The sequence below is a fragment of the Chiloscyllium plagiosum genome, unplaced genomic scaffold, assembly GCF_037043375.1.
Source record: "Chiloscyllium plagiosum isolate Xiang-an unplaced genomic scaffold, Cpla_swu_hap1 HiC_scaffold_30, whole genome shotgun sequence".
NCBI classification, from domain to species: Eukaryota; Metazoa; Chordata; class Chondrichthyes; order Orectolobiformes; family Hemiscylliidae; genus Chiloscyllium; species Chiloscyllium plagiosum.
Genome location: NW_028270168.1, coordinates 37,910,192 through 38,991,854, shown reverse-complemented (window position 1 = coordinate 38,991,854; position 1,081,663 = coordinate 37,910,192). Strand labels below are relative to the sequence as shown.

The 1,081,663-nt window shown below is 40.3% G+C and overlaps 1 protein-coding gene across 1 annotated transcript; it reads left to right on the top strand.

Annotated features, from left to right (window-relative positions):
* The first annotated feature begins 319,322 nt into the window (after positions 1-319,322).
* csmd1a (CUB and Sushi multiple domains 1a) lies at positions 319,323-1,053,998 on the top strand. The gene is made up of 5 exons (XM_087976899.1): positions 319,323-319,633; positions 478,249-478,465; positions 594,506-594,618; positions 1,021,269-1,021,463; positions 1,053,719-1,053,998. Exons 1-5 carry the CDS (start codon positions 319,483-319,485, stop codon positions 1,053,991-1,053,993), a joined length of 951 nt encoding a protein of 316 aa, XP_087833025.1. The 5' UTR covers positions 319,323-319,482; the 3' UTR covers positions 1,053,994-1,053,998.
* The last annotated feature ends 27,665 nt before the right edge of the window (positions 1,053,999-1,081,663 follow it).

Genomic DNA, 1,081,663 nt, shown 5'->3' with positions numbered 1-1,081,663 from the left:
CCGAGTGATGTCCTGCAGAGCTCTGTGTTGTTGCTTCAACTTTTTATAATTTATATCAATGACTTAGATGAAGGGATCAAAGGTATGTTAGCTGTATTTGCAGACAGCACAAAGATGAATAGGTAGAAAGGTATGTTGTGAAGAAAATTTAATAAGATTGAAGACAATAGAAAGAAGTTGAGTGAGTAAACGTCTGGCAGATGGAGTAAAATGTGGGAAAAATGTGTGTTTTTCAATTTGGTTGGAAGAATTACAAAGTCGAGTTTAACTTAAATGGCAAATGACTGCAAAATTCCAAGATACAGTGAAATCTAAGTGTTCTGGTGTTTGAATCATGATTAAAGTTATATGTAAGTATAGCAGATAATTAAGAAGGTTAATGGGATGCTATCCTATATTAAAAGAGGAATTGAACATAAAAGAAAGATTTTGTACTTCATGTTGGAAATGCTCATGGCTGAAGGTAACATAAAATAGCCAACTGTGGTTTTTCACTGCCAGAAGATGGTTGAAAGAATTGATAGCTGACACAATAGTTCACACTGCCTTCCTACACATGGCAACCAGATAAGATAATAAAGTGCCTCATTGAAGTCTTAATAAAAAGGAGCAAAAATGTAGACATTGCGACAGTGATAAGGGAATCTTCTGATAAAGGAAGCTAAGATGGAAGCCTTTTAGTAAGCTAATTTAAAGTTTTCTATTTAATATGGAATAGAAGGAGAAAGCTTGAACCACTTTCATTAAGACCCTTTAGGTGCTTATTATTACATATATATTCACACAATATTAGTCATACTTCCAACTTACAGCAGTTTTTGTATATTAAACATTGAGAATTTAATTAAAGTCCTGTCGGCTATCAGCCTGGGCACAGAAACAGTCTTGAGAAGGAGTACCCTTGAAGAACCTAGATAACGGCCTGGTACCAACTAATCCTAAGTTTGTTATGCAGTAAAGTGCTGAAGGAAACATCTGATCCCACCATAATGAAATACTTTCTCAGTAACTGTCATTACACATAATACATTTCAGTACACTGAAATTGTAAAAGGAACTAACAAAGTAGTGCGAAGGAATTTAGTGGTAGATAATAGAAAGAAGTCCCCATCCCACCAGAACAGGAGATTGAGTGACAAATGGTGGAGACACCAAGGACTGGAGGATATATAACAAATGGTATAAATTGATAAGCTCATGAAAGAGCACTTAGAAACAAAGAGCATTGTAAGCAGGCAAAAGCAATTGCAAAACATTATTTACTCAATGTGACCTTAGGAAAATTACCAATCACAGCTTCACAAGGTAACAAACAGCACCCACTCAGTATGATGCAGCTGGCAAATAGCTGGGGTGGAGCAGAATGGTCAGGGGTGATATGACAAATGCTGATGTCAATGTTGCGTGTAATCATTGCCATGCAAAATGTATAAAAATCCTGCACTTGATTGGAAGAGGGGAATTCTTCAATATTGTGTTGGTAAGGAGCTCCGGATAAACATTGATTTGTGCTGATGAACCCTGGACTTAAGACTCCTCTTTGAAATCTCACCCCAAGATTTCACTTATATAGAATACTGGTGGGACCTCATCTCAAATATTGTTTGCAGTTTTGGGCTCCTTATTTAAGAAGTGATGTTAATTAATTAGGAGTGATCAGAGAAGATTTACTTGATTAATATTTGTAATCAGTAAGTTATGATTAGATTACTTACAGTGCAGAAACAGGCCCTTCAGCCCAACAAGTCCACACCGACCCTCTGAAGAGCAACCCACTCAGACCCAGTTTCCTACACCTAACACTACAGGCAACTTACCATGGCTAATTCACCTAATCTGCACATTTTTGGACTGTGGGAGGAAACTAGAGCATCTGGAAGAAACCCACACAGACACAGGAAGAATGTGCAAACTTCACACATACAGTTGCCTGAGGCAGGAATTGAACCCAGGTCTCTGGCGCTGTGAGGCAGTAGTGCGAACCACTGTCCAAATGTGTCTTATGATGAAACCTTGGACAGTCAGGACTAGTTTTCATTGAAATTTAAATGAGTGAAGGTGTGACTCAATTTAAGTGTATAATATACTGAATGGTCTTGACAAGATTTACATGGAAAGAATAATTCATCTTGTGGGTGCAGAAGTGATTTGTAAGGATGGTTCCAGGAATAAAAACCTGCAGTGATACGAATAGATTGAAAAAGTTGGGTCTGTTCTCCTTGGAGAGAAGAAGACTGAGAGGAGATTTGGTAGAAGTCTTCAAAATCATGGAGTGGGCTGAACATAATGGATAAGAAGAGGCTGTTCCTGTTCATAAAAAAAGAACAAGAATAAGAGGGCATAGAATTAAAGCGATGTACAAAAAGATGTGAGAAAAATCTTTTTCACACTGCAACTAGTTCTGATAGGGAATACACTGCCTGGAAATGTGGTGAAGGCAGGTTCAACTGAAGTATTCAAGAGTGCATTGGATGATTATTTGCACAGAAATAATGTTCAAGGTTATCGAGGAAAAGCTAGAGGTTAGCACTAGGTAATTATGCTTTTTTGAAAACCGGGGGAGGCACTGTGTGCCAAATGGCTTCCTGCTGCACAGTAACAATTCTGTGACTCTGTGAATTCTGTGGGTGAGTCCTGAATTGTGGGGCATGTTTAAAAATGGGGGGGGGGAGGGGTCATCCTTTGACGATGAAGATTATTTATCTCTGTCAGAGGATTGTGCAACTTTAGAAACCTTTGCCTCAGAAGGCAGTGGTGTTAGGTCATTGAATATTTTTAAGGCAGAGGTAAATAAGTTCTTATTAGGCAAAAGAATTATAGCTAATGGGGAGCCATTGAGAATGTAGAATACATATAGATCAACTATGATCAGAATGAAAGGCAGAGCAGACCTGAGAGCTAGATGGTGTCCTTCTGCTGCCAATTCTTATGTACCTGTATACCAAAAGACAGATAACCACTGATATGACTCAGCCAATTCTCATTTCCAATTATTGCTAAATACATGATAGATGTGGTATGCTGCATGACTGTGAATTACAGGTTGATATTGAAATGCAAGAAAATTGAATTAGAGAGGTCAAAGAATTTATATTTGTACATAAAGAAGGTCATTTATTGATGGTCGGGAATGTCTGTACTGTCATGGAATCAATTGTTTAGTAAATATTAAATTTTATTGATTCAATCACTTCACTGACTCTAATATGATGGCATATTATGTGCAGTATATGTTAGTAGTTTACAAACTTATTCTACCTTTCTACTCAGGTTCCCACGGCTCTTCAAATTTGTTGTTCAGGGATATCAGTGACCTCTCCTCCTCTGTCTACCCAATGTGTGACCCTGGAATGGCAATACCTATTCACCTAAAGGACGTCATTGTTAATCTGAAACTGTACTTATCCAACATTCAGTTAGATTACTTCACATTGTATCATTGCTACTGCTAATTGCTACAAATAACAGAATTTCTTCTCACATATTTCTTCTCACTGCTGCTTCTTTTCGCAGCAGAGAGCGGCGGGAGTTGGGCGGAAGTTCAGACGGAGCGCAAAGGTGGTCGGGAAGGTAAGTGATTACTATTAGAGTGGGTGTGTTCTAAACCCCAGGTCCTACAAAGTAGGGTCTCCCTCCCTCCCTCCCTCCTCCTCTAACCTTAATTAAGAGTCCACAGACGTGCCACAAAAAGAGGGTCTAAGGAAGTTTAGATCGAAAAGTGAGGCGTCAGCACAGGAATCTTTGACAAGGAGGTTGAGTGAAGTGATTATACCACAGTTGAAGAGGGTGAAGACATGACTGCCCAGCTGGATCAGTGCGCTACGTGCTTGATGTGGGAGGTCAACGACTATGGTGTGTCTGGCTCGTATATGTGTGGAAAATGTGTGCACATTCAGCAATTGACCGAGCATATTGCAGCGCTGACGAAAGAACTCGAAGACCTTAGGCTCATCCGAGAGAACGAGATCTTTCTGGACAAGACCTTCAGCGATGTTATTACACCAATCATGCCAGAAGAGAGCAGAAGAGAGCAGACGATGAGGAAGGCGGAGAGGAGACAGGTGCAAGAGACCCCGGGAGAAGTACCTGTCAGGAACAAGTTGAAGCTTTTGGAAGCAGAGACTGATGACACTGCCAGTTCGCAAGGCGGCCAAGTTTGTCAATCAAAAGTTGCCGCAGAGGCAGAGCGGAAGAGTCGGACATCGCACAGAGCTATGGTAATAGGGGACTCCATCGTGAGAGGAACTGACCGGGGTTTTTGTGGCAGCAGACGGGATTTAAGGATGGTGTGTTGCCTTCCTGGTGCCAGAGTGAAAGACATCGCGGACAGAGTGCAGGAAATCCTCAAGGATGAGGGTGAAGAGCCAGAGGTGGTGATACATGTCGGCACAAATGATGTCGGGAAGAAGAGGAGGAACATACTACAGCGAGACTTCGGAGAACTAGGAAGAAGGCTGAAAAGGAGGACGTCTAAGGTGGTTATCTCCGGTTTGCTTCCAGTTCCTCGGGCTAGTGTGGCCAGAAACAGGGAGATAATGGACTTGAACATGTGGTTGGGGAACTGGTGCAGGAAGCAAGGATTTAAGTTCTTGGATCACTGGGGTATATTTTTTGGTATACATAAATTCTACAAGAGAGACGGCTTGCACCTTAATAGGTTAGGGACCAGCATTCTGGCAGGCAGGTTTTCTAAAGCAACACTACATTTAAACTAGTGTTTAAACTAAGTAGCGGGGGGGAGGGGACAAGCTGGATGTTTAAAAAGGAAATTGAAGGGAAAGTTAGAACAAGAGAAGTCAAGAAAGACAACTGTATTAATGAGGCAGAAAATTCGGAAAGGCATCATGCTGTAAGGTTGAGTGAAATATGGGTTGATGAGAAGGGTGAGAGCAGTAACAAATTAAAAATACTATACATGAATGCACGAAGCATTAGACATAAGATGGATGAGCTTGAGGCTCTTTTGGAAATTGGCAGATACGATATTGTGGGGATAACTGAGACGTGGCTTCAAGTGGACAGGGCCTGGGAAATGAATATTCAAGGATACACGTGCTATCGTAAGGACAGACTGACGGGCAGAGGGGGTGGGGTGGCCTTGTTGGTAAGGGACGATATTCAGTCCCTTGCACGCGGGGACCTAGAGTCAGGAGATGTAGAGTCAGTGTGGATAGAGCTTCGAAATACTAAGGGTAAAAAGATCCTCTTGGGAGTCATCTATAGGCCCCCAAACAGTAGTCTGGAGGTCGGATGTAAGTTAAATCAGGAGCTGAAATTGGCCTGTCTCAACGATGTCACTACAGTTGTTATGGGGGATTTTAACATGCAGGTAGACTGGGAGAATCAGGATGGTATTGGGCCTCAAGAAAGAGACTTTGTGGAGTGCCTCAGAGATGGATCCTTAGAGCAGCTGGTGCTGGAGCCGACCAGGGAGAAGGCAATTCTGGATCTGGTATTGTGTAACCAACCAGAATTGGTCAGAGACCTCGAAGTGAAGGAGCCATTGGGAAGTAGTGACCATAATACAATAAGCTTCAATCTGCAATTTGAGAGGGAGAGGGTACAGTCGGAAGTGACAGTACTTCTGTTAAATAAAGGGAATTATGGAGCTATGAGGGAGGAGCTGGCCAAAGTTCAATGGTGCAATACCTTACCAGGGATGACCGTGGAGGAACAATGGTGGATATTTCTGTGTATAATGCAGAAGTTGCAAGATCAGTTCATTCCTAAAAGGAAGAAAGATCCCAGGAGGAGGCATGGGCGGCCGTGGCTGACGAGGGAAGTAAAGAAACATATAAAGTTAAAAGAGAAAAAGTATAACATAGCTAAGATAAGTGGGAAAACGGAGGATTGGGAAGCTTTTAAAGAGCAACAGAGGATTACTAAGAAGGAAATACGCAGAGGAAAAATGAGGTACGAAGGTAAACTGGCCAAGAATATTAAGGAGGATAGTAAAAGCTTTTTTAGGTATGTGCAAGGCAAAAAAATGGTTAGGACAAAAATTGGGCCCTTGAAGACAGAAACAGGGGAATATATTACTAGGAACAAAGAAATGGCAGAGGAATTAAATGGGTACTTCAGATCTGTGTTCACTTGGGAAGACACAAGCAATCTCCCTGAGGTAACAGTGGCTGAAGGACCTGAACTTAAGGGAATTTATATTTGCCAGGATTTGGTGTTGGAGAAGCTGTTAGGTCTGAAGATTGATAAGTCTCCGGGGCCTGATGGTCTGCATCCCAGGGTACTGAAGGAGGTGGCTCGGGAAATCATGGATGCGTTGGTGATTATTTTCCAGAGTTCAATAGATTCGGGGTCGGTTCCTGAGGATTGGAGGGTGGCTAATGTTATACCACTTTTTAAGAAAGGTGGGCGAGAGAAAGCAGGAAATTATAGACCAGTTAGTCTGACCTCAGTGGTGGGAAAGATGCTGGAGTCTATTATAAAGGATGAAATTACTGCACATCTGGATAGTAGTAACAGGATAGGACAGAGTCAGCATGGATTTATGAAGGGGAAATCATGCTTGACTAATCTTCTTGAATTTTTTGAGGATATAACTATGAAGTTGCACGAGGGAATTCCAGTAGATGTATTGTACCTGGACTTTCAGAAAGCTTTTGATAAAGTCCCACACAGGAGGTTAGTGAGTAAAATTAGGGTGCATGGTATTGGGGGCAAAGTACTAGATTGGATTGAAAATTGGTTGGCTAATAGGAAACAAAGGGTAGCGATAAACGGCTCCATTTCGGAATGGCAGGCAGTGACCAGTGGGGTACCGCAGGGATCCGTGCTGGGATCACAGCTTTTTACAATGTATGTTAATGATATAGAAGATGGTATCAGCAATAACATTAGCAAATTTGCTGATGATACAAAGCTGGGTGGCAGGGTGAAAAGTGATGAGGATGTTAGGAGATTACAGAGTGACCTGGACAAGTTAGGTGAGTGGGCAGATGCATGGCAGATGCAGTTTAATGTGGATAAATGTATGGTTATCCCCTTTGGTAGCAAGAACAGGAAGGCAGACTACTACCTCAATGGAATCAATTTATGTAAAGGGGCAGTACAGAGAGATCTGGGTGTTCTTGTACACCAGTCAATGAAGGCAAGCATGCAGGTACAGCAGGTAGTGAAGAAGGCTAATAGCATGCTGGCCTTCATAACAAGAGGGATTGAGTACAGAAGCAAAGAGGTGCTTCTGCAGCTGTACAGGGCCCTGGTGAGACCACACCTGGAGTACTGTGTGCAGTTCTGGTCTCCAAATTTGAGAAAAGACATTCTGGCTATTGAGGGAGTGCAGCGTAGGTTCACGAGTTCAATTCCTGGAATGGCAGGATTACCTTACACTGAAAGACTGAAGCGACTGGGCTTGTATACCCTTGAGTTTCGAAGATTGAGAGGGGATCTGATTGAGACGTATAAAATTATGAAAGGATTGGACACTCTGGCAGTAGGAAACATATTTCCACTGATGGGTGAGTGTCGAACCAGAGGACACAGCTTAAAAATACGGGGTAGACTATTTAGGACAGAGCTCAGGAGAAACTTCTTCACCCAGAGAGTGGTGGCTGTGTGGAATGCTCTGCCCCAGAGGGCAGTGGAGGCCCACTCTCTGGATTCATTTAAGAAGGAGTTGGATAGAGCTCTCAAAGATAGTGGAATCATGGGTTATGGAGATAAGGCAGGAACACGTTACTGATTAGGAATGATCAGCCATGATTATATTGAATGGCGGTGCAGGCTCGAAGGGCTGAATGGTCTACTCCTGCACCTATTGTCTATTGTCTATTGTCATATTAGAATCATCTCCCAATCTTCAGATACAGAAATACACCTGGAGAATTTACAGCCTGGTCTTTCTGCTGCTTTTTAATTGCGGAGATCGGAATTATAAAGATCCAGAAGGACAGGGCATTTCATTTGAATTACAAAACCTTTTGCCTTTCTCCCTTTCTTGCAGACTCAAATCATTTTCCGGGAGACAATTCGATGGACTCAGATCAATTCGAGCAGTGTACCAAAGCAGTTGTTAATACACATGAGCTTGACAGTGAATGTTCGCAGACTGTTTGACAGTAGATGGAGGGGAATGTGGGAAAGGATGAAAAGCTTCCTGAAGAATTCATCAGATGACATGCCTATAGGACAAAAACATTAGATGCAACCATTTTAACATGCAAAACCATCTGAAATGACACTAGCATAAGCAAACCAGCACAAATTATTATCTATATAAAGGCATAATTACATTTTGCTTTTGATGCCTTGATAGATTTGTAGGATCATCCAGCACAGAAGAGGCCCTTCACTCCATCAAGTCAAAGTATACCAAATCTATACTAGTTTCACCTTCCAGCACTTGGCCCATAGCCTTGATTATTAAAACACTTCATGTAATCATCCAAGTATTTCTAAAAGTTATAAGGTTATCAACTTAATTACGCTCGCAGGCAGTACTTTTCAGAACCGCACCACCCTCTGGGTCAAAGAAAATTTCTCTAAATCTCCTGCCTTTTACCTTAAATATGCCTCCTTGGCATGTGAAAGCAAAGGCAGAAAAGAAAACTTGAAAGGAAAGGATTTTTATACATGCTGCCGGTACCTGCCATTTATTTAATGGGGTGTTAATGCACCTATGAGACTCATTACAGTTGGCATGCCCATGGTTCCGTAACACCACGGGAAACTTCACTTGCTCATGAGCCAGTAATAAAGGAACACTAGGTTGCTTTCTCATTTTGGCAGGTAGATGGTTTGCAGAATAATCCATAAGTCATGTGCAAACTGAATGCACAAAAGACTGGAGGCAGAGTTGCTACATGGTTAGTCAGTTTATTACTACTTTCATATACACAGATATATATTCCAATTTTTAATTCCCATTGATACATCTCTTCTAATTTAGAGTCCCAAATTTGAACTTATTGATAATGTTTGACTTGTAGTTATCCTAGGAACTGTTACATTGCCAATGTAATAGTTCATTACATTCATGTCTTCATATCACCCTTATCTTGATGCCAAGGGAATGGTTCACATCTGGTTCATACATTCTGAAGGCAATCCCTATGGCTTAATTGTTGCATATTGAATTCTTTGGTTATGCTTTAATAAATTACTTAACGTTACAGCGACAGTTTTTCAACTTTGTAAGTGTAATAGTTATAGAAAAATATTCCTGGGTCTCACTTGACAAAACAAACGATTTGTTGGCAGCTAAACATTTGACTGGGATATTCTTTCTGGATAAATTTCACTAATGTCCCACTAGTATGTCAAGTTATGTCCCTGAAATAATAGGTCACCAGAGAAAAGAAAGAGGAAAAGTAGAATTAGTGGCAAAATGGAGCTTGAATTTGGTAAAATTAAAAGGTAAAATGTAATAGAACATTTTTTGAAAAAGGACATGTTTAGAAAAAAACAGAACAGTTCATAATGCTTGAAACTTTAGCCATTATTAAACCCATCTGTTTTGTTTATTAAATGAATTATCTTTGGTTACATAGGCTACATTATAATACAAATAATGCAAAATATGTATAATACAAAATTTATAATAAATTGATTTAAAAGAGTTTAGGGTAATGAATTTTATTACAGAGAGCACCGTACAACAAAGTAGAATTAGAGATTCTGACATTTTAAGATAAAGGTTTAGATCTTCTTGCATAGATTGCTGTTATAATACAGAACTTGGGTTAAACTAAAAGCAGAACCAGTAAAATTGAATTGCATGATGTTCTCCCTCTGACTGTCATGTCAGAGTAAATAAACCTTTGAATATTATTGTACGTCACTCACCAACGTTGGAATGCCAGTTAAAGTTGAGTGTTAGAAGACAGCTGACAGAAGTCAGCCAGCTGTTACTGTTTTAAAAAAGCCTTTAAACATGTGGTATTCCCAGCAAATGTATCCAGTATCATGTTGATCCAGTTCATGAAGGAGGAAAGAGAATGTCATTTTGAATTAATCAAGGCCAGTTCACTGCATCACATTCTTGAAGTGAAGGATAACTCAATCGACTCTGGCTTATAAAGCCGATACCAGGTTCACAACTTTCAACTTTCCATTATTCATTGATAACATGTAGGTGTCGCAGACAAGGCCAGTATTTATTCCAAAAACCTAATATCTTAGAGAAGGTGGGCACCTTGGTGAACTATTTCAACTTATGACTTGGAGGTGCCAGTGTTGACTGGGGTGGACAAAGTTAAAAATCATACAATACCAGGTTATAATCCTAACAGGTTTATTTGGAAGTACAAGCTTTCGGAGCATTGCTCCTTCATCAGGTAGCCAGAGGAGTAGGACTATAGGATACAGAAATTGTAGCAAAAGATCATTGTGTCATACAACTGGTGCAATATATTAAACACACCTAGATTCCGTTGCTCCTGATGCGGTCTCCTCTACATTGGGGAGACTGGACGCCTCCTTGCAGAGCGCTTCAGGGAACATCTCCGGGACACCCACACCAATCAAACCCACTGCCCCGTGGTCCAACATTTCAACTCCCCCTCCCACCCTGCCAAGGACATGCAGGTCATGGGCCTCCTCCATCGCCACTCCCTCACCATCCGACGCCTGGAGGAAGAACACCTCATCTTCTTCCTCAAAATACTTCAACCCCAGGGCATCAATGTGGACTTCACCAGTTTCCTCATTTCCCCTCCCCCCATCTTACCCCAGTTCCAATCTTCCAACTCAGCACTATCCTCATGACCTGTCCTACCTACCAATCTCCCTTTCCACCTATCCACTCCACTCTCCCCTCTGACCTATCACCTCCATCCCCACCCCCATTCACCTATTGTAGTCTTTGCCACCTTCCCCCCCACCCCTGAACTTATCTCTCCACCCGAGAGACTCCCTGCCTCCATCCCTGATGAAGGGCTTTTGCCCGAAGCGTCGATTTTCCTGCTCCTCGGATGCTACCTGACCTGCTGTGCTTTTCCAGCACCACTCTAATCTAAACAACTAGATTGCTGTTAAGGCTTTCATCTTTTAGAATGGGTTTGCAGGTTTTGATTCATTAATATATAAATTCCAGAAAATTTTTCAAGTCACATTCTCGAGATAACTTAAGTTTTTATAAAAATGGGTGATATCTCAGTTCAGACAATGCGTAAAAGATGTGAGGTTAAAGTCTGTCTGTATTCCAATCTTGAGTCTGACTGGTTCTATTTCCAAAGTAAGAATTTATAAAATGTTACATGATTGACTGGATTGTGCATTTTTTGAACAAAAAGGAATGTATCTGCAAATACTTCCAACCAGCATTATAAACCAGATATATTGATGACATTTTCTTGGGATTGAGACTTGAAAGAAGTTCTGGGATTTACATATTGATGAGTTGAAATCTGCAACCCATTCTAAAAGATGAAAGACTTAACAACAATCTAAGTGTGTTCAATATATCGAATCAATTGTATGACCCTCTGATCTTTTGCGATATATTCTGTGTCCTGGATTCCTGCTCCACTATCTACTTGATGACGGAGCAGCTTTCAAATAAACCTGTTGGACTATAACCTGGTGTTATGTGATTTTTAACTATTTCAACTTATATGGTTTAGGTATAACCACTGTACAGTTAGGGTGGAAGATCCAGTTTTCTGACCCTGCAACAATAAAGCAGTAGTGATATTTTTCCAAGACAGGATAATGTGTGATCACAAAATTGGCTTAGTAACAGGAAACAGAGTGAGTGTGAACAGATGTTTCTTGCAATAGTCTTGGAGGGAAGTATGGATTGGAGCTCACCAGTGTGGGTTTTAGGGTCTTTGCTTTGCTTGCTATATGAAAATGACCCAGACTTGCGAAAGAATTTCAAAAATTGTGACTGTCATAAACTTTGGAAGTGATAGGTTTCAATAGCACATTTACAGGTTGGTAAAAATGACAGGCAATTAACAGATGAAATTGAAGGCAGAGAAACATGAAATGATTCATTTTGGCAGTAAGTATATCGATGTGATGATCAGTACCAAGTTGAATCTCTGGGTCTAACCCAGTTTCAGAGTTGGAGTACAATCTCTGGTTTTGACTTATTGGAGAGAACTATTAATCATTGGTTTCAAAAATTTTAAGAATGAGCCTGCTAACAGGCTACAAACACCATGGTCGTCCAATTCTGTGGGATGTAAGCTGGGAGACGGGGGACAATTATGGTGTGTCATAACTCAAGCTGGAGTTTAGATTAGAGTGGTGCTGGAAAAACACAGCAGGTCAGGCAGCAGCAGAGGAGCAGGAAAATTGACATTTCGGGCAAAAGCCCTTCTTCACTTTTGCCTATAACTCAAGCTGAAGGCCAGTTGAAGATGTGGGTTTCCCTTGAAGAAATTCAAGACACTTATTTAACTCATGAAGCTTAATAAATATCATATCAACTCATCTGAAATAAAATGAAATTAACATAAAATATTAGCTCTACTGTTTGAGTTGAAGTTCAATTCAACCAAATTTCTGTCCTTCTCTTTGCCTCCTGAGATGGGAGATGGCATTTTAACATTATTATGAACAACATTTTGTGTATCTTGTGCCTGTTTCATGGCGTAGTATTTAATAATCTACCAGTCAATTCGAGTGTGAAATTCTTAATAACACCTGCAGGGGCAGGCTGTCTGTGGGGTATGTTTTGAACAGGAATGGGATGAGAAATGATTCCACCGCACACCACCTCTCTACCCACCCTCAACCCAGCCCATGTAATGCAGAGGGAGAGATTGGATAAGGCACATGTTGGTGCCCTGCTCTATCGCTCCCTTAGATACCCAATTAAATGCCATTAGGACGTCAACTCATCCCCACAGCCATAAAGTGTTGGGCAATGGCCAGCAGACTAGAGTGCAAGTACCATTCTTAAAATTGTATTTTTAAAACGATGGGAGGGAAGGGCAATTGCTGCCTGGTTTGAGAACATTGGCCTCTTCTGCCAAAGACGTCACACCAGCTCTTTCGTTCCTCCCCACCTGGCCTCCAAAACAATCGCATTACAAACCCCTCCGCACTCCATCCCCACTTCTCCATGAAGTCACCAATCCTTTCCTATCCTAAACTCCCAGCACCTGGCTCATTCTATTCATCATTCCTCTTCTTTGGGAATGCTTGCAGTGCTAACAATGTCCACTGCTGATATCCAACACTCTGGGACCACTAGAGTTGCTGACTGATCAGAATGGCAAGCAGGGCTTGAGGGTGGACCTTCCTTTCTCGGAGTAAACTGTAAGGACAGCATCTCATTTTCCACTTGTGGGACCCTACAGTCTCGAGGACACAACATTGAGTTCAATAAATTTAGAACCTGGTTTCATCCTTCCATATTTTTCACTCAACCCCACAGCCGGTCCTGTAATGACATGGCTTTGTTATTACCACAGTAACCCATTCTCACCCCATTCATGGCCTATCACCACATTACATGGAGGAGCAAATTACTGCAGATACTGGAATCTGTACTGAAAACAGAAAACGCTGGAGACCACAGCAAGTCAGGCAGCATCGTTGGAGAGAAAACAAGCTAACGTTTCGAGTCTAAGATGACTCTCTGAAACGTTTGCTTGCTTCCTCTCCAGGGAGTGTGTTGCTTGAAAAGGACAGCTGGTTAGGCACCATCTGAAGAGCAGAAGATCCAACCTTCCAACTCAGCACTACCCTCTTGAACTGTCCTACTTGTCCATCTTCCTTCCCACATATCCGCTCCACCCTCCTCTCCGACCTATCACCTTTACCCCCACCTTCATCTACCTAGCACATTCCCAGCTACCACCCCCTCCCATTTTTCTCTCAGCCCCTTGGGCCACCCCTTCATTCCTGATGAAGAGCTCTTGCTTGAAACGTCGATTCTCCTGCTCCTTGGATGCTGCCTGACCAGCTGTGCTTTTCCGGCATCACACTCTTTAACTCTGTTCTCCAGCATCTGAAGTCCTCATTTTCTTTCCAGGGATGCATCTTGACCCACTGTAATCTCCATGAGTTGTTTTTCATCACATTATGTGGGTTGCTTTCAGTATAGCTCACCCATTTTCTCATCTTCCTGTCTTATTATCACTTATTCCATTAATCTTCTGTTCTGACCGGCTATCGTAATCTCTTTGTTTACTCGCCTCTAGCATGTCTTGTTCTCTCTCTCCCTCTCTGGGTTGCATCTCCATATATCTGCTTTCCTCTCCCTTTCAACCCCTTCCACACACACCTCAGCGTCAGCATGTATACACTTTTTTCCAGTTACCAACAGCTCTAATGATGTATCATCAGGCCTGAAACGTAACTCTGCTTCCCCCTCACACTTGCTGCCAGACCCACTGACGTTCTCCAGCAATTTCTGTTTTGGATCAACATATTTTCCAGATGTGAGGTTTGCTGGGTGAACAAGCTGCAAAAATTCCCTGTAAAATCTAACCCATGAAGTTTATTCTGAGGAAGATCAAGCTTACTGAAGTATTTGCTTTCAGCATGATTTTGGAGGAGCTGGTGTTGGACTGGAGTGGACAAAGTTAAAAATCACGCAACACCAGGTTATAATCCAACAGGTTTATTTGGAAGCACTAGCTTTCGGAGCACCGCTCCTTGAAGTGCCCCACCTGATGAAGGAGCAGCACTTCGAAAGCTAGTGTTTCCAAATAAATCTGTTGGGCTATAACCTGGTTTTACGTGATTTTTAACTTTCTTTCAGCAGGCAGACTTTAACTGATCTTCTGAGAAATTAAATACATTTCAGTTTGTTGTGGAGAATGTACCTGAGATATTCCAATGCATGATAATTTTGCTTTGAAATAATGATTTGCTTATGATTTAGATTTGTTTCCAAATTCAGTTTATACCATATTTACAAACTGTTCTTTCTCAGTCTGTTCCATTCATTGCCTGGCTGATAATTCATGTTAAATTGCAATCATATGAAATATAAGGGAATGAAGGAAATAGATTTAACATTCCACATTAACAGACAATGGAAATGCTTGCAACTTCAACTGATCCCATGCCAAATTTATCCTTTGGTATTGCTTACATTTGTTTCATAAATCTTTCTGAATATGACGCAACATTGAAAATCCAATGAACTATGTTTTAAGAAAAGAGTCAAAATTACAAAAGATAAGGAAAATTTAAACAAGTCAGGCTTCAATTTTCATACAGCTAACACATCAGCCCTGAATTCCGTGGTAGAGGTAAAATGCTGGCTAGTTGCAATTACATTGGTGGGTGCTGCTCCCAGACTGATTACTGTGGCAGGCTGAACAACATCCTTGCTGAATCTAAGAAAAATCTCTCCATTAAACTGACAAGCAAAATGGTTTCCAGAAGCGAACTACCTGTTGATATTGACTTAGGGTCATAGAGTCATAGAGATGTATAGCATGGAAACAGACCATTCGGTCCAACCTGTCCATGCCGACCAGATATCCCTACCCAATCTAGTCCCACCTGCCAGCACCCAGCCCATATCCCTCCAAACCCTTCCTATTCATATACCCATCCAAATGCCTCTTAAATATTGCAATTGTACCAGCCTTCACCACATCCTCTGGCAGCTCATTCCATACACGTACCACCCTCTGCGTGAAAAAGTTGCCCCTTAGGTCTCTTTTATATCATTCCCCTCTCACCCTAAACCTATGCCCTCTAGTTGTGGACACCCCAACCACAGGGAAAAGACTTTGCCTATTTATCTTATCCATGCCTCTCATAATTTTGTAAACCTCTATAAGGTCACCCCTCAGCCTCCGACGATCCAGGGAAAACAGCCCCAGCCTGTTCAGCCTCTCCCTGTAGCTCAAATCCTCCAACCCTGGTAATCCTTGTAAATCTTTTCTCAACCCTTTCAAGTTTCACAACATCCTTCTGAGAGGAAGGAGACCAGAATTGCACGCAATATTCCAACAGTGGCCTAATCAATGTCCTGTACAGACGCAACATGACCTCCCAACTTCTATACTCAATACTCTGACCAATAAAGGAAAGCATACCAAACATCTTCTGCACTATCCTACCTACCTGCAACTCCACTTTCAAGGAGCTATGAACCTGCACTCCAAGGTCTCTTTGTTCAGAAACACTCCCTAGCACCTTACCATGAAGTGGAAAAGTCCTGCTAAGATTTGCTTTCCCAAAATGCAGCACCTCGCATTTATCTGAATTAAAATCCATCTGCCACTACTTGTGGAAGTAACACAATTACAATGAGGCCAACACTGCACCCTTCCCTTTGTGTTATTGGAGGTTTCATCTATCCACCCAGAGAAACCACACTCAAAATAGTTTTTTTCTGAAGTCTTCTTTTGAGGATTTTTAAAGGTTATCTCTTGATTTTCAGGGAATCCATATTTTGTCTCATTAATTCCTACCCCAGGTGATCCAATCATTTTGTTACAATAGCTTCTATATTGATGCGGACACGAGAGACTTGGTTTCATAAAGAGGGAGAATTTGAATAATTCATCAATATCGCCAATGATCATCACCACTCCATCAAACATAAAATCTCAACACACAAGGAAAGCATCCATTTCTGAGACATCAGAATTTTAAATTTGACAACAGGCATAGATTAACGACAGATGCTTTAGAAAAACTAACTAACCCACATCTGTGCACAAAAAGCCATCACCCTAAATATGTTTTTTTTGTGGAATAGTGAAATCACAGCTGAATTGTTGTATGTTTGTCTCTAACAACTAATTGAAATTCAAGTAAATCATTGAATGTCTGATGCTTGGAAATGTAATGACTCATAAGTGCAAATCTTTTGTTCAAACTGTTCAATTTTAATTATTCAATTGACATAATGTTCATTTCCCCAGATAGTAGTTCCTGAATTCCTGCAGCTTTAACCTAGAGACTTCAATGTCATTTGTAAGGAATTCATAACCTTACTTGGGGAACTATAGTTTTATTGAAAGGAATAAAATGTTTTCTCCCCACGCAGACTCTTTCCAGTTTGCAGACCCTCTCCTCCCTTTCAGAAATGGTCAACCATTTGCAGACCTTTCCCCTCCCTTTACATACCCTTTTCACCCCTTTCAGTCCCTTTCCGTAAAGACATCCTCCAGCATTTAGACCATCAAATCTCTTTACAGACCCTCGTGCCTGTTTGCTGACCTTCACTCCCAGTTCCAATCCCTACGTGGCTTCACAGGGTCCCCTGCCCACTTTACAGATTCTCTGCTTCTTTCTGGACCCCACTCTATTTTATTCTCCGTCTCTCCCTTTGAAGACCCTCAAACCCCTTTTGCATCTCCTCATTCCCCCTTTGCAGCTCATCTCCTTTATTGAAGAACCGTTCTCCATTTTGCAGTCCCTCAATCTCCTTTGCAGCCCTGGTTTCTCCTTTACAGGCCCTTTACCCCATTGTCGTCCCTCCCTTTTTAAATCTCTCTTCCCCCTTTGCCACCCCACCTTTCCGGCTATTCCTCTCCCATCTTTTGAAAATGCTTTCTCTCCTTTGTAGCCCCTCTTCCTAATTTTCAGGCCCTATTACCCCTTTGGTATCCCCTTGCCTAGCCACTTTGAATATCCTCACTGCTTTTTCGATCTTTCTCTCCAGTTTTAGCTTCTCAGCTCCCCATTTGAAGCCTCTCACTCTTCCTTTGCAATCCATCTCCCCTTTGTAGAAACCCCACTACTTAGCAGACACACCAACTCTCCTTTGCAGACTGTCAATTTTCCTTGTGGTCTCTCTCTCTCTCCCATTTGCAGACTCTCTGCTCTCCTTAGAAGTCTACAGAATGGCAGTGCAAGCGGAACAGGAGCAGAGAAAGGAGCCAAAATGCAAAATAACATGCTTGACTACACACTCAAGCTATTTGAAAATAATTAGACAGCTAGGGCTAACAATTCATAATGGCTTCATGAAAGGAAATTGTACCTACAAATTTGCTCAAATTTTTTTAAGAAGGTATCAAGCAGGATTTTAAGAAGGTGTTTGATAAGGCACCAATCATTTGATTATGTAACAAATGAGAGGCTGTGTTTTTGGAGATAGCATATTCACATGGATAGAGGTTCAGCTAACTAATAGCAAACAAAGAGTTGGGATAAGGGGTAGTGGGCATTTTCAGGATGGCAATTTGTACCTATTGGACTGCAATAGGGATCAGTGCTGGGCCCATAATTATTTGCAATATGTATTAAATCCTTGGATGAGGAAAATGAACGTACCATAGTTAAGTATGCACATGTCACAGAAATAGGTGAAAAGGCAAGTAGTGAGGATGCCACAAAGAGTCTGCAGAGGGATATAGATGGGCTAATCAAGTGGGCAAAATCTTGGCAGACTGAATGTAATGTGGGAAAATGTAAGGTTATGCACGTCAGCAGGAAGAATAGCAGCGCTAAGACTGGATCAGAGGCTGGAAATACTGCAGTGAATAACTCACTCCTCTTTCCCCAAAGCCTGTCCACCATCCACATGGCACAGGTCAGGAATGGGATGGAATCCTCCCCACTTGCCTGGATGGGTGCTGCTCCAACAACATTCAAGATACCATCCAGGACAAAGCAGCCTGCTTGATCGACACCACATCCCCAAGCATCCACTCTCTTCACCATTGATAGCAATGTGTACTGTCTACACGATGCCCTGAAGAAATTCACTAAAGATTTTTAGGCAGCACCTTCCTTCATTGTTGCTGGGTAAAAATTCTTGAATTCCCTCCCTGAGGGCACTGTGGGTCAACCTACAGCATGTCAACTGCAGCCATTCAAAATGCAGCTCACCACCACCTTCTCAAGGGCAACAAGGTATAGGCAAATAAAAACTGCTGGCCAGCCAGCGATGTCCACCTTCCACAAATGAATTTTAAAAATATGCTTATGTAGAGAAAGCCTGCAGAAAGCTGCAGTGCGGACAGATGTGCAGGTCCTCATTCATGAATAACAAACATTTGTCTCCGGCAGGTTTTAGGAGGGTTGGTGTGGACTCAATGGGCTGAATGGCCTGCTTCCACTTTGTAGAGATTCTAAGAATCAGACATACGTAGAGGGGAATGAGATGACATGAATAGGCAGCTAAGCAGGGTGAGGGTTGGAGGGCTGTTTTATTTTTGTTGGGATAGTGGTGTGCAGCACTGAAGTGGTCCTTTCCCGTAGCCAACCTGCACACCCAACAACCCCTCAGGCTGTCCCAGAATGCATTCTGGGGGAAATGGGGATGACATCATTGCACTGCCTTCCCTGAAAGTAAAATGCTTTGACCACTTTTTCCTAACTCTGTAATCCCAGCATGGGAGCAGGAACTCAGGCTTAAAAGTCTTTCTCACAAAAAAAAAACAGCATGGAGTAGAAATGCAAGGCACCTATTCCATTTCAATTCTCCCCATTCAGTGTTGTGCTTAAATTTTCCGATGTGCTTAGAATCTGTAACAGCGCTCGCTGCGATGTTGAGAGATCGGACACATTTCGATTCACAAAATAATCTAACATGTTGCTAGGAAAAATGAGAGTATTGTGACAACTTTAAAATATCTATTTTAGTCTCAGAAAAGTCTGTCTATTTCTCTGTCTGTTGGAATACATATTCTATGACTCTTGTGCAGATACCACTGAAAGGGAGTATGTCACCAGCTCCATTTTGGATTGTTTATTAAGAATCATGGGAGACCTGCATCAACAGACTATGGTCAGGGTAGGTAACTATTAGTTGTATCAGGTTTACCATGCTTGATGGAGATTTTATGATAAATCATTTCATTGTATTTGCTACAATACTATTTACTTGTGAAAGATTAATTTTTATTATTTATTTACTTCAGTTGGAATTTTAAACCAGATGTAACACTCAAATTCAGGCTTTTGAATGAATCTTTAATGGTGAACATTCTAACTGTTCCTCCTTTATAAATCCCATATCCTTTCTGACAGCATTTTAATTTGAGTGAGTTTCCACTCATTCATGCCAGAGGTAACCTCTTGATGTCAAATGAGGCACATCATTAAAGATCAGGTTTTGCATTTCAAGCTCACACTAGGTAGGAATTAAGAATATGATTTCCATAATTGATGAAAACTCCATGATGTGGTCTTGTTTTTGGAACAGGAATTTTGAGTTTTAAGTGTAATTTTTAAATTGCTTCAAAGTCACTTGGAGTAGTTTTAATATCACTTGATGATGAGAGATTTGACAAAATCAAATTGGTCAGTTGTATTTCTCAGCAAGTAAGATTGAATGGTATATATAGATGACTTGTGTTCATTTGTTTCCCACTGGGTGGGTTAGTTTACAATTAATCTCAATGTCTTAATTGGACAAGATTCAACAACTCACTGTTACTACTTGTGTTTATGAATGGTTCCTTCTGTGAATAAGTTAATTTGTCTGTTGCTAGAGCATTGGGGTGCCAGATAATAATTATTTTATGGACTAGTTAAGGAGAAGAAATCTGACTTGTGTTTGAGAGCCCTTAATTAAGGCCCATTGGTCACTGAGAACACACCATCTAAAACTATATTTCTCATCAGTTAAATGAGATAGTAATCCAGCCTGCCTTTCAAGTTAAGTATAAAATATAAGAGTAAAACTTCGCCATTCATGTGTGAACTGATGAATTTTGATTAACTTTCTGATCGTTTTAGTAAGTTCAGAGAATTATGCTTGCAGATAGCTGTGAAATCCCTTATAAACTACATATGTATGTAGTTTTCTTCATGCATGTATCTCTGATCACTATTGCATAATCACATGAGTTGTGTTAGACCACTATTAAGTGACTAGATAATGCTGAATGTCCTGGAATAGTCGTTTAATGATTCAGTTTCATTTACATAATGAATGTTGTAATTATTAAATAATTTACAAATAAATATGTATTGTATGTAATCATTAGATATTTCACTTGAAGGCAAAAAGGAAATTTCATGCAAGTAATCACACTGCATTTCTATGTAATCTTATGCAAGATGTCACTAAATGCTTAACAAACACATCCCCATCCATATTACCTCAAATACAGTGGCAGAATCCAATATTTTCAATTTACACATGTTAACTTACTTAAGGGAAGGAGCAGATGGATATCTGGTTGGTTGTCACTAAATGCTTAACAAACACATCCCCATCCATATTACCTCAAATACAGTGGCAGAATCCAATATTTTCAATTTACACATGTTAACTTACTTAAGGGAAGGAGCAGATGGATATCTGGTTGGTTGAATGAAGTTGGGTGGAAATAGGTTTCCATGGAAATTGGCTTCTATAAACACCTGCCCTTTTAATTCCTTCCCTCTCAGCAACTAAGGACTCTTCTTCAATATGATGCAGTAATTGACTTGTACTTATGGCTATTTAGCATGGTATAATTTCTGGTTAACTGCTTCATGGAACTAAAATCCAGAAGTATAACCAGTAACTTCTTGTCACCTAACATTTGAATTCTCCATTTCTTTCTCAATCTGAACTCTCTGTCCTTGGTATTCAATTATGTTCTCTTGAGGATCGATGTAAACCTAGAGAAATGTTTTTGTTCAATACTACACAACCTTTTAGTCTCAACTTTGAACTCAACAATTTCAGTTCATGAACTTTGCCTCCATAGTCTTTGGGTAGGAGCTGTGTCTGATTTTGCCAATCTGCTAATCCCATTCAAATATCATCTGGACCATCTTTTGTTTCTTCATTTGATTAGTTACCATCTATTTTCTTTACACCTTGTACTATCATTCCTTTTCTCAATGATTCCTTCTTGCCATTGATTCCTCTGGCAAGCCCAACCCACCCTAGCACATCATTGTTTTTCCCTGTCTCTCTTCTTGCTGTTACATCCCTAACCATTTCTGGGCTTTGCAGGAGTAACTAACCAGAAATATTAACTCTGACCTTCTCTCCACAGATGTTATCAGACCTGCTGAAAATCTTCAGCATATTGTGTTTTTGTTTCAGACTTCCACTGGACAGAGGTTTCTCTGATACCCATGTAGATGAACAGCCTTTTTTGGTACTTTAAATTCTGTGTATTAAAATGCAATCCAAAATTCAATAAGTTTGAAATTGGTGTGTGTGTTGATTTACAGACCTCAGTATAATCAAGGGAACTTAATGATTTGGACAGCATCCTCTATCCATGTTACCCTCCCCACTGCCCCTCTGAGCTGACAAATCTTGCAATCTCACCTTCCATTCCTTTTGCATTACTTCATGCAGGAACGTAGATTTGGAAAATATTTAAGAGAATACACAATAAAAATCAAACCAGCTGAAATATATGGTTTATGCTGTGGGTTTTTATTTATGTTCTAAGCAGACTTAGGCTTCCTTCTGACAAGATAAGGTAAATGCAGTTTCTGATTTTTAATTTTGTATGCCATTAGTAATTTATCTGAGATGATAAGGCAGAGAACATTTCAGTTAAGATCAGTTAAAATCAAGTTCCTTTTCTAACTTGTTCTGTCTACACAAATTGTCAAAGCATTGTGTTGGGCAGTGAACACCAGCCAGTGTAGAGCCAGTGAATACCAGCCAGTATAAGAGTATACAGCCAGTGAATACCAGCCAATATACCAGTATACAGCCAGTGAATACCAGCCAATATACCAGTATATAGCCAATGAATACCAGCCAGTATGAGTATACAGCCATTGAATACCAGCCAGTATACCAGTACACAGCCAGTATACCAGTATACAACCAGTAAACACCATGCAGTATATCAGTGTAGAGCCAGTGAACACCAGCCAGTATACCAGCATACAGCCAATAAACACCAGCCGTATGCCAGTACACAGGCAGTGAACATCAGCAAGTATACTAGTATACAGCCAGTGAACACCAGCCAGTATACCAGCATACAGCCAGTAAATACCAACCAGCATACCAGTATACAGCCAATAAACACCAGCCATCATCCAATACACAGGCAGTGAACACCAGCCAGTATACCAATATACAGCTAGTGAGCACCAGTATAAGCAGTTCTATTGTTCATCACATCCCTTGAACTTGCCTAAAGGAGTATTCTAAAGAGTCATAAATATGGTTGATGGGCTATTTAATCTCACTTTTCAGAGCTCCACTCTTGCCATCATTACATTACAGCAGCTGAGTGTTTCTTCAATTTTTAGGGTTCTGGTTGAAACATCTTCCTGAGCAATGCATTGCAATGGTCTTGTGCAGAAAAATAATGAACATGTTCAGCCTAAACATCCTCATTGCAACATTGAATGTACCGTTTAGTGCTTGATGCTCGGATATGTCTGAAAATCTTGCCTTGGATCTCTGTCTTCTTCATTTTTTAAAGAATTTGGGTACCTTTATATTAATCAAATTGTGCAATCCAGAGATCAAAGTTGAGGCAAATTTTTAAGGGTATCCTGATGCTGAGCTGCAAGTCATTCCCAGCAAATAGATAGCTTTCTCTTCAAGGTCTCATTAATGGCTATTACAGATAATGGAAAACATAAACAGTACACTGAAAGGCAGAAGGTAGTCTAATGGTTGCTTCTTGCATCCAAAGCTAAAGATCAAACTAGAAATTAAAATAAAAGCTTACATAATGCAAATAACATTGTGCAAATCAAATACAGGATATAAATTAAATAGAGTGATGGAATGCCAACAAATTCAAGGCTAAGGATAATTTCATCTCCTGGAAATGTGTGATACATCTGCCAAATGTGTAGTTGGTGATGTAGCTCAAGGATCAGGCTCATCAGCCACACAAGGACACACAGTACCCATAACCAGTGACATAGAATTTCCTAGGTGGACAATCATACTTATTAGCAAATCATTGCTGATGATCCCTTGACTGGATAATTAGAATGTGCTGTAGATTGGCAGTTAACAAAAGAGATTCCCCTACAGACTGTAATAATTCATGGAGACCGACTTATTAACCTTGCCCCCATGTTTTCAGGAATGGTTACCAAAACGTTATATGTAACCAATCTATGATCCTTAGCAGTCCAGGGATCCTTACATTATACAGCACACATTTTTATTGTTTGCAGTTAATTTTACACTAAAATAAAATTCTTCTTTATGTTTTTAATTCAAGGTCACAATGACCTGCAAAAGAAATGGACCACAAGCAATGTTATGTTCTGTCAATTCCCATGGTTTATATAAAGGTTTACATAATGGAGCCTCCGACATTTTGACCACAATAACCAAATTAATTTATCTCCAGTTCCATCAAGCTGATGCCATGTCACCATCATATCATGATGATACTAACCCTTTTCACCAATTTTTGCCATCTATTCAAATATTGTGTGGTTGAATTTTAATGTGGCTTATTTCATCTTAGTTGATAGTATTCAACTATTAAAACATTGATATTCATGATTTGGAGGTGCCAGTGTTGGACAGGAGTGCACAAATTTAAAAATCTCACAACACCAGATTATAGTCCAACAGGTTTATTTGGAAGCTCTAGCTTTCAGAGTGCTGCTCCTGATAAACTACCTGATGAAGGAGCAGTGCTCTGAAAGCTAGTGCTTCCAAATAAACCTTTTGGACTACAACCTGGTGTTGCATGATTGATATTCATAACACAAAAATGAGCCATTTATCTCAACTGTGTGGCTCCATGCTCGTGCCATCAACAAAGTAAAACTAATGCACTGGAGTTTAAATTGGACAACATCCAGAAATGGGATTGTGGTACCTGATCAACCTGACCTCACTCACTATGTTGATATGAATGATTTCTATACAGAGCCAGTCCTGTGAGTACTTCCCATTCACTGCACATATGAGCAGGGAGCCTGGTATCATGAGTAGTAGCTGCCAATTAAATGCAGACTGTGCCTCTTAGAGGGCGGCAAGGCGACTCAGTGGTTAGCACTGCTGCCTTACAGCGCCACAAACCTGGGTTCAATTCCACCCTCAGGTGACTGTGTGGAGTTTGCACATTCTTTCTGTGTCTGAGTGAGTTTCCTCCAGGTGTTCCGATTTCCTCCCATAGTCCAAAGATATGCAGGTCAGGGGGATTGACCAGACAACATTACCCATAGTGTTTAGGGATGTGTAGGTTTGGTGCGTTTGCGATGAGAAATGCAGGGTTAGGGTGGGGGGGAGGGGAATGGGTCTGGGTGGGATGCGGTTAGGAGGGTCAGTGTGGACTCGATTGGCTGTAAGGCCTGTTTCCACACTATAGGGATTCTAAGATTCTAGAGGTTGAATTGTAGCTTCAAGAAATGTTGAGAATTCTTGGGGAAGTTCCTTGAATGTTAGATGGGGCTCAGTGGTAGCACACTTGCCTGAGCTTAACAAGTCCTTCACCAACTGTAAGGATGGTAGATGCAGAAACCCCCACAACAGTTAAGCACTGTTTCAATGTACAGATCTATGTATGCCAGGGCTATGGGGCAACTGCTTGAAAATTAGGTTAGAACAGTTATATTTTTGTTTTTAATGGCACAACTTCAATGGACTGAAGCGCCTTTTTCTATATTGTGGATTTCCATAACTCTTTGATTCAAACTATATTTTGGGATTAGCAAAAGTGAGAAAACCTTGGATGGAAAGCTGACTCCCATAATATTTCAGAGGGCAGTTACTAAACATAATAGCTTCCCTGCTGTACATAAATAATTAAATGTCACTGAGGTTTCTTTGACATGAATAATGCACAGCTCATGCCATAATATTCCTTTTTATGGCCGAGATCAACAATGGTGAGAAGGAATGGGGTACACCTCATTCAGCACCTGCACTGTGCACATCAGAGGCACTCACCCCCTTTTCTTATGTTTCTCAAATGCCCATCACCCCACTCATCCCTCTTGCTGAGATATTTGTATCATCGATAGTCACAGGTGAGGTGCCGGAAGACTGGAGGTTGGCAAACGTGGTGCCACTGTTTAAGAAGGGTGGTAAAGACAAGCCAGGGAATTATAGACCGGTGAGCCTGACCTCAGTGGTGGGCAAGTTGTTTTAGGGAATCCTGAGGGACAGGATGTATATGCATTTGGAAAGGCAAGAACTGATTAGGGATAGTCGACATGACTTTGTGCGTGGGAAATCATGTCTCAAAATTGATTGAGTTTTTTGAAGAAGTAACAAAGAAGATTGATGAGGGCAGAGCAGTAGATATGATCTATATGGACTTTAGTAAGGCGTTCAACAAGGTTCCCCATGGGAGGCTGATTAGCAATGTTAAATCTCATGGAATACAGGGAGAACTAGCCATTTGGATTCAGAACTGGCTCAAAGGTAGAAGACAGAGGGTGATGGTGGAGGGTTGTTTTTCAGACTGGAGGCCTGTGACCAGTGGAGTACAATTCCATAACTGAATGCCACAAGGATCGGTGCTGGGTCCTCTACTTTTTGTCATTTACATAAATGATTTGGATGCGAGCATAAGAGGTGTAGTTAGTAAGTTTGCAGATGACACCAAAATTGGAGGTGTAGTCTACAGCGAAGAGGGTTACCTCAGATTACAACAGGATCTGGACCAGATGGGCCAATGGGCTGAGAAGTGGCAGATGGAGTGTAATTCAGAAAAATGCGAGGTGCTGCATTTTGCAAAAGCAAATCTTAGCAGGACTTATACACTTAATGGTAAGGTCCTAGGGAGTGTTGCTGAGCAAAGAGACCTTGAAATGCAGGTTCATAGCTCCTTGAAAGTGGAGTCGCAGGTAGATAGGATAGTGAAGAAGGTGTTTGGTATGCTTTCCTTTATTGGTCAGAGTATTGAGTACAGGGGTTGGGAGGTCATTTTGCGGCTGTACAGGATATTGGTTAGGTCACTATTGGAATATTGCGTGCAATTCTGGTCTCCTTCCTATCAGAAAGTTGTTGTGAAACTTGAAAGGGTTCAGAAAAGATTTACAAGGATTGTCAGGGTTGGAGGATCTGAGCTACAGGGAGAGGCTGAACAGGCTGGGGCTGTTTTCCCTGGAGCGTCGGAGGCTGAGGGGTGACCTTATAAAGGCATACAAAATTATGAGGGGCATAGATAGGATAAATAGACAAAGTCTTTTCCCTTGGGTCAGGGAGTCCAGAACTAGAGGGCATAGGTTTAGGATGAGAAGGGAAAGATATAAAAGAATCATAAGGGGCAACTTTTTCACGCAGAGGGTGGTACATGTATTGAATGAGCTGCCAGAGGATGCGGCGGAGGCTGGTAGAATTGCAACATTTAAGAGGCATTTGGATGGGTATATGAATAGGAAGGGTTTGGAGGGATATGGGCTGGGTGCAGGCAGGTGGGACTAGATTGGGTTGGGATATCTGTCAGCATGGACAGGTTGGACCGAAGGGTCTGTTTCCATGCTGTACATTTCTATGGCTCTGTGACTCTAATTGTCAGATCGCTCCCTGGCTTAAAACTTTCGGGTATATCTTACTGGGACAACGTTGATTTTCCCCTTTAGTCCTGCTCCCTGTAGTCTCAGCAATGACCAGAACTAAGCTCAGACCCTGTCAGCTCGAGTTTATGGCTAATCAGATTGGCTGCCAACTTGAAAGGGTGGGATTTAGAACATAGAACATAGAACAATACAGCACAGAACAGGCCCTTCGGCCCACGATGTTGTGCCGAACATTTGTCCTAGCTTAAGCACCCTTCCATGTACCTATCCAATTGCCGCTTAAAGGTCACCAAAGATTCTGACTCTACCACTCCCACAGGCAGCGCATTCCATGCCCCCACCACTCTCTGGGTAAAGAACTCACCCCTGACATCTCCCCTATACCTTCCACCCTTCACCTTAAATTTATGTCCCCTTGTAACATTCTGTTGCACCCGGGGAAAAAGTTTCTGACTGTCTACTCTATCTATTCCTCTGATCATCTTATAAACCTCTATCAAGTCACCCCTCATCCTTCGCCGTTCCAACGAGAAAAGGCCTAGCACTCTCAACCTATCCTCGTACGACCTATTCTCCATTCCAGGCAACATCCTGATAAATCTTCTCTGCACCCTCTCCAAAGCTTCCACATCTTTCCTAAAGTGAGGCGACCAGAACTGCACACACTACTCCAAATGTGGCCTAACCAAAGTCCTGTACAGTTGCAACATCACTTCACGACTCTTGAATTCAATCCCTCTGCTAATGAGCGCTAATACACCATAGGCCTTCTTACAAGCTCTATCCATCTGAGTGGCAACTTTCAAAGATCTATGAACATAGACCCCAAGATCCCTCTGTTCCTCCACCTCACTAAGACCCTTCCGTTAACCCTGTATCCCTGTGATTAATCATGCACAGTACAGACCATCCTCAGGCCACAGGATTAATCACACGCAGTATTGATCATTCTCAGTACATAGACTTATACACACACTGAATTGACCAACGTCAGGCCACAGGATTATTCACACACAGTATTGAGCATTCACAGTGCACAGGAATATTCACACACTAGATTGACCATCCTCAGTCCACAGGATTACTCACACACAGTATGGACCATCCTAAAACCATAGGATTCTTCACACACAGTATTGACCATTGACAGTCCACAGCATTACTCATACACAGCATTGACCATTCACAGGCCTCAGGATTATTCAAACACAGTACTGACCATCCTCAGTTGACAGGGTTACTCACGTACAGTACTGACGATTCAGAGGCCAGAGGATTATGCACACGTGGTATTGACCATTCACTGTCCAAAGGATTATTCACACACAATATTGACCGTCCTCAGTCCACAGGATTTTTCACACACAAAATATGACCACACTCAGGCCACAGAATGATTCACACATAGTATTGACCAACTTCAGGCCACAGGATTACTCCCACACAGTATTGACGATCCTCAGGCCAGAGGATTATTCACACACAGTATTGAACATCTTCAGGCCACTGGATTATTCCCGCATACTATTGACCTTTCTCAGGCCACAGGATTATTCACAGACAGTATTGACCAGCATCAGGCCAGAGGATTATTCAACACAATATTGATCATCCTCTGGCAATATTGATCATTACTCCAACTACACTTCAGAAATTCTACTTTCAACTACTTTTGTCCCTTTATTCTGGTTGGTTTGTTTCATGGTTGGCTTTCCCTCATAGGGGTGTTGAGGAGTCCTAACTCCCACCATAACACCACCTTTATTCCCATCTCCTTGACTCCCTCCCCTAAAATGCAGCCCCAGGATATCAGAAAACCAAAATCAGAATTCCAGTGACTTACTGAGGAAGCACTGCATTGTTGAAGCTATTGTGATTTTGTTGAGATATTTGGTCAAAGTTTGATCTCCTTTGTTGGATATAAAAGATTATTTGGCATCATTTTGAGGATGAGTAATATTCTGGCCAATAATTATCCCTTACCCATCATCTCAAATAGATCTTCTGCAGGAGCAATGGTTAACTTCAAAAGTACTTCAGTGGATGTCTGATGGTTTTGAAATGTGCTATATATATTTAAGTCTTCTTAGCTCTACTTTTTGTCTCTGGGTTTGAGGAGTAATGACAGTTAATTACTTCCATTGGTTGTACGGTTGGACTGTAAGGCAGGGTAATACCAACAGTGTGGGTATACTTCTTGCACCAGCTGAGGTTACCATGAAGGATTCTCCTTCTCAACCTTTCCCTTTGCCTAAGACATGATGACTATGAGATTAAACCACCTGCAGGCATCTCTCTCTAATGAGAGAGCAAACTTATGGTCCATTAGGACAGTGGTGACTTTGCTTTGAGACATGGCTGAACAGGTAAGACCGTCAGCATCAATGTTTTCTCCCACCGCACAGGATACCTTGTACAAGAGGTGAACAAGAGAAAAAATATACTTTTCCCTAACAGGCAGAGTTGGAGGTCAAGAAGCCTTCAAAGTTTACAATACCCTTTAATCCAGAAGCTGGATTGGGCAGCACGGTTATTCAGTGTTTATCACTGCTACCTCACAGTGCCAGGGATCCAGGCTTGATTCCAGCCTCGGGTGACTGTATGTGTGGAGTTTGCACATTTTCTCCGTGTTTGCGTGGGCTTCCTCCGGGTGCTCCGGTTTCCTCCCACAGTCTAAAGCTGTGCAGGTTAGGTGAATTAGCCATGCTAAATTGCTCGCAGCGTTCAGGGATGTATAGTGAGGTGCATTAGTCAGAGGTACATGTAGAGTGATAGGGTAGGTGAATGGGTCTGGGTGGGTGACTCTTTGGAGGGTTGGTGTAGACTTGTTGGGCCCAAGGATCTGTTTCCACAATGTAGGGGTTATATGATTCTAAGCAATTACATGTGATGTCATTTGAACAGGAATGTGTTTGACCTTAAAGAAGATAAAAGGAAAGTTTGTAATATATTTAAATGACTAGGGAATCTGTGATTGTTTTCAAAAAATATTTTGAGATATTTAACAGTTTATGTGAATCACGTGGAGATCCATTGTCACTTTTTTTGGATGAGCAGAAGTCCTGGACCATGTGACAGTGACCCTTTTATCTGAAAGTAGAATAAGGAAGTTTGAATATGGAAGCAATGTAACGAGACACAAAAACCATGCAGTCAGAAAGGAGAATAGAAGCAGAATGGTTGGCACGGTGTTGAAAATTCCAGAAGGAGGTATACTCCCTTGCAAATTCCTATTTCCTCATCACAACTTGCCCTCCAACTTATTATTGTATTGTCAGCAAATTTCGATATGGTACACTCTGGCCCTTATCTATTCATTCATAAAGATAGTAAGCAAGTGATGTCCAAACGCTAATCCTTGTGATACTGTCCTAGCTATACCCTTTCAACCGATAAAGATACATTAATCCTAATTCTCTATCTGCCTTATGTTAATCAATCCTCAATCAAAGCCAATATGTTACGTCCATTACCATGAGCTTCTGTCTTGTACAATAACCTTTTTATGTGGCACCTTCTTGAATACCTTCTGGAAATCCAAATAATATAAGTTTACCTTTAACCAATTTTGTTTGCTACATCCTCAAGGAACACTAGGAAATTCATCAAACATGATTTCCTTTTCACATAAACCATATTAATTCTCTTTCATTGCAGTAAATTTTTCTAAATGTCCTCCTATTTCTTCCTTTATAATAGACGATAACTTTTCCCAATGGCAGACATTAGGATAACTGTCCTACAGTTTCTTGCTTTCTGGCTTCTTCCTTTTGGTGGTTTTCCAATCCATTGGATCCACATGGTACTTCAATGCTGCAATAACTGTTCAGACTGTTGCTGGCATTATTCTGTACAGGTAGTTCTTCTATAACACAATAGTTGCTTTCCTCTGCGACACCGTGTAATAGAAGATTGTGCAATATAAATAATGGGGCCGATTGGAAAAACAGGACTGGGGCAAACTGCCAAAAATATCAGTAACAATCAAAACAAAAATAATAGTTAGCCTAACACAAACAATAGCACAATCTAAGTAAAATTTTAAACCATGTATTTTAATATAATAATACAGTAAATTTAACACTTTAAGACTACAATCACTGACTACAGCACTGTACCTTTCATAAAGCACTTCACCAAAAAGTGCACGAGCCAACTGACAACGTGATGCCAACACGGAAGTTCAATCCTCCTCAAGATTCTCTCCGTTTGAAATAAAGTTCCTTCGAAATGTACACTACAATTCCCAATTTCAAGCTCAGTTTCAAGGCTTGCAGAGCTGATTGCATTCCTGTTTTAGCTGAACACACTGAATCTGCATTCTGCAGACAGAGATCATAAGGCTGCATTTTGCTATTCTGATAAGTGCTGGAGATGGAATTGCAGAACAGCAAATGGGAGTTGCTTTATAAAAATGTCTGCAATTCACTAATCGTGTTATAACCAAATATTATTTAATAAATATGCATTTAAGGAGAACTAATTGTATACCACTATACAAAGGAGCTTCCTAACTATGTTGTGTTCAAATGAATGCAAATATAGAAAGCATACTTGTTTAAATGCATGATTAGGTGTGTAGTTATGTCATCATAAGAAGGGAGGAGAAGTCATAATGATGCAGCAGCCATTTTGCTTTGTTTGTGACCGTCAGCAATGGAGCAGCCCTCAGAAGACATTTCTCTTAAATCTGTGTTCAACCTCACCGTCCGTTCTTTAGAAAGTGAAGATAGAGCACCTGAGTCCAAACTCTGAAAGCCCATATTCAGGACTTTGGGAATATCTTTACCATGTCGACCATAATGGTTCAACAAGATGGCTCCCCTTCACAATGAATGGAGTATCTGGAAGAAATTTATTTCATCACAAAATTTTAAATCAAACTGAGTTATTGCCATCTGTCTCCTAGCACATACTTCAAACATGAGCTAAGGATAAGAAGGTTCCAAAAGGATGTACAATTATGCAAACAGCTAGAGGAAATAATTCAACAAACATACTGTAACTAGTTTTTCATCCCTTTAATTAACACTGATTGAGACACCTATACATTCTGCTTATCGCCATGTTCACGTGTAAAAGTTTATGTGGAGAAAGAGACTTGACTGCAGTTATGTAAGCGTGAGCTGCATCCAATCAGTGTTGTGTGCTAAATCTTGTCATGAGCTATTTGGGTGGCATTCTGTTGGTGGGGGTGAGGCGCACAATTGCCAACCTCTATCTAAATTATGTTCTTCAAACCTCACATTAGAAATACTGCATGTATCTTGATCTATTTTCTGTAGCACTTAAAGAATGGAGAGTTTTTGGAAGGCAGGTGACAGGGGAATTTAACAAATAATTAACTTGTGGAAGTCACATTAAAACCCAATAACAGAACTGAAATTCATTCCAGGACCTAAGACAGCAGTGTAAAGCTGAGAAGCTAATGGTGTAAAGGATACAGTGCTGAAGCTTAGGAGATAAAAGTAATTAGTTAGCTAAGGGCATTACAACACACCATTCTAAAATTATTTACAAAACAATGCATTGCAAATGTTTTTGTGCAGTAACTAACATCTGGCACTGTACTACTTTACCCAGCCTATTGGGATGTCAGCACAACATGAGACACTTCCCTGAGATAACAAATGCAAGAAAGGGTAAGATTTTGAGTTAGCATGATGGAGTAAAATGGAAGATATTTGATTAGTTATTCTAAATCTCCTTCTGTTTTCCTTTCTGCTGCAATCAATTATAATTTTAAAAAATGTATAATGGGAAAGTAATGTCCAAAATCGAAATTATTTACAGAGTTTCTTCAAAATGTGGCTTTGTATTCTTGAAATGGCAAATAGAGTAAGGGGAGCAAAGAAAAATGATCTTAGACTCCATTATTATCAGTTATCAGCAGACCCCCTATTACAGTCAGGAGTTCAATGCTGATGGAGATAATCACATCCTTCTCCTTTAGCTTGTAGTAGTTAAATGGAATGTAGATTGAAACTTGCAGTAGAGACTGGTTCGCAAGTTTGAAAACAACACACTCCCCAACTAGAATGCTTAGATCGGAGTACTTTAATTTCAATATTGAAAGACAAGTTTTTAACCTGAGTCACTAACAAGTTTCTAGTGACAAACCTTAAGTTTTGAATTCCACCAACACGAGTGATCTTGGGAAAATCAGTTCAAGACCAGTCAGGACTGCTGTGTGGGCACCACTGGGACTTCACCACAAACCCCTTATGTGTTTATGCACCATTCTTTGAGAGTTTCCCCACAATTGAGGTGTATCGCTCTCTTCTCCAACACCCTCTTCTCCCACCCCTTCTCCTCTTCACTCTCCCCAAACCCCTACCCTTTCATCCCTATCCTTCACCCCTTTCACCTCTGCCCTCAACCCTAGTCCCTCCCACTGTCCTTGCCCCTTGCCCTTCTGCCCCCGACCTATCCTCTTCTCTCTGCCCCTCACTACCCTCTCCCTTCCTCCTCCGCGGCCCCCTCTCCCCTAGTTCCCCCATCTCCTCTGCACCCAGCCACCCCGCCTTCCTCCTATCCTGCTGTGTTTATCTAGCTCTGTATTGAACCTCAGTTTTTGATACCTGAATCAACCAAGGAAGCATGTTTGCCTCAGCCTGAAGTTACAAAATTGAATTGTGTCATTGTTTCCTCGAAAAACACTGCTAGCTGGAGTTCATTTTGTGACATCTAATACAGTTTATTGTGTTCTTTTTTAAACATTTCTAACGTAATTTTTCCCAACAACACTCATGCACTCTCAATAAATTCGAGGTGAGGAAGTTAAGTGGAAATTTAATGGTTAGGGGATTGCCTATTCGGAACCAAGCCTTTTGTATATCCTTCTAAGGGATTCGAAAGAGACAGTTGTGGGAGTATTATTCAAGTTAATGCCTATTAACTTGTCACTTGTTGAGTTACACAATCTCATGTTGAAATGCCCATCAGCCATGATTGAATGGCGGAATGGACTCGATGGGCTGAATGGCCTTACTTCTACTCCTATGTCTTATGGTCATGTCAACATTAGCTTGGATTACAAGATTACAATCAGATGCCCATTGGTGCTGAGTTTGTATTGGTACATGCCATGAAGATGGAAATGGTACGCAGACTTATTCAAAGAAGAATTTTAGATGTGAATTTGTGGCAATATTTATAGACAATTTTTGTATTTAGGTGATATTGTTTGAGAATTACATGTAGATTTCAGTCTTCTTTGTTTTTGTATCTAAAGAGACACTGATGAATGGTGAGCATTTCTTATTCTGTGCCAATGAGCATAAGGTTATTAGGACTCAAAGCAATAGTAAAAAAAAATACAATTTCTGTCTCCTCACCAGAGAGAAAAATATATGTAGGATTGTTGGAAAATGGATGGGGTAATTTAACTAGCTGAATCTTAGAGGGAGACAGAGTGGATACTATGGTGAGAATGATCTCCTTCTCTGCTTTATCTGATATCTGCATCAAAGCAGTCTCTGTAAATGAAGCCTATTGCACATGAGCTAAGCAATCTAAGAATTAATTGTCCCATTTATTTTCCATTAGATTTGATTGGATCTTGCTGATGGCTACTGTTGAAGAAACTCATTGAAGCTCCCACAGAGAAGAAACAAATTCAATTTGATAAGAGTTTTAAGCATGTTCATTTGTATTCTGCTGGGATTAGAGAAAATTGTCAAAAGTATCGGAAGAAATTGTAAAATTAGTTGTACAGGTGCTGAGTGAAAGATAGTCACATAATTGGAATAGTGTTTGTGTGAAGAAAAATATATTGAATTTGCAATCCTTTACTGTAATTCTGCTGGTTCTGGGAAATATAAGAACTTCTTTACAAATCACTGTGAAAACGTAATACTAGTAAATAATCAGATGACTAATCTTGTATAAAGAGAAGACACCACATGCAGCCCAGTGGGTTACCACATTTAAATAATGAGTGGATGTCAGCACACAAAACACAAGCAACCAAGTTATTCATAAATTATTCAGTATCAATGGCTGATGCTTCTGTAAATTACTGCATTCATTCGTGAGTATTAGCTCTATTATCATGTACATGTTGCAGAGTCTGAAATTGCAGCATTACATAAAATTCAACATATTGGTCTAACATGGCTGGCCCAATAAATATGTATAGGGTTCAATTTTTCTTGTATTTGGACATGTCAGGAGGTTCATTAGCAGCAAATCTTGGGTCAGCAAAACAGGGCTCTGACCCCCAAAAGATCTTGGAGTTGTTTCTTGGTTCTCTCTTGCTGTTTCCTGGCAAATATAAAGGACTCACTCCAGATCTAGCTAATGTTCATTGATAGACTAACATTACAGTAATAAAGTAGCTGACTTGCTGAATATTTCAGCTCCAGGATCTGCTCCCAATGAGTTGCCCATCTACATAACTTTGTGTGTGTATTTTACTCACAGTAACTCAGCAGTTAACACTGCTGTCTCACAGCACCAGGGATCCGGTTCAATTCCAGCCTCGGGCGACTGTGTGGAATTTGCACATTCTCCCCGTGTCAGCATGGGTTTCCTCCGCTAAATTGCCCATAGTGTTCAGGGATATTTACATTAGGTGCATTAGTCAAAGGCAAATATAGGATAATAGGCTAGTGGAATGCGTTGGTTGGGTTACTCTTCAGAGGGTTGGTGTGGATTTGTTGGGCCGAAAGGCCTTTTTCTGCACTGTAGGGATTCTATGATCTATGATCTAACATTTGTTTTTGGGATGTGGATGACTATGATAATGTCCTGAATTTTGTGGTGTAAACATTGGACTGTCATATGTTTACTGCCATTACCATCTGAAATTGACTATATGTTCAGAGTGTGGTTTAAGAGCCAATTAGCTGGAAATCCTCATGTTGCTGTCATTCAGAACTTCAACCCAGGTTGCACTATGGCCTACACACCACGAAAAATCACCAAAGCATTGAAAACAGTGAGAATTTCAAGTTTTCTGTAACCACTCCTCGTTGATATTGGCAGAGATTACAACAATTGACAAATAAAGGGTGTTTAATGGGCAGAGTTGTGGGACAGCAGAGATCTAACAGGATTGTTGAATAAATATTATTTGTAGCTTACAGGGACTTGAAACATATGAGGATAAGACTAGTGCAAACTATTGATGCTTGATATCTGTAGCCCAGTACAGCAGGACGACTTAATGCTCTTTTACAGGAGATTCCAATATCACGTGATCTAGCATTACGGCCAGTGGTCAAAATATTTCTTTTTCAAGGGTGGTCCTTGAGGTTGTTTTGAGGCCTACAATTTGGTTGCTCAGGGCTCCTTCATCATTCTCACCAACGGCATCTTTGGATGATGCAGTGAGAGAGTAGTATAACCTTCTGTGTTTTTGTTAAATTTTGGGGCACTTCGGCTTCCACAGAGCAGGAAACTATTCCATGTCCGCCCTTGCTTTAGAAGTTGCCTAGATAATTGTTTACTTGAGCTAAAATGGGCTAATGGTTAATCAACTTGGTTCACCATACCTATAAACAGTTCTGTAATATTACTGGATGCTCATCTCCTGTCCATCCGTGATGAACCCCATTGCCTTCTCAGTACCATTCAGATTCTTTTTATTTTTTGCGATTTGAAAATTCATACTTCTTATTGTGTTAGATGGGCCTTTGTAATGTTTACAAGACACCGTGTAATCTTTGGTCATGTGCTTTTATGGATCAATGAGAATATATCTACCTGGCGTATGACATCATCTAAACCCTCTAGTATTTGAACATTGTCTTTTAGAAGGTCTGTCATGTTATCATAATTCCAAAATGTCGACCGTTAAAACAATAACATTAAAATTGTGTTATGTAGGCAATTAGAAATTTGTGCTCCTTCTCCAGCAGGAGTTGCCAGAATCTGCTTTTAGCTTTTAGCTTTGTGACGATAATGCTCTTTGCAGTTTTATTGATATTCTTAGATGCAGATATCATTGTGTATTCTTCATTGTACGACCTTGTTAAAATGCATTATATCAACTTAAATTTTAATTGATCCATTCAGTTTGACCTATCATATAAGAACACCATTTAGTCCGATCCTTAACTAATGGAAGAGCCCCATAATGAGACATCATTTCAGTTTCTCATTTTTAGAAATAATTTAAGACTTTGCTAACTGTAAACAAGCAAATGGATTAGGCACCTTGCATCCCTGAAATTGGGAAACAGCGGGAGGTTTATTGAAAGGTTTGCAATATGTACATCTTGGGGATCACTGAGGAGGAGTGCAAAGGTTATACACAGTAGGGAAAGAATGAGGATGTGACAAAGGCTAAGATAAATATTTTCCATGTTAGGCCTTGCTGCTTTCATTGGTACAGCTTTGGAAGCAACTAAACTATTTTGGTTTGTGCAGTTAGAAACAGGAGAATCAGATGGCTATGTGCTATTGGACAGAAGTTTTGGGAATAAGTAGGCAGTTAAGTGTTAGAATCAGACCTCAGGCGTTCAGGTGTGGGGAAAGTAGGAAGGTCACAGACTTTATATTGGGGGGAGTTGTGAGGAACTCAGAGAAGCCTGTGAATATTAATACTTCAATTCCATTTAGAGAGTGGGCATTAAAAAGTTCAAACATTATTTGCTTGACGAAAATTTGAGCCTGAATGGATCCAGATTAGAGTTTGGAGGGTGGGGGAACCCAGAGGCAGGATTTGCTCCATGAGGCTCTCTGTCAGTAAAATGCTGAAATTTGACTTGTTCATTTTTACTGGGATATTGTTCGTGTCTGAAGAGTGCAGGTCCAGAAAGGAGGGTGAACATTCAGAATGGGCGATGGTGATCAGGCATTGGCTCTTGAGAGGGGGGTTTCAAGGCCAGATCAGTAAAAAAAATGTTTTTTTTGTGAAGTTTAGTTGATAATTCATCATGTCAGTAATGTATTGGAGGGGTCATATGGGAGGGGGAATTTGCTGACAAACTGTTGCCATAGCAACAAATACCTTCAAGGTCTGATAGTTCCTGTACCGTATACAGACTACTCCCTGTTCACCTTGGACCATAAGTCACTGTATAGTGTAAACATGGCTAGACGTTGTGCCATCAATCTTGTGGTTGCAGTTGGACAGACATTTGGACACGAAGCTGGTGATGAACGGTGAACGTGTAATTTAAGAATGTGAGAACATTATTTAAAATGAAGCTTCCTGAGAGCCCTCTTCCACCTTTCCCTCCCACGCCATCTCGGGGACAGCAGCTGGTGAGGAAAGAGCCAGCCCTCCACAGGAACCTGCTGGCGTTGTGGTTTCAGTCGGGAGACGCTGCAACCGTTTGTGGCTTGAAGGTCCAGTCATGCTGAGTGTATCCTGCCCAGAGGCAGCTGGTCCTCTTCTCAGCCTGACCTCCCCACTGGGCTGACAGTGGTTGGCAGGAGGAGATGGAAGTCCCTGCCATCACTGGACTGTCCTGAAAGGAGACTTCTCACTGACTTTTTATTGGCACTGCTCTGCCTCCATGTGAGGAAGGGGCACCCACACTGAGATCAAGGTCCACCACCCATCTCTGCTCCCCCCAGCCTCTTTGCCAAGTACTACTGGTTCGAGAGAGAGCGAAGATCTGTGTGCATATTCAGCACTCACTGAGATTGCTGAACCTCACTCTCTATGGCAACCACCAATCTGTCCATGGAGGTAGCCAGATGTATGTCAGCCAACAGCAGCATAGTGCAAACAGCATTGGTGGAGTCTTCCAAACTAAGTCAGTCTGTGCAATCCAATCTTCCTCTGAAATGTGAGCACCTTTCGGTCCTGTCCTGTCCAGCCTGGGCCTGTGCAGGAGCCTGCTCTCTTGCAGTGCTGAGTGCCAGCATCCTGGAATGTTTCTCCCTTGGCCAGCTGTGGAGATGTGACTGTGATGCAGGGAGGATATTTTTCTGGTTAGGAAGCCTAGAACCAGGAGTCTCAGTCTCACATACTGAGTTAGGCCATTTAGGACTGAGATGAGGAAACAAATTCTTCACTCAAAAGGTAGTGAGCATCTCAAATTCTTTACCACAGAAGACAGTTGTGACCAAATTGCTAAATATACTGAATAAATCAATACATTTTTAGATTTTAAACGCAACAAGGAAAGAAATTAGGAGTATGGCATTGAGAAAGATGACCAGCCCTGGTCACATTGAATGGTGGACCAGGCTTAAAGGACCAAATGGCCTACAATATGCTGACCAGCAGATGCTGCAGCTTTAATCTGATTAAAAGTACTTGAATTGGTCAAGAATATCTATCGTCAGTAACGGATCTGTGGCTTTCTCCTCAGTTAGAGAGGGCGAGGTCTTGCTTACAGAAGCTGTGGAGAGACCATTAGTACCACAAGGATACAGTAGAGAGAAAGCGTCACAAAAATAAATAGAAGTTCAGGCACATTAAGAGGACATTCACAGCAACAGTAATGGGAAAGCAGCACAGTTCTGGATAAGGATTCTTACTTAGTTGCTAGGACATGGAAGTTTCACCACCACCACATAAACAGTCATGGTCTTCACCCCACTGTGGGCCATCTTCCCTGGAAATGCAACAAAGGGAGAGATTCAGTGGCTGGAACAGCTTTTTGTGTTGGTGTAGATGGGAGGAAGGTGCTGAGGCATCCGGAGTTGGCAGTGCACAGGGCACACAGGTTTAGCAGGGTACAGGAAATTAGGAGGGTGAGAGCAAGTGAGGGGTGTAGACCATCAGTCTTGGGAGGAGGCATGTGCAGTAGCAGAAATAGAGTGAACGTGGGGCAGCAGAGAGGAGATGGGGGAACTTACTCTTGCAGAAATCATTGACCTCCTTCCTGCATGGCTGAACATTCCTTTGGACTTTTGACGTCACACTGACCCGGGTGGCAAACTCAGGGCAGGCAGAAAGGGTCTGGTGCTGCTTGCTGTGTTCTCCTCTGCCAGTCCTGGGGGAAGAAGATGGCCCTCCTCTGTACACCTCTGTCTACCAGTCTGTCCAGGGTCCATGTTTGCAAACTGCAGTGTCAATTCCCACACAGATACCAGGAACTGTACAGGTCAGCTCCAGACTGGCACTTGACCTGACATCCATCTGCAGGTTTAATAAGTCACCCACCGTGAGAATCTTGGCAAGTGGCAGGTACTTCAGCCTGCGGTGAGAGCAGGGATATGACTTAGCAAGGTGCCATAGGAGCATGGGGTGCAGGTAATGAGGTGAAGTTTGGAAAGTAGAATGAGAAGTTCTCTTAGGCCTTACAAGGAGAAACTCTCCCGGAAACAGTTCCTGCGAAAATTCAAGCCTCAAGTTTTGGGGACATTTCCTAAATGGGAGTGTCGCCTTGTTCTCTAAAAAGCAACTTTCTTCTTTGATCCATCTCGCTTGCTCAAGACATCCAGCACATTTGAATTTAAAAGAGACTTCACTATGACTACTGCCCTGCAATTTCAACTCCTATCAAGAATAACCCAGGATAGACAGGCAGGAGGCTGGAAGAACACATCAAGCCAGGCAGCATCAGGAGGTAGAAAAGTCGACATTTCGGGTGTAACCCTTCTTCAGGACTGGAGGCAGGTTTAGGGGAGCAGCAGATAATGGGGGTGGTGGGGGCAGGGTGCTGAAGTGGGGATAGGTGAAAACAGGTAGCGGGTATGATCTGGTTGGTCAGTGGGAGAAATGAACCCAGTTGATGGCAGGGAGCAGTGGAAGGGAGGGGGCGGGGGTGGAAAGGGAGTCGGGGGATAGGGAGAAAGGTTATTTGAAATTGGAGAACTCTGTTCAGTTTGGATTCTAACATCTGCAGTTTTTTTTTAACCAAGAAAAACCCAGGAACTGCTATTATAAAGTCCTCGTTGAACCACTTTTTCTTGACAGACCATTTGTAGTACGGTTTCATTATTTGTATGTATTTTTCTTTCTGTTGTAAAGTGAAAGATGGGCAAATGTACCCTGACCAACTTTAATCAGTTTGCCGTAAACCTTCTTTAACTCAGGCATGTTACACAGTGAGATAGACAAAGGGGACATGAGTCAGGGGAAGGTCCGACACTGATTTATAAAACATTTTATCAAGGATAAACAATACTTATCAGACTCTACTATTGGGCTTGAATTAAACTATATCAAACTCAATCTCTTCATAGGACTCTTCTGTAAAAGTTCTAAATCTCTAAACAGTTTCAAATCTACACCCCCCACTTAATTCTGATACAAACTTCTGAGAATTCACTACAGCCTATCCACAGATCCCTACTAATGAACTGTTTGTCTAAAAGAACTGATAATACCCATTCAATAAGGCTGGGAGAGGCTGTTCCTCAGTCTTTGAGCTTTGGCTGATATTCAGGAAATGCAGTCATTGATTTAGTCTTCCCCTATCCTCAAGCACTGGGTTTGGTGTTGTGGCTCTGGTCAGTCTGATGATACTCACCATGATGTACAAGGAGCTGGAGATGCTGTGCAGCTCGACTGTCAGTGGAAGGTCCTCCCTGGGGACACTGTTGAAGAAAGTATAAAAACCGAGAGAGCTGGGGATCCAGGCTGCCTCTTCTATCCTTCTCTACATGCCCTTCTCAAAGCTTCTGTGATCTGTGTCCATTAATGGCATTGGATGGGGAAAAGAGCACCAATGAGGTGATTATTTTCCATATTTGGAAGTCACAGAACATGGTACTGAACCTTCAACTGTCCAGTGCTGTCCTTGTCACTCTGTGCCTTTAATTTCCCACTGAGCTGGATATCACTACATTTGTGTAACATTCTTCTAACAAAGCAGGACCAATGGAGGTGGAGAGAATAATTCATTCTGAAACACTGTGGCTATTAACACTTGGCCAGGCAGTTCCAGCCCTGTCTCATGTCAACAGGAAGTGGATTGTCCAAGGCCTAAATCCATAAAAAACTATCTGTTCCAGATCTGTAGTTTGCAGAGTCCGACTAGGTTTAAACTTCCACATTTCAATTTTTTTATCCATGCTCAGGAAAAGATGAATACTTCAGTACCAGTTCTGCCGATCATGGGTCACCTGACCACCATATGCAGGAAGCCCATTCAAAGGAAAGAAGGAGGGGCTTAAGTTGGGAAAATCCAAACAGTCTCTGATTACAACAAGCATAGGAATGCACAGTCCCAAGTTTCAAGGACTTGTGAACCAGTGATTCAACTGCCAAGCTATAGAGGAGAATGGTATATCATACAGCTGTAAATGAGTCATTGGCAGGAGGCATTGCTCTCTTTTCTATTCTGTTGGCACCTATCAGACCACAGCTGGAGTATCAACAAGCAGCAGTCTGTCAACAATATTCAAAGTCATTTCTCAAGTCACAGTTGATTTGCTCTGAAGAGGCACATTACTTAATCAGATTTCCAACATCCCAGCAGCAATGGCAGTGAACCATGCAGAGCTTCTTTATCTGTGTTGTTTTCCTGGGTGCTATTGACTGCACACCCCAGTCATCTCCTGGGAATGGGAACCATTTACTTCAGCAGGAAAAGATTCCACTCTGTCAACATACAGATGGAGTGTGATTCTGGAAACGTCATCATAAACATGGGTGGCAGTTACCACAGCTGCACCCATGACTCCTTTACCCTTGACAAATTGAGAGAGTGCAGTGGATTTTGAAGAGGAGAATCTAACTTTATGTGGCTCCCAAATAAGGAATATGAATGTCAGTGTCTGTATTTTATTCAATTTATCACATTCTCTCTTTTTTTTAGAAGGCAGCCTGGTTGTAAGGAAATGACAAGACTGCAGACACGTGCAACGGCAGTAACAGTGGAAATCTCATATCTTTCAAGACCCAGTTTCAAAGATGATAAAGCGTAAAATCAGTCTGAGATTCCTATGTTGCCCTTTGCACCTTCACAACATGGCAACACAAGGTGAAAAACAATGATGAATGCTGGAGACAGAGCAAAGTGGCGTGCTGGAAGACAATTAAGTAGCTACCTAGGGTGCACGTAATGCCTTCATCCATAATCAATTTTCATTGATACAACTGAGAATAACTGCCACATATAGCATTCTGACAGAGAGTGGCAATGAAAAGACATGCACAATCTTGTTCTGTATGTCCTGAGGAGACAAATAATGTCCTTGATCATATCACCACTAAGGTTTAACTAGTTACACAACTATAGTCTTTTTTTGCAAGCTGTTAGTATAAATTACTGTAATTAATTTGTGGCGATGCCAACGGCAAATTCTGAACAAATTTTCCAAAACAGTCTCATAGAGATGTTTTGCAGCTGGCAGACAAGAAAAATTATCTTTCTTTCATGTGATTTGCAGCTAAATCCCTCAATCATTGATTGAATGGTCAATTTCCTAATCCACAAGTTATACAGATCTTCCATGAGTTATAGAGTCAAAGAGTCATAAAGATAAATAATACAGAAACAGACCCTGCAGTCCGACTCATCCATGCTGACCAGATATTCAAAATAAATCTAAACCCATTTGCCAGCATTTGGGCCATATCCCTCCAAACCCTTCCTATTCATATACCCATGCAGATGCCTTTTAAATGTTATAATTGTACCAGCCTCCACCACTTCCTCTGGCAGCTCATTCCATACACGCACCACCCTCTGCATGGAAAAGTTGCTCCTTAACCTCTTTAGTTCTACAAATTGTTATTTACAATGCACGTTTCTATTCAGAGATTGACTTTCTGGTGGCCATTTGAAGTTTAAAACATGGTTATGCAAAAGTAATAGAAAATTTTGGTTTTCTAAAATACTGTCTAAAATAGCAAAGCCTTCACAAACAACAAAAAGGCATTTCATTAAATGGCGCCTTTGTACTGAGGGTCCTCCACATTTGATAGACACAAATAGATAAAAATAAAGTCAAAACAATAAATGGCAGAAATGAGAAATATAAACAGGAAATTCCTGAGCTTCATTTGATCCTGTGTTGTCTCTGAATACGGGACTTGAAACTTGAACTTATCTCTTAAGAGGTACTTAAGAGATTTTTCATCATTTTCTGGTTTTGAAACCAAATAAAAGATCAGGTCATAAATGAAAAGTGCTGAATCAACATTGAAACTAACTTAGAATATGACTGCTGCTAATGCAGGTATATGCTGCATTCATTGAGTGTCGATGCATTTCACATCTTGATGCTGCATTAAAATAATCTGAAGATTCTGAATAATGTTACTGATGACTGTACCAGCATTTGTGAAATGTCTTGCCCAATGAATCTGGTTTTTTTTTGCAAAGCCAACTATGGAAGCACGTTTTGACAATGGTGTTATGAAAATCACAAATGAGCCCAAACCTGTCTTTGTTCAATGTCAAAATATGTGAACCTTTCAGCAGGACACAGTGGATCACCATATGAGTGAGAACTCTAGGTGATCTGTTCCATCTGTAGCCCAGGGGCACCATTCAGTGTCTGGCTATTTAGCATAGACTGAGCAGTGCATTGAGTTATTGCCTTGGTCTGTGGGGCATTGTTTTACATGAGATAGCACTGACTGAGATTTTGTTTGCCAAAGCTGCACTATTTATTTTTTAAGACAGCAATATACCATGCCTTTGTGAAGCTCAGTACATAACATCTAACGCTAATTCAATCACTGTTTAAAGTGTGAAAATATTTTTTGCCAATCAGCACAACAGAGGGACAAACGTAACATGCTGAGACGACATTAGTTAGCATGGCCCAAAATTTTCTGCATTATTATAAATATGAATACCTGTTACAAAAGTCAAAACTAATTTCTATGTGCTTGTTTCATTCCAAGGTGTGAGCAGATACGGTCCAGTGTCACCACTATTTGTTCTAAAACTTGGTTCTGTTTTTTTTGCTGTCTAGCTGAGATGACAAATGGTGGTTCTGTTTGTTGTGAAAGCACAAAATTAACAGATGGGCATTGTGAGGCAGGTAATATTTTTCACTGTTTGTTTGTCTGAGAAGTGACTGCCAAAACCTACAATATTGCAGTATTGTGTTTAATAAACTGGCTTCCCCGGACTGGACTACATTCACTGCTCATGTTCGAAGTCACTATTGCTTTTCTTCTCTGCTTTGTCATTTGGGACTGTTTCAAATGTCTCTAGTTATCAGTTACAGATAGTGTCTTGGGCATTGGAGGTTGTAAGTGTCAAGAAAGATTACTTCAATATTAGTCATTTAATTAAAATGTGTCCTGGGGACCAATTGGTCGACAGCATGAGTAATGTAGGGGTCAAAGCTAGCAGATGTCCAGAGACATAAGGACCTGCATTTTACACAAGTTGACAATATGTGAAGACACATTGGGCCAATCAAACTATAATGTTTGTTACTTTAAGCTCTCGTGATTTGCTCAGTAAATTTAACCAATAAAATATAATTTTCTTCAGACCTTTATCATGCTACGTAATATAAAAGTGCTTAAACCCACAATTAAAATATTTCCAAGCTGATTCTTAATAAGATTTAGATAAAGCAGAGTTGATACAATGGCCATGCATTAAGTGCAGACTCTTAATTGTGAAATGAAGTGTGATAATATCAATTCCCTACCCCCTCCCATTAGCTTGCATACCTCTTGTTTCACTTGACTGATTTTCCCATAGCCATTTTTGAACATAATAACCTGCAAAACCAGGGCCTGGAATCCTCTTTACCTGTAACTTATTTACTGGAAATTCCCCACTCACCCTGAGGGCAGGTGAAATATTTGTTGGCAAAAGTTGCCTTCGACATCTTCATTTTAGATAGGTAAGCTCCACAGGAAAACAACAGACAATGGCTTCCAGGAGCAGTGAGCTGTCACCAATGAGTCATGCAGGTAAATCCCATACTGTAGGATTTGGCATGATAGCAAATGGACTTCAGTGCAACGCAGCCATTGAAGTGATAGTCAAATCAATACTGTGTGTGTTTTACCACATCAGCCGAAGTTAATATATTGCCTCTAAGGTCTATATCCTATGGAAAAGAAGCCCACTTGATAAGAGTTAAGTATCTAAGACAACATTTCCATTGTGTACAGATGCATGCCATGTAAATATATACGTCTGATTGGCACAGCCATGCACTGAGAATCTCGCCTTTATCCAGTTCCCTGATGTATTTAATTATTTTCAGAGTTTTATGACTGTTGTGTACTGAAACTGCATGGCTGCCAGAATATTCTAAACATGTTGATTTTCCATTTTCTTTCAGCACTATCTGATTACCAACAGCACTAAAGCACATTACTAAACATCAAAGCAATGTATTGCTTAAAGTATGTTATGAAACAGCTGTCTTGATTTGAGCTTTATATTCCACCAAAACATATCAGCTCACTGAAGCACTGAGATACAAAGCATGTTGACAATTTCTCACAAGTTGCTTTCATTAAATAGAAAGTATTTATCCTGAATCTTGTCTTCATTGTGCAGAATGAATGAGAATATGAACAGCTTCTGGAAACTGCTTAGGACAGGATTGTCTGTGTATGAAACCTCTACGTGCTGTGTGTAAGTTACAGCATTCAGATGTAATCCAAACTCCTGGACCATCCAATAGTCCTGCACATGTAGCTGTTGCTGGAAAATTATCAGCATGATGACAACAGGGGTATAGGCACCTGCCAGTTTAGGAAATGAAGATTTGGAGGAGCCGGTGTTGGACTGGGGTGGACAAAGTTAAAAATCACACAGTACCAGGTTATAGTCCAACAGGCTTATTTGGAAGCACTAGCTTTTGAAGCACTGCTTCTTCATCAGGTGGTACATGATGAAGTCCTGCAACCATACCTCTTTGATGCCTCAACATCATACCCACCAATTCCACTCTGTGCTATAAGCTCATTGAGCTTGTTTTATATACTGTGCATATTTAAGGACAATGCTCTCAGTCCTGCTTTGACTACCCACCCAAAAGTTCTCACACTTGTCCCTTTATTGCTGGTTCCTGAAGTTAGGTTCCTGACTCTGTCATAATACTTCGGTTTTGATGACCCACCCTCTCCTTTGATTTTTCCATAATTTTCCATGAAACCGAATCCTCCCCTCAATCCCTAAATAATTTTAAAGCCCTATCTACAGCCCTTGTTATGTGATTCATCAGAACTCAGGTCCCAGTAATGATTCAAGTGGAGCCCACTTTATTAGGACAGCACAATCCTTCCCCAGTACCAAAGCCAATGGTCCATGAATTTGAACCTATTTCTCCCACATATAGATCAATATTGGTGTGTGCAAGTAGATTGTTTACCTGTAATCTCTACCATTTCAATAACTTGTAGTGGGGAAAACAAAGCACTAAGAGATAGTAGGAAAAGGTAGATGGATGAAAACAAATTGGAATACAATTCCATAACTGAATGCCACAAGGATCTGTGCTGGATCCTCTACTTTTTGTCATTTATATAAATGATTTGGATGTGAGCATAAGAGGTATAGTTAGTAAGTTTGCAGATGACACCAAATTTGGAGTTGGAGTGGACCACGAAGTTTACCTCAGAGTACAACAGGATCTTGATCAGATGAGCCTATGGGCTGAGAAATGGCAGATGGAGTTTAATTGAGATAAACGCGAAGTGCTGCATTTTGGGAAAGCAAATCTTAGCAGGACTTATACACTTAATGGTAAGGTCCTAGGGAGTGTTGCTGAACAAAGAGACCTTGGAGTGCAGGTTCATAGCTCCTTGAAAGTGGAGTCACAGGTAGATAGGATAGTGAAGAAGGTGTTTGGTATGCTTTCCTTTATTGGTCAGCGTATTGAGTACAGGAGTTGGGAGGTCATGTTGCAGCTGTACAGGATATTGGTTAGGCCACTTTTGGAATATTGCATGCAATTCTGGTTCCCTTCCAATGTCCATCCATCAGAAGGATATTGTGAAACTTGAAAGGGTTCAGAAAAGATTTACAAAGGTGTTGCCAGAGTTGGAGGATTTGAGCTATAGGGAGAGACTGAACAGGCTGGGGCTGTTTTCCCTGCAGTGTCAGAGGCTGAGGGGTGACCTTATAAAGGTTTATAAAATTATGAGGGGCATGGATAAGATAAATTGACAGTCTCTTCCCTGAGGTGGGAGAGTCCAGAACAAGAGGGCATAGGTTTTGGGTTAGAGGGGAAAGACATAAAAGAAACCTAAGGGGCAACTTTTTCACGCAGAGGGTGCTACATGTATGGAATGAGCTGCCAGAGGAAGTGGTGGAGGCTGGTACAATTGTAACATTTAAAAGATGTCTGGATGGGTATATGAATAGGAAGGGTTCGGAGGGATATGGGCCAGGTGCTCGCAGGTGGGACTAGATTGGGTTGGGGTATCTGGTCGGCATGGACCGAAGGGTCTGCTTCCGTGCTGTACATCTCTATGACTCTATGACTCTAAATGATACTTTAAATCATTCATTCCTGTCCTGTTGTAAGAACTGAGCTGTTATATGCCAAATATTTTATGTTATATTGATACTTTGTGAATGCTTTAGACTAATTCAATTTACTATGGACACACACTTTGGCCATTTTGTTTCAATCGCCTGACTGGGTGAACCTGATGATCTCTTACCAGCTTGCTTTAATCGTACTGATGTCCCTCCAGGTTAAATAGATATTTAAACTTAATGGAAAGCTAATTGTTTTGTAGCCTCTGCGGCCTATGCATTGCATCGTAAATCTCACTAAGTGCATCATCAATTAGGTGAGCTTCTGAAATGCACCATTAATTCACTAAGTTGCAAAATAAAGTTCTGATATTTATACCACCAAAATGTATGACGTCTTTGTTAACCTATATAGAGTACATCTGAATTGAGCAATGCCAATAAGTGAAAACAAAATTATTAATGGCAAAGATCTCACCTCTCTGGATTTTGGCACGTGAGCTGGACTTCAGTACAACCCTACCAGAAAGTTTCATCAGATTTTGCTATCAGAAAGCACAGTGATCAAATCTTCTTAAATAGAAAACAGAAATTGCTGGGAAAACTCAACAGCTGTGGAGAGAAAGCAAAGTTTACAGTTCGGGTGCAGTGACCCTTCTTCAGAACTAATTGTAGCTGGGAGAAGGTTGGTATATACGCTGAAGGTGGAGTGGGGGAGGAAGGAGAAGGAGTAAAAGATAGGTGGAGATGGAGCCCAGACAGAGAGTTTGCCAGACAAAGGCATGGTATTGGTCAGTCTGGATGAATCAAATGCTGCTAATTGTGACCATTACATTAGATTAGATTCCCCACTGTATGGATACAGGCCCTTCAGCTCCACAATCTACACTGACCCTCCAAAGAGCAACCCAGCCAGAGCCATTTCCCTACATTTACCCTGACTATGGGCAATTTAGCATGGCTAATTCACCTGACCTGCACATCTTTGGACTGTGGGAGGAAACCGGAGCAGCCAGAGGAAGCTCACGCAGACACAGGGAGAATGTGCAAACTCCACTCAGTCGCCTGAGGCAGGGATTGACCCCAGGTCCCTGGTGCTGTGAGGCCCCATTAGCAGCTGACAATAGGATGGCTGTGGTAGCAGCTCATGTGATGACAAGGCCTGGTGTGTGGGGGTTGGGGGTAAGGATATAAAAAATGGCCATAACCATCTCATTGTCAGCTCCAAATCAGCAGCTACTGGTTTCCCCATGCTGACTATTACCCATTCCTTTGTCTGTGCAACTGCTGTTCTCTTCCTCTGCGCTTCATCTCCACCTATCATTTACTCCTTCTCCCTCTCCACCCTATCTTCAGCAAAGGCACCAAATCTTTCCTGGCTACAATTAGTTCTAAAGAAGAGTTGCTAGACCCGCAATGTTAACTCTGTTTCTCTCTCCACAGATGCTGCCAGACCTGCTCAGTTTTTCCAGCAATTTATTTTCTGATATTTAGCATCTGCAGTTCTTTGGAGTTTCTTCTCATGATTGAATTTTCTTGTTTAGGATGATTGGTTGGCACTCATAGATATCAAAGAGGCAGTAAATATTCTGGGTATTGACTACCTCTCACTGGCATCAAAATATCCAGAATTTAAAATCAAGAAGTTGAAAGCGCGGGAAATGAAGATCTCAAGTAAACTCTCAAAGGCATCATTTGATGTCAAATTACATCCAATATAATCAACAGCCTATACTTGGGGGGGAGAAATTAAAAGCTTGGAAACAAAATTCTAATTGAAGTAACAAAAATAGAACTTGCTGGAGAATCTCAGCAGGTCTGGCAGCATGTCTGGAGAGAAATCGATGTTTATGTCTGGGATCCAGTTATCCTCCTTCAGATTTTCAGCATCCACAGAGTTCTTTCATTTTGAATCAAATTGCCTGTTTTTTGTAAAATTGCAAAAAAAAAGACATTAAACCCATAAGACTATGAAATCATACAAATAGTCAACTATAAAACTGCGCAAGCAAGGAAACAATAAAAAACAATAAATGCAAGTCTATAAAACTATAAGTACCATGAAATATAAACATAATGATAATAGAAAAAAAAAATGAAGTCCTTGAAAATGATGAAAAGCATATAAAGCAGCCAAGTGCCAGATGCATGACCAGACCAGAAGGTCCCTTGGGAAATGTATGTTCAGCGTGTACCTCAGCACAAGTTGTGGCTTCTCCACATTATCAAGGGCTACCAATTGCTTGCTGGTCATGAAAGCATCTGACAACAGCAGCAGTGCATCTGAAAACAAGGCAAGGCATTTGAATAGTAGGTAATGACGCAGATGATTAGACATTTGGAAAAAAATACAGCATTCACACTTCTGTGGAAATCAGAAACAAACCCAGAAATTACTGGAGGAAACATAACAGATCCGGCAGTAATTGTTGAGAGAAAGCAGACTTAACATTGTGAGTTCAGCAACCCACCCTTCGAACTGATGATATTTGGAAAAAGGTTGGCATGTATGCTGAAGATGGAATGGTGGGAGGAGTAAACGTTTGGTGGAGATGGAGCCTAGAGAGAGAAAAGCAGTTAGGAAGTCAATAGAATAGGTAAATGTTGGCCTGGGAGAAGTAATACCTGTTCATTAGGGCAATTAGTGATTGAAAATTGGTTGTTTGTGGTAGCAGTCCATGTGATGACAAGGCCTGGTGTTTTGGGGTTGGGGGAATGTGCTCAAGTTGGAAGAACAACACCTAATTTTTCATTTGGGAAATCAACAGCTTTCTGGACTCAATATCAAGTTCAAGAATTTTAATGGCTTGAGCACATTTGGTTTTTTGGAAGATGGTGATTTTGTCTGGGTGGCTTTCTTTGTATTCTGTGCATGCTGTTCATGTATCATTGCCCAAGATTGTATCAATATATTGCTGTGGTGAGAGATCAGCTGATGCATGATGTATGGAAGTCACATTTCATGCAAAGCAACCCTACTCAGGTTACAGCAGTCACTGAGCTCTATAAAAGACATTTGTGAACCTCAATGATGGCATGACCAGGGACAGATTGTCTTGTATTTTTGATTTTTGAATCCTGGTCATATTGAGTTGATTTTAAATATATCAAGGCAACACTGATTTCAACAAATTTGGCTGTCAAACCTCCATCCTGAAGTTATCACCTTGCAGATAAAGATGTGTTCATAAAGCATGTCCAAGAAATATCAATCTGTTTTGACTCTTGGTATTACTGTCATGTGTCAATACTGATTTCACTTCTATGATTTTCATGTAATATATTTGTGTACTGAATCAATTTTACATGGGTGTATAATATCTATAGCCAGTTGTATTTTTAAATGGGTACACACTGAACATTTACACCGATTATTCCCCTAGGTGAATTAGCTATTTTTAAAATTAGCTTATACTTTACAGACTACTCTAGCCACCACCATATTGTAATCCAGAAAAGACTTTTACAATATGGTGCTGGCTAAGTATTCATAAAAAAAACTGATCACATTACATGTCTCAAAGACCAACAAAGAAAAGAAAATATGCTAGAATTTTGAAAAGACTCAGTTTGTGAGGCTAGATGTCTAGTGGCTGGTGTTAAACAGATGTATGAGACTTAGTCAAATTTTCTTAGTTTCATACAGGCAGCTAAAAGTGCTGAAGGAAATCAAATTATGGGGACCTGCAAATGCTTGAATGTAGTGATATTACATTTGTGCCAATCAATGACCAGGAGGCCCGCTGATACCCACTTGGGACGCCAAATGCTTCTCAATGCTGAGAGCTGAAAGGTTACATTTCAGCCCTGAAGGTTTGTAAGAGTGAATGAAATCTGCTAAAATTGAATGGTGTTAAAAGATGTCAAAGCAAGTCTGGTAGGGAATCCTGACTTGGAACTATATTGCTGTTTCTTTACTGTCACTGGGTCAAAATCCTGGAACTCCCTCCCGAGTAACATTGTCACTGCAACTACACCACAAAAATGGCAAGAAAGCAGTTCACTACCACATTTTGAATGAACAATGGGGTATGACTGCTGATCTTTTCATAAAAGCTTTCATTCCATGAATAAATAAAGAAAATAATCATGAACTTATATGACATATGTTTCAAAAAGGTTAGTTCTTTTTCTCAGAATGTTTAATAAAGCCGTCAGATTATTTCAGTTTCTCAAGTGGTAGCAGAAAGTAGCTACCTCTCTATGAAACTCTTCGGAACATTGATTGTTTATCCCTAGCTGCTTTCTTGAACCACTGTCATACATGTGCTGTATTTCCAAGTCTGGATAGTGAATGACTTTGAGGAGAACTTGCAGGTAGTGGTGTTGCCATGTATCTTCTGGCCTTATCTTTTTAGATGATAGGGGTCATGGGTTTGGAAGATGTTGCCTAAGGATCTTTGAATTTCTGCAGCGTGCCTTGTAGATGGAACACATTGATGCGATTGTGCATTTGTGCGAATGGAGTGGATAGTTACGGCTGTGGCTGCTTTGACCTAGATGATGTCAAATTTCTTGAGTATTGTTAGCGCTGCATTTGTCCAGGCTGGAGTGAATTCCATGACACTTTTGACTACTTGTAAGTTTAGCTCAGGCTTTGAGGAGTCAGGAGGTGAGTTACTCATTGTTTTTTTCCTGGCCTCTGACCTGCTCTAATAGCCACTGTATTTATATGAGTAGTCTAGTTCAGTTCCGGGTCAAGGGTACTCCAGGATATTAATAGTGCGGAGCATTCAGTGATAACACCGTGGGATCTCAGATGGTGGTAATTAAATGATCTCTTATTGGATATTTGATTTGATTTATTGTTGTCACCTACCAAGGTACAGTGAAAAGCATTGTTTTGTGTGCTATACAGGCAGATCATACCATACAAAGCACATCAGGGTAGCGGAACAGAGTACAAAATACAGAGAAAGTGCAGAGAGAGAAAGATCAACATTATCCTTTGAGAAGTCCATTCAAAAACTGATAACGGGGGGAAAGAAGCTGTACTTGAATCTGTTCATGCGCATATTTAAATTTTTATATCTTCTGCTCGACAGAAGAGAGTGAAAGAGAGTATAACTAGGGTGGGAGGGGTCGTTAAGTATGTTGGTGCTTCCCAAGGCAGCGGGAAGTATAGATGGAGTTACTGGATGGAAGGCCGGTTTTTGTGATGGTTTGGGCTGTGTTCACGACTCTCTGTAGTTCCTTGTGGGCTTGGGCAAACCAGTTGCCATACCACACTTTGATGCATCCTGATAGAATATTTTCTATGTTACGTCTATAAAAGTTGGCTGGCATTGACTGGCATTGTCACTTGTCAGCTCAAACCTGATATTGTCCAGCTCTTGTTGCATTTGCATATGGACTGTTTCAGTATCTGAGGAGTCATGAATGGTGCTGATCATTGTGTAATCATCGGTGAATATCCCAAATTCTGACCTTGCAATGGAGGGAAGGTTCATTGATGAAGCAAGTCTTTTGGTGACATGCATAATGTTTGAGATGATAGCTGAGGATTCTCAAGCTTTTTTTGGGAAAACTGTTCTAACTGTCTATTGAAATCAAATGGGGGAAAGCTGCAAGAATAAATTGTCTAAATATTTGTATTTGTTTACATAAGCATGTTGTTAATCCACTTTAAATGAGGGATTCTCTCCGTCTTTTGCTTGCAATATTTTTACAGATAATACAGATGACATTAATTGTATTAATGTCATTTTGCACATTTCATTTTGAGTTATTTGACTTAAAACTATGAAGTGTGATTTCACCCTAACAAGTAAATATTCATGATCTAATTATCTGACATTTCAAGCATGCTGGGATTTCATTAAGACAGCAGGGAGGAAATGGCATCATATGGTAGAAGAAAAATAAATAATGAGGCCATTTCCTCCCAGTGTTACATGGCACTGAATATGTTACAGTGCCCTGCTGGTATCCCTCTTGTAGATACCTGACTGTATGCAACAGGAATCGAGGCAATAAGAAGACAGACTGTCAACCATCACAGATGTAATCAGCTTCTGCTGTGATCTTTTATCCTAATCTTTATATAATGCCATTTGTGCAGTCATTTTACGCATTCTACATGGTCTGATGCAATTTGTTTGCCTTTATAACCCCATTGCATGACACTTGGTGCATGCACATGATATTCCACTAATTCAGTACATAATCAGTTTTTAAAAATTCCATTGTAGGATGCAAGTGTTGATGGAGAAAGCTACATTTGTATTGTTGCCCATCCCTCTTTTCCCCTGAGCTCAGTGGTTTGTCCATTTTAGCTCAAATTTAACCACATTGGTCACATACAGATGAGAACAGATAAGGAAGGTAGATTTTGTTGCGGAAAGAAGGTTCGGTTTTACAACAATTGGCAACAGTTGCAATAGAATCATTGCTGACACAAGCTTTCTAAATGTAGATCTGTTAAATGAATTTAGATTCTGTCAGCTGCCATGGTAAGATAGTGACCCAAAATCCCAAAGCAGTCACCTGCTTTCTGGATTACCAGTGTAGTGATGTTATCAATATAAAGCAGCTTCTCAATACATCTAGGATATGCTTAATACTTTATAAACATGTAAGGCAGAACCTTTTCCCCTTTGATTATTTATTATCCCTCCTTTACTTTACTTTCTTCCATGCCACGAAATAGCTACTGACTCAGAGTGGACAAATAATCTATGGGTCAATGTAATGCCTGAGGTTGGCATGAGGAGCTGTAGAAAATGAACTACAGGGCATGGGTGTGCTAAATAATAAACTACCCTCTTCCTTTTTACCCAAGTTCAATCATAACTCCCAGATCTGGTTCTGTTCACAGCTCATGTTTGTGCTGTTTCTCAAAAGAGGTACAAATCTGGGAAATACACAAGATAAAGAGTTTAGAGTTGTCAGAATTATACAATACAAATTATACAATAGAATCATTATTTGTTTTAAGAAAGAAATTGCCCACCAGTTTTAATAGCAAATTATGCTGAAAAATGTGGTAGTTAATGAAACTGCTACAAGACTTTTGTAAACAGCATTAGCAGGGCACTTTGGCTGTGGAGTGTTTGACTTGACACTTACGTGGCACCAGCCAGAAGGCAGGTTCCATAAATCCCCATTTGCTCAAAGGGCCTGCAGATTAAGGTGAAAATATGGTGCCTCTTGCATCAAGATATTGCAATAAGCACAGCCAGTGCTTCCAACAGAACTAACTGCTACTCTTCAAACTATGAATATGTCTGAGGTGTTTCATCACCTGAGCTAAAGTAAAACTATTACTGGACCTTGCATGCAACAACAAGCAAGTACTATTCAATGAAGTGATAGAGCAATGTTCAATCATTACCACATTTGATGCGGTTCAGATCACATTATCTTTACAAAATCAAATTTATTACTCCATGTGAAGTTACAGTATTTGGCTAGTGAACCCTAATGCATCAGATGTCGAAATACTCAGTATTTGTTTCAGGAAGGAGACTATTTCCCTATTTTACATGTGGAAATTATTCAATTGCATCAGTGTATATTAATTTTCTGTTTGTTGCTTCTGACTTCAAGAGATGTGCATCCATATTATGTTACTTTCAACCAGATAAATGTACAATACTCATTTAGCTCCTTGTAAAACACAATGTAAGCAGATCTGGGAGTGTTGAGAGGTTATACATTATATGGAACAAGAGTTCTCAGCTCTCCAGGCTGTTATTGAGCATCCTGCTGAATCAATGCCATCTGCGGAGGAGATCTCAGATTCAGTAACTATGTCTCTCAGGACAGCAATCACTGATGCTGTTGAAGCATTGAAATATTGAAGATTAGGAACAGATTCAGGATGATGATCAAAGAGGGTTTAGAAGACTCCAGAGCACTTCAGTTGTGTAAATCACTAAGTGTTTCAAGAAGACGTTATGCAGTGAAAAACACTGTTAGTTATATGAAGCAAAGGCTGGAAATCTCTCATAAGCTATATCATTTACTGCTCACCAAGAAAAACAAGACAATATGCGCATGAAATTGGAGTTAGTAACTCCAACTGTTTGGCTGCTACTGGTACCAAGCAGAGGTCAAGTTGTCATCCTGTGTATTTATACTCACATCGACACTGAAACATACAAAATCAGTGAGGGTAAAGACATGGGCACAGGAAACATGCAACTAAAGTAAGCAGGAGTTACTGATCACTCACTCTCTCTCTATCTCTCTCTGTCTCTCTCTCTCTCTCTCTCACTTACTCTCTCACTCTTACAGTTGGTTGTGTGAAATTAAGCAACAGAGCAGAACCCCAACAGTGCTATTTAATGGACAATGACCCACTTAGCAATCTCTTACTCGTTGATTTTCTTCCAGCTGCAGTTACGATTCTCCAAACATTTCATGCTTTCAACAGGGACCAATGTCCTTCAGTAGCTGTGACATTTTTCTGACTTTGGTTTCTGCACAAATAGGATGTTCCCAGCATGGGGATGCTGTCAGCATCTTCCTTGGATTGCAGTAAGACTGGGAGAATGGGGAGAGGTCACGTGGGCAGGACAAGTGCAGGAAGAGTGAGGGCGGAAGGAAAGATTCTCAGCAGGAGATCATTGTTTTCTAGAGCAAATTCCCCATTGCAAACTTGAGCAAGACAGAACAGCTGAAGTTTTATCGTGATGGTGGGACCATAGTGATGGGCTCCAAAGTCATGTGGGACCTGACCTTGGCTGTTTGTGGGACCCCTGACTGCATCTTAGAGATGGGATCAGGCAATACATTGATTGCCGCTGGCAGCCACAGCCCTCTAAAGGTTGGCCACCTGCCCTAAGGTGCCAGCAGCCACTCAGAGGACTAACAACTCAGCAGTACAATAAGAACAATGCTGTTGCTGGCACTATATCTAGTGGAAGCTGATATCAGAGGAGAATACCACCCTTTCAGTGAGATGTGGGGGCAAATGAACAAGTCAAGCTGGCCCCAATCACAGTTAGGAAGGTTGTTGGAGGTAGCCTACGGTATTGCTGCAGGGATGGTTATTACTGTCACTGGGTCCTCAATGGAACTTCACCAACAGGAAGAATTTACCAACCCCTCCCTCTGTCCCATATCCACTAGAATTAGTCTTCTCACATAGTGGAGGGTCCACCCATTGCTGGTAAAAATCCAGAGGGAAGCCGCAGTAGGTATAGCTCCTGAATTAATCACTTAAGGTGGCTCAGTTTGTCTCTGGGCAGGGTGTACAACCTCCAGTTGCCTCACAGATGGTAAAATATCCTTCATAGGGGAAGGTGGTAGCCACAATGTAGAGGTGCAGGTGCAGGACTGGGGTGGACAAAGTTAAAAATCACTCAACACCAGGTTATAGTCCAACAAGTTTATTTGGAATTACTAGCGCTGCTCCTTCATCAGGTAACTAGTGGGGCAGGACCATGAGACAGAATTTATAGCAATAGATCAGCTACTTTCTGATGGAGAAGTGCTCCAAAAGTTAATACTTCCAAATAAACCTGTTGGACTATAACCTGGTGTTGAGTGACTTTTACCTTCACAGGGGAAGGTGATGCGTGTTCCTGCCTAGCTACCTTTCACAACATTTTATATAAAACCTTCACCTAGACAACCAGCTCACCCCCAGTGGAATGGTAAAAGCTCATCATAATGTATCAGGTAGCAATGTTTCAAGCAGTTTGATCAACTTCAATGAAATTTGTCATGTTACACTCCCATTTTCAAGGTCAGAGCAAAAAAAAGATTCACTGCTGGTGGTATGAAGGTGTTTATGTACATAGTTTTATGTGTGTAGTCCCTTTCAAAGTGGAAATGAGGATAACTGCCATCTACCATTCAGATCAGGAGTAAGTATTGCATGTGCAGGGTATAATTGACTGCATGTGCATCATATTGTGGGCACAGCATGTCAAAAGTGCACTATAATGGAACTAAAAGTGACTCCATACTTTCAATATCCAGTTGGTCTGCAACTATAGACAGCCTACCACACTGGCAGTAGTGATGGTGTCTTCATTGTGTCCATTGTGCCAATTACAAACAGGTCACCAGAGTTTGGCTGCTTGGTGACAAGTGATTTCCAATGATCAAATTACTCATGAATCCAATATCTGACCAAGGCGCACATGCCCCACCTTCCATAAACCATGGTGACAAACAAAATGTAGTCAAACAGATCATTGGCATAGTGGAACTATCCAGACCACCTCTGACAGATTATTGTAAAGCTCAGAAGAATTTGTCATGATGTATACACTCACCATGATGAGATGACAGTTGAGAAAGTGAGGATTACATCTGACACAATTTTACTGCAAATGCAAAGCATTTATTAGCAAAAACATGTAACACTCAGTGATAAGCAATTTTAGAAATCTTAGTTACTCAGTAGGTAGTCAGTCATGGTTGACTTCAGGTTGATTGGGTCTAATCTAAGATTCCACTTTCATCCATCCACTTTCCTGTTGTCTTCCTCTGAAGTTTTCATATCACCATCAATTTCTAACTACATTTTATTCTTTGGCTGCACAGCAACTGTTCTCTGTCAATCCTTCTCCATCCCAATAGGTTTTTAGAAATCCATAAGATTTGGAGCAGAATTAAACCATTTGGCCTATTGAATCTACTTCTCCCATTCGATCATGGCTGATTTGCTTCTCATATCCATCCTCCTGCCTTCTACCCATAACCCATGATCTTCTTACTAATAAGTAATCTATGAATCTCTGTATTAAATACACTCAAAGACTTGGCCTCCATCGTCCTCTCTGGCAATAAGTTCCTGCTCAAGTAATTACTCTTCATCTCCATTTTAAAGAGTCTAAGGCTGTGCGCTTGGGTCCTAGTCTCTCCTCTTAGTGGAAGCATCTTCTCCATGACCACTCTATCCAGGCTTCATAGTTACAACACGGAGGCAAATCTCTCTGTTAATCAAACCAAACACCCAGAAACGTTCGCCTCGCCTTATAATCTGTGAAAATATGAGTGAAGAAGAACTCCCAAATTCCACTATTTAAAAAAAATATCAATTTATTTTCTTACTCTAAAAGTGAACATTAAACAACACTATTCATAAATCTAAACCTCTCTTTCTCTTAACTGCTTAATATCTGCCCCCAACTCTGTACCAATATGCTGTTTCAACAAGACACTCATTAAAATTACATCAACTTAATTTCAAAACCACATTGTCTATGTCTTCTTCTGTGTCTTCACTCTTCTGGCTACTGATCTCCCTGGGTCATCTTTTTTCTTTTTACAGAGAGTATGTTTCACGTGAAAAGGTACCTCTGACAGAGTGTTTTATAATTTCTTTGAGAGCAAGATGTTAGATGGGCAATTAGCTCTCCATGAGTTTCTCTCTCTATGGCAGTTGCTCTCTCACCAATTTTCAAAATATCTGCATTCTTATACACTCCAACATTGGATCAGCTCATTGGTTCGATGTTGGCAAAATAATAAATTCAAACTTGATTGAGTTTTAATATCCTGGGGCATAATTTAAACAGATTGGTTAAATTTGAATTGTTATCAAAACAGCAATCAAACCTCAACTATCCATTTCATAATCTAGATTAGAGTGGTGCTGGAAAAGCACAGCAGGTCAGGCAGCATCCGAGGAGCAGGAAAATTGATGTTTTGGGCAAAAGCCCTTTATCAGGAATCGAGGCAGGGTGCCTGCAGAGTGGAGAAATAAATGAGAGAGGGGTGGGGGTGGGGAGAAAAAACCACCCCCCTTTTTCTCCCCAACCCCACCCCCTCTCATTTATATCTCCATTCTGCAGGCACCCTGCCTCTATTCCTGATGAAGGGCTTTTGCCCGAAACGTCGATTTTCCTTCTCCTTGGATGCTGCCTGACTTGCTGTGCTTTTCCAGCACCACTCTAATCTAGACTCTAGTTTCCAGCATCTGCAGTCTTTGTTTTTACCTATCCATTTCATAGCCAAATGTTACATGTTTTCAATTTTCCAGTACACTCTGGGACTGCCATCTAGTCAGATACATAGGTGCTTGTAAGATCTCAGTTCAGAACAGCATTCTCTCTCTCTCTTAAAGGTATAGTACACATCTTCAACTTCATAACTACTGTAAATTTCACTGAGACCCCCCTCAATCTTCAAAACTGCATGGAGTACAGGCTCAGAGCCCTCAACCACTCCTCATACTACAAGACTTTCCATTCCAGGATCATTCTTGCAAATATCCTCTGGACTACCTCAAATGTCAGCACATCCTTCCTTAGAAACTTCTGTCAATATTCCAAGTGTGGTCTGAACAGAGCCTTACACAGCCTCAGCTGTACATCCCTGCTCTTGTAAGCTCATCTTCTTGAAATGAATGTTAACATTGCATCTGCTTTCCTAACTGCCTACTGAGCCTGCAGGTTAACCTTGAGAATCCTGAAGTAGGACTCAGATTTCCGAAGCCTTTCCCTGTTTAGAATGTAGTCTATACATCGCTTCTACCTAACAAAGAGCCCAACCTATCACTTTTCTACACATAAACAGAAATTGCTGGAAACGCTTAGCACATCCAGCAGCATCTGTGAAGCAGAATCAGTTAACATTTTGGGTCCGGTGACCTTTCCTCAGAACTGGTGATAGCTGGTAAAATGTGGGTTTGTATGCAGAAAATAGGGTGCAAATAACAGGTGGGGATAGAGCCCAAACAGAGAGAGGAACAATTGGACAGGCAAAGAAGTGGATAGCAGTGAGGCTAGGAGGGTGAATAATTATTAATGGGGACAGTTAGTCATTAACAATGGGTGGTGTGTAATAGCTGATTATGTGATCACAAGGCCTGGTCAGTTAGAGGAGGGGTAAAAACACAAGAGAACTCAAACTCTAACCTTGTTGAACTCGGTATTGAGTCCACAAGGCCAAAGAATTCCCAAGTAGAAAATGAGATACTGTTCTTCCAGCTTGCACTGAGCTTCACTGGAGCACAACAGCAAATCTGAGGCAGAGATGTTGGCCAGGAAACAAGTGGTGCATTGAAGTGGCAGGCAACTGGAAGCTCACAATCATTTTTGTGAACAGGGCATAGGTATTCTGAGAAGTGGTCACCCAGTCTATGCTTCATTTTCCCAAGGTAGAGGAGACCACATTGTGAGTAATGAATGCAGCAAACTAGATCATGAGAAGAGCAGGTAAAGTGCTGCTTTGCCTGAGAGGTGTGTTTGGGTCCTTGGATACTGTGGAGGGAGGAGGTAAATGGGCAGGTGTTATATCTTCTGCAATTCCAAGAAAATGTGCTGTGGGGGTTGGGGTTGGGAGTGAAGGTATCCCAGATGGAATGGTCCTGTGGAAGGCTGACAGGGAGAGGAAGGGTATATGTGTCTGGTGGTGGCATTTCATTAGAGGTGGCAGAAATGGCAGCTAATGATCCTCTGGAAGTGGATGCTGGTGAGAGGATAAGCAAGGGCAAGGGGAACCCTATCGCTCGTGTGGGAGGGAAGAGAGGGGATGAGGGCCGAAGTACCAGAAAAGGGTCAGAAGCAGTTGAAGGGCTGGGGAATTCTCGATTGAGGAAGAAGGTGAACGTTTTGGAAGCTCTCTTGTCAAAGTTGGCATCATTGGAACAGATGCAATGGAGACAGAGGAACTGGGAGAATGGAATAGAGTCTTTACAGGAAGCAGGGTGTGAGGATGTATAGTCAAGGGAACTTTGGGAGTCAGTGGGTTTGTAGTGGATATTGGTGGCCAGCCTATTCCCAGAAATGCGGGCTGAAAATGTGTTGCTGGAAAAGCGCAGCAGGTCAGGCAGCATCCAAGGAGTAGGAGAATCGACGTTTCGGGCATGAGCCCTTCTTCAGGATTCTCCTGTTCCCTGGATGCTGCCTGACCTGCTGCGCTTTTCCAGCAACACATTTTCAGCTCTGATCTCCAGCATCTGCAGACCTCACTTTCTCCCCATGGAAATAGAGATGTCAAGTAAACAAAGGGAGGAGTCAGAGATGGACCAGGTGAAAGTGAGGGTGAGATAGAAATTGGAAACAAAATTGAGAAACTTTTCCAATTCTGGACAAGAGAAGGAAGCAGCACTGTTGACATCATCAATATACGGGAGAATGACTAGGGGTCGGAATAGGTCTGGAACAAGGAATGTTCCACGTAGCCCACAGAGAAACAGGCATAAGAGGGGCCCATGTGGGTACCCATGGCTGTCCCTGTAACCTGAAATTTTCCCACATTGCATTCAATTTGCCAGTGGGGCAGCATGGTAGCTCAGTGGTTAGCACTGCTGCCTCACAACGCCAGGGACCCGGGTTCCATTCCAGCCTCGGGTGACTGTCTATGTGGAGTTTGCACATTCTCCCCGTGTCTGCGTGGGTTTCCTCCGGGTGCTCTGGTTTCCTCCCACGATACAAAGATGTGCAGATCACATGAATTGGCCATGCTAAATTGCCTGTAGTGTTAGATGCTTTAGTTAGGGATAAATATCGGGTAGGGGAATGGGTCTGGATGGGTTACTCTTCAGAGGGCTGTGTGGACCTGTTGGGCTGAAGGGTCTGTTTCCATACAGTAGGGAATCTAATCTAATCTCTCTTAGCCATCAAAATCCTTCTGCAGCCTCCCCGCTCCCTGAACACCAACTGTCCCTCTACCTATTTTTGTGTCATCTGCAAACTATGTAACAAAGCTCTCAGTTCCTTCATTCCAACTGTTAATGTATAATGTAAATAGTTGTGGCTCCTGTATGGTCCCTATTACACTTCATTACCCATCCTTAAAAAGACTTCTTTTCCTCTACTCTCTGCCCTCTGCCAGTCAGCCAATCCTCTATGCATACCTTACCCAAACACCATGGGTTCTGAACTTATTTAGCACCTCCTGTGCAGCAATTTGTCAAAGGCTTCCTGGAAATCTGAATAGATCACATCCACTGGTTCTCCTTTGTCTAACCTGTTCATTATCTCCTCAAAGAACTAAACAAATTTGTCAGACGTGACCTTCTCTTGACATAGCTGTGGGAATTCAACCCTATTCTACCATGCACATCCAAGTCCCCCTCAATCTTTATCTGTATAATTGGCTCTTAACATCTTACCAATGACTAAGGTCGGCTAATTGGCTAGAATTTCCCATCTTCTGCCTCCCTCCCTCCTTAAATGGGCGTGTTACATTCACCTTTTCCTGTCCTCTGGCACCCTCCCTTATTGCTGAAAGACCACCACTAATGCTTCCACAATCTCCTCAGCTATCTCCTTCGGAACCTTGTGATGTAGTCCACCCAGTGTGGGTGATGTACCCACCTCCAGACCTTTCGGTGTCCCCTGCACCTTCTCCTCTATGATGGCCATGTGTCTCACCTTTGCCCTTTGAAACTCTTTTAGTTCTGGTGTACTACTGTTAATCAGTGAAGACCGAAGCAAAGTTCAGCATTAAACTGAACTGAGTCTAAGATATCAAACCTAGTTAGTTTTCCCCACAAGTTGCTCCTGGATGTAGTTATTTACACATGGGGCATCTGGTGCTTGCCTTCTGTCTCCTTCAATCTCAGCCAATTGACAGGTGTTGATCATTGTCCCCAGGCTATATTAAATCAACGTTTGAAAGAACATGACTGTGCTTTAGAAATGGCAGTTTAACAAACCACGACATATTTTTGAGAATTGTAACATGTTCCAAGAGCTGACAGCTTGTTTCCACTGCACCTTTGCACCATCTTTAGACATATCCTTATTACCATACTTTGCTGCCCCATAACTGACAGGTAGTCCAGAAACAGGGCTAAGGACACAAACTGGACTCTGTCATTCTGTACTATTGAGGAAAATTTAATATGAATGAAATAATAATAATACATTGCCAATTCCCTATTCACCACAATCCACTCCTTATCTTTGTTGTTTGGCCACACCAGAATTCTCAAAAACTGTAAATATTTCTCGGCAGATTTATGAATAAAATCATGCCATGATGAACACAAACTTAATCTAATCATTCTTTATGGCTGTTTTACATTTTCATTTGCCTGACTTAGTATGCCTCAGTATGCGTTTAGCCTGGCTGGGAAAATGTTGTTGACACTCATTGAGGAAACTGCAGGTAACCTTGGGCACCTCTGGGTCTAGAAAGCCCAGGTCTGAATGATAGCTTGGCAGCAGTCTGAGCTGATCAGCAACAACACGGGCATTTTTTTTGCTGAAAAGAATGGTCTCAAAACTCTGCACAAAGGTCCAATTTAGCGCCTCCTCATGTTTCACATACACAGCTTATTTTTAAAAATCAACAAATGACCAAAATAATAATGACAGAGAAATTAGAGTACTGGAGAAAACTAGCTAGAAATATAAAAATAGATACTAAGAGTTGTTTTCATGTATTTTAAGAGGAAACCAAATTGAACATCAGTTCTCAAGACAGAGAATCTGTGGAATCAATCGTGGAAAATAAAGAAATGTTGAATGCATTGAAGAGATATGACCAAACATTTGTGTCTGTCTTCTCTGGAGAAGACAAAAGTATCCAATAGGTAGGTATGAATCAAGGGATTAACAGTATGGTGGCTCAGAGGTTAGCACTGCTGTCTCACAGTGCTAGGGACCTGGGTTCAATTCCATCCTCAGGCAAACTGGCTGTGTGGAGTTTGCACTTTCTCCCTGTGGGTTTCTGATGGGTGTTTTGGTTTCCTCCCACAGTCAATGATATGCAAGTTCGGTGGATTGGCCATGCAAAATTACCCATAGTGTCCAGGATGGTGTAGACTTGGTGTGTTAGCTATGGGAAATGCATGGTTGGCGATGGTTTTGGGTAGGATGTTCTCCGGAGGGAAGATATGGACTTGTTGGCCTGAATGGCATGTAGGGATTCTATAGATCAAAGGTGGGAAGGAGCTTCAAATAATTACACATGCCAGGGAAAGGGTACTGAGGAAATCATTGGAGGTAAAGGCTGACCTTTTCCAAGGTCCTGACAGACCTTATCCTAGGCTTTCAGTAGAAGTAGCTGTTGGGATAGTAGTTACATTGGTTTTAATTTTTCAGCATTTGTGAATTTCATTCCTAAATTACCCACATAATGAGATCATAGCCTTGATGCTTCCTGGTTCTCATCATTTGCCAAGCTACCTTCTCAGCCAGCAGTTATTACAGAGAATAAGTAGCGATAGGATCAGAGATGTCATATTTGATTCACTTTTTGGACTTGAGTACCTTTGGCTGGCCAGCAATTATTGCCCATCCTTAGTTACCCTTGAGAAGGTGGTGGTGAATTGCCTTTTTGAACCGTTGCAGTCCGCATGCTGTAGGTCAACCCACACTGCCCTTTGGAGGGGAATCCCTGGATTTTGACTCAATGACAGCGAAGGAACAGCAATATATTTCCAAGTCAGAACAGTGAGTGGCTTGGAGGTGAATTTGCAGGTGGTGATGTTCCTGTGTATCTGCTGCCCTTGTCCTTCTAGATAGATATGGTCGTGGGTTTGGAAGATGCTATCTAAGAAGCTTTGGTGAACCTCTGCTTTGCAACTCACAGTTAGCACATTGCTGCTACTGAGCATCGGTGGTGGAGGGAGAAATTGCTTAGTCAAAAGTAAACTATAAATCAGTTGTTCTGCAAGTGAAATTAGCATTGATCCGCTTTCAAAAAAAAGTAATAACACTTAGAAATGAATCTCCATTTTGATGTTCATTAGATCAGTATGCTTCATTCACTGATTTTGCTGTCTTTTCCCTTCCCTGATGTATTTGAACTTACTTGATTTTACATTTCATACATTACCAGACACATCTGAGCTGAGTTAGGAATCACTCTCCATGGTCTCATCATGATGTATTTATTAACATTTCTCGCTTTCAGCACAGTCATAATTACATGGGGCCACGTAATATTGGTCCTAAATATTTTGTTGATTTGTTACTTCATGCTATAGGACCTCATAACCACACCTGATTCAAAAGAAAAACCTGTTTAGCTTCTGATGACTGTTACAATAGCTGCATAAAATAATTGTAAAACATTAACTTTTTGTTATTGGATCTCTCAGGAGTTGTTTTGAAAAGTACATTGCTTTGTTAAGTTCTTAACTGGATATGAATGATATTTTCTTAAAATTAACTCTCTGTCCCTAGAGTTGTGATTACTCACTGAAACAGGCTTTTGATGTTGAGTGTTTTATAATGCCAGAAACTACAGCCTGAAATTTCTTCTCAGCATTAAAGATGATGTTCATTTTTTTGTTCTCATGGTAGCACTTACCATCTTATGAAATTATTTTCCCGCTGGTAATAATCATTTAACTCCAAATGAGATGGAATAACATTTCTTAGAGCAAACTAATAAAATTAGTGACCCATCTCATAATGCACCATCTTCATATGGCAGCTGTGACTTTCATATTTTAAAATTGTTCTTCTAAACAGAGAACAAATCTTGGAGCCTTCTCCCCATGCTTAAAATAAAAAAAAGATTGGCACTTGAAAAATGTAATGTCTAACAGGCACCAGAACTAGCACTGTCAGTTTTACATGCCCACTGAGTTTGAAAGTTGTGCCTCTATTTTGTTTTAAGACATCTCAAATGGGCTCCTGCCAGTCAGAGCTATATCCTCAGCTCCCCAGGTGAGGCCAGAAAAGAGAGGAGATCTAAACTACAACCATTGCTCGAGTGAAGCCATAAGAGTCATGTTAAATGAAAGTGTGTGAGCCAGATAAAAATTCCTTTGCACAACCAGATGTGCATTTAAGAAGCTAGACATGACATGACTGTAAAATAACTGAGACATTGGAAAGAATTGTCGGCAGCAGAATTGCATGCAGATGGACTATGGCCTATACCTTGTTATAGGTAGCATTGCCAGACAGCATGATGGTTTGATCTGAAGTTGAGCATTTCTGTTTTGTAGCTGAAATGGCAGACATGTGCCCTTCAATGGCTTGAGGTCATGTTCAAAAACACTAACAAAATTTACAGATGTAAGAGGGCTTCATGCAAATGGGATAGTCAATGTATTTTCAGGTTAACCCATTATCATGATATATAACTATAATCAAACTATATTTTCATCCCACAGGAAGAGTTCATCTGTTTTATTTTTCACATAATCTCACCGAAGAAAATAATCAGTTTTTATCACTCTGCATACAGAATTATTTTCTCCAAGTGACTTTTATGAAACATTGAATTGGCTCTACAGTATAATAGTCCTGCTCTGTTATTTTCCACATGCCTTTAATTAGCAGCCATCTGTTACTTCAAAAGTGCTGAAAGATTGATGTTATTACTAGTTTTCAATGCTTGTGGGGGAGTAAGAAGTGCTTATTAGGTGAAACTGTCTCCAGAGGATCATACACTTCCAGATTTGTTTTCACTCGATAGATTGCAATACTATATATTTTCTCCCTCATTTCTAAGTGTGCTAGCATCTTTGTAAAGCTATTTACAGAGTAACATGGCAGTGCAGCATTTGTGCATTTCATTCCCTGATTACCCACCTAATGAGATCACGGCCTTGATGCTTCCTAATTCTTATCATTTGCCAAACTGCCATCTCAGCCAGCAGGGAATAAGGGTCAGAGATGTAGTAGATTTTACTCACTCATGGGACTTGGGTGTTGCTGGCTGTCAAACAATTACTGCCCATCTTTGGTTGCCCTTGAGAAGTTGTTCAGCTGTCTTCGTGATCCGTTGCTCTCATGTGCTAAAGATCAACCCATAATGCTCTTAGGGAAGGAATTCCAGGATTTCATTCAGCAACAGCAAATGAACAGCAACATATTTCCAAGTCGGAATGGTGAGTGGCTTGGAGGGGAACCTCAATTATTCGGCATCCGATTATTCAAATTTCAGATTATCCGAACAAGGTTGCAAGGTCCTGATGCTTGGCTAACTCTGTTATCCAGCATTTGATTATCCGGCATTTGATTAACTGAATAACATACTCTCTACCCGTGTCCTTCGGGTAATTGAGGTTCCTCTGCATTTAGAAGGTGCTGTTTAAGGAGCCTTGGTGAATTTCTATAGTGCATCTCCCAGATAGCACACGCTGTTGGTCTGTGGAGGGACTGGATGTTTGGTCAAAAAAAATTTAGTCTTCTGCAAAGACTTAAGCATTGAACTGATTTTTAAAAAATAACATTTTCAATCATATTTCTGAAGTACTGAAATAGTCTAATTTTAATGCTGCATGAGTACACTTCATTGTAACTTGGTGTTCTGGTTTCCACAGTGCTATGTTCTTCAATCTACATTAATACAGAGCCAGTTGTATTTACTAGAATGTCTGCACCATTTCTCGCAGTGGTGTTTTCCTATCATCTGTCACTTGGGTCTCAAATATTGTTTTAGCTGCTGTAAAATGTAGCTTTCGGTTATGTTATGGACTTTAGGTCAGAACTAGCACTGAATTGTTCACTCATCTTGGAGCAGTGCTGACAACTGATGGTCAGTTATTATATTGCATTTAATGTTGAGAGTTTAGCTAGGCCCTCTGAAGATGGATCTAGCAACTTTAATTGTGCCTTACTAAACAGTGCAAACATTGACGTCAACATGAAACATTGAATCCAAATTACTTTAATAATTGTTAAAAATATGTGTTATTGATTGTTATTTTATTTTCATTGACAAAATACTCTGGAGTAACCACTTGTTTAATACTCAGTTTTTGCTTCCCATGTCACTTGCTTATTGATTGTTAGGTTTTATTGACCAAACTATCATCTGCTTCCTCTGCAACATTGTTGGTCCAGTCTTTGAATTGGAAAAGCAAACCATCGTCTTAATAACTGAAAGTGCAACCTTGTATCTTTTATCTTGATGTGTTCACTGATGCCACTCAGTTTAAACAGTGGTGGTGCATGGGTCTGAAAGTGTTAACACTGAAGATTGTCTTAAGCCCCTCCCAATGTGATGATGTTGTATGGACTAAAAATCTTAAAAAAGTGAGACCTAATATCCATGTCTTCGTCATTGATATAATAGTCTCTGTAACAATGTCTTAATCTGTTCCCAAGTTGTTCCCATGCATTGAATGACTTCCTGCTGACCACAAGAATCTGGGCTAATTAAACCCCAGCTAGTGGTTTTTCACTTCCCCACTAAATCAAACAAGCTCTGGTGACCCTATAGTTAATGAGGATGGTAGCAGCAAACCTATCATGTGTTGAGGTGATGACACAGTCTAGTTATATGAGCAACACTCGCTTATCATCTGTTTCAACTCCTCCTTGGTCGCTAAATTATCAGGCTATTTCTGATAAAGTCCTGGAAGAGGAAGAAATTCCTGCAAAGAAATATTGGGAAGGCTGTATCAAAATGATGTGACCCCAGTCTAAACTCCTCCCTTAGCTATTGTGTCCCTTTCCCTGGCAACAGTTTCATGATGTATTTGGCAACTCATAGTCTGGATGTCATATTTGACCTCTCAGTCATTGATTTGCACCATCGCTATGATCACGTTATCTTGCACCTCTGTGACATCACCTAATTTTGCCACTGTCTCAGCTCATCTGTTCCTGGAATGTTCATTTGTCCTGTTTAGCTCTAGACAGGATAATTCTAACATTCCTGGCTGCTGCCTCACATTCTACCCTCTGTAAACCCATGCTGATACAAAACTCTGCTACTGTATCTTAACCTGGAGCACGTGGCATGCGCCCATTCACCTATTGCTCACTGACCTACACTTACTGGTCAAGCAACATGTTGATTTTAAAATTCTCATCCTTATTTTCAACCCCTCCATGGCCTCATTCCTCCCGGCATGTGTAATCTCCTCCAGTTTTACAAACCTGTCAGATAACTACAATCGTGATCTTGGCCTCATTGACAAAGGCTAATTTGAACTATTTTTGCTGACCTTGGTTTCAGTTACTTAGACTCAAAGCTCTAGAATTCCATTGATCCACCTCAGTAAACCAATATTGAGACTCTCAATAAAACCTACCTCTCTGGCAAAGCTTTTGGTCACCTGACCTAATATGTCCTTTAGTAACCTGGTGTCATTTTGTTTTAGAATGCTCCTCTGAGCAGCTTGGGAATGTTTTATCAACTAAATGGAGCTTATATGAATACTGTTGTTTTTGTTTCCTCTTTGACGAATGCATCTGAAAGTTATGAAGAAATCAATTTCCACAATATTGCTACGCAACTTAGAAGTTTATTCAGTTGTTGAGAAGACCACCTTGCTGACAACGCACCCACCAACACATATGTCTAAATTGTTTTAAGATAACTAGAATGAGCGCAGATAGTATTTGCGTCCTTTTCAATCTTCAAATTAAAAGATCACTCATAAAGTGAAGGCACAGGGCACTGTTCTGAAAGCCATGGTGATGTATCTTACAGACTTGGCCTCATGCACACACAATTTAACATAAACAGGCATCTTTTGCAGGAAGATCGTTTTTCTATTTCCATATTGGTCTCGGATCATGAGCAGCAGCAGCAGCCTCAGTAATTCATTGGGTGAGCCAAGTTGAGAAACCATCACCAGCAATAGTATGATTTTTGAGCAATTTTTAAAAAAGACAAACCAGCAGGATATTGTCACAAATTGTGGCAGACTCTTCATTCTGACAAGTTGGAACCACTCTCAGGGAATGCACCACCCTGTAAGGAGAGAACTTCATATGGGGAAATCAATAATATTGTATCTAATTACTTTCAAAAGGATGCCTTTGAAACTGTTTGTTTTAAAAGAAGCAGGAATAACATATCTCAGTATAATTATTAACAGCTTAGTAATTGGCAAGGACTCTATTATATTTTGAGTCAACAGAATGACAATACCAAGACCAGAAATTGGTTATTTCTAAGTTAGAACTGCAATCGGGCATCAAAAGTCCAACTAATTTAGTTGGTAATTAATTCCAATCAATTAAATTGAATTGCTTAGCAATTACAATACAGAAATATACCAATCTACCAATCAGCCTCTGTTATCTTTTATCCTTTTTTGATAGTTCTGAGCCTATCTCATGAGATTTCCCAAGCAGATGCTCTACTCCCTGCTCTGAAACAGCAGGCTAGCCCCAGGTAGACAAACAAAATGCTTCCAAAAGAGAAAATGCTGGAAAATCTCAGCAGGTCTGGCAGCATCTGTAAGGAGAGAAAAGAGCTGATGTTTCGAGTCTAACTGACCCTTTGACAAAGGGTCAGTTAGACTCGAAACATCAGCTCTTTTCTCTCCTTACAGATGCTGCCAGACCTGCTGAGATTTTCCAGCATTTTCTCTTTTGGTTTCAGATTCCAGCATTGGAATTAATTTGTTTTCATTTTAGACAAAATGCTTCAGTGATATCCTCAAAGCCTCACTGGTGAAGTGCAGCATTCCCACCGACACCTGGAAATCACTGACTCAAGACCATCCAAAGTAGAGGCGGAGCATCTGGGAAGGTGTTGAGCACCTCAGGATTTGCCAACAGGAAAATGCAGAAGCTAAACAGAAACAGTGGAAGGAGCATGTTGCCACACCAACACCCCACCCCGACCCATTCCCACAATCACCTTCTGCCCCAGGGGTAGCAGAGCTTGCAGTAGCTGTATTAGTCTGTACAGCCATCTACAGATTCATACTGAGAGTGGAAGAGAATCATTCTCGTCTGCAAGGGACCACCAATGATGATGATGAATGTTAACCTGTTCTCTTAAGCCTTTATTTCTCCGTCCTACACCAGTCCTGAGCATTGACATTTACTTTGCTTCAATTAGTACCTTTATCAGTGAATTTCACAAGATTACAATCCTCAATGCAAAATGTTTTCTCCTGATGTCGCTTTCGAATGTCTGGTATTTAGTTTTTCTAATCTATCTACCCTCATTCTAAATACATCAATCATTGTAAGGGATCAGTTTTTAATCACTTCTGTTTCATTTGTCTATCATTGCAAAGATCAACATTAGATTAATTTATAAATATCTTGTTATAATTAAATGGTTACCATTATTCTGGTCTTCATATCTGTATTCCTTTCTACCCTTGACAGCATTCTAATGAATCTATATTGTGTTTTCTCTCTCACCTTCTCAATGCCAATTAGGAATAGATCACAATTGCCTATTCAGCCAGTAATGCTCAAATCCCAGAAAGCTAAAAGAATCTTCAATAGATTTCCCGTAGCGTGAAAATCAAAACTGAACTAAATTGGCATGTTTGCCATTTTCAACCAGCAAAGGACACTGCATACCCATCAGCTAAAAGTACTGAATACTTATCAGCCAGAGGTATCATACCAAATACTAAGCACGAAAGGTACTGAATACTTATCAGCCAGAGGTATCATACCAAATACTAAGCACGAAAGGTATTGAATACTTATCAGTTGAAGATACTGCATAATTATCTGCTAAAGGTATTGAAGGACAGCAGATGACAGCAGTTGAGAATGAATATAGTATTAAATTCATCCATGGAAGGGCAACACAGCCTTTGTTGCTTCTCTGCCACATGAAATGGGAGCTCTAGAAGAGGAATATTCACTGGAACCACTACGTCTGAAGAGCTTGAAATTCAGAACTTGCTGTCAAGCACATGGTAGGAAAAAAAAATCTTTTTATATAAGTATGCTAAGAATTTGTGTGATTCTGACTTAGGCGAATTATTACTCTGAATCCCTTGTTCCAAAAGAATCTTTATAATTGCAAGAAAGAAAAAAAAAAATCAATGGTCTATCATATTTGGCAAAATATAAATTGGAACACAACAAGAGGTGTAACATACATCATCTGGATACAAAGATCAACTAAAAAAAACAATCTGTGTAAGAAAGAATAATTTCACAGATATTTTAAGTGCTATGAACTTCAATATCATTTCTCCTTCTGTGACTAAAACTAATTTTTGCTAAGACATGATCTACACAGTGACTGAAGATTTGCGGGTCAATTTGGTGTCACTGAATAGAATGCCTCCTTATAGTTTATATTGATCATAGTCTGTGTGGAAAAGAATTTCATGTTCTACATTTTTTAATGGTCTTTGAGGGAGTGTAACAACACTTCATTGATTCCTGGATTAAAGGGGAGTTGAAGTGAATGAGGTCTATATTACCTGGACTTTAGAAGACTGAAAGCTGATTTCTTTGACACACAGAAATTTCTTAAGGAACTAATGTAGATACTGGAAGGATGCTTCCCCTGGCTGGCAGCTTGAGAATTTGAGGGCACAGTCTCAAAATAATGGAAAGCCATTAAAGACTGAGTTGAAGAGAAATTTCTTCTCTCAAATTATTGTAAATCTTCTGGCGTTTTCTGTTCAAGATAAATATGGAAGTGCAATGGAAGTTATAATTTGTATTTATAATGTATACTAGTGGGTTTCTGGATACTCAGAGATATGTAAAGGAAAGAGAATCAGTCATAATCTTCTTGAATTGTGAAAGGGTTCCATGTACTCCTAATTTCTCACATTATGCATTTGCCTTCCATAGTTTTACCTTCATGATTGAATTTGAAATGAGGAGGATTTTTTAAATTGTTGTTGCCTATGTTAAAAGTATTGCTTGGGTGGATTTTCGAAAATAAAATCTGTCAGAATATTGTTCCGGAATGATCTTGCTTCCATTGAAATTAATGCATGGCATCTTTGAAGGCAGTAAAATTTACTCAGGGTTTTGGGGTTTCCTTATCTTTATTACATAGCTGCCAATATACTGATGGAAAAAAAAATCAGAATGCTACCACTATTTATACACAAATACTCCATTAACTTTAAATCGGGGAAATGTGCGACTAAATGCAAGGGTTCCATTGTTACTGTGAACTGAGCTGATCTGCTGTTGGCTTCAAAGATATTTCGCTGTCGTCCTCACCTTCATCAACTCATTGTATTGTGAAGTTGCTGCAGTTGAGTGATCGATACCATCCAAAACTGGCACAGAAAGTTAATTATTTTTCGTTTCAGACTGAGTACCCTTTTACTGATATGGTAAATTTGAATCACAGATAGTCTCAAGCACAGAAAATATATTATTATTATGGATGCGAAATCTCATTCTTTCAGGTTCTACATGCTATTGGAAATTTAAAAAATGTAATATTTAAAATTTCATATTTTCTTTCATGCTATATTTGCGGCTGTTTCTTAATTTCTTTCCTCTGTTTCTCTTTTTGTCTCTGATTTGGCTTTTAATTCATTCAAATTTACGTTTTTTTCTTTATCATTGCCCTGATAATTGCATATTTCTACAATCAAATGGATTCAAAATTTATCTACTCAAATAAAATCAATATATTACAAATGCTGAAAACTCGAAACATTTACAGAAACTCAGCAAGCCTGGCAGCATCTGAGGAGACAAAAGCACAGTTAAAATTTCGAATCAAGTATAACTTTTCTTAAGAACGGTTCACATAAAAGTCATATTGGATTCAAAACGCTATCTGATTCTGTCTGCACAGATGCTGCCAGACTTGTTGAGTTGCTCCAGAATTTTCTGTACTGTTAGGTTCAAGACTTATTCATTGCTTGCTCTGTTCACTGAGGTCATGCACTCAGCATTAACACCAGCAGCTTCTAGCAAAATGAATGTCAGTAGGTTTAAGAACAAAGCTCTGCAAGGGCAATTCTGACTAACTGCAAGCTTTATGTAAGTCCAGGCAATGCATCACTTCTGCTATTACCACCTACCTTCTTACTCGTCCAAAGTCCATAACAGTTCTTTCAAGTGATACAGCAACTTACTTTTCTTTCTTTTAAATATGCATACTGCATTTGCTCATGATATGGACTGCTGTACATTAGAAAAGACCAAATGCAGAACACCTTCACTCAATCAAGTCTGACTCTGACTTTCCAGTTGCTTGTCATCATATTTTTCCATCTTGCTTCCACTCTAACTTTTCCAGCCTGGGGCTGTCATCAGGTTGCCCTCATAACTTTTTGGTTCAGTGAGCTTCAGACTCCAAATGTGTCTCTTCAACTTCTGTGACCAATACAAAACATAATACCCCTCATAACCACCTCCATGTCTCTTGAGTCTTTTCTTTGACTGTTTGCATATCATCCATACAGTAATTACGTCATTAATTTATGCTTCCAAATTTTAAAAATTTCCAATAGTTTGGATTTTAGCACCATCTCCCTTCATTATCATGCTCTTTTTCCCTTTGCCTGCCTGAACAACTTTGATTACAATTTCTCCAATCATAAAATTGGGAATCACAAGGAATTTTGACCAGATTCCAGTCAATTTACATTTGTCTTAGGAGTGTAGATTTGGTGGGATTTATAATGCATGCTTTGGGGACTCAAACTGATATCTGACATCTCCTGGTGCCTGGCAGTCCTCCAAGGTATACTGCCATATCTGCTCATTTTTCTTGATGTGGATCCAAAACTAACTTGAATTGAAGCAAACATAATAGTGCAAAGTCAGTTTTCAAAACACCAATTCCTAAAAGGTTGCTGTGCTTAATTAATAAATATTCACTCCTTCCTAATTTATCACCATGTCCAAGCTTTCTACTGAGTGCTTGGTACTTTCAGCTTTTATGGTCAGGATGAAATGATAGCTATTATCAAAAGCTTCATCTAATTCTAGGTATGTCCAAACTATAAAGATGGAAAAGAGCAGAGGAGTAATATTTACTGCACAATCAACAGCACAGAGAATCACATTATCTGATTGCATTCACATCACTGTTAGTGGAACATGCTGTGAGCATGTGACTGTTATGCTTCCATATTACAGGATGACCACACCATAAAGAATCCTTTCTGATTGTAAAGCACTCAGCACCATCCAATCGTTCTAAAATGTGCAATGTGATTGCCCAATTTTTCTTCTTCTTCCTGAAAAAGTTGAAGAAATTTGATAATTGAATGTTTGCCTAAACATAAGCAAGACAGGAAGTAGCAAATGTTGCAAATGTTGTGAAATTGAAAGAAAAAAATATAAAAGCTAGAAGGGGATATCAAGCCTAGGGAATATATACCTTTAAGGTGAGAGGAGGAAGATTTAAAAAAGACGAGAGAGGCACTTTTTTTTTCCACAGAATGGTTCATGTCTGGAATGAACTTCCAGAGGAAGTGATGGATGCAGCCACAGTTACAATATTTAAAAGACCTTTAGATAAGTACATGAATAAGAAATATTTAGAGGGATATGTGCCAAGTTCCCACAGGTAGGATGAGTTTAGTTTGGGATTATGGTCGGCATGGACTGGTTGAACCTCCGGGTCTGTTTCAGTGCTGTACGACTCTATGACACTCTGACTCTATGTTGGCCAATCAAGTCTGACAGCGATTGATAAGTAACCATAAAAGGATGATTTTCATGTTCCTCTTTACCCAAGCATATTGTAGAAGTGGTATTGCCTCTGCCAAGCCCCAACTAATACCAGAGCTTCCCAACAAGCCAATACAAATATTTGGAGTATCTCTTTATTGGGGTACCTTCATTGTAGCTGAGTCAGAAACCCTGAAATCCCTGCCTGTGAAAGAATCTTCATAACACAGTACGCAATGTTTCATGTTGCACAAGGAAATATTTATGAAAGGGTCAATTTTGGTGAACACATTAACCTCCAACCAATCTAATGATGTCAAAAGATCTAAGGTGGGGAAAATTAGAACATCTGAGGATCTTTGAGAGGGAAGATTTATATCCACAGATCTCCTGTTTGTCTTAGCAACAGTGTATAACTTAGATTTTGATTTATTTAATATTGTCACTTATACGAGCGTACAGTGAAATGTGTATAATGTCACCACTTTCTGTCGCCAGCTTGGAATACCAAATAAATTACTGAATAAATAGCAAAAATGGCAAAAAAAACTGAATAAATTAATGTTACATTGACATAACTGAGGCAGAAACATCTTCAAAAGTTTATCTGTCCCTCTCCGTAGACTTCACCCTCTCTGTTTCTCCAGTCATTGCTATCTGACATCATCTGCAGGGTCCTGGCAATATGTTCCCTTTCTGCCACCGTTGGTGCTGTTGCTTCTGCGTCCATGAGCTCCAAGCTAGAGATGGTCATGTAGTGTGGGTCCTGCACCTTCTCCAACGTTGAACATCGACAAAGGGGATCCTGGCAGGAGAAGGCCCCAAAGCAACCCAAACCAAAATGAACGTTACCCCGAGCTGGAAAGACAACATTGAAGCTGCATGGATATGGCCGTCCCTATCGCCGTCATTTTGGACTGTGATGTAAATTGCATCTGATTGCTATCATGCAATAAATTACATCTTGTTCAGACAAAAGCTTTCCCTTGTTAACACTCTACTAGTACTCTACCATTGTAAACCAAGCTTACATTGGGGCAGCATGGTGGCTCAGTGGTTAGTAGTGCTGCCTCACAGCGCCAAGGACCCGGGTTCAATTCCTGCCTCGGGCAACTGTCAGTGTGGAGTTTGTGCATTCTCCCTGTGTTTGTGTGGGTTTCCTCCAAGTGCCCAGGTTTCCTCCAAAGATGTGCAGGTTAGGTGAATTGGCCATGCTAAATTGCTCATAGTGTTAGATGCATTAGTCAGGGGTAAATGTAGTGGAATGGTTCTGGGTGGGTTGCTCTTCAGAGGGTCGGTGTGGACTTGTTGGCTGAAGGGCCTGTTTCCACAATGTATGTAATCTAATCTAAAGTTGGCCCTTTGACCCAGTCTAGGAAAGTTGAAACTTTATTGCTGGAACAGCACAGCAGGTCAGGCAGCATCCAGGGAACAGGAGATTCGACGTTTCGGGCACAGGCCCTTCTTCGGCCTGTGCCCGAAACGTCGAATCTCCTGTTCCCTGGATGCTGCCTGACCTGCTGTGCTGTTCCAGCAATAAAGTTTCAACTTTGATCTCCAGCATCTGCAGACCTCACTTTCTCCCAGTCTAGGAAAGGAAATGGTTCCAGCAAACAACCCCAACCATAACTTGTTAGTTGTTTGCATCACACCAGATACAATATGGGAGTCATGGTGTAAATCATTGATTATTATCACAAGGTTTCAAAAGCGAGAATTCCCAATGGAGCTATGATTAGAGAATTCCAGTAGACCCAAGAGCAGAGAATTCCAGTGGGCTCACCAGCATAACTGGATATTTACAGATTTAAAGAGTTTACACCTTTAAGAACTACTCTTATAGATTGTCAGCAGCTGAACAATGGAACAACCCACACACAAACTCGGGAAAGATTACCAAGATGAAGCAATGCTCATCATAAAGGTTTTTACTTCAGACCAGGTAAGAAGGCCAGAGGCAAGAATAAGCTTGAAGTTAGTCACTGCTGGCAGTTACAGATTCCAATGGAAAGTGAGGCTCTACTGCAATAGGCCCAGTTAGAGATTTAGCGAGGAAGCAAACAGATTAGCAACCAGCAACGTTAGAAATCCCAATTGACCAAGGGGTAAACAGTGCACAACAAGTTGACTAGGCTAGGAGTTAAAAAGCGAGTACTTCCATCACACAGAGATACCATAGGAAACAAACACCCCACTGCGGTCGGCAAATCCAAGTACTTAGAAATAATTTAAACTGAAGTTGTGACTTCACAGTCACAAAGCCAGAACTGAAGTAGCACCAGGGCAACATAAAAGCCTAAACAGATGGAGTCTAACAGAAGGAGATAGTAAGGAGACTATTGAGGCTGCAACACGAAAGAGAGATTGATAATTTGAACAACAATTCAAGCAGCAAGAATTTATTAAGGCCATAGGCACCAGGCTATATTTGGGAAATCTGTGAAAAAGGATAGGTGTCATTTATTAGGCCAGGATATGTGGGAAATCATCTGTTTATCCTGCAAGGAAACAAAAAAAATCTGCATTTTGCCTGTAGAAGGGGATCAACCTCTATTTTGACCACAAAAGCACAGGAAGAATAATTGCACACAAAGAAATTTTAGGAAAAACAAAACTGCTTAATAGATTTAATATCATTTGGGCTCAATAAAATATGTGATTGGCTATCTTTGTGATAAATGTTAGGATATGGGATTGCTTCCAAGCTAGATACTATATCACATGCTGAACAAATCATTACATTAATATCTTTAATGGGACGTGCAGCATGATGTAGCTCATCAAGTCATAACGGAAGGAACAGATCCTTCTGATGGAGCTCTATAATCTTTTGTATTTCATCAGGGAACAAATATAATTCCAAGTGAGCACAACGTAACAGCAGAGGTCAGCTTTCAGGAGTACCTGCAGATAATTTCATTAATGATCTCGACAGAATAATGGAATATCATGACTAAGGAACTTTGAAATCCTAAGAGGTAGAATTGGTGGAAGTATTAATGAGACTTTGTCAGATTTATTACTGCCCAAAGAAGCTTTTTCTTTAGCAAAAGTTATTCATTTTGTTCTGGAAGCATGAAGAATCATTAAGAAATTCTGAGAGCAGGAGAGCAAAGTAATCTATTCAGTTTATAGAGTTTAAAGTAGAGAATTAATAATGGGAATAGGAAATGGCAGGAAAGTTGAATAAATAGTTTACATTAGTCTTCACAGTAGAGGACATTTATAGCATTCTAAAAATACTAAATGAGCAAGAGCCCCAAAGGAGTGAGGAAATAAATATCACAATGATCACAAGAGAAAGTGTACTAGGAAAACTAATGGGGCTGAAAGCTGATGAGTCCTCTGGACCTGTTCAATTGCACCCTACAATTACAATCTAGGTGGTGAAGTGATAATGTCATTAAATCTCAGAATCCAGAATACCAGGCAATGTATTCAAGGCCATGGGTTCAAATCCCACCACAGTCACTGGTGGAATTTATACTCTATTATAGAACAGCACTGCTGTCTCACAGTGTGAGGCACCTGGGTTCAAAACACCCTCAGGCAACTGTCCATGTGGGTTCTGCTGGGTGTTCTGGTTTCCTCCCAAAGTCCAAAGCTGTGCAATTTAGGTGGCTTGGCCATGCCAACTTACCCATACTATTCAGGGATGTGCAGGTTAAGTCTGGTAGCCATGGCAAGTGGCTACAGGGATGGGTCTAGGTGAGATCCTCTTCAGAGGGTCAGTGAGGACTCATTGCGCTGAATGGCCTGCTTCCACACTGTAGGGATTCTATGAAAGAAAGTTTAGAAGAAGTATTTAGAGTAATCTTTACACAGTCCTTAAATTTCAGAAAAAGTCAAGAGGATTGAAAAACCTGCTAATTTGACATCTTGTTCAAAAAAAGAGGGAGATAAAAATACAGGTACCAATAAGCCAGTTAGCTTCACATTCACCATTGGGAGAATACTAGAGTCTGTGATAAAGGATATTACTGGAGTCCATGTTGTTAGAGGGAGTGTATGGACATGGAGAGGAGATTGGTGGGAGAATAGAAGACAGAGTGGGAACAAAGGAAGGGGTCATTTTCCAAAAGCAATCTGTAACTAGTGGAATGCTACAGGAATCATTGCAGTGCTACAATTATTAGGTACATATTAAATATTTACATTAATTATGTTAATAACATGGACAGTGGAAGTGAATGTTCTACCACAAAGCCTGTGGATGAAACAAAAATAGGTGAGAAAACAAGTAGTGAGGATGATGCAATGAGTCCAGAGAAGTCGATAGATATGCTTTCTTATATTGGTCAGAGTATTGAGTACAGGAGTTTTGAGGTCATGTTGCGGCTGTACAGAACATTGGTTAGGCCACTGTTGGAATATTGTGTGCAATTCTGGTCTCCTTCCTATTGGAAAGATGTTGTGAAACTTGAAAGAGTTCAGAGGAGATTTACAAGGAAGTTGCCAGGGTTGGAGGATTTGAGCTATAGGAAGAGGTTGAACAGGCTGGGGCTGTTTTCCCTGGAGCGTCAGAGGCTGCGGTGTGACCTTATAGAGGTTTACAAAATTATGAGGGGCATGGATAGGGGAAATAGGCAAAGTCTTTTCCCTGGGGTTGGGGAGTCCAGAACTAGAGGGCATAGGTTTAGGGTGAGAGGGGAAAGATAGATTCAGTATGTGGATGTACCTTTGAGAGAAGGTGCAAAACTTGACCTACACTTGGGAAATAATGCAGGGCAGGTGTCTGAGGTGTCAGTGGGGGAGCACTTTGGGGCCAGCGACCATAATTCTATTCGTTTTAAAATGGTGATGGACAAGGATAGACCAGATCTAAAAGTTGAAGTTCTAAATTGGAGAAAGGTCAATTTTGATGGTATTAGGCAAGAACTTTCAAAAGCTGATTGGAGGCAGATGTTCACAGGTAAAGGGACAGCTGGAAAATGGGAAGACTTCAGAAATGAGATAACAAGAATCCAGAGAAAGTATATTCCTGTCAGGGTGAAAGGGAAGGCTGGTAGGTATAGGGAATTCTGGATAACTAAAGAAATTGAGGGTTTGGTTAACAAAAAGAAGGAAGCATATGTCAGGTACAGACAGGATAAATTGAGTGAATCCTTAGAAGAGTATAAAGAAAGTAGGAGTATACTTAAGAGGGAAATCAGGAGGGCAAAACAGGGACTTGAGATAGCTTTGGCAAATAGAATTAAGGAGAATCCAAAGGATTTTTACAAATATATTAAGGACAAAAGGGTAACTAGGGAAAGAATAGGGCCCCTCAAAGATCAGCAAGGCAGCTTTTGTGTGGAGCCACAGAAAATGGGGGAGACACTAAATGAATATTTTGCATCAGTATTTACTGTGGAAAAGGATACAGAAAATATAGACTGCAGGGAAATAGATGGTGATATCTTGCAAAATGTCCAGATTACAGCGGAGGAAGTGCTGGATGTCTTGAAACGGTTAAAGGTGGATAAATCCCCAGGACCTGATCAGGTGTACCCGAGAACTCTGTGGGAAGCTAGAGAAGTGATTGTGGGCTTCTTGCTGAGATATTTGTATCATCGATAGTCACAGATGAGGTGCCGGAAGATTGGAGGTTGGCAAACGTGGTGCCACTGTTTAAGAAGGGCAGTAAAGACAAGCCAGGGAACTATAGACTGGTGAGCCTGACTTCGGTAATGGGCAAGTTGATGGAGGGAATCCTGAGGGACAGGATGTACATGTATTTCGAAAGGCAAGAACTGATTCAGGATAGTCAACATGGCTTTGTGCATGGGAAATCATGTCTCACAAACTTGATTGAGTTTTTTGAAGAAGCAACAAAGAAGATTGATGCGGGCAGAGCAGTAGATGTGATCTATATGGACTTCAGTAAGGCGTTCGACAAGGGAGAACTAGCCATTTGGATACAGAACTGGCTCAAAGGTAGAAGACAGAGGGTTGTTTTTCTGGCTGGAGGCCTGTGACCAGTGGAGTGCCACAAGGATCGGGCCCTCTATATTTTGTCATTTACATAAATGATTTGGATGCGAGCATAAGAGGTACAGTGAGTAAGTTTGCAGATGACACCAAAATTGGAGGTGTAGTGGACAGCGAAGAGGGTTACCTCAGATTACAACAGAATCTGGACCCGATGGGCCAATGGGCTGAGAAGTGGCAGATGGAGTTTAATTCAGATAAATGCGAGGTGCTGCATTTTGGGAAAGCAAATCTTAGCAGGACTTATACACTTAATGGTAAGGTCCTAGGGAGTGTTGCTGAACAAAGAGACCTTTAAGTGCAGGTTCATAGCTCCTTGAAAGTGGAGTTGCAGGTAGATAGGATAGTGAAGAAGGTGTTTGGTATGCTTTCCTTTATTGGTCAGAGTATTGAGTACAGGAGTTGAGAGGTCATGTTGTGGCTGTACAGGACATTGGTTGGGCCACTGTTGGAATATTGCGTGCAATTCTGGTCTCCTTCCTATCGGAAAGATGTTGTGAAACTTGAAAGGATTCAGAAAAGATTTACAAGGATGTTGCCAGGGTTGAAGGATCTGAGCTAGAAGGAGAGGCTGAATAGGCTGAGGCTGTTTTCCCTGGAGCGTCGGAGGATGAGGTCTGACCTTATAGAGGTTTACAAAATTATGAGGGGCATGGATAGGATAAATTGACAAAGTATTTTCCCAGGGGTCAGGGAGTCCAGAACTAGAGATTTAGGGTGAGAGGGGAAAGATATAAAAGAGACCTAAGGGGCAACGTTTTCACACAGAAGGTGGTATGTGTATGGAATGAGCTGCCAGAGGAAGTTGTGGAGGCTGGTACAATTGTAACATTTAAAAGGCATTTGGATGAGTGTATCAATAGGAAGGATCTGGAGGGATATTGGCCAGGTGCTGGCAGGTGGGACTAGATTGGGTTGGGTTATCTGGTCAGCATGGACCGTTTGGATCGAAGGGTCTGTTTCCATGACTCTATGACTCTATGACTCTACATGTCAAGGTCGCGAAGCAGCAGATGTCAAATGGCAATGTGATAATCAAATATATTAGAACAAAATACCTGAGGGATTCCTACCAGAAATTGCAGATCTGAACTACTCAACTTTGTTTACTTGATATGTGTTTTTGTCAATGGATATCTCATTAATTTTAAGACGAATTTAGGAAAATATATCACATTCGTATCTAGTTTAAGATTAATGAAATGTCTATTGCCATGAAAAACTGTCAAGTAAACAATCTGATCGTGGACAATGGACATCTCATTAATTTTAAGCTGGATAAGATTATCAGATTGTTTGCCATAGGGGAAGAAATCACCCAGTGAAATGAGTCGAAACTCCATGATCCAGGTGGAACAGCTCTTAAAATAAAGGTATGACACAAACAAATTATAGCGCAAAGGGTGTAAGATGATAGATGATATATGTGTCATTCAACATCCATAAAACTCACTCTTGAGCATGAACAAATATTTTGATATTAACCGATATGAACTAGATGGAGTTCAACTAGTTACAATAGACTGTAGACAGTTTGAGGGAGGCTACATATGCCTCTTCTGTCCAAAGACAAGCCAGTATCAGAAGAATGGTCGAAGATGAAACAATCATTTCAAAAAACAGTCAAGGGTCAACCAGCAGAACATTTTACTAGATTTCAGAGACCAAAAGGAAATAAGAATCTATGGAGACTAGCTATGACAGCATAAGAAATCAGTATCATTTGGTTAAGAATAATTCGTAACCAGGAGTCAAAATGGAATCAAGAACACTCGATGAGACCTGATGGCTGATTGAAAATATGCTATCATTCACTGGTATGGTGTAGAAGGATGGCCAGCTCAAAGTACAGTATCTTGGCCAAGAATCCATGCTTTTAGCATTGTCAGCACCTCACAATCAGAGATGGCTTTGTATTGTATGGTGTGGAGGTGCCAGTGTTGGACTGGCGTGGGCAAAGTTAAAAATTACATAACACCAGGTTATAATCCAATAGTGTTTTTATTTGGAAGCACTACCTTACAGAGCGCAGGTCCTTCATCAGGTTGTGGAGCTACCTGATGAAGGAGCAATGCTCTGAAAGCTCATTCTTCTATATAAACCTTTGGATTATAACCTGGTGTTGTGTGATTTTTAACTTTACTATTGTATGGCAGAGGATTAATAATTCTACTTCCTTTCATATGATGACCAAATAAGCATCCATGGCTAAATAAGTACTGTTGTCTTGCCTTTTTGCCACAATCCTGCACATTATTTATTTTCAAATAATCATCAAATACCCTCTTAAAAGCTTTGATTAAAACTGCCTCCACTAGGCAGTACATACCAGACCCTAAATACTCAATGCAGGACAACATTTCTTCATATATTTACATATTTCATAAATCATTTTAAATCTGTGCCCTCTCCAGCATAATCTGGTTCTAAGCAGGAATAGTTTCTCCCTATCTGATCTGTTCAGGCTCCTTATGGTGTTTAAATCTTGTGTCTGATCTCCTTTTAGCCTCCACCTCTCAAAGAAAACATTCCCACATTCACCAATGTCTCTTCATTACTGCAATTTTTCATCCCTGGAACCATTCTCATATACCTCTTCTGCACTCTCTCCAATATGCTCATATCTTCCCGGAAATGTGGCACCCTGAATTGCACACTCCAGTTGAGCCTAATTTGAGTCTTATTTACATTCAACATAACCTCTCTACTCTTATATGTCAGTATTATTAAAGCCTATGATATGGTCAGCTTCATTAACTGCTCTCCCACCCGTCTTATTGCCTTTACAGACCTTGCAGGGTCAAACCCACAATCAACTTCAACAGTCCTCAAGTCGAATGGCTACCAATTTTCCATAGCCAAAGACAACACATTGTAGAAGAATTCTGAAACCACTTGCACTTGTGAAGTCAGACACTTAGGGCATGGGGGGACTTGGGGGGGAAGATGACCTAGTGGTAAATATAGTTCTGTTCAAAAATGTGTAAACTTAACACAGGCTAACAATTGGAGTAGATGTTATCTAAGACTATGGTTCCAAATGGATTAATGATGGAATCGGCATTCAGCTTCACCGAATTTGTTGACGCCATGAAGACTTGGGTGGCACGGTGGCACAGTGGTTAGCACTGCTGCCTCACAGCGCCAGAGACCCGGGTTCAATTCCCGACTCAGGCGACTGACTGTGTGGAGTTTGCACATTCTCCCCGTGTCTGCGTGGGTTTCCTCCGGGTGCTCCGGTTTCCTCCCACAGTCCAAAAGATGTGCGGGTCAGGTGAATTGGCCATGCTAAATTGCCCATAGTGTTAGGTTAAAGGGGTAAATGTAGGGGTATGGGTGGGTTGCGCTTCGGCGGGTCGGTGTGGACTTGTTGGGCCGAAGGGCCTGTTTCCACACTGTAAGTAATCTAATCTAATCTAATCTAATCTAATCTAAAAATAAAGGCAGAAAATTGGAGGATCTCGTAGGTGAAGACCTATATTTACAGATCTCCTATTAAGTCTTTGTCACAATGCCTAACTTACTAATGTAATTTGCACCAAATTGCTTTAATGTAATAAATTGCATCTTGTTAAAGACAAAATCCTCATCTCATTCAGACTCAGTAGTGTAAATGAATTACCACTGCAAATGAATCAGGCTCTTTGACTCAGCCAAAAAAAGAGAATAGCAACTGCAAATTACCACAACCATAAGCTACTAGCAGTTGGCATCACAGAACATATAACAATTTGCACCACGACGTTAAGGGCATTTAGAGACAGGCAATCAATGCCCCTTCTACCCGATGATACCCATATGAATCGGAAGAATGGGAAGACACCCTATGAGAAACATGATGCCTACTAATCCTGTTTTGTAAAATGATTAAAATGATTGATTCTTTTAATGCATGTTGGAGCTTCAGGCCATTTGCGATTCCTGTATCTGCACGGTCGGCTCAACAACTCTCAATACTGATACCTGTCCTTACCAGTTTCCAATACCTTCACAAAGATTTCAGCGAGCAGGGGAATGGACATTGTGGGAATTCTCACACATTATCTCTACTCCCTGATATGTTAATGACCAATCTAGGGAGCAAAGATCCTTCAATCCCAAAAAGACCAAGTGGGAGCTTTGATATTGTGTTATCAGGATCGGGCCTCTATCTGTGACTTAGCCAGTTTAAGACCTATCACTCTGTCATAGCATGAAGGGCCACAAATTTCTGCCCTTGTTCATCTTTATGAGAGATTGTTTATAATAATAATGACTGAAAAAAATGCAGAGGTGTAAACCATTCCATTCACTGGGGCTTCTCAGTGCCTTGTGTTAATATTTGACAGCATCTCATTGATCTTGTTAAAAAGAAGTCTCGAAATAGAAGCAATCTGTTTAGAATTTCTAGTGATTTATAGCTGATTCTGTCGCAAATGGCAGCTGGATGCTGTGACAAGCTGCTGGCTCCAAGACAATCTTGCAGCACTTTACAATATGACACAAAGGTATTGTACACAGTAAATTGAAAACAAAATAAACACCTGTTCATTTGGACATATTGCAACAATATTTAAAGGATAAGAGCATTTCTGGCACAGATCTTGTTTATTGTTTCAGGGGATTTTTAAATTCTGCTTTGACATTTAGTTTTACTGCTCTTAAATCTTACATTAAAAAAAATGCTTTAACCCCAACAGCAAAAAACATGAGGACAACATTCCCCAGATTTTTTTAGACACAATGATGCCTGTAATGTAAACACGATTCCACTTTGGTAATTGAATTAATGTTTACACCAAGACTGACCACCCGCTGAATCATTCATACCTCTGGCTGTTCTCTTTAATTTTTTTGGCTACATCCTATTTTTGATAGTTAAGGCTTGAACTTCAGCATTCTGCTACCTGCAACTAGCTGACTGGCAGTAAATCTGTTGTTTTACTCTGAACGTTGCCTACAAGGGGTCTCATTATTTACAGTTGCAGTTTAATGATTTTTGAAATACTGAGTGGAAAACATTTTTAGGACATCACCAACACCTGGGGCACAATTTTCCTCTCCCTGGAGATGGGTAGAGGGGTGGCAAGAAGGGGAAATATGGGAAAGGTTAACCCTGAAGAGAAACCCGACACCCTCATCTTGCCATCTTTCTAACTATGTTCTGGGAGTGAATATCTGTTCTTGATGTGTCACCTATTAAAGAATTGAGTAGTCTATTAGTAGCCCTCCATTGTCTACCTTCCCAGCAGATGAAAGAGGTGGCTAGTATTTCAATGGGAAAACCAGAAGGCCCTGCTGAACAGGTTTGATGGGATTGCATCCAAATGTACTGACCTCCCCCACCCCCACCCCCCTGGTTTTCCCATAACACCCACTTAGCAGGATGGGTCAAAAAAATACTTCCTTTCTCGCTGTTAAGCAGTAGGCCTCATAACCCTTGGATTCTAGGATTCTCTGATTGGCTTGAAGCTCCTGGTGAGTGGAATGCAAGGGTTGAGGCATGTGATAAGGCAAGGTACTGACCCTCATTTACCTGTCAACTCTGAAAGAGCTAACAGCCAGGGTACACATTTATCATTGCTATTTTAATCATCGTCTAACTCACTGCTCTCTCCATCCTGTTCATTAAATGGGGGAAAATCCTACTCTGCTTCCTTTTTTTTCCATTGGAAGTTCTGTGAGGACTGAACCTCGTAAGAGTTATAGACACACTAGCTAACCCTATGCATACTGGACTGTTTTCTTCCTCTGTACATCTTCCACCCAGACCTCCTGGGATATATCTGTGTCTCTATCACTCAGCTTTTCATCCATGCTGACATGAACTGTTGCGTGCCAGACTGAATATGTCACATCTTCAGTGGAAATAAATGCGGAGAGTTGGAATTCAAGCCAGAATCTTGCACAGAGGCAGTGACCCTGTGCATCCTGTTGCCAATTCCTCTGATCAGTCAAGTGGCTGACAGCTCTCTAGCTGTAGTGGTGCCACAGGGAGCAGTGGTCACTGTTGTCTTTCCGAGAGCCCTGACCAATAATATCACCACGTGTTGCAAGTATCTCCCACCATTGATAAAATACCAGCGGTGACTGAAGGGTTTCAATTGTCTCAAAGACAAGTGGACTGTCCAAAGCATACTCTTCCAATGACAACTTATCAGTGGATATGGGTAGATGATGGGCAAGTACCATGAAACATGATTTTATCATCCTTCCTCACTCTTGTCTTTGTGGTCCTAGGTCCCCTTTATTTCCAAAAAATTGTATCTGATCAACAGCTGATTGCTAAACCTGTGGGTGTCTGATCTAGCACCACAAAACAAGTTCAATTTACAGTCATCAATAACTTATAATTGCATGTTTAATCCAGAATTCTAACATGCACGTGTTGGCATAGCTCCAATTTATTTCATTTTTCCGACAAAATAACTTGCTCAATACTTTAGACTCAATATAAATCCCAAATTATTATTTAATTGTGTTAATCTGAAACAGCTTGTTTATATACCATTAGATGGAAGAGGGGAATAAAAAGTGGTGAACTTTGTATGGGCTTATGCCCGAAACGTCGATTCTCCTGTTCCCTGGATGCTGCCTGACCTGCTGCGCTTTTCCAGCAACACATTTCCAGCTCTGATCTCCAGCATCTGCAGACCTCACTTTCTCCTCGAACATAGGGAATACAATGGTCTAGTGGTATTATCCCTGGGCTGTTAATCCAGAGACTCTGGGGTCTTGAGTTCAAACTCTACCACAGCAGATGGTGGCATTTGAATTCAATTCCTTGAAAAATCTGCAAGTATGAATCTATTGAGGACCATGAATCTATTGTTGATTCTGAGGAAAAATACATCTGGTTCACTAATGTCCTTTAGAAAAGAAAACTACCAGCCTTACCTGGTCTGGCCCATATGTGACTCCAGACCCATAGCAATGTGGTTGACTCTTAACTGTCTTCTGGGCATTTAGGGATGAGTAAGAAATATTGGTGTAGCCAGTGACATCCTAATCCTGCAAATGAATTTAAAAAATCTGTGCTTGACAATTTCCAATTAAAGGATACACTGTAGGGTAGTTGCTGAATTACATTTACAAATTAAAAAGGTGCTGAGTTGACCGTGGTCTATATCAGATGAAGTTTTATTCTCTTAGCTATCTTTACTCCACCAAAACTGACAGCAACTCAGGGATTCCACAAGATGCGCAATGTAATGCAGAAAGCCAGAGGTTCCAATTGGTAATTTTACATGTCTCAAGAGGGTGCACTGCTGAGATACCACTAACTCTTCAAATTGGTGTGAAATCTTTAAATTGATGTGAACTTGAAAAAGGATTTGTTATGGCCAAGATAAGGAACAAAGTATCTGTCTCAAGTTGTTTGTGTTGCCATGAGGCTTGTAGGTCAGTTTTAATCTGCAGATAGGAAAGATGTCTATCCCTGTCTCTATAGGTAATTTGCAGCCTGTAATGTTTTCCTTGAACAGAAGATTGACTTCTGTATGACGGTGATAGGTTTCTGAAAACTCTTTTATTTATATCATCAGATGTAGTACTATTCTCTGGAAGCATCTCTCCCCTTGCTTCACATTCTATTGTGCACGTTTCATTACCTTCCGATCAATATTATCATCTCATTATTATCTGTTTTCATTTTCATACATGATGGAAGCGACAACATTCCCAGCATCTTCCCTCTGAAACCAAGTGAAGAATATAACAAGAGAGCAAAAATGTAATAAAGAGAACGGATGGCATTTGGAGGCAGACATTAAACTTCAAATTGTTGAACTTAGTATCAAGTTCAGAAGACCATAAACTGCTGAGTTAATAGATGAGGTGCTGTTCCTCAAGCTTGTGTTAAGCATTATTGGAAAACTGCAGCAGACCAAGAACACAAGGTCAGGAGTAGAAGCAATATAAATAATTGGAATGATAAATAATTGAAAGTTTGAATCATTTTTGCAACACTGAATGAAGGTATACTTCAGCAGTCCTAATCAGTGTTTGGACTCCCAAATAGAGATGAGTCCAGTGAACATGTCAGGAAATGTTTACATAAATAGTGGAATTCAGGAACTCAATTAAATTTTGGAAAATGTGATTCTTCGATTTTTGTTATAGTTTTGCATTATGGGATCGGGAACCACTGCAAGTAGGAATCACAATGATTTGAGTGAGTGGCTCAAGTCACCTATCCTTGTTCCTGTCTTTCTTCATATGCAATTTGCTCAAGAAACTAAAAGGAAAACCAGTCAACCTGCTCAGATCAATTGGTTATAATATAGAGCAATTCGTGATCAAATTTAATAATGCTTTGATTTCCACATCTGCAGTATTTTGCATTTGTGAATGGATAAATAATGGGTAAGGCTGTACTTGCTACCATTTGCTTGTCAATGCACAAGAGAAACATTCACGTTCTAGTCACTCCACAGAATATTATTGAGACTGAATGCATTCAGCTTGAGAGTGAGAATGGGAATAAGAAGTGCAGAAACCAAGGTTTAGCAGCACTGAAATGTGATGATTAACAGGATCTCACAGGGTTCTATACAACTAGTAAATGTCCTGTAAATGATGAGTTCCAAACATTAAAACAGTGACATTTCTATAAAGGGAGTCACATTTAAATTGGTAGAAAGTAAATATAGTTCAGAATACAGGGCTGAAATTTGTCAAGGTAGTGATGGTTTTAATGGTACCAGAAAACCAACGCAATCCCATTTATCCAAGGAGCTCTGATCCAATTCTATGGTAATCGTCACTTACCTTCTTGGCTTTCAGGTTATCACCCATTTAAGAGCAGAGATCTTATCACCAAGTGCTGTTCAGCTAATTGGAGGATCAGCAGGTCATCAGTCCCAGTAGCACTAAGAGGAGCCATGATCACTGCAAAGAGAGTGCCACGTTCCAGCATCATTGTAAATGCCATACTGGAATGATGATGTGTGTGTCAGCATCACTGGGGAATAATCAGTCAGTTCCAGTCCCCCTATCCCCCAGCACACCCACATACTCAAATCAGAAGTCACAGAGAGGTCTCTATCCTCCATGTATCAGTAGATAATCTCTCCATATGGATGAGAAGCCTTTATGTCAAATATCCAAATTTCTCCTGAGGAAACCATCAAATTCTGCCCAAAAAGTAAGAAACAAATAGAATTAACTTGTGATATTGTCATGAAGCCAAATATTTTTAAATGATTTTTCTAAAATGTTGGCTGCAATGATGAGGGCAGTAGTTTGAAGAGAGAGAACTAACATTACCATGTTGTCCCAGTGGTGCCTGACATTCTTGTCTCTGAGGGTTGACAGAAAACCCAAATAATGAAGGTGTCATTTCAAAGGGCCTAATATAAGATTCATAAAGAAAACAGTTATAAATATATGCAGCTACATTAAGAAAATTATACTAGGGTTCAAAATACTGCAAATCAGAAATATATTCATTATCTTTCATTGCCAAATTGATTGCTGATCTTTTAATAAGTCCCATTCCACTGATTCATTTCCACTTTAACTTTTGAATTCAAGGAATATAGGCTGACTTACAGACTCCTAATGCCATTTGAGTAATATGTTGTAACCACAAGGAGCAGATTGAATTAATATCAACATTCAAAGCAAATAATTTCAACCAAATATTCATTATTTGTTTATATTTTAAAATAATTTTCCTGGTAAATTATTGGCAACCATGAAATCTCATGTTGAAACACAGTTACTACTTCCAGGGAGAGAGACTTGAATTTAATAGCATGAGGAAAATAGTATATGTTGTGGTATAAGGATGTAACAGAAGGAGAAACTGAAAGATGGAGCACTTTGTGAGAGGTAAGAATGAAAGTTAAGAACCCTTGGGGTATGTCTGTGAAAAGTAACGAATGGGGACTGGAGTGTTCAAGAAAAAGACAGAAAGGGAGAAATGGAGTAAATTTGGAAGTGCGCATACAGGTAGTGCAATATGACAGAAGAACACAGGTAATGTGCCAGCAGAGTCATTGTTGGTGGGTTCAAGGTCCTCTCATGACAGATTCATCATGTAAAGACTATTCTAATTTTGATTCATTAGCGTGAGCATGGGGACACTTAGAAAAAGCATTAGATGAAGCAATATTGGGCAGTTGGCATGGGTACATAATGGTGGAATGTACCACTATTACCAGATTTCTGGTGCCAATATGTGTTTCCTTGTATATATAGTTTTTGAATATCATAAAATATAGGAACTTGAAGGAGGAGTGGACATATTGGCCTTTTGAACCTTCTCTACCATTCAATTACATCATGATTGGTTATCTAACTCAACAACATTTTCCTGCATTATCCTTTCATTCCTTGGTATCTTCAACAGCAGAAATCTAAGACCTCTGAGTTAAATACATTCAATGTCACCTATCCTTCGGGTATCTTATTAGTCTTTGGGTTTTCATTTTAAAAACAAAAAGATACTTTCAGAACTTTTGAAATGTTGTAATGAATATATTGCAGTTATGAATATGAAATTTCTTTAATATGCATGACAATTGAGGCAAATTTTAAAGTGGTGCATTAAAATAGCTGTGTATAACAAGAAATGATGTGATCAGTTATTTTTATGAATACATCAGGCAGAAGATATGAGCAGTCTTAGAAACCAGGCATATTACCTATCTTCCCAGATAGGATTGAGTGTAAATCTATTTTTTCAAATGATAAAAAACACTGAACTGAGGTATGTTAGTGTAAGTTGGAAAACACGATATTAGTTACTTGGGGAGAACTGATGTACATTTTCTTTCAACAAGCAAGGTTTCTCTCACTTTTCTAATACACTGTTGGACAGAAGTCATACTAATATGAAAATATCCTTTTTGGAGAGTTGGAAAGATCCAGTAAAATATAAACTTAGTGATGGTTTATCTTTGTAGCCATTAAAGAGACAGTGATGAAGGAGCTGAATGGTTAGAATTAATCAGATAGTATAATTTGGCAAATAAAAGCAAAATACTGCATGTGATGGAAATCTGAAACAAACACAGAGAATGTTGGAGTCACTTGGCACGTCTGGCAATATTTGTGGAGACAGAAACAGAGTTGTGATTTGAGTCTTATCTTACTATTCTTCAGGATTCTTCAGTTCTGACTTCCTCAGTCCTGAAAAAAATTTATGATGGATGTTAACTCTGAGCATCTGTCAATGGATGCTGCCAGACCTCCTGAATTTGTTCAGTATAATTTAGTAAATGAATTCCTTCCAGAGTAGAAAGCAGGTCTCCATGGAAACCTCTCTGCTGTTTAGAGACAGGCCTAGCCCTAGCACAAAGTGAAGTGTCTGCGGTTGTTGGAGGTCAGTCATTTCAGTTCCAGGATGTCAGGGTAGATAATTTTCTAATGAATCTGTTAAGAGATATTAGCATGCATGTCTAGAGCATGTCCAACTTGCACCTAGGCCCCTTGGTTCGGAAGTAAGAATATTACAATGGTACCATCAGAACTCCAAGTTCCACAGTTTTTTTTTTCAAAAATCAACCTGTTCAGAAAAGTTATTATACACCTCAGGAATAAGTGGGAATTGAACCTGGGTCTCCTGGCCCAGAAGTAGGGGCATTACAACTACATCACAATAACCCCAGGTTTCCTAGAGTAGTGTCATAGCCCCAACGCACTGCAGCTGTTTTATCAAAGGCCTTCCATCTGTCATAATGGGTCACGTTTACTGATTATTGCATGATGTTCAGCATTATTTGCAACTCCCCACATACTAAAGCAGTTAATGTCTAAATTCAGAAAATCTGGACAATATCCAGGTTTGAGCTGATAAGTGGCAAGTAACTTTTACACTGCACAAAACAGCCAGCCAATGTCATTTCTAACAAAGTGAATCAAACCAACACCTTTTGACAGTCAATGTTATCATCATTGATTAATCTCCCACTATCACATCCTGGGCATTAAGTATGACCTGAAACTGAACTAGACAAACCAGATAAATACTGTGGCTCCAAGTTCAAGTCATAGGCTCGGAATGCTGCAGTGAATAACTCAACTTCTGACACCTCAAAGCCTGCCCAACATTGACAAAACACAGGCCAGGATTGTGATGAAATAATCCGCACTTGCCTGATGAGTGCAGCTCCAATAACACTCAATCTTAACACCATCCAGGATAAAGCAGCCCACTTGATTAACACCACAGTCAAAACATTCACATCAACATCAACATCTATAGGTGCACTGCAGTAATTCACTAAGGCTTCCGAGACAGTATATTTTGTTACGACACGGTGGTGAACCCTTCTGTTAATTAAACCAAACACCCAGAAATGCTTACCCCACCTCATAATCTGTTAAAATATGAGTGACGGAGAACTCCCAAATTCCACTATTTAAAGAAACAATATTAATTTATTCCTTAACTCTAAAAGTGAACATTAAACAATAACTATTCACAACTCTCAGCCCCCTTTCTCTTAACTGCTTATTATCTGCCTCCAACTCTATAACAATATACTGTTCCAGTAAAACACTTATTAAAATTATATCAACTTAATTTCACAATTATACAGTGGTTATCGTCATCAGTGTCTCTCTTCTTCCGGCTGTAGAACTCGCTGGATCGTCTTCTTTCTTTTACCACAAATATTTTTAATATGAAAAGGTACCTTTGATTGAAAATATTTCTATGGCAGTTACTCTGTCGATGGCAGTTACTCTGTTGACTTTCAAAATGCCTGCTTTTTTTATATCCCCAACATCATTGGTTCAATGTTGGCAAAAACAATAAATTTAAACTTGATTTGGTTTTAGTATCCTGGGGCATAATTTAAGTTGATTGGTTAAATTTGAATTGTTGTCAAAACAGCAACCAACTCAGGTATCTATTTCATAACCAAATGTTACATATTTTCAATTTTACAGTTACTCTGCTGCTGTTATGTTCATATAACAGGTGCTCGTAAGCTCTCAGTGCAAAACAGCATTCACTCTCTCTTAAAGGTACAGTACACACCTTCACCTTCATAACACCTCCCAACTTAAGAAAAAAATGAATCATCATAATGAAAAGATGGCTTCTTTTTTTCTGATTCTTAATCCCATTACAGTGAAATACATAGTGCAATAATCTAAGTCATATTAATTTCTGCACACACACACAAACACACACAGAGATAGATATATTATTGGAATCAGTTCAATCTTATCTATACATTATCACGATTTAAGGACAAAGTATCTGCTATCACAATTTTATGACCAGCAACATGTACAATTTGTAAATTAAAATTCTGTTACATAAGACTCCAATGAAATAGTGTCATGTTTTTGTCTTTAAATCATTCCAAGAATGTGATCAGTGTACACAACTGCCTCTGGCACATTGTTCATCACATAATCATTGAAATGTTGTAAGGCCAGTACCAAACTTAATAATTCCTTTTCAATGGTAGAGTATTTTCTCTGGTGGGTGTTGAGTTTCTTTTAGAAGTAGCCAATTGGCCATTCAATACCATCATCATCCTACTGTAGGAGTACAGCTCCAACTCCTATGTCACTAGCATTGATTGCAACATTGACGTTTCAAAAAATTTGGTGCAGTGGTTAATATTGCTTTTAAATTCTCAAATGCCTTCCTGGCATTGTTCTGTCCATCGAAATTTTGTGTTCTTCAATAAATCTGTTAGCAGTGCCAGAATGCTGCTGACATTTAGAACAAACTTATGGTAGAATCTGCTTAGTCCCAAAAATCAAAGCACCTCTTTCTTTGAGGTTAGTTATGGAAATTCCTCAGTGGACTTTGTCTTGATGTTCCATGGGGTCAACCTTCCATGACCAATATTATGTACCAAGAATACCACGTCTGCCTTCGTGAATTCTGTTTTCTTTAAGTTTATTACGAGTTTTTTGCTTCCCTTAATCTTTCAAAGAGTACTGTCAACTGTATCATGTGATCTTTCCATGACTCGCTAAAGGTCACTACATCATCCAGAGATAAACTGCACAGTTTGTTAACCCATAAACAACTCTGTTCATGAGTCTTTGGAATGTGTCTGGTGCATGCTTCATTCCAAATGGCATCACTTTGAATTGATATAGCCCATTTGGGTTTACAAACACAGAAACTTCTTTTACATTCTCTGATAAAGATACCTGTCAATAACCAAACAGTAAGTCCAACTTTGTGATGTAACTGCCTTGTCCAACTTTCTCGATACAATCGTCCAATCTTGGTATTTTGCATGAGTCCAATTTTGTTATGCCCTTCCAATAGTCCACACAAAACCATTGAGTTCCCGTGGGAACTAACACGACCAACGAACTCCACTCTGACGCATTTCAATGATATCATCATTGAGCATCGAATCCACTTCCTTCTGGACCTGTGTGGTTTTGAAAGAGTTAAGTCTGGAGGGATGTTATTTTATCAGAACAGTATTCCCTACTTCCACCTCATGCACAATAATATTAGACCTCCCAATCTCATTCCTGCATATGTCTTCATACTGCTGCAACAAACCTTTCAACTGGGTTCTTTGCTCCTGAGACAGAGAGTTCATGAACCTATCCCACTCCTCAAGGACTTCTTCATTGTTTTAACCTATTTTGAGGTACATCAAACTCCACAATATCTGGAATTGATTCCTCACTCTGCGGGGCAGTAACTTACACTTATTTCTCGAGTTCCCTCTCTCTATCATAATAAGGTTTCAACATATTCATATGACATATCTGATCCATTTTGTTTTTCTATCTGGCATCTTTACCAGATAGGTTACCTGACAACTTTTTCTCAATTTGATAGGGACCACATAATCTGGCTTTGAAGCAATCGCCTATCACTGGTAACAAAACTAATACTTCACCAGTTTCCTCATTTCTCCCCTCCCCCAACCTCACCCCAGTTCCAACCTTCCAACTCAGCACCATCCTCATGACCTGTCCCAACTGTCAATCTTCCTTCCCACCTATCTGCTCTACCCTCCTCTCTGACCTATCACCTTTACTCCCACCTTCATCCACCTATTCCACTCTCAGCTACCTTCTCCCTAGCCCCACCCCCTCCCATTTATTTCTTACTCCCGAGGCTGCCAGCCTCACTCCTGATGAAGGTCTTTTGCCCGAAACATCGAGTTTCCTGCTCCTCGGATGTTGCCTGACCTGCTGTGCTTTTCCAGCACCACTCTAATCTTAACAATGTTAATACGTCACCCCCATGGGAAAACACCCAAATTTAGGAGCTTTTATCTGCCACCTGCTTCATTCTATGCTGTGGCTTCTTCAAGTGCTGTTTAGCTAACTCATTTACCCGATTGAATCTCTCTTTCACTTCAGATACATAATCCAAGTGTGAGATCTCCGACTTTGGTCCTGTCAATTTCTCTTTAATTAATTTCAAAGGCCCTCTCACTTCATGTCTGAATATTAACTCAAAGGGAGTAAACTGAGTAGATTCATTCGGGACATCTCTAAAGGCAAACAATACAAATGGGATACCATCATCCAGTCATTTGGGTAATCCTGACAGTATACTCTTAACATGGTCTTCAGGATTCAGGATGGTACCCACTTGATTTAAAGTGCTGTATGCCTAAGCGATCCATGACTTCCTTAAACAGCCTAGCAGTAAATTTAGACTTTGGTCTGACTGAATCTCTCTGGATAGCCCATACTGCATGAAGAAAGCTACTAACTCCTCTACCATCCTTTTTTCTTAGTACTCCGTAATGGAATTGCCCTCGGAAATCTGGTAGACACATCCATTATGGTTAGCAAGTATTGGTTCCCACTTTTAGTTTTAGGGAGGGGACTTACACAATCAATCATGACCCACGTGAAAGGTTCTTTGAATGTGGGAATTGGCAACAAAGGTGCTGGTTTTATTACTGCCTACCATTTGGCACATATGACATGCATGACAAAATTTAACCAAACCCTTGTGCAATCAGGCCAATGAAAATGCTTTTGTACCTTAGCCTGAGTCTTCCTCACACCTAGGTGACTTCTTATTGGTAATTCATGTTCTACCCGGAACACTTCATGTCTGTATCTCCCATCAAAAGAATATAGTGCACTTCTGTCCATTTTTCCTCTGCACTGGCCTGTTGTGATCTCCATTTTCATCTTAGGATTCTATCTTTAAGACACTAACTCTCAGGAATACATTCTGACCCCTTTTCTGAGTATGCATCCACAGATATACCTTTTATTGTCTTGTTTTGCTGTTGCAAGTCTCTTGGTCTTTCAGGAGTAAACACTTCTGTCTGACCCTCTATCTGTTCAGGTTTTTTCGCACAGGCCGTCCGCTAAATGAACTTCAACTCCTTCATCTTTCTTTTTGCTTCATGTTGTTACTTATTATAGTGGGATCTTGTTCCTACACAGTCTGTAAAAATTCCAGGGTATTTTTCTTTTAAGTCCTCAGTTCCCAGTTCTTTTTTTGGCTTCTCCACAAGGGGTGTCACTCCCACCTTGGATCCTGCCAAATCATTCCCAAGAACAGACTGTATTCCTGGAACTGACACTCTGTCAATCACTCCCACTGTTACCTCCCCAGTCTTGAGTTGGCACTCTAACTTGATCTTACAAAGGGGAATGCTAAATTTCTGTCCATCTATCCCACAAATTATCACTCTCTCATATAACAAGTCAGAAAGAGTGCAAATACTTTCATCTCTTACTATTAGAGACTGATTAGATCCTGTTATCTCTCAAAGTTATAATTTCTTTACCTTCTCCCTGTTCTTTCTGAGTAAACTTTACTCACAGAAACAAACTCGGGAGAAGGTACAGAAGCCTGAACACATGCACTAGCCGGTTTCGAAACAGTTTCTACCCTACTGTTGTTAGAATACTGAATGGACTCACAAACTCTTAACATTTGCCTGTACCTGTGTTTTTGTTTTTGCTGCTGTTTACCTATTATTTACTTTTCCAAGCTACTTAACTCTGTGATCTGTCTGTACTTCTCGCAAGACAAAGTTTTTCATTGTGCCACAGTACACGTGACAAAAAATTCAATTCGAGCTTTTTTAGAGATCAGGTATTAACTCCATTCCCAGCCCCTGCCTAGGTTGTGCATTCTCCTGCAGCTCCTCAACTTTTTTTTTAGAGTTTTCTTTACTACTTTCACTAATGCCACTGGCTGAGCGTCTTTTACCATATTGTTTCCCACAGTGCCTTTCTTTAACAACCAGCACTGTGACTTTACGTGTCCCACTTTACCACAGTGGAAATGCCTGAGGCCTTCCACCTCTCTTTCACCCCCTTGGGCTTCTTTTTTAACCCATGGTAAACAATTACCAGTGTTCTCTACTCATTGCTTTGTAGTATAGGATCTCCCCTTTTCCCAGTTTCTATCCCTCACAGGATGAAATTCTTGCCGGAAGCTAAATTTTGCCTTATGCACCAATGCATTTTCATCTGCCATCTCTGCTGCTCTTCTCACTTCTTGAACTCTTTGTTCATCCACATGAATTCTTATCATCTCTGGGAGTGAGTTTTTAAACTCCTCCAGCAGAATAATCTTAGGTGCCTCATAGGTCTTATTTATTTTTAAGGCCCGCACCCATCTCTCAAAATTACTATGTTTAATTCTTTCAAGCTCAACATAAGTCTGACCTGGCTCCTTCTTTATGTTTCTGAACCACTGTCTATATGCTTCTGGTGCCAATTCATAAACACTCAAAACAGCCTGTTTGACATCTGACAATGGGGCAAATATCTCAGAAGCTCTGCCGACCAGCTTAGTCTGAACTAGCATTTACCACAAGTTCTCTGACTACTCCATTTGCCTGGACAATTTTTCAAATGGAATATAGAAGGCTTTGACATCTTTCTCATCAAAATGTGACAATGTTTTAATATATTTGTATACATCACTATCTTCTCTCTTCATCTCCATCCTGTTGACTTGACTTTCCTGACTTATTCGTAACTTCTGAAGTTCAAATTCTCTCTGCCTTTCTTTATTGCTTTCTTCTCTCTATCTTTTTTCTCTGTCTCTTTCCTTTTCTTCTCTCTTTCTTTCTCCCTCTCTCACTCCTTGTCTTCTCTCTCTCTTTTTCTATCTCTCTTTTCTCTCATGGCTCTTCTTTCCCTTTCTTTATTTTCTAATTCCATTTTCCTCCACTGTAATTGAAGTTTTTCTAACTCTACTGCACTTGTCTGATTCTCTGACACACCTAAATGCTTCACTAACTCCCTTACAATTTCAGCTTTACATTTGTCCCAATTCTAACCTATTTGCTAATTCCAAAGGTATGGTCTTTCTCTGTCTTTCTAAACTTTCTTGGCAAATTTGGGAATCATCTTCAAACCCCAGTACCTCTTTAGTGATTTTAAGAACAATTTCTCTCACTTTTAATTTAACCAACCAACCACAACCACAACTGAAATTAGACAAATTGTCTCACCTATATTTTATTTAAAGATCCAGGTTACTCATCGGCAAGTAATTAAATCTGCTAGGATCTTTCGTACATCAAATCTATTCAAATCTATCCAGATTTCAGACTGGATCTGTCTAAACCTGTCCAACTCCCAGACGAGCCCCCAAACTATTTCAACACGGCTGTGAACCCTTCTGTCAATTAAACCAAATATCCAGAAAAGCTCACCTCACATCATAATCTGTTAAAACATGAGTACAGAGAACTCCCAAATTCCACTATTTAAAGAAAATAATATCAATTTATTCTTTAACTCTAAAAGTAAACATTAAACAACTATTCATAACTCTAAGCCTTCCTTTCTCTTAAGTGCTTATTACCTGCCTCCAACTCTATAACACTATGCTGCTCCAATAAACATTTATTAAAATTACATCAACTTAATTTCAAAAACATACAGTGGCTGCTGTTGTCGGTGTCTTTCTTCTTACGGCTGAAGATCTCCCCGGGTCTTCGTCTTTCTTTTGCTGCAATGATGCTTCATATGAAAAGTACCTTAGATAGAGAGTCAAAAATCACACAACACCAGGTTATAGTCCAACAGGTTTAATTGGAAGCACACTAGCTTTCGGAGTGCCGCTCCTTCATTAGGTGGTAGTGGAGGGCTCAATCCTAACACACAGAATTTATAGCAAAAATTTAAAGTGTGATGTAATTGAAATTATAGATTGAAAAATTGATTGTCTGTTAAGTCTTTCATCTGTTTGAATGCCATGATTGTTTCACTTCTTTCATGTATAAATCACAAAACCTTTTTTAAAAAGGTTGCATTCTCAGGTTAGCTGTTAACAATGGTGATAGCTAGGCAATATGTTAAAGGTGTTAACCCCCTGTGTTCTCCCATGATGTTTAAATTAATTCTAATCTAAAAAGTGAGATAATAGAGTTTTACATGAATTTATGCAGTTTTTGAGCTCAGAGTTCTACATGAATGCATGCACATTTTGAGCAAAGTACAATGTAACCCTGCAAGTACAAATTCACCCCACAAAATATATGTATGCATGAGGGTCTTTGTCTGTGTGTGTCTGTCTGTCTGGGTTGGGGGTCGTGAGTGTGAGAAAGTGTATGTGTGTGTGTGTAGTGAGTGTAGAGTGTCTTAAGTCTGTGAGGGGGTGCATGTGTGAGTGTGGGAGTGTGTGTGTCTGTAAGGGTGTGTGAGGGTGTCTGTGTGCACATCTGTGCATATATGTGTCCATGTGTATATGTGTATAGGAGTGTGTGTGTGTATGAGAGAGAGTGTGTGTGTAGGAGTGTCTGTGTGTGTGTGTGTGCGTATAGTACAATGGTGGTCATCTGTAATGTAACATGAACCCAAGGTCCCGGTTGAGGCCCTCCCTATGGGTACCAAACTTAGCTATCAGCCTCCACTTGGCTACTTTTCGCTGCTGCCTGTCCCGAAGTCTGCTTTGGAGGATGGTCACCCGAAGGTCCGAGGTCAAATGTCCTGGATCACTGAAATGTTTCCCAACTGGGAGGGAACCCTCCTGTCTGTTTATTGTTGTGCGGTGCCCATTCATTCGTTGTCGTACCCTTTGCTCGGTTTCCCCAATGTAACATGCCTCTGGGTATCCTTGCCTGCAACGTATAATATAGACAACGTTGGCTAAGTCACATGAGTACCTGCCATGTACAAGGTGGGAGGTGTCCCCACGCGTAATGGTGGTATCTATGTCCACACTCTGACACGTCTTGCAACGCCTGCCGAGTGGTATGGAGTTGTCCTGACAGATGGGCAGCTTGCTACGAACAATGATCTGTTTGAGATTTGGCAGTTGTTTAAAGGCAAGTAGTGAAAGTGTGGGGAAAATCTCGGTGAGGTGCTCATCCTCATTGTTAGAGGTCACGAAGAACATGGCATTGATAGAGAGTGTTTCAACCTTTTGGATCTTCCTCGATGGCAGTTCCAGTGTCTTAAAAGTACAGTACATTCCTTCAACTTCATAACAATTTCAAACCCAAAACCACAACTATCACAAAGAACGAGGGCAGCAGGTACATGGAAACACCACCACCTGCAGCTGTCCTTCCAGCCATTCACTATCCTGTTTCAGAAATATATCACCTTTCCTTCAGTGTTACTGGGTCAAAATCCTAAAACTGCCTCCTTAATGACATTGCGGGTCTATCCACACCTACTAAACAGCCAAGGTTCAAGAAAAAAGCTCACTGCCACCTTTTCAAGGGCAATTAGAGATGGGCAATAAATACTGACCCAGTCTGTGATGCCCACATCCTTTGAATTAATTTTTAAAACTCTCAACATGTGTTTGCAACAACATGGTAACCTGATGTAATTGTGCCATTTAAAAATAATAAATAACCTTCCGCTCTAAGAGTCACTTCAGGAAGGATATATTGCCTTTGGACAGGTTTTGCCAGAATGATATTAGTGCTTTGCTGTTTAATTAAGCTGTGAGGATAGTTTGTCTAAACTTATGTTATATTCTCTTGAATTTGGAATGGAGATGTACGATCTAATTAAGGTGCTTAAACTGATGAAAAAGCAATGTTAGAGTCCCATCAGTTCTGGAAAACAATCGGCTGTTGAAGTAAAACAGATGTAGAGTTTTTCTCATAGCCCTTGCACCATAAAAATAACTTGCTGTATTTATCAGTTTCTGAGCAATATGTTTTCCAAATGTGTCCCTGCATATTCTGTCAACCAGTTTAAATTCATCTGGCAGTATAGTGAATATCTGATTTAATTCAAACATAGGCGCATGATTAGTCACAATTTTGGCCAATATGTAACAAAGATGTTATGATTCAGTTATTCTTTAAAGGTCTCTTCTGATCGTCATTGCTTTTCAACAAAAATTGCAAGGGATACATGGTGGTATTTGAATCAATGTTGAATGTTTTACATATCAACTAAAGCCAAAATTTCCCGATGTGATTTTGAAGGATGACTCCATTCCAATGAAAGAGATGGCATTTTTTATTAGCAGCAATGAAGTTGAGGTGTCTAATTTTAAAGAAATCTGAGTACTATTAATCTTGGAAGGGGTCAGAATGTTGTCATCAAAGTGATGAGAAAAATATGACTGAAATCTATAGTTGAAAGTAAATGAAAGTGTTCTCAGACAATATTCTACTTCATTGACATCTCAATGACAAGATAACAAAAATAAATTTACATCATTAAACTTCTCCAAGACTTTATCAGGAAGATTATTAAACAAAATGTGACGCCAAAAGACATGACATATTAGGTTAGATGACAAAAGACTTTGTCAAAGTTTTAAGAAGTGGTTTAGAGAGGATGGTCAAGGTAAATTAGCACAGAAGTATACCGAGGGAATTCTAAACCTTAACACCTTGGTAATTGAAGGCATAGCAAACAATGATGGGGCATTTAAAATCAGGAATTCAGGAAACAACAGAATTAAAGCACCCTATTTGAATGAAATTCATGTTTATTTCATATATTCAAGATTGGTTGTGTTAGAGATAAGATGGGACAGTTCAGGAAAAAATTTAAAAAACAGAGTTAGGACTTTAAAGTCAAATTATTGTTTACTCAGATATAAGTATAGTTCAGTGACTTTAGGCTTGAATGGAACTTTGAAATAAAAACAGAAAATACAGGAGAAACTTATTAAGTCTGGCAATATCTGTGAAGAGAGGAACAGAATTAATATTTTGAGTCCAGAATGTCTTTGGGGATCATGCAAACACAGGATTAGGCTGTCAACTCTGGTTCTAAAAGGTACTCAGTCCAGCTCAGATTATTCTGAAAGTGTGAGGTATCACAAACATTTGAGCCACAGGTGAAGCTAGGTGTTTCTGTGCACCAACAATATGAGTGGTGTTTATCATTATCAGGGTGGGGCTACCATCAAGCAAAACAAAACCTGTCTATTCCAGAAATGTGGTACATGAATTTCAGTACCGACGTGATGCTGCATATGCAGGTTGTACAGCCTGAAGACTGGCACATCATATCAAATGTCACATCCCTTTGGCTATTCACAAGAAAGGTCCCCAACCAGCCTGTGCTTAGTAAACTGATGGCACAGTGTCCAAAATTAGATGTGATTATGCAACTGAACAATAATTGATACACAATCCTGAGTGGTGATTATGTTGACAGGTAATTTAGGATCCTTGTCAGCTGACAGTATGACAAACATGTGAACCTATGTATATTGAAGCACAGGACCCTGATCTTTGCAGATATAAAATACACTCACTGTGCCTGTTTCAATGCTATAAGATACATACACTGTGCTTATTTCAATGCTATATGGTTTGGGGGTGACACGGTGGCTCAGTGGTTAACACTACTGCCTTACAGTGCCAGGGACCTGGGTTCAATCCCTGCCTCGGCTGACTGTCTGTGTGGTGTTTGTATGTTCTCCCTGTGTCTGTGTGGGTTTCCTCTGGGTGCTCCGGTTTCCTCCCACAATCCAAAGATGTGCAAGTCAGGTGAATTGGCCATGCTAAATTGCCCACAGTGTTGGGTGCAATAGTCAGGGATAAATGTAGGGGAATGGGTCTGGGTGGGTTACTCTTCGGAGGGCCGCTGTAGACTTGTTGGACTGAAAGGCCTGTTTCCATACTGTAGGGAATCTAGTCTAATCAATTGGTGACAGTCACTCTCTGGTTTACCTTTCAGGGGAATGCCTTGATTAACCAGAATTGATCTGCCTTGTTTAAAACTTAAATAAAGCTTGGATGTTAACTGTCAGTTATCAGGCAACTCTCAGTGCAGCTGATTGGACTGTAAATCTGACTCTAAGCCAATTAGCCAATTTATATTTGAGAATTGAATCTGATGTAAAGTGGGTTAGGATCTGGAATGCTCCAGTGGACAGGTTCCTGACACCCAAATTGAAAATTTAGATCTTAACAATTCTTCCTTTTGTTGGACCAATCCTGAACAATCCTGAATCTTGGAACTTTAAATTTGGAGCTTAAACCTTAAAATCAGGAATGAAATCAGAAATCAATTTTTCTCAAAGGATCACAAAATTGTGGAATTCTGTTCCTCATAAGCCTGTGAATACATGCTCCAGTGAAGTTTGTGAGACAGAGATCAACATATTTTTTCTTAGATTAAATGTAACAAGGCATGTGGAGTCAAGGGATTGAAGTACAGATTAACCACAACTAAGATGACAGATCAATGATTTAAATAGTCTATCTCCATTCCTATCTTCCAGTGTAACGTGTTCTGCATTAACTCACTAAAAGTCAGCACATTTAAGCTAATGCTTGTTTGGTGAAGCTCTTAAGCTTGGGCTAGGGCTAATATATTGATAGACTCAGCAAGGAAAGAGACTCTAACACTTGGGATTTCCTTTCAAAGTATTTATGTATATTCATGTATGCTCTCCTTGTCTGTCAACCAAGTTTTGGAAACATATGTGGACTCAGAGACTGGTTACTGTAGCTGACAGCCTGTGAGATTTCAGTCATGAAGCCTCTTGAGTTTTCATTTTTGATTATTCTACAGCATAGCCCCATAGCTGATTTACGAAACATTACAAGGTTGGAATCTGCTTTTCTCCAGAAAAGAAATTCCTCTTGGAACTTGAGATTATATTGAAAGTCTGGGGCAAAGCAATTACAGAATACTTAGAAGATGGTGGAAGAGTATAATTAGATAATAGTAATTGTCCATGGATTGATGCATTATTCAGGCTCAGCTTCACCATTGCAGTGCCTTGAGAACTCTCCTTTTTTTTTCTCTATATTGTTTCCATTGTCAGTGTTAAAAAGATCAGCTATTTTTACACTGCTTGTGTAGGGCACATCAAGATGGCTATCACTAAAGTCCGTCAGTGTTTCAGGGAAATCCCACACACTAAACAGTTTGAAAAACATTGCTGGCATGAATAACTAGTTTTCCAATTAAGATTATGTTTGCTTCTGAACTTTAGCATCAGAAAGTTTGAGCCTCCAAACACAGGCAGCTTTAAAGACTGACACAAGTTAAAAGGGGGATGAAGTAATATGTTTTTTTTGGAAGAAGGAAACTGTATTAAAAGCTGTAAGCTGAAATCATTCTGTGGAAAGCTATCCTGAACAGCTTTCAAGGATCATTCTCCAGACCTGAAACTTGGATGTTAACCTGTCAGCAAAGTAATTGAATAAACACATTGCAACTTTTCCTGTTGTCTCTTTTCATTGGTTTGCTCAGGATGAATCAGTTCAGTAATGTCAGATTTCAAAAAGGACAGAAATTTTGAGAGCTTCAAGAGCTATCTTGAAATTGAAAGGAGAGAAATATTTTGCATTTGCAGAGTGTCTTTCCCGTCAACTGCATACATCAGAGTGCTTCACAGACCATAAATTCTTTGATATATTGTCATTTGCTTCATGGGAAAATGTGACAATTGAGTTACACCTTGCAAGTTTCAGTGAACAGCAAACAATCTCAATTGTATTTCTGTTTTCGGCTGAGGGAAAACAATGTGAGAACTGGTTCCTCTGCTTTTAATAATTACCATGACGTTTTTTATGTCCACTGGTATAGGCAATAATACCATAATTTAATGTTTTATAATGTCTGTTCCACACCCAAAATGGTGCTGTCATTTTACAGTGATATCATAGAATCATGGAGATGTATAGCACGGAAACAGACACAATTCATTTATACTGACCAGATATCTTAAATTAATCAAGTCTCATTTTCCAGCACTTGGCCTATATCCCTCTAAACCCTTCCTATTCATATACCCATCCATATTTCTTTAAATGCTGTAATTGTACTTCCTCTGTCCTATGGTGGTTACTGATGGACAGCAGTTTTAAGATATGAATCTTTAAAGGTACAACTACATAGAGCACAACAAGGAGGTTATGTGTTCAAGAAGAACCACTTCCTCTGGCAGCTCATACACGCATCACCCTCTGCATGAAAAAGTTGCCCCTTAAGTCCCTTTTAAATTTTTCTTCTCTCACCCTAAACCTCTACCCCCTAGTTCTGAACTCCCCTACCTCAGGGAAAAGACATTGTGTATTTACCCTAGACCATGCACCTCTTGATGTTATAAACCTCTGTAAGGTCACCCCTCAGCCTCTGACGGCCCAGGGAAAACAGCCCCACCCTACTCAGCCTCTTCCTATAATTCAAACCCTGGCAACACCCTTGTGAATCTTTTCTGAACCCTTTCAAGTTTCACAACATCCTTCCGTCTGGAGGGAGACCAGAATTTCAAGCAATAGTTCAAAAATGGTCTAACCAATATCCTGTAGAACCCCTACATGACCTCCCAAATCCTATGTTGAATGCTTTGACCAGTAAAGGAAAACATACCAAACACCGTGATTTGTAGGTGCTGGTTTTGGACTGGGGTGTACAAAGTTAAAAATGACACAACACAAGGCTATAGTCCAACAGGGTTTATTTGGAAGTACTAGCTTTCGGAGTGCTACTCCTTCGTCAGGTGGTTGTTCTTCTTGAACACATAACCTCCTTGTTGTGCTCTCTGTCGATGTACCTTTAAAGATTCATATCTTAAAACTGCTGTCCATCACTAACTACCACAGGACAAGATATAATGTATGATCCCATGATTCTGTAGACAGAATGCAACAATACTACTGATCAAATATGTTGACATAGGCTCCCATTTACCATTATCTATGTCTAGCCTAATTACCAAATAAAGAACTCACATCAGATAACCAGAAGAACACAACATCTCGAGCATATATTGGAGTTTATTACCAGTGTGTGATTAGATTGTCCCTGTGATGTTGATAATGGATCTTGTCTCCCTTACTGAACAAGTAATCTGGACTCATACATGGTCAAATAATTTCAACACTTCATTCACACTGTATTTATTATTGGATAGTGGGTAAAAACTCATCTACCCGCAGCTATAAACTGATGCTTGACTCTTTCTCCTCATGTTGGGTTTGTCATGAGAATATCATTGGTTATATCATTGTTTCACTTTCATTAACTCAGCAGCTGTCAATAAGCCAAAGTAACAAAGAATTTGTAGAATAGTGCACTTGTATCTAAAATACTTTTAAAATGGGCATAAGGATTGTGGGTCAGATAAATCTGAGCATCTTTGGAAATTAAATGTTTTTAGAGGTACTTTCAGACACAACCAAAACCTGAAATCAAAGCTTGTGCCAATCTTTAATATGAATACTGGATTCAGATCAATTAGTGACTTTTTCCAAAATGGCTGGAGGTAATCTATGAAATTATAGCCATTGAAATTTGACAGATTCAGAAAACATTCCATTAAATGTAAGTATATTAGATCTATAGGAATTGGAAATGTCATTGACAATAAGACAAGGATAATATTTCAATATTCATTTTAAACACAATTTCCCCATCAGCCTTTATTTAAAAAAAGCAAGTATGAAGAACTAAGTGGAATTTAAAAATCCATATGTTTTATTCTGATGCTTTATTTCAAGTTAATCATTAATGATTAGACTCCTATATTAGACTAACAAAGGATTGGAGGGAAAATCTGTCTCAAAACTGAATACAGATGCCTGCCAGCTGTCATTTCAGTGCAGTATACTTACAGAGCTGACAGTAGGCTTTGTCCTGATGTGTTCTATGATCTGAGGAAATCAAAGGGACAAGAGAGAAAAAAATAATTTTATAGCTGTGTAAATTAAAATATACTTTAGAAAACAAATCATTTTTTTATCTATTTGACCAAAGGATGTCAGCATTGCTGGCTAGGTCAGAATGTATTGCCTATTCCCATTTGCTATGGAGAAGTTAACATCTTCTGAAGCCACTGGAGCCCACGACTGGGGTGATGGTGGGTAGGTATAGTCACGGTGCTGTTAGGAAGGGATTCCAAGGTTTTGACCCAATGACAGTGAAGGGAGTGATGTATTTCCAAGTCAGGAAGGTTTGTGGAGCTTGGCAAGGAAGTTGTAGGTTGTGGTGTTTCCTTATATCTGCTGCCACTGCCACCCTTCCTCCGTTATAACAGTTCAGATCAAAAGCAGTTAACTGGCTGTAAAGTATTTGAGATGCCCTGAGGTTCATGACATTTACTGCATAATTTTGTTTTCTGTTTGGAATGGTTGAGATATTTCTGCAGTCGAGCATTCCCAATGAATACTTTTAGAATAGTTTCAGAAAGCACAGATCAATAACTCTCACATTGTAGACTAATGATTCCTCAACCTATCCTCAATATACCCTGAAATATAAAATAGCTCTTATGCATTTGCTATTCATATTGTAACTTATTGTTCAAGTTATACTTTTGTTAAAGGAAGAAAAGAAATATAGATGAAAGCAAGGGGGCATTTAATGACAGATGAATCTTGTGCATCTGTGCTGCGAATACCCAACTTCTAAATTACTTTCATCTTTGAGATGCAACGTGATTCTGGGATTTGTGAAAATCAACCTCCTGCCTGAATTGAATCATCTAATGCCAGTGAAGTGGAATTTCTGAATATTGTGCTTTTGGCAAGGGCAAAACATGACTATGATTGTCCGGCAATTTTGCAACTAATCAATTAATTTTATTCAAATGTATAATTGTTTTAACAAGTTAGAGTCCAGTTTATGTCCCAGCATGAAGCTGCAGCAAAGCAGGAGTAGAAGCTGGTTTCTGAATGAGTGATCAGGGGAATGCCTTTATTTTCAAATAATCACTGTTTAATGTGATCATCAAGTAAATGAAATACCCAGTGAAAATCATTAGTTCACTCATCTTCAAAGGAGCTTAATTTTGTCTCTGGAATCCCAGGGCTCACATACCAGTTTGTTGCTATTCAGCAGATTCCAGCCCCACAAACAAATGGCCAGGTTATTTCTTATTTCAAATCTTATTTTCTGAGTTTTGTGGTTTTTAAGCATTTAACCCCTTGGGCAGTATTTGAGAGAAAAAAATAATTTAAGTATTTAAATTATTTCTTGCCTCATCATCTCAGTGACTGTTCATTAAGGTGTTCATTAAAGTGAGCAGAGGCAATTTTTTTTTCTCTTTCAGAAAATGGGTTCTTTTGGATTAGAGCAGGAGATGTCCCACAGGATAAGTTACACATCTCAGAACTTCAAAAGGCTCTTCCTTATCTCCTGACTACAATGAGAAGAATGTGCCCATTTAGAGGAGTTTTAATCAATTAGTTAAGCAAATCACTTTTAGTTGTACTTCAGTTAAAAAAGTAGTACAACAGCAAACAGAAAAGTTTCGTAAGAGTTAAAAGCTTTGATCAAATCATTGAAATGGAGTAGCTGAAGAGGTTATGCTCAAAATGTCGACTCTCCTGCTCCTCGGACACTGCCTGACCTGCTGTGCTTTGACAGCACCACACTTTTCGACTCTGACTCTCCAGCATTTGCAGTCCTCACTTTCTCCTATAATACACAACTGCATTGTATTCCCTTCAGAACGGGAGTTTGAGTGGCAATGTGATTGTAATATTGAAATGTTAAAAAAGAACTTGAAAAGGAAGTGAAAACTTCAAATTTCTTTTACTTCCCCAAACTCCTTGAATAGGGGACCTTCTCGATTAGGGTGGCACAGTGGCTAGCACTGCTGCCTCACAGCACCAGGGTCCCAGATTCAATTCCAGCCTTGGGTGACTGTCTGTGTGGAGTTTGTACATTCTCCCCGTATCCGTGTGGGTTTCCAACGGGTGCTCTGGTTTCCTCCTACAGTCCAAAGATGTACAAGTCAGATGAATTGGCCATGCTAAATTGTCTATAGTGTTAGGTGTATCAGTCAGAGGGAAATGGGTCTAGGTGGGTTGCTCTTCAGAGTGTTGGTGTGGACTTGTCGGACTGAAAGGCCTGTTTCCACACTGTACGGAATCTAATCTAAAGAAAATGCTTTACCTATTATTCTTGCAAGTCCATGTTTAAATGGTGCTCATCAGGTTTTTGTTTCAACACTGAAACAATTCTCAGCAAAGTCACAAATGTTCTCATGTGTTACTGTGGTAACCACCTCCTCTGGATTCTCCTCATCCTACATGCACATTTCAACATGGCTGACCACAATATCCTCCTCCTGTGCCTCTTCTCTGTTGTCCAGCTGGATAAGACTATGCTTATTTCTTTCCATTGTGTAGCTAGAGAATCTCCTGTCATGGCTTCTCTTCTTGCTCCTGCAATATTGTCTTTAGAATCCTTCATGATTCTTTTCTTAGGCTTCTACTCTTTCTTCTTTATATCTTGCCCAAAGAACACCACCTTAGATTTTGTAGGAGTGCTGATGATGTCAAGTTTTAACACACTGTCACCACACTAGCCCCCTTCATTCCCTCAGAGTTGTCACATTGCTTATCTGACATCTAATATTAGGTGACCAGATATTTTCTCCAATAAAACATTGGGATGTCCAGTATCATTGTCATCTGTTCCTGCCACAAACTTTGCTCCCCAGTCATTAATTTCATTGCTTGGCCACAGTCTGAGGCAATTTACATTCTCAGAGTCTTGCTTAGCCCTGAGCTGAGCTTCCAACTCCATATCCTTTCCATCACCAAGACTGCTTACTGTCAAATCTATAATTTGACACTGGTAGATTTTGAAGTCAATGCATCAAGGAATATACAAGTAAAAGTATGGATCAAGAGTTGAAGTCACATTGAATTGAAAGGCAAGGGCAGCTTAAAAGGTTTATTGATCCATTCATGTCAGAACGTGATGGCCTGTTGGCATTATTGTTAGACCAGTAATCTAGAATGTACATTTCGAAGGACCCAGGTCTGAACTGTGGGCACTGTGAGCGGCACAGTGGCTCAGTGGTTAGTACTGCTGCTTCACAGTGCCAGTGATACGAGTTCAATTCCAGCCTCGGGTGGCTGTCTGTGTGGAGTTTTCACATTCTCCCTGTGTCTGCTCTGATTTCCTCCCACAATCTGATGATGTGCAGGTTACGTGAATTGACCATGCTAAATTGCCCCTAGTGCAGGTTAGGTGCATTAGTCAGTGGTAAATATAGGGTAGGGGAATGGGTCTGGATGGGTTACTCTTCGGAGGGTCAGTGTAGACTTGTTGGACCGAAGGGCCTGTTTCCACACTGTAGGGATTCTATGAATCCCACCATGGCAGCTGGTGGAATTTCAACCAGTGATGACTATCAAACTACTACCAATTATTGGGAAAACTTATCTGGATCATTACAGTCCAATAGGAAAGGAAACTGCCATCCTTACCTGATCTGGTCATCATGTGACTGCAGACTCACTGCAATATGACAGATCTTTAACTGACTTTGTAGGCAATTAGCAATGGACAATAAGTGCCGATCTGGCCAGTGATGCCTTCATTCTGTAGATAAATATTTTAAAACTGGTCCAAAAATAGATTTCATTCTGTGAAGTCATTTTGAAGAATAATGATGGCAGGGCATGGTGATAACAGGCTGACATAATTCCTGGGGCAATAGTTTTCAAAAGGGTTAATGCAGGTTGCAAGAGTAGTTTTGCACCTCACCATTCATGACGCACAATGTAAAGATCCGGGATTGGTTTGGTCGAGACTCAACTATTCCAATGCACCCATATCCAACCTCCATAAATATGAGCTCATCCAAAATTCCCCGTTACATATCTTAACACACACCAAGTCTGGTCCACCCACCCATTTAGTATTTGCTGGCATTTGATTCCAATATGGCAGCATCTCCTTTTTTAATTATTCACCCTTTGCTCAAACCCCTCCATGGCCTTGTTTTTCACTATTTCTGCACCTCCTCCAACTTTACATATCTTTTGGGATCTCTGCATGATTCATATTTCCAGCACTGTTTTGTTGATGGCTGTTCATCAATTGTCAAGCCACTAAACTTTGGAATTCCCTCCCCAAGTCTATCTTTCTGTCTTTTCCTCCTTAGTTGCAAAGCCTACCTCGATGATTAAGTTTATGATCACTTGCTGTAACATTTCTTGTGCTGCAGTTCAAATTTTCTTTAATGGCAGTATTTTTATGAACATACTTGCAGCATTACAGTGCTATAGAAGTACAAGTTGTTCTTATAGGAATAGAGAAATTATTTTCTTCAGTGAGTATGAACAGTCAGGGGATGTAAATGTAAATTAGAGCCTGGTTGTCCTGGGGCAGATTCAGGAAGCATGCACCTGGATGCTCAATCAATTGGAGCTTTAGGATTATATTAGGTGCATTTTATTTTAGTGTAGAAGGGCCAAGTCAGGTAGTTCTTCTACAACGTGATGGTTACATTCTTGTGCAACTCTGCATTATGGAAAAATCACACTTTAGAAACAGCGCTTAAAGTGCTGGCAATGTCATCATGCTACAGCCAAAACACATTTTAAATGTTTGCCCTTTAGAAACAGTGTCCCCAATGTGTCAATGGCGTTATAGCCAATTCACGTTAATGAAATGCACATTATAGCAGAATGATCTGAACTCAAGTAACAGTCAAAAATCACACAACACCAGGTTATAGTCCAACAGGTTTAATTGGAAGCATACTAGCTTTCGGAGCGATGCTCCTTCATCAGGTGATAGCGGAGGGCTCGATTGTAACACAGAATTTATAGCAAAAATTTACATAGAATACAGATGAAGGAGAAAGTGAGGACTGCAGATGCTGGAGATCAGAGCTGAAAATGTGTTGCTGAAAAAGCGCAGCAGGTCAGGCAGCATCCAAGGAACAGGAGAATCGACATTTCAGGCATAAGCCCTTCTTCAGGAAGAATACAGATGAAAGGCTTAACAGACAATCAATTTTTCAATATATAATTTCAGTTACATCACACTGTAAATTTTTGCTATAAATTCTGTGTTACGATTGAGCCCTCCACTATCACCTGATGAAGGAGCATCGCTCCGAAAGCTAGTGTGCTTCCAATTAAACCTGCTGGACTATAACCTCGTGTTGTGTGATTTTTAACTTTGTACACCCCAGTCCAACACCAGCATCTCCAAATCAAGTAACAGTCAATCTTGTGCAATAGCCAACCCCCACCGCCCACCAATCACTACCTCCCCACTCTTCCCCTCTGCCTCACAACAGCTGGCTAAAGAAATCCAAGTACTTCCCTAACTACTTACCATCTGCTTGCCATTGAAACACTGAGACTCGCTCTGGATACAAACCTTTTCATTTGAAAGTACAGTTTATTCAATTATGTCGCTGCACATGAACATGTGCTTCCAGTGTTAAAACCTTATTGCTGTGAGTCATGATCCTGCCAATCCTGACCCCTATAATATGAAAGCAAAGAATAGTAGATAAACGGCCCAGTTCAAACTTAAAGTCGTTGCGATTTAGAGCAGACAAATAATTATGCAGCCATGAGAAAATTTAATATTTCAGAGAGGAGTTCAGGGATTGGAGGACATTCTCCATGCAGTTTAGGCAGATGTTGGAGTATAAATGCACAAGCAGACAAAAGCCTAGCATGTGGCCACAGTTGGAAAATGAAGTTTCAGGACACGATCCCGATGAAAATTGCTGTGAGTGTATCAGAATCCTTGCTCTGAAAAAGGCAAGAAAATTAGGTGTGACAAATTTCAAAGCCAGCTCTGGATGGTACACCAGGTTATGAAGAGATGCCTGTTTCCATGGAAACTGTTGAATTTTTTTCATGAAATAAGAATGATAATTCTTTCTGGCTTGTTTTGCATGAGTTTTGGGGTCAGGCAAAAATCTCTGACCTAGCAACTCTGAACAGCTTATTGACCATTGTAAACAGTCAGTGGCAACAGTCAGGCGTGAGTTTGAATAATCTGAAAATGTTATTCATGCATGAACTAAATCTCTACTTTTTTTGTCTCAGCAACTCAACTTTTACAAGAGTATATATAGTATTCTTCATTCTATTTAACCACTTAATTGATAGACTGATATCGCATTGGAGTGTTTTCAGAATTAACACATTCTTGGGACAATTGGTTTAAGAATAAGTTCCCATTTGTATTTGGATCACATGGAATATAAGAATCCTAGGTGTGCTTTTTCAGGTATGTTCTTATCTGAACATTTTTTCTCCATCAAAAGTATGATGACATACAGTCAGGAATTTGGTGCTCCTATTCGATTATCAATTACAGATAAACATATTTCTTGATTTGCAAACATGACTATTTTCACAGACAAACTGTGCATTTAAAGCCATTGGTTTACCCAAATTACATACCTAAGGGGCTCAATTATGTTTATATTCTCTTTTCAGGAAAATAAATGTGCATGGCTCGAGTGATAGAGCAGGGGAATGGGACTGACTGCATTAGTCAACTGCAATGTGAGACTCTGGCAACGTCTGGGTATCCAGATGTGGATAATTTGCTTTTCTGGTACACATAGGAAAAAAATAAGAAACAGACTCTTTTGAGTGCATGATCTCAACACATATATATTCATACTCAAACAGTGTACGAACTTTAGCTTTAACCATACGTGTGACAAATCAATGATCCCCATTAGATAATAACACAATTCCATAAAGAGCCAACATGGACTCAAATGCTTTCTTTCAATGTCATAAAGACATGGAAGGAATTATTTGCTTCTGGTGAGCTTACAAGGCACTTAATTAAAGGGGAGTGTTGATTTTCCGTAACCCTTTTACCTTCCCGCCCCTGCCAGATTACATACTTGGTGAGAAGGCCCATTGTCTATCTTTTCTTTTCTCCAACTTAATTTTGGAATTAATCTGTTCAGTGACGTTATTACACACCTCTGGAGCAGCTGTGTTTTGAACCCAGGCCTCCCGGTCCAGGGATAGGGACCTACCACTGTGCAAAAAGAGGGCCCTCCCATTGGTGATCTTCTCATCCTGCTGGTGGTTGAAGCCTTAAGTGCCCAATTATGGGTCAATAGGGCCACAGCCTGTTATCGTTGGGATTAACTCAATGACAGGATTCTGTCCAACAGGTCCATTTGGCAAGCAGCTTGTCAGCTGAGAGGTGCTCCTTGATCAAAGACAATCAGTGGCTGATTAAGGGACTGACCATGTTAGCGATGGAGGGAGGGCCCAGGGAGAACATGTGCTTCTGACCCACCCCCACCTCAACCTTCCTCCATCTACTCTTCACAAATCACCTAGGAAACAGGATCTGCAAGGCTGCTTTTCCAGTTGATCAGAAAGTCTTGATTTCTGTTCCCAGGCTCTTGATTCCAAATGAAGGTTGAGCAATAGCTTCTACCCATGACTGATCTGTGTGTGATTCAGTAGACCTTCCCTTGAAGAGACAGTGCAGGTCTCTCTCCTGTTCCATAGTTCAGGTGACAATGATGAGATTCCATCCTGTGCCTCTTTGATCTCACCAAATACTTTCAGTTACTTAAAACTCTGGAATTATGTCAAAAATATTTTGAAACTAATCTGCTCATCTTTCATGATGAGTCAGTTTGTCATAAGTATCTCAAATTCATGGTTTGATAATCAGCTTTACTAGATTCAATCATTTATCTGTCTAGCTATCAGTCAGTTGTAGTGCAGATGTATAAAATGAATTTATGAGTGTAGTCAGGTTAAGGCATTAAAAAAATCTTCATTGTATTTTGGTCCTTTTCATAATCAATTCAAATATAAGCTATGAAATATCATCTTAGGTATTTACTTTCAAACTGAATAGAACCCTAGAGTCATGTAGCATGGAAGGACACCTTTTGGATCAATTTTCTAAGCTGACCACATTTCCAAACCAAACTAGTCCCACCTGCCCACATTTAGCCCATATCCCTCCAAACCTTTCCTACTTATGTATTTATCCAAAGGTCTTTTAAATGTTGTAACTGTACCTCCCCTGGCAGCTCATTCCACATATAAACCACTCTCTGTGTAAAAACGGTTACCCCATGTCCTTTTTAAATTTTTCTCCTCTCACTTTAAAGCTATGCCATCTCATTTTGAACTCCCCCACCATAGGGAAAAGACCCTTACTATTCAGCTAATCAATACCCCTCATGATTTTTATAACCTCTAGAAGGTCACCCCTCAACATCCTACACTCTAGTGAGAAAGGTGCCAGTCTATGCAACCTATCTTTATCATTCAAACTTTCCATGCCTGGCAACCCCGTGCTAAAAACGTTCTGAACCCTCTTTAATTTAATAATATATTTCCTATAGCAGTGTGACCTGAACTGTATGCAGTACTCCAGAAGAGGCCTCTCCAATGATCTGAACAACCACAACATGACATTCCAACTCTGATACTCAAGCTTCTGAGCAACGAAGGCAAGCATGCTAAGCATGTGGGATACCTTACCTCAACAGCTACAGACCCTCCTGGTGCCTCAATATATACAAATATTAGCGTTGTAATGTATAAGAGAGGTCTTTGACAAAAAAAAAGTCCAATGTTTTGCTTGTTTACTTGACGTGCAACTGTGCTGAACCGAACTACATCTGGCAAATGTAGATATACAAAGAGATTTTTGTGAATAAAGTACAGAGGAACCTCAATTAACCAAATTTCGGATTATCCAAACAAGATCGCAAGGTCCTGATGCTCGGCTAAATATATTATCTGGCATCAATTATCTGGCATTCGATTAACTGAGCGAAATACTCGCCTTCGGATAATTGAGGTTCTTCTGCATATTTTTGAAATTAAAGAAAGTATCACAAGAACATTTGAAAAGTAGAGGGTGGAACCTGTCATGTGGTTCCCTGATGAGACTGTCAAAGTCATTTGGCAGAATGCCCCTTCACCAAAACTTTCCACCAAGCACCAAGACATCGCTTGGCTGGTGGTGAGAAAGGCACCCCATGTCAGATCCTTCATGTACATTCAGTCAGTTGGCACCACTGCACATTGCCCTTGAAGTGGCTGTTGGGGTGGAGGGGGGGGGGTGGTGGGAGGGGGGGGAGAGTTTAGACTGTCACACAACTCCTTCTGGAATGTGTCTTTGCAAAGGAAGTCTGGAGAGAGGTGTACTGGTTTTTTGTTGATCTTCATCCCATGTAGCTTCGTGATGCAGGACTCTGTGCTTTACGGTCTGGTTCCTGGGACGTACACCGAGATAAACATCAACTGCGCTTAGAGGACCATCAATACAGTGAAGAATGCTCTTTGGTCTGCCGGAAACTTGTTGGTGTTCCAGAGCAAGGAGTTGACCTCAACTGAGAGATGTAGACTGTCACATTCCAAGGTCCAGGACAATGTGCTAAGGGATACACTAAAGCTTGGGGCAGCTGCCACCAAGGTGCAGGGGGGAAAGACCTTCATGTTGAGGGTAAATGGGGGTCCATTCAGTTATCTGACCCTCCTGCTGCCTCAAATACATATAAATATAGCCATATACAAGTAAGACAAGCCTTTGGTTTGTTTGGATAGAGTCAAACTCCAATATTTGACAGTTTCCTTAGTATGTTACTGTACAGAACTGAACTACATTTGTGACTGTGTACATGTAAAGATACTTTTTATGAATAAACTTTATTTTTGAAATAAAAAATCCATCATATCTCTCCTTAACCTTCTGTACTCTACAGTGAATAATCCCAACATTGCAAGTCTCTCACATGATTTAAGTCTCAAATTCATGCTATATTCTATCAAATCTCCTTTGCAGTCCTTTCCAAGATCTTGGCATTTTTCTGAGAGTATGGTTCTCAGATTTAGACACAATCCTCCATTTGTGACTGAACCAATTTTTTTTTTACAAAAATTCAGCATAATCTCCTTGCTTCAGTACTTGATGCTGTTATTCAGAAAGCAAAGGGCTTTGTATGATTTTTCAACAGGCTTCTCAAGTTTCCCACCACTTGCAAAGATTTCCAAAGAGTACATCCACATTTAAATTGTGCAGTTTAGCATGTATTGTCCCTTCTCATTTGTCCTGCTCTTCAGGTACTTCAGAGGAAACCTTGTTGCATGACTGAACTGTGATCTACTGGGGAATCAATAATGTTAATATTAGGCACAATCATTTCAGTATTGTAACTTTTCAGCATGGGTATTCTTTCCTGACCACACATAATAATTACTTCACTCAGCCCGCACCCAACACCACACAGGAAAGATCAGTCCAATTGATTGACATCCCATCCACCACTTTAAGTCTTCACTTCCCCATAATTAGAGCTCAGTATGTCAAACACACAAAATGCACTGCAATGACTCACTTGTGTTCCTTTGGCATCACCTTTAAACCCATGACCTTTATCATCAAGAAGGATAATAGTAATAGACACAAGAGAAGAAAGTGAAGTCTGCAGATGCTGGAGATCAAAGTTGAAACTTTATTGCTGGAACAGCACAGCAGGTCAGGCAGCATCCAGGGAACAGGAGATTCGACGTTTCGGGCACAGGCCCTTCTTCAGGAATCGAAGAACAGGTTTCGGGCACAGGCCTTTCCTGAAGAAGGGCCTGTGCCCAAAACGTCGAATCTCCTGTTCCCTGGATGCTGCCTGACCTGCTGTGCTGTTCCAGCAATAAAGTTTCAACATAGACACAAGAGAACACCACCAACCTCTCTAAGTCACACATCATGATCGTGAGGTGATGGCCTAGTGGTATTATCATGAGGCTAGTAATCTAGAGACACAAGTTGTGTTCTGGGGACCTAGGTTGGAATTCCACTGCAGCAAATGATGGAATTTGAATTCAATAAAATTCTGGAATTGAGTCTAATGATAACCATGAATCCATTGTCAATTGTTGGAAAAACCCATCTGGTTCACTAATGTTCTTTTGGGAAGGAAACTTCCGTCCTTACCTGGTCTAACCTACACGTGACTCCAGACCCATAGCAATGTGATTGATTGCTGCCTTCATCATGAATTAATAAAAAGAATCCTGAATTGAGGCTATATTGCAGCTCTTTCACTCTGTCAAGATCAAAATCTTAGATCTTCCAGCCTAACAGAACTAGACTGGAGCAGTTTAAGAAGGCAACTCACCATTGAATTCTCAATGCCAATTTAGGGTGGACCATTAATTGCCAGTGATGTTCACATCCCCTGATGGAATATAAAAAAATAATATTTACAAGTTCCAAAGAGGCATGGCAGTGTTCTTTGACTACTGATCGTCTTGTAAAATTACGACTACAAAAGCATCGAATAGCAAATAATTCTGCCTTCCATAACCCTTTGCCATCACCTGCAACTTGTAATGATTTGGAACTTAATGAAAATTCATTTTGCTTTAATTGTCTGCTGCTATTTATTGATTCTATCCTGAGAACATCACAAACATAGTACCTCTGATTAAAACCAATCTTAAAAAAAAAACTATACATATTTTTCATCCTTGAGTCTCCATTCCAAAGTACTATTGTCAAATTTCCAAAGGTGTGTATGGAATCTATTCACTGCATTATTACATGTTCTGTATTTATTCTTGGCTTCAAAGAATTTAAAGGTGCATGAGTGAAGATGTAATGAGTGGTTGTCCCTTGGGAGAAATCACTATTTCCAGTTTTAATGACCAATAGCTTAAGTTTGTCTCAATTGGAAAAGCTGCAAAGAAATCATGTTTGATCCATGGCACTTTCAAAATATTGCAACCATTCGTGAAAAATCTTGTACTTGCAAGAGTTTGATAAAGTCCCACATAATACACTGATCACTAACGTAGAAACCTATGGAACTGAGGGCAAATTATCGACATGGCTGGGAAATTGTTTGAATAATGGGAGACAGAAGATAGGGATAATGGATTGGCACTCAAATTGGCAGAATGTGACCAGTGGTATCCCTCAAAGGTCTACATTAGGGCCTCAATTTATTCATAGAAAGTCATACATCCAAATTTGCTGATCGCACAAATTCAATGGCGTTGGCGACAATGTAGACAATAGCATAAAATTACAAAGGGATATTGCTGAGCTAAATGAATGGGCAAAACTGTGGTGGATGAAGTTCAATGTAAACAATTATGAAGTCATCCATTTCAGACCAAACAAAAGGATGGATCAGGGTATTTTCTAAATGTTAAGAAGTTAAATACAGTGAATGTCCAAAGAGAACTGGGAGTTCACGTGCATAGATCTTTAAAATGTCATGAGCAGATGCAGAAAATAATCAAGAAAGCTAATGGAATGCTGACCTGTATATCGAGAGGACTGGAATACAAGGATGCAGAAGTTGCACTGCAGTTGTACAGAAAGCTGGTTAGAGTCCACTTGAGCTGAAAATGTGTTGCTGGAAAAGCGCAGCAGGTCAGGCAGCATCCAGGGAACAGGAGAATCGCGTTTCGGGCATAAGCCCTTCTTCAGGAATGAGGAAAGTGTGTCCAGCAAGCTAAGATAAAAGGTAGGGAGGAGGGACTTGGGGGAGGGGCGTTGGAAATGCGATAGGTGGAAGGAGGTCAAGGTGAGGGTGATAGGCCGGAGTGGGGTGGGGGCAGAGAGGTCAGGAAGAAGATTGCAGATTAGGAAGGCGGTGCTGAGTTCGAGGGATTTGGCTGAGACAAGGTGGGGGGAAGGGAAATGAGGAAACTGGAGAAATCTGAGTTCATCCCTTGTGGTTGGAGGGTTCCGAGGCGGAAGATGAGGCACTCTTCCTCCAACCATCGTGTTGCTATGGTCTGGCGATGGAGAAGTCTAAGGACCTGCATGTCCTTGGTGGAGTTGGAGGGGGAATTGAAGTGTTGAGCCACGGGGTGGTTGGGTTGGTTGGTCCGGGTGTTCCAGAGGTGTTCTCTGAAACGTTCCGCAAGTAGGCGGCCTGTCTCCCCAATATAGAGGAGGCCACATCGGGTGCAGCGGATGCAATAGATGATGTGCGTGGAGGTGCAGGTGAATTTGTGGCGGATATGGAAATATCCCTTGGAGCCTTGGAGGGAAGTAAGGGGGGAGGTGTGGGTGCAAGTTTTGCATTTCTTGCGGTTGCAGGGGAAGGTGCCAGGAGTGGAGGTTGGGTTGGTGGGGGGTGTGGACCTGACGAGGGAGTCACGGAGGGAGTGGTCTTTTCGGAACACTGATAGGGGAGGGGAGGGAAATATATCCCTGGTGGTGGGGTCCGTTTGGAGGTGGCGGAAATGACGGCGGTCTTGAAGAAGCAGGCCATCTGGGAGCTCGCAGGAGGACCTGTTCCAAATCTGTACAACCCAGATGGCCTCCTTCTTCAAGGACCGCAATTTCCCCCCAGACGTGTTCGACGATGCCCTCCACCGCATCTCTTCCACTTCCCGCTCCTCCGCCCTTGAGCCCCGCCCCTCCAACCACCACCAGGACAGAACCCCACTGGTCCTCACCTACGACCCCACCAACCTCCATGTACAGCGTATCATCCGCCGTCATTTCCTCCACCTCCAACCGGACCCCACCACCAGGGATATATTTCCCTCCCCTCCCCTATCAGCGTTCCGAAAAGACCACTCCCTCCATGACTCCCTCGTCAGGTCCACACCCCCCACCAACCCAACCTCCACTCCCGGCACCTTCCCCTGCAACCGCAACAAATGCAAAACTTCGCCCACACCTCCCCCCTTACTTCCCTCCAAGGCCCCAAGGGATACTTCCATATCCACCACAAATTCACCTGCACCTCCACGCACATCATCTATTGCATCCGCTGTACCCGATGTGGCCTCCTCTATATTGGGGAGACAGGCCGCCTACTTGCGGAATGTTTCAGAAAACACCTCTGGGACACCCGGACCAACCAACCCAACCATCCCGTGGCTCAAACTTCAACTCCACCAAGGACATGCAGGTCCTTGGACTCCTCCATCGCCAAACCATAGCAACACGACGGTTGGAGGAAGAGCGCCTCATCTTCCGCCTAGGAACCCTCCAACCACAAAGGATGAACTCAGATTTCTCCAGTTTCCTCATTTCCCCTCCCCCCACCTTGTCTCAGTCAAATCCCTCGAACTCAGCACCGCTTTCCTAACCTGCAATCTTCTTCCTGACCTCTCCGCCCCCACCCCACTCCGGCCTATCATCCTCACCTTGACCTCCTTCCACCTATCGCATTTCCAACGCCCCTCCCCCAAGTCCCTCCTCCCTTCCTTTTATCTTAGCCTACTGGACACACTTTCCTCATTCCTGAAGAAGGGCTTATGCCCGAAATGTCGATTCTCCTGTTCCTTGGATGCTGCCTGACCTGCTGCGCTTTTCCAGCAACACATTTTCAGCTCTGATCTCCAGCATCTGCAGTCCTCACTTTCTCCTCGTAGACTCTACTTGAAGCAGGTCTGGGCATCACAACTTGGGGAGGATATATTGGCCTTGGAGGGAATACAGTTTAGGGTTACAAGAATGATAGCTGGGCTTCAGGGCTTAAGTTATGAGGAGAGAGTATACAAATGAAGTCTGTTCTCTTTAGAACTTAGAAGGTTCAGAGTAATGCAATCAAAGTCTTCAAGATATGACCAGGAAAAGACTGGTAGATCAAGAAATACCTGTTTCCACAGGTTGCAGATTCCAGAGCTCGAAGGTATAGCCTGATAATTAGGGCTAGACTGCTTGAGAGAGACATTAAGATGCACTTTCAGCAGAAAGGGTGATAGATATTTGGAACTCTTCCAGTATGTACAGGATCTGTCATTAATTTTAAATCTAAGATTATTTTATATTTAAGCAAAGCTACTAAAGGATATGAGCCACACACAAGTATATGGAGTTAGGCCACAGACCGGCCATAATCTCATTCAATGGTGAACAGGCTCGAAAGGCTGAATGGCCTACTCCTGTTCCTATGTATTTATCATATTTGTTTCTGTATGTCTCTACCCTTCATTGCAGCACAGATGGTTGTGCAGGTGTGATACATCTCCACTGCTCTCAAAAACTGTTGTGGTATTGGTGTTTTAGGACCAGTATGAATTGACACATTTTACTGATATTGCTCAGAACAAGAGTTTTGTTTCTTCATGTCCCCTTTGGATATGAGTTTGCAAGATTCACTTTTATTGGTTTTAGAAATGCAGATTTGTGCATCCATCGACATTGTTTTTTTTATATAAAAGGTAATTAAGGTTGCAGCCTTTACTAATTTCTGCTGAGAATGCTTGAGGAAAAATAATAGCTTGCATTTCTGACATTTAACTGACAGTGGAAAGTGTGATAGTCACAGAAGGGCAATAAATTTGTTACTAAGGCTACCCGCTACAAGTCTATCATGAAATAATTTACAGTTAATTAGCAAATATTTTGTGTTCAGTACATATGCTCAAACAGTTTCATGGTGCACTAAGGACCACATTGTATAATTTGGAAATGTCTCATTCCCTTCTGCATCATCGCACAGAAATTCTTTCAGGCTGCTTTAAATCATTGCCTCAGGACTACCTGCGAATCTGAATTGATTTCAATAAAATCATCTCATTCAGTCAGTCTTTAATGGTTTCCCACTGCATTCTAAGTGACAATCTGATTGACAGGAAATGGGAAATGAAAGAAGCCTTCAAGTAACTCAATTGTTCTTGTTCTCTCTCACGAATATTCCTCTGCTCCGTTTCTTTCCTGAGGGTGTAGAAAAGCATACAGACATAGAAAGGTTATAGCAGAGGAAGTGGCAATTCAGCCCATTTTGTCTATGCTGACTGGAAAAATAATTAACTGTTCATTCTTACCCCACTGTGGTCCATAAACTTTGTAGGTTCCAGCACTTTAAAGTATATCATGGTACATTTTAAATAAGTTGAGGGTTTCTGCCTCCACCAACAAATTTGGCAGTGAATTCCAGACACTCGCAACTCTTTGGGTGACAAGGTTTTTCCTCGTGTCCCCCCTCTACTTTTCTGATCAATCACTGTTCATTGAAGTGCCTTCGGTCCTAGTTGCATTATGTTCCATGTGTAGTGAATACTTCTATGACATTGTCTCAGGGACCATTACTCAGTTGTGAGCTATACCAACGAATGCTGTTAAGTTATTCAAATGTCGAACCAAACCTTACCGAAAATCCAAGCAGCATTTCTAGCGGCAATCACAAGTTTGCACCCAGGAACCTGAACTTTGCTCAGTTCCTCATTTGCTAGTGCAAGGCTGACAAGGTCAAATATAAGCCATTTACCACCAAATGCAATTGAGATCAACTGTGACGGAGCGTTGAACCATTCTGGTGTGTTGATCTTCAACAGCATCGTTCACAGTGAAAACTTGATGAAATATATGTGTTTGACTTATAGTTTAGCCTTTCAGATTCCTTCTTGCTCTTGAAGAGGCTGGTCATTTAGGACTGAGATAAGGAGACATTTCTTCACTCAAAGAGCCACAGCTTTTCAGAAGTCTTTACCATTGTTAGGTGTGGATGCTCCAACACAGCGTACATTAAAGGCCAAGATAGAGTTTTGGTGGCGCAGGCAATTCGAGAATGTACTGGAAAATAGAGCTGAGGCAGATTAGCTAAAGTGTTAATGAATGTTGGAGCAGGCTCGAAGAGGCTACATAGTCTATTCATCCTGTTTCTTATGTTCTTTTATTCAAATCCTCCTCTTTCTTAATCCATATTCATCTGAAATTCTTTCTCTCTTTCCTTCTATTTGTATGATTGCACCCTTTTATTCATTGTTACTTATCTATTTTTGACTCATCACTTTCTCTCTCACAGGGCCAGATATTTTGATATTGAGACAATAGTTCATTTTGGGACATTTGGGAGATTTGAGACACCCATCTTGGCTTAAGGGCCAAAAATATGCAATTTTCATGCAAGGTTCCTACTTGTCCTCATTGATGAACAACCCAAACCAACTCAAGCATGATTTCAGCAAGAATTCTATTTTCACAAATGAAGTAATTTAATGACTTGATTGACACATTTAAGATGTTCTAACAAGTTGTCCCATCTATTATCCCTATTGCCAATGTTTCAATATTTATTTGGCAAGGTTTAAAGAGGTTTTAACTGTTTGAGGCCATTGTTATTGATACTTTATTGGTCAATATGATTGACAGTCTTAAAGGGCTATAGAAGCAGCTTTTTTTTAAAACAAAAGTATGGTTGGGTGATCTTTTCACAACTGCTTCACATTTGCTTTTTTTTAAACAGGTCATTGAGTCTGTACATAACACATAATGAGTGAATGGAAATGGAAGCAATAAGAATTGGTCTTATGTTAGTATGGGCAAGATGAAGACCATGGTAAATGTCTGGCACAGAGAAAATTGGAGGCTTTGAGATCTGGCCAGGGGTCATCCAATAGATCTTTTGAGCTTAAAATGATTTCCAAGTCTAGGTTCCTCTGAGAGATCATGAAGCCCAATTGTAGGGAAATCTGACTCCATGAAAACTGTAGGCAACCAGGAAATGCCAGCCCTGACAATGGATCCATCCAGATTCGAATTCCAAGGCTCTGCACCCACTATCAGTACTCATAATCATTGCTGATAAAAATTGATGGGACCAGGAATGGGGAAAGCAATGCAGAAATCATATTCCTCTGACTATTTTAAATGACTCTGTTGTCATCTCAAATTCAGTAAAATTCCTGCCCTAAATCCTTCCTTCCCATTTTTCCTCTCTCTTATGTATGGCTCCTGATCCTGCTCTTGCTCTTTAACATGGGCCGATTTAGATCGATTTTTGTGTCTCTGTGTTTCGTTCAGCATTCCTCCCATGTGCAATTTATGTGCAGGCATTTTCTTTATCTCCTACTTCACGTACATCTATGACTCTTTTATTCTCAACTACACTCATTGTCTGTGACTGGACAAGGGCCTTTGGCATGATCTTCCACACCGACACCCACCTCTGAGTGCCTTAATTGGTCCTTAATTGCTGTGGATTGCATTTTGCTTCTCCTTCAATTTGAAACATTCACAGAATGAAACTCTAGGCTGGGGCAATAAGAGGGATTAGGGTTTGACTTGAGGGCTGAGCTCAAATAGTTGGAATAGGACATAGTCCAACAAGATTGTTTCATCTCTTAACGACTGTTGATCCAGGGCCATATTCCCAATTATTCTGAAAGTCTTTGGACAAGGGGGAGATATCTTCAGGGCGCAATGTGGTGTTGGGAAGTAACAGTGATGCTGAGGTTCAATATAGAAAGGACTAGATTAGAGGAACACACAGGTTGCGAGGCGATATAGAAGTCCGAATCTGAGATGAAATTCTCAACTGAGATGAGAATCAAGCTGGGAATGTCAACCTTGATTGGAACAGAGCAGGAAGAAGTGTAATGGACCTCTGGTCACAGGAGCTGTCATATTCCAAATTTGAATCTCAGAAACAGTTCCAGTTTCTGGGAAACTGGCAAACTGTAGCTCAGAAGGAAGAGTTAGGGCTGACTGGGATTGGACTCCACTCAAAGCAGGCAAGCAGGTTTCTCTCCAGGTTCATTTGGGCTGGGGCTGAGATAGGATGTATCAGACAAATGTGACTGAGCTCTAAAGGACTGGAGAAGCTAGTGCCCTGGCTAGCAAAGGAACATGCTTCATCCTAAACCAAAATATTTACATATTTGGCGAGAGATTCATCTTGTCTGGAAACACAGAGTAGAAATTGTCAAATTGATCACCCATTATCTACACCATCCAATTTTCAGTTCTGTCAAATAAAAACAATATCTTTTATTTTTCAGAGTGGTTTTTCCCATCTTTGGGATTTATTTGCTTCAGTTTTGGAGGATGCTGCACATCTTAGGACAATCATGACAGTACTCAATCAATTGTCCAATTACCAGGAAATATGTGTCCATGGTGGGCCACTCTTGATTTAAGTTTCAATTTCCCAAGACCACCTTTTGCTTATTTTATTTAAGGACTGTTTAAGAAGGTAAAGGCAAGCCAGGGAACTAAAGACCGGTGAGCCTGACTTCAGTGGTGGGCAAGTTGTTGGAGGGAATCCTGAGGGACAGGATGTACATGTATTTGGAAAGGCAAGGACTGATTCGTGATAGTCAACATGGCTTTGTGGGTGGGAAATCATGTCTCACAAACTTGATTGAGTTTTTTGAAGAAGTAACAAAGAAGATTGATGAGGGCAGAACAGTAGATGTGATCTATATGGACTTCAGCAAGGCATTCGACAAGGTTCCCCATGGGAGACTGATTAGCAAGATTAGATTTCATGGAATGCAGTGAGAACTAGCCATTTGGATACAGAACTGGCTCAAAGGTAGAAGATAGAGGGTGGTGGTAGAGCGTTGTTTTTCAGACTGGAGGTCTGCGACCAGAGGAGTGCCACAAGGATCGGTGCTGGGCCCTCTACTTTTTGTCATTTACATAAATGATTTGGATTTGAACATAAGAGGTACAGTTAGTAAGCTTGCAGATGACACCAAAATTGGAGGTGTAGTGGACAGCAAAGAGAGTTACCTCAGATTACAACAGAACCTGGACCCGATGGGCCAATGAACTGAGAAGTGGCAGATGGAGTTTAATTCAGAAAAATGCGAGGTGCTGCATTTTGGGAAAGCAAATCTTAGCAGGACTTATACACTTAATGGTAAGGCCCTAGGGAGTGTTGCTGAACAAAGAGACCTTGAAGTGTAGGTTCATAGCACCTTGAAAGTGGAGTCGCAGGTAGATAGGATAGTGAAGAAGGCTTTTGGTATGTTTTCCTTTATTGGTCAGAGTATTAAGTACAGGAGTTGGGAGGTCATGTTGCGTCTGTACAGGATATTGATTAGGCACTGTTGGAATATTGCGTGCAATTCTGTTCTCCTGCCTATCAGAAAGATGTTGTGAAACTTGAAAGAGTTCAGAAAAGATTTACAAGTATGTTGCCAGGGTTGGAGGATCTGAGTTACAGGGAGAGGCTGAACAGACTGGGGTTGTTTTCCCTGGAGCGTCGGAGGCTGAGGGGTGACCTTATAGAGGTTTCCAAAATTATGAGGGGCATGGATAGGATAAATAGACAAATTCTTTTCCCTGGGGTTGGGGAGTCCAGAACTAGAGGGCATAGATTTAAGGTGAGAGGGGAAAGATATAAAAGAGACCTAAGGGGCAACCTTTTCACGCAGAGGGTGGTACGTGAATGGAATGAGCTGCCAGAGGAAGTGGTGGAGGCTGGTACAATTGCAACATTTAAGAGACATTTGGAAGGGTATATGAATGAGAAGAGTTTGGAGGGGTATGGGCTGGGTGCTGGCAGGTGGGACTAGATTGGGGTGGGATATCTGGTCGGTATGGACAGGTTGGACTGAAGGGTCTGTTTCCATGCTGTACATCTCTATGACTCTAAGTGGCTAATTTGTCTTCGTTGTTAAAATGGTTTTTTGCTGCACTGAGTCCCTTTAGGTCTCACCGTGAAGAATGTATGCAACCAACTTGTTCAGGTTTAATTTTATAGTGTCTTATTGCAAAATACAATGTTAGTAAATCTAAATTACTGGAAACACAAAATATGATTATTACTCATTTCCAAATACTTTAATTGCTTTCACCCTCCAAATGGAATCAAGACAGGCATAAAGCCTTTGTTTACAATTTGTAACACACATGAACAGTATGCAAAAGAGAATTGTATTACAGCAATTACCTAAAGTAAAGGTAATTACTAATTGTTGTATTAAAGAACAATACATTAGAGCTAGATAAATAACATTTCCTAATAATTTTCCACAAAAAAAATTAATTGGAAATTGGTTTTGCTTTATCATCTTTTAGGGTATTGAATTTATGTTGATGAGGGAGGTATGCCTTACATAAAATTTTCAAAAAATATATGTTCTACAATCTTGCAGTGAGACCATCTAAACATTGCATAAATGAATGCAATCAATGTCCAGCTGATTACAGAAAAAGCAAACATTGATACTAATAAAAATTCAGATTGGAGCTGACCGGTTCTGAGTACTGATATGTTTTGTGTGACTGTTGTTTGCATAAACGTAGCATAGATTCTTTTCCTGATTTACTTTATTGCATGAAAGGACAGAAGTTCATTAAGCTTGTTAAGCTTAATGGAGGAATATGTAGTTGAAAATCAATCAGCAGCTCTTTGGGCGTTTAAAGCAATTATTTCTGGTCCAGTGGTTTAGAAGGAGCTAGCAAATTTATATACGTAATGTAAAAAGCCAAAGTCCTCTATTTCCTTCTGTGAATAGATGTTTCTGTGCATTTGTTGCCAAGTCATATTGATCTGGTGTCCATGCAGGCAGCATCTTCTCACTATGAAGCAAAGAATAATCAAATAAAACCAGAAAAATGAATGTCAACCAAGAAATTCAAGATTGGAAAAATGTAAGGTTCACAGCTGGAATCTCCACCCATTGTCTGATATGCAGGCATGTTACAACAGACCTTTGCAATAGATGGGACATGGACCTTGACCTTCTGGCCCAAAGGTAGGGACACTATCTCTGCACCATCCAATGTCTGATATTTGCAGCAATGCAGGGAGAATAACAGAGGAACACCTAATTAGGGCCAGTGTTGTCTATCAAATGACCAAAATGGTAAATTCATGCAACATCTGTTAATAGTGGTTGGCAGTTTAACCAGCTTTGAACAAGACCATTAGCATCCCACTGTATGCATGTTTTACTTCTGGAAAGGAGATAAACTGAAATATTTATGTTTCACTGTTGTATTTGAGTCTCTTTTTTTTGGATTTTATAATGCAGAATTACGTACGATGCAAAAACTTGACGACAAAGAATCTGATTATACTGGACACTTAGCACTGACATGAAGAAAGACAAGAGAAAAAGAGAAAGAAATAAATTGTTGAGAGAAAACCATATAGAAAATCTAAATTAAATAATGAGAATGTGTGGATTATGGTGACTTTTCATGTCTTTGAACAGAGCTGGGGTCACTTTTCCTCAAAACGATTGGTATCTTTTACAAAATTACACAATTTAACTCATGTAAAATCCAGTCCAAAGGTGTCATTTGGAATTGTGGTTGGTTAGGAAGTCTGTCAGGTAGTTAGTTGTCATGGGTCCCGGGATGAGGAATGTCTGTGGTCGGGGAAAAAGTAATTCAAGGGGATACGTGGTGTGTTATGGCAGGTGAGTAGTGGGTTTGGGAGTCAGCTTAATAGTTATCCAGGAGGTAGACTAGGTTTTGATTCCTCTAATGTTTTCTGAGTAACCATTAGTTGAATGGACAATGAAACATTCAAATTCCCTGCCTTTAATAGACTGCTTCAGAGGGTTCGAGCTGCAATGGCATAGACTTTTGGAATTTTCAGTTTCCATGGAGTTTGCTGCATTTCGGATTCCACTTGGTTCAAACAAACAACTCCAATCTGCACTGCTCCAATGACTCTCTGGCCATTGGAATATCTGGACTACTTTAAAGCAGTTTTGCATCCAATGTCATCTCCAGGATGATTAAAGATTTATTTTTGCTGTCTATGAGGCAACACTAATTTATCTACTTAAGTGAAATAACAAAACTTCTTGTTGCTATTCACAAAAGAGCAGAAGAGATTTCCAACTGTCTAAAATTGAACTAACATAATCTAGTCCCATATAGTCCCACCTGCCAGCACCCGCCCATATCCCTCCAAACCCTTCCTATTCATATACCCATCCAAATGCCTCTTAAATGTTGCAATTGTACCAGCTTCCGCCACTCACTCTGGCAGCTCATTCCATACACGTACCATTCTCTGTGAAATTTTATACGTTTGTTATTTTCTTTGTTTAGATTTAGAATAGTAGTTTTGGATTTGAATAATTTGCTTCCAATCCCAATGAAGAATTCTATCGTATAAAAGTCATCTTGTCCTGATGGACATCACACCAAAAGATTATGAATGAACTCTTTCTCATTGTACAAATCAGATCTGGGATAACCTGTCTTTAAGTTGGTTCCTCAATGTGCTAGTCTAAAAACAACAACTTGTATGCATGCCTGGAATTTATCCACCATTGTATTCTTGCTAATGTGGTTTGCCCTGTCTGTATCTAGATTAAAATCCTCTATGATTATTGTAGCACTTTCGTTGCCTGCATCATTACTTTCTTGCTTCTGGCAACTCACAACCTCACCACTACTTTTCAGAGGTCTGTAGACAACTCTCGCTCACGTCTTCCATTCTTTATAGCTTCTTTGTTCCATTTGGATAAATTCTATCACAAGATTTCTTGCAACAATATCCTTTCTCACTATTGCACTGATTTCTTCACCAAATGCCATCGCACCTCATTTTCCATTTAGCCTATCCTTAAATATTGAAAACTCTTGGATGTTCAATTCCCACAGTCATATTCACAATTATATCATAGCTTTTTATAACTGCTTGCATTGTTAATTTTCCTATCTCATTGCAAGTGCTTCATACATTTAGGTATATTATGTTAGACTTGCCTTTTTGACATGTTTACACATTTTGATTGTACTTCAGCTCTATTTGTAGCAAATATTTGTTTCCCTTGACCTCCATTGTTCCTTTCTATTTTTCTATCTTTCATTTCCATGTTTTATTTCCCTCTCTTTTGTGTTCCTGCTTTGTCTCCCAACATTCTAATTTAAAACCTTGTCCACAGTACTAGCAAATGCTTATGGGAGAATACTGGTCCTGGTCATGCTGGGGGTGCAATACATTTGGTTTGTATAGGATGCATCTTCCCACATTTAATCCCAATTCCTCATGAATTTAATTCCTGCCCTCCTACATCAACTGTCAAAACACACATTAATTCAGTTTTTTCTCCTATTCCTGACCTCCTGAATTAAAACAAGAAAACAAAAAGAAGTTTTCTAGTCCTCCAGCTTCCATACCATGTATGCAATGACCACATTTGCCAGCCTGTGTTCTCCAGTCAGGCTCCATTGCAGATAAAACCCCTCATATCAGGCTGGTGCCCAACATGCCGAGACCTCTACTGAGATAAAATTAAATTTCTAAACACCCATTGAAGACATCAGTTTTATGAAAAAAACATGCTCATTGAAAAGAAGTCACTATATTTAATTTCAAGTAATCCAATAAAAATTAAGCATTTATGTTTACTGCCCTACTTCAGAAGCTTAATAACCACACAGATCTGTCAATCAACTCGTGGACTGGCATGCACCCCATTGTGATGAGAAAAGGTTGTGAAATTCTTTATATAACACAAATTCTGTGATGACATGCCTCAGGATTAAGGCAACAGAGTGAAATAGAAAGGAACTTTTTTTTTCTAAACCTATAGAAATTTTCTTAATTAATAGAACAGGAGATATGAATGACTTGACAGCTTCAATAAGCTTATCCAATTTTTGTTCTTTTTCATATGTACAGTCAAGAATTCTAAATGGCAACTTATCTCTTTCAACTCTGATTGGTCAAGCCATTGCCATTGGGAATGGACTATGGAATGATTGTCCCCAGTCTTATTCAAGGTGCCCAATTCAGAGTCATAACACACTCAATGTTAACTGTGTTTTTCTCTCTCCCTCTACGTTACTGCCAGACCTGCTGAGTTTCTCCACCATCCTGTGTTTATGTCCCCAATCTTTCGGCTTAGTTGAAGAAAGGTGCAATGCATGGACAAATTCTTTCTGTTTTCAATGGCAGGATCATGTACGAATATATGTAGCTTCTAGCATATCTGTATAAGTTGCACTGCAAGTCCATTGATAATCTTAAACTATTTTTCTTATCATACCTTATAAAGATGTTATTACACATCTCTAAAGCAATTAAGACTTGAACCCACGCCTCTCAGTTCATGGGTAGGGACACTACCACTGCACCACAAGAGGGGCTTGATAATCTTAAATTAAGTTTTGGTTAATTAACCTCATGATGATCTTAACTTGATTATTAATGTAACACCAATGTACTCTGAATTGTCTGGTAATTGTTGTCTGATCATGGAATCAAATCTAATGTCGGAGATTATATCTGTGGTAGACTGAGCATATTTCAGGACTGACATTGGTAGCCATAGGGCCATTAACATCTACATGAAGAATGATCTTATTAGGGTAACCATTATCCTGCCAGATAACTTTGATGTACCTTCTTCTGGTGTCAAGCTTTCACTTCAGTTAGTCAGTCAGTCTGATTGCCAAACAATCAGAACCTTCTTCTCGAATAACATAAATTATTGTTTCCTTTGTGATTTGGCATTCTTTTGAATCTTTCCTAATGAAAGTTGAAAAGCCTTGACAGCATTTTTCAGAAAACATATCAATTTGTTCGTGACTTATGAGAGGTTGGGTTATTCTCATGGTTCATTTTGTTGCTGCCTCTACATGTTTCCAGTACTTTTCATTGAAAAGATCAGATTTCCTCCCAACTCAGGCATAGCTCAATATACCAGATCACAGCCACCCAACCCCACCCCATCCCAACCACACTTCATTCCCACTTTGTTCAGGTTAGAAAGAAAGTGAAATATGTGAACACATTTTCTCAGATGCCAGTGATAGATCATTAGCTAAAATAGAAGGTTGTGTGCCCAGATAGGCTTAGGTAATTCTTCCCAGTTCAGCAACATTTTCATAGTATTCATCGAACTCAAAGTATGAACATTTGTTGAGACCATGATAATGAACTGAATAAAGCCATATTGTTTTGAAGATTTTCATTTTGCATTCATCAGGACAATTCACAAGACCATAACTAAAGTGGAAAATCAAATTAGGATCATATGACAGGAGAGTTCTGATTTGTTAGCAAATGAAATATGATTGGACAATGCATTTCCAAGGAGAATGTACAAGTTAATAATGGCCGACAGCTGACTGCTAACCTTTGTTTACATTTTAAGTCATTACGGGGGCATAGTATAAAAAATCAGGTATCTAGCACAGGTGTTCAATGTTGGAGCAACCAATATTCTTGTTCAGAACCCATTGTACCTCTAACTGCTTTCCTGCCAAAAACAGTAACTTGAATTCCCCCAACTCATAGAAAATCTTAGATTTCCTTCTGGATATTTATTGAAATCTTTTATCCACTTCAATTCCCAAAAGTATCACTTTAAAGAAAATCAATGTCATTATCCACGCCACTTTGTTCAAATTCATGTAAAAACAGCATATGTCAAAGGTATTTTTTTTCCGCAATGCATTGAGTTATGATGACCTTGGGACTGCATTCTCTTGGCAAAGCATCTTCTTTATACTTCTTGAAAATAGCACAAAGATCCTCGGTTCGATATACTCAGTAGAACGGAAGAGAAAAATGACCATTGTTGCAACTGTATTTGATTTCATAAAAATCATTGCAGTTAAACATTTCACTGGCTTTTCTCTGAGCACTTCACCCTCCAATGTCTGAACAATTAGTGATAAACATTTTTAAGAGTGTAATTTATTTTCAGAAACCGCACCCCCTCAAAACAAGGTAACCTTGCAAGAAATCTTAGGATGTAGTTTTGGCTCATTTATACTAAGCATTGTAATTTAGTTGTTAGTATTTTCAATATTGTTTGCACCAGTTTTATTAATACATATGTATCAATTTAACAACCTACTTCATTTTAATGTAAACATTTGAAATAATTTGGAACATGAAACTGAGTCAATACTTTAAGTAAGAAATTAAATGGGAAACTACATTATATAGAAAGAATTTAAGTGACCTTTTGTATGACCGTGGGAGTCTCAACAGTTTTAGTTTTTAAAAGTGCAGTCACTGTAAGCTGTTGTAAAAGAGCATAATCCCAGAAATAACAGTAAAATATATAATCATTTAACCTGTCCTTTGGTGGTATTGATTAGTGCCTTGAGAAAAATATTTTTTTTTTTAAAAGTTGTGCCATAGGATGTTATGAGGTTGAACAACAGCATAATGTCTCATCTAACAATGCAAAGTTTCCTCAATTCCACGCAGAATTATCAGCCAACATCCTCTGCTCATAAACTGGAGTGAGATCCAAACTACGATGTTTAATGCAGAGATGGTGAAGGCACTCCCCAGAGTGAGGCATTTCTGACTCCCCCGTTTACATCTATCAGCTAGGCCTCCCTGATTGGCCCAGCTTAACAACCCCAATCAAGGATCTCATCGTCAATAAGATCCACCTGGTTCCAATCACTGCACCATGACAAACAGGTCACATTAAAACTGGATTGTCCTGTCACAGCCAGGTATGAATGGTAGTGGAGAACTAAACAAGAGGATTCTGGGTGATCCAAGATGGCAGGCAGGAAAAATTCTGGCTGTAACAGCTGCTCCTTTTTTGAGGTATTTTCGGTGTTGGAAATTATTTCCTCGAATTCTGGGAACTGCAATGACTGTTTCATATGCTGTTGTTTTCTTAGGAAACAAAAGTAAAAGCAACAGCAGTTTTAAGAAGGGAGAGGTACAGACAAAGGAAGCACATGGTGAGGTCAGTGTAGGAGTGAGTGACCGAGTCACCACAGTGAAATCAGCTGCCAGAGGAAGTGGTGGAGGCTAGTGCAATTGCAACATTTAAAAGGCATTTAGATGGGTATATAAAAAGAAAGGGTGTAGAAGGATATGGGCCAAGTCCTGGCAGGTGGGACTAGATTGAGTTGGGATATCTGGTCAGCATAGACAGGTTGGACCGAAGGGTCTGTTTGCTTGCTGTATGTCTCTATGACTAACTGAAAAAGATTTAATAAAAGTCTCCATTATTTTATAATGGTAATGTCCAGTACATGTAAGGAAAAAATAAGACTAAAGCATTCTTAAGTATCTTCTGCCAGAAGTAATAAGCAGACAACTAAAACCAAAGTACTGTGGATGCTGGGAATCTGACAGAAAAAAAACAAAGTGCTGGAGAAATTCAGCAAATCTGGCAGCATGTGTGGAGAGAGAAAGGAGAGTGAATGATTTCAGGCCAAGAATTAGTCTCCTTCAGAACTGAAGAGCCGCACTAAACCTGACACATTATCTCTCTTTTCCTCTCCACAGAAGCTATCAAACCTGTTGAGTTTCTTCCGCACTTGCCATCACAAATGTTGGTCTTCATCCATGTTGATTCCTTCTATGTGATTTAACGATAAGGTTGAGCACAGTGGATGGCCAAAGTTGCCTGGCTCAACAAAATCTTGGCTGTAATTCTGGAATGCTCCTGAATTGTTACACCTAATATGTTCCAAGATATAAATAACACTAGTAACTACCGTATAAAGTTATGCACTGTCCACAAAACACAAGATAAATCCCAACTGGACAATTTCTTGTCTTTCATCCTACACTTAATCATTTAAAAAGTGAATGAATGTATTGTCAACAGTTCAATTAAAGCACACTTATTCTTGTCTTCTCTATTCTGAGCACAGTGTCTGATATCGACTTCAAAGCACCATTTGATTAAACGTGCTTTCAAGGTGCCATTGTGATATTGGAAAACATAGAATTCAGAAGACAGCTCTCCACTGATTGGAGATTTACACAGCACAAAGGAATGCTGTTACTGGGTTTGGAGACCAATCATCAATACATGACTGTAGAAGTTCCTGTGAGTAGTATCCTAGGTTAAACATCTTCAACAATGACCACCTTTCCTGCATCATTAAAGGTCACTGGGGATATTCACTTATGATTGCACAGTGTTTATCTCAAAGGGCATTCCTCAGACAGTGAAGCAATCTATACTGCATGCAATAAGACCCAAACCACACTCAGGATTAACCTGATAAATAGCAAGCATCATTTGTACCACACAATAACCGTCTCCAACAAGGAGTATGACCACATCGCCATAATATTAAATTGTAGCATAACTGTCAAATCACACATCAGTAACATATTATCTGAATACTGTGGCTACAGGGGTAAGCTAAGGTGTGTCACCTTCGGCCAGAAATTTACAAATTGACTCTTCGAAGTCTTCCTATCTCTTGAATACTAACTCAGGAATGTAATGGAGAACTCTTCATTTGCTCAGGTAAGTACAAGTCAAACATGAGAAGCTTATTACCATTCAGGAGAAATAGTCAGACCATCTGTAATCAGTAATGTGTTTTCATGATGTGGTGCTATCCTGTGTACCTCACACGCTGAAGGCCCCCAATTCAAAACGCAAGCAACAAAGAAGCCACCAGCAAAAATAGACATGAGTTTTTATCCCCACATGTTGGTAAAAGGAGGTGGAATTTGTTACTTTGGGCAGCATTGTGGCACAATGGTTAACATTGCTGTCTCACAACGCCAGGAAGTGGGCTCCATTCTGATCTTGAGTGACTATCTGTGTGGAGTTTGCACATTTTCCCTGTTTCTGTGAGCATTTCCTTCGGGTGCTGTAATTTTCTTTCACAGTCCAAAGATGTGCAGGTTAGGTGGATTGGCCATGTTAAATTGCCCATAGCAAACAGGGATGTGTAGGTCAGGCAGACTAGCCGTGGTTAAAAATTATGTGTGGGGTTAAGGGACAGGGTGGAGGGATATGTCTGGGTGGAATGCTCTTTGGAGTGTCAGTGTAGACTCAATGGGCTGAATGGCCTCTTTCTGCACAGTTGGAATTCTGTGAATCATTTGCCAATTTTAATGAATCCTCACTCACAAAAAGTAAGCCTTCTTTGGATCACTAAAATGAAATCACTAATCTAATGTTGCAACAAACTGATGTCACTCTTCGGATATTTTAGCCATCTCAGTAAAGAACAATCAGTGATTATTCGTTGGCTGAAAAGAAAGAAGAGAATCAAAGAAAAAGTTAAGTTGTGTTTTCTGGAATTATCTCCCAAGAAAAATAAAGGACAAAGAGACAGTCAAATTCACATCTGCTTAATCTTCATCTACTAGCCACTGAATTGCTGTCAAAGATAAGGGACTGAACAATGTAACCAATCAACCATCAGTAAACTCAAACACACTCAGGTAAATTCAAAGTATTTGTCTTGCTGTCTTCAATCTATTTAGCCTCATGAAATAGAGAATATAGAAAATAGTTTGAACAGTAATGTTATGTGACAGTTTCTCATTCTTTTTTCTGACGTAATTTCAATTACTTAATACAAATTATCATTTCTACATTGTCATTTAATGATAATGCAATTCTGCATGTACATTTACAAACTGCTTCCAAATTCAATTATAGTACCCTCTAAATTAAAAACATGAGCAAATTAATTTGCTAAAATATATCAAGATTTTCTTATTAATTCATGACATGTAGGTGTTGCTAGGTAGGCTGGCATCACCATTGTCCTGGAGAAAGCAGTGGTGAACAGTCTTCATGAATAATTTGCAGTTCATGGAGTGAGAGGAATCAGTTGGAAGACCTCCACTGGTTCAAGTCAGACCTAGCACAAACAAAGGTGATTGTGGTGGTTGGCTTTCAATCGTTTCAGCCCCAGGACATTTCTGCATAAACTCCTCAGGGTAGTGTCCTAGGCCCAAACACCTTAAGCTACCCTATTAGTAACATTCCCTTCATCATCATGTCACAAGTGGGGATATTCGCTGTGATTGCAGTACCACTCATGACTTTTTAAATACTGAAGTATGCCATATCTAAATATAATACGATGAGCAGACCTGGCAGCTAATGTTGATATTTAGCAATGAAGAATCTAACCACCACACTTGACATTCATTGGCATTACCATCACTGATTCCCCGTCTATTAATATCAGAGGTTACCATTGATCAGGAACTGAACTCTACTGGCCATATAAATATGATAGATTAAGAGCTGGTCAGAGGCTAGATTGTTAGTAACTTCTGACTTCCCAAAGACCATTCACCATCTACGAGGCACAAATCAAAAGTATAATAAAATTCTCCCAACTTGCCTGAATGAGTGCAAACAACATTCGTGAGACCTGACATCATCTAGGACAAAGCAGCCCACTTGCTTAGCACTACATTAACAAATATTCAAATGCTCCGCTACTGATGCATAGTAGCAGCTATGTATACCATCTTCAAAACTTCACTACAGAAATTCAACCAAGGTTTCTTAGACAGCACCTTCCAAATGCATAGCCATCATCATCCAGAAGGACAAATGCAGCATTTACATGCAAACAACACCACCTGCACATTCCTCACCTGACTTTGTAATATATCACCATTTCTTCATAGTTGCTGGGTCAGTATCCAAGAATTCCCTCCCACTGTAGTGGTTCCAGACGCATCTCAACACCAGCTTCTCAATTACAATTTGATGTGGGCAATAAAACCTGTCCCAGTCAGCAAAGGCCACATGTCCTCAACGAATAAAAAGAAGAACTGCCCTGGTAGTATCAGGCTTCACCAATTAATCAGGTCAGATTTACCATTGAATTACTGCCTGCTGTCCATCCATCCAATGTAACCTCTTCCAATTTCAAGGTAAGTTTAGCTCCATAGGTTAGTGACACACAAGGGGAAAGACCTCATTTTGATAACCCGTGTTGCAGTGAGACATGCCCTCAACTCTCACCCCCTCAGCTAGTCAGTGCCAGTACCTTGGACTTGCTATAATCTATTAGCTCTTCTTCATAGGGATCTGGCTGTAGTCCAACAGTGACCTTTGCCCAAACCTGGCATTGCTGGGATTACAGCACTGTCAGCCATTAGAATGCTTGGTCAATCTGTAAACCAGGACATCCTCTCTATTCAGGGTCAGAAGTCTCACTCTGAGCCATGTAACTCCCAGCTGAGCATAAACTGGCCGCGATGCAGCTGATTTCAGCGGTGATATATACCTCTCCAAATCTCAGAATGACAAGATTGCCAAGTGAAAAATCACTGCCATGCTTCTTTGCCAGATGTGATTTCTTTGAATATCCATTTTTGTTTAGTTTGCAAGATGTGGCATTCATTCCCTAGAAGTTCATTTAACATTTAATCAAGTTGATAACATCTCCAGCATTCCTGAAGACGTTTTCTTAAAATTGCTTGCTTATCCAATGATTAACACTTTCCCAGGAATTTGTTTTTCTTTAAATCACTGTGATTTACCAATTTTCTTCTTGAATGTAAAGCCTAGAGTGGGATTAGTTTTGGAGTCAGGTGTTCCTTGGTTTCTAATTTGCTTTGCATTGCTTCACAATTTAAGGTTGTAAATAACACTTACTGTACATACACATGTAAATGTTGAATTTTTTAGCCTAATTTTAAGGTTAAATTTACAGGGTTGACTATTACATGGATACTACTTTTAAGGGACAGAAATTCATGCTACAGTCCAAAATTCCATATTGTTAGCAGAAACCCAATTGATTATTTCACGAATTAAAAAAAAAGCATTGAATTACTGTAATTCCACAAGTGCTACAGGGAAACTGAGATCAGCTGAGCTACATACAAAGGGAGGTTGTCACCTGACTCTGACCCGATGCTTCTTAAACTGTCGTTTCATTCCATTTCTATTTCCCTCAGTTTTCTCTCAGTTGTTTTAGTTTTTCAAACTAACATTTTAAGCTTTTATTTCTGATTTTAAAAGTTATCAAACATTTGATACTCAGCCAGTCTCACCTGATCATTGTAGCCGCGCGAAATCATCAACAGCTGCACAGTCATTACAGTGAAGTAAATCCACATAAGCCTATCTTACGTAGGAAATGGTGGTGTGATAAGCTTTGCATCACACTAGTTATATTAATTATAGTATTCGTTTGAAAATGAACTTAAGAAATCCATTGCCTAACGTTGGTGTAAATTGTCCATCAAAGCATGAAAAAAGGTTCATTCCATCATTGTAACATTAATGTACTAGATAATACCTTGATTCAGAAATGTTGATCTTTTATTGGTGAAGAACTAGGCTCGACACTTACACAAGATGTATGGAAAATTCCAGATTTTATGGCCTAAAATAATGGGTAAACATTTTCATGAGATCAACTTTTATGGTAATTTTTTGCTTCTTTGCAGCCATTGATATAATTGTTTATAAATTCCAGGCACAACACTTAGTGGTCATCAAGTACATGCACTGACAGAACAGGAAGGAAAACTGTATGTTAGTCATTGTAATGGATAAGACTAAGTAATAGAAGGGGATAAAGATGTGTAATACTTTGAAGAGCGTGAAAAACAACTTGACCTTTCAACAGCAAAGAGGAAAGCGAAGCAAATTGGAATGTGACGGGTAGAAGGACATGAAGTGAAATACAGGAGTTGGGAGGTCATGTTGCGGCTGTACAGGACATTGGTTAGGCCACTGTTGGAATATTGCATGCAATTCTGGTCTCCTTCCTATCAGAAAGATGTTGTGAAACTTGAAAGGGTTCAAAAAAGATTTACAAGGATGTTGCCAGGGTTGGAGGATTAGAGCTAGAGGGAGAGGCTGAACAGGCTGGGGCTGTTTTCCCTGGAGCATTGGAGGCTGAGGGGTGACCTTATAAAGGTTTACAAAATTATGAGGGGCATGGATAGGATAAATAGGCAAAGTATTTTCCCTGGGGTTGGAGAGTCCAGAACTAGAGAGCATAGGTTTAGGATGAGGGGGAAAGATATAAAAAAGACCTAAGGGGCAACTTTTTCATGCAGAGGGTGGTACGTGTATGGAATGAGCTACCAGAGGAAGTGGTGGAGGCTGGTAGAATTGCAACATTTAAGAGGCACTTGGATGGGTATATGAATAGGAAGAGTTTGGAGGGATATGGGCCGGGTGCTGACAGGTCGGACTAGATTGGGTTGGGATATCTGGTCAGCATGGACAGGTTGGACCAAAGGGTCTGTTTCCTTGCTGTACATCTCTATGACACTATGACTCTAACTCCACACAGGCCAGTATCCCGTCACCAAGTCACCCTTTATTTACACATGGAGAGTTCTTGACACTGATGCAACTCTTAGAGTGAACAGAACCTCTGACAATCCTGTTTTTAATCTGTCAGCCAGGGTTCCCTGATGAACAGCACAATATGGGAACCCATATTCTGTGAGGTCCACCTGGCTCACCTCATTACAATCATTGCATGAAGTACATCAGGTCAGTGAACTAGCTGAGACTTGTTTCTCCCAGTTGAAGTGACATCACCCAAATTGCTTATGAGGAGGGTATGATCTGTGCTTAACAGGAATAAATTCAAAGCAGCCTGCAGATTTTAACAAAGAAAACAAATGGGGCTAAGTCAGGTAAAGAGTTAAAATCTCAACAGTCAGAAGCCTACCCAAGCCCGTATCCAACTGGCGTGTCTCTGACTTTAATAGAGATGAGCATGTCCCCAAAGACGCAGACTGTCAAATGAACTGTCACAATGTTGCAAACCTTATTGCTATTCCAGATTTTCACTTTGACTGGACGTGGCTGCATATCCTGAATATCAGCAAATCCGGCAGCTACAACCAGGAGAGAGCTGGTGAATTCACAGGGCATGCACTATTACACCCACTGGCTGGGTACAAAGAGCCTGCCTGAATATTGCTGGGGTTAGGCATTCTTTCACCAACATATTGCACAGGCAATGAAAACAAAAATGCTGGAGATCACAGCGGGTCAAGCAGCTTCCATGTACAGAGAGCAAGCTAACGCTTCAAGTCCAGATGACTCTTCATCAGAGCTGATATAAAGTGTGGAGGGGGCAGCATTTATGCAATAGTTGGGGAGAAGAGGTTGGACTCCTAAGGGAGAAAGTTAAAAATCACATAACACCAGGCTATAATCCAACAAGTTTATTTGGAAGCACTAGCTTTCAGAGCACTGCTCCTTCATCAGGTGGCTGAAGGAGCAGCACTCCGAAAGCTCGTGCTTCCAAATAAACCCATTGGACTATAACCTGGTGTTGTGTGCTTTTTAACTTTGTGCACCCTGGTTCAACACTGGCACCTCCAAATCATAAGGGAGAAAGGATCTTGACAGTACAGATTTAGTGACCTTTACAACCTTCCAGGTTCAATATTGAGTTCAGCACCTTCAGATTGTGAACCCATTCCTTCCCTTTCCTTCAGCTTTGCTTGTAATATTCTCTGTCACTGTGCCCTCTCTCTCCTCCCCCACCTCAGGGGATTGTCTTTTTTTTCCATTCTGGCAGTTTGTCTGAACAATGGTACATCTTTCTCAAATTCCAATCAAATCCAAACTATCAACATCCTTTCTCCCCCAGCACTCCAACATCACTCCCCCAACTATTGCATAAATGCTGCCCCCTTCACATTTCACGTTAGCTCTGATGAAAAGTCATCTAGACAGGAAACATTAGCTTTCTCTCTCTCTCTCCATGGATGCTGTCTGATCTGTTGTGACCTCCAGCATTTTTTGTTTTCAATAGGGAGTAATTTGCTCCTACATTACTGAGGCCCACTGTTTGGTGCAGTCTTCACTGATATTTTCCCCAAACCTTCAGAAGCCATGTGCATCAATGGCTGTTCTCAACAACTCCATTATTATGATGCCATGAAACTAGTTGGGTGGTAAGACAGTAAACAGGAACAGGAATAAGTCATTCAGCTCTCTGAGCTTGTATTGCACTTCAATCAGACAATAGTTGATTCCTACCTCAGCTCCAGTTACCTGCCTGGATTCCACATCTTTATCCCTGTCAGAGGAAACAAATCTGTCAATCTCAGTTTAAAGTTTCAATTTAATTTTCCAGAAGGGAAAACGTAATAATACTTGGAAATGAACTAACTGGGCATATGGGAGTTCCATTTTAATATGCAGGGTGAGTCAGGCTGAACCATAACAGTTTTTTTGGAGGGGAGCAGAGAAGAAAGGTGCAGCTTTCCATAAAGAATTGCTCCCAGAAGTCACAAGAGAAAAATATAATCTTTACTTTAAACATCTTAAAAAACACCATAATTGGATTAGCCTTGATTTCCTGTAACTCCAGAGATCACAGGTTCACTTCTGGTGCTTACAAACCTGTCTTGTAGTGAATCAAAACTGTAACACCCTTGAAGTCAATACATTCTTCCTGAGATACAGTTCTTTGGCTAAACACAATACTGCAGAAGCAGTTGGACCAAATTCTACATAACTGTAAAATAACTATAACTTTTTTGTATTTCTGTTCCCTTGAGAAGATGGCTAATGTGCCATTAACTTTTTAAATCAGCTTTTGTACCAGAGCTCCAACTTTAAATGGATTCTACACATGGATCACTAAATCTCTGCTCCTTCACACTTCCTTGCTTCTTTCTATTTAGAAAATACACCTAATCTATCCTTTTTGGGCCCAAAGTAGATGACATTGCTCTTCCTAACAATGAGTTCTATTTACCAGATAATTAAATGAATCTTTGTTTTTTTTTTGTCTAGCTTCCCTAGGGGTGTTTCCTATGGACACAGTGGCTCAGTGGTTAGCACTGCTGCTTCACAGCACTAGGGACCTAGGTTTGATTCCAGCCTCGGGTGACTCTCTCTCTCTCTCTGTGGATTTTGCACATTCTCCCTGTGTCTGTGTGGGTTTCCACCTAGTGCTCCGGTCTCCTCCCACAATCCAAAGATGTGCAGGTTAGGTGAATTGGCCATTCTAAATTGCCCATTGAGTTCTGGGATGTGTAGGTTAGGTGCATTAGTCAGGGGTAAATCTAGTGTAGTAGGGTAGGGTAATGGGTCTGCCTGGGTTAGTCCTTGGAGGGTTACTCTCAAGGTCGGTGTGGACTTGATGGGCCAAGTGGCCTGTTTCCACACTGTAGGGATTCTATGCTTTCTATGATGATAAATGTCCCTGCACAGTGCCCAACCTCATAGATATAAACTATACACTGTTTTGATTAATGCCAGATCTAACTATGAATGTCTTGTGTGTCTATGCATACTCTGTGCTGAATGGTCACCATAGTTGCTTTGATAACAAACTGCACATGTCCTCGTAGTTGTTCTTTGATGGGCAACAGAAATGTTCAGCATCTTGGCAGGTGTTAGAAAGAAAAAACTGACAAGCTTTCCTTAGTGTTGTTATACATAAAATAAAACATGCTATGATTGAGGTTGTTCTGAAAAACCATCAAGCTTGACAGTTCATTGGGTATTTAAATCTCAAAGTGATGCCACCCAGGGTCTGTTGATATCGTCTCCCATGGAGTTGGAACAAAACACTGAACAGTGGAACACCACCAGTTAAAACATGAGGCTTGTTGCTAAGCTCTGTACATGATTGTTTGCTGTTGGGAAGGCACAGAACGCCCTTTGACAATGTGACCTCCCTGCTGGTCTCACGCTTTGTCTGATTAAGTCAGCAAAAGCAACCTCTCTGGAAAAAAAAAGTTAACTTGTTCCAGTTTGGTGATTCTTCTGCTGGTTGTTGTGGGAACAAGGAAAATCAAATGAAAGACCTCCACAGTTGAATCAAATTATTTAAGTTGCAGTAAAATTTGTTTCTATTCAGACTGTCAACAGGCAAGATAAGCTCAAAAAGTACTCCCATGAGGAATTCTGATGTATATGAAAGTGACATTTTACAAATGAATGGAACTATTTTAAAAGGCGACAAAATGTTTCATTATCATCTATTCTTCTGGCGATCATTGTTGTCAGGATTCATATATCTTGATCATTGAGACTGTTTCCATCATAAACCCCAGAGAAAATTCCAATGCAGTTTCAGTTAGAAGTTGATAAATACTTGCTTTGTGTGTGGTACAATCCCTTGTGTCAAAAGCAGAACACATAACTAAATCCTGGTGTCTATCATTTTAAAATGCAAAATACCAAGATTAGCTGACATCAGAGATATCCAAGTGTTTTCACAGCATTGTTACTTCTTCCATCTTTCAGTAATAATTTGTTTTGTCTTAAAATATATTTAGCTAGCAATTTCTGAAAACAAATATACGTTAATTTTGTACAGCATTTCCATACATTGAGGATAAGGGTGGCAAAGTGGCACAGTGGTTAGCACTGCTGCCTCACAGCACTAGGGTTCCAGGTTTGATTCCAGCCTTGGGTGACCGTCTGTCTGTATGGAGTTTGCACACTTTCCCTGTGTCTGCATGGGCTTCCTCCGGGTGCTCTGGTTTTCTCCCACAGTCCAAAGATATGCAGGGTGAATTGGCCATGCTTAATTGCCTGTAGTGTTAGGTGCATTAGTCAGAGGGAAATGGGTCTGCGTGGGTTATTCTTCGTGTGGACTGGTTGGGCCGAAGGGCCTGTTTCCAAACTGTAGGGAATTTAATCTAAAAGTTTAAGCATAGGCCTGGCAAACTGCGATGACACAATTTGAGTAGAAGACAACATCAATTTATTCTTTGTAAAGGGCTGGGATTCTCTGATCAATATTAACCAAGTTAAAATGTAGCATTCCATCAAAATTTTTGGTTTGCATCTAGCAATAGTTTGGATCAAGAATGATGAGTCACTTAGCACTTGTGTGTGACGTGGACATAATGCCACTATGAAATGCCTCAGTTAATGTGGCAGGCCAAGTTTGATGTGAGTTAGAGGTTTGGAATTACTTTTGTATCGTTCAAATGCAAGGAGTGTAGTTAGTTTTCCAATCTAATAAGCAGCATTTGAAAAAGCAATGTTGGCAAGCACTGCAGTGTGAAATGAGTTAATAAGATTTGCAAGCCCCCTCATTTTCCTTCCCTCTGTCGACAACTTTAGAGAAGCATCAATTCACTCCACAAAATTAGTTAGAATTCTTGCAAAAAAAAGTTTCTCACTTCAACACATATAGCAAACAACTAATGAGAATAAAACCTTGCTCCCAGTGATTGCATCAAGACCCATCAGGGAAGTAATTTCTACTGTGAATGGGCTTTTACTCCGAACATCAGTGTGAGAAAGAATAGTATTGTAGAAATCGAAACTTGTTACCTTTGGAAAAATGGAATATGCTAAAAGTAGACCTTGCTGATATTACAACAATGTTATCCTAATAAAAATTAGGATAATGAATATTATTAAAGTATCAGTTATTTTTCACTGTTACGGGAAAGGACAGACCTTAGGTTGGGATCACTGCTACATATCTGACATTTGTCTGTGGGTTAATTGAATACTGTTACACTGTCCAGTACTATGAATCAACTTTGCTAATTGCTTTTGTGATATCATCAACACTAAGCTCGAAACTTCTTTGTAGCTTTTGATGTGTGTCTGGATATTCCTTTGTGTTAAAGTAGGCAGGATGGTTAGATGCAAAACTCACTGGCACTGCACTACAATCATGAAGTTATGGGGTTTTTTTCTCACTCCTTTGAAGCTCTGTAAGATTTCCAAAACATACATATTAAAATGGGAAGAGAGTTAACCAGAATATAGGCATTCGTCCTTGAACTTTTCTTTAAAAAATTGCAAGGGGTGACTTTATTTGCATCATCTTAAACTTAAAGATTATTCTTCCAAAATATGGGGCCAAAGTGAATTCTGCACTAATTAGATTCCATCCAGCACACAGTATGAGACTAATGATATCCTCTTGAAAGTACAAACCATTTGCAAATAAGATCTTCACAATAATAGATTCAAAATTTGTTCAACACTTGAAGTTAAGTATTTTAGGACAGCACGGTTGGTTAATACTCCCCAATGGTGGATGAATGTTTGCTTTATTTGATGTGGAAAATTGATTAATGTCAAACCAACAAGATTCTTAATTAAGTTTAGATGCTATTTTGTCTCTTGGTAGATAGTTGTACACCTAGCAGGATTTATCTGCCATTTATCCTTCTGAATATTTTATGCAAAAGGAGAAAGAAAGAAAGCCTCCTGGCTCCAAGATTTCAAGACCAGTCTCCAGCTCAGTCACTAGTGGCTACTTCTATAGAAATAAATGAAATTTTCTTAAAATATACAATGGTCATCGTATAAGAAACCCTGTGAATTGGGGTGTGGAGCCTGAACCATTAGAATAAATAAATTTCAATAAAACTAAAATATCTCCGAACAGATTAACCACATGTATAAAATAACATTTGTAGGAATGTATTTACACACTGTAATTTTCACCATTTCCTTTTCAATATTGTGTTTGAAATTAATCTTACTCTTTTTTTCTAAATTATTCTGCAAAATACATTTCTATTCATGGTCTTTACTTGATTTTTTATTTATGAAAACTTGAATTTGATATACTTTCTGTTAATTGTGAACAGATTTTTAAATTTGTATGTGTTATCATACATGAAAGATGGGATGAACTGACAAGTAAACCATAAAGTTAACATGATCCTTTGCCTTAAGCTCTGTTTATACACTCATACCCCCGAAGATTGTTAGACTGCAATCAAGCTGAATGCAATTTCTCCCAGGCACTTGCAATGCCCACATTCTGTAAGTCAATTAATGCAGCAAGGTATTAAAAGCTAAACTTAAAGTTGGATGTATGAATAATGGAAAGCTTTGAGTAAACAACTGAGCAAATGCCTTTATAAAGTGGTCATAGACTTCTCATTTGTTAGAGCTCCTGTAAGTCTTCATAAAAAAAAGTGTGAAGAAATTGATTCATTCAGAACAAGTAAAATTGCTGAAGATCTGTCATGAGCAGAACCATGACAATGGGATTGGGAGAAGGAAAATGAAAAGTAAGTCCTAAACTTGCATTCAGCATGGATATATTAGTGACTGAAATTCTTAAGGAGCCATATGAATGGTATCCCAAAAGAGCAAATAAAATGTAATGAGTTCCCTCCATTTTTGGAACATGGCTGAACAAGAATATAAATGTACAGAAACTGGAGAATGTTAAGACTCCAAAATGTGTGCTTTTAAAAATGGCCCTATATTGTCATGAACATGAGTCAGAATGCTAAAATACTGCAGGCATTTTTAACTTATAAGTCTAAAATGTGTTTTTCATAAAAAACGATGGTACAGCCAAAAATGGTTGCTGTTGCAGATTATATAGTGGAAGAGAGAATGATGCAATTTAACACATAAGTGGACAAAGAAACTTCAGACAAACTGGACTGTGATGTCTTGTGACTGCAAAGATAATATGGGGCTGATGAAAACCCTGATCAACAGCAAGATACATATTGTGGACTATATTGCAAACTCCAGACACATTTTGTGTTCTTTCTTTTGAAGGCTTGACAAGGATGGGTTTAAAAAGCCAGTTTCAACTTTACTGAAGGATACTGCCTAATGGGACTGAACTCTGTTATGGGTAACAGCTTTATTTTAAGTGTTAATGTATACCATAAAGATCACAGTTGAAAAACTCTTATTCCATGTCTTAAAGACCTCCTCACATTCCATGTGCTGCAAATCAGTTAAAACAGCACCAAAAGCAATGATGCAGAATTCCTGTCAAGCTGCAAAAAAGGGAGAGTCACCACAGAGGGCGCAATACCAGAATGATTGAAGATGGACCTGACATAGGGCAACTCTTTGCAAGTTCTATCTACAGCAGCTCTTATTCCAACATTTCTTACGATTGTTCTGCACTTTTAAACCTCAATTCTTGCTTTTTGTGTGCTTTTCTTTGCATCCATAACTTTGTGTTCCTCGCCCTGATGTCACCCGTTGAGCTTTGTATGGTGCAATCTGTCTGTATTGCACACAAAACAAAACTTTTTGCTGTACCTAGGTACATGTGACAATAGTAAACCAAATCACTTCAGATCGATAAGTGCACCACAGCATCAACAGAGGAAGTGCCCAGAAAGGGTGTCAACTGCCATTAACCAAATTTCCTCAGATGAGGAAAGGAAGGACTGCAGAAAGGAGGTAGGCACCATGGATGCAAGCAGATTGGTATCTTTTTATTTTAAAGCCTGTAATAAGAAAACACAGGCAATAACTTTTAAAGATGAACCGCAGAGTAAGCTGTTTCTCTTCTTCACAAATCACAGGCCATGATAGTCAATATTGAAGTGCCAACAGCCCCACCATTGACCCCATACACACTTTTAAACTGGACCCAAGTACTGAAGTCAACATTCTCTCAGATGGCCTTAAAGCGCTATAAATGTTTACCCTGCTGCCTTCGTAAATCCAACTGCAAGATCCAGGAGGAAACAGCCTCAAACTCAAAGGCCAACCTCAAGCAATATTAAGAGACACAGACAAAACTGTTGCTGAAACTGTGTTATACAGAACTCTGTCTGTTCACTGCTGTGCATTGAGACTGCATTGCCCTCACCATTATTGTAAGGATATCAGTTAGGAACCAGTAAATGACTTCAAATAGCAATTGCCAAAATTCTTTAAGCTTTGGGGAAATTGAACATTGCATGCCACATCGCACTGATCGCCTGATATCAAACCTTTCTCACACGTAGAAAGGTCCCCGATCCACTTAAAAATAAGGTACAAATTGAGATTGCGATCAGGCTGCAACAGGGTGTACTTTTGAAAGTCATGCAGTTGATTGTGTGATGCTCTGCAATGATCCCAGTTCCTGAACTGAATGGAAGATTAGAATTTATGTTGATTTAACACATTTGAAAATAACAGTGAAATGAGAGTGACATCCAATGGAATCTGTTGAAAGATCCTAAACCTGTAACCATACAATCTTCATCAAGGTGGCCAGTAACAGTGGCTTGTGGCAACTTTCCCTAGATCATAGAATCTCAATAGTGAGGAAACAGAACATTTGGCCCAACAAGTCCACACCGACCCTCTGAAGAGTAGCCCAGCCAGACACATTCCCCTACATTTCCCCTGACTAATGCACCTAACCTACACATCTCTGAAAACTATGGACAATTTTTAGCTTGGTCAATTCACCTAACCTGCTCATCTTTGGACTATGGGAGGAAACTGAAGCACACCGAGGGAACCCATGCAGACACAGGGCGAATGTGCAAACTCCACACCAACAGTCACCTGAGGCTTGAATCAAAGCTAGGCTCCTGGCACTGTGAGGCAGCAGTGCTAACCACTGAGTCACCATGCCACCCACAGTGATGAGAGCTCAAAACTGTGAAGCACATTCATACCATGCTATGGATGTTATTGATTTAACTGGCTGATCTTTGGCATTGTGTTTGCACCCAGGGTTTTCCAATGAATGATGTCCAACACCCTAGGAAGAATAGAGAACATTAAAATGGATCACTTTCACATCTATGTGTCAATATAACTACAAATGACAATAGGGGAAGGAGTGTCTTAAAGGAAGTTGCAGGTTGACTCTTAGTGACATTTGTGAACTCTGAAAGCCAGTGTTAAAGTTTCCAGGTTACAGATGTCCAGACACAGATCACAGCAGCCCCACAGAATAATGATGTTATAACCAGTATTCAGGGTTATGGGAATGGTGAACCAGACGGAAAAGCTTTAATCCCACTTATCCCAAGTAACTGAACCTCTGGGGAAAGATTTAAACAAAATATGTTACAATGTTGGACAGAGCATCAATAGCGATGATTTGACTTAATCAAGGAGGCAATGACCTATTCCTGTTGTTGCTGGACTGTTAATCCAGAGACCCAGGTAATGTCCAAGGGAACCGGGTTCAAATCAATAGTAACCAATTAAAATGCAGCATTCCATCAAAATTTTTGATATGCATCTAACCGTAGTTTAGATCAAGAATAATGTGTCACTTAACATTTGTGTGTGAAGTGGACATAATGCCACAATGAAATGCCTCCGTATTGTGGCAGGCCAAGTTTTATGAGAGTTAGAGGTTTCGAATTCCATGGCAGATGATGGAATTTGAATTCAATAAACTTCTTGAATTAAGAGTCCAATGATGACTATGAAACTGATTCATTGTTGGAAAACCCCATCAAGTTCACTAATGTCCTCGAGGGAAGGAAACTGCCAACCTTACCTGGTCTGGCCGACATGTGACTCCAGACCCATAGCAATGTGGTTGACTTTTAACTGCCTCTGGGATGAGCAATAAATGTTAGCCTAGTCAGCAACATCCCCATCTTGTGAATGACTTTTTGTTTAAAAAAAATGATAATTTTGTCGAAGGTTCTTGTTCAATATGATCCTGATCTTCGAACTTTACTTAGTGGTGGATGTATTATCAGCAGATTTAGGAGCAGCCTTATTTCAGATTCAGCATAACAGTTGGTCAGTTTCCTTACATGCCCAGAACACTTACTGACACAGAATGTGGAGATATCAAAATGAAAAAGAAGCTCTTGCCACAACTTGGCCAGTAGAGAACTTCACTGAAACCATCTACACCCATGTTTGAAAACTGAAAGCCATTTTTGTCGAACACAAAGGAACTTTCAAAGATTTCTTTCAGAATCCAGACCTTTTGATTAAGGTTGATATGTAATGACGCGGTTGTGTGGCTAAAACAAGACTACACCTGACACTTTATTAGGATGCCCATTATCAGCCCAAGGAAGGAAGACACCATATTTGTTCAAGAAGTTGACATTTTTGAAGGATCCATTAGTTACTATTTGCTAACCAAAGGTATTGCAGGAATGTTGTGAGGATTGGTCACATAAAGAAGAAAGCAGAACTACATGTTCTGCTTGGAAGGCTGGTCTAAGTATAAGCCCAAGAATCTTGCCCTGCAAGAGTATTTTAACCATGTCATCAGAGCATATCATTGAGGGCTTCTGAGTCTTGGATGAGAGACTGGTGATTCCACAGGGTTTCCATGTGAACATCATCCAGAACATCTATCTGAAACGTCTGTCTATTTTCAAAAGCTGGGCCAAGGCACAAAAGTCTGTTAATGGCCTGGTATCATGTATTCCTCAAGAAATTGGTCTCAAATGATATTACTTGTACTACTCACAGATAGGAGCAGAAAGAATCTCTTCTGCCGTCTGCTTTTCCAAGAAGCTCAGAGGATCATCTTGGCACTGATTTGTTGCTTTTCTCAATTAACTTTCTCAATTTAGATTGAGATCCAGAAACTCAATTTGTCCACCTCAGTAATAAGAGTCAAAGTTAGAATGGTGTTGGAAAAGCACAGCAGGTCAGACAGCATCTGAGGAGCAGGAAAATCGACAGTTCGGGCAAAAGCCTTTCATCAGGAATAGTCAGGGATCCTCCGGGGTGGAGAGATAAATGGGAGGGGGGTGGGGGCAAGTTCTCATGAAAATAACCTCTAGCCAACAGCAAAGTCGGGAGAGGGTCACCAACGATGAAACAAAACTGTCTGCGAAAGGATGAAGATTTTTCATTTAGTCCTACTCAACTATTCCTTTACAAAATTTAAAAAAAACCAGCTTTTCCCCATTGCAGTTTGTGATGGATTACAGGCTCTAGACTCAACTTCCCTCTCTTCCCTAGTTACACTGCTAAGTGCCACAGTGCAGGACCATGAACAAGCAAAACAAAAAGAAGAATATTACAAGCTAGAGCAAGCTTGTAGCCATCAGTCAGGCTCATGACCTGATTGTATTGGATATGGCACCCCAGATTTGGCTCGGGGAACAATTGCACAAAGTACTGGACTTGTGATGCTCCATCAATTGAGAAGGCCTTGTCCGAGCACCAAATGGCATTGTTTGAAAAAACAGGAGTCTCTTGATTTCACTAAAGTAAAAGCCAACCAGTCAACCTATATACCCTGATGTTCCGGTGGAAACTGACACTCCATCCATGCATGAGAAAGACCGGGGGTAAAGACTCTCAACGAAGGAGTTTGGCATGTACAGACCCAACAACACCTCCAACTAAAGTCTGTACAGGTTTTGAGAGATTAGTGAAATCATTCTACAGACATTATTTATATGCCGAGAAAACACTTTTTTGGGTGTAGGTGTGTCAGAGGAAGTGCAAATAATGTAAAAGCCAATGGGGTATAAGACTAGTTGGCAATGTTGATTAAAGGGTTAGCTACATCTTTAATAATAGCATGGGCAAGGGAGCCTTGTTATAGTGTTATTAGATCACGTGAAACTGGGACCTGTACAATTCCAAAGATGGCTTCTGTTACAATCTCTAGTATTAATTTTTCTTGAACAAACCTTGTTAATGCTCACCTGCCTGAGTGTAGATCTGATCTCATTATTGTTCCACGAGGCGATGATTTCTTTTTCATTTACTCTGAGTCAGTTGCTACAATTGTATAACAGACGTCAAAAAGCATTTTTTCTCTGTTCTTACATCATAGCAATTACAACGTTAAAAACAAGGTAATGTTGAACATTTCCTGAGCTCTTCACACAATTCAGGTCACATTAAAGAAGTGTCACCCTTTTACACTCTCTCATGTGTTAATGTTCTGGCAGTAAGTCTTTTGGAGTTTTCTGTGATAGTTCAGGGCACATCTAGCATATAATCATTCAGACAGTGTTCAGAGAGATCATGTTTTATGTGCACTGCTGATGTATAATCTGTTGAGCAATATTATGAAACAAAAGGAAAGTGTACTATTAACTCATTTTTTTCTCATTTTTCTTTCCTCTTTCAGAAACTTATTGTGCCACTTTCTACTGGAATAAATTGACACAGCATTTGTTGTACTAAATTCAGCTTAAAACCAAATAGTTGGATGTATACATTTAACTTACAGTGAGGACGGGATGAAATTATCACCCTTTCTTAAAATAAGGTTTTCTAATGTATTTTCCTCTCTGCTCTTTCTATGTTGCATAACAAATCCCAAACTATTTCAATGTTTCCGAGGGAGTTGGGTGAATCATTTTTTATTTTTGAAAATAAAAACAAAGTCCTCTCCTGTCCTTTGATAACTACCAAGTCACAATGGCTAATTGGGACCTCTGCAGAGGAGACCGTAAATGTTTGATAGCATTTAACTGTCCTTTGAGATTTGGTTTACTAACAGACCAATGTTGCCAAATTGCTGTAAGCATTATCAGCTTTGGAAAAAGAAATGTAAAAGTTGCTTCCCCCTAATAGAGTACAACCTGATCCATAGTCTAACTAAGGCTTTAAAAAAAAATTCAATATTTGTATATACCTTAGCATGAATAGAGAAAAGATGAACTTTGGATCAGTTCAGGAAATGTTTCCTGACAAAATACTGTACCATTCCGCTAGTGTACAAGATGGATAAGGAAGAGAAAAATGATTTCTGACCAATGTTATTTGGAGTTTTCTTTAATGAGAAAGCTGTCTTATTTGGCTAATAGCTCTACAACGTGCGGAAATTTTCAAAACATGATGGGTAATGTTCAATAAGGAAGACCTTTTGGTCCAGCCTTGAGGATTCAGGGCAGACTTTGAAAAATGGAGAGGAATTAGGTTTGAATTTCAAAGATGTGATTCAAAGAAAAATGAATCAATTGTGTATAACTTTCTCACACTGGGGTAACATGTTTTTAATAGAGTTCCCAGGGAAATATGTATTTGGGAAGAACTTTAGTTGGAGGCTTGAAATAATTCAGTACATTGTTTTTGATTTCTTTGTCCTGTTAAGTAGATTTTTAAAAAAATCTTCCAATCATATATGTTCTCAATATCTATGATCTAAAGAAATTAATCCAACACGAGCCAGTATTAGTGTAATATGTGTGGATGGGGATTGGAGCTGTGAGGTTGTGTTAATTGTTATAATGGTTATATCACTGCATTCCTTTTGGATTAAATTCCTTTTGATAGATCATCTCTTTCCTCTGACCAGTGATATCATTAGAGAATTAAACACTTTAAACCCAGTTTCTAAGTATATAGTTATCCCCAGCATAAAAGTGCCCCAAATTAAGTTACATTTACAAAGAGAAGGGGGTTGGGGGGAAAATCCATTTAATAATTAGCATGAGTGAGTTGCTTTCCAGTTGATATCTACCATTGTAGAGAGTGTGGTGCTGGAAAAGTACAACAGGTCAGGCAGCATCCGAGGAGCAAGAGAATGGATGCTTCGGGCATAAGTCCTTCATCTGTAATGGTCTCCAGCATCTGCAGTTCTCAGTTTCTCCAAGTTGATATCTACCACTTTTTTACCCAAAGTGACTTCAGTATTCATCCCATGCACTTGATATCAACAGATGCACCATTATTAGTATAGGGACATGCTTCTGGGTTTATTGATTGATTCACTGTTGTATAGGGTTTCATGCCGTATTTTCACTGGAGTTTTTTCTGACTTTCAATGGCATCTGTTTTGTAGGAAAACTATTTGCTGTGTGTAGATTGCAGCTTTGGAGTTAGGTTACATTTCATCCTGTCACTTTTTGTCTGAAGCATTGGGAACAATCACTTAATTCAATGAGTGAATCATTATCAAGATTACCTTTTAGTAAAGAATCTATAGGATGTAATTCATGATTTTCTTCACAAAGTTTGTCTATTTGAAATTGCCAGACCAGCAGGATTGATCTATGTAGTAATTGGGTCGTTTTAATGGAACCATCAAGCTGTTAATCTGATCATGCACTTCTCAACTGTCCCATTGTAATTCTATCACTTAATTTGTAGTTTAATATATGTTGCTGTATATAGAGGATACTGTAGTGAGAAATACAGCAAATAATGCTATGTATTTTGAGAGCAGATCCAATAGTTCATTGGATCAGAGAATCCCGACACTGTGAAAACAGACCCTTGGGCACAAGTCCACACAGGCCCTCTGGAGGGCATCTCACCCAAACTAATTCCCCATTACTCGACATTTACCCCGGCTAGTGCACATCCCTAAATATAATGAGCAATTTCAGCATGGCCAGTTCAACTAACCTGCACATATTTGGATTATGGGAGGAAACCGGAGCACCCGCAGACACTGGGAGAATGTGCAAACCTCACACAGGTGGTCACCCAAGGCTGGAATCGAACCTGGGTCCCTGTCGCTGTGAGGCAGCAATGCTAACCACTGAGCCACTGTGCACCTTGCACCGTTTGTGAGCAGTTGACTATGATCTGGATGTTTATGGGGATTTCAACTTTAAAAAATAGTGGGAGGGATGTGGATGGAGAAGTTATAACTCCATTACCAACAGATTGCATTACTACTGTTAAGAGAAAATTATATACAGAGGAACTTCGATTATCCGAATATCGATTATCCAAAGATTTCAAGGTTCCGCAAAAATGTTAAATCAAAGAGGTAAGTGTACGGTTTACCTTTACTGAAGAAGATTTGAACATTCTGGCAAAAACGAAGAAATACAAACAGCTCAAGCATTAGTGACTGGATTTTTTTAGGTAAGGACTAGTTACACAGCCCTTTGCAAAAGTAAGTGTTTTACAGTATTCCCGTCACTTTACTGGGTCATTCATGAAAACAATGACGAGAACATATAGGCATGCGCGAGGTAGTGCTTCCATTTTGTATCGCGAGACTGAGTTCCCAGAAACTGACAAATGCTCTTACCATCGTAGAAGCTGTTCGGGACTTTGTTTAATGCTGTCTTCACCACTCCTTGCCAAATGGTAACCACTGCTGCATATTTTAAAAGTTTCTCTTGTTATCATTGCTTTATTTTGTTCATCATGTGAAATCTGTGTTCTCTTGCACTCAATACATTAAAATAATAGATTTAAACAAATTATTTGGTAAAGCACAGCATTAGATCAGCATGGTTTCCCTTGTTTAAGGTAAAATTGATTATCCAAACGAAAAAGTGCCCACCCATCTCGTTCGGATAATTGAGGTTCCTCTGTACACAAGATGAAGCCCAAATTCATAAGACCATTTAAACTTCATACTGAGTTTGAACAAGCCCCATTTTAACAGTGTAGGAGTCACATGTTTATGGACTGGACATTAATTCTGTTGAAAGGTGGATCAGCTTTGTTTAACTGTCATACTCTGACGATATTTTATATCTCCTGTTGTTAGAATTGTGGGGGAGAAGAATGCAGCTGTTGGTAAGTGCTTGAAAAAAAACTCTTCTGAACTACTTTGTTTGACAGGACTAATGCCTTGAGTTTTTTTTTAATCCACCTCTTTGGATATGATATCACACTCCTCAATAGCCATTGCCTCCTGAAACACCACTGCACCACAAGACCATACAATAGGACTCTCAAATTAATTGTCAGGTTAAATATGCAAAAATTAACTGTGGATAGGGGAGATCACTGCTAAACAGGTATATGTCTGTATCCAATGTACAGGTCGTTCTGCTATAACGCAACGTTGTGTTTCTCTGCAACTTTGTGCTGTAGAAAATCAAACTATGGAAAACTGCTATAGAAAATCACACTGTAGAATATTGCTGTACCCATTCAGTAGAAAGTTTGCATTATCCAAGCAATATCTACAATTCATCAATCGCGTTTTAGCCATTTCGCACCAACGAAACGTGAGTTAAAGCATGACAAACTGCATTTCAAATAATTCACAATATGTGAGATGCAATACGTCCTATAGGTCTCCTATAGTTTCTCCTATAGTTCATCATCGCAATTCACTTGTTCTAGGTATTCTGAGGATTTTTATGGGCAAATTTGCCCAGTAACCTATGTATCTAGTGTCAATACTCAATAAATGGCTATGGAGTTGGCATGAGCAGTATGAGAGATGAGCGGGAGAGCATGCTTGGTACTGTGTAGCATAGAAAGACTGGCTATGTGGGAGGGGGTGGGTTGGGAACCTGAAATCTTTCAAAACATCTGGGATCAAGGGCCAGAGTATTGCACTGTCTACCTCAAAATCTGCATTCTTAAGGGTAAAAGCTGGGTAAATGATGGGAGGATGTTTCCTCGATGGGAGAATCTCAGACCAGAGGGCATTGTCCTAGAATTAAGCGCTACCAATTCTAGACTGAGATGAGGAGGCATGTCTTCAATGAGATTTCTAATTCTTTGGAACTCCTTGTTGCAGAGAGCTGTGGAGCAGAGTCTTTGTGCATATTTAAGGCTGAGACAGATTCTTACCTAGTAGGTGAATTGAGGTTATGAGGAAAAGGTAGGAACGTGAACATGAGGAATGTTGGATCAGCCATGATCCTGTTGGATGGGCCAATTCTAGTCCTCTGTTTCTGATGGTCTTATGATCTTTAAATTCCATTTATCCAGCCATGAAATCTTGTACATAAGAATCATACCCTACTTAGTGCTCAGATTCCCTAATCTAAGCATATTGGAGTTAGGCTTACACAGTACATCAAGGAAATCATCAGCCATCATAACAGCTCAGCTATGAAACACTCTGAAGGAATCTGTCTCACAGCATTTTTACAAACATGCTCTGTATGGTAAGTAATACTTCAGTGTTCAGTCACTGTTTCTGACTTAACTATAATGAGCTCAAAATTGGTTTGCGTGGTGCTACAAAGAGCCTGTTCTGCTAAGGAAGTCTAGGGTTTTCTACTTGACACTTTGTAAGATTGGGCAAAAATCCCCATCATCCAAATACTACACAAGGATCTAGACCTTTCCAGTATCCAAAATAGTGGGCAAAACCCTGGACTGAGGCTGCAGCAAGTACATAATATAACCAACAGGAAGGAGGATTTCTGATAGGGAGTATTGTTCAGCCTGGAATTCCAAGTTACGCCTCTTCTCTTTAAAAAAAAACAACCAAGACAACGGTTACACCTCAGGCTCCCCAGCACAGCCAGTATGGGGTCCGCAGAGAAACTATAACCTGGTGTTCTATGATTCTTTAACTTTGTCCACCCCAGTCCAACAATGGCACCTCCAAGTCAATTGAAATCTATTCATACATACTCTTAACGATTGGGAAATCAATTGACTTCAGAAGGATGACCAGAAATATAATGAAAGGTACAGGTCTGGCCCACAATCAGTATAACTGCAGGTTAGATCTCAATTCAGTAATCATTCCAAGAGCAATTCAAGCAGCCAAACGCAAATGCTTCTAAGAGCTAATTTCAGGAGCAACTCTGAGAGCTTCCAAGTAAGATCTTATCAGACACTGATCTGATACAAACCAGGAGAACCAACAGCAACTGACCATGACCAGCAGATCCAAAAACCGACACACCACCCTGCAAACCCATCGACTTGACTGACATCAACAGGCCTCAGACACATCCTGAAGTGAAAACTGGACCCTCAAAACCAGCAGAAAGGAAAGAAAATCAAGTACTTACCTAATGGATCTAGTACACACCTTACCGTATCTGCAGACTCAAACCCAAACTGAAAAGCCTATGCAATCCGAAATCTTTACCCAGGCTCCAGGTACAGTAAGCAAGAACAGACATGTGTATTTTAAAACCGGGGTTCTGAGTGGTGAGCTGACACACCCGAGACCCCAACGTTCTGACCTAGCTACCAGGAAAGGTGAAACTGGTGGTGACAGTCCATTGAAACCCCAAGGATAGGAAACCTAATTAAAGATTTTGGAATTAAAAACCCTTGGAATTAAAAACCCTGGAAAAGCACAGCAGGTCAGGCACCATCCGAGGAGCAGGAGAATCAATGTTCTGGCATAAGCCCTTCATCAGGAATGGAGATTCACAGAGATTCTTTTGCCCTGAAACACCTGTCTAATGCCTTCTTCATTTCACATTCCCTAAATAAGTCCAGTATCCAGAACCAGGGATCTGGGGATGATTTGAACCATCTAAAAATCAGAAAATTACTGATTACAAACCAGAACCTTCCAGTCTGTGGTTGCTGTAGGCAGGGCCTTGCACAAATAGAGTACTAGCTGTGAGCCTGAGCATCATGAATGGACATTATCCTGATGTCACACAGTCTTCCCAGCTGATGTGACACCTTAATTGGAAACACAGACCAAGTCTGTCCCCTCCTGTCTCCACGTGCACTCATCATTCAAGAAGAGTCATATGCAGGAATGCAACAAGGACTATTTAAAGGCCACTCAGCAAATTGCAGTAGGATTTTGTTTTATTATTTGTATGTGTCCTTTCACGTCGACAGTTTATGGAAGATTTATTGAGTCTTTTTTACCTATTTTTTGGTAATTGGTGAATGTGGTCAGGGAAGACAGAAGAGTCTTGGACTTAGAAATGGGGGCAGTCATTGCAGTAGCTCTTGGTCTGAAACATGTCCACCAAATGCGCCAAGGGAAGCAGAGTGAGTAAGCTCTGGCAAGGATGGCAGTCCACCAAAGCTTCCACCCAGAAGGAAGAAAGATTCTTACATTTGTACAAAGCAGCAGCAATGCTCAAGGAGAAGCCGATTTTCAATGTATCGATTATGGTACTGTGTAATCATGGTTCTGGGAATGTTCACTGAGCTGGGAAGTTAATTTGCAGACATTCCATCCCCAGTCTAGGTGACACCTTTAGTGTTTTGGATCCTCCTGTATTGTGTATTCAAGAGTTTATTTGGTTCTATTGCTGCTGCTTCTGATTGCCAGCTCCAGTTGGTTGTTGTAGTGGCCGATAAATTGGGTCAAGGTCAATGTGCTTGTTGATGGGAGTCCATGGCTGAGTGCCATGCTTCTAGAAATTCTCTGGCTGTCCTACATTTAGCTTGTCCTATGATCGCTGTGTTGTCCCAGTCAAATTTATTGCCTTTGTCATCTGTGTGTATGGCTACTTGGGACAGCTGGTCACAGCTTCTGAGAGTGCTAACATGTCCTGTTTAGCAATGAGATCCAAATCTACAAAGGAAGCTGTAATGGCAAATGGGGACTCAAAGAATTTTGCCTGGGCCACAGTGGAGATGGAGACAGTGACTGCCAAGCATTCGGTCATGGATCAGCCTGTCAGTGTTCTCGGGAAATTGCCCATCACTCCAATCAGGGAAAGGTTTGGTTTCAGGCTCCGTACCATGGCCTCTACCAGGTTGGAGTTGGACTCTTTCAAGGTTCTATGCAGTGAGGGGGGGGGGGGGCTATCAGTCAGCCACGCCAATGCTCCAAACATTGGTTGTGTATTCCTATTCTGTTTTCCTGGAGCCTGCCCTCCGCATCAGAACCTTTCTGCAATATTGCCCTCCAGGGAAGTGTGCACAGGTCACCCTTCAGTCCTGGTATGGCTGTAACCCAGTCATATCCAGTGACTCACCATGCACTGACCTTGACTTGACACTCCCCTTGTGCAGCTCTCACATTGTGAGTTACAGAGCTGATGGTTACCTCTCTAAGGTATAATGATGGTTCTTAACCGTCACCTTTGTGGAGGTATCTTTCCTCCTAATCAGCTTCTCCTGAGGCTGTCCAGGCAGCAGTTCTGTATCAGAAAACATACAAGCTGACAGAGAAGGTGAGGATGAGATTGTGAGAGGCTGGAAAGAAAAACAGAGTTCCATGATCACACCAACTTCAGCTCCCACCTGATGTCACATCACATGAGCAGAGTTTTTAAAAAAGCATACTTTTGTAATTTACAATCCTCTTGGATAGTCTCTGCCAGATCTGGAAGGATTTGTGGCCTAAGGACAATCGTCACAACAGCATTCCCTCCAGGAGCTGAGAATGGGTTCATGAAGCCTCCCTTCCGGTCTTCCTCCCTTCCTTCAACTCATGGCCAAGCTTCCTTTGCAAGAGTGCAGGCAAGATACTAATCATTGTATGCCCTTTAGCATTTATGCCTTTGTCATAACTAAACAGTATGGAGATGCAGAGAGACGCATGTACACCTGCAAGTGTTGGGAAATGTGTATAAAGGGAGAATAGGTGATTGTGAAGTGTGGTTCCCGCAAGGAGTGCTGCTGTCTTGGGGGAGGGAGCTAGGGGTGTGGCAGTGTGGTGCATTGAGCAGAGTAAGAATTTGCGGTGGGAATGGGGTGCAAAATGGATTAACTGAATCACTCGCCACCCCATGTCTATGGAAGTTCATTGTACTTCCTCCTGCATGGATGTCACATCCGTCATGCTAGATTTGGCATTCAGCTCCCATTCTCTTTCGAGAAAATCTGGTATGCTGCTTTTTGACCTCAAGAAAGCTTTCCTCCTAGAGTGCACAATGGTGACCAGAGCCTGGAGTGTCACGAAAGCTAGCAGTCCTTTCCTTTGCCTGCTGCAGCACTTACTCCATGTTCAAAGCTGATTTTTCGTCAGGCAGATGTGCATCTCTCCCTTTAATCAAGGGTGAGCCTTTAACCGGTTGTCTGGTGAGACCAGGACACTCTTTCTTTCCTTCTTACTTGCCCTAGCTCTCTTTTTGTATGTCTCCTTTCACCTCTATTTTTATGATTTCAGATGCAGAGTTGTTGCTTGGATGACCTCAGTAAAGTCCAGTTAGGAAGCAGTAGACAAAATTTGTAGTGGCATCGATCTCAATGAGATCCAATAAGAGGCAAATATTTTTAAAATCAATTGTGATGTTTCAAAAACAAGCTTACAGTATTCCAGCTGAAAGATAAATCCTATATCGGAGTCTTAAGTCCTACATTCACTGGGAACTGGCATAAAATCCACATAATAATGGATGGAAGAGGGGATTGGTCGAACAAGCTCTTCCTTCACTATTCCCTGTACCAGCAGCATTACTCGATCAGTGACCTGAACAGCTCATTCAGAAAAATTGCATGTGTTTTATTTTTAACATTTCATTCTTACGGAATAAAGAGAAACGTTCAGCTGAATTAGAAAACATTTGGCTTTATTTTCTCTTGCACTTAGCTTCCTGTTACTCCAAATGAGGAACAAATTTCCTTCCTGAACAAATTATGAATGTTTCCAAGCACTTTAAATCCCTGCCCATCGGATACTGTAAGTTTCAATCAGAATCTGTGATCTGTTTTTGAATACCCCAAATGAGTATAAAATATCTTTCATCAAGTAAATGTGCTAACGCCTAATATTAATTAAGAACTCCTACATTCATGATGCAACAAGCTATTTGAATATTTTAACATTGTTTCCAAATCATAGGGATCTACTCAAAGTTTGTGAGAAGATTTGTAGCTCGGGTGCTCGTTGTTGTGGTTCTGTTCGCCGAGCTGGGAATTTGTGTTGCAGACGTTTCGTCCCCTGTCTAGGTGACATCCTCAGTGCTTGGGAGCCTCCTTTGAAGCGCTTCTGTGATCTTTCCTCCGGCATTTGTAGTGGTTTGAATCTGCCGCTTCCGGTTGTCAATTCCAGCTTGACAACAGGAAAGATCACAGAGGCGCTTCACAGGAGGCTCCCAAGCACTGAGGATGTCACCTAGACAGGGGACGAAACGTCTGCAACACAAATTCCCAGCTCGGCGAACAGAACCACAACAATAGGGATCTACTGACATGTTACTTTTCAAAACTGGCTGTCATCTATGAGGATGTAGTTTTCATTTTTCTGAACTATACATCTGTATCATAGCCAACGATATCATGTATGTGCAATTAAATGTTTACCTATATTGGGTTTGTTTGTATTTGTAGAAATTATTTTCGTTTAATTGCAAAATGTTGCCAATATTACAACACTTTTCATATATTGCAACTGCCAGTGAGCTGTGCAAGGATATTGAAATGATGAAGGTAAATCACCCAGAAAACATGGAATAGAAGTTTATTGTCACGTACAATTTTACATGAAAAATACAGTGAAAAGTTTCTTAGTTTTCCCACCACAGCGCCTACATCGATGACAGAGGTCATGCATAATAATACAAAAAAAAGTAAAATTGAGACAAAGTTCTTTGCAGTTCAGTTAACGGCTCCTGGGCTTGGGGAAAGTCAATTCAGGAATGATGGAATACCCTGAAGACACAACCATATGAGACCGCCATTGCTGGACAAGACCACTGCACTGGGCTGCTGGAATACTGGGCTGGAAGAAGACCACTAGGCTGGGCCGAGACCACCACCTCTGAGGACCTGGAGCCACGGCCTAGCCTGCGAGTCCAGGCTGGGTGGGTCAGCCTGAGACCTGCTCCTTACTCGCCCAGGTCGGGATGGAGGAGTGTCCGGCTAGTCCTGGCATTGCTGCTACTGCCACCAGTGGCATCCTCCTGTACCTGCCACTCTCCAGGCTTTAAAGAAAAGAAAACAAAGGAAAAAGAGGAAAAGGAAAGAAAAAGAACCAAATTTAAAAGAAGAAAAGAGGGCAAGGAAGCTGATGGGAGCAGAGATGCCCTGGGCTCAGAACCTCCCCAACTCCGCCATCGTGTTTACAATTCGCATAGGTAAGTGGAGGTTATGGGCTATTTGATCAATGCTCGTTAAATTAATCTCAGAATGAAAATAAGCAAAAAGGTCAACAAGGCTGAGTAAAATAAGCAAGCAGTTTTTTTTTTTGTTTGTTCCTTTTCCTCCCAATCAAGCAGATGTTAATGAAAGTTAAACTGAAGAAAATCTTGCATTTTTAACCTGGAATTTGGAAATGGGGCTCAATCATTCCTCTTGGCTTTTTTTTTTGCAATTCAGTCTGTTTTATGGCTTGCAAGATCTACTTACCAAAGATATAAACCTTTGCCCGAATTTTCTTTCCTTGATTCGCAGTGCAGTTCATGTGCTGTGATAAACTAAGCGCATAGAACACAATTTGCCTGTTCCACAGGATTAGCGCAGAGACTATGTAAACTATCTCTTTGTGCAAATGAAATTGGAGAATATTACAACATATAAAGATCATTCGGCCCATCAAGCCTGCTCTATTATTTAATGTGATCACAGCTTTAACTTCAATTTGCTGCACTCTACTGATTCTCTAAGAGACCAAACATCTATCCATCTTGGCCTTAACTATATTCAAAGGTGGCTTATTTACAATCCTCTAGGCTAGAGATTTAAAAGGTGCGCAACTCTTTGAGTGAAGAAATTTCTCCTCGTTACAGTTCTAAATAATTAATCACTTAATCTGGAACTATGCTCCTGTGTTCTAGATTCTATAGCTAGGGGAAACCGACCTCACAGTATCTACCCTGTCAAGCCCTTTCTTCATCTTAATGTCACAAAGAGATGACATCTCATTTTTCTAAACCTCTACAAAAGTATATTCTTTCTTAAATTTGGAGTGGATGGGCAGAATCTTGTGGACACAACAGGGGTCTTGTCCACCAGTTAGAAATCTGGTGAGAGCTCTGCTTTGCTTCATTTCAGGAAGGCCAATTGCATCTTGCTCCTATCTGGCAATTGGCAGGCCAGCTGCAGACCTAACCCAGAATCGAGGGGCCCAAGGGGAAAGAATTCCACAATCAGAGACTGGAGCTCTCATGAGTGATAGCACAGCTGGAGAGGCATCACCGCCAATCTGTATAATGCCCACCTGAGGCCAGGATCATCACTGGATCCGAGGCCAGAGGACTGATGACAGGGAAGAAGTCATGGAGATAGGGGTCAGTAAGATCAGGTGGGTGGTCTTCTCCAGCCATTCCTTTCCCCAGCTTCAGAATTGCTGTTCCTTCTTGTTCCACCAACTCCAACTTCCAGGGGCCATAAGCCATTCCACACAAGTTTGTTTATCACATTCTCCATACAGCCAAACTCCTGCAATATATTACTATCAACAGCAATGGGTGACGCTCTTATCTGAGCATTAATTGCTTTCTGTCATTGTGAGGAAATATAAAATTTCAACTATTCCTTTTGAAGTTAACTCTTGTACCTAAATTTTGGATTAGTGGTGCTGGAAGAGCACAGCAATTCAGGCAGCATCCGAGGAGCAGTAAAATCAACGTTTCAGGCAAAAGCCCTTCATCAGGAATAAAAGAAGGACTTTTGCCCGAAACGTTGATTTTACTGCTCCTCAGATGCTGCCTGAACTGCTGTGCTCTTCCAGCACCACTAATCCAAAATCTGGTTTCCAGCATCTGCAGTCATTGTTTTTATCTTGTACCTAAATGTCTTTCTGTAACTATTTCCATGAGTATAGTATACATGAATATTCCAAGTTGTCCAAATTTATTAATTTGACCAAAGCTGAAGTTAACCTGTAAAATAACTGTTATCTTCAGTGATTTGACTAGTGTAGGTTCGGTTACTACTGAGGTTGAAACTGGTGATGACATCCATATTGATTTTAAGTTGGAAGTGACTCTAATACTTTTTTGTCTCACCATGCATTCAGAGAAGGATGACAGAACCTATTGAATTAAGGACAAAATCATTGATGTAACTTAATATTCACTTGTGCCACAAGGGTACCAGAGAAAGATCCTGTGACATTCCCTTTTGTCTTGAGATGATACATACTGTGTCCTATTAATATATCACACAGTGAGACATTATTGTGACAATGTCCTTTCTTTAATGTTTCTGTTTAGCAGACTTTCACTGAGTAGATCATTGCTCTCTGCTACTGTCACTGGAGAGAAGTGAAAAGTGTTAAACCATGTGAATTATGTCAGAGTTTATAGTCAATAGATTATAACAACAGATCACTGTGTACGTAATTGAATCTTTTCTATCTGCAGTGGTAAAGCTCCTAACCTGTTCCATTTTGCTGAAAGGCCTCGGCAAAAATTCACAAAATCTAAAAGAATCAGCTGTCCAGTCAAAGTCTTCAGATCAATGCTATTTAGCATCTTGTAAAAGCTGAAATTGGTGATGAAGGACTGACAGAAGATCAATGTTGCTTAGATCAACTACTTGGACTTTGCCAATAAAACCTTGAAGCAGACAGTGTGGGAACTGCATAGTTTATACGTTGTTAACAAATTATGTGATAAATTACTATTTGTTGTTTCCCAAAAGGTATGTTAAAGGTGTTGCTTGGAGGATCCTTGCAAATCTTCCCTTGATTGGTCCTGATGTCTCGGTTATTGGCTAAAGCATCTAGTGCACTTTAGTTACTGTTCAGTCAACAACACAAAATTCTCCAACCCATTTTTTTTTTCCTACAGTTTCCAAACCATCACGAGAATGATCATTGTGCCTTGGTGGATATTTATAGTGCATTGAGCACAAACTAAGTTAATGCTCAAAATGTTTCAGAAATAATACACATTTGTATACATAAATCGAGAAAACAACCAACAAAGACGTAAGACAGCAGGTGACATAAGACATGAATTAAAATGCTTGGAGCAGAAAAAAACAATTCAGCTCGACTTTCACAGAATTCTGGATATAGTACAGGAAAGGGAAGCCTCTTAGAATGGCAAGGAAATGGATTCAGAACGGAAGTTTGATTGTCTTCCCAGTACCAGACAATATGCCCAATGTAGGAGCAGTCACCTGATAACTAAAAGCAAGCAGCCAATTAAATGTACAATAACTGAACACTTTCCACCCCATAGGTGTCACCAACCACAGGACCTTACCTCATTCCAGTGTGGAATCACTTCGTAAACCATGGTTTTTCACCATTCCATATCCCCGAGAATGGGCTGCCCCATTCCTTCAATGCCATCACTGCAGAGATTAACCTGATCATCAGGTTCTTCCCACTTTGTTTTTGCAGAGTAAACATCAGAATTATCTGAGCTATTAGGGCACCTCCATGGAGAGTCTTCTTGTCTTTGCAGTCTCAGCACTGTCCATTTCCACTGAGGGTGCTTTTCGGTTGCTAACCCTCTGATTGGTCTGACTGCTTTGAGCGCTGGGCTGCTGTCATCACTTGAACAGCAGTCCCAGTGTTTGCCTTTGAATTCAGTCATTGATAACAATGTCATTCAATGTCCATGACCCATTAGTAGATAACAATTTGCTTCCAGTCCATGTAGCAGGCAAATCCTGTATTTGAAAAAAAAAGATCTGGCCATTCAATCAGGTCTTTTGCACTTTATTCTATCCTTTTATATGAATGGCCTATATCTTTTCAAAGGTTGAGAATGTCTGAGATTTGCAGCCCTGTACCACATTACCTCCATTATCCCAACTCCATGCTTGCCCAGAGGAGTATTCCATACTTAAGGAGGTTTTGTGGTCCAGAAATGTAGCTTTCTCTGGTGTTATACATAGTTTAATTGCAGACCTCTTATAGGTGCTTAGACTAACTGACTGACTGAGTCGGGGCCCATTGGGTGGGAACCCTGTTGCAGTATGCCACATCTGAGGAGAACAATTCAGCAAATCAGGAGATAGGCCAGGAGTTTTTGAATGCTGGTTTGAGTGGACAAAATAGATTGCAAGAAACACTGGGCTGCTGGCAACTTATTAGGTCTGAAGGAACCATTCCTGATTTTTCTGAACCTCAAGCAATTCTGCGAGGCAATTATTTCAAGGCTTCAGCCTTTCTATCTTCCTTTCTAATTCCCAATGCCTTGGAAATATAGTTAACATGAATTAAAATAGAATGACTGTTTAAAATAAAAGTAGGTAGCCTCACTGTGAAAGTTAAATGACCAACCTGCATTCTTGCAAGTGAATTGGTCAATCCATTCTCCATTAAAACCAAAAGTGACCAGGTGGATTTGCAGACATTTTGATATTTAATCTCTGATACAATTCCAGTCTTTCTGTTTTTGGGACGTAAGGTTAGCCTGATTTTTTTTTTCCTCTGTTGTTGCAAATGATGACTCACTGTATGGACCTTGAAAGCAACAGCAGTTATTATTGTAAGATATTGACTTTAAGCATCATCTTTTCATTAATTCCAAGGAGGGGAATAAAATTATAGATGAACAAAATTTAAGAATAAACTGCAATACAGCAAAGCATAATACTGAAAATAATAGATTACATTCTAACAGTGTGAAAGCTGCAGTGTTAAAATATGCATTATTGAAGTATGCTGTACAATGGCATCTCTACTAGCTAAGGATTTATACTAATGTTGCGCATTAGAAGCCGGAACTGTAAATCTGACAGAGTGCAGCCTCTTCGTGGAAAAGGAAATCAATCATTCACTTAAACTGAACATTTTACAAGAGGTACACAATTTAACATTTCATTAAACATGCTCTCTTCTTAATAATAGATGGTAGATTTTCAGATGAAGATTGTGGCGAGAGTAATAAGTGAAATGTTACTAGTGCTGCTAAGATCATTCATAAACTTATCTATTATTTTTCTCAATTAGACAGATGAAAATAGACTAAACTGTGAGTTATCTAAGTGGAGATGTCTGTAGTAAAGTCAGCTGCTAGTAAACCACTTTTGTTTGAGTAAATGTGTGCAATTGATCATCAATTGATTTACAAGAATGTATGAATAAGAACTGTACATTTAAAACAGACCATCCAAAATGTTCAATTTTGTAGATTTGTAGATTTGTCCAATTTCTTGTATTTGCTGAGCCCTGTAGTTTTCCTGAACCTTGATGACATTGTATGAAATAATGTCATCTGTTTCCAGAGGTATGATGAGAATGCCCAGCTCTATCTCTTTTGACCCCTTCTTCTGTCAGATAATTGTTTGATTGCTTGTCCCACATCCAGTGTAGGATGAACAGAAACGTCTTCTGATTAAATACTGAGAAGGCTCAGCATTATGTCTGGCCCCCATCCAAACTCTGTTCCCTCGCCACCAACTTTGTTTCTCTTGCTAGCAATTATCTGTGGTTTCATCAAACAGTTCACATCTTTTAGTGTACCTTTAACCCTGAGCTGAGTTTCTGATTGCACATCTTCTCCATTTTTGAAACACGTCGTAGTTTTAAGGGGCTTGACAATGCTGAAAGGATGTTTCTCCTCATGGGAGAGTCTTGGAACAGAGGGCATTGTCCCAGAATTAAGGATTAAGAATTAGGCTAATTTAAGATTGAGGTCAGGAGGAACTCTTTGCCACAGAGAGCTGTGGGTGGGGAGGGGTGGAGGGCAGCATCCTTGTGTACATTTAAGGCTCAGATAGTTCAATTCTTGATCAGTCTGGGAATTAAGGGTCATGTGGAAAGGACAGGAAAGTGGACATGTGGAAAATTGGATTTGCCATGATTCTATTGAATGGCACAGCAGGATGGAGGGGCTGAGTGGCCTATTCCTGTTCCTATTTCTTCTGTTCTTATGGGTATCTTCTCAAATAGACCACTTATTTCCACTGACTTTGAACTGGCCACAGTCTATCTGCTACAACAACTCTCAGTTGTGTCTTTGAAACCTTGAGATTTGATTACTCAACAGATCCCACATTCTTTCCCCCTCAATATTGAGTCTTTTAAAACTCAACTGCCTGTATTCTAATTCATACAGAGAAAATCCCACCTATCTAAACTGTCCCTGCTGATTAAAATTGGCCTCCTGCTCAAGCACTGCTTCAACTTTAAAGTTTGCCTTTGAGTTTTTAAACTTTTCCATAGTCTCATCCTTCTCAATCTCCAGAATTTCCTTCAGCCCTTCAATTTTTTCAGATCTCTCCAGCCCATTAAATCAGGCCTTTCAGCATTTCTGATTTAATCGTACAACCATTGGCAATAATGCCTTCAGTTTCCAAGACTCCATGTTCTGGAATTAACTCTATAAGCTTCCCCACCCTTCTGCTTTTCATCTTTAAGGTCTTCCATAAAACCTACCTCAGCATTACATTTTGTTCGATAATACTCCTTTAAAGTGTCTTGGATTGCTTCTTCTATTCAAAGCACTACTAAAATGTAAATGTTTTTGTAGCAAAATATGCATTCTTATAAAAAGAACAAATTACCAAATTTAAAGCTACCAATTTGAAGACATTGTGAAGTCATAGAGTATGCCACTTCCTGCCCTTTCACACAATGATTCACATGTATGCACGATGAAAATTTCAAAATGCAATCAGGACTGCATATAAAGTGATTGCAAACCTATTAATGTGCTAATAAAGACTCATATGAAAAATTATAACTGGAGAGTTGAGTTATAATAATGATAAATGTTAAACGTATGGTTTGGATTTAAGTGCAGGAAGATTATTTGAGCAATACTTTGCTATCAAATCAGCTTTTAAAAAGTAAGTTAAGGATTACCCAAATATTTAAAACCTAAAGGATTTGTATTTGCTGATAGTCTGTGATTTATTTTTCATGTAGTCAATAACCTAATCAAAATTAATTTCTGAGTAGAGGTTGCTGCTGCAACCATTTTAATTACATGCAAATATTTGGTTTTCCATTTTGCATTATAAGTCTGTAGCCATGACTTAATCAGCTCCCCGCATGATTCCAACACATGAAGAAACTCTTCAATCAGCTTGTATTCTGTCTCATAATAAGTCTCAATCTGCTATCGCCCATCCTTTTCTACATTTTTTGACTTACACACAAAGAAAATTTCAGAGTTTAGAGTTTGCGATTGTTTACAAATCTCTCCATCACTTTTCTCCCCGCTCCATTTCTGTAATCTGCAGGTACCTTAGATTCTCTCAACTTCTAATGGTGGCATTCTGTTTACTACCCATTTCCCCACCCCTTGCCCTCACGCCATCCTCTCATCCTCTTGACTTTATCTTTGGCAGTGAACATTCAGTAACCTTCATCTTAGTCTTGAAAACAATCTTCATAGGCTAATCTCTCCATTCTTTCCCAATTTTTAAAAGTTTTGTTAAAAGCTTAGGTAAATATTTCCTTATCTAACCTTCTTCAAGTCATAGAGATGTACAGCATGGAAACAGACCCTTCGGTCTAACCTGTCCATGCCGACCAGATATCCCAACCCAATCTAATCCCACCTGCCAGCACCCGGCCCATATCCCTCCAAATCCTTCCTATTTATATACCCATCCAAATGCCTCTTAAATGTTGTAATTGTACCAGCCTCCACCATTTCCTCTGGCAGCTCATTTCATACACCTGTGAAAAAGTTGCCCCTTAGGTCTCTTTTATAGCTTTCCCCTCTCACCCTAAACCTATGCCCTCTAGTTCTGGACTCCCCAACCCCAGGGAAAAGTCTTTGCCTATTTCCCTTTTCCATGCCCCTCATAATTTTATAAACCTCTATAAGGTCACCCCTCAGCCTCCGATGCTCCAGGGAAAACAGCCCCAGCCTGTTCAGCCTCTCCCTATAGCTCAAATCCTCCAACCCTGGCAACATCCTTGTAAATCTTTCCTGAACCCTTTCAAGTTTCACAACATCTTTCTGATAGGAAGGAGACCAGAATTGCATGCAATATTCCAACAGTGGCTTAACCAATGTCCTGTGCAGCCACAACATGATCTCCAAACTCCTGTACCCAACACCCTGACCAATAAACGAAAGCATACCAAACGCCTTCTTCACTATCCTATCTACCTGCGACTCCACTTTCCAGGAGCTATAAACCTGCACTCCAAGGTCTCTTTGTTCAGCAACACTCCCTAGGACCTTACCATCAAGTGTATATGTCCTGCTAAGATTTGCTTTCCCAAAATGCAGCACCTCGCATTTATCTGAATTAAACTCTATCTGCCACTTCTCAGCCCATTGGCCCAACTAGTCAAGATCCTGTTGTAATCTGAGGTAACCCTCTTCGCTGTCCACCATACCTCCAATTTTGGTATCATCTGCAATCTTACTAACTGTACCTCTTATGCTTGCATCCAAAATATTTATGTAAATGACAAAAATAGAGGACCCAGCACTGATTCTTGTGGCACTCCACTGGTCACAGGCCTCCAGTCTGAAAAACTACTCGCCACGACCACCCTCTGTCTTCTACCTTTGAGCCAGTTCTGTATCCAAATGGCTAGTTCTCCCTGTATTCCGTGAGATCTAATCTTGCTAATCAATCTCCCATGGGGAACCTTGTCAAACATCTTCTAAAAGATGAGAAACCAGTTCTCACATCTTTGTTGCATCTCAGGTGCCTTCCTTTTGCGATGAACCTATTTGAAAAGCAATTGTTAATGATCCCATTATAAATTGATCTTTTTCTACAATTAACTAATGTCATGATATTTGCTAACTATCAAACAAGTCTATTTATCCTGTCACCCTGCAAATTATTGAAAGTTATATAATGAAACATAATACAGATTGACAGGGAGGTTGCTGGGAAGTGATCCATTATGTAAATGATTACTTTAGTTTAATGGCAGAAATTGTACTTACAGGGATCAGTATTTATTATAGATATTGGCCACTAAGGGGCAGTGTATTTACTGCAATATATCCACTGTTTGTTCCATCTTATGACAGGACAAACATTTGAGACTAAGAGATTTTGTTAAGAAATTAAGCAACATGCATTATGGCTTATATATGGAAGTATGGTACTTTATTCATACATCTTATTACTGAGGGTGAAAGAAAAGTGTTTGGTAGAAATGCATGAAATATATTGCTCTGCTTTGATTTGTATTAAGTAGCATTAGTTGCCACAATCTTGTTGAATTTCTTATGTATTCATGAGCATTTTTTTCAAAAGAAGAAATCCTTGACCTAAAGAGATACAGTCACAACTGAAGGCTTTGTCCGAGTTGCTGTCCAACCAATACAATGTATGTGGTTTACTCATTGGGGTATATGACATTGACTAATGGTGAACACCACATTGTGCTTTGTGGCTTCATGAATGGCTTCATGCCCCTTGAGCTTTTTTGATTTTATTTTTGTTTTGAACTTCTTAGACCAGCTCATTCAAAAGACGAGAAATAGGACCACTGCTTCTAATATGGCAGCATTGCTTAGCAGACATCTCATCAGAAATGTGTGAAGAGTTCTAATGAATCTCTTTTCAATGCTTTACATCTTACCTATGCTGTAATATTAGTGCAGCATGTGAAGTCACATAAACATCTCAAAACTGGTGCATTGCACAAAACTGTGCCTATTATTCAGGGATTATGCAATTCTGAGGGAAGGAAAGAGGAGTGAGTGTGCATCAAAGGTGTGCATTCTAACATTTGCGAGTAATATTTTACAGAGACAGTAAACAAAATGTTTTAGATCATTTGTTGGGAGAATAGATAACTGATTGTGGGTGTGTGTATCTAGTGTCATCATGGTAATTGACAATAGAAATGGAGATGAGATGTGAATTTATGATCTGGAATGCACTAACTGAAATGGTGGTGGAGGCGGACATGGAAACAACTTCCAAAACAAAACTAAATAAGCATTTGAACAGGATTATATGCTGGGCAACAGAGAGAGGACAAAGTTGCAGGACAAATAGGATCATTCAGGACAGAATTAGAGGAGTATAGAGGTAAAGGAGGATAACAGGGCACGTGGAGGTTATTGAAATAGGGAGCAGTGATGGCATTGATGAAGTTGCAGGATGAAAATCTCCAAATCAAGATAATTCTGTGAAGAGCAAAGTGATGAGAAAGGACATGAATGCTTTGGATGAAAGAGTGCTGACTGGTAAAATGCTGTGAGGGGAGTATATCCATAATTGGACCAGTAGGATTCAATTTAAGAGTGAGCAAAGGTGGGCAGCTGAAGGAAAACGCCTATTGCCATTATAACTTACAAGAAATGTAAGTTCTGTTCTGTGAAAGCACCAAATATATAACTATAGTCAGTTAGTTCACCAAACAGCAATATTTTCTCTTGCAGTATAAATTAATGCTTCCATTGAAATTTGTATTCTTACAGTTGGTTACAATCCCAGCTGAGGCTAATACTGAACACGTCAGATCACGGAAATCAGTTACTAATAAGAGTCTGTCAGTGTACTTTTAACAAAGAATAAAGTATTTATTAAACAAAAAAAAATGAGCTGGATCAGTTGAGACAAAGATCTTGGAGAAATGTTGTTCAAACACCAACGAAGGATTCATTTTCACACTATTCCCTTTCCCCAAATATCCAGTGAAGAGTTACTATGATCTACACACCAAGATTCCATGCTCAGACTGCCATGGCTGAACTTAGTTTCCTTCTGCACATTCACTGGATGTGTTTTCCATCAGCTCGTATATCTTCCTGACTTTTCTGGGGATTGCCATTTACTGCAATGCAAATGCTTGAGTATTCCAATGATCCCAAGAGTGGATGCTAACAGAAGTTCTCCACTCCAGACAGCACCACCCATGATGGTAAGGTTGGAGCAGAGGAAAGAGATGAAGCTCAATCCAAAACAAATCCTAACCAGTGACCAACACGCGCACATGCACACACCCTGTCCTACACATTCACACACATGCACACACCATATACTACACATGCCTACACATGCACACATGCCACTCTATACACACACACACACCTACACATGCACACACCCTGAACTAAACAAGCACACACGCCTACACATGCACACAACTGCCCTACACACGCACACACCTCTACACACGCATATATCCTACTCTGTATTTGCACACACCCCACCCCATGCATGCACACATCTGTCCTACACATGCATATACCCTGCCCTACACATGCACACTCCACCATACACATGCACACCCCTACACGCGCACATACCCTGACCGACACATGCACACACTTGCTCTACATGCGCGCACACCCCGCCCTATGCAAGCATATGCCCGGCCCTACACACGCACACACTTGCCCTACACACGTGCATACCCCACCCCACACATGCATATCCCTGCTCTGCACACACACATATCCTGCCTTACGCATGCACACATGCCTACACATGCAAAACCACCCTACGCTCACACACACCCCAACACATGCACATACTCTGCCCTATACACGAACATACCCTGTCCTACACATGCATACATGCCTACACATGCACACACTCTACTCTACACATGCACACACCCCTACACACGCGCACACTCTGTTCTACACATGCACACACACTATCTTACAAACACACACACACGCGGACACACACACATGCGCACACACAACGTGCACACACCCCGGCCTACACATGCACATACCCTGCCCTACACACGCACTACTTGCTCTACACATGCACACACATGCCCTACACATGCACACCCTGCCCCACACATACACACCTGCCCAACACACATATACTCTGCACTACACATATGCACACACCTATCCTACGCACACCCCGCCCTACACATGCACATACCCCTACACATGCACACACCCTGTTCTTCACATGCACACACGCCTACACACGTACACACGCCACTCTACACACACATATCCTACACATTCACACACCTATCCTACTCATGCACACACCTATCCTATACATGCACACACCCTGTCCTACACATGCACACACCCTGCCCTACACATGCACACACCTATCCTACACATGCACACACCTATCCTACACATGCACACACCTATCCTACACATGCACACACCCTGTTCCTTATATGCACACATGCCTACATATGCACACACGCCACTCTACACACACACCTACACACGCACACACTTGCCCCACACACGCACACACTTGCCCCACACACGCACACACCCTGCCCCACACATGCACACACCTTGCCCCACACACGCAAACACCTGCCCTAAACACGCATATATTCTTCCACTACACACAAGCACACACCTATCCTACACACGCACACACCTGCCCTACATATGCACACAGACCCGCCCTACACATGCACACACCCCGCCCTACACATGCACATACCCCGCCCTACACACGCACACACCCTGCCCTACACATGCACATACCTTGCCCTACATGTGCACATAATCTGCCCTACACACGCACATACCCTGCTCTACACACGCACATACCCTCCCCTACACAAATACACATACTGCCTACACACGCACACGCATTGCTCTACACATGCATGTGCCCTGCCCTGCGTGTGTAGGGCGGGGTATGTGCGTGTGTAGGGTGGGGTGTGTGCATGTGTAGGGAGGGTCTGTGTGCATACGTAGGGCAGGTGTGTGCGTGTGTAGGATAGGTGTGTGCTTGTGTGTAGTGCAGAGTATGTGCGTGTTTAGGGCAGGTGTTTGCGTGTGTGGGGCAAGTGTGTACATACCCTGCCCTACACATGCCTACACATGCGCACACTCCACCCTACGCTCGCACACACCCCAACACACGCACATATTCTGCCCTATACATGCACACAACCTGTCCTACACATGCACACACTCTACCCTACACACGCACACACGCCATCCTACAAACAAACACACACACGCTGCACTACACACGCACACATCCTGCCCTACACATGCACACGCCTTGCCCCACACACACACACCTGCCCAACAGACATATATGCCCTGCACTACACATGCACACACTTATCCTACACATGCACACACCGTGCCCTACACATGCAAACACCCCTACACATGCACACACGCCTACACATGCACACACGCCACTCTATACACACACCCCTACACACGAACACATTTGCCCTACATATGCACACACCTTGCCCCATGCACGCGCACACCTGCACTACACACAAGCACACACCTGCCCTACATATGTACACAGACCCTCCCTACACACGCACATACCCCACCCTATACACACACATACCCTGCCCGATACACACACATACCCTGCCCTATACACACACATATCCTGCCTTACACACGCACATACCCTGTCCTACACACATACACACACTGCCTACTCACGCACACACTGCCCGACACATGCACATATCTGCCCTATACAAGCACACCCTCCACCCTACACATGCACACCCCTACACACTCACACTCCCACCCTACATATGCAGATACCCATCCACACACACACACACCCACACACACAACCCTACATACACACACCCTACACACACACTGCCCTACACACATGCACTCTGATACACACACCTCCCTACATAGTCACCTCCGTACACACAGCCCTACATACACCCCCACATACACACTCCCTACTCAAAGACCTAACAACACATCCTACACACACACCTCTAAACACACAATCCTTAAACACACATCACCATACATACACACTTTCCTACACACACACCCTACACACACACTCCTCCACACACCCCTACACGCATACACTCCTCCACACACCCCCACATGCATACACTCCTCCACACACCCCTACACGCAAAAACTCCTCCACACCTCCCTACATACACACACACTCCTGCACACACACCTCTACGCACATTCCTACACACACACCCTTACACTGTCACTTGCGACATATGCACAAACACTCTTATACACATACACAAACACCTCATGCACACACACAGCCTCTAAACATGCACACATCCCCCACATACATGAACACCCTGCCTCCCACCCCAACACATACACCTACCACACCACCTCCACATAAATGCAGCCCCCAACACATGCACATATACTCCCTAACACACGGACACACCTTTACACACACACTCCTACACATACTTCCTATACAAGTGCACAACATCCTACACGCACTCATGCCTTAGAAATACAAACACCCCTCTACATACAAAAACATACCCTCTAAACAAGCACACAACCGCATATACATGAAAACCCTGCCTAGACATCCCTACACATGCACACACATTCCTACCACACCTCCTACACATAAACACAGCCCTCAACACATGCGCACATACTCCCCTACAGATGTTCACACCTCTACACACATGCACTCCCACACACACACTTCTCTACACCCACACCCCTACAAACTCACACACTTCTTACACACGTGCACACTGCCCTAAACACACCTCCTCTTACACACACAAACACCCACACGCACATGCACACATCCCTGTGCATACATACACCCTCTACACATGCACAAATCCCTGTCCACACACCCCCTCTACATATGTACAAACACCCCCATTAACGAACAGCCCACCTACACACACCCGCACATATGCATACATACCTCCACACACCTCCTACACATAAACACAGCCCCTAACACAAGGATACATACTCCCCTACATATAGACACACCTCTCCACACAGACCCCTACATGTGCACGCACAGTCTTCCATTCACACACCCCTTCGCACACACACCCCTACACACACACACCCCTACACATTCGCACAACCCTATACACATTCACTGCCTACACACACACCCTTACAGAAGCACACATAAGCCCTACACATATGCACTCACCCCTCTAAACACACACATACATTTCTCTATGCATGCAGACCCTCATATTCATGTGCACATGCTCACACTCACAACCCCTCCCCCCCGCTTTCCACCCCCAGCACACTCATCTCTAAACACACCCACACACTCCCTACATACATATGCTCACACACATTCACCTACAACACAGGCGCACATACGCACAAACACACACATGCACCTATGTATACACACTAACACGTATGCACATACAACCACACCCCTCCCCACCTTCGTGACCCAGTCTGCTCACTCTGCACTGGAATGGGGATAGAAAATTTGCCCTAAAAATATTCTGTTAAGTCACTAAACTGGCATCCAGTGGCTTGCCTACCTGCTGTCTGAAAGTGAAAGTGAAACTCAATCTCAGAACCTAGAATGTAAGAGGAACCTGAGAAATGAATGTTAACAATCTCACGGCAAAGGATTACTTCTTCGTTGCAAAGGCATGAGTCACTTAACCCTCGCGTTCCAACAGCCTTTCTCTCGCACACCTACACAGACTGACTAACTAACTGAATTTTAGATTTTTCTGTCTCTTTGGACATCCCTGCACACCTATTAGTAAGCAAGAGTGATTTTTTAAAAATTTTAATGACACACACACACACACACACTCTAACATTAATTCTGTATGTTCTCCACAACAATGCAAACTTGCAAATTAGGAGCAGGAATAGCCTAATCATCCCTTGGGCCAGCTCCACCATTCAATACCATCATCGCTAATGTGATTGTGGCCTCAGCTCCACTTTCTTGCCTATATCCAGCACCTTTTGACTTTCTTCTTAGTAAAGAATTTATCTACTTCTATCTTAAAAATATTCACTGATTCTTTCTCCACAGGTCTCTGGAGAAGAGTTCCACAGATGTCCAATAATGTGCAGGGAAAAAATTTTCTTACCTGCTCCTTCTATATTTTTAAACTCACTTCCTGACTTCAGACGCTCTCATACAGAGAAATGTTTTTAAAGCATCCATCCTATCAAGACCCCAGGATCTTATGTGTTTCAAAAAAATCAGCTTTCAATCCTCTAAACTCCAATGTATATCATCCTAATGTGCCAAATCTTTCTTTGTAAGATTACCATTTATTCACAGAGTTAAAAATCACACAACTCCAGGTTATGGTTCAATAGTTTACTTGGAAGCACTAGCTTTCGGAGCGCTGCTCCTTAACCACCTGATGAAGGAGCAGCGCTCCGAAAGCTAGTACTTCCAAAAAAACCTATTGGACTATATCTTAGTGTTGTGTGAATTTTAACTTAGTACACCCTGGTCCATAACTTTATTCACAGAGTAGCCTTTTGCAATAGGGCACCCAAATCTCTCTCTACCACGTATTTCTGCAACTTTCCCCATATATTATTCTTCTGTGATTTTTGCTAAAGTGAAAGAAGTTCATATTTTGCCACATTTATACAGTAAATTCTGTTATTCGGCATGTATGGGGAATGGGCTGGTCACTTGAGATATGCACGAAAAGAAACCCAATTCAGTGCACAATAGTATTTTTTGAATTTAAAAAAAACTTAACTCTAATCATCAAAAGGGTAGTGCAATTTACTTGCTGGTTTCTGGAAACTGATAGTATTTCATCAGGGTTTGCAATAGAACCAGCACTTGCAACTTGAGCAGCTGCTGATGTCGAGGACGGAGGAGCTGGGGATTCAGATCTTCTTAAATACATTTCTGATATCCGCCTGCTTCCATGCTTTCCATTTCTAATACACAAATTGAGAACACAGGAGCTGCAATTGCATTCCATTTTGCGCTGTAAAACAATTTCTCTCTTCACAAGTTTCTGGAGATTTTCAAAGCTCTCGGTAGCAATCTGCCATTAAACTCTTTCAACCTGCATTCCCTCATCATTACTTCCCCTCTCTTCAGCTTTGGGTTTGATCATAATTCATTTCTCCTGTTTTTAATATCACTGCAGATTGCTAATTACAGATGTCTTTCACCTTCCCTGAAAACAAAAAATGCTGAAGATCACAGTGAGTCAGACAGCATCCCTGGTGAGAGAGCAAGCTCACGTGAAGTGTGGAGGGGCAGAATTTATGCAATAGTTGGGGAGAGGGGAGTTGGAATGCCGGGGGAGAAAGGATGTTGATAGTTCAGATTAAGTGATCTGTATGTGAGAATGGCAGGACAATGATGTGTCTAACTGTCAGACTAGAAAGAGCAGGCAGTCTCATTGGGGTGAGGGGAGGGGAAAGAGGACATGGTGACAGGAAGTGTAACACAACATTGCTCTGCCATTCTAACATTCTGATCACTTAATCAGAACTATCAACATCCTTTCTCCCCCAGCAATTCAACACCACCCCCTCCACACTTCACATCAGCTCTGATGAAGAGTCATCTAGACTCAAAACATTAGCTTACTCTCTCTCCATGGATGCTGCCTGACCCGCTGTGATGTCCGGCATTTTTGTTTTCAGAACAGATTTGAGCACCTGCAGTAATTTGCACCTTTTTCAGGGTTCCACTTTGTCTTAGGTCATTGAACTCCTGCATCAGTATGTTGTCAGTTTCACTCTTTTCCAGTCTCTCACATATTTTCATTTTCTATTTCAAAGGCAAATCACTGTGTTTTCACTTTAGTCCTAGTAAGGGCGTTCTCTTAAGCACCACGATTTCAGATATAATATGATCACAGATTCAATTAGCTGTGACTGTAATGGCGCCTGTATGAGGGAGGAGGATGGGTGGAGTTTGGCAAATGAACATGGGCATGCCAACTTCAAATAGACGTTTTTGAAAAATCTTCGTAGAAGTGGAAAATTTTCTTAGGGATTCTTAGGGAATTCCAGATGTTTGGGTAATGGATAATAGGGAGTTTGCTGTACTTCATCTGCCAAAGTTTGGCTCACCTATTGAACCTATCCATGACGCTTTGTAAACTCCATGTGTCAGCTTCACAACTTATTTTCCCACCTATCTTTGTTATCAGGATCAAATTGAGCAGCTAAAACCCCCTATGACCTCCTTAATAAAACTAAATACTTGATAATTCTAGATTCTAGCATTTTCCATCCGGCAGATGTTAAGGTAACTAGCCTGTAACTTCCCACTTTCCATTTGTCTCCTTCCTTGAACAGAGTTACATTTGCTATTTTGTAACCTGATGGAATTTTCCAGAAGTTAGAGAACTTGGAAAAAATCAAAACTAATACATCCATCAACCCAACGGCCAGTCCTTGTAAACCCCTAGTCTGTCACCTTGGTTCCTTGTCATATTTTAGTTCTAATACTTTTCAAAGTTTCCCTAGTAATATTAATTTCTTTAAGCTCCTATCTTCCTTTCTTGATGCACATTTAGTTTTGGGTCTTATTTCTGTAATGGCATAAGACATGCATTTTATTCCACCAGTCCTGTCAATTCATCTGTTCTGTTATGAATAGACACAAGATCAGATATGGAATTGTTTTACCATTTTTGCATTCTCTGCCCTTACCTGCCCGTGGCCTGGTCAGTTTCTTCATCTCCTTCATTGTCCACTTTGTCACCAGCACCTCAAATCTATTGGACAATTGCAAAGTCTGAGGCACCTCTGCTTCCACATTCTTCATTCCGTTATTTGTCTCACGCACAAGCATACCGTCCTAAATCAGAAGAGCCTAACCTAAGTGGTATAATCAGCACAAAGTAGCAAGGTAAATTTTCCCGTCCCTGATGTTTTACAGTATCAACAGGTCATCCTCAGGCTCACTGAGTCTGAGCTGAAGTTCCACAAGCTGCAGAGAGTTAGTGCAAACGTGTTTTTCCTGGATCATGCTGCCATCCAGGAACCTCCACATTCTGCAGTCACAGTACACATTCTGCTCTGCTATCTTTATTCTATATTAATGATAGCAAATGATAATGATAGTCATAATATACTGCTGTTAATAAACTATGCGCTCTCATCAGATCTTCCAATTGCTAATAAATTACATGAGTTTTTCTCACATCAGAGTTCATGTTACAGGTCCAGGGATCCTTTCTAACTGAGGAAGGGTCACCGGACCTGAAACATTAACTCTGATTGCTCTCCACAGGTGTTGCCAGACCTGCTGAGCTTTACCAGCAATTTCTGTTTTTGTTTGATTTCCAGCATCTGCAGTTCTTTCAGTTTTTAAGCAATATATTGTGGATAACCTAATGTACTTTGACTTTACTTGACTCATACCACTGAAATAAAATAGATATTTCACCATAATATGCAAAAGAGTGGGATGAATTTCAGCTAACTCGCTGCCAAAAGCTTTTAACTAAACCTGAATTTAGACTCCAGTCGTGGTTTGTATGCATTTTATTGTAAAAATGCTCATCTTTTGTTTAAGGAGTTTAAGTCACTCCCTATATGTGTTTCATGTATCTATATTGTTTACACCATGCAATCATGGCTGATTTAATCTTGAGTAGGAGTTGGAGAAAATCCATACAGTTGGGAAATGCCTTTACAGGGGATCATAAACATGGAAACTGAATATAAACTTGGAATTGTTTAACGTGGCCACAAAATCAAAATAACTGCAACTGCCTAGAATCTGCAATAAGAACAGAAAATGCTGGAAATACTCAGCAAGATGTGGTTGCAGCAATGAAAATGAAACAGAGTTAATGTTTCAAGCTTGTAACCTTTCATCAGGATCAATACTTCTCACTGCCTGGGAAAGGCAGCCAACTTCATCAAAGACCCCTCCCACCCCGGCTATAATCTCTTCCGACCTCTTTCGTCAAACAGAAGATACAATAGCTCAAACACATGGACTAACAGATTCAAGAACACCTTCTTTCCTGCTGTGATTAGACTTCTGAATGGCCCTGTCAAATTTCTAATTTAATGTTGACCTCACTTTCTCTCTGCAGCCATAACATAGAACATAGAACATAGAAGAATACAGCGCAGTACAGGCCCTTTGGCCCTCGATGTTGCGCCGATCCAAGCCCACCTAACCTATACTAACCCACTATCCTCCATATACCTATCCAATGCCCGCTTAAATGCCCATAAAGAGGGAGAGTCCACCACTGCTACTGGCAGGGCATTCCATGAACTTACGACTCGCTGAGTGAAGAACCTACCCCTAACTTCAGTCCTATATCTACCCCCCTTAATTTAAAGCTATGCCCCCTTGTAATACCCGACTCCATACGCGGGAAAAGGTTCACACTGTCAACCCTATCTAACCCCCTAATCATCTTGTACACTTCAATCAAGTCACCCCTAAACCTTCTTTTCTCTAATGAAAACAGCCCCAAGTGTCTCAGTCTTTCCTCATACGATCTTCCTTCCATACCAGGCAACATCCTGGTAAACCTCCTCTGCACCCGTTCCAGTGCCTCCACATCCTTCCAATAGTATGGCGACCAAAACTGCACACAATATTCCAGATGCGGCCGCACCAGAGTCTTATACAACTGCATCATGACCTCAGGACTCCGGAACTCGATTCCTCTACCAATAAAAGCCAGTACGCCATATGCCTTCCTCACCGCACTATTTACCTGGGTGGCAACTTTCAGAGATCTGTGTACATGGACACCAAGATCCCTCTGCTCATCCACACTACCAAGTATCCGACCATTAGCCCAGTACCCCATCTTTTTGTTATTCTTCCCAAAGTGAATCACCTCACACTTAGCTACATTGAATTCCATTTGCCACCTTTCTGCCCAGCTCTGCAGCTTCTCCTTTGGCTTTCCTTCCCTGTCAAAATATTCCTTGTGTATATTCACATGGCATGCTCTGTAGGATTTCATTCTGTCTATAGTTCTTATCAAATAGTTCAGCTCGCTCAATCTCCATTGTACTTGATAAGGTCCACTAAAGCTGGCTTTGAAAGGTTCACCTATCAGTGGAAATAACACTAGCACCTTATCTTCGATAGCAGGCTTGCAAGTTTTTGATTCATTGTCTGCTTCCTGTTTCATTGTATGTTGTGATCGTTTGAAATGCTGTCGAGCCAATTCTCCCGCTTTATTTAATTGGTCTCTAAAATATGACACATAGTCCAAATTTGTGGTGTCTGAATTGTGGGTGGCACGGTGGCACATGTGGGCGGCACGGTGGCACAGTGGCCAGCACTGCTGCCTCACAGCGCCAGAGACCAGGGTTCAACTCCCGCCTCAAGCGACTGACCGTGTGGAGTTTGCACGTTCTCCCCGTGTCTGCGTGGGTCTCCTCCGGGTGCTCCGGTTTCCTCCCACAGTTCAAAGATGTGCAGGTCAGGTGAATTTGCCAAGCTAAATTGCCCGTAGTGTTAGGTAAAGGGGTAAATGTAGGGGAATGGGTGGGTTGCACTTCGGCGGGGCAGCGTGGACTTGTTGGGCCGAAGGGCCCGCCCCCACATACATTGTATTCTTCACTCTGTCCTACTACTCTAATGCACTTTGTGTGGTATAATCTGCCTGTACTGTACACAAAACAAAACCTTTCACTGTACCTAGGTACATGTGACAATAATAAATCAAATCAAAAATAAATATGATCCCGTCTGGTTCTGATAACAGTTCACAAACCCTGAAACAGCAATTCTCATCCTCCTTCTGCAAATATGTCCACCATTTGAGTATTTCCAATATTTTCTGTTTTTGTTTTGGATTTATTTAATGCCTTTCATCCCCTCAAGACATCTCAAATTATTTGAGTTGTTAAAATTGTTTTTGCAGTGTGGTTATTGCACATGCAGCTAAAAGTGGCAGCCAGTTTGTACACAAGGTCTGACAAACAGCATGATAAATGACAATTTAATCTGCACTATTTTCTTTTCCCCAGTGGTGTCAGTTGACCTTGACATCTGAACTTCCCACTATTCGCGCAGGAACTTAAGTTCTTAGTTTGCCATTTCATCCAAAAGCTGGCAGCTCCCAGCATGCAGCATTCTTTCAAGTGCTACACAGGGTGGTGTCAACCTAGTTTATGTACTACAGTGGGACTTGAGCACCTCACCTTGTGACTCAAAGGCAAGCATGAAATGGAGCTAAGCTGACACTTGCTTTTGATGGTTTTAAGGTAACTTTGTCTTAAAAGCGCTGAAGAAATTGAAGGCCAGAGTGCATGGAGGAGGCAAAATGCAATAGGCCCCAGGTGCCTTGAACTGTAAGCCTTATGATCACAGCATCATCCGGCCTGAGGATGTGAGCTAGTATGATTCAAGCACTGAGAAAATCTGGATTGACAGCTGGGGAAAATCAATGGAAGGTAAGTACAAAAGGCAGACAACAATACGGAAGAGAAACTTACTCAGCAGGCAGTATGTAAATATGATGTTAGGAGGACATCTTTAGCATATTAACTAGATGTTTATATAACAATCTATCTCCTATGGTGTCTCTCACACAGGCAACAGCTTTAGATGTTCAGGTTCTTGGCAATATGCACTAGGTGGGAGGTAGGCACTGACATATAAGAGGCATTGTGTGGAGGCAGCAGTTCTTCTGGGTTTTCGCAGCTTGGAAAGAGATTTCTGAGATGCTTCCAAACATGCAAGCAGAGTGAGGAGAAGTCAAAGCTAGTGGTAAGTTTTTAATGGTGAGTCAAGAATTGCTTTGGAATGAAGGCTATAAGTAAAGGATCATTCTCCATATAAATAGTCCTGCTTGAATCCTGCTTCAGTCATCCTGAACCATCCAGCTCACATTCTGTCTTTAGGCCAAACCCATTTTGCACACGATAAATTAAGCACAATCAAATAGGAAGTGCACCACTGTCGAGAGGAAGTCTGGTGTGCCAAGCATGAGACATAGTGGATTAGAAAACAATGAGGGCGGCTTGGGTAGGCCAAGCCAAGCTGTAGATGACAATAATGGGAGAAAGAAGTGCTGTCCCCCAGGAGAGAGCTGGCAAGGGCTAGGGAGAAGCAGGGAGATGGAATCACAGGGTGCACCTGTCACCTACCTGTCTCCATTGTTACTTTCGTAATGGCAGGGTGAGTATTCAACAGACTATCCTCCAATGGGTCATTTAGCCACCTTTAATTAGGCCCTTGTCCTCTCACTGGATCAGTGGTGCTGGAAGAGCACAGCAATTCAGACAGCATCCAACGAGCAGCGAAATCGACGTTTCGGGCAAAAGCCCTTCATCAGGAATCGCTTTTATTCCTGATGAAGGGCTTTTGCCCGAAACGTCGATTTCGCTGCTCGTTGGATGCTGCCTGAATTGCTGTGCTCTTCCAGCACCACTGATCCAGAATCTGGTTTCCAGCATCTGCAGTTATTGTTTTTACCTTGTCCTCTCACTACCACTCACATTTTCCCAGCAGAGGAGTCATATGGCAAGGCAGACGTGTACTCTGGCTGCCTACTTGTCTGAAGGTTAGGGACATGCGCTCCTGAGAGTACCTCTCCTCTCTGCTCCCGCCCCAATAGAAAGGACAGTCCCTCTTGCTTCCCTAGTCTCCCGATCACTGTCATCTCCCATTGTTCATTCCCAACTATGCTCTTCAAGGCATGGCCGCCTCACCTACCTTGCACACCACCCTGAAACAATGCTCCTATTTGGGGACTGACCACTGCCAACTGTACCACTATTTGTAGAGAGCTGCTGGTCATGTGGAAATGACCACATGACTATTTGTAGAGAGCTGCTGGAAATGAGATGGGTCGAGTGGGCCAATTATTAATGGATGAACACTCATGTTGTGATGATCACTCTTATCTAAGGCTTAGAATTGTAATTCAATAGAGCATGAGACAATTAAAAGTAAAACATCTCAATTGGAAAAGGACTAATACCATAGGCATGAGAAGGGATCTAGACATGGTAAAATGGAACTAAAGGTTAGAAGGAAAGAGTAAAGGTAGGGATATAGCCAGAGCAAAATGGAACTCAAGGTTAGCAGGACATACTTCTGTTAAAGGCCAGGTATATTCTAGCAAGTCTGAGAGGGAAAGGAACTAAAACTAGAGCCCTTTCAATGTCAAGGGAGTTGGAAACAACAATGGAACCAAAAAATGAAGGTGCTTGATACAAGACAGCTGAATTCTTCACTAGGTTGAATCTCATCGATTTGAAGGGGAAGCGGGGAAAATGAGACTGGCAAAGAGAGAAAGTGAGAATAAAATGGTAGTCCATGCAAAATGGAATCCAAATCAACTTTGGCCAGCAAAGCTAAATGCTAAGCAGATGTTAAGAGATCATATAGATTCTATTAGGATATGTATGCTCAGAGGCATGGGATGAGACTAGAATATTGTATGAATGCTCGACATCAGTGTTTTGCCAAGGAAGAGGAATGGAGTAAAGCATCAGTGAAAATGGAGATAGCTGAAAAAAAAGGATGAAAAGGAAATTAAAAGGCAGGAAGTAGTGGAGAGGCTGGCTTTGCTTATTGTGGATAAGATGGCTGGTTGAGATGGCTTGCAGACTGAGTTGTTAAAGAAAATGTGGGTGGAGGTAGTGGAAGACCTTTCCATAATCTTACAATGCTCCCTCAATTCTGGGAAGATGCCAGACAATTGAAAACTGAAGCAATGGCATCAGGAATCACTCCAACAGATCAACCACCTTGACTTGAAGTGACCGAACTCCATATTCCTTTATTGTCAAGACCACTTCACTCAACCAGACCTACCCTGATAAATCCCTAACTCCCACCCCCAAGGTGGTTGCTGTGCTACACACTTACCCATTTCCCTGTTACCATCCCACTGCACCCAGTTGATATCCCAACCCCTCATCCACAAACTTACCTGTCCCTCACCCTCCTTCACCACTCGCACCCAGCTATCTGCTATCCTGTTCCCTTTCCCACTGGCTACCCACTCCCCCACCCATTGGCCATTTTAAAGACTCAACCACATGCCATCCTCCATCCATCCCACCCACCATCCCCCTACTCTTCTTCCACTTACCACCCTGTCACCTTACCTATCTGCCACCCAAACCTTTACTAGCTTTCCACCCTACCCCAAACCTAGCTGCTAGGGACAACCCATCACCAATTTACAACCCAAATGCCTCCATCCACCTGGTACCCCTGCTCTTACACAATTGTCAGTCGCTGTGAAAGTGGCTTCAGGTAATGAAGAGATGGAAATGTGTTGCTGGAAAAGCGCAGCAGGTCAGGCAGCATCTAGGGAACAGGAGAATCGACATTTCGGGCATTAGCCCTTCTTCAGGAAGAAGGGCTAATGCCCGAAACGTCGATTCTACTGTTCCCCAGATGCTGCCTGACCTGCTGCGCTTTTCCAGCAACACATTTCCATCTCTGATCTCCAGCATCTGCAGACCTCACTTTCTCCTTCAGGTAATGAAGTCCTGCACCATGACAGGAATTACCATGAGGATGGAGCATGGCTTCAATGCAGATCCACCACCACTGGGGACTGCGAGCATTCCATGCCAGACTACTTCAGCTGAAAAGATTTCTGATCTGGCAATTCATATAGTCAGCATCTCCACAGGAGCATGTCCATGTTTTGTCTGATCACAATCAGAAAAAGGACTTCTGATTCTGATCTGAAAATCTGAGCCAATGTAGCCATCATGGCATAGTTCAAAAGAAAATACAGGGTCAAAATAAAGAACAGTACAGCACAGGAACAGGCCCTTCAGCCCACCAAGACTGTGCTGAGCAATACCACGAAGCCACCGCTTCCCTCAAAGCAACTGAAGGTGCGAGCACATAGAACTTTGAAGGTGAAGGTTAAATGAAAGATAAATTAGCAAAGCATATGCGATATTGGGGTTCCTAAAGAAAGGCATTGAGTACAAAAGCAGAGAGGTTATGCTGAACCTTTGTAAAGCCCTGGCTAGGTAATACCCAAATATTACTTTGTGTTGTGATCACCATGTTTTAGGAAGCATGTGAAAGTTCTTAAGAAGGTGTGAAGGGGATTTACCAAATTGGATCCAGGGATACAGGACTTGAGCTATAATATTAGTTTAGAGAAGTTGGGAATGTTCTTCATTGAGTAAAGAAGATGGAAGGGAGCTTTGATTGGTGTGTGCAAGATTATGACAGTTTTTAGTGAGTTAAGCAAGAAAAATGTGTTCCCATAATGACCAGGGTGCACAGATCTAAGCTTTGAGAAAGAGACACATGGGGAAAAGGAGTTTTATTGCAGAAGGTACTAATAGAACATAGAAATGTACAGCACAGAACAGGCCCTATGGCCCACGATGTTGCGCTGAGGTTTAATCCTATAGTAACTAAACCTATGCACCCCTCAACTCACTGCTATCCATGCGCATGTCCAGCAGTCACTTAAATATCACCAATGACTCTGCTTCCACCACCACAGCTGGCAACACATTCCATGCATTCACAACTCTGCATAAAGAACCTACCTCTGACATCTCCTTTATACCTTCCTCCTAATATCTTCAAACTATGACTCCTCGTACCAGTCAATCCTGCCCTGGGGAAAAGCCTCTGGTTATTGACTCTATCTATTTCACTCATTATCTTGTATACCTCGATCAGGTCTCCTCTCTTCCTCCTTCTCTCCAGACAGAAAAGTCCGAGCTTATTCAGCCTTACTTCCAGTCCAAGCAGCAGCCTGGTAACTTTCTTTGCACCCTCTCCAATAGTCCTATAGTAGCGCGACCAGAACTGGACACAATATTCCAAGTGCGGTCTCACCAGGGACTTTTTTTTTTAGATTACTTACAGTGTGGAAACAGGCCCTTCGGCCCAACAAGTCCACACTGACCCGCCGAAGCGTAATCCACCCATTCCCCTACCTTTACCCCTTTACCTAACACTACGGGCAATTTAGCATGGCCAATTCACCTGACCTGCACATCTTTGGAGTGTGGGAGGAAACCAGAGCACCTGGAGGAAACCCACGCAGACACGGGGAGAATGTGCAAACTCCACACAGTCAGTCGCCTGAGTCGGGAATTGAACCCAGGTCTCTGGAGCCGTAGCAAAACCTAGTGGCTCTTAAACCCAATCCCCCTGTTAATGAAAGCCAAAACACCATATGCTTTCTTAACAACTCTATCCACTTGGGTGGCAACTTTGAGGGATCTATGTACTTGCACACCCAGATCCCTCTGTTCCTCCACACTGCCAAGAATCCCTCTTTAATCCTATATTCAGCATTCAAGTTCGACCTTACAAAATGCATCACTTCACATTTATCCAGGTTGAACTCCATCTGCCATTTCTCAGCCCAGCTCTGCATCCTGTCTATGCCGTGCTGCAACCTGCAGTAGCCCTCTATACTATCGACGACTCCTCCAACCTTTGTGTCATCTGCAAATTTACTAACCCACCCTCAACCTCCTCATCCAAGTCATTTATAAAAACTACAAAGAGCAGAGGCCCAAGAACAGAGCTCCAGGGGGCCCCACTCAACGCTGACCTCCAGGCAGAATACTTTCCATCTAAAACCACTCTCTAACTTCTGTCAGCCAGCCAATTCTCAATCCAGATTGCCAAATCTCCCTGTATCCCATGCTTCCTGACTTTATGAATGAGCCTACCATGGGGAACCTTATCAAATGTCTTGCTGAAGTCCACATATACCACATCCACTGCTCAACCTTCATCGAACTGTCTTGTCACCTCCTCAAAGAACTCAATAAGATTTGTGAGGCATGACCTGCCCATCACAAAGCCATGCTGACTGCCTTTAATCACACTATGCTTTGCCAAATAGTCATAAATCCTATCCCTCAAAATTATTTCCAAAATTTTGCTGACCACACACGTGAGACTGACTGGTCTGTAATTGCCAGGGATTTCCTTCTTGAAAAGAGGAACAACATTCGCCTCCTTCCAATCCTACGATACGACTCCCGTGGAGAGTGAGGAGGCAAATATCCTTGCCAGCGACTAAGCAATCTCCTTACTCGCTTCCCGGAGCAGCCTCGGATAAATCTGGTCTGGCCCTGGGGAATTATCAAGCTTAATATTTTACAAAATTTCCAGCACATCAACTTCATCAATTAAGACTGTATCCCAGCTCCTAAAAATTTTCATTTACAACAAGGTCCCTTTCCTTGGTGAAAACCGAAGCAAAAAACTCATTTTGGGCTTCCCCCATCTGCTCAGACTCCATGCACAAGTTCCCTCCGCTATCCCTGATCTTCTACCTTCTATCCCTACCTTCTCCCTGATCATTCTCTTATTCCTCACATATGAGTAAAACGCCTTTGGGTTCTCCCTAATCTTTCTTGCCAAGCCTTTTTCATGCCCCCTCCTGGCTCTCCTCTGTACATTTCTCAGCTCCTTTCTAGCAAGCCTATAATCCTCTAAAGCTGTGCTATATCCTTGCTTCCTCCACCTTACATAAGCTACCTTCTTTCTTTTGACGAGAAGTTCCTCTGTTCTCGTCATCCAAGGTTCCTTAAACTTACCTCTTCTTACCTGTCTCAGAAGAACAAATTTGTGCATTACTCGCAACAACTGCTCCTTAAATAGTCTCCACATGTCTGCTGTGCCCTTTCTGTGAAACAATTGCTCCCAGTCTGTACTTCCCAACTCCTGTCTGATAGCGTCATAATTTCCTTTTCCCCAATTAAATATCTTCCCTCATTAACTGCTCCTTTCACTCTCAAAGGCTATGCTAAATGTGAGGCAGTTGTGATCACTGTCACCAAAGTGCTCTTCCACCGCGAGATCTGACACCTGTCCTGGCTTGGTGCCGAGCACCAAATCCAAAATGGCCTCTCCCCTCGTCAGTCTGTCTATATACTGAGTAAGGAAACCCTCCTGAACACGCCTGACAAGAACGGCTCCATCCAAACCATCTGCACTTAGGAGGTTCCAGTCGATATTGGGAAAGTTTAAATCACCCATAACAACTACCCTGCTACTTCTGCATTTTTCTAGAATCTGCCCGCCTATGAGTTCTTCAATCTCTCCACTGCTATTAGGGGGTCTGTAGAAAACCCCCACTGCAGTGGCTGTTCCCTTGCTGTTCCTAACTTCCACCTATACTGACTCAGTAGACAAACCTTCCTCAACAACCTTCGTTTCTGTAGCTGTGATGCACTCTCTGATAAGTAATGCTACACTTCCCCCACCTCTTTCTCCCCCCTCCCTGTTCTTTTTAAATGTTCTAAACCCTGGAACATCAAACAACCATTCCTGCCCCAGTGAAACCCGACATCTCCATTATGACCACAACATCGGAGCGCCAAGTACTGATCAATGCTCTAATTCATCACTCTTATTTCAGACACTCCTTGCGTTAAAACAGACACACTTTAACCAATCCCTCTGTTCATCGCATGGGAAACCTTCCTGATAGATTCAATACATCCTGTCATTGCCCCATCTGCAACTGATCCCCTCTCAGACATGTGGCTCTGATTCCCATCCCCTTCGCCAAACTAGTTTAAACTCTCCCGAATCACATGAGCAAATCTCCAACCCAGGACATTTGTGCCCCTCCAGTTCAGGTGCAACCAATCCTTCATGTACAGGTCCCACCTTGCCCAGAAGGTATCCCAATGGTCTAGGTATCTGAAGCCCTCCTCCTGCACCAGCCTCGCAGCCATGTGTTAAGCTGCATTCGCCGACTGTTCCTCATCTCACTATCTCCTGGCACCGGTAGCAAACCTGAGATCACTACTCTACTCGTCCTGCTCTTCAGCTTCCAACCTAGCTCTGTGTAGTCACTTTTCAGATCCTCAATCCCTTTCCTGGCTATATCATTAGTGCCAATATGTACCACGATTTCTGGCTGCTCACCCTCCCCCTTCAGAATCTTGTAAACCCGATCGGCGATATCCCGGACCCTGGCACCGGGGAGGCAACATACCTTCCGGGAGTCCCATTCATGACCACAAAATCTCCTGTCAATCCATCTAACTATTGAGTCTGTTTTTCTGTTTTCCCCCCTTCCCTTCTGAGCCACAGTGCCAGGCTCAGTGCCAGAGGCCTGACAACGACAGCTTTCCCCCGGTAGGCTGTCCCCACTAGCAGTATCCAAAATGGTATACTTATTGCTGAGTGGAACGGCCACAGGGGATCCCTGCTCTGACTGTTGGTTCCCTTTCCTCCCCCTGACAGTAACCCAGCTGTCCTTATCCTGTGTCTGGGGAGTGACCATCTCCCTGACATCCTCTCAATTTCCCCCTCAGCCTCCCCGATGATCCGTAGTTCATCCAGCTCCAGCTCCTGTTCCCTAACACGGTTTTTGAGGAGCTGGAGTTGGGTGCACTTCCCGCAAATGTAGTCAGCAGAGACATGTGAAGTGTCTCTCACCTGCCACATTCTGCAGGAGAAACATGCAACTGCCCTAACATCCATATTCCGTTACACTGAAAGCCACTTAAAAACCTTCCCAGAACTCCTTCGCTCCTCCCTTGCACCTCTCGGCAAAATGACTGAGAACTTCCTGCCCACAAGTCTGGAGGAAGCAAAGATCATCACTGATTTCAAAAGAAGGTGAATGGTCACTCAAAGGAAGTAAATCTTTTAGTCTGTGGTGATAGAGTGAGGTAATGGGACTGACTGGATTGCTGTACAGAGAGCCAGCATTGACTTGATGTACTGATTGGCCTCCTTCTTTGGATACAAATGACTTGATGACAGGCTGGCATCTCTTAGATGCAGAACATCTTCCCTCATGAAGGCAGAAGCCACAAACTCATCCAATTAACTATCTGAGCCATGCAAAATTGCATCAAGGCACCAAGGAGTAGTAGAGGGGACTTGGTCCTGATTTACCAGCTAACAGCAGGACCATGATCTACATGTAAAATTCAGCCTTTTTGTGTAAGCTCGTAGTTCTCAGAAGGTTAATCCCTAAGACTGCATGAAGTTCCCTGCAATCGTATAATGTCTTTAGAACCTAGTAGGGAGAGACAGAGAAAATCTCGGTCACAAAGAAGACGGAAATATCAACTAGATTTCCTCATACTCATTGTAACAATGGGCAAGATTTTGTAAGGTTCTGAGTGGTGTGGGCTGTTGTGAGATGTGTCATAGAGATGTACGATAAAGCTCGCCAGGCTTATTTCAATGCCAAGAGAGTCTCAATGCATCTTTTATGTGTTTTTCATTAACAGAGATGGTATGACATATCTCTGGAGCAGATAAAACTTAAACACAGACTGGCTGGCTCAGAGATAGGGACACTACCATTGCACCACGGAACCCTTCTCTAAAACCATAAGATATAGAAGTAGAAAAAGGCCATTTGACCCATCAAATCTGCTTCACCATTCAATCATGGTTGAAATGTTTCTCACCCACATCCTCCCCCCATCTCCTCAATACTACTCTACCCCATCATTCCTATCTTTGTGTCATCTGCAACAATGCCCTCAGTTCATTCACCCAGATCATTAATGTATAATATGAACAACTGTGGTCCCGACACTGACCCCTAAAGAAGTCTACTAGTCATTGGTTGCCATCCAGTATCAGATCCCTTTATCCCACTCTCTGCCTTCTCTGGCAGAGCCAATCCTCTATCCATGCCAGTACCTTGCTCCTAACACCATAGGCTCTTATCTTAAGTAGCAGCATTTTGTGTGGTATCTTCTCAGAGGCCTTCTGGAAATCCAAATAAATCATATCCACTGGCTCTCCTTTGTTGATTACTTGCTGATTACCTCCTCACATATTTCGAACTGATTTGTCAGGCATGATCTCCCCTGAGAAAAGCATGCTGACCATGCCCTTCGATCCATCTTTTATACTTTTGATGAGTTTCTCACAAGGCAGCAGCGAGTTGCCAGATAAGGAGGATTGTTGCTTGTTGACCGCCTTGTTAAATGCACAGCTATTTCATTAATACTCAAAAACTGAATATATAAATCAATGATGCCTTCTTGTGATGCTGCGGTAATGTCCCTGCCCCAGGACTGAGAGGCCTGAGTGCAAGACCCACCTGTTCCTGAGGTGTGTAATAATATCCCTGAACAGTTTGGTTAGAAAAGTAAGTCAAATTAAGAAAAAATAGGTACTCACCACTTGTAGCAAATAACTTCCACCTTCTGCAGGACCAAACAGCATTTGGGTGCAATCCACAGGTTCCTGCAGCAAACATTGCTATCCACGGACATTGGCATGTGCCATTTGACAACCCCTCATAACCATCATGACACCCTCTGATATTTGTTGGTACACCCTGCAGCAGGGGCACTTTTCATGTCCAGACCGAGTGTCACCCCACAGATTGGAGCTGGCAGCATCATAAGGATGTTCACAAGCTTTGCAGCTGTTTCTCACTTCACACCTACCTTTGTGCTTGTAGCATCTGTGTCTTGTCTTGTCATATCACGCCCTGACAATGAGCAGTCACACAATCAGGACCTTGCCCTGCTGATCAGCAGTTCTCAGTAAAAGGGGCAGATATGTTGCTGTATGATGGTGTGCTCCATCGATATCACACTTTCACCATCTTAATGTCTGTCTTCTCCTTCATGAAAGAAAGGGAGGAGTTTCAGTGTTATGAAAGTCAGTGGCAACAATTTGTCCTGTTGCGAGTGGCAAAAGATGGTGTGATGTTCTGAATGACAGAGTAGACAAAGGTTTAAAGCATGGGAGGTTATGAAAATAAGTGTGTGAGGTAGCAAGGAGAATAGAGCGACAGTTTCCCTGGCACAAGGGAGAAGGTCATTGACCGTTATAGATACCACAGGTTGTTCCTGAGGCCCATCAAGACTGCACTGACCTGGGTGGCAACCTCTAACCAGGCTGGCAGGATCTGGTGTCTTGGCCTTCTCTGCCATCTCTCCTGGAAGACAACTCCTTTCCTTTGGACCAAGTCCTTGACAAGACTTCCAGGTCCCTGTCAGAGAATTGTGGTGCCAGCTTCCTCTTCTCCAGTATCCTCTGAAAAAATCCTTGGCCCAAGAGGGCAGCATTGGAATGCCAGTGTTCGTCTGGATGCACAGCAGACTTTGAAAGATGGTGCCGATACAAGGGAGGCCAATGTTTCATTGGATATCCTCTGAGTGGTGAGTTGTTCTCGAGCATAGCACATGGTAAGATGGGGCTAGAATCAAAAGTAACAGACGCCATAAGGTCAGGATAGGTAGTTAACATTTGGTTAGATATGTCAAGAAAATACATGATGCCTCGTGGTGAAAAACTTCCCAAAAACTCAACGCAACTCACACTTCAGTCATAGTGATTCAACCCTGTGTAATTTGTTGATTGTCATCATATGTTAAATTGAAACTTGATGAAGACTACATTAGACGCCCAAGCAGTTTTCGTCTACTACACTGGACATAGCAGATCCTGTCGAACCAAACCTAAAAGAAAGATGGTATCTTATGGGGACCGAGTATCCAGCTGGCTCACTAAACATGCCTGCAGGAAGCATCTGAAGATTTCAGTTTACTGCAACAATATAGCAAGCCCTGTATCTATTTCTCCTGGCAAGCCTCTCAGAAGTAGTCTGTTGTTGTTTAACTTCTCAAAAACACTGATTTCTCATTTTGTTCACGTAAGGCTGCAAGTTTGAGTCTGCCTTTCTTCATATTCATTTATTTACTCTCTTGTTGCTTTGGCGCAAAAAAAAATTATAGTCCCGAGCCCATGTGTAACTTCTGTAACACAACAGTTATTTGATTCAAACTGCCTTGCCTAATTGTTTGGCAGAGAATTCTGCTGGAACAGCATGGTAATTATTAACGTTGTCAACTTTCATTTCACTGTGTTTTGTGATCTGCTGCACAGACCACAAACCCATTTTCACTGTTCGAATGAACGGTTATTGTTTAGTCTGCCTGATTCAGCAGACTATCTGCATTTGCAGTAAAAAAAAATTTGGAATTGCTCCAAGAAAAGATTAAGATAACTTAAGAAGCAACCGAAAATAAATGGGAAGATTACCATAACCTGAAGATGGATGGCAATCCAGAAATTCAAACAAAGAAAACCAGATTACTGTAAGCCAAAAGTTCAAGTCATTTTCTTAAATACTACCTGGGATTCTGAATAATATCATTGTTTCCAGATTTATAATTCTAGGACAAAGTGCAAATCTGGAAATAATAAAATTGTGTAGGTGCATGACAATTATCATGGGTGATTTTAATCTGCATATTGACTGGACAAATCAGATTGGCAAGGGTGACATGGAACACAAACTTTTAGAGTTCATTAGAAATTGCTTCTTAGAGCAATATATTGCAGAACGTACATGGGAACAGGCTGTCTTATATCTAGTCATGCATAATGAGGTTGGATCACTAAGCAATCTTGAAATTATGAGGCACTTTTCAGGACCTTAAAGAGGACTCCCCTCCATGAATTCTCTCTCCCGCCATTCCTTATTTCAGCCCAAACTAATTCCACATCATGATCTATTGCTCTGACATCACAACTCACTGCTGGACTGATATCTCCTTTCCCTTTTTGTTTGTTCTTCTCTAATATCAATTCCCGTTGAATAATGAGTTTGCATCCTTGGCCATGCTTTAACCATGTCTCTGTAGAGCTATCAAGTCAGACATATTCATTTTTATTTGTGTCATTAATTCATCTCTCTTGTTACAAATGCTGTATACATTCAAATAAATAGCCTCAAGCTTTAACTTTTTACCATGACTCTCTCTGGTTCTAATATCTGCTGTAATCTTCTGCATATATTTTCTACCCACTCGGGTCACACTTCGATTATCATTTATCTCTTCACTACACTGCATCTCTGCTCTCTCATTCCTTTTTGTTTTGTTTAAACTTCCTTTCAATCGAACCCTCCACTAATTATATTAAAGCCCTATCAAATACAAATGGTTTGCCTCTGTCACCGTATTCCAAATAGGCCCTTAGACCTAGTCAAGGAAAGGGATTTTGGCTGTCTCAAATGATCTCAACCCCAAATATAGTGGTTGTTATCACAGCATGTACAACATTGATATTCTTCATCTGCGTTGTTATTTGTGAAATCTGATTTTTGTTGATCCATCAACATGTATTGGTGGAAGATTCTCTGTAAGGGGGCCAACACCATTGGGAGAAATTTTTTAGATTAGATTACTTCACAGTGTGGAAACAGGCCCTTCGGCCCAACAAGTCCACACCGCCCCGCCGAAGCGCAAACCACCCATACCCCTACATTTACCCCTTACCTAACACTACAGACAATTTAGCATGGCCAATTCACCTGACCTGCACATCTTTGGACTGTGGGAGGAAACCAGAGCACCCGGAGGAAACCCACGCAGACACGGGGAGAACGTGCAAACTCCACACAGTCAGTCGCCTGAGGCGGGAATTGAACCCGGGTCTCTGGTGCTGCGAGGCAGCAGTGCTAACCACTGTGCCACCGTGCCGCCCATTAAGATTAAGGGAGAAACAGGAAAACCTTAAAATATACCCGAAGTATTAAATTCAATGTTTGAACTCAATGCAGGAAGTTGAAGTAAAAAAACAAAGAAATCCAACTCATCAAATTCTCAAGCTCAAAAAAACCAAGCAGCTAATGTTGACTCTTTTGTTGAAAAGGCAAACTCCCACAGACAGCTCACAGAAGGAACAATACTGGCCAAGGGACTCAACTTTTACCACAGGGACGCCAAGACAGCAGACTTCCTAGCAGCATTAGAATGCACACTCAGAAACAATGGACTGACAGAAGAGACACAACAAACAGTGAGACAAAGTATCGTACCCCTGATAACAAGGAAAAGACAAACACATAACCTCGACACAAAGGAGAGGGAAGCACTAAAGACATTAAGAAATGATAAGAACATAATAATACTACCAGCAGACAAAGGCAGAATGACGGTCATCCTGGACAAAGCAGACTACATCCAGAAGGCGCAACAACTACTTGCAGATACCAACACCTACCAAAAGAGAGAGTTTGACCCCACCCCACAGCTCACCAATAGGATAAACAACACACTGAGGAACATGCAAAAAAACGGACAGATAACCAGGTTTGACCTACAGAGAATGAAACCTGAAAGCAATACCACCCCCAGATTCTATGGACTACCTAAAGTGCACAAACCAGACATCCCACTCAGACCCATCGTATCGCTACCAGGGACACCATCACACAAACTGGCTAAAGAACTACAACAGAAAAATTGAAACACCTGATCAGCGGATCCAGACACTCTATACAGTCAACACAGGAATTCTTGGACATCATCAGAAATATACACATAGACAAGGAAGAAACTATGAGAAAGTGAGGACTGAAGATGCTGGAGATCAGAGCTGAAAAATGTGTTGCTGGAAAAGCGCAGCAGGTTAGGCAGCATCCAAAGAGCAGGAGAATCGACGTTTCGGGCATAAGCCCTTCTTCAAGAAGGGCTTATGCCCGAACCATCGATTCTCCTGTTCCTTGGATGCTGCCTGACCTGTTGCGCTTTTCCAGCAACACATTTTTCAAGGAAGAAACTATAGTCTCACTCAATGTAAGGGCACTGTTCACCTCTATCGACAAAACCCTAGCCAGAGAAATAATAGCCAACCTGCTGAACATACAGAACAGACAACAAGACGGGAACCCATCACCAAAGACTGCATTCTCAAACTACTGGACCTGTGCCTCACAACACACTTCACATTCAACAACCAAATATATGAACAAATCAACGGCACACCCATGGGCTCACCCATCTCTGGACTCATAGCAGAAGCTGTAATGCAAAGATTAGAACAAACAGTCTTACCGCAAATTCAACCCAAACTCTGGATCAGATATGTAGATGACACCTTTGTAATCATTAAAAACACAGAAATAGAGAACACACACCGGATCATCAACGCCACACTCACAGGAATCCGATTCACTGGAGAGGAAGAAAAGGACACCCAACTCCCATTCCTAGATGTGATAGCAAAGAGAACACCGAACGGAGAATTCACCACAAAGGTATACAGGAAAGCCACACACACAGACCAAGTCCTGAACTACAAAAGCAACCACCCCAACACGCACAAAAGAAGTTGCATCAAGACACTATTCAAAATGGCTCCAAACACTGCAGCACACCAGAACTGCAAAAAGAGGAAGAAGAACACCTCTACAATGTATTCGCCAAAAACGGATACCCCCGCAATTTCATCAGCAGATGCCTAAGGGAAAGACAACAGAATGAGGACATGCCGCAACCCAAAGGACTAGCCACATTACCATACATCAAGAACATTTCTGAACTGACAGCCAGACTACTACAACCACTAGGACTCGTAACAGCACACAAACCAACAGGCACTGTCAGACGACAATTCACCAGGATAAAGGACCCGATACCCAGCATGAGCAAAACCAACGTAGTGTACAAAATCCCATGCAAGGACTGCACAAAACGCTACATAGGACAAACAGGAAGACAGCTAACGATCCGTATCCATGAACACCAACTAGCCACGAAACAACACGACCAGCTATCCTTAGTAGCCATACATGCAGATGACAAGCAACATGAGTTTGACTGGGACAACACTACTATTACAGGACAACCCAAACAGAGAACAGCCAGGGAATTCCTAGAGGCACTCATCCACAGATTCTATCAACAAACACATTGACCTGGACCCAATATACCGGCCACTGCAGTGGACAGCTGGAACTGACAACCGGAAGCGGCAGAGACAAACCATTATAAATGCCAGAGGAAACATCACAGAAGCGCTTCACAGGAGGCTCCCAAACACTGAGGATGTCACCTAGACAGGGGACGAAACGTCTGCAACACAAATTCCCAGCTTGGCGAACAGAACCCACAACAACGAGCACCCGAGCTACAAATCTTCTCACAAACTTTGAACTTGTATTACTCCTGTTATCTATCTGTCAAAGTGGTTTCGAATCGATGGTTGTCAGTTACCTAATGACAGACAAATGATTCTCAAGAGGAAGAAAAGAGGCAAAGGCATGCCGTTCAACCTAAACCAACATTCTTATGCAACTGAGACTCTTAATGATGGTAGTTCTTTGTGCACATATATGACATCTACTAATTATCAAATAGTAATCAAAGAAAAGAAACATCTTTCTTCATCATTAAAAAAATGAATCACTGTTGTTAAAGTGAACACAGAACCAATGTCAATTAGCAAGTCAATGAGATTTATATTTGAGAATTGAATCTTTGCAGAACCTTTTTATTCATTCAAATGACATGAGTTTCGTAGGCTCTGCCAACATATATTGTCCATCTCTAGCTGACTGAGCCAACCTATATTGCCTATCTCTAGCTGCACTTGAGAACATAGGGCTGGCTACTTCTTTGAACTTCTGAAGTTCAGGTATGGATGATGCCACAATACTGAAGGCATTTCAGGATTTTGATCCAGTAACACTGAAGGAACACCCATGTTAGGATGCTGTATGCCTTGGAGAGGAGATTGCGGGTCATGGTGTTCTCATGTATTTGATACCCATCTCCTTTTAGGTGGTAGAGATCATGTGTTTGTTAGGTGGTGTCTAAAGAGCTTTGATGAATTTCTGCAGTGGTATTTTCAGCATTACAGATGGTACACGCATCCAGTACTGAACGTCTGTGGTGGAAGAATGTCTGTTTATGTAGTGATGCCAAGTAACTGGACTGCTTTGACCTAGAAGATGTCATTCTTCGTAACTGTTGGCAGAGCTACCCTCTTCCAGGCAGGTAGGGAGTATTTCATCACATTTGATTGAGTTGGGCATTAAGGAGCAGTAGCAAAACTGGAATCAATGGGAATCAGGGAGAATTTTCCTCGGTTGGAGTCATACCTGGTAAATGGGAAGATAGTTGTGGCTGTTGGAAGTCAGTTATCTCAGCCCCTGATTTCTCAGGGTAGTGTGTGAATCCCAAGCTTGTTTCATCAAGTGGGAATGTTCTCCAATGATTGCACAATGTTCAGCACCATTCACACCAACGCAGATATTGAAGGAGTCCATGTCAAAATGCACAAGACCAAGACAATATCCAAACTCAGGACATACAAATACCATGCAATGACCAAGTTCAATAAGAGACAATCTAAAGAGACAATTTGACACTAAATAGTGTTACCATCATTGAGTGCCCTAATAGCAACATCTTAGGGGTCACTGTTGTCCAGGATCTCATTTGGATTCACTGCATCAGTACAGTGGCTACAAGAGCAAGTCAGAGGCAAGGAATACTGCGGTGAGTAACTTACCTCTTGATTTGCCAAATCCTACCTATTATCTACAAGACACAAGTTAGGAGCAAGATGAAATATCCCCTATTTGCCTGGATGAGTGCAGCTCCAACAACACTCAAGTAGCTGGATACCATCTAGGACAAAGCAGCCCACCATATCCACAAGCATCCACTCCCTCCACCACCAATACTAGTCACAGCAATGTGTACAATCAACAAGATTCACTGCAAAATTCACCAAAGTTCCTTAGACAGCACTTTCCAAACCCACAGGCATTTCCAGTGAGAAGATCAAAGGCAGCAGAAACATGGGAACACCACCACCTGCAATTTGTTCTCCTCCCCACTCACCATCCTGACCTGGAAATATGTCACCATTCCTTAAGTGTCATTAGGTCAAAATGCTGGCAATCCCCCCCCCCCCCCAATGGCATTGTGGGTATACTGACAGCACATGGAGTCCAGCAACTCAAGAAGGCAGCTCACCACCGCGTTCTCAAAGGCAACTAGGGATGGGTAATAAATTTTGACCAGCCAGTCGTGCCCACATTCCACAAGTGAATAAAAAAATACTGCCACACAACATAATACAGGCTGGTCACAATATGAAGATGGGATTTTGTTTCCACAAGGTCTCTACTCTTAACAATACTATCACGGCAGATGCATCTGCGGCAGGCAGATAGATGAGAAAAAACTCAAGTGTACTTTTCCTTCTTGTGGGATCCCTCACTACTTGCCATAAATCCAATCTAACAATGATGTCCTTTAGTAACCAGTCCGGTCAGTAATGGTGCTGCCATTACTGACTTGGTGATGGACATTGAACTCCCCCATCAACTTTGTAACCTTGTCACCATCACAGTTTTTTCCATGTGGGGTTGAACATGGAAGAGCACTGACTCATCAGCCAAGGGATGCCATATGTGTTAATCACCTGAAAGCTTCTTTGCCTATACTACCTTGCAGATGTCAGTCGGAGCCTAGAATTATTGAATAGTAATTCATATCATTTGTAACTTCGATTCGTTTATGTGCATTAGTATGAAATAATTGTGTTGGGGATAAAATATTTCATTTTTTTTCATTCACGGTGACCTCTGAGACAATCTTAGTGTTTTTCAACCAACGGATCATGCTCTTGATTTTACTTTAACAATTCTTAAAGAGTGATAGTGTTCTACAGCATGGAGACAGGCCCTTTGGCCCAAAACAGTGCGTGCCGACCAAAACATCTATCTATGCTGACCCCATTTCCCTGCACTTGACCCATATCATTCTAAATCTTTCCTATCCATGTATTTGTCCAAATGCCTTTTAAATATTGTTAATGTACCCACCTCAAGCACTTCCACTGGCAGCTCATTTCATATGCGTACCACTCCCTGTGTAAAAATGTTGCCCCTCAGGATCCTTTTTATTCTTGCTTCTCTGACCTAATACTGATGCCCTCCAGTCCTCAATTTTCCAAACTTGGGAAAAAGACTGGTTGCATTCACCTTATCCATGTCTCTCATGATCTTATGCAATTCTGTAAGATCCCCCTCAGTCTCCTAGGCCATAAAGAAAAAAAGTCCTAGCTTGTCCAACTTTTCCTGATAACTCAGACCCTTGAGTCCTGGCAACATCTCTGTAAATTTCTTCTGCACTCTTTCCAGTTTAATAATATCTTTCCTATAGCAAGGGGACTAAAACTGAACACAATACTCCAAGTGCAGCCTCACCAACGTCCTGCACAACTGCAACATAACTTCCCAAATTCTATACTCAGTACCCTGACTGATGAATTGGAGATGCCGGTGTTGGACTGGGGTGTACAAAGTTAAAAATCACACGACAACAGGTTATAGTCCAACAGGTTTAATTGGTAGCACACTGGCTTTCGGAGTGTCGCTTCTTCATCAAATGATAGTCACTATCACCTGATGAAGGAGCGATGCTCCAAAAGCTAGTGTGCTTCCAATTAAACCTGTTGGACTATAACCTGGTGCTGTGTGATTTTTAACTCTGACTGATGAAGGCCATTGTGCCAAAAGCCTTCTTCACTGCCCTGTCTACCTGTGACTCCACTTTCAGAGAACTGTACACCTGAACTCCAAGGTCCCTCAGTTCCTCTAAACTCCTTAAGGTCCTACCTTGATTTGACTTTCCAAAATGCAACACCTCAACACTTATCTGTATTAAACTCCATTTGCCATTTCTCAATTCACTTCCCCAGCTGATCAAGGACCTGCTGCAAGTTCTGATAGCCTTTCTCACTGTCCATAATCCCGCCTATTTTAGTGTCATCTGCAATTTTACTAATCATGCAAATCAGTACATTCTCATCCAAATAATTGATAGAGATTACAAACAGCAATGAGCCCAGCATTGACTCCCAAGACACTCTACTAGTCACAGGCCTCCAGTCCGACAAGCATCTTTCCACTATTACCCTCTGCTTCCTACCATCAAGCCTATTGTGTATCCAATTTGCAAGCTCTCCCTGGATTCCAATCGATTTACTCTTCCAGAGCAGCGGTCCATGTGGAATGTTATCAAAGGCCTGACTGAACTCCATATAGACTACGTTTACCGCCCTGCCATCATTAACGTTCCTGCTCACTTCATCAAAGAACTCTAACAATTTTGTGAGGCATGATCTCCCATGCACAAAACCATGCTCACTACTCCTGTCTTGCCAACTGCAAATTTATCTTATTCCTCAGAATCTTCTCAAGTGACTTATCTATAACAGATGTGAGGCTTACTGATCTATAGTTCCTAGGTTTCTCTTTGCAGTCTTTCTTTAATAAGGGCACAGCATGCACTACCCTCCAGTCTTCTGGGATCTCACCCATGGCTAACGATGATGCAAATATATCTCGCACTCTCTTCTCTATCCTATTGCAGTGTTCTTGGATATATGTGGTCAGGACCAGGAGATTTATCCACCTTCTTCATCTTGAGTCACAAGATCGAGACAAGATCTGGGGTTCAAAGCTCAGCTCTCTATAGTGTGACAGTACTGTGCCTTTAAGAGAGATGTGTTCTGTCCTGTATCTCTTGCAGAAAAACATTGTCACAGTGATGCTGGAATGTATGCCTCCGACAGACAATTGATAAACAGATTGTGATTTCCGTGGGTGCTTTTCTTTTCCGAAAGAAAGCATGAGTGGGCAGGATCAAGGCTCACATAGACCCTGGAAGGTTTTAGTTTTGCGTTCAGTTAGTGACAAGGTTTCTGCTGTTGCTGAGCTAACAATATGAGTTCTCTGCTGCTAGAGTCTTAGACTTTTCTTAGAAATAAACAAAGGAAGACTCTTTCTTTCAGTACTTCATTCTGTTGGACCGGAGAGAGGCAGATCATGAGAACCTCAGCTGCTTGCTAAATTGCCTTGTGAGGGTCTGTTTATAGGATGCTGCCTATATTGGAACAATCAATGATTAATAGTTAAGTCATGCATTTCAATAATTAAAGTTATGCAATTTTTTTCTTTGTATTTAACTGGGGCATAAGAATAAGTGCGTTTTTATAAAAGCCTACTGCTGGACTAATTGAATCACATCTGGAACACAGCACCTCACACTTGCCTTCATATAAATAAAGAAGTTAGCATCTAGACAATCTACGTGCTATATTTTGGTGTACACAGTCTGGTCCATAACAATAGACATTTGGTATCTGTAATAAGAGGCTGGAGTTCTAATGGTTTGCTTGCAGATGCTGGAGTAGAGAACCATACAACAGCTATAGGATACTTCTCCTGACGGCTAGATAACAGCCCACACCAGGCACTGCAGTTGTCAGATTGTCCGGGTTGAGGCTCAGGGGTGTGAATACTACTATTGAGAAATATCTTAAAAGGATGAGGTAAAAGTTTTAATGGCATTTCAGGAAATTATTTACTTTTCTCCAAGATGGAAAATCTGCTAACAAAATGAAATTCCCATAAATCAGCGTTACTCAATTCCCTGAATAAATTAGTGGATTATTGATTTTTGAGATGTACTATCCTATTTCTTTCATCAAAAGGGCTTTTGGAAAATGTAATTGGTGACCATGTTAATAAAAAACCTAGGTCAGACATGAAAGATATGGATGCTTTGGGATATAGAATGTCCTGTTATTATGATTTGTCAGTATGACTTCAGCAGAACATTGCTACTCCAAACAATGTTTTCCTGATATTTACTTGTGAAAAGATAGTTGAATTAGTATAACATCATTTCATACAAAATATGTCTGATTAGCATGGTCCAAACTCCTTCTTCAGTGTTTGAAGAAAGTTTACAGAAAGATTTTTACGATTCAAATTGAGAATAGCTTTCCTTTCTCCATGAGAAACTGTAATGCATTCAAATAGTTTTGCTGGCTATACTGCCTAATTTCTCTTTGTCATCTGATATTGACCTACAGCTGATAAATTTCCAGGCAACAAAATGGATTTCCTCTACCAGTTATTCTATTTTATCTCTTTTAAAAATTCCTTTTCTTTCTTGTCACAATGGTGAAAAACCTTACTCAAGGTTGATTTATAAAAAGTAATAACAGAGGTTCAAAACAAACTGTTCTTTCAATAATTCCTAACCTTGTAGACTTCCATTTCCTCAATTCAAGCTGTTTTCATGAACAACCTTTATGCAAACATGGCACACCGTATAATTTCAAATTGATTTGCTTTAGACATATTTGAAAATGTTTTTTTCAGAAAGCTTATTTAATTGTTTATTTTCCAGCTATTTCAGCTCAATATTTTTATTATTCATTTGTGTTTCAAAAAGTCTGTTGTAAATGATGTGTAAGACTGTGATTTCAAATTGAGATGATAGAGGGATGCTGAAGGCTTAATTACTTGCTCCAAATCGTCCAAATGAGTGCTTTTAATTTCCTGATTATGTAGTTTAGACAAAATGATGCTTTAAGGGTATGTAATAGTGCTTTGAACATCAATCATATTAATAATAATTCATGAATGGTCGAATTTTTTGCTCATTCTTTCAATTTGTCTCTTGCAAATTTCAAGTACACAATGCCTCTCCAGTTAGCTGTAAGTAGTGGCACCTGGAATAATGTACTGAATTTCATTTCATCTGCACCCTGAATAAGAAATCTAACACTGCGCCACTTGTAAAACTATCTTAACTATACTACTTCTTTTGTGCAATAATACATAATTATCAGATTTCAGCAATGTAACAGAACAGACCGCACACATTGCAATTGAATCAGTTAATGATGTCAGCTACATTGAATTTGAATTTGTTGCATTGACTGTTTTATATGCATTTAGATGAAATGCATTTCGGGGTCAGACGCAGATATGCTACTTAGCTGGGCAAATAGTAAGATTGGTCAAGCTATTCAATGTAACTGTGCTTTGTCAATGGATGCTTTATGTTTTTGTCAGTCAAAGGACTTTGGTCCAGTGAAAGTGGATCCCATACTTTCAGCCATTAACTGACACTTATTTTGCTAGCTGGAAACGTAGATCACACTGAATAGCTCAGGACTGGGTCTTGCAGGTTTCCAGGTGGCCTAACACAGTCTGCATGTCTCTTGTTTGCTCACACAACCCTTACAGCCCATTCCCCAATGTGGATTTGCTGCATGCCTTTGGTCTTTTCTGATTGAACCTGGGTATCTTGGTGGTGTTGAATGTAGTAGCAATGATGGTACAAATGGTATTGCTAGCTGAAACAAAACCAATATTAGCTCCACTTTCAAGGGTTCGGTATCCCCCTCATAAGTTTGAGTCCTCATCTGTCGTGTTAAGTATAATGACTGTGCAGATTACAGAGCAACATTTTGTGTTTGTATAGGGTTGAGCGGGAGGTGTTGGGCTGCAGTCAGTTCATTTCTGCTGACATGTGCTGAGGTAAGACATGCCCCCACTGTCCAGCATGGTCAGTGTGCTCAACCTTCAGCTGCAGGTATGCAATTGGCTACTGTTCTGAGATGTAAGAAACTCTTTGTCCAATGTGAGTTCTTTCCACTGAGAGTGACGGGCCCTGTAGCTGGTTCCATGTGGGTCACTGTAGCTGCCTAACTGAGAAGGTGAAGACAGACATAGTAACAGCAGGGCCGACAGCTAACCCGGGAGCAGCAGCAGGATAATGTGGAGGATGAGAAATTACTCTGCTCAGGGGCAAGTTGCCTCTGCAGGACCCCCTCAGAAAGCAGAAAGTGAGCAGGAGGACCAGAGGTTTCTGGCTTCAACCTAATTTCCTGGCGATGACCAGGGCGCAGTGCCATCACAGTCGATGAAAGTGTGCTGGATGGTAGGATAGGATCTGATTATTGCAGGAGAGAGGGGCTATCCACTCCTAAGCTCACTGTGGCACAGCCCAGATCACCATGGAAGTCAATCTTTCATCCATGGACTCCATTTACACAGCTTGCTGCTGCAGAAAAGTTGCCAATGTCATCACAGACCCATCGCACCCCCGTAATGATCTCCTACAACCTCTTCCATCAGGCAGAAGGTACAGAATCCTGAACACATGTAACAGCAGGTTCAGGAACAGCTTCTTCTAATTGCTATTAGACTGATAATTGGACTCTGTAGCCTCAAATAATGCTGATCTTGCTAGCATTGCTCTTGCCTAGCGCAAACCCTGTACAATGTAACCTGTATGCCTCTGTCTAAATCTTTCTGATTTATACATTCTTGCTTACTATGATCTGCTTGTACTGCTCGTAAACAAAGCTTTTCACAACTTGTGATACCATTGCACAACCCCGAATGATGTGGAGCACAGATACGATGCTGTCAATGCTTCAGACACAGTGGTGTCAGTGATAAGGCTGCTCAAGGTAAGGTTCTGTTGTTTGGCCATTTTTCAGGGACATCTTTCTAGTATGGCCTATACAGAAGTGGTGCATCATGCTCGCAGGCTGTGCACTCCACAAGTCCTGAATGCAAAGGAACTGGGAAAATGGGAGCAACTTTCAGAGATGGAAATTCCCCTGCAGAACAAGGAAAAGATATGGATTTACAGTGGACAATGGAAACAAGGTGATGCTGACCTACAGGGTGTTCAGACAGGGTGTGTCCAAAAACTGGTAAAGTCTCTGTCATGGTCTTTAAAACAAGGACTAGGATATGTGAAAGGCAATATCTGCAAGTGAGGGACAGTCTTTTTGCCAAATGCAGTGAGCAATATCTCTTTGGGCTGAAGTCCCACTCTGCTGCCAATGATGGGTCAGGGTGGATTACCAGTGCTTCTCCAGGTGCACAACGACCTTTCAAAGATGGCATAGACACAAGGGCTGCTGGTCTTTTAGTGAATATCCGCTGAGCGATGACTTGTTGTGGAAACTGTTCATGGTTAGAAGTTAGACATGAGCAACACCATAGGGATGGGATCAATAATTAATGTGTCACGTTTGGTAAGGTGGGGCAAGAGCATTTGCAAAACACCCTTCAGTGAACTCAATGCCATTCAGAGTTAGCCATCAATTCAGCCCACTGTTCTTGGGGAATCAAAAGAGACATAAAATGGAAGTGAAATCCGGATCCACTTTTAATTCAGGTGATTAGCAGACATCTGAAACTTGCTCTCAAAATAATTGATGGGTCCTGAGCTAATTTAAAGTTTCAAGACTGAGACAGTTTTGTAATGGAAGGATCTTGAAGGAAATGGAACACAGGTAAGTAAATTGAGTTGGTTTACACATTAACCACAAGATCATTAAATGACAGAAGAACGCTGAATGGCCTATTGCTGCTTTTATATATGTGTCTCTTGCTCCTTTCCCAGACCCAGCTCAATTGACCCCATCATGCAGTCCTTGCAGTAATAGAGAGGTCCCTATGGAGTTTACTGATGAGCTAGAAATTTCAACAAATCAGGTGTGAAAACATGCTGGTATCATCTGAATGCATTAATAGCCAATCTGTTTGTTATTTCACTAACTGGCCCCTTAATCCTTAGCAAAACCAGTGAAATGTCACCTCACAAAGCATGTGTTCAAAAGCATCTAAATTGCTTTTTTTCCCTGAATTGTACTAATATTTACAGACATTGAATCTTAGGCTAAATTTGAAGTAAAAATCACTGGTTTGACAGAAGTTATAAACCTCACTATTAAAGAAATCTTGAAAATTGTAGGTCAGCCAGGTGGACCTCACAGAATATGACTTCCCTGGGTGGAACTATTAATCTGGCTGACAGATACAAACAGGAGTGTCAGACATCCTGTACACTCTGAGAGCTGACTCTGAGGAAGTTGGTCAGTGTCCGAGACTTTACACATGTAAATAAAGGTTGCCTTGGTGACAGAGTACCAGTCTCTGTGGAATTATTTCAAAAATTTATCATCTTTTGAATGAAGTATTGACCAAGTTCATAGTGGCTGCTGAAGATGCTCACTAGTCCTGAAAAGCTAATTTTATATTATGTACGAAAGGAGTTGACAAGAGGAGGCCACTCACCCTTTTGAACCTGCTTTATCTCTCTACATGATCAGGGCTGATCTGATTTTAAACTCAACTCTAGGTTCCTGCATATAACAATAATCTTAGTAATTCTATGGTAATCAAGAATTTCTTTACCTCTGCTTTACAAACATTTAAAGAGTCTGCAATCACTACCCTTTGGGGAGGGAATTCCAAAGACATTCAACAATCTGAGAGAAATGAAAAGGTTTCCTCATCTCTGTGTTAAATGTGTGGTCCCTTATTTTTCAACTATGACTCCTTGTTCTAGATTGTCCCACAAAAGGAAACACTCTTTTGACACCCAGCTAGTTAAATTCCCTAAGGGTCTTACAGATTAAACAAGGTTAAACAAGGCTAAACAGAGACATGCAGGAATTCCTAGAGGCCTGGCATTCAAACTGGAACTCCATCAATAAACACATTGATTTGGATCCCATTTACCAAACTCTGAGAAAAAGAACCTGAAATTATATCGCCCATCTTAAGAGATCAACACACATAAATAGAAAATAGGACAGAACACCAGCAATTTAGCAGAGGCTTACTGATGATGTTACCTAGCATGGTGATGAAATATCTGAAAACAAACCTTCCAGCTTAGCAAGCAGAGTTACAACCTGATCTTATAGGTTTTAATAAAGTCATTTTGTATTTTTCTAACCTCCAGAAGATTCAGGCCGAGCCTGTCTAGTGTTTCCTCATCAAACAATCCACTCACTCCAGCTGTTGGTCCCATAAAACTTCTCAGAATAGCCTTCAATGAATTCACATACTTCCTTAAGTACCGTGATACAGTACCAGTACCGACCAATACTCAAGATGCAGGCTCATCAATGCTCTGTATAACTGAAGCATAACCTCTCTATTCTTGCTTTCAATTCCCTTTGCAATAAAACATAATTCTTTCTTGATTGAAATTCACATTATTACAATTGTGTTTTTACCACCTATTTATATTATTTTAGCATTCATCTATATCCCATGTAGATGCCCCATATAAAGGTCACAATATATTTTATGTGCCCCATGTAAAGTTTTAAGTGAAAGTGAAAAACTCAGTGCAGTTTACTTCCTGGTTTGTAGCCTGAGAGAATATTCAATGATCTGACTGCTTATCCTGTTTCATGGCATCTCTGTTGCAGGATGCCTGGAGATGCTTTTGATTTGCTGACAGTTTTAAACTAATTGGAGAAATTCAAATCACAGACATTGCTAGATTCTTGTGAGCATTTATCACTGAAATCAACTGTGTTCTCTGTCACTTTGCCCCCAACCATGAAATCAGGCTCTTTTTAGCTCCAATCAATAAACCATATCCATTTTTAAAAATGTAATAACATGCATAGATGTTTTTCAGTGCAGACCTAGTTTTGACTGGCACAAAGAAGTAGAGGCAATCATGAAGAGAGATGCAGAGTTTTGTACTGTTTGATACTTGAAGTAATCAGTGGGCATTGTGGAGGCCCTCTCTAATTGTTCCGTGCATGAGAAGGGACAATCAGACTGAATGAACTCCTAATCCAGCTTTTCAGTAGTCCAGGAGTCTGTTGACTGACTGGCAAAGAAAAGATCAAAGGAAATTTTATAGATCAACATTCACCATTCAGTTCCAAATATATATCTTCATTGGTTAAAAGCTTTAAAAAATTAATAGATTTTGGATGGCTTGGAATCTTAAAATAAACAACCTTGGAAATAGAGGACAATTGTACCAGACCTTCACACCATTCTGCTCGAGACCTGAAAATTCAGATCAGTCTGGAGATTAATCTTGGAGCACAATCGGTCTGTTTAGCCAAATGAATCATTGCTCTTTTCAGCTGACTATGGAAGTGACAATGAGATCTCTGCCTAAATGAAGCCATCTCAGGATAATGCTGAGGAGTTGTGAGTTGATTTGTTACTCCATCTTACCTGTTTCGTGCTAAGTAAAGAGGCAGCAGAAAACTAGCCACAACTCATTTATTTCTCTCTGCAATAATGACATCAACGCAATTGTTGAATATAACTTCAGGTGGGAAAATCTATATTTTAACTCCTGAACATACAAATTAAGAGCAGGAATCACTCCATTCATTACATCACAGCTGACCAGAGAACTCCACATTTCCGCTTGTGCTCTTAACCTTTTGCCCTCTTGTTTGTCATAAATTAATTTGTCTTAAAAAGATTCCGGCTGTATTTCCATCTCCTTTTGAGGCAGAAGTTACCAAAGACTCTCACCCACTGTGAGAAAAACTTTCTCCTTCTCTCTACCAAAAAGAATAAACAACTAATTCTCGACTCTTCCAGACCGAGAAAACAAATTTTTCACATCCATCCAATCAAGGTCCATCAGGATCTTGCATATTTTAATTAAGTCACCTCTCAGACTTCTAAATTCAAGTGGATGCAAGTCTTAAGCTGTCCCACCTTTTCTTAGAAAGCAACTCACCCATTCCAGGTATTTGTCTTGTAAGCCTTTTCGGAACTGCTTTAATGTGTTTTTTCCCTCAAGTAGCTAAGTGTGGATAAGATTATACTGACAAATCCAATAGATATTTATTACAGCTGGATTTTATATGCAATGGTTACATTTGTGGGTCTGACCTCGTATTAGTCTACTTGGTTACAGAGAGTGTATGCTTCCATTATCACGTCAGCCTCAACTGATCAAAGTTACGATGGTATTTGAGACCTCTCTGGCCTCAAATCATATTATACAATGATGCTATCATAACCATACCTCTTAAACATCAACTGACATATTGTATTTCTTCAAAGTATACTGATATACTGTGAGACATAACATACTTGCACAGCATTTACATTCTTATTTCAATAAAGAGACTAACACTAAATGCAATGCACCAGATGTGTTTTCACCAATGCCATGTATAGCCGTAGCATGACCTCTCTAATTCTACTTCCATGCTGTAAACAATAACACACTGTTAATTTTCCTAATTATTTGCTGTCCTTGCATTGTAACCTTCTGCAGTTCATGCCATAGAATACCCAGGTCCCTTAGCATCTCAGAGTACGATATTCTTTCATCATTTAAGATAACATGTTTCTATTCTATTCTTCCCACCAAAATTGAAAAATGCATATTTTCGCACATTGTACTAAATTTGCCAGATCTTTGCCCACTCACTTCAGTTCTCTTTTTCCATAAATGGCTATTTTATGTGCTCTTCACAACATACTTCTCTACCTACTTTTGTTTACCTAAATTTTGCAATCATAACTTTGGTTCTTTCGTTCAGGTCATTTACATAAATTGTAAAATGTTGAGTCCCCATTCCTGATCCTGTGGCACATGACTCACTACATAGAGTCATAGAGGTATACAGCACGGAAACAGACCCTTTGGTCCAACTCGTCCATGCTGACCAGATATCCTAAATTTATCTCGTCCCATTTGCCAGCAGCTGGCCCATATCCCTCTAAACCCTTCCTATTCATATACCCATCCAGATGTCTTTTAAATGTTATAATTGTATCAGCCTCCACCAATTCCTCTGGGAACTCATTCCATACACAAACCACCCTCTGCATGAAAAGGTTGCCCCTTAGATCCCTTTTATATCTTTCCCCTCTCACCCTAAGCCTATGCCCTCTAGTTCTGGACTCCCTCACCCCAGGGAAAAGCCTTTGTCTATTTATTCTACCCATGCCCCTCATGATTTTATAAACCTCTATAAGCTCACCCCTCAGCTTCTGACGCTCCAGGGAAAATAGCCCAGATTATTCAGTCTCTCCCTGCAGTTCAAATCCTCCAACCCTGGAAGCATTCTTGTAAATCTTTTCTGAAACTTTTCAAGTTTCACAACATCTTTCCGATAGGTGTGAGACCAGAACTGCATGCAACATCCCAAAAGTGGCCTAACCAATGTCCTGTACAGCTGCAAAATGATGTCCCAACTCCTGTACTCAATGCTCGAACCAATAAAGGAAAGCATACCAAACACCTTCTTCACTATCCTATTTATCTATCTGCGACTCTACTTTCAAAGAACTATGACCTTGCACTCCAAGGTCTCTTTGTTCAGCATCAATCCCAGGATCTTACCATTAAGTGTATAAACCCTGCTCTGATCTGCTTTTCCAAAATGCAGCAGTGAATCTGCACTGTTACTATCTTTGCTGTTTGAGTTCATGTATCTCTGGACATCGGAGTGCATCTAGGAAAAATTAACAAAGAGCGAAATTCACAGCTAACATTGGAGGAACCTGTGTGGAAGAGCTCACAGCGCAAGAACAGATAAGTGCATAGTTTTTATGTGTAATCTTGCTGTAAGTCCACAGTAGTGAGTAGAGTGGGTTCTTCCTTGATTATATGTTTTATTGAGATCTGTTTCTTGATTAAGTTTTAAAAATATAAACCATAAGTGCTACATTAGCCTGGAGCACATATTTTTAAGAGCAGTAAGACAATGCTATTTTCTGGGTCTATAGATTGTGAAGGAGCAAACTTGGCCTTTAGTAGAGTGATGTGCTCTTCCTGTCGGCTGTGGGAGATTAGAGAGTGTTTCATGTTACTGATGATTATGTCTGCATGAAGTGTCTTTGGTTGTGAATCCTATCTATTACATGGATTGGTTAAAGTGGCAGTTACAGGCAATGAGAAATTTACAAGAACTAGGGGGTGTGATGGATGGCAGTTATAGAAAGGGAGAAAAGCTGCAGTTACAGTCAGGTAGATGGGTTAACTCCAGGAAAGGTAGGAGGGATAAGTAGGTAGCACAGGAATCTCCTGTGGCTATCACCAACTCAAACAAATATCTTGTAATCCTTAAAATGTTTCTGCTTAGCTGCAAATTAGTATGAGGTTGAAAAGGCTTTAATCTATCACAAACCAAGTGATACTGGAATGACAGCAGCATGGTCACTCAGTAGTTAGCACTACTGCTTCACAGCTCCAGGGACCTGGGTTTTATTCCAGCCTTGGATGACTATCTGTGAGAAGTTTGCACGTTCTCCCTCTGTCTGCATGGGTTTCTCCCAGGTGCTCCGGTTTTCTCCCACATGATGGAGATGTGCAGATGAGATGGATTGGCCACTCTAAATTTCCCTGTAGTGCCAAGGAATGGTGTGGGTCTGGCTGGGATATTTTTCAGACAGTCAGCATGAGCCAAATGGCCTACTTCCACACTGTAGGAATTCAATGACATGTAAGTCCATAGAGTGTCACTTGAATTGTGTACAGTTCCTATTTTCCTTTGGAGATTGTTAAATTGAAATAAGAGCATTTGAAGTTTCAGTTAAATATCACATCATGCCCTCAATAATTGAGCTTGAGGTCTTTATAGCTCATGTTTTTTTTTTCTGATGCCAAAGGCAAACATAAACTTAACCAAGGTTTACAATTTATGTCAAACTGTCATTTCCAATTACATAACTGGCTGATTCATCAGTAAACAAAAATAAACAAATGTTTAATTTCCCAAAGCTGTCTAACATAAGACAGGTTAAATAGATATTTTCCAAGCATAATAGTCCAACTTCAAACATTTCAGATGTGATTAACTACATCTTACAATCTTCCTACAGTCACACACGGCAAGTCACCCTTTGTTTGTGATTTGGAAATAATGCATCCCGAGGTTAAACTCTAACTATACCCTTGTATGCAGTGTTAACCTCGATATGTCTGTTGGTGTGGAAATGTAGCTTAGGAGAATGTACATTTTCTGGCTGATGCAACAATATTTTACTCACACAGAGATTTTTCTCTCTTAAAACTGGATGCAGTAGGCTTCGGTACTTCTTCAATATATTATAAGCTTTAATATAAAATCATGAAGGGCATGGATAGGATAAATAGACAAGGTCTTTTCCCTGGGGTGGGGGTGCCAGAACTAGAGGGCATAGGTTTAGGGTGAGAGCAGAAAGATTTAAAAGGGACCTAAGGGGCAACTTTTTCACGCAGAGGGTGGTGCATGTATGGAATGAGCTGCCAGAGGAAGTGATGGAGGCTGGTACAATTACAACATTTAAAGGTATCTGGATGGGCATATGAACAGGAAAGATTTAGAGGGATATTGGCCAAGTGCTGGCAAATGGGGCTAGGCTAGGTTGGGAAATCTGGTCGGCATGGACGATTTGGACTGAAGGTTCTGTTTCCATACTGTGCATTTCTATGACTCTCTGACTCTGTAACCTAATTTTGGTGAGTGAATTTCAGACTTGTGCTTCAAGATTATTTAATCAAATAGATTAGTGAGATTCATAATTCCAGAGAAGTGTCTTTCTGGATGTTTTATCATGACAGACTCCATGATCAAATGCATCAAGATCTGAACAATATCCAGCTTTGGGCTCATAAATGGCAAGTAACATTCATATAACACAAATGCCAGACAATGCCCATTCCCAATAAGACACAATCTAATCATCAGCCCTTGACATTCATTGGTGTTACCATCACAGAATCCCCAACTGTCAACATCCTGGGGCTATTCTTGAATAGAAACTCAACTGGACTCACCATGTAAAATCCAGTGGTGACAAGAGCAGGTCAAAGGCTTGGAATACTACAACAAGTAACTCACCTCCTGGTTCCCCAGAGCCTGTCCACTATCTACAATGCACAAGTTAAGAGTCTGATGGAATATTTCCACTGGCCTGGATGAGTTCAGCTCCAACTACATTCAAAATGTTTGACACCATCCTATGTCAAGTAGCCCACTTTATTGGCACCACTTCCACAAGCATCCACCTTCTCCACTACCAATGCTCAATGGAAAAAGTGTGTACTATCTACAAGATGCATTGCAGATATTCATGAAGGCTCCTTAGACAATAACTTCCAAACCCATGACCACTTCTATACAGAAGGACAAAGGCAGTAGATACATGAAAATTTACATGTTCCCTTCCTAGCCAGCCTTCCATCCATTGACTCAATCTATACTTCCTACAGCATTGAGAAAGCAGCCAACATGATCAAAGACCCCTCCAACCCTAGTTATACTCTCTTCCACTCTCTTCCATCAGTCAGAAGATAGAAAACTTTTAAAACATGTACCAACTGATTCAAGAACAGCTTCCTCCCCTCTGTTGTCAGACCTTTGAATGGATTACTCATTTATTAACTTGATCTTTCTCAGCACCTTCTCTGTAGCTGGGAAACAATATTCTGCATTCTGTTCCATTACCCTGAAGTACTATGTAAGGTATGATCTGCCTATACAATATGCAATACAACACTTTTCATTGGATTTCAGTAAGAATGATAATAATAAATAAAATCAAAAGCAAATCAAAAGCAAATTACCATTCTGACTTAAAAATATATTGCCCTTCCTTCACTATCATTGGGTCAAAATCTTGTATTTCTCTCCCCAAGGGCATTGCAAATCTACCTACAGCATATAGGCTGCAGTAGTTCAAAAAGACATCTTGCCACCACCTTCTCAAGGGCAACTAGGCATGAGCAATAAATGCTGGCGAGAAAGTGGTGCCCACACCCCACAAGTGAATAACAAAGTATAAAATATTGTAGGAGATAAATAGTGGGACTGTTAGTACCATTTCAAGCATGACAGGTTCTGACTCCTTTCTTTATAACTAAACTTGGCTGTGGACACATATTATCTGTGGAACATTCATGTGGATTTGACTAAAATGTCTACACAGTCCAAACGTGAGACATTCCTGGAGAATGATGCATTGCTTAAGTCTCTGTGGTTGCTAGCAACCAAGTCAAGACCAGCAAGTGTACATTAGAACATAGAATAATACAGTTCAGAACAGGCCCTTCAGCCCTCAATGTTGCGTCGACCTGTGAACTATTCTCAATTCGTCCCCCTGCACTATCCCAACATCATCCATGTGCTTATCTAAGGATTGTTTAAATCTCCCTAATCTGGCTGAGTTGACTACATCAGCAGGTAGGGCATTCCACGCCCTTACCACTCTCTGCGTAAAGAACCTGCCTCTGACATCTGTCTTAAATCTATCACCCCTCAATTTGTAGTTATGCCCCTTCATACAAGCTGATGTCATCATCCTAGGAAAAAGACTTTCATTGTCTACCCTATCTAATCCTCTGATCATCTTGTATGTCTCTATCAAATCCCCTCTTAGCCTTCTTCTTTCCAATGAGAAATTGCAAATTAATTTTATCAAGAGTTCCTGGTTTGAAAACATAAGGATTTATTTTCATGCTGTGGATGTGATATTAAGGATATTCACCAAGAGGTTTTCTTCATAATCTGCACAGCATTCTTATGTGAATTTGTATAACTCATTGCCGCAGAGGGCTGTGGAGGCCAAGTCATTGAGTGTATTTAAGACAGTGATAGATAGGTTCTTGATTAGTAAGGGATCAAAGCTTATGGAGAGACAACAGGAGAATGGGTTGTGGAATACGCTAGCCATGATTGAATGGCAGAGCAAACTTGATGGGCTGAATGGCTTAATTCTGCTTCTGTATGTTATGGTGCTACGGTTTTACAATATGAGAGTGGGTCACAATTGAATGGAATTGAGGTGGATGACGTATGCTGACTAAATCATGTTGAGGACAACAGTAAGTTCAAAACAAGTGGTTGATTTTATAAGCAGAGATAGGAGTGAGGAATCTCACAAGCCATTGGGGAGTTTTCAGGTGCAGTAATAACTCTCAATGCCAGTTGTTGTCTTATTTTTAATATTTGCATCTTAACCTCACCATTCCCACCACACCTCTTTCTGGCTGAGCAAATGTGCATTAGTTAAGTGTAACTAATCATGCTGAATTTTTCTAGTTTTTGTTTCATTTGTTTCTTGTTCAATGACCAGAATGAAGTGGATTTCAACTTGTGTCTATATCCCGCCTTGAATATAACATTCCAAAGAAATTCCCAGGAGGGCTACAAGACACAATTTGACATTGACAGTTAAGCTTTATCAGGACAGAATAGCAAAGACTTTGTCAAAAGTGTAGCTTTTAAGATAGAAGAAGAAAGACATGGAAAGAAGCCATAAGGTTTAGTGCAGGAATTCCATACAGAATTAAGGCACTGAAGGCACAATGATCAGTAGCAGAGAATCTAAAATTGGGGATGGCTGGGAGGATTAGAATTAGCTGATATCTAATTCTATCACAGTCCACAGTCGTATAATAGTCATTTTTCTTTAATTGAAGGACACCTTGTTTAAGCAAATCCAAGGATTCTGTAGCCAGACCTGAATAGCCGTTGGAAGTGGAGGTGAATGCATTGTGGTCACAGTATGCCTTCTGTTTAAATTTCTGCTGTTGTTTCTCTGAATTGAATTCTCTGAGTGAAGCAGGTTTTCATTTATGTGCAAATTTGATCTTGCCCTATGATTCAAGAGTAATTTAGTCAGTGATTTAACTGACTTTAATGGCGAATTGAACAAATTTGTGCTGTTCCTGACTGCTGTGCTTTGCCTTATTGGGCTCGATTTTGTCGCTGAAAGTGATATTTATAATGAACAACCCAGTCAGACAAAGTGAGAGTTGCAACTCGTAAGTCATCGACAAATGTATCAAATTCCAGACGAATGAACTATAGATCATGATCTGAATTACTTCATCCAGCATTCTTTAAACTTGCAAATATAGATTTCCTTGCATTTGTCATAATCTTGCTTGCTATGCTATGCAGGGTGTCCATTTAAAGTTAAAATTGAAGTTTGCAACTTAGAGTTTTGTCTCGACAATGTAAATAAATCCATTCCTATTAATTGCTATAGTTTCTTTGTGAGTGGTTGGGGATGTGGTTTGCATTGGACCTTATGCAAACTGCAAGATCTTTGGGTTGATACTATCATTGGGAGGTGTCATTTTGGAAAAAATCAACACTTAGCAATATTTTTATTCATGTACTTCATTTAAGGGTTCCAACCACTCACAGTGGTTGGGGTAGTTTGTAGGCCAAGTTTCCATGAGAAAACCTCTTATCCACAACAAGATATACTTTTTATTGCCTGAAAACAATATTACATTTGTTCATTGCACATTGTTCCTGAGACAATGAGAGCGCTGTGGACATGAATAAAATGAATAAACTGATTCTGCTTTATCCCCACCAAAAGCTTTATGGCATCATCAGATCAACTGGAGCTTAGTGCAGTTCCCAACATTAATCCTTTCTGAAACTTTCATTAGTGCAATATATATATGACAATAATTACTTTAGAAAATGTGAATTTCACATCATGTTCAAACCATTATTTCCCCTTCTTGTAAATGATCCAATCCAGTAATGTCACTTCATCACGTTTCAAATTTTAATTGTGGAAATTTTTGTATCCAATTATTTGTCTCTACTCACCTCATTCATAGCTGTCAGTGCCATTTTGTTTTTTTCTATTTGAATTTGATTGGCTCCTACGTTTGACTGCCTGATTGAATTGCGAGATCTATGTCTACATAATCAGCATTCTGAATGGGTCTGTGTGCTTTGATCTCATCCCTGTAACATAACCATGAGATTTTCTACCCCTAGCTAGCACTCGTGCAAAAATTTAGTAAAAATGATATAATGCTTATGATCAGTTTCTATGTTATTTTCCCATAATTTTGCTGGTAAAACCATTCATGTGTAATTATTATCATCTGCATTCTTTCTTAAATGTGCATTCCTGTTAATTCTCAAGGTCTATTTAGTTTAGTATTTGCTATGGCTCAAAGAAGGGCAGGAACTGTGTATTTAATTATTCCTGGATACAAGGTGTTCAGGACAGATAGATAAAGAATTAGAGGAGGAAGGAGTGGTAGTATTGATTAAGGAGAACGTTGCAGTGCTGGAGAGAGATGATGTCCCTGAGAAGTCAATGATTGTTTTGATAGACCTCAGGGACGAAAAGGGAATAATTACACTGCTCAGTGTGTAACCTAAAGGCCACAAACTAATAGAAAAGATAAAGAGGAACATGTTTGCAAGAAAATTACAGAGAGGTGCAAGAAGTATTGATTTAAGGGACTTTAGTTATCTGAATAGAGGTAGTATGGTAAAAGGCAGAGAGGGACAAGAGTTCCTCAAGTTTGTTTAAGAAAGTTTTCTTCAGCAGGATGTTCCCTGTCCAACAAGAACAGAGTCACTGCTGGAATGAGGGGGCACAGATTTAAAATAGTTGGTGAAAGAAGCAAATGCAATGTGTGAGAAAAAAAAAGCAGTGCACAGTTAGAGTCTGGAATTCACTGCCCAGAAGTGGGATGGAGGTGACAGAACATTTTGGAATGCATTTAATAAAGGATACAGCATTCCAGGCCTTCTTATTAGGTAAAGAGAGTAGAAAAGAAAGAAGGTCACGTTGAACTTATGAAGGGCATTGGTTTAGCCTGAACTAGAGTACTGTGTCTAATACCAGGCACTACGCTTTAGGAAAGGTGTGAAGGCTTTTGAAAGAGTATAAAAAGATTAACACAAATGGTTCCAGGGATAAAGATTTTCAGTTGTATCGATGCACTGGAGAGTTTGAACTGTCTTCCTTGGAGAAGAGTCGAGAGTGTGTTGCTGGAAAAGCACAGCAGGTCAGGCAGCATATGAGGAGCAGGAGAATCGATGCTTCAGGATTCCTAATGAAGGGCTCTGGCCCGAAACATCAATTGTCCTGCTCCTCGGATGCTGCCTGACCTGCTCTGCTTTTCCAGCAACACACTCTCAACTCTGATCTCCAGCATCTGCAGTCCTCACTTTCTCCTTCCTTGGAGAAGTGAAGATTGAGAAGATATTGGACGGAGATACTCAAAAATTGAATGATCTGGACAGAGTATGATATGTATGTGCTGGTGTTGGACTGGGATGAACAAAGTCAGAAGTTGCATGACTCCACATAAGAGTCCTATAAGTTTATTTGAAACCACAAGCTTCCAGAACGCTATCCTTTCGTCAGGTGAAGTGACCTGATGAAGGAACAGTGCTCCAAAAGCTTGCAATTTCAAATAAACTGGTGGGACTATAACCTGGTGTTGTGTGACTTCTGACTCTGGACGGAATAAATCATAGAACCAGTCTGGTGTGGAAGCAGGCCATTTGGCCTATCAAGTCCACACTGACTCTTTGAAGAGCCTCCCTCCCACCCTATCCCTGTAATCCCACATTTCTCATCGCTAATTCATCTAGCCTGCACATCCCTGAACACTATGGGCAATTTAGCATGGCCAATCCACCTAACTTGCACATCTCTGAACTGCTGGAGGAAATTAGCACACCCAGAAGAAATGGAGAGAATATGCAAAGTCCACACAGACAGTCACACGAGGCTGGAATCGAACCCAGGTCCTTGGTGCTTTGAGTCGGCAATGCTAACCATTGAGTCACTGTGCTGCCCTAAATAGTGAACACCTTTTCCCATTATTGGGTGGATTAAGAGGAAAAAAAAACAAGAGATTTAAGATAATAAGGAAAAAGAAACAATGGAGACATGAAGATAAACCTTTTCATACACAGAGTGTTTGGAATTTGAAAGGCATCGTGGTGTGGGTGGATGGCTCAATTGGTGTATTTAAAGTGGAATTGGAATATTATCTGAAGTGGAAGAATGAGCAGTGTAATAGAGAGAGGGCCAGGGAATGGCACTACTTCTTCAGTGGATCAAAGGAGACATAATGGACTAAAAGGCCTCCTTCTGTATTGAATCATTCTGTGATTGTGCAATGTTTGCAAATTAGAAAGATTAAGTTACTTTGTTCTCTATAACATTGCATCAGTGGATCTCAATAGCACAAAGATTTAACACTATGCTAAAACACATTAATATGTTAAGAATTTATGCATACTGCTATTAGAAGCAAATAAGTATGAAAATTGCCAACAACTGGCTTGTCAACCTTTTAAAATCTAGTAGTAGCAAAGTCTCATGTTGGTGACTTCGTAGATTTTCTTTGCTACAGACCTATTCTGTACAAGTGCTTAATCAGCAGGAAATTTACGTGCATTTGAGTGAAGGGCTGTCAGTACAACTTCAATATTTTCTCTCCTGGTTTAGGATGTGATTCCATTAGTGCTGGTATTACTATTATTAATAATAATGTGGAAGGTGCGATTGACTGGTATTGGACGGACTCTGGGATGTTCTTTGGCTTCTGTACATTTTTCATTGAGACAGTCTCCTAGCAATGACAGCAATCTGCCAAGCAGCAGCAGCAGCAGTCCCCTGCCCTTGATACATCATGAGCTCAGAAACTGAGCTTCTCAGTTAACATTCTGAACTGCAAACCATGTAAGAGTGACAGCAGCTCCCAGGATATCAGGCGCAGATGTCCATCATTTAGCATTGATGATCACATATAATTTGAACATTAATGGAGTGACAATCTTTTCTGTTGACAAGCTCTGCAGGTTAGTGATAGGGTGCTCTCAAAGCAGTGTGGGACCATTGTATACAGTCCTACACTTGGGAGCAGCCAACGATGATAGGGAATGCAACTCTCTGAGCTGTTTAACTTTCCCTGGCATGGGGGAAGGGGTATGACCAGCTATGTTCTGGAGAAGATGGTATCGGTTATTTCCTGGATGCACTTATTAGCCAAAGAAAGACCATTTTTAGAATAGTCCAATGCAAATCATAGGTTTTACTGGACTGTAAAGTGTTAAGAACTGAAGTGATGTCTGAATTGGTCTGAGAGCCAACATAATGATGTAGTGAGGTTGGTGATATAAGAAGGTTGACTTGCATGGACAAAGGGTCAGGTTGGATGGATATTAGGGACCATGCAAAGCATTGTTCTGAAAAAGTATTTGCACTGTGGGTTAGGAAAGCATTCAGCAAGCTGTGAGACCCCGTACCTCCTCTGATTTACATGTTGGGAACTTGGAGCAAGCAGTTTCCCAGTGGAGGATAGGGAGATCAGAGGATCTGAAGGGTTTGGTCTCTTCATTTCAATGTCTGTGATAATGTTGATACTGGAGAGAAAATAGGTGCTTTGAGAAGATATTCAGAGTAGTAGAAGTAGGAGTGCAGTGCAGCAATTGACAATAAATCTTACTTGGAAGCAAATACATGGAAATTTTGGCATAATACATTAGTGGCCAGAGTCTTTTCAAAGAATGTGTTGCTGGAAAAGCGCAGCAGGTCCTGCTGCACTTGACCTGCTGCGCTTTTCCAGCAACACATTTTCAGCTCTGATCTCCAGCATCTGCAGTCCTCACTTTCTCCTCTTTTCAAAGAATCCATACAACATGGAAGTAGGCCATTCAGCCCATTGAGTCCACACTGACCCTCTTTGCTACCACTTGATCCCACCCAGACCCACTACCCTACTCTATAACCCTTCATTTCCCATAGCTCATCCACCCAACCTACACATGACTGGACAATTTTGCACAGCCAATCCACCTAAGCAGCACACCTCTAGACTGTGAGAAAAACATGAGCACATGAAGGAAACCCACACTGACTCAAGGAGAATGTACAAACTCCACACAGACAGTTGCCAAAGGGTGGAATTGAACCCCAGTGTTAAGAGGCAGCAGTGCTAACCACTGAGGCACCATGCCACAAGCATTCCTGGTAAACATTCCTCGCAAAGCAAGCATTCTGTCTTTGTGAGGGATGAGCAGATGAGTGTGAAGGACCCACTGTGAAGCTTGTCCCTTTCTGTCCCATTATGGGCCATTTTCTGCAGGAATAACACAAGGGCAGGGACTGAGTGAGATGAAAGTGGCTGGTAAAGCTGTTAGTGTAGGCACAGGTGCGGGAAAATGTGGAAACTTATATTGAAGGAAGGATTAGGAGTCGACAAAGTTAGGGGTGGATGAACAATTGCGGCAAGATATTGCATACAACAGTGGAAATGATTGACTATAAGCTTCAGTTGGAAGTGGAAACCTTGACAGAGTGTAAATGAGTATGAGGTAGCAAAGAGAAGATGATGGCAGTTACCCATGTTCCTTTGGACTATGACCGTCATTCCACATTACGCAGGTGACAACTTCAGACTAGGCTTCTAGGGCCCAGTGCCATGGTGTTCCTGGCAGACCTGAGGAAAGTGTACAGTGCTTGTGTTCACCACACTGCCCACCAGAACATCCAGATGCTTATCAGCAAATGAGAGTGCCAATGTGCTTCCGTCACACACTGCAGCTGAAAATGGCCACTCCTGGACTACAATATTTGAATTGACTTCACTTTAATTATAGTGCGAAATGCAGAAGGTCCGCACAGCAACAAACTCTCCGGTATTTGGAAGCGCATTGTAGTGTGAGAGCAATGCTGTGCAGGCATGGTGAATATGTAATAAGTTGAGCTGCATACCTTTGCGCAAGGAAACTTGCTTGAGTTTTCAGAGAGAAACCTCAGCTCAAGGGAATCATCACTCTATGGTGAGATTCTGAAGTCACCTCTTATAACTTGAGGGGAAATCAGAAATAAGCTCTTCACATTGAGAATCTGATTTTTTTTCATTCTCTTCATATTTGCCCATCTTTCTCACTATTACTCATGCCATACCAGGGAGACCCATAGTTATAAACAAGCATTAAAATAAAAATATAATACAAACTAGTGTAATGTTTGCAAAGTTATAAATATTTCATTCTCTAAATAATTACAGTGGAAAGTTCAGGTTGCTGAATTTCCAAAAGATAATGAAAGATCTCCTGCACTCTGCATTTGTACTAAAGATGTGTATATATGTGGTTAAGAACACAAGGAGCATTGTTCCGTAAAGTTTTTATGGCTTGAGGAATTCGTTGATGCAATTAAGTGGAATTCTGTTCCTCAACATCATAAGCTTCAAATCCAGATTGAAAGGAAGTCTCACTAATACATTAAAGATGTCCTCCTGAATTTCTGATCAAGCCACATTGTTGGAGGAATTTTCATCCTACTTTGATTCTGCTATGAGCCTGACCTGAGCTTTCTACACTCCACTCCACCTTGAACCTTCCTTTTCTTTTCCTCTCAAGCTATACTTCAAGTGAATTGCTTTGCCCAGGGAAAACTTACAAAAGCAAAATAGTGTGGATGTTGAAAAGCTGAAGTGTAATTAGCCTGCTCCTTCTCTAGTCTATCTCACCGAGACAGATAATTCCTGAAACAATGGGAAGGACGTTTCATGAATACATTGATTCACGTGGATTTTTATTTTGGAAGAAAATTTGATTTATTTGCACTGAATTGCACTCTCCTGTTGATTATAACTTACAATTTATTTTCTGACCCATTTTGAAAAGGTGTATGTTTGAAAGTAAAATATGATTTGTCAATGACTAGGAAACAGTGTACACATTCGAATGATAATTTTCTAGCTATGATTTATCTGATATGCCATTTTAAAGTGCGAGCCCAGCTCTTAAAGTAAAGGAAGCAACAGAAATGAATTTAACTGACCCGATTTTAATGCTAAAACATCAAAGTAAGATGATGATCAGACTGTGTAATGGTTGGGAAATTACTACTGGGAACTTTGCATTGTTTCATAGTCATTGATTTATCTAATGTCCCACTTTAACAAGTAATGAATTCAGTATATGCACTTAGTGTCAGCAACCAGCATATCATTGAACCAGAGCAATATAACATCCTGATGTAAAAACCTGATGCTGCAATAATTTGCAAAACTGAAAATAGGTTGTTTGACTTAACAGTTAGTATGTGTTATGGACTCGGCCTGCCCACTCAAAACATTCTTAAACAGGCAGCCGAGACCATAACTTTACAATTTGTTTTGGTAAGTGTACAGTGAAAATTACCCAGATTAGTTTAGCGAGGTTGACTATCAGGTTTAAAACAGACAAATTATTCACAAAATTACACAATGAAACATGAAGAACAGAATAAAGAACCTCTACAGAACTCAGTCTATCCAAATTTGACTTATGTATGCTGTTCCAAATATACACAACATTCCAAATAAGCAAACTCCCTTTAAGACACAGTACAAAAAAGGGTCAGATGCTTACAGGTCGAAATTAGAAGGGCAGAAAAGAGAGTTTCCATACAACTCACTGCTGAACTCCCAACCAGTTCTGGACAAAACTAAACTGAACTGCTCAGCCAGAGAGCTGACCATTTCCCTTTCATTATACAGGTCACTTCTAAAACCTGAACACCTTGGCTCTAGTCTCATCTGTTTACATACAAACAAAAGGCCTCTCAATACCCTTTAATCTCTGGACCAAACCAGACTAATCAGCACCGAGAGCAGTTTATTACCCCTCAGAAGAAAACCAAGGACAAAGTATCCTTGAGAAAAGGAAGAGCTTTTAGAAAAAAGAAACCAGCTCTGTGACACCTCCCACCATAAAAAATATGAACCATCAATACCAAAAGATGGCTTCATTTTTAAAACCCTTCAAAAACCTGGTTAGTAGTCTAAACACGCATATACACTATACTAACTATAAACATGCAAACATGCACAGCCACATGCAAATTCATACTGCAGCACGCCTGCCATTTAATGCCCCCGTATCTCAATCGAGTCTCGATAATGTATCGGCAATCACGTTTCCGTGACCTGCCACCTGCACAATTGTCAAATTGAATGGCTGCAACAACAAGCTCCATCTAAACAGTCTGGCATTTTTGTCCTTCAATCTGTCCACAAATGTTAATGTGTTATGATCAGTGCATACAATTGTTTCAGATGCATTGCTGGTAATATAAACGCTGAAATATTGTAAGGTCAACACCAAGCTTAAAGTCTCTTTCTCCACCATTGACTATTTCTGTTGATGAACATTCATGTCCTGGAAAAATGCGGGATGGGTCTTTCTATTCCTTAGTCATCTTCCTGCAGGAGCACCACAATGACACCCACATCACTGGCATCGATAGCCACCTTGAAATGCTTTATATAACCCAGTGTGACTAATACTGGGGCAATGGTTCACACAGTCTTTAGGCTGTCAAATGCCTTTTGACAGTCCGCTGTCCACTGAAACTTCTTGCCCCTTTTAAACAATTCGGTGAGTGGAGCAGCCACACTGCTAAAGTTTGGCACAAACTTTTGATAAAATCCATTCAATCCCAGGAACCATAGCACTGTTTTATTTTCGTCAACCGTGCAGGAAATTCCCCAATTACTTTCGTTTTAGCATCTCATTGGACCATTTGTCCATGTCCAATAACATGGCCCAGGAAGGTGACTTGGACTTTAGCAAATTCATGTTTAGCTAGGTTTACCATCAAGCCTGCCTTCTGAAGTCGATTGAACAAGTCCGATAAATGCTGTAAATGCCTCTTCCATGAGTGACTAAAAATTACCAGATCATCAATATACACCACATAGTTGGGTAATCTGGCAATGACCTTATTAGTCAATCTCTGATTATGTGGCTGGAATGTTTTTCATACCAAATGGCATGATTTTGAACAGATATAGACAATTTGCGTTATAAAAGCCAAAATCGCCTTTACTCTCTCTGACAGGGGTACTTGCCAGTAGCCTCTGAGCAAGTCCAACTTTGAAATGTAAGTTGCTTGTCCCACTTTTTGACATAGTCCTCCAACCGTGGAATTGGATATGCATCAGTCTTTATAATGGCATTGACTTTGCAATAGTCCATACATAACCATTGAGTATCATCTGGTTTTAGCACCATGACTATGGGTGAGCTCCAGTCACTGTAACTCACTTCGATTATGTTATCTTGGATCAATGCACTCTATCTCCTTCTGAACCTGTGCCAACGTTAGAGGGTTATGCCGATATGGATGTTTCTTAAGTGGAACAGCATCTCCTATAGCTACATCATGCACATTTCGGTTAGTAATTCCCAGTTTATTTCCATATATCTCCCCATAAAATAATAATAACTCTTACAGATAATTTTGATTTTCTTGTGGAAGGTAACGCAATAATTTATCCCATTTTTTGATAAATCCCTCATTGTCCAATTTGATTTGAGAAATGTCCAATTCAGAATCCCCTGAACATGGTTCTTCCTTCTGTGCTGTAATCAGTAACACCTTCTCCTCTTGCTTTCCTCCCTATCAAAATATCTTTTGAGCATATTCACATGACACACTCTGTGAAATTTCTCCCTGTGTGGAGTCCTTATCAAGTCGTTCACCTCCCTCAGTTTCTTCTCAATTTGATACAGTTCTCTAAACCTTGATTTTAAAGGGTCAGCTGTTACTGGAAGTAACACCAATACTTTATCCCTAATTGAAAAATTGGGAATTTGTGATTTCTTATCCACTTCCTGTTTCATTGTATGCTGAGATACTTTTAAATGCTGTCTAGCCAACTCTCCAGCTCTATTTAATTGTTGACTAAAATTTGACACATAGTCCAAATGGGTGATCTCTGAATTCTGACTTATTAATTTCTCCTTAATCAATTTTAATGGTCCACTTACTTCATGCCTAAAAAATAATTCAAGTGAACTGACTTTGGTCAATTCATTCAGTTCATCTCTGATCGCAAAAAGTAGAAATGGAATTCTCTTATCTCAATCATCTGGATAATCCTAACCATAAGCCCGCACCATGGTCTGTAGTGTTTGATGCCATCTCTCTAGTGGTCCCTGCGATTCCGGATGGTACACAATAGATTTGAATTGCTTTATTCCCAAGATATCCATAACCTCCTTGAATAGTTTGGAAATGACGATTGATCCTTTATCTGAATGGATCTCTACTGGCAGTCTGTATCTAGTAAAAAAAATAAGTATTCTTCTACAACTCTTTTAGCTGTGATGTTACGTAATGGAATTGCCACTGGAAATCTAATTGACATATCCATTATTGTTAATAACTATTTATTCCCACTTTTTATTTGAGGTAGGGGACCTATGCAATTAATCAAGATTCTTGTGAATGGTTCCTCAAATGCTGGGATAGGTATTAAACGTACAGGTTTTATTACTGCCTGTGGTTTTCTGATTAGCTGATATGTATGACACATCTGGCAAAATTCAACTACATCCTTGTGTAGTCCAGGCCAGTAAAAATGTCTTTGTATTTTAGCCTGTGTTTTCCTCACCCCTAAATGACCTCCAATTGGTAGCTTATGTGCCACTCACAGCACCTTCTTTCTATATCCTACTGGAAAAACAATTTGATGAATCTCTGCCCATTTTTCATCTGCTGCTTGAATGTGTGATGGTTTCCATTTCCTCAGTAAGACATCATTTCTTAAGTAATAACACACTTTCCTTCTCTGTAAATGCACTTTGCTATAACTATTTTAACTCCTCATCTTTCTGCTATAATTCAATCAGTTTAGCAGAGATAAACAGAGCAGAGCTTGCATGTTTATCTGGTTGCTCCTTTTCTGTCCCACTTATCTAATCAAAAAATGTCTCGGATAAAGCTATGTCAGCCTCTTTATCTGTGCCTCTTAGTCTCTCCCACATCAGCTTGTGCCTCCGTAATCTTGTGACTACACAATCAGGGAAAATTCCTGGATAAACATTCTCTATGTCTTCAGTTGCCTGCGTCTCCATTGGCTTTTCAACTCAAGTAGGCAGCACGCCTACTGGTGAATCAGCTATATCATTTGCAAGGACAAACTGTATTCTTGGAGCTGAGACTTTGTTGAATACTCCTAACACAAATTCTCCACTCGTCTCTGGACTTTCCATCCTCACTTTACATAATTGAGCACTTTTTGACTCACCCTGAATTTCTGTTACCGTCACCCTTTCTGGCATTAGTCCCTCAGGAGTACATATCCCTCAGCATTACAGAATGGGAGAATCTTGTATCCCTTAATATTGTAACCTTCTTACCTACTACTCCTACCTATGTGAATAAACTTTACCCTTGCATGCATATTTTTTCAACAGATCTGTCACTTCCTCCTTAATCAACCTCTGATCATCTTGTACACTCTGAAGCAGTTGTCTAACTTCCTTTATGCTTTTTGTTACTAATCTAACAAAACTTCCAGGCTTGTCTGGTTGTCCTACATTTGGCTTTCTCCGAGCCCACCAACATTATGATTTTGTGTGGCCGACATTATTACAATGAAAACACCGGAGCTTTTTAACTTCTTTGTAGCCCTCATGGGTTTCTTTTTCACCCTCTGGTAAGTTCTCCTTATGGTCTTCACTGAGATCTACCTTTCCCTTTCCCTTTCCTTTTGCCCCAATTTCTCTTTGCCCCAGTTTCTACCCCTTATGGACAGAAATTGATTCTGGAAGCCAAACTGAGCTTTATGGACCAGCTCATAATCATCAGCCACTTCAGCTGTTAACAATAGACAATAGACAATAGACAATAGGTGCAGGAGTAGGCCATTCTGCCCTTCGAGCCTGCACCGCCATTCAATATGATCATGGCTGATCATCCTTAATCAGTATCCTGTTCCTGCCTTATCTCCATAACTCTTGATTGCACTATCCTTGAGAGCTTTATCCAACTCTTTCTTAAACGAATCCAGAGACTGGGCCTCCACTGCCCTCTGGGGCAGAGCATTCCACACAGCCACCAATCTCTGGGTGAAGAAGTTTCTCCTCATCTCTGTCCTAAATGGTCTACCCCGTAACCTTGCTGTTTAACTCTCTGCTCTTCCACATGAGTTCACAATACTTCCTCACTAAGGTTACCTTCAACCTTTATCTCCAGCCTTTTAAGCTGACTTTTTAAGTTCAAAAACTCTCTCTTTTTCTTTCTCTGCTCTCATTTTTTCCCTCTCTTCTACTACTCTCTCCTTTTTCCTCTTTTCTGCTTTTCATCATAACTCAAACTGTTTCATTTCTGCTGCCCCTTTTCTTATCTCTCGCCTCTAACTCAAGCTGCTTCATTTGCATTTGAATTCTTGCCATCTCTATGGATTCTGATGGTTTCTCCAGCAAGTTTAAAATGCTCAGCTACTGCTGTAATTATCTCTCCTTTCCTCACAGAAGCAGGCAGTTCCAATTCCAGTTTCTCTGCTAATTCCTGTAACTTAGTCTTATTCACTTTTCGCAAACTTCCAAAGTCACCACATCCACATCCAGAAAACCTTTAGTGACTGAAAGAGTCATTACTATCCCAAAGCTTGTTTATCCAACCAAGTCAACATACAGAATAAAGACACTAGCACCTACCACTCACAGGTTAAAATACTTCAAAGAGCCCCCAATCTGTTATGGACTAGGCCAGACCACTCAAAACATTCTTAAGGAGGCAGCCCAGACCATAACTTTGCAATTTGTTTCACGAAGTGTACAGTGAAAATTACCCGGATTACCTTAGCGAGGTTGACTACCAGGTTTAAAACAGACAAACAATTTATTCACAAAATTACACAATGAAACATGAAGAACAGAATAAAGACCCCCTGCAGAACTCAGTCTATCCAAACTCGACTTAAGTATGCTGTTCCGAATAGACACAACAGTTCCAAAAGCAAACCCCCTTTAAAACACAGCACAAAAAAGTGTCAGATGTTTACAAGTTGAAGGGCAGAAGAGAGAGTTTCCATACAACTCACTGTTGAACTCCCAACCAATTCTGGACTGAACTAAACTGAACTGCTCAGCTAGAGAGCTGACCATTCCCCTTTCATTATAAATCACTTCTAAAACCTGACCACTTTGGCCTGAAGTCTTATCTGTTTACCAATAAACAAAAGGCCTCTCAATACCCTTTAATCTCTGGACCAAACCAGACTAATCGGCACCGAGAACGGTTTATTACCCCTCTGAAGAAAACCAAGGACATAGTATCCTTAAGAAAAGGAACAGCTTTTAGAAAAAAGAAACCAGCTCTGTGACACATGGAAAGCAAGTATACCTTTGACATAAGTGAATGAATTGAATTTATTGTCACATGTACCAAGGCACAGTGAAAAGCTTTGTCTTGCTAGCAATGCAGGCAGATCACAGAGCTACGTAGCATAGATAGTAAATAATAGGCAAACAGCAGCAAAAGCAAGACCACAGATACAGGCAAATGTTAAGAGTTTGTGAGTCCATTCAGTATTCTAACAACAGTAGGGTAGAAACTGTTATGAAACCAGCTGGTGCATGTGTTCAGGCACCTGTACCTTCTCCCCAGTGGTAGAGTTTGTAGAAAACCATTGCCAAGGTGGGATGGATGTTCGGGCTGAATTCACCAGTCTCTGTAACCGTCTCCGATCTTGAATGGTACAGTTGCCATACCAAGTAGTGATACGTCCAGATAGAATGCTCTCAGTGGCGCACCTATAAAAATTAGGAAGGGTATTCACCTTTGTGCCAAATTTCCTCAGCTGCCTGAAGAAGAGACCTTGTCCCCATGAAAAATCCAAAAAGGCTTGTTGTGGATGACCACTCCCAGGAGCTTGACACTCTCTACTCGTTCCATCTCTGTGTTGTTAATATGTAGGGGGGCATGAGTAACATGCCGCCGAACGTCAATAATGAGTTCTTGGTTTTGCTGGCATTGAGCGCTAGGTTGTTCTCAGTGCACCTTTTTGCAGGTCTTCCACCTCCCGTCTGTAGTCTGTTTCATCACCATCTGAGATTTGACTGACTATGGTGGTATCCTCAGTGAACTTGTAAATGGCATTATTCTGGTATTTGGCGACGCAGTCATGGGTATACAGTGAGTACAGTAGGGGGCTGACTATGCACCTCTGGGAGGGCTCCAGTGTTTAATGTTAATGAGGAAGAAATATTGTCTGTAATCTTCCCTGACTGTGGCCTATGGTCAGGAAATTGAGGATCCAGTTGCAGAGGGTGGGGCTTAATCCGAGATCACTAAGTTTAGTAATCAGTCTCGAGGGGATAAAAGTGTTGAAGGCTGAAGTTGTTGTAGTCAATGAGTAGGATTCTTAAGTAGCTGTTCTTGGTGTCAAAGTGTTATAGGGAAGAGTAAAGGGCAAGTGATATGGCATTTGACATGGATCTGTTGGTCTGAAAGGCAAATTGGAATGGGTCAAGAGTAGTGGGGAGGTTGGAGTTGATTAATGCCATGACCAGATTTTCAAAGCACGACATTAAAGCTATTGCACTTTACAAGACTGGAAAGCTAGTGAACAAATTAAAACAGTCATGTAATATTGGTGTGTTGTTGTTTGGGAATTATTAACTATTCCAAAGAGGAGTGGGCGGCACGGTGGTAAGTGAGCAGCATGGTGGCACAGTGGTTAGCACTGCTGCCTCACAGCGCCAGAGACCCGGGTTCAATTCCCGCCTCAGGTGACTGACTGTGTGGAGTTTGCACGTTCTCCCTGTGTCTGCGTGGGTTTCCTCCGGGTGCTCCGGTTTCCTCCCACAGTCCAAAGATGTGCAGGTCAGGTGAATTGGCCATGCTAAATTGCCCGTAGTGGTAGGTAAGGGGTAAATGTAGGAGTATGGATGGTTTGCGCTTCGGCGGGGCGGTGTGGACTTGTTGGGCCGAAGGGCCTGTATCCACACTGTAATGTAATGTAATGTAATCTAATCTAATGTAATCTAATCTAATCTCAAAACAGGTACAGTGATATGCCAAGGTAGGTCATTTATTGAGTGTCTTAATAAGGTGCTTCCTTCTGCATCATGTTTTAGAGGGTGCACTTTAATAGATTCACAACTTGATTGTGATCTGGATGTGATATCAAATCATAAATCAGAAATTATAATGAGAAAAAATGTAGGAACATTTATTGATGTATCAGATGTCATGGATGAGATGCCATTGCTGCTAACCATTTTGTAATCATGCACATTATCAGTGTCAGTACACCATTAGTTATAGATTAAAATTCAGGGACTTGAACATGACTTAAGAATAATTCTAGTATGGAAAATAAATGGAATATTTTTGAATCTTTTCTGTGGATTTGGGCTTAACATGTCCAAGGAGAATGAAGTCTAAATTATCAAATTTGTCGAGTTTAAAGTTTCTTTTAGAAATAGGCCCTATATATAAAAGCTTCACATAAAACATCTAAAGCCAATATTAGGAATGCTAAAATGATGAACAATTATAATCATCATGGCAAGGCTTGTTTCAGTTGTAACGGTCTCTAAACAAACAAGGATTTCAGTGCCCTTTTGAGACATTTATTGAGACAGATAAGTACAAAGATCGACTGAAAAGCTAAGGAGATGGTTCAAGTCAGCTTTCACTTCTAATAAAAATGACACCACTGTCACAGTTATGTAGACTAAGTGTGTACCTTGTTTGTTTTAAAGTAAAGAAGTGCAAAAGAAGGTTTTAGGAAAGATATATGTACTGAAAAGTGATACACTGCAGTACCCAATGCACAAATGAATGGGAGGTCATTTGTAAGCAATGAGCACATATATTCAATTGCTAATTGAGGTCTTTGTTGGTTTTCATTGATTGGAAAGTCACTTGTGGTCCATTATTGAAGAAGCAGAAGAAATTGGACCCCTGTAATTATAGCTACATAAGTTTGGTGTCAGTTACAGAAAAATGTTGAAAGTATTTATATGGAGTGTGATTTATATTCAAGAGGAGAGTTTTGCGATTCTTTGGGATTCCCAGAGGAGCTTTTTGGCAACCGTGTTTCCTTAGTTAATTTGTTTGAGTACTTCTGAGGAAATAGCTAGAATGGTGGAATGTAACAGTCAACAATGAACCACACAGGCCACAATGACAAAAAAATTAGATTATGTGGGATGACTGGATGTGATTATTCTGAAGAGATAGTTTTTCAAAGTTAATTAATTGGAAGTGCTTGGATTGGATCCTACTCATGAGTGTACTTTATTATGATGGTTGCAGAAATCTTGAAGAGATGGGATTACGTAGACCCATTTATACATGCAATATCCAGAACTTCTAAAGAAAGGACACTTTGCTGAGGAAAAGGCTCTGAGTCAACAGCAACAACATTATACTGGCAAGGGGCAGGTGCTTGGATGGAATTCTTAAGTATGGCAACATTTTAGAGGGAGTTCACATAATCTGATTTGCAGATGTAATCATAGCATTGTATTTAAAATTACAGAGAGAACTTGAAAATTGCCTGAGAAGCAACAGATCATTGCTTTGTCTCTCTTTGTTTGCAACTCCTCTTGGCTGAAAGTTAACAAGCTGACCCCCACCCCCCACCCCCCCCAAACCTCCCCAATATTTGTTGAGGATTCTTGGAGAGAATTTGTTGGAATCTTCTCTTTCATTCCCAAAAAAGGGAGGTTAGCCAGCTACAAATGTCTATAGGTATCTAGATCCACATAATAGCTTGGCTCAATGCCATTTCACAGATCGAAAGAAAGCCCAACAGCACTGTATAGGTAATTGTCATTGTATTCTCGGCTTCTTCACACTCAGTTTTACTTTGCCACTACTCTGTAACATCACCAAGGATAATGATCTACAACAGTCTGAACTGGAAGTAGCATCACTGTTCAACAGGTCCCACCCATTTTATTTTCCTAAACTATTAACCTTTCCTGCCCTCTGCATTTCCTTCTCAGACATTTGGGACACCTGATCCTTCTGCTGCTCCTGCACCAACACTAACAGTTTTCCATCCACTTCAGTCTCATTAAATCTCTCAATGCGAGGGAAAGAGAGAGAAAAAGCAATAAGTTGCTCTTTACTAAGGCAATAAACCCGTGCCCATAAAGTCTGTCTGAAAGGATTCCCATGCTAGGAAACATTTGTTCTGTTGAGTCTCCTTCCTCTGGAGCAACTCTGAAAGCATGTTGTGGATAAGAAGTCTTGATTCCTACAGCAATGCACTCGGGCAGTTTTTAACATGAAAATAAGCCCAGTAGTGTTAAGCTCGGGGAGCTCCTCTGATGTAGTGGTAATGTCATTGAACTAATAATCCAAAGTCCAGAAAAATCTGGAAATAAAAGTTAGCATGGTGGTGACCATACATTCATGGTTGATTGGCATTAAAAATAAATCACCTGGTTCACTCATGTCCTTTAGGGAAGAAATTCGAAAATCCTTATCTGGTCTGGTCCAAATGTAACTCCAGACCCAAAGCAGAACTGAACTGAAATATTCTGGAAAGTCACTTAGTCCAAGGCCAACTAGGGCTGGATAAGAAATACTGGTTTTTGCAAGTGATACCTACTTCCCCTAAATGAATAAAGAGAAAATGGACTGTAATGTATATGATAAAAACCAAATATTGTGGAGATTGTTTGTATTAAATCTAGAGAGGTGAATAAGTTCCTCTGATTTCACTTCCAATGTTATTGGTTATTTTTATTGAAGAAATTATTTTATCAATCCAATATGTATTTGACTTTATATAAAGTCATGAACAACCAATCCAGACAGATTGTGGTTCAAAATTATAGTTAGATTTTTTTAAAATCTCAGTATAAAGAATAAGCATTATTCGAAAAGGTAAAGCTGCTCAGAAATCCTCCAAGATACGTGCAGACTCTAGCATGCAATAAACAGAACAGGTAGAGGGTGTGGGGTGGGGAAATTGAAAAAAATTACAGTTCTTCATAAAAATAGTAACAAATTACTTTACTCTTGAGGACCTGCAGAGGGTAGTGAAGCTGGCTGTTCTTCTGGAAACCATTTTCTAAACTGCAACCTGTCCTTTGCTAAGTGCTAAAGCATTCATTGCTCCTTTGATTTTTAAATTCTCTGTCTCTGTGATATATTCCAACTTGTATTGCTGCCTGACGCATGGTAATTTCCAGCATTTGTTGTTTTCACTACAAATTCCAGCATCTGCAGTAATTTGCTACAACAAAGATAAGATCCCAACTTGAGAATTATGGAAGCTGTTATTCCATTCTGTTGACTTTCTTCATATTACTGCCTTGTGTGGCCAGCCACAGACTCTTGTCAAAGTTGCTTTTTTTTTGTAACAAATCCACAAGCGTATAATCATGATTTCTCATAGGAGGTATTTTTTGATGATTGGCTACTGGCAGTTGACCAACAATGGAGACAATCCATTTTTAGCAAAGAGTTTTGGGACATGGTCAAAATTCTTTCAATAATCTTGAATATAAGTGGAGAGGTGGGGATTTCAATTCTTCTCCTAGCAAAACAGGTTTTGGCAATAACTATAGTCAAGCAGTCTCATCCCTGGGAATATTTGAAGGTCTCATCATGAAGTATGAATTCCAGGTGGTGAATTTTAATGTTTAAGCTATTATCCCTGTACAGCCTGTGATAGGCAGTTTCAAGGTGCTAGCTAGCTCCATCCATGTCCATGTATTTTTCTTGCTTTTTCTTAGATATTCTTTCATGAAATCTTGTTGGTCTTGACTAACTTCAAGTCAGGTGTCTTTAATCATTTCAAATAGTCCTCCCTAATTTACATTTTTTCGATCAAACTAATGTCCAAAGTTTTCTAGTTAATCAATGAGACTTAAATATATTTATTCATATTCTCCATATTATGACAAAATATTCAGCATGTCTTGCAGCATCTGTGGAGGTAGGAACAGTTAGTGGGCTTGTAATAGGAGATTTAAACACACAGGCAGCTGAAAGGTCATGAAGCAAGGATTCTTTATTCCATTGGTATCAGGTCTTTAAAAGCATCAGGTAATATTAAGGTTAAACTGCGAAAGCAGAATATTTATTTTGGAATAAGCCTGTAGTTCACATTGTGATTGGGCATCACTTCTCTGTCTTTCTACCTGCCTCTTTCTCCCTTTCGCTCCTGGAATTTTCTGCTTCTCAAAGATACACCTTCCTCCTGAGGGTGACCATGGGTATATCCAGCTCCCCTGCTTGTTGCCTTCCCTCATTGCTGCTACCTACTATTAAAGGCCCAAGACAGAAGGAGTTGAATGCCCTCTCTCAAAGCAGGTTTAGAGGCATGGGGCATTTAATGATGCAAAGGTGATCCACATGGCACCTGTCATAATCCCACCTTTACAAGATCAGGGAAGTGCATGGACTGATACCAAGAGAGCAATTGGTGTTCCTGTAGACCAACACCTTTTTTCCCTCTGAAACTGAAACTTGTACTTAACCTGGAAGACCTGCCATCCCCTATCCCCATTGCCTGAACTGGCACATCCTTCCCTGACCCCCAACCAGCTTAAATTGACACTTACCCGACTCACCTATTAACTTGACACGCTACCCAAGCTGGCATCCTATCGGCTACCGTGGTACCCTTGTACTCATACACCCTGATGACACTATTTATTGACACTCTGGCAATCTGCCCACCCATAAATGAACACATTAAGCAACTGCCAGCCTAAGCCCACACCCACTTTATTTCTCATAAGAGCTGTCAAAGTGCGGCACGGTGACTCAGTGGTTAGCACTGCTGCCTCATAGCACCAGGGAACTGGGTTCGACTCCAGTCTCGGGCAATTGTCTGTGTGGAGTTTGTATATTCTTCCCATGTCTGCATAGGTTTCCTCTGAGTGCTCCGTTTTCTTCCCTCAATCCAAAGATGTGCAGGTTAGGTGAACTGGCCATGTTAAATTGCCCATAGTGTTTAGGCATGTGTAGGTTAGGCGCATTAGTTAGGGGTAAATATTGAGATAATAGGTTGGAGGAATGGGTCTGGGTGGGTTACTCTTTGGAGGGTCAGTGTGCACTTGTTGTGCTGAAAGGCCTGTTCCTGCGCTGTAAGGATTCTATGAAAGTGGTCAGCTGACCTGCTGGATATTTAGATCACAACACATTAGATTTACCGCCATGAGAATAGAGGCTTGGCTTCCCCAGAATCCCATTCTTCGAGGTAACTGTCACATTTCAAGTTCAGGGCGGCATGGTGGCTCAGTGGTTAGCACTGCTGCTTCACAGCACCAGGGTCCCAGGTTCGATTCCAGCCTCGGGCGACTGTCTATGTGGAGTTTGTACATTCTCCCTGTGCGTGTGTGGGTTTCCTCTGGGTGCTCCGGTTTCCTCCCACAGTCCAAAAATGTGCAGGTCAGGTGAATTGGCCATGCTAAATTGCCCATGGTGTTAGGTGCATTAGTCAGACGGTCTGGGTAGGTTACTCTTCAGAGGGTTGGTGTGGACTTGTTGGGCCAAAGGGCCTGTTTCCACACTGTAGGGAATCTAATCTAATGTACACTCCGCAGAACAGAAGAACAGGGTAGAGATCACTCTCTGATTGCCAGTCTTCAGAATATCCAGTTAAAGGTTAAGTTAAAAGGTTTAATTGAACCTAAGTCAGAGGTTGTACCTGTTGTGTGATAGGATACTTTCCTGTGTGTCTTTGTTCCCAATTAATGAGTGATAAAGCACTAATCTCAGCTGGAAACATGGGATGTGTGACGTGATAAACATTTCTACTCAGGCTGAAAATAGTTCATTAATGACAGGCTGTTATAAACCCGTTGACTGAAATTAGACTCCTTCCTCATTTCAAGTCAGACATCGTTTTATATTGCTCTGTGCCACAATTTTTTAAATATAAACTCCTTTTAACTGGGAAGTGCTGACAAGGCAAATCCTTCGAACAAATGAAACTCTAAATCTTGCAAATGTACTCCCAGCAGATAAAACCTTTCCCACATGATTGTAATTTTATAAAACTGGACTTCAAAAAGTAATTCATATTATTTAAATGTATTATTGTTTAATTTATTACACAAATAAATTTTAACATGCACTTCTTAAGCTTTTTATTAATTTGGTAACAGGAGGATTTTATTACACCACACTTTGGAAACTGAGTAAACTTTCAAATGCTGCTATTGCAGATTGGACTAACATTATTAATATAAAATAGTTAGATAAGTTTGATTAATCACTGCTCATTTCCCAAAGGTTAAGTGTTCAAAGCTCAAAACATGGCATCAGGTTAATATGATTTGTCAGGCGTAAAGAGATTCACAATGCAGGAGATAATCAATCAATTCATTGAACGAATACCCAAAGTTTCAGAGGGGCAATGATCTAACTTGTAAGTCAATATTTCTTATGTCTTTTTGTCAAATTACTTGGTGGAGCTTAATGAAGCATCTTGATGCCAAATTAATTGAGTTTGTAGGGCAGATTCCTGATTGTACCTTTATTGATCACTGGTGTTCATCAACATGGGAAAGGATGTGTTATAATACTATAGAAAAATGAGAAGATTTGGTTTTGAGGTACACAAGACCAGATAAATCAGAAGCAGGAATGGGTCATTCATCCTCTCAAAACTGATTCACCATTTATAAAAGCTGAGCTTTTACTTTCCTGCCCACTCCATATATCTCTTGGTTCAAAAATCTATCAACCATCGTCCAGAAAATATTCAACGATGAAACACCCACAAACATCTAACATAGGCACTTCCAAAACTGGCCACCCTTTGAATGTAATTAACAATTACTTAATCTAAAGCTATATTGTCAGTTCTCATCTACCGGACAGGGGAAGCAATTTCTGTGTCTAGCCTGCTAAGCTCCTTGGCAATTCAATATATTTCAAGGAAATCATCTTACATAGTTCTAAACTCAATGGCTTATCTTCAAAGAGAATATAAACCCAACTTACTCAGTCTCTCATCATCTAACAAGCCATTATTCCAGTTACTAATCGAATGAACATTGTGATGTTATCATAAAGTCAAGTATATCTTTCCTTCGAATATGGAGACTAAGTATGCCAATTGCATTCCAGGCATGGTCACTCAGTTCATATTCCAAGTCCCTTGCAATAACACCCAACATGCCATCCATATTTGTAGTTTTTGCCACACCTGCATGCTGACATTAAGTTAGTGCGATTATTTGCGTGTATCTGAACATCACAACTTAGTTTTTAGTCTTTTAAATAATATGCTACTGGTTCACTTTGGTGCTAAAATGAATAACCTCATAACTTTCTTCCATTATACTTCATTTGCTGCATTGTTCACCATACACTGTACAATCCACCTTTTTTTCAATCTTTCTGTACCATTCATGCCAATTGCATTCCCAAGTAATATTGTATCATCAACAAATATAGGTACATCATTCTCCATTGAAGTCATGAGTATTGATTGTTAATAGCTGAGGCCCCAGTCCTAATCCTCATAGCACTCAACTGGTCATAACACGCTATGTACTTTTTGCTCCTTGTCCATTAACTAATCCTCATAGTGGTAGGCTATTGCACAAAATACGGAGTTTCGGGACAGAAGGTGATTTAGCGGTTTGGATAATAAATTGGCTAGCTGAAAGAAAACAGAGGGTGGTGGTTGATGGGAAATGTTCATCCTGGAGCTCAGTTACCAGTGGTGTGCCGCAAGGATTTGTTTTGGGGCCACTGCTGTTTGTAAATGATCTGGAGGTGGGCGTAGAAGGATGGGCTAGTAAATTTGTGGATGACACTAAGGTAGGCAGAGTTGTGGATAGTGCCGAAGGATGTTCTGGGTTACAGAAGGTTACAGATAAGATGCAGAGCTGGGCTGAGGAGTGGCAAATGATGTTTAATGTGGAAAAGTCTGAGGTGATTCACTTCGGAAGAAGTAACAGGAATGCAGAGTACTGGGCCAATGGTAAAATTCTTGGCAGTGTAGATGAACAGAGACAACTCGGTGAAAAGGTGCATAAATCCCTATAATTTGCCACCCAGATTGATAGGCTTGTTAAGAAGGCATATGGTGTGTTGGTGTTTATTGGTAGGGGGATTGAGTTTTAGAGCCACGAGGTCATGCTTCAGCTGGACAAGACACTGGTAAGGTCGCACCTGGAGTATAGTGTGCAGTTCTGGTCACTGCATTCTAGGAAGAATGTGGAAGCTTTAGAAAGGCTTCAGAGGAGATTTACTAGGCTGTTGCCTGGTATGCAAGGAAGGTCTTACAAAGGCTGAGGGAACTGAGGCTGTTTGTATTGGAGAGAAGAAGGTTGAGGTGACTTAATCGAGACATATAAGATAATCAGAGGGTTAGATAGGGTGGATGGTGAAGGCTAACACGAGGAGACATAGCTTTAAATTTAGGGCTGATAGATTTAGGACAAATATCAGGGGTAGTTTCTTTACTCAGAGAATATTAAGGCCATGGAATGACCTGCCTGCAACAGCAGTAGACTCGCCAATATTAAGCGCGTTTAAATGGGCATTGAACATACATATGGATAATAATGGAACGGTATAGGTTATATGGGCATCAGATTAATATCACATGTCGGTGCAACATCAAGGGCCGAAGGATCTGTAATGCACTGTAACGTTCTATGTTCTATATTCTATACACATGCAGTTTTAGCTTGTATATTTACATTTTGCATGAAGCCTTATCAAAAGCCTTTTGAAAATCCAATGATATTGCATCCACTGGAGGCAAAAAACATTAGTCATTGTGCTGGTCAAAATTTTAAATTCGTTCTGGGCAAACTAAAAATTTTAATTGGAAAATAATTTAGATTCTAATGTCGGCACGGTCGCACAGTGGTTAGCACTGCTGCCTCACAGCGCCAGAGACCCGGGTTCAATTCCCGACTCAGGCGACTGACTGTGTGGAGTTTCCCCGTGTCTGCGTGGGTTTCCTCCGGGTGCTCCGGTTTCCTCCCACAGCCCAAAGATGTGCAGGTCAGGTGAATTGGCCATGCTAAATTGCCCGTAGTGTTAGGTAAGGGGTAAATGTAGGGGTATGGGTGGGTTGCGCTTCGGCGGGCCGGTGTGGACTTGTTGGGCCGAAGAGCCTGTTTCCACACTGTAATGTAATCTAATCTAATCTAATGTTGCTTTTCTCTGACAATAGCTATTTTCAAACCATAATTTGGGACAAAAAATTCCAAATTGGCTTTTCACTGTCTTTAACCTATGTTGCTGTATTTCAGTCAAAATGTATCATATTTATTATGGTCTATTTTCATAATGGTAAGACTGAGTCTAGAGCACCCTATTATTGCAACATAGAGAAGTCCAAACTCAATTTGGTCATCATTTGAATGTGGCTCTATTAGACTGTTTGGTGGACTGGGAAATCAATGCTCTAGTTGGTTTAGCTTGTTTGAGTGCTTCCCCTGGTGATCAGCTACTCACCAATATCCAACTCCATACATCCACAAACCATGTCACCTCACATCCTTAACACACACCATGACCACACATTCTCTCCAGTTCCATTTATGTCCCCATGGAGTAAAACTTCAAGGAAAATGCTCTGTAATTCAGAGAGACCTACTTATTCCATTGTTTTCTTTAATCCTTTTATAAAAATATACATTTGTATTCATCATCCCATCTCAAAGAGTTGACGGACACTTGAAGTTGACAATTATATTATGAACTGACAGTCACCTCGATGGGATAATCAAATGTGAAATCAGTTACAATTCCTATAATTTCAAAGCTCAAAGCTATATTAAAAGATGATGCAAAATAATGAACAAAAGCATTTTTAACATGGGCAAATTGTTTTGTTCTCAACTACTTAAAGGGCAGAGGATTTAAATACAATGGCAAATTAATAGCACTCTTCTCAGCTGTCCAGACAGCTGCAAACAGCTTAACAATTGCATTGAGTTTCTGTAATCCTTCCATATTCATGCTTTCATTTAACAGTTTCATAGGGCGTCTGGCAACTCCAAAGATGTCCTGGAATCCCATTCAAAAGGATACCCTTACTTGTTCAAAAGTGTGCTTCATATCTTATCAAACAATCCTAATAGCATTAAGCTCCTCCCAGATTTAAAGTGTGCAAGTGCTGGTTTGAACTTTCCAGAGCAAAACTCAGATCCAACCGTGGCAGTTACATTTTCATTTGTGCAGTGCCTCTGTGAGCCACATGGTTACAAACAGAATGGCGGGATTGTGCGTGGATCAGACTTTGAAATTTGTCCATGCACTGCTTTCTTTTTTTTCTTGGTAGATCAGCCTCTTCATACGCATGCAAATTCATGTCAATAAATGTGATGCGTATTTAAAGGCTTTTATTGTGATCCAAGGTATCTTTGTGCAATTAATTAATTAAATAAATCACGCCTCATTAATTTAGTGCAAACCATCATTGTGACTTCTTTCATACTTCAAACTTTACAGCCAGTTCTGCTTTCTCTGGCTGCTCACTTTTTATACTCACGGTAAAAGTCAAACTTCATCCTTCAGCTTGAGCATGATTATTTTTTGGTTTCAAAGCCAACATCTCCAGTAATTGATTTTCTGCCTCTCCATTGAAAAGACTTTCCTGAGATTATGTTTACTTCTTTCTTTCCTGCTGTAACCTCTTTTCATATATTTCTCTCCTTTACATTCACTTATCCTGAAATTTGAATAATTGTGATGTCTAACATAAGATTGAAATTATTAGATCATTTAATGGAAAACAAGGTTGTAATTGTCACCTCAAGCTTCTATTTGTAGCATGTAGCATGGATTACATGCATTACTAGCAAACACCTCATGATTACTCGGTTGATTCCAAACATGTTTTTTGAGTCGACAAATTTGAAAATTAGTAAAGTCCACTATGAATAACATGCCACAAGCAGTTATTCATTATGAAGTGGGAAAGACAGTTTAATAGGGAGTGTAAATTTTGCCTGCATAAAGAAAAGATTATACTGCAAAATTGAATGATCTCAAGCTGATCCAAGATTAGAGATACCACCAGAGCGATACACAGATTAAACATTTTAAATTAATATTACATATACTTTGAACCTATATACATGACAGTTCGCATTTTCTTCCTTCTCATTTTCAATTATTGTCCCAAGAAGCCTGGATAGAATTGAATTCCCTATAAGTTATACACCACTTCTGGAATATGATTCTACACTATATGTCTTTCTGGCAATGATAATTTCTCAAATGTACACATTTTCCTTTGCAGTCAAAATGCTGGTAAAATTTTCATGGGAGACATCTACAACCTCTGTCTTTCCTTCTTTGAATAACAGGTTTAAATTATCTTGGACAGAGAGAACATTAAATTGTACTGTTCACTGTTCTTTCTTTCAACTGTGTTGACATGGCATTCCACTTCTGTTTCATTCCTGTTCATTCATTCATTGAAACAAAACAATAGATTGAAGGTAGTTTTTGTCAATATTTTAAAGGAAGGTTACTTCAAAAGAGTTATTGGTGAGACACTGACATTAATTTTGCTTCTTCTTCTGTAAAGGATGCTGACTCAGAATCCAGTGAACCTCAGGAAACCAGTATATGTCAGCTTCTCCCACTCACTATGGTCCAGCAAATCATCAATGGAGAACCAGTGAAGATGAAGAGTTTTGGCAGAGGGGTCACAGACAGCCGATTAGGTCAGGAATGAAAGGAATCTGCTGTTACAAAATTCAGTCTGTAGCCACCATTTGCTGACTAGGAGAGGGTTTCTGATCACAGGAGTTATGTTTTAAAAGGATGCTGTTTGAGCATAAACATTTGCTATTGTTATCACAGAATCAAGGAAGAGGATCTGAAGTAGTGATAATATCATTGAGAGAAAGTGAGGACACTGGCACCATTCCTCACCTTTTCCTTTGTTATATTAATGACTGTATCGGCACCACGTTGTGCTCCCATGGTGAGGTTGAACAGTTAATCAATTTCATGGACACCTTCCACCCTACCTCAAGTTCACCTGGACCATCTTGGGTGCATCTCTCCCCTTCCTGGACCCCTCTGTCTCAATCTCCGGCGACTGACTCAACACAGACATCTACTTCAAACCAACTGACTCCCACAGCTACCTGGAATACACCTCCTCCCACCTCCCCTCCTTTAAAAATGCTATCTGTTACTCCCCGTATCTGCTCCCAGGAGGAGCAATTCCACTCCAGGATATCTCAGATGGCCTTTTATTTCAAGGACCGCAATTTTTCCTCTCACGTAGTGAATAATGCCCTCCAGCGCATCTCCTCCACTTCCTGCACCTCTGCCCTTGAACTCCACCCCTCCATTCACAGCAAGGATAGAATCTCTGATCCTTACCTTCCACCCCACAAGCCTTCGGACATTATCCCCTGCCATTTCCGCCACCTACATTCATACCCTATCACCAGAGATATATTTCCCTCCCCACCCCTAACATCATTCTGCAGAGACCACTCACTCCATGAATCCCTCATTAGGTCCACACTCCCTACCAACCCATCTTCCACTCCCGGCATCTTCCCTTGCTGCTGCAAGAGATGTAAAACCTCCCCTATCACTTCTGTTCAAAGGATCCTTCCACATCTGGCACATCAAAACACCTCATTTAATGTGTCTTTTGCTCTCAGTGTGGTGTCTTCTACATTGGGGAGAGAGGATGTCAACTCACGGAACATTTCAAGGAACATCTCTGGGACACACACATCAAACAACCCCATCACCCTGTGGCCTACCACTTTAACTGCCCCTCCCACTCAGCAAAGGACATGCAAGCCCTGGGCCTCCTCCATCGCCAAATCCAAGCCACCCGATGCCTGGAGGAAGAGTGCCTCATCTTCCACATTGGGACCCTCCAGTCACATGGCATCAACTTTGACTTCACCAGTTTCCTCATTTTCCCGACCCCCACCTCATCCCAGTTCCAACCCTCCAACTCAGCACTGCCCTTTTGAACTGTCCTACCTGTCCACCTTCCTTCCCACCTATTCACTCCACCCTCCCGACTGACCTATCACCATCACCCACCTGCATCTACCTATTGCCTTCCCAGCTTCCTTGCCCCCAGCCCCACCCCCAAGCCCCACCCTCCTATTTATCTCTCAGCCCCCTTCCTACCCCGACATTCCTGATGAAGGGCTTATGCCCAAAACGTTGATTCTCCTGCTCCTCGGATGCTGCCTGACTTGCTGTGCTTTTCTAGCACCATACTTTTCGACCATAATATCACTAATGTATGACCAGGCTAATGCTGTAGACTCATGTTCTCAATTGTGTGTGATCTGAGTTACTTTAATAATCTAATTTTGACATTTGTGTTTGCTGGCATGCAAATCACTGGGGCTGTTCAATAGTTTCAGTAATTATGGAAACATCGTGTTATTTAGTAAGATAATGTAATCAGCACTTCTGAATCAGCCACTCCCACTCCACCACTGCAAAATGACTTTAAACAGTCAACAAAGTGTAGACTTCTTCTATATTTTCTCACAGCATCTTCTTTTGAGGAACTTAAATATCAGATATAGCAGTTCATCATTTTATTTAGTCTCACCTCTTACCTCCTGGAGAGGGAGAAGGAACTTTGGAAGAAGGACTGGAGTATACCAATCAAGTACTCTTATCAAATATCATCATATTTCTGTGGATTTTGTGTAATTACTCACCAATACTCTCACTGTTTGCATTTGCCTAATCTTTCTCACCCAATGCCAATAATAACAATATTAAAATAAATCATAAAATGCTGGAGAAATTCAGCAGCACTGATAGCTCTCTCAAGAGAGAAACAGAATTAATATTTGGAGTCCAGTATGATTCTTCTTTGGAAGTGAAAGGAGCAGGAAAATAATGGCTTATACGCTAATGACAAAAGTGAAAATGGAGTAAATGGGATAGATGGTAAATGTGCACGTGCTGAGGTTGTACAGGACATTGGTGAGGCCTCTTCTGGAGAACTGTGTCCAGTTCTGTCCTGTTATAGGAAGGATATTATTAAGCTGGAGGGGGTCAGAAGTGATCTACCAGAATGATGCAGTAAGGAAAGTTTGAGTTGTAACAAAAGAGGTGGTGGTACATGTCGGCACAAATGATGTCGGGAAGAAGAGGAGGAACAGACTACAGCGAGACTTCGGAGAACAAGGAAGAAGGCTGAAAAGCAGGACGTCCAAGGTGGTTATCTCCAGTTTGCTTCCAGTTCCTCGGGCTAGTGTGGCCAGAAACAGGGAGATAATGGACTTGAACGTGTGGTTGGGGAACTGGTGCAGGAAGCAAGGATTCAAGTTCTTGGATCACTGGGGTATATTTTGTGGTAAACATAAATTCTACAAGAGAGACGGCTTGCACCTTAATAGATTAGGGACCAGTATTCTGGCAGGCAGGTTTTCTACTGCAACACCGCTACATTTAAACTAAGTAGCGGGGGGGAGGGGACAAGCTGGATGTTTAAAAAGGAAATTGAAGGGAAAGTTAGAACAAGAGAAGTCAAGAAAAACAACTGTATTAATGAGGCAGAAAACTCGGAAAGGCATCATGCTGTAAAGTTGAGTGAAATAAGGGTTGATGGAAAGGGTGAGAGCAGTAACAAATTAAAAATACTATACATGAATGCACGAAGCATTAGACATAAGATGGATGAGCTTGAGGCTATTTTGGAAATTGGCAGATACGATATTGTGGGGATAACTGAGACGTGGCTTCAAGTGGACAGGGCCTGGGAAATGAATATTCAAGGATACACGTGTTATCGTAAGGACAGACTGACGGGCAGAGGGGGTGGGGTGGCCTTGTTAGTAAGGGATGATATTCAGTCCCTTGCGCGGGGGGACCTAGAGTCAGGAGATGTAGAGTCAGTGTGGATAGAGCTTCGAAATACCAAGGGTAAAAAGACCCTCTTGGGAGTCATCTATAGGCCCCCAAACAGTAGTCTGGATGTCGGATGCAAGTTAAATCAGGAGCTGAAATTGGCCTGTCGCAAAGATGTCATTACAGTTGTTATGGGGGATTTTAACATGCAGGTAGACTGGGAGAATCAGGATGGTATTGGGCCACAAGAAAGAGACTTTGTGGAGTGCCTCAGAGATGGATTCTTAGAGCAGCTGGTGCTGGAGCCGACCAGGGAGAAGTCAATTCTGGATCTGGTATTGTGTAACGAACCAGAATTGGTCAGAGACCTCGAAGTGAAGGAGCCATTGGGAAGTAGTGACCATAATACAATAAGCTTCAATCTGCAATTTGAGAGGGAGAGGGTACAGTCGGAAGTGACAGTACTTCTGTTAAATAAAGGGAATTATGGAGCTATGAAGAGGAGCTGGCCAAAGTTCAATGGTGCAATACCTTAGCAGGGATGACCGTGGAGGAACAATGGCAGATATTTCTGTGTATAATGCAGAAGTTGCAGGATCAGTTCATTCCTAAAAGGAAGAAAGATCCCAGGAGGAGGCATGGGCGGCCGTGGCTGACGAGGGAAGTAAAGAAACATATAAAGTTAAAAGAGAAAAAGTATAACATAGCTAAGATAAGTGGGAAAACGGAGGACTGGGAAGCTTTTAAAGAGCAACTGAGGATTACTAAGAAGGAAATACGCAGAGGAAAAATGAGGTACGAAGGTAAACTGGCCAAGAATATTAAGGAGGATAGTAAAAGCTTTTTTAGGTATGTGCAAGGCAAAAAAATGGTTAGGACAAAAATTGGGCCCTTGAAGACAGAAACAGGGGAATATATTACTAGGAACAAAGAAATGGCAGAGGAATTAAATGGGTACTTCAGATCTGTGTTCACTTGGGAAGACACAAGCAATCTCCCTGTGGTAACAGTGGCTGAAGGACCTGAACTTAAGGGAATTTATATTTGCCAGTATTTGGTGTTGGAGAAGCTGTTAGGTCTGAAGATTGATAAGTCTCCGGGGCCTGATGGTCTGCATCCCAGGGTACTGAAGGAGGTGGCTCGGGAAATCGTGGATGCGTTGGTGACTATTTTCCAGAGTTCAATAGATTCGGGGTCGGTTCCTGAGGATTGGAGGGTGGCTAATGTTATACCACTTTTTAAGAAAGGTGGGCGAGAGAAAGCAGGTAATTATAGACCAGTTAGTCTAACCTCAGTGGTGGGAAAGATGCTGGAGTCTATTATAAAGGATGAAATTACTGCACATCTGGATAGTAGTAACAGGATAGGACAGAGTCAGCATGGATTTATGAAGGGGAAATCATGCTTGACTAATCGTCTTGAATTTTTTGAGGATGTAACTATGAAGTTGCACGAGGGAAATCCAGTAGATGTAGTGTACCTGGACTTTCAGAAAGCTTTTGATAAAGTCCCACACAGGAGGTTAGTGAGTAAAATTAGGGTGCATGGTATTGGGGGCAAAGTACGAGATTGGATTGAAAATTGGTTGGCTAATAGGAAACAAAGGGTAGTGATAAACGGCTCCATTTCGGAATGGCAGGCAGTGACCAGTGGGGTACCGCAGGGATCCGTGCTGGGATCACAGCTTTTTATAATATATGTTAATGATATAGAAGATGGTATCAGCAATAACATTAGCAAATTTGCTGATGATACAAAGCTGGGTGGCAGGGTGAAAAGTGATGAGGATGTTAGGAGATTACAGGGTGACCTGGACAAGTTAGGTGAGTGGGCAGATGCATTGCAGATGCAGTTTAATGTGGATAAATGTATGGTTATCCACTTTGGTAGCAAGAACAGGAAGGCAGACTACTACCTCAATGGAATCAATTTATGTAAAGGGGCAGTACAGAGAGATCTGGGTGTTCTTGTACACCAGTCAATGAAGGCAAGCATGCAGGTACAGCAGGTAGTGAAGAAGGCTAATAGCATGCTGGCCTTCATAACAAGAGGAATTGAGTATAGAAGCAAAGAGGTGCTTCTGCAGCTGTACAGGGCCCTGGTGAGACCACACCTGGAGTACTGTGTGCAGTTCTGGTCTCCAAATTTGAGAAAAGACATTCTGGCTATTGAGGGAGTGCAGCGTAGGTTCACGAGGCAGGATTACGTACACTGAAAGACTGAAGCGACTGGGCTTGTATACCCTTGAGGTTCGAAGATTGAGAGGGGATCTGATTGAGACGTATAAGATTATGAAAGGATTAGACACTCTGGCAGTAGGAAACATATTTCCACTGATGGGTGAGTGCCGAACCAGAGGACACAGCTTAAAAATACGGGGTAGACCATTTAGGACAGAGCTCAGGAGAAACTTCTTCACCCAGAGAGTGGTGGCTGTGTGGAATGCTCTGCCACAGGGGGCAGTGGAGGCCCACTTTCTGGATTCATTTGAGAAGGAGTTGGATAGAGCTCTCAAAGATAGTGGAATCAAGGGTTATGGAGATAAGGCAGGAACAGGATACTGATTAGGAATGATCAGCCATGATTATATTGAATGGTGGTGCAGGCTCGAAGGGCTGAATGGCCTACTCCTGCACCTATTGTCTATTGTCTATTGTCTATAAAAGGCTGGATAGGCTGGGACTTTTTTCACTGGAGCATCGGAGTATGAGAGGTGACCTTATCAAGTTTTACAAAATCATGAGGGGTATAGATAGGGTAAATAGTAGTTCTCTTTTCTTGAAGGTGGGGGATTTCAAGACAAGAGGGCATATTTTTAAGGTGAAAGGAGAAAGATTTTCAAAAATACTTAGGGGTAATTTCTTTACACAGAGGGTGATTTGTGTGTGGAATGAACTTCCAGAGGAAGTGATGGTTGTTGGGAAAGTTACAATGCTGAAAGGATATTTGAGGAAGCACACGAATACGAAGTATTTGGAGGGATACGGGCCAAGTGAAAGTAGATGGGACTAATGTAGTTTGGGACTATGGTTGGTATGGACTGATAGGACCAAAGGGTCTGTTTCCATGCTATATGAGTCTATGACTTTACAAAAGCAGTGATAATGGATAAAGGAGTGATTAGGTAAAATAAGTGTGCATGCTAGCTGTGCAAAGAAAATAATGGGGTCCATTTTGCTTAGAGCAAAGCCAACAAAGCACAAACAAGATATAGCAAGGGAAGGTGGGAGATGTAAGAACAGAGATCATATACTGAAGTTGTGAAACTTAATATTCAGTCTTAGATGCAGTAAAGTAACAAAGTAGAAAATGAGCTGTTGTTTCTCCAGGTTGCATTCAGTTTAGTTCGAACTCTGTTGCAAATCAAGGACAGAAATGGTTGTTGTGTGTATTGTGCGTATTTGATGTTGAATTTTTATTATTTTTCTTGGAGTTAATAGATAATAAAAATTCCTCTTTCTTTCACTGAAGAAAATCTTAGTAACTGGCTCCTTCATTCTGATACTGTTAGCTATGAGCAGAATCTTATAGATGTCTGAACAATAAGGGCTACAGGAAGATTTGTGGCAAAATCGCACACCAGGAGTGACTCCCTGCCTCATTTATGGATCTGCTGGGCACTGAGATACATTTCTTGCTAGGCAGTGGTGTGTTGCTAATTAAGGAGGATTACAGCTTGTTAAACACCTTATTACCTGCACATTTCACCTCATTAATCTGCAACTTTCTATCCAACCAAGTGTGCAAAATGAGTAGACAGTGAGAATTCTCAATATGGAGATCAAATCATGAAGCAGGCAACTTCAGGTCATCACAGACTGTGTGATAATGTGCTGTGTTCAGCAACAAACAATATCTCAGGGCATAATCCATTGGCACCAGCCGCAAGCAAACCTTATACAGGGTCATGGGCTTATGAGATTTATCACTTCCTCAGGATCCTTACAGCACCTCTCCAATCCACTTACAGGAAGTTAGACAGCATAATGTTGCATTGCCGGGCACATCAGCAACTAGCATTGAAAGGCAACTGCAAGGAGGATTTGTTTACAGAACCAGGCACCCATTCACAATTGGACCAAGCTGCACCTTCGGAGATTTGCTTGCCCTTTTAGTTGTTGCTCAGCATCTACCTGGTTACTCACTAGATCCCTGCCTTGCCATACCAGTCACATGATCAGGCAGGTTGCCCAGTTTATCAGCAATCTGCACTCAAGGGAACACACATCTATTATGGGACATGGGTGTCACTGACTGTGCCAGCATTTTTGCCCATCCCTAGTTGTCTTTGGAAACTTGGTGGGCAGCTACCTTCTTGAACTATGGCAGTCCATGTGCTGTAGGTAGAGGCACATTGCCATTAAGGAGGGAGTTGCAGGGTTTTGACCAGTGACAGTAAAGGAACAGCGGTATATTTCCAAGTCAGAATGGTGAGTGGCTTGCAGGTGGTAATGTTCCCATTGTATTGGCTGTCCTTGTCCTTTTATTTGCTCATGATCATGGGGTTGGAATGTGCTGTCAAAGGATGTGATAAATTTCCCCATCCTACCGATAGTACATACGGCTGTTACTGAACGTTGGTAGTAGAGGGAGAAGATGCCTGTGGATGTGGTGCTAATCAAGCAGGTTGCTTTGTCCTGGACAGTATCAATTTTCTTGAGTATTGTTGGAGCTGCACTAATCCAAGCAAAGGGTAGTATTCCATTCAAACTCCTGGTACAGGAGGTTGTGCAGGGGAAACGAGCGAGTGAGGGAAAATGTCGCATGCAATAACAAGAGTGACAGAAACATGAACCTTGGTGGTTGCAGTGGCAAAGTTGGAATGAATATAAGGTAACTGAGAGAAGGCTGTGGCACTTAACTGAGTGAAGTGGGGTTGATAATTGATCTTCTTGTGGCACTGCTAGTCATCCTTCTGCACTTTGCAAACTTCATTGACCCAGTTGGTGATCTCAGACCAGGCTGCGATGAGTTTAATGTCGCAGCCTACTCTGCTGGTCATCTGTGAAGAAGATGTCCTCCTGTCCACCACCCCTCCAGGTCTCTGTCAAAGAATCAAAAAGGCATTCCCCTTCTCTGATATCAGATGAATATATGTCTGTCACTGAACACGGCAGCTTCAAAGTGTCTGTGCTTATCCGGGTGCGAAGCAACCTTTTAAAGATAGCAGTGGCGTCAGGAATGCTACTATTTTGGTGGATGTCTGCTAAGTTTTGCCTTGTTCCAGGCATGGCACATGATAAGATGGGGCTTTATTCATATGAAAGGGATGGCATAGGGGTAGGAGTAGATAGTCAATGAGACAAATTTGGTAACAAACAGGAAGAAATCTTACATGACCTCACAGAGAAAAATCTTCCCAAAATCTCAATGCAATTGAAACTTAAGCTAAAAAAAAGTGATTCTGTTTGTGCCTTTTAATTGAATTGTAATAGCTTTCTGCTAAAGGAAATGTTGAAATGTGATTTAACTAATCAGGAGAGATTAAAAAGAAGGGAGCTAATTGATTGTATTAATTTGGCTGTAATCCTGGACACTTCTTCCAACTTTGAAATTGTTAATGAACACATTGAGAAGAAGCTGTTTAGCTGTTTCAGGGCATTCCCTCTTCTCCCAATCACTCTCAGAAACTAGAAAATACTGTTATAGATGGATGACTGCTAGAGTTTTCCCCTAAAGACAATGGATGAGGAGTGATACAATTCCAAGGCATAATTTTTGCAACTTGTTCCCAAATATCTTCTATTCTTGACCAAGAAGCTTTAGCGATATTAGATTAGATTTCTTTCCAGTGTGGAAACAGGCCCTTCGGCCCAACAAGTCCACACCGACCCGCCGAAGCGCTACCATCCATACCCCTACATTTACCCCTTACCTAACACTACGGACAATTTAGCATGGCCAATTCACCTGACCTGCACAACTTTGGACTGTGGGAGGAAACCAGAGCACCCGAAGGAAACCCACGCAGACATGGGGAGAATGTGCAAACTCCACACAGTCAGTCGCCTGAGGCGTGAATTGAACCCAGATCTCTGGCGCTGTGAGGCAGCAGCGCTAACCACTGTGCCACCATACCACTATATCCTGTGGTAGTGACACACTGCAGTCTTGATATCCGATGGTGGAGGGAATGGATCATGACAGCTGTGGATCAGGGTGAAGATTAAGTGGGATGCATTTTCCTGGAGAGTGGCGACTAACTCCTTGAGTGTTAATAGAGCTGTGCCCACCCAGGTAAATGGAAAGTTTTGCAGCATAGTCTTGATATGCACCTTGAAGGTGATAGGCAATCTTTGGGGAGTCTGAAGGTGAACAGCTCATCACAGGTTACCAGCTGTTCAGGACATTGCACCCTTTATGAGTCTAACTGAGTTCTATTTTTGATCAATGTTAGTACCTGGGTTTGTGATGTTGAGGACTTGGTAATGGTAATTGCATGAACTGTCAAGGAAAAGTTGGCACTTCCTCTCTTTCAGCTGTTGCATCCATTTACTTTTAGAAAACACTTTGAGGGTTTCATGAGATCGCTGAGTTCAGATTAATACAGTGACAGGAGACTTGTCATTGAAAATGGACAGATCTCTTTAAACTAAAGAAAAAAGACAGACAATGTATGTTTAAAAACAGCACTGCAATAAAGAACTGCAAGCTAAAAGGTGGGAAATGGAGGTTGCTGGGGTGTTGGGCATGTTGGTGGCAGGATATGATTTATTGTCTCTTACCATAGCTTTGGTGTTATAATTAGCAGAAAATCTTTCTGTTCTATTTGTCTAGGGGAGACATCAGCAACCTCAATAATGAGAAGAGACATTTTTAAAAAATAACTCCAAATGCAATATCTTGGGAGTCATAATGCTGTTCCTCAAATGTCAATAATGACGAGAAACAAGACATATATTTCAGCTACAGTTAAAAGTTTCTTTTTCATAAGGTTGTTCATTTCATCTTTTTAATAGTGATTTCACAGAAGTTTAGAAAAAGAAACAAGCCACTTCATTAACATCAACATAGATTTGTTTGATGGAGATCAAAAGCTTGACGTAAGCCCTTATTTATTAAATCACAAGAGGCTGCAGGTCGCCGATTGCTGGTCTCGCAGTTCCAATACACCTCAGCTAGAATTTCTTATCATGAAATATGTATTTTCCAATTTTGCAATGACTGGAGCCAGGTAATCAGTTCTCAACTCTCAATAAAAAAGGCTGAGAGATGTACATTTTGGAATGATTGCATATCATTTTGGAAAGACTGAAAGCTATGCCAACTAAGATAGGTTAAGTTCATACAACTTAACTTACAATGAGTTCACAGTTCTAACTTGTTAAGCCCAGATACCATATGAGGTGCTCCAATTTGTTATGATTTCCGGCAGGATATCCCAAATTTTCCACTCCCTGAGTGAAGAGGGATGAACCAGCTCCTCTTCCTTATTCACCAAGCCTCTTGGTTGGTTGCAATGAGGTTCAGTTTAAAAGGATCCCTTCCCTTGTAAATACCTTTCTTCCAGACCAAAATGAATTTCTGTTTTTAAAGGAGCCAACTTAACCAGGCTTTCTTGAGTTAACAGTAATTTGGTTTATTAATTATCAAAAGTGAGAAGAACTAAGAATACAATTACATAGGCACAGATTAGAAATAAGAGGAGAGACCAAAACAATAAAAGTTTTTTAAAAATATGATGGGTCTCTGAAGTGTTTGCAAAGAGTGGATAGATGAAGTTTGTGACCATTTCTGTGAAGATTACCAGTAGTATTGATGCTCGTAAGTCAACAGCGACCGCTGGACATGCACATGGACAGCAGTGAATTGAGGGGTGCGTAGGTTCGATTATTTTATTTTAGATTAGGAATAATTCTTGGCACAACTTCGTGGGCCAAAGGGCCTGTTCTGTGCTGTACTTTTCTATGTTCTAACAATGGGCATGACAACCCTTAACTTTGCAAATTGGTTGAGATTCTCTAGTTCTGATGCCTTTTGCCTATGATTGAGTTCCAGCAGCCAGGGAGAGTGAGAAACATTTTGTTGTCCTTTTCCCTTTTTAATTACAGCGTTCGGAGTGAGAAAGCGATGTTACCTTTAACATGCTTGGATCTTGGCTGGTATTCTTGACTGTGTGGACAGTGAAGAAGGTTACCTCAGAGTACATCAAAACCTTGATCAGATGGGCCAATGGGTTGCGGAGTGGCAGATGGGGTTTGCTTTAGATAAATGTGAGATGTTGCATTTTGGTAAGGCAAGTCAAGGCAAGACTTAATGCTAGGGTCCTTGGGAGTGTTGCTGAACAAAGAGACCTTAGGGTGCAGATTCATAGTTCCTTGAAGAAGGAGTCACTGATAGACAGGATAGTGATGAAGGTGTTTGGTACACTTATCTTTATGGGCAGTACATTGAGTATAGGAGTTGAGACATCATGTTGCAGCTGTACAAATCATTGGTTATGCCACTTTTGGAATACTGAGTTCAATTCTGATATCCCTACTATAGGAAAGAAGTTGTGAAACTTAAAAGGGTGCAGAAAACGCTAACAAGGAAGTTGTCAGGGTTGAAGGCTTTGACCTATGGGGAGAGGCTGAATATGCTGGATTGTTTTTTCTTTAGACCATCAGAGGCTAAAGGGTTGGTTTATAGAGGTTTATAAAATCATGAGGGACATGGATAAGGTGAATAGTCAAGCTCTTTTTCCCAGGTAGGGGACCCCAAAACTGGAAGGCATAGGTTTAAGGTGAGAGGAGAAAGATATAAAAAGGATCAAAGGGGCAACCTTTTCATGCAGAGTGTCGTGCATGTGTGGAATGAGCTGCCAGAGGAAGTGGTGGAGGCTGGTACAATTACAACATTTAAAAGGCATTTAATGGGTATTTGAATAAGGAGGGTTATGAGGGATATAGGCCCAATGCTGGCAAATGGGACAAGATTAATTTAGAGATGCCGGTGTTGGACTGGGGTGGACAAAGTTAAAAATCAGAGTTAAGAGTGTGGTGATGGAAAAGCACAGCAGATCAGGCAGCATCTGAGGAGCAGGAGAATCGATGTTTTGGGCAAAAGCACTTCATCAGAATGAGGTGGGAAAAATTCGGCAACATGGTTTTAATCACTGAATTCTCAACAACTCTTCAACAGCACAAGATCTTCTGACACATTTAGACACTAACAACAGTTTAACATATGTATGTTAAACTTCATTCCAGATGAAGGGCTTTTGCCTGAAATGTCAACTCTCCTGCTCCTCAGATGCTGCCTGACCTGCTGTGCTTTTCCAGTATCACACTCTCGACTCTAATCTCCAGCATCTGCAGTCCTCACTTTTGCAAAAACATGTTATAGTCCAATAGGTTTATTTGGAAGCACTAGCTTTTGAAGCACCATTCCTTCATCAGGTGGTTGTTATGAAGGAGCAGTGCTCTGAAAGCTAGTACTTCCATATAAATCTATTGGACTATAACTTGGTGTTGTGTGATTTTTTAACTAGATTAGTTTACGAAATCTGGTCGGCACGGACGGGTTGGACCAAAGGGTCTGTTTCCATGCTATACATTTCTATGACTCTATAACACGAGTACACTCTGTGGATTTGAAACTGATTTTTTTATACCCCTGTTTTTGTGTATTCTTCAAAGAGAATACACAAAATATACCTGCAGTTTTGGATGTGATCCACTGGGGTAGTCTTGCTGTTAAGCACAGATTGTTAGCTCATTGCTGTGTTCACAGTCACAAGAGATCACAAATCTGTTTCTTTGAAGTTTCATTAACAACTTTATGTGTCATATCCCATTGGTCCCACTTGGTATTTTTACCAGCCTGTCTCCGAATTTATACCTCCGGTCATTTCGTTGTTAGCAGTCCTCTCTAAAACAACACACTTTGGAATTTAGGATCAAAACAGCTTGCAGTATTTTGAGTTCTAGTCTGTTGTCATAAATAGTTATTATATCAGTATTACTCATGAATTACACAGACAAAAAGCAGTGGGACAAAATCATCATTAAGTTTAACATACATATGTTAAACTGTTGTTAGTTCCGAAATATGTCAGAAGATCTTGTGCTGTTGAAGAGTTGTTGAGAATTCAGTGGCCAAAACCACGTTGCCTATTTTTTCCACCTCTTGAAATGCTTCATGATACCTTTACTTGTTACCAATATGCCCCTTCCTAGAAAAGGAAGTAGATTGTTTTTAGAATATGGTAAGGCTTTAATATCCCTGCTTCATCCCAACATTTTATTATAACCTGTTTCTCATAGCCACAACAGTAATACAAAGTGAGAGATTTTGGGTGTATAAGGCAGGAGGTAACATTGGACCGATTGCACGACAGGACCTCATATATGGAAGATGAAAGAAACAATTCACAAGGCACCTCCTGTCTTAATGGCATCAAAGACCAGAATGATGGTACATTTCAATTTCTTCCCAGTGAGACTGCACAACAATGGCAGAGCTTGATTTTGTAATCCAGTAATATGTGGAGAAGAAGGGAGTTGCTTTGTTTCCTGGCTGTTTCATGATTGGTTGCTGCACCAATTGCAATGCCCCCTCGTTGTAGAGTATTGGTGAGAATTACTATGGGAAGAGTTGGAGTGACATCTGATGCTGGGTAAATTGAAGCATTAGGAGTTGGAGGAAAAATAAAAACAATTTAATATTGATCTAAATATTTCAGCAAAATGTAATTAATTGCAAATATATTCAAATAACCTTAGACATAACTTTAACTGCATTATATTTTAGAATTACTTTTATTTCCATACAAAAGGCTTTTTTGAGTGACTCATAGCCAGGACGGTAAAGTTAGAGTTAGGGTGAAGTTACTATGTTGCATTGTCACTGGACCAGATGCGGGCCACATACTCACTGTTGTAAGAAATAGGAAGCTTCAAGTATGATCACTAAGGTGAGCCACTCGACAGAAAATCCCTTCAGTTCAGGATTTTACAGACAGTGTGAATCTAACTATTTGCCAGGAGTTGTTTAATATCTGCCATAAGACTCAGCCTTAAGTATAGCTATTTGTCCGAAATTTTGATCTTTACATAAGTCATACTTGTACCTCATCTATGTGAAAGTGACAATACAATGTATAGAAAGTTTAATTCTGTACTCATTGTACAAAGTTAAAAAATCACACAACACTAGGTTATAGTCCAACAGGTTTAATTGGAAGCACTAGCTTTCGGAGCACCACTTCTTCATCAGGTGGTTGTGAAGTACATGATTGTAAGACACAGAATTTGTATCAAAAGTTTACAGTGTGATGTAACTGAACACACAGTTACATCGTGTACTTCACAACCACCTGATAAAGGAGCAGGGTTCCAAAAGTTAGTGCTTCCAATTAAACCTGTTGGACTATCATGTCGTGTTGTGTGATTTTTAACTTTGTACACCCCAGTCCAACACCAGCATCTCCGAATCAGTACTCATTGTACACTGTATTTAAGTTGTTGTGTGTTATATTAATGATAATGGTCTAATGATCAATTATTTATCAGAGATTGATTAACTCATGGATGTGTTGGACTGAAGGGTCTATTTCCATGCTGTACATCTCTATGTCTCTATGACTTTATAACTCTGGAGGTCTTTTATTTAAAACAGTAAGACACATTATAAGTTATGAAGCCTGCTGGTTTCTGCATTTGCAGATTGCAAACATATGATTAGAGTTGCAACATTGTATCGACAAGCACAAGAACTCCCTTAAAGGTGAACTCTCTTAAAGGGAAAGTACACATACTTCATTGGAGAGTGTCAAGGGATCGATACATTGCATTGAATATATTTTGTGTCTGAGCTGACTATACTTAATGAACCAATACTGAGAAATAAATTATACCGTATCTATTCTGTGACTGTTTATTCTAACAGTGCAGAAAAAGTTAAAAATCGCACAACACCAGGTTATAGTCTAGCAGGTTTATTTGGAAATATTAGCTTTCAGAGCATTGTTCTTTCATTGCTCTGAAAGCTGGTACTTTCAAATAAACCTGTTGGACTATAACCTGGTGTTGTGTGATTTTTAACTTGGTCCACCCCAGTCCAACACCGGCACCTCCACATCAGTGCAGAGGAAGTTTCATTGTGTATCTTCTCTATGTTTTTCCTGAACTGCGAAGATTTGATCACACAGTATAAAGTGCCTGGCCATTATTTCCCACACTTGCTTCAGTTGTTCCATTATTGGATAATTACCTTAATTCTTCAACATATGGACTTCTTCAACATACAGGGGACAGACAATCTTCATAACATAATACAGAGAATGCTGGAGAAACTTAGCAGATCTGGCAGCATCAATGGAGAGAGAAACAGTTACTCCAGAAACTGTTTCTTTCTCCAGTGTTGCTGCCAGACCTGCTGATTTTCTCCAGCATTTGCTGGATTATTTTCAGATTTTTAGCATCCGTAGTATTTTCTGTTATTCATAACAAAATGGTGGTTATGACTATTCCTTATAATGCTCCCACAAAGAATTTTCTATCAAAGCAAATGGGGAGAAATAGTGCCTTGCACTACAGAGACAGAAACCTTGGGGTACATAATGAGATGGATGGGGTAGGGAGTGAATTTGAAGAATCATTTTGAAGACGAGAGTGAAATAACTACACAGAAGCTGGTATTCTGTCACCAAGTCACCCTTTACTTACACAAGTACTGTACTTGAACTTTGACCAGCTAGCTCAAAGCTAGTCTCCACAGAGACGAGAGTCTTTAACACTCTTGTTTATATCTGTCATCCAAGGCTCCCTGATTGGTCCAAGTTACCAGCTCCAGTCAGGGATTTCATAGTCAATGAGATCCATTAAGCCAATCTTGGTCCAATCAATACCCGAGGATAAATACATTTTAAAAAAAAGATTTTTCAAAATGGCGATGGAGGAGCAAGGCTGAGCCTAGGGTTTCGTCCATTCCTGTCTGCTTTCTTTATTTTTTTTCAATCTTTCCTTCTTTTTACTTTTGCTCTTGTTCCCTTTTCTTTACTTTTTTCTTTGTTTCTTTAAAGTCTGGAGAGGAACAGTTGAAGGAGGAGGTCTCTAGCGGCAGTGGCAGCAATGCTGGGAAGAGCCTGACATGACTTCACCCCAGCCCCAGGATCTCCAGGTAAACGAGGAGCAGCTCCTAGGTTGACTTTCCCAGCCCGGAGTCGCAGATTGAGCTGAGCCTCCAGATCAGTTAGGTCTGGGCGCCTGAAGGAGAGGAAGTTTCAGGGAAAGGGATGGCTGAAGATTGGAGGCAGATTCTGGAAGAGCATCAAATGGCTAGCAGGAGGTATGGAACCCACACATCTCCAAGCCCAAGGCTCCAGTTCAGACGGCGAGGTCGCGAGAGTGGTGGCAGCAGTGGAGGCCAGAAACCAAGACCCCAGAGACCATTACAGATACTCCAGCTGATGTCAACTGGAGGAATAACAAAGGAAAAACAAGAAGAAGAGAGAAAGATGAACTGTTTTGCAGTAAAATCTTGCATTATCTTCAGTGTTCCAATATGGTACAGGAGTAGAGTGGTAGAGTAGAGTAGAGTCGCTTTTATTTATCATTTTTACCATATACAACTGATAAAGTAAAAATGAGACAGCTTTCCTCCAGGACTGAGGGTGCTACATGGACAGCACAAACTACACAATCAATCGTACATAGCATATAATGCATAAGTGCAAAACATGCAAGTTACAGTGTAATAGAAGAATGATAAATATTGGACTTTTTATTAGCAGCAATATGAAGGAGCATCAGATTTGAAAGAGTCCAATCATACTGTGTTAAGGAGCCTGATGGCTTCGGGGAAGAAACTGTTGCACAGTCTGGCTGTGAGAGACCGAATGCTCTGGTATCTTCTGCCAAATGGCAGGAGGGAAAAAAGTTTGAATGAGGGGTGTGTGGGGTCTTCTGCAATGCTCTTAGCCTTTTAGATGCAGCGTGTGGTGTAAATGTCAGTAATGGAGGGAAGAGGGTCCCTGATGATCTTCTCAGCTGTCTTCCATTGTAGGGTCTGATGATTCAAGATGGTGCAATTCCCGGGCCAGGCAGTGATGCAGCAGCTCAGGGTACTCTCAATGAATCCTCTGCAGAATGTGGTAAGGATGAGAGGTGGGAAGTGGGCTTTCCTCAGTCTGCGCAGAAAGTAGAGGCAACGTTCAGCTTTCTTGGCTATGAAGCTGGTGTTGAGGGTCCAGATGAGATTCTCCACCATGTGTATGCCAAGAAATTTGATGCTCTTCGCAATCTCAACGGGGAGGGGGGGGGGGGAGCAGTCAATGTCCAGCGGTGAGTGGTCACTCCATGCCCTCCTGAAGTCAACAATCATCTCTTTTGTCTTGTCCACATTCAGAAACAGGTTGTTGGCTCTGCGCCAGTCTGTTAGCCACTGAACCTCCTCTCTGTATGCTGACTCGTCGTTCCTGCTGATGAGACCCAGTAGAGAGTGTGGGAATACTTAACATTTAACACATGGGAAAAAACATTTTGCTGCATTTTTACGTACATGTAACAATAAATCTAAATTTAATAACTCAGATTTTGGAGGTTGTGCTTCAGGGAAGAAAATAATTTACAGCGCTATGCAAAATTGTGGTGAAGCATGTTAATTGTGTAGATTTACCCGAACACCCAATGCAATGTGGGATGTCATAGATGCCATGTATTGCAGATGCACACATCTGTATAATTTAGTTCAGGTTGTGGATGAGGTCCTGAAAGCAGGTTTCAGGGAGCAAGGTAGGAAATTGCTCTAAAGCTGTCGTCAGAAGATTGGTCTTAGTCCCACATGCTAGTGAGCATAGCATTGGGAGACTGAGTTATTGAACATGTGTCTGGTAAGCTAGTGTAGGAGAATGGGCATCAGACATCTGGGGCATTGGGACTTATTCTCTGGAGAGGTGGACCTCTGAACATAACTGGGAAAGATATCCTTGCAGGGAGATTTATTAGTGCTGTGGGGGAGGGCTTAAACTACATTGTCAGAAGGATGGGAACCTGAGGAAAAGTTCAGAGCAGGAATTGGAAGGCAGAAACTTTATGAGTGACTCTGAAAGGCAAAGGTAGCAGAGGTCAAAAAACATACAGCACTGAAAGTTGACAGGATTAAAAAAGAATGTTTGAAAACTCAAGAAGTATAGTGAATAAAGCCAATGGGATGAGAGCACAAATAGATACATAGCAGCATGATACCATAAACTGTAATGGAAGCTTGGCTTAAAGGAAAGCAAAGATGATTGTTCAAAATCCCTGGATATATTTTTCAGGCAGGGTATAGAAGGAGATTTTAAAAAACATGCATGGGTGTAGCATTGCTGCTTGAAGAATCAATTGGAGCTGTGAGAAGGAGTGATACACTGAACGAAACATCAAGAAGAGGTCACATGTGGTGTACAGGACTCAGTTATTCACCCCTTGATTTTTCAGGTAGATATTAATGTCATAGGCTTAAATATGGGAGGCATGATTGGCAAACGTGCAGACTATTAAAAGAAAATCGGATAGGTCAGTTATGGTGAAGATGGTTGCAAGTTGCAGGAAGATGTCATTAGTTTTGTTGACTAAGTAGAAAAGTGGCAAACTGACTATAACCTGGAGAAGTACAAGTTTAGGCATTAGGGAAGGACAAACAAATCAAGGCAATACACAACAAAATGGGAGGGTATTGAGTCGGGTTATGATACCATGGAGTATGTGTCCACAGATCTCAGAAAGTGAACAAGTACATAAGGTAAAGAAGGCATATGGATATCTTTCCTTCATTGAACAAGGTATCAAAAGCAAGAGCAAGGATGTCATGATGAAGCTTTGCATGATGTTGGTTCAGCCACTGGATTTTGTTCACTGTTCTGGTCAGTGCATCACAGGAAGCATGTAATTGCTCTATTGAGAGTACAGAGGAGATTTACAAGAACATTACCGGGCCTTGAAAATTGCAGCAATGAGGAAAATCCTTATCGAGGGGTAAACTGATGGCACAAGAAAACCTATATATTTCACTGGGAGAGCTGAAGCTGTACACAATTACAAAAACTGAAGCCTCGGCAGTTACACGGGGATGTGAAAGAATTTCAGATTTATTTGTGTGAATAAAATTCCAGGTCAAGATGAATCTTCATTAACATTATTGGAATCAAAGGAGATTGCAAAAGCACCATGCTCAAGAAAAGAAGTCAGGTTTAGACTGATGAGAAATGGCGGCAGAATAGTTCACATACTGGACATGGCACAATTAACGGCTGATACATTTGCTTTCATAAAACTCAGTCGAGTTTCATTCCTCGGCAATAACCAAACTCTACCAAATTATGTATGCCAAGTAAGAGAGAAATTTGGGGACAGATACTGTGTCAACATGTATACATCTGATAATGATGTAGCTAATGATTTGACTCTGACATCAGCAGAAGAGAAGACATCCGATAAGAAGAAACATGTGGTCTTCAACACTGCACGTGAGAGTTACTTTTAAGGACCTATAATGTTTGGTATAAGTAAAAGTCAGTTACCATATGCCAGCTTTGAAAGAACCTTACTCAAAGATAAGGAGCCAATGATCTCACATGCGTAGACATCCATAGCCTAGAATACTAAGCAGTATTAATCTAAAGAATAGAACAAGCACAGAGGAAACTGTAAGTCAGAAATTAAACAAAAAAGGAACAGGAAAGTACGCAAGAAAATTATGAAAAGATTGAAAAGGTTAATGGTGACGTTAAGAATTTGGAATTAAGAAAAGAACAGCGGAATGTTAAAGAGCTGAGCAGAGAAAAAGATAGCCAGTAAGAAGGTAAATAGAATTGTGGTAAGAAGCTTGTGGTGTAAACTGAACCAGAAAATGCAGGTTGGGATGACAAAACCTAAATGAAAGGTGAAACCCATGAATTTGGTTAGCGAGCAAGAAAGTTTGTTGTTGAGCAGTGAAGAAAGGAGATAGCAATGTTGATGGCACATTGCGTCACTTAGTTATTGATTGAAAGAAAACTGATCAGCAAGGTTGAGGGCTGAAATGGATTTGTTCTGTTTTGAGGGAACAGCATGCTCCTGGGCAATTTGCCATTTTCTCAAGTAGATGACAGCATTGTAAATTTCCATTACATCTTGGCTAACATTGTGACTAATTCTGTAGCACAAGTCTTCACACCAGGCAAGATTTATCAGGATCTAAATTTTTTGTTGTATCTTACAGGCTCAGTCATTTCTTGATACTACTTAGAGTGAATCAGGTTAGCTGAGAATTCCTGGGAACCTTAGGAGAACAATGAGATGGTCTCACCAGCAAAGAAGATGAGAATTGTTAGTGAAGTCTCATTCTCCTGATGCAATTGTTTATTTGTGCACACCCATTCATGACTGAACATGGACAAACAGCTGAGTTCAGTCTGACCCACTGTGTGATTGTTTAGCTCTGTTTAGTAAATTAATAATTTTACATCTTTGTGTCTTATTTCAAGACAGGTTGGAGCTGCTGTTATTTTACTTTCCCAATCTGGTGTTGGATACCGGGCTTGGAAAGAATACAAGAACCAAAAATAAGCTGTCCCATTTATTCACCAATTTCAGGGGAAACGATTCTGCTTTGCATACTGATGGCTCACAATGTCTTATAGACGCTCAGCTGTGATCAGCAATTACATCCATCCTTAACCAATCCCATTCATTATGGTAGAACAGCTGAACAACACAATGGAAGGTATCCCTGGTGCATAGATTGAACCTCACCTGCTCACAGACTGTGTGACTACCACCAATATTTTCATTAAAAGATGTGATAGGCCATATGAGGTCAGTTATATTTAGCCTTTCCCTCACTTCCTGTCAGAAGCCCTTTCTGATAGCTATGTACTGCAGGACCTGGCCAGCTCTCTCAGTGGCAGTATGATCAAAGTATTGGATATTGAAGTTTACCACCCAGAGTTTGGGAACTTTAGTGTATCTTCCAAGTGCTGTTCAATGTGGAGGAGTACCAATAAATCAGCAGAAGAGTAACAGGTGATAATTAGGAGGTCTCCTTTCCTATGTTTGGTCTTGTAACTTGATATTTTTTAGGGTCTGGAATCAGTTTTGACACCATAAGTGCCACTCCCACCCCGTTGTTGTGCCACTGTCTCATCACTTCTTGAAGAGCTATCCTTCTGGTGGGACAGGATACACTCGGGATATATAATGCAGTTAATTTACAGGCAAATAGACAGTAAGAGTAATGATGTCCTTATTTGCATTTTGTATGTTAACAACGGTGGCAAGACGCGTATCTATTGACTTATTGATGGAAAGAGGCAGCTAAACACTGTTGAACTTGGACATAACTCTGAGGAACTGCAGTTTTTATATCCTGAACCTGAGATAATTAAATTCTAGCAATCTTCCTTTTGTGCTAGATATGCCTTCAACTAATAACAGTTTATTTTTGCCTAATTCCAGTGACATCAGCTTGGCTAATATGCCTTGCTGCCACAGTTAGTCGAATGCTGCTTTGATGTCCGAGGTTGCTGCTCTCATCTCATGACTGGATTACAGCTCTTTTGTCTAAACCAAGTCTGTAATGCAATCTGGAGCTGAATGGTCCTGATGGGACTTAAACTGCGAATCAGTCAAAAGGTGATCTTGAAGTGCTACTTGGCAGGTCTTTCAAGTCTACCTCCCTTCACTGTTCTGATCATTGACAGTCAACTAATAGCAAGTAATGGGCCAGTTGACTGTATTCTTTTTTTTTATGGACAGGACACACTTGGGAAATTTTTCACTTCGCCAGTGTTGTCAATGTGAGAAGCAGTTTGGCTAGGGATGCACTTCGTTCTACAGCACAAATCTTCAAAAATTTAGCCTGAATGTTGCCCCAGGGATCTCCACGATTGTTAGATATATTGTGTGAATCAATTGACTAAAGACTGGTATTTATAATCCTGTGGACCTGTGAAGGAAAGCAAGTTGGATGATTCGCAGGCTGAAGGTTATTGGGAGCACACTAAAATTGACCTTTGCACTTTCATGCTGGGTTTAATCATCATTCATGATCAGTTTTGACAAGACTGTAGACCATTGATAGAAAAATTGGTTATAGGATTGTTTATCTTTGTTTCTAGCCTGCATATGTATTAAGTGAGGTATAACTCACTTAAAGTGAGGCTTAATGGTTAGCACTGCTGCCTCACAGCACCAGGGTCCCAGGTTCGATTCCAGCCTCGGGTGACTGTCTGCCTGGAGTTTGCACATTCTCCCCGTGTCTGTGTAGGTTTCCTCCGGGTGCTCCAGTTTCCTCCCACAGTCCAAAGATGTGCAGGTCAGGTGAATTGGCCATGCTAAATTGCCCGTAGTGCTAGGTGCATTAGTCAGAGGGAAATGGGTCTGGGTGGGTTACTCGTCAGAGGGTCGGTGTAGACTTGGTGGGCCAAAGGGCCTGTTTCCACACTGTAGGGAATCTAATCTAATCAGTGAGTAAACTACATGACAGGAACTATATATGAAACAACTGGTTGATTTTGTCCAGCTAGGATTTAAGTAGAATATAATCTGTTAAGTAGAATAGAATCTGTTTTGAATCTACTATGGTGCATTATAGTGTTAACAACACAACAGAAGGTATCTTCATTGTGAATATAGGACTGTGTAGTGGATACTCCTACCAGCTTTTCTGTGAGACACAGATTGGTGGGTGAATCTAAAAATGAACATTAGTTTATATGTGGAGAGGATAAGTTGAAAAGCAAAAATTGGAAATAAAGTGAAGAAAACGTAAAGGCATTAAAAAATGAATGAAGTGAATTAAATGAATTAAATAAGATTTAACAATGCAACATAGAGAAGGGAAATGGAACTTGAGAGTGAGAAATATACAGTCATCAGATACAGAAAGGGTCAATGCACACAATGAATAGAAAGTATTCCAGTATTTTGAGCCAGTGTTCCTTTCAGCTACATGAACCTCGCTGGAGTATGACCTGGACTCATTCTTCTGACTTAGACAAGATGAGAACCACTGAGATAATAGTCTCCATTGAGTTGTGGACCACCTTTAGCTGTGAACAGAGCAGTTCTAGTCTCTGTTCACTCAGGATGTCTGAACTGGCACACAAACTGTAATTTTAGAAGCAGGATTGGTAACACTGAGTCAAAGACCTAATGTGTCATTTAAAACAATTGGTGTAACCATCAGAAATTTGTTAATGGGGTTAGAGTGTGGAAAGATCATGAATATGCAAAGAGAAAATTCTGACAACTCTCAACCAGTTGGGCAGAATCTTCAGGAAGAGAAACCAAATTAACTTGTCTGGTTGGTGACTTTTCATTGGAACTGTTGGACACGTGGAATTTTTGAGCCATTGAGTGGCAACGTGTTTGATTTTTATTTGTGTTTTTGGCATTATTGATCTAAACTCACTTCAGTGACAATTAGTACCCTTTGACATGAATGTTCTGGATTCTTCTGATCTCTTTTAATCATATCATTTAAAAATATCGGGCCATTATTTACTATAGCAGGGCATTGCGAGTTGTCTGAAGTTAGCAATTCATGTTTTGATTTTCTTATTTTTTGAGTGTGATGAGCTACTGCATTTGAAAGCTGATGACATCACAAAGCATGTCTTGTGTCTGAGTGAACCAAGGAACAACCCATATTGGACCCCCCTGAATAGCCCTATCATGTAAAATCTCTTTCCTCTCGTAAACAGTAATCCTTAAACAATCCAAATGCTTTTTATAAATCCTGAAACCACAGAATTTCTTTCACCTTTCATCATTTAGATCTCAGTGCTTTTTTTCAGCAAACTGGAGAAAATCTCTCTACACATTGGTTGTGGAGGTTTTTGAAGGACTATCACTATCCTTTTAAGGGTGGACTTTACTAATTGGCTAAATCCTTCTTCATGGTTTAGCTTTCTTTATCCAGGACTCAGCCTCTGCCTCAGATGGAGCAGCATGGTGGCTCAAGGGTGACACAGTGGCTCAGTAGTTAGCATGGCTACCTCAGCTCCAGGGAACAGGGTGACTGTTTATGTGGAATTTGAACATTCTCCCTGTGTCTGTGTGGGTTTCCTCTGGATGCTCCGGTTTCCTCCTACTGCCTGAAGATGTGCGGGTTAGGTGGATTGGCCATGCTAAATTGCCACATAGTATCCATGGATGTGCAGACTAGGTGGATAAGCCATGGGAAATGCAGGACTACTGGGACAGGGTATGGAGGTGGGTCTGGATGGGATGTTTTTCAGAGGGTTTGGTTGGCTGAATGGCCTGTGTCCATACTTTAGGGATTCTATGTTTCTGAGAATTTCAGTGATAATAAGAAATGGTTGAACGCACTGCATTCTGCAAAGGCTACCAGCTCTGAGAACAGCCTGGAAGATTTGGTTTCCCAAAATGCAGCACCTCACATTTATCTGAATTAAACTCCATCTGCCACCTCTCAACCCATTGGCCCATCTGATCAAGATCCCATTGTAATCTGAGGTAACCTTCTTCGCTGTTCACTACACCTCCAATTTTGGTGTAACCGGCAAACTTACCAACTATACCTCTTATTGCTCACATTCAAATCATTTATATAAATGACGAAAAGTAGGGACCCAGCACCGATCCCTGCGATACTCCCCTGGTCACAGGCCTCCAGTCTGAAAAACAACCCTCCACCACCACCCTCTGTCTTCGACATTTGAGCCAGTTCTGTATCCAAATGGCTAGTTCTCCCTGTATTCTATGAGATCTAATTTTGCTAACCAGTCTCCAATGGGGAAACTTGTCGAACACCTTACTGAAGTCCATACAGATCACATCTACTACCCTGCCCTCATCAATCTTCTTTGCTGCTGGGAATTAAAGGGGTAGGAAGCAAAAATGCAGATTTACTGATGGTGAGATAAGGTTTTGGTGTTAATTCCTTAAAGCCAGCCAGGTGGGAATCTCTTTTGAATTAATTAGCATGTCATCACTTCTTATTAATAGCTTAATTCACTGGAATTACATTCTGGACAGAATCTTGTTAGCCAATAATCTGAAATACGTCTGTTTGCAAATCCAGATTTGAGTTGTGTAACTGGAGGAGAAGACCTCATCCTCAAAATTGTGGTATCATCTTCTTCAGCAACTTAGCTCCTTCCTAACTACGCCATTTCTTTGAATAAATTCTTAAGGTATGAGGCGTGAAGTGAAACCAGACTGGGTCAACTGACAAGGGTGGCACGGTGGCTCACAGCACCAGGGACCTGGGTTCAATTCCCGCCTCGGGCGACTGTCTCTGTGGAGTTTGCACATTCTCCCTGTGTCTGTGTGGGTTTCCTCCTGGTGCTCCAGTTTCCTCCCACAATCCAAAGATGCACAGGTCAGGTGAATTGGCCATGTTAAATTGCCCACAGTGTTGGGTGCATTTGTTAAGGATAAATGTAGGAGAATGGTCTGGATGAGTTACTCTTTGGAGGGTTGGTTTGGACTTGTTGGGCCGAATGGCCTATTTCCACACTGTAGGGAATCTAATGTAACTAACTCATAAGAGGTCTCAGTCATGCATGGTCTTATTGATTCTCTGGGGTAGCTTGCTGGAAATCAAGCTCTGCTATTCCCAGTGTCATCAGAAGTGTTAAAGTTTTTACAAGAAATACGTAAGATCCTGAAATTGCTTGATTTTGAAACCCAGGCTGATAGAAAATAGGGATCAGCTTTTTGTAATTAAAAATAAATCACTATTACAGGTGATTAGATTTTAGCTACGGGTAAATAATTAAACTAAATTAAGCAAACCGTACAAAATAATACTCTTTAAAAAAACCTCTTAATCCCTTATATAAACATAGATCAACAAACACAAAGAGAAAAATAAAAACATGCGGACAGAGGCAAAAACTAGGAAAACGGTTCTGTAGTCCTTGTGAAGACAATCTGTTGGGTTGGTTCTTGCTGATTCAACGATTTCTCCTCAACCTTGCTTTTCTAACTGCTTCCATTGGTTTGCAACAAGGCAAAGGTGACTGTTTCACTTGTAAAAGATCTCCCTGACTTGTCTTTTCTTCAGCAGGTGCTACAAGTTGTGACTTTGAATTGGATAAGCTGATTTACTTCAGTCATTTACTGCAGAGGAATGAGAGACTGAGTTTTGGCTGCTGCCAATCTGCTGGTTCCTCTTCTGGTCTGCCAAAACCTTTCTGTGTCTTGCTTGCAGCCAAAGGTATCCATGTATCTGACAACCAATGATATAACTGTTGGACATTTGTCATTGGTTTGTATACTTGATACTAATTATCAATCAGCTTCACTTACAAACAACCCCTCAGTTCCAGTTCATCTTCATATTGCAGGAACCCACAGTTTCACAAACAAGATTCACAACAGGTATCAAATTCCTTAATTTCGAAACATGCAGCCATCTTTGTAAATTCTATGGCATTTAAGTCCATTTTTTAAAAAAACCCAAAAAAAAATGACATTGTCTTTACAACACCCCGTCAGGTTTTTTCAAAAGCTTCCAAAGGAAGTCCATTGTTCAAAAGTGTTCAGTCTTTGCTTGAAGGAACCAGCATTTGGAAATGTGGGGAGTGGTGGGGGAATTCCACTGAAAGCCACTTCTGTCCTTATTGTTAACACTCCTCGCACCTTCTTTTGTGAATCCCAAGAACCCCCTGCAATTACTGCATTGTTACCTGCATCCCTTGGTGATGCTGGACTTTGAGTGGGTTCATTGCCAACATTAGCAGGAACTTGTCCCAGCAACCCTTTCTGTGAGGATCGCTGCTGGTCTCTGATTCCCCTGCTGCTACCCAGTTAAGTGCCTTATTGTCCCATTTCCCAAAAGAAAACTGCAATATGGTGCTCTCACTAGCTCTCCTGACAGGTAAGTCCCCTGTCACCCCAACCTGTCTAAGCTTCATTAAACAGACTTAAATTAGATCAAAGAGAGTCTGAATGGAAATGAACATTTCACCCAAAGACAATCAGGCTAACCCCATGGAAATTGTGGAAAGATTCTCATCTCTTAATTGATTTATATCATTTTGAGAATCTTGACATGTCGGAGATTAAATTACCAAACCTCAGCAGACACAGAACACACAAACAAGCTGGCTGTATCAAGGTTTTGTTTGGACCCCAGAGCCAAGATGGAACTAAGGTGCAGAACTGAAGACAGAATAAGAAATCTCTCTGTCTCTCAAGAAGAAAAGTATTCAGTAACGGGACTGTTTGAAAAGAAACATCAGAGAACTGTGAACTTAAAAGGTAACTACAATATTCATTACAGCTGACTATCCAAGACACCAGCTAACTAATCATGGTCTGATATTAAAACTGTAAAACTTGAGAGTACACAAAAGTTTAAATTATATATTGTTTTTATCTTTGATTTAGACTGAATATTTGATATATTTTAACATTGCACAAGCGTGTGTGCACGTGCGTGTGTTTGTGTGTGCACGCCAGTGTGTGCGTGTGCACTTGTGTGTGTGTGTGTGCTCATATGTGTGTGTGTGTGCTCATATGTGTGTGTGCGCGCGTATGTGTGTCTGTCTGTCTGTGTGTGTGCACGCACGCATGTGTGTGTAAGTGCCCAAAGGCCACATGCCTCACATCACATTAAATTAGATTAGATTCCCTACAGTGTGGAAACAGGCCCTTCGGCCCAACAAGTCCATACCGACCCTCCGAAGAGTAACCCACCCAGACCCATTTCCCTCTGACTAATGCACCTAACACCATGGGCAATTTTGCATGGCCAGTTTACCTGCCCTGCACATCTTACTCTTTTTCTCATGGTTAGCATTTAAAATACTTATTCTTCCTTCAACAACAAAACCTTGTTCATGGCTTCTTAGTGCTTTCAGTAAAAGTATTTAGCTATGTTTTGACTGCAGAAAGGTATAGTCTTGTATTAAAATAACTAAGACTTTTGCAACAACCAGAAAGTTGAGAGGAAGGGTTCACCTTTTCTTATTTGATCAGAACACATTACCTCCGACCATTTGACAGTCTGAGGAAATGTCTTTATTCCATACTCTCTGTTTTCTCTGTTGTAGCCACATTCCGAAAGAAGTGTATTGCATATTAGTTTTAATTATACAGTAATCCCCTGCAAATACTGAGAGGTCTGCTTGCTTAACAAGTCACTAAATGTTGCATTTTGTATCCTTTGGTGTTTAGCTTGGCTGCTGAGGATCATGAAAATGTGTTTTCCTTCCCCATCATCTTGTGTAATGAAATTATTTTTCACACATTTCTAGACAGGAATCCCAGTCATATCCTTAGTTTACCAGTTGTAGAGAGGTATTGATGATTGTTAATTAGATAACTTTCTTAAAATGAATATCGCTGTCATAATTGATCACCACATATTAATCGTAGATGTTGTGTGTTCACTGACCTACAGGATGTAGCAAATATATTTTTGTATTAGAGGTAATCACAAAGGAAATTAATTCCACCTTTCCAGGATAGAGCAACCAGCTTGTATTTGCAATTATGGAATCAAAGAATCCCCACAGTGCATAAACAGGCGATTCAGCTCATCGAGTCTGCACTGACCCTCCAAAAAGCGTCCCACCCAGACCCACTCCAACCCCATAATCCCACATTTACCCTGGCTAATTCACATAGCATGCACACGCCTGGCCACTACAGGGCAGCTTCGCATGACTAATTCTCCAAACCAACATATCTTCGGACTGTGGAAGGAAACCACAGCACCTGGTGAAACCCATGCAGACATTGGGAGAGTGTGTAAACTCCACATAGACAGTCGCCCAAGGCTAGAATTAAACCCAGGTCCTAACAACAGTGCTAACCACTGTGCCAAAATGCTGTTGATAACTTTGACAGCAAGGTTATCTCTTTGTGCTGTGAGACCAAGGCCTATTGTTCATGAATCTAGCACCCTACTACATTAAGGGAGATGAAATTGGGCAACATTGCTGTTACTTTTGGTACAGGTGGGAAGGTTTACCAAACAAATGAGCAAGCAACCTCGACAGCATGCAGGGTAATTGATGTCAGGAGTTGGGTTGTCCGATAGTAAGTGTGGAAAGATGTTGCAAACAATGCTGAGAGTGGTGGAGAACTAACCTTGATGGAAGGTAGAGCCAGTATCAGAGAGAAAGTGAGTGTGAGGTATAGGGTAGAAGGTGGTGACAACTCTGCTGGCAGAATGGAAACAATCATGACTTTCTTCTCATTGCACTGTGCATTCCTCCCGATGGTTTAGACTGTTTTAACCTGACTCGCAGTCTCAGACCAGGCTGGCACAGTCTGGTGTCATGGCCTCCACTGCTGGTCATGGACGAAGGGGAAGCCAGTCTGTGCACTACCTGGTCCAGCTGGTCCACTTAGAGCCTGCCTGAAAAGTTGGGCACTGAGATCCCCCTGTCTGCCATGTCTGGGGCAAATGTTAGGAACTGTGCTGAGCAATTCAGAACTGAAGTGCTTATCAGAGTGCACAATAGGCTTTTAAAAAGGACACAGAAAAAGGAATGCCAGTGCATTTTTTTAGTTCCACAGACTGTCAAGTTGTTCTGGGAATGATCCACAATTTGATGGGGCTGGAATTAGATGTGAGAAAGTTAGGTAGTTAATGAGGCATGTTTGGGAAGATATCACAAGTGAATCCAATAGCTCCAACAGAGAAAAGCCTTCCATAAAACTCAAAGCTACTTGGATTTGGACAAAAAAAAGTGTTTCTTTCACCATAAATGCAACCAGGTATGCTGAGTTCCCTAGCACTTTCTGTCCTTATTTCCAACCTCCAGCATCTGTAGCATTTTGATATTTTGCACATCCATTTAATATCCGAATTGGTACCCACAAGATGAGCACTGAGTACACTAAGATGACCAAACTGAACTTCAGATGAGGAACAAACTAGTCAACAAGCAAGAATGGGTCCTATGACAGACTCTTAATGGTTACATTATTTCTTTTACTTCTGTTTATGGAACCCAAGACACACACAACTGCCAGCATGTTCCAAAAAGTCTCTACCATTATTCAATTCGGAGAGGCAATCTCAATTAAAGTCCTAAATCGAACGAGGTCATTCATTCGCATAAACTTTCTGATAACACTAAGCACTTTTACATCCTCTGGTGTTCAATTTGCCTGAGGGATATGGAAATTCTGTCTTTATTAATTGGCATAAATGCACTAGCTAACTCACTCTTCTGAGTAAGCTTCTAATGTTGCATGCCTTCCTCTCCATCTTGGCATAGCAATGCAGTAAATTAAGAAATTAACTCATTTATTTTTTTCAAGTTTTACATATTTAATAGTGTCCACAATATGACTGCCAGTTACGATCTGTACAATTGTAGTGAAGAACGTATTTATTTTCCAGGAAATAACTCAAAAAGCATTAACTTCAGTAACCTTTCAATTTCTTTGCAGATTCTTTTTGTGGTAGTTTTCCCTGCTCCATTGCTCATCAAACTCACCGTGACCAATGCCATAGAAGATATGCTAATATTCAAGAATATTTCACATTGCTTTCTGCACAAGATAGTAAACATTATTACAGGTACTATGGTGATATAATGATGCCCAACTATTTAATTTTAATAATTACAAATTTTTGTTTATTCTTGTAAATTTATGTCTCTCATATACAAAGTAATTTTATTTATTTTTTGCTTAATTTGATGAGCTGTCAAGGTTTCCTTATCTAATCTGATTTGTTTATACCTCCTATTGTTCAAAATTTGAACTTTGTGACCAATTCCATTTTAAATGTTTGGAATGGCAAGGATTCAGAATCAAAAATCTTATGAAATTATAGTTCAGTGATAAAAGGATTGTTGTACTAGAGATGAGATGTTTGGATATGGTTGACATTGCACTTGAGCCCCTGTTGTATTTTATTTTGAAAGCCGTGGGTTGCAAACTGATTACTGCATAAAGAGAATGTGATGCTTCCCTGTGGAATAGGAATTTTATTTGAGCCTGACTGAATAACAGTCAGCCTTGTAAATGGAATTGAAATGCATACTGAATGAGGTAGCACAATGTTCCATGTATCACACTTGTTATATTCTTTGGGTTCCTTTCTGAAGAGTTTTATACCATTTCAAAGATAGTAAAGCAGAAAAGGCCTACTTTGAGTGACACGATGTAGCCATTGTGAATAAATACCTGGAGAAATATTAATTCCTTCCAAACTTACCAGCATAAATGAGAGGTATTTGAGCGATTGAATGCAACTTTCAAGTTCACTTGTGCACTATTCAACTCGCCGTGCTGGTTACTGACAAGTATATTCTATCATAGCAGATGCAGTTTTGTTGATATGAAAGACAAGTCTCTCATATGTTTACTTTTAAGCACAAAAGCTAGCATTAAGCCTCCATTGGTGTCAATCCAGTTTGCATGTCCAAAGCTCAGATAATTGATTTTTCTACTGTATCCTTTTCTCCAAGAATTGTTTAATTCAATGCAACTGAGTTTGGACAATTAGCATTACAAGGAATTCTTCTTATAATGTGCATCCATGGCATCAATATAGGGCATCAATACTTATTTTTAAAATTGAAATTAGCTTCAATATTTTATTTTCTCTCTGTTGATTTCTCTGATTCTCTTTAAATGTTTCATTTAAAGATTAAATGCTGACTGCATCAAATGGAAATGTACAAAGCTGAACTGACCCCCACTTAGCACAGTTACAAATAAAGGGTATGTGTGTTATGCATGTCAATGCAGGCCTATTGCAAAGTACAAATAGCTCTTTCCAAACAGGTCCTCTCTGTAGTGAATGACACCAAGCATGTCAGGTCAAAGATCATTCCGTAGCAGAAAACAGTCAGGAGGATGTTGAATTTGCATCAGAAACTGTTAATGTATTGTAATCTTTCACACTAAATTATTCTGCACATTTATTTTCAGGCTGTTGACTGCACTTGCCAGTGGGCCCTTCAAGGTCGGAGAGCAACAATGCAGCTAATATATGTGCTTATTTCTGTTTCATGATTACTGTTCTCATAACCCTGGCAGAATATTATCTCATTTTACCTTGCTTGAAGGTTTTATGCAACTATAGATGCCAGTCTGTTGCTTTAATTGTAATAAATTATATGTTTCAAACTAATTTAGATCTATTTAACTCTTGCTAATTAGAGTTAAACACAACATTTATTACTTTTACTTGAAATCTTTGCTGGGAAAAAAATAGTTGAAATGCAGAAATTAATTGCTGGACATGCCATTAATTTTTTTTTGAACCAGATGGTTTTCTAATGTTTTGCATCATTAGTAGTATCAGGTAGATCAATTTCCCTAATGGTGACCATATTAGATGTAATTTGTGTGCTGGCAATGTGAGTGGAGCATACTAAAATTAGAAGCTTAGCACAAAATCTTGTAGGTGCTTGAACAAATAGGGCTATGGTGAGATTTGTGATAGAAATGTGCTGGAGGTCCAGCAAAACCTACCTCCATGTGGAGAGCAATTCATTGCATCTTTTATGTTTTTGCTAAGCGATGAGTCGAGTTTCTCATTAGGGAGTGGTAAGTTGCCAATTAGGGTGTTATCACTTGTTAAATGCCTTGTTAACAGCACAACTCACTTTATTATTATTTAGCTTCTTATCTTACCAAATACATGGAACAACCTGGACGTGAACAATGGGGGAGTCAGAGTGGGTTGAAAAGTGTGGTGCTGGTAAAGCACAGCCATCTCAGATGCTGCCTGACCGGCACTATTTTTCCAGCACCACACTTTTCAACTCTGACCTCCAGCATCTTCAGTCTCTGAGTCAGAGTGGGTGCCTTGCCATTTGCTCCAAAGGATCTCCATTTTGAACACCAACATCACAGGGAATTCTCCATGGGCAGCAGCCATGTGCACCCTGCATCCACAAACTTTGGTATCTGACATGTACCCTCATGGCACATTTCCAATTCACTCATGCACCTCAGGTTGCCATAGAAACTATCATTGTAGTGCTGCAGCAAGGACGCAGTGTACTCAGGGACATGCACTCAGCTCAAGGAATGGACTAAGCTGTATCTCTGAACTCTTTGCTCACTGTCACATTGCTTACTCACTCTTAACCCATCTGGATGCTCACAGTAATCCTGTCTTGCATTATCTTGTCTTCTCTTGTGGTTTTCTTCCTTACTCAAGGATACTACGCTCACACTGCTGCTGTATTGCTGTTCCATTTAGGACAGATACAAAGACGTGAAGCTTGTCATGATTACCAACACTTGACAAGCAAGAGGGTAGACATACTGTAGTACTGCACTGTGATCTGTCAAGGTCACACAAACAGCATGTACCAGCAGCTGGCATGTACATGGCCATCTTTGCCTGTCTAAGGGGAGGAGAGCTTAATTGAGTCAAGGGGACTATGTTCAATTAGGATGTGTCACTACATTCAGTCATGACCATCATCCAATAACAGCTCAGGGTGTTGGCCCTGTTCAGTCCTGGTTGTTAGGAAGGGTTAAGGAGGCAGCAGTCCATGCTGTGGTGGGGAAAATGTGGGGATTGGAGCCATTCCATTGAGAATACAGAAGGGATAATAAATGTGAAGGGGGGCAACTTCAAATATAAGAGTGATCTAATATAACATGGAAAGGCATGAGGTTCTGTGTCCTGGATGAGGAAGTAGGAAGCATTGAGAGAAGGAAAGTTTGTTAGTTTTGGAGCATGAGGTGAGTGAGAACCATTCAGAGATGATATTGCACGCAAAAGTGAGGGGTAGACCATTAACCTTAGTGGAGGCTGTGTGCAATGGCTGTGTTACAGTGACTATAGGGTAGCAGAGTGAAGATAATTACCCTTGCAGAGCACAGAAGGGCATTAACTTTCTCTTCACATTGCTGAACATTTTTTCTCACCAGCGACAATGCAATAAACTGGGCGGCTATCTGAATGCAGACTGGCAGCATTTGGTGCTGTGGCCTCCTTAAGCAGCCTTGATGAAAGAGGATGGTCTTTCTCTTCACCAGTCCATCTAGCAGGACCTCCAGGTTCCTGTCCATGAACTTCAATGCCAAATTCCTTCTCATGGCCATTTCCTCTCGAATAGACACCAGGCAGCAGACGTTAAGTGACAGTTCTGGCTTGCAGCATTTGAACTGGCGTGCAGCTGGGGTTTAAATATGGTGCCTGCAGCCAGAAGGTCCTAGTAGTAGTGAGAAATTTCACCTCTGTAACCACAATGACTCAAAGAGAAGGACATTGTGCAACCCGGATACATAATCAATGTGATGAGTGCTGGATCATTGTGAGAAAAATTGACATGGCCCACAGAATGAAACCCTCCATAAACCTCCCCCCAAGTAACACTTAGCCAAAGTAAAGGAAGATGCAGCAATTAATTTTTCTAACGTCTTCCCTCTATCTTGTATTGAAGTGTGTATCATGTTAGTATATTCACAAATAATGCTCCTAATCTTCATCAATTAGCCACTTTTCATGTATGAAGCTAAATAAATAGCAAACTGTTTGTTTGTAGATGACAACCATTCAGAGTTGAGCCTGATCATTTCCTCCCTGATTCCAGAAATGTATTTTCCAGTGTGAATAACTGGCAAGTAACTAATTGTTAGTTCTTTCAAAAGTCAAATGTTATGGATGCTATAAATCTGAAATTTAAATAGAAAGTGCTGCATATACTCAACATTTGTGGGGAGAGAAAGAGCATTCATATTTCATTGTTCGTCACCAACAATAGCCATTTGTTTCTCATCTCATTTATCCACCTTTCCTTCTGCGATGTCCAAGTCTGGGGATTATGATGCTATGTGCATTGCCCCACTACAGTCTGGCTAAGATTTTGAAAGTCTGTATGATTTGATTTCACATGAAGAAATGCATTTGGCCACTGGGAATTGATTGCGGGGGTGGAAGAGAAGTTATTTTTAACAAATGTTTATTGTATTTTCTTTGAGCTCACGGTCTATCAAGTGAAATGCCTATATCCCAGTTACAGCTGTCTGTATTCCTTTTTCTACAAATCAAATGTCTACTCACTTCTTTAACTTTCAATTTTAATCTACCAATGAAATAAGGAATTTCAAAAAAAAGTTCAAGTTTTTATATTAATGTGTAAAAATCTTCATTTAGTTGTTAAAATAGTATTACAATGTTATTTCTATAACTTTAGTGGATTAGGTACATACAAGGTTTAAAAGGGATTTACAGCACTCAATATCTGAAATATTCAGTCTTTGTTCAGTGGGGTTTTACTAATATGTATCCTCTTGGATATTTCCTCCCAATTGGCTCACATTAAAGTATCCTTTTTTATCCTTTTCTTGATTGCATGAACATCTCTCTTGATACAGTTTATTTGTGCATTAACCTTATTGTTATTATTTGCTTTTATAGCCAGTATCTCCACTAATCATGAAATATTACATGCCTACACATTCACAGCTTGCACTGTTTGAACAGCCTGATTGAACTTACTTAGAATCACGGTCACGGAGTGCATCATATAATTCAGCTAATTTAGCAGGTTTCCAAGATAGACCTGCTGACCCATTCATGTCTTTTTAAGTTATGTAAAATCGTGTATTCATTTGGGAAAACGTAATGCAATTGTCTCAAAATCCTTCAATTGATCCAATATCCAATATGTCCTTTCAATTGAAAGTCTCTGGTCACACAACTTTGACAAACCTGCATTTATCATGAGTCTGAAGTCAGCTTTGAAACATCACATTTTCAAGCCAGGATATCTATCTTGCATGTCTTCACTTTGAGACTCTTACATATAAGTGAAAGAACTAAAACTTAGAAGAAAGTAATGATAGTTACACTTCATGGAGGTTAATTTTTTTTAAAAATATGACTGTATGTATTAACTGACCCGTATCAATGTTTCCTGTTTTAATGATGGGGAGATAGCCAGGCGGTTATTCGATGGCAACTTATATATTAGAATGAGGCTATTCTATTTTATTCAATTTTATTCACCATTTCCAAGTTAACTCTAAAGACTAGTGTCTCAGGTTTTATGACCTAGGTACCCATCCCCAAGGTCTCCTGTATCCTTTGATGAGGCCTTCAAACTCCCAGTGAAACCTTTAACTTCCAGCTCCATCCCATCCTTGAGGCCCCCAGCAAACACCATCACTATTTTGTTTTCTGATCCCTCAGCCCTCCAACCAACAAGACTGCACAGGGTTAAGGATCAGATTTCTTCACCTGCTCCAAGCTTACCATTCAGGCTGATCTCTAATTGGAGAACCAATTGGTGGAGACACAGGTAAAAAAACCCAACTTTCAACTTTTCTTGCTTGCGAACTGGTAACTCTTCTCTCTCCACTCTGAATTGGCAGAAGAAGTGAACATCACCCCTAACATTCTTGAATTACACCAAATGAGTGAATGAGAAGACAACAGGAGAGGAAAATATAAGTCGTGCGAATGGTATATCAAAGGGAAAATGAAGTCCTCCAAGTTTTCCGTAATCCTGACGGTTGCTCTGTGTTCATAGTAGTTTAAGTAGGGTCTTTGTTTTTACTGCTTCTTTCTACTGTTGAAGAGTCTAAGAAAATACACAATCTAGCACAAATATAGAGTCCTCTTTATTAGTGATCATCTTTGTACATTTACCAAGTGATTCAATAACTGAAGGAAAACATTGGCTCAGAATACTTATATTATCAGGAAAACAAACCAGTTCTTAATGTTTATATATTGTATCCATTATAATAACCATGTATTGCTTCTTTTGTTTCAAAGTTTCCTGTTTATAGCAAAATTGATTAAGTAAACTAAGAAGGGGGCAGTTTCGCTCAGTTGGCTGGACAGCTCATTTGTAATATAGCATAATACCAACAGTGTGAATTCAAACCTTGCATCCACCTGAGGGTTGTCATGAAGGTATTTGCTTTATCAACCTGTCCCCTTATCTGAGACGTGGTGACTCTCAAATTAAACTAACATCAATGGTCTCTCTCTAATGAGGGTGCAGCCCTATCATCTGGTTAGACTATGGCCACTTTTCAAAATAAAATATTTATTTTCATAACATCCCAGTTTAGAGTTTATCTCTGATTCAACTACTGTACAAACATACCGTGAAATGTATCAATTTCACAAGTGTAAAAAAAAATCACCATTAGTTAAAACACAACACCTGATATGAGATAAATGGAAATAAACTGCTTTGTTATATTCGTTTAATCTAGTACTCTTCCTATTATTCCACAGATTTAAAAGATTTCGCCTTTCACATCCTCAGAACTATACAAAGTGCTTTGCAGCAAACCAATTAGTTAATGAGGTGTAATCATTTATATTTTGGCAGATCATATGTGTGTGACCAATTGGCGCACAGCAAGGTCTCACAGAGGATAATGAGATGAATGTAATTGATTTGTTTTTGTGATGGCTGAGGAATGAATGTCAGTCAGAGTATCACTTAAATCTCCTCTCAGGAAAGTACTTCTGTGAATAAGAACTCAGGGAAAAATCTCCTCCAAAAGACAGAATGAAACAAGTGTAGCAACAGGATTACATAAATGTTTCAGCTTAGATTTGTGTTCAAGCTTTTTGGTGGTCCTGAAGCCCTCAAACTTCAGATTCAACTAAGTATGTTGCTATAGAACCATGGCGCTTAACTGTACTGACCAGTTAATATTATAAAAGAGGCACATGTTATACAGCATGTTCAGAAGTCAATCTTTTTGACTGGCAGGCAGCCCACTCTGTAGTATGTTGTTTACCAGGTGGGGAGTGAATTGTGCAAACAATCTGACATAACAAAAAGACAAAAGATGATGAAAGATCAAAACAATTTTGACTTGAAATGTTAACTCTCTTCCTCTTCACAGATGCTCCCTGCCCTGCTGAGTTTATCTGATTTTATTTTATATGCCTAAACTAACTTAATTACACAACATTATGGCTAACCTTTTTGAAGACCAGGAACTCATTGTTGAAAGTAGTTTTCTTTTCAGAAGAAATTGTAACTGATGAAAGATGTTTTTCCCTAATTTTGGGTAATGTGGGCTCAATTAGACAGCCTCAGAAAGCAGGTGTACAGAACACAATGCATGACTAACCTGTGACATTGCTTCCAGTGCAGATGCTATGCCAACTTTGTGTTGCCTAGTAATTTTGATTATAGCTGCATGCAGACACTGTTAAATATGCTGTTGAGTGGCTGCATTTCTCATAGTGGATTCAAGGTTGTGCAAGGCTAGCATCACTGAAGCTAACCTGCAATCCTGAAAGCCAGCCTGGACCTCTGATGACCTTTTTACATAATGCAGTAAAGCAAAGAAATATTGCCATTCTTTAAATTATCTGAGGAATTTACAATCATTTTTAAGAACGCTTGAAATTAACTTAAAATGCATGCATCAATTTTAGAGGAATCCATAATTCCTACTTTTCCTGTTCCTATTTCTAATGTTGTTAGGTAATTGCAATTTCCTTAAACAATAACAAAAAATGTGGTTCTTATGACCTGGTGAACTTTGACCTGACAGTAGTGTTAACAGCAAGGAAGTTCAGAAAGAAATCATACGGCTGCCACACAGAAAAAAAGAGCCGCACACAGCAAGAAAGCTGGAGTGTAAAGTGATCACCTCGAACTAAAGTGCCCTTTAATAATAGATTCCAACATCTTTCCTCTGAAAAAATGATAAGCTGACTAGCCCATTGTTTCCTGCATTCTGTCTCCTTCCTGTTCAAATAGAAGATTGTATTTGTGATTTTTCAAACAATCCCACTCACCACTTCTTTACCACCCTACGCTGAAGTCCATCAGGACAGGGATATTTGTCAGTCCGTAGCCTCAACAATTTGCTCAGTACCATTTCATCTCTGGTAATTGTAATTTTCTTCAGATCTTTGCTACTGTACATTTTCTGGTTTACAGCTGTTTCTGGGATGATACAAAATGTTACTTGTATCCTCTACAGTGAAGATAAATACAACATACTTGTTTAGTTCATCTGCTATTTCCTGATTTTAAATTGTGAACTCTCTAGTTTCATTTCCCATATGAACAATGCTCACTTTGTCAATTACTTTTTTAAGTAGATATGGAAACACTTGCTATCTTTTTTTTATATTTCTAAAAAGTATTCTTTTGTTCTCTTTCTCCCTTCTTATTAATCTTGATGTCATTCTTTGCTTTTTATATATACCTGTATTCTGTCTCACATTCTACCGACCACACAGCTTTACACAATTGTAGTTTCTTCTTTAAGTTTGTTGCTATCTTTTAATTTTTTAATTAACTATAGATGGCAGGTTTTCCCCTTTGAGCTTTTCTTTCTCATTGGAATACATCTTTATTCTGAAACATCCCTTTAACTGTTAGCCACTGAATGTCTATCGAGCTATTTCTTAACAGAATTTACCAGTTCATTTCAGCTACTTTCATGCTCTCATAATTGCCCTTATTTAAGTTTACGATGCTAGTCTTGAACCCATTTTTGTCTTCCTTCTCCTCAAATGAAATATAAAATTCAATCATATTATGATCACTGCCACTTAGAGGTGCCTTCAATGTAGCATCAGTAAACAATTCCACTTCAGTTGTACAATAACAGGCCTGTTGTCTAGCTGGTTCTAAAGGATGCTGTGTTCAGAACCAAACTCAAAATGTTATACGCATCCAGGCTACTTTTGCCCATCTTATTAAAATCTCCCATGCTCATTGCCTTATCTTTCTGAAAGCTCCTGATATTTATTCCTATATACTGTACTCTATCCTACAATGTGTCACTGAGCTTCAAAGTGGACAGCAGTCATCAAAACAATCCGGCCACTTGTTCTCCAACAGGTTATGAGGGTTGCTGAAACAGTGCCCCACGCAGTGGCTGGGCTCTTTGGACTACTAGCCTGCTGTCATCTCTCAGGATGATAGCATTCCACCTTCAACTACCGTTACCTGTCCATACCCTTGATGTTGCCTCTCTGCCAGCCATTGCTGACACCTATTATTATACATCAACTGGACACAAACAATGGGCATTAACTGTGGATTCACTCCGGTAAATAGGAACAGACTGAAAATGTTTTCTCTTGATCAGTAGCTGCATGTTTGTAATATGTATCCCTGTATGGGTCTGAATGTGTGTAATGAGTGGCTCCAATTATATCCTTCACAATGTGCAATCCCAATCCCCATCATGAGGTCATTCAGTTTGATGATGTCATGCCTGCTAGGTCCAGAAATGGAGTAGGAACTCCTGGTAAAATCCAGCCAGTCCATAAAACACAGGTAACATTTCAAATTGATTATGGAGTTATATTTCAAACATTAATTTTGTTTCACTCTGCATAGATGCTATCGGACCCGTTGAGTTTTCCAAGCACTTGGTGTTTTTGTTTCCAATCTGCAGGATTGACATTGAAATTTGGCTGGGAATGTTTCCTTTGCAGTGGCTTTTTTTTTCGCTTTGTGGATCAGTAGATGCTGTGATGGCAAGTGTGAGAGGGAAGGGAAGGTGCAGGACTGTTGGTGAATGGGGAGTTGGATTGAGTTTACTATCACAGTCAGAGGAGTTGATCGTTGATCACCCAGCCAATCTGGGGTGTGAAACATTTGGAGACATTTCAATGTGGAAATATACAATGTGAACAACCAATCCATTGATCTGGAGTTTTTCCAAGTGGCACCAGAACAGATTATTCGCTTTATAAAATAAAATTCATTTTGCATTGTCATTGTAAAGACATGTACATAAAAATAAAATGGAGGCAACTGGAAAGGTGTTATAAATTCTATAACTGTAACTGGACTAATTTTTTTATATCTGTTTGCGGAAATCTTTAATTGGCAATTCATGTTTTGGCTTTCCAATTGTTTTATAGAACATAGAACATTACAGCGCAGGACAGACCCTTCGGCCCTCGATGTTGCGCCGATCTGTCATACCAATCTGAAGCCTCTAACCTACACCATTCCATGTACGGCCATATGCTTGTCCAATGACGAGTTAGATGTACTTAAAGTTGGCGAATCTACTACCGTTGCAGGCAAAGCATTCCATACCCTTACTACTCTCTGAGTAAAGAAACTACCTCTGACATCTCTCCTATATCTATCACCCCTCAATTTAAAGCTATGCCCATCGTGCTCTTCATCACCATATTTGGAAAAAGTCTCTCCCTGTCTACCCTATCTAACCCTCTGATTATCTTATATGTCTCTATTAAGTCACCTCTCAACCTTCTTCTCTCTAACAAAAACAGCCTCGAGTTTCTCAGCCTTTCCTCGTAAGACCTTCCCCTCCATACCAGGCAACATCCTAGTAAATCTCCTCTGCACCCTTTCCAAAGCTTCCACATTCTTCTTATAATGCGGTGACCAGAACTGTACACAGTACTCCAAGTGCGGCCGCACCAGAATTTTGTACACCTGCAGCATAACCTCATGGTTCCGGAACTCGATCCCTCTATTAATAAAAGCCAAAACACTGTAAGCCTTCTTAACAATCCTGTCAACCTGGGTGGCAACTTTCATGGATCTGTGTACATGGACACTGAGATCTCTCTGCTCATCTACATTACCAAGAATCTTACCATTAGCCCAATACTTTGCATTCCGGTTACTCCGACCAAAATGAATCACCTCACACTTGTCCGCATTAAATTCCATTTGCCACCTCTCAGCCCAGCTCTGCAGCTTATCTATGTCTCTCTGTAACCTACAACATCCTTCGTCACTATCCACAACTCCACCGACCTTAGTGTCGTCTGCAAATTTACTAACCCACCCTTCTACGCCCTCATCCAGGTCGCTTATAAAAATGACGAACAGCAGTGGACCCAACACCGACCCTTGTGGTACACCACTAGTAACTGGACTCCAGGATGAACATTTCCCTTCAACCACCACTCTGTTTCCTTTCAGCAAGCCAATTACTGATCTAAACTGCTACATCTCCCACAATCCCATTCCTCCGCATTTTGTACAATAGCTTACTGTGGGGAACCTTATTGAACGCCTTGCTGAAATCCATATACACCATCTACCTGTTTGGTCACCTTCTCAAAGAACTCAATAAGGTTTGTGAGGCACGACCTACCCTTCACAAAACTGTGCTGACTATCCCTAATCAAATTATTCTTTTCTAGATACTTATAAATCCTAACTCTTATCACCTTTTCCAACACTTTACCAACAACTGAAGTAAGGCTCACTGGTCTATAATTACCAAGATTGTCTCTACTTCCCTTCTTGAATAGGGGAACCACATTTGCTATCCTCCAGTCTTCTGGCACTATTCCTGTAGACAATGACGATTTAAAGATCAACGCCAAAGGCTCGGCAATCTCCTCCCTGGCTTCCCAGAGGATGCTAGGATAAATCCCATCCGGCCCAGGGGACTTATCTATCTTCACACTCTGCAGGATTTCTAATACCTCTTCCTTGTGAACCTCAATCCCACCTAGTCTAGTAGCCTGTATCTCCGTATTCTCCTCAACAACATTGTTGTTTTCTAGAGTGATAATGTCGAACCATATTCGTTTAGTGCTTCCCCTACCTCCTCTGACTCCACACACAACTTCCCACTACTATCCTTGATTGGCCCTAATCTTACTCTTGTCATTCTTTTATTCCTTAAATACCTATAGAAAGCCTTAGGGTTTACCCTGATCCTATCTGCAAACAACTTCTCATGTCTCCTCCTGACTCATCTGAGCTCTCTCTTTAGGTCTTTCCTGGCTACCTTGTAACCCTCAAGCGCCCCAACTCAGCCTTCACATCTCATCCTAACATAAGCCTTCTTCTTCCTCTTGACCAGAGATTCCACTTCCTTCGTAAACCACAGCTCCCACGCTCTACAGCTTCCTCCCTGCCTGACAGGTACATACTTATCGAGGACACACAGGAACTTTTCCTTGAATAATCTCCACATTTCTAATGTGCCCATCCCCTGCAGTTTCCTTCCCCATTCTATGCTTCCTAAATCTTGCCTAATCGCATCATAATTGCCTTTCCCCCAGCTATAACTCTTGCCCAGTGGTATACACCTATCCCTTTCTATCACTAAAGTAAACATAACAGAATTGTGATCGCTATCACCAAAGTGCTCACCTACTTCCAAGTCTAACATCTGGCCGGGCTCATTACCCAGTGCCAAATCTAATGTGGCTTTGTCCCTTGTTGGCCTGTCTACATACTGTGTCAGGAAGCCCTCCTGCATACACTGGACAAAAACTGACCCATCTATAGTACTTGTACTATAGCATTCCCAGTCAATATTTGGAAAGTTGAAGTCCCCCATGACAACTACCCTGTCACTCTCACTCCTACCGAGAATCATCTTTGCTATCCTTTCCTCTACATCTCTGGAACTATTCCGAGGCCGATAGAAAACTCCCAACAGGGTGACATCTCCTTTCCTGTTTCTAACCTCAGCCAATACTAACTCAGTTGACGAGTCCCCAAACATCCTTTCTGCAACTGGAATACTGTCCTTGACCAACAATGCCACACCTCCCCCTCTTTTACCATCTTCTCTGTTCTTACTGAAACATCTAAATCCTGGAACCTGTAACAACCATTCCTGTCCCTGCTCTATCCATGTCTCCGAAATGGCCACAACATCGAAGTCCCAGGTACCAACCCATGCTGCAAGTTCACCCACCTTATTCCGGATGCTCCTTGCGTTGAAGTAGACACACTTCAAACCAACCTCTTGCTTGCCGGTGCCATCTTGCATCCTTGAAACTTGATTTCGGACCTCCCTACTCTCAACCTTTTTTATACTCGAACTACAATTTTGGTTCCCATCCCCCTGCTGGATTAGTTTAAACCCACCCCAATAGTCTTAGCGAATCTCCCCCCCCCCCCCCAGGATATTGGTACCCCTCTGGTTCAAATGAAGACCATTCTGCTTGTAGAGGTCTCACCCACCCCAGAAAGAGTTTCAATTATCCAAGAATCCAAAACCCTCCCTCCTGCACCATCCCTGTAGCCACTTGTTCAACTCCTCTCTCTCCCTATTCCTTGCCTCACTAGCACATGGCACTGGCAACAAACCAAAGACAACAACTCTGTTTGTCCTAGCTCTAAGCTTCCATCCTAGCTCCCTGAATTTCTGCCTTAAATCCCCATCTCTCTTCCTACCTATATCGTTGGTGCCTATGTGGACCATGACTTGGGGTTGCTCCCCCTCCCCCTTAAGGATCCCAAAAACACGATCAGAGACATCACGAACCCTGGCACCTGGGAGGCAACACACCAACCGTGAGTCTCTCTCGTCCCCACAGAACCTCCTATCTGTCGCCCTAACTATGGAGTCCCCAATGACTACTGCTCTGCTCCTCTTCCCCCTTCCCTTCTGAGCAGCAGGGACAGACTCTGTGCCAGAGCCCTGTGCCCCACTGCTTTCCCCTGGTAAGTCATTCCCCCCCAACAGTATCCAAAACGGTATACTTATTGTTGAGAGGAATGGCCACAGGGGATCCCTGCACTGCCTGCCGATTCCCTTTCCGTCCCCTGACTGTAATCCATCTGCCTTTTTCTTGTACCTGAGGAGTGGCTACCTCCCTGTAACACCTCTCAATAACCGTCTCTGCCTCCCAAATGATCCGAAGTTCGTCCAGCTCTAGCTCCAGTTCCCTAATGCGGTTTTCGAGGAGCTGGAGTTGGGTGCACTTCCCGCAGATGTAGTCAACAGGGACACTAGTGGTGACCCTTACCTCCCACATTCTGCAGGAGGAACATTCAACTGTCCTAACCTCCATTCCCACTATTCTAACTTCCCAAAGAGACTGTTGAAAAATAAGAAATAAAAAATAAACTCGTTACCTTACCAATCTGGTGCACAGAACCTTTTTTTTGGTAAGAGGAGGAGGATGGGTGAGAGACACTACCGGAGTAGTGTTTCGGGTAACGTAACCACACAAATATATGACTTCCCAGAAGTCCTTCACTCCTCCCTCTCACCTCTCGGCAAATGGAGGCCCCGAAGACTGAAGTCAGGTTTTTAAATAGTTAGACTCACCTTCCCAGAAGTCCTTCGCTCCTACCTCGCACCTCTCGGCAAATATCATCCCTCATCTCCTCCTTTGTGGTTTCACACAACTTTGGGCAATAGATTCTGTGGGCTCTATGACTACAATTTAAACCAGAGCTCCATGTTGTTTTACCTGACCACTGTTCACATTTTTACAGGAAATAATAGATAGTGATCAAGACTTTGAACTTGTTATTTTCTTCCCTATTCAAGCAGCACTAAAGCCATTTGTGCTGTTCTTTCTCATTCTAAACTCAGATAAACCAGCTCAATGCAGATTCGGCTTGACATGACTCACCTCTTCATTAATAATCTTGCTGAACTGCTGAGGAGTGACATTTAACTGAAAGTAGGAAGCCACCGAATATGCTGTTTACTGGCTACACGCTCAGTAGATGGCCCACTTGCAAATGTAGCATATGCAATTCACAGCGAGCCTGCATTTCCTAAGAGTTAGCAGCTGACCATCTTAAAGGGGAATTTTGATTTGACTGCAGCACCTTGTGAAATGGTCTCACCATATTTATAGAGTGATAGAGATGTATAGCACGGAAACAGACCCTCCGGTCCAACTCGTCCATGCCGACCAGATAATCTAAACCAATCTAGTCCCATTTACGAGTACTTGGTCCATATCCCTCTAAATCCTTCTTATACATATACCTATCCAGATGCTTTTTAAATGCTGAAGTTGTGTCAGCCTCCACTACTTACTCTGGTAGCTCATTCCATATATGCATCACCTTGCTCATTAGGTCCCTTTTAAATTTTTCGCCTCTCACCCGAAACCCAAGCCCTCTAGTTCTGGACTCCACCACCCCAGGGGAAAGACCTTGTCTACTTAGCATATCCATGCCCCTCATGATTTTATAAACCTCGAGAAGGTCACCCCTCAGCCTTCGATGGTCCAGGGAAAACAGCCCCAGCCTATTCAGCCTCTCGCTGTAACTCAAACCCTCCAACCCTGTCAACATCCTTGTGAACCTTTTCTGAACCTTTCACATTTCACAACATTTTTCTGATAGGAGGGAGAATGGAATTACCCACAATATTCTAAAGGCCTAAGGAATGAGACCATCATGGAGCAAGCCAGAGAGAGAGTTCCCAATACATCATCTGATGTCTCTTTTTCCCTCTACGGATGCTGTCTGAGTTTCTCTAGCAGTTTCTGTTTTCATTTCAGATTTCCAGCATCTGCAGTTGTTTGTTTATTTCTGTCTGATCTGATGTTGGGCTCTAGAGATGCCAAAGAGAAGATAATTTGTGTCTTCACATGAAACCTAGAAGTCTTCTGGGTACATATTATGAGTTGAATGGGAGCGGCTAACCACAAGCACCAATCCATAGAACCTGACCTCAAGGATCTGGTTCCAGTGCCACAGAAAATATGTTCAATGAATCTCACCTGAGTAATCAAGGGTTCGTGACTGTCTCTTCAGATGTTACTCCTACCAGCCACACCACCAACCTCAAAAATGTTCAATGGACCACATTCCCTTCAGTAATCATCTCAGGATTAAATATAATATAGAATAAGTGGGGAGGCGGTGGCCTAGTGGTATTAATCTCTGGATTGTTATTGCAGAAACCCGGCTGATGTTCTGGGGACCCAGGTTCCATGGCAGATGGTGGAATTTGAATTCAATAAAAGTCTGGAATTAAGAATCTAATGGTGACCATGATTCCATTGCCAATTGTTGGGAAACAAAATCCCATCTGGTTTACCTATGCCTTCAGAGGATTGGTTTGCACTTTTTGGGCCAAAGGACCTGTTTCCACACTGTAGGGATTCTATAGTTTTGTAAGTCATTAAGCCTTTAGTTTGCAACTAAAAATCTGTGTCTGGAATGAATAATTCATAAAGTCTAGGATTGGTTATTCAAAAGTCTAGTGAGGAAACATTGCAGTAATTATTGGGGGTTCGTTGAAGGTTATATTTGCGGCCTCAGCTCCACTTACCACCCATTCACTCTTAATTCTTTTACTGCTCAAAACTCTGTCTATCTTTGCCTTAACAACATTCAACGAGGTAGCCTCAACTGCTTCACTGTGCAGGGAATTCCACAGATTCACAACCATTTGGGTGAAGAAGTTCCTCCTCAACTCTGTCCTAAATCTGTAGGGTGATGCCAGGAAGGACTTTTCCAGAGGAGGAGCCACACACAAACCCCTCAAAAATCCCCTCTCAGGCCACCCCAGGAGTGGCCAGGCCTCTCCATCCCAACTACATTCTTCTTGTCCCTCACTGAGTCTTGAAGCTGAGGAAGGTCCACCTCCCTCAGCATGTCTGGGCCATCCAGTCACAAATGCCTCCAGGATCACCCAGCCAAATCTCCAGGGCTAGGAGGATTCCTCCACCCCAGCTGCAGAACCAGGTACTACATTGAGATGGAGAGAAAGTCTACCACGGGTACTTTGGTGGCACACTGCATGGGTACCGGTACATGCATGGAGCCTGTGCCAGTGCCCCTACGAGCACAGCACAGCACCCAGGCAATGCCAGAAGTGATCAAAAGCAGGTCAGCTGCCACTTTCATCACTCTCGGCTATCATTGTGCTGACACCAATGCCAAGTGTTGGAAGATATTTGATACTGATTAAAAGTAAACAAGCAACAATATATTGACCGATATATCTAAAATGCTTAAAGCATTCTAGAATGCGTTAGAAGAACTCGACATGCAACTGTGCAGGGTTTCTCACTCCCCAGATGCTGCCAGACTTGCTGGGTTTTTTAGTTTTTTTTGTTTTTATATCCAAAAAGCTTAATTACTTTCAGTACATTGTTAATTATTTACAATGCAATGTCATCCAACGTGTGGTGCTTCATATTTTTTTGTCCGATAATTTTGTTAATTGTTGAAATAATTCAGTTCAAATGTTCAAACTGGGCTACATGCAATAACTTATGAGCACAATAAGGTATATAATCTAGTAAAAATATTATTCTGTCCATTCTTCTTTAAGTTTCTTTGCACTTGCTCCTCCCAAGAGCAAATACTAATAAATTGTTAAATATTTTGGTTGCTTCTTTGAAAATGTGTAATGCTATAAAGAGTATTCAGCTATTCATATCTGCATCCATTCTATAATTACTCTTGTAACCTTATAAAGTTTCTAAATTGTGGGTAGTTGATGGTCTAATTGTATTATCACTGAACTGTCAGTCCAGAAACTCAGGTAATATTCCTCAAATTTGGCATCTGAATTCAATAAAGAATCTGGAATTAAGGGTCTAATGGCAATTATGAAATCATTACTGATTGTCAGGGGAAAAACTCATCTGGGTCGTTTATGAAAGGAAGTCTGCAATCCTTACCTGGTCTGGCCCTACATGTGACTCCAGAGCAATGTGGTTGATTCTGAACTCCCCTCTGCGCAATTAGGGATGGGCAATAAATGCTGCTTAGCCAGTGACATTCACATCCTGTGAATGAATTTTTAAAAATCTTTACAAATAGGTTAGTACAGAATTGATGTCTTCTGAAATATTGTACATTTTGCACAGCTTTCAGTTATCTACTCCTTTGGGAAAGAACTCCTAATCTATCATTTTGCTTTAAACTTGCAAACAAAGGATGCATGCTTTACCTGTTACAAAGTAATACCCTTAATTATTCATCGAAACATGCTAAAAAGAGAAACAAACTTTTCCTCCTGCCCTCATCAGAGCTGCACACAAGCAAGCAAGCATGGAAGGAGAAGAGGATATTGATTGGTTGAGTTATAGTGATGCAGCATAAAGTGTTAGCTATCCTCAGTTGCAAATCGACATTTTTGCAAGGGCTTAGTAAACAATTCTTCCTGTTGTGGTTTCATTACCCATTATTCACCTGCTACAACAACTTGTTGCTTCCTGGCAGCCTAGACTCCTTATTAATCTTAATCATACAGACTTTCACAATTATCACTATTTGAACTACCCTGTTTTCTCATCTATTGCTTTTCATCTTGGATACCTTGACCACTTTCATCAGGGTTCTCAAGTCAAAAATTACAGCTACCATTTTACATTTTTCTTCATTTCGGGTTCAACACTTACATACTGCTCTAAGAAAAACAAGCAGTCTATATCGAATTCCATGAAGTTAATGTATTTTCTTCTCATGTCTTTTGAGAATATTACAATTTGTTATTGGATCCAAATCCCAGGTACAATTTAAATATGAAGCCTGCTTTAATGCTCAATGACACTTTAGAAGCAGATGTTTTCAAAAATGAGAATACATTATGAAGGTTATAGGATGTGATTTATTTCTCATGAGCAGGCTGGCCTGAAAATTGAAGAGTGAAGATGTACAACAGAGTTATGATCAGTGTTGTCAACAAGACAAATCACATCTTCAGAATATGATTGCTGCTGGTCTTCCTTGGTTGGAATGCATCTAAAAGACAGTTAAAGAATCAGGTCAAGCCACAGGTATAAAAGGATTCAAAAATGACTCGGTGTTCTAACTTCCTTCACAGATTAGTTCGAGTGCAGCTAAAGGCAACACAATTGCAAATTTGTTGGTTATATAATTTTGTTTTGAACATATGAGTTCTTATCATTTCGAACATTTTAATCACATACATATATGCAGTAGCATTACGACTACTAGATGCCTTAAGGGCATTGCAAGGGGATTACAGCATTGTTATATTGGACTCTGTATTGCTCTATGCTCAGATGTTTTAATTGCTGGTTAAATTTCTCAACCTTACTAAATTAATCTTCAAAATTTGAAACGATGAAATAAGGTTTAATGGGTCATCTTCAGTATTTCATCTAAGTGTCAATTATTCATGTGTGAACTTAGGAAATATGTATTCTATTACTGCTTGGCCATGGAAACCATTGTAAATGGTCTTCTTTTCACTTCACACACATGCACAATACTTGAATAGAATAATCATTATATTGTAATGAGAAAAGCAAATTGTACATTGCATAACAAACATTGTAAAAACGCCATCCCATATTCCCAATTCCTTCGCCTTCGCCGCATCTGCTCCCAGGAGGACCAATTCCAATACCGAACAACCCAGATGGCCTCCTTCTTCAAAGACCGCAATTTCCCCTCAGACATAGTTGACAATGCTCTCCACCGCATCTCCTCCACTTCCCGCTCCTCCGCTCTTGAATCCCGCCCCTCCAATCACCACCAGGACAGAACCCCACAAGTACTCACCTACCACCCCACCAACCTCCAGATACATCGGATCATCCTTTGTCATTTCCGCCACCTCCAAACGGACCCCACCACCAAGGATATATTTCCCTTCCCACCCCTATCAGCGTTCCGGAAAGACCAGTCCCTCCGCAACTCCCTTGTCAGATCCACACCCCCCACCAACCCAACCTCCACTCCCGGCACCTTTCCCTGCAACCGCAAAAAATGCAAAACTTGCGCCCACACCTCCACCCTCACTTCCCTCCAAGGCCCCAAGGGATCCTTCAATTTCCATCAAAAATTCACCTGCACCTCCACATACATCATTTACTGCATCCGCTGCACCCGATGTGGCCTCCTATACATTGGGGAGACAGGCCACCTATTTGTGGAACGTTTCAGAGAACACCTCTGGGACACCCACAGCAACCAACCCAACCGCCCCATGGCTGAACACTTTAACTCCCCCTCCCACTCCACCAAGGACATGCAGGTCCTTGGCCTCCTCCATCGCCAGACCATGGCAACACAACCCTCCAACTACAAGGGATGAATGCAGATTTCTCCAGCTTCCTCATTTCCCGTCCCCCCACCTTTTCTCAGTCCCAACCCTCTAACTCAGCACTGCCTTCTTGACCTGCAATCTTCTTCCCGACCTCTCCGCCCCCCACCCGCTCTCCGGCTTATCACCCTCACCTTAACCTCCTTCCACCTATCGCATTCCCAACGCCCCTCCCCCAAGTCCCTCCTCCCTACCTTTTATCTTAGCCTGCTTGGCACACCCTCCTCATTCCTGAAAAAGGGCTTATGCCCGAAACGTCGATTCTCCTTCTCCTTTGATGCTACCTGACCTGCTGCACTTTTCCAGCAACACATTTTTAAATTCTGATCCCCAGCATCTGCAGTCCTCACTTTCTCCTTAACAAACATTGTAACCTTGAAAGAAGATGGCAGTCCTTTGAATCACATTCATGATGGTAAAGCATTCTCTCTAAAAGTCTCCCGTTCAAACAAATTACTTTGCTATTGCAGTGGTTAAAGGTAGTACATGGTACAGTACCCATCGTACAGATGAGATGGGTCCAGATTTATTTATTGATTGTGACTAGGGTGGAAGTTGTGTAAATACAATTGGCCTTAGGTTCCATGGTTGTTTGCTTTTTATTTTCTTCTCTGACCTGAGGTATTGACCAGATTGGTCTTATTCTATTTTTTGTGGACAGCACATACCCAGGCTAAGTTTCACTTGGTCAGACTGTTGTCAGTTTTGTGGTTTCAGCAGTATGTCTATTTCTGGAGAACAAGTTTTCATCACTATGGATGGAATGTTGTTGAGACCCATAGCTTTTGCTATACCAGAGCACCCGTCTGTTATTTGGAATCATGTGGACTGAATTGAGTTAGCTGATAACTGAGACCTCGGATGCTAAGGTCCTCGGGAGGACGTTAAAATAGAACACTTACTCAGCATTTCAGAATAAAGATCATTGCAAGTGCTTCAATGGTGTCTTTCTGTAGTCACATGCTGAGTTCCTCCATCATTGATGGTGGAGGATGTTCATGGAGCCTCTGACTCCCATTAGTTGTATAAATGGTCCATTATGACTGGTGTGAAAGGGCTGTACCTATTGTTATGGATCAGTCAGGAGAAAGAATATGATTTATCATTGTTTTGTGATTGTTAGAATGTGGAAAAGAAACACCACTGGAGTTGCCATTGCACTGATTTCATAAGTTTTCATGTCAAGTTTGGTGCTGAGCACAGCTACATTAAAGGAATTCTGAAGCATGACTTGAAGCATGATTGAAGTGCTTTGGTATCTTCTTGAAAGGAGCAAAAGCAGAAGGTCATCCCTTTTAAGAGGCCAGTCAGTCTCAGTTAAGTCTACTACGAACAAACCTTGGCTTGAGCTATTGTTTTCTCCTGCTGTCTGCCCAAATACAGATCCAAACCATTGACAAAATCCATCACTCATGGTTTAAAAAAGGCAAGTCCCAAATTCAGATCAGCCAGAATAGGGATCCAATGTCAAGCCATCGGTACCAATCTGATCCAGGCCTGTTATCCTGCCAACTGCCCAACACCGTGACCAGCCATTGCCTAAAGCAGTCTGAGGCAACATACATTTTTCTATACATGCTGATACCTGGGGCTGTAAACAGTGAATCTTCACTTTTCTTTCCATCACACCATTTACCAGAATTCTCTCCCACTCTTACTGCCTGTCATTGGCAAATATTGGAATAATTTATGATTTGATAGTTAAATTGTTTGGCCACAACATCCTTGGCCAAAGGATGATGAAGGGCTAATTCCTGATGAAGGGCTTATGCCCGAAATTTTGATTCTTCTGCTCCATCTTCTCTTAGCTGCTGTCAGTTTTGATGGAGGGTCAGTGGACTCAAAGTGGCATTTTGTTCTTCACAAATGCTGCCTGACCTGCTGTGCTTTTTCAGCACCACACTCTCAATCTTTGGTCAAAGTGGTGGAGTGGAAACTGACCCCAGAAATTCTGGATCAGAGGCAGGGACACTACATATTTCAGCACAAAATCTCTGATCTGAGCTGAAATTTGAGATATATTTGTTGGTTATCACAAAAAGAGGCTGTTGAGGAAGAAAGGAAAAGTATATTTCTAGCCTAAGACTCAGGGCTGGAGAGTTTTGCTATTTAGTAGTTCATGGAGAATTTTATTGAACTTCTTTCTCAGTCTGGAAATACAATTCTGTTCAGTCATGTGTTCTGTACATATAAACCAGATTCTTGTTTTTACATTGACCTTGTCACAACAGAGATTTAATCGGTTCCACCACTTAGAAGATTAATGAATTTCTTGTACCAAAGACACAGTTCCTGTTTGCAGAACAGGGTGGACTCATTATTATATCCCTTGGGCTATTCTACTGTGTAACTAGACATTGGATAGTGGAGGGTTGCTTTATTATACAAGAAATTGGAATTAACGTACAGATATAATCAATTCCTGGAAGATAAAGCAAAAAGAGAAATTACTGGGAAATGCAGCAGGTCTGGCAGCATTTGTGAAGAACAAAATGCCACTTTGAGTCCACTGACCCTCCATCAAAACTGACAGCAGCTAAGAGAAGATGGTTTTTATTGCTGATGACTGGAGATGGTGGGGGTGGGGGGCTGAAGCGGGGCGGGGGGTTGGGGGGTGTAGAAGTGAGTGTATAGCTGGACAGCGAGCCCAGACAGAGCGAGAAAAGCTAAGGAGGGCAGCCAAAGGAATGGTTGACCATTGGGCAGGGAAGAAGAGGAGCTAGACAGGTGATAATGGGGACTATGAGTAGGTGAAAATGGGTTGGCTGTGCTGACAGGAATGCATTTTAAAACTGGCCTGAGGTCTGGGTACAGTTAATGGACATGGAAGGAGCCATTCATGCTCCATGCCGTTGAAGAACATCATGGCAGACCTAAAGCATGTCATTATGTCAGGAACATGGATTATTTTAACAGAATAATGCCAACATCCATTTAGCCTACTTGCTATCATTCCAGTAGTTGCATGATACAACAAAATTAAGTTATTGTGTTAACATAGCAATCTCTACATCAGACCGAGTGAGAAAAGGTCCAGAAAGAGTTAGAGATCCAACCATAGCTCCAAAGCATGCCACCCTACCAAATGTCATGTCTTCAGTTAGCTAAATAATCTAAAAGGTTATTTCTTCAATACATCTGTTCAGTTTCTAGTTGAATAGATCAATAGTACCTGTTCTGTTGAACCTGAAGTATTAACTCTGCTTTTGTCTTCACAGTGCTGCCTGACCTACTAAGTATTTCCAGCATTTTCGTTTACTTCTGACTTCAGATTTCCAGCATCTGCAGTACTTCCCTGCTCCATAACAGTATCTGCTCTGACCAGGCAGAATCTTATCTGGCACTCCTAAGTATCTTTGGTGACTGAAAGCTGGGAATTTGAGAAACTTGTGAAACAAATTATCTACCCAGTCCATTCCTGTGTCCAGGCCAACATACTGTAGGTGAGGAGAAACTGGCACTGGCTACCTGTCTGTTGACTGTGGGTAGCCAATCACAATTATCAATATGGAACCAACAGAGGTGAAATCTGAATGGTTCATTGTACTTCAGCTTTGCTAGCACTTTGGAAGCCCAGCTAGTATGCGTACACAGTGTGAAAGCATCTGCATTGTTTGACTGTGCATTTTTAAGATCTTCCAAAACCTGGTCGATATTCAGATAGCTTAGGTTTTTTTTTACTTTTGTGTGATAAACTTCTATTTTAATGAAAAAGAACATTTTCAGATTTGTGAGCCATGTTAAGTATCTATAGATGAACAATCAAGCCAGATTTCAATCTGGGATTGGATATGTCCCGTAATAACATGAGTTGGGATTCTAACAACATGTGAGGGGAAGAGATCACAATTGACTGTGGTATCCTGTCCTATTTATAGCAGAAGCATCTAAACACAGCAATCACCACCAACCCACCAGAACACTGCCAAAAACATTGCATGATGACCATGATCATTTTGAACTTGCAGGATGTGAGAAAAGAGAAGTCCCTTGTACCACTTGCTGTTCTGAATGCAAGATCATGGCACCACAGTCCTGCTGGAGACATTTTTATGCAAACGCCAACCATGGCTTCTGAACACAGCTTTTTTCTTTCATTGTTAGGGAACAGTATGTCCACTCACACCCTCACAGTCTACAGCAGCATATCCAAAGGAAGCATTGTTGAAGTAGGATGTTGCCTTTCACCTTTTACCTGCCAAGACAAGTCTGGCTTCTCTCTCCTTCGCAATGCCAACAGCTTCAATTTATGTCAATGAAATTCCTTTTGACTAAGTGGCATTGTAATTGCAATGTGTGGGTAATCATCAAACCTGCTGATGCTAATTTGTCAGGAAACTTGCAAATCATAATATAATTCCAGTGGTTATGGTGAAAATCCAGTAATGTATGCACTGCACTTATTTCTGGGTTTCCTCCATGTAATTGAAACTGTCTGTCACCCTTCCATGCTATGAACTTAAAATCCAACATAACCCCTCCTTTTATGCATAGGCTGCATCTCCTGGTTCTGAACTTCTGAAAGTTTAAAAGTACACATCATAGGCAATAAAACAACGAACTGGAGATCTGAAACACACAACAGCAGGTCTGGTAGCATCTGTGGACAGAAAACAGAGTTAATGTTTCAAGTCCAGTGTACTTGCTTCAGTGTACTGGCCAATGTTATGTAGTCCCTTAAAACAAAAAAAACTCAAAATTCTCCAGTCCATGAGAGCATCAATTTACATTATCGCCTGTCATAATCCAATCCTCTAACCTCTTACTCATTCTGATTGATCTTCTTGGATCAAGAACTCTTCAATAATTTGAATATCCTTTTTATACTGAGGAAGCTAGAACAGAATACAGTGATCTCAGTGTGGACACAACAGAGATTTATAAAGTGGCAGATTTTATAACTTGTTTTGCTCAAAAATTGATGTTTCAAGCCCACCCAAACATATGGCTTGTTTCTCACATTGCTGTAGGTACTTTTATGACCCCCATTAACTTGTTATCAACCTGAATTAGATTCCCTACAGTATGGAAACAGGCCCTTCAGCCCAACAAGTCCACATCGACACTCCGAAGAGCAACCCACCCAGACCCATTCTCCTACATTTACCTTTGACTAATCCACCAAACACTACAGGCAATTTAGCATGGCCAATTCACCTAACGTACACATTATTGAACTGTGGGAAGAAACTGGAGCACCTGGAGGAAACCCATACAGACACGGGGAGAATGTGCAAACTCCACACAGACAGTTGCCCGAGGCAGGAATTGAACCCCATGCCGCCCTGTCCTCAGGACTCCAGATCTCTCCCACTTCTCATTCCTGATTATTATTTCCTTTCTATTTTAATTGTCTTATAAGGAGATATTAAGAAGGTAGGACTTGTACTTGGTGGGAGAATTTAGGTTCAGAGGACTAAATCTCAGTGTAAATAGTCACTCAGTTACAACAGAAATTAGAAGGACTTTTTCTTCTTTCAGAAAATATTGAATCTGTGGAATTAGGGCAGCACAGTGGCTCAGTGGTTAACACTGCTGCCTCACAGCACCAGGGACTTGTGTTTGATTCCACCCTTGGGTGACTGTCTGTGTGGAGTTTTACATTCTCCTCATACCTGCATGGGTTTCCTCCAGGTGCTCCAGTTTCCTCCCAAAGATGTGCAGGTTAGGTGAATTGGCCATGCTATATTGCCTATAATGTCTCAGGATGTGCAGTCTGGATGGATGAGCCGTGAGAATTGCAGGATTTCAGGGACAACGGAGTGAGTCGGCGGGGGATAGTCTTCAGAGGGTCAGTGTGGACTAGCTGGGATAAATGGCCAGTTTCTGCACTGTAGGGATGCTATGATTTATCCAAGAGGGCTGTAGAGTTTGAAAATGTTTTCAAGTTTATAAGGTAAAAGATGTGACCCCTGTTGGTGATCTTCATCCCTTTCATTTGACACACAACATGGGTCAACACAAACAGTCAAATGGTATGACATTTGACCTCCGTTAACACAGAGCTGAGGACTGCAGAATGGATATTGCTATAATATGTCCAGTTTGGGGAGGTGTCCAGAACATCCAGCATTTTTGACCTGGGATCAGCTCCCAACGAGAGTCCTCTGGAGACAAGAGGATGGTGCTGGGTCCAAAGGAGAAACATACAGGACTCAAAAATGTATTTCTGTTTCTCTCATAGTAGATCCTGCAGACCTGTTGTCTTTCTCCAGCACTTTCTGTTTTTATTTCCAGTGATTGGTGTCTGGACAAATGCAGCTCCAGCAACATCAAGAGGCTTGACATCATCCTGAACAAAGCATCCTGCCTGATTGGTATCACATCCACAAACGTTCCTTGCTCCCACTGCCAATGCTCAGTAGCAGCAGTGTGTACCATCTACAAGATGCACTGCAGAAATTCTCCAAGCCTCTGCACCTTCCAAACCCTCAAGCAAGACCATTCAGGAAGATGAGGGTAGCAGGTATTTGACAGCACCACCACTTGCAAGTTCCCTTCCATGCCACGCAGTATCCTGATGTGAAAATGTACTGAATTTCTTCCATGCTGCCGGGTCAAAATCTTGGAATTCCCTTCCTAACAGCATTGTAAGTCTACTCACAGCAAATGAACTGCAACGATTTGAGAAGGTAGCTCATCACCAACTTCTCAAGGACAATTAGACATGGGTAATAATTGTTGGCCCAGCCAATGATATCTGTATTCTCTGAATAATAAAAAAAAAACTAGAACCACCCAGCTTGTAACACAGTCTTCTCTAGAGTACAGGCAATTGACACTACTATCTGTATGCAAGATGGAATCCAAATCAGGATATTACCAGTAAAATCTTGGAAAACCTGAGCCTTTTCCAGAATTTCACTATTTCATCCAATCAACTCACTGAATTGGCTTTTGTTTTCAGCAAAAGAGTTCTTGCAGGGAGTTATGTGATCATGCCAAGTGTACTTAGCTATTTCTATGACCTCATCACTGTGAGGTTTGATGCTACCGCAGAATTGGAAATTGCTGCAGTTTGTAAATTCATTTTGTTTAAAAATCCAGGAAGTGCTTTCGACACCCAAATCACTTCCTTCTTTGCTTTTATAGCAGTGACAACTGTTGTTCAGTGCAGTATTAGTACAACACATTTATAACATGACCACTTCACATATACAAATACTTATCAAAATAAAGAAAACATCATATTCCTTTCTGATTGTTCATTTTTACCAGTCCATAGCTGTATAAAAGGGAGTTTACACTAATCATTTTGCCTGCAATATAGGTGCGTTGCAGAGAGATGCCTGTAGGTGGCAAGTATGTTACAGGATTTAGCCTGAATTGTCTGGATGGTCTCTAATGCTCTGTCTTTCTTTCTCTATATATTCCATAAACCAACTCAAGCCTTTTATTGTAGATGTTTGAAATATAGTGTGCAATACAATATCAGAAATTTATTTTTCTTTAGCTATGCAAGACTTTTGAGGAAAGAGATTGTTGACTCATATTTTAAAACTATAAATCACAGCATTTTCATACCGAAACTAAATTGAAATCTCTGGTCACTCAGGAATCGGGGGAGTCAAACATCAGAAGGAGGGAGTTGACCCTCAAGTGAGATCGAGACCTAATTCTCAATTTAGGTAACAGAATGATGGCACTACCACTGCAATTGCTTAGTAAATCAAGCTGCAACATAAAGCAACCTTTGTAAGTACACACACAAAAATGACACCAAGGTTATGAAGCAATCTGATTCAGCCTGAGACAGGTGCCAGGGTGAGGGCTGGAGTCGATGGCTCGGAAATGGATTTTGTGGCTTTTCAATATTTAATTAGAGGAAATGTGCGCTCATCCAGTATTGGATGTGGGACAAGCAGTCAGACAATCCAGTCAGAGTGGATGTGAAGAGAGAGGTGGTCATGAGAGAGCTGGGTGTCATCAGCACATGAAGGACATTGACCAAGTCTTCAAATGATGTATGTCAGAGAGAAATGGTGAGGACGAGGGGAGTAAAAAAAATCGATCACTAGGGGACGCCAGAGGTAATGTTGTCTTTAGTGGGATAAGAGATCACTTTAGGTATTTGATGGGCTGGATAAGAATGGAACCGGTCAATGTAATCTCCACTTGGCTGGATGACAATGGAGATGTGTTGGAAAACACATGATTAGTCAATCATGTTGAAGATTGCCGATAGGTCATAAATAATAAGAGGGCGACAGGTCATCTTTGTTACTGCTACAAAGGATGTCACTTCTGCCTTTAAAAAACACATTGAAGTACTGTTGCATGGAAAGAAATTTGATTGGAGGAATTCATACATGGTGATCCAAACAAAATGAGCAGGGATTTGGGGATTCGTAGTCTGTGCAAGAATATTGGAGAGAAAAGAGAGGTTAGAGAAGAAACAGAAATAACAAAAGAGCTAATCTACAGTTTTGTATATCAAGTAAGCAATAAAGCACTAAAATTATGCTTCACAATGCACGATCTGAGGTCAATACTTTTTGAAAGACGAATGATGGCTGAAACACCTTTTTAAAAAATCTCAAGGAAAGAGATGTGTGTTGGAAATAAATTGTAACAATCAGAAAGTAAGCCAGTCATAGAGTCACAGAGATGTACAGCATGGAAACAGAATCTTCCATCCAACTTGTCCATGCCACCCAGATATCCTAACCTAATCTAGTCCCATTTGCCAGTACTTGGCCCAAATCTCTCTAACCCCTTCCTTTTCATATACCTATCCAGATGCCTTTTAAATGCTGTAATTGTACCAGCCTCCATCATTTCCTCTGGCAGGTCATTCCATACATGCACCATCCTCTGTGTAAAAGGCCCCTTAGGTCCATTTTATATCCTCCCCCTCTCACCCTTAATCTATGCCCTCTAGTTCTGGATTCCCCCACCCCAGGGAAAAAACCTTGTCTATTTATCCTGTCCATGCCCATCATGATTTTATAAACCTCTATAAGGTCACCCTTCAGTCTCCGATGCTCCAGGGAAAACAGCCCCAGCCTCTTCAACCACTCCCTATGGCACAAACCCTCCAACCCTGACAACATGCTGGAAAGATTAAAGTAATGAGAGTAGGGAAAAAATACAAGATTGAACAGAAATTAAGGAATTCAGAAAACTAATACATGGAAAATAATTAAGCACATATAAAATAAAGAAAAGTAATGTGATTGAAATTTAAAAGGTGGTTAGACTTGTGTTTGTGTGTTACTGTGTGTTACTGTGTGGGAGTCTTTGAAAATGAAAGGGTGATGGGGTGGAATCAGACAGCAATTCCTCCCAAATAAGAATAAAGCAGTTCTTTCAAGTAGCATTTTGTTTTCCATTGGCTGCTGGCCATCACATCACACTGCAGACAACAGAACGATTGAAAAGCTAAACAAGTTCGGAGAGTGTTTCTTGGGAGTCTCACTACTCATGAGCTGGAACTTAAATTGCAGCTGACTTTCAGCATCATGCATTCAGGTTGGGTGATGCAGTCTACTTAGATCTACAGCACAAACTCTGCCACAAACTATCCTGCAAGCTGCAATTTAATAACATTTTCTACATGAATGTGGGAAACAGCAGGACCTCACATTTTAGGGACATCATAGAACATTCCCATCGGTCCTGGGTTGCTGCCAGAAGGAGGTACCCAGAGGTAGCTTCATAATTTCTAATGCATGCTTGGCATCTTCATGATTTTTTGCTGTTAGGGGAATGGTTTATTGTGACCAGCTCGAGAGATTTAGGTCAACTGCTTGCATGTTATTGACATGATTTTTATCTGTACACCACAGATAACTCATGATATTGCTGTGTTTCAAATATCAGATTCTGAGCAAGACAGACTCTATATTACTTTCCAGGAAAATTGTGGATATTCTTTTTTAAAAACAACAAGACTAGAATGGATAATTATAATTTCATTTGTAATTGTCTAGAAATACTCTTTCAGTATCTAAAGAAAAATAAAATACACTTAATCAAAACAGAAAAGATATGGAGAAACTCAGCAGGTCTGACAGCTCTTTGGAGAAAGAAACAATATTAACATTTCTGGTTAGTGATCCTTTATTAAAGCAGTTCTGAAATTGTTTATTTTTATTTCAGATTTTCTGCAACAATGTTAATATATATATGAATAACAAATCAACAAATCTCAGAAAACGTGCTTTTCCTGAGACATATATTAATGATCTAGATTTTGGTGTGTGAGCTTCAAAGTTTGCAGATGACACTAAATTTGGAACAACTGTAAGCCATGAGAAGGACAATGCAGAATTCCAAACGGACATTGACAGATTGTTGGGGTGCGTACTTAGGTGACAGATGAGTTTCAATGCAGTGTAGTATGAGATGATGCGTTTGATGTACAATTCTAAAGAGCAAATGGACTTTTGCCTATATGTACACAGATTAGTGATGGTGGCAGGACAGGGTGAGAAGGGAACTAAGAGAGGCATAAAATATCTTTGGCTTTATTAATTGGACATAGAGTACACGAGCAACCAGATGATGTATATACGTATATGCTTGCATAAGTCACTTATTGGACATTGGCTGGAGCATTGTGAACAGTTCTGAGTGCTGCAGTCACCACCACCTTCTTAAGGGCAACTAGGGACGAGCAATAAATGCTGGCCAGCCAGCAACTCCCACACCCCCTGAGTGAATAAAAATTAAAGTTCCAGGAAGGATATGAACATACTGGAGTAAGGACAAAAGTGGTTTACAAGAATGCTTCCAAGAATTATAAATGTCAGTTATGAGGATAGATTAAAGAAATTGGGACTGCTCTCCTTGGAGAGAAGAAAGCTAAGTGGAGATTCAATAGAGATCTTGATAACCATGAGGAGTCTGGGTGGAACATATAGGGATAAACTGTTCCCACTTTTTAAAGAAACATGAACCAGAGATATTTAAGTGAGCTGCAAAAGAAACCAGGGTAATATAAGAAAATAAACTTAATAATTCAGTGAGAACTCTGGATATGGAATGAACTTTGTGGAAATGTGTTGGAGAGGTTTGATTTCACAATTTTCAAATAGGAAGTGATGATCATTTGAAGAGCCAGTATATGCAGAATGGATCAAATGGCCTTCTTCCATCCTGAAGGCCTTCTGTGATTCTCAGATTCTTTGATCAAGTTCACAAACAATTTTAAATGTTTGCATGAATTTAACAGGCATTTTTAAATTTTAATTTAAAGTTTAGTAAAAATGTTTAGAGCCTTTAGGCATTTAATTTAATTTTGTGCATACGTAAAACCAACTTTTGTACAGTGCATATGTTGAACCAGTAAATGACGAAATGAACCAGTGAAATTTGAGATGTATGATCTATACTCAATATGCACAAAACATTAATTCAATCTGCTTCCATTGTGTAAGAAACCTTAACGTAGAAACAGCATAATAAGAAAAATTTTAAATTCATTTAAAATATCTTGTGGTATTGTAATTGTTTTTAACAATGTTTGTAAAGGCATTTTAAGAGTTGACAACAATTGTAAAAGTGCTTGATTGTAATTTTCTTGGACATCCATAAATATTTGACCTATGTGACCAGGCAGTGCATGGCCAGCAAACATTATTAACAGGAAGGACATTAAGATATGGATGCCATGTGGCCAGATGCAAAGGGAAGATGCAGATACAGCGAGAAGGCAGACAGAAGGCAGAACACATCAATTTCTTCTCTGGACATCTCTCTTAGGAAGATGACATTTTTTCCTTCTTAAAAATCAGAAAGATGCAAGATGCCGGGTTGCATCGTAATGCAATGTGCAAGCCAGATCAAGATGTCTAAAACATGGAAAACCATGTGAATAGTGTGGAGATACAATCGTTCAACATGCGCTCCCAGAAGTGGCCAAATGGAGTATATTCACTTGCTTGTGAAGAAAGTTTGGAAAGATACATCAACAGGACTGTCGTGATCCGAGGGAAGGGGGTTCACAGAAGTCGGTGAAAACTGCACCCATGAAAATCAGAGGGGAAAGCTATTACAGAGTAGGACTCCTTACGAACCCTGTATGAATAAAGGTTTAGAACTAGAGAAATGAGCAAGAGAGAAAAGAAATAAAGAAAAGGATGTAAAGTCAAAATGGAGCATGAGTTCTGATTATACAAAATTAATGCAGAAAAGTGAGTACGACTCAGAACTTTTCTACTTAATTTTGATTTGGTGAAGCATTTTCATTTTGAATATAAACTTAGTGAAGAGAGAGTGGAGCTGTACTTTTTGTCCTTGGAGAGAATTATCATATATCTGAATTGACCAGAACAACAGTGAGCTGGGATCCTACAAGGTGTTCAGGGAAGGAAGTTTTGGAATATACTAATTTCTTTCAGCAGTGCACTTGCGTGATTATGAGGAGGTGAAAGCTCTTGCATTTGAGCCAATGTGACAGTGTCAGAGCAGAGAAGCAGAAATTTAAGAAAGAGAATGAGCTCGGCCTATGTAGAGTATGGCATGCAAAAGGAAATGGCGTATGATAGGTAGTATCGATCAATATTGATGAAACACACTTTTGATATCCTCAGAGAAATGGTGTTGGTGAAAGAATTTAAAAAAAAATCTCTTTGGAATTAAAGATTCAAAATGAAAGAAACCACATATGCTCGTATGTGAGGATTAACAAAATGGCCCATTTTGGAATTTTTCTGAGAGACTGGAATCAAAGGAAGACTAGTGAACCGGACAAGTCAGACTCTGCTGAGAAATAAATACAATGACCCAAGACCTTCTGAGGTTAATCGGAATACAGGTTCAGAGAAGAGACACAGCTTGAGGGGGCTGACCTACTAATTTGCCACAAGAGAGGTCATGTGAAGGTTAAATGTTGGATATTGAAAAGTAAGACTGTGGCATTTGTATAGTTGCACAGAGCTCCTCTAGAAACGACTACCATCATGGGTAAAATGTCGGACAAGTACCTTCTCTTGTGCTTATAATAGACTATAGCTGGATGCAGGAAATTGTTGTCATTTTCTGTTTGGGGCAAAAGTGTCACTGCTTTTGCCTGGTGGGGCATGCAACTGAAATGTTATTGTAATTATACAAGGGAGGACACAATCATTGATGTTGGCTAATGATGTGAGTTTACCCTCTTCTCCAGATAATTGAATAAACATCCAATTATAAGTCTAGGGGGAGGGGATCAATAGAAACCATTTATATGAACCTTTATACAGAGTTAATTTAATATGTGGTCCTGGGATGATCTGTGTTTTACCTATGTAGATTTCTTGTTAGGAAGTGCAGTTGTTCAGGGGTACAGTTTTACTGTCTCTGCTGGTTTGGGGAAAGCAAATTAAGGCTGTTGAAACTCAAATTGCACAGGAAAAGCTGACTGACCTAAGACAATCATTTCTCCCCCTGTAAGCTTTTTCAAGAATTAATATTTTGACAAAAGAAGTGTCCAAACAGTCAATCATTCAGCCTACTAATTTTAAAATGGCATTGAAGCAACAAGCTGAAACAGAAAAATGTTAATTGCAGTTGGTGACAAGCTAAAAGTGTCTGAATTAAAGTGCAAAATGTATGAGCAAGGTAAAGTAAAGCAGAGAAGCAGCTGAGAAATGCTTCAAATGAGAGTCAAAAAGTTGACTCCAATGCTGATTCGACAGAACTATAAGGAAGGGTACCTTTCCTTTAAAATATTTTGAACTTCAAAGTAAAGAGGCAATTTCTGTCACTGGAATGGGATTAAACAAAGTTTAGTTTCATTAGGAAGAATAAAAATAAAATTAAATCAAGAAAATGTACAAATTGAACACAAGATAATAACAAGATTTCTGAGCTGAGCATCACATTAACTTGAAAAAATGCTCTTAAAGAACAATAAGCTGCCTGTGCAAAAGGAGGATGCACCTCCTGGAAAGGAAAACTGAGGAGTTAAGTCACGCTTAGATGTCAAAGCTAAAAAATGATCCTGAAATCAAACATGATGAGATGAATTCAGTTGTTACGAATGACAATTTGAAGTTTAGCTCGTCTGAATATTTCTCAAGAACTTCAGACATTATAAAGGTCATGGAAGGTAATAGAAATCAGATGTTAAGAGCTGAACAAAGTGCGTCAGTGCCTGTTTAAAAAATTTGAGGAGAAAGTGAGGTCTGCAGATGCTGGAGATCAGAGCTGAAAATGTGTTGCTGGAAAAGCGCAGCAGATCAGGCAGCATCCAGGGAACAGGAGAATCGACGTTTTGGGCATAAGCCCTTTTTCAGGAATGGAGGTGGGGTCCATTCCTGATGAAGGACTTTTGCCTGAAACATAGATTTTTCTGCTCCTCGGATGCTACCTGACCTGCTATGCTTTACAGCACCACTCTAATCTAGAGACTGGGGTTCAAGTCCCACTTGCTCCAGAAACTTGTAATAACATTACTGAACAGACTGAATTTATAGACTGAATTTTAGAAAAGCAAGATGAAGAGTACCAAACCAGGGCACTAGTCTACACAAGCCACTGCTCTGGTTAGATTAGATTACTTTACAGTGTGGAAACAGATCCTTGGGCCCAAAAAGTCCACACCGACCCACTGAAGCACAACACACTCCCCTATATTTACCCCTTCACCTAACACTACAGGCAATTTAGCATGGCCAATTCCCCTAATCTGCACATTTTTGGATTGTGGGAGGAAACCGGAGCACCCGGAGGAGACCCGCACAGACACGGGGAGAATGTGCAAACAGTCAGCTGCCTGAGGTGAGGATTGAACCCGGGTTTCTGGCACTGTGAGGCAGCAGTGCTAACCATTGTGCCATCGTGCCGCCCATTAGAAAAAAAGTGTTTCTAGAAAAGTTCAAAACCAATGAAGTTTGGTAGTCCAGCCATTTACACTAAATGTTGAGCGTGTTACAGTCCAAAAAAAAGTGCAATTGTATATATCATGGTGAATATTTAAAGAAGATTTAACACATTGTGCAGGCTGACTAAAAAAAAGACCTAAAACCCGGAGAGCTGTATGAATAGCTCAGAGAATAGTTTGGAAATTATGAACTGTATTGGTATTAGTTGGTTAGCGAAAAAGGAATTATTGGAAAACCATATCAACAGGACTGTTGTGACTCAAAGGAGAGAGGGTTCATAGAGGGTGGACTGCTGATGGTAATTCTATCTGTGAAATTCAAAAATGAGAGCTGTTGCTGAATAAGACTCCCAACCTACGCTCTTTGAATAAAGAACAGTGTATTATGGAATTGTGCAGCTACATAATATTACACTGGTCGAGGAAGAGACGCAGGTGTTTGTGGTTTTTTGTTGTATCACTGATTTGAACTGAAATTTACTAATTATTTCAAGCATCACCAATCTGTTAATGGTATGCTCAATGTACATTGACTCTGATTCAAAATGACAAAATGTCAAACCTTTTTGATATGTTTTTCTTTGGAGTGGTCAATTGATATATTTGGTTAGATTGGTGCAGGGTTTCCCCCAAAGAAACTGCAACAATGTATTTATTTATATTTTCCATTGCCCCAGTACAAAAACCAGGATGAAAATAGATAACTAACCTCCAACAGAAACAGACAATCATAGAGCTATACAGCACAGAAAAAGACTTTTGATTCCAACCAGCACATAGAGACCCTTCGGTCCAACCTGTCCATGCTGACCAAATATCCCAACCCAATCTAGTCCCACCTGCCAGCACCCAGCCCATATCCCTCCAACCCCTTCCTATTCATATACACATCCAAATGCCTCTTAAATGTTGCAATTGTACCAGCCTCTACCACTTCCCTTGGCAGCTCATTGAAAAAGTTGCCCCTTAGGTCTCTTTTATATCTTTCCCCTCTCACCCTAAATCTATGCCCTCTAGTTCTGGACTCCCCCACCTCAGGTAAAAGACTTTGCCTATTTATCCTATCCATACCCCTCGTGATTTTGTAAACCTCTATAAGGTCACCCCTCAGCCTCTGACATGTTGAACATCATTCCAAACTAAAGTAATCCCACCAGCCTGTTCCTGGCCCTTATCCCTCCTATTTATGTACTTATCCAAATGTCTTCTAATCGTCATAATTGTACCCACATTTGAATTTGAACTGAATTGAATTTATTGTCACGTGTACTGAGGCACAGTGAAAAGCTTTGTCTTGCGAGCAGTACAGGCAGATCACAGAGTTAAGTAGCAGAGATAAGTAAATAATAGGTAAACATCGGCAAAAACAAAAACACAGGGACAGGCGAATGTTAAGAGTTTGTGAGTCCATTCAGTATCCATCACTTCCTCAGAAGTTCATTCCACGTGTGAGTCACCTTCTGTGTAAAAAAATTGCCCCCGTGTCTTTTTTAAATCTCTCTTTTCTCACCTTAAAAATGTGCCCCCTAGTCTTGTAATCTCTCATCCTAGGGAAAACACAACTACCATTAACCCTATCTGTACCCCTCATTATTTTAATTTTATTTTTAGTGTAAATGCCTATAGTACCAAACTTCATTGAAATAGCCTTTGATTTTTGGTTTTGAATTATGCACATGAACCCGTAGGTCACTCTGCTACTACCCAATACAGTTTATTTTCAGTCCACAACACAATTGCCTCCAAACCTGCCGTAAACTGTTTGCTGTTAAAATTCTTTTGCATGTTTTTGTCACTTTCAGATTCAACTGTCCAATGCTTTCCTAACAAGCTTCTGATTCTCCACACTGTAAAGTTCAGCTCATCTCAAACACTGTTGCCCCTATCCTTTCCTACACAGCTATTTCCTGATTGACCTACACTTTCCTTTGCATATTAAAAGCATTCAATCAAATATTGTTATCCCATATTTAAGTGCTTTATGGCCATACTTATTTCTGTAATCTAATCTCCCAAAACTCCCTTTACCTGACAATCAGCAACCTGTGACTTGAACCATAAATCCACAGTCCATATTCATCTCTTAACTCCTCCATCTACATAGCACCCCTCTTCTCTAGGAGCCTTGGCAAAAAGCATCCCTTTGACGAAGCATATGATAAGCTCTATAAATTATTTATTTTCCTTTGCCTCAGCATCAACTTTTGTTTTATTATACCTCCATAAATAGCATGCAGATTGAATGTGTTTCTTCTATATTAAAATGACTATGTAAATTCATTATATGTGTTGTTAACATCACTGCATTTACAGGTACTCAATATGTTAGGACCAATTATTGCATACTGATCAACATTATGACTAACCCAACACAGGTTATTGAAAAAGTGAATAATACATATGTCCGGGATAAATAACTTATTTATTTACAATTGGTATCCTGTCATGACAACTGATTAACTACCACACTAGATTTGAAAATGTTAGATGTACAACACTTAGGTAGGTCAGGAACATATTAAAATTATCACAAAATGGATCATCAGTATTTGCTAGGGAGGAAATCTGTCATTCTTATCTGGTCTGGCCTACATGTTACCTCAGATCCCCAGCAATTTCTCTCTTTCATGACCCAAAAGCCACTGAATTCAAAGGCAATGAGGGATCATTTGGAGTGTAAATGCTTGTAAGTGATGCCACCTTCCTTGAGAGAATGAAAATACTTTGTATAATCTGATGACATTTAAAGGGTGGTGAATTACAAACATTCTACACAATAAAATTGAACCACTTTTGATGATCCTTCCACTAATACAGGGAATGTTATTGGAAAAATAATGAATGACACAATGAAAACACAAACGAGGGACAGGCAAATGCTGGCATTGCCAGTGACACCCATGACCCACGAAAGAGTAAAAAAAATACATTAATAGTAATCAAGAATATGTTAGCTTCATAGTAATTTGAAGAAAATAATTACTTGACTCAGGAGGAACAAAATTGTTTGCTGTTAACAAAAGTAAAATACTGCAGATGCTGGAAATCTGAAATGAAGAATAAAATGTGAAATACTCAGCAGGTCAGAGAACATTTGTGGAGTTAGAAACAGAGTTAATGTTTTATGTCAACCATCTTTCATCAGAACTAAATTAAAATCTGATTTATTCCACATCCCTCCCCACCCCCTTACTGACATATGGACAGGAGAAAGTGAGGTCTGCAGATGCTGGAGATCAGAGATGGAAATGTGTTGCTGGAAAAGCGCAGCAGGTCAGGCAGCATCTAGGGAACAGGAGAATCGACGTTTCGGGCATTAGCCCTTCTTCAGGAATGAGGAAAGTTGGTCCAGCAGGCTAAGATATGGACAGTATTATCAAGTTTCTTATCATTATAATTTCATCAATATATCTCCAATTAGCTTTATCTGATATAGCAAAATTCAGATTATTACTTATCTTTGAATGCAGTACTGTAAGTTTCTCATTCATTGTTAATTTGTCTTTTTGCTCAGTTCCTGAAATTATTTCAGTTACTCGACACAGTTAGCTGATCCTGTGTTGCCTTTGTCTCCACAGGCATTAAATGCAGCACATTTATTGATATTATTCTTGTATATCATTAAATCACAGTTCCATATCCACATTGAGGTATATCAGTAATGGCAGGTCTTATGATTCAGAGGTACCTGCCTCTCAGCTGGAAGATCCATGTTTAAGTTGCAGCTGCCCCAGAGGTGTGTCACAGCACATCCAAACAAAATAACTACATCAGTAGTTGTAGCTCATCTGTTTTGCAGGTACCAGATCTACTTTCCCCAAACTACGACCGTAATATTTAGGTAACTGACCTTGATCTTTTAATGTCTGTTTTCACTAAAGGCTACAGTGTTGTTATACTTTTGATTTAAATAAATTGGAGACTTTGCATTTACATGTAATAGCCAAGGATGTGTTTGAAGTGTTGTCATTAATGCAACATAGGTAAACTTTTTTTTTGAAGGCATAAGCTGGATGAAAACAACTCCAAATTCACAGTGATGCCTTTATATAAGTGTGAGGAGTCATGAACACCCATTGATTCAGGAATAAATGTCCAGTAACAGAAAAAACAGTAAAATCCCACCACAGTATAAGGAAAGCAGAAAATGGTGTGGAATTTACCAAATCATATTTAAAACAGGCATAGTCAATTTTAAAATGAAACAGTTTTGGTTCAAACATGTTGCAGGCAATGGGCAGTTCACACTGGTATGGGAATATATTCACATAATTCTGTACTTCCCTAGCCCAATATACTGTGTTGCTCTCTGCCAGAGCTACATCACTCTTCTTTCATCTACACATATTTTAATGACAGCTCTTGTCAAGTGAGCACGTGTGCTAACTGTGTAATTTACTTCAGTGGATTTGACTAAAATAGGTGCTTGCAGAATGTGACATACGACAGAATCTTTTTCGGAAAACGCCGGCTGAAGGCGCAACAACCCTTCCCTGAGATGGTTTATTCCATGCGTGAAGCAGCTGGAGTCGGAGGGAAGCACAGCGTAAGCTCGGGTTTCTCTCTCAGCTCTTAACGTTTCAATACCGAGGCGCTGAGGGGAAGGAAGAAGCTTTGAAAATTAAGGAGGAAAAGCAAATATTCAGTAGCAGCCCTCGTGTCCAGATTTGTTGTGTCAGGTATCGGAGGCCAAGATGCATGCTCCTTCTGTTAGGTTTAAAACAACAAGGATGAATTGGAGCTCTGTCCGTCTTGGTACATTCGGGATTACACTTATCATGAAGGTGAAAGCCAATTGGAGTCGGATTCTGATGTGCTGCTTGGGTTGGATTGCTGCAGCCGGCGGTAAGTTAGGAGCCGCTATTTACACACACACTCTCTCTCTCTCTCTCTCCCCTTCTTCCACTCCACATTTTAAAAAATACGCAATCTATTAATAGAGGCTTTTTTTTAATTCAATGTAGGAAATATTTCGGGTTGGCGGTTGCTGTAGCAACACTGCATATCTTTTTTTTCTTCTATCTCTTGTCCAGAATAGTTTTCCGGACTGCAGCCTGGGAATGAAAAGGGGAAAAAGTGCAAATTCCCTTCAGAGGGGAAAGGCTGGATTTTATTTGCAAACACCCGAGTGGGGTGGGGGAGGTTATCAATTAATGCAATTAACGGATTCTTTCGATGTAGTTGCCGCTTTTATCTCGGGGTTACTTTCAGGTGGGATTTTCACTGAGTTACCCAAGCGGTGTTAAAAACGTGTTAGGTGATGAACGGGTGAACTTTTATTGGTTTGGTATTTAGGAGGACGGGGTCGGTTTGAATGGGAGAGCCAGGCAATTGAGGATAGTGACTGTGTCCCAAGTAATGCGGTTGTTACTTCCTTTTTGATCTCTGTTTACGAGGGAACTTTACATTATCATCCTCCTGACCTCTTTGCCGATCCTATTATTTATTGCTGTTTCTATTTCAATTCGGGAGCATCCCAGGAATGAGCAAGGTCGCGCATTGATAACAACCACTTCCAGGTATCCCTCATTGTCCTAATTAGAAAACGGAATGGAGCCTGGATTCAGGAAGATGGGTGGTTTAACACTTTCAGAGCACGGTTCGCTCCCAACTCTCTCTCTCAGACAGAGAGAGACACGGGACAGTTAGTCCGAGAAGGTGTTTGGAAGTTCGGTATTTCCACCAATGACTCCTGTCACAGTTGAAAACGTCTCCCCAAAAGTTACCTTTGGGAGGGTCGGGGAGGAGAGCGAGCGAGCACGCACAGACAAGCCACTGTTGGCTGGATTCATCTGCATAGACTGTGACAAGCGAACAGAGAGAGTTTGAGATGCAATTACGTTGCATTGCGGGGAATGTTTAACTGGTCGCTTGAGCCACTGTGAACAGCTGCCTCCACTAGGACAGGGAAGATCAGGAACCAACATTTGAGATGCTACTTGACCTGTTCGCTCTGTTTCCTTCAGTCCTCATTTGAGGCGTCTGCAAACTCCTTCACAATTTTCCAACAGCATGCACTTATCGGCAGCATTGCAATAGCCGCCTTTGTTTATTTATTTTGTCTGTGTGTGTGTGTGTGATTTGAAAGTATATTTGCATCTCTATCTCCAGCCTGCTTTCATTTGTGTAGCTTTCTCTCCCAACCCCTCTCACCTGAAGCTTTAGCGCGCTTGGTTCCTGGTTTCAAAGAGGGGATTGCCCCTGATCTTTAAGAGACCTGTAACACCCGGTGTGTTTATTGCAACTTCAAGGTGAAAGAGCGGCAGGCACCATCATTTTAAATACCGTGCCCCCCTCCCGCGGGAAGCCCGGTTTGGCAGAAATGCTTTGTTTTTAAAAAAAAAACTGTGCTGTTTCACAGAGCCGAGATGATTGGGTGAGCCCTGTATTTGCTCGCTGAGAGAGTGGGCTCGGATTTGCAATGGGTCGGCTCTTGAATTTTCTTATGACTGAACCGACTGGTGCATTGCGAGCGGATCAATGGTGCGTTCAAAGCCGAGCTCCAGCCGGCCAAGCCAAGCCTAGCCCCTGGTGAAACCTCAAAACCGGAAGCAATTGAAGGAAGGGTTTCTCACGGCGAGCTAAGATAACGACTGCGGAATGCAACCCGCCATACACACAATCCTACCGCCTACTAAACATGCTCAGTTATGGACTTAGTGACTATGTCAGTCATGGTGATTTAAAAACTAAGACTCGCCAAACTCTCCATGGTTAGGGGCTTCACTCTGGATTCTATAAACCCGTGCAGTTCCATCATCAAATGTGTCTCTTAGCTGTGGGCCAGTGATTTTTTTATATATAACTGAAGAGGCTTGGTCCTGTGAATTCATTAGGCAATTGAAACTCTTGCTGAATTCCAACCTCCCCTTAGTGACACTCTGGTTTACAAACTGCTTAGCTTTTGCCTCTTTAACATGATCATTGTACAATTTCTGGGAGCATTTTGGTTTGCCAACTTTAGTACAAAAAAAAAGAGACGTTTTGATTTATAAAGGTTTACTCCCCCTTGGATCTTGTCAACATTTTCAATAAGGACAATAAGTAGGGGGTGGGGGGAGAAAAACCCTTAGTGTTTCAGTAATGAACATGGAGTTATGCACAGAGACTGGTAGCTTAATGACTGTCTCTTTATTCTTTTTCCAGTAGGAATTATTGGGGATAAGGTTAGTAAAATGGGGAAAAAAAGTAATTTAACTAGAGGAGATGGTAATGTTTTTTTTTGATAGGAAGTGCATCTTTTTAAAAAGACCACAAATCTATCTGGCAAGGAGCTGATAGCCAGATGTTATTTGGTTTAAGAAAAGAATTGCTGATTAAACAATATGGAGGAAAACTAAACTAAAATAGAAAGGTGTTCTTTCATTTCTTGTATTTGTTTTCTCAGGTCAGGGGCTGCTTTACACCATAAACACACAGTTCCCCCCATTGGGATAGTGGATTTTTCAGTGCAGTTGATTGTTTTCAGGTGCTGATGGTGTTGTTGAAAGTTGAAACCAGTCCCAATGCTAAAGGTGTTATGCCTCTTTCTGAGGGGGAGAAACGATTAATGAATAGAGTTTAGTTTTATCCTGGTTAATGCTGTGTCGCTGATCTCTGACCACAGTGTCAGGTTTCTGATCCTCCTCCTGAACGTGGCCCCTGCACTATGGGAAGTGCACAGTGAAAGCAAAATGTGGTTTGGCTATGGATTGGGAGCTAGACTTCTGACTACAAATGCTATAAATAATAATGGTCATTTGGGCAAGGTACCAGAGAGCACCTGTCACTAGAAAATTGTACTGCAGTGAAAGTTAAAGTACATTCTGGAGAGAAAATCAAATGCATGAATCTCAGAAGGAAAAGGAGAAATAATCCAATAAAGTAATGTATGATGAACCCTTTTTTTAAAAAATGGAATGATGTTTTTGTTACTCTGTGGACATAAAATTGGAGATTCTAGAGAGGTCAGAATATTTCTGCCCCCATTGCCAATTTGCTTCCCTCCAATTTTCACTTTTTATTTTAAAATCATTATTTACTGGGACATTGATCCAGTGGTAATTATGACAGTTAGGCCCTGTACCTTTGATTTTGTAAACCTTTTATGGTATCTTACATATTGTATTTCAGCTCATAGAGCCTTGCTCCAGCCACACTCCCTCCATTCATTCACCCCATTAATTCACTATATTCAGTCTTTCAGTTTTCTCAATGCACAGAAATTTTGAGCCATTGTCAAGTCTTTGAAATGCTCCTGAAGCTGACAACATAAAATCATTTGAACTCATTTTGACAATCTCATTTGGGGGAAAATAAGTTAATCTTACACCCTCAAAAGTTAACCATTTATGGTATAAATGGCAAAAAAAAAATTCACAGCTTTTATTTTATTTTGAATACATGCAGGCATTCGAAAAATCTCCTCAAAACAGGATAAGATAATTGCAAGGGAATACAGATACCAATCAAAGAAAGCTGTCCTTCCTATGTGGAGCTATACCAACATTACCCATAGGTCTCAGTACGTTACCGTACTTGGAGCTCAACCAAACATTCATAATGAGACTATTTGGCAATCGTATCAGCAGAAATAGTTTGAACAATTGTGATTTGTGTGTTTCCTTCCCCAGATAGCTATTGTATGAATGCTTGGCTGGGCTCCAAGAATATATAATTGACTCAGTCCACTAGGCAATATTGACAAAACTTGCAGTTAGAGCTAGCTTTATTTCATTGGTATCAATATTACTTTGAAATAACCTGATCTTTCTCGAGAAGAGTCTTGTCAATGCCAGTGTCTTTATTTATGCAACATTAAGTGATATGAAGTGGATAATTTTGCCATTGTTACTTTTATGGTGACCATGTAACTGAAACTCTGGAGGAAGTTAAGGTGAATGTTAGCTTAATGAGCTTCCAGCTAACTCACTTTTATGGAATGTCTGCACCTGAAATGCTTACATTTGCCACATAGCTGTATCTGAGCTCATTGAATTGATTATGTATGCAATTCTGGGATGCTAAGTCAGTTGGGGCTGTTTGACCTCAGAGGAAGAGCTGGAGTCCAGGCTGAGATGAGAACTTGCTTTGAACACTCCATCTTTACTTCCAAGTTGCTGGCTGAAAAAGCATCTAGATTTTTTTCCTGCAAGAAAGAAAACTATAAGATCCAGCTCACTGAGAAAACTATTACTGGACACTGATCTCTGGGAAGTCATAACTTACATGAACTGATTTTAAAACCATTGGGTTTGCTAAAACTTATAATTTGTAACCTATCTACATTCTTGTCCCATTTTCCTTATTTTACTGGATTCTTGTGGAGACATGGAGACACAAAACAATTCTCAATACTTCCAATGTTTTGTTGATAAGCACTAATTTTCATTTCATCTGAAAGGATTTTACTGTGATTTGGAACTTTGAATCAGAAAATCAAGGTTTGGAAAAGTTCTTTTGACCTACCTTACTAAGGGATGGAAGCTTTCTGAAAAAAAAAGGACAAAATCAAACAATATCTCATTAACTTAAGTTTAAGAGGAGAAACATCCAGAGATTAAATTTATCCACAATCTTCCCATTTGTTTGAGGCAATACCTGGAGGGGTTTCTAAGAAAAAACCTGTAATACTTGTAAATGATTGTACTGGGCTTATTGGAGCTACATTTTGAAGTAAACAGAATGGGTCAGACCAGTATAATTCATTCACAAGGTTTGCTGATTTTTTTTTTTCCCTTCTGGTTACACTATCATAAAATATATTCTGAGAGTGCTTGCAGTTTCAGTAACAATCCTTTGACTGTAACATTTGTAATATTATTAATAGTACCATTTGATGAAACTCTGTACTGGAACATTGAAATGATCTGCCTGTTGAACATGGGACTGACAGTCAGGTGTAGTATAGATATCTAAGTGTCATATTTTGAAAATGCATATCGTTAAGTATATAAATAGGAAGGGTTTGGAGGGATATAGGCCAGGAGCAGGCAGGTGGGACTAGCTTAGTTTGGGATTATGTTTGGCATGGGCTGGTTGGACTGAAGGGTTTGTTTCTGTGCTGTCTGACGCTATATCCTCTGCTGTTTTAGATAGAAATCTAGAACATGTGAGGAATGTACATTGATTATGTATTTTCTGTCAGCTGTAAGAATGGGAATTGGCTTCTCTCATTACCAGACTTATTTTTTGCTCTGACACTTAATTGTCTCCTCTACTTCAGCATTAAGCAAGCTTAATTCACTGTACATACAGGAGTTCATGAGGTAGTACCAGATGTTAGTAAATTATTAAATGATATATAAAAATAGATATGAATTGTGCAAGGAGGCAGCCAGAATTTAAATAATGTGCAGTTATGTAATGCTAGTAAAGATATACTGGAGCTTTTATCATTCTAAGATAGCTATTTGACTATAAGGATGCTTAGATTATATAAATCAAACATATTTTTAACGCTGTTTTAAAGGTTTATCAGGTTTGATTTCTCTGAAATTCCTCTTTAATTTAATCAATTTTTCATTGCAGTCCCTCAAGCAAAAACTTAGTGGATGTATTTCCATAAAATGAGAGAATATCCTACCTTCTTATCCAGAAGGCTTCAGTGATGGATAAATGAGTCCTTTGTTGATGTATAATGTGAACAACTGTAATATGTGTTCCAGCCTACTACAAAATAGAATATACATCTCCTGGGTGAAACATAAGATGTCTGTGTTCTGGACTACAGAGAAATATTTGCATGTTCAAAGAATTGAGGACATAGGTCTTTTTTTTGTGATGGATTCTTCAGTAAAAATTAGTTTTAGACTGTAGGTTATGATCAATCAGTAAGTTATAGCCTGAAAGCCCTCATAGAGATGTTTCATGTTCTGTAAATACAAAGGAATTGAAAGTGAATGGGCAAAAAGGTTTTCTGATCATGTTGCTCAGCAAATGTTCCTCTCTAGGACCTCCCCGAGAAGAGTAAAATAATGCTACATGCCAAGCATTGATAAAATATTACGTTCAGGACCAAAATTAAATGATACACATGATTTTGGATTGTGAGATTAAGGCAAAATCCTGGTTGTGGTGAGAATGAACATAATCTCACACCTCATAATGTTTGAAACCATTGTACTGTGTATGATTTGTTTTAGTGAGCAAAAGTCTGCATAGAGTTTAAATACAAAATTTAATGCAGCCCTTTATATTAGGAGGATGGAGAAAATGTTTCAGCACAGAGCATGTTTCTTTACTTTGGAACCAGGCCGTCAGCTGTGTTCAGTACCATTTTTTTATTCTCCCATTAAATTAGGATGTTCTTGATCCTGATAACAATAAAAACTTTAATAATATTGCGTGATTCATTCTGATGACCTTCTTTATGATTTTCAATTGTGTGTGATTTGTCCTGATAGAATCTTTCTCTCTCGCAATCTCATCTCTATAATTATTGCATTGAATGACAAAAGGAAGTGTCAAGGGTAGGAACTGTGCAGGTGGCTCCAAGCTCGCTTAACCTTTTTTTTGGATGTTTCCTACTGCTGTCAATGTTTTCAATGATTCTCTGATTGTAGCTGTGTGATTAAACAAGCAGACCTGGCTGCAGAAGAAGACAAGGGAGATGAACTCCCTGCAGTCGTTCATTTCTGCTTCAAAAAACTGCGAGGAAAATTGAGTTTAATCCATTAAACCACTAATGCACTAAATGCAAGTTTCCTCAATCTTTCTCACAGCTTTTACAATCCGCCCACTGAGCCCCATAAGTGTTAGTTGTATCACAGTGCCAGGAAATTTCTGATTTTTATGTCACGACTGCAAATGTATGTTTGCTTTAAACATGCACCTGATTTGCCTGACAGCTGATAGACGTGACAGTGAGGAATCAGAGTTTCAAAGCCAACCGAATGTTCTTTGCTGTTATCTGCTTTTAGAAACTTTTTTTTCCCACGCATTGTTTACATTGTAGCTTCCTCGTAATACGGCAGCTTTACCCAACCTCAGCATTGTTCTATATTTTCTATCCCCCAGCTATGGAATGATTTTGGAGTTAGTCTGGGATTCCCTGTGGCTATGTAAATTGTAGACCATTCTTCTTATGGAGGAGGAGGAGAAACCACTGTAGCTGGAGGTGAGGTAATTGCAACAACACAACAAGAAACTACAACCTGGCTGATATTGACCTCAACATTATTTCTATGTGCAGTGTAGAATCTCTCTGAAAGGAAGTCTGCATTGATAGTGCCTCTACATATCTCTAACTTCCCTGATGAAGATTTTTTTTCAGCTTTGCTCTAGTGCCAGAATCATGCTATCTGATACAACAGAAGTGACCACTGTCCACATTTTGTTGGCACTGTATCATTTCAAATTGTCACAGGGGATCTGTGCATATCAGTTAGGGAGCTGTCAATGAAAGCCATTCAACAAGTCATGGTTGCAGTTAATCGACTTTGGCATTACATCCAGGCAGCAAAGAGGGGAAAACATAGGCATTCTAGGTTTTCCCAGTTGATGGTACAATTTGACAGCCAGTTGCACTTGTGCACTAAGGGCTGTGGTTTACTCACTTGCAATGCAAGGTGAGATGTCGATAGATGTTAGTCAATGGCCAATTACTGCTTGTGAAAAATCATAAATGAGATACCAGGTATCTTTCAGGAAAAAAAAATTGGGATGTGCCGCACTGAAGTTGTTCAGGAGTCAAAGTCTTCTGTAATTTCTAAATCAAATCTGTACATTTTCATATTTATGTTTCAAGACATGAAGTTTGCATTTGTTGATGAGTCCTGGAAAAAAGGAAGGTCTGTGGGTGGTAAGTGATTGTTTCAATCATGACAGCTGAGGCTGTATTGATATTTTAAATCAACCTGTTCCGAGGTGTTTATGATGCCACTCTGGAGCAGGTAGGATATGAACTCCAGTCTCCGGGCCCAGAAATTGGACTCTACTGCTATGGCACAAGCACCCGCATGGTGAGGGTGTATATATGGCCCGAGTGTTTCAGTGTTTAGTATTATTGGAGATCTGACTTAAATTGGGAGATGGGAATCAGGGACCTGTGGAAGCCCACACGCTCAAACATGTGCAGTAATTTCCCAGGAAGTTTAAACATTAAGTCAGATGATCTCCACCGCCTGCAGCCTTTGGTCAAAGTCTCCAACGATGAATATAGTGCCACTGGTGTGGGTCAGATTAGTGAACCTTTCTGCACACTTGGAAATGTTATGCTGGTTAGTACCTGGTCTAACTCATTAAGAACTAACTGAATGTTATGAATGACAGGGTCAAAATGTCAATCTTCAACCAAACTACACCATTTACCCAACCAGCAGCTTCGCTCGCTCACTCACCTACTGTGAAATATTTGATCTTTAAAAACTTACCCTCATACACCAGCTAATTTTTGTTCTTGGAAAGTGGCTGTGTTCCATCTGCGTCCATATTTTCTTGTGCTCAACAGCCTTCCCCTTGGATGTCTACACCCTCTCATCAAAGTTTCTGCTGGGATCAGAAGTCCTAGAGGGAACACAATCTCAAAAGGATGATTTACCAGAAATCTTACTGGTGTCGATGCACTCAATCAATATTGACCAGATGATCTGTGTACTTATGATATGTTCCATTAATTGATTATCAGTTATGAATTCCTGTAATGTGAAAATACTTTTTAATGTATCCAAGCTGTATCAGAAGTTGCATTTGTTTTGAACTCTTGACTTCAAAAATATTGACATGAAAATAAAATGTCAGTGCAAGAGATTGTATTTGGCAAGAAAAGGTTACACACTGATTGCAAAATAATCTTAAGTGGGGAGAAGTCTTTGAATCATTTCTTCCTTACTACTCTGTTGTGACTTCCAACAGTGGCAAAAGTAAACCAAGCACAAGGGATTTATTTCTCGAGCAATAGAATTGAAAACGAAAGAAGTTACAGAAAACTTGTACTGATCTTTGCTTCGAGGACATTTGCAGTACTCTGCACACTTTGGGTTGTCATGTTACCAAAAAGATTTCGAGATGCTGGAGGAGGTGCAAACCAAAATCAGGGCTGGAGCTGCAAGATGATAGCTATCATCAAGGGATCAACAAGCTGCGTCTCATTACTGTTGCAAAGAAAAGGTTGAGGTGACCGAAGAAAGATCTTTAAAATTATGTAAAGAGCCTGCTCTTGCAGGAAGAGCTAGATAAACTAAATACCATCAACTTAAGATAATCACAGCAAAACCATACTGGATTTATGAAAAGATTGCTTAGAGTGAGGAATTTTTCTACCACAGGGACTAGTTGAAGCTAATAGTACAAATACTTTTAAGGGGAAGCTAGGTAACCATAGACTACACAAGTTAGATAAGAAAGGATAGAAGGAACTTAAGTGGAGGAGATGGAACACCATGAATGGGATGGACATAAAGAACTGTTTGGTGCTGTAGATCTAAATTTTTTTGTGCATTCAATGTGCAAATATGATTGTGAAAGAAAGGAATCTTGTGTCTTTTCATGGTTTTTGAATTGTAGTACTCTTTTTATTTTTAAATCGCCAATTATGTGGGTTTAGCAGTCTTTATAATTTTTAAATTGATAGGCCACCTTATTTTGACTGCTATTACCAGCTGACTTTAGAAGATCAGTCTTTCCAGTTCCTAAGATGACCACCAGATGGAGCACAAGACAAAAGTGCCATTGATGACAGCCATTGGGAAAACTATTGACTGTATAATCCCAGCTTCAAATTGAAGAACAAATTTTGCAATAGAGCAGGAACAGTAAATCTAATTGAAAGATCAGGGGTTAGAGGAAGACAACTACAAAACAGGAACAGTAGTTAATCCTAATTAATGTGCCTTTAATTTTTTTTTCATCCACCGTCTTGTGTTTCTGTTTCCATCCTGACCAGTTTGTCCATTTTAGGCTGAGGTCCACTATATCAATAGTCTCCATGTCAACTGAATGTTCAACAGTGACCTATTTTGTACATTGGGGTCACAAAATGTTGGTCCCTATACAAAAGACCAGTTAAGAGTTTGAGGCAAACTTATTTTTGTCTGCTATTGCACACATATGTCTGAAAGCACAAATCATTATACAGCAATTGGTCAGTGTGAAAGATTATATTTTATTGGCGACTCAGTTTCAGTAAATCTACTCCGAGTGACCTAAGTCCCAGAGTGTTGAAAGGGGTAGTTGAATAGATAATGGATATATTAGATCATAAGACATAGGAGCAGAAATTAGCCCATTCAACCCATGGAGTCTACTCCACCATTCAATCATGGCTGATAAGTTTCTCAACTCCATTCTCCTGCTTTCTCCCCATAACCCTTGATTCCCTTGACAATCAAGAACCTATCTATCTCCGACTTAAATAAACTCAATGAATCTTGATGGCTATCTTCCAAAATTCTGTATTTTATGGAACAGTCTTGCAGATTGGAAGGTTGCAACTATAATTTTTACAAATTGAGAATGATGGGAGAGAGAAAAGTTGGAACTACAGACTGGTTTGCCTGGCATCAGTGATAAGGAAAATGCTAAATTCTATTATAGTAATATGATAAGTGGACATTTGGAAAATAATAATAGAATTTTCCAGATTTAGCACGATTTATGCAAGGGAAGTCATGTTTTCCAATCCTGTTGGGGTTTTATGATGCTGAAAAGGGACCAGTGGATGTGATGTATTTGGAAATTTCAAAAGATTTTTTCAATAAGGTCTCACTCAAGAGGTTCATTATCAAGATTTGAGCACATGGGGTTGGGGGTAATCATATTGGCATGGATTGAGATTTGGTTAATGGAAATAAGTCAGAGGGTAGGAATAAGAAGGTTATTCTTAGATTGGCAGGCTGTGGCTAGGGGGGAGCCAAAGAATCTTGTAGTTGGGCTACAGCAATGCAGAATCTGTGTTCCAAATAGTGATATTTCTCAATTTTCTGGTGAGACAGCAACAGGTGGGACTGTGTGTTGGGAGTATGATGCAATGCGGAGATTCACACTGACTGTGAGCGGGGAAGAACATGGCAGATGGAACTTAATGAGGGAAAAAAAAAACACAGGATTATCAAACTTTGGTTGGAAAAACAGAAGTGCTTGAAATTTGTAAATGGTGAAAATTGTGTAGTTTGATTAGCTTGAGGGACCTGGGTATCCCTGAGCATGAGTCACTGAAACTAACGTGCAGATGCAGGGAGAAATTAATGACTTTGGTCTGTATTGCAAGAAGATTTGAGTTTCCAAATAAAGATGTCTTGTTTCCATTGTACAGAGTCTTTGTGAGATCACATGTGACTCTTCTGTAGACATTTGGTTTCCTTACACAAGGAATGATATACTTGCCATGGAGAGAGAGCAACAAAGCATGTCACACTGATTCCTGGCATGGCCAGATTGGAGTGGGATGTGAATCTTTTGTGAAGCATAGAAAATTCTGCCAGGGCTTGACAGCATAGATTGAAGAATGTTCCCTGGTTGAGGAGGGAGTAAATGTTTAAATCCAGTGGATGTAGTCTGCCCTTATTCTGAGACTATTTAAAACTGTGTTGGGAAGCATTCTCTTCAATGCGGATGCAGAATCTTTGGAATTCTTGACCCTTGAAGGCTGTGGAAGCTTGATCATTGAACATTTTCAAAATAGATTGGCGTGTTGCTTCTCAGGTGCCAGGGTTCATTATGCCTCTGGTCGTGTTTTCGGGATCCTTGAGGGGGAAGGAAGCAGCCCCAGTCATAGAGATGTACAGGAATGGAAACAGACCCTTCGGTCCAACCTATCCATGCCGACCAGATATCCCAACCCAATCTAGTCCCACCTGCAAGCACCTGGCCTATATCCCTCCAAACCCTTCCTATTCATATACCTATCCAAATGCCTCTTAAATGTTGCGTTTGTACCAGCCTCCACCACATCCTCTGGCAGTTCATTCCAGACACATACCACCCTCTACATGAAAATGTTGCCCCTTAGGTCTCTTTTATATCTTTCCCCTCTCACCCTAAACCAATGCCCTCTAGTTCTAGACTCCCCGACCCCAGGGAAAAGAATTTGTCTATTCATCCTATCCATGCCCCTCATACTTTTGTAAATCTCTATAAGGTCACCCCTCAGCTTCTGACACTCCAGGGAAAACAGCCCCAGCCTGTTCAGCCTCTCCCTGTAGCTCAGATCCTCCAACCCTGGCAACATCACCAACGACATAGGTAGGAAGAAAGGTGGGGATCTAAGACAGGAATTCAGGGAGTGAGGGTAGAATCTTTAAGCTAGAACATACAGAGTTGTTATCTCTGATTTGTTGCCTGTGCCACGTGCTAGTGGAGCAAGGAACAATGAGAACGTGGAGCTGAACACGTGGCTGCAGGGATAGTGCAGGGGGGAGGGTTTTGGATTCTTGGATAATTGGGGATCTTTCTGGGGAAGGTGGGACCTCTACAAACAGGATGGTCTTCACCTGAACCAGAGGGTTACCAATATCCTTGGGGAGGGGGGAGATATTTGCTAATGCTCTTCGTGGGGGCAGGGTTAAACTAATACAGCAAAGGGATGGGAACCCGAATTGTAGTTCCAGTCTACAGGATGTTGAGGGTAGTGAGGGCAGGGATAGGTTTACAAGGTTAAAGGGGGCGGCACGGTGGCACAGGCACACTGCTGCCTCACAGCGCCAGAGACCCGAGGTCAGTTCCCGCCTCAGGTGACTGTGCAAACTCCACATAGTCATTCACCCCATGTCTGCGTGGGTTTCCTCCGGGTGCTCCGGTTTCCTCCCACAGTCCAAAGATGTGCAGGTTAGGTGAATTGGCCATACTAAATTGCCCGTAGTGTTAGGCGAAGAGGTAAATGTAGGGGAATGGGTCTGGGTGGGTTGCGCTTCGGCGGGTTGGTGTGGACTTGTTGGGCCGAAGGGCCTGTTTCCACACTGTAAGTAATCTAATCTAAGCCACAAGAGGGCACCGGCAATTAGAATGTTGGTTTGAAACGCGTGTACTTCAATGTCAGGAGCATCTGGAATAAGGTGGGTGAACTTGCAGCATGGGTTGGTACCTGGGATTTTGATGTTGTGGCCATTTCACAGACATGGCTACAGCAGGGACAGGAATGGTTGTTGCAGATTCCAGGATTTGGATGTTTTATCATGAACAGATAAGATAGTAGAAGAGGCGGGGGTGTGGCAGTGTTAATCAAGAGTAGTATTATAGTAGTTGAGATAATGTTTGAGGACTCATTCACTGAGGTAGTTTGAGGTGAGGTTAGAAACAGGAAAGGAGAGATCACCCTATTGGGAATTTTTTATAGGCCTCCGAATTGTTCCAGGGATGTAGAGGAAAGGACATCAAAGATGATTCCCGATAGAAGCAAGAGTAACAGGGTAGTTGGTATGGGGTCTTTAACTTCCCCAATATTGACTGAGAATAACTGTAATTCAAGGAGTTTAGATGGGTCAGTTTTTGTTCAATGTATACAGAAGGGTTTTCTGACACAGTATGGAGATAGACCAACAAGGGGCAATGCCATATTGGGTTTGGTACTGGAGAATGAACCCGGCCAGGCGTTAGATTTGGTGGTTGGTGAGTACTTTGGCGATAGTGACCATAGTTCGATTATGTTTACAATAGCAATGGGCAGAGATAGATATATACAGTAGGGAAAGAGATATAACTGGGGGAAAGGCAATTATGATGCGATTAGGCAAGATTTAGGATGCATAGGATGGGGAAGGAAACTGCAGGGGATGGACACTCTTGAAATGTGGAGCTTATTCAAGGAACAGCTACTGTGGGCCCTTAATAAGTATGTACCCATCAGGCAGGGAGGTAGTTGTCGAGAGAGGGAGCCATTGTTTACTAAAGAAGTTGAATATTTTGTCAAGAGGAAGAAGCAGGCTTCTGTGAGGATGAGGCATGAAGGTTCAGTTAGGGGGCTTGAGAGTTATAAGTTAGCCAAAAAAGATCTAAAAAGAGGGCTAAGAAGAGCCAGGAGGGGACATGAGAAGTTGTTGGCGGGAAGGATTAAGGAAAACCCTAAGGCCTTCTATAGGTATATCAGGAATAAAAGAATGACTAGAGTAAGACTAGGGCCAATCAAACATCGTGGTGTGAAGTTGCATGTGGAATCTGAAGACATAGGGGAAATGCTTAATGAATACTTTTTGTCAGTATTCTCATTGGAAAAGGGCAATGTTAGCGAGAATATGGAGATACAGGCTGCAAGATTAGATGGGATTGAGGTTGACAAAGAGGAGGTTTTAGCAATTTTGGAAGTTCTGAATGACCCCTGGGCCAGATGGGATTTATCCTTGGATTATCAGGGAAGCCAGGGAGGAGATTGCAGAACCTTTGGCTTCGATCTTTGTCATTGTCAACAGGAGTAGTGTCAGAAGACTAGAGGATATCAAATGTTGTTCCCTTATTTAAGAAGGGGAGTAGAGACAATCCTGGTAATTATAGGCCAGTGAGCCTTTACTTTGGTTGTGCGTAAGATGTTGGAAAAGGTTGTAAGAGGATTTATAATCACTTGGAATGGAATACTTTGATTAGGGATAGTCAACACCATTTTGTGAAGGGTAGGTCGTGCCTCACTAACCTTACTGAATTCTTCGAAAAGGTGACAAAACTGGTGAATGAAGGTAAGGTGGTTGATGGACTTCAGTAAAGCGTTTGATAAGGTTCCACACGATAGGTTAATGCACAAAATACGGAGTTTCGGGATTGAAGGTGATTTAGCAGTTTAGATCAGAAATTGGATAGCTGAAAGAAGACAGAGGGTGGTGGTTGATGGGAACTGTTCATCCTGGAGCTTAATTACCAGTGGTGTGCCGCAAGGATATGTTTTGGGGCCAGTGTTGTTTGTCATTTTTATAAATGATCTGGATGTGGGCATAGAAGGATGGGTTAGTAAATTTGCAGAGTTGTGGATAGTGCTGAAGGATGTTGTGGGTTACAGAGGGATGTAGATAAGATGCATAGCTGGGCTGAGAAGTGGCAAATGGAGTTTAATGCGGAAAAGTGTAAGGTGATTCACTTCGGAAGAAGTAGCAGGACTGCAGAGTACTGGGCTAATGGTAAAATTCTTGGCAATGTAAATGAACAGAGAAATCTTGGTGAAAAGGTACATAAATCTCTGAAAGTTGCCACCCAGATTGGTATGGTTGTTAAGGAGGCATATGATGTGTTGGAGTTTATTGGTAGGGGGATTGAGTTTTGGAGCCATGAGGTCATGGTTCAGCTGTACAAGACAGTGCTGAGGCCGCACCTGGAATATTGCATGCAGTTCTGGTCATTGCATTATAGGAAGGGTCTGAAAGCTTTGGAAAGGGTTCAGAGGAGATTTACTAGGCTGTTGTCTGGTTTGGAAGGAAGGCCTTATGAGGAAAGGCTGAGGGAACTGAGGCTGTTTTTGTTGGAGAGAAGTTTGAGAGGTGACTTAATTGGGACGTATAAGATAATCAGAGGGTTAGATAGGGTGGACAGTGAGAGCCTTTTTCCTTGAATGGTGAAGGTTAACCCAAGGGGATGTAGCTTTAAATTGAGGACTGATATATTTAGGACAGATATTGGGGTAGTTTCTTTACTCAGTAGTAGGAACTTGGAGCGGCTTGCCTGCAACAGTAGTAGACCCACCAACATTAAGGGTATTTAAATGGGCATTGGACATCCATATGGATAATAATGGAACGATGTAGGTTACAGTAGGCATCAGACTAATTTCACAGGTCGGTGCAACATTGCGGGCCAAAGGGCCTGGACTGCGCTGGAATGTAATATGTTTAGATGCCTCAATAGATTTCTTGATATCAAAGATGTGCAGAGATATGGGAATACGGCAAGTAAATGGTGTTGAGCTCAAGGATCAGCTATGATCTAGTGAAAGGACAGAGCTGAAGGCTGGCTGCTCCTATTCCATCTGTTCCAATATTTTCCTATTTCTAGGGGCACAGGTGGATCTGAAGATCACATCCACATACTTTAGTTAAACAGTTTCTTTTGAATTCAAAGAGGAAGTTTGAGTGTTTGCTCATACTTGTGACTTCCCTGCCTGTTAATGTGAGCATGCAGTTGGTGAGGAAGGAATGTTTGTAGCGCGTGGTGAAGGGGTTGCGGGGGGCTGGGAGTGTGCAGAAGGCAAGTGTTGACAAGCTACATATAGAAAAGCTAGGTTTTTCTTTTCTCTGTCTTTCTGTCTTTCTTTCTTTCTGTCTTTCTTTCATTCGGAAAGGTCCATGAGGTGACTCTGTTAACCTGAACACGTCAGCTGGCCGTTCACTAACATAATGATGACAGGCATTCAGCTTCCAAACGTGAACGCCTGTTGTCGAATACACTTACTGATCAGTGCTGCTTCTCATTGCAACAAAGAAAATCAGGTGACTGGTGCCTCCTCTTATGTATAATCTGCTTTTTTCCTCTCATTCTCTTTATGTAGAGGCATACAGCGTGGAAACAGACCCTTCAGTCCAACTCATCCATGCCAACTGTGCTCAAACTAATCTAGTCCCACTTGCCTGCATTTGTCCTATATCCTTCCAAACTTTTCCTATTCATGTACTTATCTGACTGTCTTTTAAATGTTGGAACTACCTGCATCCATGATTTCCCCTGGCAATTTATTCCACATGTGAGCCACTCTCTGAGCAAAACAGTTGCCTTGCATATCCTTTTTAAAAACTTTCTCCTCTCGCCTTTATGATGTGCCCTCTAATTTTGAACTCCTGTATTCTGGGGGAAAAAAAAAACCTTTGCTATTCATCTTATCTATGCCCCTTATTATTGTATAAACCTCAATAAGGACATCCCTCAACCTCCAGTGAAAAAAATCACAGCCTATAACTCAAACCTTCCATTCCCAGCTAAGTCCTGGTATGTCTTTTCTGAATATTTTAATAACATGCTTCCTCCTAGCAGGGTGACCAGAACTGTAAACAGTACAGCAGAAGAGGCCTCACCAATGTCCTGCACAACCTCAACATAAGGTCCCTACTCCTATACTTTGGGGTCTGAGCAGTGAAGGCAAGTTGCTAAATTCCTTAACCACTGTGCAACTGTGATGCAAAATTCAACGACCTATGTACCTGAATCCCTTGGTCTCTCTGTTCCACAACACTACCCAGGGCCAGAGATGCCATGGCTCCCTTAGCACTGTCTTGTTTTACCCTCTGGAGGAGTTGACTAACATTTGAAAGATTACTGGGGAGTGGAGGCAAATGATGCAATATCCAGGACCATGAATATGTCTCCTCTTGACTGCCATAATTAAATGAAAATTTGTATTTTTGAACTTTGCTCCATAAAGCATAGCTGCTTGGTTGATTTTTGTTTTGTAATTTTACTTTGCAGCTTTATCTTATTCTCTGTGCTGCTTGCTTCACCATCTCCTTGGCTCACAGGTTTCCTGGAGATTTGCTATCATTTGATGCTGACTTCTTGGAATGTACGAGAGCAGCAGTGGGGGTGACCAGCCCTTCAATTAATTTTCTTGACACTTTTCTTTCCGTGAGAATCGAATTGATGCTTCTTGTGAAGTCAGAACCGAGTTTAGGAATCTTGGAGCTTTTAATATGTATCTCATCGCTTTCTATTTCATCCTGCATCAGCAAATCTCTCGTGTAAGTTGATGCTCATCAATCATAAGAGAACCAGTCATTGGAGTAGAGTGTGGCGATTGTAGGCTATTTATTTATTTATTTATTTATTTCTGTCACATGTACGGAAAAGTGTCTTGCCTGCTTTACAGGTTGTGTCTATTAGTCCTAAACGTGGAATAATTAATGCTTGTGAGGAAGTGGGAGAAAAAAGCTCAAGGAAGTTTATTAGGGTTATTTCTAAAAACTGAAGGGAATAAGGTACCGCTTGGACTCAGTGTGAAAATGTGTGAAATACTACCCAAATCCGTCAGCACCTGTGGAAAAGAGAAACCAAGTTAACATTTCAGTTTGATGACCTTTTCATCTAGTTCTGATGAACATTAGGGATACAACAAGTTTTTTTTAAGCAAATACAGAGGCAGGGTGGTCATGGAGTTAGGGTGAGAATATAAACCCCTCGGTAGTGAGAAAGGTTTTAGAAATCTAAGCCTGTAATTAAAGAAATCCAACATGGACTTGTTCAAGACGAGTTAGGTGACTTGAGGGTTTTGATGAGGTGACAGTGTAGTTGATGGTAATGTTGTGGATATCGACTCAAAAAAATTTGTTGAAATGCTCCATAATAGGTTTGCTAATGGAGTTGCAGTCCGTGAAATAAAACAAAGGACAATGGCAGCTTGAATGTTAATTGACTAAGGGAAAGGAAACGGAGTAACAGTGAACAAATGGTATTTGGACTGGATTACGGGATACAGTAAGGCTCCCCAGGGTTGGGACTGGAACCACCATTTTTCCAGATTTGCCTTCAGTGACTGAGTCTTGGATATACGAAACACAATTTCAAAATTTTGCAGAGTGGACAATAGGAGCATAATGTTAGTCTTTCTGAGGACCCAGGCTGGTGGAATGGTGTTGCAATATGATGTGAGGTCTGGCAAACAGCCACTAATCCTCCTCTTTCTACTCAACCAAGGGAAAGCTTGGTAATCCATTTTGGGAGATGGAGCACAGAGAAGGTAGGAGAAGAGGGTTGAGAAACACATCAGCCATGATTGAATGGTGGAGAAAACCCAGTGGACGGATTGGTCCAACTCTGCTCCTATACCTTATGGATAAAATGCTGTCATCTTTCATAAATTTTTAACATAAAAGCAACATTATATGGGTTACATTAGCTCTTAAATGTATTAATGATTATAAACAAGATAGAGAAGGTACATGCATGTCGCTCAGGAGACCATATCAGTATTCAACTGATTCTTGACTCGGACAATGTGTCAGTTTAACAGAGTTGGTAGAGCATAGGATAGTGCAAATGTTCAACTCTTCTGTTACTCATGCAACACATAGGAGATGAAATTTAATATATACCAAAGCAAAATGATAATTTAATAAGCAGACCACTTTTAACAGGAGGGAATGCACTCATTTTTCAATGGCTTTTACTGGTATTGCCATTACTGAAACCCTACGATCAATCTAATTGACCATTCATTGACGTCAATCATTACCAGAAGTTGAACTATTCCAGCCATGTAAATGTTTGGCCGCAAAAGTAATTTAGAGGCAGGGAATTCAATGGTTAATAACTCATTTTCTAATTCTGTGAAGCATGTCCACCTCCATAAGGCACAAATCAAGGTTGTGTTGGAATATCCTCCACTTGCTATAAAACTGGAGACATTCAATTCCATCCAGGACTAAAATAGCAGCTTCTTGATTGACATTCCACCCAATGTCTTAGTCCACTGTCTCTACAACAAATGCACAGTGGTAGGAGTGTGTGCAACCACAATGGTGCACTGCAATAATTCAACAAGGCTTCTTTGGTAATATCGTTGAAGTGTCTACTGCCACCTGCAGGTTCTTCTCCAAGCCACACACCATCTTGACTTGGTACTAAACTGTATTACTAATCGTTCACTAGACTGAGTCAAAATCCAGCACAATCTACGTACCTTCCCCGCGATGGGCTTTGGGCTTCAAGAAGCCAGCTCACCCCTGCTTTGTCAAGACAAGTAGTGGTGGGCTTTCCATGACTCATATTCCAGGAACAATTCATGAATTGAAATGAAAAGCAAGATAAAATCAGGGATACAATGATAAAGGGAGTGCAAGAAAAGAGAGCCATATAGATAAACATAGACATAATTGAACATTGGTAGGTAGGTTGAGAAAGAAATTAAAAGATTTTTTTTCACAAATAAAACACGGATTTTTTTTTTTCAGATTGCCATGCTGCTATTCAGCTTAAAGAGAACATTTGGTATGTAATCAGTGGGGTCAGATTTAGAGGAGTTGACAAAAGAAATAAAGTTAACAAGGAAATTATTTTACACAATGAGCGTTCGGGTCAGGAATTCTCTGCCTGTAAGCATTAGTGGTGATTGAATCGTGGCCATCAAAGGGGAATTATTCTTTCTGCCTTTCAGGTGCTTACCAATGCAGGGCCATGGAGAAGGGTATTGAAATGGGACTTGATGCAGAGAGCCAGCACACGTTGGATAGGTGAATGGCCTCCTTTTTATGCTGCAAACGGTGTATTATTCCAGGTGTAAATGGCCAAAGCAGATTTGTTACCAACAACTGTCATCGAAAAGGAAAGTCATCCAGAGGTCATGACCTGAACTTGTTGAATTGTGATGTCAGTAGAGTGTCTAGTCAAAGAATCTGAACCACCCAAAGGACCATTTAGGGTTTTAATTTGCTGCAAATAATTTTGTGCTCATTATTGAGTTCAAAATTACACCTGTTTTCTTAACTTGAAAGTTGCAAGGAGGGCAAGTGAAGTATCAGAATCCCTCCAAGTGTGGGAGCAGACCATTTGCTTCATCGAGTCCACACCAACCCCCTGAAGAGCATCCCAGCTGGACTCACTCCCTTGCTCTATGTCATGAATACTCATCCGAACCTGCACATCTTTAGACTGTGGGAGGAAACCAGGGCATGCACTGGAGATCCACACAGACACAGGGAGAATGTGCAAACTCTACACACAGACAGTCGTCTGAAGGTAGAATTGAGCCCAGGTCCTTGGCACTGTGAGGCAGCCGTGCCACCCTGCTGCCCTGAATAATTTATGAATGAAAGAAAGAACTGTGCATTATATAAGGATGAATCGAAGGTGAAGGATGTTTTTGAAGCCTTTGGTTTGAAAGACTGTAGGGATATATTGTTTGGTCTTCACGTTATATTGTGGAAAGAAAACACAACCTTGTGGCCCTTGGTTGTGTTTGTTTACTGAAAATCATGTGAAGGCCAAACAATACATCTCTGCAGTCCTTCAAACTAGCAGCATCAAAATGTCCTTCACCTTCGATACATCCCTATTTAATGCACAGTTCGTTCATGAATTGTTAAGATTACACTTGCCTACTGCATGCCCTCCTTGTAACCTTTGTTTTCAAGATCAGAAATAAAAGATGTAGCATTGAACTCAGTGCAATGCAAAAGTAGATGTGAGGAGAATGGATTCTTCATTCATTTATATTGCTGCTTAAAATCTCACCTCAGAAACACATTGGATCAGTATAGATGAATGAGTTTTTGTGGCAGAGTTTTCCAGTACGTTTGTGTAATGAGCCGTGTGTTCTAATTTTGGCTTTTGCTTTGTTACATAGCTGCTGGTGGTTCAACACTATCTAATCATGATTGTGCTTTCTCTATACAATGAGCAGGATGTATGTCAAAATTTGAGTGGATTGGGAGAGTTTGACAGGGTGGTTGCACTAGACACATTTCTGCTGTTGGTTCTCGGGCTTCACAATAACTGAGCTGTGGACACCAAGGCCATACACAGTTCACTCCAGCCTGTGACATTAAATGGAGAAGAGGATGGTACTGCAGATAAAAGAGCAGAGTTTGGGTTCATGCAACAAATCAATTTTCAAGATGCAAACTTCATAAACTTGGACTTGTCTCTTTCGTTTAACCCTCCCTGCATTTTGTTAGATAAAGTTGAGCTTCGTGATCCATTCCAGTCTTCTGTGGTCTGAATTCCAAGAGTTTTGTTGTTACCACTTGAGCTTTTTGTTTTTATTAGTGTCACTCAAGCTGCTTGTGTGTTTCTAAAAGTGGAGAAAGTGAGGACTGCAGATGCTGGAGATCAGAGCTGAAAATGTGTTGCTGGAAAAGCGCAGCAGGTCAGGCAGCATCCAAGGAACAGGAGAATCGATGTTTCGGGCATAAGCCCTTCTTCAGGAAGGGGTTATGCCCAAAGAAGGGCTTATGCCCGAAACGTCGATTCTCCTGTTCCTTGGATGCTGCCTGACCTGCTGCACCTTTCCAGCAACACATTTTCAGCTCTGTTTCTAAAAGTGGCCTTCTCTGTGGACATCAAAGAATTACTGGGGTACACATGGACCTCTTCCAAAAATGCGCTATCATCATCATCATTTCAAGATAGAGCCATTGTTATTATTTATGGGCCTCTGGAATTGAACAATCTTAAAACTTGATTTTATTGACATTGAGACACCTGCAAGAATTGTTAAATACAGTAACATTCATCATTTATCTGGATTCTGGTGAACATCAGTTTTGTAAATCTTCAGCTGGTATTAAGCAAATTCAAAAATTAAGGCTATTTCTGGCGCCCCTTGTATGGAGAATGTCCTATGTTTCAGATGGATTTGAATACCATAATCAATTGAAATGCTATCTTTTACTATTCATAATCATTCTTAATTGTATTCCTTTTACCTACTGTAAAATGCTGTAATCTTTTTGCCCTTTCAAGGTGCTCCATCCATATTATTGATGGCTAACATTATAATTATGTCACTGATGGGTTGTATTGGGCACTGAAAGGAATTTAGAAAATGTTGTATATCTGTGTAATTCGCCTTTCCAATTAAGGATGCAAACCAATGTCAGCCAATTTAGGAAAATAATAGCTTTTGGTTTCTGGACTCTAAGCTAATTCAAGGTGAGAGCATTTTCAATAATCTGATCATTAACATTGTCTTTTTCTGCTGCTTGTTTCTTCAACCTATAGATTATCTCTTAGTATGCATACTCAAGCACAATGCTGTAAACTTAAACAAATATTTTAATGGTGTGATGCCAATTGTTGCAGGCGCAAGTGTAAATTCTTGCTGGCAAGTTTCTTTGAAAGCTTATCATTCCATTTTATATGTACTTCATTCATTACTTGATGTTTCTTTTGTATCAAATGAGGTGTTTGTCTTTTTTACTGTAGCTAGGGGTTCAGCATTTCCTTATTCAATGTTTAGGGAGTGAAGTTTGTCTTTGGCAGTTCAAAATAGATGATAATGAATCAGCTGTCCACCTTTATATCCAACTCAATTTTATTTTCTACTGACTTTAATTGTAATGACCAGTCTCACCTGTTCAGCTGAATTCCAGGACTCTTGCTTCCCATTGTCAGTGCAATCATCGAATTGTTAGAGGAGAGAAGCTGGCAGTTTAACCCATCATGTCTGTCCTGGATCTCAGTAGGAGTAATGTATTAAGTGCTAATACCCTGCCTGCTTCCTGTCACCCTGCATGTTTACGCCTTTAAAATAAAAGTAAAGTTATGGAGATCTGTTGTGCAGTACAATTTTAATCTCTGTGTCCTACATGTGTAAATAATATTTATTATCATTTTAGCATTCAAGATTCAGACACCATTCCATGTTCTGATCTGTCTTCATGAATTAATTGTCTTTAAGATGGTTTTAAAAGTCCAGTGGATAGAGTGGCATGAAATGATGATGTAAAATGAGTTAAAACAACTTCTACGATCATTTGCTTGACCTTGTCACAATAATTGTGCTGCATCAATTCACTTAAATATTTCATATTCAAATCCAAGACTTCAAAGTATATAGTTCTGCTTTGAACTCGAGGTAAGAAATCACAATTCTGAGCATTGAGATCAAACGGGTAATATGTCTGGGTGATCATACATCATCAACAGCTACGATGTGGATCTGATCAGATTTTAATCCTGAAGGAAGCATCTTTTGCTTTGTCTAAGATATTTGCTAATAAGTTGAAGTCAAGCACCAGTAATAGCTTTAAGTCTATCCTCAGCTAGTGTTCATATGTAGACAGTGACTGGGATACTGCAGGCTCATGATAAAATCCAGTTTCCACAGATGGTGCTCACTTGTCTCTTACAGGAACAAACAGGAGGAGGCCATCCAGCCCTTGAGTCTATTTAACCATTCCAAAAGATCAAGCCTCATTATAATCAGAAACTTATAGGCATATGGAAATGTGTGAGTTAGTGAGCTATAGAATTAATTATCCTTATTAACAATAAATTTTAAAGAGAATTCATTAGTAAATGTGTTAACCTCTGTAACTCAATTTAGATTATCAATTGAATAAAATGCTTGAAGGATATTCACAAAGAAACCATTTTTCAAACTGTGGAACTCATGAGCAGATTATTTCTTGGTGTGAAAATGAGCAGCAGAGCAAAAGGCCATTTTGCCCATCGTGCTGAGGATGGGTTTCTGAAAAAGCTAACCAATTTGGGCCAATCATGTTGCCTGGCTTTGCAAAGTATTGTTGACCTGAGAAGTAGGTGTGTACTTTTGCCATATAAATCATTTGAGACAATTACAGAAAGATTGGTACATAGGAAAATCTCCATTATCAGGTCACCATTTTGACTTTACTAGAACTTCATTTGGATATGTTGGCATGCAAAATTGTATTTTGTGATGTTAACCTGAGATGTTTTGAGATGAGAAAATGTAAACAGTACAAGCAAAGAGTCAACAGGCATTTCAACAGAATTGTTACTGTTGGGTTTAAACCCATTACTGCCTTGAAACTATCATGTATGTGTGCACGAAGACTCAGTAGGATTTGAAGAAAGATTTATGAATGTGGCTGAAAGACAAACTTTTAACATCAGTTGTAAAATGTTGAACTGAAATTAGAAATGGAAGACCATTCTTAAAGAGGAGGTTGCAGCAGACACAAGACATTTCTATTAGGAACTAGGTCAAGGACATAGCACTATCTAGTGGCAGGAGGTCTGCAATTGCCTTGGGACAAGGAAATGTTTACATATGAAATTGTTGCAAGTGTTTACAGGAGCAGTTTCCAATATAAATGTTGTTTAAATAAGAATACTCAATCATGACTGTGGAAAGTAGGTTTATGTGCTGTATGCATGGTATTGAAGTAAAACATTGATGTGGATTCAATTCAAACATTGATTTTGATTCAATCTATCATATGACACTGAATTGAAAAAAAAACCGTCTCAAATGAGTTGCAAAATCATTTGGGACCTCGACTTGTGTATGAATCCATTGCTGAGTACTTCATAGACTTTTCCATGATTTAAAAAATGTTCAAAAAGAGATCATTGTCAGTAGAGCCACAATGGTTGTAACTGGTTCAGAAAGGTCTCACAATGTTTTAATATTCAGTTGCCTTCCTGCACTGAGAGAAAATCAATTTGCACACTCAGACTTGTGTAGTTTACCTGTATTTTACTGAACTTTATATTTCTTTCAAACTACTGGGCCGCCCATACCCATGCCTGACAGCACCTCGCGTGTACCAAAGGCCACATGGGCTGCAGTAATTTAAGAAGGCGATTTCCATCACCTTCTCAAGGGTTAATTAGAGATGGGCAGTAACTGTGAGCATTGCCAGTGACACCCACATACCATGAACAAATTTTTAAAATAAACGCCTGACAGCTAAGCTTCCAATTTAATTATTTATGGCAACTCCAGACTTTGAATGTTATACAAACTCTGACTGAAATCTGCTGTATTGACTGTTTGAGGTGACATTTACTGAATATGCGCTGAGGCACGTCAAATAGGGGAGTGACAGCCAGCTCCATCTTGACTTGGAATTTACCATTGGCAGAGCTGACTAAACCTGTTCCAGGAATAGATACATCACAATGTCAAAGTTTTCTTCAAAGTGAAATTGTTAAATGGAAACTTAAAGCATATATGGTGCAGCATGTTTTTGACAAAAAAAGGGAATTACTTGCATTTATATAGCACTTTGCATGGCTACTGAAGATTGTGAAGTGCTTCTGTGCTGTAGTCACTGTGTAATGTAGGAAGTGCAGCAGGCAATCTGTACACAGAAAACTCCCACGAACAGCAATGTGATAATGATTAGATAAACTGTTCTAATGATGATGATTGAGGGAGAATTGATGTCCCTGGCAACAGGAATAACCTCCCTGCTTTTAGAAATAGTGCTATGACGTCTTTTTGTGTAAACTGGCAGATGAGGGCTGTTTTTTTTTTTAGAATTAGAATCCCTACAGTGTGGAAACAGGCCCTTTGGCTCAACAAGTCCTCACCAACCCTCTGAAGAGTAACCCGTCCAGACTTATTTCCCGACATTTCCCCTGACTAATGGACTTAACACTAAGCACAATTTAGCATGGCCAATTCACCTAACTTGCATGTCTTTGGGTGAATGTCTTACTCAAAAGATCGTACCTCGGACAGTGCAGCACACATTCAGTTCAGCAATATGTCAGTCTTGTATTGGTCTTGGGAGCTTATGGATGATCTAATCATTCAGGATGGAAAGCCATAGCCGCCTCAAAGTCTCTGATGACTGCTTTCCCATTCAACTTGCTATTTGTGTCATGATATAACAGTCACATTTTCTCACACTTGCTCAAGAAGAGGTCCTTCCTTTACTGGGAAGCATGTGCCAAACGATCTTGGTATATGTTGGAGGACTAGGAGAGGCTATCGGCTGCAAAGCCAGGTTAATCAGCTCACACTAGAAGAAAGCTGAACATGTAAACAGTACACATCTAGTAGAGTATATTGAGCCAAGAACCTTTGTCAACATCTCATACAACGGTTAGGTCACAGGTGGTTATTTAGAAAAACACAAGTTTTGGACAAATTATGCATGTTCTTGCAACCAAGATCCATACAGAATATAATGGACAGTTCTGCTCTCTGCACAGGAAGTGACTGCAGAGGCTGTAACTCTGAAGATGGATGAGGGAGATCCAGTAGATGTAATGTACCTGGACTTTCAGAAAGCTTTTGATAAAGTCCCACATAGGAGGTTAGTGAGCAAAATTAGGGCGCATGGTGTTGGGGGCAAAGTACTAACTTGGATTGAAAGTTGGTTGGCTGATAGGAAACAAAGAGTAGTGATAAACGGCTTCATTTTGGAATGGCAGGCAGTGACCAGTGGGGTACCGCAGGGATCAGTGCTGGGACTGCAGCTTTTTACAATATATGTTAATAATATAGAAGATGGTATTAGCAATAACATTAGCAAATTTGCTGATGATACTAAGCTGGGTGGCAGGGTGAAATGTGAGGAGGATGTTAGGAGATTACTGGGTGACCTGGACAAGTTAGGTGAGTGATCAAACGCATGGCAGATGCAGTTTAATGTGGATAAATGTATGGTTATCCACTTTGGTGGCAAGAACAGGAAGGCAGATTACTACCTAAATGGAATCAATTTAGGTAAAGGGGCAGTACAGAGAGATCTGGGTGTTCTTGTACACCAGTCAATGAAGGTAAGCATGCTGGTACAGCAGGTAGTGAAGAAGACTAATAGCATGCTGGCCTTCATAACAAGAGGGATTGAGTACAGAAGCAAAGAGGTTCTTTTGCAGCTGTACAGGGCCCTATTGAGACCACACCTGGAGTACTGTGTGCAGTTCTGGTCTCCAAATTTGAGGAAAGACATTCTGGCTATTGAGGGAGTGCAGCGTAGGTTCACGAGGTCAATTCCTGGAATGGTGGGATTACCTTACACTGAAAGACTGGAGCAACTGGGCTTGTATACCCTTGAGTTTAGGAGACTGAGAGGGAATCTGATTGAGACATATAAGATTATTAAAGGATTAGACACTGTGGAGGCAGGAAACATGTTTCCCCTGATGGGTGAGTGCCGAACCAGAGGACATAGCTTAAAAATACAGGGTAGACCATTTAGGACAGAGATAAGGAGAAACTTCTTCACCCAGAGAGTGATGGCTGTGTGGAATGCTCTGCCCAGAGGGCAGTGGAGGTTCAGTCTCTGGATTCATTTAAGAAAGAGTTAGATAGAGCTCTCAAGGATTGTGGAATCAAGGGTTATGGAGATAAGGCAGGAACAGGACACTGATTAAGGATGATCAGCCATGATCATATTGAATGGTGGTGCAGGCTTGAAGGGCAAAATGGCCTACTCCTGCACCTATTGTCTATTGTTGAGTTTTGCATCATGTGCTCACTCTTAAAAGCTGCAGGGATCACATTTCCAGCCCTGGCAATTTACTGTAATTATAGGCCAGCTTAGTTTATACACTTTGGCAGTTTTCCCAGAAAATAACTCGGGGAATATATTTTAGAGTGTAACCATATTCCAAAGGGCGATAGGGCAACCCAGCTCCAGAAGTCATTTCAGGCTCATCCAAATATGAGAAAACGTACTGAATTCCTCCAGGTAAAGCAGGAGTGGCATCAACGCAACATTTGGTGTGGTGTCAAGGAATCCCAGTAAAATTGAAGACAATATAAATGAGTTGGAAGGTTTTCTTGTGTTTGGAGTCACAACTCTTGCAAAAGAAGATATGGCTGTTGGAGGTCAATTATCTCATCCCAGAGCCTTAATGCAGCAATAGTGACCTGGAATCAACCATCTTTAGCTGCTTTGACAGTGACTTTCTCGCCAACATACAGGTGGTTCGTTTATAACACGATGGTTGTGTTCTTATAGCAACCCCGCATTGTGGAAAAATCCCACTTCAGAAACCGCGCTTAAAAAGTGTTGGTGATGTAATCGTGTTACAGTGAACATATGTTTTAAAAGTTCATGCTTTAGAAACAGTGTCTCCAATTCATGAAAAACATTTTAGCGAGTTCACAATAACGAAATGCACATGACAGCAGAATGACCTGTAATGCCAGAGATGGGGATGCTTGCTAATGTCCAATCTGTGTGGTCATATTATGGCCACTTTTCTTGATCCTTGAGGCTTTCTGACTCATTATCAGGGATGCTACTGACTGTGCTGCAAAGCTGGCTTTAGTGAGAATTGCAGACGCTAGAGAGTCAGAGTGGGTAGAGAGTTAGGCTGGAAAAAGCACAACAGGTCAAGCAGTGTCAGAGGAGAAGGGGGGGCAACATTTTAGGTCAGAACCATTCATCAGGACTGGGGATGGGAAGGGGGCTGCGAGAGGGGGTGGGGTTGACGGAAAGGTTGGTGGGATGGCGATAGATGGATGTAGGTAGGAAGTGGTTGTGATTGATCAGTGGGAGGGATGGAGTGAATAGGTGGGAAGGAAGATGGTCAGGTTAAGGGAGCAGGCAGGAGAGGGAGGGTTGGGCCTCGGAAGAGATGGGGCAGTGGGGGGGGGGGGGGGGAGAGAGAGATTTGGAAGCTATTGAATTCTATGTTAATGCCATATGGTTGTGCTGTACTGTAGTCTACACATTTTCAGAGCAGAATACTCATTAGTTGCTTTGTTTTGACTAAAGTTTCAACAATGTTGTAGGATCCTTGTATTTATGCTGCATTCTCACCAGTGGACTATAAATCCATAAAGCTTAGACCTATGTTTTTGAATAGTGATGCATTTCATGCTAAGCAGCTATGTGTTATGGGATTGATCAGTTTGATTTGTGATGTAGCTAAATAAATTGCAACTAACAAAGATTTGAGGTCTTGTTAATCTTGTAAAAGAAGATTTACTGACATCCTTATGTTTATAAGGCAATTTTGTAAATTTATGATCAGCATATTATTTACCAAAAGAATTATTGCCAAATTTTAATTGCTGAAATATACAGTTTTATATTCCAACAAGCCTTGTTGCCTTGGAGACAACAATATACTGGAAATTTTACAAGAATCTGAACTATATTTTAATAGAACATGTCCTTGGATATAATTAAGAGAGTGGACTTCTTTTGATTTTGTTTGAATTGATGTTGAGGTGGTATCTACTTCAAATTCAAATAGCCTCATTCTAAGGTTGTAAGCATAATAATCTGCCATCTTCTTCTATACATCAGACATATGCAATTACTATCAGTAGTTCAATTGGAAGATTTCTTCATAAGTTTATACAGCAACAATAAACTTGCATTTAAGTTGCACTTATACATCCCTATAATATCACAAAGGACCAAATAATCAAATTAGCACTTTTGAAGTGATAATTATTAATCTGTTCAGAAACCACATATAATTGACAAAATCCCAGAAACAGCAGTGAAGGAAATTACCTGATCTGTTCATTGAAGTTGGTTTCGGGGTAAAGGTTGACTGAGATAAAGGGTAATTGGCTCATGAGTCAAAGTTGTGTCTCATTTATTTAAAGAGTATGTCGCGGTGAGGTTTAATGAGCTTGCTCACCCTGTCTTACCAACCATCCTCAATAATTACTGACCACTCTTTATAGCATCTTTCACATCTGGGTACATGGATGGGATAGGTATAGAAGGATATGGGATCCAAATGTTGGGTAATGGGACTAGTTTAAATTGTTAAAACTGGGCGACATTTACAAGTTAGGCTGAAGGGTGTGTTTCCATGCTGTGGTCCTCTAATGACTCTGACAGTTGCTGCTCCATCTTCCCTCGTGTCATTCCCACAACAATGCAGCACTTAGTGGTATCCCAGAATTCACCAGTGTTGCTTGCACCTGCATTAACTTTAAAACCTGTTGTGAACCCAGACCAGCACTGTTAGTGTGGACCTGCCCTGCAGAATTCCCAATGTTGCCCTGGACTGCAGGAACTTTGGTGCCCTGTTTTGTGGGACAGAATCCAGGAGTTTCACCTGGAAGAGTTGTGTTGATGCAAGACATTCTTCTCCACTAGGACAAGCAGTGGAGACCATGGCACCAGACCATATCAGCCCAATCAGAGATTGGCACCAGGATTAAAGCCCCCTCAGCTGTTGGAATGAACACCTAGCACTTTCAGGAGAAAATCAATGTCCTTCACCAATGTTATGGCCCAGGCCAGAGCTCTCAAAATACCTTTTAAGAAGTTAACCCAGACCTTAAGTTTTTCTTATCTTAAAGATAGATGTGAAGTGCATGTTCTAATTGAAGCAACTGGTCAAATGACGCAACTTTAAGAAAAACACGATTTATTTAGACGCTATGGTTAACAAACAAAAGAAAAAGGAATTTCAAATAACCTAACTATTGGAAAACTTAATGGAATAATGCATACAGTTCCTGTTACAAATTAACTGTTCCAATATAGTAACATAACTCTTGGCAAAAAGGCAAATTCAGACAGTCATGCATCCAGGAGAAAGAACCATTAAGAGAAAATTCAGAGAGTAGCAGCCAAGAGTTATTCACTGAAGTTTCCAACTCTTTTGAGACCCCAAACAGCTTGTGAGGTACTGAAAAAAAAAGCTCAGAAAACTGGATTTATGAGAGCTGGCATTAGCCATTCTGGCTGCTTCCATTGTTCCAACTTAATAACAACTAAAGGCCTCAAATTGTTTAATTAATTAGTTTCTAAGTAGCTGGTTTGGTGCCTCTGCCTTACAAACTCTCCTCAAAAAAATCCATTACAAACTAACCTTTTAAAGTGACAACATCACACCAAATTCCAGGACTCTCTTTCTCTCTCTCTTTCTCCTTTTTCTCTGCTACTGTACCAACCTCCCAACAAATCTCCAAGCTCCACTATTCTCACTATTGCCTGTAACATCTTGCCCACTCCAACAAGCATACCACGTTTTGCTTTCTTCTTTGCAAACCTCTGAGGCCTCTGTGTTGCAACAATTTCCCAAACAGCTTTCCTCTAAGGAAAACAGCCTCTAAAAGGGCAGCGGAACATTATGCAGGCAATGTGCAATCTCATTTGCCTTCTTTCCATCATGAGGAAAGGCTGCTGATTCCAACTGCCCCAAGAATTGGGTCCAGAGACTGGCCTTGACTTACTGTGCCAGGGCATCTGAATGAAAGCCATTGCCTTGACTTGAGTTCAGCCTGTGACAACCAGGACAAGTCTCCTTTATTCCTGTGCTAAATGGCACAATAAGACAGAAGTATATGAGCCCTTTTTCCCTGAGGAAGCAAAGCACCAAATACACAAGGCAAGCCAGTGCAAGACAGGGAGGCTGTGAGCATTCAGAGTGTGTGTGTGCTATGGGAACAGTGAGCAAAGAGGCCACTGATACAACCTGGTCCAGTCCACGAGCTGGCTGTGGGTCCCGAAGTGCTTTACACTGAGAGTTGCCAGCAAAGCCCGAGGTATGGTATTGAAGTGCAGAAGTCTCATAAGTGAATCAGCGAAGAGCTATGAGGCTTTGTCAGAGGTTGGCACATGTCAGACACCAATATCTGTGAATGTGAGGTACATTTGGCTGGTACTCATTGCACATGCTCTGAGATGGTTAAGCCTGTTTTCCAACATGGAGGTCACTCCGAGCAAGTGACAAAACAAATCTGCCACATGTTTGCACTGGTTTCCTTGTCTGGTTTTCCTGACATTGAGCATGTTCATAGAATTTGGTAAGATGGGGGACTGGCTATTAATAAGGCAAGTTGAACCACTAACATGAGGTTGCATAAACAGTGATTGCTGCCTAACCAGAAACTGACAGTGCCATTTGTGAAAGGTGGTGTGGGCTTTGCCACACTTGTCCATCTGTGCCACACATCTCGCCACATCCCATGTCACTCAGACCTATGTCAGATTCCACCCCTCTTTAGAATACTGCCATCATTACTTTTACATCAAACTCTGAGGGGGCTAATGGAGTCTCCATGTAATGCTATTTGAGACCATTTGTACCTTCATTTGACTCTGCATCAAATTCCTGGCAATCTGTCCAGGACTACAGTGTGGGCATTTCAACATCAAACAGACGGCAGCACAGCAGGTTGCTTCTCACCGCCATGGTACTCGAGAAGAGCAACAAATGCTGGCCTTACCCGTGAAAGAACAGTACAGCACAGGAATAGATCCTTCGGCCCATGATGTTGTGCTGAGTGTAATACCAAAATTAAACTAATCCCTTCTGCCTGCCCTTGTACCATCTCCTACTTTTTCTTGCATATTCATGTGCTTATCTAAAAGTCTCTTAAAGGCCCCTGTCATATCTTCCTTTGCCACCACCCCTGGCAGCACATTGCAGACGCCTACCATTGTGTGTAAAAGAAAAACACTTGCCCCTCACATCTCCTTTGAACTTTTTCCCCTCCCCTTAAATGCATGTCCTCTAATATTAGATGTTTGAAAAGATTCTGTCAACCTTGTCTATGCATCTCATAATTTATGAGACTTTTATCAAGTCGCCCTTCAGCCTCCGCCACTCCAGAGAAAACAAGCTGAGTTTTTCTCGCCTCTCCTTTATAGCTGATATCCTCTAATTAAGGCAGCATCCTGGTAAACCTCTTCTGCATCTCCTTGAAAGCCTTCACATCTTTCCTATCTTGTGGCAACCAGAACTGAATGTGATATACTCAAAGTGTGGCCTAACCAAAGTTTTATAAAGTTGCCCAACATGACATTCCTACTTGTACTCGATTCCTTGACCAATAAAGGTGAGTATGCCATACACCGCCATTACCACCCTGTCGATATGTTTGACCAATTTCAGAAAGTTTGCATCCTAGCAGCAAATAATACATTTAAAAATAATCTTTGGTCAATGCATCACTCCCTCAGTATTGCACGGAAGTGTTTGCCTGCAGGAATATTGGATAATCTTCATAAGTACTCTAAAACAAAACAATGTGGTTCCCTCTAATTGTTTTTAATATTTCTTAAGTTTGACTTATGCTGAAAATTCATTTTTGCTGAGTAGGGAGAAATAAAGCACGAGGAGGTGATTCGGTCCTTTAGAGCCTGCTCCATCTTATAATATGGTCCTGGCTGATGGTCCAACTCAGTCCCCTGCTCCTGCTTTCTCCACAAACCCTTTGGTTCTTTGGGTTAAAGAGTCCACATCTAACTCCCCCTTGAAAACATTTCAATGTTTTACCTTCAACCATTTTCTGAAGCTGAGAATTCCACAGGCTGTATAGCTCAGGAATAACTTTGCAGTTATTTGGTCATTTTGGTAAACTCCTAGCTTGTGCAGGTTTAAGGAATTTTCTTCTTCAAAAGGTGCTGAAATTCGATTTTATTTATTTGTTGTCATGAGTATTTTGTTACAAAGTACGGTGAAAACTCTTGTATAGTTCCGCTCCTCTCCAGCGCCATCTTAAAACACAGAAATAAACCAAAACACAGAATATAATGGCAGAAAAATAAAGACATAAAGTTCAACTTTACAGTCCTTCTTATGTGCTCATCATTAGTCTGGAGTTGGCAGCTATGAGTTTTTGAGTATTCTTGAGGTTGAATTGACAAATGTTTGATTAGCAAAGAGGTGAAAGGTTATTGGCAATTGTTGGAAATATGAAGTCGTCAAATCAGTGAGGATCTTCTTAAATACCGAAGCTTGCCTGAGGGGCAACTGACCTGCTTCTGCTCCTAATCCATATCTTCTTATCCATGCACTTAAGAATAAGGAATGTCACATATTTTATATTGTCAAGACCATATCTTATTTCCTTTGTATTTGTACAGTTGACTAAAAATGACAAATGTTTGACAACAATGTTTTGATTGGTTCTTGACAGATGACCATGGCTTGTGAGGCACCAATGAAGAAGAAGCATGCAGCTTACAAATTAAAACCATCAGAAATCTCTATCTTTTTCCAGTGTGCAGTTATCAGAAAGTTACCAGTGATAGCTAGTTGGCTTTCTTATGCCCTTCTCTGTAAATATTCTATTGAAAGGAAAAAGGGAAATCACAGTCAGAGATTTTGAAAAGGGCAAATTCTCAACCAGTGAATGAAGGACAAAATAGTGAACAGAAGAACCTTGCATTAACAGCACAGAACAAAATGAAAGCAAACAATTAATCAAACCCTGTGTTCCAGACTGGTGCCATTGAACTGTGTCTCTCTGATTCTTTTTTATTTTCTCTCTGTTTTCCACCCTTAGTATCCTTGCCTTGTGTGTCTTTGACTATCATTTCGTTTGTGTGTGAATGGGGTAAGTTAAGAAAAGGTAGAGGTTAGGTTATAGAGTTATAAGTTAAAAATTCCTATTTCCTAACTGCCATTGGTTAAAGACAATTCGTTCACGATAAACAGTTGCTTTCTTGTTAAGTACAGAAATTTGGTGAGTGTTTTCTTTTAACAGTCAGAAAAATTGTGGACTTTTGAGTAGTTTAACTAAATTTTTCCAGATTTGTGATGAGTTGGTGGGAAACACCTCCCCATTGATATTGATGACTCTGTATATATTTCCAAGGAGTATTAATTGGTCGATGCTGCGACCTGTACCCTCACCACAGAGAGCTGCAGGACAGCTTGTTTGGCCAGAGGTTATCAAGATTTCAGTCATGCTAGAAGCTGTAGAAAACAGGATTAGGTCTGCAAGTAGTTGCAGGCATAGCGGACTTGGGAATGTAGGCCAAAGGCTAATGAAAAGAAGCCTTTGATCAAAAGTTTCATTTCCTGCCTAAGGCCTGAATAGGTGTATTTTAAGGTGCTCCCCGCCCCACTCTCAAACCCTTTTCAGTCAGTGAGAAAATTGAGACCAGTCAGAAAAATGCCCTTCAACAATCATTAGCTGGCCGTTTAAGGTCTCATTTGTCTTAAATAGATTGACCCAGGCTGTTATTTCACAGTAAATTCTCAAAGGTTGAGTTGGACAAACATTTAAATTGTTTTTTGGTCTTCTTCCCAGCTATGACTCATTGAGGCATGTAGAATTCTGCCCCACATTGATGGCAGACATTCTATCAATGAGTGAGTGTATGTTCAGCTGAGCCAGACAAATCCTTGATCTCTTTGGGAGTGGAGGGAGATGGAGAATGGATGGGAACAAATGAGTTAAGACAGCACCTTTTAACGGAAGCAACAGTTAGGGTCAAGAAACAGGGCCTTGGCAATAGCATCCACATTGTATCAAAGCATAAAAAGGAATATCAGACAGGAGTGTATTAAATGATGGAGTGAACTTGGAATGCCATTTTATCTATTCATGAACATATTTCTTATATGTTGAAGTTAATTTGGTTTGTATGGAGAATTGTACAGTTGCACGATGCGTCTCAAACTGTTGTGTTGCATAGTTGCACATTACTGAGATATTTGCCTGTTTGTAATGTGAAAAATTATAGAGGCATAGAGAGGTACAGCACAGGAACAGACCCTTCAGTCCAACTCATCCATACCAACCAGATATCCCAACCCAATCTAGTCCCACCTGGCCCATATCCCTCCAAATGCTTCCTATTCATATACCCATCCAGATGCCTTTTAAATGTTGCAATTGCACTAACCTCCACCACTTCCTCTGGCAGCTCATTCCATACACGTACCACCCTCTGCATGAAAACGTTGCCCTTTAAGTCTCTTTTATATCTTTCCCCTCTCACCCTAAACCTATGCCCTCTAGTTCTGGACTCCTCTAATCCAGGAAAAGACTTTGTCCATTTATCCTAACTATGCCCCTCATGATTTTATAAATCTCTATAAGTTCACCCCTCAGCTTCTGACACTCCAGGGAAAGCAGTCCCAGCCTATTCAACCTCTCCCTATAGCTCAAATCCTCCAACCCTGGCAACATCCCTGTAAATCTTTTCTGAACCCTTTCAAGTTTCAGAAATTCTAAATGCTTTTGATGGAGCTATAAAGTTTTAACGGAATCTTGGAATTTGGATGGCCAATTCTAAATCCTAAAAAGTTACCTGAATCTAGGGGACACAATTTTGTCTTTTTATAGTGACTCTACTTGGTAACTTTGAGGGGAAGTGTTTAAAGCCCCTTTGAGAAAATAAAATGAATTGACCTGCAGCTCTATGTCTAGGTTACATAAGGAAACAACTATAACACTAGTGTAATCATTTGGGAGGTGAATCTTAAGGAGAGTGGCTTGTTAAGCCCATAATTGTGCATTGCTACTTTCTTTATATAATATTCTTCCTCCCATGAATTATTTAAAGTACTTTTTTCTCTTTTCAACTTTTTTGTAGCGTGAGTGGATTATCTATACCTACATATTGTGAAAGTCACTTGTGTAGATTTATTAAAAGGAAATCCTGCAGTTTTTCCATGACATACACATCACTATCTTCACTTGAGGTCCTTTCTACTTAATGGTCAATGTGTAGAGTGGGCTAACTTTTCCTCACTGCTATTGAAAATGTGTGCTGTGAAGATTGCATTTCAGCAATTGTTAACAAAATGACACACATTTTCGATGCCTTCAGATTGCGAGCATAGATTTTTCTACCTGAGAAATTGAATGGTGGAAAATAATTTTGATTGAATGTTTGAAAGAAGTTTTTTCCAAACATTAGTCTTTTACAGTATAATTATAAATTTGCCATTGTGGAATGATAAATAGCATGGTTTTCAATATGACTGAGACACCATAAAATGAAACAATTATTTATCAGGACCTCTAAGCTGTCATTTTCTTTTCCACCTTTTCCTTTCTTGTTGACATCACTGGCTGGGCCAACATGTCTTACTCATTCGTAATGGCCCTTGAAGAGATTGCATTGAACTACCGAATTAAACTTTTGCTGTCGATGGGGGTGGGGTGGAGGTAGATACAGGGCGGCAGGTATATCAACAGTACTGAAAACAAGAAAATGCTGGACATCACAGCAGGTCGGGCAGCATCCGTGGAGAGAGAGCAAGCTAACATTTCAAGTTTTTAGATGACTCTTCAGAGCAGTTTTTTTTTTAGAAAGGGGTCCCAGTATTTGAAATCATCTTTGTGTTTGCTACTTTGCATTTTTGAAAAACTTTTTGGGCAATGCATAGATATTATTGTTACATATTAAGAAATGTACGCAAGATACTTTAGTGTGGTGTTGGCAAAACTTTTATTTTTATTTTATTGAACTATTTCAAGAACATGAATTAATCATGGGCTATTAATGTTGTAAAAGAGATTTAGGTTAAAGAGCTTTTAGTTGGCATCTTCAATGTAGTACATTTACTTGCATAGTTAAACATTTCCCCACCTTCTCAACACATCAAAACCACACAAGAAAATGCTGCACGTGTGCATTTTGATTTTAAGTATGCATGTATTTGATCCAGTGTAAAAACAAACAAGAAAAGCTCCAAAAAAGGCCATGTTGCTTTCAAGTCAGTGACTAAATTTTATAAATAATCAAATATGTAACTATCATAGCGGCTGGATAATAAATCACAAAACCGACTACTTTACGTCTTGCAATGCACTTAAATGTTTTTGGCTTCATTAGTTTCTCTTTCCCTCTGGAGCAATGGCTTTGTGTTCTGACCTGGTCTGTGTAAGAATTTTGAGTATCCTCATGCATGGATCAGAGTGCTACCTGACGGGTGCAACAAGCAGTCAGGAAGGCAAATGCTACGTTAGTCTTTATTGCAAGGAATTTGACATATTAGTGTAGGGAACGATTGCCTCATTTATATTGGCTATTGGTGAGACAAAACCTCGAGCGTGAGGTAGAGTTTTGCTGTCTTTACTCATGGACGGATATACTGATCACATAGAGTTCAACAATGATTCTCCAGATTGATTTTTGGTACAACAGGATTGAAGAATGTGCCTTCTTGTTTTGGAGTTTGAACAGTGGGAACTGCTTTTGTTGTATTAGGTGAAATTCTTTAAAGGTTAACATTTATTAAGTTAGATGCTAAAGGCTTTTTCCTCCTGATTGGACTGATGAGATGCAAGGATCACAGTAATGACACCATTTAGGATTGAGATGAGGAAGAATGTCTTCACTCAGAGGTTTGTGACTCTTTGGAATTCTGTACTCTAGAATGCTTTGCATTGAGTGCTGCTGATTATTTTCCAGATCCAGGTTGTCACATTCAACAATCCAAGATAATGAAGAAATGTGGAGAAAGAGAAAGAAAGTACAGTTGAGATGGAGGATCAGCCAAGATCCTCTGAAAGAGTGCAGCAGGCTTGAGGAGCTACATGACTTATCTATTTCTTATGATCTTTCCTTCATTGTTAATGCCTGTGAGCTTGGTTTTCTCAATTTCTTTTGTCGTAAATTGATTTTACCATTGTTCAGTGCCACTTTTCCATATACTTCCACAGGGAATATGAGCAATTCATGGATTGAATACACAAATTTCCCATTCTCTAAACTGGAAACATTCCACAAATGGGTGCAGGTTATGCTCATGATTACATAGTTGATAGAATCTAGTGTAAATACAGCTGCCATAAATATGGGCATTTGTGTCCTGTCAGTCCCACCACGAGGTTCTGAAGAATTTGGTTGTGCTCACTGTCATCCAGTGAATATTTCTGAACTAGTTCTTGAATAATCCATTTTATTGATTTTTGCAGACACTTTATCCTTGATCTTTTGAGCTTCTTGAGTAGATTTCTCTAGAGCATTCTTTTCAAAAATGAAAGCATATTGAAAATTGCTAAGCTTGGAGGATAGAAGCCATAATGAATTGCATGCATTTTATTGTCCTCCTTCTTTTGATTTAACATAATGGTAATTGCACATCAACTTCTGTCAGCTCCTATATGTAATACATTTTAAATGAGAAGCTTCATGAGCAGAATCTCTGCTTAATTCGCGATTGCTTAATTTGAATTTAAATCCTCCAAAAAAAACTCTCCTGTGTTTTGTTAAAATTGCTTAATAATTTCAACAATAAACAACTGAATTAACAGGAGGTGCTTAATCATTATCTTCAACAAGGTAGATAGAGCAGTGCTTTTTGAGGAGAATACGATCATAATTTACTCTTAATTGAAATGATGAATGATTTGCTATTTTTATTAACTCTTATCTCCATCCACTTTTGCCAATTTATTCATTATAAATTTTTATGTCCATATTAATAACGGGCACATCCAGCATAAAACCTCCAGGCTATAATTACAGTGATGTTATTAGTAACTGTGGAGAGAGGAACTTTTTTGAGGTTCTTCCTTGTTCTGATGAGATGTCAAGCAACACACTATCACTCCATACAGCCAGTGTAGGAGACCATATTGGAGGCCATATTGGAGTTTCCGAATCCGTGTATTGGCCTCATTACAGAAGCCAATCTCCAAGATCTCCCAGTGCTACCATTGCCCAAGACCATATCTCTGAGGGAACGAAACTCTGCAGCCATGGTTATGTTATGCTAGTGTTGCACTTCTCCCAACAAGACCCTGAAGTTTGCATGAGTTTTTCACTGACAAAGGTCTCCCTCCTCCTGTGTATGTCCAGGAGTCGATTATGAGCCTACACTGGCTGATATGTGGCCTAATACAAAAACATGGTACTTTGGATGTTACATGTGAAGATCCCCTTCCGATTGGGTTTAGGGAAGTTGTGATGCAGTATTCGCCCTTCCCTTTATATGTTACGTTGGTGATGTCTGTGTTCAGGATCCAAACTCTCGACAACACAATTTAGAACAGTGTTTGTCCGAAAACCAAGGCCTGTTGGTTTGAATACACAGGGCAGGGGTACACTGTTACCACTTTTGCCTGCTGACATTTATCTATAGTGGTATCTACGTGCCTTTAACACAAATGTTGCTGGAACACAGTTGGTCAGGCAGCATCCATGGAGAGAGAACAAGCTGATGTTTTGTGTCTAGATGATTCTTCAACAGAGCTGCCAGAAAAATAAAGTTGTGAAGCTGAATCCTTTGCCGAGGACAGTGTGTTCAGCTTAAGAAAGGGGAAGGTCAGGAGGTTTGTTGAAAACACCCATAAGGGCTGGGTTGGGGGGAGTGACCTCTGGGGGACAAGAAAAGGACAGTATCTGAGGGCTGGGAAGGGGTGACCTGCAAGCCTTCCCTCTTTGTCAACAGTATAATGAAGGGTGCAGTGATATTCTCACCATGCTTCCTCTTGGATAATGCTGACATTTTGCACCTCAACACCTTGTAACACATTTTGACATGGCTGTATGATTGGGATCCCCAGGATCTTTCCTGGGCTCCCCTTACAATTGCTGTTAAACCAAACTTTAGTCAATTGCTGGAATTGACAATTTGGAGTGTCTCTTCCCTATGGAAAAAGTGCTCTATCTGTTCATCGTTGATCCAAGATGAGACCTGATCTTGCTGAGCCTGCTTGAGGTTCTCTCTCGATCAATCGTGCCCTGGCTGTAGATGCTGTCAAGGATCCTACTCTGCTGCCTACTGTCATCTGCTTTTCCCCGATTATCTTATGGTTCAGGTGTGCCCTTCTAGTGCTGTTACCAGGTGTCCATTTGCCTCTTACTCCTTCCTCAGCATTTTGTTGACTGTCCAGATTAATTTTATCTAAGGTCTGTTTAATCTGCTGTGTTAAAAATCTAAGTCATTATCCAAATGAACTAAAGTGAGGGTTTTGACTGTACATACTCCTGCTTTGTAAGCTATTGCCAAACTATTCAACACATCTCTTTACTATGTTCCCCCCTCCCCCCAGTGTCCTAGTAGCCAGTGGATTGAATACAAGTATAATTTCTGAAGTTGGGAAAGGCAGTACTCTGGCACCTGGGTTTTGGATATGTCTAACACCACCAGTACTAATTTGTGGTGTATGTTGTCTGTGTATTTTAAAACCACACTATCTTGTGGTTCTGGGGTAGACCTCGAACAAATGTATAAGGGTGCACTTCTGGCTGGTTTTAGCCCATTTCTCATTTCATACAGGAGATGGTATTTTTCCTTGGTGACCCTCCTGGGGCATTGTTGCCCAATTTCTAGCTCTTCCTCGGGGCTGGTACACCCATTTGTGGAAGAATACCACCGGTCAGCTGTTCAGGTAGCAGTAATCTGCACTCCCATTTGACTCCCCGTGCACAACCTGCTGGCTCTTCCAACCAAATATCAGGGAAATATTGGGCTGAACCCATAAAAGCCCTTCCTCACATTCTGCTACCTCCATTGGGTCAAACCACGTGAAGTTGGGATGGATGTACTCTCACCCAATTAGTGTTTCCACTAGTTGCATCCTGGCAACCCAGCCAACAATGCAGACCAACAGGCTCTGTGTTGGCATCCAGGTGGCTCAGTGGTTAGCACTATTGCCTCACAGTGCTAGGGACCTCGGTTCGATCCCAGCCAAGGGCAACTGTCTGTGTGGAGTTTGCACGTTGTCCCCGTGTCTGCGTGGGTTTCCTCCAGGTGCTTGAGTTTCCTCCCACAGGCTAAAGATGTGCATATTAGGTGAATTACCCAGGCTAAATTACCCATATTGTTCAGGTATTTGTAGGTGAGGTGCATTGGTTAGGGGAAATTTAGAGTAATAGGGTAAGGGAATGGGTCTCGGGGTGGGGGGGGGGGGTTTACTCTTCAGAAGGTCAGTGTGAACTTGTTAGGGTGAAGGCCCTGTTTCCACACCGTTGGGATTCTATGAATGTCTGACCTCCTCAGTCTTCTCCACTTGTGGGGATTTATTTCTACCCCTGGTTTTGGCTTGCACTTGGCCACACTCCTCTCAAAATTTGCTTTTATTGACTTGTCCCAATTCCCCCTCTTTTTTTTTCAGCCTATTCCACGTGTATCAGACCTCACTTCTTAGGTCCAACACTTGTTGATTGGAAATTGGGGGCAGGGGTTGGAAGTGTATCGGTGCGTTAACGCTGCCAGAGTCTGGAAGATTAAAACATCGATCATGAGTTGATAAATGGCCAAAAGTCAAAATAGCCTTTGATTTGGAGAAGACGAAGATGAGAAATGGCCAACGGATGAAGATGGCCCAAATAATGAAGATGATGATAGCTATCTATCGTCCTGCATGGTAGGTGATGTGCTGTACAACCAGGATGATGAATTAGGCTCTTACCACATGGGAGGGCTCTCACTGCCTCTGTTACATCTCAGTAGGACAGTCAGGATGTCTGCCTTCATAAAGGGGATGTCTCTGTTTCTGTCTCTGTCCTGACATAGATCCCCACGAGGATGGTTTCCTGGAGGTGACTATCTCTAGCTCATTCCTGCTGCACACTGTGGCCTTGCCTTTTCTGGCTGCAATTGGTGGGGTCAGCTATGGGTCACTTCCCGAGGTTGAGGCCTCTGGAGGGACAGTGTCCACAACTGAATGTTACTATTTCTCTGACATTTTGGCTGAACTAACAACAAAGGATTGAAAGACCCGCACAGAGAAAATACACCCTATTTTGTAGAAAAGTAGATGATGGGCATTCAAGTAACCAGATACTAACTAAAAGTTCATGTTTTGATTAGATCATCCATTTTGATAATGCTAACTGTTACCTTAAAATGCAATAGTTTCAGCTCTCTCTAAAAATCACAGGAGATTTCCTAATGTGCATATGAAATGGATCTGTAATGGCACAGTTTACACACTTTGCCATTGCACAAATGGAATTTTCATGTTGCCATTTAGCTGAAATGTCATTTTCATAAATGCTAACAAATCACAATTGAAGAGATAGAGAAATTACAAGCATAAAATAGAAAGCAACACTATCAAGTAGCAATTATAGAAGATCTACAAAAATAATCAATGAATATGTCTCAAAATCTACCATATAAAGTAGTCCAGAAGTGCGATAGCTGTGTGCTAAGAAGAAATAAGAATACTTGTCGTAGCCAACCAAAGACAGGATTTTTTCGGATGGAAAAGGTCAGAAATTCAGCATGTTTCTTTTCCTTATCTCTGACCTGGGTAAGAGGCAATAAGTGCAGCATGCAGATTTTCATGAGAATTCTCCTTTATTGATTTAAACTTTATTGTCACGTATACTCCTTTATGAATGGATATCCTTGATTGTAATGCGCGTTCAATGTAAAATAAAGTGAAAAGTGTGCACTGTCGCTGGCACTTAGGCACCATTCACTGAATAAAATAAGAAGAGGGTCCAACTTTTCTTTTTCCACGACTACAGCACACCATCACTAGAATCCCACTCCAGGCTTCCCAGCTCACGTTATGCTGCAGAGGGGTCGTCCTGCACTGGGTTATGCCAGCTCACACCAGGCCACCGAAAGAGTGTCCTGCTCCAGCTCACACCAGGCCACCGAAAGAGTGTCCTGCTCCAGCTCACACCAGGCCACCGAAAGAGTGTCCTGCTCCAGATGACACCAGCCCAGTATAAGAGTACAGTGAAAAGTTTCCAATGTCACCACACATGTGCCATCTTACCTACATGTACCTAGGTACAAAAACTTAAGGTAGAAAGAAATAAGGAACAAAGTTTAAAAATTAACATGACAGTCACTTTTAGTATTAAGTCAAAACATGAAGAAATACAGCCAGTAATTCTTAAGTGCTTAGCCATGCTAGAACTGCACTTCTTGCAATGGCTTGACTTTCTCTGCTTTGGCCAGTGTTGGCTCAAACTCTCCTATTCTCGTCATCGCTGCAGATGTCAGGAGAGCTTCCACCACTGCATTGGATGTCAGATGGCCAACACCTTGATCCAGACACCGTCCATGCCATGCCTCGGCCACACCTTTTGTCCGTGTGCTGGGCATTGGGAACTCACCGAGAGTCCTAGGTCAGGCCCCCAGCTGCTACCGCGCATTGGACGTCTCGCCGACTGCCAAATTAAACGAGCCAGATACTACCTCCGCTGCCTGTCTCCAGAAGGTACACCCATAGAAAGAATGTACTAAAAGTTAGAAAAAGGAAAAGGTGTAAAAGGAAAAGAAGAGTGGACAGGGTGGATGAGCCTACTCTGCTGCCATCTTGTAGCGATGCGGGAATTCTTGAAAGAAGGGCCAGGTTTTCTTCTGACAAATCGGCTGTTCTGTGAAGATCTATTGGCCTCAATTTTCATCCAACTAGCCATGGTAGTGGGATATTGACCTGAAATGAAAACAGAATTAACATATTCCAGGTTCCATTCCAGATCATAGCCTAGAATTGGTTAGTTGGTTTGCTGGAAGTTGAGAAAGAAGGGGACAGCTTTTCTGCTGACCAGCCAGTAGTGAATGCAGGTGGGAATTGTACATGATGAGAGTGGGTGGGGGATGGCTCATACAATATCCACTGTAGCACACTCTGAAAGAATTGCCCAGGAGCTTGAATTTTTCTTTTGGCAATTCCTGTATGCCTGGAACACTACAAAAAATATCCTAAAAATCCAGGACTCCGGATGGTTCAGGTGAAATTAAGTAAAATGATTACTCAGAGAAAGTTATGCCATTTAATCTAACTCCTGATTAACTATTAAACATCTCTTGCGTATGTCACTATCAATCCTGATATGCTTTCCAACCCTAGACACTGACCAAAAACCCCACTGGGACCTGAATTGTCACCCACCCTGCGAACCCATACCCCATCCCTGTGTGGTGGTGGAAGGTTGTTTTTCAGACTGGAGGCCTGCACCATATACACTCCACCCTGTGACCTAAAATTACCTCCACCAATCCAGAACCTGATATTCTTCAGCATATTCTGACCTACCTCATACATTTAGCTGGCCATTTGCTACCTTGTATCCTGGCACCTTTCTTGCCTGGCACTCCATTTCCCTGGCTCCCTATCACCAACCTATCTGTCACTGTATTTATCTGGCACCATTCTTATCTGGCACCCAACCCTCCATTTCGCATTACCATTACACTTACCTTATTTACTTACCTTTTGATTGCACTGAGTAGAATCTCCTGTCAGAAATGTTTAGCTCCTGCCTTCCATCTAAAAAAGGGCCAGAGTGCAATTTGCGTCCGATTTCTACTCAGTGAAAAGTGTACCTAAGGTTTCCAAGAATAGTTAAAGGGTGGAGAGAAATAATTGCAAGGTCAGGCCGATAGTTTTGAGAGAGACATTTTGAGAAATAGATTTAAATCAAATGTTGAGTGCACATTGGAAGCTTAAGTGTTTAACTTTACACATGCAAATGTGTGAAATATGTTACAACTGTTCGATAACAGTACATGGTAAAATAATAGTGTAATTTTCAAGTAAAATGGGCATAAACGGTTGCTTAACCCAGATAAAAGGAAGTTACTAATGTGAAAATGGTGAGTGATGTGAGAAATACAATTTACAATGTAATTTAACTGGAAACTATAGAACAAATTTTGAGAGAAATTAGGCAGTGAGATGAACAGCAAGCACTGTTATAAATGTACAATTTAAATTGTGGCTAGGTACATGCAAAGATGTTAATCAGGAATTTGCTGGCCCTCCTACTCCAGAAGCTTCATGCTGGTGGTATCTCACTGTATCAGTCCACTGGAACACATGAATTATCATGAAGTTGCTGTATGTATCTGATAATCCATTAACTTGTGCAAAAGTTGGGCCTTGCCTATTCCTGTGTAATTCCATTAAGTAATGTCATGCATCTGCCTTAATTTCAATAGATCCCTCATGCACTGAAATTAACTATTAATTTTTTCAAATATTAATTACCTTTTGTATGTCTTTTTTAAAACAACTTTTTGTCTCTTTTACCTTTCAATCTTCTTAGTTCTTTTCTGTCTGCTTTCCATAAGTGACTTGATACTGTGAAATATTCGAATTTACTTTGTAGATCTGAGCTACATGTTAAATTCTCCAACTCATTGGTTAAGAAAATATATGTTTGCTTACCTTGTCCACGCAGGTAATAGATGCTCCACAGTGAATGATCCATTGCGTTAGGCAACTAATTTGAAATGAACACCAAAGACAAAAGTGCTGAAAAAATCTATGACAATGGCAGTTTTTTGCTTGCCTATTATGCCCACTCGGTTAACACTTAGAGCCATAGAGATGTACAGCATGGAAACAGACCCTTTGGTCTGACCCATCCATGCCGACCAGATATCCCAAAACAATCTAGTCCCACCTGCCATCATCTGGCCCATATCCCTCAACCCTTCCTATTCACGTACAATTGCAACATTTAAAAGGCATTTGGATGGGTATCAGCCTCCACCACATCCTCTGGCAGCTCATTCCAGACACGTACCACCCTCTGCGTGAAAATGTTGCCCCTTAAGTCTTTTTTATATCTTTCCCCTCTCACCCTAAACCTATGCCCTCTCGTTCTGGACTCCCCAGCCCGAGGAAAAAGACTTTGCCTATTTATCCTATCTATGTCCCTCATGATTTTATAAACCTCTATAAGGTCACCCCTCAGCTTCTGACACTCCAGGGAAAACAGCCCCAACCTATTCAACCTCTCCCTATAGCTCAAATCCTCCAACCCTGGCAACATCCTTGTAAATCTTTTCTGAACCCTTTCAAGTTTCACAACATCTTTCCGATAGAAAGGAGACCAGAATTGCATGCAATAATCCAACAGTGGCCTAATCAATGTCATGGACAGCCGCAACATGACCTCCCAACTCCTGTACTCAGTACTCTGACCAATAAAGGAAAGCATACCAAACATGTTTTTCACTAACCTATCTACCTGTGACTCCACTTTCAAGGAGCTATGTCCCTGCACTCCAAGATCTCTTTGTTCAGCAACACTCCCTAGGACTTTACCATTAAGTGTATAAGTCCTGCTAAGATTTGCTTTCCCAAAATGCAGCATCTCCCATTTATCTAAATTAAACTCCATCAGCCACATCTCAGCCCATTGGCCCATCTAGTCAAGATCCCGTTGTAATCTGAGGTAACCTTCTTCGCTGTCCACTACACCTCCAGTTTTGGTATCATCTGAAACCTACTAACTTTATCTCTTATGCTCACATCCAAACCATTTATATAAATGATGAAAAATAGTGGCCTCAGAATCGATCCTTGTGGTGCTTCACTGGTCACAGGCCTCCAGTCTGAAAAACAATCTTCCAGCACCACAAGAAGGGCTCATGCCCGAAACGTCGATTCTCCTGCTCCTTGGATGCTGCCTGACCTGCTGCGCTTTTCCAGCAACACGTTTTCAGCTTCCACCACCACACCCTGTCTTCTACCTTTGAGCTAGTTCCGTATCCAAATGGCTAGTTCTCCCTGTATTCCATGAGATCTAAACTTGCTAACCAGTCTCCCATGGGGAACCTTGTTGAAAGCCTTACTGAGGTCCATATAGACCACATCCACTGTTCTGCCCTCATCAATCCTCTTTGCTGCTGCTTCAACAAACTCCATCAAGTTTGTGAGACATGATTTCCCATGCACAAAACCATGTTGGCTATCCTGAATCAGTCCTTGCCTTTCCAAATACATGTACATCCTTTCCCTCAGGATTCCCTCCAACTACTTGCCCACCACCAAGGTCAGGCTCACTGGTCTATAGTTCCCTGGCTTGTCCTTACCTCCCTTCTTAAACAGTGGCACCATGTTAGCCAACCTCCAGTCTTCCGGCAGCTCACTTGTGACTATCGATGATACAAATATCTCAGTAAGCGGCCCAACAATCACTTTTCTCTGACTTCTCACAGAATTCTAGAGTATACCTGATCAGGTCCTCGGGATTTATCCACTTGTATGCGTTTCAAGACATCCAGCACTTTCTCCTCTGTAATATGGACATTTTTCAAGATGTCACCATCTATTTCTCCACATTCTATATCTCCCATGTCCTTTTCAACAGTAAATACTGATGCAAAATACTCATTTAGTTTTTCCCCCATCTCCTGCAGCTCCACACAAAGGCTGCCTTGCTGGTCTTTGGGGGGCACTATTCTCTCCCTCGTTACCCTTTTGTCCTTAATGTATTTGTAAAAATCCTTTGGATTCTCCTTAACTTTATTTTCCAAAACTATCTCATGATCCCTTTTTGCCCTCCTGATTTCCCTCTTAAGTATACTCCTACTACCTTTATACTCTTGAGGGTTCACTCAATCTATCCTATCTATTCCTGACACATGTTTCCTTTTTCTTAACCAAAACCTAAATTTTTTTAGTCATCCAGCATTCCCTTCACCAACCTGCCTTTCTTTTCACCTGAACAGGAATATACTTTCTCTGGGCTCTCATTATCTTATTTCTGAAGGCTTCCCATTTTCCAGCTGTCCCTTTACCTGCGAACATCTGCGCCCAATCAGCTTTTGAAAGTTCTTGCCTAATACTGTCAAAATTGGCCTTCCTCTAATTTAGACCTTGAACTTTTAGATCTGGTTTATCCTTTTCCATCACTATTTTAAAACTAATAGAAATGAATTTCATTGGGCAAAACCTCTAAAGAGAAAGTGAGGACTGCAGATGCTGGAGATCAGAGGCGGGAGTGTAGCAATGGAAAAGCACAGCAGGTCAGGCAGCATCTGAGGAGCAGGAGAGCGAACATTTTGGGCATAAGCCCTTCATCAGGAAGGGCTCCTTCATGATTAGATTATATTCCCTGCAGTATAGAAGCTGGCCATTCGGCCCAACAAGTCCACACCGTCCCTCAAAGAGTATCCCATCCAGACCCATTCCCTTATCCTATATTTATCCCTGACGAATATACCTAACACTACGGGCAATTTAGCATGGGCAATTCACTTGACCTACACATCTTTGGGTTGTGGGAGGAGACCAGACCATCAAGAGGAAACCCACATAGACATGAGGAGAATGTCTAAACTCCACACAGACAGTTGCCTGAGGCTGGAATCAAAGCTGGGTCCCTGACACTGAGGCAGCAGTGCTAACCACTGAGCCACTGTGCCGTCTTATGGGCTTATGTCCGAAACATTGACTCTCCTGCTCCTCGGATGCTGCATGACCTGCTGTGCTTTTCCAGCGCCACACTTTTCCACTGAAAACCCTGGGACATTAACCCTGTGTCTTTAATTATCAATCATGACTCCTCAATAATTTTGCTAATATTTATTGCAGCATCCCAATCAATATTTAGACATCCAACCCCAAATAATTATTTTTTTCTCATGCTTTTAGTACTCTGGGCCAACAATTGTTTCTGTTTTCCATTGAGATTCATGCCACATTCTGTTGAAATAAAGAGCAGCTGAGAAAATAACAACATAGATATTTTCTAAAATCTTTGAACACTTTTAACACCTGACCCATCAGAAGAAATCACTCTGGCGGGGAGTACAGTGGTTAAAACTCACAAGTACCTTCAGATGTAGTGCTGATTATTTCAAAGGAAATCTGTACCACGCATATGTTCCAGCAGAAAGTGAAGACTGTATATTCAGTCACATCATAGAAGAAATGGAGGAGGTCCACCACAAAATTTTTTCATGCCAACAATAAATATAACCTTTACTGTGACCTTGAACATTGTACCATTTGAGATAGCAATTCAGCGACAGGACTAAAAGATGTTCAGGTCTGCTGTGACTTGGATTTATTTAATCATCTCTATCTGAAAACTTAACATTCTCTGTAGCTAACTTTGCAATATTATTTAATGTGTTAGTGCTAATTATTATGCATACGTGTCTTTAAGACTGATAAGTTTATTTAGCATTACACAGAATCTCTGTATTTGGTGCATTCTAAACCAAGTACTGTGGATTGGGTGTGCAAAATTGTGAAAAAGGTGAGCTGCTTTTGGCATTTTACAAATCTGACAAGTGAACAGATGATATCAGTTCAGTACCTGTTGTTGGAACTGAGATTGTAGGAGTACACATCATTCCCAGTTCTACATTTCCACTGGTCACAGGCAGACATTAAAAATGTTTTACCCAGTTATTGATATGTCTAATTATTTGTACTAGTTTATCAGTTTCAAAATATAAATCCTTCAAATCGCTTTCTTTAAGAAACAATGACACTGTTGATAAAGTAATAACTATTTAATGAAGATGCAAAAATTAAGAAAACATGGTCTGGAGTATGACTATGTGAATATATAGCCTTCTAAACAACTACTCATGCACATCAGTTATGGAAAAATTAAAGAATGTTTTCTCTGCAGAGATTGACAGTAATTGATCTATCATTTTGTTAATCCATATAAGAAATAAAAACAATCTGATTATGAAATGCTTCAGATGACTTTTGATCAGACATTCTGGCAGAGGCTGTGCAGAAGCAGTTCATCATGAGCTGCAGGGAGACTGTCTTCCAGAAGCTTCTCAGGATACTATTAGTGTTTTATTTCAGCTCTGAATACTAGGTTTGCTGCCGATGTTTGTAATCGGTAAAGCTGGCATACTGTAGGCAGTTTTGGTCCCTGTCATTAAAGGAACAGTATTATTTCACTGGAGACAGTTCAGCGAAGGTTCACTAGTGTGATCCCTTGTTTATCTCATCAGCAAAAGCTAAACAGGTTGGGATTGTGCTCACTAAAATTTAAAAGAATGAGAGTTGATTCCATTGAAACAAAAAAGGATGCTTAAGAGGCTTGACAGGGGGTAAATGCTGAGAGAATGTTTCCCCACATGGGAGAGCTGAGAATCAAAGGGCTAAGTCTCAGAATAAAGAGGGGTGCAATTTAAGACTGATGAGGAGGAATTTCGTCTCTCAGAAGGTTGTGTCTTTGGAACTTCTTGCCAATGAGAGCTGTATGGGCAAAGCCATTGTATGTATTTAAGGTTGAGAGAGATTCTTGATCAGTCTGGGGAAAGCACAGGAAAGTGATGTGAGGAATCTTAAATCAGCCATGATCCTATTGAATGGTGGAGCAGGCTTGAGGGGCTGAATGGTCTAACACAGAACATTACAGTGCAGTACAGCCCTTCGGCCCTCGATGTGCCGTCCTGTGAAACTAATCTGAAGCCCATCTAACTTACACTATAGAACATAGAACAATATATCTGCTATTGTTCCCATTTCTTATGGTCTTTTTAAAGAGGATGAGTTGGATGACTACTCTCAGCAGGAAAAATATGAAACCTGCAATTCTGAAGCAGGGTCACTGGATGCAATGGTTTCTCTGTTCTCTCTGCACAGATTCTCCCAGATCTTCTGAGTTTCTCCAGCATGTTCTGTCTTTCCTATCTTCCTCCAGGGTCTCTAAATGACTACCTGTGAGCCTAAGTAAAGCCAGTTGCTCTCTCTCCTTCATGTTCAGATGTTAAACCTGGCCTATGACTTTCGACAAGGCTTGGCATGAGAACCCTGACAGCATGGTAACATCCTTATGTTGGGCAGATCTAGAAGAAGATTACATGTCTCTTTCATTAATGCACTTAAAGATATAGTGTAAAGCATAACCATCTCATATGATCACAAGAAAATGCTTAGTGAGTTTCAACACCAGAAATTTCAATAAAGTTGCTTCAATCACGTTGATTGTTTTAGCAGGCGGTCAGCCATAACCCCATAAAAGTGGAACATTCTTGCTGTGGCTCTCTGGTCCCTGCTGGTTTATTGTCTCTCTCAGCCTTACAACAGGTTTGGGAATTTGGCAGTTTTAAAATTGGTTAGGTAGAATTCTAAGTTGTATTTATAAATATTTTGATCAGCTTAGCACTGATCTCAAAAGTAGATATAAATGAAGGTGGCCAATTTGCAAAGAGATACTGAACTGCTGAAGATTGCAAAAAGAATCATGTGTCTTTTTAATGGAAAGCTATGGAGTTAAATTTTGAGTTGCAACTTTGTGTTGAGCATTTTAACTGTTGCTTTGTATTTGTGTATCTGAATTGAATGGTTTTTGTTCTTACAGTATGTAAAATTAGATGCTGTTTTCTGTGCTGTCTTTCCTCACACTACAGATTATGCAGTAGAGCTTGCATTGAGAATGAAAGGATATGTGTTTTGTAGTAGAAAGCGCTATTTATATCAATTCATGATCAAAGTCTGTAAATAAGATGTTTGTACTCTGCACAGAGGTGAAGGAGCTGTGTACTTTAGCCAAGCCTTAATGGCCCTAGAATAAATAGTATCACAATTCTATTTACGTTTGTGTGTTCTTGTGGGTTTTTGTTCAATTTTAGTGTTACACTCAAGATATCCATCCTGTTGTATGTTTTATTATGCATTGTGGTACCCCTAACATTTTAATATTTATAAATCCAATATCGTATTTCTCTTGTTAAATCTTCCAATCTCTTTTGCTATTTTGCTTTATAACTATTGTCATTCCCTGACAGAAGGAAGAAACAAGTAATGTGATTTTAGACCTCTGTTCTCCCACATGCAGGCTCCCTGTCTCTGAGGTGATTTGCTCACTTTCTGCTTTGTTCCCAGAGCTTTCGTTTTTCAAGATCTTCAGTCATTCCTGAATTTTTCACTTTTATCGGACGTTAAATTGGCTGCAGCAATTTGCCCTCCCACCTTGAGTGGATTTGAAACATTCAAAGTGTTCTACTGATCAATTCAGATTTGCTTCTGTAGCAGTTAATTTATGTCCGTTTCCTGTAAAATGTTGATTTTTTTTTTCTGATTTTCATTCTTCTGCTTATTTATCTGTCTTTTTTGCCTTTGCAAGTCTCTACTATTGTGTTACTTCTTTTTGCCAGACTTGAGCACTTCCAAAGTAACTGAGGCTATAGCCTGTCCTGTTGATGCAGCCATGATACAAAGTCACATCTTTCCAACATTCAATTCCACTCCTTTTGAAGACTCAGACTAAAAGTGTCTTGGGTTCTTTTAATCTTAACAGTACTGCTAGAACTTAACTGTTCAGCATTCCTTTCCATCCCAGCAAGACCCTGGTCTCTTCCCATTGCTTTCCTGCCCCAACCTTCGAAATGCTGCAGAATGCAAATGTAGTTTCGATAATCTATTTTAATTGAACCCTTGGAGCCCAGATGTTGTTCTGGAAAAATTACATTGCAGATCAACGTGCTGCTCTCAAATCTACATCCCTCCAAGGCCAAAATGTCTTTCCTAAGGTCTGGAACTGTTTAACCAGGGCTTTGCAAAGTTGCACCTTAGCTACTGCCCTCTTGCATTTTCGAAATGACTCTGACAACACAAGAATCTTGGGTTAACCTTCTTATTTTGTGATAGTTAATGACAATTAAAATGTGTGTCTAGGGTTATATAGTTCAGTGCAACAATCACTAATTATTTACAAGCAGATTGTGCAAGGCATGAAAAATGTATTGCTGGAAAAGCACAGCAGGTCAGGCAGCATCCAAGGAGCAGGAGAATCGATGTTTCGGGCATAAGCCCTTCTCCTGCTCCTTGGATGCTGCCTGACCTGCTGTGCTTTTCCAGCAATACATTTTTCAGCTCTGATCTCCAGCATCTGCAGTCCTCACTTTCCCTTTGTACTAGGCATGCACATACAGTAAAATATATAGTGGCTCAAAACTGCTCTTTCAATTAATTAAGATGAATATTATGCATGTAGAATTACTGGTATTTCATTGTATTTATTTGTTATCCTTTATCGTGCTGTTTTAAATTGGTGTAATTTTCCTGTGGCATGATTTTCCTGTCCATGGAGGTGGCAAAAGTGGTGGTGAGAAGTGGAACTAATTGGATGAGTTTACATTTGAGAGTAACTCGCATCCATCTCACCACCTCCGCAATTAAATGCAAATTTTGGATGGTAGCTTTCTCAACCTGCCAACTATTAAGAGCCTTAACTGATCAATTAACGGCCACTGGAGGTCCTCAATTTAGCTCCTGCCCAATCACCCATCTCCCTGGAAGGCAAGAAGGTTAGCTAATTTCCTGACTAGGAAATCCACTGTAACCTGTCTTCCAAGTTATGTGAAGGGACCCTCCAATGGTCCCAATCTAGGATAACTGGATGGAGGGCCAGGGAGTGTTCTCATAAAAGTCCTTTCCTTCGAACTATCTTTTGCTGTGAGCACAACCCGGCAAGAAGAGCAGGAAATGATTAATTCACTCTGCTGAATCTCCCAACGAGCCAGGACCAGCTACTAATTGGCCAGCAATTTCTGTCCACCTAAGTAGATAATATCAAGGCCTGTTATAGACAGATTTCTTGTCCTTACTTGCCTGTCAACTCTTAATGAGCTAATAGGGGGACATTCTGGGTGTTATTTTTGGGAGGCATCATATTAGGTGCCACCTATCACACTCACTACACACTTTTGGGGCAAAAGAGACATTTTTAAGTGATTAGTTCCTGCTTTTTTTCTTGAAGGTCATTGCAGTTTTATAATTTATTAACTTGTTTGGCCCATTAGCCATATCTACATCTTATTTTGTTTTCAAGATTTATAGCTTATTTTAAAATGGTGTATCCTGCAGTTACATTGAATTTTTTTTTTTATTCATGCACAGATTTGTATCATGGCTCCTTGAGAGCAGAGCATTAGATCCATGCCCTGTGCTTTGGCTGATCCTGAGCACTCATTAATGCTTGTCTACTTTCCATGCCACTGTGACTGTTGTGATGCCTCCTCCTGCTCCCACCATAAATGATCTCATAAAGAACATTGCTTAGTTACCCAAGGCAGTGACTTTGCACTGCTCCTAATGTTTTTAGAATGAACCATGACTTTATTGCTGCATTAGTATGAAGATAGTGCATCAGTCCCATTTTGAAGAAGTGTTATTTTAGTACATGGAGAATAATGGATAACTAAGAATTGCACCATTTCCATTCAGCTGAGATGATTTGATGAGATTGCACAAGCACTGATGAACAGACTATTCCTGTACAAGTTAAAATCAACAATTTTCATGGTTTTTTTTATAAATTAATTTTAATATTTTCCTTTATTGGGTGATAGAATTTATTTTCTTTATGATTTTCATTAACGGAATAGTGTGTTTTATCTCATGGAGAGATTTTGATATTCACAGAAATAGTTTTAATGCCCTGTAACGAAAGGGTATTATAAGTTTAATTCCACGGTAGTTTACCAAGGTTTTGATTAGTCAGTTTGTTTCATTTATGGATACTGCGGTAATTGGATTATTAACATATGTGGGCTATTCTCACATACTGATTTGTTTTACTCACTACAAACAATGCAGGCTGTTGTATTGAAAAGGATGTCTTTATTTCTTAATATTCCCAGTTTCAAAGTGTAAACAAACCTGCATTTATATAGTGCCTTGAAAGTGGTCAAATGTTGCAAGGCACTTCACAAGAGTTGGCATGAAATAGACTTAACTGTGTGGGAGGATCTTAGGGTCCATCAAAGAGAGAGGTTTCACTAAGCATCTGAAAAAGACATAGGGAGGAGAGATTTATGAACAAATTCTAGAGCCTTGGGTTCCGACGGTTGAAGACATGGCCATTAGAGGTAGAGTGATGAAAAGCTGGGGTTTTTAAAATGCAAAGATTGAAGGAGTTCAGAAGCTTTAGAGGACATTATAGTTGGAGGAAATTATGGACGGGTATTCACGATGCAGTGGGACAATTTGAAAACCAGGATTAGAACTCTAGAGCAGAGGCATTCCAAACTGGGGGCTAATGTAGTGATGGGTGTATAGGACCCAATGTGAGTTCAAACACAGGAGATTAGCATTAATGTGCTTGAGTTTATATACGGGGAAGATATAATGCTTGTCAAGAATGTTTGGGAATCGTGAAGCCTAGAGGTAACAAAGAGGTCATAAGTTTAAGATAAGGGGTGACAGACTTAAAATGGAGTTAAGGAAAACTTATTTCTCAAAGTGTTTGTGAATCTGTGGAATTCACTACCGAGTGTGTGAAGGATGCTGGGGCAGTAAAAAAATTCAAGAAGGACCGAGACAGATTTTTAATCATCAATGGGTTGAAGGGTTATGGGGATGGGTAGTAAAGTGGAAGTGAGGTGAAATGGATCAGCCATGAACATATCAAATGGTTGGGCAACCTTGAGTTGAATTGTCTACTCCTGCTCTAGATATTCTTATGTAAAAGCACAGTTAGTTTCAGCAACAAATGAAATGAGAGAGGGTATGTTCTAGTGGGAGAATTAGGCAGTCTGAATGATGGAATGACTGTGTGGTAGGCAGGGTCTAGTAGTTTGGGAGAATGATGTGGGTGAACCTTTGCGAGGACATGATATGTACAATGGTAAGAGTTGTAGTCCACGACATTTGGTGTGATATGTGTACAGTGTCACAGTTAGAGTGTGTGCAAGGAGACACTGAGAGGATGTTATGCTTAGGGAGTGCTCAAGATCATTGACTTCCATTCCACACTGCTGGGCAGCCTTTTTGACTCTGGACACAGCCTGGTTACTTGGGTCTAGGCAGACTGGGGCTGGTGGTATGGTCTCCTTTGGCAGTCAGCAGGAACCAGGACTGCCTTCCTCTCCTCCAGTCCATCTCCCAACACCTCCAGATCCCTACCATGAGAGCAAGAAGCTCACTTCACTTTCCTCTGCAACATCTTCAGACTTTAGGGTTAAGCATTACAGTTTGAGAGGCAGCTGCTGGCATGTGTCATCTGAAGTGAGCTTATTTACAGCTCGGCTTGAGTTTTGATGCCAGAAGTGTGTAAGTCAGAAGGTCCTGGCAGTGAAGAGCGAGCACTTATGCTTTGTTCAGAATGTGATTCTTCGAGGAAATGTAATCAACAGGTGCATTGTTAATAAGTTGAAAAATCAGGTGATTGCTTAAAAAAAGTTAATGCTGGCCCAGAGTAGACTGTACACTATAGAACTCACTAGTCACCACACCCAACTGTAAATGGGAAAATTCAGTATGATGTTTTGGATATTGCGGAGCACAGTGTTGCAGATTGTTGAATTCCTGGAGAGATTAATAACTTTTAAAAATAGATTAATTTTCCTGAGGCTGACAGACAGGACCACAGTAGTAAATTTCACATTATAAGCCTTGTACTGGAACAAAATAAAACCAACATAGATCAAGCATTAATAAACAGGTTAAAAAGACCCAACGCATTAAAGGAAACGTACATTTGCAATAACTAACATCACTGTGAAAAACCTTACAAAATCCTTTTAATCGGGTCTCTCACAGTGGTCATGCACCACTAAAGAGACAATTCCATCGTCACTCCCAGTTCTTGCCACCATGTCACATTGAATCCTTAAGTGTCCTTCAACAATTGTTCCATTCAGTCAAACATTTCTGTACCCAGCAAGGCATTTGATGACCCATCATTCTTCAAACCTTCAAATATCTCATCCAACCTGTACCCTTTCTTCTGAGTGGAAAAAGAACACTCACAAGCATCCTGCTTGGTTAAGACAAAACAATCGCATCTGCTTCCCGACAACAGTAACCTCTATGCCTCTGTGTCTCAAACAGTAATTCTCCTTTTTTCTGTGAGAAAACATTTTTAAAGCCGGCATCCTGACTTCTTCACTGAGTTTCTTTCCCCATGGCAACCAGATCACATGGGCCTGAACTAAATTGTTTAAAGCAGAAACAAAAATCAAATTGCTGGAAAAACTCAGCTGTAGCTACAATTGAATCTAAAGAAGGGTCATTGGACCCAAAATGTTAACTTTGCTTTCTGTCCACAGATGCTGCCAAGCTTGAGTTTTTGTAGCAGTTTCTGATTTCCAGCATCCACAGTTTTTTTTTGTTCAGAGCAGACCTTTTTTTTAACCCTGACTTTAAGCAACATTTCAAAACATAACTGTCTTGAATGTTTAACTTTACATGAGAAGATTAATGTAATTTGTTATCAGTCTCAGTGGAAAATCTACTAAGCTGGTCTTGCAGTTAATTGGTTTATATTTTGTCAATTTACAAATTAGTGATCAAATAAAATATCAAATATAAATTGCTGACAAACTGAACATACTGAGAACTCTGAAATTTAAGATAGGCTAACTCTTTTTTGTTTCTAACTCTTTTTTGTCAAAATGTTTTAGGTCTTGGATTCTCTATCAGAATTATTATCTCAATTTATCACAATATTATTTCGGTAATAACTTCTGAGAATGTTTTTGATACAGCTCTTTTTATGAGAAACTTCTAAGTGAAGGCAACCCTTGCCTGCCTCTCTCTCTTTTTCAAATATTGGTGAATAGCATGTCTGCCACTGATTCTGAGCAATAAGAGATTCTTAATTTTAATGTTTAATTTTGCTTGAACCCAGTTGGCGTTTAGCTTTTAATCCTAGCATCTTTTGATGCTTCATTTGTGTAGAATTTTGTTGTGGGAATTTTGTTGCAGATGACCTCTGTTAAATAGCAAGGTATATTTTAATAGTGGATATTAATTTCTACAATAATTATTTCATAACTGCAAACTTGAGAGGGCAGCTGGATGATCCATGGAAGACTGTGAGAACTTTACCTTTTATTGTTAACAGGTATTTCATAATTCATTTATGCATTTTCTTGTACTGTCCAGTGGGAAACTTTATCATTTCATTTGACAGTGTTATCAGCATTTATTTCAATGAACCTATTCTCTCCTCCACAAATACAAATTTCCTGTAATACTCACTGTATTGTAATGCAGAAGGCCAAAATTAAAGTATTATTATTTTTAATATGCAAAGCAAATTATAAGTCAATTCTGCAGCTTTCCTTTGATATTAAGTCATAACATTTAGTTTTAATGTTTAAACATTAAGATTTTTACAAGGATAAAGGGAAAATTATTAACAATAGGTTTATTAAACTGCCAACTAGAAGTGTTTTATTTAGAAATGAATAGAAAACCATACACCACTGTATTAACATGCTGACTGTCTATATGCACCATTAAGCACGAGAGGAACATATTTTAAAATGATGATAATGAAAATACTTTATGCCAACAATACCAATGATAATTTTACTTTTAGTTTGTATTCAAATGTATGATTACAAATGCTGAATTGTTCAGAAACATCTGAGCCCCTTTTCTTAAAATTCAGTTTTACATCAAACTAGATAATATTTTCATGCTAGTCTTTTCAGTTATGATTTGAAGACTCAAGGATAGTCTTTAACTGTTCATTATAAGTGAGCTGGAAATAAAAAGGGGTTGTCTGTTCTATTAGCTCCAATATGGTAAGGTTACTGTACAAATTGAATACAGTAAGTTATTGGCAAATATTTAGACAGGTAATACCTCTAGGCAGTGATGTGACAACCATTGCACTGATGTGTATTCAATCAACTTGTAATCCTTCTGATGAAATCAGATGATTGTTGAAGCAAGGGTTGCCTCACCTAAAACTATACTAAGGACCAGGAATAGGTAAGATAAATTCATCTAGAACTCGAATTTTACAGCAACAGAAATTGTACACAAAGGTTCTGTTAAACCTTGTCAGGTATCCAAAAAGATGCATGTTCAAAGGAAGGTTAAACTCAGCTAGAAGCATCAAGACTGTCATTCTGTTGTTCAGATACAATACTTACTTGATGTCAACCAATGTCATTTTAAATACTCACAATCATAAATTAGGATTAAATCAGAGATCCTTTTAATGTAAATGATAACTTTAGTAAGAATTATGGCAATTTTCAAATCTTATAAGCAAATTCTGATCCTAAATTCTAAGTCCCGATGACTTGATAGAGACATCTGTTTGCTATGGTTTGGACTTTTCTAGAAGTAGCAATGGTGCCCACTATGCTTTAAGTTAGTTTTCTCTTAAACTGTAAAAACCTTTTTTAAAATTTCTCTTCACCCTACACAAGAACCTGGTAGTGATCATATGATTTTAATTGATCAAGAACATTTGGTTGATAGACTACAATCTAACCTCCATGTTCACTTTTAAGAACCTCTTGAGTGTAACCATGATACTTGTGTGTAACAACTGATTTATTGTCTTTGAGCATATATACAAAGGGGACAGCTGAGATAGTGGTGGTAGTCAGGAGAGCTGTAAATATGCGTGCACATCAATAGTGTTACTGTCAAGAAAAAGCTCTGTGTCTTGATTCACCATCAAGCTTGGACAACTGTCAGTGTGAAAGTTGCTTGAGAAGAGTAAGATAGAAAAATCACTCTGGTCTTCGACATTCTGATAGGCAGCAATAGGGTATAAGTATATTTTAGACAATTGTGAGATTTCAAAAGTGCTCTTTGATTCACGTGAGCGTTTGAACAATGTAATGTGGAGATCATTTGAACTAATTGGTTTCTTCCTATTACCAATGTTGCTTATATATAGACTAAATTGTAGACATGTGCTTTGGATGGCATGCTTTATTCTGTGCAAAAACATAAAATGAAAGAATATGCTGAGCTCTATACCTTCTTGTTTTAAGGGAAAGATAGGTAGGTAGATTTAAAAACAGTAAAGGAATTAGGGGTTATGGTAAGTGGGTGGGTAAGTAGAACTGAGTCCATAAAATACGATCGTATTGAATGGGGCAGATGGCCTACTCCTGCTCCTATTTGTTATATTCTTGATAAGCTGATGTTTGAGAATGTTTGTTTGTTTATTTTGAAATCATTACATTCATCCATCAATAACCACTTTGTAGACAGAAAACAAATAACTTTATGACCAGACAAAAAAAACAGATTTGAGAAATCGTTGCAGATTCTGAGCCAAAAGTATCATAAGACATTGATTTAATGACAAATATGTTCACATCAATGATCATACTAATTTGAATTAATATGTTTTAATATTTAAAGCATGTATTTTATCAGTGAAGTTTTATTTTGGTTTACTATAGTTAGATTATTATTGTGCATAACTTGTTTTAACAAAATGTAGCAATGGATGTACCATTTACATTTGGGTCTTCAATGTAAATAAACTATCTGTGAAGGCTATTACTCTACTAAAAGTAGTGAGTCATGTATGATGCAACATGGGTCTAATTTAATTTGAAGAAGTGGAAAATTTTAGTATCTGAGTCATATTACTGGTAGATAAATAGGAATCTCAGGGACAGTTGTATCCGTGAAGAAGGTGGAAGCTAGTCTTCATTGTGTATACTTCTTTTATTAAAGTAGTAATTGGATGCACTTCTGATTCATCCTTATTTGCTACTTCAATCTTCAGCATTACATACTCATCTACCAGAATATCTAAGTGTTATTTCCATCCAGTAATATTCAACAAATCTTGATCCGACTTGAATCAATCAACATTATTTTAAATTCTCAATTAGTTAGTCATAGCTATAGATTGATCAAGAATTAAGGGAATTTTTTTTTTTTGTTCATCTCTTTTTATCTTTCCTTTTTAACCACTTCGTATTTCCCAACCTGTACTGTACTTCATATACACCATTTAAATCTTATTTATAGTTCCTGCCTCATTTGTCCTACTTTTGATTCTGTGTGCCTCAGTGAAATTCTTCAATCAATTGAAAATCTTCACTGTTGTGTTCCTTGCATGTGCATGACAGATTATTTGTAAAGGACACTGCGCTCAGGAAACTGACGCTGGATTACACAATCTGCAGACAGGCTGGGTCGTTAAGTCGATTTAAGGCTGAGATAAACAGATTTTTAATCATTAAAGTAATCAAAGGTTATGGGGTAAAGGTAGGAAAGTGGAGTGAAAAAGATCAGATTAGCCATGATCTCAATGAATGATAGGGATGACTCGATGGGCTAAATGGCCTACTTATGCTCCTGCATCTTATGGTCATGGTCTCTGTGTTCAAGAGTATGTCTCATTTGTTACATTGTCCCTGACTTCACTAATGCTGGGTACAATCTGTTGAGTTTAAGCATGCAGGAATAGAATATGCTAGGTTGGAATAAGTGTTATCCTTTGTGCAAGAAAACTGGATATGAATAACATGGTATTGAATATCTTACAGCCATCCATTACAGCTGATTAATACACATAAACATTACATTCACAGGTGCATCAGTATCTGACTAACATTAAGCTGTTAATCAACATTGTTCCTTGAAGTGTGTTATGCTGCAAGAGATCATAGCTAAGATGGAGTATGTGGCTGGTCACATGATATCATAGAAAGATATTGCCATGAATATGTCTCTTAAAGGATAAATGAACACACTGGATCTTTTCAAGGTTTACTGATGTACTGACTAAGTGACATAACAATAGCATCAGGGATTAAGTTCTCGAATTCTAGATGTGTGGGTCTCCAACAAATAGAGTACTTTTACACTTAGTTTGAAACTACAATATATTTACAATTGTATTGGTTAGTAAAGTTGAAATTTTGATGTTAGCTAGAACAATACAGGAGAAAAAATGTTCCAGTCTTCATAAGCCTTGGTATTTGATGTGAAATTTTAGATTTTAACCAGCAATGTGGGGCAGCATGGTGGCTCAGTGGTTAGCACTATTGCTTCACAGCACCAGGGAGCCAGGTTCGATTTCTGCCCTGTGCGACTGTGAGGAGTTTGCAGATTCTCCTCGTGTCTATGTGGGTTTCCTCTGGGTACTCCAGTTTCCTCCCACATTCCAAAGATGTGCAGGTCAAGTGAATTGATCATGCTAAATTGCCCATAGTGTTAGCTGCGTTAGTTAGGGGTAAATATAGGGTAGGGGAATGGGTCTGGGTGGGTTACTCTTCGGAGGGTCGGTGTGGACTTGTTGGGCTGAAGGGCCTGTTTCCACACTGTAATCTAATCAAGAAAAACCATAATAGCTCTTCTCATCAGAGGTGAAAAGGACTCATTGTTGAGGTGCTGGTGTTGGACTGGGGTGGACAAAGTCAAAAGTGACACGACACCAGATTATAGTCCAACAGGTTTATTTGGAATTAGAAGCTTATGCCATTGAACTTTTGTCATGTGTCTCAGTCAGTACATCAGTAAACCTTGAAACGATCCAGTGTGCACACTTAGCCTTTAAGAGACATGTTCATGACATTATGAGACTGATCAAATGATATGAACAGCGATAATCTATTTTAGAGACAAAAAAAACTGTAGATGCTGGAATCCAAAGTAGACAGGCAGGAGGCTGGAAAAACACAGCAGGCCTGGCAGCATCAGGAGGTGGAGAAGTCAATGTTTCAGGTGTAACCCTTCTTCAGGACTAGCAGGTCCTGAAGAACAGTTACACCCGAAATATTGACTTCTCCACCTCCTGATGCTGCCTGGCCTGCTGTATTTTTCCAGCCTCCTGCCTTCTACATAATCCATCTTAGCATTGTTTCTTAAAGTCTTCACTTGACAAAGGAGTAGAGCTCTGAAAGATTGTGATTTCAAATAAACCTGTTAGACTATAACCTGGTGTCGTGTGACTTCTCACTTTCCTTTCACCACTCATATTGCTATAACGTCAGACAGCTAAGTGCATAAGTATTTACTATTTAATAGTATACCGAATGTTTGGTTTTTCAATACTCTTTTGAATATGCAAAATCATGTTCATAATTGGTACAGATTGAAAACTCAGAGACAAATTCGGTGCAGATACCAATTGTATTCTGTTGAACATGGGCCGAACTTTACCATTAATGAGGAAGTTATGCTGTATCTGTCAGAAGAGGGAGAGATTCCAATTTGACAGAGAGCAATTTCTTAGGGAGTGTAATACTGCTGGCAGCCACTGAAGAGCTTGTTGCCAGGTCTGACATCCCATCAAGAATGGCAGCCAACCCCCAACGGCTGCTGTTTTAATCAGAGGGTTTGTGGCCTCAGCAAGTAGTAGGGTACCAGAGAGAGCATGCCTTAAATGGTGGGCACTCACTAAAATAAGCAGGGCAGAGTAGTTACTGTTGCCAGGCAGGCAAGCTTGGCGACTGGAGAGAGGGATCACCATTGTTTGCACCATGGTTGTGTAGACAGCTGCTTCCATGGTGACCCATTGTAAGCCATGGAGAGATCATTGCTTCCACCCTACCTCCAGCATCCACTGGGCTACCTCCCAGGCACACTGGGCAGTGTTCCCCTGTGATGGCAGGCCATCTCCACTCTGGACAAATTATATTTGGGGGGTGGGGGTGGGATGGGATGGGATGGGGTGGGGGGAATGTTAGATTCCCCACCTATCCAATCCTGACTCTTGCCCACCATCATGCATTCTGGTCCATCTCAAAGGGCTTGAATAATGTTGGTCAAGATGTCTATACTGCTTTCAGAAATGAATACTTGAAATGTCTTGATCTTATTGTGATGGGCAGAAAATATGAAGAAGTTTGGAGATAAACAGAAACCACTTTGCATGAGGAGATCTAAGGAATAAAACCATATGGCATTTTATTGTATTTGATGCCACTGGTAAAGATGATAAATACCGTTTAAGTAATATTAGATAAATTTGGAAGAAAATGTCATAATTCATCATAGCATTGTACATGAGAAACATCTTTTATTACTAAATTTCACACTTAAGAAGAAAGCATTGATCAATGTTGAGTAGATTTCCAAAATGGGCACATCTTGAATGTGGATCACTCCATGGACAGGATTGTTGAGGACAGAATTGTAATCAGGATAATGAACGATCAAGTCAATGCTATATTATGAAGAGAAAACACCACGGATTGACAGAAAACAATTGATTTTTTCACAGTACGAGAAGACAACAAACGCAGTTACAATACCAATACAATGTTAGTCATGTAGAACTGTCACTTCACACAATGGGAGGAGTCCAATCAGTTCATGCTTGTCAAAACAGATCATAAAATGCAATTACTGTGTTAAATCATGTGGGAAGATTATGTCCACTGTGAATATGGTGTAGAAAAGATAATGTGCTAGAGTATAGAATTTACACATTTGCAGGCAAGGAAAGAATGTAAACCAAATGTTCCTCATGTGAAAAACAGTAAAGTTAAAATAAGCTAATTTTCTTAGATTAGATTCAGGTGAGAGGTGATGTTGTATGGACTGCTAATCTCAATGGCAACTATTTATAACAACACAGGGATGTCAAATGTATAAACAAATTCGGACAAAATTCACAGTAACATGATAGATTATGGTCAAAGCAAATATCTGATAGGGAAGTATAATGCGCCATGCAAATACAGAGCCAAAGTCTGGAATTTCAAATTGATTATCAAGAATAGCTAGTCAGAAGATGCTCAGCAGGTCAGGCAGCATCTGGGGATAGAAAATCCAAGTTAACATCTCATGTCTGTGAACTTTTATGGCACTTGATCTAATGAAAGGTCATAAAATGTGGAATGTTCACTTTGCTTTCCGAAGTTGGTAGAATGAGATTGAGTAAATGAAGGAGTTGCATGCAATAGTGAGAGTGGCAAGGCTTGAGCTTTGTTGGGAGATAGATGCAATAGCAGAGATAGAGAGAGGGGTGTCGCACGCACTCTGGTTGAGTGGAAAAGGTTTTTGACCTTCTTTACGATTTGTTGGCTGTTCTTCTTTACTCTGGGGATGCCACTGACTTGGGTAACAATCCCATACCAGGTTGGCAGGATCTGCTGGTGCAGCTTCCTCTGCTGGTCTTCTGTGAATAGGACTCTTCTCTTCTGGACTATCCTATGTTCCAAGATATCTAGGTCAATGTCAGAGAATTACAGTGCCATCTTCCTCTTCTCAGATATGTTTAGCTTCTGTCCCTGTCTGAGCAGCACAGCTTCAAAATGCCAATGTTCGTGCAGGTGAACAGTTTTCAAAGATGTCATAAGTGCAACCAAACATTTCAGGTATCTTCTGAGCGGTGAGTTTTCTGGGAATGGCATTTTGTAAACTGTAGTGGGTATCAGGCATGAGAGATGATATTGGGGCAGGGTAGGTATTTAGGGTCATAGAGTTGTACAGCACGTTAACAGACCCTTTGGTCCAAATCACCCATGCTGACCAGATATCCTAACTTAATCTAATCCCATTTGCCAGCACTTGGCCCATATCCCTCTAAACCATTCCTATTCATGTACCTGTCCAGATGCTGTTTAAATGTTGTAATTGTACCAGCCTCCATCACTTCCTCTGGCAGCTCATTCCATACACGCACCACCGTCTGTGTGAAAAAGTTGCTGCTTCGGTCCCTTTTATATCTTTCCCCTCTCACCCTAAACCTATGCCCTCTAGTTCTGGACTCTCCTACCCCAGGGAAAAGATATTGTCTATTTACCCTATCCATGCCCCTCATGATTTCATAAAACTCTGTCAGGTCAACCTCAGCCTCCAAAGCTCTAGGGAAAATAGCCCCAGCCTATTCAGCCTCTCCCGATAGCTCTAACCCTCCAAACCTTGTAAATCTTTTCTGAATCCTTTCAAATTTCACAACATCCTCCTGATAGGAAGGAGACCAGAATTGCATGCAACATTCCAAAAGTAGCCTAACCAATGTCCTGTACAGCCATAGCATGACCTCCTAATTCCTATACTCAGTGCTTTGACCAATAAAGGGAAGCATACCAAACAACAACTTCACTATCCTAACTACTTGCAACTCTTCTTTCAAGGAATTATGTACGTGCGCTCTAAGGTCTCTTTGTTCAGCATCACACCCCAGGACCTTATCATTCAGTGCATAAATCCTGCTGTGATTTGCTTTTCCGAAGTTTAGCACATTCATTTAAATTAAACTCTATCTGCCAATCCTCAGCCCATTGACCCATCTGATCAAGAGCCATTTCTACTCTGAGGTAACATTTTTTGCTGTCCACGACTCCTCCAATTTTGGTGTAATCTGTAAACTTACTAACTATGCCTCCTATGTTCACATCCAAATAATTTATCTAAATTGACAAAAAGCAGTGGACTCAGCATTAATCCTTGTGACACACCACTGGTAACAGGCCTCCAGTCTGAAAGGCAACCCTCCACCACCACCCTCTGTCTTCTACCTTTGAGCCAGTTCTGTATCCAAATGGCTAGTTCACAGAATCATAGAGGCCCTACAGTATGGAAGTAGACCATTTGGCCCCACGGGTCCACACCAGCCCTCTGAACAGTAACCCACCCAGACCCATTTCCCTACCCTATTACTCTACATTTACCCCTGACTAATGCACCTTACCTACACATCCCTGAACACTATGGACAATTTTTAGCATGGATAATCCACCTAACCTGTACATCTTTGCACTATGGGACAAAACTGGAGCACCCGGATGAAACCCACACTGACACGGGGAGAATATACCAACTCCACACAGTCAGTTGCCCGAGGCTGGAATTGAACCCGAGACCCTGGCGCTGTGAGACAGCAGTGCTAACAGTCTCTGTATTCCTTGTGATCTAACCTTGCTAACCAGTCTACCTTGAGGAACCTTGTTGAACGTCTTACTGAAATCCATGTAGATCATGTTCACCGCTCTGTCCTCATCAATCCTCTTCGTTACTTCTTCAAAGAACTCAATCAAGTTTGTGAGACATGATTTTCCACATGCAAAGCCATGTTGACTATCTCTAATCAGTCCTTGCCTTCCCAAATACATGTAAATCCTGTCCCTCAGGATTCCCTCAAACAATTTGCCCTCATGGATGTCAGGCTCACCGGTCTATAGTTCTCAGGCTTTTCCTTACCACTTTTCTTAAACAGTGGCACCACATTAGCCAACCTCCAGTCTTCCAAAACCTCATCTGTATCTATTGATGGTATAAATATCTTAGCAAGGGGCCCAACAATCACTTTCCTAGCTTCCCATAGAGCTCTAGGGTCCACCTGATCAGGTCTTGGAGATTAATCCACCTTTGTGTGTTTTAAAACATCTAGCATCTCCTCCTGGTAATGTGGACATTTTTCAAGATGTCACCATCTATTTCCCCACATTCTACATCTTCCATGTCCTTCTCCAAAGTAAACATTAATGCAAAATGCTCATTTAGTATCTCTCCCACCTCCTGTGGTTCCACACATAGGCTGCCTTGCTGATCTCGAAGAGTCCTTATTCTCCCGCTAGTTATCCTTTTGTCCTTAATGTATTTATGGAATCCATGTGGATTCTCCTTAACTGTATTCGCCATCTCATGTCCTCTTTTTGCCCTCCTAATTTCTCTCTTAAGTATACGCCTACTGCCTTCATACTCTTCTCCGGATTCACTTGATCCATCCTGTCTATATCTGACATATGCTTCCTTGTTTTTGTTGACCAAAACCTCAATTTCTCTAGTCATCCTATATTCCCTAAACCTACCAATCTTGCCTTTCACCTGAACAGGAACAGACCATCTCTGGACTTGCATTATCTCATTTTTGAATGCTTCCCATTTTTCCGCTGTCCCTTTACCTGCAAACATCTGCCCCCAATCAACTTTTGAAAGTTCTTGCCTCATACCGTCAAAATTGGTTTTCCTGCAATTTCAAACTTCAACTTTTAGACCTGATTTATCCTTTTCCATCACTATTTTAAAACTAATAGAATTATGGTTGTTGGCCCCAAAGTGCTCCCCCACTGATACCTTATTTCCCAACAGTAGGTAATGATTTGCACCTTCTCTAGTAGGTACATCCACATAACTGAATCAGAAAATTTTCTTGTACATACTTAACAAATTCCTCTCCACCTAAACTCTTAACACTATGACAGTCCCAGTCTATGTTTGGAAAGTTAAAATCCCCAACTATAACCACCCTATTAATTTTAGAGATAACTGAGATCTCCTTCCAAATTTGTTTCTCAATTTCCCGCTGGCTAATGTGAGTTTATAATACAATCCCAATAAGGTGATCATCCCTTTCTTATTTCTCAGTTCAACTCAAATAACTTTCCTGGATGTATTTCCAGGAATATCCTTCCTCAGTACAGCAGTAATGCTATCCCTTATCAAAAATGCCATTCTCCCTCCTCTCTCGCCTCCCTTTCTATCCTTCCTGTAGCATTTGTATCCTGGAACATTAAGTTGCCAGTCCTATCCATCCTTGAGCCTTGTTTCTGTAATTGCTATGATAGCCTAGTCCCATGTCCCTAACCATGCCCGGAGTTCATCTGCCTCTCGCAGATGAGGCCTACCATGTTTCTTGCTTTGTTCATGCCTACCCTGACTGTTTGACTTGCTCCTTTCCCCAGCTGCATCAGTCTCTGATTGATCTCTTTCCTCACTATCTCTCTGGGTCCTAGTTCCCCACCTTACTAGTTTAATTTCTCCAGAGCAGCTCGAGCAAATCTCCCTGCTGGTATATTAGTCCCCTTCCAATTCAGGTGCAATATGTCCTCCTTATACAGGTCACTTTGACCCCAGAAAAATTTCCAGTGATCCAAAAATGTGAATCCTTCTCCCCTTCACCACCACCTCAGCCACGTATTTGTCTGCTCTGTCCTCCTATTCCTACCCTCAATAGCTTGTAGCACTGGAAGTAATACAGATATTACTAGCATCAATTACATCATTTTTAAATTCTTGCCTAACTTTCTGTATTCTCTCTTCAGACTCTCATACGTTTCCCTTCCTATGTCATTATCTCCAATGTGTATGATGACCTCCTGATGGTCCCTTTCCCCTTTGAGAGCATTCTACACCCTCTCTGAGATATCCTTGATCCTGGCACCATGGGGGGAGGGGTGGGGACAGCTGCAGAAACGTCTGTTTGTGCCTCTGACTAGAGAGTCCCCTATCACAATCTTACTTGGAACCTGATTTACCCCTTGTTACATTAGAATCAGTCTCAGTCCAGAAACTTGGCTGTTTGTGCCACATTCCCCTGAGAGTCCATCACCGCATACATGTTCCAATAAGGATATCTGTTTGAGATAGGGATAGCCACATGATAGTCCTGCCTACCCCTCCTATCTTTTCTGGAGTTAACCCATCTACCTGACTGTGTATCTGTGGCTTTTCTCCCTCAGCTCTTGTAAATTCTTTATTGCCTCTAACGCCAGCTCCAACTGATCCATGTAATCTGATAGGATTCACAATCAAAGACGCTTCCTGTAGACATAATCATCAGTAACATGGAGACTCTCCTTAAACTCTCACATCTAACAGGAAGAGCACATCACTCTACTGAAGGCCATCTTTGCCCTTTAACAATCTATAGACCTGGAAAATAGCACCATCTAATTGTTGTAAAACACACTGTTCCAGTTTTGGGACATTGGATTCGTACCGTGACATTTAGCACAGTGGCGAGACCACAAAAGTTGATGTTCTCCATTTGAAATGTAAGGACTGTGGCTTAGTGTTTTTTAAACAAAGCAGAAAATAAACAAACAGTGTGGACTAAAATGAGAAAGTTGTTTTAAAGCTACCTTTTGAAAGGGTGGCTGCATATTTTGAAAGCAAGTAATCTGGAATCCATGAAAACATTGTGTAAACAACTGTTTGAACAAGCAGTTATTGAAGGATGGGTTTCAAATGATTTGGAGCTGAGTGGATGTATGGATGTAGGCTTTGTAGGCAGGTTGATTAGTCTGTAGCCCAGCCTCTAGTTATCAATGACAGCAGCCTGTTCCTTTGTCTGCCAACAACTGAAATGATCGGTTCTTGGATAACCGAACAGATTGAGCTGGGAACAAGTTAATGTGAGAGAAATGTTTGGTACTTCGCCAATTCAGGAGCAATCTCTTTGTTCTCTGTACTCAAAATAACTTTAAAGCTGAAAAAAACCAGATAGTTATCAGCTCTGAGTTTTAACTGATAAGTCAGAAACTTTTTTTTACATATGTGAACCAGCCACTCTGGTAAGAAATACAATCAGTGGAAACATCCAGAGAAAAGCTATTGAAACAATATGCTGGCCGGTAGAAGTGCTGTAAAGATAGTCCCCACAGTAGATCTTGGAACAAACACAGCTGAACTGTCTTTCCCCACTTTTCTCTCTGCACATAACCTATTTTACCCTGTCTATTTGTCTCTGTGTGGAAGAGGATGTTAATAAGTGAATTAGTGTTTTAATTAGTCAGTTAAATGCCGGTTAATTTATAACTATTTAACTGTAGCTAGAGTGTAGATGATTTCTGATAAATCAAGGCTGCATCAAGACTGAGTATGGCATCAAGGAGCCATAGCAAAATTGGGATCAATGGGTACCAGATGGAAAGCTCTCCATTGCTTGAAGTCATACCTGGCACATAGTCATCTCAGCTCCAGGACATCTCTGCATGAGCTGCACAGGGTAGAGTCCTAGTCCCAACTGTCTTCATCTGTTTCATCAATCCTTCCATTGTAAGGTCAGAAATGGGGATATTTGTTTATGATTTGTGCAATACCATTCATGATTTAGACACAGAAGAAGTCATGTTCAAATGCAACATTACATTAAAGATGTGTTTCCAACAGTGATCGCATCTTTTGTTTCCAGTGATTAAACAGGCACCGTCTCCAAATGGCTGACCTCCCGCTCTCTCTCTCGCTCTCTCGCTCTCTCTCTCTCTCGCTCTCTCGCTCTCTCGCTCTCTTTCTCTCGCTCTCTCTCCCTGGAGTTCCAGAGATAATCTCTCCAACACTGTCTTGTACAGGGCAAACACGGAACATTTCGAAAAGTTGCAGTAAAAAATTGTGTGTGTGTGCACGTGCACATGCTATTTGCAAACCTAACCCACAAGGCAACTGCTGCAGCAGCAGTCTTCTTGTTGGTGTCCAATCCAGCTGCCCTGGAGAAGGGGCAGGGGTGGAGAGGTGGGGGTGGTATTGGATGGGCTTTGGAGGCAGGTTAGATGAGGTTTTGGGGGCGGGTTTTTGCGCGCTGTGTCCTGCTGCAGTCTCCTCAACAGGGAGCAGACTCATAGCCCCAGAGGAAAGGCATTTAATTGATTAACGGAATAATCGATTATCCGAACGAAATAATGCCTGCCCATCTCGTTCAGATAATCGAGGTTCCCCTGTACATGAGATCACCACCACCTGCAAGTTTCATTCCAAGCTACTTACTGTCCTGACTTGGAAATATATCATCATTTTTTCTACTGTCACTGTGTCAGGTGCCTGGGATTCTCTCCCTGAGGGACCTACAGCACTGAGATTAAGTTCAAGAAGGCAGCTCACCAACATCTTCTCAAGGGCAACTAGGAAAGACAATAAACACTGGTCCAGCCAGTGACCCCTACATCCCACGAGTGAATAAAATATAATAGTAATTCTTGTTCAGTAGAGAAATGTCCATTCTGAGATCAACTTTGGTCTGAAATTCAAGAAAATTGGGCAACATTACGTACTTTAAAAATCTATAATTTTGTGACAACTCTAATAATAGCAGGGTTCAATTTCAGTTAGAACAAAAGATTGGCATTATAAAGTCATAGAATTAGACTTCTAGATTAAAGATATCAAGATGAGTTGCTCCTTGAAGGGCTTTGTTAACTTCATAAGAAACCTCTTTTAACAAACTGCAGACTTCATAAAATCTAAATAGATGCTTTTTACCACATTGTGGTAAGGGTGTAACTGATGGATTTTTTTTGATCATGCCTGCATGAAGTTCCTTGAAACACTTTCTGTGGGTTGTATCTTCTAAATCCAGCACTCTGTTCTGGCCACCTGTGTGGTCCAATACCTCTGAATGGCCAACTGTTCTTTGATACAGGATTTGTACTCCGACAGGGAGGGAAGCTGTGACACTTAACAGCTGCTTGTCTTATGGACAGGCTTTTGGATTATATTGGGCCTTTGGGAAATTGTAGGGTTTCCTCACACTTTCTCATGCCACCACCATTAAGTTCATAACATACTGTACAGCTGAAGTGGGGCAAGAGGATAACAGCTAATTGTGTCAGGGCACATTAATTCGAATCTCATTTTACAGTGTTCCATTGTGCCCAAATGTAGAGTTTATGTTACTACATTTGAGGCTGTCTGTTGTGCCTTAGATGTGTAGTTCTGAGTTATTCTGCAGCCTGTGTTGCACTGAAGCTCTGAAACTCAGTTCAGTGTCACCTCTCTGCCTCCTAAATTTTGTCAAAATTGCTTTTTAATTATAATATCGTATTTATTTGTATAAAATCTCAAGTGAACGCAGGGCCCGTTAGTGAGACACATTTGCACATTCCAGCTGTCCATTATCCAGCTCATCGATTTCTGAACATTAACTAACTGGCATGATCCAATTTGGTCGAAAGCACGTCCCTTTCTGAGATAGCTTTGTGCTGACTGCTTGCAGTGGTTGAATTTCCCTTGATGGACTATTTCTGCAATGTCACTTTTTCTTCTTCGAAGTATGTCAATTTTTGGTTGATAGTGATGGCGTGATTAGAAAGAAAGAGTTCTCAGTCGTCTCTGACATTTCATCCTCTACTTTGTGTAAAACTTCAATGTTCATAAATCTACATTGGAGCTGTGGGAATTAGAGATAAACAGCTCAGTAGAAATGTTCCAACACAAAAAGGGTAGATGATGTTTGGAACTCTATTCAGAAGTGACTGTCGATGCTGGATCAGTCAATAACATTATCTATCTCACATTTAAAATTATGTTAAACAAAGGTATTAAGGGATATGAGCCAAAGACAGGTATATGGAGTTCGACCACAGATCAGCCATGATTGTAATACCTGGTGGAATATGTTCAAGGGGCTGAATGGCCTCCTCCTGTTCATACAAGAATTTTTTCTTGCATCATTCATGATCTCTAACTCCTGAATTTGAGACATTTCCGATATTGTGTGCAGTTCAGTAGTTAAAGCCTTATCTGAAGTTTCCCTTGCTTTCATTGGGGATTGAAATCAGATAGGGTTCTGTTCCTGCCTTATACATATAGGAAGGAATTTATTTATCTCACTGTGGTTGCAGTTGCTGTATTTCCTTCATAGGTTCTATGAAATAAGTAAACAGCAACAGCTGTCTCTACTTTTCTTTTATTCCCTCTGTCTGTCTGTCTGTCTCCTGAAAGAGCAAACCAAGACCCAGAATGCCCTAATATGGTTTGTCACTTAGAAGTTTGGCATCTTCTCATCTGACACTTGTAGCTTCCATTTTGAAAGTAATGGAGGTTCTCTAGGGATTCAGAGACTATGATTCCTGATGCACAGACAGGACTTCAGTGACTCCAGTGTCTGCTCAGCAAAGAATATTGAAAGTTACACAGAACTCCACTCAACAAAAAGACATTCGACTTTGGAATGGTTTCTGTATTCTCTCTTCCATCATAGCACATTGCAACACTTGATTTTGATTTCACTCTGATTTTTAACACCGCTTCTGTCCCAACATTGAATGGAGGACGCTTCAAGAATTTTCTTCTACATTACTTCTGAAAGAATCAGCACACCTGCCTTTACATCCAACTTAACATTTGGCTTTCTGTGACTAACCATGATAGCTGCATACTAAAATGCATCTTTTGTGTCTGTGAATTTAGGGGAGTCAAAATCTTAGAATGGGCATGTCATATACCCCAGCTAGTATGTCCTGTGCTGCCATGACTTCTGCCGACTTGTGGTCAGTGTTTAGTTTCTCTCCTGTAGCAGTGATATGGTGTCTCTCTTGCATTTGTGACCCTCTTTAGAAAACTGGCTGGGTTGGGTGCCAGTTGACAGGATCCCTGACCGCATCTTGTTTCTTTCAGTGAATTGATCTTGGTGAATTTTCTGAGTTCCCACTTTTTCCACATCCCTGTCAATACTTAGAATTTTTTGATCGTTGATCGTTTCCATTCACTTGCTGCATGCTCTGCTGTGTATTTCCCCTCATGATTTTGCAGCTTTTATGCAGGTGTATCGTCTTCATGGCTCAGTGATGAGATGGACTTTGAAGTCCATCGCTTATGACTGTCAAACTTCTCTTGAGGCATTTCCACCATTTCAGGAGTAGCATCAGGTTATCTATGACACTACCACCTCTGGGCTTTAATTTTGGGTTTTATTGCTGCTTACTTTCAGTTCCTTGGGCCTTCTCACCACTGCTACTATGTAATGGCCAGTCTTATGAATGAGTGTTAAAAAGCTTCATTAAATATCATTATTTATAAGGTATAGTAAGAAAAAGCATCCAGCTGGATCCTGACAGACACATGCCCCAGTTCCATGTGATGTGCCATCACAATTAGTTGCACCTACTCAGTAGTTATCCTTAGAATAAAGGCACAATTAACACATCACTCTACACACAGCAGGAGACAAATTATAAACAAGAAGTTTAATCCAGCAAATTTCACTGATGCAGAAAAGCTGAAGACAAATTGTGACAATGAGGCATAAAAGTTTGTAGAGTTTAATTGTAAGCAAAAGATTTCTTAATTGATTGTAGTAGCAAGTCTCAGACTGAATAACTTATCTTTAGGTTTTTTTTTCTGTTGCAGTTAGCTGTCCCATGTGAACTTGATTTTCAATTTTCTTAAGTCCATTATGAATGTTGCTTGTGCCCTTCAGCTGTTTGCTTCATACCATCAAAAATTATTTATCCTGTTGCTTTGAAAATGCCTGAAGTAAAGACTTCCTTTAACCAGAAATTAATTCTGTCATATAGCTGCCTTCTGGTTATTGTGATGGAGTGAACAAGATTAAAGGTATAATTTGATATTTTAAAAAAGGACACTACCACTTGTATTTGCCTTTCACTGTTTTATGTTCTGTGATTTGAATAAATTAGCAATTTATATGTTTAGAATTTTAGACATAAAAGAAAGGTTGAATCCATCATTTAAAAATTGCTTTGATGTAACATTGTTTCCTTGTTGGACTGGAGTTCAGATGGATTACCTCTTCTAAGTTTATTTTATCTAAAACCAAAGGTTAATTTGTAAATGAAGAGGGGTCGATCACTTTGTTTCCAGTGGCCACAAACAGAAACAAAAGACAAATCATTAATTGAATAATGTTTTTCAATTTCAATTAATTCTTCAATTAAATGACCAAGGGCAAGAAATTATTAATATTGCAAAAGCAGTTGTAAAAGACATAGTTCACAGTCAAATTAGCATGCCTTTTTCAAGAAAAATTAGCAATAGAGTCAATATTTCCACTGCATGAATGAAGAGCAAAATTTCCTAAATCGTTTTCTATCTGCTCTTATTAACTTGCTAATTTTTAGCTGTTACAGTAGTTGCTATTAAGAGCTATAATTTTCTGTCTGAGCTATTTTTGGTGCACTGGTTAACGTCTTTGGAATAAATTGCTGCCTGTACTGACAAAAAAACCTGAAATAGTGTGTATTTAAAAAAACCCACTGAAGTCGAAATTAGCCCCTTAATATTTGTAATGTTAGCTAAAGGCATAAACAAGTTAGGGGGCTAATTTTCAGGTCAGTTGTGTTTCCTTTTCTGTGGAATGTGATGAAAATTTGTACACCCACTATTCTGCAACTGAAGTAAGTATGACTTGACTTCGATGTGCTGTTGGTGCAGTTCATTGAATCAATTATTGGTTGGGTAGCATAATATTTATAGCGGTGGGCTACTAATCCAGGGGCTTGGACTAATAACTTAAAGGATAAATTCAAACCCCAGTATGGCAATTGTCGAATTTAAATTTTGTTAATTGTATAAATCCACTAGCAACATTGTTGTTGACTATGAGTCCACTGGTTGTTCTGAATATCCAAATGGCTTATTAATATAATTTAAGCAAGTAAATCTACCTGATATATGTTCTTGCGATAAACGTGTTGTTGACAAGGCCAGTATTTATTACACAACCCAAAATGAAACATCCATGCAACACTTTTGGCAGAAGTTTGTCCCCCACCATTCACAATGATGTGTGACAAGACCGCAAAACTATAATCTGACCTGTTGTTTGCAGGACTGTTTAACTCCTATTCATGTGGTTTCATCTGTTTAGCTTGCAAGTTGTCCTGTGTTGTAGCTTCGCTGGGTTAGTATCTCTTTTTGGTTCTCCTCTGGCCATAACTCCCTCACAATCTGCATTAAACAGGGTGGGTCCCCTGTCTTGGTGATGATCGTGGAGTGAGGAAAATGCCGATCTAATGCAGATTGTGCTTGATTCCAATTTTGATTCCAGCATATAGCCCACAGCACCTCATGGAGGCCTCGTTTTGAAACAGATTAGAAACCGAAACAACGGAGAAAGTCAGAGCAGGAATCAGCCATTCACTTTTTCACAATTCGGGCATGATCCTCCATCTTACCATTGTCCATCTGCTGCTGCCCCATATGCCTTTAGCCTGTAGAAATTTTGTGGAACATTCAAGTTTTTTCCTAAACCTAATTAGTGACTTGGCCTTCACAACCTCTGTTTGCACATTAATTTCTTCTGTGGGACTTTATCAAATGCTTTCCGAAAATCCAGTGCAGCACATCCATTGGTTCTACTGGCTATGTTGTCAAAAAAAAACTATTGTAAGTTTGTCAAACATTATTTCCCTTTCATAAGTCATGTTAACTTTAAATATTCTGTTGCTGTGTTCTTTATAATAGAGGAGAAAGTGAGGACTGCAGATGCTGGAGATCAGAGCCGAAAATGTGTTGCTGGAAAAGCGCAGCAGGTCAGGCAGCATCCAAGGAGCAGGAGAATCGATGTTTCGGGTAGGAGCCCTTCTTCAGATTCTCCTGCTCCTTGGATGCTGCCTGACCTGCTGTGTTTTTCCAGCAACACATTTTTGGCTTCTTTATAATAGACTCCAGCACCTCATATTGAGCCACAAAGTTTGTTCTGTTTCTCATAATGCTACACAGTATAGTGGAAGGTTTTTTTAATGTAATTACTGGAGTCTATCTTCCCAAGGAACATGCAGAAGAATAGTCTTGATGTGCCAAATGGCCTACTCCTCCCTTTTATTTTATGATTCCCACCAATGCTGTCATGGATACATTGTTTTCCCAATTAAGTAGGTTTTATACCCCTCTTGTTGGTTAACTCACCACCTGCTGATGACCCAGTTTGGTCAATATCTCAGTGAGGGCTTAGTCCGTTGTAGTGCTGATGTGGCACCCTTGGTGATGAACATTAAAGCCCGCCACTCAGGTTATGTTCTGAGTTTTTGTTATCCTCAGTCTTCTTTCAAATGATGGTCAACATGGAGGGGTTGGTAGTGATCAGCAGGACTTGCTGCACTGTCCCAGCAAAGCTTAGCACCAGCTGGATGAACAACACCTCATTTTCCACTTGAGCACCAAGCTGCTCTCCGGACTCAACATAGAGGTCAATAATTTTAGGGCCTGAACTGTCCCATGTCCTAGTGCCAAACCCCACATACCAGCCTTGTTACCACATAGTTTGCCATTACACATTACCTATTGTTAGCCCTTAACAATCTCCATTAACAACTAATCACTGCTAGCCAGATAGTTATCCACTCCTTGTCTGTTCAACTGCTCTCCTCCTCTCTTTGGGCTCTATGCCCACCTATCATTGACTCCTTACCCACTCCCCCCACCCAATTGTCTGCATAAAAAACACCATTTTCCTAGCTATCATCAGTCCTGAAGAAGGGTCACTGGACCTAAAATGTTAACTCTGATTACTCTTCACAGATGCTGCCAGACCTCCTGAGCTTTTCCAGCTACTTCTGTTTTTGTTTCTAATCAGGAGGTTCGAGTCAATGCTATCAGATTTGGGGGGTTGGGAGTTAATGGTGATGACTCTCAGGGTTGCTCTCTCTGACTGTATGCCACCGTGCCACCACTTGCGACATGTCAGACTGACCAATTTGGACAGTACTACCCACAGATATTGACAGAGGAATCTGGGACATGGGCTTACTCATTGAATTAGACATTAAACCCAAGCTAGGCTGATGCTTGATTAATCTGTGCGACAGCTCTTCCAATTTAGTCCCAAGCTTCTAGATGATTATAAGACAATTATGCAGGTTCACTGGTCAGGATATGTTGTTTCGGGTGCGTAAATACATCTGATTTTATTTACATTCAACTTTTCTGTAGAAGTTTAATATAATTCAGTTGTTTACTAAGTCATTTGATAGAGTGGTTGAAAGTAAACTCTGTGGCTGTGCATCTGATTTTACCAGAAGGATGCTTATGGATCAGATGGGTTTCCAGATCATCTTGGTTGTTTCATGAGGCGTTTAGTATTTTGTTTTAGGTTTGTTAATTTTATGTAAATTCTCCCAGCTGCCATGAGATTTGATGTCCAGAACTTGAGCTTAGGCTGATAGATTATTTGTAACTTTACCAGTGGGCTAGCTATCCCTGTTATGGTCTTGTGACCGCAGAGACAAAGCCTTGTGGTTAACTCTTGACTGCCGCCTTATTTGGCTTAAAAATGCCATTTAATTGCTACGGCTGTTTGTTCACCAACACTTTCTCAATGGCAATTGCAGATAGCTAGTGTTGATCTTGTCAGAGATACATCCCATGAATTAATAAGTAAAAATTGACCAAAGTTTTGACTCCTTTCTTGAATGCCCTGTATTTATGACATTTGAAATTTCACTTCTTCAGTGATTGATAATGCACTCTCAAAATTGTGCTGTTTTCTTCTGACTCCACAACTCCGTCCACAGTGATAATGCCTTGATTCATTCTTGATAAGATGTGTACAAGAGTTTGAGTTTGTTAGTAAACCCCAACTCAAAATTATTTTGAGAACCACCGGACAGAATAGGTTTGCTTAAATCTATTAAGGAGAAAGGCATTTAGCTTAAAGAAAGGCATGAGTGAGCTTCCAGTATCATGTTGTCTCACAAGATGAAATGCTGGTTAAATAATGACAAAGGTTTGAAACTTGGTCAACAGCTCTGCATTAAGAATTGCATGGTATTGTTCAGGAACCTCCATCTGGTGAGGCTGTCTCAGCCAAATTTGTGAGAGAAGACGGTGCTGGCCTGGGAAGTTGCACAATTCATTTTTAAAAAAAATTCTGTTCTTTCTCTAGTCAGGTGAGGGTTCCATATCTGCTCATCTCTTTAAATACACTGCCAGTCAACTTCCTCAGGTTATGGCTATTGGCTACTGTCTCTCTGTTGCTAATCTTAATGTCCATAGTATTCAAACCTCTCTTCCAGCTGCCCTTCCATTGGAGGTCTTAGATTAGTTCTTCATTAGTAAGGAGATCAAAGGTTATGGTGCGAAGGTGAGAGAATGGGGTTGAGAAACATATTAGCCATGATCAAATAACCGGATGGTCTTGTTGGGCCAAATGGCCTAATTCTGTTCTGATATGATATTATGGTCTTAATGCTCTCTGCAGTGGACTTGTCGTGCCCAGTAAAAGCACATTATATTTAAAACTTTAAATTTGGATTTTTTGCACTACAGAATTTTCTAGAACAGCCTATTTTCCTAAAAAATCAAAAGGCTTCAAAGATGGCTGTTGAAAGGAGATGATTTTTGTGATTTCTGCTTGGGTTGTCTCAAGTCTCCAAAAAAAGTCTTAATTGATTTTCCCCATGAATGGACAAACCAAGACAAAAAAAAAGCATGTGGAACTCACCCATCTATTATTGTAGACTTACTGGAAATAGCCTTTTGTTGTGTAAGATGTCCTGAGGTTTTTTCACAAGCACACCTCTGCTCTTCGAAGAAGTACCCTGGCTATCCAAAGGAAATACATTGAGAGCAGATTTTCTTGTATCTGAATTGCCTCCACACTTTTGAGATCAGGCACCACAGAATCCAGAATTCAATCTGAGATGAAGCAGATCTTCATTGAATAGCCAGCTGTCCCTGGGAACTACACATTAATGAACTATGTCCCATTCCCAAACCTGTTCTAGAAAATGAGAAGTGCTGGGTTTGGGAGTGGATGTAGGATTCCCAACTTTTTTTTCCAGTAGATTTGGTACAACAAAGATGTTCTTTATCATGGTTCATTTCTAGACTGGTACTACAGCGACTTGTTCTCTCCAATGATTGCATTTATGTTGTAACAAAAGGCCATAAGATTTGTATCAATATTTGTTTCTTTTTTGTAGATTAAACCCTCTTTTCTGTTTTCCCATACTTTTAAAGGTATGATTTTGAAAGACTCATTTCTTTTCAACAACCACCCACTCAACAAAGAGTAAACCCATTTTTATTTAAATTGCTTATGGGTCACTGAAAATCATTTCCTTTTTTTATGGTCATAGTCATCTCAAAGTTTGAACTCCAAATTTACAGTTAATAGAGTTCAGGAAAGGCTAAGCAAAAAGATATACTTCTGGGTTAAATTTGTTCGGAGTTTCTCTAAATGAGATTTTCCCAAAGTTGAATAATTTGGGAATTTAGTGAAAGTAGCAGATATTGTATAAAATGAATTATTCATTTAATGTTTCCAGAAGGGCTGTAGCTGTAAAATTATGTTAAATAGACAGATCAAGTACTTGGCCTTATTCAGTTGAGGTTTGCTCCTGATAATCATAGAATCCATTCAATGCTGAAGGAGACTATTTGGCCCATTGAGTCTGCACCGACTCTCCGAAGAGCATCTTAGCCAGACCCAGCCCCTCAACTGCATCCTGTAACCCCACAAAGCTGCATTTTATTTATTCTGGTGTTGAATCTTGTAGTAACTCCTTTTTCCCTGTCACCTGGTTAAGCCACCTGGTCGACACATCCCTGAACACTGTGGACAATTTCAGCATGGCCAATCTATCTAACTTGCACATCTTTGGATTATGGGAGGAAACTGGAGTACCCAGTGACTGGAATTGAACCTGGATCCCTGACACTGAGGCAGCAGTGCTAACCACTGACCTACCATGCCGCCCACAAAGTGAAGCCCGTGTGCCTGCTCGGTCAACTGTTGAGGAGACAGTAATGCAAGTTTTGGGATTAGACAAATGGATTCAAGCTGCATTTTATTTATCCCTGTGTTGAACCTTGTTGTAATTCTTGCCTGTCACCAGTGCCATTTCATAATGGGACAACAGGCTTTTAACTTTCTTTTTAAATCTGGACAAGCGAGTATCTTTTTAAATTTCCACCACCCTGGCACTGATCTCACCTCACCTGAGGCTGTATAGAAGTCTACATGCAGACAGAAGTATACTTATTTGTCAAGACAAACATTTAAAAACGTCTACTTACATGAAATTCATCATGTTTCCTTAAGGCATCGTGCCTTGATGCTGTGCTCATGTAAATTGTTGACTGGTTGGTTGTTTCCTTACTTGTCAAAGTTCAACCTTTTCAGGTGAGACAATAGCGTGTTTATCTGCAGAGGAAAAAGTACAGACCATGTCTCAGTATGTCAGCTGTCTCCACTCTCAAATGCAACGAATACAAACTCAAAATCTTAGATTTTCACCTGAAGGCCATTTGTCTCATTACAGTTGTACTGAGTCAGTGACAGAGTTATTCACTTAGAGTGAATTGGCTTGTTCAGATGGTTGTTTAACAATGCAGACTGGTGCCAATAGTGTGGGTTCAATTCCTGCACAGTTGAGGTCACCATCAAGAGTCCCAACTTCTTGATCTCTCCAGAGCTGTGGTGACTCTCAGGGTAAACTGAAAGGTGAGCCATCAAAAAATCAGTGTTGCCTGGATTCAAAATGGGTCAAAGTATGTTACAACAAAAATTGCCAATTGGTTTATATGAGATGGTAGTGTCATTATTAGGTGCTAGTACAGGCTCTGATAGCAGGAGTACAATACACCTTTGATATACAATGACAGTTCAAACAAAAAAAAATGACTTGTAATGCAAACTGCTGCACATTTATCAAGAATTTAGAATTGGCAACTGAAAAACTGCTATGTTGCTCTGATATTGTATAGCGTTGCTAATTTGAACATGTAGAGGGAGACGCATGGCCTAGTAAGATATAATGTTTAAACAATAAGTAGATTAGGCTTGTGATGAAACTGCTCTTTTAACAAGGTTGTGTTGTCCTTGTTTTTTTTTTAAAGTGTTTTACGAGACACAGATTCTGAAATATCTGGCTTGATCTACTTGAAGACGCTTTTTAAGTTTTTTTTTAGAAACACACTTGTACAATGAAAGGGGAGTGACCAGTTCTCTAGCTCAGCTTTTCTCTGGTTTGGTTTGGGTTTTAGCAGTCTGGCTGTTCAGAGTAAGCAGTAAGTCTGTGTCAGAGAAAAGTCCAGTTATAAAAAGAGGCACAAAATGGATCTAGTGAAATTGACAAGTCTGGTTTATTTCACACAATATGGCAAGGAAGAGAAATTGACTAGGACTGCTGTAGAACGTTCACTCTGCTCAGTGAAGCCAAGAATTCTCTTCCATGAACGGCAGATACAGACTTATTTTTATAGGGTTACAGTGGTGTTGTATGAATTACAAGATAATATGAATTGAATTGCACCCAATAGAAAACAATCAGATAATGATTATATTAGGAGGTTCCATTCCTCTGCTTGAGTAAGTGTTAATGTCCAGTGTCCTGGTATCAAAGGGTTTACAGAGTGGTGTGCATTCTTGGCTGAGAGCAGGATGCCCCTCGGTCCCTGTCATCTTTATGGGGCTTTGGTACCTGTGGAGACTAGGGATGCCCTAGGGCTTATGGGAGCAGTATTGCTCTTGTGAGGTAGGAAGTCTGATATCAGATTATCTTAAGGAGTGTATTCCTCCTGTCTGGAAGCTGTTTAGGTCATGTCTTGTTTTGTTATTTACTGCCTGAACCCGGTTGTGGTCAAGTTGAGATATTATGGATATGCTCTGTTTGGCTAAGACTAGCCATGTTTTCTGTGAACAAGTAGTGGGCAGGCAGAGTGTTTTATTTTCTTCCACAGTCTGTTTTGAGGTTGTTGGTCAAAGGTGTTCCATGCTGAATCCCTCTACCATCTCTCCCTCTCCTGCAAGACCCTGTGTTTGATTTTTTGTCTTTTTTTTTGCCAAGGGGTGTTTATGGGGATAATTGCAAGTATTTGGAACAACTTCATTAAGTTGGGATAATCTGTTGGGTTTTCGGATAGATTAAGTTGTTCTGTATTCTGTTCTGTTTTGTGTTTCTATCAGTAATCTTGCAAATGAATTCTGTTTTGTTTAAAACTTAAGTGATTGGCCCAGCTGCATGTCTCCTGGAGTATCCACTGCTTAAAACAACGAGCAAAGTTAGGGTCCAGGCTACTTTCTTGAAATGTTTTGAGGGGTTCTGGCCTCGTCCATAATGGGCTACAGAAGAAAAGTATTGAAAAGTAATGAAATCTCAGAGCTTTTTCGCTGGTGGTTTCTCCACTGGTTAAATATAATATTACCCCTATGGTAAATTCTATTCAAATTGGCTAACTAATTACAATTAAAGTTGGTGGAAAAATTCTTGATTCAGATGAAGATATATTAAATTGTGGCTCTGTCCTCTACTTGACAATGCACCATGGAAGAATGGAATGATCAACTCTAATTTATTACAAGTCATCTTGGCTGTTGGATGCTCATTATATGTAGAATGTGTTGTTTTAAAATAGCTGTGCTTTGTACTTTGTATTTTTGACCAATTTTAATTTAAAATTATATGGTTTACCCTGAGGGCAAACTATTATCTTGCAAAAATCATTGGTTTTCCACATCACCACTGCACTGCTGTGTAGGTCACCATAATTGCCATTGTTTCTTTTGTAATTATTACTATTTTAATTTGCAGCCAATTACTTTTTTAAAATGCAGTTCACCACCAGCTAGTCAAATTTCATGCACCAGTGGCTTCTTGTAAGAAGTAAAAAAATTCTACAGAAAAGTTCTTCAAATTACATTCTGCGCAGGTATAAACTTGAAATATAACTTCAATGAGTTAAATAGTGAATGTAGAAGGTAAGGCTCCTAACAGATGCATTTATTGTTTTGTTATATTTAAAATCTTCTGCGCCAGAAAGAAAGAAACAGTCTCGACCTGGATGGGGAATTAAAGGTTTCAATTGATGCATTCCTAAGAAGTGTCTAATTACATATTAGTGATTTAAAGAGGACAGTCAATGCTTTAGACAGTCCATTTAAAATGGTATGTTGTCCTTCCAAATGATGCCTGCAGCTCAGTGGAGCAGTACTGGGATGAAGAGCAGGGGAAACAGGGCAGTTCCTGGATATGCTACTGTAGACAATGTTGAATTATCATATTAAGATGGCACATTCTGATTTAATACGTAACACTTTTTAATAACTGTGATACTTAGATTTTAGACAGTGCAATCTAAAACCCCTCTCCTTCCATAGTCTTACTCTGTTTTCCTTTTTCTGTTCTACCTCAATATTTCTCCTGAGGATCTGAATTGAATCAAAGTTGGCAATTCACTCAACTATACATTATGCTGTCAATTTCCTTCTGTCGAGTTTTGCTAAGTGAACGTGTGGTCTTGGAGCAAATTAAAACTAGTTGGATGATTTTTCTTTTTGGAGGACAGAGGCATCTCCAAGCAGGATTTAAATATTTCCTTTTATTCTGCATGTTTATTACGTACGTGAACAGATTGCTTTGCTATCGTTATGCACAAGAATACGGGATAAACAGTACAGTGCTCAGATGCTTAAAATAGACCAAATGTACTACATTGACCCTTGTCAATTGATTAAACAGTTCTTTGGAAGTTTTCCCAGAACCCACAGGTCTTTAATTTAATTAAATGGAAACTTCTACTGGTTTACACAGTCACCTGCTGATTTGGCCACTAATTCAAGCTCTTTTGGAAGGTTAAAAATATAAATTAAGTGGACTCCTCTTTCCGTTAAAATTTTTAAAGAATAAACAATCTACACTTTCTTTGCATTTTCTGTATTTTTCTTATTCAATGCACTGTACCACAGAATTGTGGATTTGACAGGATACCCACAAAGTACCTGTACACAAGTTTGCTTGCAGTGTGATGTTTTAGCCTCACATATTCTGTCACCAGACCACTGACTTTTCACAATATTATCACAACCGAGCTTGGGTATTTCCTGCAGGGTAATTAATTAGTCAGAATCCTGTGTCCATTCACTCTGCAATATTCAATAAGCTGTTGCTATACCATGTAGGTTTCACTCAACAAAAATAAATTCCTTTCAATTTGATCAATTTAAAATGTGACTGTATTATGAAAATATTCAGATGCTACATACATTTGAAAAATGGAAATCACTACACGTGGGAGCGCTACTAATCCTACTAGCCTTTCTCAGACAGGTCGCTGCCTTCTGTATCACACTGTAAATTTGTAATGCACCCATAGCCTTGTAGTCTCCTGTTAATCTGTTGGTAAAACCCTCTTTGTTACTTCAAAACTTAACTATTTCAGTCTATCCCCACTGGCTGATCTTCCTCATTTTGAGGTCATTCTTTTTCACTGCAAGGTATCTGCACTCCAATCTTGACTTCTTGAGCACCTCCTGTTTTAATTGCATCTTCAGATATCTGGATACCAGGCTGTGGGATATTGCCACACACCTCTCAACTCCTCAACCTCACTTAGCACTTTTAAGACACTCAATGACCAAGCTGAGAGTCATTTGACCTGATATTTCATTTTGCAGCAAGAAGTCATTTACTGTTTTATAATGTTTCCATGAAGTACCATGGGACATTTAGTACTCTTAAAAATGTAAAAACTGTAGGTTTTTGGGAGAATCAAAATAACATAAAAATCTTGATGAATTGTTGGGGGTTAGAGGTGGGTGGAGTGGTGATGTGGTTTAGGAAATGCTTTGAGTGAAACTGAACTAGGGAACATTACATTTGGAGATTACTTCAAATTCTCAAAGCTCTCCATTGTTTGATGACATAGCAGCACAACGATGTAGAGGTGCCAGTGTCAGATTGAAGTGGACAAAGTCAGAATTCAGATGACACCAGGTTATAGACCAACAGGTTTATTTAAAATCACAAGCTTTTGGAGCACAGCTCCTTTGTCAAGTCATCTTCACCTGACAAAGGAACAATGGTCTGAAAGCTTGTGATTTCAAATAAACCTGTTGGACTATAACCTGGTATCATCTGAATTCTGACTTTGGAGCAGCACAATAAATGTGACTATCATTGACACAATAAACATTAGTTAACTTTATTCACCTTCCCAGAATAGATTTTGTCAGACAACAGACCTCCGTACACTGGCAAGCTATGCATACTATGTGGGGAATGACCCACATCATATTGACACTCCACTATCAAAATTCAAATGCTTTAGTTGAATACATAGTACCTCATAACAATTCAATAATCCTGAAGCGTGAATTAGCAAAGACGTTTACTTTGCATTGCTGCATTTTCAAACAATGCAAATGAAGAAGGGATTCCATCCCGAGAACAACTTATGATCAGAAGGCAAGTGCAAACTACTTTGCCCAGTAACCCGTGGTCTATCAAGGACATTGTTCTTCAAAGACAAAGGAGAATGAAAGTGATTCATCGCGAGCAAGCAGGTCAAAATCACTGAAATTGCATTCTGGATAGACAGTGCGAATTAGGAACCCAAATGCTTGGTTACCAACATTACTGATCATGGTGCTACATTGTTAAGGAACAGAAGCCAGCTCTCATCAACATACAACATCCCATTCATGCATAAGCAAAGTGAGAAAGAACTCTCCACCAATGATTGTAACCAGCAGCAAGACAAAGGAATTGCATTGAAGTTTGAAATGTTAGTCTTGTTTTACCTGTTTAAAAAAAATATTAGATTGACAACTTGTACCTAAGTACACCCATATATATCAGGGATAGATTTTATCTTTGGGAAAAGGAGGTATGTGTTATCTCTCAACATCAGTATAATACCATACCAGTTTAAGAGACATGCTCTTGATATGGGTACATGAATAGGAAGGGTTTAGAGTGATATAGGCCAAATACTAGCAAGTAGGACTGGATTAATTTTGGATATCTGGTCAGCATGGACAACTTGGCCTGAAGAGTCTGTTTCCATGTTGTACCACCCTATGACTCTGTATCATCCCATGAGACCTGACAGTATAACCATCTCATACTCCATTTCACTTCAAGGTCAATTGAAATATGACACGTCTATAAATAATAGCCTATTGCTGGCTGCAATAAATATTTGAATTCTTCAATACCACAATATTTACACCCAGGTTCCTAGTTATAGCAGGTAATATTAGCACCAAAGCCAGTATGGTGGCTCAGTGGTTAGCACTGCTGCCTCACAGCACCAGGATCCTAGTTTCAGTTCCAGCCTCTGGTCACTGTGCAAACCTCACACAGACATTCTCCGCATGTCTGCATGGGTTTCCTCTGGGTGCTCCGGTTTCCTCTGGCTGCTCCGGTTTCCTCCCACATTCCAAAGATGTGCAGGTTAAGTGAATTGGCTGTGCTAAATTGCCCATAGTGTTCAGGGATGTGTTGGTTAGGTGCATTAGTCATTGGAAATATAGGGTAAGGGGATGGGTCTGGGTGGGATACACTTTGGATGGTCAGTGTGGTCTTGTTGGGGTTCTATGGTTTAAACAAACCAGTTTAGAGAAAAATCACATCCGGGTTAACGCAGCACTTGTCCTATCTCTCTCAGGTGAATGTTTTGAGTCCCGGAGGCTGAGCTATTTTCAGAGCCCTTGTACATTTTAAAAGGATATTCTCCTCTATTTTAGTAATCCTATTGTGTACATCTTCATTTAATCCTTTCAGTTGTGAATTATCAAGATAAGAGATTGAAGCAAAGTGCTCATTTAGTATCTCTGTCAAATCTGGGATATCTGTCCTTGAGCATCTTTCGTTGGCTCAAATCAGCTTTTGATTGTCGTCTTGAATCTTTTTACATAATCCACGTCAACATTGTTCTTAGCTACATGGCGGACGTCCATCATTTTCATGCAATCCTGGCAACTGCAACACCTTAATGACTAGTTTGTGTTTCATAACCTTGCTATAAAACATTTAAAGAATATTGGAGGTAATAAATGAGCAGAGCTTTTGCACAGCATTCTAAAGCACCTGCAAACAATTTTGGAGCATGACCTTTTAAATCGAAAGATGACCAAGTTGTGGATTTGTAATTAATGGGACAGAGGTGAATGATGAAAGTATTTTAACCTCTGACAATATATGCTTGTAAATAAACTGTAGCTGGATCCAAAAGAATAAAATGTTCTCTTGTTCTGAATATATTTTTCAATTATAGTTCAAACAAGTAGTTAAACTAACTGTTGAAAATAATTGTTATATGATGTATGATGGAAAACATGAATTTGTAAGCTGTGAAGGGATTTAAACACTGTTTACACTCTGTTCTAACCTTGGATGTTTCATATATTTTGGCTCAGTTACAGCTAATAATGCTTACAAACTGCATTACCTGATATGAAGGTCAACATCCAAATTGTTTTTGTTGTTGGAAAATAAAATTTTATCTGGTAGTTACTGAAGGATGTAATTATATAGAAAGAGAGGAAGAGTAATTTTCTGAATACGATCATAGCCTTTCAAAGGTAAATTTTCAATTTGCTCTAAGACAAACTTTGGCTGGTTAATTCAAGATACCGTAAGCAATCTGTTAGAATTATTTGATTCCTAGACAGTATAGAAAAGCAACCAACATTATGTGATGCATAATCTACTTGGGTCACCATTGGTGAGGAGGTAGCACTGGTGACTTCAGATGTCTCAAGAGTTATGAAGATGCAATAAATGTATATGGTCAGAATGGAAAGCGATCTTTAAGTATATATGGAATGGTATATTTTATTTGTTGCCTTGTCTTGCCTCTTTTCAAGAAATAAAACAGGGACGGATATTGGGACAAGATGAATGCTTTGGTCCTCAATAGAAAAATAATGTGACAGACATTTAACAGAATTTGGTCCTCAGCTTCTGTCCATAGTAGCTTGGTTCTGAAGTTCATAAGGTATGAATCAGAATAAATCTTGTCTCCTTCCACTTTCTCCTCTTACCTCAACCGACCTGAAACAATTGTGGGAGATGTCCATCAAGGATGTCACTTTTTAGTTTGCAAAGTCTGATTTGGCTGAACCAAAGCATCTCAAATGTTGAGCTTCAGTTCCAGATGGCATAGTTCTTACAATTTTGTCTCATCAGCTATTTGAATGCAGACTTCTTGGCTCAAGTTGGAAGGTAATTCCCAGCTCACATTATAGAAGTGACTAGAATGATGTGAAGTGTAAACAGAAACTTGAAAGAGGATCGGAAGTGATGGAATGAATGACAAAGTAGGGATTCTATTCTGAAATTAGTCAGTAGAGCGTTTCAGTCATTCGTTTTATATAAAAACCGTCATGGTCATGGTTCTAATTTGACGCAGAATGCCCTCATTTTACTATTTCCCTGAGAAGCTAAGAGTTGCACATTTTCTTTCGACATTCAGGGTAGAAATTAAAGCTGATAAATATGGTATTAAAAGAAGACTACACAAATCTAGAATTTGGTATTCCAATCACAATTCTTGCTCGCCTTGCAGACTCAACAAGCCTCCTGTTTAAAGGATGGCTTTGCTCCAAGCCAGTTATCCCCCTGCTGAGCAAGTTTAACTGAAATTGATGCTTTATCAATTTGTCACAAGTTTTGAAGAGTGATCAAAAAACACTTCAGATTTTATGTCTCAAAACTTTGGAAGTAGTAACAACCGCTGTCAAAATGGCCATACGAAAGTCTTATCATTCAACAAAGGGACAAAAAAAGAGTTAGAAAGCCAACTGTAGCACTGCTCACATCATGCAAGGGGAGAAAATTCAACATTTAGAAACTCAGGCCTAATTGCTGGTTTTAAAAAATTGAAATCTTTTGTTTGTCCTTTTTTTTCGAGTTGTACAGTATAGAAACAGACCCTTTGGTCAAACTCATCCATCTGACCAGATACCTAAAATCCATATTGTCCCATTTGTGAGAACTTGGCCCATATCCCTCTAAATCCTTCCTATTCATATACCCATCCAGATGCTTGTTAAATGTTGTCACTATACCAGCCTTCACCACTTCATCTGGCAGCTCAATCCATTCATGCACCACCCTCTGTGTGAAAAAGTTACCCCTTAGGTCCATTTTATAGTTCTTCCCCTAAACCGATGCTGTCTAGGTTTTGACTCCTCTAGGAAATACCTTGGCTATTCCTCCTATTCTTGCCCTTCATGATTTATAAACCCCTATAAGATCACTCAGCCTTCAACAATCTAGGGAAAATAGCCCCAGCCTAATTAACCTTTCCCTCCAGTTCAAACCCTCCAACCCCTGGCTTGTTTACCATACTGCGAAACTATTCGGGACCAGTAAGTTGTATTTTAAAATAAAAACTCAAATCTTTGATACTCATGTTAGAACCACAGAAAATGGAGGACATTTTGGTGAAGAGGTGGAGGATACAACCAGGTAGAGAATAAAAGTGAACTTCTATAGCAGTAGGGAAATATTTCTTGGAATGGAATGAGGATTTATTTCCCTTATGAAATGGGATTCTATGTGGAGTACAGCCACAAGTCACAAATTGTCTGAACCGAGTTTCATTATGATTTGGATGTAGACCATCGTAACTGTAAAGGAAATAGTTTTGAGAAGATTTGTAGCTCAGGTTGAGGTTTCTATATGTAAGTTTGCTTGCTGAGCTTGAAAGTTAATTTTCAATGTTTCATCACCATACTAGATAACATCATCGGTGAGCCTTCGGTGAAGCACTGGTGTTCGTGACCTACTTTCTTTTTATGTGTTTAGGTTTCCTTGGGTATTTAGGTTTAGGTTTTTCCAGGTGGCAGCCATGCTTCCACGAATTCTCGAGTGTGTCTCTGTTTGGCTTGCCCTAGGGTGGATGTGTTGTTCCAGTCGAGGTGGTGACCTTCCTCATCTGTATGTAAGGATACTAGTGAGAGTGGGTCATGTCGTTTTGTGGTTATTTGATGTTCATGTATCCAGGTGGCTAGTTTTTTTTTTCCTGTTTATCCAATGCAGCATTTGTTACAGTTCTTGTAAGGTATTTTGAATATGGCATTAGCTTTGCTTGTTGTCTGTATAGGGTCTATGAAATTCATTAGCTGCTGTTTTAGTGTGTTGGTGGGGTTGTGGGCTATCATGATGCCAAGAGGTCTGAGTAGTCTGGCAGTTATTTCTGAGATGTCTTTAATGTAGGGGAGAGTGGCTAAGGTTTCTGGGCACATGGTGTCTGCTTGTTTGGGTTTGTTGCTGAGAAATCAGCGGACTGTGTTTATTGGGTACCCATTCTTTTTGTATACAGTTACATCTTTTGAGATTTCCTTTTACAGTGAAAGATCTGATAATAATTTAATGCTCAGTTTCTTACCCAGCAGTGAATTAAACATTTATGGCTACTGAGTTCATGGCCTGTGCTACAAGCCAGTAGTTAGGGCTCAAGGAGTTTGGAGCTTTTGGGTTGGCAGGGGACCTCAAAGAGGAACTGAAGGTAGGTAAGAGATTGCATGATCAAGGGAGTCAGACAGTAGTCAGACAAATGGAGTGATTCTAAAGATGATGAAGGAAGACAATCACCGTATATATGTGTCAGCACTTCTGTACCCTTTGGCTCACAATTAGTGCTTGAAAAACACACATCTTTAAAATTGTGGTGGCTAGAGGATTGTTTGATTGAAGGAGATTACAGAGCTAAAGAATCAGATACTCAACTCCAGTGAAGTGTCTCTCCTATTTTTCTGAACAACCTGTTCAAAGGTGCTGTTACACACCTCGGGAGTAGGTGGGACTTGAATCTAGGCGTCCTGGTCCAGAAATGGGGACACCAATACTGTGACACAAGAGGGCCCTTTGTTACTCCTTTCTTAACTCTTTAATTGCTTACTCATCTGTCATTCCAGTTGTAATGGCCTAGTGACTTTTGTACAGTTCTGATGACCTGGATTCGCTTTCAGTTCTGATAGGCTAAATTTATTTTCAGTTTTGTCAGCCTGGAAACTTCCACACACATTCTCATAGCTTGGAGATTTTGTAATTTTCAGATTCCTACACAATGAACAGACTGCCCTGCTGCCGGGATGATTGTATTCTCCTGCACAGAAATCTGATACTGAACTAAAACTATTCATGCTCTGCTTCCTCTGTATGTCATAAAATTTCAAGTTTATAAACGTTAGATTAACAGCAGAAGTATCCTGATAATCACTGAAATTGGCATGCCCAACTAAAAATACCTTTATTTCAGGTTCAAAATATTTTTCTGATATCTTTCCATAAAGCATCTTCACAGAACCTGAGCCACTTTACCTCCACTTCAAATTTAAAATTCTTAAATGATAATATCATATACACTTTTATCACAACAAAGTAATGTTTTTATTGGGTGTTGGAGTATCTATGGCAGGAGTAAGGCCAAACTCCATCATTTTCTCCTGTGGAGGTGCTGCCTTTAGTAAGTAAACCTGATAATATTTTCACATAGCTTGATCAATATTTTAGTGCTAAATGTCACTGGCAACCCCACCCCCCAACTTAATCTGTTCTCCAATCTTTCAGATTTTCCATAAAGGGGAGAGTAGTGTTTTGGGCAAATTGAAATCTATGCTGCAATTTAAGTTCATAATTTTGTAATCTACATTCACATTTTCCTTAAAAGGTCAATTTGTTACCAAAATGGCATCTCGACCAATACATGGTGACACTTTCCATTTTTCAAAAGCATTAATTTCAGTAAGTTCACAAGTACTGCTGTTAAGATGATTAACTATGCTGAGATCATTTGATATATAGCCTTTCAGTATTGAAGCAGAAATAAATGTTGCACTAGAATGAATTACTTTGTCAACTAATGGTAAATAATCGAATGTGTTTATTGGAAGGGGTGGCTTTGAGCTATGGCCTACTTCCATCAGCCAAGGCAAGATGATAGTGGTTTATGATGTATCGTAACCTCCAATCTTGTGTAAAATGTTAATATGCAATAATCCGTGTTATTGGAAAAGTCTGGTGCAATGACATGAAAATCAGTAAATCATTTCAATTGCTTTGACCTTGATTTGAATCATGATGGCAATGATTTACATCAAATCTGAACTTTAAATAAATGAAGTGCAAGCAATTAGACTGCAAATGTATTTTTTGACCAGGTTATTTTCACCTTGATAAGCTTACTTTATGTGGTCGAATGTTTTACGTACTTGGACAGGATAAGGAACGTAATATGTAGCCAGAACTAAAAATTGACAGTAAATACGAAGGGAAAGTGAGGGCTGCAGATGCTGGAGATCAGAGCTGAAAATGTGTTGCTGGAAAAGCGCAGCAGGTCAGGCAGCATCCAAGGAATAGGAGAATCGACGTTTCGGGCATAAGCCCTTCTTCAGGAATGAGGAAAGTGTGTCCAGCATGCTAAGATAAAAGGTAGAGAGGAGGGACTTGGGGGAGGGGCGTTGGAAATGTGATAGGTGGAGGGAGGTCAAGGTGAGGGTGATAGACCGGAGTGGGGTGGGGGCGGAGAGGTCAGGAAGAAGATTGCAGGTTAGGAAGGCTGAGTTCGAGGGATTTGACTGAGACAAGGTCGGGGGAGGGAAAATGAGGAAACTGGAGAAGTCTGAGTTCATCCCTTGTGGTTGGAGGGTTCCCAGGCAGAAGATGAGGCGCTCTTCCTCCAACCATCGTATTGCCATGGTCTGGTGATGGAGGAGTCCAAGGACCTGCATGTCCTTGGTGGAGTGGGAGGGGGAGTTAAAGCGTTGGGCTACGGGGTGGTTGGGTTGGTTGGTCCGGGTGTCCCAGAGGTGTTCTCTGAAACGTTCTGCAAGTTTCAATATTCCACACATTGTAAAGACAGTGAAAAACTAAACACACTATTATACTGTAGTAGAATGCCGAAATATAATTTTGTATTTTTCAAATATAAACAGATAGTGAGTACTCCATCTGGAATATTTCTTTCACTGATAACTGATCCATTAATACTCTCTGACAACATAAATCCTCCTCAAGTAACAGAACATCTGATTTGGAGCAAAATATTTATCTGTTGGTTTGATAGTGCAGCTGTATAGTTCCAAACCATATTTTCCTTCTTGATTACAACAAATTTCTCTGAAGAAAAATGAGACCTGATATGATTTCTTTTGGAATGGCTCAAATACTCATGAGTATGTTTTAAAAGAATTCTAATAGTTTCTTTCTCATGCCAACCTAATCACTAAAATGTACACATTCCTGAATATGGAATACCTAACAAATTTCTTTGTTTGAAAGCTGCTAAAAGTTGGTTTGGATTCACATTATCTGCTTTGCTTGTTGAGGTTTCCTCATGAACCATTGTCCTAGCTTGTGCTATGTGCCTTATCTCACCAGGTCCAATTCCTTTCCTATCTTTCAGATATACTGGTTGAGTCCTAGTTTGCTTTTGAATACATTCCTATTTTCTCAAACTCTTATCATCTTCTGGTTTCATTCTTTTCAAGTTTTTTTTATTCTTTTCAAGTGTCCTTCATTGTATCAGTTTGTTTTTTACTCCATCTCCATGCATTTTCCCATCCTCGGCTCTTATCATCTTCTGGAGAACTCTCACAATATATTTTTGTTTTCAATTGCTTTCAGTATTATTTCTTTTCCTATCAGTTTTATACTTCTGATGCTTCTCTTTATCGTTTCTATTCACATCATTTTGTTGTTCTTGGTGCATTTTCTCATGCTTCTTTTACTTTGGAACTTATCTGTGGTGCACACCGGCATTAACAGCAGCTTGTATTTACATAATACCTTTAACATAAAATCTCCCAAGGTACATCACAGCAGAACTGTAAAGCAGACATTTGGCATTATACCACCTAATTCAATATAAGCGCACATAACCAAAATCTCAATAAAAGAGAGAAGTTTTAAGGAATATTGTGAAGAAAAAAATGTGCCCAGGCGAAAGTATCAGAATTTAGGATTGGGAAACTTGAAGCATGGCCATTATAGGTTCAACAATGAAAGGTAGGCAGGCTTAAGAGATGAGAAATAGATGAATGCTGATTATTAGGTCATAGAGCAGAGAGATTAAGGGCTTCATTATTCCTTAAAATTTGTGTCACAGTTAGACAGGCATGTAGCTTCATTGCTCAGACCTTTCAGTATAGGAATGGATGTCATGTTGAGATTGTACAGGATGTTGTTAAGGTCTCTTTTGGAGTACTTATGGTAGCCCTGCTGAAGGAAGGATATTATGAAATTGGAGAGGGTTCAGGAAAGGTTTACCAGAATGTTGCTGGGAATGGAGAATCTAAGTTATAACGAGTTTTGAGAAGATTTGTAGCTCAGGTTGAGGTTTATGATGCAGGTTTGCTCGCTGAGCTGGAAGGTTCATTTCCAGATGTTTCATTACCCTACTAGTAACATCTTCAGTGGGCCTCAGGCGAAGCAATGCTGAAAATAAGGAGAGGCTAGATAGGCAGGGCCTTTTTTCGCTGGAGCATGAGAGGTTAAGGGATGACTTTATAGAGATTTATAAAATTGAGGGGCATAGATAAGGAGAGTAGTAAATGTCTTTTCCCTCAGGTAGGAAAGTTCAAAACAAGAAGGCTCATTTTTAAGGTGAGGGGAGAAAATTTTAAAAAGGACATGAGGATAATGAACTACCAGAGGAAATGGTAGATGAGAGTACAGTTACAACATTTACAAGACATTTTGACAAGTACATGTGTAAGAAAGGTTTGCATGGATATGGGCCAAATGTAGCTAAGCGGGTCTAATTTAGTTTGGAAGCATGGTTGACACGGATTAGTTGGACTGAATGGTGTGTGTCCATGCTGTATGACTTTATAACTATAACTATATTATGTTCCTGGGGAGACGGTTAACATTTATAAAGAGAGATATAGTTTTGCTCATGGGCAATGTGCATAAATCACAAGATTTCAGGTTTTCAGACTTCAAACGTAATGAAAAATGGGTGTCAACATTGAAGAATATTTACTTGGCAGCTAATACATTAAATTATAGAAAACTACATAACCAAAAGCCACACCCATGTTTACATGTTACAGCACATTATCAGCAGATATAAAGTCTTTTATTTGAAGTCCCACATATCTCCTGGTGTTTCAATGTGTTCTCCCCTCTCCAGTAGGTGAATATTCCAGTGCACTTTTATACAAAGATTTCTTTGAATTTTCTGAGTGTACTTGAATGAACTTCCAGTAGCAAGACACTCATTGGAATTCTTTAGTATTCAACTCTTCACAACAGGCTTTGTTCCTTTGAACAGAAGTTCTCTTCTCTCAAACATTCCATTTGGAGAAGGAGAACTGAAAAGAAAAACCATAGCAGCACTTGCTTTCAGTCTGACAGTCTCTGAGACGCACAGGTCTACAAGTAGCAAGAAACTCTGGCTTCTCCTTTTGTTTTCATATTTTATCCTCACATCTTACTGAATAGATTTTCACCTATTCCCCCATCTCCATGGATTTCATACAATTTCATCTCTCCCCTTCCATTCCAGGCCATTCTGTTTATCTGATATTAAAGATAACTATGTTTTAAACAATCTTAAATCTAGCTTTTTTTAACACCACCACATTAAAACAATGAAATATTATTCCCACACTAACATTTGCTGACATCACTGTCAGAATATTATACTGAAATCACTTGATCAACTAAAATACTACATACAGAACAAATAATAATCCATCCCAATATGTCGCAGTTCATCCTTAAACATTTTTTGTGGCAGTTACAATTTATAATACACAAAATTAACTGCACATTTCAGTTTGCTTCATTCAAACAATTTTACCTTTTCTTGCAGTTGAGAGTTCACTGTATTCTTGGTGGCTTCACTTTCTGTCCCTTGTGTCAGAAGAATCTTCCTTCTCAATGCATTCTTTATACAGCTTTTCCAAGTCTTTGGTTAGAGTTTTTTTTAAAAAACTTGGTTTTGTCTGGTTAAATTTGCTAAGAACAACACTGATCAGGCTGTTGACATTTTGACAACCACCTTGTCCAAGCTTCTTGGGTTCCAATCTCTATTCTCTTTCATGTTTACACGTTTTTAATGTTCAAGGCAATAAACTTGTAAATAGCCATACATTTGATTGTACTCATCTGGTATAAATGCAGGATTATTCTGATCTTTAATTTTGTTCTAATTCCAGCAAATATTGATTGATCATTGGCTCCTTCTGTGCAGGCAATTCGTTCTTCTATTGAGTTGTCTCCTCCTCACTGCTTTAAGGTTTTGTCAATGATTAGGTATAAAATCATGATCGTTTACAAATGCTTCTAAATTTATTTTGTCTTCTCATTCAACATGAGCTTTATCTCTCTAATTTCTAATGAGACGAGCTGTTTTGTCTTTCTGAAGTTTTAATTTGCATTCAAGATGACTGATCTTTTTTCCTCAACTCCATATATCAGTATTAGTTACTGAGAGCTGCTCACTTTCAGAGTTGTGATTTCCTCTGTTTCATCCTTAGGTTTGAATGCTGTTGCTAGCTAATCTGTCACCTCTTGCTCAGGTTCAATTGCAGATTTTGTTCAGATGAATTTGAAAATTTTCCAACTGCCATTCATCCTTTGTTTTCAGTCATACAAAGGAGAGAATTCTCAGTAAGTTACAAAGTTGTAATTTCGAGGGTGGGAAGTTCTTCTCTCACTTTCAAGACCGCACTGTTGAGCGCCTTATCTGTGTAGGTGACTTGCAGCTGGCTGGATGGTTAGCTTGTTGATGGAGCCCTGTCTATGTGGATCATCCTATTGCTGTTATGATTTAAAGCAAGCAACAGAATAGTATCTGCGGATATCATTCGTACGACTTCAAAGTAAGTTTCAAAACAAAAGTGTGGTGCATTGTTCTCACATCCTGTGTTGTCATTCGACACCTTCTGATATACCCAGTCTATTTTGAAGAGAAACAATCAGATAATGAAACATCAATGGTACCCATTCACACTTGTCCACTAATTTGAGTTTATATAAGGTGGCACAATGGCCCAGGTGATTATCACTACTGCCTCAGCACTAGGAACCTGAGTTCGATTCTGCTCTCAAGTGACTGTGTCTCTGTGGGTTTCCTTCAGGTGCTCTGGTTTCCTCACATAGTCCAAAGATATGCAGGTTAGATGGATTGACAATGCTAAGTTGCCCACAGTGTCCAGGGTTGTGCAGGCTAGATGGATTGGCCATTGGAATACAGGGCTGAGTGGTGGCGGTGGTGGGGTGGGGGAGGGATTCTGAGCGGGATGCTCTTCAGAGGATTGGTGTGTACATGATGGGCCAAATGGCCTGCATCCACATTGTAGGAATTCTATGAATCTTACTATTTTTTGGCTGAATTGAGTTGCATCGAGTTTCTTGGAGGGTTTCTTTCCGCAAGACCTAGTGAGTTCTCTTGGTGTATTTTACCAAACTCATTGCAATAATTAAAGTAACAATACAAAATTTGTGGGGAACAAAAGAAAATCTGTATATAAATAGAGTTAAAATAATTGTTTACAGGAAAGGGTGAGATGTGTGGTCGTATGTAGTTGGAAGTTTGCATTCAGTTGCATCACTTTTTTTCTTTAAAACAAAACTTTCCTGATCCATAAAAGAACTAAACTTATTTAAATTGTTTTTTCCAAGTGTGTTTGCTACCTGTTTCCTTCCACTATACTCAGTGAAACACAGACCTAAGTTAATGCTCTGGGACAAGAGTGCAACTCCCACTTGGCAGAACTTAAATTTGTTAAAAACAATGAAATTAAAAGCTAATTTAATGGTGATCTGAGACTAATTGTCCAACAGTTACAAATCTCCTAGATTGACATACCAAAGATCATAGAGTTTTAGTCATAGAGCTGTACAGTATAGAAACAGACCCTTCAGTCCAACTCGTCCCTCTCAACCCATCTTATTCATTTATCTGTCAAGATGCCTTTTAAATGTAATTGTACCAGTTGCCACCATTTTCATACATGCACCTCGTTTCATACATGCACCATGTTCAGTGTGAAAATGTTACCCCTTTAGATCCCTTGCCCTCTAGTTTTAGACTCCCCCACCCTTGGGAAAAGACATTGGCTGTTCACCCTATCCATGTCCCTCATGATTTTATAAACCTCTATAAGCTCACCCCTCAGCCTTTGATAGTCCAAGGAAAATAGCTCGAGTCTATTCAGCCTCTCTCTGCAGCTCAAACCCTCTAACTCAGGCGACATCCTTGTAAATAAATCTTTTCTAGACCCTTTCAACTTTCACAACATCCTTCTTTATAGCAGGGAGACCAGAACTGAACATAGTATTCCAAAAGTAGCCTAACTAATATCCTGTACAGCTGCAACATGACATCCCAACTCCTATATCCGATGCACTGACCAATAAAAACAAGCATACCAAATACCACCTTCACTATCCTGTCTATCTGGGACTCCACTTTCAAGAAATTATGAACCTGTACTCCAAGGTCTCTGTTCAGCAACACTCCCTAGAACCTCACTGAGGGTTTAGATTTCAGGAGAGTCAATACATTCATACTCTTATCAAAAAGTGACAAGTAAATTAAGCACATGGTGTAATCTGCTATTGACAGAATACATGTTGGTTTGGAAGCATTGGATATCAACTCCAAGAGGTGCTACAACAAAAAAAATCCTACTTTGTGAAACCCAACTAGTTTGTGATCATATAGAGCATAGGTAAAGATAAAGTGGTCATAATATGAGAGAACCAGAGGACTGCTCTGTCATCAGAGAGAGAGATGAATGGTGGTGACACTAACCTGTGAGTCACCATGTCTCATGTGAAGGAGGAGGTTGAAAAGGGGGTTCTTCATGGTGACCTCTGCCAGTATGGTTGACCTCACTCGATATCACAAACCAGCTGTCCAGCCAACTGAATATATCCTGCAAGTCACTTCCATTTCCTGGCAACAGTGATAAAGCCTCTATTCTACACCAGAAAGGGATCTCCACCTTCATTTGAACCATTATAACAAAACAGAGTGTGGTCACTCAGGAAAGAAGCCCACATGATTCATAACTCACTGCTATGCAAAACTGTGATAGGGTTAAGTGTGTAGATGCCACGCACACAAAATGTGCTAATTCAGAGCATAGGGCTTTTGGACAAGGTGTCCATTGCCTGAACTCTTCTGCAGGAATCCGGTAGAACATGGAGGCCCATGGAATGAGAGTATTGGCAAAGGATTCCTTGACTATTTTATCTAACTCCAACAGAGATTTTTTTTTTTCTGGAAGGTTTCTTTGCTCAATGTTGATAAATAACATCTTGTCAAGTCCAGATTTTCCATCATGATGTCCAGTTGAATGTCACCAGTATTGCATCCTTATTCAATCACCTTCCAGGTCAAACCCACTCAAAATATTTGCGGAAGTTAGTGTAGACCCTAACTTTTTCTTATGTTTAAGGTAAGTGAAAGGCATTGAGTTCCAGATGCAATTCAATTGGTCAAACTTCTCAACTTTAAGCAAAAATCTCTTTAGTTTAACTGTAGTGTAAAAATACAGGCACCTCTGTCTCAACCTTTCTTCATTTGAAAAAATGGCAAAATGTGCCACTTGAAGCTATAGTATTATCTCACTTCTTAGAATCTATTCTACAAATCATTCCAGCATCTTCTGCTGCCAGAATTTGCTTCCCCCATGTGGATGGTTTTATTGGATACAAACTTGGACCATTTGTTGAGTCACATAGCCACTTAATAGCACATTTGGAACTGGTAACATGCAGCAAGGTGGATGAAGCTGAAATGCAGTGAACATGTCAGCATTGCAGTCTGCATTGTAAGCATTGGCCATAGATTACAAGTTACAAGTGGAGTTCCGCAGGGATCAGTTCTGGGTCCTCTGCTGTTTGTAATTTTTATTAATGACTTAGATGAGGGAGTCGAAGGGTGGGTCAGTAAATTTGCAGATGATACGAAGATAGGTGGAGTTGTGGACAGTAAGGAGGGCTGTTGTCGGCTGCAGAGGGACTTAGATATGATGCAGAGCTGGGCTGCGGAGTGGCAGATGGAGTTCAACCCTGCCAAGTGTGAGGTTGTCCATTTTGGAAGAACAAATAAGAATGCGGAATACAGGGTTAATGGTAGGGTTCTTAGTCAGGTGGAGGAACAGAGGGATCTTGGGGTCTATGTACATAGATCTTTGAAGGTTGCCACTCAGGTGGATAGAGTTTGTAAGAAGGCCTATGGAGTATTATCGTTCATTAGCAGAGGGATTGAATTCAAGAGTCGTGAAGTGATGTTGCAGCTGTACAGGACTTTGGTTAGGCCACAGTTGGAGTACTGTGTGCAGTTCTGGTCGCCTCACTTTAGGAAAGATGTGGAAGCTTTGGAGAGGGTGCAGAGAAGATTTACCAGGATGTTGCCTGGAATGGAGAGGAAGTCGTACGAGGATAGGTTGAGAGTTCTCGGCCTTTTCTCGTTGGAACGGCGAAGGATGAGGGGTGACTTGATAGAGGTTTATAAGATGATCAGAGGAATAGATAGAGTAGACAGTCAGAAACTTTTTCCCCGGGTACAACAGAGTGTTACAAGGGGACATAAATTTAAGGTGAAGGGTGGAAGGTATAGGGGAGATGTCAGGGGTGGGTTCTTTACCCAGAGAGTGGTGGGGGCATGGAATGCGCTGCCCGTGGGAGTGGTAGAGTCGGAATCATTGGCGACCTTTAAGCGGCATTTGGATAGGTACATGGATGGGTACTTAATCTAGGTTAGAAGTTCGGCACAACATCGTGGGCCGAAGGGCCTGTTCTGTGCTGTATTGTTCTATGTTCTATGTTCTATTAACAGCACATCGTAACCCACACCTTTGCTTTCAGAGTATGTCCAACTTAGCCTGTGAAGTATTTACAATATTTTCCATGGAAACTATTTTCAAAATATATTTATTTGATCATGTTTTATAGTTTTGCATTTTCAATTTTCCTGGGTATGGTTTAAGTGAACATTTAATCTGTTAAATTTTGATCCTCAACTGATGCAGTCCAATGAACACCAATTATTCCTCTTCTGTCAAGTGATTAGTTAACCATTCTGAATTCTGATTATTAATGACAATGCAGTTTTGCTAAGTGTGCTCTCTGTTTCATTTCTATTTAATGTTTAAAAAATGAGATGCTTGTAATTCAGCCTTTATAGCTTTCAACCTTTCGTTTGATCTTCTTGACTGATTATTTACAAAGACAGTCCGAGCTTTCACCCAATGATATTCCAACATATATAAATTGCAAATGGAAAGCAAACGGAAGAGGATCAGTCAATAAATGTTTTAAAATTTGCTTCACGTTAAGACAAATCAGCCAGGATGTTTCTCATGTTATGCTTTAAAGAGGAAGTTAGAAGGAAGAGCATAAAATTGGGGACAGAACCAACAGGTCTTTCTGTCTGTTTCATTACTCACATGCCTTCCTCTGTTTAAAATTTCATATATAACAAATCCTGAATCTGCTTTGCTGAACCATGACAACGGAAAAAGAAAGCATTTTTTAACAACTTCAAATGCTTCGATTTAAACTATGGTAATTGTTTTTGTTCATTTTGAGATGCATGAATATTGTTGAATGAGTTGGTGTGGAAGGATTTGAATACAAATTTTAGCATCAGTAACAAAAATTGCATGCTTAGTAACCTAATCATTTGAGGGATTTGAGTGGCACAGTGGGTAGACAACAGCCTTTCAATACTCGAACTTAGATTTGAATCTAATCCAGACTGATGAGAGAAGACTCTTCACCTTTTTGCTCAAGTTTCCCTTAATGGTCATTTGTACTTTAACTACAGTTCAATTCTTAGATGCATCATACCACTGTCAAACTAAATATCCTTTTGTGTCAATCAAATCAAAGTAAAATGTCAAGATGAGCTTGCCAATTGGAGACAAAATTGTCTTAATGGCAGGAAACAGTGTGGTCGTGGAGTTGTTTGTCACACTGGAGGCCTGTGACCAGCAGTGTTCCACTGGGATCAGTTCTGGGCCCAACTTTTGTTTGTCATTTTGTATAAATGATTTACATGAAAATATAGAAGACATTGTTAGTAAATTTGTGGATGATACCAAAACTGGGGATATGGTGGACATTGAAGAAGGTACTCTCAGATTAGAAAGAAATCTTGAACCATTGGGTCAGTGGGCAGATGAAGTTGAATTTGGATAAATGCAATGTATTGAATTTTGGTGAAACTTAAAAGGCAGGCCTTGTACAATTAAATGTCCGGCCACGTCATTGTTGAACACAAGAGCTTGGGGGTTTAGGAAATAATTCTTTGAAGATTGCATCACAGGTAGACAGGGTGGTTTAGGAGATATTCAGCACAATTGCCTTCCTTGCACAGATCTTTGAGTAGGTGACTTAGAACATCATGTTTAGGTTGTATAGGGCATTGGTTTGGTTTCTGCTGGAATTCTGTGTCCTGTTCTGGTCGCCCTATTATAGGAATGATATTATTCAACTGAAGAAGGTTCAAAAATGACTTACCAGGATGTTGCTGGGAATAGACGGTTTGGGTTATAAGGAGAGGCTGGATAGAATGGGACTTTTTTCACTGGAGGGTGGAGGGTCGCGAGGTTACCTTTATGGAGGTTTATTAAATTATGAGGATTATAGATAAGATGAATGGCAATTGTCTATTCCTGAGGGTGGGACGTTTCAAGAATAGGGACATATTTTTAAGGTGAGAGGAGAAAGATTTAAAGATATATTTGGCAACATTTTTAGAGTGGTTTGTGTGTGGATGAACTTCCAGAGGAAGTGGTTGATGTGAGTACTGTTACAACATCTAACAGACATTTGGATAAGTACATGAATAAGAAATGTTTGGAGAGATATGGGCCAAGCGCAGATATATGGGACGAGCTTAGTTTGGGATTATGGCCAGGAGGGACTGGTTGGTCCGAAGGGTCTGTTTCTATGCCGTATGACTCCATCCATGTTTATAGTAATGAGATTGAATAGTTGTCGTCTAAATCAAAATCATGTGTGAATCCTTATATTAAAATGGCTTCTGATTTTAAAATAAGAACATTTCCTCAAAAGGGAGGTTGAGGGGCCCCCCTTTTGTGGAAGAAATCCAGAGTATGAATGAAAATAGAGCACCCTTTCATGATACATGCAGGAATTGGATGGTGCTGTAAACTATAAATTGGCAAGCTCATTCACGAGAAAAGGACATGATCAAGAGATGCGAAGAGGAAAGGGAACCCACAACACTGTCTTTAATTTTACCGACTGTGTCAGTTTTGACGAGCAATTTCCTGAAATACTGCAATAGTTTTCAACAAATGCAAAGGGCTTCAGATGTTCAGTGATGCACCTTGCAGGTAAAATTAAGTAATCAGAATCAATCCGTGGCTCATGTAATTCTGAGCCAAATTTGAATATCTTAGTGATTTGAAAAGAGTGAGGTATTTGCCTCGAGCTCAGTATGACCAGTGGGAGTTGTGGGTCAGTGAGTACTGATACCAGAATAAGCATCTTACCATCAATAATCTATTGAGGATGATGAAGATCTTTAGAGGGATCAAAAAATACCAGGGGATATAAGATTGTATACAGTTGGCTGCTGCATGTTCACAATGTCCAAAATCCTGTTGATGTGTTGCATGATGTATCCAGACTGACATGTTCATGAAAATGATGTGTATATGTGTTTTGTGCCAATGAAGGTTAGGCACATTAGCAGTTGGCAGGAAGCAAAAAAAAACATTGCCAATGACCAAAGTAAGTCATGACAGTGTTATAAAAATTCTCGAGCAATAAACATTTCATGATAAACAGCTTGTGCATAACTGAAGGAAAGAAAACTCTTAAAATGACACAACATCAAAGACCACATGGTAGAAGGTTGATCCCCATAGCAACAAGAATGAGTCCAAGTTGTCTGCAGATTATTATGGACACCTGCAGCAGGTTGTGAACACAGAAGGCAAGTGGATGTCAATGATTCTTAGTGTGCGTTCTGTAAAAATCTGTTGCTGGCAACTCTCAACTCGAAGTTATGGTATTATGTTTAAAAGGAGTGTGGAAAGAGATGTAGAAACATGGAAACAATGTCACTTTTATAGCTTTCTCCTCTTGGGAGCACCTCATCTGGTATCTAGTGAGACTGTTCATCACCTCACAGCAACTTTCCTCTGCGTAGATTGCCTATGAAGTACTTGGCGACAGAAGAAGGTCATGCTTCTCAGCAATTGTATGCATCCAAATATGTAGTATTTTCCCAACAATCCTGAGTCAGTCATAGTGTAGACATTTATTGTGAGATTAGCCTCAAATAGACATTTGCCTTGGGAAAACAGAAGGTTGATTCACTTCTAATTTATGCACAAACCAAAGATATCGTTCAAATGCTAATACAAATTTTATAATGTACTAACAGTTTCTTTGTAAAATGATATTTTTTGTGGATGTTCTTTTTGTCATTGAAAGCGAATGTTAAATAAAAAGTAAGGTTAAGCCATGTGGAAAACAAAAGATAATTTCACAAGAACATAGGGAAAAGAGTAAGACTTTCAGCCATTCGATAAGATCAGGGCTGATCTGTGCCTGAATGCCAATGCTTGCCTTGGGTCCATTATCCCTTGATACCCTTGCTTAATAAAGATCCCTCTATCTCAGATTTAAATTAAAGATTGAATTATAATCAACTGCCATTTGAGGAATAAATCTCCGAACCTCCATTATTTTTTGCCCGTGGAAATGCTTTCTGATATCTCTCCTGAATAGCCTAGCCATAATTCTTAGACTGTGCCCCCAGTTTCTAGAATCTTCAACCAGTGGAAATAGTTTATTTTATCCATCCTATCTTTCCCTGTTAACATCCTGAGGATCACAATTAGTTCACCCTTTAACTTTCTGGAGAATAAAGGCTTAACTTGTCTAATCTGTCCTCATAATTTCACCCCTGAGTGTTGAACTCCTCCTGAGACAAAACATCCTTCCTAAGATGTGGTGCCCAGATCTATACAGGGTACTCTAAGTGGGGTTGAACTAGGGTTTAGCATAACTGTCTCCATCCTTGTACTCCAGTCCCTTCGATATGAAGGCCAGCATTTCATGAGTTCTTTTGACTATTTTCTGCACCTGTCATTTTAAAGAGTTGTGCACCTGAACCTCAAATCTTGTTGGACATCTACTGTCTTTAACTTTGTGCCTTCTGAAAAAAAATACCGTGATCTACCCTTTTTTGGTTTGAAATAGATAACCTCGCACTTGCTTATATTAAAATCCAGCCACAGCTTTGCACATTCATCTGATCTATCAATATTCTCTTGTAATTTCATGTTCTGTCAGCACACTTAGAATGGTACCCAATTTTATGTCATCGGCGAATTTGAATATATGACCTTTATGCAACAATTCAAGTCACAGCTGAATGTTATGAATAATTGAGGTTCCAACACATATTGCTATGGGATATCACCAGTGACATCCAGCAATTAGAGTGCTTACCCATTTTTCCTACTCTGTTCCCTGTCAATCAACCAATTTCCTTCCATGTTAATAATTTGCCCTCAATTCAATGGACTTCCATCTTAGCTAACAGTCTCTTATATGGAACTTTATGAAAAGCCTTCTGGAAGTCCATATAAACAACATCCATCAACTTATCTCTGTCTACCACCTTTTGTCACCTCTTCAAAAAATTGAGGTTTGTCAGATCCTTCATGAGACCATGCCGGTGCACCCTGGTTAACTGAAGTTTTTTTGAGGTAATCAGTTGCCCTATCCTTGATTGTAAACTCCAATAATTTCACACCACAAATGTTAGGCTAACTGGTCTGTAATTCCATGGTTTTCCTTTGTCACCCTTCTTAAAGAATGAAGTGATCTGAACAAGCTTCCAGAGTTTAGATTAGAGTGGTGCTGGAAAAGCACAGCAGTTCAGGCAGCGTCCGAGGAGCAGTAAAATCGACGTTTTGGGCAAAAGTCACAAACTTCCAGTCCAGAAGTATAACTCTGAATCCAGGGAGCTCTGAAAGATTATGATTAGGGCATTGGCAATGTGCTGTCCTATCTCAGTTAACATACGTGGATGGAAATTATCAGGTCCTGGGATTTGTCACTCTTCAGTTCCATTAACTTCCCCATTATTCATGATTACTTCAGGTAACATTAGAACATAGAACATAGAACAATACAGCACAGAACAGGCCCTTCGGCCCACGATGTTGTGCCGAACATTTGTCCTAGCTTAAGCACCCATCCATGTACCTATCCAATTGCCGCTTAAAGATCACCAAAGATTCTGACTCTACCACTCCCACAGGCAGCGCATTCCATGCCCCCACCACTCTCTGGGTAAAGAACCCACCCCTGACATCTCCCCTATACCTTCCACCCTTCACCTTAAATTTGTGTCCCCTTGTAACACTCTGTTGTACCCGGGGAAAAAGTTTCTGACTGTCTACTCGATTTATTCCTCTTATAAACCTCTATCAAGTCACCCCTCATCCTTCGCCGTTCCAATGAGAAAAGGCCCAGTACTCTCAACCTATCCTCGTACGACCTGTTCTCCATTCCAGGCAACATCCTGGTAAATCTTCTCTGCACCCTCTCCGAAGCTTCCACATATTTCCTAAAGTGAGGCAACCAGAACTGCACACAGTACTCCAAATGTGGCCTAACTAAAGTCCTGTACAGTTGCAACATCACTTCACGACTCTTGAATTCAATCCCTCTGCTAATGAACGCTAATACACCATAGGCCTTCTTACAAGCTCTATCCACCTGAGTGGCAACTTTCAAAGACCTATGAACATAGACCCCAAGATCCCAAGATCCTCCACCTCACTAAGAACCCTACCGTTAACCCTGTATTCCTCATTCTTTTGTCTTTCCAAAATGGACAACCTCACACTTGGCAGGGTTGAACTCCATCTGCCACTCCTCAGCCCAGCTCTGCATCATATCCAAGTCCCTTTGCAGCCGACAAGAGCCCTCCTCACTATCCACAACTCCACTAATCTTCGTATCATCTGCAAATGTACTGACCCACCCTTCGACTCCCTCATCCAAGTCATTAATAAAAATTACGAACAGCAGAGGACCCAGAACTGATCCCTGCGGAACTCCACTTGTAACTGGACTCCAGGCTGAATATTTACCATCTACCACCACTCTCTGACTTCGACCGGTTAGCCAGTTTTCTATCCAACTGGCCAAATTTCCCACTATCCCATGCCTCCTGACTTTCCGCATAAGCCTACCATGGGGAACCTTATCAAATGCCTTACTAAAATCCATGTATACTACATCCACTGCTCTACCCTCATCCACATGCTTGGTCACCTCCTCAAAGAATTCAATCAGACTTGTAAGGCAAGACCTACCCTTCACAAATCCGTGCTGGCTGTCCCTAATCAAGCAGTGCCTTTCCAGATACTCATAAATCCTATCCCTCAGTACCCTTTCCATTACTTTACCTACCACCGAAGTAAGACTAACTGGCCTGTAATTCCCGGGGTTATCCCTATTCCCTTTTTTGAACAGGGGCACAACATTCACCACTCTCCAGTCCCCTGGTACCACCCCAGTTGACAGTGAAGATGAAAAGATCATTGCCAACGGTACTGCAATTTCCTCTCTTGCTTCCCACATAATCCTCGGATATATCCCATCAGGCCCGGGGGACTTGTCTATCCTCAAGTTGTTCAAAATGTCCAACACATCTTCCTTCCTAACATGTATCTCCTCTAGCTTACCAGTCCGTTTCACACTCTCCTCTTCAACAATACGGTTCCTCTCATTCGTAAATACTGAAGAAAAGTACTCATTCAAGACCTCTCCTATCTCTTCCGACTCAATACACAGTCTCCCACTACTGTCCTTAATTGGACCTACCCTCGTTCTCGTCATTCTCATGTTTCTCACATACGCATAAAATGCCTTTGGATTATCCTTGATCCCATCCGCCAGAGATTTTTCATGTCCTCTCTTGGCTCTCCTAATCCCTTTCTTCAGGTCCCTTCTGGCTATCCTGTATCCCTCCACTGCTCTGTCTGAACCCTGTTTCCTCAACCTTATGTAAGCCTCCTTCTTCCTCTTTACAAGACATTCAACCTCCCTCGTCAACCAAGGTTCCCTCACATGACCATTTCTTTCCTGCCTGACCGGTACATACATATCAAGGACACGTCGTATCTGTTCCTTGAAAAAGTTCCACATTTCCACGACATCCTTCCCCGACAGCCTATGCTCCCAACTTATGCTCCTCAGATCCTGTCTTACAGCATCGTAATTCCCCCAATTGTAAAACCTACCCTGTTGCACGCACCTATCTCTCTCCATAACCAAGGTGAAAGTCACAGAATTGTGGTCACCATCACCAAAATGTTCACCCACTAACAAGCCCATCACTTGTCCTGGTTCATTACCGAGTACCAAATCCAAAATGGCCTCCCCTCTGGTTGGACAATCTACATACTGTGTTAGAAAAGCTTCCTGGACACACTGCACAAACACCGCCCCATCCAATCTACTAGATCTAAAGAGCTTCCAATCAATATTTGGGAAGTTGAAATCGCCCATGACTACTACCCTGTGGCTTCTGCACCTTTCCAAAATCTGTTTCCCAATCTGTTTCTCCACATCTCTGCTGCTATTGGGGGGCCTATAGTAAGCACCCAACAAGGTGACTGCACCTTTCCTATTTCTGACTTCAGCCCATACTACCTCTAAAGGCAGATCCCCCTCGAACTGCCTTTCTGCAGCTGTTATACCATTTCTAATTAGCAACGCCACCCCCCTCCTTTTTTACCACCCTCCCTAATCCTACTGAAACATCTGTAACCAGGAACCTCCAACAACCATTCCTGTCCCTCTTCTATCCATGTTTCCGTGATGGCCACAACATCGTAGTCCCAGGTACCTATCCACGCCTTAAGTTCACCAACCTTATTTCTGATACTCTTTGCGTTGAAGTATACGCACTTGAATCCATCTCTGTGTCCGCAAGTATTCCCTGTCTGTGCTACCTTCTTCACAGCCTCTCCACACACTTGGACATCCTGACAAACAGCTAGCCTACTTGCTGGACTACAAGTCCGGATCCCATCCCCCTGCCAAATTAGTTTAAACCCCCCCGAAGAGTGCTAGCAAATCTACCCCCCAGGATATTGGTGCCCTTCTGGTTCAGGTGCAACCCGTCCTGCTTGTACAGGTCCCACCTTCCCCAGAATGCAGTCCAATTGTCCAAATACCTGAAGCCCTCCCTCCTACACCATCCTTGCAGCCACGTGTTCAACTGCACTCTCTCCCTATTCCTTGCCTCACTGTCACGTGGCACCGGCAACAACCCAGAGATGACGACTCTGTCTGTCCTAGCTTTCAGCTTCCAGCCTAACTCCCTGAGCTCTTGAATGACCTCCCCACCCCTCTTCCTACCTATGTCATTGGTGCCAATGTGCACCACGACTTCTGGCTGCACACCCTCTCCCTTAAGGATTCTGAAGACACGGTCCGAGACGTCTCGGACCCTGGCACCCGGGAGGCAACAAACCATCTGAGAGTCTCACCCATGCCCACAGAATCGCCTGTCCGTCCCTCTAACTAGAGAGTCTTCTATAACTAGCACTCTCCTCCTCTCCCCCTTTCCCTTCTGAATCTCAGAGCCAGACCTCACGCCACAGACCCGGTCACTGTAGCTTACCCCTGCTAGGCCGTTCCCCCCACCAGTATCCAAAGCGGTATACTTATTGTTTAGGGGAATGACTACAGGGGATCCCTGCACTGCCTGCTTCCTCCCCTTCCCACCTCTAACTGTTACCCAGCTACCTCTGTTCTCTGGCGTAACTATGTCCCTGTAGCTTCTATCTATCAGCTTCTCAGCCTCTCGAATAATCCTCAGTTCATCCAACTCCAGTTCCAGTTCCCTAACTCGTTCTGTGAGGAACAGAATCTGACTGCATTTCCTGCAGATGAAGTCGGCAGGAGTATTGGTGGTCACCCCTACCTCAAACATCCTGCAGGAGGAACATTCCACTGCCTGCGCTGCCATTACTCTACACTTCGTCTCCAAAGCAAGAACACTGAGTCGCTTACCTGTGAACATTATTTAGACCCTGTCCCTGATTGTCTGTAAATTTAATTGGGACTTACTACTTTTCTGCTGTGAATTATGAACAAAATAATCATTCAGGATGCCTGCATTTTCCCCATAGTCATTGAGAAAATCTCCATACTCAGACTTAAGTGGGCCAATAGTACTCTTAGAGTCATAGAGATCTACAGCAGAGAAACAGGCCCTTCAGCTCAATTTGTCCATGCCACCTAGTTTTCACAATTTAAACTAGTGCTATTTGCCTGCACTTGGTCTATATCCCTCCAAAACTTCCCAACCATGTACCTATCCAATGTTTCTTAAATGACCAATTTGTACTCGCTTCCACCACTACCTCTGGCAGGCCACTTCCCACCCTCTGTGTGAAAAGAATTGCCACTCTGGGCTCTTTTTTTTTTGTATCTCGGCCCTCTCAACTTAAACCTATGCCCTCTAGTTGTAGACTCTCCTACCATGGGGAAAAGTTGTTGGCTATCTAACTTATCTATGCCTCTCATGATTTTATAGACCACGATAAGGTCACCCCTTAGTCTCCTATGCTCCAGTGAAAAAGGTCCCAGCCTATCCAACGTCTCCTTAGAACTCAAACAACTTAACCAGCTGCTTCCCCTTCATATCACTATAAAATGTCCTTTTTTTGTCTTTTATGCCCTTTGTGAGTTTCTTTTCATGATCCTTTTTAGCTGCTCTTAGCTGCTTTGTGGCCATTTGACAGTCTTTGTATTTGTCCCATTATTTGGGATCTGTCTGCTTTTTATATTTTTATAAGCCCTTTGTTTTAATTTTATGCTGTCCCTTACTTCCTTAGATGTCCATGGCTGCTTTTTATTGTGAGGTGGAGTGTTTCATTCTCAGGAGTAAAAATTGCTTTTGACTACATATTTCTTTGAACACCCTCTACCGTTCCTCAGTTGTTTTGAGCTTCCTTGTTTACTGTGGTCCATCTCTGCCTCATCCCACTAAAGTCTGCCTTACTTAAATCCAAAATTATAGTATCCGATGTTTGCTTATTTCTTGTAAGTGCTCCATGACACTTAATCATGTTATGATCACTATTTGACAAATGCTCATGAACAGCGAGGTCACTAATTAAATCAAGCTTATTGCTTACTACTTGATTGAATATTGCTTGTTCCCTTACCAAGACATATTGACAGAAGAAATTTCTCTAAATTTAGCTGTAAAATTACATTCCACCTTTTTGTTTGGTCCTATAAGAATGAACAAGGAGTACTTCAGTAGAAATAATGTGAGCGAAATCCTTCAATCGTGACCGTGAATAATACAGGTACTTTAACTGGTATAATTTATTATAAAAATAATAACTTAATTGTGTGTTTTAAAGAGTAAACTAGATGTAATAACTTTAGAAAAATTAAAAAATACCATTTACTTAGCAAATTCTCTCAAATTTCCAAAGGTTTCAAAATCAAATAATTACCATTTGCAGGATCACAGAATTATTACAGCACAGAAGGCTATTCAGCCCATCATGCTTGTACTAGCTGTCTTATTGAGTACCAATCTTCTGCCTTTTCCACATACTCCTGCACATCATTATTGTCCGAAACGCAACACCCAACTCTTGAGAGACTCAATTGATCCTCCTACTACATTTTCAGGCAGTGCATTCCACACCCTAACAACTCGCTTTGTGAAAAAGTTTTGTCATAACACCCTTGCTTTGTCTGTACATCATTTTAGATCTATGCATTTTCTTTTTTTTTTAACAAGCCGAAAGAGCTTCACCCTAGCTATTCTGTTCAGCATGCTCACAATTTTGAAAACCTTAATCGGAATTCCTCTCCGCCGTCAGCCCATTACAAACTATATTCATCCACATTTTATTCCTGAATATATGTGTGTAAAAAAAATTCCGTAGCTCATGTACAACAACAAGGTATTCCGGTGATCCTGATGTCATCTTAATCATTATTTGCTCCTGCAGGAGTTCCATCTCCACTTAGTGATTAACACAAAAGCACTGCTATTTTCTGTCAGTTATAGCAAGACTTACTTTCAGTCTTTTTTAAAATCTGCTTCTGCAAGGGCAGTTGTATCTGTGTTGCTTTTTTTTGTGTTCAACATGTTAAGGTTTGCGCCTTACTTTGAATATGTTTCAACCAGAATTTCTGTCTTTATAACAGACAGATTACCTGCATATGTCTCCTGTAAGATGCAGTATGATATCACCTGGACACATCCCTGGCCAGCTGTCATTACATGTACCATCCAAGGCACCCCATTTTATCATGATTTAAACAATCTGTTCAATGATGTTGATGAGTGATAAATACTGATGAGGTTCTTGCTCTACACAGTAGTTCCCCTGGGTATTTTATATCCAAGTGAGAAGGCAAATTAGGCCTTGGTTTATTGTTCCATCAGTAAGGAAATTATGTAATCGCGTAAAGAAGATTATAATTCTATGCTTCTGTTAAATGTTCCAAATTAGTTCTCATTTACTTTTCACACATTGTTCACATAAACAATGGTATCAGAGATTGAAAATTAAGAATAAAGTCATCGCCAGCAACTTCTAGAATAAATTGTCCAACAGATGAGGTTATCGTTGATTTTGGAAAGGAAATAAAAATATCGTGTAGTAATCTTGGTAAGGTTAGACAAAAGTATCAGGTTCTGGATATACGGAGAACAATTGAGGATGTGGCCAGCAAAATTTCATGAAGCAAAATTGTATTTAATGTTTAGTTATTTATCCTCCACTTGGATTTCATGCACCAGTGATGAGATCATGTTGTCTTAATTGACAGTTCAGAGGTGATTTGTGCTAACAATGTCATGCTGTGTGGTCCATGTAAGGTTGAATGTTAGCTGCCATCTTTGAGGAAGCTTATTGAACATTGATATCACAGTGGTAATCTTTTATGCTAAGTGCAAAAAGTCATCTTACAGCATAAATTTGTACTGGTAAATAAACATACAATTGAGATATTGCTGTGATGTTTAGATATTGGCTTGATGAATGAATAATGGTGACACAAAATAATGTTGAACATGGATAATTCACAAGACAGGAATGTTATCCCCTGGCTTCAGTGATGTCTATTGAGATAATAAATGTTTAAGTGACAGCCACTCTTCTGAATCCATATACTTATGAAGTCACACACAGGTCTTCTGCTTTACTTAACCATACAATTTTAAATTCAATGCAGTGTATTTCAGTTTATGGTCTCGTTTGTCACAGATGTAAAAATAATAATGCTTTTGCATTGACTCCTGATGTCAGATTTGAATGCCAGACACGATACAAGATAATTATGCTCTGTCTTGCTGTATTTCTGTTTATGATTGCTGGCGAAATGGACAGCAATTTGCACTTGGTTAATAATTACAGCTCAGGCCCCCCTGTGGAATAACAACAAAACAGAGGAAGGAATAAAGCATCTTACCCATAATCACATATACACTGATGCACCTACTGTCGTGGGTAAAGAAGAAAATACTGGCATAATGTGACAATGCAGTTCACATCTCCAGGCAAAGTTAGCAGTCAGTAAATTTCAGGCTAATTTTGTCATATGGATACCATCCATGAAATATGTGAAAGATCAGAAATCTGGTGAATTCTGAATTTTAAAGTTGATATCTGAACAATTTGATGTCATATCTGTTTGAATTTGTAAGAATCATCACAGACTGCAAATTGAAAATTCCAAGGAAAATAATCTGTTCAAAATGTGCAAGAGCTGCTTGCAGCCTGAAAGCTAACATAAATGTCATTTAGATTTTTAAATGGAGTATTCAAGATGTTAACAAAGTAAATTATTTGTAAATGCTGGAAAATACTTAAAATATTCAAAGAAAATGCAAGGCAACTTACAATAGGTATGAATGAAAAGTAGTGAGGGAAACCAAATCTGAGCTGAGCATCTCCTTAACCAGTTGAATTAAATGGTTATTAAAGACCTTTCTGAGAAAGTTTAAAATTCGAGTGGATCGATGAAATGTTTAAATTAGGTACAGGAAGAGAAATATAGGGAGGGAAAGAAAGACTGGATTATCTCCCTTACACAGCCAAATATACCCAAACACATTCTGTCCACAAGAAGCAGGACAAATTCAATCTGGCTAATAATTTTCCCATCAGTGTATTCTAAGTCAACAGCACAACAGAAGCTTGAGCCCATCCAGAACCAAGTTGTCCAATTGAACAGCATCTTTAAATATCCATCTTCTTTCCCCCCCCACCCCACCATGAGTCAAACTACCCTGCTTTAAGCATTGCATACTTTAATTCTTACACTACAGTTAAAATACAGACAAAGTAGAGAATAAAATAAAAGGATTGACTTAGCTGTAACTCTATTGATATATGTAAAATAATATATCTAACTACTACTAACTGTTCTAATACAGTAACATCCCATAAACACAGCCTTGGCAAAGGCAAATTATTTAATGTAGATTACCTCCCAGACGTCTTTTTTTAAAGTTACATATCAACTTGAACAATAGATGCCATGTCAGCTCAGATAATGCATCAAAGGTGTGAGGTGAAAGCCTGTCTGTCTGTGCCCTAGTGTTTGGACTGATTCTATTTCTAAAAAAGGGATTTAGAGAATCTTACATAGATTCATACAGTTTTTGAGCAAAATAAAATGTAATTCTGCAAGTACAAATTCACCCCAGAAATGTGTGTGTGTGTTGCAGTGGGGTCACCTGTAATGTGACATGAACCCAAGGTCACAGTTGAGGCCATCCCCTTGGCTATCAGCCACTTTGCGTTGTTGCCTGTTCCGAAGTCCGCTTTGGAAGACGGTCACCCAAAGGTCTGAGGCTCAATTTCCTGGACTGCTGAAGTGTTCCCCGACTGGGAGGGAACACTCCTGCCTGAGTTGAGCATCATTGCCAGCTCTTATGAGGACATCATTGAGTATGTCCAAGTGCCCATCATGTTCCTCCTCATCTGAGCAGATCCTGAGTACACGTAGGGCTTGTCCTTGGGGATGGCTGTTTTAGTATGTTTCAAATGGAAGCTGGAGAGGTGTAGTATCATGAGGTCATCCATGGGTTTGCAGTAGAGTGAGGTGCTGAGGTGCCCATCCTTGATGGAGGTGCATGTGTCCAAGAATGAGATAGATACTGAAGTGTAGTCCATGGTGATTTTGATGGTGGGAAACTCGTTGATATCACTGTGAAGTTGTTTCAGTGACTCCTCGTCATGGGTCCAGAGGAGGAAAATCTTGTCAATGTACTTGGTGAATAGTGGTGGTTGGAGGTCTTGCGTAGAGAAGAAGAAATAGAGCGTTGAACCATGCAATATGAGTTATTTAGAAAGGTCTGTGGTTGCAGAGGAGAAGTGAAATGGAGGAATCGGGAGTTTGTGGGAACAGTTGACCTGGAGGAAGTTCAAATGGTTCAAAATACATGACAGAGGAAGTGAAGTTAATGAAAATGTGGTCATATAAAATTTTAGAATATCAGAGATTATGAATAGGATCCACTGAGTTATTCCATTCCGTTGGTTATGTTTAGTGTGCTTTGTCATTGTGATGCAGAAAAGTGACTGTAATCATTCCATTTAATGTGAGACATCTTCTCATTTTGCGTATCTTAAGAATACAGTTGTAAAATGTTACAGTTTAATCTCAGAGCATGAACAGTAATTTCCCTGTCCATGAGATTGATATCCTTTTTTCCTTCTGCTAGCAAACTACCGTGACCCTTGTCTGTATAATTTATTCTTTGCTGAACAAAATCAAAACTGCATACTTATTAGACACATTTGTAATAGATGTTTTCAAGGCATGTTTTTGAATATTAGTTCATTTTCTCGTTCTTATTTTTGCACTTGCTTATTTTTGCAGCCAGAGCTCACAAGGTGAATGAAATGCCCATGACAAAGATATGAAAATCTTGATTTTGTTATTCTGATGTCTAAACCTGTTGGTAGCTTTTTGCTTGTCAGATGTTCAGTTAATCCTACGTACTATCTGATGACTTTTGGTATTTATTTGCATTATTTGCTGAATTGTAGGCAGAGCTAGTGAAGCAGCTGAACGGTCAGTGAGAGTTATCACCACTGTCCTCAGTATTATTCCAATCAGACTAGTCAGAAACACGTTGCAAAGTAATGGTCAATATATGAGAAGCAATTTGAGCAGGATAGAAGAAGATATTACACTGCCTGGTCAGAGCGCTTTACGGTCTTTAATGAGAAATATTAACTTTGGTTATCCAAACTAAATTGTATATCCTTCCATTACATCCTCCGATGAACAGGATACACTACAGAGTTTTCTTATGGGATGTTCACCAGTCATGATCAGCTCTTTACACTTGTGGAGCACAGCAATTCAGGCAGCATCCGAGGACAGGCAAAATCGACGTTTCGGGCAAAAGCCCTTCATCAGGAATAAAGGCAGAGAGCCTGAAGCGTGGAGAGATAAGCTAGAGGAGGGTGGGCTTTTTTTGAAATACTGTTTGTTAAGAGTATGAATTCTCCTGAGGATGTAGTACAGAGTGGGTCCTTTGCAATTCTGAGAGAGTGTTGCCCTCAGCTGAGGCAGGGCTGACTGTAGAGAGGTTAGGTGCCGGCGCATTGCTGCAAGCGTGGAGCGGAGGATCTTGATGGAGAACCGTTGCTGGTGTTTTTGAATCTGTAGTCTGTACTGTTTGTCCTGTTCGGGTCCGAACTCTGCTGGTTTAAAGGTGGTCCGGAGTCCGTGTGGGATGAGTTGGTTACGGAGACAGGCACTGAGGAAGCAAATGTGGCTGTGATAGCGAGTTTGTTTCAGGACATGGTTGAAGAGCTTCAGGGCTGAGGAAATGACCTGGGAGTTGCAGTGGGAGAGAGACTCCCTGAGATTCTTGTAGAGAGAGGAGGAAAACTTCTTCAAGGCAGGCATCCTTGCAAGAGGATTCACAGTAGAGTTAAAATCACGAGGTAAAAACAATGACTGCAGATGCTGGAAACCAGATTCTAGATCAGTGGTGCTGGAAGAGCACAGCAATTCAGGCAGCATCCGAGTACAGGCAAAATCGACGTTTCGGGCAAAAGCCCTTCATCAGGAATAAAGGCAGAGAGCCTGAAGCGTGGAGAGATAAGCTAGAGGAGGGTGGGCTTATCTCTCCACGCTTCAGGCTCTCTGCCTTTATTCCTGATGAAGGGCTTTTGCCCGAAACGTCGATTTTGCCTGTACTCGGATGCTGCCTGAATTGCTGTGCTCTTCCAGCACCACTGACCTAGAATCTGGTTTCCAGCATCTGCAGTCATTGTTTTTACCTCTTTACACTTGTGGTTAATGCAATGGAATCCTTATTTCCACCAAAAGATAGCTAGGATTTGTTACAGCCAATTCTGTTTAACTGGCTTGAGTATTTTTGAAGAGGTAACAGTGAGAGTGTGAATGGAGTAATGCTGCACATAGAGTCCCTAAAGGCATTTGATAAGATGTCTTGTCAGCCATCTTAAAGCCCACGGAATAAAAGGGACAGTAACTGCATGGAAGAGCGATTAATTGATTGACAAAAAAATCACATTTGAGGTGAATGCTCTTCAGACTAGAGGAATATATACAGGGTCACCAGTTCCTGTTTGGTCCCACTTCTGATTTTGATCTATATTACTGATGAAGGATTGGGTAGAAAAGGCACAATTTTGAAAATTACAGAAGACCTAAGACTTGAAAGTACTGTAAACTGAGAGAAACATTATGTTGCCTTCATTGCTCAGTGCATGAGATATAGGAGTTGGGATATCATGTTGAGGTTATACATTGCTGAGTCCTCTTCCGGAGTATTGTGTCCCTGTTATACAAAGGATGTTAATAAGCTGGAGAGGGTTCAGAAGGATTTACCAGGATATTATCAGGAATGGAGGGTTTGTGATATAAGGAGATGCTGAATAAGCTGGGACTTTTTTCTCTGGAGCTTAGGAGGTTGAGGGGTGACTTTATAAAGATTTATAAAATCATGAGGAGTAATACATAAGGTGAATGACAGCTGTGTTTTCCCTAGTGTCGGGAATTTCTAGACTAGGAGATATATTTTTAAGGTGAGAGGAGAACAGGTTTCAAAAAAGGCATGGGGGAGGGGGGGGCAACTTTTTTATACAGACAGTGGTTCCTGTGGGGAATGAACTTCCAGAGGGAGTGGTGGGTGTAAGTACAGTTACAACACATGCAACATTTGGGTAAGTGCATGAATAAGAAACATTTGGAGGGATGTGGGACTAGTTTAGTTTGGGATTACGGTCAGCATAGACTGGTTGGACCGAAGGGTCTGTTTCCAAGCTGTACGACTTTGACTCTATGATACTGTGGATTTCAAGTAGGCACAGCCAGACTTCGTGGAAAAGTGGATATATGGCAAATTAAATTTCATGGAGAGAAGTATGAAGTGATTTTTTTTTCGGTGGGAAGTCTGATAGAAGGCAATATAACCTTCAAAGTGCAATTCTAGATTTGGGAAACCTGGCTGTATACTTGCATAAATCATGAAATTAAATGTGGCAAGGATGGTTGACAATATAATTAATCTGGTAAATGGAACTGTGGGCTCTATAAATAGAAGCAGAGAAGTTTTATATTAAGGAGGTTATGGTGAACATTTATAAAGCATTATTTCAGTCTTGAAACTTTATTGCTGGAACAGCACAGCAGGTCAGGCAGCATCCAGGGAACAGGAGATTCGACGTTTCGGGCACAGGCCCTTCTTCCAGGCTTAGCTGGATTATTGAGCTGAATTTTATTCTCCTCACGTGGACCCAACCACATGACCAAAAACAAGTGATGACCCAACCTCTGCTCTTCGAGGGATTCTTGACCATGTTTTATAGGAAACTAATTGGTTGCCTTGGGCTGGTATACTTTGAAAGATGGGTGTGCACCCCTCAGTTCTTGCTGGCCAATTGGACAGACAGCTGCTCAGCAGTCTCAGATGAGCCACTGTATGTTGTGGCCTTTGCAGGCCTGCACAGAAAAGAAGATGACACCATAGAAAGATGTGCTGTCAGACGCAGGTAAGTGGTGCCTGAGGAACAGTCAGGCAGACCCCAGATATTGTAGGTGAGGAGATTAGTGAGGAAGATAGACATTGCTAAGGGAGTGGAGTGGGACCAGGGGCCTCCTGTGGACCAAACAATGTGTGGTTAAAAGGCCCTATGTGCCCCCTTCCCTCACCTCTGCCATCACCTGAACCCACAGGGAAGTCACCCAGCTTCACTTGGTGGTCTTCCCATATGGTGAAGGATTGACCTCCCACTGGTAAATTGCAGCAGCACTAGGAAGAGGCCCTTCATTGACCTCTGCTTGGGATGGCTGTCTTCCTCCTTTTTCACCAGAAGCAAAATGGGCTGGTACTTACAAACAAGAATAAGCCACTCAGCCCTTCGATCCTGCTTCATCATTCAATAGGATTTTAACCTCAACTGTATATTCCTACACGTCTCCAAGATTCATTCATCCCTTTGGTAATCAAAAGTTATCTACCTCTGCTTAAAGATATTTAAAAATTTAAAAATGTTTACAGATTCTACATCTACCAGGATAATAGGGAAGACAATATGTTCTGTATTCATTGCTTTCCTCCTCACCTTCCAACTCATACACCTTCCAGCTCAAATCCAGGCTAATTTCTCCAGTTCTGGGCAACATGTAATGTGCAGAAAAGTTTTACAAGATTGGTTCGAGGGATAAGAAATTCAGTCGTACAACCACGATGGAAGAAAGGCACTGTTTTTCTCTTGTCCCAATATTCCATGAATCACAGTTCATTTTTTGACTTGGTTCCTAGTATGGCCAGTCATATGTTTTCATGACATTAAAATTAGAATTAAAAGATCCATAATCAGATTTCTTCAGTAAATTCACAATTTTTGTAAAACAGAACTTATTTCTTGAAGACACTTTACTGGTTACCACATTAGTTTGTAACATGAAAATATAAATATGTTAAATAAGGTGGCTCAGTGGTTAGCACTGTTGCCTCACAGCACCAGGGTATCAGGTTCGATTCCAGCCTCGGGCGACTGTCTGTTTGTGGAGTTTGCACATTCTCCCTGTGTCTGTGTGGGTTTCCTCCAAGTGCTCCGGTTTCCTCCCACAGTCCAAAGACATGCAGGCCTGGTGAATTGGCCATGCTAAATTGCCCGTAGTGTTAGGTGCATTAGTCAGAGGGAAATGGGTCTGGGTGGGGTACTCTTCAGAGGGTTGGTGTGGACTGTAGGGAACCGAATCTAATCTAATAACCCAAAACACATGAACAAACATACTGCTGCCAGAAAAAGGAACATTTTTTAAAATACTCTCGCTGTAGAGATTAACTTAAAATAAATTATTCTGGCCAGTAAGTCTTGGATGATATCGGACATTGTCAAAAATGTTTAGATCACTGTCAGATGCCTATACATTTAGTTGTCCCTGAGGAGACCTTGCCGATGCAGCAGGAAAGATCTTAATTATCTCATTTTAAAGGCTTTACATGTGAGAGCAGCTTGACTGGAGCTCTACACTGGACCCATAAATATGATTCTCTTCAGGGGATAGGAGAACTGAGTTGGCAAGCTTCCTTCTTTAGCAGGATTCTCTCTAAATATTCTAAATGTCTGAAGTAGAAACTAGAAGTTATTAGTCCTGAGAAGTCCAGGTAGGTGGCCTCCAGTTAACAAGACTCATGACTAATAAGAAATACCTTGTTAGAAAGAGATTCAATCTTTTCACTGACCTTTTTGTTTTCAAAATGAAACAATTCTAACATCAAACTGAAGTCTCCAAAATAAAATGTGAAACCTTCCTGACATCACTTAAACTGATAGATTAGAGAAACCAAGATTGCACTCCTTTCAAAGGTGAAAGTTGTGTGGAGATTTTTTGGAGGCGCTCAAAATGGTGAGGATGTATAGATGGGAGAAAATGTTTACATTGGCATGAGCATTGAGAACCTGGGAAAACTGATTTTGGTAAACATTGAAGGCAGCACAGGGAGAAACATTTTTGCGCAACATATGTTTGAGATCTGGAATACACTGTCTATTTTTATCTCCACTATGTCAATCATAGCTTTCAAGAAGTGAAGTAGATAATTAACTGATATGAAGAAAGGACTGAGAGTGGAATGCAAGCATATCAGCCATGATTTCTATTGAAGTGTTGAATGACCTACTTCTGTTCCTAATTGCTGTGCATGGAACCTGCAGAGTTACTGTTGGCTTTCAGAAAGTGGCAGAGAGTCGGATTAGCTGAATGATCTTGCAGAGAGCCAATACCAAAATGACTGGCTGAATGGTCTTCAACCTATTTTCTAAACAGGCTGTTCAGAGATATTATTACACACCTCTGGAGCAGGTGGGACCTGGACCCAGGCCTGATGGCTCAGAGGTAGTGATACTATCTCTGTGCCACAAAAGCACCCGGAATGGCCTCCTATGCTGTATCCATTTTATGATTGAATAGGGCAGAAGTTGGAACTGGAAATAGTTGTGACGTAGTGTAATAATTAGATAAATGATGCTATGACATGAATGAAAGAAGATGGGGATTAAACAGGGATGATTAATTGCATAGATTTAAGAGAGGTTTAATTATTAAGAATTCTATTTTTCTTTGTGTGAATGAGGGGGATAAGATAAATTCACATAATTGTCTATGTGCACAGTCACATTAAGTAATGAGTGCAACTTAAAAAGAACTCACAAAGTATTTAAAAATAAACTGAAGTATTTATTTATAAAGGGGTTCCTGTAACCATTCTATAGTTGGATTTCCAGAAGGCATTCTATATGGTGTTGCTTCAAAGATTATTATGAAAAATAAAAGCTCATGATGCAGGTGATTTTAGGTGTGAGCAGAGATAGCAGATTGGCTGGCCGACTAGCAAAAAGACAGAGTTAGCATAAATGGATCTTTATCTGATTGGCCAGATGTAACAAATAGAGTGCTGCAGGGATCTGTGCTGGGGCTTCAACATTTTAACAATTTGCATCAATTACTGAGATGAGGGTAGTGAAGGCGTGGCAGCCAAATTCACAGGTGACAGCAAAATCGGGAGGAGAGATTGTTGTGAAGGCAAGGAAATTGCAGGCATAGGGAGATGGTTTGCGACAGTGGGAAAAAATCTTGCAGGTGGAATATAACATGGGAAAATAGTAATTAGTTCACTCTTTGTTCATTCCTTAAAAGGACTATAACTGGACTTCTGAGGTGTACAGAAAGTTGCATATTTGCATGAATTGTAAAGTGAGTGTATAGATGAAGCAAACAATGAGGAATGCTAATGGGATGTTTGTCTCTATTACAAGAGAAATTTAAAATAAAAGTAAGGGTGTTGTACAGGGCTTTGGTGAAACCACATCTCAAATTTTGGGTGCAGTTTTAGTCTCCTTATTTAAAGAAATACATCAATACGTTGGAGGTGGCTCAGAGAAGATTTACAAGGTTAATACCTGGAATAAGCAGGTTATTCCAAAATGGTGGGTTGGATCAGCTTGGCTTGTTCCTGGAACTAAAAGTCAAGGCCAGGTAGGAAGACCCAACAAAAAGGTAGCATGTTGTACAAACAGAGATATCAGGATTCTGTTATATAGAGGGGTCTGGATTTACTAGTATATGAATGAAAAAGTTAGTTTATGGTTACCATCTGAGCTGAGATTTTTGTTTTCTCTCAAGTGTGGCTGCTGTGGAGCTCTGTAGGAGCAAATTACTGCAGATGCTGGAATCTGTACTGAAAACAAGAAATGCTGGAGACAGGTGAGGCAGCATCCACGGAGAGAGGGAGCGAGCTAACGTTTTGAGTCGAGATGGTACTGAAAACAAGAAATGCTGGCAATCACAGTGGGTCAGGCTAGGCTCGAGATGTCAGCATCCTCGGAAAGAAAACAGGTTGTGATCTCCAGCATTTCTTGTTTTCAGTACTGTGGAATTTTATTCCTTATAGAGCAGTGGGGCAGATTAATGGAATATTTTTGGAAAGTATTTTGAATGATAAGGGATTGAAAGGCTATAGGTCACTAACAGGAAATTGAAGTTGAGGCCACAACCAGATGAAGTATAATCTCTCCAAGTAGCAGGTCAGGCCTGAGAGGATGAGTAGCCTAGTCCTAGTTCTATTGTAACAAGTGATATTTAGAAATGCTGAACACAGAATGATCAATGCCCAGAATAACCTTGCAGATAAAATAACTGGAGCTATAGTGCTGGAATCATTAGTACCTCTCGAGGTAGATGAATTAAGATATGCCAAATAGCATAATGTATGCTTATCTTGTTATTTTGTAAAATGTATTCCACTGTTCAAGGTCTATACTTTCTCCAAATGGAAGCACTACGATTGAATTTTGTTGCTGTTAAGAAGACAGATTGACTTTATGATGTGACTGCCAGTTCAAATTTACTTTGTCCTTAAAAGAACGTTTCAAAGCCAATACCTTCAAATGGCAATATCATTGAGTATTTATTAGCAAAAGTTTATTCCTTTCACTAATGGCAATTGTCCACAAGGTAGCTGACCTTTTGAAGACGTGTGCCATTCTCTCTGTGTCCCTTGGACAAAGATGCAGAAAAAGGCTGTTACCTCTCTTTGATCACTGAGTAGCAAATAGGAAGAGTACAAAGCTGAAGATAATGAAATATTTCTTTATGCAGTCACCGAAAGATCAAAGATACGGCAATCTTGATTGGTAAAGCAATTATCTTGAGTTGAATTTGCTTTTAGATTCCATTTTTGTTTTAAAAATGACAAGATTATTTTCTAACTTTCTAACCAGAATGGAAAGCCCATCCAGGAATATTCCATCTGACATTTGTCTTCTTTCATTTTTCAAATTTTCAGGATTGATTGCAACGAGGTTTTTATTTTATTCGGAGATGGGGCGTTTTCATTTTAGGTCGCAGATTCACACATTTCAGATTCCCTTAAGTAGTTGCAACCAGGATACCATGAGGAAGCCCTTGGGTGATATTGGAATTTCATGATGTAACTTAAGAAAATATCTGTAACTGAATTGGAAAACACATTCATGGAGTCATTACTGATATTTCCCACAGCTGAAGTAAACATCTTGCAGTATGCCTCTTGCAATAAATTGTTAATATTGACCAAGCACTGATAGTTATTATTTAGGACATTAGTTCTATGCTTACTTCCAGATTTTTAAATGTCATATGAGTGTATTAACCAATATAATTCTCATGATTCCCTTGATAAATGGAGCATTTGTCATAATCTATCAAATAACAATCCAGGGTCTGCTTCACATTGTTAACAGCGCTAAATTATGCACCAGATCTTCTATGGAATAGTCAAATAAACTCAAAGAAATAAGTTATGTTTATATCATAGAAACAAAAAGATGTTTGTGAAAACTATTATCTATGCTCACTGCTGAACAGAATTTTCGAATCCAATAGACTAACAACAGTTGGAAGGCACAAACCAATGTGGTTCATGATCCATCAGAGTTTTAGAAAGGCAAGAAAAAAATGCATGGGCATATCTGGATTGTAAGAAATAAATTTATAAGTTTAAATTGCTGGCAAAGACCATACCTTTACTATGGTGCTTACAGCCTACATCTCCTGATTGGGTTGGAATGACTGTTTCTGATCCAGATCTAACAAAGAGTTACATTGTACTTTTTTTTTAAACTTAAGTGTCAAATGCGTTGTGTTTTGTGGAATGGTTGTCTCTGCCAGGTCTAGTGAGTTTACTTGTGCGATCATTCCAGACTCACCTCATTAGTTACTTACCCTGTTCCTGTAGCACCTTTATCCTCTGATGCTAACCTAATTCTCCCACTCACTTTAGCCAGGAGAACTGTGGGAGGTTATAATAACCAGCTTGGAAACTTTTGGAAATCCTTCCCAAACAGCATTGTGGATTTACCTGCTGGACCTGGACTGCACCAGTTCAAGAAAGCAGTTCATTACCATCATCTCAAGGGCAACCAGAGACGGGCAACCAACTTGCCCAGCCAGGGACTCCCTCTCCCGTCAAGTGAACAAAATAAAATTTAAAGATGATAGTTGGACAACAAAGATTGTTGAAGTTGCAAAACATGACACCTGAAAATGTGAATGAATTATTTAGATTGCGCTGTATGAAGAGCAACAGGGTTATCAATATTGACCATAGTTGGGCAGCACGGTGGCACAGTGGTTAGCACTGCTGCCTCACAGCGCCAGGGACCTGGGTTCAATTCCCGCCTCAGGCGACTGTCTGTGTGGAGTTTGCACGTTCTCCCCGTGTCTGCGTGGGTTTCCTCCGGGTGCTCCGGTTTCTCCCACAGTCCAAAGATGTGCGGGTCAGGTGAATTGGCCATGCTAAATTGCCCGTAGTGTTAGGTAAGGGGTAAATGTAGGGTTATGGGTGGGTTGCGCTCGGCGGGTCGGTGTGGACTTGTTGGGCCGAAGGACCTGTTTCCACGCTATAATGTAATCTAATCTAAAAATCTAATCTAATCTAGAGAGTAAACAGGCAGTAACTGCTGATATAGAAAATGCAGCCAGTGATACATTTATCTTCCACAAGTTCAGCTAATCGTGTTTCTATTGATGGAATGTGCACAGAGACATTATCCTGGTATGAACTATATCTCATTACCCATTACTTATCTCTCTTTTTAAAAAAAATGACTGAGAAGTAAGTTAGTTAGACTTAACTTTTAAACAATGCCTTGTATCAATCATCACATTGCAATCTTTTTGCTGTTGTAAAACCACTTTTTTTTTTACAAATATAGACTGTCTTTCCCTCCAGAAGAAAATTGTTGCTGTCAATCTTTTAAATTCAAATTTTGCTCTTCCATGTTTCTCTGTCATTGTCATTTATTACAACAGAATCTGGACCAGATGGGCCAGTGGGCTGAGAAGTGGCAGATGGAGCTTAATTCAGAGAAATGCGAGGTGCTGCATTTTGGGAAAGCAAATCTTAGCAGGACTTATACACTTAATGATAAGGTCCTAGGGAGTGTTGCTGAACAAAGAGACCTTGGAGTGCAGGTTCATAGCTCCTTGAAAGTGGAGTTGCAGGTAGATAGGATAGTGAAGAAGGTGTTTGGTATGCTTTCCTTTATTGGTCAGGGTATTGAGTACAGAAGTTGGGAGGTCATGTTGCGGCTGTACAGGACATTGGTTAGGCCACTGTTGGAATATTGCCTGCAATTCTGCTCTTGTTCCTATCGGAAAGATGTTGTGAAACTTGAGAGGACTCAGAAAAGATTTACAAGGATGTTGCGAGGGTTGGAGGATCTGAGCTACAGGGAGAGGCTGAACAGGCTGGGGCTGTTTTCCCTGGAGCGTCGGAGGCTGAGGGGTGATCTTACAGAGGTTTACAAAATTGAGGGGCATGGATAGGATAAATAGACAAATTCTTTTCCCTGGGGTCTGGGAGTCCAGAACTAGAGGGCATAGGTTTAGGGTGAGACGGGAAAGATATAAAAGAGACCTAAGGGGCAATTTTTCACGCAGAGGGTGGTACGTGTATGGAATGAGCTGCCAGAGGATGTGGTGGAGGCTGGCACAATTGCAACATTTAAGAGGCGTTTGGATGGGTATATGAATAGGAAGGGCTTGGAGGGATATGGGCCGGGCGCTGGCAGGTGGGACTAGATTGGGTTGGGATATCTGGTCGGCATGGACTATTTGGACCAAAGGGTCTGTTTCCATGCTGTACATTTCTATGACTCTATATATCCCAATCTTTATTTTGCTTTGTGCACAATAGTTTCACTATCATTTACATTGCTACTTCTTCCTCACTAGCCTACATTCCTCAAGCTAGGCTTCCTCAAATCTGGGAAGTATTACGCTATTTGCCCAACTTACAGATGCAGTGATCCTCTGTACAGATTTCTTATCAAACAGACATTTTATTGCCCCTTCCTCTGATTCCACCTGATCCTTGTACTTAGTTTAATTTGTAATTCTAAAAAAGGCGAAATGCACAGAGTTGAAGCAAAATCGTAATGTTTGATTACTCTGAATGTCAATGTATATTCTCTTTGAATTTTCAGAGAAGAATAATGGACATTGGAGACAAATTTAGAACAGTGCAGGTTATAATCAAACTAAGCTCTATAAACCTTTAGCAAGGTCTTTTAAAGTCCATCCATAGAATTATCATTGAAATTTTAAACATTTTTATAAATATTTCATTATTCAGGAGACTGTTGCAAGTTATTTGTTCCCATAGGGAGCTGACCAATACTTTAGAGCTACTTAAATAGGATGCTGTGTTAAATTAATTGGAGCCATGTGAATCGCTCAAGTATTTCAATTTCAAGTTATTGTAGCTGACAAGGATTACAAGTTGATCAAAGTTTGTTTTCTCTTATTGCCTATTATGCAAAAAATCTTCAAACTTGGCAGTCTATCGAGGTTATCTAATCTATGACTAAACCTGAACTATTAAATCTATACCTTTTCTTAAAAAAAAATGTTATTTGTATTTTGTTGGCTGGAAACTTTGTACTTTGTACCTTGAACTGCAAAAAGAATTGCCATCATTTTAAGGCAGAATATTCCTAAAAGCTATTTTCAGAAATGAAAGGAAACTTGCTATAAAACGATCTGATGTATCGACTTAATGCCCAAGAGTTGCAGGTTTTGGCAGGGTTGTTAACCTGATGGTCCATTCCCTATTGCAGCTGGATGTAAAAGATCTTGAGATACTATTTGAAGAAGAGCATGGATGTTCTCCCTTGTGTCCTGAGCAATAGTTATTCTTCAGTCAACATTATTAAGACAGATTGAATGGACATTAGAATCATTTCTGTATCTCATCCCTTATTGTGTATGAACTGATTTTCATGTATTCCACATTGCATCTGGGACCACACTTCAAGTACTTCAATACTTGTAAAGAGCTTTAGGACATCACAAGTTTATGAGAGGTGTGGTACAAGTGCAGCATCTTTCTTTTGTATGAGAAATCGGATAAATTTAAATTTACAGATTTTTGGTTTGCTGAGGAAATATTTGAAATCAAATAAGAGAAAATCGGGAGCTTTATATAATGGTGGCTGATTATACTAACCAAGGGAGGAAAACAGCAATTACCGAGTTCACCTCTAAATATCTAAATGGTGTGTAAATTTGGAAAGTTTACACACCATTTAGAAATATTTTGTATAAATATTTCCTGGTGAGTAAAAATCATTTTTAACCTCACTTGGATAATTCCCAGATCCAATTCAGAGACATTAAGAGGAACAGACTAATACAACTGCAAGAATATGGTAAAGTAGTGATAATGTGCAACTTGCCACTGGAGCACAACATTGATGATGTAGTTATTAGAGTCAGCACACACTTTTTAAAATTCCATTGATATTGGTAATAAATCTGCCAATTTCTATACAGGGATTATGAATGGTCACATGGGTCTGACCCTCTGACTGAAAGTTCAAAACATGATTTGGATATGATCTGTGTGAGACTGGCTTATCTTCTATTGTATCAAAAAATCTTCTGACCCTTTTATATGTCAAATGGTTTGAAAACTTTGTGGAGTGTTGGAATTTAAAGTTAACCACCATTCTCAGGTTGCCGCCTCAGCTTCATAACCGAGTCAAACCTTTAATCATTTTAAATACGACTTGTGTTTTTATGTATTTTCAAGGAAGGCCATTTAAAATTGAGGTCATGGAAAATTTACATACTCAGAGGGTGGGGAATCTGCTCTCTTTGATGTACCTTTCAAATCTTTGACTTTTTACTATCTGGAAGGCCAAAGACAGCAGATACATGAGCACACCATCACTTGCGAATTCCCCTGCATCATTCTAACTTGAAACTATATCACTCTTCCCTCACCATTGCTGTGCCAAAAGACTGAATGAATTTCTTTTCCAAAAGCGCTTCTCATCTTCCAATGCCTGAAAGACTGCAGCAATTCAGGAAGACAGATCATCACAATCTTCTTCAGGGTAACAAGGAGTGAGCAATAAATGCTGGCCTGATCAGTGATACCCACAACACACAAAGAAATAGAATATTAAAGTATCAAGATTTGGGAAGATACAGGAAAACGTTGTTAAAGTACAAGATCAGCCAGTCTATTTGAATGGTGGAGGGCCTTAATGGTGTGCTCCTACCTAGAATTCTCATGACTGGGTTTGTTGTTTTCAATAAATTAGATGTCATCAACATTGAAATAACTCCACAGATGCAGGTATTCTGGCACCAACTCATTTGTTTACACATGAACAGTCCTTCAATACAGTACTGCCTCATGCAGAGTCAGGTACCAAAATGTCAGCATCTCCATGACCTATCAGCCAGAGCTCACTGGTCTATATAACAGCCCCAATCAGGGAACTCTTATGCTGAGTTCCAGCTGGTTGACCTCATTACAATCAAATATGATTTCAGATAAATAGAAAGTGGGCTACACCACCAGTGCTTCATCCGCAGGCTCACTGAAGATGTTACCAAGTATGGTGACAAAGCGCCTGAAAACCAAACTTTCCAGCTCAGCAAGCAAACCTACATCTGTGATTTTAGATTTGGTGCGAATGAATTAACTTGTAAGTTGAAAGTTGAAAAGCTTTTGAAATGGAATGATTTATAACCAAGAAATGAATTAGAATGTTACCTTTAGCTAAATAAGGCAACTCTGAGTACCAGTGGTTGTATGTTAATTCATTAATTTGACATTATCTGAACCTTGACAGATCATCTGATTGTGGACCATTGCCACAATTTAATCCTGATTTTGCAATTTCAGTTAGATATTAATCAGAGAAAGTAAAACACCAGTTATTGTTTATCTCAGCACACTGATTAAGTTTATCCAACTCAACAACATTGAGCAGAATGTTAGGGCTTTGAATATTACAATTTCATTCTGCCCATTCATGATATTTTTACTTTTTTAAATCCATTAGTTTTGTGCAATTTTACACTTAACTGACATAAAAGTTTATCTGTCCTGATGAGATAAGTTGCTTGATGCTCTGTTATTCTTGACTGGCTCTTTGATCATGAAACCTAAACACCTCAGCACTTATATATTCAGATTTACAGCTTAGCAGAATTTCACAAAATAATAGAATCCCTCTTTCAATCTGATAACTTTTATTTTCCTCATAAGGTTAATTTCCTCTCCAGGGGCCATTCATTGTTAAATAAATTTTACTCTGAACTATCTCAATTATATTGCCAATTGATTTAATTAGTGTTCATGCAGGAATATAAAGACCCAATTTAGTTATTGAGGCGAAGAATATTATCTAACCAAGCCAGGTTAGATAAATGTCCTCACTTAGTGTTGCACATTGATTTCCCGGATGGGATTTTTCCCTGTCAACTTTGGCAACCAAACCTCAACTTGGATAAAGTGAGGACTGCAGATGCTGGAGATCAGAGTTGCAAAGTGTGGTACGAGAAAAGCACAGCCGGTCAAGCAGCATCAGAGGGCCAAGACATTCGATGTTTCGAATTTTAGCTCTTCATCGGGAATGAAGAGCTTATGCTGGAAACGTCGACTCTCCTGCTCCTTGGATGCTGCCTGACCGGCTGAGCTTTTCCAGCGCCACATTTTTCAACCAAATGTCAACGTCAAGTGAAGGTCAAAAGATTGTGCTATTTGAGGAACAGTTACCTGTTTGTACTTTTCCCAAAATCAGTCAATGAATAGTTGGAAAGTTTGAAAGCTCTTGAAGCTGGGGGAGCGATGAGGGGCCAGAACACTGAGCAGGATGCTTTTTCCAGATGTGTGAAATGTTGGATGTTGTGGTATTAGCAACAGGTGGCTTGAGGCTGGAATGGAGTGCAGCCACTAATGTATCTTTTTGTGTTGAGGGCCTGTTCAGTTAATAGTGGATGTACCATTAGGGCCTCCCCGCCCCACCCCCACCACCACCACCACCACTGGATAATTTCTTATCTCCTTTGTGGAGGATGTCATTCCTGCTAAACCTAACATTTAGTCATTACTATTTCTGAAAGACTCTTGATTTTCTGATTCTGTGTTGCTGAGGAACCCTTCCCTGACAACTCGCATAGTTGCCTGATAACATCATCTTCGGGGCCTCTAATCTCATAATTCCTTATGACTGATGAGGGAAGAGCAGTAGATGACTACATGGACATTAGTAAAGCCTTTGACAAAGTTCCACATGGTAGACTAATTAGTAAAGTTAGATCACGTGATTCAGGGAGAGTTTGCCAATTGGACACAAAATTGGCTTGACCACAGGAGACAGAGGATGGCAGTGGAGGATTGTTGTACAGACTGGAGGCCTGTGACAGGGATCAGTGCTGGGTTCTCTTTTGTTTGTAACTTATAGAAACAATTTGGATGAAAATTTCGGAGGCATGGTCTGTAAGTTTGTGGGTGATACCAAAATTGGTGGTACAGTTGACAGGTTATCTAAGATTGCAAAAGGATTTTGCTCAGTTGGGCCAGTGAGCTAAGGAGTGGCAAATGGAGTTTAACTTGGATAAATGCAAAATTTTGCATTTTGGTAAAACAAACAAGGGCAGGACAAGTGGTAGATTGAGTGAGTAGTGTTGCCGAACAGACCTAGGGTTTCAGAGATATAGTTCTTATGAAAGTTGCGTTACAGGTATACGGAGTGGTTCAGAGGGAATTTAGCACACTTACCTTCATTGCTCAGACCACTAAGTATAGGAGTTGAGACGTGATATTGAAGTTGTAAAGGACTTGGTGAGGCCACTTTTGGAGTAGTGTGTACAGTTCTGGTAACTCTATTATAGGAACGATATTATTTCTTTGGAGACGGTACAGAAAAGTTTCACTGGAATGTTGCCAGGACTGGAAGGTTTGAATTCTAAAAATGGACTGGGACCATTTTCATTGGAATGTAAGTGATTCGGGGGTGATCTTATCCAGGTTTATAAAATCATTTAAGAGCATAGGTAAGGTGAATAGCAAGGGTCTTTTCCCTCAGATGGGTGAGTTCAAAACTCAGGGACATATTTTTAAGGGAAGAGGAGAAAGATTTAAAGGGGACCTGAGGGGCAACCTTTTCACACAGAGGGTAGTTCAGAATGAACTGTGAGAAGAAGTGTCAAGAGTGTGATGCTGGAAATGCACAGCAGGTCAGGCAGCATCTGAGGAGCAGAAAGATGGATGTTTTGGGCAAAAGCCTTTCGTCAAGAATGAGGCTGGGAACCCCTGGGGTGGACAAATAAATGGAAGAGGAGGTGGGGCTGGGGGAAGGTAGCTTGAGAGTGCAATAAGTGGATGGAGGTGGGGGTAAAGGTTTTAGGTTGGGGCGCGGATGGAGCAGATGGATTGGAAGGCAGATGGACAGATGGGACAGATCATGAGGATGGTGCTGAACTGGAAAGTCAGAAGTGTAGTAAGGTGAGGGGAGGGGAAAGGAGGAAACTGGTCAAATCCACATTGATGCCATTGGGTTGAAGGGTCCCAAGGCGGAAGATGAGGTGTTCTTCCTCCAGGCGTTGGGTGGTAAAGGAGTGGCGATAGAGGAGTCCCAGGACCTACATGTCCTCGGCAGAGTGGGAAGGAGAATTAAAGAATTCAGCAATGGCGAGCTGGGGTTGATTGGTGCGGATGTCCCAGAGATGTTCTCTGACACGCTCTGTGAGTAGGCATACTGTCTCCCTAATGTAGAGGAGACCGAATCGGGAGCAACGGATACAGTAAATGACGTATGGAAGTGTAGGTGAAACTCTGATGGATGTGGAAGGCTCCTTTGGGGACTTGAATAGAGGTGGTGGTGGGGGAGAGGTGTGGGCACCAGTTTTGCAATTCCTGTGGTGGCAGGGGAAGGTGCCAGGAGGGGAGTGTGGGTTGTTAGGGGGCATGGACCTGATGAAGTAGTCGCAGAGGGAACGGTCTTTATGGAAAGCGGATAGAGGTGTGGAGGGAAAAATATCTCTGGTGGTGGGGTCCATTTGTAGGTGGCGGAAATGGTGGAGGATGAGGCGATGTTTACAGAGGTTGGTGGGGTGGAAGTTGAGGACGGGCGGTGGGGGGGGGGGGGTTTGTCCTTGCTGTGGTTGGAGGGGTGGTATTCAAGGGCGGAGGTGCATAATGTGGATGAGATGCACTGGAGGACATCATCAATCACGTTTTAGGGGAAATTGCGGTCTTTAAAGAAGGAGGCCATTTAGTGAGTTCTTTAGTGGAACTGGTCCTCCTGGGAGCAAATATGGTGGAGGCGGAGGAATTGGGAATAAAGGTTGCATTTTTGCAGGAGTCAGGGTGGGAGGAGGTGTAATCCAGATAACTGTGGGAGTCTGTGGGTTAGTCGAAAATGTCAGTGTTGAGTTGGTCGCCATTGATGGAGATGGAGAGGTCCAGGAAGGAGAGAGAGGTGTCAGATGGTCCAGGTGAATTTAAGGTCGGGGTGGAATGTGTTGGTGAAGTTGATGAACTGTTCAATCTCCTCGTGGTAGCATGAGATGGTGCTGATGCAGTCATTAATGTAGCGGAGGAAAAAATAGGACGTGGTGCCGGTATAACTGTGGAAGATAGCATGTTTCACGTAGCTGACAAAGAGACAGGCATATCTGGGACCCATGCAGGTGCCCATGACTACTGTTTTCATCTGGAGGAAGTGGGAGGATTCGAAGGAGAAATTGTTAGGGTGAGGACCAGTTGATCCAAATGAATGAGTGTTAATGGAAGGGTACTGGTGGGGACGACAGGAGAGGATAAAGTGGAAGGCTTGGAGGCCCTGGTCATGGCAGATGGAGGTGTATAGGGACTAGATGTCCATGGTGAAGATGAGATATTGGGTGCCAGGGAAACGTGAGTTTTGGAGGACTCTAACTCCAGCATCTGCAGTACTTACTTTTGCCAGAGCAAATGGTAGATGCAAATATAGTTACAAAATTTAAATGACATTTAGAGAGGTACATGAATATGAAAGTCTTAGAAGGATATGGGCCAAATGCAGGCAATTTTGGGTTAAGTTTGGGAAACTTGGTCAGCATGGACAAGTTGAACTGCATGGTCTGTTTCTGTGCTGTATGACTCTATATTGAGACAGCCGTTCTGATAAAAACGTTTTTCTTTCAAGTATGTTGTGCGTTCAGACAGGGCGGTTTCTACTTTCTGACTCTGTCCTGAATATTTGGACAATTGTCTGGCTTCCACAGAGTTATATGCAGCTCATCACCATTTTATTCAAGCAAATCTTTCTTTTCAATCTGCTCATACCTCTTTGAAGTATGTATGCTATTCAGTTTGTTAAGTTGGTTGGATGTCTTTATCCACTCCCTGTGATTATCTTATCCATGAACTCTATGGTTTCACAGCCTCAAGTGTGGTACTTGAGAACTGGTATTTGCTTAGCATAATCTCTGTCCTTGGTATTGATAATTCCTCTTTGAAAGAAAAGAGATTGAAATGTTGCCTTTAAATTTGCATTAGTTTATCATCTATCATCCAAGTCAAATCTGTTGCATCACTTTTTTAGTGGGCTTTTTATTGAACAACATCAATTAAAGTTAAGCCTTACAGCTCAAGTCAATTGCACTGTTCATGCTTGCTGTCAATGTTTGTTTCTTCTGGTGAACATTGAGTGAAATTCAGAACATGAAAATCTGCAATGATGACTAAGAATGGCAACATCTGTGATTTACTTCCTGATGACCTGAGAAACAATTCTCTTCAGCCAAAATAGTTATGGTTTTTTGGCATTCTGTCATGAATTGATAAAGCCCTAATAGAGTCTCTATCAGTTACACCTTGATTGGGTGAAAGTGGTTTGTTGCTGGACCAATTGCTCTCTTGGATTTAGTTGAACTCCTTTCTGCAGGTGTAAAAGTGAATGTGCTAACTGGGAATGATGAACACATTTTCAACCCATTTTCAAATTTCTTCTGCTCTTTATGTTGGCATGTTTTTTGTGGAATACCCTTTCCCTGGAAAGTTATCCCACTTGGACCATCTTTGATTAGTGCTGGCTCTACTACCTGTTTCTTCAGCCATGGTACTTGATCTGAAAAGATTGTAAGACTAACGTCAAGATCAAGCTTAAAATGAATATGCAAGTTCTGTCAAATTTGAATCAGTTGTGTTATGGACCAGATCAAACCCTCTCAAACTATTTTAAGAAGGTAGCCTGGACCCTAACCTTTTCTTATTTTTTAAGGTAAATGTTAAGTGCGTGTTCCAGATGTGATTCAACTGGTCAAACCACTTGGCATTACACAAAACACAACTTATTCAAACACTATAATTAAAATAAAAACAAAAGAAAGGAATTTATAATAATTATTGAAAAATTTGACTGAATAATAGATACAGTAACTATTACTAGTTAATTGTTCCAATATAGTCACATCCCATAAACAGACCCTTTGTCAAAAAGGTAATTTCAGACACTGATTCCTACATGCAGTTTTCCAGTCTAGGGGGGAACAAACAACTCTAGAGATTTCAGAGAATGTAGCAGCTAGGAATCGTTTTTGCTGAAACTTCAACTCTTCTGGGACTCGAACAGCTTCTGATTGCTACAGCTGAAGAAACAAGAAAGCTCGATCTGTAAGAACTGGCCACTCCCCTTCCATTGTTTCAACTGGTTTTTTAAAGAAAACCTGAAGGCCTTCTCTGATTGTTGACTTCGGATGTCTCCTGTAGCCACTTTTGTCCTTCTGCCTTTACGACCTCTCTTCAACAAACCCAAGGACAAAATAACCTTTTTAAAGTGACAGCATTGTCACATTTGGGCAACAAAATTTCCCTAGGAATGTCTCAGATGACACTCTCAGGGAATCAATGTGATACCAATTTTTAAAATGAGGCTGCTTAAAAGTGCTTTACGTGAAGACTGTCAACCTTGTGTTTAAAAAAGATGGCATATGTTAAACAATTTACTGTTATAGTGCTGCTTGATCAGTGACTTGACCACAGGTGCCAGAACATTACAGCTACAGATTCCAGAACATTTTACGATTTAACCTTTTGCCATCAAGAATAACCCATTGACCAAAGTGTTTTCTTTCAAAAGGTCAAACTCTGCCAAGAAAACCTGTTTTATTTTCTTTTGAAAGAAGGATTAATTTTTTTTTTGTGTCTGTGTTTTGGAGATATTCAGAAGAGTGTGCATTTATATTTCTGTATTTTTGTCTGTTTATGTTCACCAATAATTGCCATTTGACAGAATATATTTCATTTTAATAGTAAATTCATAATTTTATTCATTAAGAAGTCTGGTTGATAGTTGCTCTTTGTTTAAAATCTGAAATAGATAAGTTGTTTAATTTGTCTTTATGGTAACTGGAAAAAATATGTTGTGATAGTGGAACAGCAGTAGACCAGAAATTGTGTGGCCTGCCACACACCAAGATCTCACTCCTAGAAATTTGTCACCTGCTTGTTTATTTCCAACTAAGGTGTAGGAGCCACAGTGGCAAATGTCATCAGTACTGATACCTTGGCCAATAACACAGTGCTGTGGGAGTTCTTTGCAATGTTACTCTGATATGCCTCATCAGTTACTAAGCTCTGCTTGATGGTCTCAAGCGCAAGCAATGTGCTGTGCTCGCTGAACTGGAAGTACTCAGCCTCTCTTAACAGACTCTCCTTCACTAAGAAACGGTTTGGCAAAGTCAGCCTGTTTGCCTCTGACATATTTCTACCATTTTCCGGAAGAGAAATCCATCCTGCTTTACAAAAGAAAGGCCAGTGTTGTCCTGTCGGGAATTGCCTTGATAAAACGAGGCTAACCAGGGCATCACAAGTTTCCATATTTATATGTAGCTTTTAAGATCTGACTTTGATAAATTCTTGAACTTGAGGTGGACTTAAGAAGGCTAGAGTAACTATTTTCAGGGATTTAGCAACCAGGTGGCAAATGAAGTATACTACTGGGTGCATGTAGTTTGTCCTTTAGATGGATGTCTGTTCTTAAGCAAGGAATGTCATTACCATACCTATACAGCAAGTAATAAGACAGCAAAAGGCACATTGATCTGAAAGCGAGGGGGTTGGTGTTCAGAGTATTTTTTTCCTTTGTATAAGTTGCTGGCAAGTGTACATGCTAACAGTCTGCACTGTTGTTAATTATGACATAACTTTCTCACTAAGTTCTGGTCTGGTGTGATTCACAATGCAAGTCACTTCACCATAATTCCCTTTTTTTGCACTGCTCTAGGGATCCCTGCATTTTGCACGTAATTTAAACCAGGAGTTAATATCTTGATTTGTTGTCATTTCTATTTTCTGCATTTTCTTTAAATGTCCCAGTCAAGAAAATGAGAAGATTAGTCCAGGAATTAAGATGTTAACCTTAAATTCAGTTTTAAATTTATGACAATTTGAAATTTCAGCCGGAACAAGTTCTCAGGTTGTGTCACAGATTCAGGGAAATGTGAGTTATCCTTTACTACCATTCCTCGTCTTGCACTCATGAGTTTCTTTACACTAAATTAGATGACTTGAAATAAGCAGATAATACAATCCTGCCATAAAACATACAGAATGAGCAATGACAGTCCAAAAATACATAGAATTTCTTATAAAGCCAACACCTTGTGGGACACAAAAATGGGTTGGTTTCAAATAGCAATCCCCTTAAAAGTTTGAGTCAAAGACACTATACTATTTAGAAATTGGATTGTGAATGTAGTCTTTGTCACATTTTGGTTGGAATTGTTTGTATATCCAATTGTTTCTTCAGATGACTTTAAATATTGCATTTAATTTTAAAGTAGAAGTGACAAGTTTATAGCTAACTCATTCCCACGAACGCTATGGTATTGTACTCCATACTATGATGAAACCCAAATTGATTATTATAATAAATTGTTATAAGCATGTATTCAAATCTAGTCTCATGCTTAAACCGGCAAAAACTGCGCAAAGGTAACAATAGCTTAGGATTCTCAATTTTCTTTTTGTGCTTAGGCAAGCAATTTCTACTCTAATATACCTGTGAATATTTCCCATCCTGAAATGATGTTGCTAATTTGGAAAAGCACATTTAGTAGCAGAACCCAGTCAAAGCTAGTGAACTTGGTTAAATTCCTTTAATTGTCTGGACTTTCTGTAAGTTGGTGTTCTAAGCTAGTGGTAAGTTTTAGTTCACTAGGAGGTAAAGAAAGCAGAAAAGTTGACATTACAGATTGCGATATTGCCTCGATGTTGTGCACAATGGGTAAGGATAGAGGTTTGGTTCTAAGAATATTGCATATCTTGATTTTCAAAATGGTTCTAACAGTTTTCAGTCTGATTATTAAAACAATTTGATATATCTTTGTGTTCTGCCTCAAATACCATAGGTGGAAAGGCACTTCTTTTTTGAACTTGAGAAAGGCTAATACAATAACAACATAAAATGCAACAATCTTTGGCTGTACGATGGTGAGCAATGCCAAAACTGTGATTCTGTTAATTTACAAGTCTCTTGCAGCATCTTATATTTGGAAAGAAATCTGGTCAAGCAGTGGGCTGTTGTAATTCATAATATGGAAAACCTGCCAAAAATGTGCTCACTATATGACACATTTTTATTGTGAGAGTCTAATTGAATTTTTTGTAAAATTAATTTGTTTTGTTATTGAATGTGCCAGGGCATTTGTGACGGAAAAAGGAATTTATTAGGTTAATGTAAATGCATGACGAGTCTGTTGCAATTTTAAATTTTGATGTTGGGTTTATCTAAGAGAGACAGCTGGTCATTGCAAACTCAAGAGACTTGAGATAAAGGTTATGAGAAGCCACCTCTTCAGGAGTTTGCATTATCAGATATTGAAGCAACTCTATAACTACACCTTGAAGATGCATTGCTGCCTTTGTTCCATATTAATTAACAACTTTTTATATTTATATTACATCTTTAAAGTAAAAAATAATCACCAGGCTCTGAGGCATAACCAGACATAAATGGACACTACGACATATCAGAAGATATTAGAAAGAATAACCAATAGCTTAAACTTTGGTAGATTTTAAGAAGAAACTTAAAGGTGAATGTGGAGGGTTTGAAAGAGAATTCAAAAAGCATGGAGGCCAAATGACTGATGACCCAGTAACCAACTAATGACTTGAGGGAGTAGAGATCTATGAGACTTGATTTGGAAAAATTATGGACTTACAGGGGCTGAGGGATATAGAAGAAGAGGAAATGACAGAAAAGGAGGAGAAAGACTGTAAATTGATTTAATTACCCAGAGAGAATTGGGTGATGGGGAGCCAATGTAAATGAATGAAGGCATGAACAGGACGAGGTGTTGGGATAGAGGATAGAAGCAGCAGAGTGACAAATAAATTTAAATGTACTGATATTGTTATCTGTTTGTTCATTGAAACCAGAAAATTATAGGTAGGTCGTGACTCCTGATATCAAATTGCAAATTACCAGGAGTAGTTTTAAATTATTAACTCTGTTTACAAACTTTAATGCTATAAATAAATCTATTTTTGAAGACTGTACAAAGCATTAATGTTTAGCCATTGATTACAAAATTAGGTTGGAGTTTATGGAATTGTTTTTTTCATTCATTCAGTTATGGGTTTCGCTAGCTGAGCCAACATTAATTGCCCACCCTTAATTGGCTCAAGGGCAGTTAAGGGTCAATGACATTGTTGTTGGTTGGGAACCATGTGTAGGCCAGACTGGGTAAGGATGGCAGTTTCTTTCCCTAAAGGACACTAGTGAATGAGATGGATTTTTCTGACAATTGACATTGTGAAACTCTTAATTCCAGACTTTTAATTGAATCCAAATTCCACTATCTGCCATGGTGAGATTCAGGTGTGGATCCCCAGATCATCACTGGGGTTTCTGGATTAATAATTGAGAGTTAATCCCACTAGGACATTGTCTACCCTTAAGTCTCCATAGTTACTTAGGGCAGAAACTTTCCATCCCCCTCAATCAACATAGGCAATGGCAAGTCATTTGGGAAAAGATGTGAGGTCTGCAGACATTAGGTTCTCAGCATTGAGAAAAGTGAAGGTCTGATTCTGTGAACAGATTTTGAACCATAAAAGTCAAATTTCATTAGTGAGCAACAAGAGGCCTAGTTGCATGTATTAACATCTTGTTATTAGCTAATCTCCCCTCATTATGCATTTTGCCACTCTCCCATGCACTGGAGAGAAGCCAGACAGTGAGAATTCCTGAATGAAAGTCAGAGTAGGCCCCTGGTTCTTCTAGCTCTCCACTTGCTCCTTCAGCTTTCCACCTTTGACAACAGTCACCAACATCTCGGGTCATACTCACGGGCAGCCAATGCCTGTAGTTCCCATGTCTCCATTCATGAAGGCTGGCATCAAACACTTCCTGCATCATCACGGCACTTCTCTAACCTGCTTGTTATACCGTTCTTGGCTTCAGTGCTGCATTTTAGAGCGCACCAGCTCACTTACTGCAATTACAACGTCATTGTAATGCTCTTCCAGCACACTTTGCATGAAGAGGTAAAGACCCATCTCATGAATTGGATCAGAGCTCGGAGCTTCTCATTTGTTCCCTCAGCACTCGCTCACTCTGTGCCTACTTGAATGCTTATTGCCTTGCTTTGCCTTATTGTGCTTTGCCCCCTTGTGCAGAATTTGAAGGCTGACATTAGGTTTGTCTAACTTTGTTTTTTACTGCAGACACAAAGCCAGAATTGTCATGGCTGTCACCAGTAACCAGTCAGGGTGGGGTGGTAGATATTGCTGCATGGCACTGCACAACATCAGTGTTACATTTGCACTGTTTGCCAACACTACTTGTGACAAACCAAGTGCACTGACTTCAACCAAATAGCCTTGTCTCATGGTTAGTAGGGAGTTGTCCTCAGTAGGCCAAAGGAGAGAAGCTTCTCTGGGCTGGTCCAGCATGGTAGGTCAAGAGCATCATCAGATTTCATTCCAAGGGCTTGACTACTGAACTGGTCAGTTGGTCATTTGGGGAAATTGTGTATTTGCAGGTAACAATCCGAGGAGTGGGCCAAGGTCAGTCCAGCAGTTTCAGTTAACCAGCCATGGAGTCATGGAGAGTCAGTCCGGGAGCTGCACAGGTATCAGTCGGGGTTCTGTTCATTCATCAGTTGGGATTGTCTCTCAAAGTTGATTGGGGGGGGGGTTTAAGGTGGGGGGGGGGGGGGGGGGGGGAAGATGTGGTGGGGGCCTGACCATCTCTAGAGGGGAGACTTCAGGGGGAAATAACTCTGGCTCCTCATCCAACTGGGTACCTTCTGGCACCACCCTATGTGCTGGTGGGGAAGGGCAGCCTGGAGTGAGAGCAGCTGCCTTCATTCCCTCACGACCTCTGTTCGAAGTCCCAGTGGTTACAGTGTTAGTGTGCAGGGTGGTGCAGATATCCAGCAGACAGAATTTACTAGACCTGACACTTCATGGCAGAAATCCACCTGACCATAGTAACAGCCAAACACACTCATTGCCAGAGGCTAGAGTGATACAAATAATATTGGTGGAGTCCTCCAACCTTCGAGTCGGTTTGTCTAGTATCATTGACAAACTTGACTGTTGCTCCTTTGTCTGCTTTGCATATGGGGTTAGTTCTTAATGGTAACACTATGGGGTTATCTCTTGGCTTTGGCTGCCTGGTCTCTGGCAAGTCTCAGTGCTCAGGCCTGTCTTCCTGGCTGGCTGCAAAGATGGGGCGTAAGTTGTTCAGCAGATGTGCACCTGACTCTAGATTCACTATTGTCGTAATGGGAGAGCATTATGGCAACTGACAATAATTCTTTCTTGATTGCCAGAACATTGAACACTTGTCATTACAACATGGGCGGTCTCTAATAGTCTTCCACTAAACAATGCCCCACTCCCTGTCTAGGCTGAGGAGACTGATGTGAGGTAGCCATGCATGGGTGTGGAGTTAGTGATGTGGTTGGTTGGAGGGTGTGAGAGCAAGTGAGTGAGAGAAGAGTGCACTCCAGCGAGAGTGGTAGACTATGGTGGGGAATGGACACAATAGCACAGTCAGTGAGTGTGAGGTTGCAGAGAGAAGATGGCTGCACTGGCCTTTCTGGAGCACAGAAGGTTATTCACGCAGCATCACTGAGCATTTCTGTTGCCTGCTGAAACAGTACTGTACTGGCTTGCAGGCTCTGATGACAAGGTCTCCTCTGGACCTCCTGAGGACAGAGAATAACTGTCCACTGCACCACCCTATCCATGAGGACTTCCAGGTTCCTGTCAGTAAATTCATTTGTCTCTGTTGGCTAATACTAGTCACACAAGAATCAACAAGGCAGTTCTAGACTGACCCGAGCTTGACTACATTTTAAATGTGGCGCCAAAGTCAGGAATCATGGAACGATGCAGCAGCAGTAGGTAATTCTGCCATCAGGAAGTACAACATAGTGCAAGAGGAGTGCAATCAAGTGGTTGTGTATAGCTAGTGAGGTGACCTCCAGAGAATACTGTGAGAAAACTCTGAGCTCATCGAGAAACTCTACCATACACCACCTGAAATTTATTCTTTGCTAATTTCTGGTAAAATTCATCCCTTGTTTTTTCAATTATAAAAAGAAATAATACATTGCTCTATACCTTTTTAAAATTTTGTTCTGGAACTTATTTCATGTTATGGTGTGATAGGTAGAATACTTTAATATTCTGTTTTTTTTTCTCTCAGAATACCATTGGATTGGGCTACCATTATTAACACTTACAGTTTATATTAAATGGTAGTATATTAGTATTCAAGTTACAATTAGCTGTTGTTTCATATCTGTTGGTCTGACTCATTTTTCTCTTTCTGTTCTGTTGCTTCTCTTCCAAAGAGTAAATATTTCCACAAACACGGATAGTTCACAATACATTGCATAAATTGCAATTTTACATATGCACCCTAAACCGTTGAATTTTGCATATCGCAGAATAGGAGGTTGAATAGGGGATGGACAAAGTGCTTGCAGCATCCCATTGCATATAGATGCCATTCCCTTGACACATTCAAGCGAGTGTCTTATTTTCTCTTCTGCGTGAGATCCCTTGCAGCAGATGGCCTGAATTATAAGGAGAGGCTGGATAGGCTGGGACTTCACTCCCTGGAGTGTAGGAGGTTAATGAGTGACCTTACAGAGATTTATAAAATCACGAGGGGCAGAGATAGGGTGAATCACAAAGGTCTTTTCCTCACAGTCGGAGAGTCCAAAACTAGAGGGCACAGTGTCAATGTGAGAGGGGAAAAATTTAAAAGGAACCTGGGGCAACTTTTTCGCACAGAGGGTGGTGCATACATGGACTGAACTGCCAGAGGAAGTGGTGGATGCAGGTACTGTTGCAACATTTAAAAGACATTTGGACAGATACATAAATAGGAAAGGTTTCGAGTGATATGGGCCAAACACAGACAAATGAGAATAGTTTAGTTTGGGAAACCTGGTTGACATGGGCAAGTTGAACCACAGGGTCTATTTCCATGCTCTGTGACTTGATGACTCTCACAGATGAGGTATAAACATTGAACTGGGGACAAATTAGGAAATCCATCATATCTCAATCCATATTCATGCTGCTCATTGAATGATTCCCTTGACAAAACTGAGATCAAGCAAAATTTGGATTGTTGTTTTTCAGAAAGATTCCAGTCTGTCTGTAGCCATAGCTTTCCTTCTGAAATTTCAGTCTCATTCAGCCTATGATCTCTCAATCCCTAATCAGGTGAAGTTCCACACAAGATCCCAGGGCAATGTAGCACTTTATCTTCCTTGGTGAGATCCTGCAGTTCTTCTCACTGAGGGTACTGGTGATAATGGAGTTAGTCTGTCTTTTTATACCCATGGGAGGAGCGATTTGGATCAGGAGAGAGGTCTTTCATCAAAACGTAATGATGATCGCCTGAGAGTTGATACTGCTTCTGCCTGTTCACCTGTTCGTTCTTTCTTTGGGTACAAGTGAACCTGTTGTGAGCCCTTTATCTTTCAGTCCCAAACCTGTATAGACATTAAGCTTGATCAAGCAATTATCTGTCCTTTCTATTCAGTCTATTTTTTAAAAATCATTTTCCTCTGGCGGTATTACCAAGTTTCTTGAAATGTCCATAAATCTCCAAGAATGATGTATCCATCACTGATACTGTTGCTATTGATTCAAGAGATATGTACATTACATTTGAGATTCAAACTTGTACACCAATGTATTTTCCTGCATCCTGTTCTCATCACACTTGTGTCCCTAACCATCGTCATGCCAATGGACCTAATGCTGGGTCACCTCGAGATGAATGAAAAGTTCAATTCCAGTGAAATAAAAATGAAGTATTGCAGATATTGCAAATCTGGGGGAAGAGAAAGGAGAAAGTGCTGGAGAAAATCTGCAGCATCTCTAGAGAAAAACACAATTAATATTTCAAGTTATGACTTTTTTTTTAAAGAGTATTTATATTTTTCTTCTAATTCTAATGGGTTTTCAAAACAAAAAGACTGCTACAGGTAAACAATGTTCATGGAATTTCATTGGCTATGTGAAGAGAGAGAGAGAGACATTAGCATTTCTTTTCTGAAGATGAGTTAAGGAAGTTGCAAATGGATAGATTTAAAAGGTGGAAATGCATTACAACCTGAGCTCTGACCTCCTAGGAGTTATCTCAGTCTGTTGGAAGAAAAGACACCAGCCTGGGTGAGAAACAAGTTTTGTATCCCTTTCAAGATTGCACAAGAACAGGGGTTAAATGCCAGTTGAACTGGTGTGGGCGTGGGTGTCTATTCCACCACTTCACGTTTGTTGTGGTTTCAAACCACCAATCTCCCAGAGTTGGTTTTGTTCTATCTAAAGGCCCATCAGATGTAATTTATCTCCAGATTGCTGATTCCCACTTCTGAAGGGATAGAACATCAATAAGCTCATCCTGTCAGTGAGAAGGAAGTGTGACAGTGAGCTGAGATACAGTGTCCACTACTTAGGTTTGAGTGCTAGTGTGCTGCATAAATCCAGATTAAAGAACCACCCAGGCATTATAAATAAAGGACTCTCATTTTGAGTTCGAGAAGCCAGCCAGCTGTATTTATCTTTGGTCTTTTTTTTTTACTCACTTCTCATTTCTAATCTGTGTTTTGGGTATTGTGTCTGTTACGGCATGGCATAAGCGCTCCATCTTAATTTAAAATGAGCAACACAGAAAAGACTTATCCCATGCAGTCATCTGTGAAAGTTCGACAGGCCAAGAACTAGCTAAAAGTAAAAAATTAACAACTTTATTCCTTAAAGTATAACGGAGAATAATTAAATAACAAATATTTACAACTCCATCCTCTCACCTATTGTTTACCTTCCCATTCCATGATACTAGTCCACAAAAAGACTCCCAAATAATATTTACAAAAACAAAACTTGTTATCTCAAAGCCAGGCAGCTTTTGATTCTTCTATTTGGATCTTCCTATGTCATCCTTTCTTCTTCTTAGGGATTCTGCTTCACAGGTTACTGATCGATAATGGTACTTTTAAGAGAGCTATTCTTTGTTCATTGTCATGGATTCAGCAATGGTAATGCCATTGAATGTTAAAGGAAGATGATTAGATTTTCCCTTGTTAGAGATGGCGTTGCCTGGTATTTTGTGCCACAAATTTTACTTGAACCTATTGGCTCAACTCTCATTGCTGTGCAACCTTTCTGTATATGGACACGGACTGTCTGGGGCGTTGTGAACGGTATTGATCATCATACATGACAGAAGTAAATATCTCATCCCTGAAATTATTTTGGAGGGAAGGTCATTGATAAAACAATTGAAGATGGTTGGGCCTTGGACACTATCCTGCGGTAATCCTGCAGTTCGGCATTAAGACTGATATGATTGATTTCAAATAACCAGAGACATCTTCCTTTGGTGGCTGGAAATGAAACCGGGGAGAAACCTTGGATACCAAATCTTGCATCTACATTATTTGGTACAAAGTGAAAACTTTTCCGTCATGTTTTCAAATGCAGAAAAGTCTTCAAACACCTAACAACAGGGTAGGCAATGCATATGGAGAAAAAAGCAATTTTTGCTTCAGGTTGTTCACCTGTCATTGGAATTTAAATATCCCAATTTGTTTATTACACCACTTCACATTTGTTGTGGTTTCAAACCACCAAGCTTCCGGAGTTAGTTTTGTTCTGTATAAAGGCCAGTCAGATGTAATTTATCTCCAGGTTGTTAATTCCCAATTCTGAAAGGCTCGAACATCAATAAGTTAATCCTGTCAGTGAGAGAGGTTTCCACATGTATCTGTGGGAAAGCTTGGGAAGTGATTGATTTGGCTTTTGGTAGAGTGTTTTTAGTGCCATATTTTTGCATTCTTGGGAGATATGATCTCATGAAAACTAAATAGTTAAATGCAATCTCTCATATAAGTTTGTATGGTCCCGCTTTGGGAGTATTTAGTCCGACTTTGGGAGTATTTAGGAGACCAGAAATGAAAGTCTGATATTGTGAAATATTAACTCTGTACCAAATAATGTAGATGAAAGATTTGGTATCCAAGGTAAAAGCCCATTGTATAAACTTTCATTTTTTTGTTTGCTTTGATAAATGGTAAACTTTAAACTGCAAACTCATTTTGTATGTTATGGGTGAAGTCACACTGCCTGATGATATTTATTCGTCAACTGTCTGAAGATTAGGAGAATAAGACAGTACTGTTTGCTGCTAATAATAAATAACAATAATAGTCCTTCGGCTGAACTCTTAAACACTATGATAATGCAATATGTTACCCAAATCAAGTTATTCTGCATTTCCATGGGATCGGAATTTTCTTACAGAAATGGTATATGGTGAAAAGCACAAAAATATGCTTGATGAAATCTAATGAATGCAATAGATCAAAAATGTTCATTATTTGACTGTAACAACATTCTACATTAATTATTTCAGGAAAAGTGAATACACTGTTTTGGGAGCAGTATAATTACAAATGAGACTTAGGAGAAGATGGAAGAGGATTGAAGAGAAAAAAAATTCAGAAGATGGAAGAAGAGTGTAAACTGATTAGATTTTTTTTGGATAGTTGATGATCCACTTTGATAGTATATGAAATATGATTTTACACAATATCAGCCAGAAGGATGCCTATACCTTTGGTGTATGTGTCACCAGCATTTGTGACTGGAAACCCTAATAAGCTTTGCTGCTTAGATTTGTAAAATGTTCAGTATCACACCTCAGGGTTTTGGTGCTGACAAACTGCTGAATTTCTGTTCAGCAAATGTCCTCGGAAATCCATAATGTGTTGCTAATGAGCTTCCAGCTATGTCTTGTCATATATTTATCACAATATCTGGTGTTGACGTCAGTTCTAATCCTAGAAGTTTGATCGAAAATCTAAGATTAACTTTTCTGCATTTTTTTGCTGTTAGCAGTAGAATATATATATATATATATATACACAAACATGGACTCTGTATTGCAGAGTAGGTTTTGCAAACTTGTGATTTGTTAACTAGCACTGCTGTTCTCATCAATCCTGGTATGTGGCTGGGACATGGTATAATGATTAAACCTCAGCATGGAATCCAATGAGGTGAACTTGATTCTCGGCGGATGAGGAGTAAGGATTGCAGATGCAGGAGATCAGAGTCAAAAGGTGTGGTGCTAGAAAAGCACAGCCTGTCAGGCAGTATCCGAGGAGCGGGGGAGTGAACGTTTCAAGCATAAGCTCTTCATCAGGAGGACTGGCCATGCTAAATTGCCGATAGTGTTCAGGGATGTGTAGGTTAGTTACATTAGTCAGGGAAATGCAGGGTTATAGAGTACAGGAGCTTTGTGCTTGCAGGTTTGGTGTGGAACAATAAGCCAAATGGCCTGCTTCTTCACTGTAGGGATTCTGTGATTGCACCAACAGCAGTTTATTTCAAAACATTTTTGAGATTTAAGTTAGAATAAGCTCAGTATCCTTCCATCTTCGTGAATGTGGTCGCTGAAGAAAATTCAAACCAAGTTTCCCGGCATTTACTAAGCATTAGTTGGTTATTAATACTAATCCAAACCATGTTTATGATTGGAAAGGGAATTTTATACTGCCCAAGCTTAATTTATAGAATCGCAGAATCACTACAATGTGGAAAGAGGCCATTTGGCCCATTGAGTCTGCACTGACCCTCTGAAACTCACCCAGACCCAGCCTCCACTATCCTATCCCCATACCCCTTTATTTCCCATGGTCAACCCACATCGTCTGCACATTCCTGGACACTATGGGTCAATTTAGCATGGCCAATCCATCTAACCTGCACATCTTTGGACTGTGGGAGGAAACCAGAGCACACAGACATGGGGAGAATGTGCAAATTCTACTCAGACTGTAGATTGAACAACCATTCCAACCTGACTGCAAGAGGAAGGGGCACTAAATGTTCACTTCATGTGTGTGGTGCTTCTGAAACTTATGCTTGAATCAAGTTCATCTCAATGTATAATGGGTAATTTCACCAACTTGTGTATGGAGATCGCTTGGAAGGTCTCCTATTCAGTTCTTTGTCTGAATTGAGTTGAGCTCATCTCCCCCTAGTGTGGGGATGTAACATCACAGTTAACTGTCATGCAACTCAAGGGGGAAAAAAGAATGCAAAAATCAACCATTGTTGACAGGTTAGGATAAAATTAACCCCTGTGGCCCTCAATTTGAAGGATCATGAGAACATTATATACATTACACACAAATGAGTACATGCAGTTCTGTGAGTTGTGCCAGTCCTTGAATCCAGATAATAAAATGCCATGGAATGCTTAATTTAAAGGTCCCAATTTGTTTTTGTGCTCAAACATCTACAATCATTCTTCAGGCAGTCAGGTTCCATTCCTTCCTGCCCCACAATCGCATTTCTCTTAAAGTAATGTACAATCCAGGGGTCATGTGAAGGTCAATAATTGCAGAAGAAAGTGATTATGTCACTTACATTCCCTTTAATTCAATCACTTAAACCAAGGAAGCTAAATTATAATATATCATTAAATGAGAAAATATTTAAGAACGGTCTTTGTTCAGGGCTAATTGGTATTTTATCTTAAAGGAGTTCATCTTCCTACCATGCTAAATTCAATGAACTGATTCTGAAGTCTAACTACATCAAGTTTGATCGTGAGTTCCTTGCCACAAGGCCAAATGAGTCTTTGCATTGTAACCTAGCAAATCCATTAATTACCTCCCCCACCCCTCTCAGGTTTGATTTCCATGCCATTCAACACTCAACAGATATCTCCAAATTCACCAGCATGCCTGGCTCCTGCACCATCTTTAAAAGTTGACTTTGCACTTGGACAAGCACTGTCAAAATGGAGCTGCCTCCAGCATTCCTGGAAAAATGGGGACCCTGCTTTTTAGGCAGCATTCTGAACATCAAGCTGAATGGGGTAGCACGCAGGAAAGTTACTCTTACTCGAGGGCCAGCCATAGAGACCTCAGCACCTGATGATGTCAGTCTCTCCAAAGCTACCATTATCCCGGATGGGTGCAGCTCCAACAACACTCATGATTCTTGACACCATCCAGGGCAAAGCAGTCCTCTTGATTGGCATCACATCCACAAGTATCCGCTCCCTCCACCACTGACACTCAGTAGCAGCAGTGTACTATCTACTAGATGCACTGTAGAAATTCACCAAGGTTTTTAGGCAGCACCTTCCAAACTCATGATCACTTCCACGATGAAGGACAAGGGCAGCAGATACATGGGAACACCACCACCTGCAAGCTTCCCTCCAAGCCATTCGCCATCCTTCAGTGTCGCTGGGTCAACATCCTGAATTCCCCTAAGGGCATTCTTGGTCAACCTACAGTAGACGGACTGCAGCAGTTCAAGAAGGCAGCTCACCAGCACCTAGGTGGTGAGGCAACTGGGGATAGGCAATAAATACTAACCAGCCAGCAATGCCCATATCCCACAACCAAATAAAAAGGAAACCCCTCCCACCAAAACTCTCACTATTGCCTGCAACATCTTCCCCAATTTCTGACACCATTAATCTTGCACATCCTTTGCATTGCTCATCATTCGCTCGTGGCATCTTCCCATCTGTGTCAACAATTGCAGCTGTACCACCCACTTCCATCTCCTGTGGTGCCTGCCTCTGTCTCAGAGCCCAAGATATGATCGAACGAGTCAAGAAGGATCGTGGGTTTCACTTCATTCAAGTCTTCCCCTCTTATGAGAAGAGGATCTTGACTTGGACCACCCTGTGCAGGGCCAGGAGATATCAGAGGTTGTCCTTGACTTACTGTGTCAGGAAGCCCTGAATGAATGCAATCCCCTTTAACGTGACTGAGGCCTCCTGACAAGTCTGCTAAGCTTCCTGGCTTTGAATCTGTGTGGCATGATGGTTCAGTGGTTAGCACTGCTGCCTCACAGCATCTAGGACGCACCTCAGGTGACAGTCAGTGTGGAGTTTGCACATTGTCCCCATGCCTGTGTGGGTTTCCTCTGGGTGCTCTGGTTTTCTCCCACAGTCCAAAGATGTGCAGGTCAAGTGAATTGGCCATGCTAAATTGCCCATAGTGTTAAGTGCATTAGTCAGGGGTAAATATAGGTTAGGGAAATGCATCTGGGTGGGTTACTGTTCAGAGGATTGGTGTGGACTTGTGCTGAAAGGCCTGTTTCCATACTGTAGGAAATCTAATCAAATGGCACATCGGAACAAGGGTAGAATGAGCTTAGTAGCTGGCTGAGGTGGTGAAGCACAAACGAAAGCTAATGATGGTCTTGGATGCTGTGAACATCCAGCTAGGTGTAAATTGCATGATCATTGTGACAGGGAGTGAAGATCCCAGAGATGTAGCCTGGACCAATTCAGGAGCTGGGTGCACAGTGAGCACACAGTGTCCTCGGTGCAGCATTACAATGAGAGTATCCAAAACAGCTTGAGGTGCAGCATTGTGGTGCAGAAGTATCCCGTGAATGGATTGGGGATGTGCCACGAGGGTTCTTAGAGGCTGGCACATGTCCAATACTCATGCCTGTGAACATGGGGTGCATATTGTTAGTGGCTCTGGAGCATACCCTGAGATAGAATAAAGAACAAAGAAAATTTACAGCCCAGGAACAGGCCCGTCGGCCCTCCAAGCCTGAGCCGATCCAAATGTACTGTCTAAACCTGTCAGTCAATTCCTAAGCATCTGTACCCCTCTGCTCCCCACCTACTCATGCATCTGTCCAGACGCATCTTAAATAAATCTACCATGCATGCCTCTACCACCTCTGCTGGCAACGTGTTCTGAACGCCCACCACCCTCTGTGTGAAATACTTACCGCGTGTATCCCCCTTAAACTTTCCACCTCTCACCTTGAAAACATGACCTCTCGTTATTGAATCCTTCGCCCTGGGAAAAAGCTTGTCTCTATCCACCCTGTCTATACCCTTCATGATTTTGTAAACCTCAATTAGGTCCCCCCTCAATCTCCTTTTTTTCGAGTGAAAATAAACCTAACCTACTCCACCTCACTTCATAGTTAGCACCTTCCATACCAGGCGACATCCTCGTAAACCTTCTCTGCACCCTCTCCAAAGCGTCCGTATCCTTTTGGTAATGGTGGCAACCAGAACTGTACACAGTATTCTAAGTGTGGCCGAACCAATGTCTTGTACATGATTTGCCAGCTCTTATACTCAATACCCTGTCCGATGAAGGCAAGCATACTGTATGCCTTCTTGACCCCTCTATCCACCTGTGCAGTAACCTTCAGGGTACAATGGACCTGCACTCCAAGATCTCTCTGCCCATCAACTTTTCCCAAGGCTCTTCCATTCATTGTATAATTTGCTCTATAATTAGACTTGCCAAAATCACCTCACATTTGTCTGGATTGAAAGCCATCTGCTACTTTTCCGCCCAACTCTCCAGTCTATCTATATCCTCCTGTATTCTCGGACAGTCCCTTATGCTTTCTGCCACTCCACCAGTCTTTGTGTCATCTGCAAACTTGCTGATCATAACAAAAGTGCCCTCTTCTAGATCATTTATGTATATTACAAACAGTGGCCCCAATACTGACCCCTGTGGAACATCACTGGTCACCTTTTTCCATTTCGAGAAACTCCCTTCAACTACTACTTTCTGTTTCCAGTTGCTCAACCAGTTCTTTATCCGCCATCTAGAACACCCTGCACACCATGTGACTTCACTTTCTCCATTAGTCTACAATGGGGAACCTTATCAAACGCCTTACTAAAGTCCATGTATATGACATCAACAGCTCTTCCTTCATCTAACAACTTGGTCACTTCCTCGAAGAACTCTATCAAGTTGGTAAGACATGATCTACCCCGCACAAAACCATGTTGCCCATCACTGATAAGCTCATTCCTTTCCAAATATAAATAGATCCTATCTCTCAGTACCCTCTCCAGCAACTTCCCCACCACTGACATCAGGCTCACTGGTCTGCAGTTACCTGGAATATCCCTACTACCCTCCTTGTACAGGGGGACAACGCGAGCAACCTTCCAGTCCTCTGGCACCTCACCTGTATTTAAGGATGCCACAAAGATATCTGTCAGGGCCCCAGCTATTTCCCCTCTCGCCTCCCTCAGCAACCTGGGATAGATCCCATCCAGCCCTGGGGATTTGTCCACCTTAATAACCTCTAGCATACCCAACACATCTTCCCTACTTATGCCAATGTAATCCAGACTAATCAAACTTCTATCTCTAATCTCAAGATTCATCATGTTCCTCTCCTCCGTGAACACTGATGCAAAATAATCGTTCAGAATCTCACCCATTCTCTCGGGTTCGGCACACAGCCTTCCTTCATTATCTTTTAGTGGACCAATCCTTTCTCTAGTTACCCACTTCTTACATAAGAATACGATGCTTTGGGATTTTCCTTAATTTTGCTCGCTAAAGCTATTTCATGACCCCTTTTAGCTCGCTTGATTCCTTGTTTAAGACTTATCCTACTCTTCCGATATTCCTCCAGGGCCTGTTCTGTTCTCAGCTGCCTAGACCTTATGTACGCTTCCCTTTTCCTCTTGGCTAGTCGTACAATTTCTTCTGTCATTCACGGTTCACGAATCTTGCCCTTCCTATCCTTTGCCTTCAACGAGACATGCCTATCCTGCACTGCCGTTAACCTATCTTTGAAAGCCTTCCACATCTCTACTGTGGACTTCCCTTCGAATAGCTGTGTCCAATCCACATTTCCCAGCTCCTGCCTAATTTTGATATAATTGGCCTTGGCCCAGTTTAGCACTCTTCCTTTAGCACTCTCTTTTTTATCTACAAGTATTCTAAAACTTACAGAATGGTGGTCACTGCTTCCAAAGAAATCCCCCATCACAACTTCTACCACTTGTTCTGGCTCGTTTCCCAGTACCAGATCCAATATGGCTCCTTCCCTCGTCGGACTATTGACATACTGCCCTAGAGAACTCTCCTGGACGCTTCTTACAAATTCTACTCCATCCAGACCTCTGACGCTAAGTGTATCCCAGTCAATGTTGGGAAATTAAAATCTCCCATCACCCCTACCCTATTGCCTCTACATCTATTCATAATGTGTTTACCTATTTGTTCTTCGACCTCATGTTCACTGTTGGGAGGGGGTCTGTAATACAGCCCCAACAATGTAACTGCACCCTTCTTATTTCTCAGCTCCATTCATAATGCCTCATTACCCAAGACCGCCATAGCTGTGATATCGTCCCTGACCAGCAATGCAACTCCATCCCCTCTTTTACTTTCTTCCCTGTCCTGTCTGAAATGTCTATATCCTGGAACATTCAGTTGCCAATCATCATGCCCTTCCTTCAACCAAGTCTCTGTGATGGCAATAATGTCATTCTCCCAGGCACCAATCCAAGCCCTAAGTTTATCGACCTTACACACTATACTCCTTGCATTAAAGTAAACGCATTTCAGGCCACCAGTTCTTTGTGCTCACCTGCTCTCTGCCTATTCTTCCCTTTATTAGTGCTCTCTTCATAATTCTTACAGTCTGCAGTCTCCACCTTGCTGCCTACTTATTTTCTCTTCTGGTTCCCAGTCCCCTGCCACATTAGTTTAAAACCTCCCCAATAGCAGTAGCAAATACTCCCCCAACGACATTGGTTCCAGTCTGGTTCAGATGTAGACTGTCCCTTTTGTAATAGTCCCACCTTCCCCAGAACCGGTCCCAATGTCCAACAAATCTGAACCCCTCCCTCCTACACCATCTCTCAAGCCACGTGTTCATCCTGCCTATTTTTTCATTTCTACACTGGCTAGCACATGGCACTGGTAGTAACCCCGAGATCACTACCTTTGAGGTCCTCCCCTTTAACTTCTCTCCTAGCTCCCTGAATTCTTCTTTCAGGACCTCATCTCGCTTTCTCCTGATATTGTTGGTGCCTATATGCACCAAGACAACTGGCTGTTCACCCTTCCCTTTTAGAATGCTCTGCAACCGATCAGTGACATCCCTGACCTGTGCATCCTGGAGTCCCGTTTTCGGCCACAGAACCACCTATCTACTCCCCTCACAACAGAATCCCCTATGACTATGGCCCTACGAGTCTTTTTCCTGCCCTTCTGAACAGCAGTGCCCGCCACGGTGCCATGATCTTGACAACTGCTTCCCTCCCCTGGTGAGCCATCTCCCCCAACAGTATCCAAAATGGTATACCTGTTTTGCAGGGAGATGACCACAGGGGACACCTGCACTGCCTTCCTACTCTTTTTCTGTCTTTTGGTCACCCATTCACTGTCTCCCTCGGCAATCCTAACCTGCGGTGTGACCAGATCACTAAACATGCTATCCACGACCTCCTCAGCATTGCGGATGCTCCACAGTGAGTACATCTGCAGCTCCAGAGCCGTTAAGCTGGACACACTTCTTGCAAGTGTAAGAGTCAGGAATGTCAGACATGTTCCTAAGCTCCCACATCAAGCAAGAGTCACATGTCACGGGTCTGAGGTCCCCTGCCATTGGAAGCTTAGCTTTATATGAACTAACTAAAACCAAACAATACATTAAATAAATGGAAAATAAAGATAAGAAATAAAAGCCTTACCTTACAGGGTCTTTTTCTTCTGCTTAGAGGAGGGGGGGGGGGGGGGGGGGGGCAGGAGGGAAATGCTACACGTGTAGTATCTCTGGTTTAGCCACTGCCCAGATATAAAGTAAGCCCTTACCTTCCCGGCAGCTTCAGTCCTCCTTCTCTCCTTGCTGCTCTGTCAAAATGGAGGCCTGATTCCCGAGGCAAGTCCCTTTTTATGTGGGAAAACTCGCCCTTCCCGGCAGCTCTTGCTTCACTCCTCCTTCTCTCCTCGCCGCTCTGGCAAAAGTTTTGTGTCCAGTCTCCAATATGCAGATTGTTTGGAGCAAGTGATGTGCTGAATTTACTGCATGCTTGCTCAGGTTTCATCAGCTTGTTTGCTGAGTTTGGTCAGATGGAAAGTTGAAAATTAGCGAGGCAAATTATGGCTTTAACAAGTCATGTAGCAAGTGTTAAGCCTTGTGAATTAGCATTTCATGCCTCACTGTTGAGAATCTTGCACATCACTTGGAAAAAGGCAGAAAAGGTGGGCACAGAGTTGCTCTTGATGTCCAGATGTGCCTCACTGCCCTTGTTGTCCAATTCTACCACATATTTAATCATAGCCCATATCACATGGACCTGTATAATGTGCTGCCCCATGTATTTAGACATTTATCTTTTTTAGGACTCCTAAATATTCCTTTAGGAAATAGAAATGTATCTGATGTGAAATCAGAGATTTTTGTTGTCCCTGAGACAGAAATATTTAGAGAAGTACTTCTGCAGAATTCTCAAAAATGTGCAATTACTTGCGTTGTTCATAAACCACAATGGAATTGGCCTACTTTCACTGTTGAATTGCATGTGTTTAGACTATTACTCAGTTAAGAACCTAAAGCCTTGTTACATGCTGTTCTGAATCCTAGTACAGAAAAAATGCAGGCAGTGTGACAAAATATGGTTGAGAGTTTATTTTTCTCGAGTATTTTGCTCAGCACAGGCAATATATGTGACAGCAAAGCTGTTCCCAGCTGTAATTCCTTCCATGTGTTCAGTTGGCATAAAAATTGTCAATATTTTGACTTCTGACCCTTAGTTACTTTCTTCCTTTCTTTAAGCTCTTCCAATTCTATAAGTTAAAAGCAGCTTAATTCATTGGTAGAGCATTCCATAATAAGTTTTGGTCCAACGTTTGGCGATTCAATTGGATGGTTTGATTGAACTTGGAAGGTGGTCTTCACCTCCCATTTCTTTTCGGAGTTATTACACAAAAGTGACATCTCATGGAAGTAAGTTCACTTTTAAAATATACACGAGTTCCTTCAGTGACTATTAAAGTTCAACCAGTAGATAGGTGAACCACTGGATAAAAGCAAATTACTGCGGATGCTGGAATCTGAAACCAAAAGAGAAAATGCTGGAAAATCTCAGCAGGTCTGGCAGCATCTGTAAGGAGAGAAAAGAGCTGTTAAAGCTTTGACAAAGGGTCAGTTCGACTCGAAATGTTAGCCCTTTTCTCTCCTTACATATGCTGCCAGACCTGCTGAGATTTTCCAGCATTTTCTCACTAGAGAGGTGAACCAAACTGTTAAAAAGAATAGTGATTTGATTTGTGCATGGGTTTAAAGGTAAAGAGACAGTTCTTTCTAATCCATTTCATTGTGTAGGATTCTCCAACTTGGTGCAGTAACAGGCAATAATCGTCATTTCAGATCCTCAACAAGCAATTGCTTAGGAAGTGAAAAAGTAAAGGCAGTGTGTTTAATTCTTCTTCAAACTCTTCCCCATGTAATAAAATTCATGCATATCAAATGACTTTTTTTAAATGAAAGGATCATGCAAACATTTGCTTGATCACACAGAACGTGAAGATTGCTTCATGATGTTGAAGCTTTTCATCTTAGACTTACCAAGACAAATGCAAGATTGCCAAATTTAAATTGGTCACAGCAATTTATGCCATAGCAGAAATGTGTGTCAAATGTCTGGCAAGGAGTGATTGGGTGAGGCATTGCCAAATAGAAGGCAACATTTGAACCATGAGCCTGCAAATTTGCCACCTCCTTTCTTATGTTTCTTGCTGGTTTACTCATGTTCTGTTTGTTCCTTCCGTCAGTTAAATGTTTCAATATTGAAATATATATATTTGTGTTTCAGGTCAGAACTGTGGTGACACGTTACGTGGTCCTAATGGAACAGTTGACAGCCCAGGTTTTCCATATGGGTATCCAAATTATGCCAACTGCACCTGGACAATTATCACTGAAGAACGCAATAGAATACAATTGGCATTTCAGTCATTTGCCTTAGAAGAAGACTTCGATGTATTATCAATATATGATGGTCAACCATATCAAGAAAACTTGAGGACAAGGTACTGATTTCATAAAACAAGTGTAACTAATATTTAAGTAAAAGATTTTGCTTTTGATGTAAATGCCTTTCATAGCTAACTTTGAATGTTCCATTGCAAGAGAACCTTTTTGGATGAAGTTCTTATTCGAAAGTCTTCTGATATCTTATCAGACTTGTATGATTATACCATTATGCCACAGCTTTCTTTGTTGATGAATTTCAGTTCTTATGAAGGCAAAATGTGCCACTGTTGGAGAAATGTTTTTTCACTTATTTGTTCGTGGGGTGTAAGGTTAATGGCAAGACCAGCACTCATTGCCTTTGAGAAAGTGGATGTCAGTATTCTCCTTTTGAACTCTCGCAGTCCAGTTGGTGTTCATACACCGACAGTGTTGTTTGGGTGGAACGTTCCAGAATTTTTGATACAGGAACAATGAAACAGCATTGAGAAAGTGCTAAGTCAGGTTGGTAGGGTGGGCTTGGACTTGCACCTAATGGCTTTTCCATGCATTTCTTATTTGTGTTCTTCTGCATGGTGGAAGTCACAAGTTTGGAAAGTGCTGTTGAAGGAGGCTTAACAGGTGCATTTATATACACTATACACTGCAGTTAATGTGTGTCAATGATGAAGGGAGTGAATGTTTGCAAAGAACATTACAGCACAGGCACAGGAACAGGCCCTTCAGCCCTTCAAGCCTGTGCCGATCCAGATCCTCTATCTAAACCTACCGCCTATTTCCTAAGGATCTGTATGCCTTTGCTCCCTGCCCATTCATGTATCTGTCTAGATACGTCTTAAATGACATGATCGTTCCTGCCCCTTTCACCTCCGCTGGTAACAAGTTCCAGGCACCCACCACCCTCTGCATGAAGAACTTGCCACGTATATCTCCCCTAAACTTTTTCTCCTCTCACTTTAAACTCGTGACCCTTAGTAACTGAATCCCTTACTCTGGTGGGAAAAAGGTTTCTTGCTATCCATCCTGTCTTTAGCTTTCATGATTTTATAGGCCTCAATCAGGTACCCCCATCACTTCCTTTCCAATGAAAATAATCCTAACCTGCTCAACCTGTCCTCATAGCTAGCACTCTCCATACCAGGCAACATCCTGGTAAATCTCCTCTGCACCCTCTCCAAAGCATCCACATCCTTCTGGTAATTAGATTAGATTAGATTACTTACAGTGTGGAAACAGGCCCTTCGGCCCAACAAGTCCACACCGACCCGCCGAAGCGTAACCCACCCATACCCCTACATTTACCCCTTTACCTAACACTATGGGCAATTTAGCATGGCCAATTCACCTTACCTGCACATCTTTGGACTGTGGGAGGAAACCGGAGCCCCCGGAGGAAACCCACGCAGACACGGGGAGAACGTGCAAACTCCACACAGTCAGTCGCCTGAGGCGGGAATTGAACCCGGGTCTCTGGCGAGGCAGCAGTGTTGACCAGAACTGTACACTGTATTCCAATGTGGCCGAACCAAAGTCTTATACAACTGTAACATGACCTGCCAACTCTTGTACTCAATACCCTGTCTGAAGAAGGAAAGCATGCTGCATGCCTTTTTGACCACTCTACTGACCTGCGTTGACACCTTCAGGAACAATGAACCTGAACACCAGATCTCTCTCTACATCAGTTTTCCCCAGGACTTGTCCATTTAGTGTATAGTTCACTCTTGAATTGGATCTTCTAAAATGCATCACCTCACATTCGTCTGGATTGAACTCCATCTACATTTTTCTGCATAACCCTCCAATCTATCAATATTCTGCTGTATTCTCTGACAGTCCCCTTCACTATCTGCTACTCCACCAATCTTAGTGCCATCTGCAAACTTGCTAATGCGGTAACCTCCATTTTCCTCCAAATCATTTATGTATATCACAAACAACAGTGGTCCCAGCATGGATCCCTGTGGAACACCATTGGTCACAGGTATCCATTTTGAGAAGCTCCCTTCCACTACTACATTCTGTCTCCTGTTGTTCAATCAGTTCTCTATCCATCTAGCTAGAACACCCTGGACCTATGCGACTTCACCTTCTTCATCAGTCTACGATGGGGAACCTTATCAAACGTCTTATTAAAGTCCATGTATATGACATCTACATCCCTTCTCTCATCAATCAACTTTGTCTCCTCTTCAAAGAATTCTATTAGGTTTCTAAGACATGATCTTCCCTGCATAAAACCATGCTGCCTATCACTGATATATCCATTTGGAAGAAAATGGGGTTATAGCCTATGCCTCAGTATCTTCTCCAGTAATTTCCCTACCACTGACATCAGGCTCTCAGGTCTGTAATTATCTGGATTATCCCTGCTACCCTTCTTAAGCCAGGGGACAACATTAGCAATTCTCCAGTCCACTGGGACCTCCCCCATGTTCAAGGATGTTGCAAAGATATCTGTTAAAGTCCCAGCTATTTCCTCTCTCACTTCCCTCAGTAATCTGGGATAGATCCCATCCAGACCTGGGGACCTTGGAAATACCGACACAAAGTCCTATTAAGAATCTCACCCATTTTCTTAGACTCCACGCATATCTTTCCTTCTTTGCCCTTGAGTGGACCAACCCTTTCCCTCGTTACCCTCTTACTCCTTATATATGAATAAAAGGCTTTGGGGTTTTCCTTAACCCTGCTCTCTAAGGCTATCTCATGACCCCTTTTAGCCTCCTTAATTCCTCATTTCAGATTGGTCCTACATTCCTGGTATTCTTCCAAAGCTTTGTCTGTCTTCAGTCACCTGGACCTTTATGTATACATCCTTTTTCCTCTTAGCTAGTCTCACAATTTCACCTGTCATCCATGGTTCCCAAAGCTTGCCATTTCTATCCCTCATTTTCACTGGAACATATCTCTCCTGAACTCTAATCAACCCCTCTTTAAAAGCCTTCCACATATCGAATATGGATTTGCCTTCAAACAGCTGCTCCCAATCTACATTCCCTGGCTCCTGCCAAGTTTTGGTATAGCTGGCCTTCCCCCAATTTAGCACTTTTCCTTTAGGACCACTCTCAGCTTTGTCCATGAGTATTTTAAAACTCATGGAATTATGATCACTATTCCCAAAGTAATCTCCTACTGAAATTTCAACCCCCTGGCTGGGCTCATTACCCAACAGCAGGTCCACTATGGCCCCTTCCTGAGCTGGACTATTTACATACTGCTCTAGAAAACCCTGTTGGATGCCTCTTACAAATACTGCTCCATCCAATCCTCTCACACTCAGTGAATCCCAGTCAATGTTGGGAAAATTAAAATCTCCAATCATGACCAGAGGCCTGTAGTACAATACTAACATTGTTATGGCACCCTTCCTATTTCTGAGCTCTGCCCATATTGCCTCACTGCTCGAGTCTTCCATTGTGCCCTACGGTTTCAGATGGAATGCCAATAAAGTGTGACTGTTTGTCCTGAGCTACTTGAGTTTATTTTGTAACCCTGCACAATGAGGCAAGTGGAGAAAATTCCATCATACTTTCGACTTGTAGTTTGTAGATGGTGGACACACTTTGGGAATCCATCAGGTAAATTACTTGGCACAGAATTTCTTGGATTTTGGTGTCTGTTCTTATCGTCATGCTGTTTGAAGGGTTGTCCAGTTAATTTTAGAATTAAGTTTTATTGTCACATATACTCCAGTACAGGGATACAGGATTACAGTGAAAAATGTACTCCTGTTGCCATTTCGGGTGTAAAGGTGCCCAGGTACAAAATCTTACAAGGAAAGTAGGAAAATAAATAAATAAATTAAAAACTCAGCTTTACAGTCCTTCTTTAGCCATGGGCCTACAGACACTCCACACTGGGCTTTCTCCATGAGGGTCGCACTCCCCATGAAGGCTCAATTGCTCCCTGCACTGGGTGCACTCTCCTCCACACTGGGCACGTTCTCATCTTGATCTCTTCCCCCCAGATGGGCATGCTATCTGCCCTTCTGGTCAAAGTAACATCCATCATGTTGATGGTGTGAGATTCAACAAAGGTAGTGCCTTTGAATGTGAAGCAGAGTTCCTGGATTATCTTCTGATGCAAAAGTTTGTTGCCTGGCATTGCATGGCATAGATGTGTTTGTCACTTATCAGCCCATACTCCAGTGTTATCCAAATTCTGCTGTACAGGGAAACAGACCATGTCAGAAAAGTGGGAAATGGACATTGCCATAAACAGGGAACATTGCTACTTTTGATCTTGAGTTGAAAGGAAGGCTATTGTAAACACAGCATGAGTTGTTTGAGCTTAAGAAATATCCCAGGGAATTCCTGCAATGGTGTCTGTGGGGTTACAGGAAGCTGAGGAGTGACCTTATTGAGGTTAATAAAATCATGAGGCACTCAGATAAGATAAAGAGCCAAGATCATGTCCCCAGGGTAGGGAGTCCAAAAAGAGAAGACATAGGTTTAAGATGGGAGGGGAAAGTTTTAAAAGGAACCTTAGCGGCAACTTTTTCACAGAGTGGTATGTATATAGAACGAGCTGCAAGAGGAAGTGGTAGAGGTAAGTACAAGTCCAACATTTGGACAGGTACTTGGATAAAGAAGGTTTAGAGGGATGGGGCCAAATGCAAACAAATGGGACAAGTTCCGTTTTTAGGAAACCTGGTCAGCATTGATGAATTGGACCAATGACTCTGTTTCCGTGATGTAGAATGCTATGACTGAACAATAAAGAGAACCATCATCCTTTGTGTTAGGAAGATGAATCCATCCAGTGAGTTTAGAGTTTTTGGGCTCCTGGTTGCCACACTTGGTGAACTGATTCCTTAAAAAGAAGGCCTGTTTATTTCAGCTCGTTTGTTTACATTTGCACCAATGAGACTCAAATGGCCAGGTATCCCTGGTAGAACGCAAACTGGACATCAATTAACATGTAGAGTAAATGCTGCTTGATCACATTCTCAATGATATCTTCTAGATCTTTGAAGATGACTGAGAATTGAGGTAATAGTTGTGTGAATTGGATTTGTCCCACCTTTTATGGACAGAACCTTTCTGGGCAATTTTTCACATTGCTAGCTAGACCCCAGTGTTGTACTGTACTGGAACAGCTTCACGAGAGAAATGATGGCTAGTTCTGGATCTTGCTGTCAGTACTATTGTCAAGATCTTATCAAGATCCATCAGCATTTCTGATTAGATTACATTAGATTCCCTACAGTATGGAATTCCCTTTGGCCCAACATGACCACACCGACCCTCCAAAGAGTAACCCACCTAGACCTGTTCCCCTACCCTAAATTTACCCCTGACTAATACACCTATCACTATGGGCAATTTAGCATGGCTAATTCACCTGACCAGCACATCTTTGGATTGTGGGAGGAAACTGGAGCACCCATAGGGGTCCCACATAGACGGGTAGAATGTGCAAACTCCACACACAGTCACCCGAGGTGGGAATCGAACCCAGGTCCCTGGTGCTGTGAGGCAGCAGTGCTAACCACTGATCCACCATGTGCCTCATTTCTGTATCAAATGTTTCAATAATTCATTTATTTGATGTAGAATGATTTAAATTGGCTATGTACTAATACCTCTGATGCTGGGACCTAAAGTGAAGGCCAAGGTGATTAATTCAATCAGCACTTCTGATTGAAATAATCACACATGCTGCAACCTTGTCAACTTCACTGCAGTGCTGTTCTGTGCTATTATTGAGGATGAGGGTGTTTATGCAGCCCCCTACTTTGGTTAGTTGTTTAATTACCAGAGTTTTGATCTAACCCATTGGTTGTAGGATCTCCATCTCAACAATGCTGCTTCCATTGTTTCACTGATGCACAGCCCCATGTTGGAGCTTCACCAGCTTGGTACATCATTTCTAGGTATGCCTGGTCATGGGCCTGAGATACATCACTAAACTCCTCATTGAACCATGTGTCTTGATGGTATTGGTCGGGTGAGTAGTCAGGCCACAAGATTTTGGATTGTGGTTGAATGCAATTCTGCTGTTTGGGTTGGTTCACAGTATCTCATGGATACCAAGTTTTGAGTTATTTAATTTGTTTTAAATCTACACCATTTAGCATTCCCGCTCAACAGAATGGGATATTCACAGAGTGAAGATTGGTTTTCATCTCCACAAGGACTGTGCATGAACACTCCTAATACTACTGTCATTGATTGATAGATATATCTTAAATGGTTAGGATTTTTCTTATTTTGATTACCTCATCACCGGCTGTAGACCCATTCTGGCAATTACGTTCTTCAGGACTCATTTCAGGAAGCTGCTTCCAGTAATGGAACATTTGAAGGACTCAAAGGGCATACTGTACTATTGCGGACCTCAGTAGTTCTTCCAATTGGTGTTCAACTTGGTGGAGCACTGATTCATCAGCTGAGGGAGAAGAGTAGGTTCTGATTAGTCAGAGTTGTTTTGCCTGTGTTTGAGCCCATACATCTGCATGGGATTCAGCGTCAGTGCAGAGGACTCTCATTAATGGGTGACAATCAATAGTGGGTCTGTTCTGCCACTGAGATGGTGATATGAAGTTGGATATGAGATACAACTGGATGAGGTTGACTCTGTTAAGCTGTTGAATACATTGATTAGTCTGTGGAACAGCTCTCCCAACATTGTCCTCCTCATTAACATCTAGAAATTATGGCATTGTCAGGTTGACAGCTTAGGGTATTTCTTTGTCATTTGCAGTGTCTTAACCACTGGCAGATGGCATGATTTGTTGACTTTTCTGAAGCACTTTAATCCAATTGAGTGACTTGCTAGCATTTCTCAAGGGCAGTTGAGAGTCAAAATACATTGCTGCGGTCTGGAGTCACATGTCAACCACATTTGGTCATGGGAGCAAACATTAATGAACCAGCTGAGGTTTTAAATAGCTGACAGTAAAAATGACAAAGAAATTGAGACAACCTTTTATTCCAGATAGATTATTTACTTGAATTTAAATTCTTCACAGATGCCGTGGTGTGGATTGATCTCCTGTCTCTGAAGTTGTTTGGACAATCGTGAGTTCAGGAACAGTATAATTTTGTTACCATTTCCTGATCTTTGAAGTATGTTTCAATAGCTTTTCCCCAATGATTGCAAAAGGCAAACTAGGTCAGGTACACAGTCAGTGGTTTCTTCAGATTTTAGTACCAATATAGTGTCTTGATTGTTCATCAACTCAGTTGTTTTGCAGTCTTAGTGTTTTTTTGTGCTGAACTGTAGCTGGCATTGTGAACTGACAACCTTTGGAAACTAGGAAGGAGCTGTCTGAACTCATATATTTTAGAACCGTGCAGAGCTCCTGGAGAGCAAAATGACATTCCAGACTCTGAAATTCTGCAGTTGCGCATTGTGGTATCTGTTAAATGAAATGTCTAAAAGTTTCTATTCCACAATCATGTGGAACCTCATGCAGAATGAGACTATTGTTTTCTTCATATTGTAATGTTGTGTAAAAATGTTGTCAATTATTTCAACCTCAAGGAAGTTGCTTTCTCCGTAATTGCTTGAAAGATGGATTCATAACTTTTTCCATTATCCAGACGTTGGTTGTAATGATATAAAAGGTCTGACCTATTAGTAAAAAAAAAAGTCATTTCTCCTTGTTGCAGAGGAACTGCATACTAAGTATAGTCAAGGAGGTTTCCCTGCACCGTTCCAGTAACCAAGACAGTAGCTGCTGTGATTTGTTTTCTGTTCTACCAGAACTTTTTAAAAACTAATTATTTAATTGTAGCATGGATCTTTTTTATCTTATTAAACATTAGTTTCCCTCACTGCAAAGCTGAAAGTGCAATTTTAATTCTTGTCCAAATTCTCTCATCTTTCATCATTATGCTTTGCTACAGTGTCAGCTCATTTTACCAACACTGCAGAATGGCGTATCAGTGCTGTGTTAAAGGGCCATGTTTCCCTCATTATGATGTGATTTATTTGTGCCTGCCCATATATGGTAATGTGGGTGCATGTGTACATTTTATGCTATAATTTTGGATTTCTGTTTTTGCACCTAATTTTTTTATTGTCATATCTGGACTTGTTAAAGAGCTAACTAATGGGGATTGGATGCTGTTATCACAGCCATCCCATTATTATTGTATTAGTTAAGTACTGAGAGGTTAAAAAGTGATCTTTTCTTATCTGGCAATCCATCTTACCAAAAAATACTTTTTTTTTTCACTTGAGAGAATGCACCAAGCTCACTGAGATGGACATTCTCATTTTAGCTTACTTGTAACAGAAATCATAGGCATATTTATATTCACAGGAAATATACAAACTCCTTGGCATCAAACATCTGCATCAGTGTTGGTCTAATAACAATTACAAATTTTTCTTGTACTAACTGACCGATTTACAAACTGACTGACAGTTGTATGTCTGATTTGCACCAATGGCAAGCACTGATGAGAAATTGAGCTCAACATTTAGAGAGATTTCTCAGGAGTTTAACATTCTCTGTCACCACATTTCAGGGATCAAATTGTGTGTCAAATGACCTATCCCATGATTCCTCCACTCATGACAATTACCTCTCAAGTCCAGGAACTCCCCATTGTTTTGGAAGATTGAAAGCAGTAGCTGATTTTAAGAACTGCTCAAAACAACTATCTAATTCCCCTTGGAGTGATGTCTTGTCTTGTTTATTTTCAGATTATCTATAAAATTAAAATAAAATTCATAGACAGTTTTCAGAAAATAATTGTCAGATGTGGAATTAAGTTCCAAAAAGACCATGGAAGGCCCAAAATACAATGCAATAAAATTTAATGTAACTCAGTCACGGTGAATCATTGGCTCTGCTATTCTGTCTCACTGGTGGAACTCCTCCCAATATTATAACATGACATATTCTCTTACTCACAATAGGAAATGCAAAACAGATCTAGAAATGTAATAAGAATCATGAATGCAGCTTATGTTCCTTTATATCTGTTGTTCTAATGGAACTTGGAATGAATGTGACAGTTTTATCTGATTGCAATGCTCAGTATAGACAAATAAACTTGAACTTTTAATTGTGCACATTTTGCAAACTAATTTTGTTATTTATCAGTCCTGTAATCTTTGTTTTAGCCTGTCACTCCTCTAAATGTTGGTCACTGATCATATTTCATTCTTCTGAGGTGCACGTCATGTCCATGCTATTTATCAAGTCATATGACAAGTCAACAGACCAAATATGGAGTCCGTTACAGGAACTGGACTTTTACAATAGAATAGCAATAGATGTATGCAAAAACAGTCCAATCTTTGATCAAATTAGTTTTTGTATGGTACAATCTTTAAATAGTCTTTAGGGATCTGCATCTGTTAATTAGAATGGAATTCACTTTCATACCTTCTTGGTGAATATTCTCAGCTTGTACTTATGCATTTTACTCATTTATGATAATTAGTTTTTTTTAAAAAAGCAGTCAATTTATTGCATGAGATGTTAGTTGCTGTTTAAGAATGGCTTCATTTTCCTTAATTAGATTTGTGACAGAATGGCCACTGTAATGAATCTTAACTCAAAACATTTGTTTTTGAGTTTTCATTTTAATTTTTGTCTTGACATACCAGTACCTAGGACATAAAGTAAACATGTAATGTAAAAAATCAAACTATGGTGTAAAACAATTATTCATATAATCTTGGTGGGCCCTAATTTCCAACAATCTTTATTTCAGCTGATACATCCATGTTCCCAGATGCATTTTTGCTTGCGATATCATCTTGATTGACAGGCTAAAGAGCTGGACATATTTGCAAGGTTTGTGAAGGTTTGTAGCTCAGGTTGACCACTTGGAGGTCGCCACTGATGATGTTACCTAGCCAGGTAATGAAACGTCTGGATATCAAATCTACAGGTCAGCGAGCAAACCTACACCCTAAGCTGGACATATGAATAGTTATATTGTTTTAACACCTGGGTAGAATGTAGCCATAAACACTAGATGCACCGTGAAGCTGTTTTTTTGTCCAATTATTTATTGGAAGTTCTTTTAAAAAGTGATTCTTCTCATTTTTAGTTTATCTTCATTGGAATTTGTACTGTATTTTGTCACAGAATCACTCTATTTTGGAGACAGGCTATTCTGCCCAACAAATCCACACCAACTCTCTGAAGAGCATTGCACCCGCACTACCCCTCTACCTTATATTACCATACTTAATTCACCTAACCTGCACATCCCTGGATGCTATTGGCAATTTAGCATGGGCAATCCACCTATTATGCACATCTTTTCCAATGTGTGAGGAAACTGGAGCACCCAGAGGAAACCCATGCAGACACAGAGAATGTGCAAACTCCACACAGACTGTTGCCCGATACTGGAATCGAACCCAGGTCCCTGGCACTGTGAGGTAGCAGTGCTAACTGCTGTGCCAACTTGTGGTTTCGAATTGGATTTATGATCTCAGTGGGTGAAGTTTGATTGGTGTTGGAGGAGCATTGTTAGCTGGCTATCTCAGCTGTGATAGAAACACAAACAGAAATTGCTCTGAAGGTCTCACAGCACCTGCGGAGAAAAATCAAAGTTAATGTTTTGGGTTCAGTGATTCTTCTTCAGGACTTTTTTTTTGTTCAGCCATGATAGATCTTATTCACTTGTTCAGTCAAAGAATATGTTTCTTTTAGGATCATGGGCCGAATTCTCCCTCTGGCAGCAGGAATCTTGCAATGAGAAAAAGCAAAGCAGACCTAGTAATATCATAAAAGTCTCAAATATGACTTGTGCTTTTGGATGTAGGGTTGCTTGATAGCTGCTTTCTATTTATATGTTTGGGTTTCTTTGGGTTGGTGATGTCATTTCCTGTGGTGAAGTCACTTCCGGTTCATTTTCTCAGGGGGTTGTAGATGGGGTCTAACTCGGTGTGTTTGTTTATACAGTTCCGGTTGGAATGCCATGCTTCTAGGAATTCTCGTGCGTGTCTTTATTTGGCTTGTCCTAGGATGGATGTATTGTCCCAGTCGAAGTGGTGTCCTTCCTCATCTGTATGTGAGGATATGAGTGAGAGAGAGTCATGTCTTTCAAGATCATTAGTTGCTGTTTTAGTGTGTTGGTTAGCTACCATGATGCCAAGTATACAAAAAGAATGGGTACCCAATGAACACAGTCTGCCAATTTCTCGGCAACAAACCCAAACAAGCAGACAAAACATGTCCAGAAACCCTTGCCACTCTCCCCTACATCAAAGACATCTTGGAAATGACTACCAGACTATTCAGACCCCTTGGCATCATGGTAGCCCACAAACCCACCAACACACTAAAATAGCAGTGAATGAACTTGAAAGACCCTATACAGACAATGAGCAAAACTAACGTCATTTACAAAATACCGTGCAAGGACTGTAACAAACACTACATTGGACAAACAGGCAGAAAACTAGCCACCAGGATACATGAACACCAACTAGCCACAAAAAGACATGACCCTCTCTTACTGGTATCCTCATGTACGGATGAGGAAGGACACCACTTCGACTGGGACAATACATCCATCCTAGGACAAGCCAAACAAAGACACAACGAGAATTCCGAGAAGCACGGAACTCTATTAACAAACACATCGAGTTAGACCCCATCTACAACCCCCTGAGAAAAGGAACAGGAAATGACTTCACCACAGGAAATGACTTCACCAACCCAAAGAAACTCAAACATATAAATAGAATGCAGGAATTTTCAGCATTGTTTCGCATGAAGTCTACTGAAGATGTTAGCTAGTAAGGTAATGAAACGTCTGGAAATGAACCTTCCAAAACCTCAACCTGAACTACAAATCTTCTCAAAACTTGCCAATGACTTGTGCTTCTTTAAATATGGTAAGACTGACCAATTGTTTGCACTGACTTATCACATAATCCAAAGCATAACTTGACATGGGCCACACTCGATCACCAGCAGCCTTGATGTCAAGAGCAGTCGCTCTCGCCTTCCCCCTGGAGTTCAGCTTTTTTTAATCCTGCTTAAACCATGACTGCAATGAGGAACACAAGCTTTGCATCAGTAAACCGGTTATAACAAAACAACTGCTGCTTGACAGTACTGTTGAGGACACTTCCCATCACTTTACTGACGATCGAGAGTAGACTGAAGGGGTGGTAATTAGATAGGTAGGATATGTCCTACTTTTTAATGGACAAAACATACCTAGAAAATTTTCCACATTACTTAGTGGATGTCAGTACTGTAACTGTACTGGAACAGCTTGCCTAAGGGGACAGATAGTTCTGGAGCACAAATCTTAAGTACCATTGCTGGAATGTTGTCAGGGCTCAGGGATTTTATGGTGTCCAATGCCTTCAGCCATTCTTTCTATCATGCGGAGTGAATTGAATTGGTTGAAATCATTATGATAAATCTGACAGCTATTCTGTGAAAGCTATCAATGTGTCATCTCTCTCGTTCGATATACATATCTAAATGTGTATCTATATATCTAATAACAATAGGACAGTTCCAACAGTGTGATTTTTCGCGTGAGTAATTTTCATTTGGGTAAACATCCAGTTAAAGATGGAGAGTGGACTCTTGAAATCTGGAGGGTCAATCAGAGATCTTTCACCTTGATAGGAAAAACAGGTAAGTATGGGACAGGGCATCAAAACGGAGCCTCCTTGTCATGAGCTTCGTTAAATTTTTGAAAATGGATCTTGCATCTGGATTACTACTGTTGTGTGACAGTTCATTTGAAGAATGGCCAGTGATTGCTCCTATGCCCCGCACTTGGCGAGGGTCCCGAGGCTCCTGGGAGATATCCAGGTATTTGTCGAGGGTCCCTAGGCAGCTGGGAGATATCCAGGTATTTGTCGAGTCTCCCTAGGCTGCTGGGAGATGTCCAGACACTTGGCAAGTCTCCCTAGGCTGCTGGGAGATCATCTTCAAGCTTCCTGATTTGGCCCCTGCCACCTGCGATAGCCTACAGGCATTTGGCAAAATCAGTCATTCACTTTTAGTTGGCCTTACAAGACTCTGAATGAGCTATGCGCTTACTTGCTGCGTGCAGATAAATAACCCCATTGTCCTAAACCCATATTTGTCCTCTGTAAAATTGCACCAGAGGTGATGTGGAACCAGTTGTTGCCCAGATTTAAGGGCCTGAAAGGGTTAACACTGAGGGTTGCAATAAACACCAGCCGAAATAATAATGCCACATAAAATGGCTGAGGGTGAAGGTGGGGGTTGGGGATGTTTAATAGGTTCAGATTTCAAATGAGTAAGACTTGACATCAAGGTCCTGCTCATAGTCTCCATAACAACATCGATCATATCAAAATAACTTCTTGTCATCAGGCAATAAACTACATCCTGTTGGAGACAAGAACCCCTTCTTATTAGATGACCTCGATCACAGAGACCAACCAGGCCCTGTAAATCCTAACCAGGAAAGAAGATGATGGCAGTAAATCTTCCAGGGGGATCTTTTACCATGGTAATTTGTGGTGAGGAGTCAGGAGCTTTGGGGAACTGGTAAACTTTCCAACAGGGCTCTTGTTAATTCATGTCTGCTTCTGCTTCTGACCCCGATGAGTGAGTGCTTTCAAAGTTCAGTCCCAACTTTCATCCTGGTAAGAGGAGAATACAGAGGATTCTGAGTCACCATATTAGCTGGCAGCACAGTGTTTATACTTTTTAGTGCAATGGAGGAAATATTTCAAGTGATAAAACGTGGACCGTTCAGGCATCAACACAACCTATTTAATAATGGAATACAAGTAATGAAGCAATGCAGCCACTTCCTGACTCCCTAAAGCTGGTCCAACATCTCCAGGGCATGAGTCAGAGATGTGACAGAATAATTTTTACTTGCTTTGATGACTGCAGCTCCAACACAATAGAGATGTTTGATACCATCCAGGTTGAATCAGCTCACTTGATTGGCACCATATCCACAAACATTCACGTTCTCTGCCACTGAGGTACAGTAGCAGCAGTGAAGACTATCTACATGGTGACTGCTAATTCACTCAGACTCCTGAGACAGGATCTTTCAAATCCATGACTACTATCATCTAGAAGGACAAGGGCAGCCAGTACATGGGAACACCACTGTCTGCAACTTCTTCACTAAGCCATTCACCATGCTGTCTTGAAAATACATCACCATTCCTTCAGTGTTGTTGAGTCAAATTTTTGGAACTCACTCCCTGACTGTATTAGGGATGTATTGATTCGAAATGGACTGCAACAGTTCAAGAATGCAGTTTGCTGCTCTCTGAAACATGACGAGGGACGGGACATAAATGCTCGCCCAGCCAGGCACCCACTTTCCTTGAAGAAACAATTGTGTTGCTGACACCACCAAAGGATTCTCCTGTAAATTGTTTAGTCCTATGAGTAAACCGAAACAAAAGCAAAATGCTCTGGTTGCCAGAATTACAAAATAAAAAAATGACGGTAACACTCAGCTGGTCTAGCAGCATCTGTGGAGTGAGAAACAGTGTTGACCTTTCAGGTGAATCTCATGGGAGATCATTACCCTGAAACATTAACTCTGCTTTTCTCTCTCTCTAAATCCATTCTAAATATGCTCTAGTTGACTCTTACTAACAGACTCATTATCCACTCTCCCTCTGACTGTTTTCCACCCTTTTTGATGATAGGCCAATTTGCCCATAGTAATGTCTCTCAGCTGCAACCTTGAGTTTATCTTTAACCTGATTCAACAAAGCTAGCTGAGACATGGTGTATATGAAAAAAAGTCTTCCCATTAGTGGTGTTTAACTTTAAGATCAGTAATGCACATATAAACAAAATTCATATTACTTATGGTATGGTACCACTTACTGTTGAATATCCAGTTAAGTGAAAGCATAACCCAATGATCATATCGGAGAACCTTTGCACTGAATACTCACTACTTAAAGATAGTGGAATGTAAATTGAAGAGCATGGTATTAAGTAGAAAGTGAGACACTGTTTCAAATAAAATAAAGTGGAACAAATTTTAGATGACTGATTTATTTTTCTATTCATTCATGGGATGAATGCATTGCTGGCTTGGCAGCAATTATTACTCATCCCTAATTGCCCAGTGAGCAATTAAGAGTCAACTACATTGCTGTGGGTCTGTCGTGACATGGAGACCAGAGCAGGTAAGGATAAGATAGACAAGCAGGAGTCTGGAAGAACACAAGCAGCTAGGCAGCATCAAGAGGTAGAGAAGTTGACATTTCAGGTGTAACCATTCTTCAGGACTGGGGGTGGGTGTGGGGGGAGCTACAGATAAAGGGGGTGGGGGTGCAGGATGGTGAGATGGGGTAGGTGGAGACAGGTTGAGGGTACGACCAGGTTGGTCAATGGGAGGGATGAATTTGATAGATGGCTGGGGGGAAGGAGGAGGGGTTGGAGTTGGGGGATGGGAAGAGAGGTTATTTGAAATTGGACACCTCGATGTTGAGTCCTCCACACTGTAGGCTTCCCAAGTGGAAGGTGCGGTGTTGTTCCTCCAATTTGCGGTTTGATTTGTTGTGGCCAAGGATGGTCATGTCAGAAAGGGAGTGGGAAGGGGAATTAAAATGGGTGGTGACTCTGAGGTTCAGTCAGCCCCTCCGGGCCCAGCTGAGATATTTGGTGAAATGTTCCCTTAGTTTTCATTTGGTGTCCCTGATGTAAAGAAGACCACATTGGGAGCACCTAATGCAGTAAACTAGGTTGGAGAAGAGGAAGGTGAACCTCCGTCTCACTTAGAAGGGCTGTTTGGGGCCCTGGATGGAGGTGAGTGGGGCAGTGCACCAGCAGATTTTGCGTTTTTTCTGGTTGCAAGGGAAGGTACCTGCCGGTTTGGCGGTGTCTGGTTTCTGCCACTCTCCCCACAACAATTTTTGAAAGGAATGGTCCTTGTGGAAGGCAGAGAAGGGTGGGGAGGGAAAGATGTTATTGGTGGTGGGATCTAGTTGGAGTTCACGGAAGTTTTTAAGGATGGTGCGTTGGATGTGGGGCCTTGTGGGGTTGTAGGTGAGGACAAGTGGGCCCCTGTCTTTATCGCGTTTGGAATGAGGGGGTTGGGTTTAAACAGTGGAGCGGGGAATGGAAGTGGTGTGGTGGAGGGTTGTCTGGATGACAGAGTAGGGGAAAAGTATATTGTTCGAAATATGTGGACATCTGGGATGCTTGGGAGTGGAATGTCTCCTCATCTGAGCAGATGTGGTGGAGGCAGAGGAATTGGGAGAACGGGATGGACTTCTTGCAGGATATTGCATGGAAGGAGGTGTAGTGCAGGTAGTAATGAGATGTCTGTGGGTTTATCGTAAATGTCCACCTGGAGAGTGTCGGCGGAGATGGAAATGGAGAGGTCAAGAAAGAAAGATGTCCGAGATGGACCAAGTGAATTTGAGGGCAGGGTGGGGGGGAGGTTGTGGGTGAAGTCGATGAACTGCTCTGCATTGGGGAGACCAAATGCAAACTAAGGGAATGTTTTGCCCAGCATCTCAGCCAGGGCCACAGGGGCTGACTGGACCTCCCAGTCACCACCGATTTCAATTACCTTTTCCACTCCCTTTCTGACATGACCATCCTTGGCTTCCTCCACTGCCACAACAAATCAACCACAAATTGGAGAAACACCACCTCATCCTCCACTTGGGCAACCAACAGCGCTGAGGACTAAATATTGAGTTCTCCGATTTCAAAATAACCTCCGTTCCCATCTCCAAACACCCTTCCCCTTCCCTTCCATTCCTCTCAGCCTTCTGCCAGATTCATCCCTTCCATTGACCAACGAAGTTGTACCCTCTACCTGTCTCCATCTGTTCCCCCCCCCCCCCACGCCCCCACCTTTATCTGCAGCTCGCCTCACACCTACCCCCAGTCCTGAAGAAGGGTTACACCAAAAATGTTGACTTCTCCACCTCCTGGTGCTGCCTGGCTTGCTGTGTTCTTCCAGCCTCTGCTTGTCTTCCTTGGATTCCAGCATATGCAGTTTTCTTTGCCTCCAAGCAGATAAGGATGGCAGTTCCCTTCCCAAAAGGACCAGGTGAGGTTTTTCCAAACAAACAATGTTTTTTTTTAGAAATGGCTTTCACATTCCACCATCAGCTGTGGTGGGATTTAAATCTGGGTCCCCAGAACATTGTGGGTCTCTGGATTAATAGTCTAGCAATAATACCACGAGGCGGTCACCTCCCCTGTAATGATCTGCCTTGGAGTTACAAAAGTCTTGAATGCAAGCCCACATAACTTAGTCTGAAATTGTTTGAAGTTGTGTTTCCCTTAATACAAATATATATGTATGTACATACTTGATCTAATATCTTATTATCTAAGCATAGTGATTAAAGTTTGCAGTTTGGTAGCAATCACCCAGAAGTGAATTGCACAAATAGTTTTGAAAGGTTTTTTTTCTTTCTCCTGATTCTGCTTGAAGTGCATCACACAATGTAAAATCTGCCATGAACCCCACACAATCCAGCCATATTCATTGATACTTTTAAGGGTAGTACGTTTGTGTAGTCTTTTTTCTGATATAACTGAAAATGGATTATCGCCACACTGTAGGTATTTTTCATCAATGCCCACCAACCAGTGAGTAACTCTGTTTTGAAGAACTGAAAATGACGGACCAAATCTACAAAAAGTAAAGAAACTTTTTGTTACTTTTATTCCTGGATAGTTGTCAGTTTTTTCATAAATTAACAACTCCAATGTATTTAATTTGTGCCTGGTCCTGTCCTTGCTCCGAAAAAGGATGTAACTTTGAGGGGAACCGTGAAGGTGAGGAAACATGTGCAACAGGTGATTAACTTGATCTGGGAAAACTTTGAGGGTGGAGCCGACATCCAGCCTGTTTTAACCAAGCTCTAAAGATAGCAGAAATTTGATTTTCAGTGAGCATAATTTGTGTTTAAAATCTTGTTATCTTTGGTGCTGGTTCGACAGATTTCTGGAAGATTACACTGAAAGATATCAGTGCAACCTAGCAGAAACTCCTCAGTAAATCACATGCTGGAAAAAAGATATAATGAAGGTTAACATTTCATTTTACGATTTTGTAAATACATAGCAAAACAGTTCGGGAAACTTATTCCTGCCTGTCAACAATCACATTAGGATTGCAGCTCTTAATTAGTGCCTTGCCATTCACCTAAATTACATTTTGTATCTTCCTTGACATGTTAGTTCTCATAGAACCACAGTGTCAAAATAAGTGGCAGCTTGCTAACAGCAAAACATAATAATTCCATCTCCGAATTGAATAAATTCAAAAAATGTTTCAGAATAGAAAAAAACCTCTACTTCAGTGACTTGTTAGTCCGAGGAAACCAAGGGAGCTCTGAATTCAATTGCTGATCCATGACAAGCAATCCAATTCCCGTTGAGCGAGGAATCTGTCAATCTGCGAGTGTATCTAATTTAGATTAATATTCAGTAGGCATCAATGGAAGCAAAGAGTTGGCAAAGGTCAAAAAACAGCTGAGTTGAGAGAACAAGTGGTTGCATGCCAGATTTAAAAGTGTTTAAATGTTATTTCTTAGGATATGGTCATCACTGGATTCGTTGGCATTTTGTTGTTTATTCGTAATGAGAGAGAATTGCGTAGAGTACAGCTCAGAACTAGGCCATTTGGCCCAACTACTTAGACTTCTTCAACTTTATCTTTTTGGTTTCCGCATATTTTCTATTTCCATTTCCAACAGATATACATCTAATTTTCTTCTGAAATCACGAAAAGTTAATAGGTAGTCTCTATGGTTATATGTTTCACATGCAAACTACTTTTGTTTTAGTTGTCTGCTGACTTCACTTGTAACTACTGCATTTATGCTCCCCAATTTTCTATCACTCCACAATGGTTAGATCCCCTTGGGAATATTGCGTGCAATTCTGGTCTCCTTCCTATTGGAAAGATGTTGCAAAACTTGAAAGGGTTCAGAAAAGATTTACAAGAATGTTGCCAGGGTTGGAGGATTTGAGCTATAGGGAGAGGTTGAATAGGCTGGGACTGTTTTCCCTGGAGCGTCAGAGGCTGTGGGGGGGGGGACCTTTATAGAGGTATATAAAATCATGAGGGACATGGATAGGATAAATAGATAAGCTCTTTTCCCTGGGGTGGGGAAGTCCAGAACTAGAGGGCATAGGTTTATGGTGAGAGGGGAAAGATATAAAAGAGACCTAAGGGGCAATGTCACTCAGGGTGGTACATGTATGGAATGAGCTGCCAGAGGAAGTGGTGGAGGCTGGTACAATTGCAACATCTAAAAGGCATCTGGATGGGTATATGAATAGTAAGGGTTTGGAGGGATATGAGCTGGTGTTGGCAGGTAGGACTAGATTGGATTGGGATAGCTGGTCAGCATGGGCAAATGGACCGAAGGGTCTGTTTCCATGCTGTACATCTCTATGACTCTGACCTGGAAAGATTTCTCCACGTCGTGCTAGGTTCAGCCCATTCAGAATTTTAAGGACCTCTATATCTTCTCTTTGCCAAACAGAAACTATCTCCATCCATTCAGTTGTTCTTGATGGCTGCAGGGCTATAGACCAAATGCTAGAAATTGGGATGAGGTAGGGTGGCTTGTATCTTGAGTGGTGCACGCATGATAGGCCAACTGGCTTCTTCCTATGCCATTACCAAACTTTGTCATTTAGCTGTAATCTCTCAGTTCTGGTACAATCCTTTTAAATCTTATTTCCTCTTCCTTCATCCTTTACATCCTATATGGTGTCATATGGCAAATTTCCTCAACAAGGTAAATACAAATTTACAACTTTTGAATAACATGCCCCTATAAATAGGTTCCAGGACTTTGTGAACATGTTTAATTGCGTCGGTAAGCTGTGATATGCAATGCTAGTGTACTCAGAGAGCACATCTTGAGGAAAACTACTGTCTGCCTTCCTTCAACCTGTATAATTGCTTTTTGCCCCACCCTGAACTTCCTGTTTTTGTGACCAAGTTAACACCCAGACTGCTATTTGTTCCATAACTATCTGAATTATCTAATTTTATGATGACTTAATATGGCAGGTTATTGAAGGCCTTTTGAAAATCGAAGTATCTGACATTTCACACACTATCCTTGATTACAATTACAACTTGAATCAGAACAACCTTGGATAATATTATTGTATGAGCTAATGGTTAATGAATGGATTAATCGATGAGCTAAACTGAAGCTCCAGCCACTCTCAAATATAACACAGCCACAGAGGGTGGATACTTTTTTTACATTAGATTGCCTACAGTGCAGAAACAGGCTCTTCGGCCCAACCAGTCCACACCGACCCTCCGAAGAGTAACCCATCCAGACCCATTTCACTCTGACTAATGCACCTAACACTACGGGCAATTTAGCATGGCCAATTCACTTGACCTGCACATCTTTGGACTGTGGGAGGAAACCCACGCAGACACGGGGAGAATGTGCAAATTCCACTCAGACAGCCGCCTGAGGCTAGAATCGAACCTGGGACCCTGGCACTGTGAGGCAGCAGTGCTAACCACTGAGCCACCATGTCACCCTTGGGCAGTGTGTGGTAGTTCTGGGCTTTTGAGCATTGAGACAGTCATGTATTTCACTCCTCATATTACCGTCAGAGAAATGTAATCTCACCACCATATTGCTCAGGCATATTAATCCTCATCTTGCTTCCTAAGTTAAGTGCCACTACTGCGGCAAGTTATTCAGGGTTCATCCTTCTCCATGAAGTGTCAGATTGCAAGAAGAATCTGAAGAGAATGGAACAGAGAAACGTCTGCAAAAAGAAAGTATTACTATTTTTCAGTGCATCCACCTTTTACAAATTACTAATCAGTGAGCAGCTGAAAAGCATCTAAACAGACATCAGTCAGCATAGTGGATGCTGAAACTGCGATGTTGGAAATTCGGGTCCCCTTTGAAGCTGTTTTATTGTCCTCGTGGGGAGCCGTTGGCCGAGTGATATTGTCACTGAACTGTTAATCCAGGGACCCAGGTAATGTACTGGGGATGTGGGTGCAAATCTTGCCATGGCAGGTGGTGGCATTTGAATTCAGTAAAAAAAAAACCAACAAATCTGGAACTGAGAGTCTAATGATGACCATGTCGATTTTCAGGAAAAATGCATCTGGTTCACGAATGTCCTTCAGGGAAGGAACCTGTTTACTCAGTCTGCAACACGAGATTTCATTAAACAGTGTTACAGTAGGAATGAATACACTGCCCTATTATGAGTCAAAAATGAGAAGGTTTCCTTCTTAGAAGGGATGAAAGCTAATTTTCAAATGGAGTGGTCAAAGGGACGGTGGTCATCCAAGGTCATGAGCAGCTGTCCCATGGTCATTGGCCAAGAGAATTCAGACAGTTCATTGCCACAGCTTAAAATGCCAGTCCATAGAAATAGAGTAAATCAACAAGTGCTTAGGCGGAGAGGGCAACCCTCATCAGGAGAAAGTGGGGCTGCAGATGCTAGAGATCAGAGTCGAGAGGACGTTGCTGGTAAAGCAGAGCAGGTTGGGCAGCATCCAAGGAGCAGGAGAATCAACGTTTCGGGCAAAAGCCCCTTCATCAGGGCTTAAGCTTGAAATGTCGATTTTCCTGTTCCTTGGATGCGCCTGATCTGCTGTGCTTTACCAGCAACACATTTTCAGCTCATTCAAGATCGGAGACTGTTACAGAGAGTGGTGAACTTGGCCTGGACAATCACAAATTAACCTCCCATCAATTGAATCCATCTACCAGGCTCGCTGTCAAGGAAAGGCTGCCAGCATTCTTAAAAGTCCATCCCACCCTTGCAATGTTTTTTTACAACCTCTACCATCGGGGAGAAGGTACAGAAGCCTGAATACACGCATCAGCTGGTTTCACAACAGTTTCTTCACTACTGTTGTTAGAATACTGAATGGACTCTCAAACGCTTAACATTTGCTTGTACCTGTGTTTTTGTTTTTGCCGCTGTTTACCTATTATTTACTTATCTATGCTATTTAACTCTGTGATCTGCCTGTATTGCTCACAAGGCAAAGCCTTTCACTGCGCCTCGGTTCAAGTGACAATCAATTCAATTCAATCCAATAGTTCTAGACTCACCTACCCCAGGGAAAATACCTTGTCTATTTATCCTATCCATTCCTCATGTGATTTTATAAACCTTCATAAGGTCACCCCTCAGCCTTCAGCACTCCAAGGAAAACAGTCCCAGCCTATTCAGCCTCTCCTTTTAGCTCAAACCCTTCAACCCTGGAAACATCCTTGTAAATCTTTTCTGAACCCTTTCAAGTTTCACAACATCCTTCCGATAGGAGGAAGATCAGAATTGCATGCATTATTCCAAAAGTGGTTTAACCAATGTCCTGTACATCTGCATTATGATCTTCCAATTCCTATTCCAGATGTTTTGACCAATAAAGGCAAGCACACTAAATGCCTTCTTCACTATCCTACCTTACTGCAACTTTCAAGGAACTATGAACCTGTGCTCCAAGGTCTCTTTGTTCAACAACAATCCCCAGGACCTTAACCATTAAGTGTATAAGTCCTGCCTTTCCAAAATGCAACACCTCACGTTAATTTAAATTAAACTCCATCTTCCAGTTCTCGGCCCGTTGGCCCATTTGATCATGATCCTGTTGTACTCTGAGGTAACCTTCTTTGCTGTCCACCACACCTCCAATTGTGGGGTCATCTGCAAACTTACTAATTATATCTCCTATGTTCACATCCAAATCATTCATATAAATGATGAAAAGCAGTGGACCCAGCACTGATCCTTGTGGCACACCACTGATCACAGGCCTCAATCTGAAAAGCAACCCTCCATCACCACCACTACCCTCTGTCTTCTACCTTCGAGCCAGTTCTGTATGCAAATGCAGTTCTCCCTGTATTCCATGTGATCTAATCTTGCTAACTAGTCTACCATGAGGAACTTTATTGAACGCCTGACTGAAGTCCGTACAGATTATGTCCACAGCTTTGCCCTCATCAATCCTCTTTGTTACTTCTTCAAAAAACTCAATCAAGGTTGTGAGATGTGATTTCCCACGCACAAAGCCATGTTGACTATCCCTAATCAGTCCTTACCTGTCCAAATACATGTAAATCCTGTCCCTCAGGATTCCTTCAAACAGCTTGCTCACCATTGACGTCAGGCTCACTGGTCTATAGTTCCCTGGATTTTCCTTGCCACCTATCTTAAATTGTTGCATCATATTAGCCAAACCCCAATCTTCCAGCACCTCACCTGTGGCTATTGATGAAACAAATATCTCAGCAAGGGGCCCAGCAATCACATCTTTAGCTTCCCACAGATTTCTAGGGTACACCTGATGCATTTTGAGACATGCAGCACCACCTACTCTGAAATATGGACATTTTTCAAGATATCACCATCTATTTCCCCACATTCTACACTTTCCGTGTCCTTCTCCAAAGTAAACACTGATGCAAAATGCTCACTTAGTATCTCCCCATCTCTTGCAGTTTCACACATAGGCTGCCTTGCTTATCTTTTGGGGGCTCTCTTCCCTCCCTTGTTACACCACTTATCCCTAATGCATTTATAAAATCCCTTTGGATTTTCCTTAATTCTGCTTACCAATGCTATTTCATGTCCCCTTTTTGCCCTCCTGATTTTCCTCTTAAGTGTACTCCTACTGCCGTTATACTCTTCTTAGGATTCATTCAATCTTTGCTGTCTATACCTGACATATGCTTCCCTTTTCTTGACCAAAACTTCAATTTCTGTATTCATGCAGCATTCCCTACACCTACCAGCCTTGTGTTTCACCTTAACAGGAACATATTGTCTATAGACTCTCATTATCTCCTTTTTTAAGTCTTCCCATTTTCCAGCCATCCCCTTACCTGTGAATATCTGCCCCCAATTAGCTTTTGAAAGTCCTTGCTTAATACCATCAAAATTAGCCTTCCTCTAATTTAGAACTTCAACTTTTAGATCTTTTCTATCCTTTTCCATCACTATTTTAAAACGAATAGAATTATGGTCGCTGGCCCCAAAGTGCTCCCCCACTGACACCTCAGTCACCTGCCCCGCCTTATTTCCTAAGAGTAGGTCAGGTTTTACACCTTGTGTCGGTACATCCACATGTTGAATCAGAAAAGAAATTTTTTGCACACTTTACAAATTCCTCTCCATCGAAACCCTTAACACTATGGCAGTCCCAGTCTATGATTTGGAAAGTTAAAATCCCCTACCATGACTAACCTATTATTCTTACAGATGACTGAGAATCCCTTACAAATTAGTTTCTTAATTACCCTCTGACTATTGGGGTTTTTTAATACAATCCCAATAAGATGATCATCTCTTTCTTATTTCTCAGTTTCACCCAAATAATTTCCCTGATGTATTCTCAGGAATATCCTCTCTAAGTGCAGCCATAATGTTATCCCTTATCAAAAATGCCACGCTCCCTCATCTCTTGCCTCCTTTTCTATCCTTCTGAAAGTATTTGTGTCCTGGAACAATAAGCTGCCAGTCCTGTCCATCCCTGAGCCACCTCTCTGTAATTGCTATGGAATCCAGTCCCGTGTTGCAAACTGCACCCTGAGTTGTCTGCCTTCCCTGTTAGGCCTTTTGCATTGAAATAAATGCAGTTTAATTTGCCATGACTATTTGACTTGCTTCTTTTCTCAACTGTACCAGTCTCGGATTGATCTCCTTCCTCACCATCTCCCTGGGTTCCACACCACCCACATTACTAGTTTAAATCCTCCTGAGTAGCTCTAGCAAATCTCCCTGCTACTATATTAGTCCCCTTCCAATTCAGGTGCAATCTGTTCTTCTTGTACAAGTCACTTTTACCCCTGAAGAGATTCCAATGATCGAAAAATGTGAATCCTTCTCCTCTATATCAGCTCCTAAACCACACATTCCATGGCTCTCTCCTTTTATTCTGACGTCATTAGCTTGTAGTACTGTTAGGAATTCCCAAACTATGATCCTCGAGGACCTCTTTTCAAATTCCTGCCTAACATCCTATATTCTCCCTTCAGAATCTCATCCTTTTCATTTCCTATGTCATTAGTTCCAATGTGTACAACTACATCCTCCTGCTCCCTTCTCTTTGAGAATATTCAGCACACTCTACAAGAAATCCTTGATCCTGGCACCAGGAAGGCAACACACCATTCTCATTTCTTGCTGTTGGCTGCAGAACTATCTGTCTATGCCTCTGAGTAGAGAGACCCCTCTTATAATTGATCGCTTGGAACCTGACAAACCCCTCATTATTTTCGAGCCAGTCTCAGTACCATAAACTTGGCTATTTGTGCTACAATCCTTTGAGAGTCCATCACCCCTTACATTTTTCAAAACAGCGTACTTGATTGAGTTGGGGATATCCACAGGAGAGTCCTGTACCAGCTGTCTTGCTCTCCTACCTTTCCTGGCGGTAAATCATCTATCTGACTGTATCTGCAGTTTTTCTCCCTTCCTATAATTGCCATCCATCAAACTCCCTAGCTCCTGTAAATCCCTATTGCCAAAAGGGGTGCAGTGGTAATCTGGTGCACTGACCTCTACACCGCGGAAGACAGATGCCAACTCGAGGACACCTCTTCCTACCGCCCCCTCGACCATGAACCCATCCCCCATTACCAAACCATCATCTCCCAGACCATACAGAACCTCATCACCTCAGGAGATCTCCCACCCACAGCTTCCAACCTCATAGTCCGGGAACCCCGCACTGCCCGGTTCTACCTCCTTCCCAAGATCCAGTAGCTTGACCACCCTGGCCAATCCATTGTCTCAGCCTGCTCTTGCCCCACTGAACTCCTCTCTACCTACCTCGACACTGTCCTATCCCCCCTAGTCCAGGAATTCCCCACATATGTTCGAGACACCACCCATGCCCTCCACCTCATCCAAGACTTCCGTTTCCCTGGCCCCCAATGCCTCATCTTCACCATGGATATCCAATCCTTCTACACCTCCATCCGCCATGACCAGGGCCTCCAAGCCCTCTGTTTCTTCCTCTCCCGACGTCCCCAACAATACCCTTCCACCGACACTCTCATTCATTTGGCTGAACTGGTCCTCACCCTTAACAATTTCTCCTTCGAATCCTCCCACTTCCTCCAAGCCAAAGGGGTAGCCCTGGGCACCCATGTGGGCCCCAGCTATGCCTGTCTCTTTGTTGGCTATGTAGAACAGTCCATCTTCCGTAGTTACACCGGCACCACTCCCCACCTCTTCCTCTGCTACATTGTTGACTGCATCGGTGCCACCTCATGCTCCCACGAGGAGGTTGAGCAATTCATCAACTTTACCAACACATTTCACCCTGACCTTAAATTTTCCTGGACCATCTCCGACACCTCCCTCCCCTTCCTGGACTTGTCCATCTCCCATAATGATGACCGACTTGGCACTGACAATTTTAACAAACCCACCAACTCCCACAGCTACCTGGATTACACCTCTTCCCACCTTACCTCCTGCAAAAATGCCATCCTGTATTCCCAATTCCTCCGCCTCCGCCGTTTCCCAGGAGGACCAGTTCCACCACAGAACAAACCAGATGGCCTCCTTCTTTAGAGACCACAATTTCCCTTCCCACATGGTTAAAGATGCCCTCCAATGCATCTCGTCCACATCCTGCACTTCCGCCCTCAGACCACACCCCTCCAACTGTAACAAGGACAGAACCCCCGTGGTGCTCACCTTCCACCCTACCAATCTTCACATAAACCAAATCATCCACCGACATTTCCGCCACTTCCAAATGGACCCCACCACCAGGGATATATTTCCCTCCCCACCCCTTTCCGCCTTCCGCAAAGACCATTCCCTCCGTGACTACCTGGTCAGGTCCACGCCCCCCAACAATCCACCCTCCCATCCTGGCACCTTCCCCTGCCACTGCAGGAATTGCAAAACCTGTGCCCACACCTCCTCCCTCATCTCTATCCAAGGCCCCAAAGGAACCTTCCACATCCATCAAAGTTTTACCTGCACATCCACCAATATCATTTATTGTATCCGTTGCTCCCGATGTGGTCTCCTCTACACTGGGGAGACTGGAAGCCTCCTAGCAGAGCGCTTTAGGGAACATCTCTGGGACACCCGCACCAATCAACCACACCGCCCTATGGCCCAACATTTCACCTTCCCCTCCCACTCTGCCGAGGACATGGAGATCCTGGGCCTCCTTCACTGCCGCTCCCTCTCCACCCGACGCCTGGAGGAAGAATGCCTCATCTTCTGCCTCGGGACACTTCAACCCCAGGGCATCAATGTGGACTTCACCAGTTTCCTAATTTCCCCAGTTTCCTAATTTCCCCTTCCCCCACGTCACCTCAGTTCCAAACTTCCAGCTCAGCACCCTCCCCATGACCTGTCCTACTGGCCTACCTTTTTTTCCACCTATCCACTCCACCCTCCTCTCTGACCTATCACCTTCATTCCACCCCCATTCACCCATTGTACTCTTTGCTATCTTCCCCCCCCCCCTTGACCTATCACCTTCGTCCCCACCCTCACTCACCTATTGTACTCTATGCTACTTTCTCCCCACCCCCACCCTCCTCTCATTTATCTCTCCACTCTTCAGGCACTCTGCCTGTATTCCTGATGAAGTGCTTTTGCCCGAAACACGATTTTCCTGTTCTTCGGATGCTGTCTGAACTGCTGTGCTTTTCCAGCACCACTCTAATCCAGAATCTGGTTTCCAGCATCTGGAGTCATTGTTTTTACCTCTAACTGCCACTCAAACTGATCCATGTGATCTGATAGGATTCGCAACCAAACATACTTACTGCAGACATAATCATCAGTTACATGAAAACTCTCCCTAATCCTGTTCACATCTGAGAGGAAGAGCTCATCATTCTACTAAAGACCATCTTTACACTTGAACAATCTGCAGACCCCGAAAATAGCACACTCTTACTGCTCCAAAACTTATTGCTCCAGGCTAACTTTGTACTGATGTTTTATATTTTTAAAATTTAATCAAGAGACCTTTCGCAATGAAGTATATAATAAAAAAAATCGACTCTATTGTAGATTCACAAAGAAAAAGAAACAGCAAGGTTCCACCTTTTAACAAAACATCTATGCAACTCGGTGTGAGCTCTCCCACACCGGTTTCTTCACGGTAAGCTGTGAATTTCACTGTTTGTTCATTTTTCTTAGACACACTCTGATGTCGAGATACTTGAACTGAAACAGCAAAGGCAGTAGCTGTGCAGATTCACCGCTGTGTCAGACAGCAGTGTAGGTTTGATTCACTGACCACGTGGTCCCTGCCTTTGTCTATTTTCCTCTGTTTTAAAGTGCCATTGTTTTGATCTTTCCTTTCCCTCCAAAGTTCCAAAACCATGTAACATCTTATAAAACAGTAATTACTGCTCCTGGAATTTGAGGAAATACTTTGCAACCCCGAGAGTACTTCAAAAAAGGAGCAGCTCTTACACCCATTTTTTTTTCCTATCCTCCATCTTGGAGTACCCAGAATCTCCCTAGTAGAAAGGGTTCAGAAAAGATTTACAAGGATGATGCCAGGATTGGCGGATTTGAGCTATAGGGAGAGGTTGAATGGGCTAGGGCTGTTTTCCCTGGAGCGTTGGAGGCTGAGGGGTGACTTTATAGATGTTTATAAAATCATGAGGGGCATGGATTGGATAAATAGACAAAGTCCTTTCGCTGTGGAGGTGGGGGTGGGGGGGGGACAGAGCTAGAGGGCATTGCTTTAGGGTGAGAGGGGAAAGATATAAAAGGGACCTAAGGGGCAACGTTTTCACCTTGACGTTGGTATGTGCATGGAATGAGCTGCCAGAGGAATTGGTGGAGGCTTGTGCAATTGCAGCATTTAAAAGGTAGCTGGATGGGTATATGAATAGGAAGGGTTTGGAGGGATATGGGCCCGCTGCTGGCAGGTGGGACTAGACTGGGTTGGGATATCTGGTCAGCATGGACAAGTTGGAGTGAAGGGTCTGTTTCCATGCTGTACATCTCTATAACTATGACTCTATGTATACACGTTTAAAATATTTTCACGGTATTAAGCTTAATCATTACCTAAAGGAGCAATCAAAAAAGGCATCATAATTCCTGGCTGATTGAACATCGGAGATGGTCCTCACAGAATTCAACTTTGGAATTTGTGGAAAAACAATTCCTAAGATACGGAATTGCTCCAGATGAAAATACCAAGTTAGATGCAGACCAAGTTATTGTGCAACAATATTCAGCAATTCCTATAACTAATGTTATAAATTGCCACAAATAGAAAAACAAGATAGAAATACTTTTGACAATGCTATAAAAGCTTTCAATAATTACTTCAACCTAAACAAAGTATAAGCTTGAATGGACAAAACTTAACAGAAGAGTCTGCCATTCAGGATAAACCAGAAGCAATTTAATTAACTATTTCCACAGATCAGTTGAAACATGTGAATCTAGAGCCTTGCAATCAAAATTCATGAGGGCCAGAATTGTTTTCAGAATTTTTGATCAGTCTGTTTAAGATTTTTTACATTACAAAGAAGATTTAACTTTGGAAAAAGCTGTACAAATTGGGAATATTTCAGGATGAATCATAGACGATGACTGACAAGAGAATAACAGCCTTAGCTACTGAACAGGAACAGAACTTATTAACCTCATAAGCTACAAACAATCTAAATCAATCTTTGACAAGCCAGGCCAAAAATATCAGACAACTAAGAGCCAGTATCACTGCTGAGGAACAAAAAAAAGGTTCCCAGGCTGAGACCGTGTCCAGCTATGACAAAAATGTGCAATGTGCAAGAAAATATGTCAATTCCAAAGGATGTGCAGAAGTCAGAAACAGTTCCAGAGCAAAAGAAAGTACTCAAGGGGAGATAAAGAGTTCTACATGATCGATTACCTCTATTGGAAGAATTGCTGGATTTTAAGATATATTTTAATCAACCTGATCAAGTGTGTTATGACACACCTCTGGATCAGGTGAGACTTGAACTCAAACCTCCTGCCTCAGAAGTAGGGACACTAATAACTGCTCCATTGTCCCACATGACTATAGGGCTGCTGTCTCATTAGAGATGACTGGTGGTGGTTTAACTTAAGAGTCATCACATCCCAGGTATTTGATCACAGACCTTTATTGGAGGAGGTACCTGAGGCATTCCAGGGGAAATAGGAAATCTAGTATAATATCAATGGACATCTTGCTCAATTTAAGCTCAATATGGGGGTGAGTTTATCTGACCAAATATCTTAGTTAAAGCACATGATGTTGCCGTCTATTGATCTGCAGCAACACAGATTGAAGAATCCTTAAGATTAAGGTATGTTTCAAGTCTCACAACAACATGAAAATACCAAAATAAAACAAAGAACTACAGATGCTGGAGATCTGAAACAAAATCAGAAATTGGCTGGTGAAGCTCTGCAGACCTGGCAGCCTCTGTGGGAAGAAAGCAAAATCAACTTTTCAAATCCAGAGACTGATGAAGAAGCAGGCACTGTCAGATCAGCTGAATTTTGCCAGCAATTTCTAATGTGGATAAAAAAAAACCTATATTTAATTATCAGTCAGAACCAAGGAAGTTCACTCTTTAGGATGCATATTTTGCAAAAATAGCTTGCATTTTATTAATGTAGTTCAATTTCATAAGAAAACTATCACTTACTGACCTTGCGAAGCCTTGTCGCAGTTTGCTGGAGAATTAGTGGAAGGTTAAGGTGGTGGTTGGATTCCAAATGATGGATTGCATTTTCTCAGATCGTGTAGGACTTAGTCAATATTATTAGACTTGCACCCATCCAGACAAGTAGCAAGTATATTCCATCACACTTCTGATTTACCTGTTAGGCAGAGATTTTGAGGAGTCAGGAGATAGCAACTGTATGCAGAATATATAGCCTCTGACTTGCCTTGAAAATCAAAATAGTTATGTGTCCAGTTGGCAATGAGGTTAATAGAGAATACCAGACTAATGATGGTATGGAACTTGCTAACAATAATGCTGTTGAGTATAATGGAAAACTGATTAGAGACTTCCAGCAGAAGTTGAACTTTATAGATACTTGTGTGGCAAGCGTATTACTTCCCACTTAGCAATCCAAGCTGAGCTGTTTTCCAGATCTTATGTCATGAACTGCATAAATATCTGAGCTGCTCTGAAGAAGGATCACTGGATCTGGAACATTAACCCTGTTTTCTCTCCATAGATGCTGCTGGACCCACTGAGCTTTTCCAGGGATTTCTGTTTTTGTTTCAGATTTCCAGCATCTGTAGTTCTTTTGGCTTTTTCAATTATCTGAGGGATTGCAAATGAAGTTGAACACTCTGCAATGATCAGAGAACAATCCCTTTTCTGACTTTATATTGAAGCATGTAAAGACTAGTGAAGTGTGGTTAGTGAGCTAAACAATCTATATCTGTGCCTGGTGTGATTCCAGGGATTGGAGAAGTTCTCACTTATCTCCATTAAATTACATTTTATGAAGACTTCTTGGTGCCACACTTGATATTTAGAGTAATCTCTCTGACCTTAATTCTGAAATTCATTTCTCACTTTTACTTTGGACTAAGACTATAACAAAGTCTGGAGCTGAATGGATCTGACACAAGAGAATTTCAGCAACACTGAGCTGGTCGTTGGTGACAAAATGTCTTTTGACAGCACTGTTGACAACTCTTTCCATCACTTTTCAGATGTTTGTTTGCAGTTGATAAAGTGACAGATGGCTGTTTTGGTTTATTCCTATTTGTTGTGGACAGGACATCCCTGAACACTTTTCCACATGTTAGTGTATGTGCCACTGTTGTTATTGTACTAGAACATTATTTTTAGAGTCCTTCATCACTGCAGGTCAGTGGCCTTTGCTGTGCCTAGCCTGCTTATCTATTTCTTAATTGGGACACATGGAGTTTGCTGCTTGATTCCACTTTTAGCGATAGCTTTCCTCATTGTGCTCTGATTAAGATTAGATTACTGGGTGGTTGTTGGATTTGTCTTGCTTTTTGTGAACAGACATAATTTTCTACATTGTTAGGTGGATGCCAGTGATGTAGATGAACTGGAGCAGAGCAGCATGGCCAGGGATGCGTCTGGTTCTGGAAAACACTACAACAGTTGGGATTTTATAGGGGTTTATGGCCTTTGCCTTGGCAGTTTCTTCACACACAATGGAGTGAATCAAATTGTCCAGAAGCTGGAAGCCATAATGTCAGTGGAGGTCAAGATGGATCAACCAATTGGTTCATTAAGTTGAAGATGATTGCAAAAGTTTCAGCCTTGCCTTTCACATTGATGTGCAGGGTTTGCACATGGCTGAGGATAGGAATATTTGTGGAGTCTACTCCTTGATTTAGTTGTTTTACTTTTTCAGCATTAGTTTTGCTTAGCTCTGTCCATGGCATGTTGTATCCACCAATCAGGATGCACATTGTCCTGTGTTGCTGCCTCACTGCATTAACACGTAATTTTTTCAGTTTTACTGCTGCCGCTTCCGACATGCTTTACTCTTTACTGAGTAGATTAGGTCTTCTGGCTTGATGTAATGTTAGAGTATCTGATATGGTGGCCATGAGGGTACATATTGTGATTCAATGTAATAGCACTGCTGCCAATGCTGCACACAGACATGGAACACTTCGTTTGACTTGTTTGGCCTATTTAGAATCTTTCCGTTTTGGCAATGTGTCATTGCCAGTGTGGAGAAACCAATCACTTGGTGGTGGACCATGAAATACTTCCTGCCAGTTGAATACAACAAAGAGCAGGACTTTTTTTTTTAGCTAAATGTGGCTGATCTTCGATTACATTTGAAGTAAGTTTATGTCAATGTTGTTGGCTACTTCCAAATAATTCTGTAGTGCTAAACCCTGACCTCTGGTGTCTCTGTTGCACCAATTGGAAAGGGTCTGCATGGTGATGGAGGAACATATATGTATAATTCAGTCAGTTTTACTGTGTCATTCAGTTGCTTGATTATTCTGTGGGACAGTTCTCCCAACAACGCCAACAGTGCCTCGACAAATGTGGAGAACTTTGCAATATGGACAGGGCCATCTGAATTTCTGCTCTTTTTTTTTGATTGTGGAAGTTTAATCAAACTGAGTGCATTATGAGCTCATTTAAGATACAGTTATGAGTCAAACAAGTTGACATGGGACTTGGATGATGGAAAGGCTAAACTTGCTTCCCTGATTTTGTTTCTTTCTGTCAAACAGATTACATTTCCTGAAGCGTATGTGAGGAGCAGTTAGGTCATTTACAACAATCTCTGACAGTTTCACTATTTATTCTGCCCACGTGGCCTTTATTCTCACATTTCTGTATTTCACCGAATTGAAATTTGGATTAACCTCTGATTAGAAAGGCAATAAGGCACTCCCACAATATAGGTTTTAAACATAAATCTTGATTTATGTATTCAATTCTGTAAGGTTTAGACTAATTTTAACCATTTTGGGTAGACGTCAGTATTAAAGCTGAACTGGAATTGCTTGCCTTAGGGTAAGGATAATTTTGGAGCATAAGTATTCAACACTACTGAAATGTTAAAGGAGCCCATAGCTTTTGCTGTTTTGAGTGCCTTCAAGTTTTGGTGATAATTCATGAATGGCCATATTCACAATGATTATAAATAATATTGCTGTATGCACAATCATCAGCTTTTGTATTTAACTCAATAGATTTGAACATCTGTGCTCCCTTAATTGGGCATCATTTTCATGATTCTTTCACTTTCCAATCAGGGCTCCCAATTGAGGTCACGATTTTTGGTTGATCACTGAGTAATTTGCAAAATGCCAATGGTTTTAATAGAACGTTGTGTAGAATAGAAAGTGGGGAGGTTAAACTGGAAATGAGTTTTGGGGATTAGGTAATATGTTACAGCCCCATATAATGGGTCTGGCAACTCATTCATGAAGTGGAATATCTTTCAAACTTCTCCAAAATGAAATCTCTGGCACAAGGCTCACTTGGTCAAAACTGGATTGTTCGCCGAGCTGGAAGTTTTTGTTGCAAACGTTTCGTCCCCTGTCTAGGTGACATCCTCAGTGCTTGGGAGCCTCCTGTGAAGCGCTTCTGTGGTGTTTCCTCCGGCATTTATAAAGTCAGAATCCAATTATCACAGGTAGTAGTGAAGACAAATAGAATGTTGGCTTTTATTTCAAAGGGAATGGAGTATAACAATAGGGAGGTCTTGCTAAAATGATATAGAACCCTTGTCAGACCCCAGCTGGAATACTATGAATCCTCTTACTTAAGGAAATATATACTGGCATTTGGATGTATTCCAGAGAAAATTCAGAAGAATGATTCTGGGTTTGGAAAGATTTTCTTATGAGATGAGATTGAAGAGGTTGGGCCTGTACTCATTGAATTTGAGGAAAATGACAAGAAAGTTTATTGCAACACATAGGATTCTTAGGGTGCTAAAAGGAATAATATGGAGAGATCGATTTTCCTGGTCAGAGACTCGAGAAAGAGACATCAGAGTCAAGAGCCACCCATCTCAGAAAGAGATGGGTGGCTGCCGCTTCCAGTTGTCAGTTTCAGCTGTCCGCTGTAGTGGCCAGTATATTGGGTCCAGGTCTATGTGTTTGTTGATGGAGTTTGTGGATGAGTGCCAAGCTCCACAGAAACACCACAGAAGCGCTTCACAGGAGGCTCCCAAGCACTGAGGATGTCACCTAGACAGGGGACGAAACGTTTGCAACAAAAACTTCCAGCTCGGCGAACAGAACCACAGCAACGAGCACCCAAGCTACAAATCTTCTCACAAACTTTGAACTGGATTGTATATTAACATACCATGAACAGCACTCTATTGCTAGAAACTAGTGCTTAGTTAGTTAATTTGGGATGGATGGTTAACCTCAATAACAAACTAATTATTTTCATCACTTCATTCATTGTCCTCAAGGTGTTTTTTGATGCAAACTCTTTTACATATGGCTTCCAGTTTTGATTGGTTGATGTAAATGTTCGTATTCTTAATAACATGCACAGGTTGAGAAACTTGACAGCAAGTGAAATGAATATGACACTCAAAAAGATCATCTAATTTCCAGCTGATTTCTCCAAGTACGCATTGACCAATCAGAATCAACCTGCTTTATTTGAAATTTAAACAAATCTTGGCAGTTAACTGTCAGTCATCAGTAGCTAGTACATTCTCAATGGCAACTGCTCTACCAATCAGACACCACTTGCCAATGAATTCATAAACAGTATAAATGTTATTTTCTCTTTTCTTTGGTACTGATGAGTGGAAGAAGAAAAATTTTGACAAAAGGTGCTTTTTATCAGCAATACCAAAGTTCTGTTATATTGAATGACTGTAAAGTATATATTGGTCTGTTAGTGTGGAATGTGGACTAGTCATTAAGGAGGTGTCTTTGACAATAAGACCATAAGATGCAAGAGCAGAGATGGGCCATTCAGCTCATCGAGTCCACTCTGCCATTCAGTGAGATCGTGGCTGATGTGAAAATCTCCAATCCTCTCTCCCTACCTTTTCCCTATAACCTTTGATTCCTTTACTGATTAAAAATCTATCAATTTCAACCTTGAATATGATCATTGACCCACCTCTGATAAATAACTCCACAGATCCACCACCTTCTGAAAGAAAAAGAAACATTCTCCTCATCTCTTTCTGAGATGGGTGGCTCTTGACTCTGATGTCTCTTTCTCGAGTCTCTGACCAGGAAAATTGATCTCTCCATATTATTCCTTTTAGCACCCTAAGAATCCTATGTGTTGCAATAAACTTTCTTGTCATTTTCCTCAAATTCAATGAGTACAGGCCCAACCTCTTCAATCTCATCTCATAAGAAAATCTTTCCAAACCCAGAATCATTCTTCTGAATTTTCTCTAGAATACATCCAAATGCCAGTATATATTTCCTTAAGTAAGAGGATTCATAGTATTCCAGCTGGGGTCTGACAAGGGTTCTATATCATTTTAGCAAGACCTCCCTATTGTTATACTCCATTCCCTTTGAAATAAAAGCCAACATTCTATTTGCCTTCACTACTACCTGTGATAATTGGATTCTGACTTTTTATGACTCATGCGCTTGGAACCCTAAAATCTATCTGTGCTGTTGCTTTCTGCAGTCTTTCTCTATTTAAATAATATTCAGCTCTTCTGTTCCGTCTGCTAAAGTGCAGAACTTCACATTTTCCCACATTATATTCCACCTGTCAAGTTTTTGCCCACTCACTTAACCTGTTCTTATCCTTCTGCAGACACTTTGAATCATCCTCACGACTTGCCGTCACACTTATCTTTATGTCATCCTGCAAACCTGGCCGGAGTATATTCACTTCCATCATCCAAGTCATTGATATATATTATAATTATGTTCCCAGCATTAATTCCTGTTGCATGTTGCTAGTTGCAGATTGTCATCTTAGAAATGACCCATTTGTCCAATTATCATTCTTCTATTAGTTAGCCAATCCATGGTAAACTGTCACCCTCCGAACCTTCCATAAGTACTTGGAAGAAAAGAGCTAAGTAATGAGACAGCTAGTTGACCAAAGAAATAACCAGGCAAATAAACATTTACAGCCATGGAACGATGAAGATAGGGCAAATCAAAGTGTGTTCCATGCAATGAAATACATTGTTACATTGTGGTAATGTAGTAAACATGGTAACCAATTTGCGCACAAACAGTTCCCACATGGAGAGATATGATCTGAACTAATTTGTTATGATATTGAATAAGGAAACATATTGGCCAGGCTTTAGAATAGCTTTTCTGCTCTTCTTCAGAAAGTACCATGGGATCCTTTCCTCCAGCTGAGTGTGTGATTGTGGCCTCCGTGTCACATCACATCCAAAAGGCAGTGCTTCCAATCATGCAGTGTTCCATCAGTGCTGCATTGGACTGTCAGTCAAAGTTTTTAATGCACTTGTCCTGCAGGGGCTTTGAACCTGCAGCCTAATGATTGAAGGCATATGTGCGACCAATTAGTGGTGGTAAGCTGTTTATTAAAAAAGATTTAAAATTATTTACATGCTTGTCTTTGATCTGGTTGAATAAGAGTTGAATACCAGAGAATCAGATGTACAAAAAGAAGCAATTATGCATGTTTCTGTGTAAAATTTGTAGGGGTTTTGTTAACCAGTGGGCAACATAGAGTGACAGCAATAATGAAATTTTAACGACATGGTAACCTAGATTTTTTTAACGGTTTTTGCTGTCTGGGAAAATGTTAGCTAGCTTGCAAATCAATTCCCCAAATCTGCCAATGAATGCTCCAAAAGTTGTGTGGAGATGAGGAAAAAACAGTGGTAAGTGTTTCAGTATTGCTTTTAACATTAGCTTTTCCAGCACAGGTGCTGCATGAGTGATTTCCAAAATTATCATTTTACAACAGAGTGCCTATTACGTTAGGGTTTTAATAGACAGATCTAACGGTCTATAGAATGAAAATATTTGCTTACATAAGGAATTTCTTTAGTGTCTAAGTGAAATGCCTGTAATTCTTTTAACTACTCCCTGACAAAATGGCAGAAAGGTGAGTTTCTACAAAATCAAACCGGGATTGAAAATGAGGGCTGGCATGCTTGTGCCATTTGTGTACAACCATTTTAATTTTATTTGGTAGTGATCTTATAAGAGTTGGCACCCAATCATGATGGAGAGTGTCTCTGAGGAGAAAGTGAGGTCTGCAGATGCTGGAGATCAAAGTTGAAACTTTAATGCTGGAACAGCACAGCAGGTCAGGCAGCATCCAGGGAACAGGAGATTCGACGTTTTGGGCACAGGCCCTTCTTCAGGAGAGTGTCTCTGCCCTGGCCAAAAAGCTTTAACTTCAGTTTGTACAGATGTGATTCCTGGAAGCAGCAAACTATTCGAAAGATCATCTGTCTCCAGTGAAATTGGACTTTGAAGTCCAGAGTGTGGAGATGAGACCATTAAGAGCTGGTCTGTTCCTAATGTATTTCATTTGGATAGCTAGGATACACTTTGGAGTGGTATGGTAGATAATTTAAAGGGGACACTCTGGCTTGTAAAGTTGTCTATAATATATTATGTTGTCAATGACACACATGATATAACTGTGAATGCAACTACTACCTAATGTGGTTAACCTTCATTCAAACGCCAAGCAACAGTGCAGTCTCAATAACAGTCTTGCCAGTTATTCAGGATGCAGGCTGCTTGTCCTGGATAGTATTGAACTTCTAGAATTTGCTAGGTGCTGTACTCCATCAAGAAAGTGGGGAGCATTCCATTGCACGCCTTATTTGTGCCTTCAATATGATAGACACTGTTTGGTGAGATAGGAGGTGAGTTACTCACCATATAATTCATAATCTCGGACTTTTTGTTACAGCAATAGTATTTTAATGGTTGGTCTAGTTTAGTTTCTGGTCAAATGTAATCTGTGTGTTAATAGTAGAGCATTCAGCAATGGCAATACCATTGAATATCATGAGTAGATGAATTAAATTCTACCTTGTTGGAGATGGTCATTGCCAGCATCTGTGTGGTAGGCAGAAGTGGGTGCTGCAGCTGCTGGAGATTAGAGTCAAGATTAGAGTGGTGCTGGAAAAACACAGCAGGTCAGGCAGCATCCAAGGAGCAGGAAAATCGACATTTTGGGCAAAAGCCCTTCATCAGGATCTGTGTGGTGCCAATCATACTTGCCACTTACCAGCCCAAGTCTGAATGTGATTCAGATCTTGTTGTTCAGGACATGGGCTAATTTAAAATCCAGAGAGTCACAAATGATTCTGAGTATTGTTCAATCAATCAGCGAACATCCCTATTTATGACAGAGTGATGTAGCAGCTGAAGTTAGTTAGAGTTGGAACGCTATGCTGAAGAACTCTTGCAGTAATGTGCCAACATAAAGAGGATTATCCTGCAGGATAGAAATCCAAAGAAAAAGGACTTTCCTTTGGATTCGCATCACCCACATTTTTTTCTGGAGATCCTTGATCTCAGCGAGGAACCATCAGATTTGCCAAGAAATTGTTCAAACAAAATTGTGGAGATAAGGAAAACAGAGATTAGTATTTTGGTATTGATTTTAATGTTAGCTATTTATAGTTTTGGTGCTGCATGGTGGCACAGTGGCTCAGTGGTTAGCACTGCTGCCTCAGAGCGCCAGGGACCCGGGTTCAGTTCTAGCCTCTGGCGTCTGTCTGTGTGGAGTTTGCATTTTGTCCCCAGTGTCTGTTTGGGTTTCCTCCAAGTGCTCTGGTTTTCTCCCACAGTTCAAAGATGTGCAGGTTAGGTGAATTGGCCATGCTAAATTGCTCATAGTGTTCAGGGATGTGTAGATTAGGGGTGTTAGTCAGGGGAAAAGTAGAGTAGGAGGGGAATGGATCTGTGTAGGTTACTCTTCGGAAAGTCAGTGTGGAATTGTTGGGCCCAATGGCCTGTTTCCACACTCGAGGGATTCTATAACTAATTTCTAAAATTATTATTTTAGAAGTAAGCAATTTGATAGTCAGACCCAAACGTTTATAGAATGGAAATATTTGTTGACATAGGGAATTAAGTGCTTAATCTTTTATGTGACTCGGTGAAATGTCTATAATTCCATCAACCACTCCCTCAGAAAATGGCAGAAAGGTGAGTTTTTGCAGAATGGAGTTGGGAATAAAACTTGGGGGGTAACTGCATGTGCTGTTTGTATATAGCCATTTGAATTTTATTTGTAATACTCTTTTTTTAAAGATTGTACACTATCCACATCCATATGTATGTTATGTGAGCTGTCTTAATAAGTGGCTGGAAATACACATTGCATTTCTCTTTGGTATAGTGGGCCTAGCATATGGCATGAAATGTATCCCATTATTGATCTAATGAATTTAATAGCACGTCACAATAATTTTGTCATAAAATGTTTAAAACAGTAAAATTCTGGGATCTTGCAATGATAGCAAACTTTTTTTCATGATATATGATTACTATTTTAAAAAAAAAGCTGTCAGATTAATCTATTACCAGTTTGTAAAATGTAAGTAGAGCAGCTGGAATTATTTTACACCTTTCAACTAGATACATTATCAACACGGTCAGAATATGTTTTCACATTCTTCAAAATCAAAACAGCACAGTCTGCCTACCCTTCTCATGATTGATAAACAGCTCAACCCACTGAAAGCAAGTCTGGTCACTTATTGGAGTATAAGAACAGAGTTGGCCACTTGGTTCCTCATCTTTCCTCATTATTCAATGTGATTGTGTTGAATCTGCGATCTAAATTCACAGTCATTTGCTGCTTATCCTTTAATATCTTTGGAGAAAACATAATCCACCATCTCAGATTAAAAGAATCATTGATCTGTCATCAACTGCAGAAAAGAGTTCCAAACTATTACCACCATACTGTGTTGGTGTATTCCCTAATTCCATTCCTGAAAGTTTTTTTTTATTGTTAAAAATAACTCCTTGCACTATCAGGATTATTTAGCAAATGTTGTCCAAAAGCAGAGTCACAAATGCGACTTTTTTTATGAGTTTGCAAGCATTGGCTGGTTGGATAAAATGAGTAACTTGCTTGTTGCCAGCTCCTGAAGGAGCATGCATGTTTGAAATAATCTGTCCATATACCTGATCTCACGCCAGCACCAAATTTCTTAATGCATGTAACTCATTTCTGTGACAGGCAGCACTTACCATTTCCTTGACAGCGGCATCGTTTTAATGGCAAATCTTACTGAGTTGCCATTGCATAGGCAACAGTGACCTTCATCTGTTGCGGAACTGCTTTTTGAGATTCCACAATCTGAGGAAAACAGCACTTTTCAGAACTGGAGATGGCAACTTTAAATCTGTTTGTGAGATTGCAAGGCAAACAGCGAAAACTAAATCTAAACAGCGGAACCATTCTCTCATAGGCAGTTTTTTCAGCTTCAAGCTTGCAAGGTAAGCAAATTTCTTGGGTCCTATATTGAAGTTGCTGATAAAACCATGTTTGATCAACACATTGTTCAACATATTGCCAGATCCAAGTGTGCCAAGGGTTTCTCTATGGCCTGTGTTCAAAAGCATGGACTGCCAAGTGGCAGTTCCTGGAAGGAGTAGCTCTTACACTCTCAGACTGCTTCTCTCCTATATTTGCTACCAAAAGGCTCACTAGTGACCCTCTCAGCAGCAAACATGACCAACAAACAGCCTGTGATGGGGGAGCAGTGAGCAACAGGAACCCAAATGGCAGCATCCAGCCTAAAACCTCAGCTAATCCATAACTTCTTACTCAATTAAGTCGCGTTTCAGAACTAATAGGTCTGCAGCCAAAAATGAAACACTCTGATCAGCCATCTCCTGAAACTACCTCTCAGAAGCAGACTTTCCCTCAGGTAGGTTAAGGACATTGACCCCATCAGGCTTTTGGTTAACTACGGTGGTTTTGCAACAGGATGCCTACTGATAGAAAGTAACATAAAATATGTGCTCTTTTTGAGTCAAAGCTTTGTTTTCTCATCCTCCTAGGCCTGAGCACCACTGCAGCAATGACAATGAGCTACTGACAGAGGGAGTGAGGAGGCGTTGGGAACAGTCAGGAACTGATCGTGATTATGGACAATTGTCTTGTAACATTGGGTCATTTACGAGTCACCTACTACTTTGGTGTAGTCGCCACAATGCCAAATATCTCACTACATCAGTGCTCAAGATAGTGATAACTATAAATTGGACTTTGTATTTGTAGTTCTTTTTTAAGAAAATACATTTTTGTTGTTTGATCAGTGGTGAGTTACATTTCTAATCACTTAATATTCCAAAATTTGCTTACCTGAATCGCATTTAAGAAATAAATTGAAATGTGACTCCACAATGAATAGTTGGACTCCGATTTCCCAAGTACTCTGTACTGTTTTGTTTTTTGGGAAATAATTGCGAGCTTTGAAATGGGTGTGATAAAGGCAGCAAACAGAACAGATATCTTGACAGAAGGACCTAACACAATCTAAAATCCTGGAAAATACCCTCATGAGGTCTACACTGGAGAGGGTGCAGAGAAGATTTACCAGGACCTTGCTGAGGATGGACAATCTCAGTTATGAGGAGAGATTGGATGTGGTGGGTTTATTTTCCCTGGGGCAGAGGAGACAGAAGGCTTCTGATTGAAGTTTACAGAATTATGAGTGGTGTAGCTAGTGTAGGTTATGAGAATCCCTTCCCCATGGTAGATATGTCTAAGACCAGAGACCATTAATTTAAGGTGAGGAGTAAGTGGTTCAGAGGGGATCTGAAGAAAGATTGTTTCACTCAGAGGTTGGTAGAAGTATGAAATGAGCTGCCTGAGAGAGTGGTTTAGGCACATACACTCACAACATTTAGGAAACAACTGAACACACACATCAAATGCCAGGGCATAGTAGACCAAGGACTACGTGCAGGTAACTAGGATTAGTATAGTGTTTTTGGCTCAGCATAGAAATGATGGGCCAAAGGGCCTCATTTATGCTGTATAAATCTATGATTCCCTGTGTTTCTGTGAGGCCATTGTCATTATCTGAGATGCATTCATTCAATTCAATTCAAACAACGTTGCAAACTTTGGACATCGTTACTTTGTGTTATAACTAGTTAAAGTCACAATTGCACAAATCTGGATCATCAAAAACTGGAGACCGCTTGCCAGTAACGATTGTGTCCATTCATGACATAATTCCAAGAAATATAATGATGCATGGCTAAGATCCAAGGCAAAAAAAACCCGTGGTATCATTTTGCTTGCTGAAAATTGGAATATTGCAAATCATTGTCCTACATTGGGAGATGTTTTCAGGGACAACTCAGTTTTATTTAGTTTTTTGTAGAGTTGTATTTCCCCTTACCAGTTAACAGCAGCTACCCCCCGCCTCATTGTTTCATGCTCTATTTGATAATCTGTTTTGGAAAAAAAGTCACTTTCAATATATTCATGGACATCATCTCTACATTTTGTACCCTGAAAAGCATGTTTATATTTATTTGAAACATTACCACCTGCTTGCGCTTTCTGATGAGATTGTTATAATTGTCTATTTCAGTGAAAATTAGGACATTTGACTTCTTGAGCTGGACATAATTACCTGCTACGTGCTTAGAATTTCCCATGTCTGTTCAACATTTTCAGTTTTTCCAGGGTCCTGATTCTTTCTCCATTATCCAGCGTGAGAATATAATTCATTTGCTCTCTTTTTCTTGTCTGCTCCAGCTATTTGTTCTCTCTACTACTGTCACCTAAGTCATCTGTTCATAACTTCACTCAACTCACTTGCTCTCACTTGAGTTATTGCACTATCAAGAATTGAGTCTGTCTTACAGTAAATCTTCCAACCAGTCCCTCAACTCACCATCCCACCAAAACATGCTCAGAAAGTGGTTTGCCATGTACAGTTCCACAGGCATCATATGTAGCTGTGAAATCATCTAATTACTGCATTTTTTGTTTTCCTTAAATCTAGCTGTTTGAAAAATTGGGTTTCTGTAGATTGGCAGAACTTGGAACTGCAAACAAAATGTCCTCACCGTGATAATACTTTGCCTGTTGAAAATGCACAAAATTCTTCTACTTCTTTAGTCATTGAATATGCCAAAGCATTTACTTGATTCATCTTTCCTCTCTTATCCAAGCCTAAAGCTGTTTTAAATCTTCCATATCTCTTTATGACCATTCTGCTGCCTTACTGAAACCAAAGTTATCTGCTGGGCACATGTGAAAAACAGTCATTATTTTGCAGTTTTAAAATCATTTCTACTTTGTAGGTCTTTTCCTTTTTTATATCTTATATTAAATCCCCAGCAAACTTGTTTGTTTTTCATAGCTCCCAGGCAAGATGGAATGAGATCGACAGGGTCTCAAATGAATTGGAATTTAGGGAGAATGGGAAGGTCAGAGTTATGTGTAAACCTAACTAACTAAAAAGTAAAAGTTTCCCTTTCCTGCTCAACATCACAGAATCAGATGCATTTTTATGCAAATATAACCTTTCATGGATTAATTTTCTTCTAATTGTTTCTAGATATATTGTATTCAGTAACTTGTGAAATAAAGTTTGAGCTAATAACTTCGCAGCTCTTTATTTTGCATTGCAATGACTTAATAGCTAATTTAATAATCTTGTTAATGACATTTTAAGAAAAGAGTCAAGTTTCTTCAGAAAATCTGTGAATGACATTTGAGTATGATGATCTCCCTAATAATGTCCATGCCACCCAATGACCCTTCACCTCTCCACCCACCATAAATATTTCTAGTCCTTATGCAAATTTAGTGCCAATCCAAGTCTCACACATTGTACCTTTCCCTCATATCTATTATATTAACTCATGTAGCATCCACTATGGGGTTGTCTTAAGAGTCATTCCAAGATGACATTTAGAGAAGTTCTTCAGCGAGCTTTGAATAATTCATGATTTCAAAAAATGCACAAATTCATTGATTTTTCAAAAAAAAACTTTTAACTTCCTTTAATGCCTCATTTAAGAGGCTTTGGAATTTGTAGTGTGACTTCAAAAAGGCTTGGCTGTTAATCAGACAGTGAGATAGCAGGTACCCAACTGTCATAATGAACATTGTAAAATATGATATATAGCACTAATAATGATAAACCTCAAACATACACCAATGAATGAAGTAGTTCGCGAAGATTTCTATCAATACCCCAAATAATGTTTTTTTTTCAAACATTTAAAGAGCAATATTTTTAAATGCCTTAACAACTTGACAACTGCTTTTAATGATGGCTAATTACAGTTTCAAAGAGCTTCGCAGCTAAAAAGAGGTTATGCACACTTATGTTTCCTTTTAACAATCCCAAAGGGCTTCTTACCACTCTCAAAGGGCATTTTACCTCTTTCAACCAGCAGTATATTTTTTACTAAAGGTGACCCAGGACTACATCCAAAGGTTTACTGTACCCCTTCAAAAGGTTTTCCCTGCCTAACCGAGTTAGTCTGGCTGCAAACCCCACCAGCTCTAATCTGCACAAGATTCCCACTCCTGGCAAAAAAAATCAGACATGATCAAAGTGAGCTAATGTTTTAAATGGACATTTGCCTCTGTGAGCCATGGTTGTGTCCTCACTGCCTACTCTCTCAACTTTGTGCTTTGATTGAAAATGGGACTTCTGTGTTTCAGCCTCTGGAAGCACTCATTGGTAAAATACGTGCTGAAGTTTCCTATATTTGCTTGCATAACCACTTGGATGTGACACTGATTTATTAAGTGGACCATATTAGCATCAATACTGCTTAGCGGCAATGCACTTATACTCAAAGAGAATATGGAAAAACAATGATTATGAATCATAGGAATTTCACAAGGCAATCTAAACTTTATAAGTAACAGTAAAGCTTCTGCCAACAATATGCTTTCACCTTGCTGCGTTATATGTTTGAAGTACTTAACGTTCTCTCGCAGCAGTATTTCATTGTCGCAAGCTCAAGAATCCAAAGGACTCCTTGACATTTAAAAGATACCAAATATTATTATGGGCTTCAGAAAAAGAAAATCATTCCTGCCAAGTTCCTTCAATTTAAAATGATTCTCCAATAATTTTAACAGTGATTACAGCACTGCTGCAGAAAATTGGTTATTTCGAGAACTTGGAAAAGGATGGATTTATTTCTCTCTCTAGCAGGTTCAACTGAACCAGGCCTGTTAAATCCATGCCTAGAGATCTAATAGACTTTCATTCAGTATTCTCCTGCACCATCGAAATAGAGAAGCAGATTTTAATGTAGATTGCTGAGTAGTAACTAATAATATGTAGATGTCTAGCTTGATAAAGTTGATATAATTGATTTCTCATATTGTGTTTCGTGTGCAATAACCTGGAAATGAATGGATCCAAGCTGACAGTTTAATAGACAAGCTTATGAGACTCCAAAAGCTAATAAGTAGGCATTTCATCTTCTGGCTTAAACTAAATTGACCAAGTTCAGATATTTCATCAGTAAACTATACTAATTGGTTGTGAGAAATGTAAAAAGTTTAAATGCAAATAGAAATAAACAAGTTACCTACACAGACAGGCTTGCAGTGTGGCCCATCTATGGTTGCTAGAAACTACATATATTCATATGCAGTGACTATAGGACATAGGAATAGAAATCAGGCCATTTGGCTCATTAAGTCTACTCCACCATTCAATTATGGCTGATACATTTCTCAACCCCATCCTCCCACTTCCTCCCCTTAACAATCAAGAATTTTGACTATCTCTGTCTTCAATATACTCACAGACCTGGTCTTCACAGTGTTCTGTGACAATGAATTCCACAGATTCACCACTCTTTGGCTGAAGAAGTTTCTCCTCATCTCCATTCTAAAGGCTTTACTCTAAGGTTGTGCCTCATGGTCCTAGTTTCTCCTGCTAATGGAACCATCTTCCCAATGTTCACCTGTCTAGGCCTTTCAGTCTTCTGTAAGTTTCAATTAGATCCCTGAAATAACTGCACAGAGGCTCGTTGCCATCACCAAATCACCCTTTATTTATTGGTGCATAGTACACAGCCACCTCAGAGTCAGTCCTCAACTGAGGAGATTCTAATATCCTGGTTATGTTGGTCAGCCAAGGCTTTCCTGGTTGGCCAACTAAGGCTCTCCTAATTGGCCCAGATTAACAACTAGGAGAGGGTGAGGGCTGCAGATACTGGAGAGTCAGAGTCAAAAAGGTGTGGTGCTGGAAAAGCACAACAGGTTGGGCGGCATCCAAGGAGCAGGAGAGTTGATGTTTCTGGCATAAGCCCTTCATCAGGAATATTGGTGGTGGTGGTGGTGGTGGGGGTGGGTGCTCAGAGACAAATAGGAGGGTGGGGGCGGGGGGGGGGAAGGGGGCTCAGAGACAAATAGGGTGTAAGTGGGGATGGGGGAAAGGTAGCTGGGAAGGCACTAGGTGGGGGGATGATTGTGATAGGTCATTGGGGAGGGTGGAATGAATATATGGGAAGGACGATGGACAGATAGGACAAGTCAAGAGGGCAGTTCTGAGTTTGGAATGTTGAATCTGGGATGAGGTGAGGGGTGGGGAGAGTTAGAAACAAGTGAAGTTGATGTTGATGCTGTGTGGTTGCCCATACCTATCCGCTCACCTCTGTCCAAGGCACCAAAGGATCTTTTCACATCCATCCACCTCATCTGCTGTTTCTGTTGCTCTCAATCTGGTCTCCTGTACATTGGGAAGACAGGATGCCAGCTCACGGAACATCTCTGGGACACACACTGAACAATCTCACGAATCTATGGTCAGCTACTTCAGTTCCCGCTCGAACTCCTCCTCAACATGCAAGTCCTAGGCCTCTGCCACCGTCAAATCCAAGCCTCCCAATGACTGGAGGAAGAACGCTTCATCTTCCGCCTTGGGACACTTCAATCACATGGCATCAACATCGACTTCACCAGTTTGCAAATTTTGCCTCCCCACAACTGATCCCACATTGAATCCTCCAATGTGGCATCATCCTCTTGAACTATCCTACCTGTCTATCTTCCTTCCCACTTGTCCACTTCACCCTCCCCACCAACCTATCATAATCACCTCCCCAACCTGCATCTACCTATTGCCTTCCCAGCCATCTTGCCCCCAGCCCCACCCCAACCCCCTCTTTATCTCACAGCCCCCCCCTTCTCCACCCCCCATTCCTAATGCAGGGTTTACGCCCACAACATTGATTCTCCTACTCCTCCAATGCTGCCAACATGGTGAATCAGCATGGTCTCGCCACCCAATCACAACCCTTTTCATGTCACTATGCAATATCGTTCCCTTTAAATTTGACATTTTGCTGTCTCTCCTGATAAGTACCGGGCAAAAAGGCTTTGATAGCATGCCTTCACTTTTTTGAACAAATACAAAAAGCATATACTGTAGATGGTAGATCTTAATTCACTCAAGCAGGTCAAATCATGATCCAAGTATATAGCTCCAGTACTGATTTCAGTGCAGCAATGAGATTGAATAGAGTAGAAATCAGTCATATTCTTCAGAGGATAAGTCACCAGTGAGGTATATGTCAATCTATCTTTCATTAATTTTTAAAGAGAGTTATCCAGAGAGCAGATTGTGTGATGGAATGAAACAGCTGATGGAATGTTTGTTTTAAAAAGAATGGAATATATATACCTTTTCAAGAATATTCATGAGCAGTTTTGGTTTCAAACTATTAGATTAGATTAGATTAGATTACTTACAGTGTGGAAACAGGCCCTTCGGCCCAACAAGTCCACACCGACCCGCCGAAGCGTAACCCACCCATTCCCCTACGTTTACCCCTTTTACCTAACACTACGGGCAATTTAGCATGGCCAATTCACCTGACCTGCACATCTTTGGACTGTGGGAGGAAACCAGAGCACCCAGAGGAAACCCACGCAGACACGGGGAGAATGTGCAAACTCCACACAGTCAGTCACCTGAGTCAGGAATTGAACCCGGGTCTCTGGCGCTGTGAGGCAGCAGTGCTAACCACTGTGCCACCGTGCCGCCCAGGAACATCAGAATAATGGATGATAGTTGCAAATTAACTTCTAAAATGCTTAAAGTCTTACATATAGAGATGAAACGAGAGCTTCGCAGAGGTGGGTTAAATGTGAATGAAAGGAGCTTTGTCATTTTCAGAGAAAATGATAGATGAGATACGTGTCTGATCTGTCCTCCTGGCTCCAAATCTTCCATCCTGAGGGTATGAGAGGACATGAAGAGGTAACTGTCTCCCATCTCTTGAAATACTTGCAATGATTTAGCTTCCCCAACTGTCTGGAGTAGAGAGTCCCAGACATTCACTACCTTCTGGAAAAAGAAATTCCTTCACGTCTCAGTTTTAAATGTGTCTTCTTCATCTGTAATTGTTTCCTCTAATTTAAGATGGCCTTGCTAGTGGAATCTTCTTCTACCCAGTTGAGACCTCCTCAGAATCTTTGTATGTTACATTTAAGTTCACACCTCTCTCTAAACTCAAATGAATAAATCTCATCTGTTTAGCTGTACTTGATAAGTCAATTTCTTCATCCCAGGAATGTCACAGATCTCTTTTGAACTACCCCCAATGCCAGTATATCCTTTCATCTACCACCCAGCTCATCTGTCACATCACTCAGCTGTGATTTGACCCACTTGCCACATTATCTGCTTGCCAGCTCACCTCTTCCTCCTGCCCCGTTACTTTGCCTGCCCATCACCCATGTGCTACCTCATCCTCCTGCCACCCTATCAAATGCCATTTCACCCACCTGCCACCCTAACTACTTTTGTTTCCCTCTCTATAGACTTAACGTATCTACTAATCCAGTCTACAACTTGATGCAATTACTTATTCATCTACTCACCAATTCACTCATTCACACTGGATGTTTAAAGTTAGCTTAAGGTAGGTAAAGGTATGTATGGAAGAGACTGGGTTGGATCGTGTCATGCCTACCCACGGATTCTGCTGTGACTGACTGCTGCAATCAACAGTGCACTTCACATTTCTGAGAATGCCGTGCTCCAATGACCTAGCAAGAACTGCAGCTTCAGGATATGGCAGTGTTCATCTGGAGAGTGATTGCCCCTCCTTGGAAGATTCACACCATTATATTTAATCATCATGTGAAATATTCATCACCCTGATGAGCTTCAGACAGCTTCCTCATAGAACACATTAAACGCTCAGCTACTAAATGAAGGTTGCTAACAGTTTCAGGATTCAATGTTAACGTAATATAAAAAAAAGGCAATCGTTTCACGTTGATTTCAATTACTGATCATTTGCTATCCTTGATGAATGATGAAAAGTAACAACATTCATGAAACTGGAAATTTAGTAAAGAAGCTTCAAACTTTCCTCCCAGTTAGTGTTCACCTCAGCCTTTTGGATTCTTTGGCAACAATGGATGAGTTAGGATGAACACCGCTCCGCATGAGTACAAGAATTATACTGTAATATAACCTTACAATTGCAGCATAGATTTTATCCTGGAGTCTTGAAAGAATTAACTAGTGAGTTAGTTAATATATTGGTTTTAATTAATCAAACCTCATCCAATTCAGGAAAGGTTCCTTTACATTGGAAAATAGTTAACATAACTCCTTTATTCAAAAAAAAGGAGGAAGGTAGAGAACAAATAACTATAAGCCACTTAGCTTAATCTATGTTAAAGGGAAAAATGTTAGAAGCTATTGTTAGAGACATCACAACAGGGCACTCGGATAAGTTCAAGATGATCTGTGAGATCCACCATGGTTTTTCAAGGAAAATCAGCCATAATTTATTAGAGTTTTTTGAAGAATTAACTCGTGTTGCTGGTAAAGGGGAACCCCCCCCCCCAATGGATATATTGAACTTTGATTTCTCAAAGGTATTTGATAAGATGCCATATCAAAGGTTATTTCAGATAATAATATAGCATGACATTGTGAATAACATAATGAGATGGAGAGAAGATTGGTTGGCTAACAAGAAGCAGAGGGTAGGAATAAATCAATCTTTTTCAGAATGGCAGGATGTCACGAGTGGTGTACCACAGGAGCCAGTGCTGGGGCCTCCACTTTTTACAATGCTTTGGATGGAGGGATCAAAGATAGTGAAGCTAAATTTGGTGATGACACAAAGGTAGAAACGAAGTTATGAAGAGGACATTAGGAGCCAGTAAAGGGAGAAGAAAAGTACTAAAATGTCCATTTTGGCATAAAATAGAAAAAGAATCATATTATTGTACATGGTGAGAAGTTGCATTTCTCCGTGATGTAGAGAGATCTGATGTGTGAATCACAGAAGGTTAGCATGCAGGTAGAGCAAGTGATCAGAAAAGATAATTGAATTTTTTGTTTTATTTTGAGCAGAATTGAATGCAAAATTATGGAGGTTATACTAAATTAATCCAGAACATTGGTCAGACAGCATTTGTGTACAGTACAGGTCACTATGTTGACCAAACACAGATGGCAGGGAGAGCAATTCAGAAGGTTATGCTGAAAGAGACCCAGGCCTTGAGCTTCTCTAACAGGTTTGATATTCTTGCTCTCTATGTGGATGAAAACATGGGCTGGAGGGAGGATGAGCAAACTGACCATAGCACTGTGGAACTGAGGAAAGAAAAATGTTGTTGTAATTGGGGATAATATAGTCTGAAGAATAGAAATTGGCTTCTGTGGATAGGATTGAGATGGTTGTGTTGCCTGCCTGATGCCCATGAACAGGATACTTCACTTGGGCTGCAGAGGACCTTGGAATGGGAAGGGAAAGATTCAGATGATGTGGTCCACGTAGGTACCAGGGATCCAGGTAGAAAGAGGAAAGACATTCTGCTGAAGGAATAGGAGCAGCTAGGGGCCAAATTTAAAAGCTGAACCAAGAAAGTTAATAATCTCTGAGGAGATCATGAGCAGATAATTACAGCGTCAACTAGATTAAAGAGCTGAACACGTGGCTCAAAAATTGGTGTGGGAGAAATGGGTTTGAATTTATTTGACATTGGCATCAGTACTGGGGAAGGAGGGAGCTGTTCCAATAGAATGAACCTCACCTGAATCATTGCTGGGACCAGAGTCCTGTGATTTGTATAACTAGGGCTATAGATAGGGCTTTAAGCTGAATAGAAGGTGGGAGAGAAATAATATTGCATGGAAAATTGTGAAATAAAGTAAAATGGGGGAGGGGTTATTGAAGTTACTAAAACAAGAGTTGGGACAAAGTATGGAAAGGGTCGGGAATCTGCCTTTGGGGAGAACTATGAGAAGGGGGTCAGTCTGAGGCTGTTGTACTTAAATGCATGCAGTGTATAAAACATAATAAATTAGCTTGTAGCATTGGTTGAAATTGGTGTGATGATATGGGTACTGGAGAGACATGGCTGCAGGGGCATCAAGGTTGGGAGCTAAATGTCCAAGGATATGCGTCCGATCAAAAAGACAGGCAGATGGGCAGAGGGAGTGAGGTTGTCTTGTGAGTAAGAGATGAAATTAAATTGAAATCAAGAAATGATTTTCAAGCAGAAAATGTCGAATCTGTATGGGTACAGTTGAGGAAACCGCAAAGGAGAAAAGACCCTGATCGGAGTTGTGTACAGGGCTCCTAATTGCAGTCAGGCTATTGGGAGACAGAAAAGGCATGCACGAAAAGCACTATTACAACGATCATGAATGATTTCAATATGAAAGTGGATTTGGAAAACCAAGTTGGGAGCCGATCTCAACAAAAGGAATTTGTGGAATATCGACAAGGTGATTTTTTGGAGCAGCTTGTGGTAGAGTTCCGAAGGGAACAGGCAGTTTGGGACTTGGTGTCATGTAATGTAGCAGACTCGATGAGGAATCTTAAAGTGAAGGAGCACCTGGGGGCAGTGACCATGATATGATAGAACACACTCTGCAGTTTGAGAGGGAGGAACTGGAATCAGATGTAATGGTATTACAATTGAGTAAAGGTTATTACAAAGACGTGAGGAAGGACCTGGTCAGAAGGCAGTGAAGCAGCAATGGCAAGGGTTTCTGGGGTAATTTGGGAAACGCAGCAGAAATTCATTTCAAGGAAGAAGAAACGTACAAAGTGGAGGATGAGACAGCCATGGCTGACGAGGGTTGTCGGGAGCAACATTAAGCAACAGAAAAAGCATACAGTGTGGAGAAGGTTAGTGGGAAGCCAAAGGATTGGTAAGGCTTTTAAAAACCTATTAGAGAATAACTAAAAAAAACAAAGGGAATAAGAAGGAAGAAGATGAAATACAAGGGTAAGCTACCAAGTAATATAAAAGAAGATTGCAAGAATTTTTAGGATAAAAAAGGTGAGAGAGAGGACATCAGACCACTGGAAAATGAGGCTCGAGAGGTAATAATAGGGATCAAAGAAATAGCAGAGGAATTGAACGGGTACTTTGCATCAGTTTTCACAGTGAAAGACATTGAGAACTGCTTCAGAAACTTGAAGCACAAAGGGACTTGGAAGTCCTAATTCAGAATTTTGTTAAGGTTAACATGTCAGTTCAATTGGCAGTTAGGAAAGCAAATGCAATGTTCGCATTTGTTTTGAGAGGGTGAGAATATAAGAGCAGAGATGTACAGCTGAGGCTGTATAGAGTTCTGGTGAGACTACATTTGGAATATTGTGAGCAGATTTGGTCCTTGTATCTGAGGAAGGATGTATTGGCATTGGAGGATGCCCAAAGGAGTTTACAAGAATTATCCCAGAATAAAGGGCTTGTAATTTGAGAATCATTAAGGGACTCTGGGTCTGTACTCCATGGAATTGAGAAGGATGATGAGGGATCTCATTGAAACTTACAGAATACTGAAAGGTCTGGACAGGGTGGATGTGGAGAAAATGCTTCCACTAACAGGGGAGACTCGTACCTGATGGCATACTCTCAGACTGAAGGGACAACCCTTTAGAGCTGAGATGAGCCAGAGGATGGTTCATCTGTGGAACTCATTGCCACAGAAGATAGTGGAGACTAAGTCATTGAGAGTATTTAACAAAGAGAAAGAAAGGTTATTGAATAGTAAGAGAATCCAGGGTCATGGGAAGAAGACAGGAGAATGGGGTTGAGTCTACTCCACTGTTCATTGGGCCAAATCACTTAATTCTGTTCCTTTATCATATATCTATTTTATGTTCATGCAGTGGAAGCAGTTCAGAGAGGGTTTACCACATTACTACCCAGAATGAGCAGTTTGCCTTATTGAAGGTTAAGCCATTTGTAGATGCATGAGTTGTGGGATGCCATAATATGCTCATCAGCTGTTGTGATATTTCTGTGGCATATACTGTTCTGTGGAACTGTCTAGCATCCAGATCACTGAAATGGTCACAAATAAAATCCATTTGTGTCTAAGAAAAGCAGCATTTTTCTTTGTTCTTACATTTGATTCAATTCTGTTTTCCTTGTTACTGAAGGATCCACAGATTTTGTAATTGTCACTGGAACTAATGAGAGGATTGCATTTAAACAAAAGGCTTAACATGGCTACAGGAGGCCATCTTGTGCAATCTGTCCCTTGGCTTGTTGCAATATATCTTCAACCAGTGCACAGTCGTATAATGGACATTTTGGAAACATGTTGTTATTATTAATGGATGTTAATGGGACAATTAACTCTATGTATAAGACATATGGTAATTGGCTCTCAGATGTTGTTGCAATATATAATCAAAAACCTCTGTATTTCCTGGCAGGAAACATTTGTGTTGACATTGACACTGCAATAGTGCTAAATCTGCACTAGCCTGAAATGGTAAGGTGAATGGTACAATTCACCATAACACCAATCTTTGCAAGCATTTTAGATTTGAATGAATACAGAACAAACTTTCATTTCCACGGTGATGATTCCCCAATATGGATATAGTACAAATTGTGTGTTTTTCAGGTTGATCATCTCAGTCTTTCCCTCTGTTGACTCATACCTGCTTTGTGGTTTGGCAGCTTGATTTCTAGCGCTACAACACAGCAAAAGCTATAATGTGAAAATCATTACTTTCTCCAGCATTAAATCAATTTTCATTCTAATGAACATGAAAATAAAATGGCTCGTGCAGGAAACCTTGACAGAGAGCTGAGCAAGTGCTGGAGATTAGTTATGTTTATAGCGTTTTGCTCATTCTTCTAGGAGAAGAAAAGTCAGAATAAAAATGATGGAAGTCTGAACATTTTGAAAGAGCAGTAATTCCCAGTTGTATTTATTGCCTCTGCACACACAGCATAAACTCTTCCAACATTCCATTTGAGTCTTCTGTTTGAGGAACTTTAATTTTCTCCATCTTCGGCTCAGTGTCTATTTTTACTCTCTTGCACTTCTAAGAAGGACTTTTGGATGTTATTTGAAATTAAAGGTTCAGTTTTAGTGCTGCTTCATGAATCCAAATCATTATGTCGATCTGAACCAATGTAGAAATAGAGTAAATTGTAGACAGCTTCATTTTAATTGACATCCAGTTAATTACTTTGACAAAAACAGAAAGCAGCATCCTGTTAAGATTCGCTGGGTGTTCTTGTCTCGGATGAGGACCCAATTTCGAACAAACCAAGTCTTTTTCACCAGATTCAAATTGGTCTATTTATGCATGTATCTTTAAATGTTTCTTGTATAATCAGAATTAATTGGATTGTATTCATAATTTCATGAAGTTGAATATGGGAAAGCCCAAAAAATGGGCTTCCTAGCTCCAGTGAAGAATGGAGGTATGAATCTTTTATGGCACAGTTTGTCTGAGACACCATGTCTGGAAGGAGACGAACACAGTTTTGCTAGCTGAAGCATGCAGAATACACAAATCTTAATAGTCACTTTGTGTTAAAGGCTGATTTCTAGCCTGACCTGCCATTTTGGACATTAGAGCAGATTCTGTTCATATGCTGTCTTAACAGCTCTCATTGAGTTCAATTCATAGTGATCAGGAGTTTGAGGGACCTACACGGTCATCCCTCATGCTATAAAGGGCATTTTCATAGGACCATTAGATAAGGCTTTTCTTTTGTTACTGTTAATGGAATGACAATGGTGTTGAAGTACTTTACAAAAGTTGTTGGCGTCAGAAGGTAGTGGTGAATTTTTTCCTTGCATTGGCATTTGCTTGTCTTATTGCTCCTGTGCATACCTGCTGGAAGAATCATTATTCACTGCGGATGACTGTAGATGACCGTGCAGAGAACACCACTGAGGTGCAGTTGGCTTTGAAAGCTCAGTTTTGGATGCTCCCACCTCCAGAAGATTGATGGCAGTCTGAGCTGACTGTCTGATTGATTGATGAACATTAATCATACTTGAGTTGGTGTGACACTCATGGGAGTGTGAATGTTGTCTTTCTGAGATAAGTCAACAGGTTGGTGCAACATGCAACCATTGCTACTGTTCCTCCTCATCCACAAATCCCTCATCAATCACATTAATCTGCTACAACATCCAGTGCTGCATTACTGAGAGAGACTGCCTTCCGCTTTTGATCATCCCTACCTGCAGCCATAATAACAATTGTCTAAACCTCCAGGGTAATAAATATATATCTCATGTCAACCTTCTGAGTTTCTACTGCAGCACTGAGACATTGGGTAGTTTGCACTGATGCTAAGACATCCACCAACCGCCTCTGCATCAAGCTTTGGTCCAAAAGTGCTGGTATTAAATTGGTCACTGCATCTACAATAGAAAGGATGAACTGCAAGCTTTGCAAGAAACCCTGACAGCTTGGAATCAAATTTGTCATGTTCCTTGACAATGCAACATGTTCCCTGGCAGTTCTGCCAGTATACCAAAAATCTCTGTGTATATGCTTACTTTATTCTACCTAAGCATCATCCTTATTTAAACTCTCAGCTGAATCTATGAGGTGACAGCCCAAAAAGCTAGGTAGTAAAAGATAAAAATTGGGGCCTGTCTGTACATTCACTGATTAACATTTACTTTCAGAGACAATACAATTCAAACATGCATCTAAAACAGAAACACAGATGATAGGAGCAGGAGCAGGTCTTTTGACCCCTTTAGCTTGCTGCGCTATTCAATGTGGCCATGGCTGATCGTCGAGCTCAATACCCTAATCCCACTTCCACTGCCGCCTCCCTTTCCTCCACACCCTCCACCCCTACCCACCAACCCAATGATCCCTTCAGCCACAAGACATATATCAACCTTTTTCTTGAAAACACAATGTTTTGGTCTCAACCACTTTCTGTACTAGTGAATTCCAAAAGCACACCACTGTCTTGAAGCAATTTTACCTCATCCGGATCTCAAAAGGTAAGCCTATGTTGCTCTCTCTGATAGCAAGAATATCCTTTCTCAGATAAAGAGATCAACATAATATTCCATAAGCCCCGTACATTGGCAGCAAGGCATCCTTGTTCCTGTACTCCCATCGTTGATTATGAAGGGTAACTGACAGTTTGCCGTCTTTGCTGTATGTTGTACCAGCACGTTTACTTTCAGCAACTGGTGCATGAGGGCACCCAGGTCACTTTGAACATTCCCTTCTCTCAATTTACAGACATTCAAATAATAAGCTGCCTACCTCTTTTTGCTACCAACATGGGTAAGCTCATGTTAATCCATGCTGTACTGCATCTGTCATTCATTTGTCCACTCAGCCTGTACAAAGCACAATGCAAATCATCTCCTCATCTTCTAACTTTCTAGTCTGTTCCTATTTATTCCTCCAATTATATCCATCACCTGCATACAATTAATATGCAATTCACGGGTTTCCTTTTTCTCTCTTTCCGTAACTGTAAGAATTGATAGGTCCAAGAAAATGTCAAAATATACTGGTCAAAACCCTTCTGTGCTGAACAAAGTATTCCGTTATGAGATTCTGTTTTTCTAAGAACCTTAGCAATTTATTTCATCACACATTTCTCTTGGTGAAACAATCTGATGGTCTATTATTTGCATTCACCTATTTTTAGAGCTGCCTATTCAGTTTTTGTTTCAAACCATCAAGGTCAATCTGCAACAATTTGTCATCCACTCTTCTCAGACAGAGCGCATTATCCTATAAGGAGCCATTGTCTACTTAACATTCAATGGGGATACTATCTCAGTACACTCATCGTTCTGAACCTTGCCTTAACTACTGTTGTGAGGCATTGCACATTTTGTGACACATCAGCCAGCCCCTCAGGGACACGTTCTTTGAATTGATTTCTGTGACTATCTGATCTCATTAGCTTTGCAGCATGTGTCTGGAGGGCCTTGACCTCCTGCAGAAACATGTTCTCTTCCCTCCTTTCCACCAGACTTGCTTTACAGCATCAGAGAATCTGGGAGTACTATACCTTTCTGCTGCTCTATTCAGGCTTTTATTGAAAGTTATTGACTAGCTATTGCAGCATGTGGATGCTTCCCCTTTCAGAAGTGCAAGGTCTCTTTAGGAATACAAGTCAACTCTAATTGTACTGGTTACATTCAGATCTGTCTGAAAGTCCAGCCAGTGAACAGCACATTTTGTGTGTAATTTGATCATGGCAAAGAGTCAGCAGTATTGTCATTTTTGTTCGCCGTCACACATTTGCTACCCAGCATGTTCTACACAAGGTTTAGGTTTTTGGTTTTTTTTTTCTTTTCTCTGCCCATGTTTCCTCAGCTAGTTTCTCCTCGATGAGGTAGCTAGTTTGCCCCCAGAGCCTGGAGGCAGTGGGCATATCTCTGTGTCAAACACAGCTGACCAAGAAACTCTCCAGCTCTTACTAACTATTGTAGACATACTGGAATTATTCACAGATTGAGAATCAACTTGCTTGGCTATGTTATATTCCATGCCCATCAAGTCCTGAGTTTCTGGGTCACCACCCATCACACCACAAGACCTTCTGACCATATCTGAGCAGCAAGTTAACTGTAATGTAGTGTTTTGTGAAAGCGGTGTGAAATAAAACCGTTTTCTTTATCTTGAACTATAAGCATTCAATTCAAATTATACTAATTTGCATAAGTCAATTTCCCATTACTATAGAATATAGATTATAGAACAGCTTCTGTTTTACAAAGGTGCATAATGCAATTAACAGCAAATTTGTTTAGTGGCTGCAGAGCAGAGGCAGAAGCATGCAATCGAGACACAAGAATCGCGGATTACAAAAGAAATACTGACTGGAGGGCTCACTGTATCTTGGGAAACAATGCTCTAAGCTGATGACTTTTGGAAAAACTTAGATTTTGAAAATTAAGTGATTGGTTATGGGGATAATTATATAATAATGATGTGATAATCTGCTGTATTTGAAATGCTTAGCTCTGGATAATTATAACATTAGTGTCTTAGAATCCAGTGGTGCAATTTGCATGTTGTAATTAGAAGACAGGCTTATTCACCTATAGTTACCACCAGTCATATTGAAGGACTTCTCACTATGAGCCCTAGAAGTGTGAAGGCATAGCTAGGCAAACTTTAATAACTCTCAGATATCAGTGAGTAAACATTCATTTGTCTGACAAAAGGAATAGCTTGCCTGAATAAGAAACCTTTCATCCATCACAGCTGCAAACAGCATGACGGTTGAATACAGAATAAAAATAGTCAAATTAATGGAATTTAAGGGTTTAATTGAGCCACTTGAAGTTGGCCAATGTCTCAGACAGCTGAGTAAAGTCACCTATTTGAATTACCTGAAATGTAGAGCTTTGATCTAATGAAGGCAAAATGTTGACTGCAGCCTTCTTTGTAACTGCTATATGCACTGCTAAATGCTAACTAACATCAGTGGGTTTTTTTGCATTGTAGGATTAGCCCCTTGAGTGTGAACTGTAGAACAGCTGCCTTGGTTACTAAGCTGCAGTTGACATATTTTGAATTCTGAAGTAAGTTGAACTTGAGGAATAGTTTCCACAAGTTTGTGTTATCTGCAGCACTGAAGCCAACCATAAGGAATTAATGCAAAATAACCAGACTGCCAATTAAACCACTGAAATAAGTTCAACTGTCATTTTTCATGCAATAGATGCACTGTAAGACAAGTTTGAAACTAAGTTTAATATCCCCTGTTCTGTGACTAATGATCAGTCATAAATCTTCCATGTCATTTACCACTTACAAAATGGAATGATTTATACAACTACAGGGATTGATTATGATCTATGATCCAATCTGATTATGTCATATAGTTGATTCAGTGGACAGTAACAAATATCATCTAAATGACATGCAGTCTAGCCATCAACTATTTTTTTTGATTTATCTGGCAAAAATGTCTGCATTCTACATCGCTATTTAATAATGAGCAATTGGAAATGGATATTGTCATGGAACCCATTATTTCTTATGTGCAATTTTTTCTATAAACCAACGTGCTGTAAACATTCTAATATCCAGGGAGCGCTCAGTTCCAAAGGGGAGAGATAGACAACTGGTGTTGAGTTTAACCTGAAGGGTCACTATGGCTCAGGTGAAGGGCCAGGTTGAGAATGCAGGGCCTTCATGCTAACATCAGCCAATGCGAGAACTAAACCCATACTGTGGGCATCACTCTGCACTGTACAGCAGCCATCCAGTCAACTGAGCTAACTCCACCATCTACAAGACACCAGTCAAGTGTCTCATGGAATACTTTCCACTTGCCTGGATGAGTGTAACTCTAATAACACTCAAGAAGCTTCACCCCATGACAAAGCAGCCCATATGATTGCCACTATATTCACAAACATTTAGTCCCTCCACTACCAATGCTCAGGAGCAACAATGTGTATACCTACAGATTGTACTGCAGAAATTCACCAAGGTACTCAGATCGTACCTGCCAATTTCATGACCTTTTCCATTTAGAAGGACAATGGAAGCAGATATGTGGGAACATTACCCAGAAGTTCCTCTCCAGCCATTCACCATCCTGATTTGGAAATATGTTTATGTCCTTTCAGTGTCTCTGGGTCTAAGTGTTGAAGCTCCCTAACAGCATTGAGAGTCTATCTTTCCCAAATGGACAACAGCAGTTTAAAAAGGTGACTCAAAACCATCTTCTCAATGGCAATTAGGGATGGGCAATAAATGCTTGCTTCACCCATATCCCATAACTGTGTAAAAGTTAAACTCAATTTCTCATGACGTGCTGTACAGTACTCAACATTGAATTTAATAATTTCAGGCCGTAACTAGTCTTCTCATTAGTTTTGGATGGCCAGTATTATTGGTGATTATGTTGTTGTCATTCACACCAGCCCGAGACTCAACTTAGAATTAGAATTATAATAGAATTAGCTTTATTGTCATGTGCATTCAAATGAGTACAGTGAAAAGTTTGCAATGTCGCCGCTTATGGCACTATCTTAGCCACAAGATACCTAGGAATTTGGTACAAAATTGAAAGAATAATAAGTGAAAGTGCAGCCATAACAATAAAAAGGGAAAAAAAAAGTTGAATTGCAGCCATTGTCACCAAAGTCTATGCCAGCATCAAGCCTCCAGACCACATTAAGCCAATTCTCCAGATCACTCCAAGTCAAATTCAAAGCCTCAGCTCCAGTCTTCAGGGGCCTTCCCTCCCCACCTCAGCCTCCAGTATGCAGGGGTCTCGCCTCCAGTGCCAGCCTCCAATCTGCAGGGACCTTCCCTCCCCGCAGCAGCCTCCAGTCTGGGCCTCGCTCCCCATGGCAGCCTTTAGTCAGGGAGTTGCTTCCTCTATTCTTCCCCAAGTAAGTTTAAAAGTAGGTGTTTGAAAAGAAAGAGAATAAGAGAAAGAACTGGCAGAGCAGATGAGCTCCGGCTGAAGTGTCCTGCTCTGCTGCCATCTTGGACCTGCGGAACAAAGGAATGTTTGTTCCTTTACCTGTTCCAGAGTGTTTTTGTTGTGTTGTTCATCATCCCTTTTGTCAAGTAATCTCTCCGGACTTTATCGCAAATCTTTCCTTTCATTTTCTTTCCTCTCTTCACCTTTCTTGTCTTTGTACTTGAATGAAATCCGTACTGTTTCTCATATTTGCCAAAGTGATCATTATTAAATGGCTGTTTTTCAGATTATGTCACAGGATCGTCTATATCTCTGGACAGTAGGAACAAAGATCAAAAATAATCAGCTTCAAATTACAACTTGCTGCAAGATGCTGATCTGTATGTGAAATGTTTCCAGTATTTTACAATAATATTTCAGTTTTATCCCTGCACGATTTAATCACTAATTAAGGTGGTACTGAGGAACTTTTGATTGTTCTGCGATAAAATGTACTTCCACAGTGAGAAGTAAAACAGTTCACAAATGGCTTTTTTATAATTCTTATTGATGTCCGACTGAAAGAGGAGTAACTGAAAAAATTCTCCATTGGGACATTATCAAATGCAATTAAACTCCAGGCATCTGTAATTATTGAACTGGGCTTTTATTTAGATGCAGTGACAAGTGTCAATGCATGTCTATAGTATAAATCTTACCTTGAAATCAGGTTCTTGCAAATTTAGCCCTACTTTTGGATTCAAGTATCTCATGTCAGTTGGCACTTTGCGCTGAGTTTTTATCATGGAGGTGGGTTCCTGGAGTCATTTTTTAATTTCGATCAGGAGCTCCCCCTCTGTTGGAAAACAGATTATCTTTCAGATTTTCTGGTGTATCAGACCTTAATTGGAACAGAAGCAGGTTTTCTGCCAGTGGAGGTGGGATGGGTGATAGAATTAGAACTTACTTTGGTACCACACTGTCAGTTTCCTCTAAACTGCACAACCATGCAGCCATTTTGAGGATCTACCTTTGCTGGTCAGTGTGTGGGCGAATGGATCTCTTGTTCTGAAAGTTGTTGCGCATCATTAGCAGGGAGAAATCAGACAAATGTAGCACATTGGTAGACATCACTGAAGCCACTGTGTGCCCAGTGACAGAGATCTACGGATTATACCATACCTTTGACTTTGTTAGTGGGAACCTGATATCAGGTGAAGGAGCTGAAGACTTGGTAGACAGAGCAAGGCTGCTCATTGCTTCATTGATGCCTGTCTGGATCTACTACTATAAAGCCCTGAGAGAGATTATCTATTCCCAGAGTATGACAGGAAATCCCACAGTGTCGAGCAGTGGGGACATCATCACGTTTAGTCATTTACCTCCATTTCCTCCTCCTCCTCCAGTGAGCTGTTTCACAGCCTTGGAGATCATTGTTGGCTCACTGATGGTACTTTGAAATTTACTCATAACCAGTGGGTTGTAACTTTTGCATCTTCCCTGCCCCACTGTCACCTCCTATCCTGTGTTCAGAGGCCTCTTAAAAATTCAGTTCTCAAGTGCAATACTGCAACAGTGCTTGACTTCCATGTCTTGAATGAATCATTAACTGAGGCATTGTCTGTACTGTCCAGGAGATATAAAAGACCCTGATATAATTAGGAAAAAAAATCAATCAAGGTTTTCTGTTTAATAATGATCAAACCAATATCACTAAAACAGACTATTTGGTCAGCATCTTACTGCTATTCATGTGATCTGGCACTTAAATGAACAGCTACATTGCCTCCATGACAACAGCGACTGCACTTCAAAAATATTTCCCTGTCGACTGTGCACATTGAGATGTCATGAGAAGTACCACAATGCTGCAAGCTGTCACTCTTTCTTCTTGCTTGCCTCCAGATATAACAATGGGAAAAAGTATTGAATGCAACATCGCATTTAAAATATCAATAATATTCTACTCCAAGAGCTGAAAATGAAAAAATAAATTAGTCTATCCTAAAAGTACAGACTTAATTTGACAATGTTAGCCTGTGCCTTGATGAAGTCACACAAACAGGAACAGATCAGTCTTTAGTCCAGGGTCTATAAGGCCAGTTCACCTCTAGTCTGGACCTACCACCATGAATAGAAATCTCTGGGTGAAAAGCTCCCTAACATTTATCTCTTTTGAATTAACATTGCCATTCCTACTTCAAGCGCATGCAATTGATAAGCCATATGGGAAGGTGGGGTACCATGTCTTTCATGTACAAACTGGGAGGAAAGGTTTGGTCCTTAATATTCTTTTCTTTTACAACCAATCTTTGGGTGCTATTTATGAACAAGTTAGAGGAAAATCTGCACTTACATCCTTGCTTTGAACTATGCTTAGTTCTGACCACTGAATATTATTTTTATTAGCTCATGGATTGTGGGTGTTACTGGCTGGACTAGCATTTATTTCCATCCCTAGTTGCCGTCGAGGGTGGTTGTGAGCTACTTTCTGGAATCACAGAAGTTCATTTAGTACAGTACACCCTATTGCCAAGGGAAGGGGGTTCGATGATTCTGACCCAGTGACACTGAAGGAATGGCAATGCATTCCCAAGTCATGATGGTGAGTGACTTGGAGAGGAACTTGAGGTAGTGTTCCCATGTATCTATTGTCCTTGTTCTGGGTCATAGGTTTGGAAGATAAGATGCCTTGGTGAATTTCTAAATTGCATCTTGTAGATGGTACATACTGCTGCTACTGAGTGTCAGCAGTGAAAGGAGTGAATATTTGTAGATGTGATACCAATCAAATGGGCTAACTTGTCCTGAATTGTGTCAAACATTCTGAGTGTTGTTGGAGCTGCATTCATCCAGGCAACTTGGAATATTCCATCATACTCCTGACTTGTGCTTTGTAGATGGGATAAACCCTGCATGATTCCTGATCTCGTACCTGTTTTTTTTTAGATTAAATTAGATTCCCTACAGAGTGGAAATAGGCCTTTTGACCCAACAAGTCCACACCGACCCTCTAAAGTGTAACCCACCCATACCCATTTCCCTCTGACTAATGCACTTAACACTATGGGCAATTTAGCATGGCCAATTCACCTGACCTGCACATCTTTGGACTGTGGGAGGAAACCGGACCACCCGGAGGAAACCCACGCAGACACTGGGAGAATGTGCAAACTCCACACAGACAGTCGCCCGAGGCTGGAATTGAACCCGGGTCCTTGGCGCTGTGAGGCTGCAGTGCTAACCACTGAGCCATGTGTTTTTGTAGCCACGTTACTTGTATTACTATTCCATTCAATTTCTGGTCAACAGTAACGCCCGGAATATTGATAATGGAAGCTCCAGTGATGGTGATAGCATTGAATGTTAAAGGGCATTGGTGAGATTCTCTCATGTCGGATATTGTCATTGCCTGTCAATGGATTTTGTCTCGGTCTTGCTGTATTTGGGAATGGGCTGCTTCAGTGTCTGACGGGTTGTGAATGATGTTGAACATCCAACTTCTGACTATATGATAGAGGGAAGGTGACTAATGAAGCAGCAGAAGATGGTTTTGCCTGGGACATTCCCCTTACAAACTCTTGCAGAGACATACTGAAGCTGAATTTACAGACCTCCCCAATATCACAAATATCTTACTTTGTACAAGATATGACTCCAGCCAGTGGAGAATTTCCTCCTTGATTCCCATAATAAAAAAAATCAATAATATTTATATTTTGACACCATACTTTATATCAAAATTATTTTCTTGAGTTTACTGGTTTGAGACTCCTGTTTGAATGTTAAAGCCTTGAGTCCACTGGCTTAAGTACAACAAATAATATTTTGTTTCAGAAAACTCAAGGAAACTTGTCTGTTTGTGTCTTTATAGATGCAGCATATAAATATTTAGTTGAAATGGCTAGCGTATCCTTTATATTTAAAAGAAAATCTGTAGTCAAGGAATGGGAAATGAAAAAAAGAAGCCATCTCTCCTCTCCTAACTTGGTTGGAGCATTTGATGGTAGCTGGAAATGTGTTGCTGGAAAAGCGCAGCAGGTCAGGCAGCATCCAGGGAACAGGAGAATCGACGTTTCGGGCATAAGCCCTTCTTCAGGAATGGGGAAAGTTTGTCCAGCAGGCTAAGATAAAAGGTAGGGAGAAGGGACTTGGGGGAGGGGCGTCGGAAATGTGATAGGTGGAAAGAGGTCAAGGTGAGGGTGATAGGTCAGACTGGGGTGGGGGCGGAGAGGTCGGGAAGAAGATCTCAGGTTAGGAAGGCGGTGCTGAATTTGATGGATTTGACTGAGACAGGGTGGGGGGAGGGGAAATGAGGAAACTGGTGAAATCCGAGTTCATCCCTTGTGGTTGGAGGGTTCCTAGCCGGAAGATGAGGCGTTCTTCCTCCAACCGTCGTTTTGTTGTGGTAGAGCAATTGGCTGTTCCTCTGGATCTTCCTGCTCCTACAAAGCCAATGTGAAAATGTAACCATGGAGAAAGCTTTCTATGGTTACTTGAGTAAATATGCACAGTTGGTTTCTGATTACATGATGTTTGGGCACAGTATTATGGAAGCTTAATTTTCCCCATGCTATGGAAGTAAATGAACTATATTTTCACTTTTTATAAAAGTCATGGCATTTAGATAACATTTCATAGTGCGCAGAGTACACAGCATGAGTTAAAATATTGGCACTTGTCTCAGATATATCTTGCCTTGTATGTGTTCCATTATGATTGCTTTCTTCATTCTGATAAAGTGGATTTAAATAAACTCCTGAAAATAACTACTATATTTACTCATGTAAAAGTTAAGTATTTGAGCAAAAGGCAGGGGCTGCCTTTTACATGAGTAATACTTTCAACGAGTTGAAGTAGAGACTTTGCAACTGCCACCAATAACATTGACAGCAGTTGCTGCTCATGGTCCTGAACTCAGCTGTTGTCAACTAAACACCAGTATCTATTTTATTTCAATCGGGAAAAAAAAATCATTAGACTGTTCCCATCAACCGTAACCCCAAAATTAGCACAAGCATGAAAAATCAACGATATTAGGATTGAAAGTCAGGTGTTAATGTACACATGTGAGTGTAGATGTTAACTTTGTGTTGCATTGCCAAACATTCACAGGTGTGCTGCATTCATGACTTCAAGGCATCTTTTTTTTCTTCAGTATTGTGGAGATGATGACAAAACATATGTGTCAGGGTCAAAGAAGACATGGAAAACATCCAAGTGAATAATTCGTTTTATTAATTTTGTTGATTTATTGGGAAGGTGTTCTGGCTGCTCAAAAAAAAATCACAATATCTTTATAAATAGTTTTTACAAATTCGGTTTGAGGGGGAGCAACATGTGTCTCACATCAGGGTCTTCATAGAGTCCATAGAGACATACAGGTGTACTACTCGGAAACAAACCCTTCGGTCCAACTTATCCATGCCAACCAGATATCCCAACCCAATCTAGTCCCACCTGCCAACACCTGGTCCAGATCCCTCTGAACCCTTCCGATTCATATATCCATCCAGATGCCTTTTAAATGTTGCAATTGTACCAGCCTCCACTACTTCCTCTTCCATACATGTACCACCTTCTACGTGAAAAAGTTGTCCCTTACGGCTCTTTTATATCTTTCCCCTCTCACCCCAAACCTATGCCCGCTAGTTCTGGACTAGCCTTGAAAGAGTTGTGTAAAACAGACTGGGCAAATCGATTAAAAGGTCAATCAGTGGCAGATAATTAAGTGGATTTTTTTTACATTCAGCAAAAGTTTATCACAGTCACATTGAAGGTGTCAATGCAAGTGATAAACAGATGTTAACCCGTGGTTAACAAAAATGTCAAGAACAGTATCAGAACAAAACACTAAAACATTCAAAACAGCAAAAGCCAATAATTGGCCAGAGGGTTGTGATTGTCCTTTAAAAACCAGCAGTGGATGATTAAAATGCTGATATAAAGGGAGAAAATTGATCATTTAAATACGTAGACAAATATAAAAAACATACAATATGAGCTTTATCAGATAGGTAAAAAGATAATAATTAAAGCAAGTGTGGAAGATGCAAATAGAGAATTGATCACAGCAAACATTGAAATGGCAGGTAATTTAAACCAATGTCTTGTATCAGTCTTCATAATGGAGGATACTACACCATTGTTAAGATATCAGAGAAGCCAGGTTTTAATGGGATTTAAAGGAGGGGCTTGTCGACACAGTGAGGACATTGATTGAAATATTCCAGAACTCTGTGACCTCCTGGAATGTTCCAGCAGATTGGAAATTTGCTAATGCCATGCCCTTGTTGAAGAAGAAAAAAGACAGAAATAAAGAAATTATAGATCAGTTAGTCTTGCATCTGCTGTTGGGAAAATATTAGGATTGACCTTCAAAGAAGAAAGAGCAGGACATAATAAAAACTTAATACAATCAAAGAGAGTCAGCAAGATTTTTTGAAAGGAAAATCATGTTCAAGAACTTTACTAACGTTCTTTGAGGCTATAAGAAGCAGAACTGATAAAGGGAACTGGTATTTGGATTTCCAGAAGGCATTCAATAAAATGGCACACAGAAGGTTACGGCACAAGACGACAGAAGCATGTGGATTTCGGGATAGTGTATTAGTATGGATTGAGAATTGTGATATGTAGGATTATCTACCTCAGAAAACTGTGGAGGCAAGACCATTGTTGGAGGCAATCCTGAGGGAACGAATTAGCATGCACTTTGAGAGGTAAGTATTAATCAAGAATAGTCACCGTGGGTTTATTAAGGAGAAATCATATTGGAGCAGTGATTGAATGTTTCAAAGAGGTGACCAGATGTGTAGATGGACGCTTTACATTTGACAGTTTTTTGATAGAAGTAAAATGTTTGATAGGACCCTGCATAGGAAATGAATAGTGAAAGTAAGAGCTCATTGGATCCAATGAAATTTGGTCAATTGGATTCAGATTGGCTGAATGGCAGAAAGCAGAGAGTGATGATCAAAGGGTGTTTGTGTGACTGGAAGCCTCTGTTCAGGGGAGTTCCACAGGAATTAGTGTTGGCACCCTTGTTCTTTATGGTATATATAAAGTATTTGGAGTTAAAAGTAGGAGGTAAGTTTGTGAATGAAATAAAAATTATTGGGATGGTAAATAGTGAGGAGAATAGCCTGAAATTAGAGAAATTTATAGATGGACTGGTCAGATGGGCTGATCATAGACTAATGGAATTCAATCTGGAAAAGTGAGAGATGATATACTTAGGCAGGACAAACTCGGCATGGGAATACATGATGAGTGGTAGGACCTAGGAAACACTGAGGTTCAGAGGGACCTTGGTGTGCATGTCCATCCTTAAGGCAGCAGAGTAGATAGATAATGTAGCAAAAAAGGCATATAGGATATTTGACTGTATTAGTGATGCATAGAGTTTAAGAGCAGGGTGTTTATGTTAGAGCTGTAGAAAATGTTGGTTAGGCCACAGCTCGAGTTTTGTGTGCAGCTTTGGAATCCACATGAAAGGATGGATGTGAGAGCAGTCGAGGGGCTGCAGAGAAGATTTACCAAAATGTTGTATATGAAATAACTCCACAGAGGCCAGTATCCTGTCACCAAGTCACCCTTATTTACATATGAACAGACCTTGACTTTGGTTCTGCCTTTTCACAGGCAGTTCTCAGAGATGCAGCATCTCGGACATTCCTCTTTTTTTGTGTCAGCTATGGATGCCTGTTTGGACCAAATCAACAGCCCTAATCAGGAAACTCATCATATATTAAATCAAGCTGGCTGACATTGCTACAATTGGTACAGCCTGGACTGAAGAGTTTCAGTAGTGAAGAAAGGTTTGATAGATTGGTATTGCTTTCCTTGGAGCAGAGGAGACTGAGGTGGGACATGATTGAAATGTATAAAATTATGAGGGACATAGACAAGGTAGATAAGAAGGAATCTTTCCCCTTGGTGGAGAGATCAATGACTTGGGGATATAGATTTAAAGTAAGGGGCAGGAGATTTATAGAGGATGTAAGGAAAATTATTTTCACCAGAAGGTGGTTCCTGTAAGGGCAGTAGAGGCAGAAACCCTCAAAATATTTAAAGACCATTTAATTAATCCTTAGTGATGCCAAGCGTACAAGTCTATGGACCAACTGCTGGAAAATAGGAGTAGAATCATTAGTTGATTGCTTTTGACTGGTACAAACTTGATTGGCCTTTTTCTGTGCTGGAGATCTCTATGACTCAGCCTGAAAGTATTTAAAGAGAAGGTATATAGATTTTTGAAGTACCTTGGAAGGAGGAGCTGGCTGGAAAGAAGAGCTGATTCCTAGGAAAGATCAGCCATTATCTTATTGAGTGTTGGTATCGGCTTGAGGGACTGAATGGCCAACTCCTTATGCATTTAAAATATAAGTATGATATTCTAAGTTTTGTAAATCTTTTCTGATGGGAAAGTGAGCACAAATCCAAAAGCAAAATAATGTTATTCCGTTTACATTTAAAGCAGATATTATGTGCTCAATGATTTTGTAATCTCAGAGGGATTGAGAATTGTAGCTGACATAATTGCACCAAAATCCATCAGCTTTATTTCCAAAACTGTAAACTTGAAATCAATACAGATGACTTAAAATCTACAGGTATACTGAACTGACGAGGCCAATCCCCTTCAACAGAATATCCTCCATTGAGGATTTCATTGCCAAGTCATCTCAATGAGATTTTTATTTGAATTTTTTCCTTTGGCTGCATAGCAACGGCTCTCATGCTGAATGCTCTAAATCACTTAATCAGCAGTCCCTGACTAATTCTGGAATGTGCATTCTATGTTCCAAGTATTGCCAGATCATTTCTACAGCAAATTTAAACAAATCTTTAAATATATTCTTTTAACTTCCCTTGCTGAAAATGCAGAGCATAGACAGGTATATAACACTATGAATGTATCTTCTATTCACTATCTTATGATTTATGTTATGGGCAATCAATGGCAACAATTTAGTTATGAGGTAAACATATATAAAAATGGACCTCTTCGTCGGGTTTTGTGGTTTGAAAGGGTATGCGGAGAAATCCTGTTTTCATTCATTGATCGGGTTCCTTAGCAAGGACTAGGTCTGGTCTATGACTAGAGCTGAAAATGTGTTGCTGGAAAAGCACAGCAGGTCAGGCAGCATCCAAGGAACAGGAAGAAGGGCTCATGCCCAAAACTTCGATTCTCCTGTTCCTTGGATGCTGCCTGACCTCTGTGCTTTTCCAGCAACACATTTTCAGCTCGGATCTCCAGCATCTGCAGTCCTCACTTTCTCCTGGTCTATGACTAGGGCCATTTCAGACAGCAGAGAGTCAAACAGAATGAAACAGACCCTTTGGTTGAACTCCTTCATGCTGACCAGGTTTCTCAAACTAAACTAATCCAATGTGCCTGGTTTTTCCCTCTAAACCTTTCTTAATTATGTTCCTGTCCAAATGTCTTTTAAAAGTAGTAACTGATCTGGCATCTACCACTTCCTCTGGCAGTTCATTCCTTATACGCATCATCCTCTGTGTGAAAACGTTGCATCTCCAATCCCTTTTGAATCTTAGTCCTCTAACCTTCAATCCATGCTCTCTAGTTTTAAGAGTTCACCACGTTGTCGTAGGTCTGGAGTCATTTGTAGGCTATACCAGATAAGTTTGATGGGTACCCTTTCCTTAAAGGCATTTGTGAATCAGGTTTTTTTTAACATGTGACAGTGGTTAGGATATGGTGTCAATACAGTTTTCAATTCCAGAACTTACTGAATTCAAATTTCACCATCTCCCATGAAGGGATTCAAATCCATGTCCTCGAACATTAGCCTGGGGTTTTGAATTATGAATCCAGAGATTTTACCATGACACCGTTATCACCCCATGCATGAGGATTAAACAGTCAGTTACTTCATTGGCAAAAGAAACTCAATATCTTCTACGCTGTCCAGAAGGTATATACGCAATTGTATAATGCCCCATGAGGTAAATGATAGCTATAAACCATGTACTTCAGGATAGCAACATAATTAACTATTCTGCCAGAAGCAATGGATGGAGCTGTTGTCAGGGTACCAGAAAGCTTTTTGATATTGGCAGCTTATCATTGATGATCTCTATCTAGAAAATATTTCATATCAATTAACTTAATGGTGCTGCAATGACTATGTTATAAGACACATATCAAACTGAAAGGGACAATCGAACAGTCTTAGTTTTTCAGTGCAATTGGTCAGTATTTCTAGGTACAGTAAGCTTTTCTTTTGATGTGCAAAACAAACTCTCATCCTAAAATTACTTGTCTAATGGTGACCTAGTAAATAAGTTAGAGTGCTTTGCAGAGGCAGAGGTGGAAACCAAGTGGAAAGGAATTTACTTGGAAATCAGATTTATTCAAAGACGTTGTCTGGTAGAAATTGAGAGTGCATGGTCTGAGATAACTTTGGGCAAGATTTCCAAAGGTTGCTGTAATATGCTTGATCTTCTAAGGAACTATTTATAATGTTAGTCTGGTGTTCAAGGAAAGAAGATTGTTAAAGAAAATGCAATACTCAAGGCAACTTGCCAGGTAGTGAACTCTCAGAAATATTGCAAAATAAAGAAGAGAATGGTGAAATTGATATGTCAAAATTCAGGACAGCAGCATAGGTTGGGAAAATGTAGGTGAGGGTTTGTCCAATTTTATAGGATTGAGGACTCATGTGGCAAGCCCATGTATGAGCTAAAGTTTAAGGAAAAGATGCGGAACTATTCACAAAGTAACTTTTAAAGAAGCAGGGTTCTCGTGGAAATGAGAAATAGATGAAGTTTTTAGTATGAATTTTATTCAAATAGGAACATAGAAAAATGATATTTCAAATATGGCTTAAATCATAACTGAAGTTGAACTGACCAGCAAGGTTTGATGTGATTATAGAGAAAGGAGAAATTGGAGTCAGTCACAGCTAGGGGCAGATAGACCTTGTTAGGGGCTGGACAACATTGTGTCAGTACAGCCAGTAGAGATTGGGAGTAAAATGCAACCTATTCAGAACTGGAATATCAAGCTAACAGTCAAAAAATACAACAACAGTCCTCAAGGTGCTAATGTTAATGAAGAGATTCAGATAGGAGTCACCCATGTAACTATGCAAAGTGATTTGTAGATGTTTGTACTTGGTAAGGCTGAATTTTGCATAGAGCTTATAAATAACAGAAAACTAAAAGTGTGACCTCAAATCATGGGGCAGTTAGCTGATAATAGGAGCGAAAGTGTTCCAAATGGTTGTGTACAAAGATAATAATGGAACTACATGAAAATAGCAACATGGAGATGCACCACAGAGACGATGTGGTAACCATGTGCCTGTGAAAATCTCTGTATATCTCTAAGATTAGAAAGTAATACGAGTAGATCTCAGAAACTTGAACAAAGATGGTATACGAGAGAAAGAAGTAGGTAGTGAACTTTCCTTGAAAGTCTACAATAATTTTAAGGAACTTGGAGGGAAGTGTCTGATTATGATGGAGTTTGAGAAAATGTGGGTATTAAAGTTTATATTTTGAGAACAGGATTTTCAAAGAATGAACATTAGATGAGAAGTGACACTTAAGATGGATGGTAAGTGAGAAGTCTGGAACAAAAGGTGTACTAGCTTCACAACATAAGCTGTTTTTTATGAAGACAGGAAGGAGTGGGGAAGGCATCAGAAGAGATGGTGCCCAATGAAGAAAAGGTTATTGGGTGGAATCTTATAAGGGCCTGAGTGATTTGAGATTAATGGCAGTATCAGATGAGAAGTCTGTTAATACCTGTCCTGACATTGGGAGCAATTTGTTACATCTTTTATGCATCAAGGTGAGTTTCTCGATAGGCAGTGGTGAGTTCCAATTAAAGGGGCATTATTTCTTGTTTAGTGCCTTGTTAATAACCTCATTTCTTGACATGGAAGTCAGAACTCTCCATTTGCTCTGATGGACCTCCATATCGGGCATCAACACCTTAGGGCGTGCTTCATTGGCACTGACCATACTCACTCCCCATCCAGGGACATTGGCAACTGGTGTCTGCAAGCCTCTAAGAACCCTCACAGCACATATCTGATCCATTTGCAAAATGCTGCACTTCAGGCTGCATTTGCAAATACCATTGGAATCTTGTAGCAAGGACACTGCGTTGAGGGTCATGTATCCAGCTCATGGGCTGGACCAGGCTGCATCTCCGGGCCTAATACTTGCTGTCATTAACCTCACTCACATGGAGCCTACGGGATGCTTACAACATCCCTGCTTTACCTTGTCTTTTCCCCTCAGTCAGAAATGCCAGGTTCAGTTTGCCGCTGCATTGAATGTTGTTTGTTATGGACACAGAGCCAGAAAGCTTGACATAGTTGGCAGCAGGTCTCTGTCAAGTCAAAGGAGTTGATCTTCATTCTGGGGATCCTGGCACAGTAAGTCAACGGGAGTCTCCAGTACCAATCCAGGAACTTAGATGTAGTTCATTAGTCACTCAAGACAGTCAGAGTCAAGACGCTTTCCATATTTAGGGTGAAGCAGACCCTTTATGCTCTATTATGGAATGTTTTATTTTTGAAATGAGAGAGAGAGAAATGGAGTCAAGTGTGTGGCACAACTATTAATTTTGGTGCAGGCTGGGGAGGTCTCCATACAAGTCAGTAGACAGTGCAGAGGCCATCCAGGATTAGTGGTATTGGGGGTTAGGGTGGGTGACAGTGAAGGAAGAAGATGCATTCAGTAGTAAGAGTGGCAGAGTTAAACAAGTTAGACAGCCTTCTGATGCGATATGGTATTTAAAAAAAACAAAAATCAAACTGTCAACAACATCTTATCAAAACCACATCATTACCAAGTGTTGTGGACCAGACCAAACCCTTCAAAGTATGTTTAAAAAGATAGTTCCGACACTAACCTTGTCTTATCTTAAAGACATCAAGGGTGGTTCATGTGTGGAATGAACTTCCTGAGGAAGTGGTGGATATGGGTACAGTTACAATGTTTAAAAGACATTTGTAAAAGTACATGAATAGGAAAGGCTTGGAGGGATATGGACCAAATGCTGGCAGGTGGGACTAGTTTAGTTTGGGAACACAGTCGTGTGGACTGGTTGGACTGAAGGGCCTGTTTCCACGCTGGATGACTCTGTGACTTTACAGATGCAAGTCGATGTGTCAAATTACTCTATATTCAGCAAAACATACTTTATTTTTATACTAGAGTAAAAATGCAGGCAAAATAAAATTAGAGAATTGGCTTAACTGCAACTCTTTTGAAATGCTTGACAAAATAATAGATATATTAACTACCACTAATGAACTGATCCAATATAGTAACATCCAATAAGCACAACCTTGGCAAAGATAAGTTCTGAAAAAATGAATTGTCCTACAGGCAATTCTCCAATTCAGGAAGAAATGCATCAAGAGAAAATGCTGAGAGGGAGGGAGAGAGTAGCAGTGAGAGATGTATTGAAGCTTCCAAACCCAGCTTCAAGACCCAAACAACAACTGCTACTAAAAACTAAAATAAAAAAAACTCGCTCTGTGGGACCTTGATCCCACCCACTCAAGCTGCTTCTATTGTTGCAATCTTAGAAAATAAACAATGCCTCACAAACTGTTTACTTAATGGGTTTTGAAGCAGACTGATAGGTAGTTCTGATCTCAACCCTTCTTCATTGAAAGGAGGATAAAATTGACCTCTTAAAGACATAGTATCATGCCCTAGTGTGATGATGCATTCCAGTCCCAATGGTGCCCACCAATTTGTAAACGAGTAGTCATATTATTGGTTGGACATATTTTTTTCTTTTTGTTGAATCAATTATTGAATGATTAAGTGGAAAATTTTGAAAATGCCCCCTTCCCCACTCCATTTTCCAGGATTTCCTGGTGCTAATGTTTAAAATTATTGTAGCAAATAATTAACACACAATGATCAAAGACCGAATAATTATACAACAAATTCACACAGAGGGTTGTGCATGTATGGAATGAGCTGCCAGAGGAAGTAGTAGAGGTTGCTACAATTACAACATTTAAAAGGCATCTGGATGGGGGCATGAATAGCAATTATTTAGAGGGATTTGGGCCAAATACCAGCAAATGGGACTAGATTTATCTTGGATATCTGGTCACCATGGACAAGTTCGACCAAACAGTCTGTTTCTATGCTGTACATCTCTCTGACTCCATGATTCTAAATGCACAAAAAGATTTAATTGCACATTTTGGAGCCTACAAATATATTGAGATCGCATGCCCAACATCTACGCTTAATGCAACTGTACATTTCTTGGATATTAATCAGAACTCCAGTTAGTCTACCCACAAAGCCACATGGGACCAGTGGCCAACATATTGACGAGCACTCTTCAATTCAGTTAACCACTTTCACTATTATGGAACAAAATGTCCTCTTATTTCTAATAACCGCATATAAACATTGCAAGTTATTAATCTGGACCAACCAGCCATTTAATTGCAATCATGGAGTTAAGTGAATTTCCTCAGACTAATTTATTAGAATCAGTGGAGTTGTTCCCATTTAAGGCTTCAGGATTTTAGTCTGTTAAATTTTAATTCAGATTTCCATTGAGTGGCTGATGGATCAATATTAATGTCTACTGCTGTAAAGTTCAGAATCCTCAACCTACAGCTGAATATTTTTATTGCAAAAATGAAACACTTCTGCCTTGTGTCACCTCAAATACAGAATTTCTTGGATCCTAACTATCCCATTGACCTCACTTTTTTACAATAAAGCAAAAATAACTGATTCCAATACTTCAGATTTATATACAAGTTTAATATGATATTATTGCTGTTTTCAATTCTAGACCTTGTAAATGAAATTCTGTTTCTTATAACTTTAATAAACTAATAACTATGCTTTATTATGTTATGGAATCCAACCAAACACTCTTCAAATATATCAAGCAGACAGCGTAGATCCTAACTTTTATCTTATGTCAAGGCTAATGTAAGGTGCTATGTTCCAGATGTAATTGGATTGGTCACAGTACTCAGATTAAAGCAGAACATACTTCACTCTTATCTCTTGTTAAAATACAAACAAAAGAAAGAAGAATTGTCATAACTTTTACTCTATTGGGAAATTTAACAGAATAATAGATTATTTAACTACTAAACAGTAATTGTTCCAATACATTAACATCCCATGAACACACCCTTGGCAAAGGCAAATTCAGTAAAATAGATTGTCTCACATACAATTTTTCACCAGTCCAGGAAAAAAAGAATACCAAGAGAAAATTCTGGCAGAGAGTGAGAGCTTTCACTGTTTGCTGTGGCTGAGAGAGATGTAACAGCTTCCACAACCAACTTCAAAACTCCAACAAATGAAAGTGAAATTCAAATCCTGGTTCTGTAGGAGCTTGACTCCACCCATTGATGCCGCATCCAATGTTCTCACGTCAAAAAAAACCAGGGCCCCTCAAGTTGTTGACTTTATGGACTTGGAAGAGACCACTCTGACTCAAAACCCACCTTCAAAAATAGGATAAAAATAAACCTTTTAAAGCCATAGTATTGTTACAATTACTTGGTAGTGCTTAGAATTCCCTGTTCCCCTAGTCCTCTTGGGTGCTATTTCCAAAGAATAGGTGGCTACTTGATTCTGCTTCTCTAAATGTAACATCTTGTACCTTTTCTGTTTGCTCTTTTCATGTCCATTTGACAGGCGTATTAAAATCCTTTTGTTCTTGATGGCAATTCTTCTCAATATGGTGCCATCTGCAAATTTGGAATTATGGACTCACCTTGAGTCTAAAGCATTTATGTGTTTTAATCCTTGCTCACTTTTCTGTTTTACAGTCAGTTCCCGCTCCATTCAGATCCTTGCTTTGCATTCCATGGGTAGAAATGTGTCAACATCTCAGTGTTCCAGTGGCACAACCCGAAGTACGTGCCACTTCCACTCACTGGCTTTTAAAATTTCCAATGGGATTATAATTAAAATATAACGTACAAGCGGCATGCATTGGGTTTCACACATGTGACAGTGGATTGTTTTCAATGATGACAATGCTGTAGCTACAAACAGACTGTAAAAGATCCTCCTGATCAAATAGCAAGGCTCTGCAATATGACCAAAACATCCCTGCTCAACTCCATTGCAACTAGCATCAAACGTTTTGAGAGTGTAAGTGTGGCATGGGTGTTTTCAAGTTTAAGTTTCACTTTAAAATATCTAACATTACAATGATTTTACTTTATTTGTGTGTATCATCTTTGTTTGTTGTGACTAACTTGGTAAAAGAGCTAAATGTTTTGACACACCTCACGTTAGTGATTTCATGGTGGATGGGAGGGGGGTGGTGGTGGGTATGGTTGGTGAGAGACACGTCCTGTAGGAGAAACAGTGTTTTTTGGTCACTTTGTTATTGAATATTCATGACAGTGTCCAATGTTGTACTCACTACTCTATGTGACATGGCTGAAGTCACAAGCTCAGCTCGTCCTCCTTTCAATGCATGTAAAGGTCATTGTCTGAAATTACTGTCAGTCAAGAAAATTCAAAAGTTGTAGATGTACTCAAAGCTTGGTAAGTTTGCCAGCTAACACCAAGGGATGGACACACGTTTGGACAGTACTGACAATGCTGCTTAGTGCCCTAATTTTCTTGCCTTGATTGGCTGATGCCACCACCTCTATCCTCCAGTTCATACAGAATGCCAACCCTTCCCAATTTATTCCCATGTGTCCGACCCTAAATACACTTATTGCATTCATTGCTCAGACCTTTGAGTAAAGGAATAGGGATGTCTTGTTGAGGTTGTACTGGACATAGGTGAGGCCTCTTCTGGAGTACTATGTGCAGTCTGGATGCCCTGCTTAAGGAAGGATATTATTAAACTGGAGAGAGTTCAGAAAAGATTTAACAGAATGTTGCTAGGAATGGAGGATTTGAGATATAAAAATAGACTGCAAAGGCTGGTACTTTTTTTCATTGGAGTGTAGGACGTTGAGACGTGACTTTATAGAGTTTTAAAGGATCATATATATGAGGCATAGAAAAGGTAAATGGCAAAGGCCTTTTCCCTAGAGTGTGAGAGTTTGAAAATATACCCCTTGGCTGAGAGGAGAAAGATTTGTAAAGGACGTGTGGGGAAACTTTTTAACAGAGTTTTTTGTGTGTGGAATGAACTACCAGAGGAACGGACGGATGTAGGTGCAGTTACAACATTTAAAATACATTGGATAAGTTCATGAATAGGAAACATTTGGAGGGATATGGGCCAAGCACAGGCAATTGGTATTAGTTGAGTTTGGGAATAAGTTTGGCATGAGCTAAAGGGTCTGTTTCCATGCTGTATGACTCTGTGACTGTACAATGCATTGCATGGTTTCCAGGTGGGCTCAGAAATTTTCATGATTGCACCTAAACCTACATGCTGATCCATGTTAAAATTCCCCATGGAATCTGTTGTGACAACTGTATTTATTTGTGCAAAGATTAAGATAGCTTGTTTGAGATGGTCTTGGAAATTTGTGGAGCTTCTGCAGAGGATCTGGAATTCTATCCTGTTTGCAATAAAATGTTGTTCTAATTTATTGGAGATAAAATGTTCAACTTCCAGTTGGGAAATGAATTTTGTGTTTGATGAAATGGTGTAAATTGTTTGTTTGTGTTTTTGCATATCACTGTCTCAAAATTATTACAGTTTGCTTTAAAAACCTCAACATTTTATTGGAAATTGTTGGATTGTGTTCAAAGATTATGCCTGTATTCTAAGGAATAGGTCTATCATTCAAAATATAATTTTAACTGCAACAAGAATAGAAATTAAATACATTCTTTGCTTTTAATTGAAAGGTGGTAATTTATGGTGTGACAAACACATCATTTTTCTTTCATTTGAGACAAATATATTAATTTTATAGAAGAAATTTTCATGTTGTACTCTGTACACAAACTCATGCTACATATTCAAAATCTCATAAAAATAGTTGAATTTTGGTCAGTTACTTTCAACAATAAGTAAATGAAACTGTTCCTTTGATTCAGTTTTCTGCAGAACAGCTCTGGTACCTGTTGTGGTTTCGCTGCGAAAAAAAAAAGTATTTTCTTGTTTGCATGGCCACTATCACAACAATTCTTGCAGTTTTAACAAGAACAAAAGCATACTTGTAATCTAAAAATGAATGAGCCCCTGGGATGAGATCATATTTGATCTTGCCCAGTGCAGTTGTTCAAAGAGAAAATTGATAACAGAAATCATGTTTGAAAACAATTGAATGATGTAATTGATATTAAATACACCAGGATTCCTTTAAGAGTAATTATTTGCTCAATGAAGTATTGATCATGGTAGAATTTCATCTTTCATGTCCTTCAGAGGCTTTTGCTGTGTTGCAACAGTGCACATTCACATGGCACCGTTAGTGTGATGCCCCTTGGCACTTCACATTCTATAACTGGGCCAAGTCAAAGAAAACATGCAGAGAGGTGATCCAAAGCTTGATGGAAGAGGTTAGTTTTAAACAGTGAGTCTAACAGGAATGTAGGAATAGAAAGTGGCAGAGAGGGACATCTCACATTTTCTTGAGCCATTCTTAAAACAGATTGCTTTTGATTGCTGAAGACATGGTTCTCACTGAGGGCTTGAGGAATGTGTAGGACGGTTGGAGGGTATTAGAGCTGAAGGTGACAACAGGGATGAGGAGCAAAAAAAGGTCATGAAAGGATTTCATTACAATAATAATTGTAAATTTGAATCAGTTTATAATCAGCAGCCAATTTTTACTTTGCAAAACACGACTAAAAGAACTGAGTGCTTCACTTTAGTATCAAAGCATGATCATTTTTCTATCCTAAATTCACGAAAAAAGCCTTCCCAATTCTATTCACCACTTAAAGTGATGAATACATTCGAAAAGTTTAGGATTCCACATGTCCATGCCATTAATAACCTCTAAGTGAATGATTCGCTTGCTCTCAGATGTTATGCTAGCCAAATAAAGAGACAGTATACTTATTAAATTGGTAAAGAAGTCACTTACTGATGTGTTATTGAAGGCTTATTCATTTCTCTGATAAGAAATGTTTGTTTCTGTTAACTTTTGTAATATGTTTTATTCCCATGTGGGACATTGGTGGCCAGCATTAATTGCCTGTCCCTAGTTGCCTTTGAATTGAGTGGCTTGCTAAGGCATTTCAGAGGGCAGTTGAGAGTCAACCAAACTGCTGTGTGTCTAGAGTTACATGAAGGCCAGACCAGGTAAGGGTGGCTGATTTCCTTCCTTGAAGGATATTAGTGAACCAGATGGGGTATTTTTCCTGACAATCGACAATGGCCTCATGTTCATCAGTAAATTTTTAACTGCAGATTATTATTGAATTCAAATCCCACCATCTGCTATGGAGGGTCTCAAACACAGGTCCCCAGAACATTAGCTGAGTTTCTGGATTAATATTCTAGCGATGATGCTACTGGACCATCACCTCCCCTGCAAATAACTGAATGTTCACCTGTATCTTTCCCAGGATTTGGCTTGACCACTTCTCAGGCTATTATTAACAAATTTCTCCAACAGCCGTAAAGTTTATTTTAAAATAAATACAGTCTAGAGATTTAAACAATTAAGTCTCTTGATGTTTCATAATGCCAGTGTTAAGTGATAGTTTTCTTTTCATTTTGCAATGCTTGCTTCAGTTTTACTATTTTGTCAATGTGTTGGTTATAGAAAGTTTCTAAAAATCATTGCCAAAAGAAGATGAATTGCAAGTCCAAACTATTAGTTACATGTCTTACAGCATGAGAAGCAATAATTGAGGTATTTAGTTTAATCTGAAGACTATAAATCTCATTTATGATCTGACTACTTTTCCATTTTAGTTCTGTGCTTATTACCCAACTTCTGTATATTACTCTTTCAAAATGTAGAGTTCATTATAGGATATTTTTGAGTGAAGAGCAAACATACATTGTGGAATAATGTAAGGAAACGTTGAATTGTTCTATGTCATTATTGTAGATTTACGTCCTTAGATTTGTCTTGAAATAATTACTTCCTCAAGGAAGTTAGAGCAAGTTGGAATGAGTTATAACTGCTATAGTATATCATTTTTTTTGAAGGAGAGAAAGAGTTTTTCCTTCTCATAGTTTTGTTAATGTGTACATGGGATGGGAGAGTCACTGGCTCAGCCAAAATTAATTGCCCATCCAACATTGTTAATCAAAGGTGATGAGGTGCCACCTTCATGAATTGCTGCAATGCCTGCAGTGTCAGTGCACATGTCGTGCTGTTAGGAATGGAGTTCCAGGATTCTAACCCTGGAACAAAGAAGAACCAATGGTAATTATTTACAGTCGGGATAGATATTTTCTAGAAGTGAACTTGCCAAGCTTTGATTACTTGCATTTCCAATTACATCCATTTTAATGAGAATTTCAGATTTATTTTTTAAAACAAAAGACAAATTAAACTTTGTCAATTACATCCATTTTATTGAGAATTTCAGATTTTGTTTAAAACAAAAAGCAAATTAAACTTTGACAAAAGCTCTGATGCAAATTAATATTTCTTGAACAGTTCACGCGGTATATACAATAATTAATGTTCAAGATTATCAGACAATCTGGAACATGCTTATATGCTGGTTTAATAATGAGTGTGTTTGCAATTTTTTTTTTGATTAGGTTTTACAAATTTCAACACAGACATTTAAAACAAAAATCAGTAAATAGCAAGGTATGAAATTGCTTACACATCAATTTAAGTGGAAAGTAAATTGACCAATTAAGTGGTGTTCAATTGAAATAACTGCTATTGGAAAGACAATAACAATAAAAATAAAGTATTTCAGTTAATCAATTCATAGAGTGCAAATGCATATTTGATTAGAATATAATTGTAGCATTTACAGTTACAAATCATGAAAATATAGTTTCATTAGATCATGATGGTAGTTGAAATTATCATTTATAATACCTGATAAAACTAGAGTCGATGCCTAATACAACAAAGTAATAGCAATTTGACATTGTTGCAATTAAATAATTATTAAAGTATTAGTTAAGTATCTGGTGGCAACTATGTGACTTTAATTTGCAACAGGGATATGTGGAATTTCTTAAGAAGCTTTAGTAGTGATATTGTATATCAGGTTTCTCTCTGGAACTGAGACATTGTATTAACACTTTGAAGAAAATATACTACTGAAGCAAATGAACCAACTCCAATGTTAAAATCTTGACAGAGACCAGGGAAAAAAAGACACCTGAACTCCCAAATAAGTTTTTACTAAACGAACAAAATGGCAAAGTTCCACTGTTTTAAACAGAAGGACATTTATTACACAAGAGTTAAACAAAACAAACACTGAATACCATCTCAGACAACATCCTATTTCCAACATCCAAATTCAAGCATGAATTTAAGAGAAAAAAATGAAGTTAAGTATATTGGATACTGTATGAATATTAACCGTAAATGACAATTAAATCGCCAATATAACTAAAACAGAACTTTCAAACTGGCTCAGTGGTCTCATGAAGAATTTTAGGTGCTGCCCTTCTAAGTGCTAATCTGATCTGTAGCTAACAGCAGTGCACAATCTACCTGATCTTCACCATGGTCTTACAGGCATGATCTTCACTATCAATCCCACATGTCTGAAGAATCTGCTCTACTGCTGACTAGATAGGCTACTCCACCAGAGTTTTCTTCAAGTTTGTCTCAAAACGAGGTTTAGCATGTGTTTCCATAGAAATTGGGAGTCAGTTCCTATATTTGCGCTCTGTTTCCCTTTTCATTTCAGTTTCTGGTTTGAGTTAAGATTGGTTTGAAAACAAAAACCAAAGTACAGATTCCCTCACAGCATGTAATTTGTATATTATCTTGCAGTATGAGAATCAAACATGTTGTGCTGACAGTTGTTAATCCTGACAACACAGTGCCTTTTGAGACAAGAAATACAAACTGGAAGCAATACCCATTATTATGATGGATACCGTGGACCATCCCATAGTAATAAAGATATATCTATCAAAGATAAACTGAAGCTATTAATAATTGTAATCTGAACATTAAGATTAGAAACATTTTGATACATTCTTGTGTAACTAGCATTTTAGTTTACTTACTGTAAAGATATAAATCCATTTGAACACACTTCAGAAAATTTCATGCTATGTTAAATGTAACAAGTTAATTTATTTATATTCTAAATAATCTTCTGTCACCATAAACTATGTTAGACCCTAATGGGTGATGATATTCATTGTTATTTTCAGATGAAGAAAGATGAATCAAGCTCTTTGGTTGATCACAAATACTTATGTTCTTTGTAGGAAGAGTCGATATATGTAGTTACTTAAACTTATCAGTAAGAAGATAGTCACACAGTTTTCTTGAATGATAGGGAGGGAAATATTATTATCCACTAACCTTGAGAAAAGTATTATTGATACAACATCAAGCATACACAAAGCTTTTTTTAAAGGATTAGGTCCAGTATAAAAGGGAGATGAAAAAAATATAGAGTTAAAAGTCTTTAGGGAGGCTTTGAAGTGCAAGATTTTAACCTGTAATTGGAATTATTTAATTTCTGCCTTGAGTCATGAGCAGTCATGATTTTTGAGAAGATTTGTAGCTCAAGTTGAGGTTTAGGTTGTAAGTTTGCTTGCTGAGCTGGTAGGTTTGTTTTCAGATGCTTCAACACCATTCTATGTAACATCATCAGTGACCATCTGGTGAAGCCATAGTGTTCTGTGCCGCTTTCTATTTGTCTGTTTTGGTCTTTTAAGGTGGATGATGTCATATCCGGTTCTTTTTCTAAGAGGTTGGTAAATGGGGTCCAAATCAATGTGTTTGGGGCAGCACAGTGGCTCAGTGGTTAGCACTGCTGCCTCACAGCGCCAGGGTCCTGGGTTCAATTCCCACCTCGGGCAACTGTCTGTGTGAAGTTTGCATATTCTCCCAGTGTCTGCGTGGGTTTCCTCCAGATGCTCTGGTTTCCTCCCACAGTGCAAAGATGTGCAGGTTAGGTGAATTGGCCATAGTACTAGGTGCATTAGTTAGAGGTAAATGTAGGAGAATGGGACTGGGTGGGTTGCTCTTCAGAGGGTCGGTGTGGACTTGTTGGGCCAAAGGGCCTGTTTCCACACTGTAGGGAATCTAATCTCATCTACTCTTTATTGATGGAGTTCCAGTTTGAATACCAGGCCTCTAGAAATTCCTGTGTGTGTGTCTCTGTTTATCCTGTCCTAGAATGGATGTGATGTCCCAGTCAAAGTGGTGCCCTTCTTCGTCTATATGTAAGGAAATGGGTGATAGTGGGTCTTGTCTTTTCGTGGCTAGTTTTCTGCCTGTCTGTCCGATGTAGTGTTTGTTACAGTCCTTGCAGGTTATATTATAAATGACCTTTGTTTTGCTGGTTGTTGGTACAGGATCCTTTACATTCATCAGTAGCTGTTTCAGTCTGTTGGTAGGTTTGTGGGCTACCATGATGCCAAGGGGTTGGAGTCATCTGGTAGTCATCTCCAAGATGTCTTTGATGTATGGTAGTGTGGCTAGCGTTTCTGGGTGTGTTATGTCTTCTTGCTTGGGTTTGTTGTTTAATGAATATTTTAATTGTCCTTTGAGTTCTCCGCGTTCTAATGTTTCCTTTTGATCAGTTCTGTCACCGGACTCTTTGCTTGTTGAGAGATTGGGAGAGCATTTTGTCCAGCTGATTTCAGTCAGAAATCCATCTTCCCTGCTCTGCCAAAAAACAGTTAGCTGAAATACAAGCTGGTTTCTGTACTTCAATGTCTGAGTTTATTGGTTCCAAGCTTAACTGTAAGTGATATCTTTCAACTCAGATATGTAAAACTTGGCACATAAATGTACATTAGAACAGCACATGATGGTCTGTACACACTTGACTGGATGGAGCAGTGTCCATATCTTATTGATTGAAACTGTTTGAACTGAAATTAACTTTTTTTAAATTCCAATTTGATTTTATGAAGCTGGGCTAAGCAATGGCGATTTTAAGGCAGAATATTTTCTGTTTAAAACTATTTCAGTCCAGGAATGCATTGGGTATTAAAATCAAGATGATTTAAATTGAAAATCAGTAGCCCATATTTTATCATTATCATTACACATAAAAAAAGTCCTGAAATATGAACAAATAGTGTTGTTTTTAAACACTGCATGTTGCTTCTATATCCTAACGCAGATAAAATTCTTTAGGATGAGAGAGAACAAAAAAAATCAAATGCAAAATACACTGATCAAGAAGAATTATTTAATGCTTAATAGTTGTAGAACTTTCTACTTTATTTCTGATCAAATGCTCCAAAAAGTACAAATAAATGAGAAGGAACTGGCAATGACTGAGCATTAAGAAATACAAGTCATCTCAGAAGATTGATGTCAGACTCAGACATTATACAGCAGCTGGAAAATTAAACAAAAATTACGTTTGTTAAGCAAGCATGAACAATCTGGAAGGTTTGTGAATTACACAAATAAGAGTGGCAAATAATAATGAACTTTAGGTTAAAGGATGGGACTGCTTTTTATTCAGCTATAGCTTAATCAAGACAAGTAGTGAGAAAATGAAAGAAAACACTGCAATTTATGGTTTAGAAAAAGTCTAATCGAATAAATGATTTTCAAAGACAGTGTCCTTCATTTTTACAGGTGAAAAATTTCACTGTTCACCAGTTGACAATATAAGCAATCTATGTATGCTGCACATTGTCAAGTAGCAGCATAATGAAAAGAGTCTTTTTTTTAATCTGATTTCCAAATGCATTTGGTCAATAGTTCATTAAGGAGCCTTGATATTGTCTTCCAGTTAAAAGCACCATTAAATCACTATATTGGAATGCAATATTCTTACTAGCCTGGATTTTGTAGCCAGAGTTGAATGGACCTCACAAGTTGTTCATTAGAATAACATTTGTTTAAAGACTATCTGTGTGTTTTCACATTGGACATTGAGACTAATTATTAATGTAAATCGCTACCCTCTACTGGGGATATTACATTGTATAAACAGCTCAAGCAACAAAATATTTCCGTACCGTGATTTTTACTGGGATAATGACCCTTTTAAAAAATAGTGGGTGTGACCTGATTTTGGTGTTCTATCATTCCAATTTCTCAGGATGTTAGCCAGCATGGAATAAAGGAAAGAGGCATTAGCATGTATGGAATATTCCCACTCCTTGCTAGCTCCATTTCAGGGACAGGCAATTTAATCTCTCAATGCCCAGCCATATTAGTGGATTTGAATAGATGTTGTTCATAGCCTTAGAGAGAATGGGATCTCTACTGTAATAATTAGAAATTATTTGAATGCTAAGAATCCTAAAGAAAATGGGAAATAAACCTTTCAACAGCTTATGTTTGATGGGAAAATGAAGTCCAAAGCCATTCCTGAATTGCTGTGATTGGCAGAAAATCTATAGTAGCTTAGAGGGGAAAAAAGTCGGTCTGGTTTTTAAGTTCCAGTGGTCTCCATTGTTTAGATTTCCCAGGGTTTGTTATTATAGCTGAGCCAATTATGAATGCTTGGCTGAGTTTTGACAGATCCGAAAGGCACTCATCTCAGCAAGACACTGAGTATTCATGTTCTGATGATTTTCAGAGGCTTTTAAAGGCATGTCTGTCTCTGATGTGGTTGCAGAACTACATATTTGCTTCTACAACAAATTGACCACTTGATTTACATTTATGAACAAGAGTTTTCTTTTTTGGAGAGAGTGTGTTGGAGTGACAACTGTTCCAAAAGTGGATTCTCAGTGAGTGACTGTGGAGGCTACATCGGAGGCATGGAAAGGATTTGGAAAATATAAGGGGGCATTCAGAATATGCAAGAAAGGTGGGAAGGATGTGTTTCCTGGCCTGATATTAAGTTGGCTCGAAGTCCCTGTAAACACGATCAGCTATTTGAGGCTCCTGGCACAGACATCCACCCAACTTTGTTGCTGACTCAGGCCTACCATCAAAGATAGAGGGTCTGATTCCACATTACCCTTGCCTCCTTACATGAAGTATTATCACAGGGATGTTTTGAATAGGGATGGGTCTGCCAGATTAGGAAGTTTCCCATTACCAATGCTCCCAGGAAACATGCAACAGCTTGTTGGAAACATTTTATCTATGCTTCTTTTTTGCTGATTTTTTTTGATGATTTCCAGTGCAATGCAATAATTTTAATCATCCAATCAGGTACTGATGTTTGAAATGGTTTCCAGGCCACAATTTTGGAAGATATTCTGCTTCTGAAATTTTTAATCTTCTCCTGAATCCATTGTTTATATCCTCCTATTGTAACCCACATTTCACATTAATTTGCAGAGTATTTTGTCACATAGGTTAGCTGTAATGACTGGAGAGAATACTGTCAGATATTGTAACCTCAGCACTAGCTGCAAGCATAATTTCAAAGAAAGTCTTCTGAATTACAGAAAGATTTTATTAAACAATAAATGTGTCATGCCTTTGCATAAAAACGATAGGTAAGATGATGGATAATGCCCTTGTAGGGTCAGAGAAAGATATTTCCTGTAATGCTCTTTCATTGAATTGGCATAGGGTTTCTTGTAATTATATTTGTTTTATTTTACCTGTTCTGGGACATTACTTAGCCGAGTGAGGAACAAGAAGGTCAGGTAGTCTAGCTGTGTCTGTTCTCTTTGGCCCTGTTGCAAGGTAGAAGCTAACTTTTTTTTTCTATACATCTTCTTTGTATGTATTCGCAACCCATAATTTCTACTTGTTTTAAAATAATACCATGGATATTATGCAGCAACAAACATCATTTAGTTGGAAAGCATCTCTCACCTGTCTTTGCCACTGTAAACATAATTGTTAGATGGGGAGTTGCCCAGGGAAAGCTGCAAGGTGGGGATAACTACACTGATATTCCACTGTTGCTTGGCAACAAATAGTCAGATGAAAGTTCCAGAGTAATTTTATATTTTACGATTGTATTATAATAGATATGTGCCATTGCAGTATTGTTTTCATTATTTATTTCATTATAAAATGAGCAAGTGAATATCCTATTTATATCACATACCTGAGCATAATGCTGTTGCACCTTACAGTACAGGATTCAGTTCTTCAGGATTTCAGATTTTCTTCTAGGAATGTGGGCATGGTTTGGCCTGCATTTATTGCTCATTCCTGTTTGTCTCTGAGAAGGGATGATGGGATATCTTGTTGCAATGCTGCAGATTCATTCCAATGCTGAGGAATTGAAGTCCTCAGAGAAATCAAGAATATACAATCACACTCCTAACTCGTGCTCTCTCGATGTTGGACAGGCTTTGGGAGGAAGAGGTGAGGTATTTTCCACAGAATTCCTAACTTCTGACCTGAACTTGGAACCACGGTATTTAAATGATTGGTCCAGTTCAGTTTCAGCTCAAACCCAAAGATGTTCATAGCAGGATATTCAGCAACAGTAATGCCATTAAATGTCAAGGAATATTAGTTACATCCTTTCTTGGAGATAATCACTGCCTGGCACTTGTGTGGTATAAATGGTACTTGACACATCAGCCCAAGAATGGACATTGATCAGGTCTTGCTACGTTTGAACAAAGATTGCTTAAATATCTGAGGAATTATGAATCATGCTGAACATTGTGCAGTGGTATATATCCTCACTTCTGACCTTATGAAGGGAGATGATTATTGAAGAAGCTGAAGATGATTGGGCTTAGGCACTATCCTGAGGACTCAGACTGTGAATTAAGATGATTGCTTTCCAACAAGCACAACCATTTTCTTTTGTGCCAAGTATTACTTTAACCAGTGGAGAGCATTCCCCTGATTTCCATTGACTCCAGTTTTGCTAGGCCTCCTTTTCATTTCATTCACCCTTAGAATGTGGTCATCGCTAGCTGGGCTAGCATTTATTGCCACATGGTGCTTCATGACTGAAGAAACAATTGTGTAAAGCTGATTGCAGTACAACTAGTTGGTTTTATAGGGACAACAGTTAAGACTGAAGGTATGGTGTAAATAAGTCTCCAACGCAAAGAATGTTAGACAACAACCTATACATACATCACAATTAAGAATACTCACTCAAGAGTCTGAATGAGTGTCTTGACCTCTATCATTTCCAATGGAGTCAAAATAGTTTAAATCAAGAATTCCTGCAGTGTGGAAACAAGCCATTCAGCCCATTGAGTATAAACTAACCCTCTGAAGATTATCCCTCCCGGACCCAATCCCCTTTCCTATCCCTGTAATGCTGCATTTCCAAAGGTTAATCCACCTAGCCTGACCACATTTTCCTGAGTTCTGAGTATATTTAGAAACATAAAGTTTCAGAATTTTGACAACTTTGTCAGAACAAAGCTTTGAATTAGACTGTTTACTTGTTTCAGCTTGGTTTAATGACACTGAACCTTATGCAGAATATTCTATAGCACTGACATGGATGAAGTTTTGGCTATCAGGCAGAAAGCAGAGAGAAAGAATAGATGGCTGGGTGTCTCATTGGCAGGCTGTGGCTAGTCGGGTACTGCAAGGATCAGTATTTGGCCTCCAGCTGTTCGTGACATGTATCAATCTGTTGGGTATGAGGACCAAATATACTGTTTCAATATTTGCAGATAATACAAAGCTAAGCAGGAATGTATGTTGTGAGGAAGATGGAAAGTGGCTTCAGGAGTGAACAAGATCATGACAGGTGTGATATTATGTTGAAAAATGCAAGGTTATCCACTTTGATAGGTGAAACAAATGTACAAAGTATTTCTTAAAAGAAACAAAATTGGAAAGTGTTGATGTACAGACGGGCCTCGATGTCCTTTATCAATAAGTTGCTAAAGACCAATGTGCAGATGCAGCAAGCTATTAGAATCACAAGAGTATAGGAGTGCGAAGTCTTGCTTCAATTGTGTAGGATTTTGATTAGACTGTACCTGAAGTACTGTGTGTAGTTTTTGTCTCCTTAACTCAGGATGGACATTATTGCATAGACAGCATGCAAGGAAGATTCACTAGACTTGTTTCCAGAATGGCAGGACTGTTCTGTGAAGAAACATTGGAAAAAATGGCTCTGTATTCGATAGAATTTGAGTGGTAAGAGGAGTTCTTATTGAAATCAACAAAACAATTCAATGGATAGACAGGGTAGATGCAGCTAAGATGTTTCCCTTGGTTGGGAAATTTAGAATCAGGATTGTTTTAGCTGGTGGAGCAGGCTCTGCAGGTCCAATGGTTTACTCCTGTTTCAATGCACCTGCTACAGACCAATGACTTTGCCGATAAGGAAATAAGCTTGAACTGCCTAAAACAAAAAGCTCTTTGCCCTTTTCTGAATTGTTGAAGCTTTCCAGGGTTGAATAGCTTTTGCAAATCTCCACCACAAATTTCATTTAACATGTAGTTAAGTTAATCAAAAACATTTATCACAGCGTTTTACAAATACATGCCTCAATCAAACAGCCAGCATGATGTTAGTGTGCTGCTTGTCTCAACTGGACTAGACACAATGTAATTGTATATTGATTCCTTTACCTGCTAATAGGTATAATTAAACTTTTACCCTTTATTTCTAGTGAAGTGATTATTCTCTGACTTGATTCTGTTTGTGTTGTGAAAGTAATGCTTAAAGCTTTCTGAGTAGTATTAATATGAGACAATTATGAACCGCTTACTTCAGTTGCATCATATTTTAATTCATGATGTCTTTCATATGAGACCGCCCCCTGCAGCTTCATGACTTACATCAGCCTGATGCTGCAGTTATGCAGTTGACATTTGAATGTTTTTTTGTGTATCATTAGGCAAACTGAAAAAAAGGTCTTGTTTTTTTTCTGTGCAACACTAATGTTAGCCAGAATGCACGCTCTCAACTGAGCTTGGTTTCTACTTGCAGCTGTCAGGTTACAGACAGGTATCAAACAAACACCAGAAAGGAAAATGAAGGAATAAGTAAATACTGAGAGGAAAAGACAACCTATAGTTTGCTTCATCACAGGACATTACAATTCTAATTAAACACTCAGATAAAGTAGTAACTTAACAAAGAATTCAAACATGAACTGTTATGTATAATAATATTCTAGATAATAAAAGGATTATTGTACTGTATTGTTCTTGTGTTCATTTCCAAATGTATCTACTACCTATCCATCCACCCACTATCCAGTTTGTGATATGAGTCCTGGTACAGATGAAGATTTGACGATAATGTGATAGAGACCAGAAAGTAAGAACTTACATGGTGAATCTAAACATTGCTGAAGTGGACAATGAATGGTTAAAGGACAGTTGTCCCATTCACACCTTGTCCAGTTTATTGATCCACTAAAATCATGTTCATAGAATCCCTACAGTGCGGAAGCAGACTGTTCTGCCCATCAAATCTACACTGACCCTCCAAAATGCAACCCATCCAGACCCATCTCCCACCAAACTTAATTCCGACAATCTTGCATTTCCCAAGGCTAACCCAGCTAGCCTGCACACCTGTGAGCAAATTAGCTTGACCAATTCCACCTAATCTGCATATTTTTCAGATTGTGGGAGGAAACTCTTGCAGAAGCCGAGAAAATGTACAAACACCACGCTGACAATCACCAAAGATGGAATCGAACCTGGGTCCCTGGACCTGAGAGGCAGCAGTGCTGACCACTGACCCACAGTTCTGTCCTTCTTCCTCTTCAGACTTTTCTGTCTTTAAAGCCTTGATGTAGTTGACACAAACTAGAACATTCTGATTACAAAACTTAAGACTAAAAGACCATTATCGGGCAAGTTAATCAAGCAGAAAAACTGATCTGTCTGACTTCTGAAAAGCTGTTGTCAATGGCGCAAAATTTCTGTGTTGTGCAGATAAAAATGCAGTGCAAAAGATTCTGAATTATTAATTCAGAAATCCTAGATAAAACTGTAGAGACTGTTTAACAGCACCTGATATCAAATTGAGAATTCTAAGTGATGCTGCTTTTAGTAAAAGTGCAAGTGAAACCTGCTGAGGGCTGGTTATTTTGACACAGTTGTCAGTTTAAAAAAAGCATTCGGGAATGTTAATGTTCTGAAATGGTGAGTAAACAGGAAGTAGAATTTTGGGATTAGGTCAGCTTTGTCTCTGTCTGGAGAGTGGCATCAAAATCACTGCTGTTTAGTAAGGATTGAGAGATGTTTAGTGGTAGAATTGGGAAAATTATTTTATTCAATGAATAAACATGAGCATATGCCTGTTAATTGTATTCATGATGCTGCCAAGAAGACTCCAGTATCATGCTTAATGACTGGAAAAGACCAATTATATCAACAATTCAATGTTGTTGCTTTCTTTTAAATTTCTTCATTTGAGATAGAAAGGGGATATATTTGGTGGATATTTTTCACTGATCATTTCAACTTAAAAAAGATCAGTATTATTTAGAATCTTGATATTTCACTGCTTACTTAGTCAGGGAATATTGTACAACAAGGATGGAGGCAAATAAAGGTGGACTATGCGTTATCAAAAGAATAGGACAGAGAACAGTACAGCACTGGAAGAGTCCCTGAGATCCATCATGTCTGCATCAACCATGATGTCATTCTAAACTAATTCCTTCTGCCATCATGTAGTCTGTATCCTTCTATTCCCTGCTTGTTCATATGTCAATTTAAATGTTTCTTAAATGTTGCTAGCGTATTCCTTCTACTACCTCCTCTGGCAGAGTGTTCAAGGCACCTGCCACCCTCGATGTTAAAAACCTGCCTAGCACATCTCCTTTAAACTTGCCCCTCGTCACCTTAAACCTATGAACCCTAGAATTTGACACTTGCACCTGGGAAAAAGAGTCCAACTATCCATCCCATCCCTACCTCTCATAATCTTACGTATTTCTATCAGGTCAGCCCTCAGCTTTCAATGCCCTAGCAAAAACAATCTCTCTTTATAATCCAATCCGGGCAACATCCCAGCAAACCTCTTTAACACTCTCTCCAAATCCATCCTCGAGTGTGGTGACCAGAATTGTGGTTCTATTCCAATAAAATATATGCAGTTCCTTGGTAGTAAGTTTTTTGATTTTGATTTCAGTATTTCCCTGTGTTAGTCTTTAAGCCATCTCTGTCTTGTCCTTTGCTTTTTGTGAAGATGTCTGTGTTCTATCACAGAAATTAAATCACAACTCATTCTCAATTTTTTTTCCAAAACTTAACTAAATTATAAAAAACGCTTCAGCAGGTTTGAATCAATCATTTGATTCATATCAAACATCGACATTGAACCAATTGTTCTTTTGCATTTTTCTCATAACTAACAAGGCTTGAACATAATATGAATATAGACAGATCAAACATTTTTGATGGCACATATTTGAGTCATATGTATAACTTCTGTCATCATTGCTAAGCACTTTGAGGATTATAACCTGATGAGGATTATCATCCTCCCGATCTTCCTTCAAAAATGTCACAAAACACTATCTTTTGGAGTGCAATTTGAACTGAAACAGGAATAAATTGGAGACCATGTATATGATGCTAGGTTCCCAGAAAATGAAATAAGTGGGTCTCTTATGGGGTGGAGTTTATTGGCCAGTGATAGTAAGGCCATAATTTGTTTGTCGAGAAGTTTGTGTATTGTGATAATGGTTTCTTCATTACAAGTTTCATATTCAATCCTCCTTGGACGCTTCTATGTCAGAGTGGAATATGGACTGAAATTAGCAAGAAAATATTCACTGCTTCTCAAATCCTTTTTCAAAGTGACCGCTGGCAGGAGTTTCTGCAGTCAGGAGGAGTGGGAATTGAAGCAGGCTGGTGTGTTGTTTGTGGCCTTTAAAGAGTCAGTTTGACAACACCATGCCAACTCCTGGGCACTTCCGACAAGACTGGGACAGCCATAGAAGAATTCTCCATCCACAAGTGGATGGCAGCTTCTTAAGTTACCTTAAAGGTCTCTCATCAGAGAGTCTGATTGCATAGCAGCTGCCTGACTGCAAATTCCTGCATAACAGAACTAGGGTGTGAAGATGACGGTGCAATGCCTCTGTACCTGACTCCAATAATGGCCTAAATGTAATCACCATGGGCCAGTACCTGAACGTACTGTAGGCACTTTAACTCGCCATTCCAAAATGTATTTCTTTACAAGAGATTTGATTCAGCCAGAAATAGCTACATTTCTAAATTAACCAGCTACCTCAAAAGAGAACCCATTAAGTTTCACACACTCAGATGCAAAGGGAAATTCCAACACAGCCCTTCAAGGGAAGGGGTGCAGGGAAAGGCAGATCAAAACAGACTGAACTGTGATCTCTTGTGATTACAAAGTCAGTAAAGGACTGATTATTCCCCTACTCTCAAACTGCAGACACATATTATGGTTCTTGCTTCGAGCTACAGATGTTAAAAACCAGTTTCAACTCTCCGAGTGAAACTGAACACACTCGTGTGTATCAACCTTGGTTCAAACATTACTATGTTATTAAGGCCACAATAAAATAACTATCTCCCCTGTTAAAAAGAAAACAGAAATTGCTGGAGAAACTCAACAGATCTGGTAGAATTTATGGAGAGAAAGTAGAGTTTATGTTTCAAGTCCAGTGACCCTTCTTGAGAAATGATAGTGGCTAGGAAAAAGTGATATTTACATTGAATACAGGGTGAGAGTGATGGGGAAAGGAGTGAATGGAGAGAAACAGACGGAGCCTACAAAGGGAGGAAGTAAGTTAGAGATAGTTGATTGGAAGCCAGGGAAGGAGGAAAGTTGATAATGTGGACATTGAGTTGGAGAAAATGGCCATGACATGATTGAGCCTGGGTGTAGGGGTGGGTAAAGGGTTTGGAAGGTAGTTTTCAGGCTGTAAAATTATTGAACTCGATATTGAACCTTGAAAGCTACAGAGTTCCCAAGTGGAAAAGAAGATACTGTTCCACCAGCCTTGTGCTGAGCTTTTCCGGAATACTGCAGCATACCTGAGACAGAAATGTTGGCCAGAGAAACATGGTGGTGTGATGAAGTGGTAGGTAAATATAAGTTGAGGCTTATGTTTATGCACAGAATGTACATGTTTTGCAATGTGCTCATACAATTTGCATTTTGTCTGCCCACCATAGAAATGTTAATCCTTTAACCAGTGCAAGTTGTGTTTTAAATTCCACAAACATTTGCACGGATTGGTACATATGAATTAGAGCACAGATTAAGTTATTTGCCCAAGTGTAATTGGCAGTCAATGGCAAAACTGTAGCCAATCAATTCTACAAAGCCAGACCTCTACACTGAAAGCTATTTCAAAATTAAATCATGTCTTATAATAAAACACTGCTGAACCTACGTGCAGTACTGTGATGTGAAACACCAATGAAAGCTCTTTGAGTTTGGACATGCTTTAGAAATCCAAAGAACCAAACAAAACTCATGATTTTGATCCGAGCTCTATTCTTATGAAGCAGGTGCCAGTTTCAATTATGTTATATAATATCATTCATCAATGATTTAACACCGGGCTTTATTTTTTGTGCTTCCACACATAGCAACAAGGCAATTTAACACATGACAGCAATCGGAAATCTTATTTGTACCTGATGGCAAACCATGAAAAATGCATTTTCAAATGTTACAGGAATCACAGTTTCTCACAAGCTAACAGCAGAAGTTTGAATTGAACTGATTATCATTTCCACAATTTAACATCATGTTTCACTCTTTGAAATTGGCTCTTTCATTTTACTTCATATTCTGTCTTAATCATGGGAAATGCCAGTAATGTTTTGAACATTGAAAGATAACATATTATTTTCATTTTTTGTTTCCACGTATTCATCAAGCTATTGCAGCACATACATCCTACTTTGTTAGGCTTTATTGTGTACTGCTGTCCTGTGAACATCTTTCATAGGCTACAGAGGAAGGCAATGCTTCCACATTGCTAATGAATTGGGTGGGATAGGGTATTTCATTGAGTTCTCAGAGTGGAAAACATGACATGTGGGGTGAATTAATCAGGGTAATAACATGTTTGCAACTTGTCGAGCATTGCTCTGGCCTGTGGTGAGCTCCCATTTGCAATATATTTGCATACCATGAATACTTGCTACCATGAAACAGTTTTGAACAAAATCAACAATGCAAGAGATTCTTGTGGCATTTGTTTGAAAGTGGTAAGCACAAGTTGGTTTTGTGCAGCTGCATATAGGATCCTTCTTTTTGCTCTTTGACACAAGGGAAAGGAGCATGGGAATGTCAGCTGACATGGAGGATACAGATTGGCAAGAGTGACTGTGGTAAAGACCTTTTGGAGTGGTGCAGAAGCTTCAAGCAGTGGTAGAAGTATCCAAGGGATTACAAAACATGAGGTTGGGTGTATGGAACATTGCAGTGGGAAGGACTTGTTGTTGAATGATAGTGTGGACAGTGAGTCAAATTAAGTAAATAACGGATCTAAAGGACACTATCATTGTCCAAATGTGTGTCTATCTCAGGGTGTTAGGTGTCACAACTTTTTGAGTTTACATATAACAGTTGAGTTCTCTCCACTAAAAGTGCTCAACAAAATGTCCTTCAATGCCAAGAAGAAAGGGTCAATTAAATCTGCAAGTTCGATCATTTGCAAAAATAAGAGTTGACAAGCACAGGACTAGAATGTGAAGGTTCAATAGATAGTGAACCAAAAGTAACACAACGTTGTTTCTTCCATAGTAAAATAAATGCCCCGACTTCTCTGTGACCATTAATATATGGCAATGATAGAATATATTTAGCTCCCTGACTCAGTCATTCCCAACAATTAACAATGTTGCACATATGACAAAGACAAATGTAATACAATGTACAATATTTATAAATTAAGCTTGATAAGATAAACAGCAGTGCTTTTCATTATGATGTTAATACCAAAGTAGTTGAGCAGGAGGTTATTGCCTTGGTTCAGAATCGCCCTGTATCAGGAGGCTCTTTTATCATCCACTTGTACCTACTGTACGATTGACTGATTTCATCAATGTAATACCTTCCGCTTGTGGAATCATGTGTTTTCTATGCATGCCGCTGCCTCTTAGGATTTCAATCGTAATCACATGGGAAATGGGAAAAAGAGAGTGAGAAAACAAGTGATGCTCAATTCTGTCAATGTTGTGAGAACAACACGCCACTGACAGGACTCAGAGAGCTAGTTTAGTTTCATTTCACTTTTGTGTACTTTAAGGGGGAGGTTTTTTTTCCATTAATGACGAATGACATGCAGCACCTTTTTAGTCAGGGATCAGAGTTTTGGTTTCTTGTATCTGTGAGGGAGAGACACTGAACTTGACTTCTTTTCATTAACACATACCATTGAATTAAGTATACTAATAAGTATTCTTCTGCCCAATGTAGGAGCTCTCTTTATGAGGCTCTGTTATAAAGCTACTTATAGTGTCTGACTTCAGGGCTTTGACTCCAGTCTAGTTCATTTTAGATTTTCCAATTACCTTATTAAAAATCGAGAAACATTTTACTCACAAGCCATGCATAACATTGAGGATAGTGTGTTCATGAACACTTCATGACAACGTGCAATTCAATGAGTTATATGCTACTGTCGATTGTCTTTGTCTGTGGTATATAGTGTTCTTAAATAGCCATTTTACACTGTCATTAAAAAAAGCTTAAAATACAAATAAACATGAGTGAAAGTGCCCTTTTTTATTTTATAATAATAAAAATCCTTTTGGTTTGATTATTGTAATTTTAGTTGTTTTATATTAGACCATGATGATGGAAGTTGAGATTCTCAAAAAGAAAATAACAATCTGTCTGACTAACCCAAAATAAGCTTCAAAAAGAAGAACTGTAACTCACTATATTGTAAGGTATAAAGTTGTTGTACGTTCAAGACAATGGCACACCTCTTCTTAGAAAATATAATAGTGTTTTAAAATGAAAGTGAAATTTCTCAAATCCTATGATTAATTTAATAGCCTTGTAATAAATCACAGTGAATTAAATTCTCTGCAATTATGCAAAGTGAGTAATATAATTCCTTATGCCTTTATTCTTTATTCCTTTAATCTTTAATATCAAGCAAGATGCCTCCAGAATTAGAAAACTTAATGGATCTGTTTTCATACCCTTTGTTTAATCAATTAAAATGATCGAAGTGTTTGGTTTTCCATGAACAACATCAAATGAATTTACTCAGAATGCTGTAAAATTGTTGCTGAGAAAGCGAACAATAACTTTGGAAAGAAGTATCATTTGAAATGCTGACTGGAGTATGTTGTAACTTTAAATAGACAGATTAAATTCTACTTCCATTTAGTAAAATCACAGTCAACATTGGGATGAAAGATTATTGGGAGAAATCATATTGGCCATGATCCGATTGAATGATAGAACAGACTTGAGTGGCCAATTCTTCTTCCTTGTTTTTATATTCCAACGTTCATACCACAGGGCATAACTTGGATTTGCTAAGATTATAGTCAGACGAATAACAATCTGCCAACTCAAATAATGAAAAGTGCAAGTTAAATAAATACCATTTCTAGCCAGAGCTACTCCATTAAATGTGGACACAATGACTAAATTTCAACTGTTAGCGTTTTGCTATTGACAATGTCACCTCATTCCTCGCAGCATCTGTCACATTGGTAAATAATGTTTCTCTCTTTGGCAGACAAGATTCCATTTTGTAAAATTGATGCCAGTCAGATTTTCCTTAAATTTGAATTACTTCACATCAAATAAAAATCTAATTTTTTTCAAATTTTAATCAAATTTATTCTCGCTCATTTGACAATATTTGTTCCATTGGCAACAGTTTGAGATCAACATGTGGTAGCCACTTACATTCAGAGATTTGAAACCTGCAGCCTGCTTGCAATTTAATTGGCTTGGTCCACTCAGCAGTTCTGATTACTATTTTCCCCAGCAGCAGCAAAACCTATTAGTGAGGCATTGAGAACATCCATCAACATTTTTATGACTGCTTTATGGTACATTGCACTGCTGCTTCAGAATTTCTTCATATTTTTTGGCAAAATTGTGGAAAGCTGTAGACCTGCATGTGAGGAGCTTAGAATTTAGAAGAATTATCTCACGTTTTGTCTAGTTATGCAATATATGTTTGTTGGACATAATAACGTGTCACCTGATTCTGGCTTTCCCTTGAGATTCGGGCAATTGAGTTTCTTATTTTTCATTGTTTCATTCTAATAGGAATATTCAAATGATGTGTTTCTGTCATAATCTGTGGTCAGTGGCCCACTTCCTATTTCATGACGCTACTTCTGCAGAGAAAACTAGACATGATGGTATTTTCCTAATCGTGACTCATTTTGAATGGATTTTATGTGGGGAAGGATTATTTGACAAACCTAGGACCAAAAGTCAGTTGGGATCTTGGTGAAAAGATGATTTGCTGGGGAATAGGGAACCTAATTGGATCAGAGTCAGACTTCTGCACCTTAAGGACAGAAAGACCTTCTGATTGGCTGTACGGCACAGTGGCTCAGTGGTTCGCACTGCTGCCTCACAGCACCAAGGTCCCAGGTTTGATTCCAGCCTTGGGCAACTGTCTGTGTGGAGTTTGTACATTCTTCCCGTGTCTGCGTGGGTTTCCTCCGGGTGCTCTAGTTTCCTCCCACAGTCACAAATATGTGCAGGTTAGGTGAATTGGCCATGCTAAATTGCCTATAGTATTAGGTGCTTTAGTCAGAGGGAAATAGGACTAGGTGGGTTACTCTTCGGAGGGTCGGTGTGGACTTGTTGGGCCAAAGGGCCTGTTTCCACACTGTAGGGAATCTAATCTAATCCCAGAAGAGAGTACTGACCACTGCTGGGTCTCCAGGAGTCTCAAGGAAGAAATGCAGATGGATATTGGACTGTAAATTGGGGGACTTTGAGCAAACACAAATAGAAGACCCAGCAAGTAAAGGGATTCTCCTGCACCTTGGATGCTGCCTGACCTGCTATGCTTTTCCAGCAACGCATTTTCAGCTCTGATCTCCAGCATCTGCAGTCCTCACTTTCTCCTCCAAGTAAAGGGGAGGATCAGGTTGAAGAGATCTGGGCGTGGGGACAACGTTGTTGGGGATGACGGGATAAATACCCTCAAATGAATCCATGGTATGTGCCCCAAAGGAGGATACATAATTTCCTGCCCCCAACAACTTGAAGAAAACATTCGCAGTCTGCTCACCATACAGTACAGACAGACAAATTGAGCTGGACACAGATGGAATCCTTCACATTAGTTAATGTTTACCAAAGGACCTTAGTGGGCAGGTTGCCTATGTCCCTATACCACCCACCAAAAGCACCTATGATATGGTGAGCTGGTCAGTGGTCAACAGTAAGGTGATGAGGTGGGAAACCCATTTTATTTTACATACTCCCAGCTTCAGATATTGTAGAACATAGAACATTACAGTGCAGTACAGGCCCTTTGGCCCTCGATGTTGCATCAACCTGTGGAAGCAATCTGAAGCCCATCTCACCTACACTATTCCATTCTCATTCCTATGCCTATCCAATGACCATTTAAATGCCCTTGAAGTTGGTTAGTCTAACACTGTTGCAGGCAGTGTGTTCCATGCCCCTACTACCCTCTGAGTAAAGAAACTACCTCTGGCATCTATCCTAAATCTATAACCCCTCAATTGAAAGCTATGTCCCGTCATGCTAGCCATCACCATCCTAGGAAAAAGGCTCCCACTGTCCAACCTATCTAACCCTCTGATTATCTTATGTCTCAATTAAATCACCTCTCAACCTTCTTCTCTCTAACGAAAACAGCCTCAAGTCCCTTGGCCTTCCCGCCATATCTGGCAACATCCTAGTAAATCTCCTCTGAACCCTTTCTAAAGCTTCCAGATGGTGCTGGGTTGGTCATTATTGCTGAGATATTTAATTTAAAACAAAATCAACAACTATTTGCTATGAACCTGTTTTAGGATTTCCTGTTTACAGTTTGAACACCAACACATTTATGATCAAACTCAATGTTTCCAGAGCCTCTCTGCTTACTTTGTACCGATTCACAAATTCCATGTGATTTATGTACCATGAGACCTTTGCTTTTTCTCAGTCCCTTGTCTCTCAATATTGTGTAATTAGTCCAATTTCAGATCTTAGATACAATATAGGTGACCTCACATTAAACTCCATTTCCCATAGTTTGTGTTGTATAAAGGCCAATAATCCAGAGAGTTTCTGCAACATGTTCGGCAGTGATGAAGCTTCATTATTCTCTAGTTTGGTCATTCATTTCGACCATTAGTGGCCTTTTACAACTTCCTGTTTCCAATCTATAAGTTTACTATACTTCTTTCTATTGCAAAATTTGCAGTACTATCTCATTCAAGTCATTAATATATATTGTGCAAAACTGAGTCCCTGAATAGTGACATTTAATATATTGCTCATCTCTGAAAGGTATCTCATTTAACTTTAAAACTTTGTCCATTCTCAGTTTTGATCTTGTTACAATAGTGATAAGTATGAACTATTGAAGTTCCATTGTCAAATTGTCATACATGAGCCCTTTTATTGACCAAAGTAGATTTTAGACAAGAAGAAACAAGACCTAACATGGGTGCAATGGTCACCTAACTACAGATTGAGTTGAGCTTCGTGAGACTCTGACACTAAATGAAACCACCTGCACTCAAATTGCATTTTTTCTCAAAAGAAAGTAGGCAATCAAATCAACAGCAAGAAGCTTGTATCTCCTTATTTAACTTACTTTTGTATGATGATTTCACACATTGGAGATGAAAGTCTTGCTTGCTAGTAGGCCAACTTGGAAAGACATTAGAGGCAGACTCTAGGATACACATTGAGTTATATTTCAACAACTGCTTTTTGAGCAGTAGAGCAAAGAGAATGAAAAATAAATTTATAAGAGAAATGTGAAAGTCTCTCAATTTTCTTGCTTACTTGTCTCATCATCTTGGAACACAGTGCCCAGTGAAAATGCAAATTGGGAAATCAGTTATTTACTGAGAGCTCAAAGACCCATACGTATTCCATAACTGTTGAGAATGCAAGCCAACAGTTAAACAACTTTGGCATCAGGTTAAGAATCTAACACTCAAGAACTCCAAGGACTATTTAATTGTGCTAACTCTTATTCTCAGTGTCTGTATAGTACACATTCCCTTTTAAACTATCACCAGTTTCTGTGTGTGCTTTCAGTGTCATGGTTATTATTGTTTTTGCTCAGAGTTAAGAGATAACAATATTGCTTTCTCTTAAAGTCAAGAAAATATTACTAATTGGCCGGTTCATGTTCTAGCAAACTGTGATTTAATTGAAGTATTATAGTCATGTGCTAAAAAGAAATGAAAATATTTGTCATGAATAATTGAGAGGGCTTTAAAAAGAAGAGAGCCAATTCCTTCTTATCATTTGATCATAACACTTTTAGATTAAATTAAGTTTTATTTTGATCATATTTGATTTATGTTTGTTTATTGGGAAGAATTGCAGAGACTAATACAATCTAGGAGAGTATAAAATGCTTCCACATATATCCCAATGAGTCAAGATGCATGGCAATCAGTAACAATTAATAGAACCACAGGCCAGCAGTATCACACTGATTCTGTAACACTCTAAGGTTCCAGTACATTTCTAGCAAACATCTGTCACTTAGTAATCAACGTAAATGTACATTTGAACAAATCTGGCTACACTCCTGAACTAATTACTAAATGTGTTCACTGGAATCATGTTGATTCATTGTGAGAGTTCCTCCATAAAATTAATGCCAACATTAACATCAATAGCTAAACAGTTTTTATTGGGTTTTACTTAATTCCTTCACAGGATGCAAGTGCCACTGACAAGGCTGTTTTTATTGCCCATCCCTAATTTCCCTCGAGAAGGTGATGGTGAACGACTAGCTTGAACCTCTGCAGTCCATGTGGTGAAGTTCTGCCACAGTACCCTATATGAGATCGCCTAGATTTTGACTAATCAAAACTGAAGGAATGATCAAGTATTTTCAGCTTTATCTCTTGACTGCCCTTGTCCATCTAAATAAAAGTGGTAATCGTTCTGTTCAAAAACTTCGCTACAGGTATGCATTCTACATCTATTGCTGTGTCAGTGGTTCAGGGAATGAATGTTTATGATGGTGTATGGGGAGCTGATCAATCAGGCTGTTTCATCCTGGATAATATCAAGGCTCTTCAGTATTGTTAGAGTTGCAGTCACCCAGGGCAATGAGACCATTCCATCTTACTCTTGGCTTGGGCCTTGTCGAAGGCAGGAGGTGTGTCATGTACAGAACTGCCACCCACTGATCTGCTCTTTTACCAAATGTAATTGTTTTGGTACAGGCCAATGATGACTGACCTAGACAATAAGAGTTGTCAAAGGGAAGTATTGAAGTTTTTCCAGGGAGACATTGCCTGACACACATGTGGTGTAAATTTTATTCAGCAACTATTGGCTAAATAAAAGTCTTGCTGCACTTATTTCAGGAATTGTAAATAGAAATGTACTCCAATGTAATCATTAACAAGCCCTCCAACTTAGATTACTTACAGTGTGGAAACAGGCCCTTCGGCCCAGCAAGTCCACACCGACCCTCCGAAGAGCAACCCACCCAGACCCATTCCCCTACACTTACCCTTTCACCTCACACTAGGGGCAATTTAGCATGGCCAATTCACCTGACCTGCACATTTTCGGACTGTGGGAGGAAACCGGAGCACCCGGAGGAAACCCATGCAGACACGGGGAGAATGTGCAAACTCCACACAGACAGTTGCCTGAGGCGGGAGTTGAACCTGGGTCTCAGGCACTGTGAGGCAGCAGTGCTAACCACTGTGCCACTGTGCCGCCCACCTTCTGACTTTTTAATTTGCAGAGTAGCATTGGCAAAGCAACTGAAGGTGGTTTGGGTGAGGACACAGTCCTGAGGAATGATTGCAAATAATATGCTCGAACTGAGGCCTCTAACAACATCAAAAACCTTATTTTATGTTGCGTATGACTACTGCCAGTGGTGAGATTTCTTCCTCATTTTCATTGGCCTCCATTTCATGCCCTAATGGTCAAATAATAATTCTATCTTACTTCTAGTTAAAAGTTATGTATTTTTGTAAACTAAGTTTTTTTTTAAATTAACATAGTATAAAGGTGAAACCAAAAGAGAAAATGCTGGAAAATCTCAGCAGGTCTGGCAGCATCTGTAAGGAGAGAAAAGAGCTGACGTTTCAAGTCTAACTGACCCTTTGTCAAAGCTCAAGTATAGTATAAAGGTGATTTGTTTGTCAGTGTTTGGATTATTGATTTAAAAAAGTATTTTGCCAGGTCAAGGAAACCTAAAATAAAGCCCAACTTATTTTAAACTTTCATTTTATTTTGAAACAGTAATATTTAATACTTAACATTTGTATATATGTGTGTGTGTGTATATAAACTGTCAGGATTCACAAGACTGGTTCCAGAGAAGATGCAGTTATGGAGAGGGATTGGAGAAGTTTGGACAGTTTATCTTAGTGAAGAAAAGACTGAGGGATATTCAGAATTACAAGGGGCTTAATCTTATGGGTTTTTAGCCACGTGCACGTTGTATCAAGTTTGATAGTATGGTTGTCAGCATGAGACTGAAGGAGTTTTTTTTTTTACCAGCCCTTACTAAACTCACACATTAATCATCATTCCCTCCCCTATCATGTAGGCATCACACCTGATTTCTACTCCACCTTACCATGTGCCAATCCTGTAACAACTTGCTACTCACCGGATATCCAAGACTTTGCTGCATCATTGGTGCAAGCACCAGGCTGTAGTGCCACCCAGCACAGTTGCTGACATTTTCCCCAGACCATGACAGTCAAGGGGAAATTGGTGGCTAACTTTGCTAATACAGTGAGCATAGAACTCTGAGATGTGGACTGGCTCAGTCGCAAGCTGAGTGTATGTCACAAAGCAGGCAGTGTTCCTTTCGCTTCATTTCAATGATCATTTCTGGTGCAGCCCACAATACAGCATCAAAGTGCAGAAGCATCCTGTAACAGAGATGTGTCACGGAAGTTTCCTTGAGACTGGCACAAGTTGGATGCAGTGTCAATGGACTAGGAGTGATATGATCAATGTCCATTGTCTGTGTCCTGGGACATTGGTACCCAGCGTCTAACATGGAGGCCCTTTGGAGCAAGTTGTGAGCTGTATTTACCAGATACCAGCTTTGATTTCTTTATTGAGTTTTCTTGATGTCTAATTTGTTGGGTGAGTTTTGTAAGATTGCAACTGGACTGTTTATGAATTGGGTCATCAGCAAATGTTAATCACTGTTAGTTAGCAATTCACTGCTGCCTGGTGAGAATCTCATCACACCATTAATGAAAAACTTAAAAGGTAGAGTGCAATGATCTTGAAATAGAGATGGACCGTGCTGGAAATTCTCTCCTGCTTCTGCCATATATCTTCCACAGACCATGTCACTCAGACTCTCATAATATTCCTCCCAAGGAGTCAATGCAAAGTAGATGAGTAAAAATTGTTTCCACTTGTGAAAGCTTTGAGAGAGAGAGGGCACAGGCATAAAGTAATTGGCAAAAGTAAAAATAATTGTTGCAATAAAAGTGAGAAGTGACTATTATTATGTGACTTGCATCATTTTACTTTAATACCAGAGATATCCATGAACTAAAAATGTTTTTGAAAACAGGACATTACTGACCTAAAATGGGTTCTGTTCAGACAACCGACATGGGATAGATAAAACCCAGCTATCTTGAAGTTAGTATTTTAGCCAAGAAGCACTGAACTCATTAAGGTATATTATGATTTATATCTCCCACTTTTTTCCCACCTGCATGATAATATCCCATGTTGCAGATGAAAAGTAAATTGCAGAGTATTAAGTTTGGAAAAGACAATGGACGAGACTGGAAATATTCAAATGATCTATATTTGAGTAGCTTGCTTGAACAGCAAAGAGAGAGAAAACCACATATTCTGGACACAGCAAGGTTGCAGAAAGCTTTTCCCTCCAAGCCTCAATCTTAGCAAACCAGTTGTTACAACACAGGGTAAACCCTTCTGCTTAATTTAAACCAGCAACCACAGAAGATTTATCCCATTCAGTAATCTGTGAAAATTCGAGAGGCCAAGAGCTATTTGAAGTAAAAATTAACAACTTTATTTCTTAAAGTATAACAGAGAAAAATGAACTAACAACTCCTTCCTCTAACCTATTTTTTGCCTTCCCCTCTACAATACTGGTCCTATTAACAATCCCAATTAAGATTTACATGACAAAACTTCTTATCTCAAATCCAGGCAGCTTTTGATTCTTCTCTGTATTCCTGTCTTCTTTTCTTCTTGGGGATTCAGCTTCACAGATTACTGATCGATAAAGGTACCTTTAATAGAGCTGTTTTTCAGGCAGTCTTTATATGCTGTTGGTTTGACAGTTCTCCTCCCATTTGTTCAATTTTCCCTGGTCTTATACCCCAAAACATATCATTGTTTCATTGCTTTTTTTAATATTGTCAATCTACTAAATTAAAACTTGATTGGAGCTTGGTATTTTGGAGTATAAATTCAACTGATTGACTGAATTTGCATTTATTTTTGTCTCCAGGCAACCAACTAATTGAGTTGTTCTACCAAATGTTAGGTTATTTTTTTTTTCAGAACACTTGGTGCTGTCAAGTAATTCTTCTAGCTTTTAACTTTCTTAAAGGTACAGTACACCCACAACTTCATAATACAGCACTGGTGGGGAAAAAAAACAATTCCTCTGTGAAGTCAAGTTTATCTGCAAGCGTCACCATTCCAGGGATTAAACAGTTAAACAGTTGAGATGCTGATTTCACTCTCACAATTCAAAAGGTGTAAAGAAACAGTGAACTGAAATTTTCTTTGCCTTCCTCTCTGTATGAGAAACCCCTTCTCATCACACATTCTTTACAAGCAAGCTCATGACCTAACTTTGGTGTGTGTCTTTATATTGCAATTTTGTTGTTTAAATGAAAAGCACTCCAGTCTCTTTTGCAAAAGAAAAGCTTCGATATCACATTCCTTTATTTTTGATCTGGTTAACTAAGTTTAGTTGAAGTCTGGTAATAATGTGCTAAAGACAAATAAGAACAGGATATTTATTGTGACTGACCAAGTGAGAGTTAAAAAGGAGTAATTTGATCTCTCTTCACCTGTTCTTAAAGTTACATGAAGGAAATGATTTTCATGCTAAGATTTGGATTATACATGCATGAGTATGGTGGAGGCACATTTAATTGAGGCATTCAAAAGGGAATTAGACTGTTACCTGGAAAGGAAGAATGTCCAAAGTTATAGGGCAGGACAAGGGAATTGCATTAGGTGGATTGCTCAGTTGGAGAGTTGATGCAAGCGCAGTGAGCAAATGGTCCCTTTCTCTATTGTAACAGTTCTGTGATTCTGTAATATTAAATCATTGTTGGGAAACCAGGAAGTGACCAATAGCCAACACAAAGGATGAACTTAAAGATAATAATGTAGTTCAGGGTTTCAGAAATTAAAGCATTTGTTTGAGCTAAATCAGATCATTCATCTTGAATATTGAAGAGTGTTGATTTTTGAATTACAACACTGACATTAACTTTATATGTCAATTCACCGATTTTTGGGACTGTTTGAAACTAGCCATGATTGTGGATTGATTCCCTTTTGTTAATATGATCAGATTTTTAATCAGAGTATGAACTATTCTAATATCATTATTGCAGTAAAAATAAAAACAAATCATTATATTGCACTTTTTTTCCTTTGATACACTCTACAGTTGGTGTGCAGTACCAGAATTAATTTAACCTTAGTACTCATTTTAAGAATGTTCAATTAATCTTTTTGCTGTGCAGCAAAATATAGGGCTTTGCCTCAGTATTGCAGAGTAAGGCCACTTATCCAACAGCATGCATATCTAATAAGATATCAACCACTATTTTGTTATTGAATGTTTAGAAAAAGTTGTATAACAAAACTAACTCATACAGAACCACAGTATTAGAGATTTAGATAAATTCATGAATAGGAAAGGTTTGGAGGGATATGGGCCAAGCACAGACAGGTAGGAGTAGTTTAGTTTGGGATTATGGTCTATGGAGTGGTTGGCCTGAAGGGTTCGCTTCAGTGCTGAATGGCTCGATCTCACTGAGAGTGGAATTGCTCTAATGTCAAAAATATTACCATAGTGCATTAGCTTTTATCATCTCTCTTGAACTCCTGTATCCTTTGAAACAATCAGATACAGATCTGTTCTAAACTTTTCTGCTCCATTGTCCAAAGTCGTTCAATTTCCCTATTTGATTTTGACTCTGAGCTACATGATTGGAATGAGAGCAACTCCAGCAGTGGATCATCTTCCTGCTCCTACATCAATAGTCCTTTTGTGTCCAACTGTTACTGCAGATAGGATCTCAGTTTAATGTCTCATCCAAAAGAAAACAAAAAGCAGCTCAAACAGTATGGGGCTCCCTGAATGCTGCAAATGCTGTTGAATGGCAGCCTAGATTGTATGGGTGACTGTCTGAAGTACAACCAAACTATATTAAGACATAACAACTGAATTTATTCTGTTCTGTCACAGCAGGTGGGGTGGAAATGACTGATTTTCATTTATCAAATAAAGTTCTGCATCTGAGGACTAGAACATTTTGCATCCATTTTGCATGTTTTTTTTGTGCAATACTGCTCAAGGGTTAATTCTCAGAGACAGACTTGCAAAGGGGAAACAATAAGGTTGTGTTTTGTCACACTGTGCATCAGGCAGCTTTCTCGTCCACTGGTACAAGTTAATATGACTGAATTTCCCCTCTTCATGTGAAAAACCAGCCAAACAACTTCTTAACTATGTTACACAATATGGTGCACACAGAATCAGTAAAATGCTCGACTGAAGTTGGAAACTCCCTTTTGTATACATGATAGCCTTAAATTAACTGGAAAATAATGCTACAAAGAGAATATATATCTAGGAGAAACCGTCCTCACTCTACTCAGTTCTTGCTCAGATATTTCTAAATAGTTGAATATGATCTACGAGCAACAGAGTAATGTGGAATGAACAGTATTTTCACAAGGTCTGCTGTTGCTGATATCTAAAGCAGATATAGCAGGATTTCAAATCAGTCAAATTAGCACTGTTTGATTTTGTTACCCAAGGATCTGTACAAGTGGCAACAGCAGAAACCTTAATTTTGATTTGCCAACTGTAAGTTTAATTTAAAACTAAATTACATTTGATTTGAGTTACAATATACATTGGGATACAGTCAGAAGGGAAATATGCAGCTTCTGTGTACGTATTTGTTGGATTCATACAACAGGGAATTAATTCAACATCACTTTCTAGCTATGGCTTTGGCTGTGATACAATGGTCTTTTGATTGTTTTTGGCAGAATGAGATTTTTTTTCAATTAAAATAAAGACAGGCAATGAACATTTGTACAATCATTGTCGGTTCAGATATGTACAGAGCATTTTCAGAAAACCAATATGGCTTTTTCAATTAAAATTTATTATATTTTACATGTGGTGCACACATCCCTTGAATGCAGCGGGTGTCACCTTCAGTTATCTCATAAAAGTTCCAATGATTACATTGTTTTGGTCAGAAAGTAAGTTAGATATAGGAGCAGTGAGCAGTGATGGTGCTTTGTGTGCTTTAAGTGTATGCACTCACTATTGGGTCTGGACAATATGGGAGGGTGCTTTTATCTGTGACTAAGTTTCACCTATACTTTTTAATACATCCTTACCTGCTCTTGGATGTTCTGAACTCAAAAAGGGAAGTATAAAGAATGTTTTCTTTCTTTCACTATCTGCCCTCATGCAATACATTTCTCCAGTTTCTGAGAATCTAATTCAAAAAAACGAACAGTGTCCAAAGATTGTTCATATGTTCTGAGATGGTCATTATTTGGAATTTTGCAATTTCCTCATAATGATCTGACTCAATTTTTTATGACTGTTTTTCAATAATGAAATTATCATTGTCCATGTGATTTAATACAATACAATTATTGTTCAAGATTAATAACTGTAAATGTGCTTGATTCCGCCATGGTGCACACTCACCTGACTAATTGTAGTCGTTTAAATCATACAACTTGAAAATTGAAAGGGCTGTTAACTTGAAGATTTTGACTATATTAAGTTTCTCTATTTGAGACCTCACTCACCAAAGCGAAGGCAAGAAAATGAGGACTGCAGCTCTCAAGCTCTCTTGATGAACTATGAGCATTGCTTCAATAGCAATATTTCACTTCTAAATACATACTAAGATCATTTTGATTGAAATAACTTGAGATACAGTTTGGCTAAGACCTTGCAGACCCAAACACATAATAACCTTTGTCCAAACATGGAGAAAGTGGTTACACATAAAGGTAGCACTTTAACTGGTACCAAACATGAAGCAGCAACAAAATTTGAAATCAATAGGAACCAGGATTGAGGCCACCATTGGAATCAACTCTAGCACAAAAGGAGATAGTTGTGGTTGTTGGAGGCCAATCATCTCCACCCTGGGACGTTGTTACAGGAGATCCACTGGCTCATGTCTTAAGCCCCACCAGTTTCAATTGCTTTATCTAGGATCTTCCCTCCAACATAAGGCTGGAACTGGTGGTGTCTGGAAATTGCACAGTATTCAATAACATTTGCAACGTGTCAGATACTGAAGCAGTCTGTGCCTGCATATGGTAATACTTGAACAACTCTCATACTTGGGTTGAAAAGTGGCAAGTAATATTCATACCGACACAATGTGATGTTGAAATGGATAAAACCTGTTCTTGATATCGAGCTCAAGGTCAAAAGTGAATGTTATTTCTTCACCAAGCACCAGAAATCCAGACAATGTGGAGACTGGTATTCATTTTTTTTCTCTCAGTCAATTTTTGAAATAGCTTTCACTTACAGTCTCCAATTTTTCTAAACAAAAATCTCTGTAGTAATTGTGTATTATAAATCTAATATATTTTCCACATTGCTAACCTTGGCTGAGTGGTAGCACTCTGATCTCAGTCAGAATGTTGTGAAAAATGAATTATCAGTGCGAGATGGATTGTGCTTGCAAAACATCCTGTAATGATTGTTCTCAGCTTGGGATTCGAGGAATCAAAGGAATCAAGAAGTGCAGAGTATTTTTCAGCTCTGATCTCCAGCATCTGCAGTCCTCACTTTCTCCTAGAGTGTGCACTTGACAGACTGCATGGGAGCTTGACTTAGGTAAACAACTTGAAGTCACATGGAGTAGCCCTAAGGGAAAGAGTTATGAATAGAGGACAAAAGCAGTCAAAATCATTCTACTGTGTGCTCTGTTGAGTGACCCATATAATATGTTGGACAGAGGTAGTCAATTGGAAAAGTAACACTTATCTTTTGATTGCAAATGTTTTAATGCATATCACCTGAACTGCAGCACTAACAGACATTGTGCACGATTTTTTTTATATAGATATTTTTATTATAAATTTAGCATTTTTACAAGTTTACAAAAATAAACAATACTCTCAAGTATAAACCATTGATATACAATTAAATCAAATATACAATAGTCAAAATTTAACAAAAGAAGAAAGAAAGAAAACAAAAACCAAAAAAGAAAAAAAAAACAAAACTCAACTATCTACTAATCTAACCTATAACTAACCAGAGTGTATATTTAAGTCTCTTACATGTTCGGAATGTGTTAACATCAGATGTAATAAAACCAGCCAGGTTTGTAATCTCAGTTAAATAAAAGCTCTTGTTAGGATAGCCGAGATATCTGTATTTATGTAATTCAAGAAGGGCTGTCATATTTTATAAAATAATTCGGTCTTTCGGTGCACCATATTTGTAAGGAAGTCAAGGGAAATACATTCCATAATTAATCTGTGCCAATTTGAAAGTCCAGGGGGGCCCTCAGTTCTCCAAAATATTTTTCCTTGCACAGAAAGAAAGAATAGAAAATAGTCTCTTCCCGTACATGTCCAGGGAGGGAAAGTTCGAAAAGCCCAAAAGGAGAGATACATGGTCCACTTTAATTTCCGTTCCTAGAATTAGCGTAAATATCAATGGCGAGAGGGGACATCCCTGACGGCAGCCCCTACCCACACTGAAGCTATCCGAACCTAATCCATTGGTAACCACAACTGCTTTGGTATCACTATACAATGTTGAGACCCATTTGGTAAACACCTGTCCAACGCCAAACCTTTCCAATGTGTAAAACAAATATGACCATTCAACCCTATCAAATGCCTTTTCCGCGTCTAATTAAACTACTACTCCTGGTATCTTTCCCTGATGGCAGGCTTGAATCATATTCAAAACCCTTCTAATATTATTGGATGATCTACGGCCCTTAATAAACCCCGTCTGATCCTCCTTTATAATATGTGGCAGTACCCTTTCTAGTCTCAGTGCTAATGTTTTAGAAAGGATTTTAAAATCTACATTTAGCAAGGATATTGGTCTATATGATGTACAATCTTCTGGATCCTTTCCTTTTTTAAGGATAAGAGAGATATTTGCCTCTTTCAGCGAAGGCAGGAGACAGCCCTGACTATATGCATAGTTATACATGTCCATTAGTGGACCAGCCAATATTTCTGTAAATTCTTTATAGAATTCAGCTTGAAAACCATCTGGGCCCGGTGCCTTACCACTCTGAAGTTGCCTGATTGCGTCAAGTATTTCTTGGACTGTTAGAGGAGCATTTAGGACCGATACTTGTTCCGGAGTTAGGCCTGGAAAGGTCAAATTTTTAAAAAATGACTGCATCCTCCTCGTCCTATCTTCACAATCCTGCGATTTATATAACTGAGAATAAAATTCTCTAAAGATTGCATTAATCTTTTTATGATCATGAGTCAGAATACCCGTACTTTCCTTGATAGACGTAATAATCTGAGGGGCCTTTTTTTTCTTTGCAAGAAATACTAAGTATCTACCCGGTTTATCACCATATTCATATAACCTTTGTTTTGCAAATAATATTTCCCTCTTAGCTATTTGAGTAAGCGTAGTGTTTAGAGCTGTCCTAAGAGCCGTAATCCTTTGCAATTTAATAATAGAAGGTCGATCAGTGTATGCTGTTTCAGCTGCTTTTAAGCGAGCTTCAAGCAGACGTTGTTGTTCTCCCTTCAATTTCTTCTGGGTCGCTGAGTAGGAGATGATCAAACCTCGCATGATGGTCTCCCACATCATTGATGGGTTGCTAGCTATACCTGAATTAATTTCTAAAAAAGTTTTAAATTCTTGAGAGAAGTACTTTACAAGTTTACTATCTTTCATTAGAAAGGAGTCCATACGCCAATGCCGAGGGGATGTCCCATTGTTCCTCGCCTTAGTTTCCATATATACAGCAGCGTTGTCAGAAATTGCTATACTACCTATTTTACAGGATGATATAGAATTTAAAAAAATCGAGGGGGCAAAAAACATATCAATTCTAGTATGACATTTATGTGAATTGGAGTAGAAAGAAAAATCTCTGCCCTGTGGATGAAGACATCTCCATACATCTACTAATCCTAGTTCTTTGTTCAGATCCATCAATTGTCTAGATCTGGGAGATACTCCTGCAGTACTCTTAGGAATCCTATCTATTTCCGGATCCATAATACAATTAAAGTATGATGGGCACCAAAAGCCATCAATTTTGAAAAGGCTTCCGTTATAAATTTAAAGGGGTGTGCCGGGGGGCAGTACAAATTTAAAATCCCATATTCCTCTCCATTTATGAGGGCTTTAATCAAAATATATCGTCCAGATTCGTCTTTTATCTGCTTTAGGATTTTGAAAGGGAAATTCTTCCGAACAAGAATATCAACTCCCCTGCTTTTTGAGCTAAAAGAAGAAAAAAAGGCCTGATCAAACCCACCCTGTCGTAATTTCAAGTGTTTTTTATCCGACAGGTGTGTCTCCGGTAGGAGAGCTATATCAACTCTTTCCTTCTTAAGATTTGATAATATTTTCTTCCTTTTGACTGGCGAATTACTCCCCTTGACATTCCAGGTGCACCACTTAACCGACTGATCAACCATAATCATCTGGGCAAATCCGAGACCCCTCAGGAGGGGGAACCCTATCCAGAACATCCCGAGCATAGAGCATATAAAATTTACAAAAATAAAGCCTCTCTAATACACTCACACCAATACAATAAAAAACTATTTCTAAATTTAAAAAATATAAAACGTATCTAAGTGGAGATTTTCCCCCTTGTTCCCAGGGGGTGTCACTTCCTCTCCAAAAGTCCATCATATCCTCTCCCAACCAATGCCCCACCCTTGACCCAGGCACTCCCCAATAAAATGAGGAGAATTCAGATATAATACAAAGCTAGAGTTAACAGTGAGCACCCTACCCCCACCCATACCAACACCTGGATATATTTGGTAATATTAATACCATATAAAAACATTTAACTATAAAATTACAACCTCAACAAATAATAATTAAATATACTAATACAAAATAACAAGGGAGAAACAACCCCGCTCCTAAAGACAGAGGTAAAATTGAATAAGGTGACCACCTCCCCCCACCAACATTAACCAAACCCCCAGCTTATATATATATATATATATATATATATACACACACATACATATACATACATCCCACATATATACATAAAATAATAAAAGAAAACAACCCCAAGGGGGGGAGAAAATCAAATCCCTCTTCCCACCCCCCATGATAATATTAATCAGTAAAGTAAGAAAAAAAAAGGGGGATATAAACCAAAGCGGGAGGAAAGGCAAACCAACATCCATTATGTCTTACAGTTTATCTAAGAGAGTCCAAGAATTCCTTAGCCTTTTCTGGCGATCCGAAGTTATACACGGATCCTTCATGGTTAAAGCATAGCGTCGCTGGGTAGCGTAAGGAGTACTGAATATTTAAGTCCCTTAAATGCTTCTTCGCCTTGTCGAATGCCTTCCTCTTTCGGACCAGAGCTGGGGAAAAGTCCTGGAATAACATGATCTTGGATCCTTTATAGATCATAGCTTGGGGGTCTTTTCCAAGATTTATAGAGGCTTCTAGGAGTATCTGCCTCTCCTTGTAGCTCTGCAGCCGGAACAGGACCGGGCGTGGGCGCTGGTTCGAGCCGGGCCCGCGTATTGCGACCCAGTAGGCCCATTCTACCCTTACCTGGCCTGATCCAGCTGCCAGATTTAAAAGCTGTGGCAGCCACTTCCCGAGGAACGCTGTAAGCTGGCCTTCCTCTTCCCGTTCGGGAAGGCCCAGCAAATGAATATTTTTTCGACAACCTCGATTGTGCTGTAGTTTCGGAGGTCGCGGCCTTTAACTCCGCCGCTCCGACTCAGCGCTCGATCTCCTTAATGTCTCGGTCGTGCCTCTGCAGCGCGGCCGAGAGTGAGTCCCATCGATTTTGGGACTCCTCAATAAAAGCGCCGATCTTCGTATCCAGCTTGGAGATCATCTCCACAAGGCTTGTCACTGTAGTAAGTCCCCCGGGGCGGCTGTGGACGCCTCTGTTGCAGCTGGAGAGGGTGGGGGAGGGGTTCCTGCTTGCTGAGAGCTGCGGGCTCCCTTCCCATTGGTCATTTTTACTAAATATTAGACTGTTTAAATGTAATACTAAGCAACTAATTAAATTAAACAGCTATTATGAATGATTTGGTGAGTGTGATGGGGGTGGGTGACCCACTTTACCCAAGTCTTGGGAAGAGCACTATAGACTCAGACTTGCTGGGTCGCCGCCATCTTGGATCCCCCCATTATGCACAATTTCATGTCAATACTTCCATGAATGGCCACAGCTGGAAATTTCAAATAAAGGAACACTCTCAGCAGTTTAGATTTTGAAATAAATTTTGATTTAAATGTTGATCAGTTCTAGGGGATATGATTTTACATGTTTTTGTATGTATTTCTGATGTAAAATGGGTGCAAAAAATGATCAGTTTAGCAATCAAACACATGTGTCTAGTTTAAACAGGTACTGATTTGTTACAACATTAATGGAGTATTTTTCTTGGGAATCTTTCATGGATACCAAGACTGAGCCGATGTTAGCTTGTGTTTCTTCAAACTTAAATTGAAAGAACTCAAATTCTAATTTAAATTATGCAGCTTTCTGTTTGATTTCCTTTATGATCAGATACTGATCTATTTTGAAAAGTGAAGTATTACAATTTTAATCCCCATGCTTTTTTTTAATGTTTAATTTTCTTTTCATCTTTTTTTGTAGGTTGACCGGATTTCAGCTTCCTCCTCCGATTGTGAGTTCAAGTTCTGTTCTCACTCTGTGGCTTCTCAGTGATTATGCAGTGAGTGCCCAAGGCTTTAGAGCAGTCTATGAGGGTAAGTACTATTCTTAAAATCATTGGTGAAGATACATGTTGTGCTGCTGCAATAATGAGTTTAAAGTCATTCAAAAAGCAATTCGGGAGAAACTATTGTTTATACAGAGGTCCTATGTTTTTCATGCCTTTGAGCACAAAGGGGATTTTGCTTTTTGAATTGGTGAATGTTGAAAATACAATCTACTCATGACACATTCATGAAAAGTCATGCATTGAAGAGCAAAGGTTCTAATACAGTGCCAATGATCTTTAGTCTTCAAATACCACTGTGATCAGACGCTGTGGTATGAAAAGCATGTATTACCTTGTTCCTTTTTGAATGATGCTACCAAAAAGAATATGGTAGTGGCTTGGAAGATCATTTAATGAAAGCTTAGTTACTCCCCCCAAATATCAAAAGGAAAAGAGGTAAGTAGCATTCCAACAAGGACTTGAAATTTCTCAAGTTCATTGTATTTTGAGCTAAGTATTTTCTCAGACTGCGACGGAACTTGTAACCTTAACAGGTCTGGTTTCACCTGGAAGGAGCCACCAATTGGAGACTGCTTTGAATCACAAGAATCCCATGTTCACATTTTCACTTTGACTGCCAGATTATCTTGTCACCTGTTTTCCAAGAATATAGCAGGAAAAGATGCATTTCACTCCAAAGCAACTCTTCAGTTTTCCCAGAATTTCATTTCAAACAACCTTCAAACTTCAAAATTACAATGCAAATGTCAGTCACTGACAGTATATTTTGAGAGAACAAAAGCAACCTGTGTACAAATCCAAAATTTAAGAGATGAACAGTCCATGCGCACCATGATGGAATGTGAGTGCCATGAATAGAAGAGATGCGCTGTATTGGTGTGTCTGGATCGCAATAATTTGCCCCTTTCCTTCTGATGGACATGTACCTTGTTCACATCATCTTGTATATGCACAAGCAAACTAACCAAGTTTTATTAATTGGCATCATTCTGGTTTTGTTTCTAAACTTTAAATACATTTTGTGGGCCAAATGAAAATGAATGGAAACACTGATTCCTTTTTTCTGAAAGGAAATGGTAGGTTAGGTGACTGTAATTAATTTATACAGGGAGAGCTACTGAGATCTGAATTATACACAAGCCATATGCTGCCAGATGTTTTGTTACTTTGCTTGCAACTGAAGTGCATTGTTTGGTCATACTGAGACGAGAGAAAATTCACCAGACATCTGTTAATCAAAATCAATCATGGTTTAGGAAGCAAATTCAACAGTAAATATAATGTTTTGGGATATTGTCTGAAATAAAAGCATTATGTAAACTGGGAACAAAACTGCTGCAAAATGGGAATAAGCAAAGTGAGGGAGCAATTTAATAAAGCTCAGATCAGGTTCAAATACAGGAAAAATTACTGTTGTGATGATTTATTTCACAAAAATGCATGTGCTTTTTTTCACACATTATGAGAGGACAATTGTTTCATTAGTTGTTTGAACTATCGGGATTATTTAAACGATGGAATATCCCAAATGCAACTTTTAAAGATGTGCACTTTGGCTTACCTTTGTCTGATTTGCAGCCAGATGTTGTATCCCTCATAAATACCATATTAGAACTTTCTGGAAGTTGCATCAGATACTGTGTGTCAGCACAATGAACACCACTTATTCAAATAGTTAATCAATATGATTGTTTAATGGCTTAAGATGTGGCAGATATGCTGTGTCTGTCTTATTCTTCAGTTTACTGTTTCTAACTGTTGATTCTTTTAAAATGGTGACATTCTGAATGTGCTGAAAATGCTATCATATTACAATAAAATAGTGAAACTGACATTTGCTCAACTGTCTGTTCCTATGCAAAATACTGACTAACAATGAGCAAAAAAAATGATACCAATGAGATTCTTCAATGGAATTTATGACTTTCATACAAGTTCTGAGGGAATAAACTTAAAGAAGATGATTCAACAAACACTGAAAACTTAAAGCCTTCACTGATGATCACTATTGTAAAGATGTCAGCAATGTGATGTTGAAGAGAGCTTGAGAAAGAGATAAGATGAAAGTGCATTACTTTACTGGATCCATACCACTTAGCTCAATCACAAGATTAAATTATTCATTTTCTGTTGATTCTTTAAAGAGCAAGCTTTTTACCAAGACTACCTTCCAAAATCTCAGACTCAAGGATGTACGATTAAGATGAATACCCCTCTGTCTGTCTTAATCTATTTCAGAATATTTATTCACTTACCATTGTTGCTTCCTCAATATCACTTATTTCTGAAATAAATTCATCATTTACAAAACAGAATTTTACACATATATATGTATTTGCCATCTAATAGTATTGCTTTCTTCACTGTCATATAGCTAAATATGTGTTTATGATTCATTGAAAATGCTTAAATATATATTGCAACTGTTAATAGTAATATCTTTTACCCCATGTGCTGAGCAGATGATCAGTTTAACAGATTTAAGCATACATTGGCCTATTTATTTAATCGCTACTGGAAATTTGTATAAACCTTTGAACCTGAGCAAAATTCCATGAGGAAATCAATGAATAATTTTGTATGTTGAAATATGTTGAAATCCAAGTCATGTTCTTTTGTAAAGATAGTGACTAAAAAGAATTTGGCAGGAAAATGGCTAGGTGGCAGAATGCAAAGTTTAGGAATGTAAAATCAGTTCTGACAGGGGGTTGAATTTTCAAAGCAAGGCAGGAACCCCAGCAATCAAATATATCATGAAATTGCACATCCAATTAAGGTTCATGTGCCCATATTGGGCAGGAGGTAAGTTAAGCACCCAGTTTGTGGTGTTGAACAACTCCAGTTAATGGACTCTGCTTGCTTTGCTGAATAGAGGGGATACCTTCTCAGAAAGCCAGGAGATAAATCATGAAGCAGAGTGGCCATGTCAACAATGAAAAATGTCACACTCTACCTGACCCTGGTTTTCACGTCAATCTTTAGATTTTCACAAATCAAATGAACTTTCTCCCTACATTGAACCCAATTCCTGGGCACTAACATGGATCTGACACTTCAGGTTCATTAACTTCATGGGAAATTATTTCTTGGCCAGGACATTTCCTGTTCTCACCACTCCCTATGGTGTGTGTTGTTATTGTAACAATGTCAGCCAGGTTGACTTCATAGAATAGGAGTTCTCTGATTGGGACTGTTAATTTGACCCAATGAAAGAAACCTGGCTAGCAGATATAAATAGGAGTGTCAGAGGCTCGATTCACTCTTGAGAACTGGCTCTGAGGGAGCCTGATCAGTGTCAAGCACTATGTACATGTAAATAAAGGGTGACTCTGTGATGGGATATCAATCTTGGTGGAGCTATTGCCTCTCTGTGGAGACGAGAGAAAGAAATATGTTTCTGAAGAAATTCACTTGTAGCATTTGTCTTTGAGTTGGGATAAACATTTCTGACATCATAGAGTCATAGAGATGTACAGCATGGAAACAGACCCTTCGGTCCAACCTGTCCATGCCGACCAGATATCCCAACTCAATCTAGTCCCACCTGCCAGCACCTGGCCCATATCCCTCCAAACCATTCCTATTCATATACCCATCCAAATACCTTTTAAATGTTGCAATTGTATCAGCCTCCACCACTTCCTCTGGCAGCTCATTCCATACACGTACCACCCTCTTTGTCAAAAAGTTGCCCCTTAGGTCTCTTTTATATCTTTCCCCTCTCACCCTAAACCTCTGCCCTCTCCTTCTGCACTCTCCCACCCCAGGGAATAGACTTTGTCTATTTACCCTATCCATGCCTCTCATAATTTTGTAAACCTCTATAATGTCAGCCCTCAGCCTCTGACACTCCATGGAAAACAGCCCCAGCCTATTCAGCCTCTCCCTATAGCTGAAATCCTCCATACCTGGCAACATATACGTGTAAATCTTTTCTGAACCCTTTCAAGTTTCACAACATCTTTCCAATAGGAAGGAGACCACACAATTGCACACAATATTCCAACAGTGGCCTAACCAATGTCCTGTACAGCCACAACATGACCTCCCAACTCCTGTACTCAATACTCTGACCAATAAAGGAAAGCATACCAAACACCTTCTTCACTATCCTGTCTACCTGCGACTCCACTTTCAAGGAGCTAGGAACCTGCACTCCAAGGTCTCTTTTGTTCAACAACACTCCTGAGGACCTTACCATTAAGTGTATAAGTCCTGTTAAGATTTGCTTTCCCAAAATGCAGCACCTCACATTTATCTGAATTATACTCCATCTGCCACTTCTCAGCCCATTGTCCCATCTAGTCCAGATCCTGTTGTAATCTGAGGTAACCCTCTTTGCTGTCCACTACACCTCCAATTTTCATGTCATCTGCAAACTTACTAACTGTACTCTTATGTTCACATCCAAATCATTTATGGAAATGACAAAAAGTAGAGGACCCAGCACCGATCCTTGTGGCACTCCATTGGTCACAGGCCTCCAGTCTGAAAAACAACCCTCCATTATCACCCTCTGTCTTCTACCTTTGAGCCAGGTCTGTATCCAAATGGCTAGTTCTCCCTGTATTCCATGAGATCTAACCTTGCTAATCAGTCTCTTCTGGGGGACCTTGTCCAATGCCTTCCTGAAGTCCATATAGATCACATCTACCGCTCTGCCCTCATCAATCTTCTTTGTTACTTCTTCAAAAAACTCAATCAATCATGCCGTTATTTGAGACATTTGACTCATCTGATTCTGCTATTGAAGACTGAGCCCAGTATGTGGAAAAAGTGCATTTTTTTTCCAGGCAACTGACATTGGCACAGATGGAAAGCAATGAGTAATTCTCCTGACAGTTTGCGAACCATCAGCTTTTTCAGTTATTCGGAGTCTAAAGCACCAGGTACAAAAACCTTTCAAGCGTTTCCAGATTTAGCTAAGGAATATTATGACACCAAGTCTTCTCCAATTCTGAGATGCGACTGGTTTTACTCAGCATGTTGAGAACAGGGGAATCCTTGGTCTGGACATTTGATGGTGAATTTTCTGGGTGTGTTGTGTGACACAACATGCCCAGAAACCCGAGCCACCCTGCTGTTACATTAAAGTCACCTTGGAGATGATGACCAGACTACTCCGGCCCCTAGCCAACATAGCCCACAAACCTGCCACCACACTGAATCAGCTCCTGATGAATTTAAGGGACGCCGTACCAACAGCCAGCAGAACGAGCCTCATATACAATATACTCTGCAAGGACTGCAACAAACATTATATTGGACAGACGGGCAGAAAACTAGGCAGCAGGATACTTGAGCACCAACAAGCCACCAAAAGACATGACCAACTCTCACTAGTATCCATTCATACAGATGAAGAAGGACACCGGTTTGACTGGGACAATACATCCATCCTGGGACAGGCTAAACAAAGACATGCATGGTAATTCCTAGAGGCCTGGTGTTCAAATCAGAGCTCCATTAACAAGCATATTTATTTGGAACATACTTACCAACTTCTGAGAAAAAGAATAGGAAGTGATATCACCCACCACAACAGACCAAGACAGATAAATAGCAAATGGGATAAAACAGACCTTCAACAGAGGCTCACTGATTATATTAACGAACATGGTGACGAAACATCTGAGAACAAATCAACAGCTCAGTGAGCAAACTCGCAAACTGTCTAAACTCCACCAGGGTATTCCAGAGGAGTCCAAAATGAAGATGTCGGTGAGACATTATGCCTGGGGCAAGGATTGCATTTAGACACAGTTATATTGTGGGACAGTGCCCGTCGTGCCAGCAAGGATAAAGGTTACCACCAGCAGATCCCTCATGTTCATGGGAATGGCTGGGTAAACCCTGCATCGATTATACATTGACTATGCAAGTCCTTTCATGGGCTCACCATTCTTTGTCCTTGTGGATGTCTACTCAAAGTGGTTAGATATGTGTATAGTTCATTAGTCAAACACTGGGATGATGGTGGAAAACTGTAAGTATATTTTGCAATATATGTCGTTCTGCTAAAACACATAGTTTGTTAACTCAAACTCACTGTAATGTGATAGACGATTTGGAGACGTCGTTTCTACAGCGCAAACGTTTAAAATGTGTGTTAGCTGTTATGCGATTGCATCACCAGCATTTTAAATGTTTCTAAAGTGGGATTTTTCTATAATGCAGGGTTGCACACGAATGTGCTCCTGGAATTGTTGGTCACAGACAACAGGCCATCCATCAATTACCAGCAGGGAGTTTGTTTATTTCATAAAGTTGAATGGCATTCAGCGTGCAAGGATAGCTCCGTACTATTCATTGACCAGTGGTTTGGTGGAAAGTGCAGTGCAAACATTGAAGGCAGACTTGAAGAAACAGCCTGCAGTTTCGCCCAATACCAAATTGTCCCAGTTCCAATTTGATTATTGGACCACCCATTGTGCAACTACAGGGATAGCCCCAGCAGAGTTGCTAACTAGGAGAAGATTTCACAGCAAGGTAATCTGGCCTTCCTGGATCTGGGGTTGAGTGTGAAATGGCATCAAGAATGCCAGTGCAGAGTCACAAGACTCCACTAAACAAGAGAGACAGTTTACTTTAGGGAATGGAGTTTGGTGCTGAAACCACAGAAACGGCCCTGCATAGGTAAGAGGCGCGGTTGACACGAGGTTAGATCTGATGGGCTAAAACGTTTGGGTAGGGGTGGTGGTCCTAAAGAGGCATGTGGACCATGTGAAAGCTGCAAGCTCACAAATGGGGCAGGTGTAAAATGTGTCCGGCCCCTCAGAAGAGCCAGAAAGGCTGTCTGAATCTGTGGATTCTTCCCCCTCTATCTAGTGTTGAAGAAACCTCTGAGGCTGAGATGGGTATGGTGGATGTTGCAGCCTCGATGAAGAAGAAAAATTTCTTCCAAGCCACTCAAGGCACAAGAGGCTGGTACACGTAGCACATATCTGAGGATGAATCTGAGGAACTGGACCTATTGCAAAAACGCCCCAAGAAACTACCAGAGAGAGGACCAGCCTATGTCCACAGGCTTAGAGGAGGAGGGATGTAATGATTGGGGCAAGTTCAGCCATGTGGACCTTACAGAATGAGTTCCATGATTGAGGCTCTTGATTGGTCCAGTCAAGGAGCCCTGGCTGACAGGTATAAACAGGAGTGTCAGGGGTCTGTTTACTCTGAGACCTGGCTCTGAGGGAGCTGGACCCATGTCATAGACTATGCACATGTAAATAAAATATTACTTGGTGATGGGATACAGGCCTCTGTGGTGTTAGTTCAGTCTGAGTAAGATATTAACTTGAGTGGAGGGACAGTGTGGCCTGATTTTCAGGTACGTAAGACTGTTGTGAGGAAACGTGCGTTTTACAAGCTTTTGTCTGAGCTGACTGTGGTCTAAAGCCAGTGATCTTTCAGATAGTGTCTGACTGAAGTCGGAACCAGCACCAGCTTTCTGGAAGTCGATTGTTTATTGGAATTTCTGATTTTGACGTCAGATTTCCAAGAAATTAGACTTTGGCTAAGTTTTCTTAGGAAGTGGAAGCTGAATGGGGTAAGAAAAACATCAAGTTGCATTGTTAAATTATAGCTAGTGGTCATGACATACATAGAGCATCAAAACAAAATCTGGGATTTTTCAGCAGAAGGGTGTTTCAATGGTGATGTCAGAGCTGAGTGTATGAAAGCAATGGTGCAGAGTGGTGGACTAGCTGGAAAAGAAAACTAGAAGAGAGTGATTCTGGAAACATTGCTATGCATAATATATTAGGGCATCCTTTCTTATGGTCCTTGGGTCCACAGAACCTGAGGTGTGATAAACCTGCTGTGAGATGGGTCTTTTGTGTTTAACTCCTGCGTGATGCAAGAAACTCAGGCAGCACGGTGGCTCAGTGGTTAAAAAAAACTGCCACACAGTGCTGGGGGTCTATGTTCAATTACACCCTTGGGCGACGGGCTGTGTGGAATTTGTACATTCTCCCTGTTGCATGTGTGGGTTTCCTTTGTGTGCTCTCGTTTCCTCCCACAGTCCCAAAATGTGCAGGTTAGGTGGATTGGTCATGCCAAATTACCCATCATGTCCATGGGTGTGCAGGCTAGGTGGATTTGCCATAGGAAATGTAAGGTTACAGGGATAGGGTCGGGGGATGGGTCTGGGTGAGTGCTCCTCAGAGGGTCAGTGTGAACTCAATGGACGAATGGCTTCCCTGCTGTAGGAATTCTGAGTCAAATGAAAACTCTACCAGGAAGAATGGAGTCTTTTAGGGACTGTGTAACGGGAAAAAAAAATGCCTTCTGCTGAAGGGACTACTGAACAAAATGGAAAAATCTATATTTGTTGTATTGGCTATTTAAATATGAATTGCAGTTTCTACTGAAGACAATTTGCGTGTTAATTTATGTTGATTCTAAGATAATTGCTATGGAAGATATTTTTTAAAATGAAGTCTTGTTCTTTTGTTTCTTTCATTTGAAGTTTTTTAGCAAGTTTGAGCATTTTACATTGCCTATCTCCATGGGGACTGTGTTAATATTAAAGCCCAATGCAAGTGTATGAGGCCAAAAAGAAAGCAAAAGCAATTCTTTTGTTTCCCCTGAGGCAGAACAAACTAAAGCCAACAAAAGTAATCCTGCAATTGCACATGACATTATTGAAGTTGAAATGTTGTTTCAAAATAAAATGTAAAATAAATTAGTATGAAATGGGATAGATTCATTGGGAAGTTCTCAAAGATGAAGATTTAAACTCTCAAGTTTTTTTATTAGAACAAAGAGTATTAAGAAATGCCAGGATAAATGTTGTTAAGATTGATTGGAGAAAGATTCTTCTCAAAACTTGCAATATGGTAAGAAAAGAACAAGCATGTATAACAGTAGTGAAAAGTATACAAGATGCTAGACCAAACTTTTTATGCCAAAAATGTGTATTGACCATTGCTGAAGCGTAAACTGTTTTGAAAAGAAAATCATGCATCTGTCTTAAAAAACAGATTTGAAAGGCAGTGGAGAGTAAGCAGGAGAGTATGATGAGACTAGTTGGTTCACATGGCAAAACCCTGATACAAATGTTCTGGGTCAGTAGTCTACTGCACCTGGAATATAGTGCGCAGTTTTGGTCTCCAAATTTGAGGAAAGGCATTCTGGTTATTGAGAGAGTGGAGTGTAGGTTCATGAGGTCAATTCCCAGAATGGCGGGACTATCTTCCGCTGAAAGATTGGAGCGATGCTGAGAGGGGATCTGATTGAGACGTATAAGATTACTAAAGGATTGGACACTCTGGAGGCAGGAAGCATGTTTCCGCTGATGGGTGAGTCCCGAACCAGAGGACACAGTTTAAAAATAAGGGGTAGGCCACTTGGAACAGAGTTGAGGAGAAGCTTCTTCACCCAGAGAGTGGTGGGTGTATGGAATGCTCTGCCCCAGAAGGCTGTGGAGGCCAAGTCTCTGGATACTTTCAAGAAAGAGTTGGATAGAGCTCTTAAGGATAGCAGAATCAAGGGTTATGGGGATAAGGTAAGAACAGGATACTGATTGACGATGATCGGCCATGATCATAATGAATGGTGGTGCTGGCTCGAAGGGCAAAATGGCCTACTCCTGCACCTATTGTCTATTGTCTAGTTCTGTACTATAATCTTCCATGATTCTTATCTTTCATCTATTCCACATTATGGACATGTGTACAAATATCATTTGAATTTTTTATATCTTGGAGCATCTCTATTGTCCATTATTCCACTCCCTATAAACCTGAGTATGTGTATCATAAAAATATTTGGCACACGTACTTCAAATTTGTTGATTAAGTTAATCTTTTACAAACTGCGAACAGGTTCAGAGACTGGCTAGAATAAGGTCAATCATGACACTAAGGGGTTGGACATTGAATTTTGGTATGAAAGAATGTTACTGAAGCATAAGGGTAGCAGACTTAAAATAAAGAAAATGCAAGTAACAACTTAGTATTGACAATTAACACCATAGAACAGAAATCAAAAACTACCTGCCAATTTCTACAATCTGGAGTTTTTTGGCAGATAATTGGGGTTACATTCTTGGGCAACTGATGTGAGTGCACTTTTGGCTTCAATATTTTATGATATGCGCTGAAGTTATGTTTTATATGCGAAAAATACATCAATTCTTCAGCTTACAATTATTACTTTATCTTCATAGATGAAGCATTTAAATTTGGATATAACAACATTTAATAAAGCACATTCTGATTTTTTTAAAATTTGAGTTGGCTGTTATATAGCTTGTAAATGTTTTAGCATCAAAGTTGTGCCAGAAGACCTTTAGGGAGAGGGGTACCAGGGAGGGAAGAGAAAAAAAGAACAGGTAACTAGAGTTAACTAGTCAGCAAACAAGGTTCTCAGGCTAGATTATTGAATAAAACTGAATAGTTACTACCAAGAAGGGACAGTGGATAATTAAGCATCAACTTTTCATGAGGTTGTAAAGAGTAAGTAATTTCTAACACACATAGTAATATACTTTTCAGGAAGTGGTGATGTTTTCCGACAGAGAAAATGTAGTGGGTGTTGTGCACGTGAATTGTCAATAGGAAGTTTATCAGGAGATGCATGTGACCCAAAAATAGTGTGATTAACTGCAACAGCATGCAAATTCATGAGCATTTTACAGAGTTGGAAATTACTCATCTCGATGCCAGGTGGAGATTTAGTAGGTGTAAATATGAGTTGCAATATTTTTGAAGGAATTAACAGGACAGGGTGTATAGATTAAATGTTAAAATCATAAAAGCTGAGAGTCATTGAGGTTCAGATGCATTAATCTTTAAAAGTAGGACAAGCTGATGAAGCTGTAAAGCTACTGTAGGTTGTCAGCAGGAATGTGGAGTAGAAAGGTAATGTAAACCAGTGCAAATCATTGTTAGGCTGCAGTTCAAGTATTGAGGACCCTATTTCAAGAAGGTTGTCAATACCATGGGATATGGAAGAGGTTTCCTGAGATGTGATGGGAAGTAATAGAGGATGGGAATTTGATCCAGAGGAATGGAAGTGCTTAGTGCCTTTTGAATCAAGGGACCAGAGCGAATATATAAATAATGGGGAATTATTTAGATCTAGAAATGGAATCAAAGTGATTTAATTTAGGTAATCAACTTAAAGGGCTCTTAATTGCATTAAATAACAATATGATCTACATGCATAATATATACATATACATAAACTCCATTATTTGATTGAATTTTAAGTTAAATGATAAGACTGTTGTCTGGTCATTCCTGTGCTATATGGAAACTACAGGATGTTCCCTGGGCCTTGGCTAACCGTGTGGGGATATAAGTCCCACAAGTCGAGTGATCTGCAGCTCAGGGTTTCTGAGGGAAAGACAGAGAATATAGAAATCTTCTCAGCGTGTGGCAAACTGTGAGGGTGATGATACCCCTAAACTGAGTGTAGACTGAAGCACGTCTAAAGACCCATGAGATTAACGAATGCCCTGGAGGTCATAACAAAGTGTACATCTGCATCATCATAGGAGACTCAATAGTTGACAATCCATGGCTGTTTTAGCAACCGTCAGCCGAAATCTCAATGATAAGAGACTTCTTGATCTTGCGCATTCGGTTGTAAGGAACATGAAATTCTTTGAAGTAGGGTACAGTTAATGCAGAGGCCATTTAATCTTTAAAAAGAGAAAATAAATCAATAAATATTTGCAGCAGAGTAGATGAAAGTCTGCGAAGATGGAGCAGGCTGTGACATTGATTTTGATTGCCCGAAGAAATAGTCAGCTGAAGCACAATGAAGTGAATGGCCTCCTGCTGTGGTGAAAATGTTCATATTTTGTGAGCTGTGGAATGCCCTGTCAGGAGGTAACATGGAAGTGGAATCCATAATGCTTTGTATGAAAGACATAAATAAATCTTTGAAACAAAATGAAAGGTCACGAGGAACCAATGGAGGGATAGCACTTACTCAGTTCTGGTGCAAGAACAATAATTGGACTTTTTCTATGACGTTTTCATTCATAAAACTCAACAATCAAAAGCAAAAGGTGTTGGAAATTTTCTCCCTAACCTTTCTCCTGAAATTCATTAATTGATATCTGAAATTGTAAGTTTTTGTGTCAAGCAATATTCTAAGTTTATACATTTAAATATACTTTTTGCTTATTTAGATAAGCCAGGTGTAAGGAAGGTGAGAGACTTTTTAGATTAGATTCCCTACAGTGTGGAAACAGGCCCTTCGGCCCAACAAGTCCACACCAACCCTCCGAAGAGTAACCCACCCCCCTCTGTTTAATGCACCTGGCAACTATGGACAATTTAGCATGGCCAGTTCATCTGACCTGCACATCTTTGGAATGTGGGAGGAAACTGGAGTTCCCAGAGGAAACCCACGCAGATGTGGGGAGAATGTGCAAACTCCACACAGATAGTCGCCCAAGGCTGGAATCGAACTTGGGACCCTGGCGCTGTGAGACAGCAGTACTAACCCCTGAGCTACCATGCCACCCCTATCAAAATTGAAATTTTTAACTGAGGTGCCATCAGGACTCACACAGTTAATGGTCGGGCCCTGAAGACTTGTGGAACAAAGAGACCTGGGGTGCAGGTAGATAGTTCCTTGAAAGTGGTGTCACAGGTGGTGAAGAAAACATTTGGTGTACCTGCTTTCATCAGGACAGGAATCGGGACATCATGTTACAATGCATTCATCAGATCACATTTGGAGTATAGTGCACAATTCATGGTCAGCCGGCTACAGAAAGGATGTTATTAAACTAGAAAGAGTGCAAAAAAATTGAGAAGTATATTACTGAGACTGGAGGGTTTGAGTTGAAAGGAGAGCTGGATTGGCTGGGACTTTTTTCCCTCGAGTACAGAAGGCTGAGGAGTGTCTTATAGATGTTTGTAAAATCACAAGAGAATAAATAATGTAAAGCCAAGGTCATTTACCCAGGAGAGGGAAGTCCAAAGGTAGAGGTGAGAGGGGCAAGATTTAAAAGGGACCTGAGGGAGAGCTTTTCCACACAGAGGGTGATGCGTATATGGAATGAGCTGCCAGACGAAGTGGTAGAGGCAAGTACAATTACAACATTTAAAAGACATTTGGACAGGTACATGGATAAGAAAGGTTTAGAGAGATACTGGCCAAATGCAGGCAACTGAGACGACAGGTCATTCTGCTATGATGTGACAGTTGTGTTCCTCTGAAACCTTGTTCTATAGAAAATCACTCTGTAAAAGATCGCTATACCCATTCAGTAGAAAGTTGGTGTCATCCAAAGAACCTCCACAATTTGTCAGACGCATTATAGCTAATTCACACTGACAAATGCACATTATAGCAGAACAACCTGCGGCTCAGTTTAAGAAACATGCTCAACATGGATAAGTTGGACTGAAGGGCCTGTTTCTATGCTGCATGCCTAAAAACAAGATTGATACCTGACTTGTGTGGAAACAAAAAGGTGGCATTTGTGGAACAGATGGCCCCTGGGTGACCCCTTGCCACTTCATCTGCTGTTTTACCAGCTCCAGGCAAGCCTGCCTGACATGTGGTGGGCTGTGACACAAGGGGATTCCCTTGATCTGACCCAACTTGTGCATCATTGAGAGCATGGGGTCGAGTGTGGCTTTAGTTCTGACCCACAAGGGCATGATGTCTCTGTGCCCACCACACCCAGCATCCATAGAGAGACAACCTTTCCCCGAATTCTCCCTGGAGACTGAAAATCTGAGGGCTGCTATGCCAGTACTAGTCGCAAACTTTTCACATTTCATGTGATAAAACCATCAGCCTTTGACTGGAGGTTCCAAGCAGAGAGGCAAACATATCCCAGAATCCTCAATTGGGAGGAAGGACCATTGATATCTCTTTAAATGGCCATCTAGAAATGGGCCTGGCTTTCCTGACACTTTTTCAGGCAATGTGCAAGATATTATTCTCACAGACAGCCTGAGCAGTAAGATCATTTTCTTCCATTTCAGACTCTTGGCATCTGCAGTATTCTTCTTTTGTTGAAATAACATCATATTTGTTCATCTATTGGAGAGAATATAGAATGCCGTGTACAACATAAAATCAAAATGCTGAGTTTTTCATAATTTAGAGCATCGACTGTTTTTTGTCACTAACCCGGTTGTGTTAAAATAAACAGTAATCCTGTGCTGGAAATAGTTTAATGGAATTTCATTGGAACCAGGTAGAAGTACTATCTGTCACTGGTGACATTATCAGATTTTTGGATATGTTTATATTTGTGTGATAAGATTGATATAATACACAATTTCAAAACAGCATTTTCCATAATATCAAATTGCAATGACATTCAGTTTGTGGGAAGCTTTTTGTCATAAAATAAAAATTATACTTTTATGAACATTTAAAGTGCTGTGGTACTTGAGCAATAGTTTATTGATGCGAGAGGAACCACCTTTTTTTTGTATAATGCATGAAGAGACATCCCACCACTAAATGTAACTTGATCATAACTTATGTCAATTTTCCAAGGTTTAAGACTTCAGTTAGGTTTCAGCATACCTATTACTCATGCTCAGTGCCTCTTCCTTCAGTGTTTGTTTGTTCTCCTGTTTCATGTAATAGAACCCATTTGCTTCTCCAATCACAATATGAACCCAAAAACAAAGTAGATAATGTTCATGTAGACAGCTGAAGTATTTCATGTATTTCAATTCACCCTTCTTTTCTCCCTGTCATTTTGTTGATCTTTGCCTTAAAATATTGTCTGATTCCTCCAACTCACCATCTTTTGAGGGAATGAGTTCCAGTTATGTGTTATATATTCAATGTGTGAATAAATCTTCCCAATTTCACCACAAAATGGTCTAGCTTTAGTTTTAAGAAAGGAATAAATCATGGGCTGAATTTTCTGGGCTCTCTGGGGTGAGACTGAGAAGTGGGAAGGTGAAGCATGGTGTGGGAAGACATCAGGAGGACAGTCTGACATCTTTCTACCCCATCCTGCATTGCTGGTAATGGTAGAATTGGCTGCTGAGATGCCTGCCTGGGCACTAATAGAGTCACATTGGTGGCCACTTCAAGATAGTTTCCTGCATCTGCAGCAGTTTGCCTATATTGGGTGAACCTGCCAATCGGCAGGGAGACAAGGGTGAAACCTGGTGACCTTCCAGTGAGTTCCCTGGGGAGAGAGCCCATCTTTGTGACTGCTCAGTGACATTACCTACCCAAATGACAGTGCCTATGTTCATCATGTAAAAAGCTTTGCTTAACTTTACAATATTAGCTTGATACACTATTCCCAAACTCAACATAAAATATATAATATTATGTTCACTCTTCCCAGAAAATGTTTTGGCTTGATTGATAATGAACCTTGAAATAAATAATAAATTTTAATGTTTAAAATCCTTGACTGTTAGCTTAAAACATGCGTCCTACGATTATTAAATGTTTCATGATATTCATTATTCTCATAATTTATTGATGGTAACATTGAACAGTTTGTAGATATGCACATTACAGATTGTCAGGGTTTTATAGTCATTAGCATTCACAAAGTGTACACAGTTAGGTCAAAGTGAGTGATGTGATACAATTGTTAGCTTGTCAAATTGTCTCTGCATTCACCAGGTTAGATTGAAATGCATTTATTTTGCCAAACCTCTATTAAGGCACCCACAGTCTGCTCAATGAATGAATTTACTCTTTCTTTCCAATTTATCAAAAATGAAGTGAAACAAAGATATTGATTTATTCGCATTGCACCCAGGGCACAATCACCACAAGAGGACTCAGCATGTATGCGCAAAGTTCTCATGGCATTATCATCATGCATTTTCCATTCAGCTATCTCAGATATAACAAGCTTGCACATCTCCAATTATGATCCGTGAAAGACTCCTTGGTAACAATCCACTGAAGACCTCACTGTTGACACCAGTCAATAAGAGAGGCACAGAGAATTTCAACAGATACCTTCTTAACAGCATGGCTTGCCATGAACTATGGTTCAGGTGCCTTCACCACAAAGAGGGTGCACAAAGTATGGTCTGATTAAGTTTGTTGTGCACAGCCACAATATGCTGCATCCTGCACAAGCTGCTGCTTTATGAAGAGGAGTCAAAAAGGAGCCAATGCCTGTTGGAGGAGGAAACGAGAATGGACTGACACACAATGAACCTTCAGCATTTGTCTGGACCTGCATGCCAGAGAAGCCCTTAACTCCCTCATCAAATCACACTTTAACCAAGGGCAGTATGACACCATAATTGAACTTATGCCATCCTTTTCTCAGCCATTTTTCTGCAAATGAAGTTCTTCCTTGTGAGAAATCTTCAGGACATAATGTTGTCTGTTCTGCATTGAGAATCCTGTTGTTCCATGGACCACTTAAACTTTACCCTGGTCATGGTCAATGTGTATTCAAACTACCATGACACTTCCCAGGACATAATGCTTTTAAATAAAGGGTTACCATCCCTCAAGTATATTAAAAGCTGTGTCAAAATGAATCATTTTGTGTCACGAAGATTACTTCAACGTCCCCTTTGTAAGTTAAATCTAATGACTGCATTAGAGTTATAGGCAGCTTACTTGTTTCTAGGCTCTGACGCATGATTCTCTGGGTTGTGGGATTGATGAGGTCCTCTCCAAAGACTATGGCACTTGCACATGTCCAGGGGGAGCCTTGGTCACTGGTTTCAGAGTCAGTATCATGGCTTTTGTCGGCCAGGCTGTTGGGAGGGACTGTGGCCTTGAGGCAGCTTGAAGAGGTTGCCAAGTCTCATCATCCTTCTCAGTCTCTGCTATCTCAGTGTCTTCCAGCTAGTCAAGTGAGCGTTTGGATTCCTTTGAATGTCCTGTTCAGCCATGAAGGTCTTTGCATAATATTTTTCCCAAGATTTTATCGAGCGAGAACTCCAAATGAGTTCTGCCTTTGTTTAGGATATAAGCAAAACATGTCAGGTGTCAGTAGAGGTCAGCAAACAAAAGGAGATCATTGTTGCTTGCTGCAGAGCTATGGGATCCAGGTGGCAATTGGACAGACACTCTTTCATGTGGTTGCAGATACAATGCTTCACAGAATTTGAGCATTGGAGAAGATTGCAGAGATAAGAATATGATTGCTGTCGGCTGAAACCTTCACATGACTGAAGCTGCTGCCTCTGAAGTCGTCATTGAACCACCTCTTGCAAGTTTGTCTGCGTCGTCTGCACTATGCTCCAACTGTTTATCTACTTTGTGACCTCCAAACATGCCTATTTGGTGAAAAAGGTAATCTGCTCCTGCTTCCACAACCTTCTATTTCCACCATGGCATCAAGCACCATATCCATAGAATGTCAGCTTTTCTTTCCTCTACCATTGTCCATCTTCCTCCTCTCCTATCAGTTCTGAGAGTTTGCTACCAAGGCACACAATCCTGCCATCATGCATGCTGCCATTGTGCCTTGAGATGTGCAGCCCTTTCTTGACCTTTTCAATGCTTCTCGAGTCCCCTCCAGCTAATTGGATGACAGTGCTGGGGGATCACACTGACCCCATGCAAATAAATTTACTCAAACTTCTATTACACATAGGGTATTGGTGTTGATTGTGATCCTGATGTTTCACCAAAAAAAAGTCTACTCAACTTTTTATGTCTTCATTCCCAATGTCTCCATCAAGGGTAAGACACCATCAATGTGTCTCACCTAAATCTGGAAGGGGTGAGGATTGTCTGATACACTTCCCTCAAGTCTTTTTTATCCCACACAAATGAAGAAATGCAATATCATTAAACTTTAAATGTTCAACATATTTAACTCCAGAGTTAATGGCTTTTAATGCTACTGAAAGATGTTTGTTAGATATACGATTCTTTATGAGGTCAGCATTTAAAACATTTTATGGCTTTCACCTTAAAGGGCGAAATTCATTATTTTGGAACTCCTGTGATTGAAAGCTTGGTTTGAATTAACTTGCTTTTCAGTGTTCATTCAGCAGCTTACCTTAGACTTCACTTGTGATGTGGCTAATTTACAGGAATTGAACCTGTGTTATTTCAAAACCAACTCGGAGAGGGCATGTTTATGATGACAAAGCAGAGGTTTTGTTTTACCCACATCAGCAATGTCTGCTGTTAGTCTAACCCAAAATGCAGCATATTCACGTGGCTGTACGTATGAAACTACAGCCATGTGACCTACAAATAGAGAAATGAAACTATATTCGCTCATAAAATAAATAAAGTTATGGACCAGGGCACTTGACTAGACAAAGGGGAAATCGGGCAATATGTTATGAAATCAAATTAATTTTCACTACTTAGATATCTAGGTGCTAAATTCTAAAGTAACATTGTCAATAGAAATATTGTAAGATTCCAGTTGTTCCTCTAACATTCAGCATTCATTCGATAGATTTATAAATGATGCACTGAATTGTACATGTAACTTAAGTGACTTTCCATTTATGATTGGCTGATTAACTCTAACTGTACTTATTCAAATTCATTAAGTACTGATGTACACAATTTTAATTTGTAATTTTGTAATCAACAGATAATCTTGCTTAATTAAGTTTATCTTTGAAGATAGGGCAAGAAAATTTATTTACTCAGTATCTTGAGCGGGCTGGAAACAAGATGCTTGAAATTATCCCGGGAACAATTCACAGGACACTGTTCATATAATCGTTAATCTGAAAGGTCGGAATTATAAAAGAAAAGAAACAAGAAACTGGAGCTCGTCAGCATGGAGAAAAGAACCCTTTTAAAAACTGGTCAGACAACCACGTAACATTGAAAATGGAATGGATGGAAGGAGGCGTGCGTGGAATATAAATTCAGAAAGAGACCATATGGGCCTGTTTCTCTTCATTCAATGTAAAATTATCTCTTTTATTGCTTTCTAACAGTGAGAGGTGACTGCAATACCTATTCATTGTGTTTAGAAATGACCAGACTGGGTACTTTGATGGAATGAAATGTTCCAGAAGGCATATTAGAAAATCTGACTAAAGTTCTCAGCAATTTTCTTGTACATTATCTTCAACTGAATGTAATTATGTTACAGTTCCACTATCAGTCCACAATTGTACATTTTGTTACAATCTCTGTCGAGACTGATAAACTTTAACGAGAAATTCGAGCTTTCAGCTCACTGTTGAAAGAATGACATGTCAAGCTTTCATGTTTCAAATCTATTGCTGTAACAAAGGGCTGAAAAAAAAAGCTACTGACAAAACATTATTTTCTTTAAATTCAAAAAGGAATCAATATTTAGCTTTGAGAACAATTAAAAATCTCCCATCGCAGTTATACCTTGCCTTCTCCCTTCAATGGACATTTCCTCTTACAAGAACCATCTTTTCATGTATTCCTTTCCTAGCTTACATTAAGGACTTTAATGTTATATATTACCTTATTTCTTTTTGTTTCTACTTATTCTAAGAAGAAATTGCTTAACTTTTAAAACTTTGTTTCTTTTACCTAAGTTTTTTTTGTATCTAGATAACTTTGTGCCTCAGATGACCCCATGTGTGTTGACATTATACACTTTTCACCGTACTCCTGTACTTGAGTACACATGACAATAAAATCGAAATCCGAATCTTAAATCTAAAATTATTTTGAGAGGCAATTGCCTTGCTTTCCTTTTTTACATTTCTTTTATCAAGGTGAATTCTAATTCTAGAACTGTCTTCATGGTGAGGGCTATACTGTAGATCTCTTTGTCTGACTCCAAACATGGTTGATCTTCCAGAATCCTTTAAATCATTTTGGTGTCAGTCTTCAACTGAGCATGAGTTTCCATGCAGTTTTTTTTTGTGCTGAATGATTTGGGTGTGTTTAAGTTTGCTCTTTATTGCTTTCACATGCAACCCATCCAACTGAATATTGAAAACTGTGGTGTTCACGAGGGAGCCTGTAATCTAATCTCAAAAATGAAACTTTGGTCAATTTTCCCATGCCAATGGGACACATATTAGCTTGTATACAGGTAGAAATGCTAGTTAGATATCTTTGACCCCAAATTTCTTTTGTATGAGAGGTAACTGTATAGTTTGCAGTGCCATTCATTGTAACTCAATGTGATACCTTTCTCAGGCTTTGCAAGACTTAAAGTCTACTCTTGGTATATTTTAGAGACTGTGCTCATCGTCTTCAGATGTATATACCCTGCAGTAAAATGCCATTTGTTTGCACTGGTTCTGTGTGTGTATTATGAACTGACTGCTGTGGATAGGATGTTAGCTGGAGTAATGAAGCATTCAGGGACATGTTGAATTCTTGTAGGATTTATGTCTTGCTAAGTTTGTGGCAAAACATTATTTGTGAAACTTCTGAAGTCAGCTACTCTGTAGCTTATTTTCTTATCAGGAGTAGCTTATCTGTTCCTTGTTCCAGTTGTTGTTTCATTCAGTTCTGCCCAACAACAAGAACAAGGATAAGGATTATCATGAGGTTTTCAATAGGCCATTTAAAATAGTTCATAGGTTACTAAATGGTGAGTGTCAGTTATTTGGAGGGGTGGAAGCAGAAGGTTGCTACCTTTGAGCGGTGAGTCAGTCATGTCATGAGAGCAGTGAAAAGAGGTTCGATATTTTGTGGGTAAGTTACCAAAAGCAACCTTTAATTTGGCTACTTATAAAGCAATCCAATAACTGACAATCAAATACTGAAACAATTATTTAAATGTTATTGCATGTAGCAACCAAAATAAAATCCCGTAAGTAAGCAAGTATAGCTTCATAATTAACTATTATCCAATTAATGGTGGATTCCCACTAGCCACAAAACGACACGACCAGCTATCCTTAGTAGCCACACATGCAGATGACAAGCAACATTAATTCCACTGGGATAACACTACTATTATAGGACAAGTCAAACAGAGAACAGCCAGGGAATTCCTAGAGGCATGGCACTCATCCACAGATTCAATCAATAAGCACATCGACCTGGACCCAATATACCGACCACTGCAACGGACAGCTGGAACTGACAACCGGAAGCGGCAGATTCAAACCACTACAAATGCCGGAGGAAAGATCACAGAAGTGCTTCACAGGAGGCTCCCAAGCACTGAGGATGTCACCTAGGCAGGGGTGAATTCCGGGGAAATGAAGATTTATGAAGATAACTGCTTGTGGATTCATTTGAATTGTACACATTAATTGGCTCTGGAATACAGTTTCCAACATCTCGAGGAGTCTAGTTCCGGGAAAGAGAGTGAATGATCTCATGAGCAATTATTCAGGCAGTCTACAATGAAGTGGTTATTGTATGAATTCCAACATTAGATCCTTGAATATGAAGAATTAAAATCTCTTTAAGAAAGGTAAAGTTTTCATAAATTATTGACCACCAGTGTAATAAATGTTGGGGAGGGAGAGGGTAATGGTGGAATCCTGAGAAATCTTTGGGATGTTGTTTGACCCCTTTAATATGTGATATGCATGGGAGGGTGTTGGACCACCACATGTCTGTCACCCATGGTTCCCTCGTATCAATTCTGACTGTTAGAATGCAAACTATAAAAATATAAATTGTAGACTATATTACCCTTCTAATTGTGTGTAGTAAAGCTTATTTTCCTTCAAAGCCACAGAACCTGAGATCTTACACATTATCTAGGATTTTAAAAAAAGACAATATTACTGGAACCTTGGTAAACCCTAACATAACTTTGGTGCAAAAACAGAAATTGCTGGGAAAACTCTGTAAGGCTGTCAGCATCTGCAAAAAAAAAGTTGAGTTAATGTATTGGGTCCAGTGATTAATGAACATCCTGAGGAAGGACCATTGGACCCAATACATTCTCTCCAGGTTTACTGTTTGGCAGACTCCAACACAGATTGTATAATCCCCTTCATTTGTTCTAAACTTAAAACCACAGTTCCAGAATACAATAATCCTATAAATGAAAAGATTCAACCCAAAAGTATAATAATCCTTTAACCCTCAGAACTGTAACAATTTAAAACATATTCCAAATTTAAACATGGGATTGTGTATGGAGAAATATTGTATCAAAATGTATGTATTGGTTATACTGCTCATTACGTTGTTACTGCTTTGTGAAAAATGTATACAAACTTCAACAGATAACTACTACAGTGTTTATAGGGGCATCATGATTTCAAACTATTCAGTTTCGATTTTAACAGCAGTAATAAGGCACAAAAACATTTCATTGTGTTTGCTAAAAGCATGGTTTTAAACAAATATGCTTTCTCTGCAGATATATCAATAAGTTTAACTGAGAAAAGCTAAGTCAGTTGTCAGAACTGTCAAAGCCCATTAGTAAAGATGGGAAATTGTGCTGCAGGTGTTCAAGAAACAACCATGGAAAATCCACATGAAAAGAACCACATTCCATTAATTTCAGTTATGAAAGACAAGTGCTTTGCAACTGCTAAAAGCAGATATTGTCAGAGCAGTTCAAAAGCATATTTTAAAATGGGACTACAGACAGAAACTCAATGTCACTATGTGTGTTGCAAAAGAAAGATTAAGAGACATCTTTCTCCACAAAAGGAAGCATTGAATGTAGTATGCAAATAACCTGTCAATCTGAACTGGAGATGTATAGACAAGAAAGACATTTGCTTTGATCCTAATCTACATCAAGTTAGCTGATCTCATCTTTGGCCAATATAGATCGTTGCTGTAATTAGTCTCAGTGAGCTGGATTTTGTGATCAGTGGTGTCTTTTGTTAACCTCAAAGGAAGGTACAAACTATAGCACAAAGGTCTGCTTGTCTGCTTTCTCTTTACCAGGTTAAATCTGACACCAAATCAAGGGCACCTCGGTACATCCAGCATCTGTGATTGAGGAAGATGAGCAATCCCAATCACATCAAAGTATTCACACAGAAAGCAAAGCATAAAATAAAATCCACTGAATTCCTTGACTGCACATTTTTAAATTGTATAGATCATGAAATAAATAGTTGGAGCTTGAGTAGTAACATAAAAGCTAAAACACGTAAGCTGTGAAAAATATTTACAAATGCATGGATTATTCTATGTTCATGGAAACTTTGAAATTTAATAAGTGTAAAATTATTCTTTCAGAGCCAGTAAGATTATTTAGCAGGAATTGAGAACTTGGTATACTGTTTAAAAACAAATAGTTACACCTCATTCCGCATTCTGTAAGTTTTTCATGAAATTTCACACTGAGCCTAAAGCTATTTAGATAGCTTGGCTTGTTTTATTATATTTTTATTTCCTTTGTGTGATGAATTTCCATTGCATTGTTAAAACTAAATCTGCAGCCTTGTCTATTTATGTTTCAGTGAAAGGTTGCCAAATTGAATTAAAGACAAATTTAAGATGATTCATTAAACCAGAGTTAATTCTGGGATCTGACTAGTTTGATCGTAACATTGGTTGGGATCACAAAAGTGCCAAAGGTCAGTGTTGCACATGCGTCGCCATTTTGGTTCCAGGTAGCAACCGCAGCACCAGGAAACTGGGGTAAGTTTTGAAAATATAGAGAATCTCTAAGCTCCATGTGAACTATGCTTGATTGAAACCCTGAAAGGCATCTGCCATCTAATGTATAACACCGATAAAAACTGGCAACTAAGGTTATTTTCAACATTTTAAGTGAGGCAATTTTTCTACCCGAGACATTTTTAAGCTTTAAAGTAAACAACCATGAGCTCCTGTAAGTGCTGATTCAGTTGTGACATTTAGAAGAGAAATGGACAGCTTCCCTGAATCAGCAGAAAATAAAGCAGTACAGGATTAGTTTCGCTCCAGGAGGGAGATGGAAATAATGACAGTATACCTCATAAACGATTCAAATGACAGTGAGGTTGAAGCAATTAAACTGCTTTTTTTCTAATTCTTTGTTATTGTTTTTAAATAATGCATTTTGAAGTATGAAAGCTTTATTCAGGCTGTGTTGGTCTGAGGAACGGTGAAGTACATCAAAATACAATTTGAATGAAAGCATATTTTGATAAATATTTATGGTTTACAGCAACTCTATTCGTCACAACACCTCATTTTTTGTTGGTCTCTCCTGATAGATAAGCAGATAGCCAATCTAGTTTATGTTATACTGATGAAGTCCTGTTACATTTAGTGTTCATTAAGCTAAAATAATCTAGCAATTTGAGCAACATTTCTTTAATCTTTTTGTCAAATTGCCTATATAAAGTATGATTCAGCTAGTCATGCTGGTTGGAATTCAAATATTCATAAAGATTTGGATGTTGTCAGGAAACACCTGACACCTTCCCTTTGTTACGGACCAGACCAGAGCCCCCAGAGTATACTGTGAAGATAGCATAGACTGTAACATTCATATTTTATTTAAATGGCAAATGTAAGGTGCTGTGTTCCAGATATGATTGCTCCACCACTAAGCTTTCATCAAAACACACTTTATTCTTAGATTACAGTTAAAACACATCAATAAGCAGAATTGGCATAATTTTATTGAAATGCTTATCCAGATAAGGTATTGTTTACTTACTGATCATCAATCATTGCAATATAGACTGCATCCCATAAATAGACTCTTGGCAAAGGCAATTCAGTAACACAATTATTCATCTCACATGCTGGCTGTGTCCAGTCAAGTAGAAAAGAAATAATCTGCCCATTTGATTTTCTAAGGGGAAGCCTCTCTGTTTAAGATTTCACTCCATGGGCAGGGCTTTCAGCTCTAGCAGCCAGCAAAAACCACCAACTAACTAAATGCAAAATGAAGGTTCTCTTGGTCTGTGTGACCCCGCCAGCTCATGATTATTTTAAAATAAAACACCCAGGAAGAGGTTAAAGCTGTTTACTTGACCACCTGTCTGAAGGAGACATTTTGGAACCTCTGTGACAACACTCCTCTACAAACGAAACAGAACTGAACACGTCTCTTAAAAGCTGAAAATGTGTTGCTGGAAAAGCGCAGCAGGTCAGGCAGCATCCAGGGAACAGGAGAATCGACGTTTCGGGCATAAGCCCTTCTTCAGGAATCCTGATTCCTGAAGAAGGGCTTATGCCCGAAACGTCGATTCTCCAGTTCCCTGGATGCTGCCTGACCTGCTGCGCTTTTCCAGCAACACATTTTCAGCTCTGATCTCCAGCATCTGCAGACCTCACTTTCTCCTCAACGTCTCTTAAAAGCCCAATACTGTCATACCTTTACTTCCTTTTTCTACAGCAGGATGCCATTTGGTCCATCCTGTTCATGCCAAGTGAAAAGGAGTGACCAGCCTTGGTCCACAACCCTGTAGCTGAAGGCATTTTAAGTCCAGATCCAATTTTTCTTTTAACCTAATTTTGTTGCTGCTTCTGCCACTCATTCGGTCAGTGAGATACAGACTTCAGTCATCCTCTGGATAAAATATTTTGTCTCCACCCCCATCTAACCATTCTGCCAACTGTTGACATCCACATCAGTGGTAAGGAAACGATTGGAGAAAATTCTGAAGGAGTGAATTAATACTCACTTGGAAAGGCATGGGTTAATGAGGGATAGTCAGCATGGCTTTGTCAGAGGGAGGTCATGCCTAACAAATGTATTAGAAATTTTAGAAAATGTGATCAAGTGTGTGGATGAGAGAAGTTCAGTTGATGTAGTTTATATAGATTTTAGCAAAGTTTTTGACAAGGTTCTACATGGGAGACGAAGAAGATTAAAGCTCACGGAATTGAGGGAAACTTGGTGTGATGGATCAGAAACTGGCTTAGTAATATAATACAAAGGATAGTGGTAGAAGGTTGTTTGGCTGACTGAAGATTAGTGTCTAGCGATGTACTACAGGAATCAGTACTGGCAGTCTTATTGTTTGATATAGAGGAAAATGTGGGGGGAATGTTAAGCAAATTTGCAGATGACACTAAGATTGGAAGAGTTGTTAGTAGTGAAGTAGATGGTTGTAGGCTACAGGAATGGGTTGGTTGCAGGGCTGACCAGTGGCAGATGGAATCTAGCTCTGATAAGTGCGAGATGATGCAATTTGGAAGAAGAAACAAAATGAAAGATTTAATGTATGTCAAGACACTGGGTAGAAAGTGAGGTCTGCAGATGCTGGAGATCAGAGCTGAAAATGTGTTGCTGGAAAAGCGCAGCAGGTCAGGCAACATCCAGGGAACAGGAGAATCGACGTTTCGGGCATAAGCCCTTCTTCAAGACACTGGGTAGCCTGGAGGAACAGAGGGATCTTGGGTTAGTTATTCAAGATCCCTGAAGTTGGCAGAGCACATGAATAGGAGAGATAAGAAGGCATTTGGGGCACATGCTTTCATCAGTTGTGGCATAGAATTGAAAAGCAATGAAGTATTGCTGGATTGTTCAGAGTGTTGGTCAGGCCACAACAGGTGTACTGTATGCAGTTTTAGTCACCTCACTACAGGAAGGATGTGACAGCACTGGAGGGGGTACAGAAGAGATTCACCAGTATGTTGGCTGGGATGGAGAAACTGAGTTATAAGGAGAGATTGCATTGGCTTCGATCATTTATAGAGCAGAGAAGACTGAAGAGGGGACATGATTAAGGTGTATCAGATTTTGAGGTGTATGGACAGAGCAAATAGAGAGTAGCTGTTCCCCTTGGTTGAGGGCTGAATCACAAGAGAGTATAGTTTTAGGGTAAGGCGCAGGAGGTTCAGAGGGAATCTGTAATGTACTGCCTGGGAAGGTAGTGAAGGCTGGAAACCAAAAAACCTTAACAAAATGTTTGGATGAAAATTTGAAATACCACAATATTCAAGGATATGGGACATATGCAGGAAACTGGAATTGGTGACTTTTTAGTGGTAGTCATATTGGTGCAGACTCAATGGGCTGAAGAGCCTTTTCTAACTCTCTGACTCCGTGATGCTTGGTTATTGACCTTTGTCCTCCTTATTACTGTTGACGACCTTCATAATTGAAGAAAAAAATCAATCAAGTCTCACCTGAGCCTCCTTTTTCCAAAGAGAATAGCCATACCCAATCCACTTTTCCCCATTCTCCATTCCTGGCAATATTCTTGTTAATTTCATCTGTACCTGTACTATACCTGATTTCTATAATAGCGGTGCCTAAAATTGTATGCAGTACTCTAGCTGTGGCCAAGTGAGTGTACCAGGGCTTCACATTGTAATATTTTGAAAATGTATTTGCAGAATGTGGGTATCATTCTCTAATTCAGTATTTTTTGGTTATCTTAATTCACATGAGAATGATGTGGTAAACTGCTTTCTTAAACTGCAGTCCATGTGGTATAGATACACCTACTGTGCTTTCAGGAGGAGAATTACAGGATTTTGATCTGGTCACAGTAAAAGAACACCAGCATAGTTCTCAGTCATGATGCGATGTGATTTGGAGGGAAACTTGCAGGTCATGGTGTTCCCATTTATCTGCTTCCCTTTTCTCTCTTGGTGCTAGTAGTTGCAGGTTAGGAAGGTGCTGTCTAAGGGACCATGCCACTCTAAACCACGCCACCCTAAACCATTTGTTATATTATCTGCAAACTTCTTAAATTGTGTTCTTTACACTTCAGCCACATTTCATAGAATTACATAACTGTCTGTATTTTGTATTTTTAGAAGGCTCAGCTGCTGTCTCTCATTGTTCTTGGGTGACATCCAGTATTTCATTACTGTTTACTGTGATATTGAAAAGCAGATACCAGCTGTCTTTGTTATTTTATTGCTTCAGCATTACTGGGGCATCATTCTACTTGCTATAATGTTTCAACTTAAGGACATACGACAATGCAAGAAAGTATTTTATATGGAGTACACATCGTGGACTGCAGAGGTAATTAGTCTTTGCGAATGTTGAGACATAAAAGTGATGTGTGTTTGGATATTTGCCAGTAATACCGTTATTCTGTACTGTTTGTTCAGTGCATAGTCAAATAGATCTTACACTGCTACAGAAATGAGACAGCTTGTCATATCGCCAGTTATGCACCATTTTCACACTGGCTGATTTCCAAGATGTGGGAATTTTGATTTTGAGTTGAATGTTTACTCAGTGATTGCGAATCTGCATGGAGTGTGAGCTATAACAAGCTATCGTCCTCTTCCTTCCCGATTTACAAGTGTTCTATTTGTATGTGTTGCAGCAAATAGGGGATTTGATGATGAGGGAAGAATTTATTTAGTTTATTTTTGTAAAAACTAAACAATAATCAGTTTGTTCTGCCTCTAGCTACTGCCTAACCTGTTGATTATTTACAGCTTTTTCTGCTTTAATTTTGGATATCCAGCATTGTCTTTTGCTTTCTGTTCCTATTTACAGTTTTCTTTACAAATGGATATTAAGTGAATTGTATTCTAAAATGCTGGCTTTTAATAGCATAAAATGTTGGGAATCTCAGATGCCATTTTGTTTTCAATGTAAATGTCAAATGCAAACATACAAGTGATTTGCTTTTAGAAGCATTTTATGTGAAGTGTCACAAACATGTCAATTTGAGTTGTCATGTATTTCATTGAATATAAGATGACCCAACTATTTACAGTATATGAGCAAATACTGTGGCGCCGGGAGCCATTCCTGCGTAGGGAGAGAAGAGAAATGTTGTTGTAATTGAGGATAATGTAGTTAGAGGCATTGACACTGTTTTCTGTGACCAGCTCGAGAGTCCCAAAGATTGTGTTGCCAGCCTAGTGCTTGGGTTCGGGATATCTCATCTGGGCTGCAAAGAAACTTGGAGTGGGAGGGTAAAGATCCAGTAGTCATGGGTCACATAGGAACCAACGACATCAATGAAGCTAGGGCAGAGGATCTGCTAAGGAAGTATGAACAACTAGGAGCTAAATTATCAAAGCAAAACCAAAAAAGGTAATGGTCTCTGGATTACTACTTGAGCCACAAGCTAATTGGTGCAGGATCAATAAGACTAAGTAGGCAAATGCGTGGCTCAAAGATCGATGTGGGAGAAATAGGTTTGAATTCATAGGACATTGGCACCAGTACTGGGGAAGAAGGGACCTGTTCCAATGGGAAAGTCTTCACCTGAATCCTGCTGGGACCAGAGTCCTCACAAATCACATAATTAGGGCTGACAGGGCTTTAAACTATAAGGGTGAGGGGAGGGTTTAGTTATAGGAGAAATTAGCAAACCTGAATTAAAGGATGGGGTGAGAATGCAGAACTCAGGAGAGGTTATTAAAATCTGCAACACAAACACAGATAGCTCAGAGTCTATGGAAAGGGTGAGCAATCAAACTTTAAGCATGCTGGATAAAAGAATGACAATGAGAAAAGGGACAGTTAGTACAGGACTGAAAGTGGTACATCTGAATGCATGTAGTACAAGGAATTATGGAAACGAGCTTGTGGCACAGATTGAAATTGGAAGATATGACATAGTGGGCATCATGGAGACATGGCTGCAATGGGATCAGGATTGGGAGCTATTTATTCAAGGATATACATCCTATTGTAAACATAGGCAGGTGGGCAGACAGGTTGGGGTTCTGTTATTGGTAAGAAATAAAATTAAGTGTAGATAGAATTGAGGAACCGCTAAGGTGAAAAAAAAACATAGTTGGTGTTATGTACAGGCCTTTAAAGAGTAATCAGGAGCTGGGGCACAAGACTCACCAGGAGATAGAAAAGGTGTGTTGGAAAGGCAAAGTTACAATCATTGTGGTGGATTTCAATTTGCAGGTGGACTGGGAAAATCAAATTGGTAGTGGATTGTGAGAAAAGGAATTTGTGAAATATTTCCAAGATCGTTTTTGGAGCAGCTTGTGGTGGATCCCACCAGGGAACAGGCAGTACTGGATTTAGTGTTGTGCAATGAGGCAAACTTGATAAGCGAGCTTAAAGTGAAAGAATCTTAAGGAGGCAGTGACCATAATATGATTGAATTTACTCTGCAGTTTGAGATGAAGAAGACAGAATCAGAGGTAATGGTATTACAGCTGAATAAAGGCAATTATAGAGGCATAATCGAAGAGCTGGGTAGAATTGACTGGGAGAGGAGCCGAGCAGGAAAGACATTGGAATAACAATGGCAGTAGTTTCTGGGAGAAATTCAGGAGACACAGCAGATATTCATCTTGAGGAAAAAGAAGCATGCTACAGGCAGAATGAGGCAACCATGGCTATCTAGGGAAGTCAGGGACTGCATAAAAGCAAAAGAGAAAGCATATAATGTGGTTTCCTACTGCCCTTCCCCACATGATTGGGAAGCCTTCAAAGATCAACAGAGGGCAACAAAAAATAAATAAAGAGGGAGAGGATTAAATATGAGGGTAAGCTAGCCAGTAAGGAAAGGAAGACTAAGAGTTTTTTTAGATGTATAAAGAGCAAAAGAGGGGCAAAAGTGGACATTGGACCACTGGAAAATGACACTGGAGAGATAGTGATGGGGAACAAGGAAATGGCTGAGGAACTGAGTAATTAATTCGCATGTGTCTTCATGGTAGAAGACATGAGTAATATCCCAACAATTCAAGAGAGTGAGAGGGCACAGCTGAGTATGGTGGCTATCACCAAAGAGAAGGTGCTAGCAACACTGAATGGCCTTAAGGTGGATAAATCACCTGAACCAGATGGACTACATCCCAGAGTTCGAAGGGAGATCGCTGAAAAGATAGTGGAGATGTTAATGGTGATCTTTCTGGAATTGCTAGAATCAGGGAGAGTACCAGAGGACTGGAAAATCGCTAATGTAGCACCGCTGTTTAAAAAGGGAGTAAGGGAAAAGATGGAAACTTACAGACTAATTACCTTAACCTCAGTTGTGGGTAAGATCCTGGAATCCATTGTGAAGGATGAGATGTCTGAATACTTGGAAGTGCATAGTAAAATAGCGCAGAATCAGCATGGTTTCATCAAGGGAGGTCATGCCTCCCAAATCTTTGAGGAAGAATTCTATAAGGAAGTAATGAGCAGGTTAGACCAAGGACAGTCAATGGATGTTGTCTAACTAGATTTCAAGAAGGCCTTTGACAAGGTGCTGTACAGGAGGCTGCTGAGTAAGATAAGGGCCCATGATGTTAGAGGCAAGGTGCTAACATGGATAGAAGTTTCGCTGTCTGGCAGAGAAAGAATGGGGATAGAAGGGCCCTTCTTAGGACGCCAGCTGGTGATAAGTGGTGGTTTGCAAGGCTCAGTGTTGAGGCCACAACTTTTCACTTTATGCATTAACGATGTAGATGAAGGAACTGATGGCATTCTGGCAACGTTTGCAGACAATACAAAGATAGATAGAGGGACAGATAGCAAACTGAGGAGGTAGGGAGGCTACAAAAGGAAATGGACAGCTTAGAAGAGTGGGCAAGTAAGTGGCAGATGGTGTATAATTTGGGAAAGTGTAAGGTCATGCACTTTGGTAGGAAGAATAGAGGCATGAACTACATTCTAAATAGGGAGAAATTCAGAAGTCTGATGTGCAAAGAGACTTGGGAGTTCCAGTCCAGAATTCTCTCAAGGTAAACTTGCGGGTTGAGGCAGTAGTTAGGAAGGCAAATGCAATGATGGCATTTATTTTGAGAGGATGTAAATATAAAAGCAAGGATGTACTTCTGAGATTCTATAAGGCTGTAGTCAGACCACATTTGGAGTATTGTGCCAAGTTTTGGGCCTCCTATCTTAGGAAGGATGTACTGGTCCTGGAGTGTGTTCAAGGGAGGTTCACGTGAATGGTCCCAGGAATGAAAAGCTTAACATGAGGAACGTTTGAAGACTCTGGGTCTGTACTCAATGGAGTTTAAAAGGATGAGAGGGGATCTAATTGTAATATACAGAATACTGAATGGTCTGGACAGAGTAGATTTGCGAACATGTTTCCGTTGGTAGGAGAGACTAGGTCCTGAGGGTACAGCTTTAGGGTAAAGGGAAAGTCTTTTCGCACGGAGTTAAGGATAAACTTCTTCAGCCAGAATCTATGGAATTCATTGCTGCAGAAGGTTGTGGAGACCAGGTCATTGAGTATATTTAAAACTGTGATAGATAGGTTCTTGAGTATCAAGGGGATCAATGGGGGGAAAGCAGGAGAATGGGTTTGAGAAACTTATCAGCCATGATTGAATGGCAGAGCAGACCTGATGGACTGAATTGCCTAATTTCTGCTCCTATCTCTTATGGTCTTACTTGTGATTTCTTCTGTTTTCTTTCTTTTCTTCAAAATAACCTTATTCCAGTCTTATTTAAAAATAAAGTAATATCCTGACCTAAATTTATTAATTTGCATATCCACCTAATTTCTGGAGCAGCACAGTTTGTCACAGACTTTCAACATTTGCAAAGAATCATCAAAGATTTGAGCTGTTCGTATTTGGTTTCCCAAGATTGTTTTCATCTGTGCTCCCACCTGGCCACCAGCAAGTTCCACTTTGCACAATTGCATTACCACGATGAGTATTTTGCCCTGAGCCATCGTCTTTTTTTTCTCTCTCCTACCTGTGAGTCAACTCTTCCTGCCTTTTGGGACATGAGATGGTTTAACCATGGAAGCCGATGCCTAAAGGCTAGGATCAGAGCCAAGTAAGCAGTTCAGACTGTGAGGATGGAGGACTGATGAGTTCTGAGGATTGTAGAAGTACATGATTTTTAAGAAGGGAGAGCAAAGGAAATATGTTCTCAGGACCCATGTACAAAAAAACAAAAGGCCAACCTCCAAGTTTGCAATGTCCTTCCCTGATACTGCTAGATTTAAGAACCTCTTTAAAAAAGCTTTGAATATTGCACTGTCATCGCGGTGGACGAGTAGAGGCACTCCCATAGTCTAGAAGCATCATGGCTGAGAGTCTGATATTAGTGAGTGTGTGGACCATGGATCGCAAAGGTTAGAGGAGCTAGGACTTGTACAATGTACTGTCTACTGTCCTTAGTACTTCTGCAGAGTTATCACTTCTCCTCTAATCTTCCAATACCACAACCTGCAAAATTCTTCCCAGTCTTCCCAGTCTAAAAACATGCTCAGTATTGACTCTCACTCCTTATTTTTACTTCTCCCACATCCCATCACTGTCTTCCCACTACTATTACTGTCTTGCATGCTTCTTTTGTAAACCCATGTTCAATCCTCCTAAACCCCAAGGCTTCCAACACAGTTGACCCGTGTTGAAATCTCTCATTGTCAAAAAGGAGTCCAAGTAAGTTTATTGGCAATGAGGATAAGGGAAATAATCTGCATTCTCACCTAAAACAAGGGAAGGTAATTGTATTTACTGAAAACCAATCATCCCAGCATCAGGATTCATCAGGGTAATGTTCGAGAAATGATGCATTAGCAGCTGGAGTGCTGTGAGCTGTTCTGGGCACAACACAAGTTTAATGAATGGTGACTGGAATCTGAGGATTAAGTTAGAAGGATGCAATTAACAATTTAGGTTTGTATTCTCTGGAACTTAACAGGTTAACCAATGATTTTGATTAAAGTTTTCAAGGTAATAAAGTAAACAAATAGGGAAGCCAGGAAATCTTTATGCTCATTGCATAAATATCATTGGTAAATCTTAAATCTGAGATGGATAGATATTTGCTGGGTATGCTTCAGAGTGTAATTTCCCCTCCAAGCCATACATCATCCTGACTTGAAAATATATCACTGTTTCTTCTTTGCTGCTGGGTGAAAATCATGGAAATCCCTTCCTCATATCAGTGCGGGTGCACCTGCAGGAAATGGACTGCAATGGTTCAAGAAGGTAGCATACCACCGCCTTCTCAAGAATAATTTGTGATGGGCAACAAATGCTCCTTCGTCCAGGATGCCTACATCCCACGAAAGAATAAATAAGAAACCAAATCTGATTGAGCGGCGGAATAGATTAAAGGGGCTAATTGACTTGCATCTGAACCACTGCTCATTAAGCTCAATTCTAGGTATTAGTTTGGTCAACCTTCTCAGAACTAAGTACAAAGCATTTATAATTTTCTCTAAATAAGGTAACTCATTCTGCATATCTGACACAGCTTCACCAATGTCTTGTTTTACTGAACCAGAGCTTCCCTACTTTTATATTCAGTTCCCTTTGTGATAAAGAACAGCATTATTTTAGATTTCCTACTTACCTGTCGAACTTGCAAACTAAATTGTTTGGTCATTTTTACGTGATAACATCCTGGTCCCTTTGCAACTCTGAGTTTTTCTCACCAATTAGACAGTATGTTTAATTTTTGGTCTTCTGCTAAAAATGGAAACTTTCATATTTTCCCACATTTAATGTTCATTTTGCCACATCATTGTTCACTCATTTAATCTATCCGTTTTTTTTGTAGCCTCCTTACAGCCCTTCACAACTTGCTTTCCTATTTATCTTTGTGTTATCAATAAATTTGGCAACCTTTCCTTCCATTCCTTCATCCAAGCCATTTATGTGAATTGTAAATATTTTGAGGTCCAATAACTGAATCCTGTGGTACATTACTCATTATCTCTTGCCAACCAAATAGAGATTCATTTACCCCTTCTCTCAGCTGCCAGCCAATTTTATACCCATGTGAAAATGCTACCCCTACACTGTGTTTGCATTTTATGAAATATTTTTGATGTGGTATCTTATCGAATGCATTCTGAAAATCTGAGTACAGCACGGTGGCTCAGTGGTTAGCACCACAGCCTCACAGGGTGAAAGTGAGGACCGCAGATACTGGAGGTCAGAGTCAAGGTTGGAGTGGTGCTGGAAAAGCGAAGCAGGTCAGGCAGCATCCGAAGAGCAGGAAAATCGACATTTGGGCAAATGACTGGTGAAGGGCTTTTGCCCGAAACGTCGATTTTCCTGCTCCTCAGATGCTGCCTGACCTGCCATACTTTTCCAACACCACTCTAATTTTGACTATAGCCTCACAGCACCAGGGACCTGGGTTCGATTCCAGCCTTGGGCAACTGTCTGTGTGGAGTTTGCAAAATTTCCTCCTTGTCTGCGTGGGTTTCTTCCAGGTGCTCTGGTTTCCTCCCACAGTACAAAGATGTGCAGGTTAATTGAATTGACTGTGGTAAATTGCTCATAGTGTTAGGTGCATTAGTCAGAGGGAAATAGGTTTGGGTGGATTATTGTTCGGAGGGTCGGTGTGCACTTGTTGGGCTGAAGGGCCTATTTCCACACTGTAGAGAATCTAATCTAATCTAATCATTGTACATCCACCACTTTGCTTTTATCCACAGCATGTTATCCCCACAAAGAACTCCAGTAGGTTGGTCAACTATGATACTCTTCCAGAAAATAGCATTGTTTCTGCCTGATTAACTTGAATTTAGCCTAGTACTTTGCTGTAATTTCTTTACAACTACATTTATGGGAAGATGATGGCCTAGTGGTCATATCACTGGACTGTCAACCCAGAGACCCAGATAACATTCTGGGGACCCAGGTTAAAATCCTGTCATGGCAGATGGTGGAATTTGAATTTAATAAAAATATCTAGAATTAGGAGTCTAATGATGACCATTTAGACTCCAAATTCCAAAATATCTGGAATTTGGAGTCTAATGAAATCCATCTGGTTCACTAATGTCCTTTAGGAAAGAAAACTGTCATCCTTACCTGATCTAGCCTACATGTGACTCCAGACCCACAGCAATGTGGTTGACTCTTAATTGCCCTCTGGGCAATTAGGGATGGGCAGTAAATGCTGCCTGGTCAGTGATGCCCTCATCCTGTGAATGAATAAAGAAGATTCTAACCTATATTGGATCCAGGCCCAGCAATATTTTAATAACATTATCATTTTATTCACTAATGTCTTCATGATCTCAGCCATCCCTTTCTCTGTAACTTTCTCCAGTTCCCACAGATCTCCCTGCTTCACCATTTCTTGCCAATTGCATAATCTTTGCTTTAATTGTACCACCATCAATGGACATGCTTTCAGTTGCTGAGGCCCTAAACTGTGGAATATCCTCCCCATATTCCTTCCACCCCCCAGCCCCCCACCACATCCAATTTCCCTCCACTAAGACAGTCACTGAAGCCTGCCTCTTTTAAAAAAAACTTTAAGTCAATATCCTAGTATGGGTCAGAATCCTTTTTGTTTGATAACCCTACTGAGAAGCACCTTGAGAGGTTTTATTACATTAATAGCAATATCGAAACACACAGAGTTTTATAAAGTACTGAGCAGACTTTGAATACTTTTGCAAGAAATAAAATCATAGTCACTTTCACCTGTTCTCTAGTACCTCCTTGCAGCCAATAGATCAATATTAGCAGAAATCTCAAATAGTTTTGAAAACTATACTTCCAGCCCATGGATGGCTATTCTTTCAAAGTACAATGATGATACGTTTTTGTTTCTCAGTCTCGGTTTGAGAGTTTGTGATCTGATACAATTTGCTTTGATTTTTTTACCATTCTAAGCTCCTGCTTAGGTGTTTTCCAACTGAACAATTGTCAAATTTGCAAGTCTTGAGGTCTGTTATAGGCTAATGATGATGTCTTGTAGATTGACATCTACAGCCAAATCAAGGGTAGTGCCGTTATAAAAAAGGGATGCCCAAAAAAACCAACAAAACTAGCATGCAATCATTAGTGTTCATGCAATCACTAGTGTTCTTTTCTAATGAATGCACTTCCCTAACCTTGAAGTGATGTTTGAAGTGAATGACATAGAGTTTAAAGAAACAAGCCATTTTTTTCAATTAGAGTTTGTGCTCCATGTGAACCTTCTTGCACACTATTTTTTCAAACTCAACAAATATTCATCTAATGTGGGTCTAGATTAGAGTGGTGCTGGAAAAGTACAGCAGGTCAAGCAGCATTCAAGGAGCAGGAAAATTGCCGTTTCGCACAAAAGCCCTTCATCAGAAATGGATCTGAATATTCACCTAATTATCTATCCCTTGTTTACTGTGTGCTATATCCATGCATTTCATCTTTTGTTTTAGGTAATCAAAAGATAACTCTTTTGTTTTAGATAATACATCAACACGCTAAATTGCTTGATTTGCACCTTATTCACGACTCTTTTCCACTGATGCAGAATTAGCAGTGGATATCATGTACATGATGCACTGCAGTGGCTCACCACGTCTCCTTCAATCCTGCTTACATGCAATAAATGTTTGTATATTCACAGATAAAATTGAAAGTGTAATAGACTTTTACTTTTTTCTCTACAAATTCTGTTTGAATATTATGTTGATATTCTTTTACACTGCTGTCATGTGTTGCAGAACATTAGATAATAGGTCGATGCTGAAACACTCTAGCTTGTCAAGGCAGCATAATTTTATACCTTTGCAAATCTGAAAAAGATACCTCTCCTTCGCAGGGCTGAGGAGTGGCAGATGGAGTTTAATTTGGATAAATATGAGGTATTGCATTTTGGTAAAAACAAACTAGGGCAGGAGTTATACATCTAAAAGCAGGGCCTTGGGTCGTGTTGTTGACCGGAAAATGTGTCGCTGGAAAAGCACAGCAGGTCAGGCAGCATCCAAGGAACAGGAGAATTGACGTTTCGGGCATAAGCCCTTCTTCAGGATGCAGAAGAAGGGCTTATGCCCGAATCGTCGATTCTCCTGTTCCTTGGATGCTGCCTGACCTGCTGCACTTTTCCAGCAACACATTTTCAGCTCTGATCTCTAGCATCTGCAGTCCTCACTTTCTCCTAGTGTTGTAGACCAGAGACCTAGGGATTCAGGAACACAGTTCTTTGAAATTTGCATCACATGTAGACAGGCTGATTAAGAAGGCATTTAGCACACATGTCTTTGTTGCTCAGGTCTTTGAGAATAAGAGTTAGGACTTCATGTAGAGGTTGTACAGGATATTAGTGAGGCCTTTTCTGGAGTCCTGTGTCTTGTTCTGGTTACCCTGCAATAAAGGTTATTCTGAGGTTGACGGAGTTCAGAAGAGATTTACCAGGATGTTGCAGGGAATGGAGGTTTTGAGTTACAAGGAGAGGCTGGATAGGCTGGGACTTCTTTCACTGAAGTTTGAGAGGTGACCTGAAAGAGGTTTATAAAATCATGAAGGATATCGGTAAGGTGAGTGGCAGGTGTCTTTAAAAAAGACATGAGGGGGCAACTTTTTAACACAGTGGGTCATGCGTGGAATAAACTTTGAGGAAGCGGTGGATGTGGGTACAACATTTAAAAGACATTTGGATAAGTACGTGAATAAGAAATGTTTGGAGGAGTATGGGCCAAGCACAGGTAAATGGGACCATGGTTGAACCGAAGGGTTGGTTTCTGTGCTGTATGACTATTACTCTATGTTATAATCCTGTATAATTGTACATCTGCACTTAACTAAAATAAATTTATTCATTTGTTCCTGTTACTTTGGTTTTCCTCTGTGATTGATTTGCTGGCATTTTGAGTACTTTCCCGAACACTCACTTATTATCTCTATTCTTTCCCATTTTTTATTGGTGCAAATATACCTTGAGTTAAGAATTCTGTGAACGGGAAACATGCTACATCACACAGTGGTAGTCATTTAAAGTGTACTGTATTTCTGTTATGGAGCTCCCTTTTATAATGCGGACAAGGAAATACACAATTGACAAAGCATAAGTAAATAGGAGGCATGAGTGTGAAATATGCTCAGTTAGGTGAGATGAAAGCACACTTGGCGAAGCTGAATGCTTTACCGGAAAAGCCCTGGAAATATTGAAGATTCCATAGGCAAAACTGCAAAAGTCTTGAAGATTTGAATATACCTTCGCAGGAAGATCAACCTATTTTAAAATCATCGACATGTTCAAAGTGTGAAAAACAGGGAAATAAAAAAAGCCTTCTAAAATTAAATGAACAAATCTCAAAGTTTCCCTTTGCATTTATCTGTACTATCTTTACTCCTGTGTTATAGAATATCCTTTATTGAATAGAATCTTCTTTATTGTCATGTGTTCTCAATTTTACAATGTCTGCCTCTTATGGCACCATCTTAGAGGTATAAAAAGTAGTTGCATTACTTTACAGGGTTTAAAAATTAAGTTAGAAATAAGACACTGTTAGAGGATTGGCATTACAATCAGGAAAACATTTCAAATAAACATTATATTGTAACAGCTCAGCATAAGGCAACTGTATATGGTCTGACCATCTGCACCTGACCCCAGTCCAACAGTTGACATTAATGGAGCTGAGGTGGAGATGGTCAAGAGCATCAGTTTCCTGGGAGTGATGATCACTTGTCCTGGACTACCCACGTGGATGCAATGGTTAAGAAGGCACAACAACGTCTCTTCTTCCTCAGGAGGCTAAGGAAATTCGGCATGTCCATAAGGACCCTCACCAACTTTTACAGATGCACCACAGAAAGCATTTTGTCTGGATGCATCATGGCTTGGTACGGCAGCTGCTCTGCCCAGGACTGTAAGAAACTACAGAAAGTTGTGACCATCATATAAGCCAAGCTTCCAACCATTGACTCCATCTAATCTCCTCGTTGCCATAGAAAGGCAGTCAATTTCATTAAAGATCCGTCCCACCCCAGTTATAATCTCTTTCAACTTCTTCCTTTAGGAAGAAGCTACAAAAGCTTAAACACATGTACCAATAGGTTCAAAAACAGCTTCTTCCCCGTTGTTGTTAGACTTTTGAATGCAACTCTCAAATTTCAAATCTGTCTTGATTTTGTTTTTTGTGCACCTTCTTTGCAGATGTAAAATTCTATTTCTCACACTATTCAATAATCCTGTGATCTTTGTATGTTGTGATCTGCCTGTACTGCACACAAAACAAAACTTTTCACTGTACTTAGGTACATCTGACAATAATAAATCAAATCAAATCAAGCACTGCAAGCTAAACATCCACCAAGATGGCACATAACATCAGCAGATGGTGATACTGATGAAGCAATCCAGCAGCAAATCAAAGCAGCAGACCAAACTGAGGATAGTTCTGGTGATTAGACTAAAAACTGAAAACATGGCCCAGCAACTGCAGAAGAAACAGCACAGAAAGTAAACCTCTAGCCTGGCTCAGAAATGGATTGATGGCTCCAGAAACGACTGAACTCAAAGACAGTCGATGACAAGCAGAAAAATGGTAAAATTGGTGCAAATGTTGCCTTGCTCCAAAAATGCTTCCAGTTTGGCAACAAAATGCAATAATAATCAGGTCATTACCTTGCTGCACACAAGAGGCTACATTTTTTTGCAGTCCTAACTAACCCTGGCGAGATGAAACAAAATATAGTACTTACACAATATTTTGTCCAGCATTAGATCCTCTATATTGACACATTTGTGGTTTGTGAAGTAATTTACTATTTGTATGGGATTGTATAAAAAGATGTGGTACATGCGGATTTAATTTCAATTTATATTAGAAACTATGTCGACTAAAAAGACATGAAGTGTTGAGCCAAGAATTGCTTCTACATTTCACCATGTTCTATTTTCGCCAAGCTGCTGTAAGAAAGTGCCAGGGTGAGGTCAAAAACTTTCTGACAGTCGCCAGAATGGTAATTATTACATATTCTATCAAATTTGCTGCAATAGTTTCAAAGATTACAATCAAGTCATTTTGTCAGCTCTCAATAAAGTAGAAGGAATAAGTAAAAAAAAAAACTGGGATTCTTGCTGAATGCGTTGCAATACTGTTGCACAGAATGATTTATGCAAGTTGTTTTCTCGACTATATTGATTTTCTCAACCACAACATGCTGGTACAGTTAGAGTCAGAAATAACACTATGGCACTCTTAACATAGTAAAACATCCCAAGGCATTTCACAGGGGCGATGTCAAACAGAATTTGATGTAATGAAGAAGTCGGGTCAATTAGGTTGGTTTTAAGATGCGTTCAAAGGAGAAGAGAGAGACAGGAATGTTCAGCAAGGGAATTCCAGAACTTGGTGCTTCAGCACCTGTGCACACAGCTACCAGTAATGGACTGATGAAAATGAGGGTGAACAGAAGGTTAGCAACGGGTCATCCGCAATGAATGGACTTGAATGTTTTCACAAAGGATATATCATTATTGTGATGGAGCACTCTAAATTTGTGTGGACAATTGCAGCTACAATACTTGTGTGTTTTGTCAACATCCAGAGCATGCAGTTTATCTTTGATTAGTTCAATCATCACCTTAAATCAAACTGTGCACCACCCAGCGTGGACTGTAGCTTCAGGATGTATTGCAGCAAGTTACTAAGGTTTCTATCCTCAGTTTATCCCTTCCACAACTACATGGACAAAGGAAGCAGGTGCCTGGGAATGTCCAAATGCCCCCATGCCATCCTAAATTGGACAAGTTCTATTGTCTTTTTTTTCATAAAAAGGGTCTTTGGACTTAAATCTTGGAATTCCCTGCCTAACTATAGTGGTGAAGACTTGTCACTATGTGAAACAAAATGGCGCAAGAAGCAAGACCACCTCAAGAGAAATAAGGAATGGTGAACAAATTCTGTTTTGTCCATAATGTTCCAATATTGACAATGGCACTTTGCTTTAAAGAAATTCCTTTCTTGGCTAATAATGATTAAATATCTCAGATTTTAGCGCAAAAGAAGTCCCATTAGAGAATAACAGCTTGACATAATTGGTCCTTGCAATTGTATGCAGATATCTTACAAATGCTGTGTATTTTTGTTCTCAAAGAAGAATGAGATTGTGCGTAATTTGTGTTAACCAGCTGAGTTAGTGCCTAACATTCTCTGAAAGTTCGTATCTTATTGGCCAAAATATTTTTCATTGACTGATAATGAAAGAAAATCTTTATAATCCTTGTTTAAATATGGATTGACTTAATATATCATCATATATCTTCAATCAGATCCAAATACATTTGGTGCTAAAAATCAGTGTTGTTATTGTAGCATAATCCCTCAGTTCATTGGATGAGATGGAAACATCCTGGAAAATAAATGCAAAATTGTAAACTATTAATTTTATAATTTCAGCTGGGATTAATGAAAAAGATCAAATCATTAATAGTGTCCAATGTTCCATTAAATTCGTTATATGCAGTAATGAGCGTGTACATTATCAAGAAGAAGGATGCTCAAGATGAGAAGGCTCCTTGCCATTCAGTTTATGCCTCATTAAGTACATAATTTGCAGGACCATGATTAGTATTCCTTGCATTCTTGGTGTTACATATATTTTATTTGAAGTGAAGCTTGCAAACAAATCTACTTAATTATCCATTATCCATCTTAAGCTATGCCATTAAAGTCAGAAGATGTAAGAGGGATTTTCACGAAATGATTTACAAAACTCATTTTAAAATCTGATTTGTGTAAATACATTGAGAAAATGAAAATTCAATCCAAGGTAAACCAAGCACTCTGATATCTCCTGGTAGTGCAATTCCTATTGGTGTTTCCAGATTTTCATAAATGTGAGTTATTTTACATTTCCTTTATTGCTTCACCTTAAGATGTTAATCATGCTTTGTTAGTTCAAATAGAAGATTGGAATTTGACCGTTTTGCATTTCCTCCACACATTTATTGGGTTTCTGGTCTATTGATCAAAAGAGTTTCACCGAACATTAGAGGAAAGCATTTTATTTCTTCATAATGGTAAAAAATCTTGCAACATGTTCTCTACTACAGTGTTTACTTCAAGCAGTATGGATATATGATGACACAACAACTTGACAGACTTCTCACAAGTTTTAGGAGAAAGTGAGGACTGCAGATGCTGGAGGTTAGAGTCAAGAGTGTGGTGCTAGAAAAGCACAGCAGCTCAGGTTGCATCCGAGGAGCAGGAAAATCGACATTTTGGGCAAAAGTATTTAATCAGGAATCAGGCTTTTGCCCAAAACATCAACTTTCCTGCTCCTCGAATCCTGCCTGACCTGCTGTGCTTTTCCAGCACCACACTCTCGACTCATTTCTCACAAGTCCTGCCTTCTAAGGACAAAGTCAGTGTGCAACTGCGCAAAACAAATGAAGGTACCATACAGTGAAATGACCACGACTCTCACAACAAAACATACACATAGTTGGGATATGATTGTCTGATGTCCTTATTTTCTTTGATCATCTCCTGTTTATGACATTGTTATCATTCTCATAAGAAGGCATTAGACATTATTGTGAACAAAGGGTGAAAATAGGCTTGATAACCACGAATAAGATGGAGCTATTTTGTTCTTGAGTGTTAATAAAACACAATTTCTGTAGAGCAGTTTATGTGTGCCATCGCATCGACCTCCATTTAAGATTTGGAACGTTCTGGAACAGCAGCATGTAGCATCATTATTTCGAAATTGAGGGGACAAATTCTTGGATGTGGAACTAGAGGTCCTGGTGGAGGATGTTCAGGATTGAAGGAAGTTTGTCCTGTACCCAGAGGAAGCCACCTCACCCTTGTGCCTAATTCCATTGAAGCAGCTGATGTGACTCTGTGTTCCCCATACCTTTTCTCATCCACATCTCTGGCACAATGTCCTTAACCAAGCCTCACCTTCCTCATGGTGATTCTAAAGATGGCTAATAATTCGAGTGGCAGCACTTTTTTTTGTTTTAATGAGGTCAAGTTTCCTGAGAATTTTCAGAGAATTCTGAATTTTCTGCTCAAATGTTGGTGAAGTCTTGACAAACCATCCTAGAATGTTTTCTGATATGCTTCATAGGGTTTCCTCACCGTTTTAGCATGCAGCTGTATCATTTTGATAGATTATTGTAAATATTCATTCAAGTAGAGTCTAAACTTGACATCAGCACTATGTGCAATCCCTAACAACTGAATGTTGTTAAGGGAGGGTGTTGATTAAAGCACTAGCCACCAAAATGTTGTGCAGTCTTTGTACAAAATGCCAGCAGACATTTTAAGCAGCAATCAATTGTTCTGTCAATTGGTGTGCCTCAAAAATAAAAACAAAATGTTTGAATTCAATCATAGCAGAGAACCCAAACATGCAGGCAAGGTATCTCTGAGATCTCACATGTGATATTCTAGTATTTTGATACCTGCTTTGGTTTCAGTCACACACTGTCTGTGTATAGGAGTCAGTATAGTCAGTTAATTCTGTGTATGTGTTGTATAGTACATTAGTAAGCTGGAATTCAGACAGTGCCTGTATGTTGGTGATACTATACCCTTGTAAATAGTTAGTGTTGTTAATAAACATTAAGATATCTGACTCAACAAGAACCTGACTTGCTATGGGATGTAACAATTGATTATAACGAGGTCAGTGAGGTGGACATCATAGAATATGAGCTCTGTGACTGGACCAGATTAACAGTCCATCAGGGAGCATTGGCTGACACATAAAAAACTGAAGTGTCAGACATCCTGTTGACTCTGAGAGCAGCTTTGAAGGAACTGGATCAATGTCAAGGACTTTCCATGTGTTAAAAAAGGGTAACTTGGTGACGGGATATTGGCCTCTGTGTAGTTATTTCAGTCTGTGCATGGGCTAACATATAGAAAACCATAAAGCACATCAGCATCAGGCATCACCCGCAGAAAGTCAGTTAACATTTCAGCTTGGTGACAGTTTATCAGAACTGGGAATAGTTAGAAATGGAATTGGTTTTAAGCAAGTGAATGGGGAAGGATAAGGAGCTAATGATGTGTATTCTCCACAGATGCTGCCTGCCCTGCTGAGTAATTTTTTTCATTTCCTATTTTACTTCCATGTTTCCAGAATCCACAGCACTTTGTTTTTGTATCATTTTGCCTCCAAGTGGTTATTTATAGTCTTGTCTCCAAATCCTTTATCAAAACTCCCATAAATCTCAGCATGATTGGTGTTGCAGTTTAAGATTCCATCTTGGTCAGCCCCTGACATCTTTAGTTCCTGAATTATCAAATAGAAATCACTCCAACATGTCGTCAGCTAAACGTATCTTGTACCCTGTTACAATTCTTCATTAAATGAGACAATATTAAGTTTAAAAAATGGCTTTTGGAATGTCTTTTCTTCCTAATGTATCCATTTTAAATCCCTGCACGAAGATGATCAAAAATAGCATTGCAATAAAATTAGATAGGTTTTTAGATGATTTAGAATTGAGAACAATTAAATTCTAATTGAAAAGGTTGTCCTGATTTGATATGACCAATCAGAATAGTTGTTCACATTGTCATAGATCTCAAGGTTAATGTTAGTGTTGTAAGATATTGGTTAGCTACATGATTTATTCAATTGCCGGGCTTCATTTGAATGAAATAGAGAAGCTGCTGGCACTAATCGTGTTGTTGTTCAGCACAGACGTTTGGGCAGATGTGAAACCCATTTGTTTCCAAGGGAGTGATCTTCTTTCGCCAAGGACAATCCCACAAGTCAAAGGAAAGTCATAGTCCTACTGTTTGAAATCTTCAAGACCCGACTTCAGGTAAATTCCATGTAAAAGTGTTCATTATCAGAACTGCTACCTCAGCAACTAATGCAAGCCCAAGATATATGAACTGTTGGCGGAACACCGGTATTACTCTGTGATGCCAACAAAACCAAATCAGAAACATAAAGAAATCCAGAGGGACAGATGCTTGTCTTGTTCCTACAGCAGCATCTAATATTGAGGTGGTGGGAATGGGGGATTAGGGGTGAGGTGGGGCGGTTGGAATGAGTTGGGCATATGTTCGTACTGCAGTTTCAGTGGCTGGTTAATTTTATAAGTAGAAAAGGGTAAACATATGGAAAACATTAAGACTTCTCTAAAGTGAATGATCAGTGCCAGATTTGATGATCTCCTCCTCAGTCCACAGATAAGAATACTTTCAGGTAAGATTCCTATCTGGCGCTGGTTTCCTGAGGTGCACTTGAACTTTAGTTTTCCAACGCTGGAAGTTTCAAAGCTTTATCCTGAAAGAAAACTTTATCTAACTGCTGTTTCATAACCATTTATTGGACTTTACGTGGAAGCATGGTTGGACAAACTGCATTTCCACACAGTGCCCAGTGTTTTGAAAGTGTCATACTTTATGGCCTATATAAGCATGAGAGCGTTGGATTAATCTTCCTGCTTATTGAGGTCTCTACCATTACATACACAACCTAAGATTAATTTTTGACTAATGATGCAGCCTGGATTAACGCAAGTGAAGAACAAGTGCTGACTCATCACATTTGTCCCCAGCCCCTCCGGGTCACTACTTGTCATTGTGTTGGCCTCCTGAACGTGACAGAAATGAAAATGTAATTGTGGTAATACAGAACCTATTCCTATAATTTTGAAGAGAGGTGTAGATTTTCTTTCAATCGGGGATAGATAGTTTTGTGAAATATTAGCCATGATATGCCATTCCCAAGCAGAGAGTGGCATTTCCATCTTGATTGGCTAGCAGTTGTAGCGATCCATAATTCTGTAAGAAGGCCTGGGAATGAGGATAGACGTGTGCTGGAGCTAAAATTGAGGCCTCTCCTGTGGGGAGATCAGTCAGCCTAGCAGGAGGGTTGGAGAGTAAGAGAGGACAGACGGGTTGGGTATTAGAGAACAAGCCAAAGGAGGATAGGGTATAACATCTTTGGGAGGTTGTAGTGCCTTTGATGAATACAAGGCATCCACACATGTTCTGCCTGCCTTCCTTTCTGTGTTCATTTGCATCATGGACACACACAAAAAACAGATTTCTCATTTTCTCAGGTATAATGGCATGGACAGGATAATATCCAGACTTTGTAGCCAGCTCAATGAACTATTAATTATCAACTTAAAAATAGCAGGTTGGCTGCTGATTTCTGTGCCCTTTCTGCCCCCACCACTATCAACTTTGGATGGGTGGGAAGGTAGTGGGCTGAGCACTCTTCATATTTTCCCTGCCACTCCACCAAAGGCACATCTGGCAAGGGACATCACAAAATCTAAACCTGTATGTTCTTGTAGGTGAAAATGCTGGACATACTCAGCAGTTCAGACAGAGAACAAGCAGATTTAGTGGTCAGGATTTTCCTAGTATTTGGTGAATACCAACATATAAAGCATCTACAGATTCTGACTCTGTGTGCTATGAATTGGTAGACAGTCACACTACATTCCAAGAATTAGGTATTTTAAAAAAGGTCTGTAGTACTGCCAATTAAGAGGTTGCCTCTGGGCTCACTGTCCATTTCAAGACCATTGGACAGGAGGCACAACAATTTGTTACCTTGCTAAGGCCAGACCCAAGGCAATCTCTCCAATGTCGGTGTTGGAATAGCAGGGGCTCTCATTGCCCAGGAGCTGTGTGCATGTAGCTGCTGGCCTGTAACTGGGGGAAAATGATGACAACTAGCAATTCATTTTGTAAACTGGGCACCTATCTGGGATTGGTGGGCATCTGATACCATGCCACTCCTGTTGCTGGGAAAATGACCCACTGGAAGTACTGTGTCAGGGAGCCTTCCTATCATGTCTTGTCCAGCACCTTACTGGCTCACTTTCACTCTCCGTGCCAACTCCTAGCCTATGATTAAAGGTCTCATAAAATCCCCGCCAATATTTTCAAGTCAAAACCAAAGATTCCACCCTAAGATCTTGCTGTCAGTTTTTGAAGAGTAATGACAGTGAAAGCTGACAATGTCGCTATCATTGCCACGAGACCCAAGCCAAATAATACTTACAAGAACAAATTTATAATGTGTAATCTGCCTCAAGCCAGTGAAAGGGAAATAGAATTGGCAAGTGCATGGAAGTCGTGAAATTGCGAGTTGACAAGATTTATATGATTGGAATTGTTTGGCGACAAATGTGACTTCTACCCACAAATCACCCACTTGTGTAACTGAGCAAATAAGTTATGAAAATCATGATTGACTCAGATGTATCAAACAGGTCCAGTATATCTGGGTGTTTTCTCCTGTAAATGTTAATTTCCTATTCTGGAAATGTAGTGATATTTACTGAGATGGAGTCTTCAACTTACATAACTTCATCAAAACACTGTTCATGGGTTGCCTGACTCTGAGCCAGTTTTAAAATTAAAATTCTGATAGAAGAAGTAATTGTTTGTTTGTGGTGGAGTAAGCAGCTTCCAGGCTCCTGTTCCTGGGCTTGTCCTCCACGTCTGCATTTTTTCCTTTTTCCTGATGCCCCTCCTTTTTTTTTTGGCCTCAAACATACCTGTTCGAGAGTTCTTCAGCAGGAGGTGGCTTCAATGGGCTCCAGAGCAGCGCTGGGGTTTTCAGAGGCAGTGTGACAACAGAGACAGTCAGCCTGTGAAACTTAGAGAGGGACTCCCGCTGCTATGTAGATGGCAACATGGCATTGGCTAGGAAGCCTGGAGCGGGAGTCTAGTGACGCTATGCTGTAGCAGTGGAGAAGAAAATGTTGGACTCTATTTCACTTTTTAAAAAAGTTATTCTGTGAATGGTGCTTACGTATGAGCGACAGCACATACATTTCATTGTATTTTATATTGAATGCACATGACAATAAAGGATATTCATGCATTCATTTACACATCACTCATTCATATTTGCTTGACAGTCATCTCACAGAATATTTGGGGGAAAATCTTGAAAACTCTGAATAATTACAAGAAATTGTACTCCTACAGGGTTTTTCAGGATCTGATTTGTTTTTATACTTTTTTCAAGTACACTCATGAACAAGGAGTTTTATAAACTGATTTATTATTGCAAACACTCAACATGAGAAATCCTCAAATGGCACTTGAATTATTTGTGCCGAAGAAGAAAGGCAATGGTTTATTTCTGTTTAATTGGCAGGAATTGCTTTGATATAATGTCCATCAGGAAAATTACCTCATAGCAAGTCACAAAATGAGAGGATTCAGTTGATTTATTTTTCATATAACTAAAACCATTATTTTATGGCACATTTTACATAAATCCTGATCTAGTCTAGTCAGTGAGTTGTGTCCAGCCAGCAACTTATTAACCAGTTGTGAAATCGAAGCTAGTTCAAACTGTTGAATGTAGAAAGTAGAATGTGCATTTTCCATGCTAATATTGATAGTTAGTGCCAAGTTAGCAATTTTCAGTGGTTGTACAATCTTTTGTCAAAATCCTAATATTTATTAATCTTGTTCCTCGTCTCCATCTTCCACAACTACAGTCGAGTCTTTCCTGTAAAATGAATACAGTACTGAAGAAGAGGTTTGCAATGGTTAATGCTTAAGACTCTGTGAAGCTCCACCCCCTTCTAGGCCATCTTAATACCCTGGTATATGATAGCACCAGGAATAAACCATCAGATTATCCAGTCTGGGAGTGAAGTTGCAATTAATTTATGCCTGTTGAGGTGTTATTAAGAGATCTTGCTGTAATATATGTACTGTATCAGAAGTGCATTTTGATGCAAGACAAGTGATGGTTTTAGGATTTTTAAGGAGTGGTTGGTATTAAATGGATAATAATTTTGATATGTACACTAAAACTATTAAGTTTGTATTATGTGTAAATTGATTGGGTCATTCTATTTTGACTTAATTTCTTCTGTTTAATAAGCTTCTGTTTTATTGTTAAAACCAAATCTATTATATATTGCATGATTCTGTTTCAATGAGAGACCATCTCATTCAAACCAAATCAAAACAAAATGTTATCTACCAAATCAGAATTCTGTCTGAGATCTGATTTGTTCAGTAATAATGCCCACTGAATATAACAGTGACATTCTTGACAATTCTCAACAGGTTGATCCTGTAAATATGTTGTAACAGTTCTTAAAGGTCCATGTTTGTTGACACCTGGTAAAAGTTAGAAAGTTCCAAAGGGTTTCATGCACTTTTAGGCACAATTTCAATGACTGTTAAGTGTCCAAAATATCACGTGAAACTCGCCCCCACCAAAATAAAACAAATCTGTGACCCAACTCTGAAGGAACACTTCAACACCGGTCAGAAAAATAACCTGCCTTAATCTCAATTCCAATTTGTGGACATACACCCCAATTTCTCTTACTTTGTCTACCCATTTCAATATTTCCTGTTTTTCATGTGTTCATTAGCTTTGTCCATTACATCACATTTCTCTGGATTTAATTCCACTGAGGCATGGTGGCTTACTGGCGAGCACTGCTGCCTCACAACGCCAGGGACCCGGATTCAATTCCAGCCTTGAGTGACAGCCTGTGTGAAGTTTGCACATTCTCCCTGTGTCTCCTTGGGTTTCCCCTGGGTGCTCCAGTTTCCACCAACAATCCAAAGATGTGCAGGTCAGGGGAATTGGCAATGCTAAATTGCCTGTAGTGTTCAGGGATACACAGGCTAGATGCATTGGTCAGAGCAAAGGTAGCGGGAGTGAGTCTGTATGGATTCCTCTTCAGAGGATCAATGTGGATTTGTTGCGCCAAATGGCCTATTTCCACACTGTAGGGATTCTATGACTTCTACGAATTCCCTTTGTTACTCCACGAAATAATTAGTGCAGTGTTACAGATGCTGTCCATTCTAGTGAAAATCAGAGCCTTCGAGTTCAGTTGCTTTTAGAATCCCTGTTATTTGATCTATGCCAATTTAAGATCAGTCCATGAAGGTATTGTAGCTTTGTAATTATTGTCAGTCATTTTTTAGCAAATTAGACCAGCTTCTTTCCAGACTCTAGTGTGGTTCATCATGTGGATTGGAAAAGAGGAAAATCACAGGAGAAACCTAAAAAGAGTAAACCATAACGAAAGCATGTCTTAGCATGGTAACATATGTCAATTATCCTTTGTATCAGTGCTTGCACATTCATTGGCTATGAAGTGAGCAGTCTGTACTTTACCAGGCCAAATAAAGGATCTGTCAAAATTGCTTTAATATCTTGTATTTATAAGGAGAAGTCAAACAGTGTATTGTTGTATGTTGCATACTTTTTGTTTGACCTGTGAAAATTCAGTTTTGAGAATTCAGTTTGTGTGAATGCAGGCTGTTGACTTAAAAAATGTAATAAAGGTTGGGTTTTACAGAAGATTGGTAAACAGCATGTATTATTTAAATACAAGCTTTGATTATTTCTTTCAAAGGATTGTTGTTTCCTTGAGCTTACCTGTGCACTTTTTAAAACAAACAACACTATAATCTGTGCACCGTTGAGTGGAGTTGACAATCACAGGGTAAGGGAACACAATTTCAGTTACCATATTTTCTGAATAGATAAAGATTGGAACTTCAATATATTGTGCAGAATCTATACAATAATCTGCTGTGAAATAACATTCTTAAGTAGCTAATGTCATGTATATCGTAGCACACCCTTTAATCCAGGACACTGAGGGATGATATTTGTTTTCCTATCCTGTGTAGGTAATGGCCTACACTTTAGAGAATGCACCCATTTTTCATTTAAAGGCAGTGCACAAATTATAAAGATGGAAATCTACCCCATAAAGTCTTTTTGACATTGCACAGGAATTGTATTTTAGAAGTACTTCAATAGTTATAAAGCACTTTGATGATTACTGAGGCTGTGAAAGATGCAACTTTTTTTTCATGATGTTTGGCAAAGAATACAAGCTAATGCAGACAATAACATTAATCTAAAATAAATTACAGGCTATCAAATAATGCCTCTCTGGTAGATAGTTAAAAGTAGTAATTCAATAATAATTTGATAGTAAATGACATCATCAAAGCTATTTGCCTGTGTTACTGATTTATATCTTGATGCTGAAGACTGGGGCCTACATTTTTATTCTGGGATCGGGATTCTGAGATTTTGTATTTCTGGCTTTGTGACCTCTTAGCATGCTGACACCTGATGTAATTTTAAATGAGTCCAAATTAGTGGCCATGGCAGATTGGAAGAGTGGGTGGGTTTCCAAGATCAGAAGGCCCATAGGATGTCTGCAGCCATGAGAGTTTGGCAATCCCACCTTAACTCCTGTCTGCACAAGTGGTCATCTTTTCTTGTATTTGCTTGATGAAAAAGTATTTCCATACTTCCAAAACAATTTCAAGTGTTTTGATAACTGACCATTGGAATTGTTTGTGCATATTTTTCTATGATCTTCTCAAAAAAAAAAGATATTTCTTTTAACATATAATGTTTACGGGTTACAAGATACTATACAGGAGGCAATGTCTAGTTTCAACGGAAAGTTTTAGGTTACATATAAGTCTTCAGAATATTGAAAGAGACCAAGAGGTAAAAGAAACCAAATAGATTTAATACTTCAACGCCGCATATGTTTTGAGCCATGGTGAGACTTTACTTGGAGTATAGTGCACCATTTTGGTCTCCTTATCATAGGAAGAATATACTTTCCATGGAGGGTAACCAAGGGAGGCTTACCAAACTAATTCCTAGTGGCAGCGTTATTTTAGGACTGGGAATGGAAGAAACTGGGTGTATATTTTCTGGAATTTCAAAAATGGTGAGGTGATCATATTTTAACTTTTTTACAGGGTGTGATAGAGTGGATGTAGATAAAATGTTTTCGTTATCTTGTGAGTCTAGAATCAGATAACATTGTCGAAGGATAAGGGGAAGGCATTAAGTACTGAGGTGAGGAATTCCTTGACTAAGAAGTTGGAGTCACAGTTAGTCAGAATAGTGAAGAAGGCTTTTGGCACACTGGCCTTCATCAGTCATTGCGTTGAGTATAAAAGTTGGGAATTAATGTTGTACTTGTACAGGATGTTGGTGAGGCCACACTCGGAGTATTGTGTTCAGTTTTGGTCACCTTACTATAGGAAGGCTGTTAGTAAACTGGAAAAATGCAAAAGAAATTTACAAGGATGTTGCCAGGACTCAATGGGCTGAGTTATAGGGAGAGGTTGGACAAGCTCAGATTTTTTTTCTTTAGAGCGCAGGAGACTGAGGGGGTGCCTTTATACATGTGTATAAAATCATGAGAGGCATGGCTAGGGTGAATGCATTCAGTCTTTTTTCCCAGGGTTCGGGAAAGTGGACAAGAGGGCATCAGGTTAAGGTTAGAGGGGAAAGAATAAAAGGGAACCTGAGGAGCAACGTTTTTACACAGAGGGTGGTACACATATGGAATGAGCTGCCAGTAGAAGTGGTTGAGGTCGGTACATTAACAACATTTAAAAGACATTTGGACAAATATATGGATAGGAAAGGTTTAGAAGGATATGGGCCAAGTGCAGGGAAATAGGGTTAGTGTTGATGGACATTTTGTTTGGCATGGACCAGTTTGAGCCAAAGGGCCTGGCTCCATGCTGGAGGACTCTATAAATCATTGGAATTCTCTACTCCTTGGGGTAAGCTCTGTTGTTGGACATGTTTAAGACAGAGATGTATGGACTTTTGAGGACTGATGAAGTCAGGGATATATGGAGATGGACCATTGACTGGATGATCAATGATGCTTTAATTGAATGGCAGAACAGGCTCAATGGACTGAATGGCTTATTTCTGTCAATACACATCATATTTATTTTACCAGTGTCAATGCTCAAATTGTCATGTTAAGAGATACAGCATGGAAAATAAAATTAGGCTTATTCTAATACATATGTCAATGTTGCTACTCACATGCTAATCCTGAAATAAGACTGAAAACAACTCGTCCACAGCATGTGATCTATTCTGCACATACTTTGCCCTTTAAAGATGTTGGTTTGATTGTCTGAATTTGTTTTTGTGGATGTGAAGGTTGTTAACTCGCAGTATGACAAAAGTAAAAGCTGATAATCAGTAAATATCAAATACCTCCTTTAAAAGACATTGTTTTTCTTTTGCAATTATTAACAACTTGTGTTTATTTTTTAAAAGGTCTAAATCAAGTGCCTGGACATACATGTTTACTCAGTTAAATACTCATCGGTTCAGCCCCATTAATTGTTGTGGGGTTTCTTGGGAAACAACCATTGTTTTTATATTATGAAATTCAGCTGAAGGATGAAAATGTACTGTAGATAATAGCAACAAGCCTGAGTAGAAGAAAATTGGGATAAATCACAATGTGGTGATTGGATGATGTGCAACCTTTCCAAACTGGGCCAATTAGCCTGAACTTGGTCATTGGTAAGATTTCATCGTGCATTATTAAGGTTGAGGTTACAGAGTACTTGGAAGTGCATGATAAATCAGGGCTGAGTCAGCACGGCTTCATCAAGGGGAGACAATGCCTGACAAGTCTGTTAGAATTCTTTGTGGACGTAACCAACAAGTTAGACAAAGGAGAGCTGGTGGATATAATCTATTTGGACTTGCTGAAAGCCTTTGACAAAGTGCTGCACGGGAGGCTGCTTAGTAACATTTGAGCCCATGACATTAGAGAATTGGCTAACTGGCAGAAGGCAGACAGTCGGGATAAAGGGTTCTTTCTCCGAATGGAAGCTGGTAACTAATGGAGTTCCACAGGAGTCCATGTTGGGACGACAACTATTTAAGTTATACATTAATGATCTGGATGAAGCAAATGAGATCATTGTTATTGAGTTTGCAAAAGACACAAAGATAGGTGACAGGATAGGAAGTATTAATAAAGCAAGGGGCTGCAGAAGGACTTAGACTAGAAGAGTGGATGAAGAAGTGGCAGATGGGATACAATGGGGGAAAGTGTGAGGTTTGGGAGGAAGTATAAAGCATAGATTATTTTCTAAATGGGGAAAGGCTTTGGAAATCTGATTCACAAAGGGACTTCGGACTCCTCGTCCAGAATTCTCTGAAGGTTAACATTCAGTTTCATTTGGCAGTCAGGATGGCAAATACAATGTTAGGATTAGTTTTGAGAGGGGTAGAACACAAGATTCAGAAGGTATTGCTGAGGCTATGTAAGGTTCTGGTCAGACCACCTTTGGAATATTGAGAGTATTTTGGGCCCAATATTTAAGGAAGGATGTGTTGGCACTGGAGAGGGTCCAGAGGAGGTTTACAGTAAAGCTCCTAGGGATGAAGGCTTTGTCCTTTGAAGACTAGTTGTAGAATCTGAGTCTTTACTCAATGTTAGAGGAATGTTCAGGATCTCATTGAAACTTACAGATTACTCAGAGGCCTGGATCGAGTGGATGTGGAGAAGATATTTCCAATATTTCCACCAATAGGAGAGACAAGAGCCGGGGGTACAGCCTCAGACTGATGAATGATGCTTCAAAACTGAGATAAGGAGGAATTTCTTCAACCAAAAGGTGGTGAATCTGCTGAACGTATTGCTGCAGAAGGCTGTGGAGGTCATGTCAGTGAATGCATTTAAGACAGACATTAATAAGTGCTTGCTTTGTCAGGTTACAGAGAGAAGGCAGGAGAATAAGGTTGAGAAACTTATCGGCCATGATTTGAATGGTGGAACAGACTCAATGGGATAGATGGCCTAATGCTTCTCCTACATCTTATGGTCCTTTGATCTAAAACCCTGCAGATTATTGAAAGGAAGAAAAATTACTTGAGGATTTCTTTTGGTTTTGTAGCCAAAACAAAAAGCAAGATTTCCTTCAAAAGAAATAATACCACTAACTGGTTAAAGGACGCTATCCAAAAACAAACTCAAAGTCATGGATGTTTCACAATTAGATTGAAAGCTATTCCATATTGTAATGAGTTCACGATTTGACTGTAAACTACGTTGAATTTTCAATATTTAAAAATCCATTGTTCATCCTATAGTTGTTTTACACTCACATGCTGCATCACTTTGCAATTGTTGTTTTATAATATAAATGGAGTCACTGACTTAGACATCACCTGCAAGTATAGAGTATTATTTCCTAGTGGCACAAACTGTGTAGTCGTCTTAATGACAAGGATGTTGTTAAACTTGAGAGTGTAGAAAAGATTTACAAGGACGTTGCTGGGATTGAAGGGTTTGAGTTGTAGGAAGAGGTTGAATAGACTGGGGCTTTTTTCCCTGGAGTATCAGAGGCTGAGGGTTGACCTTAAAGAAGTTTATGAAATCATGAGGGGCATGGATAGTGTAAATAGCCAAGATGACAGTGAGGACTGCAGATGCTGGAGATTAGAGTCGAGAGAGTGGTGCTGGAAAAGCACAGCAGGTCAGGCAGCTTCTGAGGAGCAGGAGAATTGGCGTTTCTGGAATTCCTGATGAAGGGCTTTTGCCTGAAATGTCGATTGTCCTGCTCCTAGGATGCTGCCTGACCTGCTGTGCTTTTCCAGCACCACACTCTTGACTCTAAATAGCCAAGGTCTTTTACCAAGGTTGGGAGAGTCCAAATCTAGAGGGTATAGGTTTAAGGTGAGAGGGGAAAGCTATAAGATGATGTTGAGTGGTACATTTTTTATGCAGAGGGTGGCGTGTGTATGGAATGAGCTTCCCAAGGAAGTGGTAGAAATATAATTATATTTAAAAAGCATGTGGATAGATTTATGAATGGTAAGGGTTTAGAAGAAATGGGCCAAATGCTGGCAAATAGGATTAGATCAGATTGGGATGGCTGGTTGGTGCAGATGAGGGTCTGTTTCCATGCTGCATGACTGTTTGACTAGAAGTGGATTGGAGGGTTTATAGAGGCAGGCACACATTGGATACCCATGGTGGTAGATCTGGTGTGGGTGTAGCCTATGCCTATGGAACATGCCTTGACATGCCGGGTGTCTAGTATGGAGGTCCTTTAGAGCGAGCAGTGAGCTGAGATCACCAGATATCTACTCTGACTTCCATCCCAAGATCTCTCAGTTGCAGTTTTGCTTGGGGTGGGCAATAGGAGAGGAAGCCTTCATCTTAATGAAGTGAAATCTGTAGCAATTTCATTAATAAGCAATTATCCCCATTAATTAGCAACATTGGATTGCTTCGCTAAAATCTTGCCTTACCGCTTCGAGCTTAGTTAAAAGATGCAGCGAGTGGCTGTTGAGATTAAGATAGACCTCACTGGACTTCACCTATGATTCTCTCTCATTTCTCGCTAAAGCCCACATTGTCAGGACCCCTGTGAGATTCAGTGGCCTGAGTTTCCTTTTGCTGTAAAACCTTGAATGCAGGGTTATATTAGCTAGATAAGGGAGATGTTGTGGACTCGACCAAATCGCCTTTAAATATATCAAGGGGCTAGCCTGGTCCTGAACTTTTACCTTATTTAAAGTGTCTGATACAGTGTTCCAGATATAATTCAATTAGATTACATTAGATTACTTACAGTGTGCAAACAGGCCCTTCGGCCCAACAAGTCCACACCGACCCTCCGAAGAGCAACCCAACCAGACCCATTCCCCTACATTTACCTCTTCGCCTAACACTACAGGCAATTTAGCATGGCCAATTCACCTCATCTGGACTGTGGGAGGAAACCGGAGCACCCAGAGGAAACCCACGCAGACATGGGGAGCATGTATAAACTCCACACAGACAGTTGCCTGAGGCGGGAATTGAACCCGGGTCTCTGGCGCTGTGAGGCAGCAGTGCTAAGCACTGTGCCACCATGCTCACTCTGCTGAGCTTTAAGCAAAACACACTTTATTCTTATCTTAAACTTAAAATAGAAGCAAAAGAAAGAAGAAGTGGAATAACTTAAGGCTATTGAAAAACTTAACAGAATAATAGATTATTTAACTACTCAACAGCAATAGTTCCAATAGAGTAACACCTCATAAATACCCCCTTGGCAAAGGCAAATTTAGTAAAATAGATTGTCTCATATGCAATGTTTCTCCAGTCCAGGAGGAAAGAATATCAAGATAAAATTCTGGAAGGTGGAGAGAATTCAAGAGTTTTACTGCAGCCGAGAAAGATAGATGACAGCTTCAAAATCCCAACAACTAACAAAAAGTAAACTGAACTAAAACCCTGGTTCTATGGGAGCCTCACTTCAACCATTCATGCTGCTTCAAATGTTCCAACATTAAAAAAAATCCAAAGCCGAAAGTAAAATTCCAAGCTCACTATTTTGGCTTGGAACACACTACTCTGCATCTCTGTCTCAACTTTCCTTAGAAAAACAGGGCAAAATATATGACTTAAATCCACAGTATCATGGTAGGGTGACTGAGCTGAGGAGAATTTTGTTCAGTGAGTGAAATACAAGCCTTTGTAATTATTTTAGGTTAAATTTTTCTTTTTAATTAATATTCCACCACCAGGAAGAACAAACTCCCGAGTGCCAATGACAAGCAGAGCCCCATTCTTAAAGTCAATGTACGTGTGAATGAAAAAGTGAAATGGAGAATAGGGATTAGATCAAAATGGAATTGGAGGGGGGAGAAAAACGCTCCACACCCAGCAGTGCCTACCTCTCCCTGAAGACCTTGAGAGTGTTAGTGGACATCGTGTACTCCCTCTCCAGGGACACCAGGATGCGAACATAACAGTGGAAGAGGGACAGGTAGTCATCCATAATGACCCCCTCCATGGCCCACTGTATGGACCTGTTATGGGCTGGATTAAATAGGATGCCATGGTCTTCCTTATTGCTGCCCAGCAACATTTTAACATTGGGAGCATTGTTAATTGCTTTAAGGTGAGTTTTCAGGCACTGAGAGAGCTTTAGAGAGCTCATGGTAAGTTTGATAAACCCGCAGACTTTTGGCTCCCCCCCCCCCCCCCCCCCCCCCCCCCCCCAGTGCCGGGGGAGTGCTGGTCAGTGCTTGCTCTATGGGCAGGCCAACTGTGCTGAGGAGTCCAAGTAAGTCGGGTGTTGAAGCACTCAGAGAAAGGTTTGAAGGAGAAAAAGTTGAAGAATACAAGTTCAGTAGGCCAGGTAGGAAGATTTAAGCTGGTTGATTTACCTGTGAGTGGTGCCTCTGATGGACCAAGCGAGCACCACATATGAGGTGCCTGCTCCCGGACACCTTGTTTGACAATAGCCTGTGCAGCTAAATCTGCTGGATCTCCAGTGTGGCATGGCCTTCAGTTGCAGGTAAAGCACAGGCAGGAGGGAAGATGAGGCCCTTAAGTGGCTATGAATTGACCATTTAAATGTATTAATGGGCCTAACGGCAGACAGGCAGCCCAGCGCTCCATCATGTGAAATTTTAGACAGGTCAAAGTGGATAGATAGAGTGGCAGCAAGGCTACGCACTTTCAGAGCTGTCAAGAGTTCAAGGTAAAATCCAGCCCAATATTTCTTTTGCAAGTGAAAACGTTAACAGATGTTAAGCAGGGACAAAGACAAAGAAAGGTGACTAGGAGGGAAGATATTTGATAGGGCAGAAAGCAAGCATTAATAAAGGCAATTCAAGACAATGCAAGGCAAAGGAAGTGGTAATGAGGCGAGCAAAGTAACAAATGGTGAGTCTATTGGCAACAGCAGATCTATTAACGGAAGCTGCTGGTTGGTAAGGAATACAGCGTGGTATGCTGTCAAATTGTTGAACTGAATGTTGAACCTTGAAGCCTTAAAGAGCCTCAATAAACGATGAGGTGATGGGGAACCTCATTTCGAACATTTGAGGGAGAGGAGAGAAACGACTGCTGGTAACGGGATGGAGAAATAAACTGACAGCTGATAGATATTTGTGTCTTTGTGACATGGGCAGTACTGCCTATCACAAAAACCTCTAGATTTCACATTCCATTGAAATCTGTATCATAGGTAACCTGCTTCATCAGTTTCATGCGAAAGTCAGACAGAAAACGTTACTGTTAATTTTGTAATTTGCAATAAGAAGTTAGATTATTTGATACAAATGAAGCAGCAAACTCAATTCATTCATTATGTTTGTACCCAAGCAGAGAAGGGACAAAAGGACGGTATAATTTCACTCCCATCTTCCTGGCCCAGTTTGCCATTTTCTCGAATTGTTGAAGCATCACAAGTTAGTTTTGGAGTTTATTTTAGTGCAATCTGAATGAACATGGAAATGAGGTTAATACCGCCCATTCAAAAAAATGGAATATTCCCAAATCGAACAATATATGATCGAACAAACATATTATTTCACTTCCCTTTTAACTTGCTTTCATCATTCTGAAGAAATTATTTTTATATTTTGCAAGTCAGATTGTCAAAAGAAAAGATAAATATAATTTAATTTAATGCATTAGATTCTTCAATTCCCTTTCTCACTGTGTCGCATTGCTCTTTGAAAACTGAAAATGATTTTGAGAAGTTCATTTCTCATGTAAAGCCTTTCCTCATTGACTTTTGATAGAATGTAATTGAAAAGAACTGTTGTTTTTAGATTATTTTAACTGCTGTTGCTTTGTAACAGATGGTGTGATCATTATTTATTTAAAGAATCTTGTACACCTTGTGTATATTCAAATGATACCCATTTGGAGCTTTATTGCGAGTTTGAAAAGGTCAGGAATGTAGAGAGAGACATCCTTTCCTTTGTGGCATCTCACCAAACCAAAAGGCAGGATTAATTGTTGGTTCTGTTGCCTGGTATCATAACTTTCTAGTGCATACTAGTGAGTTTAGTTTGTGTAATGAGTTGCTTTTACAATGTGCGTGCTGATCTTTTGTGTAGGGCAGGGGTAAAGGAAAATATAACATCGATTGTAATGCAAATAGTAAAGACTTTTCCAGTGAGGTGTCTGAACTATTAGTCTATATACTGCCTCAAGATCTCAGAAAGATTGTTCCGCTTATGTTATTCATGAGATGTGGGCATCACTGTTGAGGGCAACATTTCATGCCCATCCCTAATGGTCCAGAGGGCAGTTAAGAGTCAACCACATTGCTAAATGTCTGGTAGGCCAGACCAGGTAAGGATGATCATTTCTTTCCCTCAAGGATGTTAATGAACCAGGTGGGATTTTTGAAAAATCAACAACAATTTCATGGTCATCATTTAGACTTGTAATTCCAGGCATTGAATTCAAATGCACCATTTGCAGTGGCTTCATTTGAAACCTGGTCCACAGAATGTTATCGGAGTCTCTGGATGAATAACCTAACAATATTGCCACACTGCATTTTCTCCCCATTTACTTATTGCACATTCTCCATTCTGCAACTTTTCGACTTGAGGCCCTAATATGGTACTCCATCTCTCTCATTTAGGTAACTCCCATGAATCTTTTTTCCCAATATTGCTTATTATTGATCATATAATCACTGAGGTTTTAAACCAAAACGTACAAATTATTGACTTTAAGATTCAGTTTTGATTCCCTTAAATCTGGGCAAATATGCCCAATTACTTCCTCTGATATACCTGGTCCTGGAATGTTTGCCTGCAAGTTTGGTGTTAATATAAAATGGTTTTAATATAATTATTTGATATTAATTATTTAACTTTTTTTGTTCAAGGTTATTCTCTCTTCTTAATAGAAGCAAAATAAAAGTAATTTGTAGTTTCTGTTTTAAACTCAAAAGGGAATAAAAGGTTTCAAAGACTATAAGACATAGGAGTGGAAGTAAGGCCATTCAGCCCATCGAGTCCACTCCGCCATTCAATCATGGTGATGGGCATTTCAAATTATTTTAACAAGAGGAAGTGCAGAATTCTATAGATGGAACCAAAATAAAATGGTAATATGTAAATAAGAGAAACAAATTTATGAGTAACTCAGGATATATTTCAACCATGATGGAAAACTGGAGCATTGGTTTAGCTTTCTACACAACTCACAAGATTTAACAGATTGTTAAGTGCAGCTGTTTTAGGGCCTACCCACCTTATTATATTTGGAAGGCTAAACTATATTCTCTCTCTTGGCTGAATTACTCTTGTATTATCAGCTAATGGAGAGAGTAATTTTAGCAGAGAGCTTGCATTACCACATACTCTTGCATGCCCTTAGGATGTCCGAATGTGCTTTCCAAATCATTGACTCATTTTGAAATGCAATCACTGTTGTGATGCAGAGAAATGATAAAGTCAGTAATCAAGTGAACTTCATAATATGTTGCTTGAAGGATACACATTCAATTCCTAGCAAAGAAATGGAGAGTCCTTTGTTTTACTCCAAACTGAGAGGGCAGATGGGACAGTCTCATGCTCCCTCAGTAAGATATCAGTCACGTTTATGAGATCAAATTCTTGGATCAGGGCATTAAGCCACTACATTTGGTCTCGCCAGAGGGTGCTATTTCTGATTTTGATTCATTTCAGGTAAACTGTTGTTAACCAACAATGGTCAAAATGGAATTGTGTGTGCGCGCACATTAAGTAATTTAAAGGAATGCTCAACACATTTTGGGCGGCATTAATGGAGATAAATAATGTACCTTCACAACAGCCATTTGTACCTATTGGAGTAGAAGGATATCTTGCATATTTTTGTGTCAATTAGGCATGAGGGAATCAACAGTCTGTTTTACACTTTGCTGTTCCATTATTTTTTCTCATATTGCCGTATTGCTTTGTTCACTGCAGAACAATGATTCACACACTGATGTACCATTAGTAGCTGCTCTTAGAAAACATTACTTGCCGTTATTCTATTAAATCTGCCTGCCTACCCAAACGCGGTACTATAAAATAATGTGAAACACTTCAAGAAATGTTAATATAATGTGATAATAATAAAAGTTACTTCCGACATTCACTTTGCAATGGTAACATGACTGCAAATTAGCAGACCCAATTCCTCCAGGTATGATGTTAAAATCACAAAGGATGATATGTATTATATAAAGTAAAATAAGTATTTTATGGATTGGTGAAGTACTTTGTGTTCTGATGAAATTGTAAATTAGTTTTATGCTTTAAAGCTTCTCAAGTTCCCCCCACCCCCAAGTCTACTGCAGCCCTTGTAACATTGCATTGCCCACTCACCCACACACTCATATTTTATTCTATATGTAATCTTCCTTTGGGTTTTGCGAAAAACAGTCTTGTTACATAACAGTGTACTTGTAATTGACAGAGCATGTTACTTATGTATAGGGAACAGGCAAGACCTTTTACTTTTAATGTTTTGTGATTGACAGTTCCAATGACTGTTCCTGCATGTTTCTAGAATATCTGCTCTTTTTATTTTCTGTGAAACCAGTGAATACGTTATGCAACATTATTTGGATTGGATATGATGTCTGCTGGAATAGCTAGCAAAAATGGACGGACCTGGTTATTTTATTAAGTTGGTGATAGAGTCTGGTTCATAGAAGATGATATGCAAATTATTACTTTTTCTAAAATGAATTGATCAATATCTTAATAAATAAGAAAGCAGAGAGAGAATTTGCATTTATATAGAATTTCTCATGTTCTTACGATATCCCAAACCCCTTCGTACAGCCAATGAATTACTTTTGGAGTGTAGCCACCTGCTTTCACGGAATGGCAGAACATTCTATGTTTCAGGGAAATACACCCTGATAGAACAAGAACATTGATAACGCTACAATTGTCCTGATTCTACATACATTAAATCCAAATGGTGTACCGTATTCATCAGGAGGACAAATTGCATAATTTCCATTATCTGCAATATCGTTCCAGTCTGGTTTGAAACCGGAAATTTCAGATGATCTTGTATTTCTGACACGCAGTACTTAGCTTTTTTTAAAAGAAAATCAGAAAATGTATCTAGCCACCCCAACTGCCTTTTTATTATGAACAGATATTTTTTGAGAGAACAGGGTTCTACAGTTACAGGGAGGGACAGATGCAGAGCTCCCTCAAGACTTTGCCCTTTTCATCTGAATTTCACACCTTTATGACCACAGATTTTAATCTGATAGCGCACTTGCTGTCAGATTTTAAGGGTTCTTAAAATCTAGTTCTTTGAGCAGGTTTTTGGTCAGCAGTGGCTCTAATATTCCAAAGGCCAAAGCTAACATGCAAACGGGTGGTATAACTACTATGGGTGGCACGATGGCGCAGTGGTTAACACTGCTGTCTCTCAGTGCCAGGGACCCAGGGTCAATTTCACCCTCGGGTGACTGTGTGGAATTTGCACATGCTCACTGTGTCTATGTGGGTTTCCTCCGGGTGCTCCGGTTTCCTCCTCCAGTCCAGAGATATACAGGTTAGGTGTCCAGGGATGTGCGAGCTAGGTCAATTAGCAGTGGGGAATGCAGTGTTGCAGGAACTAGATAGGAGGGATGCTCTTTGGAGATTAGGTGTGACCTGATGGACTGAATGGCCTGCTTCCACACTGTTGGGTTTCTGCGATTATGTGATCACTGCTGAGTGGTGTAGATTCTACCATGTTTTTGAATTGAATCGAATTAAAAAACACATAAACAGGCCACTTGGCCCAACTGATCCATGCCAGCAGTTAACCTTCCATCACTAGTTATTTAATCTTATCAGCATTCTAATAGTGATGCTGATAGGGACCTAGCATTGAACTGTCCTCTCCCTTCCGAACTGAACTATGAATAATTCTGAAAGCAATTATCAAGAAAGAGGAAAAGAAGGGCGGTATGGTGGCTCAGTGGTTAGCACTGTCACCTCACAGCGCCAGGGTACCGGGTTCGATTGCAGCCTTGGGCGACTGTGTGGAGTTTGCACATTCTCCCTGTGTCTGCGTGGGTTTCCTCCAAGTGCTTCAGTTTCGTCCCACAGTCCAAAGATGTGCAGGCCAGGTGAATTGGCCATTCTAAATTGCCCATAGTGTTAGGTGCATTAGTCAGAGGGAAATGGGTCTGGGTGAGTTACTCTTCGGAGGGTCGGTGAAGACTGGTTGGGCCGGTGGGCCTGTTTCCACACTGTAGGGAATCTAATCTAAAATAAACTAAAAGACAAACACTAACACAAATTCTATTCATTATTTTAAAGAAAAAATGTCTGATTGATGTGATGACATTAAGTAGAACAAAATATAATCTCACCAATTGAGAGTCAGGTTGAGACAATTTGGCAAGGCTGGCTAAATGAGATTTTCTGCGAAAGCATAATTTTTCTTCAAGATCACTAGTGGGTTGCAAAGTGAAAGTGTGTTTTTCATTGCTCATTTATTTCCTCAGAATGATGGGCCTCTTAAAATCTGCTCCCTATTTATCAATATATCTTGTGAATCATTAACTCATTTATTCACCTCTCTCTTATCAAGGAAGCCTCTGCTGTCTCTCACATTTTACTTTCCTTAATTAATTGCTTCCTGCAACAGGAGTAACTAGCACATGAGATTGGCCAAATTGATCTGAGTTATCTATGCATCTCTGTTCCAGAGCTGGTAGTCCTTCCTTTTAGTTGAAGAAAAATACATCTGCATGAATATTTTTATACATACATTAATTTGCACTTTGGAAAGGAAAGGTTGTGGATGCAATCCAATGGCCCTGCGTCACTGCAACAATTTGATTACATTATTGCTTTGTAACTGGTATATCCATTGTTCTCCATGTTCTAACTGTGATGCCAATGAATCATGCTACCTGCAGGGCCACATTTGATGCAATTACCACATGGTAATTCTGTTATCAACCCAGCAGGATTGATGCAACTTATTTCCAGTTGTATTTATTGATTTCAGTGAAGTAGTACAGTAATCATATTTTAAAGGAAGTGCATGTCATAATGGAAATTATTTGGGTAATTTGATGTCTGGACCCACCTGAGTAATCTGCACTTAAAAACCCTTTTTAATCACTGTGGTTCTATGTCTCTGAAAAAAAAATTCATTTTATTGATAGAAGTATTTCTTTATTTCTAAGACTATGCTGCCATTTTGTATTAAGTCTCAGAATGCCACAGTTGTCTGACTATACATTTTGTAAAGCATCCCAGCAATCTGAGTTTGTTTTGCAAATAGTTACTGAGAATAAAGCTTCAAACTATTGCTTTTGCCGGTGGGCAATGTTAAATGGTTGCATTCCCAAAAAAATCATGCAAATAGGCCACATTAATATCATGTACCTTATTTTAAGATGCACAGATGCAAAGTATTTGACTTTTTTTGGCATATTTTGAAAACTTTTTTTAAATAAAATGCTTTGGCTGCAGAATTAGGCTAAATAGCATTATTGCTGCTGGTACAATGGAAACAAATAGTATCTCAAATAACTGTTCACTTACTTCTGCCAGGGTATTGAGTGCTTGGAAGGGTTTTGTTTTGACATAGCATGTTTGCAGTAGGAACACACAGGATAGACTAATTGGGTGGCCACTGAGTATTTAACATTTATTTGGAAACTAACCACCAATTTGGACCCTCCCACCCCTTCCCCAACCCTGCCTTTAAACATCCTCAATTGAACCTCTATGTGATGGGCCCTCACACATCGTCCCTCCACACTAGTGTTATTTGGGGCTTTTAAGTGAGGTATATTTGACTCTCTTCTCTGCTGCTTCAAGGTAAATTTAAAATACTGTGTTATTCATCCAGTTCTGAAAAGTTGTTGGAGTGACACTGAATGTTTCCTGGAGTTCCTTGGAACTTGAAGGCCGAACTGGAAAAAGGCCTCTGTTATTTCAAGCAGACTAGATTTGCAGGCCCTTTTGGGTTGTAGCCAGAGTAGGATGATCAGGCAGAGACAGCAGAAAGTGAAAACTGAGTGCAGAGGATGGAGGAGGAAAATTCTCAATAGATAAATGTAATCATTGTTGCTAGTTAAGGAGTTTTCTCCTCCTCGCACCACAACCAGATCTAGTGACTGCGGTGACTGCAAGTCGAGAAGGAGGGTAGTTGCTGAATAGTGTAACCTGTTGCTATTAGACCTGCTTCACAGGACAGGGCAAGAACAGTGTGGATATGTGGCTTTGGTAGGGATGCAGGAAAACTCAGCAGGGAGTGGTAATGATACTGCAAGGCTCTCAGCTCCCTTCATGCTCTGCTGCTGTTCAGCCGTGCGAAGAGCATCCTGTCAGAAAATTCTCACTGCTGTGGCAGCTGGAACGATGCTTTCAGTATGTATTAGTCAGTTGTTTTTATGCCATGTTCCAGCCACTAGAATAAACCAGATCTTGATTGTGACATGATGACAGCTAGCTACCAGTCTACATATGGTTTGTAAATCCCCTCTGCCATCATGCTCTCCAAGGAATTGCCAACTGTCACCTTTCCTTTGGAGTGAACAGTAGAATATGTTGTAAACTCTATGGCACCATCTTTAAAGAAACTGGCCATATTCATTCGACAACAGTTTGTTGTCCTACATAGCTCCAAAAATATTGAAGTGAATTTATAGAATCATTTGTTTTTATTTTGAGTTCATGTTTGAAGTTTACTGTTTCTATTTTGACATACATAGCGCAGAACAGGCACTTCCAAACTTGATGTTGCACCGACCTGTGCACTAAGCTCATCTACACTATCCCATCATCATCCATATGTTTATCCAAGGACTGATTAAATGCCCCTAATGTGGCTGAGTTAAATACATTGGCAGGCAGGGCATTCCACGCCCTTACCACTCTGAGTAAGGAACCTACCTCTGACATCTGTCTTAAACCTATCACTCCTCAGTTTGCAGCTATGCCTCCTCGTACAAGCCAATGTCATCATCCTAGGAAAAAGACTCTCACAGCCCACCCTATCTAATCCTCTGATAATCTTATATGTCTCTATTAAATCCCCTCTTAGCCTTCTTCTCTCCAAAGAGAACAGAGCCAAGTCCCTCAGCCTTTCCTCATAAGACCTTCCCTCCAGACCAGGCAACATCCTGGTAAATCTCCTCTGCATCTTTTCCAATGTTTCCACATCCTTCCTGTAATGGGGCAACCAGAACTGTACACAATATTCCAAGTGAGGCTGCACAAGCTTTTTGTACAGTTGCAGCACGACATCACGGCTCCCAAACTCAATCCCTCTGCCAATAAAACCTAACACACCTAACAGCATTATCAACCTGGGTGGCAACTTTCAGAGATCTACGTACATTGGACACCAAGATCCCTCTGCACATCTATACTACCAAGAATATTTTTATTGACCCAGTATTCTGCCTTCCTGTTATTTTTCCCAAAGTGAACCAGCTCATATTTATCTGCATTGAACTCCATTTGCCACCTCTCAGCCCAATTCTGCAGTTTATTCAAGTCCCCCTGTAACCGGCAACATTCTTCCACACTGTCCACTACTCCACCCACTTTAGTGTGATCTGCAAATTTACTACGCATCTACCTATGCCTGCATCTAAGTAATTTATAAAAATGGCAAACAGCAGTGGTCCCAAAACAGATCCTTGTGGCACACCATTAGTAACTGGACTCCAGGCTGAATATTTTCCATCAACCACCACTCATAGCCTTCTTACAGAAAGCCAATTTCTAATCCAAACTGCTGAATCACACTCAATCCTATGTCTCTGCATTTTCTCCAATAGCCTAATAGTCTACCATGTGGAACCTTACCAAAGGCTTTACTGAAGTCTATGTACACCACGTCAACTACCCTACCCTTGTCCACATGTTTGGCCACCTTCTCAAAAAACTCAATGAGGTTTGTGAGACACGACCTGCCCTTGATGAAATCATGTTGACTATCTCCAAACAAATTGTTGCTTGCTAGATTATTATAAATCCTATTTCTTATAATCCTTTCTAAAACTTTTCTGACAACACATGTAAGGCTCACTGGTCTATAATTACCTGGGTCATCTCTGCTGCCCTTGAAAAAGGGAACAACATTTTCAATCCTCCAGTCCTCTGGTACTAAACCTGTAGATAATGACGACTCAAAGATCAAGGCCAAAGGCTCCTCCATCTCTTCCCTCTCCTCCCTATCTTCCCAGAGAATCATCGGATAAATCCCATCTGGCACAGGGGACTTTTCTACTTTCACACATTCTCGATTTGATAATACCTCTTCCTTACTAACCTCAATCCCTTCAAGTCTAATAGCTCATATCTCAGTCTTCTTCTCTACAATATTCTCCTTGAGTGAAAACAGGTGAGAAATATGTGTGTTTAGTACCTCTCCGATCTCCACAGGGTCGACGCATAATTTCCCACTTCTGTCTTTGACTGGCCTTATTCCTACCCTAGTCATCCTTTTCTTCCTCACATACATATAGAAAGCTTTAGGTTCTCCTTTATTCTACCTGCTAAAGACTGCTCATGTCCCCTCCTTGCTTTTCTTAACTCTCTTTAAGCATTTCCAGTCAGTGTTGGGGGAATTAAAGTCCCCCATAATGACCACCCTGTTCCTTTCACTCCTGCCCAGAATTGTTTTGTAAATCCGCTTCTCCACATCCCTGGAACTTTGTGGAGGCCTAGATAAACTCACAGTAGTGTGACCTCTCCTCTCCTGTTTCTAACCTCAGTCCCTTACCACCTCAGTAGATGAGTCCTCGTCAAAACCTGCCACCCCAATTGATAGTGCTGTTAAGATGGCATACGGTGTGTTAGGTTTCATTGGTAGAGAGATTGAGTTCCGGAGCCGCAATGTCATGCTGCAACTATACAAAACACTGATGCGGTCACACTTGGAATATTGTGTACAGTTCTGGGCGTCCCATTACATGAAGGATGTGGAAGCATTGGAAAAGGTGCAAAGGAGATTTACAAGATGTTGCCTGGTCTAGAGGGAAGCTCTTATAAGGAAAGGCTGAATGACTTGGGTCTGTTCTCATTGGAAAGAAGTAGGCTAAGAAGGGATTTGATGGAGACAACAAGATGATCAGAGGATTAGATAGGCTAGACAGTGAAAGTCTTTTTTCCTAGGATGATGATATCTGCTTGTTCTATGGGGCATAACTACAAATTGAGGGGTGACAGATTTAAGATAGATGTCAGAGGCAGGTTCTTCACCCAAAGAGTGGTATGGGCGTGGAATGCCCTACCTGCCAATGTAGTTAACTCAGCCACATTAGAGAGATTTTAACAATCCTTGGATAAGCACATGGATGATGATGGGATAGTGAAGGGGCATGAGTTGAGAATAGTTCACAGTTCTGCGCAACATCAAGGGCCGAAGGGTCTGTTCTGCGCTGTATTGTTTTATGTTCTATGTAAAAGTTCTTTCAACCACCGTTATACTGTCCTTGACTAACAAAGCCACACTTCCCCTTCTTTTATCACCTTCTGTGATCTTAATAAAAGATTTAAACCCTGGAACCTGCAACATCCATTCCTGACCCTGCTCTATCCATGTCTCTGAAAAGGCCATAACATCGAAGTCCCAGGTACCTATTCACACTGCAAGTTCATGGAGAAGAGTCATGTTTTGTGGTTAAAGGCACCAACCAGACTCATTGGTTAAGGAGAGAAATGTTCATCCCTGTTCCCACTCCTGATTGGTATATCTTATGATCAGGAGATGAGGGATGTAAGAAGTTCCCTTCTTCTCTGAATCTTCGTTTGATTATAACAGAAGTTTTAAATGTAAAAGGATATATTGCCAATTCACTGTATACCTGACTGTGTGCAGATGTGTATCAAGAATTAGCCAAATAGGTTTTTTTGAACTAAACAAGTAAGGGATTTATTTTATTACACTAAAATACTATCAGGGAAAGAAAATCAAACATTTTGAGTCTACTTTTTGAACTCTGCAAATCTTTCAACATTACATTCCAAACTCACAATGTCTACCAACTAGAAGGAGAAGGTCAGCAAATTTGTAAGAACACTGTTGTCTGCAAATTCCTCTCCAAGCTCCACACAATCTCGACTTTGCAATATATTGGTATTCCTTTGCTGTTGCTGAGTGAAAATCCTGGAAGTCCATTCTGAACAGCACTGAGGAGGGAGCAACCACCTTTTTTTTTTCTTTGAGAAATGCTGCTGTGAAGGTTGAAGTCTTTCTTTAGAATTCTGTTCATTTTTTGGAGACATAGGCAAACTCAACAAATAGGGACCTGTCTTGGTGAGAGTGAGAGGTCGAGAGAGCAGCAGCTTCCTCTAACCAGACCAGCTTCTGATCATCTTCTGCTAAAACATGTCCCTGGTAAGCACATGGAAAGCTTCACTGTCACATGACTTCTCCCTAATTGCCATCAGAATTTCAAAAATCCATTGCATATTCAAAAAATGTATGAGATTTGAGGTTGTCTAAGTAATTAACTTCTGAGTGGTTTTATCTTCCATGGTTGAACACTGTGAGCATATCCACTTTGGGAAAGCAGGAAGAAAGGTTCCCAGGTGTTTATTGTCTCTGGTGGGTCCTCTTATATCTTGCAGTTCCAGCCCATTGGAGAGGAATTTGAAACACCATGGAAATTGGGGCAGACATTTTTAGTTCCAGTCAGTGTCCTTGTTTTGTTAGTAAACCGTCTTTTTTTTTTGAAAAGGGCACAATGTCGGTCCTCAGCCAAGGAATTCAAAATTAATATGTGACATAAACGTGTACTTCTAACATATTTACAGCTGGAATTAGCTTCTGTACTTTGAAGCTAATCACCGTCCTTGGTAGCTTTCAAAATTATCATGACACTCTCCCTTTGAGTGATATCAAACCTTAACACACAAAATATTATCCTTGCTTGTGATGTGCTCGTAAATCTGACTTTCATGGAATTCCAAGGAGGCACATTTCTCCAGTGAACACTTCCCTTTCAACTTAAAAGGCCATCCTGTGATTTGGAATATCGGTTGTGGATGCATTATTTTCCCTAAAGCAAAATGAACCCTTTGCCATTATTAATAGTAAATACAGAAAGTACGAGAGATAATTAACACAGCTGGAAGCTTCTGTGGAGAGAGAGAGAAACAGATTTAAAGTTTCAAGTCCAACGGCACCTTTGAACCGAACAAAACCTGTTTCTCCAGCATTTCTCTTTTTATTTCAGGTTCCCAGCATCTGTAATATTTTGCCTTTACCGTTGTTAAATCTCTTCTCTTTTTGTTGGATGATGTCATGATAGAATATTGTGAGAGACAAAATAACACAGCTGGAGCTAAACCGTACTGCCTTTTGTATTCTGACAGTTGGCAGAATGTTCAAGTCCCTAATAACTCATGCTTTCTTGCCAAAATGTGCAGGAATGTTAATATTTCTAGGTCTTGGCTGAAGCTGTTACCTCTGGTCTGTTTATCAGTGTAACTGCTGATGAATTACTTTGTACTTTAAATGTTATGAATAAACCACTTTGCTAAAACAGTTTATGTGACAAATTACAGCATTTGTCTGCATTAGTTACACTTAGTTGCTGATGCAATGTTTTAAAATGGGGTCGATTTGCTGTATCAGGCCTCAGACATGGTCTGCCTGCAGCCTGGGTTACATGGCTATCTGTTCTTTGTTTACAGAATTCTATTTTGATTGCACTGAACCGACGGAAAAGTTGATTTCAATGGACCTGCAATTTGGAATTGCCTTTTTCTGGGTTTTTCTCGCTTCTTACGAAGAGGTGAGAAGGAGATTGAATGATTTTCCTCTTTCCTTATTTCTCAAACAGAAGTTTTTATAAATGATGTGCTTGCCCATTCAGTGAATGTTTAGCTGTGCTGTGTCAATAACGAAAGCAACAGACATTTCAGAAACCAACAAGAAAGGGATGACCAGAATAAGTTAGAGCTCGAAGTCCAAGAAAAATGGACTGGATGTGGTTCATTATAGTAGCCCCACAGGTGTGAAAGCAGGCCATTTGGTCCATCAAATCCACACCAACCCTGGTGCTGTGAGGCAGCAGTACTAAGTACTGAGCCACCGTTCCGCCCCATTCTTACATCATGTTGGCTCATTGATATGCAGTTTCCCATTCTCCCCCATGCAGCATGAACATTAGATGATTGTAGTTCACAACATGAAAATCAAAATGGTAACCTGGAGGCTGCAGTCACACTTCCCTCCTTAGCCTCCAGTTCACCTGGACCTTCAAGTTCCTGTCAGCAAAGTTGGTGACAGTCAAGGGGTCTGTCAATCAGCAGATAGCATTCACACTTCCCAAATGAACAGAGAGAGGGAGGCCCACTCCAGGCTTTTGCCACTTCACCATACTTCTGACTTTTGTCAGTAGTCTGGAGAGAATAGATACTTAAATGCACAAGCAGTAGGTCATCTTATCACATGATCTTGACCTTTCAGCTGACTAAAGGAGCAAAAGTAGTCATGGCCTGGTGGATGCTTTTGACTTGTTTCATTTTTGGCTGGGGCGGTTTTCCTTATTAGCCAGAATGCATTGTCTGAGGTGTTTACATCAAATACATAGTTCTCCACCCCAGTGATTAGATGTTTTGTGACTGGTTTAAGAGATGTTCTTACTCCATCAAAATAATTGTCCCTTTGGAGTTTTCAAGACAGGCTGACTGCACTTAATGGCTTTGGAGTTTATCAGTTAGCCACCTCAGAAGCCATGCTTTTGAGTCAACTGGAATATAATTTTGATTTTTATTTAAAAAAAACAATTGTTTTGGGGTTTTTTGGCACAGGCATCAAGTTACTTATATGGTCTGGCTTCTTCACAGTAATCTTAATACAGTTCGGTCGCTAGCCTAGGCTAAAATGAGATAATAAAATCCTAACAAGTAGGAACATGAGTAGGCCGTTTGGCCTTCAGACATGCTCTGATCTTGACTGATCTTTGACCTCAATTCCACCTTATCCTTTTATCCCTATGTCCTTTGATTCTAAAGATCTATCTATCTCATTTTTGAATATAATCCCACAAGAACAAATTCCTCCTCATGTCAGTCTTAAATATTTAACCATTCATTCCAAAATTCTTTAGTGCTTGATTGTTGAGTGATTGAAATGATCTCGCAGCATCTACTGTATCTATTCAGATACTTTATGTTCCAGAGAACAGGACCAATTTACACAACCTCTCATCACATCCTTTGTAGATTCTACATCCAACCTTTGATGTGTCTGCACACTGAGTTTGGATTTTTGAGACAGACAAGTCATTGGGAAGAGAGTGGTACTGAAAAAGCACAGCAGGTCAGGCAGTACCCGAGAAGCAGGAGAATCGACATTTCTGGCATAAGGCCTTCATCAGGTGCTTTTCCATCACTACACACTCGACTCTGATCTCCAGCATCTGCAGTCCTCACTTTCTCAAGTCATTGAGAAGGCAAAATCAAGAACTGTATTCAGGCTTTACCTTCAAAGTTACACAATTATACTTCCACACAAACTGCTATTAGACGTGGTAATGATATACCAGGCTCCATGTACTCTCCTTGTGTCCTGCTGAGAGTTTTACTCTGTACCCTTCAGTGTGATTTTCCGGTGTGTTTTAACTCTGCCTCCCTGATGGTCGTTATACCCCTGTGTTAGGTAGCTCCATGATAGAACCCACAAGGTTGCTCCAAAGTTCAAATGACTTTATGCAGCAAACAAGGCCAACATTCTCCTCTGCAGCAATCTATCCAGTATTTGTTTTTCTCTTTGCTGCCCCAGTGCCAAGTTACCCTTCCTGAAGTATGGAGACTAAATCTGCATCTTGTATCCTCGTTTCCTAATTTCTTGGCGAGCAAGGTGTTAGATTGGCAATTAGTGCTCTCTCTCTCTCTGTTGCTCCCTGACCAATTTTTAAACTGTCCGTACTATATACCCCCCAACATTGGATTGTCTCATTGGTTTGATATTGGCAAAACAATAAATACAAACTCAATTAGGTTTTAGTATCCAGGGACATAATTTAAACTGGTTGAGTTCAAATTATTGTCAAAACAGCAACCAAAACTCAGCCAAATGTTCTGTATTTTCAATTTTCCAATACACTCTGCGACTGCCATCTAGTCGTATACACAGGTGCTTGTAATCTCTCAGTTCCGAACAGCATTTTCTCTCTCTCTTAAAGGTATAGGACACACCTTCAATTTCATAACACAAGCTTCTTAAATGTTGTTGGAGCAGCACCCATCTAGGCAAATGGAAATTATTCTGTCACATACCTTGTGCCTTGTAGACAGTGGACCTGCATTGGAGAACTGGGTTATTTCCTGCAGAATTCTTATACCCAAGCCAGAGTATTTATCTAGCTGGTCCATTTTAGTTTCTGGTCAATAAAAATGCTGAAGGTATTGATCGTGGGGGATCGAATCAATAATGCTAATTTCATTGAACATCAAAGAGTGATTCTTAGGTTTTCTGGTGACAAAAGTAGTCATTGTGTGTTACTTGTGTGGCATAGATGCTGCTTGTCACTTTTCAGTGCAGCCTGGAAATTGACCAGGTTTTGCTGCATTGGAACAGGGGTTGTTTCAGTATCTGACGAGACAGAAATATGTTGAACATCACAGTCAGCAAACATCTTCACCTTGGACCTTTATGAGGGAGGGAAGGCCATTGATGAAGCAACTAAAGATGGTTGGGTCTTGGTTACTGCCCTGAGGATTTTGGATGTAGGTTTGCTTGCTGAGCTTGAAGCTTCATTTCCAGACGTTTAGTCACCCTACTAGGTAACATCTTCAGTGGGCCTCAGGCGAAGCAGTGTTCATGATTCCTGCTTTCTATTTATATGTTTGGGTTTCTTTGGGTTGGTGATGTCATTTCCTGTGGGGAAGTCACATCCTGTTCCTTTTCTCAGGGGGTGGTAGATGGTGTCTAACTCGATGTGTTTGTTGGTAGACTTCCGGTTGGAATGCCATGCTTCTAGGAATTCTTGTGTGTGTCTTTGTTTGGCTTGTCCTAGGATGGATGTGTTGTCCCAGTCGAAGTGGTGTCCTTCTTCATCCATATGTGAGGATACTAGTGAGAGAGGGTCATGTCTTGTTTTGGCTAGTTGGTGTTCATGTATCCTCATGGCCAGTTTTCTGCCTGTTTGTCCAATATAGTGTTTGTCAGTCCTTGCATTTTGTACATGACATTAGTTTTGTATAGGGTCTTTCAAGTTCATTAGTTGCTGTTATCACCAGCTAACACCAGCATCACCAACCCAAAGAAACCCAAATATATAAATAGAAAGCATGAATTTTCAACAGTGCTTCACCTGAGGCCCACTGAAGATGTTACCTAGTAGGGTGGCAAAACATCTGGAAATGAACCTTCAAGCTCAGCGAGCAAACCTACGTCCAAAACCTCAGCCTGAGCTACCAATCTTCTCAAATCTCACTGCCCTGAGGAGTTTGTGGAGATGACCTGGAGCAGTTTCCTCATGGGGAGAGTTTATGAATGAACAAAGTCCACATTTGTCCTTGCTGGAATGTTGTCCAGTTCCTTCAGCCATTTCTGAAATCGAACTGGCTGAAGTTTGGTAGCTGCGAAGTTGGGGACCTCATCTTCTGACTGAAGCTCACTAAAAATGTTACAGATTTGCATTTCACACTGACGTGCTGGGCTGTCTACTGGGATACGAACATCTGTAAAACCTCCTCCTCCTCTTAGTTTTTTAGTCGTCCATCTGTATTCACAATTGGATGTGGCAGGACCAATGAGTTTAGATCTGACCTGTTGGCTCCAATGATCCTGCTTGTTGCAATCTACCTTTTGCTATTTGGGATGCAAGTAGTCATGTGTCAGAGTTCCTTCAGGTTAAAATCTCATTTTTATGGATATCTCCTGACTTGCTTCCCTGTACCCTTCATTAAATAAGGAACCTCTGTTTTGATGGTTATGGCAGAATGGGGGATATTCTAGGCTATGTGGTTCGAGATTGTTGTAGAATGTTTCTGCTGCTACTGCAGGTACTCCATGGAATCTCATTATTGCCCAATTTTGAGTTGCTTTATCTGTTTGAAGCTTGTAAAGCGTCTGTGAATAGTCTTTTTTTTCTCAATGCTATCAGTTCTGAAGGAAGGTCACTGGCCTCAAAATAATAACTGTATTTCTCTCTCCACAGATGCTATCAGACCTTTTGGATTTCTCCAGCACTTAATGGTTTATGTGTCTTTCACTGTTGTATTGAAATAGTTGCAGTATGCACTCATCGCTTAGTGTCATAGAGATGTACAGCACAGAAACAGACCCTTCAGTCCAACTTGTCTGTGCTGGCCAGATATCTTAAATTAATCTCGCCCCGTTTGCAAGCACTTGGCCCATATCCTTCTAAACCCTTCCTATTCATAGACCCATCTAGATGTCTTTTAAATGTTGTAATTGGATCAGCCTCCACCACTTCCTCTGACAGCTCATTCCATACACGCACTGCATGAAAAAGTTGCCCCTTAGGTCCCTTTCAAATCTTTCCCCTCTCACCCTAAACCTATGTCCGCTAGTTCTGGATTCCCCACCCCAGGGAAAGGTCCTTGTCTATTTACCCTATCCATGCCCCTCATGATTTTATAAACCTCTAAAAAGTTACTCCTCAGTCTCCATGCTACAGGGAAAACAGCCTCAGTCTGTTCAACCTTTCCTTATAGCTCAAACCCACTTGAAGTTATGAAGAATTTGAGTCAAAATTATCTTCCCTTTTCTCCTTCACAACTGCAGTTTGGATTGGGCATTGAATGCTACATTTATTTGCAGAGCTTATAATACCAAGAATAAATAAAATGAAACTTGGGGTTAGAGCACATTAGAGCACGTATCTGTCCATTGCTTTTCTGAGTTTCGAGCAGACTGACTTCACTCTGTTTAATCATGTAATTTTTAATTTCATTATCACCATTTCAAAATGCTAATTGAGATCATTCAAATACTTTGGATTGTTCAACTCCTTCAAAATGTCAATGGTTTTAATGGCTTGTGCATGTGCAATTAATGGCTCTACTTTTTAAATTTACATTATTCAATGAACTTCAATTAAAAGATGAAATTAGTGAAAGAGTGCTTGGAGAAAGGATTAGAAAGGAAAAGATTACTTATTGTTCACAGGATTGGAGAGGATTTAAGTAAAGTTCTCACCTATAGGTCTGAAACTCATGACCTGAAATATGGGGGGTTGGGGGGTAGGGTTGAACAGATTTATTGTAGTAAGAATTACTTGGATGTTGACTTAGAATCATAGAATCCCTATAATGTGGAAATAGGCCATTAGGCCCGACAAGTCCACACAGACCCTCTGAAGAGTATCCCACCCAGACCGATTCCCCTATTCTATTACTTTACATTTCCTCTGACTAGTGCACATAACCTACACATCTCTGAACATTCTGCACAATTTAGCATGGCCACTTCACCTAACCTGCACATCTTTGGATCATGGCAGTAAACCCATGCAGACAACAGGGAGAATTACTGTGTGGAGTTTGCACAGTCGTCTGAGGCTGGAATCAAACCCGGGTCCCTGGTGCTGTGAGGCAGCAGTGCTAACCACTGAGCCGCCATGCTGCCCTTGAACTTCCTTTACCTGAAGTACTATAGACCAACAGCTGGAAGATGGGATAGACTGGCTATTTATTTTACATCCAGTATCGTCACGATGAATGAAATATCTCCTTGTGTTATAAATGTTACCTCCACATTTAAAAATAAAGCTATTTAACCAGCTGACAACTATCCACCCCCACCCTTTCTATGCTATTACAATCTTCACATTTTACAACTTGTTCTCCAAGCCACCACCTATCACCTTGACTTGATCGTATGAGTTGACTTTTCCTATAAGCAGCAACCCCAAACATATTACCATTCTGCTCCTTTCTTCTCACGTTAAGAAAGAGCTTTTCCTTTTGACAGGAGATTCCGATCAGGCCTTATTAAGAAATACAGAGCTATTCTTTAACATTTCCTCATAGTGCAGAATAGTCTGGAAGAGTTAAACTACTATCTCTTTTTCACTGCAGTCACTAGTCTGTCAGTTAAATGTCCAGCATAACAGATAGCCACAGTTCCTTTGACAGCATAAGTAGTGAATGTAGGTTTGAGGTTTTGGTGCCAGGAGGGTAAGGGGCCAAGGTGCAGGAGAAGAATAAGGGAGAGTCAGATCCAGGTTGAGGGTGGGGGGGTGTATAGGTACTTGGTGGTCAGGACTAGTGGGGATAGGAGAGTTGGCTGGTCCTGGAAACAGGTAACCAGAGACGAGCAATAAATGTTGCTCGAAACAATGATACTCCTGTCATAAGAAGGAATAACAGAAATTCCGATTTGGTGCTTCCAATTCATCTTGTCTTAACTTTTATCTTTTTTCAGCATTGGTGAGTTCCTCACTACACAATTTGCCCTCTCATTGAAGAGCTTTTAGGATGTTACATATCAACCAGATACACATTGCCAAAACGACAAGCAACATTGAGTGAGCAAATTTAGCTGATCTAGTGCCTTCAAAGTTAATTATTTTGGTTGATTTTAAACAAGTGGGAGAAAAAAGGTTGTTAAGCACTCTCTTGTTTAAAAAAAGAGAACAGCACTTCAGCATGAATTGTATTTCGCATTTTAGCAGCAAATGTGATAATTAGTTATTAGCTCTTCACGCTTCACAGAGGTAAATTAAATCCATTTCTTTTTAAAATCTGAAATTGATGCATGATCTCTTTTTTGCTGTGAATTTTGTCATCCATTTTGCTATTGCTCCAAAGATCTGAGTAACATCTACCACAATTTTCCTCCCAACTCCAGCCTTACCCTCTATATAAGTTGAAGAACTTTGGCAAGGATGGCATGATGGCTCAGTGGCTAGCACTGCTGCCTCACAGCACCTGGAACCTGGGTTTGATTCCAGCCTCGGGCGACTGTGTGGAGTTTGCACATTCTCCCCGTGTCTGCGCAGGTTTCCTCCAGGTGCTCCGGTTTCCTCTCTCAGTCCAAAAATGCGCAAGGTAGGTGAATTGACCATGTTAAATTGCCCACAGTGTTCAGGGATGTGTAGGTTAGGTGTATTCGTCAGGGGAAATATAAAGTAATAGGGTAGGGGAATGGGTCTGGGTGGGATACTCTTTAAAGACAAAACAGTAATAAGAGTAAACAGAAGGAAGTCTTGGCATAATGTGGTGAAATGGAATGTTTAGTGTTGGCATGACTGTGTGTCAAGACCACCTTTGACTGATAATAATGAGTTTTTGTGAGGGTCAGCAATGCTTTTGCTGGGTTTGGGAGATCCAGCTGTTGGATGGAAGGTGAGTGCATCAGCACAATGCAATTGGGTATCACGAGCTGTGTGGAGAAAGTGAGGACTGCAGATGCTGGAGATCAGAGCTGAAAATGTGTTGCTGGAAAAGTGCAGCAGGTCAGACAGCATCCAAGGAGCAGGAGAATCGACGTTTCGGGCACAAGTCCTGAAGAAGGGCTTATGCCCGAAACGTCGATTCTCCTGCTCCTTGGATGCTGCCTGACCTGCTGCGCTTTTCCAGCAACACATTATCACTAGCTGTGTGTCCTGATGAAGAATACCTTACTCAAAATATGAATCCTGTTTCTCTCTCTCCGTGGATACCACCAAACCTGCTGAGTTTCTCCAGCATTCTCTCTGCTTAGTTCAGATTTCCAAAATCTACGGTCGTTTGCTTTTATTATGCTGTTTGTTGTAGCCTCACCAATTTGTGGAAGCTGTGTTTGGGCGATGGATTTCATGTACAGATGTGTGCTCCAGTTATTTTGGGGAAAACCTTGTTAACCAGTGCTGATTGTTTTGTAATAATTATTTTGTAGGAAATTCATGTCTTCCTTGTGTGTTGTGGCTTTAAGTGGAATAGAAAGTTATAATTGGGGGTATTGATAAATTATTCTAAATTCTACCTTTGTGTGAGCACAAATACCTGGTATAACAAGACAGATACAAAGGTCTTGTTCCTACAAGGCTGTATCACTGAATAAATAGGTTTGTGTGAACACAATAGCCCCTGAAAATTAAAGTATAGCTCTTGAGAAAATTAAGGAGCCCTTGAGGAGCCTATGAAGATTATTTTGACCCCTGGTAGCACTAAAACAGCAAAAGCATATGGTGATTTTTGTTTTGAAATGAATGATGATTGATGAGCTTGTGGTGTCTTTGAGAAAGTGCTCCTGTGCCTCGTGACTCACCAGGAGCCTTTGAGAAGACTTGCCTGATTTTAAAATGCCAGCTTGTGCAGGATTTGGTAATGCCTTGTCTCTTGACCTGCCACAGTAAAAACCCAGTAGTCAGCAGAGCAGAGCAGAACCAAACTCCCGACACATTCAAAATTATTGTGCATCTACTCTCAAGGAGGCAATGGCCTAGTGGTATTATCACTGGACTTCATCTAGAGATTCAGGTAATGTTCTGCATTCAAACCCCACTATGGCAGATTGGGAATTTGAATTCAACAAACATCTGGGAAAAGGAATTTAATGATGACAATGAATCCATTGTCAAGTGCTGGAAAACATCATTTGGTTCACTAATGTCCATTAGGGATGGAAACTGCCATCCTTACCTGATATGGCCTATGTGTAACTCCAGACCCACAGCAATGTGGTTAACTCTTATCTGGGCTATTAGGGAAGGGCAATAAATGCTGGTCTAGTCAGTGATGCCCACATGCTGTGAATGATTTTTTTTTAAAAAAGGATCCAATCCAACCTGTTAATTCATATTACAATTCAATTCCTTGTCATCTCACCCCCTCCCTATAGCTTTGTTACTGGCTTAAGTAGGTACCTTAAATTTAATTCCCATATGGTCAACTAATATCAGGCTCTTGTGACTCCATTAACTCTCTCAACTTCTGAACAGTTTTTCAGATAGCTTTATAACCTTGTGTTATTGCCAGACTAAGCTTTAATGTACTCATAGTTTTACAGCAATGAAGTTAGTTTATTACTAAAATACTGATAGACCAGTTAGTGTCAGTCTGGGTCGATATACGTAATGCTAATGCTTTAGTTAAATGGAAATGAGGATGAAAGAGGATGTTTGGAATGGAAATGTTTCGTAAAGCACTGACACAGCTTTTATTGCACCAAATTAAAAGGGCAGTGACACAAAATAAAGGAAGGTTCTTTTTGACTTGTGTTCAACCAGTAATGTGTTCAAACTCATCACTAATTCTCGAGGGGAAAAAAGAATGTTTAATCATTAGGCTTGATCTGATTTTAACTACTTTTCTGTTGGAAGTGTAATTCTTACTAAAATGCTTCAAACGATAACAACCTTGAAAATACTGGACATGTTACGGAAAGAAAGGCTAAAATAAGATTGAGCGTTGGTCTGGATTATTCTGCAGAAATACTTCTGAATTCATACAGAATAAAGCTGTTCTGCTGAAGTAAATGGGCAGAAAGACTTTCTGTCAGTTTTTAGCACTCCAAGGGCAGACCTTTTACTCTTGGGTTTATCCAGTTTGTGAGTGCTGCCAGTTACACTATTCTTGTCAAGAATATTGGCCAAGATGTTCTCATGTGTCTTCTGGTCTGGTATCATTCCTGGCTTCAGGTAGCATCCTGTAGGTTTTTGAGGTATTCTGCTCATTCCCAATATCAATTTGTTAATTTGAGACTTTAGCCAATAAATCAACAGACGACAGTACAGTGCAGTAACTCGGGAAATTTTATTAGATTATCAATAATACCTACTAAAGCATGGCAGCAATATTATGGGTGTACTTCAGCTCTTTCTTTCTGGTAGAACTTCTGTCTCTTCCCATTGCCTTGAGGGCCTTCTACTCTCAGTTGGAAGCAAAGTAACTTCAGTTTTTCTCATGAACTTTGATCACCAAAAGCTGATATTTATTATTTCTGAACCACAATCCACAAAGTGATCATTTACATTGTTACATTCTAATTGGCATATTGAATGCTCATTGTTTTAAGGGCTGCATGATCAATGTTTAATTGGCTCTTAAGGGTGACAAACGTCGACTGATGACTTTGCCAATTATGTTCTGACTGATTCCTTAGATTCTGAATTTTCCAGGGATCCACCCTCTTCTTTCAGTTTTATTATTGTCACTTAACTACAAAAGAAAAAAGGGAGGCTTGAGTAGTTATGACCCAAATATTGACATAGTTAAGCTTGTATCTCTATATACTTGATTTGTTCGTATTAATTCAGGCTTAATTAATACAAATCTGGTTTTACTTCTGCTCCATTGAATACTTGCTAACGGTTTACATTTCTTCAAAATAGAAGATCAGAAGTTGTATTAATTTCACAAATTGTGATACAGAATATATAAATATATTGCAAGAAGCTAAAGTAAAAATAGGCACTTTAGAGAATGAGGCTGGGGAACAATAATGTGGAAACAGGAAATGGCTGTAGAATTGGATAAATACTTTGCATCAGTGTTCATAGCAGAGAACACTCATAACATTTCAAAATAACTAAGTAATCATGATAGAGAGGAAATAAATAGAATAAATATCACAAGAAGAAAAAGTGCTGTGTAAAGACTCCAGTGAATCCCCGGGAACTGATGGGGTGCACCCTAGGATGTTCAAGGAAGTAGCTACAGAGATAGTAGAATCCACTTGTCGTAATATTCTGAGATTTTTAGAAAAGTCCTAGAGGATTGGAAAACAGCGAATGTAAAATCTTTATTTATAGCCAGGTACCTACCAGGCTTAACCTCTGTTATTGTGTAAATGGTAGTGTCTGTCATAAAGATTGTAATAACAGAGCCTTAAGAAACACACAATTTAATCAAGCAGTGTTATCGTGGCTTCATGAAGGGGAAATCAATCCCGACAAATGAGTTAAAATTCTTTGAGGAGGTCTCAAGCAGGATAGATTAAAAAAAATGAATACAATATATTTAAATTTTAAGAGGTATTTCATAAAGTACTGCAGATTTATAAGAGGCCCTGGGATTGGATGTAATATCTTAGCGTAGATAGAGGACTAGCTAACTAATAGAAGTCAGGAGTTGGGATAAGGTGCACATTTTTTGGAAGATAATGTGTAAGAAGTAGAGTGACACAGGAATCAATGCTGGGACCACAATTATTTACAATATATATGAATAACTTGGATGAGGAAAGTGAATGTAATTATTGGGGTGACATTTTCAAACTTCCAATCTGCAGGCACAATTCTCGAATCCATGGAATTTTCAAAAATGTTTCTTTAAGTACCAACTATCTCAATAGCCTCCTCCTTCAAACTCTAGGATATAAACTAACAAGTCCTGGGGACTGGTCATCTTTCAGCCATATTATTTTCACCAGTTTGACCTCCTTACTGATACTAATTTCCATCACCTGCCTATTCCTGCCAATCTCTTGGATCTCCAATTGTGGGAAATTTCTTCTCCCTGAGTGACACAACATAATCACTTCACACTTCTACCATTTCTCTAATTACCATTATATATTGTCTGAACCTGCTTTTAGTGGGTCTAAGTTCATCTCAGCTAAGCATGCATCCCTAATGATATCTTTCCACTCCACTTTTACGGAGTTTTGTTTTGCAATATTATACTCCTGTTCTTTCCTCCCTTATCAGTTTTTTAAAAATGTTCCATTGCTGTATTTAAAATAAAACTTCCCAACCCTCAGACTTTATTCTGATCATTGTATAAGGCTTTTTGTTCAATTCATATACGGTCCTAAAATTCTCTCCTCAGCCACAGTTGACTGACCGTTTTTTAAATGATTTTTTTGCACCTTGAAGAAATGTGTAGTTGCTGTAAGCCATTGCCAATGTTCAGTCATGCCTTTGAATGTATTTTCCAAATCTAGCCTCAGCCAAATTGTGCCTCATGCTTTTGTAATTTCCTTCATTCAACTTTAATACCTTGCTTCAGATTGAACTTCCTCACTTTCAAACAAAATGCCAAATTCTGTCATCTTTAGGCCATGTCTACCTAAATGTGAAGTGTTGCATTTTGGCAAGGCAAACCAGGGCAGGACTTATATAGTTAAAGAGAGTGGTGCTGGAAAAGGCACAGCAGGTCAGGCAGCTTCTGAAGAGCAAGAAAATCAACGTTTCGGGCAAAAGCCCTTCATCATGAATTCTGATGAAGGGCTTTTGCCCAAAACGTCAATTTTCCTGCTCCTCGGATGCTGCCTGACCTGCTGTGCTTTTTCAACGCCACTGTAATCTTAACTCTAATCTCCAATATCTGCAGTCCTCACCTTCGCCTTTTATAGTTAATAGTAGGGCCCTGGGAAGTGTTGCTGAAGAAAGAGTCCAAGGCGTGCAATGCATATTTCCTTGAAAGTGGAGTCGTAGGTAGAGAGGATGGTGAAGATGATGTTTGGCACGCTAGCCTTCATCGGGCAGAACATTGAGTACTGGAGTTCAGACGTCATGTTGCAGCTGTATAGAGCATTAGTGAGGCCATGTTTAGAATACCGTGTATAATTCTTGTTGCCCTTCTATAGGAAGGCTGTTGTTAAACTTGAGAGGGTGCAGGAAAGATGTACAAGGATGTTGCCACGACTAGAGGATTTGAATTATAGAGAGAGACTGGAAAGGCCATTTTTTTCCCCCAGCAATGTTGGGGCATAAGGGGTGACCGTATAGAGGCTTAAAAAAACCATGAGGGAACATGAAAAGGGTGAAAATAGCCAAGTCTTTTTTCTTGTATAGGGAGTCCAAACCTAGTGGGCATAGGTTTCAGATAAGAGAGGAAAGATTTAAAAGGAACCCAAGGAGTAACTCTTTCTCACAGAGGGTGGTGTGTGCATGGAATGAGCTGCCAGAGGAAGTGGCGGACATGGATGTAATTGCAAAATTTAAAAGGCATCAGGATAGGTATATGAGGGTTTAAAGGGATACGGACCAAATGCTGGCAAATGGGATGAGGTCACATTGGTGCAGATGAGTTGGACTGAAGGGTCTATGCTGTATGACTCTATAAATGTTCTTTTACTAAAAGGTAATTAATTAGCCTGTTTTCTTTAGATAATGCAAGGTCCAAAATAATCTGTCTTTGAGTTAGCAGTTCAACATATTGCTTGAGAAAACTGTTCTTAAGGCACTCTCGAAGCTCCACAATTTTAATGCTTAATTTATTTGTTATCTACAGATTAATCACCCATGATTACTATGTTGCACTTGCTTTTAACTTCTTCATCTCCTGATTAATTCCATGCCGGCCCCCCCCCCCACTACTAACTAATAAATAACTTCAACAATATTTGCTGCCATTTGCTGTTTCTTAGTTGCACACAGATTCCACATCATTCTTCCTGATGTCCTGTCTTTCTAATGTACACACATTATTAGCACAAACCCATCTATATTTCTGTTTTGGCTATACTTCCTGACTGTCAAATATTCTTGAATATTCAGTTTCTAGCCCTGGTCACCGTGCAGCCATGTTTCTGTAATGGCAATTAGATTGTACCCATCTACATCTACTTGTGCCCTTATATTAACTGTGTTTTTGCAAATGTTGCAAACATTCAGATAGTGTCCATAATGGTGTATTTTTGACATTATTCTGCATTGAGGAATATTTGGTTTATTTTAGTTGTCTTCTAGTCTCCCTCACAGCTTTTCTATTTCCTGTTATCAAGTTCGCTCCCTTCTATTTATGTTAGCCTTCAGGCACCCAATGCATGCAGGTTTAACCAACCCTAACAGTGATAATACATTTCCCTGTAAGCATAGCAGTAACATGCCCAGCTGGTACAAGTGACATCTGCCCCAGTGCCTCAGAAATCTGATGTCCTCCATCTTATGCTACTTTTCTAGCCATGTGTACATTTAATCAATCCTCCTGTTTTTATACTCAGTAGCACATGGCATTGGGAGTAATCCTGAAATTACTGCTCTGAGGTCCCACTGCTTAATTTCCTTCTTAATCCCCTGAATTCTGCTTTTAGGACCTTATCCTCCTTCCTTCCCGAATCAATTGTACAGATATGGACCACAGATTCTGGCTGATCCCCATCTCCTAGAAAGATGGCTTGTAGCTACTCAGTGGCATCCTTGACTGTGGGACCATATTGGAGTGATGCCTCATACCACATAAATGTTTGTTTAATCTCCTGAGAATAGAATCCCCTCCCACCATTGTTTATTATCTTCCTATTCCTCTTTCTCAGCTCCCCATTCCAAACAGTGGAGCTTTCCTTGGTTCCATGGACCTGTTTCTGGCTCCACTTCTGGTATTTCATTTTGGAAACTAGAACCAACAATTACAACCAATGTATTAGACTGCTGCACTATTTCCTGTTTTCTAAGACTGCCTGATACTTGCTCATTCTCTCTGTGTCTGTAGGCTTCTAAACTACATTGTGACTACCTCCTTATGTGTGGTTTTAGCATAGTCCTCTACCTCTCAAGTGCAGGCAGGAACTCCAAAGCTCAAGCTTATGCAGTCGGTGACACTTCCTGCAGATGTGTTCCACTCAAACACATCATATTTACATGCCTTTGTACATGCCTCACTAACACCCAGAATGAGATTATCTGATCATGATCACAATTCTGTTTCCATGACCTGACTGGCTGCAAATTAGCTACCACAATTTCGCCACCACAATTTCTACATTGCAACAATAAAACTACTCTTCAAGTGTATTTAAATAAAATAAAAAACTGCAGATGCTGGTGATCTGAAAAAAAAACTAGTGAAGCTCAGCAGGTCTGGCAGCATGTGTGGGATGAAGGCAGAGTTAACATTTCAAATCCGGTGACTCTTCATCAACACTTATAGCTAGGAAAACATGGCATAGATTCAGAAGATGAGTTTATTTTGTTGGGGAGGGAGGGGTGGAAGTGATGTCTGGAGAGAGAGAGGGAGAGATGAAATGGGTAAGTAGACAAAGGGAATTGTTGAGAGTAAACCAGGATAGATGAGAAGCTGAATAAGTGGTAATGAGAGCTAAGAGTAGGAGAGAATGAGTAGGATGAGCTGAAAGCAATCCATGTGATGTGACAATAGGAGAAAAGGGTGAATGAGAATGGGTTACCTGTGTTGCAAGCAACCCATGTTGTTACAGGACTGGGTGTGGGGGTGGGTTAAAACAGATATGGAAGGACCAAATAGAGCTCTAAATTTATTGAACTTGATGTTGAGTCCTGGAGGCTACAGGGTCCCAAGTGGAGAGTGAGATGTTGCTTGAGCTTGTACTGAGGCTTGCTGGAACACTGCAGCAGGCCTGAAACAGAAACGTTGGCATGGGAACATGGCGGCAAGTTGAAGTGGCAGGCAGCTGGAAGCTTCGGCTCATATTTAGACACACGATGTGGGTGTTCCACAAAACGGCCACCCAGTTTGCATCTCGTAGCCCCAATGTAGAGACCATGCTGTGAACAGTGAAGGCAGTCGACTAGATTGAATGAAATATAAGTAAATCACTGCTTTACCTGGGAGGTATGTCTGGGGACGTGGATAATAAGGACAGAAGAAGTAAATGGGCAGGCATTACACCTTCTGTTATTGTATGTGAAGGGGCCATGGGGGTGTGAGGAGAGATTGGGAATGGAAGAGGAGTGAACCAGGATGTCCCTGAATGAACAGTTCGAGTGGAATGCTGACAAGGGAGGGGAGGGGAGGGAAGTATGTGTCTGGTCCTAGCATCCTGCTGAAGGTGACAGAAATGGTAGCTTACAATCCTTTGGGTGCAGAGAGGGTGGGATGATGCGTGAGGACCAGGGAGTTTCTATCATTGTTGTGGGAGGGAAGAGAAAGAGTGAGGGCTGAAGTGTGGGAGATGGGTCAGATATGGTTGAGGACCTATTAACCATGGTAGCAGGGAATCCTTGGTTAAGGAAATGGGTGGACAGTTCTGAGGCTCCCCTTGGAGGCATCATCAGAAGAGATGCAATGGATTCAGAAACACTGGGAGAATGGGATGGAGTCCTTACAGGAAGCAGTGTGTGAAGATGTATAGTCCAGCTAACTGTGGGAGTTGGGTTGTAATGGACATGAGTGATCAGCCGAGCTCCAGAAAGTGCATTCAAATGTACTTCATTGGCTGCAAAGCAACTGGAGATATGCTTTGGTCATGAACTGTTCTCTATGAATGCAAGTTCTTTTCTCTGTTCCATATCAATGTGCAATAACTCAATTAAAAAAAGGCAGAATATGTAGTGAATATAGACAAGTTGTGAAATGTCAACATATTTAATGCCAAAGTAATTTCTCAACATCATTTGCAACATTATGATGTGTTAAATCCTTGAATAGACTCTGTCACTACTGTGTTCTTCTGTTCTGCATGGATCATATTCATGGAGGTTTGTATGGTACTTGTTCTCAGGCCAGCATCCATACCCTTACATTTTGGACACCTACTGCAATTGAATAATGAGGTTTGAAGTGCATGGTTATCTCTTTCTACTTTTATCTCTCTGTAGTTAACAGGGAATATTCTTTACTGTGTATACGCAATGTACAGTGCTTATCGGCATGTGCTGGCTGCTCCTTCCTGTGCTAAGTAACTTAATTCCTTTGCCACCTGGAGTTTCCTCCTATGCAATGAAATCAAATATGTCACTTACATCTGTTAAGTGTAGCAGTGTGTTATGAAGTATCAGAGTGAACCTGAGTACTTGAATGTGAGACTGAAGTGAATTAAATTTGAAAGCTGATAGACGGTGTGCAAGTTGGCCAAAATAATTAAATTGTTATACTCTTCCATACACTGTTGGGGATTTAATCAAAGTTTGTTGTGCAGAAAGGTCAAGGCAGTTGATGTGCAAAGAACTAATGATTAAAAAGATGTCTTTAGCTACAGTAGCAAATCACTTTCTCTGAACATACAAGTCAAGAAGACGTACATTGCATAATTGGACTTTGTTTGGCAAACAATACAAACTGTTGACATTAAGTTCTGTCTTTGGGAAGATTTTCCTGGCAGTACTACATATTTGCTAGATCACATCCAGAAATATTCCAGAATTTGTGTTGCTGCCTCACTTTTCACTGGAAATAGCAACAGATGAATTTGAATAATTTTCTACCGTGCCTAAAAATTGGCGTAAACATTTTCTTTTCACATTCTATATCACAAACTGAGAAGCCACACCCTTAGTCATGTCATATCTGATTTAGCAGAAATATTTCCAACTTAATATGAAACTACAATTTACTGCCCTGTACTGAGAACAGAAAATGTTGTGGTAATCCTAATTATTTCTGATGAAGTCTACATATGTAAATTGTCAGAATTTGTCCTTACAATTTACAGATGCAGACTCATGCTTTGCCTGTTTTCATTTCTTATTTTTTGCTTCTGATTTCTCCCATTGGCTTTTCCCTCTTTTTAACAAACTGATTTGCATTGTTTTAGGATGTCAGATAGAATTCGAAGGAAATGAATGAGTCGTTGCAGTATACATCCCAAAAGACCAGTATTCAACCCCTCACAGTTGACCAGGCCTCACTTCAAATGTTTAACAATTCTTATCTTAAAGAGATACAATGGGTTATAAATCATATGCCCTCTCAAGCAAAGCAGTCCATGATCAAAGAACCTTTCACAAAAAGACATTTCTAGTAACCCTTTTCTGCACTCTCCATGCTGAACTTAGTAACTTCATGTTGCTGCATGTCTCCCTCCCATCCAACAAAAATGATCTTGTAACATATTGTCTTCATTTTCTTAAATTGAGGTAATAATATATCTCCAATTTCTCCTATGTATTCATCTTTGCAGTATGCTGCTTCTTATGTTAGTTTGAGCTACTCCCAACTGTTGTATAGCCATTGTCTTGAAAAAGAATGATCACAACTTCTTTGGTCTTGGTACTGCATGCATAACCTATTTATATATGGCAATTCTGTTTACAGAGCTTTATCTATCTGGTGTGCACTTTAAATGAACTGTGCGTCACACTAAGGTGCCATCTGTTCCTCCATGTCTTCAAAACCTTCCCACTGAGTGAATATTCCCACTCCTTATATTTCATCCCAAACTATCTCTTCTCCATTGAATTCCTGTCTGTCAGTTCTGGGCATTTATTTGTTGCCATGACATTTTCTTTCTAAGTTGTTACTCGTGACTTGCCAAAAACCCTACTTTTACATCAAAGGCAATGAGACTATCTGTCTGCCTATAGTCAGCCTGAACTTATCTATTTTGTTACACAAAAAAGAAAAAACATAACATTCAAACTGAATACTGACTCCAAGGCATGATGTTTCCAAAATTTGGGTTGGATTTCTAAGCAGTCAGTAAGATATGATTTGGATATCATTTAAACCTGTAAGAAAAGTGTGTGAAATGCATGGGAGAGAAACTCAAACTCAGTAGGACCATTTGACTTGAATGCTAAGTTCAAACAGACCCCATTTTGGATGTTACAATGTGGGAATCCCATATTTTTTCAGTGGATACACATTCGCTGGAGAGATGGATGAAATTTTGAATAATTGTAATGATTTTAAGTTTTTATTTCATTATCTTGCCCTTCAAATAAAAAAAACAGGCTGTAATTGCCACTGAGAGTGTTAAAGAAAAGTCTCTGTGGAATTGTTTTAATCAACAAGCATACAATAGAAAAAATGGAGCATTTGCCTGTGCAGTTCCAATCGAGCTGTTTGTTTGCCTTTCCTGATTGACTATCATTGTGAATGCTTGGTTGTGTTTCAAATGTTGGTTATCTTAGTCAGGGTTCTGAGTTCACAGTTTGATTAATGGTTTAAAAGATTAATTGTCTTGGTTATTATGTCTAAGTAGATGTATTCTATCTCAAATAAGAAATTAGTTTCTAAAGGGGATTTAATATCTTTGCTTTCTGTGAATGTGAAGTGTCAAGTGTGAAGGGGTGAGAACTATATTGGATTGTTGCTATCTCAGCTGTGTTTACTGACATTGATGCATGCATGCCATGCACCACTTTAAATCATGCTTGCACAGGTTTCAGGGAATGCAGCTGGGAGAGCGGTGAGGGAGATTGGAACTAGAACGGGGAAGGGGGGTGGGGGAGAGAGAAATCAGAGCAGGTTTTTTTGTCTGGGGGGCTGCGCAGGTGATCAGGACCGAGAGGATAGGGAGGACCCAGGAAGAGGAAGGACAAAGATCCAGACTGGGGGAGAACTGGAGAAGGGTTCATGGGAGGAGGAAAGAGATCTGGGAGTGCGTGAGAGAGGGCTTCATCACATAGATCAAACATTCAAACTTGTGAAACAGAGCACTGACTTTCACTTATCAGCATGTACTTTCAACATCCCAATTAATTTCGTCCTGAATTATTGTAGAGGTTTGTCCACCACTAACATGATTGATATATATATTTTCAGTTTTAAATAGGGTTCAGTGTTTCCTTCAATCCTCTGGTTTCATCCATATTTCAATGGATGTTTGGAAAGCTGGAACATTCCCAGTTTCCAATTTTAATTCCCCCTGTAATCTAAAAATTATTTTATCTGGATCAGGTTATTTTTCTTCTGGGAGTACTGTCAACATTGCTGACGTTCTTTGCCTTAGTGAAGATGCACAACACTCAGTTTTTACCTCAGCCATGCTTTCATCTGTACAAGAACATTTCCTCTTTGTTCGTTAATTGGCTCTCCCTCTCTTGAATGTCTTTCTTAGTTTTTTTTTCGTTTGGTTCTGTTCAAAACCTACCAAGGAGAGCTAATAATCGCATAAGAAGGATCCATTTCTAGTCTGTCTTTCTGCTCTGTTTGTTTTATAATTTTCCACTTGATCTTGTCCATAACTGAAACTTCCACAAGAATGTTTCTTGTCCCCTTTCAGTTTTGATTCTCAGTTTCTGCATTAGCTGATTTCATTAGGACCATTTATTAATGTGAAATAATTATGTCTTTCCAATACATATCAGCTATTAATCTTTTCACAAATTCGTATATTGCATCAATTACTCTATGTTTTAGCTTTCCTCAAAAGGCTCTGAACAGAACCAAATAGAAAGAAAAAATAAGGTTGTGACATATGCTTAAAAATGAACACATTCAGAACTTCTCAATGCTTTGTTAATAATCTCTGCAACTCATTCTCATCGAATTTTATAATCAAGTAACAGTTGGCTGTCAGCCACAATCCTTGAAATTTGACTGCATTAAGTCATATTAAGTTCATGCTCTTATTAAGGTTACTTCATTGGTTATCAAGCCATATGCAAATTATGTTTAAATGTTACCATCTGGAACACTGCAGCTCTCATAATTGCAAAGATAATTTCTTGCAATTTTGACACAGTACCCTTTCCTAATATCAAATATCTTTCTGAATTACTGATCCAGGACTGGTATAGCGAGTGCTGATTTCTAGGTCAATGGTGTAGAATCGCTAATTCCTCCTTCATCATAATTGCTGATTTCTCTTGTGGTCATCCAAATCAAATAATGTTACATTTTCCTGGCAAGATATTTTTTCCCTCTCTAATCTTTATGGTTTGCTTCTTTCTATTTCTCCAGCATCGATTTCTAGCCTTTCTTAACTTCTTCTTCTGCTTTTTTTCCACAATTTTCCTCTTCATCTTTGCCATGACCTGAATTTTCACAAGATATTTTTGTCCCCTTCCAATGTTGATTCTCAGCCAGTGCATCAGTTAATTAATTGGGACCATTTAGTTATAGCTTTCCTTGGTCAAAAATTAGCTCTGTCCGACATAACTGCAGAATCAGTGTTATGAGCCTGAATTCTGAAGAAGGGTTGCTGGACCTGAATTATTGACTCTGCTTTCTCCCCACATATGCTGCCAGACCTGCTAAATTTCTCCAGCAATTTGTCTTTGTTCCTTCAGCAAATGACACCAAAATTGGTGATGTAGCAGACAATGAAGAAGATTATCTTAGAGTACAATGGGACCTTGATCAGATGGGGCAAGGGTGGAATTTAATTGAGATAAATGTGAGATGTTTGCATTTTGGTAAGGTAAATCAAGATGGGACTCAGTTAATGTCGGGGAATGGAGGAGTGTTGTCGAGCAAAGGCACCTGGGGTGCAGCTTCTTTGAAGGTGTAGTCACAGGTTGATGGGGTAATGAAGAAGTTATTTCATACTCTTACCTTTATTGGTCAGTGCATTGATTACAGGAACTGGGATGTCATGTTGTAATTATAAAGAAAATTGGTTAGGCCACTTTTGGAATACTGCATTCAATTTTGGTCTCTTGGCTATACGAAAGATGTGAAACTTGAAAGGGTGCAGAAAAGATTGACAAGGATGTTGCCAGGGGTGGTAGCTTTGAGCTATATGGAGAGCTGAGTTGGCTGGGGCTGTTTTCCTTGGAGCGTCAGAGGCTAAGAGGTGACCTTGTAGAAGTTAATAAAATCATGAGGGGCATGGATACAGTAAATTGCCAAGGTCTTTTCCCCTGAGTAGGCGTTCCAACACGAGAGGGCATAGGTTTAAGGTGAGAGGGGAAAGATTTAAAAGGGACCTGAGGATCATGTGTGTATGGAATGACCTGCCAGAGGAATGATGGAGGCTGGTGCAATAACAACCTTCAAAAGGCATTTGGATGGGCATATGAATTAGGAAGGGTTAACAGGGATATGGGCCAAAGGCAGGCAATGGGGACTAGATTATTTTCTGATATCCTGTCAGCATGGACAAGTTGTACTGAAGGATCTGTTTCCATGCTGTACATCTCTGTGACTCTACGATTCTAACTCAGGAAGTGTTTTGGATGGCGTATTGCAGTGTAATTGGATGGAGAACATACATTGATAGTAGAGATCAGAAAATGGAAAGAATATAAAGTAAAATTAGTAGTGGAATCTAGCTTAAGGAAATGATAATGAAAAGACATAGAAAGTGAAACATAAACATATGTTATTAACATGACCGAAACAGCAATCTCCATCTTGATCATATTTTAACTATTTTATTTGCTTAAGGTTATATTAAAAATAAATTCATTTCAATTATATCCCTTATTGTGTAGGCAATTCTTGTGCAGCAAGAAATTTTTAAAAATGAGAATGTTTCTATATTTTTCTTTTGTGTTTTCACGAGTATACAGAAAAAGAAATCTTTGACCTTGGTGTTCCTTCTTTCCTCCTAGTTATTGCTGTCTTCCTTTTATAAGAGTCTCTGCATTTTCCTCTTCTGTTGGCCAGATGAGGTTTTATATATGGTGTGCATGTATATTTCCCAAAAAAAGGGGACACTGGTTTCAAGGCTGTAATTGAATTGAATATTGGTGGTTTGAGATCATCGCAATAAATCATTTGAACTTCACCTTTGCAGCTTTATGTGAAGTTGTCAGTTGTCATGTTGTGAACTGAAGCAATTGTTATCCATTATTGTTCTTTGTCTTTATCCAAGATATGTTCACCATGTCTTCTTCTCTGAAGAATATCCAATTCCCTTTCACTGACAAAAGAGGCATTTTATATCAAAGCATTATTTTAAATTACCATACTATTTTCACACCATTATACCTAAGGCTGCTTTTTGAACTGAGTACACTTATTTATGTTACCAACTGACTTAATAATTATAATCTTATTTATCATCACAAAGCAAAATGCTGTAGTGTGCACCTGGGCAAATTTGATTTTTCATTTTACTCCTAATTTATTATTCAATTTTGTAAAGACTTTTAGTTCTTAAATGTCATTGAATGTTACAAGGTTAAAGAAGCAGTGATAAATCCTTCATGTGAACGATTGAACTGTGAGACTTATTGTGTGAATATTCTGTCCCATATGAATATGACAACAGTTTTTTGTTATACCTGTGAAATGTCCAGCAATTATATCAATAAAGAAAGAAAGCTTCAGGCACTCATGCAATAGCAACTGTAATTAGATTTTAGAATTGTATTTTAGATACCTTTTGGTTCCTACATGTACCATAAAATGAAATATTGTCCTCTCAATCTGCCTTGAGGCAGACTGCTATCACTCATAAGTAGTGATATACCCTAAGGGAATTAAACTTTTCAATATAATTTTGTTTTAAAGGGTTTTTCTAATAATATTAGATTCTTTTGGAACAGCAATAAGCTTTTTTAAAAAAAACCTGAAGCGGCCAGCATTCTCAAACAATGTTTTGTCGTCACTAAACCTACCAAATTCCATGTACAAAACATTAACGAGTGACTAAATGATGCTACTCATGAGAGTCTGTAATAATTAGTATGTAGTTTGCACACTGAACAAGCTGGACTACATGGTAAACAAGCATAATGTAGAATGTTGGAGCCAATGATGTAATTGAAGGGCAAAGCTGGCCTATGTACTTTAACTCATCTTGCCTCTGGGTCAAAAAACTTGTGGAATTGAGCAAGTAACTGGAGATCTGAGTTCAAAAGATGTCACATGATACACTGCTAATAGCATGTTAGTAATGATAAGCATTTACGATTTGAATTCAAAATTAAGTGAAGTCCGTGATTACGTATGATGGTTCCTTATTATAATAGGCCTGGTCGATATTTGCAATTCCAGGCTCTGACCCATATATGGATAGGGTGGTCATTAGCTGTCTCTTGATTCAAGAATATGAATCAGAACAAGTTTGCGCCATGAGTCCTGACATGATTGACCAAGCTGGTTTTTGGCCCAGAGATGGATGTCCTATGTAGGAGTGGGATCCAAGTTGTTTATTTTTCTTTCCATATTTACCTCCAATCTGCCTCACCTTAATGTAATTGGATCTCAAGACATGGTGGACATCTTGTTGCCATTCTTAACAGTTGATAGGCCATTCCCAACCCATTTAGGCCAATGTTGGCAACTACAAAGAGAGTTTCAGTGTGCTTTTTGCTTTTATTTTCCTCTGGAGCATCATCAGTTTTTTTTTATGGCACATCTCTGATGATCTCCGTCAATGTTATTACTGTACAAGTCAGACCTCAGACTGAATATGTCTTCCTGGATCATACTCTTTGTAATTATCAAGGTGGTCTTTCACTGAATCACAAGCTTACAATGCTGCTGATTTGGTTTTAATGGAGAAGTTTATTATGCAAAAGGAAAGGAAATGGAATAAACTAAACTATTTATATATGATATAATTTGAAAGGTTTTAAAATGCACCACCAAAAATACAATCCCATTTCTTATGGAAATTCTTTGTCTCAAGCGTTTGATAGACTTTTGTTGTTCAGTTACGCAACTGAGTTCAGATCTTCTCAGCTTCATATAACCTCTTCCAGGTCCGAACTGAACACTTCTGATCAGAAATTTTCAACTCAAACCCTTAGACTGAAGTAGCCTACTTAACTTTTGAAAGATCACTCCTTTCTCTCAGTGAATCTGCTTCATACATCTAACGGGGTAAAAACAAGGACTGCAGATGCTGGAAACAAGGACTGCAGAGTCTAGATTAGAGTGGTGCTGGAAAAGCACAGCAGTTCAGGCAGCATCCGAGGAGCAGTAAAATTGATGTTTCGGGCAAAAGCCCTTCATCAGGAATATAGGCAGAGTGCCTGAAGAGTGGAGAGATAAGTGAGAGGAGGGTGGGGGTGGGGAGAAAGTAGCATAGAGTACAATAGGTGAGTGGGGGAGGGGATAAAGGTGATAGGTCAGGGGGAGAGGGTAGAGTGGATAGGAGGAAAAGAAGATAGGCAGGTAGGACAAGTCATGGGGACAGTGCTGAGCTGGAAGTTTGGAACTGGGGTGAGGTGAGGGAAGGGGAAATGAGGAAACTGTTGAAGTCCACATTGATGCCCTGGGGTTGAAGTGTTCCGAGGTGGAAGATGAGGCGTTCTTCCTCCAGGCATCTGGTGGTGAGGGAGCGGCGGTGAAGGAGGCCCAGGACCTCCATGTCCTCAGCAGAGTGGGAGGGGGAGTTGAAATGTTGGGCCACAGGGTGGTGTGGTTGATTAGTGCAGGTGTCCCAGAGATGTTCCCTAAAGCGCTCTGCTAGGAGGCGTCCAGTCTCCCCAATGTAGAGGAGATGGCATCGGGAGCAACGGATACAATAAATGATATTAGTGGATGTGCAGGTAAAACTTTGATGGATGTGGAAGGCTCCTTTAGGGCCTTGGATGAAGGTGAGGGAGGAGGTGTGGGCGCAGGTTTTGCAATTCCTGCGCTGGCAGGGGAAGGTGCCAGGATGGGAGAGTGAGTTGTAGGGGGGCGTGGACCTGATCAGGTAATCACGGAGGGAATGGTCTTTGCGGAAGGCGGAAAGGGGTGGGGTGGGAAATATATCCCTGGTGGTGGGGTCTGTTTGGAGGTGGTGGAAATGTCGGTGGATGATTTGGTTTATGCGAAGGTTGGTAGGGTGGAAGGTGAGCACCAGGGGCGTTCTGTCCTTGTTACGGTTGGAGGGGTGGGGTCTGCGGGCGGAGCTGCGGGATGTGGATGAGATGCGTTGGAGGGCAGCTTAACCACGTGGGAAGGGAATCTTCATACATCTAACTTCAACCAGGACCTCTGTGAACAGATAAATAATTCCCAAGCTATGGACTTTATCCCTCAGCAAAAAAAAGCCCTGAACCTCCCAAATAGAAAGTAAGCTAATGACCTTTATTGTTTACTCTGGCCACTTGTAAATCTTTCCCCATGCAAACCAATTCACATGATAACCCAAGGGATTCCCTTCTCATTATGGTTGAGAAAAAAGCTAGAGGTGAAGGAAACCTGAGAGGTTAATTATTAAGCCCATTCATACAGACAGACAAAAACCCACATGCCTCTAGTTGAAATTCAAATCTTGAAAATAAAAGATGATAAAATATAAATGAATCACCTATCTCGTATCACATACTGTTTTCTCCATACCCATTTGTCTCAGTGCTCTGTTCTCATGTGCCTAAAATAGATTGTCATAGTTCCCTTACAACTGATATAATATCAGGAGTTAGGTTATGTGTTTTTACATGGCATTAGAACCTCAGCTAAAGATAACTGTATTACTGAATGGATTATAAAAGATTTATACCTCTGTGATATGAACTAACCAGATATCACTCGAGTATTCAATTGCAAGACAGAAAGTCAGTGGTTATCATCAATATGCAGAGGTATATCCTCTGACTGTAGCTTCAGGTTTATTGCTCCCTACTTTTTGCTTTTTGAAAATGCAAGATAAATTTGGACTCCAAAGAACTTACACCTGGAGGATTGAATTTGGAGAATACATTGCGAAGAATTCTGATTTTTTTTTATTTGGAGAGATGTTAGAAATGACATGGTTTTGAGACAGAGTCTGTAGAGATAAACTGGTCCCATTAAGGGAAGAATCAAGAACTAGAGGGCACAGTTTCATGATAATTTGCGAAAGATCTAAAGGCGAAGTGAGGAAAAGCTTTTTTCGTTACAGTGTGTGGCTATATTCTGGAGTGCACAGCCTGAAGAAGTGATAGAGGAAGATTTAATTTCAGTCTTCAGAATGGAACTGGATAAGAGCCTGAAAAGAAAAATAAATTGCAGGGCTAAAGACAAAGAACAGTTGATTGAAACTGTTGTTCATGAATGGGCACAAGGGATTGTATGGTCTCTTCCTGTGCTGGAGCCATTCAATAATTCTATAGAATTGAAATATAACAGACCATAATTTATTAGAGTGCAACAGAAATTGCCCATTGGCTTTGTCCATTTCATTTTGAAGACATTTGAAGACTGAAACTTGAGTGAATAGGATTAGCAATGTTGTATCTTCTGAAATGTTAGGTTGAAGGATTGAAATAATAATGCAACAAAAAAAGTGTACATTAAAATTGGTGAATGTATATTAAGTCACGTGCAGAAAGATAAAGAGGCAAAGATTGTTTTAAAAGAGAAAGAAAAAGACAGAAATGTAAGAAAATTATTTTAATATGTCATACTTAAAAAAAACAAAATCAACAAAAAATAATACCCAAATGAACGGACTTCCACACTTCTTGATGCTCTTGTGAATTTCCTCTCTCCTACCTCACCATAACAACCACTTTCTAAACTAGTGACACTGATCAAAACTGGCAGTCATGTCAATATGTGGTCCAAACATGTGCAAAAAGATGGAGTGAATCTTTTAACGATCTTTCAACAATGAATTAGGATTGAGAGACAGAATTAATGGTGAACGACAATGCTCTAATCATGGCATAACATTCAGTTTTTGTGGTGGAGTTACTTGTTATCTGTGTTTGTGTTGGTGTTACTGGTTGGGCCAGCATTTATTGCCCATGTTATGGACAAATCGGAGCCTCTGCTTTTTACAGCCCCTTTTGAAAAGAACTTGAAGGAGCAGCATCATCACATCCATCACTAGTTGCCCGGGAGAATTTGGGAGTGAGCTCCTTCATGAATCACTGAAGTCCATGTGATATAGGTACTGTGAAGAATAGAGTTCCAGGATTTTGACCCAATGACATTGATTGCACAGTGATATAGTTCATTGGTATGATGTTCCGTGGCTTGGTGTCAGCTTATAGGTGATAGCGTTCCCATGTATATGTTATTCTTGTCCTTCTTAGTGGTAGACATTGCAGGTTTGGAAGGTGTTGTCGAAGGAGCCTTGGTGAGTTCTGCAGTACATCTTATGGCTGGTACATACTGCTATGTGCTGGTGGTGGAAGGAATTGAAAATAGTGAATGGGGTGCCAATCAAGCAAGTTGCTTTGTTTGAGATTGTGTTGAGCATCTTGTGTGTTGTTGGAGCCGCACTCAACCAGGCAACTGGAGATTAATTCTATCATTCCTGATGAAGGGCTTATACCAGAAACACTGATTCTCCTGCTCCTCTGATGCTACCTGACCTGCTGTGCTTTTCCAGCACCACAGTCATGGCGCTGATCTCCAGCATCTGCAGTCCTCACTTTCTCCTACATCTGACTTGTACCTTGTAAATGATGAACACTTTTGGGGAGTCAGGAAGTAAGGGGTACACACTGTAGAATTCCTAGCTGTGCCTGCTCTTGTAGCCACAATATTTATATAGCTAGTCAGGGTGAGAATGTCTACAAGAGATGAGTCAGGAGTGTGATGGGATACATTCCAAAAGTCAAGAAGCTTCTGGACAGATGCATGAGTAAATGGGGAGCAGAGGGACTCTGATGCTTAGGAATTGGCCAACAGGTTTAGACAGTACATTTGGATTGGCTCAGGCTTGGAGGGCCGAAGGGCCTATTCCTGGGCTGTAAATTTTCTTTGTTCTTCTTTGTTCTTGTTCAGTGGTAGATGGATTCTGTTTTTGTTTTTTCAGGCCAGTTCTAACTATCTGTGATCATTTTAATTCATGTCGACAGTGCAATGCAAAAATAGCTAATCAATACACTTTAGTGGAAAACGAGACAGTAAGATTCCACTTTCATGAAGCTAACGACAGATAATGCACACCTTGGACAGCAGCTGAGAAATATCAGTGTTTACTCATGTGTCTGCCTTTTGAAAAGGATGCTGCAGCATCCAAGAATATCTAATTACTATTAAACTCACTGTTCTATTGATAATAAATTGCAGATCATTATGAATTTGATTAGGGGGTTGTTCAGTAACAGTACGTGGTTTTAAGGAGGGCAGCTGTCCAGGTTTGGGAGAGTATACACTGTACTCTTGACCAGTGTTCCTTCCAATTTTTACATTCATAAGAACTACGAGCAGGAATAGGCCATCTGACCCTTCGAGTCCGTTCCACCATTCAATAAGAGCATGGCTGATCTTTTCGTGGCCTCAGCTTCGCTTAACTGCCCTCTCATCACAACCCTTAATACCTTCACTGCTCAAAATATTACCTATATAGGCTTTAAAAACATTTAATGAGGAAGCTTCAACTACTTCACTGGGCAAGGAATTCCATAGGTTCACAACCTGTGAGTGAAGAAGTTCCTCCTCAATTCAGTCCTAAATCTGCTCTCTCTAATTTTGAGTCTAAGCTCTCTTGTCCTATTCACCGCCAGTGGAAACATCCTCTCTACTTCTACTTTATCTATTCCCGTGATAATTTGATATGTTTCTGTAAGATTCCCCCCTCATTCTTCTAAATTCCAATGAATATAATCACAGTCTACTCAGTCTGTCCTCATAAGCCAACTCCGGAATCACCCTGGTTTTTGCTAATTGTACTGGTTGGTCCCTGCTGCAAAAGATTTGTGTGCACCTGAAAGGGCGCAGTGTGACCTGTGTTTCCTGTGTGGCACATTCCTGATTGCTGCACCGCTCTTGCATCTATGAGGCTCAGCAGGAACATTGCCCCTGACTTGTACCTTACAGGTGCTGAAGAGTTTTGCTGAAGTCAGCAGCTGAGCTGCTTGTGACAGAACACTCAGCTTCCCACCTATTCAAGTGGCCACAATATTCATGTGATTAATCCAGTTTCCCCAGAATATTGACATTGGTACGGATGTTCAAGTGAATGTCTAGGGCATTGTACCAGAATGGTACTTGCCATATTAAGCCAAAGCCCACGTTTTGCTGCATGCACTGTTTACTGATCCATTTTCTTATCAGCCATAAGTGGAGCTGAAATCATGAAATCAACAGTGAACAAAATCATATGACCTAAAGATGGAAATAGTTAATGCTGCTTTCAATTGTTGGGTCTAGAATGCAAATTATATGCAGTTCTGATGACGCAGAAAGCCACCTCATTCCTCATAAAGCCTCATTTTGGCTTTCTAGTTTTATTCTGTTTTCAATAGTTTTAGTTGCACATGATGTCTTTGAGTGAAACGTAATTCTCCACCAGGATTGTGCAGAGGTACTTATGAGCCACTCTTGGTGTATAATTATGAGAGAGAGGACCTTCTTCTTTACCTATCTATTTAATTAAGTAAGAAACGAGGCAGTGCAATTAACACAACTCCAGTCTATCCAATTCGTATGCTCATTTACTAAGTCCATATCCATCTCACACTTCACACCTGAAGAACTGAAGAAGGGCCACTGGACCCAATACATTAACTCTGCTGTCTCTCCACAGAAACTGCCAGACCTGAGTCTCCCCAGCTATTTCTGTTTGTGTTTCTGTTTCCTATTTCTGGCATCTCCAGTTCTTTGTTTTTAATTATTGAATAACTCCATCCTACTGACTATTTTGGTTAGAAGGATATATGTAGAATGTCGTATGCAAATATGTCTACTCCCAAAGACAGTCCACTCACTTTGAAAAATTCCAATCAAGGTATTAAGTCAAGCCCTTAAAGAGATGTTTGTGGTTAACTTAACCATTATTACAAATCATGTAATGTATCATTGGATCTAAAATTCTCCACATAGGAATTCTATAACAAAGTATAGAACCAGAGTATTCACAAACTCAACTGTCAATTTGACCTTGAACTTATCTCCTACTTGAAGTGAAGTTGTATCCTTTTGATGAGAAGTTTGGAGGAGATGTAATTCAGCATGGATACAGACAGATCTACTATAACACAGCAGTTCGTTCTAATGCGATCCCATGTGAGAAGAAGACCATGTAATAGCAGCACTATTTAAGCCAATGGGGCCAGAATCGCGTTATGACCAATACACAGTTTAAAACTTTGTAATTTAGAAACAGTGTCCCGGATTGGTGTTAATGAAATGCGCATTGTAGTAGAACGACCCGTATCTTGCATGTTTCAAGTGAGTGACTAACATAGTAAGAATCTGAATCCAGTACGCATGACAACCTTTGTACTGCACTCCTTGGTGCATAGTTTTTGAGAAATGTAAAGGAGAAATGCCCATTACTGTATCATGTTACAGCCGTACTGTTGTTTATAAAGGGGCAAGTGAAAATACATTTGGGCCATTATCACCAGCGCAAGTGCTCATTGAGCATTAGCAGTCATCTGAGTCAAAAGTCTTGTTTGATGTATAGTTCCTTGAAGGTGAAATCCGCAGGTAGACAGAGCAGTGTAGAAGGCGCTTGGCACTCTTGCCTTCATTGGTCAGTGCATTGAGTAGAGCAGTTGGGTTGTCACGTTGTGGCAGTTCAGAACATTGGTGAGGCTACTTTTAGAATACTGCATTCAGTACTGGACTCCCTGCTATAGAAAAGATGTTGTTAAACTTGAAATGGATCAGAAAATATTTACAAGGATGCTACAAGGAGGGTTTGAACTGCAGGGAGAGGCTGAATAGGTTGGGGCTTTTTCCTCCAGAGCATCAAAGGCTGAGGGATTTATAAAATCATGAGGAGCATGCATAGTGTGAATAGCAAAAGTCTTTTTCCTCGGGTAGATGAGTCCAAAACCAGAGGGCATAGGTTTAAGGTGAGTGAGGAAAGATTTAAAAGGAGTCTGAGGGGCAACTTTTTCACACAGAGGGTGGGGCACGTATGGAAAAAGCTGCCAGAAGAAGTGGCGGAGGCTAGTACAATTACAATTTTTAAAAGGTATCTGGATAGGTGTATGAATAGGAAGGGTTTAGAGGGATATGGGCCAAGTGCTGGTAAATGGGATGCCTTGTCATCATGGACAAGTTGGTTTGAAGAGGCTGTTTCTATAACGCATGGCTCTATGGCCTGGCTATAATTAATTGGGGCAAAAAAAATAACTTAAGACAAACTAAAGTTCAGTCCATGAAGTACAAATTAATTCTGAAACGTGTTTCAGGAATTGATAGCTTGTGTTGCAAGCTAGGAGTAGATCTGTGATTTTCTCATTTGTAAAGCTGATCTGAAAAAAGCATTAAAGGAAGCTGAAGGAGGAAATACTTTTCATGTTTGTGATAATTCATTCCAAAGAATAATTATTTTTCTGTACAGCTGAGTTGTGGCAGGTGTCTGGTTATTTCTGCTTGCTGACAGTAAGGTCTCACCAGGATATACTATCACCTTCCATGTTTTCCTTTATCGATTACAGCATTTAAGAAAAGCCAAGCATTTCCAGCCAGGATGCTTTTACATTCCATCAGGTATCTTAAGGTTTGTCATTTTCCCAAACTGGGTCATACTTCATATTGGTAATGCCCTGTTAAATATTTGATTGTTCCCTTTTTCTGTGATTTCAGAGGAGGGAATGACTATGTATTCAAAAACAGAATATACCTTGCTCTGCAATTAATGTCCTGCTGGAAAAAAATAGCATTTCGCAGAAACTGCAAGCTAGGAAAGCATACTTTCTCACAATAACAAAAAGAGGGATTGCTGGAAAATCTCAGCAGGTCTGGCAGCATATGCAGAGAGAAATCAGCATTAACGTTTTGGATCCAGTGACCCATCCTCAGAACTGGACCAGAAATATTTACTCCAATTTCTCTGCCTGCATGCTGCTGAGCTTCTTCAACAATTTCTGTTTTTGTTTCTGATTCTCAGCATCCGCAGTTCTTTCAGTTTGGCATTTCTATATGTTGAGAGTTTGCTAAAACCAGAGCAAAGTGAGTGTTCTCCTGAGTTAGCCATGAAAGCCATTTCTGCATCACCCCCATGCCTTTGAGCTCTTCTTGTACTTCAGACTCAAGGAGGTCAGTTAGCTCAGTTGGCTGAACGGCTGGATGTGATGCTGAGTGCTGCCAACTTCGCAGCTTTGATTCCTGGATTGGCTGAGGCTACAGTGAAGGTCGTTCCTTTTCAACCTCACTTCTTGCCTGAGGCGTGGTGGCCATTGGGTTAAACTCACCATCATTTGTCTCCATCTAATGAGAGAGCTCTGGTGTGGAGGAGCTGGTGTTGGACTGGGGTGAATAAAGTTAAAAATCCCATGACACCAGGTTATAGTAATCCAACAGGTTTATTTGAAAGTACAAGCTTTCAGAGTGTTGCTTCTTCAACAGGTAGCTAGCTGGTGTCATGTGAATTCCTGAAGAAGGGCCTGTGCCCGAAACGTCGAATCTCCTGTTCCCTGGATGCTGCCTGACCTGCTGTGCTGTACCAGCAATAAAGTTTCAACTTTGATCTCCAGCATCTGCAGACCTCACTTTCTCCTCATGTGAATTTTAACTTTGTGAAAGCTCTGGGATTGCAGTGACTTCACTTCACTTCAGACTCACCCTTCACCCATGATCTTATTCCTCTTAAACTGCTAACCATATATTTTCCCTTCCTGGCTTCCATGTTAGCTAATACTTTTTAAGAACATACCCCATCCTCAGGTACTCACCTTTTCAAACTCATCATGAATCACTTTTTCTTCTCCCTTGCTAAAGTTTTAAATTTACTGTCACAACTCAAATCCATGTCCTTTGCATTTCCAAGCTCTTATCTGAATCATGCCAATCAAATTTTGGTCCTTACCACTGCAATGAAAAGAGTTTCATCAAACAGCATTGTCTGTAATGCTCACGGTATAATGTCCCTCATTGTCCTTTCTGTTCTTTGAACCTTTGACATGAGCAATGGCATCCTCTTCCAGTTCTTCTCCACTCTACAGTTCAATGGCCACTCCAGTTGTACTTTCCTGATTGCAGCCACAACATCTCCAGCAATTGCCCTATTTCCAGTACTCCTGCCATCATCATCCTTGATGGCAGCAACCATTGTCATTGATCAGCTTCAGTGAGCCGAGTGAGCCTCTTGAATGAGTCTCTACTTTAATTAAATGCCACTGCAGCCCCCTCTTGAGCACTCAGTCCATTTTCCCTCTGTAATGTCATATCATTTGTCTGAAATCTGCTCTTGGATGAAGCACAATTTTCTCCAGCTAATATGTGGAGAGAGTGAAACCATTATCCACTGCATGAGCTCTGTCCTTCTTCCCTCTTCACACTGTCTCATGTTGAACTAGATCATTCACAACCTCAACTGTCAATTTGGCTTTGACGTTGTCTCCTAACATTATATCATCTGCAATGCAAAGACATCTCTGATAACCATGTACATCTCCATTGTGATATAATCCAATCTGTCACTTAAACCATTATGGATGTTTAGACTTGACAATTGTGATCTGTCCTGGTCAATGTTGCAGTCCCTACCCTCCAAACATTTTAACTCATCCAGTATTCACTGTTGCCCAACTCCTAATTTGCGCCAAATTAAATCTTATCCTCACTGACCTACATTAGCTCATAACTCCCCAGTGCCTGAAATTAGCTGGCCTAGAAATTGTTTGGCACAATTCGACATGAACATAAATTCCTGCACTGGCATGGATAGCTCTATGGCTTACTGAATTGTGATGGATGGTGTGCCTGAGAGAGACGGTAAACATTGGGAATCAACAGAGGCTGGAAAGGGGCAGTTGCTCTTGTCACTGGGGAGAGGGAAGATGTGAATGTTAGGCAAGGAGGGATGGGCAAAGCCATTTGGGAAAGAGAAGTGACCAATCTGGAGGTTGACATGAAGGACCCAGCATGGCAGAGGCTTACTCCAAACATGGCTTCAAAGTGGTTGGCAGGAATATCTCCTGTCCTTCCTGGTTTCACGTTGCAGCGAGCATTTCCTTTAAATTTTAGTTTGTGTTGGCAGCCAATGTGCCCTCCTTAACTATAGCATCTGTTTAGTCTTTTTACATCCTTCACTGGCAAAAGCTCTGCTTCTCTGACTCTGCCCCGCCCCCTCCATATGATGATAGAGCCTTTTGTTGCTTTATTTACAACAAAATTTCCATACTCATATCACTCAAACAGAAAACACATCTTCTTTTATCATATCATGCAACATTATTGCATATAACCTTTCCAGATTGTATTTTATACTCAATAGCAAACCCTAGTTACCTGGATAATGACATGAATGTCAGAAATCATTTTTATAAAACAAAAGGAATTACAGGCAGCAGCAGATTTAAGGGAAAGCTTGCCAGCTCAAGTCTACCCTGAAAGGATACTTTCCGTTAATCTGTGTAGCGCTACTGCCAACAATGGAGTCTGAGGCAGTGCACTGAGTGTTTAATGCTGAGCTGCTGGCCATTATCCATTTAATTATAAAATTTAAACTGATTGCTTCACACTTATGATTGCCTTTCAGCATATCAAATCCTGATAACTGCCCGGATACTGATTCAATTAGTCTGCTACTGTATGTTCCTGCGGACATTAGTCATGCCATTTGATCTGTTTCAATATGTGCTTCGCAAATAGAGGTTTCTGCTGTTTTTGCTTGTTCCTCATTTCCTTTTGACAATTTTCGAAATGTAAAATATTAAAAGGGCTATTTCGTCTTCCTAAATTAAGTCTCTGGCTCAATGGAGCATTACGATTCAATCATCCTTTGTCCTTATCATATTTTCTAGTGGATCTCCAGTGGTCATATCAAAAGGAGAATACGCTGTTGTATAACAGAAGTTTCATATCATGTTAACTCATAGGGTACATTCCTCCCAGCCCATGAACAATATGAAAAATTTTGAGAAAATGGGATGAGTTGGCCAGTGACAACATTAAGATCAAAAAGTTCAATTTCCTAACCAAAAGGAGTGCAGCAATATGAGATTCCCACTGGCAAGTTTGCCTGGATTACAACTCACTATCACCTTCATTACTGCCTAATCTCATTCCATTGAAATGCAAGTTCCCATTCTTTCATCATCAGGACAGAAACTAGCTGGAAATTCCTGACATGAATGCCAGAGCAGTTACATAGTAACTCAAACTCATCACTTGCTCCGTCAGTCTTCTAGCTTGGATACCGGGCGCGCTCCATTGGCATCGGCTGCACTTGTCCTTCATCCACAGACATTGATAACCAACATGTACAAGCTTCATCAGTACGTTCCATTGCAATGCTGCAACCAAGATATTTCACATGCAGTATCTTCAAGGCATATAGTATAGAAATAGACCCTTCAGTCCAACCAGTCCATCCCAAACTAAACTAGTCTCATCGGCCTTCACTTGGCCCATATCCCTCCAAACATTTTTTAGTCATGTATTGGCTCCCAGCTCATGGTTTGGACCAAGGTACATCTCAGGGCTCCTTGCTTGTTCTATCATTGCTCACAAAGTTTATGCTCACTTTTGATGCTGACTGCAGCCCTGCCTTGATTTGTCATTTTGTGCTTTGCCACTCCGGCAGAGCTTAGAAGCTCACAGTTCTTCTATGTCCACTTTTTCTTACAGCATAGGCAGCTCATCATAATTGACCAGAGTCATCAGTCAAGGGCGTTAAAATGTTCCAGTGTGGCACCATGATGCATCACAGTTATACCTGTATCATTTGCCAGCTGCAAATGTGCTGGACCTACTACATATTGTACAACCAAATTCCAGTGTCTCAAAGTCTAATAAAAATAGTTCTCAATGAAGTCAAGGGGAAGACCTTTCAGGAAGAAAATCATGACACAGTAAGTCAAGGGAAGCTTCCATCAGTCCTGGGATTTGGGCATGCTTGTAAGAATCATGGTCAGGATCCTGTCCTTGTAGAGGGTGAGTATCCAAATATTGGGCATCTTGGATCCTTCTGCCCCATTTTTTGGATGATTTTCTCCTGGAATGAGGCAAAGGGAGGGATTGAGTGAGATGAAAGTGAGTGACACAGCTGTTTGTGTCGCTACAATACAGGAAAAGTGCTGAGGTGCCCCATGTGAATGAATAGCAAGCACAGAGGATGTGCAAACTGGGCTATTAGTCTAGAGGGATTGGATGGGTAAGAGTGACTTGCATGCGAAGGTGCAAGTGATAGAGCATGAATCTTGGTGGATGGTGGGTGGAATAATAGATTGACTGTGAGGTTGCAAAGAGAAGATGGTGGCACTTAGCTAGCGGAGTGGGGAATATCATTAACCTTTCTCCGACAATGCTGGGCATTCCTCCAGATGTTTGAGACTGCTTGTCTCCCCAGAAGGAGGTTACCAAAGAACTGATGGGCTAGAAAGAGGACAACCCTGCAGCCATAGTGTGCTTTGGCCCGGCTGAAGTGATGGAGAGTCAGGCTCCCCCTAGTGTTTGAGACGAAATCCCACCTCCTGGTGCTGGATTGGCCAGCAGCTCCAACAGTCACAGCAGAGGCAGAGCTCAGTAGTTGGCACTGCCAGGGCTGTTGACCCATGCAGGAGGCCCAATGAATCCCTTGAGTGGGCAGTGCTCACTGTCCTACCACTTCCCTATCAGTGCTAAACTTGTATGCTAACTTTTTGTCATTGATGCACCTTCAAGTCCCTGTGTGATACAGGTTTCTGCAATATGCCCCTATTTAAATAATATTTGGCTCTTCTACTCTTCTTAACAATAACGCTGCACTTTCCCACATAATGTTCCATCTGCTAAGGCTTTTTTTGTCCACTTGCTTAATCTTGTTTACATTATTCTGTGTCATCCTCACCAATGGCCGCCTTCCCTCATTTTGTGTCATTTACTTTCCTCAACGAAATCAGTCATACATAGTCTAACTAATTGCGCCCTGAGCACTGATCCATCTGACATTCCATTATAAGTTACAGTTTGCCATCCTGAAATGGCCTCTTATTCCCAGTTCTTGGCCTTCTATTAGCATACCATCAATCCATGCTATTGCACTATTCTCAAAACCATGGACTATTGTTGTGTTAGGTAGCCTAATGTTTGGTGACTTATCAATATTTTGTAGATATCTAAATATATTACATCTATAGTTTCCTGTTTATTAATGCTTTATAGGCATGAATTCTCAATCTGATTCAAGAGGTCAATATTTGCAGTGAGTCTGAACAATGAAGGGTGGAGCCAATGTATTGCAGGGAATATTGAACGTAGATCATATCTGATAGTACTGCTCTGACACATACAGACTTGCACGAGTCATGGTATAGCAGTCAAGAGCAGGAAAGCGGGTTGATTAATTTTTCTGCCTCACCAAACCCAGAGCAAGGACTCAGAGGTTAGTGAACTGCAGTGTTAATTTCATTGTCAAATCAAGTGTGCTAAGGAGGTAAAAAGATTGGATTACCAGAGGGGAGAAAACAGACAAAAAGGAAAGTGTCTTAAAGGTAAAAATGTGAAATTTGAAGCTTTTAAAATTTCCTTAACCAATCCATAATCTAAAGTAATTAAACATCACTCTTAGTGATCCATTTTTGTTTGGTCAAGAGAGGGTAATTTTAAAATATTTACAATTATCATATCATCACTGGGATAGAGGTAAAATTGCAAAAGTCCCAGAGGACTATAGGGCTGCTCTTTCATTCGAGAGATACGACTGGTGTTGGTTTAACCTGAGGGTCACTATCCCTCAGCTGAGGGCAGAGGTTGAGAAGGAGAGTCCTTCATGGTAACCTCAGCTGGTGCAGTAATTGAACCCACACTGTTGGTTTACTCTGCATTGCAAACTAGCAGTCTGTCTCTTATGAGAGAGGACTGCTATGGTCTGCTCGGACTGCAGCAACTTGCCTTCACAAGGGTACTTATGCTGTTAATGAGTAAATTATCTGAGTTAAATGAGCAATTGATTTGTAAGTATTTGAACTGTGTGAAAATCACTGGTGGGATAAATGCAAGAGCCAGTTTTTGCGAAGCTATTGATGAAACAGCACGAATCAGCCAGCAAGTTGGCTGTCATCTGAAAAGTGTTGGTCCTCACATATACATTGGCAGTTCCACATCTCTCACCTACTCCACTGTTGAGAAATTATCAGATGTGTTATCTGACATCCTTTGGTGGAGGAGCAGCAAGTTCCTTTGATTAAATATTGGCCAGATGGAAGCCATGGTTTTCAGTACCCACTCCAGTCTCTGTTCCCTTGATAGACTCCACTCCTCTCTTGGACATCAGTTAAGCTGATTTATTTGCAAGCTTGGTGTCACGTTTGAACCTGACTATTCCAACCTACCACTGGCTGGTCTCCTGTAGTCTTGTCTCCATAAATTTAAATTGGTCCAAAACTCTGTATCCCGTGTTATAACTTACACCTGGCCCCCTTCTATCTCTGGCTATTGACTAACATTGATTTGCGGTCCATCAGTATCTTAATTTGAAACTCCTTGGCATTGTTTTCAAATCACTCAAAGGACAGCTGGTTTTCAGTGCAGAGTAATACCAACAGTGTGGGTTCAATTCCTGTACCAGCTGAAGTTACCATGAAGGACTGGCCATCTCAGCTTCTCCCCTTGGCTGAGATACAGTAACCCTCAAATTTAACCACCACTAGTCATTTCCCTCTAATGAGAGAGCAATCCTATGGTTCATTTTTCATTTTTTTCATTACTTTTGCTATTAGTTGTATTCAGGACAGTAACCTATGGCAATGTTTCACACCTACCTGGTGGTAAAGGTACCACTTTGGTCTAACAGGCTGTTTACCTTGTTATGGATCATTACCTTCTGCCTTAGATCAATACCGGTCTTAAATCAGGGCGGTTTCTACTTGCTGAATGAATTGCACTTGCTCTGCCACAGGCTGGTTTTCCTTATTGTGGCTGGGGCATGGGATTGCAACAGTTCACCACATGTACCCTGGTGGCTCCATACCACAAATCATTCAGTGACTTGGTCTTCTGTTTTCACTTTACAAATAACTTATTGGAGACGAACCCATTCACAATAGTTCTGTATTGTAAAAGTTGCCTTTCTTTCCCTTTATTGAACAGTTACTGGACTAAACTTACTTCAGTTGGCAAAGTCAGAAGACACCAGATTATAGTCCAGCAGGTTTATTTGAAATCACAAGCTTTTGGAGCACTGCTTCTCTCACTGCCACTCCAGTTCAACATTGACACTTCCACATCATACCTCAGTTGATATAGTGAGCTGTGATTAAGCGTTTGCGAGCAATTGAAGAATTTCTAGTCTTTGTGTTGAAACCTCTGAATTTTGGGCCTTGCCAATTCTCCTCGGCAGGAGCCACAGAGGGTCCTTTTGTCACATCAGAGTGTTGCTCCCAGGATTGGGCCATCATTTCTGGTTTCTGTTTGTTGGGGTGAGGGGGAGGGCGGGTGGAATTTCTATCTTTGTGAGCATGTTTGCTTGAAGTACAGAGATGCCTAAATCCATTTCAGTACCATTTGGGAATATAGAGAGACCCACAATCTGGTAAGTTAGCTGACAGACTGATGTTTATAAGCCCTAAAAACCTAAGGATCAGATAAAATGAGAATGTTTGCAATATATGCTCTTAATATTGCCCGCACATTAATTCAAAACAATAAAACAACAACTCTCAAAATCCAGCATGCCCACTTCATTCAAAGTTTTCTCTTTGTTTCCCTTAATTAACATGAACCATTATAACTTTAGCCACCAACTAGCAATTTGGCATTTTTTCAATTCTAACCCAGGGAGTGTAATATTTCAGACATGGCTGCCTCCATTTGGTGGTTTGCTTCACTTTATAAATTTTTTGTAATGGGTCTCTAATTAAAATAAGATGGGACCTCCGTCGATGATGAAGTCAAATTTCATGCTGACTTTTGGACACTACTGTTTGCATTATAACAGGATTTGTGGTCAATGTCTGTATTTCATGAAGCCTGAGTAAAGGAGGGAAGGTTGTAGGCCCCAACCTACTGCACTGGAGATAGATGGACACATCCTGGTGTGGATGGGGGAAGGAGCATGTTGGACAGGGCAGGAGAGAGGGGCCAATGTGGAGAGGTGAAATGGTGGCATTTTCTCTAGTTGGCACAGGTCATCCAGAAAGGAGGGATCTGCCCCTTCACTGACCAGCAGCCCATTGGTTAAATCTACAAAACTGCCTCTGAGGCACAGACCTTCCTGACTGTCCTTTAAACCAAAGCTTGAAAGTGAGAGGGTACAATCAGAAGTGACAATATTTCAGTTGGATAAAGAGAACTATGGAGCTATGAGTGAGGAGCTGGCCAAAGTTCAATGGTGCAATACCCTAGCAGGGATGGCAGTGGAGCAATAATGGCAGGTATTTCTGGGTATAATGCAGAGGATGCAGGATCAGTTCATTCCAAAAAGGAAGAAAGATCCTAAGAGGAGGCAGGGGTGGCCGTGGCTGACGAGGGAAGTTAAGAAACATATAAAGTCAAAAGAGAAAAAGTATAACATAACAAAGATAAGTGGAAAAACGGAGGACTGGGAAGCTTTTAAAGAACAACAGAGGATTACTAAGAAGGATATACGCAGAGAAAAAATGAGGTACAAAGGTAAACCGGCCAATAATATAAAGGAGGATAGTAAAAGCTTTTTTAGGTATGTGAAAGGCAAAAAATGACTAAGACTAAAATTGGGCCCTTGAAGGCAGAAACGGGTGAATAACTTATGGGGAACAAAGAAATGGCAGAAGAGTTGAATTGGTACTTCAGATATGTGTTCACTGGGGAAGACACAGCAATCTCTCAGAGGTGACAGTGGCTGAAGGACCTGAACTGATGGGAATTTATATTTGCCAGGAATTGGTGTTGGAGAGACTGTTGGGTCTGAAGGCTGATAAGTCCACGGGGCCTGATGGTCTACATCCCAGGGTACTGAAGGAGGTGGCTCTAGAAATCGTGGATGCATTGTGATCATTTTCCAATGCTCGACAAATTCAGGATCAGTTCCTGTTGATTGGAGGGTGGCTAATGTTGTCCCACTTTTTAAGAAAGGAGAGAGAGAAAGCAGGGAATTATAGACCAGTTAGTCTGACCTCAGTGGTGGGAAAGATGCTGGAGTCAATTCTAAAGGATGAAATTACGACACATCTGGATAACAATAACAGGATAGGTCAGAGTCAGCATGGATTTATGAAGGGGAAATCATGCTTGACTAATCTGGAATTTTTTGATGATGTAACTCTGAAGATGGACAAGGGAGATCCAGTAGATGTAATGTACCTGGACTTTCAGAAAGCCTTTGATAAAGTCCCACATAGGAGGTTAGTGAGCAAAATTAAGGTGCATGGTATTCGGGCCAAAATACTGACTTGGATTGAAAATTGGTTGGCTGACAGAAAACAAAGAGTAGTGATAAACGGCTCCCTTTCGGAATGGCAAGCGGTGACCAGTGGGGTATCGTAGGGATCAGTGCTGGGACCACAAGTTTTTGCAATGTACACTAATGATGTAGATGATGGTATTAAAAGTAATATAAGCAAATTTGCTGATGATACAAAGCTAGGTGGCAGGGTGAAATGTGAGGAGGATGTTAGGAAATTATAGGGTGACCTGGACAGGCTAGGTGAGTGGACAGATGCATGGCAGATGCAGTTTAATGTGGATAAATGTATGGTTATCCACTTTGGTGGCAAGGACAGGAAGGCAGATTACTACCTAAAAGGAGTCAAGTTAGGTAAATGGGCAGTACAACGAGATCTAGATGTTCCTGTACATCAGTCAATGAAAGCAAGCATGCAGATACAGCAGGCAGTGAAGAAAGCTAATAGCATGCTGGCCTTCATAACAAGAGGAATTGAGTATGGAAGTAAAGAGGTTCTTCTGCAGCTGTTCAGGGCCCTGGTGAGACCACACCTGGAATATTGTGTGCAGTTTTGGTCTCCAAATTTGAGGAAAGACATTCTGGCTATTGAGGGAGTGCAGCGTACGTTCACGAGGTCAATTCCCAGAATGGCAGGACTATCTTACGTTGAAAGATTGGAGCGACTGAGCTTGTATACCCTTGAGTTTAGAAGGCTGAGAGGGGATTTGATTGAGACGTATAAGATTATTAAAGGATTGGACACTCTGGAGGCAGGAAGCATGCTTCCGCTGATGGGTGAGTCCCGAACCAGAGGACACAGTTTAAAAATAAGGGGTAGGCCATTTAGAACAGAGTTGAGGAGAAACTTTTTCACCCAGAGAGTGATAAGTGTGTGGAATGCTCTGCCCCAGAAGGCTGTGGAGGCCAAGTCTCTGGATATTTTCAAGAAGGAGTTGGATAGAGCTCTTAAGGATAGTGGAATCAAGGGTTATGGAGATAAGGCAGGAACAGGATACTGTTTGAGGATGATCAGCCATGATCATAATGAATGGTGGTGCTGGCTTGAAGGGCAGAATGGCCTCCTCCTGCACCTATTGTCTATTGCATCAGGATGAGGCACTTAATTGGGCATTAATCGCTTATTTAAAAGCCTCAATTGGGTGAGTCATGGGCAGATAGTCCATCTGCCATCTCCTGTGCTGCCCACAGAATTATGCCTTTATAAAGTAATAATGTGCTTACCGAGATTCTCCTGGAGCAGAGTTCTTTTGAACGGAAGAGCTAAATTGAAGAGTTGAGGATAAACTAATTGCCCTTAACATCAAAGTAACATTTGTACATGCAGCATCAAGGAAGCCAAGCAAAATTTAAGTCGATGGGAATCAGAGGAAAATGTTTCCACAGGCTGAAGTCATAGCTGGTTTCAAATATATGGTTGTGAGTGGTGGAGGTTACCTATCTCAGTACCAAGACATCACTGCATGAGTTGGTCAGGGTAATGCCAACCATTACCAGCTGCTTCATCAGCAATCTTCCTTCAGCATAGCAGCAAGAGCAGGGTCCATGAGAAATGGTGACAGAACCCTGCCGGTCTGAGGAGATGGTGGCAGCAACAGCTATTCTCCGTCACTCAGTTCATAGACTGGATGAGACTATCAGTTTTGACCAAGCCTCTGTAAATGTTAAGTCTCACTTTTTCACTTCTGAATTCCATCCCCTCATGCCTGCTATGGTTCAATGTGAATCTTTTTCTGTCCATGTGATTTGATATCATGGCCAAAAAAGAGAATCCTTGCTCCAGAGACTAGTTATTGAGAAATATATGAATCCTCCTGTGTTTATACAGGCAGATGAAATAATGCAAAATAAAATGATAAACAACTAAAATAAACAAAACAAGTTGATGAGTTGTCGATCAAGTTCTTCAATGATGAGTGAGAATCCATTTTCAACTTTTCCTCAATAATGAAATTAGTAAGCGTTCAACTACTAGCTATCGAAATATGGACCTCATTCTCTAGCTCTCTTCTTGCAAAGCTAGAGACTATGTCTCAGAGATACTTGCTTCTCAATTAATGCTTATGATTTATTATATCTTTTTAGTTCTGATGTTGTCTTTGTAAATAATTCTGGCATTTTCCTCAGCGAAAGGAAACTAGTGAGGGTCTGAGTGATATGGGTTATGGTGAGATGTGTGGTAGAATCAGGCGACACGTGGTGAAACTTATCGCAGTAAGAGAGAGCATCTTGTTTTGTCTTTTATGCTTTTCACAAGTGGCATGTCAGGTTTCTCACTGGACAGCAGCAAGATGCCAATTGATGAAAATTAATGCTTGCTAAATATCTTGTTAATACTGCAAAGCACTTGTAAATGTTCAGGTATGCATCTAATTAAACTCACCAAGAATGCTAAATGTCAAGAAGACTTAGGTGAAAGTCAGGACTGCAGATGCTGGAGATCAGAGTCGATAGTTTGATGCTGGAAAAGCAAAGCAGATCAGGCAGCATCCAAGGAGCAGGAGAATCAAAGTTTTGGGCATGATGAAGGGCTTATGCCCAAAACGTCAGAAAGACTTAGGAGAAAGTCAGGACTGCAGATGCTGGAGATCAGAATTGAGAGTGTGTTGCTGGAAAAGCAAAGCAAGTCAGGCAGCATCCGAGGAACAGGAGAATTGATGTTTTGGGCATGATGAAGGGCTTATGCCCAAAATGTAAGGAAAACTTAGGAGCCTGAATGGGACCTGATGGATTCAGCTTGCCACCTACTCTGTGAGTCCTCCATGTTGGACACCAACCAACAACTGCATGCCAACACCATAGACACTGGCATCTGAAACCAACCAACACATCACAGCCAACTACAACTTGTCTTATGCACTGGCAGTGCCCTCTGGAAGCTCAGACCTGCATTGCAGGGCACACCGTAAGTAGCATTTAAAGGCTGCAGCACAGAGACTGACATCCAACTCACTGAATGGAAAAGGCTGCATCTTACGAATGCCTGCTGCTCTCTAAGTGCTCCCACATGGTGCATGGCTGCATGTTCAACACATCCATGCCATGCCTTTCTGTGTCAATTAGCACAGTCATGAAAACAGGAACTTGCCCTCCAGACTGGCATTCCTCAGTCTTGAGGATGTACTTTTTTCTGTGGGGCACTGTACTACATCAGTCTCACACCTGCACCATGCCCTGGAGTTTTATCGGTCAGGGGATGTGAATGTTTGAGGGCTCACCTGTATGTTCAGTCTGAGGCTGGAAGCCACTAACAGAGGAGCACTCATTACCACCTTCCTTCATCCTGGAAATTGAATGTGCGCAATGGGGAAGAAAATGGTTTGCGACCTCACTCAGCGTGGGAGGGATAGGTGACATGAGCAGTGAGGGAGGTCTGCAGCAAACAATGATCTTAAAAAGGGAAAGAACATTTATGGTGGACTTCTGCATTGTCTAGCTAACAGGTGGCCTACTTCCTGGCCATCCTACAGCATGGAGCCTCTCTGGTACAGCCAATTCTGAATAATCCTTTGGCTACTTCAGCTTTTTGCACATCAACCTTTGGTGATGTTGAATGACGTGGGACAATGGTGTCACTATGACCATTGTCATGTATACACATTGTCTCCCTATTTGGGTGGCACGGTGGCACAGTGGTTAGCACTGCTGCCTCAGGCGACTCTGTGTGGAGTTTGCACATTCTCCCCGTGTCTGCGTGGGTTTCCTCCCACAATCCAAAAATGTGCAGGTTAGGTGAATTGGCCTTGCTAAATTGCCTGTAGTGTTAGGTGAAGGGGTAAATGTAGGAGTATGGATCTGGGTGGTATACGCTTCGGTGGGTCGGTGTGGACTTGTTGGGCTGAAGGGCCTGTTTCCACACTGTAAGTAATCTAATCTAATCTAGTATTTCTAGATGTCCAGTACGTTTTCTGTGTATACCCTATTCAAGGAACTTCAACTGTGACCAAAAGTATTGCCAGTTAGTGTGAAGATGCATTTAGCATGGAGAGACTCATAATTCAGTGAAATTTACAGCGGGAACATATATGCATTAACTGAGAGTGACTTATAAGCCATTTTCACCCATTTCACTAAACAGTCAATACGTTTTCTTCTTTGTCTGCATCTCGCGGTTAATTTTAGATAAATGCAAGGTATTGCATTTTGATAATTCAAACCACAGCAGGACGTACACAGTTAATGTTAGGGCCCTGGGGAGTGTTAAAGAGCAAAGAGATCTCGGGGTACAGGTTCATAGCTCTTTGAAAGTAGAGTCACAGGTGGACAGGGTGGTGAAGAAGGTTTCAGCGTACTTACTTTCATTGGTCAGAGCATTGAATACAGAATTTGGGACGTTGTGTTGCAACTTTCCAAGACACTGTTGAGGCCACACTTGGAGTACTGAATGCAGTTCTGGTTGCCCTACTATAGAAAATATATTATTCAGTTTGAAAGAGTGCAGAAAAGATTTACTAAAATGTTACCTGGATTTGAAGTTTGAGTTATAAGGAGAAGTTACATAGGCTGGAAACATTTTTCCTTGGAACCTTGGAGACTGAGGGGTGACCTTATAGAGGTATATAAAATCATGAGAGGTACTGATAAGGCAGATAGCCAACAGCTTTTCCCCATGGTAGGGGAGTCCGCAACTGAAGGGTATGGGTTTAAGGTGAGAGGGGAGAGACACAAAAGTGTCCAGAGGGGCAATTATTTCTCACACACAGGGTGGTGAGTGTCTGGAACAGGTTGTCAGAGATAGTGGTGGAAGCAAGTCCAATTTCGACAGGTACATAGATAGGATCGGTGTGGAGGGATATGGACCAAACGCAGGCAAAGGGTGATAGTTTAATTGTGAAAACTGGGAAGCATGGGCAAGTTGGGCTGAAGAGCCTGTTTCCATGCTGTAGACTGAGATGACGACCTTAGTATACTTGCCCGGTTCAAGGGTGAACCTTGGGTCACGATGGACCTAATACGCTGACGGTTTTCTTGCTCAAGGCAACTTAACTGCCACTGGCTTCAATTTCAAAGGTTAGAGGGAGGTAGACAGGGTGCAAGTGGAAGGCATGAACTTCTCTGCAGTGTCCTGAGTGGAAAGACAAGAGAGGCCTCTGTGTGGTTCCACCTCCAGCTGGATATCTCTTGGCATCACCTTGTGTAGAGAGGGCAGCTGAATCAGAGTCAAGCTTCCCCACCCAACCTATCTCCATGCCTTTAGTTCTGATGGTCAGTAGGTAGGACAATGGAATGCAGGTGTATGCATCTCTCTTGTAATCCCTGAGGGTTCTGGAGCTGGCTGTCCATTTCAGCAGCCAGCTTGTCTGTGGAAGGCAGGCAGGTGGTCATGGGATCTACTCTACTGAGGATGTTTCTGGGCAAGGAAGGCGGTTGGCATCACTCTTGTTCCTCTGTGTGCACAGAGAAGAAGTCCCTGATTACTGACACCACAGGATCCTCTCCTACCTGGACAAGGTCTCTGATGGTTATCTAAGTGTCAGTGGCCTGGACCATTTCTTTGTTGCCTGGTTGAATAGCTGTTGGTGTGAGGTGCTCACCAGATTGTGTTCCTGTATTCCATGTGGCTCCAAGGTGTCTGCATTTGAGCTGGTGGGGTGGGTTATAGGAGGCAGTCTTGCTATTGCTTTCATACAAGATTAGAGTGGTGTTGGAAAAGCACAGCAGGCCAGGCAACATCTGGGAACAGGAAAATCGACATTTTGGGCAAAAGCCCTTCATCGGGAATGAGGGATACTGATGCTTTCGCTGTGACCTCCACATATTCATTCTCAGAGGCTGAAGAGGCTCTTCTGGAGGGGCCAAGCATTTGTCTGCATAGGGAGCCTGGTGGAACCTGTAAGACAAACGAGAGAGAAGGTGTTACAGCCAATGGTTAGAAGTTGCACACAATGATTTAGAGTGATGGCATTGTTAATTTGAGAGTGGCTGTGGGACAAAAAGTAGTGGCTGATCATTTAGTATATTTAGAGGAGCAGTCCTTGTCTTCCCCTGTGAGGAACAGGATTCTGTCCTCATCAGGGGTGAGTGGGGATACAATTGTCAGGCACCCACCCTTACAAGCTCTTTCTGCCTTTTAGAGATTGTCTTCCTCTAATGACAGATAGGGAGGAGTGAGAAAGATGACAGTGGAACTCATTGCCACAGAAGCCAAGTCATTGTGTGTATTTAAGCTCTTGGTTAGTGAGGGGATCAAACATTATGGGGAGAAAGCAGGAGAATGGGCTTGAAAAACATATCAACCATGGTAAAATAGTGGAGTAGACTTGATGGCCGAATGGCCTAATTCTGCTCCTATGATCTTTATGGGTGCTATTGCTGGTGCACACGGGGGTAAGATAGTGAATTGTCCCAAAGGATTGAGCAGGCAGCACAGGGGCCATGCAAGATTAGAGATGCAAGAGGCTCAGGGAGAGTGGGCGAGAAGTGTAACTGAGAAATGCTGTTTAATACAGTTGTGAGAGTGGTAGGACATGTGCCGTGGTCAGGCATGGGTACAGTGGCAGAGATGGAGGGAGTGTGAGGTAACAGAGAACAATGTGGAGTGGACAAGGATATTGCCATTCTTCCTACACCACTGACCATTCCTGTGCACTGACCTGAGTGATAACCTCAAACTCCGCTAGCAGGACCTGGCGATGGGTCTGCCTCTGAGATGGCGCATGGTAAGATGGGATGGAAATCGGGTGTGAATGACACCATTCACTCGTTGTGGGTCAGTACGAGGTGAGGTTGATAAGATGGACCGAGAGAGCTCGCTGGACAAAAGAAAGGTCCGAGAAACCCAATGCAAATTTGATTACGCCAAAAGAAAAGAGCCCATAGTAGTCAGTACCATTTGCAAATCTGATACTAAAGTGCGTCCATATGCACTAACAGCTGGATAACCTCCATGTTTAAACTGAACATTGACAAATAACATTTTGTACCAAAGCAGTGCCAGGCAGTGATAGGTAAACCAACTCCTGTTGGAGGCTATCTTCCCTTGACATCTAATTACACTGTCATTTTTGAATAAAATAATGCAAACATCCTGGCTTGAAGCTTGACCAAAAGCTGACTGGAGCAGCCATATAAATACTGTGGCTACTGGAGCAGGTCACAGGCTAGGCATTCTGAGTAACTCACTTTCTGACTCCTCAAAGTCTGCTCTCCATCCACAAGGCACAAATCACGAGTATGAAGGCATAGTGTCTGCTTTCTGGATCAGTGCACCTCCAAGAACACAAAACGAGCGCAACACCATCCAAGACAAAGCAGCCCACTTTGTTACCATTTCTTACAAAATTTAAGTATTAACTTTCTTCAAGATATAAGTTTGCTCACTGAGCTGGCAGGTTCATTTTCAGACGTTTCATCACCATGCTAGCCATCAGTGAGCCTCCTCTGGTGAAGCACTGGTGAAGCAGCTAATGAACTTAAAAGACCCCTATACAGACAACAAACAAAACAAACATCATTTACAAAATACTTTGCAAGAACTGTAACAAACACTACATTGGACAAACAGGCAGAAAACTTGCCACCAGGATACATGAACATCAACGAGCCACAAAAAGACATGACCCACTATCACTAGTATCCTTGCATACAGATGAGGAAAGACATCACTTCGACTGTGACAAAACATCCGTCCTAGGACAAGCCAAACAGAGGCGTGCACAAGAATTCCTAGAAGCATGACATTCCAAATAGAACTCAATCAACAAACACATCGGTTTGGACCCCATCTACCACCCTGTAAGAAAAGGAACAGGAAATGACATCACCAACCCAAGGAAACCTAAACACATAAATAGAAAGCAGGACATAACACCAGCATTTCACCGGAGGCTCACTGATGATGTTACCTAATATGGTGATGAAACATCTGAAACCAAACCTTCCAGCTCAACAAGCAAACTTACACCCAGAACTTCAACCTGAGCTACAAATCTTCTCAAAACTCATTAACTCTCGTCTTCACTGGTGTATAATGTCTGCAAAGCTTACTTTCTGTCTGGAAACAATTCACCAGATATGTGAAAACCTACAAATTTCCCTCCAAACCAATTGTCATTACCATGTGGATAGATATCACTATTCCTGAGATGTTGCTTTGCCAAAATGCTGGGCCCCTTCCTAGTAGCACTGTTTGTGTACTGCTTAGACTGCAGTGTTTCAAGTACTACTCACTATCACCTTCAAAGGGCAATAAATACTGACCTTGTCAGCAACCTCTTCCAATAAAGAACGGGTTAATTGTTGATTTTATTTTTTACTACTTGTTTGAAATGAAATGCCAAGTACAGTTCATTAAATAGAGATAGTTGATTAAGGCACCAAAGAAATGGCTTATTGCTCAATATATCCCGGTCACATTCCATTGCAATGGATCTCATATCAGCACAATGGCATTGGTTTAGTTTACAGCAATATTTCATCCAGCTTTCATTTTCTATGGAATGAGGTCATGTAGTGCAACATGCAAATCACTGTCACTATTACTTTAGAAGCCTGTATTCTGCTAATTGATTTTCATCTTTGCCAGGGTGTTCGACCCAAAACATGGAATATCACTGACGGAAATGCAAAGGAAGAATTCAAATAGGTTTGATTATTCCAATTTCTTCACAAACAAGACCATCCCTCTCAAGTTGGATTTTTTCAACATTTTCTTTGAGAATCTAGTTGTAATAATGTAGTCTGTTCTCGAGATGTTAAAATGTCCCTTTTTCTGAATCCTTTGCAGTTCCTTATTAATCGACAGCAATTGGCATACGTGTTTTTAGAAAAATACGTTGTACAAACAATGCATAATAAGATTTTATATTGCTTTTGGCTGCCTTGCAGGCGTGATCAATCTATAAAATTGTCTCGCTGGACTTATTATTTTTGCTTAATATACTGTTTCAGAAGTCACCCTAAATGTTTTCCAATGTCATTTTTTTCATATTACCTTATCCAAGTGTAGGAAAAAAGACTATTTAACATTGATATTTCAAGTAGGTTTTATGTGAACTCCATTTTATTTATATATAAGCTATTAAGGGTTACAAAGACATTATTTTTTAAAAAAGAAATCCTGGTATGAAATTGTACATCAAATAATCATGGTTTATGATACTCAGCAAATTGTACTTAGTGTTTTGCTGATTGAAACAGCAATCCGTATGGTGTGTTTGTTGATATGAACAATAAAGTTAGCTCTGAAGGGAATAATTCCAAATGCATTTCTCTGCTTTCTGTAAAAGATTGCCCTTTGTTACTTTGTCCAACTATCTATTATTCATGCATCAGTTTTAGCAGTGAGTGTTGGAAAACTATTCAATCATTGAAACTATGGTTGATCAAGACATTGCCTGGCATCTACCCGCATACTTGCAGGCATTTACAGATAATGCTTCAGGACAGGAAGCATAACTGACTTTATTATGTCTGACTGTGTGAAAGGGGAATGTGAAAGCCAATTTGTGTAACATCCTTTCTCCCTACCTGAAATTAGGTTACTCAGCACAGATGATTGATTCATTTCCAGACATTTCATTACCTTACTAGGTAACATCTTCAGTGGATCTCATGCGAAGTAATGCTGAAAATTCCTGCTTTCTATTTATATGTTTGGGTCTCTTTGGGTTGGTGATGTCATTTCCTGTGGTGTTATTTCCTGTGGTGAAGTCACTTCCTGTTCCTTTTCTCAGGGGGTTGTAGATGGGGTCTAACTCGATGTGTTTCTTGATAGAGTTCCAGTTGGAATGCAATGCTTCTAGGAATTCTTGTGAATTTGAATACATGGTATAGGTGATTTTCCTCTGCTCTGTGTAGTTCCTCCATGCTGCAGTGTGTGTTGGCTCATTGAAATAATGTTCTGATACAGCTTTGTTTGTGGGTGTTGGGATGATTGCTTCTGTATTTGGTCTGTATATGTTGTTTTTCTGTAGCTGCTGATTTGAAGTTTCCCATTGGCTGTTCGCTCTACTGTGATATCTAGGAATGGTAGTTTGTTGTTGGTTTCCTCCTCTTTTGTGAACTTTATGCCAGTAAGGGTATTATTGATGGTCTTGAAGGTTTCCTCTAAATTGTTTAATTTAGTGATGACAAAAGTGTCATTCACATAGCGGACCCTCAGTTTGGGTTGGATGGTTGGCAGAGCTGGTTGCTCAAGTCTCTGCATTACTGCCTCTGCTAAGAACCCTGAATTCGGCAATCCCATGGGTGTTCCATTGGTTTGTCTGTAAGTTTTGTTGTTGAAGGTGAAGTGGGTGGTAAGGCATTGATGATATTCTCCTTGTTGATGAAGTTAGTGGTGTTTGGTGTATGTGTCTTTGATCATGCCTGCAAGGCAGCCAAAGAATGGGTACCCAATGCAATCTGCCAATTTCTCAGCGACAAAACACGGCCAGAAACCCTAGCCACTCTCCCCTGTGTCAAAGACATCTCGGAAATGACTGCCAGACTACTCAGACCCCTTGGCATCATAGTAGCCCACAAACCCACCAACACACTAAAACAGCAGCTAATGAACTTGAAAGACCCAATACAGACAATAAGCAAAACTAACATCATTTACAAAATACCATGCAGGGACTGTAACAAACACTACATTGGACAAACAAGCAGAAAACTAGCCATCAGGATACATGAACACCAACTAGCCACAGAAAGACATGACCCTCTCTCACGAGTATCCTCACATATGGATGAGGAAGGACTCCACTTCGACTGGGACAATACATCCATCCTAGGACAAGCCAAACAAAGACACGCACGAGAATTCCTAGAAACATGGCATTCCAACCGGAACTGTATAAACAAACACATCGAGTTAGACCTCATCTACCATCGCCTGAGAAAAGGAACAAGAAGTGACTTCACCACAGGAAATAACAGCACCATAGGAAATGACATCACCAACCCAAAGAAACCCAAACATCTAAATAGAAAGCAGGAATTTTCAGCATTGCTTCACATGAGGTCCACTGAGGATGTTACCTAGTAAGGTAAGGAAACGTCTGGAAATGAACCTTTCAGCTCAGCGAGCAAACTGCCATCCAAAACCTCAACCTGAGCTACAAATCTTCTCAAAACTCGCTAACAGATGATTGAATAATTCAAGAACCTCAGCTACTCCTGAACGAAACTCTTTGACTCATAAGGTGTTTCATTTGTGTACATGTTTAAGTGTAGTTGTAGATAGTCAAAATTATTTTTCAGTGGTGTGGTTTCTTCTATTATCTCTTAGGATAATTGCTAGGCATTAGTACATTGGTTCATCTGATAAATGCTGTATATGAATCAAAAGAATGAAGATGTGTTCTTCTTTATCTGGCATGGACACTGATAGGTGTCTGAAACATCCTTTTACAACAATGTGTGATTTAAAAAAAAATTCCGTACATTTTTGGAGGGCACTGTGCAATAGAAGCATAATATGTGCAGAGTGTATTCTAAATTATTGGAATGTATTTTTATGACCGGAATGTTTGCACAATCCAAGGCTTCAAGACACAAAGATTTTTTTTTGTAAACAAAAGTGTGCCTGCTTTCTGAAAAGACCAGATAATACCTGGATATCTTGCTTTTATTTTTAACCCATACCCCACAAATGTCTTATTTAGTGATTTTCTCAATAGATTGGCTCTTAGTTATTCAGCAGCATTGTCAATATTTCTACTGATCCAACAGACTTTTCCACAACTTCGTTGTAACTTAATTGTGTCTGTACACGTAATATGATCAAATTTGGTCTATTGTTATTTATTTATCTTTCGCCCAGTCTGGTCAAGTCTGAATACTTAGTTTGAAAAATATTTTAATTGACCACACTAGTCAAAAATACACAAGTGCAACAAAAGTTGAACAGATTTAACAACCCTCCACACAGGGCCCAGTTTTATCAAAACAATTTCCTTTATTCACTGGACATGTCAGTGATAACATCTGAAATTAGAGGAAGACAATAACCGAAAATGAATTAACACAGACAGAAGAGAAGGAACTGAAGGAGCAACAAAGAGGTAAACCAAGAAAATGAGGGAGTTTAACAGAGGCTGATTAACACATAAAAACTACAGACTAGAGTAGGCCATTTGGCCATTCAAGTCTGCTCTGTTATTTCTGTGGTAGCAAATTCCACAAGGCGATAATATGCTGAGTGAAGATAGGTTTCTTCATCTTAGTCCTCAATGTCCCCTCTGTATCATAAAACCCCTAGTTCTAGACTTGCTGCCAGGGCAAGCATCCTCCCTTATCTTTTGTCTGTCCAGACCTGTTAGAATTTTATGTTTCAATCAGATCCTCTCTCATTCTCCTAAACTCCGGTGAAACCAATCACTCCTTGTATCACAGTCTTGTCATCCTCAGTGAAAACCATAAGTGAAAGGAAAGGTCTTTGGATGAGCGATGCAGAATAGGGAAATGATGCTCTGAAATAGCAATATGGAATACCAGTATGTGAAGATTCAAACAGCCTCTGCCATGCCTTCTGAAAGGAGGTGCCAACTGAGTTGATATTTCTGTTTAAGGTAGCAGAGGGGAAGCAATCCCGTACATCAGGTTTAAAATGGTTTTATCCCACACAATTTAAGGCTTAGAAGATAAAATAATACAAATACATGACACTTCTTCATCAAACTTTGTTTTTTGATAGCTCAAGAAATTGAAGGGTACAGAGGAGTCAATTCAAATTGCAAATGTTCACTCCCCAAAAATCTCAAATAACTTCACAGCAGCACCATTGCGATCAATCTCACTATTTTCTGATGACTCCCAGCTCCTCAGCTTATCTCAGAGTCTAAATATTACTGGAATACTCCTATAAGGAATAAAGTATTCACATTAGCCGAGGCATGGATAACTAAACTTGCATGCCCAAAATACTATGGGCAAAGTCATTGGAGGAGATTTGTTTATATTTTATTAGCGCATTTTGGTATCAAACAAATTCCTCGCAAATGAATTAAAAATTAGGTGTTGCTTCAGCAATTAATTAATCAGACACCTACAATGAATCATAGCCGAAACATCAGAATAAATATTTTCTTGTTGAAGTTTTTGAAGTACTTAAATTTCACAGATCAAGGATATTAATATGTTTCTATTTCATACTTTATGCATAATATCACAATTCATATGTCATGAAACAATTGTGTTATGCTTGAAATTTCCCAATAGATGCTTGAAAACCTAGTTTTCAATTTTGTATATAAATCTGTCTATAAAGGTTATCTGTTTTCATTGCTGCTGCGGTAAATCCCTTATTGGAACTGATTTTAACAAAGCACTCATTTATATAAAAGAGTTTTTTGATGAAAGATCGTGTTTATCTTCCAACAATAAATTATCTTGGGTGAAGTGCTTGAAATATTTTTAGCTGGTGTATGTTATTTTGAGGGTATTAAGATTTCAACCCATTAATACATCTGCAGAAATGTAATTCAATTCAATAGAAATCAAAGGCTGCAGGTTGCACAAAACTCAAAGATTAAGCTATTGTGTTGTAATACATCTCACAGGAGCCATATGCCTTTCAGGGGCATATTCATAATTTCGTCACTGTCAGGTTGCATTTGAACTGAAAGTACCTAAGTCTTACACTCTAACTTACCTCAGATCACTTGAAGCATAGCACTCTCTTGGAAGCATACTTTCCTGTGGAAAACCAAATGGTTTAATATTTGTTCAGGTACTTAATATGCTTGAAGAATGTAATGTTTGTACATAATAGATAGTTTTGATAAATGTCTGTTAGATTTTTTTTAACATTGCAATATTCATTTCAGGTTTGTTATGTTGAGAGTTGACCAGATCAGATAAAGCTCTCATAGTCAAGCTCTCACAAAAAGAGCAGTAGTAGCCATCCATAAAAATCTTTAATGCTTTGATGTTAGATATTTGGAAAACATATTGAAGACCAACTAAACAATAGCTTTGGATAAGAGAGAATATGAACAAAGAGTGAATTTTTCATCCTTCTGCAGAATCACATTATTTTAGTGGGCACAGAAATTTCTCCAGATCCCAATATGGAACACAAACTATCAAGGACACAACCAGTTTCTTTTTTATTAAAATGTAACTTCTTTGAAAATAAGATAAATTTCTAAGATTGCCTTACTTAAAATAAAAAGGCTACATCTGCTGTCTTTAAGGTGAGTCATGAAAAGCAGAGCCCTCATTATGAATTGGACAGCATCCATTGACACGCCTACTGACTTCTAACTGCCAAAGCAAGGTATGCAGTTCTAAGTAACAGATCAAGGGATAGACGATCCCAAGAAAAAGGTTCTAAAAAGCTTGCTTGCTATTGACAAGCAGAAACTTCATAGAATTGACACATCAAAAATTCCATGGACAATCAGAAATTCCTAAATGGGTATGGAAGGTTCTTGAAGATCAGCTGGAGGTGCAAATTAACTTAAGAGTTAACAGACTACAACTCATGTCATGCAACAGAAACCCAAAGAGTCTACTGATCAGTTTGCTGGAAGATTGGAATGTAAGAACATATGTGCAGGCGGAGACCATTCAGCCACTCAAGTCTGTACTACTATTCAATGACATTATGGCTAACCTGTGGCCTAACTTCATATGCATTGAGCCCACATCCATTAATATTTATGTTTAACTCCATCCAAGGCCAACATATCCTTCCAAAGATGTGGTGCCCATATCTGCTCACAGTACTCCAAGTGGGATCAAACCAGGGCTCTGTATAAATGTTGTATAACTTCTGCATCCTCATACTCTAGTCCTCTAGATATGAAGATCAGCTTTCATTCGTTTTTCTTTTATTATTTTCTGCATCAGTTCATGATACAGCAGAAACGATCAAGAGTGTAACTTTCCTGAAGAGAAATTGTCAAAGAGGCATGTTGAGTTAATTATCATTTCCACACCCATTAAAGCCATTAGGAATTATCTTTGGGCAAGAAGAAAGACCATACCACTGGCACATTGAGATTGGCACAAGTCTGAAGGAACAACAGTAACATGCTCTCTGTGTAACCAACAGTATTTCTACAGTCAGCAAATAGCACCAAACCAACAAAACCTATAATAGATGCAGTTTGGTCCATTTTTCCAACTAGCCTTGATATCTGTAAAGCTTGTGACAGAACAGGATATTGGATATAGATTAGAAGTCTAGTTTCAAAGGAAAAGCCATACCCAAAACAAAACACGAGACATTAGTCCGATGGTACAGTGACTAGCCGCAACCAAAGTGTTAAGGAGCTGCACAAATGCAAGGAGTTTAGGAAGGGTCGGGGTCAACCAAGTGAAAAGCAGATTTCAGAAGACCAAGCTTTCCACATTGTTAACCTCTCATAGCACGTCAATGGTTTACCACCATTATAAGCTTTTACAACATTTAATATAATTGTTGTAAAAAGCCAGAACAACACACATTAAAAGCTAAAATCAACATGGGAGCTAATACCAATATATTACCACAACCCTCCTGAAGACATGCTCCTTAGAAGGCTGTGGAAGGTGAATCATTGAGTGTATTCAATAAAGAGATTTTTAAAGATGTATCATAGACATTGTGCGATAGGGAGAGGAAGGTGGAATATGGCTTTGAAATATCGAATCTGCCATGATCATGTTGAATGGTAGAGCAGACTCAAAGGATCAAGTATTCTACTCCTACTCCTAGATTCTCTGTATCAGCAAGTACCACACTATTAAACAGCCTATAAAAGATCATGTCAATATGTATCACTGGTCCCTCATTCTATGCATTGGCAAAATCACAGCGCATTGCCAATATATACAAGCTTACCTTGACTTCCAGAAATGGTATGTACAAATGATCCTGCAGTGCCGGGATTAACAGTATGCACAGATCTCAGTAAAGCCACAATTCATGAGTTTCAAACCATACCCGTTATCAACCAGACCACTCGCAACTCAATCAAATTAGTTAACCATCTGAAAGTATGTTACTTTGAAATAAGATTAAGCTAAGGACCAGGATCTGACACATTGAGCAGATTATTCAATCCACACAAAATATCAAAAGGGATTTGTCTTCACCTATACGGTAATGCTTTATCGAATACAAAGTTGAAAATGTTCTCTTTGTTAACCTTGGTCAGAGATTGTGTGAACAGTTACTATTGGCAACTGCATATCTGAACAACTGCAAGAGTTGCTAAAGATGATTTTTCAGTGATGGCCTTGTAGAATTAAAAATAAAGATTTGAGAAGATTCATAAATTTTTGACACACAGAGAAGTTACTGGCATATCACAGCAAGTTATTTTCCAAGGCAAACAATTGCTAGTACCAAGAGCTTTGCTCCAAGATATCATGTCTTTGTTACATCAGGAACACAGGAGCATTGATTACACAAGACAGTTAGATGATTCTATATACTGGTCAGAGATAAAACAGCATTTTCAATGCCAAATGAATCAACCACAGCAGCAGAGAGGGCTGCGATATCTACACAATATTCCATCCACTCCTTGAACAAAAATCAGAATAAGACCTCTTCACAGGAAAGTTACATCCTTGCGATGGATTACTTCTACAAACTTGCCCATGTTTAATGATTTTGCATTGCACTAAGTGCAGCCATTGCTGATAACATGAACACTATTTTCAGATCCAGTTGATCCAGATGTACACATTGCATGGAGAATGACCCATAACACATTGTCACCTGTGATCCATCATCAAGAAGTCTATCAGGAAGTGCAGTACATACTATTAAATAAATGATCACCAAGTATCAAAGAATACAGCAAGATTTTTACATTATGTTATTGCATTTGTGTGCGATATAAATGGAGAAGGGATTACCACGTGCTGAGAAGACAACTGAAAAACATTGCTCAGCAACCAATTGTCACAGGAGACAATTGGATACAGGAGATTCAAATTTATAGGAGAATGAAAGTGATGCACAAAAAAAGCAAGTTGAGAACCTCGAAAAGTGCACGCTGGTTGGAGAGAGTGTGTGTTTAACCAGCCCAGCACATAATCTTTCATTCCATTGGGAATCATATCGGTGCTATGCAAGAATATAGAGTTGAGGTTAAAATCAAATCAGCCATGATCTTACTGATTGAAAGAAACAGATTTGAAGAATCGATTGACCTACTCTTTTTCTCCTTGGTTTGTATTCGTATGAAGTCATGACTGATCATGGTGCTGTATAGCCTATCATACATGAAGTGAATGAGGAAGACCACACCAACAATGAGGTTTGTGCAGTTGTGGTGAGTGGCAGCATTTAACAGCAATGTAACCAAGTTGTCAACGTGTACCTCTTTAAATGGATTCACAATTATCAAATCAGGCTATGGTATTCAACATCTGAAATGTTAGATTGAAGTTTAAAATGTTATCCTTGAAAACGCTACTTTACCTGTTTGTACAAATTTCAAACTGACAACACACCCTGATGTACAATGGTACATGTCTATCTGGGATAGGTTTCTCTCTTTGGAAAATGGGGAGAATGTGTAATGTCAGAGCTCATGATATTATCTTTGCATCACAGCTCATGACTTGAGGTTATAAATATCTTATATTCAGTCTTAACTTACATCACTTGAAGCACGACACTTCATTGGAACTATGCTCATCTGTTGTAAATGAGCAACTTCATTTTTGCCCAGTTATCTGTGAGAAATGTAATTGACAGCTTGTTTCAATAAATGTCGATTGAATTCTTCAATATCATTTTTTCCAGACCCAGTTTCTTATGTTATAGAAGGTAAGACAGGCATTGCTTCATCAGATAATGGAGGTCAGGTGTTGGAGGCAAACTCACACCAGTGTTGGCAGAAAATGAGATTTCCAATACTATAGTTGATATTTTTGATTCGGTGGATGCTTCATTTCATACTTTATTATAGAAATTGATGGGAGTGGAAAGGTACATAAATGGCTACTATAAAATATCTATTATTCCCACCTTGACTTTCAAATTTTAGTGTAAAATGAGAAATCAACATCATCCGAAATTTATGATGAGTAGAGGAAACATTTCACACATTGCAGAAATAATGTTGGGCACACTTGTGGTACAGTCATAGAGTCATAAAGATGCAAAGCATGGAGACAGACTTTTTGGTCCAACTCATCCATGCCGTCTGGATATCCTAAATAAATCTAGTCCCATTTGCCAACATTTGGTCCATATCCCTGTAAACCCTTCCTATTCACATACCCATCCAGATGGTTTTTAAATGTTGTAATTGTCCCAGCCTCCTCCACTTCCCCTAGCAGTTTGTTTCATATCGCAGTCACCCTCAGGATGAAAATGTTGCCCCTTAGGTCCCTATTTAATCTTTCCCCTCACAGCTTAAATCAATGCCCTCCAGTTTTGGACTCACCACCCCAGGGAAAAGATCTTGTTTAGTTATCCTATCCATGCCCCTCATGATTTTATAAAACTCTATAAAATCACCTCTCAGCCGTTGACACTCCAGGGAAAATAGCCTCAGTCTATTCAGCCTGTTGCTTTAGCTCAAACCCTCCAGCCCTGGCAACATTTTTGAAAATATTTTCTGAACCCTTTCAAGTTTCACAACATCATTTCCATAGCAGGGAGACTAGAGTTGCATGCATTATTCCAAAAGCGGCCTAACCAATGTCCTGTATAGCTGCAACATGACCTCCCAACTCATCTACTAAATGCTTTGACCAATAAAGGAAAGCATACCAAATGCCTTCTTCACTATCCTATCTACCTGCGACTCCACTTTCAAGGAACTATGAACCTGCACTCCAAGGTCTCTTTGTTCAGCAACACTCCCCAGGACCATACAATTAAATGTCTGAGTCCTGCACTGATTTGCCTTTCCAAAATGCAACATGTGACATTTAACTAAATCAAACTCCATTTGCAACTCCTCAGCCATTGACCCATCTGATCAAGATCCCACTGTACTCTGAGATGACCTTACTGTCCACTACACCTTCAATTTTGGAGTCATCTAAAAATTTACTAACCATACCTCCGATGTTCACATCCAAATAATTTATATAAATGATGAAAAGCAGTGGACCCTGCACCAATACTTGTGACACACCTTCCAGTCTGAAAAGTAACCCTCCACCACCACCCTCTTTCTTCTACCTTTGAGGCAGTTCTGTACACAAATAGCTAATTCTCCCTCTTTACAGTGTGATCTAACCTTGCAAACCAGTCTGTTATGACCAACCTTGTCAAACGCCTTACTGACGTTTGTCATGTAGATCACGTCCACCACTCTGCCCTCATCAGTCCTCTTTGTTACTCCTTCAAAAAAGTCAATCAAGTTCATGAGACATGATTTCCCATGCACAAAGCCATGTTGCTTATCTCTAATCAACCCTTGCCTTTCCAAATACATGGAAATCCTGTCCCTCAGGACTCCCTCCAACAACTTGCTCACCAATGGTGTCAGGCTCACCAGTACCTTGGCTTTTCTTTCCTACCTTTATTAAATATTGGCACCACGTTTGCCAATCTCCAGTATTCCAGACCTCACCTGTGATACAAATATCTCAGCAATGGGCCCAGCAATCACTTCCCTAGCTTCCCACAGTTCTCAGCTACACCTGATCAAGTCATGGAGATTTTGCATTTATGCATTTCAAGATGTCCAGCACCACCACCTTTGATTTTATGGACACTTTTCAAGACGTCGCTATTTATTTCTCCATTTTCTATATCTTTCACATCCTTCTCCACAGTAATCTCTGATGCAAAAAACTCATTTAGTATCTACTCCTTCTCTTGTGGTTCCACACATAGGTGACCTTGCTGATCCTTGAGGGGCCATATTCTCACCTTTGTGTCCTTAATGCATTTGTGAATCCGTTTGGATTCTCCTTCACTCTATTTGCCAAAGCTATCTCATGTCCTCTTTTTGCATTCCTGATTTCCCACTTAAGTATATTCTAACTGCCTTGATACAATTCTAGGGAATCATTCAATTTCTGTTGCCTACACCTGAAATATGCTTCCTTTGAAAGTTCTTGCTGAATGCTGTCAAAATTGGCCTTACCCCAATTTAAAACTTAAACTTTTCGATCTGGTCTATCCTTTTCCATCACTACTTTAAAACTAATAGAATTGTGGTCACTGGCTCCAAAGTGCACTCCCACTGACACCTCAGTCACCTGCCCTGCCTTATTTTCCAAGAGTAGGTCAGGTTTTGCACCTTCTCTAGTACATACATCCAGATATTGAATCAGAAAATTTTCCTGTACACACTTAAGAAATTCCTCTCCATCCAAGCGCAAACACATTGGCAGTCTCAGGCTATAACTGAAAAGTTAAAATCCCCTATCATAGCCATGCTAGTATTCTTACAGATAACTGAGATCTCCTTACACATTTATTTACTTCTCAATTTCCCGCTAACAATTTGGGGGTCTGTAGTACAATCCCAATAAGGTGATCATCCCCTTTCTTATTTGTCAGTTCCACCCAAATAACTTCCTGAGATGTATTCTCCCTAAATACAATCGCAATGTTATCCCTAATCAAAAATGCTACTCCGTGGGTTTTCTTGCCTGCACCCCCACTTTGGTCCTTCCTATAGCATTTATACCTTGGAACATTAAGCTGCCAGTCTTGTCCATCCCTGCCCAGCCACATTTCTGTAATTGCTATGGTATCCTATCCCCATGTTCCCTACCATGCCCTGACATCATCTGCCTTAGCTGTTAGGCCTGTTGCATTGAAATAAATGAAGTTTAATATATCAATCTTAAATCATTCTCTACCTTGCTATTGTCTGCCTGTCTGTTTGACTTATTCCTTTTCCCAACTGTATCAGTGTGAGACTGATCTCTTTCCTCACGATCTCCCTGGGAGCCCTCCCTCCCCCTTAGTAGTTAAAATCCTCCAGAGCAGTTCTAGCAAATTTTCTCACCATGTTAGTCCCCTTCCAATTCAGGTGCAATCTGTCCTCCTTATACACGCCACTTCTACCCCAGAAGACATTTCAATTATCCAAAAATGTCAATCCTTCTCCCGTGCACGAACTCCTCAGCCATGCATTCATCTGCTCTATCCTCCCATTCTTACCCTCACTAGCCCGTTACATTGTGAGTAATCCATTGTGAGTAATCTGGGCCACCCGGACTTGCGGAGCGATTCAGAGAGCACCTCTGGGCCACCCGGACGAACTTGCGGAGCGATTCAGAGAGCACCTCTGGGCCACCCGGACGAACCAACCCAACCACCCTGTAGCTCAGCATTTCAACTCCCCCTCCCACTCCACCGAGGATATGCAGGTCATTGGACTCATCCACCGCCAAACCACAACAACGCGACGGTCGGAGGAGGAGCGTCTTATCTTCCGACTGGGAACCCTCCAACCACAGGGGATGAACTTGGACTTCACCAGTTTCTTCATCCCCCCTCCCCCCACCTTGTCTCAGCCGAATCCCTCCAGCCCGGCACCGCCTTCCTGACCTGCAGTCTTCTTCTTGACCTCTCCGCCTCCATCCTACTCCGACCTATCACCCTCACCTTGACCTCTTTCCACCTATCACATTTCCAACGCCCCTCCTCCAAGTCCCTCCTCCCTACCTTTTATCTTCTCCTGCTGAACACTCTCTGCTCATTCCTGAAGAAGGGCCTGTGCCCGAAACGTCGAATCTCCTGTTCCCTGGATGCTGCCTGACCTGCTGTGCTGTTCCAGCAATAAAGTTTCAACTTTGATCTCCAGCATCTGCAGACCTCACTTTCTCCCCTAATCCATATATTACTAGCCTTGAGGACTTACTTATTAAAACTGTGCCTAACTTCCTATATTCTCTCCTCAGAATGTCATTCTTTTCTCTTCCTAAGTCGTTAATTCCAATGCGTACAACAACAACCTGCTGGTCCTCCTCCTCCTCTTTGAGAATATTCTGCACCTTTTCTGCAACACACCACTCTGATGTCTGGCTGCTGGCTGCAGAATACTGGAGTGCCTCTGACTGGAGTGTCAAGCATCACAATTGATTGCTTGGAACCTGGTATACCCCTTGTTACATTAGAGCCAGGCTCGGTACCAAAAACCTGACTGCCCGTGCTACATTCCTCTGAGAGTCCATCACCCCTTACATTTTCCAAAACAGCATACTTGTTTTAGATAGGGATTGTCACAGGAGACTCCTGCACTACCTGTCTCCCTGCCTCCCTCTCCTACCCTCTCCTCACCTATCTACCTGACTATATCTTCAGTTTATTTCCCTCCCTGCAACTGCCATCCATTATATCCCAAGCTCCTGGAAATTTCTCATTGCCTTTCACTGCCACTCCAACTGATCCATGCGATCTGATAGGATTCACAACCAAACACATTTCCTGCAGACATAATCTTCAGTAACATGGAAACTCTCCCTAAGCTCCCACATCTGAGAGGAAGAGTGTATCACTCAACTAAAGGGCATCTTTGTACCTTAACCATCTACAGATCCAGAAAATAGCACAGTCATACTGTTTTAAGAACACTGCTCTGGCTAGCTTTGTACGTTTGTGTTTTTTAATATTTTTAAAGTTTAATCAAGAGGCAGATCTCAATAACAACATATAATTAAAAAAAATACTCAATTCACTATTGTGGTTTACTAAAGGAACAAAGTATGTTTATCCTTTAAAAAGCTGCTTAGCTGCTCCGTACTGTGAGCTCCCACACGCAGTTTTCTCTAAGGTTAGCTGTGAATTTTGCTGTTTATTTATTTTTCCTAGAACAAACTCAGATGCCCAGAGATACTTGAAAGCAGACAGCAAAGGCAGCAGCTGTGCAGGTTTCTGCTGGGTCAGACAGCAGTGTAGGTTTCTGCTGGGTCAGACAGCAGTGTAGGTTTCTGCTGGGTCAGACAGCAGTGTAGGTTTCTGCTGGGTCAGACAGCAGTGTAGGTTTCTTTCTCAGTTTGAATCACTGCCTTTATCTGTCTTCCTCCTTTTTAAAGTATAGTTGTTTTGATCTTTTTTCCCCGAAAGTCCAAAACAATGTAACAGCTTCTAAAATAGTAACTATTGCTCCTTGAATTTGAATACATCAGTTCCAACACTGAAAATACCTCAAAAAAGGAGCAGCTCTTATAGCCACAATTTTTTCCCTGCCTCCACTTTGGATTACCCTTGACATTACCACAGAATTTCTTTTCTCAATTCTACTATACTAAATCAACGTGTTTTTAATCAAAATCTCATTACCTGCTTTACAAATAAATTGAGTCTAACAAGTTTGTATTATATTTATTCCTGTTTAATACAATGCATATATATGCAGAAAACCCAACTGCTCATGCATTTAACTACAGGACTATCTTTTGATGCTTTAAAACTCATTATAAACTGGATATATTGCTATTCTACAGCGCAGTGTGTTGAAATCCTGATCTGAAATGCCCCAGCATTTTCATATTTCTGTTAAAGTGTATCCCAACCATCAGTTTGGTTCTTTCAAAGCTATGATGTGTAGACATTGGATTTGACTCAAGAGTGTTAATTAACACAGTTGTTCAATCAAATGTTACAATGAATGTTTAGCTACCTACCAAATGCTTAATGTTTACACAGCTATCAGAAATATTGCATGTTTATTTGTTTGACAGATTAAGGTAGATTATTTTTGACAGATTTGAACAATGCAAGCATACCCAAATATACGTTTAGGGGGCATAAGTTTTGATTATAGTGGATACTCATAGAATGGTTTGTAGTTGATGGTAGTGAGGGGAGATTTCACAGCCGAGGAGAGGTGGGAGTAAAGATTAAGATGACCGCACAGTCATTTCCAGAACTGGGCCAGTGTCTTTGCTAGAGGATTGGATCTTGTTGCCTTAGCATCTGCCCATCTTTCTATCCACCTCAAACCTTCTGCCAAGGTAGAAGGCCTGACTCAAAGCCGTTTCCTCTTCAATGGATGCAAACGGTCCCTGCGGCACTGTTGTCAGACTCAAAATCATGATATTGGAAAATCTCTTGACTCCTGATCCCCATCTCAAAGATTAAAACCTGCTTCTAGAACAGGAGACCTGTTTGGACCAAACTGATTACAGGTGCCAGTGCCCTTTCTTGAAACACGCTATTGAATTAGAATTTTATGAAATCTGGCCGCTTCCATGCTCATTTCTTTTTGAGTCATCTCACAAATTGCCTGATTTATTAAATGTCATTCTGTATGCTGTGATTGCTGTTTCACGACCATACTGTACTCATGTATTCTGCTAATAAGCAAGGTTCAGTTTCAGACTATGAAGAACATTTGAATGTCAATTGAATATTATATTTGTTATCCACAAAGCATTTTTTTTTCTTGTTTCCTGCAGTAATTGCAACTTTATCCAATCACTAAACCTCCTTTTATATGGAAAAATGCATCATCCTTTAAGTAACATAATTTGATAAAATTGATTTAATTTATTTTACTTATGTTATTTTACGTCTCTAAATTTTACTTGGTATAACCGTTGACTTGTCTATCAAGGTCAATATTAGCTTTGTTGAGAGAGATCCTTAGCAGAGCACAATCATTGTAAATAAAGCTCAGATGTGACATTAGGCAGAGCGACCATTTTTGTCTTGTTAAATACCAATCAGAATTGACTTTCATGGAGGTTGGCGAATTATTTTTTTTCTTATCGACCAGGTCCGTGCAGAGTCTCATGCTCAAGATCTTCAAAATGATTGATGGAAAGGTCTGTGCAAATGTCTCTTTGCTCAATGTGAGATTTTCATTATAAACAAGGACCACCCAACCTTAATCAAAATTAGGCACAGTTTGGCATATTTTATGTAAGTTTAGGGAGTTTTGAAGTATAAAAACCCTTTTACTAAAAAATCTAAATTTTGAGTCCTTCATTTGGAACAGTGGGGTCCTCAGTTGCACTTGACCTAACAAGGTACAAACAACTAGTATTAATGATTCATGTGGGATTTATTAAGCAACATTACTTAATCTCTGAAGCACAAGCAGTAAAGACAACATGGAAATTTCTTTGCCTTCAAGATGTAGACTTGCTAGCACAGATGATATCTTTCTCTCCTGTCTCTGAAATGATGTTATATTGAACTGGGTATCAGAAGAATTATACCACAGAAGCCGCAGTAATACTGTGCTGCAGTACATCCTAAGTTTCAAATTTTTATCTCAATTCTTGAGTGCTGTCCATTGCCCAGGAGGAAAAGGTTCAAATGACCTCTCTCCGCTAGTTTAAAATGTGCATCTTTGGGGGTATCTCCACTTCTGGACCGAGAGTCAAGTAAGCTAAAGAAATGCTGCCTTATATTCCGAGGTTCCACAAATTATAATTTCATTGTCTAAACAAATGCTGTTTCTTAGATAATGTGACAACCTCTTACCAATAATACCAACTTCCTTAAAGTCACTAACCTAACATTTCCAGCAACACAATTAATAAACATGATTCCCACAGATTATGGGATGCTCTTTCTAAAAAAAACTCTTGTCTGCCCAACAGACATAGTTTTTGGACTAGATCAGTTAGCTAACATAAGATCTTTTCAAAATGCATGCTCCTTGTTTAAAGATAGGCTTTCATATTACCTTCAAGGTGTGGGTTTTAATCTTTCATTCATTTCTTTGAAGTTCATAAACCTTAAAATGTACCTAGTTTAGTTAAAACAGATGCAATTGCTTAACACAGACCCTTTGGCTAGTTCAGGTCATTAGGCCAAATTTTCCAAGCAGTTACCCTATTAATTGTCTCACTCCAAACATTCAAACTGAATTGTTTAAAAAGCTAGCAAAAGTCAAATTCTGGAAATTATTTCAAACCAAGATAGCTGCATCTTTATGGTCAAAATATTAGAATTTGACTCAGGTTTAGAGACCAAAGTATATGATATTAAATGTGCAGAGCACTGCTATAGTTTCTGTTATTACTCAGTGAAGTTCACTTTATCAATTCTGGTGTTGGCATAATGGTTACAGTTGGATGCAGTAGGAAAAACATCTAGCCTTTGGTGAAAGATCTACATGGTCTAATCTTTTGGTCAGCTTGTCTAATCATCAGAGCTATCCTGTTCTGTATTGAGTCCGAGTTGAGATATCGGGGTGATCGTAGAGGGACCCACCATATGGTGGCAAAGGACCGGGGTAATTGATGGCATTACCCACATCAGTATCAAACATTTGGAAAATTTTCCTCAATTAATTTATTCTTTGTTCTCTGAGATTCTAACTCATTTTATCATGTGAGTACCACCCACTAGCCTCCTTCTAAATAATGGAAAGGGAGGTGGTAGCGAAATGGTAATTGCACTGAGCTGTTAAATCAAAACCCCTGGCTGATGATCTGGGAACATGAGTTTGAAACAATAATACTTGTGTTATGATGGTCTCATGTTGAACAGCTTTTATGAATTTGAGTTTGAAGGATTGTGGAGATATCTTGATTGAAAATTTAAGAGATCTGTAGCAATACACATGAGAACATTTTTGCTTTGCAAGGTACTTCATGGAAACCATATGGTTCCATATTATTGCTGATCTTGTTTGCTTGACCACTTCAGGCAAGCATCTGACTTTTCTTTTTTGACTGGTTTTATGGCTGTTCTTTTTGAGTAGCATTTTATTGGTTTTGACATACTTTTGGATATTCTTTTGGAGAAGCCAGCTGAAGAACGAGCTTATGTGTCTACTTGCTGAAACACCTTTGTGGTAAATTCAACGTGCAACCTGACTGTCGTTCTGAACAGTGATTGGAAGATTCCTCTACTGCATTTCTTGAGCAATTCGCATCTGCCAAGATCCCAGATATGCTAGAAATATTTGGTAATACTTACATGAGAATGTCAGACAGAGAGTCATCTGAATATCTTAAACCATCTTAATGTCTTTAAGAATGAAGAATTATTGGTCAGTGATTTTTTTTTTTCAAAATGAAATTCTACAGAGATAAAGATTTTTCTTCCCTTTGTCCAGTGCATGCTGTCTATGAATGTGAATACATTATGGATTATTTAGTGGTCAAGCAAACAAGATCAGCAATAATATGGAACCATATGGTTTCCATGAAGTACCTTGCAAAGCAAAAATGTTCTCATGTGTATTGCTACAGACCTCTTAAATGTTTATACTCACATATTACAAGCTAACTGCGTTCATAAATTTTCCATCTCGATTCAATAAATTTTGTTTCATAATAAATTAATTATGTTTGTTAAAAGGTTTATTTTAGAAAAAAGCTGGTTGATAGATGTTTTTATGTTTAGGCTGATCTCGATAAAGCAAATGATTGACCACATCAGGAACAGGTAAAGCAAATTAAGCTTATATTGGAACCTGTGGAGCAGTGAAATCCGAGTCCACTTCTTCTATCTCAGTCAAAAGAACATAGAACAGTCCAGCAAAGTAGAGGCCCTTTGGCCCTTGTTGTATGGGCTTTTTATCCTACTCTAAGATTAGGCTAAACTACATACCCTTCATTGTACTATCTTCCATGTGCTTATCCAAGAGTGGCTTAAATGGGTCGAATGTATCTGACTCTATTACCACTGTCGGCAGTGCATTCCATGCACCCACCACTCTGTGTAAAGAATCTACCTCTGACATCTCCCCAAAAACATCCTCCCATTACCTTAAAATGATGCCCCCTCATTCATGGACATTTCCAATATGGGCAAAAGTCTCTGGCTATCAACTCTATCTCTGCCTGTCAACATCTTGTACACCTCTATCGAGTCACTTCTCATCCATCTTCACTCCGATGAGAAAAGCCCTAGCTCCCTCAACCCTTCTTCATAAGACATGCCCTCCAGTCCAGGCAGCATCCCAGTAAACCCCCTCTAAAGCTTCAACATCCTTCCTATAATGAGGCAATCATAACTGAACACAATATTCCAAGTGTGGTCTAACCAGGGCTCTATAGAGCTGCAGCATAACCTCACTACTCTTAAACTCAATTCCCCTGCTAATGAAAGCCAACACACCATACGCCTTCTTGACAACCCTGTCAACTTGGGTGGCAACTTTGAGGGATATATGGACATGGGCCCCAGATCCCTCTGTTTCTCACACTGCCAAGAATCCTGCCTTTAACCCTGTATTCTGCATTCAAATTCAACCTTCCAAAATGAATGACTTCGCACTTTTCCAGGTTGAACTTCATTTGCACTTTGGCAGGATGCAAAACTGGACTGATAATGTCCTGTTGCAACCTACAACAGCCCTCCACACTACCCACGACTCCAGCAACCTTCATGTCAAACTTACTAATCCACCCTTCTACTTCGTCATCCAAGTCATTTATAAAAATCAGAAAGAGCAGAGGTCCCAGAACCGATCCCTGCAGAACACCACTGGTCACTGAACTCCAGGCTGAAAATTTTCCATCTACCACCACCCTCTGTCATCTATGGGCCAGCCAATTCTGAATCCAGACAGCCAGATTTTCCTGTATGCCAGGCCTCATTGCTTTCTGAATGTGCCTACCATGGGGAACCTTATCAAACACCTTGCTAAATTCCATGTATACCACATCCACTGCTGTACCTTCATTAACGTGTTTTGTTACATCCTCGAAGATTGCAATAAGGTTTGTGAGGCATGACCTAGCCCTCACAAAGCCATGCTAACTATTTCTAATCAAACAATGGTTTTCCACGTCATCATAATTCCTGTCTGTCAGACTCCTCTCAAATACTTAGCTCACCATTGACGCAAGACTGACTGGTCTGTAATTCCCAGGATTATCCCTGTTCTCTTCCTTGAACAAGGGAATACCATTTGCCACCTTCAATCATCTAGCACTACACCAGTGAACAGTAAGGACACAAAGATCATCGCTAAAGGTGCAACAATCTCTTCCCTCACTTCCTGTAGAAACCTAGGGTATATCCCATCTGGCCCAGGGAATTTATCAATCCTTATGTTTTTCAAAATTTTCTCCTCCTTCCTAACATCAACCTGTTCGAGCATATCGATCTATTTCACACTGTCCTTAGAAACGTCAAGGTCCCTCTCAGTAGTGACTACTCAAGCAAAGTATTCATTAATGACTTCCCCTACTTCCTCTGACTCCATGCGCAAGTTCCCTCCACTATCCCTGATTGGCTCTACCCTCACTCTGGCCATCTTCTTGTTCCTTGTGTAAGTGTAGAATGTGGAGAAAGTGAGGTCTGCAGATGCTGAAGATCAGAGCTGAAAATGTGTTGCTGGAAAAGCGCAGCAGGTCAGGCAGCATCCAGGGATCAGGAGAATCGATGCTTCGGGCATAAGCCCTTCTTCAGGAAGGACTAATGCCCTTCCTGAAGAAGGGCTTATGCCCGAAATGTCGATTCTCCTGTTCCCTGGATGCTGCCTACCTGCTGCGCTTTTCCAGCAACACATTTTCAGCTAAGTGTAGAATGTCTTCGGGCTTTCCTTAATCCTACCCACTGAAGCTTTTTCATGCCCTCTTCTGCCCTCTCCGAAGTCCATTCTTCAGTTCTTTCCTGGCTACCTTATAATCCTCTGCCTGATCCTTGCCTCCTCAACCTTAAGCAAGTTTCCTTCTTCCTCTTAATGTGGAACATTTAGTCACCCAAGGTTCTTTCAACCTCCTATCCCTTCCTTGCCTCAGTGGGACAAACATGTCCAGCAGTATTAGCAAGTGCTTCCTAAAAAATCTCTACATTTCTGTCATGCATTTCCCTGAGAACATCTGTTCCCAATTTATATGCTCTCGTTCCTGCCTAATAGCATTGTAATTCCCCATCCCCCAATTAAAAACATTTCCCAAACCCTCTGCTCCTGTCCCTCTCCATGACTATAGTAAAGGTCAGGGAGTTGTGATCACTATCACCAAATGCTGTCCCACTGAGAGATCTGAGCACCAAATTCAACATGGCCTCCCCTCTAGTTGGCCTATCTACGTATTGAGTCAGGAACCCTTCCTGGACACACCTGACATAAACTGCTACATCCAAACTATGTGAACTAATGAATTTCCAATCAATATCAGGGAAGTTCAAGTCACCCATGACAACAACCCTGCTACTTCAGCACCTTTCCAAAATCTGCCTCCTAGTCTGCTTCTCCATGTCTCTGTTGCTCTTGGGGGCCGGGAGAAAACTCCCAATGAAGTGACTGCTCCTTTCCTGTTTCTGACTTCCACTTATACTGACTCTGTTGACAAACCCTGCTCAAAGATCTCCCTATCGGCAGCTGTGATACTATCCCTGATTAGCAATGCCACTCCTCCACCTCTTTTACCTTACCCCCCACCCACTCCTTTTAAAACATCAAAACTCTGGAATATCCAACAACCATTCCTGCCTCTGTGATATCCAAGTCTCCATAACGGTGACAACATCATAGTTCCAAATACTGATCCATGCTTCGAGTTTGTCATCCTTATTCCTGATATTCTTTGCTTTAAAATAGACTTACTTTAACCAATCATACTGACTGCACCATTGCCCTATCTGCTTATTCCTCTTCATAGACTCTCTGCATTCTGTGTCTGGCTGTTCACTACTTACTCCATCATCTGATCCATAGCTCAGGTTCCCATTCCCAGCCAATCTATTTTAAACCCTCCCGACGAGCTCAAGCAAACCTCCCGCCCAGGATATTGGTGCAACCCGTCCTTCTTATGCAGATCCCACCTTCCCCAGAAGGTATCCCAGTGATCCACATATGTGAAGCCCTCCCTCCTACACCAGCCCTGCAGCCACGTGTTCGTCTGCACTCGCTCTCTATTCCTAACCTCACTAACGGTGGCACTGGTAGCAATCCTGAAAATATAACTCTGCATATCCTGCCTTCTAGCTTCCGACCTGACTCTCTATATTAATTTTTCAGGTCTTCCTCCCTTTCCCTAGCTATGTCCCATGACTTCTGGCTGCTCTCCTTCCTCCTTAAGAATCCTGTAGACTTGATCCAGAGACATCCTTGACCCTGGCACCTGGGAGATAACATACCATCCTGGAGTCTCACTCGTGACCACAGAAATCCGGTCTGTTCCTCTCTTGATTGAATTTCCTATCACTCTTGCTTTCCTATTCTCCTCCCTTCCCTTCTGCGCCAGGTTCAGCGCCAGAGACCTGGCTGTTGTAGGTCGTCCGTTCCCCATCAACATCCAAAACGGTATACTTACTGTTGAGGGGAACAGCCTCAAGGGGTCCCTGCACTGTCTGCCTATTCCCTTTCCCTCTCCTGACAGTCACCCAGCTACGTATTTCCTGTAACTTAGGTGTAACCACCTCCCTCTAACTCCTTTCTATCACACGCTCAACTTCCCGAATGATCTGAAGTTCATCCAGCTCCAGCATCAGTTACCTAAAGCGGTCTGTGAGGAGCTGGAGTTGGGTACACATCTCAAAGGCGAAGTCAACAGGGACACTAATGGTGACCCTTCCCTCCCAAGGTATATTGTTAGTATATTGTCAACTATGTTGTTAGTTTTTAAATAGTCCCAGGTGTTCACTGTATTCTAGTTGCCCTGTTGAAAATAGAAACATTCGGTAAATGAATTATGTCAAGGACTCTATTTTTATGTCTTTCTGTCACAAGAGAATAGCAATTGCAAAGATTTTTTTCATGGAATATTAAATCAATATTTGTGTCACTTTTAATTCAACTTAACCATATGACAATTTTTAAAGCATCAGAGCATTGCTGAATTGCTTATATTTTCTGAAGGTGCAAGAGCAAGTTCTGAGTACTAAGTGATGTTGCTTTAAAGGCAGGAGTCTATTCTATATTTACTAAATTGTATTGGTACATTGTAGGCACTGTATTGCAGTATGGGGTGATTGCAATAGTCAAGATTTGAGTGGTGTTGGAAAAGCACAGGAGGTCAGGCAGCATCCGAGGAGCAGAAAAATCAATGTTTCGGGCAAAAGCCCTTCATCAGGCATGAGCTTCTCATTCCTGATGAAGGGCTTTTGCCCGAAACATCGATTTTTCTGCTCCTCGGATGCTGCCTTGACCTGCTGTGCTTTTCCAGCACCATTCTAGTCTTGACTCTGATCTCCAGAATCTGCAGTCCTCACTTTCTGCTGATGGCTATAGTGCCCAATGATGGAAGTTTTGGTGGAGCTCACACGTTACTTCTGCATCACTTGAAAAGGAAACGTTCATTTCTAGATTGTGCACTCAGTGACAACACTCACTGCTAACCTTGAAGTAAACTGTCAACTCAGACTTAGTCATCTCTGATGTGTGGATTCCACCGTTCAATGTTAAATCAGTTCCAATGCCAACTTGAAGGGATATCTGTGTTTCATACAGTGATGACGTCAAATAGATGAAGCAGTCAATCACAACAAAGGATTCTCACAGACAGATGATAAGGAAATAAAATGCATACATTCATTTTATCAAAACTGCAGAATGATTAAAATGTGCACTTTGGATTAAGGTGGAGATCGAAATATCCTATGCAATTTTAAGGAAAATAACTTGTGTTAAAAATTTATCAAAATGGAGAGATTTGACAATACATGAGTTGGAAGGCTTATCAGGGCGAGAAAGATTGTTAATAGTAGCTATGATTTTGTGCATCATTTAAATGTAGTTACCGGTCATTTGACAAAGTATCATATTTTACAAATATTTTACTGGGTTTGCGTTGATGCAAATGATTTTTAGACATTTTCAACTGCAGAAATTTCAAGCTCCCTGTGGAAGAGTAGGGAATCAGTTTCCTTCATGGAGATGATGACATGCTGCCATACTATGCCCCATCATTAGGAGGTGCTGTTCATGATTACCTGCCACCTTGTCCTGCAAGAGAACGGCAGTGTATTAGTGAGAAATGTATATAATTATTTTGTTTCTCATAACTGATTTGGTAGCAGTGTTTAAAAGCTGTGAGACCTTAAGAGATGTTGAGTGAGTGAGGGTGTGCAATTCCTCACTATGTTAGTTGTGAGTTAGATATGGGATTGATAGAGGATGCAGATCAGTGAATGAAGGTTGGAGTGTCGTGAATTGAGCTGCATGTGAAGTTGTTGGTTTATTTTGTAAGGATATTGCATTTGAAGATGCATTTGCTGACCTTGACCATTATGGTGAATTTACTAAACTACTTCTTTCACTATGTTCAGTTCCTTGGGACTAAACTCCTTGGTTTTGAATCAATGTCTATCTGCATTCTCAATATCTATTTATTTATCTGGTCCCCTTCTGGATAAAAGACTTCACTCCTTCTGTACACTTCCTGCTGGAGGTCCTTCAATGCTACATACCTCGATGGCACCGCTGCCACATTATCTTACTCTTAGCAGCAGCAGAAGTAGTCATCACCGCAAGGACCTTGTGGAAGGTCTGCCACCAGTTCTGTATTTAAAGCCCAGCTCTGCATCTGGTCAATTGCTGGCAACTGTAATTAACCCTTCACATTATATGTAGTGGGCAGGAAATGAACAGGAAAACCTCCTGGGGGACATGGGTAGCACAAGTGAAGCTTCATTGGTAACAGAATCTCACATTCATAAAAGTATTTTGGCTTTACATCACAAAGATGGTGAGAACGTAGATGCTAGAGAGTCAGAGTCTATAAAGTGTGGCACTAGAAAAATTACAGGGATCAGGCCATATCTGACGAGCAAGAGAGTTGACATTTTGGGCATTACCCTTCATCAGGACTAGGAAAGTGGAAGGGGGCTGAGAAATAAATGGGGGGGAGTGAGGTTAGGTGGGAGAAGATCAGAGGTGATTGTGATAGGTTGATGGGAAGTGTGGAGCAAAGAGGTAGGAAGGAAGATGCACAAGTAGGTCAGGTCACGAGGGCGGAACTGAATTGGAGGGTTGGACCTGGATTGGTGTGGGGAGGATGGGAGATTTGGAAACTGATGAATTCAATGTTGAGGCCATGTGGTTGATGAAATGGAAGATGAGATGTTCCTCCTCAATTTGTGGGTGGACTTGTTAAGGTGGTATAGGATGACTGGAATGGACATATCATGGGGGGAGGGGGAGGTAAAATACGTGGCCACTGGAAGGTGGGGTTGGTTGGTGCATACAGACCAGAGATGTTACCTGAACTATTCTGCAGGTTTGAGCTCATTCTTTCCTCTGCATCGGAATACAACAAAAAAGAATGGGCATAAATTTGTTGAAATACTTAACAACATAATGTATTATTTAACCACTCACCGTCAACTGGTCCAATGTAGGCGCAACCCATCAATACACCCTTGACAAAGGCAATTCAGCAACACAGTTATTATTCTCATGTGCTGTCTCTCTCCAATCCAGTGGAAAGAAACACTGAAAGAAACAGACTGCTCCTTTTAAGTTTTTTCAGAGGAAGCCTCTCTGTCTAAGACTTCACTCTCGCAGCAGAGAACTCAAACTTTCAGCTCCAGCTGCCAGCAAAAAACACTAACTAGTTGAAAGCAAAATGAAGGTCTTCTTGGTCTGTGTGAGCCTGACCCCACCCACTCATGATTCATTTGTCTTGCTTTTAAAAAAACACCTGAAGTGAAGTCAAAGCTGATTACCAACTGCCTGTCTGCAGGAGGCATTTCAACAACACTGAAAATACTCCTCTGCAAGAGAAAGCAAGCAGAACACATCTCTTAAAGGCACAGTATCATCACAGGATTAATTTGTGCTGTGCATCTCATGGATGGTGCACACTGCTGCTGCTACTGAGCGTTGAAGGGAGTGAACGTTTGCAGGTGTGACATTAATCAAGCAGGCTGTTGTGTCGAAAGTAGTGCCAAGCCTCCTGAATGCTGTTGGAACTGCACCCATCCAGGCCATGGGAAGTATTCTGTCACACTCCTGACTTGTACCTTGTAGATTGTGGACAGGCTTTTGGGAATCAGGAGATGGGTTACTTGCTGTAGGATTCTGTAAGCAGCCACAGTACTTATACAGCTAGTCGAGTTAGTGGTAAACCCAGGATGTTGATAGTGGGCGATTCAGTGGTAGTCATGCCATTGAATGTCAAGAAATATTAGTCAGTTTCTCTCTTCTTGGAGATGGTCATTGTCAGGCATTTGTGAGGCATTGATGTCACTTTTTAGTCTGAATCTAAGTTGTTGGTGTGTTCCGTGGAAGTACCTGAAGTGGAGAACTGTATCTTAAGTAAGTCAGAGATGTGCCATGATGATGCACTAAGGCTGGTGTGTGTCAGATGCCAATATCTGGACAGGGTTGGTGCAGGCAGTCACTGCCCACAGAGTTTGCCCATGGAAACTGGAGCTATCAGGTACCTGCTCTGACTTTAATGTCAGTGAAGCCTCGTTGCCTTGTTGTGCAGAATCCAGCACAGATGACATGACTCCCCTGCTCCGTTTTAGCATAACTGAAAGATTCAGTCCCAAAACACAACAGACTGATTTTTTATTTATAACTTCTTATTTGTAACAGCTTAGATTATTGTGTGGCACACCATGTTTAAAAGATTTTTTGAATGGTCTTGCCATCAAAGCAAAGTTTCATGAGTTTGATTTTTGAGTATTAATATATTAAACAAACAACGCATGGGATATGCCATTTCATGCCATCATGTTGCACTCTTGGGTAGATTATGACTTGAAAACCATATTATTTGGCATTCGTCCAGTTGTTTATATATGAAACAAAAGCAACAGGTTTTTGTAGCATTTCACATTTTGAATTTTTGAACATATCCCAAACCTGCTTTTTAAAATCCACAGGTTACACATGATGTGTTTTAATGCACAGATGTGTGTTGTAATTTTGTTTTTCTGAATCTATCACAATTTGTCTTTGAAATGCTGCAGATGCAAGATGTGTTAATTTTATCTAATACAAAAGTTGATTTGTGCATTGTTATTTGTCATAAATAAAAAGGTTATGAATGACCTGGTAAAAATTGAAGGATGAATATTATGAAGTTGGTACATTGGAGAGCAGCAAATGAGGATGTCGGTTTGAGAAAAATTTCACCCAAGCAGTACTGTGAGCAGTTGAAGTAAAATATGCCTTTATGCACATGGATGATAGTAAATTGAAGGATATGTAAGTTAGTTTGACCTTAGAGTAGGAAAAAAGCTCTGCACAACATCAAAGGCTGAAGGACTTGGACTGTGCTGTACTGGTTTATGTTCTATGTTCTGTGCCATAGGGCTTGAGAACCCACAATACTTTTACCCAGAGATGAACGATGACAATTGAACTAAATTAACACTAGTCTTCTAAAAAGAGTTCTGTTGAAATGGTTGCAAGATTTATCACTGTTACATCTTATCTGAAGCAAGGAAGAAAAGGGTCTTGGCTTCACTTCTGTTATGTTCATTAGCAGAAGAAGGTGAAACGACAAATTATGGATTCCAATTGTTGTCAGATGCAGCATGATTGTAATTGTTATAAACTAGGAGAAAGTGAGGACTGCAGATGCTGGAGATCAGAGCTGAAAATATGTTGCTGGAAAAGCGCAGCAGGTCAGGCAGCATCCAAGGAGCAGGAGAATCGACTTGCCCAAAACGTCAATTCTCCTGCTCCTTGGATGCTGCCTGACCTGCTGCGCTTTTCCAGCAACACATTTTCAGCAATTGTTATAAACTGTCCATTGAAATGAAATCAATGGAAATAATTGAAGAGACTGGCAAAATACTGTGGAGCATATGTAATGGGTGGAATCTTAAATGGATCTGAGAAATATGGGCTAGGAGGAGATTTGTGGCAGAATTGGACGTGAAGTCAAAACAGGCCTATCTCGATGTCAAAAGATGTACAATCATAAATGAAGAACAACAAGGTCAGTTTCTTGCTCGACAGTGGCACATTCCAAATTAAGGGGGATCATAGCTTATTACATATCTTATCAATTCACCTAATTAATATTTAGCTTCCCAGCTTGCCAAACAAACTAGACACTGAGTGTTGTCGAACAAAGATTCCTTGGAGTGCAGATGCATAGTTCCTTGAAATTGGAGTCCCCCTTTGATAGGACGATGAAGAAGATGTTTGGTATGCTTGCCTTCGTTGGTCAGAACATTGAGTCAAGGAGTTGGACGGTCATGTTGTGGCTGTACAGGACATTGGTGAGACTTCTTTTAGAATAATGCATTCAATTCTGGTCACTCTTTTAAAGGAACTATATTGTTAAACTTAAGAGGGTGCAGAAACTACTTATAAGGATGTTGCCAGGACTGGAGGTTTTGAATTACAGGGAGAGGCTGAATAGGCTGGTGCTTTTTTCCCTGGTGTGTTTGAAGCTGAGGGATAACCTTACAGATGTTTATAAAATGATGAGGGGCATGGATATGGTCAATAGCCAAGGTCGTCTTCCTAGGGTAGAGGTGTCCAAAACTAGAGGGCAAAGGATTTCAGTGAGAGGGGAAAGATTTAAAAAGGACCTGAGGAGTAACCTTTTCACACACAGCGTGGTGCATGTATGGAACGAGCTGCCAGAGGAAGTGGAGCATGAAGGTTTTGTCGAATGGAATTAGCTTTTAACACGACAATATGAATACGGAATTACTTTCACCAGAAAAATAAGCTGTGTAAACCTTAGTTGAGGAGTAGAATGTTTCCAGCCTCTGATCAATGTGGGGAATGGTGAGTCAGTTGGGAAAAATGGTGAGAGGGGAAAAATTAGATTATTAATGTTGAGGAAAAAGTCCAATTTTCCATTTAAGGTGTTAATGTTGAGAAGAGAATATTTCTAGTGGCAAGGGGTTTATTTCCATGCGTTAACATCCAATTATTGCTTATTCTCACCTCATTTATATGCAATTTATCCAGGAGCTTGGGTACAGACAGTCGATTGCTTGATGTGTTCAGATTCAGAGAATTTCTATCATTATAATTGAGGAGTGAGCCATGGTACATCTTGCAGTTCCAATGCAACCAGTCAGGGGATTAGTGATAAATTAGTTGGAGAGCCACACAGAGGTCTGGTTACTCATCAATCAGGGCTGTCCTTCCAAGTCAGTCAGGATACCTGGACCACGGTCTGACCAAAGAAAGTTAGGGTTTATCAGGGCCATTGCTGTGTTGGACTACTTGAGAAATTAGTTTTGGGAGTTGCAGGTCGCATGCGGAACTGCAGAAGGGACAATAATTATGAAGGGAGGGGTTAACTCAATATGTCAGAGTGGGTGACAAATAAGCATTGAGGGCTGGAGCTCACTGGTGGGAGGAAGGGTTTCATGAACAGTGAACACAAACCTAGGTTCGTTTGGGGGGTGGGGGGCAGTAGTACATCATGCTGGTTGGCATAGCAAAGCTGTAGAACTGAGGCTTAGGAGTAAATCAGGGAGATGAGGACTTAAATGGATGGATATGTCGTGTCTGTTACAGTAGCTCTTGTATTTTTTGCCTTATCTCTTTGAAGAAATCTATTTGGTTAGGTTAGCATGACTCAATCTTTCAGAGTTCACACCAACCATTGTTTTGTTATTTTATCTGTATCTAGATTTTTTTCCACAACTTTTTTTTATTATAGATTCCAATACTTTTCGTATCACTGACATTAGACTGAGTGTTATGTGGTTGAAGGTTTTGTTCTATCTCCATTGTTGAATATTGAAAGTATTAATGGTCCCAGTCGTCTGGCAGTATCCTTCCACTGTGGAGAATGTGAACACACACATACACACAGAGACACACACACACGTGCTTACCACCAGTGTGTCTCTGCTTTCTCATTTATATATTCTCTCTCTGCAGTTCTCTGTGATTGGAAATCTAAAATTAATTGATTTCTGTTAACTTAAAGGCATTAAGGATCATTGGGAAAAGGCATTAATATGGAGTTGGTTTTTCACATAGCAGCTTGTTGAATGATAGAATGAACTGATGGACACTTTTCTTATTTTCTTCAATTCACATGTTCCTACCTTTCTACATCAACATGTCTGACATCTTAAAGTTAAAGTTTACACTTGGGTAAAATAAAATCTTGCAATGTTCCCAGGTTACCTCATTGATCAAAAGGATTCCGCTGCTACATTATTAATCATTTCTGCACTGCTGTGGAACAATCATAATACACATTATCTATCATTCTACATGGAATGAAGTAAAGTGTAAAATTTGAACTCTTATAGAATTCAGCATGCATCAGTGCTGAAGTGCTGACATCTGTAAAGGCGTAAGTAACCCTTGTGGGATCATGATCCTTCTGGGATCATGTGCACATTATATGATGATTTATGGCTTCCTAAGGCACGCTGTAGTGGGCTAGAAACAATATCTGCACGTCTGACCAGAAATGCTCTGTCTACTGTGCTAGTTCAGGACACACACAGTGAAATAGCGATTAGATCTTTCATACATGAATGAAGAGCCTCGTGCCCGCTTCAAATTCTTACTTCAACATTGTTTTGATGACTTAACATTGGAAACCACTTTTTTGAAAACAAAAGATTAATACTTTCCATAATTGTCATTTCTCCCAGTTTTTAGATTTCTGATTCTGGATCTCTGACTTCCCTCCAGGTCCTACTGATCTCCTTTCCTCCCAACAGTGCCTTCAAAGCCATGCAAGTCCCTTGAACTGTATTTGACGTTCCTGGCACCAGAGTCCTCAAATGCGTATTATTTTGGGTGTTGCAATCAAATCAGCTCAAACCTGGAGAATGTATCTTGTACTGCACCTTTTTTGACTTTATTTATTGAGTTTGGAGGCTCAATATACCTTGACTTTGTCAATTGTATTGGAGTATTAATTAGTTGTCAGAGGGTCATCCCATTATGCACTGGATAAATGGTTGCTGAGGGGAAAGTATTGATTTTGCAAAAAATGTTAGTTCAACTTATAATCCTCTGTAAACAAAGCCTTTAGCAAATACTTGGCCCAGTTTCTTTAAATAAGATACAGGGGAATGGTGTTAAATCTATAGAAACATTGTCAATTACTCAATCTGCCAAAATGTTTCTTTTTCCTGTTACCTCAAGATTGGAAGTATTACCCTTAGAGTCTATTAATGATTTTGTTTTAGTGTTAAAAATTTAGCTTACAAATCCAAAAATAGTTTATTCTGTTTTATCTAAAAGCTGAATTTCAAGTACCCTTATTTACATATGCTTATTAATTTGATGAAAATCAATAAGAACCCAAGTACTATAGTGTATAATATTAATAAATAATGTACATTGTGCAATAGTAGAAACAAGATCCACTGTCCAACCCAAAAAGTTCACAAACGGTATTCAGAATTGAGACCATTTATTGACCCAAAGTTGGGGAGGAGACAGAGACCCTTCAGTGTGATATGGACAAGTTGAGTGAGTTGGCAAATGCATGGCAGATGCAGCTTAATGAGGTTATCCAGTTTGGCAGCAAAAACAGAAAGGCAATTATTATCTAAATAGTTGAGTTGCTGGAGGCAGTCAGAGAGGTCACAAGGCCAGCAGGGAGCAGTCGAGCCTGTCGGGATACATGAGTATACAGTATAAATTACTTACCTTTAGTTCGAGCATTGTTCGGTTCCTGGAGGCAGTCGCAGAGGTCATCAGGTAACGTATTACATAAAGGTTGCTTTGCCTAAAACACTGCTCGAGTAGTATCTCCCACCCATCCTCCTCCTCCTCTAAACAAAAAAATAAAGTTTTGTGCATCGGTTGGTAACGTGAAAAGTGCTTTCTTTCGTGCTTCATTTATTCAGTGATCTATTGAGGAATTTAGTAAAGTGGGAATGGAGGTTAGGGCAGTTGAATGTTCCTCCTGCACTATGTGGGAGGTTAAGGGTCACCTTTACTGTCCCTGCTGACTTAACTTATGGGAAGTGCACCCGACACCAGCTCCTCGAGAACCATGTTAGGGAACTGGAGATGGATGAACTTCAGATCATTCGGGAGGTGAAGGGGGTTGTTGAGAGGAGTTACAGGGAGGTAGTTACTCCACAGCCATAAGAAGAAGGTAGATGGGTTACCGTCAGGGTTAGGAAAGGGAACCTGCAGGCAGTGCAGGGATCTCCTCTGATGGTTCCCCTCAACAACAAATATACCGTTTTGAATACTGTTAGGGGGGGGATTACTTACTAGGGGTAAGCAATGGGGCACAGGTCTCTGGCACAGAGTCTGTCCTTGTTGCTCAGAGAGGAAGGGGAAAGAGGACTCCATAGTTAGGGGAACAGATAGGAGATTTTGTGGGAATGAAAGAGACTCACAATTGGTTTGTTGCCTCCCAGGTGCCACAGTTTGTGATGTCTTATTGTACTTTTGGAATCCTTAGTGGGGAGGTGAAGCAGCCCCAAGTCGTAGTCCACATAGGCGCTAATCACATAGGTAGGAAGAAAGGTGGGGATCTAAGGCAGAAATTCAGGGAGTTAGGATGGAAGCTTAGAGCTAGAACATAATTGTAATCTCTGGATTGTTGCCCATGCCACATGCGAGTGAACTGAGGAACAGGGAGAGAGTGGAGCTGAACATCTTCTGCAGGGTTGGTGCAAGAGGGAGGGTTTTAGATTCTTGGATAATTGGAGCTCTTTCTGGGGAAGGTAGGACCTCTACAAACAGGATGGTCTTCACCTGATGCAGAGGGTTACCACGATCCTAGGGGGAAATTTGCGAATGCTCTTCGGGGGGAATTAAACTAATGCAACAGCGGGATGGGAACCTGAATTGTAGTTCCAGGGTAGTGAGGTCAGGGATAGGTTTACAAGATCGTGAGAGGACACCATCAATCAGGATGTTGGTTTGAACTGTGTGTACTTCAATGCCAGGAGCATCTGGAATAAGGTGGGTGAACTCGCAGCATAGGTTGGTACCTGGGATTTCGATGTTGTGGCCATTTCAGAGACATCGCGAGAAGAGGGACAGGAATGGTTGTTGCAGATTCCGGGATTCAGATGTTTCAGTAAGAACAGAGAAGATGGTAAAAGAGGCCAGGGTGTGGGATTGTTAATCAAGGGTGGTATTACATTAGCTGAGATAACGTTTGAGGACTCATCCACTGATGTAGCTTGGGCTGAGTTAGAAACAGGAAAGGAGAGGTCACCTTTTTGGGAGTTTTCTATAGTCCTCCGAATTGTTCCAGGGATGTAGAGGAAAGGATAGCAAAGATGATTCTCGATAGGAGCGAAAGTAACAGGATAGTTGTTCTGGGGGACTTTAACTTCCCGAATATTGACTGGGAATACTATACTTCAAGTAGTTTGGATGGGTCAGTTTTTGTTCAAAGTGGGCAGAAGGGTTTTCTGACACCGTATGTAGATAGGCCAACAAGGGGCGATGACGTATTGTATTTGGTACTGGGGAATGAACCCGGCCAGGTGTTAGGTTTGGTGAGAGGTGAGCGCTTCGGCGATAGTGACCATAGTTCGATTATGTTTGCAATAGCAATGGGCAGGGATAGGTATATACTGCAGAGAAAGAGGTATAACTAGAGGAAAGGCAATTATGATGCAATTAGGCAAGATTTAGGATGCATAGGATAGGGAAGGGGATGGACACACTTACAATGTGGAGCTTACTCAAGGAACAGCTATTGTGGGTTCATGATAAGTATATACCTATCAGGCAGATAGTTGATTATCAAGAGAGGGAGCCATGATTTACTAAAGAAGTTGAAGCTCGTGTCCAGAGGAAGAAGAAGGCTTATGTTAGGATGAAGCATAAAGGCTCAGTTAAGGGACTTGTGAGTTGTAAGTTAGCCAGAAAAGATCAAAAGAGAGGACCAAGAAAAGCCAGGAAAGGACATAAGACGTTGGATCAAGGAAAATCCTAAGGCCTTCTACAGGTATATGAGGAATAAAAGAATGATTAGGGCCAATCAAAGACAGTTGTGGGAAGTTGTGTATGGAATCTGAGAACGTAGGGGAAGCGCTTAATGAATACTTTTTGTCAGTATTCATGTTGAAAAAGGACAATATTAGTGAGAATATGGAGATACAGGCTACAAGATTAGGTGGGATTGCAGCTGACAAAGAGGAGGTTTTAGCAATTTTGGAAGATCTGAAAATAGTTAAGACCCCTGGGCCGGGTGAGATTTATCCTTGGATTCTCTGGGAGGAGATTTCAGAACCTTTGGCTTTGATCTTTGTCATCATTGTCAACAGGAGTAGTGTCAGAAGGCTGGATGATAGCAAATGTTGTTCCCTTGTGTAAGAAGGGGAGCACGGACAACCCTAGTAATTATAGGTCAATGAGCCTTACTTCAGTTGTGTGTAAGGTGTTCGAAAAGGTTATGAGAGATAGGATTTAGAATCATCTGGACGATAATAATTTGATTAGGGATAGTCAACATGGTTTGGTGAAGGGTAGGCCGTGCATCAGTAACTTTATTGAGTTCTTCAAGAAGCTGACAAAACAGTTGAATGAAGGTAAAGTGATATGGTGTATTTGGACTTCAGTAAGGCATTTGATAAGGTTCCACATGGTAGGCTATTGCACAAAATACGGAGTTTTGAGATTGAAAGTGATTTAGCGGTTTGAATCAGAAATTGGATAGCTGAAAGAAGACAGAGGGTGGTGGTTGATGGGAAATGTTCATCCTGGAGCTCAGTTACCAGTGGTGTGCCGCAAGGATCTGTTTTGCGGCCACTGCTGTTTGTCAGTTTTATAAATGATCTGGGTGTGAGAGTAGGAGGTTGTGTTATTAAATTTGCAGGTGACTCTAAGGTAGACAGAGTTGTGGATAATGCTGAAAGATGTTGTGGGTTACAGAGGGACAGAGATAAGTTGCAGAGCTGGGCTGAGAAGTGGCAAATGGAGTTTAATGTGGAAAAGTGTGAGGTAGTTCACTTCAGAAGAAGTAGCAGGAATGCAGAGTTATGGGCTTATAGTAAAATTCTTGGAAGTGTAGATGAACAGAGAGATCTCTGTGTCCAGGTGCATAAATCCCTGAAAGTTGCCACCCAGGTTGATAGGGTTGTTAAGAAGCCTGAAATGTCGATTTTCCTGCTCCTCGGATGCTGCCTGACCTGCTGTGGTTTTCCAGCACCACTCTAATCATGATTCTAAACTCCAGCATCTCCACCTTGTTAAGAAGACATATGGAGTATTGGTGTTTATTGGTAGGGGGATCGAACTTCAGAGCCGCGAGGTCATGCTTCAGCTGTACAAGACACTGGTAAGGCCGCACGTGGAGTATAGCGTACAATTCTGATCCCCACATTATATGAATGATGTGGAGGCTTTGGAAAGGATTCAGAGGAAATTTACTAGGATGTATCCTGGTATGGAGGGAAGGTCTTATGAGAAAAAGCTGAGGGAACTGAGGCTTTTTTTGTTGGAGAGAAGAAGGTTGAGAGGTGACTTAATTGAGACATATAAGATAATTAGAGAGTTAGATAGGGTGGACAGTTCGAGCCTTTTTTCCTCAGATAGTAAAAGCTAACAGGAGGAAACAGCTTTAAATTGAAGGGTGATAGATATAGGACAGATATCAGGGGAGGTTTCTTTACTCAGAGTAGTAGGGCAATGGAATGGCCTGCCTGCGACAGTGGTAGACTCGCCAATATTGAGGGCATTTAAATGGGCATTGGACATACATATGTATAAAAGAATGGAACGGTACAGGTTAGATGGGCATCAGATTACTTTCACAGGTCAGCGCAACGTCGAGGGATGACGGGCCTGTACAGTGCTGTAATGTTCTATGTTCTATAAATTGAGAAAGACTTGGGTGTCTTCATACCCAAGTCATGAAGGTCAGCATGCAGATGTAACAGGCGGTCAAGAAGGCAGCTTGCATGTTGGCCTTCAGAATGACAAAATTCAAGTACTGGGGCAGGGCTGTCTTGCTGCAGTTATGGGAAGTTAACATCCACAGGACTGCTCTCTCAGCAGAGAGAAAGAGATGATTGGAGGTCATCTAACCTGAGGGTCACCAAGCAAGAGGGATGGAAAGTTGTTCATGATAACCTCAGCCAGTATAGAAATTCAACCGACATTGTTGGTGTCATTGAATCACAAGCAAGCTGTCCAGTCACCTGAGCGAACCAAGCCCCTACAATTACATAGGGCCTTTATGAGACCAGACCTGGAATATTGTGTACAATTTTGGCTCCCCCTCTGAGGAAGGATGCTCTTGCTAAAGAGGGAGTGCAACAAAAATTTATTGTTTCTTGGAATGACAGGATTGATCTATGAAGAGAGGTTGAACCAATTTGGATTATGTTAGCTGGAGTTCAGAAGAATGAGGAGACCTCTCGTCAAAACCTATAAATCTCTAACCGGACTCGACAGAGTTGACGCAGGAAGAACGTTCCAGATGGCAGGGGAGTCCAGAACCAGGAGTCACAGTCAATGGATATGAGGTAAACTATTTAGGACTGAGATGATAAGAAATTCCGCCAGAGAGTAGGGAGTCTTTGGAATGTATTAGCACAGAAAGTAATCAATGCCAAAACATTATATGATTTTAAGGAAGAGTAGGATTTAGCTCCTCGGGCTGAAGATGTCAAAATTTATAGAGGGAAATAGCAACAGGCTATTGTATTGGATGATCAGTTAGGAATAGTGGAGAGGGACAGAAGGGCTGACTATCCTACTCCTGCTCCAATTTTCTCTGTTTCCATGTAAACCTTACAGGACTGGAATAAATTGAATTTAGAACTTTAAAGTAATTGCTACCAGTTCCCCCAGTGGTGTAGTGGTTAAGAAACTGCTCTTTCATTGCTGTGGATCAGGATCAATTTCTAGTCATTGAGTAACTTGTTCTTTCAGAGATCTTGTGAGGCACTCTCAGCGTCCCTATCTCCAGTTTCAAATCGCACCTTTCCCAGATTTGGGACATAACATCACCAAACAGATTGGTGAAAAATAATTTTGATTGAACTGCTAGAGACATGGATGTTCTCACTCATGTTTGTGAGTGATTGAAGCCCTGTTGTATTGAGTGCTCACTTAACGTTGTAGTTAAATTCCTGAAAGTTGTGGCTTTAAGTGAAACAACTTTATGTGAATAATGGTTTCCCATAAGAATTAATGTGAATGCCATATTAAAGTTCTGTCAGACACTTCTCACCTCAAAGAAACACACAAGTTGAAATCTTGCGCTATACATTTAAAATTTAAAATAAGTACATAGCATTATTTTTCAATAAGCTCACATCTAAGACACAGTATTGTTGAGGACGAGCTGTATCCAGTGAAAGGTGTTGGTTGGTGTCAGAGCAGATAGATTTCCAGAATTGCTTACATTGGCTGATTTTTGCATGAGAAAGCAATACCTTATTGCAAGTTTAGGAAAGAAGTGAGGAGCAGAATGCATTAGCAAGGGGAGAAACACACTTGAAGCCGAAGGTGAAAACAAAGTGGGGTGCAAGTCCAGGACAGAACAACACTAAGACACAAAGCTGGGAGGGAGACATGGTTGAGATAGCCTGGAAACTAGGCCAAGAGGGAGAATGTTTTGGAGGTATTGTGTGAAGCAAGGCAGGGGAGCAAGAGCAACAGTGGTGGGTGGGAAAGAGGGGTAAGGATGATGCGTTGGGGACAAGGGAAGAGTATTGGAGGGACAGTCAGCAGAAAGATCACAGAACTGCATCTCTGGCAAATGTGGTTAGAGAGAAACTGGACAATATAAAACAGTTATACAGAAGTTTATCAACAACATTACTATTATGAAGATGTGGGTGTACCTTTAAGAGAGTGAAAAGCAGCAGAACCACCGCACACAGCACCAAGTGTTCTCAATAAGGCAACAATGTAACACTAATTCATTGCCTGGAGACAAAAAAAAATAAATTTGGCCAATCAGTTTAAGTTTTCCCCCCAAAAAATACCAATTTCCAATCAAGTTTGAACTGATTATGTTAACAATCTTAAAAGCCAGTGACACAATCTGATGCTCTGGGGTATAAGACCAGGGGAAAAGTTAGCACTTGAGAGGAGAATTGCCAAGTCCTAGCATGTAAAAGACTGCTTGAAAAAAGTATCTTTCTCAAAGTACCTTTTTGATCAGTAACCTGTGACGCAGACATTCCTAACAAGGAGAAAAGATGACACAGGAAGATTTGAAGACAAGAACCTACAGCTAGCTGGTTTTGAGATAAGAAGTGTTATTTTGTAAATCTTAATTAGGAGTTTTATTGGACTAGTGTTACAGAAGGGAAGGTAAAAGATAGGTTAGAGTAAGGACTTGTACATAGTTGTAAGCTAATTATTTTCTGTTATAATTTAAGAAATAAAGTTGTTAATTTTTGCTTTAAATCATTCTTGGCCACTCAAATTTTTACAGATGACTGCAAGCGTTAAATCTTTTCTGTGTGGCTGGTTTTTAGTTCGGCAGGAAAGTTTACCCTGTGTTGTAACATTAAACATAGAATCCTTATAGTGTGTAAACAAGCCCTCTGGCCAAACAAGTCCACACTGACCCTCCGAAGAGGAACCCATCCAGATCCATTTCCCCAACCCTATATTTACCTCTGAATAATGCAATAAACCTACACATCCCTGAATACTATGGGCAATTTAGCACAGTCAAGTTATCTAACCTGCACCACAAACATGCAGACTAGGAGCAGGACGAGGCCATTCTTTGCCTTTGGCCTCCTCCACCATTGATTAGATCATGTCCTCAAATTCATTTTCTTGCCGAACCTCAGTGTGCTTTAAGTCCTTTGTCCCTGACACACACATTATTTACAGCTAGTTCTCAGTTTTGGAATTGTTGTGGACCAGACCAAACCCCCTCAAAGAAAATAATCCAGACTGACCTTTTTATTATTTAAAAGGCAAATGCCAGGTGTTCTATTCTAGATTCAGTTTGGTTGGTCAAACTACCAACCTTGAAGCAAAACACATCTTACTTATGACCTGTAGCTAAAATACAATAAAAAGAAGAAATTGGAATAACTTAACTCTATTGTAAAACTTAACAGAATAATAGATTAATTAACTACTGAACAGTAATGGTTCAAATATAGTAACATCCCATCAACACAGCCTTGGCAAACACAAATTCAGAAAAAAATTGATTGGCTCACATGTAATTCTCCAATCCAGGATGCAAAGCATTAAAAGAAAACTCCAAGAGCAATAGCTAGCAGGCAACGATGTACTGCAGCTTTCAAATCTCACTTCAAGACCTCAGCAACTGCTGCTGAAAATTTAAAGCTAAGGATTCTGTTTCTGTGGGAGTTTGACCCCACCCATTCGGGCTGCCTCTATTGTTCTCACCTCAGAGAAGAAACAAGATGGGAATAATTTCTGGCTGTAACAGCTGCTCCTTTTGTTTTGAGATAGTTTAGGTGCTGGAGGTGATTTCCTCAACTTCCAGGAGCAGCAATTACTGTTTTATATGCTGTTGCATTGTTTTGGAACTTTGGGAAAAAAAGTCAAAACAACAGCAGTTTTAAAAGGGAGAAGAACAGACAAAGGAAGCACATGGTGAGGACAGTGCAGGAGAGAGAGAGAGAGAGAGAACCTGCACAGTTACCACTTTGCTGTTTTTAAATTCATGTATCGCTGGACATCGGAGTGTGTCTGGGAAAGTTAACAAACAGTGAATTTCACAACTAATCTTGGAGGAACCTGTTTAGGCAAAGTTCACAACACAGAATCAGATAAGTTAATCGTTGTTTTAAGTCTGTCCAATCGAAAGGCTGCAGTAGTGAGTCGAGTGGGTTCTTTCTTGATTATATGTTTTTGAAGAAACGTCTCTTGATTAAACTTAAAATATAAGGCATAACAATTAATTTATCCTGGGGCAGTGTTTGTAGAGGAATAAGACGGTGTTATTTTCTGGGTCTGTAGATTGTGAAGGAGCAAAAATAGCCTTTAGTACAGTGATATGTACTTCTTCTCAGATGTGGGAGTTTAAAGAGAGTTTAAGGGTTACTGCGGATTATATCTGTCATAAATGCTGTTGGATGCGAATCTTATCAGATCGAATGGATCGGTTGGAGAGACAGATAGCAGCGATGAGGAATTTGCAACAGCAACAGTATGTGATGGATGGCAGTTATAGGAAGGGGGGAAAGTCTCAGATACATCACATAGTAGGTGGGTTAACTATAGGAAAGATAAGAGAGGTAGGCACCTAGGGCAGGAGTCTTTTGTGGATATACCTATTTCAAACAGGTATGCTGTTTTGGAAAATGTGGGGGGTGATGGTTTCTCAGGGGAACATAGCACGAACAGTCAAGTTTCTGGTATTGAGACTGGCTTTAATGCAACGAGGGGTACGTCAGCTTCCAAGAGATCAATTGTGGTAGGGGATTCTGTAGTCCAAGGTACAGATAGACGTTTCTGTGGTCAGCAGCGAAAAAGCAGAATGGTGTGTTGCTTCCCTGGTGCCAGGAACAAAGATGTCTGAGAGAGGGTGCAGAATGTTTTCAAAGGGGAGAGGGGCCAGCAAGAGGTCATTGACCACATTGGAACCAACGACATAGGAAGGGAAAAGGTTGAGATTCTGAAGGGAGATTACGGAGAGTTAGGCAGAAATTTAAAAAGGAGGTCCTCAAGGGTAATAATATCTGGATTACTCGCAGTGCTACGAGCTAGTGAGGGCAGGAATAGAAGGACAGAGCAGATGAATGCATGGCTGAGGAGCTGGTGTGTGGGAGAAGGATTCACACTTTTGGATCATTGGAATCTCTTTTGGGGTAGAAGTGACCTGTACAAGAAGGACGGATTGCACCTAAATTGGAAGGGGACTAATTTTCTGGCAGGGAAATTTGCTAGAACTGCTCGGGAGGATTTAAACTAGTCAGGTGGGTGGGGAGGTGGGTGGAACCCAGGGAGATAGTGAGGAAAGAGATCAATCTGAGATTGGTACAGTTGAGAACAGAAGTGAGTCAAACAGTTAGGGTCAGATAGGACTAATAAATTAAACTGCATTTATTTCAATGCAACGGGCCTAACAGGGAAGGCAGATAAACTCAGGGCATGGTTAGAAACATGGGACTGGGATATCATAGCAATTACAGAAACATGGCTTAGGGATGGGCAGGACTGGCAGCTTAATGTTCCAGGATACAAATGCTACAGGAAGGACAGAAAGAGAGGCAAGAGAGGAGGGGGAGTGGCATTTTTGATAAGGGATAGCATTGCAGCTATGCTGAGGGAGAATATTCCCAGAAATACATCCAGGGAAGTTATTTGGATGGAACTGAGAAATAAGAAAGGGATGATCACCTTATTGGGATTGTGTTATAGACCCCCTAATAGTCAGAGGGACATTGAGAAACAAATTTGTAAGGAGATCTCAGTTATCTGGAAGAATAATAGGAATTTTAACTTTCCAAACATCGACTGGGACTGCCATAGTGTTAAAGGTTTAGATGGAAAGAAATTTGTTAAGTGTGTACAAGACAATTTTCTGATTCATTTTGTGGATGTACAAACTAGAGAAGGTGCAAAACTTGACCTACTCTTGGGAAATAAGGCAGGGCAGGTGACTGAGGTGTCAGTGGGGGAGCACTTTGGGGCCAGCGACCATAATTCTATTCGTTTTAAAGTAGTGATGGCAAAGGATAGACCAGATCTAAAAGGTGAAGTTCTAAATTGGAGAAAGGCCAATTTTGATGGTATCAGGCAAGAACTTTCGAAAGCTGATTGGAGGTAGATGTTCGCAGGTAAAGGGACGCTAGAAAATGGGAAGCCTTCAGAAATGAGATAACGAGAGTTTGCAGGCAGTATATTCCTGTTCGGGTGAAAGGAAAGACTGGTAGGTATAGGGAATGCTGGATGACTAAATAAATTGATGGTTTAGTTAAGACAAAGAAGGAAGCGTATGTAAGGTATAGACAGGATAGATCGAGTGAATCCTTAGAAGAGTATAAAGAAAGTAGGAGTATACTTAAGAGGGAAATCAGGAGGGCAAAAAGGGGACATGAGATAGCTTTGGCAAATAGAATTAAGGAGAATCCAAAAGGTTTTTACAAATACTTTTAGGACAAAAGGGTAACCAGGGAGAGAATAGGGCTCCTCAAAGATCAGCAAGGCGGCCTGTGTGTGGAGCCACAGAAAATGGGGGAGATACTAAACGAGTATTTTGCATCATCAGTATTTACTGTGGAAAAGGATATGGAAGATATAGACTGTAGGGAAATAGATGGTGACATCTTGCTAAATGTCCAGATTACAGAGGAGGAAGTACTGGATGTCTTTAAACGGGTAAAGGTGGATAAATCCCCATGACCTGATCAGGTGTACCCGAGAACTCTGTGGGAATCTAGAAAAGGGATTGCTGGGCCTCTTGCTGAGATATTTGTATCATCGATAGTCACAGGTGAGGTGCCAGAATACTGGAGGTTGGCTCACGTGGTGCCACTGTTTAAGAAGGGCAGTAATGACAAGCTAAGGAACTATAGACCAGTGAGCCTAACCTCGGTGGTGGGCAAGTTGTTGGAGGGAATCCTGAGGGATAGAATGTACATGTATTTGGAAAGGCAAGGACTGATTAGGGATAGTCAACATGACTTTGTGCGTGGGAAATCATGTCTCACAAACTTGATTGAGTGTTTTGAAGAAGTAACAAAGAGGATTGATAAGGGCAGAGCAGTATATGTGATCTGTATGGACTTCAGTAAGGCGTTCAACAAGGTTTCCCATGGGAGACTGATTAGCAAGGTTAGATCTCATGGAATACAGCGAGAACTAGTCATTTGGATACATAACTGGCTCAAAGGTAGAAGACAGAGGGTGGTGATGTAGGGTTGTTTTTCTGACTGGAGGCCTGTGATTAGTGGAGTGCCACAAGGATCGGTCCTGCGTCCTCTACTTTTTGTCATTTACATAAATGATTTGGATGCGAGCATAAGAAGTACAGTTAGTAAGTTTGCAGGTGACACCAAAATTGGAGGAGGAGTGGACAGCCAAGAGGGATACCTCCGATTACAACAGTATCTTGACCAGATGGACAATGGGCTGAGATGTGGAAGATGGAGTTTAATTCAGATAAATGTGAGCTGCTGCATTTTGGTAAAGCAAATCTTAGCAGGACTTATACACTTAGTGGTAAGGTCATAGAGAGTGTTGCTGAACAAGGAAACCTTGGAGTGCAGGTTCATAGCTCCTTGAAAGTGGGGTTGCAGGTGGATAGGATAGTGAAGAAGGCATTTGGTATGCTTTCCTTTATTGGTCAGAGTATTGAGTACAGGAATTGGGAGGTCAATTTGTGGCTGTACAGGACATTGGTTCAGCCACTATTGGAATATTGCATGCAATTCTGGTCTCCTTCCTATTGGAAAGATGTTGTGAAACTTGAAAGGGTTCAGAAATGATTTACAAGGATGTTGCCAGGGTTGGAGGATTTGAGCTATAGGGAGAGGCTGTATAGGCTGGGGCTGTTTTCCCTGGAGCGTCGGAGGCTGAGGGGTGACCTTATAGAGGTTTACAAAATTACAAGGGGCATGGGTAGGATAAATAGACAAAGTCTTTTCCCTGGGGTCGGGGAGTCCAGAACTACAGCGCATAGGTTTAGGGTGAGAGGGGAAAGATATAAAAGAGACCGAAGGGGCAACTTTTTCACGCAGAGAGTGGTACATGTATGGAATGAGCTGGCAGAGGATGTGGTGGAGGCCGGTACAATTGCAACATTTAAGAGGCATTTGGATGGGTATATGAATAGGAAGGGTTTGGAGGGATGTGGGCCGGCTGCTGGTAGGTGGGTCTAGATTGGGTTGGGATATCTGGTTGGCATGGACGGATTGGACCAAAAGGTCTGTTTCCATGCTGTACATCTCTATGATTCTAAGCCTCACGAACTGTTTATTTCAGTGGATCTGACTAGACTGACTGTTCATCTCTGTCTCACCCTTTCTTCACAAAAATAAACCAGCACAAAATACATCTCTTAAAGTCATAGTATTGTTACAGGATATCAATTGAAAAATAAGTTCCCATTCAGGAGATGGCAACTGCAAAATTTTCTGCACTTTGCAACCTTATTTGTTAATTTCTTTTCCAATCTTACTTCTGTTCTTGACCAACCATTTTGAACCTTTTTAAAGCACCAGCATACAAGTCAATGCCCGTCACATTGTTAAAAAAGGTAACTTTACAAACTGTTTAATGATTGAAAATGGCAAAACTAGCAAACATATTTGGAGAGCTAACGCCGCAATTAGTCAATGTTTTAGTAAACTACCCTGGAAAACAATTTAGCTTTCTAATGGCAAAAATAATCATTAGCAAGTTATAGAAAGCATCTTTGAAACATAAGCTTAATTGAGCATCAGATGTAACGAACCTGGAATGACTAATCTCAAGGTTATTGTGATACCATAATAAGTTCCCAGCAGAAATGAACACAAGAATTATGAGAATAGAAAGTGGTGATTATCCTGAGCCAAAGCACTGATGTATTTATAATTGATCTTTTAAATGCATACTGTTTTCAGCTTTTGAATTCATGGTATTGGAAAGTTAATTCTTGGCATGTGAATAAATATTTGTATCCATCCCAGAGCATAAGACGCCATATTACTAATTAATATTGATTCTTAAACTGGGTTATGGAAGGAAAGAAGTTATTTAACTTAACAAAAGTTTCAAATGTATGATTGACCAAGATCAAAAGGAAAGATTCTGTTTCAGCGCAAACTAATAGCTTTTATGACAGGATTTTTGTGTTATGACTCATGGCCAAAATGTCAGTGTACCTTTAAGAGATATGCTGATTGATTCATCACTGGATTATAGCACGTGATCTGACAATACAAAGTTCTCATATGCATTCATAATATTTGCCTATAATAATTAGCTGCAATAGATGTCTTTTTCATCTTTCAATTCCGTGATAGCTCTGTTCAGTTCCTAATGTTATGATAGACAAAAGCATTGTGGCATCAGTTAAAAAAAAAACAGCTCAATGGATGTAGGTTTGCTCATTGAGCTGGAAGGTTCATTTTCAGGCGTTTTGTCATCATGCTAGGTAACATCATCAGTGAGCGTCTGGATGAAGCACCGGTGGTATGGTCTGCTTTTTAATTTATGTATTTAGGACATTTACACCTCAACACATAAATATAAAAGCAGGCTGTCCCACCAGTGCTTCATTCAGAGACTCACTGATGATGTTACCTCATATGGTGATGAAACGTCTGAAAATGAACCTTCCAGCTCAGCGAAGAAACCTACATCCAGAACATCAACCTGAGCTACAAATCCTCTCAAAACTCGCTAACACCCAGCTAAAGGCAAACTCACATCAATGATTATCTTCCATCTTATTGAAATGGTGTGTTTTTCATTGGTCACAAGGAGCAAAATACCCCAGGTCAGCAAAATGAAAACTATAATAAGATTTCATGTTATTGAAAAGCCACCAGAATGTGTCATTCTTTCTGACGGAACCAGATCAAAGTGAAACCAGGAACCTCTTATTTTCCCCTTAAAATAAAAGTCGAATTCATGGCTTTCTTTTTCTTTATGTTCAGCATTTGCAGTCATCAAAATTATTTTATCACCTCAACTATAGATATTTGATAGAGTTAATGAAGTAAAATAAAACAATTATTGTTTTAAAAGAAAGTTGAGTATCTCTGAATTGTTCTGCAATCATTGTGTCAACATTCTTTCCTTTCTCTCTTTAGTGACATTGTTTTTCAATGGGTTTAGAAACAAAGCCTCTTTGAGACCGCTGAAAAGTTTTCAAAGTTGGGTCATTAAAACAGATGGACTCTTATTTATACTGTGTGCCTTCTCACAGTGCACTTTTGGTGAGCTCCCAAGGACCACATTAAGAACACAGTTGGATTATTATAAAATGTTCAAAAACAGATTCTTTTTGGCAATAGAGGCCAGGGTTGATGTTTTGTCTTACGACTACCAGAAGTTTGAAATAATCACATCTTCAGGCACAAATGAATGTATCTCTCCAATTACACCATGTGCTGTCATTTGTCCATTCTTAGGTAAGTATACAGTTTGTAGTGCAGTCGTGAGTGACATAGAATTCTGGATGTGATTGTATATGTGTATCTAATATTTATGTTTGTAGAGTCATACAGCACGGAAACAGACCCTTTGATCCAATCATTCTATGCCGACCATAATCCCAAACTAAAGTAATCCCACCTGCCCATATCCATCCAAACATCTCTTATTTATGTGCTTATCACAATATCTTTTCAATGTTGTAACCATGCTTGCATCCACCACTTCTTCTGGAAGATCATTCATGACACGAACCACACTCTGTGTTAAAAAAAAACAAAAGTTGCCCCTTATGTATTTTATAAATCTTTCTCCTCTCACTTTAAAAAATATGCGCCTAGTTATGAAATTCCCCCACCCTTTGGAAAGGAAACTTGCCGTTCGCCTTATCTATACCCCTCATTATTTTATAAACTCTCTAAGGTCACCTCTCAACCTCCTATGCTCCAGTCGAAGAAAATTATTAACCCTTGTGGAAGAACAGAACAGATGGACAAATTCTAAACAACCTCATGAACTTTATTGTCAATGATTCACTATTTCTGAACATCATTTTCCCCTTAGATGCTCAGATAAAGTATTTTAAGTAATAGGAAAACAAAACTAAAGTTTTGCGTACAGAAGTCGTTATAATATCAATAACTCTTCACTGAGTATAACCATCTCAGACAGGCTCATGCTGCAAAGCACATCCAAAGTAATATCAGCTTCTGGGTTTTATCCCATCTAAGTGATGGGACTCATCACATCATCAGAGTTCGACTTATGATCTTGCAATCTTGTTTTGCCCTTTTGATTTTTTTTCCCTCCATTTCATTCTTATGCATTTTTGATAGTAAGACTTTCAATTCAGGCTAAAAAAGCAGGCAAACATTTTGGCTCTGCTGTTGCTGCTGTCAATGTCTAATCATGTAACAGGAGCCTCTGGGTGATGTAGTTTTCACTGTTGCTTCACTGGAACGTTATTGATATGAGGAATCTTTGGAGCATTCCTGCAACAGATGTAGAAATTCCTTTACAATCACCTATGAGATCACCTTTCTCACTTGCAATTTTAAAATATGCGCAAATATAACACACAATCCATGCATAAATATCCCTAGTATTGTTTTCTGTTAACACCAATTGTATCTAAGTATCGATTTAAAGATACAAGAGAAAAATTGCCATTGGTGCTTTACACTGAGCTTAACACTATTCTGATGTTGTTTCATACAGTGTCCCAATTTCTGACGTTACTGCATTTAAATTCTACAAAGCTGGTGAAAAAAGGTGCTAACAGATTTTTGCAGCATTGATATGCCTCCAGTGACCTTCAAAAATTGTCAGTGGAGCTCAGATGCAGAGATCCTGCCACCATTTCTGGTTGATAGAGTTTTCGCCAGTATGGAAATGGGACCAGGGTGTGACTGCTGCAGGCACTCGACATGAATCTGTTGGGTGATTTGAAAACAATGTTGGCTTTAAACACACCCCAATTTTACTTTTCCCAGTGTCTTTACCTGCAGTTTAAGAGTCATAAAATTATTAAGGACACATAACTGCTCTTGAATGGCAGATTAAGTTGTTAATGTCTCATGAATTGGGATGATTTAAATCCCAGCCTTTTTAAAAACAGGAAAACATTCAGCTGCAATTTTAGGTTAGAGGAACGAAAGTGTGTCCTCCTCGAGTATATTGACCAGCTGTTATAGTTTTTTAAAAGAAGTTCAGATCTGTTGCTGTTGTTTTAATAGACTGTAGTGTTGATAGTTTCTCGAACTATCACTACAGCCAAATCTATTATGAATGCTAGACAGGGTTTCATATGATCAAAAATACTATTTCAGTGGTGCTGAATTGACAGTCTTAAGAGTTCTTTAAAGAGTTAGTTATCTCTAATGTAGTGACTGAGGAGCAGTTTGTTTTCACAACAGTAGAGGTTTTAAATCTCGGGATGGGTTTCGTGAAAGAGGTAATCTTTTTCAGATCAAAGTGTACAAGTGAGAATTCTGTTAGATTTTTAGAAGTTCATTACTTAATCTCCTGAGGTTCTGTCTATGATGAATATTGGGCGAGTGAATATGCAGGTAACAATATTCACGCCTCAGGCGACTGACTGTGTGGAGTTTGCACATTCTCCCCGTGTCTGCGTGGGTTTCCTCCGGGTGCTCCGGTTTCCTCCCACAGTCCAAAAAGATGTGCAGGTCAGGTGAATTGGCCATGTTAAATTGTCTGTGGTGTTAGGTAAGGGGTAAATGTAGGGGTATGGGTGGTTTGCGCTTCGGCGGGTCGGTGTGGACTTGTTGGGCCGAAGGGCCTGTTTCCACACTGTAAAGTAATCTAATCTAATCTAATATGGGCATGAAGTGGCCTGGAAGTAAATTGAAGCAGCGTAGTGATATGTCAAGGAGATGGCATGGCATTTGCATGATAGACACGTTGGGGTATGGGGTTGGGGTGGTATGTGAGGCCTAAAGGGACTTAACAGCCCTTTACAAAACTGGCCCAAAATCTCAGAAAATGATGCATGCCTCTCTCCTTGGCTACCCCTAAACCTTTGCTTGACATAACATGCTTGACTCAATTTAGCACTATGTTCCCAGAGTAAAGATTGCATGAGATGAATCCAGTTATATCAAGGTCGGTCTGCTAAGTCTGGGGAATTTCTTTTCTTGAGCTTTCTGCATTGCTCATGAAAATTGAGCCAAATGTCTTTAGTTAGTGGAAGTGCATGTATATCCATCATTCATTTTGGTCTTAACTCCTGACCTCTCCGCCCCCACCCCAGTCTGACCTATCACCCTCACCTTGACCTCTTTCCACCTATCGCATTTCCGACACCCCCCCCCAGGTCCCTCCTCCCTACCTTTTATCTTAGCCTGCTGGACAAACTTTCCTCATTCCTGAAGAAGGGCTTATGCCCGAAACGTCGATTCTCCTGTTCCCTGGATGCTTCCTGACCTGCTGCGCTTTTCCAGCAACACATTTTCAGCTCAAAACAAAATGAATGCCATGATTCTTCTGCACAATGCAAAAGCAAGCAATTAAGTATTGCTTCCTATCTTTCAGCCAGTTTCTTATACATTTTTGAGTGCTATTCCCCATTATCACCACTTCTAGCATTAATAATACTTGTTTATGAAGAAATATAGCAAATAGAATTTCGAAATTTAAGGAAAGAATACCATACTGTTTTGACTTGTGAACACATTGTCACTTCTCTAAAGCAAACGGGACTGTTTGCTAAAATATATTCTACATATAACGTGTTGACTACAGTTTACTAGGTTAGGTTTGTATTTATCCATTAAATATTGGGAAGATAAAAGCCATTATCTTCAGTTCCTGCTACAAACTGACTCAGATTCACTCACTCTCCCTGCTGAGTGTGTGAGTTAGAATTGGACAGTTTGCATCCTTGGTGTTATATTTTACCTTATAGTGAGTTCCTAACTGTATACCTGTATCATCACAAACACTGCCCAACATAGACAACTCTGAGAAAAAAAAAATGCTGTAAACCAGAGCTGATCAGGCAGCATCCATGGAGAGAGAGCAAGCTAATGTTTCGAGTCTCGAAACTTGATCAGAGCTGATGTGAAGAGGGCATTTATGCAATGTTCGGGATGGGGGAGGGGTGGGGCTGGAGTGCTGGGGTCAATTCTACCCTTCTTCACCCCATTGCATTTGATTTGATTTATTATCGAGATACAGTGAAAGGTATTACTTTGCATGCTATCTAGGCAAATCATATCATACATAAATACATCGGGGTAAAACAACCAAATGTAGAATACAGTGTTACAGCGACAGAGAAGGTGCAGGGAAAGATTAATTCTCATATATGCGGTCGAGGGCTGTCTGGCTGACAGACAGAGGGAAAAACAGGCACCTTACCCCAACTTCTCTGCCATTACATTGATGACTGCATTGGTGCTGCATCTTGCACCCAGGCTGAATTGGAGCAGTTCATCGACTTCGCCCACAACTTCCACCCCGCCCTCAAATTCACTTGGTCTACCTTGGACACCTCCCTAACCTTTCTTAAACTCTCCATTTCCATCTCCAGTCTCCAGACGGACATTTACTGCAAACCCACAGATACTCTCAACTATTTGGACTACACCTTTTTGCACCCAGTATTCTGCAAGAACTTAATCCCATTTTCCCAATTCCTCCACCTCCATCTCATCTCCTCAGACGAGGAGACATTCTATTCCCAAGCGTCCCAGAAGTCCACCTATTTCGAAAAACATGCTTCCCCCTCCTCTGTCTTTCAGACAGCCTTCCTCCACACCACCTCTATTCCCTGCTCCATTCCCTCCCTCTTCTCCAAATGCAATAAAGACAGGGTCCCCCTTGTCCTCACATACCGCCCCACCAATCTCCGGATCAACGCATTTTCCTAAAACACTTCGGCCAACTCCAATTAGACCCCACAACCAAGAACATCTTCCCCTTCCCACCCCTCTCTGCCTTCTGCAAGGACCATTCCCTTCAACAGCCCTTGATTCCTGTCACTCCCCACCAACCCCCCCGAATCCCCCAGTACCTTCATTCTTCCAGCCTCCTGCTTGTCTATCTTAGGACCGATGTTGCCTTTTTGTTAATCAGTGTCTATTTCAAAGGTCTTATCATTTGTATCAAGTTCCTCCTTGACCTCACTATCCTATTTCTGTGTTTTCCTCCATCCCCACTAGCCTCTGAGCTCCTCTAATTTGACCTCTTGAGCCTTCATGACATTTATTGTCCCGCTGCAGTAGTTATGCATTGAAGCTACCTTGACCCTAAATTTCATCCCACGACCTCTTTGCTTCTTTATCTCACTTTGTCTTTTAAACTTCTTGGCTCCTTCCAAGTTATGCACATCTTTGAAAACCTCTGGTCAGTGACCAAAAATAATATCTTTTCATGTGGCTGGATGTCATATCTTGTTTTATGATGCCAGCATAAAGCACTTTAGAACATTTAACTAGATCAAAGGAGAAGCAAGCAATTGTGTTTTGCATATTTAACAAAAACTTTACCCCAGATAATTAAGTCAATCATCCGACACACAATTGAAGTAATAGGCCTGCATATGTTTGAGTCTGTTCTGTTTCCTTTTTTCATTTTCATTTCTTAGTTGGCTCTGTGCTTTTCAGACATTTCTCCAATTCTCAACATTCATTTTCTACATATGTTTTACTATCTTGTATTGAAATATGTGAGTACTCTCCCCATTTTAAAAAAAAACTTGAATTTTGTTGCTTTTCACAAGCAACCTACCTCTCAAAGTGATTTACAAGTAATGAAATACATTTTTTTAATAAATGTATTTGCTTTTGTATGGTAGGAGTCTTTTCAATGTTATAAAGTCTAGAGTCTGATCTTTGGATAATTGAATTTTGTATCATGTTAAAATTGATTATTCTCTGGTTGCTACAGAGGTTCTGAAACATCTGTTTTCGGTGTCCTGTATCTTCCCTTACTTACTGATGGGAACATTATCATCTGAAAGACTCGAGCTGAATGGCTTGCTTCCACACTGTTGGGATTCTATGATACGTTGCCTTCAAAGCCACACACTATCCTGACTTGGAACTGTATTGCAGTTCCTTCACTGTTGCTGGATCAAAATCCTGGAATGTCTTTTATTATAGCATTGTGGGTATACACCTACACTAGATGGACTGCTGCAAATCAGGAAGGCAGTTCACCAACATCTCCTCAAGGGCAATTAGGGATCAGCAATAAATGTTGACCCTACCAGTGACACCCACATGAAGGAGTCATGCCAAAACAATTAATGAACTTTCATTCTAAAATGTTTACCTAATATCATTTATACAAATTACACCGATGTGTGTTCAGTTGGTTTAAGTCTTCCACTAAAATATTTCACTTCCTTTCAGAAAACCTTTCTCTTTTTTGATAGAGCAAACTGTTTCCCCTCTGTTGCTGATCTGGTTTTCAGCAATATTAGCCTAGTGCGAGCTCAATTTTTTTTCATGTTGTAGTGTTCTATCCAGTCATTCCTTATTAACTTTGTTTTGTCCAAAGGAGAAGCTTCTTTCACCTTGTTTTTTTTTGAGTGAATGCTCATGCTAATGATAATATCTTTGAAAATAGATATTGATTCATCGCTCACCTTTTTGCATTTGGATCTGGGGTTTCAATGTGAAGCCTTTACACATTTCGAAGCAAATTACTTACACTGAGAAATATTTACAATAGTGCAGACAGAAAGGTGAGCAATGTGATTCGATTTCAGAAGCTTCATTCCAAAATGAGATAGCTTTGCCAATATTCTCTCATTATAAAGTGCCATTCATTTATCTGTGCAGAGATTGGTGCTGTGATTTTGCGAAGCTTTTTATTGCAATTCTAACTTTTAAGAACTAAGGAGATTCACTTTTCATTGTTGTAGTCATGGATTGTATTCTGTACTAGGCCAAGTCTGACTTGTTTCTATTTGCCGAGTTCCTGGTCTTTGGGTTTTTGGAGGTTGCAGAAAGCTATTTTCCCACAAGCATGGTGTGAAAAGAAAGAGCAGGCTGAGTGTATCTGATGCAGGGAGATGAAGTTGAGAGAATAGTCAGAGGGAAGAAAGCACACTCTGGAGGCAGGCAACCAATCGCATTACAGAAGGAACCATTTAGAATTTGGTTGCTTACGTTAGGGCCCGGGTGTCCTTGGAGAAGGAGCACGCGGCGTCCACCAACACCCTGGAGTTGTTCAGGGAGAGGTGGGCGCCGCAGGGAGTGGAGTGCATTATTTCTCCCTCCAACTCTATTTTGATTTAGTCCCTACCACACCCCCCCCCCCCCCCCCCCCCCGGGTGTTTTCCTATCTTCCTGGTGGTGGAAGTTGAATAAAGATTAAAAAAAATAGAATTTGGTTGCCTGTAGGGAATCTATTGCATTACATGAAGAGCCATTTAGAGGCAATCCTCTGAATGGGAGTGGTTCTGTCCTTTATCGGAGCAGTTCTCCGCTGTGTGCAGTACCTATCAATTCCTTAGAGGGCCATTGGAGACAGAGGCTCCACACCACAAGAAAGCACTGCCAAGGTGAAAGGCTGGCATTGTCCCCAAAACACAACATAGCATTTGCAAAGGTGCCAGAGAGCACATGGATGGTAATATGCAATCACATTGCCCTATCTGCCTCAGTAACAGTTACCTGTCTCATTGGACATCGTTGGGAGCCATCTGATTGGCTCTCGGCTTTCTTGAACCTAAAATATGATGTGGAGGTGCTGGTGTTGGATTGTTGTGGACAAGGTTAGAAGTCATTCAATGCCAGGTTACAGTCCAACAGTCCAAGTGACTTCAATGAAGAAGCAGCCGAAAGCTTGTCATTTAAAATAAACCTGTTAAACTATAATCTGGTAACATATAACTTCTGACCTTGACCCTAAATCGGACAGGGCTCCAAAAGGTAGCTTCATAATTGACTGTATCCAGGTAGATGACAATCAATGTGCCAAAATGGCCACTTCCAAGTTCCAAAAATGAAATTGGTACCATGTTGGAATTATATCCCAAATGGGAAAAATAGGCCAAATGATTCGACACCGAGTGCTCCCAAACTGCTTGACAGTGATAATGACTGAAGTGTTTAAGCACAGAATCTGTCACTTTCTAAGCTGGGGAAAGTACAAATGGAGGGCTATGAACCTGAAACAAGGAAGGACTGATATTAAGGGTTGACAAAGTTACTCATAATTTTAAATTAGCATTGCAAGTGAATGGCATTTGGCTGGCTGTGCAGAATTTCCCTGCATTGCTTGATAGCTCTTTGCTGGGTGATAAATTGATCTATGCAAGCATTTAAATTGTGATAAACTCCTTGAGGGCTACCAGATGCTAATTGGTTGAAAGTCCTGTCATTTTATATCATTTTCACTTTCTTTATTCTGTTTCAATTTGAGATTTTCATTAGGCTAGTCAGGCATTGAGTTCATTTTTTGTGATGTGTCATTTCAGATAAACACCTTTTTAATTCACATTCTTCTCCATTTACCAGTGAAGAGTGCTGCACTTGTAACATGGTCATTGAATTGTAATGCTGTATAATCACATAATAGTCACCTGGCCTGTTTTGTAACTATATAAACATCTTTAATATAATTATGATGAATTGATGGCTATTTTCACATAATATTAGGGAACAGTTGAAAGCAGTGTTTACAAAGAGAGCAGCAGCTTTTTATGTTGATTACTTTGATACGATTTTAAAATTTTAATTAAATAATGACCTCATCTATAATTAAATACAAGGTCAAATAACTGGAGGTTAGGACAAAGTTTAAAGGCTTGTTCATAATAGAATCCTTGAAACTTTTAATTGGATTTACATCATGATCTATCAATACAATAAGTAGCTAACCAATGCTGGCTCAAGAACCAAAATTCTCATCAGGTTGGCACGAATGTCGGAGTACAACTGATCCACACTCCTTTCATTTGAAGACCCGACATACAGCAGGACTGAATGGACTTGAAATCTGTTTGATTTACTTGTAACAAAACTAACACTGAAAACTCAACATTGAATGCATCCACTTGCACTGTGATGCATGGTGCATATCTGTCCAGTGATCTCACTGTCCCCTTCAAAGACCCAGACTTGCCTTCGTCACTTCATTGCACTTCTCCAGTTTTGCCATTAAAGAATGGAAACTTACATGTCTGGATCATGGATCATCAGTTATAGTTAACAACAGTGGTTAACACTGCTGCCTCATAGCACCAGGGACTCAGGTTTGATTCCATCCTTGGGTGACTGTCTGTGTGGTATTTGCACTTTCTATCTGTGTCTGTGTGGTTTCCTCCGGGTGCTCCGGTTTCCTCCAACAGTCCAAAGATGTGCAGGTTATGTAGGTTGACCATGAGACATTGTCTGGTGATGTGCAGTTTGGATTGATTAGCTGTGGGGTGTTGGATCTAGGTGGGATCTAGGTGGGATGGTCTTCAGAGGGTTGGTGTGGACTCGATGGGCTGAATGGCCTGCTTCCAGACTATATGGATTCTATAAATTGCAAAGTGCCCAAAATTAATTTCAGTAACCTGCCCAATGTTCTAGTCAACCCACCGGTCTCCAATGTTCTCAGTGATGCTCACTTTGTGATGGAAATAAGTTTTAAGCATCAGTGTTGACAAATCCTCAACAGTTCCTAAGCACTGGCATAACTGACAGATCATGATTCACCCCGGTTGGACATATCTCCCATGTTGAGGAAAACCATGCACCCTTGGGCCAGTCAGCTGGTGTCTCTGCCAAAAGGTGCAGACCTTACAGTCGACCATCATATCTGTATGTGAGCCCCCTGAATGTTGTGGCAAAACCTTGCCCTATTTCAGATAGAGTCACAGAGAGGTGCAGCACAGAAACAGACCCTTCAGTCCAACTCATCCATGCCTGTCTGATATCCGAAATTAATCTACTCCTATTTGCCAGCACTTGTACCATATTCCTCTAAACCCTTCCTATTCATATACCCATCTGGATGCCTTTTAAATGTTGTCATTATATCAATCTCCATTCCTTCCTCTGGCAGCTCATTTGATTCATGCACCACCCTCTGTGTGAAAAAGTTGCCCCTTAGGTCCTTTTTATATCTTTCCCCTCTCATCCCAAACCTATGCCCTCTAGTTCTGGACTCCTCCACCCCAGGAAAAAGACCTTGTCTATTTACCCTATCCATGCCCCTCATGATTTTATAAACCTCTACAAGGTCACCCCTCAGCCTTCAATGTTCCAGGGAAAGCAGCCCCAGCCTATTCAGCCTCTCCCATTAGCTCAAATCCTCCACCCCTGGCAACATCCTTGTAAATCTTTTCTGAACCCCCATCAAGTTTGACAACTTCCTTCCCATAAGAAGGAGACCGGAATTGCACATAATATTCCAAATGCCATTAATCAATGTGCTGTACAGCCGCAACATGACCTCCCGACTCTTGTATTCCACAGTGCTATATTCCAGTTCCTACCCTTACTCATTGATAATTACTTTGAATGAATATTTTACCACACCCCCATCCCTGTCTCACAAGCATCCTACAACTCCTATTCTTTTCCTTCCTACAGCTCTTGAATTTTTTGTGTTCCTTAATTTGAAAAAAAAATCCTTTATACTTCTCTCCCAACTTATCCCCCGCATGGATTTGATCATTTCATTTACAATTACATCCTGGGGCAGTTTGTTTTTGATATAATTGTTTTGAATATTTTTGTTTGTGATGTTTAAACTCCTGTTGATGTTTCCAAATGGGATTAGCATTAGCTGTTATATGAGGTTGCATAATGTGGGCAAGGAAATTATTGTGTTTTTTTTTCTTTAGTCGTTGTTTCATTGTAATGACTTGGCAAATAGGGAAAAGTAAATTACTTATAGAGTCATTGAGTCATGGAGATGTATAGCACAGAAACAGACCCTTTGGTGCAACTTGTCCATGCCAACCAGAAATCCGAACCCAATCTAGTCTCATTTACCCATATCTCTTGAAACCTTGCCTATTCATATATCCATCCAGATGCCTTTTAAGTGCTGCAATTGTACTAGCCTCCACCACTTCCTCTGACAGCTCATTCCATACACGAACAACCCTTTGCCTGGAAAAAAAAATTGCCCCTTATGTCCCTTTTAAATCTTTCCCCTCTCACCCTAAACCTATGCCCTTTCGTTTTAGACTCCCCCACCCCAGGGAAAAGACTTTCTCTATTTATCCAATCCATCCCCCTCATGATTTTACAAACCTCCATAAGGTCACCCTCAGCTTCCGATTCTCCAGGGAAAGCAAGCCCAGCCTAATCAGCCTCTCCCTATAGCTCAGATCCTCCCACCCTGGCAACATCCTTGTAAATCTTTTCTGAACCCTTTCAAGTTTCACAACATCCTTCCGATAGGAAGGAGACAAAAATTACACACAATATTCCAAAAATGGCCTAACCAACATCCTGAACAGCTGCAACATGACCTCCCGACTCCGCTACTTAATACTCTGATCAATAAAGGAAAGCGTACCAATTACCACCTTCGCTAACCTATCTACCTGTGACTCTCCTTCAAGGAACAACAAACCAACACTTCAAGGTCTCTTTCTTCAACAACACTCCCGAGGACCTTACCATTAAGTCTATAAGCCCTGCTAAGGTTTGCTTTTCTAAAATGCAATACCTCACATTTATCTAAATTAAACTCCATCTGCCACTCTTCAGCCCACTGGCCCATTTGATCAAGATCCTGTTGTACTCTGCGGTAACCTTCTTTGCTGTCCACTACACCTCCAATTTTGGTGTCATCTGCAAACTTACTAACAATACCTCTTATACTCACATCCAAATCATTCATATAAATGACTAAAGGTAGAGGACCCAGCACTGATTGTTGTGGCACTCCAGTGGTCACAGGTTTCCAGTCTGAAAAACAACCCTCCACCACCCCCCTCTGTCTTCTACCTTCGAGACAGTTCTGTATCCAAATGGCTAGTTCTTCCTGTATTCCATGAAATCTAACCTTGCCAACCAATCTCCCATAGGGAATCTTTCGAACGCCTGACTGAAGTCCACCATTTTGCCCTCATCAATCCTCTTTGCTGCTGCTTCAAAAAAAACTCAATCAAGTTTGTGAGACATAATTCCCCATGCACACAGCCATGTTGACTATCCCTAATCAGTCTTTGCCCTTCCAAATACATGTACATCCTGTCCCTCAGGATACCATCCAACAACTTGCCCTACCACCAACATCAGGATCACCAGTCTATAGTTCACTAGCTTTTCCTTACCACCCTTCTTAAATAGTGGTACCATGTTAGACAACCTCCCATATTCTGGTGACCTGTGACTATCGATGATACAAATATCTCAGCAAGGGGCCCAGCAGTCAGTTCCCTAGCTTCCCACAGAATTCAAGGGTACACCTAATCAGGTCCTGGGGATTTATTCAGTTTTATGCATTTCAAGAAATCCAGCACCACCACCTCTGTAATATGGACAGTTTTCAAGATGCCACTATTTATTTCCGCACACTCTGTATATTCCATGTCACCCCCGTCTCTGCGCTTCCACACATGGGCTGCCTTGCTGATCTTTGAGGGGCCCTATTCTCTCCTTAGTTACCCTATTGTCCTTAATGTATTTATAAAAAGCCTTTGGATTCTCCTTAACCCTAATGCTAAAGCTATCTCATATCCTCTTTTTACACTCCTGATTTCCCTTTTACGTATACTCACATTGCCTTTATACTCTTCTCAGGATTCACTTGATCTCTCCTATCTATACCTGACATAGGTTTCCTTTTCTTAACCAAAGTCTCAATTTCTCCAGTTATCCAGCCTTTCCTTTCACTCAAACAGGAATATACTGTCTCTGGACTTATCTCATTTCTGAAGGCTTTCCGTTTTCTAGCTGACCTGGCGAACATCTCCAATCAGCTTTTGAAAGTTGCTGCCTAATGCTGTCAAAATTAGCCTTCCTCCGATGGAGAACTTCAACTTTTAGGTGAAGTCTACTCTTGTCCATTACAATTTAAAACTAGTAGTATTATGGTCGCTGGCCCCAAAGTGCTCCCCCACTGACACCTCAGTCACCTGCCTTGCCTTATTTCCCAAGAATAGGTCACGTTTTGCACTTCTGTAGTAAGTATATCCACGTACTGGATCAGAAAATTTTCTTGTACACACTGAACAAATTTCTCTTCTTCTCAACCTAAACACTATGGCAACCCTAGTCTGTATTTGAAAAGTTAAAATCCCCTGTCATAACCACCCTGTTATTTTTATAGATAACTGAGATCTCCTTCCAAATTTGTTCCTTATTTTCCCGCTGAATATTAGGGGGTCTATAATACAATCCAAGTACGTTGATCATGCCTTTCTTATTTCTCAGTTCCACCCAAATAACTTCCCTGGATGTATTCCCAGGAATATCATCCCTAAGTACAGCAGTAATGCTATTTCTTATCAAAAATACCACACCACTCCCCTTCTCTTGCCTCTCTTTCTATCCATCCAATAGCATTTGTATCTTGGAACATTAAGCTACCCGTCCTGTCCATCCCTGAGTTATGTTTCTGTAATTGCTATGAGATCCCAATCCCTGTTCCTGACTATGCTCTGAGTTCATCTGCCTTGCCTGCTCGGCCTCTTGCATTGAAGTAAATGCAGTTTAATTTATCAGTCTCATCTTGTTCTCTGCTTTGTTCTGCCTGGTCTGACTGTTGACTTGCTCCCTTCCCCAACTGTACCAGTCTCAGATTGATCTCTTTACTCACAATTTCCCAGGATCCCATATTAGTTATCCTTCCAATTCAGGTGCAATCCGTTCTCCTGAAACAGGCCACTTCTACCCCAGAAGAGATTCCAATGATATATAAATTTGAATACTTCTCCCATACACCAGCTCCTCAGCCACACATTCATCTGCTCTTTCATCCTATTCCTACCCTCAGTAGCACATAGCACCAGGAGTAATCCAGATGTTACTATCCTTGAGGACCACCTTCTTCATTCCCTTCAGAATCTCTTCCTTTTCTCTTCCTATGTCATTGTTTCTAATGTGTGTATAATAACCTCCTGCTAGTCCCTCTCCCCTTTGAGAACATTCTGCATCCTTTTTTTTTCTCTGCTGGCCACAGAAACATCTGTCTGTGCCTCTAACTGGAGAATGTCCTATCACAATCGATCGCTTGAAACCTGACGTATCCCTGATTACATTAGAACCTGTCTTGATTCCAGAAACTTGGCTGTTCATGCTACATTCCCCTGTGAGTCCACCACCCCCTACGCTTTCCAAAATAGCGTATTTGTTTGAAATGGGGATAGCCACAGAAGACTTCTGCACTAACTGCTTACATCTTTTACTTTTCCTGGAGTAAGGTATCTGACTGAATCTATGGCTTTTCTCCATTCCTGTAACTGCCACCCATCACACCCCCTTGCTCTTGTAAATTCCTCATTGCCTCTAACTGCTGCTCTAACCATTCCATTTGATCTAATAGGATTCAAAACTAAAGACATTTCCTGCAGCCATAATCCTCAGTAACACGTAAACTCTCATTGAACTCCTACATCCGACAAGATAAGCATATCACTCTATTAAAGGCCAGCTTCGCTCTGTCACAGTGTACAGACCCAGAAAATAGCACCATCTTATTGCTCTTAAAAAAATACACTGTTCCAGGCTAGCTTATCACTTATGATTTATATTTTTAAAATTTAATCAAGAGACAGATCTCACTAAAATATATCATCAAGGAAGAACCCACCCTACTCACTATTGTAGATTTAGAGAAAGACTACACTTTAAGTTTATTCACTTATCTGTTCCCGAGCTGTGAGCTTTTCCAAACAGGTTCCTCCAAGATCAGTTGTGAATTTCACTGTTTGTTAAATTTTCCTAGATGCACCCGAATGCTCAGAGATACATGAATTCAAAGGCAGTGACTGCACAGGGTCACTGCTGTGTCTGTTAGCAGTGTAGGTTTATTTCTCTCTCTCCCTCTCTCCTTCACTGACCATGTGTTGCCTATTGTCTGTCCTTCTCCCGTTTAAAGGTGCTGTCGAGATGTGGTGTGAGAATGGGTAATTTAACACATCCCTCTTTCTCCTCCCATCCTCATGATATACATTTCAATTAGCACTGGGAATGTGAATATCAGCATGTTATTTATTTAGCTTTTAGTAGGGCGCATGAGTTAAGACCAGTACCATCCATTTTTCCCGTGCTAGTGCAGTAAAACTTTTTGGATTGGATATATAACTTTGTCAGGGTGCAGAGTCACATATATTCTGCTTCAGCAATTGGAAGAATTAGGAAACTTGCTTTAAAAATCACCTCTGAAAGGTCATATTGCTTTTAACATAAAGCTTCAGGATAGATCATGTATGATGATTAGGTGTTGTGATATATCTGGATATTAGAACTAGATGGACATTAGCCAAAACAAATAATGTTGATGTGGCTGATTCAAGAATTAACCCTATCAGGAGAATGTTGGTCTGACTTCATTGCTTAATATAAATTTAGATATGGAGGAGCTGGTGTTAGACTGGGGTGGACAAAGTTAAAAATCACACATCATCAGGTTATAGTCCAACAGGTTAATTTGGAAGTACTTTCAGAGCACTGCTCCTTCAACAGGTAGCATTTTTACAAGAAGCGAGGTGTTTAAAAGATGATACGTCAAGAGATGTTTCAGAAACATGAACAAGTAAATATTCAACAGTGTCAAATGTTAGATTTCATTGGCCCAGACTTTTCAATAAGCAGATAGCTGTACTAGATTGATTGGGACCACATGGAAATTCTGATGCACTGACTCTCTGGGAATTGCCTGGGAAGTTGCATTTCCTTGGGGCAATTAGCACGTCTCTGGAATTCTCCAAACAAAAAACGAGCTTTGAGTTAAAGTTGGAGACTTTGGAGGTTTAGAGTCACTTGAGCTTCACTGGTACCCAGCAGTATCGATGTGATGACGGAGGTGAATTGGTCCAGCAGCGAAAGCTAGTGCCAGAGGATGACTCCTTCAGTGCTAGTCGGTTCCAGAGACAATAAGGGGATGGTGATTCTAAGCTGGCTCAGAATTTGAATCTTGATGGACTTCTCTTTTAACCATATCTTTTCATTTTCATCTAATGCTTAAAACTATCAAAATGGCACCATATCATGACAATGAATGGAAGCTTGTCACTGTATTTAATTGTATTAAGCACTGTAAAATGAGCGTGACAATAAAATCATTCAATTCACTTCAATACCTCCTCTGACCTGTGACACACCAATTCTGATACCCTACCAATAAAACACCCCCAACCAAAACCCACTGATTTGATTCCCCATCCTGGTTCATAAAAATATATTCTTCGTATCTATGCTATTTCATTTGAGATTTGAACCCAGGTTGCCAGAACATTATCTATAATAATCAGTTAGCAATAATACCAGTAGACCATCACTTCCCCTTCTCTCTCTTTTCATTCCTGGAAGCACCTTTTGTCATCTGAACATATCCTCCCTATAGGCAGTGACTAGAACTGTCCTCAACACTTAGACAATGAGACCATAAGAAATAGGAACAAGAGTAGACTATTTGGCCCCTGAAGACAATTCTGCCATTCAATAGGATCACGGCTGAGCTGATATTCTCACATCTACTTTCCTGCCCTTACCCCATAACCCTTAGATCCTTGATCAGGAGCAAAATCATCTATCTCAGCCTTAAATATAAACAATGACTCTGCCCTCACAGCTCTCTGAAGCAAGGAGTTGCAAAGACTCTCAAGAGAAGAAATGCCTACTCATCCCAGCCTTAAATTGGTGCCCCTTTATTCTGAGACAATGCCCTCTGGTCCAAGACTCTCCCATGAGGGAGAAAGCATCCTCTCAGCATTTGCCCTAGCAAGTCTCTTAAGAATCCTAAATATTTCAATGAGATCTTCTCGCACACTTCTAAACTCCAGTGAATACAGTCATGTTTAGCCTTAGTTCCTAAGACAATCCCACCATATCAGGAATCATTCTAGAACAGCCTCCAATGACATAATATCTGTCCTTAAATAAGCGGACCAAAACTGCTCACAGTACTCCAGATGCGGTCGCACTTGCACCTTGTACAGTTCCAGTGAGACTTCCTTACTCTTATACTCTGACCTCTTGAAATAAGGGCCAGCATTCCTGATTATCTACTGTATCTGGATGCAAGCTTTCTGTGTTTAATGCACAAGTAACCCTGAGTCCAGTGTTGTGTTGCAGCTTTCTGCAGTTTTTCCCTATTTAAATAATATTCTGTTCTTAAGTTCTCCCTTCCAAAACAAACAACTTCTTATTTCCCACATCATAATCCATTTGCCATTTTTTTGCCCACTAATTTAACTTATCAGTATCTCTCTTTAACTGTTTGTACCCCTCTCAAAAACCTGCCTTGCCACCTATTTTCATTATGTCTACAAGTTTGGCCACAGTACATTCACCCTCCTTCCTTCAAGTCATTAAGATGTATTATAAACATGTTGTGGTCCCAGCTCTGATCTCTGTAGAACCCCATTGGTCATGCGTCATCAACCTGAAAAAGAACCCCTTATCTCCACTCACTGTTTCCTGCCCATGAGCCAGTTGTCTATCTATGACAATATACTACCTATGGGCTGTTACCTTATTAAATATCTTTTGTAAGATACCTTGCTGAACGCTTTCTTGAAGTCCAAATTGAATATATCTATGGATTTCCCTCCACCTACTCTGCTGGAGAGGCTTCCTTAAAAAACTAATAAATTGAGATTCAGGCAACATGTTTTATCCAATTGTAGCACAATATCCCTGCTCTTATTTTCCACATTTTAACCAATACAGTAAAGTATTTTTTATGCCTCCTTGAGTACCGTTTCTCCCTGATTGGTTATCTTCAGATTTGTGTGGATTTCTACTCCAAAGTCCATTTGTTCCTCTATATTTTTAAGAAGCATCATTTATTTTCCATATTCTTGTGTCTTGTTTGTTTTCTATTGCATTACCTTACACTTCACTAGACTGAATTCTCATTGTCATTTGCTGCTTGTTTGGGCAGCCAATTGATTATCTTCCAGCAACCTACAGCTTCCTTTATGTCAAGAAACAACACAAACATTTTTTTTAACATTATCTGCAAAATTCATAACCATCTCCTACCTGTCAAATAAGGAACTATGCACTGTGGAACCTCACTGGAGATAACTTCTTGGACACTACTGATGAGCATTTCTGAGTGTATTAAAATGATTCTGACAACCAAATTAACATTATTATTCATTCACAATGTGGCTCAATCCTGTTTGTTAGAAGCTGTATATTTTGATTTACAAGGACCTGTCTTCTGCATGAAGAAGAAATGTGTCCAGGCATTATACCTCGTTTGAATTAAATAAATGAGGAACAATGATTTCAATTCATGGCAACATCTTGACCAATCAAAGTCAACTTGCCAACCAGTCAGCACCCCTTTCCCATACAATATAATTTGTTGTTCCTTTTGAAATTTAGCTTCTTGCATCTGTCCTAATAGGTGCAAAATGATGAATGTACTGCATGGGTCTTTTTTTTTAAAGACGAACATATTTTTCTTTTACTTTAATGTCTTAATTGAAAATACAATGTGTTTTTATTTCATTGATTTACATGGCATATTTTGTTTTGAATATATTATGTTGAATAATGTGCTTTAAAGAATTCCAACTCTAAAAGATCAACATTAAGAAGTCCACAAAGGTCCAAAAGATCTAGCCTTGTGTTGGGAAAGAATGGACAGAAAGGTTAACATGAAGGATGAAACTATGCATTTGTCTGTCTGTTGTGCTGGCTGTTATAGGTTATACCTGATGTTATTTTAAAACGTAAATATATGAATGGAAATATTGTTTCCCTTTCTGTATTGCAGCAGTGAGTTATCATATTGGTACGCATGTAGGTTGTGATAAAATGTATATTGTGATCTGCCAGTTGAGTGGCAATATTATTCCTGTGCAACTTATGTGAATATTTAGTTGTTCAGACCTGTCTTGTTTCCTCTTTGTCTTTGGATGAATTTCCTATACATGCTTTTAAAGTTTATTCCCAAGAGCACAAGATCATGTGAGAACTTTCTTGTTGCATACTGAGATTTTGAATTGGGAGCAGAATCTCAAGTTGTCAGCCAGCTATATATTCATGGTTGTGAGAGCCTGTTTTAATGCTGAAGCAGCTTGAATCTGCTTTCATCAGCTATTTGACACACTTGAAAGTTTGCGATCAATTTAAGCTTCAGTACTTGTGAATGTATTTTCTTCTTTGCACTAACTCTTATAAAAAAGATGTAAGCAGGTGCACGAATCTAATAGATTATTTATATCCGCTTATACTGTTATTTTGACTCACACATCTTAAATCCTATTTAGAGAAGAGCATGGTATGTGAGTTATGGAATGAACTCAGTCCAGTTTCAAGAGCTGAAGCCCTGGAGGGTGAAGACCTCAGGTATTTCATGTGCTGATACCAGGAAATATTTGTCCACAGCTGGAGAAGAAATCCCTAAGATTTTTGTCTCCAAAGGTTTTGTTGAGCACCGATCCAAGAGCAATGAACAACTTTATGCAGAATTGTGTCCAGCTGAGTGAAGCCGAAAGAAAATTGAGTTTTTAAGTTGATTTTGGAGGTTGAGTTGAGGCAGTTGGATGAAGGCCAGGTTTTGGAAGTACTGTTGTAGCCTAGAAATGTGCAGAACGTCAACATATCGAATCCTTGATATGGAAATGTCACGGTGGAGTGGTGTTCGCATAATTCCACTAGCAAAATCAAGGCATATAAAATTGGTCATATCCTTCCACCAAATCATTATAAACCTTTTAAAATAAGAGGCAGAATTCTCAATTTCAGTTAAGGTGTTAAACACATGGTAGTGAATCTGTTGCCAATTCTTCTCCCTATCCATTTCAGTATTCTGTTAACTTTAATGGAAAGAATATTGTGTGGAGGAGGTGTGTGGATAATAGGAGATTATTCCACACATTTATGCTCCAGCTGAAGTTAGAAAGTTCTGCCCATGTGCCTTTTCTGACTCTTTTTTTTTGATAATGGAATGAAATATGGTCTAAAATTTCCTTTTGAAAAAGAGCACATCTCATAAGTACAATAAATAATATTATTGTGAAAGTGGTTGCTCCACTGAGTGATGGAGTGCAGGCACATAATTGAAACAATCATGGTACATGCCTGATTTCACTCATGGGTTGAATAGGTGCAAGAGAGGAGGGAGGGGTGAATTTGTCAGTGGCACAAACTTGCTCAGTGAGAATAAAAATGTCACTGGGAAAGATCTTTGAACCCTGTGGGAAATGGTCTGCCAATCTGAGCATATTTTGGTGCTTTTGATCAATTGCATCCTCATTTTAAGTTCAGGTGAAACCTATTTGTAATTATAGCCATTCTTTCAGTGTCTATTTGCCTCATGTTTCTTGGAAAGGTGAACTGTCCAGGCAGCTACTCTTAATGGTTCTCCAGCATTATAATGCTGGTGGTACTTGAAAGAAGGGCAAGATTTTGTCTTTGTGTTGGATTTAAAAGTTGATGTTAAGTGAGGTCTGACTGAGTTGGAATCAATGACCTGGCTGTGATTTTAGTTATTTTTATCAAACAGTTTGGATATATTTTGACATACTTTCAGCTCAGGTGGGACTTGGGCTTACACCTTCTGACCCAGAGGTGGGAACATTACTATTGCACCACAAGAGTCCTTAACTCAATAGCATTGAGTGTTTATAACAGAGGATGATCTATTGTTGAGGGATTAATGCAAAGTCCTTCTCAATTATTATTTTAATCACTTCTTCAGATATAGTTTGAGACATATTTGGGACAGGTGGAATTTGAACCCAGAGATAAAGACATAACTGATGTACCACAAGATCTCAGAGGTTGTTTTAATTAACCTGTTCAGATATGTTATGGCACACCTCTGTGATCAGTAGGACTTCAACCTGAACCTTTTGTTGTGTCATGGGAGTTCCAGAAGCAGCCTTGGAGGGCCGATGACTTTGAGCCAGGTAGATTCCACCCTGGACCCCCCACCATTATTCACACTTTTACAGTTCTCATACTTGAGGCAGTGTCTGGCAATATCATTTCCTTCCATTGCTTCTCTGACCTCAGGTCATGACAGAGCACCATCTTAGTCTGTGTTTCACTTCCTGATGGCATTTACAGTAAATGTGCCTTTTCAACTTCTGAATGTTTCATAAGCTATTGCATCTATATTTCTGAGTGTTTTATTCAAGAATAAGCCACTGTTTGCCATGAAGTTGCTGTTTTAACCTCAATGTGTAACAACTTCTCATAAGTTTCATTCCCAAATTGGCTGTTCAGTGCTATTTCAGCTCAGGCACTGGAGTTAAAATATGTAATCTCAATCTGTTTCAAAGACGTTGCACAAATATGTTGAAAATGTACCAATCCATTTCAATAACTTTGTTTGTTTTACCTGTGTTACCTTTTCACTTGTAATTTTGTTTCATAATAGTATACTTTTAAAGAACCATGCTATCCTGTACAAGGGAAAAAAATGTGTATTATTGCAATACTATAATTTTATTTAGAACAAAATCAAGCCTTGCGGCAAATTTTACCAAACATCCGTGGCTTCTGATCCTTGTGATATTGATTTTCTGTCTCATTAATTCTGATGTGCTTTCTAAGTTTTCCAAAGGTTGGTTGAGCTAATAAAGAGATAAACTCAACAGAAGATTGACCGACATACATGATTAATGATCTGCCATGTATTTAAATAATTCAACGTAGCTATCACATCTGAATTCTGAGTATTATTGCAATTCTTAGCAAAACAGAAATGCTGTGAGTAGATAGAATATGAAACATAAGCACCATATATAGCTGGCATTTAGATAAGAAGACTACAAAATCTGTAGTCCCAATTAATAACAGTCCTGCAGAAACTCTGCATTAATTATCTCAGTAAGTCATCACTAGCTCAGTATGATTCACAGTGCTACCAGAACAATAGGATTAAGATGTCCCTTTTGCTGAAAAATGCCTAAAATCTGAGAGAAAATTCTCACACGTCCTCTCCATCATATAAAATATGCATCATAAAACTGTGACCGCTGAAGCAACGTTTAAAATGGAGGAAAAACATTTTCACTGACTGTTTAGTCATTCTGGCATTTTTGAAATGGCATTTTTTATGTTCAATTATGCTTAATGGAGCAATTGAAAGCCAAGTATTTTGGTACATAACCATGCAATGTAATAATTAAATACTGATTTACACTTAATATTTGGGGAGCAAGTTCACAGCAGTTTTCATTATTAAATCCAATCTTTAAAATTATAAAGGAAAATGTTGATCAGATATACACAGAGAAAATAAGGTATTAAATATATCATTTGTTAATCTCTTATGACATTTTTCCACAGTAAATCAGTGTGTATTGTCATTCACTTAATTTCTCCATAACTACATCCCCTTTCACAGCTCTCTTCTGCATTCCCTTCCATCTCTTAGAAGCTGTGTTTGCTTTCAAAATTCAACTTCAAAGAGAAGTCATATGAGAATAAGGAAATAAACTGTCATCTTTCTTCTCTGTACCCTAGCTTTCACTTCATCTGTCTTTCTTCCTTCTATCTTGAGTATTTAAAAGTGAAAACCATGGAAATAAGATATTTCTGTTCATTATTAATCGAGTAGCCAGAAGGTATGTGTTGGACTCACAATCCTGGGTTACAAGTTCAAATCTTACCATGGCAACTTGTATAATTAAATGAATGTGATCAGTATGGGCTGGCATCTCAAAGAAATTATGAACGTTAATAGAAAAAGATGTAAATTTATTCAGGTGATTGGATATACATAATTTGGGATTTTTATTTTTAAAATCCTTATTTTGGGGATTATAAATTTCACCTAACATGGAAGCATGGCAGATGGAGGATGAATTTTCTCAACAATTAACTAAGAGTACTTTTGGGTACATTTTCCTTCTGAGTCATGGTGACTTTTCTCAGGCAAATTTACATTGCTCACTTCTGAGTATGTACATCTCAATGGGACCACTCTTGAGCAATCTTCTAGAAACAAATAAAATAGGAGTGGGATTAAGCCATTTGGCCATTTGAACCTGCTTCAACATCCATTATGATCATGGTGGTAAAAACAATGACTGCAGATGCTGGAAACCAGATTCTGGATCAATGGTGCTGGAAGAGCACAGCAGTTCAGGCAGCATCGAGGAGCTTCAGCAAAATCGACGTTTCGGGCAAAAGCCCTTCATCAGGAATAAAGGCAGAGAGCCTGAAGCGTGGAGAGATAAGCTAGGGGAGGGTGGGGGTGGGGAGAGAGTAGCATAGAGTACAATGGGTGAGTGGGGGGGGGAGATGAAGGTGATAGGTCAGGTAGGAGAGGGTGGAGTGGATAGGTGGAAAAGGTGCTAGGCAGGTCGGACAAGTCCGGACAAGTCAAGGGGACTGGAAGTTTGAAACTAGGATGAGGTGGGGGAAGAGGAAATGAGGAAGCTGTTGAAGTCCACATTGATGCCCTGGGGTTGAAGTGTTCCGAGGCGGAAGATGAGGCGTTCTTCCTCCAGCCGTCTGGCGGTGAGGGACAGGCTCACCGCCAGACGCCTGGAGGAAGAACGCCTCATCTTCCGCCTCGGAACACTTCAACCCCAGGGCATCAATGTGGACTTCAACAGCTTCCTCATTTCCCCTTCCCCCACCTCATCCTAGTTTCAAACTTCCAGTCCCCTTGACTTGTCCGGACTTGTCCGACCTGCCTAGCTCCTTTTCCACCTATCCACTCCACCCTCTCCTCCCTGACCTATCACCTTCATCTCCTCCCCCACTCACCCATTGTACTCTATGCTACTCTTTCCCCACCCCCACCCTCCCCTAGCTTATCTCTCCACGCTTCAGGCTCTCTGCCTTTATTTCTGATGAAGGGCTTTTGCCCGAAACGTCGATTTTGCTGAAGCTCCTTGATGCTGCCTGAACTGCTGTGCTCTTCCAGCACCATTGATCCAGAATCCATTATGATCATGGCTGATCATTCAATTCAGTCGACTGTTCCTGCTACCCCTGTGTTCCCTTGCTCCCAACCTATCCTTTGAATCCTTTAGCCCCAAGTGCTATATCCAGCAGCTTCTTGAAATCATATTTTGGCCTTGACTGCTTTCTGTGGTTCTGAGGAGCAGCATGGTGACTCAATGGTTAGCATTGCTGCCTCATAACATCAGGGACACTGGTTCAATTCTACTCTCAGACAACTGTCGATGTGTAGTTTGCACATTCTCCCCGTGTCTGCGTGACTTTCCTCTGGGTGCTCCAGTTTCCTCCCACAGTCTGAAGATGTATAGGTTAAATGTATTGGCTATGCTAAATTGCCCTTGGTGTCCAGCAATGTGCTGGTTAGGTGGATTAGCCATTGGAAATGCAGGGAATGCAGGGTTCCAGGAAGAGAGTAGGGGATGTGTCTGGTTGGGTTGCTCTTCAGAGGGTCAATGTGGACTTGATTGGCCAAATGGCCTGCTTCTACTCTGGAGGGATTCTGTGATTCCCTGAATTCCATAGGCTCATCTCTCTCTCGGTGAAGAAATCTCTCCTCATCTTATCCTAAAATGGCTTACCCAATATTTTTAGGCCGAGATCCTCTTTCATTCCTCTGAACTCTGGCAAATATAATCCAAATCAATTCAATCTCTCCTCATTAGTCTCACAGGTAACAAAATGCTTACTGGTGCTGGAACATCATGTTCAAACTTCAGTACAAAGAGCATGGAAATACATTATAAAATATTAGACTTTAGGGTGTGCAGAAGCAGAAACATCTGCCTGGAAACGTATAAGTTATTTGAGCTGTTACGGCAGATAGTATTTTAACCTTCAATAAAAGGGCATAGAATACAAGAGGGAAAAGTGGTTATGATGAATTTTTCAGTCACGATTCAGATCTCAGTTACAGAATGAGTAATATTCTGAGCAGCATGGTTTAGGATGTAAGAGTATTGAAGAACGTACAGAAGAGGTTTACAACAATGGTTCAAACCATGAGAAAGCTTTAGTGCTGAAGATAGATTGGAGATACTGGGGCTCTTTTCCTTACAGAAAGAAAAGGTTGAGGGGAGATTTGATGGAAGTCTCCAAAATTATGAGGGGCCTGGCACTGTAGATAGCTAGAAATTATTCCTGCTTGTAAAAGGACCAGGAACCAGAGGTTTTGTGCTTTAAAGTATTTTGAAAAAAAGAAACAAATCAATTTGAGAGAGATTTTGTTTATATATGATGAATGTTTAGGGTATGGAAGTGTCATGGAGGCAGGTTCAATTGAAGCTTTCAGGGAGCATTAAATGATTATTTCAATGAAACAATGTGCAAGGTTATGTGGAAAAGCCAAGAGATTAGCACAAATTCGGACTGTTCAGAGAGCTATGCAGACTTGATGGGCTTAATGGCCTCCTTCTGTACCATAACAATACTGTGATTTTATCATGGCCTGAATTTCACAGTCACAGATGAAATATCCTTTATTTTATAATGTATCTCCACTCTCCATCTCTAACCACAAAGAACAATTTTTGTAAGGATCTAGCAATCTCTTTGATGTGAGTTTCCCCCTCTCATTTGACAAAAAGAATTTTTTTTCAGGACCATTGAATTTGATTATAAGCAATTATGAACATGGTACATTGATAAAAGTCTGGTTATACTTCATTCAATGAAGTGTAATTTTTCCAAGCATTTTCACAGCAAGATCAAAAGAGTAAGTGGACAAATTCTTGTCAGCTCTGTGAGTTCTACTGCATGGTAACTTGTGGGCACTTGAACCATGCTCCCTGTCAAGAAATTTCTGGTGGCATTTCTGGATTCCCATATTTAAAAATGTATTTGTGGTCTCACAAGTTACTGCTTGTATCAGAGAAGTAATGATGAAAATGCGAACAGTTTTGTGCTAACCTTTGCTACAACATCTGTGTCACATTAGAAACTATCATAATATCCATATGCAGCGAGCAGGAAGCTTGTAGTGCACTGTTCAATGACTATGGAGCGTTGGCTTTATATCACAGAGAGTGGAAAAAGATATTTTGATCATGGTGATGGAATAGTTCTATTTCACCGCTTAACATAGTGGATTTCCAATTCTTTACTATTTTAGGAGCTGCAGAAGTGGAAAGTTTAATGTTCTGAAAGCAATTCATTGCATAAGAATTTAGGAGGCAGTTATCTGTCTTGTATTTGCCTGAAGACAAAGGCATTTTGAATATTGAGTTGTAAGTTTTATTAGCACATTTACTGCAGGATTAGAATGCTAACTGGTGGATTGGACCTTTCAGAGAGCCTTCACTTTCTCGTCTGATTGAATTACCAGCTTTCCTGTTTCTGATTTAAAATTAGATGAATGGAGATGCATATAATCTATTTTTGTTGGCAATCTAATGGTTGTTCAATATTTATGTATGCCATAAATTAGGGATATCAAGGCAAAAGACAAGCAAACATTGCCACAATATCCCTTCCCTGCTATTTGTGACTCATTTGTTGAATCAGAAGGTTCTGGATTGAAGTCTCACTTCCTGAATTGGAGCAGTTTACTTACAGCTCCTGGGGATGAGATGGGAGATGGTGGCAATATGGATGGTGGCTCATGGTTGGCACTGCTTCTCCACATCGCTGGGTTCAATTTCAGCTTTAGGTCACTGTCTTTGTGGAATTTTCACATTCTCCCTGATTCTGTGTGGGTTTCTGCCAGGTGCTCTGGTTTCCTCTCACAGTCCAAAGGTGTGCAGGTTAAGTGGATTGGCCATGCTAAATTGTCCTGTAGTCCAGGGATGTTCATGCTAGGTGGGTAAGTCATGGTAAATGTCGAGTTACAGGATAGGCCTTGTCTGGGTGGGATGCTTATCAGAGTGTCCGTGTAGACTGGATGGGCTGAATGGCTACTTACTGTCGGGGTTCTGTGATTCTATGAAATAATATTCAGTCACTGTGACAACTGGCATAGTCTTTCTAATTTCCAGCAATTATGTTTCGGACAAGAAAAAAAAAGGGAGCCTGAAACCCATACAAATTGGATTTGTGTTCACAAATCTGTTAACAGTTTATCAAGCGCCAGTTTGGATGTTACCTGATGGATCAGAAAGAGTACAAGTGGGAGGCGGCAGAAACATAACAGTCAGCCATTATGACAGTGCCATGCAACGGCTTGATTCACTGAGAAGGCCTCAGAGTTACGAGGGCAAGTGGTTGGGCACATATGGGCCATGGACTGAGATGTCACCCTCCAAGAGTTATGGGGTCTGAAGAGGCAGATTCTCATTGAGCATTTATGAAGCTGTCCATGAGCATGACAATGAATGGGCTTGGAAGTAAGATACTCAGAGATAAGGTTTGTTCGTAATTTGATTCAAAATCCGCACGCAAATTGGTGCTGCGGCCTAAGAAGTGCAGATAAGAGGAATGAGAGGCAAGAAGATGATGAAGACCATAGCTAAAGCACAGAGACCATTGATGAAGAAAGAGTTGCCTGGGTATGTCAGTTAATCAATTCCACAAAAGACTGAGGCTGTCCAAAGAATCACAGAATCCGAGAAGTGCTTATGGCACTGTATGAAGTCATTCGGCCCATCATGCTTGCACTGGCTCTTGTTAAATGAGCCTCATTCCCAATGTTTTGCTTTTCTCCATATCCTTGCATATTGTTTTTATCCAAATAAACATCTAATGCCTTCTTGAATGCCTCCCTTCAAGCTGCCTCCACCATACTTCTAGCAGTGCATTCTACTTACTGAGTGAATCATAGAGTAGAATTATAGAATCCCAACAGTGTGGAAACAGGCCCTTCAGCCCATAACGTCCAAACTGGCTCTCTGAAGAATAACCCGCCCAGACCCATTCCATTACCCTATTATTCTACATTTACCCCTGACTAATGCACCTCACCTACACATCCCTGAACACTATGAGCAATTTAGCCTGGCCAATTCACCTAATGGGGCAGCATGGTGGCTCAGTGGTTAGCACTGCTGCCTCACAGCACCAGGGTCCCAGGTTCAATTCCAGCCGCAGATGACTGTCTGTGTGGTGTTTGCACATTCTCCCCGTGTCTGTGTGGGTTTTCTCTGGGTGCTCTGGTTTCCTCCCACAGTCCAAAGATGTGCAGATTAGGTGAATTGGTCATGCTAAATTGCCCATAGTGTGAGGTGCATTAGTCAGAGGGAAATGGGTCTGGGAGGGTTGCTCTTCAGAGGGTCAGTGTGGACTGGTTGGGCTGAAGGGCCTGTTTCCGCACTTCAGGGAATCTAATGAATCTGCACATCTTTGGACTGTGGGAGGAAATCAGAGCACCCAGGGGGAACCCACACAGACACGGGAAGAATGTGCAAACTCTACACTCACCCGAGGTTGGAATTGAACCCAGGTTCCTGGCGCTGTGAGCAACAGTGCTAATCACTGAGCCACAATGCCCCCAAAAAGCCATTTTTCCTCACTTCACTCGTGTTTCTGTTGCAAATCACTTTGAATCGGCACCCTCTTGTTTTTGTTCCTTTTATGAGTAGGAATAATTTACCCTTATATATATCCAATTCTCACGCAATTTTGCAAACCCCTATCAGATCATCTCTTAGCTGCCTTCTCTTCAAAGAGAACAGTCTCAACTCCTTCAGTCTTTCCTCATAACTGAAGTTCCTCATCCCATTCCTATAAACTGCTTTCACCCTCCAATGTGTTCACATCCTTCTTGTAACATGATGCCCGGATCTGCACACAGTACTCTATGCAGATAGTCACGGAGATCTGTTCCTTCATTGTGGAAGACTTTGCATTACTGCTCACCGTACATCGCCTGTAGCAATTAAAATCAATGGGCTTTGTACTTTGACACCTCTGACATGATGTAAGGATCAATAACAAACGTTGATAGCATTCCTCAAATTGCAACACAAAATGTTGTCCCACAGCTCTCTGATGCCCATCTTGCAAGAACATTGCAGATGGAAACCCAAAGGTACAAAGAACAGTAGAATTTCTATTCATTCATTGATTTTTGCAGATGCAAAGATTTTCTGACTGTTTTCTGCAATTCTCTCCTTTCCATCTAATCTGATATCATTATGACACTCGCCTCAATTACTAAAACCAATAATTTTATGTTAATACTTGGAAGACATTTTGGTGGAATGTTCCATGTTGCTAACATTATTTAAGCAACCTTTATCGAGAAGATGTCTGAGCTGACAGCTCAATTGCTATCAATGGTAATAATGTATTTTCTTGACAATTTTGTCACTTATTTTCTACAAATTAATTTGGCTCCATTAGATTGTGAAGTTTCTGTAATTATTTACAGCAAATTTTCATCCACTTCTCTCTTTGTTACAAAAAGATGCTTCATAACATTGGGATTGATTTTGCAATTAGTGACCACAATGATGCTCTCTGCCAACCTTGAGGAACGTGAGTGGTGAAGATCGTGCAATCTTTCAGGTGTGGATTTCTCCTTTTCTCATGTCCATTTTAACATGACACTGAGTCAAGGGGATTCGTGATGACCCAACAGCAGTAATATCATAAAGCAGACTAAACAATCAATCAAATTAAAGTATTCTTTATTTTCATTTCACAGAATGTGAAAAAAAATTCAAGACGGGTAAAAAATTATTTTTGCCAAATTTGGTCAGAATTATAGTTTCAAATTTTCCTATCAGAATAGATAAATTGCATTATCGACAATATAGCATGGCTGTTTCAGAGCTAATAAGTTTGTTTCGCCATAATCATGAATCTATACCTCAGAAAACAAGCTATAAAGTTTTCCAGTTTTTTTTAGCAACACTAAGTGTGTAAGACTGAAACTTCTCTACAGCAGTTCAGCGAGTTCTAATTGATGCTTTCTTGGGGGGAACCTCAATGAGGCACCCTCTGAAGTAGCGTAGACTTACGGACAAACACTTCAGGATTTTCATGTTTAATTACACATGTGCAGGCTCCAGACAGTTCTGCCTTTCAAAGGCAAAATGATGCCAAATGCTCACAACCAAAATAGAAATTGCTGGTGAAACTCAGCAGGTCTGGCAGGATCAGTGGGAAGAAAGAAAATTTAAAGTTTGAGTCTGGTGACTCTTCATCAGAACAGTTTAACTGTCCTTCTTACTGAAAATTCCTGGCCACATTTCTATATTTTTTACTGTCACCTTACAAGAAACTATTTTAAGTGTTCTACTTGTGTATATCCACTTTATAGTTTGGAAATGGCAGCCACAATGAAATATAGAGTGATCATTGTCAGGACTCAAATTCAATTCCTTTTGTCTCAGTTGGCTGGAGTTCAGAATTCTAAAAATTAACCAGTGATCTTTCTTATTCCAGATGCCAGTTTCTTGATTTTAAAAAAGTTGAATCACAGCACTTTTTTCTTTAATCACATGCGAGTTCTCAAATCTTAGTGGTGGCAGAAGATTTTAAACTCCAGGGTGATGACACAGGTTACTTTTATGATCATTTCTTTTAATGATAGTATTCCATATAGATCAATGAACTAACTTCAGCCCCAATTCATAAAGCTGTTTCTGATCACCTAATACACAATTAATTTAGTTGTATATTCAAATGACTGGACTCTCCTTTAAAAAAAATCGTTATGCAATCATGCAGAATAGTCGGTTTTGGTAGACCATTGACACAGATGTGAATAAGAGTGTTAATATGCAACACACATCAAGATTCCCTGATATAGTATCCCAAAATACCTTTTTGATTCAGACATTTTAGCCAGGCCTAAATAGTTCTGAAGGCACAAAAGCTTCCTTGGTGAACTTTGTGAAGCATTTACAAAATGGGACTCATGTTGCCACACTCTGACGTCTTCATATTGTTCACTTCCCTTTGTTTTTGCTTGCACTGCATTCATTTGTTTTCTGCTAAATGTTAAAAAACAAAACTGAATTCCAAACAATGCAAACTGTTGCTTTGTTGCCTTTGAATCATAAAACCCCTTGGAAAACCGATTTTTTTTCCTGTGATTTCTTTTGTGGGATGCCATTAATGCAAGAAATACTGTCTTTGGTGTATAATCACTCAATCATTCAATTTAATAATAATTTTACTTAAATCATTAGCAGTGCGCAGTGAAGTGCAGAAACACGTTTGCCTCAAATAAAAATGGCTACAATTGTCCTGTGAGCAGAGAAGCCCCTTGTACCCAGTAGAATGTATTTATTGAAAATTATTGCTTACACTAATAGATTTCTGTTCACATGTGAAATCCTGTACCTTTTGACTTCTACTCAATGGTAGAGGCGGTACTTGAAGCTGATGTAAGCATTGCTTGTGAAGATCAACATCTGCATTTCAATTCATCATACTGTGAAAAATCTGGCACCAAATGAACAGTAAACAGCAAATTGATTTTTAGAAGTGAGCTGTAGATTGACTTTCAATCTGCATTAAACAATGTGCAAGGACCTTTTAAGGAGCACTGGGGACTCTGTGTTCTGGTCCATCCTTCTCTGCATAATGACTTTGTAATTCCAACGTCCATGTGTACTTAAAGAAAAGTATCCATTTTGGGGCATCTTCACAGGACGAGAGCTCCTGCCTGAGGTTACCCTCCCAAACTTACATGCAGTCCATAGAGAAATTGTCTGAACTGCAAAGCAATATCTTTAAATGTAATGGTTCATTCCACAACAATATGAGAATTGTGTTCTATGCGATGGAAGGACTTATAGTCCAACTTTGGGCAAGAGCAGAGTTGCCAGTGGCAGGGAAGATGAGTCACCTTTTTTGTTTTCAATATTTTCTGAGAGCAATGCAAACATCCATAAGATCAGTCAGTCATCAGTGAATTACTGAATAAAGCAGGTGACTGATGTCATGTTTGTCAGAGCAAGCAATTAAATCACTTCTTCTGTTGACAAGCAGGAGAGAGTGAGTGACATATTGAGAGGTGTAGTGTTTTATAGCTCACTGGTTAGGACTGCTTCCTCACAGCGCCAGGGACCTGGGGGTTCATTTGAGTTTGCACATTCTCCCCATGTCTGCATGTGTTTTCCCCAGGTGTTCCGGTTTCCTCCCACAGTTCAAAGATGTGCAGGTTAGGTAGATTGGCCCAGCTAAATTGCTAAATTGCCCCATCGTATCCAAGGATGTGCTGGCTAAGTGGACTAACTTTGGAAAATGCAGGGTTACAGAAATAAGGTAAGAATGATCTTCGGACGGTCAGTGGGCCGAATAGCCTGCTTCCACATTGCAAGGGTTCTGCGCATTCTATGATTGCTTAAACTTGAAACTTGACAAATACTGTAGTCAAGCGCCTTTTTGACTCTGATCTCCAGCATCTGCGGTTCTTCCTTTCTTCTAGTGCCACTCCTCAGCCTTTGCCCCACAGTTCTGGAGCTATTTAATTCAGAGAATTAAACATTTTGTTTTTGGAAACTACAAATGAATTTGCACCCATCATACTCTTGGGCAGTACATTCTTAACCCTTTGGTGAATTTTGTGAAAGATTCTCATCTGAGGCACTAAATTTGACAAGCTGTACAACTGAAAAATATTAAATCCACAAGAGCTTCATCCTTAAAGTTGACAACACTTTAAAATTGCAATATGTTCTAATTCCATGTTATGAATATTGTGAATTTATCTGCTTGTTATTTATATGAGGTAAACGTTTATCTTACAATTGGATTCAACTTAGCAAAATAATCATTGCATAATCTTTCAAACACTGGGGAAATGTGAGAAAAATAAAAAAAGACCCTCTGGACAATATGTATATTGCAAAATTTTTGTTGTTACCATTGTGGTTCAGATGTTCAGCTGCCTATGTATTGAGCAATATTACTGTTCTCCTGACTGTAAAAGATGGTGTTGTCTGAGCCTGCTGACACTGAATGCAAGAACATATCCAGTTTAAACCCCAAATCATCTGTTTTGTCCATTGAGGACCTGCAAAGAGGACTTGTTGCAAATACACACTGCTAAAACATTTTCCTACCATTGCGTAACTTGCGTAAATCTATCTGTACCTGAGCTGCAAGTTCATGTGTGTTTTCCAGCTGACAATCTATGCTGGTCACTGTTTCCTGATGAAGGGCTTCTGCCCAAAATATCAGTTCTCCCCCTCCTTGGATGCTGCCTGACCCACTGTGCTTTTCCAGTACCCCTCTCTGACACTAGTCACTGTTTCTGATCACATTGTGACATGCAGATAATGTACAATATTATTTATGTCCAAATTGCTCAGAAAATTAAGATGATTAGGTAATGTTTTGCAAGGCGTGAATCTGTAGATCATGCTGGTTGATCTGCACTGCTCCACCATTTGCATTGCACAAATGACAGCTCCCCATTAGACTCCTGTTATTTTTAGAAATTGCTGCATTTTCACGCAAATTGGGCATTAAACTTGTCACGGAAAATTAACTGGTGTAATTAACAGTATAAGTACCTTTTCAGCAAAGTGATCATTGTTAATGCATTGCTTGTCGACCTATTGGGCCCAGGAAGGGAACAAGTTAATTTGTGGAATATCATTCCTAGAGGTGGTAAATTTTTATTGGAGATGTATAGCAATGCCATTTTTATGTTTCTTAATTTGCTCTTTTCCTTTGTCGTCTTTTTTCAATCTTTCCATTCTGTGTCTTTTTCCTCTCAGGAATTCTATGCACTTGGTTTAAATTCCTTCACTCCAAGTCACTTTCCATTTTAGTTATTTTTTCTGTTTCTTTCTCAATCCTTACATCTCATTGATTAAGGTATTACACTTGTTCCTACCATTCAGTGAAAGCTTGGATGCCTCAAGGCCCATGCTGAGCCATTATCAGTTTATGCTTCTCACCAGTTATGCTACAAACAAAATTGAGCTGTAAGTATGAGGAAGGTCTAACTGACAGGACATGTGCAAAATGCAGTCCAAGGTTTTCATTCACATGTGTAAAGAAATTAACCTTTCAAGAGGATAAACATGCTGAAGGGGATTGTGCATGTAGGAGTTGATTTATGATCACAAGCACCACGATTACAAGGTGAAAATGGATAAATTCCTAAAACTACAGATAGTAATCATACGTGGACTGGTCAGTAATACAAAAATAACCCCAGTCTTGTAAAGGGGGTTGAAGATGATCTAAATGACAATTTTGTTTTTTTATATATATTGTGCTTCATCCTATGTAAATTCCAGGAATGAGTGGACTGGATCTTTTGTTTTCAATGATTTTCAATTGATTAAAAATACGGCAGCTTCTACAAAGAGCAGGCTTTCTGTTCAAACAGATTACTGCTCAGGCAGTGAAGTTGAGATTACCCCAGTGTTTAACATCCTACTGGTGGTGCAGATGCAATACTGGAGAATTAGAAAAAGCTGATTTTATCCCCACATAAAAATGAACTCTGAATTCTCTCAGGGTATGAAACTCATTAGCAGGACTGTTGTTCTCTTCTTAAATTCTGTTTTCATTGTCTTAGTCTGTTGGACTTTTAATTGTATTTTGGAAATTACATTCTTTAATGTGGTTCATTGTTTTCCGAGAAACTAAAATATAGTGGTTTTGTACATGATATGCAAACAACTAATTACACTGAATCTGCTGTGGAACAGCAACTGTCAGAAACAAAGGTTTTTGGGATTTTTTTTTTCATGAAATTTACCTGATGCATTTTGGAACCTACTGCACTTCCACCATGAAATCTAAGAAGACATTATTTGGGAAGAATTGGAGATTGTTTATTATTTAATATTCATACAAATGATTTCTTGATTTTTTTTTTACATTGCTAAGTAATAGCGACCTACAGCAGTATCCATGAATACCTTGCTTATGGCAAGCATTTAGAATTCTTCAGTTACATGGTTTGACTCAGATTTATTCTAATTAGTCAAATGCTATGTGCTAATCAGCTATAATTAGCATTATTAAGACGATGCCATTAATACACTGAATATTTTCAAAGGGTTGCTGCACACTTTTTGAATTCATTTGTAGAAATGTACAAAAATTAACATTGATGAAGTGAACACAGGTGTTGGTCTTTTCTGTTATTCCTCTGAGTTGTCACTTTAATAGAATGGTGAATTTTGACTTCTGACTGATATGCCAGAGAGTGAGTTTTGTTGGGTGCTTCACCCACTCCAATATTTGGATACTGTCTTGCATGATATAAAAGCATAATGGCATAAACAATAGCTGTGTCAAAGTTGAAATTAGGCATTGTGATAAGCTCTTCCAGAATCATTGAACTCAATTAAATTGAATACACAATTAGTTTAATAGTCTGCCTGTTTTTAGAAATGATAGAAATGTGCTAGCTGGGTTTTTAGTTTAAATTCAGAAGAGATTACACTGCTTTTTTTTTTCTTAATAGCCTGGCAGGAATTTCTACTTTATAGTCCCAGACATAACCTGAAGGAAGATTATTTTTAACGCTTTTTCTTGTCTCTTAGATCTATAACCATGCTGTGAGCATGCATCAGTTTAAAATTTACATAGCAATAAAAAATGGAGTAGATGTTTATCTTCAGCAGAAACATTACTTTCCATCTCTTAGATCCTGATTGGTCACACCCAGCTGCAAATTACTTTAAATGATCCATTTTTGTCAAGTAATGTTTTTTGACAGAGCTCGAAGTGAAATCTTCACTTTTGTGAATGTGGCTTGAAAGCATTTATATGTAATGCCTCATGAGAAATGAGCCTAAAACTGGCAATCCCTTGCTTCACTTTATTGTTGACAGCTTTCAGTCACAGTTGTCATTTTGATAAACATTTCACGTAAAAGACTAGGCACTGATAGCATCTTCTAGATGTTTCTAATCACCATATAATCACAATAAAGTATAAATGATTTGAATCCTTACAGCTGAGAACCCTGTCATAGTGTAATATACTATGAATTGGCTCACACTTGAATTTATCTAGAAAAAGGTTAGTGATTAACTTTATGATTCATCACTCTTAAAGCTGAGGGGTAAGCTCAAGACACACGTGTTGTTTTTCCCCTCTCTTATACCCGATTTGCCATACCATTTAAATATGAGATAAAAGAAATATTAACAACTGCCAGGAAATATCAATTTGTTGCAGGTGTTTGGGAAATCTATCCTCATATGAAGTGCCATCTCAGAGGAAAAGCTATCAAATTTTACTGCGTATCCGATGCATTCCTTCATCTGCTTACATGAAAGATGAGCATCTTAATGGCCTTGCCTGCCAAATTTCTCCCATCTCTTTCTCACTTTAAACTACTGATTCTTTGCTGGGCTTCGTTTCCACCAGCAGCATTTCCTGTGCATTTGCATGATCATGGTTTAATATGTTAACGTACAAATTTGGAGCAGCAACAGACCACTCACTCTCTCTAGTCCAATCGTTTATGAACAGGATCATGCTTAATTTGATTGTGGCTTTAATTCCATGTTCCCTCTGCCCTAAAGAGATATCTTCAGCAGCAAAATGTTGCTGAGACCGGAGGATTTCAGTTACTGGGAGAGGCTGAATAATCTGGTGCTATTTTCCTTGAAACATTAGAGGCTGAGCTTGTAAAAGTTTATAAAGTCATGAGGGTGAATAGCCAAGGTCTTTTTCCTATGGTTGGGGGCAATCCAATACTGGAGGGAATAGGTTTAAAGTGAGAGGGGAAAGATTTAAAAAAAAGGATCTGAGGGATGTACAGGATGTACATGTATGGAACGAGCTGCTAGAAGAAGTGGTGGACGCTGGTACAATTACAACATTTAAAGGGCATCTGGAAGGGTAAATGAAGAGGAAGGGTTTAGAGGGATATGGGCCAAATGCTGGCAAATGGGACTTAGATCAGATTGGGATGTCTGGTCAGAATAGATATGTTGGCCTGAAGGGTGTGCTACCATGCTGTATAATTCTATAAGTACTGGAAGGACATTTAGCCAGCACAGGTAAATTTGGTCCTTTCCTTGCCCAGATGCATTCATACACATTTTCAGCATGGGCATTTGAATAGCAGCTTGGCTTATTATCTCCATGTTATCCCACAGAGATGAGTTAGAGTGCTGGTCAGTGAATCAATTCTTCTTTCGTGACTGAACCAGGGATTTTTCTAGTCCACAAAGTTGTCCTTATTTTCTCACTGGATGATTCCAGTGGCCTGTAAATTGAATTACGCTACATCCTTTTCTGGGTGAAAAATGTGTGCTATTTCGGGGACTACTGAAATTGATTGGTAGCTGAATTGATTACACTGTATAAAATCAAAAATTCTGCATGGATCTGATAGGTTAGTTCCAATAGGTTGTGAATTGCTATCTCTTGGCAAATAGTGTCTAGTTACCACTGCTCAGCTAACCGTACAGGACATCCTCCAATTTTAAAGAGTATTTTAGCAAAGGCTCACATAAAGAAATATTCCCAGAGTGACTCTTGTTCTTCAGTAATGGCTAATGCACTTTTCAAAAGGTTGAAGTTAGGAACAGTCATTGAGCAGGAATTGAGAGGGAGGTTGGTCGAGATAATTGAAGGTAAGATAGAACCGATGACCATCAAGAGGCTTTTGAAGTAATGGAGCAATGAATGAAGCCAGATGTGTTTAAAGTGACAATACCAGAGTGTCGAATGGTGAAAGTAAAAATATGTAATCAGTCACAGTCATTAAAGAAGAAAGTATGATTTGATCTATTGGAGAAGATTGTTCACAGACACTACAGAGGGATTTATGATTGAATTTAAGACATTTGAAAACTCCTGAAGGAGTTAAAGAAAATGAAATGATAGATGCCCAGGACTGATTACAGAACAGGATCACTGTGTGAGAGCATGGGATGAATTGAGAATTGCATATGTCAGTCAAATGATTGGGAGAATTCAAGTTGGTGTGAAGGAAGATACAGATGAGAGTTTTAGTAGTGTTGAGGATGAGGTCGATCCAGAGGTGGATAGTGTAAAAGAGGAGGAAAGAGACTTGTTTTTTTTTAAGATGCAGAGCAGATTCCGATCAGAACTGGTACTATGACATTTCAGAGGTCCTTTTTGAAAGACTGACAAGTGCAACTGAAAATGTGCCCTTGAATCTAAAGAAGAGAAAATAAAGTAATGATGATTTGTATAAGCGTTTAGTGGCCATATTTTATTTCTTGGTTTTTATTAGCCAACTTGGGCAGAGCCAAAGTGGTTGTGTATCAAAGTAAAGGGCTACATCTGCAATGTAACTTATCTTTGAACATTGTGTGCTGAATAGCACACGGGAGCATTTTAAGTTCTTCCTTCGCTGTTTTTGTTTGATTTAGTATGTCTTCCCAGAAAACTTCCCAGAGAATACAAATTATGTCATGAGTATTAATGTTCAGCAGATTGCACCATTTATTTAACAGCTTGCAATTATGAGGGCATAATTTTTTTATATGCCAATTTCTGGGATACCTTTTTGAGTGCGTAGAACATTTTAATAATTAATAACTCTCGACCTAATCTGTTAGAAACAGAAATCAAAGATAAACTCTAACAGTCAAGAATAATATGACTGAGAAAATATGGAAGATCAATAAAGCTCGATAAATGAATAATCCTTTCAAAGTGTTTTCCAAAGGAATTCCAGTCTACTCAACAATATCTTATTTACATCTTTCATGTAACCTTCTTAAAATAACCACAAAATGTTTCTTCATTGTTTATTTTACAAAACCCTGTAATCACACTGAATCAAGTCAATTTGCTGCCAATTTTCAAACCCAGACAGGAAGTAGGAAGTTTTAAAGTTGTAACCATGTTTGTTGTGGTTCTGTTCGCCGAGCTGGGAATTTGTGTTGCAGGCGTTTCGTCCCCTGTCTAGGTGACATCCTCAGTGCTTGGGAGCCTCCTGTGAAGCCTGCAGGAACCGGAGTTGTTCGTATGTGGCGCTTAGGCGGTTGGCACAGGATTCCCAGTTCCTGGCTTGTCTTAGCGTCTCTCGCCCGTAGGTGTTCAAAGTTTGTGAGAAGATTTGTAGCTCGGGTGCTCGTTATTGTGGTTCTGTTCGCCGAGCTGGGAATTTATGTTGCAGACATTTCGTCCCCTGTCTAGGTGACATCCCCAGTGCTTGGGAGCCTCCTGTGAAGCTTCACAGGGGACAGGGGACGAAACACAAATTCCCAGCTCGGCGAACAGAACCACAACAATGAGCACCCGAGCTACAAATCTTCTCACAAACTTTGTAACTGTGTTTGCACAACATTGAGACCAGATTTTCCTGAAGTCTTATTATCTCTTCAGTGGTAAGTTGTCTGGGGCATCTACATTGTCTGAATATAATAGAGGTAGGGTCAGGCTGATACAACTGAGCCCAAAATGTATGAGATGGTACTTATAGCTGGCATTGGTTTGGCCAAAGTGTTGTAGGTACAATTCCTATCACCTCAGATTTTCCAACAGGGCCTATTAATCCTGTTGCAACATAAAGTGGAGAGTGTAGTGTTGGAAAAGAACAGTAGGTCAGGCAGCATCCGAGGAGTAGAAGAATCAATGTTTCTGGCAAAAGCCCTCCATCAGGAATTCATAAAATGGAGAGTGTTAAATATCATTCACACTTCTTTGACTTTTACATTTAAGGAACTTGATTGTCTTGGGGTTCAGGCAAAATGACCAAACATCCATCTGTGAAAAAATGTTCATTTTGCTGCAGCAACGAGGTGAATTGAAATTAAGGCCAGTCTGCCCAATTGCAGACTTTATAAAAGCCTGGATTTTTGCAGAGTCATGGAGTCTCCATTGACCTTCCAAAATGATGGGCAGCATTAGGAACTGGAACTGGAGAACAGCTGATCCTGGTGGCTGGTGTTTGTGGCAGTCCTTGCATGGAACAAACCAGGACAAGCAGACCTAACACAGCCAGAAACCCTAACCACCTTGCCATACATTAAAGAAGTCTCAGAAATGACAGCCAGACTACTAAGACCCCTCGGAATCCTAGTAGCACACAAACCCATCAACACTCTCAAACAAAAACTAACAAACTTAAAAGACCCAGTACAACCCGTGGACAAAACCAACGTCATTTACAAAATTCCATGCAAGGACTGCCACAAACACTACGTAGGACAAACAGGAAGAAAGTTAGCCACATGGATACACGAACACCAGCTAGCCACAAAAAGACACGACCCTCTCTCCCTCGTAGCCCTACACGCGGATGAAAAAAACCACCATTTTGACTGGGACAACACATCTATCCTGGGACAGGCTAAGCAAAGACATGCCAGAGAATTCCTAGAGGCCTGGCACTCCAATCACAACGCCATAAACAAACACATAGATCTAGATACCATCTATCAAACCCTCAGAAAACGAACAGGAAATGACATCAGCACAAACCCGAGGAACCCCATCCAGGACAAACATATAAATAGAAAGCAGGAGACAACAGCTTCGCTTCACTTGGAAGTCACCACTGATGATGTTACCTAGCCAGGTAATGAAACGTTTGGATATCAAGCGTACAGCTCAGCGAGCAAACCTACACCCTAAACTTCAACCTGAGCTACAACCTTTCAGATGATGTTGCTGAGGGGCAGCATGCAAATAAAAAATAGGAATAGGTCAAATGTAAATCCTTGGGGAAGGTGGGGTACACCAAAGACAACAAAGGATAATCAGGAAAAGAAGCCTTTCCACGTGATTCCTTGGCTATAATTAGATAGATAAAGAAGGTTGAGGGGTGGCATTATAGACATTTGTAAAATCGTGAGAGGCATAGATATGGTGGATTGCAAAGGTGTTTCACCGAGGGTAGGAGAGTTCAAAACTAGAAGGTGTAGGTTTAAGGTGATAATTGAAAGATTTAAAAGGGAACTGAGGGGTAATCTTTTCACACAGGGGCTGTGCATATATGGGATAAACTGCCAGAGGAAACAATAGATGCAGGTACAGCTACAACTTTTAAAAATGTACATGAATAGGAAACATTTAGAGGGATATGGGCCAAACTTGGGCAAATGGGATTAGTTTAGTTTAGGAAACCTAGTCAGGCATGGGTGACTTGGGCTAAAGGGTCTGTTTCCATGCTGTATGGTTCTAATAGCACTATGTGAGATTTGTCCAGCTGAACAAGTATACAGAGGACTTGGAGGATGATTTTATTTTTATTCATTCATGGGATATGGGCACCACTGGCTGGGCTATTTTTATTGTCCATCCCAAAATGCCCTTTACTGAATAGGTTGCTAAGGCATTTCATAGGACGGTTAATAGTCAACCACAGAGTAGAGTAGCTTTTTATTTGTCATTTTTACCATATACAACTGTTACATTAAAAACGAGACAGTGTTCCTCCAGGACCGAGGGTGCTGCATGGACAGCACAAGCTACACAATCGTACACAGCATAAAGTGCATAAGAAGTGCAAAACATGCAAGTTACAGTGTAGTGGAAAAATGATAAATAATAGACATTTTTCGAGCAACAATTTGAAGTTGTGCAAAGAATTTCAGATGTGAAAGAGTCTGATCACACTATGTTAAGGAGCTTGATCATGAGGGAGAAGGAACTGTTGAACAATCTGGCTGTGAGAGACCGCATGCTCCGGTATCTTCTGCCAATTGGCAGGAGGGAGAAGAGTTTGAATGAAGGGTATGTGGGGTGTTCCACAATGCTCTTAGCCTTTCAGATGCAGCGTGTGGTGTAAATGTCTGTAATGGAGGGAAGAGAGACCCTGATGATCTTCTCAGCAGTCCTCACTATCTGTTGTAGGGTCTTATGATCCAAGATGGTGCAATTCCTGATGCAGCAGCTCAGGGTACTCTCTATGATCTCTCTGTAGAATGTGGTTAGGATGAGGGGTGGGAGGTGTGCTTTCCTTGGCCTGCACAGAAAGTAGAGACACTGCTGGGCTTTCTTGGCTATAGAGCTGGTATTGAGAGTCCAGGTGAGATGCCAAGAAATTTGGTGCTCTTCACAATCTCCACAGGGGACCTGTTGATGTCCAGTGGAGAGCGGTTGCTCCATGCCCTCCTGAAGTCAACAGCCATCTCTTTTGTCTTGTCCACATTCAGAGACAAGCTCTGTACCAGTCTGTTAGCCACTGCACCTCCTCCCTGTATGCTGACTCGTCGTTCCTACTGATGAGATCCACTACAGTTGTCTCATCAGCGAACTTGATGATGTGATTTGACCTGTGCATCACTGTGATGGTGTTGGAGATGCTGTTCCCAATCCAGACTGACTGAAGTCTCCCAGTCAGGAAGTCCAGGATCCAGTTACAAAGGGAGGCATTTAGGCCCAGCAGACTCCACTTTCCAATCAGGTGCTGAGGATCATTGCTGTGGATCTGGATTCACATGGCTAGGCTGTACAAGGTTGAGAGATTCCATACCCTGAAGGAAATTAGAAATGGTAACTATTAAAGCAGCTTTCAATTTCAGATTTTGTTTGGTGAACTCAAATTCCATCTTCTGGTACGGTGGGATTTGTACCCATACCCACAGAGCAATGGTCTTTATGTTTGGATTTTAATATACCCACGATGCGGGCTAAGTATGTGAAAGGCTGAAGATAGCTCAAATGGGATGTTAAGAAAAAGTTTACCTTAATCACATGATGGTCTTTGTGCCTGTGACTTTGATAAGAGCTGTTTTGGCACTTTGGTAGAGGTGGAAATATGATTGGAGGGATTCAAACATGGAATTACAGGAAAATGAATTGGAACTGAGAGATGACAACATGTTCAAGGACTTCAGAGAGTTGAACATGTGAAGAATTAAATGCCATGCTCATTCAGCCAAAAGGTTTCAGATTGTTTTGATTTGCATGAGTTCTACAACAGATTCCTGTAACAGGTTTCTAACAGAGAAACCAACTCATTCATTTCGAAACTAAGTATCCTATTTACATGTGTTTGATGAGCATCTCTAGTGGAGTTTGGATCAGCAATTTAAATTTTCTTAAACTCCCTTATTTTAACTAATTTTATTGAGCCATCTATTGCATTTTGCCTATGGGTTAATTGTGATCTCAAAAATCAGATCTTTGAGCTACTAACATGAAAAAATGTCACTGTGATGGTTTCCAATGTCTCCCTCTCATAGGGATCTTACAGAAGTGTACAAGAGTCATAGATAAGGTGAATGTGCTCAGCCTTTTTCCCCAGAGTTGGGGAATTGAGGACCAGAGGGTATCAATTTAAGGTAAAAGGGAAAAGGATAAATGAGAACACGAGGAGCAATATTTCTTTACACAGAGTGTGGTATGCATATCGAATGAGCTGTCAGCAGAAGTGGTTGACGTGGGTACATTGACAAAATTTAAAAAGCATTTGGACAAATACATGGATAGGAAAGGTTTAGAAGGATATGGGGCAAGTGCAGGGAAATGGGGTTAGCATAAGTGGACATTTGGTCAGCATGGACCAGTTTGGGCTGAAGTGCCTGTCTCCATGCTGTAGGATTCTATGACTGTTGATCTTTAACTTACCAATATACTCTTCTGGATGAGATACAACCAAGTTCAAGGACCATACCTATTCTTTATGAAGATGGTGGCCAACAAAAATACCAGTATCCCTACTTGAGTCCTGATCCTCTGGTGTTTGATGCTAGGGCTGTCCTGGGATGTTGCATCACTGTTTAGGCCAGTATTTATTGCCCATTCCTAATGTCTATGGAGAAGACACGAGTAAGCTGCCTATCCAGTCCATGTACTTGGAATTCCTCATTTCAGAATCCATGCCAGTAAATCTCTTTGTACTCTCTCCAAAGACTCCATCTCTTTCTTTAAATGTGGTACTGTACCGAATGCATTACAGTCCTTTTTTCTTAAGTACTTATTATTTGTAATTGTTTTTGAAGAATGAATTTGTGAATAAAACAACGTTAAGAATTATCTTTGCTGAGGGTGATTAATTAGTTAAACAGTTGGCAGAACAAATAACAAATAATGAACTGATTTCATCCTCACTTTTTAGGTCAGAATAAGATGATAATTGAATGGAAGTGGCAATGCAGCACCTAGCATTCGTGATGACATTAGGATCTCCACCATTTTAGCCTTAAAATGCTTGACCCAGAGGCTCACTAAAAATCAAGCCCACACCTCAGTAGCCCTCACTCTGGGTCCCATGATTGTTAGTAGAAGCCAGATGTAATTTTGTACTCTGGATCTATGGCAAGTTTGCTCTTGTCCATTGAAAGCTTTGAGCAGCATAGCTGTGATTTTTGAAAAGGATTGTGGCAGAAGCTAAGAAAAAACGTTCCACAGCTATTTTAAAAACTATTCTCAATGTGAGCAGCAGGAAAATGAGTGCCATCATTAAAATCAATTCCTCTATGGTGTCCCATAGCATTATCCCACTATCTACAAATTGTTTGCAATAGCTGGACTCCATATTGGAACTGAAAGATTTCCAGTCTGACATGTTTGATGAATGCAAATTCAATTTGACCCAGAAAATGGCTTGGACCTCCCTCTCTCCCATTGGAGAGGAGCAAGCCCTGATGGAACTTGCCAGATGAAAAATGTCTCCAGCAGTGGAATTTACCATGTAAAACGCCAACATGCAAGTCTGCCTTCTAATGTTTTTAAATAAATGTATTAATTCAGAGAGAGGAATCTCAGACAATCTCATTCATCTTTTTATGTTAGTTTTATAGCAATGTTAAAATAGTACAGCTGATAAACTTTTTCCATGGCTCAGGTTCAAGTTATTTCTTTGGAAATCTGGCTATGATATGAGTTGTTAATGATCTTCTATCAAATTCACATGAGCTGACTGATAACATTGTCCTCCATCAGCCTATCATCTTTCCTCATTCCAATTGTCAGAAGTGTTTGTCTAAAATGAAAGCTGTGTGTCACGTGAAATAGGTGATAGAAATAAATGGTGGTGACCCTCTCATTAAACCACCACTGGTCATTTCTTTCTAATGAGGAAGTAGCCCTGTGGTCCAGGAGAACTGTGGTGACTTCACCTTAACCAAAATGCAGACTTTTTATGAATCGCCTTTCTTGCTCTTGAAAGCAATGGTTTGTTAGTGTTCCAATGTTTCACAATTTGATCTTTTCTTTTTTCTGAGAGTCCAGGTACAGCAATTTGTGGGCAAGTTAATCAACTGTATGAGTTTCCACAGGGAGCAGTGATCCTGCCTCGCATAATGTGCACAACCACACACTTGCCATCATGGTTCACTATCCAGTGATCAAGAATGGGAGCTTTGCTGATTTCCTGCTTCCTATGGTTTGGAAGACGACCGCTGATTGTAATGTCAGTGTTGCTGCTCTGTTTAGACTAGTTAGCCTGAATGCCTCAAGGGGAACCAATGTGACAAATTTGCTCACTGAGCCATTAAAGGACTTCCTCTCATTTATGGAGTGATGACATTTATAAGGTACCTCACTGTCAACATTTATTGTCATTTGAGCATTTCAATTAAGTTGCCATATTAATGTTCACACGTAAAAATCCTTCTCAATTTCCACCTCACCAGATGAACTTGACAGAACTCCACTGTGGGATTTCTGACACTATTTAAAATGAACGATGAAGAATGCTTTCAGAGTTTTGCTGTGTTAGTTAGGGTTTGCCTTATCACAAAATCAATCAGTTGGATTCAGTATTTTGCTGTGATTTTTTTTCACTCTTGAAGACAGGCAGTTGGAGTCATCCTGCATAACATAACTAAAAAAATCTATAGCAATTCGAGTGCCAGTAGGAATTAAACACAGAACTGGGAAAAGTCAATTAACTGTTGGATGACCCCAATAAACAACTTAACAAATGAATGAGACGAACTCCACTATTCTGCTGATTTGCTCTATTATTGCATTATTTTTAGATAGTCAAGATTAATAAGATTGTCAGAGTAATTGCCAGAAACAGAGTAATAACTTTATTTTTAAAAATTAGAATATTAGAACATGAGTGACTTCAAGTTAACATTAGTACACTCAGTGCTATCTGTTTCTCTGGGTGATAGACTCGACTTGATGATCTTCATTTTCAGTTTTCTTCTGACTGATCCTTTGGTAGTATTATTTAGCTACAGCTATCATAAACAGTTGTATTGCACACAAAATCACAATTGATTAATTTTCTTTTATTAGGCAGGATCACAGCCGGCTCTGTGATATTGTCAAGAGGTCCAACTAATATTTATGGTTGGCCACTTTGAAATAGAGCAGCTGAGCTGCCATTCTGTAACCTTACAAGGTTTTCATGAAGTAACAGGACAGACTGATGAGGACTGTGTGGTTGATGTTGTATGTATCGACTTTGATAAACTATCATATAATTTGATTGTTAGCAAAATTGAAGCCAAGGGGAATTAAAGGGACAGTGGTTATGTTGGTATGAAATTAGCCAAGCAACAGAGACTAGATAGTGGTGCAGAGCAAATCTTCTTCAGATTGGACAAATAGCTGCCTCAGAGTTTAATGCTGGGAAGTGTTCGCATGAAAAAATCCTTCTCAATTTCAACCTCACCAGTTGTACTGGAAGAACTCGACAGTGGTATTTCTAATACTCAGTATTTAAATGAAATATGAAGAATGCTTTAAGAGTTTTGCTGTGATTAGACAGGGTTTGCCTCATCATAAAAACAATCAGTTGGATTTTTCTGTGATTGTGTTTACTCATGCTGACTGGAAGTTGGAGTTATTGTGCATAACATAACTAATAAGATCTGCAGCAATTTGAGTGCCAGTAAGGAACAAGATACTAACACAAACAAAATCAAAAATAGCTGCAAGACCTCAGCAGGTCTGGCAGCATCTGTGAAGAGAACTCAAAGTTAATGTTTCGGGTCCGGTGACCCTTCCTCAGAACTACAGATGTTCTGAGTTCTGAGGAAGAGTCACCAGAACTGAAACATTAGCTTTGCGCTTTTCCAGCAACTCCTCGTTTTGTTTCTGATTGACAGCATCCACAGTTCTTTGGATTTTTATTAACACACTTGAGAAGGGTGCCGATAGACTAGTGAAATGGGCAAAGACTAAACAGAAGAAATTCAATACACAGGAGTGTGATGTAGTTCATTTTGATAGGAAAGGGTGAAAGGAATGAAAAATTAAATGGTGCAATTTTCAAGTGGGTGCAGGAACAAAGAAACCTTCAAGGTGTTTGTGCCAAAGTTATATTTGGGTGAGAGCAGGGGAAGCTGAAAATGTGTTGCTGGAAAAGCGCAGCAGGTCAGGCAGCATCCAGGGAACAGGAGAATCGACGTTTCAGGCATAAGCCCTTCTTCAGGAATGAGGAAAGTGTGTCCAGCAGGCTAAGATAAAAGGTAGGGAGGAGGGACTTGGGGGAGGGGCGACGGAAATGCGATAGGTGGAAAGAGGTCAAGATGAGGGTGATAGGTCAGACTGGGGTGGGGGCGGAGAGGTCAGGAAGAAGATTGCAGGTTAGGAAGGCGGTGCTGAGTTCGATGGATTTGACTGAGACAAGGTGGGGGGAGGGGAAATGAGGAAACTGGTGAAATCCGAGTTCATCCCTTGTGGTTGGAGGGTTCCTAGGCAGAAGATGAGGCGCTCTTCCTCCAACCGTCATGTTGTTGTGGTCTGGCGATAGAGGAGTCCAAAGACCTGCATATCCTTGGTGGAGTGGGAGGGGGAGTTGAAGTGTTGAGCCACAGGGTGGTTGGGTTGGTTGGGCCGGGTGTCCCAGAGGTGTTCTCTGAAACGCTCCGCAAGTAGGCGGCCTGTCTCCCTCCTGTGAGCAGGGGAAGGATACAATGAATAAAACATAAGGAATTTTAAGATTTATAGAAGCTTAAATAAAATAACCCAGGAAATTATGTTCAATCTATATTAAAGGAAAACTTACTTTGTTGCAGTTGATGTATTGTCCTATTCTGGGTGCTACAGTTCAGGAAGAATGTGAAGACTTTGGTGAGAGTGCAAAAAAAGATTTAATAGCACAGTTCCAGAGAAAAGGGATTATAGTTTTGAGGATAAGCTGGAGAAACTGCACTGTTCTCCTTGGAGCAGAGACAAAGTAATAAAAGGAAGCTGTTACAAATGGCTGCAGAGTTAATGACACAAGGATACAGATTTAAGGTGATTGGCAAAATAACCAGAGGTGACCCCGAGGAAAATCTTTTACACACAAAATGATTCAGGGTCAGAATAGACTTACCTTGTAAGGTGATGGATACAAATGCAATAATACTCTTTAAAAAGGAAATAGATAAATACCTGATATGGCACTGATATGGAGAAAATAAATGAGGAGACTGGGACTAATCAGATTTCTCTTTAAAAGAACTGCCAAAGGTTCAAGGGACCAAAAAGTCACCTTTTTAAAGCCACACTACTCTATAAATCAATGCAAGTACATGAAACTTTGCAAGTGACAGAAGTTGAGAAGGTTCAATTTCATGTGAATATTGCATTCAGTTTTACTGAACATAGGATGGATGCTGAGGGCTTGGAGACATTGCAGTAGTGAGTCACTAGAATGTTACCAGGAATGGAAGACTTTAGTTACAAGAAGAGAATAAGGAAACTCTGATTACTCCTCAGCCCTTCCCTACTCTAAAGAGAATATTCAGAGTATGCAACAAGATTTATAGATCAGGTTATGAATGAAGTTGTTGACTTGCTCGCTGAGCTGGTAAGTTTGTTTGCAGACATTTCATCACCATGCTAGGTAACATCATCAGTGCGCCTCCGGTGAAGGGTTGATGTTCTGTCTTGCTTGCTATTAATGTGTCTGGGTCTGCCGGGGTTGGTGATGTCATTTCCAGTTTGTTGCTGGCTCTGTTTCTCAATGATTGGTACATGGGGTCCAACTCCACATGTTTGTTAATACAGAAATTATGGAGCATGTCTCCGTTTGGATACGTTGTCCCAGTCAAATTCGTGACCTTCACTGTCCATTTGTATACATACAAGTGATAGGTGGTCATGTCAGAATGTTGAAAATCTTGACAAGTTTTGGTGGGTGAGAAAGGAAAAACTATTCAGTGAGCGCGGAGTCGGTAACCAGAGGTCTCAAATTTCAGCTAAATGCTCGAAAAATTAGAGATAACAAGATGGCAAGAGAAATTCTATAGTGAGTTGTGATAATCTGTAATGCACATCCTGAAAGGATGGAGGAAGCTGATTCATTAAAAACGTTGAAAAGGTAATCAAATAAATTACTTCAAAAGGACACATTTCCTGTGATCGGGAATAACAGCAGAGGAGGGCAGTGCCAGCATGAGCACAATAAATGATCATCTTCTGGAATGCATTCTTCTGTGGTTTCATTATTGTAAACAATCTGCCCACTTGCAAAAGTGATAAATTTGCAGAGACTGTTATGAACCAGGCCAGACCCCCCCAAAAAAATATTTCAAGAAGGTAGCCCAGACCCTAACTTGGCTAGTTGTTTTAAGCAGATGTAAAGTTCTCCAGGAGAGAATCAGCTGGTCAAACTACTTCGTTTTAAACAGAACAGAATTTATTTACAAGATTACTGAATGAAACACGAATAACAGAAAACAGAATACCGAATAACTTAACCTCTCCGAAAACCAAACAGATCATCCTAACTTAATGGTGCTGTTCCAAGTATTTGCAGCAATCCCCATAAATACCCCTTGGCACAAAAGGTAAAATCAAACACAGGTTCTTACAGCAGGGAAGTCAGAGAGAGGGATCTGACCTGGTCCTGCTTCTGTGGGTCCAGCAGCTCTTCTACACACACTACTTTAAAAAAAAACAAACCAGAGAAAAGCTGAGCTAGGAAAACTGGCCATTCTGCTTTTGTTGTACAAGTTATTTTTTAACTCGAACGTCTTCTGCCTTAGCTATTATCAAATTGGTCCTAAAACCATTCATCCCCAGACTTTTCGGAGTCTGTGCCATTTATGACATCTCTGAAAGAAAAATCCAAGGACTGCATATCCTTGTTGAAGGAGCACCTCCCCCCGTAAAAAAGAATGAACCATCAATATCCAAAGATGGCCTCATTTTAAAATCTCTTAAGCCTAAATTGATAGTAATCTAAAACACACATATGCACTACATTGACTATAAATGTGCCAACATGCACAACTATATTCCATTCAGTCTGTTGTACTCCTGCCACCGAACGCCTCCATTTCTCATTCGAGTCTTGACAATGTGTCAGCAATCACGTTCTCTCATTCTGTCACATGCACAATTTTCAAATTGATTGGCTGTAACAACAAGCTCCATCGAAACAGTCTGGCATTTTCTTTCCTTGCGTTTTTGTACAAACCTCAATGGATTATAATCAATATATAGGATTGACTCAAATACGTTACTATTAACATAAACACTGAAATGTTGTAATCATTACACCAAGTTCAAAGTCTCCTTCTCAACCATCAAATATTTCTGCTGATAAATTTTCAACATCCTGGAGAAATACCCAATAGGTCTTTCTAGTTTGTTGTCTTCTTGCAAGAGCACAGCACTGACACCCACATCATTTGCATCGATGGCTTTGCGTAATTAGGTGTGGCTAATACCGGGGCAGTGATTAACACAGCTTTCAGGCTGTCAACTGCCTTCTGACAGTCCGCTGTACACTGAAACCTCTTGCCTTTCTTCAGCAATTCAGTGATTGGAACATCCGCACTGTTTAAAATTTGGTACAAATTTTCAATAAAATCCACTCAATCCCAGGTACCATAGCACAGGTACACAATGTTTTATCCGAAACCCTTGGGGCCAGCTAATTTTCGGAGTTCAGAATTTATCAGATTTTGGAATAAGTGACTGCAAAATTTTTTAAAAATCTTACCGAGCAGCAGGCATACCTATGAGTAGTATGAGTCCTGAGACAGATTTGACGCCTGCCAATGTTGGGCCACAGGCCATATCACATTTGAGTAACGTGGGTCGAGTGGGTGTGGTGTTGGATTAACAGTTTGCACGCCAAACAACCTTGTTATGAAGAAAGAAACTTCACAAAAGATACTTCAGACCTCAGGATTTTGGTTAAAGGATTGTGTACCCATACTCCTCTTTATGTCAAGGGTATGGGAAACTCCCCAATTACCTTGGTTTTTGCATCCCATGGGGCCATGGCCCAGGAAGATCATTTGAGCTTTGGCAAGTTCACTTTTAGTCAGGATTATCCCCAAGCCTGCCTAATGAAGTCAATCGAACAAGTCTGATAAATGTTGTAAATGTTCCATCCATATGTGAGTTAAGAACACCAGGTCATCTATATATACACGACACAGTTGGGTAATCAGGCAATGAGGTAAAAACAATGACTGCAGATGCTGGAAACCAGATTTTGGATTAGTGGTGCTGGAAGAGCACAGCAGTTCAGGCAGCATCCAAGGAGCAGTGAAATCGACGTTTCGGGCAAAAGCCCTTCATCAGGAATAAAGGCAGAGAGCCTGAAGCATGGAGAGATATGCTAGAGGAGGGTGGGGGTGGGGAAAAAGTAGCATAGAGTACAATAGGTGAGTGGGGGAGGGGATGAAGGTGATAGATCAGGGAGGAGAGGGTGGAGTGGATAGGTGGAAAAGGAGATAAGCAGGTAGGACAAGTCCGGACAAGTCATGGGGACAGTGCTGAGCTGGAAGTTTGGAACTAGGGTGAGGTGGGGGAAGGGGAAATGAGGAAACTGTTGAAGTCCACATTGATGCCCTGGGGTTGAAGACCTTATTGGTTAATCTCTGAAATGTGGCTGGCGCATGCTTCATGCCAAATACTGTCCATTTAGCATTATAAAAGCTGAAATTGCCTTTGCTCTTTTTGATAAAGTTACCTGCCAGTATCCTCTGAGCAAGTCTAACTAAGAAATATAAGTTGTTTGTCCCACCTTCTCAACACAACCTTCCAAATGCGGAATCGAATATGCATCAGTCTTTGTAACTGCATTGACTTGCATAGTCCACACATTACCGTTACTTTTGTCACCAGTAGTACGGGTGAGCTCCAGTCACTGTGAGGAATGTCCAATTCAGAATTCTCTGAACTTGTTTCTTCCCTCGGTGTTGTAATCAATAACACATTCTCCTCCTTGCTTTCCTTTTCTGTCAAAATAACTTTTGAGCATATTTCACATGACATACTCTGTGAGATTTCCTTCTGTCTGTAGTTCCTATCAAGTAGCTCACCTCACTCAATTTTCTTTCGACTTGATAAGGTCCACTTAGCCTTGCTTTTAAAGGTTCATCCATCACGAAAAGTAACACTAACACCTTATGCCTGATGGCAAAATTGCGAATTTGTGATTTCTTATCTGCTTCCTGTTTCATTGTCTGCTGTGATACTTTTAAATGCTGTCTAGCCAACTCCCCAGCTCTATTCAAATGTTCCCTAAAATTTGACACATAGTTCAAATATGTGGTCTCTCAATTCAAACTTACCAATTTTAATGGTCCTCTCACTTAATATTCAAAAACTAATTCAAATGGACTGAATTTGGTTGATTCATTTGGTGCATCTCTGATTGCAAAAAGCACAAAGGGAATTCCCTTACCCCAATCATCTGGATAGTCTTGACTATAGGCCCTCAACATGGTCTTTAATGTCAGATGCCACCTTTCTAGCACTCCCTGTGATCCTGGATGGTACGCAGTAGATTTGAATTGTTTTATTCCTAAGCTGTCCATAACTTCCCTGAATAGTTTTGATGTGAAGGTTGACCCTTGATCTGATTGTATCTCTGTCAGTAGTCTGTATCTAGTCAAAGGTTTGAGTAATTCCTCTACAATCCTATTTAATTGTATACAATAGAACATTGGAAGTGACTTTCAATATTAAACAAATTGAAACAATTTATTAATAAAATCACCACACAGGAAGTGCTGGAGACACTGAGCAAGTCTGGCAGCGTCTGTGAAGAGAGAAACCGAGTTAACATTTTGGGTCTAGTCTGATTTTTGTTCAGAACACAACTACCTTGCATAAAATTTCATTCATAGTTTTCAAGCCTTATCATGGGTAAAATTCAATGTCATTTTTATAATAGGCATCTTGGCACCAACTGATTACCCTGCCCCCTTTTTGTTCCAGTGAAGCTCATTGGAAGGTGAAATGGAACAAGTATTAAACAGCCAGTTGATGACCGACAGTCCACGTTATCATACACCACACAACAAAAGTTGAACTTAGTGACAATTTTGTCCTGATGTCAGTCCCAACAACACGCATTTATCTCCTATCAGTAACCCAATAATCAGTAACAACACATGTATTCTTGAAGAAAATACATGAAAAATAATGCTCCCTTTAACTTTAACCCAGATAAAATAGTTTTATTTCTATTCTCAAGTCTGCATACACAGATTTGTGGAAGTATTTGGTATGACCTTTGTGTTAATTTAAGGTTTTCAGTCCTGCTTTCATCACATTTTGTTCTACATTTTCAATACCTGCAGACAGCTTAATGGGAAATGTTACCAAATCCTTTGATGATTTCTATGGTGTAATATACTTTGAAATTAAGTTTGTGTCTGATGTTGAACCTCAGGTGCAGTGGTGAAAGTGATGGAGTCCCACTGTGAAGTGAATTAACCAATAATTTATTACTACAGGTTGGTGGATGTTCTGGGTCCCTGAAGATGAATCATTTCAGAAATGAAGTGCATCAGGTTATATTTTTTCACACAACTGAGAGAACAGCAGCAAATTCCAATTCATCCTCTTGTGTTCCCAAAGTCACTTGTTTCCTGGCAGAGTATTTTTATTGTCAGCACGAAGAATAAGAAAGAAGGATGTTACATTCTTCTGTCAACCTTCGAACAGCAAATGTGAAATAAAATTTCACTTGTATATTGCTTTGCATATTGCTCTGGGCCCTTCATTACATGCTATATTCCCTAGCTAAGAAGACCTAAAAGCTGTTTTCTCTGCCAGTGCACCATAGAGTGCACATAAAGGGTTCTGCCTTTGGAGGAAATTGCACACTTCAGAACTAATATAGAATCCATTTGGGGAAAATGAAAAGAATTCTAGCACCAATCTGAATTATTTTTCAAAAGAAAAATTGGCTTAATTTGTTCGATCAGTATAATGTGACATGACTTTCTTAGTTAGGGTGAAGGTTACTGTTGGGCTAACTTCACTCAAGCTCTGTTCCCTGTCACTGATGTCTTTTGTGTAATTTAAGAAAACAGAGTGTTCAGAGGACAGCAGTTACTTTTAAGAAAAGCCTTTCATTGCAACTCACTTCTTGTTTTGCATTTCCAACGTTTTCTCTTCTCATTTGAGATTTCCACCATTTGCAGGATTTCGTCCTTTGGTACAGATATCTCTCATTCCAAATTCTTATGTGAAAAGTAATAAACGAAGATGAAAGATTTGAAAGAAACACAGAGAATGTGAAGTTACCATTTGTTTGTTATCACACATTTACACAGAGGAAATGGTGTGGCTTTTGAATTATGTTGCACACTGCCTGGATTCCCTCGTTATCAGCTTCAGCTGGAATATTAAACCAGAATGATTCACAGAAAGATAAGATCAAAGGGTGAGCTATTCCAAGTCACACTTGGTACCCCTCTGGTGTTGATACAGGGTACCTACAATCTGTAAGTTACCTTCTGTGAATGTCCCTCTCCTGGACTTTCCGAAGCTGAATGTAAAATCAAATTTCACTAATTTATTATTTTCAGTTTTGAGAAGCACATCAACTATGAGACCAATATTGTTTGTAGTGTACCTCTGTAAAGTATGACATTTTACATTAACTTTTCAGGTTTACATCTTTAGAAATATGACAGAATGTTTTGAATTGTTAATTTTTCAATTTATATATTTCAAATAAATAATAGAGTTAAAAAGATTAAAAGTGTTCTTGATTAAAAATGTATCCGCAGATCATGAATCTTACACCCCAGCATTAAAGGTCTGAACACATAACCTTAGCTACCTTTCTCAATAACATTCGTTCTTCACAAAAAAATCAACCATATTTAAATTATATAATGTACATTTGTTTAGATAGCAGCCACTCTACTGCAAAGTGATTTCTTTTTGTGTGAAATGTTCCCGATGGATAGGATGCAGAGTGCTAAATGAAGATGGCTGAATGGTATTTTCAGGTACAAAATATTCCAGGACTTTTCTTCAAGACACAACTGAGTTGGATTAGAGGGATACAAGGGAGGAAATTTTCAATTTTTGCACTCCTTTCCAGCCACAGAGGAGGTACCTAAGGACTGGGGGGTCACTAATATAGTTTCACATCTCAAGAACAGTGGTAGAGTTGAACCAGGGAATTACAAACCAGTGAGTCTCACATTAGTGGTCAGGAAGCTATTGGAGAAGATTCTGAAGGAGAACTTTAATATCCACTCAGAGAGATAATGTTTGATCAGGGATCGTCAGCATGACTTTGTCAGAGGGAAGTCAAGGGAGACAAATTTGATGGAAGTTTTCAAGGAGCTGGTCAGGTGTGTAGATGAGGATAGTGCAATCGATACAGTTTATATGGATTTCAGCAAAATCTTTACAGGGTCCCACATGGGAGACTGATAAAGAAGTTAAAACCACATGGAATCCAAGGTAACTTGTCAGGTTCAATCCAAAATTGGTTTAGTGGTGGACAAAGAGGATTGTGGCAGAAGATGCTTGTGTGACTGGAGGCTGGTATCCAATGGCCACACCATGAGGATCAGTGCTGGGTTTCTAATTGTCTGTGATGTATATAAATGATACAGAAGAGAATGGGAAGTTGATAAGTAAATGTGCAGATGACTCGATGTTTGGCCAGGTGGTTGACAGTGAAAAAGAAGGTCTTCATTTACAGGAGGATATTAGTCAATTGGGTATATCAGTGACAGATGGAATTTTACACTCTTAAGTGTGAATTGATGTACTTTGGGAAATGTAACAAGACAAGGGAGTTCTCAGTAAATGGAAGGCCACTAGAAAGTTTAGGGCAACAGAGGGAACTTGGGATACTTGTCCACAGATCCCTGAAGGTGGCAGGACAGGTAAATAGGGGAGTTAAGAAGGCAGATGCAACACTTTTTAATCAGTCATGAATAGATAATAAAGAGCAAGAAGGTTATTTTAAAACCGTAGAAAACTTGAGTTAGGTCATTGCTGGAGTACTGTGTGCTGTTCTGGTCACCACACAGGAAGCATGTGATTGCATTCGAGGAGATGTAGAGGAGAACCATCAGGATGTTGCCTGGGATGGAGGATTTTAGTTATGAAGAGAGTACGATAAGCTCAAATTGTTTTTTTAGAAAGGAGAAGGCTGGGGGTGGGAATACCTGATTTTGGTGGATAATTTTATGAGTGATATGGACAGGGTGGACGGGAAGCAACTGCTCCATCCTTTTACTTGAAGGGTCACTGACATAATTTTAAGGTCAAAGACAGGAAGTTTAGAGGGCAATTGAGGACAAATCGTTCCACCAAGAAGGTGGACGGAATCTGGATTGCATGGCCTGCGATGGTAGTAGAAGCGGGATAACTCACAACCTTTAAAATATACTTGGGTAGACACTTGAAAAGTCATAATATTGAAGGATATGGGCCATATGCTGGAAAATGGGTCTAGTGAACATTTAGGATAGTTTTGTCACTGCAGACTCAATGGGCCAAAGGGTCTCTTCTCCACTGTATGATTCTATGTTTCCATGAATTTGAAGCTCTAAAGATGCACAGGTTTCCTGTTTTAACCTTGTTTGCAGCATGATTCCCAATTTCAGACTCATACTCCACACTTTCGAAGGATCAGTATAAAATTAACATTTGATGTAAATCAAACTTAATGTAATTGGACAATGAAAGGAGATTATCACAAAGTTAAGGAAAACATTGTCAAAGAAACATTGTCGAAGACTGGCTCAAATAATAAAGGGAATAAAGAGAATGGGTAATTGTGAGTGTGCAAACATTTACTGCTGTAATCTGATACTTAACCTCTTTGGATGCTGAAATGGATGCTAAATAGAGATTGTTACTCTCAACCACTCTGCAGCAGTACAGTATGACTGCAAGAAATCATCAGCAAATTTCAGGCCTCACGCAAACGTGACAACTCTGCAATTGTAGTTACAAATCAACATGGCAACTGCATGTGGTGTGAGAGCAAATGGCAGAGCTTCCCTGTCTGTTGATCCATATGTTGGAATACAGGTTAAAATCATTACTGCAAGTTTGGTTTGCCAGACGCAACATGGTTGGCACTTGGAAGGCATAACATAAAAGGCAATCTTGGTGCCTGATTCTCCTGCCATGCCTACTACCATTTAACATATGATAGGCTTTGATTTAAATTCTTACGACCTGCTAGTGCATGTTTTCATAACTGCTTGTTATAATTTTAATGTTCTTTCATGGAATGTGGATGTATCAGAAAAGCCAACATTTGTCATTCATTCCTTGAACTGAATGGCATTTTAGGCTATTTCAGAGGACAGTTAAGAGTCAACCACATTCCTCTGGGTCTGGAATTTGTTAAGGATAAAGCAACTTTACATTTGTTTTGACTTGGTATGTTAAGGGGAAAGCATAATGATTCATTTTTTGGAGTTTAATTTGTGAGCAGCCTGCTGCTGAGGAAGCTGGAGATGTTCATTTGTATGCATTTTGTTATGATCAAAGCTGATGGTACTACTGGACTCGCCAAATCCCAAAATGAAACCCAGCCTGATGGATCATATGCTTATTTTGTTTGTGTAGGTTTTTTCTAAATGTTGTGTCAGTCACTGAGACATATTCACAAAGGACTGCAGATTTTCTTTAACAAGCAAACAAAATTTATCATGCAAAAGAAAATAAAAACCAAACTATTTCAAAATAGACACAATTTAGAAAAATCTTGCAAAGCATGTATCTATCAAAACAAAGTTTTGCAATGCCATCAAATCCAGAGGAAGTATACCCAAATTCTCAACTCCTTATGGTTCCTATTGTCTGACTTCCTAAAGTTTCTTTGCTGTGGACTGCTGGGAGAACTTGATGAATCTGTTAGAAATGTGACAAGATGAACCTTAAACTATTCAGAGAACCTACAGACTTCTAACCAAACTCTCCTTGTTTGGATATTTCACAAGCTGAGCTTATGCTACTGTAAAGAGAAAAAACTTACTTCTGACCCCAGTCAAGTCTTCTCCAAACTGGCACAAAAACTGATAGTCTGTGTTATCTGAACTGAAATCAATTCTCGATTATTTTGAACTGAACATTAGAAAATTGCATTCCATTTCAACTCGACCTGTCATACACCCCACAGTATAATATCCTGTTCCATCCATTCCAACTCTACCTGTTATATACCTCACAATATAAACATTCTATTTCATCCATTCCAACTCCTGAGATTCAGTCAGATTTACACTGGAGTAAGTCACTGTTCCAGATGGATTCTCAGAACTTGTACCTTTTTGGAGATTTAAAAAAAAGCTTCTTAAAAACAACCTGGGTGCAAATGCCACTATTTTTTAAATCCAAGCTCTTTAACTGATGTGAATATTATTATATAGATATATAATACCCGAGAGGCATGGTTGCTCAGTGGCTAGCACTGCTGCCTCACAACACCAGGGACCCAGCCTCTGGTGACTGTCTGTGTGGAGTTTGCACATTCTCCCCATGTCAGCGTGGGTTTTCTCTGGGTGCTCCGGTTTCCTCCAACAGTCCAAAGATGTGCATGTCAGGTGAATTGACCATGCTCAATTGCCGATGGTGTTAGGTGCATCAGTCAGAGGGAAATGTGTCTGTGTGGGTTACTCTTGGGAGGGTCGGTGTGGACTTGTTGGGCCAAAGGGCTATTTCCACACTGTGGGGAAATCTAATCTAATATATCCACATATATATATATAGATATAAAATATACAAATATTGACAGATCACATGCCTTTCAACACAATTAAAATGAGGTGAACATTCAGTGCATTAAAAAATGTAGAGAGAAAGAAATGAACACGACAGGTGTGCCTGAGTGTGAATGCAAAGAAACGAGGAAGCTGGGTTTAGGAAACTCCATGCATGGTCTTAAGTTTCAAGTGATAGTGAGCTTAGTTTGCAGTTTGTTTTCGTGTCTCAGATGCCTAATGAAGGGAAATAAAAAAGCATTTAGTGAGTGCACAGAAATTCACCAAAAGAAAAGTGGGTTGCTGCTGTCCCAGCCGAAGTCTGAACATCATGTCTCAGAATGAAGAGAATGGTAGCTTTTCATTAAGGTTTGATTATGAGGGTATTGTTGGGATAGGAGGGATGGTATAAAGTTGAATCCTCATCTGGTGTGTAATAAACTATTTTCAATCCTTTTGTTTTGCCAAATGTGATAAAGTTCATTTCCATTTCTTGCTTAATAAATGTTTTATCATGTTTGTTCAAGGTAAAATCACTGCAGTCTTACCAGACTATATTGCTGCTCTCTCAATAAAGTGACAACCTCTTTTGAAAGTGTAAAAAAAGAATCTCACAAACCAGGTTTTACTGTGGAATCTGACTTGTCCACTGTTAGCATTAACTGGGATTATAATTCATACTTTGGTCATAGTAGGTCAGCATAGCAGATTTATTTCCCTAAAGGACACGAGTTTTGACATTTTCAGCATTTTTAAAAATCAAATTAAATTATATTTGCTGCCATGGTGAGATTTCAACTTGAGTCTTCAGAAAATTAATCTGGATCTCTGGATTATGAGTCAGGTGATGTTATCCAATGGTCATCATGTTCCCTCTGCCAGAAGAATTGTTTTAGATTAGATTACATTCCCTACAATGTGGAAACAGGCCCTTCGTCCCAAACAGTCCACACCAACCCTCCGAAGAGTAACCCACCCAGACCCATTTTCCTCTGATTAAAGCACCTAACACTATGGGCAATTTAGCATGGCCAATTCACCAGACCTGCACATCTTTGGACTGTGGGAGGAGAGCGGAGCACCCGGAGAAAACCCACACTGACACTGGGAGAATGTGCAAACTCTACACAGACAGTCGCCTGAGGCTGGAATCGAACCTGGGACCCTGGTGCTGTGAAGCATCAGTGCTAACTACTGAGCCACTGTGCTACCCCAAACTGGTAAAACTGTCATTGGAAGAAAGGTCCACATCAATAATCATTGCCAAAGTGACATTTGCTATGGCTCTGTGCACAGGTTGTTTTTAATTCATTCGTGAGACATGGGCGTCACTAGCTGGCCAGCACCTGTTGCCTGTCCCTAGTTGCCCTTCAGAAAGTGGAGGTGAGCTACTTTCTTGAAAACTACTGTCTTTGCTCTGGTCCCTGGCAACATCAATCAAAGTGGTTCAAATGATTGCTGGTGGCATGCCTGGCAGTGTCAGTAAAGAAAGCATGGAACAACAAATTATTGCGCCTAGCTCAAAAGGTGGAAACTACCCATGCAAAAAAAACAGCCTTTAAAATTTACTTTGAAGCTTGCTTGGAGTTTTTCAGTGCTCACCAACTGCTGGTTTGCCTCAGGCCATATGGACTGATATGCTACCTTGATGTGCCTCTCGGGCCAAAAGGTTTCTCTGTCTCCTCTCGCAGCAGTGTATGTTTTGGTCAGACTCGTGTTTGTTTCCAGTGGTAACTGCAGCCCCCAGTTAAAGGCTTAGCCAAATATCAGAAGTGTTAGGACTCTGGCATGAACCTCAATCTTCATCTGGATATTGGCCTATTTGTGACGTAAAAATGATTCAGACCACCTTTCTAAGTGCTTTATATATCCATCGTGGTCAATTTCTGTTTTAGCTCATTTTTAAAGGAGAATATTTGCAGCTTTGTGGGGAAAGAACACTCACCAACTGTTGCTACTATGCAGTACAACCAACTGATCATACTGTCTCCATTACACAGAGTATCACTTCAAGTGGCATGGTGGCACAGTGGTTAGCACTGCGGCCTCACAGCGCCTGAGACCCGGGTTCAGTTCTCACCTCAGCGACTGACTGTGTGGAGTTTGCACATTCTCCCCGTGTCTGCGTGGGTTTCCTTCGGGTGCTCCGGTTTCCTCCCACTGTCCAAAGATGTGCAGGTCAGGTGAATTGGCCATCCTAAATTGCCCATAGTGTTAGGTAAGGGGCAAATGTAGGGGTATGGGTGGGTTGCGCTTCGCCGGGTCGGTGTGGACGTGTTGGGCCGAAGGGCCTGTTTCCACACTGTAATGTAATCTAATCTAATCTAAAGTGTATGCACAAAATCTAAGTTTTTCAACAATTCTTCAAAACTTAAGTCCACCAAGCAATGTTAAATGTAAAGCATTTTTAATTGTCTTAAAAGTACAGGCCTGCCTTGTCTGGAAGCTGTGTCTTTATACAACATTCTCCCTTTTCCCATTAAAAATAAGGGAACTTTTTTCCAGTAACATGTATCTATTATGCCTATATATTCGAATATAGCCTTGGTGGACCTTTGACATGCCCAAGCCTGGTCCTTGTAAATTTAGTATGACTTGGTAAGGTAGCTTCACTCTGTGGTGTGCTGTCTGTTGTCACGAATAGATGTGTGCCATTTGTTGAAGATGTATGGTTTGTGTGTGACGCAATATGTTCAGTATCTGAGTCATCATCCTGTGTGACAGGTAAGTGATTAATTCCAGTTCAGATATGTTGTCTGTTTCTTTGCAAGATTTAACCATAGCTCATTGTAATGCCACATGATCTTATGTGCGCAAAGTCTTTCCATGAGTCCACATGTTTGTATGACAATCACAAGCTTTTACACTTTGCTTTGGTTCAAGCTGCGATAACTATTTGCATGCACATTAATCATTCTTTTGTGCATTTTTCTAATTTTCTTTCCAGCATGTAGTAGGGTGGTGAGAGGTGCGTAGCCAGAACCCTGTGGACCTGTCTTTCCTAAACATAAAAGCGAATGAGGGTAAACTATTGTCAAGAGGAGAAAGTGAGGTCTGCAGATGCTGGAGATCAGAGCTGGAAATGTGTTGCTGGAAAAGCGCAGCAGGTCAGGCAGCATCCAGGGAACAGGAGAATCGACGTTTCGGGCATCCAATGTACAATTCCTGAAGAAGGGCTTATGCCCGAAACGTCGATTCTCCTGTTCCCTGGATGCTGCCTGACCTGCTGCGCTTTTCCAGCAACACATTTCCAGCTATTGTCAAGAGGAGCAGCATGTGGATTTATTGTGTCCTTGCTATGCATTCAGTGACCATGGGTTTTGAATTGTGTGTTTTGCAAAACCATTCAAATGAAGATTGTGCAGAGAATCGACAATGAGAGAAATCTTTCCAGCTGTTGAGTGACATAGGTATTAATGAGGAACTTGGAAAGCCAGTTTAGATCAGCAGTGGTGAGAGTCTTGACTTTGAGAGCAAAAAGTCCTATTTTTCAATCAAGTTGGAAATCACGTTTGTGAACAGAGCGAGGCTTATAAGTATGTGTTTACATGCATTAACAGCTCATAATTAGTTAATCTCACTTCATTTATATACAGTTTCCCGATCATCAGGAATAAAGGGCTTTTGCCCGAAACGTTGATTTTGCTGAAGCTCCTCGATGCTGCCTTAACTGCTGTGCTCTTCCAGCACCATTGATCCAGAATCATATTACCAACAGTCAGCTGAAACAGACAACCATTTCACAGACAGATGTCAATACAAACGCACAGAATACGATTTCACTAAAGCTAACTTGACTAATAAGTTGGTGGAATTGGTTACTGCCTTCACACTAATGAAATCTTTCAGAAAAGCATCTCTGGGGCGGCACGGTGGCTCAGTGGTTAGCACTGCTGCCTCACAGGACAAGAGTCCCAGGTTTAATTCAAGCCTCGGGCAACTGTCTGTGTGGAGTTTGCACATTCTCCCCGTGTCTGTGTGGGTTTCCTCCAGGTGCTCCGGTTTCCTCCCACAGTCCAAAGATGTGCAGGTCAGGTGAATTGGCCATACTAAATTGCCCACAGATAAGGTGCATTAGTCAGAGGGATGTGAGTCTGGATGGGTTACTCCTTGGAGGGTCGGTGTGGACTGGTTGGGCCGAAGGGTCTGTTTCCACACTGAAGAGAATCTAACCTAATCTAGACAAATCTGGAGACCATACTATCGAAACATTAAGGAGGACATAAGTTCAAAGTAATTATGACAGGGCAATATCATCTACAAAAGCTTGATTCTGGATGAACTATTGAATTGCCAATTGGTTCAATAGAACATGCAAGTCTTATACGAAATGTGGCTTGTCTCACTCACCAACATAGTATCCAGCATTTTATGACATATGAAAGCTATGTTCCAACAAGATGATGTTGAGTTCAAGTAGGTAAGAAGTCAGATCATCCCGAAACCCAAAGAACAACACAATGCTCCACAACAGCGTGTAAAGAAGAGGAACAAAGGAACAATGCCAAAATGTGACATCCAATGTACAATTCATGGTATGTCCGCTTGTCAACAATGTGCAACAGTTAATCAACTTTACAGCTTGCAGATTCCAGACAAATATGTGGTCCACAAGGATGGCATCAGAAAACTTGCACCTTCTGCTTTAGCCATCTGATATATTCTAAAAACAATAGACATCTTGTGTGAAATTGCACCAGTGTAATTGCAAATATCATTCCTTTATGCATCTTATACCACATGTACTTACACAAACTAGGCCTCTCCAAAAATTCAAATTTAAACAAATTATAATTCTGCAAGGTCCATGTCAAGGACTGTATATGTACAGATAATATGGAAACTGAAAAAAAACAAGAGATTGCTGCACAAATCCTTTTATTGGCCCAGCATTGATAGGAATTAATCAAGTCAAACCACATCAATTCCAGTAACCTCATCAATTGAGAGAACCTCTCATTTCATGTAATATTTTTTCTGAGCTGTGATATATGATTGTGACTTATATTTTTCATGTACAAGGACACAATTTTAATTCTAGTAACTATTTCATCAAATTGCCTTTTGTGAGATAAATCAAAGATTCAACTAGTGCAACAGTTGTTGACACATTGACTGCTATATTCAGTGCGTTCTTGAAACCTCTACAAATAGTGTCTGACAATGGTTCCCTTATACATTGGTGCACCATTCCAAGACAAGTGCAGGAAATGGGTTTTTCAACACAATTGGCTGGATTTTACCATAAATCAGCCAAGTGTTAATTTTGCTGAGTTACATGGAGGGTTTCTCTCTGTGAGGACTCGCGAGAATTCTCACACCATTTTCCAAAACTTGCCAAATCTGCTAAGCACCAGCTGCTGCCATGCCCCATTCATCATATTTGTTTTCTTATCACAGGCAGAAGTACTCACCAGTGCTGGGACCTCCTGGGATCCCTGACACCTGCTGGCATATGGTGCAAGATTGACAAAGCAGTGAGTCGTATAGTTAGATGCCCAATCCCTTAATAGATTAGTGCTAGCAACGGTGCTGGGCTAATGAAAGACATCAAGCCAGAAGTACGCTGTCTTAAAAAAACTGACTAAAACAGAAAGAGACAAAATATGGCAGAAATGCAGTAAGTATCCAAGCGGGGACAAAGTAAGTGAATGCTAACAGATTAAGCGAGGAGCCATGAAATGCATCCTATGTGCAAAGTGTCCTGGCAAAAGCATTCCAATGAATGCTGCCGATGAACTCCGAAGTGCAGTACCGAGGTGCACACCCTTCCCACAAGTGGATTGGAGAGGAGGCATGAGGGTGCAGTGTAGCTGGTACATATCCAATGCTAAAATTATTGGATGGTCATTGCATGCCGTCACAGCCCATGGTGTGGATGCAGAGATCTTGGTGACTGCTGTCCAAGATGAAGGTTGGAAAGCAAGTGGCAAGTTGGAGTTGCCAAGTAACCTCTCTGACTTTTATGTTGCAAATTGTCACTTTGGAGCTTCTATCCAGCTGGTGGGAGATCGGGAAACTGTATATAAATGAGGTGAGATTAACTAATAATGAGCTGTTAATGCATGTAAATGCATACTTATAAGCCTCGCTCTGTTCACAAACGTGATTTCCAACTTGATTGAAAAATAGGACTTTTTGCTCTCAAAGTCAAGACTCTCACCACTGCTGATCTAAACTGGCTTTCCAAGTTCCTCATTAATACCTATGTCACTCAACAGCTGGAAAGATTTCTCTCATTGTCGATTCTCTGCACAATCTTCATTTGAATGGTTTTGCAAAACACACGATTCAAAACCCCATGGTCACTGAATGCATAGCAAGGACGCAATAAATCCACATGCTGCTCCTCTTGACAATAGTTTACCCTCATTCGCTTTTATGTTTAGGAAAGACAGGTCCACAGAGTTCTGGCTACCCACCTCTCACCACCCTACTACATGCTGGAAAGAAAATTAGAAAAATGCACAAAAGAATGATTAATGTGCATGCAAATAGTTATCGCAGCTTGAACCAAAGCAAAGTGTAAAAGCTTGTGATTGTCATACAAACATGTGGACTCATGGAAAGACTTTGCGCACATAAGATCATGTGGCATTACAATGAGCTATGGTTAAATCTTGCAAAGAAACAGACAACATATCTGAACTGGAGTTAATCACTTACCTGTCACACAGGATGATGACTCAGATACTGAACATATTGCGTCACACACAAACCATACATCTTCAACAAATGACACACATCTATTCGTGACAACAGACAGCACACCACAGAGTGAAGCTACCTTACCACGTCATACTAAATTTACAAGGACCAGGCTTGGGCATGTCAAAGGTCCACCAAGGCTATATTCGAATATATAGGCATAATAGATACATGTTACTGGAAAAAAGTTCCCTTATTTTTAATGGGAAAAGGGAGAATGTTGTATAAAGACACAGCTTCCAGACAAGGCAGGCCTGTACTTTTAAGACAATTAAAAATGCTTTATATTTAACATTGCTTGGTGGACTTAAGTTTTGAAGAATTGTGGAAAAACTTAGATTTTGTGCATACACTTGAAGTGATACTCTGTGTAATGGAGACAGTATGATCAGTTGGTTGTACTGCATAGTAGCAACAGTTGGTGAGTGTTCTTTCCCCACAAAGCTGCAAATATTCTCCTTTACAAATGAGCTAAAACAGAAATTGACCATGATGGATATATAAAGCACTTAGAAAGGTGGTCTGAATCATTTTTACGTCACAAATAGGCCAATATCCAGATGAAGATTGAGGTTCATGCCAGAGTCCTAACACTTCTGATATTTGGCGAAGCCTTTAACTGGGGGCTGCAGTTACCACTGGAAACAAATACGAGTCTGACCAAAACATACACTGCTGCGAGAGGAGACAGAGAAACCTTTTGGCCCGAGAGGCACATCAAGGTAGCATATCAGTCCATATGGCCTGAGGCAAACCAGCAGTTGGTGAGCACTGAAAAACTCCAAGCAAGCTTCAAAGTAAATTTTAAAGGCTGTTTTTTTTGCATGGGTAGTTTCCACCTTTTGAGCTAGGTGCAATAATTTGTTGTTCCATGCTTTCTTTACTGACACTGCCAGGCATGCCACTAGCAATCATTTGAACCACTTTGATTGATGTTGCCAGGGACCAGAGCAAAGACAGTAGTTTTCAAGAAAGTAGCTCACCTCCACTTTCTGAAGGGCAACTAGGGACAGGCAACAGGTGCTGGCCAGCTAGTGACGCCCATGTCTCACGAATGAATTAAAAACAACCCGTGCACAGAGCCATAGCAAATGTCACTTTGGCAATGATTATTGATGTGGACCTTTCTTCCAATGACAGTCTTACCAGTTTGGGGCAGCACGGTGGCTCAGTAGTTAGCACTGATGCTTCACAGCACCAGGGTCCCAGGTTCGATTCCAGCCTCGGGCGACTGTCTGTGTAGAGTTTGCACATTCTCCCAGTGTCAGTGTGGGTTTTCTCCGGGTGCTCCGCTCTCCTCCCACAGTCCAAAGATGTGCAGGTCTGGTGAATTGACCATGCTAAATTGCCCATAGTGTTAGGTGCTTTAATCAGAGGGAAATGGGTCTGGGTGGGTTACTCTTGTTGCAGTTGATGTATTGTCCTATTCTGGGTGCTACAGTTCAGGAAGAATATGAAGACTTTGGTGAGAGTGCAAAAAAAGATTTAATAGCACAGTTCCAGAGAAAAGGGATTATAGTTTTGAGGATAAGCTGGAGAAACTGGTTTCCAGCATCTGCAGTCATTGTTTTTACCTTGTTGGTAATATGTTATGAACGCAAGCCTGTATATCCTGAAATTGATTCAAGCTTTGCATCAGTCCTTTAAACTATGAAAAAATGTGTCAAAGTTTTTGTGGATTACAGCCTTCATCGTCCTTCAGTTCCCCAGAGGAGAATAAGTTGAATGCCTGTTGTCTTTACCATTTATCTGCTGATTTAGTAAACAAAGCTTGTTTTCTTTTTTTAAATATCAAGATATGCCAATCCATGGTTATGTGTTTACATTCCATCTTTCCCTTGTGTCTTTATGCTCTTTAAAGTTCCAGTATAGAAATCTGTATTGTGGTGTAGGGCTTGTTGTCAGCTTCTCTGCTCTTTTTTTCAGTTGTCTGTTGCCAGCCCGATAAGAATTGCAGTCTGTAATAGCAAGTTTTTGCCTATGCATGATGTTTGTGCCAAAAATGGAATTGCAATGTCACACAGGATTTTTCTAATTTTTGTTCAATTTGGAAAAGAAGACAATGGTGAGTTGACTTGGCATCTAGACACAAAGATGCCTTCCAATATTGAAAACAATTTTTTTAACAAGTCTTTGGACTGTATTTCTCTCCAGGAGCACTTTCCAGCTGTTCTTTCAGGACACGTTTTGTTTGTGAAATCATTTCAGCAACCTCTTGTGTTTTTTAAAGTGCAAGAGAAAGGTAGAGGGAGAGTTCTCACTGTGATTCTGAACTAGTTGGTAACTTTCAGTGTTGGTATTTCATGTTCAGTTTTGTTGAAGGTTTAGTTTCAACTTAGACAGATTAATGGAGAATTGTTAAGAAAAATACTTTTCATATGCTTCTATCAGCTTTTCAACCTTTTGCACGCAATTACTGTCACTACCTAGATTTCACGACTAGATTTAATGTCTGCTGATTGCAACTTTGCAGTTTTCTGGCTTTGTATATGTTAGCCCACAAAACAGTAACTAAACAGTTGGGTTTTTCTCAAATCATATATCTGAAGTTTATCTACAATGCAAATACAATGTCTTACAATCAGTTCCATACATACTCTGGGTCCAAGCTTACTGATGTTACTATATATTGTACACATAAGCAGCAGCCTGCATTGACTCCATTGGACTGAGTGACTGAAGGTGAAGCAGGCCCTTTATAATATAATGCCACATGTTGTGATGTCATACAACTGTCTTAAAGTGCAGGCCTTTCTGCTCTGTGCAATCCTACATCTGTGCTATAATACAACCTGTAGTGCAAGCAAATATGAGCACACTCTCTCCCTATAAATCTGAATATATATCCAATGTTTATGCATTGACTTTGACTTATTGTGTTAATTTTGCTCGTTTGATGCAAGATGACGCATAATAAAGTGCTGTTTCACGTACTTCAGAAGTGGGAGTGAAGACTGAGCATTATTTCTGTATGATTGAGTGGAGTTTTGCATTAAAACTAACAATTGTCCATCGAGCAATCTCAAATATGCTCCAAATCATGTCAAATATGGTAAACATAGTTAACAGAGACAAAAAGACTGCAGTTGCTGGAATCCATGGTAGATAAGCAGGAGGCTGATGGAACATAGCAAGCCAGGTAGCATCAGGAGGTGGTGAAGTTGACATTTCAGGTGTAACCCTTCTTCAGGACTGGGGGTAGGTGGATGAGGAGCTGCAAATAAAGGGGGTGGCGAGAGCAGGGTGGTGAGTTGGGGATAGGTGAAGACAGGTAGAGGGTATGACCTGGTTGGTTAGTGGGAGGAACAAATCCATTGGTGGCAGATAGGAGTGGAAGAGAGGGGGAGAAGCTGGGAATGGGAAGGGAATTGGGGAATGGGAAGGGAGGTTATTCAAAATTGAAGAACTCAATGTTGAGTCCTCTGGGTTGCAGGCTGCCCAGGCGGAAGATGATGTGTTGTTCCTCCAATTTATGGTTTGGTTCGATGTGGCAATGGAGGAGGGCAAGGATGGTCATGTCGGAAAGGGAGTGTGAAGGGGATTTGAAATGAGCAGTGACTAGGAGGTCTGGTCAGACCCTGTGGGTCTGGCTGAGACGTTGGGCGAAGCATTCCCTAAGTTTACATTTGGTCTCCCCACTGTGGAGAAGAACACATTGCGAGTGCTGAATACAGTAAACTGAGTTGAAAGAGAGGCAGGTGAACGTCTGTCTCACCTGGAAGGATTGTTTGGGGCCCTAGATGGAGGTGAGAGGGGTGGTGAACCAGCATGTTTTGCATCTTTTCCCGTTGCAGGAGAAGGTACCGGGGAGTTCAGGGGAGTTGGGAGGGAGAGTGCTGCAAAGACCCTTTGATGGTCTTTGGTTTGCGCCACTCTCTCCACCAACCACCCCCAACCCACCCTGAACCCCCAGGTACCTTCCCCTGCAACTGTAAAAGATGCAAAACCACCTTCCTCACCACCATCCAGGGCCCCAAACAGCCCTTCTCGGTGAGACAGATGTTCATCTGCGTCTCTTCCAACCCAGTTTACTGCATCAGGTGCTCCCGATGTGGTCTTCTCTACAGCTGGGACACTGAACGTAAACTGAGTGAACAGTTCGCCAAGCATCTCAGCCAGACCTGAGGGACCAACTGGACCACCCAGTCACCAGCCATCCCCACTCTCTTTCTGACATGACCATCCTTGGCCTCCTCCATTGCCACAACGATCCAAGCTGCAAATTAGAATAATATCTCATCCTCCGTTTGGGCAGTCTACAGCCTGGAGGATTCAACATTGAGTTCTCCAATTTCCCATCCACTGACTCCCTTCCCAGCCTCTTCCCCTCCCTTCCATTCTTCCCAGCCACCAACTGGATTCATTCCTTTCATTGACCAACCAGGTCGTACCCTCTGCCTGTCTTCACCTGTCCCCACTTCACCACCCTGCCCCTGCCACCTCCCCCCCCCCACCCCACTTTATCCTCAGTTCCCCTTACACCCACCCCCCTCAATTCCTGAAGGAGGTTTACACCTGTAATGTCAACTTCTCCACCTCCTGATGCTGCCTGGCCTACTGTGGTCCTCCAGCCTCCTGCCAGTCGAACATAGTTAACAGACTATCATGAAACAAAGATCTAAATTTGATTGGAATTTGTAAAACAAGGTGCTGCTAAGTGGACAGTAATTGTGATTGAAGGGTTCAAATGATAATATAACTATTTATAATTGTTGTATAAAGCTTGCCATGAAATTATAAATTTGATTTATCATCAGTAAACCTCACTGGATAATTTGATTTAGGGTTGATTGCATTGATTTCCTTGTGTTTCTTTTCTTGGCCACGTGAAGGTTCATTGTGAATGTTTATTGCCAGGCTGTTTTGAACAATGAATAAAAATTCACAAGTTCACTAACTTATTAAGAATTATTAAGCTGTCATAACAGTTGTCCAACAGGAACATTTTTGAACATCTTTATTCATTATGCAAACATTGAGAATGTTCTTTTTCACATTTTATAGCTCATTGATTGATTTGGTATGTTGGAGGTGGGCTGAGAGAGAATCATTTCTTAACTAATATTTGAAAGCCAATGTTTTACTTCAGTAGTTGATCTGCATCCAAAAGTTAGCACAATTGATTGATTTTTCTGTGTTTGCTGTTATTATGGATTTCATTTCAGCAAACATGTTAGGATTAGTTCATTGAAATGCTTTAAAAGAAGTGAGTTTATAAAAAAGCAAAACAATTTGTTAAATGGCCTTTAGAATTTCTAAAGAATTTGTTTATTGAAGCTATTGGACAAGAATTCAACTATTGCTAGATAAATTGCATATGATAATTCAAAAATGAATTGCTAAAATGTGTTTTACCTAGAATATTGGGAAATTAGTGCATTTAAAATGTCAGGTAATGCAATTGTTCAGCAGTAAGTCAAAACTGTACCTTCAACCATTTAACATAATGACTAGAATGAGAACTAAAGAAAGGTTATGAATATCTTCTGAATGAATGTGAAAACTGTCCAAACTCAGAATGATTTGCTATGCTAAGTTTATGGACTATGGGTTATATGAAATTAATCTTCTTTTCTCCACCTGTCAGAGCATTCAAGCAACCTTTTGTAGTACAGTACTGATTTATTTTTGAGAAGTATTTTTATTTTGTAGCTTGAATTTTCAATCAGATGTATTTTTGTAAAACAATAAATGTTAGAAAATTAAGATGTGGTGGTGCCGGTGTTGGGCTGGGGTGATCAAAATCAGAAGTCATATAACACCAGGTTATTATTCAACAGGTTTATTTGAAATTACAAGCTTTTGGAGCGCTGGTGCTTTGTCAGCTGTGACTTACAAAAATTACAGCTAACACTGCTGTGAAGCATTGGGTTGCATTACTGGGGGTGCTATCTTTCGCATGAGACATTCAAGCAGAACCCCATCTGTGTGCTCTGATTGATGTAAAAGAATGGGTGACCTCATTTCAGAAAAGACCAGGGAGGTTATCGCTGGTGACCTGCTCAATATTTATCCCTCATTCGGCGTCAGAAAAGGCAGATTACCTGGCTATTGCTGCATTTCTAGTTGCGATGGTTTACTGTGCCAATCTGTTGTTGTGTTTCTTCAATTACAACGAGAATTAGACTTCAAAAATATTCCACTTGACTATATCTGCAGATTGTGAAAAGTGCGATTTAAATGCAACATTTTTTTTTCATATGTTTCTGGAACTTCTAATTGAAATACAAACGTAAAATATTCATTGATCTCTTTCCATGGGAAATAATGACAGTATTGAATGACTCACAGCAACTCTTGATGGACAAATATAGATTGAAGGGTAGTTATTTATGTATTGTTAATCACTATTTTATTAAAATTCATATATGAACAGATTGGAAATAGAAAGTGGAATAAACGTTTCATCGTTTTAATGGCTATTCCTGCCGACTGCAGTATTGGATTACAACCTCCAGGTTGAATTAGCACTGCATTTTCAAAGGTGCCACCTTTAAGATGATGTATGAAACATGAGCTCCACCTTGGCAAATTGTTGCAGCAGCAACTAGAGAACTTATTCAAGACATCTAATGGACACCCGAAGTTCACTAGTTTTTCACATGACACCCAAGCACTGTGTCTGCAGCTTCTGTTACATACAGAAGCTAGGGTTTGGGGCCTGAAAACAGGCCAACTCTGATTTCCCTCATTCTTGTTATTATCATTGACTTGCACAGACACCTCAGTGCTGAGCACTCTGCACGTAACATTTACTCAATCTGGCAACCAGTGACATGTTTTGCTGGATCTTAATGAAGAACTGAAGATAACAACATAAAGCAAAATTATTATTTTACTTAAATCTATTATTTCAAATTCGTGTGTATTAAATTTAAGTACAACTGGCTGAGGCAAAGAAGTCATTCTGAATCCAGAGAATTTATGATCATTGCAGTCCCCTGACCATTCTTTTCAGTCAAAGTGTGAAATTGTTAGAAACATCACAAAAATCCAATAGAAATTGCATGTCATAGAACAAAGAACAAAGAACATTACACACAGGAACAGCTCCTTTGTCCCTCAGAAGCCTGCGTTGATCCAGATCCCCTATCTAAACCTGTCACCTATTTCTAAGGATCTGTATCCCTCTGCTCCCTGCCCATTCATGTGTCTGTCTAGATACATCTTAATGATGCTGTCTTGCCCGCCTCTACCTCCACTCGCAATGCGATCCAGGCACCTACCACCCTCTGTGTAAAGAACTTTCCACTCATCTCCCCGAAACTTTTCCCTCACACTTTGAACTCATGACCCCCTAGTAATTGAGTACCCCTCTCTGGGGAAAAAGCTTCCTGTTATCCACCCTATCTATACCTTTCATGATTTTGTAGGCCTCAATCAGATCACCCCTGAACCTCTGTCTTTGTAATGAAAATAATCCTAATCTACTCAACTCCCTTCATAGCTAGCCCCCTCCATACCACACAACATCCCGGTGAACCTCCTCTGCACACTCTCCAAAGCATTCACATCCTTTTGGTAATGTGGCGACCAGACTGTACGCAGTATTCTAAATGTGGCCGAACCAAAGTCTCATACAACTGTAACATGACCTGTCAACTCTTATACTCAATACCCCATCTGATGATGGAAAGCATGCTGTATGCCTTCTTGACCATTCTATCGACCTTGTTGCCACCTTCAGGGTCCACCTGAACACCCAGATCTGTTTGTACATCAATTATCCCCAGGACTTTTCCATTTACTGTCTAGTTCGCTCTTGAATTGCATCTTCCAAAATGCATCACCTCACATTTGCCCGGATTGAACTCCATCTGCCATTTCTCCGCCCAACTCTCCATTCTATTTATATTCTGCTATATTATATGACCGTCCTCTTCACTATCTGCTACTCCACTGGTCTTAGTGTCATCTGCAAACTTGCTATTCAGACCACCTATACCTTCCTCCAAATCATTTGTGTATATCACAAACAACAGTGGTCCCAGGATAGATCTCTGTGGAACACCACTGGTCACAGTTCTCTACTACTCTCTGTCTCCTGTTGCCCAGCCAGTTCTCTAACCATCTAGCTTGTACACCCTGGACCCCATGCGTAATAACATGAATAATAACATAACTCACTTCTGCCTTAATTTTCCTGAATCTTTACTGTTCTTTACTGTTTAAAACAAGTCTATCATTGTGTCCCAATCTATACAAAATTTTGTGTTGTTTTTGGTGAGAATTTATGAATGACTGGTGATTCTGGCAATTGTAGCCCAACTGCACAACTGTTTTCTTAATACAGCACAATCAAAACAATTCTTAATCTGAAAATGTCTTTCCATTAAAGTGACATTGACTGCTCAGCTGCCATTAAAATTTGCCAAAACAGTCTGTCTCAAATAATTCCATGGGTTTAACTCTTAAGGATCTGAGGAAATATTGTTCATTTATTGCACTGAACATTTTCCATGTTATTATAAATAATGTTTGCTGACAGTTTGAAGGAATAGGTGTTAAAGTATTCATAGAGACTGATCAGTTTTAATAAGCTTTGAATTCTGGTAGTATCTTAAAAGATCACATTACAGAATTTCAAGATTTAAGACTGTTACTGAAAGAACAGATTTAAAGCAATGTTGACTAACACTATTTTTGTAAACAACAAATATGTCAAGCAGCAGAAAAAGATGCTGTTGGTGCTCTTTAGTACAATGAAAAACCCAAACAATGTTCACATTTCATTCCCTAACCAACCAGGTTGTACCTTCTGCCTGTCTTCACCTATCCTCAATTCACCATTCTGCCCCAACCAGCCACTTTATCTGCAGCTCCCCTCACATCCACCCCCAGTCCTGAAGAAGCATTACACCCAAAACGTTGACTTCTCCACTTCCTGATTCTGCCTGGCTTGCTCTGTTCTTCCAGTCTCCTGCTTCACTATTCAATCCTGGCTAATAAGTTTCTCATCCCCATTCTCCGGCTTTCCCCCCATAACCCTTGATCCCCTTGATACTCAAGAACCTATCCTCCACAGTCCTAATTATATATTCAATGATCTGGCCTCCACAGCCTTCCGTGACAATGAATTTCATAGATTCACCACTCTCTGGCTGAAGAAGTTTCTCATTATCTCGATTATAAAGGGTCTTCCCCTTACTTTACGACTGTGCCCTCAGCTTCTCATCGCTCCTACCAATGGAAACATCTTCCACCATCTTCTCAGTCCAGACCATTCAGTATTCTGTATGTTTAAGTCAGATTCCCCCCTCTCTAAACTCCATCAAATATAAACCCAGAGTCCTCAAACATTCCTTCTATGTTAAGCTTTTCACTCCTGCAACCATTCTCATGACCCTCCTCTGAACATGCTCCAGGGCCAGTATATCCTGAGACATGGGGCCCAAAGCTGTGCACAATACAGCAAATGTGGTCTGACCAGAGCCTCATAAAGCCTGAGAAGTACATCCCTGCTTTTATATTCAAGTCCTTTGCTTTCCCAACTACTGACTCAACCTGCAAGTTTACCTTGAGAGCCTCCTGGACTAGAAATCTCAAGTCTCTGCACTTCAGACTTTTGAGAAAATAGCCCATGCCTCTGATCTTCCTACCAAAGTACATGACCTCGCACTTTCTCATGTTGTACTCCATCTGCCACTTCTTTGCCCACTCTCCTAACCTGTCCAAATCCTTCTGCAGCCTCCCCACCTCCTCAATGCTACCTGTCCCTCTATCTATCTTTATTTAATCTGCAAACTTAGCCAGAATGCCCTCAGTTCCTTCATCTATATCATTAATGTATAAAATGAAAAGTTGTCGTCCCAACACTGAAATTTGCAGAAACCGACTTGTGCCTGGGTTCGATTCCAGCCTCAGGCTGCCATCCTGAGAACGACCCTTTTATCCTCACTCTCTGCTTCCTGCCAGACAGCCCGGTTTCTATCCATACTAACACCTTGCCTCTGACACCATGGGCCCTTATCTTGCTCAGTAGCATCCTGTGTGGCACTTTGTCAAAGGCCTTCTTGAAGTCCAAATTGATAACATCCATTGGCTCTCCTTGGTCTAACCTGCTCGTTGTTTCCTCAAAGAATTCTAGCAGATTTGTCAGGCATGACCTCCCCTTGATGAAACCATGCTGAGTTTACCCTATTTGACCATGCACTTGCAACTATTCAGAAATCTCATCCATCACAATGGATTCCAGGATCCTACCTACGCCTGAGATTAGGCTAATGGATCTGCGATTTTCTGTGTTTTGCCATACTCCCTTTTTAAACAGGGTGCCACATTCGCAATTTTCTCATCCTCTGGGATCCTCCCTGATTCTAGTAATTCCTGAAAGATCACCACTAACACCTCCACTATCTCTTCAGCTATCTCCCTTAGAACTCTGGGATATAGTCCATCCATACATTTGTCCACCATCAGGCCATTCAGTGTCTCTCACACCTTCTCCTTGGTGATGGCTACCATACGTAGTTCTGCCCCCTCATTCCCTTGAATTTTTGGGATATTACTTGTGCCTTCTACTGTGAAGATTGATGCAAAGTAATTATTCAGTTCCGCAGCTATTTCCTTGTTCACCACTACTATCTACTGGGGTGGCATGGTGGCTCAGCGATTAGTATTGCCGCCTCATAGCACCAGGGGCCAGGGTTCAATTCCAGCCTCAGGTGACTGCCTGTATGGAGTTTGTACATTCTCCCCATGAGTTTCCTCCAGGTACTTTGGTTTCCTCCCATAATCCAAAGATGTGCAGGATAGGTGAATTGACCATGGGAAATTGCCCATAACGTTCAAAGCTATCCTCTGCTACCAATTGCCTGTTTTCTTTTTTTTTTCCCAGCAAAGTGAATGCTCATCCTTAGATTGATTTTCACAGTGAGCGGTGGCCTGGAGCTTCTTCCTACTAATCAAAACAAAGTAAATATTCCAGTCTGATTTGAATCCAATCTGATGCTGCCTGAACTGCTGTGCTCTTCCAGCACCACTAATCCAGAATCCCATCCAGCGTCATGTGGTTTAAAAGAATAATACAGACAGCACTTTATCTGCATCATGTAAGAATGAGTTGATTCTGTCTTAATATTCAATGGTTGCTCTGTTGTTCTGTTCTGTTTATATTCCCTCCCTCTCTCTCCATTTTTCACCATTCAGTTTTTGGAGAGTGACGTATTTCTGTTATGTTCAGGATTTCCTCGCATATACTACAATGCTTGCTATTGACTCTTCTCCTCTCAATGTCCACTATCTGAGAAGTGTGTATCACATAGGCCTATTATCCAATGTCATGGCCAGAGGGCATCAAGAAAAATCCCAAAGAAGGCAATTGTCTATTCTATCTTTTCATGTTTATCTCTTTTAAAAATGGACTGAACTTGTAAAATGGTCAAGGTTGATTACAGAATCCCTACAATGTGAAAGCAGGCCATTCAGCCCATCAGATCCACACAGACCCTCCAATGAGCATCCCACCCAGACCAAACCCCCTCATGCTGCACTTCCCATGGCTAATCAACCTAACCTGGAAGTCTTTGGACTGTGGGAGGAAACCCAGGCAGACACAGGGGGGACGTGCAAACTCAACATAGATGGTTGCCTGCTGCTGGAATTGAACCAGGTCTCTGGAGCTGTGAGGTAGTAGTGCTAACCACTGAGTCACTGTGCCACCATATTTCCAGAAGCTTCTAAACCCTCTGCATTGTGTCAACATTACAGCTAAATCTGGTGAAAAGGGGCTGGACAAAGATCCATTATGCCAAAATTATACTCATGCTTGTGCAGTTACCTTGTCATTTTACAATGGAAACACTCATGGGGCAAGTTTTACTTTGACAAAGGACTTTAATAAATTAGTTTATTGTGATTTCCTTTTCATAGAACCATGATCAATCTGCTTCATTACATTCAGGTTTTCCAAATGCCTCCTTATAATCCCCTTCATGAAAATGATGGAATCTATCACTATGACAAATGTTAAGCGAGCTGACATTTAGTTTCCTGTTTTCTGTTTCCCCTCATTCATAAAAAGAGGGGTATTCTCACTATTTTTCAATATGATGGGACCTTGTCCTAATCAAAGTGAATGATTGAAACCAAAAAGTCAGCATTAATGGGGGAACAGAAATTGGGACACACCCATCCATTCTGCATCTCTATCTCCTTTGGGTTGCCTCTGGACTAACAGGATGGTTTGTAGCAGGCAGTTCTTGCTGATAAGTGGAGAAGAAGGAGGACTGCTGCAATGTGGTGGAAGTTTTCATTTGTTTTATATTTGAAACCCCTGTAGCACAAGAACATAGGAACTGGGAGCAGACGTTGGCAATTCAGCCCCTCCAGTCTACTCTGCCATTTACTATTATCATAGTTTAAGTCATCTCACCTCAACACTTTCCCATTCACTCCTCATAATGCTTTCACCCATTACTATTTAAAAATCTGTCCATCTCCTTCTTAAATGTATTAAGTATCCCATTGGGCATCACATTCTGCAGTACTGAATTCTACAGATTCAAGACCCTTTGAGAGAAGTAACTCTTTATATCTGTTTTAAATCTGCACCTCTTTCATCTAAAGCAATGACTATTCATTCTAGGTTTCCCCACAATGTCTGCTTTGTCAATCCTCTTTCGTATCTTATATCTCCTCTCATTCTTCAAGACCAAAACTGCTTAATCTCTCCTCAAAAAAAAGATTTTACTCCCTTGACTTAATCAAGTGAACTTTCTCTGAACTGCCTCCAAAGCAATTACATCTTTCCTTAAATAAGGAGGCCAAACGTGTACTTAGTGAACCAGATATGGTCTCAGCAGTGCCTTGTACAATTGCACTGACAATTCCATACTTTCATACTCCATTCCTTCAGCAATAAGTGCCTAAATTCCCCATTTCCCTTCCTCTTAACCTGCAGCACCTGCATACTAGCCTTCTGCAACTTTTGTGTGAGGACAATCAGATCCCTCTGTACTGAAAGCATTTTAAAGTTTTCCTCCAGTTAGATAAAAAGTTGCCTTTTTATTATTTTGACCAAAACAGATAACATTGCATTTGTCCATGTTTAAACTCCATCACCGCATTTAGGCCCATTCACCTGACCTATCCATTTGCAAATTTCTTATTTCTTCATTGTAACTTACTTTCCCACATACTTCAGTGTCATTTGCAAATTTGTAAGTACTTGCTATCCCTATATCCAAGTCTCTAATATAAATTGTTAATAGTTGGGGCCATAATGTAAGTACACAACTGAGCCTCTTAAAGAAAGCATACAATTCCTGGCTGTTAAGGACATTTGGAAATTAGCAAGTGTGAGAGAACCAAGCTTTGGGAGAAATGCTTTTTGAGCAATGAGCAGTTGTCATCCAGACATGTCAGAATGTGGCCAAACCATAGTGGCCAGTCAGTACTACAGTTTTGTTCACAATAAGGAGTCTCCCCTGCACCATCGACATTGTCCTGTGTCTTCTTGCTTGACATAGGCATCATGTAGATGCCATACATGCTAAAGCAGTGGTACTGCTGTTCTTTTGGGCTGCTGGTATCTGACTGACCAGTTCTGGACAAGTATTGTTGGGTCCCAGCAGTCCAAGACCCCAGGGATGGTCCACCACTGTCCAGTGAAGTGGTTTAACTCAATGAACCTTTGTGAAAGATGCAGATCAGCACCCTCACCACCTTTCCAGCAGGCAAGTGAAACCCCCATCACCTTCCTTTAAATCCAACACCAAGTATCGTGGTCATGTAATCATTTTTAAATTGTTAAATTCAACTCTAATTATGTCTGTATGCCAATTAACAAAATGAGTTGTAGCAAAATGAAGAATACACAAGAAAGGAGGCTGTGAAAGTTTTATTTGAATTTATTCTTTTTCCAAACTCTGTGACTCAATCAGTAAGTACATTGTAAAACAAAAAAAAACAAGTGCTGTCTTTTTTAAATGACTCAAGATCTTCAAAGCACTTGGTGGTTCGTCAATGAACTTTTTGTCCTCAAAATGTGCCATTTAATGTCTTTCTATTCCGAAATGAGCTGCATTGCTCCGTTCCAAATATAGATTGCAACATGTTAACAGAGATTCCTGCAGCATATTTCACCTTCGGCAATGCTGACGCTTTCAGAGGGATTGTAAAAAAAAAAAATTCTGATTCATTTTGACTGGTCTATTCAAACTGCATCAGCTGGGACTGTGGAGCAATACAGAACAAGAGCTACATTGTAGTTCTTGTCAATGTTACTCCGTAATGAGAAATCAGGACCTCTATTTGAAGTAACGTGACAAATACAATGCCCTGGTCTTCCTTTTATTTTCATATTACAATGTTACAGCATGTGAGAAGACTTAGCATACAGTCAGCAGAGAACATTATGTTTGATCAAAGTTTGGGACAGGATCCTTTTTTAGAACCAGCGACTCAAATTCATGATTTTAATATAGTTTCAAAAATTCTTTGCTCTTCTTCATTTATTCACCTCTCCCGCCCATCAAATGCAATATTAGAAGTTAATTCTCTTTCATCTTTTGATCATTTGTTCATTTATTATTACTCCAATCATTCAGAGATGGGATGGTAATATAGTGGGCAATGTCAACAGATCAGTTGCCCAGTGGGCAAGGCCAATAAGTGGCTCAAATCCCACCATGGTAATTGGTACAAAATTGCAATCTGTCAATAAACTGGAAGGTAAATCTAATTTTGATAATCATGACCCAGAGAGGCATCTTTGATTGTGGCAAAATGGAAAAAAAAATTGGATTTAGTCATGTCGCTTGGGAAAGAAACTTGATTGTCCTGATTGTCTGGTCGACATGTGACTGCACACCACCTGCAAGGTGGTTGTCTCTTCCCTTCCTTCTAAAATGGCCTGGGGACTGAGTCAGTTCAAAGGAAATTAAGGATCACGACAAATACTGGCTCTGTCAACAATGCAGCAAAAGTGAAGACTGCAGATGCTGGAGATTAGAGTGAAGAGTGTGATGCTGGAAATGTACAACATGTCAGGCAGCAACCGAGGAGCAGGAAAATCAATGTTTTTGGGCATTCCTAATGAAGGGCTTTTGCCCGGAATGTCGATTTTCATGCTCCTCGGATGCTGCCTGACCTGCGGTGCTTTTCCAGCACCACACTTTTGACTCTTGTCAACAATGCCCACAGCCCATTAAAGCATAAAGAAAAGAAGAATCTTCTCACAAACAACAATAATAAAAACCTTTTTGTTCTAACGAACAGTTAATTATCACTGAATCAGCATTGTATCATTTAGGTAGACATCAGCCACACCAACACTGTAAAGTCTACTGAAATCTTCAGAGCAGCGGTTATAAGCAAAACTAAAAAAAATGAAGCCAATTTAAATTGGAGCCACTGACACAAACTTCACAGTACATAACTTTTATAATAATGGATACCCTGGAGTAATTTCAAGGCAACAATCTCATCTCAGGGTTCAGTCTATAGTTGTAAATCATTTGAGCATTGCTCTGAAGTTTTATGACATGATTTGAACCCCTTGATAACATTTACGATATGACGATCATTCCTGAGTGTCCATTATTCTCTGAAATGAGACATAAAATGGTATTCTCTTATACAAATCCATAGTGGAGTATATTCCTGCAAGAATGTCATGGATTTCGGTTCCATATTACTTCAATTATTTGTATTATCATACATGCTCCTTGTATATGAGAAGTAACAGATAGAAATGACAATCCTAGACATTACCACATAGAATTCTCAGGGAAAATTAGTCACTCAAAATTGAAGTCAGCTGCAAATCCCCTTGGAGTTCTCAAATACCTAATGGTTTTTTTAATGCGAAGTTTGTAAACCATTCTGTATTCTTAGTCAATAATTAAATATTTATTAAAATTATTGCAATTGTTTCATTAATTATATACACATAGCCATAATTCTTTAATGCAATGCTTGTACTTAATTTTACAGCCTTGACTTGAGAGCCCAAATGAATCTTTGTTTTTATTTTAATAAATTTGGAAATTGAATTTGTATATCAACTAATTACTAATCAAGCATGTTGTACTGGTCAATGGAAATTGAACTGTGCTTTTTTTGAATTTGTTTTTGTTTTAGGTCTGAGTTAGAAAAAAAAATTACAACATTGAGCATTTCAAAGTTGACAAACCAGTCAATCTTCTGGAAAAATGTAATCATTGCAATTGATCAAAACTGCTCAGGAAGCCAGTAAGAAAGAAAAAATGAAAGGGTGATTTTTGGCAAGAATTTCTACTTTATTTTCAGTGTAACTCATCCATAAAAACAACCAAACCTGTGGGGGAAAAAAAACGTGAGGAAATTCAAAAGTGAATGCGGTTTAATGCAGATTGCGTTTTTGTTCATTTTAAAATCATTCTGGGAGAAGCTGGCCTCCCTCACAAAACTGACTATAGTCCCAGCTTCACTTCCTTATCATGGTGAGAATCTGCTAATTGTGGTCATGTGGTGACCTGTTTGAAAATTCCTAAAATTAAGTTGTTCTTTATAGCAACAAAGGCATGAAAAAAAGGTCAAGCATTTTTTTTTTACTGAACTTAAAAAGTTACTAATACTCACTCACTAAATTAGCAAATGGTTGTGTTTAGTTTTTAAAGTCATTTTGTGATTTAAATGAGATTACTCATGGATGGTGGGCTACACTGGAAACCACTGGATAAACGCAGTGCATCAAATTTGCATGTATGGCTGTATTCATAAAATTGTGTTTCTATCTCCAGCCATTGTTTACTCCTACCCTTCCCTCATTCACCTTCAGCATGAATACCAACCTTTTCCCAGATAGAATCAGTTCTGAAGGAGAACTATTAACTGAAGTATTAATTTTGTTTTCGCTTCACAGATTCTGCCAGAGCTGTTGGGTTTTTCCAGCAATTTCTGTTTTTGTTTCTGATTTCCAGCATATGCCATTCTCTGTGTATTTCTTTGCATTGCTTTTTCTAATCTGAATCAACTCCCAACCACTCCCTCCCCTCGGAGTGCAGTCAACTGTTTTAGAACATAGAACATAGAAGAATACAGCGCAGTACAGGCCCTTTGGCCGTCGATGTTGCGCCGATCCAAGCCCACCTAACCTATACTAACCCACTATCCTCCATATACTTATCCAATGCCCGCTTAAATGCCCATAAAGAGGGAGAGTCCACCACTGCTACTGGCAGGGCATTCCATGAACTTACGACTCGCTGAGTGAAGAACCTACCCCTAACTTCAGTCCTATATCTACCCCCCCTTAATTTAAAGCTATGCCCCCTTGTAATACCCGACTCCATACGCGGGAAAAGGTTCACACTGTCAACCCTATCTAACCCCCTAATCATCTTGTACACCTCAATCAAGTCACCCCTAAACCTTTTTTTCTCTAATGAAAACAGCCCCAAGTGTCTCAGTCTTTCCTCATTCGATCTTCCTTCCATACCAGGCAACATCCTGGTAAATCTCCTCTGCACCCGTTCCAGTGCCTCCACATCCTTCCTATAGTATGGCGACCAAAACTGCACACAATATTCCAGATGCGGCCGTACCAGAGTCTTATACAACTGCATCATGACCTCAGGACTCCGGAACTCAATTCCTCTACCAATAAAAGCCAGATATATAAGGGTCCAGTTCACAGAACCAGGGTTTCTTCAGACTCTGGACCCGTAGACAAAAATCAGGCCTCTGGATTCCATAACCTTCTAAATTGGAATAAGGGTGTTATCTTAAGGGCAGCACAGTGGCTAGCACTACTGCCTCACACTGCCAGGGTTCTTTGATTCCACCTTCGGGTGACTGTCCGTATAGAGTTTCCACATTCTCCCCGTGTTTGTGTGGGTTTCCTTCGGGTGCTCTGGTTTCTTCTCTCAGTCGAAAGATGTGTAGGCTCGATGGATTGGCCATGGGAAATGCAGGATTACGTGGATAGGAAGGGAGGTGGGTTCAGTGTGGACTCAGTGAGCTTCTCAAGGCCTGCTTCCACACTGTAGGGATTCTACCATTTTCTGACTGCTCAGCTGTAGATAGCGACTTCTAATTTGTTATTTTCAAATTGAAATCTGCACATAAGTATGTTTGTCTGATGAAACTTGTAATGATAAGTTAGTATCTTTGTTCAGCTCATCCGTTGGAAGACCTTTTGTTGCCTCAAACATGTGACTGATTCTGTAATTCTAACTTCAACAGCTCCTTTGGCTGGTTAATAGGCAGGCCAGGTCTCAGGACTGCTGTTCACTGAAGCGTAGAAAAAGCACTCATAGCAAGTTCTCGCCTTGAACTGATGTTGTTCCGAATACTGCCTTTTTGTGGCCTTTCAGCCACTTTGACAGTTGCAGTCATACAAAAAAAACTTTTTTTTGCTTTTTTTCAGTTGTTTTGCTGCAATTTCTTCAGCTTGATCTTATCCAGTTAGCACTCTGTACACTTGATGACAATTAGCTAATGCTTTGTTTGCCAGGGCAAGCTTTCAATTGAAACTAGCTGACAACACAAGCACCATATACTTTTTTGTGTAGTTGTTGGTCAGATAAATTTGCGGAATACTGTGGTTGCTGCATGTACAGACATGAAGGTATGGACCTACCCATTGTCTCAATCTCACTTCTGTATTTAAAAGAAAGCAGTTCGATTCTCTCATATAAATATACACAGAGTCATGAATTCTGCTTACCCTGAAACAAATCTGAATTCCTTCCTTTATGACACAGATAATTACTTGATAGACTCTGAATCCCAACCAGACAGCTGCATGTTCTAAAACAAAATAGGAATTACTGGAAAAACTCAGAAGGTCTGGCAGCATCTTTGGAGGGAAAGCAGAGTTAACATCTTGGGTCCAGTGATCCTTCATCAGAACATTTTATTTTGCAGCATTATTACCATGAGAATTGTCACAACAGCAAATCATTTGAGACTGCAAGAGTAGAGAGTGGTGTTCCATGCTCATTCTCCCACGCAGCCTATTTAGTGAAGAAGTCATGTGTGACACAGTGGCAGTGGTATGCAGTTACTAAAATTGAAAATAATTTTCATTGCAATATTTGTCTAGGTTGATAACACCATTTTATGTACAGCTAATGATGGTGACCGAGCTGTTGATTGACTGGCCTCCTTCTGTTGTACCTAAAGCATTCTGGAAAGTTCAGTTAAAGTAGGTATCTCACCATCAAGAACTCATTTTTAAAAGAAACTGTTAGAAGATGAGTTGACAGTCAGAATCTATTTTTTCCCCAGAGTTGAAATGTTAACATTAGAGGGCATGCACTTAGGCTAAGTGGGTAAAGTTCAAAGAAGATATGAGAGGCAAGTTTTTTTACACAGAGAGTGGTAGGTGCCTGGAACACACTGCCAGGGGGCAGATGCAATGGGGCCATTTTAGATAAGCACATGAATAAGCAAGGAATGATGGGATATGGATATGCAGGAGGGATTAGTCTAATTTAGCATCATGTTCAGCACAGCATTGTAGACCGAAGGGCCTGTTCCTGTGCTATACTCTTCTATGTTCTATGGTGGTATGATTTACTGGAAACATTGTTGTCTCTATTTCACCTGATATGATGAATTATTGAGAGGATGTTTAACATAAAAGATAAAAGCATGATCAATGTCTTTCAGAATGCATTCCATTCCAACGATATGTGTGCTAATTTGATGGTTCTGGCAGTATTGAATTTGGTAGCTACTTCTAAACAGGAGCTTAATAATGCATTGAACACTCACTGTCAAAAAAAAGTTTTAATCTTCAATTGAGAGACCAATTTGCAAACAAACTAATTAAATATGGGCAATGAATTACTTCTTCTTTGAGAGTTGATTGTTCAAGTGATAGCATCATCTCACAAGGTTGCAATGTAGCTCATGATTTTCTGATGGTGTCATGGTTGAAATGATTATGGAGCCTTATCTAAATGCTATCCTGCTGTTTGTGTTGACCTCAGAGCTACGAGACAGCAGATGGATGAAAGAAATGTGCCTGTTGTCTTCTGACTTACAATATATGGGTCGAAATCATCTTGGTAACTGTGTGCTGCATGCTATGAATACTGACTTCACAATTGACTTGTACTTGGGTCATGTCTGAAAACCAACTCACTGTAATGCATTGAATTTTGCTGTTATGAATGCTGTCTTTGGATATTTCCTGCTGTGCAATGTAATATGTAGCACATTTCCAAATGTGAAATAAATCTTGCACATTCCAGAAAGTAAAGGAAAGCTGTATGTCACCATTCTAAAACTATCCATGCATAAATTCGCTACTAATACTGTTGTGTTAAAAAGCAAGTTATTTTATGGAATGCAGTTGGAGTATAATTAGTTTATTTGCCTGTACTTGTCATTAAATGCAAACCTTAAATCTTCTATATCAAGTTGGTATCTAAGTTGATAAGTTACTTCTGGGGTGGCACGTTAGCTCAGTGGTTAGCGCTGCTGCCTAAAAGTGCCAGGGACCCGAGTTCAATTCCCGCCTCGGTCAACTGTCTGTGTGGAGTTTGCACATTCTCCCCGTGTCTGCATAGGTTTCCTCTGGGTGCCCCGGTTTCCTCCTACAGTCCAAAGATGTGCGGTTAGGTGAATTGGCCATGCTAAATTGCGTGTACTGTTAGGTGCATTAGTCAGGGGTGAATGTAGGGGAATGGTCTGGGTGGGTTGCTCTTCGGAGGGTTGGTGTGGACTTGTTGGGCTGAAGGGCCTGTTTCCACACTGTAGTGAATCTAATCTAATCTAATCAAAAATCTGCCTTAAAAAACAACTTTGCTTTAATGTCGCAGTATAACATGCCTGGCAAATTACATCTATGGTGATTACTATATCTGGTGAATACAATATGGGTAGTAACATTGGTTTAATGTTGTAATGGACGTATTAACTTACATGTCACCTGAACCAGTTTCATATTTATACTCCTTGCATATGGAGTGGCATGGTAAAGGATAATAAGGCTAAGTGAAGAAAAAATTCCATTTGGAACAAGCAGCAATGCAGCATGTGGAATCCTGTCTCTACTGAACATTCTCCCCGTGGCTGGTTCTGGTCTTTGGGCTGTCTGCCTGAGGTGGTCTCTCTGGAGACACTGTTGAAGAAGGTGCAAACAGCAGTACAAACTGGAGTTCCAAGTTGCCCCTCTACAAGCCCTCCTCTGAAGGTTCTGTGGCCTGTGTCTAATGCTCACATCAGCTGGAGCAAGAAGGTCCAGTGGAGGTGGAGACAATGATTCATTCTGAAACAATGTAGCCACTATTACCTGGCCAAGCAATTCCAGGCCTGTCTGGTTTTGACAGGAAATAGATTGTTCAAGGTCTGGCTGCATGAATACTGTCTGTTCCAGATCTGTAGCTCGCAAATTTCAGAGGCTGGCTACATTTAAACTTGGTTCCCACATTTTGTGATGTCATCCAGGCTCATGATTAGAATGTTAATAATTGTGGAACAATCCTGGAGATCAAGGGTTACCTGACTACACATCTGCATCACTGAATGGAAAATGGCCAATGATGAATTGCCAAAGTTATGTTTAGATTGTTGTAACTCTAAATCAGACAGGATGGAAAATATGGAAGGTTTAGACAGCATCTCCCTCAGCACTGCATCGAAATAACCTGCCCAAGTCGCTGCCTTGCAATATAATCACACCAGTGAATGATATAAATATTAATCCTACGATAAGTTTGGGCTCGCTGCTACAGGGAAGATGTAGGACAGTAGAAATGATACGATGCAGACTCAGTAGGATGTCACCTAATTTGAGGAAATGAATGCAAAATTATACCTGAAGAATAAGGTTGCCTTGGTTTGCACAACAAAAATACTAAGTGGTTTAAACATGTTGAAAATTATAATGTCCAAAGGAACTGGTTTTCAGTGTTTGATGACTCTGCAGTAGCAGATGAGCAGAAAATTACATGCATGATGGTTGCAACAATCAGCAGGATACACTCAGCTACACAGAGAGTTATACAGCTCTTGAATGTACTTCTGGAATTTGTGATTGAAACACCACAAGATCATATTTAAGAATAGATTTGATTGATGGTTAGCAAGAAGAGGTTTGGGAACAGATTAGATATGCGTAATTTGCACCATTGTTTATTGAAGATAATCATCAACATGAGATGGTCAGATCAAATTTTATGTGATAATTACGTGTGAGATTTCTATCTGTGTAATCATCTTTCTGTGACAAACGTTTGCTGTAAACTGTCCACCAGGCTAAGGTTCCCACATGCAAATTGGCCTTCTTATGTCACCACACAAAAAGAAATTGAAGAGTTTGCAAATTCCAGTCAATCAATTATGTAAAAAAACTTCAAGGAAATGTTGCTTTTGACCCATGTTATCCCAGAGACTGGATGGTTTGCCTTCATATTGTCTCAATTATTTGGTTGTGAAGAGTATTCAAACAAGATCTACAAAGCCACAAAGTATTAACAGTGGTGTAGACCCAAGGAACTGTAAACTGGATTTACTTGGCCTGCATTTGTTTCAACATGTAGCAGTTTTTATGCTTTAAAAACAGATCATAACATTGAGTAATACCAAATAAACAAACAAAAGAAAAATTGGGAGTTAGCATTTAGTTTCCGGTTCTGCTATCATTACATGAGCTATCCATGTGAAGTCCAATGACTCCACATCCTCCATTCTGCACCTCCCCAGAACTCTAAACAGCACAGCTTGAACGATAAACCATTTTGCTGTTAAATGTCACTTTGAAACACATTCAACTGTCAGAGCATCAGTGGCTAATTCTTATTTACTTAATTAGAAATTACATGCCATTAGAAACTATGAGCAATTTCCTGCTTCTTACCCCATTGTTTTATTGTATTGTGTTGTTGTCATAAATATGTGGCCACCCAAATACTACTCAGTGAGGGGAAAGATTGCTGGTTATTTACTCAGTACCTATAATATGTGCTAACCGATTATTTGTTCAACCACCAGTGTCAACATTGAGCAATCCACTGGCTTTGAGTCAAATCTTCCAACTTAGTGTTGAGGGCCCGTCAGCTACCAAACTAGACCTCATTCATTCAAGTGACCTCGTATACTTAACAGAGTGAATGCAACAGAGAATAAAAATTATTTTTTAACGACTAAAATAAAACTGATAAATTGTGTGTGTTGTTTGCAGTGTTATGGACCAGACCAACACCCACCCCCAAAATATTTTAAGAAGGAAGCCCTAACCTGAACTTTTTAAGGCAAGTGTAAAGTGTCTTTTTCCAGAGGCAATACAACTGGTCAAACTACTCCATAAGCAAAAACACAATTTATTTAACCACTGTAGCTAAAATAGGAACAAAAGAAAGAACTGAGAATAACAACTCTAATGGCTAACTTATCAGAATAATAGATACACTATTACAAATTAACTGTTCCATTATGGTAACATCCCATAAACACACCCCTCAGCAAAAAGGAAAATTCAGAACACTGAATTTATCTCACAGATAACCCAGTAGCAGATAACCCCAGTTTCTAGAGAGGGAAAAGATAGCTTCTACTTCTCCAAGCCACACAGCAACTGCTTAAAGCTAAACTGAAAAACTAAAAGCAAACTGGAAATCCTGGTCTGTGAGAGCTAGCCACACCCATCCAGGCTGCCTCCATAGTTCCAACTTTTCAAATAAAGATCCCAAAGCCTCACAAGCTGTTTACTTTCTTACACATAGCTCACCACCTCTCAAACTCTCTTAAAGCCGCAGCATTGGCACAGCAGTGGATGTAAATTATGAAGTTAATCTATTTATGTTGACCGTATAATGCACAGCAAATCCTATTATAAGTTGTTCCCCACCAAAAGAAAGTCAGTGGTACAAGGTATCTATTAATGTTTGCAGTTTATTGACTTCATCACAGCCGAGTACCAATGAGGAAAATTTTATGACAACTCTATTCCTCTCAATTTTCATACCTCCCAATGTCAAGATTATTCTGCATATTGATTGTTTTTATTTTCCTAATTCTTCATCTGCCAAAATGTCTTGGCATTAAAAATTATTTGTAATAAAATACTTCATCACTAACCAGCCCTTTCTGATTGAAATCAATAGCTGTGTAATTGGTGGTTACTTAAGCTTATTTTGCGGTTTTGTTTTCTCTTGGTTACTTGGTGCTGCAAGCGGCCATCAGAGCCGCCCCGCATTTACCACGGGACTATGCCTACATCGGTAAAACTATAGGAATTCATTTTGTGTTTTAAAAACGGCAGCCGCAGCTTAAACCCACAGAACTCAGCAGCTGCCAGTCCGCCCACGTAACCGGGAGATGGGAGTCAGAGGACAGATCAAATCCACACTAGGACAGACACTAACCATGACTCATCGACCGAAACTCCGGAGCTAATTAATATGGAAACCCATCTCCTAATCAAATCAAGAGACTGACCGAAACACACCCATATTCATCAATACAGAACCATCCTGACACAAAGGACAGGCATCCACCAGACAGGAACAAACAGACTAATACACACCAGCACCCCAAGGGAACAAAGGGGGGTGCTAGCCCCCAGCCCTCACAGAGAGAGACAAGCAGATAGTACCCGGACCCGTTTACATAATCCAATTAGAACCCTATTGTGTGTACACTGCAACTCTTGGGACAGCAGGAAACCCACTGTTTGCACCTACTCCAGCGATGATGGGGAACTATCATCCCATTCATACTCAAAATCCTCACATCGTGACAAAGAAAGGTATATAATGTGTAGCAGTGTGCGGGAACAGCAGAACAGCCAAGATTCGGACCTCGGTTGGTCTCCGCCTGTGTCACTGTATCAATAAACGTTACTGATTGTTGAACCGCACTCTGGGCTCGGACTGATATCATTTCATCCGCGCTAACAATTGGGGGCTTTGTCCTGGTTAACGACGGCTGCTGGATCCCTGTGACGGCACTGGGTGAGTATCTTTACTCTTTTACTTCTCGCGTAAAAGTCTCCCAGTGCCCCGCAAGGGACTTCACTGCCGGCTGTTATCTGAACCTGTGAACAGAGTGAGTCCGGCAGTCGTGTAACGGTAGAGTACTCTTTAAAAGTGTGTGTGTGTGTGAGTGATCCTTCGCGGGTGGGCGATTGGGGTCGCGGAACACTAGTGAATGTGTGCGTAATTATTATTATTGTCGTTTATTGTTAATGTGCTACTGTGACTGACGGACTATCCTTGGACCGACGACTTTAGGTATGAGACCCCGACAGACTGACCCCCCTGTCCGCGCTAACAGTGCTGCCAAATGTTCCCTGTCTTAAGATGACTTGGTTATTCGTCTCTTTTATACTGTAATTGGACGTACTGGTTTAGAATGTAAATAAAGATCTTGAAACAAACAGCATTCTGAATGGTGAATCAAAAGCTGTTGATTTCCCTGAGATTTATCATCTCTGGTGTCAAATGTTAATTGTACTGTTACATATGAATGCTTTCTTGTTACCAGTTCGAAAATTTAAGCAAGAACAAGTAAGTAATTTAAAAGCAAAGAAACATGAATCTACTGCATAAAATTATAACATGGTCCCAAAATAATTGCAGGCATGTCAATGAATAATATTTGAAATCAAGCTGCCAGTCAATAAGCTGCAAAATCCAATACTTGGTCTAATTAAGTGAAACCGGGACTCTTAATAAGTTCAGGATAGACCCCAAAGTGGGATGTTATTTTGTTGCAAAATGTGATGACTTCATATGTAACTTTTGAGCAATTGGTCAATCATGTTTAAACACTTGGCAGTTTTTAGGAGTTTTGAAGGATTAAACTTTGAAAAGTATCAGGGAGTTGCAGATCCATCCTATGGGAAATAAATATGGTTGAGTGAAACTATGACACAGCAGATTGTAGATGGTCTGTGGAAGGAACAGAACCTTATATTTCTTAAGTATCTCAGAAACTGTGATTTCCCCAGTGTAGTTAACGTCAGTTATAAAACAGATATTGCATGCTGTTTTTTTAGCATCCACTGGCAAAGGAAATTGGAACAAAGTACGAATCAAGTTAGATTCTCTCCTTCCCCACCCCCATGCCTGAATATTGCTGTATTTGAAATCAAAGTGATTGCAAAGTTTAGTCTAGCATGAAGAATCCTGAACATCATGAAGGCTCATTCTCTCAGTGCATGTTGCTGTTCGGGTTCTTGGAAGACTTTACTGCATTGCCATGCCCTGCAATTGTGCATTATTCTTTCAGCAATCCTTACAATCCAACACCAACAACCAAACCGTGTCTTGGATGTAGGTTTGCTCGCTGAACTGAGAGGTTCATTTTCAGATGTTTCATTATCCTACTAGGTAATATCTTCAGTGGGCCTCAGGCGAAGAAATACTGAAAATTCCTGCTTTTTATTTATATGTTTGGGTTTCTTTAGGCTGGTGTTGTCATTTCCTGTGGTGAAGTCACTTCCTGTTCCTTTTCTCAGGGGGTGGTATATGGGTCTAACTCGATGTGTTGTTCCTCATCCGTATCCTTACATACAGATGAGGAAGGACAACACTTCAACTGGGGCAGTACATCCATCCTAGGACAAGCTAAACAAAGACATGCACAAGAATTCTTAGAAGCATGGCATTCCAACTCTATCAACGAACACATCGAGTTAGGCCACATCTACCACCCCCTGAGAAAAGGAACAGGAAGTGACTTCACCACAGGAAATACAATCACTACAGGAAATGACATCACCAACCCAAAGAAACCCAAACATATAATAGAAAGCAGGAATTTTCAGCATTTCTTTGCCTGAGGCCCACTGAAGATATTTCCTAGAAGGATAATGAAACATCTGGAAATGAACCTCCCAGCTCAGCGAGCAAACCTACATCCAAAACCTCAACCTGAGCTACAAATCTTATCAAAACTCACCAAACTGTGTGTGTTCTGTGCTTTGCAGATAATTATATGAAATTATCCACCTTAATTCTCATAGTTGCTTGTTGTTGTTAATGACTGTGCTTAAAGCTCCCATGATAGTCACATTTGTTACTTTTTAAGTTGTTCCATTGAAAATTGTTCATGGAAACTCTATTTTAGCATTTGCAAGGTCAGAATACCCTTGTTAACGAATGTGCTTATTAATCATGGCATGTTCTTCACCAAAATGAAATAGAGCTGTTGTGAGTCGAATACCCTGTCTTCCTTTTAGAACTTCATTAGACTAGTAATGGGTTTGTTCTTGCTTATGTTGGGATAAGAAATCAATGATTTGCTTGCAAGATGGATTGTTCTATCTGGCAACTTTTGTTTCTCATTTTATGTTCTTGACAAGTCCAACATATTTGCTTAAATGCAACAAAATGGAGTCAAGCTATAACTTTTTTTTCACTGAGCGAGACACATTGAAAACATCTACGTTGAAAATAACCCATTAGGTTCATTGATTTTAACCACCAGTGCATTTTGTCAAATTGAGCTGACAGATTCTGTACAGAGCACTAAACAAAATTATCAGAATTAAACAGTCCTGTTGCCAAAAGAACATAGATTAGAAATAGGTGAGTATATAATCAAACAATTAAAATAAATTGTATATATGAAAATTATAGGGGATGTAATTCTTTTATAATAGCAGCTAGGAATGAGTTTCAAAGAATCAATGAGATGTTGTACACTGTACCTATTTTTATTTTCCATTGAGTTCACCAACAACAACAAAACGAAATGTCCCAAGAGGAAAATAATGCCAAGTTCTTCTAATTTTAATCTAATTAAAAGTGACCAAGAAGCAAGAATTTGAAATACTGTTTGTTGCATGAGCTTCAGTAAAAGGAAGATCAGTTGTGGTATAAGATCACCTACCAATTCACAATGAGCCTTTTTCCATCTATGGGTCTGAGCCAACTTCACCCTCATAATAGTTTAATGATCAACTTTAAAGTTATGGATACAATTGTCTGAGGAATATGATAGCAGGAGGAATACTGAGGAAACAATAGGAGATCCTCTTGCCAAGGACCAAGTGTGCACTATTGTTATCACAGATGTGATGATATTTTGACTCCCTGCTATTAGGATCCAGGATACCCCTGAACATTGCAGTACATTCTGAATGAGGAAGATGAACATCCAGAGGTTGTGGTCGTTATTGGTGCCATTCTAACCAGGGCGAAGCAAGATAGAGATCAGAAAGCATTTATGCATAATGGTAGATGGCAGAGCAGGTTGAGAAGACTGCTAAAAAGGCAGATAGGATTTCCAGCTTTATACACAGAGAAATAGAATACAGAAACAAAGAAGCCATGATTTTTAAAAATAAAACACTGGCGTGATCCTAGCTGGTATATTGTGCCAATGATGGGGATTGTTCTTTTGGGAGCATGTGAAGGCTTTGAAAGGACACAGTAAAGATTTATAGGAATAGCTCAAGAGATGAGGGACTCAAGTTGCTGAGATAAATTGGAGAACTGGAATTGTTTTCCTTCAAAAGAAAGTTGAGAACAAATTTAAATAAGGGACTCAGACTATGAGAAGTCTTCATATAATAAATATTGAGGAACTATGGACATTAGTGAAAAGGATCAAGAATCAATAGATTTAAAATCTATTGTAAAAGAACCAAAGGCAGCACAAGGAAGAATTTATTTACATAGTAATTGATTATATAGCACAACGTACAACCTGAGACAGTGTTGGAGGCAAATTCAATTGCAGTTTTCAAAAGGAAATTAGATACTTTCCCAAGAGAAAATACATGTGAAGCTTGAGGAAAGGGTGGGGAATAGGACTAGCTGAATTTCTTTCATAAAGAAAAGTTATGAACACAGTAGACCACAAGACCATTTTGTGTTCTGAAATCATTCTGTGTTTCAGTAATTTTGTTTGAAAAATGTCTTTGTTTCATTTGATAACTATTGCTGTGATGGTCAACTGCCATGCCTACAAATGTCAACGAATATCAATGCCATGCCTATTTTTTTGTTGATATGTTTGATGACCAGTCAAGATCTTTATAAAAAGGCTGCATTTGAACTGTGAAATTCAAGGACTGACTGAGCAGTGTCAGCACCTTTTGAATTTACGTGTGAAATCCCATGGTACAGGGAAACCATCTGTGACATCAGGATTAATACTTATCTCTAAATGAGCATCAGTTACAAAACATATTGTCTGGTCATTATCACATTTTTTTGGCTGTGGGAGCTTGCTGTGTGTAAATTGGCTACTGTATTTCTTACAATGCAACAGATTAAAATTGCTATTTTTGTTTAAGGACAGTCTGTCATCATGGAAGGTGCTGCATAAATTAGTGTCTTTCCTTTTAAAATTAAAAATTACACAACACCAGGTTATAATCCAAGAGGTTTATTTGGAAGCACTAGCTTTCGGAGCGCCAGTCTTTCATCAGCTTGTTGTGGAATTTCATTCTACTCTTCTCACCAAAAGCCTAATAAAAGCAACAATTGCTTTAACTTTCTTTTCTCTGCACCAGGAAGTGTTGACTGGACTGACAAGTGATTGCTCTAGATATCATTTCAGTTGCATGATACTAAGCTTTTACAAAAATTCTGTGTCTTATGATCCTGTTCCACAGCTACCTGATGAAGGAACAGCGCTCCAAAATCTTATGCTTCCAAATAAACCTGTTCGACTCTAACCCGTTGTGTTATTTTTAACTTTGTCCACCCCAATCCAACACCGACACCTCCACATCATGGTTTCCTTTTAAAGACGTTGTTTAAAAATAGCTGAGTCATCACCCCAGCAAAGGCAAAGTGGTACTTGACAAAGTGATCATATAACACTGTGAATATCGATACTGTAGTGCGCTATAACATTTCAAATGGCATTATGAAATATGACATTGGATTTGTGGGACAAACGCTTCATCACAGTACCACTTTCATTCATGAACTCCGGGAGATTGTGTATATTGTGTTCCTATTTCTCTTGTATATAATTTATTAGGGTTGCATTACATGGTAACATCATAAATTGCATTACAACTAGCTAAAGATCGGCTGCTTATTAAATACTGCCATTGCACTATGTAATAAAGAAACCTTAAAGCCATTAAACTGTAACTCCAATTGTCTAAAAGCTATTAGAATAATATGGAAACTGTTTTACTTTCATCTTTCCTCTGAGACAAATGGCATTTATTCATTAAATTATGTTTGCAGCTTGATGTTCTGACTTATCTATGATAAATATGGTGAGGTACAACAGTTCCTATGCTTGCTAGTATGATATGGGGATACTCTGCCTGCAAAATGCATTATGCTGTTTATATTTCCAATACAAGCTAATCATTGATAACTTCTGTTAGATGCATTTCATTATGGTAATTCGTCCCATTTCCCTGGTGAAAACTCAATTAGAGTGAGCAGAAGAGTTGAAACCTTGAAAAATTAACCTTGGCTAGGGAAGGTACATCCCCATCATAACAATAATAATATAGTAATAATGGATATCATTAGGGGATGTGGGCAAGAAAAACCAAGGCAAATTAAAAAAAAGGATCAATTCCTTAATTTGCTATCCTCGGTATAAACCAGATGTCTGTTGTTATTGCTATCTTGTATTATCTTCTTACTGTGAGAGAGTACTGGTTGAACAAACACACACTTAGTTGTGGGCAACCAAAGATCCTCCAATAGACATCTTCAAATTTTCCATGTTGCAGTAAGTTTTGCACCTTCAGTTGAATATATACATTTTCTCTGCTGTTGTTTTTGGTGATGTTCATTAGTTCGAGCTGTTGTATTAATATTTATTGGTGCAAGAATTAAAAGTGACAGACAGAAAAGGTGGTTCTCCCTCGAATATTAAATTTGATATTAAAGGAGGAACTTATTCATCCTCAAGAAATGTGAGGTTTTACACAAATTACAATAGATCATCCATTACTATTTTACCAAATGGTCTTCCTTCCTTCTGTGAAGTAGTTCACTGTTGCAGAAGTACATTTCCAAGGTGGTTTTGAGGTTTGGTAGCCCACTCAACCAGCTTTATGTCAATCATAATCAGAGACACTAAGTATTGTTTCCAACATACTTTCATTTGAAGTTTTTGTCACTTTTTCTATCAGTTTAAACATGGAAACCATAATCTTGGTGAGTTGTTTTATTTCTCTTCAGTGGTATAGCAAAGCTATGCATGTCAATAAGGAACACGACTAAAACAAAATATTGTCAAGCTTTGTGAATCCCAAGGATAGGAAAGACTAGATTTCTATGGGCTGTGATGTTCAACAATTTTACTGTCAAATCCCAGATTTCGCACCTGTTTTGGGAATATGGCATATTTTTGCAATTTTATGTGAATTGCACAGTTGAGCAATATTTTACTGGTGTTATGATTATGTATTATCTATTGTAAATTCTTTCTATGTTAACGTTTGAACATGTTATTCACTGCAGTGAGAAAGGCAAACACATGCTCAACTTTCTGGACATCTCCACATGATGCAACAGATCTTAAAATGCTCAGAAACTTCAATAGACAACATTCTGTCCAGTAGGATTTCATTCTTGGCTTTCTTGTAATCACAAATATTTATGACTTATGGCCAAATTACTTATATTCATTTTTTCAAAAGTTTATTTTTTAACACTGCTAGCGTGTTACTTTGACATAAAGTAATGAAAAGAACAAACTTTCTTTTCTTTCCTACATACTTTCAATTGACTTTTTTTCACTTTTTTTTATCAGGGTATTTCCTTTCACTTTTGTATTAGCTTGAGTTTGTTCTCTCAATGGATATCTTCAAGGAGAAAGTGAGGACTGCAGATGCTGGAGATCAGAGCTGAAAATGTGTTGCTGGAAAAGTGCAGCAGGTCAGGCAGCATCCAAGGAGCAGAAGAATCGACATTTCGGGCATGACCTGCTGCACTTTTCCAGCAACACATTTTCAGCTCTCAATGGATATGACTATGTCAAATCTGATTTACTAATCAAATTTGGTTTACTAATGCCCTTTAGGGAAGAAAATATATTCCCTTAATTGGTCTGGTCTGCTTCAGACCCGCAGCAATGTGGTTGACTCTTAACTATAATGTTAAGAGTCAACCACATGCTCATGCCCATGTTCCCTGAATGATTCAGAAAAGGCCAGCAAGAGTGTATGTTTGGATATCCACATCCAGAAGTGCGAAGAACTATCAAACTATAATAGTACCAGGGTCAATCAAAGCATTGAATAAAGCAGTCCCCTTCTGAATCCATACTGATTGATATCAACTATGATTTTGTTCATACCTGATAATTAATTTGATAGTTTGTGCTGAGGAGAAGACTAATTGGTCTGTACTTACTCATCTGTCATCTACAACTACAAACATCAGCATTGGAAAATATTCCAGGTAAGATTGATCAGAAAAAGTAATCAAATCCCGATTCTACTTACTGTTTGGTACTGTTGCTTTGCTTAATTAGTCTTAATCCAAGACCCTGACTGACAAGTGAGTTTCGTAGTAACCATCAAATTTTCAAGGCCAAATTGTCCCATTTTCAGGTTGTGTTAATTTCAGAATTTTCATGGCAGATGCCTCATGATGATCAACAGCAATTTCCTTCAGGCCTCTTTAGCCTGCTTCTTGTGCAATCATGTGGCAAACCTGTCTTCGCTGGTGGGACCTTCTGGTATAGAAACCATTGGTGCCATATATGAAGCCCAGCTGCTCACTGTTTTAGAGGCTGCAAGTCAGAAGTCAACTCACATACTCGGAAACCAATAGGTATCAGAATGGGAAACTGGCCTCTCTCTTTCCAAACAGTGACCTGCAGATCCTGGTGAATGCTATGGTCACAATAAGGGTCACTCTTTCCCCAGATGACCACTAGAGAAGGCTAAGACACTAAACAGAACACAGGTGGCAGCACAGATCGGTGTTGTCTCTGTAGTCAAATAGAATTCACAGCAGTGCAGGAAAAAGATCATTGATAATCTGTACTCCATCAGCGTAAGTTCCACCAATCTCTCCCTTCCAGCTCACATTCAACTCACTGTAATTCTGCTACTACACACACACACCTCACCAATGCCCATGAATTACCAAGCTCACTATTGCATGCACTATCTCCACTCAACAGCACTGAGTCATCTCATCCTCTCGTTCCTGCTCTCATGTTAAAAAAACAAGGATGTAGCTCACAGAAGTTGGTAGCATCCAAGTAAATGCAAAGTGAGTGAGCACCAAGAAGTGAAGCCAAGACCAATAAGATGCAGCCTGTGTGGATGTTTGAGATAGCTCTGTGTATTGCTATGCACAAAGCAACCTGTCAGGAGCCTGCAAGTCAAATATGTCCCTTGACTCCAAATGAAATTCTAAAAGGGCAAAGTAGTTTCCAAGAACTCACCATTGAAACTTTAAGACAAAATCTGAACTTTTGTTTTCTCTGTGTTGCAATTAAGATTTTTTTCAACCTTGCCATATTTTCACACATTTCACTTCATTCCCCATGCTGTTCAAGGTCTGGTAAAATTCTACACTCAAACTTTCTTTATTTTTCACTTTCTTTCTGACTTTCACTTTCCAATTTAGGATGAATTATATTGTCAGAGTTGCTCCTGTTCTTCCATTGTCAGCATTTCCCTTGTCACCAAAAGATCTCTGCAGCATTGATGGAGTATTGTAGATTCTCTCTGTTTCTGTTTAGGCCTATCATTCATAACATAATTGAGCACGAAGTTCTTGTGAATTTTTTCACTGAGTTTTTTCTGTTGTTCATTTATGAAAAATGATTCACAAGTAGTTCAGTAACTGGAAATGAATTGATCATCACAGGAAATCTCAAAACACCATTGATAATTACAAGTTTGCTGACTTACAATATTTAGCATCATACTGATGACCAATTTTATCATCCAGTTTTCCTTGCTGAATGATTACTTTGTGCTCTTTTAACACTTACTCAATATCAGAAGTACTCTCACTGACCACTGCTATAAATAACTCAGTACATTCACCTTTTCTTGAACCAGATTTACAGATTACATTTTTTTTTACAGATTACATTACAGTGTGGAAACAGGCCCTTCGGTCCAACAAGTCCACCCCGACCCGCCGAAGCGCAACCCACCCATACCCCTACATTTACTCCTTACCTAACACTACGGGCAATTTAGCATGGCCAGTTCACCTGACCTGTACATCTTTGGACTGTGGGAGGAAACTGGAGCACCCGGAGGAAACCCACGCAGACACGGGGAGAACGTGCAAACTCCACACAGTCAGTCGCCTGAGGCGGGAATTGAATCCGGGTCTCTGGCGCTGTGAGGCAGCAGTGCTAACCACTGTGCCACCGTGCTGCCCACAATTGCTTCCCCTCAGGGAGACTTATTTCCCCCCCCCCCCCCCACTAATACCAATGGTAAGTAATAGGATGCATCATCATATTCCACTCTAGCATTCCACACTAGATATAACACTGGAAACATTTTACTTTGTGCAATGCTCACTGCTAACCAATTTTGTTCAGAGGAATGAGACTTTGGGATTTATTGTGCTCTCCTTCTTAGAGCACCAAATAAAACTACATCAAAGATGGCAGTACATTGTCTATCTCCAACCCTCATATTTTCAGAGGCTGCTTAAATGTTATCGTCTGCTGTGATTTATAAATTTGTTGGTGCAAAATACATTTGTTGTTGAATGTTAAAATATTTTATGGTGGTATAACTTACCAAGCTGCTTTATGAGGATCATGTGATGAAGAATTGCCAGACCGCAGGAAATAGGAACATTAATAAGCCACTTGGCTCTTTGAGCTGCTCCATGATTCATTAAGGATCATGGTTGATCCAACATTCCTGAATCCACTTTCCTGTGTTTTCCCCATAATCCTTGATTCCCCTACTGATCAAGAATTTATGTATCTCAGCCTCAAATATGCACAAGAGCTCTGTCCCAGCAGCTCTCTGTGGCAAGCAGTTACAAGGGCTCACAATCCTCCGGAAGAAGAAATGCCTCTTCATTTCAGATTTCAGGAGGCACCATTTCATTCTGAGACCACATCTTCTCATCCTAGACTCTCCTGTGAGGGGGAACATCCTCTTAGCATTTACCCCATCAAGCCCCTTAAGAATTCTATATGTTTCAATGGGATCACCTCTCATTCTTTTAAACTCTAATATTCTAACCTGCTCAGCCTTTACTCGTAAGAAAATCCCTCCCTAGAGTAGTCATGATTTGGAGATGCTGGTGTTGGACTGTGGTGTACAAAGTTTAAAAATCATACAACACCAGATTATAGTCCAAAAGGTTTATTTGAAAGCAGTAGCTATCGGAGCGCTGCTCCTTCATCAGGTGGTTGTGGAGCGTAAGATCGTAAGACACAGAATTTATAGCAAAAGTTTACAGTGTGATGTAACTGAAATTATATATTGAAAAGACTGGATTGTTTGTTAAGTCTGTCATCTTTTAGAATGAACATGATGGTTTCAGTTAGGAGAAAGTGAGGACTGCAGATGCTGGAGATCAGAGCTGAAAAATGTGTTGCTGGAAAAGCACAGAAGGTCAGGCAGCATCCAAGGAGCAGGAGAAACAACGTTTCGGGCATAAGCCCATTTCCTGAAGAAGGGCTTATGCCCGAAACGTCGATTCTCCTGCTCCTTGGATGCTGCCTGACCTGCTGCGCTTTTCCAGCAACACACTTTTCAGCTATGATGGTTTCAGTTGTTTCATATGTAAATCGCACAACATTTAGAAGTTACATTCTTAAGTGAACTTTAATAATTGGTGTCATGTCAGCCCAGATAATGCATTTAAGGTGTGAGCTGCCCTGTGTGAGACTGTCTGTGCCACAATGGTCAGACTGATTCTCATCTAAAAAATTGATTTACAGAATCTTCCATGGATTCATGGAGTTTTTGAGCAAAGTAAAATGTAATTCTGAAAGTACAAATTCACCCCCAAAACTTATATGTGTATGTGTGCGTGTGGGTGTGTGGGGAGGGGGTGGGGGTGGGAGTGGTTATGAGTGTCTGTGAGAGAGTGTGTGTATGTGTGAGAGTGTGAGTGAAAAGGGGTACAAGTCTGTGAGGGGGTGCGTGTGGGAGTGTATGAGAGAAGGTCTGCATGAGTGGATGGGTCTATAGGAGAGTGTGTGTGTGTGTGTGACATGAACCCGAGGTTCCAGTTAAGGGCATCCCATGGATACTGAACTTGGCTATCAGCCTCTGCTTTGCTATGGTAACGGATAAACACCACACAACAATCAACAGACAGGAGTGTTCCCTCCCAGTCGGAGAATACTTCAGCGGTCCAGAACATTCAACCTCGGACCTTCAGGTGACCATCCTCCAAGGCGGACTTCAGGACAGACAACAATGCAAAGTGGCCAAGCAGAGGCTGATAGCTAAGTTCGGTATCCATGGGGATGCTCTCAACCGGGACCTTAGGTTCATGTCACACTACAGGTGACCCCCATTGCACTATACACACACACACACACAGACACTCCGACACACTCCTACAGACACCCACACTCTCCTATAGACCCATACACTCAAGCAGACCCTCTCTCATATGCTCACACATACACTCCCACAGACCTGTACCCCTTTACACTCACACTCGCACACATACACATACTCTCTCACAGACACCCATAACCCCTATGCCACACCCCCCCCCCCCCCCCCCCCCCCCACACACACACGCACACCCACACACACTCACACACACACACACGTGCACATATAAGTTTTTGGGGTGAATTTGTACTTGCAGAATTCCATTTTACTTTGCTCAAAAACTGCATGATTCCATGTACGATTCTGTAAATCCATTTCTTCGATGAGAATCCGTCTGACCATTGTGGCACAGACAGCCTCACACAGGGCAGCTCACACCTTAAATGCATTATCTGGGCTGACATGACACCAATTGTTAAAGTTCATTTGAGAATGTAACTTCTAAGTGTTCTGCGATTTACAGATGAAAGAACTGAAACCAACATGTTCATTCTAAAAGGTGAGACACTTAAACAATCCAGATCTTTTTCAATATATAATTTCAGTTTCATCACACTGTAAATCTTTGCTACAAATTCTGTGTTTTACGATGTTATGCTCCACAATCACCTGATGAAGGAGCAGCGCTCCAAAAGCTAGTGCTTCCAAATAAACCTGTTGGACGATAACCTAGTGTTGTGTGATTTTTAACTCCATACAAGGGATCATCCTAGTGAACATTCTCTGAACTGCCTCCAGTAAAATTATGTCTGTCTCTACACAAATGGAATGTCTTTCTGACTTCTTCCCCTCAATCTGCTGTTGGTCCAAAACAAACACTCATATCTCTTTGACATGTCTATGTCACAGTATTATGTTCTGAATTTATTCTTTGTCTTTAATTCTGTATGTTGGCTGAATAAAAGTGAATTTATCAAGCACTTTTACTTTTGAGGCATTTACTGCTGAGAAAATATAGTATCCCTATTAAAACTGTTGACACTGAAAACTGGCATTGACATTATTTAATGAGAGAGATGACAATTTAAACAAGTGACTGAAAATGCTTTTCAGAGAGTAATATTCGTCATGCATGTATAACCACTTAAAGCATGATGTGCATGAAAGCAACCAAGCATATTTGCCATGGAACAGAGTAAGCAGTGGAGATTAATATTTTAAATGTTAAAATTCAACATTTATTTACAGGTTTAATTGAATGTTCTCACAATAATACGTTACTCATTCAAATATTCATTCCTGAATATGGTCAATTGTTATGATCTAAGTACCTGGAATAACATTACTTCAATCTGATTCTTACAGCATGTTCACTCTTTGCGTAAGTAGGTACAATTGTGTCAGTTTCATCAGATAGATGGTGTTTGTGAGAGACGTTAAATCGTTACCATTGTGCACACAGCTAGAAACTCTTTGATCAGGAATTGATTAACAACCAGTCACATGGAATGGGCACTGTGGAGAGAAAATACTTTAACTGGTGTTTAAGTGAAAGGATAATTAAACAGAAAGTACTGGAGAAACTTAGCAGGTTTTGCAGCATCTATGGAGAGAGAAACAAAATTGAATTCAATAAAATTATGGAATTAAGAGTATAATGACTATTAAACCATTACCAATTGTTGGAAAAACCTTACTATTTGGTTTACTAATGCCCTTTAGGGAAGAAAATATATTCCCTTAATTGGTCTGGTCTGCTTCAGACCCGCAGCAATGTGGTTGACTCTTAATTACCTTCTGGGCAATAAATGTTGGCCGAGCCAACAATGCCCATGTTCCCTGAATGATTCAGAAAAGGCCAGCAAGAGTGTATGTTTGGATACCCACATCCAGAAGTGCGAAGAACTATCAAACTATAATAGTACCAGGGTCAATCAAAGCATTGAATAAAGCAGTCCCCTTCTGAATCCATACTGATTGATATCAACAATGATATTGTTCATTCCTGATAATTAATTTGATAGTTTGTGCTGAGTAGAAGACTAATTGGTCTGTACTTACTCATCTGTCATCTACAACTACAAACATCAGCATTGGAAAATATTCCAGGTAAGATTGATCAGAAAAAGTAATCAAATTATTTTTTGCAACGATGTAGCTGCAGGGAAATATACAGGGAATTAGCTGCTAATTATTTTCCTTGTTTCCCTTTTGTAATGGGACAGAATCTCAATATTGTACCTTCACCTCACAGTGCTGAATGGTTGACAGCACAAGAAACCATTAAGCACTCTCACATCGCACGCAATAGACAGGCACTTGATTTCTAATCGCAAGATTGAATTTAAACAAAAATTATGTTGATAAAATGTTTATTTTAGTATATGTGCATGCAAAAATGTGAAAATGTATCCCAGCTTTTAGTGAAATATTCGAGTGAAGTTTTTAAAAGTTAAAGAGAATTTCATTTATTGCATCATTGAGCAGACAACTGAATATTTACTGCAAAGACTGTGTGTTGCCACATACCAAAGTGCATTTCACAGAAGGTACTCAATTTCATACTGCAACAATCTGAAGCTTTTTGCTTATTTTATTTTAGTAAAACCATCCAGATGGATGCTGTTCAGCAATTGCAGGCTGAGCGGTGGGCTGCCATTTTTTTCTCATAGCTTCTGACCTCTGACTTGGAGAGGTACGGCCTATTCCCATACTTTTCCCCTCATCCCTGTTGTCCCGATTGGTCCCGCTCAGCACCAATTATCCTGATTCCCACTTGGCGATTGGTCTAGAGTGACTGCTATTCCTCCCTCATTTGTTCCATCAACTCCTGACGTCTGCCCATTGGTCAGTGGCACTGCCAGTCAAGCTCTTTGTGGGGAATGGTAGAAGCCATGAAGAAATTGAGGTATGTCGGGTGGAGCAGTAGGCTCTCCTTCTGTCTGTTTCTGCCTTTCTCCCCAATCACTTTGTCTGTCAAAGGATATTATTAAATTGGAGAAGGTTTACCAAGATGTTGCCAGGAATGGAGGGTTTGAGTTATAAAGACAGGCTGGGACTTATTCCATTGGAGCATAAGAGGGTGAGTGGTGACCTTATAGAAGTTTACAAAATCATGAGGGGCATTGATGAGGTGAAAAGCAAAGGTATTTTCACTAATATAGGGGAGTCAAAACCAGTGGCCTATATTTTCAAGGTGACCAGAAAAAGATTTAAAAAGACATGAGGGGCAACGTTTTTACACAGATAATGGTTTGAGTGTGAAATAAACTGAACTGCCAGAGGAAGTGGTGGATGCAGGTACAGTTACAACATTTAAAAAACCTTTGAAACAGTGCATGAATAGGAAAGATTTGGAGGGATATAGGCCAAATGCAGGCAAGTAGGGAACATGAGGTAAAAACAATGACTGCAGATGCTGGAAACCAGATTCTGGATTAGTGGTGCTGGAGGAGCACAGCAGTTCAGGCACCATCCAAAGAGCAGCGAAATTGAAGTTTCAGGCCAAAGCCCTTCATTAGGAATAAAGGCAGTGAGCTTGAAGCGTGGAGAGATAAGCTAGAGGAGGGTGGGGGAGGGGAGAAAGTAGCAGAGAGTACAATAGGTGAGTGGGGGAGGGGATGAAGGTGATAGGTCAGGTAGGAGAGGGTGGAGTGGATAGGTGGAAAAGGAGATAGGCAGATAGGACAAGTCCAGACCAGTCATGGGGACAGTGCTGAGCTGGAAGTTTGGAACTAGGGTGAGGTGGGGGAAGGAGAAATGAGGAAACTGTTGAAGTCCACATTGATGCCCTGGGGTTGAAGTGTTCCGAGGCGGAAGATGAGGCATTCTTCCTCCAGCATCTGGTGGTGAGGGAGCGGCGGTGAAGGAGGCCCAGGACCTCAATGTCCTCAGCAGAGTGGGAGGGGGAGTTGAAATGTTGGGCCACGGGGCGGTGTGGTTGATTGGTGCGGGTGTCCCGGAGATGTTCCCTAAAGCGCTCTGCTTGGAGGCCCCCAGTCTCCCCAATGTCCAGCAAAAATGCCATCCCATATTCCCAATTCCTCCGCCTCCACCATATCTGCTCCCAGGAGGACCAGTTCCACCACAGAACACACCAGATGGCCTCCTTCTTTAGAGACCGCAATTTCCCTTCCCACGTGGTTAAAGATGCCCTCCAACACATCTCGTCCACATCCCGCACCTCCGCACTCAAACCCCACCCCTCCAACCGTAACAAAGACAGAACCCCCCCGGTGCTCACCTTCCACCCTACTAACCTTCGCATAAACCAAATCATCTGCCGACATTTCCACCACCTCCAAAAAGACCCCACCCCATTCCGCCTTCCGCAAAGACCCGTTCCCTCCATGACTACCTGGTCAGGTCCAGGCCCCCCTACAACCCACCCTCCCATCCTGGCACTTTCCCCTGCCACCGCAGGAACTGTAAAACCTGCACCCACACCTCCTCCCTCACCTCTATCCAAGGCCCTAAAGGAGCCTTCCACATCCATCAAAGTTTTACTTGCACATCCACTAATATCATTTATTGTATCCGTTGCTCCCGATGCGGTCTCCTCTACATTGGGGAGACTGGGCACCTCCTAACAGAGCGCTTTAGGGAACATCTCTGGGACACCTGCACCAATCAACCACACCGCCCCGTGGCCCAACTTTTCAACTCCCCCTCCCACTCTGCCGAGGACATGGAGGTCCTGGGCCTCCTTCACCGCCGCTCCCTCACCATCAGATGCCTGGAGGAAGAACGCCTCATCTTCCGCCTCGGAACACTTCAACCCCAGGGCATCAATGTGGACTTCAACAGTTTCCTCATCTCCCCTCCCCCCACCTCACCCTAGTTCCAAACTTCCAGCTCAGCACTGTCCCCATGACTGGTCCTACCTGCCTATCTCCTTTTCCACCTATCCACTCCACCCTCTCCTCCCTGACCTATCACCTTCATCTCCTCCACCACTCACCCATTGTACTCTATGCTAATTTCTCCCCACCCCCACCCTCCTCTAGCTTATCTCTCCATGCTTCAGGCTCGCTGCCTTTATTCCTGATGAAGGGCTTTTGCCCGAAACGTCGATTTCGCTGCTCCTTGGATGCTGCCTGAACTGCTGTGCTCTTCCAGCACCACTAATCCAGAAAGTAGGGAACATGGTCAGCTTGGATGAGTTGGGTTCAAGGTTTTATTTCCATGCTGTATCACTCTTTGACTCGAAGGAACTGAGCAAGGTTTGTTGTGTTGGGCATTATTACAGTTTATGCAAGTGAAATGTAAGTGATTATAGCACTGCAATAAATGTTCCACACTCCTTACGATTGAGAGCTTACTTTTCCTCATAAATATCCAATGAAAATACAACAATCATACCCTTCTCCTTTGCATCAACTGCACATTCAAATGTTCTCATTTGTCATCACATGCAATTCTCTAATCTTCCAATAGATGGAGTAATTAACATTACAGTGAGAAGAGACCAGGTAAAAATGACTGAACAGCTTTAGTTTAGAGCCAGCAATTGTACATTCAAACTCAATTTCTACTGCACTGCTAACACAGGGAAACATCCTATTTGTTTCACATGCCTGGTTTGATAAAATAATTAACTAAAAAAGCTGAACTGTAAAGATCTCCAAGAAACAAATATGACATTTTTTTGAATGGTCATGAGACACCAATCTGAAATAGTGACGTTTACTTGAAAACTGTCTAACATGATCAACCACGATTGTGATTTATAGAGAAATTCACATTATTTTGTTTTCCATTGTAAACAGTGAAAAATGTACATGCTTGAGCCTTTAAATTGTGTAAGATGATTAATTTGAATTATTTGATTCTTCAAAACTGGACCAACGATTTAAGCCGACATTGAATTTTCTAAAACAAAAAAGTCCCCCCCACCTTTCTCACTCTGAGTACTGTTACTTGGAAGGGACCTTGAATATATATTTAACACTTCTTTTCTTCCCCTATCCATAAGAACCAGCGACCTGCTCAGACCACCTCATCATGATGGGTATGCATATTTTTGGTTGTTTTGAAGAGCCCCTCCATATTGGAAATAATGTATGTCTGTTCTCTCAAAGTCTAATTGGCAGCAGTTACTTTATTGTGTGAGTTTATTAATGTACCAATCTCTCTCATTCCTTGTGACGACAAATGTGACTAAGAAGAATTTTACATTCATCGTAAACTCACATTAAGTATTATTTTGAATGCACACACGTATACCTCTGTGCCTGGTGGTCAATTCTTAATGTCAAGAGAGAAGAAAGAGGCACCATGTCTCATTATAAACTGTTTCCATCAAGGTATGGAAATGTCATGTTCTGTACCACAGTGGCATTTTTAACCAATAAGCAATATGCACAAAACATCAATGAAATAACTCCACGGAGGCTGGTATCCCATTCCCAAGTCATCCCTTATTTACACGTGGACTCTGACCAGCTAGCTCAGATTCTGGATTAGTGGTGCTGGAAGAGCACAGCAGTTCAGGCAGCATCCAAGGAGCTTCAAAATCGACGTTTCGGGCAAAAGCCCTTCATCAGGAGTAAAGGCAGAGAACCTGGAGCGTGGAGAGATAAGCTAGAGGAGGGTGGGGATGGGGAGAAAGTAGCATAGAGTACAATGGGTGAGTGGGGGAAGGATGAAGGTGATAGGTCAGGGAGGAGAGGGTGGAGTGGGTAGGTGGAAAAGGAGATAGGCAGATAGGACAAGTCCGGACAAGTCATGGGGACAGACAGCACTGTCCCCATGACTTGTCCGGACTTGTCCTACCTGCCTATCTCCTTTTCCATCTCTCCACTCCACCCTCTCCTCCCTGACCTATTACCTTCATCCCCTCCCCCACTCACCCATTGTACTCTATGCTACTTTCTCCCCACCCCCACCCTCCTCTAGCTTATCTCTCCACGCTCCAGGCTCACTGTGTTTATTCCTGATGAAGGGCTTTTGCCCGAAACGTTGATTTCGAAGCTTCTTGGATGCTGCCTGAACTGCTGTGCTCTTCCAGCACCACTGATCCAGAATCTGGTTTCCAGCATCTGCAGTCATTGTTTTTACCAGCTAGCTTAGAGCCAGTCTGTTGAGTGAGGTGAATCTTTGAAACCTTTGCTGATTTTCTTTTCTTTTTTTTTCTTTTTTTTTTCTTTATTTTATATATATATAACCCCCACACTACCGCCTAACTGCGGTAGTGCTTATTTTTTCCCCAGCACCCATGTTGTGTGTGTGCAGGTGTGAGACACAGTGAAAGACACAAGGTGCACGAATCTTTATTCAATTTCCATCACCAGGAAGATAGGAAAACACCCGAGTGGCCAGTGACAAGCAGTGCTCTTCACAAAAAAGGGCAATGCTGTGTGATCAAACAGTGAAGGGGAGAGCAGGGACTAAATCAAAATAGAGTTGGAGGGAGAAATGATGCACTCCACTCCCTGCGGCGCCCACCTCTCCCTGAACAACTCCAGGGTGTTGGTGGACACCGCGTGCTCCTTCTCCAAGGACACCCGGGCCCTAACGTAACTGTGGAAGAGGGGCAGGCAGTCGGCCCTAACGACCTCCTCCACGGCCCGCTGCCTGGACCTGTTGATGGCCAGTTTGTCCAGGCCCAGGAGAAGACCACGAGGAGGTCTTCAGACCTGCCCTCCCTCATCCGTACCGGGTGCCCGAACTTCAGGAGCGTGGGACTGAAGTGCAACCAAAAGCAGAAGAGGAGGTTTTTAAGAAAGTCAAAAGGGAGTGCAAACGTCCACACCCAATATACATGTGGTTCACGGACTCCACAGCGTCACAAAACACGCTGTTGGGCTGGGAGTCCGTGACCCACCACGATCTGCGGTTGCAGGGGACGAAACCTTTGCTGATTTTTTTTTTCTTTTTTCTTTTTTCTTCCCCCACACTACCACCTAAAGTGTGGTAGTGCTTATTTTTTCCCCAGCATCCATGGTGTGTGTGTGTGTGTGTGCAGGTGTGAGACACAGTGAAAGACACAAAGTGCACGAATCTTTATTCAAATTCCACCACCAGGAAGATAGGAAAACACCCGGGTGGCCAGTGACAAACACTGCCCTTCACATCAAAGGGCAAGCACACCTGTTTTTTTTTTCTTTTTTTTCTTTTTCTTTTCTTTAAAGACAAAACTCCCCTTTTTTTGTTTTTTCCCCACACTACCGCCTAAGTGCGGTAGTGCTTATTATTTCCCCAGCACCCATGGTGTGTGTGTGTGCAGGTGTGAGATACAGTGAAAGACACAAAGTGCACGAATCTTTATTCAATTTCCACCACCAGGAAGATAGGAAAACACCCGGGTGGCCAGTGACAAACACTGCCCTTCACATCAAAGGGCAGTGCTGTGTGATCAAAGCGACCTTTGCTGATATCTGTCAGCCAAGACTGCCTGACTGGCTCAGATTAATAACTCCAATCAGGGAAAATCAATGAGATCCACCTGGCCAACCTCATCCCAATCACTACAATCAGCATTTGTCCCCCCCTCTTCCGCGGTTACGTTAGGGCCCGGGTGTCCTTGGAGAAGGAGCACGCGGTGTCCACCAACACCCTGGAGTTGTTCAGGGAGAGGTGGGCGCCGCAGGGAGTGGAGTGCATCATTTCTCCCTCCAACTCTATTTTGATTTAGTCCCTACCCTCCCCCTCACTGTTTTGATCACACAGCACAGTCCTTTGATGTGAAGGGCAGTGTTTGTCACTGGCCACCCGGGTGTTTTCCTGTCTTCCTGGTGGTGGAATTTGAATATAGATTCGTGCACTTTGTGTCTTTCACTGTGTCTCAGACCTGCACACAAAAAAAAGAGAAAAGAAATAAAAAGAAAAAAAAACGGAAAAAAAAATCAGCATTTGTCCTGACCCCTTAGAAAAAAAACTGATAGTGCCTTCTCAAGTCTAACTTCAAATTTGTGCCCCAAGTTTGACCTTTGACTTTGCACAGGCTCTGGATTAATAGATTGCAAATGCTGTGGGCGGCACGGTGGCACAGTGGTTAGCACTGCTGCCTCACAGTGCCTGAGACCCGGGTTCAATTCCCGCCTCAGGCGACTGACTGTGTGGAGTTTGCATGTTCTCCCCGTGTCTGCGTGGGTTTCCTCCAGGTGCTCCGGTTTCCTCCCACAATCACAAAGATGTGCAGGGCCAGGTGAATTGGCCATACTAAATTGCCCGTAGTGTTAGGTAAGGGGTCAATGTGGTATGGGTGGGTTGCGCTTCGGCGGGTCGGTGTGGACTTGTTGGGCCGAAGGGCCTGTTTCCACACTGTAATCTAATCTAATCTAATCTGTCTAAAAATTGGCATTTAAAATATGTTTTGTGCCCATATTGGAATTGGTTTACGTTGTGCAACATGTGCATCCAAAACAATGCAAAACTTAGCAGAATACATGTCTCAGAATACTGAACAAATCACAGATTTGAATTCCAACATAGGTTGTCCTGTTGATGTTGACACCCATCTGAAATTGTTTCATATTACAGGACAATTTATGGCATTGAAGCCTTTTGCTTCAATTCTTGTCTTATCGGGGGAATTTTAATGAGCAAATATTGAAGGATGAGAAAACAATATGTTGTTTTCAAATGTAATCTCTAAACCCGTGAATTGAAGCACTCTGAAAAGAATGCTTCTTATGACTTCAATTGTCTACTCAGATTGTCACAAATGGATATTTAAAAGGTTTGTCAAGTGTGTGATAGTAGGAGATTTGTGAAAACAGAAGTTGCTAAGTGCAGAAGACATCAGTGACAGTACTCAACCACTGAGTTAGATCACCTTTAAAATTTCTTTTGGTGATGCATTGACAAAGTAGTATCTCATTAAATTGCACATGAATCCATCAGTGATGTTACAAACACACTTATCTTATGTTACTCTGCATAAATTTGAGTTTGTCGAGAGGTTTTATTTGGTCTGGACAATTTATCTGTCTTGTTGTGATCAGATGCTGTGACTGCTGACGATGGACAGCAGGCTCTCACAATTGCACCTAATGATTTAAACTGCGAGTGTGAAATTTATGACTTGTGTAATCTTGTATAGTCTCTTTATTCAACACATGTAGAAGCAGTTCATTTCTTCCTCAAATCTTCTTGTGCAGTTTTGATTTTCCCATTTGGAGTGAACATGCCATAACTGATGAAACTGATGGTCTGCAGTGTGCAAAATTTGTATTGGGCATTAATTCAAATATCATAATGTCCGGCATATATTCTGAGACAAATGAAAGCGACTGCCTCTTTATCATTAAAACAGATTAGTCTGATTTTAGTTCTGGTGGTCAAAGTCTTCATTAATGGGAATCAGGCCTGCCATGTCCAGGAACAGTGTGAAATGAGCCACAGAAGGTGCTAATTTGTGGAGGCAGGCTGTGTGAAAGACCATGTTCTGGTACTTTTCGGACAAAAGGATAAAACAACAATCAGCCCTCTAGCCTTCATCCCTTGCACTCAGGTCCATTCCTGCTAAGTTATGTCCTACCTTCATAACCCCTCATACTCGTTACTTTCATACCTCTACCCATCTCCATGGCAGACTATTCACCTCAACATCTGCTCCTCTCTCTCTCTCTGTCTTTCTCTCTCACTCACACAAGCACACGCACACACCCCTACCTTCCTTAATTATAACCAATGTTCCTCTACCCAGCCACATTGGCTGATTATATACCCTATTCCAACTGTGAGCTAAACCATGCCCTCACTCCAATGACAACCCTTTACCCTACCAACTTCTCTGGCATGTTACCCAATATCCATTAAGTACTATCCTCAGGAGCCCTATTCAGATGAAATAATGTTCTAACTTTCTATTGCAGACATTGGCCTCAACCTTGGTTCCTGGCTTGGGTGCATGGAGATGGGCAGAGGACAAATTCCAGCTCCAGGAACCTGACCTTTAAAAATGGCCACCGGCACTCCCTGTTTTTTGATCTGGCAGGGTAAGCCGGGTTGTAAGTCAAGGTAGGAGGTGTGGGAAGGGCCAATGAGCCTACCAGCTGCTCAGTTGCCTTGGGAAACCAGCACTGTGATGAAAGTTTAAAATAAAAGGCTACCCTTACACTCCCCATCAACCCCATACATATCCCATGCCACCTAATGCTCTCTACCCATCCCATAACTCCTTATATGTTGGAAAGCCATCATTCCAACATCCACAAACGAAGCTGCATTAGAACATTATTTCAATGACCCATCACACACTGCAGCACAGAGGAACTATGAAATGCAGAGGAAAATCACCCTTGCAGTGTATTGAAAAGAACAGGTACCCAATGAATACAGTCTGCCGATTTCTCAGTAACAAACCCAAACAAGCAGATAAAACACGTCCAGAAACCCTAGCCACTTTCCCCTATATCAAAGACATCTCGGAAAAAACTGCCAGATTACTCAGACCCCTCGACATCATGGTAGCCCACAAACCCACCAACTCAGTGCAACAGCAGCTAATGAACTTGAAAGACCCTGTACAGACAATAAGCAAAACTAATGACACCACTTCGACTGGGACAACACATCCATCATAGGACAAACCAAACCAAGACATGCACGAGGATTCCTAGAAGCATGGCATTCCAACCGGAACGCTATCAACAAACAAATTGACTTGGATCCTATTTACCACCCCCTGAGCAAAAGAACAGGAAATGATAACACCAACTCAAGGAAACCCAAATGCATAAATAGAAAGTGGACCATACCACCAGTGCTTCGTCTGGAGGCTCACAGAACATGTTATCCAGTATGGTGACGAAACATCTGAAAACGAACCTTCCAGCTCAGTGAGCAAACCGACATCCATAACTTCTTATAGCCCAATACCTGGATCCATCGTGCTAAGCTTGTCTGATTCTCTATGCCATTATACCTCGTCATCCCTCTTCCATGTCAACTCAGTGCCAACTTCTAACCACACTTTTTCTGCCTTCGCTCACTATAATGTCACCTAATATCTGCAATTATCTATGGACAATTTGGCAAAAAAAAGTAAATTTTATTATTTATAATTCTATGTTATAGAATACACTACCTGCTTTGTCATAGGGTATGTCAAATAGTCCCTCTTCCACAGCTATATCGGCATCATCCCCTACCTTTTTCTTCATGACATCGATGATTTATCGATGTTGCCTCATACTCCCATGAGGAGCTTGAACAGGTCATCTTCTACACCAACTCCTTCCACCCTCACCTTAAATTCACCTGGACTATTTCCGACACCTTCCTTCCCTTCCTGGACCTCTCCGTCTCCAGCGACCGACTCAAATTTGACATTTACTTCAAACCTACCTCCTTCCTCCACTCCCTCCTGCAAATATGTGATCTCATACTCTCAGTGCCTCCAGATATCTGCTCCCTGGATGAGTGATTCCACTCCTGGATATCCCAGATGGCCGGCATAGTGGCTAAGTGGTTAGCACTGCTGCCTCACAGCACCAGGGTCCCAGATTCGATTTCAGCCTCGGGTGACTGTATGTGTGGAATTTGCACATTCTCCCCATGTCTGTGTTGGTTTCCTCCTACAGTCCAAAGATGTGAATTGGTCATGTTAAATTACCCATAGTGTTAGGTGCATTAGTCAAAGGAAATGGGTCTGGGTGGGTTACTCTTCGGAGGGTCGGTGTGGACTGGTTGGGCTGAAGGGCCTATTTCCATACTGTAGGGAATCTAATCTAATCCTACTTCAAAGACCATAATTTTCTCTCCCCCATGATCAACATTGCCCTCAATTGCATCTCCATTTCCCGCGGCTCCACTCTTGAAGCCCCACCCCCACCCCATCAACCAAACAAGGATAGAATCCCCTCCGGTTCTCACATTCCACCCCACTAATCTCCAAATGCAAAGTTTCATCCTCCGCCATTTTTGCTACCTACAGTCAGACCACACCACCAAAAATATATTTTGCTCCTCATCCCGATCTGCATTCTGCAGGTACCGTTCCCTTTGTGATTCCCTCATTGGGTCCATACTCCCCAACAACCCTCTCTACAGGCCCCCAAACAGTAGCCTGGATGTTGGATGTAAGTTAAATCAGGAGCTGAAATTGGCCTGTCGCAAAGATGTTACTACAGTTGTTATGGGGGATTTCAACATGCAGGTAGACTGGGAGAATCAGGATAGTATTGGATCTCAAGAAAGAGACTTTGTGGAGTGCCTCAGAGATGGATTCTTAGAACAGCTGGTGCTGGAGCTGACCAGGGAGAAGGCAATTCTGGATCTGGTATTGTGCAACGAACCAGAATTGGTCAGGGACCTCAAAGTGAAGGAGCCATTGGGAAGTAGTGACCATAATACAATAAGCTTCAATCTGCAATTTGAGAGGGAGAGGGTAAAATCGGAACTGACAATATTTCTGTTGAATGAAGGGAACTATGGAGCTATGAGGGAGGAGCTGGCCAAAGCTTAGCAGGGATGATAGTGGAGGAACAATGATGGATATTTCTGTGTATAATGCAGAAGTTGCAGGATCAGTTTATTCCAAAAAAGAAGAAAGATCCTAGGAGGAGGCATGGGTGGCCGTGGCTGACGAGGGAAGTTAAGAAACATATAAAGTTAAAAGAGAAAAAGTATAACATAGCAAAGATAAGTGGGAAAACGGAGGACTGGGAAACTTTTAAAGAACAACAGAGGATTACTAAGAAGGAAATACGCAGAGAAAAAATGAGGTATGAAGGTAAACTGGCCAATAATATAAAGGAGGACAGTAAAAGTTTTTTTAGGTATGTGAAAGGCAAAATAATGGTTAAAACTAAAATTGGGGCCTTGAAGACAGAAACAGGGGAATATATAACGGGGAACAAAGAAATGGCAGAAGAATTGAATTTGTACTTCAGATCTGTGTTCACTGGGGAGGACACAAGCAATCTCCCTGAGGTAACAGTGGCTGAAGGACCTGAACTGAAGGGAATTTATATTTGCCAGGAATTGGTGTTGGAGAGACTGTTAGGTCTGAAGGTTGATAAGTCCCCGGGGCCTGATGGTCTACATCCCAGGGTACTGAAGGAGGTGGCTCCAGAAATCATGGATGCGTTGGTGATTATTTTCCAGAGTTCAATAGATTCGGGATCAGTTCCTGTGGATTGGAGGGTGGCTAATGTTGTACCACTTTTTAAGAAAGGTGGGAGAGAGAAAACAGGAAATTATAGACCAGTTGGTCCGACCTCAGTGGTGGGAAAGATGCTGTCTATTATAAAGGATGAAATTATGACACATTTGAATAGTAGTAACAGGAGAGGTCAGAGTCAGCATGGATTTATGAAGGGGAAATCATGCTTGACTAATCTTCTGGAATTTTTTGAGGATGTAACTCTGAATATGGACAAGGGAGATCCAGTAGATGTAGTGTACCTGGACTTTCAAAAAAAGCTTTTGATAAAGTCCCACATAGGAGGTTAGTGAGCAAAATTAGGGCGCATGGTATTGGGGACAAAGTACTAACTTGGATAGAAAATTGGTTGGCTGATAGGAAACAAAGAGTAGTGATAAACGGCTCCATTTCGGAATGGCAGACAGTGACCAGTGGGGTACCGCAGGGATCAGTACTGGGACCACAGCTTTTTACAATATATGTTAATGATATAGAAGATGGTATTAGTAATAACATTAGCAAATTTGCTGATGATACTAAGCTGGGTGACAGGGTGAAATGTGAGGAGGATGTTAGGAGATTACAGGGTGACTTGGACAGGGCAGAGGCATGGCAGATGCAGTTTAATGTGGATAAATGTATGGTTATCCACTTTGGTGGCAAGAACAGGAAGGCAGATTACTACCTAAATGGAATCAATTTAGGTAAAGGGGCAGTACAGAGAGATCTGAGTGTTCTTGTACACCAGTCAATGAAGGTAAGCATGCAGGTACAGCAGGTAGTGAAGAAGGCTAATAGCATGTTGGCCTTCATAACAAGAGGGATTGAGCATAGAAGCAAAGAGGTTCTTCTGCAGCTGTACAGGGCCCTAGTGAGACCATACCTGGAGTACTGTGTGCAGTTCTGGTCTCCAATTTCGAGGAAAGACATTCTGGCTATTGAGGGAGTGCAGCATAGGTTCACGAGGTCAATTCCTGGAATGGCGGGATTACCTTACACTGAAAGACTGGAGCGACTGGGCTTGTATACTCTTGAGTTTAGAAGACTGAGAGGGGATCTGATTGAGACATATAAGATTATTAAAGGATTGGACACTCTGAAGGCAGGAAACATGTTTCCGCTGATGGGTGAGTGCCGAACCAGAGGACATAGCTGAAAAATACGGGATAGACCATTTAGGACAGAGATAAGGAGAAACTTCTTCACCCAGAGAGTGGTGGCTGTGTGGAATGCTCTGGCCCAGTGGAGGCCCACTCTCTGGATTCATTTAAGAGTTGGATAGAGCTCTCAAGGATAGTGGAATCAAGGGTTATGGAGATAAGGCAGGAACAGGATATTGATTAAGGATGATCAGCCATGTTCATATTGAATGGTGGTGCAGGCTCGAAGGGCAGAATGGCCTACTCCTGCACCTATGTCTATTGTCTATTGTCATATCATACTGTAAACTGACAGGTACTCCACTGTGAAAATGGTTGATTGTGGAATGAGTCATGCAACAATGTTCCTACTGTGAATTGTGTGAATAGGCAGGGATAAAAAGCAAGTGCTTTTTTTTTTAAAGCTAAATACTTGTTTTAAAGACTTAAATGAGTTTGAATGAGATTTAAATGCCTTGGCAGCTTAACACTTCCAATGTTTTTATTTATCTTTTTATACACAATCATGTCTAGTGTTAATTTCCACCTGACCTCTCCAAACATGTGCCTCACCTCTCCCAAAGTTGTCCATGAACCTATCCAAATGGATCAGTTATCACCCCAAAGGATATGTTATCTCTCTACAACACATCAGTTAGGCTAGAGCTTTTGAAATGTATAAAACCCATGAGTCATATTTCAGAAACATGGGTGATGAGAATCACGTCTAACTGAAGGCAGCTGGATTTTTTCATGTGTACCTGCCTCTGTGAACCAGGGATGTGCAACCGACTTCCACCTCCCTCCTCTCCTCTCGCATAACTGATCAGTGGTGGGTTAGGAGGCAGAACTTCTGGAATTGAGGCTCTGGAGATATTTTGGCTCAGCCAGTGACCCTATCCCCCCTGATGAAAATTGATGTCCCTTCTGCTTTTCAAAAATGAGCCCTGTGTTGTAATAAAAAAGCCAGTATATGACAGTTTATGACAGTACGAGTGCCTGGGTATTAATCTGAGACATATGTCAGTCACACAGGATTAGGATAAGTAATCATCATAATGCATGATGGGGTTTCCTCTGCATTATGTTGGAAAGCATGATGCTTTGAAACTTTGTGGATACATTAGCTGATGCTCAAGCATCCAGTCAAAGTAATTAATTTCAGCAAAAACTGATCTGTCAACAGAACCTACTGTTATCACACATCAGAACTTTTAAAAAGCACTGGTCATTAGATTATTGAACGTTAATGGTACATTAGATGCCAATCATAATTACACTAATCAACAATCAACATAGTTTGTATATAATTGATTCTGGAATGCTGTACCATAACCATATAATAATGTACTAATATCAAATGAGTCAAGTTCACCCACGTTTTTTATTTGTTTCACTCAGGGACATTTAACTTGGCCTACATCTGTCTTACTGGATTGAGGAAAGATTGTGTTGCAGATCCCATGCAAGTACATCTTCCTCGTGACCACAATCATTAAGATATTCTGATATTACACAAATATCAGACAAATATTTTTCAATCATATTTCACTTTGTTAGTCAGTTATTTTTATTCAGAGTTTAACATGCACTTATTCACTTATTTCCAACAGCTGCAGAGTTGACCAAGAATTGCAGTCTGAAAGAAAAACTTGCAAGAACTTTCCATTTGCTCAAATTTGAGAAAAGCTCATAATTTTACTTATGTTGGTTCTTCCAATTTTTGTTTTTCAATATAATTGTGAACAATTTAGCACATTGTTCTTCTATTCCTTTTCATATGCTGTCATGAAAGACATTGGACTTCAGTAAGGCGTTCGACAAGGTTCCCCATGGGAGGCTGGTTAGCAAGGTTATATCGGAATACAGGGAGAGCTAGCCATTTGGATACAGAACTGGCTCAAAGGTAGAAGACAGAGGGTGGTGGTGGAGGATTGTTTTTCAGACTGGAGTCCTGTGACCAGTGGAGTGCCACAAGGATCAGTGCTGGGTCCTGACTTTTTCTCATTTATATAAATGATTTGGAGGCGAGCATAAGAGGTACAGTTAGTAAGTTTGCAGATGACACCAAAATTGGAGGTGTAGTGGACAGTGAAGAAGGTTAGAGCTGAAAATGTGTTGCTGGAAAAGCGCAGAAGGTCAGGCAGCATCCTAGGAGCAAGAGAATCGACGTTTCGAGCATGAGCCCTTCTTCAGGCCTGAAGAAGGGCTCATGCCCGAAACGTCGATTCTCCTGCTCCTTGGATGCTGCCTGACCTGCTGCGCTTTTCCAGCAAAACATTTTCAGCTCTGATCTCCAGCATCTGCAGTCCTCACTTTCTCCAGTGAAGAAGGCTACCTCAGATTACAATGAGATCTCGATCAGAATGGCCAATAAGCTGAGGAGTGGCAGATGGAGTTTAATTCAGATAAATGTGAGTTGCTGCATTTTGAGAAAGCAAATCTTAGCAGGACTTATACGCTTAATGGTAAGGTCTTAGGGAGTGTTGCTGAACAAAGAGACCTTGGAGTGCAGGTTCATAGCTCCTTGAAAGTGGAGTCGCAGGTAGATAGGATAGTGAAGAAGACGTTTGGTATGCTTTCCTTTATTGGTCAGAGTATTGAGTGCAGGAGTTGGGAGGTCATGTTGCGGCTGTACAGGACATTGGTTAGGCCACTGTTGGAATATTGCATGCAATTCTGGTCTCCTTCCTGTTGGAAAGATGTTGTGAAACTTGAAAGGGTACAGAAAAGATTTACAAGGATGTTGCCAGGGTTGGAGAATTTGAGCGAGAGGGAGAGGCTGGGGCTGTTTTCCCTGGAGTGTCGGAGGCTGAGGGGTGACCTTATAGAGGATTACAAAATCATGAGGGACATGGATAGGATAAATAGACAATGTCTTTTCCCTGGGGTGGGGGAGTCCAGAACTAGAGAGCGTAGGTTTAGAGTGAAAGGGGAAAGAGATAAAAGAGACCTAAGGGGCAACTTTTTCACACAGAGGGTGGTACATGTATGGAATGAGCTGCCAGAGGAATTTGGAGGGATATATTGCCAGGTGCTAGCAGGTGGGATTGGAGTGGTTTGGGATATCTAGTCAGCATGGACAGGCTTGACCGAAAGGTCTGTTTATGTGCTGTACATCTCTTTAAACATTGACATTCTATAAATGAAAATATCTAGTCTCGTAGCATTAGCTACTAAATCCAACACACTTCAATCTGTCTCACGGTGTTTACCCTTCTGACATGGATGTCAGGTATCAGACATTGCACTTTCTCATTCTGAGGGAAATGGAAATGTGTACCCTTGCAGTTCTTGAATTTCCATGAAAACATGTTCCTTGACAAATATGCTTGATAGAATATGATCTCAAAGTCCCACATTAATAGCTTGTGGCCATCAAGGAGAAGAATGCATGAGATCTACTTGGAATTCAAGTTATTTTTAGTTGGATGATCCCTACAACATTTGGTCAATTTTAACCCTGTCTTTCAGGAAGCTGATAGGGTTTGGTATAATGCTAGTTTTGCACTTGGTTTTAACTTTGTCAAAATCACAAGAAAGCCTTGGACTGAACACGGTCACTAACATGATTTCCCCCACTCCTCAACTGAACTTACACTGGATGCCAATTCCTTCTGCCTAAATCATTTACTCTCCTGCAAATGTGCTGACCAAATCAGGTCAGAGTCTGAACTGCAGAAGAAATGCAGACCAACTTTTGGAATTAGCTGAACATTTTCCAATCTAGGAGAGGGAGGCAGGTAGGGCAGGAGACTCCTGTGGCTATCCCCATCTGAAACAAATACGCTGTTTTGGAAAATGTAGGGGGTGATAGTCCCTTAGGGAAACATAGCACAAGCAGCCAAGTTTCTGGCACCGAGAATGGCACTAATGTAATGAGGGGTATGTCAGGTTCCATTGTGTTAAGGGATGCTCTACTCAGAGGGACAGACAGACACTTCTGCAGCCAACAGCAAGAAATCAGAATAGCGTGTTCCCTACATTATGCCAGGATCAAAGATATCTCTGAGAGGGTGAAGAATATTCTCAAAGTGGAGATGGACCAGCAGGAGGTCATTGTACACAAGGAATGAACAACATAGGAAGAGATAAGGACAAGATTCTGACAAGAAAATATTGAAAGTAAGGCATGAATTTGAAAAATAAGTCCTGGAGATTAGTAATATCTGGATTACTCCTAGTGCCATGAGCTTGTGAGGGTAGGAATCAGAGAATAGAGCAGATGAACATGTGGCTGAGGAGCTGTGCAAGGGAGAAGAATTCATATTTTTGGATCATTGGAATCTCTTCTGGGAAAGAATTCACCTGTATAAGCAGGACAGATTGCACCTGAATTGGAAGGGGGGAAATTTACTGTCAGGAAAATGTGATAGAGCTGCTCAGGACGTTTTAAACTCTAAGGTGGGGGATTGGGATCCAGAGAGTTAGGGAAGAAAGAGCTCAATCTGAGACTTGTACAATTGGGAAAAGGAGCAAGTCAAACAGTCAGGGAGGCAGGATCAAAGTACAGAGTGAGGCAGGACTGATGAATTAAACTGCCTTTATTTCAATGCAAGAAACCTAACTGGGAAGGCAGACAAAATTAGGGCATGGTTGGGAACATGGGATTGGGATATCATAGCAATTACAGAAATGTGGCTTAGGTATGGACAGGACTGACAGCTTAATGTTCCAGGATGCAAATGCTAGAGGAAGGAGAGAAAAGGGGACAGGATAGGAGTAGGAGTAGCGTTTTGATTCAGGATAACACTCCTGCCGTACCTTGGGAGTATATTCCTGGAAGTTATTTGGGTGGATCTGAGAAATAAGAAAGGGATGATCACCTTTTGGGATTGTGCTGTAGATCCCCCAATAATCAGCGGGAAATTGAGAAATGAATTTGGAAGGAGATCTCGGTTGTCTGTAAGAATAATAGGGTGGTTATGGTAGGAGATTTTAACTTTTCAAACATAGACTGGGACTGCCATAGTGTTAAGGGTTTAGATGGAGAGGAATTTGTTAATAGTGTACAAGAAAGTTTTCTGATTCAATATGTGGATGCACCTACTAGAGAAGGTACAAAACTTGACCTACTCTTGGGAAATAAGCAAGGCAGATGACTGAAGTCAAGATTAGAGTGGTGGTGGTAATGAACAGCAGAACAGATAGCATCTGAGGAGCAGGGAAATCAATGTTGCGGGCAAAAGCCCTTCGTCAGGAATGAGGCTGGGACTCTCCGGTGTGGAGAGATAAATGGAAGGGGGTTGGTCTGGGGAGAAGGTAGATGAGAGTGCAATAGGTGAATAGAGGTGGGGGTAAAGGTGACCAGTGGGAGAAGAGGATGGAGCAGATAGGTGGGAAGGAAGATTGACAGGTCAGACAGGTCATGAATACGGTGCTGAACTGGAAGGTTAGAACTGGGGTAAGGTGGGGAGAGGGGAAATGAGGGAACTGGTGAAGTCCACATTGATGCCATGGCGTTGAAGGGTCCCAAGATAGAAGATGAGATGGTACCACCGCTACTTCCTCACTACCTGACGCCTGGAGGAAGAATGCCACATCTTCCGCCTTGGGACCCTTCAACCCCAGGGCATCAATGTGGACTTCACCAGTTTCCTCATTTCCCCTCCCCCCACCTACCCCAGTTCCAACCTTTCAGCTTAGCACCACCCTCATGACCTGTCTTACCTGTCAATCTTCCTTTCCACCTATCCACTCCACCCTCCTTTCCAACCTATCGCCTTCACCCCCATCTCCATCCAACTGTTGCACTCTCATCTACCTTCTCCCCAGCCCTAATCCCCTTCCATTTATCTCTCCACCCTTGAGGCTCTCAGCCTCATTCCTGATGAAGGGCTTTTGCCTGAAACGTCGATTTTCCTGCTCCTCGGATGCTGCCTGACCTGCTGTGCTTTTCCAGCACCACTCTAACCTTGACTCTAATCTCCAGCGTCTGCAGTCCTCACTTTCTCCCAGATGACTGAAGTGTCAGTGAGGGAGCACTTTGGGGCCAGCAATCATAAATCTATAAGCTTTAAATAGTGATAGAAAAAAGTTCAAGTTCTAAATTGGAGGAAGGCTAATTTTGATGGTATTAGGCATGAATTTTCAAAAGTTGATTGGGGACAGATGTTTGCAGATAAAGGGATGGCTGGAAAATGTGAAGCCTTCAAACATGAGATGATGAGGGTGCAGAGGTGGTCTGTTCCTGTTAGGGTGAAAAACAGGGCTGGTAGGCACAGGGAATGCTGGGTTACTTGAAAAATTGAGCTTTTGGTTGAGACTAAGAAGGAAGCATTTGTCAGATATAGACAGCAGAGATTGAGTGATTCCCTAGAAGAGTATAAAGGGAGTTGGAGTATACTTAAGAGGGAAATCATGATGGCAAAAAAGGGACTTGAGGTAGCTTTGGCAAATAAAGTTAAGGAGAATCCAAAGGAATTCTACAAATGTATAAAGATCAAAAGGGTAACTAGGGAGAGAACAGGTCCCCTCAAAGATCAGCAAGGTCAACTGTGTGTGGAACCGCAGGAGAGGAAGGAGATACTAAACAAGTATTTTGCATCAGTGTTTATGTGGAGAAGGATGTGGAAGATTGAAAATGTCAGGAAATAAGTAGTGAAATCTTGGAAAATGCCTATATTATAGAGGAGGAGGTGCTGAATGTCTGATAACACATAAAGGTGGATAAATCCCCAAGACCTGATCAGATGTACCCTAGAACTTTATGGGAAACGTGGGAAGTGATTGCTGGGCCCCTTGCTGAGATATTTATATCCTTGAGAGTCATGGGTGAGGTGCTGGAAGACTGGTAGTTGGCTAACTTGGTGCCACTATTAATGAAAGGTGCAAAGGAAAAGCCAGGAAACTATAGACCGGTGAGCCTGGCATCGATGGTGAACAAGTTGTTGGAGGGAATCCTGAGGGATAGGATTTACAAATATTTGGAAAGGTGAGGACTGATGAGGAATAGTCAACATGGCTTTGTGCATGGGAAATAATGTATTACGACCATGATTGAAATTGTTGAAGAAGTAACGAAGAGCATTGATGAGGGCAGAGTGGTGGACATGATCTGTATGGACTTCAATAAGGCATTCAACAAGGTTCCTCTTGGTAGACTTGTTAGCAAGGTTAGATCACAGGAAATGCAGGGAGAACTAGCCATTTGGACACAGAACTGGCTGGAAGGTAGAAGTCAGAGGGTAGTGGAGGAGGGTTTCTTTTCAGACTGGAGGCCTGTGACCAGTGGTGTGCCACTCAGTTTGATGCTGGGTCCATTGCTTTTCATCATTTATGTAAAGGATTTGGATGTGAACATACGAGGTACAGTTAGTAAGTTTGCAGCTGATACCAAAATTGGAGGTATAGTGATCAGCGACGAAGATTACCTCGGAGTATAACTCGGTCTTGATCAGGTGGGTCAGTGGGCCGAGGAGTGGAAGATGGAATTAAATTTAGATAAATGTGAGGTGCTGCATTTTGGAAAGGCAAGTCAGGGAAGGACTTATATACTTAATGATAAGTTCCTGAGGAATGTTGCTGAACAAGGAGACCTTGGAGTGCACGTTCATAGTTCCTTGAAAGTGGAGTCACCGGGTAGATAGGATAGTGAGGAAGGCCTTTGCTGTGCTTGCGTTTATTGGTCAATGCATTGAGTACAGGAGTTGAAAGGTCATGTTGCAGCTGGATAGGGCATTGGTTAGGCCATTTTTGCAGTATTGACTGCAATTCTAGTCTCCTTCCTAGAGAAAGCATGTTGTCAAACTTGAAAGGTTTCAGAAAAGATTAACTAGTGTTTTGCTATGTTTGGAGAGTTTAAGCTGTAGGGAGAGGCTGGGGCTATTTTCCCTGGAGTGTCAGAGACTCAGGAACGATCTTATAGAGGTTAATAAAATCGTGAGGGGCATGGATAGGGTGAATAGGCAAGGTCATTTCCTGGGGATATGGGAGTCCAAAGCCAGCGGGAAAAGGTTTAAGATGAGAGGGGAGAAATTTAAAAAGGACTGAGGGGCAACTGTTTCTCACAGCGGGTGCTGAATGTATGGAATGAGATGCCAGAGGAAATGGTGGAGGCTGGTAAAATTGAATCATTTAAACAGCATCTGGATAAGAATGTGAATACAAAGGGTTTAGAGAGATTTGGGCTAAATGATGACAAATGACTTATATTGGACTTGTATTTGGCATAAATGAGTTGGGCTGAAGAGTCTGTTTCCGTGCTGTATATCTTTGGGATACTATGACTCTTCGATATGGACTAGATGAATGCTGACCTCTTTTTCCACAGGATTAGCATGTTTTTCATTATTGGTCATTAACTAATGGGCTACCCAATCCCTCTGCTTACATCACACCCTCCAGACTATCCAAAAGGGTAAATATTGTAACTGACTGTACACTGTGAAGAAATGCTTTAAAAATCCATGTTTTTTATGTATCATTTCACGACCTTGTATGACAATATTTATGTAACTGACTACCACAATCAGTGAAAAGAGGGCATGATCTTTCAATCCAGCTTCCGTTCTGAGATTTGTCTTGTGCATCTGCTAAGATTATCAAAGATTATTTTGCAGCAGTCTCCCAATATGTTATCTTCTCAATACTTTCTAATCACCCAGGGATGTTATTACACACCTCTGCAACAGGTAGAACTTGTCTCCAGACCTCCTGGCTCAGCTGTACCATTGTGCCACAAAAGCCCTTGTATGTTATTTTCTAACTTTGGAAATGATGGAAGAATAATTTGGCAATCTCTCAACGTTCCCAATTAATTTGCAACAATTATAATCTATTAAATCTGAATGTGCCGATACTGGATTGCACGTTTAAAGTGAATGCTAGTATTCAGGAAAGCCTGAAAAGTCACCTAATAAGCTTCATAATGCTCAACCATTTCCATTCATTTGGAATATATCCTGGATGCACTCATGATAACAGATTATGTAATTTGAAAAAAACTTGAAATTTGACTGAGCCCAAAATGGTAGCTGGAGTATAATGATATACGTGAATAATAATTATATGTCTGATGATGTGACTCAGTAAGAGAAATCAAGAGAAAACATCAGGCCAGAAGCATATGAAAAGAGAGGTCTTAGACACACCAGTAAAGAGCTGTAGCTATAGCCTGCAATATATAGATGTAAATAAATGAGTGTTATAATAGATCAGAAATGGTGCAGCCCGAATTAAGATTAGAAGCCAAGTGTCAGGCTCAGCATAGTATACCCACCATTGAGGGATACTGAAGAGATAAGTATTTAAAAGAGCTGGTTAACAATATTAGTTCAAAACACAAAGTAAGCAGTGAATAGGCCCAAATCCTGCCTGAATTTGAACCTAGGACTTCTACAGGCTGTTTGCTCAATCAAGATTTTAAAAAATCACGAGGAATAACAAATAGGAATCAGGAGTTCTCTTCTCAGACATCATTTGTGTGGAAGCAGGAGAAGTGGGAGTGTTCTCCTAACACCACAGTATTCACCCATCGATCTCCAATTCACCTAGCAGCCATTAGCAAGGCAGTTGAGCTGAATAACCTACCTGTCGAGGTATGGCTGGTGTATTAATTCACTTAAATTATTCAAATGTGGCCCTTGGCTCAATTTCAAGCTGGTCTCATATTTCACAAATAGGTGTTGTATTTGTATCCTTCTGTATGCTTGAACTCAGGTGATGGATAATTGTGTAACTTATTAGAAATTGTTGGAATATTAACGCATTAATCATTGAAGGAGTCTTTTTTAGCTGTTGTTAAAAAAAGACAACTTATTTTCTTGTTTTATTTTGCTGGTACACAATACAACTTTCTTCTTTCACAACTTTGCATTGCACTTGGTGGAATTTTGTCAGTTTTCTGTCACTGTTTCTGTCAGTTTCACACAAGAAGTTGTCACTGCCAGTTACCTCTTCCTGTCAGGCTACTTTCAAGTGATTCTGTCAGAAACTTCAGTGAAGTGCTACACCATTGTCACATAAACAGCAGGCGCAGGGAATCTTAAAGGAACAGTAACCTTAAAAGAATCCTTTTGTGCACTTCTTAATGTAGAACACATTGCACTGCATCTTTATTTGCATCACAATCATTACAAATGATAGGCTTGTCTCTTCCTCTGAAGCAAGACAGTTGCATAGAAGTTTCTGAAGGCAAATACCTCAATTCTTTACTTTCTATTCCTCCCCCTCCCCCAACCCATACGCAACACCTCAGAAATAAAATTAGGTGAGAGTATGCAGTGCTGGTGGGGAGCCATGCCTACAGGAAACACCTGATCAGTGAGTTAAGGTTAATACAGCATGGGCTTGTAACACCAAGTCTGCATTGGGTTCAACTAATTATCCGAACATGTCTATTCTGCAGCTGAAGTTTTAAATTTGCAGAGTGGAAAAGGTAAAAAAGTCACTGCAGAATGCAACATATGAGCACGATGAGACTGGACCGTTGACCTTCTCGTGGGTATTAGCTCAAAACACAAAGTAAGCAGTGACTAGGCCCAAATCCTGCCTGAATTTGAGCCTAGGACTTCCAGGTTTGCTCAATCAAGATTGTAAAAATCACAAGGTATAACTGAAACAGGAATCAGGAATTCTCTTATCAAAGATCATTTGTGTGGAAGTAGGAGACGTGGGAGTGCTCTCCCAATACCATTGTATTCACCCATCGTGGATATAGTTTCCCAAGTTCCGGAGTATCTGCATTAATGCAAAACCCAATTTATTAATGTTGAGTAATCAGTTAATTAAATTTCATGTTGTGACAAATTTGCTGTCCTTAATAAAAAAAAATTGGAAGCTTCCAATTGCCTATAAATGGGGTGGACTCAGCAAAAATCAAAGCATCTTGTCTCTGTGTTCCACATAGGTCAGCTGCCAGAATTGCCTCATAGCTGTTTTAAATGTAATAATACTTTGAGTGGTGTTTAACATTAAGTTTAGCATCCATTTGTCTTAAAAAGGAATGGCCACCTGCTTAAAAAATTTTGTTTTTTTTTTACAAAATTGTTTAAAGTGTTAGAAGGTGACACTGAAGCTGTGAGAAGATATTGATCAGTATTTTACCATTTCGTTTGGATGTTTAATTTTGCTTGCATTACTGTGTCTTCGGTTTTCAATTAAAATTGGCTTGAGAAAGTTTTTGTGAATTGGGACTGGCTTTTAGCCATGGAAAAATGAAAAGGTCTTTGGAATGTAATTTTAGTTTGTCTCGGAAGTAAAGAATAGTAATAGAGGGATAATGGGCTGAATCTTCCTTTAATTTGACCAATGTCAGTTTCAGGGAGTTACATGGAGGGTTTTGCTACATAAATCCGATAACTTGTTTCATGTGATTTACTGCTATTCACCTCATTATGTATGCTAAATCTCCATGGCAACATTCCTGCACAGTATTGTGCTCAGCATAGGCAGAACAGAGGAAGATGGGCCTTTCTGGTATTTACCCTGAGTGTCTTAGTAAAACCATTTTGAACACAGCAAACCAGGAACTGTCCTTAACAGTGTGTTGCTGCACAATTCCAAAGGAGATGAGACTGAGAGAGGGAAAGTTACACTGATAGGGACCTGAAGATCCCATTGGGCGGGTGTTGGAGAAGAGACCCATTCTCTTCGCTCAAGGCTGGCAAAGAGACCATGGCACTAGGCATTCAAGACTTGTCAGGCACAGCTACTCAGGTAAAAATCTGGAGTAACATGCAGCACTGTTGTAAGATGATGAATAGGATGGAGGTGCAAACCTGGAATAAAGGTGGAGGATACTGACTCTGGATGCAAGCTGGGCACGAGAAAGGGATACTGTGTGGAAAATTAATTTTAAAACAGCTAATGAAACTGAAGACAGTTGTAATCTCTCATCTTCTCCCTCCCATGCACACTTCCCATGCTCAATCCATTTGCATCTTTGCCACCAGACATACTGCACACATCCCCACGATCCCCTGTCATTCCTGTTAAACTATGCCACTGTACCCACTTTCCATAACCTATCATTATCTTCAAGACAACCTGTGGCTGTTAAGCCATGCTCCACACCTCCTACCCTTTGCTATTTTACATCCTATGCCAACTCATTTAGTATCGTATCCACCATAAGTCAGCAGATGTCAGGACCTGTGCACAGTGAGGAAAATAAAGATTTGTTAAATAAAATCGGTATTTCACCATACCTGTATTGAAAATTTACAAAATGCACTCATTCCTAAAAGCACGTCTGTCACATTGAAATTTCTTCCTTACAGTAAATCCTTTGCTGTTCCCAAACAGAAACAGTGCACCAACTCTCTCTCGTCCCACAGCTTTCCAATCGCAATGTAAAGTTAATTGTTTTATCTGATTCTCAATATGGAAATTGTCAGTGTAGTGATTGTAACAAGGTCAACCAAGGTGGACCTTATAGAATATGTGTTCCTTAATTGGGGTTGTTCATCTAGCCCCAGTCAGAGTGCCCTTGCTGACAGATAAGAGCACACATGTTTAATCTAATGTATGTAGCTACTAATGCATGTTAACTTATCAGCACTCTCCTCTTGTGCTGTATAAATGTTGGTTTTCCTGTTGCATCTTACAAAATGTCCTAACAAATGCAAGTCTTTCACAATGTGATATTTTTCAAGTATGGCTAGTCAACCTCACTGATCCTGTGAAAATCATTTATTATAAGTTTGGAATCTAATCTTTTTAAGTTTTAATTGTTATTGGAGAACTTAACCATGTAAAATTTAAAATAGAATACATTTTTGTTTCTTGAAAAAAAAAGAGCACATATGTTCTCACAGTGTCTCACACATGCACACACGCACCATGGGTGCTGGGGAAAAAAATAAGCACTACCGTAGTTAGGCGGTAGTGTAGGGGTTATATAAAAAAAGAACAGGAGTAGTTGAAAAAAAAAGAGCAGACATGTTTATGTTCGAGCCCGGGTGTCCTTGGAGAAGGAGCACACGGTGTCCACCAACACCCTGGAGTTGTTCAGGGAGAGGTGGCCGCCGCAGGGAGTGGAGTGCATCATTTCTCCAACTCTATTTTGATTTAGTCCCTACCCTCCCCTTCACTGTTTTGATCACAGAGCATTGCCCTTCGATGTGAAGGGCACTGCTTGTCACTGGCCACTCTGGTGTTTTCCTATCTTCCTGGTGGTGGAAATTGAATAAAGATTGGTGTACCTTGTGTCTCTCACTGAAAAAGAAAGAAAAAAAAGAGCAGACATGTTGTTTCTTTTCTTCCTGGTGGTGGAAATTTGAATAAAGATTTGTGCACCTTGTGTCTTTCACTGTGTCTCACATTTGCATACACACCAACATGGGTGCTGGGAAAAAATAAGCACCACCGCAGTTAGGCAGTAGTGTGGGGGTAAAAATAAAAATAAAAAGTAAAAGAAAATAGGAGTGTCAGATGTTCTGACACTCTGAGAGCTGGGTCTGAGGAAGCCGGACCATACACTTGTAAATAAAGGGTGACGTGGTGATGGGAATACCAGCCTCTGTGGAATTATTCATCACCTGATGAAGGAGCGTCGCTCCAAAAGCTAGTGTGCTTCCAATTAAACCTGTTGGACTATAACCTGGTGTTGTGTGATTTTTAACTCTGTGGAATTATTTCACATCCAGAGGGAAAAGCTGACAAAAAGCCAGTAGAATGTGAAAATGGATGTACATGTTATATTTAAAAAAAGCAGACATATTGTTTCTTTTCTTCCTGGTGGTAGAAATGTGAATAAAGATTCGTGCAAAAAAAAGAGCAGACATGTCAGAGATCCTGTTCACTCCGAGAGCCGGCTCTGAGGGAGCTGGATCAGTGTCCAGGACTCTCCATGTGTAAATAAACGGTGTCTTGGTGACAGGATACTGGCCTCTGTGGAGTTATTTTGGTAGGCTTTCTTGATATTAGACTTTTCTTTCAAATGGTTACATCAATGGTAGTACTTTGAAATGCCTAAAATTATACATTTGTTGTAAAACAAAACGTAGTCCACAAAGATGCAAAATATGTTCTGTAACATTGGTTTGCAATGTAGCAATACAAATCTTTCATCCTGCAAATTACCAAAAACATAGGCACAAACCCATGTGCCAGATAAAAGATAAACAGAAATATATTCCTCTTTGCAGAGATTTGCTTTTAAGTAAAAACAATTTTAGTCACAATGGTTAATCCTTGAAGGAAAATGGAGTATGGTATGGAGTGTTCAGATGACATTAGTTCTGGCATGTGTCAGTATGTAAAGGCAGCTCTCTCTGGGATTTTTGCAAATGTAGCTTTGCGAAGAACACAGTCTGGATGATTCTTCAAGATTGAATCAGGTTCCACACTCTATTCATATTGAAACATTGGTTTTCTTTAATTCACTTGTGGGAAATGGCCATCGTTAGCTGGCCAGCATTTATTGCCCCTCCTTAGTTATCCTTGAGAGGGTAGTGGTGAGCTGCCTTCTTGAATCTCTGCCGTCCACACGCTGTAGCTTAACCCAAAAATTCTTAGGGTTAAAACTCCATTTCACTGCACTCTGGAGGATTAATTGCTTTTCCCCAGAAAAAAAGAGCTTACGTAGCTTCTCTATCCTTTATTATGATTATGGATTTAGCTGTATTACTTAAAGAAAAGGGGTTATCTTCCTTTGACAACATCTCTATATATCTTTTATCAACCTTATTTAACTCCTATTGCACTCAGCAGTATTTACCTTCAGTCTCACGTTTTTTTTAAGACCAGTAGGAGACTGAATCAGTTTCCACATTAGATTCACTACAAGGATTTTTCCAGAAACAGGAGAGTTAATGTGGGAAGCTCCATTCCTTCAGCAGGCTGGTCAGCTGCTCCAACCAGTATCCAAAGCAGACAATGAAACCTGACAATCATAAAGCCAGGAAGAGGAGTTTCCAGTAAACAGCAGTTACCTGAAGACATGTGATGACCAAAAATGCCTTGTTTTAAAAAAAAACTTCCAATGTCCTTTCAGTAACAATCCAGGTTCCACAATCCTTCAAACTCCAATCCTCAAAAATAATCAAACATAAAATCTTCACAATATCTTATTAGAAATAACAATTTCATTCAAGTGGAACAGGCATTCGAATTCAAAGACACACATGTAAAAGTCCAAAACAACTTCTCATTGTCAATCGAGTTATGAAATGGAAAGTATGCCAATGGGAAAATACATCTTTGTGAAATCAATCATGCTGAACAATTGAAGTAGTGGAATACCTCAGGCTAATAGCAATAGACAGATTGAGACAGGAAGTAACTAATTAATATATTTCACCTTCCAAATACATTTTCAATGTTTAAAAGGCCTGGAATTATTAATGTTTTGACAGACTTCACAGTTCTTTGACTGCTTTGATAGCTTAACATTGACAGTTTAATTATTCCAGTGAGTTTGTGCACTTAATATGCAATCCACATTTACTTTTCACAATCCCAACAGGTCCGGACTCCTCCCAAAGAGTACTCCATCTTGCCCAAGGAATGCCTTAATTCTCCCAAAAAGTTTGTTTCCTCTCCTAAAGGTCGCATGTGACCAAATCCAGCATGGGTTTCTGAGCAAATGCCAAAACCAACGGACTAAAAGATAAGCTGTGGTAGGCCATTCAGCCCAGAAAGTCAGCTGTGCCATTCAATGAGATCATAGTTGATCTGATTTGGAGATGCCGATGTTTCGGGTGTACAAAGTTAAAAATCACACAACACCAATTTATAGTCCAACAGGTTTAATTGGAAGCACACTAGCTTTCGGAGCAACGCTCCTTCATCAGATTTTTTAACATAGTTGATCTGGTAATCTTCAACTCCAAATTCCTGACATTCTTCCATAAGCCTTGATTCCCTTACGAATTAAAAATCTGTCTACCACAGTCTTGAATACCTGATGACACAACCCTCTTCAGCCCTCTGCAGATTCAATATCAATTGGGAGAAGAAATTATTCTGCATTTCTGACCTAACTGGGTGATCCCTTACTCTGAGATTGTAACCAAGATAATATTAGATGAAATAAAATCTCTCTGCATCTCCCCTATCAAGTCCCTCAAGAATCTTGTATGTTTCAATAAGATGACCTCTAATTCTAGAAATGCCAATGAATACAGGCCCAACCTATTCAACCTCTCCTCAAGACAATCCCTCCATACTCAGGGTTAACCTTGTGAACCTTCTCTGGACTGCAACCAATGCTAGTATATTTATTCTCAGATAAGGAGACCAAAACTGTTTGTAGTCATTCAGGTGTGATCTAACTAATGCCTTATGTAGTTTTAAGAAGCCCTCCCTATTTTTGGACAGCATTCCCTTTGAAATAAAGGCCAACATTTTATTTGCCTTCTTGTTAATGTGCTGAACTTTTTTGGGAGTTTTTTGTGATTTATGCACAGATTCACAAATCCCTCTATCCTACATCTTTCTCCATTTTGATAACATTCATCTCCCACCAAAATCACAAGCTCACATTTTCCCACGTTATATTCTATCTGCCAAATTTTTGCTAATTCAGTTAACCTGTCTGTTGCCCTCTGCAGATTTGCCATTTGTCTTCTCACTAATTTATGTGTTATCTGCAAACAATTATATATTAATTTCCCTCATCTGAGTCATTAATATGTATTGCAAGTAGTTGTGGCCCCAGTGCTGATCCGTTTTGGCACTCCATAAGTTGCTATCCTGAAAATATCCCCTGGTCCCAAATCTGACTTCTACTAGTTAACCAATCTTCTATACATGCTAATGTAATAATCCAACACTTTGGGTTCTTATTAAATAGCCTAATAAATGGGACCTTATCAGATACCTTCTTACAATTCAAATATATGACATCCACAGTTTCCCCTTCATCTACCCAGCTTGTTACCTCATCAAAGTATTCTAAGAAATTTTTCAAGCATGACTTCCCCTGCGTGAATCATGCTGAGTTTGCTGACTTGTGATGTGCATTTCTAAATGTCTCCTTTTGAGCTTTTGATTCTAACATCTCCCATTATTGGAAGCAAAGGTAACTGGCCTATTGTTACTGCTTTTGGTCTCCTTTCCAATTTAAATGAATATGTTACAGTGGCAATTTTCCAATACTCCAGCCCTCTTCCAGTAATTAAGGATCCTTGAAAGATCATTATCTCTGTAGCCTGCAGACCATCTGAATCTGTTTTGATTTCCACACGTGTTCATCATTACAGGAATGCCAATATCCAATTTGGCTGGAGGTAGCTGATCATTTAAATGGCTCGAAACAAAAACAGAATTGCTAGAAAAGCTCAACAGATCTGGCAGCATCGATGGAGAGAAATCAGAGTTAACATTTTGGGTCAAGTGACCCTTCCTCAGACCACTTTATGTACTGCAGCCTGGCACCAATCCCTCTCCCACAAAAATAGAAAGTGCTGCAATCAACAGAAGGACTGAAAGATTTCTGTGCTTATTTCACCATTTCATCATGACAGAAAACCTCTGGGAATTTTAGTCACTGGAATTCAAATTGTTTTGAGCTATTGGTCTTTATGGGGTTCCTAAAAATGACATGGGTAATAATATTGAATTTCCAGCAGCTTTCAGCTCATTGAAATTAAGTGTGCACTGCATAAAACCCAATATGCGATCTATTAATTGCTGTGAAAAATTGTATTACAAGGACAATTTATATAAGTACTTAAATTGTATTGGAGTCTGTGTATAGAATATAATATATATGTGTGTCTATATAAATATCTGATGAATTTGCCACATTCCTTTACAAACAAGTGCTAATTTATTAATTATTCATCTCAGTAAAGTCAGTTAAACTCTTGAATAGGAACTCTTTCCTGAAGAAGGGCTCATGCCCGAAACGTCGATTCTCCTGCTCCTTGGATGCTGCCTGACCTGCTGCGCTTTTCCAGCAACACATTTTCAGCTCTGATCTCCAGCATCTGCAGTCCTCACTTTCTCCTAAACTCTTGAATAGCAAAACATTTATTAAATTTGACCACAGAACATAGAACATTACAGCGTAGTACAGGCCGTTTGGCCCTCGATGTTGCGCCGACCTGCGAAACCAATCTGAAGCCCATCCAACTTACACTATTCCATTATCATTCATATGCTTATCCAATGACTATTTAAATGCTCTTAAAGTTGATGAGTCTACTACTGTTGCAGGCAGGGCATTCCATGCCCTTACTACTCTGAGTAAAGAACTTACCTCTGACATCTGTCCTATATCTATCACCCCTCCAATTTAAAACTATGTTCCCTCATTCTAGCCATCACCATCCAAAGAAAAAGGCTCTCACTGTCCACCCCATCTAATCCTCTGATCATCTTATATACCTCTATTAACTGACCTCTCAACTTTCTCTCTAATGAAAACAGCCTCAAAAGTCCCTCAGTCTTTCCTCATATGACCTTCCCTCCACATCAGGCAACATCCTTGTAAATCTCCTTTGAACCTTTTCCAATGCTTTCAATAATGCAGTCACCAGAACTGTACGTAATACTCCAAGTGTGGTCACACCAGAGTTTTGTATAGCTGCAACATGGCCTCTTGGCTCCGAAACTTAACCCCCCTACCAATAAACACCAACACACCATATACCTTCTTAACAACCCTATCAACCTGAGTGGCAACTTTCAGAGATTTTTGCATATCGATACCGAGCTCTCTCTGCTCATCCATACTGCCAACCATCTTACCATTAGCCCAGTACACTGCATTCCTGTTGCTCTTTCCAAAGTGAATCACCTCACACTTTTCTGCATTAAACTCCATTTGCCACTTCTCAGCCCAGCTCTTCATCTTATCTGTATCCCTTTGTAATCCACAATATCCTTCAGTACTATCCACAATTTGTCTACCTTAGTGGCATCCGCAAATTTATTAACCCATCCTTCTAAGCCATCATCCAGGTCATTTGTAAAAATGACAGATAGCAGTGGCCACAAAACTGATCCTTGTGGTACACCACTAGTATCTGAGCTCCAGGATGAACATTTCCCATCAACCACTACCCTCTTTCTTCTTTCAGCTCACCAATTTCTGATCCAAAATGCTAAATCACCCTCAATCCCATGCCTCTGTATTTTCTGCAATAGCCTACCATGGGGAACCTTATCAAATGCTTTACTGAAATCCATATACACCACATCAATCGCTTTAACTTCATCCACTTGTTTGGTCATCTTCAAAAAGAACTCAATAAGGTTGGTGAGGCACAACCTACTCTTCACAAAACCGTGTCAACTATCCCTAATCACATTATTCCTTTCTAGATGATTATAAATCCTATCTCCTATCATCCTTTCCATTGACTGACTAGTAGCTGCTCATTTCCAATTGTTTCAGTACTATCAAACTCCTTTAGATATTTCCCTTTTTTGACCTACTCAAATTTTAATTATATATGTTCCTTTCTGTCAGACCTTTTAGGTTTCTCCAGGTCAAATATGCTTTCCTGAGTGAGAGAATGAGTCAGTGACTTAGCTCTAGTCTTCTGCCAATGTTACTAATGAGTTGACTCCTGAAGTATGTGGCACTAGCCTGTGACGTGACTTGGCACATTTGATTTTCCCATTTGCATTGCATGGGCGCAGCTGGCATATACATTCTTAAATATCAAGTGTGATGTTGTGTCACGACATAAACATGAATTTTGTAACAATGCAAGTGGTTTGTCTACACCGCCCACTAAATGTCACAGTTTGAATATTCAGAACAAGGAAATGAGCAAATTATTCTTACTAATAGATCCTAGAGTTATTCAAAAACATAAAGAATATTGTTTAATGCAGCACTTTATTGTCTGCTGCAAGAATATGCACAACTTATGCTATACATTTCATCAAATCATTCATCATTTGTGTAATTGCCTGCTGTTTATACATTCACCCAAATTACAACATTTTCGATTGATAATCCACTCAAGCATGTGAAAATGTTTCCTTTAAAATTCAACAGGCGAGCAGCTTTGCCCCCCCGCCCCCCCTTCCCCCCCCCCCCCCCCCTCTCATATTGGGCAACTGATAGATGTTCTTGCCATGTGCCATTCCTCTGTCATCCACTGTAAGCCCAGTACAGTGAATGAGAGGTTGATTGCTGGTGGGCAATGGTGATCCCTGTAAAGTTGGTTCATGAGCCCTATTGGAATTTGTAATACATTCTGTGCTACTCTCAGACCCATGAGTAAATTAAAAACCTCATGGAGTAGTCCATCCTCATCCTTAAGCTCAGTATAGGATATTGAAGGATACTATGGCAGGAGAGGTGGTGGTGACCTCAATGGGATTAGTCCTGAGAAGGTTTTGGGCAGTTTGCACTTGTTGGGCTGTTGTAGCAAAGATGGCTTCTGGCACTAAACTGGGCAGAGATTAAGTCGGTGACAAGAATGCACATATGCTACCATCCTGACAGACTGCATTGTGTCTGAATGCAATTTTGAGACTGATCCTTTGGTTGGGTTTAGAATTAGCACTCCTGTTAATCAGTAGAAGAACATTCTTGAGGATATCAATTATCCAACTGAGGACATGATCATTCATTTTCCCAGTCTGTACAAAGCATTGGAGATGATTGTAGCCTGCTTCATCCCTAAATGAATACCCCTGAGAAGTGCAAAGACTGCTGCACTTACTTCTGCAAGGAAAAGGCAGCCTTAATATCCATTGAAATGTCTGTGTGCTGCAAGGTTATGACAAAGTGTTGACACGAGAACTCCATGGTGACGGTGATGAACTTCTGCACAACATTTTGATAGCTACCAATCAGGCACTTCAGTTCATCGAACAATTGCTGAAGCACAGAAAGCATAATTCTTTCAAAAACGAGGACCCATAATTTCTAGCTTCTCCAACAGAGCTAATCTATAACCTTACCCTGTCACAAGGTTCTGTCTGCTCCTGCTCCATTGTGCTTGATGCATCATGCTGTGATGCACCTCTGCAGCTTTCTGTCTATTCCAAAGAGTCTATTAATTTCTTTGCTATAGAACGAGAAAATGACGAAAAAATGCATTTTCCCCTCTCACCTCTTTGTCTGGCTGTATGAACTGGTAGTGAGTCGAGAGGTTTAATAGCAATAGTACCAGACTAATAGAAAGGCATTGTAGCACTTTCAGTGTCATTGAACATTTGCTATTTTGAAGTTTCCCACTGGATTGTCTGCCAGTCTCTCTTCCAAGAAGAGAAGGAAGGGGTCAATATGTGACCTGTTGCAGGAGTTTGAAAATAATTGACTTTGTTCCGAGTAGTCTGTGTGCCAAGAGAAAGAAACAACAAGTGTGGGTTGGAGGGAGTTGTATTTCTGAAATTTGTATTCGATATTGAATTTGCAAGTATTAGCGTGGAAGGCAATTGTAGTCATGTGTAATGGAGGGGAGGTTTTTGCTGGAAAAGAGCAGAATTGATGGTACTCAGGCTAAAATAGCATGCTGTAGGCTGTCCAAAGAATGACAGAAATGCTGAACTTAACAGTTCCAGCAAAATTGTTGTATTTCTACCCTGGGCAGTGCTGCTGACATTGACCCTTGGACACTTTTCAAACACTGTTGGTCAATTTTCTGTAGTATTTGTAACCCGATACAAGAAAGGAAACTGTCTGTTCTGTTCATCACTTTCTCCACAGTGACTCCTCTCTTACATCAAATAACATCATTAATTTTGGAGAGCTTAATGCAGGCTGAGCAACTCTGAGATACAAAACAAATGACATTTTACCGTTAGGCTGGATGAGGTGGCAGTAAGCTGCTACAGCTATAAGACAACAGACAGAAGTGTCAACAGCCCCACAAGTGGATGTCCTGCATTCTGAATAGCAAATCAGCGGGAGCAGCTAAAAATATTTTGAGTGTCTTGCTGACATCATTTGGTGAACAGAGAGCAAATGCCCCACAGCTGCCTCCCTATTTCTGCCATATTCAAAAAAAATTAAGCAGGTTTCTGTTGGAATTCATCAAATTTTCAAGTGAAATATAGGCCTACTGTAAGAAATTCACAGTAATGCCATGATTCATTTTTCTGTGAGTGTAGGTAAGTGTTTTTTGGCTTGTATTTCAAACACTTACTGTGTACTGCAATTCTCCATCATCCTCGTGCTTTGGTGCTGCAATCTGCTATGTTCAATAATATCATTAACATCTACTTCATCCAAACACCAAAAAGCCATGGTTTCAGTACCATTGTGTGAAGAAAATTGGAAGTTCGCTGTTTGGCATTTTAGACAAATGTGTTTTTGGTGAAGGTAATACTTTTTTAAGGATAAACTCGAGGAAATTCAAATTGATGCAGCACATTGGTGGATTGTAATGAATTGTATAGATCGCCCCTGCCATGGCACTTTATGCCTGAAGTAGCTAATATTTGGATGTTTCATTCCCTCCTTCAGTTGAATGAAATAACCACAGTTCAGCAAGGCAGTACTCCTACACACTTATTCTTCCTTAATTCCATGTTCATTTTTCTGCATGTTAATACTGATTTGTTGACGATGTGGAAATTAACTATCGAAGGCAGTTGAAAAGTAAGGTGATTGGAAAAATCTTGCTTCTTGTTAATTCCCAACGTGAGATACAGGCACAGGTGATGGGTTACTACAGTGTACATCTTAATTTTGTGGTCACAGTTTCCACGACCATGATATCTTTGTGTGCCATGTCAGACATGTGGACAATCCAAGTACTTAGCCATCTGTGACTCCCATATTACCATTATGTTTGCCAACCATGACAGCAGGCATGTCAGATTTTCACCACTGAATTAAAATAGAACAGTATCTATTTACAACAAAATATCACTGCAATTCTGCGAAATTGGAGACAGTGTTTTGCCAGCAATCTTTGCAAACATTTCCTCTCTGATGTTACAAATTAAGCACTTCTGATCAATTGCTGTTGTCAGCTCTTGAATTAACCTGTCTCTCTCTCCTTGTGCTCATGCTAGCACTCATTTTCAAACCACCATAAATATGACTCTCAACTGCTCTTCCCTTCAACTCATTAGTGCAAGCTTCAATCCCCTTTTCTCTCTCTTATCATCCATTTCATTCTGTTTCCGTCCAAATTTCCTTCTCTTCTCCCCTCATCTCTTCTGTTACCATTTATTTGTCTTTCTGTCCTGCTTCATTCCTCTTTGTCTTGTTGTTCATGCATTCCTGAATTTTCTTTGCATCCAGTTAGAGAAATGAAAACCCAGATAAATGCTTTGCTGCCAAACATGTCCTTGTTGGCAAACTCACTGCACCATAACAAAATGTATAGTAACTTACATCCACTCTCATATTTGTTATCTTAGAATGTTTTTGTCTTCCATTGGGTGATGAGGGAGTTAGACAGGCAGGACACATTGGCACCAGTAACAGACAAGGCCACAGTCTTATCGAATGGACGAGCAGGCTTGAAGGGAAGAGCTGAATGATTCATTCCTGCTTCAAGGTCCCATCTTCTTTCATTCAGTTTGCTTCCAACCTCTTTCTTTATGATCACCTGAATGCAGTGGTTTGCACACCAGGGAAATCCTAATCCTCTTCTGTGGTCTCCTTACTTAAGAAAGGACATAATTACATGAGAAGCAGTTCAGAGATGGTTAACTACACTGATTCCTGGAATAAGGTGGTTTTCTTATGATGAAAGTTTGGATGAGATTGACGTCTAATAATTGGATAATTACAAAAATGAAAAAAATAGTCTTCCTGAAACATGTAGGATGCTGTAGGGATGTAAAGTGGGCGCTGAAAGGATGTTGCCCCATGTGGAAAGACGAGAACTAGGGAACATAGTTTTAAAATAAAGTGGATTTCCTAAGATGAAGAAAACATCTTTTTCTCTAAGCCCAAGGGATTCTCTTCCTCACAGGGCAGTGGAGGCAGAGTTCCATATATTTTTGACTCATAAAAGTGTCCATTTAATAGACAGGAAAATGGAAGTAAGATCCTAATCTTTACAAACTGCCTCAGCTTGAGGAGCAGAGTGGCCTACTCTTACTCCTAAAATGCAAGCAGGCGGCAGGTTTTCCATACCATGAGAACGCATTTGTCACTCGAATAGAAAAAATTAGAAGCTGACTTAGGATTAACTGGGAAAGCCAGTGAGCAAATTCAGGGGTGTACAGAGAATGGTCAATGCAGATATTTATGTGTAAACTTGCAAGCAATTGCATTTATAAAATGTTTCTAAAACATAAATAAGTCAAAGCCAAGCACTGAATCTCAATTTGTTTTCTGCTCCAAATTTCCATCTCAACCAGCCAGAGCACATTGGAATCAAGATGGGACAACAACAGAGTGCTGAAGTGTCCTTCTCTTTCATAAGATATTCTACATTAGTTGCTTAAAGCATAACTGGACCAGGTAATCCAAAAATATTTACCAGCCATGGCAAGAATGTATCATCATCACAGGCTTGGTTCCTGGCATATCTTAGATCTCACTTAGAAAGACAGCACAAGATAATATATAATGCCACAGCATAGTTTATTATCCATGGAGAACAGCATTCTGTTCACCTCTCTGAAGTTGTCAAAGTTAAAGGAGTCTGTGTGCAATAGAGATTTTAAAGAGTTTTGTTTTATCAAGACAAACAGTATGTAACTTTGTATAGGACATTATGGTCCAGACCAAACCCCCTCAAAATATATTAAGAAGATAATCCAGACCCAAATGGTTTCTTATTTTAAAGGCAAATGTAAGGCATTCCAAATGCAATTTGATTATTCAAACTATCAACTAAGCAAAACACACTTTATTTCTACCATACTTAAAATACAACAAAAATAAAGCTAAAAGGAAAGCATTTGCTTCAATGTAACTCTATCAAAATGCTTAATAAAATACTAACTATGTTAACTATCACAAATTAACTGTTTCAATTCAGTAACATCCCATAAGCACACCTTTGGCAAAAGCAAATTCAGCAAAATAAATTGTCTCTCATGCATTCTTGCAGCAGGAAGAGAATCACAGCACAAATTGGAAGAACAACATCTCATCTTCAGACTAGATACTTTCACCCTTCTGGACTTAATATTGAGTTCAACATCTTCAAATTGTGAACCATTTCCTTCCTTTTGTTTAGCTTGTTGTCATATCCTCTCTCCCCTCCCCTATTTCAGTGTCTATCTTTTCAAGCCTGGCAGGAAACACACCATTGTTGTGCTTTTCTCACATTCCAATCATTTTATCTGAACTATCAACTTCTTTACTCCAGCAACATCCTATACCCACTATCCCTACTGCACCCCCCCCCCAAACTATTGCACAAATGCTGCCCTGCCACACTTCACGTCAGCTCTGATGAAGAGTCATCTAGCCTTGAAACGTTAGTTTGCCCTCTTTCCATAGGTGCTATCTGACCCGTTGTGATCTCCAGCATTTGTTGTTTATATTGTAGCATGAAGAGAACTCCAGCTTTTATCTCTAGCTGAGAGAAGAATAACTGTGCCTTTTGGTATTTGGACATTGTGGTGGGTCCTCACCTTTTGGATCAAGCTGATGTTCCAGGACTTTTATATGGAGTCATCATGCTTTATAAAAGCAGGTTTACATGGAATATTTATTGTAGATCAGAGAAGGCCGAATGTCTTTTTTTATTTTTTAGGTTGAATAACAAAATTCTATTATGTATTCTTAATTTCACTAGACTGTGAGGGTGGTTACAATTGGAAGCTAGGGGCTATTTCTGAAAACAAAATACTTCATGTTCAGACCATGGAGTATAAGAGTTGGCATATCATGTTGCGGCTGTGCAGGACATTAGTGAGGCCATTTCTGGAGTACTGTGTACAGTTCAGGTTGCCCTGCTGTAGGAAGGATAATATTAAATTGGAGAGAGTGCAGAAAATATATTTCAGGATATTGCCAGGACCGGAGGGTTTGAGTTATAAGGAGAGGTGAGATAGGCTGGAACTCCTTTCACTGGAGCATAGGAGGTTAAGGCAGGATCTTATAGAGATTTATAAAATCATGAGGGGCAATGATAATGTGAATAGCAAAGATCTTTTCCCTTGGGTAGGGGAGTTCAAAATTAAAGGACATACTGTTAAGCTGACAGGAGAAAGATTTGAAAGGGACCTGAGGGAAAACCTTTCCACACATAGAGTGATTTGTGTGTGGAATGAACTGCCAGAGGAAGTGGTGGATGCAGGTGGTTACAACATTTGAAAGGCATTTGGACAGGTACATGACTAGGAAAGGTTTAGAGGGCTATGGGCTAAATGCAGGAAACTGGAACTAGTTTAGTTTGGGAAACCTAATCAGCATGGATGAGTTAGACTGAAGGGTCTGTTTCCATGCTGTATGACTCTATGATTCTATAAGAAAAAAAACAAAGATTGCATTAACTTATCAGATGCTTGTGCATCTCAGAGTACCATAATGAGAAGTGGCTAAATAGCTTACTTGCCTTGTAAGGGGGATAGCTGAAAGAATTGCAAAAGAAAATCATTAATGAATGATAATGTCTGCCTAAGATGAACAAATTAACAGCAGAGAAATATGAATTTCTGTACCAGTTCAACAGTGAGAAGAAGATGAGTGCAGTCTGTATGAAAGCTGCGGAAGGAATAGGGGAAGAAAATAAAAATCATATAATTTCAAGATACTCCATCTGACATGATTTGGCTAGAATATAGTGACAGCAGAGCACTAGTTAAAAAAAAAATACGGTTGCAAATCCATTGGTCCACTCAGCGAGTTCAGCTAACAATGTCTGACAAATGATTTATAGCAAAATAAATGGCTTTTATGTGCTATCTGCATCTGCTACCAAACCTATTTTCACATAGCTCAGCATAGTTAGTTACCTGAGAAATTCTATATAATGAAGCAAACCAGTTTGCTCAAGAAATTGCTGCAGAGATATATCATTGTCAGGAATGCAGTTATCCCTTCAATATCCTTTATGAACAAGCGGGCAGAGAGTATGATTTAATAAATTATCATATAGGCTCCAAGCAAATAATTATTGAACCATTCCTTTAACACTAGAAATATGAATTTTGAGCTATTGCTGAAACTTTAGAAGTTTTCCTTAAATATAGTTCTTAACTTTTCTTTTAGAACAACCTTTAAGTTCAACAGGACAGCAGATTTTTTTCCATTTAAGATGTATTATTGGTATTCACATTGTATTGTATGGACATTGTTCGATGCTGTGCAAAACACCGACTGAGGCAGACAGCAATTTATCATACTTTATCTTCCTCACTGAATTATGTGTTCTATATACTACAAGATTGCATTCGTCAATTTATTTGGAAAATGCAATGTAATAAGATCAAACTTACATTCATCTGCCATTTTTTTCATTTGTTACAGTTTGACACCAAATGTTAACAGCCTGTCTACTCTCAGATGTAATCATAATGGAAAAGCATTTTTACTTACCTCATATTCCTGACCAAGTCAAAATTATTACAGCAAAGATTCTTTTCTGTCTGTGCTAAAATTAATTAAACAAATAAAAGTTCCACTTGTCAACCTCAGTAGAGTTAAAGGTTATGTGCGCTTTATATTTTCCCAGTGAATATCTTTAATTATGCTATTGGATGGGTGTTAGAGAATGAACAAATCCGTAGTGGTCTTATACACCTCCTGGTGTTTAGTACAGGAACAGTATTTAATGCTATCGAGAAGACAGAGTATGGACAGAATTCAATACTCTGCTGAGTTACGCATTTGGTGATGGGGAATGATCAATCCCACGGAGAATTGTGAGCCTTTGCTGTCCTGCCTCCATCCTTATTTTTAGTCCATCACAGGTTGACTTGATGACAGGATACTGGTGGAGTTGTTTCAGTTACTCTTCCAATAAGCCATGTTTGCTAACTTCCATCAGACCACAGATTCAGTCATTAGTGTGTCCATTTTTCTTTTAGGTTTCCAAACACGTACTGTTACCCAACCAAAGTCACAGAAATGAGGCAGTAGTTAATGGAGGTCTGTTGAAGATCTTTCTGTCAGACTTCCTCTTCACACACTCACCTGGGTAATTAATGCCTCATTCAGATCTCATCCAGCTTCTGAAGTTATTAAACCAGACGGAACCCAGAAAGCAAGCCCAGAAAACAGTGGTTGCTTGTGGATCCTCAGCGGGGTCATGGGGTGGGTTTGGGAGAGTGTCACTCATTCAAAGGTGATTTCAACTAACGATGTCTGACAAAAGATTTATCGCATGATTAATGGCTTTTATGTGCTATCTGCATCTGCTACTAAAACTAGCTCATGTCACTCAGTTTCAGGGAAGGTACACCCTCTTACTTTCAGTCACTTGTGTCTGGGTCTATTGACAATCCTTGTCCTTTAGGGGGTGTAGTGCCAGCAATAGCCAGCAGACTCTCAGGTGGCACTGCTAGGCAATGAAAAGCTGCCAATAACTTTCCGGCCAGCAGCTCTTGGAGAGTGGAACTCTTGCCTTGAGATCCTGATCCCAGGGAATGTCTACTGCTGCCCAACAAGTTAACACAGCAAACATTCCCCGAAAGAGGTGACTTGGGAGAATTTCTGACTTTTCAGGTGAAAAATTATACATTCCCCTCATCTCCATTCATTATTGCCCCATCTCTGTGACTTTGGTTAGATAGTGGTGCATGTTTAGAAATCGGAAGTAAAATGGACACAGTAATGACTGAACCTGTGGTACTGCACAGAGCTGGTAGCCTGTCATCAAGTCTACCTGTATTTACATGTGAACAGCCCTTGACTTTCCTCCTACCTCATTCAGAGTCAACTATCAGAGTATCAGTATCCCTTTTTTATATGTCAGCCAGGGGTCCCTTATTGGACCAGATTAATACACCCAAACAGCGAGCTCATTTTTTTAATGGAAATGTATATTTTGTGTTTTTATTTTAAAATTTCAGGCAGTGTAATGCATTATAATGATTATGTTTATGCAATGCTGAAATAAAAATAAACAAACTGAGTATATCTATACAATTTATGGGTATTTTGATTATAATGGAAATGTTTGTGATTCATTAAATATAAACTTAGCTTCTCAGTGTCAGTGAAGATGGATAACAGTAATTATGAAAGTTAGCCCCGTTCAGTTTAGTGGGATATCAACAATGAAGCCTCTGGAGAAACTGTTAGGGCCGAATTTCCACAGAGTTAGAAGGAATTTGAAAAGGGTCCAACTGGCTGACCTCATTACAGACACTACACTAACAATGTACTTAACCACGTATAAATTCATTAAAGGTTTCCAGCCACTGTGATATCACAGTGTTACCATTAGATAGATGATAGATATTGTTATGATGTAGAGTAACCCCTTCCCCAACCCCTTCCCCACCCCAGCTAATTTAAACCAGCAACACTGGAAAAATTCACTCTGTGCTGTAATCTGTGAAAATGCGAGTGGCTTTGAACTGTTTAAAGTAAAAATTAACAACTTTATTTCTTAAAGTAGAACAGAGAATAATTAACGAACAACTATTTGCAACCTTTTTCTCTAATCTATCTTTTACCTTCCCCTTCTACCTTCCCCTTCTACAATACTAGTCCAATAAAACCCCCGATTAAGATTTACCAAAAATTCATATTTCAAAACCAGGCAGCTGTTGAATCTTCTCTTGGTATCTTCCTCTGTAGATTTTCTTTTTCTTAGGGATTTCTGTTTCACAAGTCAGTGATCAATAAAAGTACCTTTAGGAGAGCTATTTTTCAGGCAGTCTATATATGCTGGTGGCTTGGCAGTTCTTTCCCAATTGTTCAATTTTTCCTGGTCTTAAACCTCAAAGCATCATATTGTGATATATTGGCTTTTTAATACTGTCAAATGCTAAATTCAAATCTGATTGGAGTTTGGTATTTTGGGGGTATAACTTAAATTGATTGGCCTAATTCTAATTTGTTTTTGTCTCCAGACAACCAGCTGCATTAGCTGCTGGACCAAAAGATTACATTGTGTCTTGTTCAGAACATTTGGTGCTGTCAGGTAGTTCTGTTAGTTTTTAACTTTCTTAAAGGTACAGTACACTTCTACACCTTCATAAAATATCTATGCAAGAAGAACTTGTATTCATGTAGTACCTGTAACATAGAAACATTAAGAACATAAATGCTGAGTAAAATCATGATGAAATGTTGCATCTGAGAAAACTGACCCCTTGTGGTTTCATAAATGAATGTCAAAGAATTATAAATAACACAATAAATCAGCAGGTATAAAAATGTGAAGTGCTATTTGTATGAAAACCCTAAATAGGAAAATACAGAAATGATCAGAAAATGCATATCTCTGTAAGATGGATTCTCTGCCATAGGCTAGTTAAGATAGGTAACAAATCAGAGTGCAAAAAAAAGATTCATTACAGTTGTGGATCCATTGGCCCACTCTGTGCTTTTGGCTAATAATGTCTGACAGATGATTTATGGTAAAATAAATGGCTTGCAAGTGCTAGCAAACCTATCTTCACACAGCACAGAGGGATAGCTACCTACGAATTTATACATAATGAAACTTAACAGTTTACTGAATATGTTGTTACAGAGATATGTCGTTGTTGGGAAAGCTGTTTCAGCTTCAATATTCTTTACAAACATTGGGGAGGCAAGTATGGTTAGTTTAGTTTTAATAGAACATCACATTGGCTACAAGCAAATAACCATTGAGCCATTCCTTAACACTGAAGGTACTAATGTGCTCTATACCTTGAAACCTCTGAACCTTTTTCTCTATGTAATTGCTATAAAATATCATGAAGTAAAAATTAAGTTCACAAGTACTGGAAGAAAGCAAATCTTACATTTATATTTCTCCTTGAGAGTCCAATGCCAAATTTTAACAGCCCACACAATATTTTTCAGGCAGTGAACATCTACAAGCAGAAAATATGATGATCTTGAATTTTCTGCCCAAAGGCAGGTTGTAGGGAGAATTAATGTACTCTTCCCTGGTGTGCATTCCTGACATGTGGCCAAATACTCTAGATTCCATGTCGCTGATGGTTCGCAGGTTCAATTTCCATTATTTAGTTCTTAAAGACTAGAATTCCAAAATGAGATGCCAACACCCAACAATTTGACCTTAAACCCAATCCCAAACTTCTTTATTGAGTAAAATTGCGGTCAACAGAAATTTACTTAAAGTGTCCAGGGATGCTCATTGTAACCCACCTGATAAGACTCCCATTTGTGAAGTAGGTTCTATGGAACTGGTGACTAGCCAAACCCCACTTTGTGCTTTTGCCTGCAGATTAGTTTCCTACTCTCCTCTTCCTTTCTTCTCCTGTTCTCTCTTCTCCCTGTCTATTTATCCACCCTAGCTTAATGTTGACAATTTTCATTTAGGGTCATCATTGCTGTAGAGTTTCTTTCTTCATGTAGTCAATTTTTCAGGAAGATTCTGGAGATTAGCACTCTGTGATGATGCCTCTTTGAAGACCCAGTGCAGACATGATAAGTTGCATGGCCTCCTTCTGTGCTGCAACAATTCTTTGATTCAAGTGACCACAGTAATCCAACCAGTTTCTGAATGACTCTGTCCATTGTGGCCACAGTTCACTGTGATCTTATTACTTTAAATAATCAGTAAACGCCAGGGGCGTAGCTACTAAACTAATAAGATATACCAAAATGGGTGAGACAGTCAATTTCAATATTTGATCTCACTCAATGGTTTAGCAGTGCACTTTTGTTCCTGGGTCAAAGTATCACCTGCAGTTTTCTGAGGTCAACTTAATTGTCATCAGATCAATGACTTGTTTGAAGTCTCTGGCAATAGCTCACAAAACCAGAGTAAACTCTCCTGGTTTCTTTCACGAGGATGAAGAGGCAGCCTACCTCAGTTGAACGGAAATTGTACCCCATGCTGTTGATGTTAGTTTGATCTACATAATGGCCATCTGTACAATCTGTTTAGCCAACTGAGTGAACTGACGCAAACAAATATGATCACAATAATCTATTTTGATTATGTTGATTGAATGTTCAGTATCAGGACGGCACAAGAAATAACTCCCCTGCCTTTTTCAAACTGTGGTGTGGGATTTTGCATTTAACCCAAAGACAGTGACATGCTTGACATGGTAATGCAAGCTATTAATACTCACTGATTAAGAAAATAATAGAAATGGGGTGTATTTTGTGTGTGTAAATGCTGAAATCCAATCACTTGAATCATTTGCTACTGACTGGGATATAAAACCTGCTATTAGAAGTAGGTTCCTGAAAGTAAATAGTTCTGGCAAATGTTTCTGTGCTAAAATTGCATCTTTGTGGATTCCCAAACTGCTTGGAATGAATAGTCATCTGTACTGTCAACTTTAAAGGCACCATTGTATTGAGCTCAGAGGGTTTGTTTATATAGTTATGCAATGGATTACCATTATTCATGCTTGACTCAATTCAAAACCCAACTAATAGATGTATCTCAGCAGTGTAGGTTTACACAGCAATGAATGGGGCTGAGAGATTAGTGTCTGTAAAATACTGTTGTGGGGCAGATGTAATATTCCTATCTCTGAGCTATGAGGCCTCAGTTCAAGACCCACCAGCTCCAGTGATGTATTCTGACATCTCTGAACAGATTTATTAAACAAACATAGTCTGTAAGGGATTGAATGGCATGTTACAATAGTGGAACTGAGCAAAGTAATTGTGAAGTAAAGTTTAAAACAAATGCAAAAGTCATTAAAGATTGGAAAACTAAGACACAAATGGAAAAACAGAACTACATTTCTAGAGAGTGAAACCATTGAATTTTCAGGCTAACAACCTTTCATCAGAACTGCTAAATATGGTGGAAAAATAAAATTTCTGAAGATGAAAAATGTGATTAAGGAAATGTCTGGTGGTCAACAATGGTGGCCTCTGCTACAGAAGGATGGCATGTTGTGATAGTATAAATTAAATACAATAGTTTATGCTTAATCAAGTACTTCTACTATCACAGGAAGCAGATCAATATGATGTGATGCAGAAGCCATCTTTGACAGGTTACAACAGTTAGTTAGCGCTCAGAAGCTGAAACTACAAGATGAAAGAAAAAATGCAGCACATATGAATTGGAGTCATCGGTTTGGTCACAGTAGGTGGTACAATAGAAAGTTGCATATTTATGATTTGATTTGGTTTGATTTGAATGATTGTTGTCCTTCTAGACAAAGGAAATTGTTAAACTTGAGAGGGTGCTGAAAAGATTTACAAGGATTTTGCCAGGACTGGAGGGTTTGTGATATAGGAAGAGGCTGGGGATTTTTGTCTTTGGAGCATCGGAGGCTGAGGGATGACCTTATAGACGTTTATATAATCATGAACAGCATGGATAGGTGAAAAGCCAAGGTCTTTTTCCTAGGATGGGGGCATCCAAAAATGAGAAGGCATAGGTTTAAGGTGAGAGGGGAAAGATTTAAAAAGGACCTGAGGGGTAACATTTTCACGCAGACGGGGGTGCATTTATGGAACAAGCTGCCAGAGGAGGTGATGGAGACTAGTATAATTACAGCATTTAAAAAGGATTGAGATGGGTACCTGAATATGAAGTGTTTAGAGGGAAAGAGGCCAAATGCTGGCAAATTGAACGTGGTCAGATTGGGATGTCTGGTTGTCTGTTTTGAAGTTCTTTGACTCTATGTTCTGAGGTATAGGGAAAAATATTGTTTTGCATGATATCCAGCCAAATTATACCTTATGTGAGTACATCAGGGTCATAGAACAGAATGCAGAATATGGTATTATAGAGAAAGTGCAGGAAAAGATGATTTCTAGTATATGAGAAGCCCTTAACAGGGAAGAAGCTGTTCTTGAATCTAATGGTATATGTTTTCAAACTTTTGGGTCTTCTGCCCAATGGAAGAGTATAATTGGGGTCGTTGATTATGTTGGCTATTTTCTGGAAGCAGCAGGAAGTTTGGATGGAATTAATGGATGGGAGGTGAGTTGACATAATGCACTGGATTTCATTTGCAACTAGAGTTATAGAGATGTACAGCATGGATAAAAGGCCTTTTGGTCAAACTCGTCCATGCTGACCCGATATCCTAACCTAATCTAATTCCATTTGCCAGCACTTGCCCATATCCCTCGAAACCCTTCGTATTCATATATCCATCCTGATACCTTTTAAATGTTGTAATTGTACGAGCTTCCATCACTTAGTCTGGCTGTTCTTTCCATCCACGCACCACCCTCTGTATGAAAATGTTGCCCCTCAGTTCCCTTTTGAATCTTTCCTATCTAATTTCTTGCTGTCTTGGGCAGAGCAGTTGCCATACCAAGCTGTGATACATCTAGATAGGATGCTTTCTCTGGTTAATCTATAAAAATTGGAAAGAGCCATTGTGGTCATGCTGAAGTTCCTTAGCCTTCTTTGAACATAGAGGCATTGGTGTGCTTTGTTGCCTGTAGCAATGACATGGATACACCAGGACAGATTGTTGGTGACTGAGGGACTTGAAGCTTTCAACCATCTCCACCTCAACACCATTTATATATATACAGGGGCATGTCCTCCACTCCACTTCCCAAAGTTGATGACCAGCTCCTTAATTTAGCTGACATTGAGGGAGAGAATGTTGTCTTTATACCATGCCACTAATCTCTCTATTTCTTTATACTGTCTCATTGTTGTTTAAGATCTGACTCACTACAGTGGTGTCATCAGCAAACTTGTACACAGAGTTAGAGCAGATTTGGATACACAGTCATAGAGTCATCGAGTCATAGAGATGTACAGCACAGAAACAGATCATTCGGTTCAACTTGTCCATGCTGACCAGATATCCTAAAGTAATCTAATCTCCTTTGTCAGCACTTGGCCCATACTCTTCTGAACTGTTCCAATTCATATACCCATCTAGATGCCTTTTCAATGTTGTAATTGTACCAGCCTCCACCATTTTCTCTGACAGATCATTCCATATACACAGCACCCTCTGTGTGACCAAGTTGCCCCTTAGGTCTGTTTTAAATTTTTCCCCTCTCACCCTAAACCTATGCCCTCTAGTTTTGGACTCCCTACCCCAGGGAAAAGACCTTGACTATTTACCATATCCATGCCCTCATGATTTTATAAACCTCAATAAGGTCACCCCTTAGCCTCCGATGCTCCAGGAAAAACAGCCCCAGCCTATTCAGCCTCTTAGCAAGTTTTGAGAAGATTTGTAGCTCAGGTTGAGCTTCTGGTTGTAGGTTTGATCACTGAGCTGGAAGGTTCATTGGGTTTGGATAACCAAAGAAACCCAAACATATAAATAGAAAGCAGGAAACACCAGCAGTGCTTTGTCCGGAGGCTCAATGAAGATGTTACCTAGTGTGGTGACGAACATCTGAAAATGAACCTTCCAGGTCAGTGAGCAAACCTATATTCAGCCTCTCCCTGTAGCTCAAACCCTCCAATCCTGGCCACACCCTTGTAATGTTTTCTGAACCCTTTCAAGTCTCACAACAAAAGTCATGAGTGTATAAGCAGTATAGTGAGGGGCTGAGTATGCAGCCTTGCAGTCTGAGGAGGTGTTGTCGTCTTCCTTACTGATCGCGGTCTGTGGGTCAGTAAGTTAAGGATTCAATTCCAGAACAGGGAGCAGATTCCTAGGCCTTGGAGCTTGGAGATGAGTTTGGTTGGAATGATGATGTTGAAGGTGGAGCTCAAGTCAATCAAAAGGAGTTTGATGTAGATGTCAGATGAATGTAGGGCCAGGGAGGTGGTGCCTGCTATGAACCTATTGTGCCATTAGGTGAATTATAATGGATCAAAGCAATCCGGGAGAAAGAATTGGTTTGTGCCAATTGTCAGTTAGTAAGTTCATTAGCAAGCAATAACCTCACCTCGGAGAAAGTGAGAACTGCAGACAATGGAGATCAGAGTTGAAGAGTGTGGTGCTGGAAAAGCACAGCTGGTCAGTCAGCATCTGGGAGCAGGACAGTCGACATTTCGAGCATAAGCTCTTCATCAGGAATCCTGCTCAAAATGTCATCTCTCCTGCTCCTCGGATACTGCCTGACCGGCTGTGCTTTTCCAGCACCACTCTCTTCAACAATAACCTCACCTAACAATGTGAACTTAGCTAAAAGCCTGATTCCCAATGTGGGATTCTGCCATATTTCTCACCATAGCCAGTATCATTCAGGCAGTTATCAAATTTGCCCATCAACTTTACATACGTTTTCTTATAATAAAACTCTTTTTCAGCTGGGTTAATGAATCTTTACCAATTGACCACATCGAAATATCACAAATAATATTTTATGGAAGTAATATTTGTTTTAAAAACTATTTTTTATGATGCTATTTAATCATTCCAGTTGGTGATATGCAAATAAGATTTTTTTTTGTGAAAATCCCTCCATGAGGGAGTCATGTGGGTGTGCAAGCTGGTGGCAAAGTTCTTTAAAACAATGCAAACTTTGGAATTTGTGCCCTAATCACCAATTGCTGCCAGAGCATAATCTCTACTCTCCAACTTATGTGCCTTGTGCGGCTAAATTTAAGTTGAATTCAATCAGTAATTTACTGAAAATAAGGCAGCTGCACTTCAAAAACAGTGTCAATCAGATCTTTCCTCTTAACTGCATCTGTTTTTAGCTCAAATTTATTCTGATCATGTTTCATTAGAATCTGAACTATAGCATGAATTTACATTTTTCTCATGAGCAATGTCATTCAGCCCCACCTGATATGATGATGACACATGGACTGTGTGTATGTGGGACAGCTTTGGAGTGAGCAAGATATAACTTTGAGATCTTACTCTTAGCCTCAGTAACAAAACTCATTTTCACAAAGTCACTTATGCCTCATGAATATTATGCAATAAACTACTGTTCATTTGAGACAAAAGGGTTTTCTTCTTAGACTACCAGGTGGCTTCCTTCTACAGCAATAGTCCAAGAGCTTTATCTGAAGAGGAGGTGGTGACAGTGACTCTACACGATGAGCTGTGATGAGGATTCATTGTCCAACAAATATCTGGAACAGAATTATTTCTCAGTTGCATTTTGTATGTTGGTACGTTAAAATGTAACTTGATCAATTAACAATCATTCACTAAATTTTCCACATTTTGCTCCAGCAGGTTTGATTGGGAGAAATGAGTTGTAAATTTGGATTCATTTGCCCCCATGTTTCAATGACCAACATAGATTACAGGTCATAAAAATCACTTGCGAAAGTAAAACTTCTCACAAATGAAATTAAGTGCAGATATCCTGGTGTAATGGTAATATCCTGAAATCTGCATCTGGAAGATGCATACGCTCACGTGGGCAACATGTCTGTCATGTGGCATTAATTCAATTATACATGCAATAATTTAGCATGAGGATATTTTAATGTCTTGGCATTGTAACTTTGCAAATATAATATATTCATGTCGAAAATGCGCTTTTGGTCAATGTACTCTTTCAATATATTTTAAAGCATCATGCCTGAAGTTTTAGCTAGGCTAGCTGGTGAAGGTTGTCTTCCTTTCTGCCCTTTGTCAGATAGGGGATGCTTCCATGTTTTCAGATTTATGGAGTTCCTGCAGTTGGACACCTAATTGCGCTGCATAGCTTCAACAGGAGACTAACAAAACCCAAGCAAATGATATTCCTGCTTGTTTGTTGCTTTCAAAGCCACTTCTCTGAGTAATCCATTGATTTTGCTTGCAATTCAATATTGAGAATACCAGTAGAATTTTGGACCATTCCCTTCCAATCACTAACCATCGGCAAATAGTTTAGTGCTATTGTTCTAATGGTTTCTGGATGCAACATAACCCTAACTTTGTTTGGGCAAATGCATTTGTAATTGGACAGATTGGTGGCTCCATGGTTAACACAGCTACCTCACAAGTTCAATTCTACCCTCGGGTGACTGTCTTTGTGGGTTTCCTCCGGATGCTCCAGTTTCTTGCCACAGTCCAAAGTGCAGGCTAGGTGGATTGGCCATGCTATTTTTTTTTTCTTTTATTGATTCATGGGATGAAGGCATCACTGGCTAGGCCAGCATTTATTGCTCATCTCTAATTTCCCAGAGAGCAGTGAAAGGTCAACCATATTGCTGTGGGTCTGGAGTCATATGTAAGTCAGACCAGGTAAGGATAACAGTTTTCTTCCCTAAAGGACATTAGTGAATCAGATGGGTTTTTCCAATTATCGCTACTGGATTCATAGTCACTATTGGACTCTTAATTCCAAACTTTTTTTGATTGAATTCAAACTCCAGCATCTGCCATAGTGGGGTTCGAACCTGGATCCCCAGAACATTATCCAAGTCTCTGGATTAATAGTCCAGTGATAATGCCACTAGGCCACCACCTCCCCTAAATTACCCATATTGTCCAGGAATGTGCAACCAATGGGAAATGCAGGGAAAGGGTAGGGGGAGTGGGACTGGTTGGGATTCTCTTCAGAGGGTTGTGGCCTGTTTCTTCCTTGTAGGGATTCTATGATATTTGGTGTTCTGACTGGCTTGGAATGGTCATATGACCTCTACTCCTGACTTGTAACTCATTGTGGTAATGTCACTGGTGTAGTAACACAGAGCCCCAAGTTCAAACACTTGTGTTCAAATCCCACCAAGGCTGATGGTGTATTTTCAATTCAGTGAGAAACTGAAATAAAACAGTTATTTTAGCAGCGACCATATATGCATTGTCTACCGTCATTAAATAAAAACCCTGTTCACTATTTCCTTTCGGGAATAAAATCTGCCATCCTTACATGGTCTGGCCCATTTGTGCCTCCAGACTCTTAGCAATAATATTAGCTCTTGACTGCTCTCTGAGCAGTTAGAGATGGATAATGAGTGCTGGACAAGCCAGTGATGCCCACATCGTACAAAAAAAGAAAGAAAATAAGTTGTCAACTGTAAATGTGAGGATTTTCAGAACTGTAAGAGAGACAGCTATAAAAAGAAAGAAAAAAAAACTACAACAATGTACAGCCTTAAATTACTGGGTGAATCAAAATAGGTATGTCTTTGTCACTGCCTGTTGGCGTATCAATGAAAATAGAATGAGAGAGCATTGGACTTTTTTTCATTGTCAATGGTAAAATTATGAAATAACAACATTGTTTATTTTTAACGAAACCTAGACATAAAGGAGTTGCAACCCTTTTATCATTGCTGCTGAATGAATGCCACACATTGCACTGTAGCCTGCGTCTTACAGAGGAGCAGAAAAGTCAGAGTAAATATTCTCCAGGCTTTGAAGACAGACTTTCAACCTTCCACAATGCTACTTATGAACTTTGTTCAGCATCAGGGTTGCAATAAAGAAGAGGACTATTGACGATATTGACCACATTAATTTAACCTGAATCTCCTGAGATCAGATAACTGAACATTATCTAATCAGAACTAAGATTATCTTCAGCAATTAAGAGAATATACCTGCTGGGAAATGTTAAAGTTACTTATAAGAGTCTCCAAACTTGTCAATCAACAGTAGAATGTGTTTTTTGCAAAACAATCAAGGCTTTGCATTAACTGGGGATTAATACCAGGAGGACAATAGGTTTGGACAAAAGAAGTACTTGCAGAAAAACTAGCAGAAAGATCAAGGCCAGAGAACAGAAAGCAAATATTGTGGAAGGCAACCCACAAAAATAGGAAGCATGTTTAGTATGGAGAAAGTCGTACTGTAACTGTAAGAATCTCAATCATTTTGCACAAAAGTGTTCAGCTGAAAAGAAACAAATCAAATCGATAAAGATATCTCCTGGACCTAAAACGGCCGATAATTCTGACAAATCACTTTACACCATACAAGAAGTCAGCATCATGTGCTCTAAAGGTGCAGAATACTTTGTGACTCTTGTAATTGCAGAAGGAGAGTATTTAGTGACCATGAATTGTCAGATAGACACCACTGCTTCATGTAACATCATGAGCTGCACAGACCGAAATAAAGTGTCTCCAGATAATGGTCCTAAATCTCTTGAAAGTGAAGTTGAAGGTGAATAATGAAATGCCAAGAGGATAAATAAACCCAAACATTGGTGTGAGAGAAATGGGTTTTGATGAGGACACTGGAATCTGTATGAGGGCCGGAGGGAGGTGTTTCAATGGGACGTCCTCCACTTGAATCATGTTGAGACCAGAGTCCTGGTGAATCATGTAACTGGAACAGTAGACTGAGCTTTAAACTAAACTGTGTGGGGGTTGGGTGGGAGTCAGTTACATGGAAAGTTATAAAGTCAAAGGTAAATGAGAAGGTAGAATTGCAAGTTAATGATGGGGCTAATTGTTATCCAAAATTAAAAAGAAGGAACAGAATTTATGAATGTCACATTGCGCCATGGACAGGCAGGAGGCTGGAAGAACACAGCAAGCCAGGCAGCATCAAGGCCTCCTGCATATCTATTTTGGATTCCAGCATCTGTAGTTTTTTTTGTCTCTAACTATATTGCTCCATGGAAGCATAAAAGTGTCGGGACATTTGACAATAGAACAAACATAAGAGCTTTGTACCTTAATGTACTTAAACGTACATTAATGTACAAAGTATTTGCAATAAATCCATGTAAGTTAATATGACCTCATCGTCATTACTGAAAAAGGTGATCAAAACTGGAAGCCTCACATTCGGAGGCATTTGACAAAGATAGAAGGGATGGAAAAGGTGTTGGATAGCACTGTTCATGACAGATAAAATGAGGATAGTTCTGAGAAATGATCTCAGCTCAGATGATGTAGTGTTCATTTGGGAGGAGGCAAAAAAACAGCAAGAGAAAGAAGACATTGATGGGAGTCACACACCGTCTGTTTCGACCTGATGAAGGACTTTTGCCTGAAACATCAATTTTTCCTGCTCCTCAGATGCTGCCTGACCTGCTGTGCTTTTCCAGCACCACACTAATCTTGAGGAGCTGAATGGCCTACTCCTATTTCTTATGGTCTTAACAACACAAGTCCTTACAGGTTTTGATGTCTCACTATTGTCGCTGCCACAGAGACTGGACTTGGAAACCGTGTTGGGTTGCAAGGATAACCAACTGCACTTCCATTCAGGTTCTCAATGCAAACTGATTGATGCTACACTCAAAGTAGGAATAACTCTCTGTTGCAAGTCAGTGTTGAAGTCAACGCATGTGTGCTAAAGAACAGTACAGAATTTGTTAGGAATTTCAAGATTAAGAGGCATATTTTTAAAGATGGGAGTAGAAAGATTTAATAAAGACATGGCTGGGGGGGAGGCAATTTTTTCCACAGAGTTGTTCGTGTGTAGAATGGACTTCCAGGGGACGTGACATATGTGAGTCCAGTTAACATGTTTAAAGGATATTTAGATAAGTACATGAATAAGAAATATTTGCAGGGATAAGGGCAAAGTGTAGGGAGGTGGGACGAGTTTAATTTGAGAATATGGTTGGCATGGACTGTTTGGACTGAAGAGTCTGTTTCCGTGCTGTATGACTCTATGACTCTGAGTGTATAGGAGCTGGCAGCCTGCAGATAAGCAATTAAATGGAGAGAGTGCTAAGTAAGCAAGCTGTGAGTCATAAAAAAGCATGAGATATATGTGTATGCTGTGTGCATAGCAACCTGGCAGAAGCAAGCAAGTCATAGGTTCCCCTGAGCTCCAAAGTAAACTAGAGAGGATTGAATTGTTATGGGATTGAGTTCGAGAGCAGGCACAATGATGTGATGAGGCTGGTGGTTGCTGATAGCGACTCGACAGATTTAAGACCGAGAAGGATGGTGGGCATGGAGCATGGTGAGTCATTGTTGTGAATAAGCAGTTACGTGAGGGTAAAGACAAACAGTCAACAAGTTGCAACCATCAAGAATCTGCCCTGACATAGATGTCAGGATTTTACAATGTCTAGTTTCTCATTGGAAGAGAAGAGCATTAAAAGTGGCATATAAATAAGGTTAGTTGGGTCTTTAAGGAGAGGTAAACATATGGAAATAAGGTAGTCGCTGCTCAATACTAAGATTTTGAAGTTGTCATTTACTACTTGAGGGGAAAATCAGGAAAAAAAAGCTCATGTAGAAAGTTTTATTTTTTCAACCTCAAAGTGTTACATACGTTTCTCACCATTGCTCACTCCACAACCAGGGAGGGTAACATTTTATCCTCTGTGTACAACGTATGCACATCAAGTAATGGAAGTGGACTAATGAGAGATACACATCAATATAATAAAATAAAGCCCAGCGAATATTGAAGATCTGAAACTAAAAAAGGATTTGCTGAAGAAACTCAGCATCATCTGTGGGGAGAAAACAGAGTTAACGTTTTGGTTCTGTGGCTGTTCATCAGAACAGCATTACACACAGTTCTGTTAATGAAGGATAATTTCTTTGTGATAAAGCAGCTTGGGTAATTGGTAACTGCAAATGATACTGCACGTATGTTTTTATATTCAAAGCAGATGCTTGGAGAAATGCAATTGCATTCATTGGACTAACTTGTCGTTGTCATATGACCTCTGCCGCTGTTACAAGGACCTTTGTTTGCATCAGTGGCAGCTGTTAAACACACATCATTTGAATCATACTCCTGCATTCTAATATTCTGATGTGTACAATTTGATCATCATTCTTTTTAATATTTGTATTTTTTGCCTCGGTGAGATTTTTGTGAAATCACAGATTTCTTCAATCTGAGTGGACATATAGAGTTGCTGCTGTGTTGATGGCCATGCTTTCTGCGGCTCTGCGAGATTACAATAGCTTGGTTTACTTGCTCTCTTGAAACCTCTCCCACCAGGTCATGTCATCCCTGCAGCGTGGAAGCAGGCAATTCAGTGCATCAAGTCCACACTGACCCTCCAAATAGCAGCCCACCCAGACCCACCCCACGACCTGTATCCCTGCATTCTTCATGGCATACTCATCGAGCCGGCTTATTCCTGGACAGTATGGGCAATTTAGCATGGCCAATCCGCTTAACCTGCACAACTTTGGACTGTGGGAGGAAACCGGAGCATCCAGTGGAAGTGTGTGCAAACACGGGGAGATTATGCAAACTCCACACAGGCAGTTGCCCAAGGGTGGAATCAAACCTGGGTCCCTGGCACTGTGAGGCAGCAGTGCCAACCACTAGTCCAATGTGCTGCACCAGCCCCTTACACTGCCCATGCCTTGTCCCCGTTTGAAATTATCCTCAAAAGAAAAGGAGAAGAATGGGAATTGATAATCCCCAGATGAGAAATTACATTTTTCCTCAGCTTGTTCAGACATATTGTGACATACCTCTGGAGCAGGCGGGACTTGTACTGAGGTCTTCAGGCCCGCAAAGGGACACTACCACTGCAGAAACAAGATCCCTAATCACAGACTGAGTTGTGCTTGATTGCAAAGGATGCCCTTGCATTAAACACAGCAGAAAATAAAACATCTCAGTCTCTATCTGTGCATGTTTCCATTTCTTCCCCCTTCAATAAGTGGAAAATGACAATAATCTTACCCACCAACTGCTGCCATTATGTTATTGCCCATTGGGACACACATTTCTGTAGAGTTGTGAGTAGTGCCATGACAACTTGTCATAAGAACATCCCCTCCTCAATTGTGTGCTTCTCCCCGGTGAAATATTTGGCTGCAATATCGCACTGAGTTGATCAGCAAAGATTGTATGAAATATTTTTATAAGGTCAGTTGAGTTGAATCTAATTTAGAATGACAAACAGAACTTGGATTCTTTCCCAAAGTCAGCAGGAACTGCCTCATTTTACTGTTAAGAATTGGCATCAGTGAAAACCAGATCCATCCCTGAGGTACTTATCAAGTGATGATTTGAATTCACTGGAAGGATAAACTGGCCACAGGCATTTGATGTGAACCTTCTTTTTACACGCCTAATGTATTTAGGTAATGTGTTCCTCTTGCATTTTGTAGGCTTTTCACTTTCTAAATCAATTTCCCTGCAGCATTGCCATTTGACCCCTATTTTATTGACCACTTCTTAAAGCAGGAATTCTTTAAAAGTAGAAGATTGAGTCTTCATGCTTGTGCACATAGCATCTGACATTCATGGAAGGCAGAAATGTTAAGTGAGTGGGCACAAATTTGGCAAATGGAGGATAATGTGTTTATTTTGCAAGGGCCAACAAGACAACTGAATATCATTGAAATGGAGAGAAACTGCAGAAAGTTGCAACACAAAGGGACTTAACGATACTAGTGCACAAACAAGAAAGCTACCTCAGGTAATCAGGAAGGCTAATGGAATGTTTGTCCTTCCTTTCAGAGTAGGGAAGCCTTAATGCAACTGTACAAACTGATGGTGAGACCACATCTGGAGTACTGTGAACAATTTTGATCCCCTTATTTAAGGAAAGAGATCACTTCATTGCAAGGAGTTTAGGGTAGGTTCATGAGGATGATCCCTGGTAAGGACGGATTGTCTTATGAGCAAAGGTTAAACAAGGTTTGGACTCTACATACTTGGAATTTAGAAGAATGAGAGGTGAGCTCAATGAAGTATGTAGAATTCTTAAGGAGCTTGCTAGGGTAAATGCTGAGAGGATTTTTCCCCTCATGGGAGAGTCAAGGACCAGAGGACAAAGTCTCAGAATAAAAGGATTCCAGTTTAAAACTGAGATGAGAAGAAATCTCCTTTGAGTCTTAAAACACTTGCCAGAGTGACCTATGGTGACAGTCCTTGCGTATATTTCAAGCTATGTAGATTGTTAATCAATTGGGGAATCAAGAGTAAGGTGGAAAGAGCAGGAATGTGGACCTGATGATTATGGAATCAGCCATGATCCTATTGAATAACATAGCAGGGTCCACGGCCAGATGGCCTATTCCTATTCCTTTTTTTTCTGATCTTCTCAAAATGCTGAGCATAGGAGTTTTACTTTCCTGAATAAAATCTGCAAGTATCTAAATTGTACTTAATAGTGATGCATGTGAAAGGTAAAAAGGAGATGTGTTGATCTATCCATGTGATCCTTCATTTACATTGGAGCAATCTTTTCAGACAAGCTCCTTGTCAGAGACACACAATCATTCAGAAAGGGTGATCGGCAAACAATGCCCCTGGACCCTCCCCCTATGTGCAGTATTCGCTGGCAGCATAAAGAAACAAAGAGCTCCAATTCCATTTCAATATAGTACACACCCATCTCTCAATTGTTTCTCGCTTTTGCCGTTGTTGCAATGTCAGAACTTGGAGGCTCACCATTTAATTAGAAACACAAATGATGGAAACACAATGTTCAAAAAAAGAGAAGCAGAAAGCAACTTTGACGGCATACTCATTTAGATGGTTTGGATTCACAACTTTTGTCTGACAGGAATGAGCAGACCATGAATTGTCACAAGACAAAGCTTTTCACTGTGCCATGGTACACGTTACAATAAATTCAATTCAACAGAAGGATTGAAACTGTTGCAAAACCGGCTGGTGCATGTATTCAGACTTCTGTACCTTCTACCTGATGGTAGAGGTTGTAGAAAAAAATTGCCAGGGTGGGATGGATCTTTAAGAATGCTGGCAGCCTTTCCTTGACAGCAGGCCTGGTAGATGGATTCTATAGACAGTAGATTGGCCTTTGTGATTGTCCGGGCTGAGTTCACTATTCTCTGTAACCGTCTACCATCTTGAATGGTACAGTTTCGATACATGGTGTGTTACATCCAGACAGAATGCTTTCAATGGCACATCTATAAAAATAGGCAAGGGTATTCACCACCATGCCAAATTTCCTCAGCTGCCTGAGGAAGAAGAGACATTGTTGGGCCTTTGTAACCAGTGCATCCACATGAAGAGTCCAAGAAAGCTTGTTGTGGATGACCACTCCCTGGAGCTTGATACTCTCCACTCGTTCCACCTCTGTGCTGTTAATGTTAGGGGACCATATTGTTAGGTCTAAGTGTGTGCTGAAATATTTTTGGAATAGCATGAAACTGTTCATTAATGGGCAACTCAGTTTCTTTCCTCCTCCTTTCAATACTCTGGTCAATGAAATGTTGTTTTTCAAACAATACACAGAGTTTCATTGTAACAAATGATGAGCTTCAAATGACATAATAGTGCTTAAATAAATCAAAACTGTTCAAAAAGTATCAGAATATTCCCCAAGAAACCTTTGATAGCTCGCTGTTTTTGAATAATGTATACTTTTTGCAGTACAGTAGGCTCTGCCATAACACATGTTTCTGCAATGCAAATTGGCTTTAACGCAACTGAAGAACATAGACCATTAACTTTCTTTACCTGTATTGGTTATGATGCAATTCTGGCCCCATTACTTGAGATGGCTTGGCTACTGCACGATTTTCTTACAACACGAGATTGCTCAAGAACTGAACTATCACATTATATCAGAACTGACTGTATTGTGTTTTGGAAATATTTCATTGGTTGTCATGCATAATGGATTTTTTGGGGGTTTGTGAAATGTGCAATGTGAACAGAAGTGCTTCTGATGATTAATTTCCATGCAAGAAAAATTGAACAGTGTATATCCTGTGCAAAAATTTATTTTCAGGTTGCATGTTTTTCAAAGAACTATTTTCAATTAAATGTGTTCGTATCAATTTCTGAGCAGAGCTTCAGTGAATTATGTATTAACCATAAAGCAGGCAAATGATAGTAAGTCCATCTTTTATCCATCGGTGAATGTATTTCACAGCTAGTGTCATCATGGAATAGTTCCAGAGATGTAGAGGAAAGGATAGCAAAGATGATTCTGGACAGGAGCGAGAGTAATAAGGTAGTTGTCATGGGGGACTTTAACTTTCCAAATATTGACTGGAAATTCTATAGTTCGAGCACTTTAGATGAGTCAGTTTTTGTCCAATGTATGCAGGAGGGTTTCCTGACACAGTGTGTAGACAAGCAAACAGTGGGCGAGGCCACATTGGATTTGGTGCTAGATAATGAACCAGACCAGGTGTTAGATTTGGAGGTAGGTGAGCATTTTGGTGATAATGACCACAAGTTTCTTATTTGACTTTAGCGATGGAAAGGGTTAAGTATATAACACAGGGCAAGAGTTATTGCTGGGGGAAAGGCAATTATGATACAATTAGGCAAGATTTAGGATGCATAAAATGGGGAAGAAAACTGCAGGGGATGGGCACAATTGAAATGTGGAACTTATTTAAGGAACAGCTACTGCGTGTCCTTGATAATTGTGTACCTGTAAGGCAGGTAGGAAGTGGTCGAGCACGGAAGCCATGGTTTACTGAAGAAATTGAATCTCTTGTCAAAAGGAAGAAGAAGGCTCATGTTAGGATGAGACGTGAAGGATCAGTTAGGGCACTTGAGAGTTACAAGTTAGCTAGGAAAGCCTGAAAGAGAGAGCTAAGAAGAGCGAGGAGGGGATATGAAAAGTTGTTGACAGATAGGATCAAGGAAAACCCAAAGGCTTTCTACAGGTATATCAGGAATAAAAGAATGACAATCAAGGATAGTAATGGGAAGTTGTGTGTGGAGTCCAGGGAGATGGGGGAAATGTTAAATGTTTGTCAGTATTCACACTAAAAAAGGAAAATGTTGTTGAGCAGAATACTGAGGTACAGGCTACTAGACTAGATGGCATTGAGATTCACAAGGAGGAGGTATTACCAATTCTGGAGAGTATGAAAATAGATAAGTCTCCTAGGCCAGATAGGATTTCTCCTAAGATTCTCTAGGAAGCCAGGGATGAGATTGCAGAGCCTTTGACTTTGATCTTTATGTCATTATTGTCTACAGGAATAGTGCCAGAAGACTGGAGGATAGCAAATGTTGTCCCCTTGTTCAAGAAGGGGAGTAGAGACAACCTTGAGAATTATAAACCAGTGAGCCTTGCTTCAGTTGTGGGTAAAGTGTTGGAAAGGGTTCTAAGCGATAGGATTTATAATCATCTAGAGAGGAATAAGTTGATTAGGGATAATCGATACAGTTTTGTGAAGGGTAGATCATGCCCCACGAACCTTATTGAATTCTTTGAGATGCTGACCAAACAGGTAGATGAGGATAAAGTGGATGATGTGGTGTATATAGATTTCAGATAAAGCATTTGAAAAGGTTCCTCACAGTAGGCTATTGCACAAAATACGGAGGCATGGGATTGAGGGTGATTTAGCAGTTTGGATCAGAAATGGAAATCAGTTTGGAAAGAAGACAAGGGTGGTGGTTGATGGGAAATGTTCATTCTGGAGTTCAGTTACAAGTGGTGTACTGCACGGATCTGTTTTGGGTCCACTGCTGTTTGTCATTTTTATAAATGATCTAGATGAAGGCGTAGAAGGATTGGTTAGTAAATTTGCAGATGATAGTAAGGTCGGTGGAGTTGTGGATAGTGTTGAAGGATGTTGTAGGTTACAGAGGGACATAGATAAGCTGCAGAGGTGGGCTGAGCGGTGGCAAATGGAGTTTAATGCAGAAGTGTGAGGTGTTTCGCTTTGGAAGGAGCAACAGGAACAAAGAGTACTGGGCGAATGGTAAAATTCTTGGTCGTGTGGCAGAGCGGAGAGATCTCGATGTCCATGTACATAGAATGCTGAAAGTTACCACCCAGGTTGATAGGTTTGTTAGGAAGGCATACGGCGTGTTAACTTTTATTGGTAGAGGGATTGAGTTTTGGAGCCACAAGGTCATGCTGCAACTTTACAAAACTCTGGTGCAGCCTCACTTGGAGAATTGTGTATAGTTCTGGTCACTGCATAAGAGGAAGGATGTGGAAGCTTTGGAAAGAGTTCAGAGAAGATTTACTAGGATGTTGACTGGTATGGAGGGAAGGTCTTATGAGGAAAGGCTGAGGGACTTGAGGCTGTTTTCGTTAGATAGAAGAAGGTTGAGAGGTGACTGAATTGAGACATATAAGATAATAAGAGGGTGAGACAGAGTGGACAGTGAAAGCCTTTTCCCTTGGATAGTGATGGCTAGCACGAGGGGGCATAGCTTTAAATTGAGGGATGATAGATACAGGACTGATGTCAGAACAAGTTTCTTTACTCAGAGAGTAGTAGGGACGTGGAACACACTGCTTGAATCAGTAGTAGACTTGCCTACTTTAAGGGCATTTAAATGGTCATTGGATAAAACATATGGATGAAAATGGATTAGTGTCGGATAGATAGGCTTCAGATTGATTCCACAGGTTGGCACGACATTGAAGGCTGAAGGGCCTGTACTGCGCTGTAATGTTCTATGTTGTATTTCCTGTGGACAGTGTCTGAACTGCAACATGGGCTTTTTTTTTATGTACATTTTTATTTATATAATTTGAAAAAGAGAATTAATAGCTGAGGCGGACACTACAGTCAAATTAGATTAGATTTCTCACAGTGTGAAACAAGCCCCTCAGCCCAACAAGTCCATACCGACCCTCCGAAGAGTAACCCACCCAGACCCATTCCTCTACATTTACCCTTCACCTAACACTACGGGCAATTTAGCATGGCCAATACACCTGACCTGCACATTTTTGGATTGTGGGAGGAAACCGGAGCACCTGGAGGAAACCCATGCAGACACAGGGAGAATGTGCAACCTCAACACAGACAGTTGCCTGAGGTGGGAATTGGACTTGGGTCTCTGGCGCTGTGAGGCAGCTGTGCTAACAACTGTGCAACCGTGCCGCCCACAAATTATTGGAGCAAGTACAAGAACGTGGAGCAGATTTAGGTTTTGAGTTGAAGTCAAGCTGTTTTGAAGAAGTAGCCTGAGGTATGACTTACAAGTGATAATCCTTCATCATTTATTCATTGCTAATCCGGCCTTTCAACACTGCATGTCCAGATAGCCGCAAACAGTGTCTGTGACAATGTGGGAATCCAAGAACACGTATTTATGTGCAAATCCATGGACGGTTTTCTGGCAGGTATAGTGCTGCAGGGCATTAGGTGCTAGGTGCTGACCTGTAGAATCTCTCAAGCCTTCTAAATGCCAACTTTATAATAAATATATGAGGACAATCTGTCAGCATCATTAACGCTTATTGCTGCATACTTGTTGTGAGCTCGGCTCATTAAGGTCCCGATTTCTATTTAAATTAAAGGGAATGTTTCATATTATGCTTCTAGTGCCTGAACAACTCAAGATGTTGGCTGTTGGTGTAAAACAGCTCCACTCTTCCTACCATTTAGGTTCTCGCTGTGGGTGTTCAGATTTCTCTGCAGTTTTGCAGTTTGTTGCTGCAGTGTGTAATTGCTGTTATGGGAAAAAAAACAACATTAGTGAAACTTACTGGACTCTCCCAACAGCTTCTTGAGATCAAGTTGTATTTTTTCTCACTAATAGTTTTTGTCGCAAATGTTCAATTGTCTTACTTTGAATGATATTCTTCATATGCTCCATTTGGATCATTAGACCATAAGACAGAGGAGCAGAAATTAGGCCATTCAATCATGGCTGATAAGTTTCTCAACCCCATTCTCCCACTTTCTCCCAATAACCTTTGATCCCTTTAACAATCAAGGACCCATTTCCATCAATGACTTGGCCTCCACAGCCTTCTGTAGCAATGCATTCCATAGATTAACCACCCTCTGGCTGAAGAAGTTTCTCCTACTCTCCATGCTAAAGGGTCTTCTCTTCACTCTAGGGCTGTGCCCTTGGATCCTCGTCTCTCCTGCCAGTGGAAGCATCTTCCCAACATCCAGGCCATTCAATATTCTGAGAGTTCCAATGAGATTCCCCCTCATCCTTCTAAACTCCATCAAGTGTCAACCCAGAGTCCTCAAACATTCCTTATATCTTAAACCTTTCTTTCCTGGAATCATTCTCATGAGCCTCCTCTGGACCCACTCGAAGGCCAGTACATCCTTTCTGAGGTATGGGACCCAAAATTGCGCACAATATTTTAAATGTAGTCTGACCAGACCCTTGTAAAGCCTCAGAAGTGCATCCATACTTTTATATTCTAGTCCTCTTGAAATAAATGCCAACGTTGTATTTGTCTTCCGAACTATCAAATCAAACCTGCACTTTTACGTGAAGAGAATCCTGGATTGGGACTCCCAACTCCCTTTGCACTTCGGATTTCTGAATTTTCTCCCCATTTAGAAAATAGTCTGTGCCTCTATTCTTCTTACCAAAGTGCATGACCTCACACTTTCCCACTTTCATCTGCCACATGTTACCCCACTCTCCTAAACTGTCTGAATCCATGCCTCCTCAAAACTACCTGCCTCTTTCTCTATCTTTGTATCATCTGCAAATGTAGCCAGAATCCTCTCAGTTCCTTCATCTAGATCGTTAATCTATAAAGTGAAAAATTTTAGGCCCAACACTGACCCCTGTGGAACATCACTAGTCAGCAGCTTCCATGCTGAGAAGGATCCTTTTATCCTTACTCTCTGCTTTCTGCCAGACAGCCAAGCTTCTATCTATAGTATCACCTTGCCTCTAATACTATGGGATCTTATTTTACTCAGCAGTGTCCTGTGTGGCACCTTATCAAAATCCTTCTGGAAGTTTAGATTGATAACATCCATCGGCTCACCTTGGTCTAACCTGCTCGTTACCTCCTCAAAGAATTCGAACAGATTTGTCAGGTATGACCTCCCCTTGATGAAATCATGCTGACTTTGCCCTATTTTACCATGCACTTCCAAATATTCAGAAATCTCATCTTTCACAATGGACTCCAAATTCTTCTCCACACCTGAGGTCAGGCTAATGGGCCTGTAATTTTGTGTTCTTTGCCTTGCTCCCTTCTTAAACAAGGGGGGCTACAGTAGTGGGAGAAAGTGAGGATTGCAGATGCTGGAGATCAGAGCTGAAAAATGTGTTGCTGGAAAAGTGCAGCAGGTCAGGCAGCATCCAAGGAGCAGGAGAATCGATGTTTCGGGCAGAAGCCCTTCTTCAGGAATCGGGTTACAGTAGTGATTTTCCAGTCCTCTATGACCCTCTCTGACTCCAGTGATTCTCTAAAGATCACCACTACTGTCTCCATTATCTCTTCAGCTATCTTTGTCAGAACTCTGGGGTGTCGTAGGTCCAGGTGATTTAACCAACTTCAGGCTTTTCAGTTTTTCTAGCACCTTCTCCTTGGTGATGGCCATCATACTCACCTCTGCCACCCCAACACTCTTGAACTTTTGTAATGTTACTTGATTTTCCACCTTGATAAATAATGCAAGTACTTGTTCAGTTCCTCCGCCTTTTCTTTGTTCCCCATTACTACATCTTCACCGTCGTGTTCCAGCAGCCTAATGTCTTCTTTTGCCCTTTATATATCTAAAGAAACTCTTGCAATCTTCTTGTATGTTACTGGCTAGCTCACCCTCATATTTAGTCTTCTCCTTCCTTCCTTTCTTCATTGTTCTCTGTTGGTCTTTGTAAGCTTCCCAATCCTCTGGTTTCCCACTGCCATTTGCCATATTACATGCTTTCTCTTTTGCTTTTAGGCTCTTCCTGTCTTCCCTCGTCAGCTGTGGTTGCCTCATCCTCCCTGTACCATGCTTCTTTTACCTCGGGATGAATCTCTGCTGTGTCTCCTGAATTAATCCCAGAAACTCATTGCCATTACTCTTTCACTGTCTTTCCTGCTAGGGTCCTCTCCCAGTCAATTCTACCCAGCTCTTCCCTCATGCCTCTGTAGTTGCCTTTATTCAACTGCCTTACCATTACATCTGATTCCAGCTTCTCCCTCTCAAACTGCAGAGTAAATTCAATCGTATGACCACTGCCTCCTAAGTGTTCCTTCACCTTAAGCTCCCTTCTCATGTCTGCCTCATTGCACATCACTAAACCCAGAATTGCCTGTTCCCTAGTGGGTCTCGGGGCAGGAAGAGAATGTTCATGATCCATTTGAAGGACATGTGGCAGTAGGAAGGATTCATGGTATCCCTCCTTACTTCCCTGTAATGTAAAGCCAGTGAGCTTCAGATCCCTGGGTTCAGCAGCTGATTTAACTACGAAGTTGACACTTTGACCTGTGTGATTAAGCTTCTAATTTCCAATATATTCCTGTTACTCATATTGCTTTACCAACTAATCTCTCTTGTAACTGACAGATGTTCAAGCATGTATAGAGCTGCTTGCCAGGGAGAATCAATCATGGAGGGTGCTGTAAGCTGCTTGAATGAGTTGTTTGTTGGACTCTGATGCAGTCAATAATTGGACATTTAAGGGACCAGGACAATATTTTAGAAGAAATAATCAGAAGGAATTTTTAAAAAAGTAATAAAAGATGCTGTTTGAAGTAGAGTGTTACTGCAGTGCACCCAATTACAGTGCCAGTCGCTATGGAGATGAATGGATGAAGAGAGAAGAGTTGATACAAGTACTGAGTCTTTCTAGATTCTTGAGGGACTTCTCCTTTGGAGAAGCTCTCGCTCCAACTTACTTGTAATGCCTGTTTTTGCTATTACTGTGTTTGTGAGACTACTTTCTGCAGCAGAGGCAACCTGGAGGCATGTGCTGGAATGTATCTGATATGTGTGACACAAATGCTTAGACCAGCATTTTATGTATAGCAACAAAAACAGAAAATGCTGGAGAATCTCAGCAGGGCTGGCAGTATCTAAGGAGAGAAAGCAGAGTTGAAGTTTATGTGCAGCTTTTTGTCCCAAAACACTGCAGGGAAAACACCTGAGGATAGCAGTGCAAAGTGCAACAGGGCATATCTATTCATTCAAATGTATACAAACATTTGCTTGACCAGTGATTATTAACACAATTCCACTGAAATGCTACTAAGAGAATAATTCATGCAAAATGTGTGCACACATTCATTTTGGCAAGACTGTATAACCCAGCAATTTTCCTCAAGTTTAAGTGATAGTAACATGTGTTTCATGCTCTCAATCAATTTTCCTTTCAGGCCAGACTGAGACAATTCACAAATAGAAGCCACACTATGCTCCAAAAAGATTATTCTTCTCTGTGGCACTGCAGTGATGGTGATTTTCTGCTAATGTCTTTGTTTCAGCAGATTTTGCTTTTGGAGCCTATCCCCATTTTAAGAACTGCAATTGATGGATAACCCTTTGTCTGACCCCTGTGCCTTGTAGGATATCTGACAGTATGTGAGGGGACTGTTGAAAATTAATTTAAATCAGCTGACCTTGCATTATAGCACAAGATCATCTCAATGGAACACATGCTGACTGTGGGTGGATTGCACTTTCAGCCCCATGATGAGGTCAGCTGTTCTTGCACTGAAGAACCAGAGACTGTGAGGCCAATGTCGAAATGGGAGAGAACTGTCGGATTTTATTTTAGGGAATTGGTCAGCAGAATAAATCTTGAATACTTCCCTAACTGCAACAGAAACTTCAAAGGAAAAAAAATCAAACTTTAAGTGTTACATGGCATTACATTTGTGCAAAATGATAAGCAATGACATCAATTGATTCAAACTGGACAAAATAATGATGTATAGTCAAAATAATTCAAATTAACCTGGAGTTTAAAAATAAGTCCAACAAGACATTCTAATGTAACAAACATAATTATTTTTCTATTTGCAGGTAATAAAACATAACCTAAGTGATGGAGTTAGTGTGCAGCTCTAAGAGATTGTTATATTGAAAAATATGCTTTCCTTTGGAAAATAAAAATATTTGGAATTGTGCAATTCTAATTTAAGTGCCAGTTCAGAACAAATGCATATCACTGACAATGTGTGAATACATCACACAGAACCGCATAATATTTTTCACAAAATGTGGTCACCAACTGATGAAATAAAATGCTACTTCTGATGGTTTGCTCCTGATCATTATTTTCTGTGAATAACTAAGTTGCTTAATTATTTAATTATTATGAAGCAAATTATCTAAAATTTTGCTCAAAACTAAACTGAAGTGCCTATCCTAAGTCCTATAATCCATTTTCACAATGAAGTCTTCACAAGAATTGTGCACTTGTGAGTGACTGTGCAGCAACTTCCTTCGGGATCTATGTCACTTTAGCCATTATCTTGGTGTTTTTATGGCTGAGTTTTAACACAATATGTATTGATTAATGCTTAAAGTGATGAATGGATTACATTTTTGTTACATGTGTAGATTTTAGTCAAACATTTACCTTCTGATACCATAATATTTCAGAAGTATTTTTACAGTGAAAATAATGTCAGCAGTTTTCACTGATGTTTTAGACATTTCACTTTCCAGATCAGGAATGACCATCATTTTCATTGCACATTCTCCTCCTGTAATAACTTAAGAACACATGGAAATTAAGGCTTTGATGTGAATTTTGCCTCCAGCAGCGTATATTACCTGATATGGCAATACTCATATTAACTCACATAACATAAAAAAACTAGGTGTGGGTGTTCGGATACTTTTAGATCCCACTCGACAATTATTGAACCTATTTATACACAAGCATCACATTCACGAGCACGTGAATGGACTAAACGAAGCATTTAGATTATAGCAGATTGCAGCATCCTTCTAGTAGCTTATCATGCTTCACGTCATCTCAGTTAAAATGGACTATGAGATCTTTGAATCCGTGGGTCACATGCTATGATGAAGTGCTGCTACTATATGTCTCTTAAAAAGCATACTGACCTATTGTATCTCTTGAAGATATACTGACATATTGACTATGCAATATAACATAACCATTTTTATAGTGTGCAGTTTTCGGCAGGTGGGGGAAGGAAAGGCAAGTAGGCACACAATAACAGTTGACAAACCTGGCATGTTTGCATTCATGGGAGGTAAATCAACTTTTCCAGTGCCTGAGGACTTTGTGGCAATTGCTTCATGTTTTTTTAAACACCAATATAAGTCCTCCATTACAAACTGTAGTATACTCTGAAATGGGTGTTTTTATGTTTGCTGTCACGAGAGAAGAATTGAGGCTGAGGGGTGACCTTATCGAGCTTTATAAAATCATGAGGGGCATGGATAGGACAAATAGACCATGTCTTTTTCCCTGGGGTGGGGAGTCCAGAACTAGAGGACATAGCTTTAGGGTGAGAGGAGAAAAATTTAAAAGAGCTCAAAGGGGCAACTTTTTTTACACAGAGGGTGGTACATGTATGGAATGAGCTGCCAGAGGAAGTGGTGGAGGCTGGTACAGTTATAACATTTAAAAGGCATCTGGATAGGTATCTGAATAGGAAGGGTTTAGAAGGATATGGGCCAAATGCTGACAAATGGGACTGGATTAATTTAGGTTATATGGTCGGCATGGATCGAAGGGTCTATTTCCATGCTGTATGTCTCTATGACTTTATGATGCAATGTAGCATGTAATTCAGAAATAGTGAGTAGTTTGTACTCAGGAAGCAACCAATTGTGATGTGTGCAGGTTTTCCAAGTATGCAATACTACTGCCATTTCTTCTAACTTCTTAACAAATGAACCCAGGTATTTTCTTTAACCAGCTTCTTTTGCATAGATTTTATTTACTAAACAAGCATAAGGAGAAGAAAAACACAATACAAACCTTTAGAACTCATTAATTAGTCACAGGGTCATAGAGTCATAGTGCTCAGATAAGTATTGTGCTAATTCAAGACACTACATATCAGTTATATCATGGCCTTCCAAAAGATGCAAGGTGTATTTATTAAAGTGCTATCAATAATGAGGAACTTCAGTTCCGTGGAGATAGTAGGGAAGCTGATATTGCTCTCTATTCCAAGGGAAGGATTATAGAGAGATTTAATACAGACATTTAAAAATTGTCAAGAATTTTGATAGATTTTGAAGGGAGAAATTGGCAGAAGGACCAATAACAGGATAATGAGGATTTAAAATAATTGGCAGAAAAACCTAAGGAGATGATTTTATTTTATATCAGCAAGTCATTCTTATGTGAAATATGCTGCCAAAATAGTCATTGAATTAGATTTTATGGTTAACTTAAAAAGGGAATTAGATAAGTCTTGAGAAACTAAAAAAAAATCCAGTAGAGTAAGAGTAACAACAAAAATCAGGAAGAGTATCTCAAGAGGAGAGAGGCTAAGGCTGGAATAAATCGAGAGTGTAGTGTTGGAAAAACACAGCAGGTCAGGCAGCATCCAAGGAACAGGAGAATCGACATTTCGGCCATTAGCCCTTCATCGTGAATCTTGGCTCTGATCTCCAGCATCTGCAGGCCTCACTTTCCCCTACGGCTGGAATAAGGAAGGCTAAGAAGAAACATGAGGACAGAATGTCAGTCTGTGCTGAAACAAATTGCAAAATGTTCTTCAAAATATATTAATAATAAAAGATTAGTGAAGGACAGAGTGGGACCCATAAGGAACAATCAGGGTAAGCTGTTCACTGAAGCAAAAGACATGACAGAGGTACTAAAGTAATATTTTGCTTCTGTCTTTAGCAAAGTAGAAAATAGTGACAATGGCCTTGTTGAAAATGTGGCTATTGAGCAACCGAGCAAGAGAGTGAGATAGATAAGGAAGAGGAGCTAAAAAGGCTGGCAGCACTCAGATAGTGGAATCACAGACCTGGTTGGAATGTATCCCAGATTGCTGAGCAAGTTAAAGGAACAAATTGTGTAGCCATTGACAAAAATTTTCCAGGTCTTTCTGAACACAGGATTAGTCCCGCGGGACTGTGGGATTGCAAATGTTGACACCATTGTTTAAGAAAGGGATAAAGGATAACATGCAAAACTGCAGACCCATCAGCTTGACATCAATACTGGGAAAACTGGTGGAGACCATAATACAGGATGAGATCAGTGCACACTTAAAGAAAAAAAAAAGTTAACACGAGGCAGTCAACATGGATTTGTCAAGGGCAGATCATGCGTGACACATTTAACTGAGTTATTTGAGGCAACCCAGGCACTGGATGAGGATAGTGCTGTGGATGTTGTATATTTGGACTTTCAGAAAGCAGTTGACATGGTGCCAGATGGCAGGTTGGTTAACAAATTAGAAATGTTTGGGGTTGATGAGTCCTCGACATGTTTTAGAATTTGGCTATAAAGATAAGATACAGAGCAAAGATACAGATGGGCACTTCTCAAATTTAAGACAAGTTAAAGGTGTTGTTCCCCACTGATCTGCATTTGGACCCTTGCTTTTTCTGATTTCTACAAATGATTTGGAGCTGGGTGTTGAGAGCAAAACCTCTAACTTTGCAGGTGATACTAATCTTGGGAGAATAGTGAATTGTGAGGATGACACTGAGCAACTTCAGAGGTACATTGACAATTTTGCAACTGGACAGACCGTATCTGGCAGATGAATATCAATGCAGAGAAATCTGAGATAATACGCTTGGAGGAAGAAATACCGAGAGACAATCCATGCTCAATGGTACTACTTTGTGGGGAATAGAGGAGTAGAGGGCCCTTGTGATTCAAGTGGATAATTCTTCAAAGGTTGCCAGGCAACTTCAAACTTTTGCAAATAAGGTTTATAGGATCGTTGGTTTTATAAATCGAGACATAAAGTATAAAAGGAAGGAAGTGATACTATATCTCCACAAATAATTTATCAGACCAAATTTGGAGTATTGTGTTTAGTTCTGGGCATCTTACTTGAGGAAGGATGTCAGTAACTGGGGTCCCAGTTTCAAGGTTGTCAGCAAGAGAGTTAGGAGTGAGATGAGGAAAACTTGTTTAGTCAGAGAGTTATGATTTGAAACGTGCTGCCTGGGAGAGGTGGATTCCTCATGAGGTTTCAGAGAGAAGTGGGTATATATTTTAAAGTGATGAATTTTGAGGGCGACTGAGATAAGGTTGGAGAATGGGGCTAGATGGATGGCTCTTTCAGGAGCCAGTACAAACATGATGGGTCAAATGGCCTCCTTTTATACTGTAAAATTCGAAGACTCTGTCCATCAAATAGCAAGTGATGGCATGGACTGCAGTTTACAGTGGTCTTTGCCAGCACGGGACTCTCCCAGATTGTCAGGGAACCTTGATGCCCTGTTTTATCTTGCACTACTGCAATAGTTCATTCTCACCCATCCACTCCCATACTGAATCCCACTACAGTCAACTTTGATTCAGTCTTTCCTCTTCACTCTCCCTGAGGAGGCTTTAGTGATGGTGATTTCCATTACCATCACTCGCCCCTACCCCCCCCCCCCCCCCCACCCTTGCAGCCTTTCTATGCCCTCAAATACTGTACTGTATCCCTCCCTTATACCTTGACTTTATCCCATCATTGTCCTTACCTTGAGCTCTACACATGCATCTGCATTCACCCCTCCCCCCTGTTAACTGCCGCACCCACTTTGACAATGAGCCCCATTTTGTCCTTACAGTTCCCTTTACTACCTCCTAGCTATTTAACCTCCAGGCCGGTATTCATTATAGACCTCTGACTTGATGAACTGCCCCTTGACATGACTGGTCAGCCCCCTGACCACTGCATTTTCAGTTCCCTGACCGACAACACTCGATAGAACTGACCCTTGTTCACTCCTAGGATTGTAGTCAGAATTATTCCCTACTTTGATGAGACTCAGTTGATGAATGGCCAAGTCTCCAGATGTGTGAGAGATGTTCATGGTTTTGACAGTACCAGGACCCCCTGACCAGCACCCACTTACTTTCTGACGTGAATATTTTGTTGAATAGTGTGTTTGCCACACAGGTAGCTGGGTCAAAAAGCGTGGTGCTCGAAAAGCACAGCCTGTCAGGCAGCATCCGAGAAGCAGGTAGCTGGCATATGCGATCGGTGTTATCTCAAAATCCCATCTCAGTGTGGCATTCAGCAACATGTCTCTCACCCGAGACATTTTGCCATTGACAAGCATGCCCATCAGCCTGTGTGTATGTCTGCTTAAAGGGGCATATCCGTACTGCAGAAATGATAGCTTTTAGACCCTCACTGGGGTGTCAACATGCTAATAAGCATGTCATGACATGGTGTGACGATGCTACTCCTATAACAAGCTTATATTGTCCTTAGTTTTTTTCAAAAGGGATTGTAAAAGACAGAGGTTCCGACTTGTCTAGGGTTAGGACACATTGATCATAGCTAACAGATACAGGGGAACCTCAATTATCCGAATACCAATTATCCGAAAATCGGATTATCCAAAGGAGTTCTTGAGGTCCCGATAGAAACATTACATCAAAGACCTGTTTCTAGCAGTGATCGTGTCTTTTGTTTACAGTGATTACACAGGCACCGTCTCCAAATGACTGACCTCTCGCCCTCTCTCTGTCCTCACACTTTCCCTGGAGTTATACGGAGGGGTGTGCCCCACACAACTGTGCCCCCCTCCCCACCGGCTTCCCAGGGATAATCTCTCCAAATTGTCCTGCATCGGCCAAACATGGAACCTGTCAAAAATTTGCAGTGAAAGATTGCGTGTGTGGCTCTGGCTGTGTGTGTGTGTGCTATTTGGAGACTTAGCCCACAAAAACAGCAGCAGTCTTGGAGTCCAGCCCGGATGCCTCGGAGAGGGGCTGGGGGTGGACAGAGGGGGACGGCGGTGGAGGGCTGTATTAGGGGCAGGGTTGGACCGGGTTGGGGGCAGTGGCTCGCGTGATTTGTACTGGGGGCGGGGACAGTGTTGGACTGGGTTAGGGGGCGGGGTTGGATGAGAGGGCAGTGTTGGGGGGGGTGGGGTTTCGCATGCTGCTGCAGTCTCCTGAATAGGGAGCAGAGTTTAAACCTCTGAGCCCCAGAGGAAAGGTATTTAATCAATTTTTCAAATAATCGATTATCCGAACGAAATAGTGTCCGCCCATCACATTCGGATAGTCGAGGTTCCACTGTACTGCCTTAGGCAAAAAGCAGGGAAAACGCGTTTTGGTTTTATTTTTGAACAGTTGTATAATGAAAGGGGAGTGGCCAGTTCTCCCAGTTCAGGGTGTTCTGATTCCTGGTTTGGTTTAGTTTTAGCTGGGAACCTAGAGAAGCAGCTCCAGTGAAAAGCGATTCCATGTTTCAACAGGGGTCTTGCCTAAACTTTCTCTCTGATTCCTCTCCTGCCTGCAAGAACCTGTATTTGAATTTACATTTGCCAAGGGGTGTGTTTATGGGATGTTGTAAGGATTGGATTTTCAACTTAGAATAAGTTGTTATTCTAAATTTTGTTTTTTTTTGTTCATGTTTCATCCATAGTGCTTAAATAAATTCTGTTTTGCTTCAAGCGAAGTGGTTTGACCAGCTGCATAACTCCTGGAATATCCACCTTTCATCTCCTTAAAACAACTACAAGTGTTTGTGTTTGTGTACCTTTTTGAAATGTTTTGAGAGAGTCTGGCCTGGTCTATAACAATGGCAAGGCAAGGCATGGTTGCTGTGACTGTACAGGGAGGCACTGAATGAATGAGTGCAAAGGGAGCAAGTGAGTAGGCATGAGATGCAGACAAGTCCAGTCTATGAGTTCAGTGCCTGTCCCTGCACACAGTGTAATCCTCCAGCAGCTTTTAAATGTAGTTGCCAATGGGCTGTATAATGTGGCACTTTGTTTTCTAAACAAACTGCATGTAAATTAGCAAGTGAGGCTCCGTGAGACCCCTGAAGCTTTTGCCAATTATCAGTTGCTAGTGTCTGTGGGAGAGGGGCATGCAGTTGATGTGCCCTGAGAAGCTGTTGTGTGGTGACCAGTATGGAGGTTCTTTGGAGACAATGTCAAGCAGAAGTCACCAAGTGCTTATTCTGTTTTCCATGTTGTTAAATTCTCAACATCTGGTTTGCTCATGTCGGGTGGTCATATAGGAAGCTGCATTGTGAATAAAAGAGGTATGTGTCAATAAGGTTGTTAACAAGCAATAACCTCCTTTAATAGGCAACTTGTCACTGCCATCGAGAATCTCAACTCCACACTGGAACTTTAGGAAAAAGATGCAGTGAGTGGTTCCCAAAGACATGCCTCACTGAAGCTATACAGAAAAGTAAGATAGATTATGAGATTAAACTAGTTTAGAAGATAGAGATAGATTGCAAAAGTTTCTATAAATTCAGAAAATGAAAAGGAGTGGCTAAGGTAACCCTTTTGAGGATGAGAAGGGGGATTTAGTAAAGGGATATGAGGAAATGGCCGAGACATCGAATAGGTATTTTGTATCGCTCTTCACAGTGGAGGATATAAATAACGTGCTTAAAAATGTGTTGCTGGAAAAGCGCAGCAGGTCAGGCAGCATCAAAGGAACGAGAATCGGTGTTTCGGGCATAAGCCCTTCTTCAGATTCCTGATTCCCGAAACGTCAATTCTCCTGTTCCTTTGATGCTGCCTGACCTGCTGCGCTATTCCAGCAACACATTTTTAAGCTCTGATCTCCAGCATCTGCTGTCCTCACTTTCTCCTTCCCGATATAAATAACGTGCCAGTAATTGAGGGTTACGGTGAGAGGGCAAGTATGTGGAGCTGAAGCCACAAGAGTATCAGCCATGATGGTGGAGTAGGCTCAAAGATGGCCTACTCCTGCTCCTAAATCATGTATTCTTATGTAACATCCTGCATGATTCAGCCACAATTCTTGCTATAGATCCTGTTGTTCAAGCCTCCATAAGACTCTGCCCATTGTGTTCATTCCAAGTTGTTTCTGTGAAAGCCTTCCCTGCCTCTTCCTTGTAGACCTCCTACGAAATCGAACTATGAAAGGAAAAGAAAACCACAATTGCCATTTTTCTATAAATGGCAAGCTTTTAACTTTTTGTGTAACATTTTGAATTGTACAGTTAATTTTAGAGAATAGCAGACCACTTGAAGTTCCATACTTGGCAACAAACAAAACTGTTCATTTGCAGTATAACAACTGACAATATCTAATCTTTAATTTATATTCACAATCATACTGAAAAAATACCATTGACCTGTGGCCACTGTACCATTGCCTTGAACAGTTTTTTTCACAGTAGCTACATTTTTATGACTCAATTAGTTTCATAAACCTCAACTTTGATTAGAGATTACAGCTAAAATGGTTGAATTGATTTCGCAACTATATCAGAGAGCCTTAGAAATGTTATTGTACATTTAAACAATGACTGCATACTGTTGTTACACTAGAAGTAGTAAAAGATAACCAAAGAGAAAGAAGAGATAAGTATATTAAATATCTGCAAAAAAATGTATCTGTACAGCATCCTCCAATGTATATCCTCAGTAAAAGCAAGTATTGCTGGAAAGCTCAGCAGGTCTGACAGTATATGCAGAAAGAAATCAGAGTTAACATTTCAGGTCAAGTGACCCTTCCACAGAACTATGTCATCAGTATATTTCCAAGTAATTTACGGTAATTGGAACTCTTTTGAAATGTAATCACTGGTGTCTGTAGAGCAAGTTCTCATAAATTGCAACGTCAAAATGGCCAAATAACGTTTTCGCAATGTTGATTGATGGGTAAGTATTTCGCAGATAAGTCACTTGCTCTTCTTCAAGACAGCACTTTGGTATGTTTTATGTCCACCTGGGTGAGAATGCAGAGCATTGCTTTAAATGTCTTTTCCAAAAGACAGTGCTGGACACTTTCAGTAATGCACTAAAGTGTCAGCTTTGTTTATAGCTAAGTCCTGTGGTGCTATCCAGAAACTTTCTCACCTAGAAACTGGAGTGCAACCAGCTAAACCACGACCTCCACTAATGTTATCACAATCCTTTCAATGTATTTATAATTAATGGAATCTTTTTTGAAGTGTAATCACTGTTATGTATATGATTACAGCAGGTTATGTAGGTATGACCAGGTCCAAAACAACACGTTTTTCTTTGCTCAAGAATGGCATGTGTGTATTGCTGCATAGGGTAGCCCATCTCCAATTACCCAGCAGGAAGTTAAGATTTATTTCTGAGAGTCACCAATTTATGAATCAACCATATTTCAGTCAGTCTGGTGTTACATTTCGGCCAGACCAGGCAAGGATGGCAGCTTTTCTTCCCTGAAGAACATTAGTAAAGAAGAAAAAAACTGTGGATACTGTAAATCAGAAACAAAACAGGAATTGCTGGAAAAGCTCAGCAGGTCTTGCAGCATCTGTGGAGAGAAATCGGAGTTAATGTTTCAGGTCGAGTTCTGAGGAAGTGTCACTCAACCTGAAAGATGAGCAATCAAGATGTGCTTTTTCTGGCCATCAACAGGGACGATATCTTTGCTATTATACTAGTGCTCTAATTTCATTTAAATTCACCACCTACCATGGTGGGGTCCAAACCCCTGTCTCTGAAAGATCGACCTGTGTTATTTGATTACTAATCAGTGAAATTGCCATTACACCACCACTTTCATCTAAATTAATAATAGAAGATTTGTTTTATGATATTACCTGAGACAGGCATGTTAGTAAGCACCATTGATCCTTTCTTTAACTGTTGATAAATAGTATTTTGCAATGACCTGAACAAGCTGAAGGAACCTGGATTTCATGTCTCATCCACAAGACTGTATTTGTGATGGTACAATATGTTCCCAGTATAACACTGAAATAGCATGATGTTGACAGTCTGTTCTTGAATTTTGCAAAAAATTGCTGGTGCAACAGTCCGACTGAGTCCTGCTGATTATTCGTCCTGTTAGAATGAGCCAGTATTATCTTGTGGATGGGATACTGTCAAAAATAATAGGCGACCAACTTAATTTGTGTAATGTTCCACAACATGCATTGGAGTGGGATAGTGTGTATATAAAAGATCAGCATTTGTACTTTACCACACCAAAGTTAGACAAGCCTGCCTGTTATCTCCCTCCCATTACACCTGCATCCAGATAAGTAGGGGAGACAGGTCAAGCTTATTGTCTTGGTCAGTTAGCTCAGATGGTTAGAGCGTGATGCTAATAATGCCAAGGTCATTAATTCAGTTTCCTTGCTGACCAATCCTGCAGGCTTCCAACCATGAAATTAAAGGTGGTCAGGAAATAGGAGAATGTGGGTTGGTTGCAATTTATCAGAACTGGTTCGGGAGAGGGTTCAGGGTTATTGTGACTTGGGTTCATAATGTTTTAAAGCCCATTGTGATTTGGGCTTGCAATGGATTGAGAATTGTTGTGATTTTTGTCTGAAATAAATTGAGAGGTATTGTCAATCGCCAATGAGGATTTGCTGTTGGAAAGTAGCTGAAAAAGAATTAAAAAGTGTACTTGGTGGTTCAGCATTGACAATTATTTATTCGTTTAGCAGTGAGAAATGTGGTAACTTTTGAAGAGTATTCCACCAGTAAAATATTTTATTTCCATCAATACTTTTAGAATTAAAAGTGGTCTATTATTAGTAATATCTATTTTGATAATTGTCCAATGCTGTCAGCAGCCTTTGGATTGACACTGCTGACATTATTCCATTCAGAAATGACACATTCATACATGTACACCCTCTTATGTTCTGAAGAAGGGTTGTACTGGACTTGAAACATTAACCCTGATTCTGTCACCACTGATGCTGCCAAACTTGCTGAGCTTCTCTAGCATTTTCTGTTTTTAATTCAGATTTCTAGCATCTGGTGCATTTTGTTTTTGTATGTATATTCTCTGTGTTGTACAAGAATTCTATTTATTCTGTGTTTAGCAGACAGCAGTTGACATCGGGAGAAAGAGGGATGGAGTCCTGTGGAGTGAATAAAAGGAGTTAGGAAAGAGACTGAAAAGTAGGACCTCGAAGGTAGTAATTTCTTGGTTACTACCCTTGCCATGTGCTAGTGAGGAAAGGAAAAGAACAATAGGACAGATGAATGCATGGCTAAGGAACTGGTGCAGGGGGCAGGGTTTCAGGATCATTGGGATCTCCTGTCAGGCAGGGGTGACCTGTACACCGGGAAGGGACCCAATATCCTCTGAGAGAGGTTTGCGGGTTCTATTGGGTGGGTTTAAGCTAGATTGGTAAGGGGCTGGGAACCAGAGCAGTAGGTCAGCAAGTGGAGGGATTGAGGGGGAGGTAGATGTTCGGATGAGTAAGTCAGAAAGGAAGGATAGGCAGAGTCAGGTAAATGAATATGATAGTACTCATGGGCTGAAATGTGTTTACTTCAAGACAAGGAGTATTATAGGTATGATGTTGTGGCAGTTACAGAGACTTGGTTGAAAGAGGGACAGGACTGGCTGCTCAATGTTCCAGGATTTTGTCATTTTAGATGAGCTAGAGAGGAAAGTAAAATAAATGAAGGAGTTGCATAACTAATGAGGGAGAATGTCACATCTGTACTCAGAGAGGACATACTGGAGGGCTCATCCACTGAGGCAATATGGGTACAGCTCAAAAATAAGATGGGTCAACTCACTTGGATAGGATTATACTGTTGGCCCCCCTCCCACAGCCACTGGGACAGTGAGGAACAAATATGTGGGCAGATTATGAAAAGATGCAATAACAGCAGGGTTGTCATAGTTAGTGACTTTAACTTCCCCAATAATGACTTGAACTCCCTTACAGCAAGAGGCTTAGACAGAGCAGAATTTGTTAAGTGCATCCAACAGGGTTTCTTGAAGCAGGATATGAATAGTCTCAGTAGAGGAGGGGCCATACTTGACCTTGGATTAGCTAATGAGCCTGGCCTGGAGACTGACCTTTCAGTGGGAAAGCATTTTGGAAACAGTGGTTATAACTCCGTAAGTTTTAAGATTGCTGTGAAAAAAGATAAGTCAGGACCTTGCGAGAAGGTATTAAATTGGGAAAGGGCAAAATAGATCAGTAATAGGCAGGAGCTAGTGAGTGTTAATTGGGAAAAGCTGTTATCCGGCAAGTCTACATTTGACATGTGAGAGTTGTTGAAAGACTTGCTGATCAGAGTTCAGGACCGACATGTTGCAGTAAGGAACAAGGAGAAGGATGCAAGGTAAGGGACCCTTAGATAGCAAGGAAGGTTGCGAGTTTAATCAAAAGGAAAAAAAGAAGCATATGTAAGGTTTAGGTAGCTAAAGTTGGACAGGGCCTGTGAGCAAGATAAAGAGAGCAGGAAAAGAAGTCAAGCAGGGAATTAGGAGAGCAAGAAGGGACCGTGAAATGATGTTGGCAAGTAGGGTTAGAAAGAATCCTAAGGCATTCTATACATACATTAAAAATAAGATAACTAAGGAAAAGGTAGGACAACTCAAGGATAAAGAAGGGAACTTGTGCTTCGAGGATGTGGGTGAGATCCTAAATGAGTACTTAGTGCCGGTATTCTCACCCAAGAGAAGGATATGGAGGATTGTGAGATTTGTGTGGAGCATGCTAATATGCTAGGGAACTTTGAGATCAAGAAGGAAGTGGTTTTGGGTCTCTTGAAGAGCATTAGGGTAGATAAGTCCTCAGGGTCTGATGGGGTTTATCCCAGGTTATTGAGAGAGGCAAGAGAGGAGGGCCTTGATCAAGTTCTTTCTATCCTGGTTAGCTACTGGAGAGGTCTCAGAGAACTGGCGAGTCGGTAATGTTGTTCCTCTGCTCAAGATGGGAAACAGGAATAATCCAGGAAACTCTAAACTGATCAGTTTCACATCGGTGGTTGGGAAGCTTTTGGAGAGAATTCTTAGGGATAGGATTTATGTAAGTTTGGAAAAGCATCGCCTAATCAGGGACAGTCAGCATGACTTTGTGTGGGGTGGGTCATGTCTTTCTAACTTAATTGAATTTTTCAAGGAGGTGACGAATTGATCGATGGAGTGGATGTTGTCAACATGGATTTTAGTAAGGCTTTTGACAAGGTCCATCAGGGGAGACTTGTCCGGAAGATTAAAATGCATGGGATCCATGGTAACCTGCCCGTGTGGATTCAGAATTGGCTTGCCCATAGAAGGCAGAGGGTTGTGGTGGAAGGGTGTTTTTCAGGCTGGAGGTCCATGATTAGTGGTGTTCCGCAGGGATCTGTACTGGGACCTTTGCTGTTTGTAAAAAAATGTAAAGTACTTGGATAAAAATGTAGATGGCTGGCTTACTAAGTTTGGAGACAAAACAAAGATCGGGAGAGTTGTGAATAGTGTAAAAAGTTGTTAAAGGACACAACAGGATATAGATCAGTTGCAAGTATGGGTGGAGAAATGGTGGATGGAGTTTAATCCGGGTAAGCGTAAGGTGCTGCAGTTTGGGAGATCAACTATTAAGGAAAGTACACAGTTGATGGCTGGACCCTGAACATCATAGATGTATGTAGAGATCTTGGGGTTCAAGTCCACAGCTCACAGAAAGTGGTCACTCAAGTAAATGGCGTGGTGAAGAAGGCAAATGGCATACTTACCTTTATTAGTCAGGCAATTGAATACAAGAGTCAGGATATCATACTGCAGGTTTATAAGACTTTGATGAGACCACACTTTAAGTAGTACATTCAATTCTGGCCACCACATTACAGGAAGGATGTGGAGGCTTTGGAGAGGGTGCAGAAGAGGTTTACCAGGATGCTGCCTGGATTAGAGGGTATGAGCAATAAGGAGAAGCTAGAAAACTCTGGTTGTTTTCTCAAGAGTGGTGGAGGCTGAGGGGAGACTCGATAGAAGTTTCCAGAATTATGAGATGCATAGATAGGATTGACGGTCAGAATATTTTTTCCAGAGTTGAAATGTCTAATACGGGGCAATGCATTTATATTGGGAAGGGGAAAATTCAAAGAAGATGTGAGGGACAAGGTTTTATATAGAGGGCAGTAAGAGTGTGAAACGTGCTGCCAGGGTTGGTGGTTGAGGTAGATACGATAGGAGCATTTAAGGGACTTTTACATTAGCACATGAATATGCAAGGAATGGAGGAATATGGACCAAGGGCAGGCAGAAGGGATTAGTTTAATTTGACGTAATATTCGGCAAAATATTGTGGGCCAAAGGGCCATTTCCTGTACTGTACTGTTTTATGTTCTATGATCCTCAAAGATGGCTGCTTGGAGTTTATATGGTTCATGGTAAGAGATCACCAGACAACAACAGATCAGCAAATAAGTTGTACTTGATATTTTGTACATACATTTACACACATCCATTTACAGACATGTACGTACATTTTAATCCAAGCATCTATACAAAAGAATTTGCACACATTATCATGTACATTTTGTGATACCCAAATTAGACAAATGCACACATCAGTTCTCATGTATTTGCAGTTTGTTATTCTTGTCAGTCTTTGCAAATGCATTGCATACATAGTATTTGAATTGTGATGGTCTCTTCATGGTATTTGTTCAAATTGTTTTTGTCTGTTCATCTGAGTAATGTTTTTTTCTCCGGGGCATATTGTTCACTTGTTATTTCTTTGTTAATTGGCCCCTGGTGTCTATGGACTGTGCAAGTGGTGAATTTATTTGTTTTTGATCAGCGACCATCAGTTGAGAAACAACTTCTCCAGTTATGCGAATGTTCCTGCAGTTGCAACTGTCATTCACTTTCACTGTGTATGATCAAGATGACAATTACCTGAGTAAATACCAAGGTGATAAATGGGCTTACCTTTGTCAAAAACATTGAAGATCCTTTCCTGACTGCCTCTCCAGTGCTTAACTCTAGCCATGATTTGACAAAATGAAACTTCTGCCATTTCACCTTGAGTAGTCACTCACAACTGTTGCTACCTCTGGCTTCAATAATGGCTTTGTTGTTGGTGGCATAACTGGTGTGCAGCATGATATTAGTCTTTGTACTGGATTACTTTGGATACCTTCACTAGGTGTGTTTCTCCACTCAAGGGAATTGCCTTGGTTGTAATGCATTTGTTCAATCTCTTTTATTCCTGTGGCAACTTTTACTGCCATTTAAGTCTCTCCATTTGATTTGAGATAACATGGAAATGGTGTTTGGTGTTGAATTTCTCAATCATTTAGCTGAATTCTTCACTTGTGAACTTAGGGCCGTTGTCATTGGTCACCTTTATTGAACTGAGCTGTTAGGCATTAGACATAGTCATTGACGTCAGCAGGTTCACTTCTTGGTGGTTAGAATATAATTTTATAGTGACAAGGTAATCAGTTCCTGTAAGTGTGAAGGGGTGTACTCCCAGTTTCTTGCATGGCCTCCTGGGATCTCATCTCTCAATAGTGGCTCTCCAGCTTGCTTAGTTTGGTAGTTCTTACAAATATTGCACTGGGTGACGAGATCCTTGATTTCATGTTTGGCCCGTCAAGCACACTTATTGTCTTCAATAGACTTGACTCATTTTCTTGGTGGCCTGCATAAATTTGTTTTAGCATCACTTCACTCAACTGCATAGGGAAACAACTCCATGCTCTTTGTACTAGATGCCATCTTGCGTTGTCAATTAATCGCTGTATGTTTTATAGCAAACAGTAGGTATGCTTGATGCTTCAAACCAGGCTTTTGACATAATTTCTTAGAATACTTGGAGAGTTACATCTTGTTGGGTAGTGGACTTGATCTGGGAAAAGTGCTTGTCTGTTTCATTCCGTTACGTGTCTTCTGTGTTCATGTGTTTCAAAACTGCTGCTTAGGTTGGATATGGAAGATTTCACACTCGATTATAGAATCCATTGTTGTCTTCATTGGGAGTGTTGCTCTCAATAGCATGCTGACCTTGATTGTTTGCCACATCAAGCTGGTATTTCTGTAAGGAAAAAGTGAGGACTGCAGATGCTGGAGATCAGAGCTGAAAAATGTGTTGCTGGAAAAGCGCAGCAGGTCAGGCAGCATCCAAGAAGCAGGAGAATCGACGTTTCAGGCATAAGCCCTTCTTCAAGAATGAGGAAGGTGTGCCAAGCAGGCTAAGATAAAAGGTAGGGAGGAGGGACTTGGGGGAGGGGCATTGGGAATGCGATAGGTGGAAGGAGGTTAAGGTGAGGGTGATCGGCCGGAGAGGGGGTGGGAGCGGAGAGGTCGGGAAGAAGATTGCAGGTCAAGAAGGCGGTGCTGGGTCCGAGGATTGGGACTGAGATAAGGTGGGGGGAGGGGAAATGAGGAAGCTGGAGAAATCTGCATTCATCCCTTGTGATTGGAGGGTTCCGAGGTGGAAGATGAGGCGCTCTTCCTCCAGGCGTCATGTTGCCATGGTCTGGCGATTGAGGAGGCCAAGGACCTGCATGTCCTTGGCAGAGTGGGAGGGGGATTTAAATGTTCAGCCACGGGGCAGTTGGGTTGGTTGGTCCGCAAGTAGGCGGCCTGTCTCCTCAATGTAGAGGAGGCTGCATCGGGTGCAGCGAACGCAGTAAATGATGTGTGTGGAGGTGTAAGTGAATTTGTGATGGGGTTCAAGGGCGGAGGAGCGGGAAGTGGAGGAGATGCGGTGGAGAGCATCATCAACCACGTCTGAGGGGAGGCCATCTGGATTGTTTGGTATTGGAATTGGTCCTCTTGGGTGCAGATGCGGCGGAGGCGAAGGAATTGGGAATATGGGATGGCATTTTTACAGGGGGCAGGGTGAGTGGAGGTGTAATCTAGGTAGCTGTGGCTCCTCCACTTCCCGCTTCTCCGCCCTTGAACCCCGCCCCTCCAATCGCCACCAGGACAGAACCCCACTGGTCCTCACCTACCACCCCACCAACCTCCAGATACATCGTATCATCCTTCGTCATTTCCGCCACCTCCAAACAGATCCCAGCACCAAGGATATATTTCCCTCCCCTCCCCTGTCAGTGTTTCGGAAAGACCACTACCTCCGCGATTCCCTCATCAAGTCCACACCCCCCACCAACCCAACCTCCACTCCCGGCACCTTCCCCTGCAACCGCAAGAAATGCAAAACTTGCGCCCACACCTCCCCCCTTACGTCCCTCCAAGGCCCCAAGGGATCCTTCCATATCCATCACAAATTCACCTGCACCTCCACACACATCATTGGGGAGACAGGCCGCCTACTCGCGGAGCGTTTCAGAGAACACCTCTGGGAGTCCCGCACCAACCAACCCAACCGCTCCATGGCTGAACACTTTAACTCCCCCTCCCACTCCATCGCCAGACCATGGCAACATGACGCCTGGAGGAAGAGCGCCTCATCTACCGTCTAGGAACCCTCCAACCACAAGGGATGAATGCAGATTTCTCCAGCTTCCTCATTTCCCCTCCCCCCACCTTATCTCAGTCCCAACCCTCGGACTCAGCACTGCCTTCTTGACTTGCAATCTTCTTCCCGACCTCTCCACCCCCACCCCCTCTCCGGCCTATCACCCTCACCTTAACCTCCTTCCACCTATCGCATTCCCAATGCCCCTCCCCCAAGTCCCTCCTCCCTACCTTTTATCTTACCTTGGCACACCCTCCTCATTCCTGAAGAAGGGCTAATGCCCGAAACTCTTCAGGAAGGAGTTAAGAATCTATGATCAATTTGCAATCCTCCATTATTCTCAGAATTCAACTCTTTTGCTATAATTAAACTAAGCTGTTGTAGTTAGGCACAGAGATATTTTTTGGATTACTTGATATAATTTTTATTTTTACTAAATATCCTCTATATTTTCCAGTTTGTGAACTACACTAAAAGCTGTATGCAGTCTGCAAATTTAAACAGGGCTTATGTGTAATCTTATCATGTGTTACTGTAGGAGGCACAGACTGTGCGTTGCACTTTATCATGGCCCAAGATTTTACAATCGAAAGATAGTCCTTGATGAAGGTGTGTCTCAGGATTATGTGAAAACGCTGACACAGTTGACTCCCTGCTGAAGTTGAAACATTACCTGGCATCTGGAACTCTGGAAAAATTCCTGACCCTGAGCTAAAATTGAAAACTTCAGAGCTCTGGCTTCCCTTGATAGTTTGACAGGAAACATTAAGGGAATTACAAGCTACTCAAACTCCTGAGTAAAAGCCTCAGTCCCCAATTGGCTTCCCAACCCCCTCCCCCTTGACTCCCTGTCTGACCCAACACTTCCCCATGTTTTAGGTGGGCTCTGTAGCCATGTGCTTTAATATGTTTTGAGCATGGTTTAATATGCAGCATCAATGATTTGGTACATGCCATTACGTATCTCCAGGTGATGGCTGTCCACACATACATTCTTGAAAGCTGTCCCCTTTTCACTTGGTTCCATAGTTATTCATCCCTAGCTCTTCCTTAACCTAAGGCTTTTTCACCATCTTCAGCAGGATTATTACACTGTTTCATTTACAAGTTACTGAATAAAGCTGCTCTTCTTTTAATGTGCTCCTTTCTGCTCTCATCTCTATATTTTTGTCTTCTGCTAATGTTAAGTAATATCATTAAGTACATCATCATTATTTGTACATTCTGTTATAATACACATCTTAACTGGACCTACCTAGACAGCCTACAATTACACCCTCCATTCTACTCTGAACCCTTACCGACTTACCTGATACCCTACTGCCTCATCAATTTGGTGTGTGTACCCACCACTAACCGGGAGGGTATATGCTGTCCAACCACCCACCTGACACCATACCCCCTCCCTTACCTTACACACTTGGCTCAGTCCTTGTCAAATTGGCACTCGGATCTTCAGACCATGATGTAGAGCAGCAACTGATGTAAAAGTGTTAGTGGCTTTCACACTGATCCACTTAACTGCTGCTTGCTGCAAGGACTCCTGCCCCAGAGGTTCATCTTCAAAGGGTAAATCCACAGCTTTTGTTTCTGTTGTGGGTCAGAAATAGGGGCTGCTCACAGGTCGGAATATTCAATATTTGGCTTAATTTGTCTGTGTGAGTAATATATCTGAATGACAAATGATGATCCTGTGCATTTTACTCAGGTTACTTGAAAAGGAAGAACTAGATCTGCATTGCCTGGCTCAAAAACAATCTGTAACTGTGCTTTTTACGTAATAAGTTTGATCCAGCGAGATTCCAGTGACAACCAATAATCTCCATTCATAGCACCTTGAAAGTGGAGTCTCAGGTAGATAGGATAGTGAAGAAGGTGTATAGTATGCTTTCCTTTATTGGTCAGAGCATTGAGTACAGGGGTTGGGAGGTTATGTTGTGGCTGCACAGGACATTGGTTCAGCCATTTTTGAAATATTGTGTGCAATTCTGGTCTCCCTCCTCTAGGAAGGATGTTGTGAAACTTGAAAGGATTCAAAAAAGATTTACAAGGATGTTGCCAGGATTTGAGGCTGAATAAGCTGGGGCTGTTTTCCCTGGAGCATCGGAGGCCGAGGGGTGACCTTCAAGAAGTTTATAAAATCATGAGGGAAATGGATAGGGTGAATGCACAAGGTCTTTTCCCTGGTGTGGGGGAGTCCAGAACTAGAGGGCATAGGTTTATGGTGAGAGGGGAAAGATATAAAAGGGACCTAAGGGCAACCTTTTCATGCAGAGGGTGCTGAGTATAGGGAATGAGCTGCCAGAGGAAGTGGTGTAGGCTGGTACAATTACAGCATTTAAATGGCATCAGGATGGGTATATGTATAGGAAGGGTTTCGAAGGATATGGGCCAAGTGCTGGAAATGGGAATAGATTAATTTAGGATATCTGGTCGGCATTGTCAAGTTGGACCGAAGGGTCTGTTTCCGTGCTGTACATCTCTATAACTCCTGATCTTTCTGTCTACCATCGGCCTTTCCCTCATCTATGTAAGATGTTTGGTGATGTACATCATGAGTTATGCTGTGTGAGCCTCGGTTTGAATTATTCTGTTACATTCACACTTGCGAAGTCCTCCAATAAATCTTTAATTGCTTGTCTTTGACAATAAAAAATTAGACCTGTTAATTAACTCAAGTACTGTGTAGCTCAAAGAAAGAACCAATTTCTTTTAATCAAAATTATACTAATATTTATTCAACTGAAGCAAATGTCCTGTAAAACACAGTTTCATAAAATAAAAGTGATCTGTACATTTGGAACGTAACTGTGGCGTAACCATAAGGTTGTGTTTACTTTGCCTTTGCTTACACTCAGTGTGTAATTTGAAAACTGCAATTTATGTGGCATTGTAAGTGCGTGCTTGGGTGACAGATATAGGTGCTAACCTTGAATTAACTTCGTCAGGAAATTGTTTGGATTGTTGTGTCTTGGTTATTCATTCTGTTGAATCCCTAATTGACATTATTTGTAAAAATTGTTGCATCTTTTCTGATTCTCTTGCAAATAGAGATATTTTCTGACAATGAGATGATATCATCCAAGATTCATGTTCACAAATCCCTTTGTTAATTCCACCTTCTTCAATATATTGTTTTAAATGAAGGTTTTATTGATATATTTCTGCAAAATACATCAACAGCTCGAATGAATAAAATGTCCAGAATCTCCTAAACCAACCATAAACATATTCAGTTGGGAGTTGAAACCAGAAAAAGGAATGGCTGTCTGTCTGGCCAGACCTTCCTGTGTCTCAGGACTACAAGTGGAGGTAGTTGGGGCAGAAAGTGAGTCTCACCGGCCAGCATGCCAATCTTCAGCTTCGCCCCATCTCTGGATGACCCCCGGCTCCCCGATGACCAGGGAGTCCAGAACCGGAGTTACAGTTGAAGGATTTGGGATCGCCCCATATAGAACTGGCAAGAATTTTTTTCATCCAGAAAATGGGGAGCCCATGACACAGAAAGCACCTGAGATAAAGAGTTGAATATTTCAAGAAGGAGCCAGATATGATTCTTCGGACTAAAGGGATCACAGGGTGTGGAGAGAAAGCTGAAGCAGAGGAGGGGTAGGATGGTCAGGTGCAATCATGTTAAATGTTGGAGCAGGCTCAGAAGGCTAAAAAAGCCTGTTCTTTCTCCTATTTCCCATGTTTCGGTATTTCTCTGGACCATTGTTTTGGAGGTGCTATCAGGTCCTGTAGACTTACCCACCCTTCACACAATGGGTAGCCAATCAGTCTCCTTAAAGATATAATTGAAGCCAATTCAGAATTTTCCTGGGCAGTGTCTATGTTCCTGCACCAGCTTCGGCAATGATTTACTCCCTGGAGGCCTATGCCCAGTGGTAGCCTGAGGGGACAGCATCCCAGATACATCAAAATACCCTTCCTACTTGGCTGACTGCAGGAGGCCAATGGCAGCTCTCTTCCACCTCACGACAGAGGCAGTCTGGCTGCTGAGTAAATTTTTGATGAATGATTTGTGTTGGAGAGAGCACATTCCCTGCTTGATAAGCCACCCATGTCCATACATACCTCACATTATACCCTGCTGCTACCTCCAAAGCTGGAACAGCACATACCAAGTTTAACTGGAAAAAGAAACTGTTTCCAAGGAGATTTATGGAGGTGTTCCCAAAGAGTGGTGGTTACCCAGAGGGGAAATTTAGGACCCATTGTAAATCCAAACTCTGCTTCAGTCACCTGAAAGGAACAATACAGACCTATGAATAAAATCAAATTACTGCAGATACTGGAAATCTGAAATAAACACAGAGAATCCTGAAGAAACTCAACCAGTTTGGAAGCATCTGAGGAGAGGGAAACAGAGTTAACATGTCAGGTCTGGTATAACACTCCTTCAAAACTCTTGCTTTGGCATTGGAAGACTGAAGTGAGGAGATTGCAGACTTGTGGAGAATACACAGGACACATAGGTGCAAGATTAGTGCAGTTAGGTGGAATGTAGGCCGTAAAGGAAATTTTGAGACCCAATAGCACAGACTTTATCTTGGGGGAGGGAACTTATGAGGGGCACGGATTGGGTAAATAGACAAGGTCTTTTCCCTGGGGTGGGAGAGTCCAGAATTGGAGATCATAGGTTTAGGGTGAGAGGAGAAAAATTTAAAAGGGACCTAAGGGGCAAAAGTTTCATGCAGAGGGTAGGGTGTGTATGTAATGAGATGCCAGAAGAAGTGGTGGAGGCTGGGAAAATTACAACATTTAAAAGGCATCTGAATGGTTATATGAATAGGAAGAGTTTAGAGAGATTTGGGCCAAGTGCTGGCAAATGGGACTAGATTGGTTAAGATATCTGGTCGACATGGACAAGTTGAACCAGAGGATCTGTTTCCATGCTGTACATCTCTATGACTTTATGACTCTATGACATGGCCATGAGAACAGAGGTCGAGGATTTTAGGGAATAGCATGCCTCAGTATGTATATGGCTGGATCAGAGGCCTGGTGTGGAGGTACGTCACCTGTTGGCTCCACTAAATCCCCTTCTGGATATAGCTGACACTCAGGAAACTCAGCCTTCCTTGGAGTTGAAAAGCTGAATAAAATTGGGACTCATCATATTTAATGTACCAATTCATATCCTTGGTGGAGATTGGTCATTCAGCCTCACTATAGCCTTAGTTAAGGTCAGAAGAGTGCAGATGGAGATGGATTTGGATTAAGAACCTTATTTTCAAAGTTTGAACAAACCCTTTTTTTTGGTTTAATTCTTCAACAGATTACAGAAGGGGTATGTATTAATCTCTTACTCCTGGATTTATGAGTATAGTGTGCATGGAAAACAGCAATTAGCAGTGAATCATTCCCTTTGAGAATCCGAAATACATATTGTACAAAACACTGACCAATATATACATTTCTAATGCCTCACTATACCGTGACACTCCTTAAGGAGACACATTTTCAGTTTTATTTGGATGTGCATCATTCACTGAATAATAGGAGTGATTACCCATGATTCTCTGGCATGTGTTGTTAAGGTTTTGCTTATCATACTTTGTACAGCAGATGAGATAGAAATAAATTCTAAGAAAAATATGTGACTGACCTTTTCCAGCAGTTTTAATGAAATGTTGATTCATGGGAGAATGTGGAGTGGGAATGCAAATGAAAAATGCTGATGCTTCTGCCTGCTTCACAATATTTATATCTGTAAAACAAATTTGCTTGTTGATGCACATGCTCCGAGACATGCAGCTAAGGTAATGACTTTTTTCCCCATCTTTGTTCAATAAATAAATGTGTATTTTGATCAGTAAATGCATTGCTTAGTAGCCCATGATGACTTTAGCATCCATTGTGCACTTGATCAGATGCAATTCCTAGCTTGATAGATTTGTCCTGAATATAAATCACTTTCTCATTGCCGTGAGGTGAACTGTTCTGAAATAAAGAATATGCTTTAGTCTTGATACCTCTCCTCTCCTCTCTTTCTCTCTCTCTCTCTCTCTCTCTCTCTCTGTTTCAGCTATAAGAGTCTTAAGTGAAATGAGTTTGTGAACTCTCAGCACTTTTTCATTGGGTGTGTATTGTGTTATGATGCCAGCTGATGTTATTATCAACTAGTAGAAAGTGAGGATTGCAGATGCTGGAGATCAGAGTCGAGAGTGTGGTGCTGGAAAAGCACAGCAGGTCAGGCAGCATCTAAGAAGGAGGGAACATTCCTGATGAAGAGCTTATGCCCGAAATGTTGATTCTCCTACTCTTTGGATGCTGCCTGACCTACTGTGCTTTTCCAGCACCACGCTTTCGACTCTGATGTTATTATCAGACAAGTCAGATCCCATATAGAAACCTAGCTTGACAGATCATATTTTTATTTGTTTTGATTTCAACCAAGTGGTCTATCATTGGAACACAAGCATGCAGTGCTGCAGATTTTGTTTTAGCAATAAAACAGAAGTTTATTATAAAAGAAATAGAGATAAAATAGATAACCCAAATTGTCTCATTAAAATGCAAATTTAAACATGCTTGAAGTGTAATCCCACTAGTTGCAATTCAGTTCTTTTATAAAGGGAAAAGCAAAAAAAAAGTTTTTGTACGGTATTTAAAACACATCACTGGTGCAGCACCTAAAACACCACTCATACAATACTCACACCACTGTCTCTGTATCTAATGCCCTGGTAAGGTTTAAATCACTTGTGGCTTCAATTTTTAGAATGGAACTGCAGATAGCTTCTTCCTGGAGCTGTAAATGTATTCAGCTTTAAGTAACAAAAAAAAAAGATTGCTGGAGAAACTGGAGATGGCGGTATGTATTGAGAGAGAAACTGAGTTAATGTTTTGAATATGACTCTTCAGAACTGAACGGTGTTGGAAAACAGCAGTTTTAAAATACATTTGGCAGAGGCAGAGGAGGAGCAAGAAAGCAAATTGTATAAAGGCCCAATGCTAACGACAAAGGGGTCATTAGTTGTGGAGAAAGGAAGGAAATGAGATGTGAAAAGGCTGCCAATGGAAATGTGAAAGGGAGAACATTGGCCCTTCTTACTAAGTACAAAGTAAGCAAGTCACAAACATAACACGACTATGGGGAAAGGAGAGGACAAAAATGTGAGAAACATGGAGAACAGACATAACGCAGTCAGTTCTTAAGATCTTGAACTCATCAAAAGAAATCACCATGGCTAAAGAAATATGACAATTATTAACTTCAGACCCACAGAAAATTCACCACTAACTAACTCAAAAATCAGCAACCCAAACTCTCAACAAATAACATTAAAAATCATATATGCATAAATCCCAGAGTTCTCATCACAGTTGACTGTATGAAATACGTCACAGTCATGGAGAAAGCACTATTAAGGTTTCACAAAACATTTTACTTGGGTGCATAAATAATTGGCAAAAATATGTGTGCCTGAGGGAAATTTAGGAACAACAGCCAAGTTGTCTCTTTGAAATCTGAAGCTCTTCTCTCTATAAAATTGATCCCTTCAGTAGAAATAGATAATGGCAGCTATATTGAGCGGGTAAAGCAGCTCATTTGTGGAGAGAAACTGAGTCAATGTATCAGGTCATCGATATCTCAATCTTTCCTTCTAACCCTGAGTTGAACTCAGGACCCTATAACATTGGCCTGGACTTTCCAATGGCCAGACAGTCATTTCTGAAGCATGGATAAGAGTTATGCACGGGAGTTGTCCAGGAAATTGAAGGCTCTGTTTGGCCATTCAATAACTATTGGAAATCTCCTAAAATATCCATTTCAGTCAGAGAATTCAGAGGATTCTGCTGAAGTAAACAGTTATTCAGAAAAGGTTAGTCTACGGTCTTGGTGGCACAGTGATTGGAACTGTGCCCTCTCAGCATCAGGAACGTGGGTTCGATTCCAGCCTCAGGCAACTGTTTGTGTGGAGTTTGCCTATTCTCTCTGTGTCTGTGAGGGTTTCCTCCAAGTGCTCCAATTTCCTCCCACAATCCAATGACGTGCATTTTAGGTGGATTGGTCATGCAAATTACCCAGTATCAAGGGATGTACAGGCTATTAGTCATAGTAAATGCAGGGTTATGGGGATGGAGGCCTGGGTCTGGAGGGGCGGCTCTTTGAAGGATCAGTGCAGACTCAATGGGCTGAATGGCTGTAGGGATTCCACGATTATCTATCTAGTTTAACTCCTCAACAACAATACACTGATTCTGAAATTACCACACACACCCCTAACTACACGTTTCCCAGACATCATCTAGAGTTTGACCCACCTCAGTATATCACAACACCCCTTGCCACTGGACCCAACACCCAACTCTACACCCAGGACCTTATAACCCTCCTGTACCTGAGACTGAATAATTCCTGGATTGGGACCTGAACCTTTAACCTGCTATCGATCCAACACCTCTTCCCCTACTCAAGACCCGACGACCCCTTCCCCTTGCTCCTTCTCCCACTTCTGACCCAATGACCCCTCCCCCTGCTTCAGTCCTGACGCCCATTCCCCCTCTGCCAACCCGACATCCCTTACTCCTGTTTCAGTCCCAACACACATTCCCCTATTCCCAACTCAACATCCCTTACCCCTACTTCAGTCCCGACACCATTCCCTCATTCCCAATCTGACATCCCTTACCCCTGCTTCAGACTCGACACCCATTCCCCCACACCCAACCCAATATTCGTCATCCCTGTTTCAGTCCCAAAGCCATTCCCCCATTCCCAACCTGACCTCCCTTACCCCTGCTTCAATCCCAATGCCATTCCCCCATTCTCAACCGGACATCCCTCACACATGCTCCCTACCAATTTGGAGCTCTCCCCTCCTAGCATGCTAACCTCAAACTTACATAGAACATAGAATGTCACAGCGCAGTACAGGCCCTTCGGCCCTCGATGTTGCGCCGATGTATGAAACTAGTCTGACGCTCATCTAACCTACACTATTCCATTTTTGTCCATATGTCTATCCAATGATCATTTAAATGCCCTTAAATTTGGCAAGTCTACTTCTGTTGCAGACAGTGCATTCCTTGCCCCTACTACTCTCTGAGTAAAGAAACTACCTCTGAAATCTATCCTATATCTATCACCCCTCAATTTGAAGCTATGCCCCCTTGTGCTAGCCATCGCCACCTGAGGTAAAAGGCTCTCACTGTCCAACCTATCTAACCCTCTGATTATCTTATATACCTCAATTAAGTCACCTCTCAACCTTCTTCTCTGTACAAAAACAGCCTGAAGTCCCTCAGCCTTTCCTCATAAGACCTTCCCTCCATATCAGGGAACATCCTAGTAAATCTCCTCTGAACCCTTTCCACAGCTTCCACATCCTTCCTATAAGGTGGTGACCAGTACTGTACGTAATACTCCAAGTGCAGCCGCACCAGAGCTTTGTACAGCTGTAGCATGACTTCATGGCTCTGAAACTCCATCTCTCTACTAATGTAAGCTAGCACACCGTGTGACCTCTTAATAACCCCATCAACCTGGGTGGCAACTTTCAAAATCTATGTACATGGATACCGAGATCCCTCTGCTCATCTACACTATCAAGAATCTTACCATTAGGCCAATACTCTGCATTCCTGTTGCTCCTTCCAAAGTAAATCACCTCACAATTTTCCACATTAAACTCCATTTTCCACCTCTCAGCCCAGCTCTGCAGCTTATCTATGTCCCTCTGTAACCTGAAACATTCTTCAACACTATCCACAGCTCTACCGATCTTAATGTCATCCTCAAGTTTGCTAATCCATCCTTCTACACCCTCATCCAGGTCATTTTATAAAAGTGACAAACAGCAGTGGACCCAAAACAGGTCCTTGTAGTACCAGGTCCAGGATGAACAGTTCCCATCAACCACCACCATCTGTCTTCTTTCAGCTAGCCAATTTCTGATCCAAACTGATAAATCACCCTCAATCCCGAAACTTCGTATTTTGTGCTATAGCCGACTGTGGGGAACCTTACCAAGTGCCTTATTGAAATCCATATACACCACATAAACCGCTTTACCCTCATCTACCTGTTTGGTCACCATCTCACAGAACTCAGTAAGGTTTGTGAGGCACGACCTACCCTTCACTAAACCATGTTGATATCCCTAATCAGCTTATTCCTTTCTAGGTGATTATAAATCTTATCTCTAATAACCTTTTCCAGTAATTTACCCACAACCAAAGTAAGGCTCACTGGTTTATAATTACCAAGGTTGTCTCTACTCCCCGTCTTGAACAAGGGAACAAAATTTACTGTCCTCCGGTCTTCTGGCACTACTCCTGTTGACAATGACATAAAGATCAAAGCCAAAGGCTCAGCAATCTCTTCCCTGACTTCTCAGAGAATTCTAGGATAAATCCCATCCGGCCCAGGAGACTTATCTATTTTTACACTTTCCAGAATTGCTTCCACCTTCTCCTTGTGAATCTCAATACCAATCCATCTAGTAGTCTGTATCTCAGTATTCTCCTTGACAACAATGACTTTTTCTAGTCTGTAGACTAATGAAAAATGTTCATTTAGCGCTTCCTGTATCTCCTCTGAGTCCACACACACCTTGCCACTACTATCCTTGGTTGGCCTAATCTTACTCTAGTCATCCTTTTATTCCTGATATACCCTATTGAAAGCCTTTTGCGTTTTCCTTGATCCTATCTTCCAATGACTTCTCATATCCCCACCTGGCTCTTCTTAACTCTTTCATTAGGTCTTTCCTGGCTAACCTGTAACTCTCAAGCACCTTAACTGAGCCTTCACACCTCATCCTAACATAAGCCTTCTTCTTCCTCTTGACAAGAGATTCAACTTCCTTAGTAAACCACGGCTCCCATGCTCAACAACTTCCTCCCTGCCTGACAGGTACATACTTATCAAGGACCTGCAGTAGCTGTACCTTGAATAAGCTCCACATTTCAATTGTGCCCAGCCCCCTGCAATTTCCTTCCCCATCTTATGCATCCTAAATCTTGCCGAATCACATCATAATTGCCTTTTCCCCAGCTATAACTCTTGCCCTGCTGTATATACCTATCTCTTTCCACTGCTAAAGTAAACTTAAGTGAATTGTGGTCACTATCACCAAAGTGCTCACCTACCCCCAAATCTAACACCTGGGCAGGGTCATTACCCAGTACCAAATCGAATGTGGCCTCGCCCCTTGTTGGTCTGTCTACATACAGTGTCAGGAAACCCTCCTGCACACATTGGACAAAAACTGACCCATCTGAAGTACTTGAACTACAGTATTCCCAATCAATATTTGGAAAGTGAAAGTCCCTCCTAACAACAACACGTCACTCTTGCTCCTATCATACCTCATAGCCACTTTGATGAAAGGTACGTCTGTCTGGCCTTTAAATTTCTGAGTAAGGAGAGAGAGGGGCTATGGTTTGGCTTCCTCGATGATCCTCCATGTCATACAAACTGTCAGACTGAACATAAAACTCTGCATTTCTGAAGGAATCTGAGTGGATATTCCTGTCAGAAATGTGCAGCTCTCCTTTCACATTAAAATAAGGAGTGGGGGGCGAATCTTTGTGAAAGTGTCAGAAATTCCTACCTATGTTATTTAATTAAGGCAATTATGATTATTTAATGTATTGCCTACTTTCAAATTGGAGCTTTATTAAAATCTGACATGTTGGAGCATATATTAAATATATTTTTTAGTAGATAATTGACTAACTGGTCTCATGCCCTGAGAATGTAATTATTTTGTGGAATCTGAGCAAAGAGGAGTGAAATAAGACAATGTGCAGGTACTCCAGTGAGGGACTTAAACTTGATGGACCCAGTGGCATTTTGAATTGTCGGTGTAATTTGATTAACTCCCCCTCCCACTCCACCAAGGACATGCAGGTCCTTGGACTCCTCCATCGCCAGACCATGGCAACATGACGGTTGGAGGAAGAGCGCCTCATCTTCCGCTTAGGAACCCTCCAACCACAAGGGATGAACTTAGATTTCTCCAGTTTCCTCATTTCCCCTCCCTCCACCTTGTCTCAGTCAAATCCCTCAAACTCAGCACCGCTTTCCTAATCTGCAATCTTCTTCCTGATCTCTCCGCTCCCACCCCACTCCGGCCTATCACCCTCACCTTGACCTCCCTCCACCTATCGCATTTCCAACACCCCTCCCCCAAGTCCCTCCTCCCTACCTTTTATCTTAGCCTGCTGGACACACTTTCCTCATTCCTGAAGAAGGGCTTATGCCCGAAACGTCGATTCTCCTGTTCCTTGGATGCTGCCTGACCTGCTGCGCTTTTCCAGCAACACAGTTTCAGCTCTGATCTCCAGCATCTGCAGCCCTCACTTTCTCCTCGTAATTTGATTATTGCCAGAGGCAGCAGGAATGTTTAACAAGTACACTGCATTAGCACTTACACAAGTCAAGCACATCAAGAAGGAAGTAAATCCGGAATTTGTTTGAAGTGAAGTGAGGGATATTGGAATAAACCAAGAGCCTTTATTTAACCTAAAGGAGGGCAAAATGAGAAGATCAGCCATGATGCATCCAAATTAGATTTTAAGCAGATGTGCCCCTAGAAATTATATAAGGCAGAATTTATCACAGTCTCGCACAGATTGCAACACCGCTCCTTATATTTGTGCTTCAAAAGAGCTCTGCATTTCTGACAGGAGCTTCTAATCAGGGTTGCTTCATAAATGATGAACTGTACTTCCATTCTGATTTGTGTTTCATAGTCAAGAACAGTCATAGAGTCAAAGAGATGTACAGTACCGAAACAGACCCTTCAGTCCAACTCATCCATGCTGACTAGATATCCTAACCTAATCTATTCCCATTTGCCAGCACCTGGTACATATCCCTCTAAACCCTTTCTATTCAGATACTGTGGTGTAAAATTATGTCCCAATACATGTGTGAATCATAATGTAACACATGTATTGGGCCAAGCTTTGGAATGTGGTGAAAGGGTTAAAATTGTGTCCCAATACATGTGTGAATCTAACCGAAAATGGAAGGTGTCGCTTAGTCCCGTGTGAATCTTATTACACACCTTCCCGTGTGAATCTTCTTATCTGTATGTGACCAGAATGGAATGTGTTTTTCAGCCTTGCTCTGCTGTTCACATGAATGTTTAGATCTCGAAAAGAGTATATCAGCTGGAAAAGTCTCCAGTTCGGTAGAGTCTGCTCCGGGGTTGCGTTTAACCGCCGAGCGTGGGTTGTTGGCAACCGCTCTACGAGAACTGACGGCTCCCAGTTCCGGTAACACGTAGAGTGAGTATAAACCAGACCCGTTGTAAGTACGAGACCTGGTTGTGGCGACGCTGCGGGGAATAAAACACTTATATTCTAGCAGATTCGCCTCTTGGCTGTTTGTTCTGTGTCAGACTACTTTCCTGCGAGCCTGGTCCTTGACCTTGAGAATTTTTTTTAAAACAGATACCCATCCAGATGCCTTTTAAATGCTCTACCAGCCTCCTCCACTTCCTCTGGCAGCTCATTCCATACACGCACCACCCTCTGCACCGCAATCTGTTGTTGTATTCTGAACTTTAGATGTCCAGCATCACAGATAGCCACTCTGAGAGCTGCTGTCAGAGGGAAAGTGCATAAGGCAACTGTGATGTTAGGATGCCCAACAGGTAGGGACTGGTGTGCAAGGTTGATAGGATGCCAGCACACAAGTAACATAGATACAGTCACGGATGTGTGGCAGACATAGAACCCTGAGGAGTGTGTTCTGGGTGAGTTAGATTTGTGTGTGGGGGATGAGGTCCAGCAGTGGGGTAACACTGTCAAGAGCAGGAAGGTTTGGGCTTGTGTCAGTGGAAGGGAGGGTCAGGTCAGGTCCAAAAAAGGGTAGGAGTGATTTTGATCCAAAATGGGACAAGGAAGATTGGGTGGGTAGGTATAGAGCACAGGAAGGGGGTAGTTGGGCCTGGAATGCAAGACAGGTCCAGCAATGGAAGAAAGTTGTGTCAGGTCTGGGTGTAGAGGAATCAGGAGTCAGTTTCAGAGCCATAAAGTGGGGATTAGGGGATCAGGGGGGTGTTAAAGTTGGTTTAGCTGTTGCGTCCAGAACATGAGGGATAGGGTCCAGTGGTGAGAGAAGGTATTTGGGGTCCAGAGCAGTGTGATGGATGTGTGTGTGTGCGTGTGTGTGTGGTGGCGTGGGGGGAAAATGACAGGAAAATGGGCTCAGGCCTTGTCATGGAGGAGGGTCTTGGGTTTCAGGTGCGGAATGTGTCTGGGCCGATGGCAGCAGAGTGTCGGGTCTCAGGAGAAGGTGGGGTTGAGAAAATTTCTTCTGACCCTCCAGAATTACTACATTCTCATGACAGGAGATCAATTAGTCAGTCTTCTATGAAAAAAACTACATTCAATTTGTGCTCCAACATGTTAGATTTTAATAAAGCTCTAATTTGAAGGTTAGTAATACATTAAATAAGCACAATTGCCTTCATTAAAGAGAATAGCAACAAAGGGTCAGAATTTCTGAGGAGTAGCACTTCCATGAATATTCGCCCCTGCTCCTTTTCCTTATTGCAATAAGTGAATTGCACATTTCTGACAGGAGATTCCATTCAGGTTCCTTGAGCTGGAGGTGTGGTTGGGGTTGTGTGAGGCAGTCTGGAGGGTTCAGTTGAACAGTTAGTCAGGAGTTAGAGTAGGTATCCAGTAGTCTAACTCTTCTGATGTAACTATTGACTTAACTGCAGTGGAAACCTCTGAATCACTTGGTGTTTGTGGATACATTCAGACAGTTCCATTTGATGAGGAATTGCTAAGTGTCATCTTCAGTTTCCCAGGCATGTCCTCCTGAGTCTACTATGAGATTCCACTGCGTCCCCATGCGCAACTCCCATCCACGGTGGCAGAATAATTATTTGGCCATTGGACAATCCAGGCTTTTGTTGATCATGCCTATTAAAAGGGAATCTAAATCCATTTTTATCCAGCAGTCTTTCCTGCAGACATGACTGCCTTTGATAGCATACATTGATTTCTGGTCTCTCAGTGCTTCTGCCATCAAATGTTTATCCTTGCATTCAAGTCCATTTATGGCACAATGCTGTCCTATCTGTATGTCATTCTCCAGCGGTTTATCTCTCATCTTCTGACCTCTTCATTCACTCTTAGCAACATTGCCGTTTGTCAGTAATGTAATGTGCTATGGAATTTTCTCCCTGAATTTTCCTACCACAACATCGCGCCTTAAACATATTTGAATGTTCTAAAAGATTTTATAGACGGTAGTACAACTCACCATGACAACAAGCCGCATAAGGGGATATTAGGTCAGATGGCTGAAAGCTTGAGCAAAGAACTATACTTAAAGATTTTATTAAAGAAGAAAACGAGGTAAGAAGGGAAAGAATCCCAGAGCTTTGAATCTAGGCAACTGAAAATACATCCACCAATGTTGCAACAAATAAAATTGGGTATGAACAGAATTCCAGATTTGAGAAGCATTGATATCTCAGAGGGTTATGGATTAGAGGAAATTACAGAAATATTAAGGGGCAAAGTCATACAGTAATCTGAAAACAGAGGTGAGAAATATGAAATGATTGTTGCGTGTTTGGGAACCTGGCAACCAACATAAGCTAGCCAGCATAGGGGTGATAAGGAAACAGTATTGGGTGGGAGTTAAGACATAGTTAGCAGAGCTTTGGATAGCCTTAAGTTTACATGGGGTAGAATGTGAGCCCAACCAGGTGTGCTTCGGAATAGCCATGTAATGAAAGCACAAATCAGTGTATTAACAACAAGTGAATTGAGACAGGGAGGAAGTTGGATGACATGATGGGGATTGAGATTGGTAGTTCTATTGCTGGTATGAGATCAGAGGCTCATTCAGGATCAAATGCGACACCAAAGTTTGAGAACAGCCTGCCTCAGATTGTTGCAGAGAAGACAATAGGAAGTGGGGACTAAAAACAATGATCTGATTCTCCCAATATTTATTTGGAGCAAATATCTGCTTTTCCAGTCTTGTGTGCCATTATAATAATTTAAGAACAATGGAGGTGACAGGAGTGGTGACATTGAGATATTTGTCGTTAGCATAGATGTGAAAACTAATGCTGTGTTTTCTGTTAACACCATTGACATTCAGAATAATCATGAACAATAAAAGGAGCTCAAGGATAGATTTCCATGGGACATGAGAAATAATGTCCTTTCAGACCCTGCCTAAAACTCAACTCTCCCCCAAACCTTTGGTCACTTGCCCAATAACTTTTTTTTTCCCCTCTCTGGCTGCACAATTATGAACCACCTTGGAACACGTCTCAATTTTGAAAGCATGATAAGCTGCTCTTGCACAAGAATTAACAGATGTTTACTTGTTTTTCGTTTTCAACCACTTCATTTAATTTCTCTCTATAACCAAACAAACTGTAGATTTTGCAATTTTGACAATTGAGTAAAATAGACCTCAGCTTCTCAGCATTGCTGTATGAATGGAAATCCACGAATGAAAGTTTAACAATTAGTCTGTATCTGCCTCAGCATGTTGCCATCATCCATTTCCATTTCAAGAGCTAAAAGCTAGCGACTGTCAGCAGTGAAATAATTACCTGATGTTGATCTGTCTTGAAACCTGACATTAAGATTGGATAATTTAGTAAAAAGACTTATTCATGCCAATTTAGCCTTTAAGTGAAAGGGAGTTATTAATTTAAGTGGAATTAGCATAGTTAATTTTTTTTACTGTGAATGCTAATGTGGGCGTCTTTTAAACTGTGAATATTTTTATCTTCTGAATATTGTGTTGGGATTCATTGTTTCAGCTCCAGAGCTCTGAATTCCACCTCCAGTTTAAGCAATAGATCCTGCTGTCTGTGTCTCTGAGTGAAGTGAAATGGTTGTTCCATTTTTTTTGTACAGAACAATATTCCATTGCATATGCCATTAGATTTTCTTCTTAACTTGCTGGAGGTTTGGCTTGATAATGGACATCTGGGACACTGGCCAACTCTAGTGAGACTTGACCTAAGTTCCCCTCTGCACTACAGCTGAATTAATACACGTATGCATGCGTACATGCTTTTTTGATCCACACTTATGTTATAATATTTCTAGAATGAACTTGGCGTTGGTCAAAGGAGCTTTTTTCCAATGGCAATGTAAATTAAATATAAAGCCGAAGAAAATAATGTTTCTGATCACATCATTTTCTCTTGACATGCAAGTGTGTTCGTATTTACTTCTAAATTTAACATTTAAGACATTTTTTCAGATTCCTCCACACTTGCAACAAAAGAGGCTTCTGCTCACTGAATTTGGTACTGTTATACTGGTATTATTTTACATACAAGTTCTGAGGTGAATGAATTTAGCTGGTGCAATTAATTAGAAAAAAATGTTATATTACACAAACATAAAATAATACCAGATGTGTAAGAAAAAAAACATTTGATCCCACTGAGTTTTTTTTTTGTCATGCAAAAGAATATAGGATCCAGCAGGACATAAAAATAGCAACTCATGAAACATGCTCTGAAGAGCCAATCTTGCTGTCATTTGTAATATTAAACTGCTTGACAATTCATATTTTATATTCCAAATAGCAGTCCAGTACTTTAATAACACCAGGGAATTAACTTGAGTGACTCCATCTGATCCTTTTTATTCATTGTGTGAAGTATTATGGTCAGCTATCCATAATCCTGAAGTTTCCTCCTTTTCATATGAAAAATATTTCATTACTTTTTGAAATCTCTCCAATTCCACAATCTTTTAGAAAGTTAATTGTTCCAACTGCTTTTTGACAAGAGCGGGGACAAAATTCTATCGAATCTTCAGAAAGAAAATGTAATGGAGCATAGCTCCAGTGATCACTTCTTTATTAGAATAAGGGTTCAATATCAATCTAATTAAATGTCACATTGTGTGGGATAAGTCCATATATGTCTGCACTTGAAATGATGTTTAGATGTCACATCTTCTAAGCTCACCTTTATGGGTTTTACACTCTACAGCCAGGAATCAGCTGTGGTTGCGAATTACAAAATTCATTGATGTAGCTCTCTGCAAATGGCACATTGTTGCCAAAGATAAAGGGAGATTTGAATTTTATATAGCACCTTTCATTACTTCTGCCAAATAGCTTTGCATCCAATCATATACTTTGGAAGTGTAGTGACATATTGGTAACATAACAAACATGGAAGTTAATTTGTCCACTGCCAGGTCCTACAAACAGGAATGTGACCTTCAATTTGTGTTCTCCCCCCATCCCCCCAAAATCATTAGGTGACCACTCAGTCTGCGTTAAATTAAATTCAACATGAGAACAATGTGTAAACCAGGCCTTTGTGTTTTTAAAAGAATACAATTGAACTCAAATCAAATCTAACAGAATAGAAAGCCTTCGGCTCCCTTTTGAATGACTTAATTGTTGGTCTTAGTGGTAAACTAATCTGACATTTCTCTTGAAATCGATTCGATATCAAACAACATTTTGCCCTAAATTTAAAGTTCATGTAACCTCACATTTTAACTTGACAATGAAATCTAAAGAAAATATGAGAAGTGTTTTTTGTTACCATAATTCGCAGTGTATAAGATGAGCCATTTCTTTAGCCCCAAATGATATATTTCTACAAACACTCCACATATAAATTGACACCTTTTCTCGGTCACGATATGCTATACTCAAATTAGGATTCAATTTCAAATTATCCCACTTACAAGTGGATTCTTTTTGACTACTAGTACCAGATAAAACAACCAACACCATGGGCAGCATGGTGGCTCAGTGAATAGCACTGCAGCCTCACAGCACCATGGACCCAGGTTCAATTCCAACCTCAGGCAACTGTCTGTGTGGAGTTTGCACATTTTCCCTGTGTCTGCATGGATTTTCACCCCACAATCGAAAAGATGTGCAGATTAGGTAGATTGGCCATGCTAAATTGTCTCTAGTGTCCAGGGCTGTGCTGGGCAGGTGGATTAGCGGTGGGGAAAATGCAGGATTACAGGAATTGGTTGGTGTGAGCTGAATGGCTTGCTTCCACACTGTCAGGATTCTAAAAGGAATGAAGCAGAACTGTGTTGAGAAAATAGATAGGAGTTTAACACAGGTTTGCACAAAGCAAATGCTAGATGATGAATGATAGCAACTACCCACACCAGTGCGGGAAGAGGGTTTGCTTTTATACTCAGTGTTCCAGACAACTCCCATTTCTGGAGGTTCTTTTTATAATTCCAAGGTTGTATTTGTGCTGTAATTAGCAGTATACCAGGTTTCAGTGCGATCTAGTTCACGCAAGATTGGTCAGTCACATCCGATCTTGTATGATTTGCTTCTGACCTAAAGGTTACTGGTTAAGGTCAAACCTTTTACTAATTTCTGGTGAGGTCAGAAACAACAGAAAAAAAGTCCTCACTCGCATTCCACTTCAATTTGTGTTGCTCCTGACGTGTGTATGTGTACTCATGTTTATCCTATTTAATAATATTACCATGTTTCAAGTTATTATACATTTTTGAATACTCCATGGCTTCATATTTCTCTTCCCCTGTTCATTTATTGACTCTTTGTTATTCATGGGCCTTAGTAGGGATTGGTTATGAAGAACTACAGAACAGTAACGTTTGCTGTCAGGAGTCGAAGAAAAAGGAGCATTATTTTTACTGTTCCACTCTAATGAACACAGAGATGCTTTATAAGTTTTATGTATGTGACAATAATGCTAGCTCACATTATCTGAGGTGCATGAGGTGAGCAGAATTCCATTAAACATACGGCATTTATTGTGAAGAGAAAACACCGTTGGAAGTAAGAAATTTCGCACAAGCCTTGCACAGACATCCACTGGGTTGGCATACAAGTATTTTAAGAATAACAAATCTTTTTTCTTGAATTCTCTTTAAGGTCCATTAAGGTACACAAATTGTTGGGTTTTGGTAGAAAATGATAGCTGGATTGGAGTGAGATGAACAGGCAACAGACAAGACAAGAGGACTTCAGTTATCTGGCATTTGGCACTCAGGGACACCTGCAGGTGAATTATAACTGAGAGAATTTACATTAACTATTATTTATGGCACATAGGTATTCCCAGGTAGCACCTCTTGTGTTACTCAATAAAAATTAATATCTTGTGTAATGGCTAGTGTTGGCTCCTTTTTCCAGGACATGGGATGATACATTTTCGAAACAGATAATGAGTGCCAAAATGTCCAAACCAAAATGTATCTTGAGTGTCAGAAGCAATTGTATTTGTGTTACAAATTGTCAAGGCTTTCAAAAATTTTGACTTGACAAGATTCAAATTTTCTGATACATTTGCGATTTGATTGTATGCATTCTTGGGCTAATTATCTAATGAATATTGTTTCAAATATACTTTTTAGTAGCTGCTGCAAAATGAAAGCAAGTTACAGAAGACATAGGGATCATCTGATGTAGTATAATGTGCAAAATATGTTTTTTTATGAAAACGAAAAGAAAAATTACAATCACCATCATTTGCAGATTTGCAATATTACTACCTAATATATGTGGTCAACAAAAAATAATTTATGAACAAAGTTGAGGTAATTCTAGTCAGTCCCACTTTTGTCAGTCTCTGTATTTATAAGCCATTCATTATCTCTACAGCATTCTGGTCTGTTGGTGACATGATGTAAGCTGTTCTTGTCAGTATGTTTGGTATCTGCACATTCCTGGGGTGAGGTTCCTTCACTAGAGAATACCAATCCCATAATAAATGTTTGATCATTGTAAGACGTTTGTTTTCAGAATGAATGTCTCAGCTGGGTTGATGACCATGTCAAGCTGGTGGGTTTTTTTTGAGTGAAAGTTGCTTCTTTTTCTATGCCACAAAGCTACTGCATATCCTGAGAAGCGAGCTTGTGTGCACATTCACATTCTGATGAGAAATTAGGCAAGAAGTCTGCTTGAAAATTTCCAAATCGAACAAGCCGTTAAATTGCTGCCAGATCTGTTAGTTCAGGCTGCAAATCGCACCTTGTCAGAATTCCAATGAGGTCTTTACTCCAGGCATCTTCAAGTGCTCCATTTCATTTTGTTCCAATCTCTTTTTTTTTCTTACGTTGCCATTTCTCATCGCTTTTGCCTTTGTTTGCTTATCAAACAACTGTCCTGACCATGAAAAACAATTTCTCATTGTTTTAGATATGCTGGTAATGCTTTTGGAATTACTTCCTGCATCTGTCATTGGACCAGGGTTGATTCCCTGCCTTGATGGTAATGGTAGAGTGAGGGATATGATTGGCCATTGGTTGCACATTATGTTGGAATATAATCCTGCTGCTGATGAAGATCCACAGCACCTCCTCAATGTCCCATGTTGAGTGTGCTAGATCTGTTTTAACTCTATTCCATCAGTATGGTGATAATGCCACAAAACATGGTAGAAGATTTTCTCGATGTGAAGATGAACTTCATCCCCACGAGATCCTTCTTATTGATACTTTGATGGATGAATGCATCTGTGGTGGGCAGATTGGTGAAAATGAGGTCTTTTTCTCTGTTGCTGGTTTCCTCTCCACCTTTTGTGGACTAAAATTCGCAACTACGTCCTTTAATACCTGAGCAGTCCAGTCAGTAGTGTTGTTGATGAGCCACTCTTGGTAACGCACATTGAAGACACTCCCCCCTCCCCCCCTTCCCTCCACTTCCCCAGAATACATTCTTCAGTCTGGCAGCCCTCAGTGCTTCCACCAAGTGGTGTCTAATATTGAGGTGGGGGGGTGGGAGGTGGTGGTGGTGTACTGATTCTTCAGTCAAGGGACAGCAGTACTCAGTGATCAGTGGGAGGTTTCCTTGCCCATGTATAACCCATCATGATGTCCAGAGTCAATGTTCAGAACTCCAGGGGCAACTCCCTCCTGAGCCACTGCAACATTTGTTGACATGCCAAGGGATAGTGATGGTATTTTCCTGTGTGCAGGGTATGACTTCATTAGTATGACTAAGTCAGTCTGTTGTTTGACTAGTCTGTGGGACAGTTATCCAAATTTTAGCACTAGTCCCCAGATGTTAGTAAAGGGATCTTTGCCACTGGTTGAGTTATTACTGTCATTTCTGGTGCTTTAGTCAATGCAAGGTGGTCCATCTAACTCCATGCCTCTTCTGAGACATTTAAGTAGTCTGATACAACTGAGTGGGTTCTTAGGCCAATTCAGACGACATTTTAGGGGTCAACTATAATGCCGTGGGCCTGGAATCTCATATAAGCCTGTTAAGGACAACGGTTTTCCTTCTCTGATGAATAATTTATGATAGTTTTTCATTGAATTGAAATTTGACCATCTGTTGTGCTGGAATTCTAAGCTTGGTCCCTAAACCATGACTAGGGTCTTTAATCAAAGCCATTCTACCATCACCTCTCCTCATACATACTTCAATTATGTCTGTGGTGAATGGCAACCTGGCACTGCTGAACTTAGGAGTTTGAGCACTGGTGTTATCAACAGAAATTAGTTATTGCCTGGCATTTGTGCGGCACAAATGTTACTTGCCATTTCTTAGCCCAAGTGTACATATATTACAGCTCCTGCTGCATGTGGATTTGGATTGTTTCAGTATTTGAGGAATTGAGAATGACAGTCAAAATGTACAACTTGCTGCAGCCATCCCTAATTCTGACCTGATGATGGAGACAAGGTCATTGGTGAAGCAGCTGAAGATCAGTGGAAGTAATAAACTTTTAGAAAGAACTTATGCAGTAATGCCCAGAGTTTAAGAAGATTGACCTCCAATAAACTTCAACATTTTCCTTACTGTTAGGTATGACTTCCCCTCATTCCCAATAGCTTCAGTTTAGAAACAATACTTGATGGTACACTTTGTCAAATGTTGCCTTGACGTCAAGGTGTGTCACTGTCACCACACCTTTGTGTTCAGTTCTTTTGTCATGTCTGGACTAAATGAGATCCTTAACCAAGTCACCTTTGTTGAACCAAGCAAAATGTTGACAAACATGTTATTGCTGGGTAAATGCTGTTTGATAGCACCATGGGCCACACCTTCCAACATTTTTTTGACAATTGAGAGCATACTGGTAGTTGCTGGATTGGATTTGTCCTCCTTTTTGTGAATAGGACATTCCTCAGCAATTTTCTGCACTAGATTTAGATTTAGGTTTCATTGTCACATGTACTCAAGTATAAAAGCACAGGAGTACAGTGAAAAGATTTCAATGTCGACATGCACAGTGTCATCTTAGGTACAAGTACTGAGGTACAAAAACGTAAGAACAAAGTAGAAAGAAATAAGGAAGGGCATTAAAAGCTGCATATTGCAGTCACTCTTAGTATAGCGTTAAAAGAAAAGACGTAGTTAAAAGTTAAGCATTACTGTCCTACTTGGTAAGTGCCAGTGTTGTCCCGACACTAAAATAACTTGACTGGAGGTGCAGAATTTGTGGAGCACAACTCTTCAGAACTATTGCTAGGATGCTGTCAGACCCCATTCCATTTACTTTATTTAAGCCCTTTAATCTGAATCAAATTGGCTGAAGACCGGCAGCTGGGATGTTGGGAATATCAACAGGAGGCTGAGAGGGATCATCTGTTTGGTATTTCTGGCTGAAGATGGTTGCAAACATTTAACCTTGTCGTTTGAACAGACATGCTGCGTCTGGCATCAACAAAGAGGTGAATATTGTGTAGTCATCTCCTCCTCTGGTTAGTTGTTTAATTGTCTGCGACCGTTCACAACTGGTTGTGACAGCACTGCAGGGATTTGACCTGATGCATTGATTGTGGATCACTTCCCTTCGTGTATCACCTGCTGCTTCTGCTTCGAAACATCAATGTTGTCCTTTAATTTTAGCATCATCTGGTTGGCATTTCACTTTCTGGAATGCTTAGTGCTTGGTGCCACTACTGGTGGTATGCTCATTGAACCAGAATTGAACCAGGACTCCTGCCTTGGTTATGGTAGAGGGGCAGACATCAGCAGAAGATTCTGTCACCCATGTTTGACCTGAGTCGAGAGTCAATGTTGAAAACTCTCAGGTTCACTTCCTTTTGATAGTACACAAATATTCTGCCACCTCTGGCTGATCTGATACACCAGTGGAACAGAACATGCTCAGGGATGGTAATGATGAAGTTTGATACATTTGCTGTATGGTATGATTCAGTGCTAACGATAATATAAACATTTTATTTGACTGTTTGATGGGGCAGCTTTCCCAATGTCAGCACATGTTACGAGGTACTAGTGAGGAAAATTGAATAAGGTGTACCTTTGTTTTTTCTAATAATATTGGTTATAATTTGACATGGGTCGAGAGTGGGGTGCTGGAAAAGCACAGCTGGTCAGGCAGCATCCAAGGAGCCAGAGAATTGACGTTTTAAGCCTAAGCCCTTCACTAAGAATAAAGGACTTATGCTCGAAATGTCGATTCTCCTGCTCTTCGGATGCTGTCTGACTGGCTGTGCTTTTCCAGCACCACACTCTCGACTCTGATCTGCAGTTCTCACTTTCTCCTAGTTGGTTATAATTTGACACACCTGACTGGCTTGCTATACCATTTTAGATGGGATTTTATTATTGAAACATTTTGCTGTGGCTCTCAAACCGCATGTAGGCCAGATACTCTGTGACATCTTTAATCAGAGAACGTGTTCCCACTGACATCCTACTTGGTGACTAACACATAAAAAGCAACTGCTTCTCTGCCTTTCACAGCAACAACTGTTTCTCTCAGTCTGTATGCTTTGGCTCTGAGCAACCAGCTGCTCCCCTCTTTTGTGTCAATTTGTGAAAATATGTCATTTGATTTTCTACAAGTTCTGTTTACAAATCATAATGTGTCTGTTTCTGGGTCAAACTAATACAATTCAGCTTTACAGTAAATTGGAAGGAGATAGATTAAAACATAACTATCTGAAGAAGTCCCTCATTCTTAACTTGCTCAGTGGGTCAGATGGCATTTATGGAAAGGAACAAATTTAATAACCAAGCTGATAATGACTCTTTTATTGCGTTGTTTGATGCCTCATTTTGAATTTGAGTACAGGATGGACTGGTTAAAGAGAACACGAAGGTCAAGAACAATCTTTACACTTAAACTTAAAAGTAACACTATTTTTGATAATTTCATTATGATTAATTCAATATTTGGCAATTATAGATATACCAGGTTCTTATCTTACAGTTGCATGAAATAAGGACTAATCCCATTTCTTTGCGTGTATGTGTTCATGCGCTTTTTGGACTCTCATTCGATTAGATTCCCTGCAGTGTGGAAACAGGCCCTTCGGCCCAACAAGTTCACAACGACCTTCCGAACAGTAACCCATCCAGACCCATTTCCCTCTGACTAATACACCTAACACTATGGGCAATTTAGAATGGCCAATTCACCTGCCCTGCACATCTTTGAACTATGGGAGGAAACCCACAAGACACTCGGAGAATGTTGCCCAAGGCTGGAATCGAACCTGGGTCCCTGGCGCTGTGAGGCATCAGTGCTAACCACTGAGCCACCGTGCCGCCCATTCTCGAGTGTAATTTAACTTGATGTCGTCTCTAGTGTAGAGTCTACCAACTGTACCCACCAGTGATGTGAAACTCCAGAACAACTTCACCTGGTGGCTCCAAAATCTTCTCTCAACAATAACCTTCACCAGAACTCACATTCAGATCATCATTGGTCTGAGAGGTTAACTCTGTTTCTCTCTCCAAAGCTGCTGCTCAACCTCCCAAGTGGTTTCAACATTTTCTACATTTATTCCAGGTTTCCAGTCAGCAGCCAGCAAACTTGTGGCACAGGTCCAGCATGGAAGATGTTGACCCAAAATCAAGTGGCCCTGCCCAACTCTGCACTTCCTATTTTAACGTGAACACTACGCCTTCACTTTTCAATTGCCTTCCCCTTCAGATTTAAACATTTGCTTGCATAGTAAAAATAAATGTCTCACAGAACCTTTAATCTTGTGAGATGTTACTGATTCACAGTAGAAATGCTTAGTGAGTTCTTGGTTAATCATTATTTGATTCAACATTCAAACAGAACCAATTGTAAAATTGCTTTCTACTTTTCCTGTGGAATTCCAACCTATACTTCAAAAGCATTTCACATTTTCCATCCTTAGAACATTAAGTATAACCAGCACTCTGGCAAATTTTACCCAGAGGCTGTAAGCATATTTTAAAAGTGGAATCAGTTTTGTGCAAAGTGAATGTTTCAATTCTGTGTATTGTTTTGTTTTGATTGAGTTGTTTAATGAGCGACTCAGCAGAATAGAATCAATTATATATTTGCAAATTAGCTACATCTCATCTATATTTTATGAAATCTATGTTTCGAGCATAAAATTGAATTCAGATCTTATTAGATTTTTCTATCGGCTAAAGGCATCTTGTGGCAGCTGAGGGATGCTGTGACAGCTTTCTGAATCAAGGAGCGTTTGAGGTACTTTGAACTTCAACTGGCCTAAATCATAAGTATGTCTGCAATATGAAAGCAGGACAAAAAGTTTAGGTTTAATCAATTTTTGATTAAAATTTCGATCTCACAGCTGGTTTAAATAAATTTGTTGTTGGAGGATTCTGACACATCAGGCTGAAAAATATGATGGTTAAGTAATGGAGCGATTCTTAGTTTATTTTCGCTTAGTTCATTGTAAAATATTCTCAGATTGGACAGAAAATCAGGAAGACTGTAATCACGATTGCCCTATATTTGACTCATAAAAAGATCTTCCTATTGTGTGGAAATGACAGTTTTGCATTCCTAGGATTTTTGTTTTCCAAGACACCTAATCTTTTTTATTGACTAGCCGTCAATATAACTTGCTATAAACTCCCTCGAAAGTTAAAAGTTTTGTTCTCACTAAAAGCTGGATTGTTCCATTTGTATGGGAACCTTTTCACTGTCTAAAGGACAGCATCTATATTATCGTTAAAGGACTGGACTCAAATCAGTATCCTTGAAAAGAAGTGTCCACAGCACCTATATTATTCAAACATTGTTTTAGATTTAAAGTTAATTATAATACTGTGCTGAGTATAGTAGCAGTCAATTCAGCCATGTGTGACATATTTGTTTAAATATCGTTGTTTTAAAACTAAGTGGACTTTAGTCTTATTAAAATATAATGGGAACAAACTAAATATTATTTTAAATATCTACTCTCATCTGACAGGGCTTTTTCAGTGTTGTACAGCAATGTCAAGATTGATCATTAAAACTGGAATGGATCACAATCGGGCATACTTCCAACAGATGTTTACACTTAACTTTTTTTCTCCAAAAACAGCAAACTAAATTATGTTGATACCCACACAAAGCATTATTTATTCAAACTATTTTGTTGTTAGAATTTACAGCACAGAAGTGGGCCATTTAGCTCAATTGAAGTATGGTAGGGTTAATACTCCACACTGCGAGTGTGCTTTTGCATTTTTTCTTCTTTGTGCTAATCTAGTTTTTCTTTTAATGCATCTATCCCATTTACTCAACTACTCCAGCAAGCTCTGCATTCTCCCCATTCTTTTGGTGAACTATTTCACCTGATTATAACTGAGGTTAAAACTGCCCTTAAAAATTTCCCATTTCCCAATGCCAGTTTGAATCTTAGCACTGAGTCATTTTATTCCTGATGAAGGGCTTTTGCCCGAAACGTCGATTTTACTGCTCCTCGGAAGCTGCCTGAACTGCTGTACTCTTCCAGCACCACTAATCCAGAACATGGGGATCTCAAGGCAGTCAACAGCAATTAATTCATCAAGCCATGTAAGTAACCAATTGCATTGATATTTTCTCACAGAGAGTAAATCAGAAAGTAAGGCACACTGAATTTTTCATTTTTATTTAAAAATCTGTAGACAATGAAATTAATTGATTTGGACATTTTTACTGGAATAAAGATATATGATTCTTTTACCATAAAAACAAAAAATGCATCTCAAAAATATTACTTTAGATTTCAAGGCCATTTTTTTTTATATAAATAATCCTGAATTTAGTAACACTACTAAATCTTCTAGGAGAAAGTGAGGACTGCAGGTGCTGGAGATCAGAGCTGAAAATGTGTTGCTGGAAAAGCACAGCAGGAAGAAGGGCTCATGCCCGAAACGTCGATTCTCCTGCTCCTTGGATGCTGCCTGACCTGCTGTGCTTTTCCAGCAACACATTTTCAACACTACTAAATACCTAGTTTCACCTTATTAACAGATATAATTTATTTGAGGGTTCTTAGAATGAGACTTGCAACTTAGAAAGGCAACTTCAGTCTGCTCAGTGATTTCTGCTTGAATGCAGTCCAAGGGGATCTCAGTAGCATATCCTATTGGGGTAATGTTGAACCACAGACAGCAAGTCCTGGATTTCTACATTTAGCTGTATAAATGCAAGCTGCAGTGGTTGCAGTCAATTGAAAAGGAGTTGTGATGGGGAACACTAACAGGTCCACCATTATTATTAGAGCAGAAATCAGCCCTTTATATGACTGACTTTTAGGGTGAAATTTTCCCAGCCATAGAAGGATGTAACCAATAGCAAGACCATTGGGAAATTACAACAAGAATGAAATAGCGCGATTCTGGATGTTGAGAAAACCAAGTCCAATTTTCTGCTGAAGTTTCTACAGCAAGTTAGGAATCTCACTACTGAGCATTAATATTTCATTATTACCTCATCTCACCTCATTTATATATGCAGGTTACTATTTTTCTGGGTACTGGAGAGAAACTACACGGCACCAATTCCTGGTGTGAAAGTCAGTGCAGTCGCTTCAGCTCCCTGGCATTTTCTCCAGGCATCCAGTTTAGCCAGTATTCCCCAAAGGTATCAGGGCAGTGACTGCCTAGACCATCCATCTACAGAGGTTAACTTGAGCAAAAAAAAAACGGCCTCAGCACATCCTAATGACACCTCACCAACTCACTTAGATTACAGTTCTCCATTACAATATTGCATTTTGGAGTTCACCATCACCCAACATTGCAATGCTCCTACCAGGCCAATTTGCTTACAGGTGTAGTCACCCATCTCACACATCAGAGTAGGGTGCATCTCAGGACTTTTCACTTGCTATCTTAATGCTAACTTGGATGCTCACAGGATATTCAACATGACTTACTCTCTTGTGCAAACAGGACGCCAGGTAGTTTGTTATGTTTGCAAGGAGTAAATGGTCAAAAGGGAAGATATATTGGTATATGGCACCATTCCATGTCAATGTCACACAGCATGTGCCAGCAGCTTGTGTGACAAACACACTGAATGTGCTTCAATCTAATGGCGATGTCTGCCAAGTCTAAAGAGGATCAATTCTCTGCTCTGTCAAGGGGAACTGTGGTCAGCCAGAATGCTGCTTGGTCTTCAATCATAAAAATGGTGAGGGTTCCCAAGTGAGTGAGTAGGAATCACTGAGGTCCGATATGGTCAGTTGTTTGGGAGATAGAGGGTGTGCCTGCCAATGAGGGAAGATGTCACATGCCATCGAGAGTGGTAGATCATGAGCCTTTGGCAGAGGAAAATGGGTGCACTAGCAGAGTTACACTGAGTACAAGGTAGCAAAGAGAAAACTGGTGTACTTAACATTGTGGAGCATAGATGGTAATTTTGAGAAAATTCTGCTCTTAGTCTTTAGACATGTCCTCCATCTACCCTTTCAAAAGGCTGGGTAATTGTAAACTCCTTTAGTTAGTCACTGTTCAGACATCTCTTCTGTTTTATGTTTTCTTTTTCATTCTTCTGAGCCATTTCTCACCACATATTCTCCAGCAGAGATGGCAGGCAAGAATCTACTTCCAGCCCCCTGGTAATTCTTGCTCTGTGATCATTTGAACTGTACATGTTTGTTCACCTTCAAACCTCTCCCTTCTTCCCTTGCTAGAAATCTCTTAGCTTTGGTTAATACCAATCACTTAGTGACACTGAATGATGTGAGATCTTTCTGTGTGAATATATAAATATCCATTCACACTGTAGTTTATTGACACATCTGATGACCCTGAGTAACATTTTTCTCAACAATTTTCATTTAATTTAGCTTAACCTCCTCTCCTATTTAGTTGATCTTGAGTTTGCACAGAAGCAGCTGATCATGATCAGGTTTTCGAAACTGAATGTAGCATTTTTATTAAGTGAGTGATTTTCATTTCTAAATTTCTCAACTTTGATTTTCTTACTTTCAAGCCCATGCACGAGGTATAATTCGATCAGCTTGGAGGTTGGTTGCCACAATTGGCTGTTAAAACAAAGAGATTTCAACAATGTGGGTTCAATTCCTGCACTGACTGAGGTTACCATGAAGAACTCACCTTTTCAAACTCTCTCCTAACCTGAGGCCTGGTGACCTCAGATTAAATCACCACCAGCAATCTTACCCTAATGTGAGAGTAGCCCTATCGTCTGGTTGGACTATCATAACTTTAATTGCGTAGATACGCAGTCTAGAGAGAATAGAGAGTAGATTTACAGCAATTGTTATCAAGAGTAGAGAATTTCAGGCAGGAATTACAATTAGACAGGCTGCTTTTGTTTTCTTTGGAGAGAGGAGCTGAAGAGTTGTGGAGGCTGAAATCATCATTGCATTAATAAAATTGAAAAATAACTTGAACACGTGCTTTTGAGGTATTGTAACCTGCTCAGCTATTGATCAAGAGCTGGAATGTCGGACTAGACTAAATGGCATGGCCAGCATGGATACAGTGGGCTGAATGGTCCCCTTCTGTGCCATAAATTGTTTCTGTTCTTGGGATGAATTTTCATCCTGACCATTTCTCCCAGGGTGAAGATCAGGGCAGAGGGGAGCTCTCTAAGGGAAACACTTGTTCTCTGTAAGCACTAAACAATAGCTGTTAATGTACTGGGGGCTGGACTTCTGGGACAGGAAGTTCCACCTCAGGAAATTGCTGGCCAATCAGGGCACTGGATTGGCATTTGGGTGTGAAACTCACAGGTCACGAGTGTAGTTTAAAGGACAAATGTAGTGAGAGCAATGTGGGACATAGAAATCTTGAGGCCCTGGAAAATCTGCCAGCCTGGCTGTTAGATGTGGGCTTCTCCTGCCCCTCCCACTGGCAACATGACCAGGCCCTTAATTAGGGATGAATTGCTCACATAAGAATCTCAATTGACCCACTGGAAAGGAAATCAATACCACTGCTGACAGTATATTGAGGGTGGCAGAAGAGAGAGAATAAGCTCTCCAATGGGTGAACAAATCCCCATCTCCAGCCTTTGACCCACGGTCTCAGGAGTATAAATTCCAACTGCATGCTGTTTACTGGATGGTCTCTACTTGAGCATACGTAGTCAGTTAGCAGGCTGTGATTCCACTGCAGGTACTTCATTGGAACACCATCATGACGAGATATTTATCTTTTATTTCACTCTTCTTACTCACTCAAGCACCAGCTCAATGTAAACCACTGATGAATCTTTGATCTGTATGTCTTAGCACATTGTGATGCCATTACTCAGCATGTCATTGACAAAGCCGCTTAGACAGCTTAATTTCAGTAATGAAAATTCAAAATGTTATTGGTCATTTGAATAGTTAAAAAGAACTAGCCAGGATTTCATGTTAAGCTTTGAGAGTTTAGCCTTTTTTGAAGGTGCTGGTATTCATACAAGAATTAATCAACATTTAGCATGGAGTTTTGAGGCAGTGGATCATAATTCTTTAAGGAGACAAATGCTACAAAGGGTGGGTGATACAATTTATTTTCTAATGGGTGGAAAGATCACCCAAATTATCTTCGTTCTTTGGTATGCAGCTTGTGCGATTTTTACTGAAGACTATAGGTTACACTTTGAGATAAAGTTTTGGCTTTTGGGCACCTGACTATCGAAGTACACCACAGTAATGAGCTGGCTATGATTTTTAGCTGCTGCTCTCTGTGTATTGAGCAACAGAGTTGTGGGTTGTCAAACTGGCATCCGACTGCAGTTTAGTGGATTAATGCTGACCTATATTAGACTGCTTTGGTTGTAAACAAGCTGTAAGTAGTGCAGGGTGGAAGACATTGCAGTCTTAGTGTGAGTCCAAAGATAATTTCAATCTTAATATTGCTGGCTCCTGTGGCTATACTGCTTGAGAAACTTATCAAGCCATTCACATTGCATATTCAAACTAATTTAATCAAACCATTGCTCTTGAAGTTCTGGGTTCTCAATTTGTACTGTAAAAGTATTCGAAGTAGATTCGGCCGCATATTGGGCATCTTTTCATTATCCTTGCAAAATGGCATCTGCTGCTTTGGAATGGCAAACAAAGTGAGCGTACTATTAACTGTATTTTGAAATGACACCATTAAAACCAAGCTCAACAAGCAACAATCTATACTAAATGTGGATTTTTTTGTTTGAAAAGCAGCACTTTCAAGCAGGTTAAATCAAGCAAAGCCACTTGCTCCTATGTAATGGTATTCTTTTCACAATTAGTCATTATTTTGTCTTTCAGATTGTTTTATGACCATTGCTTTGAAGTATGGAGTTATGATAGTTGTATATATAATGTAGCAGATTGGGATTGTACTGTGCTTAATTTCAGTTGCAAATTTCAGTATCATTATATACGTATGCACACTTATACCACTCAATGTGCTACTTATTGTTCGGCTGTGTGATGATTCAGTTGTTACTATTTTTGGGTGTATCCAGTTGAGAAATCATGAATGTCAAAGCAGAGACAGTGAAAAGGAGCATTTGTTATCATGTTGGCGAGGCTTTCATTAGTGAACCTATCACTCTAAAACTTCTGCTTTTTTTCTACAATTCACAGCATACCTGTGTTAATAGATAGGAAACTGTATTTTTACGTTGATGGAGAAGATGTACAATGAACACTCTTTAGCCTTTTGCTTGGATATGGAATCAGCTTTCCATTCTGAACAGCTACTGTGGTTGAAGAAACGTAACAATTATTTCAAGAGAAGTAGCATTGCTTTACAAGAATCCAAAATAGGAAAACTAACTCACCAAGTATCAAGCAACAAAAAGACAGTACTTGCTTTAAAAAAAGCTTACCTGCCGACAGTATTCTTAGGCAATTACAGTTTATTATGTTGGCTAAAACCTTGTAGCTGACATTGTTGTTGATGAAGTGCAACAAAATTAAACAAGTTAAAAGGCAATTCATAAAACTAATCCAGGGATGAAAATATTCTGATTGAAGAAGATGGGTTGCTCGCTATAGAGAAGGAAAAAAAATGAAAGAAATGTTCAAACTCGTGGGTCGAGATGGAGTTGGAAAGGTCAAGAACCGAGGATACAAATTTAAGGTGATTTACAAAGAATCAAAGATCATAGAATCGCAGAGCTAATACAGCATAAACAGAAGCCATTCAGTCCATCATGATTGCACCAATTCTCTAAATAAGCATTTCACTTCATGCCATTCTCCTGCCTATTTTATGCATTACCCCACCTTCTAGCTCCCTTTGGAAAGCATAGATAACCCAAGGGAAATCTTTTTTGTATGCACTGAGAATCTGATACACATCGCCTGAGGAAATGATGGAGACAGCTTCTTTGTGGCTTTCAAAAGGGAATTAAATCTGAAGAGGAAAAAACATGAAAATCCGCAGGAAGGGATGAGGGACTGGGATTTGCTAAATTGCTCCCACAGAGAGCCAGTGCAGATTTGACTAGGTAAATAGCCTTCTTCAGTGTTGTAACCAATCTGTGATTCTAAGTCATATTTGATGGTTCACATTGCAGGATGTTTCTGTTGATAATTTGGAATTTCACTTAACTTTGTCACAAAGAACCCAAAGTTGAAGTTGTTTTCTTTAAATCAGAGAAGACTAAAGGCAAATTTCATAATTGTTCACAATAAGGACAGTTTTGCCATACCAAGTAAAATAAATTCTTGTAGTTGTACAAGTCATTAACCAAATATCACACATTTTGACAGAAGAACCAATGGTTACAAGTGCAAATATTTACTTTTACTAAAGTTATTGTGAATTGGAATGAAGTATCCAAATGGATGGAGGAAACCGATTTGTCAGCACTTTTAAAAAAGGGAACTCAGTGTATACTTAAAGGAAAAATAAAGGTCTGTGGGGAAAGAGCTGTAGAATGGGACTGATGGGCTAGCTCTACTAGAGGGCTGACATTGACACAATATGATATGGAGGTGTTGGTGTTGAACTGGAGTGGACAAAGTTAAAAATCACACAACACCAGGTTATAGTCTAACAGATTTATTTGGCAGTGCTAACTTTCAGAGCATTGCTTCTTCATCACGTAACTAGTCAGACTCAAGATTGGGATACAGACAGAATCTAACCTTGCACCTTTAATACATTGTCTGAGCTGAGATGTCACTTTTTAAAAAAATTAAACCTTAAGTTATTTCAAGAACATGACTTAACAGAAGTTCTGTGATTTATATATTAAAGAAACCCACTCAAAAAGATGAAAGAATTAACAGCAATTTAGGTTTGTTCAATATATTATTTTAATTGCATGACCTTTTGCTATCATTTCTGTGTCTTATGATCCTGCCCCACAAGTTACCTGATGAAGGAGCAGCACTCTGAAAGCTAGTACTTCCAAATAAACCTGTTGGACTATAACCTGGTGTTGTGTGATTTTTAACATACTCACGATAGACTGAATGTACTGACTGTGCTGTATCATTCTGCGATTCTCAGTCTTCCATTCGAATGTGGCTTAGTACATATATAACAGAAAGATACATCTACCAAATGTGTTACATAAATAAATAATATATCTAAATGATGAGATTAGAAAATGCTACTCATGAAAGGAAGAATTATTCAGTCTTCCTTGGGTAAAGATAATTCTCTAATTTATATTGGTATTCCCTGCTGATATACAAAGACGACTACACAAAAGGTGAAAATCTGTGACAAAAAAAATAGATTTTATTCAGCAAATGTTCTCATGCCAGAGCACATATTTATGATAGAGAATTCCACCAATATATTTATCACTTGGCTTGGTATGGCTTTTAAGCTAAAGGTCAAGTGTTTATTAAGATAAAATGTTGTGGCGAAAACAATGCTATGCTGTAAGGTTAAACTTTGTGGATTTAGGAAAAGTTTTCTTTCCAAATGTGATTCTTTGTGGGCAACCTGACAAAATTCAATTACTGATAGTAGCATGTATGTGCTCACTAGATAGCACATTTGATGGAAATAGTGGAAAATTGCAGCCAATTAAGCAATAGAAGATCCAGCCCAGTTGTAGTAAAGCATTTTTGATATGATGAACAGTGTATGTGGTGTAAATTAAACTTTGATTTATGATAACTAATATTAGTTATGTAACACCAGCAATAATCGATAAATACATCCACATTTTTGTGTTGGCTACATTTCTCAAGTTCCTTTTACGCATAGGTAGCCTTGGTACATTGTTATACATTGGCCAAAGAATATTTGGGTGAATATACCATTGGAAATATTCAGAGAGATTGTATTAATACTCTCTGCCCCATAGTTTGAACCTTCTATATTCATGCGGCCAGTGAATTAGTTTCATTTACTTCCAAAGTAGCCAGAGATCAATTTTGATATCTCTTTAAACTGCTTGGCATTCACGGGTTAGGGCTTATGGGTTTTTCTGTTCCAAAATGTGGCCAATTTGGCATTCATGACCTTTAAAATTGATGGACAAGCTTCATTCTGGGATTATGTCTCCATAACCATTACTTGCTGACTTTGACGATCTACGAGTTCCGAGTAAAATAATGGTTTTGTGCACAGATTTTAAATAATTTTATTTTGTGGTCTATATGAGCATCTCTGGGCTGATCCAGTATTGTCTCATAGCTTGTGTATCATTAGGGAAAATGGTAGGTATGGAAGGAGTATGTGGGTGGGATATCAAGGGTTATGGAACCTCATACTCATCTCCTGCATTGGGTTAATTGCACAACAATGAAGTTGAGCAGTCTATGGATGTTTGCAGATGTGGAGCCAATCAAATAGGCTGCTTTGTTCTGGATGGTGTTCAGCTTCTTGAGTGTTGTTGGAGCTGCACTCATCTAGGCAAGTGGGGAGTATTCCCTCATTATTCCATGACCTCCTGATTTGTGCCTTACAGATGGTGGACAGGCTATGGGGAATCAGGAGGTGAGTTACCTGCTGCAGGATTCCTAGCCTCTAACCTTGTGGACACAGTATTTATATGGTTAGTCCAGTCCAGTTTCTATTCAATGCTAAACAGGACATTGCTCGTGGGGAATTCAGTGATGACTCTGATATGGCATAAATATTACTTGACATTTGTTAATCAAACCTGGATATTGTCCAAGTCTTTGTAAATTTGAACAGAACTGCTTCTGTTTCCAAGGAATTGTGAATGGTGTGGAACATTGTGCAATTATCTGCAAAAATCCCCATTTCTGACCTTATGATGGAGGGGAGGTCATTGATGAAACATATGAAGATGGTTGGGCCACGGACGCATCACTGAAAAGCTCCTGCAGAGATATAGATGAGCAGCACAGTGGCTCAGTGGTTAGCAGTGCTGCCTCACTGTACCAGGGACCTAGGTTCAATTCCAGCTTTGGGTGACTGTCTGGTGCAATTTGCACATTCTCCCCAGTTTCCTCTGGATGCTCCAGTTTCCTCACACAGTCCAAAGATGTGAAGATTCAGTGACTTTGCCAAGCTAAACTTCCCATAATGTTCAGGGATGTGTAGGTTAGGTGCATTAGTCAGGGGAAATGTAGAGTAATAGGATATGTGAATAGGTTTGGGTGAGATACTCTTCGGAGGGTCTGTGTGGACTTGTTGGGCCAAATGACCTGTTTCCACACTGTATTGATTCTATGAATTTCTATGAATGTCCAGGAACTGAAATGACTGACTTCCCAAAACTACAATCATCTTCCTTTGTGCAAGACATGACTCCAACAATGGAGAGTTTTCCCACTGAGTCCCATTGACTTAAAATTGTTAAGATTCTTTGATGGCATGTACACTCAAATGCGGCCATGATATCAAGTGCAGTTACTCTCATCTCTCCATTGGAGTTCAGGTCTTTTGTGAAATATGATAAGTAGAAACCGTATTAATCATAAAGACTTATTCTGACAGAACATGAGTTTTTATAATATTCAGCCAAGTTGCATGTGTAAGATAAGACCATAAGACATAGGAGCAGTAGTTAGAAATTCAGCCCATCAAGTCTAATCCACGATTCAGTCATGGCTGATAAGTTTCTCATCTCCATTCTCCCGTCTTCTCTCTGTAATCCTTGATCCCCTTAACAATCAAGAGCCTATCTATCTCAGTCTTAAGTATATGCAATGATCTGGTCTTCACAGTCTTCTGTGGCAGTGAATTCCATAGATACACCACTCTCTGGCTGAATAAGTTTCTCCTTATCTCAGTTCTAAAAGGTCTTCCCTTTACTCTAAGGCTATTTCCCCGGGTCCTAGTCTCTCCTACCGATGGAAATATCTTCCCAACATCCACTGTATCCAGGCCATTCAGTATTCTATAAGTTTCAATTAGATCCAACCTTATCCTTCTAAATTCCATTGAGTGTAAGCCTAGAGTCCTCAAATATTCCACGAGAATGGTCCCAGCTTTTCATTCTTGGGACCATTCTCGTGATCCTTCTCTGAACATGCTCCATGAGTCCTTCCTGAGATATGGGACCCAAAACTGCACACAGCAGTCCAAATGTGGCCTGACCAGAACCTTAAAGAGCCTCAGAAGTATATCCCTGTTCTTATATTCAAGCCCTCTCAAAATAAATGCTTTCATTGTATTTGCCTTCCTAACTATTGACTCAGCATGCAAGTTTACCTGGAGAGAATTTTGGACTAGAATTATCAAGTATCTATTGACTTCAGACTTCTGAATTTTCTCCCCATTTAGAAAATAGTCCATGCCTCTCTTCTTTCTGCCAAAGTACATGACCTCACACTTTCCCACATTGTACTCCGTCTGCCATTTCTTTTCCCACTCTCCTAACCTGTCCAAATCTTTCTGCGGCCTCCTTGCCTCCTCAATGCTACCTGTCCTTCTATCTATCTCTGTATCATCTGCAAACTTAGCCAGAATGCCCTCAGTTCCTTCATCTAGATCATTAATGTATGAAATGAAAAGTTGTGGTCCCAAACTGAGCCTTCCAGTACACCATTTGTCACTGGCTACCATCCTGAGAAGGACCATTTTATCTCCACACTGTACTTTCTGCCAGACAACCAAGGTTCTAGCACCTTGCTCTATCACCGTGGGTCCTTATCTCACTCAGTAGTCTCCTTTGTGGCACCTTGTCAAAGGTATTTGTGAAGCCAAGCTAAATAACATCCATTGGCTCTCCTTGGTCTAACCTGCTTGTTACTTCTTCAAAGAATTCCACCAGATTGGTCAGGCATGACCTGCCCTTGATGAAACTATGCTGACTTTGCCCTATTTTACTGTGCACTGACAAGTATTCAGAAATCTCATCTTTCACAATGGATTCCAGGATCCCCCAGCCAAGGTTATGCTAATCAATCTGTATTTTTCCATCTTTTGCCTTACTTCCTTTTTAAACAGAGATGTCACGATAGTGATTTTCCATTTCTCTTGGACCCTCCCAGATTCGTGTGATTCCTGAAAGATCACCACTAACGCCTTCACTATCTCCTCAGCTATCTTGCTTAGGACTCTGGGGTATTGTCCATCTGGTCCACATGATTTATCCACTTTCAGACCATTCAGTTTTTCTAGCACCTTCTCCTTAGTGATGGCTACCATACTCAGCTCTGCCTCCTCACTCTCTTGAATTTTTGGGAAATTTCTTGTGTCATCCATCATGATTCTTCAGTTCCTCAGCCATTTCCTTATTCTCCACTACAGTCTCCCTTGCATCATTTCCCAGTGGCCCAATGTCCACTTTTGCCTCTCTTTTGTTCTTTATATATCTAAAGAAACTCTTACAGTCTTCCTTTATATTACTGGCTAGCTTACCCTCAGATTTAGTCTTCTCCCTCTTTATTATATTTTTGGTTGCCCTCTGTTGATCTTTGTAAGCTTCCCAATCCTCTGGTTTCCCACTGCCCTTTGCCACATTTCATGCTTTCTCTTTTGCTTTTATGCTGTCCTTGACATCCCTGGTCAGCCATGTTTGTCTCATCCTCCTTGTACCATGCTTCTTTTTCATCAGGATGAGTTGTGTCTCTTGAATTACTCCCAGAAACTCCTGCCATTTCCACTTACCCCTGTCTTTTCCGCGAGAGTCCTCTCCCAGTCAGTTCTACCCAGCTCCTCCTTAATGCCTCTGTAGTTGCCTTTATTCTGCAGTAATACCCTTACCTCTGATTCTATCTTCTCCCTCTCAAGGTACAGAATAAATTCAATCATATTATGACCACTGCCTCCTAAGGGTTCCTTCACCTTAAGCTCCCTTATCAAGTCTGCCTCATTGCACAACACAAAATCCAGTATTCCTGTTCCCTAGTGGGCTCCATCACAAGCTGCTCCGAAACAACTAGCTCATAGACATTCCACAAATTCCTTTTCTTGCAATCCATGACCAATCTGATTTTCCCAGTCCACCTGTATATTGAAATCCACCATGATCACTGTAACTTTGTCTTTCCTGCACATCTTTTCTATTTTCTGGTGTGTCTTGCACCCCAGCTCCTGGCTACTGTTTAGAGGCCAATACATAATTCCACCTATGTTTTTATTTTTTATCTTTGCTATTCCTTAATTGTACCCACACAGACTCTATGCCATCTGACCCTATTTTGTTCTGACATGTTTCAGTACAATGTACACACATCTTGGCTGCATTGAAGGAATTAAATCTAATTGTGTTTTCTGTAGCAAAATCCATTATTATGTTTAAAGAGAAATTTGGAAGACCGCAATTTCCCTGTTGAATGGACCAGAAATATCCATTTTTGCATTAATAACATCAGCCATTTACTATGAAGTGAAAATACCACTAAGTTTTAAATTTCCTTTGGGAGTTGAGAGTTTTAATTGGTACCATTTAATATGAACTCTTCACAAAGTCTCATGTCAAAGGAAATTTTCAAGTGATTACATATCTCATACTACCACTTAAACTGAATCTTTGCAATAATTATTACTCAGTTTAAAAGGTGTTTTTTTTCCTGAGTAATGTTCGGTCTTCAACCTGCACCCCCCTGTGGGTAACCTTTTTATTGCCAGTTAAATCATTGTAATGCAACACTTTTGTTCAACACTATTCACTAACCTTTGCTTTAAAAAAATACTCTATTTGATATGAAATATTGCAAAGTGCCTTTGTTAAATTCTATAGCAGCCTAACAGATCACAGGTGGATAGAGAATACTACATGAAAGCTAACATGATGGCATGATATTGTATCATATTAAAGTAGGGCAGAAGAACAGTAAATGCATATTTCATGCATTAGAGAATGTCAAGTAATTCTCAGGAGCAGAAAAGAGAGATTGTATTTTTCATATCATACATATTATTTTCTGGGAGACACAAATTGTTTCATTAAGACTTTATTCATACATTCTCACCGAGACCTCACAATCTGTATACTTCTCCTTTAGTAACTATATATTGCTATTTGATGTCCCAATATATCAATAATGGTTTGTGATATATTACAGATTAGGATTTTCTTTGACATATATAATGCAAAACTTTGCTTCTTCTCTGCCTTGTAAGCTCCCAATCCTGGTGCAAAGATTCCAGTCTCGATATCTAAGACAACTTGGATATTATTCCACTAAGGAGGATTTAAACTAGTAAGGAGGAGGGGTGGAACCCAGGGAGACACTGAGGAAAGAGATCAATCTGAGACTGGTACAGTTGAGAAAAGAAGGGAGTCAAACAGTCAGGGCAGGCAGGAACAAAGTAGAGACCATGGTAGGATTGATAAATTAAACTGCATTTATTTCAATGCAAGAGGCCAAAAAGGGAAGGCAGATGAACTCAGGGCATGGTTAGGAATATGTGACTGGGATATCATAACAGTTATAGAAACGTGGCTCAGGGATGGATAGGACTGACAGCTTAATGTTCCAGGATACAAATGCAAGGGAGGCAAGAGAGGAAGGGGAGTGGCGTTTTTGATAGGAGATATCATTACAGCTGTGCTAGGGGAGGATATTCCCGGAAATACATCCAGGGATGTTGTTTGGGTGGAACTGAGAAATAAGAAAGGAATGATCACCTTTTTAGGATTGTATTATGGACTGCCTAATAATCAGCAGGAAATTGAGAAACAGATTTGTAAGGGGATTTCAGTTATGTGTAAGAATAATAGAATGGTTATGGTGAGGGGCTTTAATTTTCCAAACAGAGACTGGGACTGCCATAATATTAAGGATTTAGGTGGAGAGGAATTTGTTAAGAGTGTAAAAGAAATGTGGATGTATTGATGAAAGAAGGTGCAAAACGTGACCTACTTTTGGGAGATAAGACAGGGCAGATAACTGAGATGTCAGTGGGGGAGCATTTTGGCACCAGCAACCATAATTCTATTAGTTTTAAAATAGTGATGGAAAAGGATAGACCAGATTTAAAAGTAGAAGTTCTAAATTAGAGGAGAGCTCCTTTTGACGGTATTAGGCAAGAATTTTCAAAAGCTGTTTGGGGCAGATGTTCTCAGGTAAAGGGAAGGCTGGAAAATGTGAAGCCTTCAGAAATGAGATAACGTCAATCCAGAGACAGTATATTCCTGTCAGGGTGAAGGGAAAGGCTGGTAGGTATAGAGAATTCTGGATGACTAAAGAAATTGAGGGTTTGGTTAAGAAAAAGAAAGACGCCTATGTCAAGAATAGACAGGAGAAATCGAGTGACCCCTTAGAAGAGTATAAAAGCAGCAGGAGTAAAATAAGAGGGAAATCAGGAGGGCAAAAAGGGAACATGAGATAGCTTTGGCAAATAGGGTTAGGGAGAATCTGAAGGACAAAAGGGTGACTAGGGAAAGAGTAGGGCCCTCAAAGATCAGCAAGGTGGCCTTTGTGTGGAATCACAGGAGATGGGGGAGGTACTAAAACGTAACAAAGAGGGTTGATGAGGGCAGAGCAATGGACGTGATCTATGTGGACTTCAGTAAAGCGTTTGATAAGGTTCCTCATGGGAGACTGATTAACGAGGTTTGATTTCATGAAATACAGAGAGAACTCGCCATTTGGATATAGAACTGGCTCAAAGATAGAAGACAGAAGATGTTGGTGGAGGGTTGTTTTTCAGACTGGAGGCCTGTGACCAGTGGAGTACCACAAGGATCCGTACTGGTCCACTACTTTTCATCATTTATATAAATGATTTGGATATGAAAGTAGTATGTATGGTTAGTAATATTGCAGATGACACCAAAATTGGAGGTATAGTGAACAGTGAAGAAGGTTACCTCAGATTACAACAGGATCTGATGCTGGAAATCAGAGTTAAGAGTGTGGTGCTAGAAAAGCACAGCAGGTCAGGCACCATCTGAGGAGCAGGCGAATCAACGTTTCCGGTATAAGCCTGATGATGGGCTGATGCCCGAAACGTTGATTCTCCTGTTCCTCAATTGCTGCCTGACCTGTTGTGCTTTTCCAGTCCCACACACGACAGATAGGTGCCCAGGCAACTGCTTATTGAGGCAATGCTTTGTGATTCAGGGACATGAGTACTTCGAGCAGGAACTTTAAACAGAGCAGTGATATAATTAAAAACCAATTAAATTGACCAAAATCAGAGAAATGACACACAATCATTGCAAGTAAATCAGTAGAGGAAGCTTTTGAAAAAGGACTTGCTGCTACAGTGGATGAAATGTTTTGATCAGCCACTCCTAAGATACTCTCAGAAATTTGTCAATAGATTGATGATCTGAGATAAGTCGTAGTTTGTAGGACTTCTCAGCAATTGGTGTCACTGGAGAAATGTACTACTGTTAACAAAAGAAACGTGAAGTCATTTTGAGGTAGTAGTACTGTTAGCAGCTTTTCACAACCAGTGGGTTCACAGCTTGATAACAAAGGCTTTCAATGAGAAAATCAGAGGCCTGTAGTGGAACTGAAAAAGGGTAGCTGGAAGGAAGGAAAATTGATGATTCTCATCTGCATTGTACCAAGGTATTTAATAGGTAATCTTCCACCAATAAATGTATTTGAAATGGAGCAGTTATTTTATTAATTTTTCTTCCAAAATGCCAACAAAACCTTTACTTGGCCAAGAAAGATAACTTTTACTACAGAATCATGATGGTTGATCAAGAAGTTTAGGTGATTAGGAAAACTCAGTGAAATCATGAAAGCAAACAAATCTGTCCATCAAAAACAATGTTTTTTATTGATAATTTAGTTGAACATGATGCCAATAGTTTTGTGTCGCTGTCTGAGTTTCAGCTTCAGTCGTATGCATCAAAAAGACATTTCTTCAAATATAACCAAAATTGGAAGGTCTGTTGCAAGTTTGAGGCCTGCACAATAGGCTTGCTGGAAAGCCAGCATATAATTGGCAGCCAATAGTATCCAAGTGTTTGCTCCAATTTCTGGTTGTTCTCAGTTCAGTTTCCAGATTAAAGATTTCCCAATATGTACCTGAGTGATCAATGTGAAATACACCAAAGTGTTGTTGCTGAGGTTTTGCACAGCTGAGTATCATCCAAGTTCGGATCTTCGGTTTCTTTTCGGTGACCATTTCAGTGATCACTGCTGCAGATGGCAATGCGATTTTGTTGGCCTGCAGCTGCCACAGGCAGGTTTGTTCCTTCCAGATCATGACAGAAGTTTTGCCCTAAGCCAATTGGCCTGACAACTGTAACATCGCAACAACAAAACCTGATCATTTGAAGGAATCTTACCCTTGAGTTTTCAGCCAGGGTTGGGGTTCTGCAGGAAAGGCTTTGGTAAAAAACAATTGGCAGCAACAAACTATTCATCTTGATGTCAACCAACAGAGAGGTAAGGTACAAATGACATCTGTGGAATGAGAAACTCAATGGGTGAATGACTATCGTTATTAAACAAAACAAATATGATCTTGAGATGTCAAGTATAATGTGGAAACAAAGCTGTCCATTTTTGGAATCTTTTCTAACAGCAGCAATCATTTTAAAAATTAACCAGAAATATGTCTGAATATTCCAGACATTTAAATCCTGCAGTGATATATACTGGCAGCCATCACAATGCTTGATAAGCAATGCTTTATTGGCTTTGCAATAAGAGGGCTCTTCAACATTGTGCTTATAATTTTAGTAGAGCCAGTTGATACCAATTATGAGGTTGAGTGACTTGTGAGGAGGCTAAATTACATTTTAGTGGCAACATAATTTAATGATGCAACCCCAGGAGAAGACAGTGCCTGTATGCAAGGCCTCGACTCTGAAAGGATTGATTTTAGTTTTTGCCAGCAACTGTAGAGTGTTTTGTTGAGACCAATCAATATAATGTGAAAACATTTATACAATCCTGGAGAAATTTTCACTGGCTGAATATCTGTGTTGTTTGCAGTCTGAAAGTTCACATTGATGCAACATTTTTGCTTTTCCGCTCATTTTGATTTCATTTTGATATGAAATAATTACTGTTTTGGTAGCTTTTATAAAAGGCATTAAGGTATCCAAGCCAATTTCCATTACTGATGTACATAATTTCCTAGATTTTTTCAAGCATTCTTTGCAATGCAACTAGGCCCCTCATTTATATCGAGATCTAGGAAATTATGTACATCAGTAATGGAAATTGGCTTTAGATACCTTAATGCCTTTTATAAAAGCTACCGAAACAGTAATTATTTCATATTCAGTAAACTTGAATGTAAGTATAGGAAATTAATTCAGAGAAAAATGTAAGGTTGAAAAAGAAGTCCACTAGTCCTTGTTAGTGCTGTACTCCTCTTGAGCCTTCTCCCATCTCTTTTCTCATCTAAATCCACCCTCTATTCCTTTCACCCTCATATGATTGCCTTGGTTTCCCTTTAATGTCTCTGTAGTATTCCCTTCAACTACTCCCTGCTGTAGCAAGTTCCAAATCCTTACCATCTATTGAGTATAGAAAATTCTTCTGAAGTCTCTATTGGATTTCTTGGTAAATATCTGATGTTGATGGAGTCAAGTGACTGTAATTCTCATGAGATGAAACAGTCGCTGTATCAAAACCATTCAAAATTAACAAAAACAAAATCTGCTAGTTTTCAAGAGAAAAGAAACCTGGCTAAGAAATCAATCCACTCATTTCTGGTATCGTCATAGTAAACGTACCCTCTTTTTACTCTTATGTACTTTGTATGGTATGATATGCCAGTACTGCATGCAAAACAAAACTTGTCACTGCACTTAAGTACATGTGACGATAATAAATCAAATCAAATTTTTAAAAAATCTTTATATCCTTTTCTTATGATATGGTAAGCTGAACTGCTTGCAGTACTGTGGTCTAACCAAAAGTTATTATACATTTAGTTTCATTTAATGATTTTTTAAAAATCGTGATCTGCCAGAACTAAAACCTAATGTGTGCTTTCTTAACAGTAATGGTCTTGATAACCTGTGTCACAACATTTCATGAAATTTTGCGAAAATCCCTTTGTTCCTCTTCCTCTATCCCACCTGGTCTTCAAAGTATTAACTGATCGCCCTTTTCTTCCAACCAAATGTCCTACTTCGCATTGCGTTGAACCTCATTTTCCAACTACTTGCCCATTCTTCAAATTTATTCATGTCTTCCTGTAAATTGTTGCCGACCTCCTGAGTATTGTCCATCTCCCACAATTTGCTCTGACTTGCATTTTTAGAACACAAATGGGAAACAGAATTTCCTGCTTGTTCTCAAACGATGAAGTGAGCATATTAGGTGGCAATGGCTTCACTGGCAAGAAAACTGACAGATTCCCTGTCAGTCAGTTCATTAAGAATTGAGAGGCAAGTATCTGACCCTCAAGGAGGAGTTTCTAATGAAATGAGAAGAGATCTGTGGAATTTATTGCCACAGAAGACTGTAGAAGCTAAATCATCAAGTGTATTTAAGACAGAGAGGATAGGTTCTTGATTAGTAAGAGGATCAAGGGTGATTGGCGGGAGGCAAGAGAATAAGGTGAGAAACTTATCAGCAATGATCAAAGATTTGATATACCAAATGGCCTAATTCTGTTCCATTATATTCTGGTCTTATGGTCTTAGCTTAAAATTGATGACCTGGATCACCAGAAAAAAAATGTCCCATGAGAGGTGAGAGGGTTCTAGCTCCTAAAGTCTGCCAGCCAAGGACTGGAGATGATACTGTTTGGAGATAATACTTTTTTAAAATCCTCTTGTGACAGGGAGTGGTGAATCAGGAGGTATCAGAAGCAAAGCCAAAGAATGACTTCCAAAGGTCAACCTGCTATTCCAACACCCCCCGCTGCCTCCCCTCCCCACCCCACCATTCTTAGCTCCAATTGCTCCAGAGTAGGAGAGTTGAAGGCCTTTCCCCTAATTCTGTAGACAGGTCAACATGATTTCCAAGTCAGAAACGAGCCTCTTTTCCTGCCCACTAGGGAGGTGGTCAGTTAAGACCCTTAATTGGACATTAATTAACCACTGAAGAGCCTTAATTACTGGTAAACAAAGAAAGTCACTCATGGAAGTTCTTGCCCAGAACATCATCGCAGAGATGAAGGGAATGACTTTGCACTGCAGACCGAACACCTTACTCTCCCCTTCTTGCCACCTCTCTCATCATCCAGGGACAAATCATATCATGTGATTTTGGTTCTACAGTCCAAATAATTAATCTAAATGGAAATCAGCAGTGGTTTGGTTGAATGGCAATCATTCCAGCACTGACCCCTGTGGAAAATTCTTTCCTTTCTTTTACCATTGAGGCCCAGCTTCTTAATTCAAAGTCTAACACTTGACAGTCTTTCCATGGGCAACAACAAAAAGAGAAATTCCTGGAAAAGCTCAGCAGGTTTGGCATAATCCTTGGAGAGAAATCAGCGCTAACGTTTCGAGTCCAGTGACCCTTCTTCAAAACGTGACGGTATCACATTTCTCGCGACAAACATTATACCTATTTTAGTATCATCTGTAAACTTGATATTGTACATTCACTTATCTCAAAGTTATTAATACATATTGTAAATAATTGTGGCCCCCGCACTGATCCCTATGACACTCCACTCTTTACAGTTTCCTATCCTTAAAGTGCCCCTTTTATGCCAACTCTCTGTCCATTCGTAAGCCAATTTCTATTGATGCTAATATACTACCTTCAACACTGTGGGCATTATCTTATTAAGTAGCCTAACATGTGGCATTTTATTAAATACCTCCTAATAATCCAAATTCAGTTCTTCTCCTTTTTATATCCGCTTGTTACCTCCTCAAAGTATACTTCTAAATTTGTGAGGCGTGATTTCCCCTTTATGTAGCTTTGCTAACTGTGCTTTATTTTACATATTCCTAATTGCTCTCATATTAAAATCTTTTAAATAGACTAACATTTTCACAATGGCAGGTGCTAAGCTAACTGGCCTACCATTATGTTTTTTTTTAATTTCCTTCACTTTTTGAATAAAGTTTTCACATTGGTAGTTTCCTATCCATGGGGGCTTTTCCAGAATCTAAACATTTCTGGAAGATTACTACCAGTACGTCCATTATCTCTATAACTACTTGCTTTAATATCCTAAGATGCATCCCATCAGATTCAGAGACTTACCAGCTTTTGGCTCATTCATATCCCTGGTCCTTTTTCTCCAAAGATGGTTATTGTGTGATCTTTTCCCTCTTCCTCCTTTTGCCCCTTGATTATTTAGTATATCTGGAAAGCTATTTGTGTTTTTTATCATGAAGTATTTCTTGAACTCTTCACTCTCCTGGTTCCCTGTTTTTATTTCCTCCAGCCGTATTCTCTCAGGGCATGTTATTTTGGTCTCTCTTTTTTTACATATTTCATGAAGCTCTTGTTGCCTGACTTGATATCACTTGTCAGTTTACCCTCAAAGTTTATTTTTTCCCTTTTGCTTTGGTCAGCTTTTGTTGGTTTTGAAGTTTTCCCAATCCTCTGGCTTACTCCAAGTCTTTGCCACATTATATGTTTTGTTTTCATCCAGTTTTGATTTTATTCTTAATTTCACTAGTTAGCCATGATTGGCTTATCCCCTTCCCAGAATCCTTCAAAACTCACTCAACCTTAATTTTAATATTCACTTATAATTTGTGTAAGTTAAACAATAAATGCCAAATTTGGCTAGATTTTAGAAATAGATCAACCCTTATAAGGTTCCTTCACTTACCAAATTCGTCAATTATGCCTTCTGTCCATCAGTCCTTGGTTGAGCTGGATTTCATACAATGTACATTATTATTCTTTGAATATTCAACCTTCTCTAAATAAAGAAAAGTACATTTTACAGAGCTAGTTGTTTAAAATGAATAAATATAAATTGTTGAGAGCCGAATGAAGAAAGCTTTATCAGAGCACTTGTGCTATATATGAACATGACACTGAATTTCAGTAAAATTAATTGATAATCAGATTTTTTAGTTGCCTTTCTTTTGTGAGCATGATTTGAAACTATCAAAAACTGGTTTATGACATGTCAGGCTTCAAGTCAATATTCACTGCTGAGGAGTGAAAAGTACAAGCTCTCTTGCAAGTGAATGGAGAACGTAGATTTAAAAAATTGAATTGGTGCTATTATGTGGCTGACTACATTCAGTTTACTTTTACGTCAGAGGTAATGTGATATTGGTTTTCATGGGAACATGGAGTCCCTGCACATTTTCATGATAGATCACAGTCGAAGCTTATTAACTGCTTTGTGATTTTGGCAGATGAACAATTATTTCATTCTTTTGTCTGCTCCATTTCAAAATAATTTCAGGAATTAGTAAGTACAGGGATGCCATTGAATATATTAAATGTATGCTTAGTTATATTGTCAACATAGTTTACAGCCTTCAATATCATCATAAGAAGCAATAATCTTCTGAAAAGCAGTCTCAAATGTTATCTGATGGGTTGTATAATGCTGCCTATTGTGTCATTTATATGCAGAAATACCAGTGCAATAAAAAATCCCATTGCTGTTAGTGTGACATGACTATGATTCAACTGTTTTCTCAAACACTGAGCTACAAAAACACTTGATTTTTAAATCAATTCTTTTTCATGAAAATCTGAGCTAGCTGATCTGAGTTTATACATTCCAAAGTGCCATAAAATGCAATGTAAGTCACCGTTTGTTTAGTAAGCATAATTCACTTCGATTTTGTCACCATTTCTTGTAAAGATGATCATTACGCTGGCTCAGGTGGCATGCTTAATGTCTTAAATTCCCAATCACAAGGGAATGAATCTCCAGTGAATACTTCCTGTACACTTCCATCTCTGAGTAAAGCAAGCCATTTTGACAATCAAAGAAATCATCCCTCTAAATTATGATTCCAAACTTTGTCTATCTCAAGAAAAATGTTGTCGTTTTAAAAATTATTGTAGTTTTGCTGTCAGGTTTACTTGATGAAGATGCACCTTTCAAAGACTTAGACACACATTTGTGCTGATCCCCAAGACTAATTTGTGTGTTTCTTCTTTGCTCTGAAATATATTCTGCCCAGCTTCAATGGAGTATAATAACCTTTAAGATAATCACAAGAAACATTTATCATCAGAGTTCTGCAATATCGATGGTACTAAAAGAAATGGCCATGCATTTGTTAGAATAGGAAGATTGTTTTATACCACAGATTTTCTGTCAAGATACTTCTTGAGAGTAGAACCAGTCACACTGCAGCTCACCACCACCTTCTCAAGGGCAATTCGGGATGGCCAACAATATCCACCTTCTGTGAATTAATAAATAAAAGGAAAACTATTTCATAGGAGTTGTGAGGTCACGTTGCAGCTGTACACGACATTGGTTAGGCCATTTATGGAATATTGCGTGCATTTTTGATCTCTTTCCAATCAGAAGGATGTTGTGAAACATGAAAAGGTTCAGAAAAGATTTATAAGGATGTTGCCAGAGTTGGAGGATATGAGCTGTAGGGAAAGGCTGAATAGGCTGTGGCTGTTTTCCCTGGAGCATCGGAGGCTGAGGGATGACCTTATAGAGGTTTATAAAATCGTAAGGGGCATGGATAGGATAAATAGACAAAGTCTTCTCCCTGGGGTGGGGGAGTCTAGAACTAGACGGAATAGGTTTAGCATGAGAGGGGAAAGATATAAAATGGACCTGAAGGGCAACATTTTCACACAGAGGGTGGTGCATGTGTAGACTGAGCTGCCAGAGGAATTAGTGAAGGCTGGTACAATTACAGCATTTAAAAGGCATCTGGATGGGTATATGAATAGGAAGGGTTTAGAGGGATATGGGCCAAGTGCTGGCAAATGGGACTATATTAGGTTAAGATATCTGGTCAGCATGAACAAGTTGGACCGGGGGGTCTGTTTCTGTGGTGTACATCTCTATGACTCCATGACATGGCAGACATGTCATGAGAGTGAAGCTACCTTGGCTGAAAATGGTAGTCAGGCAAAGAGTCAATGCTTAACTTCAACCAGAATGACAGAAATGACTGTAATAAAACAAATAGATGTAGAAATTAGAATTTGTAACAACAATTAGAATGAGTGGGCTTGTTATAGAGTTTCACTCATTTTCATTGCACTGAAAATACTGGTATGAAACTGCATTTCGCTTCTGCTGCACACTTGTAGATTGGGGTGATTGTTGGGGTTTGTTCAGGTGGTTCTCAAGTATCCTACCTACCCTTCTTTTCAAGTTCTTGCTGAATAATTGTAATAAAAAGCATCGGAACTTAGGTTTCCCTGCTGAGTCATATTAATGCTGTCATAAGTGATCAGTATGGAGTAGCAAGTGTGTAAGTAAACATGCCTTGTGCTTATGACAATGTTAAACTTGTTCTTTTGATACTGCCCAAGCATTTCTCAATATTTTCTCCAAGCTATCAACAGAGATCAACATAGAGTGTTTTATATTGATACCATAAATTACTGCCTGAACATCCAACCATGAATCCTCGGAACATGAAGAATGAAGAACTCAAATCCAACTTTGGTAATTATCACCAGAGGAAGGTTACAGTTCCAAGTTTCTTTCCTCAGCCTTGCTATTCTCTTCCATTTATAGCCAATCAAAGGTTGGTCTTTTGCTCTCTGCAGTTAGGCCATTTGAAATATTCAGTAAAAAAGAGGGGCAGTCATATAGGATGTGATATATGTTGTATGAGGGGAGGGGTCTGAAATGGTTGATATTGAAGTGTGCTGTAACACCACCCACAATAGTGATGCCACTTGAACTCATAGGCAGAACACTTTTGGGTCTTGGAGGAGAAAGGCATCTAGGTCTTCCTCACTGTCTGTATAACAATGACCCAGTTCTTCCAACCAGGGTTAGACACCCACTGATCAGACGACAAAAAAGTACACAATTACATTTTGGTCAGTTCATAGAGTCATAAAGTCATAGAGTCCTACAGCACGGAGACAGGCCCTTTGGCACAGACTGCTTCCTGCCGACCAACATGTCTGTCCATGGTAACTCCTCCTCCCTGCACTTGGCCCATATCCTTCTAATCCTTTCCTCTCCATTCTGTTCTTATATTTCCTTGACAGAAGCATTCGGCAGTAAGCCATTCGAGATGAATCAGCAGTGCTTGCATCCTGCAGTAAGTTGGATTAACACGGAAACCACACCCATTTTGTCCGCAGCAAAGTTCCATATTCTGTAATTTCACTGTCATGCAGCCACCTTGACAGATATTGAGAGAACGTATGTGAAGAAGATAGTGCTGGGGCTAGGGTGACCATTCGTACAGGAGTGTGAAGGGCTAGGTAGGTGAAGGCCACAGGATGACAGATGGATGAGAGGTAGGTTGTAAGCTAAGTGAGGAGGTGGTTTTTAGGTGAGTGGATAGGCGCAGAGGGCAGGGATCAGGTAAGCTGTCTGTCGGGGACAACATTGGGCAGCACTTTGTGGAGGTGGTATCTGATCAGGGGAGGACATTGTTAGGTCACCTCCAGGCTTGGGGGAGACTGTTGAGTCAAGTTTGGGAATTGGATGGGAGGTCAGAGAGTGTCATTTTCAGGCAGCAGCTAATTGTCCCAAAGAAATTTCACTTTCTGGGGCAATTCCACAGATTCATCACTATTTCTGTGCGATTTCAACTCATACTTTCAATCTACATTCCAGAAATAATCAAATGACCATTGGAATTTCTGGAACTATCATATCACTGTAACGTGTCACTACTTTATAATGTGCAATAAACTCTTTCATGTTCAAGAGACTCTTCAATTTTGACTATGAAGTGATGTTCCTTGACCATCTTAAAAAGCAGGTCTTGTGGACCTGTAAACTTTCACGGACTGATGGCACCAAGCTTATCCTATATTGAGGTGTAGAATTGGTTGGCTGCACATACAACAGTATGTAAGTTTCTTGCACTTTCATGTTGCTTTTCTTATTATCTCCACTAACTTACTAAATTTCTTGCACAGACCAACCCAACTACACAAAGTTTATTTTTGAAGCAAAGCCCTTTTGTTTCTGCTCCATTAAATGTTTTTGCAGGGTGTATTTATTTTCCATGGATTCTTTCACATATTCTTGTGAATTTAGCGCCGTCAAAGTCAGACTGTTAGTGTTAGATAATGGAACATGATCCAGTTGTAGCTTCTAATGTTCGAATCAAGCATTTGTTGGTAACATACAGCATTATTGAGGGGCATACTCATGTTACTTTATTATACTCCAAAAAGTTATGCCATGGCTTCAGAAGTACAGGTTCTTTAGTGCTAGCATGATATTTGTCTGTTTTCTCATACTGGGTATCTTAAGTGTTAATGTCAATCAGTTTGCAGCTTAATTTAGTTCAGAGTAGTAAGACAGTTGGTTTTGTGTGGGATCCTTACAGACAGCAGGGAGGAGCTCTTGCTGCCGAGAATGCTACTATGTAAACTAATCCTTCACTGTTTTTTTCTCTTCTTTACTCTTCCTGCTCCTCTATTCCTATTGAACTTTTAGAATGTATTTCTATGTTGAAAATTATTTCATGGGACAAATATCAATTATAAATATTACATTATTTGTGCACACTGCTTGTGTAGTCCCATTTATTGCCATGACCAATAGTGTTGCTTCAGCGTTCATAGAAAGAATTCCTGTTATAGGCAAGTCACTGACAAATCAGATTATAGGAAATGGAGTGAATATACACAGATCAACACAGTGCAGTCTTTGACAGTTCTAATTTCTTACTTCAGTGCCGCTGTCACTTTGTAATAATGTCTAATCTCTTGTTTGAAATTTGTGTGTCTGGGTGCTGACCACGCAAAGACAGTGAGCTAATTGGCTAATATGTCCTCTTATATGTGAAAGCTGTACGTGTTATGGTTTATCTGCTGGATAAATTGATTGACTCTGCACTACATCCTCACATCTGTCCCCTTTGGAGTTGTTTTTTTGCCTGTGAACCATTCAACTGATGCACCAATATGGTTGGGGATGTCACAACAGATTAAGTGAAAGTTGTGTTCTGCATTATTGTTGAGGAGTACAGCAGAGGCTCGATAATTAAATTTTACAGTTTTGTGAGCACTGATAGATTGATGATAGGTGGATATCAGCCGTGTGATAGATGACAAGCCAACATGTTGCTGGTGTCTGGATCACTCCAAGCAAGAGGCAAAGCTTATTGCATTTTGTTTGAATGTAAGGTCACCACGAGATTGTGTAAACTCCTAACATGGTAGAAATACAAGGCACTATAATAATACCTAATGTAAGCGTCCAAACTGAACATTTGTGATGCAATATGGATGGAAACAAAACTCAAATGTTGAAGTATGAAAGAAAGGAGAACTTGGACAAAAATTTTAATCTTCCTGAATGGAAAAACCTTATGTACTTTCGAACATGCTTTATATCTTTCAATTTACTAGCATGCATTGACAAACTAGAATCTGCTCTCACATATTAGTCACTCAGTACTGCTCAATGGAGCAGCATGGTGGCTCAGTGGTTAGCACTGCTACCTCACAGCACCAGGGTCCCAGGTTCCATTCCAGCCTCGGGTGACTGTCTGTGTGGAGTTTGCATATTCTCCCCCGTGTCTGTGTGGGTTTCCTCCAGGTGCTTCGGTTTCCTCCCACTGTCCAAAGATGTGCAGATCAGGTGAATTGGCCGTGCTAAATTGCCCATGGGTTAGGTGCCCTAGTCAGAGGGAAATGGATCTAGGTGGGTTACTCTTCGGAGGGTCGGTGTGGACTTGGGCTGAAGGACCTGTTTCCACACTGTAGGTAATCTAATCTAATAACTAGCAAACAAAATAGCTAAGAGGAATTCTCTCTTCCTTCTCTCCATAGCTTGTGAAGGATTTATATAAAAAATGTATGAATTAAAGTTTATTTTGAGGTTGACCATTATGGCAATTATGGTCATTAACCATTCTACTATTGTAGAATTCATAAAGTGAAGTACAAGTGTGCTGTACCAGGTCAATGATTTTTGAGGGATCCTTAGTAATCCCTGAATTATAATATAAATTAATACTTATAATATTGATAAACTGATTGAAAGTGGTGTGTTAGTGTTGATTTTAAGAAAACATATTTATTTACTGATATCCCTAGTTTGATATGTCTACTCACGGTGGAGATGGCCAATTCTTGTCTATTCCCCTCCTCACTGAGACAGCCAGTACACTTGACTGTAGCACAGTGTGGATATCACACAATCTCTAGGCTCACAGATAGCATTTTGCATTAACTCATGGATCACCAGGAAAGTCTCCTTGGATGGCCAATTGGTCCAACATCTCAAAGGTTCACTTCATCCACCACTGGCAGTGTGTATCTTCTGCGAGATTCTGTGGAAACTCTCCTAGATTCCTTGGTCTACAACTTCCAAATGCGTCACCTCTAAAATGACAAGGGGCGCAGGTGCATCTGAACTCTATAACCATCAAGATCCCCTCCAAACCACACGTGCCATACTGACTTGTAACAGCATTGACCATCTTTCAATCAAAATTCTGGAATTTCGTTCTCAACAGCATCATAGGTATAACCTTATCACAGATTGCAGCTACATACAGAGTTTGGTATTTCAGGGTGATAGCTTATCAACACCTTCACAAGGGCAGTTAACAATAGGCAAGAAATGCTAGTTTAGCCAATGGTGCAAACACCTTGTGAAATAATTTTTAAAAATAATAATTATTGTAAAAAGGTTTTATATAACTGGAAGAAGTTGGAAGGTTATTAATGCTCAAATATTAAGAAAATAACCTAATCTAGAATTGAGGAAGTACATGCTTAGATATACTGTGGATCTGAACATAGATTTCAAATCATTCGTTCAATTGAATTATTCAAAAGGAACAAAATAACATTTTCTTTTAAAGTAGACAGTTTGCAGATATTCCATGTTATGTCAGGAATTTTCTCAGTTCTTCATTCAGCCATCATTTTTTTTAAACAGAATTCCTGCTGAAATTACAAAGATGGAGCAAAATAAGCTACAAGAAAATTTCCGTCTTAAGGAGTACAGAGCAATAGCATTACAGAATCACATGACTCATTTACACAATGGATGTATTATTTTCTTCATCTCATTGACAAAAATTGCAGAACTAATTATTTCAATGTTTTTGATGTTTTGTTGTATAGTTTTGTGTAAACACATCTAGACGTAATGAGCTCTTCTTGAACATCCCAACAGCTGCTGTAAGAAGCCAAAAAAATCTAATGACTGATCATTTTGGTTATCAGAAGATTTTATACATAACAAGTATTAAACAGTCTGATGAATAAAACATTTTGTATGAGTAGACTTACAAATTACTGTTGTTGGAGCTTTAATTAGGGAATTCAGACTAAAACAGAAAGTAACTACCCCAATTCATTCAATACTAAGAGCAAACAATGACAAAATACTGCAGATGCTGAGAATCTTATGTAAAACAGAAAAAAAAGCTAGAAAAAACATTCTCACAGAAAAGGTCTGTAGAGAATGCAGGAACATTTTAGGCTAGTGGTCTTTTATCAGACTGGGAGAATGCTGATTATGTAAACTCTGTGCAGACCTGATGGCAAGGCAGGTGTTGGGTGATACCTACGCACTCGGAACAGAATTCTTCCATGATATCAATAGAAGATGTTGCATGGACAATGAAGTGGGCCACAGTACTACTTGCTTGCTGAAAGTTGCATGGCAGTGCACCACGAAAACATTTTGTCCCTCAACTGTTTTTAAATGAGTACAGAACCAAGGAGAATGGTGGGGCAGGAAAAAGACAAAGGGTGTGACATTGTGGAGGATGAGAGTAATTCATTGACAAAAAGGAATGATGATAAAATGTAAAAGGGAATGGAACATAATAACTAAACAAGGAGAAAGCCGGTCAAGATGCTATGCGAATGGCAGTGATGTAACTGTTGCACCAGTACCTGTCACCTAACAAAATGGGAATAGCTTTGATGATCAGAAGTTATTGAATGTAGTCTTTACACCTAGAGATTATTAACTACTTAATTGAAAGAAGTGCTAAGAGAGTGGAGTGCCTTATTTCCACCTCCAACTTCATTTTGTTTCTTTGCCCTCCCTCTGTGCTGTCCCGTTTCTCTCTTTTTTTGTTGTGATTGCACAGCCCCTGATGAGTTTTGCATGTGAAATGGTGATTGAATCAAAAACATGGCTAAGTTCGTGTTGGAAAAATAACATTCATGATGTGCAGAAGCATCTCTGATTTTAAGCAATAGATGAAAGTACTGTTCTTTTGAAAGTTAAAGTTTTCAACAGTTTGTGGGCTTTCTAACAGGTGTTGTTCCCATGTTAAAAAAGGAGAGTGTTGGACATTAGGGAAAAAGGAGTGCTCCCATAGACAGGGTTCAAATATGCTACCGCAATATGGACGGATTGCCTATGAAGCCTGATTCTTGGAGCAGTAGTTACAATGGCAGTCAGGCAATGATGATGTAGATTCGCAATACATTCACAAATGTGAGCTTGGCTTTGCAATGAAGTATCGTCTGTGCCATTTCTGTGCCCTCAGAAGCTTTTTTTCCCCTCCCATTACATACAATGTGAATGATAGCTCTTGGCTGGCAGAGATTGACTGGGTGTATGGCTGATCTTTAAATATGGCATTGGTATTCGGGAATCCTGGGAGGTCTCGGCTGTTGGGAATACACCAGCCACTGGTGAGCACACAATAACATGAGCAGGACATGACAGAGACGTGGTGCACACTTAAATGAAGAAAAATGCATAGGATTGTGGGAGAAAACTTGCTAGAGCTCAAGGTGAGAAATCCTCCACAAAATTGCCACTGAGCTGATTTTTGTTAAAACTCTGCCAATTATATATCAGAAATAATCTCTTTTGCATTGAACTGAATATGCAATCAAAGCTAACCCTTTTTATTTGATGTTGTCAAGTTGAGAGCCACAATGCTCTTTAGCGAGAGAGTTTTTTGGATCTTGATCTTCTTTCCTTGGAACATTTACCCTCAGAAGAATCCTACTAAATGCATCCTCCTTTCAAATTAACATTCGAAATTGGTGGGATCTTATTCAAATGGTGATTCTACCAGACCGCATCTTCTTACATTCACTGCACATAAGGAAACCAACCTGGGAATGGATGCAGGGTACATCCTTTTATACTGAATGAAGTTAATAGAAAAATATATAACTCTTTCATCATGTTGCCGGTTAACAGACCTATTGAAACCATTTCTCTGCAGTACATTGGTTTCAACCTCTGGGCAAAACCTTCAGCAAATTTGCTGAAATTGTTTTTTCTTCTGGTTCAGTGGCAATTTTTTTTTACTTTAAGACTGCCACTTTGATTGTACCTTTCATCTGATTTATTTAAAACGTCACTGTTAAACTGTTTTAACTGTATGTTGACACAACTCAATGCTTCAATATCTCTCAAACATTTTGTGGAAAAACTGAGACAAAACATCCCTTTTTAGTATCTTTGTCTATAAAATTAAAACTGGGTTCGCACTTGATCTTTGATTTGCTGTTCAACAATATTAAGAGTGAAAAAAAATCATCCGGCCATTGCTATTTGTGGATCTTGCCTTGTGCAAATTGAATATTTGGCTTCCTAAATGATGGGAGTGAATGTGGCCTGGATGTTATCAGAAATTGAATAAGTGTCAATATCAATGGGTTTTATTGGGGGTTCTCTTTTTCTCTGTGCTCTAGCAAGCTTTCTCACTCTGTTCTCTATAGCTCTTATTAATAATCCATTATGCCTCAATGGCAACCGGCTCACACTGTCTTCTGCTCAGCAGTGGTGGGAATACTCATTTCTACTGAGAGCTCCAGAGATTCCTGACATGAGTGCATTCATAAAGTGCAAGGTTGAGTACTGCTTGTTGTGCCTATCATGGGAGGTCAATGATAAAGAAATGCTTCTGAAGGCACATGGCTGGTGCACCTACATTTCTTTGCAAATGTAAAGTGCACATTTATAAATATATTGCTGTTCAAGAATCAAGCTACACAGGTTGACTGCCGTTCACATCATCCCATCTTCGAACCATACCATAGCATTGCTACGTTTTCCATATTGCTCATTGAACAATGAGAAGATTTTAGGTGACAATGTAGGACCATTGCATGCTGGAAACTCTTCAACATAGTTGAAAACATTCACTTTTGTTAAGCAACAACAAATTCACTGCACCTGGATCAAATCTTTCAGAAGCAGGTGTCAATTAAATCCTGTTTGGCTTGTTGTACCTGACAGCGCACAGCTCTATCACCCTGAAGGTGATGTTTCTCCTACTCTTCATTTTTCTTCTCAAAAGACTGCTGTCATTCTACCAGCTCCTCAGAGTCCATCCCATCCCCTTCTTTCCTGTTCCATTTATACAGAGCACAACTGGGGAGGATTAAGCAGGTCACACTGATTGACTGTATCCCACTATGCTCCAGGTCAATTGAAGCAACAAAATGTAACATCAACAACCCTATTATCTACCCCACAATGCCTAGTAGAAGAATGCCAAAAATCACACAATACCAGGTTATAGTCCAACAGGTTTATTTGAAAGCACTAGCTTTCAAAGCGCTGCTCCTTCATCGGGTGGTTGTGGAGAATAAGATTGTAAGACACAGAATTTATAGCAAAAGTTTACAGTTCAAAGTTTGTGAGAAGGTTTGTAGCTCGGGTGCTCGTTGTTGTGGTTCTGTTTGCCAAGCTGGGAATTTGTGGTGCAGACGTTATAGGACACGCCAAACGGAGAACAGCCAGGGAATTCCTAGAGGCATGGCACTCATCCACAGATTCAATCAATAAGCACATCGACCTGGACCCAATATACAGACCACTGCAACGGACAGCTGGAACTGACAACCGGAAGCGGCAGATTCAAACCACTACAAATGCCGGAGGAAAGATCACAGAAGCGCTTCACAGGAGGCTCCCAAGCACTGAGGATGTCACCTAGACAGGGGACGAAACGTCTGCAACACAAATTCCCAGCTCGGCAAACAGAACCACAACAAAAGCTTACAGTGTGATGTAACAGAAATTATATATTGACAAAGACCCAGATTGATTGTTAAGTCTCTCATCTTTTAGAATGACCATGTTGGTTTCAGTTCTTTAATATGTGAATCACAAAACTTTTTTTTAAAAAAGTTACATTCTCAGGTGCACTTTAACAATTGGTGTCATGTCAGCCCAGATGGGCGGCACGGTGGCACAGTGGTTAGCACTGTTGCCTCGCAGCGCCAGAGACCCGGGTTCAATTCCCGCCTCAGGCGACTGACTGTGTGGAGTTTGCACGTTCTCCCCGTGTCTGCGTGGGTTTCCTCCGGGTGCTCCGGTTTCCTCCCACAGTCCAAAGATGTGCAGGGCCAGGTGAATTGGCCGTGCTAAATTGCCCGTAGTGTTAGGTAAGGGGTAAATGTAGGGGTATGGGTGGGTTCGCTTCGGCGGGTCGGTGTGGACTTGTTGGGCCGAAGGGCCTGTTTCCACACTGTAATGTAATCTAATCTAAAAAATCTAATAAGGTATTGAGGGTGTTAACTCCCTGTGCCGCAATGGTCAGGTTGATTCTCATCTAAAAAATAGATTTACAGAGTCTTACATGGATTCATGCAATTTTTGAGCAAAGTAAAATGTAATTCTGCAAGTACAAATTCACCCCGCAAACTTATATGTGCATGTGGGTGTGTGTGTTGGGGGGGGGGGAAGCGGGGGAGAGGGGGGGGAAAGGGTTATGAGTGTCTGTGAGAAGGTGTGTGTATGTGTGTGAGTGAGTATGAGTGTAAAGGGGTTTAAGTCTGTGAGACGATGTGTGTGGGAGTGTATGTATTACTGTATGACAGAGGGTCTGAGTGTCTGTGTGTGTGTGTGTCCTTCTGTCTGTCTGTGTGTGTGTATAGTGCAATGGGTCACCTGTAGTGTGACATGAACCCAAGGTCCCGGTTGAGGTCATCACCATGGGTATTGAACTTTTGCTATAAATTCTGTGTCTTAGAATCTTATTCCCCACAATCACCTGATGAAGGAGCACTGCTCTGAAAGCTAGTGCTTCCAAATAAACCTGTTGGACTATAACCTGGTGGTGCGTGATTTTTGGCTTTATACACCCCAGTCCAACACCGGCATCTCCAAATCATAGTCGAAGATTGGGCTGCATTGTGTCAATGCTCAGCCTTAGCCAGTATGGGTGGTGGTGGCTACATAATGAAATGATCAGGCATGGTTACAGACAGTAGCCCGTGTCTTCCTGGAGCTATCCTTGCAAAACATCCAGCCCTTGAACATCAGAATTCTCAAGCTTCTCGGCATGATGCCAGCTTCCCGTGTACAGGGTGCTAATGATCACTCAAAACTGATACTTTTAAGGAATGGAAGTCTTTTTGTGAATAAACTCTACTGTGTTCTAATATGGTACATTCTGTGTGTTCAGTCCATTGTGGGGAAATGAGCTGCATTTACAAAGTCTACTGTCTAGGCAGCAGCACTGACCTGGTCATGATAAATGAATAAAATGATAATATCTGGCACAAATTGTACCAGTAACAACTTTCATACATCTATGGGTTGAGGACTAACAGATCTCACACAGGTCCCAGGGAATCCTTAAAAGCAATCAGTGGCATGAAAGTTTAGCACAGCTGTCACCCTGATAGCCCCGGGTGGGATGAGCACCCATACGTTCAAATCCCAATCTAGTATTTGGCATGGTTCTCTTCAGGACATCCTTAGTCTATGGCAACACTGTGTCTGACTTATCTGGAGGAAACAGCATTGATGATAATATACGCAGGGTTTCCTTTAGCTCATGCACATCCTGAGGGGACATTTGGCTACTCCTTCTCCGGTGCTGAAAATGTGTCGCTGGAAAAGCACAGCAGGTCAGGCAGCATCCAAGGAACAGGAGAATCGACGTTTCGGGCATGAGCCCTTCTTCAGGAATGAGGAAAGTGTGCCCAGCAGGCTAAGATAAAAGGTAGGGAGGAGGGACTTGGAGGAGGGGCGTTGGAAATGTGAAAGGTGGAAGGAGGTCAAGGTGAGGGTGATAGGCCAGAGTGGTGGTGGGGACGGAGAGGTCAGGAAGAAGATTGCAGGTTAGGAAGGCGGTGCTGAGTTCGAGGGATTTGACTGAGACAAGGTGGGGGGAGGGGAAATGAGGAAACTGGAGAAATCTGAGTTCATCCCTTGTGGTTGGAGGATTCCTAGGCGGAAGATGAGGCACTCTTCCTCCAGCCATTGTGTTGCTATGGTCTGGCGATGGATGAGTCCAAGGATCTGCATGTCCTTGGTGGAGTGGGAGGGGGAATTGAAGTGTTGAGCCACGGGGTGGTTGGGTTAGTTGGTCCGGGTGCCCCAGAGGCTGGAGGAAGAGCGCCTCATCTTCCGCCTAGGAACCCTCCAACCACAAGAGATGAACTCAGATTTCTCCAGTTTCCTCATTTCCCCTCCCCCCACCTTGTCTCAATCAAATCCCTTGAACTCAGCACCGCCTTCCTAACCTGTAATCTTCTTCCTGACCTCTCCACCTCACCCCACACACACTCCTCTAGGTTATCTCTCCACCCTTCAGGCTCTCTGCCTTTATCCCTGATGAAGGGCTTTTGCCCGAAACGTCGATTTTACTGCTCCTCAGATGCTGCCTGAACTGCTGTGCTCTTCCAGCACCACTAATCCAGAATCTGGTTCCCAGCATCTGCAGTCATTGTTTTTACCTACTCCTTCTTCATAGCAAAGCTGTTTAACAGTGACTATAAGTTGTTGTTGAATCCTGGGCTTGCTGGCTCATTTGTCCCCCCCCCCTCAGTTTCTCTGCTGTTGTTGCATTGCATCTACAGAGTTGATAACCCCTGATTACAGTTGTAATTAACCAGTACAGGGAATAACAGAAACAGAACAAGTCCTTAGTCATGTGAGCAGTCAGCATTTATCTCAGACAGTTTAACGTAGTTCTCCTTATGGTCAGACATGGGAGATCCAGAAAAGGAGGAACATGGAGTGTATCTACTTTTGACTTTGGGACCTTATTCCAATCTACGCAGTATAAACTATGTTGTACAAACACAGGAGATCGTAAGTTTTACCTGATTATTGATATCTTGACCCCGCATCACCCAAGAACAGCAGTATTGAATACATGTGGATGCTGACAAATACTCACAGATCAATGTGAGAGGAAATCAGCTCCAAGCTGTAATGCAGTCCATGATATCTTGGATTATTTTTCTGAATAGTGGCCCACAGGTGGCACTTTCTTAGGTCACCTGGGATTGTTTCTGTTTCAAAGAGCTAGCTGTAATCAATCTGCAATGGTCAGTGACATGGTCTAGCTATCTCATGATTAAGATTTATATCCCACATTTCACAAACAGGGCACCACAATTATAGATGACATCAACTTGTATGATATAAGTGCCTAATTGATGCAATTGTCCCTTGAGAGATCTCACTTCAATTAAGCAAGATTAGGTACTAAATGCATGTGAATGTATGCAAATTAATACAAATCAACCTCTCATTGCTCACTAATGAGATTCTCATCTCATCAATTCAAATTTTGTGCAGAATCAGAGTTTTACTCAACATTGAGAATTTCAGTTTTCCATACACACCATTTTATCCAAAGTGACTTGCCAAATGCCCACCTCGTTGAGGGATTGGGAATTTTCTACATTGCATTTCAAAAAAATTCAACTGAACGTTTTTCTACCCCTCACCTAATCACGTGTCTTTTTTTTTAAAAATCTATTAACCACCACCAGTGAAAGAGAGTTGGCCTTTTAGCTCAGCCTTGAAATAACCACACCTCTCACACTATGATTGTTCAGGATCCATTAGGGGATCCTTCTGGAGTTCTGCTTTGACAACAGGGAAACTTTAGCTCCAAGGAAACTTTCAAGCCAAGGTGAAAATCCAGAACATTTTTTTTCAATATTTAACTCACCTGCCACTTAACTTGAGGATCATGGAGCCTGAAATGAACAGTTCCCATGTCTAAAAACATTTTTTATGGACCGGAATGTGCTCTTTTTTGTAAGGACGGGGGAAACACATTAATAGAAATGATACTCTAAAGACATGCTTTCCCTGTTAACAGCAATCATTTGAGGACTCTTATTACTGTAATCCAATTTACCCAGTGTATTAGATGCTATTAAATGTTGTCATGAGTGTCTTTAAAGTGTTGGGTTTGAAAGCTGACTTATAGTATGCCTTCCAATTCAAGTTCACAAAAGTACTATTGTTTGGAGTAATGAAGTTGGGGTGATAAATTGATAAGCTTCTTCTGTGGGGGCTCACTGAAGAAGAAAACTCAAAGCACAATGTGATAAATTACATTAATCACCTGCTGCATTCTGGGTAAATATGCAGAATAAATGGGGTTTGACATTGGGAAATTTGAACTCCATAGGAATAAATGATGGGAATAATAACATGAAATAAACTAACATTAAGCAAAAGGTAATTGTCTGGAAAGTTGCTATTAAAAACCATAAATATTTCTGACACCTTATAAAATTTCAACGGAGATACAGAGTTTGTAGTTAATTCATATTCCACATGATAATCTTCTATTATCCAACAAATGCACATTGCAAGGCATTGCAATCTTTTATTAAAATCTCTTGTACGATGCATATCATGGGTTTGTATTCAATAAGGAACATGATAAATGTGAAGGAGCACTGCCTCACAATTTTCAAAATGAGTTGGTACATGGGAGACTGAAAGTTTGTTATGTCTGTCATTGCAGAGAAATACAATCCCAAGGATAGGTTGAACTGGTGCTTTGTTGCTTAGCCCCTACTGTGCAAAAACCTTTCATTTCTAATCATAATTTTAAATTTCTTTCAAGTTATTCAACAAACCTAAATATGCATGAAGGAGCATTTTTAAAAATCTTGAAATAATCTGCTTCATTGACACTAGCTGCCATTTCAGAGTTTGTATATCTGTAAAACTAACAAAAATCAGAACAACATAGTTAATTTTTATATTAACATAGACATGTAAAAGATACTAAGTTGTGCCTTAAGCCTTTTGTATTGCAAATCAGTTTGAGTCTAGTATTTGATAGACATGTGGATAATTTTGCTTGAAGTCTTTGACCCTGTTGAATATAGTTCTCTGATCGATTACGCCCTCAGGCAACAGTCTTTGTCGAGTTTGCACATTCTCCGCATATGTCCATGGGTTTCCTTTGGGAGCTCCAGTTTCTTCCCAGAATCCAAAGAAGTGCAGGTTAGGTGGACTGACCGTACTAAAATTGTCTGGGAATGAGTAGGTTAGGTGGATTAGCCATGGAATATGTAGGGATACAGGGATAGGATAGAGAATTGGGTCCGGTTCGGATGCTCTTCGGAGGGTCAGTGTGGACTTAATGGGCCAAATTGCCTACTTTCACACTATAGGAATTCTATGATTCTATGATTTAAGTAAGAACTATAGTTCTGGCTTTGATATTCTTTGTGGCAGAATTTCTCCATTTCTTGGTTGTGCATAACAATTTTCAATTCATGTGGACTGCAGTTAGGTTTCGCATCATGATTGCTGACATAATTTTACTTATTTATCAAGTTTCTTATGTTTCTACTTAAAATTCAGTATTTAAGAAATTCTCTCATTTGTATCTAAGATAACAGTGAACATTGCAAAGCATAGATGCCCCTGAATGCCCAGCTGTCATACTCCAGGGTTTGGTGCCAGACTTCTATTCAAACAATATAAATTCAAAAAACAAAGGGTTAGAATTTCCACTTTTGACTCAGTTGGCAATTCAGATACAATCAGCATCTATATATGCACTGGTGTGCAGAAGTTCTTTTCTGGATTTCCTCTCAAACTGAATATCAGTCACAAAACTTCAACTATTTTAAGGATTGCTACCAGTGCCACAGCCTAGTGAGGCTAGGAACAGAGACTGAGTGCAGCTGAACACGTGGCCGCAGAGCTGGTGTAGGAGGGAGGGCTTCAGATATGTGGATCATTGGGATACCTCTAGGGAAGGTGGGACCTGTACAAGGAGGACAGGTTGCACTTGAACTGGAGGGGCACTAATATCCTGGGCAAGAGGTTTGCTAGAGCTCTTCAAGAGGGCTGAGACTAGTTTGGCAGGGGATGGGAATAGGAGCTATGGATCAGAGGATGGGGTAGCTGGTGAACAGGCAGACACAGCATGCACAGAGTTTGTGAGGAGGGATAGACAGTTGATAGGGCAAAGTGGCAGTAAGTGTGATGGGTTGAAGTGTGTCTATTTTAATACAAAATGTGTCAGGAATAAGAGTAATGAACTTAAAGCATGGAGCAGTACTTGAAGCCAAGATGTTGTGGTCATTCTGGAGACTTGGATGTCACAGGGTTTAAATGTTTCAAAAGGAATAGAGAATGAGGTAAAAGAGGTGGGGGAGTGGCATTGCTAATCAGGGATAGTATAACAGCTGCAGAAAGGAAGGTGGTTGAGGAGGGTTTGTCTACTGAGCCATGATAGTTGGAAGTCAGAAACAGGAAAAGAGCACTTTTTTGGGAGTTTTCTGTATAAAGCCCTGGTTAGACCACAATAGGAATATTGTGTTCAGTTCTGGTTGCCTCATTAGAGGAAGGATGTGGAAGCTTTAGAGAGTGTGCAGAGGAGATTTACCAGGATGCCCCTTGGATTGGAGGGTGTGTCTTGTGAAGAAAGGTTGAGGGAGCTAGGGTTTTCTCATCGGAATAAAGAAGGATGGAAAGTGACTTGATAGAGGTGTACAAGATAATGAGAGGCAGAAATAGAATGGATAGCCAGAGACTTTTTTCCCAGGGCAGAAATGTCTATCACAAGTGGGCATAATTTTAAGGTGATTGGAGGAAGGTTTAGGGGAGATGTCAGAGGTACGTTTGTTATACAGAGAGTTGTGGGTGTGTGGAATGCACTGTCAGCTGTGGTAGTATAGTCAGATAAGTTCAGGATATTTCAGCAACTCTTGGATTGGCACTTACTACGTTAAAATGTAAGATATGTTGGTTAATTTGATCTTAGAGTAGGATAAAAGATCAGCACGACATCGAGGGACAAAGGGCCTGTAGTGTGCTGTTCTGTTCTATGCTCTATGTTAACTTCAACAAAGCTTCAAAAACATACCATGATATTTTCAAACGTGGAGAAAGTGAGGTCTGCAGATGCTGGAGATCAGAGTTGAAAATGTGTTGCTGGAACAGCGCAGCAGGTCAGGCAGCATCCAGAGAACAGGAGAATCGACGTCTCGGGCATAAGCCCTTCTTCAGGAATGAGGAAAGTGTGATTCCTCATTCCTCATTCCTGAAGAAGGGCTTATGCCCAAAACGTCGATTCTCCTGTTCCCTGGATGCTGCCTGACCTGCTGCACTGTTCCAGCAACACATTTTCAGCTATTTTAAAACGTGACCCACTTTTCTCAATACAACTTAAAACAGATTTATCACAAAATAATGTATTTTTTATTATAATATATAATCTAACAAACTAATTGTACATTACTTGTATTTGATGCAAATAGAGATCATTAGCTATTGGTTCATTTGGAACTCTGCCAATAATAACATAAACGCTTAGTTGTTAGGTTAATAGATGCAAATCACTAAAGATTATGTAAGGAGAGCAAGGTTAAAAAACACAAAACTAAAACATTTGTGACCAAAATAGAAAATTGTACATAGCAGCACAGTGGCTCAGTGGTTAGCACTGCTGCCTCACAGCATCAGGGACCCAGGTTTGATTCCACTCTTGGGTGTCTGTCTGTATGGAGCTTGCATATTCTCCCTGTGTCAGCTTGGGTTTCCTCCCACAGTCCAAAGATGTGCAGGTTAGATGGATTGGCCATGCTAAATTGGCTGTAGTATCCAGGGATGTACAGTCTAGGTGGATTAGCCTTGGGTAGTGCAAGGTTACAAGGATAGGGTAAGGTGGTGGGTCTGGTTAGGATACTCTTAGGAGGGGCAGTGTGCTCTTCGGAGGGGTGGTGTGGACTTAACTGATGATTTTTCATAGGTCAATCATGATTGCAGTCTGATCCATTTGGAGTTTGAAGCATATGACCTGTGAAAGAATGTAGTGGACAGATGAATATGAGTCACATCCTAATCGAAGAGAAAAACAAGATCTGGCCTTGGTGTGATCACTGTCTACAAAAAAGGGAAAACTTAAAGTAAAATATTTCGTTAAGATCAATTTTGTGTCAGTTGGATAGTGATGAAATTTGGATCTTTTACTAGAGTTCTTGGATGAATCCATAGGGAAGATGGCTTCCTCAATGTCTAGGTGAATGTGAGGACTGCAGATGCTGGAGATTAGAGTCAAACGTATGGTGCTGGAAAAGCACAGGAGGTTAGGCAACATCCAAGGAGCAGGAAAATCGACGTTTCAGGTAAAGGGCTTTTGCCCGAAACACCGATTTTCCTGCTCCTCTGATGCTGCCTGACCTGCTGTGCTTTTCCAGCACCACACTCTCGACTTCTTCAATGTCTGTCAGGCTAAATTTCAATACATTTTGGAGAGTAGATAGTCACAAAATGGAAAAATCCACTGTTGACTTGAACAGATAGTCAATAGGATGAACTTAGACTTGATTAATTGAATATTCAGAAGGACGACTAAGAATGATAGGCCATTGATTGGCAGAATGGAGTGAAGGAATGAAGTACAAGAAAGCTCTTTCAAAGAACTGATAGTGAGTTCAGAAGTGATTCTTGTGTCACAAAAGGGTCACAAATCAGAGATGGAAACTCCTCAAAAGGGAGGTTTCACAACAGTATTTCAGGAAAACAGAACTATATTCCTCACCCTGTTCCATTGTTTTTCCAAACTGAATAGTCCTCAGGCAACCTCTCATCTCACATCAATAAATTTATCATGAAATTTTAAAAAAGAGATGCAGATTTCTTGGGGCTGACTCCATAAGACCACAAGACATAGGAGCAGAAATTAGGCCATTCAGCCCATCGAGTCTGCTCTGCCACTCAATCATGGCTGATAAGTTTCTCAACCCCATTCTCCAGCTTTCTCCCTCTTAACCTTGATCCCCTTAACATTTAAGAACTTATTTATCTCCATCTTAAATATACTTAATGACCTGGCCTCCAAAGCCTCCTGTGGCAGTGAATTCCATAGATTCACCATTCACTGGCTGAAGAGGTTTCTCCTTATCTCTCTTCCTGAGATATTGGGCCCAAAACTGCACATAGTACTCCAAATGTGGCCTGACCCTGCTTTAGTATTCAAGTCCTCTCAAGGCATTTGCCTTCCCAACTACTGACTCAACCTGCAAGTTTCCCTTGAGAGAATCCTGGACTAGAACTCCCAAGTCTCTTTGCACTTCAAGACTTGTGAATGTTTGCCCCATTTAGTTCTATTAAGTCAGTTGAAATTTTATTCATTTCAAGTCTACTGAAATATTAAAGCATACAGAAAAATCTCTTTCTTGGAAATGAACTATGCTTGGTCTTACTCACAATGCTGTGAGTAATGTTTTTGGAATTGTAATAATATTTGCAAGGAGTATTATCTTGGATCATTTTTCCTGTGTAGAATCCGCTATGTTAGTTATAACAGCATCTGTTAGAATGGTTGGCTTTCCCCTTGTTTATGTTCATTTCTGTTTCCAAACTTGTTTTTATTTATTAAAACCAAAAAGTGCAACATCAAATGCTTATCTTTCAGTCAGCAATCACCTTGGTTTCAAAAAGAGATCATACAACCAGTCAGGTTTCTGTTGGGAATTTGTCTCCAGCATTAATATTAACTGGATATTCACCCATAATATTTAGAGCCACAAGATTGTAATACCTGTGTTCGTGTGTGAACCATGTTGTATTTTTATTCTTTCCTTCAAGATAGTAGGTAATACATTTCCTCTTTCTGCAAATCAAGAGAACTTGTGAATAATAACTTCATTTTGAATGAGTTAATTATCTTTTAATTATAGTGTGATCATTGCATGCTAAAAAGAGAAATGTTATGGTTGACTGAAGGGTCTAAAAAGAGGGAAGCTGGGCCCAGTTTCTCAGCTGCTTGTGATAAGATTTAAGCAAAAAAATGTTTGCCATCACTTCACATCGACAAAAAAAAAGGAGTGTTACTCCCATCCAGCTCACAAGGGTACAGTGTTACATCTAAAGAAGAGACAGAACAATTATAAAGCTTGGTTCATTATTTAAATTGTTTGCATGCTCAAAACAATATCAATCTGTGGATTTGTTGTGTTGGTGAAATACCATGGAAGTTGATTTAAGAGCAAATAAGACATAAAACAAGATACATGTTTCAATGACCTGAAGAAGGCATGGCTAGTCATTTTTACCTGGTGGATATGTGAGTAACACATGGTTTCTTCATATTTATTTATTTTTAAGTATAGTCCTATGGCTCTGGAACCTTAAAAAGGGTTTTTTTATAAATCTTTCTTCTGATAAAATATTGGTCTTGTGAAGGCAACAAGTGCCGCATACTCATTGAATGTTATGTAGATATGCATTCCTTTCAGGACAACATACACTACAAAATGGATGAGTGGGCAATTCCAACCCAGATCTTCTGGCTTTTTGAGTTGTAACATACTACCTATGAATAACTCAAATTTTGATAACTGTACACTCTTGAAATAGTATCGATAATACTCTTTGCCAACTAGATTGGCATGCAGTAGCTCGTTTGTTAGTTTATTTTTATTAGTTCAAAGCTTTTAAAAACTTCCTGTTCATACCATCTCATTTGAAAAAAAAACATTTGAAGAGCCTGCTAAAGGCTTCTAAATGAATACCAGTAGTGGAAATTTGTTCATGGTTGGAAGCATGTCCACTTTAATTAGTTGTTGGGGACATTAGTGATGAGTGTGGGGATCAGCTTTCACTGCAATTATTTCTAAACTAACGCAAAGAATTGCTGCATCTCAAATTGTGAATGCAAGTTATACTTAAATTTCCCTGCTTTTTGAATTAAATTTATTGATTTCAGACTAATTGGATAGTTTAAAAATAAAACAGAAGCTCACAGAAATTCCAGACCCTGAGTATGTTTGCTTTAAATCAAGTTTAGAAAACATTTAAAGGCTTCCCATAGTAATATTATGCAGATATAATTTCAGATTTATAATAATAGGCTTTGGTAAAATATTGCAAAGCAGCTGAAGTTTGGAAACCATGGTGAAGTGGATGAATAGTGTACTATTAATGTAAAATCCATGAAAATATTGTTTGACACAAAGTAATAATCATTTGCATGTTGCAGGAATGAAACATCATTAATTTCATCTGAAAATCCAGTTGCATGAATTGGAAGGGAAATGTGATCATGGCTGAGGACTGTTAACAGTTTGTTCAGTCATAATATATGTATATTTTCTCTTTGTCTTTTTCAGTTTTACCAAGTCATACTTGTGGAAATCCTGGCAAATTACAGAATGGACTGCAGCAGGGATCCACTTACAATATTGGAGACAAAATCCGATTTAGCTGTAATGCCGGCCACTTCCTTGAAGGACATGCAGTACTGACTTGTCTTGCCAGTTCAGAGGACAGCGCATCGTGGGATTTTCCTGTTCCCTTTTGCAGAGGTAAAACTGAACTCAGCAGAATCTTCAACTGATGAGTTAGGGATATGCTTAAATTCTTGGTGTAATTCTCACAATACAGTCTTTGTAGATGTGAAGAGTGCTATGAATGTATCCCATTGGCAACATCACCAGCATTACCCATCTCTGTTGTGTGTGTTTTTCTTGTTTAAACTCACATGAATGCAACCTTACAATGAACTGAGTGTTGCAAAAATGCTGTTGAGAATTTATAAACTGGTTCTTATTCTGGAACCATTCTCATTGGTCACATTGTCCATTCTCATTGGACACATCATATCGTCAATCTGCAGCACAACATTTTTAAACCACAAGGTATAGGCAACTTGGTCCATTAAGCCTGGGCCACCATTCGATCATGGCTGATATGTTTTTCAAACCCATTCTCCTGCCTTTTGCCCGTAACTCTTGAACCTCTGACTAATCAACAACCTATCCGTTCCTGTCTTAAATGCACTGAATGATTTGACCTCCACAATCTTCTGTAGCAATGGGTTCCACAGGTTCCCTAGCCTCTGGCTGAAGAAATTCCTCTTCATCTTAGTTCCAAAGGGTTGCCCTTTCACTCTGAGGCTGTCCCCTTAGGCCCTAGTCTCACCTAAAACTGGAAACAATATCTCTTTGTATTGTATAAGTTTCAATGAGATTCCCCTCACCCTTCTAATTCCATGAGTACTTGACCCAGGATCCTCAACTGCTCCTCATATGACAGCCCTTCATCCCCAGGATTATTCGTGTGAACTTCCTATGGACCCTCTCTGGAACCAGCATGTTCTTCCTGAGATATGGGACCTAGGATTGCTCACAATATTCCAAATGTGATCTGACCAGAACCTTATTCATCCTCAGCAGTATATCCCTGCTCTTGTATTGTAGTCTCTTCAAAATGAATGCTTACATTGCATTTGCCTTCCTAACTGGCAACTAAACTTGTATGTTAACCTTATGAGAAACCAAAATGAGGATTCCTAAGCCCCTTGGTGCTTCAGATTTCCAAAGCCTTTCCCCATTTAGCAAATCATCTATGGTTCTATTCTTCCCACCAAAGTGCAAAACTTCATACTTTGCCACATTATATTCCACTTGCCCACTCTCCTGGCCTATCTAGGTCATTCTGCAACCTTCCTACTTCCTCAATATTACCTGATTCTCCACTCATCTTTATGCCATCTGCAAACTTAGTAACAGTGTCCTCAATTCTTCCATCCAGATTGTTAGTGCACAGCATGAATAGTTGTGGTCCCATGCAGACCTTCACTGGACAATTGATTTTGTTTTCAAGCAAAATTGTGCCACCAGTATGATGGTGTCTGAAGTCAAACACATTTCTAATTCTTCTCCTTTCAGAAACAAAACATTTCATTGTGTAAGATTAACTTGCTGCCCCTTAATTTAAGGGGACCAATAGCTTGTGATTGATCCAATTAACCTGTATTTACCTCCTACTAATTTGAGATGTTCGAGTATAAGTTGTATATATTTTGCAGATTATTTTAAATTTATGTCATATGAGCTGATAAAATGATGCAATTGTGTTAAAATCCAAATGTTGCAGTTGTCGTCACATTTGATTTTGCCTGGTAATAGGTCACCAATTGATCAGTTTAAGAGTGAATGAACAACAGTTAAGGGATAACTCAGTTTCATCAATGAGAAAGACTCTGAGAATGTGACTCCTACTAAAGCACTACTATTAGCTGGATTCCTGCAAATGGAGTATAGTACAGCCCAGAGCCAGAAGGGTTCTGCTCAGGACAGCTAGCCATGTGAAATTGGGCTTTTAATTTGATGTTGGAGTGTATCATTGTGAGACCCAATGGATTGGAGTGTGGAGAATAGATTGAGTAGCTGGAAGGTGAGCAGTTGTTTGGAGCGATGTGGCTTCTAACTATATTTAGATGCTGGAATATAACTGTGCTAGAGCAGTGGAACATAGTCTCAGTATTAGGTCAGCTCAGCTAGAAAAGAGGATCAAGAGCATTTGGGTGCGTTGCTAAGAAATCTGTGGCATCTGTCTCAAGACAACCTGCGAGGTGATGTGAACACCCGACACAGCAATCACTGTTAACCTATATTTACTTCCTATTAATTTAAGATGTTCGAGTATAAGTTGTATATATTTTGCAGATTATTTTACATTTTTAACTGTATAGTATATTTTATTTCTTCAAAACCATGACACAATGCACTTTTTTCCCTCCGTTAATTAGTAACTGGGACTTGTCTACTTTGAACATAGAGTTACTGGCCCCTAATCAGAAAATAAAGCAGATTTGTCAGTTTCATCCAGGATTGTAACAAGTTGTAGAACTTATCTAAACACAATGAAATAATGTAATGCAACTTGTGTTAAGAGTTTAACCCTGCAACTAAAAATAATATGTTACACCTGTATTACAGCAACATAGAATGGTGAATATTTACAGGGAAAAATAACTAAATTGTGCAATGTCCGAAATTTAGACCACAAGTTTGACATCACTTCTTGTAATATTATCCTTTTAGCATTTCCATCACCAAAAACGTTTGCATGTACATTTGTTGGCAATTGCAAAACATGACAGAACTTTACAGGTGAATTGTTGTAATAGTTCGCCAAGTTGGAAAGTTGATTTGCAGACAGTTTGTCCCTGTATAGGTGACATTGTCAGTGCTTTGGAGCACTACTGTACTGTGTTGTAAATTGTTGTAAAATAAGTAACTAATGAGGACAAAACTCAAATAGATTAGATTAGATTCTCTATACTGTGGAAACAGGCCCTTCGGCCCAACAAGTCCACACCAACCCTCTGAAGAGTAACCCACCCAGACCCAGTTCCCTCTGACTAATGCACCTAACACTATTGGCAATTTAGCATGGCCAATCCACCTGACCTGCACATCTTTCGACTGTAGGAGGAAACTAGAGCACCCGGAGGAAACCCACGCAGACACAGGGAGAATGTGCAAACTCCACACAGACTGGAATTGAACCTGGGTCCCTGGCGCTGTGAGGCAACAGTGCTAATTATTGAGCCACGGTGTGAATAGATTAATGTCTACAAGATGCAGTACAGAAATTCACCAAAGACCCTTAGATAGCACCTACAAAACCAAGACCACTTCCATATAGAAGGGCAGGAGAGCAGGTACATGGGAACATCACTGTCTGCAAGCTTTTACCATCCTGACATGGAGATATACTGACGTTCCTACAGTGTCACTGGGTCAATATCCTGGAACTCTCTCCCTAACAGTACCTAGATCACATGGACTGCATTGGTTCAAGATGGCAGCTCATCACCACCTCCTTCAGGGCATCTAGGGATGGGGAATAAATATAGGTCCATCCTGCGGTGCCCACATCCCACAAGAGAATCAAAAAACGTTACCCTCATGTTTTAATACATGAACCAAGTCTGTGAGGTTCACTGAGTGTGAGGAACACATTTTTATTTAAGAATGTAAAAGTGAAATGTTTTAAAACTGCTACGAATGTTTGAATAGGAAAAGCTCAATTAAAGCAGGTGTTGGACCTCCAGAGAGTGAATCTACAAATGGACCGTGGAAAGCAAAGAAATAACGAAGACATTGATCAGGTTTTTTTTTCTCCCCATATTCATGGTCGAAGACTGAGAAAGCTTCTCAAAGACCATTGAAATTTGAGAGTTGAAAGGAAGGGAGGAGCGTAAAACAATCGTCATTTAAGGAAACTGTGCTAGAAAAACAATTGAATATAAAAGCACACAAGTCCCCAGGACCTATTAACCTGTATGGTTCGGTCTTGAGTGAAGTGGCCACACAGATAGCAGAGGCAATTTTTTTTGTAAGATTCCAAAATTCATTTGATTCTGGAAGTATTCCTTCCAGATTGGGAAAACACAAATGTAATTCTGTTATTCAAGAGAGGAGGCAGAAGTCAGGAAACTATAGGCTGTTTGGCCTACGTCTGATATAAAGAGCTGGAGGATCCATTTAAGGAGGTTACAGAAGGATACTTAGAAAATCACAATATAATTAGGCAGAACCACACAACTTTGCAAAAGAGAAATTTAGATATAACAAATCTATGAGAGTTCTTTGAAGTAACATTCATGATGAGCAGAGGAGGACCAGCAGTTATAATGTACTTGGATTTCCAAAAGGCATTTCATAAGGTATCACATTAACGATTGATGCACAGGTTAAGAATACATGGTGTGGGGATTATTTATCAGCACAGGGAAACGATTGGTTGACTAACATGAAGCAGAGTAAAGAATGAAGTGCCACAAGAGTCTTCAAGTGTTTAAAATCTGGGCAACATTTAAATCAATGGGACTGATTAGTAGGGAAGCTAAATTTGCTGATAATACCAGTATAGCCGGAATATAAGTTAGCAAGAGCAACTCAAGCATCTGAGAAGGAATTAAGGAAGAGTACCAAACAATTAGTGGATGGAGTATATTTTGGATAAGTATGAACTTAGCTATTTTGGCCCGAAGAATAGAAAAGGCATTTGCTATTTATGATGTGGAGGGGCTGGTGGTGGACTGGGGTGGACAAAATTAAAAATCACACAATACCCATTATAGTGCAACAGGTTTATTTGGAGTTTCAAAGCGTTGCTTCTTCATCAGGTAGTTATGAAGCAGGATCTTTGAGAAGATTTGTAACTCAGTTGATGATAAGTTTGTAAGTTAGCTCGCTGAGCTGGAAGGTTTGTTTTCAGACGTTCCGTCACCGTACTAGTTAACATCATTAGTGAAGCACAAGTGGTATGTCCCACCTCTCTATTTATAGGTCTTTGTTTCTTCAGGTGGGTGATGTCATTTCCAGTTCTTTTTTTCAAGGGGCGATAGATGGATCCTAAATTGGTGTGTTTATTGATGGAATTCTTGTTAGAACGCCATGCCTCAAAGAATTCTTGGGCGAGTCTTTGTTTCATCTGTCCTCGGATGTGTGTGTTGTCCCAGTCAAAGTGGTGTCTTTCTTTGTCCGTATGTGTGGAAACTAGTGATAGTGGGTCGTGTCTTTTGATGGGCAGTTGGTGTTCATGTATCTTGGTGGCAAGTTTCCTCCTAGTTTGTCCGATGTGATGTTTTTTACAATTCTTGCACAGTATCTTGTAAATGTGATCAGTTTTGCTGGTAGTATCTAATGGATCCTTTAGGTTCATTAGTCGCTGTTTAAGTGAGTTGGTAGGTTTGTGGGTTACCAATATGCCAAGGGGTCTGAGTAGTTGGGAATCATTTCTGATATGACTTTGTAAGGTAATGTGGCTATAGTTTTTGGTTGCATTGTGTTTGCTTCTGAGGAATCAGCGGATTATGTTTATTGGGTATCCGTTTTTCTTGAAAATATTGCATAGATATTTTATAATAAAAAATTACAGTGTCATGCAGCTGAAATGATATTTGGAACAAACCGAGATTCAGTCTTTCATCTTTTAAAATGGATTTGTTAGTTTTGGAACATGACGGACACCTGAAGGTGCTCAAGAATGCTCTCAGAAGAACAGGGTACGATGTTCAACTCATCAATTGCCAGATCCAAAGGGGCCATAGCAAGAAAATGTAACAACCTCCTCAGGAGACAGACAGACTTTAACCTCACAACTTTAATGCATCGTCTGAGCTGAGAATGGCGCCTTTAGTTATAAAACCTTAAGATCCCTTGAGAATATAACTTAAAAGAAGTTCTGGGATTTACATATTAGAGAACCAAAACTAACAAATCTATTCTAATCTAGGTTTGTTCAATATATCACTTCAGCTGCATGACACTGTAATCTTTTGCTATAAATTCTGTGTCTTGTGATTCTGCTTCACAACCACCTGATAAAGAAACTGCACTTCAAAAGCTAGTGCTTCCAAATAAATCTGTTGGATTATAACCTGGTTTTATGAGATTTTTTAATTTGCTAGTTACGTGGAGAAAGATTGCAGGACTTGCTGGTTCAGAAGGATCTCGGGATCCTGTTACATGAATCATACACAGTTAGATAGCAGTTATAATGAGTAGGAAGGTGAATGGAATGGTCTTGATATTATACATATATATCTACCTTGAGAGAATTCCATAAATGTCAATGTGGGAGAAGTTTGGGAACTATTTTCTTGGAAGATTTATGTGAGAAGTGTAGGGCTAGAGACGTTCTGGTCACTGTTTGATTCTGGATTCAAGACAATTACCTAAATCTGGTTTTCCTGGATCATCAGACACGAGTCATACAACCCAAGGTGTATGGTGGGATGCTGTGGAAAGCCTGATGTACTAAGCTCAGGAACTGCCCAGGATGTTACAGTTCTGACTGGCTTACCCTGCTTCCTGCATCTTTCACAAAAGTTGCTGATTGAATTCTAGTCAGAGACTGCAGGAAATTCTGATATGTCCATGTGAATAGTTAACTAGGTAATGTTACACAGAAAACTCCTTCTATCACTGCACCTCAACCACTCACACTGAAACAGTGCTTCATCTTGAGCTGTCTATCCTACAGCACCTGACTGATTCCCCAGCTAGCCCTGACGTGAAATGACTATACTACTCTGCCGGGCTTCCCACTCGTACTAAAATTCAATTATCTGATTAGCCCACCTCAACCCAATGACGTCTTCCAAACCAATCTTTCCATCTGCCATCTTACCTACCTTAACTATTCAACCATTCATTGACTGCCTCACTAACATTTACTCATTCACAAAGATGCACATGGGATGTTTAAACTTAACAAATACAGGAAGTATCCGAAGGAGGGAGCGAGTATTCTGTGTGAATTCTTTGTTCTATGCAGGATTACAATACTATGGCATGTATTTCAACATTATAAGCTTTTATAAACTGAGCATTCATGTTTGTTGATTGATGTTTCCTTTGTTCCACCAGCCCAGGAACGATTGTTTCCCATGGCATATTTGATTTTAAATAACTATATAACATCCTAGTACCATTACCAACCAAAGTTTCATTCAACCTTTTTTGAAAGCCGTTTACTTGTAAAGTACTGTATTGTTAAATCTACTCTACATTTCACAGACTTTGTACAGGATCTGAAGCTGGAGATTCATTTTTTTCCCTCAAATTTATACATTTCCTACAGTGCTGTCTCACTCCAAGTGAAATAAGTGGCTTTCCTCTGTGCTTTTAAGTCAGATGTTCTCTTTAAGATATTGTGTCTGTCATCTGTCACTCTCTTTAAGTCTTTATGTATTTTACATTGGCAATTGCGTTTCAGATCAAAGTACCAGTTGCAGCTTTTAGTGCTTTAGGAACGGCATTATTTTACATATTTGTTAATCTTACAGAAGAGCAGTGTTTCAGGAAGCTGAAGGTTGTTACATCAAGTTGTGGCAGACATTTACAGCCTTCTAGAGAAGATTTTTTTTTAGTGCATTGGAGCAGGTCAGAAAACACATTGCCATTACTCTAACACCGAGGGGAAGAATGTAACATTGCAGAACAGTTCCTGGCCCAGAACGAGCAAGAGTCAAAAGGCAAAATTTTTAATGGCAGCAGTCTGCGCAGTACACAATGAGTTGAAATCCAACATTGTCAAAGAGATTTATTGCTGAGGTTGGTGTCTGTCAGGCTCCTGAATTTCCTGACAGGAAGGTTCACTCCCTGCCTAGAGCTACTTAGAGCTAAATTTGGTGTCACAAATATTCAACAGAGATGCACAGAAAACCTGTTGTGAAACCTGCATTCATTCATAGAACGTCACAAACGTAAAATTATAGAATCCCTAAAGTGTGGAAACAGGGTCTTCAGCTCAATAAGTCCACATCGACCCTCTGAAGAGTCACCCACCCAGACCCATTCCCCTACCTTTTATTTACCCCTGACCAATGCACCTAATCTACACATTCCCAAGCAGCATGGCCAATTCACTTAACCTGCACATCTTTGGTTTGTGGGAGGAAACCTGAGCACCCGGAGGAAATCCAAGCAGACATGGGGTGAACGTGCAAACTCCACACAGACAGTTGCCCGAGGCTGGAATTGAACCCATGGTCCCTGGTGCTGTGAGGCAACAGTGCTAACCACTGAGCCACTGTGCTGCCCAGGAAAACAGATTGTTGGATTACGACTGTTTTTTTCATCTGAACAAAATGCTTACCAGGCTTTCTTCCGAAAGGTAGGAGAAATACAGATGGTGCACCTTATTCGATATTTTTTTATTGGGAGTAAAGTCTCCAATAAACAGACATTGTGCCTGTAATGAGCTGCTGACACTGACCTTTCAAATAGAACGGTCTTGAAATTTGCAATATAGGTCAGGCGGATGCTGTCTGAATTGCTGTGCTCTTCCAGCACCACTGATCCAGAATCTGGTTTCCAGCATCTGCAGTCATTGTTTTTACCTCGTTGATTTTAACCCTACTGCAAATCCTCTTGCAAGGATGCCTGCCTTGAAGAAGTTTTCCTCCTCTCTCTACAAGAATCTCAGGGAGTCTCTCTCCCACTGCAACTCCCAGGTCATTTCCTCTGCCCTGAAGCTCTTCAACCATGTCCTGAAACAAACCCGCTACTACAGCCACAGCAGGTTTTATAGCAGACCACTTTACAATCTGCTGTTAGTTAATGTGCTTTTGTGGCATCATAAATGGTTCCATGTAAGAGGCTCCCAGTTGGAACAACACTTTTGTCACAGGTTCCAAGGACACAGATCTGTTTCCTGCTTTGACCTCTCGAAAGAGCAGCAATTTTTTGGGCAGACTTATGCAGACTCCACGGGAAAACTTTCTGTTTGACTTACTGGGGCCTCCGGGCATTATTTAATCATTTAAAAATACTTACTGTTCCTCTATATTTACAAATAGATACACATTGTCCGAACATCCCATGTCCTTCAGTACACACCATCAAAGATCTCCAGAATAATGGGTAAGTTGTAGCCTGTGAAGCATTGCAATATACAAGACTGAACCACTTGCAACAATCTTCAACCAGATGCACCAGCCATTTCAGTACCTTGCTCAAAGTCTCAGGCATTACAGATTGTAATCTTCAGCCAATTTGATTCACTCTACGTATGAAGAAACAGCCGAAGCCTCTTGGTAAAGTTGATAAGCCTGACAATGTCCTGGCTTTCGTAATGAAGACTTATTTTCTTTGTTCATTCATGGGATGTGACATGCACCAAACAGCCAGCATTTGTAACACATTCCTAATTGCCCTTGAAATGAATGGCTTGCTCAGCCATTTCAGAGGGTAGCTAAGAATCAACCACATTACTATGGTATGGAGTCATGTGACCTGATCAAGTAACGGTAACAGATTTTGCTTCTCTGAAGGACACAAGTGAACATTGGCCATGATTTCCTGGTTATATTTGACTAACCTTTTAGTTTATGATTTAATAAATGAATTTAAATTTCACCGTTTGCCAGGATGTGAATTTGATTCATGGATTTAACCAAAATCTCTGGATTGCTAGCCCAGTGACAATACCACTTTGCCACCAGCTTTCCAATACCACTCATTCACTGCCTTCAGAATTAGGTGCACTCCGAACCCGGCTGTGCAATTACAGCTACAATATTAGTATCCATCTGAAAATATTAAATATTATACAGTGTTACCCTGTCAACAAATCAGAACAAATCCATTCTGCCAAGTTATCATCGCATCAGTCTCCTCTATCAGCAAATTATTGCTGAGAAGATCTGGCTAACTGTTGCACGGCTTTGACACCTCCAGACCTCGGCACTGCTTTGCTCCAAACATGAAACAATGAATTAATTCAGGGGCTGAGACACAGTGACTGCCCTTGACAACATAACTTATTTCACTGAGTATGGCATCAAGCAATCCTCACAAAACTGAAAGCAAGGGGGAATTGAGGGGAACATGTTCCAGCAGTTGGACACACATCAAGCATAAAACTGGATGGTTGCAGTGTTGGAGACCAATCACCTAAGTATCACTGCAGGAGTTTGTCCAGATGTTATTCCTAAACCAGACTATCTTATAGAGTCATAGACCCTTCAGTACAACTTGGTCATGTCAACTAGATATCCTAATAATCTAGTTCCATTTGCCAACATTTGGCCCATATCGCTCTAAATCTTTCCTATCCATATACCCAACCAAACGCCTTTTAACTGTTGTAATTGTACCAGCCTCCACCACTTCCTCTGACAGCTCATTCCATTCATGCACCACTCTCTGCATGCAATAATTGCCCCTTAGTCTCTTTTAGACCTTTCTCCTCTCGTCTTAAGGCAATACCCTCCAGTTTTGGATTCTCCTACCCTGGGAAAACAGACCTTGGCTTTTCACCTTATCCATGCCCCTTCTGATTTTATAAATCTCTATAAGGTCACTCCTCACCCTCCAACACTCCAGGGAAAACAACCCCAGCCTATTCATTCTCTCCCTGTTGCTCTAACCCTCCAACAGTGGAAACATCCTTGTAAATCTTTTCTGCCCCTTTCAAGCATTAGTAAGGGGAAATGTAGAGTAATATGGGTGGGGGAATAGGTCTGGGGGGGATACTCTTCGGAGGTTGGTGTGGATTTGTTGGGCCAAATGGCCTGTTTCCACGTTATAGGGATTCTATGATTCTATTCTATGACGTTTAACAACATCTTTCCTATAGCAGGGAGATCAGAACTGAATGTAGTATACGAAAAGTGGCCTAACCAATGTCCTGTACAGCCACAACTCCTGTACTGAAAGCACTGACCAACCAAGACAAACATATCAAATGCCTCCTTCATCACCCTGTCTACCTGTAACTCAATTTGAAAAGAACTATGAAGATGTACCCACAGGTCTCGTTGTTCGGCAACGCTCCTCAGTGCATAAGTTCTGTCCTGATTTGCCGTAATAAAATGCAACACATCACATTTACTGAAATTAAATCCCATCTACCTCTTATACTGCTGTAACAATTATGCACTGCTTAAGATCAGAAATGCGGCAGTCCATTTGAAGATTGTACAGTCTTATTCGCAGTTCTCTGATACTGAAACTGTATGGTTAATATTAAGGCTTGGCAAGCTGAATTAGTGGGGCTCGAAAGCTGAATTGCCTAGTCAGCTACATTGCTGTGGTTGGGATGGTAGTTTATCATTACTGAATATTCCAAATCAAAATCCAAGGGCTTATCATGAACCAGGAACGTAACTAACTCAATGATATAAATGTGGTTATAAGAGAAGGTTAGAGGCTGAGTGTTCTGCTGTAAGCAACTCATTACCTTACACCTTAAAGTCCATATATCAGCCACTTGGCACACATTAGGAGTTAGATGGAATAGTCGTTCCTTTCCCTGTCACAAGGTTAGGGTTAGAAAAACCTTTTAAAAGGCTCTGAGTGTACTTGAGACCAGTTAAGAATGGACACCAAATGTTGGCCTCACCAATAATGCTTTCATCAAATGAAGGCTCAAAAGAACAAGCTTAAGGTGGAGGAGGAGACAATGATCTTATGATTAACCTTGAACTGAGGAAATGTAGCTGTGATAAAGAAAGGATAGTAATCATAGCAAAAGATGTTTGTTTTACTGTCCAAAATTCTAAGGGTACCATATTATCATGTTTTCCTTAGTAACGTTGCATCCAGACCTTACATGAGGTTCCCCAGTATAGACATCTCAAATCATGAAGCATCTCGATGAAGACTGCTGGACACATACCCCTTCTTGTTTCACTCACACTTTTGTCTGACCACAATGAGGTTATTTGAAAACCAATCTCTTCCTTTGGGAATATTTTCTTTCCCAGACCTGCATGAACCTGAACAAGGTTTTCTTAAATGACTAAATAAATATTACATGGAACTACTGGAAATATAATGTAACACACGCATACACAGATTAGAAATAAGAAGGTGAGCCCAAAAGGATAAAATGAAAACAATTTTATGGATCAGTCTCTGAATTGTTTATGAAGAGCGGATAGCTGAATGTTGCTGTTGTTGCAGTTGAGCTTACTGGTCACCTGACACCAGGCTATAGTCCAACAGTTTTTAAAATCACAACCTTTCGGAGTGCAGCTCCTTCATCAGGTGAAGTCTTCACCTGACAAAAGAACAACATTCAGAAAGCTTGTGATTTCAAATAAATCTTCTGGACTATAACCTGGTGTCTTGTGACTTGTGACCTCGTCCACCCTAGTCTAACATCGTTACCCACACATCAGGTTTACTGGCAGAATAGACATTGATAGCTGAACAGTTGGTTTCACAATCATGAGTTTCGAACTTTGGTTGGGTTGAGATTCTGTAGTTATTAGTAGTTCTTATGCCTTTGACCACGACCGAAATCCAGCATTCTGTGTGAGAGAGAATCCTTTTCATACCTTGTTCCCTTTTGTCTGGTTTGCATTACTTTGAATAAGCGTGGATATTTACGTGCAACACAGAATTAAACAGGGGACAGTTCTTTGACTGTGACCTTTATAGCATGCTAACAAACACACCTAGGCAAAAGCGATGGAGCTGAAACTGACTTTTTAACCCCGTCCTTACATATTTCTCAAAGGGAAATAAACAGAATGTATGCAGAGGGTAGCTTGGTTATGACAGTAAAATCATAAGAAATAATATTCTGCAATCCATTCCTACTCTCTCAGGGCAGCCAGCACTGAAACCTACTCCCATGCACTGCACTTTGAACTAAACTGTCAATTAACCACTTAATACATACCTACCCATTGAGACCCCATGTGCATTGATATTCATTATGAAACAAGTGAAAGGGCAAGTTGACATTCAGGATGCAGTAATGGCCAAGATATGGAGTTTGTGCTAATGAATAAATAATGCAGGAGAAATTTAATTGTTATCTGTGGTCACGTGGCAGAGTTCCACAAACTTTGGTTGATTAATTTGAGCTCGCAGTACCACAAATACTACCTCTGCAGTCCACATGGCCATTTTCTCCTATCTGCTCACAACAAAATGAACTTAGTCTGCTTGGTACTGCTTGGAGCATTGTTACACAAATTAAATTCTTTCCCTTTGTGTGACATAATTTTAAAAAAAACTGTCAAACACCTGTGTGTCAACATTGGTGAAATATGATTTCTTGAACTTCTGTTTCCTGCCCCTTCTCCTGGTGCACCTGTCTGACTTGAAGATAGAGGCTCTTTGCTCTGAATTCACTGCTGATTGCTGAAGTTTCCTGGTTTGGGAACGCTAAGGGCTGTGCAGAAAAGCATTTGTCTGCACATGCACAAGAATCAACTTGGCAATCAGAAGATGATATAGCATCATGGGTACTGTTTGAGGGGCACAATAGTTAGTAAGTGAAAGCACTTTGAGTGGAGTTTCCATTGACACATATTCACTCCCAGTAATGCTCCTGCCTTGAGTCAATGCCTCACTATTGCTACCTGTCTGTTGTAAAGTATCTCAGTGGTGATTAGTGAGGCCCTGTAATCCATGATAAAGGTATTTAAGTTAACACATTGGTGTCAACATCCAGAGTCTGCTTCGTAGTGTCATGACTGACGTGGAGTTGTTTGAAATAGAGTCACAGAATCATACAGCACAGAAACAGATCTTTTGGACCAATCAGTCCATGCCAACCATAATCCAAGCTAAACTAGTACCACCAACCTGTGCTGGCCCATATCACTCCAATGTTTCTTATTCATGTACTTAGCTAACAATCTTTTAAATGTTGTAACTGTACTTGCATCCATCACTTCCTCAGGGAATTCATTCCACACACACAAACCACACTCTATGTAAAAAAAAAAAGTTGCCCTTCATGTCTTTATTAAATCTTTCTCCTCTCTCTTAAAAATATACCCCCCCAGACTTGAAATCCACCACCCGAGAGAAAAGACATCTGCCATTCACTTAATCCATATCCCTCATTATTTTATAAACCTCTGTAAGGTCAAGTATCAACCTGTTACACTTCAGTGAAAGAAGTCCCTGCCTCTCCCTATAACTCAAACCCTCCATTCCCAACAACATCCTGGTAAATCTCTTCTGAATCCCGAGATCATGGAGGTCCCTGCACCACCGATTCACTGATAATTCTCTATGATTTCTCTATCGTCTACATGATGCACATAGTCCATCTCAGTATCTGGCTAAGTTGCTGATGAATTTGAGCATTTCCCCCTCTCAAGCATGGCCTTCTAATTTCAGAATCTGCATCTAACTGAGTTGAGATTATCGGCATTAGAGACACTGACAGTTTAAATCATAATCTTGGCAATCACTCCACTTCTCAATATTCACCATAGTTGATGAAATGAAGTCAGCATCAGGACGTCAAAAGTATTTGTACTTTTGGGGTGGCACGGTGGCTCAGTGGTTAGCACTGCTGCCTCACAGTACCAGGGACCTGGGTTTGATTCCCGCCTCGGGCGACTCTGTGTGGAGTTTGCACATTCTCCCTGCACCTGCGTGGGTTTCCTCCGGGTGCTCCGGTTTACTCCCACAGTCTAAAGATGTGCAGGTAAATTGCACATAGAGTTAGGTGCATTAGTCAGGGGTAAATAGGGGGAATGGGTCTGGGTGGGTTGCTCTTCGGAGGGTCGGTGTAGACTGGTTGGACCAAAGGGCCTGTTTCCAAACTGTAGGGAACCCAATCTAATCTTCTGTCATCAGCTATCTTTGTCCTTCGCCTTGTACGTGGGGTGAGCTTAAAGCAAACATTTAGCTAAATCAACGAATGTACTCCTTTTTCCTGAGCGGCCAAATGAGTGAGTCACCTAAAATGAAATGAGAGTTATTACCTAGAATAGCATTTATTGTCCATTCTTAATGTTGCTGAGAAGGGGGTGGTGAGCTGTCTTTAGGAACTGCAGGATTCTGACAAAGCAACAGTGAAGGAATGAAGACAGATTTCCACATTTCTGTGGACCTGGAGTCACGTGTAAGCCAGACTGGGTAAGGATGCCTTTCCTTAATGATATTTGTCTATCAATCTTATTTTTAATGCCAGTTTCATGATCACCTTTGGGCTCAATTTTAATTCTAGATTTATTAATTGAATTTAAGTTTCATCAGCTGGAATGAGATTTGAACCCATATGTCCAAGGCATTTGCCTGGGCTGTTCGATTACGAGTCAAGTGGTATTACAACCATGCACTGTTTGAGTACAATATTTCTGCTGTTCACCTTGCCAGCTAACTCTAACTTAATGGGCAAGGTTTCTCACTACTATCACTGGGGAAAATGTGTGTCTATCCCTGAGCCTGACCTTGCCTATCAGTAAGTCCAACAAATCCCAACCATAAGAATTAATTGCAGGAATGGATTTGAGATTGCAGATTCTAATCCACTCAGTTTCCAAATCTAGAGGAGGTGGTGGTGGTGCAGTTATTTGTAGACAATTAATACAGAGATCCAGTTAAAATTCAGGGGACCTGGTTTCTTAATTCACCATTGCAAACAGTGGACTATGTCATAGAGTCATGGAAACGTACAGCACAGAAACAGACCCTTTGGTTCAATTCATCCATGCTGACCAGATACCCCAACCCAAGCTAGTCCCACCTGCCAGCACCTGGCCCATATCCCTCCAAACCCTTCCTATTCATATAACCATCCAGATGCCTTTTAAATGCTGTAATTGTACCAGCCTCCACCACTTCCTCTGGCAGCTCATTCCATACACATACCACCCTCTGTGTGAAAACGTTGCCCCTTAGGTCTCTTTTATATATTTTCCCTCTCACCCTAAACCTATGCCCTCTAGTTCTGAACTTCCCCACCCCAGGGAAAAGACTTTGTCTATTCATCCTATCCATGCCCCTTGTGATTTTATAAACCTCAGCCTCCAACGCTCCAGGGGAAAACAGCCCCAGCCTATTCAACCTCTCTCTATAGCTCAAATCCTCCAACCCTGGCAGGATTTTTAAAAAAATGTCAGTAAGTAAGAGTCTAAATGATGATTCTGAAACCATTGTCAATTGTCAGAAAAATCCATCTGATTCACAAATGTACTTGGGCAAATGTAGCTACCATCCTCAACGAGTCTGGCCTTCAACTGATGACAGACCCATAGCAATATGGCTGATTTTTCACTGATCTCTGGGCAATTTGCAATGGGCAATAAATGCTGGCAAAGCCAGTGATGGCCGCATCCCATGAATGAATTGACAAAAATAATAATTCACTTTAGAACTCAGAAACGGCATTTCGATTAATATTGAAGCCAATCTATCTCATCTGGATGAATTAGAAGAAGTGACATTAATTATCAATACCGTTCTATTAGGTAGGAAAACTTATGCAGAAACTAATGCATGATAGTAAACTAACAAAGTAGCGAGGGCAATCGATGTACAGGTCAGAACTTTTGAGCAAGGTACATTGCTAAATGAATTCTTTAAAAAAAACCTATGTTCCAGGATACTATCCAAAAATCCTTGGTTTGCATGGAATGTAGTAGCTTTTGAAGGCTTTCAAAATTTTTTAATGATATTTTGGGAATTGATCAGATGGAAACTTATAGATGCTAAACAGGATTAAGAATTTGGCCAATTAAGCAAGCTGGACAATGACAGATGGTTTTTAATGTAGGTGCATAAATCAAATGCATTTCAGAGCAGGAAGCATCAACATGTTTCTGTGGGCTTGTTCTACTCACAGATGGTGGGCTGGGCAATGGCAGAGAACTGTAAAGATTCAGGGAGGATTTTGTCCCAGGCAAACTGACATTAACTTCTTAAAAGTAATTAACAATGAATCACAATGGTATAGTCAGGGGAAATTAAAATACGCTGGGGCACAATGTACCTGCCAGTCAGTGAAAGAAATCTAATGAGTTACAGGGCATGTGTGCCAGTTTTTCAAGGCCACAAAGATTTGTAATAAAGCTGCAAATTGACATGAAAAAGCCTACTCCACAATCTTACATATATTACACCTGTGGATCTGTGCCAGATTCAGGACCACGTGTGCCAGATGGTCTACTGATCATGTCACTACTGTGGGTCGTTGAGAAAAGATAGAGAAGGAAGACATGAATGTGATTATTGATGATAGTTTCAGTCAAAGTTAAACTGGCATCAACTCAACACATCAAATGTAGCAGTAAAAGCAAAATAGCTGCTTGCTGGAAATCTGAAATAAAACAAAGTACTGGAAAATCTCAGCAGGTCTGGCAGCATCTGCAGAGACAAAGAAACAAAGTTAGTTTTTGAGTCATGTCTGATTAGTTCCAAAGAAAAGTCACCTGGACTCGAACTGCTGATTGGAGGCAGATGTTCACAGGTAAAGGGACGACTAGAAAAATGGGAAGCCTTCAAAAGTCAGATAACGAGAGTCCAGAGACAGTATATTCCTGTTAGGGTGAATGGAAAGGCTGGTAGGTGTAAGGAATGCTGGATGATAAGAGAAATTGAGGTTCTGGTTAAGAAAAAGAATTAAGCATATGACAAGTATAGACAGGAGTGTTCGAGTGAATCCTTCGAAGAGTGTAAAGGCAGTAGGAGTATACTGAAGACGGAAATCAGGAGGATAAAAAAGGAGACGTGAGATAGTTTTGGCAAACAGGTTTAAGGAGAATCCAAAGGATTTTCATAAATACATTAAGGACAAAAGGACGGAATAGGGCAAGGCAGCCTGTGTGTGGAGCCACAGGAGATTGGAGAAGATACTAAACGAGTATTTTACATCAGTGTTTACTGTGGAGAAGTACATGAGAGGTATAGAATGTAGGGAAATAGATGATGACATCTTGAAAAATGTCCATGTTACCGAGGAGATAGTGCTGGATGTCTTGATAAATCCCTAGGACCTGATCAAGTATACCCTAAAACTCTGTAGGAATCTCAGGAAGTGATTGCTAGGCCCCTTGCTGAGATATTTGTATCATTGATAGTCACAGGTGAGGTGCCGGAAGACTGGACGATAGCTAACATGGTGCCACTATTTAAGAAAGGTGATAAGGAAAAGCCAGGGAACTATAGATCGGTGAGCCTGATGTCAGTGGTGGGCAAGTTGTTGGAGGGAATCACGAGGGACAGAATTTACATGTATTTGGAGAAGCAAGGACTGATTAGGGATAGTCAGCATGGCTTCGTGCATGGGAGGTCATGTCTGATGAACTTGATTGAGTCTTTTAAAGAAGTAACAAAGAGGATTGATGAGGGCAGAGCGGTAGACGTGGTCTATATGGACTTCAGTAAGGCATCCAAAAAGGTTTCTCATGGGAGACTGGTTCGCAAGGTTAGATCTCATGGAGAACTAGCCATTTGGATACAGAACTGGCTTGATGGTAGAAGACAGAGGGCGATGATGGAGGCCTGTGACCAGTAGAGTGCCACAAGGATTGGTGCTGGGTCCACTGCCTTTCATTATTTACATAAATGATTTAGATGTGAACATAGGATGTATGGTTAGTAAGTTTGCAGATTACACCAAAATTGGAGGTGTAGTGGACAGCGAAGAAGGTTACCTCAGATTACAATGGGATCTTGATCAGATGGGCCAATGGGCTGAGGAGTGGCAGATGGAGTTTAATTTAGATAAATGTGAGGTACGACATTTTGGAAAGGCAAATCAGAGCAGGACTTATACACTTAATGATAAGATCTTGGGGAGTGTTGCTGAACAAAGAGACCTTGAATTGCAGATTCATAGTTCCTTGAAAGTAGAGTCACAGATAAATAGGATAGTGAAGACAGCATTTGGTATGCTTTCCTTTATTGGTCAGAGTATTGAGTAAAGAAGTTGGGAGGACATTAGTTATGCTGCTTTTGGAATATTGCGTGCAATTCTGGTCTTCCTATTGGAAAGATGTTGTGAAACTTGAAAGGGTTCAGAAAAGATTTACAAGGATGTTGCCAGGGTTGGAGGATTTGAGCTTTAGGGAGAGACTGAATAGGCTGGAGCTGTTTTCCCTGGACCGTCAGAGGCTGAGGAGTGATCTTACAGAGATTTATAAAATCATGAGGGGCAAGGATAGGATAAATAGACAAAATCTTTTCCCTGAGGTGGGGGAGATCAGAACTAGAGGGCATAGGCTTAGGGTGAGAGGGGAAAGATATAAAAGAGACCTAAGGGGCAACTTTTTCAGGGGCAGAGGGTTGGTGCGTAAATGGAATGAGCTGTCAGAGGAAGTGGTGGAGGTTGCTACAATTACAGCATTTAAAAGGCATCTGGATGGGCAGATGCCTTTTATATTCTATATGAATAGAAAGGGTTAAGAAGGATATGAGTGGAGTGCAGGAAAATGGGACCAGATTAGGTTAGGATATCTGGGCGGCATGGATGCCCAAAGGGTCTGTTTCTGTGCTGTGTATCTCTATGACTTTATGACAGTACGTTAACTCTACTTATCTCTCCATGGATTGCTTGCAGATTCAGATACTGATTTTCTCAGCACATTGTTTTTAAATACAAGTATTGTCATTGATTTAAGGTACGAGTCAATACAAACAATGTCCGTTGTGAAAATATTTTAACATATCAAAATTCACTTTGCACGCATCTGACACAAAATCGAAGGCAACTGTTCTGGTTATGCCACGATTTTAATTTTAATTTTAATTCGATCGGAATTTCAGACATCTTCAAAGGCATGTTCCTGCATGGATTTGAATAAAAGTGAAAGGGTGAAGTCTCAGATTTCAGGTTACATAGTCAGAAGACAGACTCCATAAGTTTAACTTGTTCTTAACTGAGAAGACAGAAATCAGACTAGAGAGAACATAGAGATTCTGTTTATTAAATCACAGCAGAGGTTTTGCATTTGATTGTGTCCAGACAGTCCCTCAGGAAATAAAACAATAGGAGTTCTCCGTGATTGAGACAATTGTACGTTGACTAGTGAAGGAGTAGAATTGATGGGTAAATGACTTTTTCATGTTCTTTTCTTGCTTCTATCTCTGAGACATTTGACAGCTTTTGATGATTGGTGATGATTGTTGGAATATATAGACCTGTTATGTAAGCATGAAGATTGAGGACATTCTGGAAAACACACTTATGTCACCTCAGAGGGATTGTTTTTTCTGAGAAAACTGCAGTAAACGTTTGTTTTGTTCAACCCTCTGATAGGATTGGCTTACACAGGTTTTAGGCATTTAGGGGGAGAATTTCCCTTTCTGAGGGAGAAACAGAAGTCAGGACTGTTTATGAGTTGGAACCCCATCCCTGGTAATGAGGGCTGTGGTGGGCAGGGAACAGTCATTCATTGATTTTCATAAAGTGTCCCTTTAATTGTCTCAAGAAAAAAAAAACTGCCGATGCTGGAATCCAAAATAGCCAGGCAGGAGGCTGGAAGAACACAGCAAATCAGGAAGCATCAGGAGGTGAAGAAGAGCCCTGAAGAAGGGTTACACCTGAACCATTGACTTCTCCACCTCTTGATGTTGCCTGACTTGCTGTGTGCTTCCATCCTCCTGCCTGTTTACCTTTCATTGAGGTAATCAAGCGAAAATTGGATGATTATTTCAATAGAAACAATTGGTGAGGGGACAGGGAAAAGGCAGAAGAACAGCATTAAGGCAAAATGCTCACTGGATAGCCAGACAGATGTGATGGACCGAATGAACTCCTCCTGCATCGTAAAATCTCTGTGATTCTATGTTGGGATCTTGTACGATGGCTAACCCAAGTTTTAAAATACCTTGCCGGGTGAAAATAAAAACAATTATCTCTTGACATTACAGATAGTTCTTCAATAATGTGATGGTTGCATTCTTGTGCAATCCCGTGTTACAGAAAAATTGCATTTTAGAAACAGTGCTTAAAGATTGCTCTGTATTTTCTGCAGGTTTCCAAAATGATAGCAGTTAACATAAATTTTAATACCTTTATTTGTATCAGACATATCGGAATAGATGCCAGTTTGAGGGAATGTATTTGGGTGGATTGACTTCATGTGAGACTCCATCTGTCCATTTAGATGCTAACAGAGCAAATCATAGTGGCAAATCCATACAGCAAAATATGACTCGAGTGAACTGCTTCAACATATATTGATTTTAATCAGAAAATCAGATTGAGTAAATAATTTCAAAACAGTCTGTGAGGTAGATGCACCTTTCTGTAATTTCATTGTGTCATCTTATGACAGGCCTGAGCAATTTGCTTTTACTTGCTGAAACAGATTCACCACAAAAATCAATACTTGATTCTCAAGTTGCACTTTTTTCCAAGATAAGATTTTTTTCTCTCTGTGGTTTATTTTACTGTTCTGTTATTTCTTATCCCATTCAATTCTGTACTTGGTTTGAAGTTCCCTGTTCTCACCACAGCAATGCTGACTGAACAAGAAAGAAATGAGCTAAGGCTGATCAACAGCTTACAGACATTTCAAAATTAATGTTCATGAACCAATGACAGAAAGGAATTAGACTGAAATTGCAGCAGGAAATATGAATTCTTACAATTTAAGTGCAAGTATATCCAAAATTCCATGACAGGAGAAGCTGAAATAAGAAAATAAAAGCAAATTATTTCTCCACAGATGCTCCCAGGACTGCTGAGTTTCCTGAGGACTTTATTTTCTTAAAGTATGTAAAATTCTGCTTGCAGCTGTGTGAAATTTGTAAATTATTTAAGAGGCTGAACAAGAGTGAAAACTCAAGATATTTTTCTCATGTATTGTGCGGATTTATGCATATGTGCTTTATTAGTACTATTTTAAAATCTTGTGTTCTTGATGGAAGTTTGAACTCTCCTGTAATGCTACTTTTTAACTTAACTTTGGTGGACGTTTGACATTAATAGATTCTAGAGCTTCAGTATAATTTCTGGGAAGTCATTCCATTAATGTGCAAACTGAAGTTTACTTAGCTCAAATTTATAATAATCTCGAATGAGACTGCAATTTACTTTTACAAGACATAATGGAGGTGGAGTGGTATTATAACTGGACCAGCAGTCAACAGGTTCGGGACAATTGGGAAGATGGATTCATATCCCATCATGGCAGCTGGTGACAGACTCAGTAACAGTGATCATGAAATGATCAGAGATTGTTGCAAAAACTGTAATGCTCTTTCAGAAAGGAAAACCCTTGATTTTACCTCATCTGATCTACATGTCGCTCTAGATTCACAGCAATGTTGATGACTCTTAACTTCTCTCAGAAATGGCCTTACAAGCAATCCATTCAAGGGCAATTAGGAATATGGAACACGTGCTGGTTTTGTCAGTGACATCCATATCCGATGAAAAAGAAATTAGAACAAAAGTAACTGTGGTTAAGTATTTTCCACAGACGTTAAAAAAAAAACCATTTTGATATATTCTTGAAAACTTTGGTTCAAAGCTGCAAAATGCAGAAACTCAAACTCCAAACAAAATTAACTTGTTCTGAATATTTTCAAAGATTGTAATTCCACTTCCTGAATAATATAACTTAATGTTTTTTCAATACCCCTATCAAATTAATTGATTAGATTAGATTCTCTACCGTGTGGAAACAGGCCCTTCGGCCCAACAAGTCCACATCAACCCTCCGAAGAGCAACCCACCTAGACCCATTTCCTTACATTTACCCCTTCACCTAACACTATGGGCAATTTAGCAAGGCCAATTCACCTAACCTGCACATTTTTGTTCTGTGGGAGGAAGCCGGAGCACCCAGAGGAAACCCACGCAGAGACGGGGCAAATGTGCAAACTCTACACAGACAGTTGCCCGAGGTGGGAATTGAACCCGGTTCCCTGGCGCTGTGAGGCCGCAGTGCTAACCACTGAGCCACCGTGCCGCACCGTGTCTCTTTGGTGGTCTAGTGGTTAGGATTTGGCGTTCTCATTGCCGCGCCCTGGGTTCAATTCCCGATGAGGGAGATTAATTCTTGTTGCATTTAGTTCCCAGGCCCATTGATTTGATTGATATTAGTCAGTTCCAATCTCCAAACCTAGTGATAAACCTTGATCATTCTTGTCAAATATGGAGAAGCTTAATCCAGGGGTTGGACTATTCACTTCACCATGAAAATGCAGCACAGCAGTTTATTTTGCTTTGCTGCATTCTCATTATGTAACTCTTCCTTCTCACTCAGTGACAGTAGAGCAGGCCCTTAAACCAACGTGGTTTCAGATGGAGGGGAACAGGCTTAGAGGGGATAAAACTTCATAGCTGGATGAAATCCATCGCAGATTTTCAGTGAAGTATCTCTCTGGCCACAGAAAGGCACAAGATTGCTGCTAACATTGTACTGAGGGGTAGAATTAGTCTGAATTTGAGAGGAAGGGATTAATCAAGAACAGTCAGCATGGTTTTGTTAAGAGGAGGTCAAGCCTGACAAACTTGATCAAAATTTTCAAAAGGTGACCAAGTATATAGATAATTTCTGCATTTGGTGTGCATTGATGAGGCAAATTCGAAATGTTTAGGATTGATGGGACCTTGGGAGCATGGACTCGAACTTGGTTAAAAGATAGGAGATGAACAATAGATATAGGTGGGCATTTGTCAGATTGGAAATGAGTTGAAAGTGTTGTTTCCCAGGGATTGATCTTGGAACCCTTGCTTTTTTCTGATTTATATAAACAACTTAGATATCGGTGTTGAGGGCAAAATCTCTAAATTTGCAGATGATATTAAGATGGGAGAATAGTAAATTGTGAGGATGATGCTGAACGAGTTGGTGAAATGGTCAGACAGCTGACATATGAATTTCAATGCAGAGTAATGTGACATAATGCATGTCATTCGCAAACATGGTGAGATAAAACAGGCTCATTGAGACAACTTTCAAGGGAATATTGGAACAGAACGACCTTGGGCTTCACATGCATGATTCTCTGAAGGTGGCAAGGCAGGTTGAAACAGTTGTTAAGAAAGCTTATAGAATTGTTGTGTTTACCAACAGAGATATATTGTATAAAAACAAGGAAGTGAACCTACAATAATTGGTCAGACCACATCAGGAATGTTGTGTTGAGTTCCGGGTGCCTTAAAAAGGAAGGATGTTAAAGCCCTGAAGAGAGAGAGAGGGGAGGGACATTTACGAGAATAATACCAGGAATGAGGGATTTTCGATATAAATAGAGATTAGAGGAATTGGGCTTATTCTCCTTTGGATCAGAAAAGATTAAGAGGTGACCTTATTAAGCTGTTTAAAATTATGAACAATTTTGAAAGGGTAAAGAAGGATATTTTGTTTCCACTAGTTGTTATGTAAGAAATGAAGGGTCATAATTTCAAGATTGTCAGCAGAAGAGCTAAGAATGAGACGAGGTGAAATGTTTTCACTTGGAAAGTTGTTAGGATTTGGCATGTGCTGCCTGGGAGAGAGTTGGAGGTGGATTCCGTAGAAGGTTTCAAATAAAACTGCAAATATATTTCAAAGTGTCGAATTTAGAGGACTAAGGAAATAGGGCTGGAGAATGGGGCTAGCTGGGTAGCTCTTATGGGAGCTGGTACAGACACAATGAGTCAAATAGCCTCCTTCTGTACTATAACATTCTATGATGGCAATGTTTTTGATGTAGTTAGCTTGGACTTCAGTAAGGCTTTTGATTATGTCTCAAATAGGAGGCTGAAAGCAAGGGTTAGAGCCCATAGGATGCAAGAAAATTGGCAAATGGATCCACAATTGGCTCAGAGGCAGGAATGGAAATGTGTTGCTGGAAAAGCGCAGCAGGTCAGGCAGCATCAAGGTTTAGGAGAATCGACGTTTCAGGCATTAGCCCTTTTTCAGGAAGGGCTTATGCCCGAAACGTCGATTCTCCTGTTCCTTAGTGCTGCCTGACCTGCTGCGCTTTTCTAGCAACACATTTCCATCTCTGATCTCCAGCATCTGCAGACCTCACTTTCTCCTCAGAGGCAGGAAGCAGAGGGTGAATTCAGGCATGTTTTTCTGGCTTCAAGTTTGCGCCCAGTGGGATGTCAAAGGGATCAGTGTATGTTTTTTTTTAATGATTTTGACTTTAATATAGGCGGGCTAATCAATAAGTTTGCAGATGATACAAATTGTCTGAGATAACGAGGATATTGATGGACTGATCAGATGGGCTGATTAGTGACAACTGGAGTTCAATCCAGATAAATGAGAGGTGATGCACTCGGGCAGGTCAAGCAGAGCAAGGGAATACATATATGGTAGGACCCTGTGAAGCACTGAGGATCAGAGGGACCTTGGTATGTATGTACACCAGTTCCTTAAGGAGGGATAGACAAAGTGGTTAAGACAGTATATGTCATACTTCCCTTTATTAGTCAAAACATACAGTTTAAGAGCAGGGAGGCTATTCTGGAAGAGTCTCAAATATTGGTTAGCCAACAGCTAGAATATTGTGTGAAGTTCTGGAATTCACATGATATGAGTGATGTGAGTGCACTGGAGAGGGTGCACAGATGATTTATCAGGATGTTGCCTGGGCTGGAAAGTTTCAATTAGGAAGAGAGATTGGATAGATTGGAGTTGCTTTCCTTAGCGCAGAGGAGATAGAGAAGGGACATGATTGAGATACACAAAATTGAGGGACTTAGATAGCACAGATAGGAAGAAACTTTTCCTCTTGTTGGAAAGATCAATTGCCAGGGGGCTGAGGTCGAACGTTGGGGATAAGAGGTTCAGAGGAAATGTAAGAAAGAACACCCAGAGCATGGTTGGAATCTGGGACTCACCTTTTAAGAGGAGTAGAGATAGAAATCTTCATAACATTTAAGAATCTTTTCAATGTGCTTTCACAAGACATACAACCCTTTGGGGCAAGTGCTTGAAAATGGGATTAGAATAGTGATGATTTTGTATTTAGAAGGCCTTTTGAGGTCACCAAGTGAGCTGGAGGTAGTTATTTGGTTGGAATGCTGAATTGAGAAGCCACGTTTCTAATTAGCCTGTGACAAGGCTTCATTGAGCGTGCATGATACACAACCATACCCCCAATGCTTAATTTACAATCTTCCAGAAACTAGTTCTATCCTTGATCCCAACATTTTGAACAATGAGATTGAAATCAACATTTTCTACTGTTCAGAATAAAGCTGAAAATATATTGTAAATGTCGTCCTGAAGCTCTACAAATCTTTCATTGAATTTCCACATAAAATGCTGCACGAAAGTTGGCCACTTCAGCATGATCCAGTGCTAGTGCTGTTTGCGATTGAAAACGAGGGTGCATTATAATTCAGTGGGTAAGCACACTTTGAATAATACTGTACATGGACATCCTGTACTGGTCAGGAGGTCTCAGATTTTAGCTTTCACCTGTGCTGAGTTTAGAGACTTGACCGTTGATATAAATGATGGTTGCTGAAATCAGTTTCTCGGTGAGAGAGAGAGAGAGAGAGAGTGTGTGTGTGTGTGTGTGTTTCATGCTTTTCTCATGACATGTTTGGAACTGGGTATTTATTCAAGCAGGAGACCGGCATGCGAGCCCCCTCGTGCCTTGTTCCCTCCAGCAAAGTTTAAAATCTGGAATAGCAAAAGCCTTAGTCAGACTTCCTGCATCACCAGCAACAGAGGTGGTTACAGAGCCAGTGATGATCACAAGGACCTCATCCTACAGCCACTGGCCTAACCCTGGTTAAATGTGGTCTGTACAACAAGTATGGTTTCCTGGGGTGGGGTCATTTCTTGTTCAAAGCTAAGAGCCATCATTGCAGCCAGCACAAATCATGCTCTCCCTGAGATCCTCAGCCCTGCAGAACAATTCCTGCCATGACCCAGTTTTATTTTGGTTCTGTCCTTGGTCCTGGACTTTGAGCAGCTGAAGGAAGGAGACATAATAGGTCTCTTGCTGACTCTAAGGCTGGCAAGTGAGACACCTAAAAATCCAGACTCATCTCCAGCCCTCTCATCACAACCCTGGTCTGTGCTCCTTCACCGTGTAATGTCAGGTTGTTTAATGTACGTTTGTGGCCTTTAAATGAGGCTGGAATTGGACTCGACTGGGATTTCTGCATGATTGAAAGCCTTCTGACACTGACTATTCAGGCAAAAATATGTGGAGGTAGGCTACTTAGTAAATGTACTGCACTGCTGCCAATATCTGAAAAATGATACACTGCACTTGAGACGAGAATTAAATCAGGAAAAATGAAGGTCTGAGTGCAAGAAGATTTACAGCATACTGCTTTGTCACTAACTAAAGTTCACAACTGTAGTGGTGATATGTATCAATAAGGGTTTATAAAAATTCACAAATAAATTGGGATTAATTACACTTCTGCTGGATGCAAAAGTCAAATATCTTATAAAAGCTCAGTTTGTATAATGTTCTCAGATAAATGCTTTTCTACTTGTTGCTTTCATCACATCGCTTGGCTGAAATGAATCCCCCTTTAAATGCTTGCCGAAGCTTTGACCTTGAAGTCCAACATAGCTGTATACTATTAATTTGATTTTCCCCTTGAACAATGACTGTGTTGTGTAAGTTTCCTCCTGTCAAGCTCACTGTCTGTCGGACACTACCATTGCCTTGCTTGTAAACCTTCCATGTAAGAATTACATGAGAATTGCATCACTGCACACATTTCCAATTTTAATATTGCATTGGCCACTTAAATCAGGGTTTCCCAAAGTAAAGATTAGGTTATCAAATGGGGTCACAAGTTGAAACATTGGTGTCATGTGTCATGGTGTCAAAGATGGCATGGTGGCTCAGTGGTTAGATTCTCAGGTGACTGTCTGCATGGAGTTTGTACATTCTCCCCGTGTCTGAGTGGGTTTATTCCCGGTGTTGTGGTTTCCTCCCACAGTCCAAAAATGTGCAGGTTAGGTGGATTGGCCATTCTAAATTACCCATGGTGTCCAGTGATATGCAAGCTAGGTAGATTAGCCACGGGAAATGCAGGGTTACAGGGATAGGTCAGGAATGTATCTGGATAGGATGCTTTTTGTGGGGTCCATTTGAATTTGATGGGCCTAATGGCCTGGTTTCACACTGTAGGGATTCTATGTGCTCTGAGGCAGCAATGATCAAATTCTAACTGCTGTGCTCACCCTCCAAAGGGTCCTGCCTCTCATTCATTTCCAGCCTCCATCCCACTCTCTCAGTGAAGAGCTGCAACAATTTTTAAATCTCAAAATGATTCACATTAGGAAAGTGTTTGGGAAGCACTGGTGTAAGTACCACTTTTGTAAGGATCATCAGGTAATTTTAAGGTCAAGGTTGGTATTAAAAGCATTTAATTTCATGTATATGTATTGTATATTATATATATTTACACACACATAGAGGGGAAAATGCCAGAAAAGTGTGAAATGTGTCTTTATTATCTGTTCCATGATGTTAATGGTAGTCTGGAATTCATCAAGAAAAGGTTAGTTTCCTAAGTACAAAAATAAGAAAGGAGTAGGATAGGTAGGATAGGACCATTGGGCTCTGACGTTTACGTAGCCAACCATAGAAATACATTGGACATTACAAAAATAAATATTGTCACGTATAGTGAAACAGAGAAATCTGTTAAGTGGAAAACGATGACAGTTAATTAAAAGACTAACAATCATTGGTGCTTTTTCACATCCCAAATGTTTCACACAAGATATGAACCTAAGGAGAGCTGGGGACAAATAATCTCAAATTTATTTAAAGAAGAGGGTTTCAAAGAATAAAAAGAAAGGGGTCCTGTGTTGGTGAAGGGGAGTCAGATTGAAATTCCAGTCTCATTCACTGAAGGTGCAACAGAAATGTTGGAGCATGGGGTGGGAAGTAGTTGAGGTTTGTTGACCAAGAGCTGGGTGAATGGAGTGTTGCGGAGAGAGGATTATAGGACCAGGGATGTTAAGCGATAAGGTGACTTGAGGCTATAAAGAGATACTAACATTGGAATCCCCAATGATCTGGGCTTTGAAGAGTCATTAGGAAAATAGAGCGAAATTGGCAGAGATGAAGTTCTTGACAGTGAGAGAAAAAGTCTGATTTTCCAACCAGGGTTTGAATGGTGAAGCAATAATCTCACAAGTCAGCACCAAAAATCTATTTACATGTATTTTCATGTATTTGCATAGTATTATTGACTCATGTCCCCTTATTGATGTGCAGTTTCCCTTTTGTTTCTTGCACCAGATAGAAACTAGATGTCAACAATTTCCAGTGTGAAAGTCAGAATGATAATCGGGCAACTCCAACTCACCGTTTACACCTCTGGGCCTCCATCTTGGACATCAGTGGCCAAGATGTTGGGGAGTGCTCCATACGCATCCCCTGACATGAGGCTGAGCAAAGATACATTACAGTCCACTCTTTCACAGAGGCCATGAGAGGAGCAGACGATAGGCTTGCTGAAGATGATGCTCTGCTTTTTAGATTGGTTTGGGGATGCCTTGCAGGACATTCCAGACAGAGTGTGCCACATAATCCTAGCATGCTTTGCTCTGCACAATTGGAACAGGTAAAAAGGAGATTGATGGATTCTGAAGAGCCAGGAGGGTGACAGGAGATTTGATTAGAAAGATGAGGATACAGAGCAGGATGAATATTACCTTCTGCATGATAGAATGCTGCAGCATTAGACATAATAAGCAGGACAGGAATTAACTGACAGTCGGTTCTAGTAGAGGTGAGCTGGATGCTGTCAATCACTCATTGACTGTAAATCAGTGTCACTTGAAAGGCATGAAGTCCCCATCTGTTCTCGGAACCAAATGCAACTTTTGTTTGTTCTGTTTTTTTTTCACTTTCGCTGTTGCTGAATAAAAGAGATGATTTACAATTATTGTAAGGCTTTCCAGTATGTATTGCTGCAAAACACAACACAACTGAGAAGTTGGTCAGCTACACTGAGCATTGGAGAAGAAGCAGCCAGAGTTCAAAGATGGGATGACATTAAGGATGGATAACCTGTGTACCTTGGTCCCTAAATAGCAATATATTTGCTATATGTGTATGTACTTGCAATGAAGCATCAGTCATTCCACCTCTGTGCCCTTTTTGTTGCCTCCCATGTCATGCATGAGAAGGAAATGATTAAAATGATGCCAGTGCCATAACGCCTGCTAGTGCCGAGCACTTCTCCCTTTGGCAAAAGAGAAGCTAGGAATAGTGGGTTGCCAGGGAGACATGGGGTGTAGCCAATGAAATGTGTTTTGGAAAATAGCATGAAACATTTCACTCGGGTTCAGAGAGAGAAACTCTTTATGAATCGCATTGAAATTAACACTTCATTAATTTCTGGTTAATATTCAGTCAAAGTACGCAGATGAGAAATTGAACCATGAGGAATTAGTGCAATGGAAGTCATTGGAGTGATAGTTGAGGTGGAGGATAGGAGCAGGAACATCTTGAACAACCTAGATTAGGTTAGATTAGATTGCTTACAGTCTGGAAACAGGCCCTTCGGCCCAACAAGTCCACACCGACCCGCCGAAGCGCAACCCACCCATACCCCTAACCTAACACTACAGGCAATTTAGCATGGCCAATTCACCTGACCTGCATATCTTTGGACTGTGGGAGGAAACCGGAGCACCAGGAGGAAACCCACGCAGACACGGGGAGAACGTGCAAACTCCACACAGCCTGAGGCGGGAATTGAACCCGGGTCTCTGGCGCTGTGAGGCAGCAGTGCTAACCACTGTGCCACCGTGCCGCCCACCTAAGTGTATGGATTGCAGTATCCAGTTTGGGTTGGTACATGAGATGGTTAGAGCCAGAGCTGATCAAAGCACAGAAAAGAATTTTGATCTAGAAAGGCTGAGCAAGCATTGAGAGAGAAGTTATGGAGGTATAAGCAGGGCAGACTAGCTATGTGGAAAATGTGAACAGTTCATAACATTGTTTGCAATTGCTGTTTTTTTCATTGAGAGTCTGTCGGAATCTCAGGGTTCATTCAGGGAAACAAGGGTGACCTCAGGCACAAAGTACTTTTGATTGTGAAGAGATGGAATCGGAAACTGAAATCTGTGCAAAATAGCACAACAGTGTTGCAGACAGACTCGCTTAGCCTGAGACAGTGGTTAAAGAGAGACGTTGAGTTTCAGGAGTGTCTTTGTTGTCAGACTAGAAGGAACCAGCTTTGGCTTTGGCAATGTTACGCTGAAGAAATTTACAGCTGAACCGAACTGAACATTTGAACTGTAATCTGAAAACACAAAGGCAGTGATGAAATGTAGTAAAAAATGTTGCTTCTGACCAATTAAACAAAAAGCTCCCACACAGATACCACATTTGGAGGACTCTTGTAAAACAAAAAAAGGAAAAAAAAACTGCCTAATTGTTTATAATTTAATAGTATTTTTTCACCTAAGAGTGAAATTTAACACATTTTTTCCCAATAGTCTAAAAGCTGCTTATTTGTGACGCAGTTTTCATGACTTCTTGGAATACAGATAGAATTAATTGAATGGAGTATTTTTCCCAAGCATCTTTCATGTTACACAATGCTATTTTCAAAGTTAATGAGATACCAACCCATGCAAATAAACTGAAGCTGCTGAAATAGCTTTTTCTTTTGCAACAATTGTGTAATCCATGACTCAATTTTGGTACATCATCTATTTTGAAGTCCAAACCTGATATTTGCACACCTTTAACTGTTAACCTGTGGTGTTGAGCAGCAATTCAACAGAATAACCTATTGATCTGCTTGTTAATAATGTACTAATCAATGAGCCAGACTCAATTCAGGCGTCTCTAAACATATTTGATCTGTTTTGATGGAATAAATGTAAATCACCAGAATTTGTTGTGACACAACAAATGGGCGGCACGGTGGCACAGTGGTTAGCACTGCTGCCTCGCAGCGCCAGAGACCCGGGTTCAAATCCCGACTCAGGCGACTGACTGTGTGGAGTTTGCACGTTCTCCCCGTGTCTGCGTGGGTTTCCTCCGGGTGCTCCGGTTTCCTCCCACAGTCCAAAGATATGCAGGTCAGGTGAATTGGCCATGCTAAATTGCCTGTAGTGTTAGGTAAGGGGTAAATGTAGGGGTATGGGTGGGTTTCGCTTCGGCGGGTCGGTGTGGACTTGTTGGCCCGAAGGGCCTGTTTCCACACTGTAATCTAATCTAATCTAAACAAGGGTTTAGTGTCATTAAGGACATACTTGAATCCTTTCTATCAGTTACTTTATAAAATGGACCTAGATGGATGGAATTAAGGCAGATTAATTATTTTTCAATTGCTGAATTATAGGAATTGAAACTTTTAAAAATTTGCTACTTCACTAAGAAAGTTTACGCTACACACCACAAGTTCACAGTACAGGGCAACTTCGATTATCTGAACGACACAGGCGGGGAGTATTTTGTTCAGATAATCGAATGTTCAGTAACACAGTTTACCCAAGCACTGGGACCTTGAGATCTTGTTCGGATAATCGCTGTTCGGATATCCGAGGTTGTTCTGTATTAAACACCACAGCAAACTGGTGAAAATATATTCATTTTGAAGACTTTTTTTTTTGTTCCTTTCTAGTCCTTTTCTAAAACATATCATTGCTTTGCAGCGGATGATGGCTGTGGAGGGACATTGCGTGGACAGAGTGGAGATATCTCGAGCCCCAATTTTCCATCAGTTTATGAGAATAATGCGGACTGCACTTGGACTATTCTAGCTGAACCTGGTGATACCATTGCACTGGTCTTCATGGATTTTCAGTTAGAAGATGGTTATGACTTCTTAGAGGTCAGCGGGACAGAAGATTCATCAATATGGCAAGTATATGAATATACTTCTCATAATGTGACGTGGTGCTGCCATGGGCTGTCTGTTGTGCATTGATTGTATGTGGAAAAAATACTTGGAAAACTGAATACGATTTTACAACCACTGAAAGGTTTCTTTTTCTGGGTGATACTTCCTTTTGTGACAGTTATTCAGTATTTCAGTTGTTCTTCAGTATTTCTACCCCAAAATCCCCTCTTTCCCTCAGTAATAAATTCTTGGAAAGTGTCTGTTCTAACATGAAAATGAACAGATTTATATTCCTGTAATTTCTTCTGAAACCTGTGCTTGTATTCTTAATTGCAACCTTCACAGACTATCATGCATACTGAGGCTTTGTTTACCTGCATAATTCACACCTTTCTACCATATCTAATAGACAGCATAAAGACTGAATGGGAAAAAAAATGTGCATTCATTACGCAAACTAGTTGTTAAACTGGTGGGTTGTGTGCTTTAATTCATTTGGAGTTGGTATCTACACAGATTACTATGTATAATGTGATCAATTTGTTTTAAAAGGATTCGCCTCTGAAGGTTGCTTCCTCTATATAAACAGATGGCCATTGCTATAACTCTAAGTAGTGATATATTGTATTGGCTTTTTTGTATATGTGTATCCACCTGTTGCCTTCCTGGGGAAAGGTAAATGTATTATTCACGCCATGAATTTTGTAGCAGTGCAGAAACATGACTTTTAGATGGAGTACATTAGTGAAAAGGAACATTTGTCAGGTTGAAATATTTAGATGGAGACAATCTTCTTGTAAAATGTTCCTGACAGCTTGACCAAGATTTAACTTCACTGAAATGTGGATTTTTGCATGTGATATTGCCTCTCCATGGAGGTGGTGAGAAGCAGGGAAGCAATTGGGCAGGTTGGCCCTGGGGACAAATTCACTTACTCACTCACTTCTCACCACCTAACTGATAAAGTTGTGATCAAAAAAGTTCAAAGGTGATCTGTTGCCCTCTCGTCGTTTAATGCCCTTAAATGCCATTAATGAACCACCGACAGTCAACTGAACTTATCACCTCCCTAGCAAGTTAACAAAGGTGATTCCTTCCCTGGCTGTGACACACAGGGCGACATTCTGGGGAGGGGGTGGTGGGGACACCTCTAATTGCCCCAGTTTGTTGTCAAGAGAAGTCGCTGCTGGAAGAGAGAGGGTTAGCCTTTGGAGCTCAGCGGGGACAAACAATTCATCAAAATGCCAAATATAAGGACATATTCTTCATAAAGTGATCTGATGCAAATGTGGGTTGTCTATTGTGCACTGAGTTCATGTTGAAAACGCACTCTAAAGATTGCAGATGAGTTTAGTCCTACCTGAAAGTTTATGTTTTCCTGAGTGACATTACCTTTCATAATGGTTATTTGTTGTACCATCTTTCTACCCCAATCTCCACTCTCTCCCTCAGCAAATAATCTTTGTGAAGTGTCTGTCCCTGACACTGCTCACCCACAAGACCATCCCACACAAAAAGTCAAAAAAGAACCTACCTTCCCACTGCTGTATACCCTAAGAGGTACCGTGGCTCTGAAAGAGCCTAGCTTCTGATTGACCAGTAACTACTGGTGACCCAGGGAGCCATGTACAGGCCTGTGATTCACCAGGAACTTTGTTCACACAGCCTGTCAGCTCTTAATGATTGGATGGGTTGTCTTGGTATTGGAATAGTCACCAACTAAAAGGGGCTTGCCCCTACATGTCAAAAAAAGGGTACATTCCACCCAACGTGTGAATCTTTTAACATTCAACCATAACCGGAAATGATTGCAGATCTAATTCTGAAAAGCTGTGGCTTGCATTTTGGTAAAATAAAGTCTAGAATGAGTACCACAGCATTTGTGTTTTGCTGTAGTGTTTGAACAATGCCATTTACAGGTGGAAGTCATGAACAAATTAAAAGCTATTGATGTGTGAAATTTTAAAGTACACCGCTGTGTCACCAGGTTTCATGGTCTTGGTCACAAGCTTATTTACAGTGGGATGAGTTATTGAGTCTATTACTGCTGTATGTTTTATTATAGGGAACAAAACTCTACCAGAGTTTTACAGATTTTTATTCAGAATTGTGTCACTTCGCAGTAAAGTGATGTTTACTACTAACCTCAAATGCTCAGAAGAAACTCGAAATCTCTGTGGCATTGATTTCATTGTTGCTACTTGTATTGAATTTAGTGCTAAATCAAGGGAATCTCCACACATCTAACAACAATGATGTAATCAAACAGCAGAAGTAACATATTTAATAATTTTCACACAGTGAGCATGAGAGTAAGGTATAGTGATTATATTTTTAAATAAATTTTACATGAATGGAATTAGAGAAAGTGAGGACTGCAGATGCTGGAGATCACAGTTGAAGAGTGTGGTGCTGAAAAAGCACAGCCGGTCAGGCAGCATCCAAGAAGTAGGAGGATCAATGTGTCCTGGTGGAAGGTGGATGTGGGAAACCGTTTTCTCTGAAAAGAAAGTTGGCTACTTACGTGTAAGAGTTTTGGCTGCAAGTTCCAGATCAAAAGTGCTTGGTTAGAACCTTGAAGAGGCTCTTCAAAGTTGGGAAAAGTCTAAATTCAGTTGTGTGACTGATTAAGGAAGAGGCTACCAAATTTTCAAGACTGGAAATTGAAAGAAGCAGTTAAGTTAAACATACAGATTTGACATATAAAATGTTAATATTTCTGCCATTATTGCAATCACAAATCCATATCTGATCTCGACTACAAAAGTTTACAAAGCCTTATTCAGGAGGTAAAGGAAATGAGCACAGTTTAGGGAAAAATATATTATGATTGATCTCTGCTGTTTACAAGTTTACCAAGCCATGCTTAGACTGACTTGTTCATTCTCATCTATCACAGGAAGTGTTATCTATGTTGCATACCAACAGGAGGGAAGTGATAAGCCTGGAACTTTAACACTCTTAGCCTAGTACCAACGAGTTAATCATTACATGAGGAAGTGAGAAAGGGTAGCAATGTCTTAGGTGTTTGAAGCAGTGCCCATGTGTGAATCAGCATGGATCCACCACAAGAGGGGTAAAATTCAACGTCGGGGCATATCATAGCTATTATTGAATTTGCTACCTGTATACAGCTCACATTTTCCATAAAACCTTCTAGTTCAGTGTAATGCTTAAAAATCTCTCAAGTTACATTTGCTTTCCAGAACAATGTGACATTCCCCTGTTTCTATTAGCCTATTTCTATGTACAGTGTATTTTAGATTAATTGTTCTGATGTTAGGCCTATTCATTTGGCCTAAAACAGGCAGGTGGACGTTTACATTGCCCTGATTTACTGCCTTGCCTAGGAGGTGATAGAATCCAATTCTCCATGATATGAACTAGCACAAGGGCATTGAACCACTTCTTATGGCATTCATTTCTACATGGGCATGTCAAGTCAAACTTCTGTCAGTGTCATTTAAAGGAGATGAAAGAAGAGTTAGTCAGTCATTATTAAAATGAAATTGAAGTTCAAAACCTGAATGAAGCCACCCATAAAATGTCAATAGTTACCTTATTTGGCCAGAAAACACAACTGAGTCATTATCATTCAGAGCAATTTGTTTCAGGTTTTAGAGTGCTTGATTCACAAGCAATTTTGCAACTTGACATCATCTCAACCTTTCAACTAACTGGCATGCTATAATTGTTTTTAAATTTTTGATATTTATCTGAATCATTGTATCTCCTCAATTTAGATTGTTCCCAAAATACTCTTAGCAAAAGATTCTAAAGGAACTGAGGATGCTGGAAATCTAAAACAGAAACAGGAATTGCTGGAGAATCTCAGCAGGTCTGGCAACATGTATGAAATGAAAGCAGTGTCACTGTTTCAGATCCGGTGACCCTTCATTAGAATTGATCACTGGATCCGAATCATTGACTCTGCTTTCTCTCTACAGATGCAGCCAGACCTTCCCAGTTTCTCCAGCAATGTCTGTGTTTGTTTCCCAGAGACTCGAACTTCCTTTGAGTATCAGAAAGGTTTGATGAATTTTTAGATTTGAAATCTTTAATGCAAGAAAGAACTAATGTCATGTTAATGTTATCACTTTTAAATATTGAATTTTTTTTCAAGCAGAAATCCATGTTGGGTGATTGCACGTAAGGAACTTGAATGCCTTGCATTATTCCAATCATTCATGTTTCTAATTGAAATAGCATCCCATTGAATTTCATGGCCGTGGCTGCAGCAGTGAGCGCACAGTCATATTTTCAATGATTGACAACAATTGAAAAGCTGCATGGTTGAACATTGCACTGTCTTAGGCTTTTCTGTTGAGCTAGAACACTTGAAAGAAATTAATCAGTGCTTGGGCAACTTTCCACCCTTTCCTTAATTCAAGGGCAAAAAGGCCCTCTTAGTTCCAAAAAAAATTAGAACAAAGAGCTATGTAGACATACTTTGCAACAAATAAAATACTTTGCAAATAGATTCATTTGCAAACATTGCTTTTACATTTACTTTTTATTTGCATAGCTTGTAATCTGTGGTTATTGTTTGTCCATTTCTACTGGGCTATTCAATGCGAATATTGCCTGTGTTTTGTTATACTAACAATATGCCCTTTTAGTGAGTATTTTTAAAATAAGTAATAACCTAGTCTCATGCATTCTGTGCAAGACTTATTCAGATTAGCTTATTCAGGGTGATAGCAAAAACATTTCTTCTCCCTAAACTCTGCAAACAATATGTTAGATGGTTTCCAAATGCCTTATGCATGTTTTATTAGTATTCTATTACTTATTTTGTAAATCTCTGATGTGATGAGAAAGGAACTGAGGCTGACTGAAAGGATGAATTTTGCTAAGTACAGTAGAGTAATGCGAATATGAGATCTTTCATTTAAAAAGTAGTGGTTTTCTCCCATGCATCTTGAGGAATGCAAATAGCAAGCCTGAAAGAGAAAGAGAAATCGATCTATGTTCACATTCAATGTCACTTGGTAATGCCATCTTCCATTAAGGTTCTGACCAAAGTTTATGTCAACAAATTTCTGTGGAAAAGTGTCCTTTATAAGTTCCTTCAAGATTAATTTGCTTTTTGTAATGCAAAAGATATTGCATCATAATGATACCTTAAATGAATGTTCCACTGATGTTAGCCAAACTATTATCTGTCAAACATTTTCCATTTGAAAGAAAAAAAATAAAGATTTTTTTAATCATTGAGCTTAAAATTTTAATTTAAAATTCTCACAATATTTTCATTTCATTTGGTGTTTTAATGCTAAGGCATTGGTTCAGCTAAGGAGCAAGTACTTGATAATTGCAGACATCTTTGGCTACAGGGCCACTTTAAGATTATTATTCTGCTAAGGAGATCTCTCCTGCTTGAGATTCTGTAGGATTGCTGTAGCTTAGTTTTGGATTAAGGTTGTAAGCCATTACAATGATTATTATTGAAAATGCTTGAAGATAAAGAGGATTATTGACCAGAATTTCTAAACTCCAATTTAGCAGTTAATGGCTTGTACATACCAATTAACAGCAGTTCAATTGTCCCAACTGCTTTTTCACTATGATATCCCATCATGCCGATAATGATTTTAGAAAATCCAATCGCACCCATGGACACAAGTATATTGTGACATCAAGTATTTTCTCTCAAAATTGTAATGTATCTTTGTCATGTTTAATTACTACGAGATGTACAATGATACGTAGCTCAGTAGAGCTTCATAATATCCATTGATGGAAATGAATAATTGTGACCAGTACATGGAAAGAATAGTAAAGACCTTAAGGGCTGACATGGACTAAAATCTGTGAAGTCGGTTTGGGAGAGTGGCAGGAAGGGTTTCTCTCTTGTGAGCTCCAGGGAGTTATCTCAAGCAGCTCCCTGCTGCTGACCTCATTGTGTAAACACCATGCACCCAACGCACTACTCCATATGACCATAAGACAGAGCAGCAGAAATACTCCATTCACCCCACTGAGTCAAATGCAACTTTCAATGAGATCATGGCTGATCTGATAATCCTTAACGCCACATTTCAGTCTTATCGCTTGATTCCCTGTCTGATTAAAAAGCTGTCTATCTCAGTCTCAAATGTACTTAATGACATCACCTCTACAGCCCTGCGGTAAATAATTTCAGAGTTTCACAACCGTGTGAGAGAAGAAATTGCTTTCTATCTCTTTTCTGAGACCCTGCAATCTGAGGTTACACCCTATGGTCCTGGTCTCTCAGTAAAGGGGAAACAATCTGTCCTGAACTCCCCTGTTGAGCCCCCTAAGAATGTTTTGTATTTCAATAAGAATTCCTCTCATTCTTCTTAAGTCAAACAAGTACACACCCAAAGTAATGAATCACTTCTCATAAGAAAATAATCCATCCATATCTGGGATCATCTGAGTGAACCTTTTATGGACTGTCTCCAAGTCCAATCTACCCTTCCTTAGATAAAGGGACCAAAACTGTTGACCAAATTCTAGGTGTTGTCTAACTAGCTGCCTTGTATAGTTTTAGCAAGACTTCCCTATTTTTATCCTCTTAAATAAAGGCTGGACTCCCTCTTAGCCACTGAATTTGGATGCAGAGTTTTTGTGATTTAAAGCTCCCTCACACTCGTGTGCTCATCAGTGACAGAAGCACTCACCAATGCTAGGACCTTATGGCATCTTCACTGCCATGTTTAAAACCTAGCTGTGTACTGCCAGCTACAAATAGCTCTTCATGGTACACATAGTGAGGGGGAATGAAATAGCGCTTCTTAGGGCATTCATAGTGTGAGTCCCTCTTCATTGGAAATAGAAGTGCACATTTGTAAATGTATTGCCATGTTACATCATCACCTGTCTGGTCTACTGTCATTGAACTTCCACCTACAAAACATAAACAAAAGAAGTTACCCTTCCTTCGCAGCACGCCTTGTTAGATTGTGGGAGTAGTACCTTTTCCATAATGCCCAGTGTGGCATAACACCTAGTCATTGATCAAAATGGCAACATTTTGTGGTGGAAACCCTCAAATGGTTGAAAAAGTTATTTCTTTCTTGAGCATCAGGAAATGCTAGGATGAAATGAGCCAAAACAAACTGCATTCGCTTCTGGAAACCTGAAAAGGGACTGCTAGCCTATCAAACAGCAATATATTTGCAGGCAGTGAAAGATGACTTTATGCAGCTCTCATCTATAAGAAGTGGGTGTGAATTAAGTCCTTTTGGTTTGCAGCACCTGATGCTGCACCACTCTATTATGCTGATGGTGATGTCCTGCTGGCCAATGTCCTCATCTTCTTTCTCAGAAAACTGCTGCTGCTCCTGCCCCAGCTCTTCATAGTCCATCTCATCCCTTCTTTCTCTGCTCCAGTTGTAAAGAGCACAGGCATGCAAGGATTAGATGGGAATGCTGTGCAACACAATCAGAATGGGCAGTACACAGGTTATAAGCAGTATTGCAGCTGAAATATAGGATGTGGTATTGATGATCACAGATAGCTTTGAACATTTCTGTTGATAAGTCAGACTTGTTATTATGTTGTGCTTTCAACATAACATCTGTAAAGCTTATAGCATCGCACTTAAATGTGAATTAAAGAAAATAATTATTGGCACTGGTGAAACAACCATAGAAAAGGAACATACAAGGTATGATCTTTTTGATTCCAGCACAATCCATTCGTGTTGTTCACATTAGGAACATCTCTAATATGACACTGTTACAAAATTGGTGGCTATTACATGGTGATTTAGATGTTCCTGGGATTTGGTACCACTGACAAGGCCAGCATTAATTGCCTCATCTCTTGTTGCTGTTGAGAAGCTGGTGTCAGCCATGTTCTCTGTCAGTTCTCTTTGTATTGGGAGAGTTACAAACCCTTGTGAACAGTATTTCTTTGTTGATTGCCAACTCACATTTTAAAAGTTTGGAGCTTGGCTATGAGCCCAGAAGAGGATTCTGTTTTGACAGCTGAAGTGAAATGTTGATTTACTTGATTGGCAACCATTAAGTGGCTACAATATGTTTCTGTGTTCTGTCATGTCAGTGACTCAATATTTATTGGAATGACATTAAGAGATGCCAAGTGTTTGGAGCCTCCATTATTGATACTTTAATGGCCTGTCTGACAGTTTTATTTTTCAAAGAACATTTCCAATGGGTGTTTTTCTTTCTTGCTCTGCAGTTTCACATTTGCCAGTATTATTTATATAGCTCGTTGGTTATGTACACAGGGCATTCTGGAGGAACGGACATGGAGGGGAAGAGAATCAGTGTGAAGAATTCGAGGAATGAGAGTAGTCGGGGGCATGAGTTTACACGGAAGGGATATGGGATCATGGGTAATACCTTTCAAACCTGGCTTTCAAAACATTCTCAAAATAAGATTTTAGTTCACAAATCCTCTGAGAGATCGTACTCCATGATCTGGGGTTTAGAAAAGTCATAGGTGATTTAATTAAAATATTTAAGATTATGTATGGATTTAACCAGGTGGATGTTGAAAGGATGTTTCTTTTTGGGAGAGTCTCGAACAAGAGGTCATCGCCTTAAATTTGTACCCCTTATTTTAAACTGGAGTCAGAAACATGTTTTTTCTTCTCTACAGTTATGAGTCTTTGGAATTCCCTCCTTCAAAATGTAATGGATGAAGAATCTTCCAATTTTTTTTTAAGGGAGAGATAGATAGATAGATAGATTCTTGACAACCATGGACATGAAAAATAGTCAGGAATATAGATTTAAAATCAGATCAGCCATAATCTTATTGAATTGTGGAGTAGACTCAAAGGACAGAGCAGCCTACTCTTGTTCTTATGTCTGTATGCAAGCTTGACTCTATGAAAATCACAGGGAGCTAGATGCAACCTATCCTTACCCTCTCAAAAATGGAATTAGCTAGGTTGAGAGTGCAGGCTGTAGGCTCAATACCTGTACATTTTGTACAGCCCTAGCAAAAACCAGGACTGCCTACAATGTGGTGGAAATTCTACCCAGCATTTTTCAGTGGCTCTGCAATCATTACTCCTCTGAAAATCTGTTTTGTATGACAGACTGCCCATCATGCTTTACTGTCGGACTGGTTTCATCACTCTCTTATATCCACTCTACCTAATGTATTTTAGATAATATAAACATTTGTTTCCCATTGGTTTGATTAAATTGTTTTCCAAGATATTAAATGATAGTTTTCTTTGAAAAATAAAATCTATCATCTTTCTTAGAGAAGATGAGAGTAAGATCCCTTGCAATTTGAGCATGCCCCAGAAAATGTCAATGGGGTTTCAGGTAGTCAAATGCTTATCGCCGTAATAGAGCCAAGCATGTAAATCGAGTTAAAAGTTAAAATGGTGAAAGGCATTCTTAACACACACATCTGAGGATCCTTTGTGAACATTTGATGTCAGAATTAACTATTCATCATGACCTTAAAATAATAATCAAGTACTCTACACACAACAAAAAGGTGCTTTGAGTTAGAGTTTACTACAGTGCTGTTGCTTCAAGTAAACCATTGTCACATCTACGTCGCTATTGTTCACACCATAAGGCATAGGGGCAGAAATTAGACCATTCAGCCTATCAAGTCTGTTCCACCATTCAATCATGGTTGATAAGTTTCTCAACATCAACATCTTTTTCCTGTTTTTTTGACGTAACCCTTGTTCCCTTGATACTCAAACTTTTCATCTCAGTCTTAAATACACTCAATGACTTGGCCTCCACAGCCTTCTGTGGCAATTAATTCCATATATTCACCATTCTCTGGCTGAAGAAGTTTCTGCTTACCTCCATTCTAAAAGGTCTTCCCTTTACTTTCAGGCTGTCCCCTCAGGTCCTAGTCTCTCCTACCAATGGAAACATGTTTCCAACAATTACTCTGTCTAGGCCATTCAGTATTCTGTGTGCTTCAAGTAGATTCCCCCCTCATTATTTTAAAATCCATCGAGTATAGACCCGGAGTCCTCAAATGTTCCTCATATGTTAAGTTTTTCATTCCTGGGATCATTCTCAGGGACCTTCTATTGTACATGTTTGAATCTCTCAAAGTGGTACAACTATTGAGGCAACAGAAGGAACTATAAGCCAATGAATACTTTTAATCTGACAAGCATGAAATCGTACAATGCAATGTTGAAAAGATGTGTACTACTGTGAATACTTAAAGTGAAAATCAGAAGTCTGTTCATAGAGATTGTGAAAAAAATCAACAAGCTCTAACATTGAATTAATATCTTCCATTCCTTTTTCTTCTTTCAGAACATTTAACAAATTTAAGGACATAGAAGTTAGTATTCATGATCATTTTTCAATTTTCTTTTGTGCTGACAGGAATTACACTATTTACAATGACTGCTTTGTATCACTGCTACAAGATAAAAGGTAGACGTCAAGTATTTTAGTGTAGCAAGCTGACAAAGAGGGTTCCAAACAAAAATGAGATGATTGTATATTTTGTCTTATTAATACTGATCACATTTTCCATAAATCAAATCACGCGTTTCCAACAGTCAAACTATGATCCTATTGGCAAATGTTCACATTGTTCAAAATGACATTCTTTACTCAATCATTATTCCCCAATTTACATCAATTTATACTACTTATGTTAAAAAAAGCTTTCTCTTTATGTTAGCTTGCCTTTTTTATGTACCTCACTATTCACTATCTATCTTGTTAACTTACTGTTTGAGGATTGGATCAATTGAATGAAATAACATAATTTTACTGGAATGAAATCATTGTCTCTTAAACTCTGGTGTTAGAAGGAAACTTTCACTAAGTTATTCTTGAACGCCATCTAGTTACCAGTGATCAGACACAATAACTGAGTAACAAATCCTCTGGTCCCACTGATCTTTTTCACCTTAAGTATTCAGTTGTAGACATCTTTCCAGTGATGCATTATACCATTTCAGATTCTGGATTAGTGGTGCTGGAAGAGCACAGCAGTTCAGGCAGCATCCAAGGAGCTGCAAAATCGACGTTTTGGGCAAAAGCCCTTCATCAGGCTCTCTGCCTTTATTCCTGATGAAGGGCTTTTGCCTGAAACGTCGATTTCGCTGCTCCTTGGATGCTGCCTGAACTGCTGTGCTCTTCCAGCAACACTAATCCAGAATCTGATTTCCAGCATCTGCAGTCATTGTTTTTACCTCATTATACCATTTCAGGCTTGTCAGATTAAAACTGTTTGTTGGCTTATAGTTCGTTCTGTAACCTCATTAGTTCTATCACTTTGAAAGAATCAAATATGAACATAAACCAGAACATACCAATTAAGCAATAATGGATTTAACATTGCACATGGAGTTTAATGTGGACAAATGTGACATGATGCATTTTGGAAGATTAAATTCAGGTGTGAATTATATATTGCAAATTGTAAAGAACCCTTAGGAGCATTGACATACAGAGGAATCTGGACATACAGGTCCACAGACCCCTAATGTTCAAGAAGACCGACAACACTCTTGTCTTCATTAGCCAGGGCGTCAAACATAAAATTTGGCTGTTACAGCTGGACAACACTTTAAGTTCGGCCACATTTGGAATATTGCATGTAATTCTGGTTGCCAAATTACCAGAAGGGTGCTTTGGAGAGGGTGCGGAGAAGGTTTACCAGGATGTGGCCTGGTCTGGAGGGTTTTAGTAACTAGAAGAGGTTGGATAAAGTCAGATTGTTTTCACTGGAAAGATGTAAGCTGAGGGTAACTTGTTGGAGGTCGACAAAATTAAGAAAAGCACAGATAGGATGGGTAGTCAGATGCTTTTTTTCAGGAGGAAAGGTAACTACAAGAGGGCACAGGTTCAAGAGGAGAGGGGAAAAGTTTTGGGGAGAAGTGCAGGGAAAGGTTTGCACACACAGCGCACTGGTGGAATCTGGTGTGTGAGCAATGTTTAAGACCTTTCTTGATAAACGCATGAATGGGAGGCAAATAGAGGGATAGATACCACACGTGGGCAATATGTAGCAGATCTAAATAAGGATTCAGAATTTGCACTGGTTTGGAGAACCCTGAGAAGCAGATTGTTGCATCAAGAGATTTCATAAATGCTTGTCTTCTTAAACTATTAACATGATGCTTCACTAAAATAGCCTGGACTGCCTTTGATATGAAATAACCTCAGGCTTGTCTGCCAGCCACTTAGATCTGTCATTCTTTCAGTTATCCTTCATTTGCAAATGATGTTTTTCAAAAGCAAGGAAATCTTCTGCACGTTTGTAAAAAACAAAATCAGTTATCCACTTTATAATTAAACTGACTCAGTGGTAAAGAGCTGGTTTCAGAGGTTAGTGTGCGACAGTTGCATTTGTAAATGCAAATGAAGGTTTATTGTCAGTGATTGAAGAAAAATATTGTCTTAATGAACACAATCTGAGATATTTTCTATATCAGCCTGTTCAAAGCTGGGATGTCCTGGCTCACGTGTGGGGACACAATGATTGTGTCACAACAGCCCTAATAGATGGTTTTGAATCAATCATTTCAGGGATGTTATCACACAGCTCTGGAACAGCCGGGGCTTGAACCCAGGACTTCTGACTTAGAGATGGAGACTCTGTCACTGTACCACCAGACCCTTCCTGATGCAATCCAATCAAATTGTATGTAATTGCTTGGGTAATGTCCTATAAGCTGTGGACTACAAATGGGTACTTTTGCTATTGAGAAAGCATTTCAAAAATCTGCATATGAGAAAGATCTGATTTTTAAAGGTGCCAACATGGGTTGCAACAGAATTGTCCTAAGAAAGTTGCACATTTTGTGTTTTAACTAACGATGATTTAATATGTCAATGCTTTACATCGAATCTTCATTTTGATATATACACATTCTTAATTCCAGGTGAGGGCAGAAGTGTTATTGTGCAGATGGTGGTGTTTCAGCCCATCATGTCTGCACACCTATCCAAAGAGCATTATGACTTAATGCCATTCTCCTCCCTTTTTCCTGTACCCTTGCACATTGTTTCCATTTACGTTACCATCTGATGCCCTCTTTCAACCTACCTCCACCATGCTTGCAGGCAGTGCATTTGAGATCTGAACGACTTGTGTGAAAAAGCCATTTTCCACATTATCTTTGTGATGCTTGCAAACCACTTTAAATCTCTGCTGTTTCATTCTCAATTGTTTTATGAGTAGGAACAGTTTCTCCCTATCCAGATCCTTCATGATTTCTCTTTGCTTTCTTCTGTCCAACGAGAATAGCCCCAAGCTCTCCATTCTATCTTGAAGTTTCTCATCTCTGGAACCATTTAAATACAAGCTTGGATATCTGGCAGAATGCAGAGAGTGGGGATAAAAGGGTCCTTCTCAGAATGGCAGCTGGTAATAAGTGGTGTTCCACAAGGCTCCGTGTTGGGACCATAACTTTTCACTTCATACAATAATGATCTAGATGAAGGAACTGAGGGCATTCTGGCTAAGTTTGCAGATGATACAAAGATAAGTCGAGAGATGGGTAGCAGTGAGGAGGCAGGGAGGCTGTAGAAGGATTTGGACAGGTTAGGAGAGTGGAACAAGAAGTGGCCGATGGAGTACGACATGGGAAAGTGTGAGGTCATGCACTTTGGTAGGAAGAATAGAGGCATGGACTATCTTCTAAATGGGGAGAAAATTCAGAAATCTGAAGTGCAAAGAGACTTGAGATTTCTAGTCCAGGATTCTCTCAAGGTAAACTTGCAGGTTAAGTCAGTAGTTAGGAAGGCAAATGCAATGTTGGCATTTATTTTGAGAGGACTTGAATATAAAAGCAGGGATGTACTTCTGAGGCTCTCTAAGGTTCTGGTCAGACCACATTTGGAGTATTGTGCGCATTTATCAGAAAAGATGCACTGGCCCTGGAGGGTGTACAGAGGAGGTTCACAAGAATGGTCCCAAGAATGAAAGGTTTAACATATGAGGAATGTTTGAGGATTCAGGGTTTGTACTTGATGGAGTTTAGAAGGATGAGGGGGGATCTAATTGAAACATACAGAATACTGAATGGCCTAGACAGAGTGGATGTTGGGAAGATGTTTCCATTGGTAGGAGAGACTAGGACCCGAGGGGACAGCATTAGAGTAAAGGGAAGATTCTTTAGCACAGAGATAAGGAGAAACCTTTTCAGCCAGAGAGTGGTGAATCTATGGAATTCATTGCCATAGAAGGCTGTTGACGCCAGGCCATTGAGTATATTTAAGACTGAGCATTCTTGAGTATCAAGAGGATCAAGAATAATGGGGAGAAAGCAAGAGAATAAGTGTGAGAAACGTATCAGCCATGATTGAATGGTGGAACAGACTCGATGGGTTGAATGGGCTAATTTCTGCTCCTAAGTCTTATGGTCCGATAGTCATTTATGGAAATGTCATCTGCACTTCACCAGTGCCTTTGCATCCTTCCTGTGCTGTGGTGCCTAGAACTGGACTCAATGCTCCAATTGAGATCTAACATGATTCTTGAATAAATTTAACACAACCCTGTCCTTTTGTACTCTGTTTCTGTTAATAATCTTCAATGATCTGTGCACATATACATGCAGGTCTGTCTGCTCAGCATCCCTTAATTATTATACCCATTAGTTTGCATTGTGTGTCCATTTTTTTTCATCATCTCACACATCTTCACATTGAACTTAATCTGCCATATATGTGTTCAGTCCACCAACCCTGTCGATGGTCTTTTGAAGTTCCACACTAAAACCAAACAAGGCATCAGTCAGACCATGGCGAGAAAACTATTAAGAGGTTTGACCTCATTTTCTACGGAAAAATAAACAAGCATTGGAGGCAATGCGCCTAATGATCATAAAGTTGCTTTAGGTATTTTCGAATAAGGAAAGATCCTGTATGTTGGCCCTGTAGTAATTTGACTTTGGAAGAATGAGAAGTGACCTTACTGAAACATACAGAGTTCTCAGAGAACTTGACAAGGTAGCTGTGGGAGGTTGCTTCCCCTTGTGGGACTGTCTCGGACTGTAGGGCCTAATCTCAGAGTAAGGTGTGTTGTACATTTAAGACAGAGATGAGAAGGATTCTTCTGATGGTTGAGATTCTTTACGATAGAGGGCAACTGAGGCTGGGTATCATTAAGTATATTCAGGGCCGAGAGAAATTTTTCATCAGTAAAGAAATCAGGAATTATGAGGTAAAGGCAGGAAAGTGATCACCCATGATCACATTAAAAGGAGAAGCAGACTAAGGCTGAATGGCTGATTTAAGTTGTTGTGTCTTATGGTTTTAAAAAAACTCAACTCAAAATGTGGAGTCAGTGGCATATTTTGGCAATAAGCAGATCTTCATGACAACCAACTTCCATGTGGAAGTAGCGATCTAATTCATAGTGTTTCTATTTTCACTGTTGTCAGGGAAACCTGATCATTGTGGTCTCACTGTAATGACACTGGGATCATCTGCCAAATTATTGAGAAGATTGGTCAGTTGTATTGTATTTTATGATTTAGCAGTCCTGCCTTTTTTTAGAAAAATCATCTGATTTTAATGGAACTAACTGTACAGTGATGTGAAGAACAGACTATTATCCAGGTGTAATCTTCTGTCATCCATTTACTTCCAGAACAGATACACAATTTTGTAGTAATCAAAATAATCTGCCAGCAGATGGACTAACATTTGTAGTTATTATTTATTTCACAGTGGTGCTTCTCCTGTAAAATTAACTCGACAACTATTAGTGCGTATTGAGCCAAATCAAGGAGTTTGGGTGTGATATAAATTGACCAATTTTGTTTGTGGTAGATGGAATTTATTGGGTTTCTGTCTTCATCTGTTCTCCAGAGCTTATGAGAATTTTTGACTCACATCATCGTGACTTGCTTAAAACACTAGAGCACAAAATATAAACAATCGGTAAACTGGCTGAAGTTTCTATTTGCTTTGTTTTGCCAACTGAATCCAGGCTAGACAATGATGCAATTGATAATAGAAATGTTTATATCATGCCTTTAACACAATGAAACATCCCAAGACACTTTACAAAAATATTATAAAATATGATACTGAACCACAAAGATATTCTGTCAGATGATCAATGTCTTGGTCAGAGACTTAGATTTTAAGAATTGTCTTAAAAGATTAAAGCAAGTTGGAAAGATGCAAATATAAAAGTGTTTCAGCAATTGGGGCTTCTGCAACTGAAGGCCACTGTTATCGTTGAGGATTATCAAGAGGCTAGTATGAGGTGGGTGCCCGAACCTCTGAAGGTTGTGGAACTCGAGATTATAGTGCTAGGGTGGGATGAGGACATGGATTTGGAAACAAGGGTAAGAATTATAAAAATAGTCATTAGCAGGCATTGCTTTACCAAAAGTTAGGTCCAAGAACACAACTAAGATAAGACAGGAAACAAAATTTCAAATGGTCTTGAGTTTATGGCAGTTAGAATGTGGTCGACCTGCCAGAATGCATTTGAATAGTTACGTTCAGAGGAAACAAAGGCATAAATGTGGTCTCAGCAGTAAAGGTGAGCTGAGATCGGGTTGATGTTGGGTGATATTACAGAAATGGAAACATGCAGTCATTCTACAGGTATGAATGTAGTCATTCTGACACTGTAAACTCAGCTCAGGATGAAATACAAAAGCAAGGTTGTGATGGTACTGACCTAATCTCAGACTGCTGCCAGACAGAGGGATGGATTTGGCAGCTGAGCAATTTAGACTTAATTGAACATTTTGAGGTTCCCACCACTTTGTATTATGAACCATGTCAAATCCATATATTTAATGTATGAAACCCTATGTTGATATTTCAAACTAAAAATTCAGCACGAAAGAAATTAAGATTTATAGTCACATTTACTCAAGTACAGGACTACAGTGAAAAGTGTATAATGTCACCACATTCAGTGCCATTTCGGTACAAAGGAACCTTGGTACAAAACACTTTGGTACAGAGTAGTAAGGGAAAGAGAATTCAAACATTAAGCATTACCTTCATAGAATAAGTAGAAAAATAAAGAACTAAGATAATAGTTAACACTAAAGTCCTTAATTTTAACTAGAAAAATAAAGGAAATATGTTCAACATTCAGGAGTCTTTGATGAGTCCTCTGCTTATCTTGCTCTCTGGGAGACCTCAGCCTGGTCTCGATGCCACCACCACAGATGCTGGGAGACCTCCCTCACCGCTCAGTCTTCCTATGTTAGACTGCAGTGTCATCACTAATGACTATTTTTTCAGGGATTCTGTTTCAAGGATAAATATTAACTCTGGCTTTAGTTAACGCCTTGTTCACCATTGTAGGTGAAAGAACCTGCCTTGTTCTTTCACTAAAGTGGCATGATTCTCACCTCAAGTACCTCCTCAAGTAAAATACTTTTAAGTGTGATAAGTACAGATGAATATCCTGCTCGCTCAACAAGGCCTCTGTGTGGTGTCACTGGATTAGTCATTTTTAAACAATGCTCCCTCGGAAGTAAAGGAGTGGCAAGATGACTCACTGGTTAGCACTGCTGTCTCACAGCACCAGGGACCCACGTTTACTCCATCCTTGAGTAGCTATCTACGAGGACTTTGTACATTTTCCCTTGTCTGCGTGCGTTTCTGCCGGGTGCTCCAGTTTCCTCCTGCAGTCCAAAGATATGAAAGTTAGATGGATTAGCCATGCTAAATTACCCATCGTGTTCAAGGATGTATAGGTTAGGTGCATTAGCCTTGGGAAATGCATGGTTACAGAGGTAGGGTAGGGAGATGGGTCTGGGTGGGAATATCTTTGGAGGGTTGGTGTGGACTCATTGGGCCAAATGGCCTGTTTCCACACTGTAGGGATTCTATGGATTATCATTAAGGATGTTGGTTTTTGCATTTTTGTACAGCTAACATTAATAATAATTTACCTCATGTAAACCTATTCTGAGATGGATTACTGATAGCTGAGAATGTAAACAGCATTGGCTGGAATACAATATAACACACATGTGTTGATGTCGCTAATGTACGAACAATTATGGGGATGCACAGTTGACTCGGACAGTTTGCAATTTGTCAGCTGCACCGTAACTTGAATAGCACATCCACGATATATTGCCTGTATTGATTTATGAGAAGCTAGGTGCTTTGTTTCTCACTTAATTTCTTAATTCTGTACACTTTCTTTGATTACCCTTAACATCAGCACATAATCTGACAAAATGAGCTGTGGGAGTTCCAGAAACTCATCTGGTATATGTTGGTGTAAAGTCTTGATATGCTTGTCATTCTCACAGCTCGTGATCAGTAACTACTTTGCTGATTATTAGTAACTGTTTTAGTATTGGAGAAAACCTTTTTCTGCATGGTGGTTATTTCTCTTGTTCTGATCACTATCAGCATTAATAGAACAAATACTTTTGGTCATTATCACATTGTTTGTGAAAATTTGTCGGCAAAACGATAGTGATTCATTGTACCTCCCTTGGTTATAAGGTACTTAGAGACAGATTAGATTAGATTACTTACAGTGTGGAAACAGGCCCTTCGGCCCAACAAGTCCACACTGACCCGCCGAAGCGCAACCCACCCAGACAGGTAGTGGTCATGAAAAGCCTCAAAAATGCAACTTGTTTTCTTTTATTCTGAAGACATTAACAATATCTGCATAATTCAATGAATTCTTTCCAAAATTATTTCAAATTGTGGGTCAGCTATAACTCTAGATAGAGTCCTCAAGTGTATCTCAGGTTACAGTGCAGCTGACAAATTGCAAATATTCCTTAAAATTATTGGTACTCACATATTTATCTGCTTGGGTTTCAAAGCTATTGTTGGTTCAGCTCCTGTTTATCTTCTAATAATTTTCTGATATATTTTTCTAGTTTCTTGCACGTTATAATAACTCTTCTCATTAAAAAGTAACATCTCCCTTCATTCCTTAAATGATGTGTCTTAAACATTTGCCTTTCGCCTAGTGCCTCCTAGGTAATGGAAACAGTTTGACTTTAATTTTCAAATGTTATGTGATCACAATCATCTTGATTTTGAACATTTTAATTCCTATCGTGGTTTAAAGATGCAAGACAACAGAATACAAAGTGAAATGAAAGTCATTGAGGTATGGTTTCAAAGTTGACACAGCATATGTTATACTGTGAAAACAAATTTCACTGCAGTTAGCAGTAAAAGGGTATGGTGTGGTAACCTGAACACACATATGCTAGGTCACTGATTTATCTCAGGTACATGAACTTAACCATCTTGACACTTATTAAACCATTGTTCTATAAATGCACTTGGCCCCGGGGTCTTCTTGCAATGATTTGATTCTTTTGGCTCCACATTTCTGTTGCACTTCTTCTCATGATGACAGATGAAACTAAGTATTGAAGAATTATGTACGGTCAACACTAATGAGTTAGTTGAGGTGACCATTGTGTTTCTGGATGTTGCATTGATTCCTGTTTCCTAGGCGATGCTTGATTTTAAAACTGGTCACTCTATAAAGCTTCAACTGACCCTTGTCCATGAAGAGGTAACTGAAAGAATAAAGCACAACAGATGTTGATCATGGGACCTTTAAATGCTATGTATTTTCGTACATGCTGCTCATTGTAACCAAACAACAAAATGACCAGAGTAGGATTCTTCCTTGAATACTAACCTGCACAAAAAAGTACTACATTCCTGTAGATATTGGCATAATTTATATCTGAAAATAGAAGAACTGCAATATCTGCATAATTCAATGAATTCTTTCCAAAATTACTTCAAATTGTGGGTCAGCTATAACTCTAGATAGAGTCCTCAATGTACCATGTTAATTAAGGCATGTTTTATTTTACTTTATCGGCCAGATACATATTGGGAAAGAATGTAGCAAAGAGATGGAGATCCAACAAACTTATCGGCAGGGTCTCATTGTCCTTTCATGGGTCACACTTGCTGCCTCATAATTGGCCAGGTGGACAATGTGGCAAAGAACCCTTAGGAATGATTGTTGACAATCACTTATGGTGAAACAAGAGAGGACATTGTGGACCAGGGCAGCAAATTCATTAGAGCGAGTGTTGTCAGTGGTAAATAGGGGAGGCCAGTGTCCGCGATCACACGTAGGGAGGTGAACGATTCTGTTGAGAGGCATTAGGTGCTCTCTGTTCCTCCAGACTCCCAAAGGGTATTGAAAAAGGCATTCAAGTTTTAATTTTAATTACATAGCACTTCTCAGCCAGGGTACTTTTGGCAATTCTGTGGAAAAATGTTAATGATATTGACAAATTAGACGTCGACTTGAATTGATGTAACTTGTAGAACCACAACCATTGCAAACCAGAAAACATTCTTCATATATTTTGCTTTATTTTTATTATCACCTGTTTGTTAAACCAAAATGTAATTATAGTTTTGTGAGGCTTTTCCTAGCACAGAGAACAATCTTGCATGTCCACAAATAGAAAACATTATACTTTTCAGTGAAAGAAAGAGATTTAATCCACATAGATTTCTGAAGTAAAGTCATTAAGTTGCAAACAGGACAAGGTTTAGGTCATATTTGTCAGGCATGCTGGTGTCTCATAATGGTTAGTTGTCTCTTGCACAATCAATAATTTGATTTAAATCCAAACTTACTGTAACCATGTATCCTGGAATTGAAGGTTTGCACGTAGTCGTTGAGTTTAGTAAAAGGTGCAGAACTTTTTTTGTGTGTGTGCGATCAAACCAGGATTAACTATTTTGTTTGCTTTTGAGTTCTGTAAGCTTCTTTTCTGACTTGCCACCATTGCACCCTCTTCCATTGAAGATTTTCAGTTAGCTGTCAGTATGCAAATTAAAACGCATTTTCAACATCAAGCTGATTTTCTACTTGACCCATGTACTATGTGTGTTTTATATTTTCTCTTTAGCAACAATGCTGTTGTAAGTTAAAATATCTGATTTTTTCATGACTCTCTATGATTATGGACTTCAAAAATATATTTGCATTCATTTAAGATGGAAATATTTGTATAAGATTTGGTCATGTCTGTGAATTAAGAAGGGCTCTAGATTATTTAGTTATTAGCATCGTAAGTTACTGAGGGATTGATGCTGAATAAAGTTTATTTTGGCAGCTGGATTGAATTCTACCATCTATGAGACTTTTTTTTGTATTCCATTGTGCATTTAAAGTTGCATTGCAGAGGAATACATTTGATGATCAAGGTTTGCGTAAAGATTTGTAACTCTGGTCCCTGTTGCTGCAGTTGTGGGATGTTCACCGAGCTGGGAAGTTGATTTGCAGACATTTTGTCCTCTGTCCAGGTGACATCTTCAGTGCAAGGCTTCACAGGAAGCTGCAAGACACTGAAGATGTCACCTAGACAGGGACTGAAGATGTCACCTAGACAGAAAGTCTGCAAATCAACTTCCCAGCTCGGTGAACATACCCACAACTATGCAACATGTGATGATTGATAGAACTTTTTTTGGGAGGCCAGGAAATTAATTTAGGGTGTAGGTTTGCTCGCTGAGCTGTAGATTTGATATCCAGACGTTTCATTACCTGGCTAGGTATCATCATCAGTGGTGACCTCCAAGTGAAGCAAAGCTGTTGTCTCCTGCTTTCTATTTATATGTTTGTCCTGGATGGGGTTCCAGGGGTTTGTGGTGATGTCATTTCCTGTTCGTTTTCTGAGGGGTTGATAGATGGCATCTAGATCTATGTGTTTGTTTATGGCGTTGTGGTTGGAGTACCAGGCCTCTAGGAATTCTCTGGCATGTCTTTGCTACGTAGGACAACAGGAAGAAAGTTAGCCACCAGGATACACGAACACCAGCTAGCCACAAAAAGACACGATCCTCTCTCCCTCGTAGCCCTACACACGGATGAAAAAAAACACCATTTCGACTGGGACAACACATCTATCCTGGGACAGGCTAAGCAAAGACATGCCAGAGAATTCCGAGAGGCCTGGCACTCCAACCACAATGCCATAAACAAGCACATAGATCGAGATGCCATCTATCAACCCCTCTGAAAACGAACAGGAAATGACATCACCACAAACCCCAGGAACCTCATCCAGGAGAAAGATATAAATAGAAAGCAGGAGACAACAGCTTTGCTTCACTTGGAGGTCACCACTGATGATGTTACCTAGCCAGGTAATGAAACGTCTGGATGTCAAACCTACAGCTCAGCGAGCAAACCTACACCCTAAACCTCAACCTGAGCTACAAACCTTCACAAACCTTGCAAGGATATTAATAGTTATAGAACCAAGGTAGGTTGATGGAGCTAAGATATAGATTAGTCATGATCGAACAGAACAGGCGCTCGATGGTCTGAATGGCCTAGAGTTGTTCTATGAATGCACACCTTCATATTTGGTGCTTGGTTGTCAGATACTTAATACCATTGTATAGTTGTTCCACTGTACCTGAAACTGGGGAACAGAGTAAGCTGTGGTGGTGATGGAGCATCCAACATTAATTATTACTTATATTTGATACAACAGCGATGTGAAAAAAGAATGACTGAGAAATGATTGATCAAGAAAAGTATTGTCTTTTTTGAAGAATTGAGACAAATTGTAAGACCCACAATATTGCCAGGTACTATGTAATGGAGTCTTGGTGAGGAAAGTTTTTAAAGAAATTAAATCACTAGTTTGATTCCGCAAATGAAAAGGTGAGTTTATGAAGAAGGATTGAATAGGCTAGGATGACACTCATTAAAATTTAGAAGAATGATCATGGGATCTGATAGAAATATATAACATCATGAAGGGAATGGACAAGGTGGAACAAGCGAGATTGTTCTCACTGACAGGTGAAACTCGAACTAGTGGGCATAGCCTCAAAATAAGAGGGAGAAGATTTAGGACTGAGTTGAGGAGGAGCTTCTTCACCCAAAGGGTTGTGAATTTGTGGAATTCCCTGTCCAATGAAGCAGTTGAGGCTAACTCATTTAATGTTTTTAAGGCAAAGATAGATTTTTGAACAGGAAAGGAATTAAGAGTTATGGTGAGCAGACAGGTATGTGGAGCTGATACCTTGGAAAGATCAGCCATAATCTTATTGAATGGCTTACTCCAGCTCCAATCTCTAATGTTCTTCTGTAATTTGATGTTTTGCCAGATTGGCAACTTTAAACATGTGCAGCTCAGATGAGGTTTCTCAAGTCTACAGGATCAAGGTGATGATGACTCATGTGTAACCCATTAATCACAACTTCTAATTGTTGAATCAATTCCTTCAAACAAACCAGAAGAGGAAGAGGGTGTTTTCTTAAGCTTATATTTTGGAATATGACTGGTGTTAGTAACGGTGACATTTATGACCCATCTATTGTTACCTTTGAAAGCAATGATCAGTTCCTTGATGAGAGTCTCCAGTTGGTTATGTTTCTGAAAACGATATCCCCAAATGGTATGTCCCTTGGTTTGGAGCTCCGCTTTTGAATTCAACCCTTCTCTGGTTTGGCTACAAAAAGGTTATATTAAAAGAAACCTCTTTCCTTGTGGATACTTGTCCCCAGTCCAAATGTACTTATATTTTAAAAGGAGCAAAATTAACTAGTCTTTCTTAAGTTAAAGACTGGATGTGTTTATTTGCTATTAACTGAAAGAAAAGATAATGAAATGTCTCTCTCACACACACTAACGCACACATGCACACACACACATGTTATAAATGTGAATTAAGTAAAAAGATACCAGTTTGGTTCTGTGAAGGGTAAATAGTAATACATGGTGGCCAATTGGCCTGGCTTCAAGTATTTGGTATGAAAGAGTCTGAACGTACCTGCAGTGCAGGTCTACCTCAGGGTGTCCTCAAACTGTGCTTTCCCAGAGCACTAGTCCATACGAGCACATGAGTGTGCTAACATACATAGAGCAGTGGTTGGTTCCTAACCCTTGTTTGCATGTATTCCTGGAATGGTAGAACAGTACACAACATAATCCATTGGAGGTGGCTTTCTGCTGAGAGGGGGTAGTCAGCCTTTCGTTATTTCTGTTGTGAGATCTGTGAGATCACAGTCTAGTTTGTTGCGAATTGCATCTCTGCCTTTGAAGGGTTATTGTTTGAAGACTCTAAAAAAAACTTTTCAAGTGTATCATTCAATTTTCAGATGTACCATTCAATTGGTCCTCTTAAGGCTTTGCCAGGCAGTCACTTAAATTATATACACAGGCATTTTTTTGACTGTACCTCTTCTTTTAAAAAGAAATGGTGTGATTGCAAGTTCAGTATGACCATCAGACTGTGCTTTGGCAATTTGATTTCATGTGATGATTTAAATCTTGTAAATGTTATCGAGCCACTTTTATTTGGTCATTTTATTCAGATTGTGGTGTCTGAGCATTGTCTGTTATATTTATGGATGGATCTTGATAACTTTTATTGGTCAACATTTTCAAATCAATCAAATGCAGGTCAAATACAATCAAATACAATACTGTTGCCCACCTGAAACCTGAGGGTTGATCAGGAAGCATTTGGGTTTGAGACCATTTATCTATATTTTATTGTTCTGCTGTGATTGACACTTCAGCTACAAAGATCCAGATGGTGATCATTTGAAAATAATGTAATGAATTTTGCAGTCTTTCTTCTTACTTGAAAGTGAAATATAATTTTGCTATATTCTCGGTGCTTAACAAGGGAGGTGCTAGCCCAGTGGTATTATCGCTGGACTGTCAATCCAGAGACACAGGTAATGTTCTGGAGAACCTGAGCTTGAATCCTGCCACAGCAAATGGTGGAATTTGAATGCAATAAAAATCTGGAATTAAGAATCTAATGATGACTATAAATCTATTATTGGTTCTGAGAAAAATAACCCATCTGGTTCACTAAAGTCTTTTAGGGAAGGAAACTGCCATCCTTTCCTGGTCTAGGCTATATGTGACTCCACACCCATAGCAATGTGGTTGACACTCATTTGCCCTCTGGGTAATTAGGAATGGACAATAAATGGTGGCCCAGCCAGCAGCGTTGTCATGCCATGAAGTTTAAAAAAAATGTATCAAATCGGCTATATATCTGAAGGGGTAAATGTAGGGGAATGGGTCTGGGTGGGTTGCTCTTCGGAGGGTCGGTGTGGACTTGTTGGGCCGAAGGGCCTGTTTCCACACTGTAAGTAATCTAATCTAGTAATCTAATCTAATCTAATTCTAAACTATTGCCACTGAAGGCTGTGGTGCAAGTTTAATTGTGATCCACTTGAGAAAATATATTGTGGAGCTAAGTCTTAGTTACATTGAGGATAGATGTTCCTGAAGTAAAAGCACTCTTAACCCCAAAAGTATTCATCATCAATCTAGTTTATAGCACTTGTGTCAAAACACGTAATAAAGTCACTTTATTCAGCTCAGATGCTGATATATTGTCGGCAAAAGAATCACTATCTGCAAATTCACCACTTTGTTCAGACTTCATCTTTAAATGTGCTTGTTTCCCAAAAGTAATGATGAAGAAATTGTCATAAAATACAACAGGATTCAACTGTTATTTTCCCTTTGTTCAATCTGTATTTTCCTCAATTTCAGGCTTTTCTGCATTCTGGCTGAAACTCAATAAGAGTGGCAATCCAAGCAGCTTCCATAAATTGAAAAACTGAACTTGGCTGTAGGAAGAAAGTGGCCTTCTCTCATTTCACAGCAGTATCTTTTGCAGAAGACCAAGCATTGTAATCAAGCAAAGCACTTTATCTGCTCTATTTAGCCTTGTAACAACAGGCCATCCAAAGCATACGAAAGATGTCAGATTTTATCATTAAAGACACACAGGGCCTTACAATTGTATTGTTGTCCATCTGTTGATACCCCCATGAATAAATTGCCTTTGCTTCTTCAGAAATACCTTGAGGAACTCTTTTATAACAGGCAATTCAGAATTCTGTGCACACAATTTTTGGGCTTGCCATGTTCTCCTCAACACCTTGTTACCTATTTGTGTTACTTAGATCCACATTTATAGAATTATTACTTGCCGATATATGGAGCAAATACTTACGAAAAACAATGCTATAAATGTGCAGACCATTATTCCCCTAAAAGTGTTATGAGCTTGTAATGTGCTGTAAAATCTACCACGAGCAGATGCTAATTGTATAAGATGCTACCACCAATCCTCCTTTGTCTACAAGGTCTCTGGGTTTGACTGGCGAACAGTGGTAGAAGACGTACCACGAGTGTGTCTACCAAAAGACATTTGCCTTATGTATAATTTACAGTGTTCAGTTCGACCTAACTAAGATTATTGAGAGACGCTGATGGCACTGTCTCTACGATCTTGAGTGACATTCGTCTTTTTTGCCAACCCAAGGTTGGATGGCATTATCAGTTTGGATGGAGTTTAATACATTTTCCAACATTAACTCTTTCAGTACATTCTCTTATGCAACATATAGAATGTAATTAAGAGAAGTTAATTGATCTGCATAGATGTGAATGCTGTACCTGAACTACTACTTCATGTCTTAAAAAAGCTACAACTTCATTTCATTTAATAATTTTCAAAAGTAAACTATTTTGATAGTGATTTAGCAGTTCATTTGGAATTCAATATCTATTTTTTTTTTCAATTGTTTCATGGGACATGGGCATCATTGGCCGAGCCAGAATGTATGACCCGTCCCTCACCGTCTGGAGGCAAGTTATGAGTTAACCACTTCACAATGAGGCTGGAATCATTTGTATGCCAGATCAGATAAAGATGGTAGTTTCTTTAGCAAAACAGATGGATTGTTATGACAATGGGTCACATGGCTGTTATTCGGCCAACTTTTATATTACAGATGTTATTGAATTCAAATTTCACAATCTGTTATGGAGGGTTTGAAAATTGTCCCCAGAACATTAGCCTGGCATTCTTGATTATTAGGCCAATGACATTACCCACACCACCGCCTCCTCAATCTGATGTTGGTTCTGAGGAAACTGTCATTAAAATGCAATTGCTGGATTCTAAACTTAACAGGAGTTAGCCATGGTACTTCCATAAATCATCTCAGATCCTTGATTGGACATGCAAGTGCTGTTGTACATCATGCACATTAAATACCAATGCCATGTCCTTTACAATCTGCAATCAAAAAATGGGCTAAATCTGTTAAAGCACCAGCTACATCTGAATGAAGCAGAGCATTTTCCATTAAGCTGAGAAAGTTGTACTTAATCTCAGTAACCAATCCCTACCCCAACTCAATGGGCAACAAAATCTCACACGTTTTTGCAGTAATAGTTGACTTTTGAACAATTAGAATCAGTTTTATTTGTCATATATACACAAATGAGTACAGTGAAAAGTTAACAAGTCACCATTTATGGTGCCATCTTCGGTACTAAGGTACAGGTTCTTGAGTACAAATTTGAGGGAAAAAAAAGTCTGGAAATTGAACACCTTCAACAGTATAAAATCATAGCAATAAATTAGAAATCTGAATAGAAAGTTAAGAACAACAGTTCTTCCATGATAGAATAATAATAAAAAAACAAAGGTTAAAAAGAAAGTGAATTTAAGACAGTCCTCTAAGTCCATTTCACAGCTGTGGGCTCAAGGACCCAGTCCCTCTGTTGGAATTCTGGGCCAGACCCTCACGATGCTGAAGAAAAAACCCATGTGGAATCATAGAGCGGAGGTGAAGTGGCCACAAGCAGATCCAGACTGACACCAATGAAAACTGCCCTCCAAGCCCCTGAAAGGAGTCTCAGGCTGCCGTCGAAGGACCCACCAGGACGCAGCCATGATGAGCGGTCAGATCCACACCATGGTCACCACTGCATCAGCCCCTCAGAGCCTTCTTCATTAGCCAAGCAGAAGGCTGACAGAACACAGCAAGGCAGGCACCATCAGGAAGTGGAGA

Excerpts from the sequence above, each read along its gene's own strand:
- csmd1a (XM_087976899.1), top strand. The coding sequence starts at position 319,483 with ATGCATGCTCCTTCTGTTAGGTTTAAAACAACAAGGATGAATTGGAGC. Across the intron at positions 319,634-478,248 it reads TTGGATTGCTGCAGCCGGCG|GTCAGAACTGTGGTGACACG; the intron begins GTAAGTTAGGAG and ends TTTGTGTTTCAG. Across the intron at positions 478,466-594,505 it reads CAAGAAAACTTGAGGACAAG|GTTGACCGGATTTCAGCTTC; the intron begins GTACTGATTTCA and ends CTTTTTTTGTAG.